Source organism: Phocoena sinus, chromosome 8, assembly GCF_008692025.1.
Source record: "Phocoena sinus isolate mPhoSin1 chromosome 8, mPhoSin1.pri, whole genome shotgun sequence".
Classification (NCBI taxonomy): domain Eukaryota; kingdom Metazoa; phylum Chordata; class Mammalia; order Artiodactyla; family Phocoenidae; genus Phocoena; species Phocoena sinus.
In genome coordinates, this window is record NC_045770.1 from 78,377,439 (window position 1) to 79,529,185 (window position 1,151,747).

Sequence of the window (1,151,747 nt, forward strand, 5' to 3'; positions counted from 1 at the left end):
CCAGAGGTGTCTTAGGCTGCCTTTATTTATTTTCATTCTTTTTTCTTTATTCTGTTTCACAGCAGTGCATTCCACCATTCTGTCTTCCAGGTTACTTATCTGTTCTTCTGCCTCAGTTATTGTGCTATTGATTCCTTCTAGTGTATATTTCATAACAGTTATTGTACTGTTCATCTCTGTTTGTTTGTTCTTTATTTCTTCTAGATCTTTGTTAAACATTTCTTGTTTTTTTTTTTTTTTTTTTTGCAGTACGTGGGCCTCTCACTGTTGTGGCCTCTCCTGTTGCGGAGCACAGGCTCTGGTCTGGACGTGCAGGCTCAGTGGCCATGGCTCATGGGCCTAGACGCTCCACAGCATGTGGGATCTTTCCAGACCAGGGCATGAACCCATGTCCCCTGCATTGGCAGGCAGAATCTCAACCACTGCGCCACCAGGGAAGCCCTCTTGTATCTTCTTGATCTTTGCCTCCATTCTCTTTCTGAGGTCCTGGATCATCTTCATTATCATTATTCTGAATTCTTTTTCTGTAAGACTGCCTATCTCCATTTCATTTAGTTGTTTTTCTGGGGTTTTATCTTGTTCCTTCATCTGGTATAGAGTCCTCTGCCTTTTCATTTTGTCTACCTTTCTGTGAATGTGTTTTTTGTTCCACAGGCTGCATAATTGTAGTTCTTCTTGCTTCTGCTGCCTGCCCTCTGGTGGTTGAGGCTACCTAAGAGGCTTGTGCAAGTTTCCTGATGGGAGGGACTGGTGGTGGGTAGAGCTGGCTGTTGCTCTGGTGGCCAGAGCTCAGTAAAACTTTAATCTGCTTGTCTGCTGATGGGTGGTGCTGGGTTCCCTCCCTGTTGGTTGTTTGACCTGAGGAGACCCAACACTGGAGCCTACCTGGGCTCTTTGGTGGGGCTAATGGTGGACTCTGGGAGGGCTCATGCCAAGAAGTACTTCCCAGAACTTCTGCTGCCAGTGTCCTTGTCCCTTGGTGAGCCACAGCTGCCCCCCGCCTCTGCAGGAGACCTTCCAACACTAGCAGGTAGGTCTGGTTCAGTCTTCTATGGGGTCACTGTTCCTTCCCCTGGATCTTGATGTGCACACTACTTTGTGTGTGCTCTCCAAGAGTGGAGTCTCTGTTTCTCCCAGTCCTGCCAAAGTCCTGCAATCAAATCCTGCTAGCCTTCACAGTCTGATTCTCTAGGAATTCCTCCTCCCATTCCCAGGTTGGGAAGCCTGACGTGTGGCTCAGAACCTTCACTCCAGTGGGATAACTTCTCTGGTATAAGTGTTCTCCAGTTTGTGAGTCACCCACCCAGCAGTTATGGGATTTGATTTTATTGTGATAGCGCCCCTCCTACTGTCTCATTGTGGCTTCTCCTTTGTCTTTACATGTGGGTTATCTTTTATGGTGAGTTCCAGTATCTTCCTGTTGATGATTGCTGTGCAGTTAGTTGTGATTCCGGTGTTCTCAAAAGATGGAGTGAGAGCATGTCCTTCTACTCCGTCATCTTGAACCAATCCCCCACTGCTGTTGATTTTTAAGGGTTCTTTATATATTCTGGAACCCAAGTCTTTTGTTACATATGTAGGTTGCAAATTTCTTATCTTAGTCTGTAGCCTTTCCTTTCATCCTCTCAATTGGTGGGTCTTACACAGAATAAGTTTATTTAATTTTGATGAAATAACATTTTTCAAAATTTTACTTTATCATGTTCTTAATGTCATGTCTATGAAGTCATCACTCAAACCAATTCCTGAAGATTTTTTTTTTAATTTTGTTTTACATTTAAAGTTTAAAAAGTTTTACATTTAAATCCAAGGTCCATTTTTATTCTCCCCCTCACCCTGTTCCAGTATCAGTGGTTGAAAGTGGTAGCTTTACCTGAAAAGCTACCTGTCCTCCAATGAATTTTTAGAAAGCATATGGATTTTACAGGGATGGAAAACAAGTGTAGGAATAGAAACATTTAAAGAGAATGGTTTTGTTTGAAATGCTCGAGAGCTTTGTAGTATGATAGCTAAAACCTCAGAGAAGGTGAATTTTTAAGATTTTATTGTGGAACGTCCTCTGGGGACAGAACCAGGCCAGGCTAGAAACATCTATCAATAAAATTAATGAAACAAAGAGTCTTGTAATTTCTGAGCTACAGAACTGGAAATATAAAGAAGAACTGGTGGATTATTATGTTAAATATATATATTTTTTAAAGTCAAGAATTTTCCTAGAAGTGCTTCATCATCCTCAAACATTCTAAAATTACTATGGCTAAATTTGTATCTAAGAATAGCATATCAATGACTTACAGGCATTTCAGATACCCTTGGAAGATAGATTATGTCACTCTTGGTATCTTTGCCTCATTTTCACTAGCCACTTTATGTCCTTTATGATGGAGGGAAGATAAAGCCTTAATAAATATCTACCTGCCAATAACTCAGAAATTACAGCTTGGTTTAGTTGACAGAGCAAAAAGTTTGATTAAAAACGGAATTTAGATTCAGCTTCATTAATTAGTAGCTGTATATTCTTCAAGATTTCTCAAATCTCCTGCCACAAGTTATAAATAAATAAATAAGCAAGCAAGCCCATTAGCTATGGTTATTAACTTGAGGTTACTCCTTTGTACAATGGAGACAGGCAAATCTTAGTTTGCAGGATTGCTGTGGTAAAAGATTAGGACTTTGGGGACCACATAATAGGTGGTCAATATATTAGTTGCATTTTTCAACTGCCCACCCACTTCAGCATCCCATTTCCATTTTATTATCTCCTTTGGGTCTTTGGAGATTCCAAGGACACTTATTACTCACTTAATACTATGAAAAGAAGTCCCATTTTTTCTTTGTTTCAATGTACTGAATCTTTTAAATTTCTTGTTATCTGGGATAACTGTACAGATGTAAATGTCTAGCACAGTAAAGTAAGGTAGGTAGGAAATAAAAAAAGAAGGGTCATTTAACTGTTTTGTTTTGCTTTGTTTTGAAGTGTGTCCCTGGTAGTTACTGACCACTCAAGGCCAAAGTAATAATATAACTTTTTTTTTTCCCCTCATCTTATTTTCCTCAACTTCTGTGAAAGGAGACAAGCTATAAGATCTGGCTCAATGTACAATTGTTAGATTTGCTCATGGGAAGACTACATAAAAGAGAATTATCATGATAGAAGGCAAAAAAAAAAAAAAAACCTTACTCAATATTTCAAAATCTTCAGTAGTTGATATTGATTTTTTTGTATTTTTATAATAGAAGAAAAAATAGTTATTAAGTTATTATCTTTTCATGATGCTGCAAATCACAGATTGCAGAGCTTTTCTCCACTAAGCTACCTAGTGCTGGTATTTAGCCTGAATGTAACCACAGAGGAGCAGCTGAATCCTGAATAGTTGGGTTCTGGAATAAGTGATAGCTTTTTTTTCTTAACTGAAGTTACTGGTATTTGTTTAGTTTGTAGATTTTAGAATATGGGAACTATACTTCTGAATCATCAGAATGTCAAAGTCAATTTCTTTAAATATCCATTTTTAAATACTAGCAAAACTTCTCTATAAAAATGTTAATATTAATAAATCTACATCACTTATTTCTATAATTTCACTACAGATAATAACATTAAAAATTAAAGCTATGAAAATAACATCAATATTTGGGTTAGAATCAATGAGGTTGTTATATATGTGTATATGTGTATATATGTATATTTTTCTGAAAGCACTTTCTCTATTGACTTTGGTGCATGATTGAATTAATATTAAAAATGCATCTCTGGAAATGATCATGAGTGTAGCTTTAGGTATTTTGGAGAATACTGAATTGTATTTCCTAGTACCTCAAATTTACCTTTTGTGAACAATTTAAATTTAAACTTACCTCAGTAATAAACACTGCCCAGCCCAGTGGGGCCAAATAAACAAGATCAGAGGGTAGAGAGAAAACAGAGCTCTTGATCAGCGGGTAGAGAGAAAATAGAGCTCTTTTCTCATGATTTCTAGGCTATTCTTGCTTTGTGAATAGCTTTAAGCAGTTCATCACATCTCACTTAAAGAAAGGACAGATGGGTTGGTTTTTCACCTTTCAGATCTCTCAGTTTCCACTTAACTTAGTGAATTGTCCTGTTGGAGATCCAATATATCTCTTATACCATAAGTCTACAGGTGCTTGATGCTATTGGTAGTATCAAAATAGGTTGGCAAAATTCATTTTATAATGAGCTGGAATGTAAGTAACTCTTACTGCTACAAATCAAATTCGGTCTTGTGTAATAAAATTAATTACTGGTCTGTAGATATTAGCAAGTTTTGCCTGTTTTTGTATCTACTTTTAAATTTATTTCAACATTTCATATTTGACTACAGATGTGTGGAGTGGTACTGTGAATTCTCCTTTGAACCTATTATAGCATCATAGTGTGTTCCCTCTTTAATTAATGAATTAAATGAAATCTTTAGCATGTGTATACTTTATATCTATATTAGAATCATGATTATGATTTTCAATAATAATAATGACACAAATTATCTGGAGGAAGAATCACTCAAAAATGCGTGGAAAATTTCAAATTAGTCAAAATTCTAGAATAATTATTATTACTATTGTTATCACTAGTATCAAATAATACTGAATATAAAAGATAGCAAAACAATTCAACAGCGTTAATTAATAAAACAAACCCTTCAGTTATTCCATTCACACACTGCTCAAGTCATAATTTTAAATATATTAATGAAATTAATGAAAAATATTACATTAAGAAAAGCTGTTCAGTTGTTTTCTTGTCTTTAATGCTCAGTATTTCCATTTCCAGGCAACTAGTCTACTATAAACAACTGTACAGCAACTAATTGGACAACCTGGAAGAAATGGATAAATTCCTAGAAACATAAATACCAAGACTGAATCATGATGAAATTGAAAATCTGAACAAACCAATTACTAGCAAAAAGACTGATCAGTAATCAAAAATCTCTCAACAAACAAAAGTCTAGTACCAGATGGCTTCACTGATGAATCCTACCAAACATTTAAAAAAGAATTAATACCAGCTGTTCTCAAACTTTTCCAAAAAATACAAGAGGAAGGAACACTTCCAAACTCATTTTATGAAGCAGCATTACCCTGATGCCAAAATCAGACAAGCACACTACTTAAAAAGACAATTACAGGCAATATTCATGATGAACACAGATGCAAATATCCTCAACAAAACATCAGCAAATCCAATTCAACAGTACATTAAAAGGATCATATACTATGACCAAGTGGGGTTTATCTCTGAGATGCTATGACGGTTCAAGGTTCACAAATCAATCAATATGATATATACCACATTAACAAAATAGAGGATATAAATTATATGATATCTCAATAGATTCAGAAAAAGCTTTTGACAAAATTCAACAACAATTTATGATAAAAACTCTCAACAATCTGAGTGTAGTGAGAATGAACCTCAACAGGATAAATGTCATATATGACAAGCCCACAGCTAAAATCATATTCAATGGTGGCAATCTTAAAGCTTTTCCTCTAATATCAGAAATGAAGCAAGGATCCCCATTCTCACTACTTTTATTCAACATAATATTGGAGGTTCTAGTTTGAGAAATTAGGCAAGAAAAAGAAATAAAAGACATACAAACTGGAAAGGAAGAAGTAACTCTGTCACTGTTTGCAGGTGATATGATGCTATATATAGAAAACTCTAAACACTCCACCAAAAAAATGTTAGAATACAAAAATTTAATACAAAAATTTTTAGTAAATTTTCAGGATGTAAAATCAATATACAAAAATTGGCTGTTTCTATACACTGAAAACAAATGATCAGAAAGGGAAATTTAAAAATTCCACTTATAATTGCATCAAAAACAATAAAATAGGAATAAATTTAAACAAGGAGGTGAAAGATCTGTACATGAAAACCTGTAAGACATTGATGAAAGAAATTGAAGAAGGCATACATAAATGAAAAAATATTCCATACTCATGGATTGGAAGAATAATAATGTTAAAATGTCCATACTACCCAAAGCAATCTACAGATTCATTACAAAATTAAAACATATGAAAATTAAAATGACATATTCCAGGGCTGCCCTGGTGGCGCAGTGGTTAAGAATCTACCTGCCAGTGCAGGGGACACGGGTTTGAGCCCTGGTCTAGGAAGATCCCACATGCTGCAGAGCAACTAAGCCCATGCACCACAACTACTGAGCCTGTGTTCTAGAGCCTGTGAGCCACAACTACTAAGCCCATGCGCCACAACTACTGAAGCCCATGTGCCTGGAGCCTGTGCTCTGCAACAAGAGAAGCCACTGTAATGACATACCCATGCACCACAATGAAGAGCAGCCCCTGCTTACCACAACTAGAGAAAGCCCATGCAGCAATGATGCCCCAACACAGCCAAAAATAAATAAGTAAAATAAAATTTAAAAATTAACATATTCCACAGAAACAGTAAAAGCAATCCTAAAAGTTGTATGGAACCACAAAAGACCCCAAATGCCAAAGAAATCTTGAGAAAGAACAAAGCTGAAGGAATCACACTTCTGATTTCAAACTATACTACAAAGCTATAGTAATCAAAACAGTATGATATTGGCATAAAAACAAACACATAGGTCAATGAAACAAAATAGAGAGCCCAGTAATAAACCCATGCATATATGGTCAACTAACTAACAACAAAAAAGCCAAGACTATACTTGGGGAAAGGATATTACCGTCAGTAAATGGTGTTGGGAAAACTGGACAGCCACATGCAAAAGAATGAAAGTGGATCCCTATCTTATGCCATACAACAAAAACCAACTCAAAATGGATTAAAGACTTGAACATAAGACCTAAAACCATAAAACTCTTAAAAGAAAACAAAGGCAATAAGCTGCTTTACATCACACTCGATGATGATTTTTTGGATTTGACACCAAAGCAAAGGCAAAAAAAAGCAAAAATAAATAAGTGAGACTACATTAAACTAAAAAGCTTCTTCACAGTAAAGAAAACCATCAACAAAATGAAAAGTCAACCTAAGGAATGCGAAAAATATTTGCAAATCATCAAATCATATATATGATAAGAGGTTAATGTCCAAAATATATAAAGAATGCATGCAACTCAATAGCAAAAAAAAAAAGAATCTGATTGAAAAATGAGGAACTGAATAGCCATTTTTCCAAGAAGACATGCAAATGGCTAATAGGTACATGGAAAGAAAGGTCCACAACACTACTAATTATCAGGATATGCAAATAGAAACCACAATGGAACATCACCTCACATCTGTTAGAATGGCTGTCAACAAAGAAAAAAAAAAAGAAATAACATGTATTGGCAAGGATGTGGAGAAGAGGGGACCTCTGTGCACTTTTGGTCAGAATGTAAATTGGTGCAGCCACAATGGAAAACAGTATGGAAGTTACTCAAAAAATTAAAAATAGAGCTATCATATGACCCAGCAATCCTACTTCTGGGTATATATTCAAAGGAAATTTTTAAAGGATATTAAAGAGATATTGACACTCCCATGTTCACTGTAGCCATTATTCATGATAGGTAAGATATGGAAACAACCTAAGTGTCCACAAATGAATGAATGGTTAAAGAGGATGGAATGATAAATATATATATATATATATATATATATATATATATATATGCAGCTGACCCTTGAAAAACATGGGTTTCAACTTTGAGGGTCCACTTATACATGGATTTTTTTCAATAGTAAATAATACAGTACTACATGATCATAGGTTGGTTGAGTACATGGATGTGGAACCTCAGATCCAGAAGAACCAAGGATACAGGGGGCCAGCTGTAAATTATATGAAGATGTTTGTGCGGATCATTGGTGCTCCTAATCCCCATGTTGTTCAAAATGTACATACAACGGAATATTAGTCAACCATGAGAAAGAAGAAAATCCTGCCATTTGTGACAACATGGCTGGACCTTGAGGGCATTATGCTAAGTGAGGTAGGTTAGACAGAGTAAGACAAATAATTCATAGTAACACTTACATGTAGAATCTTTAAAAGAAAGTCACACTCATAGAAATAGAGGGTAGAAAAGTGGTTTCCAGGGCTTAAGTGGTAGGGGAAATAGAGAGAGGTTGGTGAAACAGTACAAATTTTCAGGGTACAAACCATAAGATGAATATGGTCTGAGGATATAATGTACAAAACGGTATTATATTTGATAACACTGCATCGTATGATTGAAATATGCTAACAAAGTAGAACTTAAATGCTATCATCAAAATAATAAGAACAAGGAGAAGGAGAAGAAGTGGTAAGATGATAGATGTGTTAACTAACTAGATGGGAGGAGTCTCCTCACAACGCATATGTACATCAAATCACCACGATGTACACTTTAAATGCCTTACAATTTTATTTGTCAATTATACCTCAATAAAACTGAAAAAAAAAGAAACTGAGGTGACGAGGTTGTCAGCTTTTTTAGAGTTGACAGTCTTTGACGGGCAGAGACAGGATTGTACCCTCCAGAATCAGCATTCTTATTCAACCTACTACACTGCCTCTTTCTTTAACTGTCTTAATTCTCATAACATCATTTGCATGTGTGTGTTACTGTCCCCATTATATAGAAGCATAAACAAGTTCAGACATCTAAGTTACATAGCTAGTAAGTAGCACACTACAGTATTTCAATGGCTTCTCTTACGCTCTGCTCTTGCAAATTCTTTCTTACTCTCATGTCTGATATTTCTCAAATTCATGTAGAGATTCCCGTGACTCCTCCCCTCCTCTAAGTGACAGCATGTTCCATGTTTCTATGCCTGACCTTTCAATTTTATTTTTATACAGTTACCTCTGTTGCTATTATTTTGTCACTCAATCTAACAAATTTTAAAGTTGAAATTTTAGTCAACATATCTTGTTCAGTTTCTATTCCTAATGCTCCAAGTGCAGTATGGATAATTCCCACCCAGAATCATGCCATCAGCCTAAACATGACTAAACACTACACCTCTGCCTTAGATATTACTCTTTCTAATCTCCTTTTTCCTTTTAAAGACTTTCAACTTTTTTCCCAGTTACTGAGACCTGAAACCTCTCAGACATTTTTAACCCCTCCCATATCTAGTTACCTGTTGCACCTTTCTTTTCCTCCTCTCTTGTCCACTGCTCTATCCAGATACCAGTGTAGTACCTGGCATGTAGAATTCTGTAAATACTTTCTGTTAAGACTCGAGGGAAAAGTAGTGTTATTTAAGAAAGAACAGAAACACTAAAGTAGGTTGCTAAGATGTCTAGCGTAAAGCAATAAAAGGACTGTGATTATTTACCTTCAGTGACGAAATTCCACACATAATACTCCTTTATTTCTCACCAAATCTCAGTTAGTTGAGTTAGGTACAATTATTACCTTTATTTTGCAAATGAAGAATCCAAAGCTCAGAGAATTGTCTACCTAAATAACATTGCTGAGAAATGCTGGTGCTGGGATCCAAGCTTATCTGTACCTAAACCTCATTTCTCTTTTAGTGGAACTACATTCTTTCTACAATAATATAAAATTGTCCAGGGAACAATCCCAGACAAAAGAATGCCTAGGATATTGGAATGACATAAGGTTTTAGCTGCCTGAAGAACTCTGCTTACTCTAGTGGGACCACAAATGCCCCAGCAGATTTTTGACTAGCCACTTAGTCATTTTATGATATTTAGAAGGATGTGTAAATATCTAACTGTTACCAACCAGGGTTCTTGGCCTCCTTAATCAATAGAAATTGATCAGAGGTCAAACAAGAAATTCAGGCAAGGCTTTATTGGGGTGCCTGCTGCAGGAGGGGGGAGCAAGAACAAACAACAGGTTCCCTTGCTGGCTCACTCCCTGAGTGGGGGGCAAAGCTTGTTCCTTACATGGGGTCAGGGTAGGGGTGTGTCCAGGGGTTGGGCCAGAGGGGTGGCTTAGGTGTTTTGCCCACCGCTTAGGTGGTGTTGTGTGCAGGGGGCATGCTCAGTACCCTGCTTTTGCTCCCCACCCCCTGCTTTTACACCAGGCTCTTCAAAAGTGGCAGTTGGGTTTTTTGGTCTCTTTGTATCTTTTGTCCAGAATTTGTCCCAACTGCATATGCACGCAGTTATTTTTAGTCCCATACAGTTTCTTTGTATTTTGCTGCTAGAGGAGAGATGTGTCCAGGTGCAAGCATTGCAGCACTGCAGCAAAGGGTCACAGGTCCCAGCCTGTCTCATAAGTATCAGACCAACACCTCATTTAGGATAACACACAACATGGCTGTACTCATGCTTACAGAGAACTGCACAGTGGACTGTACATAGCATAGGCTTTGGTGTAGGGAAGGTCTGGATTTGAATTCTGGCTCTGTCACTTAACCTGGGCAAGTTCCTTACTTTGTTTAACTTGCTTTTTGTCTGAACAATGGAATATTAAGGCCTACCTAAAATTGCTGTTGTGAGGACAAAATAATTAAAGGAATTAGAGGTTTTCTATGCAATGAATGCTTAGTACTAAATATGTCCTTATTAAGCAAAAATAATATCTTGATTAAAAGAAATTTAAATAATACTTTCTTACCTTTGTGTCATTTTTGACCCAAGACCCTTAAATTTGACATAGGGAGTATGAAATTTAGATTGAGGGACTTTTGTTAAATGTTGGTTTTGCTCAGTGATTATGTATGAGTCCCTTATAAAGAGTTTTCAATGCTAAAATCTATCCAGTGTCAAGTAGATATTTGGAAAGCATAAGGAGAATCATTTAAAGGAGCATAACATTAAAATGCATCATTGAGGAGAGGATTCTAAGTATTGCCAGCCTCCAATACTAAACTTAACCTTCATGTTTATGAAGATAATTAAATGTATGTTTATAAAGATAATTAAAAATCTCTCCATATGCTAAATACTTACTCCCACGCTATAAGTAATTATAAATTTGAAGGTTTCAGTCATAAAAGGTAATGTCATTTGTTTGAATTTAGCCATTTTCTAAAATAAAAGGCTACCTGGTGCATATATATAGCTTGTTTCTCCAGACCTGTTTTCTATCCTTTCTACACTCATTTATCTTTTATCTATCCAAGGTTGCCCCAGTTATAAAGAGAGTGCAGCAATATATTTTACTTTTAAAACATTTATGTCCTCTAACTCAAAGAAATTGACTGAAGTGGAGCAAACATGATTGTTACTGTAGTGCACAATTTAATCTGATAAGTAAACATTATGGGCACTCATAAATCACTGGCCTGAAAGGAAACGTTCCAGGCTTATGAAGGTCGAGGGTCTGGCATGTTAAAGTCTATTTACCAGACAGCTAATTCCACAGAGTAAATACAGTTCAGGTGTTGGAAATCCCTTCATGAATTTACAGCCTGCAGTGGAACTTTCTTAACACTGTATGTTAATACTGAATATGAACTCATAGGAGGCTTATATTTTCACCTATTTTTATATTTGGCCCAAACAACTATATGGTCAATGCTAATCTGATCAATGCCTAACAAGACAGAATAGGCAAATATGTAGTTTTTGTCAGAGGTCTTCTCCATGCAGCTCAGGACAAATCAAGGAATGGTACGGACTCACTTCAGAGATTTGCTATCAAAGATCACAATGGTCATGGTTAAGCTCATTCTCTCTAAATTCTGCTTTGTAATCCATAATTTTATCTATTTGATGTTCTACTCTATAAAACCATGCCAAGTAGTAATATAATGATGAATAAAGCTTGGCTTCTCCCTGATGGAACTGACAGATATTCAGTGCAATGTTTCATGTGTTTTCTGCCTTTATTCCCTTGAAACACTGAGCCAGGTATGGTGAAGCCTCCTGGATAAAAGTCAGGACCAAACTGTCAGGAGATGTGAGGCTACTTTGGACCTTCCAGCTTGGGCTATTATCCAACAAAATACAACTCCATTTGTGGACCCAAGTGAAACCAGCAAAGGCGAGAGAGCCCAGTTTCTGGGTTGCAAACTGACCACATCTTGTACCCTCAAGTGGCAGAAGGAATAGGGAGCTCTGTAGGTCTCTTTTTTTTTTTTTTTTTGCAGTACGCGGGCCTCTCACCGCTGTGGCCTCCCCCGCCGCGGAGCACAGGCTCCGGACAGGCAGGCCCAATGGCCATGGTCCACGGGCCCAGCCGCTCCGCGGCATGTGGGATCCTCCCGGACCGGGTCACGAACCCGCGTCCCCTGCATCGGCAGGCGGACCCCCAACCACTGCGCCACCAGGGAAGCCCTGCAGGTCTCTTTTATAAGGGGACTAATCACCTCCCAAAGGCCTCACCTCCTAATAACATCACCTTGAGGTGGGGGGAGGTTAGGATTTCAACATATAAATTTTGGGAGGACACAAATATTCTGATAAAATATTGCTTTGTATTTATCATAATTTACTTTATGTGGTATCTTCTAAGTCAGGGATCAGCAAACATTATCTCTGAATGGTCTAACAGTAAATATTTCAGGTTTTGAAGGTCCTATGGCCTCTGTCATACCTATTCAACTCTGCCACTACACTGCACAGTGTAGGTAAACAAATGGCATGGCTGTGTTCCAATAAAACTTTATTTAGGAAAATAGGCAGATGGACAGATGTGGTTTGCTGGCCATACTTTGCTGACCTCTGTTCTAATTTAACAGCCTAGGAGAATGTATGTAATTCTCATTTTATAGTATGAATTCAATTATTGGCCATTAGCCTTTTTGTTGTCTTCAGAAAATTCTATATTGAAGGAACCATACAGACATTGTTATAGAGAATATCAAGACCAACTATTGCAGTCAACATACTAGTGCAAAGTGTGGAAAAGCCAGATAAACAGTTCTTATTACAGAATATTATACAGAACTTAGCAAATGTAAATAGTTTTGAATATCATATTTTCCCTGAAATAATACTACTGCTATTTTAAATACAATAACAGAAATTTAAAGACAATAGTAAAGAATAATACAATCTCTTAGACTTTCTACTCTCCTACAATTATCAGAGCAACATAAAGTAATGTGAACCTAAGAAAAACAACAACCTATTCCAACAGAATGTTTGTATCTGATGAAATAACTACATAAACAGTATAATTTAGCACCATGCATTGATTAATAAAGATGTACATGAGATGATCATTTGAATGAAATTGTATTTCTTTCACTCTTGGAACACCATTTGACACAATTTTTATGCAGATTCTCTAAATTTTTTCATTGTTCACTTGAGTTATATATATCAAAGAATAAACCAAAGTAAATAACATTGGAGACAGATAAGAGCATTCTCACTGGAAAAGAAAATAAATATAACTTCAAACAGACCAGCTTGTAGGAGATTAAGCTTTTAAATGCTTCTTCTTACATGCTACCCAGGTTCTAACTAAATTAAACAACTGGCTCTTCCAAAAAGCTTCTACTAACTTCAAAATTGACATTGCACAGACAGCAATGGTAATTTAAAAAGACTGAGACTAACTAATTTGAGTTGAAAAAACTGTTTCTATAATTGTCATTTCCTGGAATTTCCAACAGCCCCTATCTTGATGTTTGAGGATTGAAATAAACAAAAGTACTTGTAATTCTAATAGTTACTAATTGATGAAGACTACCTCCTTTTGCTGCTGACACATGAATAGATAAATCAGTAGAACATGAGAGAAAGTTCAGAAGTATATTTAAGTACAGAGGGAAATCCAGGATATAAAAATATCTCAAATCACTGAGGAAAAATAACTTATTAACAACTTATTGTGGGCAACCTGATAGAAATTTGGTAAAAAGAAAAAAAAAAAAGAACAACACTTTGCACAATACACAAGGGTAAACTCCAAATGGATTAGAGGTCAAAAAACAAAAACAAAACCCAAAAAACTAAAACTAAAATAAAAGAAGCCATATGTGTAATAGAAAAAAGAAACATATATTAATTATATTCTGAAGATGAGAAAACCAAACTTTTCCAACTATGGTTTAAAAATTCAAATTCAATAAAAAGTACATAATAAATTCAACTACATTAAAATACAGTTATAACGTGTAAAGACACTGTAGATAAAGTAAAAAGATACATGAAAACAGGAAATATTTCCAAATGATATCAGTGATGACAAGATAATCCCCCTAATATAAAATGAGCTAATACTACGAAAGGAAAAGATATCAGAAACACGATGTTAAAAATGAGTAAATACTATAACTATGGCTCATCAAATAGATACGCAAAATGGCCCTAAAACTTACAAAAAGATGTTCAACTTCTTCCACAATAATAGTAACGCAAATGGAAAATACATTATGTCATTTCTCACATAATATTGGCAGAAAAACAAAAGCTTGCAAACCTATAGCACATGTGAGTAAAACGCCTGGAAAACAGGTACTTTCACGTGTTGCTGGTAGGATTACAAGCATTCTGGAGAGGAATTTGGTAATATGTGACAAAACTTCCTATCAATTTACAATGTACTCAGCAACCCTACTTCTAAGAATTTACTCTGAAGTCTCATTGCCAGAAGTATGAAAAAAAAAAAAATGTAGGGCTTCCCTGGTGGCACAGTGGTTGAGAATCTGCCTGCTAATGCAGGGGACACGGGTTCAAGCCCTGGTCTGGGAAGATCCCACATGCCGTGGAGCAACTAGGCCCATGAGTCACAACTACTGAGCCTGTGCTTCTGGAGCCTGTGCTCTGCAACAAGAGAGGCCGCGATAGTGAGAGGCCCGTGGATAGCGATGAAGAGTGGCCCCTGCTTGCCACAACTAGAGAAAGCCCTCGCACAGAAACGAAGACCCAACACAGCCAAAAATAAATTAATTAATTAAAAAAAAAAAGTAACAAATGTTCAAGTACAACTGGTGTCTTTAAAAAAATATATGTATAGATTTTCTCACTGTGGCATTGTTTTTAATAACAAAATATTGGGAACAAGATCTTGCCAAACATAGAAGGTTATCTGAATAAATAATGATACATCCACAAATCCATACAATCATTACCATTCCTATGCAGTTGCCATAAAGAATGAAGACAATCTCTATAACTGATTTGGGGTGATTTCTAATGTATACTATTAGGTGGAAAAAGCAAATTGCAAAATATGGTAACTTTTGTGTAAGAAAAAAAAGGAAACAAGAATCAGTGTGGGACTGCAGAAGTACAAAGGATCATGAGAGATTACTACAAGCAACTAGATGCCAATAAAATGGACAACCTGGAAGAAATGGACAAATTCTTAGAACAGCACAACCTTCTGAGATTGAACCAGGAAGAAATAGAAAATATAAAAAGACCAATCACAAGCACTGAAATTGAGACTGCGATTAAAAATCTTCCATCAAACAAAAGCACAGGACCAGATAGTTTCACAGAATTCTATCAAAAATTTAGAGAAGAGCTAACACCCATCCTTCTCAAACTCTTCCGAAATATAGCAGAGGGAGAAACACTCCCAAACTCATTCTACGAGGGCACCATCACCCTGATACCAAAACCAGACAAAGATGTCACAAAGACAGAAAACAACAGACCAATATCACTGATGAACATAGGTGCAAAAATCCCCAGCAAAATACTAGCAAACGGAATCCAACAACACATTAACAGGGTCATACACCATGATCAAGTGGGATTTATACCAGGGATGCAAGGATTCTTCAATATACACAAATCAGTCAATGTGATACACCATATTAACAAATTGAAGAATAAAAATCATATGATCATCTCAATAGATGCAGAAAAAGTTTTCGACAAAATTCAACACCCATTTATGATAAAAAACTCTCCAGAAAATGGGCACAGAGGGAACCTACCTCAACATATTAAAGGCCATATACGACAAACCCATGGCACACATCATTAACACCGGTGAAAAACTGAAAGCATATCCTCTAAGATCAGGAACAAGACAAGGATGTCCCCTCTCACGACTATTATTCAACATAGTTTTGGAAGTCCTAGCCATGGCAATCAGAGATGAAAAAAAATAAAAGGAATACAAATTGGAAAAGAAGAAGTAAAACTGTCACTGTTTGCAGATGACATGATACAATACATAGAGAATCCTAAAGATGCTAACAGAAAACTACTAGAGTTAATGAATGAATTTGGTAAAGTAGCAGGATACAAAATTAATGCACAGAAATCTCTTTCATTCCTATACACTAATGACGAAAACTCTAAAAGAGAAATTAAGGAAACACTCCCATTTACCACTGCAACAAAAAGAATAAAATACCTAGGAATAAACCTACCTATGGAGACAAAAGACCTGTATGCAGAAAACTATAAGATACTGGTGAAAGAAATTAAAAATGATATCAACAGATGGAGAGATATACCATGTTCTTGGATTGGAAGAATCAATATTGTGAAAATGACTATATTACCCAAAACAATCTACAGATTCAATGCAATCCCTATCAAATTACCAATGGCGTTTTTTACAGAAGTAGAACAAAAAATCTTAGAATGTGTATGGAGACACAAAAGATCCCGAATAGCCAAAGCAGTCTTGAGGGAAAAAAATGAAGCTGGAGGAATCAGACTCCCTGACTTCAGAGTATACTACAAAGATACAGTAATCAAGACATTATGGTACTGGCACAAAAACAGAAATATAGATCAATGGAACAGGATAGAAAGCCCAGAGATAAACCCATACACCTATGGTCAACTAATCTATGCCAAGGGAGGCAAGGGTATACAATGGAGAAAAGACAGTCTCTTCAATAAGTGGTGCTGGGAAAACTGGACAGCTACATGTAAAGGAATGAAATTAGAACACTCCCTAATACCATATACAAAAAAAACTGAAAAGGATTAGGGACCTAAATGTAAGACTAGGCACTATAAAACTCATAGAGGACAACATAGGAAGAACACTCTTTGACATAAATCCCAGCAAGATATTTTTTGAGCCCCCTCCTAGAGTAATGGAAATAAAAACAAAAATAAACAAATGGGACTTAATGAAACTTAACAGCTTTTGCACAGCAAAGGAAACCATAAACAGGACGAAAAGACAACCCTCAGAATGGGAGAAAATATTTGCAAATGAATCATCAGACAAAGGATTAATCTCCAAAATATATAAACAGCTCATGCAGCTCAATATTAAAAAAACAAACAACCCAATCCAAAAATGGGCAGAAGACCTAAATAGACATTTCTCCAAAGATGACATACAGATGGCCAAGAAGCATATGAAAAGCTGCTCAACGTCACTAATTATTAGAGAAATTCAAATCAAAACTACAATGAGGTATCACCTCACACAGGTTAGAATGGGCATCCTCAGAAAATCTACAAACAACAGTTGCTTGAGAGGGTGTGGAGAAAAGGGAACCCTCTTGCACTGTTGGTGGGAATGTAAATTGGTACAGCCACTATTGAGAACAGTATGGAGGTTCCTTTAAAAACTAAAAATAGAACTACCATATGACCCAGCAATCCCACTACTGGGCATATGCCCAGAGAAAAATATAATTCAAAAAGACACATGCACCCCAGTGTTCATTGCAGCACTATTTACAATAGCTAGGTCATGGAAGCAACCTAAATGCCCATCGACAGAAGAATGGATAAAGAAGAAGTGGTACATATATACAATGGAATACTACACAGCCATAAAAAGGAACAAAACTGGGTCATTTGTAGAGACGTGGATACATCTAGAGACTGTCATACAGAGTGAAATAAGTCAGAAAGAGAAAAACAAATACCGTATATTAACTCATATATGTGGAACCTAGGAAATGGTACAGATGAACTGGTTTGCAGGGCAGAAATTGAGACACAGATGTAGAGAACAAATGTATGGACACCAAGGAGGGAAAGTGGCAGAGGGGTGGTGGTGGTGGTGTGATGAATTGGGAGATTGGTATTGACATATGTACACTAATATATATAAAATAGGTAACTAATAAGAACCTGCTGTATAAAAAAATAAATAAAATTCTAAAATTAAAAAAAATAGAATCAGTGTGGGAGCCAAGAATACACGATGGAGAAAAGACAGTTTCTACAACAAATGGGGCTTGGAAAATTGGATGTTCATGTGCAGAAGAATAAAACTTGACCCGTAATTTACACCACTCACAAAAATTAACTCAAAATGGATTAAAGACTTAAATGTACGACCTAAAACCATGAAATTCCAAGAAGAAAATGGGTTCCTTGACATAGCTCTTGGCAATCGTTTTTTTGGAAATCTTGCATAAAGCACAAATAACAAATAAAAAAAAAAAAACTAACAGGTGAGCCTACATCAAACTATAAAATCTTTTGCACAGCAAAAGAAACCATCAACAAAATGAAAAGACAACCTACAGAATGGGGAAAAAAATTTGCAAACCATTGTAAGGGAGGAGAAAATTCCCCCCTCTACCCCTCTTGAGTTCTTATGGCTGGACTAATAATAAAATTGACACAAGACAGATTATCAGGAGAAAAAGAAACAAATTTTATTCATGTGCATGGAGGTCTCAAAGAAATAGGACCTAAAAAATGGTCAAAGTAGGCAGCTTTTATACTCTTTTTTAGACAAAGAAACAATAAATTTGTGAGAAATTGACAGGACAAATAAACTTAGGTTTTGGGTGCTCAGTTTGTAAAGAATCTCAGCAGAATTTGGACTTGGGGTAGTAAATTAAAGAAGTAACAAGATTTGTATATATAGGCTCAGGACCTGAATTGCCCTGTCTCTGGCAATAAGGGTGTCCTTCTACCTCCAGATGCAGGGAGTGCACCTTTCACATGAGAGATTTATTTCCTTTCAGGGAGACAGAAAGGAGGGTTAGTCCCTCTTGCATTGGCCATTTCTTAAGTAACTTTAATCAAAATAATATGCCATTGTGTTATATTTTGGGGCAGCCCTCCCTGAGCCCCAATACCATATATCTGATAAAGGATTAATATTCAAAATATATAAAGAACTCATACAACTTGATAGCAAAACCCTCAACTAATCAAATTTAAAAAATGAACATTTTTCCAAAGAAGATACATTAATGACCAAGAGGTACATGAGAAGATGCTCAACATCACTATTCATTAGGGAAATGCAAATTAAAACCACAATGAGATATCACTACACACCTATTAGAATGGACATCATCAAAAAAGGTAAGAGATAACAAATCCTGGTATGTATGTGGAGAAAAGGGAACCCTTGTGCACTGTTTGGTGGGATTGTAAATTGGCACAGCCATTATGGAAAACGGCATGGTGGTTCCTCAAAACATTGAAAACAGAACTACCATATGATCTAGCATTTCCACTTCTGGAAATATATCCAAAAGAAATGAAAACATTAACTCAAAAAGATATCAGCTCCCCCATATTCATAGCAACATTATTTCAATAGCCAAGGCATGGAAACAACCTAAGTGTCCACTGATGGAAGAATGAATAAAGAAGTTTTGGGGCTTCCCTGGTGGCACAGTGGTTAAGAATCTGCCTGCTAATGCAGGGGACGTGGGTTCTAGCCCTGGTCCGGGAAGATCCCACATGCCGCGGAGCAACTAAGCCCATGTGCCACAACTACTGAGCCTGCACTCTAGAGCCCATGAGCCACAACTACTGAGCCCACCTGCCACAACTACTGAAGCCCACGTGCCTACAGCCCCATGCTCCGCAACGAGAAGCCACCGCAACGAGAAGCCCGCACACTGCAACAAAGAGTAGCCCCTGCTTGCCACAACTAGAGAAAGCCCAAGTGCAGCAACGAAGACCCAACACAGCCAAAAAATAAATAAAGTAATTAAAAAAAAGAAGTTTTGGTGTATATACACACACACATATATATATATATATATATATATATATATACACACACACACACACATATACACATGCAATGGAATATTATTCAGCTACAAAACAGAAGTAATCCTGCCATTTGCAACAATATGGATGAACTTGAGGGCATTATACTAAGTGAAATAAGGTTAGAGAAAGATAGATACTATATGATCTCACTTAAATGTAGAATCTAAAAACAAGACACTAATCTCATAGAAAAAGAGATCAGATTTATAGTTACTAGAGGTGGAGGGAAGGGAAGGAAGAAGGTGGTTGAAAGGTACAAACTTCCAGTTATAAGATAAATAAGTACTAGGGATGTAGTGTACAACATGATGACTATATTAACACTGCTGTATCACATATAGGAAAGTTGTTAGGAGAGTAGATCCCAAGAGTTCTCATTACAAGGATAATATTCTTTTTCTTTTCTTTTAATTGTAACTATATGAGATGATGGATATTAACCAAACTTACTGTGGTAAACAGTTCACAGTATATGTGAATCAAACCATCATGCTATACGTCTTAAACTTACACAGTGATGAATGCCAATACATCAATAAATGTATGCCAATACATTTATTTCTCAATAAAACTGGGAAAAGAAAAGAATGTGCATGTCTATGTAAAAACTATATATAAACACACATATATATGAACATTTACATATATGTATATACACACATATAGACATGTATCTGTGTGTATATATGTAAAATGTGTGTGCATATATGTATATTTTTATATATGCATGTATATGCACAAACACACGTTTTGCAAAAAGGAACATGGGAACATAAACCAAAATGAGTCAAATTGATCACCACATGGAATAGGTAGAATCACAGTGGAAAAGACAGAGAAGGGAATGTGATTTTTCTTAATGTTGTATAGTTTGACTTTGACACCCCCCTAAAAATAATCAGTAAGGATGGAAAAGCTTTATAATTGATTATGAACAAAAACAAATAAGTCTAAATATATTTTAAACTGATAACCCAAGCATACAGAAGAAAGAAGAAAAACAAATCAGATAACTTTTGAACATAGTACTGACTATATATGATCAGTGGGATATATTTTACAGAGAAAAAAAGAAAAAGAAATCTTGAATTTTAAAAGCAGGGTTTTTGGTAGTAGTATTGGCTGAGTGATTCTCAAACTACTTAATGTATATTGTAGCATTAAGCAAATGGTACAGATGTATTATTAAAAGTTTTGGAGAACCAAGTTCCCTATAAGAGAAAGGGGAAATGCAAGTATGGAATGGGAAAAGGAGACGAAAGACTTTGTGTTTTAGGATCAGAATTATAATTGTCACTATGAACTCATAATTAAAAAACAAACAAACAACAACAAAAAAACGTTCCCTAGCTCTGTCCACAGAATGGGCCAAATAACAATGCCAACCTAACTATAAAACATACGCAATCTGAGTTTCTAAATTCCTTTCACTACTGAAATAGCCAGGGCTTCATGGATAAATTGTTGCTGCCAGAGGAAAGACAAGATATAAAATGAGACAGTTATTTGTGGCTGAGTGTATGGAAATGCTCAAAAAATGCTCATATCAAAGGATACACAGGGCCCAATTTGAAGGGTCTCTCACTGGTCACATCTGAGACATTTTAAGAATCAAAATAAATAACAACAGTAGTGAATTATAACACATTATGTAAAAAACGAAAGGAATCTATGAGTCCATGATGATACGAACAAAGCAAACAGAAACAAAGGGTGGGAATACTCAGAAGGAGAATCTAAGTTTTACAAAGAATGCCAACCATTAACTGTAGAAGAAATGGTTTTATTAGCATATCTCCATTTTAAAACCTATAATGGTAGTTTCAAGCAAATGTTATCAAATAGATAATAAATCACTGGGATCACTCTTCAGGTTACTTATTAATGACAAGAGAGAATTACCTTTATATGACAACATCTTAACCCAGAGATCAAAGTTAGTATCACCAATAAAAGTACAACCTGACTGAGAACAGCACAATATCACCTTATAGAATTCTTATTAAAACTAATTCAAAGGAAGAATAAGATAAATAAAAACTTACACACATTAAAGATAACTTGTCTGAAATCTTAAAATATAATAGTGTCACAAAAGACAAAAAAAAGAAAGATTCTTCCATATTAGAGGAAATTTAAAAAAAGAGGCAACTAAATACAATATGTAATTCATGATTGGAAACGATGCAAACAAAACAAAAGACATTATGAAGACAACTGGGGAAATTTGAATATGGGCTACATATTAGGTAGTAGAACTGTATCAATGTTCAATTTCTTAGTGTGATAACTGTGTAACGGTTATTTAGGAGAAAGACCTTCTGTAGGAGATACTGGCTAGAGTATTTAGGAGTAAACTGGGATATCTGCAAAATACTTTCAAAAGGTTCAGCCAAAGGAAAAATAAAAGGTAAACTGCTCACAACTGAAACATCTAGGTGAAGGGTATATAGGTGTTTACTATTCTTTCAACTTTTCTGCAACTTCAACTTAAAAAAAAAACAAAACAGAAATATGAAAGAATATTCCTTCTACTTTAACTACTACCCTTGTAATTGTCTTTAGACACTTTGGTTCTTTAGGTATTTCCGCCTAGATGTTGCATGTTGCAGATGAAAAAATACCCCTCCACCCTACTAGGTTCCTCTGGGTAGTCTAAGAATTAAATGGACAGATTAAGAGGAGGAAATCAAACAAAAGTTTAATAACTTGTATACATTGGAGAGACCCAGAAAAACTGAGTAACCCACCAAAATGGCTTAAACCCTCACCTTAAATACCATTTTCAGCTAAAAACAAAAGAGGATGTTGGGGGTAGTGGCTTGAGATGTCAAAGGGGAGGAATACCATTCACAGGAAGATGGAAAAGCACATGTTTGTTAAACAAATTTTTACTGGGCCATGCAGAGACAATGGGTACACAGAGAAGGATTTTTAACAACTAGACTTTGCTAGGTACCTCCTGGTCAACCACATCTAGTCCAAACTATAGCCATCTATGGTGATCGTTCCCTTCCTGTAAGAGGTCCTCTATCTAATTTCTTTAGGTAGCTAAGGGAGAAGGTCAACATTTCTTCCTGAGTCTTTTGGATCTTAATTGTTTTCAGCTCAAAATAATCTGTGTGCCAAAGAGCCATTTTGGGGTTGCGACATTTGTTTTCCTACACATACATATGAATCTACAGTATGATATGTTTATTGTACAGATTCCTAGGTTCCCACAATTTGAGATTCTGATATAGTAAGTGCAGGATACAGAGCTTCAGAAAAATACTTCTGGGATATTTTGAAGCTAGTGGTCTAAGATCCACACTGCAGACAGTTCCCCCAAACTGGTTGATAGATAACCTGAGGAGGTGTTTTGCTGTTGTTTTTAAGTGCCTGGAATACTAAGCTGCCATCAACCTTACTAAGTAAGACTCTGCAGAATGATACCCATGATTTGTTTCAAAAACTCCAAGAGAGCAAAATAACCTAGCAAACAATTCTCAATCCCCAAAGAGATTTTGATTCCAGAATCAATAATATGACATTTTATGCTCATTAAACTTCTTTGCAGCTTCCTGTCAAACAAAGTGTGGTATGGTTTTGTCGAGAAAAGTTATAAGTCCCAAGAAGTCACCCTATATTGTATTTTTTTTTCCTATATTGTATTTTAAAGAACAAAAGATAAATTCTATCTACAAATTTCAAGTGAGCCGTTATTTTAACCACTAACTCCAGCTTCACCTGCACGGCTACCATACAAATTTTTTATTCGTTGTAGTACTACAGCAATTCCCTTGTTCTTTATAAATCAAACAAATAAGCATGAAAGAATCTGCACTTGCAAGGTATACGTGATTTGAGTAGATATTGTGTGAAGGAAAAACAGTGGCTTTTTTTTCTCTTTATAAACAAAACATTGAGAGGGGAAACAAAAGAATTACCTGTAGCATCTGGAGAGAGAAGCATTCCACTTTTCCAAGTGAGAGTTTTTGTAATAGCGAAGAACAAATCTGACTCCATATTGGATCTGTTTCTTTTACTTTAACCTTTGTATTCTATTGCTTTTGCTACAAGGTAAGAATGTTGCTTATAGCCTGAAATATACAGGAAAACCCATTCTCAAGGCTCTGACCTTAAAGGTATAATACTTTTCCATTCACATAGAGATAAAAAATTGCAGAACAGAGAATAGCATTTGTCTTTTTGGAGGTTTACAGTAACATCATGACCTGACTCACATGGACTGCAGCAAGAACAAAGGATTCTGACACCAAGAAGTCTGCAACAACCAACCACACCCCCTCCCCTTTTAATGTAAAAGAAGCCCGAATTCTAACTCAGGTAAGATGGTTCTTTGGGACACTAGTCCATCATCTTCTAGGTCTGCTGACTTTCCAAATGAAGTCACTATTCCTTGCCCCAACAAATTGTCTTGATTAATTGGCCTGTCATGCGGCGAGCAGTATGAGCTTGGACATGGTAACATTTTCACAGCTATTTCACAGGTAAGAGGATGGCTAGGTGACAGTTCATCATAGCCCATCTACAATACCACCACTTGGGGGCTTGTTAAAAATGGAGGTGTTTCACAACTACAACAAGTGGAAGGGCTGGTAGGAGAAATAGCAAGTACTTCAGGGAGTATAGGGTGATAAACACAGGACTGGGGATGCAGTCACAGGAATGGGAATTTAGACTGAGCACACATTATACAGGATGTTAAATGCCAGCTGAATGAATTCAAATGTTATTTAGGTGGCAATGCTGAGATGTGAAAAGCTTGAAATTCAATCATCCTAGTGGTATGAATATTATCTCACTGTTTTGATGCACATTTCTCTAATGAGCAATGATGTTGAGCATCTTTTCATGTGCTTATTAGCTATTTGTATATCTTGTTGGGGAAATATCTATTTAGATTCTTTGTCCAATTTTAACTGGATTATCTTTGTAGCATTAAGTTTTAAGAGTTCTTTATACATCCTGGATTCAAGTGCTTTATGAGATATCTGATCTACAAATATAGCAGTTTCTTTAAAAGTAAGAAATGTGTCTGAGAACAAATGGATAAATTACCTAGAGAAGTAAACTGTGGTTAATTAAAACTTGGTTAAGTTTGTTTTTTGGGGGGAGAATTAGAGAAAAAAATTCTAGAGCAATGCTTAAGATTCCAGAATAATCACCAGCATAAGAATTTAGGTATAAGTGTGTAGGGGGGGTATTTTCTTTCTAAATTCTACACTACATGAACTGTCTCACTGTTGAAACCAGACCTCTTGTCAACTCATATTTCAGAAGTATGCTTTATTAAAGAGACTAGAAAATTTAACACAGGATATCAGAGGTAAGTGATTCTTTCTACACATATTATTGCAATTTGAAAATCTTAAATATCAATTCCCAAGGCCATTTCCTCCCTCATGAAACATTCTGTTTTTTCAGTTCTAAAGAAATATATTGGTCTTTTGAGGTAGTTTGTTTCTGGCTTCCCTCCTTCGATGATGCCATTGAGACTGACCTCTACTTTTACGAGAGGATTTGATGGAGACATTTGAAGCCAGAGGAATTTTACACAGGCATTTAGAAGCAATGAAGAATGCCTCTTTCACAAAGTAGTACCAGTTTAATGTAAGCTTTGGAGAATGCCTAGGCTATGAGAATTATTATGTTATTATCATACTTCAAGTATGCTGAAATTTGACTCAAATTATTTACTCAGGTGGCCAAAACATTTTTGTTCAGAACTTTAGAATAAAAATGAGAAAGTATATTTACAGAATGTATTTTAGCAAAGTCTCTGTCTTGAAAATGGGTCTCTGAGGAACCATTTCAATGAAAAATATATTTCCACAGACACATTACAGGACTAAGGAATATCAGAAGAAAATGCATGGCAGAGGCTATAGACAATTTGCAACAAATACAGATTTCAGAAGTCACATATTCAGCAGCTTTGAGATGGCCCATCTTTACACATGTTTTCTGCAATACACCAACCTAAATGGGTTTCTGAAAACAGGTATCCTATCAACAGAAGTACTGGCTTGGTTGAAAATGCAATTACCTATATTTTTGGCCACAGCCTCACCATATCTGCTATATTTTTGTGCTCTTTTAATCAAATGCAAAGGTACAGCCCCAGTGTTGAAATTATAGTCACTCTATAGAATTTTTTTAAAAACAACAATAATTACTGATTATTTTATATTATGTATTATTCTAAGAATTTTTTTCCTTATAAAAGCATTCTCATGACTATTATTATTATCTTCATTTTATAGAAGGGGATACTGAGACATGAAAAGGTAAATTTAATTGGCCTAAGATCACAGAAAGATTAAATAAATTTGACAAGATCAGATCTAAAATTTGAACACCAGAGCCCACTATTTTAATTACTAGAATAAACTAGACTTTCTAAAATGCATTATTTCCTGAACCAGGAGTAAAATTTGTTTAACTGTTTGCATTTACTCTAGGACTATGTTAACTACAGTGAAAATATTAAACTAAAGAGAAATGCAACCTGACTGAATATTTTAACCATGGGCAAGTAGGGAAAGTCATCATTCATTCGACAAATATTCATTTAGTATCTACTCTGTTCCTGTGTTGGGACAGCAGTTATAGCCCTGAATGAGAAAGACAAAAGATAGGCTCTTAGGGGGGTCAAACTGTGCAAAAGGAGGGCAATAAATAAGAAAAAAGCAGTAATTATTTAACTTCAGTGCTATAAAGAAAATAAAATAGTTAACATGAGGGAGAATGCCAGAATGCAGTGGATGATTTAAACAGTGTGTTGGAAGGGTGTCTGAAAAAGTGGCATTAGATTTGAAACACTGTGGGTAAAATGTAGCCAGACTAGGGCTAACCTAAGGAAAGCACTCCAGGCAGAGAGAACTAAAAGTACAGAGCAACAAAGGGCAGAAAATGCTTGGTGACAGCCCAGACATTGGAGAACTCAGCCCTGAACTCAGATCACAGAACCATTTTCATGAGTTGTGTATTCATGGTGACACAGGTCAGCCCTGCTTCTTGCCCCCAAACCATGAAGCAGCATAAATGAGAGGTTACCACCTTATGGTCTCATATGCGCTGCACTTTAAAAATTACAATATATTTTTCTATCTATGAAAGCAACTCATTATCAAGTAAAAAGTTAAACTATCTATATGCATTTCTGAATGTAAAAATAAGATAACATTAAAAATTAATATTGGTACCTGTTATCATCCTTACTCTACTTTTTCCCATCTATCTCCTTGTAATACACCAGGTAATTTACTTATTATTATATTTATTTTTTATGGATTGACTGTTATTGTAGAATGAACACTTCACAAGTACAGAGAGAGTGGCCTGCTTTGTTCACTAATATAGAACCTTGAACAATGTTTAGCTCCTAATATATAGAAAGCAGGGAATAGTTAAGCAAATAAATGAATGAATATGTAACTGTGTTCAATGACTGAAAATTTAAAATAAAAATGGTTGTGTTTGGCCATCAGTGGTGTGATTTTTTCCAGAGTAGTCTAGGGTTGGACCAGCTCATCTCAAGTTATTTTCAGCCTTACTCATCTATGATTTGACTCAAGATCTAACTTTGAACAGTGTAAAAATGCCATACTAAGTAAATATTTTGTTAATAATTTTTGCATTGAAAGAGATGATTTTACGTTCCCAGAATCTATAAAAATTGTACAGTCAGATAGGTGAGTTTTATATTTTTATTACCATGTTTCCTCTTTGGGACTGGAACATGCTTAGGGTAATTCAGCCTTCAAAAAGCAAGTTTAATTTGACTAAATGTAGAATAAACTCTGAAAGTCTCTTTGTGTTTGTACTTATATCCACATGCACATAACTTTTTCTACAATACACAATGGGTGCTTCTATAAAGGGAGATAAATGTTTTCAGAGAATCTCTAAACTGTTTAAATGTGGAACCCTTGGTTTATTTGGTTAATATACAGTTTAAGTAACAGTATGTGTAAACTTTCCAGCTCTTGACTTCAAAACCACTTACCAGAAAGGGAATATTTAGTTTAGAATCACAAAATTTTCTACTGACATGTGACATTCAAAATATATTCATTTAAAAATAAGTAAAAAGAAAAGACTAAAGTAAAAGGTAGTTATTAAGCCCCCAAATTACAAAATACAGGTTAGAAATAGAAAACGATGCCTCAAATTCATCTGATTACTTTTGGCATATATATTTTTTCCTTCTCTTACTTTCTTTCTATTGATTAAAAATAAATGACTTTTGCAGAGAATTTTATACAACACTGAAAGATATAAAGAAGAAAAAATTCCAGCTCAGATAAGATGCAGATATAAAGCTCATTATTTTCATGAACATCTTCAGTGGCGTATGCAATTTGATGGAGTCAGGATCGTGGGCCGAGCACATATGACCTTGCACTAGTGTCTAAGATTTGGAACTATATCTTGAGAACAATATGGATGTACTGTATGAGTTAGAGGGCAGTTAGACTTTAGGAGAGAAATGACACTGCCTTAAACGCAATGGACCTATTTTATACATCCATATTTTTCCACACTCTACACTCTACACACTAAGGTATGGAACATCAATGTTCAATAGAGTTTATCAAGAACTACACATATCAGTGAATAAACATAAATTTAATAATGCTATCATATCTTGATCTTTCCAGAATCTAATCTGGTCTTCCTGGTCCCATCCTTACCTTATGTGGTCTATTCTCCTTGGGGCTGTATGAGTGTTCCCCTTACAACATAAATCGTGTCATAGGACTACCTTGTTCAAATCCCACCCTCCACCTCCAATGACTTCCCATGATAAATACATTTACCACTGACTCTATATCCCCTAATAAGAGTGCCTGGTTCAGAATAAGAATTTTATAAGTATTTAAAGAAAGAGGTTTTTTTGGTTTGTTTGTTTGTTTTAAGTGTGAATGAATGAATCTATGTGAACATCCCAGATTGGGAGTCATGCATTATTCTATTTGGGGCTTTTAAAAATTATTGTGGTGAAAAACATATAACATAAAAATTAATATCTTAACCATTTTTAAGTGTCCAGTACAGCAGTATTAACTAGAAGGTCTTTATTCCTCCATCATTTTTGAAGTACAGTTTTGCCTGATACACTGTTCTTAGTTGGCAGTTTTCGTCTTTCAGTACTTTGAATATGTCATCCCACTCATTTCTAGCCTGTAATGTTTCTGTTGAGAAATCCACTGATGGGTGCTCCTTTTTACATGACAAGTCACTTTTCTCTCTCTGATTTTAAAATTCTTTGTCTTAGACTTTTGATAGTTGGATTATAAGGTATCTTAGTGTGGACACCTTTGAGTTCACCTTCATGAGTGTCTTTTGACCTTCTTATATTTGGATGCCCATTTCCTTCATCAGGGAATCTGGGGTTATTATTTCTTCATATAAGCTCTATTCCTCTTGCTCTCTTGATATTCCTTATGAGACACCCACAATGTATACACTGGTCTGACTTATGGCTTTTCCCACTTTTCTTCATTTTTTCTTTCTGTTTCTCTGATTTGATAATTTCAAATGACCTGTCTTCAGAGTCACTGATTCTTTCTTCTAGTTGATCAATTTTGCTGTTGAAACCTCCTTGTGTTTTTTTTCAATTCAGTTACTATATTCTTCAGGTCCAGAATTTGTGTTTTGTTCTTTTTTTTTATAGTTTCTATCTCTCTGTTGATATTCTAATTTTGTTCATTTTTCATTTCCTGACTTCATTTAGTTGTCTATCTGTGTTCTCTTGTAACTCACTGAGTTTCTATAAGATAATTATCATAAATTAATTTTCATGTTCTTCACAGATCTCTGTTTTGTTAGGATATTTTTGTAAAGGTTAATTTTGTTCCCTTGATTGGATTGTTTCTCCCCTTCTTCCTATGATCTGTTAGTTTTTTGCTGGAATTTGTGTGTTTGTAAAAACAGTCACCTCTGGTGTTTTTTTTTTTTTTTAAACAAAAAAAAAAGATTTTTATTGTGGTAAAATATATATACCATTTGCTATTTTAACTTTTTTTTGTTAACATCTTTATTGGAGTATAATTGCTTTACAATGGTGTTAGTTTCTGCTTTATAACAAAGTGAATCAGTTATACACATACATATGTTCCCATATCTCTTCCCTCTTGCGTCTCCCTCCCTCCCACCCTCCCTATCCCATCCCTCTACGTGGTCACAAAGCACCAAGCTGATCTCCCTATGCTATGCGGCTGCTCCCACTAGCTATTTTACGTTTGGTAGTGTATATGTCCATGCCACTCTCTCACTTTGTCACAGCTTACCCTTCCCCCACCGCATATGCTCAAGTCCATTCTCTAGTAGGTCTGTGTCTTTATTCCTGTCTTACCCCTAGGTTCTTCATGACATTTTTTTCCCCTTAAATTCCATATATATGTGTTAGCATACGGTATTTGTCTTTCTCTTTCTGACTTACTTCACTCTGTATGACAGACTCTAGGTCCATCCACCTCATTACAAATAGCTCAATTTCGTTTCTTTTTATGGCTGAGTAATATTCCATTGTATATATGTGCCACATCTTCCTTATCCATTCATCCAATGATGGACACTTAGGTTGTTTCCATCTTCTGGCTATTGTAAATAGAGCTGCAATGAACATTTTGGTACATGACTCTTTTTGAATTATGGTTTTCTCAGGGTATATACCCAGTAGTGGGACTGCTGGGTCACATGGTAGTTCTATTTGTAGTTTTTTAAGGAACCTTCATACTGTTCTCCACAGTGGCTGTACCAATTCACATTCCCACCAGCAGTGCAAGAGTGTTCCCTTTTCTCCACACCCTCTCCAGCATTTATTTTTTCTAGATTTTTTGATGATGGCCATTCTGACTGATGTGAGATGATATCTCATTGTAGTTTTGATTTTCATTTCTCTAATGATTAATGATGTTGAGCATTCTTTCATGTGTTTGTTGGCAGTCTGTATATCTTCTTTGGAGAAATGTCAATTTAGGTCTTCTGCCCATTTTTGGGTTGCGTTGTTTGGTTTTTTGTTATTGAGCTGCATGAGCTGCTTGTAAATTTTGGAGATTAATCCTTTGTCAATTGCTTCATTTGCAAATATTTTCTCCCATTCTGAGGGTTGTCTTTTGGTCTTGTTTATGGTTTCCCTTGCTGTGCAAAAGCTTTGAAGTTTCATTAGGTCCCATTTGTTTATTTTTATTTCTATTTCTCTAGGAGGTGGGTCAAAAAGGATCTTGCTGTGATTTATGTCATAGAGTGTTCTGCCTATATTTTCCTCTAAGAGTTTGAGAGTTTCTGGCCTTACGTTTAGGTCTTTAATCCATTTTGAGCTTATTTTTGTGTATGGTGTTAGGGAGTGATCTAATCTCAAACTTTTACATGTACCTGTCCAGTTTTCCGAGCACCACTTATTGAAGAGGCTTTCCTTTCTCCACTGTACACTCCTGCCTCCTTTATCAAAGATAAGGTGACCATATGTGTGTGGGTTTATCTCTGGGCTTTCTATCCTGTTCCATTGATCTATTTTTCTGTTTTTGTGTCAGTACCATACTGTCTTGATTACTGTAGCTTTGTAGTATAGTCTGAAGTCAGGGAGCCTGATTCCTCCAGCTCTGTTCTTCGTTCTCAAGATTGCTTTGGCTATTCGGGGTCTTTTGTGTTTCCATACAAATTGTGAAAATTTTTGTTCTAGTTCTGTGAAAAATGCCAGTGGTAGTTTGATAGGGATTGCATTGAATCTGTAGATTGCTTTGGGTAGTAGAGTCATTTTCACAATGTGGATTCTTCCAATCCAAGAACATGGTATATCTCTCCATCTATTTGTATCATCCTTAATTTCTTTCGTCTTTATGGACTAACTTCATACAGGGGAAGATCTTCAACAGTTAGGCTGACTAGAGATTCTGGGGGACCTCTAAGACTTTTTTTTTTTTTTTGCGGTGGTACGTGGGCCTCTCACTGTTGTGGCTTTTCCCGTTGTGGAGCACAGGCTCTGGACGTGCAGGCTCAGCGGCCATGGCTCACAGGCCTTGCCGCTCTGCGGCATGTGGGATCCTCCCGGACCAGGGCACAAACCTGTGTCCCCTGCATCGGCAGGCGGCCTCTTCCCTGCGCCACCAGGGAAGCCCCCTAAGACTTTTTATAGGTATGCATTTAATCTGGGTTTGTGTGTGTAATTGCCCAATTTGAGAGTTTTACTGGTTCCTTTCTCAGCAGCTCCTAACCTCTTGCTCTCTGATGTTTGTCTATGGTTTCATAAGTTCTCTCAGGCTGAAACAAGCTATCAAGCTCTGCTTTGTTCTCAGTGGTCCCCAGACAGCCAAATTATGCCAGTTTCCATCAGCACTCTGACGCCAGTGAGACAGAAAGCAGTCCCTCCAGCAGAATTCTGAAGAGCTGGAATGTTGGACATACATTCACCTCTTCTCTTTCCTTCCTAAAGGAAATATTTGCATTTGTTGGCTAACTAATTATTTTTCTGTTTTAAAATCTATCTTCTCTACTATCCCATAGCCTACTATACTCATGATGGCTACCACCCTCCCCCAACACTTCCGTGGTGGCACAGTGGTTGAGAGTCCGCCTGCCGACGCAGGGGACACGGGTTCGTGCCCCGGTCCGGGAAGATCCCACATGCAGTGGAGCGGCTGTGCCCGTGAGCCATGGCCGCTGAGCCTGTGCGTCCGGAGCCTGTGCTCCACAACAGGAGAGGCCACAACAGTGAGAGGCCCACGTACCCACCACCAAAAAATAAAAAAAGAGTCCTTCCTTGACCAAACTCTAGTCAGACTCTCCTGAGTCCTCTTCTCAATTAGTCCTCAAACTTGGCCTATAAAAACTTAAGACTTCCAGCACAAATGATTTTGTCCATCTGCTACAATAATAGACTTCAACAAACACTTACATAGTTTTCAACAGCTCAAGACTACATCCCTAGGGTGATGACTGCAGCCCCCTTCATTTCCTGCCTGGGAAAGCTCAAGGCTGCCAAAAAAAAATCACTGTCCATTTCAGCCAATGTCTGAAGATAGGGCCTCTGTCTCCTAGTTTCTGCAGGAGGGTAGGAGCCTAACTTTGATAAAGGTCAGTCAGGAAACCCAGATGGCCTAGTCACATGAGCCAATCTCCCCTCCAGCTTTTAGTAAATTTCCTCTTCTCTGATTCTTCTTAATCCCCCACTCATCCTCATCCTCCCTCTATCTATTCCCTCATGCTGTAATATATATACATATTTTATGTGTTTCAACAGCCAACAGAAAATGATTGACAGTCATAATAGAGAATTATATTAATTTTGTTAATTATTAAAACAAAACAAACAAAAAAACCAATGCCAGACACCTCTGCACAAATTTGAGTTCAGTTCACACTGGACTCTTTTTCTTACTGCAATAGTCATTACTGATTAAAATTTGCCTGTACCACTTTAACTCACAACTGGTTTTATCTTTGACAGTAAACAGAATGGTATTAGTATTTTGATTTATTCATTTCCTGATGCACATCTGCAGTTAAAACTAAAGGACCGATTTTAACTCAGAGGTATAAGTTGCTACCAGTGGAAGTAGGAGCATCAAAAACAGGCAAGTAGGAGAAACACATCATTAGGCATATCCCACAGGCACCACTGACAGCTGACTTTGCCCAGTGGTGTTTGGTAGTTCATGAAGAGAGCAGTATTCCTCTGCCAAAACTGTCTTCAATCTAACATAATGCCTTGTAGTTTAAAGCTGCTGAAAAAAAAATTCCAGCTCAAGTTTTGTAACTGCAATGCACATGGGTGAATTTGCAAATTATAAATGTCATTAAGTGACATGACTTGTCATCAGGGGACTTTAGAGTTTATTCACTCCATAGGTCACCACCTGTGCTTCCACCCTAAGCAAAAATTTGATTGTTAACCATGTGAGCACCTGACTGCAACATTTAAAGCAAGTGTTAAACATTGTGTCTTAGACTTCTCTGGCTGCCATGAGAAAATACCATAGAGTGGGTGGGTTAAACAGCAGAAGTTCATTTTCTGACAGTTCTGGAGGCTGGGAAGTCCAAGATCAAGGTACCAGCTTATTCAATTTCCGATAAGAACTCTTTCTTGGGTTATAAGCAGCCATCTTCTTGCTGTGTCCTCATATGGTGAAAAGACAGAGCACTCTCTAGTATCTCTTATTATAAAGACACTAATTCTATTGTATCAGGGCCCCACTCTTATGACCTCATTCAATCTTAATTACCACCATGGAGGCCCTATCTTCAAGCACAGTTGTATGGAGAAGACACCATTCAGTCCATAGCTTATGGGTTTATAATTAGAAGACCTGGATTCAAGTTCACACCTTACAGTGTGACTTAGCAGCTTCAGATCCATAGGTAAATCGCTAGACTTTTCTGAATCACAGTTTGCCTATCTATAAGGTACACATCATCATTGTATTTAGCTCACAGGACTACTAAAAAAGTAAAATATGAAAAGGACATAAGAGTACTGTGTACACTCTGAACAACTGAAAAAGATTAGGCCCAAAAGAAGGGCTATATATTCACATGATCAGCAAAATCATACATCTTTGCTCTCATGTAAGAGTGACACTGTGGTTAAACCCCGCCCCCTGTCTCTGTAATCAGACTACCTGGATTCAATCTATAGCAATACCACTTACTTTTTGTGACAGTGGACAAACCACCTATCTCTCCTGTGCTTCAGTTTCCTTATCTGTAAAGACAGTTAATAATAACTTACCACAGAGGTTATCATATATATCAGGGGCAATAACCTGTGCAACACTGAGGAGAAGTCCTGAGACACAGAAAGCATGCAGTAAATGTTAGATAATGATGATTATGAAATGATGAAGATGGTGATGATAATAAGGATAATGACATCCTTTTCTCATAGTTTCCTGTGGACTTTTCTAATCTATATGAGTAAAAAATTCTGTTTTAGTTAGAGAACAGTATGATTAAAGTGTAATAGGTGTGCCAAAAGAAAAACTTTCAAGATTCTGCCAAATTTTATCTTGGATCACACTTAATTAACCCATTAAGATAATAAAATTGAAAGGACTAATTTCAATTAGAAACTTATAATTGTGAATGGATTTAAAGTTATATAAAACATGTAGACTCAAAAAAAAAAAAAGAAAGAAAAAGAACAAAAGGTTTGCAAACAACAAAGTCTCAGATATACAGTCAGGTCTAAATACCTGTGATCTCAGGAGGTTAGGACGCATCGTGCTTGACTCACAGCAATGGTGATTTATATGCTGGGTAACCAAGTCTTTACTGTGTTGAATTCAGGCAAACAATTAGATTTTATGATCTTGCACCTTTTAAAATTCTTATTATACTATTTCTGTTTTCTAGTGCTGAAATTACTAGATGTGATGTAAATTCTACTCTAGTAAACAGTAAGTTAAGGAATTAATTACATGTAAAAAGCATTCAGTATTTTATAGATAAATGGCAAACTGGTTTCAACTAGTTGATCAAACACAATTGGGACTGACTGCCTGTATTGCTGCGCTGAAAAGAAGTCTAAGGTCTCAGAGAAACACAATACCATGGAGATGTCTGCCAGAGCGACATGGAATTACTACTGGAACCAGGTACATGTGTAGCAGAATTTGATCTGAGACTCAATTTCATAGTAAAGTAGTAGCAGGGCTGTGGGGAGGAGGTCTGTAGTCCTTACCAAACTTTAATTGTTGAAGGCTATTTTATTTACTAAAGGTCTAATAGTTGCACATGGTCAAAATGACTTACATCAATTCTTTACAAAGGAGAACTCTCATTTATCTTATTAGGGCTATTTCAGCATTTTTTTGAGACTAGAGTAAGTGTCTTTTTAACTTTCAAAACCTCAACACATACATGTCTAGAATAATACCTAGCATAATTTATAAAACATGTTGTTGGAAAAATAAAAGAATGATCCACAAGAAATAATTATAATTTAAAAGATTATTGGAGGTCACTAGAAAGCTGAATAGATAATTTCAAGAAATTTAAGCTGTTGTTTGTGTTACTTTAATAATACCAATTATAAGAGTGCGTTAAAAACAATATTGATGGGGCTTCCCTGGTAGCGCAGTGGTTGAGAGTCTGCCTGCTGATGCAGGGGACACGGGTTCGTGCCCCGGTCCGGGAAGATCCCACATGTGGCGGAGCGGCTGGGCCCGTGAGCCATGGCCGCTGAGCCTGCGCGTCCGGAGCCTGTGCTCCGCAATGGCAGAGGCCACAACAGTGAGAGGCCCGCGTACTGCAAAAAAAAAAACAAAAAAAGAACCCAATATTGATGAAGCCACATCTTGAGACCATCCCCAGGATATAGTTGGCTTCATTCTGTTCCTTGGACATAGGCTGCATCTCATACCCTGCATTTTTTACACATTATTATCAATAGCAAAAGAGAGACCAGAAGCACTTTGACCATTTACTTTGCCTAAATTCATTACCATAACTCTAACATGTGTTTTATTGTTCAACACTCTTTCCAATTTATAAGCTATGTGTTAAGCATTGACAAATATTCAGAGCCAGCAATAAAAAACAAGACTCATTAAGCCCATTCTATACATGAGAAAAATAAAATCCAGAGAGAACAAGTGATTTATCTACACAAAAATTGAGTGGTAGTTTGAAATCATGCCCATCTTTGCCTTCCTCCTGTTCTATTGCTACTTCTACAATAGCACACATTTTCATAGTTGTGCTCTGAATATATTAACCTGACCCTATAAGGGACTTAAAATCTAATTAGAAGAAAGAATTGTTACTGCATACAATGGTTTTAGTAGCCTAGAATACCCTGAAAACCCACTGTATTTTTTAAGCATTGGCAATTTATTGAAGCACAGCATTGAATAACATAAATCACTCCGCTTGTGACCAAGGCCAACAATAGTTCCCCAAATAATAGTGTTTTCTACTCAGCTTTTCTTCATTCATCAATAGCCATGGCAAAATGGAAAGATTAGAATTCAACCACCAATAATGGACTTGAAGCAAAGATATATGGAATTCTGGTTTTTAATCAGAAAATAAAACTTTTAGATTAAAAACAAGATCAGATTGTCAAATTCAGGGTTGACCTATCATCTGAACAACGATCAATATGTTATGTATTGAAATAAGAAAAAAAGAGTTAAAGAGTTTCAATGTAAGCCCTTGAGATAATGTAAAAAACTTCTTAAAAAGTGAGAAATAAAACGTAGGTGGGTGTTGAAACAACAGCTAACTTTTAGTCTCAGTATATGGCATCAGATATGTGGCTTTTGGTGGAAATGCACTTCAAATAAAATTCATAAGCCTTTACAGCTATTTCTGCATTCATGATTATGGGAATTCCCTAAGGTTTCAGATGTATGTCTTATGAATACCAAGCATTTATTCTTCAAGAAAAATATATATAAGAAGGCAAAGGTAAGAATATTAAAGACAACTGGAAATCAGAAATGTAGTTCATGAAAGAATTTTATAGGTTATTCAATCTCTTGTGAATTATTTAAGGAAACTGTATATTCAATGCATTGTGGAGTATTTAAGAAAGGCTACAGCAGAGTGGGTTTTCATTTCTTGCATTCATGACATACATCTTATTAAATTTCTGTTGTTTAATAGGACTTATACTTGGCCCTGATGTAAAAACATGAACCAAAGACCAAGCTTGTCCACAATCTGCCTGGAATGCACATCACATGTGTCATCATTTATTTAACATCTATCTTCCTTGTTGTTTATTATTGAGTATAAAAGTCAAGAATTCTCTCTCTTTCTCCATTTATCTACCACACAGTGCACTGCACAAATAGTTACTCAGTAACTATTAATAGCAGGAATGAAAGTCGTCTCTCTCCACCTCTCCTGAAAGCAGAGGCCATGTTTCTTTCCTTCACCTTTAAATTAATTGTGTATATAATGCCTCACATTGAGCACCTCACAAGGTGCTCAACAAATTCTACGGATTTGTAAAATAATATATTGTAAATATTTCAAAACTTGTACTTCATCCTGCAAATTTTCATTCTTCCCCTCATTTTTCTGTGATGAAATGTTTGCTTTCATATCAGATTTTAAACACACCATTTATTACGTAATTTCATGAGTAACATAAGTGACTACCCTGCTGCATGGTGTGTGTGGGTCAGAGCCAGTATATAAGAATAACCAGCCAGGTAATTGAGAGACTACTAAAAGGTGCGGGCATCTTGGAAATGGTTCCTAAGAAAGACCTGCTGGGTGACAAAGAACCTTGCTGACAAGTGCACAAAAACTGCAGCTGGCCCTCAAAAGCTGCTAAGAGGACTCCTAAATGCCATTCTGTTAGCAGCCATCCAAAAACAGTCCACTGAAATTGGGAAGAGAAGAGCCTTTCGCTTGCTATAGCCTTGCACTTCCTCTGGTGTTCTTTTTGGGCAAAGCTTAAAATATCAAGCCAACGTGCAAAGGAGGAGTATTTTCAAGGTCTAAATCTATTAATACAAAATGAGGCAAAGGGCTGCAAATGTGTACCTAAGAGGCAATATGTTCACATTGGCACAGGAATTATTTTGACAGACTTAGAAGTCTCACCTCCAGTGCAGGTGAGGAAATCTGTGAGCAAAGCAACCGTCTTTACCCTTACAACTAGCCTTGCTTGACAATGCTACTAATGATACTTTCATATGGAGACAATTGTGCTTTTAAACAATTATCCTTGATATTTATGCTCTAGAATCTCAATCTTTATATCTAGATAAAATATTCTGGTCCTTTGTTTTCAATAAATAATGAAGAATTCATTTGGATTCTCCACAATGCCAACAAACACAATTTGTTTTCCATTAAAAAATGGGAGATTAGGAGTTCTTTGCTCTTTCAGCAGTCTTAGGTGATTCTGACAATAGTTCAAGAATCATTTAGGAGATGCATAAGAAGCACAATACTGGGAATTCCCTGGTGGTCCAGTGGTTAGGATTCCGCGCTTCCACTGCAGGGGGTGTGGGTTCGATTCCTGGTCAGGGAACTAAGATCCTGGAAGTGGCACATCTTAAAAACAACAACAAATACTGAAAAGTCTATTCGTTAACTTGCAGCTCTCAATTATAATTACACCAGAAAAAATTCTAATGCTGTCACCTTTCCTGTGAGAAAACTCAAGAAACTTTAGAAGGATTTTCTTATCACTTAATGTAATGTGTTTTCCAAATATTTTGGAAGTAATCAGAAGTAACATAATAGAGAAAAGTAGAGATTGTGAGGAAGGGGACATTGAGGGATATGGCTAAAAATGGTGAAAAATGTTTTTGCAAGATATCTTTAAAAGAAATTTTAAAAGTTGAGATAATGTACACTTAAGCACTTAAGCAGTGGATTTTCACTCCTATCATGAACAGGCATTAGACCTATCCTATGAGGGTGTGTCTGAGTAACTGCATTAATTTATTCATTAATCATATATTTGTTTCCCTCTGATTCTATTACATTTTGCTAAATACTGGGAATACAGTGATGAAGAGAGAATCTGTATCTAATATCACTACATCTGGCCAAAGGAGACAGGCATTAAATAATTCCACAGATGTTGATGAAATGCAACTGTGACTGAAAAACTCAGACCAAAGCATCCCCAGCACACTATGATATATGCTAATATAAAGTCACTGTGAATTGAGCTAATATCAAATAGCATTTGTGTGTGGGGGGGGAGAGAGGTACAGATTTGGAATGCTTATTCTGTGTCCACCTGAGTTCTCCTGATATTTCTATAAACATAAAGCATAAAGTTACTTTTCATTTCTTTATGGAATATCATATCCTTCTGCATTTCCTGAACTACATAATGAAGAAAATAAGAGTTGTCTAGAAAGATTATTTGACACTTGACAACAGATGATGTGTGGAGCCTACTCATCTCTCATTGTGCCCAACATAGTCCTGGTAACTTTGTAGACACACTGGCCATTCTAGCAATGAGGAATTCTTCCTTAGTCTTATGTTGATTCAATTCATGTCACAATCATTCTTCATTAATCACTTCCTGAGTAACAATGTGCACCCTGGAACTCCAATACAGATTAATGAAATAATGGTTCTCTAGATCTCAAAGATATCTTCTGAACTGCTAGCCCAGGGAAGAGAAAACATTATCAAGCCCAGTTCTCTGATTAATTTGTTGTGCTCTCTGGAACATTGTTGAGAAGGATTCTGAAGTCATATTTACACTTAGAAGCAAAGAGAATTGGAAGAGGTTATGCCATCCATGGACACAGAAGAGGATATTTGAAATGCGTGTACCAGTTATTTTGCATAAAATCACTTCAGTTTTATGCTAGGTTAAGAATGTCTCTAAATGAAATATCATCTACTTCAAAGTACATCGTTTTTCTTTAAATGTGAATTTCCTAAAATGTACTGTTGGAGTCAATGTTCAGCCCCTGATGTCTTACGTTAACAGAAAAGAACAATGATCTGAATCAACTCAAATCATAATAAATTGAATGAACATATAAGTGAGCTAGAATCACAGACCACTCTTTACTTTGCCCCATTTAACCTGTGTTCATCACATATATTATTTTCAAATCTTGACAAGACGGTAGAAAAAAATAAAAACTAAGCTTGCATCTCCCCATAGTGGGTACACATAGCTGGCAACGGAAATACTTAGTTTATGCGGGAAAGAGCTTGACATTCAGAAGGCTCTTGTATTTTGCCTGTACTAAAAAAAAAATCTTTATTGTATACAACATTTCTTCATAACTAATGATCCCAATGTTATCTAAAATGAGTAAGTGAACTGTTCCCTCCCAGCCTTTTAGGCATGCTGTTCTTTTTACCAGGAAACCCTTCCGCCCCTTTTGTTTCCTGACTCAATTTCTCCAGAAAGACTCCTATTACCCTTGGACTTATTAACATATTCTCTTTCTGCAATCCCATGGCTTGCTGTGCCTATGTCTTTCTACACAGTAATTGCTGACATATCTTCTGCCTTATCCAGCAAACTATAAGCTCCTCTGGGTAGTTAACCACATTTTACTGTAATTTGCATCTCATGTTCTCATTCCCAACTATAGGGACAATTTTTTTTTTCCATATACAATCTATAATGTTCTCAATACTGTTTTCAATTCTTCTGATAAATGCATATATTAAGTGCGTAGAAGCCAAAATGTCCACACATTGAGTTCTGTTCCACTGAGGGACAAGAGGAGCTGCAACCCGGAAAGGAAGCCCCTGATTCCCTTTGCTTCTGCTTCTTTACTGCATCTTCTGAGACATGATCTATGTTTGCTGTTGGGGTCATTTGTCACTTCTCTGAGCCTCTTCTCTTTATGGGCTGAGTAGCTAGGCAGCACTGAGGAATTTGAGCCAATGCCGGTGATGCTGTTTTTGTTGAAAACGATGTGATACTTTACTTTCACCTGAAACTCAGGGCTTCATCTGATTCTCTTCCCTGATAGCAAAGGCTTGGTGACAGTAAATATCGATCCTAGGGTATGGCATTGGAACCAAACTATTAACATGAAAGTATCCTATATTGTTCAATGGAGCATTTATTTCCTCGGTGATGATTTTGTAGGTGCTGTCTTGAGTCAGGGGGCATAGATGCTAGTCCAATTTGGACTCGAATAAGTCATTACATCTCATTTATCTGTAAAGTGATTAAGATTGGGAGTGACTGTCTTCAATGTCTTTTACAGGTGTTGAATTTTTATGATTCTCTTCCATCTATGGGAGATTTCATTCTAACTCACATAAAAGTGCATGATACACAGCTGTTACTTTATGAATACATATTGATTGCAAAGCATGTTCACATGCTTAATCTCATACTTTTAACAATCATTTGAAGTCAGCAGGGAAAATACTGCCTTTTCTATTTTACAGTTGAGAAAACTTGCACATGGATTCAAGGTTAACAAGCAAATCCTGGCTACAAATCCTGTGCTCTTCCTTCCTTAGAACAAATTAATTTGGCCCACTATAACTATTTATTTCAAACATAAAGTTTTACAAAAATGATAGAACTTGGGTATATTAAAAAATATGGGATTTTGAGTCCTCTCCAACACAAAAGCTTATAGAACACTTTTTCTAATTAAAAATTCCTTACTAGGGCTTCCCTGGTGGCGCAGTGGTTTGAGAGTCCGCCTGCCGATGCAGGGGACACGGGTTCGTGCCCCGGGTCCGGGAAGATCCCACGTGCCGTGGAGTGGCTAGATCTGTGAGCCATGGCCATTGAGCCTGCGCGTCTGGAGCCTGTGCTCCGCAACGAGAGGCCTCGATAGTGAGAGGCCCGCACACCGCAATGAAGAGTGGCCCTCGCTTGCCGCAACTAGAGAAAGCCCTCGCACAGAAACGAAGACCCAACACAGCCAAAAATAAATAAATAAACTCCTACCCCCAACATCTTCTTTAAAAAAAAAAAAAAAAAAAGTCGTTATATTTTCACATCCATTTTCTTACAGACAATTTAACCATTACAATCAGAGATAACCTGAAAGATTTCTATCGGATTGCCTGGTAGAAAAAAAAAAACCCTCTATATTTTCAAATTATGGTAAGGTTAATTTGAAACCTGCTTTTCTTGTTTTGTTTCAACCCTAGAGTTGCCTTAGTGTGTACAGTCTAACGGACATAATTTATTTCTGGATGATTAAAGATAATGAAGTGTCATTAAGTTACTGGTAACTGTCTTAGACATAGCCTGTCGAGTATGATTAGTTTTAATTACAAAAGATAGGATGAAGACATTTATCACAGAAACTCTATGTAAATTTTATTAAAAATAAATTCTTTTTATTTATTTATTTATTTTTATGAATCTGTTATATATATACATATGTTCCCATATCTCTTCCCTCTTGTGTCTCCCTCCCTCCCACCCTCCCTATCCCACCCCTCCAGGCGGTCACAAAGGTTCTCATTAGGGTAAATTTATGTATGATACATAGAGATATTTCAATAAAAAATTAATTTTTAGCGATAAACATCACTGCAGTTTCCTACTATTGTACAACAAATCAGCCCCAAACGTAATGACTTAAGACAATAAGAATAATTTTATTATTATCTACCATCATTCTGGAGGTTGACTAGGTTCAGAAAAGGAATTCTCATTCAATATCTCTCGTGCAGTGGCAGCTGGATGAGGGCTGGATTTAATTCTGCTTGTAGTTAGCCAGATCATCTATACATGGTCTCTACACATAGCCTGTGTGGCTGAGATCAGAGTCTACATTCCGAAAGAGAAAATGTAAACTGCCAGAATCCTAAACCTTGGGCCTAGAAACTTGCAGCGCCACATATCAACCTCACCATATTCTATTGTTGAAGCAAGCCTAAGTTCAAGAGGAGACACAGAACCCACCTCCCAGTGAAACAAATGTCAGTGACTATGGTGATTATATTTTGAAACTGCCAGAGTTGGTCCTCTGGCCACAAATCATTTATATACCAACCACATTCAAAAATCTCTCACCCACTTCAAAGATTCCCTATGCCAAAGCAACATCTCTTTATGGAATTCGTCTCAAGCTCGAGTCCTACATACTGTTACCTACATCTGGTCCAGATCCAGATGTACTCTCTGAGGGTGGTACTGAGAATAGACGTTTCTGAGTGCATTTCCTCTCGATATGAAGAAATCTTGACTAAAGAGACAAGATTTTGTCCCTACACAACCAACAGACGATGTAAGAAAAAGCATAGAATATCTTTCATTCAAAAAAGGGGAAAATAGGATGTACACAGTCACTGGTCCATAGATATTCTGAATCTCTGGGCACAAGTTGCCATTAGGGTCCAACCTTACTCTGTGGCTTTTGGCTCTACCTTCTTGGCTATTGGTTCTGTCCTCTGGTTTACCCTTCTTTTTCCATCAGAAATTACCAGTTTTTACTGTTAATGTAGTTTCCTAACAGCTTTTCCTATCCAGCTTTCTAATTGTATTAGATCAAGGGCCCAAAGGCCTCTTCATTTTTTGTGGAGTCTGTACTTTAGTACATGTTGGTGGTACTTCTACCAGCACCTAACAACTTTTAAAATTTTGTAAAATTTCTTTGAATTTAATTTGGGTTTAGTGGATTAGACAAAAGTCACAACACAAATCTTGTTAAGATAAATCCTTGTCTACCTTGGCTTCCCTCTGATACTGTGGGAAGTATCTGTGGGACAAAATCTTATGATTCTTTAGAAGCTTTATTTTTTAACAGAGTGGATCTGTTTGGCATGCAAAATCCTTAGAGTATCCTTATCTGTCTAAATGGGTCTATGAATTTTTGCCTAAGATTTCTGTGATATCTTAAAAAAAAGTCATAATAGTCTCATCTTGGATTTAACCTATGGTCTGAAGCCCTTCTGCTCTCAGAAGATACTGGGAATAAGAAACTTTGATTTTTGTACCCAGCATGTCTTTATTTCATTTTAAGAGCTCATTCTTTAGCACATCTTTCTCTTCTCACATTTTAACATACAAAGCAGGAGGAAGCCAGATGGTACTTTCAATTATGCCACATCTCTTTAGCTAGATCACCAAGTCCATTGGGAATATTTCCTATTTGCCACATTACTCCATAGGACACTGTTGCCAAATTTCTGCTGTTAAATAACAAGGATCCCATTTCCTCCAGCTTTATACCATTTGTCTCTCTTTAAGCTCAAGGTCATTTGGGCTTTCAGTATCACTTTCTTTGATGCCCCTTTAAGCTTCCACATTCTCCTTGAGGCTCTTCTGACTTCCACCTGGTCCCAAAGCTACTACCATATATTTTTCATTGTTATTAATGCAGCACAAAATTCTGGGTGCTAAAATCTGTTTGAGTATTTGTTGCATCACAAATCCCTGAAATACTGAATCCACTGGGTTCTAGACAAAGTCCTCCTTAGCCCTATTGTTTGGTAAAAACCCGATGTCTGCTCTGTAATCAGGGGATTGATGATTCTGGCCACTGCAGTTAGCATCATCTCTGCCTCTTGTTTCACAGACATGAGGAGCCCACAAGACCATGCCTCTATTTCCTGATGGACCCATACTCCCTTCAGCACAAAGACCTCAAGCTTACTAAATCTAAGATTGTGGGGAACAAGAATAAAAAAAAAATCCTTGTCCAAGTCTTGCATTTCTGATTTGAGATATGCTGATACCTAGCCTTCATTATGAACCTAGAGGCTCATAGGAATAGGTCCTTGCTAGCAAAGAAGTGTCCTGGGGAATTGGGATTCAAAATTCTCAGCCTTAGGACTTCCCTGGTGGCCCAGTGGCTAAGACTCCACATTCCCAATGCAGGGGGCCCGGGTTCGATCTCTGGTGAGGGAACTAGATCCCACATGCCACAACTAAAAAGATCCCGCATGCCATAAGTAAGATCCTGCGTGCTGCAACAAAGATCCTGCATGCTGCAACTAAGATCCGGCCCAGCCAAATAAATAAGTATTAAAAAAAAAAAAAAATTCTCAGCCTTGTGTGTCTTAACCAAATGTCCTCATTCTATTTCTCAGGATCCCACACTATCTTGCCGGTGTCATTACTTTAGTGCAGGGGTCAGCAAACTTTTTCTGTAAAAGGCCAGATAGTACATATTTTAGGCTTTTCTGGCCTATGTTCTCTGTTGCAACTGCTCAACTCCGCCGTTAGAGAACACCAATTGACAGTACATGAATGAGTGGGCATGGTTGGGTTCCAATCAAACAAAAACTTTTTTTACAAAAGCTGCTGGTGGGCCAGATTTGGTCAGTAGTTTGCCTGCTTCTGCTTGAGTGTAACAGATGTGTCAGGATGAGCATTTAATTGGTGTTGCAATCGAAAAACTTACATTAATACCTTGGGATTGAGTTTCAGACATATCTACTACTGTAGATAAAGCACTTTAAAAAATTGTGATAGAGGCCTTCCAATTTTTCTCTAGTGGTCTTATTTAGGCAGTTTTTCTTTGTTCTTCTCTTTGTTTACACCCTCTAGTTTTGTCAGAAACTGCAGCACGTTTCAATTGTTTTTAATCATCATTAACCATAATAGTAACAACATAGTAACAACATGCTACAGACAATTCATTTCTCAAAACCTTGCCCTCCACCTGCATTCCGTTCAGGGCTGGCTATATAATTGGTAGGGACCGATGCAAAATAAAAATGCAGGCCCCTGATCAAAAAACTGTAAAAAAGTTTTTCTTTCTTCCATAGTCTCCCTCTCAACTGTCATGGAATTCTTTTTTTTTTTTTTGCGTTATGCGGGCCTCTCACTGTTGCGGCCTCTCCCGTTGCGGAGCACAGGCTGCAGACGCGCAGGCTCAGCGGCCATGGCTCACGGGCCTAGCCGCTCTGCGGCATGTGGGATCCTCCCAGACCGGGGCACGAACCCATGACCCCTGCATCGGCAGGCAGACTCCCAACCACTGCGCCATCAGGGAAGCCCCTGTCATGGAATTTTTAACTTGCTATTAAGTATCACATTTGCTCAGGCATGGGGAAAGTTGTGGTACATGTGCAGACCCCCCTAGGTGCCCAGGGTCCTGTTCCAGGACAGGGTGGTGCACAAACCTCCATCTCCCCTGTGCCAGCACCTGGGTTCCCTTTTGGGGCAGAGGAGGGCAGCAGTCACTGCGCAGAGGTGGAGGAGCAGGTGGCCGACAGCAGTCACATGAAGGCAGAGAGAGGCAGGGGGAGGTGGGACTGTGTGTGAGCTGAAGCTCCGAGTCCCTGGCACAGGCTCCATGATCCCATGGGACTTCACTTACAAATTCTAAGATAAAATTTATTAAGAATTTCAAAACAGTGACTACATAGCATTAAACCCTAAGCATGGGGCCTTTATGACTGCACTGGTTGTATGCCCATGGAGTTGATACTAACTATATTTCATCTTTCAATACCACAACCAATGATAATTTGTGTAACTATGCTTTCACTGAAAACCATGGATTACCATTTTCTTTTTTTTTTTCTTCACAAGTAAGATATCCATGTACTCATTAAATAAATGGGTAACCCACTCCCAGATTCCCATTTGGAAGACTTGATTCCTGGGATTATTCCTGGTCTAATTACTGTATCGGTGAGGGTGCCATCCACTCAAAAGTGGCGATTAAATAAATTCAAGGAAAAGACCATTTACAGATTTGTTGGGAAGGGTTAAAGAAAAATAACAATGGACCTTGTTAAGCACCCTGGAGTTAACTGGAGTGGAAAACAGTACTGCTTTTAAGTCTGAAGGGACGAAGACAGGGAGCTGTTTTCATGGAGAAAAATCTAGTTGTGGAATACCCAGACAGAAGCTGCATCATTCAGCAGAGGAACTCATCCACCGCCAACCACACACCAGGAAGGAGGAAGCTGGTGGATAATTATCTCTACTTCTCTTTCTTTCCTTCTCTGATCTCCTCCTGCAGCCTCCCATTTGCCAACCAAAGTATTCCAAATGGCAGGGCTCATAAGGATGACACTTCTGAGGCACAGAACAGTATCGAGTGGGTTGTAAAACAGAAATAATAGAGCAAACAGAAGATACAGTGCAAGTCAAATTTCACTTATGTGCCTACTGCTGTACACCTAGAAGTACTCTATACAACCACCACCAAAAATAAAATAATAATATAATAAATATATTATATATATTATATATATAATAAATAATAATAGTGTAATTCTATGGATTTAATGTGCTGAAATTTCAGATTTATAGAGTCAAGTCAACCAATCCTCAAAGATTTTCACATTTTGAAAATTAAAGTTTAAGAATCCCTAACTGGAAACTAACTATTCAACGTTCAAATTCAAACGTATCATCACTGGGTTGATCTAAAGGGTGAACAAGTCTTGGAATCATTTGTCAGGGAAAGTTTTTTGTTCTTTCTTCCATACAGTAATAATAATAATAATGATGATGCTAATAATAGGCAAATTAGGCACTAAATTGAATTAATTCAGGAGGAGTTTTATGGCAGCAATTTGAAATGGATTGTCAGAGACAGTCTACAGACTCTCATATTATGCCAGGCTATTTTCATAACTATTTGGATTATAACAGAATAAAGATAAAATATAAGAGGTTTGGAGGATAAAAATACCTTAGCAAAAATATTTTATGTAATACAGATGTGATTACTTAGTAGGACAATTTATCATGCTCAAAGATGGTCTCAAGAACGACTGCATATTTTAACAACATGAATGTATATCAATTCATTACTATTTACTCAATAATCAGAGTGTACAACACTGTTCTGGTCTGCTTGAAGTGCAGGGAAAGTGTTACATACTTCTGCTTAAAAGCTGATTTACTGTCTTGCAAATTATTTAGAAAAACAATCACCTCTTTATCAGTCAGAATTCCTATTTGAGAGTAACAGAAGCCACTTCAATTAGTTCAAGTGGAAAGTAATTTATTTAAAAAGTATCACATAAATCGCAGGAAGCAGGGAAGGGCAAAATATAAGATGTAGAGACTATTCATCTAAAGAAAACACCAAAACCATACAGCTGAAACTGGCCCATGAGCATCAAACGCTTTATGTTTTAGCTACCAACACACCAGAAAATCTGGATTTTTTTTTTTTTTTTCCCCCCGTTGCGGAGCTCTGGACACGCAGGCTCAAGCGGCCATGGCTCACGGGCCCAGCCGCCCCACGGCATGTGGGATCTTCCCGGACCGGGGCACGAACCCGTGTCCCCTGCGTCGGCAGGTGGACTCTCAACCACTGCGCCACCAGGGAAGCCCTGGATTTCTTAATACATCTACTTCTTCACATTTCTTTCTTCTGAATCAAGGTCACACACTGGCGCCTCTGATTGGGGAACCTAGGTTTTTGTTTTTGTTTTTCTAGGTGCAAGAAAGAATGAGAAATTCATGTTCTGGCTCCTTTTAAAAGGGTGGGAATAGTACACAAATAAAATTATGGCAAATACTCCAAACATTGGAAAGTCTTTAAAAAGGACTTCTGCGTGATGAAATAACTTGGGGCAGACTGACTTCCCACTATGGAAAAACAAAAAACAGGATATTATGTGTGAAATAACTACTTTAAACATTAAATAATACACTTCTCAGTAACCCATGGGTCAAGGAGGATACCACAAGGAAAATTACAAAAAATTATGAACTAAATAAAAATGAAAAAAACAACGAACCAAAATTTATGTCTACCATTAACACAGTTCTTACAGGGAAATTTATGTTTTAAATGTTTATATTAAATATAAACAAAAGTCTAAAATCAATGAACAAGGCTTCCACCTCTGAAAAAGCTAGGAAAACAAGAAAAAAGTAAGGCTAAAGTAAATAGAAAAAAAAAAATAAGAGAAAGATCATTAAAATAGGAAATGGATAAATACAGAGAAAAATCATTAAAACCGAAAGCAGTTTTTCTAAAAAAGATCAACAGAATTTAAGAAAAAAAAGTAACAACACTCTAGTTGGATTGATCAAAAATAAATAAATAAATAAGGGAGAAGACAAAATCACCAATAACAGGAATTAAAGAAGAGCCATCACCACAAATGCTACATACCTTAAAAAACATCAAATGCAGATATATTATGATAAATTCAAGCAAATAAATTTGACATCTTGTATGAATTACAAAATTTCCTTGAAAGGAACACATTTAAAATGATGCTAGAAGATTTATTAAATCTTAATAGCCCTGTATCCATTAAGGCCTTTGAATCTGTAATTTAAAACCTTTCCACAAAGAACATTCTGGGCCCAGAAGGCAACATTGGTCAAATCCATCAGATATTTAAGGAAGAAAAAATATCAATCCTTCACTAAATATTGTAGATAAACAACAAAGAAGGAACATACCCAAACTCATTTTATGGAGCAAGCATTATGATACCAAAACCAGATCAAGATATTTCAAGAAGAAAAAACTAAAGACTGATATCTATCACTAATTACATAAAAGTAGGCTTAACAAAAGATTTAGCAAATAAAATACAGCATTATAAAAAAGGATAATACATTGGGACCACGTGAGTTTCAGCAGAACTAAAATAGTGGCTTACCAATTAAAAAATGCATCGATGTAATTCACCACATTAACAGAGTAAGGGAGAAAAAACATATGATCATCTTAATAAACCACATGGTCATCTTAATACATGTTGAAAGCATTTAATAAAATGCAATATCCATTCAAAATAAAAATTCTCATAAAACTAGAACCAGAGAGAAATTCCTCAACCTGTTCAGGGTATGCATCAAAATCGCATACAACTTCATGCTTAATGGTCAATGCTTCTACTCTATGATCAGAAATAGAACAAGATGTCCCACGCACCAGCTCTATTCAACACTGTATGGGAAGCAACAGCCAACGGGGAAAAAAATAAATGCCAGGGGTTTGGAGGGAAAGAGGGATGAATAGGTGGAACACAGGGGATTTTTAGGAGAGCAGAACTGTTCTGTTCTGTAACGGCTGAGGCATACCATGACATATTCATCAAAACTGTAGGATGTAAAATGCACATCAAACGTACCACACTGATGCAAGAGGTTAATAATAGGGAAATTAAGGGGCACATGGGAACTCTCTGCTCAATTTTTTAGTATACCCAAAACTAGTTTAAAATATCGTCTACTCGTACATACTTAAATAAATAAGCAAATAAATAAAATGTGTGTAAGTATATAAATATATATATATAAATGTAAAAATGGTGAATCTAGTAAAGAGTAGAGGGTGTTACTTCATGTTATTCCACTTTTCAAAATGAGAAGTTGTGAGAAATATAAGGAATATATGAAGAGGTCTTCAAAATAATATTTAAGAATACGTAAAATAAAATCTAAATATGTTAAAAATGTGTGTATCATCTTGGAAAAATATAATCCTGTCATATCCCTGCTTAAAACCATAACCAGCTTCCCTCTTTTCCTAGGATAAAGACACAACCGCTTAACACAGTGTATGAGGCACCTGCCTCTTCTTCCTCGCTTCTGTCCACTGACTGGCTTCCCACCACCACAATCACCTCTACTCTTTGGGCTCCAATCATACCTAACTATACCCTAACACACCGGAGGAAACGACTCCTGCAAAGTTCTCTCTCCTCTCGGCCTTTGCACGTGCTGCTGCTTCACGCTGGCTAAGAGGGACTGAGAAAGGGATTTTCTTTTTTTTTTTTTTTCCCGATACGCGGGCCTCTCACTGTTGTGGCCTCTCCAGTTGCGGAGCATAGGCTCCGGACGCGCAGGCTCAGCGGCCATGGCTCACGGGCCTAGCCGCTCCACTGCATGTGGGATCTTCCCGGACCGGGGCATGAACCCATGTTCCCTGCATCGGCAGGCCGACTCTCAACCACTGCGCCACCAGGGAAGCCCGAGAAAGGGATTTTCATGCTCTCTCTTCTCGACTGTCCCCCTTTCTCTCCTTTTGGAAACTTTCTCTGTCCCCTAAATCCAGGAACATGCTTCCTTAGCACCCAGTGCTTAGTCCCATATTGCATTTAGCACACGATATTGTAATTGTCTGTACGCTTGTCCATGTTCTCCAATGTTCTGTAAACCTAAGGACAGGACCTGTCTTTATTCCTCAGCCCCCGGTACTGGGTCTGGCACACAATAATTACATATCCAATAAATGGGCTCTTTATGAAATAAAAAAGTTGGACTAAATGACCTAGAAGATCTATTGGCATGTATTGAATAATCCCAAGCCCAGGAAATACCTTTTTCTCTGAATTCCTCTGGTTCTGAGCGTCTGAATACCTCGTGAGTCAGAGACTGTGGCTCCCGCGACCCCTCCACAAGTTACGTGCTGCTCAGTCTAAGGTCACGGAACGTGGACTCCATTTCCCAGCATGCCTCGGGACGTGGGGGCTGTGTCGCCCATGGGAGGCCCCGGCCCTGCGTGCGAGCTGAGGCAGTAGCCAAGGCGGAGAGGCCACTGACGCTGAGGGTGCCGTGGGTCGGCGGCCTGGTCTCCATGGCCGGTCGCGTTGCTCTATCTGGGGCCGCAAGGGCTCAGAGACCATTTATTCATCTGTTCGAGGCAGCCATTCGCGTGAAGTTGGAGCACATCCTGAGCCGCGAGATGCCGATCCCATCAGGCAGCAGATGCATTTCCGTGGGGCCATGGTGAGTTTTAGCCTTTAGGGGCTGAACTGGTACAAGCCACACTGTCCAGAACATGGACTGCCCACGGGCTGGCTATCCAGGTGCGGAACCTGCCCGGTGGAGGGATTTATTAACGGTGAGGACGCTGGCCTCATTCTACTGGCACATGTTCATCAGACACAGCAATTCGTTAAAGCCAAAGCTAACCCAAGGGAAGGGCAGAATCACTCACTAGTGCTCTTGCCGTGAACTATTAAGGAAGGCCTGTCCAGTTACTCAGTGTTTAATGGTGACTAAGAAATCACCCTGGCCTGATGAGTTGGACACAATCCTGTATGTTAAAATAGAAATTATCATATGCGTTGCAAATAAGTAAGTAAATAAGTAGAGTTTATACAGATTAGAAATAGTTCCATTCCAGATGACATTACTCTGTGTGTAGAAAATTTCTCTCTCTCTGTATATATAAACAGTTAGATCTGATAAGAGAATATATCAGTCTCACAAGATTCAAGGTAATATACAGAACTTAATTGTATTCCTATATTTAAGCAAGGTACAGTTGAAATTAAATACCATTAACAATAACATATAAATATATTACTTTTTGAAAAATATCCAGGAAGATATGTGCAATATATGTACACTAAAACCTATAAACCATGCTGGGAGAAATTAAGTTTTTATTCTAAATTGATCAATAGATTGAAACAATGCAGTTAAAATTTCAGTAGTCTGTATTTTCTGCAAATGGACAAGCTGAAACTATAATATATATGGAAATTCAAGGAACATAGTATGATCAAAAGAATTTTGAAAATGCAAAAGTAGAAAGACATTAAGGTACCTGATTTCAAGATTTCCTATAACTCTAGAGTAATAAAAAGAGTGTGGTGTTTGTGTAAGAAACAAAATATTTGCATAATATATAATTGGAGCAGAATAGTCCAGAAATATACTCACAGGTATGTGAACAAATGACTTTCAAAGTAGGTTCAGGGTAATCAGTGGGGAAAGAATAGTGTTTTCAACAAATGGGACAATTAATAATTTCAAATAAAAATGAAGTTTATATCACACTATATAAAGTTAAACTTGAAATGTATCATAGAGTAAAACTACAAAATTTCTAGATGAAAATATAGGAGATAAAATTTGTAAACTTGAGTTATACAAAGATTTCTTAGAAAGGAAACAAAAAGTATGAATGATAAAAACGTTTGTTAAAATTGAACTTAGTCAAAATTTAAAACTTCTGTTTTCAGGAGACACTGTTTAAAAAATGAGAAGTCTACCCACAGTCTAGAATACAAATTACACATGAAATACTAATATTCAGAATGTTGTATGTACATATATACACATGCACACACATAATATATAATATCTGTATATATGTATGTAAATATATACATATACATGTGTGCAAGTATTATGGAGCTGTAAGATTATATACATATATGTATAATTTTACAATTTAGTAATACAAAGTGAACCAATGCAATTTAACAAAATGGTAAATGTTTTAGACAGACACTTCAACAAAGAAGATTGGCAGTTGAAAAGTAAGAACATGAAAGGCTGTCAACCTCATTATTCATTAGGGAAATGTAAACTAAAACCAAAATGATATGTCAATACATCCACTCAAAGGGCTAAAATTTAGATATGCTAGCCAGGATGCAGAATAACTCAAACTCATTAAACTATATAGCCGAAACAGGTTATTTTATGAATATAAATAGTATCTTGATAAATCTGACTTAAACTTCCAAAGAAAGCAGCATAACATAACTCAAAGGTGGGATGAGAATATAGGAAGACAGAGGAGGGCAAAGCCAGTCAGGAAGGACTTCTCAGCGGTGATGTTTAAGCTGGGTGTTGAGGATGGCTAGGAGCTACCTAGCCACGTACAGAAGCAGGCAGGGAAAGAGGGTGCATATGAAGTTTGAAGAGAGTTTCAGGAGATTCAACAGTATATGAAAGCCAATGAGGTATGAGAAAGGGGAATGAAAGTGGCTTGATATAACAAGAGTTTGGGGGAGTGAATGAAGATTCAGCAGGAAATAATGCTGCCTAATATTATGTGTTAATAATTATGTATGCATATATATAAAGAAAGATTAGTAGAAGCTAATTCATAAAGATCCTTGAATTATAAACTGAGATTTTAAACTATTTTATATGTGATGTTGTATAACCAAATGATTTTAAACAGGAGACTGATTTAATTAGATTTTATTTGTACATAAATTCTGGTTGCAGTATGGAACTCAAAATGAAACATGGGGAAACTAGGTGAGAAATGTAGTTACAAGAGAAAGATGAAAAGGGCCTAAAACAAGACATTGGCAATTACATGGGGGATGACGTACGGAAGGTGATGTGATTCTGCCACTTAGACAAGGAGAGTCAGAAGATGAGTGTGATCTCCAGGTTGGATACCTTGATGATGGTGGTGTTTCCTGGATTGAGGAATGTAATGTTATGGTCAGATTTGTGTTAGAAGAAGTTAGAGAATCAAAGGTATGGTAATAAATATGCTGAATCTGAGGTAACAGTGGTATAATTAAGTATAGTCTGGTATAATTTCTTTATTCCTTCCCCTCTAAATTGCATTTATTTTGTCCTTTATGCCTCTTTAAAACCAAATATTTTCTTGTAGAGCTTTTAAAAATTGAATAACTTTTCCCCCATCCTTACTCTTGATCTTCTGTAAAATTACTTACTTTAATGTGTATAGTGATGATGTGTATAAATATACACACAACCATCAGTTCTCTTACAAACACGTGTAATTTGCAGGTCCTCTCTTCTTTCTTTAGACTGTGTATTTTCTAAGGGAGGTAGCTTTAGCTTGCTCCCTAATATAGTGACACTTGAAAAATCTCTCTGAAAAATAGTACAAATTCTAGAGAATTAGGAGGCCTGATGAGCTTCTCAGTATTTAGTCTGGATAATCATGTTTTGTTGTTGATACTGCTGTGCTCTTGTTGTTTATCCATTACCAAGCTTCTCTTATTTTGCTTATGATTGATTTGTTTCGGAGCTGATTAAACTTCTATCAGATATCAGGCAAAGGGAGAGGGAAAAGATAATATTTAACTGAACCCATTTTGGTATTGATTTTGAGCTAAAGGTACACATTGCATTGTTAGAACTCATTTCTTAGGCTTCTTGAAATAGGGGGAAAATCCTTTCCGTGTGGTGAGAATATTTTTACAGAAGAATCACTTCCCTCTTTTTAGTAAACACTTCAAACTATATAGCAGGATCATGATGGATATCAACGGATGCAAATTAACTAGCAGTTACGGAAGATGAATAAATTGTATGAATCAGCACCTGGCATATATGTGGTGTTTTATCTAAGTTTTATAAAAACACAAGGTAAAGACATTTTCACATTTTTAGCATATGTTCTAGTTGAGTATGCCAATTGTAAAGCAAATAAAACATTAGGAACTCGCAATATTTTTTAAATTCTTTTAAAAAATGTGTTCCGCTTAGTCAAAACTATTTGAGATTAATCTGAGTCATAATCTATAAGAATTCCAGGGAAGACAAGATATTGCCTGAGATGATGGTATAGTCTGCTCTCCAAAGTGTACAAGTGCATGAAATACTGGAAGTTGTTGATTTCTTTTCTCTTGTGAAAGAAAAATAATCATTCAGAGCAGAACACACACACACAGACATACAGTGAGACACCACATCTAATAGAATGGCTAAAATAAAAGACTGAAAACAACGAAATGTTCATAAGAATGCGGAACAATACAAATTTGCTGGTGGGAGGGTAAAATATTGCAACTAGTTCAGTAAACTTTCAAAATTATTTAGTAGTTTCTTACAAAGTTAAGCATGAAACAACTCCATGGTCCAACAATCCTATTCCTAGACATTCCCAAAGAAAAATGAAAGTTATGCCCACAAAAGCAGTTGTACAAAAAATTCATAAAAGTATTATATATAATAACAAATAAAGTAAAACTGAGAACAACCCAAATGTCAAACCGTAGGAAAATGGATAAACACGATTGTGATATATTCATACAATGAAATACTACCCAGCAATTAAAAAAAAAAAAAAGGAATACACTAGAGATACATGCAATAGCAGAGACTCAACTGAATGATTTATGTCAGTTGGTCATTGCCTTTCAGCTTCTGTAGCAAAGCAACTAAGTTCTGGTGAATGAAATAGGAATCAAATAGCTAAGAGGTACTTAGCGTTCATTTTTTGGAGGGGAGAGAAAATACTTCTGTGGCTCTTTTTATTATTAGGTGTGGTGCTGATGTTGTGGCTAGAGCTGCAGTGTTCATCTTGGACAGGTAGGGAAGCTTGCGGATGAAAACAACCAGTGGTTGAGGTTCCTGTTGATTTTAGGAACTTCCTTTAAAAGACCTCCTTTTTTTACACAAGAGAAAAAACTCTTGAATATTTAAAGGAGGGCTTTTTTTACTAGAAACCAAGCACAATGTTTACCTGATGCAAAGATTCTACTACATGTTTACCTAGAGCTCACTCTGCCCTCAGAACTGTACTAAGCTATGTCTTGAAATGATTTTGATGGTGACCCACAGTAAGAATTTACTTTATATCACAATCCAGTATTCACATACAGATTTTTTCTTATCTATAATGGAAAAATATTTTAAGAAACAATATTTTATCCTTGCTATGTGCAATATATATTCAATATATCTATCCAATATATGTGATATTTGAAAATAGTGTTGGGTTAATCATGCCAAGAAGAACAAAAAGGGAATATAGAGGGAAAAATAATGTTAATCCTCATTTAAGCAAAGCAATGTCTGCTGCAGATAGAAGGAATGAATGAGAGAAGCTAACAATTTAGTAATTACTCTATGCCTGGCAGAGTGTTAGGTGGTTTGCATAGGTTGAGATCATTTGATTTTTATAAAAATGCTGTGAGTTAAAATTATCTACATTTAGTAGACAGTTGTAATTATTTGAGGTGAAAGAATTGTACCCTAACTCATGTAGTTAATGGGTCCTAGAGCCAGGATTCAAACTCAGGCTTGTCTGCCAACTGTGTTACTTTCAACTATTCACTTCTTTTTTTTTAAATTAATTTTTATTGGAGTATAGTTGCTTTACAATGCTGTGTTAGTTTCTACTGTACAGCAAAGTGAATCAGCTATACATATACATATATCCCCTCTTTTTTGGATTTCCTTCCCATTTAAGGTCACCACAGAGCACTGAGCAGAGTTCCCTGAACTATACAGTAGGTTCTCATTAGTTATCTATTTTATACATAGTATCAATAGTATATATATGTCAATCCCAATCTTCCAGTTCATCCCACCTCCCCCTTTTCCCCCCTTGGTGTCCATATGTTTGTTTTCTACATCTGTGTCTTTATTTCTGTTTTGCAAATAATATCATCTATACCACTTTTCTAGATTCCACATATATGCGTTCATATACAATATTTGTTTTCTTCTTTCTGACTTACTTCACTGTGTATGACACTCTCTAGGTCCATCCACGTCTACAAATGACATAATTTTGTTCCTTTTTATGACTGAGTAATATTCCATTATGTATATGTACCACATCTTCTTTATCCATTGCTCTGTTCATGGACATTTACGTTGTTCCCATATCCTGGCTATTGTAAATAGTGCTGCAATAAACATTGGGTGCATGTGTCTTTTTGAATTATGATTTTCTCTGGGTATATGCCCAGTAGTGGGATTGCTGGATCATATGGTAGTTCTCTTTTTAGTTTTTTGAGGAACCTCCATACTGTTCTCCATAGTGGCTGTATCAATTTACATTCCCACCAACAGTGCAAGAGGGCTCCCTTTTCTCCACACCCTCTCCAGCATTTATTGTTTGTAGATTTTTTGGTGATGGCCATTCTGAACAGTGTGAGGTGATACCTCATTGTAGTTTTGATTTGCATTTCTCTAATAATTAGTGATGTTGAGCATCTTTTCATGTGCCTCTTGGCCATCTGTATGTCGTCTTTGGAGAAGTGTCTAGTCTTCCACTCATTTTTTGAGTGGGTTGTTTGTCTTTTTGATATTGAGCTGCATGAGCTGTTTGTGTATTTTGGAGATTAATCCTTTGTCAGTTTCTTCATTTGCAAATATTTTCTCCCATTCTAAATGTTGTCTTTTCGTGTTGTTTATGGTTTCCTTTCCTGTGCAAAAGCTTTTAAGTTTAATTTTTGTTCGTTTGTTTTGTCTGTTTTTTCTGTGAACAGTGCTATTAGCTTGTTTCATTTTCACTCAAATGATGCCTTTGGAAATTTGAGAACTAAAGAAAAAAGTAAATAAAATAAAGGAAAATTATTTTGTTCACTTTTGCTCAAATGTACCTCCCAAATATGGTCTTTGATGGGCCAATTCAAAAGCAGTCCAATTTCAGTGGATTCACTTTACATCTTAGAAATAGCCATGTTCTGTCTTGCATGTTCCTGAGCATTGCTATGGGATTTCATTGCTCTGAACTTGAATTTATTTCTCTCTCTTGTTTTTTACAAGATTCTTTTAGAAGTTGTGAGTATTAAGTACCAAATCCAATTGTTGCTGAATTGGGCATTGGAGTCATAAAGACATTAATACAAATCCTACAAATACAAATCTCTAAATAAAAGTGTTACCTTGTGCCAATTATTTAACTTCAGTTTCCTCACCTGTAAGGTGGTGATATAAACATCAACCTCACAATGTTGGTTTTGGAATTATATATCTAAAGCAGTAAATGTAGAATGAACATTAGTAGTGTTAAGTGTTCAAGCTTCAGGTCACACAGACCTAGTTCAATATCCTGGCACCTTCATTACTACCTGAGTAAACTGGCAATGTTACTTAACCTAGCTGTAAGTCTTTCTTTTCTTTCTGTAAACATTAAAAATACTCCTTTTGTGATAGCTGTGATATTATAAAAGATAATTTATTTGAAGTGCTTATCACAAAGCATATTTAGGCACTCAAATGTTAGCACTTGTCATCATTCCTTAATGGATTAACAATGAGTTCATATATGAAATAGATGCTTCCAGATTTTAGCAGACAGGCTTTTAGAACCCTGTTAGGAAAACCAATTAGTGCAATAAATCTTGCGTCTTGGAGAATTATCAAACTCCACCTAACAGTATAAATATCTGCTTACATAATCCTGCAGTGCTAGTTCTGGGGGACTTCTGACTGACCTCATTGAAGAAAAGATAGATGTAAAATGATTAAAACATGTACAAACTTTTGAAATATATTTCTTTGTTTTGATATTTGAATAATTAATTAGAAAATATGCTCAATGTAAAAGTGAAAACAGATGTTTTTCCCACCATTTGGCTTAATGTATTTTAGGTCATATACTAATTCTTAATTACATTGGGAGCAAAGATGAAAAATTCCATCTGGGACATAAAGTATTCTTTTCTTTATTTAGAGATTTCTCCTTGTGAACTCTTTAGTATATTATAAGTCACTTTAGTGAAATCTTCATGAACATTAGATGATTTTTTTTAACTGTCACTACTTCAGAATAATCCACTTATTGCTCAAGATTAATCTGTATTTCTGTATGACACACACAGACACATGAGCAATAAATCAACATTAGGATTTTGCAGTTGTTTGATACACAGCAAACCTAGTTAATACAGTCTGTTGCTTTCCCTTTCTTCAATTTAATAGATACCCTGTCTGATTAATTCTGTTAACCTTAAAGCCCCTGAATAATTCCATTTCTGAGGCACATTTTATCTAAGTTTCCTATTGGACTAGTGCTTTCTGCTGGTACCTTATATTCAATCTATAACCAGTGATGTTACAATAGGCAAGATTGGAATTAATTTTAGAATGTGGAAAAACTTTATCAAAAAGGGCTTACGCAGGAATAAAGACGCAGATGTAGAGAATGGACTTGAGGACACAGGGAGGGGGAAGGGTAAGCTGGGACAAAGTGACAGAGTGGCATGGACATATATACACTACCAAATGTAAAATGGATAGCTAGTGGGAAGCAGTCGCGTAGCACAGGGAGATCAGCTCGGTGCTTTGTGACCACCTAGAGGGGTGGGACAGGGAAGGTGGGAGGGAGACGCAAGAGGGAGGGGATATGGGGATATATGTATAGCTGATTCACTTTGTTATAAAGCAGAAACTAACACAACATTTTAAAGCAATTAATTATACTCCAATAAAGATGTTAAAAAAAAAAGGGCTCACAAGGCTAATTTAAAATTAGTAGGAGTCCTCTTGTCATTTAATTTGCTGCTAGCCTAGGAAGTACAATAGTCTCAGCAACTTTGCAAAGCAACTACTGGCTTGATTGAAATTTAAGACACAGGTGATTGATCAGTTTATATCCTGCAGGGCAAATTTACTGTTGGTGAGGTGGTCTCCATAAATCCAAAGATAATCAGCCAGCATTTCCATACAGCTGTATATCTATACCTTAGCTCAAATTTCCCATTATTATTGGTTTGAAATACACTCATCCTCGTTTTTCACCATTTGATCTAATTAATCTTAAAGCATCAGCTAATTAAAAGGCTCAGAGCTATCATTTTGAAATAACTAATAGACCTATAATTTGGATACATTCCTATACAATCATATTGCATACAATCGTATGCCACTTGATTTTATACAATATTGGCAATAATTGCTAGTGATTGCAAAATTACTTTTCTGTTTTCAGATTAAAACAATACCCAAAATACCACTACTTTGATATCTGCCAGATTAATTGATAAATATAAATTGATCATGAACACATTTTCTATCAATATATCTTATTTTAGAGTCCAAAAGTTGAAAGATCTGGCTGGAGTCACATGAAACTTAAAGCACAAAAATACTCTTTGCATCAGGATTTTAAGGCTTCATTTCAGAGATATCAACTAGAAAGTTATTTGCAAAAAGGCATCGTTTACTAATTATTTTTTCTCATCTTAAGGGCAGATTTAAATTTTAAGACTTGCACATGCATCTTCATTTGATATTTTTATATTACATAATTTTGTATAAGAATAATTCTTAGTCAAGCAGAACCTTTTCCTGGTGCTAAAAATTTAAATTCTTAAACAAATGTTCTATACCAGGGAAGTTACTAAATTCTTTAAATTGGTACCCACCTATGAGTATATTTTGACCTTTTTTCATTCCACATTGTATATATTATTTCTACTGTTACATCTAAAACAGTTTATGAAATCTGAGTAAATAATGCCAAGTTGGAGTTTCTTTCTGTCTTGTTCCACTCCCTCCATTCCCATTATCACCTTTCCTCAACTTTTCATCTAAAATGAAAATTTATTGCACCCAGGTAAAGGACCAGTAGTATGCTTCATTCAGGAGCTGCAAACATGAAGATGAAACAGCCTGTTCCCAGATCCTTCAAAGATCAGGAGCAAAGGGTACACAAATGTTAGTAACACCAAAGTAGTGTGACAAGTTTTATGATAGAAGTATAATCATGGGTGAATATGACAGAGAGATAATCATCTCTGCCTAATGAATAAAGGAAGGCATCCCAGATGCTGTAATATTTTCAAAAGGGCCTATTCAAGCCAGATTTTTATATCAAAGGAAGAAGGTAGGACTATTCAGATATAAGTATGTTCTGGAATAGAAAATGCAACAAGTGTTTAGACTTAGTATTTAAGGCTAGGGGACCATAGTGTACTACTTTATAAAACTGTGGATCCTGAATGGATATGAGAATAACTTTATTTTGGCTAAGGGGTTTGAATAATTTCCTCCTCTGAATTTTACCCTAGAAAGTGCTGGGGTGAATGGGGTGAAGGAATGACATTGGGCTAGTGAAGGTCAAAGGAGAGTATCAGATTTATCTGTAATGAGCTGTTATTTCCAGTGGAAATTATTTTAATAAGTTATTACTATTACTATAATTTTTCAAAATTATAAATCTGGAAAAAATCTCTGAAAACAGTTGTGTCAAAATATTCAAGGTGGTTAATTCTGGAGGGTAAGAATGTAGGCATCTAAAAATTTTCTTCCTTGAACTATTTTTGAGATTTAAAAACTCATCTAAAGTTAAAAATTTGACCACTCCCAAAGAGAATCTATTTAACTGGAAGTTTGAATGACAGATTAATTAAATTTAGAATAAGGGCCGTGGGGAGTAGAGTAGGCAAAGTGGATAAAAGGGGTCAAAAAGTACAAATTTGCAGTTATAAAATAAATAAGTCATAAGGATATAATGTGCAACACAATGACCATAGTTAACAATACTGTACTGTATATTAAAAAGTTGCTGAGAGTAGATCTTAAAAGTTCTCATCACAAGAAAAAAATCGTAACTAGGGTGATGATATTAACTAGATTCATTGTGGTGGTCATTTTGCTATATTTCCAAATATTGATTCATTACCTTAATATTGTATGTCATACTTCAATTAAAAATGGGGGCAGAGATATCAGATAAGAGATGAAAGCAGTAATTAAAATTTTTGTAGTGTCTAAATGAAGGCAATAGTATAAAACAACTATGCAATAGATGACACTTATAAATTAATTCCTAGATTTTTTTAAGAGCCAATCTATATGTTTAAAAGGTAGGTAATGTGTAGAAGGCTTAAAGCCAAGAGCTAAGAGGAATCAAGTCACATTTTTAGAGCATAAGAAGAGGCATTAATTGTCTGTGAGGGTAAAGAAAGCAGAAAGATTTAGAAACTCATACTCTAGACATAACAGTATATTCAAGAAATGCAGGTGCGTGTGAAGGCTTGAGAAAGATAATTTGTATCGCCCTTGACTTTGATGAGTTCTCTAAATCTTTATGGAATGTACATCATGCCATGTTTCATTCTGTTAAGTTATGGAACCTAGCTATGACTCTAACTCTCACCTTCTAACTCTCACTTTTTGTCCAGAATCCTTTTTATATTAATGGATTTGTAAACCTATTATATATATTTTACTTTCTCAAAGAGTGCTGAACATAGGAAGTAAAATTGCCATTCCTCATGTGTAGCACATGTATTGCCATACCTAATACCAAGGTCATAATTAAAATCTCTAGTCAATCACACCTCCCTTTCCCACTGAGACTATATCCAGCCCACATCCTTTCCAGTGAGCCTGCCTTGACAAATTTTTGTATCTAAGTTAATACCTAATACAGGGTCAATAAATATTGACCCTGTATTAGGTATTAATACAGGTATTTATTTAGGTATTTATTTCTTGAATGAAGAAATAAACGATTAAATAGTAGTCCATTGTGTATACAACACATTGCCTTTATCCATTTATCCATCAATGGACACTTATGTAGCTTTCATGTCTTGTCTATTGTGAAAAATGCTGCAGTGAACATGGAGGTGCAGATATCTCTTCAAGATAGTGATTTCATTTCATTTGGGTATACATCCAGAAGTGGAATTACTGAATCATATGGTCGTTCTATTTTTTTAAATATTTGAGGAACCTCCATAGTGTTTCCCATAGTGGCTTTACTAATTCACATTCTCCCAACAGTGCACTAATATACAGTGCACAGTGTTCCTTTTTTTCCATATCCTTGTCAGCATGTGTTATTTCTTGTTTATTTGTTTTGTTGTTTTGGTAATAGCCATTCTAATGAGTGTGAAGTGATATCTCATTGTGTTTTTTATTTGCATTTCCCTGATGATTAGTGATGTTGAGCACCTTTTCATGTACTTGTTGGCCAAGACATACAGGTTGTTTGCCCATTCTTTAATTGGATTCTTTTGCTGTCAAATTGTGTGAATTCTTTGTACATTTTTGATATTAAACACTTTCAGTTACATGATTTACAAATATTTTCTCCCATTCCATAGGTTGCCTTTTCATTTTGTTGATTGTTTCTTTTGTTGTGCAGAGCCTTTTAGTTTAACTCATCCTTTACTCTCCACAATCACAGGCATATTTCAATAAGCATCAGGACTACAGTCTCACAATCCTGACCCAGGAAATATAATTTAGAATTAACTTCCTTCCAAATTAAGACATTCCTCTGATGAGCTGCCCAGTGGAATAAAGTTAAATTCTCTGACAGTCCTTAGCCCCACCCAGCTGATCTTTTGTACAGAGATATGTGAATGAGACCTTCTAATACCAAGTTACTAAAAGCATCTCTCTGCTGCCTTGGCTATGTCTTCACTTAGCTCATTTTACTTTCTATTGCAGCCTCTCTGAGATGGGTTTAGCGCTGCTATCATTTAAAGGCAGCAAGATATCTTCAAGAAAAACAACTGTAAAATCCATCCATCCTATTGACGTCAATTGCTTAGGAAAGGAGTGAATACAGAAAACTTAGAGAGTCATTTCTGCATGTTTTATCTCTTTTAGATTTCCAAGTGAAAATAATTATTCGAAAGCCTGGGGTTGTTACTGATTATAAAACAGTGATTTTCCCCCTCCTATGATTTTTAAAACTTCAGTAGTTTGAACTCTTTGAATCAAAGTTTAAACTTTGATTTAGATAGCTCTTTAAGAATTTTGCAATGTCAGCTGTGAAGTTTGAACTGGATTATCTTTCTCCTGAATGCTTCAGACATGAGCATGATTCCAGCCCAGATTTTACTTTAACCTGCTTGACTGAACTTTCTGGTGATTCTAGTCAATTGGAACTTCAGCACTCGAATACTGTCCCTGTTGGTAAGCTAAACTTTAGATTGATATTTTTGAGTATCTTAACTTACATCTGTACTTTTTAAATGTCAGATGTATAAAAAATAAATCTTGATGTCATTTACTTTGCAGTGGTATAGCTGATGCCAATTTGTTTCTTGAGTTATTTTTTCCTGAACGATATAAATAAATTTTTATAAAAAAGAACAGAGGGTTTGCCAATAGAATAAAGTGTCAGAAAACAAATTCAGTGAACTAAAAAAAAAAAAAAACAGTTAATAGTGAAGTAGATTTTGTTTGTCTGAACACTCAAGCCTATCAAGGCTTAGTTTTATTTGGGATGACTGATGGAATCAGGGATTTTATCCATAAACTGCAAAAAAAAAAAAAAAAAGTCCTGCCATCTTTCATTCCTTTCTTTTATTTCTGTTTCCTTTTACATAATTACATAAAGGATAATATATGTTTTACTTTCTCATTAAGAACAAGATAATATTCCTTTTGGTTGTTATTTTATAACTTGGACTCTGTGTTAGCTGACAGTGTTGATAGAATTCAAGGCGAAGAATTTCTTTTTTGATACCTTTGGGTTTTACTTATTCAGAATCTCAGTTTTCCTTCTTGCTCTGCAATTTTGAGGAAATAATGCTATACACTAATAGTATGCATTCATCAAAAATTTCTGAGGGTTTGGTTTTTAATGAGATGTCAATAGTAAATTGTGCTTTGTAGAAAAATTTTGTATAATAAATAAATAATACTTAAATGTTATTCTAAAGGAAATTTCCATTATGATTTAGATGATCATCTTTACTCATAAAAAGGCAGTGTAATGTGAATGTAAAAGTTAAGCAGAACCTTCATAGCTTTTGATGTTACTGGACATTAATCTTTGTCCAATGAAAAATATTTGTAGAAATAATAAATTCCATTTGGCAACCAGAGGATTATTCCAAGAGAATTTGGCACATTTATTTATTTTGAGGTGTTTAAAAAGAATTTTTATGTGACTCCCAACCAATCACTAATTTTTTTGTTCATAGATTCTTTTGTCTTGTATGACTTGTTTTACAGTATAGGCAGTTCTACAATCAGGAGATATAACAATCTTTTGTACATTTTCTTTCAACTGTAAGAAAAGAGATTTCCATGCTATTGTTTTTTTTTCTTAAATTGAGAGTCTTCCTGGGTATTGAACCTACAATTTCATAAAGTGAAAAAGTCAGTTCTTTACAAGTAAACATAGGAAACTTGGACAGGAAGATAAAATTTATAAACGATTTGCCAGTTCAGTCATGTTCTTTGCAACATATTTTATCTTCTAGTCATCTCTGTCACAGCACATCTATTCCAATTGATTGAAATGCTGTCTTTGTGTAGTTGACCTGCACATCTATAGCTTAGGTATAAACCCAGAGCCTGGAAGACACTTCCTCACTGATATCCTGGCAGTGCCTCAGATTCAACACAACTAAGCAAAACTTCCTAAAAGCACCTCCTCCTTCTTACATCCTTTTTTCTGTCAATAACCCCTTAGCATATATTACAGTATAAAGTTTGTGTTTATTTGTATGCATATTAGTTTAATATTTGTCTTCTCCGCCTCTTTGACCAGCACTGTAGCCCCAGTACTCAGTAGGGTGCCTGGCAATAGAAGGTTATTTTTGCCTTGACTCCCTGACTGCCTGCCTAAGGGACTGAAAGACTGGCCCTCTTCATTCCCCCTAGTGCATGCACCTGTGTGAACTTCTGATCTCACCTCCAGGTTCTCCATAACAAGCCTCTTGCCCATTGACAGCCACATAGTCCTTTGTAAGTACAAGTCTGACCTATTTCCACTTTTGTTTACAATTTCTGTAATTCTCTGTGACCTGGTTGCTCTAGGATCTAAATCTGTTTTTTTCCAAAACTTTTCCAGCCTCATATAACCTACACGTATCCTACAAGAATGACTTACACTTTCAGTCAGTGTGCATATTATTCTTTCAAAATAATTTCCAATAATTCTTTCTCCCTGCCTCTATTAAGATCTCACTGAGATAAAATACTGTTTTATTCCCAAATACCTATGGTTAACTCCCTGTATAAAGGAGTTTTTCCTGTTGCTAAACTTCTACAAAATGTTTGTTCTATGTGTTAAATGCTCACATTCAATTTTTTTTTTTTTGTAAATACATATGCTCATGGCTCCTCTCCTGTTAAATTATGTTTCTTAAGGGTAATTGCCATTTCACAATTGTTTGTGTCTGTGCATGATACATATGCAATAAATATGATTCTGTGAATTACCAATTAGTACAGTAAAGTTTATCTTTTAATGACTTTTCTGTCATAAATGGTATTTACTTAAATCAAATTATACATGTATTTTAACAGCCAAAATATTATGTAGAAATTATTACACAGTTAGTTACCTGATGATAACAGGTACCTGGAATTTGTTTTTCATTTGAAACTTTTATGGAGCATTGAGCGTTCTAGAATCTGTTTTGTATGCTAGATCTTTTTGCCCTATTTATAATAAAATCAAGTTGTATCCTTTCATTCAAAATATATTAATTGAATATTCACGATTTAGAGTTAGTGCTTGGATGTCTATATGAAAATGAAAATAAGCTGATAGTAGAGGTAGGGAAAGAGCTGTGTCCTTTTAATCTCAGTGGTGTGGCAGTATGTTTTTAACATTCATACGCATATACTCCTAGCATGGGAAAATAAAGTATAAGAGATGAATGTTAGTCCATAGAAAGTTGTACAGGCCTGCCTAAAAAGAAATATGTTCCATTGTCAGCAAAAACGGTATTTATACCATTCACCTATTTAATACCTTGACGGTAACTCATACCTACAGAATTTCAATAGTTCTTACAAGACATCTATGAGGTAGATTTCATTAATCTTAAACTCTATTCCCTAGAAGAAAAATTCAAATTTCGGAGAAGTAATTTAATTGGACCAAAGTCACATACATATAGTGAGAGAGAGTGTGTGTGTGTGTGTGAGTGTATGTGTGTGAGTGCGTGTGCGTGAGTGCATGTGTGTGTTGGGGAGGTGGCACAGACAGAGGGAAGCTGAAGAGCTCTTAATCTGTTTTCTGTCTGTAAGCTTAGTGTTCTTTTTTCCTCCTTAACACAACTTGGAAATTAAGTTTAAAAAAGTCACGTGGGAGAAAAATGCTTTGTTGTGTTCCAGAAATGGATTTAATCAGTAATGGGTAATGAGGATATAAATTTCCTGTCCAGACTCTGGAATGTGCTTTAAATGACTTGTAAGCCTGTGAGCATTTCATCATCATGGCCATCATGGTCATCATCCCCTTTGTGGTATTAATGGCAAGCACACATATATAATTTCCTGTGTATCAGGCAGTGCTCTAATTGTTTTATATCTATAATGTTTATATTTATGTATAAACATATGTTTATATCTGACATACTTTGGTAAATATATATATACACATATTTACATATTTAATTTCACACTTTCAGCCCTATGGAGAGTTAGGTAACATTATTATTTCCATGTCACACTACTAGCCAATCAACAAATATTTCCTCAACCTTAAGAAATCTGTAGTGGAGCAATGGATCATTCCCTGCTGTGAGATCAGTGGTACACATTTGACACATGGGCCATCGTGAACAATAAGAAACTAATTATGTGTACATAAATACAAACAGTGGTTACCACTGATTCATAGATATTTATAAAATCTACACATCTTTAATTTTCTGTGACAATCTGTTATACATCTATAGTTCATAAAACTTATTTAAACCTAATTATGCCTTTGATTTTCATGACTTTTTGTTGACTGGCTCTACTTGAAGTCTAGAGGCCCGCAATTTAGGAAGCAGATCACTTGTTCATGTTATAGTTACTATAATAGAGCAGAGAGAAGACATGACTATTCCTGACTGAAGCAAACCTGAATGCAGTTTTAAAAGATTTCTTCTTCCCTTGTCTAGTGTCTGCCAATATGGATGTCTAATTCTCAATTAGACTGACTTACTGCTCTGTCTTTACATCTGTTTTTTCTGTATCCTTGATACTTCTGAATGCCTGTTTTTTGTTTGTTTTTGCCAGCTCCTCCTATTTAGGAGACCTCCTAAATAGGTCTCCTACCTATTTCTATTTTTCATGAATTGTTTTTCTAGTTCCAAATTAACCTATTGCTACATGATGCGGATGTGACATTCCTTTAGAATTTAAGTACCTCAATACAATTAGATAATAACCTCTTTACATAAAATCTTACATTATTAAAAAAAAAAGTTGTGTCAGTTATCCCATTATATGAAAAAAATCCAGTACCAGTAAACATCCAATTGGAACAATGGGCTGCATACTGAAACAGTATAGATATAATTCACATAAGTACTGATATAAATATTTCACAGTGGTGGTAAGTATGCAGTGCTAATTCCGAAGAATTCAAGATCATTCGGTCCTTCTTCTGTTATTCCTTCCAAGACAGGTATGTCCCACTGGTAGTCATATAACTTCCAGTGTGATAAAGTAACATTTCAATCAATGTGATCCATAATTCACTTAGCCAATAGCATAATCTTTAAAAAAAGTTTTCAGTGGTTGAAAAGCTTTTGGCCATAATAGATAGTATAACATTTTTCTAGAGTTTCAGACAGTACAGTCTATCATATTCAAGAATGTATGTGATTAAGTTTCTTAATTTCATTTAATCTAGAATTGCACATTTATTAGACCTTAGAACGCTTTTACATAGAACATTTCCTAACATCCTGCAAGGTTTGCTTTGGAGATTTAGTGTTAAAGAATAAATTATATAACTAATGAAGTAATGGGAGAACTCTAATAAAAAATCAGAATAGGGTCCCACTCAGTCACCAACAAACTATGTCACCTTAGGCAAGGTTTTAACATCTCTCCTGGATGATTTTCCTAATCTACACAATGTCTAGAATAGATTAGTTGACCTTGAAGGCCACTGACAATTATAAAAAATCTTAATGAAAACAATTAGAATTAGAACATTTCCAAAGGGCATCATTAAGCTTGGTAAAGCCAATAATATAAAGATGGGCAAAGACAAAATATCTGTTTACATGTAAGTTATAACAATAATAATGAGTGTCAACATATACAAAGAACTTCATAATTTACAGAGCTCTTTTACATTTGATTTTTCGACCACTATGTATATCAAATCGTTTTATTACTCCCAGTTTTACAAATAAAGAAACTGCATATCTAACAGTGATATTTTACAGTGAAATTTTAGTAAGTGGCAAACCAAGAACTTAGATCCAGACTTTCTCCAACTGTTATTGCCACTATACTACTACAAGTATGAGTACCACTATTGCTGCTATGATTCTAATGAAAAATAGCAAAAACAACAATATTTACTATGTTAATTGCATACCAAGCACTTCTAATCTCATTTTACTCTCCCAATACTGTTGTGAAGCATGGAGAAATTAAATAGTATTATAATCACTCATCATATTTCAAATATAGATTTATAGATCACTAACTTACAGACTAATTTGCTATTTTCAATTCATAATGGTTGAGCTGATATCTTTGTAAGGAAAAAAAAACATTTACAAGTAACTTGATAAGCTAGGAAAGACTACTTGGCCTATTGAAAAGTAACTGTTAACATGCTGATTTTAAATAATGACTATATTCATTTCAATTGTGTTCTATATATTTGGTGAGGCACTTGCAGAATCTTTTAATCATTTTTTTTGTTTAAATTAGGAAGCTTATTCAATTCAAATGATTTCTAGTAAATTAATCCTAACTTTTGACCAGCTATCATTAAATACTAGAAGTTGACATGATTGCTATATTTTTAAAAATTGCCTTTGAGTTATTCCCATAAGAGACTTGCTTCCTTCTCTAAATTCTTATTTTTAAGATATCCAAACATCTTAGCAAGGTACTATGGATTTACAATAACATTTTGAGGTAAATAAGCATCCTCTCTGTTTTCTTTTGTTTATAGCTGAAAATTAACTTGAAATGATTTATTCAGAGTCATACAGCTACTTATTACCAAAAATGAAGATGAGAAGCTGGGTCTCATGGTTCCTTGTCTATTGCATTTCACACTATTAAAGTAAATATCTTCCCTCAAAGGTTTCTTAGTATCATGTCTCCCTGATACCAGATGAAAATAAATCTACTCCTCTGAAGTATAACTGAGTCATAAGACAATAAACTATTGTACTTTCCTTAGAATAACAGATTTTTAAGGTCTCATACGATCCCAAACAAATGCTATATTTTCCAAAAAGTGTTACAACATCCAGTAGTAGTCAGAGGAGTAAACATAAACCCATTATAAATATTACATAATATCCCCATCAAACTACATGATCACACACACATGCACACATACACACATTCAGTCACTGCACTTTTTAGAGAATTTGACTATTGTTATCTTTCTGGATATGTTCTAGAACCCAGAAATGACTGACCACTCTGCTGAAATTCTCATTGTGCTAAGGTCAGCATAAAAACAAGCTTTTCATCGTCATGGGTGGTTTGGGGTTTTATGAGCTGGGCTTTGCAATGATTATTTCTTTGTCTCAAAAAATGAAGAGCATGACTACTAAGGATATGCAAGGAAATCCAAAGAATAGACTCTGTGTTCCCTGACCTTGGGGTAGAGGATGAACATCCAACTAATTGCAGCCCAGAAGACTATATCTCTGATCAAAAATTAGAGGACAGGCTACTACGTAAAAAGATTTTTGTTCAGTTAGAAGTATATAATTAGAGATCCTAACTTCTTGAGATGCTTAGAACTATGACCAGTTGCCACGTGACTAGTTAGAGTTATGTTGTTACCATCATCAACTGTTCGTGTTTATTAGATGTCTACTCTGTGCCCAACTCTCTGCCAGTCTCTGAGAAATGTAAAGTATTTGGAAGGTCCAGTGCCTGCTCTAAATTGTACTCTCTAAATCTAGTTATGAAAAAAATCCATATGTGTGATTGAAATGGGTGACTGTCTCATCCTGCCAGTGTCATTCAGGGCAGAAACATATCAACTGGGAGGATAGTGCTTTTAGAGAGGTAGTTCTTAAAGCCAGAGTGTAGCCCACAGAGCACTTGAATTAGAATCACCAGAATACTTGGAATACATGAAGATTCTAGGATCCCATCCTAGACCCTTTACCTGTAAACTCTGAAAATAATCCAGAAATCTAGATTTCAGAAATTTCTCACATTATGACCGTATACACCAAAGGTTGAGAACTGATGTTGTTGTCAGTGGTCACGATAGGTTCACTGGCAAGGGCTCCTTACAGTGATCACTATGTTGTGGCATTTTTTTCCCGATTATTTCTGATCACAGAAATTTGCAGTCAACTATAACTCTTTTGTCAGCAACTTGTTTAATGGCTGTTGATCCATTTATATACTTGCCAGAGTGTCTTCCTATTTTTCTTACATCTACATATCACCCTCAGATAAATTCAGATTCAGTCCCTTCTAAAAAGCCCTTCTTCTCATCCCTTATATAAAACATTTTATTTTCTCTATATTGGATGCCCATAATACGTATTTATGTGGCACTGATATCAGTGTAAAATGTTTATTTTTTGCATTTAATCTTGCATTTAAATGTTTTAGCTGTTAGATATTGGGTGTAGCTTTCAATGTAATTTTATCAAATAGAGAATAAACTCCCACAAGATAAGAGATACGTTGTACTTCTTTTCCCTCAAGAGGGACCAACAGAGAGCTCTATGAACAGAAGGAGCTGCATTACTTGTTCCTAATATGACTTTACAAAGATGGACCAGTTGATAGAAATCTTCACTTTGTGGATTTTTTAATATAACTCTGATCTCTTAATGGCCCTGCCGAGGGGCCTTCAGCTCATTCTGTCTCAAGAAGAGCAATCTAGGTTCATATAATATGCATACTTTGGCTGCCCTGGTAAAAGGGAAAGTTAATGCTAATGCGATGTTGTAAAATGAAATAACCCCAACAACCATCATTTCACTAAATGCCTGCTGAAAATATTCTACTAAGAATTGAGTACATCTATTATAAATCAAAATAATGAATTAAAAAGTGGTCTTTCTGATAACATACAAGGCTTATGTGGCCATTGCATTACTGCATACTAATTGGTAGAATTCCTAAAATATATAGAGATAAAGATAGATGCAGATATATAGATACCTCTCCTCAAATGTTTTCTGGTGTCATGTCTTCCTGATACCACATGAAAAAAATTTACTTTCTTTTCTTTTGGAATAAATCTCAGTACCTTGGCTTACCCAACACTTCATTAAAAAAAAAAAATTAAGGCTTGTGGTGAAATGTTTATGATAATATTCTCAGGTTGACATGATGATATATAGCCATAATCTTTATTCATAAAGCTCTTTCTGGGAAACAATTGACAGAAACCTCTCTCTAAAGTAATGGTTGTGTTCTCGTCTGAAGTATGGATTCAGGCATGCTACCAATAATTTATGACCAATTACAGAAAATGTACTTCACTGAAGCTTGCAAGTATTATCTCTTTACAATAGATTCAAGAATCTCTTGTAGTTAATCAATCTCACTTTAATTCCAATTTTTTTTAAGTGGGAGATAAAGTAGTGGGGTACAGGTATACACTGTGAATTAATCAAATCCTGCATATATGAGTGCATTTCCATGTGTAAGGTAGAAACAAAATTGAAAATCACTCTCTTTAGTGATACAAGCAGGAGGATAGAGGTCAATGAGTAAACTATTCTGGAAAGAAATTTGACATTATTTTTCAAATGGATTTCAAATCATGTATAGCTTTGATTCAGAAATTCAACTTCTAGGGATTTGTTTCAAATAAAATCAGAGATATACACAGAAATAATGGAACAAAAATGCTCAATGCAGTGTTGCTTTTAATAGAGATAATAAGAAATAAGAGTCCAACAGTGTGGAATTCATTAAATAATTAAACTATAACATATCTCCCAAGAAGGAATGTTTTACAGACTTGTAACACGGTGAGTAAAGAAAATGCTATTGGCAGTGGAAAATAGGGTATAACACTAAATAAGGCGATAAAATTATATGTAGATATTTTATACAACTTTTGTGTAGATGTTTATAATTATATGAGATCTGTGCAAAAAAATACAAGAACAACATATACCAAAATAGTAAAATCTGTTAGTCCTGAGGTATAGGATCCCAGTAAAATTTACCTTTTGTTTTTTGCTACATTTTCCAAATTTCCTTTATTGACCATGTATTACTTTTAATCATGAATATATATATATAAGGAGTTTTACCTTTTTTATAACTTAGGAAAAATTAGAAGCAACTTACATGAAAATAGACATAGAAGAAGATAAATTGTGCCAGAGTCCTTGAAAAAATATAGGTTTCTTGACATTTGAGAATTTTCAGGTTTCCACTTGACTCTCACAGCATTTCCATGACCCTCTTTATTGCAGTCTCATCTTCAGACTGGGGCCATAGCATAGAAGCCCACATGAAAGTATTAGATACTCAGAAAACAATTGTTCAGGATGGTGAGAATAGTAATCTTCAGCACTATTTTTGCAGCCATTGATCTCCTCAGCCCTGCAAACTAACCCTATTTCCAACAAAACTCTTCCATATATAGAAATAGGTAGTACACACACATAAATGGTCATTTATTATATCCAAGTAAAATTACAGCCGTCATTTTTATGAGCTTCATTATGTTTAATTTCTCAGAAGAAGAAATCATTTTACAACCATTCAGGAAATAAGATAATGCAGGGAAGACAAAGGCACCCAACAAACAGGTGCTCCATCTATTTTTTAAAAGCTGGAGTTAGCAGAAAGGAAAGAAAAGATACATAGTGATAACTGTAAGCATCAAAAGTCAGTGGGCATCAAAAAGCTAACTATAGGAGAGAAGAGAAAGGGACATGTATTAAAAACGATAACAACAGCAAAAGTATGGAAAGCAAGAGGAGGATAATTGTATAATGGAGAGAATTTTTTATGAATCAAGGTCTGTCTGTTTAAACACAAAGATATTTGTTAGGAAGATATATTATAGATCATAGAATCATTGCATCAGCTTTATAAATAGGCCCTAGGCTAAGTTTTCAGAAAAAAAGATCATAGAACATACTGATGTCCATGCATGAAAAGAGAGACATAGCTGCTGCCAACTCCAAAGGCATGCTGCTGTTGCTGAGGTGACAAACTTTCACCTCTGCTCCAACCCCAGAACTACATAGGAAATCACTGAGTAAACAGGAAAAGGAAACAGTGCTACTGCTCCACCCCAACCCTATGCCCTGATTGGTTTCTGATTAAATCACTGCTGAACCCCTAGCACTAGGGTGGAATGAACCCCACAAAGGACCCATTGCCTGAGAGTAGTCAGCGGGCATATTCATCAAGAGAAGGCCACTCTGGACTTGTTTCCTCATTTGAAAAACAAGGGACTTGGACCTCTTTCAAAGATTCTTTGATTTTTTTCATAGGCATTTGATCAAAAAATAATAAAGATCTTTGTTGGGAAGGTCTACAAAGTCCTGCAAGTCACCATAAATTCAGAATGCTTATTGCTTAATATAAATTTGCACACTGGAGAAACTCCTCATTGGCTTCTGATCTCCCAGCTTCCATGGTTATGTTCTCACCCATCGCTCTGCCTTTTTAAAACTCATTGTGCTGTGTGACTCGGGGGTACTTTTCATCTATATCAAGAGCATTGGAGAAACTATTGCTTATCCCTTGAGTCAGCTGTGGTGGAGCCTGTTACTAATAGTGGCATTCTGCATATTTTTAGATGACCAATGAACTACCCCCTTGTTTCCCATGTTTGTATCTTACATATTCTCACATTTCAGCTTTTGTTTTGCTTGTCCTTTGCTTTTCCTTGGTCTATAATTTGAGTTCTCAAAAACTAAATATACTTGTTTATGGTCTCTGAAAATTCTATGCAGAAGGTTCTTGCTCCGGTTTATGAGTAGAAACTATAAACTACAGTGATAATCTTAGATTTAATATTCTCATTTTCTGCTTCTCATAAGTAAATCCAAAAGTTGATGGAATTTATTTTTGTAATTTTCTGAGCTATACATTTAAAGTGAATGGTGACTCGTTGGTATAGAAGTAGGAGCTGTCTACCTAGAAATGGAACTTATCAGATAATCCCGTACCCTGTGTAAATTTGAATTCTGATTCTTCATATAAAGCAATAGAGAGATAGTTGCTTAGACCCTAGAATCTAGCTAAAGTTCAGAGGTTGCTCTGATACTTCTTAGTTATATGACTTCAGAAAATTCAATGAATCTCTATGTGTTTCTATTCCCTCATATGTAATAAGTGTGTAACCTCACAGAGTTGTTTAAGAATATTAAGTGAAATAATACCAGAGAAGCATTTAGCACAATGCCTGTAACTAGTAAGTATCCAGAATATGACGACTGACCATGTTCTGGGGATTGTAATCCACATGAGGCAAAATGCAGAATCTGTGTAGTAAAAACTGAGCTTCTCAATTCAGGTACAGTTGTCCACAGGGATATATGAATGTGCAGAGAATTAACATCACAAATTTCGGGAGCATTTATTTTACTTGATAAGTAATCTTATTGAATTTTAATATTAAAAAAGGAGCATTTATTAGGAAGTGAATAAATACCTAGATTAATTTTTATAATAAAATGTTAGATTTCAAAGAAAATTCCTATTAGCCTAAAGATGTTTGTGGGCATTCACTTTTCTCTAACAAGAGAAATATTTCTAGAGGAAAGTTTATGAGGCACTGGAAAGAAAACAAACCAAAACAAAAAGGTATTGGCTGCATTAGAACCCTGGTTTCTGCTGGTTACTTGGATGTTGATGCCACGTGATGACAGTGGATACTCAGTGCTTTTGATGAGGTTGTAATTTGTCTTGGGTTCAGTGAGGCCATGTAGGTTTTAGCATTGACATCATTGCATTGACATGAAACAGTGTTCTCTCCTCAGAATATCATGGGCTTTCAGAAGCAGTTGGGAATTTTTTTTTTTTTACTTAAAAAAAAATTTTATTGGAGTATAGTTGATTTACAACGTTGTGTTAGTTTCAGGTGTACAGCAAAGTGAATCAGTTATACATATATCCACTCTTTTTTTTTTACATCTTTATTGGAGCATAATTGCTTTACAAAGGTGTGTTAGTTTCTGCTTTATAACAAAGTGAATCAGTTACACATACACATATGTTCCCATATCTCCTCCCTCTCGCGTCTCCCTCCCTCCCACCCTCCCTATCCCTCCCCTCTAGGCGGTCACAAAGCACCGAGCCACTCCCTGTGGGAGTTTTACTTTATTTAAAATGAGAGTGGGAAAGGGAAACTTGAACTTTTTTCTGTGCTAGGTATTAAACTTGTCGATTTTGTTCCCACTCTAGCTAAAAGTAGCCAAAAGAAAGTCTTCCCTGTGTTCATCTTTAAGAGGTAATCTAGCCTTTGCAACAACATGGATGGACCTGCAGAGTATTATGCTTAGTGAAATAAGTCATACAGAGAAAGACAAATACTGTATGTCCTCATCACTTATGGTGGAATCTAAAACATAAAACAAACTAGTGAATATAACAAAAAAGGAACAGACTCACAGATATAAAGAACAAACTGGTGTTTACCAGTGCGGAGAGGGGAGGGAGAGGGACAAGATAGGGGTAGGGGATTAAGAGGTACAAACTACTGTGTGTAAAATAGATAAGCTATAAGCATATTTGTACAGCACAGCGAGTATTAGCCAGTGTTTTATAATAACTATAAATGGAGTATAATCTTTAAAAATCGTGAATCACTATGTTGTACACCTGAAACATATTACATTGTTCATCAACTATACCTCAATAAATTAAAAAATCTAGCTAGGTGATCTAACTTGTAGAAATGAGATGTCTTCTCTCAACATTGAATAATGCACTAAACAAAGAGGCAGAGATATTAGTGACGTTTATGCATTACCTGGATTAATTTCACTAAATTGTACTTGTAGTTGGGAAGAGCTAGATTTATAAGCTTCTCTTATGTGAGAATATGCGTGTGGGGCCAAGAGAGTACGTGTAGCTTGTCTAAGATCACACAAATAGTTAGGTACAGAGGCCAGCCTATAATTTTCTATATCCTACACCCTTCAAGTGTCTTTCCCAGGGGTCATAATGAGTAAGAGACACGACGTGGGCTTTGTCATAGGAATGTCTGACTGTGACTCAGACACATAGTATCTATAGATTCCAGAACTTGTGCAAGTTACTTAATTTTCTTCCTGTTCTCAGTGAGACACCCACTTTGTGGAGTTGCCTATGGGATTGAGAAAATGTGTGAAAAAATACCTTGTGCAGGGAAGGGACTTACAATATATGTTTAATAGATATGAGATGTCTCCCCATTTCCCATTTCTAGTGTTTTGCCTAATTATTTACTCCCTGTGGCTTCTCAAACCAAAAATTGCTGGGCCATTCATGAGTTGCTATGATAACCAGGGACAATGAATCTGAAAACCAAAAAGAATTCTACAAATACATATATCACTGTGAGTTTCCTAATTAATTCTTGCAACTACATGCCTTTTAAACCAAACTCCCTTGAGAGTGATTAATGACTAATTCCAAAAGACAAAGATCTGGGAGTACTGGTGTAAACATCTTTGGTAATATAAGAATCTTGATCTCATCATTGTTGGTTTATTTTCCATTAGCATTGAAGAAATGATCTTTCCCCTGTATCTATCCTGCAGGTGTTTTCTTTAGAATTCTTTCGGCTTCCTCTGTAGATAAGCACAATTCAGTGTTTTGTTTTTCTTCCTTTCCACTGAATATTTGGCTCCAGCCAGTCAAATTTCAGAATGCAGGCTCCATTTCCAAGGCCACAGTGGAGACAAGTCTCAAAGCAAAAGTATGTAAAGAAGTGGTCAATTCTGTAGCAGAGCCCAGAGTGTGGATTTTGGAAGTTGCCTAACTTCTACATCCAAAATGCTACTACATATTTCATAATTTCAGATGAAATACCATAGAATAATCACAGAGAGCTTGGTCATTTTTTCTCTGGTTTTGCCTTGGAAGTCAAATGAAACTATTCTCAACAATTTACCTCATGTCCTTATTATAAGGATTCTTTAAAAATAAGTTTATAGAAAGTAGCATTCTATTAGCTCTATAAAATACATATGCAAACACTTTTAAATTTTAGTTGAAAGTGACCACTTATTTCATCACAGAGAAATGATGAGGAGAATAGGTGGCACTAGTGGAAGTTCCAGTGTATTAATTGTTTATTTAGGAGTCAACAATATAATGTGTGACCTACTAAAATGTAAGACACTGTATAATACAGGGATAGGGATTAATTAAAAGGTGATTAAAATATGGTGTCTTCTTTTAGTTGAGTATTAGAGAAGACATTCATTACATTAATACTTGCTGAGTAGCCATATATACAATGTACCATATATACAATATACAATGTACCGTGTATACAATGTACTTTGATACACATGCATTAGTGTGTGTGTGTGTGTGTGTGTGTGTACTGTCTGGGCTCATATCAACCCTATTCTTCTTGACAGTCCAGACATCACTGACATCGCTTGCTTTATTCTTATCCATGAGTGTCCAGAATTTGTTAGAGCCACGCTTTCAGTCTTAGGATCTTGTTCTTGTCTCACCCTGAACATGTTCAGTATTAGGATCTTGATAGATGGTTATAAAGAAGGAGAAGGCAACCAAGAACAAAAGGAGAGCCTGCACGGGGGTTTTGCAGTATAGACACTATGTGGATGTGTCCATGTCAGTTTAATTTTAGTCTTTAGTTTCCTGAAAGTTAAGCTAGCGCAGAGTCTCTTCCAGGGCTTACAGTCTATGCTTCTATGTCGTAATATCTCTTTATTTGTGTTAGTCTTCCCCTAGTGTTTCTTTCTAATATATACCCTCTTAGTCTGGACTTGGCCACTGTTTTAGTCCTCATCCACACTAGATACTCATCCTCCACAAACATCCCATTCTGTTCTGTATTCTCTACCCCCTTCCCATGTCACTCACTCAGTCACACCTTTTGGAACATCTGTGCCTTGTGCATGACTCCAGCCTCCGTATTGTTGAAGACCTTTGCAGAATATGGGGGCATCAAAATGATTGGGAATGAGCACCCTCTTCCACCTCCCGGGTCCAGTGAGGAAAGAGGTGGGAGCAGTGTCCTTCCCTCTCCCAATATAAGTGGTCAGGTGTTAGAGAACAGGAAGGGATTTAGGATTGTTTTGGAAAGCCAAATTAGAACTTTAATATTGTACCTCAGTCACGTGATGAATTAATTAAATTTTGCTAAGCTATCCTGGAAAACTAACTCACAGTATTATACCATTTTTCTAAGGGGAGAGTTTTCTGTCTTCTGTGCATGTAATTTAGGATTTAACTCTCACCAGCATACACAGATGCTTGTACATTGGGATTGATCACTGGGGAAAAATGAGGTAACTGTTGATTATAGTGTATGCCAAAGGAAAAAATCAATGATCAAGAATATGTGTTCTGGACTTTCAGAAGAATATATCAATATGACCCAAAGAGAGTAAAAAAGGAAAGACATTTTAAAGTAGGACAGACTTTTAAAAAGGAAGGAGGAGGGTATTCCTGGGGGATGGAATGACGCAGACTGACCATAGAAGGTGGTGTCATAAAGCATTCATTTGTGTGTCTGTGTTTACTAGTTTATTTTTTTGCCATCCCTGCATACATACCTCTTTCTTGCAGTATGAATGCTCTGAAAATTTCTCTTGGGGAATTAATCCCTTTTCTACTCTTTGGTGGTATGGTTTATGACCCTAATTTAAGCTATGCCTGAAGTCAGCCTTTCTTCCAAGTATTTCAGTTATTGGGCCAATGAATTCCTATTGGTTATCACTCATTTGATTTGACTCTTCTATCACTTGCAACAGGAAGAGTTCTCAAAGGTAGATATGGTGATAAATTTCCAGTTTTTGGTAGGATAATGACAAGAAATGACCTGTTTAGCTAGAGTAGAAGATCCCTGTTGTAGGGTAGTGGAAGGTAAATTAAGTACGGATAGAATAGTCAGCCTCAAATGCTAAATTAATAGTATTAGCCAGTACAGATGATAGACCCCTTGCTATTTATGGGCGACCCAATTTAGTTTTCCTCTTTTTTTTCTAGTCAAGACCTCCTAACATTAGACTGGGCCCGTAGCCAAACATCCATTCTTAACTCATGGAAGTCCAACAAACTCTGGCCTTAACCTCTGCTCTCTAGGTTCCTGACTGTATATCCTTTTGCAGCTAAAACAGATGAAAACTGAGCCTCATATAGAAGCTTAATATGTCCCCAAGGCAACATTGAAATTTTCTCTTCCTCCCACTAAAGGGAAAATTTAATTTGTAGGAAGAGGAGGAAGTGGCTAATCTTAGGCTGTTTACAGAAACTCCTCCAGGGGTCTCAGATTCCCCTAGCCTGATTCAGTTCTATTTCAAGGTGGAATCCGTGTGGGTACTTCATGTTTTTTGTTTCATTCAGGCATGGGACCTAGGCATAAATTTATACTTGCATAACCACCGAGAGACGTCATATTTAACCATCTGGTTAGGAACTGGGACAAAGATTCTTTTACACTCTGAGAAGCTGTGGCTGTAGAAGTTGTTGATATTAACGACTTGCTATGTTTCTGTATTTTCGGGGTGCCTTGGGGGCAAATGTTAATGAATTTTACTTCCTTATGTGAAGAAACTGATTTTTTTCTCCAGTGGATGGTTTTAGGACTAAAAACATAAGGCCTGTCTTGGTGGTTGTGTGTAACAACTGCAGCAGTGCACATTTTCCCCTCTTAATGGAAACTCTTAGCCACATTTCTTCTAAGAAACCTTCCTTGCCACGTTCTAATCATGATGTTCATAGATAAAAATCATATTCTCTGGGAGTGTGTCTGACTGACTCATGACCATAGAGTACCTTATTGATTTAGAAGGGAGACTATGCTTATTCAATTAGGGTGGACTTTAGACTTTAGTTAGGAATTCTGGGCTTACATTTTGGGTTTGGGGAAAGATATGAGGCTAGAACTGAGACCTGAAACAGTCATGAGGTGAGAGCCTGGAGTTGTCAGAGACTATCTGTGGAGCAAACAGAGAAAGCGGAGCCGATAGGTGGATATTACTGTAATCTTTGAGTATTAATCAGGCTCTAATTGAAGCTGGTCTGAATCCAGAGTTCAGTTAAATTAAGTCTTTTATTTCTTAAAACTAGCTTATATCAGAATTTATGTAGCTATTTATAGTTTGGTACTATAGGAAATATTTTCCCTCTTTTGCCTTTTCCCTCAGAAAACCTTTCCTTTTCTTCAAAATTTCTCTCAAGTATCTCTTTCTTTGTGAAGCTGTTTTTGACACAACTTGATCGTTGGTTAATCTATCATAATCTTTATCATATAACGTAATGATATGTTTACTTATCTGTATCTTTCATATTGCAAATTATTATAATTTTATAGTATCTATTTAGCACCTATTCTGTGCCACATTGTGTTCAGTTTGGGAGACTGATCAAGACAAACAGGGTTTGTGCTCTGAGTGAACTATTGAGCTGACAGGTTATTGACTATTAAAGGTATGATGTGTTTCTTTTTTTTTTTTTTTTTTTGGCCACACCATGCAGCATGTGGGACCTTAGTTCCCCAATCAGGGATTGAACCTGTGCCCCCTGCAGTGGAAACTCAAAGTCTTAACCACTGGACCGCCAGGGAAGTCCCAGTATGACGTGTTTTAGCCAAAGAACGAACTAGGGAAGCAATGGAAGATGGCTAATAAACAAGTTGTTACATATGTGATATATTTTGGGAGACATAAAAAGGGGGGATTGCACAGTGCTAAGTAAGTATGATGATTCCTAGAGGGCAGGACTGGCCTCTTGATCATGGTGTTTTGTTTTAAATTAGTGGGAGCTATTTCAATTCTTGTACACAACAGAAACAAAAAAATTGGTGAATTAGTGCAAGATTCAAAACATGCTCATCTCTGAATTGTTCTTGACTAACACTGCTCCACAAAGATCTTAAATCTTCATTGAATATACATCTTTGCACTAATTTGTTTCTTAACTTTTTGGGAATTGAGGCTTGCTATTCATAAGCCATATAGCTCAGATCTTCAAAGATTTCCCAAATCAAAACTGCAGAAATATTTTACCAAATTAGGTAAAATTCTCCCTGAATCACAGTATCACCAAAAACCACATATAAACACCATGTGCCCGCAGCCTCTGCTTGCCATCTTTTCAGTTTTCACAACATTTTTTCATCTATGTTGTAAAAATGTTACATTGACTAGAGAATTCATTAGAACAGTTAAAAAATACTTTTCTTATTTTTATACACACCATATTGTAGATTTTGTTCAAGTGATAGATCAACACTGAATTTGACAATTTACCCTAGAGTAACTAAAACTATTATGCCCAGGCTAAGAACCGAGGGTTTATTATATCTATCGGCTTTATTTTTTCTTCTAATCCAGTGTCTTCAGTCAGACTTTCATTCTGCCTTGTGCCAGGGCCAACTTTTCTTAACAAATATTTGCCTATATGACTTTCAAGAGTTATTATTTACTTAATGAATGGAGAAAATATGAGAAAAGAAAAGTAACATGAGCTGATGCTTGGCTTTGATCATAAGCTAAGTGAATCATATGCTATTCAATTTTGTTAAGTCAGTAAATCACAAGTGAATCATATTGTGGATTTTCAGTGTGGTCAAAGTATATAGAAACCATGAATATCAAGTTCATGAATGTTATGTTTGTGGAGTAGTAACACGTTTAATTCAATGAGACTGTAAGTTACATGAAGGGATAATGATTTGTATTTTCAAACTATGTAAATAAAACATTGAATATATCTGGGTCTATTTCTCATCTATCATATCAGTACATGAGGTAATATTTTTATAAATGTTATTCAGAGCCTTTGAGGTCTTAACATACAGGTGATCAAATGAAAGATTGACCATTAGTAAAACCCTATTAGAGATGTACTAATGATTTTAGGCAGAACACTCTCATTTATGCTTATAGTCTGTTGCTACCTTTGCATTCATCTATAAAAAGGTTGTTTAGAGTTTGGGATGCAGCTGATGTTGGAACAGAATTAAGCAAACTGGTTCCCTGGAGATTAGGTTCAAGCTACTAGCTTCCTTGATATTAATATTTAACCTACTCATATAACTGGTTGGATTTAAAAGAGTCAGCAACAAAAATTTCTTAGAAGTATCTTATCCAGAATTTCTAACTGACCTCAAATAATCTTCTAAATTATATTTCCATAATTCCATTCATTAATCTGTTATTTAAAAAAAAAACACTTTTTAGAATCTTACATGGTGGCTCTTCATCAATGAAACAGTTTAGTGGGAAGACAGACACTTAAACATTCTATTAAAGTGCAACATGATTAGTTCTATAGTAAATTCATGAATAGTGTGTTGTGGAAACACAGCACTAGGAATGTTAAGTCCTGACAGAGAGAGTTAGGAAGGAATATGCAGAGAAAGCACACGACAAAGGAGACATTTGAACAGACTCCTTATGAATAGAATTTTTTTATAAAGTTAAAGTATGAGGATGGTAAAGTAGTCCATGTAAAGGAAACATTGTGGTCAACCACAGAAAAACATGAGAAAGAAGCTGCAGTTCAGAAATCAAAATCAGTCTTTAGTAAAGCCACCCTGAAACCACCAGAGATATTCAGTCATTCCTCTGAACTCCTAGAACATTATTCATATATTTGGTAGAATAGTTTTTTATGAGTCTCTTAGGCTACTTCCTTCAACATACTCTGTTCTTCAAGGCAGGGACCATTTCTGATTTACTTGGCAAAGCATATGTTTCTTTGGCAGCAGTTTAACAGATAGTTGTTAAATGGATAGTAATGTAGCTGGACTGTGGGTTCTGTGAGACAGAGATCGAAAGATAAGAAGGTTAAGTTGGGCCAGTTTGTGATGGGGTTTGAATGTCAAAACAAGCAGTTTAGCTTGTATTCTTTCAGTGAAGACAAGCCACCAAGGGCGTTCAAGGAGGTTAGTGATGCAGTCCAAGTTATGCTATTGATAGTTCCAAAAGAAAAGCTATTTTCTTTGGTCTACAAATGAAGGCCAGTTATCTCAGTGAAAAATGTTTTAGTATAACCACACACAACTCTTAGGTTTATTAATAATTAAAGTAGCTTCTGAATAGTTAGAGGTGGGTAGGGAAAATGTCTCTTCCTTGTTACCAGTGTATAATGAAATCAACATATGCTGCTACATACAAACACTCATTAACAGACTAGTGTAAAAGAGTCATTCCAGTTCTGTAAGTTCGAAGTCCTACGTCAGTCCTTTTTGGTGCTCCAGTAGTGCCTTGAGTGAAAGATTTATCTGATGCAACACAACAATGTTCTAAGAGTAGGATTCACCTAATTGGAGTCAGGCACTTAAGTACCTTTTGAATTAACAGCTGTGAAACAAGACTGTTTAGAATTTAAATCTAGGGAACCATTCTTAAGAAATCTGGGGTATGGTTTCCCAGATTTGTATACCCTATTATGTAAAGGCAAAAATGCCTCTGTACTGTTTCTACATAAACTATGTTTTAAGCATCACTCTTTTCACCAATAAAAAATCATATATAACATTCACTGTTTTAATTGATAAACCATTGATGTTGACTGCAGATAATAATAGTGAAGAACTGGTAGTAACTGATTCTGGAGTGTGGATCAACTCCACAACACCCAGCCTCCTAGCATGTAGAGTAGAAGAACAAAAAGACACCTGCACACACATGCACACACACACACACTCAGATGCATGCACAAACTTATCACATCACATCCTCTTTGCAAAGGCATATTAAATTTTACAGTATAGAATATCCTTTCAGAATGTATGTGCATTTTTTCTGCTTACTGTGCTAATATTTCTATACATTAGTCAAGTCTGCCTTCTCTGCTCTAGAACACTAACACAGGACAATTCTGCTGCTTTTGCCAATCACATTCAGGTTTACAAGAATCAAGTTTTCAGAAATTAAAAAGTCCAGAAAATAATATGATTTACAAACTTCAACCTTCCATGCAGTTCAAAGTTATACTCACCTTACCTTCTGCTGTAGATTCAGTGTTTGTTTCCCCTAAAATTCATATTGAAATCCTAACCCCCAATGTGATGATATTAGAAGCTGGAGCTTTTAGGAGGGATTAGGTCCTGAGGATGGAGCCCCCATGAATGAAATAAGTGCCCCCTTATAAAAGAGACCCCAGAGAGCTCTCTGTTTCTTTCCTCCATGTGGAAACATAGTGAATAGATGGCCATTTAGGAAGTTGGTCCTCACCAGACACAAATCTGCTGGCACCATGATCTTAGACTTCTCAGCCTCCAGAACTGTGAGAAATGTGTTGTTTATAAACCATTCAGTTTATGGTATTTTTGTTAAAGCAGCTCACATGTACTAAGACACCTGCTCTGGACTGAGAGCAGCAGAACAACAGCAGTGGGGAAGAGGGGGTAGGGGCAGTGGCCTTATATTCACTGCTTATTCACCTCGCTTTTCCACTCTTCCAGTTTTTATGACACAGGGGCTCTTCCAGAGCTGGTAGATGGTGGGAGGTGTTAGTACTGACTAGTACTGTTGTTATCTTTGATTGCCCAAATGCAACCTCCTCTCCTCTCTCTCTCTCTCTGTCTTTCCATGTGGAACACTTTCTGTGGATTTTCTGGAGATTCTCTCTGATCCCAACATCCATACCTCCTCTGCTGTTTCTACTCCACCCTCCCTGGGAAACTGGTTGCAGCCCCCTGCTCATACTTTATAATGTTTCTTCAGTTCCCATACACAGAATGTACACCTCACACAGGCCTTTTGTTAGAAAAGTTTCCTCATCTTGGCAGGCATTCTTATCAGGCAGGTCCCTTTCAGTGTGTCTTGAGCTCTGTTTCTTCCAAGCATTTGCCTAGACCGCAGGATAACACAGTGATATTACACCCAACACATTCCAGAAGGGCAAGTAGCTAAGTAGCTACACTCCAGTTTTCTCTCTTTGCTTTGTCATCAGGGACATCCCCAGCACCTTTGTCCTTCAGAATTTTCCAGGAAAAAAGTAATACATCAGTTTCTGTGCCATGGAAACCCTGGAGAGCACAGGTCAGTTTTTCCTGAATAGACATTTATCGCTTATCACTCTAGTCTCTTGAAGCTCTGAGAACCTTTCATTATCAGAGCTTGTGTGTGGGTGAAAAGCAGGTCTTTCCCTGCAGTCACACTCACTCTCTGGACTAGTTTTTTTTGAATCTGCCACACTTGGTTTGAGATAGAGGTGAAGCACACTGGGGAGGCACACAGAGTATACAGCAGGCTAATACTTTTCCTCTGTACACGAGTCTTCACTCTTTCTTCCCTGTTAGTCTTCTGTATTATCTTATATTTAGACTGGAGATGAATGATGTGCTAAGGGAAGCAGACATGTGCTTTATAATCTATCAATGTGCCTATAGCATCTTTCTTTGCAACGTGGGGGTAAATTTTACCTATTGTTTTCAGCTTTGTTGCCTCTTTCTAAACTGAAAAAAAAAAAAAAACAGGAAAAATCTCGTTTTGCATCCTATTAGACATTCTACAGCTCATTTAATACTCATATTGGATCTAAGAGGCAGTTATTATCTTCATTTTACAGATGTGGAAATGGATGTGGAGCTCATTATCTCTCGAAGTGGCAAAACTCAGCTGTACATCTGGTGCATCTAGCTCTAAAGCCCAAACATTGACGCTACCCAGTTCTGAAATGTTTGAGCAAGGAGGCTGCTGACAGAATAGACACTGTTGTGAGACTAAAAGGTCATTATCTGAACCATTAATGGATATTTTCTCAAGGAAAGGCTCTATGTTCTAGAAGATTCCTCAGAAAATCTGAGTTTAGGTGACTTGACTACCAAGTTGTTTTGAATATATCAGTCTTTAAGCATAGGACCCAGTCCTATGCTGTAGACATTAAATTGTGTATTCATATTTCCAAGTAAAATGGCAGTTGAATCAAAGCTACCAATTCATGCCTAAAAGCCATTGTCTAACACCCAAGCTAAAGCTTAAGTTTCATATGTGTCCTCTTCTAGTTATTTTTATTCCTTCACATGTTAAAGGAAAATCCAAAAACCTTTTAAGAAGAAATGGAGGTATACACATATATGAGAAGGGCAAAGATAGCAAGAAATACTGATAGCCAATAACAATATACTGTTGTAGTTTCCCAATTACAATTCAACTTTTATGGTTTAGTTTTCTATTGAATATGTCATAGAAACAAACTATTTCTGATTGAGAAGACATTATCAAGCATAATTTGATTATACATTTGAAAATTTGGTTTAATTAATAATTTGGAACTTTAGGTTTATATGGATATAATACTCTTTTAATTGTGCTTCCAATTTATATTACTTTAATCTTGCGTATGTGTGAAAAATCCAGCTTGCAGTCAAAACGTCACCTCTCCCTGATTTCTTCACATGATACATGATTCAACCCATCCATCTCCAAATGCATATATTACATTGTTAGAAGTACTATACATAGTTAGAATTCTTCTTAAAAAAGTCAGAAATCTGGTATTTGTTAATAAACTTGATCTGCATTTCTAAGTAAACTTATTACCTTTATCTCCATTCACTACTTCTCTAAAAATATCAACACTGTTTCCTTCCTGGGTAGTATCTCCCCAAGGAAAAGACAAGGTGGTATGTAGAGGACATCGACATAATTATTATTTGACAAATGAAAATAATTTTATGTTCTTGATACAAAGCTGTTTCAGAGACTGAAGAGAAAAATGTGTACAAGGACAAATTAATCAGAATATTCTCAATCAAAACTAGCTCAAGTTTAGTGAGTTATTTATCCTCATTTAGGGGTTAGTTGTACAGAGATTTTGACACACTGGGACATAATATGCATTAAAACATTAAGTTAGGGTTGAGCAGATGAATGAAATACAGGAAAGAAACATTTTAGTGTGACTCTGTACTTTTGCTTTGCTAATTTAATAACTAATTTAACTGTTTCAGTTAATTATAGTTGATTTGTAAAATAAAGTCAAATTAATAGGGAATGTAGTACCTAGAGAAATCATTGTATAAGGATTAAGGGTTTAAAGAAAATAAAGCTTATGTTTTAAGGTATAAATGCCTTGTAATAAATCCAATTCTTAGATGTAGAGTTAATATTCCAAGGGTTTTTTTTCTATAACGTTTAGAAGTTTGAAAGTAAAACCTCAGCAATACCTCTTTTGTACCTACTGCCTAATTGCTTCATTAAGAGTTGATGTGGGTTTAAATTTACATGCCTCTCTCTGCCAGCCACCTTTTATGAACAAGTACCTTCAACTTCTCCACTCTTCCAAAGTGTCTTCATCTTTAATGATAATAATAATAATGACATTAATAAAAATAAATTCATTAAGTACTTGGTGCCAGGCATTGTTTTACATGCTTCGTATAATTTAATTTATTTAATCCTCATAATGGGTCATTGAAGAAGTTACTATAATTATGGAGAAGAAACAGCTGAGGCACAGAGATGTTAAAGAGTTTTCCCATGATCACCTACTTTGTAAGTGGTAGAGCCAGGGGGTTACAAAAACAGTTAATTCTCTCTTAATACCAATACTAAGTTACAACAAGGTCACTAAAAGGTAGAACTAGTAAAAGTGGCCTCTGACCATTTTGCTTTTATTAATATAATCCATTATAGGCCAACACTGAAATCTCTATGAGCTAATGATGTCAAAATCCATGCAAATGGTATGCATGATTAAAAGATATAATGCCAAGTTTTTTATGCTTTATTTGCTAAACATTGAGCATGGAGGCTCCCCACAGAGAGCCACAGCTCTGCAGATCATTTGACTGCAGGGAATTGAATGATTTATAAAATACGAAAATAAATGTCAAAACTAAAAATATTCCCATATATTATGAAAATGTTGTTAGCCCTCACTGAAGGAAAAAAGTCCTAAGGTACCCAAAGCATCTTTTTTAAATACTATTTTGATTAATATTTTTAGTTTTCCACAAATATTTATTGTTTTGAATACATAAGTATATTTTAAAAAATCAAAGCAGTTAGCATGTCCTTGTCTTGGATCTGAATGAAGCAGCAGCCTTCGGTAGAGCCATCGTGAGACACAACAGCCAGAATAAAAAGGCATTGAGGTGATTTTACTTTTGTCATATATGTTCAGTTTTCTGATCCATTAAATTTGTTTCATTTTATAGCATCTAAAGGATATGTGAGACCTTTAATTTGTATTCTAACCCTTTGCTTCAAAGGATCTCCTCTAATTTCCTTGTTTCTTCCGACTATTGAGGAACAACTTGGGCTGTTGTTGCCCTTGTGGAGGAGAGGAAGTGGGTGCAGGTGGTGGGGGTGGGTGTACTTGGTGTGACTCTGGCTTGGTATTCATCCTCATCCTTGGAAGTTTCCTCAGAGATCAGAGTCTTATAAGAGAGTAGGTTAGGAGGAAATCCATGTTATAGCAGAAAAGATGCTGAAATTGGAATTGAAAGAACTAGGTTCCAGGACTGGCTCTATTACTTGGTAACTTTGTAACTGCAAACAAGATAAGTAACTGTTGGAGCCAGTATAGCCTTAATTGTATAATGGGAATAGCTTTGATCCCACAAGGCTGATATTATCACTAAGTGAGCTAACTGATATGAAAGTGCTGGGTAAACCGTAAAAAACTGTTTATATACAAATGCATAATAAGTAGTAAACTAATGTGGTGTAGTAGTAGTTGTGATAATAATATTAATAGTAATGATAGTAATTTAGTGACATTCAACACCAGACGTACCTTAGTTTGTATAAAGACCTTTGGTATTGCTTTATCACAACTGGAGAGAAAATTCAATTTCAGTGGCAGTAATGGATTCTTTCCACGTTTTACAGAGCAATTATTATATTTTTGACAAGGTCAAGAGTTGACTTTAAAGTTCAAGTAAAACTGTCCATGATATAAAGAAATGAAGTTTGCAGTGAGTCTTGGGATGAGTGAAATGGGCTAAAAATATTTTTTATGTGTCTGTGGTAAAAAGCATTTATGAACTGGACTAGCCAGGGGCACCTAAAACCCAACTCATCTTTCTCACTAGTGATTTTAAGACATTTCCACATTTATCAAGAAAAAGCATCAATCCCATGGGATTAAAATATTATTTAAATGAAACTGTTGCTCTCATACCTCCCAACCATTGAACCTTCTATGGTAGTAACACACTATTCTAACAGGATCTTAACTCACTGACAACATTACCATGAATAACTTTCTCTGTTAGGGCAGAGAAAGCAGAAATATGGCCCCACTCACCTTGAAACCAGAAATTATCTGGAAACGAAGACTAAAAGGAACAGGTGTGTCGACTATTGAAATGAAGAAAAATCAATTCTGCCTTCCCTAAAGAGACTGCACTGAATTTTGGAAAATTAGATTATTTCCTCTTACTTACAACTTGGGCCCTCTTTTCTAAGGCCTAATGTATGAAAAATCATACAAAATTTAAGATTATAATATAATCTTTTTAAGATTGTATATCATAGTTAATGAATTGCCCTGAGTAATAGCAGTGATTTTTTAGGGGAAGTAGATTTATTTTCTACTCATTATTTTGCAGTGGAGAATTGATGACCCTGTTTGTCCAGCAACTCCCCACTTACTCCTTAAATTGATATGGGTTGATGCAGTCCTAGTATTATTTTAGTGAAAATAATACTAATTTATCCTATGTGAATGTGATGACAGCTAATGAATAGATACATTTAACAAATGAATTAATAAACTATTGCCTCAACCACTAAATAATACCTTCCTCCTAACTACAAAGAGTGAATTGATTGATGTTGGTTTTGTATATTCCTCATTTCTGTTAAATATAAATCTTTTTCTCCCTGTGGTCAAACATGCTGGTAACATGCACTTCTAATCTCCCATCACTCCTCCTTGGCAATGTCTCTCTTGAAAAAAAAAAAAGAATCTCTGCTAAATAAAAAGTACTTAGAAGTTTGTAAGTCTTGGATGAGACTTTTTTTTTTTTTTTTTAACTGAACTAAAGGCTGCTTCCTTGAGCATAAAACTCAGGAATGAAGAATATAAATTTACACATCTAGCGTATTCTGGGAGTAGCAGTAGCTAAGAACTTGAGTATTAGGTTATATTCTGGCTCAAAATTACTGGTGGGAATGGAAACAGCAGTTACATAAATGTTACCACTTCATTTATTTTTATGTGTTTTATGCATCTTTCATATGTGTGTGCTTGTCCAAACACATGTGTGTGCATACTCACACATACATACTACTCCTGTGATATCATATACACTAGAAAAAAAGTTCCATCTTAATTCAAATTGAAGCTTTCAAATATATGTAGCTACATAAATTTCCCCAAGCCAATGTTTGATGTGATTCTTTCCAGATTCACATCCACCTCCATCCAACCATTTTCCAAAACTTCTGAGAATATCAGAAATACATAGCAAGCACCTTTATATTAGTCAGCATTAATTTAATGGTTGGTATATGAAATATACAATGCTACCTTCTTCTCTTACATTATCAGGTTTTTTTTTTTTTGCGGTACGTGGGCCTCTCACTGTTGTGGCCTCTCCCGTTGTGGAGCACAGGCTCCGGACGCGCGAACCCATGTCCCCTGCATCGGCAGGCGGACTCTCAACCACTGCGCCACCAGGGAAGCCCCCATTATCAGGTTTTTAAGCTTATAAATATTTACCCAAATTTTCAATGACTACAATTAGATATTTCTCAGGAGCGTTCTTTGCACAAATATGGTCACATGAGCAACTTTTACATTTTTATTCAACCTCTGATGAAAGCAACAGTTTCTTTTTTCCTCAGTAATGTGTCCCTTTATTCAAAGTATCTTCTGAGCATCTGTATATAAAGTACCATAAAAAACATCCATTCATAATCCAGAGGAAAAGTTCACTTTTGTTTCTGTGGTTTGAAGAAATTTGGGGAAGAAACTGAAAACAGTTGGATTTTAGAGAAAAGTTAAAGTTTATAAAAGTGGAAAAAGTGGAGGAAGGGCAAGTAAGGCAGTGGGAAAAAGTAGGACAAATGTCTGTCCTAATCAAGACTGTTTCCATGCAATAAGAAGTTTTCCTATAAAACAAGAAAAAAATTCTTGCAGTAACTCAAATGATAGATTACTGATTTTGATAAGGTAACTTTCTAGTATCATCCTGATGAATTTCTTTTAGGTCTGTTCAGTTAGAACACATCATTCACTTGATGGTAATTGTCCTTTCTCACATGAGGGTGTGGCAAAGTGGGAGAACATTGTTTAGGGTTTTGCAGGAACTATAAGGAAAGAAACTCTAATTCCGAGTTTACAAACACTAAGGATAATATCAGTCTGGAAATATCAGTTTGCCACTATGTGGAAAATAGTCTTAAGAATAGTCTTCTGGGAAAAACAAATATCATATATTAACGCATATATGTGGAAGCTAAAAAAATGGTACAGATGAACTGGTTTGCAGGGCAGAAATAGACACAGGTGTAGAGAACAAACGTATGGACACCAAGGGGGGAAAGTGGCAGGGGTGGGGGGGATGAATTGAGAGATTGGGATTGACATGTATACACTAATATGTGTAAAATGGACAACTAATAAGAACCTGCTGTATAAAAAATAAAATTAAATTTTTAAAAATGCATGTAAAATTTAATAAAAATTGTTCTGTACATCTTAAAAAAAAAAAGAATACTCTTCCAGGACTTCCCTGGCAGTCCAGTGGTTAAGACTCCACACTCCCAATGCAGGGGGCACGGGTTCCATCCCTGGTCTGGGAACTAAGATCCCTCATGCCACACAGCATGGCCAAAAAAAAAAATAGAATACTCTTCCCTTATAATGATAAAGCTAACCTCAAGGTAAACTTGGGAAAAGTTCACATTTTCTGCTTTTTTTATAAAATAACGATAAATATTTTAAATGATATACTTTGATGTGCAAATTAATAAAGGTGATTTTAAAATGTTCGTATATCTGAAATGTTTTAAAAGGTCTGTTTCAAAGAAGTAATCTTTATTCATTTAAATCTGCATCTATCTCTCTCTTCAAAGTACATTACATTGAAATTTGATTTCATTTGAAATTTGATTTGATTTCTATTTGGACTACTGCAAGTTTAATTAGATTTCTGAATCCAGAATGTAATTTGGTTTCTCTATACATGGCTTTTAAAAGCAAAATAGGGCTTCCCTGGTGGCGCAGTGGTTGAGAGTCCACCTGCCGATGCAGGGGACATGGGTTCGTGCCCCAGTCCGGGAAGATCCCACATGCCGCGGAGCGGCTGGGCCCGTGAGCCATGGCTGCTGAGCCTGCGTGTCCGGAGCCTGTGCTCCGCAATGGGAGAGGCCACAACAGTGAGAGGCCTGCGTACCGCAAAAAAAAAAAAAAAAAAAAAAAAAAAGCAAAATAATTTTAGGTATTCTGAACATTAGAATAAAAATGAAAAGTAATTTTAATTTTACAAATCATTTGGTAATAGGGGAGAGTTTTGAAAGGTAATTTTCATGTACATGACCTTTCATGTAATACCAGCATACTGTTTTCCAAACAAATGTTTGTCCCTTGAAATAAAAATTTCAATACAATATATTATGCCACTCTCCTAAATTGGAAAAAAAAAAAAAAGTTACAAATATCATCTTTGTCTAAACCATATAAATATGCTTGTGTATTTATGTAAATAAGTAACAACATTGATTTTATTTTCTGTTGTGGAGATTAAGGGTGGGCAGTGGTGGTGCTTGTAAGGTAGGCTGGCACCTTCTAGTTTTCCATGAGTTTACAACTGTCATGCTTCATTATCTTCTTTCCAATGGAGAACTATAGATTTAAGTGTTAGGCATGGATTCTGGCAAAAATATTCCACATCATAACAGTAGTCACAAAATAGATTCCATCACTGTTAACTAGGAGTATTTGGATATGTGCAGCTACATCCAGAGCCACAATCTCAGGAATAGTTTGATTCCTCTTCATATTCCATCCTTTACTCAATTTCTTTTCCTTCTCCTCTTCAACATAATATTTTAAAATAAACTTTTCAGAAAAGATTTAGATTTATAGAAAAGTCCAGGGAATAGTACAAAGAATTCCCATATACACCACACCTGGTTTTCCCTGTTACTAACATCTTGCATCATTTTGGTGCATTTGTACAATTAATAAACCAATATTGATATATTATTAACTAAGTTCCATACTTCATTGAGATTCCCTTAGTTTTTACCTATAGTCCTTTTGTTGTTTCAGAGTCTCATCCAGTATACCACAATACTTGTATTTGTCAAGTTTCCTTAAGGCTCCTCTTCGCTGTGACAATTTTACAAACTTTCCTTGTTTTTGATGATCTTAACAGTTTTGAGAACTGGTCATCTCATTTGTAGAAAGTCCCTCAATATGTATTTGTCTTTTACTTATCTCATGTTTAGACTGGGATTATGGGTTTGGGGCAGGAAGACCACGGAGGTAATTTCAATTTTCATCACATCGTGTCAAGGTTATACTATCAACATTACTTATCACTGTTGAAATTAACCTTCATCACATGGATGAAGTAGTGTTTGTCTGGTTCTCCATTAGAATGTTTTCTTTTTTTTTTTTTTCTCTTCACCCTACTGTAGTCTTTAGAAGGAACTCACTGAGTACAGCCTGCACTTATGGAGTAGGGAGTTATGTTCAACCTCCTTGAAGGAATAGTATTTAGATAAATTATTTGGAGTTCTTCTGCATGGGAGATTTATTCATTTTCCCTCATTTGTTTAGATATTCATTTATTTTTATCAGTATGGACACATGCATACTTATTTTGTATTTTGGGTTTTAATACAATACTGCTTTAGTTTTTTTTTGCTAAAATTGTTCCAACTTTGGCCATTTGGAGCTGTTTCAGTTGTCTCCTGTGTCACTTTGATGTACCACTACCATTGTGAGATTTTTTTTCCCTTATGAAACATTCAATACTTTTGGACAATACAAGATATTCCAAGCATCTTGTATATTCCAATATACAAGATATATTTCCTTCCCCAGTCCTTCAGTGAGTCATTTTGCTGAAGACTCTTGTTCCTTTTATTGAAGAATAGTATTAGAAACCAACATCTGAGCATTAGGTATGCTCATTAGTATTCTTATATCATTGCTGTTAGGCTGTCTCAGCTGAAAGAACAATGAAATATATGTGTACATAATAACCTGTATGTATGCATCTTCTATAAATATTTCACTGTGTAACTCTATCTATCTATGTTAAGCTAAACATGACTTCATACTTATATATCTGACTCTGATCCATTACCACATGAGTCATCATAGCTTCCTCCCTTGTTTATCTATAACACTTAGCTCTCAACAATGAGAAACTTGGCTCCCACCATCTACCATCCATTTATTGATTTATTTTTCAATTCCACTATACATGTATAGCGTTACCAGAATTGTTAACCTATACCTCCATCAGAAAGAACTTTGTCATCTAGAGTACTGTACCTACGTTTAGTCTCTTGCTTTTAGTCTTATAGATTTCATTCATTTTCAAACTTTAGGACAGCAATGTTTTCCTCCACTCCCTTCAGTTAGGATGTTTCATATGTTGCAATACATGTAGATACCTTGGTCACATTCTGCCTTCTTTCCTGAAATACCCTGACTTCTTAGAAGAATTTTTTAAAAATTTGCATCTATTACGGTTTGCTCTTTGCGTCACAAAGTTCTGAGGGTTTAAACAAATGTGTAGTGTCATGTATCCCACATCACAGTATCACAGGTAAAACTTAAACTGTCTTAAATATCACTGTGTTCCACCCATTTACTTTCCCTTACCCCAACACTTGGCAACCACCAATCTTTTTTTTTCCTATCTTGATAGATTTTTTCCATTTGAAGAATATTAAGTAATTTGAAATCATACCACATGCAGCTTTTTCAGATTGGCTTCTTTCATTTCAACAGTGTGCATTTAAGGCCCATCTGTGTCGTTTTGTGGCCTGATTAGCTTATATCATTTTATGGCTGAATAACGTTCTATTGTATGTATGTGCCACAGTCTTTTTAGCCATTCACTTATTGAAGGATATCTTGAATGCTTCCAGTTTGGGTGATTATGAATAAAGTTACTATAACTCTTATGTGCAAGTTTTGTGTGGACATATTTTCAGTCAATTTAGTTAAGTACCTAAGAGCATGATTGCTGGAGTGTATGGTAAAATTATGTTTAACTTTGAAATAAATAGCCAAACGGTCTTCCAGATTGGCTGTACCATTCTGCATTCCCATCAGCAATGAATGAGAGTTCCTATTTTTCTGCATCCTGGTCAGCAATTTGTGTTCCCCCCCCACCTTTTTAAACTTTTAAAAGGTGTGTAGTGATATTTAATTTTTGTTTTAATTTACAACTCTCTGATGACAAGATCTTGAGCATCTTTCATATGTTTATTTGCCACCCAAACATCTTCTTTGATGAGGTGTCTAGTCACAACTTTTGCGCAGTTTTTAATTGTGTTGTTAGTTTTCTTGCTGTAGAGTTTTTAAGAGTTATTTCTATACAAGTCCTTTATCAGATATTTATTTTAAAAATATTTTCTCCAAATCTGTGGATTATCTTTTCCTTCAATTAAATGTCTTTCTCAAAGCAAGAATTTAAATTTTAGCAAAGTGCAAGTTATCTTTTTCTTCTACAGATGGCACTTTTGGTGTTGTAGGATTCTCCTATATTACCTACTGGAAAGTTTATAGTTTTATATTTTACATTTAGTTTTATAATCTAGTTTGAGTTAATTTTTGTGAAAGATACAATGTCTGTGTCTAGGTTACAGACAGGTAATGAAAACTTTGGTGCAGTGCCTGGATATAGGAGAGGGGATTTAAAATACCTTTCTCTGTCTCTGTCCCTGTCTCTGTCTCTGTTTCTCTCTTGGCCTGAATTTCAAGGAGTCTGAATGTCTATATGCCTTGCCAACAGACTGAGGTAATGATGGCCTCTTCCATGTCATGTACTTTCAGATGGGAGTTAGGTGGATCACAAAGTAAAGATTGGGGAGTCATAGTGAGAGATCATAGACTCTGGATTCAGACATCCTGATCAGAATCCTAAGTCTGTCTTTTACCAGCTAATTGACCTTGGATGTGTTTTGCGTAACCTCTTGTGTCTTGGTTTCTCCATCTGTATGAGGATGATATTAATCCATATTCATGGAGATGATGTGAGGTCAAATTAATATTTGCCCTGGAACAAAACCTGGGACATAGTACATGATGTAAAAATATTTGATTTAAAAAAATTTTTATTTTATATTGGAGTATGGTTGATTAACAATGTTGTGTTAGTTTCAGGTGTACAGCAAAGTGATTCAGTTATGCATATACATGTATCTATTCTTTCTCAAATTATTTTTGCATTTAGGTTATTACAGAATATTGAGCAGGGTTCCCTGTGCTGTACAGTAGGTCCTTGTTTGTTATCTGTTTTAAATATAGTAGTGTGTACGTGTGAAAAGTATTTGAGATATAAATGTAAATTTGAACTCAGATTATCTCTAGATATTTGTGGGGTTGTTTTTAACATTTTAACTTTAAAAAAAAATCCTTAGTCATTAAGGATATTTGGTATGTGCGTGTGTATCTATGTATGTGTGTGTACTTCTCTGAATGACTGGAGTTGGGGGTGGGGGCTGGTGTCTGTGTTCATGCATGGACCAAAATGTTAAGTGGAGGATGTCATTTGCGTTGTGACCAGTGTAATAACTAAGGACATTGAACTGCAGGCAGGAGAATTCAGGAACACCCGCGGCTATATGCTTCAGCTGTCCTATGCTATAAGGAACTTCCTCTTTAACAACTTTACCGTTTCTGAAATTTAATTATTTATTTATTTTCTGTAGGTGAGGTAACATTGTTTATAGTGCACATTAGCAGAAATTAACCATTTTTTTCTTGAGAGACAGTGGTCCTGGTTTCACTTTATGCCAGACACATCGGACCATGGCTGCCTGTGGCAGTCAGTTCAACCCTGGAAAGAATAATGACCAGAGGGAAGACTTGTAGCTGTATCTAGTGGTGTTAGCAATAGGATGGCCTTTTCCTGGAGCCATCTAGAATCCTGGACTGACTGTTTTTTCTCTGCTTTCTGTTGTAAGTGTAGTCTCTTGAATTTTTCTCTTCCGTATTTTCTCATGCTAGTTTCCACTTTTGCTTGAGCAGCAACATTTTAATTTAATTTGTTACACTCATCCTCTCAGCTCTCTTCTCTGTTTCCTCACTTCCTCTCTAGATACTGTCTCCTTTCAGTCGCAGTCCCTGACCCTTTATGCCCTGATTGGCTGCTTCGTATCCGTGTTCATCTTGTTGCAAATTTGCATGTGCCAAACAGCTGTACTGATATGAACTCCCCCAAAGGACAATATTAACAATCAGAATATTTATACAAGGTAAATAAATGTGCAAAGCCTTATATTTTTCTTGAGAGAAACAGCAGTAAGTAGAGCTCCAGACTGTTAAAGAAGATAGTTGTTGTTGTTGGTTTTTCCAAAAGGAAAAAAATGATATGTAAATCCATAGCCCCAGAACGTGACACACACGTATTTTTTCTGTGAAAATAAAACTGAAATGAAGCAGGGGAGAGCTGGTGTCTTGAAAATTGATGGTTTCAGTCATCATTTGAGAGCTGGATTCTAAGTTGTCATGTTAAATCTCAACTCTTGTGTGTTTGCCATCTCATATCTGGGTTTCCCAATCTTGGTACTACTGACATTTTTTGCCATAAAATTCTTTGTTTCCAGTGGCTGTCTTGCTCCTTGTAAGATATTTAGCAGCATCCCTTGTCTGAACAACTAGATGCTAGCAGAACCCACACCCCCAACCAGTCGTTACAAACAAAAATGTCTCTAGACATAGTCAGAAGTCCCATGGGGGGAAGAACTGCCTCCAGTTGAGAACTGCAACACAAAACATTTAAAAAATTCTTTTCCGGGAGATGTTTAAACCCATGGGAAAGAGATATGGTGAGATGGAGAACATGAAAGTAAATATGAGTTAGAAACTTAGGCAGAACTTCAAAGAGTTATATTAAAGTTTCTGTGTTATCTGAGCCTGCTTAATCATCTTGTACTTGGTGTTTGTTTTATTTGAGTAGAAATCTTTAATAATCAGCAGTGTAAAAAGAAATTGTATCTTGTTTTTATTATGGTAAAATAAACAAAGCTCTTTTCCTTGGGATCTTAGTTTTTTCATGAACCCTGTCTCCGAGACATGATAATGTTAAATATTATACCAATTTGTATGGCTGAGGAAAGTAAAAGACACAAAAGATAGCACATCACCTAAGACACCTAACCAGTTACCCAGAGTCCATGAGGAAACCAGGAATACGAAAATCCATATTCTCTTACTTATAAAAGCCACGCACTGCTGTTTCGGGGGTTGTGTTTTTACTGTAGATTTTAAAAAGGCTTGTTCTCTTTATAGCGAAATTTTAAAATATCCATTTAATAAACTCTCACTACTGAGGTCATATTAAGCCAAGTTTCTCAACTTAGAAAGCCTTCTTAATTCTGTATAACATTTTGCATGTCATAGGTACTGAACTAGAATAATTCAGCTTTATTCAAGAACAAGTAAGTGGCAGAAAAAGATAGAGACCATGAAAGTCTCACAGAAAATTCAAATGAGAAATTACTTCTGGCTGGAGAATAAGGAATGATCCAGGATTTGTGAAGCCTGAAGCTTATATAATTAGTAGGGCCTCTTTCAAGAAATAATAATGCAAAATTTTGTATACAATAGTTGGTAGGAAGGAGAGCATTTATTTAGAGTTGAGAAAAGTAAATTACTACAATTACACTTATTTTCAGTGATGACAAGTTGCACAAAAGCACAAACTGCAAAAAAAAAAAAAAAAGACATGTTATTTTTAGTAATTAACTGCCTGACACCCTCTACCATGTTTTTTCTCCGTAATTTTCAGATTCATACTGTTTGATAGCCTCTTCATAGGACATTGATTTTATAACTTTTTCTATAGCAAGAATTGTTTTAAGTGATTTATTTTCTCTCTCATGCTTGGTTGAAGTAGCTTATTTTCGTTAAAAAAAAGTTATTTTCAGCTACATGATAATTTTTGATAATGCTGTGTACATTTTTAGGATTAATTCCAAATTTGGAAATAGCTGTCTCCAGTTTCTCATTTGTGATCTATAACAGTTAGTATAATTTGTCAGACGTCTCGGTTTTGGTACATCCCAAATGTTGTTTCCCCCCAGTCACAAATTTCTGGAGTGAAGCAACATAGGACACATCCCATTTCGCAATCACAATTACTGTCCTTGTACTTTTGTGCCATATCAGTGGGTGAGTTCACACAGCAGGTGGTAGGAATATTCCTAAAAGCCATCTGTACGCGGGGACTGCCAGAAATAACTTAATTCTACATAGGTATAGGTGATAAGCCCGCAATCATATCTCACTAAACCCAAAATAAATGCATTCTCACTCAGCTTCCCCTATCAAGCAAGTCACAAAAGTGGGGCCAATCCAGATAAGAGGTGAGGTGTGACAGAGGGAACTCAGAGTAGACAGAGACAACAGTCCTATTGTGTTATGACTTTTGTAAATTTGCAGAAACATATGCTTGATCATGGGGATATATATAAATGTGAAGCACCTTGAACTGTGGGCTTCATTAATTCCATTATCTGTTTCTGCATGGGAATTATCTTCAATAGAAAAAAAGCACTGTTGGCCTTCCCTGGTGGCGCAGTGGTTGAGAGTCCGCCTGCCGATGCAGGGGACACAGGTTCGTGCCCCGGTCCGGGAAGATCCCACATGCCGCGCAGAGCAGCTGGGCCCGTGAACCATGGCCACTGAGCCTGTGCATCTGGAGCCTGTGCTCCGCAACGGGAGAGGCCACAACAGTGAGAAGCCCACAAAAAGAAAAAAAAGAAAAAAAGCACTGTTTTATTCTGACATGAAATCTATGTCATTGCTTGCACTACTTCTTTGCATTTTGATTTTTTTAATGGTATATACTATGTGGCACAAGCATGAACATGTCATGATTGTGTAAGAGATAGGCTAGGCCTTGTGTCTATTCTTGAATTTTTTTTCTTGTAAAGCAGTAGATTATAAGGATTAGAAATACTGGCTGTGGGTTTGGCAGGCTTTAAATCCTGGCGCCCACTTACTGCCTTGTGACCTTGGAAATGTTATGTCACTTCCTTATGCTCCGGTCCCTCATCCTCCACTTGGAGAAGATAATGCTCCTGGGTTACTTGCTCTTTCCCACTAGCCTAAGTTTTTTAAGGATACAGTCTGCAGCTTGAGCACAAATGGCCCTCTGGTACCTCACAGATTGCATGCAGTGGGCACTTTGAAATGTTTGTTGAATGGGAGTGAATGAATGCATAACTACTACTTGCTAAAGCCTATAGTCTAATAATGAAGTGATCAGAGAAGTAAATAATCAATGAGAATTGGATTTGATTAAGAACTCAAGAGGGACATATCTAAAACAGGCAGAAGCACAGTAGAGGGACAGTTGAACAATCAGGAAAAACTTTCAAAAGGGGTGAAATATTAGTGGGGGCTTTTGAAGCATGAGTAGGGATGAACCTACAGAGAAGAGAGGGGTTCCCGATGGAAGACACACTATATGATAAATAAGGAGAGACACAGAAGAAAGAACACAGTGTTCTACATCTGGAGCATGGGATGCATTTGGGGCAATAGCAAGCAATGAGGTGGAGAGGTGGGCAGAAACCAGATCTCCAAGGACCTTGAATTTATAATACCAAGTTACTTATAAATTAATAGACGCCATCGGCTGGTTTTAAGCAGAGGAGCAACAAATCCAACTTCTTATCTCCTGTAACTACTTCTCACCTCTTGGCTCAAGTACCCGAGGAGCAGTTTTTGTTTGGATCATCCTAGTATATACAACCTCCACAGCCTCTTGTTAACCCCTTTTTATGCATATTCAGTCTGTTAATAAAATGATGCAAAATTGTGACCCTGCTACACTTTCCTTTTTAGATATTAAACATTTTTTGACCAGAGTAAGATTTTGTTATATCACATAGGCAAAGCTGGCAGATTACATTTAAAGCAAGATAAATAGCATGACATTTCTTATTTTAGTTAAATGAATTTTGCAATACCTAACTTAAAATATATTATCCTTAAATCTTGAGTTATAAAAATTCACAGTAAACTCTAAAAAAAAATCATGGAAATTTACGTTACTGAAAATTTTACTATTGCCTCATGAGTTCGCTACATTTCATTTTATGACTTCAATGAATTTCATTGACACCTGCCTCCATTTAGAAACATTCCTTTGAGCAACTGCTTTATAATGGGAAAGTCATGACTGGATCATCTGTGTCCTCCTGCCACCTGCTGGTTGTAGTTGAGAACACATATTTACATCTTTACTGGTCTTCAGGAAATGATTGTGTTGATAAATATTGTGAAATTAAATCCATTTGTAGAAAACAGAGATGACGTTATCAGTCATTCAACTCTAGTCAATACTGAGAAGTTTCTTCCCCTTGTTTCTTATTAGAAGCTCTCAACTTTCATTTAGTCATCCTGAGTTCTATGATGAAGAAAGATTCTTTATTTGCATGATTTCACTTGTGTTTCCCATGTGCTTTGGGCAAACACCTCTCTTCAGTCATGACTTTCTCTTGCTCTGATACCTTATACTCCTCCTCAGAATAGCAATCCAAACAGCCAATTGTGTATGACCAATGAGTTGAGGATATTTCGCTATTGTTGTATACAACAATGAACTTTTAAAACAGAATTTTTATTTCTTAACCCACTGCTTACACAAGTGAAGTTATGGTCACTTTGTGGTAAGTCAGCCCTAAGAAAAAGGAAAACTGGCAAAGGAGTTTAAAAATGTAAGCTTGACTATAAAATCTCACTATTTACCTCACTTCAACACAAAGAGCTTCCCTGAGGCACAGATAAGTTGTCATTTCAATAACTCAGGCATAATGTATCCTAACCTTTGGAATTCTCAGGTGTTTGTTTAGACCTGACCATGAGCTTGAGACATTGTGGATTGTATCTTAGCTTAGCAGAGAAGGCATGATTATTTTTAAGCTAATGCCTTTGTACAATTCTAAACTAATTTAGTTCATTATGGTGAGAGGAGGTCAAATATAATAATAATCAGTCCTTATGGTTTCTGTGACCCATATACTTTTCAAATGCCTGTTCCATTCACACCAGCTAGTGCATTCCCTTCTACCAGTATGCATCCCACTTTTCCTCTCAGTCAGTTTTAAAATTGGACTGCCACATGGTACCAGGGTGCTGTCTGTGCTCCTTCTAATACAAGGATAAAGTACTCCCTGCCTTGGCGCAACAAGTAGTCTAGTACTAAAACCTGACATTATTTTCTCTTTTCTCATTTCATTTATGGCATCGATTGGCACAAGTCAGGTCTTGTGGTTGGCAATCCCTGAGACTGGCATAGGGGCAGGATATTTATTAATATTTATTAAAGAATGTCCTTGGGATCAATACCCATGGAAGGAAGGGGAAGGAAACTGGATTGAGCAGAGGGAAAAGTTGAACTGCTATGATGAAGTCTTGATGACAAAGTTAGCACCACAGAGAGCTCTGAAATATAATGGTCTGTCACTGTCAGAGTTCTCCCATGTTGAGCCAAAATAGCTGGGCCTTTATACTATACCTTCATCAGTTATTGGGTGTGGCCCGCTCAGGGAAGGGCATGCTCTTAGATAAAGTATTAGTTCTCTGTAACTAAGATAATCCTAGAAAGGCTAAAATTAGAAGGCAGATATGATGGTGGGATATTTGCCAAAGCAATACGTATATTTTCAAATTTGATTGACTCTACCTGTTCAGAAATTGAATTAATAACTGTAAGATTTTGACCAAGTAAGAAAAAATAATCAAGAATGTCATCTTGTGGCCAAAACTGCCACTTCTAGGCCAAAGTCACCTGGGCCCCCAAAATATTTGTACTGTGCTACAACCCACAGCTATTTTTTTCAGGTGCTTACATCTTACATAAAGAGGACTCTTTTTCTGCATAGATACAAGCTTTACCATATTGGCTTCATATAGGAATTTCTCTGAGGTTCCTAACCTGTCAATCCAGCTGGCATTAACTTCCTTCAGCCTAGAATTCTCTGCATTGGTCAGATTCAAGAAAAGATAGTATCCTTAGGTGTTTGCAAAACATAAGGTACAACACAGTTATCCAGTATAATGATAATTATTATCAGGAGCATATAAAGCTCTGAGGCATAAGCATGATGTGATGCCTAGATCTGCCAGTTACTTATTCTGTGGCCTTGAACCGAGCCATTTGACTTCAAACCATTTATTTCAGAACACCCTATTTTGTTAACTCAGCATATTATTGTCTACTCACTCCTTTGTGAATATAAAATAGGAAAATGATGTAAGGGATCTTTGCTAGTGATAAAACGTGACATAAATGCTGTTAGTATCTTCTTAGTTCTGAGCAGGTAGCCCCCTCTCATATTTCGGTGTGCACATCCTAGCTTGCTTTTATGTTTTTAGAATGTACTGGGTGGTTTTTTTGTTTTGTTTTGTTTAATGCTAATCTATCCTCTCCTTCTTCTTTTTTTTTTTTTTTTTTTTTTTTGGCTTTTACTTCTATCCTAAAAATCTCTATCACCTACCTCTTAATGATGGATGACCCTGCTCTCTTTTCAGACCTGACATAGAGCCTTCATTCTTCACTGGTCTACACTAGGTGCTAATCTAGGGCCCACTGCTTCTTCATGGACAACATTTCCTGGGTCCACGGCATATGTATTTATTATTATTTAAGTTCAAGATCCTCAACATCTACAAGAGGTTAGAAAATAGGTTAATTTTTAAAAATTACCTATACACAAAACTACTCAGTATTCAAGTTATGTCACTGATGCGTCTGCAATATTAATATACAAATAAAGCCAGAAATGGAACATGAATAAAAGAATGATTATTAGGGATTTTCTGTTCTTTTTTGCCAATTTACTTTGCTATTGTAAAATTATTTCTACTTTCTGATTCTTTAATCTTAGCCTCGTTCTGTTTTGAGATCAGAGCCTTTTTGCTTTCTTCTGGGATTGGTGCCATGCAAAGAAAGGTAGACCGCCCAGAGATGAAAATAGACTGACACAGACATGCTAGTTGGCTAAAGACTTCAGCCTCTTGAAAGTGTGATTCTTTCTAGACACATATATTTTAAATTAGTGAAATTATGGAAGTGGATAGTTGAATAAAACAGGTTGATTTGTTTGTAACCCATCGTCTTTGAGCAGAGAGCAGAGGTGAGGAAATGGACACAGATAGGAAAGTTTTAATAGTGAGAAATGACAGTGTTATAAGCAGGGACAGTATGGAGAACTGGGGGGGAGGAGGGTCTTCAATGGAGAGCACTTGCCCATGAGGACAAGTCAGTACACCTACAAAAGAGTCCATAAAATATTTTGACTAAAAAAAGGAATGAGAAAGAAGTAGAGGGATTTAAAGACAATTTCTATCCCATATCTAGACTGAGATTCTTTTGATGTCCTAATTCATCAGTTTAATTTTGAAATAAGACGATTCTTTAGTGTCATTTTCGTTGATTATTTTAAATTGAAATACAGTTGAAGTACAATATTATGTTAGTTTCAGATGTACAATGTAGTGATTTGACAAATACATTATGAAATGGTCATCACTCTAAGTCTAATAACCCTCTGTCCCCATACAAAATTATTACATTAACATTGACCATATTTCTTGTGCTGTACTTTATATCCCCTGACTTATTTGTTTTAAACTGGAAGTTTGTACCTCTTAATATCCTTCACCTATTTCACCCAATCCCCCACCCACCTCCCCTCTGGCAACCACCTATTTGCTCTCTAAATCCATGAGTCTGTTTTTGTTTTGTTTGTCCATTTGTTTTGTTTTTTGTTTTAGATTCCACATATAAATGAGAAAATCATGGTATTGGTCTTTCTCTGTCTGACTTATTTCACTTAGCATGATAGCCTCTAGATCTATCTATATTGCCCCAAATGGCATAATTTCATTTTTTAATGGCTGAGTAATATTCCAGGGTGTGTGTGTATGTGTGTGTGTGTGTGTGTGTGTGTGTGTGTGTGTGTACATCTTTATTAATTCATCTGTTGATGGAAACTTAGGTTGCCTCCATATCTTTTCAAATTGGTGTTTTTGTTTTCTTTGGGCAAATACCCAAAAGTGAATTTTCTGGGTCATATGGTGGTTCTCTTTTTAATTTTTTGAGGAACCTCCATACTGTTTTCCATAGTGCCTGTACCAATTTACATCCCCACCCACAGTGCACGTTCTTATTAAAGATTTGTCTTTTCACAAGAGTTTTCCTGGTTCTTCTTCATGGTTTCCTTTTTGTATTCCTCTGAATAGATGATTCTCGTAGACAAGATCATCTTGGGTTAAACCTGAGGTCTATCCTCAGGAGACCTGGCCTTTGATCAGAGCTTTGGGTTTGGGTCAAGGCCCTTTGCTAAGAGTGTTCAAGCTCTGTGTGAATTATACTTAAATGAAGAAAATGCAGAGGAGTCACCATTGACCCATGATAGCAATGCATATGTTTTGATGGAGATTCAATAGGAGAATCTACAGCCTGGGATCTCTGGGGGTATGACTTGTCCAAATTTATCTCTGCCATACTGAACAATAGTAGTGAACCAGTCATCTTCAATTTAATGGTATTAATGCTCATACACAGAAGGAGAATAGTGTACATTCATCAACAGAAGGAAAAGTGAGTGTTATGAATCAGAATTAAGTCTCTGGGGCTTCTTCTCGTGAGTCATGTTTCCTTTCTCATCAACAGTGTATTATACTTCAAGCAGTGTTTTAAAAGTGTTTGTTTGTGTGTTTGTTTGTTTGTTTTGCCTCAAAAGAATTTGTAACATAAAACAATTTCTTAAAGAAATGTTTGTATTTCTCATACTTGTGAGATTTGATGGTATGAAATACTGGCTCCAGTGTGTTCAGAATTTCCAGTTATCAAATAAGTATTAGGTTAATTTATTCTGTGATCCTTATTGAGTCAGAAATGATATATACTATTCCAAAAGATTTCTGAATTTAGGGAAAACTTATATTTTGGGTCAAAATTCAGTTATTCATAAATTTGAATTATCAAGGATTTTCTCTCTTGTACTGAGTCCTCTTCCCTCATAGTTCTATGTATAGTAAACTAGAATAATGAAGGTTTTGAAGTCTGGCAAAACTGGTTGTGAATCTTACAGTTTTCACTCACATGATATTAATAGTCTGCTTGTCATCTCTAAAATCCAGGTTTTTATTCTACAAAATTGGTTCTAATTATATTTCCTATCTGTCATTGCTAGGATTAAATAGTATATAACCTATGAAACTTTACATAGATCATCAGAAATAGGGTAACTTTAAATTACATTTTTCCTTTCCTAAAGCATTTTGGGTGATTGAGGTTTGATTAAATTTTGGTTTTTAAAACAAGTTTGCTGTTTTTCTTTTTATCAATAAGTATCGGGACTTCCCTGGTGGCACAGTGGTTAAGAATCCACCTGCCAATGCAGGCGACATGGGTTTGAGCCCTGGCCCTGGAAGATCCCACATGCCACAGAGCAGCTAAGCCCGTGCGCCACAAGTACTGAGCCCACACGCCTAGAGCCCATGCTCTGCAACAAACGCGCGCTGCAAGGAAGAGTAGCTCCCGCTCGCCACAACTAACGAGAGCCCACGCATAGCAACAAAGACCCAACGCAGCCAAAAATAATTAATTAAAAAAATTCATATAGCTGTGAAAAAATAAGTATCATACTTTTTTTTCTTTTTTTTTTTTTTCGGTACGCGGGCCTCTCACTGTTGTGGCCTCTCCCGTTGCGGAGCACAGGCTCCGGACGCGCAGGCTCAGCAGCCATGGCTCACGAGCCCAGCCGCTCCACGTCATGTGGGATCCTCCCAGACCAGGGACATGCATCGGCAGGCAGACTCTCAACCACTGCGCCACCAGGGAAGCCCAGTATCATACTTTTAATTGTACTTATATCTTTCATTTGTCAAAACATGTTTCCTGTTGCAACACATTTTAAGTAATTTAGTTCAACATTTTGCAAATAAAACAGACAAAAATCATAATAAATCTTAAGAAGTTACTAATTTTAAAAATGATTCTAAAAATATCTGAATATTTTTTCTTCTTTCTAAAAAACCATGAGTCGTAGGATAACAAAAATTTAAGTTTGTTTCTGCTTTTATAAAGAAAGCTGTATTTATGTCTTATTTTGTAGGTAAAACCAAAGGAAAGAGGGTTGGGAGTCCCTATGTTACTGCAAATATCCTTTTATTTGTTGTCTAGAAATTCATTATAGTCAGGTTCCATAACATATTTAATTATTTATCTATTTCTGGACAGTTATTTAAAATCATTAACCCAAATTTAGAAAATCTAAATTCAAGTTTCTTCTACCTAGAGATAACTTCTTTTAGCATTTCATGGAATTGTCCATTTTTGTCCAGCATTTAAAAAATATTTATATTAATCATAATTTGGATTAAAAGACATTTATGGCTTTGTGTTCAGATTTTTTTAATTTGAAAATTTTACCTAATAAAAGTTGATTATATTCATAAATGATTGAGACATTATTAAACTATTTACATGGTAATGTATTCTTTACACAGAAAAATAATACCCTACCACATGTTGTTAAAATAAAGATCCTTCATGTTCATGTGGTGACAAGCTGGTGACCTCCCATTTATGCTAATTAGAGCTCTGTTTCATAGCATTGGAACAAGAAGCAGGACTAATTTGCATCCCCATTTATATTCAACCTCCTGAAAATGAGTCATGACTTGTGGCTCAAAGTTTTCTACTGTTTGCTAAATGCCAAACAGTCCCTTGCCTTCACAGCTGATCTGCTTCTGTTGCTCCAGATCAGCCCAGGGTGGCCCCTTCTCACAACTGTGAACTCAACTCAAATGTCATCCCACCAAAGAGATTTTTCTTCCCATGCTATTAAAGCAGCCATTCCACTGGGTCACTTTCTTCCATATTACCCATTTTATTTCCCTCATAGCACTAAGGTTGATTTGTTTGTTTCCTGGTTTATTATCATTTTTTTACCATAGCTCCTTGAGTGTCCAGTTCCTATTTGTCTTTGTCTCTGCTGTAACTCTGACCTCAGCTGAGTATCTGGCACATGACAAATGCTCAAGAAATACTTAAGTGAAGGGTGAAGAATGATAACGATCCTAAACTTTCCATGATTAAAATATTCCAGGAAATTAATTTTTCTCCTTAATTAAGCATTTTCACTCTAGTTTTTAGTACAAGATTAGGTGGAAATTAAATTAAATCGACACTTTTTGGGAGAAAAAAAGCATTTACAATAGAGTAGAATAGTATGGTATAGTATAGTAAGTTTAGTATAATGGTTAAAGTCATGGGCTGTGGGTCCATGTGGTCAGTATTGAAATTCTGGCTCAGGTACTTTCTTGTGCAAGTAACCCCTCTGTGCCCTTTCATGTGTAAAATCAAGATCATAATAGTTACTCATACAGTTACTGTGAAGACTAAATGAGCTTATTTCTCTGCATGTTTGTGATAGTGCTTAGTACATAGTAAACATATGACAGTGTTGGCTATTATTATTATTATCATCATAACCATCATCATTCAGTGACTGTAATTCTCTTTCTCGTGATGGCCCCTGTGCACATAATAAAAAGAGCACGGGGTAATCCCCTCATATCCAGTAAGGTTCTACATAAAAATTTAGGTAGGAGCACTGTTCACATCTTTAATCATACCAGAGCTTCCCTTGATAGTATAGCTGTCTTCAGAGGCCCATTTTGTTCAGTGCTGTGAGAGAAAAACAAAACATTGGGCTGTTTCAAAGATGCTGAGTATGTGAGTGCTGAAAACTGTATTTGCTGGAAATTATGTAAAGCACCAGCATTGCACTTTTTCCCCATGATCCTAAGTCTTGTGGGAATTTTTTCGTTGAAATTGGTCTCCAGGGACATGAAAATCAGAATCAAGCTTTGCTAAAGTGCGTTTCTTTAAATATACTTTCTTTTCTGTACTTCCAGTTTCATAAGAAAAATATTTTGACTGCTTGGGTAAATAGTATGAGTCAAATTTAATTTGAACTTAATATGTGATAGCAACTTAATAATTCCCTTCACCCAGGCACTAACCCAATTTAAAACTACTGCCACATTGTGAAGAAAGATATCATATTATACCTGAATATCCTGTGTAAAATTCCTCAGGCTTCAAACATGACCATTAAGTCAAGTCTTAAATGCGAAGACCAGATTCAACATCATAATGAAAATTGGAAGGCCCAGAAAAAAATACTACAAAAAGTCAGTACGTTCTCCCAGAACTGAGATAGCCCAGTACCTCATGTGGGCAAAAGCAATCTTGGTAGTTACTACCTAAAATTGTTAAATTTCACAATATGTATAAGTAAAATTGCTTGCATAAGACAGCTTGTGTTAACATTTCTACTTCATTCTAATAATGGACATTTCTGAAATATGAGAGTTGACCATTTGGATTTAGACAGAAAAGTAATCCAGGTGGCACAGGTCCTAAAAAGTCTCCTTACCCTGAAATATATTCCCTGATTTAGTCTGGGGTCTTAAGGTTCACCATAGAATTCCCGCTTTGTTACTCTAATACTCCTAACACAACTAGTTAACATATGTTGAGTACCAAACTTGTACAAACGAATCTTCTAGGTCTTTTCCGCATTTATGCTCAGATACATTTCTGCCTTTAAAGAAATAACTCTTTAGTAAGGAAGATGTAGGCTGATAACAATACAAACAATAAGTGCCACGATAGTAGCAATTAATAGCTAGTGTTTGCAGAACATTTACTACATTACAGGAACTAATATAACAGTTTATAAAGCTTACTTAATAATTCATTTTCATCATGTCAGGTAGTGCTGTTAATCTCCATTTTACAGATAAGACAACTGAGGCACATGGGGTTTGAATCATTCAACTATGACGATTCAGAAAGCAACTGGTGGAGCTAGGATTCTAACCCAGGCGATATCTGATGCCAAAGCCCTAATTTTTAATTACTCTGCTAAAATCAAAGCATGGATATAGTTATAAGAGGACAAAGATAAATAATAAACTTTAAGGAGAGATGTAGAATAGAGAGGTTTCAAGGAAAATGAGAGAAGATATGACATTTGAAATGAGTTTTAAGGAATGCATAGTTTTGCAGGCAGATGATCAAAGAAAGGATGCTTCAGGCAAAGAGAATAGCCTGAACAAAGCAAAGAAAGAGGGACTGATAATAACTGAAGCTGTTGTAAACATTTCTTTCCCTCCTGAATAGTGTTCAACTAATTAAACTAGCATTCAAGACCCAGTGTGATCTTCTTTCAACCTAAATGTCTAGTCCTGTCTTTTACTATTATCTTCTACTATCTACTTTCCACATTGTGACGTTCCCTCTTTATTCTACCATCTCCATGCTTTCCTCCCTCTATCTCTTCATTCATATTATTTCATCCATATGAAATCTACTCTGTGGATCTCCACCTGTGTATCTTTTTTTTTTTTTTTTTTTTTTGCGGTATGTGGGCCTCTCACTTTTGTGGCCTCTCCCGTTGCGGAGCACAGGCTCCAGACGCGCAGGCTCAGCGGCCATGGCTCACGGGACCAGCCGCTCCGCAGCATGTGGGATTTTCCCGGACCGGGGCACGAACCCATGTCCCCTGCATCGACAGGCGGACTCTCAACCACTGCACCACCAGGGAAGCCCTCCACCTGTGTATCTTTTACTTAGTCTTCATGGCCTAGTTTAGAAACACCTTCCCCTTCATGAAACATTACCCTCCAAGGCAGAATTTTCCATTTCTCCTCTATCCTATTTCATAGCACTTACTTTCTCTAGATTTCTTCATGGTACTCATTACTTCTCCCATACAGTTTATCTATGTATATATTTATGCATCGTTCCATTTATCCATAAATCATTATCTGAGCATATCTATCTATCTATCTATCTAGAAATCTACCAGAAAACTTTTTTGAATGGAAAGTTGCATAATAGCAGTTAAGATCTTGGGCTTTGTAGTCTAACACAACTGGAAGGGAATATTAGTTCTGAGTTTACTAGCTTACAGAATAGCTAGCAGGTTAGTTACACACTCTGAAGTTAAATATCCTCACCCTAGTTGTGTCATAAAAATACGTCCCTCAGAGCACTGTTGTGAAGATTAAATTGAATAGTAAATGTAGATTGCTTAGCTCAATGTGAGCACTAATGAAATGATAGCCATGACTATTACTGTTGTTAAGATAAACGGAAAGTTCCCAGGAGCAGACAACTAAGAATCACCAATGAAGAATAGGGCAGCATTTTAGTATTTATCTTTCTCATATATAGTCATCACACTAGGAGCTTATTAAAATATAGACTCCATGGCTTTGCAATCAGATCCTCTGATTTTCTAAGTCTAGTTTGGGGCAAGAATCTCCATTTTTAAGAAGTAACCCAAGTGACACTACTGCATAGTCTGGAGATGGTATTTTGAAGTCTCAGAAGAAATGTCAAAGCAGAGACATGGCCAATGAAAATTCTCAGCTCGAAAAGTAATACAGTAAGTCCCCTATAAACGAATGAGTTCCGTTCTGATAGCGTGTTCGTAAGTCCAGTTTGTTCGTAAATCCAACAAAGTTAGCCTAGGTACCCAACTAACACAATCGACTATCTAGTACTGTACTGTAATAGGTTTATAGTACTTTTCACACAAATAATACATAAACAACACAAAAAACAAAGAAAACATTTTTATAGTACAGTACCTTGAAAAGTACAGTAGTCCAGTACAACAGCTGGCATCCAGGGGCTGGCATCGAGTGAACAGGCAAGAAGAGAGTTACTGACTGGAGGAGGGAGAAGAAGTGGGAGATGGTAGAGCTGAGGGATCCTCAGCAATAGGAGACGGAGGGCAAGCTGCAATTTCACTCACACCTGACGTTGATGGCACAGGTTCTGGTTCCTCGCTGGATTCAATTCTATCTACCCTCTTGAAAAAACGATCCAGTGATGTCTGGGTAGTAGCTCTTTTTTTCTCAGGATAGATGACACGGTAGCACTGGATTGCATTCTGAACGGCTGCTGCAACCTTCGTGTACTGTTCATTTGTCATTTCCTGCATCGTCAATCTCTTCGGTTCTTCAGTTACTTCTTCCTCTTTTCTGTCTTCATCCTTCCTCTAGGCCGCTGCTTTTTTCTCATCACCACTGCTTTTATGCTTGCTTCCGGACATCTTGGGCTTGAAATAAAGATACTGTAGTACTGTACTCTATACAGTACTGTACAGTAAAGTACACAAAAGCACAACCACTTGTAGAAGATGCATGCACGTGACAATGTACACCAGACACGTGAACTAACTTATCTGATTGGACATGCGAACACATGTTGGCATCTTTGGAAGCTCGCACCTTGAAGGTTCATTGTAGGGGACTTGCTGTATGCTTATTCAACCAGACGGATGAGAGGGATGTAATGAATTTCTTATCAATTTAGTTCCCACTTATCTCACACTTGTTTTTTAAGGAAAAATAGCATTTTTCTTTACGTATGGTCTTTCCAGATTATACTTTGCAAGAATAGAGGCTTTGATGCTTACATTTAAGAACTCTCATGTATTTCTTTGATTTTCAAAGAACAAAGGAAAGCTATAATAAAGAAAAAAAGCAAAAAAAAAAAGGAAGATGAGTTTATAGAGTAGTAGTGATTAAAAGACAAAAGCTAACTCATTGCTTACTAAAAGATTCACTTTTGTTTGGTTAACTAATGCTGTCTTTTGTTCCTGACAATAGAATTGAAAGCCCCCCATGGTGATTTTAACTATTCTCAGAAACAGAACACTTTTTGATTGCTGAATAGCCACTAGAATTTTTTATGGGCTAAAGACTAACAACACCTATCAGTGAATCTCAAATCAAGACCTTACAGGAAAATGAATTTGTTTTGATTCTGGTATCTAAGTGTAGTTTTAATATACATTTCCATTTTTAATGAGTGAAAACTGAACATTTCTTCACGTTTTAGGGGCAACTGTGTATTTTCGAGACTGTCCATGTCTTTTGCCTATTTTTCTCTTGAATTTTTAGTATTTATTTCCTTGATTCTTAAGAGTTCTTTACATACTAAGATATCATCCTATTTTCTGTAATAAGATATTGAAAATCTTTTCTCCCAGTTTTTAAGTTTTTTTAAAATTTTATTGATGATTTTATTTTTTATGTAACCAAATTTATTATAAACTTCTAATGTATCAGGATTTTCGACTCAGTTTGAAAATTAAAAAAACAAACAAACAACTTACCTCACACTGAGTTTAAAATGTCAGTTATATTTCCTTTTAGTATTGTGTTGTTTCTTTTTTTTTTTTTTTTTTTTTTACTTTTAGAGCTCTGAGTCACTTGAAGTTTATTTTTATGTATAACATAAGGTCTGGATACAGTGCTATCTTTTTTTCTAATGAGGATGCAGTTGTCCGCCTACATGTTTTAATATTTCATCTTTCCCTGAGTGATTTGAATGCCATTTTAATCAGATACTAAGTTTCTGTAGGTGGCCCTATTTCTAAATGTTTTATTTCGCTGAGCTATCTGTGTACCCATGTGCCAGTACCAAAAGGGAAATATACTTCAACAGCTACTCAGTGATTATTAGAATTGTAAGCACTTTTATTTTTTGTTAGTCTTTTGTTAGTTGTTGAAACCAAGAGATAGGCCATTGGGAGTTGAAAGAAATGGTACTTGCAGAAACTATTGTTTCAGCTCAACTTAATTAGTGCTGGAGCCTTTTTCAATTACCATCTCTGTCTGTGTTATCCGACTATTTGTTTTAAAGAGAGGGGATTATTGCAAAAAGATCCAGATGTTTTATTTAGTTGGGAACTCCAGTCACTTTTAAGAGGAAGGATTTAAAATTTATATCTTCCAAGTGATCTCTTTCAAGTTAGCCTTCTTTCCTAAATGAGATGGTTATTATATGTGACTATGATATTGGCTTTGGTTTTTGTTTACTTGAATGAATGACAGTAAATATAGAGAAACTGAAGAAAAGCTATGGCAAATGCTATTTATTACAACAAAAAACAAAGACATTCTTTCAAGGAATCTTTTCAATTATATCCTCTTGAAATCAATTAATGGAGCTTAACTGGATTATACATGCAGATCCTGTTCACCCAGACACAATCATTCTGTTGAAATGACTTCTTGAAGTTCTGATGTTTTTATATTTTGTGTGACATTCTTTAGTCTGTGGAATGCACCATTTTTTAAATTGTCTTTAGATTTCTGTATTTCTTTTATATCAGAACTGTAACTTAAGCAAAGATAAAATATTGACCATGACTTAAATTTGCATAGCTCTTTAAAATATTCTCGAATGGAAACTGATTACCTAGCTTTGCCACTGGGGCATGTGGATATTGATTGCTACATTTGAACAGGACCCACTTAATCCAGACATCCTTCAGTCACCCTGTATACCTGCAGGGCTTTGTTTATATAGGACTTTGTAAAGACAACAAAGGGTTACTTATAAAAAAATGAATTTATTCTATGGAGTGACAGTTGAACACATTCCACTATATAGTTAACACAGGAGATAATATATGTAACATGTTAACAAAGATATAGTGATATTCTGATATTAATTATCAATTGCTACACAAAGGAACAGATGAGAGGCCCTAGCCAGCTTTGGTTAAGGAATGAATTTTATGGTGATCTGGTTTCTATTACTTCTTCTTTTTGTTGTTGTTGTTGGACCTTGTTTATATTTTGATTCAAATAAACTGGTTACAAAACACAATTTTTGTGACTATCAGGGAAAATTGAACATGGATAGGGTTCTTCTTGAATTGTGCAATAATACTCTGCCCCTCTGGTGCAGAGTGCAATACTCTGCACTTGGTGACTGTGCTAAACTAGTTCATGCTTGAAAAAAAAATGGACTGATCAGAAAGGAAATATAAATATTTTGAGCATTGCTGTGCCCTTAAATACATATATTTTATCTTATCTCATTTAACATACTGACCATAAGATGTTTCCGTTTATGAATCTGTGCGAATTTTATATTAAGTAATATAAATTAAATTGATTTAATATATATTAAGTACATATGTATTAAATTGATTCTTATAAACATAATTTTCCTATTAAATAGACTAATCTCTGCTGCAGGACAAACCCAGAAATCTTAGTAGCTTAGCATAGATGTTATCCTTTTTCTCCCCGTGCAAAGTCCTCTGCGTTTCCCTTCCAAGCAATGTCTCAACGACCTAGATTTATAGACCTGAGGGCTTTGTTCCCTGGACACATGATCGCTACTCTCACTGCAACAGAAGGAAGAAAGAACATGGAGAACAAACTTCTGTTGTTTCCTGTGACTAGAAGTGACCCACCTACATCACTATTACTTGTGCTTATGGGCCACCGGCCAGAACCTTTCACTTGTCCCCAACCCAACTGTAATCTAACTATGAGGGAGTTTGGGAAATGTAGGCTAGCATATGGACTGTTTGTTTGGTGAGCAATAACTCTCTCTGCCACTTGCTTTGCAAAAATCTTGCTCATAAACTAGGAAAAGTTCCTTTTCTATTTACATGTGCTTGAAATTTTCTTTCTCCTGCAGCTCTGAGCAATTTATGTTTTCTGGCTGGCTGCCTCTTTTTTTTACTCATCTGTGTTGGTGAATATATAAAAATAAAGGAAGAGTAGACTATTCTCTCTGGAGGACCAGGTAACCGTTTGATTGCATTTGGAGCCGAAGAGGCCCATGATGGGCATAGTTCTAGATGCCACAGTACTCCCTGAGTAACATGTTTAATCACCCCCCAGGTCAAACCACTTCTTGTATTCCTGTTTAATCTTTTCATTTCCAATATACAGACTACAGTGAAATAAACTTCCAAAGGTCACTATTTTAATGATTTTTCTGCTGCCTGAAGCTTACATAAGCTATCACTGAGCTGATTTTATGCAAAAATTTCCATTGGAATCATCACTGCCATCCTTCAATGTTGAAGCAGTCTACCACCTGAAAGATAGGGTTGAGACAACGAATTGATAAGCAAGAGAACTAAATTATCTTTTGAGTTCTGTCACTAGCTAGTTGTTTTCCTCTTTGAGCATTTTGCTTAACTTGTCTAGGCATAAGATTCTTAATCTGTTAAATGAAGGTACTATTATTTGACTCTCTTGCTAAATTTTACACACACACATACAACCTGTTTTTTAAATGAAATTTGTCTGTTTGCCAAAATAAAAATGAGAAAATGAAAAAAATTTATTTCTAACTGAAAAGGGGGTACAGGGAAGGAACAGGAGGCTTATCCTTCTACTCTGGGTCAAAATCTGAGGCACAGCTATCTGATTCTAGGTGTGTTGTTTGCATAAAACTAAATTCAACTTTAGCCTTGACTCCAAAAGAAACTCAGAAAATCACGTGGTTTAATTCAAATATTTTAAATGATATACTCATTTTTTTAATTTTCAAATTTTTAAAATGATATAGTTACTGCTTCAGTCTTATTTTGGAATATAAAATACAGAAAAAATATCATCAGAAAAGTTATTCTGAAGATAGTGATATCTTAGCAAAGCCATGGATTACTGGAATCCCTTTAGGAAATCTCTTTTATTCTCCAGATAGTTTTCCTCTGGTTTCTGAACTAAAATTTCAAAGTCTCTTATACAGTGAGGCCAGTGAGGACCCTGAAGACAGACATGCAAATTATTCTTTGATTTTCTAATGTTTAAACTGAGTCGTTTTTAAACTCTTCCGTGGATTACTACTTTCATCACCTTCTTAAGAAAAGTGAGTCACTTTAGTGAATGGCAATGACCACTTGGTGTTCCTAATTATTTAACCTTTATCCTCTCTCTCTTTAATTTTATTCAAGGCTTTTCACACACCAACTCATACAATAATTTGAACACCTCCCACACATAAACCCCTACTTAGACATATTAGACAGATACATATATTCATTTACACACACTTCATGCCTGTTTTCCTTTCTTCACCACTCACCCAGTGAACTGCATTTCATTAAAGATAAAACTTCTTTTTATCTTTTCATGCTATTTCTATGATCGGAACAAAATTCACATTTAAGGTAGAATATTTGTGTACTAGTGCCCTGGGTAAACCATTTTAAGTAATCCACCTGAAAGATTCTTCTATGTCACTGATCCTAAAAGAAACACTTGAACAGTGCAAAAATCAGAGACCTTCCCGTATTAGATTTTAGTTAATTGAAAGTTAAAGTCCACACAGGACAATAATACTGGGGTCTCAGCTGCCCTTTCTAGAATGAAGATGCAGGAAGCAAATGGCTTCTTTAACACTTCACAATAATGATGACCATGTCCACAGAAAGCAAACCCTTTTTCTCACTGCACTGTCTTTGGTGGAAGCCACTGTTGTAGCCCATAGCATCTCTCTGCACACACTGACCATGGTCAGACTGCTGCACCAATGCTTTACAGCTCTAGAAGAGTATTCTAAAATATATAAAAATAAGAGGACACATTGGATATATTTTTCACAATTTGCAGTGAGAGAATGCTTTATTTTGAAATAACCTTAAGAAATCAGTGAGTCAAATGCTTTGTCTTTTTAGCTGAAGAAATTGGAATTAAGAGATAATGACACACTTATCCAAGGCCCAACAGCTAATCAATGGTAAAGATGAAATGTGAGGCCAGATAATCTGATTGCTAATCCACTATGCCACTCTACTTTCTGTTTGCCAGCTTTGAGTCTGTGCCACACTGATTTATCTGGGTTTCATAGGCAAGGCCTCTGACACAAACAGCTCATTTACTTGGTCTGCCTTCTCTACTGGATGTTGAGTAGATTATTTAGGGGCCAGGATGGTAGTTTGGAATAATTAGAAGGCATGCTCAACAGTAGCACTCAATGCTAACCTCTGGATGCTACAATCTCATTCTAGAAGGAATTGCTAGCACCTGGATTGTGTTTTATGTTGTGGATTTCATGCCAAAATTTCGGTCTTTGTGCACCAGTGCCGAATGGAATCTCGGAGACAGAGTGTTGGATGAAGTGAAAAGAGTAGTTTTATTGCTTTGCTAGGCAAAGGGGGACACAATGGGCTACTGCCTTGAAAAACTGTGTCTCAACCCGGGAGGATTTGATGAGTTATATAGCAACAGTTCAAGTAATGAGGTTGTTGATAGGATTTGCATGTGTGCAGGGCCTGCACTCCTCTAATCTGGTCTCATGTAATCTGGATGAGTTTCTCTGATTGCTTTACTCTGGCCTCAGGTAGTCTTCTCTGGTATGAAGAATGCTGACATCTTCCATTTGTTGGGTTTTAATTCTACAAAGAGCTTAAAGACATTGTTATGTGTATTTCTTGAGGCAACCAGGACCCTGCCCCAAGGCTGTGCTATTGTATCTCAGCTGCCCCTCCCTTGTTTTTGTATCCCTTCCCTTCCTGGATTAGCAACTGTTAGAATCAGCCCTTTGGAACTCTGGGAAGGTCATGGAGGCTGGAGTCTGTTCCCTAAAAGAAACCTGGGACTCAGAAAGGCTTCTGTGACCCAGGAGTCCCACAGGATCCCACTTGGTTTCAGATTCCATTATATGGAAACAGATTTAACATGCCAGGCTTTCAACATCCATCAGGCTGGTATGTTTCTTTTCAAGGCTGATGACTTATGAGTGTTTGTAGCTTTTCCTGGAAAGGTTTTATTAGGTTACATGGTGCACTAAAGTACAGGTTGTAGCTGTCCCAATTCAGTCAATTTCTTTGGGTCAGAGAGCCTAAATATTTTAAGATGTAGTATATTGCTGCACTTTCTGTCTAACTAGAATGACCTTGAATGGAGAAAAGATAAATGAACAGCAAAAGGAAAAAGCAAGGCTGGAGAAGAAAACTATCTGCACCAGAAAACCAATCTTTATTGTATATTCTTGCCTCCTTTATCAAAAATAAGGTAACCGTACATTGGTGGGTTTATCTCTGGGCTCTCTATCCTGTTCCATTGATCTGTGTTTCTGTTTTTGTGCCAGTATCATACTGTCTTGATTACTGTAGTTTTGTAGTATAGTCTGAAGTCCAGGAGCCTGATTCCTCCAGCTCCGTTTTTCGTTCTCAAGATTGCTTTGGCTACTTGGGGTCTTTTGTGTTTCCATGCAAATTGTGAAATGTTTTGTTCTATTTCTGTGAAAAATGCCAATAGTAATTTAAAAAAAAATCTTTATTGGAGTATAATTGCTTTAAAATGGTGTGTTAGTTTCTACTTTATAATAAAGTGAATCAGCTATACATATACATATATCCCCTTATCTCCTCCCTCTTGCATCTCCCTCCCTCCCTCCCTATCCCACCCCCCTAAGTGGTCACAAAGCACCGAGCTGATCTCCCTGGGCTTTGCGGCTGCTTCCCAGTAGCTATCTATTATACATTTGGTAGTGTATATATGTCCATGCTACTCTCTCACTTCATCCCAGCTTACCCTTCCCACTCCCCGTGTGCTCAAGTCCATTCGCTATGTCTGTGTCTTTATTCCTCTCCTGCCCCTAGGTTCTTCAGAACTATATATATATATATATATATATATATATATGTGTGTGTGTGTGGTGGGATATGGTATTTATTTTTCTCTTTCTGACTTACTTCACTCTTTATGACAGACTCTAGGTCCATCCACCTCACTACAAATAACTCAATTTCATTTCTTTTTATGGCTGAGTAATATTGCATTGTATATATGTGCCACATCTTCTTTATCCATTTATCTGTCAGTGGACACTTAGGTTGCTTCCATGTCCTGGCTATTGTAAATAGTGCTGCAATAAACATTGTGGTACATCACTCTTTTTGAATTATGGTTTTCTCAGGGTATATGCCCAGGAGTGGGATTGCTGGGTCATATGGTAGTTCTATTTTTAATTTTTTAAGCAACCTCCATACTGTTCTCCATAGTGGCTGTATCTATTTACATTCCCACCAACAGTGCAAGAGTGTTCCCTTTTCTCCACACCCTCCCCAGCATTTATTGTTTGTAGATTTTTTGATGATGGCCATTGTGACTGGTGTGAGGTGATACCTAATTGCAGTTTTTTGGTTTTTTTTTTTTGCGGTACGCAGGTCTCTCACTGTTGTGGCCTCTCGCGTTGCGGAGCACAGGCTCCGGACGCACAGGCTCAGTGGCCATGGCTTACGGGCCCAGCCGCTCCACGGCATGTGGGATCTTCCCGGACCGGGACATGAACCCGTGTTCCCTGCGTCGGCAGGCAGACTCTCAACCACTGCGCCACCAGGGAAGCCCCTCATTGCAGTTTTGATTTGCATTTCTCTGAATATTAGTGATTCTGAGCATCCTTTCATGTGTTCGTTGGCAATCTGTATATCTTCTTTGGAGAAATGTCTATTTAGGTCTTCTGCCCATTTTTGGATTGGGTTGTTTGTTTTTTTGTTATTGAGCTGCATGAGCTGCTTGTAAATTTTAGAGATTAATCCTTTGTCAGTTGCTTCATTGCAAGCATTTTCTCCCGTTCTGAGGGTTGTATTTTCATCTTGTTTATGTTTTCCTTTGCTCTGCAAAAGCTTTTAAGTTTCATTAGGTCCCAGTTTATTTTTGTTTTTATTTCCATTCTCTAGGAGGTGGGTCAAAAATGATCTTGCTGTGATTTATGTCATAGAGTGTTCTGCCTATGTTTTCCTCTAAGAGTTTGATAGTGTTTGACCTTACATTTAGGTCTTTAACCCATTTTGAGTTTATTTTTGTGTATGGTGTTAGGGAGTGTTCTAATTTCATTCTTTGACATGTAGCTGTCCAGTTTTCCCAGCACCACTTATTGTAGAGGCTGTCTTTCTCCATTGTATATTCTTGCCTCCTTTATCAAAAATAAGGTGACCATATGTGAATGGGTTTATCTCTGGGCTTTCTATCCTGTTCCATTGATCTATCTTTCTGTTTTTGTGTCAGTACCATACAGTCTTGATTACTGTAGCTTTGTAGTATAGTCTGAAGTTCAAGAGCCTTATTCCTCCAGCTCTGTTTTTCTTTCTCAAGATTGCTTTAGCTATTCAGGGTCTTTTGTGTTTCCATACAAATTGTGAATTTTTTTGTTCTAGTTCTGTGAAAAATGCCATTGGTAGTTTCATAGGAATTGCATTGAATCTGTAGATTGCTTTCAGTAGTATAGTCATTTTCACAATGTTGATTCTTCCAATCCAAGAACATGATATATTTCTCCATCTGTTTGTATCATCTTTAATTTCTTTCATCAGTGTCTTACAGTTTTCTGCATATGTGTCTTTTGTCTCCTTAGGTAGGTTTATTCCTAGGTATTTTATTCTTTTTGTTGCAGTAGTATATGGGAGTGTTTCCTTAATTTCTCTTTCAGATTTTTCATCATTAGTGTATAGGAATGCAAGGCATTTCTGTGCATTAATTTTTTTTATCCTGCTCCTTTACCAAATTCATTGATTAGCTCTAGTAGTTTCCAGTAGCATCTTTAGGATTCTCTATGTATAGTATCATGTCATCTGCAAACAGTGACAGCTTTACTTCTTCTTTTCTGATTTGTATTCCTTTTATTTCTTTTTCTTCTCTGATTACTGTGGCTAAAACTTCCTAAACAATGTTGAATAATATTGGTGATTTTGGACACACAGTGTACATTGACAGATAAATGGATAAAGAAGATGTGGCACATATATACAATGGAATATTACTCAGCCATAAAAAGAAACAAAACTGAGTTATTTGTAGTGAGCTGGATGGGCCTAGGGTCTGTCATACAGAGTGAAATAAATCAGAAAGAGAAAAACAAATACTGTATGCCAACACATATATATGGAATCTAAAAACAAATTAAAAAAGGTTATGAAGAACCTAGGGGCAGGACAGGACTAAAGACGCAGATGTAGAGAATGGACTTTAGCACACAGAGTGGGAAGGGTAAGCTTGGACGAAGTGAGAGAGTGGCATGGACATATATACACTACCAAATGTACAATAGATAGCTAGTAGGAAGCAGCCGCATAGCCCAGGGAGATCAGCTCGGTGCTTTGTGACCACCTAGAGGGATAGGATAGGGAGGGAGACGCAAGAGGGGGGAGATATGGGGATATATGTATATGTATAGCTGATACACTTTGTTATAAAGCAGAAACTAACACACCATTGTAAAGCAATTATACTCCAATAAAGATGTTAAAGAAAAAAGAAAACAAATCTTTAAAATATCCAAATTATAACACATGAAATGACAAGCTCTCTAAATTCTTCATAATTATTATCAACATAGCTATTATTGGGCTTCCCTGGTGGCACAGTGGTTAAGAATCCGCCTGCCAACGCACGGGATACGGGTTGGAGCCCTGCTCCGGGAAGATCCCACATGCTGCGGAGCAACTAAGCCCGTGCGCCACAACTCCTGAGCCTGCGCCCTAGAGCCCATGAGCCACAGCTACTGAGCCCATGTGCCACAACTACTGAAGCTCACGTGCCTAGAGCCCATGCTCCGCATCAAGAGAAGCCACCACAGTGAGAAGCCTGCGGACCACAACAAAGAGTAGCCCTGCTCGCTGAAACTATAGAAAGCCCGTGCTCAGCAACGAAGACTCAACACAGCCAAAAATAAAATAAATAAATAAATTTATTTTTAAAAAAAGAAAAACATGGCTATTATTGTAGGAGGTTATTACTTAGCACATTTGGAGAAAAAATGCATTTTGTAAGCATTCAGTTATTTCTGAATCTTGGAATTAGTCTTATTGGTGGCTGGCAATTCTCAGAATTCTGTTTACCATTATGCATTTTGTTAATGCTATTTCAAATGTCTCTCTATTCTTTAAGTAACAACTGGAGATAAGATATGCTTTAATATAAAATGACTGTTTATAAGGAATATATATCATAAGATTTAATAAAAAATCATCAATATAAGTAGCATAATTTCTGTATCCAGTTGAATAGTGTGGGGTTAAAAATGATGTGAAGCTCATTTAATATTTCAAAGGAAGATGTTATTATGTTTCAGGCATTCCCGCACAGCACTCTCAAAGTGTTTTAACTCTTTTAGTCCTCAGCACAACCATTTGAGGTTGGCCTCAATATTCCAACTTAATAGATGAAGAAACAATTTCATTTAGATTAAAGAAGTTGCCCAAATTAAGTGATAGATCCAGAATTCAAATTCAGACCTACAGGAAAGCCCACACTGTGCTCAATCCTTCAAGCCATTTCTCTGTAATTATATGTTCAACCATGTTGTTTATTACCCTCCATGAAGAAATGATCTGACAGCTTGGTTAGAGTTTGGCATCTCTTTCTATGCATCTTAAAGAGATTAATTAGGAAGCTGCTGAGGTGTCTGTGGGACTCGGGATGGTTAGAGTAAACATCTTTTAATCTTATCCTCAGGCAACAAAGGCATTTTGTTTGTCTAATTTTGTTTTGTATCCCTCTGTCTGGCATTATTCCCTGGTTAGCACTATTATAGAGACAGTGTGGTGTTGTAGGGGAGCGGAGGATGGACTACGGGTTTAGATAGACCTCAATCCCAGCACCACCATTTCTAGCAGTGATATTTAATAAGCTACTCCAACTCAAAGGTACTCTTTGGTTCCTCATGAGGATTAAGTATGTGCTGTCTATGGAATTTACATGTTAATCATGGCTCATTAGTTGCATTATATTAGACTCTTAGTAATCAACTTTATGTTTTCAAAACATTTTCAGACAGTACCATCTTTAATTTATTTTGAATCTTATTAGCAGGAATGGAACTGGAGATACACAGCTGAGAGGTTGAAGATACCAGTGAGAAAAGATAAGAAGGGATTTGGGTCTTATATACATCAAACATTAGCAGACTATATAGAAAATACTGATGTTTAACACTTCTATCCTTCAGTACATAAACTGTTTATATGACATCTTTCTTTTTGAGATTTTTAAAAAATTGAGGTGCATTTTAAAATACCATCGTAATGTTATAGATGTGATGATGAATTGTTATAAATGGTTGATTCTCTCTAATTTCATGGATCAGATCAGCTGTGCTTGACTGATGGAATAGCAGTTCCCAATGGGAGTCCTAGGAAGTGGGCAAGAAGAGGGGTCTCCTAACTACCACAAGCTGAGATGCCTTCTTCACTTAGCTTTGTCAAGAACCAGTTGTAGGGACTTCCCTGGTAGCGCAGTGGTTAAGAATCCGCCTGCCAATGCAGGGGACATGGGTTTGAGCCCTGGTCCAAGAAGATCCCACATGCCGCGGAGCAACTAAGCCTCTGTGCCACAACTACTGAGCCCATGCTCCGTAACGCGAGAAGCCACTGCAGTGAATAGCCCGTGCACCGCAATGAAGAGTAGCCCCTGGGGCTTCCCTGGTGGCGCAGTGGTTGAGAGTCCGCCTGCCGATGCAGGGGACACGGGTTCGTGCCCCGGTCCGGGAAGATCCCACATGCTGCGGAGCGACTGGGCCCGTGAGCCATGGCCACTGAGCCTGCGCGTCCGGAGCCTGTGCTCTGCAGCGGGAGAGCCTGTGCTCTGCAGCGGGAGAGGCCACAACAGTGAGAGGCCCGCGTACCCCAAAAAAAAAAAAAAAAAAAAAAAAAAAAGAGTAGCCCCTGTCCGCCACAACTAGAGAAAGCCTGCACACAGCAACAAAGTCCCAACACAGCCAAAAATAAATAAATAAAAATAAATTAATTTTTTTAAAAAATGAGCATAGTACCTTTAAAAAAATAAGAGCCAGTTGCAATCCTTAGGAGTCTCAAATACAGTTCCATATGTGGTTGTGAACCTCAAAATATTGCCAGGTAACCAGGTGAGCTGAAATTATTCTAGTAGCAAAGACTATCACTTTGATGGATGGATGAGTCAGAAGTAGTGCTGAAGAAGTGCTTTAAGATCCAAGCTCAAGTGGTTTAAGGTGGGTTTTTTAAAGTAGGGTACAGATTGGGAATGGGAAAATTTCATGGTATGAGTTGAGGATTGGTGGACACAGAAAAGCAAGGGTCATGAGGTAAGCTGTGATGAATGAAATGGTATTGATAAGAGAGCTGTTTGACCAGGGGAGCAGATTAGTGACTCAGATAAATTGGTAAGTCGGAGCTTCTAGAGCCAACAGGGAAGTTATTTATTAGTTTACAGTTTTATCTTTCCCAGGCAGAGTTTTCCTGGAACACATAATTAAGTCATGATGACATAGGTGCTCTACAGTTGTATCTAAGGTATAATGGCAAAAATGTTCTCAATTCTCAGCAAAGTCACACCAGATTCCAGAGAGGAAGCCAGCATTCTCAGACTCTTGTTCAAACTCCAGAGATTTGACTAGAGAAGGACAGTCACAGACTGTATATAGACCTCAGTAATCTGACACTAGGCCTCTAGAATGATCTCCATGTGAGAGGATGGCAAAATATAAAGAGGAGAATTAGGTGATTGATGAGGGAAGAGGTGAATGAGAGGCTGGAGACTATCAGGAAGAAGGAGATGTAGGAAGAATCATTTAAGCCTGGAGACAAGTGTTTGGGTACCATTCCCTGCACTCTGTAAGTTAATAGGGTGGGGAAAAAAAAACAAAAAACAAGACTAACCTCTTTGAATCCAAGCTGCTAGATGATTTTTAGCAAATGCCTTAGCTCTTCAAAATCATACCATATAAAACTATGTCATGTATTGAAACTTAGTCTCAAAGAGGTTACGATGGACTTTGTACTAAAGCTGGAGGTTCCTACTCTCAGCTGTTGAATGGATCAGTAAAACACCACTGTATACAAGAGATCCATCTTAAGTTCCTTGGCTATTACCTTTCTTTTAGAATTCTTCTAAAATTATAAAGATTATAAATTATAAAAATGTTATAAAGATTACTTCTTTGCTTTCAGTTATGATCTTATTTGTCTGCCAGACATATAAAATGGTGGATAAAAACTTGAAACTTCTGGTTATTTATAGACGCAAACTTTGGTTTCAAGTTTGATCAGGTTACCTTACTCTCACAAACCTTCTTACTTATTATTTAAGCAATATACTTATTATTCCTGTGAGTTTCTTATTCTATAAAATGATGCTTATAAGAACAACTTACTTATTTGTTGAATGAATCACAGGAGATAATGTATGTGAAAGTAACTAACACCACAATCCCTGTCACAAAGTAAACAGTCAGGTATTTTATTTCTTCTCCCTTTTCTCAGCTACCAGATTTTTCACAGGCTACGGCCAAAATAGGTGCATGTCATCTTTGATCCTGTGCTAGCTAAGTAAGTCGTCTCAGCTGGAGAGATTTTTCCCTGTAAGGGACATTTGACAATGTCTACAGTTATTTTTGTTGTTACAACAGGAGAGATGGATGCTCCTAGCATCTAGTAAGTAGAAGCCAGAGATGCTGCTAAACATCCTGCATTGCATAGGACAGCTTCCTGCAACAAACAATTATCCAGCTCAAAAGGTCAACAGGGCAGATCAAAATTGATTAGATGATTATTTTATTTAAAAGAGGTTTGGAATTGAGGGAATCATCAAAATCAAGACCATTATTAATATCAGTAATGTTTATTGGCAACTTGTGCTAAATATGTATGTGTATATATAGTATATGTACATATATATGTATGTATATATATATATATCAATGTATTACTGTCATTATATCGTTTTGTTTTACATCATTCAGTAGAGTTGGTTATTTTATTTTTGTTTTGTTTTGTTTTGCGGTATGCGGGCCTCTCACTGTTGTGGCCTCTCCCGTTGTGGAGCACAGGCTCTGGACACGCAGGCTCCGTGGCCATGGCTCACCGGCCCAGCCGCTCCGCGGCATGTGGGATCTTCCCGGACCGGGGCATGAACCCATGTCCCCTGCATTGGCAGGCGGACTCTCAACCACTGCGCCACCAGGGAAGCCCGAGTTGGTTATTTTATACCCATTTTTATAGGAAGCTTGGTGATGTAATATAACCTGACCCAAGTACATGCAACTAATAGTTGATGGAGAAAAAACCCATGTGTCTCTGACTTCAAAACCTATGCTTTAAACCACTAAGCAGTGTTGTCTCCCATTGGTTAAATCCTGGCCCTACCACTTAATGGTTTGGATCTTTAACCAAGAATTTTATCTTGTTGAGTTACAGTTTCTATTCTGGGAAAAAAAAAAAAAGAAAAAAGCAAGTTTACATTTCCATCTATGTTATGGAACCAATGTGAGCATCAAAGTTATGAAGTCAATGAACACACTTTAAAATTTTAAAGTACTGTAAAATGCAAGCTGCTGTGCCTCCTAATAGACAGATCCATCTCATCCCAGAGTATATGTGGGGAATTTCAGCTTTCTGTTTCTGAGACATGTTGATAGCTCCATGCAGAAAGAGAGATAAATGAAAATAAAAATTCTGTCCCATTGTGACCTAACTCCTGTTTGGATAAGTGACATTTCTGACAAATCATTAAGAGTAGAGGGACAAAAAAAATTGTCTAAAAGCCCCATGTTTCCTTTAAAAGTCCAACCTGTTGTATTTAGTGATGGGATTAGATATGATTGAACCAAAATAGTTGATACTAGAGAAGAAATTGAGCAGCCTGTTCACACAGCTTTACCCACACAACTTTCACGTTTTCTGTGAAAAATAAATCCAAGAACAATCAACAAATACCAGGACTCTAAGCTTAGAGACCGACATAACACGTGTATTTTCAATAGAAGAACACCTATTTCTGTGAAGATTTAAAACTAGGTTAATATCACAATATATTCAAATAAAGTTTCCTTATTAATGTTACATTTTATAGAGTAAAAATTGATGTATTCTGGTTCTTACAAAAGTAAATATATAATATATTAACTAACTTTTTATGAAGTTTTTGTTCTTGATTAATGTCTCTCCATGGTGTAATATTTTTTGATTCCCTTGCCTAGATCAGGACAATTAACTTTCACAAAGATGTTTCCTTTAATGTTCTTATTGATCAAAAATGTAATATAATGGTATTCACTACATATTTATTAAGCAGTTACATCAGTCAATCATTCAACACATATTTATGAAATATCTACTCTGTGCTCATCATTGTGCAGCTGTGTGCAAGGAACCTTGGAAATAAAAGAAGTCCACTTTCTGAAAATGAAATTGAAATTACTGATTTAATAACTTTTTCTTCCAGGAAGCTCAGAGCCAAGCATGAAGCTGCATTATAGCCGCTCTGTAAGTCTTTAAGTTCCTCATATTTGAGTTATTTACTGAGTCATAACAGTTTCTTTTCTCTTTAAGCCATCTTTTCACAGTATTATTTCTCTGTTAGATTCTTTTGTTTCACTCATACTCCTTGAGGACATTTCTGACCTGTTAGGAGTCCATTCCTATTAATTCTGAGTCTTAACAATCACATTAAGATACAAGATTAAATGCTAGATTCATAGTCAACATATACACCTCAGCCTATAACCAATGCATATTTATGAGATCAGTGCCCAAAGAAAAATCAAAAACTTAAAAATTCCCCTTGTAAGATGGCTCAACTTCTGTATAGAATGAGAAATGGTGTCAATAAATTAAATATAAATATGTAGAGACATTCTCTGAGTGAATAGCCACTATGGACATTGTAGCTCTGTTGACAACATCCATGCCTTTGCTTCTGCACAGTGACACCTTAATGGAGTTTGGGTTGCACTCACTTCATAGTGAACCTTGAATGACCAAAAACTGGACTTTGTCCATTCTTGCCACAATAAAAGATTCAGGTAGCCCAGGCCTAAGGTCAATACATGGTATTCCTCTGTCCACAGGACTTGGTTCTGGGATAATACCAAGATAAATACCCCCAATACCAAGGAAGTATGCATCAGACACCACCCCAAATTAAATCCACATAACCATTGTGGGTTATTTTTGTTTCATGGCTTCAGAGCACTTTAATGCACAAATTTTCCTTGGTGATTTTTACTTCTGTTAAGTTTACAGGCCCTTGCGAGAGCCTCCCCTTGGTGAGTGTATTTATGATGCTAGGAGGGCTCTTTGAAGTGACTCAGGAGGAAATTACTAAGGCACAGAAACCCGCCAAGGAGTTGTGCCTTTCCAGAAAATTAGCTTTGAATAGAATAATATGTCAACACAGCAGCTAATTCTACACATGACATAATTTATCAACAACCCCTCTAAGATTCTCTGTGCCAGAAGAGAACCTTCCATAGAGAACAAACATGAACAAAACAGGAGAATTTACTTTTTGGCTATCCTAAGCGGCCTGAAATACCTTTTAAAGAATGCATCAAACTAGAACTATCTATTTAGCTTTTAACAGGTCACTTTGGAATGGCTTTTCACTGTGTTTCTTGCTTTTCCTGGGAAGTGAGACATTTTTATATGACTTCATTACTGATCTACATACCTGTCTGTTTATCAGTTATCTACAGAATTGCATTGATTCTTCCCCTTTTCTGTCTTTTCCTCTATCAAGACATGCCTAGTTTCTGCACCTTATAGTTCTAAAATCAGCCACACTCTGACAGAGTTTCTGACCATGATAAGAAGCATATTTGGAGAGACTCCAAAATATTTTGACTCAGTTTCAAAATCTTTACCTTATTGCTTTGACCAACACCCATTTTCCTTGCCTGTCCTTTTTCTCTCATTTGTGTATATTTCCTCCTTCTTAAATGTTTTTTAGCTCCCACCTTGTACTACCCACCAGTGGCAGCAGCCTCCTCTGATTACTTGACTTATGGCTGACCATGCTGACCCCAAGCAACTCACTTTATTCCACAACAGACAGCTGCCAGGGCACCATCAAGACAAAATGTCCCAATTTTGATAGGCCTTAATGTTTACGTCATCAGAAACTCAAAGAAACCTTGACATTTTGAAGGAAGAAGGGTGTATTTATTTCTAGAAAATTAAGAGTAATGCTTTAGCTTCGTAAAAGGAGTTGAGAGCATTTTAATTAAATAAATTTTGCATGTAATTGTATCCTGACACTTTTAGATTAGGATTCAACGGGTGTTTATAGATTTCAGAATAACATATGCAGGATGTTCTTTCTTGCAAAGCTGGCCAGAGGCACAGGCTGTAAAAAGAATGGTCAGTAGGACGAGATCTTTGAGATTGTGTAACTTTGAATCATGTGTTCAAGTCTAAGCGTCAGCATCATTGTACATGATGGCAGATGCTACAGATCTACAGTGTTCTAGATGAGGAGGAGAGCTGTTCATGGCTTACACTTGCCTGAAACAAAAGAATACAGGAAATTTAGCCCCCAAGTCCCGTGATGACATGGCTCACACTGACCTTTATAACATCATCCAAAACTACAGGAATATTTTTCTTTATTAATTCCAAACTTCTTACAATTGTGTGAAAATGTGATATTTTCTCACACTTCTGTTTTATATGCATGTACTCTTCTCTCTGGTTGAAGTGATTTCCCACTCTCTCAACACCCTCCTTCTGCCAGCTAAATTTCATTAAGAGAAAATCAAGTGGCACATTTGACTTCTATTCTGTCTAGTTCCTGTTCCTCTGAGGCCCAGTAATCCACTCTGATTATCTTTATCAGCTTTCAGGAACATGTATTAAAATTGATGTTGTATATTCAACTTTTCCTATTAGCCTGTGAGAACTGTGGTACCACAGGGGTTGATATTTTATTATATTTCCTTTCCTTAAGTGACACAATATTTGAGATATAATTGGCACTTACTGAATGTTTACTGGGTAAATGAGTGACTGAATGAATGAGGTTTGTGAGCTCTTTGACTTTATTTCCATCTGCAGTGTGGTTTTCTTCTCTTGTTGCCCATCTTTTTTTTTTTTTTTTTATGTCGGTTCATTGGTTTGTTTATTTATTTTATTTTTGGCTGTGTTGGGTCTTCATTTCTGTGTGAGGGCTTTCTCCAGTTGTGGCAAGTGGGGGCCGCTCTTCATCGCGGTGCGCGGGCCTCTCACTATCGTGGCCTCTCTTGTCGCGGAGCACAGGCTCCAGATGCGCAGGCTCAGTCGTTGTGGCTCACGGGCCCAGTTGCTCTGCGGCATGTGGGATCTTCCCAGACCAGGGCTCGAACCCACGTCCACTGCATTAGCAGGCAGACTCTCAACCACTGCGCCACCAGGGAAGCCCTGCCCATCTTCTTTATTCCAACACCAAACTTTCTGTCAGCCTGCCTAACCCTCTGCTTCCTCTATCGTTACCTCTTTGTCTTCTGCCCCCACATTTACTTTACTTCCAGTACACAAAATGTAAATCTGTATCATGTAAAAATTATTTGAGATCTAACTTTTAAAAATGCTGTTCAAATTTGTAGTTATGTTCAAATCCATCCTCCATCCTGCCCTGACTCACATTAAACAATCTCTCTCCTTCAGGCTTCTGAGGGCACTGGCTTGAACACTAGAGAGCAGAAGGAAGAAACCAGGGGATTTACCCCCCTCTTTCTCTGCATGAGCTACACTCTTTCCTCAGTCCCACTTTGCTACTGACAAATGGATTATACTTTCAGATTTGACCCAGATATCCCATGCCTTGATTTCCAGTAACACTGCCTCTTCCTGTTGTCACTCCATTCCAAGAGAACATGTTCTTTCCTAATGTTATTCATTTCCGGGTTGCTTCATAATTCCTTGTTTAGCTCCTCTGCTTTTCCACAGCCTGAATATTTAATTCACTGACTTAAATTTTCTTTATTTTTTAATACTTAGGATAGTTTTTTGTTTTCATGCTTGGATCTTCACTAATAAAATAAATTTAGAGATAAGGGCAGAGAGTAGCCACATTTTTCTTGGTATAATTTTCAATTAACAATGAAAATTACATGTTTTTTGAATAACTACAGGGACTCTGTATAATTAGTCCACATTATATTGCTTTCAACGATTACTGGAAGCTGTGGAAATTGAAATAATAGCAAATGCAAATGAAAGTAAGAAATGAACACGTTTATCATTTGATACTATAATGATTAATACAGCTTCTTGGTCAAAGACCTAAATGCAGCCAGAACAAGTATTATTTAATGATTCTAGAATCTCAGGGTTATTTTGCTAAAAGTAAACCATTACATTTAGTTCCATATAAAATTATTCACCTTTATTAAAAAGATCAAAATTAAATACTCTTGGTTCTGTTCTGTGAAATGTCGGAAAATATATTTTCTTCAACTACACAGGGCAGGGGTGTGGGTCATGTAGGCTGAAGTGATAAAAATAGATTTCCTGGAAGATAATGCAAGTTACTCAAAGAGAAAAATATAGTCCAGTAGATTTTGTAATATTTCCAAGTAATAAAGCTAGAACATTTAGTTCTCACTTCATCAGGAACCCAGTTTATTCAGTAATTTAAATGAATTAAATGATTATGAAGCTTTATCAGGTATTCTTGTGTGAAAAAGCTAGCAATAATCTCTCCAGCCATGTGCCTAGGTAAACATTTGGCACCATATAGTCTTTGAAAGAAGTCCAGGGAAACAAACAAAGGTTACAACAAAGACAACAATACCAGGATCTAGGAGAAATTAATGTGCCATCTGCTCTAGTTGTGTTTTTATAATACAAAATAAGGGAAGGACCTTTATTTTGATACTTTTTTGTGTGATAATCCTTACGTTTTTACCAGTAGAGGAAGGACACTTGTGATATTGTTCATTGTATTAGTCTGCTAGGGCTACCATAACAAAGTACCACAGACTGGGTAGCTGAAACAACAGAAATTTATTTACTCACAGTTCTGGAGCCTACAAGTCTGAAATTAATGTGTTGGCAGGGTTGGTTTCTTTTGAGCATTTCTCTCCTTGGGTTGTAGATGGTTGTCTTTTCCCTCTGTTTTCGAATGGTCTTCCCTCTTTATGTGTCTGTGTCCTAATTTTCTCTTCTTGTAAGGAAAATAGTTATATTGGATTGTAGCTCACCCTAAGTATCTCATTTTAACATAATTACCTCTTTAAAGGTCCTATCTCCAAATACACTCACATTCCGAGGTACTGGGGGATAAAGACTTCAACATATGAATTTTGGAGGACATAATTCAGTCTATAACACATATAGTAATTGAATTTGTCTTTTGAATTTCTCTTAGTATTGGTACTAAGGAAGAAATAAAGGGGGAAAATAGGAGACAATCAAGTAAAAAGATAAAAAGAAAAGGAGAATTTCTTCTCACTGTGCTACACCCACACTCGTACCAGTGTGACATTCTTTTCTACGTTTGTACACATTTTCTGTCAATAATAATTATTTCCCCATTTTCTACATAGCTAATTCCTAGACATTCTTGAAGAATTAATACCATCCCCTGTAGGAAACATTTGCTCTCTCCCACTTTTATTGATTTGAATTCAGTGGTTTTCCTTGTGTTGCTTTAGCACCTGGATGTTTATCCGCACTGGTAGGAGTATCATCTTGTACAACGATCATGTACATTCCCTCCATTAAAATGAGAGCTCCTTGAGGACTAGGACTAGCTGTTTCATCCCCATATCATCAATGCCTGGCTTGGTTGTACATAAACATAATTTCTTGATCCAATAGCTGCTGTTCAGCATCCTCTCTGTGGCAGACAGAGAGGAGACAATGATGAGAAAAATCAGACAGTCTCTGTTTTACTAAAACAGTTTAGTCAAAGCATCTCAGAAGCAATGCATCCTGGACACACCCCCATCATTAACGAAAAGGTATTCTTTATACCTTCTTCTCTAGATAAGTAGATTTTTATGAGGAACATTATATTCTTTGGGCAGAGATTTCCTTCCATTCTTAGTAATCCTGTCTAGGACAGATATTAGTGGCCCAAGACCTGAATTTTGTAGTGAGTCAAATACTGTGAAATGTAGGGCTGTTTCTCAAAGCTCAGGTGGGAAGCAGAAATTCACATATGACAACCTTTGTACTGAATAAGATGCATGAAAAATTACAAATATAAAAACCTAGAGGTAAAATGGTTACAATTCAAAGGATGGTACTGATGAATGTAATACATGTCAAGTAAACCTGAAATTCCAACTGAGTAGCCTACTTCACAAGCTTTACAGTGTAGGGGGAAATCCTGTCAGTGTCAGCCCATTTTTACTAGAATCCTTCTGGGGAATAAGGAAGGTATTTTAAAGACATTCTCTGTCTCTCATCTCTGGGATGAGGTTCATGATCAAATACAGTTTTATAACTAGATGTTTACACTGTGATTCATCAAATCCCTCTATGAATTATCTAGGAGGAATTTTTTAGTCTACCTCTGCAAAGTTGCTCAACTTTCAAAATGAAGTACTTGCAACCTCTTCATACCTGTCCCCCAATTACTCTGAAATCTCTCTCCTCTCTTATTCTTCACTTCCCCTTTCCCTGTGGTTCAGATGTTAAAGGTTTATTAATTAGAATTTATTCATTAATTGACTTTAACACTACTATGGGGCACTTATTATATGCCAGACAGTTCATATAATCCCTGCCTTTATGGAACTTAAATCCAAGCAGTTAATAATTAATTCAAATAACAAATGTAAATATTTCTAAGTATGGAGTATTCAGTGGTTAGTATTTTTTAAAAACTTTCATGTATAAAGTGCAAGTTGAGTGTGTATAAGAACCACCTTCCCGGACTTCCCTGGTGGTACAGTGGTTAAGAATCCACCTGCCAGTGCAGGGGACCACAGTCCGATCCCTGGTCCGGGGATCCCACATGCCGGGGAGCAACTAAGCCCGTGTGCCACAAATACTGAGCCTGTGCTCTACAGCCCACGAGCCACAACTACTGAAGCCCGCACGCCTAGAGCCCGCACTCCGCAACAAGAGAAGCCACCGCAATGAGAAACCTGCACGCTGAAATGAAGAGTAGCCCCCTCTCGTCACAACTAGAGAAAAGCCCGCATGCAGCAACGAAGACCCAATGCAGCCCCCCCAAAATAAATAAATAAATAATTTAAAAAATATATAAAGAACTACCTTCCCACATATACACCAAAATCTGCAATGGTTCAAACTAAATTTACCTAGGATTTTCCAACACGCTTCAATGTCACCAAAAGTTTTCCTTTGAAGAGCACGTATCAGAATAGATGAGTTTCTAAAATTCTAACTGCTTGATGTTACCTAAAATATTGTGCCAGAAATCCATCACTAATGATTTATATTACATGGCAAGTGTTTCATTCCATAGAAAATTTATATTCAGAGATCCTTATATTTTTGCATGAACATTAAGGAAACATCTTAAAATATTATTTTTCTGCTTTATCAGTTTCCTTTATTTTATCCTTGGTTCAGCAGATAGCTTAAATGTCTTTAAAAAATCACCATCAGCTAAGAGAGTATAAAGTCACAATCATTTCCATAACGTTTCCCTCTTCTTTTGAAAGTGAAGGTCAGGAATTTCTTTTCAAATTCGGTAGCAGATTAGTCACGTTTATTGTGCAGGTAGTTACCGGCTAAATTTGCCAGTTTCCTTGCCCTTCTTTATGGTTCTCCAGTTAATCTTATTGCACCTCTTTACTCATGTTTCCTTCTGCTGGGTCTACTGGGCAAAAAGTCTGAGATAAAAAACTTCTGCTTACTCTCTCTCTACAGAATTATGTAACTCCTTTTGTCTCACTTTGTTCTTTCCCTTTGATTTCTTGGCATATAAACCTTGGATAATATACTAAAATGAAAATTGAGTAAAGAAACTATTTTAGAGCTCTAAAAGAAATATGTGAATAACTAAGAGTAAAATTAAACACAGTACTAGTAGCACAAAGACAAATCATTGTGGAGAAGAGAACAGACCTAGATTCTATGGTAAATATATGGTCTGGAAAGGAATATGAGAAAATGAACATTTACAGAATATTTACCATGTGTCAGACTGTCATAAGCACCACCAAAAATATAAATAGAGAGTTGGTTGTTTCAAATGCTTGGTCCATGATCAGAGAGCAATGGTGCAGTCACAGAGCTGGGACTGAAGGCAGGTAGATCTGATCTCAAAGAAAGTCCACATTCTTTTCAAATTCCATTCTAATGGGATTGATAGTATCAATGTCCAGTCCGTGGCAGTCTCAAAATCTGCAATGTGGAGGTAACATTACCTACCCATGTGATTGTTGTGAACATTGTATGAAATAATGTACCCAGTCCCGCAAGGATGGTGCCAAGCGTATAACTCAATCACCACATATTTGTTCCCTCCAGAGACCTCTGTGTAACAGGTTCTTCACAAGCAGAGAGAATGCACATGAGGATACCAAAGCCCCCTTTCACCTATGAAATTGTATCTACTGGAGTGTTGAGCCAAAGATATCAGTTTTTACATATTTATGTAATACTGGCTTATTGGCTTTTAAAAATTCTAAATTAAGAGGAGATTGCTAGAACTAATGATCTGAGGGTAATGTTTGCTGTCACTGTTGGCTGCCAAGGAAGTTACAAATCTCCTAGTTCCAGATGAGGACAACCACAAACACTGAGCCACATTCAGCTGAGGATGTTCCTTTCCTAAATGATTTCACCCACAACATGATTCTCTCCATAGTCCCACTCACCATGGTAGAGGCTTAATGGACCTGGAAGGGAGGAAAAAATAAGTCACTGTGAGAATATGATGCAGACACAACTGCAACAACGAGGACCTGGTCAGAGCACGTCAAAGGAAAAACTATTCCACATGCATAGATATGGTATTTCCCACAACTCACAGGCTCAGAATCTTGTGGGGAGGTTCCCTTAACTCTTTTTTTTTTTTTTTTTTTTTCCCTTAACTCTTAAACACTCAATTATTAAGTAGTTTAGACACTGGCCAAAAACCTATTTGTGGTCTTTCAAGCCCAACCATAGGCAACTACAAAGACTTTACCTGGCAAACCTCACAGAGGGAAACTGCCCTCTTTGCACGGGGATTTGGTGCACAGCCAGTGCACTGCAGTCTTTGAAGAGAGTGCCAGTCAAGGACCTTGCTCTCCCTCGCCCACCAAGCTGGCCGTCCTCTTACCTATAGTCTGTATTCCTAGAACTGGCACCTCCATTGGAGGCCTGTTTATCAGGGGCCTTTGGCAGAAGACTTTCTTAGGCACCTTTGCCAAGGTCTCCTTATTGGAGGTAAGAGAAGGGGACCATTAACACATTTTCTCCGCTCTGCCTCAGGACTCAGTGTTTGTCTACTCACCCTTTCCCCACTCCCCTCTCCCCTCCCTCTTAGGGCTCTCTCAGCAGTGAGGTAATCCCCACACCTGTGCTGATCCAGCTGGCCCTAGATCAGCACTCTCTCATGAGGAAAAATGGAACAGGGGAGAGCCAGTGCTTTCTCCACTTCAGCTTAAACTAGTTTTGCTTATACTACTGCAGGGAGTGATTGAAGGCTTGAAAGTTACTTTTCCTTTTGGTTTGTAATCTTAATTGGCTACTTCAGCACCTGGTAGCTGAGGTCTCTCCAGCTCATCTCCAGCTCCTGATCTTCATTTTCTTTTTTTTTTTTAATTAATTTATTTATTTTTGGCTGCACTGGGTCTTCCTTGCTGCACACGGGCTTTCTCTAGTTGTGGCGAGCAGGGGCTACTCTTCGATGCGGTTCGTGGGCTTCTCATTGCAGTGGCTTCTCTTGTTGCAGAGCACGGGCTCTAGGCATGGGCCTCAGTAGTTGTGGCACACAGGCTCAGTAGTTGTGGTGCACAGGCTTAGTTGCTCTGTGGCATGTGGGATCATCCAGCACCAGAGCTTGAACTCATGTCCCCTGCATTGGCAGCTGAATTCTTAACCACTGCGCCACCAGAGAAGTCCACCTGATCTTCATTTTCAGTTCCATACTTTGTGGAAGAGTTGTCCAGAGCAGTCACAGAATCTGGAGTCAGATGGCTGGATTCAAATTCACACTATGCTACTTTTTAGTGTTTGACAGTTGTTACGGGCTGAATTGTGTCTCCCCAAATTCATATGTTGAAGTTCTAACCCCCAGTACTTCAGAATATGACCAAACTCGGATAAAGTCTTTAAATAGGTATTTAAAATAAGGTCATTAGGGTGGGCCCTAATCTAATATGACTATTGTCCTTATAAGAAGCAACTAGGACAAACACCCAGAGAAGACCAAGTGAAGATACAGGGAGAAGACAGCCATCTATAAGCCAAACGGAGAGGCCTCAGAAGAAACCAACCCTGTCTACATCTGATTTTGGACTTGTAGCATCCAAAACTGTGAGAAAATAAATTTCTGTTGTTTAAGCCATCCAGTCTATGGCACTTTGTTATGGCAGTCAAAGAAAAGTGATACAAGAGTGATCATGTTACTTTTTTTGGCCATAATTTTCTCCTGTGTAGACTGGGAATAAACTGATTATTGTTACAGCAGCATTTTAAAAATGATAAGACCATTTAATAGAGAATATTATAAATACCCAAGAAATATCAGCTCTTATTTTCCTTTGTTTTTAGCTTTGAAATGATTAGCCTTCTTGTTCTAGGACCTCTGACCTAATAATGGTCTACATATACTGGAAGCTTAATCTTTGATCAGATCACTTACCTATGCCAAATGACTGAACAACTCCTAACTTTCCTGAGGCCGTAATTTAAACTTCTTGATCTGGATCTAAAATCAATCTGCTAAAATGGCCCTATTTTATTTTTTCTAACTGTATCGTCTACTATTAGCCAGAAAAAATTTTCCGATTCAGTTACAATATATACACTCTTCTCTCAGAAGCCATGGATTTTAGTATTTTGCCTTTGTACATACTTTCATTCTATGCTTGAAATCTTCCTCTTTTTTTCTGTTCTTCAGCCTTCTCATTCTTTAGTGATTAAGTTGAGGAAGCATTTTCTTAACATTCCCACTCTTAGCAATCTCAAAGCAGGTGAGGAATAGTGGTTAGGAAATGAGGGTATTTATAGATAGATAATGAACTCATTTATTCATAAAACAATTACTGGGAATTCTCTATTTGCTAAGAATTGGGATATGTTTGGATATAAAAAGTAAGAAAAATACAGACCTGTCCTCCAAGGTTTCATAATCTAGTGGGAGAAGGAACTACATTACATGCTGCTAAATACTCTGTTTGATGTTTGAAAAGGATGCTTTATACACATAGGAGGATATATGCAAATAAAAGAAGGACAGAGCCAACTTTCAGGAGTAGAGAGCATTTGAGCTGAATCATGAAAAATCTGGAAGCATAAGCTAGGAGAAAAAAGACAAACTTTTTTCTGAAAAAGAGACATGTTCAATACACCTGGAGTGTGTAAAGAAGAGAGCAGTAGGAGATGGGAGGGAGGAAAATCTCAAGACAGGTGAGAGACACATTTGGATAAGCAGAATTCGCATAAGCCAACCTGAAACCAACATGTGTTTTGTTTTCCTTACTTCCTGTCTAGTCTGAAGCAGATATATTTTATGGGTGGTATATCTGTACCTGCTGGCAAATGGTTGGCATTTATAGATGGAGTCTTGACATAGGGCATATTACTTATTTTTATGTCTAAAAATCTTCTACTGCAGGAAAATCAAAACCAAAAGAATATTTATAAAAATTTAAGAACTTCAATTATACAAGAGAAGAAAAAATGATTTAGTGAATATTATCCAGGACAAATAGCTTTAGTATTCTCTTTCCTTTTTTCCCCCTAAGCTCCTTCTGCTGATTTTTTTGTCACTCTTTATTACATTGTCATCCTTTCTTTGATCTTTGTACAATTAATAATTTAGAAGTATAATGACACCACTTAAAGAAAGAAATTTAGCAGAACTTTATATAAACTTAAAAGCATTATAAACTTAAAGCATTATAAACTTAAAAGATTACTTTCAAATACCATTTAGAGACTTTGCTGTACAATTTTATGTTGTTTTCCTTCTAAAAGTATTTAAGGTAAATATTCTTTTATCCCCAGACAGTCATTTATAATTCTGAAAATTTCTGAGCAATACTTAAATGTGAGTGTGCTTTCAAAGCTCTGGAAATATAAGAAAGGGCAAATGGGAATATTAAATACTAAGCATTTATCTGTTCTGAGTATTTATAACTTTATCTTATTTAAGCCTCATAAAACTGAAAAATAGGGATTATTAAGTACATTTTATGGATGAAGACAGTAACCAGTAGAGATATTAAGTAATTGACCTTTGCTTCATACTTTTATATTACAAAATTTCAGTGTTACCCCAGGCATTTCTGTTGACAAATTCCTGCTATTTCCATTAAACTAAGGCTAATTAAAAAGTGGTGTGGGAGAAGCAAAGGATGATAAACTTTATAATGTCATATGTTTTTCTGTGTGTTTTTTTGTTTTGCTTTTTTGTTGTTTTTGAATTGCTGCTGGACTAAGTTCAGAAGGATTTAAAATTATGCATTATGGAAAGAAAAGTCATACACCACATAGGATCTACTAATTCATGACGAGGAGCTTCGTAATAACAAGTGATAGTGCTATTTTCAAGATTCTCCATGTCACAAATGGTAAAACAGAGGCATAAGAGGTTAAGTAGTAAATGTGGGTGACTGATAACTATTAAATTTATTGGTGGGAATCAAATCCAGTTGATATAATATCAAACTCCCTTCTTTGGAAACTCCATGGTTTTCCAGCTACAATATTACGCAAAGAATCTCATCTAAATGATTTTAACAAAGAATCTGTGGCTCATGTTCCATCAGTAGAAGCTTTAATATATTTTTCTGGTTGGGCTCTGATTTTTCTGAACAAATTCTAAAAATAGAGAACCCATGATATAAAAGGCTTCACAGTGAGCCCCACAGACTAGCATATCTGAAAGTAGGCACATGAATTGCTAAGAGAAGATCTGTTGTGCACAAAGAATTCATATTTGATAAGAAAATGTTCTCAAAAATATACATAACTTGAAACTGACACTGTCCTAGAGAAACATCACAGTCAGGCCCTCCCCACAATATCCTTTAGTAAAATATGTATCTTGAGAATGTTTATCTCTTTCTTTGATTCTTGATGACATATTATCTGGGTATAAATATTTTAGTGACAAAATTTCTCTATACTTCTATACTCATATTTTTTGAAGAAGCCACCTAAGGTCAGTTTGTTTCAAAGTTTGTTAGGTGTCATTATCTATCTATCTATCTGGCTGAGCCACACTGACTCCATTTTGTCAGCTCCATCTCAGGCTGGCTGTCCTACCCCCTCCCCTTTCTGAGTGACTGAGCTTTAGCCTACTCACAAGGACTGTGCCCAAGCCAGATAAGCTTTCTATCAACTTTTACCTTTGCCTTCATCTGATATGAAAACTGGAAGAGTGCCTTTTGCTGATGCAGATGGTTAATGGTCATGAGACCCCTAGGGGAAGGAAAAACCCCCAGTTCCCAGAAATGTGGACTTGCTTCTTCCTAGTGGTCAGATTCTATTTTTAGCTTTGGTGCCCTTAAATCCCCCTATACCCCTTTCAGCTGTGTGGAGTGCAGGTGTGAAGGCCTCTGGATCATTGTTAGCCCAATCCCACCAGTATGTAAGTTACCCACAATAAATTTCATAAGTGCACTTTGTGGAGTTGCCTACTTCATTTTTCAGTCTTAAAGTTCCTTCTAGTTCAGAGGATGTTATTCAATATCTCTGCCTCCCAACACTGTCAGGTTATTTTGGCCACTCATAAGAGTCTTTCTTTATCCTTAAAATGCAGCCCTTTAATTGGTATATATCTCATGATTGATCATTTCATATGTTTCCTTGGGACACCACTGCCCTTTCAGACTACATATTTTAGGTTTTTGTTCTCTCCATCTCCCCACCTCAAAATTTTTTCTTTTCTCAAAAGTCTTTGAATACTTTTTTCTATATTTTTTCTAGTTTATTTCAAGAATACCACTCTAGGAAGTTGAAATACTTTTATCTTTTAGTTGAATAAGTTTCTCTGTAATCATTTTTCTTTTGTTTGTTTCCATTTTATTTGCTCATTGCCTGTGTCTTTCCTACTAAAAGGAGTTTTTCCTATTAAAAGGAGTTCTGTGTCTTTCCTATTAAAAGGAGTTCTCTCCTTTTAATGTCTCTTTGCTGTTTAATTATATTTTCCTGGATTTTTGGGTCACCACTGGAATTATAGCACATAGTACAATGCCTGCCACATAGTGTAGTTTCAACAAGTATTTGTTGAATATATTAAGAATAAAGGAAAAAGCAAGAATTTTCTTGCTTCTTTGTCCTCTTCTATTAATGTTAGTGGTGAGTGAAAGGAAGCTCATTTTCATTGATTTTATGTGTTTCATTTGTCAACCAAGCAGAATAGGCAAGACTATTATTTACTTAGTAAAATATTTATTGATAGTGTAGTCTGCACAGGTTTCTGTAGGCCATAATATATGGTAGTTAAAATTGCAGGCTAAAACACAGATAGATCTGGTTTCAGGTCACAGTTCTGCTGGGTAATAACTGGGAGAGCGTGGTAACAAGGTCATGTTGTTCCTCCATAACTCCAGTGCCTTATCATGGTATGTTTCACAAAGTAGGTCCTCAACAGATATTTCTGGAATGTCTGTTGGGTGAATAAATTTACAAAATTATGGAGGTAGTTTTTTTTTTTCAGTTTCTTAGAAATATTATAATTAATAAATTTATACATCATAAAATACCATAATATATATCAAAATTTCAAACAAGACTATGGATTTAAAAAATATTTAAAGCCAAGTATAACTGTCCATTGATTTAAAAAAATATTACCCACTGTTTGATTGTGTTTGTTCAGTGACATAGGAAAAGAATGGCATTATTTCTTTCAAGCGGCTGAATATCAGGTATGTGTTAGAGCTTGAAATGGGCGTGGAGAAAATGAAGCTACCTCAGAGTTGAGCCAAACTCAGCTAATGATATCCAAGTAGCCAAAAAGCTTACAAAGAATTAATTCTTTATGTAACATAGGTTTACAAGGTAAAAAAAAATATGATTAAAATAGTGTCAGAGGACAGCAGATTATCCTTCCTGAACTGCTTTTTCTTTTTCTTTAAATAAATGATCAAAATTAAAAAGGACTTCAAATTCCAGCTTCCTGACACAGTAAAATATATATATATATATATATATATATATATATATATATATACACATATATATATAAATGAAAAGTTGGTGGAGTTTTTAATTAATTAATTAATTTACTTTTGGCTGCATTGGGTCTTTTTTGCTGTCTTCTCTAGTTGCAGTGACTGGGGGGCTACTTATTGCTGCGCGCAGGCTTCTCATTGTGGTGGCTTCTCTTGTGGAGCATGGGCTCTAGGCGCACAGGCTTCAGTAGTTGTGCCAGGTGGGCTCAGTAGTTGTGGCTCGCGGGCTCTAGAGCGCAGGCTCAGTAGTCGTGGCACACGGGCTTAGCTGTTCCACGGCATGTGGGATCTTCCTGGACCAGGGATCCAACCTGTGTTCCCTGCATTGACCGGTGGGTTCTTAACCACTGCACCACCAGGGAAGTCCCAGTAATAGGAATTTTAAGTCAGCTTCTGTCAGGATTTTGGTGAAAGGAGAGGCTATTTAACCAGGCAAGAATGACATATTATTTTATAAAAGAAAAAAAAAATGTGAGGAAAATGCAGGCATAGAAGAGAATTCTATGATTTTCATATCTAAAAAAAAAAAAATCTATGTGTATAATCTGTATTTATTAAACATAGTCCAGGAGAAATGTGTGCACATGGGTTTATGTTGAAGTATGTTCAGCCAAGCATTGTTTGTATTATTGAAAAATTAGACATAATTTTAGACATAAATGTCCACAAATAAATTATGATGCATTCATATGATGAAATAATATATAATAATGCAAGTGTTAGATTTGGCAGATACTATTACTATAAAAAATACCTATTTTAATTTACATATTGTTAAAAATATTTGCTCACCCTCCTTATACATCCCAGACTTACTGCTATCAGGCTTGACCAAAGGACTTAAATAAGGAAATGAAATGTGAGCAGAAGAGATGCCTGCCACTTTTCTACAAAAACATCCATTCTCCATGGTTTTTCTTCCCTGTGCTATGATACATGCAATGTCCCTGTTAGTGTCTGTTCCATCATTCTCGTCTCATAGTGGAGAGTGACGGAGTCATGGAACAGAGCAGCTACCCACTCCTGTTGGCTGCACGATAAGATTAAACCTTTGTTGTTGGGAGTCACCAGGGTTTTAGAGTCATTTGTTATTGCCAACAGCATTACTTTGAGGTGACACTGAGAGAGTAAATCCATCATCCTGACATAGCTTATATTGTTAACATTCTACCTCTTCAAATTCTGAATGTAAATCGATTAATTCATAAATCTATAGTGGCTATATACAAATGATATATAATGCCATCTGCTTGTGACTTTGTCATACATCCTTTCACTTTAAGTCAGGGAATCATTTTGCTGTTTGCAAATGTGTAAGTTCAGATACAGTGTACAGAGGCACTCCAGTGATACATTGTTCTTCATTTAAAAAAATGGACGATTTATCTAATCTACTTACCCTCCTAATTGTCTACCCTTTTTCAACTACTGATTTACCTATATGGATAGATACAAAAGAACACACAATAAACCATGAGCCATGGTTGGAAGTGAGGGGGCAGAAGGAAGAGGAAACATAATTTTTACTTTATACAAATATGTATTAATTTATTCTTTATAAAAATTGTAGCACAGATTGTGGTGATGGTCTCACAAGTGAATGCTTATCTCCAAACTCATCAAATCGTATATATTATTATAGCTTTTTTGTATGTCTAAAAAATTAATAAAACAAAATAGCTGAGGGAAGAAAATGGCAAATATGTATGTATATATATGTATGTATTATATATATAATACATAATTTAAAACTGAAGATAGGCTAACTGAAAATGCTGTAATTTATCTTTTCCCCTGTGAATATTGTCATGGATTTCAGAAGTATTTTTTTAAGTCATTTGATTTTTTTTAAGGGTTAATTTTTTTGTGTGTTTGTTACTTTATTCACATATTTGTAAGGGTGACCAACTGTGTTTGTGTGTGTGTGTGTATATATATATATAAATATATACATATATATATATATATATATATATATGAAAATCTGGATTTTATCTCTTGGCTGACATATTTAAATGCATGCTACTGAAATGAAATACAATTTACCAAAAAATGTTTTCTTTATTTAATGAGAACGGCCAAATCTACTAAAAAGAAAAGAAAATAAGCCACATTTCATTTTTATGCTATAGTATTTCATGACTACACTCTAATGAGTGAAATATGCTTCTTTAGAGAAGTCTAAAAAGTCTGCAGTAATTTTTCCAGGATTTTTATTCACTTTATTTTTGGTAGAGATGAGATGCCTGACCTTCTTTTAACTTTAAATGTTGAGGCCCATTGTTTATAAAATGCTACAGACACATCTCTAAACCAAAGAAATCCATTAAAATGGATTTCCTTCAAGAAGATAGCATTAGAAGTCTTCTTTACTTCTTATTTTGAAACAGTCAGGAGTTAATGTTTTTCTCTAAAGTCAGCATATTGGTCAAAGATTAGCTTTTTCCCCGTGTAACTCTGGAGATCTCAGGAGACTGGGTGAATGTTCTAGGACAGCAGATTTGAATTTTATAATGGGGGGGCTTTCCGACATCCAGTTCAATAACTGAGGAGTAGGAAATGAAGAGGAAATTAATACGTGAAGTCTAATAAACCTTGAAATACTTCCCTCTTCCTCTCCGTCTTAGCTAAAGAGCTTTAGAGGTAAATAGATCTTGCTTTTAATTCTGGTTTGGTTGCTTTCTAGTTGCAGGACCTTGGATGAATCAGTTAACTTTTCTGAAGCTGTGTTTTCTCTGATTTATAAAAGGGAATAACAATATATTCTTCACTGGCTTGGGGAAGATTAAAATACAATAATGTACATACAGTGCTTAGCAGAGTATGTGTCTAAATACACGTGTCCCACACAAGGGAGGCTTTGCCTGCTTTATAAAAATGTGTATTTTTATGTGAGCAAACAGATGACCCTTAGATGCACTTAGGAGCCTGACTCATCAAAAGTGCCTAACACAGGTATCATGCAGGTACCTTGAGTTATGCCACACTTCTCTATCCCCAAAAACTGCAAATAAAAAGGGTCGCCTAAGGCTCTTGTCAACAATGCAGATGCCTAGACCCCACCTCAGAAATTCTGATAGGGACGATCTGGGATGGAACCTAGTCATCAAAATTTTACCCACTATTCCCTTGTCTGAGGAAGGTAGCCTGAGGCAGGTAGTCCCCCTTCAAGGAACTCTGGCTTCATTTTTCTAGGTGAATTTGATATTATTATAACTTTTAGCTCTTTTCAAAACAACACCAAGACTTTAATCTGAGACGAGGCTGTCTGCATACAGGCTATTCTAGGATCGTCGTGCTTATATTCAAGTAGGGGTCAGTTTCCCAAGGAATAAACTCCTGTGAAAAGGATACACCCCTCAGGGGTCTAATTTAGCCATTGTTTTTAGATTAAAAAGCACCTCCCACACTGCTCTATTTCTGTTAGGATTAACCCCCCGTTACAACACGTTTTCAGTAGCTTATTTAAGGTGTTTGAAAAATGCCCCCACCTCATTCGTGTAAAGGTAGAATTGGTTAACCTGACAGCCATCCCCTTCCTCCCTCTACAGGTCATCTCTGAGTCAAAATGATACTCTTCGCTTCTCTGATTTTTATTACCTTTGGGCTTTGATGGGTATAATTGGTCAGCTTGGCTTCAAAGTGACTCAGATGATGTTTCATCTCTGTCACTTGATGGACTGACCTCTCCTTGTACAGTAATGGGCTCTTGCTAACCTCTGCTGAGGTCACCTACATGTTGCCAAACCATGCTCTGAATTAAAGCAGCTGGTTGCTAACGGGTCACATCACGAAGTAAGCTTGTCCTCTAGTGGCCGCTGTTCAAATTGCGCCTTCAGGGCTTTGGTTCTGCCTTCACTCGCAGGGGTCGGGGCTGGAGCAGTTTTAGTCAGAAATAAATTAGTACACACAAAAAATAGATGTCTCTCAGTTTCACCAAATAATAATGTTATTAGTGTGAGAATTTTTCTCAAAGCAGTATTTTGGATGAGCCGACACGAATAGTATTTCAATAAAAATAAGCAGTTATTAAGAAATGCTTTGAAAATGTGCATGTGTTTAGTAAAAGACTATTTCCCATCATATAAGTGGAGGAGGAAGTGAGTTGCAAGATAGAATTGTTCATACTATACCTAGACTTTTTATATTAAGGAATCAGTTTGATTCCCAGGATATCTGAATTCTTGTCTCATCATCTCCCCACTCTTGTTAAAAACCCTTCATTGAATTCTTGTTGTCAATACATTAAAATATAAACTCCTTAGAAAAACAGGCTTTCACAATTTGGGTCAAAACAATTTTTAAAAAGTTTTTGCTACTCATTCATTTTTCATTCTAAGATTCTGGCCAGATCAAATTACATGTATCTAGACAAGTTACATCCATTCATATTTCTTTGCTTTTCCACATGCTTTTCTACTTGAAATGTCCTTCTTCCCTTCTTCCTTTCTTTCCTCCTTCAGAGACTTGTCCAAACACAGAATTTCTTCTTCTTGACTTAAGTATTGTCTTCTTGTAAAACTTTCTTGACTCTTCCTTTTCCTAATTCTGCCTTAAAAATTCTACTACATCATCACTTAATATAGTAGACTGAGTTTTTGAGGATTTTCTTAAAGCCTGGTAGTGTGCCTGTGATCCAAAACATACTCAGGTCACACATTTCTATGAATAAAAGATTGATTTAATGTATAAATAAGCTTCATTGTGTTTCCAGGTGTAAACTGGTAGACATACTCTGAACTTAATTCTACCTGTGGTTTTCCTTTTAAGACACTGATGGTGGCATCTGTCATTATTGCAGCCCAGCATCCATTCCCCATTATTTTAACAATGACTTCCAGTCCCATTGTTGTAGTAATGACTCCCAGATTCTATTTCTGTACTTCCATGCACTACCATGTGCTTCCAGTGATGTTGACTCCATTCATTCTGCTTCTGTTAATGAGCATGTGGTTTAGATCTGACTAATGAGAGCACCACATTCCTCTGGCCTTGGTGATTGACTCAAGGATGGACAACATTAAGACATTGCTAATCCTCCTGGAAAAGAGACTCATAGTTTTCCACTAACTATGAATCATGAAAGATGAGAGGAATGGAACTTCTACCATTATCTTGCTACCACACGAAGCCAGCGTTTTGGTAACAGAGCAGAAAGGCACAGAGATTGGAATGTTGGTGATGTTGTTGAGAATATAAATTGTCATGACTCAATAGAGCATATTTTCGAATGTGATCTAGTTAATATTGGTTTTTCTACCTTCCTGGAGTCCAAAGAGTCATAATTGATTATATGTATTTTACTAGTTATCCTTACTCAGACCTTACTATTTATCCTTACTTATTTGAGCTCAAACAGAAAGCAAGCAAGCATCCATCAATGGATAGGTCTTAATAGTTGTCATAAAAAAAAATGCCATGGTTGGTTTGGACCTCAGGTGTACTAATTCTGAGATATTCAGTTTTGCACCTGTGTCTCAGAATTCCCCAGGTGCATGAAACTCCAATTACCCATGGTAGTAACTTTCTGGTTAATATACCCTTTATTATCTGTCTTCCCTGAATCACTTCCCCACTTTTCTCTTAGTGTTCTCTGTACCTCCCAAGCAAACTATCTGCATTTGAAATTTTGTCTCAGAGTCTTCTTCTGGGGGAACCAGACTAAGACTCAGACTCTGTGTGTGTTGTGTGCACGTGAGTATGTGTTTGTGTGCTTTTATGAGATGTGTGTACTATATCCTGGGATTTGTATAATAGGACCCTTTTATAATGTTGGGAGGTTTGGGTTTTTTTGTACTTTTTTCTTTAGTAGATTATCTGATCCCTGTGTGTGTGTTTATCTCTTTTTGTTGGCTGTCGAGTAACTCAGGGACAGATTTGTTGCCAACTTCTAATAACATTAGATTACCCCATAGCCTGCCTTCTACATATTAATTTCACTTTTGATTTCATCTTTTCCCAATAATATCTTCCTTTTGTTCTGTTTCTTCTCTACTTTTAAAATCTTACCATGTGTATTTGTTCCTTTCTGAAAAAGACAAGATTTTTTTAAATTAAGAAGTTTAATTTACTATTCCTAACATTATGTAGGTCACTTTGTGCCATTAAAATAGAAGTTGATTAAGATGACTAAATAAAATTGGAAATACAAGAATATATCTCCAATCTATCCAGTTGAAAGCAATACTTATCATGTATCACTTCAACCAAGCATTAAGGGAAAATTCAGATTTCAAGAAGACCCAGTAGTCTTTAATTTGAGGGGACTTTTGAAAAAAAAAAATACAAAATTACAAACATAGAATTAGAAAGTGAATGAGAAAACAAAAAAAAATTATAAATTTTTTAAAGGTCACATACACCGAAAACATCACAAAACTCAGAAAAATAACATAAGGTATGTCTTAAGTAACTACCTGTCACAACTCTCTAATTACTTTTTGACATTTTGACTACTTGCCCTTTGAATATTTTAATGCATTTTTATAACATTTTCTACAGAAAACAAAATTGAAAGACAACTCATTGCTTCCTCCAAAATAGCTATCAAACACTTTAAATCATTAACGTTGTTTTTAAAATTTTTGTTTCACAACTTACTGCCATGCAAATTTTTATCAATTATGGGAAATCCCCTTTTAATTCCCCTTCATATATGAACTATGTGATGTCATTATATTTCACATTTTCTTGTGCAGGAACTACTCTTGAACCCTCTTTGAATTGATGTCATATACTAGTCTGTTAGCATATCCATTTCTTAAGAAACTTTTAAAAAATGACAATGTGACCGTGTTTTTAGGGTCCCTCGCTTGGTCTTGGAAGGTCCAGGGAAAATGTGGGCTCCTGGTGCTTAAGGTTTATTAGCTTCACTATGTATAAATATGCCCTGCAAGCAAGGGCAGAAGTACCATGTCTTTAGTTAATTACTTAAAGCATTAAACATTTACAGTTGACCCCTCTGTATCCACGGGTTCTGCATCTGTGGAATCAACGAACCATGAATCAAATATATCCCACAACCCCCCCCCCAAAAAAAAACTCCACAAAGTTCCAAAACGGGAAAATTAAATTTGCTGGCAACTATTTAAATAACATTCACATTGTATTTACAACTATTTACATAGCATTTACATTATATTAGGTATTTCAGTAATCTAGAGATGATTTAAAGTATATAGGAGGATGTGTATAGGTTATATGCAAATACTATGCCATTTTATATAAGGAAGTTGAGCATCCTTGGATTTTGGATTCCGGGGAGGGTCCTGGAACCAATTCCCATGAAAACCAAGGGACGACTGTAGTTCAACATAAAAAGCAGCTCGTAATTGCTACTAGAAATGAGAACTAGTTGAGCCCACGTCTTCCTGGAAGGAGAAAAGGATTGACATTTAGTGAGGGCCTACTCAGGCCAACCTGTATCACGTAACTGTATAAAAATGAATCCATTTACAAAACTATTCAATAAATACTTAAAAGCACCAATTCTCCAGGATACTGGAAATCTAGTTGTCAAAGAAGACAGATCCGCACCTTAAATTCTAATAGGGGAAATAGATAATAAAGATTAAATAAACAAATAACTACAAATTGTATGAGTACTCTGAAGGAAACAAATAGAGTGCTATGAGAAAGAAAACTGAGAGATGGGAAACCAAGTTTAGATCTACAAATCTCTAAAGTACTGTTTAAGCTGAGACTTTCAAGATGAGATACACCAGACACAAGAAAAATGAGAAAAGTTGTCCAAGGGTGGGAACAGTTTGTGCAGAGACACTGAGACGTAAAATACCATGACCTATTTGGGGCAACTTAGAGGAGATCACTGTGCTGACTCGAGTGGGTGGCACAGGTGGCCCCCAGATCACTGCAGCCTTGGAGGCCAGGGCAAGGAAGGCTCTGAGTGCAGCAAGGAGCAATTTAAGGGTTAGATTTAAGGCTGACAACATACTTGTCATTCAGTCCACTGTGTGCAGCATGGAGCATATAAATACAATACAGGGAAGCAGGGAGGGCAGGTAGGAGACCCTCCAACAGCATGGGTAAGAGGTGATGGCTGCTTGCACTAAACAAAGATTGCAGATAGGTGGAGTGTCAGAAAACAGATGCTAATTGCTGTTGAGTAGAATGTGAAGCAAAATGGGAGAAAGAGGATTCAAATTTGATTCCCTGGTGCTGAACACTTTTACTGATGTGGAGAAAGATTGGGGAGGAAACAGATTTCATTTACAAGCCTGTGGGGTAAGTGTTTTTGTGATTATGGATAATGAGAGAGCTTTAACTTTCCCCCCATTGTTCAATGCAAAAGTGGAAGAATATAAATCAATTTTTCCTGGATTTATTACCTTCAGAAATGCACATTTTGAATACTGATCTTTCTTTCTCCCGCTTTTTTGAATGTTTGGCCTAGCTGGTCTGTAAGTATTGGTATGGTATTCACGCCTCTGAATGTAGAATGGCTGTTCTGTTAGTGCCGCCTTACCTTCAGAATGTCCACTAGAGGGAGCTACTACAATGTTTTTTATTCATAGTTTTTGATAACTATGGTAAAGTTAGTATCTTCTGGTCACCCAGACAAGATTACGTTGTTATTTTTTATAAAATTGTATGCATATTTTACATACAAGATCCTGGAGTGTTGATCAGAAATCTTTTGGAAGGAGAAAATGTAGGAAATGAAGGGGAAAAAAAGAAACTCATTTAAATAATTGGCAACAAAGCATCTAAGTTAAGCTGTGATTGAGGAAGAATCTGAAAATATTTTAGTAAGTAAGGCATACAGGGTTATATAAAATTTAATAGAAACCAGTGTTATTACCTTAAGATGTGTAAAATTATTCACTGTGCTGTCTTTATTTTTTATTTTAAGTGAATAATAAATATTTAAGAACAATTTAAAAAGTTAGCTTTTACATGGTCCCCAAATCTGTTTTTCCTCTAAGGTCATATGTTACTGAATATAAAATTTTTCTACCATAGGAAGGTTTTAGAGCACACGAGTCACATAGTATAAATATCTCCAGTTAAATAAATAACACAAAATAAGCATAAACATAACAAAAACAACAATAATAGCAACCATTTGGGTGCCGCTTGATCTGCTAATAATGTTATGTATAGATTCTTATTTAATCATTTCCATTAGATTGGAAATGTTGCTTTCAGATATAGTACAAGACAGGCCAACCTTGGGGTGTCCCTTCCTTTTGTTGTGTGCTGAACCATGAAATGCTGCTTGAGGACAGTAGCAGCAGGGTAGCAGCAGTCCATGCAAGGGCATGAGCGATAAAGACATCACTCAAAATGGAGTTTCTTAGGTGCCAGTAGATAGATGAGTGCCCTTCCAGTGAAGCACACTGGAGGAGGGATTGCCCTCCTCCCAAGGATCTAACACGTAATGTGTTGTGAGTTCTGAAAGTGCCTTGGATTTTATTTGTTACCTCCTGGTATCAGATAAAGTGGTAAATACCACCTTTTTAACTGGCACTGTTCTATCCTAACCGATGGCCATTAGCTCAGCCTGCTGGGGAATTGGCCTTTAGCTGTCTGTCTGAAAATAAGCAGGTCAGCTCTGCACAAACCCAACTCACGATGAGAGAAATAGTCCAGGAGGTTTGAAAACAGCATGTGACAATAAAATCTGAGGAAGAAAACTTTCTCAACCACGAAAGATATGCATTTGATATATCTTAACATTTTTTATCCAGAGCACATGAAAGAAATCATCATAATTTAATGATACAAAGACCTGGGATGTGTTAATATTTAGCTCAGTGGTTCTGAATTCTGGCTACACACTGAAATCATTTGGGAAAATATTAATTCTGAATTCTGGCTACACACTGAAATCGTTTGGGAAAATATTAATCTCAGATTCTCAGGCCACACTTCATACCAATTAAATCAGAATTGCTGGGATTAAAATCCAGGCATTAGTCATTTTTTAAGTTTTCCAGGTGACTCCAATGTGCAGCCAGTTCTGGAAATCATTGGTGTAGTGTAGTGTTTCCCAGATCTTTATATTATAGGAGTCAACTTGGGATCTTGTTAAAATACTGATTTTGATTCAGTAAGTTTTGTGTGAAACCTGAAATTCCCAGAAGATGGCGATGTTGCTGTTCACGTACCACTGCTTAGCCTGGGTACCAGGCAATGTGGGTGGGCTTTCCTCTCCACTATAAACATAGAGCTCCTAAAATGCCAGGAGTCTTTCAACTTATTTGGTGATATTTATTGTTGCTTGATGGTGTGGAGGCTTTGGGATATTTGACACAAACCTCAGCCCATGGTCTGAGAGTCTTTAGCTTTGCTCCAAAACTCACTAAGATTCTCTGCTTAGATTATTTTTTTCTTTCAGGAAACCTGGGCAACAGATATTCAGATTTTCAGCAGGAAGGAGTCTATAAGCAACAAAGTGTATATAAATTAGTGGAAGCACAATGAGTTTGTGGGCAATACATTACCGACCTGATTATCGTATCACTAGTATAGTAGGTAAAATTAGGTCTGTGGATTTTGAGATGCTTTTCCACTGAGTCAGAAATAGAAATACAGAGAAGTTAAGAAACTTACCTAAAGTCACACAGTAAATAATTGGTGAAATCAGGATTTAAACCCAGGCAGTAGGTGTTTCTAAGCCTTTGCTTCTAACCACCATTTTATACAGCTTTGCAATAAATCTGATACTTAGGAACCAATTAATAGATGAGAAAATTAGAGCCCTGAAAAGTAAGTGACTTATTCTATTATCAAAAAGTGGTCAATGGCCAGGGATGGGTTGAAACTCAGATTTATTTTCTTTCAGTTGTAAAGTCCAAGTTGTTCTCCATGTGGCTTCTGAAACCAAGGGAGAATCTTGTCAAATACCAGAAAATACTGACTTCTGAAGAGTCATGAAGACCTCCTTTGGATTCAATTTCCCTTCCATTTTCTTCTTCATGTATGTTATGGGCTGTCCACACTGCAGTGTGGACACATCATAAAATTAATCAAATAATTATGGAAGGCAGAGAGTGCCCTCCTTCCTGCCGAGAATCTGAATATCGCCGAGGAGGAGACTAAGTACCCAAGAGGAAAGGGGGTGGACTCAGAAGATGCCTTAGTGAGACGGGCTGGCAACACTCTCCCCACAACAGGACAAAGGATTTTGAGGGGTAACCATCAACCTGCCATATTCCTAGCTTGCTTTTAAGATCCAGAAGTGGAGGTTTACTTCAAAGATATCTATTGTTGCTCATGTTTGAGGGAGTGGTTGTTCAGAAAATGTCAAGTGGACCCCATGTCAGTGGACAGTAAAAGTGGGATTTTCTGTTATTTTTTTTTAAATTGTTCTAAGAAAGTACATACAGGAGAAAACATAAATCTTGTCTCTTAAATTGTCACTATTCTATGAGTGGGTAGAAAAGGGATTCCCAGCCTTATTATTATTATTAGTAGTAGTAGTATTTCCAAATAGGCTCAGTAAAGCTTGTCATTCTAGCTTCAGTAATAATGAACCCAAACAAGGGTGGATGAACGTGTAGACTTTCCCTGGCCTCTGCCCTCCTTCCAATTTGAGACCAACACTTTGGCCATTGTGTGCCTGGAGCAATAAAGAAAGAAAACATCTGAAGCAGACTGTTTCCCTCTTTAGGTCTGTACCATGTCCCAGAAAGCAGCAAGTTAGTAGGAGAGAGGAATATTGCTTTGCCAGCTATATACACTAAATTAGTCATCGTGTGTTTCTAAATTGAGGAAATTAAATGGTGCCCTGGATATAATATGCAATATCTATATGCCTGCCAATGGCCTCCTGGGAAGCTGCAGTAGGACTATTAAGCCCAATACCCAGCCATCAACTTTATTACAGCACCGAGTTTGGTTTTCTGGTAGATTTCAGTCTAGTCAAAGTTTAATAATAAAAATTCCTAGGTAATAGATTCTATTACCTATTCTCTCCCCTATTTCTTATTACATTTATTCAACAACTACTAAGTCTCTACTATCTGCCAGTGTTTCAAGCCTTATGAATATAGTGGTGAACCACTGCTTAGGTCTCTTTTTATAGACACTACATTTTAATAGGGGAGAAATAAACAATAAATAAGTAACCAAATAAATAAGATGATTTTATATGCTGATAAACACCACAAAAAGTAAAACAGCTTAAAGGGACAGAGAATATTAACTGGCAAGAACCAATTTCATCTAGGTTAGTCAGGGAAGGCGTCTCTTTAAGAGAGGACTGAATCTTGAGAGGGAGTGACTCCATGAGGAACTGGAGAAGACTGTGTTAATAAAGGTGACAATAGAAACAATGACCTTGTGGCAGGTATGAGCTTACTGCATTCCAGGGACATTAAAAAGGTCATATGGGGAGAGCATAGTAACCAGGAGGGAAAGTGGTGGGAGGTGAGATCAGAGGGGTGAGTGTGTGTCATTAATGTCAGTCTTTGTAATCCAGCGTAAGCAATTTTATTCTAATTGCAATGAGAAGTCAGTGGAGAATTTAAGCAGTATTATCCGATTTAACTTTTAAAATAATTTTGTAGCTTCTATGCAGGGAATAAGTGGTAAGGTAAAAACAGAAAGAATAATTAAAAGTCTTTTGTATTAGTCTGGTGAACTATGATGCTGTTTGGGACTAGAAGAACGAAGAAGGTGTTGGGAGATGGGCAGAACCAGGATGTATTTTGGAGGTAGATCTAAGAGGATTCATTACTGGATTATATGGGGACTGTTCCAGTTACCTCTTACTATATTAAACTACCCCCGGAGTAAAGCCAGCAGGGTTTTTGGGTCAGGAATTCAGGAAGGTCTTAGCTGGGCAGTATATGTCTGATCAGTGTGGTTCCCTGCTGGGATGGCTGGTGCTGGAAGTTTCACTTCCAAAATTACTTTTCCACTTCTCTCTTTCTTTCCACAAAATGTTTCATCCATTGGAGCCTCTCTTCATGGCTTGGGCTTCTTACAGCATGGTGGTCCCATGGAAATCACACTTTTCACATAGCAGATGGTTTCCAAGAGTGAATATTGCAAGATAAAAGAAGTGCCTGTCTCTTTCCATCTACTGCCTGGGCCAGTAGGTTATTAAATCTGTACTTTCTCTATCAGTTAGTCACAGAACTTTCCCAGACACAAGAGAAAGAGATGTAGACCTACACTTCTTGACAGGGAGAGGGTCAAAGAATTTGTGAACATTTTTAAAGTGGCACAGGCATGAACAGTAGAGAAAAATTCACCAAATATAGATTATTGGTGAGCAATTTAAGACATGGTTGTGCCATTAACAGAGATTAGAAGGTAATTTAAATATGAGTTGTTCTCATAGAAGAGATCATCTCATTACTTCAAAGAATAAATTCTATACAGAGTTACGTTTCTGTTGTAGCATAGACTAAGGGTCCCAGGTCAAACAAAGTGTATCTATAATCAGATAGTACCAATGACTCTTCTCATGTTGTGATAACCCTTTTATATTCATCTGCTTTTTATAGGCCTTTATTCCTATAATTCCCATTTATCTTGTACCGTTGATTGTCTTCTTTTACTGGGTAAGACTATTCAGCATACAGATATTCTAAAACGCTGCAATAGATTCCATCATTTTTCTTGAACACATGTCCTGCCCCAGCTATACGCTAGTTTTGTTTTTCTTTATAACTAAGAGCTCAAAGATCTTTATAGACACTCCTTCTACTCCTAACATTTCATCTCCTGCCATTGTCTCTTGATTCGATTCAATCAAGGTCCACCCATCATTGCACCAAAACTGATTTATTTTCAGATTTTACAGATAAGCTCTATATTACTAACTCCAAGGCTTAATTTTCAGTTCGTATCTTATCCAGCCTAGCACAATATCTGACATAAGTTGGCATTCATCTTTCCTTCTTGAAACACCTTCTTCACTGGGCTCCCAGGACATCGCATTCTATTATGCTCTTTCCTCACTGGCTAATTGTCCTTCCTTAGTGTCCTTTGATTGATTTCTCCTCATCTTTCTAATTTCTAAATGCTAGAGAACCAAGACCACTGGACTTTGCTAAGAACTGTGATTTGTGACAATGCCATTGCTCTGACAGGTAATGGAATGTGAGCTTGTGTCTTCTTGTGTTTTAAAATTTTTCTGTTTTAATTTTGAATACAGTACATATTAGTAGATATTGCCCACCTTAAAAAAGACATTTTAAGTCTTCAGTACTTTTTTAAGAATGTAAAGGATTCCTGAAAATAAAAGCTGAAAACTGCTGCTGCACGTCTTCTCCTTCAGTATCATGCCTTTCAATATCATTTCTTTGATTCCGACCTCTCATTTAAATCCCAAATTCACATATCCATTGTCTACTCAGCATCTTCATTTCGATTTTTAAAATATTTATTGAGATATAATCCATAGCCATATAATACACCAATTTAAAGTATACAATTCAATGGGGTTTAGTATTCACAGAGTTGTTACCACCATCAAAACAATCAATTTTAGAAGATTTTCTGCCCCTAAAAGTACCTCATACCTGTAACTTCTGATCCCTCCACCCCAGTCTCTCCTTGACCCCAGCCCTAGAAAACCTCTAATCTACTTTCAGCCTCCATAGATTTTTCTACTCTAGATATTTCATGTAAAGGGAATTCTATAATGTGTAGTCTTTGGTGACTGGCTTTTTCATTCATATAACATAAAAATTTCAAGGTTTATCCATGTTGTTTTATGTATCAGTAATTCAGTCATTTTTGTTGACAAATAATGTTCCATTGTTTAGATATACCACATTTTACCTAACCTTTGTTATTTCTTTTCTTCTTGTCCTAGTTTGCTGCATATCCTTACAAAATTTCCGGAGATTTTAAGTGAATGATGATATATATATATATATATATATATATATATATATATAGTCATTTAAGTGTGTTTTGCTGGGGAGAGGCAAGGGTCCATGGAATGTCTCACACTAGCACTTGGATTTTCATATGTATCTAGGCATCTGAAACATAACACATATCAAACTAAACTCGTATTTTCCCCCAGTATCTTGCTTTTCTTTTCCCCTTCTCTATAGATGTTAATCCATTTACCCAGGTGATTAGAGTAAAACTCTTTTAGTCATTCTCGACACCTGTTTACTCTCATATCCCATATTTGTTCCATCAGAAAACACTGTCAGTATGCAAAAGTGAAATGAGTTCAGGGAACTACAAACAGGCAGTTGTTAATGAGATATCTAGGAGCCAGACCATCAATATGTTACATTACAATGGCATTTGGAAAATGAGAGTACAAGGGGCACTTGAGCCAAGACCCATTGTCTCTCTACCCCTCTCTCTCAAAACAAAACAAAACAAAACAACTCCGCATTACGGAAGCTCTGTTCTGAGCAGATGCAGCCAGGAACACAGGGCTGCCTCTCCAAATGGCTCCCAGTCTAGAACTGCTATATCTCCCCAGGAGGGTGAGGTGCCAGCACTCTTCCTCCTAAGCTTTGTGTTGAAAAAACTCTATTTGAGGCAAGAGAAGCTGAGAGATTTAGAATTCCATCCAGCCCCCACTTGAAGGTCAGAGGCTCTATATCAGGTGTGGCAGGCCAAGAAAACTGTGTCCCAATCCTGGAAACGACAGGGACGTGAAATGGTCACATATAAATGTAAAATACAACATCATAATCACTGCCTACATGCAGCAGGGATTGAAAGGATTTTATCCTCAGTGTAAGGGTGACTATTAGGTGACATTTTAATAATCCAAAAAATATATAAAGTTCTAAGCTAACAATAGAAGCTAAGCTATATGTGAAAAGAATGAGTGAGTTAAATTAATATATCTACAAGTAATGTCAATGGAGGATGAGAGGTCGGTGATATGTTTCTTTTGATGGGTGTGAAAAAAATGTCAACTTTTATGATGAATATTCTAAATAAATGCTTTCTTAAACCATCTAAATTGGTTTGCAAGTTCTCTGATATCAGGACTAAGTCTCTGCACTCAGGACAGTGCCTGGATGCAGAGTGGATAAATAACAGATATTTGAAGAAGTGATTATCAGTTAACCTACCAAAGATACGTGTTATGTCTACTTTAACCCGAGGTTAAATTTTAGTGGTTTATTTGTGTAGACCTTGGTCCTTACAAAAAAAAGGTCATATATTTTTGAGAGACAGAGTAATGAACTGCCAATGCAAGTGGTTGAAAACGAACATTTGTTAAAATCCTAGTTCCTCCACTCTACCCATGTGTGTTTTTAGACATGTTACATAACTTCCTTGAGCCTTAGCTTCTTTAGTTAGAAAGAGAGAAAACAAATCCTCTTTCACACATTTGCTGTAAGGATCAGAAGTAGCATGACAAATACTCAGCATATAGCAACCACCAATGAATGGTAGTTGATTCATTTCATAAATATCTATTGTGTGCCTTTCAAGTTCCAGATAGTTCTTGAAAATACAGGAATGAATGGAATATGGGTCTTGCTGTCCATGAATGTACAGTCTAAAGGCAAGACCCCTACAGAGAGAGAGAGAGAGAGACACTAAGATAAGGTCAAACAGGATGCTGTTTATCACTATTGTTATTATAGAGTTTGGCCCCTTTTTGGACCAGGCTTCTTTCTTCACCATGAGCTCACTTAAACAAACTAGTCCATTTAATCCTGAAACCATGTGCAGAGGACCATGATATAATGGGCTAGTGTGACTTGCTGTAATAGAAACATGATTAGAACAAAACTGTAGTATCAGATGTCCCACTGGCATTATTTTTATATTTGAAGGTCCCTCAACTAATAGTCCTATCAGATCTCTCTTCTCCTTCCCTGCATAAGGAATATTGTTTTGATTGAAGTGAAATGGATGAGAGTTCTTATATTTATCAGAATTCTGTTCTACTATAGAGCTTGTTTTGAAAATAAGGATTTGTTTCAACGCAACTGATATATTAGAGGACAAATGTGAAGTCTGCATTTACTTGTGCATGAGTCCATCTACAGAAAACACTAGGTGAACACAGAAAACTGCACCCAACTGAACCCAGCCAAATAGGAATACACAAAACACACACAATGCACACCCTCAAACAATTACCAGCTCCCTCACCCATCCTCATCTGCATCACAGAATTCCCTTAGATTCAGATAACACCCCTTCATGATCTACAACACTTCCATAAGCAAACTTTAGGTCTCTGTCAGTATAAAATGGCATGTTTGGGGGTGGAGTCAAGATGGCGGACTAGGAGGATGCGGAATTCGCGTCTCCGCACAACTAGGGCACCTAGGAGGCACCGGTGGGGGACCATGGACACCTAAGGGGACGGGAGAAACCCCCAGCGACCGGGTAGGATGTGGGGCTTGGGGGGAGTGAAGGGGGAGGAGAAGTGGAGGTGGGATGGGACTGGCGCCCCTGAGGGGTGGCTGGGGGAGGGGAAGGGATCCCACACACGGAGGGGGAAATTGGGGAACCATGGGAGGACAGAGGATCAAAAGGGAGTGTGGCCAGGTTTCCCCTGCCCGCTTGGACCCCCAGGAACCTGTTGAGATCCTGGGCTTGATCCTCTACCCACCTAGGCCAGCTCCAGCCGTGCGGGTCCTGAGGGAGTGGGAGGGAGGGAAGGGGGAGCAAATGTAAAGGCCGCGCTTCTGGGACCGGCACCCCTGAGGGGCGGCTGGCGGAGGGGAGGAGTTCCTACACCCGGCGGAACCCACCCACGGTTAGGGGTCCAGTGGCGATGGGGGAGACCCTGGGGGAGTGGGGGGAGGGGAAAAGGAATGGAAGGGAACCCGGCCTGTGCTTTCCCCTTCCGCTTAGGCACCGGGAAGCCTCTTGGGCTCCCAGGCCTAATCCTCTGCCTTTGGAACCTCCCTCCTGCCACACAGATCCCAAGCCCCACCCCTACACCCCCACCCAGGGCCCCACCTCTACCCTCGGACACCCCCTCCAACGAGCTGGGCCTAAACCGCACCCACACACCCTCACTCAGGGCCCTACCTCCAAACTCCGTAACTCCACACTCCCCAGGCCCTCCTTGCCGTCTGCTGCCTCTCCCCTTCCCTGCAGATCCTAAGCAGAGGCCCCGTCCCACGCTCAAACGTCACCCCGCACCCACCTAGGTCCCACCCCACCCAAAACCCCACCCTGTAAGTTCCATCACCTGCCTAAACTCTGCCTCCATAGCCAAGGCTTTTATTTATTTATTTTCTTTTTTCCTCTTTTAGACTGGGGTTCTGTTTTACCTTGTTGATTCATTGTTGTTGATTTTTTTATATTTTTCCTAATAAGTCTTATTTTTCTAATTTTATTTTATTCTTTACACTTTGTTAGTGATCTCTCCTTTTCGCTTGTTCTCCCCCTCCTTTTCTTTCTTTTTTTTTTTTGTTTCTAAGTGATTTCAAAAGTATTTTGAGTCTTTTACATAAAGAAAATACAAGAAAAGGAAACACAGCAGATCCATAAAATATACGGAGGATAAAACTGTCCATAATTTAAAAAATTTTACAGTCCATAAAAGTCATCATAAAATTCTCAAAAACATGAACCTCAATTTTAATATATGGCCTACTAGAAACGAAATTACTGTTACTAAAACTACTGATAAACTGCAAACGTATTTTAAACAAACATCTTATTATCCATTTTAATGGCAAACATACTAAGTTTTAACTTGATGTCCTCTACGGATTGCAGATAATTCGAATAAATACTTTCAAATTTGAAAAGTAGCTTTTGGTAGGAATTTGAACAATCCTGCAGATTGGCCATGATTGCAGCCCAGCCTTGGTGTTGAAGATGTTCATCATGGACCAGACCTTCACAGAAAGAGCAAAGTTTCTTGGCAACTTCATACATTTCCACTGCATGTTGTGTCCTTGAAGCAACAGTGTGAAAAACTGCAGGCATCATAAGGGACTCTTCAACTTTTATTTCCATGTCATTTTCTGTTGAAAAGGTAGTTTTAGGAATAGCAGGTAGACGTTCAGATAAGATCATTTCCTTGTTAAAAAGAAAAATTGGATTTGTGCCCGTCCCGGCGCCGTAGGTGCACACTCTCCGGTCTGCAGCCATGCACTCTCCCCCGTTGACCACCAACACCTGGTGCTGAATAGCGGTCTGTACTCGCCGTGGATGGCATGATTCAGGTCAGCCACAGTTTGCACTGTAAGTTCAGTGTCAAGTGTCAGGGTGGTTCCAGTGTTCACCAGAAATACATACAACTTCATGATGATTTCTCTGGATTCTGTGAGCTTATACCTCACTCTGATACGATTACGGCAGGCACTGTGAAAAGGATTACCACTTTTCTTAAAAAGCAGATTAAAAGTGGCTTATGTTTGCTTTGCTTGATATTGGCAACTGAATGGCGTTACTGGTTAAACTCGGTGAACGGGCAGCGCCTCCTCCTCCGCCGGCGGCAGCAGCAGGGCCCGGGGCTCCCGGCACCATCTTCCGCCGTCGCCTTGTCCTTGGCGGCTGCGAGGACCGTCCATTGGCGTCGGCAACCGACACAACCGCCGCGGCCGGGGCCGCCGCCTCTGGGCGGCGGGGACGGGCAGGCCCCTCGGCTCCGGGTCACGGGCCGCGGCCGGTCAGAGCCGAGGGGCCGGGCGACGGGGAGCCGAGGCAGCGCCGGGCTCTGCAGGGCTGCGGACACCCCCTCCTTTTCTTTTTCTGTTGTGGTTTTATTTTACCCTGTTGCAGTTGTTTCAATTATAGTTTTATATTTCCTAATATATTTTTTATTTTTTATCTTTCTAATTTTATTTTGTTTTTTATTGTTTGATATTGTACTCCTTTTTTTTTTTTAACCGTGCCACAAAGCTTGCGGGATCTTGGTTCCCAGGCCAGAGGTTGGGCCCGAGCTTCGGTGGTGGGAGCTCCGAGTCCAAACTGCTGGACTAACAGAGAAACTCAGACCCCAGGGAATATCAGTTGGAGTGAGGCCTCAGCACCAAGACCCAGCTCTATCCAACTGCCTGCAAACTCCACTGCCAGACGTCTCAGGCCAAACAACCAGTAAGGCAGGAGTACAGCACCACCCATCCAAAAAAAAAAAAAAAATGAAACGACAAAAGAATTTGTTACAGATGAAGGAGCAAGGTAAAAACCTACAAGACCAAATAAATGAAGATGAAATAGGCAACCTACCTGAAAAAGAATTCAGAGTAGTGATAGTAAAGATGATACAAAATCTCGGAAACAGAATGGAGAAAATACAAGAAACATTTAACAAGGATCTAGAAGAACCAAAGAGCAAACAAACAGTGACTTACTATTACCAAATCATGTCATTCATCTTTTGGAGATTCAAAGAAAGTCCTCTTACAAGCAGTTCACAATCTAATGTAGGGAATGGAAGATAATAAATTACATTAGAGTAAAAGAGAAATATGAAAGAGTAGTTAGAGGGATATTGAGGAAGAGCGTGTGGCTTTATCTTTGATGGGAATTTTGTATTAAAGGCTTTACCATAGAAGTTAACATAAGCTCCACATTGAAGCTTAAGAAGCACTAGTTGGCAAGAACTGTACTGATCAAATGAACAGTTATGCAAAGATTTTGAGTTATAAAGAACACTGGGGAAATGTAAACAGGTAGGTAAACCTAGAGCATGGAACTTTTGTGGGGAAATAGCAAGGGATGTAAGACAAAATTTGCATTCGTATCTAAGGAACGTTGGTCTGTTCTATAGGCAATAAGATATAATTTCAACACTGTTAAAGGGATGAATGCCATGACTGAATTTTACATTGTAATGAGAGTGTATTGACAGACTGTAGAAGAACAGTTGGTGGATCGCTCATGTTAATGACCCTTCTAGGATGCTGGCTAGGAAGGAAGGAAAGAGCTTTCAAAAAAATAAGCGGAATAAGTAAACTTCTCACTCCATTCAGCAGTCAATGACTGCATTATTTCTTTGTCTGGTTTTCTACCATCCTCTCCTATCGACTATCAAGCAACTATTTTTGTAGTTAACTAATTCATACCCAATTTTGGACAGAAGGGATAAAGTACATTTTAATAATTCAAGTTTAAGATAGTTTAATGTGGCAGTAATCCAAGTGTGAGGTAATGGGGGACCTGAATTAAGTTAATAATGAAAGAAAGGAAAGGGGATAACAGATGCTGCACATATTGGAGATGCCACGGACGAGATTTGGCTGTTCATTGGATATGAAAGACAAAGGAGAAGGAGTCACTGATTTATGGAAGACTGTTTTGACTGGGCTCCGAGATAACATGAGGGATAGGGAAGTCAGAAGGAGGAGCTGCTTTAAGTGTCTAGTCTGTGACTTTGATTCTGTACGTAATGTATCAATGTGTCAGCAGACTAGGAGATTACAAGTCAAGTTTTGAATGAGTAGCCCTGATGTTCCATGAGTCTCTGATGAGTAGTTATCAAAGACATAATTAAATGTAATTATTATAATTCATTTGAGAAGCAATTCCAGGGAATGAGAGTAGGGAAGTAGAAAAGTAAGACAGGGAGTGGAAGAAGTTAATAGAGTAATAAAGTCATCAATGTAGGTATCTGTAGCTTAGTCCTGCTTGGAATCCCAGGTGATTTGGAAATGGTATAGCACACATGCCTCAGATTTATCCCACCCCAAAGGTGAAGGACCTGGGGTATTTATCTACTAAGACCCCTTAATCATTGTTTGAGGGATGTTCCCAGGGATGCTAATTCCCTAGAACTCCTAGCCTGCCTTTCACATGAACAGAATAGACACAGATGATGAGAAAAACCCTTTAGGCAGAGACACACAGATGCTAACAGCAAAATTCAGGAAGGCATGTACTAAAATTGCAAAGGCAGGGCACTGCTACAGCAATCTTTAGAGGTTACGTGTTCTGAGAATGCCAAATTCAAATATTATAACATTATTTGCAAACACGATTAATACTTAAGTGAAATTATTTGTCTTTCAAGACATGATAAAGGCACATTTTCATGCTAACACACTGACATCAGCTCTGTTGCTGGCATGCAGGCGTGATAATAGTCACTGGAAATAGAATAAGAAAAACAACATGCTACGAGACATATAGAAACCAGAGCAACAATTATATATGGTTAGAGAAAAAGTCAGTGTTTTCATCATGTACCTTATAACTTAGAGTGTGCATTCTGATGTGTTTATGTGTATGAATGGTATATGTTTATGATGTTCAAGTTACTGCTAAAGCAGTTGTACCTGATGGTTTCCACCTGTATCAGAAATTTCCTTTTTTTCTTCACTGGTAAACCCTCCTAAAGACATATTTTTCTCAGATATTCAGCTGGACTATGTACTACTTATTAAAACTCTGTTATGATTCTTTTCCATATCCTTATTAAATGACTGTATTTCACCTTCTGTCCAAATGTATGTATAACCATTATTACAAATCAGCTGGTTTCTTTACTGATGATAAAGGATTCTGTCAAAATAAGTTTATCATCTAAATGATTTATCTAGGGCTTTTCACTTGTGCCATGAAGCAAAGCATTGAAAGAAATACAAATTGAAATAAGATAAAGAAATTTGTGCTTGTCCTGCTTGAATAACAAACTCTAGTAATATAATACAAAATTTCAAAAGAAATAGCCTCAAAACTGGAAAACTGGATAAGATAGTTAAGAAAAAAAACGGTGTGATAAAATATTAGCCATCACAGTACTATTTACAGAGATATTCTCTCCATGCATTAATATCGGCGGGTGTATTTGAGTGATAAGTGTTTAGATATCTAGAACAAAAAATCTATTTTTCTCAAGAACAATACATTTTATTTTTTCTATTAAAGTGATCATTAAATGTATAGTTAAATTGTAATATCATCTTCAGAAATTGAAAGTTTTTTTTTTTTTTTTTTTTTTTTTTTTGCGGTACGCGGGCCTCTCACTGTTGTGGCCTCTCCCGTTGCGGAGCACAGGCTCCGGACGCGCAGGCTCAGCGGCCATGGCTCACAGGCTCAACCGCTCCACGGCATGTGGGATCTTCCCAGACCGGGGCACGAACCCGTGTCCCCTGCATCGGCAGGCAGACTCCCAACCACTGCGCCACCAGGGAAGCCCGAAAGTTTTTTTACATACACATCTACACAAATCAAAAATTTTCAGATAGAATGTCTGAAAGTTCAAGAAGTATGATCGTTGATACTCTGAAGATCAAAAACATTTTACTAACATAGAACATGAGTCAGAGTAATGGATCCTTGACCTTGACCTTGAGAATGAGAAATGAGTTCTAAAAATCACTTACATAGAGTAACATCTCAATCACCACTCAACAACTCTAATGATTTTACCTTTCTCTGGGCAGAAAAGAAATATGTCTTACATATTGAACCATGCTAATTCCAGTTTGAGAATAAGTTGATGACATGTAAGGTCATTTTGCTTTCCAAATACTCAAAGTAGGCTTAGGTCCTGTGGTTTGACATTTTGCACCAAAAGATTGGGAAACACCTCTTGTCTATGCAGTGTGCACCTATTCCTATGCCCAGAGATGGCCAGAAGCAGGAAGATAGAGTAAGAAATTAGTAAGAAGTCTGTTTTCCCTGAATTCCTAATTCTGTGCCTCTTCCACTCCATTTTGTATTATTGTATAATTTTTCCCAATATAAACATAATATGTGCTGATTGTATAAAATTTTTTAAATACAAAAATATATCATGAAAAAGCAATCAAAATTAACCCATAAGCCAGACATCCCCACAATCACTGTTAATATTTTAGGATATACCGTCACATTGTATTTTTCCTGCACAATTATGTGATTAGAAATATATCTTAGTGCACCTAACTATTGCTTTTATTGGATTACTTCCACAGGATAAAGTCTCAGAAAAACGATTATCCGTTGAAAGGGTATGAATAAGGAGTGACATTTTAGTGGTAGATTTTGGCTGTTGGCAAATACGTGGCTGCCTCCTTCACCAAAGCAAATGATCCAGTCCTATTTATATGAATAATACTCTAAAGCTCCATTTCATGAACCCATCCTACTGCCCATTTTATTTTACTCTTTTTATGAGTAATTTAATAATTTTTTATCATGAATTTTATACTCAATTATTTCAATTTTCTTATTTGTCTGATTGTTGCATGGGAGTTATGACTCAGGAGCTTAGTTTGGCTGAAAGAACAAATTTCAATTAACACAGATTAGAATTTATTGACCTTGGTTTTTCATGACAGACAAATCAGTCAGTTAATGACTAAAATGTGCTTTTGACGTATAGAGAAATCTTCCTAGAGTATAGACATAAATACGCCAGCAGTGACTTACGATTATCTTCAAAGCTGAGTCCAATCCTTTTTATCTTGGCCTTCATGGTCCTACTCAATGTGGTCCTTATTTCCATTTCTAAATTTGTCCTTAGGATTTTTCATCATGTTATAATATATGACATTTTTGAGAGAATATGGGCTTTATAATTAGCTTTGATTTCAACTTCTCACCAGAATACATGTTTTCTCTGTCATCTTGTCAATTATTTATTTTTGTCAAAACTCTAATAATACCCACTTCACTGAGTTCTTGTAATGATTAAATAAAATGTACAGCAAGGTGACTAGCACTAAAGAACACACTCAAGAATGTTATGCTCCTTCTCTTTTCTTTGGTAAGACTTATACTCCAGCCAAACTGAAATTATATTGCTTCCGTGCTCTTCTACCTACTTCCTCCGCCACAGAATTTGCTCCTGTAGTTCTCTCTGCTTTGGGGGATACTGTACCTATTTTCACAGTTGAGAACTTCCTGTCTTAGAGATCCAAAGCAAAACGTCTTCATGAGGTATTTGCTCACCTTGCCCCTATATATATGTATGTATATATATATATAATTTTTACATATATGTATAATTTTTCTGAAATTCCATCACAGTGCTTTATCTGTACTTCTGTTGTGGTCATTATTACTTTTTTCCTTCTATTATAATTATGCATATACATAGAAAGACAAGCTATCAATTATTTAAAAGCATGATTTTAGAGTATGAGGGGTATGGCCTTTATTCCATTCTGTTAACTTCTTGTGTGTGTGTGAAGTGAGTTTTCAACCTCACTGTGCCTCAGTTACCTCTTCTTTAAGATAGTACCCATTTGTGAGGTTTGTGTGAGTATAGAGCTTGACACAATGGATCTAAATAGTGATGATGATGGTTCTGAGCTTTGTGAGGGCAAGTCCAATTTTATGAGACTTGGGAACCTCTGCAGAAGTGAATAACATGTATGTATTGAACACAGTAATAGGAACCACGGGGCATGATGTTGTGTCCTGCTGCCATACACTCCACTGTGTTCTCTCTGATACTTGTAACATCATGGGCTATCTCACTGTTTATCTCTTAGTGCCTTTCACATGTCTTCCTTTGCCAAGATGTTGGGAGTTGTTACAAATGCCCTGTAGCTGTTTGAAAAAATAATTATCATAGTGTTATCATACCATGCATGTATGTTTACTTGAAAACTTAATACCCATTGCCTTAAAATGTAACATGCTACATCACTCTCTTTTAATTTGCATAAGTAAATGCATCTATTGACATTTTTGTTCTTGATAATCCCTAGTTCTTACTTGCCTTAAAACTAGCAGATACAAACCTATAGCCAAGGATAGATAGATGTTAAAATGTTATGTAAGTGACATCCCTGGCAAGTATTAAGAAGAGGAAAATGTGCACGTTCCACTTCCATTGTGAAGTGTAAGAAAGAGAAGAGAGACAAATACAGAACAAGGTGGTGTGACACCAGGATTCAGACTTTCGTTTTCTCTGACAGGAACCTAAGTTGGAGGGTAGTATAAATATCTGTAGTGGTATGGAGAGTGTGAGAATATTTGTGCTATTGGTGTACATACACAAGCATCAACTGAGGATTCTAGGGGCCTCTAGGAAAATCCATGCTTTAATTTTGTGCCTACATATATGATACAGAGATGAAAAGGGGGTAGGCATATAGATGGACCAGGAAGTGGTCCAAGAATTCTGTGATCTGTGAATGGTATGCAATGGATTTAGAACTTTCTGCATGCCCTGCTGAAGTGACATGGAGCTTTTGGAAGGTGCATTGAACAGCAAATGCCTAAGAGGTCATAGTATGCCTAATTTTAAAATTCCCTTCTATTCACTAATTACTAGGGAAATAATACTTACCTTAAGTAAAATATTTAGTAACCAAAGCATCTGTATATATTGTTCTTGCTTTAGTTCTGTTCAGTGTTTCTCAAACTTAAGTGTGCTTAAGAATTATTATATAGGTTTATAAAATAAAAACTACGAACAGAAATATAAAGGTGCTTTCAAGGTCAGGTTGGCCCATAGGGGTTTGTTTATATTATAGTGACTACAGGAAGTATGTCCATTTAGCATTCTGCTGATGAACAATTTAAAGCAGTAGCTTGAAACCGCAATTCCCTTGTGGTTTGATGATTTTCTTTAGTGTTACATTTGGGTTCCTTTCTCTTTGCTTTTTTGTGTATTGTAGGTTTTTGGTTTGTGATTACCATTTTATATGTATATGCGTGTGGGTGTATATGTATATATATATATAAATATAAAAGATATATCTATCTATATAGAGAGATATATACAGATATATCTTTTAAACTGATAGTCATTTAAGTTCAAACACATTCTAAATGCTGTACATTTTTACTCCTCCCCCATGTTTTTTTTTTTTTTTTTTTTCTCGGTACGCAGGCCTCCCACTGCCGTGGCCTCTCCCGCTGCGGAGCACAGGCTCCGGACGCACAGGCTCAGCAGCCATGGGTCACGGGCCCAGCCGCTCCGCGGCACGTGGGATCCTCCCGGACCGGGGCACGAACCCATGTCCCCTGCATCGGCAGGCGGACTCCCAACCACTGCGCCACCAGAGAAGCCCCCCCCCCCATGTTTTTTGTTTTTGACATATGTAACATATTTTTGTGTACCCCTTAACTACTGTCTAGAGCCAGAGCCCAACATGGGCCAGGGTTTCTCCTGGGATGTGCTGAGGGCCTTTATCTTGGTGAGAGTGTTGGAGCCAGAGGGGCTAGAGCTGGAGCCTAGCTCTAGCTAGGTGTATTGTAGCTTCTCTTGGGGCATGCTGAGGGTTGCTGCCTTGGCAGAGGGCTTAGAGCTGGAGCTGGGTTTGGGCTGGTGAGTATGTTGGGGCAGCCTTGGCAAGCCAGCTTGAGTTTCAGGCGCTTTTCTGTCTGCTGCTTCTGTGCCAGCATTCAGAGCAAGTAAGTTCATACTCACCTTTAAGAGGGGAGTCTTGGTTTCTTATAGCCCTCTGACTCTCCTGGTCATAGGCTCCACTGGTTTTCAAAACCAGTTAAGTGGCTCATTTTACAGGTGCCAGTCCCCAGGGCTGGGTGCTCAAACTGGGGCTCAAATCCCTCACTCTTTAGGGAGGATCTCCTAGTTTTTGATATGCCCTTCCTCTTTTGGGTTGCCCACTGGGGGTGTGGGTTCTGATTGCTTTCTCCCCCACCTCCTCATCTCAGTGTGGTTTTCTCTTTGTATCCTTAATTGTAGAAGAACTGTTCTGCTAGTCTTCAGGACATTCTCAGGAAGAGTTGTTCTATAGGTAGCTGTAGTTTTGGTGTGTGTGTGGGAGGAGGTGAGTTCAGGGTCTTCCTACTCTGCCATCTTGATCCCACCTCCTTGAAAATGCCTTTTAATATATCTCTGGGTTTTGTTCTTACAGATGCTATTGTTTGGAAATAATCCAGTCTGAGAAAACAGAGCATAATGGACCCTTTGAACCAAATTCCTCTCTCTTTTTACCCTCACCCATGCTTTCATCTTCTGTGTTCCTCATGGGATTGTTTCTCCTCCTGTTCTCACACTACAGAGCTGACACTATATGCATCTGTTTTTCTCAGCTTGGAAATTCTCTTGTGATAAGCACAGTCCAGTGCTAACTGGAAAGAGGGGTGGTAGAAAAAACAAACACAGTGCTGCCACTGCTCTTCATCGCCTAAATATGTTTGTTTGTTTTTTAATAAGGAAAAGAAAATGAATTTGTTTAATATTCTCTGTAATAGAGTGGTGGTGGGTAGCAAGATTATTTTTTTCTCTTGTAGCGGTAACTGATCCTATGTGCTCTGATTTATATATAAGAATGTTCTTGATACCTAAGGAAAACAAACTGTCATTACATGAATGGGTTTATTAAAACCTTACTGCCTTGGGCAAGTTAGCACTTTCTTTTTAAGTCCCTGAATGTAAACATCTCTAAAATAAGAAATGAGAAAATGTCTGCATGAGATGCCAAGGCTGCTCCTGACCCTAGGTTAATTGACCCTCCCTTTAATGCTTTGAGGGGGTGACTAATAAGCAACATGTTTAAGTCATTGAAATTCAAAACATTTCTCTTTTACCATCTAAAAAGGAGAAAAAAATTAATATGCTGTTAGGGTAGAGTCCTTCCAGTCACTTACACAAGTTGGATTCCTCCTTAAACCTGAGATTAGTTTTACTGTGAGATTTGAAGGTTTTACTGAGGTTGGGGATTAGGAGACGAGAAGGGGTCAGTCATTCTTACTGTTGTTGTGTTAAGTGACAGAAAATCATCCCATAGGTAAGAAGCTGTAGATGCTTCTATTATATTTCACTGCAGTGAGTAATTATCATTGGTGACTGATAACAAGGGCACTGATTTGGCAAGCACTCCTATTTCCAAAACCAATAGAGCCTTAATAATTAAAAAAGATTTGTATAATTTACATGTGAACAAAGGAACCAAGATTTTACTGTGAAAAATATTTTAAGCTTCCAAGTCACATAAATGTGGGTTTGCTCTGAGTCCTTGAGACCAGGAACTGGAAGCTGGAACACTTAAAGATCATCTAGAATTCCTAATTATTATTCATGACTCTTTTCTAGGACTACTCCAATTAATGATCACTTAAAATATATTTGGGCATCTCTAGAGATGTAGGGAGCCACAAGAAAGATAGCTCATTCCATATTGGGTAACTGAAAATTATGTTGGTCCAAATATTTAGAAGGAGTTGGGTATCCCCTTTTCTACCTTGCTGATATCTATGAGCATTATTTAAGTTTGCTTTATAAGGGATGTGTTTTAGTAGTGAGTATGGCTGTTAATATCAGAAGTAACCAGTGAGTGTCACTGTTCTAACACAGACAGATATTTATGGGTTTGTTGTCATGTAATGATCAACATCCTTGCAGAAGCCATTAAAAAGTTGTAATTATGCAGAACACAAGTAGTTGGCTGGATGAATCAAGGGTTCTCTTTTTCCACCCACATCAGCTACTGTAGAAATTTTGGACATTTACTGGTACCTTTTTCTTCTTCACGAGTCTACTTCAGTTTTGCAAGAAGATAATTTATTTGCTTTCCCTTCAAAATAAAAAACTAGTCATTTTCCCTAAAATGCTGTTTGTACAACTCAGTTGTTTATGGTCTGTAAACAACTTTCTCATGACTACTGGTAAATCTTATTTCTGACATTTATCCAATGGATTATTGATATAAATGGAACAATAAAATTCTGAGCATACATTTATACCAGGTTGCCCGCTAGTCATTCCCTGTATTTTATTTCAACTCCACAGTGATGCAGTGAGGGAGTCATTGTTCATGCCATTGTATAGATTAGAGAAAAGAGCCCGAGAGGTGTTAAATAACTTGACTCAGGGTGACATAGTCAATAAGTAACAAATCTGACATTAGAAGCCAAGACTGACTCCATAACCCCATTCTTTCCACTATACCCTTTTGCCCTCAGACTCTACATACAAAAATGTGAAGCTTAGAAACTAGTATCGCAATCCTTGAATATGTTGGGATTTTGATGGACTCAATAGATTACACCTCTCTCTTCCCTGCCTGAATTTTAAACCAGTTGATGAATAGAGCACTGGAGACTGACAGATGGCTATCAAAAGGTCAGCTGTATAACTGGTGAAAGCTAGGAGAATGGGACTTTGATGTGAGCAAATGAGCTTGCCCAATTTCCTCTTCTTCTGAACTTGAGACCTTCCCACCAGGTAACTGACACAACAGGCAACCTCCATAGTGTCAGACCCCATATTATGTGGCAGAAGAGAGGGGAACAGACCAAAATAGAGGATAAAAAATTGCTGAACCAAGCATTCCTAGCTCCTTTTTCCCCAAACTTGCAAATCATATAAGCCAGATAAACTAGATATTTTCCCCTGGGGAAGAGAGGCCAGGGGTGTATGCTATTGAAGTCCTCCACTTAGAACTTTTGTATATGCAAGTTTATAATTCATATATTATTAACAAATACATAAAACAATGAAAAGGAGTACTTAGCCCCCCCTTTCCATGAATCCAGGATTTTTTTCTTTAGACAGTTGACATTTATTATTGACAATAATAATAAATATTGTATTGTATTATTATTGTATGATATACTGTATATATATTGCATTGTATTACCAAGAGTGAGGTAATAGGTTTATAAAACATTTATAGAATTTGATATGCAAAATATGAAATTAGGAAGGGAAGTGAATTAAGACACTAGTAATAGAAGGGGAAACCAAAATTATTAGGGCTGAAAAAAGATGAAATGACAGCAACATTTTTAAAAGAGTGTAAGGTACTGAAAGTAGAGAGACATTACAAATGGCATGGTCAAATTATACATGCCCTGTAGTTCCACTGCAAGGATAATCAGGTGATATATTAGTCAGGAATAAACTCTGTAAGCATTTGTGCAGTGATGTGCTTTGAACTCTTAAAGATGCATTCACAAAGGAATGTGGAAAAACTGTCCCCTGAAACAGATGTGTTTTTATATCTGTAATGCCAAGCAAGATTATTTTCAGGCCTTGTTGTCATATATTAATTATAAAAATTTGAGATTTTACTCTGAGTGAAGTGGAAGTTCATTGAATGCAGGGTTTTAAGCAAAGGGGTCATATTAGCTGGATTTCATTTTAAACTCATCTGCCTCGTGTCTACTCACTCTCAATCCCAAACCTACCCCCATGCTCAGCAACTGTGATAGTAGAGAGACCAATTAGGAGACTTGCAGCAGTGGAGATGGTGAGAAGTCATAGTTAGATTCTGGATATATTTTGAAAGTGGACTGAATGTGGGTTATGAGAAAAAGGATTCAAGATTTTGGTCTCCAAGATTTTCCCCATCAACTGATATGGGAAAACTAAGAGTGAATTTGGTCTGGGAGCAGATGTCAGGAGGTTCATTTGGGAATGTTGTGTTTGGACATGATTCTTGCAGATCAAGTGGAAATGTAAAGAACACAGATATGTGGTATAAATGCCTGGAGTTAGAGAGAGATATCTGGACTGGAGATGTGCTTTTAGGAGATAGCAGCATTTAGATAATGTTTAAAACCATGAGACATTATGAGATCACCAAGGGTAGGGAATAAAGATAAAAAAGAGAAGGATCCAAAGACTGAGCTGTGTGCCTTTCCAAAGTTGATAGGTCAAGAGATGAGAATAATGCACAAAGGAGACTGAGAAGAAGCATCTAGTGAGGTTGGGGAAGAGCCATGGAAGAGTTGTGTCCTGGAGGCCAAGTGGGGAAAGTATATCAAGGAGGAAGGCACAAGGAATTGTGTCAAATGTCCCTAATATACCAAATAAGATGAAGACGAAGAATTGACCATTGACCTTGGCAGTGAAGAGCCATTGGTGACTTTGGCAGTCTTCCTGGAGCTATGGTACAACAACAATGACAAAAACCTACTGTGGAAGGTTTAAGAAGAGGAGTTATAAATAATGACTACTGACCCTACTTTTGTGGAATTTTGGAGCAAAAGGGAACAAATAAATTGGGAAGAAACCACCAGGAAAACTGGCGTCAAAAGAGGTTGCTTTTTTTTTTTCTTTATAATTTTTAGGAATTAAAACAGCATACTTGTATGGTGATGGGGAGTTATCAACTAAAGATAGGGTGGGGTGGGGAGAGAGGCTGGATTTGACTCTGTAAGGAGAGAGCATGGGAAAATTATTGGTCTGAAGTAGGTGAGAACAATGGAAACTACTGCGTAAGTAGAGGAGATGGACGGACTTAGTTGGGAGTGCAGTTAGTTTATCTTGAGTATCAGGCAGGAAGTCAGAATACATGGGTACAGATGCCAGTGGGTGGGTGGGAGCTGTGGAAGTTTTCTTCAGATTGCTTCAGTCTTCTCAGTGAAACAGGAAGCAAAATCATCAGCTGAGAGTGAGGATTGGGGAGGAGGTGTTGGAAGACAGAATTTGCAGTGAGGGAATAAAATATGAAATATTCTTCTAGGAGAGTGGCAAAATAAGATGACCAGGGAAATATATTTTGGCTGCTCGTAGCATTAAGGACCCATTCGAGGTTATTGTTATAAATTTTAGGGGGATCAGCCTACATGTTGACACATTTTTTCCTCTAGTTGTGGTTTAACTGCCCAGGTATATTCATTGAGTTGGTGTGATACGCACATGCGCACAGACAAACACGCACATGACTCATATTTTAAAGAAATTGTTTTGTGTCTCCCCTGTTCTATTCAAAAGAATATTTTTAATAATATTCATGGTCATGTTACAGCTCTATCTGAGATGGTATTTTTAAAAATAATAATACAAAGGCTTGATACCATGTCTCTAAAACAGTTGCTAATATTTTTCTTCCTTTTGTCTTTTTCCCTCTAGACATTGAACCTGATTTTAAAACCAAACAAAAATACAAACAAAAAGCACTACACCCCAACTAACATAACCAAGTATGTAAGAATTGAAAATTATTTTAGAGAGCAATTCCATTCCCCTCATTACAGATGGGGAAACTGAAGCCCATGGGAGAGGGATTGGCCCATAATACACAAGATTCCATATAATTCTACCCATAGAATTTCCCAATCAAACTACCTTATTTGTTTTCTTCAGAGCCATATCACAGATCAGATTCTGCCTTATGTTATGATATGGCCAAGGGGTATTACTGGTTTGGATTTTGGCAGTCATGTTGGAACAAACTTCTAGACGCTTTCATTATAGATCTTCTTCTGCAGAACAGGTGTGTAGAAAAAGGTCTGTGTTAATTCCTGGCAGATGCTCAACCTTTCTTCTCCTACATATGCAACAGCTCAGCTGAAGCAAAAGTAACCTATCCCTGCATAATATCCCTCACATTATTTTTAGGAAAATGGCGTTACTGTTGCCTGGTTACCTCTTTATTTTCTTAATTGCCTCTTTATAATGTGAGTTTCATAAGCTATAGCAACCTCATGGAAAATCCAGAATTGCAGATGATTACCATTGTCATTAACTTTCTCATTTCCACTTGGAATTAAAAGTCTAGATACCTGGATTCTTGTCCTGTTTCTACCATAGATTTGTAACCTTGGTTAAGTAACTGAACTTTCTGGGCCGCTTATTTTTTAACCTGTTAAATGAATAAAATGGACTTGATCAGTGGTTACAGTATTTTTAAAGTAGCAGCATCCAGGTTGTGTGAGAAATGAAAATGAAGTTTTTGTTTGTTTGTTTGTTTTCTTAATTTAAATCAGAGCTAGGATGGCCCAGTTGACCACTCTTTCAGCACCTTCCAACCTTCCCAGGTTTCCTTGAGACAGCTTCACAGAACCCAGGTTCTCCAAGGATCACAATTTAAAACTGCTAGAGGGTCTAATATCACTTCTGGTTCTATCATTTTATAAATATATGATGTTATGCTATGTGTGTGTGTGTGTGTGTGTGTTTGTGTGTGTGTGTGTGATGAAAATGTTCAGGCAAAAGATGCACCTATAGTTTGCAAAGACCCTTAAATACCTTAGACCATAGACCATAAACTTTTATTTTTCCCCTCATTGATGTAGCTTCAAAGGAAAAGAAGTAGGCTCAAAGTGAGATTGATGGAGACCTTTGCCTTCTCATCCCATTTTTAAGTTCCATAATATAGATAAGCTTACATCTGTTAGAAGAAGGTTCATGGTTAAGAGTGGTAGAGAGTGAGTAATGCCACAGATTGCAAAGTGGGGAGAAACTGGTGATTCAGCCCTGCTTAAGCTCCAGGTACTGGGCAGAAGCTATGAAGGCATCTGCCAAGATCCAGCCAGTCTGCCAGTTATCATGTGGTATCTGTCTCACATGATTCTTTACATGTAAACTGAATTTTACCCTAATCTTTGGAGAAGTGAGGAGAAAGGTTCCTTTGTACAGAAGTGGTTAAGGCTTAAGAGTTCATTTTCAAAAACCAACAAAAGTCAGAATACCTCTGATTATTCTAATGAATAATCTAAGGGCCTTAAACAAATACTACTTTCAAAATTCTTTTTATGTTTATATCACTGTAGAAGCAGTACAGATAACAAATTACAATCGCTGGAATGTATATAGTTCAGAGAAGAAAATAAAAGTCTGAAATATTACTACTTGAAGATTCGCAATTTTAATATTCTGTAACATTTTACTTTCAGCTTTTGTGTAGACATATATTAATGAAACGATAATGATACCATGCAAAAAAAGTGTTACCACCAGCAATATATAAAAGTACTTTGTGATAAGATTCTCACAAATATTAAATATTATCATTTTTAGCTTTTATAATATAGTACCCTATTCTTGTTTTTATTTCTTTGATTTCTGGTGATAATTAATATTTTTAGTATTTACGTAATTTTTAATATTTTAAATGTGCTTTTAGAATAGAGCAAGCTTTCTCCTTAGGCTTTTATAGTGACTTAAATTGACCACTTTTAAAATAGTATGCTTAAGTACATGCAGCAGTGGCCAATGTGGGTTAACCTGTATATAATACTTTAGTGTTGAGGATTCATATGTTATATAACTAGTCACCAATGAGGAGCAATAATGCAGCATTACCCTTTTAATCCATTAAATTCATGTTAACTTATTGTGTTATTTGAAATTAATTTTCTCAAATTACAAATACATTATATATAATATGTAACATATTTATATTTATTTATTTAATAACATGTAAATCCCCCCATGACCTCCCAAAGCCACTTACCACAGGTGACCACTGTAACAACTTAACATATTATCCTTCCTTAGTCTTTCCAACTTATATAATACAGATACATTCATAAAATAGGGGGATTATAACTAAGGAGGTCATAACATAATAGTTTTTGAAACTTGCTTTGTTCCTTAAGAATATATAATAATATCTTTTCACATCAGTACATGTAGATCCACCTCATTCATTTTAATGGCTTCTTTATAGGATTGTAAAATTTTGAAAAGTTTTTTTAGGACTTGTTTTCAATTGTTCAGTGTTAGACATAATATGGTAATAAATATCACTGTGTGTCTGTATTTTGGCTTTGTACGTGTATTTCAGTAAGAGAGATTCCCAGAAGTGTAATTGCTGTGGTAAAGTTAATCTGTGTTTTAGTTTTTAAATTACTGCCAAACTGACCTTAAAATGGGATTTGCCACTTTAAAGTCATATCAACAGTGTATGTCAGCACCCATTTCTTTATACACTGTCAAACCTGGCTTTTATCAGTTCAGTGTCTTTAGATATATTGGCAATCTGATGGCCTTTTTTTTTTTTTTTACATCTTTATTGGAGTATAATTGCTTTACAATGTTGTGTTAGTTTCTGCTGTATAACAAAGTAAATCAGCTATATGTATATGTATATCCCCAGTCTGATGGCATTTTGTTTTAATTTGTGTTCTTTAATTGTTCCTAAGGTTTCACACTCTTTTTCAAGTACAATCTCCTTATATATGTTAAAGAATGACTGATATACAATTGTGTCTTGATTTCCTCTTTCATTCAATTGTTAATGTTGGATTTTTGAGAACTTTTATAATTAACTTCTAATTTTGTTGGATTGCAGTCAGAGAATATGTTCAGAGATACACTTATTTGGTCTCCTGAAAGTGAAATCCTATAGCTGTCTCTTTCTTACAGCCTGGTGATGTGCCCTGGTTGTGCTGCTAGTTTGGGGAATTGCAGAGACCAGGAGTTGCTGTGGGAGGACTTGGTATACTATTCCAACCAAACAAACGACATAAACAAAATACCCACTTTTGCATGGTTGTTTCATGATTGTTTAAAAGGTTTACCTCTATTTTCTATATCTAGTGTTCATATTTCTATATAGTAATTAGACACACACACACACACACGCACATGTGCACACACACACGTACACACACTACCACCTTTGAGCTAAACAACCAGGTAGTCTCTCCCCATCTCCTAAAAGCTTTCCTGCCTTAGAAGCAGAACTTTTGCCTTCCTATGTTTCATAAAGCTTTGTATTAATTTTCCACATGATACATATCTTCATTAATCTTTAAACCTCCCACAAATATACTTTTTAAGAAAATCTATTCACTTCAACCTAATGCTTAAATTTAATGCTTTACTTATAGCAAGTTATGTATTCCATACCTATATCCATATCCATGTTACAACTATGTGAAAAGTTAAGTTGCAGGGGGTTTGGTAAGAGACATATTGCCATCCCAGTTAAACAATTAGAAACTACCTAATTCTTGTTAAAGAGAGAAGGAACTTCAGATCATCCACCTCAATCCCATTTTACAGAGACAGAAAGTAAGGAAAAGTGAACTTCCCAAGATTATCTGCTTAGTTGGTCATGACTTACTTTCATTCTGAACTGATTCATTAGTTTTTGTTTGTTTGTTTGTTTGTTTTTGTTTTTGGCTGCACCACACAGCTTGTGGGATTTTAGTTCCCCGACCAGGGATTGAACCCGGGCCCTCGGTGGTGAGAGTGTGAAGTCCTCACCACTGGACTTCCAGGGGATTCCCCATTAGTTCTTTGAAAATTGAAAAAAAATTCACACAAACCTTTGTAATCATGAAAAACAATCATAGGTTAAGTTGTGTTTCACCGTTGATGGTATATGATTTATTGTGGTTTAAAGAGCATCATTCAATGAATCAGTGAGTGGTTGCAAGCTTTTTAATTTAAACAAATTCTGACACTGGTTGTCTTTTCTTCTTCCATCTCTTTCAAGATTATATGTAGCTCCTTCAGTGATACTGGTGTCCAGATTTGTCAACTTATTTAAGCAATTTAAATAGACTAGTGTAGGCTTTCCCACTGAGTCAAACAACAGACATCATTTGTGCCTTAGTCATAAATCCTGATAAAAGGGGTTTCAGAGCAAAACCAAATTTGATATCTAATATTTAACAAGTAGTCTGGGGAGACTTTTACTTAGAAATCAAAATTTAATGAGATATTTCAATTCACTATTGCATTTCTGAAGATGAACTAGTCTGATGTAATTCTCTTCTTTCAAAGTTCTTTACTGAACTTTCTGTAATTGTTTTTCATGCAAGATTTGAAACATTTGGCCAGATATACATACTGACACAGAAACTAGCATTTTGAAATTGATATGTATATACATGGTGGACAACCTCCCAAATTAACATTTAAGATATAGAATTCTCCCAAGATAGAGCTGAAAATACCATAGTGTTTTTGTTTTTTGTTTGTTTTTGTTTTCAAATACTCCACTTGTGGCCCTTTATTTCCTCATTGATTCCCTTTCTATCTTCTGCCAACCAGATGTGAGTATTGGCTAGGAATCTGTCTTGGCCTCCTGTACTTTTTTCTTCCTATATTTCTCTTCCAAGAGCTTTCTCCTTATATAGGTTCTGTTCTCACCTTTATGTGTATACCATTTCAATCTATGTCTCCTGCTCCTACCCCTCTCTCAGGTCATGAACACATGTACTGAATTGTCTCACATTCAACCCAAAGATAGTGTGTCTGAAGTTGAACCTGTCATACTGAACCTGCCTAACCTTCTTCCATGCATCCTAATGTCGACATTGGAAAACTTGGGTCTCCTGAGCCTGAAATACTAGCATGAACTATGATATCCTTCTATTTCCATCTCTTCCCTTTACCTACTCTCCAGCCAATTGTGATTTTCTGGTGCTTCTTTTGTAATGTTACTTATGTGCCTTACTTCCTACTGCTACAACTTGATTGGAGCTTCAGCCTACCTTTAAGCATTCACAGATGATCTATGAGGATCTATACCATGACTTTTCCATAATCTTCTACACACAATTGCCAGATTAATCTTCCTAAAACTTACTTTTAATAATTAGGGCCTCTTCCTCAGTGTCCTTCAGATGTAGTTAATGATTTAGTGAAAAAGACAAGATGTTTCAGTTTTGTTTACCATCACATGATTGAATTGGACCACATGTTTTTCAGATTCCATATAATTATGGCATTTTCTGCATTTGTTGGGCTAGAGTTGTGTAAACGTGCTTCTCCAACCCCATCTTCTTCTCTTTGTCTCTCAGGACCCCTTTGTCTATTCTGCTTCCACACTTCTCTCATTATTTCTCACACTTGAAGTAACTTTAAAATATCCTTGGTCTATCCAAATCCTTTATACTTTTGAAGGTCAACTTAAATCTTATTACCTGAAGATATTCAGTTCAAAATTATTATTACCATTCTGAAAAAAAATCTGTCCTTTGCTCAAAATCATTTTAGATGTTTTATCATATTGATAACACAATTGGAAAATCTAAATACTCTTTTCCAAAGACATATAAGTGCTAGGTAAGAAAGAATAATGAAGAAACCTGGGTTTAAGTCTCAGCTCTTTAACTTCCAATCTACATGTCTCCTAACAAGCCCCTTACCCAACACACACTGTCTCATTTTGCTCATTTGTGAAATAAGTAGGATTGGATTAGATAGTCCCCAAGTCTCTTTCAGTTTATAATTCATAAACCAATATTTAAAGACATTTCATATAATATAGTATAAACTATACTATTATACATCAAACTCTACTATTATGAAATAGACTCTATTTTATTACATGTTTATCTGGTGATCATTAAATTTCTCAAGCCCAGGCCCTTATAAAAATATTCAAGCTTCAGAATCAAAATGATAAATTACAGGATAGTTGTTTTATTTTTATTACTGTATAAAACCAGTTTAATTCAATTGAGCTATTAAAATGTGGCATTACTTACTCAATAGTTTCTGATACTAATTCCAGTGTGGGTTATGGGAGAAGTTTTCCACACCAGCAAGAAATTCTTGGGACACCACCTGGATATCCCACAATTCAACTCAATTCTGACACTGTCTTTCCAGAAATATCATCAGATTCCACAGGTTACGAACTCCATCCTACAAGACTTCTCCCCCCATCCCCATAATTCGCATGCTTGTCACAAGCTCAAGTTGTTACCTGTGCTCTGACTGGCTACAAATTGGAGGTTTCAAGGACCCCCCCCTCCTTGGTCTTCAGATGCTAGTCACCAGCCCAGGCTGTTACCTGTACTTCTGACCAACTGGCTATATATTAGAGGTTCCCATGAGTCCCTCCTTCCTTGGGTTTGATCAGTATTTTAGAGAGGCTCACAGAACTCTGAAAAACATTTTACTTACTAGATTACTGGTTTATTGTAAAAGGTTGTAACTCAGTAATAGCCAGATGGAAGAGATGCATAGGGCAAGGTATGTGGGAAGGAGCGCAGAGCTTCCATGCCCTCTCCAGGTGTGCCAGTCTCACCAAATCTCCATGTGTTCACCGACACAGAAACTCTCAGAACCCTGTCCTTTTAGATGTTTATGGAGGCTTCATTACACAGCTGTGATTGATTAAATCATTGGCCATTGGTGATTGAATTCAATCTCCAGCCACTTTTCCTTCCCCAGATGTCAGGATATCAGGGGGTGGGACTGCAGTTCCAACCTTCTAATCACATGGTTGACTGTCTTAGAAACTAAGCCCCCATTCACAGGTGCTATCCATAGTAACCTAATTAATGAAGCAAAAAATACCTTTAGGCCTCCCACACTTAGGAAATCCCAAGGATTTTAGGAACTCTAGGCCAGAAGTGGGGATGAATACCAAATATGTATTTCTTATTATAAATCACAACATCACACATATAATATACTAATTGAATAAGCTAGGGAACTTTTTTTTTTTTTTTTTTTTTTTTTTTTTTTTTTTTTTTTTTTTTTTTTTTTTTTTTTTTTTATGCGTTACGCGGGCCTCTCACTGTTGTGGCCTCTCCCGTTGCGGAGGACAGGCTCCGGACGCGCAGGCTCAGCGGCCATGGCTCACGGGCCCAGCCGCTCCGCGGCATGTGGGATCCTCCCAGACCGGGGCACGAACCCGTGTCCCCTGCATCGGCAGGCGGACTCTCAACCACTGCGCCACCAGGGAAGCCCTAAGCTAGGGAACTTTTATTGGGAAAAAAAAAGCTTGCTAAGTACAAGTCACTGACAAACATCGATGGATTGGGAATGGGGATGAAGATACAGAAATGAATTCAAAGGTTTGGTATCTACATTCAAGGAACCAATTGTCTAATGGGGGAGGCATACAGATAAATTACTGTAATTATAAGCATAAGAAGCTGTTAATTGTTACCACTTATTGAATACTGTGAACTAGGACCTATGCCAGAGACTAACATACAAATGCTAATTAACATGCACAAACTATATTTTACAAGATTCCAAGATTATTATTCCTATTTTGCAAAAGAAAAAAATGAGATCAGAAATCTTAATCTCTCCAAAGTCATATAACTAGAGTGATGAGAATGTACTATCCATTACATCTTATTAGGTATCTTTTGAGGCTTGGAAATATTTCTGTAGAAAGGCTTATTCAAAAGGAATAATTATTTCTAAATGGAGGTGTCACTTAGAAAATTGCCTTTGAAAGTAGCCTTAGAGTTGAGTCTTATAAGAAGAGTAGATTTTCCATTGACTTGGTGGGTAGACAAGTCATTTTAGGCACAAAGAACAGATTGAATAAAATCCCAGAGGAAAGAAGTAGAAGTCATATTCAGGGAATTCTGGTGATTAAGCATATATAATAAGAAGAGCAGGGAGTGAGCAAAGAAAAAGATGCAGCTTTTGAGGTTGGATGAGCAGGATATTAGAAGAGTGTGTTACTTACCCAGGGCAAGTTAATTGTAAAAAATAGCCATTCTAAGTTCTTTCAAAGATGACAGCTCAATCAGCTTACATAACAGGGAATAGAATCTACCCACCTGCTTAGTTTCTAATGCAATTTGCTGAAAGCTGTGTCTTCCTACACACTTCATCATAACTAATTTGACCTATACCAGATAGTAGTTTTACAGCACCTGCAGTCAACATGAAAAGCTCTTTTTTTCATGATAATTTTCTACTCTCTTTCTGGTCTGTTGAGTTTCTAAGCAATTTTTTTCTTGTTCTTTGCTCCCTCTTGCAAAAGTTTTGCTCTTCTCATCGTGGGCTTGAAAATAGTGTGTGGGTTGCCAAAAGGCAAATACAATGAAGGTGAGTTTTGAGGTTGGTTTCAGGTGCTCCCACCAACCTTTTTCTTCAGTATAATGGAGGAGCAACTCCAGAGTCTTTGTGGGGTGTGAAAATTTAACACAAATTTCCAGGATCACATTCATATTATTAGTTATTATGTATTTTATTTAGTTTTATCCAGTAAAGCCAATCTACTGACACCAGGTTTTGGTGAAGGAAAGTGCAGCATTTATTGCAGGTGCCAAGCAAGGCCTATGGGCAGCTAATGTTCAAAAGACCCGAACTCCCTGATGGGTTTCAAGGAAGGGTTTTTAAAAGCATGGTGAGTGAGAGAGTCTCAGGGTACATGATCAGCACATGCACAATTCTCTAATTGGTTGATGGTGAGGTAACAGGGTGGTGTCATGGGGGTTAGCATCATCAATCCTCAGGCTCCAGCCAGTCTGGGGCCTATGAGCTCATGGTCATCTTGCAGTTAACTTCTTCCATCTGGTGGGAGTTTTAGTATCTGTGAAACAGCTCAGGAATGTGCATCAGATGCTATATCTGTGTCCTTCAAGGAGGAACTAAAGATTCTGTGACTCTGCTATATGGCTGATCCATTGTTTAAATTGATGCCAGTTCTCCTGGCCCAATTGCTATTTCTTTGTTACTACATGTTCATATTTTTCTAATCATTAATTTTTTTTTTTTTGCGGTATGCGGGCCTCTCACTGTTGTGGCCTCTCCCGTTGCAGAGCACAGGCTCCGGACGCACAGGCTCAGCGGCCATGGCTCACGGGCCTAGCCGCTCTGCGGCATGTGGGATCTTCCCGGACCGGGGCATGAACCCGTGTCCCCTGCATCAGCAGGCGGACTCTCAACCACTGCGCCACCAGGGAAGCCCTAATCATTCATTTTTGAGCCAGCCTTTTGTGACTCATGGGAGGCCTAGGAGACTAAAGTTTTTCTACAAACAAGAGGTGGGCAAAGGACATGGAGGGGTCTGTTCTGGGAAGACCCCGTAGGATCCTGCTCAGTTACATATCCTTCTAGTGAAATAGCATTTACTTATAAGTGTCTAATACAAGAGCTTACATATAAAAACCTTTGTACCACTTGTTTTTAAGAAACGAACTTACATTATAAAATAACTTGGTAATCTAAGTAAGTATTAGTAAATTAATCAGCAAAAAACCACTGTGTAAACAATGCGATATATACTTAGTTATATCTTTTAATGTGAGACATTTAATGTAGATTTCATATGGTGAGAGTTTAATTTATATATATGAATACACACACGTATCTACATATATAAGACAGCAAACTGCCCTAAAAACCTTTAACTGTTAAAAGTTAACAATATAGCAACACATAATAAATGAAATCAGATAAATGCAAAATATACTTAACGATCAGCTCCTTTTTGAAGTCCAATCATAAAGAGAAAGAGCAGGCTATTGGTTAACCAGTTGATTGGTTATTGGTTAATTCAGTTAACCAATTAAATTACCAGGGTTAGCTGGAGAATAGATCACTCAGAAGGTAGATAGTTCAAACAAGAAAACATAAAACAGAGAGACAAACATTGGCAATACTTTTTAGAGAACTTTGCTTAGAAGAATTTACTCTGGCCTAAGAGATCCCCTTACCCCCAAAACAAATTGAGATGTGTACATTGAGGTGTCATAGCTTAGTGCTATTAACCTTTCAAGTTATATAACTCACTTGCCTTGATTCTAGGCTTGACAGAAATCTTTGGGCTAGAATTTATTTTCCAGTGTGTGTGGTGTGAATGTGTGTGTTTTGGGAAATGCATGTGCTGGATATATGATATGACTGCCAGTCCTCAAAGCAGTACTGTTTCCTATGACATAAGAGTAATTTTATTAGTATCATATTGGTATTATTTTATTCCAGGTTTACTGATAGATCATTGACGTATGTGTATTTTTAAGGTGTACAATGTGATGATTTAACACACGTGTATATTGTAAAATGATTATCAAAATGAGGTTAATTGATACCTCTATTCCCTCACAAAATTATTGTGTGTGTGTATTTGTTGATAAATTTTAAGATCTGTTTTCTTAACAACTTTCAAGTATATAATACAGTGTTGATGATTATAGTCACCATGCTATACATTAGATCCCCAGAACTTATTCATCTTATTGTTAGAAGTTTGTAGACTTTGACCAACATCTCTCCATTTCCTCCTCCCCTATACCCTAGTAATCACCATTCTACTCCATGTTTCTAGGAATTTGGCTTTTTTATATTCCACATATAAGTGAGAACATACAGTATTTGTCTTTCTCTGTCTGACTCATTTCACTTAGAATAATACCCTCAAGATCCATTCATGGTGTCACAAAAGGCAGGATTTCCTTCTATTTATGGTTGAATATATATACACAATGGAATATATCACATATCCCATCTTCTGTATCCAATCATCCATTGGTGGACACTTAGGTTATTTCCATGTCTTGGCTATCATGAACAATGCTGCAGTGAACATAAGGGTGCAGATATCTCTTTGATATCTTATTTTTATTTCTGTTGAATATATACCTAGAAGTGGAATTGCTGGATCATATGGTAGTTCTATTTTTAATTTTTTGAGGACCCTCCATACTGTTTCCATAGTGGCTTTGCCAATTTACATTCCCACCAACAGTGCACACAGTTTCCTATTCTCCACAGCCTCATCAATACTTGTTATTTCTTGTCTTTTTGATAATAGCCATTCTGACAGGTGTGAAGTGATATCTCATTGTGGTTTGTATTTGCATTACCCTGATGATTAGTGATGTCAAGCATCTTTTTATGTACTTCTTGGCCATTTGTATGACTTCTTTGGAAAAATGTATTCAAGTCTTTTATCCATTTTTTTTTTGCTATTGAGTTATGTGAGTTCCTTATATATTTCAAACATTAACTTCTTATCATATAGGTGACTTGCAACTATTTTCTCCCATTTGTAAGCTGCCTTTTTATCTTGCTAATTGTTTTTCTGTGCAGATGCTGTTTAGTTTGATGTAGTCCCACTTGTATATTTTTACTTTTATTGCTTTCATTTTTTGCAATTCTCATCATATTCAAAAAACTGTTTTCAAGACCAGTATTAAGGAGCTTTTTCCTTCTGTTTCCTTCTAGTAGTTTTACGCTTACAGATTTTACATATAAGTCTTTAACACATTTTGAGTTAATCTTTTGAAAAGCATAAAATAAGAGTTCAGTTTCACTCTTCTGCATGTGGTTAGCCAGTTTGCCCAGCATTATATTTGTGTTATTAATATATCCTACGAACTTTGTTACCCTGACTCCACCTTCAAAAAGTTTCTGCTTCTTTCTGTCAAAGTCATATTTCTGAGACCATAACTGAAAATCAGTCTCTCACCATTGTAAGTAAAGCCACCTGAGGATGTCCCTTGGCAACAGTAGACTAGCTTTTCTGTGGTATAAAGTTTGCTGTTGTCTCCTTTCTTTGCTATTTAACATCACTCAGTATTTTGCCTCTATTTCTTTTTATTAAGTAGTATACAGAAGAAATTATCAGAAATTTCTACGTACCTACAGAAAGGGAATTAGCAAGAAGAAATAGTGAATCAATGAAAACTCACATGAATAAAAACAGGCTCTTATGTAACATTAATGGCAATAAGAATGTTAGCAGGAACTGGTATTTATTGAGTTAGTCTATGTACCAAGTATTATGTAGCCCTTTGTGTAGGATCATTGATTCCTCCCAGAAACTCTATGAGACCAAGACTACTATCGATTACAGATTAGGTAAATGAAGATTGGACATGTGAAGTAACATGTTTGTGGTCTAGCTACTTCTGCCCTCATAGGGGCCTGAACCAAGACATGAAATCAGGTCTGTCTTTTGAAGAGCTCTTGAACATTCAGATAGTGGTGTGATACTAAAAATCAGTAACATACAAAATTTCCACCAACTGTGGAAATCAGAATTAGATGTATTGTTGGGAAGGCGAGTTGTTAGTTTGTCTTCAGACATATCCAAGAGAAATAATTCTTACATGATAAATCATCAAAATCCTGTGTGTAGATGAATAAATTATGGGAGAGGATAAGGATAACTTACTAGGTAACTCTAAGTTGATTTTATTTTTAATTCCACAGTTCCACAGATGTTTTTATTTTTACCAAAAGTGAATAATTGCACTTTTCACATTTAGATTCACCTGTGGTATTTATCTCAGAGAGGCAGCAGCAGTGAGTGGTGGCTTGAAGCGAGATCTTAGTTCCCTGCCCAGGAATTGAACCTAGGTAGCCTGGATGAAAACCGGGAATCCTAGCTACTAGACCAGCAAAGGCTAGAGGCTAGAAGCAAATTTTCCCTGGCTCTTGCCTCTGTTTGAAAGCAAGAATGTTTCAAGGAGGCAAAAACTGTAAAAACAGGTGCAAAGTTTATTATTAGAGGCACAGCACAAGTGGGAGAGCACACAGAGAAACAGTTTATTTAAGACAGAAGCAAGGCAGAGATGCACACCTGGCAAGAAAGGGTGTGGGCGTCCTCCCCAATGAGGAGGAGTGCAGTAAAGAGGAAGTTAAATCATTCATATAGGGCAGTTCTTCCAGGTCTTTGTTTACCTTTGGCCAATTATCTGGTTTCTTTTTCCACACCTGACCTGCCGTAGGACCCTGCCCAAACTGCATGTGCAACTTTTTGCCAAGATGGATTTCAGCCCAGAGGCCTATGGGACGACCTTAGCATCACATATTATGGGGTGGTGCCCCCTCCTTTTGACCCCCAAGGAGCCTTTCTGCACATGTGCAGTGTTTCCCTTGTCCCAAGGATGGGAAATATATGACTTCTTGATCTTTTACTCAAACAAGGTTTATCCCCTTTCTGTTCCTGCCATGACTGTTATCTTAAGGTGTCCACAGGAAACAAAGTCCAGCTATTTACACTGTTGTTATTTCCATCTCGAAGTGCAAACAGGAGACTGGCTGTAAATATCTAGTCTAGAGCCCACCTGCCTCCTCCTCAGGAAATGTAAACAGGAGGCTAGTTGTAAATGCCTAGCCTGGAGCCCATCTATCTCCTGCCTTAGTATTAAACGGCATGTCCTTTCTATCCTACTCTACGAAAGTTTCAGGTAGGGTTTTTATATCAAAAAATTTCCATTTATAATGAAGAAATTGACATCTCCAGGGGCTAACCTGTCTCCTTGTTAGCAAGGCTTAGGCTTCCAAGGCTTTCCTGCTCCAGGACCACGTGGCCCTAAATCAGACCTGTCAGAGAAAGAGGACCTCTTGCCTCCTCTCTGATGCCCAATGGAAACAATCCTCTGTGCATTATACCTATTTTTGTATATTTCTTAGTGTCAAGTCAGAGTATTTACTAGTTTGTTTATTCTTGGGGGTGAGGGGCGAGTTTTGCTGTATTTGGCTCTTTATGTGTTGTTTTGAATTACTTTAATGAGGTATGATTTACATATAAAAAACTCTACTTAATGTTAACAATGTGATGAATTTGGAGGTAAGTATACACCTATGAAACCATCTCTCCAATGCTATAAACATATCCATCACCTCCAAAATTACTCTCCTGCCCTATTCAGTCATTCATCCATTCATTCTTCCATGGTAAGTAGAATGTTGGTTATTAGGAGTTGGGGGAAGGGGAACATGCAAAAGTGTTGGTCAAAGGTTACAAAACTTCAGTTATGCAAGGTGATTAAGTTCTGAAGATCGACGGTATAACTAATGTTATAGCTGTGTTATATACCTAAAATTTGCTAACAAGGTAGATAGATTTTATGTTGCATTTGTTTCAATGCCTTGTTCCTACTCCACTGCACTTATTTTTCTTCACAGCACTTATCTGATATACTATATTTTTTGTTGTTTTTATATTGTTACTTTTCTTCTTCCATTAGATTGTACCCTACATGAGAGAAGGAAGTTTTGCTTTGTTTAGTTTTTTGTTTTGATCACTATCCTGAGTGCCTAGAACAGTGCCTGATAAATGGTACGTTCTCAAAAACATTGCTGATGAAATGAACTACACAGTAATGTGTCTTTAATATGTAGAACTGACAGAAGTTTATGCAGTACTATATTAATTTCCCTGGGGTGAACTGTAGCATCAATTTGAGCTCCTCAGATAGCAGTCTCTGCTCTGTGTGTCCTTCTGAAGATAGTCATTAGCCAAGTCCGTGACTAGTTTATACACATCCGTGGTGTGAGGCAGAGCACTAATTGCTTCCCACACTAAGGCTATATTGGTCTTCCAGTCTTAATTAAAGCCATATTAGTAACCTGTGGGGAAATTCCTATGATTCTTCTGGGATGTTGGTCCAGATTTCCCCCTTAATATATTCAAAGTTTCTCTCTTAACACGGTTATTATTCTCCTGGACATGGTAGATGCTTAAATATCAAAGGAATATACTTTTCTTCCATTTTCTTAGGAAAATCTGTTTTAAAATAATTCCAAATCCTTTAGGGAGAATGTAATTTAATTTTCACTGTTACAAACCAGAAGTTGTTGTTCCTACTTACCATTTATTCCTAAACGACAGCCTAGAAAAGCCCAGTCTTTGCACCTAGCCATTCTATCCTGTGAGTAAGAAGAGAAATCTAGAAGATCTGTACAAAAGTATGTGCAATGGAGTGATCTTCTTTTATTAAGACATGTGCTCACTCATTTATCACAGCATTGTAGTGGTTCTTTTAGCAACAGACATTGAGCTAGGTGAGAAAGCACATGAAGAGAGACTGAAAAGAACATTAGATTCAAAATTAGAAGAACCAAGATTGAGTCAGAATGGGGCATATAATAGCAGTGTGACTTTGGCAACTCAAATTTCTTTGAGTTTCATATTTTTTAGTAAGAAAATGAAGGTGTTAATACGTACTTTACAAACTTGGATTTTCCGAGCACTGAAAGAATTACTGATTACCTTAAAACAAAAAGTTTTTATATGAAATTAAATATTATCATAAAAAGTTTCATAATATAATAAGAAGGGGGTATATAAGAAAGACAGAGAGAGAAAGGGAGAATGACTGCCAGGGTTCTTTTTTCAACATAAAAAATTCAGCATGAGAAAAATATATAAATGTTTGAAGTAAAAAGCAACTACATGGCATTGAAGTCAACTACATGGGCTTTATAGAGTCAGATTATCTGTGTTCAAATCTAGGTTATGCATTGCTCTCACTGCATGATTTTGAGTATTTACTTAATCCCTTTGTTCTTCAATTTCCTCATTTATAAATTTGAGATAATAGTATTGGTCTCATATGGCTAGAGTGAGGATTGGGATAAGCGTTTAGCATACCAAGCTCCCATGTTATTATTTTACGTATTAATGTTATTAATATTGTAAGTGGGGCAGCACGCAAAATTCCTGTTGCCAAAAGTGGATTTTCAGGTATGCCATGCAGAGATGTGAGGTGGTCCCTTAGTATGATAAAGGAGAATGGAAAGTTGGCCATTTTTCTCTTCCCTCTTTTTCTCTTTCTTTATCTTCTGTATATTGATGTTTCCACTTTCCAAAGCTTTGGTTGTCCAGGGCCCTTGCTGGAAACCCATCTGGTGCTCAGAGACCTTGGCTCTTCCCTTTTGGGGACTACAGTGTGCAAGGAACAGGGAGTACAGAGAGTAAATAAGTGACAGACTGACCCAAGTCATATTAATTATGACTTACTGGATTTTTTCTCCATTTTCAACAAGAGATGGTCAGTGAATAAAATGAGTGAAGAAGCAAAAATACAGACTCTATCTGGGTATTCTCATGACCTCCCAAACCAAAAAGCATGATCTATAAATATAGACCACCATCATCATCATCATCATCAAGCCATATAACATTTTATAATTATTATAGTTTAAAATCACATTTACTGATTACTAGGTTTGATCCCAACAGTTTTATAGTTAAATAAATATTGTTGTTTTTATTTTACATGTAATCTTTGTGTCCTTTTTATAAATTCTAGACAGGTCTGTAAGTATGTTATTAAAAAAACAGCTGTAGATGATCACACTGACCTATGGTATTCAGATGAATGGTGAGCAATGTGATCTATCAGTCCACAATCATTTAGTAATTATATATAATTTCCTACCTCCCTATATGTTATTTCCTATCTCAGTCTGTAAAGATCCACTTCAGTTGGGTAGAGTCCACTCTTTTTTTCTAGTCTCTATCCTTTTTCCCTTTTAAAATCTCCTTAGTTTTTCTAAGCCTCTGTTCTCCTTGTTTCCAGCACCGCTCTGAAAATCTTCGCTGCAAGCTGCTTGAAGGGGGTTGACATGAAGCTCAAAAAAACATCTAAAATATTTCAGGGTCTTGGCAGGACCTGTGGGTGAATTAGGCAGGCAGTTTATAATATTACAAAGGGAATGATGAATGAAACTAAACCTCAACTTCAGGAGAAGTGTGATGACTTGGAGAGAGAATGAGAGAGGAGGCACTGACAGTTCAGTTCCACTTGACCCTTGACAAGTGATAATGAAGTTTCGGTTTTAACACGTCTGCAATTTTTCAAGAGAAGTTGCAAATAAGGGTATTTATCTAAATATCTCAATTTAGAATATTGGCAATACTTTAAAATCCTTAAAAAAAATACTGTGTAAGTCTAATAAAATGACCCCAAGACCAGATTTGTTCTTTGTCTATCAACCTGAAACCTCTGCTTTATACCCTTCAGAAATTTGTGAGGGGACAATGTAAAGAAAATGTAGCCCTGTTAATATCGACTGCCCTTCATCAAGCAGCTGATGAGTTATGCCAGTCTGTCACTTTATTCTGTTTGACTAAAGACCTCTCCTCTTTACTAGGGGCGGGGTTGAGAACAAAAAGGGTGAGTAGAGAATAAAATTATCTCCTGCTGCTCATGAATTAGGTATCTATGGCTCAAATATTTGCTCTAGATGTTTGCCAGGGACAGTCCCTGTTTATACCTGCTGTCCCACCCAGTGTAATAATTTATAGTTCCCCTTTCATACTCAGAAGTATGCAATTGGGTAAATAAATTATGTGGTGACATCAGTGCTGTTTAACACACGTGTCATAGCTATTGACAGACCAAAATTACTTGAATGAAGAGAGACAAGTAAATATTTGCTGGTTACTATATGAGATCAAACTGTTACAGTGTCTAGACTCAAAGCCAGGTTAGCTGACTCTAAAATCAGAAGTCTTTCCATAATCCAGGCTGTTTTAAAGTTTTACATTAAGCTTTAGAGACCTATTTTACAGATACTGGAACTAAGGCTAAGAGAAAATGTGCTCAGGCACATCTCTTAGGAAGTAACAGAGCACAGATTTTAACTAAGATCTTTTGAGGTCAAGGCTGCATACTTTCCTAACTGTATCCCTATTTAGAAACCCAAGACCAGTCATTATACTATACATGACAGTCACTACACTAAAGGTACAATTTGGTGATGCATCTGTTAAGGGAAATAGACTCATGGAATAGGACTAATAATTGGGGAGACAAGACTAACTGGCATAAAAGAATCAGAGAACAACTCATGATTCTATATAATTAAGTGCTGAATTATTTAGTAAGGATAAAGAAGTTCAGAAGAGACTCTGTGTGGGCTGGTATATTCAGGGAAGAGGTGGCACATCAACTACGCCTTGGAGAACTTGGGTGATGAACAGCAGGTGGAGAACATTCCCACAAGAGAAAACAAAGAGTATTTTTGGTTGTTTTTGTGAGGCAGATCAAGGAAATATATTCTGACCCAAAACTGAGAATTTGTGCTGGTGAATCAAGAGAAATCTGGTGGATAAATTAAGTTGGGCCAGATTATAAGATTTTTTTAATGTTTAATTTTGTTTTAGCCATACATACACATAACTTTACATAAATGCATAAATGTGTATTCGAATGTATAGTTATACACACGCTTTAGAATGTATAGTCATTTTTCTTTTCTCCCTTTTTTGGCTTCCTTCTCTCCCTTTCTTCTTCTATCCAGCTGTGTTTATCCACCCACACCCATGTTAACAAACTAGTATGTAGCTTTGTATATATTTTAACCCTATTCAAATAATCAGATAGACTTCACGGTAGGATAAATCATAATTTACCATATTGCTGCGTCTGAGTTTTGTTTCCAGTGTTTTTTTTTACCAATATCAATGATGCAATAAAGACCCTGACATACAGGTCATTATTTATGGCTGCTATGTTTGTATGGGATAGACTTCGAGGAGGTGGATTATTGGTTAAAATAGGCTCTCATATATCACAGTTCCAAAGCAATGTATGAAAGAATGCTTTCCCCAGCATCCCCTATAAAAATGGGTATCATGGCTCCTTTCCGTTGTTGCTAATGTGAAGGGCTTAAAAAATATACCTAGTTATTTTAACTTATATTTCCCTGACTGCCGGATAAAATATTTTTCCCACTTTATTTATGATGTTTTTAGATTATGATCTGAGAATGTGGTCTGTAAATACTCTACATTTTTATTTTTTTCTGTTGTGTCTTTTTTTTCCTCCCTCCCTCTCTCTTTCTCTCTCTTTTAAGTTTATCAATCAGGGTTTAATCAGGGAAGCAGAATGAGAAATATTTTAAGTATTACAGAATAGGGATTTATTTTAGAAATTGGAATTTACCTAACTATAAGAGATTTTGATAAAAATGGTCCAAAAAGGGATGTTGGAGTATCGGATAAAAGCTACTAATCAGCCCTTCTGTATCGCTCGTATGGCAGACAATCAGGGAATTTGGAATGGGACCATGATGGAGCACTGGTGGAGCAGCCCATGGAAAAGCGATTGCCTCTGCACCTGCTGGTGGCATGGCTTCTCTACAGGAAAAAAACGCTGGCTACAGTGCCAGGAAGAACAGGGGTTACCTAGAACCTATGTGCACCTCAGTGTCATTCTCTCATTGCTTGTAAACACAATGACCTTCAGAGTGCAGTGGCTGCTGCTTCGCTTCAGCTTTCCTAGCCATGCACAGATTTCTCTCTTGATTAGCTTTAAGCTGGGACCACACAGGGAAGGCAATTCTGGAAAACATAGTTGTAGCTTAGTGAGGTTGACAAAAAAGGTGATGTGACAGTTTGTTCCGAAATACAAAGGTAATGCATGTTCTTACAAAATTCTGTTAAATTAAATGTTCATTGATTGTAGTAAGTCATCTAGATCGCTCTTTGTTTACTTCGGTCTACTATATTGTTTAAATTTTTACAGCAGTATCCAGTCTCTTCCATTACAATTGCAAATTTATTAATTTCTTGATTTTCTAATAGTTTTTATTTTATATTAAAATCTATACAATCTAAATGGGAAAATAACTTAAAAAAGAGGAGATACATGAATATGTATAACTGGACCATTTTGCTGTACACCTGAAACTACCACAATATTGTTAATCAACTATATTCCAATATAAAATAAAAAGTTAAACAGATGAATATTAAAAAACAAAAAGTATATATATTAAAGAAACCAAAAAAAGCTGTACGGATTGGTACAAAAAATATATGACTTATGTTTTATTTATAAATTATACCTTTATCTTTACATAATATGCCTCTGACACTTTAGTCATTGTAATGTGAAATTCCGTCTTAACTGATATTAATATGCTAGATTTGCTTACTTTTTTATTAGCGTTTACCTGGAATCACTTTGACCATCTCTTTATTACTTTGCCTTATATATTTATATTTCTTAGAAAATGCATATCTTGCCTTTAATCCAATACACCTTTCTTTTTCTTTTTTTTTTTTTAACATCTTTATTGGAGTATAATTGCTTTAAAATGTTGTGTTAGTTTCTGCTGTATAAAAAGTGAATCAGCTATATGTATACATATATCATCATATCTCCTCCTTCTTGTGTCTCCCTCCTACCCTCCCTATCCCACCTCTCTGAGTGGTCAAAAAGCACCGAGCTGATCTTCCTGTGCTATGCAGCTGCTTCCCACTAGCTATCTATTCTACATTTGGTAATGTACATATGTCAGTGCTACTTGCTCACTTCGTCCCAGCTTACCCCTCCTCTTTTCCTCAAGTCCATTCTCTACGTCTGCGTCTTTATTCCTGTCCTGCTCCTAGGTTCATCAGAACCTTTTTTTTTAGATTCCATATATGTGTGTTAGCATACGATATTTGTTTATCTCTTTCTGACTTACTTCACTCTGTATGACAGATGCTAGGTCCATTCACCTCACTACAAATAACTCAATTTTGTTTCTTTATATCGCTGAGTAATATTCCATTGTATATATGTACCACATCTTCTTTATCCATTCATCTGTCGATGGACACTTAGGTTGCTTCCATGTCCTGGATATTGTAAATAGTGCTGCAATGAACATAGTGGTACATGTCTCTTTTTGAATTATGGTTTTCTCAGGGTATATGCCCAGGAGTGGGATTGCTGGGTCATATGGTAGTTCAATTTTTGGTTTTTTGGGTAACCTCCATACTGTTCTCCATAGTGGCTGTATCCATTTACATTCCCACCAACAGTGCAAGAGGATGCCCTTTTCTCCACACCCACTCCAGCATTTATTGTTTATAGATTTTTTGATGATGGCCATTCTGACTGGGGTGAGGTGATATTGTAGTTTTGATTTGCATTTCTCTAATGATTAGTTGATGTTGAGCACCCTTTCATGTGTTTGTTGGCAATCTGTATATCTTCTTTGGAGAAATGTCTGTTTAGTTCTTCTGCCCATTTTTGGATTGGGTTGTTTGTTTTTTTTTGATATTGAGCTGCATGAGCTGGTTGTATATTTTGGAGATTAATCCTTTGTCAGTTGCTTTATTAGCAAATATTTTCTCCCATTCTGAGGGTTGTCTTTTCATCTTGTTTGTGGTTTACTTTGCTGTGAAAAAGCTTTTAAGTTTCATTAGGTCCCACTTTTTAATTTTTGTTTTTATTTCCATTTCTCTAGGAGGTGGGTCAAAAAGGTTCTTGCTGTGATTTGTGTCATAGAGTGTTCGGCCAGTGTTTTCCTCTAAGACATTTATAGTGTCTGGCCTTACATTTAAGTCTTTAATCCATTTTGAGTTTGTATTTGTGTATGGTGTTAGGAATTGTCCTAATTTCATTCTTTTACATGTACCTGTCCAGTTTTCCCAGCACCACTTATTGAAGAGCCTGTCTTTTCTCCATTGTATATTCTTGCCTCCTTTGTCAAATATAAGGTGACCATATTTGTGTGGGTTTATCTCTGGGCTTTCTATCCTGTTCCATTGATCTATATTTCTGTTTTTGTGCCATTACCATACTGTCTTGATAACTGTAGCTTTGTAGTATAGTAAGAAGTCAGGGAGCCTGATTCCTCCAGCTCTGTTTTTCTTTCTCAAGATTTCTTTGGCTGTTTGGGGTCTTTTGTGTTTCCATACAAATTATGAAAGTTTTTGTTCTAGTTCTGTGAAAAATGCCACTGGTAGTTTGATAGGGATTGCACTGAATCTGTAGATTGCTTTGGGTAATGTAGTCATTTTCACAACATTGATTCTTCCAATCAAAGAACATGGTATATCTCTCTGTTACTTTGTATTGTCTTTAATTTCTTTCATCAATGTCTTATAGTTTTCTGCATACAGATCTTTTGTCTCCTTAGGTTGGCTTATTCCTAAGTATTTTTGTTGTTGTTGTTGCAGTGGTAAATGGGAGTGTTTCCTTAATTTCTCTTTGAGATTTTTCATCATTAGTGTATAGGAATGCCAGAGATTTCTGTGCATTAATTTTGTATCCTGCTACTTTACCAGATTCATTAATTAGCCCTATTAGTTTTCTGGTAGCATCTTTAGGATTCTCTATGTATAGTATCATGTCATCTGCAGACAGTGACAGTTTTACTTCTTCTTTTCTGATTTTGATTCCTTTTATTTCCTTTTCTTCTCTGATTGCTGTAGCTAAAACATCAGAAGCTATGTTGACTAATAGTGGTGAGAGTGGGCAACCTTGTCTTTTTCCTGATCTTAGAAGAAGTGCTTTCAGTTTTTCACCATTGAGAACAATGTTGGCTGTGTGTTTGTCATATGTGGCCTTTATTATGTTGAGGTAGGTTCCATCTATGCCTACTTTTTGGAGAGTTTTTATCATAAATGGGTGTTGAATTCTGTCAAAATCTTTTTCTGCATCTGTTGAGATAATCATATGGTTTTTTTCCTTCAGTTTATTAGCATGGTGTATCACATTGATTGATTTGTGTATATTGAAGAATCCTTGCATTCCTGGGGTAAACCCCATTTGATCATGATGTATGATCCTTTTAATGTGTTGTTGGATTCTGTTTGCTAGTGTTTTGTTGAGGATTTTTGCATCTATGTTCATCAGTGATATTGACCTGTAGTTTTCATTTTTTGAGACATCTTTGTCTGGTTTTGGTATCAGGGTGATGGTGGCCTCATAGAATGAGTTTGGGAGTGTACCTCCTTCTGCTATATTTTGGAAGAGTTTGAAAAGGATAAGTGTTAGCTCTTCTCTAAATGTTTGATAGAATTCGCCTGTGAAGCCATCTGGTCCTGGGCTTTTGTTTGTTTGAAGCTGTAATCACAGTTTCAATATCAGTGCTTGTGATTGGTCTGTTTATATTTTCTATTTCTTCCTGGTTCAGTCTCAGAAGGTTGTGCTTTTCTAAGAATTTGTCCATTTCTTTGTGGTTGTCCATTTTATTGGCATATAGTTTCTTGTAGTGATCTCTCAGGATCCTTTGTATTTCTGCAGTTTCAGTTGTTACTTCTTCTTTTTTCATTTCTAATTGTGTTGATTTGAGTCTTCTCCCTTGTTTTCTGGATAAGTCTGGCTAATTATCAATTTTGTTTATCTTCTCAAAGAACCAGCTTTTAGTTTTAGTGATCTTTGCTATGATTTCCTTCATTTATTTTTCCTTTTTTTCTCTTCTGATCTTTATGATTTCTTTCCTTCTGCTAATTTTGGTTTCTTTTGGTTCTTCTTCCTCTAATTGCTTTAGGTGTAAGGTTAGGTTGTTTATTTGAGATTTTTCTTGTTTCTTGAGGTAGGATTGTATTGCTATAAACTCCCCTCTTAGAACTGCTTTTGCTACATCCCATAGGTTTTGGGTCATCGTGTTTTCATTGTCATTTGTTTTTAGGTAATTCTGATTTCCTCTTTGATTTCTTCAGTGATCTCTTGGTTATTTAGTAGCATATTGTTTAGCCTCCATGTGTTTGTGTTTCTTACATTTTTTTTCCGTAATTGATATCTAGTCTCATAACATTGTGCTCGCAAAAGATACTTGATGTGATTTCAATTTTCTTAAATTTACCAAGGCTTGATTTGTGAACCAAGATAGATCTATCCTGGAGAATGATCCATGAGCACTTGAGAAGAAAGTGTATTCTGTTGTTTTTGGATGGAATGTCCTATAAATATCAATTAATTCCATCTTGTTTAATGTATCATTTAAAGCTTGTGTTTCCTTATTTATTTTCATTTTGGATGATCTGTCCACTGGTTAAAGTGGGGTGTTAACGTCCCCTACTATGATTGCGTTACTGTTGATTTCCCCTTTTATGGCTGTTAGCATTTGCCTTATGTATTGAGGTGTTCCTATGTTGGGTGCATAAATATTTACAACTGTTATATTTTCTTCTTGGTTTGATCCCTTGATCATTATGTAGTGTCCTTCTTTGTCTCTTGTAATAATATTTATTTTAAAGTCTATTTTGTCTGATACGAGTATTGCCACTACAGCTTTCTTTTGATTTCCACTTGCATGGAATATCTTTTTCCATCCCCTCACTTTCAGTCTGTATGTGTCCCTGGGTCTGAAGTGGGTCTGTTGTAGACAGCATATATATGGGTCTCGTCTTTATATCCATTCAGCCAGTCTATAGTCTATGTCTTTTGGTTGGAGCATTTAATGCATTTACATTTAAGGTAGTTATCCATATGTATGTTCCTATTACCATTTTCTTAATTGTTTTCCATTTGTTTTTGTAGGCCTTTTCCTTCTCTTGTGTTTCCTGCCTAGAGAAGTTCCTTTAGCATTTGTTGTAAAGCTAGTTTGGTGGTGCTGAATTATTTTAACTTTTGCTGGTTTGTAAAGGTTTTAATTTCTCCAATGAATCTGAATGAGATTTTTTCTGGGTAGAGTAATCTTGGTTGTAGGTTTTTCCCTTTCATCACTTTAAATATGTCCTGCCACTCTCTTCGGGCTTGCAGAGTTTCTTTTGAAAGATCAGCTGTTAACCTTATGGGGATTCCCTTGTATGTTATTTGTTGCTTTTCCCTTGCTGCTTTTAATATTTTTTATTTGTATTTAATTTTTGATAGTTTGATTAATATGTGTCTTGGTATGTTTCTCCTTGGATTTATACTGTATGGAACTCTCTGTGCTTCCTGGACTTGATTGACTATTTCCTTTCCCATGTTAGGGAAGTTTTCAACTATAATCTCTTCAAATATTTTCTCAGACCCTTTCTTTTTCTCTTCTTCTTCTGGGACCCCTATAATTCAAATGTTGGTGTGTTTAATATTGTCCCAGAGGTCTCTGAGACTGTCCTCGATTCTTTTCATTCTTTTTTCTTTATTGTGCTCTGTGGTAGTTATTTCCATTATTTTATCTTCCAGGTCACTTATCTGTTCTTCTGCCTCAGTTATTCTGCTACTGATTCCTTCTAGAAAATTTTTAAGTTCACTTATTGTGTTGTTCATCATTGTTTGTTTGCTCTTTAGTTCTTCTAGGTCCTCGTTAAATGTTTCTTGTATTTTCTCCATTCTATTTCCATGATTTTGGATCATCTTTACTATCATTACTCTGAATTCCTTTTCAGGTAGACTGCCTATTTCCTCTTCATTTGTTTGGTCTGGTGGGGTTTTACCTTGCTCCTTCCTTTGCTGCATATTTCTTTGTCTTCTCATTTTGCTTAACTCACTGTGTTTGGGGTCTCCTTTTCACAGGCTGCAGGTTTCTAGTTCCTGTGGTTTTTGGTGTCTGCCCCCAGTAGGTGAGGTTGGCTCAGTGGCCTGTGTAGGCTTCCTGGTGGACGGGATTGGTCCCATGTTCTGGTGGGTGGGGCTGTGTCTGTTGGTGTGTTTTGGGATGTCTGTGAACTTAGTATGATTTTAGGCAGCCTCTCTGCTAATGGGTGGGTTTGTGTTCCTGTCTTGCTAGTTGTTTGGCATGGGGCATCCAGCACTGGAGCTTGCTGGCTTTTGGGTGGAGCTGGGTCTTAGCATTGAGACGAGGATCTCTGGCAGAGCTCTCACCAATTGATATTACTTGGGGCCGGGAGGTCTCTCGTTGTCCAATGTCCTGCACTTGGCTCTCCCACCTTGGAGGCTCAGGCCTGACATGAGGCTGGAGCACCAAGACCCTGTCAGCCACATGGCCAGGTACGTGGGGATTTTCTTGCCTTTTGGGAAGTCTGAGATCTTCTGCCAGCGTTCAGTAGGTGTTCTGTTGGAGTTGTCCCACATGTCGATGCATTTTTGATGTATTTGTGGGGAAGAAGGTGATCTCTACGTGTTACTCTTCCGCCGTCTTGAAGGTCCCCCTGCAATAGGAGACTCCACCAAAGACGCCAACCTCTGCAAGAACTAGTGGTGCAGAGGCACTTTTTTCAGAGGGTTTGCAGCTTGCTTTTTTATTTTTCTTTTCCTTTTTGCTTTGTCTAGTTTCACTTGTACACAGGGCGCTTTCTGCGGAGACCTCTCACCTGGCACTTCAGATCAGAATGCCTAGTGAGAAACGGCTGCACTGACACCTCAGCTTGGTGGAAGTGAGGAAGTGCTGCCCCTGACACTGCGGAAGTGCTGCCCCTGACACTGCAACTCAAGATGGCCAATACATCTGTTTTTTATTGGGAAAAATGAGTTTGTTTATATTTCGAATATTGGCTGATATACTTGATTTTAATCATTTCATTTTGCTTTGAATCTATTATTTATGTCCATTGTTGAGTGCATATTTTCCTTTTCCCTATTTTTCCTGGATTGATCAAGCTACAATATATTTCATTTGTTTTCTTCTTGAACAATTTACTGTTCTTTACCCATTCATTAAATACTACTATCATCTCCTGTTCTCATAATCAGATGCTTTAACCCAAATTATTTTGCCTATTAAGGTACATGCTTCTCTTTGCCTCTTGTTTTATCCCCTCCTCAATAAAAGAAGGTCTTAAGATTGTTTTCACTTTTCACTTTTCCTTTCTCATGCTCCCTTCCCTCATTAGACTTCTGTAACATTTTTACTTCCCCCACTCCCAACTACCTGGACTTGTTGAAAGAAGTGATAACTAACTAGAATTTATTTTATAGTGTTTCCTTTCTTTTAAATATATCTTAATTGCTCTTATATTAAATATCCCAGGAAATTGTATTATTATTCACTTGAATACAATTAGATAAATATATATAAACATGATACTACTATATTTTATTCTTCTTTTATCTTGAGGTATCTCTTCTGATTCATCTTTTTTTTTTTTTGTAGTAGCATCTTTCCTTAAGTGTTTAACCAAAGAAATTATGTAAGTTATGTATCCCTCAAATTACTGCAAATCCTTAAATGTCTTCCTATACTTAAGAATAAATTATATCCTGCCTAGATATGTGATTTTGGTATGAAGTCATTTCACCATCAGTCTGAAGAAATGATTCTAGCTTCCAGCATTGCTGATTAGAAAGTCTGATGGCAGTCTATTTTCTGTTTTCCTTGCTCAATATTTTAGCAGTTCTTAGTGATAAAACTAATTTGGGAATTGGAATATATAGTTACTAGCATTAACAAGAAAACTTTCCCTAAAGGAACCATGTGCAAATTTTTGTTTTTATTGGGTAAAATGTAGCACTATAATTTTTTCCAAATGTTCAACCATTGTTTTACGATAAAACACCACAAACTTGGAAGACTTAAAACTTCAAACATCTAAGGTTTATACAACCATTTGCTATCTATGCTTAAAGTAATTACAAAGATGTACTGTTTCTTCCCCTATAAAGCTTGCAAAGACTAATTATATATCCCTACTGAATTTGGCACATAGATTCCAGTATATATTTGTTAAATGTACTGAAAAGAAAATATGTAGTTTTCTCCTATTACTTGTAGAAATTACAGGAAGGGAGGAAGAAGACCTTTATTTGATATAAAATATGATTTACTGAATATTTTCAAGGTGATATAATGTAATCTACTATTCAGTGATGCTAAAATATTTTCTTTAGATTTATTTAACGAATACAAAGGCTCTAATTGACACATTGATTATTGATTCATAAATGGTTTCAAGTAACCAATATTCATTTTTAAAGTAAATTCAGTGGTGTCTCATTAGTTAAAAAATTAACTCAATAATTTTTTCATCCTATAACTTTTGTTTTGGCAAACTCTGTGTCTCTTCATTACATTACAATGTTCAATTTCAGATCTCACTCAAGTTCAAGTTGCACGAAGCTTCTATTTGTAGATTTACAACAGTGAAGATTTTCTGTACTATTTCCACTATTTTCCTTCAGAGGGGAAAGAAGGCCAACCATATGGATTATATTTCTGAAGTTATAGCACATGAAATTCTCTTCCAGCAGACAAGAATCCTGGAATATGAGGGACAGAACAGACCTTAGGGAGTACCTAATCCATCAATCTTATTATAGATGAGCCACCTTGGGCCAAGAATGCAAAGCGATTTTCACACTGTTAGCATGCCAATTTATACACCAGGGTAAGTGTGTAGGCTCTAGACTCCCAAAGCAATGCCCTCCTTCCACATTTTTCTGCTAGGTTAAAAAGGGGGCCTCCATGGCTAATTGGCGATTTTTTTCCAACTCCAAATCTGTACTATTATTGGATTCAAATGGCATAATGATTTTTTATATCCAGCTAATTTTAAAATACTTGTTATCATTTTGTATTTCATTTTTATATTTATTTTTCTAACATAAGTAATACATATTTGATGGTTAAAGTGACTGCATAACTTACTGTCCAAGACAGGACACTTTTTTTAAAGTTTGAGGCTATTAATAATTACATTATGACAAAAGGCAACCCAGAACATAAGGTCACTCTAGGAATAAATGGAGAATAAGGTTAAAATTTCAGTAAGTAAAATGAAAAAACCTTCGATTCATTCATATGTCCTCCATGTAGACTTAGCTGTATTTTGAGTTTCACCATTATAGATGTATCTATGCATGCATATGTTTTTGCAAAAGCTTATCTCACACTGAAATATTATTTTGTAGTCTGCTTTTATTAATAAAAAATGTATCAGGAACACTTTTCCAGTAAATAAATATTCGTGCGCACTATAGTTTTAAAGGATTTCTTAGATTACATTGTTAATATCTTTGGAGAAATGACAAGGTGGCAGACATATTCCTTGCTCAGCAGGACTGGTAATGTTCAAATAGAGACCACAGTTTGTTCACATCAGTCACCCCAGCTTCCCAGGAGTCAAGCATATATTATCTTTGAAAAGTAAATTGGTAATTACAAATTCTACCTCCATTTCCACATTCCTACTGGCAAACACCCAACAACCAACAAGGACAGGCCTACACAAGTCAGGCAGAGGCATCAAGCTATTAGAAGAGATTGTAGCCCCACCCCGAATCAGTACCACCACACGCAGAATACCAGCTGACTGTCAGCTGTGTTCAAAAGCATGGAAATTCACCAAAATAGAGTAGTTGATATGACCAGAGTATCAGCTTAAGAACTTACAAAGATTAGCAGACATAGATAATAAATCAATAATTATTACATTCTTAAGTTTTCAACACAGCACAACAAAAGCAGTCTTTATGAAATTATCTGCCTGGAGTAAATAAAATTACAAAGGAAGGCAAATCCATAGTCTCGCATTCAAGTCTTGAAAGGTAAGGACTTAAATATCTTGTTATTAGACTCTTCTGACAAATATACAACAGTTGAGTATCAGAGAAAACCCTTTATTTGGCAAATGTGTATTTGATCAGCTTTTATGTGCCAGACTATCTTTTAGGCAATGTGAGAAATAAAAAAAAAGTGAGTCAATACAGTCTTCCCTGAAGTATTTCTTCTGAACTAGAAGAAAAGTATGTGCCTACTTTCAAAAGCTAATATATATAATGCATGGTAGACACATGGCAAAAATGCCATGAAATGATGTTAATCATATTCTATAGGAACTAGAAGAGGTTAAATTCACATCTAACTGGCTTTATAGTAGGTGGATATGGATAAAGAAAGTCTTCATCCTGAAAATGGCATTGTTCTGGGGCCTTGAAGAATGGGTAGGGGTTGAAAAACCTTATGAGTCAGATAGGAGTTTTAGGATGAACATTCCAGTAAAAGCAGAGAGGCCTATGAGGAAGAAATCCATTGTAGCATCAAAAGAGTTTATAAAGGAAAGCCTTAGAAACAAGTCTGGAAAGTGGTGAGAGCAGATCATGGAAATCCTTGAGTGGTAGAGCAGTGAACATGGACATGTTTCTATAGGCAGCTTGAAGAGGTAATTGTAAGCTTTTCAGCAGGGACATACAATATAAACTGTGGTTTAATCCATCATCACCTCCTTTGTCCCACATATCTGCCTTCTCTTGATGTTGTCTTTTTAAGCAAATCATTTTGTGTTCTTGTCTCTTGAAATTACTTGCGATAAGACCTTATCAGGCTGGATTCAGAGAAGGTGGAGATTGCTGATTTTCCTCCATTGCTTTCTTTTAGTTACATGTATCCATCAAGAATGTTACTCCTGAATGCTTCTCTGAACATATAGTCTGGATTTGAGCAGGACTAATCTGATAAATTCTGTTGTTATATAGCCACATGTGGCCAGGCTTTTGGGAAAACAATTGTACCCCACGCTTCCATTTATCACAGTATATGGTTTTTTTGAAGAGCTTTTTTGTGCCTTTAATAGAGTATGGAGAGCAAGTAGAACCAAAAAAGTACTTAATATAGTTATATATATATATATATATATATATATATATATATATATATATGTGTGTGTGTGTGTGTAAAATATATTAACTATTCTAAAATAATTTCCCTAGGCTTAAGAAAGCCTAAGAAAGAAGACAACTGCTCAGTGCACTAAACAAGCATTTTTTTTTCTTGAAGGCACTTTACATTTTAAAATTCATTGCTTTCTTTACTTACTCATTAATAAGCATTTATTAAGCATGTGTGACAGGAAATACTCTGATCTCTGAAGAAGCAGATGCTGTACACTCAGTCTGCTCTCAAGGAGACCATAATCTTCCACTAATTGTGGCTTCCAGGGATATCTCGCCTTCTCTGTTGGTTACTCTTTGCAGATAAACCCATACTGATGTGACTTGGCTGTTTCATTTTGCTCATTAATACCTTAAATAACTGGGTTCTAGAAAGGGAATAACCTCAAAGAGAATTTCTATCTCTATTTCTGTTTGCATTTAGGCAATGAGAAGCAGAATTGGAAATTTCAGTTTCAGTTAAGTGAGTTATTCAAGACCCAAAGAGGTAACAACGAAACTCGCTGTTTTCCTGTGATAGAGCACAGTATGAGGAAACTCACAGTTGGCTGAGATGAGCAGTCAAATTTCAGAATTCAAAAGAATAAAAACCCCTCTCAATTATGTAAAGAGCAGAGTCCCTTACCTCTCTGGGAGGCAACGGTTAGCAGGGGCCTGATAAATTAATTACTTAAAGAGGACAGGAGTCAGGTGCAGCTGTGCGAGGGCAAATGCAGCAGAAAGCTCAACAAGGAAAAAAAGTCAGGTTCCAAGATTGAAAAAGAAAGAAAACTTGGAGTTGTAGAAAGATAGATATGGAGGGATTTTAAAGATATGTGTATTTAATCAATATTATATGATTTGTAGCAAGCATGAACATGACAAACATACATGGAGGTATTAAAAAAATCTACCCTAATCCCAGCTTGATCCCAGACTTAATTATTTTGGTATGTTTCTTTCCAGTCTTTTTTTTTTTTTTACTGTTTTGCAAAATATAGTCAAGCTCATACTACATGTATTAATCATGCTCCCCCTCACTGAAAAAGACATAAGATAATTATTTCTCATCATTAAAATTTGAAGATAGTAACTTGCTCAGGAGCAGCCATCTAGCAAGTAAAGAAGTCAAGATTTAACCCCAAGCAGGCCAAGTCTGGCTCTGAACCTCTGTGCTCTACATTCTGCTTACACGCCTGCGGCGAACATGTATCAGCCATTCCGGTATTCTTATTTTCATGATAGTTCCCAGAAGCGTATTATCTCCCTTCCTTCCTCTTTTTCTTGCTTTCTTACTTTTGCTCTTTCATTCGTTCATTCATGTGCCCACATTAAGCACTGTGATTGGCTCTGGAGAATACAAATTTAAATAAGACACATTCCCCATTCACAGAGAGCCGCCCTGTCTAGAGGGAAGGCAGACAAATAAACAATTTCAAGATAGGCATGTATTTTCTCTCAGAAAATTTTGGAATCATTTTATTCAGCATATTTTCCACTTTGCATTAAACTGCAAGAAATTTTTTAAAAATTTGAAGAATGAAGCTTGAAACCAATAATAGTCATAAAAACCAAGCCAGCAATTGGTTTAGCTATCCCTAATGAGGCTATTTAATATTCATTCCTAAACTTTCTGCACTAGAGATGTCAGTATAAAATATTTCCTTTTATCGAATCACAGATTTATTTTTCAGGAAAGTCTTTGTTCAAACGCCTCTTTCTGCACTCCCCACTTCCAAACACACAAATTCTCTTTCTTTACACACCACATACACACACAGACACACACACACACACACACACAGCCTTTCCTGCTCTTTGCAGTGCTTTTCCTGTAAACCAGATGGTGCTAGAAATTTCCTGGGCCCCTCGCAAAGCTGTTCCTCTAGCAACCTTCCTTAAAAGACTGATTTTAAAACAAGCAAAGATGTTCTTTGAGTCCCTTGCTACTCAATCTGTCAGTCCAGCCTAAAATGTTTCTAATTAAAAGTTATCAGCTTTATGAGAAGATAATTTAATCATAGCTGCCCTGCAGAGGTTTGGATGCAGGGGTATTAGAAAGAATGCCAAACTCCTTTTTTGGGAAAAAAATAATGAGGTTAAATTCTTTCTAATGAGGTTCAAATTCTTAGTCAGTCTTAGCTCCAGCCGCACACATTCTTGCCTCCTGCTGGGCTGTGGTTGGAGAAAATCAGACATCAGCAGAAAAAAGAGGCTTTAGGAAATTGAAGATGTTACCTATAGCTGGAGTATAGGTAGAGAGAACCAGAGGCTTTTAATCCTTTCAGCTGTTTTTCCTGATCATGAGTTGAATTAATGCTCACATTTCAAAAATATTTATGATTCAGATCCCAGTGATTTAAAAGGATTTGAAAAGGAAGATCGATCCACAGGCATCATAATTATAATAATAGTATCTAATATTTTGGGGGTGTTAGTTTCCTGCCATAAACTAGTCCTTAAATACATTGTCTAGTCTTTACCTGCGAGTTGGGTTGTATCAGAATGACCTGTGAGTTGAGTTGCATTGGAATGTTAACGAAACGAGCAAATATAACAAAAACATCCTCAGGCAAGTGATTTATTGCTCTGGGTTTCAGTGCCCTCTTTTATAAAACATCTCTAAAAGGATCCTTTGTGGAGATCATCTCTGAGGTTTGTTCCAAATCTTCAGTTGGAGATAAGCTCACATTGAGTTCATTCTTCTAACCAAGTATTTCTTCAGTGTCTGCATCCTGAGCTTTCCTATTTTGACCACTGTGACCTTCTAAAAGTGACTTCACGTCTTTAGGTGTCAGATGCCTTCCTTTGTCTCTCAAGTAAGGTGTTGGTTTACATGATCTTGAGAATTCTTTGTTGTGCTGTGCTTCCGTTTCCTTTATAATATTAGTATGATAATAGTCTACCCACTTTGTAGGGCTTTTATGAGGATTAAATTAAGTAGCATGGTTAGTGTTTTTTCAGCACCTGTTACTTAGTAGGTGATAAATGGTCCAGGGTCACTATCATATATGATTCAGTCCCAAGAGCTGAAATACAAGAGGAGAACTCAAGTGTAATGTGCAAGACATTTAATATTGTTTATCTAATAAAAACCATTCTACTGTATAAGTGGAGGTGATCCATATTTTCCAAATTCAAGTTTAAGAGGAAAAACAAAAACGTCTCTGCATCTGCAACTGCATTCCTCTCAGAGCAGAAACCAACTTTGCCCTTCTGTTAGGTGCTAGTGTTACAGACCAACTTTTAGGAAATCAATGTCTGTGCCTGGATATAGTAACCAGCCTCAAAACGAAAAAGAGGGAATTATTAGCGGTTCTAGAGATTTGCTCAGATTTATTTACCGTCTCTAGGAAATGTTCTCCCCTCCCACGCCCAGGATACCCCGCATAACGCCCACCCACACTGCGGCACTGGACACTCTGGGGATGCGGGGCTATTCCGCGAGTAGCCGCTAAGGGGAGCCGGACGCTGGACCGCCCTAGCCGTTGCCATGACAACAGAGGGCGCGCAGTCTAGGGAGCGAAGTGCTGGCTAAAGCAGGTGTCGGATTGCAGGGCGCTCGCGGATATTCCGGAATTGCATTGAGCCCGGGAGGCTCTCTCAGGGTACGGCTACAGGTCACCTTTATCTCGGACAGCTTCCTAAGCCGGCGGGGACGCACTGAGTGAAAATGGTCCATCATTCAGGCTCGATTCAGTCCTTTAAACAGCAAAAAGGTCAGTCGGAATCTTGGTCCCCCTCCCTGTGGGCGTCACGTACCGTCTGCATGCCCTTGCAGTTGTGTAGGAGCATCCTTTCCAGACTAATGCGACGCAGAGGTGGAGAACTCTGTGAAGTTTAAAAAATGTTCTTCTTTTATTTTTTTAATGCCTCTTCACTCTGCATCCGAGATGAGTCTGATCTCTGAGCCTCCGCACGGTCCCTAGGAGAAGCGGAATTCGTCATTTCGGGGACTTGATTTAATGTATATCTCTCTAAGACTGTGTCAATGCATTGCAGTAAACCAGCTTAGTAGGGGTTTTCCTACCAGCACCCTGAGGTTTGAAGACAGAGATATTGGACCGGGTTTGTCCCAGTCTGTGCTTCAGATGGCTAATAAGCTCCACATAAGTGTATCTCCTATTTGAGACGATTTCACACAATCCTAGGATAAATTAATTTTGCGACTGTTCCAGAATTTGGCCTGTTGAAGGAGCTCTGAAAGTTTCTTAGAAAAATCCTATTTTTTCCTTGTCCTATGCTTGATTCTGGGTTTCAGTTTTTTTGTTAATATTGGTAGGTTCCTCTTGTAGGGACGTTGTATTATCCCTCTTTGCTTCTCCTTCAAGTTTCTCCCTGGATGCAGTGATGAGTCTACATGTTCATAGTCAAATCAAGAATTTTTCCAAGTTATTCTCACCCTTTGGCCTTTGTTCCTTATTTTATTTAACAGGTTTTTAATAGACCACATATATTTTTGTACATATTTCCAGTTTTCTGGAGTTTGTCCAAAATTATTAAACAACATAATTGCCATTTAATTGAATTAATGACAGTAATTATGCCATAGTTGACCATATGGTACCTAAGATATGTGAATTCTGGAATGGTAAGTTTGCTCATGCAAAGTGAAGTAAATAGGGAATTTCCTGGTGGCTTAGTTGTTACAATTCCGACCTTTCACCGCCATGGCACATGTTCAGTCTCTGGTTGGGGACCTGAGATCCTGCAAGTCGTGAGGCACGGCCAAAAAAAGCAGTGAAGTAAATATTTAGTTACATATTCCTACTCCCCCCAACCCAGATTTTATCCATATTATTTTGGTCAACAGTTTCGGTGTAGCTCTTTGCCTTTCTTTAAGCAAAAATTGGTGAACCCGCCAGGGATGATTTAATAGGGATTCCTGCATTAGGCAGAATATCGGACTGAGTGAGCTTTGGACAGCATAATTTTATACTCTGTTCAAATCCAAATTCTCTAGGTTACTTTACAAATATGTTCAATTGGGAGTGAGGTGAAAGACTGTCTGGGTAGACAAAACATTCAGGTAGTATGCAGTTCCACTTCAAGTCTGAATGTTCCAAATAAAATTCAGTTGTTCAAGAAGTTGTATTCTCTTTAATCATTATTTTAAGCACATACAAACTTTCAGAATGAAGGCAATTATAGGAACTTTGCACCAGCTTCATATGACTAATATCCTCCTCTGAGACATGGCTATGCGTAATGTATTTCTGGGACCTGGAATCTTCACATGCCCCCATATAACTTATTATGTATGGACACATACTGTGTTTTTAAAAGCAAATAATTGCCAGCTTTAGGACCAACTGTGATTGCTCAAAGTGACTGATAAAAAATTATACAAGTCTTGGAGCTTCATATTGTTTCCTTTATGATGCATTATGAGCCATTTATTTTCAAGTCTTCCTTTACTTTTTGGCAGAAAAGGCAACTTTAGCAGAAGGATAAATGTGGAGAGCAGGAGGGAAAGGAAAGGAAGCATCATTAAAGTGATCCTGGTTAATTGCTTCTTAACCCTGAGTGGGCATTCCAGAAAGACATGCCAAACTCAGGATTAGCTGTTTTAATTTTTACAAAGAGGGAGGAGTAAAATACTATTCTAGATGCTTTCTGACCCAGGAGGTATGAGACAGAAAACTTTTAAGGGTGCTCTTCATCATAACGTTAACCTGAAAACTGCACATTAAAGAGGAGAAAATTCTGTACTGGAACTCTGGAGTTCTAAATGCTAAGCTCGTCTTTGTAACTAGCTTAAAAACCTTGAGTGAAGTTTTTAACTTCTTTGGAATTTACTTCATATATAAATACGAAAAGAGTGAACACCTGACCCCTATGGTCTTCCTCTGTTATATGGAAGGGGCAGGTGCAATGAAAACAGAGATGATTTTTGTTTTCCCCTGGGCCAGATAAAAGGAAAGCCCTGCTTTTAGTTTGCTCTTAGGAAATAATTTAGGTAAGTAAACCAAGTTATGAGGATTACTTTTTATCTTAAGCAAGTGATATGTCTTTTGTGATTTTGATTTCAACTTTATAATACCTAGAAATAGCCTGAGATATTCAGAAAATGCTGTTATTATAAAACTTTAAAAGTGTTCACTGACACTTGAAAAACACACTCTATAATTAAACTCTCAGCAGGCTTGGAGATGTTCCAATATACTTGAGAAATATGTAGTAATCAATCACTGATCGAAATTCCCTCACTGATATTACTCAGTGTTTTTCAATAAATCAATATAGATGTCAGAGTAGTTATCTTGAAATGAAATACTGTACGTAAGACCAAATTTCTCAAGTTAATCTAGTATCTTCATTTTCAGCCTTGGATTTTAATCCTACATATCCTACTTACAAGTTATGTTCTTTAATATCTCTGAGCCTCCATCACCACCTCTGTGAAGTGAAGATAATATATATGTTGCAAAGTTGTAAAGTACTTAGCAGTTTGTCTGGCACACAGTTGGGGCTCAAAAATATAGTAAATAATAATAGTTGTTATTCTTCCCAGGCTCATCCATCTTTTCTGACTTCTTAGGAGTAAAAATAACTCTCAGTGGTTTCTTAATAATTGGTTGCCCTGTATTTTCCTTTGTCTCACTCAGTTTTATTACTTTAGGGTTTCTTAGGGAAAACTGGATTCCAGACCATCTAAGGATTCCTTACAATAGTCTTGAGTTACAGTCCCAAACTACTCAATTTATACACCCGTCCCTCAGGAAAACTTCCCCCAAATTCCCGTAAAGTAAATTTAGAAATTCAATTATTTTCATAATTTTAAAATTCCATTGCAAATAACTTGCATCTATTCACTATCTACTCAACCCATATTTAGCAGGCTCTTGCTATAGAGAACTTTGTACAGTAGGAAGCCTGAGAGGTTTGCTAAACATAACCTTTATTTATAGGCAACTCTGCATTTTTCTAGGAAGATGTTGACATTTTGTTTCTTGGCCATGCCAGTTAAGTTTTATTTTCTGAAGAAAAGACCCACATATATTTTTGATTTTTTAATTAAATCCTAGATTTTTCCATTAAGTGGCATAATAAGTTAGGAAGTAAAAAGTGAGAATCCTCAGCTAGAGTGGGGGGAGGGTTGGGATGGGATTATTTCATACTTTATTTCTGAAGTCCCAAAGGTAAACTGGAGTGTAATATGCTTACAGACAACTGGGAGTGTGTGCTTGCCTTTGCCTTGGCACGTGTTGGAGGAACACATTCGCTGGCAAATCATCAGTGATTTCTGGTAAAAGTTCAACTGTGCTCCTCAGCCAGGCTTGCTCTGTTTCACTTGATTTAAAATGGACTCATGTGTCATACAAGAGTGGGTGAGAAAAGGGCAGTGTTAGTTCTGGCTTCTGGTGGCTGTTATTTACCAATACAGCTAGTAAGACTTTCAGAGAAGCCATAGGTCACATCAAACACAGCCTGTCCCAAAAGGCTTGGGTTTAATGGGATCAGCTGAAGCTGTTAAGTGATTCATCATTATCCTAAAGGACATTTGGTTAAACATGAAAAGAGTGTTTTTAATATTTCCACATAATCAAATACTTCCTACTCAAATAAATTATGTAATAATAATCATCTTTACACTTACATGGGGATTTACAGACTGCAAGCACTTTCATTCTCTTTTTCTCAAAATAAATTACTCACTTGTGCAGGGGGCCCACCTGTAGTGCCTCCCAGCCACCAGCCTGCTTTGTGCTACTTCATAAGAACTAGGACGGTGTTGGGGAGAATACCTGGTTTCAGAATCTCTGATATCCACTGTTTAAGCCTTCTTTTCCCTTCACTGATAATTTTAGGACCTAGAATCTTCCTGTACCCTTACCCTGGTGAAGCCAGGAAAAAATCTGAAGCCATTTATACATTGACAGAAATGCATTCACGCATTCGTATTAACTATCCCTGGTATTTTGACACTCTATTCTTTTATTTATGACTGAAGAAGAGAAGGCATTGTGTCTTGTTAAAATACTTCCCAGCTATATAGGGAAAACAGTTGGGGAAGATGTTTTAGGGTCAGAAATTATGCTGACTGGTACTTAGGTACTGACTGGTACTCAGGCTCACACTGAGTATCAACCTGTATCATCAGAAAGAATTGACCATATAATCTAATTGAGAGCCTCTCTGGTCTTCTGATCTATTAATTTTCACCCTTCCCTTTCTTTCCCTTTCCACAGCAGACTTCTTAGATATTTATGACTCTTGTTATAGATAATCTCCTAGTAAGGGTGAGCCAAACTAGGAAAAGAATATAGAACACTACCAAATGTAAAATAGGTAACTAGTGGGAAGCAGCCGCATAGCCCAGGGAGATCAGCTCGGTGCTTTGTGACCACCTAGAGGGGTGGGATAGGGAGGGTGGGAGGGAGACGCAAGAGGGAGGGAATATGGGGATATATGTACACATATAGCTGATTCACTTTGTTATATAGCAGAAACTAACACAACATTGTAAAGCAATTATACTCCAATAAAGATGTTAAAAAAAATACAGAGATATTTCAATCCAAAAAGCAGATGTGTGTCTAGCATCATTTCTTAAAAAATGCTGTACACCCCAAATGGCTCAGAGGAATTATTACCATGTTACTTCAAAATAAGAACATGGATGTTTAAAATGATAACTTTGAATTAGCAACAATAGTATATATTATGTGATAAATATATATCTTATATTAGGAATGAAGACAAGTGATAAAGTTTAAAAGAAATTGCATCCAAAATAATTATAATGTAAATATGTGTGTTTATTAAAGCTGTCTAGAAGTTCAGTTATCCAAAGCCTCACATTTCTTGAGGATTCTAGAGAGCTGAATTTTTCATCTGAATCTAGAATTTAACATTGTACTGTGCACATGAATGTTCCTGGACAAAAATATTGGGGGTTGATGATCACAGTTGTCCCTTGCACAACATGGGTCTGGCTTATGTGGGTCCACTTATATGTGGTTTTTCTTCAATAGTAAATACTACAAACACTACACGATCTGCAGTTGATTGAAACCGCGGATGCAGAACCGCGGATACAGAAGAACCAGGTATTTAGAGGCCAACTATAAATTATATGTGGAGTTTTGACTGCATGGAGAGTCAGCACCCCTAACCCTCATGTTGTTCAAGGGTCAACTGTATGTAAATTAACTTATCAAGAAAAAGCCCCCAAATCTTTAAGAAAGCACAGAAAAGCTCAACCTTCTTCTATTTATTATTTTAGTATTTTATAATTGCTCAGATGTTTAGAAAATATTAATACTTGCAGATTAATATAAAGTAGTTGTGCCTTGATGGAAAGAGCATTGAGTCAAAGTTTCCTGTGACTGAATCCTGTCTTTACCTCTGTAACTCTGGGTATTTACATTTTCTGGGCCATAGGTTCCTTATCCACTGTTTCGGGGTAATAATCCTCATCTCTCAGGATTGTAGCAAAGGGTAACAACAACAAAAACAGCTGAGGCAGCTAATGTTATGCGAATACTATTACTGCCCACTGTTACAATAACTTAAAAGTACACTGCATTATTTCATACTTACTAAAGCTTTAGCAGTTAGACATATAATTTGTTTTTTATTTTCAAGGTGAGGGAACTATGGTTTAGATGTTACGTGCATTGCAAAGTTAACTCTTAATGAGTTCAAAGCAGAGTTCTAAGATCTCTGAGTTTGATTGTGGTTAGGTTGCTATCCCTTCTGTGGCCTTAGTAAAATGAAAACTTTAGACAGAATAATCTCCATGGCCCCTTCTGACTCTGCAGTTCATCAGAAGTTACAGAAGTGTGAAATCATATTCTAAACCTGACAGATCATTAGTACGACCAATCCAGCTGTCCCTTAATTTATTGCCTTTCCTCCAAAATTGCACAGAAAAGCAGCAATTATTTTAAATTCTGGTTTGTTTCAACTCAGCAGGCATGTAAGAAGCCTGCACGAGCTGCAGGATCCAGGTTCACCAAAAAATGAGGCCCCAAATCACATCCTTACGCTAACTGAGATACAGTTGGCTATGGAGGAGAGGACTTTCTTGTGGGTAAATTGGACGGATGTGAAAGTACATTGCTGAAAGTAGTTTTCAATTGCACTGTATTATTCATGGTACACTTCTTATTATTACGTTTCTAGAAAGTTAATAGGCTGACCAAAAGGCATTGCCCCAGAATAACTCCTAAGAGTGTATATACTTTATGTTTGGCTTTGGAGCGCTAGTAGCAGCAATTTGGGGGTGGAGGTGTGGCTACGTTGCAAATATATGCAAAAGTTCTGGCTTAAACACAGTTTTCATCACTCACTGGTATCTTGAGCAATTTATTCTATCTACCTTAGCTCATTTCCCAAATATCCAAGATCTAAATAATGACCTGGAGTTCTTGTTAAAATGTAAATTCTTCAGTGCCTCCAGACTTATAGAATCTCATCTGCAGGGAAGGAAACTAGGAATCTGTGTTCTTTACAAACACGCATCCTATGGAATTCTTACAAGGACCATTTGAGAAACAATTTTGTAAAAACTTAATGTAACTGTGTAAGCACTGAGTGAGATAATGGATTTAAGTGAGTGGACTAAAGTAAGTTGTAAATAGATGATCTCTATTATTAGTAGAGGCAAACTATATAGATTCTAGATACACTTAGCTGCATACATGCATTTAGTACTATGAAAATATAACTTTAATGTGTTTCTAATATTAATTATAATTCCCCAATTCCTCTTCTTTAAGGTTTGATGAGGTTCCTAAATGAGAGTTACTGTCTGGTCTCCTTTACTGGATACTTCAGTAAAGGAGTTTTTATACTTGTAAGGAAGAACTCAGACTTTGTCTCCAGTTGTCTTATCATGACCTTTGTAAATACCTCAAATGCTGTCAATTTATTTTTTCTCCAGGTATTTTAATTCCTATTTTTTACTGTATAACTTTTTGCAAAAGAAGACACTTTGGTGAATATTCTGTTTTGGTGAATATTCTGTCTTGATGACGTGTCTCAACATGGCTTTTTTAAAAATAAAATATATAGTAAAAGTTTATAGTTCTCTTTGATTTATGTATAGGATAGATATGTGTTAGGTTTGTGTTTTTTAAAGAATTTACTGTCATAATTTAAAGTCATTGTGAGAAAGGCAATGTGTGCAATAAAAAGCCGCGATATGGAATCGCACAGACTGTGATAGCGGGTGATCGTGGGCAAACTAATTTCAGTGGATTTCAGTTTCCTCACTTCTGAAATCAGAATAATAATGTACTATTATTAAATGATTAAACACTGTTTAAAGTGTTTTGCTTGTAGCAACCCCCTTAATATTCATAAAGAGACATTTCTATTAACGTAATTTCATAGATGAGGAAACAAGGGCAGAGAAATTAAGCAAGTGTTCAAAGTCACAAAACTAGTAGAGGTGGAGCTAAATACCTATCTGGCAGGTAGAAATGTTATGAAGATTAGCACTTGTGTTCCTCCTATAGGAATGGCTATATAGTAGCCTCAATACTTTGTAAATAATGTTTTTATAAAACCTCATTAACTCTCTACTCTGACTCCAAATCAATGAGATTAAATATTGTTCATTACTCAGCACAGAGTTTTCGATCTTTACCTATTTCCTCTACCCGCTTGGTTGCACCAGCATTTCCCAGTTCATTTTTTCAAATGATTCTCCCAAAGTTTAGCTCATTGCAAAGATTCAACTTCTTTTTTTTCTTTTAAGTAAAGTGAGTTTAATTTACTGACATTAGCTCAATTTAGACATATTCGAAAGACATAAAAATAGTTTTTGTCTGTGAACTGGTGGATCCGCAGACACAGTGTTATATTTACTTGCAGTCAGTGGTACACTTATAGTCTATTTGCCCAAAATTACTTTGCATACAGACTGAACATAAGACAAGGTGGCCTCAGACTTACAATAAGAGAGAGATGAATGGTCACGAACTTGAGTGCAAGAGTCAAGAAGCTTGTGTTCAGATGATACTTCTGTATGATTTGCTATGTGTGATTGCATGATCTTTGCCATAATTTTACTTCTTTAAACTTCCCTCTTTCTCTTATATAAATTGGGGCTGATATGGTTGTTTTGAGGATGGCTTTTTGTAGTGCATTCTAAAAAGTTAATCCATTTACCAAATTGGCTCTCCCTGTTTTTGTTACTTTTTCTAATCTTAAAGATTCTAAGATATCCCAGTACTAGTTATGCTTGTAGTATAGATGTTCCTATAAAACGCAGATCAGGAAAAGTCGAATTTAACACACTTTCCTTACAGTTCAGTACTTATGCCGTGATTCAAAAGAAATCAGGCCAGGGCAGGAGTAAAGATGCAGACATAGAGAATGGACTTGAGGACACAGTGGGGGAAGGGGAAGCTGGGATGAAGTGAGAGAGTGGCATTGACATATATACACTACCAAATGTAAAATAGATAGCTAGTGGGAAGCAGCCACATAGCACAGGGAGATCAGCTTTATGCTCTGTGACCACCTAGAGGGGTGGGACAGGGAGGGTGGGAGGGAGGTGCAAGAGGGAGGGGATATGGGGATATATGTATACATATAGCTGATTCACTTTGTTGTACAGCAGAAACTAACACAACATTGTAAAGCAATTATACTCCAATAAAGATGTAAAAAACCCCCAAAAAACAGCCTATCTATGAATTTCAACATATAAAGGTTTAAATTTAGAAAATAAAATTATCTAAAAATAATCCATATATTGTTAATCTCTGAATTTGCATTTATTTTTTATGTAACATGTGTAATTTATGATTATTTATGATTTTTATTATGCTTATAAAAATTAGAGAGCAATATTATTCATGGATTGAAAGTATGGAAAATGGTAATGAAAACAAATTTTATTCACATAGGTTTCAAATTACATGTTCCTCTTCTTCATATTTTGTGTGTGTTATAATATGAAACAAAAAGATTTACGAAGTCCGTCACTGAAAATAGACAAAAAAATTGGGGGTGTACATTAAATTCAAAGTTCCTTACTAAGGAAAATAGTCTTCCGCGTAATGCCTCCTTTGGGCCACTAATATTTTGAATGGTGATTCTCTATTTCTCACACGTTGCTCCCTGATGAGTGAGTTGGGGGTGTGCACAACAGTGTACAGCTTGCAATTAGTCATAACTCTTACCAGATGTGAAGAAATCACCTACTCAGAGGCACTTATGACCATTTAGACAACATTAGTCTAGAATTTTAATCATGGATAACAGTTACTTTAGTATACAGTTCATATAAATTCATGTTTTGCAAAACATTTTATATGCTCTAAAAACACTATGTAATGATAGAACTGAACAATGAATGTATATACAAGGATATTCTGTCTAAATATGTTGTTTAAGACATGATTATTACAATTTTCATCATCTAATCCAAGATCTGCATAGTGCTTGAGTACCATATTGTTTTTAAGAATGGCATGTTTTGATAGTAAGAAGTAAAAAAGGGATCGGGAAATTCTGAACGTTTCTCTGCTTCAGACCCAGGCTTGGGAAAACCTTGCATAGCCAACTGGAAATGCACTTTTTTTTCTATATTCTGACAGTGCTGCTTAAGATTGTCTTCTCTATCAATGATCCATTTTTTTCATGGGTAGATTTTTTTCTTTATTTCTTCAAAAAGCATTTTAAGTGTCTACCAACAAATTATTAGCAACCCTAAATTATTTCTTCAATTTGCCCAGCTCTGTTTTCATTTTAGCATGTTGTAACAATTTTTGAGAATCCTTTTTTTGTTGTTATTTAGGGGAAATTGCAGATGCTATCTGTATTTTGTTTATTGTAGCTTGCCTTGTTCAAAGTTTTACTCTTTTGCAACCTTTGAGACATATTATTTCCTCTTTTATTGAAAAAAAATGAATAAGCATTTTCATTAGTCCTATATATTAATTTCTAATTTTCATCCTAATGAAGGAGAGGTCTATACAAGCCAGGTATTTGACCAAAGCAATTGAGAGGATTCTCCTAGTCATTGCTCTCTGTTATCCTCCTCCAATCAAATCTTAAAGTGGATGGCTGTGTGCTCTCAGTTCATTTGCTAGCTCAGTGAACTAAAATCTTGAGATGATTTGGGTAAGAAGTGGGTCTTTGGGCAGTTTCCTTTGTGCCATTTTGTTTTAAAGTGTTTAATCAGCTATGCTTCTGGCTACATTTACTAATGAAAATTTATTTTTGGCCTGGTTTCTACTTCAGGCAAATTGTGTGTTTTTGTCTAATTCTTTCCTGTTTCTGTTTCTCCCTGTATCAAAGTAAACCCAGGAGAACCAATGAAAAACTCCACTTTGAATTGTTTTTCTGTTTGGTATGGACCGACTTTCCCTGGGCTATCGCTTCTCACCTGTTAACACATAGTGATGAAGGGATGCTAAACAGTCTATTTGATCTGTCCACTTATCCTTGCTTTTCCAATCAACAGATATTAGTGAAATCAAATCAGAATCCCTTAAACTTTCTTCCAGTAATTTAGCACCAAATCTGACTAGATATCTTTATTTAATCTGGCTTTGTCTATTCCATAACTCTTTACTAGTTTCTAGCATTGAGGTAGGAATGAAAATTCATTCATTTACTTTATTTCTCCCTTTCCCTCCTTTCCCCTCCTTGGTCATTTAATTTGGAATTTCAGACAGAGGGAATTAAATGCTTGATCTTAACAGGTGACTTCCCCAGAATTCTCTTAGAAATTTAATGGAAGAACTTTACCAAAATATGAATTACATTTGTCAAAATGGATGTGCCTTGCCCTTTTTTCATCTTATCTTAGTGCTCCTTGGATATTATGTTTCTTTACCATTTCTTTTGCCTTCTGTCTTTGTTATATTAAACTTAGTTTGTTGGTTTTCAGCTTCCTCAATGATTTGGAAGGTATATATTCTGTTTTAAATTCTAATTGTCTGGTGGCTTCTGCCTGCTATTCAATAAGTATTAGATCATTCACACCCTCCCCCCTTTCATTATCTTGATTACGTTTGCCCATCCAAGAAGTTTTTCTATAAATTTGGAAACTATCCCAGTTTTGAAATTTCTTCATAACTGAACTCAGCCACCCTCCCCAGTTTTATGAGCATAATCACCATGAATTCTAATCTCTGTTTACTTGCTGCTACTGCCACCCACTAATAAACTATAACCTGTTAAGAACATGTTCTTATTAATTTTTATCACCAGAATTGGAATCCTTGCCTAACACACAGTAGATATTCACTTTTTATTTTATTTTTGGAAAATTGGCATGATGAAATTTAGACCTCAATTAAAATATTTTATTTAGTTATTTTTCCTTTTAACTGTAAAGCATGTTTTGCTGAAAATAAGTGATTCATCATGCAAACAGAGACTTATGCAGAACTGCACTGATTAGGAGGCATTGCTAAGACAACAGTTGCTGATTTCTTATTAAACATTTTTTAAAGAAATAAATTAATGTATGTGAATGGTTAAAAAAGTAAAGGAATAGTGAGAAAAGACTTAAAAAGACAGCAGTGACTGTTTCACCCATTTGTCCTCCCCAGGCCCTATTCCCAGAAGCAACCTCTTTAGCTCTTAGTAGTCTTTGTTCTGGCATTTCCCTCTATATTTCTAATTTATTATACTTATGATGCAGTTTATTATTTGTTAAATTTAGATATCATCTACTGATTTCCTATTGAATTAGCTGAAATTTAACTTTTCACACTATCAGTACACCACCGCCACAATCCCTCTTCCTTTATTTTCCCAATAAAGTGCATCAATTTTGATTAAATTAGTAGTTAATGAATATATTATTTTCATAGTAAAGTTGTTTAGTGCTTAGTCAAGTGGTAGTCAAATATTATACTAAGATTAATTTCCTTTCTTATAAGTAAGAGTTCTTATTTTTTTCTTAAATAACTCCTTGCTTTTCATTTGCTTTATTTTTATCATTAACCCTTCCATCATTTTTTTACTGTTCAAAAATAATATATCAAAGGCTTAGCAATTATTTTTCCTTATACTCAAACACAGGTGATTATAACTTTTTTTTTCTGTTGAAGATGTTACTCCATCTTACCCGTCTCCTTCTACTCCAATAAGGAATTTTTAGCTTTCAGGATTGATGCAGAGCTGTCATACTGGGACATCTCTTTTCAACTTTCTTATATTAGATCTCTTCTTGATCCCATGTCTTTCACTTTTTTGATTTGCTGCCTTATTTTACTAAGACATTCTCTAGTAGCTTCCTAAGAAAGGGTGTTTGAGGAGTTAATTGTTTGAGGCTTTGCATATCATAAAATGTCTTTTTTTTTTTTTCCTACCTACAGAGTTGATTAACTATTTGGCTGGATGAAGAATTCTAAGGTAGAAATTATTTCCTCCCAGAACTTTTACAGAATCATAATGCTGCTCACTTTAACAGACAAATTTGCTATCAAATAGCCTAATGTCATTCTGGATCCAAATCTGTTTTGTGATTTTTAAAATTTGTCTGTTTCTTTCTTTCCTTCTTTCTTTCTTTCTTTCTTTTCTTTCTTTTCTCTCTTTTTCTCTTTCTTTCTTTCTCTTTCTCTCTCTCTCTCTCTCCCTCCCTCTCTCTCTCTCTTTCTTTCTTTCTTTCTTTCTTTTTCTTTCTTCTTTCCTTTTTCTCCCAACCTCTTGTTCCTCCACAGTACTAGCTCTTCTAATGTTTTAGGATCTTCTCTTTAACTCAGTATTCTGAAATTTCATAATGCTGAGCCTTGGCATGGTTCTACCTATTCTTTATGCTGATCACTTAGTAAGCTCCTTTTTTCAGTATATAAAATGATACCTGTTATTTCTGGGAGGCTTTCCTATATTATCTCTATAACAGTTCTCTAATTTTAAATTTTATTTGCTTTTTTTCTTAAGCTACTATAAGATAAATTTTAGAACTTGTGGCTTCTCAAGTTTTATCTTTTCCTACTTTTCATCCGTGTGTATTTTTTCTTTTTGTTCCATTCTTCCATATCCACTCTATATATTATACATACATATATACATACATATGTATATATATTATGTGTATGCATATATGTGTGTGTATATATGCATATGGGTACCTGCTACATACATATATTTTTAATTTTAAAAGCTTAGCGGTATAATTGGCATGTTATAAACTGCACATAATTAAAGTGTACAACTTGACAAGTTTTGACTATGTACGCACCCATGAAACCAAACCTACAGTCAATATAATAAAATATTGTTTATCCCTGAAGGTTTCCACATAGCACTCCTTTCCTCACCTACCTGTCCCTCATGTCCCCAGACAACTAACATGATCTCTTACACTATAGATTACTTTGCATTTTCTAGAATTTTGTGTAAATGACATAATTTTATGTAAACGGTATATACTATTTTTGTATTTTTTTGTTTACTCAGTATAATTATTTTTATATTCACTTGTATTATGTATATCAATAGTTCATTTCTGAGCTTCCCTGGTGGCGCAGTGGTTGAGAGTCCACCTGCTGATGCAGGGGACACGGGTTCGTGCCCCGATCCGGGAAGATCCCACATGCTGTGGGGCGGCTGGGCCCGTGAGCCGTGGCCGCTGAGCCTGCACGTCCGGAGCCTGTGCTCCGCGACGGGAGAGGCCACAACAGTGAGAGGCCTGCATACCGCAAAAAAAAAAAAAAAAAAAAGTTCATTTCTTTTATTGTTGATTAGCATTCCATTATATAATGTATTTATTTCCTTTTGCTGCTATAACAAATTACCACAAATTTATTCTCTTACATTTTTGAAGGTCACAGTCCAAAATGAATTTCACCAAGGTAAAGTCAAATTGTTTGCAGGACTAGTGTGTTTTGGAGACTCTAAGAGGAAAATCCCTTTCCTTGCCTCTTGAGCTTCTAGGGACTGCCTGTTTTCCCACTTGTGGCCCCTTCCTCCATTTTCAAGGTGTGCAGTACAGTTCTGGCTGCTGTCACCATATGGTCTCCCCTTCTGTAGTCAAATTTCTCTTCTCCTGCAGTTTATAAGGACATTTGGGGTTATATTTATGGCCCACCCAGGTAATCCAGGAGAATTTCCTTACCTGAAGATCCTTAACTTAATCACAACTGCAGAGTCCTTTCTGCCATATAAAGTTACATTCACAGGTTAATGAGAAGAGGACTTGGATTAATCAGCCTGTCACGTATGGATATACCAAAAATTGTTTATCCACTCACCTGCTGATGGTCATTTGAGTTGTTTCCAGTTTGGCGGTTATTACAAATAAAGGGACTATGAACATTGAGTATACGTTTTTGTATGGATATATGTTTTCACTTCTCTGAAATATCGAGGAGTCAAATGACTGCATCATCCTATAGATGTATTTTTAACTTTTTAAGAAACTGTCAAACTGTTTTCCAACATGGTTCTGTCATTTTATATTTCCACTAGCAGTATATGAGAGTTCCAATTCCTTCATAAATTCACCAACACTTTCCACTTTTAGCCATTCTAATAGGTGCTTAGTAGCGGTATCCCTTGGTGGTTTTAATTTGTGTTTCCCTAATGATTCATTATGTCAAACATGTTTTCATGTACTTATTTGCCCTCTACATACCTTCCTTAGTAAAGTATCACTTCAAGTCTTTTCCCCATTTTAAAAATTGGGTTATTTGGGTTTTTAGTTTGGAATATTCATATACATTCATATATATTGCATATACAAGTACTTTATTAGATATAAAATTTGCAAATATTTTCTCCCAGTCTGTGGCTTGTCTTTTCATCCTCTTAACGGAATCTTTGGTTGAGGAAATGTTTTTCATTTTAATGAAGTAATATTTTTCAGTTGTTATCTTTTATGGGTCATGCTTTTGTATCATATCTAAAATATATTTGCCTAACTGAATGTCACAAATGTTTCCTTTTATGTTTCTTTCTAGAAGTTTTTATAGTTTTAGGTAGTAATTACATTTATTTCTATGATCCATTTTACATAAATTTTTTTTTGTTTTTTGGGTTTGTTTTGCGGTTACACGGGCCTCTCACTGTTGTGGCCTCTTCCGTTGCGGAGCACAGGCTCCTGATGCGCAGGCTCAGTGGCCATGGCTCACGGGCCCAGCCGCTCCGCGGCATGCGGGATCTTCCCAGACCAGGGCACGAACCCATGTCCCCTGCATCAGCAGGCGGACTCTCAACCACTGCGCCACCAGGGAAGCCCTACATAAATGTTTTATATGGTGTGATATATGGATCAAAGTTTGTTTTTCATCTGAATAACCAATTGTTTCAACACCATTTGTTGAAAATAATATCTGTTTTTTCTCTGAATTGCTTTGGCAATTTGTCAAAAATCAGTTGTCCATATGTGCGTGGATCTATTACTGAGCTATTTCCATTCCATTGCTCTATTTGTCAACCTTTACACCAATTTCACAGTCTTGATTACTGTAGTTTTATAATAAATATTGAAATTCAGTTAACATTACTCCTCATTTGTTCTTTTTTTCAATGTTCTTTTATCTATACTATGTTATTTGCATTTTCATATGAAACTTAGAATAAGTTCATTTCTACTTTATAAGCCTGTTGGAATTTTGATTAACTCTATAGACCAATTGGAGGAGAAATGGCATCATAACAATATTAATTCTTTGACTTACAAAATGGTATATCTGTTTAATTCTTGTAATTTTTCATTCATTATTGTGTTTGGGGTTTGTTGGACTTCTTATATATATGCATTTACAGTTTCTACAAATTCAGAAAAAAAATTTGGCCAGTAGTTTTTCAAGCATCCACCGTCCCCTTTTGTAGTCTCCAGTTACATATAAATTAGGCTAAATGAAGTTGTCCCAAAACTCAATTATGCTCTCTTCGTTTAAATTTTTCTTCTTCTTCTGTGTTTAATTTGGAATTGTTTCCATTACTACATGTTCAAATTCACTAATGTTTTATTTCTTCCATAATTATTATTAATCCTATTCAGTGTATGTTTTTTCTTACACAATTTTGGCTCCATCTCTAGAAGTTCAATTTGGGTCCTTTTTATGATTTCATGTCTCTGCTTAACTTCATGAACATGTGGAATAAAATTATAATAACTATTTTAATGTCTTTATTTACTAATTCTGTCATATGTGTCAGTTCTGGGTTAATTTTGATTAATTAAATTATCTTGTCATTATGTTTCAAATTTTCCTGGTTTTTTGAATGCCTAATAACTTTTTAAAATTAGAAACCAGACACTGTCAATTTTACCTTGTTGAATGTGGGACATTTTTATATTACTACAAATATCATTGAGCTTTTTTCTAGAAGGCAGTTAAATTACTTGGAACTACTTTCTTTTATGTCTTGCTTTTAAATTTTGTGAGATGGGACCAGGGCAGTACTCAATCTAGTTATTTCTCACTATGGAGCAAAACTTTTGAATCTTGAGGGGTTTTAGTCTAGCTAGTGGGAACACGCACTATTCCCTGGAATGTATGAGTCCTGTGTACTGTAACCTGTAATTCATTGGAGTGGTACCAGTTGCATATCCAGACAAGGTCCTGCATTGACATCGGTTTTGGTGATGATTTTTTGAATATGACACCAAAAGCAAAGGCAACAAAAGTTATGGGTTTACATCAAACTAAAGAGCTTCTATACAGCAAAGGAAACCATCAACAAAATAAAAAGGCAACCTACCAAATGGAAGAAAATGTTTGCAAATCATTTATCTGATACGGGTTTAATATTCAAAATATATAAAAAATTCATGTAACTCAATAGCAAAAAAATCCAATTAAAAAAATGGGCAGAGGATCTAAATAGACATTTTTCCAAGAAAACATACAGATGGCTAACAGGTCCATGAAAAGGTATACAACATCGCTAGTCATCAGGGAAATGTAAATCAAAACCACAATGAGTTATCACATAATACTTGTCAGAATGGCTGTTATCAAAAAGACAAGAAATAACAAGTTTTCGCAAGTATATGGAGAAAAAGGAAGCCTGTGCACTGTTGGTGGAAATGTAAATTAGTGCAACCACTGTAGAAAATAGTATGGAGGGCCCTCAAGACTTTAAAAATAGAACTACCACATGATCCAGCTATTTCACTTCTGGGTACTTATCTGAAGAAAATGAAAACACTAACTGGAAAATACATATACACCCCTGTGTCCATTGCAGCATTATTTACAACAACCAAGATATAGAAACAAGCTAAAGGACCATCAATGGATAAATAGAATATTTTTCAGCCATAAAAAAGGAAATGTTTTCATTTGTGACAACATGGATGGACCTCGAAGGCACTATGCTAATTGAAATGTCAGACAAAGAAAGACAAATACCAAATTATCTCACTTATATGTGGAATCTTAAAAAAACAAACAAAAAAAGACCAAAGCTCATAGATAGAACAGATTGGTGGTTGCCAGAGGCAGGGGCTGGGGAGAGTGAGCAAAATGGGTGAAGGGTATCAAGAGGTAGAAACTTCCAAAAAAAAAAAAGAGGTAGAAACTTCCTCTACTTATTTATCTTAATAAATAAGTCATGAGGATGGAATGTACAGCATAGTAACTACAGTTAACAATACTGTATTTTATATTTGAAAGTTGCTAAGAGAGCAAATCTTAAAAGTTCTCATCACAAGAAAAATTTTCTATGTATGGTGACAGATGTGTATTAGTTTATTGTGGTGACCATTTAGCAATATACACAAATACTGAATCTATGTTGTACATTTAAAACTGATGTATGTCAATTACTCCTCAGTAAAAAAACAAAAAACAAAAAAGAAAGTCCTTCATTAGGTATGTAAATGCAACTTCACCCCTAAATTTTAGCCTATTAAACTTCAAACTCAACATGTGACTACATGTTATACTTGTTTGCCAGAAGTCAGGATAGGCCAGTTTAAACTTAATTTGAGGACTGTTTAAACCACATCAGAGGTCAGTGCTTATAGACTAGATAATGAAAAGCTGTTGTTTGAAATGAGAAGTATCCAGGTTCTTATGAGTATTTTGTTAAGAGTTCCATTGCCTTGGGAAAAAGGCCCATGGGTACTTTTGCAGGTGTTTTTTATTTGCAGCAGTTTGGGGAATATTAGATTTATTTTTCATTTCACATACCTGATGATGTTTTATTGTTTCAGACTTTGCCCTACATCACAGCAGAACAAAAAGAAACTGCACTTTGAAGAGATCTATTCTTTATTAAAATATCTGTCATAAAATATAATTGCAGTTAACACAGAAATGTGACTTAACTGCCTTTTGTAATGTAACTGATAATGTAATTGTAATGACTTATTTGAACCATTGTTTATGCTTCTCCCTTATGAGTGCCAGGCAAAAAAGAGTAGAGAGCATTTGCAATAAACATATTTATTTTGAAGGAAAAGCAAAGGGATGGTAATTAGGCTTCTGGTATCAGCTGCCAACTTTGGTGCTTGCTGCTCCAAAGATTTATAAGCTAATATTTCTGAAATTACTTCTCTAACTACCATGCATGTCCCAGTTAGTACATGTATAGTACTTACAAAACCACCAGTAAACATTCATGTTTATTCCTCTGGCCCTCTGATTTCTTTTTTTTGTGTGTGTGGTACGCGGGCCTCTCACTGCTGTGGCCTCTCCCGTTGCGGAGCACAAGCTCTGGACGCGCAGGCTCAGTGGCCATGGCTCACGGGCCCAGCCGCTCCGCGGCATGTGGGATCTTCCCGGACCGGGGCACGAACCCGTGTCCCCTGCATCGGCAGGCGGACTCTCAACCATTGCACCACCAGGGAAGCCCATCCTCTGATTTCTTTTTGCAATAACTCCCTATTTAGGATTTTCATCTCTTCTCCATAGGTGGTTGCCTTCTGACTCTGCTTCTGGGTGGTGAACCCTGTTCCAGATTTTCATAAAATGCCTCTCTTTTTTTCCTCCTTCCACACATCTCCATTAGAATTTAGCTGAACAATTGTCAATTCTTTGGACTTACTCAGTGACTGATTCACAGATTCAGGAGAGTTAATGGAACTATACATTACTCTCTCTGATTACCATTTCCTCCTTCAAATAGGAGTTTTTAATATGAGAATGACACTTTAATGGGCAGCTTCTCTGAGCCCACGACAGAAATTTTTCATTGACTGTGGCCATGGATCTTGAGTCAAATCACAGACTCTTATTATTCTCATGACAGTGCACCAAGAAGCCACAATCAATCATTAAAAATCATTTTGCCATTTTTGGGCTTCCCTGGTGGTAGTGGTTAAGAATCCGCTTGCCAATGCAGGGGACATGGGTTCAAGCCCTGGTCCAGGAAGATACTACAAGCCACAGAGCAACTAAGCCCATGTGTCACAACTGCTGAGCCCATGCACTACAACTACTGAAGCCCGTGTGCCTAGAGCCTGTGCTCTGCAACAAGAGCAGCCACCGCAATGAGAAGCCTGTGCACTGCAATGAAGAGTAGCCTCCGCTCACCGCAATTAGAGAAAGCCTGCATGCAGCAACGAAGACCCAGCACAGCCAAAAAAATAAACTAAATAAAATAAATAAATTTTTAAAAAGACCAGTAGGATATTAGAAATGAAAATCATTTTGCCATTTTTGCTTTGAAAAAAGATAATGATTATAAACATTTTGTGTTCCTACTATATGTTAAATAGTCTCTGTGGAGTTTTGTGTATATTATCTCTAATTCTCAACTGTACAAGGTAGATTATGATTTTCCATCACTCAGTTATAGAAATTAAAGCTCTGAAGGTTGAAGTACCAAGTTCAGATTATTCTTTATGAAGTCTAAAACAGCTCTACCTGACCCTGAAAGCCCTCTTATTCCAATAAGCAAGCCAGTTTATCTTAAAGGAATGACCGATGGCAAGCAAAGCCTGTGGATATTTGAGCAGATGGCTTTGTGGCAATTATGAAATCATGCTGACTAGGGCTGACCCTAACAGAAGGGTTTCACCACTGATTTTAAATGCATGAGCAAACTGTGCTTTTGCTGTATGCCTCAGATTATCAGTCCCTCTCCTAAATTAATTTGATCTTTAGAGGAAGGAATTACCTTCCTTTGAATTCCAGAATAATATTACACTGTTTTTTTTTTTCAAATATTCATTAAGGAAATATTAACAGATTATTTCATATTTTGCTAGTTATATTTCTGAATTAACTTGTATAGTTTTGTTTGTCAGTCTCTTCTATAAAAGAAGGTGTCATATGAATCCTCTTTATAATTCTCAGCATCAGTGGTGCTTCACACATAGGATATGTTTAAGAAATATTTTTAAATGACTCATTAAATGCATGATGTAGAATCTTTCCTCAAGGCTCTTACAGCTCAACTCGTGGACTAAAATATGCTTGTATCAGTCAAGAACGAATGATAACTGGAATTTGTTCAGTAGTCAGTAATGCAACTTATTAAGTGCATCTGTCAAGAGAATGGGAAACCTTGATGGGTTGGCATAATTAGGAATGTCGTCATTAAATTTAAATTTAAATTTGTGAATATCTTAGAGTTCTCCCATCGTCTAGATGAGGAAACTGTGACCTATAGAGATTAAATAACTTCCCATAAAACATCCTGTTAGTTAATAGCAGAACACAGACTCATCAGGTAGTCTATGTACAAATCTTAATTGATACCCATTTTAGGATTTGTATTAGAATTCTATTTGGTGCTGCCATAACAAAAAGCACAGACTGGATGACTTAACAAAAATTGGTTTTTTTTCTGGAGGCTGTAAATCCAAGATCGTGTCACCAGTTTGGTTTCTCTTTAGGCCTCTCTCTTTGGCTTGCAGGTGTCCCTCATCTTGCTGTGTTGTCACATGGCCTCTTTCTCTGTGTGCATGCATCCTTAGGTTCTCTTTCTCTTCTGATAAGTACATTAGTTATATTGGATTAGATCCTGCTGCATGTGATCTGATTTAACCTTAATTGCCCCTTTAAAGGCCCTATTTCCAAAGACAGTCACATTGGGGGTTAGGACTTCCTAAACGAATCTTAGGAGACACAGTGCAGTCCATATGAGGGTTCAAGTCTGTGCTTTCTGTGCACATGTCCTTGTGTTGCTTTCATATTCTTGAGGCAAACATATTGTTTACTCATGAATTTATTTTCTTCCAATCTCCTGTCACCTTCTTACTGATAACTATATTTTCTATATTTTCTTCATGTTCTCTAATATAAGTTACAGAAAGAAAGAGATGAAGCCAATTGGCCTAACCCATCTCTCAAAGGAAGAAGATACCATAGGTCTGAGAAGAAAGGAGATTATCTTTTCAAATTTCAAGGGCCTACTTTTGGTACATTTAGCCATGACCAGGACAGTCCCTTCTAAAGGACTGGCTTTATAGTGGGCGTTGGGGTATATTAGTTTGTTATGTTACTTAGAAGAGGTGGCCTTGTAGAAAATGTAATTAATCTCTGCAGTTCATTGTATTTTAATTACATCCTTTTGTATAGTTTCAACTAAGAGTAGATGTTGCTATCTCATGTGGGTCCACATAGCTCCAGGTCCTGGAGCCAATAATCCTATAAGCTGAAGAGAAGAGATTTTAATTTCATTTCTTCTTCCATACAGAATGAGTCTATTGGCAAACTTAATCCTATCTCTGCATGTCTGGCCTCTGTTTGCTTTGAGGATCATCCAGAAGCACAAAGGTTGGACCTACTCTTTGGGTTTGATAACCTTACCGGTTCAACAGCACACCGTTTGCTAATACTTTCAGCAGTTTCTTCAGTAATTCTAAAACATCATTGCCTTTGGTCTAAAAAGGCCCATCTCTCTTAATCTCTCTTTTTCATGCCTTCAAGGCCATCATTTAGACACGGCACAGTCTTTATATTGATGCTCTTTCCAGTTAAGATCCTGAATTCTGTAAGTATTAAATTCCACCCGAGTGGACAACAAATCTTGGTGACAAAGAATTGGTGTCCAGAAGTGCTGAGAGCACTCTCTGTCTCCTCACTGTGAGTACGAATATTAATGACAGATAGCTCTGTAGGTTTTATAAAGTAAGCCAGGAGAATCTATGTCCTGTGACTTTTCTGTAATAATTAAAGGTTAGCTCTAACATCAGTTCTGAATGATCTCTGTATCAAAGTTTATATCAAGAACCTCAATAAAAATGAATCTAATTTAAAATAAAATTATGCATTTTGTGGAAGTGCAACTGGCAAAATTCAATTTTCTTTATTCTTACCTAATTTTGAAATAGTGGAGCATGGCTTTTCATATAACTTAGGGTTCAAAAAAGCACAAAGTTCTACAATCATGGTATAGGTAACTTAAAACCCTATCAATTTACAGGGTCCACATTCACAGAAGCAAATATTGTAAAATAAGGCCTAATTTATTTTTCTATTCTAAATCAGATAAGTAATGACATGAATCTGTGTGTGTGTGTGTGTGTGTGTGTGTGTGTGTGTTGGAAGTGTGGAGGTGAGGAGTGAGAATAGAGGTGGCAAAAGAAGCAGAAGCTGAATTCTGAAATACTTATCAGATTTCAGAAGGGAATCTAGGAAATCATTCAAATCTGTCCTTTCTGGAAACATTTGAATGTCAAAGAAACTATAACATTTATCTTCGGTATTTTTTAATTTTCAGTTTCTTCCTTCACTTCTTCCACCTCCCTCTCCTCCTTTAATTTTTTTTTCCAGTCTGAGAGCTCTAAGGCTAACAGGTAAACATAAAGCTGATTTTTAAATACTTTATGATTTTTAAAATAGGAAGCAACAACACACTGCCTATGACCAAATTTTTTCTTTTTTTCACTTTTGTTATAATACCTTTGGCAACCTTTAGGATACTCCTCCAATTTTAGCTCTTATTTTCAACATGGTCTGATTTTGTTTAACAATACCAAATGATGTACTCAACAGAATCTCTCTCTAACTTTATCCCCATGTTTTCTACTCCATCCCTGTGTAAAGAAAACATCTTTTTCCATTTTCTCTTCAAACAGTATAGACTACTTCCTGGTTTACTGTTATTTTCTAAATTGAAATTCTCCCTGCTTGGTGTATCATTGAACCATCATATGGGACTTATCCTTGGATACTCAAACAAATTTCAGTTTTTGAACATCATCGGTTCTACTTCTTGTATCCTGCTGATTGCCCAAAGAGGAGATGAAACTGAGCAGGTGAATGCCTTCTCATCTTTTCTCTCCCTCTGTACTCAGACTACTCTTTGATGTGAGGATTCAATCTGTTCTTGGGTGAAAATTAAATTGACCTATTTAGAACAGCATATGCACTAAGAATGATTAACCCCTTAAAAATGGATTGCTAGCCTTTTTGTCCTCTCATGATGAAGAATCAGACCTGGATAAATGAGGTTAAATAAGTGTTCTTTTTATAAAAGAGGTTACTGCACATTTATAAAACATTGTCAGTGGATGCATTTTCCTTTTAATTCAAGTGTAAATCTTTAACAGTACATTTTATACTATTTCAATTACTTTTTAAACAAATACTGATTGGTTTCATACAATGCACCAGACATTGTTCTAAATCCAACAGTAAACAAAACAGATAAAAATTTTGATTCTTAGCGAGTTAATATTCTGATGGTAGAGAGAGACAATATAAGAGAAAATATATTTGCATAATATATCAGACAAATGGTGACTGGTACCAAAGACATAAAATTAAAGCATGAAAAGCGACTGTAAAGTGGCACAGTAATAGTTGAAATTTTAGATAGGTTGGCTAATTCACTTTGAGCATTTATATTCATATCGTAAACATTATGTTTTTGTATGTGTTGTTTTATGGAAATAAGAGCAGTACATGTTTATTATAGAATATTTGGGAAAATGTAAAAATATATAAAAGATAACATAAAAATTATAAAATACTACCTAGATTTTACAACTTTTATCATACTGGTTTATTTCCTCCCAGTTGTTTTTCTAAGTTCTAAGTCTAAAGATATATACATATAAACATATGCATACATTTATACCTGTATACATGTATACAGACACAGACACATAGGTGTAAGGATTTGTTGAAAAGTCATTACTACTCACTATTGATGGTTATATAGTATTGGGTTGGTCAAAAATTTGTTGGATTTTAAGAAAAAATAAAAGACACTTTTTATTTACACCAAGAATTTTATTGAACAATGTATTTAGTAACCAAACAAACTTTTTGGCCAAACCAATATACTGGTTTTTTAATTTAATTTTAATTTTAGGACCAAATTTAATTTTAGGACCAAATTGTTCTGGTACAAATCTAAGTTCTGTTACTAACTAATATTGTGACCTTGAACAAGTTATCGATGTTTGTTGATTAATCAGATCTGTAAAATGGAATAATTATAACACCTGGCTCACAGTGTCATAAGGATTAAAGTATTATACAAACAGACACACATTCATGCCCACACGCACGAAGTCTATAGAACAGTACATAGCTTACAGAGCTATATTAAAATTAGTTATTAATAGAAATTAATATAAACTTGTTGATGAAAAGTGTTGGTGAAAGTGTTTATGCAGATAAGAAGATGAAAGAACACGCATTCTACTTTAACAAATCTTAGTAATTAAGGAACAAGCCCCAAATAATTTTCCAGGAAAGATGACTGTATCCAACTGACCAGAAGTCTTTGATTTCCTGACTTCTTTCCTTTCCAGGACTTATTGTTACTTTAATTTTCTCTGCAGGTTTAAATCATGCTGGTAAGTAATACTTCCACACCTACCCCACAGAGTAAAATATACAAATGGTGTCAATCTTACTAGGTTCTGAGATCTTATTTGCTTCCTGGTTCGCAGCTATGTCATAGGTGCTTGTGTTTGCCAGATCTTATAAACCTGTGTGATTTAAAGCAGCATTAAATGAGGATATACTGTAGAATGTCTAAAGATCCATATTCCTTTTAGCCTCTTCTCTGTTTCTGGAATCAATCTTTTTTGTGGGAGAGAGGGACTTTTTCATCAAATAATAGTTATTCTTTCTTATTTCTGTTGCAGAGTGGCAACGAAACAGTTAAGGCATCTTATTTGATGCCTCAAATCTTATTTGAGGTGATAAACATCACATGATTTGCTATGGCAGTGGCAAAGGGAAATGCTTCTCAGTCCTGCATAGGAGGCCTTAGTAGTAAAACGACCCATAACTAGGATGTATGGTAAATTACCGTAGACCCATTTTCCTTTAATGCTTTTGTCTGTTTCTGGAGTCAGTCTTTGTAATTAATATCTTAAAGATCAAGAAACTTGGTCATAGGAAAAACAAGTAAAATTCAAGTAGAACCAGAGAAAAGGTGAGTAATAATCATTTTTACATTTTAATTATATACTTTATTCAGGAAGGCTTTTGAAATTAAATATTACATTAAAATTTTAGTATGGATAAAAATTTTAGATTCCTATTCCCTAAAAGTATAAAGATATTCCTATTCCCTTTTCTACTCAGGGATACAGTTTATACATATGCCTAGAAATTCATTCATCTCCAAATAAAAAGTTCTTAATAAATACATGGCATTTGGTGGAGAAATTAATGTTAAAATTATTAATGAAGTAAGTGGATTATTGGTGGCTGCAGCAAGTCATGTGATTGGTCACTGATCCTGATGTGTATCAGTTATTTTAGTAGTGATTTGTGGATTGAAGAGCTAGCAGTGAAGTTCATCCTTTATTCAACTATATATAGCTAATATATCATAGTATGAACTTTTTAAGTGTGTTGTTAAGGGACTTGTTATTGAATTATATTGTAGATATTGAAATTTGTCCATTTTAGAGCCATGCAAAGCAAGGACTATGTGTATCATCATTGATGGAATGGACTAGACAAAAAGCCTTGTTTGTCTTGGCTGTTGCTCAGTGATGAGGGAAACAAAAAGCCTACTTTAAAAACTCATAGATCCACTCTAGATTTACATAAATCACAATAAACACAATGTATACAGCAAACCACAGTGATCAAGAATTGGCAAAATTAAAAGATGCCCAAGGGCTTCAGATATTGAAATTATCAAATGTAGAATATTATTATTTAGGTATAAATAAAAGAAATGGATGAAAAATATCAGTACAGAGACCATAAATAGAGAGAACAGGTTTGAAAAGGAACCGCACAAACCTCTTGATTTATAAACATATAAGTGCTGTCATACAAAGCTAACTGTTAAACTACAAAATTGACATGTATGAAGACAACTAATAAATTGGAATATATGAAGATAATTACCAAATATAATGGAAAGGAATGAGTTAGAAACTATAACGAATAGGCTAAGATATGGAGACTAGAATGAAAAATTTTAACATACGTCTAATTGGAAATCTGGAAAAAGAGAATAGGGAGAGCTAGGGAAGCTTTCAGAATTATTGAAAGTCACCAGTCCTTAATAACAGGAAGTTCAATGAATACCAAACATATAAATTAAAATAAATATACATCTGGATACATTGTAGTAAAACTGCAGAATATGAAAAAAGAGAGACTCTGGAAAGCATCCAGAAAAAGAAATGATTACCTACCAATGAACAGGAGAGAGCTGACTTCTCAAGAACAATGGAAACCATCAGACGGTGGTAGTGTCTTCAAACTAAAGAAAGAATTGTCAATGCTGAATTTTACACTCTGTGATAAAACCATCTTTCAAAATGAGCTGTGAAATAAAGATATTTGCAGAGAATCAAAATCAGAAGAAAAATACCCAGACTGAAGACCTGAGATACAAGACAAAATGTAGAATAAAAAAAAAAAAGAAACGTGGATAAATGTAAACAAACAATAATAATCTGTAATATCTTGGGTTCTAAAATAAATTGAAATAAAAACTAATGGACAGCAATACCATTTGAAGAAGCCAGACATATCAATTCACAAGCAACCCTGGACCAAGACAAGCCTCCCCTCTCATGCAGTATTAGGATATAAGGTGCTTGGCAACTTTGGTATTATTCTAACTCTTTGAGGCACCTGCTGAAACTCTGAGACAAAAAGGAAGTCCCATGTGATATAGTTTACATGAAAACCAAACCAAACCAAGAAATGATAAGGAATGCAGGGAACGAAAAGAGCAGTGTGGAAGAGTGACATTCTCTGAATGTTGTTGAAGAAAGTATCTTAGCAGATAACAGAATGATAGACAGCTCTCCCTTGAAAGGTGTGGAAAAAGAGCTACTAAAAATATCCTAAGGAAGGAAAAATGTGAAAAGAAATAGAAGATGGCCTTGGTTGAAGTGAAAAAAAGACAAAAGATACAGACAAACCACATGAAAATTATAAAACTGCTTTTAAAGTTTGGATTCCCCCCACGCCCCCCCCACCCAAGTTTCAAGCCATTAGACGGTTTTAAACAGAAGAGAGGCACGATCTAATTTCCATTTATAAATCCCCTAGCCTGATCCTTGGGAAAGAACTAGGTGATGACTTGGTTTCAGGAGAAAGGGAAAAGGAGGAATCAAGGAAACCTGGGAAATGTGCCTTGAACAGTTGGACGTATTGGTGGGCTCTCTTTACATTAAAAGATTTTTAGTTAATTCTGTTTAAACTCTACCCCATGTAGCTCATTAAGAGGTTCTTAATATTCACAATTTCTGAGCTGTTCTGCCTTCTAGGAGCTGATAGACATGATTTCTTGTTGGTTTCTCCATGCACCTTCAGCTTTTCACTAATTTCCGAAGTCAGTCATCAATCGCCTACCTGCTTTTCCAGATTCCACAGTTATAGGACATCTACTGTAACTGTTACTGGAAGCAAAACACTCAGAAATGCCTGGCCCAAAGTATGTGCTATGTAAATGTTAGTTATTATTTTGCTATATTTTACTACTTATTTTTGTGGGTTATCTTTTGGAATATTTTACTGTTGTTTCCTTGCCAGTTGTGATAGGGATAGAAATAAAACATGAGTCAATGTCCATATGTAATCTGAAGTCTGAATTTTGTATTCTTTGTTTTTTCTAATTCAGGCTGAATCCTGGTACATGATTCAGGATCATTCTCTTTTTTCAGTGTAATTCTTCTTCTAAAGGCAACCTGAGGTTGTGTAAACTGAAGCTTAACATGTTAGCAACCAGAATTTAATAATCTAAACTAATTCACAGTAGGGTGACCCATTCTTTAAATTATTGTCAGCTCCTGAAGCTTACAACCCACTCCCCTAACTTGAGGTTATTATCAGGAGCTTTTTAGCCCATGATTATGGAAGGTCCATAAGACACCACACCAGAGTAACAGATCCTTGCTGTTCCCTCTTCCTAGGATGTTCTCTCAGAGCTCACATGGTTGGTTTGACTTCCTCTTATCATTCAGGCCTATCCATACCTTCAATAGGCTTTTACCTGCTCTGAACACCCTTTCTAAATAGCACTCGTGTACCCTACTTTCCATCCCATCATCATGTTTTGTTTTCCGTAACCGTCTAGAATTATTCGTGCAGTACTGACTTTCTATTAACTGTCTCATCCCCCTTGAAAGTTCTAAGGAACCATGTCTGTCGTTCATTAGTACATAGAACAGTACCTGACACATAGTAGGGTCATAATAAATGTTTTCTGATGAAAGAAGTATTTCATTGGCTGCTATATGAAGCTGGTAAAGCCTCATTCATAAAGTATCTCCACCTCCACGCTCCATTTTTGTGAGTCTGATATAGAATATTGACAACAATGTACAAAGAATAACTTGTCCAAAGCTCTCCTCATCAGGGATTATGGGCAGGGCTATTTCCCACAGAGGGTGATTGTCAGCTATGCTTGAGAAGTTAATAGTAACTCTCCAGTAGAATGGAGAATGGGTATTTTATTTTTAGAAAGAAGCATAGGATGGATCTATGCATAAACACTTTTTTTTAAAGCTTCTTGGAAAAATACCCTTGATAGCAGGAAAAAACTTAATTGTGTTCTTTGTTTCTCAAACTGGGTTTTGAGGATACCGCATTTTTATTGATAAATAGATTCACTCTATATTATCATAATCTTTAAATTTTAGCCAATTTGGGTAATAATTTAGCCTATATACATGTGTATACATACATACATATCAACCTGTACAGTATATATTGTGCAGTGAGCTTTCTGGGCTTAGCAGTTTTATTAGAAATTCATCAGTAAGTTGCTCAAAGAAGGATAAAAATCATAAACTATGTCAGTGTATATTTCCCAAGTTAGAGGTTCCAAGACAGTAATTCGGACACTACTGACATTATAATAATAATAGCAATCGTGTCCATATAATGAATATACGGCCTTATAGTTTTCAAAGCAATGGTCTCTTCATAACTGGTAGCCAAACTGACACCCTCACAATCCAGTCTGCTGGGATTCCCGGAGATGAGAATGTAATTAGCAAGAACGATCTCTAACACCCTGTACTTGGCTCCTCTACTCGTCTTCCTTCCTCCTTCCTCCACCACCCACTCTGATAATCTCTCAGCTACAAAGAAGTATGAACTCCTACCTTATAAAATTTAATAAAAATGGGTGTTACTTCTTAAAGAAGCAACAGTTGTAGAAACAGGCTGGTTGTCCCCAAACGCTCCTCTACCGTGGAGTTAGTCATCCTGTCTCAGAAATTACATAAATATTCTCTCAAAGCCCACCCTGTCTCTGGTAACAAGCTTATAACATTTATGAACCTCGCCTCGTAAACCCGTTTCTGCCTCCTTGATGACTCTCCAAGGTAATGCAGTAATTGCGCTGCTTATATAATTAGAAGTATGTGTTACTCAAGCTGGGAGATTGTCTTCTTTAGCTGTGAAAACACTGGCGTTATTTGAAAAGAAGTCAAAGAATTGCAGCGTCTGAGCCTAACTATTTTTGTCAAAATAGCTTGCCTGCAGTGGTGAATCCGTATAGGGAAATTGGATTTATCCAAATCTGTGATATCCTGGACTTTGAGTAAACATATCCCTGACCTGAGGTATTTGTAAATGTCACTATTACTGTGATATTCAGTACTAAGTAGAAAAGAGGTATTCACTTACAATTAGATTGTGGCATTTTTAGAAGAAGTTCAGTCTGTATCCACATTTTCCAAAGTGTGGTCCCAGAAATTCTATTAAATATCCAAAGAAAAAGGAGTTAGTAATCAAATGAGGTAGGAATTTGTTTCTTAATATATTTACTATCCCCTAATCACCTCCAAGATGGATATTAATAGTGAAAATTAGCATGCTAAAGACATATATAAGTTAGTTTTACCAAGCTCTGGCCAAATATGTTTTAAACAGACTTGTTTTCAACCAATATATACTAACAGACTATAAAAGAATTCCATAAGACATGCTCTGAGAACTTCTAACCAAAGAGTGGGTCATTAAAACTACATATTCTGTCATGTTTAATTGTGAATTTAGTTGTGAGAATCTTGACTTATTCTCACTTTTGATGATACAATGCCTTATGGACATCTCACAATCACATGTTAGAATGTTCCTGATAATTAAACTCAAGTTAGAGTAGTAGATTGGCTGTTTTAGGAAATGACAGCAATTTATATAAAGAGTTACCCCATCCTAAATGAGTTTAGACTATAAAATTGTGACATATAACATGTCAAACAATGTTTTCATAATTATTTCAGGTTGCCTCTAGAGAATAACTACATTGAAAACAGAAACATCCTAAAACAAGTGCCAGGATTCAGCCTGAACTAGAAGAGAAAAAATACAATACTCAGACTCTTTATTAAATATGTATATTGACTAATATTTGCTTATGTCTAATCCCATCAAAACTGGCAAGGATATGGAAGAAATAATAAGATATAACAGAACAACAACAATAGCTAACCCTTATATAGCATATATTTTGTGCCAGGCATTGTTCTCAGTGCTTTACATACAATAATAATTGACAATAGATGCCCTCACAGTTTTGGAATCTGGAAAAAGCAGATAAGCAAGTAGTAGCTAACTTTAGACATGATAGGTGAAAAGCTGAGAATACATGGAGAAGCCAACAAAAACCGTGCCTATCAGACCTCAGAACAGCTCAGAAATTGTAAATATCAAGAACCTCTGAATGGGCTACCTGGAGTAGAGCTTAAACAGAATGAACTGAAAATCTTTTAAAAAGTAAAGAGAACACTTCAATGCATCCAGATGCTCAAGGCACAACTCCAATTTTCCTTCTTCTTTTCCCTTTCTCCTTAAACCAATTTATCACTTAGTCATTCAACTCTACTCCCAACACATGCCAGATCTTTCTTTTTTTCCTTTCTGTCCTGCATTCTTTGTAATATATTTAAATCCAATACCCCAGATCTCACTATAGATGTATCTAATCTACTGTATAACTTCATTGAGTTTTATGTTTTAATAAATATATTTTTCATTAATTTTTTTCATGTCTCAAACCCAAATTTTATGAATATTCCTTGTTTGTTCATCTTTTCAATTCTGTATTTTATTTTTAAACATTTTATCCTCAGTTGCTTTATTATATGTGTTATGTGTGTTATTATTTAAGTATATAAAACTCTGAAGAATCTAAACCTATGTTTTTTTTCTCCTGATTTTCATTTTCTTCTTTCTTTGAGTGATCTTTATGTGTCATATTTGCCAGATCTTAATCATCTTGATCGGTGGGAGTACGAGTGATCTCAGAGAGGCAACAGTGAGTGGTGGCATGAAGTGTGAGATCTTAATTCCCTGCCCAGGAATTGAACCTGGGTAACCTGGATGAAAAGCAGGAATCTTAGCCACCACACCTCCTGGCTCTTGCCCCAGTGAAAAATGCATTTCTCACGGAGGCAAAAACTGTAAAAACAGGTACAAAGTTTATTGTTAGAGACATAGCACAACAAGTGGGAGAGCACACAGAGAAACAGTTTGTTTAGTTAAGATAGGAGCAAGACGGAGATGCACACCTGGAGAGAAAGGGTGTGGGCATCCTCCCCAATGAGGAGGAGTGCAGTAAAGAGGCGGTTAAATCATTTATATAGGGCAGTTCTTCCAGGTCTTTGTTTACCTTTGGCCAATTATCTGATTTATTTTTCCGCACCTGACCTGCCCTAGGACCCTGCCCAACATGCGTGCGCAACTTTTTGCCAAGATGGATTTCAGCCCAGAGGCCTATGGGACGGCCTTGGTATCACATATTATGGGGTGGTGCCCCCTCCTTTTGACCCCCAAGGAGCCTTTCTGTGTATGTGCAGTGTTTCCCTTGTCCCAAGGATGGGAAATATATGACCTCTTGATCTTTTACTCAGACAAGGTTTATCCCCTTTCTGTTCCTGCCTTGACTGTTACCATAAGGTGTCCACAGGAAACAAAGCTATTTACCCTGTTCCTGTTGTTACTTACATTTCGGAGAGCAAACAGGTGGCTGATTTTAAATGTCTAACCTGGAGCCCATTTACCTCCTGTCTCAGGAAGTGTAAACAGGAGACTAGTTGTAAGTGTCCAGCCTGAAGCCTACTTCTTCCTGCCCCATGGAATGTAAATGGGAGGCCAGTTGTAAATGCCTAGCTTGGGGCCCATCTATCTCCTGCCTCACTACAGCTTAAACCAGGGATGCTTTTCCCCAGAGAAAATTTGTGTTTTCCTTTGCTGGGAGCCAGGGGACAATGTGCCTGGGACCACTTTTTCCTGATTTAAATGCCCAATCTTAACATGAAAATCGCAGTTTTAGCGCCACACTTTGGAGTGGCCAAAGGTCTAGTCTCCTGGGTAACACAGGCTTTTTTAAAAGCTTACCACTCACTACCTCTGTTCTGGTTTCAGATCATTTCTTTGTTTAGTTTTTGTTTAATTTGTGTATGCTATTTTTTTGAGAGTTTCATTACTTCCAACAGTCTAAGAAATACATCAAAATGTTTTAACCAGAATCAGGTAGTTCTTTAGCAAAAGAATTCTTTAAAATGTCAAGTCTTTTATTATGCAAAAAGAGGAATATTTTATATATAACATTTTATTATTTTTCCTGAAGTGACTATAAGTATCTTATGGATAACACCAGTGTTGCATATGCTTATTGTCTTGGCTTTAGCACAGAATTTCACACAAAATAGTTGATTGCAAAGTCAACAATAAATGAATTAATAAAGGTCTATTTGAAATCTCTTAACAATAGCCTTTAACATATGTAATAGCTAAAATTTACTAAGCATTTAAATATGACAAGCTATGTTCTAAGTATATTGCATGTATCTCATTTAAGCCTCCATAATACACGCATGACTAGCTACTAATTGTTTTCTCATTTTACAGATTAGAAAACAGACTGAGAGCTAAATGAATTGTTTAAAATCAAACCTTATAAGTCATCCCATTATGACCAATTTTTAATACTGGTTATTGAGCCACTTGAAGTCACTGCTAATGACCCATATTGAGAGAATGCCAGCAACTACACAAGGGGGAGGGGGCTTTAAGCAAATATCAATCAATCAATCAATCAATCAACAAAGTTTACCCAAATAGAGTAATGTTGGGTATTCTGTATGATGTTAACACTTGCAAGAAATATTGGGGAGGGCTTCCCTGGTGGCGCAGTGGTTGGGGGTCTGCCTGCTGATGCAGGGGACACGGGTTCGTGCCCCGGTCCGCGAGGATCCCACATGCCGCGGAGCGGCTGGGTCCGTGAGCCATGGCCGCTGAGCCTGCGCGTCCGGAGCCTGTGCTCCACAACGGGAGACGCCACAGCAGTGAGAGGCCCGCGTACCGCAAAAAACAAAAAGAAAAAAAAAAAGAAATATTGAGGAACATTTTATACTTGAGAAAATCTAAATGTCAAGGCAAACCTAGAGGTGTTCATGTGTGCAGAATAAAAATTCAGTGCTTAGAGGTGAAGCCTGCAGAATTTCTTCCTAAGCCATGCATCCTTAAGACAACTTTGATATGTTAATTTATAAATTCACATATTTTAATTTCTTTTCTACTCCATAGCAACAAAATCAAGCCAGTGTCACAGAGATATCAGCGACTACTCCAAATGTGATTTTTTCCCTCTTTATTAGTGAAAAAGTGTAGAAACAAAATGGTACAGTGAGGAATAAGAACATGTGCTGAGACTGCCTGGGTTCAAATCCCAGCTCTACCATTTACCCTGTGGTGTTAGGCTAACTCAGCACCTCAGTTTCCTCCTGAATGTAATGTGAACATTAAAAGTTTTTATCTCAGGGCTTCCCTGGTGGCGCAGTGGTTGAGAGTCCGCCTGCTGATGCAGGGGACACAGGTTCGTGCCCCGGTCCGGGAAGGTCCCACATGCCGTGGAGCGGCTGGGCCCGTGAGCCATGGCCGCTGAGCCTGCGTGTCCTGAGCCTGTGCTCCGCAACGGGAGAGGCCACAACAGTGAGAGGCCCGCGTACCGCCCCCCCACCGCCAAAAAAAAAAAAAGTTTCTATCTCAAAAGGATTTTGTGAAGTTGTCGAGTGAATACAGCTGAGTGCCTGACTGACTGAACGAATGAATAAATGATTCCAGGGTCTGACACAGAATTAGCACAATGTATGTATGTATTATTGTATTTCTTCAACCTTAGCCAAGCTGACCCTCTCATGTGCAAAACGGGCACTCTTTGCAAATTGATAGGTATAGATACAATTCTTTAGAAGCTTAGGAACTTTGATTAACCTTTGAAAAGAATTTTAATTCCTATGAAAAGTCTTGCTTTATAATCATGAATATGTATTAAGTACCACATGTTTGCTAATTTTGTCTAAAAGTTGAATATCTCAAATTACATTTTATAGTTCTTTATCTTTTCATTATGCATACTGAAAAGGTATTATTTTTCATCTTAAATAAAAGACTGAGGAATATTGAAATTCTAATTCTGTATGTACTCTGCAAAATTTTAAAATTTAAAAGAGGTTTATGGTAAACTTGATGTATTTTTGAAATATTATAATGAAAAGGCACTGTGAACCTCTGCTGCCTAACTCAAGAAGGATGTACTTGAGCTGTCTTAGGACGTTCAGTACAGTGTGTGTGTAATGGTCCGAATTGAGAGGTAACACTTGAGAGCCGATATAAAAGTTAAATAAGAGGGGCTTCCCTGGTGGCGCAGTGGTTGAGAGTCCGCCTGCCGACGCAGGGGACACGGGTTCGTGCCCCGGTCCAGGGAGATCCCACGTGCCGCGGAGCGGCTGGGCCCGTGAGCCATGGCCGCTGAGCCTGCGCGTCCGGAGCCTGTGCTCCGCGACGGGAGAGGCCACAACAGTGAGAGGCCCACGTACCGCAAAAAAAAAAAAAAAAAAAAAAAAGTTAAATAAGAAAGCAGTCAGTAATCAATAGGCCGCTCACTGTCCTGCCTTCACGTGGTTTTGCCTTTTATTAAGTTTCTCCAAACAGAAGCCATAGGATGTAATTTTGTGGTTGGATGAGAATAGTGTGCCAAACTCTTAGAATATCACTAAGAGGGTCTTTCTTTCCTCTTAGTGAAGTTTTACAGAAATATGCACTCAAATTAGACCTCAAGTGTTTCTGTTGTGTAGTATGGATGTTAATATCTCGGTAATTCAAAAGCGAATGTTTTCATATTTATAAGCAAGGTGAATTATAGGTGAGAGAGAAAGAAGTGAGAGACACATTTAGGAGGTTATTACAGTAAGGTGATGAAAGTGCTGATAAAGAGATCCCAAGTCCTACTGCAGAATTACCTTTATCTTGAATTTTGTAGGAATTAGCATTATATTGAGAGAGAGAGCGAAACTGAATTAATTGAAGAAAATTATGTGATTTGTAGTCACTATTTAAATTTTAAAATGATTTAATTATTTTGGTCTGGGCTCAAGACTGAGCTCTATTACTCATTAGCTGAATAACCTTGGATAATGACTCTCCCTCATTCTTAAAACAGGAATAATGATACTCAGCTGAATGGATTATTTTGCAATTGTATACTTCTGAGAATGCACTTGGCTTGAAAAACTGAATGAGAATTTTAAAAGTCATAAATCAGAGAACTTTTGAGATTATCTGGTTCTGGCATTATTATAATTGTGGAGAAACAGGCTCAGAGAAGTTATACTGCTTGCTTGGATCATAACAGAGACTAGAACCCAGGCCTTCTGACTAACAATTGCTTTTTTTTTTTAATCACGTAATACCTATAAAACCCATTCTTTAGACATTTCATTATATATTATGTATACTTACAACATTACACTGCTTCCTAAAAGCTCTCTTTCTTCAAAATTAGTTATCTTTCCAGCAGATTTAGAATTGTAAATAAGTTTAGGTTTAGGAAGTCAGAAAACACACAAAAGTTTATGGAGTTAGAATGCTATTATGATAACTTTGACCAAATAACAAAATTGGTCAAAACTCTAAATCTCTCCTTAAAAACAGTACTGGGAATTTCCTGGCAGTCCAGTGGTTAGGACTCCATGCTTTCACAGCCGAAGGTCTGGGTTCAATCCCTGTTCAGGGAACTAAGATCCCACAAGCTGACTGATGCGTAAAAAAAAAAAGTATTGATTAATGTCTTCAGTAATAGGAGCTGGGTTGAAAAAAAAATTAATAGATTTCTGTAGATTTTCACAATTTTCTACAGTGTCAGTCTCATAGATAGTAACCAATACATAAACAGACATACAGTAAATAGTGTTTCACCAGAGGCCCTTTTCGCAGTCTTCCAAGGCTCCTGGGAACAACATCATATCATGGGGAAACTGTGTAATTTGGGAGCAAATCTGTAGACTTGGTTAAACTCAATGTTTGAATTTTGTATTCAGCTAGGCTGTATGTGCATATGTGAGTGATCCTCATTACAAACTTGTATGGAAGAAATATTGTTGCACTTTCTTCGCAGATGAAAAAAGTAAGACTTGAGGATCTGTTTACTCATCCACAGTCCCAAAATGGCAGCACCAGGTGCATCTTTGTGCCCCTTTTATAATGATACCTTCCTCAAATCCTGGGAGAATTCTTCCTCCAGTCTCACGTTCCCTTAGCCCTCAGATGTGTCTGTCACTGCACTTGCCATACTCCATTGCATTTATTTGGAAACATTCATTTCCTGCTTCTACCCATGAAGTCCTCAAGTACGAGAACCAAGGCCTATTCCATGGGTGTCCTCCGACACTGACATGGTATCTTCAGCTGTGAGCAGATGTCAGTACATGTTTGTGAAAGCAGTGTGGAGTCAATTTCTGTAATAATATTAATAACATAATAATATACTATTTCCATGTATTGTGTTTTTACTGTGTACCATGCACTTGACTAAGCACTTAAAATGGATTATCTATTCTGTTTCTCACAATGACCCACGTTATAGGCACTATTTCAGTATATTTGTTTAGTTGGTTGGCTTCCCTCCCTCCCCTGGGGCTAGGAGACTCCTGGTGCAGAACCTCCAATTTCTCATTCTTCTCAGTTCGTAGGACATTTAGGTGCAGCTATTATCATTGTGTTACAGAAGAAGAAATGTGTATTAGCCTCAAGATCATCACAAGTACTGAGGAAGTTTCCAATGAGAAAAAAATTCAGTTTGTTCAATGCAATCAATTAACCCAGAAAAACATATTGAAGACCAAAGACAGAGTGATATAGGCATATGTCAGACAGACGTGAGTCCCAGTCCTGAACATTTGTCACTTTAGAAAAGACAATGTACTTACTTTGAACTGCACTTTCCTCAGTGGTAAAAATGATGTTATAATTTATTTTTCTGAGAGATATGATGAATAAGATTTATCATCACAGCATAGCCTTTAGAAATTTGCACCTGGTATCACAACATGTCATTTTTTTTAGCCTGCTTCCCTTTTGTACAAAAAAAAGTTACCTGGAATTTAAAAAATTATCAAAACACAGAAATAGCAAAGGATCACAAGATCACTTTAAGAATGTATTTGTTTCATAAAAATGGAGCTGAAGTTCTCTTATACGAAAAGAAAACATCCTGGAAAGAATGCCACTATGTTTTGTATAACTTTTGAGAAGAGATAAAAATACAGCTGTAAGATGTTAAGATGTTTTCTTTGTCCAGTCCCATGTGGGTTATGACAATTACAGATCATCTCTTACATCCTCTATTCCATGGTTTATATCAACTCTAAAATGATGAAGAAAACTTGTTCTCTTCAATTTTCTCAATCGTTATAAGGATGGATAAAAAAAAACCTTGAAAATAAAAGGTGCTATACAACGGCATTGTCTTACATGAGAAATGTGTGATTAAAATCTGCAGAGCTCAGTAAATATTTAGGAAAAGAGCACTCAGAATGTCCTGGTGCAATTCCAAGCGACAGCTCTGATTTACGATCCATTAAGGGAGAGTGTACCCAGAATCACACTCCGTCCAGGGTTCTGGACACACTAATTTTGAGGAAGCCAAAGAACATAATTGATTTTTTTTTTTTTTTTTTTTTTTGCGGTACGCGGGCCTCTCACTGTTGTGGCCTCTCCCATTGTGGAGCACAGGCTCCGGACGCGCAGGCTCAGCGGCCATGGCTCACGGGCCCAGCTGCTCCGCGGCATGTGGGATCCTCCCGGACCGGGGCTCAAACCCGTGTCCCCTGCATCGGCAGGCGGACTCTCAACCACTGCACCACCAGGGAAGCCCCATAATTGATTTTTTTTTTTTTTTTTTTTGCGATACGCGGGCCTCTCACTATTGTGGCCTCTCCCATTGCGGAGCACAGGCTCCGGACGCGCAGGCCCAGCGGCCATGGCTCACGGGCCCAGCCGCTCCGCGGCATGTGGGATCCTCCCGGACCGGGGCACGAACCCGTGTCCCCTGCATCGGCAGGCGGACTCTCAACCACTGCGCCACCAGGGAAGCCCCCCATAATTGATTTTTAAAGCAATCTGGAGAGAGGTTTTACAGGAAATAAATAAGTTTTGGCCAGCATATGATTGAGCGGAATGGGCTCTATGAATTTTCAAAAGATCCCTATAAGTATAGTGTTACCTTAGGAGAGGAATGGAGAGAAAAGCTGGAAAGAAGTACAAAGTATATTTCATGTGTGTGGGAAATGTTTTATAACTTAAAAAACATGACACAAAGCAGATTTTAAAAAATGTTAATATTTGCCAAATATGAAATTTTAGTACATAGATGTTCACTGTATTATACTCTATGTCTTTTGTATATCTGAGATGTTTTATAATTTTAAATTGATTTTCAAACAGGATCATGTGGGGTACTGCAGCATGGATGATTATTATTAGGACTAACTAAGTGAAAGGAACTGTATAAGGCATGAATAAACATAAGCCATACTTTCACTGTCTGGTAGAGGTAGGGCTTCCTCATAGAGCCAGACAGGATGTACCCGGCAAAACTCGAGTGACGCTATCCAGATAGATTATCACGGGAAGAACTTGTGTCCCCTGGTGTTGTTTCATTCATCAGTCCTTGGAAGGAAAGGTGAGAGGAACACAAGCTACCAAAGTGCCACTTATAAATTGGAGTAGACTAAGTGGGCAGGAACAGTTTTGTGAATGTGGTGACTGTTGAACTCAGTCTAGAAAGATGATTAGAATTTGGGTAGGTGATGGGGTAAGGAAGAGAGACAGCACATTCCAGGAAGATGGAATATTAAAGATGAAGTGATAGAGTTGAGAATATAGGGTATTTGTACATTCCTTCAACTCAGAATTTGTCCAGTACAGACACTTTATCTGGAAAACCTTAAAATCTGGGAAGAGAAATTTATACCCAGACTCAGGTTTTGCTCTCCTCCAGAGCCCAATTTTACCTTCTGTGCACCACTCTCTTTTTGTGAGTTTCAAGGAGCCCTTTTGCACTAAAGTCTTAAGAACTATAGGTATTACTTCTTTGGATATATTTTCAGAAGTGGAATTGCTGGATCGTATGTTAATTCTATTTATTAAGGATTCTCCTTAAAATTTTTTTAAAGGATTCTCCATACTGTTTTCCTTAGTGGCTGTACCAATTTACAATCCTGGCAATAGTACACAAGGGATCCCTTTTCTTCATGTCCGTGCCAACACTTTGTTATTTCTTGTCTTATTGATAATAGAACTTCTGACAGGTGTGAGATAATATCTCATTGTGGTTTTGATTTGCATTTCCCTAGTGACTAGTGATGTAGAGCATCTTTTCATGTCCCTGTTGGCCTTGTGTATGTCTTCTTTGGAGAAATGTCTATTTAGGTCTTTTTGCCCATTTTTTAATTGTAACCCAAACATTTGAGGAAACTTTGATATGCGAGGTCATCAGGAGAAGTGGTTTCTGTTATTACTGGTCATGAGCTTACAGTGGATTGCTGGGCCATTTTCACAATCAAATCTTAATACTGAGGAAGCACTCAAATGATCATGTATGCCAACACAATCATAGCATGTGAGAGAAAGAGATCATCCTGAATAACTGCCAAGTTTTATTTTACTTTTTGTTTATTGAAAATATAAAACAATGTTGAAAACCATTTTGTAGTAAAAATCACTGTAACAAATTATAACACTTTTGTTTTGCTTATCACATCCTGATCCTTGACCATAGACATACCTATTTGACAGTTGTAAACATAAACAGAGTGCATCTGTCATTTGGCCTGTTGGTTTTTATTTCATAATTTAATTTTTTTTTTTTTTTTTTGCGGTACGCGGGCCTCTCACTGTTGTGGCCTCTCCCGTTGTGGAGCACAGGCTCCGGACACACAGGCTCAGCGGCCATGGCTCACGGGCCTAGCCACTCCGTGGCATGTGGGATCTTGCCGGACTAGGACACGAACCCGTGTCCCCTGCATCGGCAGGCGGACTCTCAACCACTGTGCCACCAGAGAAGCCCCTCATAATTTAATTTTTTTTAAATTTTATTCATATGTTTGCTTTCTGTCAGGGAATATGCTAGGTGCTGAAGATACAGTGGTGAACAAAGCATTCACCACAAATTACACACACATATATATACTAAACAATGAAAGAAAATGAGGTTTCCATTAGTAAGAAGGAAATGGAGAAATTTTTTCAATAAATAACTAATAGTGTATCTCATAGCCTATCTCTTTGCTCCATACATGAATATTCTTTTTACTATGTGCACACATCAATAACACTTAGACACCTCACAGCCCAAAAAGAGAGAAAGTACCAAATTGCCTTCATGAATTGCTTTCATCTGGAAGTCAAGTGTTTCTGTTTACTGTTGCTATTCTTTTTAAAAAGTTTTTTATATGTTTCTATGTGTAAAAATTATCATTCACTTTTAGATACCCATTATATGATGGCACAAAAGGAATAGGATATTGGCAGAAAACGTCCATTTCCAAAAGGGAGACTGGGATATCAAAAACAGTAGTCATTGTGACTTGACATACAGCATATCCCTGCGAACAGGAAGAGTTTTTGGTCATGGAAGTGGAGTGAGTTCTGGGATCAGCTAATCATGGAATAGCCCCTGAGTCTGTTCTCTAAAATAATTTCCTCCATTTATTGTCCTTCATTGTCCTAGTTTTACCTTCTGAGAAAATCTCCCTTGTCATTCTCCTTCATGGCCTTATCTGAGATGGGAGAAGGCCTTTCTAGAGAAAGCACATGGTTAATAATACACTTCCTGATATCTAAATTCAAGGATACAAGGATGACTTTAGTAGTTGAACAATTAGAGGATTTTGTGAAACAGAAGTGGGTTTCTTTAATGTTAAAGTTTCATTCTAATTTAATATGCTGCTGGTCACTTGTTTCTTGTCAATCCCATGCAGTAAGAGCAACAGCCCGATATTGTGTGATCTTGTATAACATGAGACTCCCAGCTCTTAGTCACATTTTTCTATATTTTGACAACTTCCTTGCTAAATTTTCTGCTTCCCTGGCTTTTCTGTTACCAACTTTAGTGTGAAGTGGAAAGTAGTTTTCCAGCCTTATGAGAGTCCAAAAAATTCACTTTTTATTGTATGCCACAAAACATGTCCTTAGAAAAGCTATATTTTACTCCCTCCCTGCTTTTTTCTTATGCAGCAGCTTTATATAAATTTTATCTTTTCTTGAAAATTTTTACTAAAAAAAAGTGGGAATCAGTTCTTCTATGAAAGCATTCTGATTTCTTTTTTTATTATTTCCCCTAAGATGAGTAACTGAGTAAAAGTTGAAAAATATGTAACTATTTTACAAGCTCATAACAGGGACTGTCATCCCCCAGGCCTGAAATCATGGGATCCTTGGTGCCTTTGCTGCACGGTGGAGTTTGGCACACTTTCTTCTGTAAAAGACCAGATAGTAAATACTTCGGGGTTTGCAGGCCACATGGTCTCTGTTAGAACCACTAAATTCTGACATAACAGCATGAAAGAGCTGTAGTCAATATGTAAACAACTAGACAGGCTGTGTAGCAATGAAATTCACTTACAAAAATAAGCGGCAAGTCAGGGTTTGACCTGCAGAGAATAGTTTACTGACCGGACTCTAACTTCTTCACTCATTCAGTTCCACATTTTAAAGTCTGTTACTTCCCAACTCCTGCTGTTTTAAAATAAATTCTGATTTGGCAATAGCATAAAACCTAATTCAAAACAGTTTAAACAATGAGGAACATTTATTTTCTCACAAAAGCAGCAATTCCAAATTAGGGCTCCTTCAGTATTGTTTAATGTACCAATTTATCAGTACTTGCTCAAGGCTGTCAACAAGGACCCAGGTTATATACATGTGTCTGAACTACCATCTTTAGAGTCTTGTTCTCTAGTTATGCACAAACACAATATCATATGTAAAAAAAGGAAGAGTCTTCTCCTTGTATCTCCTTTTCATAGTGAGAAAACTTTCCCATGTGCCCCATTAACATATTTCCCTTCACTTTCCATCCACACAAACTAGGTCACATGCTCAGTTGTAAGCAGATTACAGTTAAAAGAAATAGTATTTCCACCATTGGCTTGGACTTCTCAGAATTTATAACTGACTGAAGATAGAGTCACCTTTTTAAAATAGTGCATGCCTGAACAAAATCTGGGTCCTGATTGCCGTGATGTGGGAAATGGAGTTTTGGGTGGAAAACCAATAAATGTAAAAAGCACACTTAAGGCTGCTTGTGAACTATTTCCTTTGGGTAATATCTCAAAAGAGTAATTAATTCATCAAATATTAGGCATATTCTTACCATTCATGGTTACATTTTTTCCCCAAAAGGTTAAAAGAATGCACTTGGAGAGTAAGACTAGATTAGTTATACAGCAATCCTGCCAATATTTCTACTCAATTATCTTTTTTTAGAAAATTCCAAATGTATAAAAAGTGGAGGGAATCATATAATGAATACCTATGTACACACACTGAGCTTCAACATTATCAACTCCTGGCCAAACATGTTTTATCTATACTCCTATTCACTTCTGTCATCCACTGGATTAGTATTCATCAAACACCATGTTTTATAAAATATTTCAGTGCATACCTCTAAAATTGAATATTTAAATCTAAAACCAAAATATAATTTTCATACTTTAAAAAATCATCATCCTTAATATCATGTACTAAAATCCAGTCCTTGTTTATGTTTCACAAATCGTTTCTTAAATTGAGTTTTGAAGTTGTTTAAATAAGAACCTAAAAAGATCCATACATTGCAATAGGTTGATATTTCTCAGCTCTCTTTTAGTGTATAGGGTCCTCTCACTCTCATTTTGTCTCTTGCAATTTGTTTGATGGACAGCTTAAATTTTTACCTTGTAGATTTACCCACATTCTAGACTTTGCTAGTTATATTCCCTTTATGTTGTTTAATATATCCCTTGGTCCCCTGTGTTTCCTGTAACTTGAAAGATAGATTTTTAAGTGTGATCAGATTCAGATTCAATTTTTGTTAAAGAATATCTCATAATTGGTGTTATATATTTCCATCAGGAGGCACATAATGAATGGTTTTCTCTTTTTGCAATAATAGCAGTCACTGGTGGTCATTGTCTGGATTTATTATTTAACTAGGACATCATTTTATCCTAAAGATGTAGAAATTGAGGTTCAATTAGCTTCAGTTATTTTTACATAGTCACAGAGGAAGTGTGACAAAATTCATTAGCAAATCCTTTTGGCTCTAACTTCAAAATATATCTTGAATAGGACTTTTTACACATCCTCTCGCACTACCATATTAGTTCAATGTCTGTTTTCTGTTGCCTGAACTACTTCTGTAGCATCTTAATTATCCAGTTTCAATCCTTACTTACTCCAGCCTATTTTCCTCATAGTAGCCGAGCCAAGCCTTCAAAACAACCGACCAAGTCACTGCTTTTAACCTTCCAATGACTTCCCATCTCATGTATTATAAAAGGCAAATTCCTTATTGAGGTTTACAGGCTCCTACATTATATGGCTCCTGGCTTTTTCGTTTACCTTATTTAATGCTGCTTTTCTCCTGCTCACTGTTCTGTAGCCACAGAGGCCTCTTTGCTCTTCTTTGAACATTTCAAACTCTTTCTAATTCAGGGCCTGCACTCGTTTTGCATTTGCACCGGGATGCTCTCAGCCCATATGTTTGCATGCTTTATTCTCCACTTCACAGATTTTTGCTCATTCTTCTCCTTCACAGAATGAGCTTTTGTGATCTCCCCATCTAAAATTGAACTGCCCATCATTCTTTGTTCTCATACCCTGCTTTTTGTTTCTTTTCTGAGCACTTATAAATAGCCTGACATTACATGTTTTTATGGACAGTCTTTCCCTCTTGTATGTGAGTCACACAAAAGGAGGACTTTGTGTTATTCATCCTCTTAATATGATAGAACTAAAATAGTGCCTGTCACAAAGTAGGTGCTTAGTAATGTAAATGTTTGAATAACAGGATGACTGAATGAGTCAAAACAAGAAACTACACTGAATAACTCCTAGTCTTCATCAGAACTTGTCCAGGTGACGCTATGTGATGAATTTGAGCTTCTGTTTTGTTGGACTCTAGAGCACCAATTCTGGGCTTACACACCTTATGAGGCCTGTTTAATGTTGTTTTGCCTAATCACTTTGGAAAACTGCTTCTCAAGGCAAATTTACTCCCTGTCTGGTTTGTAGAATAATTGCTGCCCTTACTAACTAAACTTTTCTCTAGATTTGATTCTACATAAAGAAGAAAAGTAATTAATGAACAATGTGTTGCAAAGTTTAGAACTAACACATGCAGAGTTCCTAGAATATTGCTGATGCCTGATAAAATCTGGCAGTGCTAGAGGCAGTAGTAGCAGGAGCAGTAGAAGAAATCATTATCCTTACTCAACTTAAACTTCATTTTGGTTTCTTTTTCTTTAATGCACTTCCAGTTTAGCAAGCCGTTGGAGGGAGGATCATTTATTTAAACTAACATCTATAGTAATGTAACCATTGTCAGTGTTGTGATGAAAAATTGCATGGGGAAATATAACAGTGATTTTCTTTCAGAAAATACCTCCAAAAGATAGGATACTTAAAAGAAAACCATAAAATTCCATGTCTTGTGCAGTGGAATTAAGTTTTAAAATCACATTACTAATTCTTGGTAAATTTGTTAATAGCTGCTAATTTGAATAACAAGTGATTCCATGTGTTTGTGTGTGTGTATCTAAAGTCATTAGATAGCAGTGCCTACTAAAGTGTTTACCTCACAGCAATCATTCAAAAAATGATACTTTTTTCTCCCCCTCACAGACACTGTATAGCTTTTCGTTCTTTCCATGAAAAAAAAAAATCTACAAAGTGAAAAAAAAGAATAATTTAATTAGATAAAATGCCATTTGCTTTATATGGTATTATCTACTAACACTTTGCTGATGCTTGAAATAATCCATTTCTGGAATTCTCTTATCTCACTTGGATGATGTCATAATATTGCCTAAATATTTTCTAGGCTTGTCACAGATTCTAATCTTGAAGTTATTTTCTTCCAGGTTCTATTAAAGAAAATAGAAAGGAGGTATGTCTTTTTATTGACAAAGAAATTACAAATGTATATATATTCATTTCTTTAGTTCTTTATTTTTTAGGTGTTCTGACTTCTGGTAAAACCTAGTAACCAAACATTATTGAAAACCATTGAGAAGACACTGTGTCTCAGGATATCAATGGCCAAGTCTGCACACATTCTTTATAGGCCAACCTATAAGATGATGAAGCTAGTACGTGGCTATCCTCTGTAAATGTCATGCATTTGAGCTAATGGTCAAGACCAACTGATCAAGAGCAAATAATCGTGACACAAAAGATTTGAGACAAGTCCCCTATCATCGTTAAAAGCTACTTGTGCAACTTTGAGCAAATCATTTATCTTCTCTGTCAGTTTCTCTATTGATTAAATGTGAAGGTTACATTGTACAAGCAGTTTTCAAACTTAGGGAGCATGAGTATATATATTAAAAATTCAGATTCTTAGACTCCTTCTTGAGGGATGTAGTAGTCCTGGAAAAGGACTGAGGAGTCTGTATTGTAATATACTCTGCAGGTGACCATGGACCTCACATTGAAGCTGCAGAGCTGTCTACAGGGTCTCCTCTGACTCTACAATTTCTAACAGGTTGTTTTTTCCTTTTTCTCATATTTTTGGCATTCTAAGCCTTGATGACATATTTTCTAAGTGGGATCAAACAGAAAATCCCTCTAAGTCACCATGTTTCATCACTCAGAGCCTTTGCTGATGGACCATTGAATGCAATTTTTTTTTTTTTGCGGTACGCGGGCCTCTCACTGTTGTGGACTCTCCCGTTGCGGAGCACAGGCTCCGGACGCGCAGGCTCAGTGGTCGTGGCTCACGGGCCTAGCCGCTCTGCGGCATGTGGGATCTTCCCGGACCGGGGCACGAACCAGTGTCCCCTGCATCGGCAGGCGGACTCTCAACCACTGCACCACCAGGGAAGCCCTGAATGCAATTTTTAATATCACAGAGAATTCCTGTGAGAATTCCACAGGAATCCCGTTTTATCTTTTGATAGAATTTTCTCAGTAATCACAAGATTCTTGGAAAACTTCGGTTTAGTTAGCCCTTCACCTACATTACACAGAAAAAGAAATGTTTGGGGTCCATATGGACCTACTGGCAAAATAAGACTGAACATATAAACTATTGTTAACTTTTAAGTGGGTCAGTTTTGCAGTAGATGAAAAATTAAACCAGCCCGGTTTAAAAGGTCTAAGAATCTATTGCAGTGTGTGTGTGTGTGTGCGCGTGTGCGTGTGCGTGTGTGTGTTGGAGGGGCAATGGGAGGTGTGTCTGACCTTATCTATAACATCAATTTCCTCAGTTGTTCCAATCATACAAAATATACTCTTTCCCCTCAAGCTGTCATCTACTGTGAAGTTGATTATGTATGTTTTCCAGAAATCAAGACTTGGTTTAAGTTTCTTATGTTCTAGGAAATAGATTAACTCATTTTAAAAATCAGCCTGAATAAATTCCACAGAATTATATATAATATATATATATATGAGTTAGGAAAAACTATGTTATAGAGTTCAAAGTCCAACATTGTGCAATGATCAGCAAAAACAAAACAAACATTTCTACAATTGAGTGTTCCAGTTAGTACTATACATATACCTCTGTGCCTGGGTTAATTTGCTTTACTGTTTTGTACAGTAAAGCACATGCATTCTTCAAGACATAACGCAAATGGCACGTTTTTTCTTCTACCACTGTTACTATCCCCACTTGGAACTAATGTCTGCTATCTCTCAGCTCTATGCTGTTGAAACATACTCTAGTGCTGACAGGATATTCTTTTATATTTAGTATTAAATGAGTATTTTCAATCAAACCTCATGGCCTGTGAATTCTAACTTTCTAAACTGTCTACTTTTTTCTAGTTCCACGGCCACAACCATGGCTCTAAGGCCACCTTCTGTTCTCCTGTTGATAACTGAAGCAGCCTGTTCACTTGTTATCATGACTTACTCTTATCCTATTCACATCCATTCTCCACACTGAGAAGATGAATTAGACTGTGTCACTCCACAGCTTAAAAGCTTGCAGTGACTCCCTGTTCCCCTTAAGATAAAGTCTAAACTCCCCAGCAGGCCATGCAAGGCCATTCAAGAGCTAATCTCTGCTTTCCTCTGTAGCCCCATTTCTGTCCCCTGTCCCACCCTCCATCACTTTCTACTCTGTTTTCCAGTAATAAAAAACTTTTTCCTCACCTCCAGATATTTCTACACAATGTTACTTCTCTCTGGGAAAAATATAACACAGTGAAATCGAGCACAGGTTAAGAGTTGATCCTGAACTGAATCCCAAATCATCACCTTTATAGGAATTGAAGGAAGATGGTGTGTTTCGGCAACATCCCAAAAAGCAGTTGTAGAAACAAAATCTTTAGTTTAGAGAAGACAGAATTTGAAGGGGAAATGATAGCTGTCTGCAAATATTTGAAAAGCTGTCATATGAAAGAAAGACTGCATTTTTTTTTTTTTTTTTTTTTTTGATTTTCTGAAGGGCAGAACAAACCAATGTCGGGAACCATAGGCAGGCAGATTTTTGCTCTACAAAAAGTTCTGTACAGCTGGAACTGTCTGAATGTGGAACAGGCTGCCCTGGGGGAGCCATCGACAGTTTTAGAGCAGGGAATGACATAATGTAAGCAGAGCTGCAGAGTCTAACGTTAGAGCAGTATCAGTAGATATTTCCATTGTTTGGAGGATGGGCACCCTATGAACTCACCATGCTACTGGCTGTCAGAAGCCGCTTTGTCTTTCTGTCCTGGGACCTGAGATTCCTGAACCTCTGACAGAGGGTTTTTCTGGTTCTAGGAGAAATTGCTAGGCTTGAATTATAATAATTTTCTAGAGTAGGAGAAAGGGAAAAGTATCTTAACTTTGATGGAAACAGAGGCATCCATTTGTAAAATTTGTCACATGGAAAACCAACTTGGATGTATCTGAGGATTGAAATATGTCATTCTGTCATTCAGGAATTTGCCTGCTCTGCAAACTATGCAGGGTATGGTGTCCCATGGTTTGCAAGATAAAACGATATATTCGTTTGCAGATCTTGACTGCAAGTAGTCTATAGTCTAAGAGAGAGGACTGATGCGAATAATAGCTATCGTGTGGATAAAGAGATGTTAATTGTAACAAAAATGTTAAGTCTAATTAGATTAGCTGAAGAGTTGCAAATTTTGCCAATGTGAGAAAAGTGTTTTATTATCATTTCCACTGTCTCCAATAATTACCATAAGTTAAGCTAACATTTCTTTTGGAGATATGCCAATTATAGTGCGAATATTAGACTGCATAGAAGTAGACCTTATAAAAAGGAACTTATCTATCCCAGATTTTTCAAAATAAATTGATCCAACTAATACCATTTTACATTTCACCAAGTACTAACTTCTAATGATTCAAGTCAAAACACTCAGAAGGATGTTCACAAACTTTAGCCAGTATGATCTCCAAGTGACATGCTGGCACGTTTGTATGCACTTACTGAATACTTCTGTACGCATCTTACTTCCTTTTTATCATATCTGTTCATTTGCTCACTTCAAGAAACCCACACCTATTTTTGCCTTTCCTATGTTCTTCGTAATTTGTAGTTTTACATATTCTATATTGTAGGTACAGTTAGCAGTATAACTGTTTTGCCCATCTTTGCAATTGAAGAGTTCGTTTTCACTTGTCCTTTCCCCTCCATGAAGTCTAAGATTAGATGTTATAACCCCACATTTTCTACTCTCCTTGTAACTTTCCACGATAGGACCAGTGAAGTAGGTACTTCCCAATGTGCGTGGTTGATCATGAAAATTGGGGGAGTATTAATTGAAAATTAATGACATAAAATCAGTCACTGTGTCTGTTAATTAATATGCTCTCCAACAACAAATATTTCCAAGTGATATACTGATCATTCCTTAAATTAAGTAAATTATAATTTAAAAATTCAAAATATTTATATGGAGATAAGAGAGCTATTGTGAAAATTCCACAGGATTTGGATAAATATAAATCTGTGTTTGAATGTTAGCTCAACTGTTTATATGACCTAAAGCAATTTAACTAGGCCCTCTGCGCCTATATTTTCAGCCACCTGTTAGATGAGGATAGTGATACATTTTATGTGATCAGAAATATGGTATGTAAATGGTTTAGCATAGTGCCTGGCATATAAAAATCCCTTAATGAATATAATCATCATTATAATAATATTGACTAAGCAAAAATAGAAAAGTCAAATAAAGGATTTATTTGATAAATAATAACTCATCAAAATCATAATTTTTAAATCATAAAACATAAAAAATTACATGAGTAATAATCTCTGTGTGTATACATGTTAATAGGTAATATACTTTAAAAAATCTAATAGCTGTAGCATATAGTGAAACAACATTGCTATTGATATTATACTCTGATAGCTGTTTCAGGATTTTTAGTCTGTGATGGTATACTGGTATATTTTAAGGAGCATGGCTGGCCCTTGGTATACTGAAATCTACATAGTGCTTCAAGTTGCTCCGTGAATGTAAAGCACTGACCAAGCTACTATGGCAGAAATGAGGAAGTATCTGTTGTCCCTGACCTCAAAGGACTGAGTTCAATGGTAGAAATATAGCTTACTCGCAAAAATTACAATGCAAATAAAATTACCATTATTAGTTAAGGAGGCTAGGTGCTATTAAAACTCAAAAGAAAGAGACATTACTTTTTTTTTGTTTTTTATGCGGCTCGCGGGCCTCCCACTGTTGTGGCCTCTCCCGTTGCGGAGCACAGGCTCCGGTCGCGCAGGCTCCGGTCGCGCAGGCTCCAGTCGCGCAGGCTCAGCGGCATGTGGGATCTTCCCGGACTGGGGCACGAACCCATGTCCCCTGCATCGGCAGGCGGACTCTCAACCACTGCGCCACCAGGGAAGCCCAAGACATTACTTTTAAGGAAAGAATAAAGGGAGATTGTGTGAGTGTATGGATGCTTTTGAATGTACAGCTAGATATATTAAACTCCCCATTAACCTCTAAAGTCATAAGTGGAGTCAGAAAAATATCTGTGTATTTCAGGAAATGAATGTTATATGCTGTCACCAGTGTTCCAGAAATCAGGGTTCTTTTAAAAGAGATTCACAAGACACAGACTATTTCATATGTGTGCCTTACAGTTGGGAATGGCTTGAACACACTTAAAATTGTACCTCATCCTGCAATTCCATGGCAGCCATGAACTATATTTCCTCAGCAGTGCTGAGTTCTGCCTTGACAGTAGGTTGCCCATGGTGCTCTTAAAATCAGGCAAAGGAAGTGAAGGGAATTATGCCTGGTTCAATCACACATATTTGCAAGTTGTCATCCTGTCATCCCGGAATGCCGTTCCCATTGGTACTTCACTGAAGAAATTACTTTATATATTGTTTAACTGAAGATAATAATTATACTGCCTTTATGGTATACTCTTTTAATCCCTAAATAAGAATATATGAAGGCTGCTATGGCATGCATTTGGGGGAAACTGTTATCTGAAAGTGACTTACATGCATTTCCTTGGAATTGTCTAATTTTTTGATCTTAGTATAATTACTCTTTCTATGTTTGTAGAGAAATATTATTATTTTAACCTATGTATAGAACTATCATAAATTTCAGTCTATTTTAATATGTTGGCGAACCAGTTTAACTTGAAAATGAATTTAATATGAAACTAACCCCTTACCTTAGGAGTTACTTCAGAACTTAACCTCAAAGCACTAATGTCATAAACTATATTTATGTACTCCTTTCATCAATTTAGTCTTTGAGTTCCCTTGTTATTTCTTTCAAAAACAGAACAAAGGGATTGGGTTAGTGAAGAGAATTTACACACAATGGCTCCTGCCCAAGTCTATAAACATATGCTACCTGAGTTTATAGCCTCCTTGCATTTATTGGCAGCTTTGCAGTTGCAGACTTAAAGAAACTGAAGGGAGGTTAAATAAAGTAGGGCTGAGAAGAACTAGAACAAAACTTGAAATAAAGGCCTTGAGACTTCTCTTAGAAACAGAGTCACAGAATTTAACTCTGAAAACCATAGTATATTGCAGTCTTGGAATTGAAATTGTCCAGAATCTGGAAGTTAATCCAAATCTAGCATTGGAGTAATCCCCTGCTTTGGGATTTAAAAAAAAATAATATGCAGTATTCTTCCTTAGAATTGTTCATGACCATTATGATCAGGCCAATTTATTTGTTTCGATTTTGGGGAAATTGCTTATAGTTTAGAGGAGTGATTTCTTTTATCCTGAAACCATACTCTCAACCCCAAAACACACACTGTGGCTGTGAAGTAGCCATGGGTACCAAGGCAGAGAGCCAGACTGACCAAATGTTACTTGGTGTAGGTATGAGTATATGTGTGTATGTGTGTGCATGTGTGTGTGTATGTCTGTTTGGAGATGCAAGTAAGCTACTTTAAGGCCTTTATATGCCCAGGTCTATCTCGAATCTCTTTAGGAGCTACTGAATATTCTTAGCACTGCCCTGAGACCACTATACCAACTGACATATTGAAAAATACTGTATGCTAGACCTGCTGGGGTATTCCCTTTTGAAATGAGAGTCCCATCTAAACCTTTTCATTCACATAACAGTATGTCCTTAAAAAGACCTATTACGCCTAAAGATAACTATATTCAGAGGTTCAGTGCCATACCTAGAACTGTGTTTGTGACCTATACCAATTCCAGTCTCACCTGTTTGACCACTGCTGCCTCTGACTTCAAAACGTCTGTAATCCAGTCAGTAAGGTAAAAATAAATAAAGTAACCTTCACTGACAATGCATATCTGAATAAAAAATTATGGCTATATTTTCCATTGGAAGAGACAAAGCAGCCAGTGGGCTCTTGTCTTTTTAATCTGTTCACATTTCTTTGCTGTTCATTTTTTTTTTCCTATTGAAAAAAGCACCTCTTCTTCATCCATCAGTCCATTTTCCTTTTTAAAGAGTAGAAAAGAAAATTCCAGAACATTTCTTTGTTCTTTTGTGTGCCATTTTGGAAGAAAACCTATCAAGGACAAGTGATTCCTTGAAAACCAGGGAAATAAAGCAAGGGACATGTTCCCTTTTTCTCTATCTTTGAACTGGGCATGAAATTTCTGCATATCGTGAGTGATTTGAAAACATTCTTTTTTATAATGTCATTCTATCAATTTAAAATACATTCTTCATTCTATAGTGACAAGATTAGAACATTTATACTCAGACAGCTTTTAAAAGAAAATTGGGAGGCAATGAAGCTCCCTTGAAGTTTTTGACATTAGACTTTTACTGAATTAAATGAATTATTCTTAAATATCTTACTGCTTTCAGGTTTGATATAATAACTAAAGTGCTGAGCATTGATTTTGTATAGGTTGGCAATTGTTTTCTTAATAACTTTCGTTTTACATAACAAGTGGTCTTGCTGTAGATACTCCAGTCATATTCTTCCTAAGATCATCCAAACTCTACTCTCCTCTACCCTAAATAAAAGATATATGTATATTTATTTTAAAGCACTTTTTTTATTGTCCCTTAGACATTATTTGAATGTCGGTATCACTATTCAGTAAGTAAATTCCAATAATGCTGTGGAACTAGACAAAGAATGTGAGCATAGAATCCCTAAGGATTTGTAAGCATTTCTTGAATTAAGATAAAGATTTAACTGAGACCCAGGAAATTTATTTTCAAATCTTAAAATAGATTCATGAGAAAGATATGCAGAGAAGACACAAGACAGTGTGTTTTGTTTGTTTTATTTTTTTCTAACTAGGGCCTTGGCCTCAAAATTCTAGGTGAAATTATTAGCTCTGCTGAACTGGACTATGCTTTAAGATATAAAATAACAGCAGATCTAGTGGCCTTTTAGGTTTCTTTCTTCTAGGCCTATATCTAATTTTGAACCTTAAAGTCACATTCTTTCAGAACCTTAATAAACACCAGGAAATCTGAAAGAAAATGAAAATATATCCCTAAGGACTTGTCTAAACTGGTTAAACTATCCTCCAAAAGGTTAGCGGCATAAGCCCTATACTGTTTTTGCTTCACCCTCACAAATCCCAACACATGGAAGACAAATATAGTGCAAAGGCAAGACCAAGAGAGAGGCTGTACATGCCAGAGTTTGTGATCTCTTTTATCAGTGTATCCACTGGCTTCACTCTTAAGAACCCTGGAACAAACATGTCCATTTTCTAGAACATTACCAGGGCCTCTTTATCTTGGAAGTGAAGTATAGAGAGGGAGAGTCTTTGTTGTTGCCCTAGAGGCCATTAATAATATTTCTTCTTGATATTTGTGAAAGGCAGGGTGCTATGGTAAAAGGAACATAGCTCAGGCATCTCATGGACTTGAGTTCAGTTCATAGGTCTGGCAATTACTGGGCTGAATGTCCTTAAGTTAACTCTAATTTTCTCAATCTTAAACATGCATAATCAAAACTTTCTTTTAGGATTACTGTGAGAATTAAATATATTAAATATCACCTAGGAATGCAAGGTTGGTTCAGCACTCAAAAACCAATCATTATAATTTACCACAAACTAACAGACTTGAGAAGAAAACTACATGATATATCAATCAATGCCGAAAAAGACATTCAACATCTATCATGATAAAAATGTCAGCAACCTAGGGTTAGAAAGAAACTTCCTCCATGTGATAAATGCATTTACAACAGATTTACATCTAACATCATACTTAATCGTGAGAGCTTGCTTTCCCCCAAGATTAGGAACTAGGCAAGATTTTCCACTTTCACCACTGCTATTCTATGGTTGGAAGTTCTAGAAAATAAAATGAGGATAGAAAAAGAAATAAAGGTATACAGTTGGAAAGTAATAAAGTACCCTTTCTGGCAGACAACATGATAGTCTATGTGGAAAATTCCAAGGAATCTACAAAATGTTTATCATTCCTAGAACTAATAAATAATTTTGAAAGTTCACAGAATACAATAGCAATAAACAAAAATTAATTGCATTTCTGTACATTAGCAATGCATGATTGAAAAATGAACAGTGGAAAACTGAAGTTTAAAAAGATATTATCTTTTGTAAAAGCTCCAACAAAATGAAATAGTTAGCTATAAATCTAATAAACTATGTACAGGATTTGTATGAAGAAAACTACAGAAATATAGTTCCATCAATCAAAGAAAGACCTAAATAAATAACCATATGAGATTCATGGACTAGAAAACTTGGCATAATTAAGATGTTAATTCTTCCCCAAGTGATATATATTAGATTTAATTCGATCTCAGTCATAATGTCAACACAATTATTTGTATATATAGATAAGCTGATTCTAAAATGTATAAGGTCAGGTAAAAGAACTCAAATAGCCAAAGCAATTTAAATAAGAAAAACAAATTTAGAGGACTAGCACTACCTGTTTTTTGTTTTGTTTTGTTTTTTGTTTTTTTGCGGTACGCGGGCCTCTCACTGTTGTGGCCTCTCCCGTTGCGGAGCACAGGCTCTGGACGCGCAGGCTCAGTGGCCATGGCTCACGGGCCCAGCCGCTTCGCAGCATGTGGGATCTTCCCGGACCGGGGCACAAACCCGTGTCCCCTGCATCGGCAGGCGGACTCTCAACCACTGCGTCACCAGGGAAGCCCAAGTGCTACATATTTTTAAGAACGTTATAAAGCTAGAGAGGTCAAGACAGTATGGTATAGGTGAAAGGACAGACACATAACCAATAGTGTAGAATAGAAAATTTAGAAAGAGACCTACATAAGTATGGACAACTGATTTTTTACAAAGGTGCAGGGGCAACTGAATGGAGAAAGGAGAGTCTTTTCAACAAATAGTTGAACAACTAGCTGGAACAACTACATAGGCATATGCCATATATGACTGCTATTCTATACCTCATACTACATAGAACAATTAACTTAAAATATATTATATCCCTAAATGTCAAAATAAAACTGTAAAAACCTAATCTAAAATATTCTTAACATTGGGTTAGGCAATGATTTCTTAGATACAACACCAAAAGCATGATACATAAAATTTTACTTCATTGCAAATAAAAACTTTGCTTTGCAAAGGACACTGCTAAGAAAATGAAAAGGCAAACCACAGACTGGGAAAAATATTTACAGAGATGAACGATTTGTGTACAGAATGTATAAAAGACTCTCAAATCTTAATAATAAGAGAGCAAACCACTTAGTTAAAAAAAATAGTCAAAATATTTGAACAGAGACTTCACCAAAGAAAATATATGAATGGTAAAAAGCGCATGTAGGGATGCTCAATATCGTTAGTACTTAAGGAAATGCAAATTAAAGTCTCAATGCAAACAGCCTCTCATGATTAAGTATTAGAAAAATCTAACAATAACAGCAACAACAATTCGGTTGATGAGTGTATGGTACACCAGGAACTCTCTCATACATTGGTGCTGGTACAGCCACTTTTGAAAAAAGTTGGCAGTTTCTCTAAAAGTTAAATGTGCACTTACCATATGACCCAGCAAGCCTACTTCCATGTATTTATGAGAACTTAAAACCTCTATATGAATGTTTATAGTAGCATTATTCATAATCACAAAAACTGGGCACAACACATATGTATCAATACTTACATGAGTGACTGGATAATCAAATTGTGTTACATCCGGGACTTTCCTGGGGGTCCAGTGGTTAAGACTCCGCGCTTCCAATGCAGGGGGCACGGGTTCGATCCCTGGTCAGGGAACTAAGATCCCACATGATGCGTGGCGTGGCCAAAAAAAAAAAAAAAAAAAAATTGTGTTACATCCATACAGTGGAGTTATGACTTAGTAATACAAAAGAATAAATTATTGATACACAAATATGGATGGTTCTCAAATGCATTTTGCCAAATGAAAGAACCTAATCTTAAAATTTATACAGCGTATGATTCCGTTTATGTGGAACTCTGGAAAAGGCAAAAAATAGGTAAAAAGAACAAATCACTGATTGTCAGGAATTAAGGGTAAAGGGAGAGTCTGAACACAAATGGGAGAACTTGGGAATTCTTTGGGATGTTGCAAGTTTTCGGACTTTGCCTTTGGAGTGGTTATAAGAATTTCTGTTTGTGTCAAAATTCAAATAACTCTACACCAAAAAAGTCAATTTTATTCCATGTAAATTAAAAAATAGATAAATAAAAGGGGAAAACACCCCCAAGCACATGTGCTATCTCTCAAAACACATGTGGTTTTTATAATGAGAATAAAAAGTGCTTGACAAAAATAATCTTAGGTTTTATTGAACTCAAAAATTTGCAAAATTGAATAATCTTCCTGATGAGTGTAAACCATGATTTTAAAAGTATAATTTCAAAAATCAAGGCTAACAAAAAAAAAAATCAAGGCTAAAATACTATTAAACTAAATTAAAACTCAAATTCTGACTTTCTATAAAATAAATATCCCTGAGAAGAGTAGTTGATAAATAATAGGTGGTAAATTAATTATTAATAATTAGTGTTACAAACATAATAAACAGCAATATAAATAATAGCAATAATATATCCAATCCTTATTATTTATCACTTGTCTTTAAAAATGGACTTTATTTTTAAACACCATGGCAATAGTTAAAATTTCTCATCCTGAACTGGTTGAAAAAGTATCCAGAATAAATACTATTTTTCTGGGGTTTTTTTCTAGCATTAGTAAACTAATTTTTTCCCATTCTTAAGCTTTTGAAATAAGCTTTCAGTGAGAGAATATGCCAGCCTTGTTCAAAAGCAGATGTAGAAATTGCCAGCCTTTGGCATGGTATAAAGAAACCCATAAGTAAGAACAAGAGCAACAGGTGGCAAGAAGTGGGACGTTATATGGTTACAGATGTTCACAGCAGGAAAGAAATATAGAACAATTTGTGCCCCAGTGCAGTACTGGTTAGACTGATCACGCTTGTGTTTGGGTTCATATTCTATACATCAACAAAATTTCTTCTAGTTAAGTTATTGGTTTTTCCAATAACAATGTGTGGTTGGAAGAGATTGGACCAGATTTTTAGTTTTTCAGAATGTTGTCATAGACCTGAGAGATGCAGTGGGGGGTCTCCAGAACCTCCCTACTTCAGGACAGGGTGTAATCCAGGTTCATTGCAGGGTCCACGTACTTTGGCCAAATGACTTTTTTGAGCTCTTTAGAGTGGAACAACCTGTGCTGTTCTCAGCAGTAGTATAAATATTATAACTTTGCAGCTTGTCAGAAGTACTATGAGACTTTAAGTGTTTTATCTTTATCCAAACCCAAGGTTAGTTTTCATTTGCTATTACCTTCCATGAGGCAGGCAAGGATAATCAGGGATTCCATTTTACCCTATTATACACACACACACAAATACGTTGAGTGTGATGCAAGGAGCACCAATATGGTTTTCATAATAATAACTCCAAGGTATTTAAAGGTTTCATTTTCATCCCTTTCTCACAATGTTGAGAACCCAAACACTTTGATTAGGCATTTGAAGTCTATCAGTGGTCATGGTAGTGCTAGAAAGAAAAGCAACAAATATTTTTGTTAAACCTGATGGCCATGTACTGCATTTCCACTTGAATATGAACTTGATGATGAATGAATGTTACTGAAATCTCCTTGTTTTTAGCTAACTTCAGGCAAGAGATAGCTCAGGAGCCTATATCCCGAAAGCACCTTGTGTTTTGGGTCACAAGTGATCTTATAGGAATGTGTGAAGGGGCATAGATTTCAGGCACACACAATGGGATGAACTGTCAATTGTCAGAATTCCTCCAATGATCACTACTTGGTTCCACCAAGATCATTACCAGTCTTTCCTTCAAGAAGTCCACTGCTCCCATCTGCATGAAACACAGCTGTGGTACACTAATTGAATGATAAAATTCAAGGTTTCAAAAGTTATCTGGAGGTTATTTTAAAAGGATATCTGCAACTGTTCAAGGTTATTTGTGATACGTGCCCTAACCAGGCTATCTCCTGTTCGTGCTTCCATGATTTCCAAACACAAAAAGAACTAGCAAAAGGAAAAGAATATTTATGAGCCTTGTTAGACATTGTAATTAGGCAGATCAGGAGGAAGTTTTGGTCCCATTTGGGTTTCTCCGTTAGAACCATTGTCAGTTTGCATGAAATTCCCTAATTTCTTATTATGTTGGTAGAAAGTTTGCTTCTGCTATTAGATTTTAATCTTTGAGAGTGTATAGGGAATCCACTAACTCTCAGTTTCTCTCTTGGGCGTTGATTCATAAATCCTTATTCAAATGGCTGTTGTCTTTTGAACATAGAGGTCTCGTTCCTTCAAAGACTTAGGCAGGAATTCCCTCAAATATATTGCATTTTTTTTCACCCAGATGCAGTCCTTGACCCAAACTACCAAAACCTAAACCAGATTAGTTTCTTTATAGTGCTCTGTATCTCTGTGCTACATGAAATATGAAGTTTTTGGAAAATGAGCTGCTCATTATTTTATTGGTATAAAAGTTCCAGAAGCTTCCCTTTTTTTAAAATTCTACATACTACATATTCATGGCTCTGACTTTAAATCTTATTACATCTTATATATACATGGCATCATTGATTCAGTTATAATAATAGCAAATACATATAGGATAAACTATGTACCAGGCATTATTCTAGCACTTTATGTTTATCTAATCATTTAATTTTCACACTCATAATTCTGTGAGTTTATTATTATTATTCTCATTTTAAAGATGAGACAGAGAGATTAAAGAGTTTATCCAAGATCAAAAATTCATATTGTGTCAGATTTTGTGCATGAGTGAAACCATCACTCTTATCCATCTACCCGTACATTTCTCTCTCTCTCTAAACCAAAAATGTGCAAGATGCCAAGATCTCAAAACTGAATGAGACTTGGTTTCCTCCTTGAGGGGGCTCATGGTGTCACAGAAAAGTGCGTATCAATACTAGAATAGAGATGCATTGAGAGTGTTACAGAAGCACGGGGAACATGATAGCTAATACTGCATAAACGCATTAAGAAAGATCTTCCAATGTTGGTAGCATCTGAGCTCCACTCTGAAGGGTAGAAGTTTGCAGGACAAACAAAAATAACATGAGGAAAATGTAGCTGAGTGAATGACCAGGTTATTGAAGGAATAAGGAGACACTGACTGTGGATGAACTATATATCATGAGCTTATGAACTTGACTATGTTGGGAAATTATGGGGAAAAAAACTGTTACAAATTTATCTTTTACTACCTTGTTGTTGTTTTTCCCTGCTCATTCTAAAGAGAGCCCTTTGCATCATAGCACCTTTCATAAGTAGCAGACATCTCTATGACTCTTCGGTTCAATTCCTGCCAAAATCTATTTGAGTTTTAAAAAGGAAGCAAGAACATTAATGGCATGTGGGGGAGGGGGGATTTGCAATACCACTAATAAGTGTATGGATCATTGTTTCTGTTTTTGTTGTTTTTTTATTGGAATAAAATTGCTTTATAATGATGTGTTGGTTTCTGCTGTACAATGAAATGAATCAGCTCTATGTACACCTATATCCCCTCCCTCTTGGGCCTCCCTCCCCCCCCATCCCACCCATCTAGGTCGTCACAGAGCACCGAGCTGAGCTCCCTGTGCTATACAGCAGGTTCCTGCTGGCTCTCTATTTGTAATGATAAATATTCATATCTTATTTGTGGCATTACCAAATGAATATTTAACTTAAAGAGAAATCTCATTTGTACTTCAAAAAAACACTAAGGTGATAGGTTGTCTGAGCCTTCAGATTTCAGAACACTGTACCACAAAGAGTAAATGCCTCTCGAGGGCCCCTTGAGATTTTAATCTCTATGGGTACAGGGTCTTTTATCTATTTGTTCACTGCCATATCCCCATTGTCTAGAAAGAATATCTTGCATCTATTACGATAAACATCTATTACAATAAACACTTGTCAAATGAATATATTAATTAGTAAATTAATTAATAGAGCTTTATCTTTATCTCAATCTTTTATTTGGTAAGTATTTATTTGCATACTGTACATGCAGACCCAGTGCCAGGTGCTGAAGTTGTAGCTGTAAACAAGACGAGTGTGACCCTTGCCCTCATGGAACTTCCCTTATAGCTAGAAAGACTGTATGTTAAATAATATCCTAATAAACAAATACATGCAAACATGGTAAGCAAAGTATATGTTTCTAACAGGACATATAACAAGGGAATGAACCTACTGGGGTGGGCTGTGTGACTTGGAAATTAGAGAACAGTGCACAAAGATAAAGATAAAAACAAGGGCACTCATTTCACCTTCAAAACTTTAAAAATGTATTTTCATCAATTTAGAAACCCCTTCATAATTTTGTGCCCTAAAGTATTCTGTCTTGCATTAGACTTACAAGAGAGCTTTTCTTATTCACTGTAATATATTATAATTGAAGAGATAACTTTTGATGTTGCTAGTTACTAATTTAAAAGTTCACTGTATATTGTTCACCTTTGTCTCCTGCATCGTCTTGCACAGAGCAAGCAAACTCAAAAGTACATTAACGTCAATAGTTGTCATTCCCATGTTTGCTTGTAAGCGTCTACAACTACTTACAGTTTACTAAAAACAAACAAACAAAAAAACCTTTAAATTTTATTCTTTAGTGGTAAAAGTGCATACATTGTTTTCTGCCCCCAAAGGTGATGCTCAAAGCTCCTCTGAAGTTATACGTCTGTACATGTGTAGTGGATAATCTCTGTAGATCCCTCCAGACTCATCCCACACCTTTTTCTACCCTGCCTCGTGCCCCAGCAAACTGATATCTATGACTTACAGCAACCATGGGTTCTCATGACCTCTAGCTACTGTTTAGATTTGACCAGTAGGAGGCATCAGCAGCAGATTAGAAGTTGACAAAAGAGAGGTTGGGGTATTTTATTTCCCTGGCTCCCCTCATGTCAGTCTGTGGTTGGCAGTGGCCGCATTCCTGTGTCTAAGCACACAGGATCTGCCAGATTTCCTCTCCCCCACCTATAATTGTCTCCAGGTTCATATATCTACTTCCTCTCCTTGCTCTGCAGGCCCAAGGGTGGTAAAGTTTTCTGGGCATTGTTAGTTAGTTGTAGGGAGCCTTACCATTATCCTTTTTCTCTTAATCCTGCCCACACCCTTTAAATAATCCCTTTATTAAGCTTTCTTCAGTTACTCTGAGTTAGCCATCTCTGCCCTACTAGGACTCTATAAGTAGACAAACTTTTTCTTGTTCAAAGTGAGAGGAAAACTAAAAAGTGAGTGAAGAGCAAACTTGTAAAAGAAGTTTCTAAGTAAACAGAGAAGTTGCTTGTTATATTACAAAGAGCAGAAGCCTTGAAATCAGATGGACCTGGTTTGTTTCAGGCTCCATCACTTCCTGTGTGCGAGACTTGAGAAAAGTTACTTACATCCTTTGTGTCTCAGGATTTTCACATGTAAAGTGGGGATGACACATCCTAATAGGACTATTATGAGAATTACTGGTAACACACAGGATGCATCTAGCACTTTGTAGGCACTCAATAAATACAGCTTTTATCAGGTAGAAATAGTTTATGCCAAGAAGGACACACTCAAGCCACATGTTCTTTTGAAGGAGAGAAAACTATAATGATTTTGACAAGGCAGAAAAATAAGAAAAGTCTGTGCCCATTTATGCTTTTCCTCCCCAAAGCTTATTATTTAGATAAATGTGCTTTGATTGTATCCACTAATATAGAAAAATGTGTTTGGATTTTATGAAATGAAATGGCATCCTAAGACACCACCTCCCCTCAGCCAAGCAGTTCTAAAATACTTCTGTTAAAGGTATAAAATCTTACTAAACCACATAATTCATCTTGAGAATAAAACAAGAGACAAATATATTTATTTTTAAGTTTATTTTTTAAATTTCCCTCTTGTGGGCATAATATAAAATTCATTAGGTTATAATATCATGTTCTTTTGCTACATATATCCCAAAATTCTTCTAACAATGTAGTTGGCAGAAATTTCAAAGTTTGATCTATAAAAAAAAAACATATTTTTTTTTCACATGAGTCCTTAGGATGAGTTAGTGTTCTTGAAATTTTACTAGAAGAGTGGATCTTTTGAAAAATGTATTTTTCACTGAGAATAACCAATTTTTCTTTTCTCTTCAATTTTCTCTTTGAAGTTTTCAAAGAACCTATTTTTCCAATTAAAACTCCATATCAGCTCAAAGCCCATTGAGTTAAGTAGTATCTTAATAATAACCTTACATCCTTTGATGTCAGGTGTCTTATGTGAATGTATTTCTAGAAGATACCTTATTTGCAATTACATCTTATTTGCAATTGGACCTTTGTGTATACCCAAGTGAAACTGTCATTTCATGAGATCCTTTCAAATATGTGAGCATTTATGAAGTGCTCTTAGAACAGTTGGAAGTAGTACTAATTGTTGCTTTAGAAAAATCTGTTCTAAATATAGGAAATGACACATTTCCACACTTCTACAGGTTTATCCTTAAACTTAAGAGTTTCATATGCTTACCCAAACTGATGTGTTACTGTGGTCTCTTTTCTAGTTATTAGCTTTAAATAGGTAGCTATCAAATATTATTCAAGGGTACCAGGTAAAGTCATACCAGAAAAGAAATGGAACTTTAGAATATAGAAGAAAAAAGGCCTGGATGTGCTGTGGGGGTAGTTAGTGTTAATCATGCCAAACAAAGAACAGATATTGCTGGTTATGCCAAGCAGAATATGATGGCATTCGATGTGGAACTTTGAAAAGAACGGTACTCTTTCGAACATTAGGATCTCATACTTTCAGCTTAGATTATATTGGTTTCTAGCAAAGCTGATCTGTATGATAGCTTTGGAAACACTTGGTAGTTCAGGAAATGAGAAAGCATTGCTTTAAAGATAAATGGGAAGGAAAATGCAGAGCTGTAGGAAGGATATGTGCATCATCAACATTGTTTTCTCAATTTTCTTTACATGTAGCATTTAACAAATACTTTCAGCAGTTACGTGTTTATGGAGAGTTTTATACAGACTTTCTTACTTTATATGCATAATCCTTTGAAAAAAATGTATTAAACCCAAGAAGTATAAATAAATAAAAATATAGGAGAAGGAATATTTCAAAAAGAATCAGCTCAGGTTACCTTCACAGTCAAGACTTCCCTGGTACCACCACTTGGATTCCTCTTTGGTGGTTCTATGATGCCTTATCCATATTTTGTATATTAGTTTTTAATAAAAAGAACTGCTTTTATTTATATATATACACTTTTCCTGATACTGACCACCATTTTCACCCAACACTGAGTTAAGTTCTGGTCCAGAGAAAGAACTCAATAATTGTTTGGAATTGTTAAATGAATGATAGAACACTGAATGAATAAAAATTAAGTTTAAAAATAATCATTAATATTTATTTCATATAACTCAGTTACACACGTTGTTAACTAAATGATGGAAAATGAAAAATAACAATTAGGATTACAAATAATAGCTGATAACTTATTTTGTGCAACTCAGTTACACACATTGTTAACTCATAGCAGATTTTATATTATTCATATCTATTATTTTATAGATCAGCAAAAGAACAACAGCTTCATAGATGATGGGTAGACATTCCCAGTTAATATGTACCAAATAGCACATATTCATTTTTCATCAACATATATTTCACAGTTGTCTAAGATTGTGGGTATAGAATTACAGGTTCTGAGGTTTGCTTTCGGTCTGTGGTTTCTACATTCAGAGCTCTCTGCTTAAAATTTGTGTGATATTTCTACCAAGTGAAACCATGGTAACGACCCATCCAGGATTGGGGTTCATGAAGAGCCATGGAGCATTCTGAAAAGATCATGGGTTTTGGAATCCAATGGCCATAACATTCACATTCAGTTCTGCCAGTTGCTTGATTTATGACCTAGAGTAAGTAAATTTCATTGCCTCTCCCAATTTCATTTCCCATTTGAAGTGAGTATATTTAAAATACTTTATGATTTTTGGCAAATGCAATTATTCAAAAAAAGGACATAAGGCAGATAAATTTGTGGAAAATAATGGGCAAATAAGCATATGCAGAATTCCCTAAAGAACAGTAGGTAATTTTTATCCCCTACCTGGACTGCAGCTATAGCTCCTTTACACTTTCTCTCACTTACTGTACTGAAAAGAGTTTTGTTGTTGTTGTTGCCAGTTTGTAAATACATTGCAATCTTCATACCTCAGGGCTTTCACACATGTTATTATCTTTGCCTAAAAGCACCCCCACAAACATACATATATATCAACGTCAACACAAACATACATAAACACCTTTCTGTATGTTAGGTTCCTTTTTATTTTTTGACCTAACATGTCACTTCTTCAGACAAAATGTCCCGGACCACTTCATAAAGAAAGTCCCCTTTATTATTCTCCATAATATAACCGTGCCTGTATTTTCATAGCATTTCAGACAATTTATGTGTATATACATATTTATTTGTTTGGTCAATGTCTGACACTCTACTAGAATGGAAGTCCCATGAGGGCAGGAATTATATGTCCACCTTGTTCACCACTGTATACCCAGTGTCAGCAGGATGCCTGCAGAGAGCAAAAGCCCAAATAACATCTCCTCAATGACTAGGTGAATACAGGGGTGAATCAAATGGTGGAAAATACTGACAACATTGATATGCATAAAGCTAGTCTCACCCTATATTGGGTTATAAAATAATAATATCAACCAATCTGATTGTCATCTTTAGCTCAAAGAACAGTTTTTGAACATACGTGCTGGGGTCAGTGAATTAAGGTGACTAGTAGTATTATAGAGTCCCCATCAAGGCCATTTCTCGGGCCCAAGGCATTTCTCTCTGAGTCTAATATCTTTACAAGCAACTATCACCATCTTCCATCTGTGTACCGCCACCTCCAAAATAATATTTATTCTTTTACTTATATGTTCTTCTAGAGTAAAAGGCAATTCTCAACCAGAGCTCAGTAACAAAAAACTGATCTTTTAATATTCTACATCTGTGTTTCCTAAATAAAAGAAGATATAAGAACATATGACAAAATATTCACAGGCATTAAAAACTACTAGGACAGATTTTTCCTGTACCATTTTTTTTTTTTACATCTTTATTGGAGTATAATTGCTTTACAATCGTGTGTTAGTTTCTGCTTTATAACAAAGTGAATCAGTTATACATATACATATGTTCCCATATCTCTTCCCTCTTGTGTCTCCCTCCCTCCCACCCTCCCTAACCCACCCCTCCAGGTGGTCACAAAGCACCGAGCTGGTCTCCCTGTGCTATGTGGCTGCTTCCAACTAGCAATCTACCTTACGTTTGGTAGTGTATATATGTCCATGCCTCTCTCTCGCTTTGTCACAGCTTACACTTCCCCCTCCCCATATCCTCAAGTACATTCTCTAATAGGTCTGTGTCTTTATTCCTGTCTTACCCCTAGGCTCTTCATGAAATTGTTTTTTCTTAAATTCCATATATATGTGTTAGCATACGGTATTTGTCTTTCTCTTTATGACTTACATCACTCTCTACGAAAGACTCTAGGTGTATCCACCTCATTACAAATAGCTCAATTTTGTTTCTTTTTATGGCTGAGTAATATTCCATTGTATATATGTGCCACATCTTCTTTATCCATTCATCCGATGATGGACACTTACATTGTTTCCATCTCCTGGCTATTGTAAATAGAGCTGCAATGAACATTTTGGTATGTGACTCTTTTTGAATTATGGTTTTCTCAGGGTATATGCCCAGTAGTGGGATTGCTGGGTCATATGGTAGTTCTACTTGTAGTTTTTTAAGGAATCTCCATACTGTTCTCCGTAATGGCTGTACCAATTCACATTCCCACCAGCAGTGCAAGAGTGTTCCCTTTTCTCCACACCCTCTCCAGCATTTATTGTTTCTAGATTTTTTGATGATGGCCATTCTGACTGGTATGAGATGATAACTCATTGTACTTTTCATTTGCATTTCTCTAATGATTAATGATGTTGAGAATTCTTTCATGTGTTTTTTGGCAGTCTGTATATCTTCGTTGGAGAAATGTCTATTTAGGTCTTCTGCCCATTTTTGGATTGGGTTTTTTTTTGTTATTGAGCTGCATGAGCTGCTTATAAATTTTGGAGATTAATCCTTTGTCAGTTGCTTCATTTGCAAATATTTCCTCCCATTCTGAGGCCTGTCTTTTTGTCTTGTTTATGGTTTCCTTTGCTGTGCAAAAGCTTTGAAGTTTACTTAGGTCCCATTTGTTTACTTTTGTTTTTATTTCCATTTCTCTCGGAGGTTGGTCAAAAAGGATCTTGCTGTGATTTCTGTCATAGAGTGTTCTGCCTATCTTTTCCTCTAAGAGTTTGATAGTTTCTGGCCTTACATTTAGTTCTTTAATCCATTTTGAGGTTATTTTTGTGGGTGGTGTTAGGGAGTGATCTAATCTCATACATTTACATGTACCTGTCCAGTTTTCCCAGCACCACTTATTGAAGAAGCTGTCCTTTCTTCACTGTACATTCCTGCCTCCTTTATCAAAGATAAGGTGTCCATATGTGCGTGGGTTTATCTCTGGGCTTTCTATCCTGTTCCATTGATCTATCTTTCTGTTTTTGTGCCAGTACCATACTGTCTTGATTACTGTAGTTTTGTAGTATAGTCTGAAGTCAGGGAGCCTGATTCCTGCAGCTCCGTTTTTCGTTCTCAAGAATGCTTTGCCTATTCGGGGTCTTTTGTGTTTCCATACAAATTGTGAAAATTTTTGTTCTAGTTCTGTGAAAAATGCCAGTGGTAGTTTGATAGAGATTGCATTGAATCTGTAGATTGCTTTGGGTAGTATAGTCATTTTCACAATACTGATTCTTCCGATCCAAGAACACGGTATATCTCTCCATCTGTTTGTATCATCTTTAATTTCTTTCATCAGTGTCTTATAATTTTCTGCATACAGGTCTTTTGTCTCCTTAGGTAGGTTTATTCCTTGATATTTTATTCTTTTTGTTGCAATGGTAAATGGGAGTATTTTCTTGATATCACTTTCATATTTTTCATCATTAGTGTATAGGAATGCCAGAGATTTCTGTGCATTAATTTTGTATCCTGCTACTTTACCAAATTCATTGATTAGCTGTAGTCGTTTTCTGGTAGCATCTTTACGATTCTCTATGTATAGTATCATGTCATCTGCAAAGAGTGAAAGCTCTACTTCTTTTCCGATTTGGATTCCTTTTATTTCCTTTTCTTCTCTGATTGCTGTGGCTAAAACTTCCAAAACTATGTTGAATAAGAGTGGTGAGAGTGGACAGCCTTGTCTTGTTCCTGATCTTAGTGGAAATGCTTTCAGTTTTTCACCATTGAGGACAATGTTGGCTGTGGGTTTGTCATATATGGCCTTTATTATGTTGAAGAAAGTTCCCTCTATGCCTCCTTTCTGGAGGGTTTTTATCATAAATGGGTGTTAAATTTTGTCGAAAGCTTTCTCTGCATCTATTGAGATGATCATATGTTTTTTCTCCTTCAATTTGTTAATATGCTTTGTCACATTGATTTGCATATATTGAAGAATCCTTGCATTCCTGGAATAAACCCCACTTGATCATGGTGTACGATCCTTTTAATGTGCTGTTGGATTCTGTTTGCTAGTATTTTGTTGAGGATTTTTTCATCTATGTTCATCAGTGATATTGGCCTGTAGTTTCCTTTCTTTGTGACATCCTTGTCTGGTTTTGGTATCAGGGTGATAGTGGCCTCATAGAATGAGTTTGGGAGTGTTCCTCCCTCTGCTATATTTTGGAAGAGTTTGAGAAGGATAGGTGTTAGCTCTTCTCTAAATGTTTGATAGAATTCGCCTGTGAAGCCATGTGGTCCTGGGCTTTTGTTTGTTGGACGATTTTTAATCACAGTTTCAATTTCAGTGCTTGTGATTGGTCTGTTCATATTTTCTATTTCTTCCTGATTCAGTATTGGCAGGTTGTGCCTTTCTAAGATTTTGTCCATTTCTTCCAGGTTCTCCAATTTATTGGCATAGAGTTGCTTGTAGTAATCTCTCATGATCTTTTGTATTTCTGCAGTGTCAGTTGTTACTTCTCCTTTTTCATTTCTAATTCTATTTATTTGAGACTTCTCCCTTTTTTTCTTGATGAGCCTGGCTAATGGTTTATCAATTTTGTTTATCTTCTCAAAGAACCAGCTTTTAGTTTTATTGATTTTTGCTATCGTTTCCTTCATTTCTTTTTCATTTATTTCCGATCTGATTTTTATGATTTCTTTCCTTCTGATAACTTAGGGGGTTTTTTGTTCTTCTTTCTCTAATTGCTTTAGGTACAAGGTTAGGTTGTTTATTCGAGATGTTTCCTGTTTCTTAAGGTAGGATTGTATTGCTATAAACTTCCCTCTTAGAACTGCTTTTGCTGCATCCCATAGGTTTTTGGGCATCGTGTCTCCATTGTCATTTGTTTCTAGGTATTTTTTTTATTTCCTCTTTGATTTCTTCAGTGATTACTTCGTTATTAAGTAGTGTATTGTTTAGCCTCCATGTTTTTGTATTTTTTACAGATCTTTTCCTGTAATTGATATCTAGTCTCATAGCGTTGTGTTTGGAAAAGATATTTGATACAATTTCAATTTTCTTAAATTTACCAAGGCTTGATTTGTGACCCAAGATATGATCTATCCTGGAGGATGTTCCATGAGCACTTGAGAAAAATGTGTATTCTGCTGTTTTTGGATGGAATGTCCTTAAATATCAATTAAGTCCATCTTGTTTAATGTATCATTTAAAGCTTGTGTTTCCTTATTTATTTTCATTTTGGATGATCTGTCCATTGGTGAAAGTGGGGTGTTAAAGTCCCCTACTATGAATGTGTTACTGTCGATGTCCCCTTTTATGGCTGTTAGTATTTTCCTTATGTATTGAGGTGCTCCTATGTTGGGTGCATAAATATTTACAATTGTTTTATCTTCTTCTTGGATAGATCCCTTGATCATTATGTAGTGTCCTTCTTTGTCTCTTCTAATAGTGTTTATTTTAAAGTCTATTTTGTCTGATATGAGAATTGCTACTCCAGCTTTCTTTTGGTTTCCATTTGCATGGAATATCTTTTTCCATCCCCTTACTTTCAGTCTGTATGTGTCTCTAGGTCTGAAGTGGGTCTCTTGTAGACAGCATATATATGGGTCTTATTTTTGTATCCATTCAGCCAATCTGTGTCTTTTGGTGGGAGCGTTTAATGTATTTACATTTAAGGTAATGAAGGATATGTTTGTTCCTATTCCCATTTTCTTAATTGTTTTGGGTTCATTATTGTAGGTCTTTTCCTTCTCTTGTGTCTCTTGCCTAGAGAAGTTCCTTTAGCATTTATTGTAAAGCTGGTTTGGTGGTGCTGAACTCTCTCAGCTTTTGCTTGTCTGTAAAGATTTTAATTTCTCCTTCAAATCTGAATGAGATCCTTGCTGGGTAGAGTAATCTTGGTTGTAGATTTTTCTCCTTCATCACTTTAAATATGTCCTGCCAGTCCCTTCTGGCTTGCAGAGTTTCTGCTGAAAGATCAGCTGTTAACCTTATGGGGTCCCTTGTGTGTTATTTGTTGTTTTTCCCTTGCTGCTTTTAATATGTTTTCTTTGTATTTAATTTTTGACAGTTTGATCAATATGTGTCTTGGTGTATTTCTCCTTGGATTTATCCTGTATGGGACTCTCTGTGCTTCCTGGACTTGATTAACTATTTCCTTTCCCATATTAGGGAAGTTTTCAACTATAATCTCTTCAAATATTTTCTCAGTCCCTTTCTTTTTCTCTTCTTCTTCTGGAACCCCTATAATTCGAATGTTGGTGTGTTTAATGTTGTCCCAGAGGTCTCTGAGACTGTCCTCAGTTCTTTTCATTCTTTTTTCTTTATTCTGCTCTGCAGTAGTTATTTCCAGTATTTTACCTTCCAGGTCACTTATCTGTTCTTCTGCCTCAGTTGTTCTGCTATTGATCCCATCTAGAGTATTTTTACTTTCACTTATTGTGTTGTTCATCGTTGCTTGTTTCATCTTTAGTTCTTCTAGGTCCTTGTTAAATGTTTCTTGCATTTTCTCTATTCTATTTCCAAGATTTTGGATCATCTTTACTATCATTATTCTGAATTCTTTTTCAGGTAGACTGCCTATTTCCTCTTCATTTGTTAGGTCTGGTGGGTTTTTATCTTGCTCCATCTGCTGTGTGTTTTTCTGTCTTCTCATTTTGCTTATCTTACTGTGTTTGGGGTCTCCTTTTTGCAGGCTGCAGGTTCGTAGTTCCCGTTGTTTTTGGTGTCTGTCCCCAGTTTAAATTTGGTTCAGTGGGTTGTGTAGACTTCCTGGTGGAGGGGACTAGTGCCTGTGTTCTGGTGGATGAGGCTGGATCTTGTCTTTCTGGTGGGCAGGTCCACGTCTGGTGGTGTGTATTGGGGTGTCTGTGGACTTATTATGATTTTAGGCAGCCTCTCTGCTGATGGGTGGGCTTGTGTTCCTGTCTTGCTAGTTGTTTGGCGTAGGGTGTCCAGCCCTGTAGCTTGCTGGTTGTCGAGTGAAGCTGGGTGCTGGTGTTGAGATAGAGATCTCTGGGAGATTTTCGCTATTTGATATTATGTGGAGCTGGGAGGTCTCCTGTGGACCAGTGTCCTGAAGTTGGCTCTCCCATCTCAGAGGCACAGCAGTGACTCCTAGTTGTAGCACCAAGAGCCTTTCATCCACACGGCTCAGAATGAAAGGGAGAAAAAGTAGAAAGAAAGAATTAGTAGAAGTAGAAAGAAAGAAAGAAAGAAGGAAAGAAAGAAGGGAAGAAAGAAAGAAGGAAAGAAAGAAAGAAAGAAATGAAAAGATATAGTAAAATACAGTAAAATAAGATAAAATATAATAAAATTATTAAAATAAAAAATAATTATTAAGAAAAAAAATTTTTTTTAAAAGAAAGAAAATGGACGGATAGAACCCTAGGACAAATGGTGAAAGCAAAGCTATACAGACAAAATCTCACACAGAAGCATACACATACACACTCACAAAAAGAGGAAAAGGGGAAAAAATCATAAATCCTGCTCTCAAAATCCATCTCCTCAATTTGGGATGATTCGTTGTGTATTCATGTAGTCCACAGATGCAGGATACATGAAGTTGATTGTGGAGATTTAATCCGCTGCTTCTGAGGCTGCTGGGAGAGATTTCCCTTTCTCTTCTTTGTTTTCACACCTCCCAGGGCTCAGCTTTGGATTTGGCCCCACCTCTGCATGTAGGTGGCTGGAGGGCGTCTGTTCTTGCTCAGACAGGACGGGGTTAAAGGAGCAGCTGATTCGGGGGCTCTGGCTCACTCAGGCCGGGGGGAGGGACGGGCACGGAGTGTGGGGCGGGCCTGCAGCGGCAGAGGCTGGCATGACATTGCACCAGCCTGAGGCGTGCTGTGCGTTCTCCTGGGGAAGTTGTCCCTGGATCCCGGGACCCTGGCAGTGGCGGGCTGCACAGGCTTCCAGGAAGGGAGGTTTAGTTAGTGACCTGTGCTCGCACACAGGCTTCTTGGTGGTGGCAGCAGCAGCCTTAGCGTCTCATGCCCGTCTCTGGGGTCCGCGCTTTTAGCCGCGGCTCGCGCCCGTCTCCGGAGCTCCTTTAAGCAGCGCTCTTAATCCCCTCTCCTCGTGCACCAGGAAACAAAGAGGGAAGGAGAAGTCTCTTGCCTCTTCAGCAGGTCCAGACTTTTCCCCGGACTCCCTCCTGGCTAGCCGTGGTGCACTAACCCCCTGCAGGCTGTGTTCACACCGCCAACCCCAGTCCTCTCCCTGCGCTCCAACTGAAGCCCGAGCCTCAACTCCCAGCCCCGCCCGCCCCGGCGGGTGAACAGACAAGTTTCTCAGGCTGGTGAGTGCTGGTCGGCACTGATTCTCTGTGCAGGAATCTCTCTGCTTTGCCCCCTGCACCCCTGTTGCTGCGCTCTCCTCTGCGGCTCCGAAGCTTTCCCCCTCTGCCACCCACAGTCTCCGCCCGCCAAGGGGCTTCCTAGTGTGTGGAAACCTTTCCTCTTTCACAGCTCCCTCTCACTGGTGCAGGCCCCATCCCTATTCTTTTGCCTCTGTTTATTCTTTTTTCTTTTGCCCTACCCAGGTACGTGGGGAGTTTCTTACCTTTTGGGAGGTCTGAGGTCTTCTGCCAGCGTTCAGTAGGTGTTCTGTAGGAGTTGTTCCGCGTGTAGATGTATTTCTGGTGTATCTGTGGGGAGGAAGGTGATCTCTGCATCTTACTCTTCCACCATCTTCCCCTCGTCCCCCTGTGCTATTCTTTGAATGTAGTATAGAAAACACTAGTCGGTCCTTAAATAAGGGGAATTGTATGGTGTATGAGTAGGCTTTTAGTATGAGTTCTGTGGGCCTTGGGGAATTCCTCTTCAAAAGGGTATTTTCCTTTCTTATCATTACAGAGTCCCAGAAGGCTAAGAGACTGGATCAATTCATAATTCTTTCTTCGATCCCTTTCTAGTTCACATTTTATTTTCACACTGAGAATTAACGTGAAAATAAATACATTTTTTTTATAAAACGGGAAGATAAAATCCCTACTGCTAGGTTTGTCTGCATTTCATCTATTCAACTATGTCTTATTTCTATAGAACCTCTCAAAAATTGTCTTGGTTTTTTTTCAAGATTCTCATTTGTCTCAAAGGGCAATGAATATTGGTACCTCTGCTTGTCTTTATTTTAATTCATGCATTTGAAAATATCCTTAGAAATCTGGAGTTAATTCATGAGCCGATTATAAAGTAGCCACAAAGTATTGACTGAAACAATATGAGTAGAGTTTAGTTAAATTTGTTTGTCTTGTAATCAATATAATTACTGAAAATATAATTTTCAGTAATTTCCTTTCCTGTCTGTACCCCTTGCCCGCACCTATTAAAGACCCAGAGTCTACTCTGTCTCAAAAATGGAATTAAGATGAGTAATTGCAAGGCAAAATTTTCATTACTTGAGTGCTGTATGTACTGGTGGGTTTGCTTTGTCTTTTTCACCTTTCAATCACTACAATTGAAATTTACTTTAATATAGATGGGCAGGTGAATAGGGAGGGTGGTAAAAGCAGATGTGTTTCTAGGTATATTCCGTCTGAGTTTTAGCCTCTACCAGAAAGAATTTTGGTGTCTGTTCTTTACATTTCAGTGTCTGTGATCTTCGAGGTAAATGGATGGTGTGCAGGAGTTTCAAACTTAATTTATGGATGCAACATGATGTGATGGTTTTAGCACTAGAAACTGTTTGGAATATAAATCCCAAACAGTTTTCTTGTTGGTGTGATATAAGGAATGTTACATATCCTCTCTAAGTCTCAGTTTCCACATAGCTAATAGGTATAACGTCTGCTTGGTAAGATTGTTAGAAAACTAAATGAAATAAACACAACATATATTACATTTAATATGTAGTCACTAAAATACTATATACATATATATGTATATATGAATGTATATACAGTTGACCCTTGAACAACAAAAGTTTGAACTGTGAGGGTCCCCTTACACATGGATTGTTTTCAATAAAAATTTCTACAGTACTACACAGTCTGAGGTTGGGTGAATCTGCAGATGCAGAACTACTGATAGGAACAGTGGAGTCAGAGGGCTGGTTTTAAATTGTATGTGGATTTTTAACTGCATGAAGGGTTGATACCCCAAGCTCCCGCATATGTTTATATACACACACATACTATAAAATATAAGAAAAAGCCTAACAACACACTAAAAAAACTATAAAATAGCTTAGTCACTTAAGAATTATAATTGGCTAGAAATATATGAAAACATGTTCAATCTGTAACATGAAGATTAAAACCATGTTTTTTGTTTGTTGCCTTTTTATTTTATTCAGAATCAAAACAAATGATACTATCTAGAGTTCCCCAAGGAATTTCATAAAGAAATGGATTCCATCTTGTACTATTTGGGGAAGTGTGAAAAGATAAAGCTTTTAGGGAAGGCAGTTTGGCATTATTTATCCAAATGATAAATATTCATGCCCTTCAAAGCAGCAGTTGTACATCTAAGTGTTTCCTCTTAGAGAAATACTCAATATGTGCAAAAAAGGCATATACCAGAATACCCATAGCAGTATTCCAGGGCTGAGGAATGCCCTGGGATTAACGTAAGGGGGATGAGGACGGATGGGGACAGGGGCATACAGGGACATGGAGTCATTCATTGCTGGGAGCATACAGTTACTGGGACTTCCAATTATGGAGGCAGAGTCCTGTTGAGGGGCATTCTTTCTTCTGGCAGATCGGTCTTCTCTGCATGAGGAGAGGGACTGTTACACGGAGCACAGGAATGCTGTCCCCCTGCTGGTCAGTTTTTGTACTAAACCATGTATGCTGTTCCTTTCCAGCCTCTTGATCACGATTAGTACATTATGTGGTGTGTTTAAAGGAGGATAGCTTATAGAAAGAAGTGTTCTGGTTAATAATAGTAATTTGAATTTCTATGCATTAGGTTTTATTTATTTTACTGCTTAAAAACCTAAATGGTTAAATTTATCCAAAGACAATCCAAATTATTATTCTCATAACTCTCCAAATGAATTTAAACCTCAGTTTCTTTTTTACAGAACTTTTAAAAAACAGTGAAAGCTCAAACTGGAAGAGGAGCTGTTTATTTCTCATAACTATTTGACAAAAATCTCAAAACACTTCCTCTGACAATATGGAAACAAACGAATTCCACTAGTGCTAATCCCTAGGTGATGCTTTTCAAGAGTACTTTTCTGAAACAGCCATCACAAGAATTAAAATTATTTGTTGATTTCTGCTGATTATTTCTTGTTGCTAAAACTTGCCATTTTGAATTTGCAGGTATGAATATAAGCAAGAGTGAGATAGCAAAAGAAACTTCATTAAAACCATCTCGGAGATCCCTGCCTTGCCTGGCCCAGAGCTATGCTTACTCAAAGAACTTGAGCCAATCTACCTCACTCTTCCAGTCAACTGAGAGTGAATCTCAGGCTCCCACTTCTGTAACCTCAATCTCTGCTGACAAAGCAGAGCAAGGTGAGCTCTACTTTCTTGTTTAACTTTTAAAGAATAGTGTTTTCCACTAGTGTTTATAGAGTCTTCAGGAAGGAGATTGACATAGAAAAGAGAACAGTAGCCTATGCCAGTCAGACAAAAGGCCATTCGTTGGTGAGATGTGTGTTCATTTCTTTCTATCCTTGAAGGTAGCCAACCCCATGCAAATATGGACCTAACACTTTCTGTTGGCAAGAGAAGACAGATCAGCCACCTAAGTCACCGGCTCGTTAGCATTCCTGGTGAGAATTTATTACCAGTAATTAAATATGCCAGCAATAATAAACACAGTTCCATAAAAAGAAAGACCCAAAACTATAAATAATACTGACAGTAAATCAGTGAAGATTTGGTTGCACAAAGATGTAGTTAGACAAGTGTTGGCAAATAAAACTACACACATCTGACTGTCTGAGACTCATTATACCTTCAGACAATCCCTTTTCACAAGAGTCAGGAGTCAGAATACAACCAGGCCCCTGTCATTCAGTGGATGGGTGTGTTTTTATTTTCCCTTCCATCTCTAAGAGCTTTTATGTTAAGAAAACTGATTCCCTTATGATTCCTTAGGGTTGCTTCTTCCTCTGGATAATTTGAAAATGCCAATAGTATTGGGAAATAGTATTGGGAAATCACTATTTCAATAGTATTGGGAAATCACTATTTTAAATAGTCAACTTCCATCTATGTCCAATAAGGAAAGTGGCTAATTGTTTAAGAAAATCAAAGTGTTAAAATGTAATATAGATATAGCTCTTATTTCCACTCATTAACTTAAAAACATTTCTCCATGTTTGGCTATTATTTGGACAACAGTCACCACGGTAATTGTTATAACTGTCATTATGTTTTTACTCCCCAAAACTAGAAAGTCTTTTTTGTTCTTGTTTCCAGTTAACACTGAGGAAGGCAGAAAAGACTCTGTGCTCAGATGTTCTTTTGCTGACCTCAGCGACTTTTGCTTGGGTGAGTTGCTTTCTATTATTTCCTTCCTCCTTTCCCCCTCTCCAAAGGTAAACTGACTTCTACTTCAAACGTAGAACATTATATTTTTAAGAAAAAAAAATTCATGTTTAGTCTTTAACATTTGATGGGTGAGAATAATATTCTAAGGTTAAAATATTATTAAGGTATTTCATGTACAGTTTGAAAGTCAAATACAGAAGATTTTTAATGAATAACAATCCTATAACTGAAAAATATTCTATTGTTAGTCTTTTGGAAATTTCTTTCAATTCTCGATGAATAAGTACATTTATACTACTGTGTCTAGATTTATCAAATTTCAGCATTATTTGTTGATCTCTTGTGCTAGATGAAGGTTTATTAGTTCATTCATATAACCTTTCCTTATTTTTTTCATAGTTACACTGCCATTTTAAATCTCTCTACTGATTAAATTTGTAACTATAGTATATTTGCATCTTTATATCATGTTTTTTCCTTTTTAATTATTATTTTTAACATCTTTATTGGAGTATAATTGCTTTACAATGGTGTGTTAGTTTCTGCTTTATAACAAAGCTATACATATACATATATCACCATATCTCCTCCCTCTTGCACCTCCCTCCCACCCTCCCTATCCCACCTCTCTAGGTGGTCACAAAGTACCCAGCTTATCTCCCTGTACTATGCGGCTGCTTCCCACTAGCTATCTATTTTACATTAGGTAGTGTATATATGTCAGTGCTAATCTCTGATTTCATCCCAGCTTGACCTTCCACCTCCCCGTGTCCTCAAGTCCATTCTCTACGTCTGCATCTTTATTCCTGTCCTGCCCCTAGGCTCATCAGAACCATTTTTTATTTTTTTAGATTCCATATATATGTGTTACCATACAGTACTTGTTTTTTCTCTTTCTGACTTACTTCACTCTGTATGACAGACTCTAGGTCTATCCACCTCACTACAAATAACTCAATTTTGTTTCTTTTTATGGCTGAGTAATATTCCATTGTATATATGTACCATATCTTCTTTATCCATTCATCTGTCGATGGACACTTAGGTTGCTTCCATGTCCTGGCTATTGTAAATAGTGCTGCAATAAACAGTCAGGTACATTTCACTTTTTGAATTATGGTTTTCTCAGGGTATATGCCCAGTAGTGGGATTGCTGGGTCATATGGTAGTTCAATTTTTGGTTTTTTGGGTAACCTCCATACTGTTCTCCATAGTGGCTGTATCAATTTACATTCCCACCAACAGTGCAGGAGGGTTCCCTTTTCTCTACACCCTCTCCAGCATTTATTGTTTGTAGATTTTTTGAAGATGGCCATTCTCACCAGTGTGAGGTGATACCTCACTGTGGTTTTGATCTGCATTTCTCTAATAATTAGTGATGTTGAGCATCCTTTCAAGTGTTTGTTGGCAATCTGTATATCTTCTTTGGAGAAATGTCTATTTAGGTCTTCTGCCCATTTTTAGATTGGGTTGTTTGTTTTTCTGATATTGAGCTACATGAGCTGCTTATATATTTTGGAGGTTAATCCTTTGTCATTTGCTACATTTGCAAATATTTTCTCCCATTCTAGGATTGTTTTTCATCTTGTTTATGGTTTCCCTTGATGTTCAAAAGCTTTGAAGTTTCATTAGGTCCCATTTGTTTATTTTTGTTTTTATTTCCATTATTCTAGGAGGTAAGTCAAAAAGGATCTTCCTGTGATTTGTATCATAGAGTGTTCTGCTTATGTTTTCCTCTAAGAGTTTTATAGTGTCTGGCCTTAACATTTAGGTCTTTATCCATTTTGAGTTTAGTTTTATGTATGGTGTTAGGAAGTGTTCTAATTTCATTCTTTTACATGTAGCTGTCCCGTTTTCCCAGTACCACTTATTGAAGAGGCTGTCTCTCTATTGTATATTCTTACCTCCATTGTCAAAGAAAAGGTGACCATATGTGTGTGGGTTTATCTCTAGGCTTTCTATCCTATTCCATTGATCTATCTTTCTGTTTTTGTGCCAGTACCATACTGTCTTGATTACTGTAGCTTTGTAGTATAGTCTGAAGTCAGGGAGCCTAATTCCTCCAGCTCCGTCTTTCTTTCTAAAGATTTCTTTCGCTATTCTGGGTCTTTTCTGTATCCATACAAATTGTGAAATTTTTTGTTCTGGTTCTGTGAAAAATGCCATTAGTAGTTTGATAGGGATTGCATTGAATCTGTAGATTGCTTTGAGTAGTATAGTCAATTTCACAATGTTGATTCTTCCAATCCAAGAACATGGTATATCTCTCCATTTGTTTGTATCATCTTTAATTTCTTTCATCAGTGTCTTATAATTTTCTGCATACAGGTCTTTTGTCTCCTTAGGTAGGTTTATTCCTAGGTATTTTATTCTTTTTGTTGCAGTGGTAAATGGGAGTGTTTCCTTAATTTCTATTTCAGATTTTTCATCATTAGTGTATAGGAATGCCAGAGATTTCTGTGCATTAATTTTGTATCCTGCTACTTTACCAAATTCATCGATTAGCTCTAGTAGTTTTCTGTTGGCTTCTTTAGGATTCTCTATGTATAGTATCATGTCATCAGCAAACAGTGACAGTTTTACTTCTTCTTTTCTGATTTGGATTCCTTTTATTTCCCTTTCTTCTCTGATTGCTGTGGCTAAAACTTCCAAAACTATGTTGAACAATTGGGGTGGCAGTTGGAAACCATGTCTTGTTACTGATCTTAGTGGAAATGCTTTCAGGTTTTCACCATTGAGAATGATGTTAGCTGTGGGTTTGTCATATATGCCCTTTAAGTTCCCTCTATGTCTACTTTCTGGAGGGTGTTTATCATAAATGGGTGCTGAAATTTGTTGAAAGTTGTTCTGCATCTATTGAGATGATCATATGTTTTTTCTCCTTTAATTTGTTAATATGGTTTATCACACTGATTGATTTGTGTATATTAAAGAATCCTTGCATTCCTGGGATAAACCCCACTTGAATATGGTGTATGATGCTTTTAATGTGCTGTTGGATTCTGTTTGCTAGTATTTTGTTGAGGATTTTTGCATATGCGTAATCAGTGATATTGGCCTGTAGTTTTCTTTTTCTGTGACATCTTTGTCTGGTTTTGGTATCAGAGCAATGGTGGCCTCGTAGAATGAGTTTGGGAATGTTCCTCCCTCTGCTATATTTTGGAAGAGCTTGGGAAGGATAGGTGTTAGCTCTTCTCTAAATGTTTGAAAGAATTCACTTGTGAAGCCATCTGGTCCTTGGCTTTTGTGGGTTGGAAGATTTTTAATCACAGTTTCAATTTCAGTGCTTGTGATAGGTCTGTTCATATTTCTGTTTCTTCCTGATTCAGTCTTGGAAGGTTATACTTTTCTAGGAATTTGTCCATTTCTTCCAGATGGTCCAATTTTAGCATATAGTTGCTTATAGTAGTCTCTCATGACCCTTTGTGTTTCTGCAGTGTTTGTTGTCACTTCTTTTTCATTTCTAATTCTGTTGATTTGAGTCTTCTTCCTTTTTTTCTTAATGAGTGGGGGGCTAATGGTTTATCTGTTTTGTTTATCTTCCCAAAGAACCAGCCTTTAGTTTTATTGATCTTTACTATGGTTTCCTTCATTTCTTTTTCATTTATTTCTGATCTGATGTTTAGGTTTTCTTTCCTTCTGCTAACTTTGGGGCTTTTTATTCTTCTTTCTCTAATTGCTTTAAAATTAGGTTGTTTATTTGAGATTTTTCTTGTTTCCTGACATAAGATTGTACTGCTGTAATTTTCCCACTTAGAACTGCTTTTCTGGCATTCTGGGACCAGCGCTGGTGCACTGGGGCAGCTGCAGGAGCAGCTGCAGGCTCTGGAGGTCTTTAGCAGACTGTCTGCCGATGCCTGGGGTTGTCTTCCCAAACAGTTGTTTGGCCTGAGGTGTTCTAGCACTGGCTCTTGCAGGCTACGGGGTGGGGCGAAGCCTTCAGCTGTTAAATGGCGTGCCGGTAGAGGCTTCCAGCAGCACCAGCGTCCGTGCGGGAGAACGAGCTGTCAGGTCCACAGGGCGAGCTGCAGCCATCCCTTCTTCTGCGGGAGACTCTGCAGGACCAGCAGAATGTATGATGGAGAATGTCCTGAAAGTTGACTGAAAGGCGCACTTGTCTCCAGAATAACCTGGACGGGGGAAGATGGCGGAAGAGTAAGACGTGGAGATCGCCTTCCTCCTCACGGATACACCAGAAATACATCTACACGTGGAACAACTCCTACAGAACACCTACTGAAGGCTGGCAGAAGACCTCAGAGCTCCCAAAAGGCAAGAAACTCCCCACGTACCTGGGTAGGGCAAAAGAAAAAAGAAAAAACAGAGACAAAAGAATAAGGACGGCACCTGCACCAGTGGGAGGGAGCTGTGAAGGAGGAAAAGTTTCCACACACTAGGAAGCCCCTCCGCGGGCGGAGACTGCGGGAGGCGGAGGGGGGAGCTTCGGGACCGCGGAGTGGTGCACAGCGACGGGTGTGGAGGGCAAAGCGGGGAGATTCCTGCACAGACGATCGGTCCCGACCGGCACTCACCAACCCGAGAGGCTTGTCTGCTCACCCGCCGGGGCCGGCGGGGCTGCGAGCTGAGGCTCGGGTTTCGGTTTTGGACGGAGCGCAGGAAGAGGACTGGGGTTGGCGGCTTGAACATAGCCTGAAGGGGTTGGTGCGCCACGACTAGCCGGGAGGGAGTTCGGGGAAAAGCCTGCACCGGCCGAAGAGGCAAGAGACTTTTTCTTCCCTCTTTGTTTCCTGGTGCGCGAGGAGAGGCGTTTAAGAGCGCTGCTTAAAGGAACCCCAGAGACGGGCGCGAGCCGCGGCTGAGGGCGCGAGCCCCCGAGACAGGCGCGAGCCGCGGCGGGAAGCGCGAGCCCCAGAGACGGGCACGAGCCGCGGCTGAAACCGCGGACCCCAGAGACGGGCGGGAGACGCTGGGGCTGCTGCTGCCGCCACCAGGGGGGGCTGTGTGCGAGCACAGGTCACTCTCCGCGCCCCTCTTCCGCGGAGCCTGTGCAGGCCGCCACTGCCAGGTTCCCGGGATCCAGGGACAACTTCCCCGGGAGTACGCACGGCGGGTCTCAGGCTGGTGCAGCGTCACGCCGGCCTCTGCCGCAGCGTCACGCCGCCTCTGCCGCCGCAGGCCCGCCCCGCACGCAGTGCCCCTCCTTCCCCCATCCCCCACCCCCCGGCCGGAGTGAGCTGGAGCTCCCGAATCAGCGGCTCCTTTAACCCCGTCCTGTCTGAGCAAAAAACAGACGCCCTCCAGCGATCTGCGCGCAGGGGCAGGGCCGGGTACAAAGCTGAGCTCCTGTGAGCTGTGAGAGCAGGGAGGAGAGGGGGAGGTCTCTCCCGGCAGCCGCGGAGGCGGCGGATTGAAGCTCCACAATCAACTTGATGTGCCCTGCATTGTGGAATACCTGAATAGACAGGGAGTGATCCCAAATTAAAGAGGGGGAATTTAGGAGCGAGATCTGTGATTTTTTTCCCTTTTCCTCTTTTTGTGAATGTGTGCGTGTATGCTTCTGTGTGAGATCTTGTCTGTATACTCTTGCTTCCACCATTTGTCCTAGGGCTCTATCCGTCCATGGTTTTTTTAAAAAAAAAAATTTTTTTTTTCTTAATAATTAATTTTAATTGTAATAACTTTATTGAACTTTACCTTCGTTCTTTCTTTCTTTCTTGCCTTCCCTCCTTCCCTCCTTTAGACAGCGAATCACCCCAGGTTGAGGGGGTGGTCTCTGGGAGCAGGATTTATGATTTTTCCCCCTTTGCCTCTCTTTGTGAACGTGTATGTGTATGCTTCTGTGTAAGATTTTCTCTGTATAGCTTTCCTTCCAACATTTGTCCTAGGGCTCTATCCGTCCATGGTTTTTTTAAAAAAAAATTTTTTTTTTCTTAATAATTAATTTTAATTGTAATAACTTTATTGTACTTTACCTTCGTTCTTTCTTTCTTTCTTTCCTTCCTTCCTTCCCTCCTTTAGACAACGAATCACCCCAAATTGAGGAGGTGGTCTCTGGGAGCAGGATTTATGATTTCTCCCCCTTTGCCTCTCTTTGTGAACGTGTATGTGTATGCTTCTGTGTAAGATTTTCTCTGTATAGCTTTGTTTCCAACATATGTCCTAGGGTTCTATCCGTTCTTTTTTTTTTTTTTTTCTTTCTAAATATTTTTTAGTACAATAACTATATTATACTTTATTTTATTTTTACTGTATCTTCTTTCTTTCTGTCTTTTTTCCTTCTTTCCCTCCTTCCTTCCTCCCTTCCTCCCTCCCTCCCTCCCTCCTTTCTTTCCTTCTTTGCTTCTTTCTTCCTTCCTTCCTTTCCTCCTTTCCTTCTTTCTTTCCTCATACTTCTACTAATTCTCTCTACATTTTCTCCTTCTTTCCCTCCTTCCTTCCTTCCTTCCCCCCTCCCTCCCTTTCTTTCCTTCTTTGCTTCTTTCTTCCTTCCTTCCTTTCCTCCTTTCCTTCTTTCTATCCTCATACTTCTAATTCTCTCTACATTTTCTCCTTCTTTCCCTCCTTCCTTCCTTCCTTCCTCCCTCCCTCCTTTCTTTCCTTCTTTGCTTCTTTCTTCCTTCCTTCCTTTCCTCCTTTCCTTCTCTCTTTCCTCAAACTTCTACTAATTCTCTCTACATTTTCTCCTTCTTTCCCTCCTTCCTTCCTTCCTTCCCCCCTCCCTCCCTTTCTTTCCTTCTTTGCTTCTTTCTTCCTTCCTTCCTTTCCTCCTTTCCTTCTTTCTATCCTCATACTTCTAATTCTCTCTACATTTTCTCCTTCTTTCCCTCCTTCCTTCCTTCCTTCCTCCCTCCCTCCTTTCTTTCCTTCTTTGCTTCTTTCTTCCTTCCTTCCTTTCCTCCTTTCCTTCTCTCTTTCCTCAAACTTCTACTAATTCTCTCTACATTTTCTCCTTTCCCTCCTTCTTTCCTTCCTTCCTCCCTCCCTCCCTCCCTCCCTCCTTTCTTTCCTTCTTTGCTTCTTTCTTCCTTCCTTCCTTTCCTCCTTTCCCTCTTTCTTTCCTCATACTTCTACTAATTCTCTCTACATTTTCTCCTTCTTTCCCTCCTTCCTTCCTTCCTTCCTCCCTCCCTCCCTCCTTTCTTTCCTTTTTTGCTTCTTTCTTCCTTCTTTCCTTTCCTCCTTTCCTTCTTTCTTTCCTCATACTTCTAATAATTCTCTCTACTTTTCCTCCCTTTTATTCTGAGCCGTGTGGATGAAAGGCTCTTGGTGCTCCAGCCCAGGAGGCAGGGCTCTGCCTCTGAGGTAGGAGAGCCAACTTCAGGACACTGGTCAACAAGAGACCTCCCAGCTCCACATAATATTAAACGGTGGAAATCTCCCAGAGACCTCCATCTTAACACCAGCACCCAGCTTCACTCAACGACCAGCAAGCCACAGTGCTGGACAACCTATGCCAAACAACTAGCAAAACAGGAACACAACCCCACCCATTAGCAGAGAGGCTGCCTAAAATCATAACAAGGCCACAGACACCCCAAAACACACCACCAGACGTGAACCTGCCCACTAGAGAGACAAGACCCAGCCTCATCCAGCACAACACAGGCACTAGTCCCCTCCACCAGGAAGCCTACACAACCCTCTGAAACAACCTTAGCCACTGGAGACAGACATCAAAAACAACGGGAACTACGAACATGCAGCCTGCAAAAAGGAGACCCCAAACACAGTAAGATAAGCAAAATGAGAAGACAGAAAAACACACAGCAGATGAAGGAGCAAGATAAAAACCCACCAGACCTAACATATGAAGAGGAAATAGGCAATCTACCTGAAAAAGAATTCAGAATAATGATAGTAAGGATGATCCGAAATCTTGGAAGTAGAATGGACAAAATGCAAGAAACAGTTAACAAGGACCTACAAGAACTAAAGATGAAACAAGCAACGATGAACAACGCAATAAATGAAATTAAAAGTACTCTAGATAGGATCAATAGCAGAATAACTGAGGCAGAAGAACGGATAAGTGACCTGGAAGATAAAGTAGTGGAAATAACTACTGCAGAGCAGAATAAAGAAAAAAGAATGAAAAGAACTGAGGACAGTCTCAGAGACCTCTGGGACAACATTAAACGCACCAACATTCGAATTATAGGGGTTCCAGAAGAAGAAGAAAAAAAGAAAGGGACTGAGAAAATATTTGAAGAGATTATAGTTGAAAACTTCCCTAATATGGGAAAGGAAATAGTTAATCAAGTCCAGGAAGCACAGAGAGTCCCATATAGGATAAATACAAGGAGAAATACGCCAAGACACATATTAATCAAACTATCAAAAATTAAATACAAAGAAAGCATATTAAAAGCAGCAAGGGAAAAACAACAAATAACACACAAGGGAATCCCCATAAGGTTAACAGCTGATCTCTCAGCAGAAACCCTACAAGCCAGAAGGGAGTGGCAGGACATACTGAAAGTGATGAAGGAGAAAAACCTGCAACCAAGACTACTCTACCCAGCAAGGATCTCATTCAGACTTGATGGAGAAATTAAAACCTTTACAGACAAGCAAAAGCTGAGAGAGTTCAGCACCACCAAACCAGCTTTACAACAAATGCTAAAGGAACTTCTCTAGATAAGAAATGCAAAAGAAGGAAACGACCTATAATAACGAACACAAAACAATATAGAAAATGGGAATAGGAACATACATATCGATAATTACCTTAAATGTAAATGGACTAAATGCTCCCACCAAAAGACACAGATTGGCTGAATGGATACAAAAACAAGACCCTTATATATGCTGTCTACAAGAGACCCACCTCAGACCTAGAGACACATACAGACTGAAAGTAAGGGGATGGAAAAAGATATTCCATGCAAATGGAAACCAAAAGAAAGGTGGAGTAGCAATTCTCATATCAGACAAAATAGACTTTAAAATAAGGACTATTAAAAGGGATAAAGAAGGACACTACATAATGATCAAGGGATCGATCCAAGAAAAAGATATAACAATTGTAAATATTTATGCACCCAACATAGGAGCACCTCAATACGTAAGGAAAATACTAACAGCCATAAAAGGGGAAATTGACAGTAACACATTCATAGTAGGGGACTTTAACACCCCACTTTCACCCATGGACAGATCATCCAAAATGAAAATAAATAAGGAAACACAAGCTTTAAATGATACATTAAACAAGATGGACTTAATTGATATTTATAGGACACTCCATCCAAAAACAACAGAATACACATTTTTCTCAAGTGCTCATGGAACATTCTCCAGGGTAGATCATATCTTGGGTCACAAATCAAGCCTTGGTAAATTTAAGAAAATTGAAATTGTATCAAGTATCTTCTCTGACCACAACACCATGAGACTAGATATCAATTACAGGAAAAGATCTGTAAAATATACAAACACATGGAGGCTAAACAATACACTACTTAATAATGAAGTGATCACTGAAGAAATCAAAGAGGAAATAAAAAAATACCTAGAAACAAATGACAATGGAGACACAACGACCCAAAACCTATGGGATGCAGCAAAAGCAGTTCTAAGGGGGAAGTTTATAGCAATACAAGCCCACCTTAAGAAGCAGGAAACATCTCGAATAAACAACCTAACCTTGCACCTCAAGCAATTAGAGAAAGAAGAACAAAAAAGCCCCAAAGCTAGCAGAAGGAAAGAAATCATAAAAATCAGATCAGAAATAAATGAAAAAGAAATGAAGGAAACGATAGCAAAGATCAATAAGACTAAAAGCTGGTTCTTTGAGAAGATAAACAAAATAGATAAACCACTAGCCAGACTCATCAAGAAAAAAAGGGAGAAGACTCAAATCAATAGAATTAGAAATGAGAAAGGAGAAATAACAACTGACACTGCAGAAATAAAAAAAATCATGAGAGATTACTACAAGCAACTCTATGCCAATAAAATGGACAATCTGGAAGAAATGGACAAATTCTTAGAAATGCACAACCTGCCAAGACTGAATCAGGAAGAAATAGAAAATATGAACAGACCAATCACAAGCACTGAAATTGAAACTGTGATTAAAAATCTTCCAACAAACAAAAGCCCAGGACCAGATGGCTTCACAGGTGAATTCTATCAAACGTTTAGAGAAGAGCTAACACCTATCCTTCTCGAACTCTTCCAAAATATAGCAGAGGGAGGAACACTCCCAAATTCCTTCTACGAGGCCACCATCACCTTGATACCAAAACCAGACAAGGATGTCACAAAGAAAGAAAACTACAGGCCAATATCACTGATGAACATAGATGCAAAAATCCTCAACAAAATACTAGCAAACAGAATCCAACAGCACATTAAAAGGATCATACACCATGATCAAGTGGGGTTTATTCCAGGAATGCAAGGATTCTTCAATATACGAAAATCTATCAATGTGATAAACCATATTAACAAATTGAAGGAGAAAAACCATATGATCATTTCAGTAGATGCAGAGAAAGCTTTCGACAAAATTCAACACCCATTTATGATAAAAACCCTCCAGAAAGTAGGCATAGAGGGAACTTTCCTCAACATAATAAAGGCCATATATGACAAGCCCACAGCAAACATCATCCTCAATGGTGAAAAACTGAAAGCATTTCCACTAAGATCAGGAACAAGACAAGGTTGCCCACTCTCACCACTCTTTTTTTTTTTTTTTTTTTTTAAATTTTATTTATTTATTATTATTACTTTGGCTGCCGTTGGGTCTTTGTTGCTGCGCGCGGGCTTTCTCTAGTTGCAGCAAGCAGGGGCTACTCTTTGTTGCGGTGCTCAGGCTTCTCATTGTGGTAGCTTTATCTTGTTGTGGAGCATGGGCTCTAGACGCGTGGGCTTCATTAGTTGCAGCACGCAGGCTCAGTAGTCGTGGCTCACGGGCTCTAGAGCACAGGCTTAGTAGTTGTGGCGCACAGGGCTTAGTTGCTCCGTGGCATGTGGGATCTTCCCAGACCGCGGCTGGAACCCGTGTCCCCTGCATTGGCAGGCGGATTCTTAACCACTGTGCCACCAGGGAAGCCCCTCACCACTCTTATTCAACATAGTTTTGGAAGTTTTAGCCACAGCAATCAGAGAAGAAAAGGAAATAAAAGGAATCCAAATCGGAAAAGAAGAAGTAAAGCTGTCACTGTTTGCAGATGACATGATACTATACATAGAGAATCCTAAAGATGCTACCAGAAAACTACTAGAGCTAATCAATGAATTTGGTAAAGTAGCAGGATACAAAATTAATGCACAGAAATCTCTGGCATTCCTATATACTAATGATGAAAAATCTGAAAGTGAAATCAAGAAAACACTCCCATTTACCACTGCAACAAAAAGAATAAAATATCTAGGAATAAACCTACCTAAGGAGACGAAAGACCTGTATGCAGAAAATTATAAGACACTGATGAAAGAAATTAAAGATGATACAAATAGATGGAGAGATATACCATGTTCTTGGATTGGAAGAATCAACATTGTGAAAATGACTCTACTACCCAAAGCAATCTACAGATTCAATGCAATCCCTATCAAACTACCACTGGCATTTTTCACAGAACGAGAACAAAAAATTTCGCAATTTGTATGGAAACACAAAAGACCCCGAATAGCCAAAGCAATCTTAATAACGAAAAAAGGAGCTGGAGGAATCAGGCTCCCTGACTTCAGACTATACTACAAAGCAACAGTAATCAAGACAGTTTGGTACTGGCACAAAAACAGAAAGATAGATCAGTGGAACAGGATAGAAAGCCCAGAGATAAACCCACGCACATATGGACACCTTATCTTTGATAAAGGAGGCAGGAATGTACAGTGGAGAAAGGACAGCCTCTTCAATAAATGGTGCTGGGAAAACTGGACAGGTACATGTAAAAGTATGAGATTAGATCACTCCCTAACACCATACACAAAAATAAGCTCAAAATGGATTAAAGACCTAAATGTAAGGCCAGAAACTATCAAACTCTTAGAGGAAAACATAGGAAGAACACTCTATGACATAAATCACAGCAAGATTCTTTCTGACCCACCTCCTAGAGTAATGGAAATAAAAACAAAAATAAACAAATGGGACCTAATGAAACTTCAAAGCTTTTGCACAGCAAAGGAAACCATAATCAAGACCAAAAGACAACCCTCAGAATGGGAGAAAACATTTGCAAATGAAGCAACTGACAAAGGATTAATCTCCAAAATTTACAAGCAGCTCATGCAGCTCAATAACAAAAAAACAAACAACCCCATCCAAAAATGCACAGAAGACCTAAATAGACATTTCTCCAAAGAAGATATACAGAATGCCAACAAACACATGAAAGAATGCTCAACATCATTAATCATTAGAGAAATGCAAATCAAAACTACAATGAGATATCATCTCACACCAGTCAGAATGACCATCATCAAAAAATCTAGAAACAATAAATGCTGGAGAGGGTGTGGAGAAAAGGGGACACTCTTGCACTGCTGGTGGGAATGTGAATTGGTTCAGCCACTATGGAGAACAGTATGGAGGTTCCTTAAAAAACTACAAATAGAATTACCATATGACCCAGCAATCCCACTACTGGGCATATACCCTGAGAAAACCAAAATTCAAAAAGAGTCATGTACCAAAATGTTCATTGCAGCTCTATTTACAATAGCCCGGAGATAGAAAGAACCTAAGCGCCCATCATCGGACGAATGGATAAAGAAGATGTGGCACATATACACAATGGAATATTACTCAGCCTTAGAAAGAAATGAAATTGAGTTATTTGTAATGAGATGGATAGACCTAGAGTCTGTCATACAGAGTGAAGTAAGTCAGAAAGAAAAAGACAAATACCGTATGCTAACACATATATATGGAATTTAAGGAAAAAAATGTCATGAAGAACCTAGGGATAAGACAGGAATAGAGGCGCAGAACTACTGGAGAATGGACTTGAGGATATGGGGAGGGGGAACGGTGAGTTTTGACAGGGCGAGAGAGAGTCATGGACATATACACACTAACAAACGTAGTAAGGTAGATAGCTAGGGGGAAGCAGCCGCAAGGCACAGGGATATTAGCTCGGGGCTTTGGGACAGCCTGGAGGGGTGGGATGGGGAGAGTGGGAGGGAGGGAGACGCAAGAGGGAAGACACATGGGAGCATATGTATATGTATAGCTGATTCACTTTGTTATAAATCAGAAACTAACACACTATTGTAAAGCAATTATACCCCAATAAAGATGTTAAAAAAAAAAAAAAAAAAAAAAAGAACTGCTTTTCCTACATTCTATAGGTTATGGGCCATCGTGTTTTCATTGTCATTTGTTTCTAGGTATATTTTGATTTCCTCATTGATTTCTTCAGTGATCTCTTGGTAGTTTAGTAGCGTATTTGTTTAGCCTCCATGTGTTTGTATTTTTTACTGTTTTTTTTCCTGTAATTGATATCTAGTCTCATAGCATTGTGGTCAGAAAAGATACTTGATACAATTTCAATTTTCCTAAATTTACCAAGGCTTGATTTGTGACCCAAGATATGATCTATCGTGGAGAATGTTCCATGAGCACTTGAGAAGAATGTGTATTCTGTTGATTTTGGATGGAATGTCCTAGAAATATCAATTAAGTCTATCTGGCCAGATGTGTCTTTTAAAGCTTGTGTTTCCTTACTTATTTTCATTTTGGATGATCTGTCCATTGGTGAAAGTGGGGTGTTAAAGTCTCCTACTATTATTGTGTTACTGTTGACTTCCCCATTTATGGCTGTTAGCATTTGCCTTATATATTGAGGTGCTCCTATGTTGGGTGCATAAATATTTACAATTGTTATATCTTCTTCTTGGATCGATCCCTTGATCATTATGTAGTGTCTTTCTTTGTCTCTTGTAATAGCATTTATTTTAAAGTCTGTTTGTGTGATATGAGTATTGCTTCTTCAGCTTTCTTTTGATTTCCATTTGCTTGGAATATCTTTTTCCATCCACTCACTTTCAGTCTGTATGTGTCCCTAGGTCTGAAATGGGTCTCTTATACACAGCATATATATGGGTCTTGTTTTTGTATCCATTCAGCCAGTTTGTGTCTTTTGGTTGGAGCATTTAATCCATTTACATTTAAAGTAATTATCAATATGTATGCTCCTATTGCCATTTCCTTAATTGTTTTGGATTTTTTATTGTAGGTCTTTTCCTTTTCTTGTTTTTCCTGCCTAGAGAAGTTCCTTTAGCATTTGTTGTAAAGCTGGTTTGGTGTGCTGAATTCTCTTAACTTTTGCTTGTCTGTGTGGGTTTTAATTTCTCTGTCAAATCTGAATGAGGTCCTTGCTGAATAGAGTAATCTTGGTTGTAGGTTTTTCCCTTTCATCACTTTAAATATGTCCTGTCACTCCCTTATTGCTTGCAGAGTTTCTGCTGAAAGATCAGCTGTTAACCTTCTTGGGTTTCCCTTGTATATTATTTGTTGCTTTTCTCTGGCTTTTAATACTTTTTCTTTGAATTTAATTTCTGATAGTTTGATTAATATGTGTCTTGGTATGCTTCTCCTTGGATTTATCCTGTATGGAACTCTCTGAGCTTCCTGGACTTGATTGACTATTTCCTTTCCCATGTTAGGGAAGTTTTCAACTATAATCTCTTAAAATATTTTCTCAGTCCCTTTCTTTTTCTCTTCTTCTTCTGGGACCCCTATAATTCGAATGTTGGTTCTTTAATGTTGTTGTCCCAGAAGTCTCTGAGACTGTCCTCAATTCTTTTCATTATTTTTCCTTTGTTCTGCTCTGTGGTAGTTATTTCCACTATTTTATCTTCCAGGTCACTTATCCATTCTTCTGCAGAATAACTGATTCTGCTATTGATTCCTTCTAGAGAAGTTTTCACTTCATTTATTGTGTTGTTCATCATTGTTTGTTTGCTCTTTAGTTCTTCTAGGTCCTTGCTAAACATTTCTTGTATTTTCTCCATTCTATTTCCAAGATTTTGGCTCATCTTTGCTATCATTACTCTGAATTCTTTCTCAGGTAGACTGCCTATTTCCTCTTCATTTGTTTCATTTGGTGAGTTTTTACTTTGCTCCTTCCTCTGCTGCATATTTCTTTTTCTTCTCATTTTGTTTAACTACTGTGTTTGGTGTCTTCTTTTTCCAGGCTGCAGGTTCGTAGTTACTGTTGTTTTTGGTGTCTGCCCCAGTGGGTGAGGTTGGTTTAGTGGCTTGAGTAGGTTTCCTGGTGGAGGGGACTGGTTCCTGTGTTCTAGGGGTGGGGTTGTATCTTGTCTTTCTTGTGGGCAGGGCTGCATCCAGTGGTGTGTTTTGGAGTGTCTGTGAACTTAGTATGACTTTAGGCAGCCTCTCTGCTAATGGATGGGGTCGTGTTCCTGTCTTGCTGGTTGTTTGGCAGGGGGCATCTAGCACTGGAGTTTGCTGGCCATTTGGTGGAGGTGGGTCTTAGTGTTTAGATGAAGATCTCTGGGTGCACTCTCGTTGATTGATATTGCATGGGGCCGGGAGGTTTCTCGTGGTCCAATGTCCTGGACTTGACCCTCCCATCTCAGAAGCTCAGGCATAATACCCGGCTGGCACACCAAGACCCTGCCAGCCACACAGCTCAGAAGAAAAGGAAGAAAAAAAGAAAAAAGAAGAGATAGAACCCTAGGACAAATGGTAAAAGCAAACCTAAACAGACAAAATCACACAAAGAAGCATACACATGCATGCTCAGAAAAAGAAAAAAATGAAAAATAAAAATAGATAAATAAATTAAATAAAAGATAATTCAAAAAATAAAAATAAAAAAATTTGAAGTAAAAGAGGAGAGAAACCAAACCCATAAACAAATCCACCAATGATAATAAGCACTAAAAACTAAACTAAGAGAAACATAAAACCAGAAACAAATTAGATGCAGAAAGCAAATTCCAAGTCTAAGTTTGCTCCCAAAGTCTGCTGCGTCAGTTTTGAGAACATTCATTGTCTGTTCAGGTATTCTTCAAATGCAGGGTTTATCAAGTTGACTCTGGGGATTTAATCTGTTGCTCCTGAGGCTGCACAGAGAAATTTCCCTTTCTCTTCTTTATTCATACAGGTACTGGGGTTCAGCTTTGTTTTAGCCCCGCCTCTGCATGTAGGCCGCCCTGAGCCTCTTCCGTACCCAGACAGGAGGAGGTTAAAGCAGCAGCTGATTAGGGCTCTCTTGCTCTCTCAGGCCAGGGAGAGGGAAGGGTATGGTTCATAATTAGAATGCAGGGCAAGCCTGTGGCCACTGGCATGACATTGCAACAGCCTGAGGCGAGCCATGTGTTCTCCCGGGGAAGTTGTCCCTAGATCACAGGACCCTGGCAGTGGCGGGCTGCACAGGCTCCTGGGCGGGTGTGGGTAGTGACTTGTGCTTGCACACAGGATCCTTGGTGGCAGCTGCAGCAGCATTAGTGGTTCATGCCTGTTTCTGGGGTCTGAGCTGATAGTCTTGGCTCACACCCATCTCTGAAGCTCGTTTAGGCGGTGCTCTGCCTTCTGTGGGCACACTGGGAAGGAATCCCCTCTCCTCATGCACCCCGACACAATGGTCTCTTGCTTCTTAGGCACGTCCAGACTTTTTCCTGGACTCCCTCTCAGCTAGCTGTGACACACTAGCCCCCTTCAGGCTGTCTTCACACATCCAACCCCAGTCCTCTTCCTGGGATCTGACCTCCGAAGCCTGAGCCTTAGCTTCCGACCCCCACCCACCATGGCAGGTGAGCAGACAAGACTCTCAGGCTGGTGAGTGCTGGTCGGCACCAATCCTTAGTGCAGAAATCTCTCCACTTTACCCTCTGCATCCCTGCTGCTGCACTCTCCTTCATGGCTCTGAAGCTTCCCTCCCACCCACCCCCCATCTCCACCAGTGAAGGGGCTCCCTAGTGTGTAGAAACTTTAACTCCTTCACAGCTCCCTCCCAGAGGTGCAGGTCCAGTCCCTATTCTTTTTTTTTTTTTTTTTTTTTTGTAGTACGCGGACCTCTCACTGTTGTGTCCTCTCCCGTTGCGGAGCACGGACTCTGGACGTGCAGGGCCAGCGGCCATGGCTCACGGGCCTAGCCGCTCCGCGGCATGTGAGATCTTCCCAGACTGGGGCATGAACCCCTGTCCCCTGCATCGGCAGGCAGACTCTCAACCACTGCGCCACCAGGGAAGCCCGACTTATTTATTTTATATCTGGAAGTTTGTACCTCTTGATCCCCTTCACCCATTTTGCACCCAACCAACTTGCCTCCTCTCTGGCAACCACCAATATGTTCTCTGTATCTATGAATCTGGTTTTCTTTTGCTTAATTTGTTTGTTTTGCGTTTTAGAGTCCACATATAAGTGGAATTATATAAGTGAATTATGTAATACTTGTCTTTGTCTTATTTCACTTAGCATAATATCTATGTTTTCCATCCATGTTGTCACAATTGGCAAGATTTCATTCTTTTGCTTATGGATGAGTAATATTCCATTACATATATATACCACTTCTTTATCCATTCATCCACTGATGGACACTTAGCTTGCTTCTGTATCTGGGTTATGGTAAATAATGCTATAGTGAACATAAGGGTGCATATCAGTTTGAATTAGTGTTTTTGTTATCTTTGGACAGATACCCAAAAGCAAATTGCTGGATAAGATGAGAGTTCTATCTTTAATTTTTTGAAGAGTCTGCACACTGTTTTCCACAGTGATTGCACCAATGTACATTTCCAGCAACAGTGTACAAGGGTTCCCTTTTTTCTGCATTCTTGCCAAAACTTGATGTTTCTTGTCTTTTTGATAATAGCCATTCTGACAGGTGTGAGGAGATACCTCATTGTGGTTTTGATTTGCATTTCCCTGATGAATAGTGACACTGAACATCTTTTCATGTGCCTATTTGCCATCTGTATGTTTTCTTTGGAAAAAATGTTTATTCATATCCTGTGCTCATTTTTTAATCAAGTTGTTTGTTTTTTTGATGTTGAGTTGTATGAGGTTTTAGTATTTTTTGGATATTAACCCCTTATTAGATATATGATTTACAAATATTTTCTCTTGGTCAGTAGGCGTCTGTTTCTTTTATTGATGATTTCCTTCACCGTGCAGAAGCTTTTAAGTTTAATGTAGCCCCATTTGTTTATTTTTGCTTTTTGCTGTTGAAGTCAGATCCAAAAAACTACATTGCTAAGACTGATGTCAAAGAGCTTACTACCTATGTTTTCTTCTAAGAGTTTTATGATTTCAGGTCTTAAACATTCAAATCTTTGATCCATTATGAGGGGTTTTGTTCTGTTCTGTTTTGTTTTGTTTTTCATATATGGTATACAATGGTGCTACAATTTCATTCTTTTTTGTATAGCTGTCCAGTTTTCCCAACATCATTTATTGAAAAGACTGTCCTTTCCCCATTTGTATATGCTGTCCTCCTTTGTCATAAAATAATTAACCATATGTGCTTGGGTTAATTTCTGGGCTGTCTATTCTGTTCCATTGATTTATGTGTCTTTTTTGTACCAGTGCTATACTGTTTTGATTACCTAGCTTTATCATATAGTTTGAAATCAGGTAGCAGGGTATCTCAGCTTTGTTCTTTCTCAAGATTGCTTTGGCTATTTGGGGTCTATTTGGAGTCTCTTGTGGTTCCATACAAATTTGAGAATCATTTGTTCTAATTGTATGAAAAATACTATTGGAATTTTGATAGGAATTGCATTGAATCTGTAGATTGCTTTAGGTAGTATGAACATTTTAAAAAATATTAATTCTTCCAATCCATGAGCATGGAATACCTTTCCATTTATTTGTGTCTTATTCAGTTGTTTTCATTAATGTATTGTAGTTTTCAGAGTACAGGTCTTTCATCTTTTTGATTTATTTTATTAAATCAGGTATTTTATTCTTTGGGGTGCAATTGTAAGTGGGATTGTTTTCTTAATTTCTCTTTCCGATAGTTTATTATTAGTGTACAGAAACACAACAGATTTTTGTATAGTGATTTTGTATCATGAAATTTTACTGAAGTTATTAGTTTTAATAGTTTTTTGGTAGAGTTTTTAGAGTTTTCTATATATAATATCATATCATCTGCAAATAATGACAGTTTTACCTCTTCCTTTCTAATTTGGATGCATTTTATTTATTTTTCTTGCCTAATTGCTCTGGCTAGAACTCCCAATACAATTTTAAGTAAAAGTGGTGAGAGTGGGCATCCTTGTCTTGTTTCTGATTTTAAAGGAAAAGTTTTCAACTTTTGACCATTGAGATATTACCTGTGGGTTTGTAATGTATGTCCTTTATTATGTTGAGGCTCATTCTCTCTATAACCACTTTTTTGAGAGTTTTTTTAATCATAAATGAATATTGAATTTTGTCATATGCTTTTTCTGAATTTATTGAGATGATTATATGATTTGTATCCTTCATTTTGTTAATGTGGTTTGATTTGTGAATGTTGAACCATCCTTGCATCTTTGGAATAAGTCCCAGTTGATCATGGTGTATTATCCTTTTAATGTATTGTTGAATTTTGTTTTCTAGTATTTTGTTGAGGATTTTTGCATCTATTTTAATTAGGGATATTGGTCTGTAGTTTTCTCTCTTTGTGGTGTCCTCTGGTTTTGGTATCAGGATAATGCTGTCCTTGTAAAATAAGTTTGGAAGCGTTCCTTCCTTCCTCTTTGTGGAGGAGTTTGAGGAGCATAAATATTAAATCTTTGAATGTTTGGTAGAATTCACCGGTGAAGCCATCTGGATCTATACTTTTTTGTTGTTGTTGTTCTTGGGAGATTTTTGATTGCTGATTCAATCTTCTTAGTAGAAATTGGCCTATTCAGATTTTTATTTCTTTATGGTTCAGTCTTGGAAAACTGTATGCTTCTAGGAATTAATCCATTTCCTCCATGTTGTCCAATTTGTTGGCATAAAATGTTCATATTAGTTGCTTATGAGCCTTTGTATTTCTGTGATATCAGTTGTAACTTCTCTTTCATTTCTGTTTTTATTATTTGAGCCCTCTCTTTTTATTTTGGTGAGTCTAGCTAAAGGTTTGCCAATTTTATCTTTTCAAGGAGCCAGCTCTTATTTTCATTGATCTTTTCTATTGTCTTTTTAGTCTCTATTTTATTTATTTCCACTCTGATTTTCTTATTTCTTTCCCTCTGCTAACTTTGGGTTGTGTTTGTTTTTCTTTTTCTAGTTTGTTTGGTGTAAAGTTAGATTGTTTATTTGAGTTTCTTGGGTTTTTGTATGTTTCTTCAGGTAGGCTTGCATTGCTATGAACTTCCCTCTCAGAAATTCTTTTACTAAATTCCATAGATTTTGAATGTTCATATTCATATTTATGTTCATTTATGTCATATTTATGTTTTCATTTTGTCTCTAGGTATTTTTTAAATTTATCCTTTGATTTTTTTTGATGACCCTGTGGTTTTTCAGTAGCATATTGTTTAATCTCCACATATTACTGGTTTTCTAGTTCTCTTCATGTAATTGATTTCTAGTTTCATGCTGTTGTGGTCAGAAAAGATACTTGATATGATTTCAATAATCTTAAATTTTTTGAGAATTGTTTTGTGACCTAACATGTGATATATCCTGAGAATGTTCTGTGTGTGCTTTAGAAGAATGTGTATTCTGTTGCTTTTGGATGGAATGTTTTGCATATATCAATTAGGCCACCTAGTATAATATGTCATTTAAGGCCAGTGTTTCCTTATTGATTTTCTAACCAAATGATCTATCCATTGATGCAAGTGGAGTGTTAAAATTCAATACTATTATTGTACTTTATTATTTCTCCATTTAGGTCTCTTAATATTTGTTTTATATATTTTGGTGCTACTATGTTCAGTGCTTATATATTTATAGATGTTATATCCTCTTGTTGGATTGTCCCCTTTATCATTATGTAATGCTCTTCTCTGTCTTTTATTACAGTTTTTGTTTTAAAGTCTATTTTGTCTGACATGAGTACAGCTACATAAGCTTTCTTTTTGTTTCCATTTGCATGGAATATTTTTCTTTTCAGCTCTTAACTTTCATTTTGTGTATGTCCTTCATTCTGAAGGACATAGGCAGCATGTCTCTCATAGGCAGCATATAGATGAATCTGGTTTTTTATCCATTCAGCCATTCTATGCCTATAGATTGGAGCATTTAGTCTATTTACATTTAAAGTAATTATTGATTGTATGTACTTTTTTGCCATTTTTGTCAATTGTTTTCTGGCTGTTTTTGTAGTTCCTCTATGTTTCCTTATTCTACTCTTTCTCTCTTCCCTTGTGGTTTGATGATTTTCTTTAGTGTTATGTTTAGATTCCTTTCACCTTTTCTTTTGTGTATCTACTATAAGTAGATACAGAGCAGTCTAAGTTGCTAGCAACTTAAATTTGAACATGTTCCAAAGTTCTACATTTTTACCCCCCTAACCTTGATTTTTATGTCACATTTTACATCTTTTCATTTTATGGATTTTTAACTAATTTTTATACTTTTAGTTAATTTTACTACTTTTGTCTTTAACTTTCTTGCTAGATTTATAAGTGATGAATTCACTACCTTTTCTATATATTTACCTTTGACAGTGAGATTTTTACTTTTATGTTTCCTCCAAGGGAAGAAATCTCATTTAGCACCTAGTTTCAGGCTGATTGAAAACCATGCCCTCAGGCAGCATCTTTTAATGTATGCAAATACATACAGTTTCTATGGGGCTGCAATTCTAAACCCTACTGGTCTTTAGACCAGGAGATCTGAGTGTGGCCTTAGGGGACAGTTACAAATATCAGGGCTCCAGGTAAGTGTATAAGCTATTATCAAGTTGTAGTGATGCAAAGGGGTTGCACAAGGTTGCTGTCTCCCTGCTTATCTCCCTGCTTCCCTGGAAGTACCTCCACAGCCTCTAGGTGTGTGGGAAAACTTAAGCCTGTCACTCAGGCTGAAGCCCCAGCTAAATAAATGGGCTTTTTCACAGGAAGATAGGGGTGTGTTTCAGTCTGCTCTCTGTGCAGTGCCCTGAGGGTGGTTGCCTGCCAGGAATTGTCTCTGATTGTTACAGTCCAGTGGAGACCAGGAACCAGCCTTTTTAGCCACCAAGGTCACCTGATCAATAAATACCACCAGAGCGCCTGCTGGCTTTTCTGAGGCAACTAGAGTGTAGGAAGCCGGGCACTCTTGCAGGCTTTAGGAAGAGAGAAAATGCCTTGACTGTGCCTGCATGCAGGCTTCAGTGATACAGTGGGAGAGTGCCTTGTAGAGCTTTGGAATATGTTCAAATTTAAGTTGCTATCAACTTAAAATAGACTGTTATGAGCATAGGATGTTATATGTGAGCCTCTTGGTAACCACAAAGCAAAAACTTACAGTAGATACAGAAAAGAAAAGGAGAAAGGAATCTAAACATAACACTAAAGACAATCATCAAACCACAAGGGAAGTATGCTGTGACTGCTCTTGTTCCCTGGTCCCAGACAGCAAGCAAGTGTCACAACTGCCTGAGCTTTTTGGTTCCAGCAAGACAGTGAGACAGTGTAGTGACTGCTTGCCCCACCTGTCTTAGCAAGGCAGCAGGAGGCTTTGACTTGCCTGCCTGTGCTAGCAGGGCAGGTAGAGAGTACAAAAATGGTGTCCACCAACACCTCTGGGGAGAGATTTCAACTATCTCCTGCCCTTCCAGCAGATGCTTTAAGATTAGCAAGTGGATCTCCTTCACATACAGTCTAGGCACTTTTTAAACTGCTGCTGTTGTGAGGGATCCTGGGGTGAATGAGACCACATGCAAGCCCTTTAAAAGGTGAATCTCAGTTCCCTGTGGCCCTTTGGGCCCCTTGAATGTATTCCTGTTTGTTTCCTAGCTAGGTATTTTGGGGGCTTGTCTTTCTGGTGCAGATACAAAGGGCTGGGGTGCCTCATGCAGGGCACAAATCCCTTGTTCCTCTGAGAAAAGTGCTGAGCTGGGGAGATCCCTCCCTGTTGTTTGTCACTGCACTGGGAGTGAAATTTTGGCAAGAATGTCAAATATGTTCTCTCCTACCTGTCTTGATGTCTTTTATCTTGGGTCTTGGAGGAGCAGTTCATCTAGTTTTCAGGTCTTTCTCAGAAGAAAATGACACATACGTAACTGTAGATTTGGTGTGTACCCAGGAAGAGGTGAGTCCTGGTTCTTCTTATGCTGCCATCTTGGACTTAATTTTATTTTAATCTTCAGCCTCAACTACTTTGGCAGTCCTAAAACACGTTATCATTAGTAATGAATGGGAAGGTTACACAGTGGCAAATAAGTGGAGACCAACTAATAAGATCACCCACACATATTTAAAATTGTTCAAGAGTTACATCATCTACTTCCAGAGCCTTAAGCAGTTATAATACAATGTAACAGCATAATGAAATGAAATAGCATTATAATAAAGAAGAATGGTTGAGCTGGAATAATTTGGCTATTAAAATTATACTCCCAGAGATGACTCTAAAGTTTATGTTGCAATCTTAGTAGCCTGCTGTATTGATCACCTCCAGTTTTGAGCTGGTGCTGGTTTGCAAACAAAATTTAGAAGACTATGGATTCCCACTTGACTCAACAAAAGTTTTTATTATAAATAATGTTATTGGTGATTGTAAAAGAGATATTTAGATTAAATTTTAAATTGTTCATTGGCATACTCAAGGTAAGTACCTTGTTTCCTACCCACTTAGGCTTAAAAGGGAAGATAAGGCTCTTTTGGTTGCTCCAAATTACATAATTTGTTTTGTGGATTCTAAACATTAGAATTATGAATTTAAAGAAAGACCAAAGGAAGGGAATATATATTTCTTCAGTACCTTATGTGTACAAGTCACATAGATTATTCCATTTAATCCTTGGAACGAGAAGATTTATTATCCCAAATTTTCATATTAAGAAACTGACCCACTGTCACTCAGCTAATAATTGGCATAACCAGAATTTTAACTTGGGTTTCATGGAACCAATATTATTTCTCTTTCCATTACACTAGGCTCCTTGTTTCAAGATACTAAATGATTTTCTTAAGCTTTGAGAATCTTGGTTTCTTGGTTGTTTTTTTGTTTGTTTGTTTAATATAATGGCTTTATTGAGATACAATTCACCTTAACCATACAATTCACACACTCAAAGTAGTGGGTGAAAATTCAGTGGTTTTTAGCATATTCTCAAAGGTATGCACCCATCACTACAGTCAATTTACATCATTCCTGTCACCTCAAAAAGAAACCCCCCACCTATTAGCAGTCAACTGTTATTGCAAGCCCAATGCCCCAAGCTGTAGGTAATAGCAATTTACTTTCTGTCTCTATAGATTATTCTGAAAAGTTCATAAAAAAATGGAATCATACAATATTTGAACCTCTGTGACTGGGTTTTTTCACCTGGCATAATGTTTCCAGGGTTCATCCATGTTTTTGCATTAATCAGTACTTCAGTCCTTTCTATTGCTGAATAATATTCCATGGTATGGATAAACTGTATTTTATTTATTTGTTCATCAGATGATGGACATTTTGATTTTAGTTTCCACTTTTTGGCTATTATGAATAATGCTTCTACAAGCATTTGTGTACAATTTTTTTGTGAAATTATGTTTTCATTTCTCTTGAGTGTTATACCTATATCATATGGTAACTCTATGTTAAAAGTTTTGAAGAACTGCCAGAATGTTTTCCACAGCAGCTGCACCATTTTTCATTCCCACCAACAGTGTATGAAGGTTCAGTTTCTCAGCGTTCTCACCAACACTTGTTATGGTCTTTCTTTTTGATTATACCCATCCTAGTGAGTTTGAAGTGGTCTCATTGTGGGTTTGATTTGCATTTCCCTGAGAGCTAGTAATGTTGAGCATCTTTTCGTGTGTTTGGTTATTTTTGTTTATTTGTTTTGTTTTTTTGCCACTTGTATATGTTTTTCAGAGAAACGTCTATCCAAATCTTTTGCCCATTTTTAAACTGGGTTGTTTGTTATTGTGTCGTAAGAGTTATATCTACATATACAAGTCCCTTATCAGATATATGATTTGCAAACTTTGTCTCATATTCTGTAGGTTATCTCTCTTTCTTGATGATATTCTTTAAAGTACACATTTTTAATTTTGATGAAATACAATTTTTTTTTAAAGGGTGTATGTCTTCCTACTGGAGAGCAACAATAGTTCTATTTGTCATAATCAAAATTATCTGTTTTCTGCTGTACCAGAAAGTTGTTAGATGTTTTTGTTTTTTGAAAGTCTGTTTTTCTTAATTATCAAACTTCCTGGATTTTAAAGACACTATCAGTTATGAAAAGCATCATCAAATTAATAAACATTTTTAGGAAAAATGGGTTGCTCCTATGTTAAATAAATACATGGAATGTTGACCCCATCCTGATTTCAGAAATGCTAAAATGTAGGGGAAAAACATCTTAGGATAATGAAATATGATACATATTTGGTATTGTAATTTAGTGTTATTGTTGAAATTATTCAGTTTGTTTGAAATTTAATTTATTGTTACCACATAGGGCAAATTTCATACAAATAAGGTCTGTGTCCTTGATCAGAACCAAAACACACTGGTAGGTTTTGTTTATATTTCAGATAATCCTTCTAATGGAAGAAGGATTAGCTCTATTAATCAAAATGCAGTGTGGTCCTCTTCACTGTCACTCTCAGATCTTAATACCAACTGCAATTTTTTTTAAGTTCTACTATTTATAATACACATAAAATTCTGGCAAGAATAACAGAAAAAGGTCTAGGAGGGGAAAACTACTATTCCTCTGCCAAAATAAGAGAATGTTTCACGTTCTTTTCATACTGTAGTTTTCACTCTTTGTCCTTAAGTTTACATAGTTTTACAAAGTTGCATTCAGAAGGGGAAGCATATTTGAAATAAAATATATCAAAATAGAAGAAAAGTAGCTTTTTTACTTAATAGTATACATTAAGCATTTCTATATGTTGTCAGTCTATAAAATTAGCAATTTAACAGATGGAAAATAGTCCCACATATGAGTGTACCATCTATTCATCAATTTATTCAACAGACACTAAGTGCTTACAAAATGCTAAACAATGAGCTAAATAATGGGTATGTAGCAGTGAACAAAACAGTCACCTCACCAATGGCACTTACAGTGAGAAGAGACAGATAACTGTCTATCAGCGCTCTCTCTCTATTTTTTTCTTTGTCTCTCATATAGGTACAAGCACAAATATATGCATGTAGAACATGTATATGTTCATTTGTATATATATATATACATACATACATATGCATGTGTATATATACATGTGTATATATAGCATAAACATATACATATGTTATATAGCTATGTTATAACAATGTCAGTTGCTGATATATATGTACATATGTAGCACATATGTTTTGCATATGTGTGTATTATTTTATATCAGGTGCTGATAAAAGTAATAAAGACTTATGAGAAGACAGAGAACTATAGAAGTTTCTATCTTAGAAACAGTGGTCAAGGAGAGATTCTCTGATGTGACATGAGCAGAACTCTGACTGGAAAAGGGATTGAGCATTCTTGACAGAGAGAGGAGCAAGTGCAAAGGCCCTGTGGTGAGAGTATACTTAACATCAAGGAACCCAGTGCAGCTGGATCGGAGGAAGTGAGGGTAGGGTTGTAGGACAGGGATGAGATGTGGTAGTAAGGAGACAGATGATGCATACACGGTGTGTCATATTATGGACTATGACTTTTACTTAGAGCCTCAAAATTATTGGAAGGTTTTGAGTAAAGGTTAACGTGATTTAACTTAGGTTTTAAAAGGGCTACTCTGGCTGCCATGTAATAGGGGCAAAAGATAGGAACAGATCAGTTAGGAAGACTCTTATAGACTTCTACTCGAGATAGTGATGGCTTGGATTAAGAAACTGTTATCAAGTATTGACAAATGATCCATTTCTAGATATAATTTGAAGATAGTTCAGGTAAGATTTACTGAGCATTTAAATCCATTTAGTTATTCAACAAATATATATTGAATGGCAACTAAGTGCCCTTAGTTGTTCTAGATGTTAGGGATGAAGCAGTAAACAAAAAGACAACAAAAGTGAACAAAGTGAAAACCCAGCACCCAAATACCTTGCTGAATGAAACAGATAATAAATGAAGATAAGTAAGTGAAAACATACAGCATGTTAGGTAGTGATATATGCTAAAGAGTAAAGCAAAGCAGAAGAATGATGCTTTGTGCTAAGTCAACAGAATTTACTTAAGGATCAGACATGGGGATAAGAGAAAATGAGGAGTCAGGATTTTGGCCTATGTAACTGGAAGAATTGAGTTGCTGTTTATTAAGATGGCAGTGGTCTCTGTAGTAGTCTCTGTAGTATCCATAGGCTTGGTGAACATGCTTGTGAACATAGGTTTTCTTTCTTTTAGATTATAATTTTAGGATTACTCTCCAGTCATTCTGTTAAAACATATTGACACATTTTGTTCCAAAGGTTTTACTAACTTACATTGGTATAGAAAATAAATGATGATACCAGTTTCCCTATCATCTTTCCAGCAATGGGTATTTTAATTAAAAACAAAAGATGCAAAAGAATATTTATGTACTAGCATAAAAGAGTACCATTTTTATTTAAATTATTGGTCACAGAGAATATTAAACCACATAAAAATAAATGTTTTTACTAAATTTCTCACTTTTTATTACTTGTCTGTTGATAGTCTTTATCATTATCTATTGGGATATTAATATTTATGTATACATCATTGTCAACTTCAGGAAGCTATATCTATAATCTAGAAATTTCACCCATTTTTCATTCAACAAGTATACTGCAATTTTTACTAACCCACTTTTTTTTTCATTTGTAAATATTTTGTTGCCTCAAAGTTTCCAAAACCATCATCTGTCCAATAGTACAAGAAGCAATGTTACATAGTAGCTGGGAATGTAAGGTTTAGAGCCAGATTTCCTGGACTCTAATTCTGCCATACACTAAATGTGATATCCTAGGTAACTGCCTAAATTTCCTCATGCTAATGGAGGCTGGTAACAATACCTTTAAAGGATTTAGTAAAATATTATGTGAAAAATGGCACCCTTCCCATTGCTCAAGCCAAAAACGTTAGGATTATTGTTGAAGTCTCTCTTTCATACACCATGACCAATAGAATTGTTAGTTTTCCCTTAAAAATATATTCTCAATCTGATCATTTCTCAGTCTTGCTACCACCCTGATGCAAACCACATCCTCTCTCCCTGATTGTTGCAATAGCTCCTGACTAGTCTCTTTGCCTTTGCCGTTGGCCCCTTCAACCTATCTTCATCTCAGCAATCAGAGTAATTTTGTTAAAATCTAAGAGAGATGATGTCATCCTCTGCTCAGATTCATCCAGCGGCACTCTGTTTAACTCAGGATGAAAACCAAAATCTTTCTAATGGCCCCAATCCTGATGTGCTCCCACTTCCTCCATTACCACTCTACAGGTTATTCTGCCACCCTCACCCTTGCTCACTCCTCACTGCCACACTGATCTCCTTGTCTGTGAACAGACAAGGAAAGCATGCTCCCACCTCAGGGCCTTTGCATTTGTTGTACCCTTTGCCTGATGATATTACCAATTGGCATTTTTGCTCCAATTTTACCTCAGGGAAGCCATTCTTAAAGAATTTTATTTAAAATTGCAAATTTCTGCCCTTCCCATACTCTTTATCTCCCTGCCCTTTATATTTCTTTATTGACAATATGACCTTCTAATATGTAAGTGGTATATTTGTTCTTTCTTTAATTTCATCACTGTCGACTTCATGAAGGTAAAGATTTTTGTTCATTGTGGTTCCTACTGTATCCTCAACCTGGAATAGTCCCTGGTACACTGCACGGCAGAACTCAATATATTAATTTAATGAATGAAGGATACCTGATACATTAAGTAATTATTAGCTATCCATGTTAAACATCATTAGCTGTAAGTAATACTGTGTATAAAGTTAGTGTGAGAAAAAAATCAAGTATTTTAAAAAAGAACACAAACAACTTTAAGAACTTTCTATATTCAGGAATAATACATACTAAGTCACTAAGGATAGAGATTCCTAGTTTCTAAGCTGAGGAACATTGTATGAACATTGTGAAAGACAGTGGTACCATTTACATTATGAGGACAGGAGTTTGCAATCTTCATAGTAGTAAAAAAAAAAAAAAAGAAAGCTATTGTTATATAACAGAAGAATCCTTTTGTGTAATGTCAAGGAAAATGACAATAAGAAAGATAAACATATCTACATTCCTAACAATAAAAGAGAATTTAAAATTATATCATTTAGGATCAAGATTTTCCAAAATAAGTACATTTTTTCCTTCTTCTTTTTATTAACTCATCTACTAATGATCAAGCTGTACTGGACTCTGTAGTAAATTAAAAAAACAAGTAATTAAGAGAACATGGCCCTAGGAAAATTTTTTCTAAATTCAGAAAAATAAAAGGAGCCATTAAAAGAAAAAATGCGAGGAAGGAAAAGACGAAGAGAGAGGACAAGGGAGGAAGAGAGGGAAAAGAAAAGAAAAGGGGGGAAAAAATGATGCAGTTTGGAAGAGAAAAATGAGCAGTTCTAGTTGGGGCCTTGGGGCAAGAAGGAACAGAAGAAGATTTTAAAAGTTTTTGTGAAATTTGTGGCATTTGGCACGTCTTTTAAAACTGAGCTTTCCTCCAGCAAGATGATGATGTAGGTATGTTCTTATTCTAGGAATGTCTGTGTCATAAGAATTAAAGACAAAGAAAAGAAAGAAAGTCAAACTAAATGACATTTTAAAACCTCTGCATAAAAATTAAATTGTGAGTGGAATAAGATTTAAATGAGTGAAAAACTTCTATAAATTTTATTTACTGTGTTCCATGGGAAATGAAATGCATTAATTAACATAAATGGAATTTTATCTTTTATAAACATTAAATTAGTAATCAAATAACTTTTATTAGAGTTTGAGGACTCTTTGAAAATTTCTTCAAAAATCTCTGGTTTACAGATGAAGAAATAGATTCTCAGGGAAAGGAAATTACTTGGTTAGGACATGGCAGATTTAGGATGAGAAATGATGGTCTTGTGACCCACAGGCCAGTGCACTCTCCTCAATAGCATATGTCGTTTACCTATTGCTGTTTACACTTTTTACTTTCTCCATCTAGACCATTCTTCCTCCACTTTACCTGTGTGACTTACTGCCTCACCTCATCGGGTCTTTGCTCAAATGTTACCACAATCCTCTGTACTAAAATAACATCTGTTCTCTCCACCTTGTACACCGGCATCTTTCCTCCTTACTGTATTTTTCTCCAATGCACTGACCACAAAGCATACCTAATATTTTATGTATTTTTTGTTGTTGCTTATTGTTTTTTCTTCTCTTACTTGAATCTTCCATGAAGGCAGGGTTCTGTTTCTTGCTATATGTCCTAAAAGAATATCGGCATATCATAGGTGTTTAATAAATAATTGTTAAATAAATGAAATGTAATTTACCTAAATCTAGGGAAACATTATAGTATTGATATATTCACAAATATCAGCTTCAGAGTCAATCTGGATGTTTTTGATGCACCCCCTACTGGTTTAGTGATTTTGCCATGCTACTTAATTTCCATATGCCTTAGTTTATTTATTATTAAGGGTAGGTAAAAATCATACACACTTCATAGAGTTGTTATAAGGATTAAAGGAAATTATATGTGTAAAGTTTTGGGCTCTTAATATGTGCTCAGCAAATGTTAACCATCAATCAGTGATAGCTATTATTAATAGCTGTAGGTATAACTGAAATGCCTAGAGCATTTTAACATAATTGGTAATTAATTACATCCTAAGATGTACTGTGATCTGTTCATTCTTAGTTCATACCACTGCTAATAACCTGATACTGCTAGCTGTGCATCACATTCCATATGTTATAGCAGATTTTAAGCATTACTAATAAAAGAAACTAATGCATGTAGTGTAAACAAAATTATTTTATTTTGTTACAATGCTAAGTCACACAACTGAACTCTTGAAAACACTATATATAGTTGTCTGTATCAAAATTCGTTGTTGATAAGTATCAACACATTGAATAAAATAATTCCAAAACATTTTAATTTATTTGAAAAGACTAAATATTTAAGAATCTTTTTGAATTTGAAGAGATACTTGTATCACCTGGAACACAAATCCCAACCACCATGGATATTTCCTATTTTATACTCTTTTACATTGATTATAGCTTGCTCATTATTCATATAAGTTCTTACATGTGATTTATGTTTGTGGTTTACCCTTTCTGATTATTCCAGTGGTAATTGCCATATTTCAATATTCTTCCTCCTTTTTTGATGTTGTGGTTTCATTTCAATCTCCTAATATTTTTTAAATCTTTCTTGTAAAGTTTGTTAGCTTTTCTTCTATGATTTCTCAGACTTCTTACTCTCTTCAAATTCACATTTATAAAACTGCAAATTTTAAAAAAATAAATGACCAAAATCAATAATTTTTTTAATTAAGCAAATAAATGCTTAAAATTTGCTTTAAAAACAAATTTCTATTGAATTTGAATTCTATTCTATTGAATTCTTGCAAATATCTCCATCTTCAAGTTCAAAAGAAATGATGTGTCCAATGGTGTTTGCATGACTCTAATTTTGTTTTCAAAAAGTTTAAGTACATTAAATAACAGAGATGCATTTAATTTTTTTGCAAGTTACTGGAGTGTTGACATTAATCCAATAACAGGCAAGATTCCACGTTACTACCATTTTTTGCTTATTTATTAGATGCATGGGTCATATGAAAATTATACCTGGTTACCTTGGGAAAACATGAAAAAACAGAGCTTAGTATATTTAAAGAGAGAGAAAAGGAAGAAGGATAAAAATGGATGTAATTTTCTCTTTCTCTTTTCTAGCCCTAGGAAAAGATAAGGATTACACGGATGAATCAGAACATGCTAATTATGACCGATCTCGCCTCATTAAAGACTTTGTCCCCCAAAATAATTCTGAACCCAAGCCCAGATTGCCTAAGGTAATGCAAACTAAACAATCAGTAAGTCATTTGAAGACTCTAACTTCTAAATCCATTCAGTTCTTTTCAATTTTAATCGATATTGTGCTGGAGAGAATAAGAGGCCACACAGGTTAATATATATCTTAATGACTTAAAATTGAAAAGTTATGTGTAGACATCGTATTCATTTATACTATCAAACAGAATTATACATTCTGAAACATGAAATTATTCAGTAATATTTTCTTTAGAGGCTTATTCCTTCATGTTTCTTGTTTTTTGAAAGGCACCATGTTTTAATGAGAACATGGATTTTAGTAACAAGTGGACCAAGATTTGAATGACAGTTCCAGTACTTATAGTTGTGGTAACTTGGCAGGTTAATTAAGCTCATTTAGCCTTGTTTTCATCATCTTTAGAATTAGAATCATGTGGTCTACTTGACAAAATTTTTTGTTTTTCTTTCAGTTTTATTGAGATATAATTGACACAGCACTTTATAAGTTTAAGGTGTACAGTATAATTTTTTTACTTACATACATCATGAAATGATTACCAGAATAAGTTCAGTGAACATCCATTGTCTCATATAGATGCAAAATCAAACAAAGAGAAATATATATATATTTTTTTCTTGTAATAAGAACTCTTAGAATTTACTCTCTTAACAGCTTTCATATACGGGCATACAGCAGCGTTCATCACAGTTATCATGTTTTATCCTTACATCCCTAGTACTTAATTATCTTATAACTGGAAGTTTTTACCTTGTAACTGCCTTCATCCAATTCCCCCTCACCCACTCCCCACCTCTATTAACTATAAATCTGATCTCTTTTTCTATGAGATTCTTTGTTTGTTTTTAAAGTATGACTGACCTACAACATGATGTTGGTTTCTGTTACACAACAGTGATTTGGTATTTTTATACGTTTCAAAATGATCACCATGATAAGTCTAGTTATGATATGTCACCTTATAAAGATATTACATACTTATTGACTATATTCCCCACACTGTATATTTCATACCCGTGACTCATTTATTTTGCAACTGGAAGTTTGTACCTCTTAATCTCCCTCACTTATTTCTTTCCTCCGCTCATCCCCTTCCTGTCTGGCAACCACCTGTTTGTTCTATCTATAGCTCTGTTTCTGTTTTATATTTGTTCATTTGTTTTGTTTTTTAGATTCCACATATAAGTGAAATCATACAGTATTTTTCTTTCTCTGTCTGACTTATTTCACTAAGCATAATACCCTCTAGGTCCATTCATGTTGTCACAAATGGCAAGATTTCATTCTTCTTATGGTTAAGTAGTATTCCATATAATATATATACCACATCTTCATTATCCATTCATCTATTGATGGGCACGTAGGTTGCTTCCACATCTTTGCAATTGTAAACAAGGGTGCAATGAACATAGGGGTGCATATATCTTTTCTAATTAGTGTTTTTGTTTTCTTCAGGCAAATACCCAGGAGTGGTATTGCTGTATCATATGGCAGTTCGATTTTAAATTTTTTGAGGAGTCTCCATACTGTTTTTCCATAGTAGCTGCACCAGTTTACATTTCCAATAAAAGTGCACAAGTGTCCCCTTTTCCCCACATTCTTGCCAACATTTGTTATTTGTTGTCTTTTTGCTAACAGCCATTCTGACATGTGTGAGGTGATATCTCATTGTCATTTTGATCTGCATTTCCCTGATAATTACTGATGCTGAGTATCTTTTCATGTACCTGTTGGCCATCTGTATGTCTTCTTTGGAAAAATGTCTATTCAAATCCTCTGCCCATTTTTTAATAGGATTTTTTTTGTTTTTTTGATATGAGTTCTTTGTGTATTTTGGATATTAACCACTTATTGGAAATATTGTTTGCAAATGTCTTCTCTCATTTAGTAGGTGGCCTTTTTATTTTGTTGATAGTTTATTTTACTGTGCAAAAGCTTTTTAATATAATGTAGTCCCATTTGTTTATTTTGTTTCCCTTGCCTAAGGAGACATATTCAGAAAATATTGTTGAGACTGATGTCAAAGAGCATACTGCCTATATTTTGCCCTAGAAGTTTCATGGCTTCAGGTCTTACATTTAAGTCTTTAATTCATTTTAATTTATTTTTGTGCATGGTGTGAGAAAGCAGTCCAGTTTGATTTTTTTGCATGTAGTTGTCCAGTTTTCCCAACATCATTTATTGGAGAGACTGTCTTTTCCCATTGTATATTCTTGTATCCTTTGTCACAGAATCATTGCCCATACAAGTGTGGGTTAATTACTGGGCTGTCTATTCTGTTCCATTGATCTGTGTGTCTGTTTTTGTGCCAGTACCATACTGTTTTGATTATTTTAGCTTTGTAGTATAGTTTGAAATCACATAGCATGATAACTCCAGCTTTTCTTTCTCAAGATTGTTTTTGGCTATTTGGGGTCTTTTATGTTTCCATACAGATTTTAGAATTATTTATTCTAGTTCTGTGAAAAATGCCATTGGTATTTTGATAGGGATTGCATTGAATCCATAGAATGCCTTGATTAGTATGGTCTTTTTTTTTTTTTGTGGTACGCGGGCCTCTCACTGTTGTGGCCTCTCCCTTTGCGGAACACAGGCTCTGGACGTGCAGGCTCAGAGGCCATGGCTCACGGGCCCAGCCGCTCCGCGGCACGTGGGATCCTCCCAGACAGGGGTACAAACCCGTGTCCCCTGCATCAACAGGTGGACTCTCAACCACTGCGCCACCAGGGAAGCCCTATGGTCATTTTAACAATATTAATTCTTTCAATCCATGAGCATTGTATAACTTTCCATCTGTTTGTGTGGCCTTCAATTACTTTCATCAGTGTCAGTTTTACAAGTATAAGCCTTTTACACTGTTAGGTAGATTTATTCCTAGGTGTTTTACTCTTTTTGATGCAGTTGTAAATGTGATTTTTTAAAAATTTCTCTTTCTGGTAGTTTGTTGTTAGTGTATAGAAAGGCAACATATTTCCATATATTAATTTTGTATCCTGCAACTTTTCAGAATTCATTGATGAGTTCTAGTAGTTTTTTTGGGTGGTATCTTCAGGATTTTCTATGTACAGTATCATATCACCTGCAAATATTGGTAGTTTTACTTCTTCCTTTCCAATTTGGATTCCATTTGTTTATTTTTATTGTCTGATTGCTGCAGCTAGGACTTCCAATACTACGTTGAATAAAAGTGGTGAGAATGAGCAGCCTTGTCTTGTCCCTGATCTTAGAATCAATGCTTTCGGCTTTTCATTGTTGAGTATGATGTTAACTGTAGGTTTGTCATATATATTGAAGTATGTTCCCTCTATACCCATTTCGGTGGGAGGTTTTATTTTTTATTCTTATTCTTTTAGTAGATTTATTTATTTATTTATTTTTGGCTGCATTGGGTCTTCATTGCTCTGTGCGGGCATTCTGTAGTTGCGGCAAGTGGGGGCTACTCTTCGTTGTGGTGTGCAGGCCTCTCATTGCGGTGGCTTCTCTTGTTGCGGAGCACAGGCTCTAGGCGCGTGGGCTTCAGTAGTTGTGACGTGCAGGCTCAGTAGTTGTGGCTCCTGGACTCTAGAACACAGGCTCAGTACTTGTGGTGCATGGGCTTAGTTGCTCTGCGGCATGTGGAATCTTCCTAGACCAGGGCTCGAACCCATGTTCCCTACGTTGGCAGGCGGCTTCTTAACCACTGTACCACCAGGAAGTCCCTGGTAGGAGTTTTTATCGTAAATGGATGTTGAATTTTGTTGAAAGCTTTTGCTGAATCTATGGAGCTGATCATATGATTTTTATTTTTCAGTTTGTTAATGTGGTGTATCACATTGATTGGTTTACAGATATTGAACTATATGGAAGGTTTTTATAACAACTTGGAGGTTGAGAACACCTCATTGAAACTATAGTTCATCAGCAAATGAGTCACTGGGTTGGGGTTTCGTTTTAAAAATCCCTGGCTCCAGCAATCCCACCATTCCTAAAATTCTCTTGCGGATTCTTCAAAGCATCTGAATATGGTCATCCAGCACCGAATACCATCCCCTGTTGATACTTTTCAATAGAAATTCTGACTCAGTCCAAGCTCACTTTTTAAAAATTGCTTCTTATTGATTAAAGTGGGAATGACTTTGTAAAAGAAATTTGGATATTAAATGCAATTTAACCCAAGAAATGACTTAGCTTTTGGTTATCACTGCATGGACAATAGCCAATAATCACGTCCCTGAAAATATCTTTTTCTGTGATGTTTGATTTAGTTTGACCTGGATTAATTTTTCAAATCCCTTCATTAGTCACCATCAATGTGTTAGTGAAGAAATATGGCACAATTTAAACATTACTGTTATAATGATTCTGAACTGTAGTAAGTAGATACAGATATAAATGTTTGTGTGAGATTTATTCATTCCTCTTTGGTTTGGTTTTGTTAAAGGGGGTTTACAATTTTATGCTGGTAATACTTAGGTTATCTTCACAAATCAGGAGTTTCTCTCTCTCTGTTTACTTCATCTGCCTCCCTATGTCTCTCTGATTGGCATAGGAGAGTCTCTCCTATCTGTACAGCATTGTTTCAAGAGACCTGAGCCTGAGACAAATTATAAGAAAAGTTGAGAAAAAGCAGATGTTGTTCCTTAAGGTACTTATTGCACCAGTGAATGGGAAGACAAACACAATATGTTTCACATAATTAGAAAATGAACTAAGATTAAGTAAAATTTGTGTTATCAGCTTCTCTAAAATTTAGCACGTACCACCAATGATACCCGCCACTTCATTTCTGCTCAACTGTAGCCATTTCCCAAATCTTGCTTTGACTAGACTTGAACTTTAGAATAGTAAAGTTAAGAAGAAATAGTTAAACCTGCATGCATGTTTTGTTTTTGACAGAAAAATAAGAGAATAATGTGCGATGATGGTAACATGCCACAGCTGTTCAATCCAAGAAATCCTAGCCTAATGTCCTGTTAGTCTTACTGCACTTCTATTCAAATTCGAAAATGTAATGCCTCACCTAGATGTTTTTGGATTCACTCTTTTAGCGTCTATGTAAATATGTCCACTTTTATCCATTTCATAGGTTAGGGTGCATCACAAATCCAATTTGCACAAATATTTCTATTCCAAAAAAAAAAAAAAGATATTTAAAATCCATTTAACTAGGCTACTTGCTTGCAAAGCTTATCTATAAATGAAGGGCAAAATAATCTTCTTAGATATAGTCTTTGTGTACATTTATCAGAGAGAACCTCAAAAAAGCAATGACCTATATATCTATTGTTTGACCTAGTATCTGGATAACCGTCAATTTATAACTTTGCTGACCTTCCTCTTACTCCATCCCATCATTAAATGATACGCATATATGTGTATACACATTTATATGTGTGTGTATTTTAAGGTTTGTCTTATGAAATTGACAATATTCATTCACTTGTGACCTAAAAAATGGCAACTTTCATATGGTTTAAATTAGCATGTATTAATCTGTATGTATCTAATTGTATAGCTGATGATCTGTGCCTCACATTATTTGCTTGGGATAATTGTACTGGTTGCAACCTGTCCCATGCATATTATACAGTGTAACTGATATTTTATTTCTTCACAATAGTTATTTGGTTACATTTTAGAGATGACCTTTTAGAGATGACAAAGCAATTTTATGAAGAGTCAACAGGAAGGGAGCAAAGACTCACAGAAGAAAATGACTCCTAATGTAAACTACATTGTAAGTAATGCAAGTATTGCATTACAGAAAACAAATACAGCTTTCTAATAAGATTTGTCATCAGCTGTAAACTAGGTTCTAGGAGATAACTCCATATCTATCAAAGTAGTATCTTATATTTAAATTATGAAGAAACTCTGTTGAATTTATCAACAGTATAAACAAACAAATATAGAAATGCATCTGACTAGAGTACTGGGCATTGTGTAGATAGACTTTACATCCGCTTGAGAATTTGGTTTATCAGCCATTGTGCAAAATTTCCTTAATGATCTGGAATCAGTGTGGTGAATTTTATTTTGATCATATATCCACTGCTTATGATACTTTTATAAGCCAAATATTTATAAGACACTACAGTTTGCTCTAAAATTGAACTCAGAACAATGAATTGTCTTTAGAATATTTTGCTTCAAATCATTAACTTTTAACACATATCACTTATACTAAAATTGTTTAATATTTTAGAGATTAAACTCATCTGTGATGCTGATATCTAATATGATGAAGTGATATTGATAACTTAATAGGACATTTTTCATTTACTTGGAACCCACTGTGAGTAAAGTTTGACACTATAGGACAGAGAACAGAGAAAGATGGCAAACACGGACAGGTCTTGATTTCCATGTAATACAGTTCAGGAGGTGGGCATACGTATACATGGAAAAAGCTAAGAGGCTCTAGAAATTAGAGATGATACTAAATATGGGGTAAGTCTAGATTTATTTAGCCTCAAGCTTTATAGTAAAAGCCATATTTAAGTATCTCATGGGCATTGCAGTAGATAGAAAAATTGGCCACAGCCCTTCTCTCTTCTCTATATCTACTTTGTTTTCAATGAGACTTCGCAGGTCCTCCCATCCAAGAGTTTGACTCTGTTAGACTGGCCTTGGGCCTTGCTCTGACCGATAGATGGCTGCAGAAGTGACAATGTGCCAGTGCTGAACCTTGAACTCGAAAGACCTTGCATTCCCATTATTCCTCTTGAGCCTCTTCCTCTACCATTTGAATAAGTCAGAGCTATCCTGCAGGAAGATAAGGCCATGTGGACCAGAGCCTAGTGAGTCCAGTTGCCCCAACTGAGACAGAGATGTGAGAAAATCCAGTGGCAAAGACCAGGAAACTCAGACCCATAAGAAGGTCTAGCTGAGACCAGAAGAACTGCACAGCTGGACCCAACCTATTCACAGAATCATGAGCTAAATAAAAATTATTTGGGGATGGTTTATTTCTCAGCAATAGATAATGGAGACAGCCATAAATGTTAGAGAATATCATATTTGCTGATACCAGTGATTGTTAATATATAGTGAATTCTTCATCACAAGAATGGGAAGAATTGCAAAATTGTCCCTGAGTTTTCCACAGATACTCATATTATCCATTTAACTCTATAGATCCCGAGTATATTTTAAATGTCATAACCTAAATTGCATAAAATCTAGGCATCTAAAACTTTCTGAAATTATCTTTTTTAAACTCTATTTACAAAAGTAGTTTTTTATACCTTTAAATAAGTGCAGAATTCCAAGATTACCTTCAGTTGAACCATATGTGTATCATTAGCAGTGTCCCAAACACCCATTAAAATTGGTAAAGAACTAACTTTTTTAAAGGCAAGTTTATTTCCTTTCTAGCATTTTGACAAAAAGGTTCTGTAACACATGTGTGGACAAGAAAACTGAGGAAGCAAATGTATAGTGTAATGTGAGAAAAGGAACAATTCTATGAATTCATAGACTGGAGCTCCTGAGCTGACTGCAAGCAAGTCAGAGAGAAGGATTGTTTTTTAAGATAGTTTGGATATATATTGCCTTTCTCTGTCTCATTAGTATAGATAGCACTGTGAATAACACTTGAAGATAAGGTCCTATAACCAACTGGATGGTACTGAGAAACAAAATCCCTCTCTCCATCAAGGAGTCATGTCCTACATACCAGCTGAGGCCTCTAGATGTGGACAGGGAATGTCTATAATTAATCTAGGTTAAAAGGAGCAAAGCTGTGAAGCAAAATCCATGGCTTGTGTACTAGACATTAATGAAGAGTTTGCTGCTGCTACTGTCCCTCAGGATGCCAAAAATAACTACAGATGTTGCTAATAATGTCTGGGAATATAAATCTATACTCCAAATTACAGTGACTTCTCAACATTGGGTATCAAGTCAGACAGGAAAGAGGTCATAGACCAGGAAAATCTTGATATGGATATTTTAGCAGCTCATTAAATTTAAATCACAAGGCTATTCAATTTGACTGTGTCAACTGGAATTGGTAGATGGTGTTCATCTTTAACTAAACTGGTAACAGGAATAATTTTCTCTTAAGAATGGATACACAGATCATGTGATGGCAAAGGTGCAGGGAGATGGCCTCTGTAGTCTTCTACAATACACCTTTCACATGGGCATTGGCAACTGTTTAACTTGGCTCAGTGGCTCTTTGCCTCCAAATCACATACATATACTGATATTCTGAACTTGCATACTTTTTCCCAGCAAATGTAAGATAACGTTAACTTAAACTACAAGATAAATGACTAAACTTGGCCCTAAATGGCTGCTTCAATTGACAAAATTATACATGAAATTAAATACTATTTATCTGCATTTATTGAGATAGTTTCTAAAGAAAATGTTAATATCTCCCTAACTTAGGACCTGAAATAATACTTTCATATTTATATTTGATAATTTCACTGTGGGAAATGGTACCCTAAATATTTAATTTTTATATAAACATGGGACATCCAGCAAATCATCTTGGCTTCTTAATCATTTTAGCTAGTGTTTTAAATTTATCTTCTTGCCTAGTAGTAAGAAGACTCCTTTTTAAGCAGCCAAAAGGATACCTGGTCTTGTCTACAAAATCTTTGATACTGAGGAAGGCATATCTTCCCTGTAGCCATAGGAGGCAACTCCCTCCCTGGTACCATTTAACTGCCTACCTTGACCATCAGAAGCCCTCCCTAGAAAATGTTCTACACCAGCTAATTGCTAGTGTGTGTTTTCCCAAAGATTTAGCATAAGATTTTCCAGAATCACTCCACATTATCTATGGATTGCTTAAACCCAAATGTGTGTGCATGTGTGTATTATATTAAAAGTAGCATTTCAAATTGTAAAGAAATACTGATCTTAAAAATAATGTGCAGGGCTTCCCTGGTGGCGCAGTGGTTGGGAGTCTGCCTGCCGATGCAGGGGACACGGGTTCGTGCCCCGGTCCGGGAAGATCCCACATGCCGCGGAGCGGCTGGGCCCGTGAGCTATGGCCGCTGAGCCTGCGCGTCCGGAGCCTGTGCTCTGCAAAGGGAGAGGCCACAACAGTGAGAGGCCCGCGTACACCCCCAAAAAAATAATAATAATAATGTGTAAATGTTCTTACAATAACTGATCAATAATTTGGTAGGGGTTAAAATGTTTTCAGATGCCTACCTCACATCTTACACCAAAATGAACTGAAGATAGTTAATCAATTCAAAATTAATATGTAAAAATAAAATTAGCATTTTTTTCTAATCACAAGCTAGAAGAATGTCATTTCTAAATGACTTGTCTACACCAACAATAAAATTAATCATGGAAATCTTGATAGAGCTATTTAGATACTAACCAGTATCAAAATTACAATAAAATTAAGAAGTAAGAGATAAACTTAAGATGTGATGATGAGCTGACCTACTAGAATATACCAAAGGAGAGCTTCCCTGGTGGCGCAGTGGTTAGAATCTGCCTGCCAAGGCAGAGGACACGGGTTCAAACCATGGTCTGGGAAGATACCGCATGCCGCGGTACAACTAAGCCTGTGCGCCTCTACTACTGAGCCAGCACTCTAGAGCCCATGAGCCACAACTACTGAAGCACTCACGCCTAGAGCCCATGCTCTGCAACAAGAGAAGCCACTGCAATGAGAAGCCTGCGCACCACAATGAAGAGTAGCCCCCACTCGCCACAACTTGAGAAAGCCTGTGTGCAGCACCAAAGACCCAACACAGCCAAAAATTAATTAATTAATTACTTTTAAAAAAGAATATACCAAAGGGTGGTTAATGTTCTTATTCTACAAAGACATCATAATAATATAATTAATGAATGCAAGAGTAAAAAACATCATTAAAAAACAATATAATTTTAACATGTAAAATGATTAGCAGTACTAGTAATTGCAGAAATACAAATGTAAGCAACTTTTTTTAAACCAAATTATAATTTTTTTTAAAATATAAAACTCAGAATTGACACTATAAACTGTTGCTTTTATTTCTTGCTGGTAGGTATGTATATTGATCCAAATTTTCTGGAAAGTAATTTAACAATAAGGATTAAAAGCCTTAAAATAATCTTTCCTTTTGACCCACTTCTAGAAATCTATTCAGGAAATGTAACTAGATGTTAGCCCAAATAATTGTGTGTAAAGATATTTCTCACACTGTGAGTGACGGACTTGTGGGGGAGGGAAGATAAAGCACTTAAAGGATCAAGATGAAATTAAAAGCATTAATGCCTTTAAACAAGGTGATACTATGTTGAAAAATAATTCCCCAAATTATTTAAGGATGATGGGAAATGATTGCAGTGTATGATTATATAATAGGAAGGTGGTTTTAAAAAAAAACAATATGTGCACTTTGATACCAACTGTATAAAAATAATCTAGCTCTTTTTCATAGAAAAAATTATTAGAATTGTATACAAAAAATTACACCAATCGGTCAAATTCACATGACATCAAGTTTACTTCATGTATTCTTAACTTTAAGCCATAAGTAAATATTACAATATTATCATTCCCATTTTAAAATCTCACACAGCAGGTACATGGCTGATCCAGGATTTGAAATAAGATGGTTCTATTTTCCAAAACTGCTTTTCCACTTTGCTATACTAGTGAAACAAGAACAATTCAGGATTTCACCTTTTCAGTCTGTTAACCTTCATTAAATAGCATTTTAGGTTTTCCCCTAGTAAGTATTCATCACTTACACACCGGAAGCTTTATATATACATATGCATTATCTAATTTAATTCTCATAATAACTCAATGAAAGTAAGTAGTGGTAGTCTCATTTTACTAATGAAGAAAATAAGGTTTAAAGAGGTAAGTTTCTTGCCCAGTCTCTGAGCTAGGCAGGAGCAGAGCTGGATTGTAGCATGTCTCTTTGACTCCTATGCTTTTCTGACTCCCGCTCAATAGTTAAATGTAAGAAATACACTCACATATATTAATCATATCTTTCAAAACCCCTAAAATGTTGCTCTGAAGTAGGCAGTTCTGTATTTTATTATTGTGTGGCTAACCCACAGCATCCAGGAGTGGACTGAGCTGTTGTAATTTACTCTTGTATCAAAAAAGTAAAAATTTACAGGGAGTTGGTTACAAATAATATTTCTAGCAAAAGTAGCCACAAGGGAGAATGTGTATACTCCTTGATATTCCACAATAATCAGTGGACTAAATATTTTCAACTGCATCTGCTACACAGTGTAGGAACTACCCTTGTAAATCAGTAGAAAAAAGAACTCTACTCCCCTCCTCCACAAAAGCCCCTACAACTATGTCTAGAGCAGGAGGCTAGGAAATCAAGACATGGAGACGTTAATTATGAGAGTAGATTTAGGTGAGGGATGGATTTGTTGGGATCCATTTCTTTGTTCCCTCGAAGACTATATAGGAAAAAATGTACCTATATAGGAAGGCTTATTTCATAACCAATACCAGAAAACAAACAAGATGCCATAAGTTGTTTTCTGTCTCCTGGAACTAATGTCTTGGTAATTAGACACAGAAGAGGCTTCCTGAATCACCAGCTTGCTGGTTTTCCCTGTGAGTATTTAGCGCATCTTGGGAGACCTCCTAAGCTTCCCTGGAGGACTTTAGCTCTAAAATGAGACCTGCAATAACTTGTCTGCAGAAATTTTACTTATGTTTATGGGATGTGAAAGTAAATTCAGTAAGTTAATGTGTGGGCACACCAGTTAAATGGTGTAGATAATTGTTCTACTTGATATTTATACATTCAGTCAGTGATAGGCTCACATCAAATCAGTTCTCTACCTGCTGAGAAATGAAGGCAGCCAATGGAATCAGGTCAAAACTAATGTCATTTGAACATAGTAGAAGTCAAATCTACTTCATTAATCTCCTACCTCAACGCTCTCCAGTTTGTGTATGTAGCAGAAGGAACACTGGATTGGGAGTCGGAACATTAATAATAATGATAATATTAAATAATTACAACCGCTAACATCTATTAAGGACCCTTCAGGGATTTTATTGATGACCTGTATTCATTTATAATCACATCTCTAAAAAGTAGGGTATATTTTTATCCCCTTTTCATAGGTGAGGAAATGGAGCCTCGGAATGGCTAAGTATCCCTGTTCTCATACAGCTAGGTAAGGCGGGAAGTATATAGAGGCCACCACACTGTTAAGCACTGCGCTATGCCAAGTACATTGGAGGTGCACAAAAGGGCCTGTAGAGGCCATGAGACAAGCACATCAGGTAGTAAGAGAACATGTTTGCATCCCTCAGGAATTCTCATGTTCACTAGGGACCATGAGTATCGTGCTTTCCTCAATGTTTTATGTTTAACAAGAAAGTATAAAATTGAGGTTCCTGTGCTCAAATCCTAATCAATTGTGAGATACTCATCCCTTCCCTGCTGCTTATAGCCCTTCACTTCCTCATGTCCTTTGCCTCCATTCACATTGGCCTACAGACTTCTTAATGCCACCAAATGAGTCCATCAAAATATGACTATTTTGAGCAACTATCACTATTTTCAAAGGGAAATATCAACAAAAATAAAGCACTGTTGTGTTTATTAAATAACTTCTGAAGCTTGTGGATTTTTAAAAAGCTGTTTTGTGGCTGTTGACTTCTCTGCAAGATGAAAATCAAGATTCCAGATGAGGCTCCCAGTCATGGAGACCTGTATGATTTTATTAATCCCTTGATGCCACAGGTAGTTTAGACACAGGGATTACAGTAATCTACCATTTGTTGTTTAAAGGTTCCAAACTCTTGTGCGAAGTTAAAATGTTCTGTTATGTGGGCCTAACTGGAAAATCAGTTTTTAGCATGCTGATTAATTCAAGGCCATATCTATTAAGTGGCTGACTCTTAGTTCAATGTCTTGTCAGTCCCAATTACAAACTATCTTGTGGAGGTTTTCCTGACAAAAATAAACGTAACCCTCTGTTGCATTGCATCATGTGAATGTTAACCACAAAGGGGCAAAATGTTTCAATTTTATTTATGAGTTTGTTTCTTTTTAGATAGCAGTTACTTCTATTGCTTTCATTATATGCAGCCCAGAACCAATATGACGCAACATCGAGTTTAACAGTTGTAGGAGTTTTCAGAAATTACAGATGTTACTATTGAACCTTTCTCTAGTGAAAAAGAAAATGAGGCAATTTACATGAAAAGCTGAAAAAACATATAGGCAATCCTAGTAAACCCATTCTATAAAAAAACATTACCTGGTTCACCAATAAAAAACTTTTTGTTTGTCAGACCACTATTATTCAGACTGAAACATACCTCCCACCTTTTATGTTAAACTGCCCAACTAATTCCAATAACCTAAGAATATGCGATAGATTATTTAAAATGACAGTAAAATCATCAAAATGTCACTGACATTATATGACTAAATGCCACTTAGGTGAATCATACATAGACACTATTAAACAAGGGCACATGAAGGCAGCCCCCTACCCGACCCCATAAACACCCCACTTAAAATAAAGTAATAAAAAACAATACAGAAGTTCTTATAAAGAGATGAGTTATCTTTTTTTTTCTTTTAATCATTATTCAGACTCAGGCATTTAAAGAGTTGTCTAAAAACCCTCCAGTCAAATGCTTTGTGCAGCGTTCAGTATGTAACACTAGCTAATGGGAAAAGCAGGTGGTGGAAGAGAGAACTTTCTGTTGTCATGCTGAAGAGTGTGTCAAAGAAGATTGTCATTTGAAACTCTGTTGTCAGCAATGAAGGATTCCAAATGCAGCTGAACCCAGAGCTCTGACTGCGGTATGTTTAAATAAATATATCAATCTAGGAATTCTCTTTTACTTTTCTGTTTTCTTAAAAATATGTAAGAAGCCAACTAAGAATAATAGATATTGATTTCAGAATTGGAGATGAGTGTATCTGTTTTTTCAAAATACTAGAAATGTATTTTTAAAAATAAGAAATATATGATCTAAATTGTTATATTTTAAGCAGCAGTGTTTATCTCACATAACAGATGCTGCCTCTCTGGAGTTTTGACTATTTTTAAGTCATTTGATTTTTGGTTTCAATGAAATAGGTATTTACCAGTTCTACTCTAAAATTTGTTCTTGATTCAGAAATACATGAAATATGATCACTTGTAAAAGTATGTCTTTTTAAGATGTTCTTAAGAAATTATTATACAAGATGCTTTAGTAAATAATTTCAGTCAAAATAGAATATCTGAGAAAATATCTGAATTTAAAGAAACATATAACATTAAATGTTAAAATAAATAAGTGACACAACTATGAAATTTATTGTGATTTAAACTAGGGAACAAAATGTTTTTCAACCTGCCGTCTTTATTTTCTTATGCTTTTAAAGGTGATAAAATTAATTAATTTGTCCCATTCTGAAGGCTTTATTTTCATTTGTTTTAAAAATGTCAACTGCTTCCCTTTGGAGAACAGAGGTTCAACTTCTAAATCTGCATTCGAGGTTAGATCACCTAAAATAGATAATCACTGATATGGAAATAAGTGTTCTTTTCTTTGAGAAAAATAAGTACTTAAAAGATTCATCATATAGTATATAAAATATAAAAATCAGTGAGCAGGAAAGTATACTCAAATGTATCCTCGGTAAATTACTTTCACTAAGATTATATTTAAAGCTAACATATTAAAAAAGTATTTATTTCATTGAGAACCCAATAGAAAACCACAGTCTACTCCATCATAGACTATTCTACTTAGAAAGGCTTGGCTTTTGGTTTTCATTAGAAAAAGCAGGAAAACTTTGATTTTAAGCTAATAAAAATGGGTAGAGAGAGAATAATACAATAGTCTAAAAAAACAGCACTTAGTTTAATGCCTGTTACATTATAGAATTACAATCAATATTTTGTTTCTCTCTTCCCTTTGGTTCCTTTTTAACTTCTGAAAAGAATAGTTATACCTGCTTCATAATTTGTATTCTTTCTATGGGTATATGCCTTATTCTATGGTATTGAGAGTCACAATTATCCAGTTATGCAGGTCAGGTGTTTTGCATCCAATCTGAAGTCTCAACTTCAATGATTAATTTTCGATCTTCTTTGCAATTCCATTGATACTGTTTTGCTCAACGAACCGGCTGCATTCCATAGGACACTCCAAATGTGAAAAACTGATTCCCCTTAAATAAAATAACTGAAGTCACTAGTGGAAAAATTCACCTCGAAGACCAAGTGTTTGATACATCATTCAGAACAATTCATTGTTTGAACCATCTTGAGAGAAGTAGGAAATGTACTTTTCCATAATTATACCTGATTTTAACGGAATTAATACTCAGCCATCAATAGGAAAGTAGCTTTACATTTGAGGACTCTTTTCAGGTAAGAGTATATGCTGTGTAATTTTACTTGATATTCATAAGAATATGTGTATTTTATTATCTTAAAAGCAAAACTATAAGCAAAACTTCACTAATTGTCAGGTTACAATATTTTTTAAAATTATCTTTGGGCATTTTTTTCTCAATAAATGAGAGATGACATTTGGTGATATTTAAGGTTCAAATTTCACATCCCAAGAAATTTTAGCTGTGGGAAGTTTTAAACAAAATATGTATGTTTCTTTTTCTAAACAGATACCTTACAACAGTGGTTGTCAGACTGGGAACATCAAAATCACCTGTAGGGCTTATTAAAAAACAGATGACAGAGCTCTAACCCCAGAGTTTCTGATAACAATAATTCCAGTTGAGACCGGAGAATTTGTGTTTCTAGCAAGTTCTCAGGTGATGTTGATGCTGCTGGTACTAGTACCGCATTTGAGAACCACTGCCTTAAATCTTCCCTTAATATCTCCAGTGTACTCTGCATTTTGAGAGCCTATCATATGCCAGACCCTGTACTAAGTCTGGATATTCCTTGATGAATAAAACAGGCAGAATTCCTACCCTTGCAAAGCTTGTAGTCATCTAGTGGAAGAGTCAGAAAATAAACAGTAAACCAACAAGTAAATAACTATTTACAAGTTGTCATTGAGTGGGTCATTAGGTAGTGGAAGAGGGGTTACTTGGGGTGATCAGGGAGGCAACCTCTCAGAAGGTTGTTTTTTTTGGTTTTTTTTTTTGCGGTACGCGGGCCTCTCACTGTTGCAGCCTCTCCCGTTGCCGAGCACAGGCTCCGGACGCGCAGGCTCAGCGGCCATGGCTCACGGGCCTAGCCGCTCCGCTGCATGTGGGATCTTCCCGGACCGGGGCACGAACCCGTGTCCCCTGCATCGGCAGGCGGACTCTCAACCACTGCACCACCAGGGAAGCCCTCAGAAGGTTTTAAAGGCAAGAACTGAAAGGTGAGAAGTCAGCCGAGGGGGGGAGTGGGAGAAAGAGGCATTCCAGGCAGAGAGGTGCCTCATGAGGTGAGGGCCCTGAGGTGGGAAAGAAACTGACACGTAGCCTGTGTGGCAGGAACACAGAGACTGAACACCAGCATGGCCGAAATGAGAGGAGACAGAGAGGTGAGCAAGCACACCATTACAGGGGGCCTGTGCTGGGGAGTCTGGATTTTATTCTAAGTTTAAAGGGTTTTCAACAGATTTCTGTTTTCAAAAGATCACTCTGTACATGAGAGTGGGGGAACAGTGATGGAAGTAAGGTGGCGTTATAGCATCCCAGCTGACAGATGACGGTGGTTTAGCCAGGAGTGCTTGCAGTTAAGGTGGATACATCAGTTTCCAACATCAAAACGTGTATAGATGTATGATTACAGAGATGACAGTTATTAAAAATTCACAGTGAGGTTGATTAAAATGACATGTGAAGAAGGGAAAAAAGAAAGCAGGTTTGAAAGCAAAATTATACTTGTTTGTGTGTGTGAGAGAGTCACCAAGTATACTAGGACTGTAGGTGATTTTTTTATTCCCTTTATTTTTTATGCAATAAGAAAAAATGCACATTATTATAGCATTTCCAAATTCGCATATATCATTGAAAAGAAAAAACTGTGGCTTTGAGAAGACGACCACAAGTTGAATGACTAATTGAGTCATTCGTGTGCGTGTGCGTGTGCGTGCGTGTGTGTGTGTGTGTGTGTGTGTCGGTGCCTACACATGCATATATACAAAGTATATGGATATAGCACTATCTGAAGTATAGTGGATATAAAATGAATATAGTTCCAGTCATCAAAGAGTTTGTAGTTAGTTGGGGAGGATAAGAATAGGGACATAAGAGCAACTCTGACTCAAATGTTAGAGTACATAAGAATCATCCTTTATGTTCTTTGACAGTCCTTTCAGGTACCAATTTCTCCTAACACAACCAACACCCTAATAGGTCTTGAATACACTCTCCCATTTCCATGACCTGTGCCTTTGCACGCAGAGTTTTCTCCCCTTTCTTCTATTCATTTTTCAGGAATCAAGTCACATACCACTTTTTAAAGTCTATTTTTAGAGCAATTTTAGATTTACAACAAAATTAAGAGGGAGGAACAGAGATTTCCCATATCCCCCAGCCCCCACACATGCATAGTCTCCCCCATTATCAGCATCACTCACCAGAATGGTACATTTTTTACTAAGGATCAACCTACATGGGCACATCATAATCACCCAAAGTCCACGGTTTACCTTAGGGTTCACTCTTGATATTGTACATTCTATGGGCTGAAATAAATGTACAATGACATTTATACAGCATTATAGTAATATACAGAGCATTTTCACTGTCTAAAAATCCTCTGTGCTCTGCCTATTCATCTCTCCCTTACTCTTGCCCCCTTGCCAGCAACCACAGATCTTATTATTAGTGTTTTTGTGGTTTCCAAAGCGTTGTCTTCTCCAGAATGTCATATAGTTGGGATCATACAGTATATAGGCTTTCCAGATTGGTTTCTTTTACTGAGCAATATCCATTTAAGATCCCTCTATATCTTTTTCATAGCTTTATAACTCATTTACTTTTAATGATGAATAATATTCCATTGTCTGGATGTACCACAGTTTTTTTTATCTATTCACCTGCTGAAGGACATCTTGGTTGCTTCCAATTTGGGGCAATTATTAATAAAGCTACTATGAACATCCACATGCAGGTTTTTGTGTGGACATAGGTTTTCAATTTCTTTGGGTAAATACCAAGGAGCACAATTTCTGGATCATATGATAAGATTATGTTTAGTCTTGTAAGAAACTCCCAAACTGTCTTCCAAAGTAGCTGTACCATTTTGCATTTTCACCAGCAATGAGTGAGAATTCCTGTTGCTCCACAATCCTCACCAGCATACTGTTGTCAGTGTTCCAGATTTTGGCCATGCTAACAGATGTGTAATGGTACGTCATTGTTGTTTTAATTTGCATTTCCCTGATGGCATATGATGTGGAGCATTTTCTCATATACTTATTTGCCATCTGTAGATCTTCTCTGAAAAGGTATTTGTTAAGTGATCACATGCCATTTTTAATTGGATTTTTTATATTGAGTTTCACGAGTTCTTTATTTTGGATAACAGGTCTTTATCAGATTTGTCTTTTGAAAATATTTCCTCCCAGTCTATACCTTGCCTTCTAGTTCTCTTGATATTGTCTATTTCCAGAGCAGAATTTTAATGAAGTCTAGCTATGCATTATTTTTTTCAGGGATCATGTCTTTGGTTTTGTATCTAAAATGGTATCACCATATCCGAGGTCATATAGGTTTTCTTCCGTGTTATCTTCTAAGGGTTTTATAGTTTCATATTTTACATTTAGGTCTATGATCCATTTGGAATTATTTTCGTGAAGAGTGTAAAGTCTGTCTCCATTAGTTGTTTTGTTTTGCATTTGTTGTTTTGCATGTCTAGTTGTTCCAGTACCATTTGTTGAAGAGAAGACTTTTCCTTTCTTCTCCAGACAGTCACTTTATCTTTGTTCTCATAGCTCTTGCACTCACCCCCGTACAGCCCAAATCACACCAAATTGTAATTACTTGTCCTCTCTGTCTACTCGACTCAATTACTCTCTCAAAGGATAGGGATCATGGATTATTTTTCTTTGTAATTACATCAGCCCCTTGCACGGAGCCTGCCTCATAACAGGAACTCACAATAAACTTGTTAAATGAGTGAACATGAAAGAGAATATTAGGAAAACATTACAGCTTTAGGTGGAATAGAGTTATTAGTGTGACCTTACGAGTTTAGATAAAGTTTTTGAAGAAGGAGGAAATCAAGCTTGTCTTTGAAATTGGATAAAATTTTTGAGTAATTTTAATTCTAGGAATTCATATGAATAAAACAATTAGAGAGGTTAATAGGGATGTATGAATAAGGATATTCATTGAATCATGATGAATCATAGCAAAGAATAGTTTAGCAAATTAAACCAAAATATTCTTCAGTAGAAGGTAAATAAATGATAGAATGATAAAACTGAATACTGTTCAGCTATTTAACAGTGCAGTAGGACATGACCACCTGCACCACTAAAAAGTGGGTCTATGGCATAACAATAAATAAAACATCAAAATATAAAATTGTGGTATTCCCCATGCCTGGTCTGGGATCCCCTGACCCAGCAAGTCTAATCCACATGAGCTGCTGAGACTACAAAGCTTCAGACGCTCCTCCCTAAAAAGCTGGAAAAAGTTTAGGGAACCCCAGTATCATGTATCCTTCATCTCATTGTATTCTTTGCATTAAAACAAGATGAAAATACCTCATCACTCTCACCTGGAATAGGCTTTGTTTTCTGCCTAATTCAAATGAAATTAGATAAAACTTTGCCCATTGATATCAAGGTATAATGGACTTTTCCTGTTGTTTTACCCAAACATCACTTCCTTTGACATTCAGGTGGTACTGACCCTCTTTACCTACCCTAAGAATGCCAATCAGAATCCCCCACCCTTTTGTCTATAACAACAGACACAGTGACGGACAAGATCCCAAAGCTGAATTCCACTCTGGGGTGTTCTCCAAGAACTATAGGGAAAGATGATCTCTCCCCAACTGTGGGAAGAAAGTTATTTGTAAGGAATGAGACAAATAGAAAAACAAACAAAAACAGAATTAAAAGCCAAGAGATAGAGAAGAGATGTAATAGTAGAGAAAGTAAGAATCCTGACAACTGCATTTGACTCTCTAGAACCAGCTGTTCTTGAAGCTAACTAGCTCTACTGGACATAGAGTTAAACAGCTGAACACATTTTATAACAATATGTATAAAATTCCATGCCTGTGTATCTGTATTATGTATTGCATATTATATATCATATAAGTATATATGCATGCACACATATAGTTGCATCTATATCTGGGGGGAGAGAGAGGAGAGAATGAGAGAAAGAGAACTCAACTTGTAATAGCAGGCACCTCTGAGCAATACTTTCACTTCGTCTTCATTTTGTATCAAGCATGAATATTATTGGGGAAAAAAGAGCAGAGTTGGAAAAAAGGAAGCAAAGGAAGGGATGGGGCAATTAGAGGAGCAGCATGAACAAAAGTAGAGTCTAGACAAGATTATGTATGTGCAGTGGCCAAGACAAGAGACACACTTAGCTATAGCACAGAGTATAGGAAAAGGACTGTAGAAAGACTACAGGTATGGAGCAATATGAATTTATATAACAAGTCTTATTCAGGAGCCTTCACTGCCGTATACCCATAGACTCAAACCTTTGTGACGTTAAACTCAAACCTTTGTGACGTCCTGCAGATTTGCAAAACACTTTCACACAGTGGATTAGTCGGCCAACTGAGCAACTCCTGGGGGCACTAAAACATCATTCAAACAAATTGGAGCTATGTTGCCACTTAACGGGGCAACACATGTAACTCCTTACATAAATAACAGAATGAATCTTTCAATTTATGTAATAAACCCCTCAGTTCGGTTCTGAAGGACAGATATGGCATTGGAGGATCTTTTGTTTATGATGTCAGGATGTTAGTCTTTTATATACTTGACAGAAGTAGTCAAAATAAAAAAATAATAATAACAGTAATTATAAAAGTAATTAATGGGAATTCCCTGGTGGTCCAGTGGTTAGGACTCCACGCTTCCATTGCAAGGGACCCGGGTGCAATCCCTGGTCGGGGATCCTGCAAGCTGCGTGGCACAGCCAAAAAAAAAGAAAATATATATATATGTAATTAACAAATAGTATGTGCTAAAGAGTACATGGGACTTTACATAATAAGCATGTGAAATAGGTATGATTCTTATCACTTTATAAATATAAATCTTTTAATATAAGATAATAGTTAAGAACTTAGCTCCTGGATTTAGGACACATGAATTTGGGTTTGGTGCTGCCTCTTACATGCTGTTGGAAAAGTTGTTTAAATTCTCTTTGCCTCAGATTTCCTCTCTATAAAATAAGGGGGGAGAGTAATAACAGTCAATAATGCCTACTGCATAGGGTATTTGTAAGGAATCAACAAATGGGTATTCATATAAAATACAATTGTGTTGGCACATAGTACTTTATCAATAAGACAGAGTATTCGTATAATTATTGATGGGAAAATTGAAGATTTGAGAGATTAAATAACTGCTCCAAGGATGCACAGTCATGTTAAGTGGCAAAGCTGGCTTTATCCCTTTGGTGGCCTGATTCTGGGCTGAGAAAGGGAGGGAGGTTGGGATTAAGGAAAGAAAAAATCCAAGAGGAGGAGGCAGGTGCTTAGAGGTTGTAGGACTGTAGGAGAAATAAAAGAGAATCTAAGAAAAAAATGATCTGGAAGAAGAGACTTGTCTAGTGCACAGTGTGATGTACAACCTCTCATTTCATTCTACACTATAGGTGGCAAATTCTACTTTGTTTACTAATTGCCTCCACAAATGGGATTTTGTGGCGGAGGGAGAGAAGTAGAGAAGAGGATGAGAGGAAGTTCATAAATGCTATGTGTTATATGTTTATAACTTAAGCAAATAGACCTCGAATGTTGCATCTGGCAAGCTAGTCTCTCCCTACACCACTAAACAAGTGGTGACAAGTCTTTGAAAGGGCTTGGTGATGTCTAGGTTGGAAAATATGAATCTTCTGTTGCTCTGAAAAACTTTCAAAAGGCAAACAAAACCTAAACAATATATAAAAAGATCAGCAGCCCCCATTACGTATTTAAACGTGTTCAGTTCTCTCTCCCTAATGAGTACTGCTCAAATCACGGGAGCTTCATGGGGATTATGCTTGTGACTTGGGATCGATTTTGAGAATACTTACGAATCTGGTCTTTTACCTTTTATTTTCCCACTTAACAAGTAAGTTTTTTGTATGTATCTAAAAAAACCTCCCTACTTAGAAATTATCTGACTTCAGATATTTTCATATATAAGTAAAGTTCACGTATATATATAATTGAGTTCCATTTGTCTTTATTCCATTGTATTGTCTAAAACATTTAACTTTGCCTTTTAAAAAATAAACGTGTATGTCAATAAAGCAAATATTGTTTAGGAAACATATTTAGTTAAAAAATCACAAGGGGTTAGAAGAGAATGCTTTTAGAATTCCTAAATAGAGGTCTCTGGACTGACATTATCTATAACTATTTTTCTTTGTGGTATCACTGCTTTGGAAAGCAATATTTTCAAAAACTATAGAGACTTGCCAAAGTGCTCAAAATGCTTATGTGTTTATAGATGCAAATTTTCCTTAGTCTTTCTTAGGTAAGCGATTCTTCCTTTGGTAACAAGGAGATATGCAAGATACTGCCTTCAAAGGATTTCTCATCCTGACCTGAGATCTTAGAGTTTAGCAGATGCTACTGGCATTTTTGACACTGAAGTAAAATGTTTTCCATTAATGAATTTTAAAAAAGGGATCTGTAAAAAGAAAGGGATCCTGGAGCAGGCACAAAGATTAAAGAAACTACTACTCTTGTGGAACCTGGGACCTTGGAATCTGTCATCTTTGTTTGATAGGGTCTTAAATTGGTACTGGGTCAAACAGGCAGACAAGAGGGGAGGCTTTTAGTGGAAAAAATAGCATTATCTAACCATTTGTTGAATACTGTTATTAAGAATCATCTCTAATGCTGTGTGCTTCTTGTTCATCATTACTTAATGCAGTTGCCACTGCCCTGCAGATGCCGACCTGATTCGCAGGGACTCTTTCATGACCCACAACTGTTTGGCTTTCAGAGTCTCCAGAAATTCAGTCACCACAATTCTTTAGCCCAAACACCATTGCATTCTTTATTCCTTCACCATGGTTGTTCCTAATAGCAAGAGGTTAAAAAACATCAAAACTATAGCTGTTCAAAACCCTACACGAAAATCAGGTTATTTATCCTATTTAAACTTATTTGCTGTGAGCAACTCCATCCCCCCAGTCAGGAGATGTTCTGCCTTGAAGTAAGAGAAACTTTATAAAAATCATGACTTATTCTGCCTTCCTCCATATATATAATTCATTTCTCAGCATCTCCTTTTTTTCATAAGGGAATTATGGAAATGGTGGAACAGAGTTACTACACAATTGGGGATTTTTGTGTCGCTGGGTTATGATTTTAAAGGTCATATATAAGTTCTGAGAATGAGTCATCACATGGATTTGCTAAGTCTCCTATCTGATCTGTATCTGTCTAGATACACCCACCATATAGCAGGCACTAGATGAAGCACCACACAGACGTTGTAAACAACAAAGATGTGGTCTCTGTCTTACTGCAACTGACAGTATAAGCAGTGGTGGTAAAGGGCTCAAACATTTTTTTTGCTGATTTCCATGGTGGAAAAACAACAAACCCGCCCCCTGCCCCGCCTATTCAAGCTGTCAAAGTGAGGTCAGCTAGTTCATAAAATTTCCCAAAATTTAAAAATGGGCTCTTGTTGGCTGGTACAAGCTGGCTCTGAATGAGGGAAAGATCTCAGTGTAGAGAAGGGTATGCAGAAAATGGAGGCTGTGTATCAGAGTGTATCTCTTCATTACCAAGATACCGTAAGAAGTCTCAGAAGAACAGAAGTAACAGTGTTTCCCTGTTTATTTTTCACCAGTTTATTTTTACTTTTGATTATGAAAAGATAACCGTAAGAAATCCTGATGTTTGACACAATTCATCTATAACTTCTCCACACCCAGAGGGAAAACAGATGAATTTTAACCGACTCTTTCCACAGCCCCCACCTCCACTGCCACTTTTATCTTCTTCCAAACAGTGTTAGATTTAGAGATAAGTAAAATGGATAAGCAAAAATGTATTGAATGTGGACCACAGACCATGGACCATGCACCATGGCATACAAAAAACTTAGTTATCTAGAATTAAAATGGTGTTTGATAAAACAGGTTCTCTCAAGGCATTGGAATGAGATTAAACACTAGTGTTTTATTAATGAGTTAGGGAGCTGAGATGTGTGTATCTTTTGCTCTACCTCAGCGCTGCTGTTGCACTTCTAGAGTATTCATAGATGCTTTTGCCTAAATGGTTATGACACTATCTGATCTTTTTTTTCTTATATGTTGTCTGATTAGTAAAACCTATCTTTCCAGTTAGGCTACCTTTGGTCAACACCAACTACCGCGGTAGCTTCCTGTATTTAAATCCTGGGGTAGCAGTTGTCTATTTAAACATATGATTTTAAATGCTTATTATTTTTCAGACAGTCATTTGTCATTTAATACCTACCGCTTATTTCATTAAAATACTCTTCTCTTATGTGCATGTATTCATCATCTTATCCTCCATTCAAATTATCAGTATTTAATAATTACAGCAATAAGTCCACTGTATCAACTTCCCACTAATCACTTTTAGATAAATCCACTCATTTATCCCCATGGCTGGACTGTAAGGCCATGTCCATTTTGTTCAGTGTTTTTCACCCATGCCTAAAATAGTGACCAAGACAGAAGGAGAACACTAAATCAATACTTTCAGTGAATACTTAATTCTGTATTGTAGGGGATATTTGTTTTTCTACTTTATAAATTAGGAAACCAATGAACACAGAGATTAATGTGCCCAAGTCCACGTAGCTAGCTGAGAGGCAGGGCCAGAATTCAAATTCAGATCTGTCTACTTCCAAAGGATAAGCCTTGAATTCTAGGCTGCACTAGCTCCCATAGGGTGGAAAGAAAAAACTCAGGTAAAGAAAAAGGCCCACTTGTCAGCACATAATGGATGCTTAATAAGCATTTTCTTATGCAAACTGGAGTATACAGGACTTCACTTGAGTACGCGTTTTATTCTGATTGCTGTTCACCGCTCTATCCCCAATGACTGGAACAAGTGTCTGGAACTGAGTAAGCAGTAAAAAAATATTTGTTGAATAATAGATGCCTCTTTGTTTCTTCAGCATGTAGCTCGAAGTAGTTGCTAAGAACATTAGGGGTGTGTATGTGTGTGTGTGTGTGTGTGTGTGTGTGTGTGTGTGTGTGTTAGGTTAATGAAAGTTGCACCTCTGAGTATTAATAATCTGGCTTTCATAAGATGTGATTCGTTTCCATCTGTTTTGTGACATATTTCTTATTGTCCGTAGAGAAGCATGCTAGAAAGGACTGCTGTGGGCAGTTCTAGGCAATATTGGCTAAAAGATAAGCAGTGCCTTAATGACCTCCCAAATTCTTCACAGAATTACAACTTTGTGTGTAACTTCTAAAAAGGGGTGTGTTATTAAAGATTTGCGTCAGTAAATCAGCAATTGAGAGCCATTTTTCTGCCTTCCAAGCTAACCATTCCTGCCTTGTGTTTTAATTTTTACTTTTTTTAAGTGATAAATTATCTGTTACTTTTTGTTAGGTTTAGAATACTGCCCCCTTTAAATAGTGATGCAGCTTTAACCTGCTAAAAATGACAGGAGCTTGTCCAGCTCTGGACCTGAGATCAGTAACATCAGTCTTCAAAATTCATGCATCTTCTGTCCTGACTTCCTCTCCTTCTTCTCCTTGCTCGAAGCCCTCAGGGACTGTAACTCACTGACTGAATGTCAGATGCCCAGGGTACTGCCACCTGGACTCCTCAAGGCATTTCCCACCATCAAAACTTCAACCACCTTGTCTCCAGTCTTGCTCTTTGCCAAGGAAAATAATAAACCCAGATTAGGTTTAAGCTAAGGTTTAGTGGCTTGCTATAGCTGCATGCTTTCCTAATCATAGTTTTCAAAATAATTTTTAAGCTGCATAGAAACAACTTCAAAAAAGTTAATAGATACGACATCATTTTAATATGTGTTAGAAAAGAAAAACATAACTAGCACACCAAACTTGTTATTTTTAGGTTAACATTATTTTGGCAAAGCCTATTTTTTTAGATAGAGTGCAATCTAAGGAAAAACTATTTAATAGGTTGTCTGTAGCTGTGGCAAAAAATATAGATATATGAGTAAAGTTTGAGAAACAGTGCCATATTGTATCTTGTCTAATCACTTCCCAGATGACAGTTGTCATTTATCTAGCACCTAAGAAGTCTGGCACTCACGCTAGTTGTTTAATACACATCAGCCACCATCTTCACAATTTTTCAGGGAAATGAGCAGGCCTTATTATTACCATTTTATAAATAAAGATGTTGAAATTTAATTAAGTATTTGTGTACAGTAACACAAGATAAGAAGTTGAAGTGAGTCCTCATCTCTGGTACCCCAACTACAAGTCATGTTGTCTTCACAAAATTAAAGAAATACAAAATGTCTCCACTTACTCGCTTTCAAACATGAGGCATTGTTTTGTGTTGGTTTTTCATAGTGTCCAAAAAGGAAAGATTAAGAGGGGAAAAGAAATGTTGTGTACCTTCACTAACACACACTTCTTTTATAAACTCAAATGGCCACACTTTTAGTTTAACTGTGAGCTTCCAAAGTGCTTGGAGGATTTGCTGTAAGAGATGCAGCTTCTTTCTGCCAAGGCTTGCCAAGGGGAGTTTAGTTTACAGAGGCAGGTGTTCCTAGAACTGGAAGGATTCTGAGACTGCCTGATGCAGACGTTCTCAGCCTGGTGTCCAGGGAGCTCTATGGAGGCTTCCACATGAGTTCCAGGGGACCCATGAACTCTCTGAAAATATATGTATAATTATATGAATATGTAAGTAGGTGCCTTCCTTTTTTTGCCAGATATTGTCTATTACCAAAGAAGAGTTAAAAACCACTAGTCTTGTCTTGACCTATCCTTCTGCAGTTTAGGGAACTAAACGACCAACGCTGGAGAAATCTATACAAATACAAACAGCCAGGGCCATAATCTTAAATGACACCCATGGGTGCCTCAGAGAGTTCATCTTTCTATCTGTTTATAAATATCTAAATCTTAATAGCAAGAGTAACTCTGGTACTGGAAAGAACTAAACTCGTGGTAAAATAGGCATTCATATTCTATGTTATATTTTCAATGCTAACTTTCTAGAGTTTCCAACATGACCCAATTCATTTTTACTCTAAGTAGATTATTTGTAGCCAATGTGAAAAGATCATGTGCTTTATTATATTAGCAAAAATATTTGCATGATAATTCTTCGTCCTCTTACTGTGTCTCAAGAGATTCTTGTCTGATTGAGCTTTTAGGGAGAAGGCAAGAGGAACATAGGAGCGCTGGATCATGAAAAATAATTTTCTTCAAATGTAAGGAACACAACCTAGGGCTCTTCTTTTCTGCAAGAGAGTCAACACATTTCTCATCAGAACAAATCCATCTTGCTGTAAAGGTTATGGGAGGCTTTATTCTCTGCCTTCTTAGAGTATATGATTGATGACAAATAAACACCTAGTAGTTTAGAATAGTTTGCTTTGGAGCATTATGTGAACTGTCCTAATTTCCACATATGGTCAAGGACAATGATGATGATACTAAGCAGTTATTCAGTGCCAGAAACTTTGATACCCTGATCTGAAGGTCTGCTATTTCAAGTTAAATATTCAAGTGAAACAGTAGCCTTTGACCAGGGTAATGTTCTGGGCTATTCCCCTCTTTCAGAGATAATGTTTTCCCGATTCAATATTTTGACTTGACAATTTTACTTCTGCATTTGCAAAACCGCAAATGAATTCATTCTGGCCTTGCATAATTTGACCTCTTTGTGTTGACCTTCTCATTCTTTTTAGCATCTCCCTGCCCTTCATCTGCTATGAATTCAGAGCCAACAGAAGGGAGTATCTTAATATTTTAAGTACACTTACTACTGAGGCGTCCTAAAAATACCTCGGCAGATTGGGCTGTCTGTCCCATTCACCATTGTATCCCTGGCACCCAGCACACAGAACTGTGCTAATATGGAAGCCCACACTTGTAAGATCTGCAAATGTCCTTGAGGGCAAAAGCAACTTAAGTGCTCAGGTATGCAATTTACCTCTCCATTCTAATTTCTGCAGTCCTGAACTTAACATAACAATTCCTCACTATCTTTTCCTATCAAAGACGCTTTGATCTTCCATATGAGGATTAGCTTGTTAAGTTATATACAGACACACAAAACTCTGTTGAGATCTTCATTTGAATGATATCAGCTTTATAGATGAATGTGAGATAATGGGTATTTTTACAATACCCAGTCTGCCTGTGATGAACAGATGCTTTTTACATGTAATGTAGGCAAATTTATCCATCTTTTTCTTTTTATGTCCTGTTTTAGAAATATTCGCCTACTCTGAATTCCTATGTTAGCTTCTGAAAACTATATTCTTATGTAGTTCACAGTGAATAATCCATCTGTAACTGATTTTTAGTGCTTTACTGAGATAAAATTCACATACCATACAATTCATGGCCCATTTAAAGTGTACAGTTTACTGTTTTTAGTATATTCATAGGGGTTGTGTAGTCATCACCATAATATTATTTTAAAATATTTTGTCTCCCCCCAAAAAAACCTGTACCTGTTAGCAGTTACTCTCCATTCTCCCACTCCTCCAATCCTAGGAAATGATTAATTGATACTCTGTATATATTTGCCTACTATTGAATTTCATATTAACAGAATCATATAATATATGATCTTTTGTACTAGCTTCACTTTGTATAATATTTTCAAGGTTGATCTATGTTGTAGCATGTGTCAATATTTAATTCCTTTTTAATGCTGGATAATATTTCATTATATGGGTAATACCACATTTTATTTATGTATTCATCCAGTAGACACTGCGTTGTTTCTTCTTTTTTACTATTTTGAATAATGCTGCTGAATGTTTCTGTACAAGTTTTTGTATGGATGTGTGGTTTCATTTCCCTGGGTATATACCTAGGAATGAAATTGATGATTTGGTAACTCTATGTTTAACATTAGGAGTAATTGTCAAACTGTTTTCCAAAGCTTCTCCACTATTTTACATCCCCACCAGCAATGTAAAAGGGTTCCAGTTTCTCCATATCCTTGCCAATACTGGTATAATTTTTGTCTTTCTGATTATAGCCATCATAATGGGTAAAAAATGGTATCTCACTATGGTTTTTATTTGCATTTCTCTGTAACTTTCATTATGCTGAAAACGCTTGAATGTTTATATGGCCATTTTTGTATCTTCTTGAACAAATCCCTGTTCAAAACTTTTACCCATTTTTAAGTGAGTTATTTGTGTTTTTAATTGTTGAGTTATTTATATTCTGTGAATGCAAGTACCCTACAGACATATGGTTTTTCAAATATTTTTTTCATTCTGTGGTTTGCCTTTCACTTTCTTGATGTAATTATTTTGCAGCACAAAGTGTTTAATTTTGATATAGTTCTATTTATATTTTGTTTATTTAATTGTCACTTGTGCTCTTGGTGTTGTATCTAAGAAATCATAACCTATAAACACAAGGTCCCAAACATTTACTCAAATGTTTTTAGTCTAATAATTTTATAGTTTTCTCATTACATTTAGGTCTGTGTTCCATTTTGAGTTAATTTTTGTGTATGGTTTAAGATAGGGGTCCACCTTCTTTTGCACATGGATATACAGTTGCCCTAGCACCATTTTTTTGAAAAGACCATTCGTATTCCCCATTGAATTGCCTTGGAACTGTTGTTGAAAGTCAATTGACCATAAATTTATGGGTTATTTCTGGACTAGAATTGATATTTGACTAGAATATCAACTGAATTGACTAGAATATCAGTTCTAAAAAGTCTATCAAGTCTAAAGTAGGAGTCAAATTAATCTTTTTCATATGGATATCCAATTCATCTGAATCAGCATCACTTATTAAATAGACCATATTTTCACTTTCAATATTTTCTAGCTTTCATAGAATTTTATTGTTTTAGTTTATTAGTTATTTAGATGTTTTATTTTTTAATGTATAAATTTTTGCCCACTATTGTTATTTTTGTTATTAATTTCTAGATCTTACCCAGAGTAGCCACACTCTAGCTTTCCAACATGTGTTACGGTTTTCTACCTTTTTTTTCTATCTGGAAGCTAGAGTTTTACATGTTTTCCTGCTAATTCCTCTATGAATTTCAAAAGATGTATGTTTTATTTTATCTATCTTTTCTAGGTTTTTTATTGTATGAGGGTTTTGAAATTATGTTGTTTGCCATGTTGCTGGAATCACAGCCCTGCTTTTCTATTTTTATGCCCTATTTCTGAAAATTGGTGCTAGATTTTCCTAGGTGACTTTTATATCTCTGCATTTTCCCCTTCAGACTTTATCTCAGTGGTCAAAAAAGAGTGCTACATTCCAAAGTGTGTGTTTTGTATTCCAGCTGATTTGTGGAATTTGATAACACTGGTAAGATACTGCTTTTTATTTTGGCATAAGAGCAGGCTTTGTCTCCTGTTTTCTCCTTCATGATGTTAAAGGTGCTTACTGAGGCCGAAGTAAAACAGAGCTCAATTGTCATATACAATTTTCCCTGAAAAGACCTTTGCTTCACTTCAGTGAGTGAATTCAGCTGCCAGATATTTATGTGAGCATAATTCTGAAGGGGAATAAAAACCCTAGACAAAGTTAGTTGAAAAACCTGAATGATCTTTAAAAAACAGCCTCTCGGAGAAATATTTGGAAAAAAGAAGAGCATCGTGAATGTCAGAGCTATAGGAACCCTTACTTGTTTTGCACTCACTCTTTGATTCTTGGTAGAGGAACTGAGCAACCGGGAGGAAAACACAACTGTCTGAAGACATTCTATGCAGACATAGAACCATGAGTAAAATCTAAATTCTTTCATTTCCTTATTTTTATATTTCCTCCTGACATTTCCTAAACTGATATATTATTGCCCAGTTGTTCCACTGAGGAGTTTGGTGAATGAGACCATAAGCTTTCCTTCCCTCATGTAGTATTTCATAAGATTACTTTTAAAACTCAACCTTTTAATCTTTTAAACCAGATCTTTAACTTTTATCTAATTCATAAACTTTACTGTGACAGACAGCCTCTTGGATGGCCTGAATCATCTTTGCCTCTTGGTGTTTACTTTCTTGTATAATCCTCTCCCCTATATACTTGCTTCTAAATACTAGTATAAGGCAAAAGAGATATGTTCCTCCTGTGATTACGTCATATTACGTAAGACTCTGTCTTGCTCTCCAGCTCACTCTGGAGACTTTTCTTTTGTGTTTGATGAAGTAAGCTGCCATCTTGGGAATGCCCACATGTCAAGCAACAGTAAGAAGCTACTAGAAGCTGAGAATGACCTCCAGCTAACAGCCAGAAAGAAGTCAGATACTCATTCCTTAGCCACAAGGAAATGAATTCTACTAAGAACCTGAGTTATCTTAGAAGTGGATTCTCCCTAGTCAAGTCTAAAGATGAGAGTACAGCTTTGCTAACACCTTGATTGCAGCTTTGTGTGGCCCTGACCCAAAGACCCACTGAGCCATGCCTGAACTCCTGACCCACAGAAATGTAAGATAATATATCTACATTGTTTTTAGCTCCTAAGTTTGTTTTTAATGCAACAATAGATAACTCATACACTTACCATAAAATCTGCTATTCTGATACATTAAAATGCAACCTCATCAATGAATTTTTGGTATACCGTTAATGGACCAAATTGAAACTGAAATATACCAGCAGGTGCTTGTCAGCAGGCCAGGGAAATATAATCAACAATATCCTTTCCTGACTGACCAAAAAAGATTTGAAGTTCTGTGTAAATTAATTTTGTATAATTCATAAGCATTCATTGAATTAATTCAATAAAAATTTAGTCAGCAAGATGCTCTATCAGCACAATTCCAAGTATTTGGCTTGACAAAAATATAGGGGCCTAATCTCATGAATCTCTTTGGTGTAAGAAGCGATATTTTCAAAAATCACTTTTCTTTTGTACTTATTTACTTCCCTGGCTAAAGGGCCCCCTCTTCAGAACTTTCTCCCTCTCCTCTATATTTCTACTTAATAATATTGAGTAGAATAATGGTAATAATATTGAGTAGAGTAAATAATAACATCACATAATTATAATAGTAGTAGTAATAATAAGTTTACAATATTTTACATAATTTTTATTCCTGTCATTTATGCATTATCTCATTTAACATATTTATTGTATCCTATGTGTAAGGATGGGGTGTTAAAATGAACAAGAGATCATCCTACTTATGCACATTGCCTTATTACTTAATCATCCCTTCACAATAATTATGTGAACTATTGAACTATTCCTTTTATAGAAAAATAAATTTGACTGCTCTCTGTAACTTGAATCTTATTGCCCCAACTGAAAATCCTACATCTTTATTTCTGTCCATTAAAGTGGTCTTTGCTGACGTTCCTCCAAAACACCAAACTTATTTTTACATAGTACTTGGCACTATCTGGATTATATCATGTATTTATTTCTTTACTGTATCTTCCTTACAGGAGGATATACCTCATTTTGCCTTGTTCATTGCTATATCCTCAGAGCCTACAAGCATCCTTAGCACATAGTAGATAAATAAATAAATATACATGTATATAAACATTATAAAGTAAATATTTCTTGAACAAATACATTGTCTTATTAGAGAAAAAGGATCATGCAGCAAAATGAAAAGAAACAAAGTCCTTCAGTTTTTACTTTTTTACTTGAAGATGTCTCTTTTTTCCCCAAGATGTAAATTTAATATTGCTAGGAAAATGGCAATAAGAGACATAGAGTAGCTTGTAAGGTATATGACATTTAACTCGGTGTTTTAAAAAAACTTGCAAAAAGACTTTCTTTTTAAAAGCAGTTTTAGGTTCACAGAAAAATGGAGCAGTCAGAGATTTCCCGTATACTCTCTGCCCCCCACTCACATACAGCCTCACCTATTATCAACATCCCCACCAGAGTGTACATTTGTTACAATTGATGAACCCACATTAACACATCGTAATCACCCAAAGTCTGTAGTTTACATTAGTGTTCACTCTTGCTGTTGTACAATCTCTGAGTTAACACAAATTTATGATGATATGTATCCATCATTATAGTATCATTCAGAGTAGTTTCACTGCCCTAAAAATCCTCCTAACCTGTGGCAACCCCTGATCTTTTTACTGTCCTCATAGTTTTGCCTTTTCCAGAATGTCATATAGTTGGAATCATACAATATGTTGCCTTTCCAACTGGCTTCTTTCACTTGGCAACTCAGTCACTTCTAAAGCTGAAAAAATTGGTATGATTTAAAAACAAACCATGAAACTCTGAACCCTGTGAAGTTATCAAGAAATAAGAAAAACAGGAAGCTTTAGTCCTATCTTTTCCCCAAGTGACTCACTTCCTCTAAAAGTCCTCTCCCTGGGAGAGTGAGATTCAAAAATTAGATCTAGGTCCAGATTAGAGTAAGGTCCAGAATTTTTAGGGTGCTTTGTTATCGAAGCTACCATTTGGAGCAAACAGCTTTGTCTCACCAATTCCATATGCTATGGGCAGGCAAGGCTGCTGAATCCATGTGCACCTCCCTCTAGGTCAGGGTAGAAGGCGGGAGCTTGTTTCCTTCCCTATTTTCCCAAGAAGCATGAGCATTGGGAAGGAGGAGGCACTGACTGCTTCTCCCAAACCTCTTTCCTTAATCTGGTGGTTACACTGAGCCACACAGCTTGTGCGTCCACTAAGTCTCAAGTGAAAGGGAGATGAAGAGACTCCCCATGGGAATCCCAAATGAGACAAGTGGCTCTTAGACTGCCACTAGAGAAGAAGCTTATGACTGATTTCTGAATCCTGCTTTCAGCTCACCTTGTTGCCCTAGCTCTGCCTCTGAAAGAACAATCAGTCAGCAACATCTCTCTCTTCCATGCCCCGAGCTCCATGTATACTGTTATCTGCCAGGCCTCAGAGGGAGCCTTCTGTGGTTGGGTGACAAGGCACCCTTTGGGTTCTCTGAGTGATGCACTGTCTTGTGAATATTAAAACATTTGTTTTCAAAGTACGTGTGGCACAGCTTGCTAAATACTAAGCTGATCATATTATGGAGGCCCAGCGGCCAAGATATCACAAGCTATCTCTGGGGGTTAATGAAATCAATACCTTATTAGTTATAAATTGATTGAATTCCATGGTTAATAATGATTTTTTAATCAGTAGCATGCCATAATTATGAGATATACACATGCAATACAGAATAAGAGTCAGGGTGAAGAAAGTAAAATGAAAATAGGAATAGCATCTCGCTGAGCAGGGAGGGATTATAAAATGCAGCTCTGTTTACAACAGCCAGGGCACAGAAGCAACCTAAGTGTCCATCGTCGGATGAATGGATAAAGTAGATGTGGCACCTATATACAATGGAATATTCCTCAGCCATAAAAAGAAACGAAATCAAGTTATTTGTAGTGAGGTGGATGGACCTAGAGTCTGTCATACAGAGTGAAGTAAGTCAGAAAGAGAAAGACAAATACCGTATGCTAACACATATATGTGGAATCTAAGAAAAAAAAAAGGTCACGAAGAACCTAGGGGCAAGATGGGAATAAAGACACAGACCTACTAGAGAATGGACTTGAGGATATGGGGAGGGGGAAGGGTAAGCTGTGACAAAACAAGAGAGAGGCATGGACATATATACACTACCAAATATAAAAGAGATAGCTAGTGGGAAGCAGCCACATAGCACAAGGAGATCAGCTCGGTGCTCTGTGACCACCTAGAGGGGTGGGATAGGGAGGATGGGAGGGAGGGAGACACAAGAGGGAAGAGATATGAGAACATATGTATAACTGATTCACTTTGTAATAAAGCAGAAACGAACACACCACTGTAAAGCAATTATACTCCAATAAAGATGTTAAAAAAAAATGCAGTGCTTAAGAGTCAGTGCTTCATCTCAGTCTGCCTGGATTCTAATCCACACTACAGCTGACTGACTCACTGACCTTGGGCACTGTTGCCTGATACGTGTAACTGGGCTAATGATAAAACTGCCGTATTGGGTTCTTATAAGGATTAAATTAGTTGGTATATATAAGTGCTTGGCTAAATTCTTGGCTTATAGAAAAGCTTTGATAAATGTTATCTATCGTTATGACTATTGAGTCAATCTATCATTAGATATAGATATCTCAACTCCTAATAGTACAAGGTTAGAAAGCTAATTCAGCAAATGAATTATTCTTTTAGTTCTTTAATTAAAATTATTAAAAATTCTCTATTTCCGTAAGTGACAACATCAGTGGTGGTAATTATAACAGTGATATAAAATGTATGATCCTTTCCAGTGCCCTTGGTTTCCTATCTCAGCAATAGTTGAGAATATAGAGAATGAAAAGACCTTTCCATCCATTTTAAAGTCTGCCTCAATTTTAACATCTGTGATATGGGAAAAACAGTAGTTATCTCTCAGTTTCTGTGAGCATGAAATGTGTTAATATGTGCAGAGTATGTAGAGGAGTACTTGTTTTCTGCTTAGCTTATATTAGTAGTATTATTTCTTTAAATGTTAATTAGTTGTTATTTTCTTAAATGTCTGCCAGACTGTAAATAATAGGAGTTGGAATGCAGTCAGTTAGAGACTCTGCCATCTGATTAGAGTTACCAAAATAGAGATTTGTATATTTCTGATGGCTGTGTGGACTAGAGGTGGGGTTGAGCTTCTGTTAAGGAGGCGGTAAGACAAGCCTGGCCAGGTTTTTACCAGCAGTGAAACCACACTGTGTAACACTGAGGTCAGATTTTTTGAGATTCCTCAGACTCATAATTAGAGAAGATTTGCATAGAAGCGTTTGAATAGTAATAACATTTCTGGCACATTTTAAGTTAAGGTTGGTGCATTAAAAAAAAAATATATATATATATATATATGTATGTATTAATATATTTTTTATCCCCCAGGAAACTCAGAAAATTAAAACATTTTTCTTCTATAAGTACCACTTTAAAATTAAAACTTTCTCTGATAGAAGAGCCAGAATTTTAATTAATCCAGTAGCACTTACTAAATTTACACCTATGTGTGGAATTTCTTTTGAACCATAGTGTAAGATGTGCTTTCTGTTAATTTGTTTTTTTTAATAGGGATGTTTTTTGTTGTTGTAAATATGTGATTTTTCTTGACAAAACTGCTTCTCATTTGTCTGAAATGGAAAAAAATATTAAAAGCCTTTTTGTTTTTCTCTGTAACAGGTAAGGCCAATTACAAGAGCTATTATGAGGAATGGTTTTACTCTGAAATAAATTACAGTTACATATAAAGGCTGCTTGGCTGTTTCTCTAATTAAGGAGTGTAAAGCTAGAACTTCTGAGTAAAACATGGCATGAGAATCACAGTGTCTGGACTGCGCTCTCCCAAGTTTTCCATTAGAGACTGCCAAAAAAGGATACAGAAACACAAAAGCAAACACCACCACTGGAAACTAATGAAAAAGATTTTCATTATTTGAAGATTTGTAGGATAGGATTAAGAAACGCAAGCCTGGAACAGACACTTGGCCTTATTAACTGAAACCAGCCTAATGGCACCGAAATTACAGAGGAGACTTGGGCTAACCTGGCCCACGGTCTATCCTTAATTTGGGGCTGCAGTGGCCAGACACTCTAGGAAACTAAGCATCTGCTACCCTTCTCAACAGGCGCAGTCTTTTGAGTGGGCCTGAGTCATGCCCTGCTTCCTCTGCCCTTCCGCATCTGTGCCTCTCTCTCTAAATCCAAACAAAAGCAGAAATACCCGGTAAATGAGCATGGCAATAATTTGTTGCATTCCAAACACCGAAATTTGGATAAACGTAGTGTTGTGGGTAGGAGTAGATACTAGTAGCACCTGAGACTCTTGCATACTGAGAAAAATAAGTACTAGTAGACACTAGTAGCACCTGAGACTCTTGCATACTGAGAAAAATAAGTCCAATTTTTAAGAATAGACCAGAATGTCTAAAAAAAATAGTAATAATTATTATTTCTAAAAGACTGGGAAGAAGTTATAAAGCAGGGTAATTTAAATACTACTGGTAGAGATTTAAATTGGTTTAGAAAGTAGTTTGGCATTGTCTACTAAAGTTGAAAACAAGCATTCCCTGTGAATCAGCAGTTTTTCTCAGGTACATACTTGATAGAAACGTATGGACAGTTGTATTACAAGATATACACATGAATACCTATTTTAGCTTTATTTGTTATAATTAAGACTAGAAACAGCCCAAATATCCATCATTAGTAGAAAGCATAAATAAGTTTTGTTGTATTCATAGGGTAATATATTATAACAGTGAAAAAATAAACTACATATATATGGAAATCAGGGATGGATTTCACACCCATAGTATTACATGAAAGAAGCCAGACACAATAGATTACTCATTATATATTTGCATTTACATAAAGTTTGAAAAGGACAGAACTCAAATATAATGTTGAAGGATATATCGTTTGGTGATAAAACTGAAGAAAAGTGGGAAAATAGTACCATAAATGACAGGATTATGATTACCTTGGGAGAGAGGGGTGCAGAGGGCATTATGATTGAGAGAAAGGATAAAAGGGGGGCATCTGGTGTTTCATGACTTAGGTAGTAGTTATAAAGGTGTTTGTCTTATAATAATTGTTATGCTTCTGTTTGTTGCACTTTTTATTTTGTAATAAATCATGTTTCATAAGTATATATAAAGCAGATCTGCTTTCCTTTGCTCTAATTCCATATTCACACTAACATCCTTTGGCTTATTTTTCTGTGTTTCTATCTGTCTTTGTCCTGAGGAAGATAACATTCCAAAATGTGAAAGGTGTCATTTGGATCATTAGAAAACAAGAAAAATTCCAACAGGAATTAATGCACTGCATACATTTTTTACCTTGTTTTCTTGTGATAATAGCTAACTTTTTCTTAAGTCTTGTAAAGTGAGTCAGATTATATTGAGAATGCTCCGTACGCATTATCTCATTTAGTCATAACAACAATCTTACAATGTTGATAATATTATCTTCACTTCAAAGCTACAGGAATTGAGGCTGAGCAATGAAGTTAAATTACATGTCTAAGAACACAGTTAATTAAAACCCAGCTCTGTCTGATCCAGAGCTCAATACCTTAACTGCGTTTTACTACCTCAAAGATATGGTTAACAGAAAATCAGCAATCACTTGCAGATTAGTGACAAGATCTAATTTTGCAGTGGCCTGAGGAAGGACTGTGGTAAATTCACCTAGCTAATATGACCCTTGATGGCTTCTGATACCCATTAATCAGGTTTCCTCTGGCTATACCCTGACATTCTTCAACTCTGTAACTCAGAGTTACTGCACATGTAAGATAGCAATGTAGCTAAACATTTGCAGGCCTATCACTCCATATGTATGCTAAAATCTCTGAAAATATTCAGTGTCTACTTATTTTTATCCCTGGAGTTTAGCACAGCACCTCGCACACATTAGGTGTTCATTAGGTGTTCTTGTTAGATTGAGAAGAATAAATGCTAGAAAAAATATGGATCTCACAAACAAGCAGTTACTGCCATAATTTTATTTGAAGAATACCCTAAAAGGCATTCTCATGCAAATAGGCAGACTTCTATTGCGGTTTTGCAAATGGTCTAAAATCTTTGCAAACCTGAACCTTAACTTGGGTATTCTCAAGATATTCTTTAGGAAGACAAGCTTTTCTGAAAGTCTCTGCGCTTCATGGTTTACAATGCCTTAAATAATTAAGTGGTTTTCGAAGCTGTTGAAAGATTAGGTACCTGATGGATGATCTGCATCCCAGTTTCTCTGAGAAAAGCTAGTTTTATTCTGTCTTCTGGGAACAATAAACATGAAAAACCTGGTATAAAATGGAATGCATTCCACATTGTAACTGGAAAACATTTCACTGTTCCAGATGAGTCTTGATTTCATGTTTGAACAAACGTTATTATATCAAAAAAAGAGGTGGTTCTTTTGTTGTCTAGATAATAAATTTCCCATCAATTCTGCTTTTAGGCAACAGATTTGAACGTGGGTTAATCAACATCTTGGTTAATGCTTGCCAAATATGTATTAAAATAAAATGTAATATTCTTAACCTTAAAATTATGTAGAACCTATATTATGTTCTTTTTACGTAATTCAGAAGAGATTTCCAAATCTTTCCATGCTTCTTTATTACCATTTTGAAAACTACTTTTCTTTTTTCCTGATAAACTGGTAAAACTCATTATTCATAATTTAGAATGATAAAATAATTAGATAGTAAATTAGAATGCTAGTTAATAGAATTTGTGAACATGTTTACATAGGCAGAGACAAAACCTGTGAATAATACCAAAGGTCACTTATCATAAAAAGATGTAGGTTTTTTGGTTTTTGGTTTTTAAATAGTTAGGCAGTTGCTTCTCTGGGAGAATTTAACATTTATTTTGCTTAATCTTAGAGTAACAGATAACAATACCTATCAGGGTTCTACTTTCAGTCCATGCTACTCTTAAAATAGGGAAAACACATAAAATATTTTAAAACTATCTTATCTTCTCATAGTTTTCCTACCAACCAGTCATGTGATTTCTAGGTCTTCTCATTGAAGGATTTTACCTTCACCTGGGATTAAATATTTTATTATTAATTTAAGATTCAGGTGATACTTAATACTGGACTGGTATTAAGAGGGTGGTACACTTTAAGAAAAAGAAAATGCCGAGGAAAAATTTTATATAATCTTATTTTAGCTCAATCTTTGTTTACATTAACATGGAGATGCCTGGAGGCAGTGTGTCATAGTATAACACAAAGGGAAAGCCATGGCTATTGCAGTTCTGCTACAATTTTGTGATCATTCATCTTATTTGATTATAATTTGATTTGTATTAATGTTGGAGGGGAGAGGATGAGAAATGACCACATGATATTTTAATGGCCTTAAATTTTTGAGGTTATTCCTACCTGGATACACATAACTATGGATTATTCCCTTCTTTCCTTTCACTTCTTTCCTTCCCTCCGTCTTCCCATAAATATCTATTAATGCTTACTATGTGTCTGGCCCTGGGTTAGATGTTTGAAATACTCTGTGAACAAAACAGTAAAAATTTATCACCTTTGTAAAATTTATATTCCAATAGAATAAGGTAGACAGTAAACAAAGGATAATTAATAAGTAAATTATTTAGTGTTATATAACATGTTGGAATTTAACAGTTGCTAAGGCAAATAGATTAGGAAAAGTAGGATCAAGAATGGAATATCGTGGAAAGCAGCTGTAGGGTCTTGAAGAGAGGAGTTATATAATGTCGTTTATAATGCGGAGGATCACTCAAGTGTCTTAACTGTCATGTTGAGAATAGACTTTAGAGGAGCAAAGATAGAAGCTAGGAGATGAGTCAGACTATTATAATAATGTAGTCAATATGTGATATATCTTAGAAAAGAGTAGTTATGAAGGTGTTAGAAAGTGGTCAGATTCTATATATATTTTGAAGAATTTTCTGATGCTCTGAATATTAGATGGGTGAAAAGAGAGGAAATAAAGATGACTCGAGATTTTTGATCTGAGCAATTTAAAGGATAGATTTGCAACCAATCAGAATAAAGAGGGTTTGGGGAAACATCTGCTTGGATAAAATAAGGAATTCCATTTTGGACAGTCAACTCTGAGATGTCCATTAGACATCCAAGTGAAGAAATCAGGAAGGCAGTTGGATACACAAGCCTATGGATATTAATTATGTAGTCAGCATATAGATTCTTATTTAAAACCATGAGACTGAATGAAATCACAAGGAAGGGAATGCAGATAAAGAAGGCAAGAGAATCAATGACTGGTCCTTTAACAAATCAGAGGAAGAAAGAAATAAAAGCTGAGAATAAGGAACCATTTAAGTAGGAAAAAATCCAAATAAATGAGATGTTTTGGGAGTGCAAAAGAAAAAAATGTATTTCAAGGTGGAGTGAGTGATTCAACTACTGAAAGGTAAAGAAGAGGATAGAAAATTGATTAATGGGATACATCAATGTGTATGTCATTGGTGACGCTGGCCAAAGAAACCTCTGGAGTGGTGGAGGCAAAAGCACTCTAAAGCCTGAAGTTAATTGTGTCTTCTCTGGCCATAAATCCTCAGTGTCTCCATCCTATAGGACCTGTAAATGGCCTTTTGGCCAGTTAGCCTTCTATTACTGCTCAAGCCCCAGACCTAGTAATGTACACGTATATATACTTCCTTGTCTTTTGCAATATAGTTGTCAAGACCACCATCAAATAGGTGAGAGTTCTAGTTTCACTATTGCCGTTTCCATGACATCTGGGATGTCACTTAACCTCTTTGGCTTCTGGTACTCATATCAATATCTACCTTAAAGAATTATGAGAATAAAGCACTTGGCACACTGCCTGGCACCATAGTAAGTGATCAGTTAGTGATAGCTATTATTATCATCATTATTATGCAACTGCAAGGCCTTGATGACTCTGCTGGAGTTGTTAGTCACTTTATAGTAACCAATAAAATAATCCTGGGAATCTCAAAATATTCTCATTCATTGAAGAACATGCTATGCAAACCTTCTTGTCCTTGAACGTGGGAGTCTCTAATACCCCCGAATTCACACACATGAACCTATTCTTTCTAAAAAGACAGCTCCTGAGCAGCCTAACCTGTCCCTATAGGATGACAGTCACTCAGATATCTTTTTTTTGCTTCACCTGGATGACTCCTTGGCCACCAGGTTACTCTGGTCCTCACTTTTTCACCTCGAGCTGCATGTATGTCCCAAGTAGGCTCCTCCAAAGAAGTTGGAGATGCCTTTGTCTGAAATGATCAGATAGCTCTCCAAATGTTAAGACATTTTTGAATCTCAAGAATGCCTGTATGGGGAAAAATGGAATAGAGAGTTGGTACAGATATTTAAATAGTCTGATGGAAAATGTGGAGAAAGAAGGATAATGTATATAATAGTTAAGAACATGGACTGGGAGTCAAACTTGAATTCAAGTGATGCGGAACCATTTCTTGGCAAAGTGCCAGCCCCCGAAAAAGACCATCATGAAAATCAGTTGATCATAAAAACTAATTTTATTGAAGTTACAGCAAATAAGGATACCACCTGGGTAGTCTTAGTAGTGTTTTAAAAAGACGAAGTTAGGGAAGAGTTTTCAGAGGGCTCTAGGACCTGGACTGGGGGATTTTAAGGTAAATCTTGCAAGGGAGGAAGTTGGTTGAAAATTGGTCGGAGTATGGGAAAAACAGCTGGGGTAGGTGGACAGAGCAAGGGGAGGACCTTAAAGAAGTCTTAATAAGCATGCAATTAGTCTTAATAAGTAGGCTGTTTTAGTTGGATCACAGTCTTATATTCTGGGAGCAAGTATTTCTTGGAACAAGCAGCCCAGGAATTGTTTGGTTTGGTATTGTTGAACATAGGTTTAGGAAAATAATGTCTTATCTGAGTATTATTTCATGTAGGAAATTATGTTAATTTCAGTTCTCAATGCTTATGTTGTTTAAACCTTGTTGTCTTTATCTTCAAAATGAAAGTTTGAATATTAAAATATGTAAAACATTTATGTCTGGGCCTGATTTTGAGCAAATATTCAATGTATGTTGGCAATTCTTTTTACAGGGTCTTATTGAATAAAACATACACATTTTGATGCTAACATCAGAGAATCCATGTTCTGGTGTCAGACTGCCTAATTTCAAATCCTAAAACGTCACTTGCTAGCTTGTCTCCTACTGTAGATTGCAAACTTTTAAAATGATCTTTTCTTATCTCACAATTGGAATGTAAAAAACACATTTTTATATTGGATTGCCAATATTCAAACGGAAGTGACTGAAAGCAAAATGTGTGTGCTTATCAAACCCACGCTATTAACAACCCTTGCTTTATTTGCAGAATGACATGAATTACATAGCATCCAGTGGACTTCTATTCAAAGATGGCAAAAAGCGGATTGATTACATCCTGGTTTATAGAAAGTCAAATATACAGTATGACAAAAGAAACACATTTGAAAAGAACCTCAGAGCAGAAGGCTTGATGTTAGAAAAGGAGGTATGTGCTTTAATAGTATTAGCTATGTGGTATAATATTCTGGAAGAGATATGATCGTTTATGTTTTAGTATAAAAGTGTATAACACGTGGCTTTTTAAAATGTATAGCAGTTATCTCCCAAATGTAAAAGAAATGCATATGTACAGTACTATTTTAAAATATATTCCTTTTTTACTCTACATGTCTCCATAAATTTAAATATTTTTCAAAGGGCATAACTATTTTTACAATTTTAAAAATTAAAGAAGGAATGATTCTATATAAAGTACAAAACTCTATGAAAAGAAAGACAAAACGTTGAAAGAAAAGTTTGCCAAACTGTTAATGTCTAGGTTTTAATATTTTTTGTTTTTAAATTTTTATTTTGTATTGGAGTACAGTTGATTAACAATGTTATTGATAGTTTCAGGTGTACAGCAAAGTGATTCAGTTAAACATATACATGTATCTATTCTTTTGTGCATGTATCCTTTGAACCATGTTTTTCTCTGGATATATGCCCAGGAGTGGGATTGCTGGATCATATGGTAACTCTACTTTTATTGTTTTAAGGAACCTCCATACTGTTCTCCATACTGGCTCTACCAATTTGCATTCCCACCAACAGTGTTGGAGGGTTCCCGTTTCACCACACCCTATCCAACATTTATATTATTTGTAGATTTTTTATGATGGCCATGCTGACCGGTGTGAAGTGATATCTCGTAGTTTTGATTTGTGTTCCTCTAATACTTAACAATGATGAGCATCTTTTCATATGCCTCTTGACCATCTGCATATCTTCTCTGTAGAAATGTCTATTTAGGTCTTCTGCCGATTTTTTGCTTGGGTTGTTCTTTTTTTGGATATTGAGCTGCACAAGCTGTTTGTAAATTTTGGAAACTAATCCCTTGTCAGTAACATTGTTTGCAAATATTTTCTCCCATTCTGTGGGTTGTCTTTTCGTTTTATTTATGGGTTCCTTTGCTCTGCAAAAGCTTTTGAGTTTACTTAGGTCCCATTTGTTTATTTTTGTTTTTATTTCCATACTCTAAGAAACAGAACAAAAAAAGATATTGCTGCAATTTATGTCAAAGGGTGTTCTGCCTGTGTTCTTCTAAGAGTTTTATAGTGTCCAGCCTTACATTTAGTTTTTTAATCCATTTTGAGTTTATTTTTGTGTGTGGTGTTAAAGAATTTTCTAATTTCATATTTTACATGTAGCTGTCCAGTTTCCCCAGCACTATTTATTGGAGATACTGTCTTTCCTCCATTGCAGTCTTGCCCCCTTTGTCATAGATTAATTGACCATAGGTGCATGGGTTTATTTCTGGGCTTTCTATTGTGTTCTGTTGATCTATATTTCTGTTTTTGTGCCAGTATCATACTGTTTTGATGATTCTAGCTTTGTAGTATAGCCTTACGTCAAGGAACCTGATTCCTCCAGCTCCATTTTTCTTTCTCAAGATTGCTTTGTCTATTTGGGGTCTTTTGTATCTCCACACAAATTTTAAGATTTTGTTCTAGTTCTGTGAAAAATGCCATTGGTAATTTGATAGGGATTGCATTGAATCTGTAGATTGCCTTGGGTAGTATATTCATTTTGACAATATTGATTCTTCCAATCCAAGAGTATGGTATATCTTTCCATCTGTTTCATCTTCAGTTTGAACTATTTCTTCTTAATCCTGTTTCTTATATGCTTTTAAAGAAGACTTTATTTTTTAGAGCAGTTTAAGGATCATAGTAAAATTGAGAGGAAGGTACAGAGATTTCCCATATACCACGTTAACCCACACATGACCCTCTTATCATTATGTAAAGCCCTTCTTTATCCCTCATAACTTTCCTTTCTTCAAATTTTTTTTAGTGTTCTTTAAGGAAAGCTATTTTTTTCAAGTGAAACAATAAAAGTAACAATGCTCACTAGGCAAAAAATGAAAAATAGAAAGGAAATAACACATAACCCTCACTCTTATTATCCAAAAATAACCACTCGTGCTATTTTAAACATTCTAGGGTTTTTTTAAAAAAAATATTTATCATATTACAGAAAGAAAAAAATGTAAAAAATCAGAAGTATAACAATGTACAAAATAAAAAGTCAAAGTGCACATCTACCATCTCTCAAATCATACCCTTTTCTCCTTTGGTAGCCTTGCTAATAATATCTTGAATTATACTGTTGTGCCCCTCTATATATTTTCTATGTATATACAAACACATATAAATTTTTTACATAAAATTAGTCATGATATACTTACTATTCTGCTATTCAATTCTGTCGTTTAACAATGTATTATGGATATCTTAAATTGCAGTGTATTTAGATCCAACTCATATTTTTTACTCAGGTGCATAGTATTACAATTTGGTGATTTAGCCAACTGTTCCCTTACTGAGAGAAAAAAATTAAATTAAGGATTTGAGGGACCCCTAAATTACTACTGATTGGATTTAACCACTTTACCAATAAGTGGATTGACAAGATCAAAAGCTCTGATGATTTATTTGCTTAAATATCTGGATAATTTGCTAATAAGCTTTATCAATGGAATAAAGTGGTCACCCATATTTTTACTTGATATTGGAAACCACCCCCACTTTTTTGTTCCCACAGGACATGTCTTTTGATTAGTTATCTGAGGAACATCCATAGGAAGTACTGAACTATAACTCAAGGTGACCCTAGCAAAACTAATCCATTCATATTTATTAAAATTATTTTACTATGTATAAAATAACAACCATACACTGCCTTACCTCTTTATGAGGTAAGGATTTATTCACACACTGCCTAGTGTTACAGAATTGGGCAAGTGGAATTCTGATCTCAGTGTCTACTGACTCTTTTAGTTATGTTTCCTCTGGGAACATCCCAGAATATCCATATCACTAGTGATTAATTCAATTAAGAAGTATTTATTGAAAAAATCTTACAAACTCAAGTCTTGTGATAGGTTTTTATTAATTTAATTTCCTTGTGATTTCTCAAAATCTCCATACAAAAAGAATCAATCAAGTGACTGATTGTCATATGTTTCCAGAGCAGTTTATACCTGCTTGCTATTATAATGCTGGTAGTTATTTTGCTCATGTATTTACAATTATTTCTTAATTCAGCAAGTAATTTTGACAGATTCCATGAAGATGTTGGAGATCAGGTGAGTTAAGCAGACCACACTCCTGCCTTCACTGAACATACAGTCTGTGGAGGAGTCAGTCATGAAAATTGTTTACTTGTAAAAGAGATATAACTTGGTTCACAGTCTCCACCTAATTTTCTTGGTGGAAAGTCCAGATTCTCTTGTGTGTGTTCCTCTCCCTCCCTCCTCCAAGTTTTCCCAAGAATAATACTGGATGTTATTCATCCAAAAGGGGTTTTGTTTTGCTTTTAAGGGAAATCCATTCATTTTTGAGCTCCCACTCTTCAGTTACTGCCAAAAGATTCCCATTTTTCTTAAAAAAAAGCATCATGTCCCATTTTTTTTTCTATTTTTTCTAGAAAAAAAGTACACATGTGTACCTTTGTTCCTGGACAAATGGCTTTTCATTCTAGGTTCCATAATTATAGCTCTTTTAAGTTCACATTCACATGATTAGGATTTGGTCCCCACAGTTCAATAAAGTGCCAGGACAGCTGGCCAGAAAGAGTATTCAACCTCAGCTGCACATTTCATTGGAAACTGTAGCCATCGTGTTCATACAAGTTTCCAGGCTCTACTTCCCCTTTCCTTCTATTTACCTCCTCATAGAGATAAATGACTTATTTTTCTGACAATGGGAAGGGTTAAGGCTACCCCAATTCTGCAGAATAGATGATATTAGTTTTGTGGCAGAGTTGAGGAATTTGTATATCTTCCCTCCAGAAAGGCCCTAAAAGCCATATGAAATTTGATTCAAAAATCTCTGAGGAACTCTGCCAACCCAAGCAAAGGAGAGTGCTGCAAATTTTTTTTAAAAAGTCTTGTTATTACTCTTTCCACTTGACTAGTACTTGCATATCTAAGAGGATACTTAGGTGGCTTTGCAAAATAAAGCTATTCTAATCCAAGGTGATTTTCAATCTCCATTTATTAATATAAAGTCTAAAATCCTTCCTTACAATACCCTTTATAAATTCAAATCATGTTAAGTGACCTAAAAGAGAAGCAAATGGTGCTAGAATGGCTTATGAGGAGGTCAGTAAACTAATCTTGAGGATGAGGGAAGACAAGAAGGAAAGGGAGAAGTAAAATCAAAGAAATAAACTTTGAACTGAGATTTGGAAAATGAAATAGTTAAAGTAGGTGGATAAAAGGGATAGATGTTTTCATCTATGAAACCAGTATTGAAATCTGGTTTTCAATACTGGCTGCACATTAGAATCCCCTGGGGATCTTTGAAAACCTTGATGCCAGACTCCACCATAGCGTGGAGCAACTGAATATCAGTATGGTGGTGGGAGGAAGAACACTGGTATTTTTAATACCAGAAATAAAAAGTACTAAATGAGTTTGGAAAGGATGGCTAGGGTTAAGTAATTCCATTTTGTAGTTGAAGACTTTTGATGATTTTCTTAGAAAAAATGGGAAGCTGCTGAATAATTTAAGCAGGCAGTATCATGACCATATTTGTTTTCAAAAATGAAACCTTAGATTGCTGAAAAGAGTATAGATTTAAAAGCAAGGCTGGATATGCACAGAGATCATGGGTGGCATTAGAAATGGAGAGAAATGAATAGATCTGATAGATATTTAAGTTAAATATAGATATTTGGTGGTGGTTTGGATATGGTAGAAAGAGAAAAGATTTCAAGGCTAACTTGGGCTTGTGACTTGAGCAATTTCTTTAATCATTCAAGGAACATTAATGAAGTACCGATGATATGCTTCATTCTGGGGACAGATAGAAACCAAGATAAAAATGGGCCACATTCTCATGGGAGGAAAGAAACCATAAATATACAAGAAAATGAAATAGTAAGGAATATTACCAGTAATTAAACCAGAATAGTATTATATAGAGAGTGTGACTAAGTAGCTATGTTAGCGTGTGTGATGTGAAAGAAAGTAATCTGAATGAAAAGGAGTCCATCATGTGGAAGATAAGGGAACAGAAAACTATTTGCAGAAGGAATAGCCAGTATAAAATTGCTGGCCATCAAAAAGAGAGCTAATTTGGGGAGAAAGTGGAATGGGATTTTGGGACTGAAGATCCTAAGCTTGTAATTGAGGTACCATTGAGAAGTAGAAGTAAAAATGTTTGAAATTTGTGTCTAGAGCCCGAATGAGGAGTCTAAGCTGAAGGTAAATGCTTTAGCCTTTATAATATAGATGGTAATAGAAGCTGTGTATTAGTACGAAATCACTGGAGAGAATGGAAAAAAAAAAAAGAGCCTAGGAGTGAGCCTGTAAAAAGTAGGAAAGGAAAATAGTTAAAGGAGTTGGATGTAGGTGGAAGAAGAAGAGATGAGGAGTCGCAGGGAAGATTGGTTTTCAGGGTAAAATATGCTAAGAAGTCAAGTAAGACAAGAAAGAGGCCCAATTAGTTGGAGAATGTGGAGATCTTTGGTGAAATCAGTGAGAATCATTTCTCTGAGGAGATGGACTTGGAAGCTAGACTGTCATGAATTGAAGAGTGACTAGATAATGGAAAAATAGAAGCTGCAGCAAATATCATCAACCGACTTGCTCATCTGTGAATGGGAGGATGAAGAGCAAGAGCCAGAGAGGGAAATGAGGTCTCATGAGGTTTCACTTCTTTCTTCCTGTTTTCATTTTTTCTTATATGAGATGTTTAAATGATGATGGGGAAGATCCAGGAAAGAAGGCTGAATGGAGAGAGGCAGGAAGAGAAGGGAAGAGAAGGAAAGGGAAGAAATGGAAGAGAAAGATTGAGGAAACAGAAGGCAGATGAGATAAAAAATTAAAAGGCTTTTGGGGAAGGATGAAGGGGGAGGTCCAGTAGAGAGTTAGAATATCAAGTGTAATATCAAGGAAAATTAAGATTTCTAAATTGTATTTTAAAGTTAACTTTCTACAGTTGTTTTAGTTACCAAAGATATTTTTACTTATGTTCCTAATTCTAAGAGTAATGACATTGATTTTTTAAATGGTTGAGTTAATTAGGACTAAATTAATTATCACAATGTTAATGTGTAAAATCAACCTGCTATGACAAACACAGTTTAAGTGAACAAAACATGTTTATATAATAAGCATGCTGGGACTTCCCTGGGGGCACAGTGGTTAAGAATCCGCCTGCCAATTCAGGGGACACTGGTTCGAGCCCTGGTCTGGAAAGATCCTGCATGCCGTGGAGCAACTAAGCCCATGTGCCACAACTACTGAGCCTGTGCTCTACAGCCCATGAGCCACAACTACTGAGCCCACGTGCCACAACTACTGAAGTCTGCATGACTAGAGCCCATGCTCTGCAATGAGAGGCCACCACAGTGAGAAGCCTGCGCACTGCAACAAAGAGTAGCTCCTGCTCACCACAACTAGAGAAAGCCTGTGCACAGCCATAAAGGCACAATGCAGCCATAAATAAATAAATAAATAAATAAAACAAGCATGCTAACATTATATCATGAAAAAGTATTGTCTTAAAATTTTCACAAGATTGTTTGACACTGTTTATATTGATTTTCTATTGCTGCTTAACAAATCACCACACATTCATCAGCTTAAAATAAAACCCATTTGTCAGCACACAGTTCTGCAGATCAGAAGTTTGGACATGGCATGGCTGAGCTCTCGGCTCTGTTTCTCACAAGACTTAAATCATTGTGTTGGATGGGCTTGCATTCATACCTGGAACTCAGGATACTCTTTCAAGCTTATGTGGTTGTGGTAGGATTCAGTTCCTTGTGGTTGTAGGATTGCGTTGCCCATCTCCTTGCTAGCTATCAGCCAGGTACCTCTCTCAGCTCCTAGTGGCCATTCTCATTTCTCGCCACATGCCCCCCACCGCTTTTCACAGGGAGACTCTCCCTTGTGTCCCTCTGCTCCTTTGAATCTCTCTTGCCAGGAAAAGCCCCGTCCTTTTTAGGGACTTATCTGCAGTGGAAGACAATATCTCTTTTTAAAAAGCAAATGTGCCTTATAATAGAACTTAATCATGGGAGTGAATATGCCATAATATTCACAGATCCTGGAGATTGTACAAGACAAGGACAGTAGGGCATGAGGATCTTAGAGGACTTCTTAGAATTCTGACACTATTAAAAAAAAATCAATATCATGTATCGCCTTTTAAGCAAGCAGACATAGAAAGATACTTAACTCCATGATTACAAGAAAGAACCTAGATATATTTTTAGTTTAAACCTTATGTTAATTGATGACTAACTGGTATCTAAATACTTGTAGCTATCTGAACTAGCAAATCCAGCGTTTTGCATTATCATAAACATTTATTTCTTCTTAAAGTTTCTACTATTATAGGCTGTGGGCTTTGTTTGCAACTTAATTTTAATAACTATTAAATTGAAAATATTTAGGGCTTGTGGCAGGTGGAAAGGGAAAATGAAATTGTGAAAATGTCAGCAAGTATTGGATTTGTTAGCTGAAAAAAAATGGGAGTATTCCCTAGGGAACAAGTTCCCATTTTTAAAATTTATATTCCCCAGAGTTAAGCACTGAGCCTGACACAGAGTGCATCTCAAATCTTCATTAAATTGTATGTTGATGTGGACAGTTTCTAGATAATCACATCATCAGCAGATAATGATCCATATTTGAAGACTGTATAAATGAATAGGTAGATGATCTGTAACTGTCAGGATAGGTGCTTTGTTATCCAAGTGTATTTTCAGATTATATCAGCATTTTGTCTTTATCTTAGACTTAATACCGTGAGCTACCCTATTCTTTTTTTTTTCTTTTTTCAGCTCTCTTCCACCAACTTGTAGAGCGACTGTGTAAAAACACATTTTAAAATTTCCTTTTCTCTCAAGAATGAATTTTCTACCTCTTGGGAATTTTGGATGGATTAATTAAATAATAATGTGAAGTGTGAAGGCGGCGGGTGCTTTGTTCCCTTGGAAAAGGCTGCCTGCATCAGAGCTAAACAGAATAGTGCCAGATTGGGAGCTTCTGATTCCAAGGGAGAAAGTAATTTTTCTCCCTGCCAACACCAGCCCTTCGCCAACCTCCTGCTCAGTAGCTGCAAGAAAATAAAACTACTTTTGTTTTTTGATTTTTAAGTAGAGGTACAACAAAAGAGAAATTAAGTTGAGGAAATTATAAGAGAAGACAATTTATGTTGCTTGGAAAAGATATATATATTTTTTTAAAGTTAAGACATACAAAATTAGAAATGTTCTAGCTGTATGTGCACTCAGCTTGACGTTTCATTCATCAATGGTAGAATTAATGAAGTAACATCCTTCTAAAGTATCTCCTTTATTTGAGTGTAATAGATTTTTTCACATCTTAAGGGTTGACAGGAATGAATTAATAATCAGTGATAAGCCAGCTATTCATGATGCTAATTTGAATCCTGACATAGGACCTCTTCCAGAATAATTCTGGTTTATTTGCTTTCTTGTCTTCATCATCTCTTGCTTAGGTACACGTTACATAGAATGTGTACTCAAAGTAAGTTAACTCATTCATTCATTCATCCACTCAACAAATGCTTAGTGACTACTATGTGCCTGGCATAGAACTAGGTGCTCAGTAGACATAAATGAACAAAGTGAAAATCCCTTCTCTCATGGCATTTACATAAATAGACTCATTCATTAGAAGATAATAAGTGCTACAGGAAAAAATAGAGCAAGGTTAAGAATGATGGGGTGAGGGCAGGAAAGTCATAGTAAGTGACCAAATGATGGAAGTAGAGTGAATGAGAGGGAGATTAGTAGGAGAGTGGGTTCACAAGATATTGAAGGTGAAATTATAAAAGGCTGTGTAGGTCATTGGAAAAACTTTGGTTTTCACTCTGATTGAAATGGGGTTCTGAGAAGTTATATGATTTGAGTCACGTTTTAAAGAATAACTCTGGCCATTGTGCTACGAATAGACTATCGGGGGCAAGAATGTGAGCAAAAGTTATATACATTATTTCCTCAAGCATAGCTAAAGTGTGTAAACTTAGTCTGAATTCAAAGGCCTTTAGATATTTAACACCTAATATGACTTCTGTCATTGTTAATTTTTTTATCATTCTTTATCTTTAATTTAAAACAAACATATTTGAAGTAGGAAAGTCCTTTGGAAATTGCACAGGAAGCACCTTTTGCTATTTTCCCCTTGTGATTTGAAAAATACCTAGTACCTCAATAAACTATAAAGAAAAAATAACACATGGTCTAAAATTTTGGAAATTCGGTTGACTTTATTTACCTTCTCGGATATTTTAGCAAGTACGTGCATATTAAAATGTCTCACAGGTCCTCTAGTGGGAAACCCTAAATGGTCTTGATCTTGGAATGATCCCCCCTTTTTTCATAATACCTCAGGGAACAAACGCTTCCAAATGCTAGTCTGTGAAAGTGCCTGTCCAGTGTTAATGGTGATCAGCCTGCTGTCTACAGCTGAGTATCATTCCAATGATTGTCCCGTGGCTCTCTAATAATACTGTTTTAAAATGTGGGTACTACAAATTTGAAATATGTTCTGGCAAATTCATGAAATTAGCCATATCTAAAACATAGCTTTTTGAATATATGAATATAAAATTGTACAGTTTAATTTTTAAATATATAATTTTAAATTAGACTGATACATTTATTCCATACTTTTGAGCTTTTAAGATTGTTAGGTTTCTTGAGATGTTCCATCTAGTTGAAATTTAAAGGAAAAATGTTAGCCAAGTGGAGTCCAGCTGTAACCTGACATGTAGTGCCTAAATGGAAGCGAAGAGCAGTTCTTCCTTGACGTAATTCAGCTTTTCTAATCATTTGAGGAATAAGCTCTGTGGAATTCAATGCTACAGTGGCCACAAACTTCTTTCTTGCTCTGTGGGCCTCGGATATTGTAGGAATTTCAGAAAATAACTGTCTAGGCTTTTTTTTTTTAAGTATAATATGAACATTAGTGATATATAATGACAAAATGGTCAATTATTTAGTTACTTATTTTAGACTACTGGACCAAATCTAGGAATCTTGATGATTATCTGGTTCAGAAAGGCATCTGATTCTCTGTTAGTGGTATGAGAAAAATATTCAGAACAATGGAATCCAATTCTGGGAATTCTTAAGAATTAGACCAGAGTACTCAATTTTGTTAAAAGCTCCTTAGATAATTCTGATGCACACTTGATTTTGCTTAAAAACCTCTTGTCTAGATCGGAGACACAAAGTCTTATGATCTCTTGCAGGAAACAGTATACTAACCTGTTAAGGTTCCAGTAAGCGTGCAAACTTGACAGCTCTGTAAGGCTATGGACTTGTAGGATTTATACTCTGTTTATCCCCAGGATTTTCACAGGACCTCGCTTTAATTACAGGAGTAATTACTCAATAAAATGTGCTAGAAGAATAAGTGAATGAATAACTGGTAGCAGCTGTCAGTGTTGTTTTTACCACTACCACCACTGCCCCCCACCCCGCCACCCCAGAGCAGGAATGAGAGGATCATGAGAAGGTGTCAAACAAGAATAACTTCAGATTCCTAATTGCTCATCATTGTTCTGATTAGGGATTCTGGATCTTGATAATGATCAAAGGAAGAAAATGCAGTAACTCACGTGGATGATTATTTCTTGCATTCAATGGCATTATTATACATTTTGATTAAGGTATTTCTGTATTAAGAAATTTTATTCATATAAATTCCTTTTAAGTGGGTGATAATGATTCATGTGTAGGCAAGGGGAAAATGTCCTTCCCTCTCAGATCAAATTGTGGCATGATATTATCAGCTCTAAGTGGTGTCTGTTCTGCTGTCCTTTGCAGCCAGCTGTTGCAAACCCTGATATCATGTTTATTAAAATTCATATTCCATGGGACACGCTGTGCAAGTATGCAGAGAGGCTGAATATCAGGATGCCCTTCAGGTACTTTCAAATTTTATTTCATTCTATCTCAATGTATATTAAGATGAGCCTGTGTTTTGAAAAACTTGAGAGCAATAAATGTAATTCTTTCTACAGAAGAAATGCTTTTTCTTCCAAAGTTTAGCTTACCTTGGACATTTGTCTTTCCTTCTAATTTGCTTGCTTAATGTGGTAAGTGTTCTGGTTCCCAGCTATATCATTTCTCGCTGGACTTGACTAGAGGGAGGGGAAAAATAGTTGTTTTCAAGTTTTAACTTATAATTCCCAAGATCAATTTCACTTCTTATTTAATATAGGTAGATGGAACTCTTATTTTTGTGAAACTCAGGAAATGTAAGTGTGTAGCAGCCTTATGTATACAAATACAGTGTTCTTTCTCTGTATAGCAGTTAGCAAGAATCATTCCTCAGGTGGAACTCAACCAGATGGTTTCTTAGCTCTGTCCTCAATGCCAAAGGATAAATGGTAATAAAAGGCCTTCTCAGTTCAAAGATTTTTCAGTCCTTCCTATAGGCAAGCAAAAATTGAATAGATGTGTTTCCCCATATTGTGTGTTTTGTGTTATATGCAGAATCTATCACTTTCCTTCATGATCTCTCACAATAAAATTCAAGTGTTTCTACTATGGGCAAAGTTTTAACTCACATTGAAGATATGAACATTTACACTTTTTTGGAGCTCAGTATGCTTTATCAACTGCTAAGAAGGTTTAAAAAGGTTTAGGGTAACAAGATAGCAAGTAAAAGAACCTCTATATAATGAATATGAATGAACAGTAAGAGTGCAATTCAAAAATATGGAGAAATTTCTCAGACCTGGTGGCATGGAAGAGGCCAACTCTGTAAGAGTGCTGACAGCCTCAGGTCTCATGACAAGCCTCTACAGTATTCAAGATGAAATATGGGATGTTGATCACTGTCTTTTTAGTCATCTGAAACACCTCAGGCTTTGGAAGATGTAACCACAGTCATTGCCCACAAAGCAGAAATTGATTAAGTGTTGGCAACTACAGAGGAATCTTACTGTGACAATATTAGAATTAGATACCTAAATTGACTCCCATTCATGCTTGGGTAAAAGTTTCAAAATTCTCTGTACAGATGATATTTATAAGATAGGTAGATAATACCTTGAAGAGCTTGGCAAAAATAATAATAATAAAATAAAAAACAAAAGAAAATGAGTAAAGTCTTTTGAATTCTCTGGCACCTTATATAAATTATTAATAAGATACCTACAAAAACCTGAAGTTTGTACATTTTTATGAAACTTGGTCCCTGAAAGAAGCAAGTAAGGACCTATGAGATATTATTTGTATTATGATTAGATATTTTGGAGTCTACAGAGGACTGTTTTTAATTCAGGTCATTCTACTGAACCAAACTTGAGAGTACAACTAGGTAAGTATACACTGTGCAACTCTTCATGTCTTGAGTTTTGAGGAATTTTTTCCTGCTGACACTACGTCTCCTTCTAAAAAGTCTTGTGAAATACATGCCTGTGACTTATTACAAGCTGATAACGGGAGAATACTTGCCTTTGCTCTATCTGCTTTCTTCTTGCTTGGTCTGTATATATGCATGCTACACAAAATCATGCAGAATTAAAACAATGAGCTTCATTTTAACTTACGAAATTATCAAAGACTTTCACAAGTAGTACTCTTCAAACCTCACACAGATATGGTGAATAATCACCTCTGTTTATTTATGGTGAGAATCAAATTTCATAAAATATTCTGAAACTGAATTTAAAATTATTTTCTGTGAGACTTAAAACTTTTCATAACCACTTTTTATCTTAAGAAGATAATTGAAAAATATGTAAAAACATTTCCTGAAGTACTATTTATAATTATGAAAAATGGAAATATCTCCTATGCTCAATGGTAGAGGATTTAAATAATTTATATATACCCTTGCAGTGCAATATAATTCATTTATAAAACAAATGGGTACAAGGATTTATTAATGATTGTAGTGAAATAATAAATAAATTTCAATAAAATGTGAAGGATATGCATGTATTCCTACAATGAGATTTCAACAATGTAAAATGAATAGAAATAAAATTAGAAGAAAATATAATATGCCAAACATGATTGCTTCTGATGGGTGGGATTGTGGGTCCCTATTATTTTATTTGTTTACATTCTTACAAAATTATTTTAAATGAGTTCTATTTTGACTGCAGGATATAAACAAAGATGCAAAAGAAGTGTGACACCCAAGACAATAACCTACTTTCTGATATCAGGGTGAAATTGCTAAAAAATCCCAAATTAAGCCTGATTTCACATACCTTTATCCTGCCCCTATTCCTGTGATTTCACCATTGTTTCTGAGCAGAGGTATAGTTGAATTTTTGCACAAACTAATTTCCTTGTAGATCTAAAAGGAGGAAACCCTTAGAGACCATCACAAAGTGTGCCATTTCAGTGGATTTCAGTATTCAGTTGCTCTTCAGGTTAACTGAACATTGTGTTAAAATATTCCATCAAAAAAAGGAGCATATCTTCCACTTATCTCCTCTGGACTTTATACAAAGCACTTGTTTGCCAGGGGTCCGAAAGATTGAATCCTTTTTTGCTATCCAAGGGGGAATCTGTCATCATTTGATTCTTAGTCCCTGGCAAAGACACATTATTAATTTGAAATTATACTTTCATTCAATGAAAAAGTAAATGTTGGGTAACATGTTTGCTTTACACCAAATATTTGACATTCATAATTTCAAAGATGGTTTTCCTTTCTTTGTCAATATACTTTCAAAGTATGTCCATTCTGCTGTAGTTTATAGGGAAAAAGTCTTACAAAGACGATGGCAACGGAATCTACAGCATCACACATTTCATACAGCTCATTCCACCATCTCAGTTGGATTTTATTAATTTTAAAAATTGAAAGTCTGTTAGAGCACACTGACCTTTTTCTCTCATTTCCCTTACTCTTGACTTTTTCAGATAAATTTTGAGGAACTCTGACTTTAATCAATATACTCATAACTTTGTTTTTTTTAAAAAATCTGTATCAAATTTAATTATTTGTGTCTTTAACTTAGCAGTTCATTAAAAACAATTCCCTTACCAGACTGTGTCTCCAGTTTGTATAAATTAGATCCTAGGTCTCCAATCTGTGTGCCATAGTGTCCTATTTCAACAGAAGTTTTGAATAAGATGTTTTCTTCAGTTGATGGTTTTGCTTTTTATAAATGATATTCATTTTTATTTTCTGGTAAGATTGCATTTGAAAGAAGAGTTCTGATACATCCAAAGAAAGATATATGAAAACCATGAAATGTATACACTTACTGTCTCTTTTTATTGATGATGTGGCTCAAATTTCTTTTTTATGATACGTTTTTCAAGATAATGTTCACAATTTCCACATTACTGAAATTTTGGAAAATGCCATTGTGATTCTTTTGATTTAATAATATAAATATTAGAAAATATACAGCTTTTCCTCAAAGTTTGTCAAAGGAACACTGGTTCCAGAGGATGTAAAAGAAAAATATCCTGTGACCAAATATGTTCCTGAATTTCTAAGTTAAACAATAAGTTTATTTACTGTAGGAATTTTTAGAGAAGTGGTTCTCAGTCTTCAGAATACATCAGAATCACCTGGGAAACAGTAAAAATGAAGGTCCCTAGAACCTACATCCAGAGATTCTGGCATATTAGGTCAGGGATAAGATTGGGTATTTTTAACAAGCATCCCAAGTGATTCTGTTACAGTTGATAGAGAAATATTGTCTTGAAGATTTTTAATATTTTAATAATTCTTATAATTTTTATAAATTCCAACAGTTACACAGAGAAGTCTTTCCTTAATTTCCATCTGATGATGGGTTTTTAAAAATCTTAATATGATGATGTTCTTGGGAAAACAGTTTGAGAAATGCTGGAACTCAGAGTTCTTTTAGAACATATTTACAGATCAGTTTAAATAATAGATGTAGCATTAACTAACTCCTTAGTAACCAACTTCTGATTTATTTATAAGGTACACCTAAAATTTGGGATAGCAGTCAGCTCATAAAAAGAGAATGTTATTCAAGCATAGAATAAGTGGCAAAGTGTTTTCATGATTACCAATTCATTTTCCAAATGTCAACTGTTATCATATTTAGGAACATATATATTGTGTTAAAAGTAAAATATACAAGAATAACAAAGAACTTAAATAGGAAAAATACATATCTTTTTTCAAGACAAGATTTTTTAAAGATTTATGCATAAAAACATATCCGTGCTTGACTATTCCATGTATTTATTCAGTGTTGAAACCTATATATTGCATTTCAGAAAGAAAAGTTGCAAATGTATTCAGAAAAAAATTATTAGAGTTATAACCCTTCCTTCAAAAGTTTTCTGGTAACTTACTGTATGAACTTGAAAGTTCAGCATTTTATCTAAATTTTATGCTTGATATTCTGCATGGGTAGAATTTTATATACATAAATTTTCTAGCTATTTCTTTTTTTGATAATTTTCCCAAAGTAGATATGGCTTGCGTATTGGACTTGATGTTTCCACACTAACCAAGAAATTTTAGAGAGTTAAAATAGTCCACATTTTCTAGTTTTTATTCTATCAGGAAAGACTTAGCCTGTGTCTTGTACATTCCAGAAATATCAATTCCCACATTCATTACTTTTCTTTTGATTCAAAGGTGATTCTTATTCATTCTTACCCTTCTCTCACATTAAATTGGTCAAACATATTTTAAGGTGATTCAGTCACCCTGTAGCTTCTCAGGTTGAGTCCAAAGGTGGGGTCAACCTTCCATCTTTCCTCAAGCTCCTCCTCCCACAAATATTTTAATCATAGCAAATTTGGGGGAAAATTTTTTAAAACATTAAGAACAATCTTTTATCACAATTGGGATTAAACTTAGATCACTTTTTTATGCAAAGGATATCTCACTCAAAAATAAAATAATGTAACAACATACAGGGAGCCCAATATATAGAATAGATAACAGTGCAGTAGCTTTGCTTGACAAGGAGCAGGGACCCAGGGTCGCACCCATGTGACCGTCTGTCCTTCTCATTTGGCCACACAGACATCTCCACAAGTGGTCATTGGCTGTGCGAAACAGTGGTTGGAAACAGTGATGAAGATAAGCATTTACTTATAATTTTGAGCGGTTGTTGTAATAGATGGGTAAGTAGGTAGGTAGATAAATGCTGTCTTGATGCAAGGTGTAGAATAGAAGAATCTTTCAAATGAAAATTTAAGGGAAAATAAAGAAAGCTCTGTCCATGAACAATGCAGTTAATAAATTATGGAGTGAGGATAGTGGGTAGGAAATAATTTGGTCCTGCAGGCTCATTTATGCAGAAGAACTAAGGAAAACTGCAAGTTATTATTGACTGCATAAATTAAAGGTACACTTGTATATGTTGGGGAAATATAATTAAAAACAAAATCTCCTCCAACCAAGGAAACTTCTCCACAAACATAGAAGAGAAAGATAACCCTTTTATCACTGAATCAACATTAAAACAGAATGTAACATGCATCACAGGCAATTCACTGAGATTGCAAATACAGAAAGAAATCTCACCCTTTTCTATAGCCAAGCAGATACCCCCATTACAGGCATGTCCTCAAGATAAGCAATAACCTAACCGGTCCTCAAGTAAGAGGACTTGACAGCACTAATTGTCACACATAGTTCATCCTAGATTTGACGGGTAACTGGGGTGTTAGTTAATTGGGAAAAATGAGTCTCTTAATTTCATTTGTTCTTACAGTATAAGCAGTTTAAAAAATATGTGTATTCATCTTGTATGACTTTCTTCCTTCACTCGTTCTTATTTCCCCCAAAGCATTTCAAAAATAAAAAAGAAAATGTTTAAGAGAAATATTTCAAAATAGCAGCAATAGAAAGAATAATGTTTTATCCAAATGCCACCTTGTTCTTTTATATTATTCCTTACCATATCCATAACTGATCATTATAACCATAATCTTTATCTCCTCTTAATCACATTCCTAGATTTTTTTGATGCTGAAAATTCTTTTAAACCAATTTCTACATTTGTAGTTTTTTAAAGCGATACCTTATTTAGTAAATGTTTATTAAATTCAAAGTGCCCTCAGGCACTGAAGGAAATAAATGCAACTGTGAATTAAACAAAAGCCCATTCATTTATTCATCAGCCATCGGAATGCTTACTATTTACCAAAGAATGTGCCAAGTATACACAAAGTCAGATGAACTGAAGCTACCGTCTTCAAGAAACCCAATCTCCTATAGAAGATAGTCATTGAACAGTTATATAATACGGGGTAAATAGTGCAAGAGAGTACTTTGTAGAGGAGGTTCAGAGAGAAGATGGGTTTATAGTACAATAGGGATTTTTTTAACATCTTTATTGGAGTATAATTGCTTTACAATGGTGTGTTAGTTTCTGCTTTATAACAAAGTGAATCAGCTATACATATACATATATCCCCATATCTCTTCCCGCTTGCATCTCCATCCCTCCCACCCTCCCTATCCCACCCCTCTAGGTGGTCACAAAGCACCAAGTTGATTGAATGATGTATGCACACAAACCTGTGTATGTCTGATAAAATGAGGGGAGGTGGTGATATTTAAAGTGTGAGTTTAGGCTAGACAGAGCAAACCTTGAAACTCCATATCTGAAATTAGTGTTAGAGTATGTCAGAGACAACTTAAAAATTCTTTTCTAGGATTATGACTGGTGATTGCAATGAAATATGGTAGCTCAGAAGGCTTTTCAAGTTTTCTAAGCAGTTAATAACACAGGACTAAATATCAATTGTCCTGACTCTCCGCCCTGCTTTCTAGATACCACACCATGGAGGAGTTTTCTGATTCTCTGGAATGGGTTTTGGTGGGTGGGGATAAAGAGGCATTTTAGAAGGCCCTGAATGAGATTCTTGAGCTCCAAGACGTGGATTTATTGAGAATTTTTTAGAAGGTGAATTAACCTCTGTCACTAGAATATTTAGTTTCTCTAAAATCGGAATGCTACACACTTACTTAAAACACTCAATATCTTCCTATAACTTTTCACCCAAAAACCTTAGCATCAGTGGTAAGACCCCTCATCATCTGTGCCTTGTTCACCATCCCCTCACCTCTTTTATTATTATCCTCAACTTGCAATTTATACCCCAGCAATTACCAAATTAGTCAAAGTTCCTTGAATCTTACCATGTTAATCTTGCTCCCATAACCATTTCATACGCTGCTACCTCTGTCTAAAATGCCATGTCCTAAGTACTCTATTCAGACAACTACTGCCGTTCATGCTTCATGATTCAACACAGATAACACATCCTCTGGGAAAGCTTCCCTGTCTCCTTTCTCCTCCATCTATGAAAACTAATTGAGATCCTTTCACAGGTACTTCCATAGCCCTCTGTTTTACTGCATTATCACACTTTGTTATAACTACAACTTGTCTCCTCAACTGAAAAGTAGCTTTTTGAGGGTAAAGACCCTCTTTTTTTTCTCTAAATTTTTAGTGGTTATAACTTAACGTTCTTTGCCAAGTCATAAATATTCATTACATATGTGTTTAGATTAATAGCTGACTTCATATAGCAAGTGATCTGGTTAATATGCATTATGTAGCAGAAGACAAACTTTCAAAAAAGAATTAAAAATCAAATATTCAAAAGTGATCTGTTGATTTATGAAAGTGTCTTTGTTATTAGTAACTTAGATTCTGAAATTGAAACAATGCAAATTCAGAGTTCTTCCTATTATACTGGTTCATTTCGTGTCTTTCTTTAGCATGTGGAAGTTAGAATATTGAAATGCTCAGTATAATTGAATGTTGTCACTTGCTGGTTTCACTATTTTCATGTGACTTTCCTCAGCTGATTTCTTTCTTTTTTTTTTTTTTTTCAGGAAAAAATCCTATTACACTGACCAGAGGAGCAAATCAATGGGCAGGTTGGTGGGTGATATGAAATTTGTTTATGACCAATTTGTCATTTGGGAAAAAAATAAAAAATGCATTTGATTACCCATATCAGCAGCTGTAAATTTTAGAAAGAAAAACTTTACTGATTTGTTCAAGATATTTTCAAAATGACTTATGCCAAATTTGACAATGTTTAAAATCAGATGATCCCTTTTTTTCTATTTACCATTGCCATTCCCACAATCCTTCCTTGATATAATGTTATGGAGCAAGGATTTTAATTGCAAGTTCGTGTTTCAGGAGATTTTAATTTTAAAAATAGTTATAAAACCAGGATTGATGGGTAAATGATGACCCACTAGAGCAATAGAACAATAGACACAGCAGAGGCCTCTTGGATCATTTAATCCAAACCTCTTATTGATGAGATGGTAAAGAAAGACAGAGTGATGAAGTGGTTTACCAAGGCCATACAGCATCTTTTGTGTTACGGACCTACTCTTATTCCACCAGTTGAACCTGCCTCTCTTTCAATTGTGGTATTGAAAGGAAACTTCTTTTCAAGAGCTTTATCTCAAAACAACATCTCTTTGCCTATTGTGGTAACAGTAGCTATGGCAAAGGAATTAATTAAAATACAACCCTGAGACACAAGAAACTCTCCCATCTGAATTGCCTTGACCCCATTTCACTGGAGAAAATGAACTTCCATTTAATGAACTCTACAAACAAAAGGCTTGTAATAATTCGCTGTTTTTCTGCTCCTTGCAAAAAAAATCAATTAACAAAAATAGAATGTGAATGTCATAGAGGAGGCCCTATTGAATAATGTTGCAGGATATTGCAAATCAGAATGACACAAAAACTAGCAAAATCATACAGTGTAAATCTCTGACCATTTTAAGAGAGAATTGAATAAATCTAGTTCTTTTACCAAAGAAAATGTCTGAATATAATTTAGAACTCTAAAATAGGAAAAGTTTGAATTCTAGAAGAGAGTATTGTACTCTGTTAAACATTAAATTTAGATTGGTAGGAATGAGTGACAAGAAAAGGAAATCATGAGGGGGAAACTTGAAATCTGAATGAATGCTAAAGGCATTAGTACTCAAAAGGCTCTTAAAAAATTAATGATGTTCCTTAGCCAGTCGGATTCCTCTGTTTGTCAGGTTGACATGCTCAGATTTACAGTGAGCTTTCATCATTTCTCTAGTGCTCATTCGTTCCTGGTCTATATAAGCAAATTTCCAAAGTTATTTTTGCATAATAAGGTTAAATTCATTGGGGGTGTTATAATATATAAATTTACAACCGCAGGTTTTCCATATTTTTCTCTGCATGTGCCTGTTTAATATTGGATGTGTTGATAAAACATGTTTAGGTTTGCCTCTGGGTGCTGTATAGAATTAGTGAGATTTGCCACTGTATAATTAGTGTGTTTTCTGCTAAATAGGCATCTTCCTTTCAGAGACTCACAGAAGGACAAAATCCTGTATATTAAATTGTCAACCAATGTCTATGTAATACTGTCATAATTTAGTTTTAGAGTAGACTTGTATTTAGAATTCCTTATAAATATGTATATTCTAAATCCTAAAGAGACATTTTTAATAGTGGAAAAATGTTTTTCTTTACTATTTTGGTCAAACAAAAGTAAACGAGAAAACTGAATGCTATATTATATGTCATAATTTGTTTTATTATCTTTTGTGTTTATTATTTTTTGTTTAATTTTATGAAATGAAAATAAGGTTGTCAGTTATTCCAAACAATTGTTAATGTACCTTAAGCATTACTATAGTCTACTGCTTTACAGTTTACATATTACAAATAGTTCTCTTTGTTCTTTGAGTTAGTGGATGCGTATGGGGAGGGTAACAAATAAATAGGAAAGGCATTTATAAAATTATATGACATATTAAACTGAAAAAATGACTGTCTTGGTATTTGCCTGAGTTTATACTTTCAATTAAGGAAATGGCTGATTTTGATTTTTTTTAAACTTGACCTTTGGAAAAGAAAATTTAAATGTTGTGTGTGTGTATGTACGGGCATCACTGTTATAAAATCATAAAACCCAATGTTTAGACAATTGGAAAGAGGTAAGCAAAAGTCTAATGTGTGTACTTAGATGTCACTTGTGCTTTCCATTTCCTGATGTGGGAAAGTTGTTTTGTGCATGGGTAATTTGACCAGTAAACATTAGGGGTAAATATGTACAGGCAATTATCCAGGTTTCAAAGATCATCGTTCCTCCAGGCAGGTCAAAAGGAAATGCCTATAGTTTTATTATTGCTGCTATCTATCATTAGCTTACAAAGTACTTTCATATTCAATTATCAAAGCATCTTCAAAATGACCATTCAGGGGGGCAGAACAAAGAGTAACTGGTTTGCAGATCAGGGAAAATAAATGACTCCATTATCACCACTCCTTACCATACCACATCTCATCCCCTAGCTTTCACAGCTGGTGTGATAGAGTTTGTGCTCTGACCACGTTCTTTTGACCCTTTAATCCAGATTTCTTTTCAATTTCCATTGAATTCTCTGCATTCCACTGATTTTAGCAAAGGAATTTAAAGCTCTGCTAGAAGTCATCCTCACATTATGTCATGAAATCTTGAGTTTGCAAGACTGCTAACGTGATAAAAGTTTGGTAGAGTGTAGGTAATACGTTAGATCATGTTGGTGGCATGGTGGTGGTAGTGGTGGTTGTAGAAGTAGTAGTGATACTCCTTTTCCTTATTATTATCATAAATATTTATTGAGTGTTTACTTTGTGCTGGGCACTGTGGGATCAGTCATTACCTATTTAATTATCAGAATATCCCTTTATTTAAGTGATGAGAAAACTGAATGAGAATCAAAGAAATTAAATAATAAGCTAGATCTTCACATCCTGTGATTCAGATCCAGCCCTGACCACATTTCACTATTAGACATCATGTATTCCTTCATAGATAGTATGTGAAAAAACTAAACTGATAATATGGTTTATTTTTCTGTAAAAGGTCAATGATGGTCTCAAAGTCATTTTATTTCATTTCTTTAGTTTTTTTCGATTGGCATTTATTTCTAGTATGTTTGCAATTTTGTCAGAGATAGTAAGCCCTTGGGTGCTATAGCTATCAGCATTTTCTAAGTGTCATCAGATGCCTCCTTTTATTTGATCCTCCTAGCCACCTAATGAAGTAGGACAGATGGAATTACTTTCTCTCTTTACAGATGAGGAACCTAAAGCTCAAAGACTGAAAATGTTTGGCTCAATTCCAATGACTGGCAAATTCATCCTCTAATTTTTTATCCCATTGTTTTCTCCACTAGGCTAACTTTGAAAAATTGGAGTAATTGCTATATAATCCATTCAGTGTTTTTACATGTCTGTGCACTAGTGGCTGGAATACAGCGATATTTTGTGATTTCAGAGGCTTTCTTTGTAATAAGAAGAACCAAAATGGACACTTCAGATAACGCTCATTTATTATTTTAGGCTAGAAAGAAATGCTCTGGTCCCTCCAAAACCAAAAAAGACTTGGCATCTAAATGATAACATTACTTGGCAAAGAAAATGTCCAAACTCTTCACATGCTAAAAATCAAAACTTGATGCTTATTTCAAATTATATAGACATGGTAATTTTACCATAATAGACTTGAATGAAATCATTTTTAAGATACACTCTGCCTGCACATGGCTGTACTAAATTTTTTGAAGTTTAAGCATAGTTGGCCAAATATTAAGATGCATTGTACTTCTCTAGGAAAATATTATATCCTGCCACTTTGACTCACTATTGCAGAAGAAGTCCAAAAACTGCCAAAGATAGAACCTCATAAATAGTGTGTAAATATAGCACATTTTTAAAGTAAACACAGCTGTTATTATAGCAACTCAGAATCTCATTTTCAGAATCCATCTCTGGAGTCGGTATCTCTTTTGCTTTCATTTTTGTCTTTTGAAAAATAAATATGATTCCAATCAGTATATATACCACATAGAACTGAGCTGTGACTGTAATCTAAAGCTGAGGCCAAAGTATCCTGATGTGAGATTTCCTGAAACAGTGTTTTAATGTTCTCTAACCTGGAGTCTATGCTAAATCCACCCCTCAAAGCGCAGTCAGTGGATAGCAGGATGCGCACCCCTGTGAACTAGTTAGAAATGCAGAATCTCAGACCCCACCCTAAGTCTACTGAATTAGTATCTGCATTTTAACAAGATCTTCAGGTGATTTACATGCCCGTTAAAGTCTTAAAAGTACCGCAAAGACTCCTTGACTCAACTCTCCTTATTGTTAATCATCAAGTTTAATGTAAAACACCAACTCACAACTCTCCAGCAATGTCAATATTATTACTTTTATTTTATGCGTGAGGAAACCAAGGCAAGAAATTAAATAACTTATACAAGTTTCCGTAGTTACTATAATGCAGAGCTGCCTTTGAACCCAGTTTTTCTTGACCCGAAACCCTTGCTGTTACCATAGGACCTGTGGCTCTCAGAACTGAATGCGTTGAGTGCATTGTAGCCATTTCTTTCTTTTCAGTCTCCACTTTTCTGGAGCCACATTGCTATAGAGTTTTTAAAGTGATCTATAGCCACACATATATAGATATAGATATATACATACACACACTCAACTTTAATAAACAGTCTTGCTGGTTTTATTCTTTATGCTTTTTCCTACCCCATCTTTATGTATGATGATTTTCTAATATTTTCCACAGATTTTTCTTATGAGGATCACCTAGTTGCCCTGAAAGAGTTTAAATAAATGCAAGATTTGGTTTGCTTTGGAATTATTTCCTTTGTGTGGGTACAGGAATAATGCATGTATGTGTGTGTGAATGTGGGTGTGTGTATGTCTTTTGGAAATCTTTCAGAATGGTAGTGGAAGGTAGGCATGGCTCTGGAGTGCAACCTAATTCAGTTCTAAAATGTGACTTTGTTCCAGGGTGCAAAAATATTTTAGAAGAATCAAAAAATGGATGTCCCAAAACCCCATGGTTCTTGACAAGTCAGCTTTCCCAGACCTGGAGGAGTCAGACTGCTATACTGGCCCCTTCAGCCGTGCACGAATTCACCAGTGAGTTCCCATCTCTTTTCTCTCATCACCTCTTTTTTAAAGTTATTTTTTAGTTACTTAATTTTTTTGGCCATGCCTTGTGGGATCTTAGTTCCCCGACCAGGGATTGAACCCAGGTCCTTGGCAGTGAAAGCGTGGAGTCTTAACCACTGGACCATGCAGGGAACACCCCTCCCACCTCCCACCACCTCTTGAAGTCACCCTTTTGCTCTTTACATCATTGGCTCTCATGTTTACTCCATACAACTCTTTCCACAATGGAACAGTAGGATATGAAGGGGAAGGGAGAAACATTGCTTGTCGCTGAAGTACTGAAAACAAGCTAGCTCGGAAAGTGCAGTATTAGGGAATGACATCAATTGTTAATGTGTTCTATTTGGAACCACATTGCTTAAGGTAGTACAAAATTTATGGAAGCCAGCGGACAATCTGTTCTTGTTCCATGCTCAATAAGAAATATGAGGACATTTAGGCTTCCTTATAAACTGAAGGATATTAAAATGAATATTTGATAATGCCCTGTATTATTTATAAGTGTATATTTTCTCAGCCAAATGATTTTTTTTAAGAAGATGGTTTCTCTTCTGATTTATTATACTTTACATGCATTCATTTTAATGGAGAAAATACATGGATGACTACCCAGGGACTTGTAACTGTTGCTAGATTCTGTGGTCTGCATTGAACATTAAAACCAATCCGCTTATTTTCCCAGCTTCATAATAAACAATAAGGACACCTTCTTCAGCAATGCTACTCGAAGCAGGATAGTCTATCACATGCTGCAGCACACCAAATATGAAAATGGAATATCAAAAGTGGGTAAGAACACTAATTAAAAACACACTATGGAATTTACTTTTACTGATTACACTCAGAAGTATTTTTTAACAACTGAAGCTTTGCTTTCCTGCATTAGATACGAGGATATAATGCAGTGAACAAACTTTAAACATTGTATTTTCAGCCTTTCAATGAAAGAAAACAAAATAAAACAAACAAAAAACTTTTTCAAGGGCACTTGACAATGTGTATCAAAATGTGAAATGTGCAAGAACTTTGGAACAGAAATTTTATTTCTAGAAATTTAGCCCAAAGAAATAATCAGACTTTTGAATAACAATATATGTAGAAATTTGTTCATTGTGGCTTTGTAGACAAAGAGTAGAATAGAATAATACTGGAGATACTTTAGCTGTCCATTAGGCTATATGCACATAATGCATCCATTAAAAATGATGTGATTTTATTCACTCTTATCTCAAATGTATTCAGCATCTATTATACACTAAATATTATGGAAAGTATATGACACAGACCCTTTACTCATGGAGACTGAAAATTAGTATCAGTTCTGTAATTATTGACTTCAAAATATATCTGTAAAGCATTATTAAGTGGAAAAAAAAACATTACAAAACTAAATTTAATGTGTAATCCCATTTTCTAAACACTCACAAAAAAAGAATCTAGAATTTATATGAAACATTTTAGACATTATCTCTGAGAGGTGAGATTACAGCTAATTTTAAATTTCTAAATGTCTCTGTTTGAATGTTTAGCAGTATGCTACAACATGTCTGATGCAAAAGAAAACAGAAAGTTTCACCTGGGAAATTAAGTAAAATTGACAAGTTTACACAGAGCAGAGCAGAAAACAACAGGTAACAAATGAGCTGGCCGTTTGTTAGTGTGAAAAATACAACATGGCTGAAGAAATAAAATGTTAGTCATGTTCTAAAATTCCTTCAAATAAAAGAGTTGATAGCCACTGGAAACTTGTACCAATATGTACGGATTTGCATTCAAATAGATTACCATATTAGTAAAATGAACTATGTTTCAAGTCATCCAAAGAGGAATGTTCAGACTTTGGTTCTCTTCTGATTAATAATTCATTTATTACTGAGCAGTCAAAATAATTAATTCAAAAACTAATTCCTTATAAAAAATTTGACACTTAATCAGAAGTTTTCCAAACAAGAAATAAAGATAGAGAAATCCAGAATGTAAACTACAAATGTGTCTAACTGCTAGCACTATGTGCTTATGTAGACTTTAAAAAATAAAATTGACATTTAAATGATTGTAAAGATATCATGCCCTTTGTCAAACATGCAATAAACACAGAAGGGTATAAAAATAAAATTTAAAAATCCCTACATTCAATTTTCACTGTACCAAATTAGTACTGAATATATATACATATACATCTCATAATTAGAAGCATGCAATGTTTACAATTTTCTATCCTTTTTGAAATTACCATTATGAGTACTTTCTCAAGCCCTTTAGTATGTCTGAAAACATTATTTTAAATAGCTGTACAATATTCTATTGTAAGCATTCATCAAATCACAGTCATTTACCAAGCACTTATATAATTGATTGAACCATAATAATGAAACAATTACCCAATTTTGGATGTACAATTATTTCTAATTCTTTACTAATATAAATAATATTGCAATGAAAATTGCTCTTCATAAGAGTTTTCCAAATATCTAGTCTTCCCAGAACTATGTGAGACAGTCCATTTCACTACACTCTCATTGGGATGGAGAGATTTTAAGAAGGGTCACATATCGCTATTTATTCTCTTTGGATCAGTATTAGAGAATTAAAGATTTCTCAATACCAATCTCCTTTGAGACATTTTGAGGAGTGGGGAATTCCTCTGCTTCCTTGACTAAATTTTGTTTTGAGTCAAAAAAAAAGTTGTTCCAGGCTCATGTGCCCCTAAGTGGGTATTAAAATCCCCACATTTCATGATATGGCAAAGTGCCATATGTTGGCACCTTGCAAACCTTTTATTAATCTTGTAAGGACACAATTAGACTCTTAGAATCAGTCTCTTTCACAGCCTCACTGTCCTCATAGGTGATAAAGCTATGGAAGTCATTTGGATTATTTTGTTTTTAAATTAATATATTTTCCCAAGTATTATGTAGGTTGCTTCAGAGGGAAGTCTTCAATTAGACTAACTCAAGCACTGTTCTTTTCTTCTTTTTCCAGGTATCTGTAAACTTATAAACAATGGCTCATATATAGCAGCTTTTCCCCCACATGAGGTAATTTTCAAGTACAATTTCCATTTTAAAAAAATGTTTCTCCTGCTCAATGCTTGATCTCATTTTCTTTTTTTCACTTAAGTCTAGTTGCCATATTCCTTATTTGAGGGTTCATCCAGTGAGTGGCCTTGGACCTTTCTGAGACCCCGTGATAATGTGTGGCTGCACACTGGCTCCTGTGCTCCAGAACCCTTCTGCAATTTGCTCTGTACCAGGAATCCCACCCTCAGAGGAAACTCATGGACGTTGCTCAGCCACTCTGACCAGACATAGATAGCCCTCTGCTCCAACACAGCTCCATGCTTGACTCAGCTTGGGATTTACACAACTTCCAAACAGGGCAGGTTCTGGTCTGTGCCTATTACTTGGGATACATGAAAACCTAAGACAAACCCAAACCAAAAATCTACACCCCATTATTTACTTGATTTTCTGCCAGATTATTACCTCTCTTCCAGTTTTCAGTAGGTCATGTTGTGGTAACTCCGCCTGCTGAGTCATGAATGACATGTGAATCAGTTTTAAACTCCCCCCCAATACACACACACACTATATTCTTTTTTTTTTTAACATCATAATTGCTTTACAATGGTGTGTTAGTTTCTGCTTTATAACAAAGTGAATCAGTTATACATATACATATGTTCCCATATCTCTTCCCTCTTGCGTCTCCCTCCCTCCCACCCTCCCTATCCCATCACCCTAGGTGGTCACAAAGCACCAAGCTGATCTCCCTGTGCTATGTAGCTGCTTCCCACTAGCTATCTATTTTACGTTTGGTAGTATATATATGTCCATGCCACTCCCTCACTTTGTCACAGCTTACCCTTCCCCCTCCGCATATCCTCAAGTACATTCTCTAGTAGGTCTGTGTCTTTATTCCCGTCTTACCCCTAGGTTCTTCACGACAATTTTTTTTTCTTAGATTCCATATATATGTGTTAGCATGCGGTATTTGTCTTTCTCTTTCTGACTTACTTCACTCTGTATGACAGACTCTAGGTCCATCCACCTCACTACAAATAACTCAGTTTCGTTTCTTTTTATGGCTGAGTAATATTCCATTGTATATATGTGCCACATCTTCTTTATCCATTCATCCAATGATGGACACTTAGGTTGTTTCCATCTCCTGGCTATTGTAAATAGAGCTGCAATGAACATTTTGGTATGTGACTCTTTTTGAATTATGGTTTTCTCAGGGTATATGCCCAGTAGTGGGATTGCTGGGTCATATGGTAGTTCTATTTGTAGTTTTTTAAGGAACCTCCATACTGTTCTCCATAGTGGCTGAACCAATTCACATTCCCACCAGCAGTGCAAGAGTGTTTCCTTTTCTCCACACCCTCTCCAGCATTTATTGTTTCTAGACTTTTTTTTTTTTTAAGACATCTTTATTGGGGTATAATTGCTTTACAGTGGTGTGTTAGTTTCTGCTTTATAACAAAGTGAATCAGCTATACATATACACATGTTCCCATATGTCTTCCCTCTAGCGTCTCCCTCCCTCCCACTCTCCCCATCCCACCCCTCCAGGCTGTCCCAAAGCCCCGAGCTAATATCCCTGTGCCTTGCGGCTGCTTCCCCCTAGCTATCTACCTTACTACGTTTGTTAGTGTGTATATGTCCATGACTCTCTCTCGCCCTGTCAAAGCTCACCCTTCCCCCTCCCCATATCCTCAAGTCCGTTCTACAGTAGGTCTGCGTCTTTATTCCTGTCTTACCCCTAGGTTCTTCATGACATTTTTTTTCCCTTAAATCCCATATATATGTGTTAGCATACGGTACTTGTCTTTTTCTTTCTGACTTACTTCACTCTGTATGACAGACTCTAGGTCTATCCATCTCATTACAAATAGCTCAATTTCATTTCTTTTTAAGGCTGAGTAATATTCCATTGTATATATGTGCCACATCTTCTTGATCCATTCATCCGATGATGGGCGCTTAGGTTGTTTCCATCTCCGGGCTATTGTAAATAGAGCTGCAATGAACATTTTGGTACATGACTCTTTTTGAATTTTGGTTTTCTCAGGGTATATGCCCAGTAGTGGGATTGCTGGGTCATATGGTAATTCTATTTGTAGTTTTTTAAGGAACCTCCATACTGTTCTCCATAGTGGCTGAACCAATTCACATTCCCACCAGCAGTGCAAGAGTGTTCCCTTTTCTCCACACCCTCTCCAGCATTTATTGTTTCTAGATTTTTTGATGATGGCCATTCTGACTGGTGTGAGATGATATCTCATTGTAGTTTTGATTTGCATTTCTCTAATGATTAATGATGTTGAGCATTCTTTCATGTGTTTGTTGCATTCTGTATATCTTCTTTGGAGAAATGTCTATTTAGGTCTTCTGCCCATTTTTGGATTGGGTTGTTTGTTTTTTTGTTATTGAGCTGCTTGTAGATTTTGGAGATTAATCCTTTGTCAGTTGCTTCATTTGCAAATATTTTCTCCCATTCTGAGGGTTGTCTTTTCCTCTTGTTTATGGTTTCCTTTGCTGTGCAAAAGCTTTGAAGTTTACTTAGATCCCATTTGTTTATTTTTGTTTTTATTTCCATTTCTCTAGGAGGTGGGTCAAAAGGATCTTGCTGTGATTTATGTCATAGTGTTCTGCCCATGTTTTCCTCTAAGAGTTTAACAGTTTCTGGCCTTACAGTTAGGTCTTTAATCCATTTTGAGCTTATTTTTGTGTATGGTGTTAGGGAGTGTTCTAATCTCATACTTTTACATGTACCTGTCCAGTTTTCCCAGCACCACTTATTGAAGAGGCTGTCCTTTCTCCACTGTACATTCCTGTCTCCTTTATCAAAGATAAGGTTACCATATGTATGTGGGTTTATCTCTGGGCTTTCTATCCTGTTCCATTAATCTATCTTTCTGTTTTTGTGCCAGTAACATACTGTCTTGATTACTGTAGTTTTGTAGTATAGTCTGAAGTCAGGGAGCCTGATTCCTGCAGCTTCGTTTTTCGTTCTCAAGAATGCTTTGCCTATTCGGGGTCTTTTGTGTTTCCATACAAATTGTGAAATTTTTTGTTCTAGTTCTGTGAAAAATGCCAGTGGTAGTTTGATAGGGATTGCATTGAATCTGTAGATTGCTTTGGGGAGTACAGGCATTTTAACAATGTTGATTCTTCCAATCCAAGAACATGGTATATCTCTCCATCTATTTGTATCATCTTTAATTTCTTTCATCAGTGTCTTATAATTTTCTGCCTACAGGTCTTTTGTCTCCTTAGGTAGGTTAATTCCTAGATATTTTATTCTTTTTGTTGCAGTGGTAAATGGGAGTGTTTTCTTGATTTCACTTTCAGATTTTTCATCATTAGTGTATAGGAATGCCAGAGATTTCTGTGCATTAATTTTGTATCCTGCTACTTTACCAAATTCATTGATCAGCTCTAGTAGTTTTCTGGTAGCATCTTTAGGATTCTCTAGTGTAATATCATGTCATCTGCAACCAGTGACAGCTTTACTTCTTCTTTTCCGATTTGGATTCCTTTTTTTTCCTTTTCTTCTCTGATTGCTGTGGCTAAAACTTCCAAAACTATGTTGAATAAGAGTGGTGAGAGTGGGCAACCTTGTCTTCTTTCTGATCTTAATGGGAATGGTTTCAGTTTTTCACCATTGATGACGATGTTGGCTGTGGGTTTGTCATATATGGCCTTTATTATGTTGAGGAAAGTTCCCTCTATGCCTACTTTCTGCAGGGCTTTTATCATAAATGGGTGTTGAATTTTGTCGAAAGCTTTTTCTGCATCTATTGAGATCATCATATGGGTTTTCTCTTTCAATTTGTTAATATGGTGTATCACGTTGATTGATTTGTGTATATTGAAGAATCTTTCCATTCCTGAAATAAACCTCACTTGATCATGGTGTATGATCCTTTTAATGTGTTGTTGGATTCTGTTTGCTAGTATTTTGTTGATGATTTTTGCATCTATGTTCATCAGTGATATTGGCCTGTAGTTTTCTTTCTTTGTGACATCCTTGTCTGGTTTTGGTATCAGGGTGATGGTGGCCTCGTAGAATGAGTTTGGGAGTGTTCCTCCCTCTGCTATATTTTGGAAGAGTTTGAGAAGCATAGGTATTAGCTCTTCTCTAAATGTTTGATAGAATTCGCCTGTGAAGCCGACTGGTCCTGGGCTTATGTTTGTTGGAAGATTTTTAATCACAGTTTCAATTTCAGTGCTTGTGATTGGTCTGTTCATATTTTCTATTTCTTCCTGATTCAGTCATGGCAGGTTGTGCATATCTAAAAATTTGTCCATTTCTTCCAGGTTCTCCATTTCATTTGCATAGAGTTGATTGTAGTAATCTCTCATGATCTTTGTATTTCTGCAGTGTCAGTTGTTACTTCTCCATTTTCATTTCTAATTCTATTGATTTGAGTCTTCTCTCTTTTTTTCTTGGTGAGCCTGGCTAATGGTTTATCAATTTTGTTTATCCTCTCAAAGAACCAGCTTTTAGTTTTATTGATCTTTGCTATCGTTTCCTTCATTTCTTTTTCATTTATTTCTGATCTGATCTTTATGATTTCTTTCTTTCTGCTAACTTTGGGGGATTTTTGTTCTTCTTTCTCTAATTGCTCTAGGTGCAAGGTTAGGTTGTTTATTCGAGATGTTTCCTGTTTCTTAAGGTAGGATTGTATTGCTATAAACTTCCCTCTTAGAACTGCTTTTGCTGCATCCCATAGGTATTGGGTCGTCGTGTCTCCATTGTCATTTGTTTCTAGGTATTTTTTAATTTCCTCTTTGATTTCTTCAGTGATCACTTCGTTATTAAGTAGTGTATTGTTTAGCCTCCATGTGTTTGTATTTTTTACAGATCTTTTCCTGTAATTGATATCTAGTCTCATAGTGTTGTGGTCAGAAAAGATACTTGATACAATTTCAATTTTCTCAAATTTACCAAGGCTTGATTTGTGACCCAAGATATGATCTATCCTGGAGGATGTTCCATGAGCACTTGAGAAGAACGTGTATTCTGTTGTTTTTGGATGGAATGTCCTATAAATATCAATTAAGTCCATCTTGTTTAATGTATCATTTAAAGCTTGTGTTTCCTTATTTATTTTCATTTTGGATGATCTGTCCACTAGTGAAAGTGGGGTGTTAAAGTCCCCTACTATGAATGTGTTACTGTTGATTTCCCCTTTTATGGCTGTTAGTATTTTCCTTATGTATTGAGGTGCTCCTATGTTGGGTGCATAAATATTTACAATTGTTATATCTTCTTCTTGGATCGATCCCTTGATCATTATGTAGTGTCCTTCTTTGTCCCTTCTAATAGTCTTTATTTTAAGGTCTATTTTGTCTGATATGAGAATTGCTACTCCAGCTTTCTTTTGGTTTCCATTTGCATGGAATATCTTTTTCCATCCCCTTACTTTCAGTCTGTATGTGTCTCTAGGTCTGAAGTGGGTCTCTTTTAGGCAGCATATATATGGGTCTTGTTTTTGTATCCATTCAGCCAGTCTGTGTCTTTTGGTGGGAGCATTTAATCCATTTACATTTAAGGTAATTATCGATATGTATGTTCCTATTACCATTTTCTTAATTGTTTTGGGTTTGTTATTGTAGGTCTTTTCCTTCTCTTGTGTCTCTGGCCTAGAGAAGTTCTTTTGGCATTTGTTGTAAAGCTGGTTTGGTGGTGCTGAACTCTCTCAATTTTTGCTTGTCTGTAAAGGTTTTAATTTCTCCATCAAGTCTGAATGAGATCCTTGCTGGGTAGAGTAATCTTGGTTGTAGGTTTTTCTCTTTCATCACTTTAAATATGTCCTGCCAGTCCCTTCTGGCTTGCAGAGTTTCTGCTGAAAGATCAGCTGTTAACCTTATGGGGTCCCTTGTGTGTTATTTGTTGTTTTTCCCTTGCTGCTTTTAATATGTTTTCTTTGTATTTAATTTTTGACTGTTTGATCAATATGTGTCTTGGTGTATTTCTCCTTGGATTTATCCTGTATGGGACTCTCTGTGCTTCCTGGACTTGATTAACTATTTCCTTTCCCATATTAGGCAAGTTTTCAACTATAATCTCTTCAAATGTTTTCTCAGTCCCTTTCTTTTTCTCTTCTTCTTCTGGAACCCCTATAATTCGAATGTTGGTGTGTTTAATGTTGTCCCAGAGGTCTCTGAGACTGTCCTCAGTTCTTTTCATTCTTTTTTCTTTATTCTGCTCTGCAGTAGTTATTTCCAGTATTTTACCTTCCAGGTCACTTATCTGTTCTTCTGCCTCAGTTGTTCTGCTATTGATCCCATCTAGAGTATTTTTACTTTCATTTATTGTGTTGTTCATCGTTGCTTGTTTCATCTTTAGTTCTTCTAGGTCCTTGTTAAATGTTTCTTGCATTTTCTCTATTCTATTTCCAAGATTTTGGATCATCTTTACTGTCATTATTCTGAATTCTTTTTCAGGTAGACTGCCTATTTCCTCTTCATTTGTTAGGTCTGGAGGGTTTTAATCTTGCTCCATCTGCTGTGTGTTTTTCTGTCTTCTCATTTTGCTTATCTTACTGTGTTTGGGGTCTCCTTTTTGCAGGCTGCAGGTTCGTAGTTCCCGTTGTTTTTGGTGTCTGTCCCCAGTTTAAAGTTGGTTCAGTGGGTTGTGTAGACTTCCTGGTGGAGGGGACTAGTGCCTGTGTTCTGGTGGATGAGGCTGGATCTTGTCTTTCTGGTGGGCAGGTCCACGTCTGGTGGTGTGTATTGGGGTGTCTGTGGACTTATTATGATTTTAGGCAGCCTCTCTGCTGATGGGTGGGCTTGTGTTCCTGTCTTGCTAGTTGTTTGGCATAGGGTGTCCAGCACTGTAGCTTGCTGATCGTTGAGTGAAGGTGGGTGCTGGTGTTGAGATGGAGATCTCTGGGAGAGTTTCGCTGTTTGATACTATGTGGAGCCGGGAGGTCTCTTTTGGACCAGTGTTCTGAAGTTGGCTCTCCCACCTCAGAGGCACAGCACTGACTCCTGGCTGTAGCACCAAGAGCCTTTCATCCACATGGCTCAGAATAAAAGGGAGAAAAAGAAGAAAGAAAGAGCGAGAGAGAGAGAGAGAGAGAGAGGAAGGAAGGAAGGAAGGAAGAAGATAAAATAAAATAAAGTAAGATAAAATAAAGTTATTAAAATCAAAAATAATTATTAAGAAAAAAAATTTTTAAAATAAAGAAAGAAAACGGACGGATAGAACCCTAGGACAAATGGTGAAAGCAAAGCTATACAGACAAAATCTCACACAGAAGCATACACATACACACTCACAAAAAGAGGAAAAGGGGAAAAAATCATAAATCTTGCTGTCAAAGTCCACCTCCTCAATTTGGGATGGTTCGTTGTCTATTCATGTATTCTACAGATACAGGGTAAATCAAGTTGATTGTGGAGCTTTAATCCGCTGCTTCTGAGGCTGCTGGGAGAGATATCCCTTTCTCTTCTTTGTTAGCACAGCTCCCACGGCTCAGCTTTGGATTTGGCCCCGCCTCTGCGTGTAGGTTGCCAGAGGGCGTCTGTTCTTTGCTCAAACAGGACGGGGTTAAAGGATCAGCTGACTCCTATATTCTTTTTAAGGCAGTTATACATTTTAAAATAAGAACAGGGTCTTTAGAGGTTTAATGTGTGTGTTTTCAAAGCCCATCAGTCTTTCTTTTTTTAAAGGCTAAGAACTCATAGGACATAACCCTTATACCTGAGGAATTCAGTCTAGTATAACTGATAAAGATAAAATGTATTGAGCACTTCCTGTCTGGTACTGAGCTAAACGTTTCATATGGACTATCTCATTTAACCTTTGCAACAACCCTTTTAGATAGGCAATAATATTAACTCTGTTTTATAGATAGATAATTAAGGCAGAGAAAGGTTAAGTATTAAAGACACAGTTTTGAGCCCAGGAAGCCAGACTCCAATGCTTCTATTCGTTATGGCATACCTACTTATATTAGGAATAGAAATAATGATAACAGATAATGTGTTAGAGTGTTTCATGCAACAGGTCCCGTGCATGGGTTTTCCCACTCATCTGACAATAACTTTGGAGGGGAGATATTATTATTTTTCCATTGCAGAGATGCAGAAGCAAGGTGCAGAGAAATTAAACACCATGTCAAATATGACCTAGTCAGTAAGTGGTAAACTGTTCAGTGGCAAACGTGAGTCCCTGGGAGAGCTTCTGTAGCACAGGAAGGTTTGTTTTGTTCTCTAAGTAATTTTGTTTACCTAACTAGGCTGTGTTCTGACAGTTTATTTGATAGTTTCTTGTATGAAATTTGGAAACTATTGGGAATAGGTTGTAAATAATAGTCATTTTCCCGTTTATTCTTATAACTTATTAGAAGTACTAGTATATGGTATACATACACAAAACGACTGGAAAACAATATTGATGAAATACAAGTAACGAAAACAAAGCAGCAAGTCAATAAAATGGACTCAGGAATTTTCTATCAATTTTAAAGACTACTACTTGAAGAAAGAAAAACAAGACTTATTTAGAGGAAAATGGAGTCAGTGGCACTGACTATAATTTGAATAAGGACAGACACAGTTTAGACCTCCTTCTTCCTTAATGCAGGAGTATTATTAGTATCGGTCTCACACTTTGCACCCACAGCTGAGATTTATTTTTTACTTACAAAAGAGACAGTAGCTAGAGGGAAGAAAGAGACATGTCCAGTGAAATTTGGCATGACAAAGAAGAAAGAAAGGGAAGAAGGAGAATATATATATGAGAAAGAGTTTGCCTAAAATGTTGATGGAATTGATAATCCCATCAATTATGAATAGTGGAGACAGTAGAAAAGTGTGTCAGTTGGAGGAAGGGGCCGATCATGGAGGTGGTGGGGATCACTGAGTGTACATAGTCCTCTGAAAAGGGATGAGAATGCATGGGTGGGCAAGAGTCAGAGCATTATGGTTGATTGAGGTTACTGAGTCAAGTCAGAACAATGAGGTACTACGGATCTAAAGCTTAGTGCCTAAAACCCAGGAGATGCCTATGTCTGACTGGGAAGGCTGGGAAGGAAAGTCATGTATTTTAGGATTATCAGAAATACATGAAAGAAACCTGAGATTTTGGTTCACCTTCCCTTACCTTCCCAATCTCAGGGCAGGCTACCTTAACAAGTCAGTCCAGTTTCACAAGCAAACAAACTTTTCTCAAGTGGATGTCTTAGAATCTTGATCTTTACTTTCATCTCCTTAGCTTCCAATCGTTAGGTTTTAAACACTTTGGGCTCCCTTAGGGAAGACTGCTCTTCCACCCTTACCTAATTAACTTATCTATTTTCTTAGAAAGCCAGAGGCAAAGTCCATATGTGTCTCTCATTTCAGCCTTGAGGCACCTACAGACCATGATTCAAGGTGCCATCTTTCTTCATAGGAACTCACAGCCCTGGTTGTCTGGAACCATAGTTTTGCACTGTTCAATGGCCACAATACAGCAAACACCTAAAATTAACTGACATTATTTTTTTTTTTTTTAATTTTTTTTTGCGGTACGCGGGCCTCTCACTGTTGTGGTCTCTCCCGTTGAGGAGCACAGGCTCCGGATGCGCAGGCTCAGCGGCCATGGCTCACGGGCCCAGCCGCTCCGCGGCATGTGGGATCCTCCCGGACCAGGGCACGAACCTGTGTTCCCTGCATCGGCAGGCGGACTCTCAGCCACTGCGCCGCCAGGGAAGCCCGACTGACATTATTTTTATACTTCTTATGTGGCTGGCACTTTATAGCTATTCTCCAAACGGGCCCTCACAAGATCCCTCTGTATTGGTATCATTAATACTTATCTTATCCTCATCATTTAGGTGAGGTAACTGAGGCATAATTCCACTTGTTTTAAATTTTCATCAAACATTTCATAAAAGTAGAATCACATATTAGAGTGAGCAGAGGGACTTTGTAAAATCCTGTGTCCTAAGTTTTGATTCAGAAAATAAAGTCACTATATCTATTATCATTTTTTTAAATTATAAAAGCAGAGCAGTTCAGCCTTCAGGGAACATGTTCCTCTAATAGGCATATATATTCTATGTTTCTGAAATTGCAACCCATATGACAGATTTTTGAGGGGGGTATAAAGAATTGGAAAACATGCTTCCATTTTTGGAATATCTAACCGGAAGTAAATTTTACAGATTTCAAAACATGAATAACACTGGAGACAGGCCTCTTATACTTAAAAATTTTTTTATTGAAATATAGTTGGTTTACAGTATTATGTCAGTTTCATGCGGACAGCATAGTGATTCTTTGCGGGGGGGTGTCTATATTTGCTGAATGAACATTGACTCTTTCCCTTAGCTTCTATAAATGAAATAAATATTTTCTGGTACTGGATCAATTCTTAAAACAGAATAATGCTCAATTTCTGAACTAAAGATTACAACAATTTCTCTAAATGATGATGAAGATATTGTGTTTATTACAAGACCTTGGGTTCCAAACAATGAAACCTAAAGCTTACTTTAAGTGAAAGGGATCTCATTGGTTTAAAAAAGGGATTTAAGAAAGAATTTTTAAGGAACTATCAGAGTATTTTCAATGAAATATAGATATATAAATGCATTTACTACATCACTTCAGTGATGGACTTATGTTTATAATTTCTGAAGCTTTCAGTAAGTTATTAAATTATTCCCTAAGGAAAAAAAGCAAAAACAATTCCTATTAGTTCAAATTTCACTAAAAGAATAAATATCAATTCATCTTATTTTATTTGTTTCAGGGCGCCTACAAGAGTAACCAGCCCATCAAAACCCATGGACCTCAGAATAACAGACATCTATTATATGAGCGCTGGGCACGCTGGGGAATGTGGTACAAGCATCAGCCCCTGGATTTAATCAGGTACTGGATTGATAACGGAAGACATATTATGCTATTTTGTTATCCTTTTCTTATTATTTTATTTACCCACCAAATCATCTGTATTAGTTAGGGTGTGATTAAGAAAAAAGAAGCCACTGTACGTCTTTTCAATGAAAGGAACTTAATTTAGGGAATCAGTAGCACAGGGGATGGGAAAGCTGAGAAATAAACAGAAATGTGAGGCAACCAGCGATTAACAACAGCAGAAAATTGCTAACAACCCTTAAAGCTGGAGGGAAAATGAGATGAAGTATATTTCAGAGCTTACTACCTGAGCCGTTGGGCAAGAGCTATGCCATCCACGAGTAGGACTACCTGCAGGAAAGTGAAGTGTTGAGAGTCGAGCCACAGAGAATTATGGAGCCATAACAAATTATGGCTGCTCTGGAGACAGCCCTGAGTACAGCCAGGAGAGGAGAAAAGATATGGGCTCTTCCCTTCCTTCCACCTTTGAGACTTCCAGTACCTCCTAGTGTAACTTACCAGCAGCAACTTACAAGTGAATCTATATAATCTACTTTCCCGTGATAACAAATCCAAAGAGGAAAAGGCAGAAAATGGATCTAAGAGCAAAGAGAAAAATGGCCAACATAGCATCTATGCATGTATTTATCCTTCAACAAATACTTAGTGTCTATTCTATTCCAGGAGGTATATCCTAGTAAATAAGTGCTCTCAACTTGAATTAGTCTTGAAATAGTGTTATATTCATGATTTATTTTATTTTGATGGAGAATAATTTGTTCTTATTTTTAAAAATCAGGAAATATATATTAAAAAGGACTTAAGTCCCCAGATAACTAGAAATATTTATAAAGTAAAATAAAAAAAGAGCATTCATATTATAAGGTTATATATGTTGATATTTTGAGCTGTTTATGAAATATAAATATCAAGAATAACTCATAACTATATCAATCATTTTCCCAACAGGAAACTGATAGAACTGATAGAATAGAAGGGGTATTTGAAGAGAATTTAATATGCAGAAGTATAAATAGAATCAAGGGAGCCAACAGATGATAATGAAGCTTCCAGGGACTGGCAAAAGCTGGAAGCTGTTATCAGACCTAGACTTGAAGGGACAAAGGGAGAGAGCAGTTGGCAGAACTTGTTAAAACCTATAATCACAGAAGAAGAAAGTCAGAGTAATAAAAAATACCCCACATCTCTTATCCCTCCTTGTGATCTCCTGCTGGTACCTTCAGTTGGCCAATGAGCCTATCAGGAAGCAAGAAGAAGGAAGAAACATAGGTGATACTATGCAGAGAGGTGAGCCTCCTGGGCACATAGCAGGAAGGAAAAAGGTAGAATGTGGAATGGATGTACAAAGCATACTATCCAACACCAAACCATTTTTATCTCAAACATTAAGTACTTGGGTATATCCAAAATCAAGATGCTTTGATTCTAATTCAATCACGACAAATTATCAGAGTCTTATTTATGCAGGTTAAAGAATAATTGTTTTAGAGATACATGAATACAGTGAGATGTGCTAATTCACAAAACCATATTTAATAGGAATTAAAGTGAAGTTGGGATTTTCAAGCAAGCATTTCAGTGTCAACAGTTCTCCTATCTATAGGAGACATTGCTATTGCTGCCTCAGGTAATTTCACCAAGCAACCTTTATTTTCAATAAATAGGGTGATTCAGCTACTATTACCAATTCTCTAGGTGTTGATTCAGAGGGGAAATTTTGCTTATGAAAATCATGTATTTTGTGTTCAAGTGGCTAAGGGAAGAGATGTGATGAGGGACCCACCCAAGATGAAGGCCGTTAAAGAGTATAGATGGCATTTCAACAGGTGCCTGCTCTCTAGGAACTTTCCTGTTAACAAAGTTGAGATGGCGATGAAGCGTTCAGATTAAACTATACAATCTTGTACATAGCATTTTGTACAAGACCCAGTTTTCTACAATGAGCAGGAAGATTGCCTTAAAATCTGTGACTTTTTAATTATTTGGAGTTACATTGTTCTTAAAACTATACAATTTTGAGGATGTGAGCCTCTTATTGTGTGGCTTCCTGTCCATAGTGAGAGAAAGAGGGTGTCCTGGAATCAGAGTTTTTTTAATATACTTGTGTCACAGATGATGGACACCCACAGGCAAGGCCTGTATTCTCTCCTGCTGAAAAAGGCAGTTCAGTAATAGTGGATGAAAAGTGAGGGACTATCAATTCATTTTATTTTTTATAAACAACCATTCTTGAACATGTGTTTGTGTTTTGTTCTCATTTTAAGAATAGACTTAAAATTTAGTAGCCAATGCCTATCTTCATTTCAATCTATTTTTCCATGGGAAATACTGGAATCTGGAAAGAATACATTTAAAAAATGGTCAACTACGAAACCTGCTCAACAAAATAGCTGTGTGGTTTTTTTTCAATGTTTCCCAATAGGCACCAGAAGGATTTAAATTTAAAAACTAAGTGAAATGATTCTCTCTAAAAGAGGTCAACTTAACATTTGTTTTTATAATAGAAGTTTTTTATGATAGAAGTTACTTCAGCAGTAGAATCCTATCATCAAATGAAATGTCACATAGGACACCAGTATATAAAACATGAAAGTGACGGTGGGTGAAGTGTGATGGGGTGACACCAATAGCAACCCCCTGTTCCTCCTTGCCCTGTCATCGTTTTAAAGAAATTTAAGGAACACCTAGAGATCCTAAAAGATTGTGACTTCCCACGTTCTAGGTTAAGGACATTTTCATTAGCCTTCTTTGCCTGGAACTAGCTTCTTCTCATGAAACAGATCTGAAATCTGCTGTAACTTAGGTAATTATACTCCTGTCACATAACATTATTGCCCCTCTTAACCTTCAACAATGTATGATTTAAAATCTTGGTATAATGCTTTCCATATAAGGGGGTCTGTCTGTGCAGTCCTTTATAGTCATCGTTATAAAAATGTTAGTAATATGTGCCCAAACCCTACTCCACCCCACAGAACACTTGTTTAAAGGAACAAGTGGCTATATTAGAATAACTGTTAATATTATAAGCTTCGTCTCAGAGTAGAACACTGTCAGTATATAAGAAATGAATAGACTATTGATCTGTCTCCTAGGAGAAATAAATGAAAAAACAAAAAAATTAGGTAAATGATGCTCAGTGGAGGACAGCTCCATGTCTACGCTTGGTAGAATACGTACAAATTTTAGTTGGCACAATACAGAGAATGGAGTAGAAAGAATGATTTTCAGAGAGAGAAGTCTTGTTAAGGAAAAACAAATAACAAGAGAATTTTCTTCCCAGCAAGAATTTTTGCACAGAGAGGTATTCCCAAATGAACTGTAAAACACCAATCTTTAAAACTAGTGCTGGGACAAACACCAGTACAGAATTCAAGAAATTATTATTTTTTACCAGAGCTGTATAAACTGTGACAGTTAACTATTGGCAGTAGATTCGGTGAAGAAAGAACAACTGAGTGGTCATCAGAACTGCCTTATTCATCTGCTACTTCCATATAAATTATGTTAATAAGCTGAAGGGAAATAAAATGCATTCATTCCCTTCACTTCTTTCAATAAAACACTTCCTGTGGTGGGTGCTAATGAAACAGGACACAGGTCCACTTTCAAGCAGCTTGCATTCTGATGGGGAGGGAGAGGAATAAGGGAGTGACAGGTAATTGTCATAAAGTTTTACAAGTTTAAGACACTGAAACACGTGTGAAGGGAATGTGATAGCAAGAGCAGGGACGTCTAACCCAGGTTTGAAGTGAAATCAGGGCAGGCTTCCCAGGAGAAGTGATATAAAGTACAGGATAAGTACAAGCCAGACAGGAGAAGAGGGTGAAATGTAATATTCCAAAGTAAGGGAACAGCATAAACCAAGGAATCGTGTGCTCCAGGAACAGCAGAGTTGAACTTTGTTGAGGAAGATGTGTGACACGGTTGTGCAGATTGTGTCTGGCATAAGGGAGTCAGGCCAAGGGTGCAGACAGAGACAGAAATCAAGTCTGCTTTCAGCAGCTACCTAGAGGGAGATGTTTTTCTAATTTACGCCAAAGCAATATGGTTTAGCACAGCTTTGTGTAAGGAAAACAAAAAGGGATTCTACTAGGAGGATGAAGAAAAGCAAGACCTGGCTTATAAAAAGAAAGAAATAAACATACTCCGATAATAAATAAAATAAAATGACTCCTATAATGACAATGTTTAATGATAAACAATATCACCATTATTGGATTCATTAATGAGCGAGACTATTAAGACACCCCGGATGGGGCTTCCCTGGTGGCGCAGTGGTTGAGAGTCCGCCTGCTGATGCAGGGGACACGGGTTCATGCCCCGGTCCGGGAAGATCCCACATGCCGCGGAGCAGCTGGGCCCGTAAGCCATGGCCGCTGAGCCTGAGCGTCCTGAGCCTGTGCTCCGCAACGGGAGAGGCCACAACAGTGAGAGGCCTGCGTACCACAAAAAAAAAAAAAAAAAAAAAAAGACACCCCGGATGAAGCGCAGGAGGAACTGAGCCAGTATAGTCAATTGTCCATCTGAAATTGACTAGGTGTGACATCGCTATTTGTAGTGTCACTTACGTTGCCTTAAGCTAAGGATTTGCTTTCTCATGCAGGCTATACTTTGGTGAGAAGATTGGGCTATACTTTGCTTGGCTGGGGTGGTATACTGGAATGCTGATTCCTGCAGCTATTGTTGGCTTGTGTGTTTTCTTCTATGGAATATTAACAATGAATGCAAGTCAAGTAAGGTAAGCTATCAACAGACTTATTAAAAAAATTTGGCCTTTCTTCTGATTGGATGAAAGCTTTATAGTAATGCTGACTATAAAAGCGAGTTATGGTACTAAATTTATTTGCTTGTTTTTGTTTTTGCAGGGGAGAAGCACTATAAAAAGGTTATTTCTATATTTTTATATGCAAAGTCTCTTGGATAAATTCTAAGACTGTTTCTCTTTATGCCAAATGTCTCTTTCAGGTATATCCCACATAATCAATAATTCAGCAATGCAATAGACAGTTCTATATAATTTAAATTTGCATAGTATTTTGTAGTCTTGAATGCTTTCTCAATACATTAATTCAAATAAATATAATAGCTACAGTTCTTTAAACACTTAAGATATACAAAGACTGTCCAGATGCATTGTTTCATTTTATGCAACTTTCATTACCACCTTTGGAGATGAGTATTCCTTTTAGCAGATGAGGGAACCTTACATAGTTAAAGATGTCTAAACAAAATATTCATACCATATAAATCCTACCCTAAGTAGTCTCCTCTCATGAGAACATAAAATCACTTTCTACTTTCTTCTTACTCTCTATGAGAATAGATTTATGAAAGATTTTAGCATCAACTTAAGATATCAAAATGGTAGTAAAATAAGATTTGAGAAACATCAAACATTTATCAGAATGGTGATTTTTCTGTTAAAGTTTAAATGACTCAAGATTTGGATATAGGAACAAAACATTATTATTCAGCAGAGGTAAAAGTCACATTAAAGAATTAAATGAGTTAAAGAATTAATTAAAGAATCCTCTTAACAGCATGTTCTATTTACTACACCACAAGGATTTCATCAAGTTCAACCTTGTATGATGCAATTCAAACTATGAAAAAGTACTTTTCCCCTCCTTAAAAAAAGCTCAGTACTTTTTTTCCCTTCTGGTCCATCTTTTAACCATGGCCTTGCTACTGGGTAGTAATCATGACAGTTAATGGGACCATAAAATGCATTTCCTTGAATATTCTTTATCTATGTGCACATGTATTTGTATAACAATTTTGCCTAAAAGCAAAATATTTTCATTGTCCCAGGGTTGAATCCTATTCCATAACCAAATTCCTTGATTTGGTATCTCAGAATCCCCTTGTTCTTCCTGAAGGCCAAATGGTAATTAGCATGAAAACAAAGAAACACCTACTGTTCAAAAGCATTTCACCTAGTGACAAGTTTATTTCAGAGTTTTGCAAACTCACTACCACTCTGGAAGGCAGCATCTTCCTGGACAAACATGTGCCCACTGGAAATATTCAACCCCCTTTAGGCATTTCTTTATATGATGTTGAATCAGTAACCTCTGAAGCTGAGAAGTGAGATTGTAATTTGGAGTTATAGTGTCTTGAAAATAAAAATACTATATATATATATTTTTTTTTACTACTTCTCTATTCTCTATGAGTTTGGCTTTTTTTTTCTTTCTTTCTTTTTTAAGAGTTCACATATAAAGTGATACCATGCAGTATTTTTCTTTTCTATCTGGCTTATCTCACTTAGTGTAATACCCTCAAAGCCCATGTTGTCACAAGGTGCAAGATTTCCTTCTTTCTCATGGCTGGATACTCTTCTATTTTGTGTGTGTGCGTGTGTGTGTGTGTGTGTGTGTGTGTGTGTGTGTGTATCTCAAATCTTCTTCATCCATTCCTCTGCTGATGGACACAAGTTGTTTACTTATCTTGACTATTGTGAGTAATGGTGCAAAAACATGGGAGTGCATATACCTCTTCAAGATGCTGTTTTCATTTCCTTTGGATATATACCCAGAAGTGGAATTGATTGATTATATGGTAGTTCTATTTTTAATTTTTTAAGGAACTTCCATATTGTTTTCCATAGTAGCTGTACCAACTTACATTTCCATCAACTGTGCACAAGGGTTCACTTTTCTCCACATCCTCACCAACATTTGGGGTTTTTTGTTTTTTGTTGTTGTTGTTTTTGGCAGTGGAAGCGTGGAGTCCTAACCACTGAACTGCCAGGGAATTTACTATTTCTTGTCTTTTGGATAATAGCCACCCTAACAGGTATGAGGTAATATATCATTGTGGTTTTGATTTATATTTCCCTGGTGATTAGTGATGTTGATCACTTTTTTATGTACCTGTTGATTTATGTATCTTCTTTGAAAGAATGTCTATTCAGTTTCTCTGCCTATTTTTTAATCAGATTTTTTTGGTTGCTATTGAGTTGTATGAGTTCTTTATATATTTTAGATGTTAACACTGTATCAGATATATGATTTGCAAATATTTTCTCCCATTTGGTAGATTCCCATTTTTAAAATATTTATTTATTTATTTATTTATTATTTGGCTGTGTCAGGTCTTAGTTGCGGCACACGGGACCTTTTAGTTGTGGCATGTGAACTCTTAGTTGTGGCATGTGGAATCTAGTTCCCTGACCAGGGATTGAACCTGGGCCCCCTGCATTGGGAGCTCAGAGTCTTAGCCGCTGGACCACCAGGGAAGTCCCCTGGTAGATTGCCTTTTAATTTTGTTGATAGCTTCCTTCACTGTGCAGAAGCTTTGTAGTTTGATATAGTCACTCTTAATTATTTTTGCTTTTGTTGCCTTTACTTTTGGTGTCAAATCCTAAAAATCATTGCCAAGATTGATTTCGTAGTTTTACAGTTTCAGGTTTTAAATTTACATCTTTAATCTATTTTGGGTTAATTTTTGTGTATGGTGGAAGATACATAGGTTCATTCTTTTACATGTGGATATCCAGTTTTCCCACCACCATTTATTGAAGAGACTATCCTTTCCCCATTGAGTATGCTTGGCTTTTTGTCGAAAATTGACCATATATACATGGGCTTATTTATGGTTTCTCTATTCTGTTCCATTGATCTATGTACCTGTTTTTATGCCAATATGTACTCTTTTGATTACTATAGCTTTATAATATTGTTTGAAATCATGGGGTGTGATGCCTCCAGCTTTGTTCTTTCTCAAGATTGCTTTGGCTATTTGGGATTTTTGTGGTTTCATAAAAATGTTAAGATAGGTTTTTCTATTTCTGTGAAAATACTATTGAAATTCTGATAGAGATTGCACTTAATCTGTAGATCTTTTGGGGTAGTACGGACATTTCAAAGTGTGAAATTTTCTAATCCATGAGCACAGAATATCTTTCCATTTATTTTTGTCTTCTTCAATTTCTTTTGCAAACATCTTATAGTTTTCAATGTATAGACCTTTCACCACCTTGGCTAAATTTAATCCTAAATATTTTATTCTTTTTGATGTCATTGTAAATGGTATTGTTTTCTTAATTTCTCTTTTTGATAGCTTTTTGTTAGTATATAGAAACACAACTGATACTTGTATACTGACTTTTTTATCCTGCAACTTTACTGAATTCATGTGTTAGTTATAGAGTTTTTTGATAGTCTTTAGGGTTTTAGAAAAAAATGGTCTTTTAAAATGAATTGACAAAAGCAGAAAATGATTTTTAGGCAGTTAGCTACTGTTCAAATTGGTTCCATGGAGAACATATTCACAAAGTTTTCCCATGTGGTGTAGACTTCCTCCTCCAGGCTTACAAAGCTGAAAATGAACAAAAGGCAATGAAAGGAATAGATTTTCTGTTCCTATTGATTTACGTGCCAATGAAGTAAATTAGGCTTCTTTTGTATGAGATAAGTATTCTTTAACCTTTAGCACAAGGAGTGTTTTAAAAGGCTCTAGCAAACTCTTTTCTTCTATGCTTTGTGGTATTATATTACTGCTACTTCTGTCACACTGTAATTAAGATCCTGTCAGACTTTCTATTCTAAACTAAGATAAGCATCACTGAATATCTTGACTTTCAAAATTTCATGGGACTGAATTTTTCCATTCAAGGTGTCAGACATGGTTAAGTCTTAGGTGTTATCATGGCGAGTGAGTGGAGGACATAGGGCTTTTATTTTGAGTTGCTTTGTTTTAGTTCTGTTTTAAGCTCTTTTTTTGTTTATTGCAAGGTAACAAAATGTTGAAAAGCTGAAGATTGGGTTGTATTATGTTTCTACCAGCTATGTTCACGTGAATTAATGTCATATTTCTTACCTGCTCTGCAGTTAATTGTAGAATTACATGAAAATCATGTTATAGATTATTTATTGTATGTATCTGTGAATGTATATATGTATGTATATATTTACATGCACATTGGTCTTATACAATCAAAGGTGGTCAGTTTTGTGCCATGTAGAGCATATATCATAGCAATATAAAAATGAACAAGCAGGTAGATATGGTGCCTGCTTCTCAGGCTTTGGGTTTCAGGTCTGGGACAAAGGGCAGAAACAACTCTCCGGCCCATTCTTGCCTCTTTGGCATGAGAACTCTGTATTTGGTCCTCAGTACTGACCAGCTTTTCAAAAGCTGTTACATCCTAAAGGGCCTCTCAAATCCTCTCCTGACAACATCCTTAGCAATAAGGTCTTCTTCCATTTATCAAGTGCCTATGATGTGCCAGGCACATTATCAATATTCATTACATAATATCCCAGTTGCATATTATCTCCAACTGGAGATGAAGAAATTGATCCTCAGAGAGGTAGGTGACTTAGGAGGAAATATCTAGTAAGTTTAAACCTATATCTGATTTTTTTAAATTGTGATAAGAACACTTAACATGAGATCTACCCCCTTCACAAATTTTTAAGTGCACTACAGTATTGTTAACTACAGGCACGATGTCGTTTGTACAGCACGTCTCTAGAACTTACTCATCTTACATAATTGACACTTTATACCCATTGAACAGCAACTCTCCATTTCCCTCTCCCTTACCCCCTAGGAACCACCATTCTACTCTGCTTCTATGAGTGTGTTTTTTCAAGATACCTAATATAAGTGGAATTATGCAGTATTTGTTCTGTGCTGGCTTATTTCACTTAACATAATGTCCTCCAGGTTCATCCATATTGTTGCATATGGCAGAATTTCCTTCTATTCTTAAGGCTGCATAATATTCTATTGTATGTCAATTCCACCATTTTTTTATCCATCCATCTGTGGATGGACATTTGGGTTATTTCCATATTTTGGCTATTGTGAATAATGTGGCAGTGAACAAGGGAGTGTAGATATCTCTTTGAGATTCCGATTTCTGTTCCTTTAGATATATACCCAGAGGTGGGATTGCTGGATTAAATGGTAGTTATGTTTTTAAGTTTTTGAGGAACCTCTGTGTTGTTTTTCATAGTGGCGGTACCAATTTATAGTCCCACCAACGATATTCAAGTGTTCTAAATATTCCACATCCTTGCCAACACTTGCTACTTTTATTTTGTTTGTTTTGTTTGATAATAACAATCACAACAGGTATGAGGTAATACCTTGTGATTTGATTTGCTTTTCCCTGATGATTATATCTGATTGTAAAATCCATGCTTTACTCATGCTTCCATACTGCCTTCCTTTAAACCTACTTTCATATTACCACATTTCCCCAAAATGGACATCACCAAGTGTCTTATTCTGTGCTTTGTCAGGTTAACAGGATTACAGGAAGCATCAAGACCCTAGAGCAGGTCCAGGCATCCATCCCCAAATGGACAAATTGCTCCCTCCTCCCATATCTTAAATGGGTTGTAATTATCATTCCTTCCAATCAGCCCTTGATGTGTATATCTAACAACAGATATAAGACAAAAGAAAGCCACACTTCAAGCAGTGGTTTGTATTATGAGTTTCTGCAAAAGAAATTAAGAAACACTCAAGTTGGGCACTCTCCCTCCATCTAGTGGTTGAGTAAAGTCAAAGAACTTTGTGATTTCATCTCAAATTCCATATTTTAGGCTAAAAAATACATTAACAAAATTGTTTAATATTTTTTTATGTTACCTATCAAGTTGAACTTTGGACAACTTATAGAAAATGAGTTTGATGATTCCGGAAATAAAAATAAGGCTAGTCTAATGGCTGGGATTCTAGACTGAGTGCTTTGAAACATCTGTGCTTTTTTGTGATCATTTGGAAGGTGGGAAAGATAATATAGTATTAACCAAACTTAATACCATTTTAGTATGAGATTTCAATGCAGGGCACATTATGTCATTCTCAAAACACAGCTAATTATGATAGCAAGCCTATTTTAATAAAAATTTCCTTCAGGAGGAATGTTAATTCTTATTTATACAAATTAGTAATATGACTAAGAGGAGGTATAATTGTCTCTTTGTTTTGAGTTTTTAAAATGTACGTTTTACCTGCTTCCTCCTACTTCACATAGACATTATGATTACTAGCAAGATGATGTGTGTGAAAGTGGGAGAATTATAGTATATATAAGACCTGTTACACCATCATCATTATTAATAAATTAGTTTTTGATAGGAAAGTTCCTCTTAATATGACATAAACTTATCTCTCCTTTAGATGAGTTATAGGTGATGGAGAACTGGACCTAGAATCAGGAAAACCTAAACTCAGTTCCCTAAATTACCTCTTGTTAGCTGTGTGACCTTGAGCAAATCACTTAAATTAAACATCAGTTTCCTCTCAGTTTGGAGATAGTTACCATTGCAGAAGACTGAATTGAGGACTAAACATAATGGACATGGACCCACCTTTGCTTTTTGTAAAGTATTGTATTACTGTATAGCATTATTACTTACTAGTCATTTCCAGTTTGGCTTGAGATTATACACATCAGGCATTTGAAATACACATGCATTATTTTTTGCTTTGAGTGTATACATTTTGAAAACAGCAAATCTTGCTATCAACACTGCCAATTAAACTTTTAATAACAGTTGCATTTCCAGGCATATTTTTAAAAGCCTTTATGTTACTTTCAATATTTCCAAAGCATATTTACTTGGACAATTTAGTTATGGTATCCCTAGTGGGAAAGGGTCAGGTATGACAGATAAAGGCACAAAACATCTTAGAAACAGGTTGCTGTGAACTCTCAGGCTGTGAGGCTTTTGAGAAATTGTTATCGATGCCCTATTCATGTCACAATGTCATCTATAATGTATGCTGAGATTTTTAAAAGATAGCATAGAACTTAAGAGACAAATATTATGAAGTTACATTCTAATAGAGAAGTTACATTCTAATAGAGAATCTCTAATAGAGAAGTTACATTCTAATAGAGAATATTGTATATTTCAGTAAATAAAATCTATGCCATGTTATCGTGACAGTGTGTGTCACGATAAACTTCCTCAGATTTCCAATGAACATAACGCACTGATTGACTGCAGTGGGGGTTATGAAATTATGTGAATTATGGATGCTGTTCATTTTGGTGATTGTAAAGCAACGAGATCCAGGGGAAAGATCGTTAGACCTGAGAAATCAGCAGTCAGATGTGACTCCAGCTCAGCCATGTCCAAGCCTGTGAGCTTGGTTAAAACACCCTCGGTTGTTCCTCACAAGATTATCTTGCATGCCATGAAATCAGGTATAAAAGTGTCCTTGTGACAAAGCCCCACAGGTGCCTCCCAAGTATAAAATATGGCCTATTATCATTACAATATCTTGGCAGAGATTTCTAAAACAAAGAAGCAAACAAACAACTCTGTATCACAAAAATCCTAAAAATTTGAGTTGGAGCCACTGTCTTAAGTTCTTCCTCACCTGTCCACCCCCCACCCCGCCCCGGCCCCAACTATTTCCATTTCTTCTTTTCCTCCCTGCCTTGCTGCTTCCCACAGGGTTGGCCATAGGGGCTGAGTACCTCCTAAACACGGAGGTTCATGCTTTCTTTTTCTTCTTTGATTTCTCAAGCCAAGAAATTTGCAAGGCCACTGAAGTCTTCATGTGCCCTCTCTGTGACAAGAACTGCTCACTGCAGAGACTCAATGAAAGCTGCATTTATGCCAAGGTGAGTGTGGACCCTCACGTTCCTCTCCCTGCCCTCCACTTTTTCTAGGAGGCAGGTAGTAAAAAGTCCTCCAGCAGACCGCTTTTTACCAAAGTTAAATGTTCCCAAGTGTTTCAATATCATTGATATCAATATCATTGACAACTGAGTAAAACATCACTCTGTGGCAATTACAGAAAGAGTAGATTTTATTAGAATATCTTTGTCTTCCTTTGTTTTTATAAGTGTTTATTGCCATCATAGACCTAAAACGTCCACTTGGAATGACATCTAGATTCTTTTTTGGGGGAAGATGATTATTTCCACAGGTAGTGATAAAATTTTTATCTTCCATGAAGACTCCTGAAGTTAAATTACTTCTACTTTTACAGAGAAAATGAAATAACATACCAAAAGCTCTCAAATTGCTGCCTATTAGAATCACCTGAAGGGGGTTTTAAACTCCTGAAGCCCAAGTCACATCCCAGAGCAGTTAAATTAGAATCTTTGGGTTTAGAACCTAGGCATCAGCATAACTTAAAACCTCCCAGGTGATTTCAAGGTACACACAAGTTTGAGAAATGTGTACTTGAATTTTACAGTTACTATTATTCATTTGTAAAATGGTTTTATTAAAGTATAATGAACAGATAATAAAATGTACATATTTGAAGTATATAAGTGAATACATTTTGATTATATATATGCTCCTGTGAAAACATCACCACGATCAAGGTAATGAACATATTCATCACCTCCAAAAGTTTCCTCACGACCTCTTGTCATCTCTGCCTCCCATCCCTCCCAAATTCCACCCCTGTGCTCAGGCAACAAACAGTTTCCTATCATTATAGATAAGTTTGTATTTTCCAGACTGTTATGTAAATGGAATCATACAGTGTGTGATTTTTTTCTGATTTATTTCACCCAACATAATTATTCTGAGATTCATCCATGTCATAACATTTATCAATCATCTTTCTTTATAGCTCAGTAGTATTGCGTTATATGGCTATATCAAAATTTGTTTATCCATCATTTATTAATGATCTTTTGGGTTGTTTTAAGTTGTTACCATTTTAAATAAAGATGCTACAAATGTCTACAAATCTTCATTTAGGCAAGTAGTGTTATTTCTCTTGGGCAAATACCTAGAACAAAATGGCTGGATTATGAGATAGAAAGATGTTTAACCTTCTAAGAAACTTCCAAACTGTTTTCCAAAGTGTCTATACCATTTTACATTTCCACCAGCAATGTATGAGAATTCCAGTTTTCTATATAGTCACTGATTCTCAGGATGGTCTGTCTTTTTAATTCTAACTATTCTAATAGATGTTTAGAGAGATCTCATTGCGGTTTAGTTACTTGAAAAAATATTTGATTCTTTTGGGTCTTGCTTTTAGGATTTGTGAGATGGGCTCACAGCAGTGCTCTTTCTAGCACTCATTTTTCCCCACAATGAAAACAAGATCTTTCTGTGTACTCTACCCAGTGCACTGTGAATAATGAGGATTTCCAGTCTGGCTGGTGGAAACAGGCACTATTCCTGACTCTGTGAGCTTCTGAAACTGTTTCCTCTAATCCTCTCAGGGGGTTCTTTCCTCAGGTAGCCTCCTCACATTAATGCTCACTGTCTGGGTTGTCGCTCTCTGCACCCTGGTGACTACACTTTCAGTGTAGTAACCTGAGGCAATCATAATGCTCACCTCAGTTGTTTCCTGCCTCTTAGGGATCACTGCCTTTCATTGCCTCACATCCAATCTTGAAATCTGTTGCTTTATATATTTGTGCATTCTTTGGTTGTTTTCAGAATGGGGGTAAAATCAATCTCTGTTACTCCATCTTGTTCAGAAGTAGAGGCCTCTATACAATTAACTTTTGACAAGGGTGGATATAAAATAAAAAGCCACTCAGGATCCTACTAGGAGACCAAAACTTAGTAAAATTAGCTTCTGAATTATTTATTTTGAACGCATGGCATGGGAAAAATCTGTTTTGTTTATAATTTAATTTCTAAAATGTGCTCAGTGTTGAATTCTTTTAAATGCTCCACAAAGATGTCTTGTTTGGGGAAGCATTTTCTCAACACTTTTTGCAGAAACCAAGTGTATAGAGTCATTAGATGTAAATACATGTGTTTTTCCCTTTGTCCATGCATTTTAAAGACATATAACAGCCCTAGGGACAGCAACAAATCCGTATATACATATGTTACTTCTACTTGGACAGTTCTAATAAAACACACTGGCATTATCTGAACAGTAAAGCTAAGAATCATATGTGGCAGAGTGATAAAGTGAAGAAACTGTCCAAGGAAACATTAAATCTAGGGGGCCTTTGTCATTGTACAGTATCTACATCCTTCCTTTACTCTGTATAAATTGTATATATAGGGACAGGTATGACTCAGAAAGAATTCACTTGGTAACTATTATAAGGTAGGTGGAAAAGTTAGCTTGCAGAGGAGAATATTGCCTTATGGAACAAAACAAGACATAAAACCCACTACGGTGAAATCTTTAATGTGTCTTGTATTTGTTCCTCTGGCTAAGGTAAAATGTAGCTACTTGGTTTACACCTTAAAAATCAGAATTACTCTTCCTTCATTGAATGAAAATAAACATTCTCTTTTAAAATCAGTTTACATACTTAAACACCTAGAGATTACTGTATGGGCAGTATCAGAAATAAGGGAAGAGATTTTTAGCAAAGAAACAAGGCCACCAATCTAGAATCATCTAGCCTACACCATCACCCAGTGACATCATCTAGGAACTGGTCAATTCCTTATAGAATCAATCACCACTTGTGACAAGTAACAGGAAATTAAACCTGTCATATTTTACTGAAATATGTGTGTGCATGTAATAATTTCCTTAATAATTTCAAGGGTGTGTTTCAGAGAAAATGTGGTCCTGTCATATAATAAAAATTATATTTAAGTACATTAACATTTTCTTTGGTGACTGTTTTCATTTTTAATACTTAAAAGTATGGGAATTAAGAAATATTTTCAATTAACTAATTCAGTGATATTTGCATACTCTTTTCAAAGCACCTGACACCACACTGTCAATTTCCATTATGCTAGGATTTCTCAGTTAAGGTGAAATCATCAGGTACAAGGGTCCTGCATTGTTTTTACATATGATTTTAAAAATGACTCAACCGGGCTTCCCTGGTGGCGCAGTGGTTGAGAGTCCGCCTGCCGATGCAGGGGACACGGGTTCGTGCCCCGGTCTGGGAAGATCCCACATGCCGCGGAGCGGCTGGGCCCGTGAGCCATGGCCGCTGAGCCTGCGCGTCCGGAGCCTGTCCTCCGCAACGGGAGAGGCCACAACAGTGAGAGGCCCGCGTAACGCATTAAAAAAAAAAAAAAAAAAAAAAAAAAAAAATGACTCAACCTTTGAAGTTAGCCTTATTTATAACAGTTATTAGTGTCTGGGGTTTTTTCACTTGTTCAACAAACATTTATCCAATACCTAGAGTGAACCTCAGACTGTATACTGATATTAAGGCTCCAACAGAATTAGGACAGACCATCTTTCTTCTTTAAGAAGTTTCATGGATGAGTCTGCATAAGATTACACATCAGAATCACCTAGAACTTTTGTTAAAAAGCAGATTCCTGGGCCCCACGTCCTGAGATTCAGAATCAGTTGGCCAAGGGCGAGGCTTAGAAATCTGCATGTTAAGAGGCTCCTCAGGTGATTCTGATTTCTAGGACCACATTTAAAAAGCTGTTGCCCTAAATAAGTAATGAGTTGGGGGAGGGGTAAAAAAATGAGGTTGCCATGTTTGGTGTACCTTTGCCCCGGTCCAATGGACGTGGATAGTTACACAGATTTTGCTCTGTCGAAGAATTAGGAGCTAAGGAACTGAGAGTGGGCTGAACTTCAGCCTAAATTCCAAACCCTGCCTCTCCCCACCCCCGCCCCCTGCCCGCCCCCGCTCCCCCCCCCCCCCCCCCCCCCCCCCCCCCCCGTAATCTCCTGGCCCGCAGCGTGGAATCTGCCCAAGAGGCACCTTGTTCACCTTAGCCCAGTGGCAGTTTCCAGAGGCTTAAGTTATTCTGAACCCATGAAACAATTTTAGAAAGAGATCTATCAACTACAGTAGAGGAGACATAGAGTTCAAGCTTCCAACCTAATAAGAAATTTATCTCCTTAAACAATATCCACATTTATTGATTTCCAGCCACACTCAGCTCTGCAAGAGAAATCACATGTCAAAGATAGTGGAGAGGGCTTCCCTGGTGGCGCAGTGGTTGGGAGTCCGCCTGCCGATGCAGGGGACACGGGTTCGTGCCCCGGTCCGGGAAGATCCCACATGCCGCGGAGCAGCTGGGCCCATGAGCCGTGGCTGCTGAACCTGCGCGTGCGGAGCCTGTGCTCCGCAACGGGAGAGGCCACAACTGTGAGAGTCCCGCGTACCGCAAAAAAAAAAAAAAAAAAAAAAAAGATAGTGGAGAATTTGTGCTAAAACACAGCTTTGTTTGAGGCGTAGTTTGCTTCTGTCTTCTTATATTCTGTCTTCTTAACAATGTTGAATATAAAGCTTGTCCAAAGGTTCCCTATGCATAAAAGCAAGCTATTTTTCCAATAAAATGCAAATATACATTTGTAGATCAGACAAGCTTTTTTTTTTTTGCTTTTAGAAAAGTCTGTTACGTTGCTTTGGGATTTTTCTGATCACTCACGATCTAAGCTTGAGCCATCCACACTGTGCTTGACTCTTCCTTCCCCCTCTCCTCCATTTCCATTCAGCAACTCATATCGGCACCCTAAAAAACCCATATCATCGGAAGCTGTAACCACAGGCTTCTAAGTGCTTTTCTTATCTCCACAGTCTCCCCTGTCATAATACACCCCACATGTAATAGTTTAGTGGGTAAAACAATGATTTTATACTTTTACACTCCTCCTCAGGGCAAGTTCTGAAGACTTCCCTAACTCCCATTCTAGCTTTATCTCCCGCTACATGTATGTAATCTCACATTACATCAATATGGTATGTATACCTCACCGTGTCTCGTGGATGTGTTTCTGAAAAGATGATATTTAAATTTACTTAGTTAAAAATGCCTGAAAGATTTGTAAACAAAACTAATAAGAAAAAAAATGAAAAGCTTTTTTAAGGAAAATATTGCATGAACAATGACAAATTATGTCTGTGCAACACAATTGTTGTTAAGTATTGCTTTTTATGTGTCACTTTTCTAAAAACCTGGCTGTTTCTGGAGCAGGGGTAGCCATTATTTCTTGGTGACCTTTACGTCCTCATGTGTGAAGTCTCTGTTCTAACACTCTTAAGAGGCTCTTTCCTGCACTAGGCTTGTTTATAAAGGAAAGCAGACAGCTGTTCAGTTCCTTGGCAGCCGCAGGTATTTCTGTGGGATGCCTTTGGACACAAAAAAGCTGGATTCCCCCGCTGGCTGGAATTTTATCAACTCTGTGAGAGAATTTCTTTGCGGTCCTTTTCTCTGTTGTACATAATATATACTGATGATTGGTGTGAAAACCAAGTCCTATAACATTTTTTAAAAGCCCAAGCCTTAACAGTCTTAGAAGTTTAGAAGCATCTAGGACATTGTGCACCTATCCACCAACTTTCAAAAGCAGCACATCTTTTGTATAATAAAGTTTGCAGTAATGCTACATAATAGGAAAATACATCCCACCTTTATCTGTTTTATATTATTTTACAGTGTGTTCCAGATGTTACAATTAAAATACACATTAATGTTGTTTTATTTATTTATTTATTTATTTATTTATTTATTTATGGCTGTGTTGGCTCTTCGTTTCTGTGCGAGGGCTCTCTCTAGTTGCGGCGAGCGGGGGCCACTCTTCATCACGGTGCGCGGGCCTCTCACTGTTGCGGCCTCTCTTGTTGCGGAGCACAGGCTCCAGACACGCAGGCTCAGTAATTGTGGCTCACGGGGCAGGCTGCTCCGCAGCATGTGGGATCTTCCCAGACCAGGGCTCGAACCCGTGTCCCCTGCATTGGCAGGCAGATTCTCAACCACTGCACCACCAGGGAAGCCCCATTAATGTTGTTTTAATGCACCCATTGAGCAGCCTCTAGACTGGAGACTGAGCAAAGAGGACAACGTTCTACTCCCACTTTCCTTAGAATAATGTTCTTTAGCCCCCAGTTGGCCTCTCACTCCTGTGAGGATAATGCCCCTATTTTCTCTTTAGTTTCTATGGTATTTAAATGGCTGCCAAACATACATTGGCTTGGCTATATTGGTTTAACCTCCCTCACTAATTTATAAATATAGTTAGGGCATTACACAAATAAAAAGAGGCAAAGGTAAATTGAGTTTATACTTTATTAAAATCAAACGATTCTTACAACCCTGAAATGTATATTCAATAATGTTGTATAACTGTACATTGTTCTTTATAAAACTTCAGGTCACGTCTGATTAAAAAACACTTGGACTATATCCTAAATGTCCAGTGATTTATGAAATTTCTTAATGACCCATGGCACATTCTGAAAGACATCAGAGAATAGGGATGGCACTGTGATCCCTTTCCCTTGGAAGTGCTGGATCACTAATGGAATTCTGCATTTTGCAACTCTCCCCAATCCTGGAAGTTTTGCTAACAGGAAGTGCAGCTAGGTGTGCCCTCACTGGAAAGCTAACTTCTTAAAGCTCTCTGTGTAGCTTCTACTTGTGGCCCACAAGTACTTCCTCAGGGTACGAGAACCACTTCTAAGCAGAAATGAAGGCAGAGTCAAAGGGGAAAAGAGAAGAGAAGGGGGGAAATGCTGACTCCTCACCTCTCCCCATGAGAAAATCACATGAAACAGTTGCAGGACCCATGAAAGGATTGCCTATCTTATATTTGAAAACTATAAAATAATGTGATTCCACTGGGAAAAAAAATCAGTAGCACCTAAATGCAAACAGTAATCACTGGATTATTATAACAAAAAGTGTGACTAATACTTTTGTTTGTTTTCCACTAAGGTAACATATCTGTTTGATAATGGAGGGACAGTCTTCTTTGCTATTTTTATGGCAATATGGGGTAAGTATGTTCTTCCATTGCTTACTTCCTGGCCCTCGTTTTCTGAGGCTGTTGCTCTGTTTATTCATACCCACCATACATGCACACACGCAAACACACATACCATGTATCAATTCAACAGTAAAATCTCTTGTGTCATATGCCCTCTTCACACATTCACTGCTTCTTTGGGAATTTAACTCTTGGTTTAATCTTCTAATCCCTAAAGCCTCAACCTTCCTATACTGTGGAGTATATTTTTCCTGCCCAAAACAGGCAGTAATTGAAAACAAACTGAAATATACTAGAATCCAAATTAAGCGTCTTGTATTTTCACTTGTGAAAGTGACACTCAGAAAATGTTTTGTTTGCTTAAGGCTTCCATTATATATTTTTTAACCTTACATTTTATGCACTTAGAGATGCAGAATCTATTCCCTATATGATTGAGCAATAATGTCTAATACAAAATAAATCCTGTTCCTATCCAGCATATTAAAACTGTAAAAGTTATGTATAGGTATATGCATTGGCTGACTTTTTTCACTAAGTTTCTCACTGAGTTTTTAAAGAACCCAATTAATTGTGGCCTAAATTAAACCACAGATTGGAATTCCCCATGCTTTGAAGAGAAGTGATCACTTTCCTGGTTAGGGTCAGCTTTCCTACCATAGTCTGTTGAATGCAAAGTCACTGTCAACTTGGCAACTCAAGGGGCTGACTATGTACCTGCTGATACAGAAAAGTAAAATGTACTAGAATTCAAGCCTCTTACTCCTGTTACTTGGATTTCCCAGGAACAGAATCTGTGCCATACTCTCTTTCTAGCTTTAAGTCAAAATTTAAAAAAAATAAAATCACCCTTCCAATTTTCCTTCAGCAAAATGCCAGTCTTGATATATGGTATTATGACTACACGGGGAGCAGTGAAGAGTCAATTCCCCCCCCCCCCCCCCGCCAAAAAAAAGTAAAAATGTAATTTGGGGTCCCTATTTTCATTGAAGGATTTTTTAATTAAATTATTGGGTGGGGCAGTCATGGTGAAATCTTTCAGTTTTACCTGATTCCACAAACATTTCCTGCTAAGAAAAAAATAGACCAAAATATAAATTAAGGTTACTCAATAGATGATTCAGCACAGTGAGAAATGGAAGAAAGGAAACCTTTTGGATGATTTACCCTCTATGTTTCTGCTACTCGTCTCATGCTTTTACAGTTCTCTTTGGCACAGGCCACATGAGAGTGATCTTGCTTCAGCTTTTGGATGAAGGATTTGAAAGGCCAGGATATAGTGAACATTTGCCATCTGAAGCCTTTTTCCCCTTAGTTTTATACTGAGGTACGAAGTGGAGGTATGTCATCCATAGGAATGCCATCCCGTGCATTTTCTCGGCCTGCTGGTGTAGATGAATCATTCGCAGTTGGGTTATAATAACTAGAATTTCCAAAACTCACATCGTAAGGTTCCGGTGCATTATCTAATCGCAGAACTAAAAAAGCAACAAAAAAATTGCTTTATAGTGACAGTCTGGAAGATGCATGCTCGGGCATCTGCTAGACTGTAGGAATTGTTCTGGATGAGTTAGTTACACGTTTTTATATGGGATTTTCAGAGATTAGTTTTGAATTTTAAATAAGTACATATTTTGCAAGCCACATTTTTCTTCTAAAACTATGAACAGTTTAACTTCCAAAATTTCACTGCTGGTGGTCCAAAAATAAAGGAACTAAGGGAGAGATCACAACAGAAATATAGCAATACTTTATATAAAGAAGTATTGACATGTCTCATTGACTTTTTTTTTTTTTTTTTTTTTTGCGGTACGCGGACCTCTCACTGTTGTGGCCTCTCCCATTGCGGAGCACAGGCTCCGTACGCGCAGGCTCAGTGGCCATGGCTCACGGGCCCAGCCGCTCCACGGCATGTGGGACCTTCCCGGACCGGGGCACGAACCCGTGTCCCCTGCATCGGCAGGTGGACTCTCAACCACTACGCCACCAGGGAAGCCCTCTCATTGACTTTTGAATCTTGTGAATTCAGAGCCTTGTCAACATGTTCAGAATTTTTACTTCTGGTATAAAAATAATTTTTAAAAAGTGAAGAGCTTTAATTTTAAAATGTGTCATTATTTTACCAAGGGTCTTAATATCATTATGGGTGAGCCATTGAAGAGGGAGATGAAAGAAAACAATTTGTAAAATCTTATGTTTCCTTCTGAGAGATCTAGGTTATTATCCTGATTAATAGTATTGGAGATTGTTTTTATTTTCAACAAACAACTGACTATTATTTCTTTTATATTCTTGAATTTAAAGAAAACTTGGGGCACTAGGTATTTGAATACTAAAGCAGGGACTACTTACTAATTAAACTAGTAATCTCATTATTCAGCTAGGTATTCTCATATCCTACCTATTCCTTAAGCCTTCTGTTTACAAATTGGACCCCCAGGAACCTTAGGAATTTGGGAAAGGTGTCTCAAAGCTGAAAGAGTAAAACAGGTGGTGTAATTGAATTATTCCATTATGCCTCGATCACAATATCTTAGATTATATCAAGTTGTTAGACTGAGCTTTTGCATGTGATAACATTTAAAGAAAATATTCTGAAGTTAAAAAGAAAAAGTTTGGAAAACCCTGTTGATTGAAATCCTATCCTTCAATTTTGAAAAGTGATAGTTTTTATTTTCTATGGATTGCTAGAAGTCCATAAACAGAATTCAGTTAACTTACAATTAATGGATTTGATTTTGAAAATTAATATATCAGTAATGTTCCAAACTTATCAAAAATCAACAAGACTTTATCAATGAGACCCAACAGGGGCATTTAACTATTTTTTATGGTGGCAAGAGTCCCTTGTGTAAACCAGAAAACAGATTTTTTTTTTTGTCCTGAAATATTAAAGAAAAAAAGGGTTGAATCAAGCATTTGATTTTATTTCTGTCCTAATTACTACTGCATTATTAAGATCAAACACAGTGCTTTATTCTTAGCAGACACATTTCTCATCCATAGATGTGGTGGTTTTTTTGCATCACATGATTGGGAAATTTCTGAATTAAGGTTTATCTGACTTTATGTACCCAAATATGCAACCCTTTAGCAATTCTGTTTTAAAGACTCATTAAGATAATTAATAGAGGGCTATTGTATACGTGCAAACTTTGCAAGAGCTCCAGATTAGAATAAATCATTGTTCAAATTACTGCTACTAAGAGATCCACCAATGGTGAATAATGGCTCCCCAGTTACTTGCTAACAAAACTGGCCATTTTGTTCTTAATATCATGCCATTATCTTTCAATTATAATGATATGTTTTAGGTTCTGGGATTATTACTTAAAACCAATTGTGATGCGATGAGCAACAGTTCCAAATGGTTTTAAAATTTCACACACAGTTCCATAGTTATTCTGGTTATGTTCTTTGAGAAAGAGAGAATAGATCAGAATAAATCTTTAGTTCGTTTCTGTCATATGAATCTCTAAATGCCTTCTAGATAATGCAGTGAACGTTAGCAACTTCACTTAGTTAAAACCACTGTGTACAGGTGAAGTTCTGAAAGTTGTTTTTACCTGGTTCATTTCTGTCGTCATAAAGTCGCCGATGGGAAAATGAGTCTGTTTTCCTTTTTCCACACAGCAAGTAGCCAACAAGACTAAGCAGTGAAGCTCCCAGAATAGCACCTAAAATGGCCCCAAATACCACTCCTGTATTTCTGTTCTCTAGAGGACAAAGAAAAAATAATTTACAGATAAGAAATAGAAAACAGTTATTCAAAGAACAGAAATATATACATGCGGACTTTGTGTAAGCAAAGAATGTTTAACACTTTTTTTTAAATTAGATAATGGATAGGTATTTACAGAGGAATATATATACATTGTGTGTGTGTGTGTGTGTGTGTGTGTTTTATAAAGTACTGAGTTTGGGGGATATATTGGAAAATATGCTTCCTGATAAAACTGTACTTCAAAATTTGAATTATCTTGAAATACTTCTAAGCTTTAGTTTTATAACTATCTCATTACATATTAACACTAATAGTACTGAAATGCCATGTGTTTTCTCTATTAAGATCTAATTTCTATTGAAGTTGAATTCTATATTATGTTTTTAATCAACTCTGAATCTCTGATGAACTTTAATGATGAGATAAGCTTTGAGTTTGTTTCTATAACAATTGAAAAGTAAAAAGCTAATGGGAGTAAGTAGGTAATAGGAATTGAATCCACAAACCCAAAGTGAAAAGGCATTATGAAGAAAAAGAAATATATCCTGATAGAGGGTATTTCCAAATACAACAAATAGACCAAACAAAGCAGGATGTTTGCAGTGCCTTGCACACTGCGAATAGATGTGTAGGTCTGAGTTAAAGGAGTCCAAAATTTCATTCTATCATCCCCTTTATCAAGCACCTTATTTGAAGACTAAGTCATCAATAAATCACTGAATGCTTCCTGGATTTATACTTAGTGCATTTTATTTTCAAGTTTAAAAAAAAATTGTTGAGAAGCTTATTAATTAGGTAGGCAAGAGGTCTTATAGGGTCTCTAATTCTATATCAGATTCCATTTATACACAAAAAACATGTTGGAAGGTCAACAGCAGCACATTTTTTACCAAGATAAAAGTGAAGCAAAGTTAACTAAGTGTTTTTTGATTAATGAGCAATGGTAGGATTAAGTACTCAGTATTCTCAATATGTATATTAAGTTTAGAAAGACAAAACAGAATAGTTTAAAAAAAATCTTTCTGATGGAATATCAGAGTATGTATGAATGGAAAGATGTCTTAAAATTATGAAGATATATGTACATACAATATACTGGTTGCAATACCATAATAATCCTAGATTTCAGAATTTAAAACTTCACCTGTACACTAACAACTTTCAAATAGGAATTTGTTTATATGATTTGGTGTTTATATCACTAATATAATCTGTAGATAAGTTGTATTGGAAATCAGTGAGTTCATGGGGGGAAAAGAAGAGTTATTTTTTTTTAATTCCGAAAACAAAAACATGGTTAGACCTGAGAAAATAAAATAGAATGAATTTTCATTAAACATTAGAGATCTTTTCCACTTTATGTTTTAAAGCTTGACTAATCTCTAAATGAAACAGAAATGTCCCCATAACACAATTTTCTTGTGCTACTCAAAGCTGAATTCCATTTTTATGGTGTTCAGTAGGTACTGAACTAAAAATTGAGGGTATTCTTCTGTTGAGTTTAAAATTTTTAAATACATATATTTTAAAAATATATATATTTAAAAATACATATATTTTTAAACTTCAGTTGTATCATATTCCTAAAAACCTGTGAAATTTCAGGTAGTCTTTCTGAAATGCAGTAAAAATTGTTACCCAGTATCTCAAAACTGTACCACTACCTCAGTTTCTGTTTCTTTTCAATCTAACCTACTTCTCATTTTGTCCCAGTCTCATCACATTCTCACATTCCCATACAGTAATGACTAGTCTTTGCTGACTTAAGCCCTAAAATCCCTTCACTATTCACTATGAATATCATGGTTTCTCCCCGCAAAATAAGAACCACCTGTGCTATTGCAGTCTCCTTTTTTTCTAGTGTGGTGCATTTCTTAGGTGTAATGACTTATTTGGAGATTCAGTTTCACACAAAAGGAAAATTAAATCCATTTATATTTACCTTCTTGGGGGTCTGATGTATCTGGAAAGATTTTTGAATTATTGGTTAATTTCAAGGTGGGATATAAAGTTGTTTCTTGATAGGCAGTAAAGCCCGCCAAGCTATCTCCAGTCATGGTAGGCCATCCATCTGTTTCCATTATCATGGGGGTCACAGATATGGTGTTTGATCGTGAAGGGAGGTTGCTAACTGTAATGGAACTGTTGTCAGGAGCTTTCATGGTGTCATTGACCGAAGACCGAGTGAAGTTTTCGGAAGATACAATAGCTGTAGTATCGGGAGGTGCTGAGGCTGGCAGAGGATTTTCATCTGCTACGGATGAGTTCCGAGGCAATTTAGAAACAAAGCTGTGGCTCAAAGGAGGACTTGGGGAAAGTGTGGGCATGAGTTTGAGACTGGAAGAGTTGTCTGTTGACAAATTATGGTAGAAATCTGTTCCATGGGTTTTATTTGATGGATCCCCAAAAGAGAAATTAGTTGCCTTGGGATGGGAGGTTTCTCTATTTTTTTTATCTGAGGTTGAATTTGCTTCACTTTCCAAAGGAATAGATTGATTTTCCCTTGTTTTTAAGTCTTCTGCAATGTTTTGTGTTGTGTTTATTTCTCGACCTTCTTCTCCATGACTTCCAAATAGTAGTAAACTAAACAAAATTGAAATCAACAGAATTTTGACTGAAGTCAACATTGTAATCTTCTTTGGTATTGGTGTTAATAATGAGAATCTGAAAGAAAATAATGACCATTTGAATTATTGAATGAAGTACTGAGGTTTTTTTAAATGGATCTACATTTTTAAAGTGATAAAAAAAATCCAGAGACATAATGCTGACATGATAGTACCATACTCTATTCCAAAAGTTTGTTTCCTTTGGATTTTATTAAAACTAGAGTTACTGAGTTCTATTTTCTATATAGTATTTCTTTCTTTCTTCCTCTAGGGAATGCCATGCAAAATCTTTGTCAAGCCAGACACTACTATTTCATTATTTCAAAGACCATTTAGCTTGGGACAACTTGAAATACATACACACACACACACACACACACACGCACATGTATTGTACAATATATGGACTACTAAGTAATTTTTAAAAAATAATGTAATATAGGGCTGCTTTCTTCAACCTATTTAAGAAAACATGTTCTTTATAAAGATGTAATTTGGAGTATTTATTATGAAAATGATGTTATTGATTATACAGTAAACATACCACTTTAAAGTGAGTCAGTCAGGAGCTTCACTTGAAAACATTTTATTAGTTCCTAATTTGAGTTACTTGAATTTGAGGTTAACATCCCTTTTTTCACAGCATGTTTACTCCATGTTACCCTTTTTCCTATTAATCCCAAATAACAGAAAGTCAGAAATACTTTTAGAACTGGGGATTCTTTCATTGCATTCCCTTGTATAAATGAAGAAACTGGTTGTGAGTGTGTGTGGGAAAAAAAGTACCTAACTAGACTGTGGCAGAGTTGAAGTTTGAGACCGTGGTTCTGACCTCCAATCTGGGCACGTCATTCTGCCTCTTAAGTGTGGAAGCGCCACAATTGGTCTTGAAATTATATTTATATTGTAATTCTGGTTTCTATCACGAATAACATGTGAAAAATCATCATGCCATTAATCAGTTGCTTTATCAATATCATAATCATGCTGACTTCACAGTGTTCTGCAGACTAAATGAAATGATTTATGTAGAAGTTCTCTAAACAATATCGGGCCTAAAGTAAGCAGTTAGTGACTGTTAACTTCCATTTCTTCTTATTGAAACATAATAATATCTCTAAAAATGTCTTACAGTTTATAACATCATCTCATGTGAGCCTCACAACGACCCATTGAGACAAAAAGAGTAGCTCACGTTATCCCCATTTTGCAGATGAAGAAACCGAGGTTCAGGGGGACCAGTAATGGAAGCTAAAAGAAGCAGCACTGAAAGCCAAGTCTACTGACTCCAACCTAATTAGGTGCTAAAATTTAAAGTGTTTTTAATTGAAAAAGGTAAAAAAAAAAATGTTAGACTATTCCTCTTCAAACAATAAAGTCTGAGGACTGATTTTATGTTCTTTGAATTGGACCTTAGAGCTTATTTTTCACTAAAAGCCTCCAGGATGACTGAGATAAGAAAAGGAAGGAGGTGCAACTGCTATTATTTATGTCTAACATTAATTGACATTTCTTAAAAGCTCCCCCAGAAATTTTTACAAATATTTTCAACCTTGATGATTTTTCACTAGGGTCTGAGGAGCCTCTAAATTACTCCCTCTGATTATCGTGTGGTTTTAAGTACCCCTCTCCTTGCTTAATGATTACTTACACAGTGGTACAACTTAGACTTACCTATAATACATCCTGATATAATATTTTTTCTCCAAAGACTTTTAGCAAGCAGTCTATACCTGTGGATTTCTAAGGTTTAAAAGATACAGTCATTTCCATGCCCTGTGCTTATCACTTAAGAAAGTTCTACTTAAAAAGCAAGCAGGCGGACATACAAGAACATTCATAAGGGCATCATTTATGTGTCTCCAACCTAAACATCCACCAGTAACAGGTTGAATAATAAACTGTTTAATATTTGCACATGAAAAATAAATGAGATTCACAGATGAGTTGCATACAGTAACATGAGTGATTATCACAAATATCACGCAGAGCTTAAAATGCCCGTTGTACTGTATGATTGCATGTTTATAAAGTTCAAAAACTAGAATGTTAAAAGTCAGGGAAGTGGTTACTTGTGGGAAGGAAGGAGACAGTATTGATTGGGCGGGCATGAAAGGGACTTCTGTGTGCTCCTAATAATCTGTTTCTTCACTTGGTAGCGATTATATAGGTATTTGTATTTGTGATAATTCTGTTTATTTATATTTCATTCACTTTTCTGTGATAATCAAGAAAATTCATTTAGATCCTAAAAATTGTTAACATAATTGGAAAACATATTACTAGTATGCATCTATTACATCAGATGCTTTGCATGTTTTCTCATTTAATTCTTAACAAAAACAATCAAACAATAAGGAAGGGATTATTAATCCTATTTTACAGATAATTAAATGGGACATAAAAAATGTAAATAATGTATTCAGGGACACATAGCTAGTGGCTGAAAGATAGGGTTAGGATTCAGACCTTGGCATCGAAAGCTAGTAATCACTCATCTATGTAACAAAAGTTACAAAGGAATATAGAATTTGGTAATCAGCTGGTTTTTAGAACTCTTCCCACAAATGTTTTCTTAGCACAGAATACTAAAGAATAATGAAATCCTCCAAATTTTATTTTAACCAGAGCAGGTGATAATCCCACATTTTTAAACACTAGAAAAATAGTGCCTTCTCCCTTAAGTGCCTCTTAAACATACTAAGTACACTTTTATCCTAATTTAAGAAAATCCCAACAATTGTCTCCATGGTTTCTAGATAAACACTTTTACCATGTAATTTACAGATTAAGATTAACAACACAGGAATGATCATCCCCAGGACCTGAAGTTCACCAATATTTCGCTAAACTGTTGCTTCACCTAGCACATTTAAAATACAATTCAATTTAGCTTAAAAATACGTACATGGACCTTTTCAGAAACAGCTCTTTCCTGTGAACTCTGTCAGTTTCATAGCAAACGTTATAATCTTTTTCATTGTCTACTGCCAGTGATCTGAGTTGTTTATGCATTGCACTTGGCCACCTGTCTTATTGGTAGGCAGTTTGATTGCTTTCCCTAAACCTAGGCTTTCTGGTTATTTTCTCTTCCTAAAGAAGTGGTTACCAGAGGGGAGCAAAAAACAACCCTTAGCTTTTCATCTAATTTTCTCATAATGTCACATGAGGAACGTGGCATAGAGCTTTTGGTCCTTTCCAGTAATGAGAATCCACATACCAAGAGTCAACAAAGTGAGTTTTGTTGTTCCTGTTTCACTTTGCTTGTAACATGGAACCACCAAAGGGATCTTGCTACCCTTTACCCAGCTTTTGATTGTAACTTGAAAACCTAAGGTTTCAACACCCGCAATGAGCCAAGCATTCTGTTACTGCCTATAATTCATGTCCAGGGAAAAGAGAGAAAGGGAAGAGTGGGGTAAGACAGTATGTTGTGAAGGCTCTTTGCCATTTATTCCAAAATTAATACAGTTGTGGGAAAGGCTTTCGTGAATATTGATTCGTTCCTGCTGTCCTAGCTTGGCAGCTGGGGACAACTTTGCTTCTGCTCTCTGGCTTCTAAGAGAGCCAGGTTACACCTCTTACTCAGGTCCATTCATCTTAAAGGGACAGAAGCAGCCAGGAATTGAAGCCATCAGCTATTCAGAACCCCAGCCCTGGATCTTTGCTGGGGCAAGAACTAGGCAATTTTGGTTAAGTTTGACCCCATTCTGAATTGAACCAAGCACATTATAAGCAGGGAAGGTTAATGGAAGTGGTACAGAAGCTCCAGAGGACAATAAAAGTACTCTGTATTCTTTATCTTTACCCTTTTCTTGCAGCCTCTTTCCATCTCTAGAGTTGAGATATGTAAACTGTGTGGTATATTTGTGTGTAAAGCTATGCTGGATGATGGATGGCATGCTTCTGTGTTCCCAAGATTCATCAGCCAGCCAGGTGCACAGAGGAGACAGAGAGAATGTGGGGATGAAAGAAAGTGAAATTGGAGAGAGAGACAGAGAAAACCAGGAGGACCAGGCAGCATCATTTCTTCTGTTCTTTGCCCCTAGGTGGAAATTCCTAAGAGGACTTTTCAGGATGTAACCTAGGAACAGAGATAAACTCATTACAAACTTGAAAAACTTCTAAGATGAGAATTATTATAAAGGGAACAGAAAGAGAGAGGAGGATTTCCGTCCAATTTGTGATACCTGAAACAAAGATTCTAAATCTTTCTGTATATATTGAAACGTTTTTATTGTTTCTAATGTTCAGAAACTTTAAAAATATACTTTCGGAGAGTGTGAGTTTCACTGTTTTTTTTAAAAAAAAAATTCGTCTATACAAAGAAAATGAAAACTATTTTCTCCCCTGTCTTTGGTGTTGGCACTAAAAAGTGGTTTCACATTACTACTTTTGTATAGAGGGCTTCAGGAGGTGGTGAGAGGGGAAAAAAAAAAACAAACAAAAAAACCCCAGAAACCTGTGGCAATTAAGGAAAGAAAATCCACACTTACTGTGCATAAAATTGTTCCTCCTTAAGTTCGTAAAGTTATTATTCTGCCCAGCCCTCCTGTTGTAACCAAGTCATACCCATTTTATACCAAGCTTTAAAAATATGGAGGTGCCCTGGTTTCTGTCAGGTAATCAACCCATGCAAGGGAAGAGAAATGCTAGTCATTCTAAACTAAATCAAAATCAGAAATTTTAAATAAAAACATTACTTTAGCTGCACTGAGGGGATAATATAAAAACATGTTTCTGTAGTGAAGTAACTAAAGAGTATATTCTGTACTACTTCTCTCTCAGTTGCCTGTGATCATTCTTCTTATAGATTTCTGGCTAAAAATTACGACAGATGAGTTTTGTTTGTCTTTGTCATAGGAAACTCAGTCTGACGTGTAGCCAATATCCCAGGCAGAACTTGAGTGTTACACTGAGTGGACTTTCCAATCTTGGACAGCATTTTGCTGTCCCTAGATGAAAGAACCACAGTAAATGAAGACATAAGGAATCATGCTTCTCAAAATGCCTCTTTTATAAGAGGGTTTTGAAAGGGTGTGAAGATTTAACTAGACAGAAGGTAGGATTATACCTGAGGACCCACATCATTTCACTTTGAGTTTAAAAGAAAGAAACAAATAAAAGGAAAAACATGACTTTCTTTCAGGAAATAATAAATTTCAAAAGTTTGTGATCATTTTAATTAAAAGACTGAGAAATGCATAAGCCCAGGAAAATAGATAGAATGTCATAGTCCCTGCTAACTTGGGCATTCTCAGTCATAAACTTCAATACTGAAATAATTAGGTGGAAAAGTGTTAAGCTTAGAAAGATTGTGTCTCCAAAAGAAATATTCTGGACCCAAATTTCCAAACATGGGGTTTCCAGCCTTCTCTCGTGTTTCACTATCTGTAGAAGCAGCCTCTATGGATTGATTAGAAAGTGTTAAACAGTAAATCAGAATCCCTTTAATAAGAGAAGCCTTACACAGAACAAACAAAATAAATTTAAGAAACTTAATCCACATCTCTGATCCATGGGATGTCTTTTGCAGCCACTGGCTTAGCCTTTTAGATTTCCGTTGAGTGCTATACATGTACACATACCATGCTAAGTAAAATAATACATAGACATCACGTTGCCAATTTTTAATTAAGAAAATCTTTGGGAAAGATATATAGAAGGTTAATAACTCATTGCATTAGCAGACTGTTTTTCAAAAGCTACTGTATTCTAATACTTTAGCAAGAACCTTTGAACCAAATGCATACTTTAAATCTAAATATTCATTTATATTCACGTAGCCACTTCCACTTTAAACATTTTGAAACTTACTAAGATCTGACTTAAGAAAACTCTCTCTTACAGTCACTTACGTTTTAAGCAAGGTTTTTATTTAACTCTTCAGCTGGTTTCATCATCTAGCAAATTTGGCAATAATTCTTAAAGTTAACTCAGCACAAATGCTCATTTGGAAGGTAATTACTTAATGAAACAACTACCTGTCTTTACAAGGGTCTCTGTAGGTACTTGCCAGGCTGTTCTGCCAAAAGTTCAACTTGCTTTGATTCTATTTAGTAAGTAAGTAAGAGAGAGAGCGAGAGAGCAAGGGATGAGGGACTAGGGATCCTATGTAATCCAGCACACACTTACCTTCAGGTCTAGGAGGTGTTTACAGACAAGAACTGGAGTATCACAGCTGTTCTGGTTGGAATGAGTCTGTCTTGCATTAGAGAAAGCAGATGGGTTAGGTGTACTGATGTCCCACTGAGCAGGAGGGTGCCAGAGAAACAAAATTAGGTGGGGCTGGTCGTATCTTGCTTGTGTAATAGAGCACCCAAGAACCTGACTGACCTGCTTCTCAGCTGTCAGCATGAAGCTATCACCTCATTCAGGCCTTTAAAAAAAAAAAAAAGAGAAAAAAAAGCCCAACCCTCCAGCTTTCATAGGTTGGGTGCTTTGACTTTCGGGACAGGCTAGTTCTCTTAAGTGTTGGCAAACAAAGGACATACATTTCTTGCCTTAAATGAAAAAAAGAAAAAAAAAAGGCAAAGACTTTGGTAATGGTCCTTGCTCTATCAGGAATTTCTGACACATGCTGGGTTCCCCCTTCGCAGGTGAGGAAACCGAAATGAGTCAGCCCTGCACCTGTTGCTCATGTGCCAGCCACATACTGTCCTCCTAACACATAAACAAATCTTTCTTTCCCGTGGTGGGGATGCCCTGTTTGTGTACTTAATACCTGAATGGAGAAAGTGGTGTCTGCAGTGCACTGAAACTGGATTTATAGAAAGTCACACTGAACACCAAGTGGATTAATGTGCTTCGGATCCTTGAGAAAGCTATGAAATTTTAAGTTAGAAATCATCACCAGGACTTTCGGAAGTTTGGGGAGTAACTGGAGTCTGGCTGAGAATGGCCACGTGATCCTGAGTAATCCTGGGAGCCTGCTCAATTAAGTAGTTTCCATCCTGTGTTCTCTTTGCTTTTCCTCTCAATTTAGAAGCCGGAGAGTTTCAGAAGAGCCTGAGTAATGCTTGATTAAACACTAGAGTTGAATAACAACCTGGCATACTTCCTTCACTTCCTTTCACCGCTTATGAAAGGGAGAAGAGTGAAACTGCACTTTCTGGGAGATTCTGCACATCAATATTTGGGGACTGGCGCCAAGGTCTGTTCAGCTCAGTACGCCTGAGGTTCATGCTTAGTTTCTGTTGTGCAAGGAGATAGGTTTCCAACTGCTGAGAGAGAAAATGAAACTTTAGCTAAGGTTCAGGAGCCTCAAATTGAATGCAAAGAATCTGCCCAGTTAATTGGCCCCAAGAAAGAACATGGTAATTCTATAGTTTCAAACTTTCTGAAGCCCAAAGGCCCTTCAGAGTTTGATTAGAAATTAAGCCAAACCCTAGCAAATATTCACTCAAAAGATATTTAAGCTGTATCTGCACTAGTATGAAGAAAAGCAAGTTCAGTCTAATCAAATAACTGTTTACTGAACAATGGCTTAATAAAAATCAATTGGTTCTTTTCAGATTAGCTAGTTACTAGGGAAAAATCCAACTGAATAAATATTTTATGTCTGTACTTAGAGAAATGAACATGACTTAGCAGGATTGGGTGTACCATACCCTGAGGGATTTTCCTAGATATGCGTGTGAATATCATTACCACTTTCTACTTAAGCATAGTAATTATGGCCTATACCAGGCAAGGAAGTTACAAAGCACTTTTGCTACAACTCTGCTTTCACTGCCACAAGAGTCAAAGTTCATCTCCATTGACCCTCTTTTCTGAAGACCCTAGGTGTGGCCTCAGAATCCTTTTCATTACTGCCCTCCTGACAGCCTTAACCAATTGATTAGAGCTGACCCTAGAGATACACCTTATTTACCTTTCCTGTCATGAGCACATCTGGAAGTAAAGTTGTAAAATGCAAACTATGCATAAACTTAATGCCTCACTTATTACTTAGCTCATTTAGTTGTGATCCGACACCTTTATGGAAGCACCTGAGTTGGAGTTAAAAAGTAATTTCTTGCCAAACAAACAAGTCTTGCCGAGATACATTTCCAGGTATATACCATGATACCATGTTCTGGGTAAGACCAATCCCATTTTGGACCTTGTTTCTCCAGAGGAACTCAACAATAACTGATCACCTGACAACTTCATCAGCCGAGCCAGCTGAGATGACACATTATGCAATGGTTACATAATTTTTGTTGTACTTACCTTCTATGGAGGCTTTCATCTGGAACTCTCCAATTGCTTTACACCCATTCATTAAACCTCACAATACATAGTGGAAGAAGAACTACTGCCTCTTTGCCTGAAATGGTGGAACTGCTCACCAGTGGCGTTTCCAGAGCATGAAGTCACATTATTGTCTCTGATGGATCTGAAAATGGAACCAGAATGTAGCTTGGCACCATGCCTCAGAGAAAACTGAAATATTGTTCTGGATCCAAAATGGTATCTTATTTTACAAATCCTGTAACACCATTTTGGATCCAGAACAATGTTTCGGTTTTACCTGAGGCATGGTCCCAAGCTACATTCCGGTTTTGTTTTCAGATCCATCAGTGACAATAATGTGACTTCATTAATCGAAGCCTCGAGGAGGTAGAGAGTTGAGGGTATATGCAAGTGAGTCAGTATAATGATTGATCAATAGGATACGTAGAGAAGAAAGTGAGGGCACAAGGGTAGGAAAGGACAGTGAAAATGTGCTGGAGAGAATGGATTGAAAATCTGGGTCAAAAGTTAATGGATTGAAAACATCTGGGCCAAGGGATTACTGGAATTGGAGTTTATAGGGAGTGAGCTACAAGGATGGAGGTGATAATTGGAGATTATGGAGGGTTTGGAGTCATTGATCAAATTCATGCCGTGGGAGGACCAGGCATAAGGTAGAGTAGGTGAAAACAGCTCTGAAGATAAACATCAAAGAACTGAGAAGCCAAGATACTAGAAATATTATCTGTGTATGTTGTAATTTCAAAAATTTATTTTGGGAGTCATGTTGATAAGAGTTACCCTTAGCCAAGAGTTTAAAAACCTTTAGAGAATTTGAGGAAGTGTTCCAAAGGAGTGGTAAATGACTTCCACAAAGAGAGACAGTAGGAAGTACGGATTGATAATATGAGACTCAAATCTGTGACTCTTTAAGAAGGGAGAGAAAAAGCCATGAAGCAGCAATGAAGACAAGAAATTCACTACCTCATCTTCGACACAAATAGCCATCACCTGAGATTGCCACATAGAAAGTGAGATTTCAGGAGTGTCCCAGGTTTCAGTTAAGCAAGGAGGTGAGGGAACATTAAAGCCTTTGCTATTAATGACTTTGAATAAGAGGGCCTAGTTGAAAGCATCTCAAATAGTTGGGAAGGAGTGGGAGAGGATCACAAAGACAACTTCCATTTCCCTAGAACTAGAGGATTAAAATCTGAGTAAAGAATGATCTGGAAATTCTGGTCTTCTTGAAGTAACTGATATGTACGCAGTTAAGGGGCAGAATGAATTAGCCCTGAGGGACCCACTTGTGAGTGATGACAGAGGGAAAGGTGTGTGTGTAGGATATGGGGATGGGGGCATCTTGCCAAGATGGAGAGTTCTGGGCTCCCTCTAGACTCCTGCTGATAGACGAGTTCTGAAGGGGAAGCCTCTTATTGCTGGCACCTAAAACAATTTTCCAACCCTGCAGTAGCTGACTGCTGGGAAATGATATTGCTCTCTTTAACAAGTACATGACATTCCATTGTGTGGAAGTACCACACAACTGATTCATTCCTGCATGATGGCGTATTCTGTTATACAAGTTTGCATCTTTTAGAGCCCTGATTTCATTACAGAGTCTAACCTCATTAGATGGCTATTGCCCAGTTTATCAACTATGTAATCTAGTTTGATATGAACTTAATTAAATGAAGTTACAACTATGTTTAAATATAATAAAATGGCAAAACTGGAAGATTGATAATATTATAACTTATTTTGCCACCTTTAGGAAAAGATCCAAGTGATTTATTAACCCTTTCTAAAAAAAAAAAATCAAGGTGGGTAATTAGATAATCCTGTTATTTCTAATTTTTTTTTCTGGTTCGAAAAGTTAGAATAACTAAGTAATAATCTTGTAGCAACAGAGTTTATTTGCTGAGTGCTCTCAGCACTGAGCCATGACTTGGAGAGGGTCAGAGTGAGGAGAGAAGGAGATGCCTAGGCTAGGTCTGTACACTCTGAAGAAGAATCTAGATTGGTTCCTTGGCTCAAAAGCAGGGGCAGAAGACAAATCAAACACATTCATGACCTGAAGGGGATTTTGGCATCAAGTTCATGGGCAGAAAATAACAATAAGTGGTTTTCTCATCCATTTAGAGGACTATAAACAACATAAACATTTTGTAGAGGACAATGAAAACACATTAAGTTTAACTAAGCTGACAGTTCTAGAAGCTCTTAGCTACAGAAAAGGGAAGACATTTTTGTGTTTTATCAGGAGAGAATCCTTATTTGATTTTTAATGGCATTTGCAATCAAAACATTTATTGTAATATACATTAAAATTCCAATATCCTTCTTTTACAGAAAAAGACTTTCAAGGAGTATGAATGCATTTTATACAAGGTTGAAGAACCTTTTAACGACTGGCTGATCAAAAGGGGGTGAAATGCCTTTTCCATATAACATTTTTTTTTTTTAATATCTTTATTGGGGTATAATTGCTTTACAATAGTGTGTTAGTTTCTGCTTTATAACAAAGTGAATCAGCTATACATATACATATGCTCCCATGTGTCTTCCCTCTTGCGTCTCCCTCCCTCCCACTCTCCCCATCCCACCCCTCCAGGCTGTCCCAAAGCCCCGAGCTAATATCCCTGTGCCTTGCGGCTGCTTCCCCCTAGCTATCTACCTTACTACGTTTGTTAGTGTGTATATGTCCATGACTCTCTCTCGCCCTGTCAAAGCTCACCCTTCCCCCTCCCCATATCCTCAAGTCCGTTCTACAGTAGGTCTGCGTCTTTATTCCTGTCTTACCCCTAGGTTCTTCATGACATTTTTCCCCTTAAATTCCATATATATGTGTTAGCATACGGTATTTGTCTTTTTCTTTCTGACTTACTTCACTCTGTATGACAGACTCTAGGTCTATCCATCTCATTACAAATAACTCAATTTCATTTCTTTTTAAGGCTGAGTAATATTCCATTGTATATATGTGCCACATCTTCTTGATCCATTCGTCCGATGATGGGCGCTTAGGTTCTTTCCATCTCCGGGCTATTGTAAATAGAGCTGCAATGAACATTTTGGTACATGACTCTTTTTGAATTTTGGTTTTCTCAGGGTATATGCCCAGTAGTGGGATTGCTGGGTCATATGGTAGTTCTATTTGTAGTTTTTTAAGGAACCTCCATACTGTTCTCCACAGTGGCTGAACCAATTCACATTCCCACCAGCAGTGCAAGAGTGTCCCCTTTTCTCCACACCCTCTCCAGCATTTATTGTTTCTAGATTTTTTGATGATGGCCATTCTGACTGGTGTGAGATGATATCTCATTGTAGTTTTGATTTGCATTTCTCTAATGATTAATGATGTTGAGCATTCTTTCATGTGTTTGTTGGCATTCTGTATATCTTCTTTGGAGAAATGTCTGTTTAGGTCTTCTGCCCATTTTTGGATGGGGTTGTTTGTTTTTTTGTTATTGAGCTGCATGAGCTGCTTGTAAATTTTGGAGATTAACCCTTTGTCAGTTGCTTCATTTGCAAATGTTTTCTCCCATTCTGAGGGTTGTCTTTTGGTCTTGATTATGGTTTCCTTTGCTGTGCAAAAGCTTTGAAGTTTCATTAGGTCCCATTTGTTTATTTTTGTTTTTATTTCCATTACTCTAGGAGGTGGGTCAGAAAGGATCTTGCTGTGATTTATGTCATAGAGTGTTCTGCCTATGTTTTCCTCTAAGAGTTTGATAGTTTCTGGCCTTACATTTAGGTCTTTAATCCATTTTGAGCTTATTTTTGTGTATGGTGTTAGGGAGTGATCTAATCTCATACTTTTACATGTACCTGTCCAGTTTTCCCAGCACCATTTATTGAAGAGGCTGTCCTTTCTCCACTGTACATTCCTGCCTCCTTTATCAAAGATAAGGTGTCCATATGTGCGTGGGTTTATCTCTGGGCTTTCTATCCTGTTCCACTGATCTATCTTTCTGTTTTTGTGCCAGTACCATACTGTCTTGATTACTGTTGCTTTGTAGTATAGTCTGAAGTCAGGGAGCCTGATTCCTCCAGCTCCTTTTTTCGTTCTCAAGATTGCTTTGGCTATTCGGGGTCTTTTGTGTTTCCATACAAATTGTGAAATTTTTTGTTCTAGTTCTGTGAAAAATGCCAGTGGTAGTTTGATAGGGCTTGCATTGAATCTGTAGATTGCTTTGGGTAGTAGAGTCATTTTCACAATGTTGATTCTTCCCATCCAAGAACATGGTATATCTCTCCATCTATTTGTATCATCTTTAATTTCTTTCATCAGTGTCTTATAATTTTCTGCATACAGGTCTTTCGTATCCTTAGGTAGGTTTATTCCTAGATATTTTATTCTTTTTGTTGCAATGGTAAATGGGAGTGTTTTCTTGATTTCACTTTCAGATTTTCCATCATTAGTATATAGGAATGCCAGAGATTTCTGTGCATTAATTTTGTATCCTGCTACTTTACCAAATTCATTGATTAGCTCTAAGAGTTTTCTGGTAGCATCTTTAGGATTCTCTATGTATAGTATCATGTCATCTGCAAACAGTGACAGCTTTACTTCTTCTTTTCCGATTTGGATTCCTTTTATTTCCTTTTCTTCTCTGATTGCTGTGGCTAAAACTTCCAAAACTATGTTGAATAAGAGTGGTGAGAGTGGGCAACCTTGTCTTGTTCCTGATCTTAGTGGAAATGCTTTCAGTTTTTCACCATTGAGGATGATGTTTGCTGTGGGCTTGTCATATATGGCCTTTATTATGTTTAGGAAAGTTCCCTCTATGCCTACTTTCTGGAGGGTTTTTATCATAAATGGGTGTTGAATTTTGTCGAAAGCTTTCTCTGCATCTATTGAGATGACCATATGGTTTTTCTCCTTCAATTTGTTAATATGGTTTATCACATTGATAGATTTGCGTATATTGAAGAATCCTTGCATTCCTGGAATAAACCCCACTTGATCATGGTGTATGACCCTTTTAATGTGCTGTTGGATTCTGTTTGCTAGTATTTTGTTGAGGATTTTTGCATCTATGTTCATCAGTGATATTGGCCTGTAGTTTTCTTTCTTTGTGACATCCTTGTCTGGTTTTGGTATCAAGGTGATGGTGGCCTCGTAGAAGGAATTTGGGAGTGTTCCTCCCTCTGCTATATTTTGGAAGAGTTCGAGAAGGATAGGTGTTAGGTCTTCTCTAAACGTTTGATAGAATTCACCTGTGAAGCCATCTGGTCCTGGGCTTTTGTTTGTTGGAAGATTTTTAATCACAGTTTCAATTTCAGTGCTTGTGATTGGTCTGTTCATATTTTCTATTTCTTCCTGATTCAGTCTTGGCAGGTTGTGCATTTCTAAGAATTTGTCCATTTCTTCCAGATTGTCCATTTTATTGGCATAGAGTTGCTTGTAGTAATCTCTCATGATTTTTTTTATTTCTGCAGTGTCAGTTGTTATTTCTCCTTTCTCATTTCTAATTCTATTGATTTGAGTCTTCTCCCTTTTTTTCTTGATGAGTCTGGCTAGTGGTTTATCTATTTAGTTTATCTTCTCAAAGAACCAGCTTTTAGTTTTATTGATCTTTGCTATCGTTTCCTTCATTTCTTTTTCATTTATTTCTGATCTGATTTTTATGATTTCTTTCCTTCTGCTAGCTTTGGGGCTTTTTTGTTCTTCTTTCTCTAATTGCTTGAGGTGCAAGGTTAGGTTGTTTATTCGAGATGTTTCCTGCTTCTTAAGGTGGGCTTGTATTGCTATAAACTTCCCCCTTAGAACTGCTTTTGCTGCATCCCATAGGTTTTGGGTCGTTGTGTCTCCATTGTCATTTGTTTCTAGGTATTTTTTTATTTCCTCTTTGATTTCTTCAGTGATCACTTCATTATTAAGTAGTGTATTGTTTAGCCTCCATGTGTTTGTATATTTTACAGATCTTTTCCTGTAATTGATATCTAGTCTCATGGCGTTGTGGTCAGAAAAGATACTTGATACAATTTCAATTTTCTTAAATTTACCAAGGCTTGATTTGTGACCCAAGATATGATCTATCCTGGAGAATGTTCCATGAGCACTTGAGAAAAATGTGTATTCTGTTGTTTTTGGATGGAGTGTCCTATAAATATCAATTAAGTCCATCTTGTTTAATGTATCATTTAAAGCTTGTGTTTCCTTATTTATTTTCATTTTGGATGATCTGTCCATGGGTGAAAGTGGGGTGTTAAAGTCCCCTACTATAAATGTGTTACTGTCAATTTCCCCTTTTATGGCTGTTAGTATTTGTCTTACGTATTGAGGTGCTCCTATGTTGGGTGCATAAATATTTACAATTGTTATATCTTCTTCTTGGATCGATCCCTTGATCATTATGTAGTGTCCTTCTTTGTCCCTTTTAATAGTCCTTATTTTAAAGTCTATTTTGTCTGATATGAGAATTGCTATTCCACCTTTCTTTTGGTTTCCATTTGCATGGAATATCTTTTTCCATCCCCTTACTTTCAGTCTGTATGTGTCTCTAGGTCTGAGGTGGGTCTCTTGTAGACAGCATATATAAGGGTCTTGTTTTTGTATCCATTCAGCCAATCTGTGTCTTTTGGTGGGAGCATTTACTCCATTTACATTTAAGGTAATTATCGATATGTATGTTCCTATTCCCATTTTCTATATTGTTTTGGGTTCGTTATTATAGGTCGTTTCCTTCTTTTGCATTTCTTATCTAGAGAAGTTCCTTTAGCATTTGTTGTAAAGCTGGTTTGGTGGTGCTGAACTCTCTCAGCTTTTGCTTGTCTGTAAAGGTTTTAATTTCTCCATCAAATCTGAATGAGATCCTTGCTGGGTAGAGTAGTCTTGGTTGCAGGTTTTTCTCCTTCATCACTTTCAGTATGCCCTGCCACTCCCTTCTGGCTTGTAGGGTTTCTGCTGAGAGATCAGCTGTTAACCTTATGGGGATTCCCTTGTGTGTTATTTGTTGTTTTTCCCTTGCTGCTTTTAATATGCTTTCTTTGTATTTAATTTTTGATAGTTTGATTAATATGTGTCTTGGCGTATTTCTCCTTGTATTTATCCTGTATGGGACTCTCTGTGCTTCCTGGACTTGATTAACTATTTCCTTTCCCATATTAGGGAAGTTTTCAACTATAATCTCTTCAAATATTTTCTCAGTCCCTTTCTTTTTTTCTTCTTCTTCTGGAACCCCTATAATTCGAATGTTGGTGCGTTTAATGTTGTCCCAGAGGTCTCTGAGACTGTCCTCAGTTCTTTTCATTCTTTTTTCTTTATTCTGCTCTGCAGTAGTTATTTCCACTACTTTATCTTCCAGGTCACTTATCCGTTCTTCTGCCTCAGTTATTCTGCTATTGATCCTATCTAGAGTACTTTTAATTTCATTTATTGCGTTGTTCATCGTTGCTTGTTTCATCTTTAGTTCTTGTAGGTCCTTGTTAACTGTTTCTTGCATTTTGTCCATTCTACTTCCAAGATTTCGGATCATCCTTACTATCATTATTCTGAATTCTTTTTCAGGTAGATTGCCTATTTCCTCTTCATATGTTAGGTCTGGTGGGTTTTTATCTTGCTCCTTCATCTGCTGTGTGTTTTTCTGTCTTCTCATTTTGCTTATCTTACTGTGTTTGGGGTCTCCTTTTTGCAGGCTTTACGTTCGTAGTTCCCGTTGTTTTTGATATCTGTCTCCAGTGGCTAAGGTTGTTTCAGCGGGTTGTGTAGGCTTCCTGGTGGAGGGGACTAGTGCCTGTGTTGTGCTGGATGAGGCTGGATCTTGTCTCTCTAGTGGGCAGGTTCACGTCTGGTGGTGTGTTTTGGGGTGTCTGTGGCCTTGTTATGATTTTAGGCAGCCTCTCTGCTAATGGGTGGGGTTGTGTTCCTGTTTTGCTAGTTGTTTGGCATAGGTTGTCCAGCACTGTGGCTTGCTGGTCGTTGAGTGAAGCTGGGTGCTGGTGTTAAGATGGAGGTCTCTGGGAGATTTCCACCGTTTAATATTATGTGGAGCTGGGAGGTCTCTTGTTGACCAGTGTCCTGAAGTTGGCTCTCCTACCTCAGAGGCAGAGCCCTGCCTCCTGGGCTGGAGCACCAAGAGCCTTTCATCCACACGGCTCAGAATAAAAGGGAGAAAAAGTAGAGAGAATTATTAGAAGTATGAGGAAAGAAAGAAGGAAAGGAGGAAAGGAAGGAAGGAAGAAAGAAGCAAAGAAGGAAAGAAAGGAGGGAAGGAGGGAGGGAGGAAGGAAGGAAGGAAGGAGGGAAAGAAGGAGAAAATGTAGAGAGAATTAGTAGAAGTATGAGGAAAGAAAGAGGGAAAGGAGGAAAGGAAGGAAGGAAGAAAGAAGCAAAGAAGGAAAGAAAGGGAGGGAGGGAGGGGGGAAGGAAGGAAGGAAGGAGGGAAAGAAGGAGAAAATGTAGAGAGAATTAGTAGAAGTATGAGGAAAGAAAGAAGGAAAGGAGGAAAGGAAGGAAAGAAGAAAGAAGCAAAGAAGGAAAGAAAGGAGGGAGGGAGGGAGGAAGGGAGGAAGGAAGGAGGGAAAGAAGGAAAAAAGACAGAAAGAAAGAAGATACAGTAAAAATAAAATAAAGTATAATATACTTATTGTACTAAAAAATATTTAGAAAGAAAAAAAAAATAAAGAACGGATAGAACCCTAGGACAAATGTTGGAAGCAAAGCTATACAGAGAAAATCTTACACAGAAGCATACACATACGCGTTCACAAAGAGAGACAAAGGGGGAAAAATCATAAATCCTGCTCCCAGAGACCACCTTCTCAAACTGGGGTGATTCGCTGTCTAAAGGAGGGAAGGAAGGAAGGAAAGAAAGAAAGAAAGAACGAAGGTAAAGTACAATAAAGTTATTACAATTAAAATTAATTATTAAGAAAAAAAAATTTTTTTTAAAAAAAAACCATGGACGGATAGAGCCCTAGGACAAATGTTGGAAGCAAAGCTATACAGAGAAAATCTTACACAGAAGCATACACATACACGTTCACAAAGAGAGGCAAAGGGGGAAAAATCATAAATCCTGCTCCCAGAGACCACCTCCTCAACCTGGGGTGATTCACTGTCTAAGGGAGGAAAGGAAGGAAGGAAAGAAAGAAAGAAAGAACGAAGGTAAAGTACAATAAAGTTATTACAATTAAAATTAATTATTAAGAAAAAAAAAATTTTTTTTTAAAAAAACCATGGACGGATAGAGCCCTAGGACAAATGTTGGAAGCAAAGCTATACAGAGAAAATCTTACACAGAAGCATACACATACACGTTCGCAAAGAGAGGCAAAGGGGCAAAAATCATAAATCCTACTCCCAGAGACCACCCCCTCAACCTGGGGTGATTCGCTGTCTAAAGGAGGGAAGGAAGGAAGGAAAGAAAGAAAGAAAGAACGAAGGTAAAGTACAATAAAGTTATTACAATTAAAATTAATTATTAAAAAAAAAATTTTTTTTAAAAAAAAAAATCATGGACGGATAGAGCCCTAGGACAAATGGTGGAAGCAAGAGTATACAAACAAGATCTCACACAGAAGCATACACGCACACATTCACAAAAAGAGGAAAAGGGAAAAAAATCACAGATCTCGCTCCTAAATTCCCCTCTTCAATTTGGGATCTCTCCCTGTCTATTCAGGTATTCCACAATGCAGGGCACATCAAGTTGATTGTGGAGCTTCAATCCGCCGCCTCCGCGGCTGCCGGGGGAGACCTCCCCCTCTCCTCCCTGCTCTCACAGCTCACAGGACCTCAGCTTTGTACTCGGCCCTGCCCCTGCCCGCAGGTCGCTGGAGGGCGTCTGTTTTTTGCTCAGACAGGTCGGGGTTAAAGGAGCCGCTGATTCGGGAGCTCCGGCTCACTCAGGCCGGGGGTTGGGGGCTGGGGGAAGGAGGGGCACTGCGTGCGGGGCGGGCCTGCGGCGGCAGAGGCGGCGTGACACTGCGGCAGAGGCCGGCGTGACGCTGCACCAGCCTGAGACCCGCCGTGCGTACTCCCGGGGAAGCTGTCCCCGGATCCCGGGAACCCGGCAGTGGCGGCCTGCACAGGCTCCGCGGAAGAGGGGCGCGGAGAGTGACCTGTGCTCGCACACAGCCCCCCTGGTGGCGGCAGCAGCAGCCCCAGCGTCTCCCGCCCATCTCTGGGGTCCGCGGTTTCAGCCGCGGCTCGCGCCCGTCTCTGGGGCTCGCGCTTCCCGCCGCGGCTCGCGCCCGTCTCAGGGGCTCGCGCCCTCAGCCGCGGCTCGCGCCCGTCTCTGGGGTTCGCGCTTTTAGCTGCGGCTCGCGCCCGTCTCTGGAGTTCCTTTAAGCAGAGCTCTTAAACCCCTCTCCTCGCGCACCAGGAAACAAAGAGGGAAGAAAAAGTCTCTTGCCTCTTCGGCCGGTGCAGGCTTTTCCCCGAACTCCCTCCCGGCTAGTCGTGGCGCCCCAACCCCTTCAGGCTATGCTCAAGCCGCCAACCCCAGTCCTCTCCCTGCGCTCCGTCCAAAACCGAAACCCGAGCCTCAGCTCGCAGCCCCGCCCGCCCCGGCGGGTGAGCAGACAAGCCTCTCAGGTTGGTGAGTGCCGGTCGGGACCGATCGTCTGTGCAGGAATCTCCCCGCTTTGCCCTCCACACCCGTCGCTGTGCACCACTCCACGGTCCCGAAGCTCCCCCCTCCGCCTCCCGCAGTCTCCGCCCGCGGAGGGGCTTCCTAGTGTGTGGAAACTTTTCCTCCTTCACAGCTCCCTCCCACTGGTGCAGGTGCCGTCCGTATTCTTTTGTCTCTTGTTTTTTCTTTTGCCCTACCCAGGTACGTGGAGAGTTTCTTGCCTTTTGGGAGCTCTGAGGTCTTCTGCCAGCGTTCAGTAGGTGTTCTGTAGGAGTTGTTCCACGTGTAGATGTATTTCTGGTGTATCCGTGAGGAGGAAGGCGATCTCCACGTCTTACTCTTCCGCCATCTTCCCCCGTCTCCTGCATAATACATTTTTAATTGATGTAGTATTAAAGTATAAAAATCACGTGGCCAAGCATTTTTTCTTTTCTTTATAAACAATATAATTATATTAACTTAAGAAAGTTAGTTTTTATCATTGCTCAATAACAATTAAGTTCAAACATTGAAAAAGAGAATCCTTATAAAAAAATACCTACGGTTGTTGTAAATCCCCTCTTTGAATGAATACTTTAAAGTTTAAAGTTTAAACCAGTACAGTATAATCATTTCTTGCACATGGAGCTGTTGTGAGGATTTCATGAGTAAATATGTGAAAAACATTTAGTAGGATGTCTGGCACATATGTGTCTGATGCATGATAGGTATTCATTGGAAGGAAATACACAATTTTGGAATCTCTCTTTAAGAAAAGGATACAAAATTATGAATATAAAAAGAGATATGAAAGTAAATGGAACAATCAAAAATTTACAAACTTTAGAAAGCTTAAAATACTACATAAAATCAAAATCCAGAAAAATAACAGTATTTTAATAACTAGATGCCTGACACGTCTCTGTAGTGCTTTTTGTCTTACACTTTTATCCATATTTTTTATTATCTCTGCATATGATGTTTAAAAAAATATTTCATAGAAAGAATAGAGAACTAATTCAGTCTTTCCTCTTCCTCTAGCGCAGTTAATTGAAAAAATTTTTTTTATTATTGGCAGTTTTGAAAATCTTACTTCTGCTTCATAATTTATTATTGATAAAGCCATGTGCATTTTTCATATTGTTGGAACTTTGGGGAAACCTCTAGTGTGTTTCATATATGACATGAAGTTTGTGAAATAATTTCCATAAAGTAGTTTCTGGCTCCATATATTTCAGACCTTATTTCTCTTTCGTTATAAGAGCTGGATACCATAGAACATGTGCATCTCATCATATATCCCCTGGCCTGGCACCTGAAAGAGTCAGCAACTGGAGGAGTTTCCTCAGAATCCATTGCTACATTAGGATAATTAGTAATAACTGAACAACACTTGGAAGTGCCTGCAAATCACATAAACATATCTCACTAAGCCCAAACTAAATGTATCCCTGACTCAACATTCCATTAGTCAACTGTCAAAAACACTCCGCCACTCCAGCACCCAATATTTGGAAAAGTCAGAGATTCTGGCTATGTCTAGAGGAAGCTTTTAGACACATCAAAAGTGTAAATATAAGCAATTTAATTATCCTGGGACTGAGTATTTGCTTGAATTGTGGACCAAGAAGCACCATGCTTACCTCTGCATGTCCGTCTTCACAAATTCAGATATAGTGGTCTAATAAAGGAAAAAAATAGTCTTTTCAGACAATTAAGTTATAAGCATGTGTCAATATTTTATTAGAGTTTTACTGCAAACGAAAGTTCTCTAAAAGACCAATGCAAAGATTTCGGTCTTGGTAGACACATATAAGAAAAGGGAATGGTTAGTAATAATTTTTAGACTCCAAACAAAACAAAAATGGGTTAGATCAAACGACTGTAGACTTTTTTTTTTAACATCTTTATTGGAGTATAATTGCTTTACAATGTTGTGTTAGTTTCTGCTGTATAACAAAGTGAATCAGCTATACGTATACATATATCCCCATTTCCCCTCCCTCTTAAGTCTCCCTCCCACTCTCCCTATCCCACCCCTCTAGGTGGTCACAAAGCACCAAGCTGATCTCCCTGTGCGATGCAGCTACTTCCCACTAGGTATCTATTTTACATTTGATAGTGTGTATATGTCAGTGTTCCTCTCTCACTTCATCCAGCTTACCCTTCCCCCTCCCCATGTCCTCGAGTCCATTCTCTATATCTGTGTCTTTGTTTTTGTCCTTCCCCTAAATTTGTCAGAACCATTTTTTTTTTAGATTCCACACATATGTGTTAGCATACGGTATTTGTTTTTCTCTTTCTGACATACTTCACTCTGCATGACAGAATCGAGGTCCATCCACCTCACTACAAATAACTCAGTTTCATTTCTTTTTATGGCTGAGTAATATTCCATTGTATATATGTGCCACATCTTCTTTATCCATTCATCTGTCGATGGACACTTAGGTTGCTTCCATGTCCTGGCTATTGTAAATAGAGCTGCAATGAACATAGTGCTATATGACTCTTTTGAATTATGGTTTTCTCAGGGTATGTGCCCAGTAGTGGGATTGCTGGGTCGTATGGTAGTTCTATTTTTAGTTTTTTAAGGAACCTCCATACTGTTCTCCATAGTGGTTGTATCAATTCACATTCCTACCAACAGTGCAAGAGGGTTCCCTTTTCTTCAGTAAACAGCATTTACAGCATTTACTGTTTATAGAGTTTTTGATAATGGCCATTCTGGCCGGTGTGAGGTGATACCTCATTGCAGTTTTGATTTGCATTTCTTTAATGATTAGTGATGTTGAGCATCCTTTCATGTGTTTGTTGGCAGTCTGTATATCTTCTTTGGAGAAATATCTATTTAGGTCTTCTGCCCATTTTTGGACTGGGTTGTTTATTTGATATTAGGCTGCATGAGCTGCTTGTAAATTTTGGAGATTAATCCTTTGTCAATTGCTTGTTTGCAAATATTTTCTCCCATTCTGAGGGTTTTCTTTTCATCTTCTTTATGGTTTCCTTTACTGTGCAAAAGCTTTTAAGTTTCATTAGGTCTCATATGTTTATTTTTGTTTTTATTTCCATTTTTCTAGGAGGTGGGTCAAAAAGGATCTTGCTGTGATTTATGTCACAGAGTGTTCTGCCCATGTTTCCTCTAAGAGTTTGATAGTGTCTGACCGTACATTTAGGTCTTTAATCCATTTTGAGATTATATTTGTGTATGGTGTTAGGGAGTGTTCTAATTTCATTCTTTTACATGTAGCTGTCCAGTTTTCCCAGTACCACTTATTGAAGAGGCTGTCTTTTCTCCGTTGTATATTCTTGCCTCCTTATCAAAGATAAGGTAACCATATGTGCATGGGTTTATCTCTGGGCTTTCCATCCTGTTCCATTGATCTATATTTCTGTTTTTGTGCCAGAACCATACTGTCTTGATTACTGTAGCTTTGTAGTATAGTCTGAAGTCAGGGAGCCTAATTCCTCCAGTGCAGTTTTTTTTTCTCAAAATTGCTTTGGCTATTCAAATTTTTTGTGTTGCCATACAAATTGTGAAGTTTTTTGTTCTAGTTCTGTGAAAAATGCCATTGGTAGTTTGATAGGGATTGCATTGAATCTGTAGATTGCTTTGGGGAGTATAGTCATTTTCACAGAAGTGATTCTTCCAATCCAAGAACATGGTGTATCTCTCCATCTGTTTGTATCACCTTTAATTTCTTTCATCGGTGTCTTACAGTTTTCAGCATACAGGCCTTTTGTCTCCTTAGGTAGGTTTATTCCTAGGGATTTTATTCTTTTTGTTGAAATGGTAAATGGGAGAGGAGTGTTTCCTTAATTTCTCCTTCAGATTTTTCATCATTAATGTATAGGAATGCCAGAGATTTCTGTACACTAATTTTGTATCGTTCTACCTTACCAGATTCGTTGATTAGCTCTAGTAGTTTTCTGGTAGCATCTTTAGGATTCTTTATGTATAGTATCATGTCATCTGCAAACAGTGACAGGTTTACTTCTTCTTTTCTGATTTGCATTCCTTTTATTTCTTTTTCTTCTATGATTGCTGCCATTAAAACTTCCAAAACTATGTTGAATAACAGTGGTGAGAGTGGGCAGCCTTGTCTTGTTCCTGATCTTAGAGGAAATGGTTTCACTTTTTCAACATTGAGAACGATGTTGGCTGTGGGTTTGTCATATATGGCCTTTATTATGCTGAGGTAGGTTCCCTCTATGCCTACTTTCTGGAGGGTTTTTATCATAAATGGCGTTGAATTTTGTCAGAAGCTTTTTCTGCATCTAATGAGATGATCATATGGTTTTTCTCCTTCAGTTTGTTAACATGGTGTGTCACATTGATTGCTTTGCGTATATTGAAGAATCCTTGCATTTCTGGGATAAACCCCACTTGATCATAGTGTATGATCCTTTTAATGCACTGTTGGATTCTGTTTGCTAACATTTGTTGAGGATTTTTGCATCTATGTTCATCAGTGATATTGGCCTATAGTTTTCATCTTTTTTTTTTTTTTTAAACATCTTTATTGGGGTATAATTGCTTTACAATGGTGTGTTAGTTTCTGATTTACAACAAAGTGAATCAGCTATACATATACATATGTTCCCATATGTCTTCCCTCTTGCGTCTCCCTCCCTCCCACTCTCCCCATCCCACCCTTCCAGGCTGTCACAAAGCACCGAGCTAATATCCCTGTGCCTTGCGGCTGCTTCCCCCCAGCTATCTACCTTACTACGTTTGTTAGTGTGTATATGTCCATGACTCTCTCTCGCCCTGTCAAAACTCACCCTTCCCCCTCCCCATATCCTTAAGTCCGTTCTCCAGTAGGTCTGCGTCTTTATTCCTATCTTACCCCTAGGTTCTTCATGACATTTTTTTCCCTTAAATTCCATATATATGTGTTAGCATACGGTATTTGTCTTTTTCTTTCTGACTTACTTCACTCTGTATGACAGATTCTAGGTCTATCCATCTCATTACAAATAGCTCAATTTCATTTCTTTTTAAGGCTGAGTAATATTCCATTGTGTATATGTGCCACATTTTCTTTATCCATTCATCCGATGATGGGCGCTTAGGTTGTTTCCATGTCCTGGCTATTGTAAATAGAGCTGCAATGAACATTTTGGTACATGACTCTCTTTGAATGTTGGTTTTCTCAGGGTATATGCCAAGTAGTGGGATTGCTGGGTCATATGGTAATTCTATTTGTAGTTTTTTAAGGAACCTCCATACTGTTCTCCACAGTGGCTGAACCAATTCACATTCCCACCAGCAGTGCAAGAGTGTCCCCTTTTCTCCACACCCTCTCCAGCATTTATTGTTTCTTGATTTTTTGATGATGGCCATTCTGACTGGTGTGAGATGATATCTCATTGTAGTTTTGATTTGCATTTCTCTAATGATTAATGATGTTGAGCATTCTTTCATGTGTTTGTTGGCATTCTGTATATCTTCTTTGGAGAAATGTCTATTTAGGTCTTCTGCCCATTTTTGGATGGGGTTGTTTGTATTTTTGTTATTGAGCTGCATGAGCTGCTTGTAGATTTTGGAGATTAATCCTTTGTCAGTTGCTTCATTTGCAAATGTTTTCTCCCATTCTGAGGGTTGTCTTTTGGTCTTGGTTATGGTTTCCTTTGCTGTGCAAAAGCTTTGAAGTTTCATTAGGTCCCATTTGTTTATTTTTGTTTTTATTTCCATTACTCTAGGAGGTGGGTCAGAAAGGATCTTGCTGTGATTTATGTCATAGAGTGTTCTTCCTATGTTTTCTTCTAAGAGTTTGATAGTTTCTGGCCTTACATTTAGGTCTTTAATCCATTTTGAGCTTATTTTTGTGTATGGTGTTAGGGAGTGATCTAATCTCATAGTTTTACATGTACCTATCCAGTTTTCCCAGCACCATTTATTGAAGAGGCTGTCCTTTCTCCACTGTACATTCCTGCCTCCTTTATCAAAGATAAGGTGTCCATATGTGCGTGGGTTTATCTCTGGGCTTTCTATCCTGTTCCACTGATCTATCTTTCTGTTTTTGTGCCAGTACCATACTGTCTTGATTACTGTTGCTTTGTAATATAGTCTGAAGTCAGGGAGCCTTATTCCTCCAGCTCCTTTTTTCGTTCTAAAGATTGCTTTGGCTATTCGGGGTCTTTTGTGTTTCCATACAAATTGCGAAATTTTTTGTTCTAGTTCTGTGAAAAATGCCAGTGGTAGTTTGATAGGGATTGCATTGAATCTGTAGATTGCTTTGGGTAGTAGAGTCATTTTCACAATGTTGATTCTTCCCATCCAAGAACATGGTATATCTCTCCATCTATTTGTATCATCTTTAATTTCTTTCATCAGTGTCTTATAATTTTCTGCATACAGGTCTTTCGTATCCTTAGGTAGGTTTATTCCTAGATATTTTATTCTTTTTGTTGCAATGGTAAATGGGAGTGTTTTCTTGATTTCACTTTCAGATTTTTCATCATTAGTATATAGGAATGCCAGAGATTTCTGTGCATTAATTTTGTATCCTGCTACTTTACCAAATTCATTGATTAGCTCTAGTAGTTTTCTGGTAGCATCTTTAGGATTCTCTATGTATAGTATCATGTCATCTGCAAACAGTGACAGCTTTACTTCTTCTTTTCCAATTTGGATTCCTTTTATTTCCTTTTCTTCTCTGATTGCTGTGGCTAAAACTTCCAAAACTATGTTGAATAAGAGTGGTGAGAGTGGGCAACCTTGTCTTGTTCCTGATTTTAGTGGAAATGCTTTCAGTTTTTCACCATTGAGGATGATGTTTGCTGTGGGCTTGTCATATATGGCTTTTATTATGTTTAGGAAAGTTCCCTCTATGCCTACTTTCTGGAGGGTTTTTATCATAAATGGGTGTTGAATTTTGTCGAAAGCTTTCTCTGCATCTATTGAGATGATCATATGGTTTTTCTCCTTCAATTTGTTAATATAGTTTATCACATTGATAGATTTGCGTATATTGAAGAATCCTTGCATTCCTGGAATAAACCCCACTTGATCATGGTGTATGACCCTTTTAATGTGCTGTTGGATTCTGTTTGCTAGTATTTTGTTGAGGATTTTTGCATCTATGTTCATCAGTGATATTGGCCTGTAGTTTTCTTTCTTTGTGACATCCTTGTCTGGTTTTGGTATCAAGGTGATGGTGGCTTCGTAGAAGGAATTTGGGAGTGTTCCTCCCTCTGCTATATTTTGGAAGAGTTTGAGAAGGATAGGTGTTAGCTCTTCTCTAAACGTTTGATAGAATTCACCTGTGAAGCCATCTGGTCCTGGGCTTTTGTTTGTTGGAAGGTTTTTAATCACAGTTTCAATTTCAGTGCTTGTGATTGGTCTGTTAATATTTTCTATTTCTTCCTGATTCAGTCTTGGCAGGTTGTGCATTTCTAAGAATTTGTCCATTTCTTCCAGATTGTCCATTTTATTGGCATAGAGTTGCTTGTAGTAATCTCTCATGATTTTTTTTATTTCTGCAGTGTCAGTTGTTACTTCTCCTTTTTCATTTCTAATTCTATTGATTTGAGTCTTCTCCCTTTTTTTCTTGATGAGTCTGGCTAGTGGTTTATCTATTTTGTTTATCTTCTCAAAGAACCAGCTTTTAGTTTTATTGATCTTTGCTATTGTTTCCTTCATTTCTTTATCATTTATTTCTGATCTGATTTTTATGATTTCTTTCCTTCTGCTAGCTTTGGGGTTTTTTTGTTCTTCTTTCTCTAATTGCTTGAGGTGCAAGGTTAGGTTGTTTATTCGAGATGTTTCCTGCTTCTTAAGGTGGGCTTGTATTGCTATAAACTTCCCCCTTAGAACTGCTTTTGCTGCATCCCATAGGTTTTGGGTCGTTGTGTCTCCATTGTCATTTGTTTCTAGGTATTTTTTTATTTCCTCTTTGATTTCTTCAGTGATCACTTCATTATTAAGTAGTGTATTGTTTAGCCTCCATGTGTTTGTATTTTTTACGATCTTTTCCTGTAATTGATATCTAGTCTCATGGCGTTGTGGTCAGAAAAGATACTTGATACAATTTCAGTTTTCTTAAATTTACCAAGGCTTGATTTGTGACCCAAGATATGATCTATCCTGGAGAATGTTCCATGAGCACTTGAGTAAAATGTGTATTCTGTTGTTTTTGGATGGAGTGTCCTATAAATATCAATTAAGTCCATCTTGTTTAATGTATCATTTAAAGCTTGTGTTTCCTTATTTATTTTCATTTTGGATGATCTGTCCATGGGTGAAAGTGGGGTGTTAAAGTCCCCTACTATGAATGTGTTACTGTTGATCTCCCCTTTTATGGTTGTTAGTATTTGCCTTATGTATTGAGGTGCTCCTATGTTGGGTGCATAAATATTTACAATTGTTATATCTTCTTCTTGGATCGATCCCTTGATCATTATGTAGTGTCCTTCTTTGTCCCTTTTAATAGTCCTTATTTTAAAGTCTATTTTGTCTGATATGAGAATTGCTACTCCAGCTTTCTTTTGGTTTCCATTTGCATGGAATATCTTTTTCCATCCCCTTACTTTCAGTCTGTATGTGTCTCTAGTTCTGAAGTGGGTCTCTTGTAGACAGCATATATAAGGGTCTTGTTTTTGTATCCATTCAGCCAATCTGTGTCTTTTGGTGGGAGCATTTAGTCCATTTACATTTAAGGTAATTATTGATACGTATGTTCCTATTTCCATTTTATATATTGTTTTGGGTTCGCTACTATAGGTCATTTCCTTCTCTTGTGTTTCGTGTCTAGAGAAGTTCCTTTAGCATTTGTTGTAAAGCTGGTTTGGTGGTGCTGAACTCTCTCAGCTTTTGCTTGTCTGTAAAGGTTTTAATTTCTCCATCAAATGTGAATGAGATCCTTGCTGGGTAGAGTAGTCTTGGTTTCAGGCTATTCTCCTTCATCACTTTCAGTATGTCCTGCCACTCCCTTCTGGCTTGTAGGGTTTCTGCTGAGAGGTCCGCTGTTAACCTTATGGGGATTCCCTTGTGTGTTATTTGTTGTTTTTCCCTTGCTGCTTTTAATATGCTTTCTTTGTATTTAATTTTTGACAGTTTGATTAATATGTGTCTTGGCGTGTTTCTCCTTGTATTTATCCTGTATGGGACCCTCTGTGCTTCCTGGACTTGATTAACTATTTCCTTTCCCATATTAGGGAAGTTTTCAACTATAATCTCTTCAAATATTTTCTCAGTCCCTTTCTTTCTTTCTTCTTCTTCTGGAACCCCTATAATTCGAATGTTGGTGCGTTTCATGTTGTCCCAGAGGTCTCTGAGACTGTCCTCAGTTCTTTTCATTCTTTTTTCTTTATTCTGCTCTGCAGTAGTTATTTCCACTACTTTATCTTCCAGGTCACTTATCCGTTCTTCTGCCTCAGTTATTCTGCTATTGATCCTATCTAGAGTGATTTTAATTTCATTTATTGCATTGTTCATCGTTGCTTGTTTCATCTTTAGTTCTTGTAGGTCCTTGTTAACTGTTTCTTGCATTTTGTCCATTCTACTTCCAAGATTTCGGATCATCCTTACTATCATTATTCTGAATTCTTTTTCAGGTAGATTGCCTATTTCCTCTTCATTTGTTAGGTCTGGTGGGTTTTTATCTTGCTCCTTCATCTGCTGTGTGTTTTTCTGTCTTCTCATTTTGCTTATCTTACTGTGTTTGGGGTCTCCTTTTTGCAGGCTGCAGGTTCGTAGTTCCCGTTGTTTTTGATGTCTGTCTCCAGTGGCTAAGGTTGTTTCAGTGGGTTGTGTAGGCTTCCTGGTGGAGGGGACTAGTGCCTGTGTTGTGCTGGATGAGGCTGGATCTTGTCTCTCTAGTGGGCAGGTTCACGTCTGGTGGTGTGTTTTGGGGTGTCTGTGGCCTTATTATGATTTTAGGCAGCCTCTCTGCTAATGGGTGGGGTTGTGTTCCTGTTTTGCTAGTTGTTTGGCATAGGTTGTCCAGCACTGTGGCTTGCTGGTCGTTGAGTGAAGCTGGGTGCTGGTGTTAAGATGGAGGTCTCTGGGAGATTTCCGCTGTTTAATATTATGTGGAGCTGGGAGGTCTCTTGTTGACCAGTGACCTGAAGTTGGCTCTCCTACCTCAGAGGCAGAGCCCTGACTCCTGGCTGGAGCACCAAGAGCCTTTCATCCACACGGCTTTTGGGAGGTCTGAGGTCTTCTGCCAGCCTTCAGTAGGAGTTCTGTAGGAGTTGTTCCACGTGTGGATGTATTTCTGGTGTATCCGTGGGGAGGAAGGCGATCTCCGCGTCTTACTCTTCCGCCATCTTCAAGGTCCCCCCCGGAAATTTCTTTCTTGACTTTAAAAGATAAAGCTTGGCAGCTCCAGATATTTACGTGTATGAGAAGCAGAATGCAGGAGGGTAACTTGAAAGTGTGCGGTTTAACAGAAACTGGTCGCTCTTCACGAAGCAGGCAGCCCTCATTCACGCATTCACTCAACACACAGATACTGGGCACCTGCTACACGGGGCCTTTGTTTGAAGCTCTGTCTTTTTAAACTGGAACATCCCTGTTCAGCATGCTCCTTGCTCTGTGCAGTTGTGAGCACTTGAGGCTGCTGCCAAACGACGTAGCTGGTCACCAAAGAAGCTGCCGAACGCTGCTTTTTTCCGCGTGGTGCTTAGTCTAGCTCCACTGGCCCACAGGGTGCCGCTCGCAGAGGCCTCCAATCCGGCGTTTCAGACCAGCGCTCCCCATGAGAAACGCCTGCCCCGACACCTCAGCTCGGCCAGTTTTCATCTTTTGTAACATCTTTGTCTGGTTTTGTTATCATGGTGATGGTGGCCTTATAGAATGAGTTTGGGAGTGTTCCTTCCTCTGCTATACTTTGGAAGAGTTTGAGAAGGATAGGTGTTAGCTCTTCTCTGAATGTTTAATAGAATTCTTCTGTGAAGCCATCTGGTCCTGAGCTTTTGTTTGCTGGAAGATTTTTCAACACAGTTTCAATTGCAGTGCTTGTGATTGGTCTGTTTATGTTTTCTGTATCTTCTTGTTTCAGTCTCAGAAGGTTGTGCTTTTCTAAGAATTTGTCCATCTCTTCCAGGTTGTCCATTTTATTGGCATATAGTTACTTGTAGTAATCTCTCAAGATCCTTCATATTTCTGCAGTGTCAGTTGTTACTGCTCCTTTTTCATTTCTAACTCTGTTGATTTGCATCTTCTCCCTTTTTTTCTTGATGAGTCCAGCTCATGGTTTATCAATTTGTTTATCTTCTCAAAGAACCAGCTGTAAGTTGTATTGATTTTTGCTATGGCTTCCTTCATTTCTTTTTCATTTATTTCTGATCTGATCTTTATGATTTCTTTCCTTCTGTGAACTTTGGGGGCTTTTTGTTCTTCTTTCTCTAATTGCTTTAGGTGTGAGGTTAGGTTATTTATTTGAGATTTTTCTTGTTTCTTGAGGTAGGATTGTATTGCTATAAACTTCCCTCTTAGAACTGCTTTTGCTGCACCCCATCGGTTTTGGGTCATTGTGTTTACTTTGTCATATTTTTCTAGGTATTTTTTGATTTCCTCTTTGATTTCTTCAGTGATCTCTTGCTTATTTAGTGGTGTATTGTTTAGCCTCCATGTGTTTGTATTTTTTACAGATCTTTTCCTGTAATTGATATCTAGTCTTATAGCGTTGTGGTCGGGAAAGGTACTTGACATGATTTCAATTTTCTTAAAGTTACCAAGGCTTGATTTGTGATCCAGGATATGATGTATCCTGAAGAATGTTCCATTAGACTTGAGAAGAATGTGTATTCTTTCATTTTTGGGTGAAATGTCTTATAAATACCCATTAAGTCCATCTTGTCTAATATGTCATTTAAAGCTTGTGTTTCCTTATTTATTTTCATTTTGGATGATCTGTCCATTGGTGAAAATGGGGTGTTAAAGTCCCCTACTATGATTGTGTTACTGTTGATTTCCCTTTTCATGGTTATTAGCATTTGCCTTATATATTGAGGTGCTCCTATGTTGGGTGCATAAATATTTACAATTGTTATATCTTCTTGGATTGATCCCTTGATCAATCCCTATGTAGTGTCCTAATTTGTCTCTTGTGATAGTCTTTATTTTAAAGTCTATTTTGTCTGGTATGAAAATTGCTACTTCAGCTTTCTTTTGATTTACATTTGCATGGAATATCTTTTCCCATGTCTTCACTTTCAGTCTGTATGTGTCCCTATGTCTGAAGTGTGTCTCTTGTAGACAGCATATATGTGGGTCTTGTTTTTGTATCTCTTCAGCCAGTCTATGTCTTATGGTTGGAACATTTAATCCGTTTACATTTAGGGTAATTATTGATTTGTATGTTCCTATTACCATTTTCTTAATTGTTTTCCATTTGTTTTTGTAAGTCTTTCCCTTCTCTTGTGTATCCTGCCTAGAGAAGTTTCTTTAGCATTTGTTGTAAAACTGTTTGGTGGTGCTGAATTCTCTTAACTTTTGCTTGTCTGTAAAGGTTTTAGTTTCTCCATCAAATCTGAATGACATACTTGCTGAGTAGAGTAGGTTGTAGGTTTTTCCCTTTCATCACTTTAAATATGTCCTGCCACTCCCTTCTGGCTTGCAGAGTTTCTGCTGAAAGATCAGCTGTTAACCTTATGGGGATTCCCTTGTATGTTATTTGTTGCTTTTCCCTTGCTGCGTTTAATATTTTTTCTTTGTATTTAATTTTTGATAGTTTGATTAATATGTGTCTTGACATGCTTCTCCTTGGGCTTATCGTGTATGGGACTCTCTGCGCTTCCTGGACTTGATTGACTATTTCCTTTCCCATGTTAGGGCAGTTTTCAACTATAATCTCTTCAAATATTTTCTCAGACCCTTTCTTTTTCTCTTCTTCTTCTGGGACCCCTATAATTCGAATGTTGATGTGTTTAATGTTGTCCCAGAGGTCTCTGACACTGTCCTCAATTCTTTTCATTCTTTTTTCTTTATTCTGCTCTGTGGTAGTTATTTCCACTATTTTATCTTCTAGTTCACTTATCCATTCTTCTGCCTCAATTATTCTGCTATTGATTCCTTCTAGAGTATTTTAATTTCATTTTTTGTGTTGTTCATCATTGTTTGTTTGCTCTTTAGTTCTTCTAGGTCCTTGTTAAATGTTTCTTGTGTTTCCTCTATTCTATTTCCAAGATTTTGGATCATCTTTACTCTCATTCCTCTGAATTCTTTTTCAGGTAGACTGCCTATTTCCTCTTCGTTTGTTTGATCTGGTGGGTTTTTACCTTGCTTCTTCACCTGCTGCATATTTCTCTGTCTTCTCATTTTATTTAACTTACTGTGCTTGGGGTCTCCTTTTTGCAGGCTGCAGTTTCATAGTTCCCATTGTTTTTTGTATATGCTCCCAGTGGGTGAGGTTGGTTCAGTGGCTTGTTTAGGCTTCCTGGTAGAGGGGACTGGTGCCTCTGTTCTGGTGAGTGTGGCTGGATCTTGTCTTTCTGGTGGGCAGGGCCTCATCTGGTTGTTTGTTTTGGGGTGTCTGTGAACTTAGTATGATTTTAGGCAGCCTATCTGCTAATGGGTGGGGTTGTGTTCCTGTCTTATTAGTAGTTTGGCATGGGGCATCCAGCACTGGAGCTTGCTGGCCATTGCATGGAGCTGGGTCTTCACGTTGATGTGGAGATATCTGGGAGAGCTCTCGCTGATTGATAGTATGTTGGGCCAGGAAGTCTCTGGTGGTCCAATGTCCTGAACTCAGCTCTCCCACCTCAGAGGCTCCATCCTGACACCAGGCTGGAGCACTTAGACCCCATCAGCCATGCGGCTCAGAAGAAAAGGGAGAAAAAAAGAAGGAAAAAAGAATAATAATAAATTTTAAAACTTATTAAAATAAAAACAAAAATAATAATAAAAGAAAAAAGAAGAGAGCAACAAAGCCAATAAACAAATCCACCAATGATAACAAGACCTAAAAACTAAACTAAGATAAACATAAAAATCAGAAACAAATCAGTTGCAGACAGCAAACTCCACATCTACAGTTGCTCCCAAAGTCCACCGCCTCAATTTTGGGATGATTCGTTGTCTCTTCACAAATGCAGGGTACATCAATTTGATTGTGGGGATTTAATTGGCTGCTTCTGAGGCTGCACGGAGAAATTTCCCTTTCTCTTCTTTGTTTGCACAGCTCCTGAGGTTCAGCTTTTGTTTCAACCCCTCTTTGCATGTGGGTTGCCCTCAGGCTTCTGTTCCCACACAGACAGAATAGGGTTAAAGCAGCAGCTGATTAGGGGGCTCTTGCTCATTCAGGCTGGGGGCAGGGAGGGGTACGGTAGTTATAATTGGAATGCCAGGTGTGCCTGAGGTCGCAGAGACCTATGTGACATTGCAACAGCCTGAAGTGCACTGTGTGTTCTCCCAGGGAACTTGTCCCTGGTCACGGGACCCTGGCAGTCGCGGGCTGCACAGGCTCCTGGGGTGTGTGTGTGTGTGTGTGTGGATAGTTCCCTTGCTTGCACACAGGATTCTTGGTGGCTGTAGCAGCAGCGTTAGCATTTCATGCCTGTCTCTGGGGCCCAGTCTGATAGCCGCAGCTCGTGCCTGTCTCCGGAGCTCATTTAGGCAGTGCTCTGCCCTCTGTGGGCACACTGGAGAGGAATCCCCTCTCCTCGCGCACCCCAAAACAATGGTCTCTTGCCTCTTAGGCAGTTCCAGACTTTTCCCTGGACTCCTTCCTGGCTAGCTGTGGTGCACTAGCCCCCATCAGGCTGTGTTCATGCAGCCAACCCCAGTCCTCTCCCTGGGATCTGACCTCCGAAGCCCAAGCCTCAGCTCCCAGCCCCCACCACCCCCCGAGCAGGTGAGCAGACAAGCATCTCAGGTTGGTGAGTGCTGGTTGGCACCAATCCTCTGTGTGGGAATCTCTCCACTTTGCCCTCTGCACCCCTGTTCCTGCACTCTCCTCCATGGCTCCAAAGCTTCCCCCCTGCCATCCACCGTCTCTGCCAGTGAAGGGGCTTCCTAGTGTGTGGAAATTTTTCCTCCTTCACAGCTCCCTCCCAGAGGTGCAGGTCCCATCCCTATTCATTTGTCTCTGTTTTTTCTTTTTTGTTTTGCCCTACCCAGGTACATGGGGATTTTTTTGCCTTTTGGGAATCGTGAGGTCTTCTGGTAGTGTTCAGTAGGTGTCTCTAGGAGTTGTTCCACATGTAGAGGTATTTTTGATGTATTTGTGGGGAGGAAGGTGATCTCCATATCTTACTCCTCTGCAATCTTGAAAGTCCCCCCAAAAGACTGTAGACTTCTGATTGATGGACCGCTTGGTGTTTGAGCAGCTAACCTCCCAGAAGTTCTCAGTCTCATTTAGGTCTATTACAAATTTGTTTAAACCTTTTGTCTATAAAGCTAATTTCTTCCCAGAAGGATGTTGCAAATTATGTAGCTCAAAAAGTTCTTTCCCAAACCATGTTTAAAAATAATTTTTCCTTTGGCATAGAGAAAGGTCAGTGTTTGGATCTGGGTGTGAATTTCAGCCAAGGGACTTCCTCAGGTAACTTAACCTCTAAGAGTTTCGATTTGCTTCTCTACTGAAGGAGACTAATAATCTTTATTTCACCTGGGTTGTTGTGGAAATAATAGGAGTCAATTAAAGACATCTAGCACAAAGTCTGGGATCTTGAAAGTGCTCAGTAAATGCTAGTTCTCTTCTTCCTCTGTGGGCCTATGATGCAACTCATTTTCATTTTTTTGTATGCTCTCTCTAAGAATAGCCAAGCATTGTGCTCTCAAAAAATAATTTCGAATTGAATTATTTACTCTAGAAGCAGCTTTGCCATCTTAAATACAAAAGAAGAAAAAGGACAATATAAGCTATTTGCTGTGTCACCAGCAAAAGATGGAAGGTGTTATGACAATTATGACTGAATTTTTATAAAAGTGAAACAATCAAAATATAAATAATTGACAATAGCCCATATTTCGTGCAGAAAAATATACAGTATCTTTATACAATGTAAGCCAAGAACTTTGTCTACAAAGTTCCCTATGTATAACAACAAACAGAATGTTGAAAAAAATGGGTTATTATAATTTATTATACTCTTAAAATGAATTAAGCTTAGACCACTTACAAATTATACCTCAGTTAATTTGTACAACACTGCCATAAAGACAATTTTTCTATTCTTGTTTTTAAGTTGTGAAAACAAAGGCTTATCATTGTTTAGTCATTTGTCGAAGGTCACACAATTAGAAAAGAATATAGGCAACTCTCAAACACAGAACATTTTTACCCCATGCCATGCTCTTTCTCCAGCACCACATTGCCATTCCTAGATGGTCTTTTGAGGATCATTATAACTTGATCAAGAAGATAAATTGTATTTATTATAAAAGTAAGTTAGTAATTTCTTATATTGTTGTCATCATTCATCTATGGTGCTAAGTACAGTTCTAAGTATCCAGTTCTAGGGGGATGCTTATAAAGTGAGCAAATATTTAAGAGGTTTTAAGGCTCTGCACTGGCCAATCAGAATGGATATAGACTTTAGTTCTGGAGCAGTTTCCTGGAGGCCAGCGCTGTTCCAGGGGTTAACTCTACATATACTTCATCCTGGTGAAGGTTTCCTAGGGAAGAAGGGCCAGCCTGTGAGGAGTATGACACCCTTAGAGGGTTCAGTTATGAATCAGTTTTTTCTTTTTTCTGTCATAAATGAACAGCCTATATGGCTATATCTCTGAGTATCAGAGATATATCAGTCCTAAGTATACTTCTTAAGAAAAATACTTTGGATGGGATTACCTAAATTGCAACAGTGACTATTTATGAATGGTGGAATTGTAGGTGACTTCTGTTCTTTACAGTTTAATTCACTCATTCAGCATACATTTATTGAAAGCCTAGTAAATGGCAGGCCCTCCTAGACTCCTGTATTTCCGAAGTGAATAATACAGGAGTTGTTCCAGTTATTTTTGTTGGTGTTACATTTATAATCAGAAAATGTTCAGCAGAGTTAAGTAAAGAAAGTATATCAAATAGTTGAACGGCAAGATGAGGAAAAGTCCTGAGAAAAATCAATCCAGAACTTTAAAAAGATTACATTGTATTTATAAAAAATATATGGCAAAATGCTGACAGCTTATTTTTGCAGACACCTAATTTTTTAGCAAATCAATTGAGAGTATCCATGTTAATGTGAACAAATGCTACTGAATGCGTATTTAATGTACAAATGCCAATACCATACTGACAGGGAGAGTTAGCTTAGAGAGACACATTACATCAAATTTAAGAGTCTGCTCTGGTCAAGACTGTAGTGAGAGTTCTCCTATTTTAATATAGCACAGTGCTATTTATGTGTAGCTTCTTCTTTCTAAATGAAATTGCTTAGGGGGAAAAATATGAAGTCTGATTTCAGAAATTGGTGAAGATTTTCAGTGATTATAGTTCAAATGCTGACTTTCCCATGTTCTTAGAACTCAGATGCTTGTTATCTTATTTCTTACTTAGTGTTTTTAGAGAGAGAGAAGGAGAGGGAAATTGGAAGTAAAGTTAGAGAGAGATTCCATGTCCTTAGACAAAGAGGAAATTTAACAATACAAGTAGGTCTTGACTAGCCGGTTCTACAACTAACCAGTTGAGGCTGTGTCAAGTACAGTTCAGCCCAAATATTCAAAATCTGCTGTTTCACACATATGTATAGGCTCTTTATATTGATTAGTCCACTAATCAATAGTCTACTAGATACTCATGCAAAAAACTCTACTAATTGTATTGCTGTAAGGCGTTAACCAGAAAATCAGTAACTTACCCTAGGCAGGGAAATTTAAAATGTCCCACATTCATGGTCCTTCTATTAATTGTAGATCCTGTTTAGTGAGGTTTCTATTTCTAACTCATGTACGGTGATGTTGCAATACCACGTGGGGAAAGCACATTACGCTTGCAGATGTTGCTGAAAACAAATCTAGGGAATGGGGGATTCTTTAGTAGTTCTTGGGTGTTGTACAAATTGGCTATGGCAGAGAGGTTGCTCTGATATACTCTCATTTCAGATGGGTTTCCTTTTGAGAAAGCTCTAAATTTTTATCTCTTCTGATGAAAACAATACTTGGAATTCTTTTTTGGGCTCCATATTCAGACATACTTAACTTCATTTGTGTTCGGAATTGACCACTTGCCTGTGTTGCCCCTCTCATTAGCCACTCCCCCACCTGGAAGTACAGTGAAGTAGTTTTTAAAACTTTTTAAACAATAATTATTTTTCCAAATAAAATTGAACATGATTGCTCAATATATATATTAAAAAGGGGGATTCTCTCTTTCTTCCAATGTCTTTAGTGAAATTCCACAGAGCATAATTTGAAAACCTCTAGAATAATACAAAAAACACTCCCCCAGGGGTTAGTCACAATCACTGAATTCGATTCAGTAATTCAGTTCAATTTAACAAACTTTTATTGAGCATTTTCAGTGTGCCAAGCACTAAAAACACTAAGGAAAAAAGGGCCTCAAGAAACTTACCTTCAAGTGTGGGGAAAAGCAGGTACAGAAAAAAGTGTAATAAAGTGTTGTGGATGCTTTGGCAGATTTCTGGACAAGGTCAGTGATGTATGTCAGTGACTCTGGGCCTTGCTTTCTGTGAATTTAAAATAACTTGGAGCAAACTACATACAGAATCTTACCTCTCTTACATGCTTGACCCTGTGATTCTGTTACTCTGTGCCATTGACTTTAGATCACAGAGGAAAGCCACTGGAAATGGACATGAGAAATGGAAGTACAAGGGATGGATGCAGCATGTGCATCTTTGAAATTTTTGTAACGATGAGAAAAGTATGTCATTATAGTCAGAGAGGTAGGAGTGAAAAAATAAATACAGTGCGTAGTTGCTAAGGAACAGAATTATGGGGTATCATCTTCAGATTTTCCAAAATACTCTCTACCTCCATTGATGCACATGAAGCCCTGCTTTCCCCTGACAACACAGTTCCTTTTTCCACTGAAGGCCTCTTATCTCCAGCTTCATCTCCAACCCAGTTTCACAAGATCAAGATCATGCTATTGTAACAAAAATATCTGCTTATTTATTCCAATAAAAAGAATCACTCTTGGACTTCCCTGGTGGCGCAGTGGTTAATAATCCGCCTGACAATGCAGGGGACACGGTTTTGAGCCCTGGTCTGGGAAGATCCCACATGCCATGGAGAAGCTAAGCCCATGTGCCACAACTACTGAGCCTTAGCTCTAGAGCCCACGAGCCACAACTACTGAGCCCTTGTGCCACAACTACTGAAGCCCGCGCTCTAGGGCCTGTGCTTCACAACAAGAGAAGCCACCGAAATGAGAAGCACGCGTACTGCAACGAAGAATAACCCCCGCTCGCCACAACTAGAGAAAGCCTGCATGCAGCAACGAAGACCCCATGCAGCAAAAATAAATAAATTAAATAAATAAATTTATTTTAAAAAATCACTCTCCATCAGGAGTGCATGCTGATAGCAGTTGCACAGATAGGGAGAAGAGGGTAAGGGAGAAAACATTCCAGCTGTATAAATTTAATACAAATGTAGTTAATTTTAATTATTTAATAATAGGATGTGAATGCATCAATACAAGAAGAAAGACAATGATGACAGAGTGGGATATGGTCAGGTAAAGAATTGTGATAATAATATTATTATTATTATTTATAGCCACAGTCTTCCTGGAGTTTTGGAAAAGGAGAAGAAGTACACTGACCTATACTTGGGACCTTATTGAATGGGAAGAAGAGGAGGTAAGATGTTAAGAAACCAGGAGATAAGGAAACTGGAATAACATATGGTACAGAAAATCATTCACTGTCCTTAATGTCCAAGCAGGAAGCAGCTAAACACCATTCAATTTTTTTTTTTTTTTGTGGTACGCGGGCCTCTCACCGTTGTGGCCTCTCCCGTTGCGGAGCACAGGCTCCGGACGCGCAGGCTCAACGGCCATGGCCCACGGGCCCAGCCGCTCCGCGGCATGTGGGATCCTCCCGGACCGGGGCACGAACCCGTGTCCCCTGCATCGGCAGGCGGACTCTCAACCACTGCGCCACCAGGGAAGCCCCACCATTCAATTTTTACTTGACTTTTTTTTACTAACAAGATTCTTATTTTATGAAGACAGTAAAGATCAATGATGAAATGTGTAATTTTTTCAAAGCACTTCTATGATGTTTCCTTAAATTGCATTAGTGGAAAACTGTGCTAATTAAAATATAGTGTAGGGTTAAATAAACCCTAAAATAACTTTCATCTAATTTTTTACAATTTGCTTCTTTGCCAAGACTTGATATAAAAATAGGTCAAATTCCAGAAATTTATTAAATATTGGATTTTTTAAAAATTTGTGGCAGATATTTAGTTAACTTTAGTTTTTCTCATAGGAAACACTTCGTCCCCAGTTTGAAGCAAAGTATTACAAGATGGAGAGAGTGAATCCCATCAGCGGAAAACCTGAGCCTCATCAGCCTTCCTCAGACAAAGTCACTCGGCTTCTTGTTTCTATCTCAGGAATATTCTTCATGGTAAAGTATAATCATAAATCTCAGAATGTGGGATTCCAGGTTTAGAAAGACGTTCTAGGATACCAACTCATTTTTTGACCCCGAGGCTGTAAGAAACTATCCTGTTCAGTACCTTGGTAGTACATACATACTATTAAACAAAATAAAAATCACAGCAGGTCACAGAATAATTACAAAAGGAGTTTGTGCATATCCCTAAATAAAACACTCTTTGGGAGAAACAAAGATCATCTAAGATAAAATGGAAATTACATGATCATCCTAAAATTAGATATTTTGTTTTAAAACCAAGCATTCATGTGAAAGTGGAGATTTGAACAGCATATCCCACTGAAACAACTGAATCTTATACCATTTATTTGGACTCTAATGAAAGTTAGTTCCATAAAGGAAATTTTAAATTTACATATGCTTTCTTGGAAAAGTACATTTCTTTAGCTTTTGGGGTCAGTGTATTGGATCCATGGTGTTGCTTTTGTTTTGTTAACAATGCACAGTGTGGATGTCTCCTCTGGTCTCCCATATTGTAGATTTCTCTGGTGATCACTGCAGTGTTTGCAGTCGTGGTGTATCGCCTGATTGTCATGGAACAGTTTGCATCATTCAAGTGGAATTTCATCAAACAACACTGGCAGTTTGCAACTTCTGCTGCTGCAGTCTGTATCAATTTTGTGATCATTATGGCACTGAATCTTGTAAGTGTTTACAAATTTTTCAATAGGTGTACAAGCGGTGGGTAAAGGAGAGGACTGTGTTTCCTTTATACTTGGATTGGACTTACAGGCAGCCAAAATAAGACCTAGTATCATTTCTGGCAAAGACAATTTGGCTCAACAGAAAATATTTCATTTATGTGGTTTACATGATGGAATTTAAAAAAATTAAAATCGACAGTCGTATCGCCTTCCTTGCTCTTTGAGTTTATAGTTTAGTTTAGCGACAACTTCCACTCGAGTATCTAGTGTGTGCTAGAAATGCTGCTATGCTCTTTTCATTCAGATAAGGGATTGTTTGGATTAGAAAGCCATTCCAACAAACTCAACCTCAGAGGAGAATTTATTGGAAAGATATAGGAAATTCTGTTTGAAAGTGTAGCCTTGTTATCTCCAAGACCTCATGTGAAATGGAAAACAGTCAGACGGCTACTCCATTTTTATTCCTCTGGGACTAAGTTTTTTTTTCCTTCCTTCCCTCCCTCCCTCTTCCTGTTTTTCTCTCCCTCTATCTTCTTTCCCTCTCTCTTTCTCTTTTCCTTTCTTTCTACCTCTTTTCCCAATGATTCTATTTGCATATCTGCTCCATTCTATCAGGAAGAGACTATCTGCCTCCCCATGGCCTCCCTTTCAGAGTCTGGTATACTGTTGCATTGCTATGCTTTTGTTATTTTCATTGGCTCTAAGTTCATGACCATGTTGGTCAATTTCTGTAGTTTATTTAACTTAGATCATCCAGTGTTTCAATGTGCTAGTTTCTCAGAGAGAGCATCTGATTGGTTCAACTTCACATATACCAGGTGACTTATGAACCAAATGTCTATGGCTGCGAGGACAATATTATGCTTAGGTCTACCTCTTCAGCAAGATCTGTGGATGGGGCCCCATTTTCTGAAGACAGGAGGCACTTACTGGCACATTTAGAATAATATCTTTCCTTTAACTCTTTCAATACCATCACAAGGTCAATATTTTCTCCATTTAGTAAATGAGGAAACTGAAATTCAGAGAGCTTAAATAACTCGTCCCGGATTATACATATAGTAAGTGTTAGTGCTTATATATTTACACGGTGAGATAATTCATATAGAGGGCTGACCAATACACAAACAATGATATTGATAACATAAACAGGTAATACGCATTTGGTTCCAAACGTGGATTGATACTGACGCTACATGGTTAGTCGGGAGGGAACTGGAACCCTTTACTATTTAACTTTAAAATTATCAGAGATGTTCTTAAGAGAAAATAAATAGTCACTGAGAAATGGGTAAATATTAATGCAAGGACAATAGTTAATATTTTCTACTGGAGACTCCTTTCTTCAGGGTTGGGTTAATTTGCAGAAGAAGAACGTTGCTTACTGTATCTCCAAATAAGCCATACAGTATTTTAATTTATGCTTTTGACTCATAAAGTGAACAATAAACATTGAAAAAAGCCAGTGCTAGGATTGAGAGGCTTGTGTGGTAGCCTATATAAGGAAGTATATGTTGTGCATTGCACAAAGTCACCACATTGAAGGAGGAACCATTCACAGCAAGGACATTGTAGAGTTTTATATTTATGGTTTTTATATTAACTATTCTGGCAGATAGGGAAAGAAACTGTTTCTAACAAAACCAGTGTATTGTGGCGGTTTTCCAGTGGACAGAGGTTATTGTGGTTGATCTCATTATCTAAGGAAAAGGAAGCTAAGTGGTTAATGTATTCATTTCTAGGTAATACTAGCAATCAGCTAGTCTGATTTTAAACTGATCCAATTTCTTATCCTTAGTAAGTTGGTTGAATTTTAAATTTTAATATTATTTAAGTACATGGCATACAGTTACGGAAGAAGGATATACAATTTCACTTGATTTCCATTGGAACACACCTGCATTTTGAAGAGTGACAATAAAATGTTAATAGTGGTTATATCTCAGGATAATATTTGATTTAATATATATTTTTTCTGTTCATTCAAATATTTATCTCTATATGTAGGTTTTGATTTATAATCAGAAAAAAATAGCGTTTACTTTTAAAACATTCTACCATGATATAAAATTTGGAACAAATTACAATTGGAATGTACTTTATTTTTACTTTATATATGAGTTACCCATAAAACCGCAGCCACCTAGGTAGCAACTTTGGGTCATTTTTTAAATTTCGTCTTTCACCAAGTAAGGAACAGGCTTATCAATTATCAATGGCTAACATCCCAGGACACACACTCACACTCTCTCTCTCTCTCTCTCTCTCTCCCCCCATCTGTTCCTTCTGTTCTCATTTATGCTCTCTCCCTCTCCCCTGTCCCTCTGAACACTGCCCAGGCTTTCATCAGTTTGAATCGTCAGTTCCTCAACTTAGTGTCCTGATAAAAATCCATTACTTTCTATCAGGCTGGCTGAAGTTTTCACTGATGTACCAGACTCCAGTTTTATATTATTCCAGGTGCTTCTCAATTCCCAGTCCCTTGAACTCTGATTCTACTTCCCCTCCAATTTCTATCCTCGGTGATCACCCCTTCCCTAGAATCACAATTGACCCTCCGACATACATTCCTCTCTCTTACAGGTTCAGATACAACTTCTTCTCACTAAGTTTATATTTTTGATGAGGCTTAGTGTATTCTTTCTTCCAAAGTACTTGCATTTACAGACAACAAAGACCTCTGTAGACAGGTAAGGATAGTACTATTTTTATCATAGAAACCATCCTTTGAGATCCTTAAAATCCCACTAGCTCTACTTCATTAAATACAAAAGCCCATGTAAGTGCCTAGTGCTATGAAATAAGCATCCATAGTTCCCAGGAGAAAACAGAGCTGACTTTCCTCTTTCTAAATGTTTATTTCTACTTGTTGAGCATTTTGGCTTTCAGATTCAGGGATTGTTAGAAGTGAAATAGACCATACAACTTCTCCTTTGCCCTTGCAACTAACTCAGGAGAAGATTTTAAAATGGATTTAGCATAAAAGTAGTGAATTACACAGCCAACTCACCAAATGTGAAAGTAATGTTATATTTCTCAGATTCAATCAGTGTAAAAAAAATAATGTCCTTTTGAATTTATGCATTTCCTTCCCACCCAGGATGTTAAGGCACTTCACAGATTATTAAACAGCCCTTCTGACTCACCTGAACACACAGGATCAATTTAAGAGCTTAATCAGATAGGGATAGATTAACATCATTAATATCAAAATATCAGACTCTTTAAAAAAATATACCACCAAAAAGATTCACCTAGAACACCAAATGCTATCTTCTGTTATCTGCAGAACAACTCTAAATATACAGCTCATCCAAATGTACTTTTCAAATGTACTCATACAAGTGTTTCTTAATAGCTTGACTTTGTGATCCCTGTGCTACCGTATTCCCCAAACGAGGGATTTGGACTCAGTTAAAATATTCTAGTAATCTAATACGCTTTTCAGCTATAAGCCATATACATGAAACTATGAAATGAGTGCATGGAAAAATAGCTTAAATCAGCCAAATAATTTTTTAAAACTGAACTTTTCATGTTTAGTGTATACAGCCAGAAACCTTGCCATTCTTCATGCATTACTTTCGTCTCCTTCATCCTATCAGTGACTGTTGTGAACTGTGCTTCTCTCTTATCCGTTCCCTGCTCCCCATCCTCACTTCTGCTTCCTTAGTTCAGCTGCTTGTCATTTCTAGCTCAGGCTATTGTCACAGCCTTCTAACTGGTTAGTCTTCCTGTCTCTGTTCTCCACTCTTCCTATCTCCCTTTCACACCACTGCTGCAAGGGTCTTTCAAAATTACAAATCTGATCATCTTATTTTGTACTCAGATCTGTATAACAGGTTCCCATTGCCTCTGACATCAATGGCATGGGAGGGTCTCCGTTATTTAAAGCCAGTTTGCCCTTCTCCCCTTGTTGGAGTTTGTGTCTTGCCCCTCCCTGTCACACCCTGCAGTCCAGCCTATAGAACCACTTGTGCTTGGTCCCTGGCATTCTGCTATTTCACACCCATCTCTTGGTTCACAGTGCTTCCTCTATTGACCTTTTTTCTCTTTTTCTCTCCTTGAAGAATATCTCTTCGTCTTTGAAAATTTCAGTTAAGGATCACTTCTTTCATAAAATTTGTTCTCGATCCCATATGTGGAATTAAAGAATCTCTTTGTGTCTGTTCTTCTCACAAGTGCTTGGGCAGGTCTATTCTCCCTCCTTATCAGAGTCTCCTGATAGCATTAAACAATCTCTTTTGTGAATGCTCTTCTGCTACAGTGCTTGGGATATGCCTGTTCTCCAGCGATCAGGTTATAAATTCCTCATGAGCAGGGGCTGTAGCTTCCTCATGTTTATATCTCCAGGTCTTTGCCTAATGCCTAAAAGACATTTAGAATATATTCTTTCAATACATTTTAAATATTTTATTCTCCAGATATCCTAGCATTTCGAATATTGTATGTGCTCAAAGTCAGTTTTGTTACTGGAATTATATTTTCAGTGTCTTTCAAGTTTTCTGCCCGTGTTAATTTCATTCAAACTGACAATCAAAGGATATATATTCTCTAAGCTTTTAAAACAGGTGGATTGTGGCATTCCTACAAATATTTAATTTGGGAGAGAAATATGGATCAAGATAATAAAAATTTGATGACAGGCCCATTTTACAGATCATAAAAGTAACTTAAAGGATTGTTTCCTACTCTTATACTCATCAAATCACCTGAAACACTTTTGAAAAACTACAGATTCCTGAGTCTCATTCAGAATCTTCTTTGTAGGACTATGAAGTCTGTATTTAAAACAAAAAATTTCCCATAATGTTCTCCAAGTGATTCTGATCCAGTTAGTCCACAAAATAGCATTACGAAATCAGTGATTTAAGGAGCTAAGGTGATTTTGATACACAGCCAAGATCAGAAATCACATCTTCCAAAGATAAATTGCAAATAATTTAACAATAACTAAAACTTCAAGTTATTATCTTTAACATCTTTTACCAGGCATATAGCTAAAAAACTACAAAGCCAGAATTTGAAACCAGGAGTTGCTCTTTACAAATCCCATCCTTTTTATTCTTTATTTTGCTGCCCCTCAAAATATAATGCTACCAGAGGTTAGCATTATAAGTAGCATGGTTAACCAACATTAGGAAATACTTCCAAAAAGATTTTGATAAAAATTTAAAATGTGCAGTTACTTAAGAAGTGTATATTCTTGTTGCTTGACAATCAAACCTCAATTAATCTAAGAATTATTTTAAGAATGAAAGTTCTCTGGTCTCATGATTAACATGTAATTTTTAAGAGAAAATAGACACATCACAGCAGAAGTACTCTTGTACTTCTGGGATTAAGCCAATTAAACCATTTCAGCATCGTCAATAAAAGGATAAACCCCTTTTGGTATTCCTCCTCTCATTTTAAAGGCCATGTACCAGGCATAGAGCACACTATAACCAAAAGGAAGGAAAAAAAAAAAAAAGAAAGCCCTGAATACACTTGGCTATTGTGTATTCACGCTGGTTCTGGACTCTTCCACATTATTGATCCACTTCCATCTCTAAAGTCCAGAGAATACATTCCTATGTTTCCTTCATGGGCCTGATCCCCCAAAGACCTCAAAATGTACCTGACTTTCCTCAACACCCGATTTCCACTGGTAATTACAATGCAAATAGGTTATTATGGAATAGGGTGGTTCAAAGTGTTAGACCACACATCTTAACCTCGAAAGGAAGCAATGCAAAATGACCCATTTAATAAGAAGTTTAGCTTCTTTTTTCTAAAATGTATTTGTTTAGTTTTTTCATATGTATGTCCACGATTTCTAGAAATTCAAAAAGGAAGATTCCTGGAAAAGTGCAGACTCTTTTTGACTCTGCAAAATTCTGTTTGGAGCTCCTTTTTACAAGGAAGGTTAGATTGTGAGCCTCTGACTCAGAGACAAAGAGCATTAAAACACGTGTACAACTCCTTAATTTGCCCCTTCACAACAACCCTCTGCCTTTGCCATTTTTTCCCACAACTGATTTCTGCATTGCACCCCAAAACAAAGCATTAAGAGGGAGATGACTTCTCAGCTCAGGATGAATTCTAAAGTCCTCACCATAGCCTACCAGGCCCTGAAAAGGTGTTTCCCTCTGAGATCTCTCTGACTCATCTCTTACTACCTTTACTGCCTCCACCCCTGTCCCTCTACCTTCCTTGTCCTTCATGAAGCACAACAAGCCCATGGAAGGCTCAGGCATTTGCACTTACAATTTCTGTTTCCCCCGACACTGAGCTGCATCCCTGCTGGGTTCCCTCACTCCATGCAGCTCTCTGCTCAAATGCCACTTTCTTGGAGAGGCTTCCCTGATCACCCTCTAAATAGCATGCTGTGCCACCACTACTCTCTACCCCTCAGGCTACTTCATCTTTCCTCTTAGTACTTTGCATCTCCTGGCCAATTACATATTTCTTTGCCATCTGTCTCTGAGCACTGGAGTTTAAATTCCATGAAAGCAGAGACTGTTTGGTTCACTGTTATTTGGTTCCCTGAATAGTACCTGACTCATTAGAAATTCCTAATAAATATTTTTAACCCAATATATATGACCACAGAATATCAGCTTACTGAATGCACTAGTGAATAATTTTTAAAAGCATAGGTTCCTCAATATGGTATTTTATATACTTTTTAAATTTTATTTTATTTATAAATGTTTTACACACACACATATATTGCATATATATGTATATATAAAATGATGTATATTTATGTAGTATATACATATACTACATGTATATAATGTAGCAACCAGAACAATTGACCCTGAATCCCCTTATTCTCTCCTCCCCCAAGTACATATCCATTCTAACACATACACACACACACACACACACACACACAACTTGCTGTGTCAATGTGATTGCTGTAATACACCATCCAGTTGGTTATATTTGAATGGTGGTTTCTTCCTACACTTTGTGGGTCAGTTAACATGTCACTCTGCATGGACTGATTTTGTAACTCATCATCATGAAGATGCCAATGGGCATTTGGGCCTTGGGTGATGCAGGCTCTTCACTACCTCAGGCAGCTTTCCAAGAGCAATATATCCAGGGGTGGCACAACATCTTTTGTGATTCATAACATTCCTCTGAAGGTTATTAGGTTATTGTAATCCCTTGGGGCATCAGCTGCAGATATCACCATCGCAGGCTTACAGACAGGTCTGTGTGCTAAGTATTAAGACAAAATCTGAAGTGGTTATGTGAGAAGGCACAGCATAGGTGGTACAAGAGAGCCATGATACCAAATCCCAACTTTGCTACTTGCTTAGAAGTATTATCTCGGGTTAGGTGCTTAACATTCTAAACCGTAGTTTCCTGTTCTGTAAAATGGGAATCATAATACCTATTTGATAATATTGTTGTAAGGACACATATAAATAATAGTATCTATAAAACACTGTTTGGCACCAAATACTCTAAATGGCAGTTATTTAAATAAAATTTTCTCTCAGTCCCCATGAGGGCACTTAATTCAGTGCCTGAGGCATAGGAGGTACTCAAGTACTATTTGCTGATTGATAAGACTGTCTTCCAATACTCTCTGGAGACCCTTCTCTAATCATCTTAGTTGATAAATGGGGCATGGAAAAGAACAAAGTCAGGATAACTTTGGTGCTCATGAATTCAAGCTAATCGGGTCTTAAAATTTGGAAATGATTACTTGAGTGTACAGTTAAAAAAAAAAAAAACAAACTGCACCAGGGATAGAATGAGACTATTGTACTCAATATAATCTTTTTGTCTCAAGATAACACTTTAAATCTTAGGAAGAGTTGGATTGAATCATGGTCAAGATGAATAATCATAATAGTTCTACTGAAAGAACAGTCAGGGAAGGTGAACAACTTTTCAAGTGTCCAGACACCTTTTTGATTTTGCATGCCAATAGGCAGGGTTATTGGAATTTATAATCTAAAGAATAATTTGTTGAATTGTGGGGTTATGTAGTCATATTTACATACACACACACATCGCCCTTCTGTCCAAAGTAAATATACATTTCCAACTATATTTACTTGGAATATTGTGAAATATGTTTTCTTTCCTTGAGTCTGTATGGGTGGTACACAGAGTACGGTGGGGCAAGGAGAAGGTGGCAGAATATAAAAAATGTTATAAAAATCTATTGTGCATGTGACTTACAGATTCAACAGGTCTGACTAGTGAATCTTGTTTTAAATAACCACCAAACCAGCTTTGTTCTTTAGGAATGCAACTTTGCCCACTGTCTTTGTCAGAGTTTGGAAAATTCTTTATCAATAGTAAAGAAGACATACTTCCACTTAACCTTCCAGTGTAGTGAAAAGCACATATAATTTGATTATTAAATCCCAGGTCAGCCATTAACTAGTTGAATGTCTTTGGGGTTTTTTTAAGTCTCATTTCTTTGATTTATAAAGTGGAAATAAAGATAGCTAGCAGAAAAGATGTTATTGCAGAAATCAAGTGTGTCTGTATATATACACATATTTACAACACATTTTTATTACATGCATTTTGTGTGTATGTGTATATATAAAGCGCTGTAGAGTAAGATTTAAAACTTGCTTCTGCTTAATTAAAAATGTAGCCACTATGTAGAATATACTTTAGATGTTTCTTGAATAGTGTAAATAACAGGCTTTTCTAAAAGAAAATAATAACATTAACTATTTGTTTTCTTTTATTACAGGCTTATGAAAAAATTGCTTACCTTCTCACTAATTTAGGTAAGTCGATTTTTCTTCACTCTTTAGTAACATGGACATATTATTCTGCACTTGCTTTACACACTTTAGCATTTTTTTATATGTTTTTTTATATCAACTTTAGTTATATAATTGTCAAAAAAAGTGAAAGAAGGGGTGTAGGAAGTTGGACTACATCACATAACTATAGAGAGGCAATGTGTATAGTTACAAAATCTTACTAGAAATTAGCAAGCCTAGTTCTCCCTACTTGGAATTGCTTTTTTCCACTACCTTTTCAGTTCTTCATGATTTTCACCCTCAATATTTATTTTTATCAAAGTGTCATATTACATGTACACAATTTAAAAGGCAAAAGATTATTAAGAGATTTATAATAAACACCAGTCCTTTGCCACATTACCCATTTTTATTTTCCATATCCCTGAGGGACGGCTTTTTAGCATTTTATCAATTAATTTCTTCTGTTACTTTCTACCCTGTTTCTAAACTGCATGCCATTCTTGGGTTTTCCAGCTTTGGGAAGTGATTGCCTTCCCATCATAAAGACAAGAACTTAAGTCTTTATTCCCTGCAGTGTTCTGTCCCCGCACACTTTCCCATCCATCGCCGGCTAAAAACAGACTTAATTCCCCTCCTTCCAAACTAGTTGTACCAGCAGTTTTAGCCAAATGAATAATTAGTGTTCAAATCATTGTGTCTAGAGAACTATGTTCACATCTAAGGCATGGTGTGTACTGTGATCCTTCCTTTCTTACACAACCTTTATATTTTCATGAAGCTAATAACCACTTTTTTTTGCTTAATTGTCTACACATACTTTCCTTAATTTATCCCAAACTTCCTGCCATAACTGTAAATTCTCTCTAAATACATTCAAAAACATCAAGTATTGTATTCATTTTATTTTCTTCTTAGGGTTATCCTCCCTGAACCACTGTCTGCTCCAATCTCAATAGGTTACCCTCTGGGCTTGTGCTCAGCTGCATCTACACTTCCCTTCACCAGCACTGTGGGAATTCCTTTCACCTTTTTTTTCTCGGCTGGACATTACTTTTTGGATCCTATGTTTCTTCTGTCTTAACTTAATTCCTTATTTTGCTACCTGGAAAGTAAATTTCTCAAAACCTTACATGTCAGAATATGTTTTTTTTTCTATCCTTGAACTTAATTTTTGGTCCCCCAGTTCGGGGTACAAAATTTTTATTGCAGATTTGTTTGAGCAGTGATCTTTTATTGAGAACTCACCAGAGCCAAGGCACTGGGCTAAGCTAAACACTTCTCCTTCATTATTTTGTTTTACTGTCATCACAACTCTATGACAGTATGATCCCTAGTTTATGGATAAGAAAACCAAGATAATTAAGTTAAATAAGTAGAATTTAAACTCAGAAGTGACAGACTCCATTGACTATGGTGGAGGAACTGTATGACTCTATTATGATATATCACTTTCGTTATGAAGGAACAGTGTGTAGAGGGAAGAACTAGTTCCTAGTTCATCCTCTGGATGACATGATTACTTGGAAATTACATGACTATGAGCAAGTTTTCCCCTCTCTCCATTCCATTCTTCCTCCTTCTCCTCTTTCCTCTGTTCCTCCTCCTTTTTTTTTTTTTTTTTTGAGTCAGTTTATTCACTGGTAAAATGAGAATGATAATACTTCCTGTTTCACCATTGTAGGTTGGCCGCCTGACACATGACAAGTGCTCCATAAATGGGAATGATCTTTTTCATCGTTTCCATTGTTCTTTAAACCCACTGAGCTACAATTTCTTCAGTTGGGTAACAAAGCACTTGAACTAGATTGTCTCAGAGGTTTCTTCCAGCTCTGATTCCTTACATTTATTAACTTTTAAAGAACTTTATACCTAAGATAGAAGCAAATCTAAGCAAGTGATTTGGGGACCACAATTGATAGTAGGAAACAGAACAGTTATCTGTGCTAAGTTCCAGGTGTATTCACTTCATATTTGATTTTTCCATCTGTAACTCATACCATAATGCCTGTGGATTCATAACTGTTGATTAATAATGAATGAATTGTATTGATTTAAATTAATAAAATATTGATATTTTATTTAAAGTAATATAATATCATTGCATGTGTATACCTATAAATATATACATATAATATATATGACATTATATTCTGTATAACTTTTGGCTTGCAAATTTATGCTTCAAATTAGAAATTAGGTTTAACTTTCTGGAGGAGGCCAAACACTGTTTTATTTAAAATATTTTTTAAACTTTGTTTCTTGATTTCTTTTTTTTTTTTTTTGCGGTACGCGGGCCTCTCACTGTTGTGGCCTCTCCCGTTGCAGAGCACAGGCTCCGGATGCGCAGGCTCAGCGGCCATGGCTCACGGGCCTAGCCGCTCTGCGGCATGTGGGATCTTCCCGGACCGGGGCACGAACCCGTGTCCCCTGCATCGGCAGGCGGACTCTCAACCACTGTGCCACCAGGGAAGCCCCTTGATTTCTTTTTTTGTCCAAATATTTTATTTTCAAAAACCACACACACAAAAAAAATCAAAGCTTCAATTCTATCACATTAAGGTTTTTTTAGAGAGGAAATATATAACATTTGATTCCAAGAGATAATTTTTTCAGCCTAATTTTATAGTTGTTGAGAATTAGATCAGAATGGTTGTCAGTTGTTCCAAGTAATAAAGTAACTATAATAATGAACTGTGATTTATCTGTAATATTAATTATCTATAAAAATAAACCTAGATTCCAAGAAACAAATTAGGACAACTGGTAAAAATAGTTTTTATTTTGTCAGAGGTCAATTCAGCAATAGGAGCATCTATATCAAGAAAATAGTAACAATAAAATCATATGTCACCATATTAACTTTAGGCAAAAAAGAGTTTAATATCTATTTGAGAGAGACAGAGAAACACTTCATCCTGATAAACAATCTACCAGGTCATTATAATCGTCATGATTTCTATACACCTTTTCATAAACCTTCAAAACATAGAAAGCAAAAAATGATAGAAATACAAAAATAAATTGATAAATCCACACTCAAAATATAAGCCAGGATGTAGAGTATTTGAATATCATAACTAGCAAGCTTCTTTTAAAATATATATAAACTGTATGCTCAACAGAAATATTATTTTCAGACACTTGATACATTGACAAAACTTATCCATGTAATTTGGCCACAATGAAATTGCAACTTTTTTGCCCCCAAACAGAAATCACACAGGACACATTTGTGGATCACGATGCAATAAAATTAGAAATGGAGAACCAAAAGCAATCTTACTCACAGGATTTTTAAAAAAAATCCACATTCTCATTTCTAGATAAGTTTCATGCTTAATTTACAAACTATTTATAAGGAAACAACAATGAAAACACAACCTATCAAAACCCATGGGGAAATGTCAGCCTATCCTGACTGCTCTCACTGGTGCCCACCAACCAGTCACTCTTTTCGATGCCCCACAGACCCCCTCCTATTTCCGGCACCTACCTGCTTTGGACTTGGAGTTCCCCAAGACCTGTTGCGTTTTTATTCTGTGCTTTGCTCATGCATGTATTTTAGTCTCTCTTTTCCTTAAGTCAGAGCCCATCTAGTTTCTACCTTTCTTGAATTTTTCAATTATATTAAAATATATATATATTAGTTGTGCATATATATTTTCTATCACTTACTTGGGTACTGAGTGGGAGCAGAGGCTTCAGTACATGCTGCCATCTTCATCCAATCTCTCTCATCACTGTATTTTGTTGTGTTTTGTTTTGTTTTGTTTGAAAAGTTAGAACCCTAAGGTGTGAGTTGACAGAGTTCTTAAAATTATCTTATCTAAATTCCTCATTTCACAGATTATAAAACTGATTACAGAGAAATGTGAAGAGACCTGCCTGAGATTACCAGCAAATTAGGTGTAAGGTTGAGATAAAAACTGGGCTCTTGTGACTGATGTGGCCCTCTTTTCTCTTTACTATTCCACTTCAGTCTGCATACAAAATATTCCTTTTTCAAAGAACCCTGTGGACAATTTAGGTCCCTATATTAAGTGTAGCCAGTTTGGGTGAAAGACTGATCTAATATTTATGGTTACCTCTAAATGAAAGGAGCAGAGAGAATCCTGAAAATCTTTATATCTTAGTAACAAGCATCATACTTCTGTAGCTGTGGGAAATGTCTAAAGATTATCTCATTGGATCCTTTCAGCAACTCTATGGAACAGATATTATCATTCCTATTTTTACAGATGCAGACACTAGAACTCAGAGACATTGAGTGGTGCATAGAACTAGTAAATGACTGAACCAGATTTTGAACATGGGACTTCTGATTCTGTATCCATATTTCTTGCCATTTACCTCATCTATGTAAACACACCCTATGTTCCTTTTAGAATATCCTCGAACAGAATCTGAATGGGAAAACAGCTTTGCTTTGAAGATGTTCCTCTTCCAGTTCGTCAATTTAAACAGTTCTATCTTCTATATTGCTTTCTTTCTGGGGAGGTAAGTCAACTCCATAGGCATTATCTTTGCAGAATGACAGAGATTGTCAACAGTTCCACTGCAGGTTTGTTGACAGGGGTGGCAAATTCTTGTCCTCTGCTTTGGAAAACTGTCCCAATCAATCTTCACCTGCTTTTTCAAGTCAAAAGACTCCTCTGCACAGTGCTTCTAGCTGCCACTCCCAGTTAAAGTTGGCATAAAAAAGTAAAATCATATAACCGTATTACTTTTCTGTATACCTGAAGCTAACACAACATTGTAAATCAACTATACTTCCATTTTTAAAAAATAAATAAAACATATGCCATCCTTGGGTTGAATTATGACTCTCCAGTCATAAGTAATGGTTTTGTTAAATAAGAAAATAATTTTTATGTAACCCCAGCTTACAGTTCCTTAGTGGGGAAACATACCTCTCATGGTAATGTTTTTATTTTCCTTAAATTTGCTGCAAAATATGAAAAAGAAGCATATTAAGCTACTGGTTCTGGTCTGCCATATGCTTAACACGCTGACAAGTGCCATGGAAACATGCTGAAGCTAGAAACATTTTAAACTCAATCATTCAGCACATTGTATTAATATTCGTTAACTAGGTCAAGAAGACATTAAAACTCCACAGGTAAAAGTAGAAAATTTCATTCGGTTGGTTTGTCTGTACTTTCTCAACTCATTGATATTGACTTCACACGTCATTTTCCCTTTTTAAGTTGGGTCCTTTGATGTGTAAGCATGGCCTAAGTCAACTGTTTGGGTACAAGTTGCTCCAGAGAACACTTAAGTCTCTACCCACACATGCACTTGTTGTAATGCATTAGTAAATGTTCTTCAGTCAACCCACATAAACGCTAATGAATTAAAATGGCTTTTTACAGATTTGTAGGCCATCCAGGAAAGTACAATAAACTTTTCAACCGGTGGAGACTGGAGGAAGTAAGTAATCTTGTAAGGGTGGGTGTGGGGATAGGCATGGATATGGACCAGTGACTATGGGAGGAAGAGGGGGTGGGAAGGGAGAGAAAGGGGAGGTAGAACAGGGAATTTCAGGCATGCTGAAGACACATTTTCAATAAAGGAGACTTCCTATGGTTTCAGAAATGGAACTAAGTCTTTCCAAAAAAGAGGGTGATCCTGACCTCAGCTCTTTTTTTTTTTTTTTGTAAAGCAATAATTTGCTCATTTAATTATTTATTTTTATTTATTTGATTGTGCCGAGTCTTAGTTGTGGCTCGTGGCTCCTTCGTTGCAGCATGTGGGCTCCTTAGTTGTGGCATGAGAACTCTTAGTTGCGGCATGCATGTGGGATCTAGTGCCCTGAGCAGGAATCAAACCCACGTCCCCTGCATTGGGAGCCCAAACTCTTACCACTGCACCACCAGGGAAGTCCCTCAGCTCTTTTTAATATTCCATCAAAGCTATTTTTTCCATTCATAAAGCCCAGAAATTTAGCTCCAGAACTGTTTTTCTTTGGGGGAATTATTATTGTCTATTGTACTGGTTTCCAAACTTTTAAACATGCTATGTTTCCTTTTAAGCAGGGAAAATTTAGTCCAAAAGAAATCTTACTTCAAATACTAATTTATAAATATATAGGTATATCTTCAAAGTCTCATATTTCTTTATTGATTTATTATATGTATGTCATGGAAACAAAATGTCTAGGAATAATATCTCTCTATCACAGTGTAAGAATATTTTATATTTTCACTGAGACTGACAAATTGTCCTCCCAAATGCTATGCTCTACCTATAGAGTATGAATCTACTTTTCAGACTTCTGCCAAGAGAAACATTTTAAGTTTTACCAATAATCCAAAAGATATCTTCTTTTGATTTCAGTTCCTTTAATTACAAGTGAGATGGAGAATATTTTTCATATTTCTGTTGACATTTTATACTTCTGTGTGTGTATTATTCCTATTTATTTTCATTAAGCTGTTTTTCTGTTTTAATAATTTATAAACAAATAAAATTAGGCTCTGATCTTTCATATTTGCTGCAGATATGTTTCCCATTTTCTTGTATATAGTTTAGTTTAGTTTTGATATTTTTTTACAAAACTATATAGCATTTTCTAATCAAAATATTACTGTTGTTAATGGTTTGGGGAATTTGTATCATGACAAAAAAAATGTATTCTCCATTCAGGAAATTTTAAAAATTCACATTTAAAAAAAAAAAATTATTTATTTATTTATTTATTTTTGGCTGTGTTGTGTCTTCATTGCTGCGTGCGGGCTTTTTCTAGTTGTGGCGAGCGGTGGCTACTCTTCGTCGCAGTACACAGGCTTCTTATTACGGTGGCTTCTCTTGTTGTGGAGTCTGGGCTTTAGGTGTACGGGCTTCAGTAGTTGTGGCACTTGGGCTCAGTAGTTGTGGCTCACAGGTTCTAGAGCACAGGGTCAGTAGTTGTGGCACATGGGCTTAGTTGCTCCACGCATGTGGGATCGTCCTGGCCCAGGGCTCAAACCCATGTTCCCTGCATTGGCAGGTGGATTCTTAACCACTGTGCCACCAGGGAAGCCGAAAATTAACATGTATTTTTAGCTGATGTTATTTTTTTTAATACTGATATCTTTGGCCCACTGGAAGTTTATTTTGGTGTAAAGAGTAATCAAGATCCCCCCATGCCTAATTGGCAGCCACACATTTAATAAATAAATGTAATAAATACATGTTTTCATTCGGCAAAATGAGACTGTAAGATTTTTTATATTCTACATCTTGAAATTTCTGGACTCTTTTCAGTCTCATTGTTAGACTGTTTATTCCTTGTGTAGTTCAAAATTGTTTTAATTATTCTAATGTAAAATCCAATTTAATTTGTGGCAGCATTAGTAGGAGGTCATAATTTAGAGAGAGGCTAAGAAAAGATTACCTGAGAAATAGGAGATATTTCTAGTCTCTATCTAAAAAGTCCCCAAAACTCAGGGCCTCTCTCATTAAGGTTGTCTCCCCAAAGTCTTCTAAAAGTTATTGGAATACATGGAGAAAGCCTAAAAATCCCAAAGAACGTATGCTTTATATCACAGAAAACTGGGCTCAAATGTTAATGCTGATTATTCATTCTTTGTCCTTAATTTAATCTCTCTGAATATCTGTCTTCTCATCTGTAAACTGGCAATAGTAACACTTAGGTTGCAAAGCTGTTAATAAATAAGAGATAATTTGCATAAGACAGCACAGTCCCTGGACTGTGGTAGGAACTCTATAAATTGTAACTGATATTTATCTATGCTCTGTCTCTACAGCCACCTGGGTATTATTCTATTGGACAGAGATCAACTAAGGCCTTTCATAGTCCCAGGCCTCCTGAAAATCCCCAAATCAGACTTGCTTCTTTCGTAGCCCAGAAGTATGACTATATCTGCTAAAAGGTTTTCAGCTACCCAAATGCGGGGGGAAAAGCAAGGCTTACTTTTTCCAGGAATGTTCAGTGGCGTTAGCAAGGGTAGTGTGGGGAACAGTATAGTCACGCGTAGGTAGATCTGCCTATTGATGCCATTTTAGTGGCTGCTAGCACCAATAATTTTATTTAATTGGGTACTCTTAATTGGGAAATTATTGGAATTCATGATTCTTCTTTGAAAGTACCAGGGGAATAATTATAATACTAATGTCAGGAAGAATACTTCATAACCATCCTAGATATTCTCCACAATACATATGCCATAGATAGTAGCCATATTTTCCAACAAAGGCTTATTTATTTTGACAAAAACTCAGTGAAATAAAAATATGGGTTTGTGATAGGCTCTAGAAATCCTGGAAGTGTAGATAAGAAAAGTATACATGATGGAAGATAAGAATTGATCCTCTGAATTCAATCATACAGCAAGCATTTATTGACACATATTCTATCCTAGGTCTCTGCTGGGTAATATGTGGTGTACAGATGAAGAAGTCTCTTTCCTTCCTTTGATGATTTAATAGTCTTGAAGAAAAGAACATAACCACGATCTGTAACAAATATTTTGTCTTTGGAATCTGACAGTCTACATTCTAATTTTGCCGTACCTGAACACATGATCTTAATATCTCTACGTCTCGATTTTTTTTATGTGCAAATTGTGATAAGAATAGCCACCTCAGTAATATTGGCCATAGGTGGATTAAATTGGATCATGCATGTAAAATCCCTGGCATAAATAATAGTAGCCATTATAAAGAAAGGAAAAAAGTACCACAATTTTATTTAGAACATTTACGAACTGGCTATACTGGAATTCCCTCATACTACACCATATAATATCTCATATATGTAAATCTGTGTAAAATGTTAATAATAGCTAATATTTAATGAGTGTTTACTATATGCCAGCACATTCCAGCAATTGGTTCTAAGTGTTCTACATATATTAATGCATTTAATCCTCACAAGTCTGTTATTACACTCATGTTACTGGTGAGAAAACAGAATCTTAGAGAAGATATATAATTTGCCTAAAATTATTGAAACATACCTATAAATTGATGAAGTAATCAATTTGATATCAGTTTGATTCCGGCAGTCTAGAGTTCATGTTCTGGTCACTGTGCTTTCCAGCCACCATTGGGATAGCATATTGCCACAGTGGAGAATCTAATAAAAATTGGTTTTGGTACAAGATCGCTGAATGATTGCTGGCTCCTACACGTAAATTGGATTTAGAGTAAACATACTAAAGTGGATCAAGTGAAGGGAATAGGGTATTGCAGTCTGATACTTCTGTCTGCCACTTAGCTTCATTATCTACAAAACAGAGACATTAACACCCATGTCACCAGACTCTCATGAGGAGCAAATGAGAAAAATATGTGAAGGCACCCAGCGTTGGGTTGTCCATGGTCGTATAATTTTGAATGGTGCAATGGGAATGAAAGCCTGGGTCTCCTGCACATTCATCCATGCCCTTTACTCATTCTAAGTATAGACTTTATCCTAAATGAGTTTTAGAGTAATGAAGGACTGGAGTTAGCTCAAAGGAATCATTATGTGAAGAGGCAGATCCGCTGAAACTGTTAGATCTCTTTCTCTACCCTGTAAATCAAACTACAAAGTCATCAAGGCTTAAATTCAACAAAATTATAAATGGTCTGTCATCCAGTCTTCCCACTTTGGCCTACCACGGTGGAGAGTGATCCAATCACACGGTTCTATGATAGTCTTCTTTTTAACTTCCCGCGTAATAACAGGTTTTGCTAAAGCAACCCTTCAAGGCAATGAACACATTTGGTAAATAGAATTCATCCTTAGCATTATGTAAAAGAGCAGTGGATGAGGGTACAGGAGACCTAAGCTTTCATTCCCACATTACCAGTTAGCATTGCATGATCTTGGACAAGTTAATTTGCCTCTGTGAGTCTCTCTACAAAAATGAAGAGTTTCAGCTTGCAGCTGTGATCTGTGATCTGACTCTGTAGCTTAGTAATTATTCTGCCTCAGACATTCTACCAAACCCACTTATGGTATATATGTAGCAGAGTTCAGGGGGTCCTAAATTCAGAAGGAGTGTGCTTGGATAGGAGACTTGAAACTTCTCCACACAATAAAAATTATCACTGGCAAACCCTCTCTCTGGCTCAGATTAGGGAGTTTTAAGTTACTGGGCTGGAAACAGAAAAGCAGGCTCTTTGTGTCCTAAGTATTTGTTCCCTTTGAAGTCCCACTGGTACTGATTTGATAGAAATAGAAACTGTAGATCAAAGCTATAGAGACCGGGCTTCCCTGGTGGCGCAGTGGTTGAGAGTCCGCCTGCCGATGCAGGGGACACGGGTTCGTGCCCCGGTCCGGGAAGATCCCACATGCCGCGGAGCGGCTGGGCCTGTGAGCCATGGCTGCTGAGCCTGCGCGTCCGGAGCCTGTGCTTCACAATGGGAGAGGCCACAACAGTGAGAGGCCCACGTACCGCAAAAAAAAAAAAAAAAAAAAAAAAAAAAAAAAAAAAAAGCTATAGAGACCATCATCCTTACAAGCAGGACATGAACCCATTTCCAAAGAAAAAGACCCACGCTTTCCTACCGAAATATCTTATATAGTGCAAAGTTTTCAAGCAAAACACATTTATTGCAATTTTCATTGGATTCACACTTTTGTTCGTGTGGGTTTCTAATGCTGTTACTGATCATCTGGAAAAGCAGAGGAGCACAGAGAAGGCAACATTGGGATCATACTGACAACCTATTTTGTGGCATACTTTTATCACTTAAAATACATTATAATATATGTAGATACTCCCTCTCCAGGAGATACGGGAAAATGAGTAACTTTGCAGAAGAAACACTTGGCAAATATTATATTAACCAAGTGATGAAAGTTAATATCACTGGTGATGTCATGGGGATACCATGTGGCCCTGATGGGATGTGATGGAAATGGCACTTTACCTCTGTGCCCTGCCTCCATTCTTAAAGCACATAACCCCAGTCTAAATATGTGAAAACATCAGACAAACCCAGACTGGGGGATTTTCCACAGGGTGCTTGTCCAGCAGTACTCAGAATTGTTAAGGATATGAAAATCTGAGAAACTGTCTAGACCAGAGGTGACTGGGGGGAACATGACAAATAAGTGCTATGGGGTCTCCCACATTGCGTCCTGGAGCTGGTGAAATCTAAGTCAAGTCTGGAATTTGGTTAATAGCAATGTACTAGTATTGACTTCTTAACTTATACCTGACAATATACCTCGGTAATGTAAGGGGCAATGGAGGGAATTGGGGGAGGGGTGCATGGGCACTCTCTGTACTATCTTTGTAAATTTTCTGCAAATTTAAAATCAGTCTGAGACAAAAAGCTGATTTTAAAAAATATAAACATTTTGTCATAGACTTAAATATTTTGCTATCACCTGATTGTTAATAGGTATGTAGTATTCCAGAGCATTCATTAAATGTGATCATGCCTAGCACAGAGCTTGGCAGTACTAAGTGCTCATTAAAAGTTAGATCTTTTGGTTATTGCTGTTATAATTTTGATCAATATTCCAATGTATATTACTGAAAACTTCCCTATGAGGTATCCTCATATGCGCTATTTCTTCCCTGTTTTTATTCTCCTTACGCATTGATATAAGGTGCCCTGGCTTTAGAATTTGCTGTACAATTTGAATGTGGGGGTGTTTAAGGCAACCTAGAAGAGCAAGATCATTAATGCTCTTGTTATTCTGTTTCAGTGTCATCCTAGTGGCTGTTTGATAGACCTTTGCCTCCAGATGGGAGTTATCATGTTTTTGAAGCAAATATGGAACAATTTCATGGAACTGGGATACCCGTGAGTACTTAATTTTTTTTTAACATCTTTATTGGAGTATAATTGCTTTACAATGGTGTGTTAGTTTCTGCTTTATAACAAAGTGAATCAGCTATACATATACATATGTCCCCATATCTCTTCCCTCTTACATCTCCCTCCCTCCCACCCTCCCTATCCCACCCCTCCAGGTGGTCACAAAGCACCGAGCTGATCTCCCTGTGCTATGTGGCTGCTTCCCACTAGCTATCTATTTTACATTTGGTAGTGTATATATGTCCATGCCACTCTCTCACTTCGTCCCAGCTTACCCTTCCGCCTCCCTGTGTCCTCAAGTCCATTCTCTATTGGGTCTACGTCTTTATTCCCGTCTTGTCCCTAGGTTCTTCATGACCATTTTTTTGTTTTGTATTTTAGATTCCATATATATGTGTTAGCATACGGTATTTGTTTTTCTCTTTCTGACTTACTTCACTCTGTATGACAGACTCTAGGCCCATCCACCTCACTACAAATAACTCAATTTCGTTTCTTTTTATGACTGAGTAATATTCCATTGTATATATGTGCCACATCTTCTTTATCCATTCATCTGTCGATGGATACTTAGGTTGCTTCCATGTCCTGGTTATTGTAAATAGAGCTGCAATGAACATGGTGGTACATGACTCTTTTTGAATTATGGTTTTCTTAGGATATATGCCCAGTAGTGGGATTGCTGGGTCGTATGGTAGTTCTATTTTTAGTTTTTTAAGGAACCTCCATACTGTTCTCCATAATGGCTGTATCAATTTACATTCCCACCAACAGTGCAAGAGGGTTCCCTTTTCTCCATACCCCCTCTAGCATTTATTGTTTGTAGATTTTTTGGTGATGGCCATTCTGACGGGTGTTAGGTGATACCTCATTGTGGTTTTGATCTGCATTTCTCTAATAATTAGTGATGTTGAGCATTCTTGCATGTGTCTGTTGGCAATCTGTATATCTTCTTTGGAGAAATGTCTGTTTAGGTCTTCTGCGCATTTTTGGATTGGGTTGTTTGTTTTTTTGATATTGAGCTGCATGAGCTGCTTGTAAATTTTGGAGATTAATCCTTTGTCAGTTGCTTCATTTGCAAATATTTTCTCCCATTCAGAGGGTTGTCTTTTCATCTGGTTTATGATTTCCTTTGCTGTGCAAAAGCTTTGAAGTTTCACTAGGTCCCATTTGTTTATTTTTGTTTTTATTTCCATTTCTCTAGGAGGTGGGTCAAAAAGGATCTTGCTGTGATTTATGCCATAGAGTGTTCTACCTATGTTTTCCTCCAAGAGCTTGATAGTGTCTGGCCTTACATTTAGGTCTTTAATCCATTTTGAGTTTATTTTTGTGTATGGTGTTAGGGAGTGTTCTAATTTCATTCTTTTACATGTAGCTGTCCAGTTTTTCCAGCACCACTTATTGAAGAGGCTGTCTTTTCTCCAGTGTATATTTTTGCCTCCTTTATCAAAGATAAGGTGACCATATATGTGTGGGTTTATCTCTGGGCTTTCTATCCTGTTCCATTGATCTATATTTCTGTTTTTGTGCCAGTTCCATACTGTCTTGATTACTGTAGCTTTGTAGTATAGTCTCAAGTCAGGGAGCCTGATTCCTCCAGCTCCATTTTTCTTTCTCAAGATTGCTTTGGCTATTTGGGGTCTTTTGTGTTTCCATACAGATTGTGAAATTTTTTGTTCTAAGAGTATTTAATTTTTAAACTAGCCTTCTATAGAGTTACTAAGAAGACTAGTTCTTTTTTTTTAAATTTTATTTTATTTTATTTTTTATACAGCAGGTTCTTATTAGTTATCCATTTTATACATATTAGTGTATATATGTCAATCCCAATCTCCCAATTCATTACACTACCACCGCCTCCCTGCCACTTTCCCCCCTTGGTGTCCATACATTTAAGAAGAACTAGTTCTTAAGAATTGGGGCTTGGTAATCAGAGAGATGACAGTTCAGTTCCTACTCCGCTCCTTACAAAATGTGTGACCATTTGTAAGCCAATCGACCTTTCTGTGCCTCAGTTTTAACATCTCTAAGAGAGGCTCAACAGCTGTATCTACCTCAAGAACCACTGTAAGGATTAGACGAAATAATGGATATAGAGTAACTTGTACTCTGTTCAACATCTTAAGACACTTGTTGGTATTCTTAAAATATTATTGGCAGTGCAGGTTCTTGAGAACAAAATTAACTTTCTGGTTTCTTTTGGCTACCAAAAGACCAAGGTTGTTGTTGTTTTTGTCTAATGCAGAGAACCTCCATTTCTGTCTCCCCCCTTTAAGAATGAAATAAAATTAAAATCCTGGATGGGGAGGTTTGGGGCTCTTTGTTACAACAGCAACAGCGATAAATATTTAGAACAGGATTGATTGTGATAACATCAAAACAACAGCATTCTGTTTTTTCCCTATAGATAAATTCTAACTGTGAAATACTGACATAGAAGGACCCTGAATGCCCACTTTTACATCTGTTAAAATATATTATCCTTTAGAATACAGTGAAATAGAGTGTATTTAAAACATTGTGGTATGGAAGTATTGAGGCCTAATTTATTTAAAAACATTATAATTTTGAGGAGTTTCCTTACTATGGGGAAAGAACTGGTTAGTTGATTAATGATATAAATAACTTAGGCTCAGTCATCAAATTATACCATGTTTCTTTCTCCCCCTTGGCCCTTAAGTAGCATTAGGATATTCCTGAGCAGAGACCTGGGGGTTGGAGAGGTGATATTAACCCAGTGCATCGGACTGGGAAATTGTGGAGACCTGGTACAAATTCCTTTTCTGCCTCTTGCTAAAGATGCTTATAATTTACTTAACCTCTCTGAGACATTTTTTTTAATTTATAAAATAAGGGATTTATAAAGATTAAATGAGATGACCCAATGGTATTTAAACCTTCATCAATAAATGACAGAAGCTTTTTTTTTTTTTTTTTTTTTTTGTGGTACGCGGGCCTCTCACTGTTGTGGCCTCTCCCGTTGCTGAGCACAGGCTCCGGATGCGCAGGCTCAGTGGCCATGGCTCACGGGCCCAGCCGCTCCGCGGCATGTGGGATCTTCCCGGAGCGGGGCACGAACCCGTGTCCCCTGCATCGGCAGGCGGACTCTCAACCACTGCGCCACCAGGGAAGCCCCGACAGAAGCTTTTTGTGAAGAGATGTTTACACAAATCCTCAATAGTCAAAACAGATTAAAATGAATCTCTTCTAAATGAAGGGAGAATAGGCATGGAGGTTTGGGAAGCCCAGTCCGTTTTTCGTATTCCTTTCTATCTTTGGCTTACCTCTTTGAAACATAAAGTTTGAGGAACATAATTTGAAAATATTTGAGTAAATTAGGTATCAAGTGCCTAGCACAGGATCTGACATGGTGTCGGTACCTCATAAGCACAGTCAAGATGGTGTAGTAGTCATTGTAATATTAAGAATGATTCTTGTTTTTATTATTGTCTATGTACTTCTGAACATAACATGCACTTTGGACATCACATTTTCGCCATGTCCGTGCCCAAGAGGTGAGCCTGGATTTTGTATATCAAATCCCAAGGGTACCATGGCAAATGACATCCTGGTGGGGTTTTCCCAACAGCTGGACAAAGGCCTTGCTGAAGAAACTCTAGCAGGAGTGAACCAGTCCCTAAAGCAATGACTTTTAAACTTTTAAAGCACAATTCTCTTTCCTCAAGTAAAATCTTAAGCAGACTGAAATAAATAGGATATAAGCAAGCAGGCCTTCCATTCCCAACTCCCTTTTTCATCTTCACGAGGCTCCAGAGGCAACCTCCATGGAGCACACATTGAAGCGCTTACCTGACGTTTTGATCTAACTATGGTGGTTCTTCCAACCCCCACTGAAGCTCTACGTCCATGATTAATTAAAACTGAGAGTTGGGTACTGTTCATTGGGTCCTGTGAGATTCACCTTATCCTAGAGATAATTTTTATCTAACTCTTAAGATAATTCATTACCCAGAAGTCTACAATATTTGCATACCAGGATATTTCTGAGTCATATAATTTCAAGACGGCCCCTGGGTTAGGGAAAGAGTGTTGCTACTTCCTTTCCAAGTCTGATAAATGGACTGAGACACAGATTCATTACCTGTGAATTATTGTTCACTATAGGAGCAGAGTGTAATCTCTTGAATCCTTCATAGTTATAAACTCAGAGAAGTGAAGTGACTTGCTAAAAGCCACACAGCTAATGCATTGTAGGGTGAGGAATAGAAACTACATCTCTTGAAACTCTAGGTAGGGCTCAGTTATCTCATGTGAAACATGATTTTACTCATGTTCAGAGAGCACAGCCCAGAAGATTTGGAAGGAAGGGCTCAGATCCAATCACAACAGGCAGCATAAGAGTTTAGGTATTTATATAGGTGGGGTAGGGGAAGGAATCACAGAAGTGAGTATTTGTCTAATCAGTATTAGGAAGCACCTATAGTATACGGGAGGATCAACTCTTTGATAACTATGTAGATGTTTGTAGGGTCTAGGAAGTCGGAGGCCTCTTCTTCCTTGCAAAATTTAAAGTTGAGACCATGAAAAGACCCCCCCAATTCTCAGGCATGCTTAGTGTAGTCCCAAGGTAGTTGGAGTTTCTCTTTTCTTAATACACTATAAATTGTTTACCAGGTGCTTAAATACGAGCTTAAAAGGCCTTTGCCTTTATGCAGGTTGATCCAGAACTGGTGGTCACGACATAAAATCAAGCGGGGAATACAAGATGCTTCCATACCTCAGTGGGAAAATGATTGGAATCTACAGCCCATGAATATTCACGGACTGATGGATGAGTACTTAGAAATGGGTATGGAAAGAACCTTCTGCAAAGCTATTTGACCCTCTTGATACATTTTTTCTACTTCACTCAGGCTCTGATTCAAGAGAGAAAACCGCCTCTCTCCTTTCCAATCCCAAGCATTCTAACTGTGCTGGGGTTTTTTTGTTTTTTTTTTTTTTGCGGTACGCGGGCCTCTCACTGCTGTGGCCTCTCCCGTTGCGGAGCACAGGCTCCGGACGCGCAGGCTCAGCGGCCATGGCTCATGGGCCCAGCCGCTCCGCGGCATGCGGGATCATCCCGGACCAGGGCACGAACCCGTGTCCCCTGCATCGGCAGGAGGACTCTCAACCACTGTGCCACCAGGGAAGCCCCCAAGCATTCTAAAACACATTTGTACCTTTACCTCAGCAGAGCTAGAGAAGATATTAAAGCAGTACCCTTGGAAGGCTTATGCATTTTGTCCTGTCAACCATAACATTTGACCAAAATGAAAGCACATACCTTTTGAGCAAATATTTTAAAGGAACAAAATAAAGCAAAACCCACTCCTATGTTGAGAAATGTATCAGCCCAACCAAATAAAGCAATAATTCTTTCTCACAGTAAACATTTGCACAGACCCAGTCTGAGTCTTGAGTCTTCAAGAAGCTTACTTATTTATATTACAAAAATAAGGATTCTCATTCCAACTGTTAAGATCACTGCACGTTGTTTTGACATTTGCTTTTGTTCTCTGGCCCTCAGTTTTCTCATCTATAAAAAGAGAGGACAAGATTAGGTCTCTTGCTTCCCTTCTAGGACTAAGCATGTTTCTTCAAGTCCTTCTCTGACGTTTTTCTTCCTTCACGCTGCATGGCATAGAGGTGAAAGTCTCATAGACTTTCAATCTATTGAGATCTGAGTTTGAATGCAGTTTTTAACATTTTTCATCTATCTGCCCTTTAGCCAGTTTACTTAACATGTATGAGCTACATTTTTCTCAACTGTAAAGTGGGATAAGTGTGTTTACTTTGTAGGGATGTTGGAAGGATTAAAGGCAATCTATGTAAAGATGCCTAATATGGAACAAAGAAAGCACTCAATAAATGACACTGTTTATATTACCGATTTTCTAACCCTCTTCCTTTACAGTTTTGCAGTTTGGTTTTACCACCATCTTTGTTGCGGCTTTTCCGCTGGCCCCTCTTTTGGCTTTGTTAAACAATATCATTGAAATCAGGCTGGATGCGTACAAATTTGTCACCCAGTGGCGGAGGCCTTTGCCAGCCAGAGCAACCAACATAGGTAAGAGTGGTGGCTTGATCTTACTTAGCACAATGTGGGTTTCTATTGCTGGAGCTCCCTTCCAGCCATAACAAAACTGTTTTCGTTAACCAAAGAATGAAATGAGAGTAAGTTTAGTTATAACTCTTAGTTGAGGGTAAGTTCATACTGAACACGCTATTTCATAAACTTATTTGTAACTGAAAAGGATCTCATAAATCCCTTTCCAGAGCTTATTTTTTCATTCCATTATTTTTTAAAGTTAACTTTAATCCTATTTGAAACATCAGTTTTGACCATAATCAATAGTCTATTGATACTATACACAATTTCAAAAGCTTTTTTGTGTATCTATATGATGCCAAATTGGCCTCTTAAGAAGTAGAAAATGTCAACTAGTGATTTCCAGGTCTTGACACTAAACTAGTTTTACTTTTTCGTAGTTTTACATTAAAAAGGTAGCTGACAAAGATAAAGTCAAAACCCATAGTGAATACAGATATTTCAGAGTTCACACAATGAAGTAGAACTTTATTTTTATAGGTTTGAGTACCTCATCAAGTTCTATACATAGGCTTTGAAGAATCTTAAGCAGCTGTGTCTATATCTCATTGGTACAGACACGAACCAGTTCCTAACGATATTTTAATTTTCAAATCTCTCTACATGATGTCTACCTCCCCTCTATGGAAAAGTATTCAATAGCTGTAATATCTGTAGTGAGATACATACCATCCTAAGAAAGTAAATAATGGACAGAGCCGTGGTTCCAACATAACTAAAACACTTTTTCCAAATTAAGGTTGATTAAAGGGTTTTAACTTCTTTTCTTTTTACTCACTATCTTTAATCTTTCTCCTACTAGGTATCTGGTATGGAATTCTTGAAGGAATTGGTATATTGGCTGTGATTACCAATGCGTTTGTAATTGCTATTACATCTGATTACATCCCACGTTTTGTCTATGAATACAAATATGGCCCCTGTGCAAGTCAGTTTGAATATAGTGAAAGGTAAGGTTGAAATGTACACATTTTTTATTTGTAATTAAAATGGAAACTTACTGGCAAGCTTTGTTCTGTGACCATTAAGGGTAATGTTTCTGATCATTGTGTTTATGTGTTTATTAGATGGAATCAAGTGGGATAAAAAGGGCAGCAGTGTTTTTTACAGCAATTAATTTTAGAGTCTATGATTTTCTGTGTAAATGCATCACCGGTATTAAAATGTTAAAAACATTTTAATGTATTTAGAAGTTAAATTTAGAACTAGAAGAGACCTTTGAAAGAATCCAATGCAATAGTTTGTCTATATAGATGGGAAATCGAGGCCTATGCTAGTTAAATTACTGAAGGGAATTAAGCTAGTTTGTGGGGTATCCAGAATATGAAGAAACTCTCAGCTACGTGACTAGAGATTTTTCTAAAGGGATTTACTGCTAGAGATTTTAAGCATGCAGAAAATGATACCCTAAACCTGTCTCCTTTTTCTTTTTTGTTAAAATTTAAATCAACACTTGAGAACAGGGTTTCTCAACCTCTGCACTATTGACGTTATAGACCAGATAATTCTATTTTTGAGGAGGAGGGGTGTCCTGTGCCAAAGGATGTTTAGCAGCAACCTTGGCCTCTACCCAGTGGATACCAAGAGCAACCTCCCTGCTCCCTGACTTGTGACAACCAGAAATGTCTCCAGACATTGCCAAATGGTCCCTGGGGGACAAAATCACCCAGTTTAGAACACTGCCTTAGGGGATATGAGTTTTTCAGATCTTTCCTTCTTGAAAGCTTGAAGAATGCAAGGGAGCCCTGGACTTGAAGACAGAGAGAAACTGGAGTTTTTAGCTGGAGGTTAGCCTTAGGTGTGGAAGTAGTGATAGGAGATAAAGTAGTGATAGGAGAAGCTGTGTCTCCTCCTTCCTTCAGGAGCAGCCCTGGGCATACATCTTATCTAGATGCGGGACGTGTGCCCGAGCAAGCAGAGCCCCGCAGAGCCCCGGTTTAGGATGAGTTCAGCCCTTAGTCCTGCAGATGAACTCATTTGTCTCAGAACACTGCAGTGCCTTTCTGAACACAAACGTACGTCTCAATTTTTCAGAGAGAGGTAATAAAGGCAGGAGATTTTCTTTTATATATTGGAGTCTTGTCAAGAGATTTTAACTTGAAGTCAAACTCCCAAGATTTAAGTGCTAACTTTGCCTTCTACTAAAAGGCACATCATCAATCTGGACCTATGTTTAAGAAATGGTGCCTGAGGTGACATTTTATGAACTGTAAAACACTATAAACAGATATAAATTGGTTTTTAGTATTCATAGTGAAAAACCCAAAAGTCTCTTTTTTCTTTATTGAAAATGGTCTAGAAGCAGATTTTAATGGTTTAAAATATGTAGGCTCGCTTGGCAGCCCTCTTCCTTACGGGCATTATTTGTTAGTGTCTTTACTGCCACCTAGTGGCAGGTGAAAGTGAGATTGGATGGGTGTAAGCTCTGTTCACATTCCAGGTACTGACTTTTCACGTAGGTAGCACCTGACTCCTTCTCCATTAGCAGTGACTAGGGATGTAGAATCATTTCAAGAAGAGATGTGGAGGACTTGTGAGTTTGAAACCGCACATTCATAGGGGCTTCCTGGTATTAATTTTCTCCAGGTACGTTTAGCAGCTGAACTGGAGTAAATTAATTCAGATTGGAAATTTTCAGAGCAAGGGGGCAAAAAGACAAGGTGGCAATGGAGAGGATGATACTGGCAAGCTGAAATGATAAGTTATGAGGTCTAGGATGGCCAGGGAGGGGAGTGAAGTTGAAGTCAGTGTGGCCCTGTAATTAAAATTTAGGGTTTAGAATAAGATAAATGGGCACTTGAATTCAGTCTCTAACAACTCTATGTTCTGGGCAGTGGTTCTCAACCCATGGCCTGCATATCTCCTTCAGGGTCCATGAGGTCAATATTATTTTCATAATAATACTAAGATACTATTTGCTTTTTTCACCAAATTGACATATGCACAGATGGTACAAAAGCAGTGGGCTAAAATTTTCTGGTGGCTTTGCATCACTCAAGGCAGTGGCACCAAAAAATACTAGTAATGATTCTATTTCTCACCACTCTACATTCACCATTTTTACAATGCCAGTAAGAAATTTCAGAATGTCTTTGATGAAGCAGTAATAATTATTCATTTTAACCAAACCTCCACCCTTGAATAAATGTCTTCTCAATATTCTATTCGACAAAATGCAGAGTGCGCATAAAGTGCTTCTGCTACATCCTAAAGTGTGATGAGCGTGTCAAAGGAAAGTGCAAACTTTTGGAGTTGCAAACTAAAGAAACTTTTTTTTAACATGAAATAAAATTGTCAGACAAGCTATGAGTATTCAGGCTTGGGTATTAGCAAACACTCTTTTACAGAATGCACAAAACTAGCTTGTCATTTTAAGGAAAATAATTGACAATATTTGTTGAGCTTTAAAGCTTCCCCATACTTATAGGGTTTTTCTTTCCGATAAAAGTCAGTGACGATATTAACAATTGTGCTTTTTCATGGTCTGTAGTAAAAATATATCAACATTTGGAAGATCTGCATAATTCAGGGAACACATGTTCTCCAAATGGCCCCAATTTGATGTTACAAAATCTTACATGGATAAATGACGAATTCAAAGTACAAGATAGACCTATGGATTTTAATGCAAAATCCATATGGAATGATGCATATGAAAGTTCAGTTACACGAAGATTCCACCTTACAACTAAACTTTAAGAAATGACCACAGGTAGAGCTTTGGTATAATATCAAAGAAAAATATTGACATTTATCTGAAATGATATTAAAATAGTCTTCCTTCTTCCACCTACTTGTCTGCATGAGGCCAGATTTTCTACTTACCCTTCAACCAAAACAACATATTGCAATAGATCTAATGTAGGTTTGAGTATCCAGCTGTCTTCTATTAAGGCAGGCATTAAGGTGTTTGCAAACATGTAAATCAGTGTCATTCTTCTTGCTATGTTTTTTCTTTTGGAGTATGTAACTATTTTTCAAATGTGTTATTCATATTATTTGAATGGATGTGATAGTTATTTTAAATGAATGAACATAAATTTCTATTTCAATTTCTAATGTGGTAAATATCAATAGATATTCCCCTATGCAAAAAGTTCCTTGAGATCTTCAACAGCTTTTTTAAATGTAAAGGGTATCTGAGACCAGAAATTTTGACAATTATAGGCCTAGAGAAAGTCATTTAGTCTCTGTAAATCTTAGTTCTTCTATCTATGTGGTGAAGATAATAATAATATACATGTTCTAAGGCTATTGTAAAACTTAACCCTGATCACAGTTTAATACCTAACCACCAGAGTAGGGAATTTTGCCTTTTTTGTTTACTGTTGAATACCAAGCATCCAGAATTGTTCTAACAAATCATCGGTCCTCCATAAATATGTATTGAATAAGTTAATAAATTACAAATAAACATGTTTATCAATTGGCTGTTTGATGTTAATTATCCAAATCGTGTTACATGTTTATATATATTTATTCAGTTTCAATGCATAGGAAGTAATTACCACAATGCCTAGTGCATAGTAAACACTTAATAAAACATAAGCCAAATGATAAGGCAAAATAGAAACTATTGGAGGGAAATGGCAGGCAAGAGTCTGTCTCATTAAGGCATAATCACAGATGTAATGTGGGAGTCAGAGAATAGAATCAGAGAGCTGAGTTGCTAGGAGTTTATAATTATAATGAAAGGCATAGTGGCACTTATTAAATCTTGTCATTGGTAATGAAGGAATTGGACTAGAAATTCATGAATCTCTGAATCACACATGCTTTCTTTTCTCTTCTCCCAGTTGTTTAACAGGATATGTCAACAATAGCCTATCCTTCTTTGACCTGAGTGAGCTTGGCATGGGAAAATCTGGTTATTGCAGGTATTTACTTATAAATTATAGTTATCTTTTCTTTTTGCTTTCACCATTCTGTCTCCTCATGCTAATGGGTCCATTTAAACTGTCATTTTGGAGTTTTGGCAAATTAAGAACATTTGGGGCCTCCACATTTTGGTCTTTGTTCTTCAAATTCTTTGTTTTTGTGGATTTTAGGTACAGAGACTACAGAGGTCCTCCTTGGAGTTCCAAGCCCTATGAATTTACCCTACAATACTGGCATATCCTCGCTGCTAGATTGGCCTTCATTATTGTGTTTGAGGTTAGTCACAGGCTGATAAAATTACTCTAGGTAAACGCTTTTCTGACTGATATATTAGTTGCCTTTTTTTTTTTTTAAGATTTATTATTTATTTATTTATTTTTGGCTGTGTCAGGTCTTAGCTGCGGCATGAGGGATCTTCGTTGAGGCATGTGGGCTCTTCGTTGCAGTGCACGGGCTTCTCTCTAGTTGTAGTGTGCAGGTTTTCTCTCTCTAGTTGTGACTCGCAGGTTCCAGGGCACATGGGCTCTGTAATTTGTGGCACGCAGGCTCTCTAGTTGAGCCGCGTGAGCTCAGCATTTGCGGCGTGCGGCCTTATTTGCCCCGTGGTATGTGGGATCTTAGTTCCCCGACCAGGGATCGAACCAGTGTCACCTGCACTGCAAGGCAGATTCTTTACCACTGGACCACCAGGGAAGTCCCTAGTTGCCTTTTTGAAGTCAGTTTCTCACTGACTTCCAAAACAGGACTTGAGTATGTCCCTCATAGTGGTTTCCAGATACAAGGAAACCACTATGACATGCAAAAAAGCAAGAACTGAATAATGTAAGTTAAAGAGTATTTATATCAGAAATCTAGGATAATCTCTAGGTCCACGAATGGATATAGAGATTATCATACTAAGTGAAGTAAGCCAGACAGAGAAAGACAAATATCATATGATGTCACTTACTTATGGAATCTAAAAAAATGCTACAAATAAACATTTACAAAACAAACAGACTCACTAACATAGAAGACAAACTTATGGTTACCAAAGGGGAAAGGGGAGGGATAAATTAGGAATTCGGGATTAACATATTCACACTACTATATACAAAATAGATAACCAAAAAGACCTAGTGTATAGCACAGGGAACTATATTTTATAATAACTTATAAGGGAAAAGAATCTGAAAAAAATAGATATATATGTATGTATAACTGAATCACTTTGCTTTACACCTGAAACTAATACAACATTGTAGATCAACTCTACCACACCTCAGTTTTGAGTCTCCTAATAACCAAATTTAAAAAGTAAGGTTGGTTTTCATCATCTAACAAAAGAACCCATATTTATTCATCGGGGTGGAGAGACTTCTTTTCTGAACAATCAACTCTAATTATAGTCGATCATGTGTATTTGTACAGCAACAGTGCATAGTTCTATAAATTATGCCTGAGAACACTTTTATAAAACGTGCACAGATTTTGATGATCAGAGTCATGCAATGATTTTAGATTGTAGTCTGTGAAGAAATTTTGGAGAAGCTACAGTATTATTGCCTTGCTTAAAAAATAACCAGCTTGATACAGTGAAGAACTTAGCACTGGAATATATTGAGTATCTACTCACTAAGGTCTATGGAAAAACTTTAAAAACTTTAAAAACTTTAAATCTGTTTCCTATGGCCAAAATTATGGAGAGAAAAAGATAGCCATACATAAGACTTTTTGCATATGAAATAAGGTTTAATCCAGGACTAAATTCTATTATTTAGTGACTCTATGGGCCTATAAAAATGTCTCCTGATGAAGTTTGACTTTCTATTTTATTATAGGTAGCAAAAGAGTTTAAAGCATATTTCCAATCCAATGATTCCAAAAAGTCTTTTTTATTGTGTGTGTTAAAATGTACACTTTTTTCTTCTTCATCTTCTTTTGGAGCTCAGGTAGAAAGACTTAATCAAATGCCTCAATTAACAGCGACCTACCATCATGGATGCATAAGCCCAATGATTCCTTCTTTTTTTTTTTTCCTCTGCATTCCCCATTACCCACCCACTCCAAAAGCACCCACTGTCTTTTCTTCTGTGGAAGATTTTCCACATCTTTATTTGAATATATGTTTGTTTATAAGTATATTGAATATATATGTGTGTGTGTGTATATATATATATATATATATATATATAGTATTATTTTAAGTATTGTTTTCCAAAATTACCTCAATGGTATTATATAATAATTCATTTTTATCTCTTACCCATTATACTTTTTCAGATCTAGAGAGACATCTATCCATGAGATTTATAATTTCTTTTGTCTATTTATGATATTTCATCAAAATTAAATACCATATTCCCCTAAGGATAGGTGCTTAGACCTACAATAATGCTCTCTACTTCAATAAATCTTTTATTAAGAATCTTGGGCATGTTACCTTGTAAACATATTTAAGGGTTTTTAAGGAGTATCTTACTCAGGTGTGGAATTGTTAGCTTATACATGTACTCAGTTTCATGTAATACCAACAGATTGCTCTTCAAAATTCTCTTGGATTTTCACCAGATTTTCATAGTATCTGAATTTCTAACATTTTGCAGTTGTATAAGAGTAAGGTAATATTTTGCTTTAATTTTTTTTGTTTTAGTCTGTTTACTAATGACACTGACCATCACTTTTAGTACTAGAAAGCCATTTGGGCTTCATTTTTTTGTAAATTTATAACCTTGAACCATTTTTGGTTGAGTTACCAAATTTTATGATTTCCTTATATATTCTACATATTAATCTTCACCAGTTATATACACAGCAGATATCTTTTCATTGTCCATAACCTATTAACTTTATCTGTAAGCAGATAATGTTCAATTTTGATGTAGTCAAGCGCATCATTGTTTTCCTTTTATGGTTTGTGCTTATTTTGTATAGCTTATTTAGGACATTTTCCTTATCTCCAGTTCAAAAAGATATTCTACTACACTTTTTACTATTAACTTTACAGTCTTACCTATCACATGTCTTTAATAACAGGAGTTTTTATAGAGTCTGAGGGAAAAGGTTATTCTCTATATAATGAAATAATTTTTGTACTGCTATTTACTAAATCATCTATTATCTATCCACTGATTTGTAAATCCATCTCTGTAATATTCCAAGTTCCTATGTAGTCATGTGTGTATCTCTGGCCTCAGTATTCTGACTTATCACTCCATTTGTCTGTTCCTGGATCACTATTGCACTATTTAAATGCAATATTTAAATATGTCATATCTGATAAAGCAAGTGACCACCCACCCTGCCACACTTGCTCTTATTTTAAAAAATTATCTTAGCTATTTGGAGTTATTAATCATTCATATAAATTTTAGAAGCCATTTTTCAGGTTCCCTGGAACATTGAGCAAGGACTTTGGTTAGAATTACATTTGTAGAAATCAAATTTTGACTTATTTACAAAATCTGTGCTGTTTCATTAATGAATGTAGAATTTATTCAAATCATTCTTATGTCCTTTAATAGATTTTTAAATATTCTCTTACTTATTTGTACCTTTTTATTTCTAGAAACTTTATAGATATTTTTATTGCTGCTATGAGTACTGTCTTAAACTTCATTATATGATTCGCTTGATTTTTGCCGGAATACAAATAATCTTTCTAAGATGAGCATACCTCCTTGTTTAAGTATCTTACTGGTTCTAGTATTCTGTCTATTAAATTGGTTGGGATTGTCTTTCCAAATGATAATACCAGCTGCAAATAACAAAAGTTTTGTATGTTTACTTCCAAGGTTTATGTTTCATTGCTTTTGTTTGCCTTACTGTGTTGCTGGAAACTTCAATATGGTGTTGAATAGCAGCGGTGTGAACAAACATGTCTTTTTTCCAACTTCAGTGGAAATAATTCTGTTTTTATTTTAAAGTATGATATCTACTGTAGGTTTTTTGTTTAAGATGATTGGTTATGATCGTTTCTTGATAAATGGGTATCAAACGCTAGCTTTAAAAAAAATAGATCTCCTTTTTAATATTAAGCCTTCCTTGCATATCAAACTTTCTGTGAATCAGTTTATAGGTTTCTCTATTACTATCATATAGGACTTGGAGCATATTCTTTCTTACTAATTTAATTTGTAACAAATGTTTTTAATTTTTATATCTATACTCTTGAGTCATATTGCTGGCTGTTTCTGTGAATATCAAATATTTGGTCAGGAAAGAAGCTCTTGATCTACTTCTCTATGGGAAAATATGACCTGCTTTTCTATGATCTATCAATACTGTGCAGTCCTGGGACACATATAGCAAGCCCAGTTAAAAGTGCCTTCTTCCTTTCCACGTAGAGACTACTGTCGCAAAGTCCTTTAGGTGAATGGGTTCTTTTCTACAGATCATCCTAAGTCTGTCAATCAGATTTTTCTTCTTTCATGAGAAATTAAAAGACTTATTGTTCATGCGAAAAGAAATAGGATGCATTTATAATAGTCGGAGATAATATTTAAGTAGTGCTTATACTGTGCGAAGCGCTCCTTTCAAATATATTTACTTGTTTAATTTTTATACCAACCTTTAAGAGACACTATTATTAGAATCACTTTAGAGCTGAGACATAGAGAACATAGGTGATTTGCATAAGGTTACACAACTAATGAGTGTCAGAGTAGGGTTCAAACATAGGCAGTCTCAGTCAGCATCTGTACTTTTAACCACTGGTGTATTACCTTCTGATTTTTGTCCCTGCTTTTATTAAATACAATACTTTTATCAGTTTATTTTTTAAATCTATTTTTATCATAGAATAAATAATTAAGAGATAAGATATTTTAGAGCAGTTATAATAACATATGCTTTCAATAGAGTAGACATTCTGAAACATGTATGTGCTGGGGGTTGAGTCCAAATCCAGCATCACAGGCAGGACTGTATTCTGTGTGTTTTGTACACCATGTATTATAATCTATCGAACAAGGATTGTCCCTGTACGTGATCTCTCTGTGTATAACAAAGCATATCATAACAGTATTGCATAATATATGAGGTTTTTATAGGTGTGAATTTCAGATTCATTCAATGTTTATAAGGTGACATCAACATGTCTTTGTTGGAATACTTATGTGATGGAAGGCAATAATTGTATTCCCAATATAATTTTGAAAATATTAATATTCTAGATGGAACATACTGAGTTCCGATGCTTGATTGTAAGGCAAATGCAACATTGTTCATGACTTCTGTTTAATAATTAGCATTTCAGAATCATTGAAAATGTACTTTCTTCTCTTAAATTTTCAGCACCTTGTTTTTGGAATCAAGTCATTCATCGCCTACCTGATTCCAGATGTACCAAAGAATCTATATGACCGAATACGACGGGAGAAGTACTTAGTCCAAGAAATGATGTATGAGGCTGAACTAGAACATTTGCAACAACAACGGAGAAAAAGTGGTCACCCTGTTCACCATGAATGGCCTTAGTTGATACCTGTTGCCCAGCAGGGGCAATACCATTAGTGGGCATGATGGCAACTTCAAATTCTAGGTGGGATCTAGGAGGAAGGCATACCTGGCAAAACATATGTATAATATGTTACTTGGAAATGCATCACAGCCATCTCTGGGATTTGAGATATCCAGGCTTCTAGGGAAGAAAACAAATGACCCATGACCTTAAAAAAAATGGTTAAATTGACATTGCAGGAAGCCAGGATCTAATTCTCAGAACCAGCCTCAGGGAGTTGTGTGTTTGGAAACCTCCACCTTCCATCAGCCGCAGTGTAATAGGAAGGGTGATGATTAGGTTTCTAGAGACAGATTTCCATGTAAATGTACACAAGCCAGGCATGACTTAAAGTATCATGTGGTCCTCACCCACATACTAATCTTTGGATGTCTTTGGAACCTTAGGCTGAGTTGAGATACTTACAAGAAATGGCAAATCAGTTATTACCTTTGCTGCCTGAACTCCATGTCCCTTCAGCTTACTGTTTCATAGAAATTTCCCTTATTTCTTGCTGAGATTTTGGATCTGTGCCACAGGGAATTTATGCTGCTTTACACTGACTATGCAGTTGAAGAGTTGCACATCTTTAGTAGTCAAACCAAAAATCTAAGACTCCAAAAAGAATACCATTCATTGAAATAATATTCTATTGCATTGGCTACATTCTAATCTGTTTTATCACTGGCAGATTCAGTTTTACTGCATTTTTTTTTTTTTTTTTTTTGCTAAATGCCAATAGAGCCACAGAGTTCTAAAATATGGATGCGTGTTCTCATATCATTTGGAACATGATGAATCCATATTTTACTGTGGAAAGCTGTTTTATAGTATATTTAATTTCCACCTCCCTGATTTATTACAACACTCTCACAGAATAACTTGAAATGCTGTAAATATGTTGGTTTTCCTTGTACCTTTGCACCTGAACAATATGGAATGCAAGTTACAATTCATGCAGCTCTGAGACCAGTTACACAGTACGCCATTGTGGCTTATTTATTCAGGAAAACAGAAGCCAGATGCTTTGCAACACTTAAGCTTTTCCAACAATGTGCACTCTTGCTCCTGAGCTGATGAAAACAATGCATGAATATAAATTTATATTATTTGTAAAAAACATACATTTTTTTGAGTTTTATTTTCTTTTCATCACTGAAGGGAGTTTTCTGTTATTATTTCTTTGGTAGATTGGTTTGGTTTATTTTTGAAAACTCACTAGAAACAAAGTCAAATTAATTGTGCAAGACATCATTTTTGCTTTGTTGTGGAGTTGCTGTTTCTCTGAACTCTGTATCTGTGAGTGTGAATGTTCACAGGCTGATGTTGTAGGAATGATGACGCATTCAACTAAAGAACGTCTGGTGGAGGCATAAACTATGGGAGCAGGATGGGAACGAAGAGAAGAGTTGAATTAAGAAAATATATGGTAGAAATCAAGACACTTTTTCTTGCAAAACAAAGCTAATCTCAGTTTTCTTCCCCTGGGAATGGGATGAGGAATACATAATCATACAAATATGTGATTATTTTTTGTGCAGTTTAACAAAGTACAGTTATTTCCAAATTTTATAAAGATCAGATTAAACCCAATGGGAATAAAGCTACTTTGTAATATATATGCAAGGGTTTCTCTAGCAAGAAAAGTATAAAGTTTCTCTTAACTAGAAAACTATTTTTATAATTTTAACACTGAAATTTTTTTTGACCTTTCCTTCTTTCACTCCAGGGAAAAGCTGATAGATTATAGTTGTTGGTTGGTTGATTGGTTTTTGTCAGAACTATTCGCTTCCCTGCTTGCTCTCTGACTGAACAAGGGGAAGAACCTCAGACTCTAGATTTCCCTCCCACTCCCTTGCCACAAGGGATTCTTCCATTCAGATTCCAGAGAGGTTTTGTTTCTGCCATCTGCTTATTCATAGCAACTAATTCTACTAACTCCACGAAGGGGCTTTGAGCGCCTCCATTTTTGTAGCATCTGCCTTTCCTTTTTTGTTGTTGTTAGTTAAATGTATACACATGCCTGAGGATAAATACTCTCTATGCCTGTTGAAGACATGAATGAACCTGACATTTATGTCCCTTTCTACATTAGGGACACAGACAAAGACATTTGTCTTATAGCAAAGAATAATGATAGCTCTGTCCTTGAGAATTCTTCTCTGAGTTATTTTTATATAACCATATCGATTACTAGAGAGAAAAACATGAAAAGAGAAAGGTGTTTTTAATAAAAAATTACAATACATTGATTTAGAAAATGCTTTCTCTGATATATTTTGAAACCGATGGAAAAATAGAGAAACAATGAAAAAATTATCTGAAATTTTCCTTTTGTGAAACAATGCAGTAGAATCTAGCTATGCCTTCCTCATTGTTGACATCAAAATATTGACAGCCCCTCATGGGTATATCAGTTTTAGAAGACTCTGCTTTAATTGAGAGAAATGTTTTATATCATGGTTTTCAAATGAATACAAATTATTTCTCAAAGATTTATACGACACACACTATTCTCAGGAAATCTGTATTACATGAATGCTGCTTATATATTTTCTTATTCTAAATTGTTGTCTTTTCAAACAAATAAATAATATATATATGTGCATGCAGTCAGCCTTGACAAGTTGCACAAAGCTGAAGCATTTTCATAGTACAGTATGTGGGAAATCGCTCTAGGTCATAGCTGAACTAGTTTGCAGTTGTCTGAGTCTGTGCACGCACTTTGAGATAAAATGCTCCTGAGTGACTGCATGATGAGATACAACTTCTGAATGCTGCACATTCTTCCAGAATGACTCTTATCTGTTGTATAATGCAATGAAAAGGAATCTTTTTCACTCAATAAATTTTCATGTGATATGGTATTTTTTCCTGTAATCTGCATGTTAAATTTAATCCTGCTTGTTTTTTAAGTATTAAGTTGGGATTTGTTGAGCATGTATGGAGAGAGGGGATCGCTCACTCTTTAGCTCTCCAAGGCAGTAGTTTCCTATTCTCGTGGGCCCTTCCCCACTCTTGAAAGGGTTTGACTCTGTGTCTTCCGATAAGCTCATTGTCATCGTCAAGGCATTTGCACATAAAGTGCAGGTGGAGTATCACATTGATCCTAATAATGCTTTGTGTTCGCAAAGTTGGGGGAGGAAGCTTGATCAGTTCTTCTGTCACACAGCATTTTCTTTTTTCACACTTGTGCTGGCTCTATCAATCACCATCAAAATCTCCCTGGAACAGGAATTTTAGCAGATATAATTCATGCCAAGGAAAGAGGACATATTGGGCCAACTATCGATATGAGGCTACCAAATTGCCCATTTTTTTATCAACTTGATGGTCAAAGTTGAAAATCCAGGTTGTGTAGAGTTGCTTAACTGATAAGGCTGAATTGATTAGTCTGTCAACTGGGGACAGGGAGATGTAGACCCAGGGTGTGTTTGTGTGTATGCGTGTGTGTGTGTATGTGTGTGTGTGCGTATGCATCCATACACATGACTAGGAATTCTTTTTATTATGTAAGAACCGGTGAGCGCTTATTCTCTGTGAGATACGCCCAACTCAGTCCTGTTAGAGTCATCAGATATTTTCACTCCATTTTCCCCCAAGTCACAGTATTATACCAAACTCTGGGAATAGTTGTACATTTTATCCAGGGAATCAGTTAACATCTTATGTCCTTCCTGTTATCCTCAGTAGGTGAAAAGAAAACATTTTAGGAATGACCTAGAAAACTCAACTTCTAATGGAAAGGTGAGCATTCCCCTACAGACATTTCTGTTCAAAATGAAATGTGCCAACAAAACATAGTCCAAAGGGAAAATTGATTGGGCTTTAGCGTGAATCATTGATCAGCTTAGGTTCTTGCTAGCTAGGATTTACATACTTGTGGTGGTGTTAAGTTACCTTCAAGAGTACTTGCTATCTGGGTTCATCTCAGAAACCACACCCACGACCACATTTGATGGTTTTCTTTCTGGAGAATGCAAATATTAGAGCCACTGCATCCTAGCCACATTTCACATTAAGGCATCTTTTTCAAGAAAGTAAAATAAAGCAGACAGATTGGGAGAGGAGACTCATTGTTTGAGACCAGATCCAATTTCCTGGACCATCAAAATCTACCATCAGGGAGAAGAAGCCTATACATCCTACCTTACAACTTTATGACTACCAATGTGTGCTCCAGCACATTTTCCCTAGAAAAAAACTACTGTTCCATGTACAACTATCCCAAAGTGGGAGCCTTGTACACTAGACAGTCAGCTAGGTCGATTCTGCTTTCCCTCTTTTCCTAAGAAGGAAGGGGATGAGATTTTCAGGCATATGCTGGCATTGACTTCTTCAGAATATTTATTTCTATCTCAGTTCTTACTCTTTCTGTGGGAAAAGCAGTATCTTTGCTCTGTTTTTCAGAAAGCAAACATTTCCTATATTTATTAGTTGAAAAATAAAACGGAATGAGATCCATTTAGATATTCCCCACAAGAATAATTGTCATGTGGATGGCTAGCCCCGCTGTGGTATTTAAGCTGCCTCAAAACCTTTATAATTATTTTGTCAATGCCACTCAATGCCACCAGGTAAACACTTTAGACCAAATTTAGTATCTTTTCTAACAAGCAGTGTGAGCAGATTTTCCCACTGATTTTGACCCGCTGTAAATTTTTGATGCTGTTCTCTAAGTGAGAAGAGGGGGATTGAGTGGCCAGAAAATTCTGATGGCAAAGGTAATTGTGGAAGCAATGTTTTGGGGTTGGTGTGTTGGGGTACACAGAGACTTTCCTACCAAAGCAAAAATGTCTATTTTGTGGATTCTTATTCGGTATCTGCAGTCAGCACACCCTGCCTTCTTTCTGACTGAGAAACAATTGCAATTTAGTTAATCTTCTAACGTGAAGAAGAAATGAAAGGTTTTTGTCTTGTTTTCCTTTTTCTTTTTCTTGTCTATTTTAAGACTTATGAAGCTAAATCTAGTAAGCTTAGATTTCAGTGACAACTCTAGCCAAAGAATAAACGTCTCAATTTTCAGTGTTGAAGATGAAAATGCACTTAAAATAAGTGCGAAATTTTATCTTCCTAGGACAGGTGGTTATTGGCCTCTATATTGTAATTTTCAAGTAGGAAAGAACTATTAGAGTCCTTGAAGACTAGAGTAATTGAAGAGGGAATTTGGGGAAGGCCAGAAGAGACAGACTGGATTTCTCCAAGTGTTTTCATTTTCAATATGAGAAATTATGTTGCAACCATATATTTAGCCAGATGATTATATAAACATTGAGTTTTTTCCTTTTACTCTCAATATTTCCTCTGAAAATCTTAAAAATATGAATCTTAACAATGCCGATTGTTAATCATTAAAAACATTCTTTCCAAACTCTCATAAGAAATTTTAAAGCCAATTTAAGGAAGCTCTTTGCTCTGTTGAAATCAACTGAATCAATTTTTTAGATGGTGTCTTCGTCAACATTATTGAAAGAACTGAACAATAAAGATTCATAAACCTTTATAATGTAGATTCTGAATCAGTCAATAACATGGTCTGATTGCTCAGTTCTCTACAAATTCTGCCTGACTGTATTATACTGTTACAAATAAGCAATTTCGGGATTGATCATTAATTTTCTTACATGGCAGTTACATTAGGGGGCATGAAATCAATACACTACATGAAATTATTCTTGGTTTTTCAAATGTGTCAAAGCAGACTCTATAGTTAAGAACTGTGTGTTATGAACACCTGTGTACACACTTGCTATAACATTTTTAAAAAACAGATGAATTGTTGTTTCTGGAAATTCCTGAGGACAAATAGGTCAAGTCCATAAATGATATCACCATTGTATATTGCTTTTCTTGATATATAGTAACCTATTGTATTGTCATAAAATCTTCTTAATGTTTATGTGTGTGTGTGTGTGTGTGTGTGTGTGTGTGTGTGTGTGTGTGAAGCCCTGGGTAGCCCAAATGTTATAGACATTATCGAAAACACTGAAAAAGATGTCATGTTATATAACAATATGTCAACCTTATTTTGACATATGTTTACTTGGTCACTTGGTAGACCTGCCTTACTATATTGTTTAAATAAAAGACTTTAGGGAAAATAACTATTTTGCACCCCACTCCTAACCCTGTAGAGAATATTCACATTAATCACTTGAATGCACTTCAATCTGCACTTATTTTTAAAAGAAATAATTAAAATAATTATATATCTATACTTATTCTATAGGCATTTTTCTAAAATTAACTAGTTATATAAATATAGTATTAAATTTAGTGGTATTCCAGGGCTCTATGAGAAAGCTGCATACAATTTTGGAAATACAAAAATATCATCTTAAATTTCCTGTTGATGTTCAGAAATATCATTATCAACTAATATTTTCCATTATAGAGCAGGATTATTTTTCTAATTTGTCATGAGAGTATAGTGAGAGAGCCACTGATATACTGACATCCCAAGTGAGGGCCATTTTGTGATTAAGTAGCCAAACATTTACAACCTTACATCTGTCTTGTGAAGATAGCTTGATATTTCAAATACCAAAAGTGCAGTAAAAGAAAGTTGGGCTTATGAGTGTTTGTTATTCACATAGGTGTTTACAAATCTAGATTGGTTTGGTCAGGAGATTGGAATGGAGGAGGAAATAATGGCATTAACTCTTTCCAAGAATTACAGTTAAAATAACCCATTAGGTGATTTACAATCAATTACTAGTTACGCTTGCTTAATTTAAATTTTTGTATCATTTTAATATACATCATTGGTAATATCAGTTAAATTTTATTTGTTTGAAAATAGATTATATCAATACTTCAAGGTTATTAATGCTGAATAAAAGAGGTTAACTCTACAGAAAACCTATTTACCTTACAATATTGAGATTGAGCCATGAGATTTCTAAATATACAAATGTACAGAAGGAGAGCTAAACTGTCTAGTATTTTAAAAGAATTTATTTCTAAAAGAACAATTAAAGGGAGACTCCTCTGTGTTTTCTATTTTCTGATCTGATCTTTGCAATAGTGTTTAATTAAGATTGTAATACCATAAAAATATTTCAATAATACTCTCTTTGAAATACTGTTCACAAAGCCCCCTGGTCTGTGGTTTATTTGTTTTTATCTTTAGAAAGAAATGGTATAACCATATAAAATCACAAAACAATGAAATTTATATTAAAGAAAATTTATTTGAATTACACAAAGGGAAAAGTCCTCCCCCTTCCATTGTTGTTCAGAGAATCACAGTTGCCATTACCTGTGCATTGAGTGGCAAACTTGGGTTGAGATGCTGTTTACTTATCAAGGTTTACATTTATAAATGTAGTACTTAAATCATAGATATGAATATTGAACTTTTCAGTAATAAAACCTGTCTATCTTTATAACAGTAGTTTTTTTTCCTTTTTCGAGAATTTAAGATCTTCAGAAAAGTTACTCTCTGGAAAATCATATTTTATTTATACTCAGCATTAAAAGAGCTACTGTTTGAAAATATGTGACATGATTTTTAATTTATATAATACATTATGTTTATCTTGTTATCTCTAATTTCAAACTAATTCAGTAATGCATATACTAAACCAGTATCTTGAAAATCTTAAAGGGAAACAGCGAACCAATTTAACTTAAAATGAATACTGGAATGGATACCATTTTCTTCATATACTGCAGACTAACAAGAGTTGAGTGTTCCATGCGGGTCAGTCACCGTGCTAACTACTTTAGAGGATTACCTCTGTAAATCCTCACAACAATCCCATTAAGTAGGGACAATTTTTGCTCCTTTTAATTTGTGAATAAAGTAAAGTTCAAAAAGCCTTGCCCAAGATTACCAAGATAAGTTTTGTTAGAGCTTACATTTGAACCTGAAGCCGTTTGACTCCAATCCTTCACCTCAGTCAATAAGCTGTACTCCTTGCTCCAAATGGTGACAAAGAGAATGTCAGTCATCAAAACGAATTCATTCCGAATGAGTGAAAGAGGCATTGAGGTCATTCGGTTCCATTTTTACCCATATCTGTGAGTATGTTTAAAAGATAGAGACTGGCATCAAGTTTGGCACATTTTAGGCCACCCTAGGAACTCATCATTCATTGCCCCTCTTATTGAAAATATCCCTGTTCACTCTGTGATAAAACCAACCACAAATTTAACCCATTTTTATAGCTTTGAACTTAGCCCTGGACAGACTTTGTACTGCACCTGCGGCCTTGACACAACTCTGAGCTGACATCCCTAGGGAGGAGTGAGGGAGGAGAGGTGTGCTATGACTGACTGGGCAAATCTGTTGACTCTGCCCTTGTAGTTCCCGTCTGCTTCACTACACAGCAAATGTAGTTTCTACGTACTCTGGAAGATGGTTCCCCTGTGGATCCCCATCTGCTCTCTAGCTAAAATGGTAGATTTTGCATCTGTTCAATCAGGAAGAATCAAGCAGGATACCTATATTGACCTCTAAAAGCTCTGAAATGTGACCTCAGAATGCCATAGGTTCCATCACATGATATTTTTATAATAATACAGTACTCTTTTCCATGTGCAAGTCATTTTATGCTTTGATAACGCTCCGGGTGAAAAAATTAGTGACTGAAAAAGAAAAAGTATCCAAAAAACTTTCTGGGAAAGTACTGAGCTAGTGAAATATCTGTAGGATAATTTGTGAGTAAAATGAAAAACTATATGGTACATTTTGGTTTTGTGGAATTCCAAGTGAAAGTTGTATTCCAAATTTCATATATATATGGCTACTATATATATATATATATAAATTTCATATATATTGCTACTATATATATAGTGCATATATACATATAGTGTGTATATATATACATATACATATATATATATATATATATATATATATATATATATAGCTACTGTTAATCTAATTCTTATCCTCAGGGTTTTGTTTTTTTTTTCCTTCTCTATCATATTGACCAAGACAGTGAGGTTTGGCCCAGATTTCAACACTCATCTAATGTATTTCTGAAGTTCTAATTGATAAAAATGTCCTAACTCCTAAATCATTTGGAAAGTAATTACACTTCTCAATTTGCAAATACTTAGATCAATACCTTCATTAACTTGCTGGACCTCAAAAACGTTTTTAGAAATTCTTTTCCTTCTCATTTTCAGGTATTTTCCTCAGTGTACTCCCTTTTCACTTCTTTCCTCCTTTTTCAGAGTGTATTTTTCTTGTTTCTCTTGTAAACCACAGCCCAATTTTCTCTTCCTCTCCTATTATTTCCTCTCCTCTTTGAGACTGGAGAAGAGAAGGCAAGCAATGGACTGTGGCTTATAAACTCCAGCTATTTTTAAAATTCTTCTATTGATTATTTTTCCCCTCTTTTTACCTTCTCTCCCTATTAATAAACACCAGTTTCATAAAAAATTTTCCCCTATCTCATGCTTCTTTTAAAGTTTTCTCCTTCTGGGTAACATTTAAACCACCCAGCCTTTGGGACTCCTTATCCCTGCCTATTTGGACCGTTTCTTCTTACTTTGCTGACACATATTCTTTCTAGGCCTCTTGATCTTACCTGGCCACCAAAATAAATATCTGTCACCTGCCCTAATATACCTGACACTGAGACATTGGTTTGTTTCCTACTATCTTTCCTCTGATCTAGCCCATATGGCACTGGTTCTTTTTTACCCTTTAAGGATTTTATTTCTTTGCTTCTTTCAAAAAGCTTTCACTGCCTCTCCATTTATTAATTCAGATCTTGATCTGTGGTCCCCTCTCACTCCAGAACTTTAGCAATTATTTTCTAGAGTTCAACTACTAAGATCTTTACTTCTGTCACCTTAGCCTGATGGAATGCTTGAGATTTCAGGTGTGAGCTGAACAAACAGAGTAGAAATCCTGTGGACAAAGCCTTTGGCACCAAAGAAGACCCTAGGGCTACTGAAATCCCCTGTGGGCTGGTAAGCTATCTGCAAGGTTCTTTTACACAATATTGTCCTAACAGCTTCCTATAGGATGTGCCTTTCCTCTTTACCCAGCCCTAGAGAAAGACTCCAGACTTCTTACTGAGCACAGACTGAATTTTTCATTGTAAGGTGATAGAAGGGAAGAAGAAATAGTACACTGAAAACACAAAGGGAGCAGAGTATTTAGTTATAATTACTCCTACTTACCAAACATACCAGCCTCTCCTTTGCTGAGGAAAATTAATTTCAAGACTTTGTCAGGACAGCTGTAATCGAAAGAATGACTGGAAGAGGACTTAAAGGTGTGTGGGTGGGTTGGGGGGAGGGATCAAAAGCAGTTAAGTGCTCTGGGCTTCCCTGGTGGTGCAGTGATTGAGAGTCCGCCTGCCGATGCAGGAGACACGGGTTCATACCCCGGTCCGGGAAGATCCCACGTGCCGCGGAGTGGTTGGGCCCGTGAGCCATGGCCGCTGAGCCTGCGCGTCCGGAGCCTGTGCTCCGCAACGGGAGAGTCCACAACAGTGAGAGGCCCGCGTACCGCAAAAAAACAAAACAAAACAAAAAAAGCAGTTAAGTGTTCTAACTGCACCTGCAGGATGCAGGGATGTGACATGAGTTCACTTATATGTGAAGGGGGGTGCTGGGGTGGATGCCATTCCCTTGTCTTATCAGCAGTGGCAGAGAAGCATTTAATATGTATCTCCCCTCCTGCAAACTCCAACATATTTGATGGTTTAAAAAAACTACAGAAAAACCCAACAAACAAAATCCCTGAAGTTTTATTATAACACAAAGCAAGGAGACTGATTCTTGCACTATGATGAAGTCAAGCCCTAGTTTATTCAAAAAGGAAGTTGCCGGGCATTTAACGCTTGGCTGTTTTTTCTCACCTGAAAGTGGGGTCTTCCAAAGAATAACCTGTAGAATATTCTTGGGAACAGTCATGTTATTTGTGGTCTTGAATAAGTGTAAATACATATTAGACATCCCTGTCTTCTAGCAGGGGCAAGTATGGAAGTCTACTAACCAATGGGCAAGAAGTATGTGGGCTGTGTGTGTGTGTCATGTGTGTGTGTGTGTGCACGTGTGTGTGCGTGTGTGTGTTGCCTTAGAAATGGGTAATCTTCTCTAAAGCCATGTTGTCATAGTTTTTGTCCTTGGGATCATAGCCTGGAACATGGACCAGGCTTTCTCGCCTGAGGCCGTTTCGTAAGACAGATTCAGCCCCTTGTTTCGAGGTACTGCCATTCTCAAGGTTTTCCTGAGGAAAATGGAAAGACACATATCAGTGGGATAGTCTTAATGTATTCCAAATCAAACTGAGGGAATCTTGCTTAGGCTCTCCCTTTGGAAAAAAATGATAGATAAATATGAAAATAACTAAATGATAGATAAACATGAAATAAATAAATGATAGATAAATACGAAATGATAGATATGAAAATAAGTACAAATAACTGACCCAAGGCACTTCCTAACTGATAATTTTGATGCCTCAATCCATGTAGGTATTACTTCTAATGATCATAAAAACAGAAAGAACAATTTACTGAACATTCACAATACATCAATGTGTGGTGTGAAGAGGTTTATATATCTAGCGCAACAGTCCTGTGAGGTAGTAGTATTACCTCCTGAGGAGAGACAAACCTGTGTCTCAGAAGGGGGGCCCCCCCTCCTTCCTGTGAACAGCAAGGCCTCTGGTTACAACAGGGGTCCCTGTATGCAAGCTTCCCAGGAGGCTGCTCAGTGTTAGCCTTTGGCAAAGGAGCCCAGTAATGACATACTAAGTGCCCCCTCCCACTCTCGACTCAGCCTTGAGAACAGAAGCTGCCTGCCTTAACAGGATTTCTCATTTATTCCAGGAAACTCAGGCCTGGGAAGGTAAGTCTATAAAGCAGTAAATAACATGATTCTTTCCTTCTAGAACTTCCTCAAAATCCATTTATCCAAACAATACACTGCTTTGCTGGCTGTCTTCTCAGCAAATAGATTGCCTTCCCATTCTGAGCCCTTGTCAAGGTGATGCTCTCCTCATGGCAAAACTATGAAACTCAGCTTTACTTCACATACATGTTATTATGGTGTTTTGAGGAAGGAAAACAAATGACATCTTAGGAGTTGTGATAAGGGCAAAGAGTCTCTCTCCTAAAGTACTGAAAGAGTAAAATATCTGGGTCTGAAAGAACAATAATAAGCCCTCACTAAAAAAGAAAAAAAAATGCCTGCCTGTAATCAGGCTGAGAGGACAGACACAGATAAGACCCGTTGCAACTCCAACAGGAAACAGTGCTTCTTCCAAGGTCTTGGAATTACCGGTTGCCATAGTAACTCATTGAGTGATTGCTGCTCTTTGAGCAGTGCTGCCCCAGGTGGCTTTATCTTCATTCCCACTTCTCTTACTTAGACCCTTCTCAGAATCTTTCAGTGGGAGCCCGAACCTTTACCCTCTTGTTGAGGGTGGCACTCCCTGGTTCCCCTGGGGTAGCCCTGTCCCCTTGCTGTATGTATCAAGTCAATAAGTCCAATTTGGTCTGACCACAGGCTGTTCCTGGTGGTCTTGGGCTGATATGACCTTAATCGTACTCAGACAGTGTCTCTAGACCTTAATAGCACTGGAACAATGTCCCTAGCCCTGTGTGGCCTAAACACAATTCTCAGCGGGACAAGGGGAGAGCTGGGAGGTTATGTATATCCTGTCACTTCTCTACCTAAGAAGTTCCACCAATAAATCTTACTTTATATTTACACCTCATGGCACACTGGAGATGTTCATGTGTAGATCACGGTGCATGGTTTCCCCCCAGTTCACAGATAAAAGCTGAAGTTCCAAGAGGTTAAATAACTCACCCAAGGAAAGTTAGACATGGAACCAGGATTAAACCCAGGGCTGACTCTAAAGCCCATGCTTTTCACCATTATACTAGATGTGCACCCTCTTTTCTTCCTTTTCTATTATTAATTTTTAAAAATTTTCCTAGAATTTGCCCTCACAGGGATTAAAGGGAATTTGGGGACTTGATCAGTTGCAACGACAATTCAGCCCAAAGGCACATTTACCTATCAACATAATTTACGTGCTTAAAAACTAGTTAGCTGAGGTAACTGAAGTGGAAACCCAGATTCTTTCAGGTTCTCATATCCACTGCCTTCCCTCCTTGCACCCAGCCTTGTAGATGGTTTAAATGGGCAGAAAGGGAATCCTTTTGAGCCAATTCACATTATTCAGAAGCTCAAACATCAGCTCACCTGCTCTGTTCCACTGTCGTGCTGAACACCACACCAGCACAGTGTTTTGTATTTCTTGGACCAAAAGCAAAATAAATTGCAAACCGGTCTAATTAGCAGCGGTTGAATATCCTTGCCCTTTTGGTGACCTATTAACAAAAGGAAAAATGGGTAAGTTGTTGCACGCTTCCAGGAGTTTCTTTGATGATTTAAGCATTGTCCACTTGAGAAGCAGGTCACTTCTTAGGAGAAGGGTGAAAAGAGGCCTGATTGGTTAAAATACAGAAATTGGTAACTGCTCAAAAAAGTGAGTTTGCCTTTAAACATCCACAAACTGTCAGGTCAGGCAAACTCACGGCCTTAAACAAATAGAAACAACATATTTATTTTTAAATATTTATTGTGGAAAACCCTCCTAGTACCCTTTGTAGGCCAGCAGAGGAGACTACAGGAATTATATAATTTCTTCCTTTAGGAAAGCTCTCAGTTTTCCACCAAATCAGATCTATTAGAGGTCATCAGAATCAGTATTAGTGAAATCAGGAAGATTATTTTTTTTTTTTTTTTTTTTTTTTTTTTTTTTTTTTTTTTTTTTTTTTATGCGTTACGCGGGCCTCTCACTGTTGTGGCCTCTCCCGCTGCGGAGGACAGGCTCCGGACGCGCAGGCTCAGCGGCCATGGCTCACGGGCCCAGCCGCTCCGCGGCATGTGGGATCCTCCCAGACCGGGGCACGAACCCGTGTCCCCTGCACCGGCAGGCGGACCCCCAACCACTGCGCCACCAGGGAAGCCCCAGGAAGATTATTTTTACTGTTTTTTCTTCCTTTCATGCCAGCATCCTGAACAAGGAATACCTTCATGTTCCCTCCAGCTACTCTGGACTTCCCTGACATCTCCTTCCTTATCATTAAAACATACCTGTTCAATGTCCTATTCCTTCAACCCTGTTGTGGAACCAGAGTCTCCGGCCAGCAGAGCGTAAAATATTTACTGTCTAGCCTTTAACACAAAAAGTTTACTAACCTCTGTGTTGGATCTTTGATCTTGTCAGAGAAATGTTATAGATTACATTCTAAATTGTCAGGAATCATATATATGTGTACGGTAAACTTATGGCCAGAGGGTCTTTGTTGCAATTACTCAACTCTACCTTTGTAGAGTGAAATCAGCCAGAGACAATAGTATATTAATGGGCATGACTGTGTTTCTATAAAACTTTATTTATAAAAAGAAGTAATGGACCAAATGTGTTCTTAGTTTACTGACGCCCGACCTAAGAGATAAACTTAATGAATTGATAACTAAAGGTTTTATATCTGAGACCTGTAGCTACATGATACATGAAGAAACAAATTGGGAAGGTTCAAACGAGTACAAACTGCTGTGCAGTGGAAACCAGACTAGAATAAACCCACACAGTGCCCTCAGAGTGGGAGGTTCTGGCCACCTAATAAACTGATGAAGATATTTGTTCTTGACTTAGGAAATGGTATTTTCATTTCACAAGGTTAACGAGATAAAGGAAAACAACTCTTAACTGCCCAGTAGAATTTTACCAGTAATAACAAAAACTTTAAAGTATATCTTGGGCCAAGATCACCTTTTAATAGCTGATGCAGAGAATCATTAATGATATAAACCATCTGGAGGTACTAATCAAAATAGACATAATTCTATTTTATGAGTAACATAAATAGCATATATTCGAAGTGCTAGATCATCTAGAAGAAGCAGAATTGAAATGATCACCTATTAAGACCAAGCAAACGCAAGAGGGAAGACATATGGGAACATATGTGTATGTGTAGCTGATTCACTTTGTTGTAGGGCAGAGACTGACACACCATTGTGAAGCAATTGTACCCCAATAAAGATGTTTAAAAAAAAAAAAAAAAAAAAAAAAAAAAAAAAAAGACCAAGCAAGACAAATAGCAAGAACAAGACAATATACGACACACAATGAGCAGGCCCACAAAAGGCCCCTGGCTTCCCCACTGACCCTGTCCTGCAAACAGTTAACATTTTAAGACCTTTTAAAAGATTCACTGGGCGTTATAGAAGGTTTATGAAAGCCCCTTTGTGACCAGACCTGAAGGTGTTCAGATAGCACTAGGGCCTCATTTGGAAGATAGGTACCAGGAGGCAAGGATCAAAACTATTTTCAAAACTACCCTCTGATAAAGTGCTTCCTTTTGGTATTAAGGACACTTCCTAAGATTTTGGATATTTGTAGAAAAATAAAACACAAGGGTTGGTACAAGGACAGTTGTTTGTGCTCAAGATGGCAAAGAAGTTTCCATCTAAATACAACATAATGGCTGCTGCATCAACACAAGAACATGTCAATTCCAACAAGCATCTGAAAAATACCTAGAATTTATGATGCCCACAATACCTGCTTTGGAACCAGGCAGCTAAAACTCTAGCTGTCTTCTAAAGGTGACTGACCACTCAACTGATAAGTCTAGGTGTATCCTACTAGGATCAAGGAAGCTTCCATGGTTGTTAGGGCACTGAGGAAAAAATCTAAGCACCATAAATAGACCACCTTTCATTTGAGCCCATTTTCCATAAAGAAAAATATTGGGGGAGTTCATGAACGGCTGGGGTTACAAATTTTATGTTCTATTCCTTATCATAGCCAAGATTGGCTTACATTTAAATGAAGAGCTGGTGATCTCTTGCCCAGAGCAATAAGGCATTGGAGCTTGCACATAGTGTTTCTAAGTCACCAGGAATATTGCCATTCAGATTTTGTGTTGAGTAGGAATCTTGACTTCCCGTATAGCCTGTGGACTATATAATGGTAGTGGAAAACTAGAGTATCTTAATATTTGATTCAGCCAAAGAGGCAGAGTAGATTACAGTGGGCCTATTCCATGCCATCCTCCCCCACCAATCCTTCATGAGCTTTGGCATAAAAAGGACACTGAACCATCAGACGGACTATGGCTCAAGGTACAGGGGGGAAGTCAACACTGGTACCAGAAATGGCGTAGAGTGAAGCTACTCACTGCAGAACTCTGGGCCTAGAGGACTGGCCTCCGAAGGACACCATATGCAAAAGCAACAGTAAGACTCTCCTCTGCTTATCTAGTAGGTTAGTAAAGGCTAACCCATGAGATAGTAAGGCAGTTATGAGGAAAAAACTGAGATGAAGGGGAAAAGAACTGCTCTTAATATTTAATCTTCTTACTGATATATTGCAAAGGTTTCTTCCTACTCAGGCCCCTGAGGGCCATGTGTTTAAAGATCTTTTTTTAATAATATATGGGGAATATTTAAGAATACACTATACATATTAGTAATCACGTGTACAATAATCAGGGGGATGCTTTTACATGTCAGTTTGGAGAAAGTAGATAATATCTCTTGGGGAAAACAGACTTTTTGTGGTGGACCCAAATTCAGACCCATAAGACAGCTGCCTAGTCCAGAAGTGGGTGAGACCAGCCCACGTCTTTCTTGGTCCCCAGAAGAGGAAGGCATGTAACCGACCTGTCGCGAAGCTGATGATTACTCCAGCAGCCATGCATCCCAGGCAGCCTACTGCACTGTAGTATAGGTAGGAGAGCGCATACCAGGTCTCAGCGATGGCAGGTCTGCAGAGAACAATGGCACATCATCAGTTCCATGTGTGTGAAGTCAGGATTCACAGTGACTTACAGGACAGCCGAGGGTTCATTTTGGGGACTGGCATCTCTCAAAACTCCCAAAGCTTAACTTTTTGTCACTTGATTATTTTTTTTAAAAAACCGACTGTAGACTAGTTGTACTTTATATTCCACTCAACCCAATCCACCTGTGAATTACAAGTCTTGAATTTCAAGTCTTGCTACTGAACCACAATTGCAATGAGGACCGTGCCTTCCATTTCTTCTGCATTATTTATTCTTCAGACATTTACAAGGCCCAGATTTAGTGCCAGAAATTGTGACAGACACTGGAGATTAAAGATGAGTAAGCCATGAAGTCTACATGTAGGAGCTGACAATCATAAAATAGGCTAGAACGCCGTGGTGGAAGAGAAACAAAGGATTTGGAGAATATTCAGAAAGAGTGTCAAACCCAGGCTGATATGTGAGATGATGCCTCAACTTATTTTTTTAAAATGGTTCGTTTTAATCAATCAAAGAAGGCAGTTAGGGCTAGGATTTAGCATTCCAAGAAAAGAGGATAGAATAAGCACGGGCAGTAAGGAAGAAACAACATAGTGGACCTGAGAACTCAGACCTCCAATTAACCCTCTTGCCAATTTCACTCTTGGGCATCAGGATGCAGAGGGATGGATATTTACAGAAAGCTGGAGCCCCCAGACACTCTTCAATGATGGGTACCACCCAGAGCGATTCTCATAGGGGAGCAAGATGGTCTCCTCAGACTTAGCACAGGAGAATGCACTTTTCTCTAACCTGGTGACCCTCTCTCTGGGACCTGATGCTATCCTGAAGGTCAGCATACCTGCTGGACAGCAGTGGAGGCACTGATTCTGTCACATTTGATGGGACACACTGGTCAGTTGATAAAGGCAAAGGCCATGTCTTGGAGGTTGGTGCAGGGTAAATTAAGGCCCCAATGGCCACCCAAAATGACAAGATGATCCCAGTCAGAAGGCCTCCTAGGGCACCCTTGATGAAGAAAAAAAAAAATAATAATAATGAGAGATTTGACAAAGCCATTGAAAGAATAATGAGATGATGAGTCTTGTGTCTCAGGGATTCTGGTTTTCTACCCCAGATCTTGGCCACATGTGCTAGAAACAGCCCACTTACACTGCCTGCCTTCAACCCCCCACAATGTAGCTTTACACAGGAATAAATGGTTCCTTAAATGAAGACATTGGAGGGTTTTCCTGTGGGCATTATATGTAAAATTTCTAGCAGGAATTTTTTTTCTGCTTTTTGGCTTCTTCCTCATCACTTAAACATCTGCTGAACCTCAGTTTCCAGTAGAAGAGTTTCAGAAATGCAGGAAAACCTCAGATAATGGAATTGCTGGGGTCATTTTTCACTGACAGCCATTATAGGCTACTACTATATAGAAACTTTTACCCTCATAGCTCTTCCCAAGTAATTCTGCTCAAGTCCTCTGACTCCCAAGTTTGGAGTTTTTAGTTTGAGTCTAACTACTAGCAAGTATATTTACTAGTCCTGTCATTTAAGGGTCATACTTCTTGATAAAAAGTTAAAAGTCAATGAGTCATTTCTCCTGTAAAGGAAGCAGAACAATCGAGCAGGGATCACGACCACTGGATGTTGCTGGTCTTTGCCAGATAGCTGAGCCTTCTCTGTGACAGAAAACAACTTGTTAGTTTCTCTATTTATTCAGAAAAAAAGACTCCTCAATTACAGCACCAGAATGTTCTGTTCGTTTTAGTTTGGGGGAAACTAAAGCAATGTGTATGATTCAAATACCTGGGCCCTTGGTCTAGACCAGTGGTCTGCAAACTTCTTAACAGCCAGTTAAGGAGTATTTTAGGTTTTGTGGGTCATTCAGTGTCTGTCACAAGTACCCAATTCTGCCATCACAGCACAGAAACAGCCATAGACAGTATATATACACAGGAGAGTGGCTGTGTTCCAGTAACACTATGTGTGGTCACTGAAAGGTGAATTTCACATAATATATATGTGTCATGAAGTATTATTTTTCTTTTGATTTTTGACAACTATTTAAAAATGTCAACCATTTTTAGTTTGCAGGTCACCCAAAAATTGGAGATCAGCTAGATTTAGCTTGAGGGATATAGTATGCTGGCCCCTGGCCTATCAGTAAAGGGTAAATGGACTTCAGTAGGAGAGTCAGCCCTCACTAATTTATAGTAGCTGCCTGGAGAGCCGTGCTGAGAAGGATTCTGAGGTTGCATCCACATTCTGTGGAAAGAGAGCCATGATTGATTAGTACGATCAGCCATGGCTAACGACAAAGGGAGAGGTGACCCCAATTGGTATTATTTACTTTCCTCTATCTAGAACAAGGTGGTTTCCTGGATTAAATAGCAGGACCATAACTCGCTAACATAGATAAATTAATGTTTAGAATGAACTAAGTTGTTATGTTGCTAGTTATTAGGTTTTTTTTGTAGCTAGGAAATTACCTTTCCTCATATTATCTCCGCAAGAATTAAACTATCCCTGTCAACCTCAATCTCAGAAAAGTTGATTAAAACAAAGTGTCTCCTAATAAGACTGCAAGGAAGCACCACAAATTCCCAAATGTTTCACATCTATCCACTCTCTTTACCTATCTACACAAGATTTATCTAGAATAGAGGTCAATAAGGGTCAGGTAGCCACAGAGACCTAATTAGGTATACCATGTGGCTCAGGCTTTATCAAGACTTCTCTAGTATATTTAAAAATATGAAAAACTGGGGTTCCCTGGTGGCGCAGTGGTTGAGAGTCCGCCTGCCGATGCAGGGGACACGGGTTCGTGCCCCGGTCCAGGAAGATCTCACATGCCGCGGAGCGGCTGGGCCCGTGAGCCATGGCCGCTGAGCCTGCGCTTCCGGAGCCTGTGCTCCACAACGTGAGACGCCACAACAGTGAGAGGCCCGCATACCGCATTTAAAAAAGAAAAAAAAAGAACTAAGTAAATAAATAAAAATATGCATACAGTCAGGTTTCCTAGAGTCTAAAGACTTTCTAAAAAGATTTGCATGTTAATGGATGAATGGCAATAAATGGCAACTTTGCTAGATTGAAAAAATTATATTTTAAATATTTAAAAATATTACTATAGTACTATTTTTCCAAATAAGTGTTCCTTTTGATTTATGTTTACTACACAGTCATCCAACCAATGTTTACTTAAAGGCAAACCACTAGCTTGTCAGCCAAGAACACCAAGAAGATTCAGCTGTCAGAATATACCAGGCTGGTCTCCCCTCCCTTTCTTAAATTAGTTAATTAATTAAATTACTTATAATTTTGGGTAACTAAATATAGAAAAGAAAATTTACATTTTTAAAGTTTTCAAAATCATGTTTTAACTAAACTATGTCTGATCTCAATATCTATTTTAAATTTCATTTTGTGGGCTCTTAATTTAGAGAAGACAATTTAAACCCTACAGAATCAGGTTTGATGCCATGACATATGGTATTTCATGACCACTACTTTCTTGGCTTTCTGCTCCTAATACAGCTTCACTGAAGTCAGAGATTGGAAGGCTGGGGTTCTATTTAGTTCTGCTGTAGAAAGAAGCCCCCATTCTTTTCTGGCAAAGACAAATAGCCTTTCCAAGGAGGACTGAGAGGAGGGAGAAAATGTCTGGGGCCCAGTCTCAGTTGGGAAGTGTGAAGAGGGGTGTGAGAGACTTACCTTCCAGTTCACAAAAGGGAACAGGATTCCCAGAGAGAACAAGCCCAGCATCGGTCCCCCACACATGCCGTGGATGCTGAGGGCAGCCTGTGGATCAAAGCAGATCAGTTCAACACTACACTCCCCTGAATCTGTGGCCCACCTAGGACCACCCCCTTTCTTGGACCGGAGATGAAATACAGTCTTAGTCCTGACTGTGCCGCTCATTAATCATGTGCTTCCTGGAAATCATTTCTCCATTCTGGGCTCATTAATAAGCACTGTGTATGTAAAACACCAAAAACACCTACAAACATACATGTGTGAGGGTGTGCATGTGTGTGTAAACACACACAGGCAATTTGGATTTGGTAGAATAAGTTTTCCCTCAAGCTGGAACTTATTGATTTGTTTATATTTTCTATCTTATCAAAAGCTTTTTAAATAATGTACCTAATAAATACATCTATAACTTATGTTGAATATCTCAGGTAGTTGATCCAGCTGTTCTAATTTAGTTTGAATAATTCTATAATTTTAATAATAATAATTGTCTGTTACCCCACTCCTGCTATCCCAGCAGAATACCTCAAGGATGTTGAAGCATTAAGTTGGGACATGATGGGGAGGACATAGGACATTCCATATCCTATAACCCATTTTTATTGCTCTGTCTCCTTTGGATATAGAGAGAGTTTGGCAAATGCATTTCCATATCTCTTAACCTCTAAGTTATTGAAGCCGGCGAACTGGTTAGGGGCTTTAATTAAGCTAGTTTTCTATCAACCTATAGCCTTGGGCCATGGCCTTGCAGAAGTCTTGAACATACACAGGCACTGACATGCCTGCAAGGGAGCATGTACACACATATGTGCACGCGTGCGCGCACACACGCGCACACACACACACACACACACACACACACACACACACACAAAGCTACTCTGCAATGCAGCCCTGTCTAGTTCTATCAATACAACTGCAGGGCTCTTAGATAAAGTGGCTGTGATAAGGATGCTCTAAAGACTTTATACATATTTCCTATTTGTCAGGCACCCCTATGTGTCTTATGTGTCAGATAATAAAGATTAAATACCCTGGCACTCTAAATAAATGACCTCATTTCATCCCCACAATGACCCTGCTTAGTTGGTAGCACTAACTGGATTTTATAGATGAGAAATTTGGACTGAGAGAAAACATATTAAAAGTATACTTTCAGTTAGAAAGTGGCAGAGATGAGATTTAAGAGTTTTAAGCCAGGGTTGTCTGGCTCTGAAACCCACATTTTCTCTCCTAAGAGCAGTCCCACCTAAAAAATAAAAAATAAATAAAGTCAAGAGCACAGACCACCATCATGGTCTCCTTTTTCTGTTTAAGGGGAAAAAGTTCTTGAAAGAGTCCAGCACTAAGAGAATATTGAGATTCAAATTTTGGCCCTGACACATGTAACACATAATTTGGTGAACCTTCAGTTATTAACTCAGATTCACTTTACTTCAGAGAGTCTTCTTTCTCTATAAAAAATAGAAATAGGACCAAGGGGCCTTCAAGTCCACTCCAGCTGCAATATAAATTCATTTATCCAGAAAAATGAGCTACAATGTACTGTTATGATTGTTTTTCCAGAATAATTTTTAGAGAAGTCAATGATACAGATTGATCTTTGACAAGATGGAGGCAAATAAGATTAAAGTAGATACTTTTCCCTAACGTCAATACTTAATATTCTTGACATATTCTCTGCTGATTGATAGTATTAATTCATAGTTGCTGTGGTTGCTGAATTTGGAAGTTAATTTACTAGCTATTATATGGGAGAATCAATAAGTTAGGAAAAATGTTTATTTCCTCCTGTGGGACAGAAAATGAACAATCTCTTACAAAGTCCTTAGCCAATATGCCCCAGGGGGAAAAACGTCTTCACATGCTAGAAAGAGAAATAAATCAAAGAATTTCTGGATTTGAAAAATATGTATTTCTTTAATGTACAAAACTAACCTCAATTTCTTATCTTTCTTTTTTTGTTGTCATTAAGTGTGTTTAATTGGAGGAAGACAGAGCTCATCTGACAACCTCCACCTCAGTGGCCAAATCTCACTTAAGCCCCTCCTGCAAGGAAAGGACAATGGCTCAGAAAGTGTGTTCTAGGACTGAGGTTGCCTTGCTGTGTCTTAGCTTTCTCAGATGTCAAGTGGGGATCAAAGTACCTGCTTCCTGGGTTGTTTTTGTGTGCGTGTATGAGAGTATTCAAAGTGGAATCCAAAAGAAGTCTCTGAATAGTGCCTGGGCACTCTGGAGCACACGATAATTGCCCCCCAAATATTATCTACTATTATAATCTTGCTATTATCCTCTTACCTACCCTGTTAGTGAGCTCTCTGATTCCTGAGGTGGGCCATTTGATGGTTGGACTGTTTTGAGAGCTAGAAAGTACTTTTTTTATACTTAAAAAGAAGGAAGGAAGAAGGAAGGAAGGAAGGAAAGAAAAAAAAGGAAGGAGAGAGGGAGGGAAGGAAGGACGGAAGGAAGGAAGACCACTCCCCCCAAATAAAAGAAAAAAAAAAAAGAAAGCACTTTCTTAAATTGAGAAAAGAATACTCCTGGAGATCATGACAAGCCTTGGTAGAACTAGCTGAAGGTCAGTAGGATAGCAGCATAATGGACAGAATGGCCTTTCTCAGAGGGAGCTCCGCAAATCACTAGTTAACAGATTTTTGCTGCTGTTACCTGCCCCTCCTCCTATCTCTTCTCCCCGCATTTGGTTCTGTGGTCACATATTTAAAGGGAAACAGCTTTCTTGCTAGGTCTTCCCAGAGCCTTCGATATGCTACTGTGTGCTGTGGATTTCTGAAAGGGGAACACATTGTGCAGCATTTCCCAAAAGACTTTGACTGGAAATTTTCACTCTTGGGGCATTTCCCAGGGTGAGGGTCTCTGGAAAACACTTTGAAAATCCTAAACTAAAACACTGAAAAGGCCTTTGTTTAAGGAGATGACATCTGCCCGCCCCCAGCACCACCAACAAACACACGCCATGAGTGTGTGTCGGTTTTGTGAACATGAAACTAAATCTGGCTCTATGCTGTATACCTATGGGATATTTGGTTTCAGTCTTCCATATTCCCTGAATACATTATTCCATTACATTAGATCTAGCAAAGCTGTTTGGAAAATTAAATAGGGGGATTATAGTTTTTCTGCACCTGTCAAGTCAGATGTGTTCAGAGAAATGAGGGGGCCATTTTAGACACAAATATCTCTCCTAGGAAACAACACATCAGTGTTTTCATTGTCCCCTAAACTGTGTGAACACATTTTAACCAACGAAGAAAGCGAGCCTAGCATACTTATTTGAATAAGGACAAGTCAACGAGAGCATCACTCACAACTCCCTCTTCGTTATAAGTTTTATGTGTTACACCAGCCTTGCAGGAGTCTTTACCTATTCCAGAGCCTTCATACCACAATGGCAAACAAGATTAATATGCAAATAATTCTGGAAGGAAACAATTTAGTGATTCAAATCCTCACTAAATTGAACATGGTAATACTTTCTTAAGAGTAAATAATAATTAGATAAAGGGGAGAAAAGAAAGGGACACAAAGCATTAGAGGCAACTTGGAAATGGGAAAAAACAGAGCTAAAAAAATGCTGCAGAGGTCACTAAAGACAAACCTCATCAACCCACCAGTTCTGCTGTGTGGATGGTTAGATATCAAAGTGCTTCAAAAATTGTAAAGAAATCACCAAATATCTGTCATTTTAAAAAGTTCATACTTAGCAGAAAGGACATCAAGTTTCCAGCCCCACAACTTCTCTTATATAGAAAATGAATTATCATGTCACTCAACTCCCCTAGACTTAGTTCCTTGAACTTGAAAAAGGAAATAATGGAACCTATGTAAGTAGTCATTGGAAAGATCAAGCAAGATACACTACTCTGGGAACTAAAACACATTCTATAAAAGTCAGTAATGACTGTTCACTCACTCTTGTTCATGTCTTCATTTAAGCAGCATTTATTGAAAACCTAATCCATGCCAAGAAAGTATACAAGATGTTCAAATTATACAATGACACAATGGGATGGAGAGAGTTGAAATAGAATCTGAAGATTGGTTCATCTAATGGTCCTTTGTGGGTTGGGCAATTTGGGAAGGGAAGAGGGGTGGCTCCAGACACTTGCTGGTAAACCTGGTTTAGCCACTAACCAGACGTGAGAAGTTGAGCAGGATACTTTCACTCTTTTCTGTAACCATCTACAAAATGAATGTTGAAACAGATTATCCTTGAGGCTCTTTCTAGTGCTGATATTTTATGGAACTGGGAGTTGGACGTATGGGAGACAGGTCAGCCTGGATAACAGGTAGGGGCGGGCCCATTTCCCAGCTCCACCACTCTTTCATTATGTGAATTTGGGGCAATTCTTCACCTCTCTATTTCTTAGTTTCTTTCATCTGTAAAATTAGTACATTAATCATACTACCTCATAGAGAAGTGATGAGGATTAGATGAGATAATACATTTGGGATGGTAGCTTGAACATAAGCATTCCATAAATGTCAATTGTAATTATTGTTTTTCCTGATAAGATTATCATTCCTACTTTTATTTCAGGATCATACATTCTCAGATCTGGATTTCAAAAGGTTTTCTAATTTTATTACAGTGTACCTTGTCACTGAGTCTCATTACTAGTTTTTAAAAGTTTCCCCTCTTGAAAGAAATTTTGGTTGAAATTTTACATGCATGTGTAACTTGGACCTGGTATCGGAGAGTATGAGCATTTGGGATTTGGAGAAATAGGCAAAGTATTAGAAAAGAAGGTGCATAAAAAGTTGCTACAAAATCAAATGTGTCTTTTTCCTCTTTCGTTACCTGTACAACGCTCCCCAGGAGGGATGCAGCCACAGCCATGGAGGTACATATTATGCCAAACAAGAGACCTGGAGAAAAGAAACTTCATGACTATCATCCAAGCTGGCTTTGAGGGATCCACTGAACTCCTGCCCAGGGCCGTCTCTCATGTAAGCCCTATCAGAAGGGGTCTCAGGAAGGACTGTCCACCCTGCTTAGCCATCACAAGCTCCAAGAGGGCCATTTAAGAGACTTTCTCCCAAAGACATGCTTTCCTAGGTCAGGCAGAATGAGCTGGAATCCAGCCTTGAGGAGTCTTCTCTACAAGATTTAAGAACTCTGTCCTGGTGACTTCTCTGGTGGTCCAGTGGTTGAGACTTCACCTTCCAATGCAGGGGGTGTGCAGGTTTGATCCCTTGTCAGGGAGGTAAGATCCCACATGCTTTGCGGCCAAAAAACCAAAATATAAAACAGAAGCAGTGTTGTAACAAATTCAAGAAAGACTTTAAAAATGGTCCACATCCAAAAACATCTTAAAAAAAAAAAAAAGAAGAAGAAGAAAACTGTCCTGTGGAAGCAACATGAAAATGCAGAAAGGTCACTGGTATACTAGGCTAATCCAGATTAAATTCATGAGAATTAAATCCGTTTCGACCACTCACCAATAATCAGCTGAAGATGTTACTAACCTCTCTGGGATATGGATAGTTTTTCATCATTAAAATGGCTAAATAGCTATACAGTTTACCTCACAGATTTTGCAAATCTGGAAAATTTTTCTGGTCTTTTCATGCTTTATTCATACCTTCATTATGGCCCTCAGTTTACTGCATAATGATTTCTTTGTTTACATGGCTATGTTGGAGCACCATAAGGGCCATCAGGGTACCGCGCTCTGCAGCATCTTGCACAGGGTGCCTCCAGCATCATAGGATCTCGCTGGATGAATCAACATATCCATCTTAGTAATCTTTTAAAGGTGATGTCTTCTTTCAAACCATCTTTTTTAAAATAATTGTTTTTATACATCTTTGTTTAAAAACTATCTTAAAAGTCATTCAATTCCCATTACAATCCATAGACTAAATGAGAGAGACAAGGTGCTGGAGATGGATTTAGACAGACACACAGTGACAGAAATAGAGAAAATGATTTTTCTCATTCTGTTTGAAATTCTCTCTCAGCTAAATATTTGGCTGAGTTCCCAATGTCACCATTAATGCAATTTTATTGAGTACTGACCATATGTCAAGCACTTTACTAAATGCCAGTGCTATAAATGCCACTGCCCCAGAGATCTCACATTTTAGGAAGGGACTACACATAAATAAATTAATTTATCCAACAGTGCCTGTTGCATAGCAAGTACTATGTGCTTGCCATTATTATTATCATCATCATCATCAGTTCAGATTTAGTACATGATATCTCTAAAATTTATTATCAGGAATTCACTTTTAAGATGAAATCAGGATAGCGAATTTTAATGCTATATTTTCCAACTTCTCAATAAAACACAGAAAAATAAGGAAACTCACACAACACTAAAATCCAAGTTTGATCAATAAACACCTTTCAGAATTATAAAATCGTTCCCATTATATTTAAAGATGATAGATTAGAAACAATGTTTGCCCTCATTCTGTTTCACTTCATGAATAAGCAGAACTCCACCTGCCTGAAGAAAATTACAGAAGTGTCTTTTCTCTGCTACTGATTACCCTCTTGCTGGGCCAACAGTTATCTGTTTCAAATGGGATTCTAGGCAACCACCCCTCAATCCAAGGGTTCTACTTTTTTGTGCTGACTAGAGAATTGATTCAGTCCCCCTCTCCCCCATATCTTTACACTTCCACCAGATTGCAATCAATAGCAACCTGCAAGGCAGCGAGTTTAGGGGAAATGGTGGGGTTCCATGGAGACCTGGAGTGTACGGATCCACAGACAAAGCAGTAAATGTGGCGGGGCGGGGGGGGAGTAGAGAAAGCACCACAGTTGCAGCAAATACTATGGATTTTCCAAGTGCTACATCAGCTCGGAGGATCAGACAATAAACCATGGGCATAAGAGAAATTGCTACCCAGCATATTCATGAATATCTGCTAGAAATTGGGAATTGCACCAGGAGTGATGCCAATCCACCTGCTATTAGCTGTAACTCATTATGCAAGATAGTGAAAAAATTAAGGCAATTCAACTACCCAGTTAACAAACATTCGGTCAGCACCAATTTCTCCTTGTTCAAGCATAAGGAAAAAGAAAAAAAGAAATATGGGATCCATGCCAAAATGTTACTAAACAAGGAAATGAATAATTAACCTGAAAACTCAAATATAGAATATGTTTTCTGGAAATACTTAAGAACCAGAAAAAAAAGTATTTAGAAATTGGCAATTTCAATATGATGCAAAACACATAGATCCAATGACGCAACAAGTGCAGTTCAAGAGGAAGCAAATGATATGAAAACACAACAAGGTAGGGTGCAACACCCATAAGTTTAGATGAAGATGAATCCAGGTGTGATAAGGAAGAACTATAAGGAAATTAAAAATTATAATAGTTGACCAAGCACTTCCTCACCTAGGTATTTACCAAAGAGAAATGAAAACATGTTCACAAAAAAGATCTGTGCAAGAATATTCATAGCAGCTTTATTCATAAAAAACTCAAACTGAAACAACCTAGGTCCATCAAAGAAGTAGAAGTTAAAAAAAAAAGGTAAATCCATACAACGTCATACTACTCAGCCATAAAAAGGGATAAACTACTGATAGAAAAAAAACCCATGGATGTATCTCAACAATATTATGCTGAGTGAAAGGAGTCCTTACAAAAAAGAGTGGTACTGTGTGATTCAATTTATATGAAATTCTAGAAGAGGTAAAACTGATCTATGATGAAAAATACCAGAATAGTAGCTGCCCTTAGAGGGAATTAGGAGTAGGAATTACCAGCATAACCAAGAGAACTTTCCAGGGTCATAGTAATGATTTCTATCTTTAGTGATTGAGTTACACAGGTGTACACAGTTTTCAAAACTCAGCAAATGTATACTTAACATTTGTCCAATTCATTGTGGGTAGATTTTACATTTAAAAAACTTTAACCAATTATTGAATTCTAGTTAATAATATGCTAAAATAATTAGGGGAAAGTGTACTGATGTTTGCAATTTATTTTTAAGTGTATCAAATATATGATGCATTAATGGATGGTTAGAGAGCTAGATAGATATGTGAAAAAGCAAGTTTAATAAAACATTAATGGAGAATCTTGGTGGTATATATACAGGAGATCATGGTAAATGTCTTTAAACTTTTCTGTATGATTGAATTTTTATAGTAAAATGTGAGGAACAAAACACAACAGCAGAATTCAAATCATTATTATTAAGAAAATTACTTTGTGGAGAACTTAAAGTAACATTGAGAAAAAAACCTGAGCCCTTCAAGCATGCAGAGGAAAAGGACAAAGCTATGAAAATAAGAGAAATAATGCAGAATGTGGAGAACACAAACCCCAAGTTAGGGGAGCATTTAAGAATAAGGGTACGATAAAACTATCAATATTTGTAGGCAATAACCACACTTATTAGAAAATCAATTAAAATTTTAAGAATCAACAAGAGTTGTGCCAATGGCCAGATATGTGCTTTACAAAACAAACAAACAAAAACAAAAAGCTATAGCATTTCCACGTTGATAGTAAACAGTTTAGAAGATATTATGGGGAAAACATTCCATTCATAATATCGATGAAAGAAGTAAAAGGAGGAGGAGAGGAAAAGGGAGGAGGGGGAGAAGCAGAAGAATGAAGACATGAGGATAATTAATATCTAAGAGAGAAAATATGGTGTTAAATGCAAAATGCTATTGCTAGATGGAAAGCTTATAAAGATGTTAATTATTTCCAAATACGTTTTTCAGTTTAGTGCAGTTCCGTTGAGATGGGTGTGTGTGTGTGCAACTAGAAAACATGCAGTGAATTATTTTAAACTTAATCTGAAAGAATAAACAAACATGAACAGACCAAAAAGAGAAAAACAACAGTCGCAACATTTAAAATTTCTACCTAAAAGTGACAAGAGCTGCACTACCAGATATTTTAAATAAAACACTGCAAAGCTATAGTATAAAACAAGATGGTATTAGTTCTGCAATTGATAAATAATTTAATTTAATGAAAATAAGTATAATATTAAACATATCCTTATAGATAAAATAATTTTATATTGCATATTATTACTACTAAAACTATTAAAAACCAATGAAGAATATTTGGTAATAAAGGACTCTTTAGAAGAGAATTTGGCTTTATTAGACAAGCTGACTGGTGATAGTGAGCAGAGCATCTTCCTCTGTGGAGAGACTAAACAGGATCAATACATGGCATAATCAAGAGGTATTGATGTGATGAATCGAGGGTGTAGGATGAACACAGAAGAATGTCGAATGTAAGGTTGGTAAAAGCTAAGATAACTGGTCATTCTTTCCTAGTGCCCTCCTGGTATCTCCAGAAGTGTAAGAATTGACATGTGAGATTCCTCATGTATCTTCACATGCACTTGTGCCTGTCAGAGTGCCCTGAATAGCGTGTGCAGGATTTGACACGTACCACACGTTCATTTCATGATATGGAATAGAAGATCCACCGGCTGTACCTACATAAGCCTTTACTGATCCAGGTGCTCAGCTTGTCGGAGAGATGGGGAAAACAGCTCTTGACAAAATCCTCAAACGTCACTGTCGCTAAGGCATTGATGCTGGCAGCCACGGTGCTACAGGGAGAGAAAAATGAGAACATAGTCCAAGGTAAATAAAGCTGACCGGCCTGCCCTGGTGTCCAGGGCAAATAGACAAGGCAGGGCTCTAGAAAAAAACAGAGACAGACATATGTCCTTATTCTGGCACTTCAGGGGAACTACATGACCTGTCTACTCACTCTTCAAAGCTGTTTCTGTGCTTAATGCTCTTTGATGTCTTCCTCTAACTCCAGTGAAGAAGCTAGGCTTCCATGCTAGAACTCTCACTGATTCCCCTAACAAGACATTAAATGAGTTAGCATGCAGTAGCAGAGAGATTTTGTGTGTGTGTGTGTGTGTGTGTGTGCGCGTGCGTGTGTGTCTGTGTGAAGGTTAAACTTGAGGCAGAAAGTACTGACTATCCTAATCCAGGAATCAGTACAATATGCCATTCATTCATTCATTCACTCATTCATTCATACCATTTATGCCTCTGTTCATTCTGAGTACTAGGCATACAATGGTGAACCAGAAAGACATAGAGCTTACACTCTACTTGGTGACATAGACATTTAACAACCAATTATACAATTGTTATGAAGAAAAATAACAAAGAGCTATGAATTCATGTCTTTCAGAGGCCTAAACCTATATGAAGTTAGGATATTCTTCCCTGAGGAAGTGATGGTTAAGATAGGTACTGAAGGGCTTCCCTGGTGGCGCAGTGGTTGGGAGTCCGCCTGCCGATGCGGGGGATGCGGGTTCGTGCCCCGGTCCGGGAGGATCCCACATGCCACGGAGCGGCTGGGCCCGTGAGCCATGGCCGCTGAGCCTGTGCATCTGGAGCCTGTGCTCTGCAACAGGAGAGGCCACAACAGTGAGAGGCCCGCGTACCGCAAAAAAAAAAAAAAAAGATGGGTACTGAAAGGACCCATGCAAATTCAGAAAAAGATGTTTTAGAACAAAGGGAAAATTACAAGTAAATGCCTACAGGTGGAAAACTTGTTTCATTCAACAACAGGAAGCCCCAGTGTGACTAGCATGCAATTAATAAGGGAGAAAGGGGCAAAGAAAAGACTAGGAAGCAGGCAAAGACCAAAAGCACATAAAAGCTCTGATATTCTCTCTCTGACTTTCCAGAGTTCAGTCTTATAGCCCTAAAACTCGCTTAGTGGACAGAAAACACAAGAAGTTGGAGTTTTCTTTGCAGAATAGCATGAAAGCTTATTAAATTCCTCATCTAGACTGGGAATATTTTAGCTAGTAGAATAGATGTTCCCTATAAGACTCCTCTTCTATCTGTAGATACATGCAAGTCAAATAAGGAAAGGAGATGATCAAATAAAATAAACTTCCATGCTCCTAACATATATGGCTCAAAATCCATCATTTGAAAGTTTCGAACATTAGGGTTAACCCTTGAATCCATTGGGAGAGAGGGAACAAAAAGCTGATTTTGGCCCAGAGGGAGCAGATTTGTTGAACCTTTGTTGGGCTGCTTTTGAGGTCAGACGTATTATCTATATGTCAATTTATCAGATTCTAAAACTGTTACAAGATGGTGAAAATCGTTTTTTCTTTTTTTTCCTATCTCTCAACCACCATCTCTTTACTCTACCCCCCACTCTTGTCTTTCCCTTTCCCTAACCCAACACCCTCCTTAATGTTATAGTAATAGTAATCTCTCTATAATATGTACTGTCCAGTGTCTCTTTCTTGGAATTTTAGAACTTGAGATCAAAAGAATCAACCATTCTCTTATGGAGGAATTAATCTGTTGACAGCTATATTTCTCCATTCTGGAGTCAGCTTTAAGAAAAATAAATAAAGCTCTGTAGGGAGGGACAAAATGAAAGCTAGCGTGTCACCCTACTTGTGTTTGATCCTCTGGTGTTCATCATTTCTGTCCTTAGTTTCCTTGAGATACTAATACCAACACCACAGGACAATATGATTTTATATTACTGATGCAAAATCCTACAAAGAGTATTAGTAAAAATAATTCAACAGAACACTAAATTAAAATTATACCATAAGCAATTTAAAGTCATTATATGAATTAAGAGATGTCGTTATTTTTGAAATGTCAACATATTAATATGCCAAAAGCTAAAAAAGCAAAAAATACTCATTTCAAAAATGCCAATAGTTTACCAAAATTCAATATTTCTCCCTGATAAAAATATTTCTTAAAGTAGAATAAATATATGCATTTTTGTTCTTTTTTATGATTTTATTAGTTTTATATAAATATTTTAAAATGTAAATAAATAATATAGTTTAAACCCAAACCTGAAATCATATTTAATGGTAAAATCCAAGAACAATTCCCTTTAAAGTGCATAACAGGCACTTCCCTGGTGGTGCAGTGGTTAAGAATCCTGGCTGCCAATGCAGGGGACATGGGTTCGAGCCCTGGTCTGGGAAGATCCCACATGCCTCGGAGCAACGAAGCCTGTGCGCCACAACTACTTAGCCTGTGCTCTAGAGCCTGCGAGCCACAACTACTGAGCCCACCTGCCACAATTACTGAAGCCCGTGAGCCTAGACCCCATGCCCCACAACAAGAGAAGCCACTGCAGTGAGAAGGCCACGCACTGCAAGGAAGAGTAGCCCCTGCTCGCCGCAACTAGAGAAAGCCCACACGTAGCAACAAAGACCCAACACAGCCAAAAATAAATAAATATATTTAAAAATAAAATAAAAAGATAAAGTGCGTAACAAAACAAGGATTTCTGTAATCCCTCAATTTTTTATCATTGTTCTCAAAGCATAATTACATAACAGTGAACATAGAAGTGTCACTATTAGAAAAGAAGAGAACTCAAAAGTATTTGCCGGTATTATGATTTGAGTACACCCAAGTTCTATAGAATTAACTGAAAATAATTAGGAAAAATCTGATATCAAGGGAAATTCTGTAAAAGAAATATAATGAATAAATACTAACCTAACATATTTTAAATCAAACTTTAAAGCTTAGTCACTAAAATTATTAGTATTGTCATAACTGTACACAAATAGATCAAAGGAATATAAAAGAAAATCCAGGAAAAGTTCCAAATATATAAAAGAATGTAAGATGTGATAAAGGTAGCATTTCAAGTCAGTGGTGAAAATGTGGCTTTTTACTAAAAAATAATGGGACAACTCTCTACTAACGTAGAAGGAAAATAAGTCAGGAACTCCACTTCAGTTCTTATACCCCATGTATAGTCTAGATGATTTAATAATTTTAACATTTAATAAGGCCATAGACTAGAATGATATCTGGATGATTATTTATAAACATGGAATGGAGAAGCCTTCATAAGAATGATATGAACCCAGAAACCATAATGTAAAAGGATTGATTAATATGAAATAGAAATGCAACATACTCAAAAATACCATGTCTGCTAGAATGAAAACTCTATATCAGGGCAATACTTATGCTAGTCTTGTTCCCTGAAGTATCCCCACTGTCACCAGCTGTGCCTGGCATAATATAAACCTTCTAAAATATTTGTTAGAATAAATGTGTGAAAAATTTTGTACTTAGAATAATGTCTACATTTTGGATATGGATGTTCTTACATTTTGGATATGGATGTGCCTGAGTGTGTTATTGAAGATGGAGAGAATGGATTGCAAAGGATAGATCTGTAAGAATGTACTGCAGCTGAATGAGAAATGCCAGCAGAGAGAGCTGCCTTGTGTGCATGTGATGCGAAACCAGGGGGGCACTTGGCACCAGACAAGGTTGAGAAAATAAACAGAGAGATCTAGTGCAAAGGTGGACCTAGATTTACATATCACCTCTGTAGTTTACTGTCTCACCATGGGTAAGTTATCTACCTTGCTAAATCTTAGTTTCCTTATTTGTAAGCTGATGATAACGAGTAGTTTCGGCCTCATATAATGTGTGACAACTAATGAGCAAATGCATATAAGGCATTCAGCAGGGCAGCTGACACACAGTGAGTACTCAGTAATACTGATAATGACTACCACCATTACCTTTGTCATCCTGGTTGCCTTGCTATCACCATCCTCACCATCATCATCATCAGAACGTTATTGCCAAGTGTAGTCAATACACTAACCTTAGAGTTCCACTGAAGGCACAAGCCACAAAAAGTCCTGGGAGTCCTGGCATTGTGGCAAATAACTCCATGACGAAGTATGGCATCAGCTGAAGAGGGGGCAAAACAAGATGGGATTAGTGGTCTCATCAGCAGTGTCTGAAATGTGGGACCGTATTGTAGCTTTTTAGCAAAAGGAGGTGGGAAAACAAAAGAAAAAACAAAGTAACAATAAAGGAATTTGCCTGGACTATTGTTGTTAAATGCCTACAAATGAGTTTATGATCAATCCAGTTCCATGGACCTGAGATGCAGCTGTAGGGGAGGGGAAGGGATAGGAAAGGGACAGTCATATAAGGAAAATGTTGGATGAACTTTAGAATATTCAGGAACTTTTAACATTTTTTACGTTTGCAATGTGTGCTATTTTCTTGCCTGTTTACCCTTAATGTTAGAAACTAAATCCTAAAAACAAACGCTTAAAACAGGTCTTCAGGGAGTCTAGGTATTATGGTTCTACTCTGGAGCCAGATTTGTGGGAGAGGAGCAGCCACTGGACACAGTGGGACAGTTGTATATGTAGGGGGAGAGGATAGAGATGATAGTTCCTCCTGAGAATATTCTCCGTGAAATGGAGTTTTTAAGGATGGACCAAGAGATTGTCCTACTGAGTAAAATAAATCAGACAGAGAAAGACAAATATAATATGATGCCACTTATATATGGAATCTTAAAATAATGGTACAAATGAACCTATTTACAAAACAGAAGTAGAGTCACAGATGTAGAAAACAAACTTATGATCACCAGGGGGAAAGGAGGAGGAGGGATAAATTGGGAGATTTGGACTGACATATACACACTATTATGTATAAAATAGATAACTAATAGGAACCTACTGTATAGCACAGGGAACTCAATACTCTGTAATGACCTATATTGGAATAGAATCTAAAAAAGAGTGGATATATGTATATGTATAACTGATTCACTTTGCTGTACAGCAGAAACTAACACAACATTGTAAATCAACTATACTCCAATAAAAATTAATTTAAAAAATCATGCTTACTGTAATATATTGGGGTGATATTGTTTAAGCCATAATGAGAAGACATGAGCAGAAGCATTATAGAAATAAGGGTCATTTTGTTCAATCTGAGATTAAAGCATCATTAACCAACGTTGTGATGGATAGAAAAAAAGAATTGAATGGTGGCATTGAAAACCAAAGCTATAGGTTCAAGTCCTCTTCCACTCTCCCCAGCCCTGCCCTGGCCCCAGTCCTTGCCTTCAAGGACAAGATAAGATACCTTCTTTTTACATGTTCACTCCCCAGTATTAGAACCTGATCTGTGATAATATCATCCAAGAGGAGAGGAAAGAAATCAAGTCTTTGGGGTTTGGGAAATACCTAGAGGTCCAGGTCAAAAAAGAGAAAGGCTCAGCATCGATGGCCAGAAACACACTCATTTCAGCTGTTCCCCACTGGTCCCAAGGGAGCACATACCTGGTCTGGTGCTGAGATGATACCAGAAGTCCAGGGATCACAGTCTTTGAAGTGGGAGTACATGATTAAGCCAGAGAAGACAGCACATGCCAGAATGACCCAGAGGCCCAACAAGTTGAAATACAAGGCTCTAGAAAATAACACATGGATCTACTGGTAGACTCTATGTCATATTACAGTGTGGTCAGGGCATTACCAAAGACTCAAGGTAAAATCTGGGGGGCCTTTTTGCTATAAAATAAAATTCTATAGCCTTCAAGAATGTATATATTTTGAAATCAAGTCACTAAGTTATATACCTGAAACTAATACAAGTCGATTATATTTCAATTTTTTAAAATCATTACTTTTTATACTTTTGCATTTCTTTTGTTTGGGCATGTTACAGTTTTAGACTGATTATGAAATTTGAACAAGGTGGATTTTTGATGGGTTTGCTTTTGAAATAGCTTTTCTGCAAAGTTGCAATGTGTAGTGTGAGGTCTATTTCCTTGGATGAAATTTCATGTATCAATCACTCATGTTATATAACTTCAAGTAATTTCCCCCCACTCAATTCATGAAGCTGTCAAAAAGCCAACTTTCATTTTAACATCTTTTATTCCAGAGGAATGATGAGATAAATGTAGAAGTAGACACGTTTTGGAAATATTCGCTTTGGAGGTTAAATCAGATGAAGTTTAAAGTTCAGTTTTTTAAAAGGCAATAGAAGGTATGAAAAACCTAAAGTCATTCTCCCCACATTCTTTGGAGCAATTCTTTTTATTCTACAACAATTCTTTTTATTCTATAACATTCTGTTTAACTTCAGTTTGAGTGCATTTGTAGTATCCTATGGTTATTTTGTATTCATACTGTTCTTTGAAAGTCAAAATATTACACATCTTCTAAATCTCAGGGAAGACTTGAAAGTCAGCTGGCCTCACACTGGATCAGTGAGAGAACAAACAATCTTGCTCTGGAGAGAATTTCAGGGGCAGGGGGCCCAAAGAGCAACAGGAGGCATTTCCTGAGAATGTTTCATTTCATTCAAACAATGTCCAGCCATTGTTTGAAGGGATTCAGATGCACTCACATTCAAATGTAAGGACACATATTCATTTCAAAGCCCCCTAAAAGTCCTGCTGTACAGGTGTACCTGACTTTCAGAAAACCCTTAAATCAAAGTATTCTTATATGAAGCAAATATATTAAATAATCAACCCATCTGGAAATTTTTATTTTACATTATTTACATTAGGAAAGGGTATTATTTCTGAAATTCCTTCCTTGGGATTATTCCAACCATATTTATCTTTGAGTTTTAGCTGTTTGTTTGCTTTTGTTTGAAAAAGGTTGATTTAGACATAGCCTTTGGGGAATACATTTGATACATGAAATGGTCAATATCTGCAAACTGAATTTGCTGTACTCTTACTTCTGCCATTTAGACAAATTCTATTCAAACTTATCTCAGGCCATATCCTGGATAGGCCTCTTTACCTGAAAGGTCACTCCCTGCTCTCTCATTAAATTCTACTCCTTATATGGCTTTACATCTTTATAGCATTTATCCTTATCTGAAATTGTATAATACATTTATTTGTTTATTATCTGTTTACCCCACTTGAACACACACAGGACTATGTCCCCAGAGCACACAATCGTGCTTGCACATAGCAGACATAAGTTATTTTATTTTGTTAAAAATAATTAAATGAATAAATGAAAGATAGAAATTCTTTACAATATGGTTGTACTCTTTACATCATTTCTTTTTTGAAAAAGCATCGGACCTGGAGTCAGAAGACTTTATCCTTAACAACTGTGTGACTTCAGACAAGTCACTAAGACTCTGAGCCAGTTAAATCCTTCGTAAAAAGAGTGTTAACATACCTGCCTTACTTCTTATTATAGGACTAATATGAAGATTGAATGAGTTATACTCCATAAAAATATATAGAGGTTATACAGCCACATGTAGGTTATATAGCTATTATTCAAAACAATTTTAAAAACTCACCAGTCAACTATGGGAAATGAGAAATCAGTGGCAAAATTGTATAATAGAATGTTAAAGCCCTTGTATTTGAACTTATTTTTTTCTTTGGAGATAGACTTTAATTCTCTACGTGGCTAATTCTCCTGTTTGCAACTTAAGCCACTTCATCGATTCATTCGGAAAATATTTATGAAGCATCACTATGTACCAGGTTCTTCCAGGTACTGAGGACATAGCAGTGAGCAACCCAGAGCCCACCTTCATGAAGATGATATTCTGGGATTAGAGGCAAGTAATAATCACCAAAATGAAGTAAATAAACAAGGAGATTTTAGATGCAATAAAAGATATAAAGAAAATAAACAAAGGCAAAGAGAATAGAACATAAGTGACTGGGTGTGGATGTGCTCATCTTAGCTGGGACATGAGACGGTGATGGGAAGGGATGTGGTAACCTGCACCAGCTTCTCCTGCCGTCACAGCATCATCTTCTAACTGCAGTCCTGAAATGTAAACTGAAGTCTAGAAACAAAAGCGTCCAAAGCAGCTTCCAGGGAGCACGTCTAAAATGATTTGGTAAGTGATACTATTCCTAAGTTTGAAGAAGATCTGGTCTAAGATGAAGCTGTCTTTAGTGAGTAATCACCATTCTGGCCATGCAATTAAATGTATCTATAATGGGTCACTTCTGGTTTTAACCTATGGCCACATTCAGTATGAACTTTATGGATGTATTTTCACCTACCTATGATGCAGAGATTTTTCTAAACCCTGATGGAATGTCCTAATTACATCAGGCTCTCAGATAATTGAGCAGAAGTGATGCACGTAATCAACATTCTATAGAGTCTCCTAAATAAGAGTCTGTTGGCAGCTGGCTCTGAGTGGACCCCAGTTGCCCTGGAAGTGTCCTTGAGGCTCCAGTTGCGTGACAAATGAGAGGTCCCACTAGATCCCCACTATAGCAGTCTCCCCTCCAGCTGTGTGCACTTCAACCATGCTGACCATTTGGACTGATTTCTCGCTCCTGAATTGTATCAGCTAAATCAACTAAGATTCTTACAGGGAAGTCTTTTCCAAAGACAGTTTTTATTTTTTCATCTTTCCTTATTCTAACAAAATTCCCATCATAGCTCTGGTCCTTCCATGGGAGTGGGGATGGGTGGAACCAGGAATGGCAGTCCTAAATGCTTAGGAAATTATATATATTTTTTCTTTCATGAGTATCTCTCCTTTTCTGACAGTTTTCATACCCATCAAATACTAATGTAACAAATTCCAAGAAACTATTATGAATGGGTGGCTTAGTTTAAAGCAATCCACTAAACAAGATCTAAAGATACACAAGCACAAGTACACATGCCGGAATATACATATATACACCCCTACACATGCAAACACACACATAAATTCTTATGTATATATGTGTCCATTTATGTGCTTACACATTCAAGCATGACCTTCTTGAAGCATTACTTTGTTCAATAAGTAATCAATATTTAATAAGCACAAAGTACTATTCTTGGCCTCTTGAAAAAATAATGAAAAAAATACATTTCTTAACTTTTAGGTACTATTATAATAATAGGGAGAAATTAGGTATGCTCACAAGAATAAACAGTATAACACAATCACATAAGATTTAAAAAAACCCTTGATTTAACAGAGAATTATTATTTATTTCACCTAATGATTCTTCCCTTATCAGATATCGTCAACTCTAATTTATTTTAACGCAGAATTTTAAATGAATTCTAATTTTAAGTGAATTTTAAGATAAAATGATATTTGATCCTAAATACATTTTTAGTAATTCAACTATTTGTGAAAGTGGTGATCACATGTGTAGAGAGTTTAATATTATTTATTGTAATAGGATATGAATATGTTACTAGTGAATTGATAGAACAGTAGATAATGTTTTCACTTCTTCCTTCTGAGGGTATGTTAACTATGTAAGTAATATATTCCCTTTTGAAATTCAAGTTACGAAATGTTGAACCATATCCATATCCATTATTCTGTCTAAATAAGAAACTATGCATTGGAAGTATTTTATGATCAGTTGTGGAAATATTCATAATGGCTGTTTCTCACTCCAAGAAAAGTTAACGGCATTCTGACAAGTCTGCAGAGGCTGGAACCTTGGGTAGCAGCAATGAGGATGAAATGCCCATTTTCAATGAAATTCTAGCTTATTTCTGCCAGTTTTACAAAAAAAAATAAAAGTGCATAACTTCCTTTGGTCTCCATTCTAGAAGGTGGGATGAATTGCTTGGTTTTAAAAAGCCTTAAGTTGCAACTCTGTGGAGTCCTTCAGAGTAAGCAGACCTGGTAAAACTGGTGACTGGTTATCCGGGCAGGAGTTGGTGCAGCTGAAGCTCTGTTACGACTTGCTTCATTACCTTGGGTTTTCTTCTTTTAACGTCTCCTTGGAAACTTTTACCGTACATCCATCAAAATAAAAATAGTAATTGAAGAGACCACATGCTGGATGGAAATAGTGATGAGGGCCATCTCATCACAGAAACTGTAAGTAAGAAATATGTGCTCCTTCTTTCTGCATTGCTTCCCACAGCACCTAATTTAACCCAGTAATTTCTCAGCAAATGAAAGCAGCAAATGATGGTGAGCAAAGGCAGACAGAAAGATCTAAGTTCAAATCCCAGCACTACCACTTCCTTGTGGAGAACGGAATAGTAATGCCTCCCTCAAAAAATTGTTGAAAGGGTTAAATGAATCTTTGTTTCTTTCTCTCTTTTACGCACACACACAAACACATTTGAAGCATATAAAGCGCAGAGAAAAAACATTGAAATGTTCATTAATAACTCACAGCTTGGCATGTTTTTCTGTTTTGCAAGAGATGCATCGCTGGATGGTCGACTGATTAACTCCATAGATTCCAAGCCATGTAAAAGTTCCTCCCACTGAGATTGTCCAAAAAGTGTGCCTCCTGAGAGGATCTACATCAAAGCTATGAGGCAGAGAGAAGTGAGTGAACAAATACATTCCTCTGATGCCCAAATATTATTTTAGGTGATGAGGTCGTATGGCTAAATCTTTATAAAAGAAAAAGTAGCATTGGACATACTCAAATATATTTAGTCGAGATCCATTTGCTGATTGCTCTAATACATTGTGTAATCCACCAGCATCGGCTGATCCTTGAATGAGAACTGTTAAGAAGCCCACAGTCATGACAACCATCTGAAATGCGTCGGTCCACACCACTGCTTTTAGTCCTCCCTGAAATGAAGAGAATGGATGTGAGTTCTTAAAAATGAAGCCTCAACTCTTCCATTTCTGCACAGCCTCTCTGCTAATGCATCTTTCTTTCTCCCTTTTCTCCCTTTCTTCCCCCTTCTCTCCCTCCTCCCTCCCTCTTTCTCAATCTCTCTCTCTTTCTCTCTCCCTCCCTCCCTCCCTCCCTCCCACCCTCCATCCCTCTCTCTTTCTCTCTCTCCCTCTTTCTTTCTCTATTTCCTTCTTTCTTTCTTTCCTTCTTTCTTCCTTCTTTCTTTCCTTCTTTCTTTCTTTCTTTTCTTTCTTTCTTTCTTTCTTTCTTTCTTTCTTTCTTTCTTTCTTTCTTTCTTTCTTTCTTTCTTCCTTCCTTCCTTCCTCCCTCCCTTCCTTTCTTTCTTTCTTTCATCACTGAGCACCTTTTATGTGCCAGGTTTATTGAGGATGATCACCTGGGACTTGCTTGTACAATTTGAGATTTTATTTTTTGTAAATTTAGTGCAGTGAATAAATTTGGGGAAACTGAGATGGTAGGCTACTGAAAAAGAAGAAAAGAACTAGGAAGGAATGATAGATTCCAGACACTCATGGAGAAAGGTGTTTTAAGAGCTAGAGGATGGTCAAATAATGAGGTGAGCAAACCAGAGTGTCAGGAGGGTGAATCTAACAGTAGATCTCTGGAGACAGTGATTCAGCAATAGGTTAGAGCAGTGGTTATCAAACCTGGATCCTTCTTAGAGTCACTTGGGGAATTTGGAAACAAACAAACAAAAAAACCAGTGACTGAGCCCCATCTGCAGGAATTCTGAATAAATTGAGGTCTGGGCTGGGACCCAGTTCTAAGTGTTTTTACAGCTCCCCAGGTGATTCCAATGTACAATTCTAGTTGGGACTATGTGGGCAAGAAGAAAGGAGGAAAGAAAGAGGCTGCTGGAGAATCCCTTAGGAACATGGCAAAGGTGCCATGAGCAAATTAGGAAAGATTAAATGAAGTGATATATTTTTAAAGTACTTTGAAAATGAATAAGCACTATGTGAATGAAAGGATGTGGTATTTTTAACGTTGAGACATAGAATTACCCCCGGTTACTCCCCCAGAGTGTCAAGAACTTCTGTGAAAAGATGACAGGCATCATCTTTATCTTGAGAAGAAAGAAGACACTGGATTTGTCTCATCATTTCTTGTGTAAAGTTAAAATGCAATTTAAAAATAGACATAAAAGTCCCTTCCACATGTATTGTATTTCTATATTCTGTTCTATTTCCAATTTGAGAAATATTCAATCTCTTACTTCCACCTTCCAAGAGTGGTATTTTGATTTTCTTTAAAGACATTAAGACTTCTAAACCCAAATCACAATATCATATTTTAGTGATATGAAGACCAAATATCAAAGACCTCAGTTTTCAGAGGCTACTTGGCATGGTTTATATGCATAAACTTGAACTTGAGCTAGACCTGGGGCAAGAGAACAAACCACTTCATCACCACTTTAACAAATGTGCTTCAAAAGGCAGATTAAGGTAACTATAAGCTACCATGAAAACTTCTCTGATTCTATGACTCCTTCATACAGCAAGAGACACACACGCCCACACACCACTCATCTACAATCCTGACTGTGCCTTGAGTGTCACTTAGGTATTTTAATCAGTCTGTTGTTTTGGTTCTACTGTTTACCTCCCTAGATTGTAAACTCTTGGATGGCAGGAATCACTTCTTTCTTTTTTTCTTTTTTTTTTAAATCTCTTCCACTGGTTATCTTAGCTAGGCTACACATCCACAGGATTAACAGAGTAAAGAAACTGCTCTATGAGCAAAAGTGTTAGATAAATGAGCCATCAGTTTGGTGAGACATTGAAGCTTGTGTTCCGGCAAGAGGTAGGAGGTGGAACAAAGGTGTGGTGAGAAGAGGTTAGATGGGTTGATTGACTCACAGACCGAAAGATTTCCAACACTACGTTAAGAAGTTTACACTTTATCCTGTGAACAATGGGAAGCAAGGAGAGAATTAGGTCAGTCAAGTGGCCTGAAGAGATGGATGTTTTAAGAAGATTAAGTTAACAGAGGCATGCAGGGTGGAGGGAAACACTGAAATCAATTAAGAGGTAGTACATTTAGTTTATTTTTGTATATTGTGATTATTAAAGTATCCAGACTTGTTTCTGACATCTTTTTGGTTTCTATTTGTTCTACTTTTTCTGTATTTTTTTCTTCTCTTGCTTAAATCGATTGCAGTTTTATTTTGCTTTGTTTTAATTCCCTTTTTCTACTCTGATTGTTTTATTTAAATGAGTCCGCTTGAAATTTTGCCACGAATTTTTCATTTAGAGTCTAAATTTTTAAAATGTCTTAATCCCCAGCAATTCAAGGATTAAAAAAATCTTTAAGGGGTTTCCCTGGTGGCGCAGTGGTTGAGAGTCCGCCTGCCGACGCAGGGGACACGGGTTCGCACCCCGGTCCGGGAAAATCCCACATGCCGCAGAGCGGCTGGGCCCGTGAGCCATGGCCGCTGAGCCTGCACGTCCAGAGCCTGTGCTCCACAACGGGAGAGGCCACAGCAGTGAGAGGCCCGCGTACCGCAAAAAAAAAAAAAAAAAAATCTTTAAGTCTAATTACTCTCTTCCTGATTTACATGCTATTGATGTCCAAATGAAGGTTATTCTTTTTCTTAATCGCAAAATTACATATAATAGTAATCATTATTATTATATTATAAACTATATTATTAGATACTATATAAATTATACCATACTATAAAATTATTGTTGTTTTCATTAAGCAACGGAAATTGTTTGACTAGACTTACTAAATGTTTACTATTTTATTTTCTTATCATTACTTCTTCCATCAAAAATTTGATAATTTTCCTTCTTCCCACAGTATTTCCTCTAGGTTTTTCTCAGGGGACGATATGTTAGAGGTAATTTCTCTCAGTTCTTGACAGTCAGTTTCTGAAAGATAGTTTTGCTAAATACACAATTATAACTGACAATTGTTTTCCTTCAGTGTTTTGAAGATATTATTCCATTGTTTCTGGTTTCCATTACTGTTGCTAAGCAATGCATCTATTTATCCTCCTATGGGAAGTTACTTCAGAGTCACTAATCTGTTACATACGGCCAGACATGTAAGGAATAGGAGACTATTTTTAATTTAGGTAGGAGGAGTATGTCTGGAATAGAATTATGGTAGTGAGAATGGAATGGAAAAAAAATAAGATAAAACTGTAGTGCAAAGAAATGGTGGGATTTGCAAGTATGAAAATAGAGATAAGAGCATTTTTAAATTGTATGTTATCATGATATATGTTAAAAGAGTAAGTGATATGCACACAAGGCCAAAGTACATGGATGGTGCTATGTGATAATATATCAATTACTTTATTTTTCTTTGTAAAGGAGGAAGGAGAATCCAGCTATCTGGGGACCATTGCCACATTCTTACCTGGTTACTTAAAGCCTCCATATATGATACCAATGACTCAGAAGAATAAAGATTTCTATTGCAGGGCATGGCAAATAATAGGTGCTCAATGAACGTTTGTTGAACTAAACCGATTGTAACAATTATATAAATATAATTGCCAATACCACCCAGGTTCCTTGGTTAAAACTGACCATGTGTAAGACCAAATGTTAAATGTAATCCAAACTTATCCATCTATAAGAGACAAAAACAAGTTGTGGAATCTCAGTTTTACAAAATACCAGCCATCCTTGATCGTTCATGCATTTTGTATTCCTCAACCAGTAGACAGTGAAGTATAAATGCTACCTATGTTTTATAATCACTGTTAATGAGCACATATTTTTTTTCTCAGTAGTTGTATATGGTCACCTACCCTCCGAACACAGAGATATTTCTGTCATTAAATCTTCCCTTAGCCATGGCTTTCTCAAATGAGCCCAGAGCCCAAAATTCTATTAATGGTTGGTACCGAAAAGAATTTTAAACAAAACAATGGCACCTTCCTCTGGAAGCTGTGATAGATAAGCCAGCATATTTTTATTTAATTGTGGAATAGCAATTTCTGCTATACTTAGATGCCCTGTTGTTGGAAATTAGCCCTTATCCCATATTAGGAGATAGTGCTAAATACTTTTTCACAGCCAGATACATACCAGGGTACAGTAGAATGTGCAAACAATTCCTGTTGCAAACACAGAGCCCCAGAGATCAAACCCAGTCACTATGAAAGGAGAAAAAATATTGAAAGAAGTTTCTCTAAGGAAAGTAAAAGAACAAACTTTATGAGGAAAAAGTCACAATATTTTTGTCTGTGTTCTTTGTGCGCAAATGGAAATCAAATTAGAGTTGTCTCATTAAATTTTCTCACCTCTGATAAAGATTATTTTATTACATTATTATACCTCAACCCAGCCCATAATTTTCATGTAATGCTAAAAGCCAAATTATTCCTCTTAAGATTCTAGAGCTTCCAATCTCTGCCCCAATTGTTTGTCTGTTTGTTTTTCTTAACAAAGTTAGTCTGAGTATTTTGAAACCACCTAAACGTTGACCATGAATAAATATTTCTCATTATAATCACATAGCACAATTAAATTGAATACTGAGGACTTCTAATATTACAGGTATTATTATTAAATTTCTTTCACTTTTGTTTCTTCTTTCCTTTTTATCCGTAGGATTCTTCTTTCAGAGGGGTCAGGTATAAATCTTAAAATAATTACTACAAGCACATTTTACTCATGTATTCAGAGTACCAACTTCATGAGATTGCTGAGAAAAGACCGTATATTATAGATGACCTTATTTAGTGGTTGTGTATGTACCATACAAAATTGTCAAACTTACTGTTACCAAAGGAGAAAGGGAAGGAGTAGGGATAAGTTAGTAGTATGAGATTACTGAAACACACTACTATACATACCTCACACTGGTCAGAATGGCCATCATGAAAAAATCTACAAAAGTAAATGCTGAAGAGGGTGTGGAGAAAGGGGAACCCTCTTGCACTGTTGGTGGGAATGTAAATTAATACAACCACTATGGAGAACAGTATGGAGGTTCCTTAAAAAACTAAAAATAGAATTACCATATGACCCAGCAATCCCACTACTGGGCATATATCCTAAGAAAACCATAATTCAAACAGACACATGCACCCCAGTGTTCATTGCAGCACTATTTACAATAGCCAGGTCATGGAAGCAACCTAAATGCCTATAGACAGATGAATGGTTAAAGAAGATGTGGTACACATACACAATGGAATATTACTCAGCCATAAAAAGGAATGAAATTGGGTTATTTTAGAGACATGGATGGACCTAGAGACTGTCATACAGAGTGAAGTAAGTCAGAAAGAGAAAAACAAATATTGTCGGTTAACGCATATATTTGGAATGTAGAAGAAAAGTACAGATGAACCGGTTTGCAAGGCAGAAATAGAGACACAGATGTAGAGAACAAACGTATGGATACCAAGGGGGGAGAGTGGGGGTGGGGGTGGCAGTGGTGGGATGAATTGGGAGATTGGGATTGACATGTATATACTAATATGTATAAAATAGATTACTAATAAGAACATGCTGTATAAAAAAAAAAAAAAAAGACACAGGTATCCCAGTGTTCATTGCACTATATACAATAATCAGGACATGAAAACAACCTGAATATCCAACGACAGACAAATGGTTAAAGAAGATGTGGTACATATACACACTGGAATATTACTCAGCCATAAAAAAGAATGAAATTGGGTCATTTGTAGAGTGTGGATGGACCTAGAGACTGTCATACACAGTTAAGTAAGTCAGAAAGTGAAAAACAAATATTGTATATTAACACATATATGTGGAATCTAGAAAAATGGTACAGATGAACCTATTTGCAAGGCAGGAATAGAGATGCAGATGTAGAGAACAGACATGTGAACATGGGGGGTGGGGAAGGGGAGGGTGGAATGAATTGGGAGATTAGGATTGACATATGTACACTACCATGCGTAGAATAGGCAGCTAGTGGGAACCTGCTGTATAGCACAGGGAGATCAGCTCAGTGCTCTGTGATGACCTAGATGGGTGGGATTGGGGGGGAGGGTGGGAGGGAGGTCCAACAGGGAGGGGATATATGTATACTTATAGCTGATTCACTTCATTGTATAGCAGAAACTAACACAATATTGTAAAGCAGCTATACTCCAATAGAAAAAAAAAGATAAACAACAAAGATTTACTGTATAGCACAAGGAACTATATTCAATATCTTGTAATAACTTATAATGGAAAATAACTTGCAAAAAAATATATACAACTGAATAACTTTGATGTACAATCTAACAAAACATACTGTAAATCAACCATACTTCAAAGAAAAATTGCCATAACTTCAGTGATTAGAAAACAAGCAATAATCACATTGGGTGTTTGGAACCATGTGGATAAAATCAAGTAACTAGTTATTTACATTGTTTTCAATGTTCAGTTTATAGAGCTTTATGTTGTGACAACTACAGTAATTCAAGCACCCTAACCACAGGAATGTCTCCTCAACAAGATGTTGTGTGTATATTTCTCAAGGTGACAAGGCATGTATAAAAATGTTGGACAGTGCAAGAGAGTGTCGCTAGCTCACCTTGATTGAGGGCCAGAGCAGGAGCATACACCACCACTCCTGTGTAGAGAATCTGGTGGAGAGACAAGAATCAGATGAACAGTGAGAAAAGTGACACAGAAAGTAAGTCTGCCTAAAAAATTCCTTATGACCTTAGAGCTACATTTCCTTAAACTTCTTCATCAAACAGTTCAACCCCAGGCACTCTTGTTTTGAAATCCTTGGCTACTGTAACTAATTTGCAGAAGGGATAATAAGCATGCGATGGAGGAAGAGTGTTGGACTTTTAAGATGGCTGCATATTTTGAGATTTTATGGCTAGATCTGGTATATTTCTGAAGGATATGAAAATAGGGTTCAAGTTAAGCTTTTGATTCACCCTTCCACTACCCCATCATACACATATCACCGTGACACAAACACATTTTAGCAATTTGAAATATAAATTTTAGAGTGGAGATGGAAATAATCCGTGATTAGAGCACCACGTAGGGAAAACTATCAACATGGGTGATCTTCATAGGGAGTATATCTTCAAGCTCCCAGACCTGCAGCTACTACATCGATGGAAGTGGACGGAGTCCCATTTAATTTTAAATGAAATTTCACCATTTAGAGATCCATGCGGGGTTTTAAAAGGCAAATATCTACGGACAGGTCAAGGAGCAGTGTTTCCCTCCTTTTCTTGTTCTTAAATCCTTCAGTCAGTGAGTGGGAGTTTTGATTAGAAAAGAGAAGGGAGTTAACTTCTAGCAGAAAGTTCTTGGTGAGTCACGGGAAATGCATTGAGGGTGTCCCACAGGCAAGTGTGGAGCAGAAGGAGGGCACCCTAGAACCCAGGAGAGGAGTCCAAAAGGGGAATGTGGGAATATTGGTTTGAGAGTATAGTCTTAAACAGATTTTCAGCAAAACGGGTATTTCTGGTTCAACATAGTTTACTAGTAAAAAAACAAAACAAAACAGAATTAGTTACCAGATCATTTCATATCAAAAGCAACTTGAACAGGTTAAATAAGAGTTCAAAGTAAATTTAAGAAAAAGCTTTTATTCCCTTGGTGGTTTATTTTATATATATATATATATATATATATATATATATTTGTTTGTCATTATTTGTACAGATATATGGGGTCTATGAAATGTGGAAATACCTTGATAGAATCATTTGTCTTGAAAGTGCTATCCTTAGAAGAAAGTAGTTTCTTCTTAGTGTTGAATCTTTCCTTTAATTGTGTTAATTGCCCCCTGAAATAAACAAACCCATACTTGTCACTCCCCAATCCACCTCTGCAGCAATCCTTACCCCTTACCGTCTGCAAAATATAGATGGCTGTGGCTGCATAGCGAACTGGTTTGTTGAATCGTAGTTGTAAGTACTAGAAAGAACAGAGAGAAAGACATGCAAAGAATCAGCAAGTTTTATGTAAAGGCTGCTAAGAAGGTTTTCTGTTTTCTTGGTATTTCTCTGAGTTTAGTGCTTAGTTTATAACATGATTTTACGCTTTCTGTACTTGGGAGAAAAGGAAACAAATTTGGATTATTTAAAGTCAAAGATATAGTAAAACTCAATTTTTGCTCAAGCTTCCCTTGATGGTCAAAGATAAATGTTTTTTATTTTTAAATTGTTATTGCTTCAATAAAAACCAGATTTTCTGGCTCATTATCCAGGGCTCTTCCTAGTGGATATGCTAAAGCCATTATTTCCTTTTATATCCCCACTGTTCCCAAATTCAGCTCAGGCCTTCCTTTCCTCTTTCCCAGATCAATGCAGTAGCCCCCTAACTGACCTCTCTAATTCCAAGCCTTGCCCACTCATTCCACCAACCACACACCTGCTGCATTGATTCTCCTAAAGCAGAGCTCTGGTCATGTCATGCTTTTCCTCAAACTTTCCAGTGATTCTCTATCATTGACAAAACAAAATGCACATCCCAGGCTTGACATTCTAAACCCTCTACTGTCTGAGCCACACTCTTCCTGTCTTAGCTCACATCACTAACCCTCACATGATTTGCTCTCCACATAAAATCATTATGTATAATTCAACCAGCATGTTTTGTACTCTGCAGATTTGTCCTTTGTGTAGACAGATTTTCATTGTGAGAGAGCCTCCCTCTCTCCAAATTCACCAATTCTTAGAGAATGGACCTGAGGATATGGGGAGGGAAAGGTAAGCTGTGACAAAGTCAGAGAGTGACATGGACATATATACACTACCAAACGTAAGGTAGATAGCTAGTGGGAAGAAGCCGCATAGCACAGGGAGATCAGCTCGGTGCTTTGTGACCACCTGGAGGGGTGGGATAGGGAGAGTGGGAGGGAGGAAGATGCAAGAGGGAAGAGATATGGGAACATATGTATATATACAGCTGATTCACCTTGTTATAAAGCAGAAACTAACACACCACTGTAAAGCAATTATACTCCAATAAAAATGTTAAAAAAACAAACAAAAGGATAGCCCAATTGCCATTCCTGTTCCTCCTCATACTTTCTCCTCTGAGCATTTAGGGCAACTATATTAAACTTCTTTCATATGTAATAACACTTGATCACCTTCTGCCTTGTATTTTAGTGTTGGATTCGCATACCTTACTGTATTTGTTTCGTATGGCTACTGTAACAAAATATCACAAATTTGGTGGCTTAATGCAACAGAACTGTGTTCTCTTACAGTTCTGGAAGCCAGGAGTTCAAAATCAATTTCACTGGGCCAAAATCAAAGTGTTGGCAGGGCTCTGCTCCCTCTGGAGGTCTTAGGGAAGAATTTGCTTCTTTGGGGTTTTTGGTGGCTGCAGGCAGTCCTTTAGCTTTTAGCTTTATCACTCTAATCTCTGCCTCTTTGGTCACACTGCCTTTTCTTCTGTCTGTCAAATCTCCTTCTGCCTCCCTCATATAAATGTGTTTGTACTTAAGGCCTACCTGGTTTAACCAGGATAATCTCTCCATCTCAAGATCCTTAATTTATTCAACTTTACAAAGATCTCTTTTTCTAAACCATATAAGGTATCAGTCACATGTTCCTGGGATTAGAACATTTATTATGATTTTTAGAGGGAGGGGGATGCATTTTTCAGCTTACCACACTTACTTTCCCTGGTACATGTAAACAGGGTCTTATTTTATTTTATCTTCGTCTTTCATGTATTCATTCATTTAACAAATATTTATTACTTGCCCTCTATATGGCATTCTGCTATACAATGATAGCAAATATTATATAGTTCATGTCACAAAGGATTTTACAGATTAGAGGAGACCATTAACAAATTTATACTAAAGTAAAGTTACAGTGATGGTATGTACTAAAAGAAAAGTTACAGGGAGCTGTGAACACACTAAACAGATGGATCTGATTTACTGTTGGAGGTCAAGAAAGGTATTCCTGAACAAATATTCTAGAAGGCACTAGTATTTGTCTTCCAGTGCATGATAAACATGTACTGAATGAACAAAATAAACGTTAAAAGTAGCAAATGACTTGAGGACTTAATATCCTGGTGGTAGTTCTTGGTAATAATTTCTAATTGGTAGTAGTTCTTACCTAATTTAAGAAAAATCATTCTGATTAACCCAGGAGTTTACTGATGTGTCCTTTTCCTAGAAGTGATACATAAGTAAGTGTTGATTGATGGCTTAAGGTGGAACCTTCTTTGAAACCCTAGAAAAGACTCCTCTTGACAGAATTGTGACTCAGTTTCACACTAATCCACATCTCCCAATTTACTGCTCAACCCTTCCCCCAAGGAAAGAACCACCTTATTTTCAGACCATCTTTCTTCAGACAACACATTCAGTACACTGTGAGTCAGGTAATAATCCGGTGGATGTGTGACTGAGGGCACCAGCTATGAGGAAAATATTTTTAAAGAAGTAAGGAGTAAGGGGATGGAAAAAGATATTCCATGCAAATGGAAACCAAAAGAAAGCTGGAGTAGCAATTCTCATATCAGACAAAACAGACTTTAAAATAAGGACTATTAAAAGAGACAAAGAAGGACACTACATAATGATCAAGGGATCGATCCAAGAAGAAGATAAAACAATTGTAAATATTTATGCACCCAACACAGGAGCACCTCAATACATACAGCAAATACTAACAGCCATAAAAGGGGAGATCGACAGTAACACATTCATAGTAGGGGACTTTAACACCCCACTTTCACCCATGGACAGATCATCCAAAATGAAAATAGGGCTTCCCTGGTGGCACAGTGGTTGAGAGTCCACCTGCCGATGCAGGGGACGCGGGTTCGTGCCCTGGTCCAGGAAGATCCCACATGTCCCACATGCCGCGGAGCGGCTGGGCCCATGAGCCGTGGCCGCTGAGCCTGCCCGGAGCCTGTGCGCCGCAACGGGAAAGACCACAACATTGAGAGGCCTGCGAAGCCAAAAAAAAAAAAAAAAAAAAAAAAAAAACAAAATGAAAATAAATAAGGAAACACAAGCTTTAAATGATACATTAAACAAGATGGACTTAATTGATATTTATAGGACACTCCATCCAAAAACAACAGAATACACATTTTTCTCAAGTGCTCATGGAACATTCTCCAGGATACATCATATCTTGGGTCACAAATCAAGCCTTGGTAAATTTAAGAAAATTGAAATTGTATCAAGTATCTTTTCTGACCACAAAGCCATGAGACTAGATATCAATTACAGGAAAAGATCTGTAAAAAATACAAACACATGGAGGCTAAACAATACACTACTTAATAATGAAGTGATCACTGAAGAAATCAAAGAGGAAATAAAAAATACTTAGAAACAAATGACAATGGAGACACAATGACCCAAAACCTATGGGATGCAGCAAAAGCAGTTCTAAGGGGGAAGTTTATAGCAAAACAAGCCCATCTTAAGAAGCAGGAAACACCTCGAATAAACAACCTAACTTTGCACCTCAAGCAATAGGAGAAAGAAGAACAAAAAAACCCCAAAGCTAGCAGAAGGAAAGAAATCATAAAAATCAGATCAGAAATAAATGAAAAAGAAATGAAGGAAACGATAGCAAAGATCAATAAAACTAAAAGCTGGTTCTTTGAGAAGATAAACAAAATAGATAAACCACTAGCCAGACTCATCAAGATAAAAAGGGAGAAGACTCAAATCAATAGAATTAGAAATGAAAAAGGAGAAGTAACAACTGACACTGCAGGAATAAAAAAAATCATGAGAGATTACTACAAGCAACTCTATGCCAATAAAATGGACAATCTGGAAGAAATGGACAAATTCTTAGAAATGCACAACCTGCCAAGACTGAATCAGGAAGAAATAGAAAATATGAACAGACCAATCACAAGCACTGAAATTGAAACTGTGATTTAAAATCTCCCAACAAATAAAAGCCCAGGACCAGATGGCTTCACAGGTGAATTCTATCAAACGTTTAGAGAAGAGCTAACACCTATCCTTCTCGAACTCTTCCAAAATACAGCAGAGGGAGGAACACTCCCAAACTCATTCTACGAGGCCACCATCACCTTGATACCAAAACCAGACAAGGATGTCACAAAGAAAGAAAACTACAGGCCAATATCACTGATGAACATAGATGCAAAAATCCTCAACAAAATACTAGCAAAAAGAATCCAACAGCACATTAAAAGGATTATACACCATGATCAAGTGGGGTTTATTCCAGGAATGCAAGGATTCTTCAATATACGCAAATCTATCAATGTGATAAACCATATTAACAAACTGAAGGAGAAAAACCATATGACCATCTCAATAGATGCAGAGAGCTTTCGACAAAATTCAACACCCATTTATGATAAAAACCCTGCAGAAAGTAGGCATAGAGGGAACTTTCCTCAACATAATAAAGGCCATATATGACAAGCCCACAGCAAACATCATCCTCAATGGTGAAAAACTGAAAGCATTTCCACTAAGATCAGGAACAAGACAAGGTTGCCCACTCTCACCACTCTTATTCAACATAGTTTTGGAAGTTTTAGCCACAGCAATCAGAGAAGAAAAGGAAATAAAAGGAATCCAGATCGGAAAAGAAGAAGTAAAGCTGTCACTGTTTGCAGATGACATGATACTATACATAAAGAATCCTAAAGATGCTACCAGAAAACTACTAGTGCTAATCAATGAATTTGGTAAAGTAGCAGGATACAAAATTAATGCACAGAAATCTCTGGCATTCCTATATACTAATGATGAAAAATCTGAAAGTGAAATCAAGACAACACTCCCATTTACCATTGCAACAAAAAGAATAAAATATCTAGGAATAAACCTACCTAAGGAGACAAAAGACCTGTATGCAGAAAATTATAAGACACTGATGAAAGAAATTAAAGATGATACAAATAGATGGAGAGATATACCATGTTCTTGGATGGGAAGAATCAACATTGTGAAAATGACTCTACTACCCAAAGCAATCTACAGATTCAATGCAATCCCTATCAAACTACCACTGGCATTTTTCACAGAACTAGAATAAAAAATTTCGCAATTTGTATGGAAACACAAAAGACCCCGAATAGCCAAAGCAATCTTGAGAACGAAAAAAGGAGCTGGAGGAATCAGGCTCCCTGACTTCACACTATACTACAAAGCTACAGTAATCAAGACAGTATGGTACTGGCACAAAAACAGAAAGATAGATCAGTGGAACAGGATAGAAAGCCCAGAGATAAACCCACGCACATATGAACACCTTATCTTTGATAAAGGAGGCAGGAATGTACAGTGGAGAAAGGACAGCCTCTTCAATAAATGGTGCTGGGAAAACTGGATAGGTACATGTAAAAGTATGAGATTAGATCACTCCCTAGCACCATACACAAAAATAAGCTCAAAATGGATTAAAGACCTAAATGTAAGGCCAGAAACTATCAAACTCTTAGAGGAAAACATAGGCAGAACACTCTATGACATAAATCACAGCAAGATCCTTTCTGACCCACCTCCTAGAGTAATGGAAATAAAAACAAAAATAAACAAATGGGACCTAATGAAACTTCAAAGCTTTTGCACAGCAAAGGAAACCATAAACAAGAGGAAAAGACAACCCTCAGAATGGGAGAAAATATTTGCAAATGAAGCAACTGACAAAGGATTAATCTCCAAAATTTACAAGCAGCTCATGCAGCTCAATAACAAAAAAACGAACAACCCAATCCAAAAATGGGCAGAAGACCTAAATAGACATTTCTCCAAAGAAGATATACAGAATGCCAACAAACACATGAAAGAATGCTCAACATCATTAATCATTAGAGAAATGCAAATCAAAACTACAATGAGATATCATCTCACACCAGTCAGAATGGCCATCATCAAAAAAATCTAGAAACAATAAATGCTGGAGAGGGTGTGGAGAAAAGGGAGCACTCTTGCACTGCTGGTGGGACTGTGAATTGGTTCAGCCACTATGGAGAACAGTATGGAGGTTCCTTAAAAAACTACAAATAGAATTACCATATGACCCAGCAATCCCACTACTGGGCATATACCCTGAGAAAACCAAAATTCAAAAAGAGTCATGTACCAAAATGTTCATTGTAGCTCTATTTACAATAGCCCGGAGATGGAAACAACCTAAGCGCCCATCATCGGATGAATGGATCAAGAAGATGTGGCACATATATACAATGGAATATTACTCAGCCTTAAAAAGAAATGAAATTGAGCTATTTGTAATGAGATGGATAGACCTAGAGTCTGTCATACAGAATGAAGTAAGTCAGAAAGAGAAAGACAAATACCGTATGCTAACACATATATATGGAATTTAAGGAAAAAAAAATGTCATGAAGAACCTAGGGGTAAGACAGGAATAAAGACGCAGACCTACTGTAGAACGGACTTGAGGATATGGGGAGGGGGAAGGGTGAGCTTTGACAGGGCGAGAGAGAGTCATGGACATATACACACTAACAAACGTAGTATGGTAGATAGCTAGGGGGAAGCAGCCGCAAGGAACAGGGATATTAGCTCGGTGCTTTGTGATAGCCTGGAGGGGTGGGATAGGGAGAGTGGGAGGGAGGGAGACGCGAGAGGGAAGACATATGGGAACATATGTATATGTATAACTGACTCACTTTGTTATAAAGCAGAAACTAACACACCATTGTAAAGCAATTATACCCCAATAAAAATGTTTAAAAAAAAAAAAGGAGTAAGGAAGTCACTGAGCAAGAAGCTGAAAGTCTCAGCTATCATAGGATAAAAAACAGTGCAAAACTTTTAAGCTGAAGACAACATGGGTTCAAATCACATGTCCTTGGAAAGATTAGTTTATTGCACTGAACGATGGCCACCTCTTTCTAAAATTGGCATTTGTAGGATCTAATGGTATAGTGTACGATAACGTCAAGTGCAAGGACAGGAATATAGTGGGATCTTAGTGACTGTAGTAGTCATTGTGGGTGTGACCCCTGGAGCTTATTGGCACTCTCTGTCCCAGTACATGTTGATAGCATCTAACTGCACCATGATTTTCTGCTTGAGGGCTTTATCTCACCCCTTGCACAGGGCAGACTAGAAGTACTTGGGGGTGTTATCATTGTCTTTCAGCCAATGACAAAAGGAAGTTGGACCAAAAATTCCCAGTTATTTTCATTTCAAGGAGGCCAACCCTGATATGTAATCTGTACTGTCCCCCAGAAATCCCCAGCGAGATAGAACCTCCGTTGCTCACAATAACAGCCTGCTCAAAAACATACCTTTATTGGTTTCCTTTTTTTCCATGTCTTACTTGCCACTTGCCTACCAATACTTAATAAAATCATTTCCCCCCAAAATGACTTGCATTAAACTCCTTGTCTCAGAATTTGCTTCTGGGGGAACACAACTTAAGACGGTGGTATTTCTACCAAATATGATTCAAGTGGAGACTGCAAAATTGCTTGTAATGAGCTATGTCTTCTGGTTGACAGGGATTCTTTTCCCATCACATGAAGAACCCAGGATAGCCTACTAGAGGATGAAACCAAGTGTAGTATGCTACAAGCTGTCCCATCTGAGTTCCCCTAGACCAACGAGCCACTAACCAACCCACTAGCTGATGGCAATTACAGAGATGGCCCCAAATAAGAGCAGAAGAACCTTACTGTCTTACTAGACTCTCCTGAGCTCAAGTCAGATTATTGATCCACAAAATTGTGAGCAGGTAAAATTGTTGGCTTAAGAAATTTATTTTGGGATGGTATGTTACACAGCAATAGATAACTGATATAAAATGTGGTATCAGAAGTGGAGAAACGTAACAAAACCCAAACTATGTGATATTGGCTTTGGGACTGTTTGGGATATGAAGTCCAGGAAAGCAAAAGAGAAATTGTTCCTGAAAAATGGAAAGGTAGGGAGAAAACTGCTATAGGAATCAGCAAAAGTCAATGGTTTTAACATCTCAGTTTAGTTCCTCTAAATTCAGTCAATTCAGTCAAACTAGAGAGACAGTATTAAGAAAAATATATATGAAAATAAAAAAGAACTAGATCAGAAGTAAGACACCTTGAATTCTAGTTTGAGCTTTGCCACTATCTCACTCTGTAATCTAAGCCTCTAGTTTCTCATCCATGAAATAAGAGACTGTTCGAACTGCATAATTCTCCATCTGAAAGATTGTATTCACTCACTCACGTATCCAATGGTCATCCTGGATCGGTGTATAGCTTTAAATACAGTCAAAAGTAAAAACGGAAGTTCAGCAGAAAAGTTGCATGCTTTGTGCTTGCTTTTAAAAATAGCACAGGTGGGCTTCCCTGGTGGCGCAGTGGTTGAGAGTCCGCCTGCCGATGCAGGGGACACGGGTTCGTGCCCCGGTCCGGGAAGATCCCACATGCCGCGGAGCGGCTAGGCCTGTGAGCCATGGCCGCTGAGCCTGCGCGTCCGGAGCCTGTGCTCCGCAACGGGAAAGGCCACGACAGTGACAGCCCCGCGTACAGCAAAAAAAAAAAAAAAAAAGTAAAAATAGCACAGGTAACATTTACCATCATGTTCGACTATTTTCAAAACCCCATACCTGATATAGCCACACTATTTTCCATCTCAGGAAATAAGTCCACTTTTCATGTTGGTTCAAGTATCATGGAGCCATCCTTGACTCCTCTTTCTGTCTCACTCCCCACATGCAATTCATAAAATAATCCTGGCACCTCCTCCCCACCCTTTCAAAATTTCACTTGCATCATCCCCTCTGTCTCCACGCTAATACCATCATTCTTGCCTAGATTACAGCAATAGCTTCCTAACTAGACCCCCTGCTTCAGCAGTAAAAACCTTATAATTACCCTCAGCATACAGCTAGAGTAATACTCTTAAAATACAAATCACATTACAGCACTCTTCTGCCCAAACAGTGCAATGACCCATCCCACTGAGAGTAAACACCAATCCTTATAATGACCTAAAAAGGCCTCATAACATTGGTTTAGACCCTATCACACCCTAAATATGCATTTACAACAAATATTTTGTCACTTTATTTACTGTACTGAAATAATAATAATGATATCTTATACCTACACACCTAATTTCTCAAATTTTAAATATAATTACTAAAATGCCACAGATGTAATTTAAAGGAGAACTAAAAGGAAAGCAATTTACAGGAAAAAAAAAGTGTATAATCTATGCTTAGAAAACACTATGGAAGAAGTAGTAGCCTGGGCATTATAATGAAAAAGTCTGGATTAGAGAGAAGTAGGTAGTTCAGAAACTATTTAGTTTAAGAAGTCCAAGAAGAATGAGAAAGCAGGTAGACATCAGCTCACAGGTAGTGTTAAGGGTAAATAACAGCATGCTGGATCTATTAATGTTTGATAAGAGAAAGAAGAAAATAACTCTAAGTGGAGTGGAGACAACATGATGAGACCAATTATAAACTGTCCAAGTGGAGATAATGAAAATGTATGATAGTGCAAATGAGCTGAGCCTAATTTATAACTTGAGGGTGAGAACAGTTCCTTATGCTTTGACATGGGAGAGGATAGTGACAAAGTAGCACAGGTGACATAGATTAGTCTTGAAATCCCCCTGCATATCAAAACATTTAAATAAGTTGGCTATTGCCAATCCCAAAACACAATGGCTTAAAAACCAAGGACTTAATATTTCTCACAATTATTAGGATTGGCTGGGTGATTCCTCTACTTGATTCTCCAGGGCTGCCATGGGGCTGCAATCAATGGGAAGGTCAGCTGGGGGAGAAAATCCAAGATGGCATCACTCACATGTCTGGTGATTGGTGTTGGCTGCTGGCCAGTGTGCTTCTGTTCTTCTCTACTTGTTCACTCATCCTCCAGAAGCTAGAACAACTAGACCCACTTCCTGACATAGCTTATATCAGGACAATATTCCAAGAAGGCAAAGGCAGAAGCTATAAGCCTCATGAGACTTAAGCTCCCAATTCACACATCACTTCTGCCACATGCTATTGGTCAAAGCAAGTCACAAGCAAGTCACCATCCCAGATTCAAGAGGTCAGGAAATAGACTCTACCCTTTCAGTTTTAACTACTTCAAAAGATCCTGGTAAGAATATCTATGGCTAGGTAGCAGAAGATGGATGATGAACAAATAAACATAAATTCAAGTTTCTATACAGAGATTGGTAGAAATTTGGGGACGGTAACAACAACAAGAACAATAATGATAAATAATATAAAACTCTTCCATGGCATTTACAACTTGCCAGGCTCTGTTAAAAGTATTTGCATATAATAACTCATTTACTCCTCACAGACATTCTTTAAGATAGGTAGTTTTATTATTCTTATTTTACATATGTGAAAATCAGGTACAGAGAGGGTAAGTCATTTTCCCAAAGTCATACAGCTAGTTAAGCAGCAGAGCTAGTATTCAAAGCCAAGTAGCCTGAGTTTAAAGTTCATACTTTTAACCCCTATGCCACACTGCTAATTCTTATAAAGAAAGAGGCAGTCCCAAAATATGTACTTTACACAATCTGAATTTCTTCTTATTAGGGTACTACAATTTAGAAAATATGTAAAGGGCAAAGGTAAATGGTAAATTAAATTCAGTGAAATGCTTATATGTCGTCCTCTATCTGTACTGTCTCAAATCTCTTCAGTTATATACTTGCAATTGGTTTAATGTAGTAACTGAACTGTTTTACTAAAACTGTACAATCCACTGTACAACCTTGACTAAGTCATTTATCTGTATCTCCGTTTTCTTAGCTGAAAAGTGACAATACACAATGTTCTTTGTGCTTTGCAGAATACTGATGTTAATAATAATACAAGTAATAACATCAGCTTTCCTTCATTGAGAATCTCCTACAAGTTAGACAGTATATTAGATGTTTACCTACATGTTCTCATTTAACCATTGAAGTAGCCTGGTGGGCTTGACTTTGTTATTTCTGTTCTACAGATGGAAGGTGTATGTGTCTGTAGATGTCTTTGGATACAAGTGTATCTGTATCCAAAGCTTAAGCTTTCCCCAATAACACTGCAATATTTTTTCCCATGATGTATAATTGCCCTGAAAATAAGAGTGTTTTTCAACTATCATGTGTTATCATCAAGACAATGTGTATCACTAGAGAAAAAAACAAGAATAACAAAACATGTTCAAGTGGAGAGGAAACAGCAACTACCTCCCAAAGTGAAGACGAAGGAAGTAGTTGTCTTACCTCATATGTGCTGGTGATGCCAGATCTGTAGAACACAGGGAGAAAGAGCTCTGATGTGAAGATAATCACAAATGCATACGCAACGAAGAAGATGATGAAGGATGCCCCAAAGCGGTAGACCTCAGCCGGGGTCCCCAGGACAGTGACAGCGGACATGAAGCTGGCTGTCAGAGACAATGCCACGGGGCCAAAGGTCATTTGCCGTCCCCCAACCAGAAACTCCCTTGAAGTTGCCTTTTTTCTCTCCCTAATGGCAAAGAACACCCCAATTCCAGAGGAAATGACAAAGAGGGCTGCAAAGACGACATAATCCCAAACTTCAAAGTTCTTCACCTCCATGCTGGGAAGTATGGCACCAGAGAGTCGCTCTCAACCTGGTCTCAGGGAGAATTTCTTTCCAAAAGCAAAGCTCAGTAGAGTAGATGCTTTTCCAGGAGAGGAGACTGTGGTTGTGTGAAGAGAATGATGACCAGAGGCACTGTGTAGCACTTCGGAAACCAAGTTGTACTCAGGGAAGATCTCAAAAGTTGACGACAAAGAGGGATCTGGTAGTGGTACCAACAGATGAGAACTTGAAATCTGACCCTGGCCTGGAGCTGTCTTTTCCTCTGCTAAAGCATATGCCACAGAGAAGGAATTCGGATGTGTTCCAAAATTAATAACCACTGGGGGTGGAATGAACTTGCCAGATAACATGCTCTTTAATCTCCTAGATTTTTTTAAACTTAAGGTTAAACATTACTGGGAACCATAGAAGTGATACAAGTTCACCACCTCAGCATTTTTAATGAGTGAAACAGAATCTGTAAAATGCCAACACAACTATCACCTGTACCTTCCTTCCGAGTAAGGGAGGGTGAAGGTGTGTCCCTGCAACTCCATGAGACAGTGGGTGTGGGGGAAAAGGAGTAAAGAACGAGGGATCAGGAGACCTTTGCTCAAGTTGGTGCAAACCTAAGTGAGCTGTGATATTGCTGATGAAATATTTAACCCCTCGGAGCTTCATCTGGAACATGGAATAATAACACCTCAGAGGGTTATGATGAGTCTTTAAGTGTCTCTGACTTTCTGACCCTCTTTTTTCTGATCAATAATTAGCTATTATGTGTGCTTATAGTGAAACACCCTGGAACATAATAGAGTTGACTCTCTTTTGACTCTAGGCTTCAGAAAATAAATTTACCAATAATTAATAAATCTTTTGTAGTCCTCAGTTTTATCTTTTCTGTCTCTCCTTCATTTTGACCCATTCACAACTCTTGTACAAAGAGGTTAAGTTTTAGTTAAGACCAGGACAAATGAGAGAAAGAAGGTAAGAATCCAGTTATAGATTCTTTTTCTTATGTGCCTTAAAATTATTTCTATTTTTCCTCTTTTTTATTTTTTTAATGTTACATTGGAGTATAGTCGATTAACAATGTGTTGTGTTAGTTTCAGGTGTACAGCAAAGTGATTCAGTTATACACATACATATACATATACATGTAGATATTCTTTTTCAAATTCCTTTCCCATTAAGGTTATTACAGAATACTGAGCAGAATTCCCTGTGCTATAAAGTAGGTCCTTGTTGGTTATCTATGTAAAATATAGCAGTGTGTACATGTCAATCCCACACTCCCTATCTATCCCTCCCCCCAGCCTTCCCCACTGGTAACCATAAGTTCATTCTCTAAGTCTGTGAGTCTGTTTCTGTTTTGTACAGCAAAGGAAACCATAAACAAGACCAAAAGACAACCCTCAGAATGGGAGAAAATATTTGTAAATGATGCAACTGACAAGGGATTAGTCTCCAAAATTTACAAACAGCTCATGGAGCTCAATATCAAAAAAAACAAACAACCCAATCAAAAAAATGGACAGAAGACCTAAATAGACATTTCTCCAAAGAAGACATACAGATGGCCCAGAGGCACATGAAAAGATGCTCAACATCACTAATTATTAGAGAAATGCAAATCAAAACTACAATGAGATATCACCTCACACTGGTCAGAATGGCCATCATCAAAAAAATCTACAAATGATAAATGCTAGAGAGGGTGTGGAGACAAGGGAACCCTCCTACACTGTTTGTGGGAATGTAAGTTGGTACAGCCACTATGGAGAGCAGTATGGAAGTTCCTTAAGAAACTAAAAATAGAACTACCATATGATCTAGCAATCCTACTCCTGGGCATATATCTGCAGAAAAACGTGGTTTGAAAGGATACACACACCCCAATGTTCATTGCAGCATTGTTTACAATAACCAAGACATGGAGGCAACATAAATGTCCATTGACAGGTGAATGGATAAAGAAGATGCAGTACATATATGCGATGGAATATTACTCAGCCATTAAAAAGAATGAAATCATGCCATTTGCAGCTATATGGATGGACCTGGAGATTATCATACTAAGTAAAGTCAGTCAGACAGAGAAAGACAAATATCATATGATATCACTTACATGTGGAATTTTAAAAAAATGATAGAAATGAACTTATTTACAAAACAGTTACAGATTCTTGATTCTGCTCCTATTAGACTCTGTTTATTGTTCTGAAGTACCCCCAGCAAACCTCTGGAGGACAATTTCTCTACATCATTCATGCTTCTCCTGCCTTCTCAAAGGTCTTCCCCAACACCATCCCTACAAAACCAGTATGTTCCACAAGATCTAGTTCATGTCTACCTTGCTCTGTGGAGCCTTCCCTGACTCACATCTCCTGCTGCTCTCGCCCCCAACTCCTGTAGGAAACAGGCTCCCTTGGTACTCACTTTTTACTCTGAGAATATCCTCACCTATTTTAAAGAATCTCTATGTGTATATCTGTATGAGCAAGTCAGCAGTTGTAGATGACCAACTCATTGAAGGCAGAGGCACAAGGCCTGGTCCAGAGTGCCCAGTACATAGTTATTATGTAGCTATACATAGTTAGCTATTGTAGAAAGTAAGGAACTCATCCAAAAAACAAAAGAAGAAAACAAAAATTATCCATAACGTCCAAGGCCAGAAATGTTTCCTATCAAACAGAGGAAACTTTAATTTTGTTTTTGACATCTGAGTAACTGAATGAATCTTTGATTATTTGTTTAGTCTGGGTACTGTCTGCACTCCCTACTTTGATCCATGGATTTGAATTTGACCACACAAAGCTTTGATGGCTGAAATATGCTTTTAGTTGCAAAGAAATGTGCAAAAACTCTGCCAGGAGTTGTCTCTGTCCTGTTGTTTAAATTCCTCCTCTAAGTTTACACAGTTGATATAATCAGGGTTAATGGGAAAAATAGGTCTTTAATATTTTGTCTTAACCTTGGCTTTTACTAATTTGTACCGTGGGGTATTCTAATTATATAACAGATTTTTATTTGTTAACAGTCTCAGCAGAAAATCAGAGCTCCAGCTTTCAGAAGCTTAACTATTTTATGCTTTAATATTAACATCAATTAAGTGTTAATGTTCAATCCACAAGGCATGTGGACAACTTGTACAAGTCTGGTGAATATTAATTCAAAACACTATTATTACATCAATGAAGTCCAGAGGCTAAATACTGGAGGCTTGTAGGTGAACTGTTGATGAGTACTGCTGATTCAATTAACCTTCATCAAGAAACAATATTATCTACATGGCTTCCACTAGTCTTGGACTTCAAAACAGTGGGAAGCCGAGTGGCTAATGGTTCGGGATGTGAACCTCACGCCTCTCACAGTAAAGTATTTCTTGCTTCCAACATTTTGCTGATTATAAGGCACAGCATTACTATATTAATTTAATTCTCAGTTATTTTCTATTTCTTTACACTTTCTCCCTTTGGTAGTATCCGGTGTCTTCATACTCTCTGTCTATCCCATTGAAACTCACTCTATATAAGGTTCATGCTGATTATAAAGCATAACACCCATTTATTCATAACTTTTCAGGGAAAACAAAAAGCCAACACATTCAATGGCTATGTAAGTTAGAAAGTACATCCCTATGTCAGAAATACTAACATGGGAGGAGAACAAAGGAAAATGTGCTTCTTTGGAGAAATCTCAGTATCTCCTGCACCCTCTTGCAGGGGCCTCCAAGGCCACCACCTCTACTTTATTCCTTTAGTGTAAAGCTGGGACCCTTGTTAGAATGTAGACACCATCACCTGCCACACACACACTCACACACACACACACACACACACACACACACACACACACACTACCTTAACAAGGCCCAGCTACTCAATTACCCTCTTGCCTAATAGGTTAGGTTTGTAGTTGTGATCATTAGTAGGCTCTGTAGTGTAAAATAGTTCTGCACCTGGTATAGAGTATTTACAATGGAAAAGAGGAAAACAGTTGGACTTTGAATGCTACCGAGGTAAGGGTGGGGGGAAGGGTAAAGAACTGGAAGGATAGGGCAACCAGGGAAAAGAACCACAGTTGCAATATTCCCAATCGCAGGCTATGCACACCATGTTTACGTTGGCCTAAGACAGAAAGGAGGAAAATAGGATAGGACTTGTCCATTTTGAGATTGCATTATCACTATATTACCTTTTCATGGCTGTTATTTTGTTTTGTTTTGAATTTGGACAGGGAAGTGGCATGATCAGAACTGTGCCTCAGATAGATGAATTCATTCTAATAATTTTACATGATGAATGAATTATTTAATCCAGTGGACATTATTAAGGGTGACTCAGAGAACTCCCCACATGGTAAGTAAGCTGCTTAGATCAGGTTATGAAAGCAGTCCTCCCCATAGAGTTCTTCTCTCAATGATCATGCCTATCAAACCAACCCCTAGGAGACAAACTAGTGTGCCAAGCTACAGTTGAACAGAAATTATTGTGCTTTTTTTTCAAACGCAAAGGGACTGCACCCATTTTTCTCTTCCAAGGGAAATTGAATAATTCCTATCCTGAGGAAGATAATTCTATATAATTCTTACAGAGACTGATGAAGAAGGGACCACATCCAAGAATTTTACCATGAAAGAGAAAAACTACAAATCCAGAGTTTTTACTCCTCCTTTGAGCAGAAGACATGGCCTGGAGCTCTGTTGTAGAAGTCTCTTGATTAGCTAGTATTTTTATGAATATAGAAAGGTTAGGTTTGAGGAGAAAGTGAAGAAGCAAAAACTCTGCCTACAAATTAATTAATTTTTTTTCTTCTTTTATCCTTGGGAATGACGTTAGAGACATGGCATAGGAGTAAAGACAAGGAAATGGTACACAAATATGGATGGAGGCAGGGACATTTCTCAAAACTAGTGAGACTGTCTCAGTATAAGGGAGAGCCAAAGGGATTTTAACAATGGAAATAATTAATATTAAACGTTAAATTTATTCTAGCTTTGTTGAGATATAATAACACATAACATGTGTAAGTTTAAGGTGTACAACATGATGATTTGATGCACTTATATACTGCAAAATTGTTACAACAGTAGGATTCCATAACATCACTCCACATAATTACCCCTTTTTGGTGAAGGGAAGGGTGAGAACATTTAAGATCTACTGTCTTAGCAACTGCCCAATATATAATACAATATTATTAACTATAGTCACCATACTGTCCATTAGACCCCCAAATAAATGTTAAGTTTTAGCCATGTTGTGCTGGAGTGTAGTTTCTGTCTTTTCTCCTAACCTTTAGGGAAAACCTCCTATATCACTGGTATTGTATTGATGTTTTATCATTTAATTAAAGGGAAAAAAAATCTGTGTTCATCTTTGATCTCACAATGGAGCAGGATGACAGAATATTAGTGAAGGAAGAGAGACACGAAGGGGATTGAGAACCCGGAAGAAACAAAAATTGGAGAAAGAGCTTCTGAGAGCTTTATGATCTTTGAGGTTAAGTAGGGAAGACCACTTGGTATTCTATCAGAGTCAGGATATGGAGATTTATTTCTTGTCTTTCTTTTCCTCCCACCCTTCTCCCTTCCCCTCCCTCCCTCCCTCCCTACCTCTTCCTTCCTTCCTTCCTTCCTTCCTTCCTTCCTCCCTTTCCTTCTTTCTTTTTTTCTTCCAAATATTAAAGAGAGGAGTTATCTGAAAAGGCTGGAACATTTAGGGCACCAAAGTGTTGACATTTGAATTTCATTCACATATTCTCACTAGAAAAATATTTGTTTCCCAAGCCCTGGTGAGATATAGTGGAAAACATCCTTTATCTGCAACAAGGACCAAATTTCTTTCTCCACCCTCTCACTAAACAATCATGATTTTTGGACACATTACTCGTTCTGAGCTACCACATTTGAAAATGGTATATCATGTTAATAATTAGATAATTAGGTAAATTTAAGTACCTAAATTACCTTTTCAAGACTGCTCAAATGTCACCTTCCTTGACCAAATGTCACCTTCCTTGACCAAACAATCTATTTAAATTGCAAACAACCACATTCTAAATCTCTACTCTCTTCATTCTCCATAAAATGTATCTCCTACTAATATATCATATAATATTTTAAATGTTAACATCTCCCCACTAGAGTATAAGCTCCATAAAGGGCTCTATTTTGTTCTCTGAGGTACTCTTAGTACCTAGACGTTTCTGTCCATAGTAGACATTCAACAAATTAAATTATATGAGTTCTAGGGGTTTCTTTCAACTTTATAATCTATGTTTAAATCTTGTTTTACTGAGAAAAAAGGAAAACTAAAAGAAAATTTTCCAAGATTTTTTTTAAAAAGCTGAAATATCCCATCTAAATAAAAACTGAAATTTATATTTCATTCTATTAGATTCTCGAATTCATTATAGCTAAATCTGACAGTAGTTAAAACTTTATTCATTCATTCTACATACACTTAACAAATTTGAACAATGGTGATTTGCAAGTTTAAGAGGCAAATTTCAGAGTCCAGCAGAGAACATCATTTAATATTAAAACAGACTAATGGCACCACACGTCTACCATAAACAAGTAGAACACTTAAAGTGAATGTGTAGTTGGGAGGGTAATTGAGTGTGAGGCTCAAGGTTCTTTGTTAAACATCCTTAGTTACCAAGCAACCCCTCCATTTTAGAATGGCAAAGGGGAAAACCACCAGCACGATCTACTATGAACTTGATTTTGTTAAATAAGCGTAAAAGGAAGGAATTTCTTGTTTGTTTCAGGCTTCTAACCATTAAAATAGAACTTTTGAATAAGTTTCAAAACGGAACAGAACTTACTATGTGTCTGACACTTTCATATATCATATCGTTTTGGTCCCTATACAGCTATAAAAATCTGTTAAAATGAGTGTCAATAGTCCCATCTTGCAAATGGAAGAAAATACACATAGAAATGCTTTGTCCAAATCAAGATCAAGTTCACACAGTCACTAAGCGGTGGTTTTAGCCTCAAATTCTATGCTCTTTGTACTGAGTGTGTCTAACAAAGACAATTTCTACTTACTCACTTTTCCAGGTTTGATGGGGAGACTTTTTTTTTTTTTTTTTTTTTTTTTGCGGTACGCGGGCCTCCCACTGCTGTGGCCTCTCCCGTTGCGGAGCACAGGCTTCGGACACGCAGGCTCAGTGGCCATGGCTCACGGGCCCAGCCGCTCCGTGGCATGTGGGATCCTCACGGACTGGGGCACGAACCCGCGTCCCCTGCATCGGCAGGCGGACTCCCAACCACTGCGCCACCAGGGAAGCCCCGGAGACTTTTAAAAAGTAATAGAGAAAAATCTGGGATTATCTATCCTGTCAACCTGAACATGGATAATCAACACATCTCCAGCAAAACAGAGAAGTGATAATCAAGGCTCCTTGCATTGATCCTGTGATATTGTCACATCCTCAAGTATCTTATAAATAAACAAATAACATTTCAATTAAATTCAAGCAAAATTTAATGTTGAGTGATTTTTGTTATTCAGATTCTTTGGAAATATACTCAAACATACAGTATAGTTAGCAAGCTCAGAGGTAATTTTATCAGTTACCATGGAAACTCTTTAGTCCCTCATTTCCTATCAATTCCAATGGTCCTCATGCTATCCCTGCTGTCACTAGGCACCACCATGAATGAATGACTTTTGTATATTTCTTAAACTGAAATTAACTGGTTATGTTTGATCACTAAGAATATACAAATAAATATGTCCCAGCCTCAAAGGCAACGTCAAAAGAAAATTTCGCAAAATGTGTAGTACAATGGTAATTACAACGTATAGTTTTCCAGTAGGGACTTGTTTGAAGCCATGATTTGGGTGATTATGTTCTCAAGTGTTTAGTGACAAATAAAAGACGCTGTTTTCCTCTTTAATAAGAAATCAAGATGGTAATAATGGAGGTCCATCCACACTGGTCACAGGTCATTCCCTCTTCTTCAAGTATTGAGTTTCTCAGTGATATTTGTGTGTGCCTTTTGGAATTCCATTTCTAGGAAATAATTCTTAGAAACTTTATTCTAATTCTATATCTTCTAATTTATTCTAAGACTTGCTTTCCTTACTCGCTAAGTTCCCAGGTCCTGGATGGTATTTTATTTTGGTTCATGATACGTGGAAAATTCGTCATAAAAAGAACTCCCCTTAGAATTCAGTTTTTCAGTTTTCTAAAATTTAAATTTTTAGAAATTGTTTAAATTAATTATAAAATATTCTTCTTACATTAAAAGCAGAAAGAACTGAATGCAAATCTCATCTCAGTAATCTACCAACCTTATGACCTTGGGAAAGTTGTTTTATGTCTTCAGGATGAAACTCAGGATAATGCCAAAGCACACACAGGGGAATAAGCTGGTGTAATTTGCCAGCATGGCTTTCTGCAGGAGGTCAGTGGGCATACCTGTACAAGTTCCATGTAAAGATTTTTAGCTGGTCCTCCCTTGCTGGGGACCTTGAAGTTATTTTATTTATATCTCTTTTTTTTTCTTGAAGCTTACTCTCGGTGGCCCTGCTTATAGTTTGGGGGTGAATTCAACAGTCAAGTGATTGACACATACTTAAGTGTATCAAGTGAAAGTGTATAAGTGATAGCTCTTATTCTTAATAATGAAGACTGGAGAATTTGAGTCACAGCTAGGCTCAAATTTTTCTTCAGGTATTTATTAATTTTATCACCTTAACAAGTTATTTCATTTCTTTGAAACTCAACTCCTCATCTTTAACATAGAAATAAGACCTTTTTCATTGTATTGTTTTCTGTATTAAAGATGTATGTCAACTACCTTATGCAGAGTTGGGCATATTATAGGAACTTCAGTAATGATATCTATCCATTACCTCTATGATTGACAGCTGCCACATTTCAGCATTTGCACCAGGAACTTCCGATACTATCCTGGGAAGAACAAAGCCTAGACAAATAACATAGGAGCTACCATACTATCGCTCGTAAATATTTATCCCCCAACCAGGGGGACAGAAGTCATATTTCTGATTTGCCGTTCCCTTGGCTTTTGCTCTATTCTTTGTCTTCAATGTCTAGATTATGGAAATTTTCTCAATTTCATTGCACTGATGATATTCATCATTTTGTACCTTTTGTAACACTTTCTTCTTTCTTTTCAAATGAGCACTTTGTCAATCCTAATCCCCCAATCCGTCTCATCCTCCCCTTCCCCACCCCCGTGTCCACATGTCTGTTCTCTATGTCTGCGTCTCTATTCCTGATCTGCAAATAGGTTCATCTGTACCATTTTTCTAGATTCCACATATATGTGTTAATATATGATATTTGTCATTCTCTTTCTGACTTACTTCACTCTGTATGACAGACTCTAGGTCCATCCACATCTCTACAAATGACCCAATTTCATTCCTTTTTATGGCTGAGTAGTATTCCATTGTATATATGTGCCACATCTTCTTTATCCATTCATCTGTTGTTGGACATTCAGGTTGTTTCCATATCCTGGCTATTGTTTCCTGGTTATTGTAAATAGTGCTACAATGAACACTGGGATACATGTGTCTTTTTGAATTATGGTTTTCTCAGGGTATATGCTCAGTAGTGGGATTGCTGGGTCATATGGTAGTTCTATTTTTAGTTTTTTAAGGAACCTCTGTACTGTTCTCTATAGTGGCTGTATCAATTAGGATTGACATATATACACTACCATGTGTAAAATAGATAGCTAGTGCGAACCTGCTGTATAGCACAGGGGGTTCAGCTCGGTGCTCTGTGATGACCTAGATGGGTGGGATTGCGGGGACAGGTGGGAGGGAGGTCCAAGAGGGAGGGGATATATGTATACATATAGCTGATTCACTTAGTTGTACAACAGAAACTAACACAACATTGTAAAGCAACTATATGCCAATAAAAAAAATTAATTTTAAAAAATGAGCTCTTTGTACCTTGGGATGAGAATCTCCTTATGAACATGCTAAAAATTTTAGCTCAGATGAAATCTGTCAGGCAAGCCAGCAGCTGACTTTTTTTGCGATGCTGTAGGTATTTGCAGCCATTATGATTTTAAGTAATTTCTTGTCATTTCTATAAATTAGAAAAGCAAGTGTATGGCCCATTTTTCAAATGTTTTAAGCTTTCCCAAGTCAACGTTATTTCATTTCCCCTATGAAGCAAAAACGTTATGGGATATCATAACAACTAGAACTTAGGGAAGAATGTATAAGAAAGCACATTTGCAAATGATCTTGGTGTGCACTATATTTTTAAATTGTAGAGGATTAGAGAGAAAGGTTTATGGAAAAACGTTTACAGTATCAGTGCCTTCATGGGACAAACGTGAGTTGAAGAAGCTAATTTCTGCTTGTTTTAAAATATATCTATGCATGGGAATGCATATACGGATGAGATTTTAATATGTGTTTACCTGCTACATTTCAAGTTCAAAATCCCACTTCTTGTCCCTGCCAAGTAAAATTATTAGGCTTTGCTTGAGGTCTTTGAGGTCTGTCTAGAATTGCTGAGGTTTTTCTAATGGGAAAGCATGGGTTAGTAGCAAAAAGCATCAACTGGGAAAGATATACTGTGACATTTTAAATCATAAGCACTTTTGATAGCAATTTTAGAAAAATATATTGCAAGCCAAATAAATGCACAATTTTTATTTTTAAGAATTCATCACCAGCATAAATTAAAAGGCTGTGTACAGTATCCCTGAGGAAGGAGCGTTAGGGTGGAGTGGGGAGGGCACAATTAATCCTAAGATGCTGAGGATATCACCAAGCGAGCCATTCACCATTTTCAGTGTTTTTAAAAATATCAGATCAAAGCAATTTGGGATTTGAAGTGAAAGGAACTGAGTTTGAACCAAGCTCTATTGCTAACCTGCAGTGTGATCTTGAGTAAAACAAACAAGCAAACAAATTTAAAAAGACACCTTTGTTAAAATGAAGATGATACTACTTACCTCAAAGGGCTGTTGTGCGGTTTCCGTACTATTATGCATTATAAACTGTAAAAGCATTACACAAGGATGCTGGCATATGCAGTCAGGGGGAGACAGGGAGAATAACAGAATCTTGTGCTTAGATATCAAATGGAATTGAATTGCATTCTGCTATATTATTTACTAACTATACAACTTAGTCTGATTACTTAACCTCTCTTGAGTTTCCTCTTTGGTAAAACAAGAATACCTTGCAAGGTATTTATGAACAACAGAAGAGATCACCTAAATCAGTGCCTACCACACAGTAGTTTTTCTATACACATTAGGTGCTTTCTTTTTTTTTTTTTTTTTTTACCATGAGGGTATGAACACAGGAATCAATGTAGTAAAATAAGCACATGTTGAGCGCAAGCTATGTAAAAGGGTTAAAGCTTAGTGCTGAGGAAGCGTGCAAGGGCAAAAGAAGGCTGGCTCATGGTCCCAGGAAAGCTATTATCTAGTAGGAATGTGAAGATGAAAAGATAAGATCTATAAACACATGATGTAATTTATGATTCATCATCTTAATCGGGAACACTGGCAGTGAAAAGGGTGCTATGATACTGGGGCAGAGATTGCTGTTGTAAGCAAACGAAAACCTATGGTCACCTTCTCTACAGGGCATATGTCAGGCATTGGGAAGGGAGAATAAATTCAGCTGACTCTCCAATTGCCTCAGATCAACTTTTAGGCCAGTGATATTTTGTTTCTGATCACAGGAGGATGCAGAATGTTCTGGTTTCCAGCCAATGTCTGCACCGGGTAAATGCTTGAGATCCAGAAGGGGCACATCCTCCAACGTCTTGTGAAAATACACGCTCCAAAACAGGATTCTCACTGCAGTGGAGGAAAACCTACACACTGCAGCTGATTTGCTTTGATGCCCTGATTTCTGCCACTAAGCCTGACTTCTTAATATGTCTATTTTTAGTCACCAAGGAATGAAAATGCACCTAATGCCCTTGGGATTAAAGTTAACCTCACCGTCAAAGGAGGAAAAGCAGAGAGCAAGAAGAACTCACAGTACTGCTATTAAAAACATTTGTGCTGGGCTTCCCTGGTGGCGCAGTGGTTAAGAGTCCACCTGGCGATGCAGGGGCCACGGGTTCGTGCCTCGGTCCGGGAAGATCCCACATGCCGCGGAGCGGCTGGGCCCGTGAGCCATGGCCGCTGAGCCTGTGCATTCGGAGTCTCTGCTCCTCAACGGGAGAGGCCACAACAGTGAGAGGCCCGCGTACCGCAAAAACAAACAAACGAAAAAAACATTTGTGCTTGATTTTGTCTTTGTGTTAAATCGAGAAGCTTCTATATACTTTAGGTATAAGAATCAACTGAAGAAACAAACAAAAGAATCAACTGACACTGTTCCTACACAAAAGGAACAATTCTATTTTTAGGGATGGTGGCTCTGTCTGTCCATTTATTGTATGCCTTACATTCTGTTTCCCTAAAGTGGCCTTATACTTGATTAAAGGATTCTGGTTTTGAGTAACAACCTGAACTTGCAAATCTGAATTAAATACAAAAAGCGGCGGGGGCGGGGGGAAGCTTTTAAAAACCAGTGAGTGACCTTGTCAGGCAGAAGTAAATATTTTTAAGAAGACAGGGTATCATGGTGGACAGCTCATGACTTTGATCGAATCTGGATTCTTTCCCAAGTTCTGCTCTGCACTACAGCTTTGAAGAAAGTTCTGAAAACTGAGACCTATTGTCCTCAGCTGTGATATGAGTATAACACTATGAAAGACAGTCATTTGGATTAAATAAGATAATGCTTGTAAAGTAGACGATTAATACAGTACTAGGCCTACAGGTGGGGTAACTCAATAAATGGTCTTACTGCTTAGGATATAAAGTTTATAAATATGCATCTTATAAGAAAATCTTACTTCACTAAAAATTTTAAAACTTTTACTTAGCAATTTGCACACTACCAAGACAATTTTCCCTTCAGTTAAAGATTTATTTTTGGACTTTGGCTTTTGTTAATAATTGTTTTATCTAGTAAAAAGATGTTACTGCCTAGCTATATCAAAGGTCACCGATCACAAGCATAAGACATAAATTTAACTGTGACTTCATAAATTGTAAAGTTTCATTGCAGGCAATAGTCACTGAGTGTGAAGGAAAAGTATCAATATTACTTGTGAGAATAAAAAAGACATTCTCAACAATTTTTAGAATCTCAATCATCTTGGATAAAACATTTCCATAAATTGATTTCACATCCCATCTTTCCAGGGAATCAAAGGCTCACTGAGCAGGCATACCATGCAATCTTGTTCCCAAGTCCAGCCCATGGGAAAGAGCTTACAGGAGGGAAAAGAGAAAAAAAGAAATGTACCTTTACTATGTGCTGATCAAAGTGCTACACACTGCATGACAAAGCCAAATATCATCTGAGGTCCCCTTGCTTCTTGAGATGGAATCTTAATTTTCTCAGAGCCCCACTAATTAAACTACGTATGAATACCAGGAGACATCTGTACAATTTTGTTAATTCTCAGGAACCTATCTTTTCTATGGTCATCTGTACCTCCAGTGAGAACATAAGACTAGATAAAGGAGAGCTTGGGGAACCTGGGGAAACCTCTTTCAGGTAACACCCTGGCCAGGACTCCAGGGAATGTGCAGATTTACTGCTAGGATGGTTCCTAGAAGATCAAAAAAAGTAATGGCCCGTGATGAAAGAAGTTGAAGTCTGCATCGCCAAGGCAGATGGTGGAGAAAGGATAAAATGGCCTAGGACCCCTATCTAATCATAATAAAAATATCAGTCAAATGTAAATTGAGAAACATTCTATAAAACAAGCACGCCTCAAATCTGTCAAGGTTATCAGAAACAAGGAAAGTCTGAGAAACTGTCACTGCCTAGAGGAGGCTAAATAAAGAGATGACAGAATGTCATGGAATATTCTGGATGAGATCCTACAGCAGGAAAAGAACATTAGGTAAAAATCAAGAAAATCCAAATAAAGTACGGACTTCAGTTAATAAAAATGTATTAATAATAGTTTATGAGTTGTGACAGTTGTAGCCTCGTAGTGTGAGAAATTAATAATGGGGAAACTGGCTGGGGGATATATGGGAACTCTGTGCCTTTGTACCTTTTCTGTATACCTAAAACTGTTCTAAAATTAAAAGTGTATTCAGAAAAAAATAGACTCGGGTAAGTGAGCAAGCTGGACAGGTATATTATAGGCAGCCGGAAGACAGCAGAGGCGTAGGCTTCACCAGAGGTGCCCTGAAGCAAAGAAGCTAGAAGCTGAGACTGTCAGAAGCTGCCAGAAGCTGAGATGTCACAATTGTTATAACAAATGGCAAGGCCAGAGTGGCAGTCAAGGAGGCTTAAATCAGTGAGAATTATGGACATGTAAATAGAGGATAGTGCCTCTAAGGGTAATGATACCTGGAGATCTGAGGAATCAGCATGTTTCCTAAAGTCTGGATTACTGTGAGTCCCCTGGGTTCATTAACTCACCTGGTAGTCACTTCCTCAGTCCATGAATGTGTACTTGTGACTGACATCCTTGGCTATTGGAGTATCCACCACACTAAGTCCCTTGGCCTTTGGGGTAATTACCAGCACAGTAAGGAAAACAAGTGGAAACCTCTGAAACTTCATCCCAAGCCTGGCCAAAATAGTAAATTTAAAGCAATATCACATCCCAGAGGAGATGACAGAGAGATTAAAACATTACAAGATTTAAGGAAGGCAGGAGTGAGAGTCATTCTCCCAGTTCTATTTCATTTGTTAGACTGAGCTCCTATAAAAACCAAATGGATCCTAGAGAATGGCGTAGACGATCACAAGCTCAACCAAGGAGCAGCTACAACCAGGGTTACCATGGCAAACAAGATATTTCTGTGACAGTAGATTGATATAGTATGACTTTGGGTACATGGTATGTGACCATTAATTTGGTGAATATATTCCTTTTGATCCCATCACAATTGAGGATCAGAAACAGTTGACACTCACAGTAAAGAGATGGCAATATATTTACAGTTTTAACCCAGAGTTATGTTAACTCTCCTTTTCTTTGTCATAATATAGTAAAGAGATTTGGGCTTTTCTGACATCCTGCAAAATATGACACTGATCTAGTATATCACTGACATCACATTGATCAGCTAGAATAAGGAGGAGGTGACTTACACGCAAAAGCCTTTGAGACATAAGTGCTACAGAGGCATGTAGATCAACCTTAAGAATATTTGGAGACCTGCCACTATAGTGAAACATTTTGGGGAGCCAGAGGTCAGAGATGTGTCAGGACATTTCTTTAAAGTAAAAGACAAATTATGAATCTTGCATCCTCTTCCACAAAGAAATCTAATTCCTGGAAATCTCTTTTGTTCTGGAGGTAACCCATTTCACAACTAGGAATACTGCTCTGACCCATATATTGCATGCCATGAAAGAATGTCAGCATTGACTGGGAACCAGAGAAATAAAAATCTAAGCTGCAGTGTAAGTGGGCCTGCCACTTGGGTCACATGATCTGGCAGAATCTATGATTTTGGAGATGTCATTGGTGGAAAAAGATGTACTAAAGAATTTGTGTCAGACCCCTGTGAGAGAATCAACATGTAGAGTCCTGGGTCCTGAACCCTGGTAGAGACAGAAATGTTGCATATTTTTGGAACTTCTCATCATGAACTGGATGGATGGACCAAGTCATAAAGCCAGGCAGTAGTTCCAACTGAAATCCATCAGAAGACAGATTGATGGATTCAGGATTGAGTATAGGCAGAACCAAGTTTGGTTTAAGGATCGGTCAACTTGGTATGTAATGGAAAAAAAAATGGACAGTGGCTGCAATACAGCCTCCCTTAGGGTGGCCTCTGAAGTAGCACTGTTACTCAAGTAGATCTATAAGCCACTTGGTGGCAAGATGATTATTTTGGGCCCCTTCCAACTGGGAAAGTGATTCATTCTCAGAGAGTGGGCATTTAATCCAAATGTGGGTTTTTCTTTTCTGTCCACAGAGCATCAGACAGCACCACCCAAAATGGGAATACTGCTTTCTCTTCTTGATTCGCACTCATAAACTTGCACTAGGGCTTTTAATGTGGAGCAGACATTACTAAAGCTTTGGGAAGATGAGGGTGGGAGGATTGTTTACATAACCACATGCAAACAACTTGAAACTGAATACCATCCATCCCTTTTCTTAAAAGGGTTTGGTTTTGTTTTGTTTTCTGCCATTTTACACTTTGGTTATTCATCTTCTCTCTTCTTTTCTTTCTTCCTCTCTCTTTCTCCTGAGGAGCAAAATCCATCAACCAACTAATCAAATAAAAATTCTCCCATTTTCTTCTTCAGAGTAATTCGGTTCTGTACAGTTCCAACCGACTAACTCAGTTCGGAGCCTCCCTTTGACCAATAAAAAAGGTAAAGAAAGCTTTGAATTACTACTGTAAGAACCCAATCCTTGTTTTCTGTGGAGCAGGGTGTTTGATCTTCCAGATAGAGATATAATAAAGTCCATGTTGATGATGCTATAAACAAAATCTTTGAACTCTGTATCTTAGGAAATATAAACTAATATAAAATTTAGTTATATGCTACTCTGATTCCAGATTTAGGTGCAGGCAGTATCTATTTTTCCTAAAAGATAACGTTGTAAAATCTGAGCATAAACTTATTTTAGGGAGGACAAAATAAAATATGTTTTAAATCACTCAGAAGAAAACCCATGGTTGGGTTTTGGAAGACCTGGTTCAAGTTCCACTAATTAGCCTGTGCTTTAGTTTCATCTACAGAATGAAAGTGCATATAATAATCATGCTTACCCTTCCTGCCTCAAGACATTGATATGACACCTAAATGATAAAATTAATTTGATAATGCAAAACAGTGTAGAATTATTTGAGTTTGCTAAATTAGATTTGAATAAGACTTCCATCATCAGAGACATTATTATATACCTGCACACATACATATGAACATCTTATAAGTATATACAGACTCTATATTCAAAATTGTTGGTAGTGATGGTGTTTTGGAGCTAGTAGTTCTAGACAACAGATTGGCAAACTATGTCCCTCAGGCCAAATTCAACCCTTGTTTGATTTGCTTGTCATTATAAATAAAATGTTACTGGAACACAGCCCCGCCCTCTCATTTACTTTTTTTTTTTACCCTTTTTAAATTGCATTTTATTTTTTATGTTTTTAATTTAATTTTACTTATTTTTGTACAGCAGGTTCTTATTAGTTATCTATTGTATACATATTAGTGCATACATGTCAATCCCAATCTCCCAGTTCATCCTACCACCACCACCCCACCCCGCTTTCCATCCTTGGTGTCCATACGTTTGTTCTCTACATCTGTGTCTCAATTTCTGTCTTGCAAACCAGTTCATCTGTACCATTTTTCTAGATTCCACATATATGCTGGGAGGTAAACTTTCCTCTGAAGATAAGGAGACCATGGAAAAAGTCTTAGAAGAAAAGATTGAGTGGCTGGAAAGTCACCAAAATGCTGACATCAAAGATTTCAAAGCTAAAAAGAAGGAGCTAGAAGAAAATTTTCAGCCAATTATCAGCAAACTCTATGGAAGTGAAGGCCCTCCCCAAACCAGTGATGAGGAACCAGCAGACAAAGATGAGTTGTAAACACTGCACTGCTAGGGCTGTAATATTGTAAATAACTGGACTCCGGAACTTTTGTTAGGAGAAAATTGAGAGAACTTAAGTCTCGAATGTAATTGGAATCTTCACCTTGGAGTGGAGTTGAAAATGCTATAGCCCAAGTGGCTGTTTACTGCTTTTCATTAGCAGTTGCTCACACGTCTTGGGGTGGGGGGGAAAGCAGGAATTGGCTATCATCAAAAGTGGGTAAAAAAGCTGGGTTAGGATGTGTGTTCACCTTGAAAAAGTTCTATTTAACAATTGGGTCATGATATTTGTTTTTCTCTTTCTGACTTACTTCATTCTGTATGACAGTCTCTAGGTCCATCCATGTCTCTACAAATAACCCAATTTCATTCCTGTTTATGGCTGAGTATTATTCCATTGTATATATGTACCACATCTTCCTTACCCATTCATTTCTCTACGGGCATTTAGGTTGCTTCCATGACCTGGCTATTATAAATAGTGTTACAGTGAACATTAGGGTGTATGTGTCTTTTTGAATTATGGTTTTCTCTGGGTATAATCCCAGTAGTGGGATTGCTGGGTCATATGGTAATTCTATTTTTAGATTTTTAAGGAACCTCCATACTGTTCTCCATAGTGGCTGTATCAATTTACATTCCCACCAACAGTGCAAGAGGGTTCCCATTTCTCCACACCCTCTCAAGCATCTGTTGCTTGTAGATTTTCTGAGGATGCCCATTCTAACCTGTGTGAGGTGATACCTCATTGTAGTTTTGATCTGCATTTCTCTAATAATTAGTGATGTTGAGCAGCCTTTCATATGCCTGTTGGCCCTCTGCATGTCTTCTTTGGAGAAATGTCTATTTAGGTCTTCCACCCACATTTTGATTGGGTTGTTTGGTTTCTTAATATTGAGCTGCATAACTTGTTTATATATTTTGGAGATTTAATCCTTTTTCCATTGATTCATTTGCATATATTTTCTCCCATTCTGAGACTTGCCTTTTCATCTTGTTTATAGTTTCCTTTGCTGTGCAAAAGCTTTGAAGTTTCATTAGGTCCCGTTTGTTTATTTTTGCTTTTATTTCCATTTCTCTAAGAGGTGGGTCAAAAAAGATCTTGCTATGATTTATGTCAAAGAGTGTTCTTCCTATGTTTTCCTCTAAGAGTTTTATAGAGTCCAGTCTTACATTTAGGTCTTTAATCCATTTTGAGTTTACTTTAGTGTATGGTGTTAGGGAGTGTTCTAATTTCATTCTTTTCCATGTAGTTGTCCAGTTTTCCCAGCACCACTTATTGAAGAGACTGTCTTTTCTCCATTATATATCTTTGCCTCCTTTGTCATAGATTAGTTGACCAGAGGTGAATGGGTTTATCTCTGGGCTTTCTATCTTGTTCCATTGATTTATATTTCTGTTTTTATGCCAGTACCATATTGTCTTGATTACTGTAACTTTGTAGTATAGTCTGAAGTCAGGGACTCTGATTCCTCCAGCTCCATTTATTTCCCTCAAGTTTGCTTTGGCTATTCGGGGTCTTTTGTGTCTCCACACAAATTTTAAGATTTTTGTGTTCTAATTCTGTAAAAAGTGCCATTGGTAATTTGATAGGGATTGCACTGAATCTGTAGATTGCTTTGGGTAGGACAGTCATTTTCACGGTATTGATTCTTCCAATCCAAGAACATGGTATATCTCTCCATCTGTTTGTGTCATCTTTGATTTTCTTCTTCAGTGTCTTATAGTTTTCTGAGTACAGGTTTTTGCCTCCTTAAGTAGGTTTATTCTTAGGTGTTTTATTCTTTTGGTTGCAGGGTTAAAGGGATTGTTTCCTTAATTTCTCTTTCTGAACTTTCATTGTTAGTTTATAGGAATGCAAGAGATTTCTGTGCATTAATTTTGTATCCTGCAACTTTACCAGTTTCATTGATTAGCTCTAGTAGTTTTCTGGTGGCATATTGGGATTATCTGTGTATAGTATCTTGTCATCTGCAAACAGTGACAGTTTAACTACTTCTCTGATTTGTATTCTTTTATTTCTTTTTCTTCTCTGAATGGCATGGCTAAGACTTCCGAAACTGTATTAAATAATAGTGGTGAGGGTGGACATCCTTGTCTTTTTCCTGATCTTAGAGGAAATGCTTTCGGTTTTTCACCATTGAGAATGTTGTTTGCTATGGGTTTGTCATATATCGCCTTTATTATGTTGAGATAGGTTCCCTCTTTGCCCACTTTCTGGAGAGTTTGTGTCGTAAATGGGGGTTGAATTTTGTCAAAAGCTTTTTCTGCATCCACTGAGATGATCATATGGTTTTTATTCCTTAATTTGTTAATGTGTTAATTTGTTATTCCTTAATTCGTTAATCACATTGATTGATTTGTGTACATTGATTTGTGTATATTGAAGAATCCTTGCATCCCTGGGATAAATCCCACTTGATCATGGTGTATGATCCTTTTAATGTGTTGTTGGATTCTGTTTGATAGTATTTTGTTGAGGATTTTTGCATCTATATTAATCAGTGATATTGGTCTGTAATGTTCTTTTTTTGTAGTATCTTTGTCTGGTTTTGGTATAAGGGTGATAGTCGCCTTGTAGAATGTATTTGGGAGTATTCCTTCCTCTGCAATTTTTTGGAAGAGTTTGAGAAGGATGGGTGTTAGCTCTTCTCTGAATGTTTGATAAAATTCACCTGTGTAGCCTCTGACCCTGGACTTCTTTTGTTGGAAGATTTATAATCACAGTTTCAATTTCATTACTTGTGATTTGTCTGTTTCTATTTTCTATTTCTTCCTGGTTCAGTCTTGGAATGTTATCCCTTTCTAAGAATTTGTCCGTTTCTTCCAGGTTTTCCATTTTATTGGCATAGAGTTCCTTGTAGTAGTCTCTTATGATACTTTGTATTTCTGTGGTGTCTGTTGTAATCTCTACTTTTTCATCTCTAATTTTATTGATTTGAGGCCTCTCCCTCTTTTTTTTGATGAGTCTGGTTAAAGATTTATCAATTTTGTTTATCCTCTCAAAGAACCAGCTTTTAGTTTTATTGATCTTTGCTATTGTTTTCTTTGTTTCTATTTCATTTATTTCTGCTCTGATTTTATGATTTCTTTCCTTCTACTAACTTTGGGTTTTCTTTGTTCTTCTTTCTCTAGTTCCTTTAGGGGTAGTGTTTGATTGCGTATTTGAGATTTTTCTTGTTTCTTGAGGTAGGATTGTATTGCTATAAAATTCCCTCTTAGAACTGCTTTAGCTACATTCCAGAGGTTTTGTATCATTGTATTTTCATTGTCATTCATCTCTAGGTATTTTGTGATTTCCTCTTTGATTTATCAGTGATATCTTGGTTATTTAATAATGTATTGTTTAGCTTCCATGTGTTTGTGTTTTTTACACTTTTTCCCCAGTAATTTGTTTCTAATATCATAGCATTGTGGTTGGAAAAGAGGGTTGATATGATTTTAGTTTTCTTAAATTTACCAAGGCTTGATTTGTGATCCAAGATGTGATCTACCCTGGAGAATGTTCCATGTACACTTGAGAAGAAAGTGTAATCTGCTGTTTTCAGATCAAATGTCCTATAAATATCAACTAAATCTGTCTTGTCTATTGTGTCATTTAAAGCCTGTGTTTCCTTATCAATTTTCTGTCGAGATGATCTGTCCATTGGTGTAAGTGAGGTGTTAAAGTCCACCACTATTATTGTGTTACTGTTGATTTCCTGTTTTGTAGCTGTTAGCATTTGACTTTTGTATTGACGTGTTCCTATGTTGGGGTGCATAGATATTTAGAATTGTTATATCTTTTTCTTGGATTGATCCCTTGATCATTATGTTGTGTCCTTCCTCGTCTGTTGTAACATTCTTTATTTTAAAGTCTATTTTATCTGATATGAGTATTGCTACTCCAGCTTTCTTTTGACTTCCATTTGCATGGAATATTTTTTTCATCCCCTCACTTTCAGTCTGTATGTGTCTCTAGGTCTGAAGTGGGTCTCTTGTAAATAGCCTATATATGGGTCTTATTTTTGTATCCATTCAGCAAACCGGTGTCTTTTGGTTGGAGCATTTAATCCATTCACATTCAAGGTAATTATCGATATATATGTTCCTATTACTATTTTCTTAATTGTTTTGGTTTTGTTTTTGTAGGTCATTTTCTTCACTTTTGTTTTCTTCTTAGAGAAGTTCCTTTAGCATTTATTGTAGAGCTGGTTTGATGGTGCTGAATTCTCTTAGCTTTTGTATGTCTGTAAAGCTTTTGATTTCTCCATCAAATCTGAATGAGATCCTTGCTGGGTAGGGTAATCTTGGTTGTAGGTTCTTCCCTTTCATCACTTTAAATATATCATGCCACTCCCTTCTGACTTGTAGAGGTTCTGCTGAGAAATCACCTTTTAACCTTATGGAGTTCCCTTGTATGTTATTTGTCGTTTTACACTTGTTGCTTTTAATAATTTTTCTTTGTCTTTAATTTTTTTCAGTTTGATTAGTATGTGTCTCAGTGTGTTTCTCCTTGGGTTTATCCTGCCTGGGACTCTCTGTGCTTCACGGACTTGGGTGGCTATTTCCTTTCCCAAGTTAGGGAACTTTTCGACTACTATCTCTTCAAATATTTTCTCGGGTCTTTTCTCTCTCTCTTCTCCTCCTGGGACCCCTATAATGTGAATGTTGGTACGTGTAATGTTGCAGATGTCTCTTAGGCTGTCTTCATTTCTTTTCATTCTTTTTTCTTTATTCTGTTCCACAGCAGTGAATTCCACCATTCTGTCTTCCAGGTCACTTATCCATTCTTCAGTCTCAGTTTTTCTGCTGTTGTTTCCTTCTAGTGTATTTTTCATTTCAGTTATTGTATTGTTCATCTCTGTTTGTTTGTTCCTTAATTCTTCTAGGTGTTTGTTTTTTAATTCCTCTATGTCTTTGTTAAACATTTCTTGCATCTTCTCGATCTTTGTCTCCATTCTTTTCCCGAGGACCTGTGTCATCTTCACTTCACAATTTTTCTGAATTCTTTTTCTGGATGGTTGCCTATCTCCACTTCATTTAATTGTTTTTCTGGGGTTTTATCTTGTTCCTTCATATGGTACATAGTCCTCTGCCTTTTCATTTTGTCTATCTTTCTGTGAATGTGATTTTCGTTCCACAGGCTGCAAAATTGTAGTTCTTCTTGCTTCTGCTGTCTGCCCTCTGGTGGATGAGGCTATCTAAGAGGCTTGCATAAGCTTCCTGATGGGAGGGACTGGTGGTGGGTAGAGCTGGGTGTTTCTCTGGTGAGCAGAACTCAGTAAAACTTCAATCCACTTGTCTGCTGATGGGTGGGGCTGAGATGCCTCCCTGTTGGTTGTTTGGCCTGAGGCGAACCAGCACTGGAGGCTACAGGCTCTTTGGTGGGGTTAATTGTGGCCTCCAGGAGGGCTCATGCCAAGAAGTATTTCCCTGAATTTCTTCTGCCATTGTGTCCTTGTCCCTGTGGTGAGCCACATCCAATCCCTGCCTATGCAAGACACCCTCCAACACTAGCAGGTAGGTCTGGTTCAGTCTCCTGTGAGGTCATTGCTCCTTTCCCCTTGGTCCTGATGCACACACTACTTTGTGTGTGCCCTCCAAGCGTGGAGTCTCTGTTTTCCCCGGTCCTGTCAAAGTCCTGTAATCAAATCCCACTAGCCTTCAAAGTCTGATTCTCTGGGAATTCCTCCTCCTATGACCGGACCCCCAGGTTGGGAAGCCTGACGTGGGGCTCAGAACCTTCACTAGAGTGGGTGGGCGTCTGTAGTATAAGTGTTCTCCAGTTTGTGATTCACCCACCCAGCGTTTATGGGGATTTGATTTTATTGTGATTGCGCCCCCTGTACCATCTCATTATGGCTTCTCCGTTGTCTTTGGATGTGGGGTACCTTTTTTAGTTTGTTCCAGTGTCTTCCTGTCAATGATTGTTCAGCAGTTATTTGTGATTCCAGTTCTCTCACAAGAGGGAGTAGGTGCACGTCCTTCTACTCCGCCATCTTGAACCAGTCCTCACCACTCATTTACTATTGTCTGTGGTTGCTTTCCTACTACAATGACAGAGTTCATTAGTGCAACAGAGACTTTATGGGTCACAAACCTAAAATATTTACTGTTTGTTCATATACAGAAAAAGTTTGCCAACCCCTGCTCTAGGTACTAGAAAAATATATTTACATGCTGTGGTCTAATCTGCATTGTGAAGTGGAGACTCATGCCATTTTCCAGATCATTCAAGCCCAAAACAAGTTCTTTTCATTATGTCATTATTTTGGATGGAAGAGTTTTAAGCTCTGAGTGAGCCAGACAATTGGTCATTTCTCCAACTTACTTCTGCTGCTCATAATTCATTGGACTAGGTAATTTTCAAATATTTTTACAAGTCTCTCTCTTTCCAGATCTCTCTCAGAAATTACAGAAAGTACAAGGAATCATTCTTCCCCATTCTGCTTCCTACTTAACAGCAAATATATGCTGTAAAATCATGACAAGATAAAAATGTATGCCTATCCCACCATCACACATTTATTTATAAGATGACTTCCTTCTTTGGCAGTGAATGTGCCTGTTAACAAAGGTATAAGAACATGCTTGTGTTTTTGCTAGAGCTCAAAAATGAATGATGGCATTAGTCAGCAAAGAAGTATAGTGAACCATCCCCTGTTTGTGCTTTACAAAAAGTAGTTAGTGTTAGTTGTTTCTTTATCCAGTTAGTTTTAACTTGATGTAAAGCTTTTGGGGCCATTATAGAAGAAAGGAAGTTTACATTTTACAAGTAATTTGAAGTTATGTAATTCATTGATTTCAGACTTCATTAAAAAATAACTTTTGGGCTTCCCTGGTGGCGCAGTGGTTGAGAGTCCGCCTGCCGATGCAGGGGACGCGGGTTCGTGCCCCAGTCCGGGAAGATCCCACATGCCGCGGAGCGGCTGGGCCCGTGAGCTATGGCTGCTGAGCCTGCGCGTCCGGAGCCTGTGCTCCGCAACGGAAGAGGCCACAACAGTGAGAGGCCCACGTACCACCAAAAAAAAAAAAAAAAAAAAAATAACTTTTGATCAGAAACAAAAGATATGACAGACACACTCACATTGATATTTGGAATTAAAATGTAAACATCAGACAAATATATCAAATCTCAACTCTGGCAGCTTCCAGCTCTCAGCTTTTCCCTGACAGCAACGGTTATATGTTAAAGAGAAGATTACACAAAAAGTCTGCAGACTGGTGATGAAGTGGAGCCTGCTCTCGGCATATCAACTTCTATGAAACAGAACTATCCATAAAAAGGGCTAATTATAACTCAAAGATTTGTTCTGAGACTCAAATAAGACTGGATCCATGAACAGATTTTAAAAATTGGATTTGGTCAAGTGTGATACAGAATTACTAGAACCAGACTGTCATGTGCTCTGATATATGAAATGGTTAGACCACATGAGTACAAACTCTGACTTTACTACTTACTAGTTCTGTAACTTTGTGCAGTTACTTAGTCTCTTTGGGATTTTGTCTCCTTATTCATAAAATACAAATTCTATTAGTAACTACAGATGTTTATTCATTTTAAATGAGAAAAGATATACAAAGTGCATAGCCCAATGTCCGATGAATGATAAGGATTTAATAAATACTAGGACTTAATGAATACAATTATTATTATATTATTGTATCATATAAGCCATAATTATATTATTGTATTATACAAGACCTCCATCTTGGATGCCTATTATGCTTAAGCAGTAGCTCATGCCTCCTAAGAGTTTAGCTAGAGCCTTTGCAAATTGGCATCTTGTAGCAAATTAAATATTATTGTGCCAAGAAAGTTGTAAATTGTCTTTTAAACTCTTTCTTAAAATTTTACAACCCAGCATTAAAAAATTTCCATCACACTTCTAATATATATTTTGTCTACTTAAATGTTATTTACATGTACTAATATGTTATGCACATTTTAAAGCATATTTAAATATAAACATTTAAGAGAAGATATGATATATATTAGAATCTTTCAGAAGTAGATTGGAAAGAAAGCCATGGGTACACCTGATTGTGAGCTGGATGGTGAGGGTTTGAAACTATGTTTACTGAATTAGCATGTGCTTTGTGAGTAACAATGATAATTAACAAATATTGAATGTTAAGTATTTCCAGGCATAGTGCTAAGCAAATTACATATTCTCTCATGCAATCCATACAACCCCCTCTAAGGTAGATAATAATTTTGTAGCTCATTTTATGTTTGAGGAATATGAAAATAAGGAGGTTAAGTAACTTGTCCAAAGTTTCTAGATAGAAACTCTATATCTAGATAGTTTCTAGATAGAAACTCTATAGTAAGCTATAGAGTGATACTTTGCAACCATATATCCCGCCCATGACCAGTGCTCTTCCCCTTGGCAAAAATCATAAGAATGATAATTACTATCTCCATTGTTATAAAATGCTATATTACTGAGTACATCTTGTGTGCCAGAACTTTACTAAGTGTTGCTTGTAGGTAACAGGATAAAAGTTTTGTTCAGGTAACTCCTTTGATAAGTAAGCCACATTGGAAGAAGTGAAAATCTAAGGATATATGTCAACAGAAGTCAAAGAAGAAAGAGAGAAATTAATTACTTTGGACAATGGTGAATTAAGTTGCAAAAGACTAAAAAGATAAAAGGAAAAGAGAGAAATAAGCTAGATGATTTGAGGCTAGGTTACACTGAAATGTGAAATGATGAGAGAAAAAGTCCCTTAAGATTTGCACTTTAAACAACAACAATATCTAATTTTTAATTAGAAATTTTGTTCTCCCAAATCTTTAGTGATTTTTACTACACACTTAAGTGTCCTGTATTTATTTAATCTCCCTCTCAATCCCCTCTTATCCTTCCTTCTCTCCCTTTCTCTTTCCTGATATTCAAGGAGGGAACTGTGTTTCTGAGAAAACCATTACAGAACTGACAAGAGCATGAGAGAGAAGGTGAGAGTGTTCATATACTTAAACAAAGTAAGAAAAAGCAAAAAGCTCAGCATGAGAGTTGACCATGAGAATATAAAACTCGGTCCCATCTGAGAAGAGATTTGAAATTCCAGGGAGTGTACAATGGAGCTCCAATTAAGTCTTATTAGATCTGGAGGGTTGCATAATGTTAGATCACTAATTTTTTATAACAGTCTTGTAAGGTGGTTTCTAGTATTCTGATCACGCTGTACACCATACATGTGCTGGGCGCAAAAATGAGTGTGGATCCATCAGGAGATCACATGTTCTTAATGAGATTGTATCTAAAGATAATCAAAGAGTAACTCATCTGCCCTCTCATGAGATGAAGTCTAGTAATAAAAAATGCCCTGCAAAGTAAAACACCCTGAGATAGTCTATTAAAGTTACAAATCCTCCCATCATCGCCTTACACAAGAGTAATTAAAGCTAATGTTTACTGCCCATTTATTGAGCAACAGAGGCAGGTCTAAGAATTATATGCCTATCATGTCTTTTAAGTCTCTTGACAATCTTTTGCAAAAGTACTATTATTACTATTAGCCTACAGATGAGGAAACTGAGGCACAGCTATCCAAGGACATACAATTATTAAAAAAATGGTTATGAATTCAAACCGAGGCAGCTTGATTTCCATTCTTATGTGCTTAACCACTATTCAAACTGCCTCCTTTTTGTAGCAGGTGAAGATAACAACTATAAAGACGATGTACACAAGACTTTATAAAGGCCATTTACTGAACAACTATGATGTGCCATGCTAGTTAATATGTATACATTGTCTTATTCAACATTATTAGCACTTTTCAAGGTAGTATCAATTTCTTCATTTTATTGTCAGGAAACTGAGCCTCAAAAGAAGGTAGTAATTTGGTCAGTGTCACACAGCTGGCATCAGAGGTCAAACTCAGGTCTGTTAGACCCCCTCCCTTCCACCCAAACCTCTATTCTTTCCTTAAAGTAATGCTGAACCTTTGTTGCAGTCAATAATCCTATCCAATGGCTAACAATTTGAATTTATTCCACCTCTTTAAGGTTGAGTGCCTTCTAAGGCCTAGGGAATGGGGTAGGAGATAATGCTCAGTTCAAAGGCATCAAGCATACCTCTTCTGTGGTGTAGAAAGTCAGGGTACCCTCCACAACCAACACCATATCTAGAGGCCTGGAACAATACTCTCCATATTTTCTCCCTCAAAGGAAAAAGAATTATAGATTATTTCAAGAGCATGAGAAAATTATTGTAAAATATTAAGTAATCATATTAGATGACCACATTATGATAATATTGGAGTAATATCCTTATTTCCACTCATCTACAAAAGTTTTAGAAAGGTTTAATAATAACATAATCAATTCCTAAAATCTAAATCACGTTGGCTTTTCTCAGGGAATTTAGAACAATCATTCTCAAGGACACACAATGAAACTCACTCTTTCTTTTGTATCTGAGATATTACTCTTCCCTGGTTTTCCTCTTACTTCTTCAAACACTTTTTTCATTCTCTTGCAATAATATTGCTTCTTTAGCCTGTCATTTATTAATGTCTTTCCAAAGATGCACATGAAGCCAGGTGTAAGCAAATCAGCACAACCTGTTCTTCTAGCCAGATTAACTGGAAGGGAGGGAGACCATGATTTAAACTGGTCAATCAGAGCAAATCTGTGGAAGGCAGAGCAAGAATCAGGAATTGAATGGAAGCTTGTTCTTGTAAGACATTGTAAGCCAAATATCAACCGAACTTACCCAACTTTTGGACATTTCAATTATTAAACATCAATAGATTAGAGTTTGAGTTTAGCTTCCTGTTCCTTGCAGTTAACAGTTTCTCAGTCGACTCTGTATACTTTCCCTCTAAGGAAAGAAATCCACTCTCTTTGTGTATAATTATTTAGCTTCTCTGAGGTTCCCTGTGTTCAACAAGAAGATATTGACAGAATTATAAAATAATGGATTAAAGCTTTTAGCACCACGACTGGCACGTAATCAGTACTCAGTTAATGGTAGCTATTGCTGTTGTTGTTACTGATGTTGTTATAATTACTTACATTCCTTCACCTTTTATTTTCATCTCTGAATCTTGAGCTCCAGACCACAATGTACAACTGTTTACTGCACATTTCCTCTCAGATGACCCCTCAGCACTTCAAATCAACCCATCCAAAATTAACTTCAATATTGTGTCTGCAAAACTGTTCTTCCTCTTCTGTCAGATTGATGATTATATCCATAACACTATCGTAGCTGCCATCGAAACTCCTAATTCTTTAATCTCCAATATCCAACCATTACCAGCTTCTATTCATCTACCTCTGAAAAGCCTCTGGAATTTCACTCTTACCCCTGTCATTCTCATTACCAGGACTTTGGTGCAAGTCCTTATTTTTCACATGGACTGTGGCAATGATCAGTTTATCTTCTGTCTCCATTCTCCAAATTCTTTAGTTCTTATTCTATAGAGTTGCCAGAGGTCCTTCTAAAACAACATTAGACCAGTCATTCATTTACTTAAAAATAATAAAAACCATCCATAACCTTCCTGCCGAAAGACAAATTCCAAATCCTTAGCAAAACATACCTTCCTGGGCTTCCCTGGTGGCGCAGTGGTTGGGAGTCTGCCTGCCGATGCAGGGGACACGGGTTCGTGCCCCGGTCTGGGAAGATCCCACATGCCGCGGAGCGGTCGGGCCCGTGAGCCATGGCCATTGAGCCTGCGCATCCGGAGCCTGTGCTCCACAACGGGAGAGGCCACAACAGTGAGAGGCCCGCGTACCGCAAAAAAAAAAAAAAACATACCTTCCTTTTCAAAATCTAACTCCGACCTAAGTCTCGGTCCTCAATTTTGTGCCGTGTCCCCATTTACCCTTTACTCGAGGATTTTCATGCATCCTTATATTTGTTCAGGCTGGTCCTCAGATGGAAAAATGGCTACTCATCTTTAAGACTGGTCCAAATGTCATTTCCTCCAGGAAGCCTTTCCCAGCTACCCAGAACAGAATTAATAACTGATTAGCCTCTGTCCCTTTAGAACATCATACACATTGCTACTGTCATATTTATCACATTATTTCTTATTTCTTTATTTACCTGGCTGAAGCCTCTGTTAAACTCTGCATTCTTGAGGATAAGAACTATGTTTTTATAGGCCAGAATCCAAAAAACAAAACAAAACAAAACAAAAAACCCTTTAAATGAGTAAAGTTGTTGTCAGGTATTGATTACTCCCATGTGCCTGTCTTTGAATAAGGTGTGTTAAAGAGTGTATCTCCTTGTTTCTTCCATCAACTCTAAGAAATTGGTATCACTATTCCCATTTTATAACTTTATGAGAAAGTTGTTTGACTTTTCCAAGGACATGCAATTAGTGAGTGCCAGAGCCAGAACACAAATCCAGATCTGTATAACTCTAAAGCTATGACTTTTCACAATGACTTACTGTTTTCTTGGGCATAAGCTTTTTTTTTCAATTCTCCTATAATATGTTTCAATGTTACCCAATATATGTGTTCATTTCTCCATTTAATTTCAAACCCTAGTCAAGGTCTTTTTCCTGCCCCCCTTTTGCTTAAAAGGATATTATTGTATAACCTTCATAAAATTCTCCCTTGCTAAAATAAAGCCTTCTTTCTTTCTATTTTATAAGCTATAATTCTACTTTCCCTGACTGGAGAGACAGAGTCCTTTGGGACTGGTGGCTGGGATGTAACAAAAATTAAAATATCCCAAGACTTCGTAGTGGCTTTGCCTATAAAAGCAGGAATCCATCAAGGCCTTGCTGTGAATACCTGGTTATCATTATGACAGAATTATGGAGCAGGAATATGATACTTTAATGAACCATTTTTCATTTGGGGAACTCACATTGGCGAGAGTTTGCACATAAATGCTTCTAAGAGCACAGTACCTAATTAAGCAGTCATTGTACTTTACTACAAATAACATTGTGTTATTATTTCTAAATGTTATTTCAACTGGTACTTGATCTCCTTCACATTTGAGTTACATGAGTTTTCTAATATTTCCTTGGGTATGCAACACTATCTGCCTGCCAAATTTAGATAATTTCTTGGAACAGATTCAGTTAAACTTCGTGGTGTAGGCCCATTGCAATCAAGGTCAAACACTGGCTCATGATAAGTTTTCAAATCATAGGAAAAAATCTAAAAGAAAATCCCACTTTCCTTCTCTCTCACATCTCCTCTCCTACCTACTTCTTTGTCCACTTGTAAATTCTTGATTTTATCAAGTCCATCATAAAGCATAAGATTAAAGCGATCAATTCTATATTTGTATCTCAAGGGAATATTTTCTGGGATTTTTTTTTTTTGGTGAGGAGGAGGAGGAGGAGCATTGAATTATCCATCAAAAGTAGTCAGTATGGGGCTTCCCTGGTAGCCCAGCGGTTGGGAGTCCACCTGCCGATGCAGGGGACACGGGTTCGTGCCCCGGTCCAGGAAGATCCCACATGCCACAGGGCGGCTGGGCCCGTGAGCCATGGCCACTGAGCCTGCGTGTCTGCAGCCTGTGTTCCGCAACGAGAGAGGCCACAACAGTGAGAGGCCTGCGTACCGCAAAAAAAAAAAAAAAAAAGTAATCAATATGGCCACAGTTAGGTGTGAGCTATTCTTTAATTACTATTAGTTCTAGTATTTTTCTCTGTGTGTGTATGTGTGTGTAGAGTGTGTGTGTGTGTTTGTGTGTGTGTTTTGGGTGGGAGCTGGGTGAGGGACAGAAAGAAACAGAGAGAAAGAGAGAGCCAAGATAGAGAGTATTATTGCAGGAAAAGTAACTTTCACCTGAAATAAATGTAGTGAGTGGTTATCTTGCTAAATTTAGAACCAAGATTACTTAAAATTCCATTTAGTAATCCATATGGTTTTATCTGATGACACTGGTTTATTTAATTGCCAAGTTTTTACCTTTTGACATCAGCTGCTCAAACCCATGTTAAATGTGTAGTTCATTATAGTTTGAATGATTAGCCTTATTTATGGCTCCATTTCGTACCTAGTCTTTCATAATTTGTTTGCCTACTTTTAACCTGGGCTAATTTATCATATTTTATTGTGCTCTACAAGTCATTTATAAGCCTTCTGAAATTCTTCTTAGAACAAGGTGGGATATCATAAGTAGTCAATATGAAGGTCTCAAAATTGTGAATTAACTGAATAATTATCTCATACACCCATGTAACTTTCCTTTCTTTTCTTTCTTTCTTTTTTTTTTTTTTTCCTGTGGAAACACCAAGTTATTGTACGTGCTCCCTGTCTGCCAGGAACCAGGAGTAGATTGGATGTGGAGCTTAGCTGTTAGTCTCAGATGTCTCTCTAACCTACTTTGATTCTTCCTCTGAAATCTCTTAAACTCACTCTGCCTTCTGCAGTCCAAGTGCCTTTATTCTGTTTCCGGTTCTCTTCACATTTATAAGCCTTTGTATCATGCATTCTAGTTTACAAAGCATTTTACAGTGCCTATTAAGCAAGGTCTTTACCTCATGTCTTCTTCATCCATTCTAATTCATCCTGCAAATCTATACAACGTAGTTTTCTTAAAATGATAATTTTATATTGCTCAAGAACCACTTTTTGTCACTGTATGATGAAACTTCTTTGCTCTCATTAGCTAGTCCCATCCTACTTTTATAAATCACTCCTCTCTTTGCTCTCCAACATAAACCTTCTTCTTCAGTCCTTGTTCTATTGTTTCCACAGAAGTGCCATCATCATTCCTGCTTCTGTTCATTCAGTTTTCATTACCTAGAATACCATCCCTGCTCCTGTCCTCCCATTCAAATCCAATCCAATTTTCAGACTCAGTTAAGCCATGGTTTTTTCACAGAGGTCCCAAATCTCAGAGGTTGTTCCCAATCAAATGTGCTAGATGTTTCTTTTTTTTTTTTTTTTTCATTTTTTTTCCAACTGAATTACGTGTTCCTTGATGGCAGGTATACTATTGTGTCATTCTCTTGGGGCATGTCACTAAGCAAAGCATTGAGAGTTAGTATAAAATTAGTAGAGACTTACTGAGCCTTGAGCTCTTCACATACATAATCAAGTACTCAACCAGGGCTATATATTTTAGAAACAGTGAAAGAAAAGGCCTTAGAAACTCCAGGAACTCTTTAATGGCCTGATTCGTCTAAGCAAGTATTTCATGATGATAATACTGAGTTAAATGTGTAACATAATCAGAGTCTCCAACATGATCCAGATGAAAATATCTACGGCCTTTGTTTGGTTACTATAAACTGAGACTGAATACGGTCATGGGGAAATATCTCCATTTGAAGAATGGTCAAAAAGAATGAATTGGGGTTTTCTTTTCATGTACAAGAGACTCGTGGTCCTTCCCAGGAGTTTGAAAAGTCAGTCTGAGTTTTCCAAGATCCATATGTCCTTAAGGCCTCATTTCCAGGGAAGTCAACTATATAGAATGTATGCTACCATTTTCCCTTGCCCACACTTAGCATAGGTATACTTCCTCACCCATGGCACTTACTTTCCCTGATGCCATATGCACGCCAAAAATCTTTCTCGTCACTCCAGACAGCCATTAGCAATTAGTCTAACTTAGCACAACAGCTGAAATTTATTTATCACTCCCACCCTTAGGATAAAGTTCAACTCTAATCCAACATTTGAAAATTTTGGATTCTGTTCCTACTTACCTTCAAAATCTTCTACGTGAATCTGCCCTTATACCAACCTTTGTTCTAGTCAAGCTGGTTTACCCAACTGATCTAACTAATATACTAACTATAACTGTGATATTTGGCAAGTTACTTTAACCCTCCGCAATTCAATTTACTGACTGAAGTAAAATATATGTGACAATAGGACCTGTCTATGAGCATTATCATGAAGATTAATTAAATTAAATTATGTAAAGCACATGCACATGTTTGCTCATTTAATTCTCGTAACAAACCTATGAGCTAAATATTATTATTCCCATCTGACAGAAGGAAAAAACCAAGTTACAGAGAAGATAACAATTCATGCATGATCAGAAAGATCTTACTTGCTGGAACCAGGATTTAAGATGAGGCAGTCTGATTTCAGAGCCTACATTCTTTATAAGAAGAAATACAAGCCTCAGGATCTACCATATGCCAGGCTATGTGCTGGATACAAGGATACAAAAAATAAGTTAGATTTGGCCTGGCTCTGGAGGAGGCTCAGTGGAAAGAGTTGTGATATGATATAAATAAAAGAGACCTATCAGAGGGTGTTTAATAAGAAGCATCTATCGAGGCCAATGGGATCAAAGATGCAGAAGAGATGAAATCTGCCTGAGGGAATCAGAATAGGCTCCCAGAAGTGGTAACATTCAAAAGGAAGCTTGAAGGAGAACATAATGCTGAGTGGATAAAAGTGGAGAATGCATGGCAAGAAGTTCCAGGGAGAGGAATAAACAAATGCAAAAGCAGGAGGTGACAGAGAAAACGGCTTTGGTGCGGGATGCGTCAGTAATATTGAAGCTTAGAATTTGAAAAGGGGAAGTAGATGAGGCTGTATGAGTCAAGCAGGCAACTGATCATGCCATGAAAAGAAGATTGGATTTTCAAGTATATATTATTGTACATTTCCTCATTGTCAAAGGGAAGTAGGCAATCAGATTTGAATTTTTAGTTATTCTTGCAAATATTTATTGAATGCCCACCACATGGAAAGCATTTTTAGATTAATTTGGCGATAGTATGGCAATAACTTGGCATGAGAAGAGCATGGAGCCAGAGAGACCAGTTAAGAAGCTTCTGTATTATTACATTAAAAATACTGAATCACTCATTCATTCATCCATCTATTCACCACACATTTTTTTTGGAATCCCCACTGAGCTGCGTTCTGAATATCTGTTGGATAGTCAGTAGTGAATAATTTCCCTTTTAGAGGGAAATCATTACAGTTCCTGCTCTGCCACTTGCCAACTGTGTGTGAACTTGGGCAATTATTTAAACTCTCTGTGTATCATCACTTCCTCTTCTGTTAAGTGGGTATAATAAGGGGTATCTTCCTCATAAGGTTGTGTTAAATGAGTTGATATGTGTAAGTGTTCAGGATAATACCTAGTATGCGGTGAATGCATTGTGTGGCTATCCTATAAAACTTTCCTCTTTCCTGACTTACTACAAACTATCTCTCAGCCCCTGTCTTGTGCAGGGCCATGGACCACACAGGCAGCCCCTAAATAGAGATTGGGATTTATGAGGCTTTCCCTCTTCTTTATTCCAGCCTACGGAATCAGTGATAGGCACCTACATCTCCTTTGACCCAGGTTAATAATAGATCATGCTCACCTTTTCCTCTTTGAAGACCCCTCTTCCTATCACATAGGCCTAAGGTGCAATCAGAACAAACACAGAACAACTGACAGGTCAGCTAGGGTCTCTGTAGGTGATGACTTGCATCAAACAGAAAATTCATATCCTGTGGCTCTTGGTCCCACACCTGGCTCATGGCTTTGGTTAAGGGTTTGTTTTGTAGGCCATGAGGAGGCACTGGAGGTTTCTAAATTGACGACTGGTATGATCCTTAATATAAAATGCCAATAAATGTAGAAAGACTGATAAAGTTTTCAACAAATCTCCATTTTGCAATCATATTTACTAATAATTGATTCAGGCAAGAATCAGCAGTGGTTGCTAAAATATTGGGTGAATGTTTGATGGGATACGGATTAACGTCTATAGTCTCAAAGTATCTCTCACAGATTATTATCACTTATGAAAGGGAAAATGGCAACCACATAGTTAAAAGCCCTGGCAAACACTGCTAGTCAGGTGATCAAAATTAACATCACCCCTCACAGAATAATCTGATAGCATGAGCCTCCCTATGGAATACACTGAGATGACACAGCATCACTGCTGTGATATTGCTACCAAAAATAATCACCCGAGTCTAATCATGAGGAAAAAAATTCTGAAAGACCCATATTAAGGAAAATTTTGTAAAATAATCATCTTGTACTCTTCAATAATGTCAGCAACGTGTGATCTTGAGTTGAAATTTTTAAGGACATTTTTTAAATAACTGGTGAAGTGTGAATATTAGATAACAGTATTATCATTAATTTCTCATACGTTTTGCTAATTGCACTGTGGTTACAAGTGAATGCACTTGTTCTTAAGAGCTACATTCTGAAGTATAAAGGGTTATAATGTCTGCCACTTACTTTCAAGTGTAAGTAATATCATATATAGTTACTATAATACGCATATATGTATAGGTATAAATATAGATAGATGGAGAGAAAAGTCATGATGATGAAGGGAATATTGAAGTTCATTGTACTCTTTAAATTTTTTTCTTTTTAAAAATATTTATTTATTTATTTGCTTTTACCGCATCTTAGCTGCGGCAGGTGGGCTCCTTAGTTGTGGCATGGGAACTCTTAGTTGGGGCAGGCCTATGGGACCTAGTTCCCTGACCAGGGATCAAACCCAGGCCCCCTGCATTGGGAACATGGAGTCTCATCCACAGTGCCACCAGGGAAATCCCTCCTTGTACTTTTCTTGTGAGGCTTCTCTAACTTCTTGAGGTAGACAGAATAGTGATGCCTACATACATCCTCATTCTAATCCCCAGAATCTGTGAATATGTTAGTTTACAGAGCAAAGGGCAATTAAATATTGCTGATGAAATTAAGGTTGCTAATTAGCTGAACTTGAGATGGGGAGATTATCCTAGATTATCCCGGGGGGGCCCAATGTAATCCTTAGGGTCCTTATAAATGGAAGAGTGAGGGAGAAAAAAGAGAAACAGAGAAACGGCAGCGTGAGAAGGACTCTGCCTGACTCTGCTGGCTTTGAAGATGGATGAAAGGCCCACTAGCCAAGGAAGTCAGATGGCCTCTAGAAGCTGCAAAAGGCAAGGAAAGAGATTCTTCCTTAGAGCCTCCAGGAGTCTAGCACTGCTTGCTGTCATGTTGATTTTACCCGAGACCCACTTCAGACTTCTGCTCTCCAGAACTGTAAGATAATAAATTTGTATTGTCTAAGCAACTGAGTCTGTGGAAGATATTACAGCAGCAATAGAAAACAAATACATTTTTTTTCGCCAAAAAAAATGATTAAAAAGAGAAGGTTATCATCAGAGTGATTTTTAAGAACACTATCTCTGGAGACAGAGCTCAGTTGGGGAGGTCAAATAACGTTTACAGGGTTTGCAATCTTTTGGAAGCTTGATTTGTAACACAAATGAAGAACCAGAATAGTGCACCTGGGAATCAACACACGACAGAAGAATAATGGAACCCAGAGGAAGTGCGGCCGGAAGAGAGAAGGAAGTTTTCATCCTGAGAGTTCTTAGGCATTTACCAAGAGAGGAAGGAAAGGAGATAACTTTAAATAGGTATTTATATATTTGTAAAGTGTCATTTGGGGCATGTGAACTGTTACGAAGGGGACTGAATTCTAATCCTGCCTCTGCCAACCTGTTCCATCAAACTGGGAAACAATATAAATCCTCTGAGCCTCAGACCCCTCAACTGTACAAGAGAAAAACTGATACCTACCTTGAAGATTGTTATGAGAATTAAATGAAAAAAAATACAAATATCTACAGGAGGGGTTAGTATAAAATGGGTGATCAATATAGAGAAGAGGCAATATATTTTATTATTATTATTTTTGTAATTGTTATTATTTTGTTGCTGTTTATACTACTGTTGTTGGAACTCAGTGACGTTTCACTCTTGTTTTTTTCATCTTTCACCCCCTCTCCCTCCATCAATTATTTTCTAACTTTTTTCTCTTTGTCCAACCTTTATATTCAGCCATTTCTTTAACCTTTAACCTTCAACCTTCTTTTGTTCTCAAACTAAATTCATGCCTTGGATGGACTTTTCACTTTGATGACTTAAAATATCGCCTCACTATTGATGACATCTTAATCCACATATCCAATTGAATTCTTGCCTCTGAGTCACACTATCAAAGTCACAGAAAGGCAGAAATGTAAATATCACTCTCAAGAGGTTTGTCAGGGGAAAGAAGAAAGAAGACTAGGAATGGTGGCTTAAGAGAAATAGATGAGCAAAGCTAGTCTTATTATTTGGTTTTGTTTCATTGTATATTTTTAGGGATGAGGAAGTTTTAGTTAATTTATACACTAATGGGAAATTGCTGAAGGAAATAATAAGAATAAAAGAAAGATGATCGAAAAAGCAAGACATCAGAGGAGACTTAGAAACATGCAATCAAGGGAGATTTGGAGGGAAAACTTAGTATGATGTATGAGTGTGATGAGAACACAGATTCCCCAGAACTGAATTAGAATTCAATTAGGATGGGTTAGCTACAAAGATGCATTGAAAGATAAACTCACTTCTTTAAAATTTTTTGGTCCCAGGAGCTGCAACTCTCAGGCATTGGTTGACAGGTGGTATGTATAGTGCTTCTATGTCTGAGCCCACACTGGAATAGATCTGAAGTGTTTTGTAGTAATTTCAATGTTACTTATTTCACCAAGGAGCATCTGCATATCAGACAAAACGACACAGGCAATTTGAAGCCCACCATGCCATTTCCTCAAACATTAGCAAAAGCAAATGAATAGGTAAATTGAGTGTGTGTGTTTGAACAGAGCCTCCGTATAAAATTTTTTGCACACTGAAATTCTAAGATATCTTTATAATATTTTCTCTGTTAAGCTACTACAGAGAGCCTTCTGTGTGGCTGTCCTTCCCTTAGTTGTCTGGGAAAAGTCCTCAGAATGCCGCAAACACACACAGTAAGGTGCACTGTGAATTTCTGAAGGCCTCCAATGAGTGAAGACAGTAGGTCATTCAGAATAATGTTAATGGCAAAACTGCCGGAAATGGGCCACACGCCCTAACTCAAATGACCCTTTCTTTTTAAAAAGTCATAAAAAATTACTGTGTAAGACCCCAGTCCTACTCCAACACATGAATAGGATTTGTATTTATAGTCTATAGACTACAGTCTAATATGAACAAGTCTAATATAAACCAGCTGTTTTTTATAACAGGAAAGCTATGCAGACAGCGGACGCGTGCTCTCAACGGCCACAAGATGGCAGCCTCTACATGGTTAACTCTTCTGTGGTTTCCCTGCTTCTGCTGGGGTTTGATTTTAGGGGCAAGAACCTCAGGGTAGAAGCGAGGATTGAGAGCAGGGAGTCAATGAAGGGCCACAAATAAATAAAAGGCAACTTACTTTCCTTCTAAAATTTCTTTTTTATCATATATTTAAAGTTGTATTTTATCTCGTGTTGTCATCAGGAAGATAATAAAAGAACAAGTGTATTTACAGGGATCCGCCCCAAAGTTCCATCTGGTCTGACTCTGCTTGGCTGGGGGGCCTGAGGCCTTATGGTGCCAATTTGAGCCTGAAAGACAGAGTTAAAGCTCTTCCTGGCTGTGGCAACCACATTTTCAAGGTTCTGCTTGTCCCTGCAGGGAAGAACTCTTTCTTGTACTTTGTTTCTTTAGTCTTCTAAGTGGTTGAAAATGCACTTTATCTTTTATTTACTTTAAATTCGAAATTTAATTTAATTTTCTCCTTTTACAAAGCACTTTTAACTGTACAATTTATCTTATAATTTATCTTATTTGAGAACAGGTAAAATAGTTACATTCAATAAAGACAGTAAATGTGTTTGACGCTCCTTTGTAACACCATTTTATTTGACATGCTATGTACACTAAACAAGGACAAAATTTAAAATACGAAAACAGGAAAAAGAATAACATAAAGCAATATATCTTAGTACCACCCAAAGAGAAACTCTGTTAACTGTTTTATAAGATCCCACACCTCTATAAATAGGATATTTTCCAAAAACGGGATTTTGCTATATAGAGATGCTGTTTAGTAGGTTTTTAAAAACATTTAGCGATGCATTATATACATTTTTCTATGTCAAAAACATATTGCTACACCATAAATTTTAATGGTTGTATCGTTTTCCATTGTGTTGATATGTGATTGCATGTTTAAGGCTTGACAGCCAAGAAGTTTTTTAAAATACTATAATTCTAAAAGATGAACTGTTAAGAAAGGAAGAAAGGATAGAAAAGAAGAATGTGAGCAAAGGAAGAAAAGATGCAGAATAGGAAATGAGAAAGCACAGAGAAAAGAGACAACCCAGAAAAAGAAAGACAAAAATATAGAGAAGGAATGGATATGTGAAAGAGAGAAAGGGGTAAAGGAAGAGGGGAAAAAAAGGCAGACCTGATCCATGGTAAACCATCAATCAGAAGTTGGCTTTTCTTTAGGGTTAGAGATTTCAAATTATCAATCTTTATCATAGCCTTTTGAAATATTAAGTTGCTGGTAGACAAGTGCTCTATACTTGTTCTTTACCTCAAAGGACAATAAATTTTCACTGAAGAACATGGTAAAGGAATGATAGGAACAAATATTGATGCTGACATTATTCCCTGGTTGCAGCTACAGAAGAGAGGAACATAAACCTATGGTTTAGAATTAAGCAGAGGACCAAATCTCCAGGGGGAGAAAAAGGCACAAAAACATATTTCTATTCCTAGTTCATTTCAACAGTAAGATTGTGAAGAGAACACTCATCCCTGACATAATGTCATATATGTAGACAAAAATACATATGCGCACATGTTTTAGAAGATGCAGACAAGGTGAAGTGGAAGGATACATGCTGAATTGGGACTGGCTGTAAAACCGGAGGTCTGAGGGGGCAATGAAAGAATAATTTGACTTTTTACTTGATATTTTTATAGTTTTAGAATTTTTATAGTAAGCCATGTATCATTTTTATAAACAAAAATAAATGAATATAAAGAGAAAATGTCAGCTTACTGAGCATGTGTTATTCATGGATGGAAGGGAAGGGAGATGATTGATTTTAGGATGAAAATGCCTAAAACGGGGCTTCCAGGAACAGCCCCTCTGGTCTCACTTCACTGAGCGCTTTCTCCAGCGGCCCGAAAGAACTTATTCTCAGCTGGTGTCATGTGACTCATGCCATACTGTGCCTTTTAAGCCTCCCTTGAAGAAAATTCTTTGTGAGGCTTGGATCTGGACCTCTTTATCTTCAAATAGTTGCAGATGGCGGTATTAGGTTTCATGAAGAAATACTGTGGATTAGCAGACCTGAGTCATTAACATATGAGTCCCTTCAGAGGGAATAGAGGATCTAAAAATGAAGACCTTTTCTGGGAGTAAAGCAATAGGATGAGAAAGTAAAACTAAGGGAAATATTAAGTTCTTCGTGTTCCAGAAATAAAGGTGAAAGAATTGGAATTGATTCACTCTAATGATTCCCCCAAAGCTTACATGGTGGGTACCTCAGAATCTACAAAGATTGTAACAGGGGTCTGCAAACCATCTTCCATGTTTCTTAAAATTTAATGATAATCATATATTTCACCACAATAAAGCTGCATAACTTAGCTAAATATGAAGCTTTCCCTTGTCTGAAACCATCTCAGCTCACTTCGATATATCATGCTACATTCCGACTTAGAATTTTTTTTTTTTTTTTTTTTTTTTTTTTTTTTTTGCGGTACGCGGGCCTCTTACTCTTGTGGCCTCTCCCGCCGCGGAGCACAGGCTCCAGACACACAGGCTCAGCGGCCATGGCTCACGGGCCCAGCCCCTCCGCGGCATGCGGGATCCTCCCGGACCGGGGCACGAACCCGTGTCCCCTGCATCGGCAGGCGGACTCTCAACCACTGTGCCACCAGGGAAGCCCGAAAATTTTGTTTTTAGTAAGAATGGGAGAATAATTAACAATTACTTAAGAAATGGAACCTTTACCCTATTTTTGACACTGAGTCTCATTTATCTTATAAACTCTACCCTTTGTTTAGGCTTTCAGCTAGTTTCCCTTCCCATGTCTCACCTAGTAATTGACCACATGTTGGTGTCTCCTCAGGACACTTCTCTATCTGACACCTCTGAGCAGCTCTGGTAAGACCTCCCCAGAACTCCAGGCTCCCCTTCCTTGGTTCCTGCAGAAGTGCAGTGGAATCTACTTTTTCTTGTTTGGGAACCTGCTTTTTCCTATCTTCAGGCAGAATCCTTGCTTAGGACCCTAGGCAAGTATCTGGTGTAGGGGTGATTCTTCAGTGCCAGCCACCAGAGACCCAAGCTTCTGATATAGAAAATTAAAATAAAATTTAAAACCCAGATCATTGGTCATGCCTCTTGGAAACTTGGTAAGGCTAAGAGGACTGATGAAAACCTTTAATGAAGACTGTTGTGGGCTTATGTCAAGCACAAACATTTTTGAATGAAGTTTCACCTTCTGCCTGTAAAGTAACAGAAAAGATCCCTTCTTCCTACATAGTCATTTTCTCTCTCTAGGAGAATTTTCAGAGGATAACGTAGCAATTGACCACTGTGGGAGAACTAAATTATTTTAGGGACACTGTTAAGGTCTTGCAGAGATACAAGAGGAAACAACTTAATTCACTAGGAGTTTACAAGTGTGAAAAGCAGGTCTGTAGAACACAACAGAAGGTTGACTGAAATGTGTGCAAAATTCTGTGGAAGTACAGATGTAGAAGAGCTGAAAGGTCTTTATGTTTCCTAGAGGAACACTTGAGCTGGTCCCCAGAGGTGAATACAAATTTTCTTTTTAAGTATAGAAAGAAAGAGTTCCAGCTGTAAGGTATAGCAGGAGCAAAAACTTGTAGGTATGAACAATGTGTGATAAAATGGAGGATGATAAGTACAGTAGTATTGCTGGGGTTCAAAGTAGAGGGGAGTGTGGTGGGAAGAAAATCTGAAAAGAATTTCAGAGCCAGAACATACAGTGTCTTGAATCCCAGGCTAAGAGGATTTCATTTTGTTCTATATTCAATAAAAAGCCATTGAAGGATTTTAAGCAAGAAGTATTTTCAAAACTATGCCTTAGAAACATTTATCTGGCAGCAACAGTAAGATAGTAAGATTGGAAGCCAGGAAACTAATGATTAAAATAATACCAATGGCAGATGTTGAAGACCTAAAATAGTACATTATGAAAAGAAAAATACTGCATTTTGGTCACAAAAACAAACAAAAACATCTGTTGTTTGAGAAGGTGGGCAATGAGCTCTTGCCTGTGGTTGTCAACTCCATCCCTGTCACTGCCCACAGGGAAGATCTAAAGTAGATATTTCTACTTGAAAAGGAGCTTTACAAAGACAAACATAAAACATTTCTTGGTGGGCTTAAGGGCATCAATAGTGCCCTGAAAAGAGAAGAAGCCCTGGCAAAGCAAGGCCTGATAGTCACATTTCCAAATGCTGTTTTATCCTTTAAATTATACCTACAATGCAGTCAAAGAAGGAGAACTGTAAAATTCACTGCTTCTGTAGAGAAAAATGTCTTCCATTGCCTCTGCATGGGAGGGTGAGTTTCACAAGTTTATCCTGGGAAATTTGTTTTGGATAAACAATTTAAGATGTGATCATGACAAATTTAGGCCACAGAAATTAGAAACTTCAAACTAAAGAATGTGAAGACTTGAGGGACAATTATAAACTACGTATCCTGGAGTTTCCTGTCTTTTCATGGTGTATTTATTTTTTTCAATTAATAGAGAGCTTCACTCTTTGGTCATGACCAAGGTGACCCTGTTTTATGACCAATGCCTGGTCCACCAATCATGTCCCAGAAAATTCTTAAAGGTATCTAAAGCCATTTTTTATCACCTTTAAATAACCAATATAGTCTCAGTGCATTGATAAATTTCAAACAAAACCAAACTCAATAGTAATTACTTTTATAGCCCTATGGTTTCCATTAAACGTTCAGAGATATTAAAAACAATTTAATGATTCTTGTCACTACCTTATATTCCTAAATCCTTAAGGATTCCAGGAACCTTAGGTTAGGAACAGTAGTTCTAACCTTATTTCAGATGAAAATGAGATACGGAGAAGGGAAATGATTTCCAGGGAAATATGAGTCCTCAACATCCTATAATTTAATCTTAAGGAACTTTTCAGACCAAGGAAAAGAGACTAATCTTATGATCTATTTCAGTGGTTCCTTGCATCCCTAGATTATAAGGCTGGTTTACATGCTGTCTTGCTTCTGACTTATAGGTAGACGGCAAATGGCTGCCCCTTGAGCCCTGCTCTTGTCTGTAGGTTTTTCCCCCCAAAGTGTTTAATTATACCAAAAAAGCAGCTGTCTTTGATTCCACAACTTGCTTAGCTGATTTCTCCAGTTTGCTTTAATACTGCCATCTGGACACATTACTGCTATCTTTGGATCACTTTTAAATAATCATGACAAGGAAAATTTAAAAAATAAAAAAAATCAGAAGACAAGAAATAAAACCCAAGACCCAGAAATAGAAAAAAATGGAAAGAAGCAAGACAAGGTTGACTATCCTGGAGGGAAAACATAGTTGCATGGTAATTTCATCTTACTTCTGGGAAAAGAGACCTGGCTGTGTAACATGCCCCTTCTCTCCTGTTTCTCTGCCTTTCTTTCCTTCTTTACCCCTGCCCTCTTAACCTTCATTCTGTGCGCATAGGAGCATTTCAAGTACCAGGTTCTTATTAGAGGATTCCTGTCAGTGAAAAAGAAGGACACAGTCAGATTGTCTGATTCTTCACCTATGAAATCCAGAGATGCTATAAATTAATTATCAGAAAAATATTTTCAACAACTGAGCATTTCGTTAATGTGCAGAATGTATGTGGCCTGAGTAAATAGATGTAGGGTGTATTATTTATATCAGCAGTATTTTCAAATACACAAATTATGTGTGCTTCTACAAGGGAGGCTCAAAGACTCCTGTCTGATGCCATACTGTATGAGCAAATATGTCTTATAACTTCCGTCAAATATTTATCCAGTGTATTTCTCAGTGCCTTTCATAAAAATAATACATATCAGGCTGCTCTGACATTCAGAAGAAGATTTCTTTTTTTTTATTTTGTGCATCTTTATTGGAGAATAATTGCTTTACAATGGCGTGTTAGTTTCTGCTTTATAACAAAGTGAATCAGCTATACATATACATATATCCCCATATCACCTCCCTCTTGCATCTCCCTCCCACCCTCCTTATCCCACCCCTGTAGGCGGGCACAAAGCACCGAGCTGATCTCCCTGTGCTGTGCGTCTGCTTTCCATTAGCTATCTATTTTACATTTGGTAGTGTATATATATACATGTCACTCTCCCACTTCGTCCCATCTTACCCTTCCCATTCCTTGTGTCCTCAAGTCCATTCTCTATGTCTGCGTCTTTATTCCTGTCCTGCCCCTAGGTTCATCAGAACCTTTTTTTTTTACATATATATTCCATATATATGTGTTAGCATACAGTATTTTTTTAACATCTTTATTAGAGCATAATTGCTTTACAATGGTGTGTCAGTTTCTGCTTTATAACAAAGTGAATCAGTTATACATATATATATATATATATCCCCATATCTCTTCCCCTTTGCATCTTCCTCCCTCCCACCCTCCCTATCCCACCCCTCCAGGTGGTCACAAAGCACTGAGCTGATCTCACTGTAGCATACAGTGTTTGCCTTTCTCTTTCTGACTTACTTCACCCTGTATGACAGACTCTAGGTCCATCCACCTCACTACAAATAACTCAATTTCATTACTTTTTATGGCTGAGAAATATTCCATTGTATATATGTGCCACATCTTCTTTATCCATTCATCTGTCGATGGACACTTAGGTAGCTTCCATGTCTTGCCTATTGTAAATAGAGCTGCAATGAATACTGTGGTACATGACTCTTTTTGAATTATGGTTTTCTCAGGGTATATGCCCAGTAGTGGGATTGCTGGGTCATATGGTAGTTCTATTTTTCATTTTTTAAGGAACCTCCATGCTGTTCTCCATAGTGGCTGTATCAGTTTACATTCCCACCAATAGTGTAAGAGGGTTCCATTTTCTCCACACCGCCTCCAGCATTAATTGTTTCTAGATTTTTTGATGATGGCCATTTTGACTGGTGTGAGATGATATCTCATTGTAGTTTTGATTTGCATTTCTCTAGTGATTAATGCTGTTGAGCATTCTTTCATGTGTTTGTTGGCAGTCTGTATATCTACTTTGGAGAAATGTCTATTTAGGTCTTCTGGCCATTTTTGGATTGGGTTGTTTGTTTTTTTGTTATTGAGTTGCATAAGCTGCTTGTAAATTTTGGAGATTAATCCTTTGTCAATTGCTTCATTTGCAAATATTTTCTCCCATTCTGAGGGTTGTCTTTTCCTCTTGTTTATGGTTTCCTTTACAGTGCAAAAGCTTTTAAGTTTCATTAGGTCCCATTTGTTTATTTTTGTTTTTATTTCCACTACTCTAGGAGGTGGGTCAAAAAGGATCTTGCTGTGATTTATGTCATAGAGTGTTCTGCCTATGTTTTCTTCTAAGAGTTTGATAATGTCTGGCCTTACATTTAGGTCTTTAATCCATTTTTTTCCTTCTTTTTTTTGCAGTATGCAGGCCTCTCACTGCTGTGGCCTCTCCCGTTGTGGAGCACAGGCTCTGGACGGGCAGGCCCAGTGGCCATGGCTCACGGGCCCAGCCGCTCCGCAGCATGTGGGATCCTCCCGGACCGGGGCATGAACCCGTGTTCCCTGCATCGGCAGGCGGACTCTCCACCTCTGCACCACCAGGGAAACCCATTAATCCATTTTGAGTTTATTTTTGCGTATGGTGTTAGGGAGTGTTCTAATTTCATACTTTTACATGTACCTGTCCAGGTTTCCCAGCACCACATATTGAAGAGGCAGTCTTTTCTCCACTGTATATTCTTGCCTCCTTTATCAAAGATAAGGTGTCCATATGTGAGTAGGTTTACCTCTGAGCTTTCTATCCTGTACCATTGATCGATATTTCTGTTTTGGTGCCAGTACCATACTGTCTTGATTACTGTAGCTTTCTGGTATAATGTGAAGTCAGGGAGCCTGATTCCTCCAGCTCCGTTTTTCGTTCTCATGATTGCTTTGGCTCTTCAGGGTCTTTCGTGTTTCCATACAAATTGTGAAATATTTTGTTCTAGTTCTGTGAAAAATGTCAGTGGTATTTTGATAAGGATTGCACTGAATCTGTAGATTGCTTTGGGTAGTAGAGTCATTTTCACAATGTTGATTCTTCCAATCCAAGAACATGGTATATCTCTCCATCTATTTGTATCATCTTTAATTTCTTTCATCAGTGTCATAATTTTCTGCATACAGGTCTTTTGTATCCTTAGGTCGGTTTATTCCTAGATATTTTATTCTTTTTGTTGCAGTGGTAAATGGGAGTGTTTTCTTGATTTCACTTTCAGATTTTTCATCATTAGTATATAGGAATGCCAGAGATTTCTGTGCATTAATTTTGTATCCTGCTACTTTACCAAATTCATTGATTAGCTCTAGTAGTTTTCTGGTAGCATCTTTAGGATTCTCTATGTATAGTATCATGTCATCTGCAAACAGTGACAGCTTTACTTCTTCTTTTCCGATTTGGATTCCTTTTATTTCCTTTTCTTCTCTGATTGCTGTGGCTAAAACTTCCAAAACTATGTTGAATAAGAGTGGTGAGAGTGGGCAACCTTGTCTTGTTCCTGATCTTACTGGAAATGCTTTCAGTTTTTCACCATTGAGGATGATGTTGGCTGTGGGTTTGTCATATATTGCCTTTATTATGTTGAGGAAAGTTCCCTCTATGCCTACTTTCTGGAGGGTTTTTATCATAAATGGGTGTTGAATTTTGTTGAAAGCTTTCTCTGCATCTATTGAGATGATCATATGGTTTTTCTCCTTCAATTTGTTAATATGGTGTATCATGTTGATTGATTTGTGTATATTGAAGAATCCTTGTATTCCTGGAATATACCCCACTTGATCATGATGTATGATCCTTTTAATTTGCTGTTGGATTCTGTTTGCTAGTATTTTGTTGAGGATTTTTTCATCTATGTTCATCAGTGATATTGGCCTGTAGTTTTCTTTCTTTGTGACATCCTTGTCTGCTTCTGGTATCAGGGTGATGGTGGCCTCATAGAATGAGTTTGCAAGTGTTCCTCCCTCTGCTATATTTTGGAAGAGTTTGAGAAGGATAGGTGTTAGCTCTTCTCTAAATGTTTGATAGAATTTGCCTGTGAAGCCATCTGGTCCTGGGCTTTTGTTTGTCAGAGATTTTGAATAACAGTTTCAATTTCAGCGCTTGTGATTGGTCTGTTCATATTTTCTATTTCCTCCTGGTTCATTCTCGGCAGGTTGTTCATTTCTAAGAATTTGTCCATTTCTTCCAGGTTGTCTATCTTATTGGCATAGAGTTGCTTGTAGTAATCGCTCACGATCCTTTGTATTTCTGCTGTGTCAGTTGTTACTTCTCCTTTTTCCTTTCTAATTCTATTGATTTCAGTCTTCTCCCTTTTTTTCTTGATGAGTCTGGCTAATGGTTTATTAACTTTGTTTATCTTCTCAAACAACCAGCCTTTAGTTTTACTGATATTTGTTATTGCTTCCTTCATTTCTTTTTCATTTATTTCTGATCTCATCTTTGTTTTCTTTCCTTCTGCTAACTTTGTGGTATTTTTTATTCTTCTTTCACTAATTGTTTTAGGTGTAAGTTTAGGTTGTTTATTTGAGATTTTTCTTGTGTCTAGAGATAGGATTGTATTGCTGTTAACTTCCCACTTAGGACTGCTTTTGCTGCATTCCATAGGTTTTGAGTCATGGTGTTTTCATTGTCATTTCTTTCTAGGTATTTTTTGATTTCCCCTTTGAATTCTTCACTGATCTCTTGGCTATTTAGTAGCATAGTATATTGTTTAGCCTTCATATGTTTGTATTTTTTACGGATTTTTTCTTGTAAATGGTATCTAGTCTCATAGCATTTTGGTCAGAAAAGATACTTGATATGATTTCCTATTTCTTAAAGTTACTAAGACTTGATTTGTGATGCAAGATGTGGTCTATCCTGAAGAATGTTACATGAGCACTTGAGATGAAAGTGTATTCTGTTGTTTTTAGATGGAATGTCCTATAAATATCAATTAAGTTCATCTTTTATAATGTCATTTAAAGCTTGTGTTTCCTTATTTATTTTCATTTTGGATGATCTGTCCATTGGTGAATGTGGGGTGTTAAAGTTCCCTGCTATGATTGGGTTGCTGTCGATTTCCCCTTTTATGGCTGTTAGCATCTGCCTTATGCATTGAGGTGCTCCTATGTTGGGTGCATAAATATTTACAATTGTTGTATCTTCTTCATGGATTGTTCCCTTGATCATTATGTAGTGTGCTTCTTTGTCTCTTGTAATAGTCTTTATTTTAAAGTCTATTTTGTCTGATATGAGAACTGCTCCTCCAGCTTTGTTTTGATTTCCATTTGCATGGAATATCTTTTTCCATCCCCTCACTTTCAGTCTGTATGTGTCCCTAGGTCTGAAGTGGGTCTCTTGTAGACAGCATATATATGGGTCTTGTTTTTGTATCCATTCAGCCAGTCTATATCTTCTAGTTGGAGCATTTAATCCATTTACATTTAAGGTAATTATTGATATGTATGTTTCTATTACCATTTTCTTAATTGTTTTGTTATTGTAGGCCTTTTCTTTCTCTTGTGTTTCCTGCCTAGAGAAGTTTCTTTAGTATTTGTTGTAAAGCTGGTTTGGTGGTGCTGAATTCTCTTAGCTTTTGCTTGTCTGTAAAGATTTTAACTTCTCCATTGAATCTGAATGAGATCTTTTCTGTGTAGAGTAATTTGGTTGTACGTTTTTCCCTTTCATCACTTAAAATATGTCCTGCCACTTCTTTCTGGCTTGCAGAATTTCTGCTGAAAGATCAGCTGTTAACCTTATGGGGATTCCCTTGAATGTTATTTGTTGTTTTTTCCTTGTTGTTTCTAATACTTTTTCTTTTTATTTAATTTTTGGTAACTTGATTAATGTGTGTCTTGATGTGTTTCTCATTGGATTTATCCTGTATGGGACTCTCTGACCTCCTGGACTTGATTGACTATTTCTTTTCCCATATTTTGGAAGCTTTCAACTATAATCTCTTCAAATATTTTCTCAGTCCCTTTCTTTTTCTCTTCTTCTTCTGGGACCCCTCTAATTTGAATGTTCGTGTGTTTAATGTTGTCCCAGAAGTCTCTGAGACTGTCCTCAGTTCTTTTCATTCTTTTTTCTTTATTCTGCTCTGCAGTAGCTATTTCCACTATTTTATCTTCCAGGTCACTTATGTGTTCTTCTGCCTCTGTGTTCTGCTATTGATTCCTTCCAGAGAATTTTTAATTTCATTTATTGTGTTGTTCACCATTGTTTGTTTGCTCTTTAGTTCTTCTAGGTCCTTGTTAAATGCTTCTTGTATTTTCTCCATTCTATTTCCAAGATTTTGGATTATCTTTACTATTATTACTCTGAATTCTTTTTCAGGTAGACTGCCTATTTCCTCTTCATTTGTTTGGTCTGGTGAGTTTTTACCTTGCTCCCTCATCTGCTGTGTGTTTCTCTGTCTTCTCATTTTGTTTAGCTTACTGTGTTTGGGGTCTCCTTTTCACAGGTTGCAGGTGTAGTTCCCGTTGTTCTTGGTGTCTGCCCCCAGTGGCTAAGGTTGGTTCAATGGATTGTGTAGGCTTCCTGGTGGAGGGGACTGGTACCTGTGTTCTGGTGGATGAGGCTGTGTCTTGTCTCTCTGGTGGACAGGACAGTGTCTGGTGGTGTGTTTTGGGGTGTCTGTGAGCTTATTATGATTTTAGGCAGCCTCTCTGCTAATGGGTTGGGTTGTATTCCTGTCTTGCTAGTTTTTTGGCATAGGGTGTCCTGCACTGTAGCTTGCTGGTCATTGCGTGGAGCTGGGTCCTAGCATTGAGATGGAGATCTGTGGGAGAGCTTTCACCATTTGATATTACATGGAGCCAGGAGTTCTCTGGTGGACCACTGTCCTGAACTTGGCTCTCCCACCTCAGAGGCGCCAGCTTGACACATGGCCAGAACACCAAGACCCTGTCAGCCACACAGCTCAGAAGAAATGGGAGAAAAAAGAAAGAAAGAAAGAATAAAATAAAGCAAAGTTATTAAAATAAAAAAATTATTAAAAATAAAAATATTATAAAGTAATAAAAAAGGAAAAAATAATGAAGAAAGAAAGAAGAGAGTGAGCAAACCAGAAAACAAATCCAGCAATGATAACAAGCACTAAAATGTATACTAAAAATCACACAAAAAAAATAACAGACAGACAGGACCATAGGACAAATGGTAAAAACAAAGCTATACAGACAAAATCACACAAAGAAACATATATATACACACTCACAAAAAGAGAAAAAGAAAAAAAAATATAATATATATAAAGGAAGAGAGCAACCAAATCAATAAACAAATCTATCAATGCTAATAAACTAAATACTAAACTATGATAAACATAAAACCAGAAACAAATTAGATTCAGAAAGCAAACCTCTAGTCTACAGTTGCTCCCAAAATCCACTGCCTCAATTTTTGGATGATTCATTGTCTACTCAGATATTCCAGAAATGCAGGGTACATCAATTTGATTATGGAGATTAATCCTCTGTTCCTGAGGCTGCTGGGAGAAATTTCCCTTTCTCTTCTTTGTTTGCACACCTCCTTGGGTTCAGGTTTGGATTTGGCCTCCATCTCTTTGACCCCATAAGTCACCTGTGGGTATCTGTTCTTTGCTCAGACAGGATGGGGTTAAAGGAGCAGCTGATTAGGGGCCTCTGGCTCACTCAGACTGGGGGGAAGGGAGGGGTACAGAATGCAGGGTGAGCTTGCGTCAGCAGAGTCTGGCATGACGTTGCAGCAGCCTGAGGCACGCCATGTGTTCTCCCAGGGAAGTTGTCCCTGGATCATGGGACCCTGGCAGTGATGGGCTGCACAGGCTCTGGGGAGGGGAGGTATGGACAGTGACCTGTGCTTGCACACAGGCTTGTTGGTGGCGGCAGCAGAAGCCTTAGCATTTCATGCCTATCTCTGGGGTCCATGCTGATAGCCATGGCTCACGCCCGTCTCTGGAGCTCGTTTAGGCAGTTCTCTGAATCCCCTCTCCTCATGCACCCCAAAACAATGGTTTCTTGCCTCTTAGACGGTTCCAGACTCTTTCCTGGACTCCCTCCCAGCTAGTTGTGGCACACTAGCCCCCTTCAGGCTGTGTTCACGCAGCCAACCCCAGTCCTCTCCCTGCGATCCAACCTCCGAGCCTGAGCTTCAGCTCCCAGCCCCACCCGCCCTGGCAGGTGAGCAGAGAAGCCTCTCGGGCTGGTGAGTGTTGGTCGGCACCGACCCTTTGTGCGGGAATCTCTCCGCTTTGCCCTCCACACCCCTGTTGCTGTGCTCTCCTCCGTGGCTCCAAAGCTTCCCCCCTTCCACACCCCCATCTCCGCCAGTGAAGGGGCTTCCTAGTGTGGAAACTTTTCCTCCTTCACAGCTCCCTCCCAGAGTTGCAGGTCCTGTTGTATTCTTTTGTCTCTTTTTTTTCATTTTTCTTTTGCCCTACCCAGGCACATGGGGATTTTCTTGTCTTTTGGGAAATCTGAGGTCTTCTGCCAGCATTCAGTAGGTGTTCTGTAGGAGTTGTTCCACATGTAGATGTATTTCTGGTGTATCTGTGGGCAGGAAGGTGATCTCCACCTCTTACTCCTCCACCATCTTGAAGGTCTCCCTCTGAGATTTCTTATAATAAGCAAAAATTGGTCTCCCTGTGGGTTACCCCTTTTGTCCTAATCTTACATCTTTTACTCATATAGAATAAGTTATATGCCTTTCTTCTCCGATGGATCTTTTTGAAATTTCAAGAGATGCTTTCACAGCTCCTCTGAATTTTCTCTTCTCCAGGAAAAATTTTCCCTTGTTCCTGAAATTGTTTCTCCTAGGACTTACCTCTAGATGTAGCCTACGTATGCATCTTTCTATTTTTCATGTCACCCAGAATTAGACATGATTCCTTTTTGAAAATAATACAACTAATAAATAGTTATTGAAGAAAATTTAGAAAACACAGGCAAAAATTATTTTTCAAATGACCTATGAAGTGTTTCTAGGAATAAAGGGCTGCTTTTGATATTTTGGCATATAACCTTCCAAAATTAGTCACATGTGAACATGCACTGTTAAATTTTAGCATCATAGTCGGGTGAGATCGAACTTAAAAAGTGATGTTTTTTAGGTCTTTTTCTGAAAATGGACACAGAAAAAAATGACATTGGAGTAGACCTTTTTTCCAGGAAGTGTCATTCAACAAATTCCTTATAGTTATGTAAATTTAAGTTAGTTATAGCTTGATTCTCTAAAGCAGAGCTCAGCAAATATTTGCTGTAAAATGCTGGGGAAGAAAATAGAATGATTGTTTAAGGATTTGGGGGCCACGTATGGCCTCTATTGCTGCTGCTTCTCCTTCAACTCCTCCTCTTCTTTCTTGTTCATTTACAAATTTTTTAAAAAAATGTTAAGACCATTCTTAAATTACAAGCCATACCAAAATAGGATCCTGAACAGATTTTGCCAGCATGCTGTAGTTTGCCCATCCCTCCTTGAGAGGAAGTATTTAACACAGCTTCTCAATTACTGACAAATGCTGCTTGTTATATAGAGCTGATTCCAGGGGAGAATTTGGATAAATGTGGAGCCTCCTGGGAAGAAAGGAATAGCTCAAATGCCAGCCTTTTGTAATTAAATTATATTGAAGACTGTCCGATGGGTTGAGATGCTCCCAGCTGCAATGTGACAGCTAGAAAGTATACCAAGGGCTCCAAATTTGAACTGGCTATGAGAGAAATAGACATCTGGATTGTTGTCCTGGACCCTTACATGGTTAAAGAAGAGAACTGACCTTCACATGGTTCATGACTAACTAAGCTAGTTGAGTATAAAGATTATGCTTTGGAATTAATGACTAAGGGTATGAATATATTCTTGGAAAATTATACTCCTCAAAGGAACTCAGGTAGCAAGCTCTCTGTTTTACTCATAGATTATGCTTTAGTAACAATCACTCAAAATCTCTGTGGCTTAACAAGATAAAGCATTATGTATCACTTTCAATTTGATGGATAGCTCCCCCAGATAGCTCTTTTGTACAGCTCTCCTACTGTACAAGTTCTCCTACGTGATCAGCCAGGGATCCAGACTCCTTCCATCTTATGATGTCACCATCTTTAATGCATAACCACGTCTGCCATAGGAGGGGAAGAAATAGCTTGGGCAAGCATTCAGGGTATTATGTTCAGGACTGAAATTGCCATCCATTACTTCCTTTCACGTGCATTGGTCAGAATTTATTCAAATTCTAATTTATTCTAATTTCAAAAGAGGCTAGGAAAGATAGCTGTCCTATGTGCCATGAAAAAGAACAATATTTTAAAATATCTATCCAGTCGTGGTCACGCTCCCTTTACCAATATGTTGGGTATGGGACAGGAGCTGGGTAGCATATGTGTCCTCTGCAAATATCTGGATCAGCAAGAGTGTAACTAGAGTAGCCACAAGTATGTACAATAACTTCAAATACCAGTTTTCATTAGTGACTTAAATAGGAATGATGACATACAGAGATTAGCCTAGAAACTATTTTAGTTCTTGAGTTCTCTCTTTGTTTGGTGTTTGAAACCCAGATGTAATCAGTCTTTTTGAACTGAGCAACCTCTGGGGGTTTTCAGAAACTAGAAAGTAGAGAGCAAGAGAAACAAAACATCCTGCCAAGTTAGACAGATGAGGGCTTGAGCAATTTACTCAAATACTATATTTTGTGACTTTGTATACGACCCAAGCTGGTGAAGTAGGCCCTACTCCTTACAAATATGTGAGGGTGTGTGTGTGTGTGTGTTTACAAATATACTGGAATAATTTATTTTCATCTCAACAACATGTTAAGGTTGATTTTCTCAGCATGATCTGAATGCACATATTGGTATATGTCTATTACTTTCTCATTTTTCACACCTTGACTCTCAGTGTAGCCTAAGAGTAAACGAGAATTTAGCGGCTACATTATGCTATTTGACCCTAATGGTGTCTAAAATCCCGAATCCTCTCACATGTGCGCGATATCTCTGCTCTTTTGTGCTTGCACAATTTGCTGTGGTGGTTCACACTTGCTGTTTTACAGCCTCCAGCATTTTTCCTTCCCTCTTATTAGTAATAACAATAACTTAAATTTGAAATGAATCAGGGTAAAGGGAGAGATTATAATTAAAACGCTATTCTCTTCCTTAGTGTAGACATGGGCATACAGTTAAGCATTTAGACTCTGTTTGCCCAGAATACTTAGTTTTATGCAAAAGAAAGTCAGATTGAGAATAAAAATGGTCATCATTTTCATCCCAGAAGTGGTCCTTCCTGAGGGCTAAAGTTGTTCTTATTACCTAGATAACTAGATTGGACTTATTCCTATCTTTTTTGCAGTAGTTTCCCAGGTCACTCATGATTTGAAAGTTGATATCTTTCAAATATTCTTTCTTATTAAGAATAGCCAGGATTGCACTCTGTGGTGTGTGGTCTAAGGATATGTAAATGATATACACTTCAACCCCAGTAGAGGACTGATATTCTTTTTTCATTAAAACTATTTTTTAAAAAATTTGTGGCCTATCAATCCACACAAAGTAGCCTTTTTTTGTACCTGGTTTCTGTCTAATAATTTATTCCCTAACCCATTCTGTTTCATTTCATTCTGTTGGATCCGTAGACATGACAAATGTGTCCTTAATATTGCCATCAAATTTTGATAAATATATTGCTATCTATAAGGAACATCTTTTTCCTCTCTCATAATTTTTAAGACGTTTTTGTGACCTCATATGAGCAAACATTTCATGTGAAATTTTTTAAAAATTAAATTTTATACACATACTCATCTCCTTGTGTCTTTTTTTCACCGTCTTAAGTGAATCTCTAAAAATTTAGAATGTCTACTTGGTCCAATCTGGAAAAGAACTTGTACAATTAACCCAAAGCGTCAGTACTGAAATTTGAGTGAGTTACTCTTTGTTACCTACTTCTGTGTAACAAATTACCTAAAAACATAGTGACTTAAAGCAATGATAAATATTTATTATTTATCACATAATCTGTGGGTCAGGAATTTGGGAGTAGCTTGGCTGAGCACTCTGGCTCAAGGTCTCTCATGAAGTCATAACCACCTATTGCCTGAGGCTACAGTTACCTGATAGCTTAACTAAGGCAGGAAGACCCATTTCCAAGGTGCCTCACTCATGTGGTTTGCAAGCTAGTGTTGGTTGGAGGGCCTCAACTTCTCTCCACACTGGCTTCTCCACGAGGCTACTCAAGTGACCTCATGACATAGCCACCAGCTTCTCCCAGAGCAATTGATCCAAGGGAGCAAAGAGGAAGCTTCAGTGCTTTGTATGACCTTATTTTGTAAGTCACACACTGTCACCTTCATTATACTTTTTTTTGTCATACAGACCAGCTCTGATTCACTGTGGGAGAAAACTACACAAGGGAATAAATGCCAGGAAGCAAAGATCATGGGGGGCATTTTGGAGGCTGACTATGCAGTTAGTGAACGAATCTGGTTAGTGTTCAACAGTGCAGTTCCTTTAACCACCTAGCCAGTGAATGGGCCATGTAGGCTACACACTGAAAGAGAGTGTTGTTCTATGTGGGAGGAAAGTACATGCGATGCACTCAAGGATTTTTTCAGACTACGTGTAACATGCCTCCTCATTATAATCATTGCTCTATTGAAACATCATTAATTAAAAGATATAAGTGGCTGTATCTCTCACGTCAGTGTAGAAAAACATACTTCTCTAAAAGCAGTCCTCAGCTCTCTCACTTTTCACAGACTCAGACCTGAGCTACGTACCCTGACTCACTCCATACAACCGACCACAAGCTGTTTCCAACACACAACCTTAATATGGCATTTTGGTATTATTTCTTTGACTATGACCTTGGCCCCATCCCTAACTAGATGTCAGTTTATCCCTCTAGCTTCATCTACCCACATATCCTCAAGGACCCATATGTGAGTCCTTTAGAGACAGGAGCTCCTGGCCAAAAAGGAAAGAACTAGTATTATTGTTGACCCTATGAGATATGGAGGCCAAGCAGTACTGCTTCTGTACCCCAGCACAATCATGTTGTTCTTAGTGAGGAAAATGTATACCTTTCCCTTCTTCTGGGCAGAGCACATGCAAGTGTGGGCAGGGTGGGGAGGATAAGGGGGCATGGTGTTCTGTAGTACCATGATAGATAGCAATTTCAGGAGTTCTGGGAAACCATGTAGACAGCAGGGATTTTTATGGAAATAGGAAGAAGTAGAGAATGCTGTGAGGTTCCTTCAAGGACCTTCACGGACAGGGGTGTGGATAAGGGGATTCATTGCAAGACAGGAAGAAATAGAAGAAATTACTTGTTAACTAAAAATGGCATACTTGCTCATAAGCATACGTGAGAAATTCCTCACAGACTCCTGGGAATAATTGGGAGACAATTTGAGAGAATCTGGAAGTTCTGTGTGAGCAGGTCAAAGCAAGAGTCATTAAATTAAATTTTACAGTTATTAAACCTCATTTTTCCCACAAGCCCACATGGTCTGGAAGATCTTAGAAGTAGTTGTGCTGTGTGTCAGTTTTGTTGAGGAGATGATCTGTTAGCAGGTAGCTGGCTCTAGTTCCTGAGTGGAAGTCTGGCCAGAGAAGCAATCATAGCATTATGTCCTCTTAGAATATCACTTTACTGATTGAAAATTACTGTCACATTTATTACCTCAGCTGATCTGCACAGAAATCTGTGAACAAAGGGCTATTCACCCACTTATTACAGAGTTGTCAAAAATAAAAATCCTAAATGTTAAAAGCTTTGTTCAAGGATGTGTATTTTATAAGTAATAGGCTTGCAGTTGCAACTTAGAATTTGTGACAAGAAATCCTAGGCTCTTTCTGTTATAACAGTGGTTTTCAAGCTGTGCTCACTAGAGCCCTAAAATTCCACAAATCTGTCTAAAGAGAAATTTGGGGGAACAAGAGAAAGAGCACACAACCAGAGAAGTATTTATTTTAAACAAAATCTTTATGGCTAATAAAAAAAAATTAAAGCCCCTGCACTGAAACACACTATCTGGTGATGCAATCTGTCAACTTGCCTGCCTGATCCCCAGGACTTTCCTGTATCAGAGTTACTCCTTAGATAAGAAAGAGTCTTGTTAAAATACAAGACTTACATTATATGTCATCAATCTATAAGTGTAACATGGCAACATTTCTCTGCTACCACCCTTAGTAAACACCTGTTATTTTTGTCTGCTGCAATCCTCTCCTTTCTTTTGGTAATACCACACTAAATTTCCTTGAGGAAACTATCCCTCTTCTATTTTCAATCTATATAGTTAAAACAGGACTGAGTCACCTTCTGTTTCTAGAGTTATGTGTTTGATCCAGATCTGTCAATTACTAACTGGTAATTATTTGAGAACTTAACCCTCTAAGTGATGAAGGAATGGGTACATGACTGAAAGCATGGAGCCTACAGACACCTTGGAATAGACACCATTCTCAGGATCCATGATCTCAGGGAGCTTCCAGGAAGAGGAAGGGGGCTATCCTGGAACAGTTGGGGGGAAGATGAAGGCATAAGTGGTTCTGAAAGAGAAGTCAAGGAACAGTGAGTCATGGAGAGGCAACAGCAGGCAGCCGGTCTCCTCTAACCTGCCCTGTGCCTTGTTGGGTGGATCTGGAAGCTACAATGAGATTCCCCCCACCCCTAAGTTTTAGGTATAAATGAATAGAGATTCCTTATAAATGTTAAACATTGGAATAGATCAAATCAGAGACATATTCACAGTCAACCTTAAAAAGAAAGAATGGTGGGCTTCCCTGGTGACGCAGTGGTTGAGAATCTGCCTGCCAATGCAGGGGACACAGGTTCGAGCCCTGGTCCGGGAAGATCCCACATGCCGCGGAGCAACTAAGCCCGTGCATCACAACTACTGAGCCTGCACTCTAGAGCCCGCGAGCCATCACTACTGAAGCCTGCACCCCTAGAACCCGCGCTTTGCAACAAGAGAAGCCACCGCAATGAGAAATCCACGCACCGCAACGAAGAGTAGCCCCCGCTTGCCGCAACTAGAGAAAGCCCATGCACAGCAACGAAGACCCAAAGCAGCCAAAAAAAAAAGAAAAGAATGATGTCCAAGCCAACAGAATATGACTGCAACTTTAGCTTAATGTATTCACGTTTCACTTAGAAAGGAGAGGGTTATTCAGCCAAATGTAGGAAAAAGGAGTCCTGAAGCCAATGAGGCTGGGCCCATATAAGCAGTGTGTCTAGGCAAGAAGGTCACCTCCCACTGGCAAGGTCTATGATGGCAATGGACCTCCATCAGTGAATAGCTGGATGGATGCCATTAATCTCTAAATCAGAAAATGAACTCTCCTCCGGAGTCTGTGACCGCCAACTCTGATATGATATGGGTCCATGTGGGAGAAAGAGCACTGCCCAAGTGATACGAATGACTAGTCCTTTCAACATTCATGTTGCTTGTTGTAAATCAAGTAACTGAAATCATCAATGTCAGTCCTAGTCTCTGGGCTTAGCAGATGTGAGTCTGCCACTCAAGAAGGCTCTCCTCTCAGAGTCAGAGCCTGGGGGCCTGTGCATGTGTCCTAGCCCCTGTGAACACAGGGCGTTCACTAAGGTAACTAGGCTGCTCCAACCCTAACCTGCCTCTCCTTCTCTCAGGACTTACTAGCCTTCCTCAGTCTGTTAAAGTTTCCACATAGATGCTTCTTTCAAATAATGTGCATGTTATATTAGAGCCAAGAGGGAAAATTTGTGGGAAATATACAGGGGCTTGATGGGAATGGAGTGTAATTGTTCACAGGCCCTGAAATGTACTCTAGTCCCTTTGAAGGGTGAAAGAATCATCCTTCCACATCATATCAAACATATTAAAATGCACCTACAGACCACTTAAATATAACTTTACCTAATTTTTGAAACTTTTAATAATATTGTTTTTGAAATTATTAATATAAAAGTAATACATTTACATGATTTTATTTATGATTTCTGTGTAACTACACTGTACATTACTGAGAAAAACTCTATTAAAAATTGCTTAACAAGTAAAAAAAAAGAATGGGTACATGACCACCTACACTGGGTCAGTGAGAGTCCTACCCAGGACTCTGCTAGATCCACCAGTTTTTAAGCTGGTGTGTTGTAAGCTTAAAGGTGTTGGTGGTTAATTCTGTCACTATATTCTGAGAGCCAACCTGAGAAATGAGGCAATACTAAAGAGAGCACACTTCAGAAGTGGAAAAAGACAGATGATTGGTGACGAAGTGTGAATATCTGGATGCAGTTGTGCCTGGAACTATACTTTAAGGAATGTGAACTAATATTCATCTATTTGACTGACTGTTTTCTCCTTACATACTTTTAGTTGGGTTTTGATCACTTGTAACCAATTAGAGTCCTAATTCACCTGCTGGTCATATAAATTAATTCCAAGTTGTCATTGATTATTATGCTTGGAAACTTACTCAAATTTTGATTTGCATTGTCCATTACAGATGTTGTTCTAGATCAACACCTATGAGACATTACTACAGATCCCATGGATATTACAAATTATAGAAAACTGTATAACCACAAATGATAACCTGGATAAAATGAACCAATTTTATCAAAGACACAATTTGCTAGAACTCACATAAGAAAAAATAGATACTCTGAGTAGGACTATATCTATTAAAGAAATTGAATCAATAATTAAATAAGCTTCAAAACAAAAAGCACCAGGCCCAGATGGGTCACTGGAAAATTCTGCCAAACATTTAAGGAAGAAATTATACCAAATGTCTATAGTTTCATTCAGAGAATAAAAGCACAGGGAATATTTCCTAACTCATTCCATGAGACTAACATTACCTTAAGAACAGACAAAGACATTTCAAGAAAAGAAAACTACAGAGCACTATCTCTCATGAACATAGATTAAAAATTTTTTCAACAAAATATTAGATCAGTGGTTGCCAAGAGAAGGGATGAATAGGCAGAGCACAGAAGAATTTTAGGACAGTGAAAATGCTCTGTATGGTAGAGTAATAATGAATACCTGTCATCATACATTTATCCAAACCTATAGAATGTATAACACCAAAAGTGAACCATAATGTAAACTATGGACTTTGAGTGATTATAGTATGTCAATGTAGGTTCATTAATTGTAACAAATGCACCACTCCAGTGGGGAATGTTGATAATGGGAGGATGTGTATATGTGTGGCTGGGGATTGTATGGGAAATCTCTGTACCTTCCCCTCAATTTTATTGTGATCCTAAAACTGATCTTAAAAAAAAGTCTTAATAAAAAATGTTTTTAAGCCTGTCACTGTAAGATAAACAACTGACAATATTTGTTGCCATTCATGAAATTTAAGCTTTTAAGCAAAAAACTAGGGTTTTGAAAACCTTGTATATGTCACTGTGAGATTAATAGCTTCCTAACACTTAAAGATTTTTCTCATGAGATTAATGATGATATTGACAAATTAAACTATTTGATATCCTATCATGAACTATGTCAGCATTTGAGAGATATGCATAAACCAGTTAACCAAATTTATTTAGATGATCACTACATGATATTAGAAAATCATTCAGAGGTTAAAAAAAAAACAAAACTCTTTCAAAGCACAAGACCAATGTAATAGATGATTAGAAGTCCATTGATACAGTTCCAGGTTTCATTTTGCAACCAACCTTAAGGAGCTACCATTCTTGTCAACTTTGGGTAAAATATCAAAGAAGATTGTATGCAATATTTTTTCATGTTCTTCAACCAAAATTGTATATCACAACAAACTGAATGCAGAAGCCTATGTGACAATGTAGCTTTCTTTTAGTAAGACAGATATTAAAGAGGTTTACAAAAATATAAAACAATGCCACTCATTGCACTAATTGACTTTGTATGTTTTGGCAGTATTTTTTTAATTAAAAAAATGTTCTTTATGTTCACAGGCAATGAATTTTGCTACTCTTATTTTTCAATGACTTAACATATTGTTAAAATTTATGCAGTTTTAGTTTTTAATACAGTAAATATAGATAAGTATAACTCACATAAATAAAAGTTCTTGGGATCCTCAATAGTTTTTAAGAGTGTAAAGGGATTCCAAGACCAAAAATGTTTGAGAACCATGACACTATCTATTCTATTTCTCAAATATAAAACAGATGTGTTTACAGTTCTGTTCTCAGGTAACTTGCCTCTCAGAGTGCAGGGAAAAACTAAAAAATAGATAAACAAAATACTTATATTTGGAGAAAATGTTTTGGACTAAATAAACCCAGGTTTGTGAGGGAGACAGGAAGGGTGTAACTTTCACTAGACTGGCCAGGGAAGGCTTCCTTTTTTTTTTTTGGAAAAGTGACAATGAAGCTGAGATGTGAAGAATAAGTTGTTAGTAATGCAGCAAGCTGAGCTAAGAGAACAGTGATTCAGGCATGGGGAATAGCAATGCAAAGACCCCGAGGTAGTTAAAAGTTTGGACTAGATTCCAGAACTGTATCGTTCCAAAGCCTATGCTTCTCTTTCCTTCTCATAAACCACAACTGATTTTCCTTAGGCCAGCTATGCTCTGGCCCTTGGAACCTTCCATCTGGAAAATGGAGCGGAGATTGTTTTGATTCTTCCTAAGCGATGGCTTCATATTCAGTTAGTTGGCAGGTTAATCAGAAGCTTGCAAACAGCCTTCCATGGCTCTAAGGAGCAGCGCTCTCAAGAGCTAAGCTTGTCAGCCGTGCCAGGAAACTGCTGTTGCAAGAAGAAGTAGGAAAAGGGGGGAATTTAATTTTACAGGGAGAAGACTTAAATGGGACCTATAAATTATGTAGCTATTTTTCTATACCTTGGTCCCAGTCTGGAATTCTTCAAAATAAATGATTTGAGCCAAGTTCACTGTGGTTGCAAACATTACATGGTGTGCTGTTGTCTCTAAAGCGTATGTCTTGCTGACTAGGCATTTTGAAAAACTGCTGTAACCTTTTGAAGACAGTGGTGGTTCCCAGGGAAAGTGTTCTCTCATTTCCCCCCCACCCCCCAAGATGCTCGTGCAGGGACCAGAGGCAAAAAGCTAAATGACATCTTGTAGTAAGTGAGGGAAACTATAAGCATTATTTCACTAAATGATGGGATTTCCTTATATTTCCAAAAGTCAGAAAGTAATATATTCCCTCTCCTTCTGGAGTAAGCCTTCATAAAGCAGGAATTGGGCAAATATGAAAGGAATACATGAGTCAGTATCACATTGCAGACATCCATGTTTAAACACTAGATACAGATGCAGGGGGAGAGCACGAAAGAGAAGGCACAGGCTGGTCAACGTGACACAAAAACAGCTGGGTGACTAGGACAATTCAGGCAAATCATGTCTCTGATACAGCCCGACAGTCAAAAGAGCCTGTGTCCATGGCTGCTTTTTGTGTAGGGAGAAGCACTGGTACTTTCTCCTATGATAGATGAGACAATTGATCTTAGGCTTCCCCTCTATTCTTCTCTGATATCTTTTCCTTCATAAAAAGGTATTTATTCTCAGAGTTTCAATTGTTACCCCCATACCAGTGACTCAGTTATTTGTCTCCAACCTCAACCCTCTGAAAGTTGCCATCTTTGATGTTTGTCTGCTGGATATTTCAACACATCGCCACATATCCAAAGTGACACCACAGATCCAAAGTCAATGCCAGCAGCCTGTCCTCAATGTGGATGTCATCTTCTGTCTTCCTATTTTTGCACATGGCTGCTTTTATTTTCCAGTTTTGGGGAGTCAAATCTGGAGGCTGTTGATGGATTGTATACATTTTGCTCACATCCAACCTGCCAATACCACACTGTAAATAACTGGTGGGGCTGACATTTAAGCCTTGAGCCAGGAGAGTCTGGAGCTTGTGAACTTAAATCCAGACATCCTAGTATGGTCCTGAGGAAGTCACCTTGAAGGCAGCTGGGCTTGATTCTCTGTTCCAGGACACAAAGAGAGCAACTCCAAGATGAGATTCCTTAGAGTGAAAATCACCTTAAAGGAAACACCCTAAAAGGGAGATTCATGTCTTTCAATTGGCTAAACTCCCTGAAATGGACTTGGAATTTTAATTTTTTCCTGAGGAGTTAGCTATGTCAGTTATTCCTTTAAAATGCCTTTCATTCTCCTTGCCATCCCTACCACCAGCAGAGTCTAAATTTATATTATCTCACATATGTTTTGTTCATATAGTCCTAGCTGTTCTCTCTGTTTATAATCTTTACCCATTCCAAGCCATCCTGTAAACATGACTGTTCATGGCTATCTATTGCTCAGAAATCTATAAAGTCTCCCTCTTTTTTTTTTTTCTGTAGTACGCAGGCCTCTCACTGCTGTGGTGTCTCCCGTTGCAGAGCACAGGCTCCGGACGCACAGCCTCAGTGGCCATGGCTCACGGGCCCAGCCGCTCCGCGGCATGTGAAATCTTCCCGGACCGGGCCATGAACCCGTGTCCCCTGCATCAGCAGATGGACTCTCAACCACTGTGCCACCAGGGAAACCCTAAATTCTCCCTCTTTTACTGCCTCAACTCCTCCTGCATGAATTGAGTAACTGTTAGTTGAGGCAACTCTGGTTTTAATTACTTCCCAAATTTAATTATTTGCTTCAATGCAAGCAGCCTGGGAATCTTATAGTATGGACATAATTGTTCCTTCTGCTCTTTAATCAAGCTTTTTTCTCCTGTAAAGAATATCTTCCTCACATATACTCTCACATCTTTGTATCTTCTCTCACTTCTTTCTGTTTTTATGAAGTGCCAAGGATCATTATGAAAAAAAAAAATCAGTCTTTGGAGGGGAGAGATAAAACACCTAATGTATTGTAAAGATGAATACCCAGTTACAGAGTAGAGGGATTCGTTTTAGTAGTGATTGAGCTACTCATATAATCTACAGAGTCAATGTTTTTCTCCAGAAACTTATGCCAGAGTGTTGGGCAGAAGTAGTGGTTAAAAATAAAAGCGATTCTGCTAAAATTTCTATTGAGATCTTGAATGTGATGCTTCAGAGTCTCTAACAAAGGACAAGGGAGAATAAAGAATAAACTTCAGAAAAAGTGATGGAAATATGGTGAAGGCACACAGTGGGGAGCATGAAGCCAACAGACTCACATCAGGAAAGGAGGAGAAGCTGAGAAAACAACAGACGTGACAAGCAGGGATATCGTGGCTCAGAATGCATGCGTTTGTGAAGTGAAAATGGCTGGTACCCTGCCGTGGCATGGAAAATGCTCCCTTCCGTGACACTTGCCTGAGGAGATGGCAAACATTCTAATGTTAGCTAAAATGAATGAATTCACAAGCAGTGGAGTTACTCTCTGGGGACCCTATAAAGTAGTTGGGAAGGAGTTAACTTCAAAGAGCACTACAGTTCCCAGGATTCTCATAATTGTGCTAGTGAGAATAGAGTTAGAGAAATTCAGCATTGCTACTGGGGTTGTGAAATGATTTAACCCATAAACTAATGAGGTGTAGGAAACAGGAGGGAAATGTGAGGTTTATGTAGGGTGACTACCTGTTTCAGTTGCCAGGAGTAGCCCTAGTGTGTATGTACCACCCATAACTCATAAAAGTGTCCAAGTATGGAGGAAACATTATAGTTTTTCACCCGGTTTTTCCTTCCATAACATAATATTCACCTTTTAAAAATTATTATCTATTTTATACATATTAATGCATATATATGTCAATCCCAATTCATCCCACCACCACCACAACCACCCCCCACCCCCCCACCCCCGCCGCTTTCCCCTCTTGGTGTTCATACTTTTGTTCTCTACATCTGTGTCTTTATTTTGGCCCTGCAAACCAGTTCATCTGTACTATTTTTCCAGGTTCCACATATATGCGTTAATATACAGTATTTGTTTTTCTCTTTCTGACTTACTTCACTCTGTATGACAGTCTCTAGATTCATCCACGTCTCTACAAATGACCCAATTTCGTTCTTTTTATGGCTGAGTAATATTCCATAGTATACATGTACCACAAGTTCTTTATCCATTCATCTGTCGATGGGCATTAAGGTTGCTTCCATGACCTGGCTATTGTAAATAGTGCTACAGTGAACAATGGGGTGTATGTATCTTTTTTTTTTTTTTTTTTTTTTTTGCGGTACGCAGGCCTCTCACTGTTGTGGCCTCTCTCGCTGCAGAGCACAGGCTCCGGACGCACAGGCTCTGGACGTGCAGGCTCAGCGGCCATGGCTCACAGGCCCAACCACTCCACGGCACTTGGGATCCTCCCGGACCGGGGCACGAACCTGTGTCCCCTGCATCGGTAGGTGGACTCTCAACCACTGCACCACCAGGGAAGCCCACATGTGTCTTTTTGAATTATGGTTTTCTTTGGGTATATGCCCAGTAGTGAGATTGCTGGGTCATATGGTAATTCTATTTTTAGTTTTTTAAGGAACCTCCATACTGTTCTCCATAGTGGCTGTATCAATTTTACATTCCCACCAACAGTTCAAGAGGGTTCCCTTTTCTCCACACCCTCTCCAGCATTTGTTGTTTGTAGATTTTCTGATGATGTCCATTCTAACTGGTGTGAGGTGATACCTCATTGTAGGTTTGATTGCATTTCTCTAATAATTAGGGATGTTGAGCAGCTTTTCATGTGCTTCTTGGCCATCTGTATGTCTTCTTTGGGGAAATGTCTATTTAGGTCTTCTGCCCATTTTTTGATTGGGTTGTTCGTTTTTTTAATATTGAGCTGCTTGAGCTATTTGTATATTTTAGAGGTTAATCCTTTGTCCGTTGATTCGTTTGCAAATAATTTCTCCCATTCTGAGGGTTGTCTTTTTCTCTTGTTTGTAGTTTCCTGTGCTTTGCAAAAGCTTTTAAGTTTCATTAGATCCCCTTTGTTTATTTTTGGTTTTATACCCATTACTCTAGGAGGTGGATCAAAAAAGATCTTGCTGTGATTTATGGCAAAGTGTGTTCTTCCTATGTTTTCCTCTAAGAGTTTTATACTGCCCAGTCTTACATTTAGGTCTCTAATCCATTTTGAGTTTATTTTTGTGTATGGTGTTAGGGAATGTTTTAATTTCATTCTTTTACATGTAGCTGTCCAGTTTTCTCAGCACCACTTATTGAAGAGACTGTCTTTTCTCCACTGTATATCCTTGCCTACTTTGTCATAGATTAACTGATCATAGGTGCATGGGTTTATCTCTGGACTTTATATTCTGTTCCACTGATCTATATTTCTGTTTTTGTGGCAGTACCATACTGTCTTGATTACTGTAGCTTTGTAGTATTGTCTGAAGTCAGGGACTCTGATTCCTCCAGGTCTGTTTTCTTCCCGCAAGATTGCTTTAGATATTCGGGATCTTTCATGTCTCCATACAAATTGTAAGATTTTTTGTTCTAGTTCTGTAAAAAATGCCATTGGTAATTTGATAGGGATTGCATTGAATCTGTAGATTGCTTTGGGTAGTATAGTCATTTTCACAATATTGATTATTCCAAATCAATAACATGGTATATCTCTCCATCACTTTGTGTCATCATTGATTTCTTTCATCAGTGTCTTATAGTTTTCTGAGTACAGATTTTTACCTCCTTAGGTAGGTTTATTCCTAGGTATTTTATTCTTTTTGTTGCAATGGTGAATGGTATTGTTTCCTTAATTTCTCTTTTGGATCTTTTGTTGTTAGTGTATAGGACGGCAAGAGATTTCTGTGCATTAATTTTGTATCCTGCAACTTTACCAAATTCATTGATGAGGTCTAGTAGTTTTCTGGTGACATCTTTGGGATTCTCTATGTATAGTATCATGTCATCTGCAAAGAGTGACACTTTTACTTCTTCTTTTCCAACTTGTATTCCTTTTATTTCTTTTTCTTCTCTGATTTCTGTGGCTAGGACTTCCAAAACTATGTTGAATAATAGTGGTGAGAGTAGATCTCCTTGTTTTGTTCCTGTTCTTAGAGGAAATGCTATCAGTTTTTCAACAGTGAGAATGATGTTTGCTGTGGGTTTGTCATATATGGTCTTTATTATGTTGAGGTAGGTTCCCTCTATGCCCACCTTCTGGAGAGTTTTCATCATGAATCGGTGTTGAATTTTGTCAAAAGCTTTTTCTCATCTATTGAGATGACCATATGATTTTTTTCTTTACATCTTTATTGGGGTATAATTGCTTTACAATGGTGTGTTAGTTTCTGCTTTATAACAAAGTGAATCAGTTATACATATACATATGTTCCCATATGTCTTCCCTCTTGCGTCTCCCTCCCTCCCACCCTCCCTATCCCATGCCTCCATGCTGTCACAAAGCACCGAGCCAATATCCCTGTGCCATGCAGCTGCCTCCCACTAGCTATCTACCGTACTACATTTGTTAGTGTGTATATGTCCATGACTCTCTCTTGCCCTGTCACAGCTCACCCTTCCCCCTCCCCATATCCTCAAGTCCGTTCTCCAGTAGGTCTGCGTCTTTACTCCTGTCTTACCCCTAGGTTCTTCATGACATTTTTTTCCCTTAAATTCCATATATATGTGTTAACATACGTTATTTGTCTCTCTCTTTCTGATTTACTTCACTCTGTATGACAGACTCTAGGTCTATCCACCTCATTACAAATAGCTCAATTTCGTTTCTTTTTATGGCTGAGTAATATTCCATTGTATATATGTGCCACATCTTCTTTATCCATTCATCCAATAATGGGCACTTAGGTTGTTTCCATCTCTGGGCTATTGTAAATAGAGCTGCAATGAACATTTTGGTACATGAGTCTTTTTGAATTTTGGTTTTCTCAGGGTATATGCCCAGTAGTGGGATTGCTGGGTCATATGGTAGTTCTATTTGTAGTTTTTTAAGGAACCTCCATACTGTTCTCCATAGTGGCTGAACCAATTCACATTACCACCAGCAGTGCAAGAGTGTTCCCTTTTCTCCACACCCTCTCCAGCATTTATTGTTTCTAGATTTTTTGATGATGGCCACTCTGACTGGTGTGAGATGATATCTCATTGTAGTTTTGATTTGCATTTCTCTAATGATTAATGATGTTGAGCATTCTTTCATGTGTTTGTTGGCAGTCTGTATATCTTCCTTGGAGAAATGTCTATTTAGGTCTTCTGTCCATTTTTGGACTGGGTTGTTTGTTTTTTGTTATTGAGCTGCATGAGCTGCTTGTAAATTTTGGAGATTAATCCCTTGTCAGTTGCTTCATTTGCAAATATTTTCTCCCATTCTGAGGGTTGTCTTTTGGTCTTGTTTATGGTTTCCTTTGCTGTGCAAAAGCTTTGAAGTTTAATTAGGTCCCATTTGTTTATTTTTGTTTTTATTTCCATTACTCTAGGAGGTGGGTCAGAAATGATCTTGCTGTGATATATGTCACAGAGTGTTCTGCCTATGTTTTCCTCTAAGAGTTTGATAGTTTCTGGCCTTACATTTAGGTCTTTAATCCATTTTGAGCTTATTTTTGTGTATGCTGTTAGGGAGTGATCTAATCTTATACTTTTATATGTACCTGTCCAGTTTTCCCAGCACCACTTATTGAAGAGGCTGTCCTTTCTCCACTGTACATTCTTGCCACCTTTATCAAAGATAAAGTGTCCATATGTGCATGGGTTTATCTCTGGACTTTCTATCCTGTTCCATTGATCTATCTTTCTGTTTTTGTGCCAGTATCATACTGTCTTGATTACTGTAGTTTTGTAGTATAGTCTGAAATCAGGGAACCTGATTCCTCCAGCTCCTTTTTTCGTTCTCAAGATTGCTTTGGCTTTTCGTGGTCTTTTGTGTTTCCCTACAAATTGCGAAACTTTTTATTCTAGTTCTGTGAAAAATGCCAGTGGTAGTTTGATAGGGATTGCATTGAATCTATCGATAGCTTTGGGTAGTAGAGTCATTTTCACAATGTTGATTCTTCCAATCCAAGAACATGGTATATCTCTCCATCTATTTGTATCATCTTTAATTTCTTTCATCAGTGTCTTATAATTTTCTGCATACAGGTCTTTTGTATCCTTAGGTAGGTTTATTCCTAGATATTTTATGCTTTTTTTTGCAATGGTAAATGGGAGTGTTTTCTTGATTTCACTTTCAGGTTTTTCATCATTAGTATATAGGAATGCCAGAGATTTCTGTGCATTAATTTTGTATCCTGCTACTTTACCAAATTCATTGATTAGCTCTAGTACTTTTCTGGTAGCATCTTCAGATTCTCTATGTATAGTATCATGTCATCTGCAAACAGTGACAGCTTTACTTCTTCTTTTCCAATTTGGATTCCTTTTATTTCCTTTTCTTCTCTGATTGCTGTGGCTAAAACTTCCAAAACTATGTTGAATAAGAGTGGTGAGAGTGGGCAACCTTGTCTTGTTCCTGATCTTAGTGGAAATGCTTTCAGTTTTTCACCATTGAGGATGATGTTTGCTGTGGGCTTGTCATATATGGCCTTTATTATGTTGAGGAAAGTTCTCTCTATGCCTACTTTCTGCAGGGCTTTTATCATAAATTGGTGTTGAATTTTGTTTCTCTGCATCTATTGAGATGATCATATGGTTTTTCTCCTTCAATTTGTTAATATGGTGTATCACATTGATAGATTTGCGTATATTGAAGAATCCTTGCATTCCTGGAATAAAGCTCACTTGATCATGGTGTATGATCCTTTTAATGTGCTGTTGGATTCTGTTTGCTAGTATTTTGTTAAGGATTTTTGCATCTATGTTCATCAGTGATATTGGCCTGTAGTTTTCTTTCTTTGTGACATCTTTGTCTAGTTTTGGTATCAAGGTGATGGTGGCCTCATAGAAGGAGTTTGGGAGTGTTCCTCCCTCTGCTATATTTTGAAAGAGTGTGAGAAGGATAGGTGTTAGCTCTTCTCTAAATGTTTGATAGAATTCACCTGTGAAGCCATCTGGTCCTGGGCTTTTGTTTGTCAGAAGATTTTGAATCACAGTTTCAATTTCAGTGCTTGTGATTGGTCTGTTCATATTTTCTGTTTCTTCCTGATTCAGTCTTGGCAGGTTGTGCATTTCTAAGAATTTGTCCGTTTCTTCCAGATTGTCCATTTTATTGGCATATGTTTGCTTGTAGTAATCTCTCATGATCTTTTTTATTTCTGCTGTGTCAGTTGTTACTTCTCCTTTTTCATTTCTAATTCTATTGATTTGAGTCTTCTCCCTTTTTTTCTTGATGAGTCTGGCTAGTGTTTTATCTATTTTGCTTATCTTCTCAAAGAACCAGCTTTTACTTTTATTGATCTTTGCTATTGTTTCCTTCATTTCTTTTTCATTTATTTCTGATCTGATTTTTATGATTTCTTTCCTTCTGCTAGCTTTGGGGTTTTTTTGTTCTTCTTTCTCTAATTGCTTGAGGTGCAAGGTTAGGTTGTTTTTTCGAGATGTTTCCTGCTTCTTAAGGTGGGCTTGTATTGCTGTAATCTTCCCCCTTAGAACTGCTTTTGCTGCATCCCATAGGTTTTGGGTCGTTGTGTCTCCATTGTCATTTGTTTCTAGGTATTTTTTTATTTCCCCTTTGATTTCTTCAGTGATCACTTCATTATTAAGTAGTGTATTGTTTAGCTTCCATATGTTTGTATTTTTTACAGATGTTTTCCTGTAATTGATATCTAGTCTCATGACATTGTGGTCAGAAAAGGTACTTGATACAATTTCAATTTTCTTAAGTTTACCAAGCCTTGATTTGTGACCCAAGATATGATCTATCCTGGGTAATGTTCCATGAGCACTTGAGAAAAATGTGTATTCTGTTGTTTTTGAATGGAGTGTCCTGTAAATATCGACCATATGATTTTTATCCTTCAATTTGTCTATATGGTGTATCATGTTGATTGATTTGCGTATATTGAAGAATCCATGCATCCCTGGGATAAATCCCACTTGATCATGGTGTATGATCCTTTTAATGTGTTGTTGGATTCTGTTTGCTAGTAGTTTGTTGAGGATGTTTGCATCTATATTCATCAGTGATATTGGTCTGTAGTTTTACTTTTTTGTAGTACATTTGTCTGGTTTTGTTAGCAGGGTGATGGTGGCATCACAGCATGAGTTTGAGAAGGATGGGTGGTAGCTCTTCTCTAAATGTTTGATAGAATTCACCTCTGAAGCCATCTGGTCCCGGACTTTTGGTTTGTTGGAAGGTTTTTAATCACAGTTTCAATTTCATTACTTATGATTGGTCTGTTCATATTTTCTCTTTCTTCTTGGTTCTGTCTTGGAAGTTTATACCTTTCTAAGAATTTGTCTGTTTCTTCCAGGTTGTCCATTTTATTGGCATAGATTTGCTTGTAGTAGTCTCTTATAATGCTTTGTGTTTCTGTGGTGTCCATTGTAACTTATCCTTTTTCATTTCCAATTTTATTGATTTGAGTCCTCTCCCTCTTTTTCTTGATGAGTCTGGTTAATGGTTTATCAATTTTGTTTATCTTCTCAAAGAATCAGGTTTTAGTTTTATTGATCTTTATTACTGTTTTCTTTGTTTCTATTTCTTTTTTTTTTTTTTTTTTTTGCGGTACGTGGGCCTCTCCCTGTTGTGGCCTCTCCCGTTGCGGAGCACAGGCTCCGGACGTGCAGGCTCAGTGGCCATGGCTCAGGGGCCCAGATGCTCCACGACGTGTGGGATCTTACCGGACTGGGGCACGAACCCATGTCCCATGCATCGGCAAGCGGACTCTCAACCACTGCGCCACCAGGGAAGCCCTGCTCTGTTCTTTATGATTTGTTTCCTTCTATTAACTTTGGGTTTTGTTTGTTCTTCTTTCTCTAGTTCCTTTAGGTGTAAAGTTAGATTGTTTATTTGAGATTTTTCTTGTTTCTTGAGGTAGGCTTTTATTGTTATAAACGTCCCTCTTAGAACTGCTTTTGCTGCATCCCACAGGCTTTGGATCATCGTGTTTTCATTGTGATTTGTCTCTAGGTATTTTTTGATTTCCTCTTTGATTCCTTCAGTGATGTCTTGGTTATTTAGTAATGTACTGTTTAGTCTCCATGTGTTTGTGCTTTTTACACCTTTCCCCTGTAATAGATTTCTAATCTCATAGCACTGTGGTCAGAAATGATGTTTGATATGGTTTCAATTTTCTTAAATTTACTAAGGCTTGATTTGTGACCCAAGATGTGATCTATCCTGAAGCATGTTCCATGTGCACTTGAGAAGAAAGTGTAATCTGCCTTTTTTGGATGGAATGTCTTATAAATATCAATTAAATCTATCTGGTGTATTGTGTCATTTAAAGTTTGTGTTTCCTGATTAATTTTCTGTCTGAATGATCTGTCCATTGGTGTAAGTGAGGTGTTAAAGTCCCCCACTGTGTCACTGTTGATTTCCTCTTTAATAGCTGTTAGCAGTTGCCTTATGTATTGAGGTGCTCCTATTTTGGGTACATATATATTTATAATTGTTATATAGTCTACTTGGATTGATCCCTTGATCATTATGTAGTATCCTTCCTTGTCTCTTGTAATATTCTTTATTTTAAAGTCTATTTTATCTGATACAAGTATTGCTACTCCAGCTTTCTTTTGATTTCCATTTGCATGGAATACCTTTCTCCATCCCCTCACTTTCAGTCTGTGTTTGTCCCTTGGTCTGGAATGGGTCTCTTGTAGACAGTGTATATGTGGGTCTTGTTTTTGTATCCATTCAGCAAGCCTGTATCTTTTTGTTGGAGCATGTAATCCATTCACGTTTAAGGTAATTATTGATATGTATGTTCCTATTACTATTTACTTAATTGTTATGGGTTTGTTTTTGTAGTTCCTTTTCTTCTCTTGTGTTTCTCACTTAGAGAAGTTCCTTTAGCATTTGTCATAGAACTGGTTTCATTGTGCTGAATTCTCTTAGCTTTTGCTTGTCTGTAAAGCTTTTGATCTCTCCGTCGAATCTGAATGAGATCCTTGCTGGGTAGGGTAATCTTGGTTGTAGGTTCTTCCCTTTCATCACTTTAAATATACCATGCCACTCCCTTCTGGTTTGTAGAGTTTCTGCTGAGAAATCAGCTGTTAACCTTATGGGAGTTCCTTTGTATGTTATTTGTCATTTTTCACTTGTTGCTTTCAATAATTTTTCTTTGTCTTTAAGTTTTGTCAATTTGATTACTATGTGTCTTGGCGTATTTCTCCTTGGGTTTTTCCTGCCTGGTACTCTCTGTGCTTCCTAGACTTGGGTAGCTATTTCCTTTCCCATGTTAGGGAAGTTTTCGGCTATAATCTCTTCAAATATTTTCTTAGGTACTTTCTCTCTTTTCCTTCTGTGACCCCTATAATGTGAATGTTGTTGCATTTAATGCTGTCCCAGAGGTCTCTTAGGCTGTCTTCATTTCTTTTCATTCTTTTTTCTTTATTCTGTTCTATGGCAGTGAATTCCACCATTGTGTCTTCCAGGTCACTTAAACATTCTTCTGCCTCAGTTATTCTGCTGTTGATTCTTTCTAGTGTATTTTTCATTTCAGTTATTGTATTGTTCATCTCTGTTTGTTTGTTCTTTAATTCCTCCAGGTGTTTGTTCCTTAATTCTTCTAGATCTTTGTTAAACATTTCTTGCATCTTCTCGATCTTTGCCTCCATTCTTTTTCTGAGGTCCTGGATCATCTTTGCTATCATTATTCTGAATTCTTCTGGATGTTTGCCTATCTCCACTTCATTTAATTGTTTATCTGGGGTTTTATCTTGTTCCTTCATCTGGTACAAAGTCCTCTGCCTTTTCATTTTGTCTATCTTTCTGTGAATGTGGTTTTTGTTCCACGGGCTGCAGAATTGTAGTTCTTCTTGCTTCTGCTGTCTGCCCTCTAGTCAGTATTCACCTTTTGAGATGAAAGATGTCAACTCTGGTCAGGCTGAAGACCTCAAACTTACAGGGCTTGGAAGTGAACTTAAACTTGCAGGGTTCATCTGCCCAGAGCTGAACACTGGGAAGAAATTGATGGAGATTGGTGCTAAATTCTTGGGCTGATATAATTTTTCTCCTCAACTTCTCAATGGACGCAAATTTCATCAGAATCTTACCTGTTTTTTTCTTACTTTCAAAGTAGCTTTCTTCCATTCTTAACTTTTGTTTGATTTTGTTTTTCACCTTCAAAGGAGTTGAGGTGACATGGTCAGGAGAGTGTAAACAATCATGATTTCTCCTAGGTTTCTTATATTGCAAAAGCTGAAATTTGCTAAGCTCTTCCATATTTGTTATGTCATTAGAATACCATGATTATTTGCAGCTAAGAATATTTATCCACTATTTTACATTTGAATAAATTAAGTTTAGGAATATCATGAGATTTCTCAAAGTGTTAGAAAGAAGCAGCATGGGTAATCTAAAGCAAATCCTTGAGATCTTAGTCCAGATTTCTTTCCATAATATAAGGTTGTCTTGAAAGTCTCCCCATAGTTTCCATCATTTCCAGAACGTGGTGAGGGATCATCCATAAATTTAGCACGTGTTTCATCTTGTAATACACAACTCATCACTTAATTCTCTGGAAGAGCAGACCTTGTAAGCCTCAGTGAAGAGCACACAATTTAGTTTTCTACTCTATATTTCAACTGTCTTTTAAATTATTTAATACATTCATGTCTATTTTCAGACTAATATGAATTGCTTTGCCTCTGTTTCACACACATTCAAAAGATGCAGGATATATATATATATATATATATATATATATATATATAAAGCTAGTACATTAGGGGTATGTTTCTTTACTTGTTCAATCGAGTAACCTTATACAAACATCATATAGTTTATATCAGCCAGAATTTTTGAGCAACACAGGTAAATAAGCATCTTGAAGCATCTTTATTTGGGAAGAAATAGTATATAGCATGTGATGATGGACTTTGTCATTATTTTACCAGATATCTATTGGTTTATCTCAATTACATCCTCAACTCTTATTAACATTAATAGATGTTCTACACATTTTAGGGAAAAAAAAACGCATATCCATTAGCATAGGAGAAATGTAAGCCTCTAAGAGAATGAACTCCTAAGAAATTCTGGTGGCAAAGCTCAAAGCGGAGCACAGTCTCACAATTAAATAATTCTGGGCAAAATGTCCCAGTAGGTTTCTCAGACAATTTCATTTCTTGGACAGCAGGTATGGAGAATTGAATAACTCACACTCCTCACTTCATTGCATGCCATTCTCAATTATCCCAGTAAGGTCCCTTATTTTATTTCATTGTATTCATTTTTTAATTATACTCTCCCTCATCCCCACCCCAGTGTCATTTCCTTACTACCCCCTTCCTTTAGGGTGAACCCATTCTACAGTGTTTAATGTACTTTTGGGTATGTATATATCCCTGAAAGTATAACATTATTTTAAGTGTATTTATGTTTTAATTTATATAAAACTACTAGCCTCTAGCTCTTGTTTCAATGATCCCTTTTTTTTTTTTTAACTCAGAGCTTTTCCCCCTTAATCTGTCTATGTTGTTAATTCTAGTTAATTCTTTCTCATTGCTGCATCATACTCCATTTTTGCAATTGTATCCATTGCATTTTATTTAACCATATGTTCAGTAATGGACATCCAGGCCACCTCAATTCCCTAGTTCCCTAAACAATGCTCTGATAAACTCCTTCTCACCTGTATTATGGACCTTTGGGAGAGTTTCTCTAGTATATACATATGGGAGTAGGAATATTTGTTTATAAGATATTTGTTTATATTTGCTTATTTCACTAAGCCATGCCAAATTACTATCCAGAAAGGCTACAACTGGTTAAACATTCACTAGCAGTGCATGTGCATTCCTCAAAAGCTCAGGAACACCTGGCATAATCCAATTTTACATTTTTGTTAAGCTGATGGGTGTAAAGTTATTGTTTTAATTCATATTTCTCAGATTACTATAAATATCAGTATCTCATCATAAATTTATGTTGAGTTTGATATCCCTTTTTTGATTTGTTTATTCATATACTTTACTTTCTTTTGTGATTTTTATCTTTTTTCTAGTGATTCTCTATTATACTCAAATATTATTCTCTTACCAGTATACCAGTCATCTGGTAACCTTGTAGGATCCTCCATTAAAGAGAAGTCTAAATTTTGATTTCGTCAAATCAACCCATTTTCTTCCTTAGTTTGTGCTTTTTTGAATGTTGTTTAAGAAATGCTTTCCCACTTGGATTTTGAAAGATAGAGTCTAATGCAAAATAAGCACATAGACCAAACTAGTATCAATCCAAAAGTCTAGAGTGATAAAAAAACAAATAGGAGGCAATGGAACTGCAAATAGAGACAGCAAGATGGAGAACATAGCTTGAGAGGACAGAAAAGAGGAGAACTGAAATGGAGAAACTGAAAACTCTATGGCATTTTCCAACTTGCTCATCAATTAGGAGGGAACTCTAGGGATGCCAGGTCTGGTCACCTGTATCTTCTAAACAGAAGCTGCTTTAAGCCTCAGGTATACATGAATTGTGCTTCCTGGATTGTGCAGTGCAAAATGTGCACAACCAGAAGTGTCAACTCAGGGTTAATTCTAGAATCAGAGACCCAAGGATGCCCCCAGGATAAGTGCAGAGATCCATCCCTGCTATTGGCTGAAGGGAGACCTAAGGTAAGGGTACTCTTCCTTTTTTGCATAGACTAGACCTGAAATCTATTCTAAAAAGTAAAATTTATTAATAACTAATGAATGCCATTCAGTTTTCTAAGTAATTTACATGGACTCATCTAAAATCACAAAAAACTTATGAAATTGACACAAGGACAACCCTACAAGAAACTGAGATACAGACTAAGTAAATACATAGAGAAATAAGTGAAAAATCTATTATTTTAGTTATAGTACTATGACACATGACCTGCTAGGGAAATATGAATTCAACTTATACCTGAGTGGGAGAAGTGTAGCAAAATTTGAACTGTTGGATAAAGATATCCTTTTGGAAATATACAAAATAAATGAGTGAAAATATTAAAAAACTGTCTTATTTATGGAAACCCTATACAGTTGTCCAGAGTATTGAACTTAAATTTGTCTCTAAAAGGACTTACAGACCATTTCAATGCCATTTCTAGTGGTATGACTGTCATAAGTCATTTTCATTCCTCAGAAACCTATGGTGGCAATCAGAAGTCAGGAAATTTTATAAACTAAAAATTAAATTAATTAAAATTCTTGAACAAAACAGGAAAGAATAAACAAACATGAAACCACATTTGCCCAGGGCAGATACTTTTCTGACCCATTTGTTCATCTCTCAATTTTCTCTCTTTCCTTTGGAAAAAAGGGACTCAGAGAATACCATTTCATCATGCATAGCAGGGTGGTGGGCTAAGTCAATATGTTTCACAAACATGTTGGCTGTTCATCTTGATATGGGAGAAGTTGTGATTAAGTTCCACATTTCAAAATAACATGTTATTAATATCATACAGAAATGAAAAATAAATTGTACTTTTATCTGATTTGAGCAAATGTAGTTAGCTTGATAGGCTGGATTGAACAGGAGTCTCCTTTTGTGTTAAAAATAATCTAGCTGTGTATAAGGCAATGTAGAAAGTTCTGAGTCTTTAAGCATGTTGATATTTGATCATTGTATATGCTTGATAGGATTTCAAGTGCATTAGGCACTCCCTTATCAGAGTCTTCCCAACCAGAGAGCAAAAATACTGAAGGGGCAAAAGTTTTACAGAGAAGACTAATGTTGTTTTGGTATTGATTAGAGAGACTAATGCGATGTGATGAGAAGGCTCTGGATGAAAAGTGAGAAGTTCTGAGTTCAAGTTCTAGCTCTGTCATTATCGGTCATGTATGTCTTTTCTCCACTATAAAGCTGTTGAATTTTATTATCCTGAGATTGAGGTAGTATAACATAGGACTCAGGCTATGGAATCAGATTTGACTCTGGATTTGAAATTTTCACTTGCCAAGAAACAGTATAACTCCCCTTAAAATTCATCGTTGAATAAATGCAATAAAGTACCCAGGATTGGAAGCCAAACCAATAACCAGGATGGAAGGCATATACCTCCAGGGCTGACTTTCAGTTGGCATGCTGCTGCATGGTTGCATCATAGTTAAAATATAGATAGATATACTTCCTTTGGGCTGGAAGAGACTCTGCCCTAAGCCAGCCCACAGACCTCCCCACAATCCAGCAACTAAGAGACACAAACTTGGCATAGCAAGGAACTTCCAGGATCTTCTTGATCTGGGGCTAGCCACTGTATTCATCCTGATGGTTTTCTGTCCATGTCAAACCAATTACAAAATATTTTTATTAGTCCCTCTGCTTCTACCCAGTGAATAAGGTATCCTCTGGCTCTTTCACTAACCAACTGAAAGGGCTCAGCCACAAGAAACCAAGGAAAGAGTGATGAGTTTGCCTTCTCTAGGTCACTCCCATGTTATCCTTCCCACCCTACCCCCAGCTTCTCATAAGGGAGAAAAACAGGTATAAAGAACCTGAACCTGGGTTTACCACAACAAGGAATTGAAAAATGTATGGTTGAATATGTCGTAGGATGTTTCTGTGTTAAGCTGCATGGTGAAGAGAATATGAAAAGGGCTCGGTGTTAAGAAGATCTGAATCTAAACTCTTTTTCTAACTTCTTTGCCAGTTGTCTAGCTCAAGCAACTTATTTAAACTGCCTATGCTTCTGTTCCTTCATCCACAAAATTTTTAATAATAATCAAAATAGCTAACATATATTCGATAGTTACCAGGTACTGAATGCTTTATATAAATTACCTTATTTAATCTTCATAACAAACCTGTGATGTAGGAACTCTTCCATTCCATTTTCCAATCAGGGAGGCAAAGTTCAGAGAGTGTAAGTAGCTTATCCTTGTTCTGGATCACATAACCTGAGTGAGAGAGCACAAATTTGGACCCAGTTAATCTGATTCTGGCACTCATGCCCTTCAATACTGCCCCAAAAGAATGTAAAATGTTCTCTAGGATAGCTACTATTATTATAATGATAACCAGATCTCTAAGAACAATAATCTTATTTTCTAACAAGTACTAATATCAATATGTTTATACTGAAAACCCTTTGAAAATTACCCTAAAAAATACAGGCTCTATGTTTATCAAATCTCTAGGGTATCTTCCATCTGGTTCATCCCAAAACACCCCAACAACAAGCATACTGTCTCCAGAAGTTTTTAAGCACACCTAGTTCTAGTGCTCAAAGAACTGATTATAGTGCCTGTGGTCAATGTCTAACCCTTCCAGACGATGAAATTCTGTACATTCGAGGCCAACAGAGAAGATTATGATCCAGCGGGAATAAAAACAAAAAAATAAGCTTCAGAGATTGCAGTAGATAATGAAAAGCAGCTGCCACATGAGAGTCTGTTTTGACTAACTGTGGAGCTTACATATTGCACTGAGTTTTTTAGGTCCCAATATTCAGCTTTTCAGGCATGTCTGATCTATCTCCTGGGTTATTTAGTGAAGACTCAAGACAGTCTCTTTCTCCGAGTGCAAATATTATTGATTTATGTCCTCTCTAATTAGAAGAGAATTTACTTAGACCCTAAGGAAAACATGAAAATACAAAAAAGGGACCCTTCTCTTTTAGACCTTCTGTGCTCCCAGAAGACAAGAGAGGTAGATTCTACAGAGCAAGCACAGATAGTGCTTTGTTGAGGTCTTAGAGTCGTTATTTTGCACATAAAGTCCACATCTGTGTCATGATCGACTGTCATGATTCACTGGCTATGTAAATCATATTAACCTCTTGTTGCCAGGTCAAAGTTAGATCCAAAATTTGAGTCATTTATTCTTTTCATAAGCATTTCTCACCAGGCTCAGGTCCTATTTTCAAGCAATGTACAGTTTGACAGGCAAGATGAGGTAAGAACACAGATGCCTAGAACACAAACTCTGAAGAGAAGGCTGTGGAATAGACAGATGATCAGGCACAAAGGACTCTACCGGACACGTGCAGGAATTGGTTTTAACCTGAAGGTGAAGGGGAGTCACTAAACTCTCCTTTCTGTGTTAGATCACTCTTTTAGCAGAGAAGGGCATGAATTGGAAAGTGGGGAGAACAGGAAGAGATTTCAAAGAAAGATTCAAACAGGGAATAAGGGAAACTTTGATTGAAACTAGAAGTATATAGATAGGAATAATTTCTGGAAAAGGATTTTTAGAAGATGAAAGATAATTATGGAGCAGTGGGAATATGTACCAAAGGGGAAGAATCAATAGAAAAAAAATGTTGATCATCCAAGGAAGAGAAAGCAAGTGGTAGATCAAGACAGTTTAATAGATAGGAGGTTCTAGATTCCAGATCATGGGCAAAAAGACACTGGAAAAAAGTAGGGAGAACTTGTGTTGAAACTAGAGGGACAAAAGCAAGAAAACTTATATATGTACCCTTTAAAACCTTTCTCTCTTGGCTGTTTAATTTCTTTGCTTTTATCAACACATGACTACTTATGCCCCCTCCCATTCCTCCAAAAACCCTTCCCCAAACACCTTCAGCATCTCTGTGAGAGCCACAACATGGTTCCCCATGAGAAACCTGACATCTTTACAGCTGTGCAAAGAGCATTTCCAAGAAAAGAACTTTTTCTCTATAATTTTGAAAATTAATTAATTAATTTATTTTTGGCTGTGTTGGGTCTTCGTTGCTGTGCAAGGGTTTTCTCTAGTTGCAGTGAGTAGGGGCTACTCTTCTTTGCATTGTGTGGGCTTCTCAATGAGGTAGCTTCTCTTGTTGTGGAGCGAGGGCCCTAGGTGTGCGGGTTTCAGTAGTTGTGGCACACAGGCTCAGTAGTTGTGGCTCACAGGCTTAGCTGCTCCGCAGCATGTGGGATCTTCCCGGACCAGGGATTGAACCTGTGTCCCCTGCATTGGCAGGTGGATTCTTAACCACTGCGCCACCAGGGAAAGTCCTTATATATTTTTTTTAAATAAAGGTATTAGGAATCCTGTATCCCATGAATTGATTCACAAATTGTAGAAACTTTTCATATCATAATTATAGAATGTCAAAATATATTCATTCCCTATATAATTTCATATAGAAAGTATTTAACAAAAATTAGCATTTTTAAAACAGGAAAGAGGTGTTCTTATTTTTCCCAAAGCTCATAAATAATAGACTTTTCACATAGTATAGCTTTTAAAGCACTTTTGAGAGAGACACAATTTTTAGAGACGATATTATAAGATTAAGTGAAGATATGGAATTATTACATTCATATATCCAGTCATTAAAAAGGTGTCTCTCTCCCTATTTAAAACATTCAAGCCAGTTTTCCTTGGCTTGAAGAAACTCATTGTAAATTCAAGTCAAATGACCAAGAAAATTACTCTGGTAAAGTAAATTCTCTTTCATCCAGCAGGTTATCTACTGGAATTATGTGAACCACCATTTGCCCACGTGAATAAGTAAAATGCGAATCGATATTTGGGGCCTGAATTAGTTTTCTAATGCTGTGTAACAAAATCACCACAAATTCAGTTAATGTGAAAGAACACATATTAATCATCTTGCGGTTCCATGAGTCAGGAGTCCGAGCATGGCTTAGCTGGGTTCATTGTTCAGGTTCTCGCAGGGATGCAATCAAGCTGTTGGCCAGGCCATGGCCTCGTCAGGGACATGAATGGGAAAAGATCCATTTTCAAGCTCCTTCAAGTTGTTGGCAGAATCCACCTCTTTGGAGTTGTAGGGCTGAGGTTCACAATTTTTTTTGTTGTTGTTGTTGGCTGTTTGCCGGAGGCTGCTCTTAACTCTTAGAATTGTAATTTCTCACCACCTGGCTCTCTCTACACACAGTTGACAACATGGCAGTTTATTTCTTTACACTAAGAAGGGAGAAAAGTCAAAAAGCCTCTCTCATGTGTGATAGTAAGATGGATATATATGTACACACACACACCCCATAGTAATAATCATAGATCACAAGAGTGATAGCATCCCATCATATTGTAAAATATTTGCTATATTGCATTTGTTAGATGCAAGACAAAGGTCCCAGACATACAGGGTATGAACACAGAGGCCACCCTGAGCTCTGTCTACAACAGTCCCCAAGACACAGAGAGTACTTCGGCATGTAAAAGAAAAATGTTTTTATTTCAACATAATTTAAAAATCAAGCACATATTTTGACATTATATATTCAAGCACCAGTACTGTTCCAGCATACATGCATGGAATCTGTCTCATTTCTTATAGTTATCTTTTATAAATATAAATTCATGATCATCTGTTGAAGGAAAGGAGTGAAGAAAGAAGGGCACAAAGAGAAAGAAAAAGGAAGACAGTATAACATAACTTCTATATTATGAAACAGGAGCAAAAAGTGATCAAGAGACATTTTCTTTTGCTTACTACTGAATTAACTGGGGCCATCTGAGGAAGAACAAACATAAACAGCAATAGTAAAGCTAGCACAGAAAATGGGTATTAGAAATAACATCACAAAGGAAAAAAATCTCATATATTTACTAATTACACAAAATTCTGGATAAATAGCTGGGACTTCTCAGGAAGTCTGAAGCTCCTCTGAGGAGCTCAAAAAAAAAAAATACTCTTGCTGAAGCTTGAAAAATATATTACATATATCCAGAAAAAAAGTTAACCAATGAATTCATGTGCAAGTACATAATATATTTTTAATTAAACAAAAAGTCATGTGTATGACACAATGAATAGTTGTGTGTGCGTGTGTGTGTATATGTGTGTGTGTGTAGTTGATTTCTCCTAATATACTGTGGGGCAGAGTAAAATCAAGCATGGTTGCAAATGGTATATCAAATAGTCTCCAGAAAGGCCATGAAAGAAAGTCTAAGGTATAAAGCACTAGGCTTGTAGGCAGAAGCTCTGTAGTAGCTGGACATTGTTTTCATTTATTTCTACCTTGGTATTTTATGTTTTAAATGCAGCTGTCATCTCTTGAATTATTCTTCGCTACTTCTGATATGTGCAGGTATATAAGAATTTATAGAATGCCTTGAATAAAATAGGACTGTAGAAGCAAGAAGATACTGGGTGGTACAAAAAGGTATTTTACATTTAAATTCTATTTTTGCTTAAAAGAAATATATCTTCTTCATTCCAGAATATGCTGGCAAAGACAACAATATCATGCCATGGTTAACTCAGAATCAGACAAACTGAGGTTTGATTTCCATCTCCACCAATTATTTACCTAGATATCTTTCACTGGTAAGTTTAAAGAGTAGCTGTGTTTCTTCAAGTAAATATTTAATAAATATGGCTATTTTTATTGTGGTGGTGATTCTCAGTATTATTAGCAGTAGTAGCAAAATCAACCACATTAGCCAAAGGAATATATCTAATAAGGCACAGAAATTTGTCTTTCAACAAAGAAGTAGAGATGAGACATGATGGAAACATATAAAGGGAAGTTAATATTTGATGAATCTTTTTAAAATGTGAAGATGTTTTCTCAATATCAGCTAGATCTCTATCATTATATGTTTATTGGGTATTCACACTGTACATGAATTAAAAAATAAAAATCATGTCATTTCTAGGATGCTATTCCATATTCAACTTAGCAGTATATATTTTTTTTATTAGGAAGAGCCATCTTAACAAAATCTACCCCAAATGACCTGTGTTAATGTTACATGTCAACTCTTAGCCGCTTCTAAGACATCTATATTGTGACTGAGCTGTAGAAGGGGCCTCTGTATCCTGTTTTGAAAATGAACTAAGCAGGTTTCCTCTTTCCTTTTAGGTTAATTAGAGAATTTGAAAGAAGAAAAAAACCCAAAACCCTGACACCTGTGATAAATAATCTAGTCCCATAAACAACACATCTGGAAAATGTATCTGGCATTCCATGGGAAATAGATCTGGCATTCTAAACGGTAAATCACGGGTGTTTTGAACGTTTAGGTCCTAGAACGAAGTAAATTATTTTAAAAAAATGAAGGTTTTAAAAATAGTCTTTTTCCCGTGGTAATTCTTCCATGGACTAATAATTCATCGTGTTTTGTTTTCTTAGACTCTGGAAAATTAAGAGAAGGAAAAATAGGAAAACATAATTTGGAGTCTAGAATTATTCCTGTTCAAGTCTCAACAGCTGTGTTTCTGATTACACAGGGGGCCTTAGGATGACCATTTCCAAGTGTTTAGCTAATGTCATTGGAAACTACAAAAGTGCATTTTTAAAATAATTTGATTATTGGGCAATATCTTTCTTTTTCATAACAATAACATGTTCCAATTATAGATAAAATACAGTACAAATTTATTCTAGACAACATGGTCTTATATACAGATAAAGAGAAGACTATAAAAATCAACTAAATACCACTCGAGGTACAATCTTTATGTACATTTTCACACCGTTATATGAACTCCCTACTTCTCCCCAATGTATATTTACATTTCTTACTAATACGAGATCATATTTTAAAACAGCTTTTACAATGCACTGTGTTCATCTACATGTCAATAAATGCAGAACTTAAAAGGCTTTTAATGGCTGATAACTAACCAATACGTGGGCACTCTAGAATTTATTCTAAAGTTGCTTATGGATAGCAGCATTATAGATAAAGGCGTCTTTGTACAGTCATATTTTCACACAAATCAGATTATTTCCTTAGTATAAAGTTCTAGAAGTAGAGTTGATGCCACAAGGTAAATGGGCATTTTTGTAAGTTTTTGTTATATTACCTGTTAAATTACTCTCCAAAAAGGTGTATCCATTTACAAGCCCATTTACAATTTACGTAAAACCTATTTGGCCATACCCATGCCAACAATGGATTTTACTCTTAGAACAAACAGACAAGATACTCAATCTGGTAGTTTTAAGTTGATATTTCAGTATGGGTTAATTTGATATTCCGATTACTTGTTTGGTTAAGTATCTTTATTAGAGATTAATATTTCTTATTTTGAAAACTGTCTAGCTATGTCATTTATTGATTTTGTTTGTTTGAGTTTGTCTTTTTCTTATTTATTTTAAAGAGTTTATTGGAAACCAAAGTTATTAATCTTCATTTTATTGTATTTTCTGCAAATATGTTTTCCAACTTTGCATCTAAAACTTTAATATGGTTTTTCATCTTTGCTTGCAGTATTTCTGCTATGTGGAAACAATACATTTCATCAACTGGAATTTTTTTAAAGTCTTTATTGAATTTGTTACAATATTGCAAAAATGTTTTGGTTTTCTGGTCACCAGGCATATGTGATATTAGCTCCCCGACCAGGAATCGAACCCACACCCCCTGCACTGGAAGGCAAAATCTTAACCACTGGACCATCAGGGAAGTTCCACATCAACTAGAATTTAAAAATATTGTTTCTGCCTTTATTATAAACAGAAAAATTTTGTTCCCAAACCCCTAATACTATATTTACATATATTTTATTTTTTAACATCAATAACATTACAATCTTGAATTCATCTGAGATATATTTTATCTAATGTGTGATGTGTGATCCTAACCCAATGTTTTTTTCCAAAGTGATTATCCAGTGGTCTGAACTCCACTTATTGAAAAAAAAATCCTTTCTTTCTTTGGATATTTTATCTTCTCTTATTGATCTGGTTATTTTGGCATCATTCGGGCTTAATTGTTTAGAGTAAAATATGTTTTATCAGTTGGTAGGGCAAGTCCCCAGGTAATTTTTTCCTACTTTTTCTGTTTGCCTTATTTCTTTTCATTTATTATACTATATATTCCTAGTATTTTCAAGGGATACCCTTTAATACTTAATGCAAAGTAGCTTTTTCATCAAAGTTGAGGATGAAAGGTAAAGCAAATAAGAATGACTCAACAGAGGATGGTGAAATACAGAATCTAGAAGTAGTGTAAAGAGTAGAGTGATTCATTCCGATAATGAAAAGATCAGAGGGCTTTACAGAAAAGGATGACATCTGGGTGGACTTTGAGGGACAGATAGGAGTGGGGAGGCAGAGAAAATTGTCGAGGAAGAGCAGTCCAGGAAGAGGAAAGCTTTTCTTGACCTTCCTAAGAAGAAAAACATGACCTCTTTTGTGCATTCCACTCATATCCCCATTACAATCAGAGTTAACACTTATAGAGATTGTATGATGTGCCAGAACTTTCTTAAATAATTTATAAGAACAAAATAGTTTAATTCTTCCAACCACCTGTCAGATAGGTACTATTATTAGCTCTACTTTGCAGATGAGGAAAGTGAAGCCCAGAGATTCTACGTAACTTTGCCAAGCTGGTAAGTGGAGAACAGGACGTTCACTTAGCTGTTTGGCTTCAAATTCTACACTGAACAGTATTATTAAGCCATACCACCTTTTAGTACTTATCAAATTTAAGATTTTTAAAGAAAACTCATATATTTACTATGAAAAATAAGCATGCTAGTTATGTATCACCTATTTCCTTCTGTAATTTGTATTTACCAAGAGTTATATATTTTTTTTGCAAAAAAAAATGTAATTAGGTTTATGTCAATTATTTACTGTCTGTGCAAACTTTAGCAGTCACACAAGTCTTGGCTACTGATTGGCCCTATGAATTGCATGAAACAATGGCATAGTGCCTTGAGTGACTGTCATTTATATTCAGTCTCTGGACCTAAGAAATTTTGTCTCTCAGGTGGGACAGAGCACCTAGGATAAACCTTTACTTATTCTGATATGTACTCGAGCCCAGCTTCCTCAGAGAGCATTTGAACACTTATTTTAAAAGGCCAACTATTAAAGCAGCCACAGAGATGAAATAGGAGTGGAGTTCACAGTCACTGAAAAGTCAGTTTTGCCGCCAAATTGTGATTTGATTTGACGTGTTTTACACGTTTTGCATAATACAATTTCATTAAGAGACTGGGCGAAGCCATTTTCTTTTACAATTTCCTTAGCAATCAATCTAAATTTGGAAAAATAATATTCTTTAAATGAAACTATCCCAATAATCTTTAGCTATAGTGTTCATAAATATATTTTCATATTTTAAATTTTTTGATAATAAGTAACTTGTGTAACTAATGTTTTATGTTTCTAAACATGAATTTAAATATAAAAATAATTAGAAAATAATAAGAGCTAACAATGTACACAACTTACTATGTACTGGGGGTTTTTTTTGGAGGCAATTTTACATATATACTTACTTATTTAATATTCATTATATGAGGTAGGCAAGATTGTTATCTGCAGTTTATCAATGAGTAGTTGGGGCATAGAAAGATTATGTAAATTTCCCAAGTTGCACAACTAATGACCTACAGAGCTGCAGTTCCAACCCAAATTGTCTCATACCAGTATTCATGGTTTTAATGACTGCAACAATGTCTTACTACAGAGTGAAGGTTAACATAAAACAGAAAATTCAATGCAACTGCTTGGTAAAAAAGACAAAAGCAAACAAAAAAATTAATATTTGTTTTATCCTAGTTGCCTGAATAATTTAATAGCTAAGTATAAAAAAATGGTGCCCAACCAAAATCTATTGTGATGCTCTAAATATATAGGCAACTTTAGCCAAGCATCATTAAATGTATAGGAAAATAAAGTTAGAAATCAAAACATACATTGAAATATAAAGCACTAGGTGGCTGAAAATGTTAAAAAAAAAGGTAGTAGTAGATTATGTGTTTTTCACTTAATGCTTAATTAATGAATATATTTGTGTTTGCGCATGCATTCAGAATCTAGATATTACAGGTATCTTTCTCCATTGTTTCAAGAGTAAATGTGGCCTCAACAACTGACAAATTTGGATCTAAAGCCGTGTTCTCTGACCTGACTTCTGATTTCATATTGCAAACAAATAGACATCTCCATGCATACGGCTCAGAGAACCTCATATTGATTTCCAACATTAAACTTGTTATTAGCCTCCCTAAACTTGCTCCTCTTAACTGTTTCCTTTTCTCAGTTAATGCCTCCATCATCCTCCGTGCTGCATAAACTAGAAATCTATGGTCATTCAAGACTCATCTCCATTTCTCATATTCCCTGTGCATTGGCTGTAGCTAACTCCTCAGCCTACTAAGGGAAAAGTTCATGATGTTACTTTACTATCTATGGAGCTTGGAATCTCCTTGGTTGCAGAGTAGGTGCTCTGGGCTTAATTGTTTCCTCAATGAGTGGGAGGTGTTCCACAGCACCCACTTTCCCTTGTCTTCCTGCCAGATATGGTTGGAATAGACACTTCTCAGTATTTTAACTAACCTCCCAACCCATGATACTCATGGTACAAAAACCTCATTAATTCATCCAATACATATTTATTCAGTTCATACTATGAAGCATTGCTTTAGAAGCTGTGGAAATCTGTCATTGTTCCCTTAAATAAGAAGGAGAAAAGAGTATTGTGACAATGGAGAAGGTATAGAACAATAGCTCAAGAAGTCTTGGTGAATTCCTTGCTCTACTATTTTATTAGTTATGTGACTGCAAGCACATCACTTATCTTAACTATATTCCATGAGTAGTTGAAAGAAAGAATGGCATAGCAGCTGTGAAAGTGCTTAAGTTATTATTACCAAAGAACAAAGAGGCAATGGCCCAACAGTTGGTAAACACCCCCTCATTTCTCCTCACTCTACAAACACATCATTACACCATGATTTTCTATAGAAAGTTGCATCTTGGAGGCCATATATAATAATAAGTATAATATTACCAACACTCCAGAAAAACTTTATTATATCCCAAGGCACTACATTTAGAATAGTGTTTTTTTTTAATCTTACAACATCCTGGTGAGGTATGTAGCACTCTCCTCAATACATCTATAAATACTCAAAATGAATGTCATATTCTGGAAAATTCTAGTATAAGAAAAAAACTTCTACTCCCCTATTCAGGTCCTAGGCACAAAAGAGGAAAAGTATCATGTATTGAATTTGAACTCTTGGACATGAGACTAAGTGGTTCAGTTGCAGAGCCAGAAGCATGCCATTCATTGCTCGTGTCCCTTTCTTTCTGTGGGATGGCTGGCTTCTCCAATGTCTACTTTAGTTTTCTCAACTACCAGATAATTTTAGGATAAATGATCCCAAGCTTCTTGGGGAATACAGCCAGTAAGTTTCCAGAATGCAATGAAAAAAATGCCTGCTCGTGCTTTAAGAGAAAGGCCATATTTAATTCTAAGGTTAGCAACAATCATAAATATTTGAGTCCATACAAGTTTCCAAAAATGTTCTGTGAATGTGGAACCAATTTTAAAGCAAGAAATAGGACTAGTTTATAAAACTATTAACCCAACATCTGTGATCTATAATAGAAAGAGAGCAAGACTTGGGTAAGACAGATGATAACATATGTAGGAATGGAAACATAGTGGAAGATAAACAATGGTAATTTGGAAGGAGTGTTTTGTCTTCTGAGTGGTTTTGACTTGTTTGAGTATTTATTTATAAAGACTACGGAGTCTGTTTTTTTATATTGTCTTCCAGACAGACACTAATAAAAAATCCATGACAGATTCCTCCTTGCTGGGACCACTAATGGACTAGAAAATAAGTATTTGGGTTATTTCATAATTTCTATGATCCCAATTAATTCAATAGCTTCTGACTCAATAGCTTTACGTACAAAGAATGGAGGACATAGAGATGATACATTTGTATCTCATAATAAAAACTGATCCTCTTGGGGCCAAGGTGCCTTTCAAGATGGAAGACAGATAGATAAAGACACACACACACACACACACACACACACACACACACACACACAAAAGATCCAGTTTGTTTATGATGAATGAGTATGAGCTTTATAAATCTTCCTGCAGAAGAGAGAGGCAGAGTCAGGAGATATAATCCTAAATTTGCTTCTAACTATGCAAAAATTTTGACAGAATTTGCCTTAATGTCATGATGGTACAAAAAAACATATTTCCTTTTCACTTGGAGACCTATTTAATGTGTTCTGAGGCTCCAACCATGGTTGCTGGATATATTTTTACTTGTGTAATAGATTGAGGGCATATTGGAGATAAAAGGAAAATTAGAAAACACAGACTCTTACCTGTTCTTTATGCAGACGAGGAAACCACAGCATTCAAAGGAAAAGATGCTCTAGGTTATATGGTGTGTTGGTTTCAGAATAAGGACTAGATATCAGGGGTTTTGACTTCCAGATTAATATGCAATAACTTCTACAAACATGTACATTTATTCATTCAAATATTAAATAATATCAATATGTATACCACCAAAGACTATGCTAAATTACAGTTCAGAAGAAAGCAAAGAAGATTTGACTCCTGTTCTCATGAATTTTATAGTCTACTAAGAAATTCAGAAAAAAAGATAATCATACAAATAAATAAGTTAAAACTGTGATAAGCACTGCAAAAGGAAAAGAAAAGAATAGGATGCTTGAAAGTGTATAAAAGAAGGACTTAATTTAGATCAAGGGGACATACACAGTCAGGAGTAAATGAACTTACTTTCTGAGTAAATGAACTTAAATTGTGATTTAAAGAATGAGGAGGGACTTACCTGGTGGCACAGTGGTTAAGAATCCACCTGCCAATAAGCAGCCCATGCAGCTCAATAACAAAAAAACAAACAACCCAGTCCAAAAATGGGCAGAAGACCTAAATAGACATTTCTCCAAAGAAGATATACAGATAAGAAGATAATGCTCAACGTCATTAATCATTAGAGAAATGCAAATCAAAACTACAATGAGATGTCATCTCACACCAGTCAGAATGGCCATCAACAAAAAATCTAGAAACAATAAATGCTGGAGAGGGTGTGGAGAAAAGGGAACACTCTTGCACTGTTGGTGGGGATGTGAATTGTTACAGCCACTATGGAGAACAGTATGGAGGTTCCTTAAAAAACTACAAATAGAACTACCATATGACCCAGCAATCCCACCACTGGGCATATGCCCTGAGAAAACCATAATTCAGAAAGAGTCATGTACCAAAATGTTCATTGCAGCTCTATTTCCAATAGCCAGGAGATGGAAACAACCTAAGTGTCCATCATCGGATGAATGGGTGAAGAAGATGTGACACATATATACAGTGGAATATTACTCAGCCATAAAAAGAAACGAAATTGAGTTATTTGTAGTGAGGTGGATGGACCTAGAGTCTGTCATACTGAGTGAAGTAAGTCAGAAAGAGAAAGACAAATACCATATGCTAACACATATATATGGAATCTAAGAAAAAAAAATGTCATGAAGAACCTAGGGGTAAGACATGAATAAAGATACAGACCTACTAGAGAATGGACTTGAGGATATGGAGAGGGGGAAGTGTAAGCTGTGACAAAGTGAAAGAGTGGCATGGACATATATAAACTACCAAACGTAAAATAGGTAGCTAGTGGGAAGCAGCCGCATAGCACAGAGAGATCAGCTCGGTGCTTTGTGACCACCTAGAGGGGTGGGATAGGGAGGATGGGAGGGAGGGAGATGTAAGAGGGAAGAGATATGGGAACATATGTATATGTATAGCTGATTCACTTTGTTATAAAGCAGAAACTAACACACCATTGTAAAGCAATTATACTCCAATAAAGATGTAAAAAATAAATAAATAAATAAATAAAATTAAGGGTTTAAAAAAAAAAGAAAAAGTCCTAAAACCTGTCAGTTGACACTGGATTTGCAGCAAAAGGAGTTAAGTCCTGACTAATGCCTTCTACATTTAGCGTGTATCTTAACTCTATTTGAATAAATACTAACCATTAAATTCCTAAAATAAAAAAAGAATCCACCTGCCAATGCAGGGGACACGGGTTCGATCCCTGGTCTGGGAAGATCCCACATGCCATGGAGCAACTAAGCCCATGTGCCACAACTACTGAAGCCTGTGCGCCTAGAACCTGTGCTCCGCAACAAGAGAAGCCACTGCAATGAGAAGCCTGTGCACTGCAACAAAGAGTATCCCTCATTCTCTGCAACTAGAGAAAGCCCACGTGTAGCAACTAAGTCTCAACACAGCCGAAAATAAATAAATAATTTTTTTAAACAAAGAAAAACAACAACAACAAAATCCCGTAAAAAAATAAATTAAAAAAAAAATAAAGAATGAGGAGATGTGAGTCACATGAATATCACAGGAAGAGGAACCAGCATGTAGAAAGGCTCTGAGGTTGACACACTGGAGCAACTGAGAGAGGCCAGTGCTGTGTAAGAGTGCAGAGAAGGAGGGAAGGAAAAGAGAGCCATAAGATGAAGTTGGAATGAGGGCTGATAAGAGAAGGACCCTATAATTTATGCCGATAATTTATCTTCCAAAAGCCAGAAGGACGCCACTGAAGTTGTCTAAGCAGAGAATGGTGACATGGCTTCATTTCCATTTTTAAAAGATCATTATCTAACATTGTTGATATTAGACTCAAGGGAGCAAGTTGAAAAGAACTGACATCACTGATTTAGAATATGTTAATGGTGAGAATGGTGGGCAGTGAACAGAGTTGAGACCTCTTTGGTTGATACATACTCAAGAGGACCTGCTTATTGATTTGATGTAGAAAGTGAAGGAGGTGAGGGTGCGCAGATATCATTCCTGGTTTGGGACTCAGGTATTGGATTACATAATGGTGTCATTATTGATTTGGGGGAGACTGGATAGAAATAAGTTTCTCTGAAGAGGTGGAAGATGGGCAGAAAATAAGAGTTCAGAGATCAATGTTTGACCCATTAAACTTGCACTGGCATGTGGCAATATAAGAATGGCAGTTGTATCTGAATTCAGAAGAATGTTGTGGAAATAAAATATTTATGAATTGTTGGCATATAGGTAAAATTTTAATTCGATGTGAATGGATGAAGTCATTTAAGTAGAGTGTGAGGTGAAAGAGAAGACAGGCCACAGCTGAACTCTGAGAAATTCCAACATTTAGTAGCCAGACATAGGATGATGAACTGGCAAAGATATAGAAGAGACAATATCAAATTAGAAAGGAAAAAATATATATTATATTGTTATGGAAATCAAGAGAATACAGCCATTTTAGCCTCATGCTTCCAATAATTTTGTACATATTGAAAGCATAGAAATTCACATGTTTTCGAGACACTTACTTATTATGAACAAAATGTGTGACTTTGGGAAGTCATTAAAACTTTCTTATCCATAAATGGGAGTAATAATCTCCTCTCACACTTTAGATTATGATGGGCATTAGTTAAGATAACATATGCAAGACACACTTGGTAAACTATTAATCATTCTGTATATGTAAGATTTTTCCATAAATAAGGCCAGAAGTTTTTATTTGTTACTGATTGCTACTGATTTCTACTGAATTTAGTTATTATTAAGGTACCTAATGCTACTAAGATATCTAATCATATGAGTCTAAATTACATCATCAGGATTTATTTATTATATTACTATATGAGTTCACATGGTGGATTTAAGTGACCAGTAAATATAGTATTCCATCAGAGGAACATCTCCATGTTGGGTACCCCAAGGTGAAAACAGGAAAGAAGAAGCTGGGTAAATGAAAAAAATTCTCTGTTAAAGGGAGAACTGATCCACTATGACAATGAACACTTGTTAGAGGCCTCAAATTAAATTAAAAATTTATATGTTCCTCTCCACACTTGCTCCTCTCTTCAGTGGATAACTAAGTCACATTGAAAACAGTCTTTACACTGCTACAACATTAGCTGGTCCTTCCGCTCAAGACTGGGGTCTTCTTTAATTCTTGGACTGTTTTCTTCATCTTCCCCTTTAACCATGATGGAAAATTTCTCAGGACTCTAGTCACTTTGAACAACAGTTTGAGTTTGTTCCGCAAGTATGCAATCTTATCTCCTGGGGCGGGGCAAGAGAAGGCACACACCATGTATTATAGTAAAAGAGAGGTCCAGAATCCCTGGTGGTTGTTGGGATCTGGGGTGGAAGGATGGGAAAGTATATAGTTACAGATTCCGGGTCAGATTTGATTTGAAGTAGGAGGCTCATTCGTTGACAGGCACAGTTTAGGAAAACTCTCTATTCAGGGATATCCATTTTAGGCTTATAGACCAATAAAGATTAATTTTATTAGGTCTTGAAAGCTGTTAAATTTTGTGAGTTCCCTATAGAAAGGGTTTGAAACTTTTGGAGCTTTGAAGTCATTATTAAAGGTAATCACATTATTGGGTGGGGCAGGGCAGGAAAGTAAGTAGAACCATGCAATATGGTGTGAAGCAGGGTGAGAGACATTGAAAGAAGTAATGAGAAACATCCAAGAAATGCAGAAGGCAGCATGATCAGGAGCCTGGATTCCAGAGTTGTAGCTCCAGCTCTGCCCAAATTAGCTATACAAATATTTCAAGGCCTTCTGGGTACAATGTAGATGGTATTCTTCTTCTACAGAGTACATGTGAAGCCACCTCTATATCTCCCACCTGTCCTCTCTCTGACCTGTAGCCATTGGCCACATGTCCTAAATTTTAGGGGGATGCAGATCAACTTGAAGTTCCCAGGAGAGGCAGAGATGAAGATAATGTGATTCAAACCCAATCCTGTCCTACGTTAATTGATGTAATCCTAAGATTATGTTGAATAAACATAGATTAAACTGATATTGAGAATATAGTTGCTTCAAATGTAGAATTAGTAGTTGACTGGCTATGCTTAGGGCTTTAATTTTTTATGCCAGGAGCTTTTAATGGTGTAATCTGAAAGGTAACTCTTTTTATAAGTCATTCCTCCAGGATGAAAGGAAAAAAATGTGTGAAAAGAAGAAATAATTTAGTGAAAAAAATATAAGGCTGTGAATTCTCACCTTGTGGAAGTGGGAATTGTCAGATGACATAAAAAGGCAGCCAAGAGGAAATAAATTCCCATTTGAATACTGCTGCCTTTGTTGCCATTTAAATTCTCAAGAAAATAATCATAAGTGGTTTCCTAGCCCTTATGGAAAATAAACACATATATTTAGTGGTTTTGAATCCTCTGGAGCTTTTGATGACCTGGCCAATTGCTTCATTTACTCTAAAAATGGCCAAATGAAAGGTCTCAGCCAAGACAGGAACTTGAAATAGCGGCTGTCATATTAAAATAGTTGAAAATCTGCTAGTTTATATCATCACATCGTAGCATCTTCTGGTGGTAGTTGAGGTTATCTGAAGGGAAGAATCATGAGAACTGAGAAAATAGTTGCGCACCCTGGTTTAAACAGCAACAGCTTGAAGATTAGTTGGTAGACGACATATTCTAAAACAGAGGTTCTCAAAGTGTGATTCCTAAACCAACATCATCAGCATCCCCTGGGAACTTGTATAAATGCTAATTCTCAGGCCTCGACCGAAAACTTTGGAATCAGCACCTCTGGATGTGGGGTCCAGCAACCTGTGTTTTAACAAGCACAGGTGAATGAGATGCCAATAAATTTGAAAACAAACTAGAGGAATACATTTTCCTCTTAGCTGGAAAGAAGTTCTTCATCTTTGTTGCCAGGAAATAGCATTCTGTTGCTGTTCATCTTCAGTCTTCTGTTCTTGGCTGTTGAGTTTTTGGATTTTCTTCTAAGATCATCAAGTTACATGTGGCACAGGCAGGCCTTGTACTCAGGGCATCTGAGTTCAGGCCCGGTATTGTCCTATTCCATGCCCATCACTCACTCCCATGGGTTTACATCAGTCCCCAATGTACTTTGGAAAGACACTTCCTGAATTCTCACTCATCACATGGAAAAACTAGGTGCAGAGTGGTTTAGTGGCTTACTTCCAAACTATAAAGAGGACAGTGATGCCAGAAACATTATGACAGCACAAGGGACCTGAGAAATAGATGTATGTATGAAATTCCACTGGAGGGATTTTGAGAATCCACACAATCTCCACTTTGCATTTGCTTTTTATTCTACCTGAAACACTTTTCCTGCTCTTCTCCACCTGGATAAAGTCTATTTATCCTTTAGGTACCAGTTTTGATAGCACTTTCTTTGGGAGGTTTAGCCCAAGTATACTAGACTAGATTAAACACTCCCTCAAAACCCTACTTGTTTCCCTGCATCCTTTACTATTATTGTTTATTTAATTGTCTGATAGGAGGCCTGGAGCCCAGTCTATCATCCTCAACAATGTATCACCAGAACTACTAAGCATAGCACCTGGCATATTACTGTTTAATTAATATTTTATGATGTAATCCATAAGTATAATTCATATAATCATACATGTGCATATATAAATGTACATATATATGTATAAAATATCTTCTCTTGTTCTGAGAAAAGATTACACATAAAGTAATTCCTTTGGAAATATTAAAGAGCTCAAAACATCTTTTAGTTATCAATTCCAGTATACTGCATGCAGGCCTATGTGCTGGGAAATCCAGCCTTCCGTTGGACACCAGTATCTTATGTTAAGACTTAGTTAATTTCCCTTTTCTGACATCAGCAAAGATAAAGAATATCTGAGTACTAGTGTCTGTATGCCCTCATATTGTCACATCTATTTGTTGGCCTTCTCCTCACATAGTTCATCCAATCTCTATTCTGTTCTGGATCTTTCCAAATCTTCTGTTTCCTGCAACATTTAGGAACTACTTGCTGTAGAACTCAAGAGCAGTCACTTAACATTTGATCTTCAATTTCCTCATCAGTAAAGTAAGTATAGTAATAATGTTTTTACATATTTGCCAACACTAAATTAGACCTTATATATGAAAGTAATTCGCAAGGTGACTGGCACATAGCAATTGTTCAAGAATTGTTCATTGTAGTTTCTTTCTTTTACTTATTCTTTATAGTTGTATGTCCAGAGATATTAGGTAGAGGCTACATGGAGTCACTTAGTGCCTTACTGAATCTTCAAGGTAATGCCCATAAATCATTTTCTATTTCATGGTTGTGTTTAAGTGAAATTTGCTGATCCAATGTCCTTAGCTTGTCCTAAATTTATCTTTTCTGAGTTTCAAAGGATGTTCCTTAGTCCTGTATCCTAGAATTTTGAGATTAAATTTTTTACCTTTATCACTGAGAATAGAATTTGGGGATGAAGAAGAATCCAGAAGTTATGAGGAGTCAATCCAGGCAAGCCAATTACACGTTCGATCCCTACTCTGAGGCCAAAGTCTTGGTTGATAGAAAGGCCCAAAACAGGAAATATCAAGATTCATATTCCATGATAGAAATTATCAGGAACCAAAAGGATAAGACATTCCAGTAGAAAAGTTTTAATCCAAACAAAGAAGCTGTCAGAAAACAAGAGCAACTAATGTTCCTAGTGACAAGAAACAGAAAAATAATATAAAGGAAGAGTGAATGTCTTCCTGCAGCTTGATTGAGTCATGGAAGTCATACACAATTGGAAATATGAATTATAACTTCGTACTTTCTGGACACCAATTCAGTGTTAAACAAGGTCACTAATCTAGTAAGCAACCTCAGTGGCTGGTCAAGTGACTTAGCTGAAATTAATCAGAAATTACTACCTAGTTCTTAATTCATAGTCATGATTCATATTAAAACCCACTAACACAATGGGAACATTTGATAGCAGGCTCAACAAAATCAAAGTGACTGACTAGCGAATGAAAATGGGGCATGAACTAGAATCCAACATCCTTCTCTTTCCTGATTATTCCTTTCAATTTGGTTGAACTCCAGCTACTGAGAAGGCTTATCAACAGAATTTAGCAGCCAGAGTGACAAATTCTTGCATTCATGCTTTATTCTATCCTTTGATATTACAGGTCACAGAAGGTCCAATGCAAACTGGGTAATACTAGGACTCAGAAGTAGACACTCCTACTGCACTAGAACAAGTTCTAGAACTGCAGTGTTCTATATGGTAGCTGCTAGCCACATGCAGCTGTTTAATGTAAATGTAAATGAATTGAAATTAAGTAAAATAAAAATTAATTCCACAGGTGCAGAGGCTAGGCTTCAAGTGCTTAATAGTCACATTTAGCTAGTGACGAATATTTGGACAGAAGACATAGAACATTTCCATCATGGACAAAAATTCTTTAGACAGCATTATTCTGGAAAGAGGTAGAAATGTGTAATAATACAAGGAAGAATTCCATCCAGGCACTTTGAGAGTGGTGTATAAGTTTACTAACACTGCCATAGCAAAGTACCACAAACTGAGTGGCTTAAACAATAGAAATTTATTAGTTAACAGTTCTGGAGGCAAGATGTCAGCAGGACCATGCTCCCTCTAAAGATGCTGGGAAGGATCTCTTCCAAGCCTCTTTCCTCACTTCTGGTAGTTGTTTGGCTTGTGCCAGCATAATTCCAATCTTCATATATCATTTACTCTGTGTGCATGTGTCCATGTCCAAGTTTCCCCTTTTTTATTAAAAGAATAATTATGTTGGATGAGGGACCCAGAGTACTCCAGTGTGGCCTTATCTTAACCAATTGCACCTGCAACAACCCTATTTCCAAATTAGGTCACTCTCTGAGGTAATGGGGGCTAGGAGTTCAACATATACATTTGGAAGGGAATACAGTTTAACCCATAATACATAGTATCCAGCATATATGATGACATTAATGAAGTGTTAGCAACAAGACCCAACATGGCCTAACAGCCCCAGAATGAAGGATAGCTAGTGAAGAGTCACAGCAGAAACTTTAGGATAAAGTAATATGAAAAGGTCCTGGTAACAAATTAGTGACCACTATAATAGCTCAATTGAAAAATGAGTATTTGAATGAAATGATTGTATGAATAAATTACTCCATCAGTATCTATCACTAGGTACTCTACCCTACTTTAATTTGGATTTATTCCCTACCACTCTATTAAAATTATAATTTTAAAACTAACCAATAACTCTCAAATTGCCAAATCAAAAATCTTCTTCTCAATCCTCATCTAGATTACTGGTACTGTAAGTGAAAACATCAGTGTAAACTTAGAATAGAATTCCTGGTTCAGCCCACTGAAGCCAAACCGCTCTGCATCACCTCCATGATGCAGAAAAACAACAAAGAAATATTCCAACTTTCTTATGGTAAAGCATGGCAAACAATCATACTAAGTCACAATTCAACCAATCAAACCAAGAAAAATGGGGAGTCAAAGGCTTTGAGGAGAGAAAAATAAGTCAGCTTTCTGCTCTCAAAAAAAAAAAAAATCCAACCTAAGGAAAAATAACAAAACAAAATTCAAAAATGTATGTGGCTCAGATTAGAGTTCTAGTATTACAAACTTTTGTAAAATATCTAAGAAAATAGCTAAGATCTGAGAAAAATCAAGGAATGCTTAAGAGAGGAAATGGATGTAGAACTGAGCTTTAAAGGAAAGGTTGAAATCAAATATGTGGAGATTATGGGAGAAAAAGTTCTAAGTCAGAAAGGCGTGGAGGTTGAGATGAAAATGATGTATTCTAGACACATATAAGTGTATTCATCTGACTGTGATGAGAGTTCCCTTTTGGTAAAGAGGAAGATGAACGTTGACTAGACAAGATAACCCAAGATTAGAAATACCAGTACTGGTATTTGAATTTATTGGATTAAGTTTGAACTTAATCCAATAGGCAGAGGTGGTTTAAATTTTAAGAAGATTAAATTGAAAGGACATATTCCAGGTGGAGACAGCCAGAAATTTGGAAATCAGTTAAGGGATTAATGATTAAACTTCTAGACCAATCTAGAGTAGTGACTGTGAGAATAAGAAGGGAAGATAGACACTTAAAATAACCTTATTTTGAAATAAGAAATAGGATATTTTTGAAGTGAGGGGAAAAAATCTTCAAATACATTATATAAAATATAAAATTTGAGAATTTTTCTGATTTAAAATTTCTATGATATTCTACACCTGTGGCATAAAAGATTAAATCATTCCACAGTTACAGGCTTAGAAAACATCTTGGAAGGTCTATATTTTTATCTGAGTTTTCTTTCTCTTTGTTTAAAAGAAGAACTACAGTAAAATGGTTTGCTTCTCATATGGAAGAATATTGTTCTGCTTATTAAATAAAAAATCCATCTTGAAATTTAGAAGCCAGGTATGTAATTTGAAATTGGTAAAAATTCTTTCATTTTTTTTGGCTGTATTTATTAATAAGTGACTCTTATTCTGTGCTACTTGAAACCCTACATGTTTGTCCAAGGTTACACAGTAAGCTAATGAAAGAAATGGGATTAGAACATGAGTCTCCTGGATCTCAGTCTGATGTTCTTTCCACTATGTGCTCACATCAGAAAGTGTGCCAATTTATCCCTTGGCTGAAATGAACTGGGAAAAAAAAAGTGAAGTTCATTTGAAGGCCCCTTAGGAAAATTTCTCTCTCATCTAATGGCCAAGCTTTCAAATGAAATGATGAGACAAATAAATGCATCGACATTAACCTAATGGGAACTCTCTTGGGACCTAAAACAATGGTTTCAGTTGCACAATTAATTTGTGTCTTGACCTAGGACATAAATTTAGTATGAAGGTATTTGAAAATGTAAGAATTCAAAGATTGTTATCTACTGGAGAAATGCTAGAATTAATGTAAAAAGTGTATCTGCCTTTTTTGGTCAATGGTTGGGGTTGAGATGTTAAGAGTGGGGTTCCACTGTAGTAAGTCATGACTCAATATACCAGAATCTATCAATAGTCCTTGTATCTCATCTAACATATCAATTTTTCTATCAAAATTTGAAAGAAAGATATACTAATGTTGAGAGACAATTCTCCATGCTTCTGCTCATGTTTGCCTTTCTCTGAGACTATTTTTTCAAGGATATTGGTAGAGTGAACAGCCTTAGATAAAGATAATGTCTCCCTCTAGAGTAGAGGGCAAGTTTGTTTACCGTTAAGTGTAATAAAGATAACGTCTCCCTCTGAAGCAGATGTCAAGTGGATTTGCTTGAGGTCCATCGAATGGGGTTTTCTAAGGATGCACCCAGGTGACTCCATCTCACTTCCATTGAAATTGGATGACAAGGGGAACCAGTGCAAAAATAAACTTGGGCTATGTGCTATACTATGAAAAATGCACTTTTTGACCTAAAAATATCACGTCTTCTGCCAGCATCCATGAAACTGTAGTAAGCTAACTTGTTAGCTTACAAGTAGTGTGAAATCATAGACTCTTCTAAGAGTTACAGTTCTTGAAGCATTTTATATTTAGACCTCAAAATAACCATGTGATAAACTATTTCTTGGTATTCATTTATAAATAGATTTTTATTCCAAAAGATATTTAAAAATAAAGAAATTAGGGATTAAATAATGTCTCTGGGTTGAGTTGCTAGACCTCAAAATAAACATCTATATTGGGAAGCCAGACTTGAAGTTTCTATTCTGGTTTCTGTATGACTAGCTCTGAGTAGCTGGCTACGTATGGTTCTAAGCTAGTATGGTCATGTTATTACTCTAATTGCATTTACTCCATGGGCCAAAAAATCAGTGTGAGAGTTCTACCAGCTACATGTATAGTAGAACAAATGTATATTCAGAGCTACAAATATATATTCAGAAACCAGAGAAGTGAATACTGGTGAGACAGGCCAATACTAGAACTCCATTTATTACCTGACTTCCACACACCTCTACTCTAACAGAAGAGGCACAATGGCACTTTGCTTCCCTGGGTATTCATTTCAGCTTGGACCTTATATCCAAGAGATCTTGAAAATCTGAACTTTTCCTTTTCCTTATTATAAATGGTCATAAGTTTGGGGAAGGACTGGGGAAATCACCACTTAAGGAGATGGGACCTCTATTTTAACTGATGGGTCCTGAGGATTAGAACTGACCCAAGATTCGAAATTGGGCAATGGATCATGGTTTATTATTAAGGAGCTGACTCTTTTTGGCTACCCATCTTTTTTTTTTGTAGAACATCATGTTCTATGAAGCATATACATAGATCCTTATGAATCAGGACCTTCTGGAGGCCATTATGACCATGCTGCCCATTATGAGAATTATGCCTTGACTCTGATGGTTAAGTGTTGGCACCTGGTCTCTGCTGTTCCAGAATTCTATCAATCCCCTTGCAACTAGGGATCTCAGCATCTTCTACCATCAAAACAAGGTTCTGGGGGACTTAATATACTTGACTTTAAGCATAACTATAAAGCATGTAGTACCATCATAAGAATAGACATATAGATCATAAAAATCCCAGAAATATACTACTCATATAATCAAAAGATTTTTGAAAAAGTGACCAAGATATCCACTGGGGAAAGGAAGAATTTTTCAACAAATAATCTATAATCTCATACGGAAAAATATTGAACATGTATTTCTACCTCAGACCATAAATTAACTTGATTATATATGAATTACATACCCAAGCTTAAAAATTGAAATTATAAAGCTTCTAGTAAAATATCTTTGCATCTTAGGGGCAGACAATGAATTCAAGTCACAGAATGTTGTAAGTATAAAGAAAAAAATGATAATTTAAGTGTAATTATTTAGTGTCATTTAAAGACAATAAATTAGATCCATGTATTTCTATCCTCTCCCTCTGGAGGCCCTACTAAAATCAGTGTATGAGAACTTTTAAAGTTTTAAAATTCTAAATAATGAAGGTAACAGAAAACATCATCAGCAGATAAGCAATTCAATAAAACTCTGACAAAAGCAGTGGTACTGTTGGAGCAGGCCAAAGGTTAGAGTGTTAGCAAAAGAGAATACAGAGAAAAAAAGAATAGACAACACAGAGTGCAGAAAGCCATGGAATCCAGCAAAGCAAAACTAGATATAGCTGCAGAGAACAGGAATGAGATGTGAAGCTGAAAATAGGGGGAGGAAATTTACCACGAAGTGTGATAGACATCAATAGCATTCACTCATATTTCTGTTTGTTCCTTCCTAGCCCCTGTTAGGATTGTACTGCCTGCCTCTTAAAAGTCAGAGGGGCCATTAAGATTTGCTTGTTAATTAAATGTTAGCTGAAATGATATGTGTCGCCTCTTTTAACATCTGTGACACTTTAACCTCTATGACATTTTACTCTCCTGCTTTTGTCCTAGCTATATAGCTGCACAAACTTACTGTGTTCAACAGGCATCTCTCTGCTTATCGCTTAAATCACATGTTCTTTGTAGTTCTGTCCTAGGCCTCTTATTTTATTAGTACGAAGTCTCCAAGGCTGATCCCATCCATTCTACGGCTTTATTAACATCTGCGCTTCTGACTCGCAAATGTGCATATCCGGCCAAGATATCTCTGCTGACCTCCAGACTCACACACTTAACTATTTACTGGATATTTTTACTTAGATATCCCATAGAAAAATAATGCTCACCATTTAAAAAGCTTAACTAAATTTTCAAAACTTGCTTCTTCTCCTGACTATTCTATTTCTATGAATGATGCCACCATTAATGACATTGCTATACTAGAAAAAAATCATAAACTGGAAGTTATTTTTGAGTGTCTCTTTTATAAAGAATTTTCCCATATCAACAAACACATGAAAACAAAGACAAAATTAATCTCAAAATATTGTTCATCTAAATTTTTGACCATTTTGGTCCATTTTCAAATCAACTTTACTGAGGTATAATTTGAATACAATAAAATACACACATTTTAATTGGACATTTGGTTGAATTATAACAAATGTATACACTCATATAACCAACACATCATTCACAAAGTAGTAAGTCTCCATTATTAAAAAGTTTTTTCTTTCTCCTAGTTAATCACCTCCCACCTCCAACCCTAGGCAACTATTGATCTGATTTCTAACCCCATAGATTAGTTTTGGTTGTTCTGGAACCTCATTTAAATAATTATACAATGTGCCTGTCTTATTATAGAGTTGAGGGAGTTTTCTATATATTTTTTCTCAAATTTTAAAAACATTTATGTGTTGAAGTTTATCTTGGTCCATAGCAACAGTATTAACCACATTGAAAAAAACATGGATGTGGTTTCATTAAATAACACTTTGTTTCTATGCAGTTTTTCCTTAACAATATTTTCTTAAATCTAACATCATTCTGTTAAATGAGCATTTAATGACAAAGATACTAATATAGCTGGTAATCTTTTTTTTTTGTTTTATTAACATTTATTGGAGTATAGTTGCTTTACAATGTTGTGTTAGTTTCTGCTGTATAATAAAGTGAATCAGCTATATGTATACATATATCTCCATATCCCCTCCCTCTTGCATCTCTGTCCCACCCTCCCTATCCCACCCCAATAGGTGGTCACAAAGCACTGAGCTGATCTCCTTTTGCTATGCAGCTGCTTCCCAAGCTATCTATTTTACATTTGATAGTGCATATATGTCAATGCTAGTCTCTCACTTCATCCCAGCATACACTTCCCACTCCCTGGGTCCTCAAGTCCATTTTCTACATCTGCGTCTTTATTCCTGTCCTGCCTAGCTAGGTTCATCACAGCCATTATTTTATTTTATTTTATTTTTAGATTCCACGTACATGTGTTAGCATACGGTATTTGTTTTCTCTTTCGGACCTACTTCACTCTGTATGACAGACTCTAGGTCCATCCACCTCACTACAAATAACTCAATTTCGTTTCTTTTTATGGCTAATATTCTATTGTATATATGGGACACGTCTTCTTTATCCATTCATCTGTCGATGGACACTTAGGTAGCTTCCATGTCTTGCCTATTGTAAATAGAGCTGCAATGAATATTGTGGTACATGACTCTTTTTGAATTATGGTTTTCTCAGGGTATATGCCCAGTAGTGGGATTGCTGGGTCATATGGTAGTTCTATTTTTAGTTTTTAAGGAACCTCCACACTGTTCTCCATAGTGGCTATATCAATTTACACTCCCACCAGCAGGGCAAGAGGATTCCCTTTTCTCCACACGCTCTCCAGCATTTATTGTTTCTAGATTTTTTGATGATGGCCATTCTGACTGGTGTGAGGTGATACTTCATTGTAGTTTTGATTTGCATATCTCTAATGATTAGTGATGTTGAGCATCCTTTCATGTGTTTGTTGGCAATCCATATATCTTCTGTGGAGAAATGCCTATCTAGGTCTTCTGCCCATTTTTGGATTGGGTTGTTTGTTTTTTTGATATTGAGCTGAATGAGCTGCTTATATATTTTGGAGATTAATCCTTTGTCAGCTGCTTCATTTGCAAATATTTTCTCTCATTCTAGGGTTGTCTTTTTATCTTCTTTATGGTTTCTTTTGGTGTCCGAAAGCTTTTAAGTTTCATTAGGCCCCATTTGTTTATTTTTCTTTTTATTTCCATTTCGCTAGGAGGTGGGTCAAAAAGGATATTGCTGTGGTTTATGTCATAGAGTGTTCTGCCTAGCTTTAACTCAAAGAGTTTGATAGTGTCTGGCCTTACATTTAGGTCTTTAATCCATTTTGAGTTTATTTTTGTGTATGATGTTAGGGAGTGTTCCAATTTCATTCTTTTTCATGTGGTGGTCCAGTTTTCCCAGCACCACTTATTGAAGACGCTTTCTTTTCTCTGTTTTATACTCTTCCTTCCTTTATAACAGATAAGGTGACCATATGTGCATGGGCTTTCTATGTTGTTCCATTGGTCTATATTTCTGTTTTTGTGCCAGTACCATACAGTCTTGATTACTGTAACTTTGGAGTATAGTCTGAAGTCGAGGAGCCTGATTCCTCCAGCTCCATTTTTCTTTCTCAAGATTGTTTTGGCTATTTGTGTTTCCATACAAATTGTGAAATATTTTGTTCTAGTTCTGTGAAAAATGCCATTGGTAGCTTGATAATGATTGCATTGAATCTGTAGATTACTTTGCGTAGTATAGTCATTTTCATAATGTTGATTCTTCCAATCCTTGCACATGGTATATCTCTCCATCTGTTTGTGTTGTCTTTAATTACTTTCATCAGTGTTGTATAGTCTTCTGCATACAGCTCTTTTTTCTCCTTAGGTAGGTTTATTCCTAGGTATTTTATTCTTTATGGTGCAATGTTAAATGGGAGTATTTCCCTAATTTCTCTATCAGATTTTTTGTCATTAGTGTATAGGATGCAAGAGATTTCTGTGCATTAATTTTGTATCCTGCTACCTTTCAAAATTCATTAATTAGCTCTAGTAGTTTTCTGGTAGCACCTTTAGGATCCTCAATATATAGTATCATGTCATCTGCAAACAGTGACAGTTTTTTTTCTTTTCTGATTTGGATTCCTTTTGTTTCTTTTTTGTCTCAGATTGCCATGGCTAGGACTTCCAAAACCATGTTGAATTATAGTGGTGAGAGTGGGAAACCCTGTGTTTTTCCTGATCTTAGAGGAAATGGTTTCAGTTTTTCAACATTGAGAACAATGTTGGCTGTGGGTTTGTCATATATGGCCTTTATTATGTTGAGGTACATTCCTTCTATGACTACTTTCTGAAGATTTTTTATCACAAATGGGTGTAGAATTTTGCCGAAAGCTTTTTCTGCATCTATTGAGATGATCATATGGTGTTTACCCTTCAATTTTTTGATATGGTGTATCACATTGATTGATTTGCATATATTGAAGAATCCTTGCATTCCTGGTATAGACCCCACTAGATCATGGTATATGATCCTTTTAATGGGCTGTTGGATTCTGTTTGCTAGTATTTTGCTGAGGATTTTTGCATCTATGTTCATCAGTGATATTGGCCTGTAGTATTCTTTTTTTGTGATGTCTTTGTCTGTTTTTGGTATCAGGGTGATGTTAGCCTCGTAGAATGAGTTTGGAAGTGTTCCTCCCTCTGCTAGATTTTGGAAGAGTTTGAGAAGGATAAGTGTTAGATCTTATCTAAACGTTTGATAGCATCCACCTGTGAAGCTATCTGGTCCTGGGCTTTTGTTTGTTGGAAGAATTTTCATCACAGTCTCAATTTCAGTGTTTGTGATTGGTCTGTTTATATTTTCTATTTCTCCCTGGTTCAGTCTTGGAATGTTATACCTTTCTAAGAATTTGTCCGTTTCTTCCAGGTTGTCTATTTTATTAGCATATAGTTGCTTGTAGTAATCTCTCATGATCCTTTGTATTTCTGCAGTGTCACTTGTTACTTTTATTTTTTCATTTCTAATTCTGTTGATTTGAGTCTTCTCCCTCTTTTTCTTGATGATCTGGCAAATGATTTATCAATTTTGTTTATCTTCTCAAACAACCACATTTTAGTTTTATTGATCTTTGCTATGGTTTTCTTCATTTCTTTTTCAGTTATTTCTGATTTGATCTCTATGATTTCTTTCCTTCTGCTAACTTTGGTTTTTTTTGTTCTCCTTTCTCTAATTGCTTTAGGTGTTAAGTTTAGGTTGTTTATTTGAGATTTTTCTTGTTTCTACAGATAGGATTGTATTGCTGTAAACTTCCCTTTTAGAACTGCTTTTGCTGCATCCCATAGATTTGGGGCCATTATGTTTTCATTCTCATTTGTTTCTAGGTATTTTTTGATTTCCTCTTTTACTTCTTCAGTGATCTGTTGGTTATTTAGTAGCATATTGTTTAGCCTACATGTGTTTCTATTTTTTACAGTATTTTTCCTGTAATTGATATCTAGTCTCATAGCATTGTGGTCAGGAATGATACCTGATACGATTTCAATTTTCTTAAATTTACCAAGGCTTGATTTGTGACCCGAGGTATGATCTATCCTGGAGAATGTTCCATGAGCACTTGAGAAGAAAGTGTATTCTGTTGTTTTTGGATGGAATGTCCTATAAATATCAATTAAGTCCATATTGTCTAATGTGTCATTTAAAGCTTGTGTTTCCTTATTTATTTTCATTTTGGATGATCTGTCCATTGGTGAAAGTGGGGTGTTAATGTTCCCTACTATGATTGTGTTACTGTCGATTTCCCCTTTTATGGCTGTTAGCACTTGCCTTATGCATTGAGGTACTCCTATGTTGGGTGCATAAATATTTACACTTGTTGTATCTTCTTCATGGATTGTTCCCTTGATCAACTGTATGTAGTGTGCTTCTTTGTCTCTTGTAATAGTCTTTATTTTAAAGTCTATTTTGTCTGATATGAGAACTGCTCCTCCAGCTTTCTTTTGATTTCCATTTGCATGGAATAACTTTTTCCATCCCCTCACTTTCAGTCTGTATGTGTCCCTACGTCTGAAGTGGGTCTCTTGTAGACAGCATATATACAGGTCCTGTTTTTGTATCTGTTCAGCCAGTCTTTTTCTTTTGGTTGGAACATTTAATCCATTTACGTTTAAGGTAGTTACCGATATGTATGTTTCTATTACCATTTTCTTAATTGTTTTGGGTTTGTTATTGTAGGTCTTTTCCTTCTCTTGTGTTTCCTGCTTAGAGAAGTTCATTTAACATTTTTTGTAAAACTGGTTTGGTGGTGCTGAAATCTCTTAGCTTTTTCTTGTGTGTAAATGTTTTAATTTCTCCATCGAATCTGAACAGGATCCTTGCTCGGTAGAGTAATCTTGGTTGTAGGTTTTTTCCCTTTCATCACTTTAAATATGCCCTGCCACTCCCTTCTGGTTTGCAGAGTTTCTGCTGAAAGATCAGCTGTTATCCTTATGGGGATTCCCTTGTATGTTATTTGTTACTTTTCCCTTGCTACTTTTAATACTTTTTCTTTGTATTTAATTTTTGATAGTTTGATTAATATGTATCTTGCTCCTTGCATTTATCCTATATGGGACTGTCTGCAGTTCCTGGACTTGTTTGACTATTTCCTTTCCCATGTTAAGGACGTTTTCAACTACAATCTCTTCAAATATTTTCTCAGACCCTTTCTTTTTCTCTTTTTCTTCTGTGACCCCTATAAATCAAATATTAGTGCGTTTAATGTTGTCCCCGAGGTCTCTGAGACTGTCCTCAATTCTTTTCATTATTTTTTCTTTATTCTGCTCTGTGGTAGTTATTTCCACTATTTTATCTTCCAGGTCACTTATTCATTCTGCTATTGATCCCATCTAGAGTATTTTTAATTTCATTTATTGTGTTGTTCATCATTGTTTGTTTGCTCTTTAGTTCTTCTAGGTCCTTGTTAAACATTTCTTGTATTTTCTCCATTCTATTTCCAAGATTTTGGATCATCTTTATTATCAATACTCTGAATTCTTTTTCAGGTAGGCTGCCTATTTCCTCTTCATTTGTTTGGTCTGGTGGGTTTTTACCTCACTCCTTTGTCTGCTGCATATTTCTTTGTCTTCTCATTTTGTTTAGCTTACTGTGTTTGGGGTCTCCTTTTTGCAGTCTGCAGGTTCGTGGTTCCTGTTGTTTTTGGTGTCTGCCCCAAGTAGGTGAGGTTGGTTCCGTGGGTTGTGTAGGCTTCCTGGTGGAAGGGACTGGTGCGTCTGTTTTGGTGAGTGGGGCTGGATCTTGTCTCTCTTGTGGGCAGGGCTGCATCCAGCAGTGTGTTTTGGGGTGTCTGTGAACTTAGTATGATTTTAGGCAGCCTCTCTGCTAATGCGTGGGGTTGTGTTCCTGTCTTGCTTCTTGTTTAGTATGGGCTATCCAGCACTGGAGCTTGCTGGTCGTTGGGTAAAATGGGTCTTAGCTTTGAGATGGAAATCTCTGGGAGAGCTCTCGCCAATTGATATTACATGGGGCTGGGAGGTCTCTGGTGGTTCAGTGTCCTGAACTCGGCTCTCCCACCTAAGAGGCTCAGACCTGACACTAGGCTAGAGCACCAAGACCCTGTCAGCCATGCAGCTCAGAAGAAAAGGGAGGAAAAAAGAAAGAAAATAAATAAAAATATTAACATAAATAAATATTAATAATTTTTAAAAAGAGAGAGTAACCAAACCAATAAACAAATCCACCAATGATAACATACAGAAAAAACTAAACTAAGATAAGCATAAATATCAGAAACAAATCCATCACAGACAGCAAACCCCAGTTCTACAGTTGCTCCTAAAATGTCCACCACCTCAATTTTGGGACGATTCATTGTTTATTCAGGTATTCCATAGATGCAGCATACATCAAGTTGATTGTGGGTATTTAGTCTACTGCTCCTGAGACTGCACTGAGAAATTTCTGTTTCTCTCTTTTGTTTGCACAGATCCTGCTGTTCAGCTTTGGTTTTGGCCCTGCCTCTGCATGTATGTCGCCTTCAGGCATCTTTTCCCTGCCCAGACAGGAGGGGTTTTAAGCAGTGGCTGATTAGGGGGCTCTGGCTCACTCAGGCCAGAGGAGGGATGGGTATGGTCATCATAACTGGAATGTGGTGTGAGCCTGCAGCAGCAGAGGTCAGCATAATATTGCAACAGTCTGAGGTGCACTGTGTGTTCTCCCCGGGAAGTTGTATCTGGATCATGGGACCCTGGCAGTGGCAGGCTGCACAGGCTCCTGGGGGGGGGGGGGGCGGGGGTGGATAGTGACCTGTGTTTGCACACAGGATCCTTGGTGGCAGAGGCAGCAGCCTTAGCATTTCATGCCTGTCTCTGGTGTCTGAGCTGATAGCCGCATTTTGTGCCCCTCTCTGGAGCTCGTTTAGGTGCTGTTCTGAATCCCTTCTCCTCGCACACCCTGCAACAATGGTCTCTTGCCTCTTTGGCAGGTCCAGGTTTTTTCCCGTTCTTCTTCTGCGCTAGCTGTGGCGCACTAGCTCCCTTCAGGCTGTGTTCCTGCAACCAACCCCAGTCCTCTCCCTGGGATTTGACCTCCGAAGCCTAAGCCTCAGCTCCCAGTCCCTACCCGCCCTGGCGGGTGAGCAGACAAGTCTCTAAGGCTGGTGAGTGCTGGTTGGCCCTGATCCTCTGTGTGGAAATCTCTCCGCTTTGTCCTCCACATCTCTGTTGCTGTGCTCTCCTCTGTGTCTCTGGAGCTTCCCTCCCACCCACCCCCCATCTCTGCCAGTGAAGGGGCTTCCTAGTGTGTGGAAACTTTTCCTCCTTCACAGCTCCCTCCCAGAGGTGCAGGTCCCATCCCTATTCTTTTTTTTCTTTTTTTCTTTTGCCTACCCAGGTACGCAGGGATCTTCTTGCCTTTTGGGAAGTCTGAGGTCTTCTGCCACTGCTCGATAGGTGTTCTGTAGGAGTTGTTCCACATGTAGGTGTATTTTTGATATATTTGTGGGGAGGAAGGTGATCTCCATGTCTTATTCTTCCACAATCTTGAAGGTCTCCTCTCTATATTTTTAATACAAATCCTTTTTCTGATATATGTGTTGTAAAAATTTCTCCTTAACTGTATTTTGCATTTTCATTATTTTATTATTTTAATTAATTTTTATTGGATGTATTTGATTTACAATGTTGTGTTAGTTTCTGCTGCACAGAAAATTATTGTTATACATATACATATATTCATTCTTTTTCAATTTTTTTCCCCATATAGGTTATTACAGAATACTGAGTAGAGTTCCCTGTGTATACAGTAGGTCCTTGTTAGTTGTCTATTTATATATAGTAGTGTGTGTATGTTAATCCCAAGTTCCTAATTTATCCCTCTCTCCCACTTTCCCCTTTGGTAACCATAAGTTTGTTTTTGAAATCAGTGAGTCTGTTTCTGTTTTGTAAATAAGTTCATTTACATCATTTCTAAAAAATTAGATTCCACACATTAGTGACATCGTAAGATATTTTTCTTTCACTTAGTATGATAAGGTCTAGGTCCATCCATGTTGCTGCAAATGGCGTTATTTTGTTCTTTTTATGGCTGAGTAATATTCCATTGTATATATGTACCACATCTTCTTTATCCATTCGTCTGTTGATGGACATTTAGGTTGTTTCCATGTCTTGGCTATTGTAAATAGTGCTGCAATGAACATTGACGTGCATGTATCTTTTCAAATTATGGTTTTCTCCAGATATATGCCCAGAAGTGGGATTGCTGGATCATATGGTAGTTCTATTTTTAGTTTTTTAAGGATATATTTCAAGTTTATATATAAATAGCTGATACTCGAACAACTGAACAACACATGTTTGAACTGCATGGGTCCACTTATAGGCAGATTTCTTTTACTAAATGCATACTACTGCCCTATTCAATCTACAGTTGGCTGGATCCGTGGATGCAGAAACTCAGATACAGAGGGCTGGCTGTTAAAAAGTTAGACATAGATGTTTTTACTCCATGGAGTGTCAGCACCCCTAAGCCTTGTGTTGTTCAAAGGTCAACTGTATATATATCTTTTATGGTTAGTGTATCTGTGTCCTATTTTTAAAACTTTTTGCTTATCCTCAGGTCACAAAGATTCTCTCCTAGAAGTTTTAGAGTTTTAATTATTATATTTAGATCTACAAGTATTTTTACTTATTTAATTATTTTTGTACAATGTGAAGTAGGGATCAAGGTACATTTTGTCCATGTGGATAAAGTTATTGCTGTTTCACTAAAAAAAAAAACCCTGCTTCTCTGCAATGAATTATCCTGTTGCCTTTGTCAAATGGCCATAAGTGTGTGGGTCTATTTCTATACTCTCTTTTCTGTTTCATTGATCTATATGTATGCCTTTATGCCAATACCTTGGTGACTTGATGACTGTTGCTTTTACAGTAAGGCTTGAAATCAAGTAATGCATATCACCTAAATTATTTGTTTTTCTTATTTTTTTCAAAGTTGTTTTGGTTATTCTAGGTCCTATGCATTTCCATATCGATTTTTAAATCAGTTTGTCAATATTTACAAATAAAATAAGCCATCTGGGACTTTGGTTGCTAAATCTATATATCAATTTGGGGAGAAAGAGCATCTTGGGAAATGTGCTAAAAATTTCAGAGCCTCTGATTCTTTACCTGAAAATTTGAAAAAGATAAATGGTTTACATGTGTGTTGTATAGTTTAGGTAAAAGATTTTATGCCAAATTCTTAACTTTGCCTGGCACATAACAAATGATTTTTATTATAACTATTATTATTATTATCCAAATAGTTTTATATGTGTCAGCTCATGTGATTCTGGTAACCATGTAAGATAAAAGGGGAAGCACTTAGTACCATCAGGTATTTACTGAGAACTCTTTATTAGATGTTAACTTTATGGATAAAGAAAGGAATATTCAGGTAAGCAAGTATCTTGCTCAAAACCACACAACTAGGAAGTGGTGGACTCAGGTCTCGAATCAAGTGAGTCTTCTAATTCTGACACCATTTTTACTACAATAGGTATTCAGAGAAAGAAGGGAGGAGTCAAGGAGATAGAGGACTCAGAACAAGGATTCGTTCTAGGCAGAAGCAGGATAGGGGCTGACAAAAGAAGAAACTCTGGCTCCTTAGTTCTTTTCTGTCTCTACCCCTGAGCTCACCACACTTTCATTTTCCCTGTCCTCACTGTCCCCTCAGTCATCCAGAGAATTTTTTCGTCAGCTTTTCTACAATGGACCTAAAGTCTTAAGCGCTGGTGGTGGCCTGGCTTCCCTGACACTGGGTCAGCCAAAAAAGCTGGGATCTCAGTCAGCATTCCCTCTGCAACTCTGTCCCAAGCACTTCCCCTGCTGCAGCCACATGTGGGTTGGTCCCCAGGCCATTTCCTGACAGCTGGCATGCAGTTGACGGAGACCAGGGATGTATGTTTTGGTGCAAATAACCCTCCTGCTTGGCTATACTTGCTTAGTTTGATAGTTTCCACTTTCCAGGATGATCTCATGTTGGAAGCTTCTGGGTAATCAATAAAGTTTCTCTCTCTCAGCCCTTTATTGGCATCCTGTCCATTTTGGGTGCTGCTTTTTAGCTTAGTTTAGTCATTGATAGAATAGCATAACTGAATTAGCTGAGAAAGGCTATGAATTGAGAATGTTCATGCCTGGCACACCTATCATCTTGTAGAAACAACTGAGTTAATGTTTGAAGGGATATGTAAACATTTACTTTATGGTTTGGTGCCAGTTTTCAGTGGAATATTAATTTTTATGGACATACTAATAAACTTGGGCTACTTTAGGGTAAAAAAAGAAGGGGTGTAATGGAAACACTGACATATCCCTGAATGATTCTATTTTACTCAAGTCAAAGCTATAAACACTTCACTGGCTAAAAGGCCTGGAATGAACTGGGTAAACTGTGGAAGACGTTTTCTAATGAAAGATTTCAGTAGAATGGGTTTTGTTTCATAAACCAGTTACTGGTACTAAATGTCATGATGAAATAATGCCTTTCCCTGAATCTGACACACACCAACACACATATAATTCAACAGTTCCCAGATGCTAAGATTCATGCAAAAGCAATGACAATTGTAAATCACAGCCCCTGCTTTCAAACACCTTCAGTCAAGGAACTTCTTCTTTTTAAAAATTTTTATTTTATAAAGGAGTGTAGTTGATTGAAAATGTTGTGCTAATTTCAGGTGGACAGCTAAGTGATTCAGTTATACATGGACATGTATCTATTCTTTTTCAAATTCTTTTCTCATTTAGGTTATTACAGAATATTCAGCAGAGTTCCCTGTGCTATCAAGAAGCCCTGTCAAGGAGCTGCTTCTGATATCCTGAGAGGTTCCCAAGAGCTTCAATGTTGAAATAATGTTCATAACTACACAGAGGGCTGGCCTTTCTACAAAAAGCCTCAGTGAAGAAAATGTATACCTGAACTTGAGGTAAACTAGAGCTTGCTCCTGAGATACCAGGAAAGTCCCAGGAACATTCTTTGAGTGTTTAGCAAATAGAACATCACAAGAAACATATGGCTTATATAGAGTGGTTCTGTGACACTTAAGCCAGGTATTTTGGTTTAGTTCAGTATCTAGGATTCAAAGAAAAGGAATAAAGGTTTGATTAAAACAAGTATCCATTTTTAAGTTAAGCCTAGATTTGAAAAGATTCTAAGAACACTTTCCTTAGGGATATCCTTTTAAAAGCATATTCTGGAGAGGAAAAAAATGTAATATATTTCCATTATTTAGGAAGCCTACATTTACTTAGTTCACTTTGCAGCTATTCACATCACAGACCCATTTAACAGTTATTTAAATTCTTTGAGTTTTAAAAAATTTTTCATGGACCACTGTCAAGCCATCTTTTTCTTACCCCAAGCTATGCTTAGAAAATGCAGAGAAGGCCACATTTCCAGAATCCTGGAAAGTTAAGATTTTTGAAGCTACTTTAAAAAAAATCAGATATCCAGGCATATCTGATACAAACTATCATCATATGTGGACCAAACATCTGGGAACATCTGTTGGAAACCAACCCTTCATTACTGTGTGAGGATGTTTTACATGATGGTTGAACATGCATTTAGTTATGAGCACATATCATTTCAGTGTGGTACTATCTGTCATCTTTTAAATCAGAATGAAAATGCAGTTATAAGCACCAGAAGGAGATTAAGAAATGTAATTCCTTGGAGCTACAGCTTCTCTAAAAATAAAAGATGTAACACTGTATCCTGTGGGAGAGCATCATGAGAACAAAATAATATAACAAATGTTTTGCTTAGCACAGTACATGGCACATCATTAGCACCCCAAAAATGCAGCCATTTAGTTAAAACAAATGGGCTGGACTATACTTTACTGTCATGAAGATAGGTGTACGGGGTCTCCCCCACTGAGATTCCATCCCCCAGATGTCTTGTTGAGACCCAGATGGGATCCCAGATCCTGTGTATGGAGACATTGAAATCTCTGCATCCTCTGTCCAGCCCACATCTATTACACACATATGGGGACTTAATCTTTAACTTCTTTCTCCAATTTTGATCTCACAACAGAGCTTCAAACTCACTTTTCCCCCTGGACTTATACCCTTTCTTCCAGACCAAAGGAACTGTCTATACTCTGACCCAAACTGCCTACATGCCATATTTCTGGTCCCTTTGGCAACATGTGAAAACTATTATGAAGTACAGCCTGAAATGAAATTGCATAACTGCCAACTTAACCGGCAGATTGTTGCCTCAATAGTCCCCAAATTGGAGTATTTTCCACTTTTTATGAAGGTTTGGTCAGGTAGAGATCTCTCTGGGGGCAGTCTGTATGAGAGTGCAGGATGGCAGAGCCATAGAGCAAATGTAGCTCTGGTAAACATCTCAATCGTGTGAGGAGACATAGACGTTAAAAGCACAGGAAGGCCTGAATTTGAACCTCAACTCCATTTTTTACTAATTACGTGATGCTAGTTTAAGTGATTTGACCTGTAAGCGGGACTTTCTCAGCTATAAAATGGATAATTGTGGTCCCTATGAAATAGGGTGTTTGTAAGGATTAAAGGAGACATGAATATTGCTTAGTAAATGCCAGCTTGAAACTGCTCAGGGGCTATTCTTCAGGTACTAACAAAACTCCAAAGGTATGTTTTTGGTGATTGGTCGGGTGGTTACTAGGGTCATTCGGTATGGTATGGGGAACTCCCCACAAAAAGGCAGAGTTTCACGATGCTGTGACTGAGGCCCTGAGAATCCCACATGATTCTAAGCTGGGGCAGGAACATTGCTTTCTTTCTCTGAGATGTGTGGAGTAAAGACAGCTTTGGGGGGCAGAGACTGAGAATAGTGAAGCAGGAAAAAGACAGTCTGGCTGTCAGACCAGGGAGCTATTTCGCCTACTTAAGTCAAAGACCTGCTGACTACAGAAGAGAAGATCTGTCATGGCTCCAGTGAAATGAAGTTCTGTTTTGTAGATGTGGAAAAGGAAAAGGAGTTTTGAAAAAGACCCACCTCAAGTCTACCAGAGAACTGCGGGTGTTGAAAGCTATAAAATCTGACAGCGATTGAAATTAAAGCTCACTTAATCACGTTGAGGGAGTGAGTCCATGAACTTCATAATGGAGGGTTGTTTCATAATTTTCACAAGCTTCCTCTGGCTGCATGTCAGGCTGTATGTGCATAAGAGAAGGTTTCTGGGTCAACCTTTCATTACTGCTAAGGGAGCCAGTGTTGGTTGGAGTAGAAGCAGAAGATTGACTGGCATTTTATTACATAAGATTAGTGTCAAATCCAACTCCAATTATGCAGTCCTATATCAGGCTCTGTCCACTTCACAACCATTTTCACATGTTGCTACAAATAAAAACCTGAGTTTTTCAATGTGCTGAATATGGATCTTTACTGCAATACCCACCAAGATCTCAAAGGTTGCCCATGTGAGCTGTGAGGTTTGGAAGCAAGACAAGTAGATACTTTATGTTTGATATAATTTATGTGTACATTCATTTCAATTCAGTCCTAATTGACTTCATGAAATTTACAATCTAGAAGTTGGTTCCAACTTTTCTTACCCCCAGCTAGGCTATTTCTATTCACATCCTGCTCTTAAGAATAAATATGATTCTTTCTGTCTGTGTGCTTAGAATAAACCCCAAACTACTCTCTCTTCAGCCAACTTGACAATTGAGATAGTTGCTTATTTTCCTCAGTTCTAAGCCTGTAATCTTTTGAATATGACATAAGTTCTCTTTTTCCTTATATCTATTTTATTATTTTAATTGTTAGGAGGCATTGAGGTGCAAGTAACAAAAATTAAAATCATCAGCCATTTAAACCATAGAGACATTTATAGACTCAGATGGAATGAATATTAGGAGATGAATGGATTCAGATTCATTTCAGCAACTCAGTCGAAGTCTTCAGCCTTGTCACCTCTTGGACCCCAGATGGCTGCTTCTGCTTCTGGCAACTTTTCCTCTTACAACTGCATAGAAAAGTGTAGAGGGAAGTTATTTCTTCTTCTGCATCTCTTTTAATAAATAGAGGAAAAATAAAGGAGAAAACTTTTCCTAAAAGTTATTGAGTAGACTTTCCCTGAGGTCTATTTTCCAGGATTAGGCAACTGACCATTGTAGAGGTCTGAATAGTAGTCTCCAAAAGATATTTCCATGCCCTAATCCCTGGAACCTATGAATCGTACCTTATGTAGAAAAAAGATCTTTGCAGAAGTAACCAAGTTAAGTATCTTGAGTTTAAGAGATCATCCTGGTTTATCCAGGTGAGTTCTAAATACAATGGCAAGTGGAGGAGGAGACAAAGTGATGATGGAAGTGACTTAAATAGGAGTGACGTGGTGATGTCCACAGCTACAGAAGTTGGAAGAGGCAAAGAACAGATTCTCCCCTAGAGCCACCAGATAGAGTGCAGCCTTACTGACAAACCTGATTTCGGACTTCTGGACTCCAGAACTGTGGGAGAATAAATTTCTTTTTATTTTTCTTTGTTTTAGTAGACTTTATTTTTTAAAGAAGTTTTAGTTTCACAGCAAAATAAGCAGAAAGTACAGAGTTCCCATATATCCCCTGCCCCACACATTCATGCCTTCCTTATTATCAATATCCTGCACCAGATACATTATTCGTTACAGTCAATGAACCTACATTGACACATAGTTATCACCCAAAGTCCATAATTTACATTAGGGTTCACTCTTGGTGTTGTACATTCTATGGGTTTTGACAAATATTTAATAGCATGTATCTGCCATTATAGTAACATACAGAGTAGTTTCTCTGCCCTAAAGATCCTCTGTACTCCCCGTTGCATTCCTCCTTCCCCTGTGACCCCAGGAAACTACCAATCATTTTATTGTCTCCATACTTATACCTTTTCCAAAATGTCATATAATTAGAATCATATAGTATTGTATTCATCAGCGTTCTCCAGAGAAACAGAATCAATAGTGTGTGTGTGTGTGTGTGCGCGTGTGCGTGTGTGTGTGTGTGTGTGTGTGTGTGTGTGTGTGAGAGAGAGAGAGAGAGAGAGAGAGAGAGATTTATTTATGATAAGGAATTGGCTCACATGATTATAGAGGGTGGAAAATCCCAAGAGCTACAAGGTCAGCTGGTAAGCTGGAGACTCAGGAGATATAATGGTTCAGTTCCAGTCCAAAGGCTGGCGGGCTCAAAACCCAGCGAGAGCTAATGTTTTCAGTTTGAGTCTGAAGGCAGGGAAAAGGCCAAAGGCCCAGTTCAAAGGCCATCAGGCAGGAAGAATTATTTCTTAGTCAAGGAAGGGTCTGAGTTGTCCACATACAATGGAATATTACTCAGGCATAAAATGGAATGAAATAATGTCATTTACAGCAACATGGATGCACCTAGAGATTATCATATTAAGTGAAGTAAATCAGACAGAGAAAGACAAATATATGACATTGCTTATATGTGGAATCTTTAAAAAAAGTACAAATGAACTTATTTACAAAACAGAAATAAAGCCACAGATGTAGAAAACAAACTTATGGTTACGGGGGGGGGGGGGGAAGTGGGGGGTGGGGAAAAATGGGAGATTGGGATTGACATATACCCACTACTATATATAAAATAGATAACAAATAAGGACCTACTGTATAGCACAGGGAGCTCTACTCAATACTCTGTAATGACCTATATGGGAAAAGAATCTGAAAAAGAGTGGATATATGTATATATATAACTAATTCACTTTGCTGTATAGCAGAAACTAACACAATACTGTAAATCAACCATACTCCAATAAGTTTTTTTTTTTTTAATGGAGGGTCAGCCTTTGTGTTCTATTCAGACCTTCAACTGATTGGATAAGGCCCACCCACACTCTGAAGGGCAATCTCCTTTACTCAGTCTACCCATTTATATGTTAATTTCATCCAAAACTATCCTCACAGAAACACCAGATTACTGTTTGACCAACTATCTGGATTCTCTTTAGCTCAGTCAAGTTGGCACATGTAATTAACCATCACATATATTAATATGTAGCCTTTTCAGATTGGCTTCTTTCACTTAGTAATATGCATGTCCATTTCCTCTATGTCTTTTCATGGCTTGATAGCCCATTATTTTTAGTGTTGAACTACATCCCATTGTCTGAATATACCACAGTTTATTTATCCATTCACCTATTGAAGGACATCTTGGTTGCTTCCACGTTTGGGGAATTATGTATAAAGCAGCTATAAACATCTGTCTAAAGGTTTTGGGGTGGGCATATATTTTCAGTTCATTTAGGTAAATATCAAGGAATGGGATTACTGGATACAGTAGTAAAAGTATGCTTAATTTTGTAAGAAAATTTTCTATTGTGTTAAGCCAACCAAATTTGTGCTAATTTGTTGCAGCAGCCCTAGGAAACTAATACAACTATCCATATTTGCAATGAAAGAAAGATAGATATTTGTATCTACCATTTTAATCTTAACAAAGGAAATGAGATCAGCCTGTAATGAAGAAAAATTTTGGAAATCATCCTTGACTAGAGAACCAATTCTTTAAGTAAGGTGGATTTGCAGGGTTTTTAACTACATTAATTTTCCCTGATATTAGTGTAAATTTTACCGTAGCTTCAGAGGTCAGTCCTTTAATTAAACTGATAATAACCAACACATGTTCAGCTTTATAGTATAGAAAGTATTCTTTTTCTGCATTAACACATTAGCTCCTAATGACAGTCCTGAGAAGCAAATGTAACTAGTGTGCTTATTTGGTGGAGAGGAGTATTTGCAGTATCTAGAAGCATAGACTATGAACACGAGCTCTGATGTCTACCTGTGCCATGCTATGTGATCTCTTTGAGCCTCAGTTTATCATCTATAATGTAGATCTAATACTAATACCAACCTCATCATTGTGAGTATTAAATTGGATTATAGTTATATGTGGGTTAGGACAGAGTAAGCTTTCAATAAATGTTCATGACAATTATCATTATTGCTATATTTATTATGGTAATAATAATTTATCATTATTATAGTTATTGTATATATGAGAAAACTAAAGCTGAGAAAGATTAAATTACTTCCATGGATTAAACAGTTATAAGGGCAGGTATTCTGGCTCCAAATCCTTTTATTATGCTCTCCACTATATAAAGAGGGTAGAACATGTATTTAAATGTTTGCAAAAATTGGAATCTTTGTCTCAAGGGGAAACTTGGTATCAAGGGGAAACTCATTGCGTGCTATACATGAAAAGAATATAAATCAGTACTCAAGACTGAGTAAGGCTCTGATGTGAGCTTTCATGTACACTTATAAATATTCCATGAAAACAATATCATTTTGATATAGTCTGTGTGAAAAATAAGGAATTGGCCTGGGACAAGTCATAGCATGTGTTGTTTTATTTCCCTTCCCCAAAGACATTTAATACTTTGGGCAGAAGACTAGGAAAAGATTGTGCAACTAAATTATAGTGGAGGAAAACACATGAACATGTTTAAATACATATGTCTAGCCATATGTGCAGAATTATAGATGTATTTTATTTTGATTTTCAGGACTGCAAGTACTATCATTTTACAAATACCACGGAGATCCACCATGGTGACATTTAGGAGGAGGAAACTAGCAAATGCTGAGGCATTGTGCTCTGTGCTTTTCATATACGTGTTCGTTTAACTTGCATAATAATTCTGCAAGATATTTATTATTATTAATTTTATAAATAGGGATATTGAGACTCATAGAACTTCTGTGAATTTTCTGTAAGCTATTCAACTCTTATTAGCAGAGTAAAGGCAGACTCAGTCCTGTCTTGATTCAAATCTTTTATTATGTTGACAGTACCATTTTCCTTGGAAAGAAATGTGGGTGTTTTGTCTAACAAATTTATCCTGTAGAAAACCTTAGTTAAACTGGAATGAGAATGAAGAGAGACTTAATTGCTCCACAAAGCCATACTTTCATTCCTGAACTGAAGTCAACCCTGCAGTTGCACTTAGCAGTCAAGGTTTCAGGTAATGCGCCAATAGTGAATCTGGGCTTTGTTTCTGGATGGCAGCCACAGGGAGTCTTGCTGGAATTTTTCTAGTATTTTATGCCAACTTTAACAAACTTTGGAGGTTCAGAAGAGTATTCCATGAACCTGAGAGCAGAAATGGAAAGCCCATAATGCTAAAATATTTTTTTTAAAAGGAAATTTACAGAGGACAAAATAAAAATATGAAAAATTAAATTTTCTACTATTTTGTATAATAGATGTTGTCCCCTAAAAAGGGAAAGACATATAGAGCTGGGAGGACCTACACAGATTTTTCATTATAAACAAATGATCTAAGTTATCATTTTAACAACTTGTTTTATGAAGGTTAAAGATAATTATCACATAATCATTTGCACAAAAATGAAAATGAAAGATGTTGCCATGCCCAAAGAAGTAAGAAGTAGGCTAGAAAAATTATTTCATCCATTTGTGTGGATAAGTTCAATGATATAGTTTTCAAACCTCCAATTATCAGATATAGAAGAAAATTACTAGAGTTTTGTTGATTAGTTAGTTCTTTAATATAGTAATTTGATTTGTATGTATTAGAGAGTTTGATTATAACTTTCCAGAGACCTAAGTAAATCTGAATTAAAATAATTTGACAAAAAGTGAATTTAATTAGAAAACACACACACACACACACACACACACACACACGCAGAAAGTTAATGGAGCTAAAACAGCTGATACCCAATTGACATTCTGTGATTCCAAAGAATAATTATAATGAATGAAGTCCTGGTGGGACACATACAAAGATCTGCCCATAAATTGATTAATGCTGAAGTTGGAGTAAAGAGAATGGAAAGGATTTGAGAAGATAGAGGAAGAGTAAGACGCAGAGATCACCTTCCTCCCCACAGATACATCAGAAATACATCTACTCATGGAACAACTCCTACAGAACACCTGCTGAACACTGGCAGAAGACCTCAGACCTCCCAAAAGGCAAGAAACTCCCCACGTACCTGGATAGGGCAAAAGAAAAAAGGAAAATCAGAGACAAAAAAATAGGGATGGGAGCTTCACCAGTGGGAGGGAGCTGTGAAGGAGGAAAGGTTTCCACACACTAGAAGCTCCTTTGCGGGCGGAGACTGCGGGTGGTGGGGTTGGGAGCTTCGGCGCCATGGAGAAGAGCGCAGCAACAGGGGTGCGGAGGGCAAAGCGGAGAGATTCCTGAACAGAGGATCGGTGCCGACCAACACTCACCAGCCCGAGAGGCTTGTCTGCTCACCCGCCGGGGCAGGCGGGTGCTGGGAGCTCAGGCTCGGGCTTCGGAGGTCAAGATCCCAGGGAGAGGAATGGAGTTGGCTGCGTGAACACAGCCTGAAGGGGGCTAGTGCACCACGGCTAGCCGTGAGGGAGTCTGGGAAAAAGTCTGGAGCTGCCAAAGAGGCAAGAGACTTTTTCTTCTCTCTTGGTTTCCTGGTGCGCGTGAAGAGGGGATTAAGAGTGCTGCTTAAAGGAGCTCCAGAGACTGTCGCAAGCCGTGGCTAAAAGTGCGGACCCCAGAGACGGGCATGAGATGCTAAGGCTGCTGCTGCTGCCACCAAGAAGTCTGTGTGCGAGCACAGGTCACTATCCACACCCCCCTTCCGGGGAGCCTGTGCAGCCCACCACTGCCAAGGTCCCATGATCCAGGGACAACTTCCCCGGGACGACGCACGGCGCGCCTCAGGCTGGTGCAACGTCACACTGGCCTCTGCCACCACAGGCTCGTCCTGCATCTGTACCCCTCCCTTCCCCCGGCCTGAGTGAGCAGAGCCCCCGAATCAGCAGCTCCTTTAACGCCGTCCTGTCTGAGCAAAGAACAGACGCCCTCAGGCGACCTACACACAGAGGTGGGTCCAAATCCAAAGCTGAACCCTGGGAGCTGTGCGAACAAAGAAGAGAAAGGGAAATTTCTCCCAGCAGCCTCAGGAGCAGTGGATTAAATCTCCACAATCAACTTGCTTACCCTGCATCTGTGGAATACCTGAATAGACAACGAATCATCCCAAATTGACGACGGGGACTTTGAGAGCAAAGATATATTATTTTTTCCCCTTTTCCTCTTTTTGTGAGTGTGTATGTGTATGCTTCTGTGTGAGATTTTGTCTGTATAGCTTTGCTTTCACCATTTGTCCTAGGGTTCTGTCCATTCAGTTTTTATTTCTTTTTTTTTTTTACTTAAAAAATATTTTTTCTTAATAATTATTTTTTCTTTTAATAACTTTATTTTATCTTACTTTATTTTATCCTATTTCTTTCTTTCATTCTTTCTTTCTTTCTGTTTTTTCTCCCTTTTATTCTAAGCTGTGTTGAGGACAGTCTCTTGGTGCTCCAGCCAGGCATCAGGGCTGTGCCACTGAAGTGAGATAGCCAACTTCAGGACACTGGTCCACAAGAGACCTCCCAGCTCCACATTATATCAAATGGCGAAAATCTCCCAGAGATCTCCATCTCAACATCAGCACCCAGCTTCACTCAACGCCCAGCAAGCTACAGTGCTGGAAAACCTATGCCAAACAACTAGCAACACAGGAACACAGCTCCATCCATTAGCAGAGAGGCTGCCTAAAATCATAATAAGGCCACAGACACCCCAAAACACACCACCAAATGTGGACCTGCCCACCAGAAAAACAAGATCCAGTCTCATCCACCAGAACACAGGCACTAGTCCCCTCCACCAGGAAACCTACACAACCCACTGAACCAAGCTTAGCCACTGGGGACAGACACCAAAAACAATGGGAACTACGAACCTGCAGCCTGCGAGAAGTAGACCCCAAACGCAGTAAGATAAGCGAAATGAAAAGACAGAAAAACACACAGCAGATGATGGAGCAAGGTAAAAACCCATCAGACCGAACAAATGAAGAGGAAATAGGCAGTCTACCTGAAAAATAATTCAGAATAATGCTATTAGAGATGATCCAAAATCTTGGAAATAGAATAAAGAAAATGCAAGAAACATTTAACAAGGACCTAGAAGAACTAAAGAGAAAACAAGCAATGATAAACAACATAATAAATGAAATTAAAAATACTCTAGAAGGGATCAATAGCAGAAAAACTGAGGCAGAAAAATGGATAAGTGACCTGGAAGATAAAATAGTGGAAATAACTACTGCAGAGCAGAATAAAGAAAAAAGAATGAAAAGAACTGAGGACAGTCTCAGAGACTTCCGCGACATTAAATGCACCAACATTCGAATTATAGGGCTTCCAGAAGAAGAAGAGAAAAAGAAAGGGACTGAGAAAATATTTGAAGAGATTATAGTTGAAAACTTCCCTAATATGGGAAAGGAAATACTTACTCAAGTCCAGGAAGAATAGAGAGTCCAATACAGGATAAATCCAAGGAGAAACATACCAAGACACATATTAATCAAACTATCAAAAATTAAATACAAAGAAAACATATTAAAAGCAACAAGGGAAAACAACAAATAACACACAAGGGAATCCCCATAAGGTTAACAGCTGATCTTTCAGCAGAAACTCTGCAAGCCAGAAGGGAGTGGCAGGACATATATAAAGTGATGAAGCAGAAAAACCTACAACCAAGATTACTCTACCCAGCAAGGATCTCATTCAGATTTGATGGAGAAATTAAAACCTTTACAGACAAACAGAAGCTGAGAGAGTTCAGCACCACTAAACCAGCTTTACAACAAATGCTAAAGGAACTTTTCTAGGCAGGAAACACAAGAGAAGGAAAAGACCTACAATAACAAACCCAAAACAATTAAGAAAATGGGAATAGGAACATACATACAGATAATTACCTTGAATGTAACTGGACTAAATGCTCCCACCAAAAGACACAGACTGGCTGAATGGATACAAAAACAAGACCTGTATATATGCTGTCTTCAAGAGACCCACTTCAGACATAGGGACACATACAGACTGAAAGTGAGGGGATGGAAAAAGATATCCCATGCAAATGGAAATCAGAAGAAAGCTGGAGTAGCAATTCTCATAACAGACAAAATAGACATTAAAATAAAGACTATTACAAGAGACAAAGAAGGACAGTACATCATGATCAAGAGATCGATCCAAAAAGAAGATATAACAATTGTAAATATTTATGCACCCAACATAGGAGTACCTCAATGCATAAGGTAAATACTAACAGCCATAAAAGGGGAAATTGACAGTAACACAATCATAGTAGGGAACTTTAACACCCCACTTTCACCAATGGACAGATCATCCAAAGTGAAAATAAATAAGGAAACACAAGCTTTAAATGATACATTAAACAAGATGGAGGTAATTGATATTTATAGGACATTCCATCCAAAATCAACAGAATACACAGTTTTCTCAAGTGCTCATGGAATATTCTCCAGGATATATCATATCTTAGGTCACAAATCTAGCCTTGGTAAATTTAAGACAATTGAAATCATATCAAGTACCTTTTCTGACCACAATGCTATAAGACTAGATATGAATTACAGAAAAAGATCTGTAAAAAATACAAACACATGGAGGCTAAACAATACACTACTTAATAACGAAGTGATCACTGAAGAAATGAAAGAGGAAATCAAAAACTACCTAGAAACAAATGACAATGGAGACACAATGACCCAAAACCTATGGGATGCAGCAAAAGCAGTTCCAAGAGGGAAGTTTATAGCAATACAATCCTACCTTAAAAAACAGGAAACATCTCAAGTAAACAACCTAACCTTACACCTAAAGAAATTAGAGAAAGAAGAACAAAAAAAACCCCAAAGTTAGCAGAAGGAAAGAAATCATAAAGATCATATCAGAAATAAATGAAAAAGAAATGAAGGAAACGATAGCAAAGATGAATAAAACTAAAGGCTGGTTCTTTGAGAAGATAAACAAAATTGATAAACCATTAGCCAGACTCATCAAGAAAAAAAGGGAGAAGACTGAAATCAATAGAATTAGAAAGGAAAAAGGAGAAGTAACAACTGACACTGCAGAAAAACAAAGGATCATGAGAGATTACTACAAGCAACTCTATGCCAATAAAATGGACAACCTGGAAGAAATGGACAAATACTTAGAAATGCACAACCTGCCGAGAATGAACCAGGAAGAAATAGAAAATATGAACAGACCGATCACAAGCACTGAAATTGAAACTGTGTTTGATAGAAACGCATTCTATCAAACATTTAGAGAAGAGCTAACACCTATCCTTCTCAAACTCTTCCAAAATATAGCAGAGGGAGGAACACTCACAAACTCATTCTATGAGGCCACCATCACCCTGATACCAAAACCAGACAAACATGTCACAAAGAAAGAAAACTACAGGCCAATATCACTGATGAACATAGATGAAAAAATCCTCAACAAAATACTAGCAAACAAAATCCAACAGCACATTAAAAGGATCATACACCATGATCAAATGGGGTTTATCCCAGGAATGCAAGGATTCTTCAATATATTCAAATCAATCAATGTGATACACCATATTAACAAATTGAAGGAGAAAAACCATATGATCATCTCAATAGATGCAGAGAAAGCTTTTGACAAAATTGAACACCCATTTATGATAAAAACCCTCCAGAAAGTAGGCATAGAGGGAACTTTCCTCAACATAATAAAGGCCATATATGACAAATGCACAGCCAACATCGTCCTCAATGGTGAAAAACTGAAAGCATTTCCACTAAGATCAGGAGCAAGACAAGGTTTCCCACTCTCACCACTATTATTCAACATAGTTTTGGAAGTTTTAGCCACAGCAATCAGAGAAGAAAAGGAAATAAAAGGAATCCAAATCGGAAAAGAAGAAGTAAAGCTTTCACTCTTTGCAGATGACATGATACTATACATAGAGAATCCTAAAGATGCTACCAGAAAACTACTAGAGCTAATCAATGAATTTGGTAAAATAGCAGGATACAAAATTAATGCACAGAAATCTCTGGCATTCTTATACACTAATGATGAAAAATCTGAAAGAGAAATTAAGGAAACAATCCCATTTACCATTGCAACAAAAAGAATAAAATACCTAGGAATAAACCTACCTAAGGAGACAAAAGACCTGTATGCAGAAAATTATAAGACACTGATGAAAGAAATTAAAGATGATACAAATAGATGGAGAGATATACCATGTTCTTGGATTGGAAGAATCAGCATTGTGAAAATGACTCTACTACCCAAAGCAATTGATAGATTCAATGCAATCCCTATCAAACTACCACTGGCATTTTTCACAGAACTAGAATCAAAAATTTCGCAATTTGTATGGAAACACAAAAGACCGTGAAAAGCCAAAGCAATCTTGAGAACGAAAAAAGGAGCTGGAGGAATCAGGCTCCCTGACTTCAGACTATACTACAAAGCTACAGTAATCAAGACATTATTGTAGTGCACCAAAACAGATATATAGATCAGTGGAACAGGATAGAAAGCCTAGATAAACCCACACACATATGGTTACCTTTGCCTCATTATAAAGGAGGCAAAAATATACAGTGTCGAAAGACAGCATCTTCAATAAGGGGTGCTGGGAAAACTGGACAGGTACATGTAAAAGTATGAAATTTGAACACTCCCTAACAACATACACAAAAATAAACTCAAAATGGATTAAAGACCTAAATGTAAAGCCAGACACTATCAAACTCTTAGAGGAAAACATAGGCAGAACACTCTATGACATAAATCACAGCAAGATCCTTTTTGACCCACCTCCTAGAGAAATGGAAATAAAAACAAAAATAAACAAATGGGACCTAATGAAACTTAAAAGCTTTTGCACAGCAAAGGAAACCATAAACAAGACCAAAAGACAACCCTCAGAATGGGAGAAAATATTTGCAAATGAAACAACTGACAAAGGATTAATCTCCAAAATTTACAAGCAGCTCATGCAGCTCAATAATGAAAAAACAAACAACTCAATCCAAAAATGGGCAGAAGACCTAAATAGACATTTCTCCAAAGAAGCTATACAGATTGCCAACAAACACATGAAAAAATGCTCAACATCATTAATCATTAGAGAAATACAAATCAAAACTACAATGAGATATCATCTCACACCAGTCAGACAGAATGGCCATCATCAAAAAATCTAGAAACAATAAATGCTGGAGAGGGTGTGGAGAAAAGGAACACTCTTGCACTGTTGGTGGGAATGTAAATTGATACAGCCACTATGGAGAACAGTATGGAAGTTCCTTAAAAAACTAAAAATAGAACTACCATAAGACCCAGCAATCCCACTACTGGGCATATACCCTGAGAAAACCAGAATTCAACAAGAGTCATGTACCAAAATGTTCATTGCAGCACTATTTACAATAGCCAGGACATGGAAGCAACCTAAGTGTCCATCATCGGATGAATGGATAAAGAAGATGTGGCGCATATATACAATGGAATATTACTCAGCCATAAAAAGAAACGAAATTGAGCTATTTGTAATGAGGTGGATGGACCTAGAGTCTGTCATACAGAGTGAAGTAAGTCAGAAAGAGAAAGACAAATACCATATGCTAACACATATGTATGGAACCCAAGAAAAAAAAATGTCATGAAGAACCTAGGGGTAAGACAGGAATAAAGACACAGACCTACTAGAGAATGGACTTGAAGATATGGGGAGGGGCAAGGGTAAGCTGTGACAAAGTGAGAGAGTGGCATGGACATATATACACTATCAAACGTAAAATAGATAGCTAGTGGGAAGCAGCCGCATAGCACAGAGAGATCAGCTAAGTGCTTTGTGACCACATAGAGGGGTGGGATAGGGAGGGTGGGAGGGAGGGAGACGCAAGAAAGAAGAGATATGGGAAAATATGTATATGTATAACTGATTCACTTTGTTATAAAGCAGAAACTAACACACCATTGTAAAGCAATTATACTCCAATAAACATGTTAAAAAAAAGAGAGAGAATGGAAAACAGAGACATTTGAAAACATTTTTTAAATGCCTCAAGTATTTTAGATTTCAGGTGTACAGATTCTCAACTCTTGTGTCTAGATTTCAAACTTTAAGGTGCATACGAATCACTTACAGGTCTTATTAAGATATAGTTTCTGATTCAGTAGGCTTGAGGCGAGGCCAGGATTCTCCTTACTAACAAGTTCCTGGGTAATAGCAGTGCTGCTGATCTTGGTCATAGAGTGACCAACCTTCCCTGTTTGCCTGGAATTGAGGGATTTCCTGGGACATGAATTTCTCAGCTAAATCTGGAAGAGCCCTGGGCAAACCGGGTTGTTTATTCATGCTATTGGACATTTTAAACAAAATGGAGTAGGTTATACCTGAGCTTCAACAAAAGAATTTCTGGTCAAGCTTAGATATTCATAAATGAGAGCACACCCATAGGTTATATAGTATTGCATTAAAATTCTTCTTTCTTTGAAGAAATGTCCTATATCAATATGAACACCCTGACTGGGTCTGGTCCAGCTTATGATTCCACCTCTGACCTAGATCTAATTTTATTTCTTAACAGGCTTAAAAAAGAGATTCTCGTGTTACAAATAAATTAATATTTCTAGAAACTAATAGCTTTTTGTTCTTCATTATTTACCTAGGTTGCAAAATTTAATGTCCTAAAATAGAGGATAAATATTCTATTAATATTTGTATCTTCCCAAATCAGAAAGGATGTTGATATGCACATGGGGACCCTCAAGAAAGCATTGTTCTGGGAGGAGTTTGGGATTAACATATACACACTACTATATGTAAAATAATCAACAAGGCTGTACTGTATAGCACTGAGAACTCTACTCAATACTCTGTAATAAACGATATGGGAAAAGAATCTAAAAATATGGATATATGCATATGTATAACTGAATCACTTTGCTGTACACCTGAAACTAACACAACACTGTAAATCAACTATGCTCCAATGTAAAATAAAAATTAAATTAAAAAATAATAACATTTGTTCAATATCAATAGCTTTTTGAAAGCTGTATTCTTTAAACTTGGGCTGAGATATATAGAAAGCTTTCCTAATTTATCAGAAGATCAGTTCTCCCTCAGTGTTCTGAATATATGTCATAAAGCAAAATAAAATAAATGGCAGCTTGCCTTCATGATGCTGAAAAAAGAAAAAAGAAAGCATTGTTCAATTTCTGCTTCCTCTTAAGACAAAGCTCTATCTACCTAAGAAAGAGAATCACTTCCAAATTCAAAATGTGAAGTATTCAAATAAACTATATCCACATGACTTTTCTTGAGCTCACTACAGAGTTGAGGTTGTAAAATACTGTCAAATAATCTGAATGTCAAAGACCACCAAGCTCCTCCAACAAGAGATGATACATGCAAATTGTAGCAGAACACAGGGTAAATGGGGTGCTTGCCATATAAGTGACCAAGAAAAAATCAGCTAAAATGTTACCACATTTTTGAAGGACAAATGTGACCTGCGTCAATCTAAAATAGCTGGGGCCCCAGACACAGGGGGAATTGACATTTACTCTCAGGCTCTTTTCCATAAACTCCTACTAATGAGAAAGATTAACGGCAGCACAGGCAAAAGATTGAAGCCCCTTTGGTAATGCAGACCTACGACAAGTAATCAGCTACTGCTAAGTAGGAGAGCAGCTACTCTGCTAGTAGGAGAGTTAAGAAACCCCATCTTTTCCCCCAGAACTTTTTCTCATATGAAGTCTCTGAAGGAGAAAGAGAACTCTGTCACCTGCAAGACACAGGCAAAGACCATTGCAGCTGGTAGAAGGATAGAATGAACTGTAATGTAAACTATGGGCTTTGGGTGATTATGATGTGTCAGTGTAGGTTCATCCATCTTAACAAACGTACCACCTTAGTGGGGGATGTTGATAATGGGGGAGGTTATGCAAAGGTAGGGACAGGATGCATATGCAATCCTCCCCTTCAATTATGCTGTGCATCTTAAACTGCTCTAAAAAATAGTCTTAATCTTAAAAAGATTTATAAATACATATAAAAAGATCAAAAACTACCATGCTGTGGTAAGATGGAGCCCAGTCAGGTTTGGTCTCAGGTACTGACAGAGTAGGAAATGCTTGGATCCAGTGTGATGGATCCCGGAGGTTCAGGAACGTTCTGCTTTGCATTTCCATTTTCTGCTTAATGAATGATGTCTGAAATGTCATCCAGAAGTCTCTTACTTATCTATTGCTGCATCATAAGTTACTCAGAAATTTGGCAGCTTAAAAGAGCATACATTTACCATCCGCTGGTTTCTGGGGCTCAGGAACCCAGGCTTAGCTTAACTGGGGCACTGGCTCAAGGTCTCTCACAAGGCTACACTCAGGTATCAGTTGAGGTGGCAGTCACCTCTCAAGACTCAATAGGGGCGTATTCACTTCTGCACTCACTCGTGGCTCTTTGTCACGCCTTGGGTTTTCAGTGGTGCTCGGTCTTGGCAGACATTAGTTCCTTGCCATGTGGGCATTTCCATAGAGTCATTTACAGCATGGAAGCTGGCTTCCCTCATGGAAAGTGAGGCAGAGAGAAAGAGAGGCCAAGCAAACTGGAAACCAGGGTCCTTTTGTAATCTAATCACAGAAGTGACCTCCCATAACTTTTGCCATATTCTGTTCATCAGAGGCAAGCCACTAGGTCCAGCCTACACTCAAGGACAGGGATTATGCAAGCAAAGGAATACTGGTAGGCAAGAATTATTGGAAACCATCTTAGAATCTGCTTACCACAAAAAGAGAGGGAGCTTGTAAAATAAGAGAAATAAATCTTAAAATAAGGTCCCTGGGAAGAGTAACCATGGTGCTTAATTGTTCTCCAAGGTGCACATTGTTACCTAATCTATAAAACTTTTCTTGAACTTCCCTGCCTCTCATGACAAAAGGAAAAGCAAGTCATTCTCTCTTTATTTCCCATAGTACTCACTACCCTCTCTATCCTTCCCGGTACCTATTACGTTGAATTGCAATTATTTGCTGGCATGCCTGTCTCCTCCCCAGGTATGTGAGAGGTTCCTGAGGACAAGAGCTATTACTTATTTTGCTTGCCTTTGTTCCGTGAGTATTTGCTGAACTAACTGAAGCTGTAACTTCCTGATCACTGAATAGTTCTTGGAGGACAGACCAAGGATATTGAGTGCCTGAAGTTAGGGTTAGAGGGTTTGAAGAAACACAGCATAGCAGTGGCAGATGGCCAGATTCAATCAAGTGCTGGAAGTCTTCAATTTCCACCCCCCACCCAGATCCAGTCTCTGTACTTCTCCATCCTCACTGTGTGCTCCAGCAGCCTAAACCTAAGGGACTATAGCCTATGTTCCTTAACCTCTAGCTCCCTGTTCTGCTCTGCCAATAGGAGGCACTGGCGGGAGCCCAGAGACAGGGAGACAGTGAGGTAGGAGAGTCATCTCCTTGGCTGGTTCCCTGCCAGTGTTCCACAGGTTGCTTGTGTCCCTCTACCAAGGCCACAGCTCCTGCCAGGGCTTTCCCTCCATACAGCTACCCTCCCTCTGGCTTAACTCTTTTCTGTCCTGGTCTCTCCAGGTCAATGGGTAGCCCCAGCTCTTATTGTCCAGCTGAATGCACTAGACCTTGTTGGGCTTATTGTCCAAGTGAATGCACTAGACCTTGTTGGGCTTCCTAAAGCCTGCCTACACTTTTCAAATTAGTGCATTTATTAATGTCTCCTCAAATTACCTACTTTGAGTTAGCCATCTATTTCCTGATGGAACACTGAATGTAGAGAGCCAGACTCTTCTGGAATTAGTCATAGCAAACAACATTAAAAATAAAACTGTCGTTGCTAGTTTATATGTACGCTAAAATAGTGAATGAAACAGACTTGGTCCTTGGCCTCCTGGATCTTATGAACAAACAATTATCTCTTCAGTCATATCCAGATGTTGGTGGTTAGCTGGTTGGTTTTTTTTTTTTATTTTTATGCAGTACACGGGCCTCTCACTGTTGTGACCTCTCCCGTTGCGGAGCACAGGCTCCGGACACGTAGGCTCAGCGGCCATGGCTCACGGGCCGAGCCGCTCTGCGGCATGTGGGATCTTCCCGGACCGAGGCACGAACCCGTGTCCCCTGCATCGGCAGGCGGACTCTCAACCACTGCGCCACCAGGGAAGCCCCTGGTTGGTTTTTTAAAGAACGGTTTTTCTTAAATGCTATTAGTAAGATTGAATGTGAAAAAGAAAACCTTTTTAACTGCAGGCAAATTATCTCAAGCTAAGTGAAAAGCAGGAGAAAGTTTGTTGTTACCTATGACTTGTGACAGCAAATGCCACAAGTGACAACAGTCAATTCACTACACCATAGGTAGGAAAGTAAGAAAACAGACTAAATGCCAGCGTAGAAAATTGTGTGTAGGTATAGATGGGTCAGACGAGTGTAATAAAATATAAGAACAATAACTAAAAGTTACTGCACACTAAGTTCCAGGAAATACTCTAAGGCTTTTACATGTTTTGTTATAATTAATCCTCACAAAATACTCTGGGGTAGGCACACATTGCCCCAGCTTTAAAGATGGGGAAATTGAGGCACAGAGAAATTAAGAAGGCTGTCCAAGCAGTCAAGGAATGATGATCTGAGTATAAGCCCAAGATCCATCCTCTTAACCATGACTCTAAATTAAGAATAAAGGATAATACTGAATAACCTAATTTGAAGCATCAGGTAATAACTTGTTCAAAAACACTTGCTCGTATAGTCCAGAAATAATTTAGGGTAAAAGTTATTTTAAAGGCTTGTAAACATCAACTATAAACCAAAGGTGCTTATTCACTGGAGCCAAGAGGTAGAGAGAACAACCTAGTTTTTATTTCTCCCTCACTCCAATTCCATCCTTAGTTTTGTAAGAGTTCATGCCAGCTCTTGATGTAAGAGCCCAAACTGTGTTTGAGAATCATTTCTCTTTTTTTGACTCTATTTACCAGCCAGTAAAACACATGGAAAAAGAACTTGCCCCCATGAACCTTCCTCAATTCTTCTCCTTACTTCTAGGTCTGACAATCATCTATCAGCAATACTGGGTCCACCCTGCCAGACCAAAACCTCAAGAAACCATTCCCTCTGGACACTTCCAAATGGACCCAGTAATTGTTCCATACCTTTTCCACAGGTGGAATGTGCTGGGCTTCTTGTTGTCTCATCCTTTAGGATTTGCATATTTTGTTTTCATTCACTTCACGCCTGGCCAGAAGCAAAACCATCCTGCTTACCTCTTCATTTGTGTAGATCTCACATTTTTTTTCACCTTATGGTAGTGAGGGGGGAGCTCTGTTAATGTGTAACAAGTCCAGGTTGCCTATTATGCACCATGGCTATTGCCCAATTCTAGTTTATAAAGAGTTTAGGACGGTATTTTTTTCTTCACGGTACCAAGGGATTAATAACAAGAAAATTGGCAAGAAATTGCAGCCTGCAAGCTGCAACCAATATGATTTGATGCAATCCAGATGTGAAAATCTCCCTGTACCATCCTATGCCCACCACAGTATAGGTGCGTGAACTTGGTAAACGCAGAGACAGTAATTACATTTATTTGGAGACCTATGGCCTCTGCCTTTCCCTCTCCTTTTCCCACTTTGAGGGAAAGAGTGATTTAGAATGTATTTTTACACTTACTAAAAAGGATGTGGAAATAAAACTTTAAATACTGGAAAAGCTCTTAAGAAGAAAATATATTTTATTCTTCCAGAACCATGAGTTTTTCAGGACAGAACTGTCTTAGACCTCTTCAGTTGCTGCAACCCCAGGAAGCAATGGAAACCTCACAAATTGGACAACGTCCCTTACCCACCCATCGCAGTGGTCACTTCGATTAAGGGATGGAATGTTCTAAGACATGGCTCATCTGTCAGACGGTTTGGATTGAACTGGCTGAAGAAATTTTTTTCCTAATTGTCCTGCTCCTGTTACTATGGTTGCATGACAAATCACCCTAAAACTTAGTGTTTTAAAACAATAATAATTATTTATTACTTCTCACAATTTTGTGCGTCAGGGATCCAGAAGCAGCCCATATGTGCCTCCTGACTTGGGGGACCCTAATGAGTGTGTAATCCCAGGACTGGGATCAGACTGAGGGCTTCTTCACTCACATGTTTTGTTACCTGACCTGGGAGGATTGGAGGCTAGCACAGCTGGGGCTCCTTGGGCACCTTTCTAGGTGGCCTCTTCACATGCTCTCTCGAGTATGGGGGCTTGAGGGTAGCTGGACTTTTTACATGTTGACAATGTTCTGAAGGTGCATGTCCAAAGAGAGACAGAACCAGGCGGGAAGGACATAATGTCACTTCTGGTATGTACTATTGGCTGAGGCACTTACAATGGTTCATTCAGTTTCAAAGGGTCAGGGGAGGGCATACACCCTGCTCCTTCTTGGAGGTCTATCAGTGTCACATTGTAAAACAGGTATATGGGATGGTCATCTATGAAAATATAATCTTCCATATGCTCCAGGAGCTCTATCCCTGAAAATATATCAACAATATCCTACTCATGATGGCTGCTTTTTAATATCCAACATCAGAGCCAATTGGTTGACTAAGGATTGTTGAATCAGTTGGAAGTAGAGGTTTAGATATTCAGTTTGGGAAATGCAGGAACAATCTAATCTTATACAGAGTCCAGTTCAACTCCCAATAAGGGATCCATGAGCTTGCACGGTCATGTATGTATAATGGTTATGAAAAAATGGGAAATAAATGCCATATATGAATTATCTAGTTATGATAACCATTAACTGAGCAAACATTTACTAAATTTCTCATGTATCAACACTGAACTTGTTGTGGGGAAGATAAATAAGGCTGTGTTTAATTCTCTAGAAGTGGAAAAACAGGGACTCGAATTTAAAAACCTCATGCTTTTTCCACCAATCAGCTTTATTTGTATGAATTTTACAAAATAATGTGTTGCTGAAACAAATTATTGGAAAGACTATAAGTCTTACATGAGTTTGGAATGGGGATTGGTCAGAAAAGACTGGGCACTCAGAGATAGCCAGCATTTTTTTTTTTCTGTAGACCTGTGAGATGGAGCTTGAAGCAGAAACTAGAATAAAGTGTAGATATGCAGAAAAGAGGAGAGGCAAGGAGAATAGCAGAACCAAAGGAATGCAGATGAGTCTGTACACAGTGCATTCCCAGAACAAAGAGTAGACACCAAGTAATCTTTTGAGTGTGATATCAGCATTCGGTGTTTTCTTTTCCAATCAATATTCACATATTTTTCATCAAAAATGGCATTCCTATTTTAATTTATTTGGTAGTAAAATGTACCTAAATCATTATGAGGGAAAATAGACAATGCCGTTCCATTAGAAAACAAAATTAAAGGCTATAATGATGTTTTTGAACAAACAAGCATTGAAAAGTTCTTAGCTCTTTGTTTCCTTTATTTCTTAGTTTTCACAGTGATATCTGCTGCTATAAATCTATATTTGTTTAAAACACATACAATCTATTGCAGTAATAGAAGAATAAGAGAGAAATCATAGAGAGTTTTTTTTCTATTTTATCTACATGTGAACATCAGGACCTTACTTCTATAAGATAAGAAAAATCTGTGCAAACTAGTTTGGATGAAAGTATATATTCATAATAACAATATCGATTACCACTTATTGAGAGTCTATGTTATGTCAAGTTATTTGCATAAAAATAACTCTCTTTTAAACTATAACCCTAAAAAGTAGCTATCCTAATTTCCTTTTATAGGTCAAACTAAAGTACTAAAAAATTAAACAGGCTACCAAACTACCAATTAGGCAGTGACAAGGCAATATTTAAACCTGAGTCAATTGGCTCACTCTAAGACTGTGCTTCAATATGGAAGAGTTGATGCTCTAGTCATTGTTCCAGTGGGGAGATACAACTACCTGCTAGCTAACATCAGTCCTTAACCCCTGACCCAGGCTTTTTCATTTACTAGTTGTTTAGACTTAGGTAAGTTAGTTAACCTCTCTGTTACAAAGTTTATCTTATTCAGATGAAATGAGATAATTCATATGAAATAATTGTGTAAGAGGCTGTCTTATAGCAAGTGATCAGTAAAGATGCTACTACTGTTAGCTACTCTTACTGTACTACTGTTTTACTATCACTTTATATTTACAAGATAATTGACTTGTATTCGAGGTACAGCCTGGTCTGGGAGAAAATCAGAACCTTCCCAGGAAAATTGTTTGCATCATTAAAAAATTGATCTATTTGATGGACTATAGCTGTGGTGATGATCTAGCCAATGAACTATAGCGTTGTGACCAGCATTCAGCCTCAGCTCTTAAAAGGGCAGATGCTATAGAAAATAACCGTCCATAGAATTTGTAGTCCCTATTTTCAGTCTTATTTAATGGGCTGATTACCCTTAGAACCAACAATGATTCCTCATATTGCATCTCTCTTTCTTACTTTTCAAGCCAACTTGAAAGAGTGATTGTTCGCAGAAGATGACTTTTTGGTAAAGAACAAGAAAGATAAAGTATGACTGGGAAAGGGAAAATCCCTAAAATATTTTTCTAAAGTACAGAGAATTATAATTCCAACCAAGAGGAAAATATTTTAGACATCTTTTCTTGTCCTTAAACTTAGAGTTGTCAGATAACATACTGGATGCCCAGTTAAATTTGAATTTTAGATAAGCGGCAAATATTTTTAGTATAAACATGCCCCAAATATTTTATGAGACTTACTTATACTTTTTTGTTGTTGTTGTTTTTTAGCGGTACGCGGGCCTCTCACTGTTGTGGCCTCTCTCGTAGCGGAGCACAGGCTCGAGATGCGCAGGCTCAGTGGCCATGGCTCACGGGCCCAGCCGCTCCACGGCATGTGGGATCTTCCCGGACAGGGGCACGAGCCCGTGTCCCCTGCATCGGCAGGCGGACTCTCAACCACCGTGCCACCAGGGAAGCCCCCTTACTTATACTTTTAAAACAGAGATTTTTAAAATCTGAAATTCAAATTTCATTGGGTGTCCTATACTTTTATTTGCAAAATCTGCTTTAAGCAACCCTGCTTAAAATGGTCACAGTTAGCTCAGGCATTTTCACACTTTCTAATTTCACATTGGAGTTGAAGTCAGTATGGAAAGCCACGTTTTGGAATATGGAGTCCCAGGCTGAGGGTGATGCCAAGGAAACATCCATAATGAAGCGTGCATACTGAGTCCAACCTCCCACTCCTATCTCTTGCACTCTCTAGCAGGTATCCTGTATTGCTGTTGAAACGTGAAATGTTGTTTCTCTAATCCTAAACTTTCCTTCCTTCATCACTCATCTTTACTCTGGAACATCCCTGTCATATTTTACCCATCAAATTCTTAAATACCCTTTAAGACCTATTAGAAATGGCTAATTGCCCACCTATCTCATGGCATAAAGTTGTGGGACCAAGAATGGTTTTTATAGTGGAATGTCAGCAGAAGTGAGGTATTTTATTTCTGGGGCAAGGTGATCAAGAAGAAAGTGTGCTTTCTCCTGCCTTTTTCCCCTTCTGCTATTTGAAGCAGATGGACATAAAGATATTGGAAGCCATGTGTTGTAGATGGGAGAGCCACATGATGGAAGCATCCTGGGTTTCTGTATTATGGTTTTGAGGAGAGATACCTGATGATCAGACAGATGTGTTTGAAATTTTACAGAACCAAGATATGAACTTGTATTGTTTTTTCTTATTTTGTTATTGTTTAGTGTTTTTCTAACATAGCCCATAATGAATCATACCCTATCCTATGAAGCTTTTATCCATGAATTAAATTAAAAATATCATCAGACACTAAATATAAATGACACAGATTTTGCACTTGAGTTCACTGTCTAGTATGAAAAATAGGCATGCAATAATAGTAAGGTATAAGATTTGTTGTGATCTATATGTCAAGTACTATGCTAGCCACTTTATCCCTATTATTTCATTTAATCCTCATAATAAACCTGTTAGAAAGATACTATTATTATTATTATTATTCCATTCTACTAATAAGGAAACTACATAAGAATAGAGAAATCTCTTAATATCTTTCAGCCAAACATTCAAAGATGTAAAGAAATTTGCTGAAAGTCAGGCAATTAGGTGCAGAAGTCAGGTTTCAATCCCAGACAATCTGACTGTGGAGCCTAAATGCTGAATCAATACTGAAATTCAGCATGATACATGTTATTGAATAATAAAGTAAGAAGACAAAGAAGGACCAGCAAGTTTTATTAAGACAGGGATATCCAGAAAGTTTTCTCAGAAGACGTGATTCTTGAACTGACTCTGAAAGAAGAGTTACTGAATTGTAAAGGCCTTGTATGCCATGCTAAGGAGATTGTGTCTACCCAAAAAAAGATGCTGAGGGCCCATTGAAGAGTTAAGAGGAGGGGTAAGGGGTCAGCCTCACATTCTTCCCAGGTTTCCCCAATAATTTTTTTTTTTTTTTTTCAGAAAATACCCAGCCCTGTTCTATGATGCCAAATACTTGGTTTTTAGAGCACTGAAGGAAGTGAATTCCTTTATGTAGGCTTTTCTGGAAAGAATCTACTTGTTCTGAACACTTTGTGTTTTTTGTCATTGTTGCTTCCTTTTCACTGATGGCACTCAGAAAACATTCCAAAGTGTCACCATGTCAATATTCAAATCAGACCTATGATGAGAACAGCATTCTATATTAGTAATAGAAAAACAATGCTGTAAACTCTGCTTCAGAGACTTCATGTTGCTCTTGGCTATGACTGGGGAAAAGGCTTCAAGCAGGAATATGAAATACAAAAGTACAAGTGCTGCTTCAAATAGAACAGTGATTGAGTAACATGGTTAAACCCGAAACAAACATTAAGACTGGTTCCCATAAGAGGGTCTGACGCATAGTAGGCACTCAATAAATATACACGAAATGAAATAAGACCAAGAGAGAGATTTTCCTCTCACTTGTACTGCTACCAATGGATATGGATTGCTCAGCACATTATTCTTTTCCTTTTTTTTAAACAAATTTATTTATTTATTTTTGGCTGCTTTGGGTCTTCCGTTGCTGTGTGTGGGCTTTCTCTAGTTGCGACGAGTGGAGGCTATACTTCGTTGTGGTGTGAGGGCTTCTCATTGCGGTGGCTTCTCTTGTTGCAGAGCACAGGCCCTAGGCGCACAGGCTTCAGAAGTTGTGGCACACAGGCTTCAGTAGTTGTGGCTTGCGGGCTCTAGAGTGCAGACCCAGTAGTTGTGGCTTGCGGGCTTTGTTGCTCCATGGCATGTGGGATCTTCCCGGACCAGGGCTCAAACCCGTTTCCCTTGCATTGGCAGGCATATTCTTAACCACTGCACCACAAAGGAAGTCCAGCACATTCTACTTAACTGAGTGTTTTAGGTTGAAGGGAATCAGGCAGGTGGGCAGGAATCAATAACCTGTTTATCCAAAGTTAGCTTTCCAACTCTCTCATCCACTAAACACAAAACTGGAAATAAAATCTAAAGGGTCTCCTTTCGGCTGAAGGACAACAATTCTGCTTTGTAGGAGAGGCTGCATCACTCACATTCGGCTCATATTTGGCATCGCTTGTTCATTGCATGGACCACTTGATTTTGCTGTGCTTGGCACATTGTAGGCATTCAATAAATTGTTTACTGAAATAACAGAGGAGAGAGGACTATGCAGTGCTCAGCTGAGACTAGAAATTTAATAAGCTTGACTGTCTAGTTTCTCTATAGCAGACAAGAGGCATGAGTAAGACAATTAGGGACAAGAGGAATGAATGAGATGGTCTGTTGTAGATGACATTGGTGTCAGACAAATAAGCAGTATTCAAATGCTGGCTTTGCCTCTTACTTGTGGTGTGACATTAAGCAAGTTGCTTGGCCTTTCTGAACCCTTTTTCCTAAGTAAAATGTAAACGATTTTACCTATATCATGTCATTTGAGGATTAAATTAGCCAAAAAGAAAATAAAAAGTAAAGTAGATACTTGATAAAAGCCAGTTGGCTAGGGGTACTTAGTTTGAGGGCACTGACCTCCTAAGAACAGGGGTGATCATCTCCAAGGGCTCACTAATTAGACCACATGGGTTACTCATGGCCAGCACCTATTCTAATTGGTTAGTTCCACTATGTACCACTGTTAAATATTTTGCCTCCCACCTCTGCCTAAACAAATCATATCACACCATGCAATAAATGCAATAAATCAATAAATCAATACATTTAATTATGATCTCAGGTCATCAAGGAAAGTGTAGTGTTACAGTCAAAAGTGTAATAAGAAGGAAATAGGTATTGCTTCTAAAGAAAGATCTTGATCCTCTCTGAATCATTTTTTTTTCCTGAAGATCAAGTGGTTAGTCATGATTTGTTCAGACCGTTCACTTGCTAGAAGAGTGAAACCCCTGATGAGGCTAGGTCAACACAATATTCTTATAGTAGCTATGCCTCATTAACTCTTGGAGAAATTTGCTCACAGCAGTGCACAGGTTCAGATAAAACAAAGCCTTATAAATAGGAGTGTTTTGTTGAGATGAACAAAGTCTTGAAGTGCCAGGGCAAAGGCTCCTCAAAGCAGGACTGCGGTGTGGCCTTCAGACAGTGTCTTTGCCTACAGAGCAAGGCCAGCCAGGGCTTATGTAACAGAGGGCCTTTTTAATTCCAGCAGGAAACCCTACGTCCAGACGACACCCTGCTTCCAGACACTGCCAGGTAACAGCCTGACTGCCTCCTTTCTTCTTCCTTCCCCATGAAAGACAGACCCAGAGCAGGTTTTTCCCTCACAGCCTGAATTCATTAGATTTATTTTTTTTCCTCCCAACCATGCTGTGGAGGTTGAATTGCCCTCATTCATAAGTCGACTCCAGACCAAGAGAAAGTGACAGAAAGATCCAGCTATCGCACCTCATAAAATGTGTCCACTGAAAATCACGAGCGAAAATTGGGAGAAAGATCCTAAATAACAGGGTATTCAGGAACCCATACTGGAATACCAACACTTTTTACAGGTTTGGGGGCATAAAGGTGATTTGGGCTTAGCATTAAAAAACAACAACAACAATAAACCCTCCTGATCACCCTTGATCATCATTTCATTCCTGGTTCCAGATGGTTCTCAAGGGTTTCTTTCACTCCAGACAAACCCCTTGCTCTTTAAGGAAAAAAAGTGTATTGAGCTTAAGTGTGGATCGGAAGCAAGGGTTTGGGAATCAGCCTGGTTTCAGTCAGAGCCTCCGCTCCCTTCTTCTCTGAGCTATCTCTTCCCAGTACTGCTCACTGGTACTTACTGTTCATAATTATCTGCTGTCATGATGCTATTGCTTTTGGCAATAAACACTTAGCACATTGCTACCGGTTTTTGCCAAGACAGCATGCCCCTCTCTGATTTACGGTCTAAAAGATGCAAGACCAGCTTTCATACCATACTTCATTCAATAAAAGAGATTATATAAAAAGCCAGCTCTCTCCCCATGTCCATCTCCCCGCTTTTTCCCCAGATGCAGGACAAGCTGCAGAATGTACAACTGGAAATGAGAAGGGCAGAAGCTAAATGAGACATGAGCTTGAAATCTGATTTGAAGTCTGTTTTTCCTGCCAGAATATATTTCCCTTTGTTCTTCAAAAAAAAAACCAGAGGCAAAATCATAAAAAAGAAATTTCCCATTAACATCTGATCATTCATCCCCCATTTGTATCTTTTTTAGCACCTCTATTAATCCCTTCTATACCCCCCAAACATCCATCTTATCCAAGTCAACATGGCAGAGAACACAATAGGCTTTAGAATCAGATGTATGTGGGTTCGAATTCACTAAACCTCTTTGATTCTCAATCTGTGTATTTTTAAATAAGTTAATAGTTGGCATAAGAAGATTTTTTGTGTGGCTAGTGTGAGGGAGGGTTAAAGATAAACCTATGCTGAAGTCTCTGGGTGCAGGATTGGCACTTACTAAAATTCTAGCTTCCTTCTTTCCTTACCTTCTACACTTTTACTGCCCATCAGGTTTTCCCTGTAAGCTTGTGTATCCCCTTAGTAGCCATCTTCCTTCATACTGACGTATGCAAAAATACTATGGGTACAAAACCTTCCTATTTCTAATTTACCTCTTTCCTCTCCCAGCTTCTCAGAACATTGAGAACAAATGAGCGGTTACTGGTGGAGAGAGGGGCGGAGGGAGGGGCAAGGTAGGTGAAAGGGATTAAGAGGTACAAACTACTAAGTATAAAATAAATAAGTTATAAGGATGTAATATACAGCACAAGGAATATAGGCAATGTTTTATAATAACTTTATATGGAGTATAATATATAAAAATATCAAATCATTTTGTTGTATGCCTGAAACTAATATTATATTTTTAAGTCAACTATACCTCAATAAAAAAAGAACATTGCTCTGCCTTTTGTTGTTCTGATAACTTAACCATAGTTAGAGAAAAATGGATGTACTCGGTCAATGTGTTGCTACATTCAGGTGACATCCTCATTTTAATAAAAATGGAGATAATACCTTAACCCAAAGTCCTGAGGCCCTCAAGTAATTTAACCTGGCAAACATTGATTGGATGCTTACTAATGTAATAGATGAAATAGAAATCTAATGAAATAGATGTAGGGAATGACAAAGAGAAAAGAATTGACCCTTGCCCTTGCAGAATTTAGAGTCTGGTATAGAAGACAGACACACAGAAATAAGTATTAAAAGATTGGATTCCAGTATGTTAGAATAGAAGTTGAACCAAAAGTCATGGGAGTATGTGGAAGAAGGAGATGAATTCCAGCTGGAGAAGTAAAAGAGCTTTCCTTGCAGGAGGAATGTTTGAGCTAAATTCTTAAGGATGAGTTTTGAGAATGGCGTGAGTAGCTTGAGTAAAGACCCAGAAGCTGAAGAATGAATAGTGCTTTTGGAGAATAGCAAGTAGAACATGGTGGCTGTGTGCATAAAGAAAGCCACTTACCATATCATTGAACAAAGGATGTTGTGGCCATCAAGCCACCAGCCACTGCAGCCACCCCCAGCTATGCATCCTGTGGGGATTCAGGATGGAGAAAAACAGGATATTGTCCCTAGATAGTTAAGGTGCATATCCAAGGAATGATTTCAGTAAGTCTAGATTCTTGTATCTTTCCATACACAGAAAAGGGCTAACTTCATTAACTTGAGATGTCTGGTTTTCTTTAATTAACAGTAATGTTTTGATGTTCCAACTACCTCAGGTTTTTTTTTTGTTTGTTTGTTTATTGTGCAAAAAACTACATATTCTGGCCCCTCCCTTACCTCATAGTAACAGTCCCTCAAAGCTATCTAAGAGGCTGTGTCCCAGGCTTAAGTCCTCAGGATGTCCACTGAATAAAACATAATTCTCAACTTTTAGGCTGTGCATTTTTTTTCAGTCGACAGCTGTAATACAAGTTACAGGTTGGGAGTGCATATTGTAGTAGAAAATAAAATTATAAATGAAGTTGGTAATACCGTTGAGAGCTCTGCTTCACAGCTTGAGCAATCTGAACTTTTCACTTGCAGTCTAAATCTACTGTAGATTCTAAAGCAGGAAGGATCATGATTGTTTATATATGTTAGAGAGACAGGGCACTCTGGTAACAGATTTGTATAGCATCAGAAAGAAGCTGGTAGCAGGCTGACCAGTTGGAAAATGGTTATTAGAATTTAGGTCCACGGTAACATAGCAATAGCAGTCAGAGGGTGACAGAAGGAAGGAACAGATGGCAGGGACATTTCAGACCAAAGACAACAGAGCTTGGCTTCTTCACAGAGTGTAGAAAGTTCCAGAGAAGGAAAAATTGAAGATTAATCTAAGCTATTTATCCTGGAAGACTGAAAGCATGGGTATGCCACCAGTGAAAAGGGTAAGTGGTAAGTTTGGTTTGGGGTTTGCAATAGAACAAATAGAACGCAGGCAGATTTTTTCTGATCTTGGACAGCTTTAAACTCACTGGGCCACAATTTCCTCATCTATAAAATAAACATCATAATCCATGTTGTTATTATCTCACTGGGTTACTGTGAAGATCAGGCAAGGTCATGTGTGTAGCTGTATTTTCTAAACTAACAAATACTTTTCCAAGTGAGGGATCAATGAAACCATTCAAAGTCCCTGTGCTGCCCAGTAGAGACAACTCGGTATAGGTTGGCATGGGGCTTCCCACACATGAAACAACACCCTGACTTGTAATAAGATGAGTTTTTAAAAAAAGAAATCTCAAGAAAATGGTCTCTAAATATTACATTTTTATATCTGACCCAGCAGTCTCTGGTTTTTTACTGCCAAAGTGTTCTGAATTGAATCAGCTCCATTTAGGGTTTTGACCAAAAAGGTTTTCAAAATAAAAAAGGAGAAAAAAAGCCATTGTTATGGAAGACTGAAAGCCTTCTCCTGTTCCTGAAGTTGGCTCACATGTGTGACTTCAGCCTTCCTGGAGCAGCTTAGGATATGAATGAGGCCAGGAACCAAAAGGGGTCTGGAATATGAAAATGGATTAAATCCAGCAGCATGAAAGCTACAAAACCTTCTTTACTATCAAGCTATCCAGGGGATTTGATATGCCTTTACTTCTAAGTGTCACCTGTATGTGTCTTGGTGAAGTTGGCCATGATCTGTCATGCTCTGCCATGATTAGTCTCTGCATAGATGCTAGAAATTCTGAGATTGGTAAGAGGATCAGAGGGATAGCCTTCTGAGAGGATGTGATTTCAGTGTCTGATTCTCTGCTGAAAATATAAGAAGCTGGGTAAGAAAAGGGGCATGTGAGGAGACGCTACCCACAGACATATGGTTGGAGGCTTTTTATTTGTTTTTAATTACAACATTATATATCTATATCTATATAGATATATATGATTTTTTTGTCCATTATGGATGTATGTATGAATGTATATATGTATTCATTCAATTTATTGGTTTATTTATACCTGGTCTTTGATCTGGAAGGAATTAAAGCAGCCTTTCTTTTTCTTTCTTTTCTTTTACTTTTTTCTTTTCTTTTCTTTTTAACATCTTTATTGGAAAATAATTGCTTTACAATGGTGTGTATAACAAAGTGAATCAACTAAACATATACATATACCTCCATATCTCCTCCCTCTTGTGTCCCCCTCCTACCCTCCCTATTCCACCCCTCTAGATGGGCACAAAACACCAAGCTGATTTCCCTGTGCTATGCAGCTGCTTCCCACTAGCTATCTATTTTACATTTGGTAGTGTATATATGTCCATGCCACTTTCTTACTTCGTCCCAGCTTATTCTTCCCCCTCTCCATATCCTCAAGTCCATTTTCTACGTCTGCATCTTTATTCCTGTCCTGCCCCTACGTTCATCAGAACCATTTTGGGTTTTTTTTAGATTCCATATATATGTGTCAGCACATGGTATTTGTTTTTCTCTTTTTGACTTACTTCATTCTGTATGACGGTCTCTAGGTCCATCCACCTCACCACAAATAATTCAATTTCATCTCTATTTATGGCTAATATTCCATTGTATATATGTGCCATATCTTCTTTATCCATTCATCTGTCAATGGACACTTAGGTTGCTTCCATGTCCTGGCTAATGCAAATAGAGCTGCAGTGAACATTGTGGCATGTGATTCTTTTTGAATTATGGTTTTCTCAGTGTATATGCCCAGTAATGGGATTGCTGGATCGTTTGGTAGTTCTATTTTTAGTTTTTTAAGGAACCTCCATACTGTTCTCCATAGTGGCTGAATCAATTTACATTCCCACCAATAGTGCAGGAGGGTGTCCTTTTCTCCACACCCTCTCCAGCATTCATTGTTTGTAGATATTTTGATGATGGCCATTCTGACTGGTGTGAAGTGATAACTCATTGTAGTTTTGATTTGCATTTCTCTAATGATTAGTGATGTTGATCATCCTTTCATGTGTTTGTTGGCAATCTGTATATCTTCTTTGGAGAAATATCTATTTAGGTCTTCTGCCCAATTTTGGATTGCATTGTTTGTTTTTTTGATATTGACCTGCATGAGCTGCTTGTAAATTTTGGAGATTAATCCTTTGTCAGTTGCTTCATTTGCAAATATTTTCTCCCATTAGGAGGGTTGTCTTTTCATCTTGTTTATGGTTTCCTTTGCTGTGCAAAAGCTTTTAAGTTTCATTAGGTCCCATTTGTTTTTTTTTTTTCATTTCTCTAGGAGGTGGGTCAAAAAAGATCTTGTTGTGATTATGTCATAGAGTGTTCTGCCTATGTTTTCCTCTAAGAGTTTGATGGTGTCTGGCCTTACATTTAGGTCTTTAATCCATTTTGAGTTTATTTTTGTGTATGGTGTTGGGGAGTGTTCTAATTTCATTCTTTTACATGTAGATGTCCAGTTTTCCCAGCACCACTTATTGAAGAGGCTGTCTTTTCTCCATTGTATATTCTTGCCTCCTTTATCAAAGATAAGGTGACCTTGTGTTTGTGGGTCTATCTCTGGGCTTTCAATCCTGTTCCATTGATCTATATTTCTGTTTTAGTGCCAGTACCATACTGTCTTGATTACTGTAGTTTTTTAGTATAGTCTGAAGTCCAGGAGCCTGATTCTTCCAGTCCGTTTTTCATTCTCAAGATTGTTTTGGCTATTCGGGTGGGGGCCGACATTTGATCATGGGGCGCAGCCTCTGCTTAGGACCTGTGTGGAAGGGGAGAGGCAGCACATCGAAAGGAGGGCCTCTGGAATGTGGAGTTCCAGAGATTGGAGGTAGGGTCCTGAGTGAGGGTGTGTGGGTGGGGTTTAGGCCTATTTTATTGGAGGGGGGTCACAGAGCAGGTCTCCGAATGTAGAGGTAGTGCTCTGGGTGGGGTATAGTGGTGGGGCTTGGGCTCTGCACAACAGGATGGAGGCTCCAAGGGCAGAAGGTTAGGCCCAGGAGCCCAGCAGTCTCCCCGGTGCCTAAGTGGACAGGGAAAGCACTGGTCCTGTTCCCTTCCGTTCCTTCCCGCCCCTCCCCCACCATCTCCCCCAGGATCTCCCCCGTTGCCATTGGACCCCCTAACTGTGGGTGTGTCCCGCTGAGTGTAGGGACTCCTTCCCTCCCTTAGCCACCCCTCAGGGGTGCCTGTCCTGGTGGTCTGGACTTTACTTTTGCTCCCCCTTCCCTCCCTCCCACTACCTCAGGGCCCGTGCAGCTGGAGGGGCCTAGGTGGGCAGAGGGTCAGGCTTGGGATCTCAACAGGTACTGGGGGTCCAAGTGGGCAGGGGAAACCTGGCCACACTCTCTTTTGATTCTCTGCCCTCCCAATGGTTCCCTGATTTCCCCCTTCGGGCGTGGGATCCTTTCCCCTCCCTCAGCCGCCCTCAGGGGCGCCAGTCCCTTCCCGCCTCCACTTCTCCTCCTCCATCACTCCCTCCATGCCCCACATTCTACCCAGTCACTGGGGGTTCTTCCCATCCCCTTAGGTGTCCGTGGTCTCCCACCGGTGCCTGGCAGGTGACATATTCGTGAGGAGATGCGAATTCCGCGTACTCCTAGTATGCCATCTTGACTCTGCCCCCCCACCATGCATTCTTGAAGAATTGCCACCTAATTCTGGCTTTAGATTTCTTGATATCCAAAGTAAACATGAAAGCATGCTCAATGACCACAGGTATTCAAGAGGCACACATCTATTTCTGGTGGTAAGACTCGACTCAAGTTTTTGCTATGGATCCTCATAAAGGAACCACCTTAAAATACAGTGGACAACATCTTCATTGTAGATATCATGGAAAGTTTCATCTGATTGTATTTATGATAATTTTCCTCAATGAATGAGGGTCAATGTCCTAACACTGAGATACCACAAATCAGTGTATATGAAGATCATTTTTGAGCTAATTAACAAAATTGAAATTCATACTATAGATAAAAAAGCAGTATATCAAAGTTAAATTTACTGAAGTTGATAACTATTCTGTGGCTATGTAAGGGATTATTTTTATCCTTATGAAACATACACTAAAGTATGTAAGAGTAAATGGACATGACATATACAACCTAGGCTCATATGGGGGAAAAGAGAGAGAAAATGATAAAGGAAATGGGACAAAATGTTAACATAGGTGAATTTAGGTAAAGGGCATTTGGATATTCAAGGTACTATTTTTATTCTTGAAACATTTCTACAAGTTTGAAATTATTTCCAAATAAAACATGTTTTTTTTAAAAAAAGGAATAAATTTTCATTGAAATTCAAATGCAACACTCATTTGAAAAGAAGTATGAAACCCAAGTTAGTTGGCACAAGAATTTTGTGAGATAGGAGTACATGAAATGACAATGACTTGATTAAAGCTTCATCAATAGAAGAAAGATCTGTTCTGAGAAGATTGTTTCCCTAAGACACGTACCTGTGGGGATAGCCATCTTGATCATGATCAGTGGGGAAAACATTTGGCCAAACTTATGTAGAGCTACAACTTAATTCATTTAAATAAAAGTCTAAGGGGTAACATCATTCACATAGTCAAAAGACCAGCACTGTTGATCATTTAGCCTTTCCTGGTGGTGATAAAGGTATTGATGTCAAACATACATGTGAAGAATTTGAAATGTTTAAAGTGTAAGAAAAAATATAGAGAAATAAATGCAAAGGTGCATTCTAGGAAGTTACAGAAATAATAAATACTATTTTGGTTTATATATAAAAATTACTATTTTCGCTCCTTGATCTATTTGCTTAATTTATTTAAGACTATACTATATATAATGAAATATAAAATAGCTGAAAAAATTCACAACCATTGTAATGACCTTACTTAGCTTTTAAAGGAAAATTTAAATTATTTTATTACAAAACAGATGCATTTGTAACGCGGACATTTTAGAATACAAAACCAAAATTAAAACCACTTTAATCTTACTATTCAAATGTTTTGTACGTATGTTATTTACAAAAATGGAATTATTTTATAATAGTTTTGAAATTGCCCTTTATAAATTTAATATAAATTGCTTTCTATAAAATTTTATCCTTTAAACAGTTGCATGTTATTCTTAGCTTTAACAGTCCATTACTATTCATTTTCTCCAGTGTAAATTATTAGTTGAGTTGGTTGTATGTATAAAAAGAAACTTAGGATATAACCAACTGGTAAATTTTAGAAACTTCATATATAATGTAATTTAGGGGAAAAAATCCTTGCTGAATTACTCAAATCAACCATTATGGAAAGCCAATAAACTATAATAGACCAATTTAACCTTGACACTTGTATTTAAGCAAAACAGCTTTTGGGTGATGGGATTTTACCTTACTGAGAGTTTTTTTCCCCAATAAAAGTTAAATAATAGCAATGCTGAAGTAATTAAAGGCAAGTCATATTTTCTTGGGAAAACTTTTCCAGTGAACAGAAACTCCAGTGTTCAGTTTGCTTTCCTGTCTGGTTTATAGGTGAATTTAGAAATTAGTCGTAGATGATGGATAGGAAATGAAAACATAAATGGAGAGAATTAAATCCTAAAAGTTTAATGAGTTCCCTGATTCGAGAATGCCTGGTTAATACTATAATGTGAATATGTTTGGCAAAGCAAGAAAGATTGAAAATAATCTAAGATTTCTATCAATTGTTCATAAATACTTTATCCATGGAGGGTTAAGAAAAGAAAACAGTAAGACCCCTTTTCAGTTTGAGGATAATTGCTACCTTCTCATACAAGCTGGCTAGACTTCAAAGTCAACCAGGCATTTACTATTACAGTCATTTAAGGTAAAATAGGCTGTTTGCTTTACAAGGAAGCCAGTTGGAAGAAAGCATGTAGTGGGAGGTTTCTTCAACACAATTTCATGCAATTTGAAAATAAAATGTATTCAAGAGAGTTCAAAGAGAAATATTAACTTGGGCTGAAAATAAAAAATAGGGACAGAATGATGTGACTTTATTTTGGAGACAATTTATCTAATTAAGGTAAGTGTAACTTTCTTGCTTTGAAGGTCGCTGAGATGAGCTTAGTGTTTGCAAAATTCCTAGTTCACTTTTCTTAATCTGATCTGCTCAGAGGCTTTCCCTCAAAAGTACCAGGCACCCTTGCTGACTCTTCTCGTAGACTGGAAAAGAGTTAGTAGCATGGAAAATTTTGAAAGAACTGGATTATCTTGCCATTTCCACTTCTTTTCAATAACATTTCTTATTAAATTCCATTTCCCCAAACATCACTAGGCCTGTCACCAGCCTGTCAATGCCTCATATCCTGGGTCTCTATTTACCATCAAAATATATCGGAGACTTCAGGGTCCCAAACACATCCTAGGGGACAAAGAGAGGAGATAGCTTAATCAGAGAACTCATACCTGCTAAAATTCTAATTAACTAATGAATCCTTTCAGAAAATGATATGCTTTGATCAGCTGATGTCCTTAAGGAACTTTTAGTCCCTAAGACTATAAGGAGAAATACTGTTTGTCCCAGAGTCCTTTCTGTGAACTAAATAGCTAATCATTTATTTCAACCATGGGAAAAAAACAGATTCAAATAAGGCCTTTATTTTTGGAGCCCTATTAATGAATACTGGTACCCTAAACAGGGAGATTATAGACTATGTCTTTAATTTCATGGTTGAAGAACCCAAGTTCCAGAGAGACTTGTCATATTGCCCAGGGTCAATGAGAGAGCGTGTGCCAGACGGTTTAAAATGCAGGTCTTTGGCTCCCCTAAAATAAAAGACCTCCAGTAATATCCTGCTGCTAAATTAAGGATTTCTTACAAGATTATAAAATATAGAGAATAGCCATAGAGAATTAGGAGATTTTAACAAAAAACATGTTACAGATGTTTGGAAACTAGCCTTCAAAATATTTTTCAATAGTCCTTAGATGGAAAACATTCTGAACGGTCTGGAAAATACATATCTATTTTACATATGATTATCTTCCCTGAGACAAATTTGTTAATTGGATTTACTGTATTATTCAGTTTAACTGGGTTTTATGTAGACTTTAAAACAGTTAATTTAGAATGTTTGCCTGATCAATTGCTTATTCAGAATAGTATACAGTTGCCTAATTGCTTTCTTGTTTTATCCAGAGATACTGGCATGAAAAATGCATGCAAATATATGAATAATTTAAACAAATATATTTGTATATTTAGATCAATATTCAATATTTTAGGTGAAAGATTGCTACTGTCTGATATTATAAAGTGAATCAATTATCCACTTCATGTGTAGATATAAAGGAAAGTTTTTCTTTTTGCTAATACAGATATTTTGAGGAGACATAGTACAATACATTCTTTTTTCTCCTAATTATTACGTATTTTACAAATAACATTTAATAGTACAAAAGGAAATAATGAAGGAAGGAAAGAAGGAAGAAAGGAAGGAAGGAAGGAAGGAAGGAAGGAAGGAAGGAAAACTACCTATAATTCATACCTTGAACTATAACTGTCTTCAACTTTCTTATTGTACTCTTTTTATGAATAGTTTCATAGTTATGAACATGAATAAATACCTTTTTGATTACATATCAAACATTAAACATTTTGTCATAGATACAGGTATTGTAATAATTTCTGTGATTACATGTTTAGTGACTTTATAGTTCATCAAATTGAAGAACATAGGTCACCTAAATCACTCTACAGTTCAAAATTTTATTGTTTTTCAAGTTTTTTTAATGTATATAATGCCACAGTAGATATATTGGAGCAAGTATCATGTCCTCTTATATAGGGTATACATTTCTAGAAGACTGAAAAACTGTTGTCCCATAAGATGCAGTTTTGTGACTCCTAATACATAGGTCAAATTGCTTTTAAAAGAGGTTGTGCCAATTGATAATAAGGTAAACTACTCTTAGAACTCTTTAAAATGACATCGATTATAATTTAAACACTTTCTATTACAGGGATAGCATTATATATAGGACTACATGACCCACTGATTATTTTCTATAAATAAACCTATGAAATTAGACATAAAGAAGGTCTTATCTTTTTAATCTTGAATTCTCAAAGTTCTCTTCACATTGGATATGAGTATGGTGAAGAAAGCAGGGCAAAAAAGGAAGGACACCTTTACTATACATCCAGATTAGGTGTTATATTTTTCACAAAATATAGAATTAAAACTAAAGCTTGTTGGGACTTCCCTGGTGGTGAAGTGGTTAAGAAACTGCCTGCCAGGGGCTTCCCTGGTGGCACAGTGGTTGAGAGTCCGCCTGCCGATGCAGGGAACGCGGGTTCGTGCCCCAGTCCGGGAAGATCCCACATGCCACCGAGCGGCTGCGCCCATGAGCCATGGCCACTGGGCCTGCGCGTCTGGGGACTGTGCTCCGCAACGGGAGAGGCCACAACAGTGAGGGGCCCGCGTACCGCAAAAAAAAAAAAAAAAAAAAAACAGAAAGAAACTGCCTGCCAAAGCAGGGGACATGGGTTCAATCCCTGGTCCGGGAAGATCCCACATGCCACGGAGCAACTGAGCTCGCATGCCACAACTACTGAGACTGTTCTCTAGAGCCAGCGAGCCACAACTACTGAGCCCACATGCCACAACTACTGAAGCTCGTGTGGCCTAGAGCCCATGCTCCACAACAAGAGAGACCACCACAATGAAAAACCCACGCACTGCAATAAAGAATAGCCCCTGCTCGCCACAACTAGAGAAAGACCGTGCACAGCAATGAAGACCCGATGTAGACAAAAATAAATAAATTAATTAAAACAAAGCTAAACTAAAGCCTATGGATTTAATATTGGTCTAAGTTGGTCTGAGGTGACTGTGATTGTCACACAAGAGCAGTTTCAGCAAAATTAGAAACTTAATTGTAGCTCTATCTAAATACAGCAAACTGGAAGATTAAAGCAAATTAGGTACAGAAAAGTTAATTTCCAGTAATCCAAATATATTAGGTAAGGTCGTATTTTCAGTACATAATATCCAAATAGCTTTCTTTATCCTTGGATATACTGCAACACTAAATGTCTATGAAATCATTCTATTTCTAAACTGTATTGTAAAAAATTGTTTTAGTCTCCATTCCACTAACCATAGGCATTATATAATTAGAGATTCATGAATTGTGATTATGGGATCATGTATCTACAGCGTAGCTTAACCATGGAAAACTTGAAAGTATTATATTGTTATTTATGAACTTTTACATTTAATTAAATAATGGTGGGGTTTGAAGAAAGAAACTATGAGAAAATCTAACAAGTTTTATTGAATTTGTCATTTTCAGTTGCAATAAAGAACAAAGTTTATAAAAGTGGCATTTCAGCTGCACTAACAGGTATTTTCAGTTTAGCACTAGACCAAAATTTAACTTCAGACTCCTCATATTTTGAAAGAAATCTACTAAATAAGAAACTGAGTTAAAGATTTTCTGATTATGTTAGCAAATTCAATAAATCTAGAAAAAGTAAAATAGCCACCTCATTTCACTTCCCACATTTCAACAGTAGAAAGTATAATTTTCTTTAGTCATGAGAAATAACAAAGAATTTTTTAAAAATCTTGTACATAAATGCAAGAAAAAAGGATTCTAAAAAGTCACTGAAGTTATTCTTAACCTAAAAAGTACAACAAAATGCAAATCTACACTACCTTTGATATAATTTGGTTAGCAAAATACATCTAATAGCTGAGTTAAAGAACTATCCTCTACTTAGAAATGTTTTTTTTTTATGTATTGATGATACAAAGGAAAAGTAGAAAACTCTTTGGGGAAATAGCTGGCTACTTCCCATTATATACTAATTTGCATCTTCTGAATTCTTTTCCAAAACTGAATCTATTTTCCCAAAATAAATTCTTTTTTTTTTTTTTTTTGCGGTATGCGGGCCTCTCACTGTTGTGGCCTCTCCCATTTTGGAGCACAGGCTCCGGACACACAGCTTCAGTGGCCATGGCTCACGGGCCCAGCCGCTCCGCGGCATGTGGGATCTTCCCGGACCGGGGCAAGAACCTGTGTCCCCTGCACTGGCAGGTGGACTCTCAACAACTGCGCCACCAGGGAAGCCCCCCCAAAATAAATTCTTCATTAGTTGCTTTCTAGTTTACACTGCACCTTCTTCTTTCCCTAATTCAATTTATCAAAAAGCATCTTTATATTTGACTATCTCCCTATGTTTTATTTTTATTTTTAATAAAAATATAATTTTTTTTTCAGAATTATGTCTTATTTGGCAGACATTCTGAGGACTTCAAGCCTGGGACATAGCATCTCAGATAACTCTGAGAGACTGCTCCAAAGAGGCAAGGTGGCGGGCGCAGGGGATCCAGGAAATATAGGGGTTTTTGCAACAAAGACCAGGTAGTCTGAACATCAAAAAGTTACTGTTAATTAAAGAAAACCAGATATCTCAAGTTAAGGAATTTAGTGCTTTTCTATGTGTGGGAAGATGCAAGAGACTGGGTTCACTGAAATCATTCCTTTGAAATGCACCTCAGCTCTCTGGGGCCATATCTGAATCCCCTCAGGGTGCACAGTTGGGAGTGACTTCAGTGGCTGAAGGCTTGGCAGTGAGCAGCTTGTTTGTCTCTATCCTGAGTTCTTTCAGGGTTCACTGTTTGGGTGGCTGTAATGTGATGGCCTGGTGGCTGCAACATCCTTTGTTTTACTGATATGACAGGCAAATTAAAATATAATTATTATAAGAATAGGTAACAAGGATTGAAGACTTACTATGACCAAAGCATTATGCTTTACACTCTCTATGTATTTTCTCATTTAAATTTCACAACAGTCCTATGACAGACACTATTATCTTCGTGTTACTGATTAGGAAAGTGACACTGGGACTTCCCCGATGGTCCAGTGGTTAAGACTCTGCCTTCCGATGCAGGAGGCATGGGTTCAATCCCTGGTTAGGGAACTAAGATCCCACATGCCGTGGGGTGCAGCCAAAAACTTAAAAAAAAAAAAAAAGTGACACTGAGAGAAGTCAAGTGTCTTGTTCAGTATCATAGAAATAGTAACTAGTGAATCTGCAATTTGAACTCAGATCTGTAACACTTCATAGTCGTCTGAATGTGAATTATTGCATGAGACTGCCATCTGACTATTATCTCTGAGGTGTTACTGTCTTCAGTAAACCAGTGGAATAGCAGTTTACAGAATACAAACCTGTGTCAAAGGGTAGAATCTTTAATGTGTCAAATAGCAAAGATTTAGGGAATTCTTTTCACACTATGAAAGCACATATTAATCTCTGGGTTGGTCAATTTAATGAAAAATATTTCAGGAGACATTGCTTGTAAACAGAATTTAAGAAAGTGATTCAGATACATTTAAGAGGGCCAGGAATCCCTGCCTAGAGTCAGGAGAAAGCTCACAAAGATAATCTTCAAAACATGTGGCTCAGACTTTGGGTCCATTTCTTAGAACTATACTATAAAGAGACTGGGTATTCAGGCCAGAGAGCAGAGCAGATGTGTAATAGGTTCTTCTTGGCTCCTAATCCAGGGAAAATGAGCCACAGTGTTCTCCAGCTGGAGCTTCTGGGTGGTCTTCAAAGGTAGAAGAACCCTCATAGAGAGTTTCCAGATCCAATCTGAAGGTCCCACATGTGCAAGGGAAGTGTTTGGAGTATCCATAGTAAGCACTGCTCTCCTGTATTCTTTTTCTGTTGTTCCCAGGGACTTCAAAGGGGCTGGTTTCTCATTAAAATGGTACATATAAAGTAACTGTTAGAAATAATGGGAATATTGCTACCATCAATTGGTGAAAGGGTTTCTCTTCACAACTCATGTTCTGAAATGCATATTGAGTGCCTACTATATACCAGTCACTGTTATAGATTTGTTTTTTTATTGAACACTTCTTTCAACCTCCGAGGTAAATAATAATATCCCCATAATACAGGAGAGAAAACTAGGGTTTAAGCACCATGTAACTTGCCCCCAAATCATACAGCTTGAAAGTGAGAAAGCAAAGATTCTTATCTAACACATCTTAAACCTGAATGCAGCATTCCAACTTCTTCTCACAGACTAGCATTGCCTTTTGTAGCACAGAAGAAGGACAAGGCCGTATTGCCAACTCTCATCACATTCATTTTAGTCACTGAGCATCCCTGACCCTTCCCATTAACCTTCTTTGTGTCCTTTCCTTTTTTGCACTTTTTGGGGGACAGTACCCCATCTTTATACTGGTTTTCCTTGTTGGCTGTGACAGCATTCTATGAAAGCCACAAAGACAATTAAAAACCCAAGTCAAAACACCAGTAATGTCTTTGGGAATCATTCAACCCATGATAACAAAAATAACCACTTTCCCTGTGACATACTAAAAGAGAAATTTCTGTTCTGAAACTGTTCGTCCAATACATGTTTCCACATACATATCAAAGGACTGATGCATAATTATTTTGGTCTTATTTGATGATTCTAAAAAGAATTTTTTAAACTATTACATATCTTTTGATAGAAAAAAATCCTATAATTGAACATGTATTGGGAATTAAATGAAACACATTAACTTTGTTTTATGAAGACAGTCCAAAAATTACATCATGCTGCTTGTTTCTTCATGAGTACAATCTCATGTGAAACTATTTGGCAACTATGAGCCATCTGCTTCCGAAGGCTTTCTATCAAGTCGCTAGAGTAATAGTGCAGAAAACAGAGCCATTTGTATTCAGACTTTGATAAATTTAGAATCATTATTATCCTTGATTGACAATTTATAGCTATTGTTTTCAATTTCTAATGAAAAGCAATGTTTGTAAGATTTTCATGGTCATCACAGGAAATGATCCAACAGTATCACACAATTAAATAGTTTCCAATATGATTCTATAAATTGTCTTTCATTATTTTCTTCTAGTTGACTTACAAGGGTATGCAATTGTATACCAATGAGACTTTTCAAAATTACTTTCACATTTGTCTTCCTACTTCCTTTTTTATATGGTAGTTAGATGATGGTAGTATTGGTCTTATTACTACCATTTAAAAGTTGGGAAAATAGAAGCACAGAAAAGTTTAAGCAACTTGCCTAATTTCATATAGTTACTTGGTGGCAGATAAATGATGAGTTCCCAGGTGTTTTTGATTCTCAGCCCTTAAATCATTTCGCAGAATCAGTTCTGTGGAATACTAGTGTCCTAATAAATGTGAGTAAGTATTCTAATAAAAATAAGTGTCTCAAGGTCACATCAGTTTGAGAAACACTGCATGATATAATTTTAAGGTTGCCTTTAAATTTTCACAGCAGTCATGAGATATTAAAAGGTCAGTGAAGTCCTATAATTAAAAAAAATGTTTAACCAGAGTATCTTCAATTTATTCACCCATGAACACCTTGAAAACCCACTAATATTCTGCAGTACATAGTTTAGAAAGTGTTACACCAACTATACATGTACGTTTTACTTTGGACATCACTATATCTAATTATTTTATTTTTCACAAAGTCTAGAAAATGCTAGAGCAAAGAGTAAGAGTTTAAAGTTAGTTGACTGATAAAATCTATGCTATAGGTATTTACAAGTAGCAGCTTAAAAGAATGGATGTCAGTTTTTCTTTTTAATTATTTATTTTATTTATTTTTATTTTTGGCTGCATTGTGTCTTTGTTGCTTCACAAGGGCTTTCCCTAGTTGCAGCTAGTGGGGGCTACTGTTCGTTGTGTTGCGCGGGCTTCTCATTGCAGTGGCTTCTCTTGTTGCAGAGCACAGGCCCTAGAGTGTGCAGGCTTCAGTAGTTGTGGCTTGCAGGCTCAGTAGTTGTGGCACATGGGCTTAGTTGCTCCACAGCATGTGAGATCTTCCCAGACCAGGGCTCAAACCCGTGTCCCCTGCATTGGCAGGTGGATTCTTAACCACTGTGCCACCAAGGAAGGCCCTGGATGTCAGTTTATTGAAACCATAAACCAGTTTATTGAAATCCCCCCAAAGAGAGAGAGACAGAGGCAGAGAGAGAATTTACTGAAAATTCAGCAATAGATAGGAATACACATTGAGAAAGAATACAGTGACGTGATGAAATCAAATAAATTAATAAACATGTATTGTGTATATATTAAGTACCTACTATCATCTAGATACTGCAAATGCTTCCTCATTTAATCTGCCCTTATCTTTATGAAATAAATAGTGTTGTCATTCAACAAACAAATGCTTTTTTGTTTCTCATTGGTCAGTGTCTAGCCATCCTTGTTGTTAAATATTTCAACTATCACCCTACGTAGAGAGAAATAGCAATGGAAAAAATTGGACTTGAAATTCTAAGGTCCCAAAATTCTGTGAGTCAACGACCACGCCTTTATGAAGCTATCACTAGGCAGACATATACAAATAACAATTCTATATTCTAAATTCTAGTCTTAGGAGCCCAATCATGTAGTTAAAAAGCAAAACCATTCATCCCTAGTGCCACTGTGCTACAGAAATTACTCCTCATTGGAGCCTAAGGCATCTCAAGGAGGTGGCAGCACTTGGCATGACTGCAGGGTTAACATGAACCCAGATAATTTAAGCTTTTATAATTAAAGATCAATGTCAGGCTAAATATTATCCTCAGCTCATTTGGAGCTCAAAACGAAGTGATGGTTTGGCTCTGTGATTTGAAAAAAAAAAAAAAAATCTCAAAAATTCAACAATGCTTTGAGATGCCAGGGTCATCTTGTTTCAGTTATCCACTCAATAAATATAACTAGATGTTCTGGGACCAAAGAATGAAAAACATTTGTTGCTATTCCCCAAAATACAGAGCCATACTCACAGGTATACTATGTCAGTTAGAACCCTTTCAACTAAATCAAAGCCCCATGGTCCCATAGGCCGTTCATCCTCGACCATTCACAGAGGTATCCCCTGCAGATTTCCCAGCTGTTGTAAAGTCGTTCTTGATCTCTGCCAAGATCGCATGGGGACTGAATTACAATGAGTCATGATTTCCCCAGAACTGGTCTAACTCCTTCTTCTACAACCAGGCCCACGTATTTCAATAACAGATTTTCTGCCAGGGAAAATCCAGGTAAACTTTGCAGAGACAGTCCTTGAAGTTTGATTTGGCACAAACTGACTCAGATTCTTCTGTTGTTTACTGTATGATTTTGAAATGACTTTCCATTGAGGGGAAAAATAGTCATTTGTCCCTTAAATACGCACATGCAATAATTATTGCTAATACTCTTGAGACCTTCACTAGCAAGATTTATGACTTGAATCAGGACATTCCATTTCTTTTCAGGCAGGAGGAAACTTCAGTGTCTTGTTTGAGCTTACTTCTACTGACTTTCTCTAACTTGGGTCAAAATATTTGCTAGGGCAAGATTTTGTTTCTTTTCACCACTGAGGTCTGCCTCCACAAGTGGTAACACATCATGTTATCCGGTTGTTTTAATTGGTTACCTAAATGCTGGTTCTTCCTGCAGCCATCAGTTTGAGTCATTTCCTTCATGAAGCCGTTCCCAGTTCAGACCAGGCTTCAGTGGTCTTTTCTGCCTTTGCAACAAGTGAAGAGTTTTAAGGATGAGGCCACAAAGTGGTGCTGAATAATATGCCTTCTTGTTTTTCTTACATTGTATTCTTTATATTCTTTCTTTCCCTCCAAGTCTAAAATGGTGACCATTTTAGATAATCTATAGTATGTGCTCTGGAATCAGAATTTCTGCAGTCAAATCCTAACTTTCACCTGCTAGTTATTTTTTAACCTTGGGCAAGTTTCTGGATTTTCTGTGCCTTAAATGCCTTATCTATAAAATAGTGGTAATAGCAGAGTCAACCAAATAGGGTTATTATAATTATTAAATGAGATAATATCACAAGCGCTTAGCACAGTGCCTGGGACAGTAAGTGTTCACTTAGAGATATTGATACCACTGCCAGCTTCTAGAAAATGGGAAGCATATCTGTGCATCACCTATCAACCACAGAAGCCTAGGAGTAATAGAGTTAAAATTCAAGATCAAGCCTACCTTAAATCAAAGTCCAAACTATCTATATAGATAGAGATAATACATGTTCAAAAGACAAAAAAAATCATATAATAATTAATTTTTACATTCTACCTAGTAAATTTATGGCTGATTTATAATTAGTGCTAGTGTCCCAAAATTTTACATTATTTTGAGTTATTTTTTCAAAAGTTACCCCTAGTTTTCAACCTGATAGCCTTGGGTCTGTATTTAATTTTAACACAAACATACTTCTTTGTTTTTTTTGCTTTTTCAAGTCTGCCTACTACAAATCTTCCTAAGATATTACTAAGATAGACTACTTGCCTTTGAACTTTCATACTTCTCCCAGGACCTCCTCTGTTTCTTTTCCCATGGGAGACAACTGAGTGATTACCAAGCATCCCAGATAATACGATGAGAGCCAAGAAGACATGAAAACCACCCTATGATCCCTATTTTACTAATATGGAAAATGATACCTTACAAAGCTAATCAGTTTGTCCGAGGGCCCATAGCCAATGCATGTAAGAACTCAATTAGGATCCCACAACTATCACCCAAAAGGTAAGTTCTGAACTGTTCAGTTATTATCTCCCAAAGCATTAAAACTCAAGAAGAGAGAATCTGAGCACTACCTGTAGATATTTCATTTAGAACCTTGAGGTTTAGTGTGCCTGTGGGAGCATATGTGCCTCTGTGTGTATCCAAGCATCACTATGGGAGCACAGCCCTGCTCACCCCTGCTTTTCTTGTCAGAGGATCTGTCCTTCCATATTTTATCCCTCCCCACTGTTACATGTGAAAGAATCCCACAGCGCCTCTGGTCTCTCTCCCCAACCGAGGACCAGATTATTTATTTAGATGAGAAAAGAAATCAAAATAAATTACAAAGCTGGTGTATATCATAAACATCAAAAACTCCAGAACTATAAGATTTTTGTTACCTGCCTGATGTATCTTTATATTTTGTCTTGTAGTTCTTGGCCTGCATACGCTTTGAATGCCTCTTCATATGACAATAATAAAATAATAATAATATGACAAATAATTGATAATTTTGTATATAATTTTCTGGAGAGAGAATAGAAAGATAAGCCAAACTTTCTTCTCTCATTGTGGATCAAAACTTGTCTGTGTGTTTTTTTATTATTATTGATATTTTAGAGAAGTTTCTTTCAGTTTCTAAACAGTTATTGCTAATTTCATGTAAATGTTTAAGATGACGGTCAAATTTGGAAAAAAACATTTTTTCACACGTGCACTCTCAAATTTTGTGGAAGTTCAAATTTTCTTAGTCAGTAAATGGCATTAAAACTTTTTAATTAATGATAATCTTTAACCAGTTTGTTCTAGATGTTTCCACTGTACCATTGTAGTATAAGCTTTATGTTGCTTTTGTCCATGTTAGTATTTCATTTCAAAATAATGGGTATCCACTTCTTTTTCTAATGAATTCATATGATTCATTCCACTTTGTTAATTTAATTATTTATCAAAATTATAGCCTATTCATTACTTATATTCAAAATGTATCTCTTCTTAATAAATTACTGCTTTAAATGTAATGAGAAAAAATTGTCACAATATACTTTTCAGTATCAGGATAATTTCTATTGATTGCATACAGTACACTATGAAAAATAATTTCACTGTATGAGGCATTCATAATTTTATATGCTACATTATTGAAAACATTCCCAATAGGAGAGAAATTCACTTGAATTAGATGTTATTAAGAGCTGACTAGGCAGCATTAAATATCATAGTTGACAATTTAAAAAATTTCCTCAGACTAGATTCTGGTTCCATTCATTTCTAAGCTTGTTTCTCCTCTGCTACCTCCATTCTTCCATCGCCCAAGTGTTAGGAAAGTTCGTATCATCACATGGCACCTGCACCATTTAGCCTCACCACTGCGTGAGATGGCATCCTGGAAGTTAGGATTATTCCTTCAAGTCACTGCTACACTGAGATGGCAAGCAATAACTTAAGTATACACAGAGGGGACTGCAAGCCACTAAATGTATCCCTGACTGAATTTCCCTTTAGTTAGATCCCCAAAATACCCAGAGTCACACTGGCACCACCAGACAAGAAAGAGAGTAGACATGAGAATGGAAAGAGACAGCAGCCTTAAGTGATGATGTTTAAAAATGTCTTACTATGTCAGCTTTACCAAGTGAGAGTCCCCAAAGCTGAACGTCATTAGATTCACAGCCAATCCACCTCTGCTCTTCCTTATACTCTCTATCCTACCTCCCATCTGGATGCTTCATTCCACATGAAACTCGCACAGCTATGCGTCTCTCTGTGCCCGCTTTCCAAAACAACCTACACCTGTTTCCTCACCTGAATTTCCTGAACCTTTTCCCTCATATGTTTCTGTTTTGTGCCCTAGGGTCTTGCTCCTCAAAGTGTGGTGAATGGACCAACAGCAACTGGAAATTTTTAAAAGTTCAAAATCTCAGGTCCCACGCCAAATCTACTGAATCTGAATCTTTCTTTAAACAAGATCTCCAGCAGCATTTCATTCACTTATGGGTTTGAGAAGCATATCCTAGAGAAACCATCCCCCACCCAATCCCATGGAGAAGGAGAAAATACTCTTTTTACTCTAAATGAAGCTTTTACCCATTGCAAACTCAATGCCCTATCAAACCCAGGTTTTCCCTTAACCCAGGTTTTCCTGAAAACATGCTTATCACCACCCTTTCATAAAGAATGTCTCTACTTCTCAGTCTCTAAAAAGGAAGGACTGGCCTTCTTTCCAATTTGTGTCTTCTTCTAGACATCAAATCGGTTATACCCATTCAGTGGCCAAGTGGGCACTCAGCTCAGTCTTGGAAGATTATCAATACTATTAATTGTTTTCATAGACACATTTGAACATTTATGGGTCCAGCACTGATAAGACATTTCTTAACCTGAGTCTCACTATTGTCCACATTTTGATGATCTGCAAAATGGTTGACCTCATGTTCCCACTCAACCGAAGCCACATAAATATTATTTAATCGTTTTGATCAGATATTCTGGTCTCCCCAATTAGATTTATGTGTTTTGAAGGCAGGGACAATGTGGTTGATGCGTTTGAGTTCTCATAGGGCCGATCATAGGACTTGACACATTGTAATTTTCAATTAAGGCTTCTGGTTTAATCAGGTAATAATTAAATATTTATTTGATGACTGAGGAACATTCAGGGTTGCAGAATTAACACTTTGAATTATAATTCTTACTGAATTTGATAGAGAACCCAATGTTTTATTATCATTTTTGTCATCAAATGTGAATTTCCATCATACATTTTTACTGAAAAGAATGGAGTTTCCTGTCATCGTAGTGGCAGTTTCATATTGTATTTTAATGCAGAATATTTAGTGTAGTGAAAAAGGCAAGGGGTCGGAAATGCTGTTTTCCTAAATAGTCATCTACTAGCTGTGTGACTTGAATCCAGTTAGTGACCCTCATTCATTCTGTTTCCTTATATGAAAGAGAATAATAATAATGTCAACCTCATGGGGTTTTTATGACATTTAATGAGATAAAGTACATTTGAAAAACTTTAAAAACTAATACAAATCTTGACATTTTCCCCTCCATCCATTATTCTAAATTATGAATATTGATATTGAAATCATTTTTTCTAATACATATGGTAGCATTTAGTATTAATTTCAAAAGTAAATAACAACCAAAAAGTCTTAAGTTTGGAATTAGACCATGACTATATAGCTACTTGTACCTTCTAGCCTCCAAATGAACCATGAAAATTTCAAAATTAACAAGGGAGTAGTGCAATGACTCAGATGAATAAGAAAGATTAAAATTCCTTTAAAAATATGTAGGCAATGAGCCTTTCTCTGTTTCTTTTTTTGAAAAAAAAGTGTGCTGCTTGAGGTTGGGAATGATGATGAGGCAATGCTTATTTTCAATTAGCCCTAGGCTTCTGGACTTTCCCAAGAAAGTTTATCAAAAATTGTACGTAAGAGTTTTAGAAGTTGGACAGTGGAAACAAGCAAAGAAAGAAAAGAAAAAGCAGTGTACTGAATATTTATGTCCCACCAACATTCATATGTTGCAATCCTAACACTCAATGTGATGGTATTGGGAGGTGGAGCCTTTGAAAGACGATTAGGTCATCAAGGTGAGGGATGGAGCCCCAATGAATGGGGCTAGTGTCCTTATCAAAGAGAGCCCTGAGAGTACCCTCACCTTTTCTTCCATGTGAGGACAAAGCAAAAATACAGCTGTCTATAAACCAAGAAGCAGGCCCTTACCAGACACTGAATCTTCTGACACCTTGATCTTGGACTTTTCAGCTTCTGAACTGAGACATAAATTTTTATTATTTATAAACTACTCAGACTATGGTATTCTGTTATAGCAGCCAGAACAGAGGAAGGAGGGAAAGAAGGAAGGAAAGAAGGAAGGAAGGGAGGGAGGGAGGAAGGAAGGGAGGGAGGAAGGGAGGGAAGAATGAAAGGAAGAAGAAAGGAAATAGCCAGTGAGGACCAAGTATGAGTGATTAGGTTCAATATATGTAACTTTCAAGTATTATAATGATATATAGTCAAACAATTTGCTGATTTGGTCACATGCAATAAGACACGTTTTAATCTTTATTCAAAAAGCCTTCCCTGAAAAGACTTGTATTTTCCAAAGATGTCCACAATATCTCCTGTCATACATGCTCATCTGACACATGACCTTGCTGCTCTGTAAAGAGTCAGAATCTGTTTGGCCAACCTCCCTGAATCTGACCCAACCCTGTGACTCTTTGAGCAATAGAATAAGACAGAACTGGTTCTGTGCACAAGTTTTTGTAAAAGCTCTTTCTGTAAAAGCTCTTAACACATCTGGCAGCTCTGCTTTCTGTCTCTAGGAAGACAGCAGCAATGTAAGAAGTGCACCAGCCTCAGATCACCATCTGGGAAAAATCAGAAGACAGAGGTTTCAGATGAATGAGTAAAGAAGCCGTCTTGGAAGTAAATACTCCATCCCCAGACACCACAGCTGGGGATCAGGTACAGACTTCCCAGATAAGTGATTATAAAATACCTCATCCACAGAATTGTGAGCAAAAAAAAACTTTGTTTTAAGTCACTGAGATTTAGGGTAGTTTTTCAGATAGCAAAAAATAACTGAAACAGACTCATATCCTAGGGTATACAACAAATTTCTACAAATTAATAAGAAAAAGACAGATAAATCCAAATTTAAAACATGAAGACAGGGTTTCCCTGGTGGCGCAGTGGTTAAGAATCCATCTGCCAATGCAGGGGACACGGGTTTGAGTCCAGGTCCGGAAGATCCCACGTGCTGCGGAGCAATTGAGTCTGTGTGCCACAGCTACTGAAGCCCATGCACCTAGAGCCCATGCTCCGCAACAAGAGAAGCCACCTTAAGGAGAGTCCAGCACACCTCAACGAAGAGTAGCCCCCGATCACTGCAACTAAAAAGAAAAGCCCATGCGCAGCAACGAAGATGCAACACAGCCATAAATAAATAAATAAATCTATTAAATTAAAAAAAAAATAAATAATGAAGACAGCTTATACAGGCACTTTATAAAAGAGGATATCCAAATAGCCAATAAACATATAAAAAGATGCTCAGGAAAAGCAAGTTAAAATCATGAAGAGATAGCACTACATACCTTCCAGAATGGCTAAAATTTAAAAGGTTGACAATACCAGATTTGGGGAAAGATGTGGACCAACTAGAACACACACACACACACACACACACACACACACACACACTGAAGGCAGGAATATAAATTGGTACAACCACTTGAGAACATTTGTCAGTAGCTTCTAAAACTAAACCTCTCTATGCTCTATGGAGGTCCTACAATTTTTCTCCTGAATATACCTAAAAAAATGTAGTTTTATATCCACCAAAAGACATCAACAAGAATATTCACAGCAGCTTTAGTCATAATCACCAGAAACTGAAACCATCCCAAACACATCAACAGTAAAATGAATAAAGGATCATGGTGTAATATTCATATAATGAAATACTACACAGCAATAAAATCACACATACATATTCACATTTGTATTGTATCATATTATATCATTTTATATTTGTGTTATCATATATGTACATATATACGCACAGGTGAATCTCAGAGACAAATGTTGAAAGAAAGAAATCAGACTGAAAGAATATTTATACTGTATTATTTCACTCATATGAATTACAGAAACAAGGAAAACTCTTCTGCACTGATAGACACCAGAATAGTGCCATTGATGGGTACACCCAAGATGAGAAATGAAGGAGTCCATTAAGTCCCTCCTTTCAGTTAATGGGGTTTGAACTGGGCTATCCCACCCTTAGTTCCAGGGATTGGCACCATCAAATAAACTAACTCGATGATCTTTATTGAACACCTATGAGATGTCCAGGCAAGTTCCCTACTCTCACAGAACTTACATTCTAAAGTGGCATGTAACCCATCGCTGTTAATGTTGAGCTGAGATGCCATTCTAGGTCTTTTTTCTAGAACTGTTAGAAAAGGTATGCTCTCTTTCCACTGGAGTTTGTGTGATATTAGGGTGCGAGTCTGGAACTGCTGTCATTCCACATTCAAGGAACAGACTAGCTGAAAATTAAGTCAGCACAGAGGAAAGCAGATCAAAAAGGGGGAAAAATATCCATCGAAGCCTCAAATCATGCCCTATTTCCAGCCATACTAGAAGTTGGCATAGCCCTGGACCTTTTGGTTATGTGAAGCAATCAAGTCCCAGTTTGAGGGAATTATTTTTCCAACTTGCAAACAAGAGTTTTGGCTAATTCCATGCCCAAGGATAGAAACACCTTGAAAGGAAGCACCTTAGAAATTAATTGACAAAGCCACACTAGACTCAAAAGTTTAATCCAACTTCAAGCACCCATTATACCATATAGCTAGGAATGAGAAAAACAAGCCACAGACACTGGGTTTTTAATCGTGCTAATCAGCTCAAATCAGATCCCCTTGGCTTCTTTTGTGCCCTTGTTTGGAGGCCATAGCACTGCCTCTCAATCCCTGACTCTGCTTCGTTTTTAATATTTGTATCCATTCCTTTTCCTCTTTAAATTATTGCATGGCCTTGATTTATCCACAGGAACATCAATTCTTTCTGAGAATGTGCATTTTTACTCTTTTCATTCCCTAGAACATCCCTAGGACACCTGGAGAAGAAAATCAAAACACATTCCTGAAGCACAACCTAGCACTCCTTCTGGCCCTATCCTAGCTTTGCAGCATAAGGTGTGTTTCAACATTTATATTATTTCTTCTTATATCTTCTGCTTTTCCTTATAGTAAGAGAGAGGACATGGAAAAAATCTTCTTCCTTTTGTTCTAGAAGGCTGGAAGGCCAAAGAAGCCTCCCTTCTCTTTAGCTATCTGTTGCTGAGGGAACCCTAGAGGAAAAAAGGAAGTATTGGAAAGAAGATTCTTCCAAAGGATTTTGATGTCAAACCGCTTGGGATCCTACAACTAGACACAGTGGTAGTTAAGGGATACAGTTTCAAATATCTTCATATTCCACAAAATCACTGGTTCAATCAAATTTGGCAATTTTGTTAAATGTACTTGTATAAGAAATTTTCTGATTTTATTAACACATTGTGGTAGGTATTAGGGCTGTTCACAATTTGGGGCAAGGGCTGGAGAGCACTTTCCTCCTATGGGCCTTGGATGTGGGCAGATGACTTCCTTTTGCCAGTGAAATATGAGTTGAAGTGATACCTACTAAGGCTGAAGCTCTAAGGGGTTAGCAGATCTTGTCCACACCATGTTTTCCCTCTGCCACAGAGCCTGGGAAAATTATAGGTATTAGCTGTTTTGTCAGCCTACTACCAGAGAAGCATGACAACAATGTAGAAGCAGCGTTCCTAGATAGATAGCCCACAGTGATCAGGGAGCAGAATGCAGAAATAAATTCTTGTGGTTTTACACCACTTGGATTTTGTGGTTGCTGTATAAGTCAGGGTTCTCCAAAGAAACAGAGCCAGTAGGATGTATATGGAAAAAATCTATTTTAAGGAATTGACTCATTCAGTTGTGGAGTCTTGCAAGTCCAAAATCTGAAGTGCAGGCTTGTAGGTTGGAGATTCAGGTAAGAGTTGATATTAGAGTCTTGGGTCAAAATCTATATGGCAGGCCAGCAGGGTGGAAACTCAGGCAGTATTTCTATATGAGTGGTGAGGTAGAATTCCATATTCTCCAGGAAACCTCAGTTTTTGCTTCTCCAGGAAGCTTCAATTGATTGGATGAGATCTGCCACATTATGGAGGATAATCTGCTTTACTTATATTCAACTGATTGCAAATATTAATTGCAACTACAAAATATCTTCATAGCAACATCTGGAGTAGTATTTGACCAAACAGCTGGGCACCATAACGTAGCCAAGTTGACAGGTAAAATTAACCATTATGGTTGTTTTTTATTATAGCATAATCCAGCTCAAACTGACTGATAAATACAATTCTTGTAGAACTTTTAGAAGTTACAAAACATATTTTAAAATAACAATTACTCCTATTTGCCATAAATATCTGCTATAAACATTTCAGTGTACTTTCAGTAATTTCCTATACAAAAAATTTTTTCCCTCTACATTTAAAAAAATTAGTTGAAAGCAAATTATAGTGTATTAATGAATCCTTTGGCACCTGAATGGCTTATATGAATAGAAAGCAATCCAGTATTATATGACCTTTGTTAACATCCAATGTATTAATTAATAAAAATAAACATTTTACTAAATATATACATACCACTTGCCAACCAATAATATTCATTTAACACATTAGGCTTTTCCAATATTTATCCCTTGACTACAAATCCAATCAACTCTCCTAGTCACAAAATATACAAATTAAATATATTAGATTATTCTAAATATTTTAATCATCTTTTCCCTCAGACAAAATCCTCACATTATTATAATCATAAAGCCAACAATACACTTATATTAAAACCATTTAAAAGTGCTAAACATAGTGAATGTCTATTTATTTTTCTACTATCTTTTTTTCTTATTCTGATTTCTTATTCTTCCAAGAACTACGATTTTATTTCGCCGATCTAAAGAGAGGGTTTCATTTGGGGCAGAAGATGATGAGTGAAGATTTAGAAGTGGAGAACAAGTCTTGGGTGTGTCTACCAAAAAGATTCTACCTGCACATATTATCCGACTAAGTTGGTCCTGCCTTTTGATTTTGTGCATTATACAGTCTGTTAGGATTATCACCTCTAACCAACCCTACAGCTTTTAATCTGTGTGTGTGGGCAGGGGAGATGCACACATTTTATTATAATTATTACTTCATAGTATAGCCTAGTAAAGTTCTACCTTACAAATATTTGTTTTCAGTATCTTGATATTTTTATACATTAGATGAAAGCCTTTCTTGCAACTGCTGCTTCTGAATGGGTCCTGTTCAGCTAAATCCAAAGGTGTTTCTCAATTATTTCACTGGAATTGCAATTTTTCTTTCTTATCAACTACTAAGACATACAATGTTATGTCATAAGTGTTGTTTCTATGGCTATTAACTTTTTTGAAACATAATTGTCATGACTGCATAAAATTATATGGTAAGAGCACAACATAGTTTTGACAAAATTTATGTATATCACAAAGCAGGTGATGTTTTTGGTGTTTTTTTGCTAACAATTTTCAACACAACTTTTTATGTGAAATAAAATATCAACTAAAAATATCCCAACAGAATGAATTAATATCTACCACCAAAGGCTTTTTATTTTTATTTTTTTGTCTGTAGAGTATTGTACATGTTTATTTTATTTATTTATTTATTTTACTAAATTGATTGGCAGTTTGAAGTTGTTTAGGATTGACCAGTGAGTCTTCATTTTAATTCTATGTGTGTAGTAGGTATAGAAGTTAATAAGTGCTTTTAAAAATTATCACTAAAATGAAAACAATAAAAAGTAAGAGAAAAATTCCAGATTTGAACAATTACAAAGATTTATACATAACTGAAAACTGACTTCAAGATATGGAATAAATGTAAAGTCCTCTATAAAGCTATACATTTTAGAAAGTCATAACAAAAACATCAATAGGAAATATTTAGAACTTGATAAGATCTGAAATTGATCTAGAAGAAAAAAGTAAGCAAAATAGACAGTACAGTACATTTTTCAATAGAACGTAACAGTATTAAAATATGGTATTAAGTATACAAATTAAAACAGTCTGGGAATGGTAAAGGAAAAGAAAAATAGACCAATCACAAAGGCACATTAAAATTTTATATAAGAGATGGATTTTTTAATACATAGCATTGGGACAAATGTCTGGATACCTGGAGACAACTGACCAGATTATATTGCTGCCTCATGGTTTATAACAAAACAAATTCCAGGAAGAATAAAATTAAATGTATTTTTAATGAAGCAATAAAAGTGCTATAAGATGTTATTAAATATCTGTATCTTGTGGCAGGGCATGACTTTCCAAGTGTTTTATATCTGGCACTAAATGTGGAAACCACAAAGAGGGATATTAATGTTTTAACATAAACATTTATAAAAACTTAAGAATATCTATAAATAACATTTAAAAGTTAAAGGCATAATCTTCAAAAGTGTAAAGGTTGTGAAAGACAAGGCATGACACGGGGACTGCCACAGACAGGAAGGGACCACAGAGATATGCTAACAAAGTGCAATGTGGAATCCCGGAATGAAAAATGACACTAACTGAAAGTGGATAAAATCCAAAAAAATTGTGTACTTTAATGGAATTGTACCAAAGTTAAGTTCTTGGTTTTGATTACTGTTCTGTGGTTATTAAAATAACAAAGGGGAAGCTTATACAGGGTATATGGGAGTTCTCTGTATTATTTTTTGCAACTACTCTATAAATCTCAACTTACCATAACAGAAAAAGTGGGGAGAAAAACATTAAAATCAAATGACAAAGTATGAAAATTATTTTTAAATGAGTCATGAGAGACTAGTATCTTTAACGTATAAAGATCTCCTTTACAACCTAAGTGTCCATCATCAGATAAATAGATAAAGAGATATAATATAGAAAAGTAAAAGAAACTGATCCACTATGGAGTCAGATTTTTCCTTCCCAATTACACATTGAGTTTCTGCAATGGACCAGGCATTGTAATAGGTACTAGATAAACAAGGATAATCCCTGTTCAAAAGAATCTTCCCTTCTGGTTTGTGAGCAAATGTGGTGTGGCTGACAAGGTCTTGGTGCTCCGGCCAGGTGTTAGGCCTGAGCCTCTGAGGTGGGAGGGCCGAGTTCAGGACATCAGATCACCAGAGACTTCCCAGCCCCATGTAATATCAATCGGCAAGAGTTCTCCCAGAGATCTCCATCTCAATGCAAAGACCCAGCTCCACTCAATGACCAGCAAGCTTCAGTGCTGGATACCCCATGCCGAACAACTAGAAAGACAGGAACACAATTCCACCCATTACCAGAGAGGCTGCCTAAAATCACAATAAGGTCACAGACACCCCAAAACACAACACCAAACATGGTCCTGTCCACCAGAAAGATGAGATCCAGGCTCATCCACCAGAATACAGGCACCAGTCCCCTCCACAGGAAGTCTACACAACCCACTGAACCAAGCTTACCCACTGGGGGCAGACAACAAAAACAACAGGAACTACAAAACTGAAGCTTATGAAAAGGATACCTCAAACACATTAAGTTAAGCAAAAAGAGAAGACAAAGAAACACACAGCAGATGAAGGAGCAAGGTAAAAACCCACCAGACCAAACAAATGAAGAGGAAATAAGCAGTCTACCTGAAAAATAATTAAGAATAATGATAGTAAAGATGACCCAAAATCTTGGAAACAGAATGGAGAAAACAGAAGAAATGTTTAACAAAGAACTACAAGAACTAAAGAGCAAACAAACAATGATGAACAACACAATAAATGAAATTGAAAATTCTCTAGAAGGAATCAATAGCAGAATAACTGAGGCAGAAGAATGGATAAGTGACCTGGAAGATAAAATAGTGAAAATAAGTACCACAGAGCAGAATAAACAAAAAAGAATGAAAAGAATTGAGGACACTCAGAGAATTCTGAGACAACATTAAACACAACATTCAAATTATAGGGGTCCCAGAAGAAGAGGAGAAAAAGAAAGGGACTGAGAAAACATTTGAAGAGATTATAGTTGAAAACTTCCCAAATATGGGAAAGGAAATAGTCAAGTCCAGGAAGCGCAGAGAGTCCCATACAGGATAAATCCAAGGAGAAACACACAAAGACACATACTAATCAAATTATCAAAAATTAGATACAAAGAAAAAATATTAAAAACACCAAGGGAAAAACAAAATAAATAACAAAAATAAATAACATACAAGGGAATCCCCATAAGGTTAATAGCTGAGCTTTCAGCAGAAACTCTGCAAGCCAGAAGGGAGTGACAGGATATATTTAAAGTGATGAAAGGGAAAAACCTACAACCAAGCTTACTCTACACAGCAAGGATCTCATTCAGAGACGATGGAATTAAATGAAATGAAATTAAAAGTTTTACAGACAAGCAAAGCAAAGAGAATTTAGCACCACAAAACCAGCTTTACAACAAATGCTAAAGGAACTTCTCTAGGCAGGAAACACAAGAAAAGGAAAAGGCTTACAATAACAAACCCAAAACAATTAAGAAAATGGGAATAGAAACATACAAATCCATAATTACCTTAAATGTAAATGGATTGAATGCTCCAGCCAAAAGACTTAGACTGGCTGAATAGATACAAAAACAAGACCCATATACATGCTGTCTACAAGAGACCCACTTCAACCTAGGGACACATACAGACTGAAAGTGAGGGGATGGAAAAAGATATTCCATGCAAATGGAAAACAAAAGAAAGATGGAGTAGAACTTCTCATTTCAGACAAAATAGACTTTAAAATAAAGACTATTACAAGAGACAAAGAAGGACACTACATAAAGATCAAGGAATCAATCTAAGAAGAAGATATAACAATTGTAAATATTTATGCACCTAACATAGGAGCACCTCTATACATAAGGCAACTACTAAGAGACATAAAAGGGGAAATCGACAGTAACACATTCATAGTAGGGGACTTTAACACCCCAGTTTCACCAATGGACAGATCATCCAAAATGAAAATAAATAAGGAAACACAAGCTTTAAATGACACATTAAACAAGATGGACTTAATTGATATTTATAGGACATTCCATCCAAAAACAACAGAATACACTTTCTTCTCAAGTGCTTATGGAACATTCTTCAGGATAGATCATATCTTGGGTCACAAATCAAGCCTTGGTAAATTTTAGAAAATTGAAATTGTGTCAAGTATCTTTTCTGACCACAAGGCTATGAGACTAGATATCAATTACAGGAAAAAATCTGTAAAAAATACAAACACATGCAGGTTAAACAGTACACTATTAAATAACGAAGAGATCACTGAGGATATCAAAGAGGAAATCAAAAAATACCAGAAATGAATGACAATGAAAACAGAGGACCCAAACCTATGGGTTGTAGCAAAAGCAGCTATAAGAGGAAGGTTTACAGCAATACAATCTTACCTCAAGAAACAAGAAACATCACAAATAAACAACCTAATCTTACACGTCAAGCAATTAGAGAAAGAAGAAGAAAAAAACCCTAAAGTTAGCAGAAGAAAAGAAATCATAAAGATCAGATCAGAAATAAATGAAAATGAAATGAAGGAAATAATAACAAAAATCAATAAAACTAAACACTTGTTCTTTGAGAAGATAAACAAAATTAATAAGCCATTAGCCACACTCATCAAGTAAAAAAGGAAGAAGACTCAAATCAACAGAATTAGAAATGAAAAAGGAGAAGTAACAACTGACACTGCAGAAATACAAAGGATCATGAGAGATTACTACAAGCAACTACATGCCAATAAAATGGACAACCTGGAAGAAATGGACAAATTCTTAGAAAAGCACAACCTTCCGAGACTGAACCAGGAAGAAATATAAATGGACCAATCACAAGCACTGAAATTGAGACTGTGATTCAAAATCTTCCAACAAACAAAAGCCCAGGACCAGATGGCTTCACAGGCAATTTCTATCAAACAGTTAGATAACAGCTAACACCTATCCTTCTCAAACTCTTCCAAAATATAGGAGAGGGAGGAACCCTCCCAAACTCATTCTATGAGGCCACCATCACCCTGATACCAAAAGCAGACAAATATGTCACAAAGAAAGAAAACTACAGGCTAATATCACTGATGAACATAGATGCAAAGATCCTCAACAAAATACTAGCAAACAGAATCCAACAGCACATTAAAAGTATAATACAGGGCTTCCCTGGTGGTGCAGTGGTTGAGAGTCCGCCTGCCAATGCAGGGGACACGGGTTCATGCCCCGGTCCGGGAAGATCCCACATGCCACAGAGCAGCTGGGCCCATTAGCCATGGAGGCTGAGCCTGCGCATCCGGAGCTTGTGCTCTGCAACGGGAGAGGCCACAACAGTGAGAGGCCCGCGTACCGCAAAAAAAAAAAAAAAAGTATAATACATCATGATCTAGTGCGGTTTACCCCAGGAATGCAAGGATTCTTCAATATTCGCAAATCAATCGATGTGATAAAACATATTAACAAACTGAAGAAGAAAAACAATATGATCATCTCAACAGATGCAGAAAAGGCTTTCAACAAAATTCTACACCCATTTATGATAAAAACACTCCAGAAAGTAGGCAAAGTGGGAACTTACCTCAACAAAATAAAGGCCACATATGACAAACCCACAGCCAACATCATTCTCAGTGGTGAAAGACTGAAACCATTTCCTCTAAGATTAGGAACAAGACAAGTTTGTCCACTCTCACCACTATTATTCAAAATAGTTTTGGAAGTTTTAGCCACAGCAATCAGAGAAGTAAAAGACATAAAAGAATCCCAATTGGAAAAAAAGAAGTAAAGCCTTCAATGTTTGCAGGTGACATGATACTATACATAGACGTTCCTAAAGATGCTACAAGAAAACTACTAGAGCTAATCAATGAATTTGGTAAAGTAGCCTGATGCAAAATTAATGCACAGAAATCTCTTGCATACCTATACACTAATGATGAAAAATCTGAAAGAGATATTAAGGAAACACTCCTATTTACCATTGCAACAAAAAGAATAAAATACCTAGGAATAAACCTACCTAAGGAGACAAAAGACGTGCAGGCAGAAAACTATAAGACACTGATGAAAGAAATTAAATATGATACAAACAGACGGAGAGATATACCATGTTCTTGGATTGGGAATCAACATTCAGAAAATGACTATAATACCCAAAGCAATCTACAGGTTCAGTACAATCCCTATCAAACGACCAATGGCATTTTTCACAGAATTAGAACAAAAAATTTCACAATCTGTATGGAAACACAAAAGACCCGGAATAGCCAAAGCAATCTTGAGAAGGAAAAACATAGATAGAGAAATCAGGCTCCCAGACTTAAGTAATACTACAAAGTTACAGTAATCAAGACAGTATGGTACTGGCACAAAAACAGAAATATAGGTCAATGGAACAGGATACAAAACTGGAGAAAAACCTACACACATATGGTCACATTATTTTTGATAAAGTATGCAAGAATATACAATGAAGAAAAGATAGCCTCTTCAATAAGTGGTGCTGGGAAAACTGGACAGCTACATGTAAAAGAATGAAATTAGAACACTCCCTAGCACCATACACAAAAATAAACTCAAAATACATTAAAGACCTAAGTGTAAGGCCAGACACTATGAAACTCTTAGAGGAAAATGTAGGCAGAACGCTCTATGACATAAATCACAGCAATATCCTTTTTGACCCACTTCCTAGAGAAATGGAAATAAAAATAAAGAAATGGGGCCTAATGAAACTTAAAAGATTTTGCACAGCAAAGGAAAACATAAACAAGATGAAAGGACAACGCTGAGAATGGGAGTAAATATTTGCAAACGAAGCAACTGACAAAGGATTAATCTCTAAAATATATAAACAGTTAATGCAGCTCAATATCAAAAAAAGGAACTTCCCAATCCAAAAATGGGCAGAAGACCTAAGTAGACTTTTCTCCAAAGAAGATATACAGATTGCCAGAAACGCATGAAAGGATGCTCAAAATCACTGATCATTACAGAAATGCAAATCAAAACTACAATGTGTTATCACCTCACACTGGCCAGAATGGCCATCATTAAATAATCTACAAACAATAAATGCTGGAGAGCATGTGGAGAAAAGGGAACCCTCTTTCACTGTTGGTGGGAATTTAAATTGATATAGCCACTATGGAGAAGAGTATGGAGCTTCCTTCAAAAACTAAAAATAGAACTACCATGTGACCCAGCAATCCCACTACTGGTTAAATACCCTGAGAAAACCATAATTCAAAAAGTGTCATGCACCACAATGTTCATTGCAGAACTATTTACAATAGCCAGGACATGGAAGCAACCTACATATCCATCAACACAGATGAATGGGTAAAGAAGATGTGGCACATATATACAATGGAATATTACTCAGCCATAAAAAGAAATGAAATGAGTTATTTGTAGTGAGATTGGTGGACCTAGAGTCTGTCATACTGAGTGAAGTAAGTCAGAAAGAGAAAAACAAATGCCATATGCTAACACATATATATAGAATTTAAAAAAAGTTTCTGAAGAACTTAGGGGCAGGACAGGAATAAAGACACAGACATAGAGAACAGACTTGAGGACACAGTAGGGGGAAGGGTAAGCTGAAACAAAGTGAGAGAGTGGCATGTATATATATACATTACCAAATGTAAAATAGATAGCTAGTGGGAAGCAACTGCATAGCACAGGGAGATCAGCTTGGTGCTTTGTGACCACCTAGAGGGGTGGGATAGGGAGGGTGGGACGGAGACTCAAGAGGGATGGGATATGGGGATATATGTATACAAAAACTGATTCACTTTGTTACACAGCAGAAACTAACACAACAATGTAAAGCAATTATACTCCAATAAAGATGTTAAAGAAAAGAGATGTAGTATATACACACAAAGGAATACTACTCAGCCATTAAAAAGGATGAAATTTTGCCATTTGCAGCAACATGGATGGACTTGGAGGGCCTTATGCTAAATGAAATAAGTCAAACAAAGAAAGACAAATACTGTACGATGTCACTTATACGTGGAATCTAAAAAATACAACAAACTAGGGAATATAACCCAAAAGAAGCAGACTAATAGATATAGAGAACAAACTAGTGGTTATCAGGGGGAATGTGGGGAGGGACAATTTAGGGGTAGGGGAGTGGAAGGTACAATCTGTTGGGTGTAAGATGTAAGATAGACTCAAAAATGTATTGTAGGGGCTTCCCTGGTGGCGCAGTGGTTGAGAGCTCATGTGCCAATGCAGGGGACACGGGTTCGTGCCCCAGTCTGGGAAGATCCCACATGCCATGGAGCGGCTGGGCCCATGAGCCATGGCCGCTGAGCCTGCGTGTCCGGAGCCTGTGCTCCACAACGGGAGAGGGCACAACAGTGACAGGCCCACATACCGCAAAAAAAAAAAAAAAAATGTATTGTACAACACGGGGAATATAGGCAATATTTAATAATAACTGTAGTTTAACCTTTAAAAATTGTGAATTACAATATTGTACACCTGTAACTTACATAATATTACTGTACATCAACTATACTTCCAAAAAACTGTTTCATATCCATATTCAAAAAGAATACCATAATAGATAAATGATTCAATGTAACCACAGATAAATCACAGGAGAAGAAATATAAATGAATAATAAATCTATTAAAATACTTCATCTCAAATAAATGTCATTATTAAATGCCATTTTCATCCATAATATGGCAGATGTTTTAAAATATAAATATCCAGCCTTAGTAGGATGTGGATAAAGATGAAATCTTGTATTCTGCTAGTGGAAGAAGAAATTAATATCTTTCTAAGTTTATTTTGGAATTATATATCCAAGCCTTCATCATCTCAGTGATTTTTCCCAAGGCAATAACTGTTGATGGACAGAAAGTTCTAGAGCCACAACAGCGTAGGATTGTTAAAAGAGCAAAAATCAGATATAGCTTCTAATATAAGATTGATAAAATAAATAATGATTGATTCATAAATGGAAAACTAGACAATCATTAAAAATGATAATGCAGCATAAAAGTTAAGGATATAAAATATTAATAATATTTTGATATGTAAAAATTCTGATGTTAAGAATATCTTTACCTTCATTTCTGTTTTTCTGGAAAAAAATTCAACCTTTTATTTTTTAATTTAAAATTAATATTTAGAATATTGCAGCCAGAAGACAAAAGAACACAGAATTCCTATGACAAATCAAACTGGAAAATAGAGAAAAAAGAGCAAAATTTATGTCAACTGAGTTGAATAAGAGCAGTAGTGAGTGGATTAGAGTGATTCAGAACTGGTCCATGCCTGGAGAGTATCTGCCAGGTATGGTTGATACTTGATAACTGCTATGTATTGATATTATGAGGAAACACAGCTGAAAGAAGTCAGGCTGTATAAGGAAGCAAGTAACTGGGGGTGTTTGGCACAGGGCATGTCACAACATGACCAATAACTTATAGACTTTTAAAAAATTATCATCATCGCCTTCATCATTGTCATAACTATTACAATCAAATTGAGGCCCAAAGAGGTTAACTGACTTGCTCAAGACTACCCAACTAGGAAAGAATCCCTGTGCTAATTTGAAGTCGAATCTATTCAAGTCCAAGGCCTCTGATGCCCATTTAGAAAATTTGGGGCGATGGAATACCAGCATCAGAATGCAAAATATGAAGTGTTGCAACACCACCCAGTTTGGGAATCTGGAATTCCTGTTCCAACACATTTTTTTATAGCAATTTCACAGATGTTATTTAGTGCTAAGCATGGAGACCACAGGAAAGGGTGGCCAGTGGAAATAGATTCCACTGAATAATCACATTTTTCATTTAGCCTTTTTTATTTAAAATGCTGTCAAGGGACTTACCTGGTGGTGCAGTGGTTAGGAATCCACCTGCCAATGCAGGGGACACGGGTTCGAGCCCTGGTCTGGGAAGATCCCACATGCCACGAAACAACTAAACCTGTGCACCGCAACTACTGAGCTTGTGCTCTAGAGCCCACAAGCCACAACTACTGAAGTCTGCACACCTAAAGCCCACGCTCTGCAACCACAATGAGAAGCCCGCGCACCACAACGAAGAGTAGCCCCCGTTCACTGCAGCTAGAGAAAGCCCTCGCACAGCAATGAAGACCCAACATAGCCAAAATTAAATAAATAAATAAATAAATAAATAAAATAAAATGCTGTCAACCTGTAATGTTACTAATCTGACCAAGAAGGAGGATCTCACACATATCATCTGTTTACTCAAGTAATAAATATTTCTTGAGTGTATACTATGTACTAGATTCTACTATTACCATGATAAGTTAGACCCATGATCACTACTTCTAGGTAAATCAATCTATTTCTAGTTTTGTTTCTTTTCGCTTGTTTTATTCATCTTTGTGCTCTTGTTTATCTTATTTTTACTGGTTAGGTCAAATGGCTACTCATCTCTTCCTGTAATTTGGGATTTTCAGTGAACTCTCACTTTGATTTATAGTTAACTTCTTTTTCTCAACACAACAACCAGACATATATTTAATTTTTTTAAATGATGGAGGCTATTCCCTTGATCAAGATATTCTCTTTCATCCATGAGTTGTCTCTTTCTCCAGCACAGCTAGACCATTTAAGGTGTTTCCTTCCCCACATTCGCCCACTCCCTGAAATCTATAAGAGGCACTTACTTATCTCACTTCATTTGCCTCCTCAAACTGTTGAACTTGCTGTTCTTTTAGTACTTTTAGCTTGAGACAAAATTAGGATTTCCTCTGCCATCTATCTCTTCTAGTTCAATAAGTTTTACTCTGTGCTTAAATTCCACATTCCCAGTCACTCTGATTATCCACGTAGATTTTGACTAAAATGATTGCAAAACGTATCACCCTTGTTCTATTTTCAACTCATATTCCACTGTCTCGAAGTCTCAATTCTGATTTATTTGCTTTTTGTTTGGGGTTCCTATATAAATATTCCTTCAAGTGGGATAGATGAATGGTAAGTATTCTCTGATATCTTGAATATATTGACATATTTTTTTCTTATCCATACAATTAAATGTTGTACTTGGGTTGCTGTCCTCTTTTCTAACTAACTATTCTGTACCTGCTACTCCACCAGTTTCTAGCTTCCAGTGTTTCATAAGAGAATCAGATGCTGATTTGATTTTTTCTCTCTTCTCTCATCACCACTACCTAAAATTCAGTGGGTATTTTTCCATTTTCATAAGAAATTGTTGATTTATTTGTTGTTTTTCTCCAATTATTTTGTTTCCTCCTTTGGAAAACTGATTATTTTAGCATGCTGGATATCCTGGCTCCATTCTCCAAAACTCCTTTCCTTAATAATGTCCATCTCATGCTATGTTTTTATAGAAAGTAGAAAGTTCCTATGAAATCTTTCATAGGCAGACATGGCATGAAATGAAGAGTATCCCCCCACTTTCCGAAAGTTCACTTTATGGCACTTTGTTTCTTTGAAAGACCTACATTAGTATAATAACAGCTATTTTCATAAAAGTGAATATTCTCTTTGAATTTCTTTTGGTTAGAGAAAACAGGTACTAACGTGGATCTTTTGTAAAAGCAAAGTGGTGGTAACATGAACTTTCAGAAAAAGGGGGGGTACCTGTATTTATTCCAAGCCCTAACTAAGGTCTCAGCTATGACCCCCCTTTTCTTCTACTTGACTAGATGCTTTTTAGTTCCCAAGTCATGTTTATAAATATAAAAAGATTAAGGATTTTTTTGTATTTGACTCCTTATATGTGATCTTTTACATAAAAAAAAAAAAAGTTGTCTAACTTCTCTTGCAGTATCATTCCTCTGGGAGCCACCTGTTCTGTGTCTTCTGTTTGTTCTTTCTCTCTCTGTTTGCTGACTTTATTTGCCTGATCAGTGAATCTCAGGTAGAACTGTTCAGGTGCCCTAAGTGGCATCAGCCCTTTCATTGGCAAGAAGCACAGAAGTCTCTACACATGTGACCTGGGCCACACAAATGCCATCAGAAGGAGCCCTCTCTGCTTTACCATCTCCCAAGGTACAAGGCTGCCAAGAGCTGACAGATTGCAGCTGGCACCTGCCCAGCTTCAGGTGAAGGGGAGATCAAAGCCACCTGTTGGATTTTGCCAAAGCTCTTGATGCTCAAAACATGGTCCTTGGAGAAGCAGCGAATTGAAAAGTAAAAACTTGAGAGCAGGAGCTGGTTAGTGAAGCTCAATGATCCTTAACATGTTTGACAATTACTCCTACCAATCAGATTGGATTGATTCGAGTTTTGTATTATGCCCCAGCACATATACATACACTGGTCACAGTTGAACCCAATCTGCCTAAAATGGTGACTAAGGAAATAGCATACAATTAGTGTAACATATAGTATACTCAGTGAGCCCCAGGATTATCAAATCATCATGTTCCACAGATAATTTGAGATTCACAATTGTAGTAATGCTTTCCAATGTCTGTAGGATTATGGGATTTATAATATCTTATAGATTTTTTGGAATGAACAGATTCTTAGGAAGCCAACTTAATAAAACTTTGTCATTATTCCTGAAATAATGAACCCAACTCAAATTTTCATCAATGATTGCCTTCAAATATAAACAAGTATAATTTTAATAGGCTTAAAGAATCTTATGGAATTGAAATTGAGCTGAAAGGCACACAAAGGGTCAAAGTTCTAAAAATCAATGGAACTTCCCAAAACACATTCACAAAGTTCCTCCTTCCTTCAATCTTATAGTCAGACATTATAAAGCTCTCCATGGTTCTGTTTTTTCTTCTCCATGGAAAGGGCCATTTAATGATGCACTTTAATTCCTTTTGTTTTAAGATATTTTAAAAAGTCAAATCAGGATCCTTTTTGCTATGTAGATGTTAAATAATCTAATATCTTTCATCCAATGAAGGACAGAATGAAGGAAACTTATTTGAATACATTTAAATGTAAGTTATGTATTTAGTAAGAGGATGTTAGGTATGCTAGAACTGGAGCCTTTTGTAGTTTTCATGGACAGGTGCAAAATGTCGCAGGATGACAAGAGCCCACACAAGGATGATATAGTACCAGATAAAGCCAAAAAGAAGACACATTTTTAGTCTTCACTCTTCCCATCTCTCCTGATAACGCCCCAATCATTATTTTTCGTAGGATTTGGATTGTTTTGGTGATTGGAGAGGGACAAGTTAGAAGAAATTTGGATATAAATAGCAACTAAATAAAAAGAAAATTTTAATTAAAAAAAAACCTTCAAACTAAATGTGCTACATTTCTCTGCCTTCCACCATAAAACTGGTATGTGAACATTTCCTAAGATTTCTCAAGCCACCCTAGGCCATCATTTCTTTTATACCATGTGGCATAAGAAAGACATTTAGCAGGGCTTCTCTTGGCAGTAAAAACATGATGCCTCTGAATTATCCATATGGCCCCTTAAACCATGGGACAACTAGTACCAGCCCATTCCATGGTCTTTGCAGTGCTCGAAATCAAGTGCACCATAGAGCACTCACTACACCTCCAGAATTACACCTATATTATATTTTAGTCCCTGATTCTCTGGATATGTCTTACTGTTCAAGTACAGAAATCACAGTTTCCATGGGTGGAAAATAAGATAAAATAGAAAGGTAGGAGGGCAAGTTTGGTGACATACCCTCTCCCCGTGTCTCTAAACCTAAAACTTCTCTCTTTTGTTATATGAAAATAGATGCCTCAGGCAAAACTGAACTGTGCTTTTACACAACCTACTTCTTTCTTTTGCTCCTCCATTCCTGATCTTCAGGCTCTAGAAACATTTCCATGACCCCCAATTTATTTCCTGTTTCTTCTTTTCTCAGTCACTATACTTGGTATACTGTACTCATGCAAAGTGAGGCCTCAGCCTATATATTCTAAAGTATCGAAGCTGGGAAGACCTATAGAGTTTATCTGAGTCCAGATTCCTCTTCCTTCTATGAGGAATTTGTAGTCTGGAGTGGAAAATTCATTAGATCAAGGTCACAAAACCATACTTTAGCCAGCACTGCACCCTGGGTCTTCTAACTTTCACCCAGTTTCTTCTTCTATTACCTTCTTGCCTTGTTATAATGGAAAAAATATGAGTTAGCATATGATCTGTTATATAAAATAATTTTTCATTATAATCTTATAATTTTTTAAAATTAGGACTTAGGGATCTGACTCCCAGCTCCCTGCTTCCTCTCTCCAAAAGGCTAGTATAGAAGTAATGAGACAGAAAAGTACCCTTCTGATCTTCAATATTTATTGACATTTAGAAACATTTGACTGGGAAGAAAGATGTCATTTTCTCAGGAACACAATCCATATAGTCGTTTGAACCCAACAAAGATGTTTGAAGGCTTAATTTAAATATCAAGTCATGCGCACTGAAGATATAAACAGAAAGCGAACAACATAAAAAGGGACAGTTCTCTTTGAGGATTCAACTTCTGTTAATGGAAAAGGCTATCTCACAAATAGGAGCTTTTTGTTACTGAGGGAAGCCAATGTTAGAATGAAGTCCTTGGGGATGAGAAAGAATGAGTGGAACAGTTCTTTGGCAAGGCTGCCTGAGGGATTTGGCTTCTCGACAGTGAAAATAGGCCTCAAGTAAATAAATTATGCAGGTTGGGACAGCCTGAATCTCAGCCTTCCTTGATGGAGTCATGTGGGAAAGAACATCTAGATATCAGAAATCAGGTCATTGCTTTTATAACTCCCTATTTAAAAACTGATAACAGTAATACCTGCAGTGGACTCTAATGTAAAGCTGTGGGACATCAGTCAGGTTGACTTCAGCAGTTGTAGAACACAGATGTTTTGACCAGTTGAAAATGACTAATGATTTCAAATAGCATCACCATTTGGAAAAATACTACTTCTTGTTGATTAGAAAGCACAGTTACTCATACTTTTAAAAAATGCTTTGTAATAGGGGAAATTCAACAGCCAATAAACTTGCTATGCATAAGTTCTACAGTGATAAGCCTTCTCAGGACCTCCAAGGCGGGGCAGGGGGAACCCTCCTTTTAAAAGTTTCTGGTGGCTCAATTTATAGTTAAGGAACATTAAAGGAACACATTAAGCAAAACCATGAGCTAGTATTAGTTATGTGGCTAGCTGTAATCAAGAAAGATAGTAAATATTTTAGGTTTCAAAACTCTGAAACATTGGACCAAAAAAATGTCAACTGTAGTAAGAATCGATGTAAAGTCATGCAGTTTGGTTCTAAATGTTCATTGTTCAACTATAGTTTGAGGGAGTCTTTAGATCCCAAAGGAGTTCTTTGTAGGACAGTCAGTTTAGTACAAGAAAAATATAATCTAATAATATAATGAAATACCTAAATTAGGCAATGGAGTCTTTATTTCTTGGATAGAAATAAAATTTCTACAAGAGAAGAAGTGATATTTCCATTTTTATTCCTGAACTTGTCTAAACTATACCTCACACATTGCACTGATTTTTTAACAGGTGCAAACATTTTATATACATTCTCAATTAATTCCCATGAAATCTATTAGGTAGTATTATCTCTAGTCCCATTTTACAGATGAAGAAACAGACACTAGAACGTTGAACAACTTGCCTGAGATTACACAGATAGTAGATACCAGAGCTGGGATCCAACCCAAGTAAGACCACTTCTAGAACCTGTAATTGGAAGACAATAATTTTAGTCTCAAATCTGAAAGAGCAGTTGTATAAGGAACAGTAGAAAGGACTGAAACATTGTATTCTGGATAACGTAAGGTGAAGAACTATATAACTTTCTTCAACCACCTGAAGCGATACCATAGGAAAGAAGAAATTGCTTCGGAATATAGAACTAGACTCAGTGGGTAAAAGTGACAGAAGTTCAGATTCTGAATGAAGGTGATTCTTATGGCAATTTGGCTTATCAACAAAGAATGATGGACTATCATAAAAAATAGTGATATTAGCAAATGGTTTCAACTAGAAATTACTGTTAGGCTCTCAGAGAATCACAGCAGAGGAAATTCTGGTATAGGACATTTTAATATTAGAGTTGATGAAAAAATTGGGGGAGAGAGAGTGTTCCCTTAAAAGTATAATTTATGATAGATGATTCCTAAGCTTTCTGGTTGAGAGCAAACTTTCAGTCGGCTACCCAAATATTTCTTCTCTATACTGCTAGTTTTCAAAAATACAGATATGTTAACATTGGGATGGGTATCTGTACTAAGAAAAACAATCCGGAGGAAAATAAGAAACACTACAGTTGTTAAATAAATACCTTTCCTCTAACCATAGACCAATCCTGTTGTGGGGTCCTGAGGAGCAAAGGCTGGTAGAGTCTTTTACCCAAAACTTACACGGATGCAGAAAATAGCAGAGTTAGGATGAATACAGATATCAGTCCTAATTAGGAACCTGCACTGGAGAGTGAATTTTGAATGGGTTTTCAAAATCATGGGATCAGAAGCAGACAAAACTGGGGGCAGCAGTGGAGAGAAGAGCCAGCCAAGGAGTGAGCAAGAAAGAGTAGATTCAGAGTAGAGAGAGAGTAGAACGAAGCACTACTGGTTTTCTAAGTGAGGCTTTTTCTGTGTGCAGCTACGTGAGCAATTACAGCATTTCTGGACAATGAGTCAGGTAGTAGTGTTGTCTTTGGCTTTTTTGTCCAAACGAAGGGAGTAAACCTAGAACAAGAGATCTACAGGGGCTTGTAAAATGATGAACCAATTAATTTGTTATTTATTTTGCAACCAATTTGAGGCATTACAAGAGATATAAAAGCAACTCAGCCTCCTTTGCCTGCTCCCTTCCTTTTTTTCCTGCAAAATATGTATAAATTATTCCAAAATATATGGAATTAAAAATTAATAAACAGAAACCTCAATTAAATAGAGTCGGGAGACCAGAAGGAAGAGCTCTCATGCCCTGAGACAATAGCGGAGCCCAAAAAGAAGGGGAAAGACTCCCATCCTGGCAACAACTCAGCCAATGAAAAGCCAGACTGTTTATTTCCAACTTCTTTTCCCCCTCTATAAAAGAGTTCTCCTTCCCTTGCCCTGTGGGACGTGTGTGTGGCTCACTGTGATTGCAGACCTCGAATTACAATTCTCTGCTGATCCTGCATAAACCCATCTTTGCCGGAGAAATATATGACAGTCTGTTTGTTTCAGGTCAACATAAGAAAGTCCCAATTTTTTATTTTTAAATTAAATCCAGATTGATACTCATCAACAAGATTAGCAAAAAAAAAAATGTTATTGTTAAGAATCATCCTCCCCCATGCCCAGTGTGGTATAAGAATATTCAGCATTGAGTCCCAGAAAAAGAAGAAAAAAGCTAATTCTAAGTCCACTGGGATCACACCTATTAATAATTCTTTATAAATCCCAGTACCCATGTGAAAGTGGGGAGCTCTGCAACAGTCCCATTACTCCAGGAGGAGAAACATGAGAAGCTGCTCAAAGCTCCTAAAGCTTAGTGCCCAAGTGCCATAGGGCAGTGCCCTCCAATCCCTTTTGCAGGGGAAGTCTACAGTAGAAATTAAACACAGACAGCAATATTTTTTCAATCAGTATGTTTCCTGCCTACCTTTCCTCTTCTTTTCCTTCTGTCCTATCTAATTTCAAAAAGAATTTATAATCCCCAGGGACTTCCCTGCTGTCGCAGTGGTTAAGAATCCACCTGCCAATGCAGAGGACACGGGTTCGAGCCCTGGTCCAGGAAGATCCCACATGCCATGGTGGAACTAAGCCTGCGTACCACAACTACTGAAGCCCGCGTGCCTAGAGCCCATGCTCTGCAACAAGAGAAGCCACCGCAATGAGAAGCCCGCACACCGCAACGAAGAGTAGCCCCCGCTCGCCGCAACTAGAGAAAGTCCGCGTGCAGCAACGAAAGCCCAACACAGCCAAAAATAAATAAATTAAAATTAAAAAAAGAATTTATAATCCCTTAAGGAAAAGACACAGATGTAGCAAGACCAAACTTCTTTAAACCAGAGGAAATTGCAAAAGACTTGTTATGAAGGATTGGGTATGAATGAGGTATTTGAATACAAATAAAGGGACAGAGGGAGTGATGGCAAGGCACATATCAAAATGGGAACAACATGGCCTCTGTCTCAAGGAACTTACATTTTACCAGAGGAAATACCAATAATAATAATCTGTTGAGTTTTTACAGTAGGTAAGCTTATGAATTGTTCTAGTATCCAAGTCCTTCGCTAGCACCTACAAGTACCCTTATGCAAATTACAAAAAAGTGCCCCTTCCAGGTGTATACATTACAAAAGTGTCTCTCTTCCTCCCAACCTGTCTCAGAGTTCCTCATCTGAACAACAAAACAATAAAAATGATTTCAGTGACTCTTTTCTCAGTTCTCCCGAGAATGGTACATGCATGGTACCATTCTAGATGCATAGCAGGTACGTTAGTTTATTGCATACAACGAATGTCTTAGAGCATAGAACTTGATTTTTTCATGGAACTCCAAATGAGAAAGATTGCTGGACTCGGATTTAGACTGGATTTAGCACCTACTCTCTTCCTCATCAACACAGTTGAATACAGTCGCCCTAAGAGTTGCTTTGGTTTAATAGTATTCTGACTTGAATTCAGGTTATTAACTAGAAGTTAAATCATGACCCTCTCATTGCCTCTTATGTAATAAGAGCCAAAAGTAAGTATAAAGTGCTACATATACCACCGAAGTTAAAGAATGTTTTTAGTTCAAAAGCCAAAAAATACTTCATAAAGAAGATGGTATTTAATATCTTAGCCCTGACTCTATGATATGTTTAATATATTGAGATGCGGAAGGACAGTCCTGGTAAAAGGCATTGAGGTTTGGATGTATCTAAATTGGGCAAAGGTGGAAATTTAGTGAAGGAGAGTACAGTGTGACCATATGGTGTGGGAGCTCAAATGCAGCTGAGACATTTGGGAGGCAATAAAGACATCATCAGAAATGAGCGCTGGGAAAAAAATTGGCACTAGAGTGTATAATAGATTCAATGACTTAAATGCTTATAATATCTTTAAGGTCATGTACCTGTAGCATACTAGTTAAGGTTATGGTAAGCAGTAATAAATCTGCTGAGATCCTAGTAAAAATTAATGTAGACTCAAAGGAAGAGAGATGAGTGGGAAAGCACTGGTTAGGAGCAACATCTGTAATCAGACAGACCGGATTGACATCTCTGCTTCACTCCTTATTACTAATGTGAATTGACAAATTGTGCTTTCAGCCTCAGTTTCCTAATGTATTTAAAATTTTTAAAATACCTGACTGATGGTTGTTTTAAGGTTTAAAATGCATCATGCATGTAATGCCCATATTGCAAGTTCTCAGTAAATGTTGATGAAGATGAACAATGAGGACAGGTGACAGGAGGGGCAGGCACAGGGCTGGGTTAGCAATCTGCTCTCCCATATGATTGAATCTTGGAGACGGAGAAAAAGGCTGAAGGAACAGTCAGAGATAAATTACAACTCTCAAGCATTTATAACTGGGAGAATGATGGTACCGTTAATAAAATCAGGGCTATCAGCCAGTGGTAAGTTCAAGTTTGAAAGAACAGAAAACAACATGCTACAAGGTGATCTCACCTCTCCAACACAAACACTTAGTGCCAGACAGCCCATCCAGCAGAAGTCAGAGCTCCAGTAAAAAGTTAGCACTCTAGTCTTCTGTGACCCTGTGGTCTCAGGACTCCGGCTCTTAACTATTCAAATTGTGGTCTCAGGACCAGCAGCATTTAAGCCACCTAGGAGCTTGTTAGAAATGCAGTAGTTTTGGCATCTCTGCAGACTAACTGAAGCCTAATCTGCATTTTAACAAGAGTCCATGCTCATTAGTATGCAAGATATGTTTCCAGAGGCACTGCTCCTGCCTACACTGGAGATAGGAAGAGGGAATGCCAGTTAATTAGATGGCGGAATCTCAATTGTTTACTCTTTAGACTAATCTGATTAAAGGAATTTTATTGTGCTTGTTGACTACATGAATAAAGAATCATAAAACAAAGTCTCACTTTGCCTCAGTTTGTTCTATGTTCCCTTGATGGATCCTTTATAGGTCTGGAGAAGAGACTACAAATAGATGTTATGCTGTTGGAACTAAAACCATTATGGAACTAAAACAGTCACATATTTAAATTCCACAAAATAATAAAAATTATCACTAAGTGATGGCAGTTTCCCTCATTTAGAGAAGATGGCTTGACTCTTAGCATTATGTTCAGGTTTTGAAATAAAAACTCTGATTCAATTACTCAAACCATATGTGATATTTTATTTAGAAATTTTGCCATTGTAAACCATGCAGTTTTCTTTTGTATGCTTCACATATAATATATACCAGAGCTTTATATAAAGCAAATTTTTTTGACAGTGGTAATTTAGAAGATAGTTTTATTAAAATGCCACACCAAAACATCTGGAATTGCTCAAAGTCACAGTGGAAGTATTTATTTTTATTGTCACAGCAGATCATCTCTGTTATATATTTTGCAATGCATTCAATTCTGATTCATAAAAATTACTTCAGAGACAGTTTCTTATTTTTCCTCATGCATAAGGAGAATAGAAAAATTTTAAATGTAGATGCTAGAGCTAGATTTGGGAGTACATATTAGATTAATCAATAGTTATCACTTCATATTTTTTGTTTTAAAGAGTCAAAAATCATTATCCATGTTTATCTTCTACATAATTGAATACCTAATTAATTCAAGAGATATTTATCAAATACCTACTATGTGTAAGTGTCCTAGAGCCTGAGCATTGGGCACTAAAGATGCAATGGCAAGCAGGAAAACACATGTTAATTTCCCTGGGGGAGTTTACAGAAATTGCACAGATAATGCACAAGGGCAACTATGAGAAATGTACATGATGCAGTGAGACTATACGTTCTGGGCATTTGATTTTTTCTGGAGGTGCCATTGTGAAGAGGCAATGATGCTGGTAAGAGACAGAATGCAGCAGTCACTTTAGGTGTCAAGGGTCAAGGAGGAAGAAGGAGACAAAGAAAGTGCATTCCAGGTGCAAGGAACACTATAAGCCCTGTGGCATGACGCATTAAAGGAAATGAATGAAGGTTTCACTGTGAGAGGAGTGCAGGGAATGGAGAGCAGCATGGGATGCATGAGGTTGGAGAAGTGGGCAGAAGTGAGACCAAGCAGGACATTGTAAACCATGTTAAGGATTTTACTACTTCATCCTGAGGATTATAACAAGCTTGATTTAAGCAAAAAGATGTCATTTATCGTATTTGCATAGATGGATTAGAAAGCATTAGGAGTAAATGAGGGGAGACACTTTAGAAGGCTAATGCAATAGTACCAGTGAATATACTCCAGAGCTTAACTATGAGAAAAATTCGATTTATGGCATGTTCATCTGTAGCCTTTTCCAGGGAGCTTCTTCTTAACCTCATCTCTTACCACTCTCTCAAACCCACACCCATACATCTTACACTTCTGACTCTTCTGTGAATTTTACATCTGTCTTTCCTCTAAGCCTTTATACACAGTGTTTCTTCTACTCAGAATGTCTCTCTCCTCTCTCTGCCTCTCTCTTTCTTCAAAACTCAGTTCAAAGCTTACTTCTTTAAAAACACCCTGCCAGTCCTCTTCAGGAAGAGTTCATTGTTTCCACTTCTTTGTCGGTGTTCACACCTTCTAAAACAGAATATATAACATTTATCACACTGTGCAGTGATTATTTTTGTTTTTCTGCACCAAAAGATCAGTGGATTTCAAGCTGGTGTTTCGAGCCATACAAAATCATTCCATAAACTCTTGTGGAAGCCCCAAAAATAAAACAGAAGCAAGGGGTGTGGGGTTTTTTTTCAGCTTAGGCAGGGATAGGGGTCCTGTTTCCCCTCTAGTCTTTGCTTGGAGAAGAATTCAAAATGACTCCAAGTTGGCTCCATCTGTAGAATCAATCATCAATAAAATATACATCCTGGGACTTCCCTGGTGGTCCAGTGGTTAAGACTCTGTGCTCCCAGAGCACGGGGCACGAGTTTGATCCCTGGTCGGGGAACTAAGATCCTGCATGATGCATGGCATGGCCAAAAAAATAAAATAAGATAAGATAAAATAAAAAATACATATCTTGGATTTACTATGGGTGTAAGTAAAGTTACTATGCAATACAGCTATTCTAAGATACTAGAAAGCTATAATCTATTACCTTTAGAGTGTTCAGGGCACCAGGCTACCAGTAGTCTCCGTACCCCACAAACTCCAGGATACAAGTCAAACTCCTTGCATGGTTCTTTTGAAGCCATTCTCACTTGGCTTGAAATGAAAGATAAACAGCCCACCACATTCAGCTTCATGTGGGAGGTATGGGATTAGGTTGGGCAAAGTAGAACATTACTCAAGTCCAACAACTTTCTCCATAGAAATTAGTTCTAAAAAGGGCCTCTCCCACCTTCCAACATTTGAAGTATTATTGAGAAATTTGTTGAACTGAGAATCACAAAACTGATTCTCAGCTATGACCTTTGCTGATCTGCGTAGGTGATCAACACCTCACTCAGGAATGTGAGGACACTTAGAACTTCTTGTACTGTTCTCAGACTTTGGGGTATCAGTCAATACTAAAACAAAAGAATCTCATGACAGCATTCTGTTAAATATGCATAGCTTATCCCCTGGTATAGATTAAAAAGGAAATAAATGCTGTTCTTCATTATCAGCAGGGTATACTTAAGTATCTCATTTTATACACTGCAATTATATCATAGTGTCTTCCAGCCCCTTTTAAAAAATTTGAGTGCTCACTATATTCCAGTTGAGGAACCTTACATTGTATTGTGGGAAAATGACAGTATATAAATAAACATATGATATGTGTGTTACACGTGATAAGCATTTCAAAGAGAAAAAATAAAGCACATGTAGGAATTGAAAGTGATACGGGGAAAAGGTTGCTTTCCGTACTAAGTGGTCAGGGAAAGTCACTATGAAAATATGGTACTTGAGTAAGAACTTGAATAAACCGACAGAGGAAATCATGGAGATAATTTAAGGAGGAGCCTTCCTGGCAGGATAATATGCCTGAGGTGGGAACACACCTGATGATTTCAAGGAGACTAACATGTTTTTCACTGAGTAACCTAGAAAATAATTAGTAATAAAAGATGAGTCAGAGAGGTGGTAGGAGACCAAATTAAAGAGAGCCTGGTAAAGCCCAGTTAAAACTTTGAATCTTATTCTGAGGAAGTGGAAATTCTTGGAATGTTGTGAGCAGAAACAGTGACACGATCTGACTGAAGTTTTTAAAGGATTTTCCTGGCTGCTGCTTTGACAATTAACCGAAGAAGATAAACTCTGTAGCAGGAAGACCAGTTAGGTGATAATCCAGGTGAGAGGTGATGGACTTGGGTAGTGGCTGTGGAAGTGGTGAGAAATGGTTAAATTCTGGATATATTTTGAAAACGGAACTGTTAGGATTTGTTGATGGATATTGCAGTAGGCTGAATAATGGCCACACCAAAATTTCAGGTCCTAATTTCTGGAACCTGGAAATGTTACCTTATTTGGAAAAAGGGTCTTTGCAGGTATAATTAAGTTAAAGACTTTGATCTAAGGTAATAATCCTGGATTATCCAGGTGGGCCTAAGTGCAATTATAAGTGTGATGAGAGATAGAGGGACCTGCAATAGGTACAAAAATGAAGAGGAGGAAATGTGACCATGGAGGCAGAGACCAGAGGGATGCAGCCACAAGTCAAGGAGTGCCAGGAGCCACCAGATGTTGGAAGAGGCAAGGAACAGATTCGATCTAGCCTAGAGCCTCTGAAATCTTGATTTGGGCTCACTGAAACAGATTTTGGAATTCTGGTCTCCAGAACTGTGAAAGAATAAATTTCTGTTGTCTTCAGGTACTAAGTTTGAGGTAATCTGTTAACAGCAGCCTCATGAAACTAACACAGACTTGATGTGGTATATAAAAGATGAGAGAGATCAGGGTTTCCCTGGTGGCACAGTGGTTGAGAGTCCGCCTGCCAATGCAGGGACACAGGTTCGTGCCCCGGTCGGGGAAGATCCCACATGCAGTGGAGCAGCTGGGCCCGTGAGCCATGGCCGCTGAGCCTGCGCGTCCGGAGCCTGTGCTCCGCAGCGGGAGAGGCCACAGCGGTGAGAGGCCCGCGTACTGCAAAAAAAAAAAAAAAAAAAAAAAAGATAAGAGAGATTTAGTATAACTTTAAGCAATTTTGACCTGATGAAGTGAAGGGATGGTGTTTCTGAGATGGGGACAACTGAGAAAGGAACAGGTTTGGAGGAGACAAAAATCAAAAATTAGGCTAAACATGTTAAGTTTGAGATCACTATCAGACGTCTAAATGTGTATGTTTAGACGGAGAGTGAATAGGTGAGTCTTGAGTTTAAAGGACACGTTGGGGCTGGAGGTAAATGTTTGATTTATTAGCATATAAGTGGTAATTAATGTCATGGAACAGAATGAGCTCACCTGGGGAGTGCATGAGGTAAGGAAGACATTCAAACATTGAGCTCTGAGACACTCCAATGTTTACACAACCAGGAGATTAGAAGGATTCTAGATTCATAGATTTCAAGCAAGAAAGGTGTCTCAGGAAGGAACAAGTGAGTAACCACGTCAAATGCTGTGGAAAGTGTAGAAGGCAAAAAAGGTTAGAGAGCTAATAGAGATACCTGAGGAGTTATGCTCTGAAAGCAAGCAAAGGAAGGGGGAGGTAGCTAAAGAAGAATGGGGAGTATTTTTTAAGCTTAGCATTACCACAGCAATACGGGTACAGGCTTCAAAAGGACCAGAGCACAGCGAGCAGATGCACTGAATCAGAGAGGATCATGAATACAGCATCAGGAAGCTCTTCTGGAATCAGAAGACTGGCTCTTAAAAACTCAAGAGATGAGTTGAACCTTGATGCTGTAGAAAAGTTGTTTTTAATTTTATGGAAATGACATGATAGAATATTTAAGAATAAAATATATAAATATATGATGATTTGTATTTTGTGAAGGTCTCCCATATACGTGATCTTCACTTCTTACATCTCTGTGGGGTTAAGTGTTATTAACCACATTTTAAAGAAGAATGAACTGTGGTTCCAAGAGTTAAAGTGACTTGACTAAGATCCAGGTTACTAAGTAGTAAGCTGAAAATACTAAAAGAAGTCTTGAAATCATTGCAGCACGTAGGACACTAGGAGAGAGAATCACAAACGGGAAGAAGAAAGAATGGGAAACTAGCAATCCAAATGCAAGACAGTAAAGACCTTAACAAGGGGAGTGCCCGACACAGCGAAAAGACAGCAATACACAGTGTGTGTTTGTGTGTGTCTGTGTGAGCACAAGTCTACACGCAGATGCACTTTTATAGCCTCAGGTTATGAAATCTCATTGGAACCATGGCTTTTTCATCATCAAAATTATACAAAACCTTCCATACTACATTTCATTTCAAAATCCCTTCACATTCATTACTTCATTTTAGAGTTACTTCAACCCTGTGGAAGATCATTGACTTTTTACAGAAGAGAAACCTGATTTTCTCAAGCCGTATAGAACTTGAACAGAATTACGAGGCTGGAACATTGGAAGAGCTGTTGCCTAAAATTCAAGCTTATGGCTCCAGAGTCAAAGTAATTTTTTAAAGAAAAAAATAAATGGAAGAAGGAAAAGAATAAGAAAGAACAGTGAGGCCCACGAAGTTTTCTTGATAACTTAGGTGGGATATACTTGCTAAGTCTGTCAAATTCTATTATGGCAGAACTCCTTGTGTAGCTATTATGGTTGGGAGAATTAATCACTCCTAAATCTTTAACTCTAGCCCCAATAGACCTCTAGAGCCATAGATGCACTGGATGACTCCATCAGGGTACACTGTAGCATCTCAAATGCAACATGCCCTAAATTCCCATCACAAACCTGTTTCTCCTTCTGGAGTTCCCGTCGTGATAAAAGATACTAATCCACCTGGAGCCTGAGACAGAAATCTAAGCATTATCCCCAATTCTTCCAACTTGGCTCCCCATATCCAATCAATTATGAAGACCTGTCAGATCCATCCCTGCATTTCTCTCCTCTTTATTGTCACTCTCATGATGTTCATACCATCACTGCTTCTTGCCCCCCTGCTGCTCTTGCTTCCGATATGTTCTCCTTGTCTCTGGTCTTTTTATTCTCCGATATAATCTCTACCCTGATATCTCTGTGATTCTAAATTGCAAATAGTATCACATAATGCCCTGACTTTAACCTTTCAGTATCTTCCTGTAAGCTAGTGGTGGAGTTCAAACCATTGTATAATATACATAGCCTTTCACTATTTGACCTCTGTCTATCACATCAGCTTCACCTCCTTTTGATCCCATTGTACGCTAAACTTTTTGCTGTCCTTCAAATGTACCATATTCTCAGCACCTGCTCTCCTCTCTCTTCTATCCTAATGAGGCTTTTAGACTTATTTCTTGAACCCCCTTCTTGGCCTTTATTAACCCCTCTTACCTCCCCTATCAAAGTATTCATCCTTTACTCCATGTTCTCATAGTACATTGAATATAACAACTTTTTAAAATACGCTATTGGTTTTGTAGTTGTTCTTTTGCCCTCACTGCATCATTTAGCTCCCTGAATACAGAAATTCTTTTATACATCTTTGTATCTCCAGAACCTTCCATAGCGCCTGGTATACAGCATGTCCTAAATAATTAACTATACAGCATGTCCTAAATAACTAACTGATTAAAAATGTGGAAAAAATGATGATACGTTAATGTGATGGAATACTTGAGGGACTGAAACTCAGAAGAGTTAGATCAACCTAATTTATAACATAAATCTGGATACATTTTTTTCATGTCTAGGCTTTGGTTTTCTCATCTTTAAAGTCATGCCTCTTAACTAGATACTCTCAAAGGTCTATTCAGCTCTAAAATGTTCCAAACATATCTGTTTGAAATCAAATTGTATAATGCAGTTCTACTTTTTCAGCAAAACCCCAAAGCATACAAAATCATCTAGCCACCTGAGAAAGTCAATCGTCTTCCAAACAGCGAACAATTTATTTCCTAGTCACTGGCAGGAACGTTTCCAATCTTTTATAAATAGAATCTTCCAGTAATATAAGCAAAATTGATTGCACCTAGAGATTGAGCCTTTGGAAAATATGATCGCATTTCTCATCTCCTTTGGAAGATGAGTATGATTTTGAGGGTTTCATCTGAAGTCAGCTTGTACATGAAAATCCCACTTTGGATGTAAATAGCACTCATGCTTGGAGTCTTTCTGCTTCATATCTAAAGTCATTTGCTAAGTTCAAAAGTATTTAGCAAAATAAGTATTTTTTGACAGAAATCTTTGCTTCCCTAATAGCATTTGGAAGTAAAAAAAAAGCCTTCTTGCTTATGGAATATTCATTATTGGCAATTTGGGGTGCATTTGCAAGCCACAAAAATCTTTTGCTGATTATAGACTCTCTCCAAGTTGTCATAGGGTGTCCTGGAAGCAGCTGAATTTGGTCAAATTGGAGCCAAGGTACAGTGGCCTTATGCTGGAAACTCACATGGCAGCTGAGTATCGTGTTCTGCGGCAACATGGCTGCGTAGGGAATGTCATGTGAGACATTTGTAACACACGAAGATATTTTTTTAAGCTACTGTTTAGTCATAGTCAATATATTAAAAAGCTGACGTTAAGAGACTGTGAGTATGGTAACCCTATGAATTCTATAGCTATAATTACTTGTGTTCATGGGACAGAATCAACTGAGTCTCAGGATAAAGTCATGGATGACCAATGATGAATGACAGAAATTCAGCTTGCAATGGATGTAATTCCAATCTCTTCCTGCTAAGCGTCAGCCTTGGTTGACAGAATGTCTGTAACTGGTATATAGAAGGCATTCATTCTATACTTAATACAAAAGCAAAATTTGTTCTATTCCCTGTTATTTCTAAATGGTGGCCTTAAAAAAATAAGTTTAAGTCAAAAACATCCTAATGACTTCAATTTATTTGTGCAAAACTTGTCTTTTATTAAAAAGAGTAGAATAGATTGAGGGACAAACTCCCATCTCTCTCTCACACACACACACACGCACACACACACAGTCACTCAGGACTTGACCAGTGTGCTTTTCTAGGATGAACAGTTTGTTCATCGGCACAAAACAGTAATTTGGCAGAAAGTTCACCGGCACAAAATAGTAATTTGGCAGAAAGTTTAAAAAGTGGTTGGATGAGTAGTTCACACTATAAAGACCCTGTGTGATTAAAAGTAACAAATGACTATTTGGAGAGTTTCTTGCAGTGGTTAAGAAGGAATGTGTGAATTTTGATAGAGCAATGTTCCATTTTCCTCAGGCCATATTTCTAGCAAATTCAATCCTCCAAATACGCCTTTAAATTAAGCAAAAAATGCTCCCTTTACCTCATGAAATAGCCATCAGAAAACTCAAGCACCATAGCCATACACCTTGAAAGGCTTATAGAATAAGCCTAACAGTACAAAAGTCTGAGACAGAGAGAAGGAGAGAGAGATTCAATGAGAGAGAGAGAAAAAAAGGGAGCGACATTTGAAAATGACTGTTTATTATTTAACGTAGAAGAAGAAGACAGAAAACTGCAGTGCAACACAAGCTTTAATCACCATCAAATACAGGAGTGTAGGCCCAGAGGACTGATCCTTGTGGATTAGAAAAATTGTTACAAGTTCAGTATTCCCTGTGTAAGATGGCAAAGGGTAGAGAATACATATTTGGATACCAAGACTTAACATTTTTCAGTCCTGGGCTTGAAATGAACAATTTTAACTCTGAGAAAAATCATTTATACAGAAAAGAAGCTTTTGTAAATGTGCCTAACCTAAAAAGCACTGCTGTTCCTTTCTAAGGAAACACTGCACTAACACGCAGGAGCTGTAAAGTGGTACATATTTCATCTCTAAGACACTATTCAGCACATCTGGCCAATGGCAGTTTCTGGCTACTCCTCTGCATTCTTCCAGTAAATACCTATCTTTTCTCCTCTTTTGTTTCCATAATGACTTTGCCAGTGCCTGGTGATGGTGATGTCTGTTAGCCTGGTGGCAGCCGCTTGAGCAGCACAATTTGTTGAGATTTCCTGCTGGCACGAATGATGACAATGAAAAGAGAAAAGTAAACAAGATACAATTGTTTGGGTTTATGTTGGAGAAACAGAGAAAAATCAATAATGTGTTTAGAGAAAAAGATTCTTCCAGGAAGCAACAAGAAAAGCTTACTTTCACACTTCCAGGAGGAGAAAACCTGCCATATTTTTAATCCACTTCAATGATAACCATGATATCATTGGAAGATGCTTCCAGTTGGAACACCTGGGCTCAGCTCTGTGCAAGAAGCACAAAAGCTTAAGTACTTCTCCCCGCTTGAACACAACACGACCTTGTCCAATATTAAAACAACCAGAGGGGAAATAAGAACATTCCTCGAAATCTCGTGTACTCTACACTAAAGGCTCCAAACTTGTCAGTGAAGAAAAACCGTTGGATGGCCAAGCTTTACGAAATTGCTCACTAAGTAGGGTCGCTCTTTCCAAGAAAAACGGAAGTGTCCTTGTGTGTATATTGAAGGGTCCTGGAAGCCACAACCTATTCTGATCTGATAGGGAAATGGGAGAAATTGACTAACCACTTTGGCCTGTTCCCTTCTCCCTGGCAAATCCTCGCATTTCTTTTCTCACCTTCCTTCCTCTTCTTTTTCTTCTTGCCTCCTACCTCGACCTTCTTCTCCCTTTCTTTCTCTACTATCACCCTTTTCCATCACCTGCAGCTCTTTCTTCTATCTCTCTCCTCCTCTTAATATTGATTGCTCTATTAATATTGATTGCTCTTCTTCTCCTTTTGTGGTTTTGTCAATCACCCACTAGTGTTAGGCACTGTTCTTTGCAACGCAAAAATAAGTAAGTTAAAATTTTAAACTCTAGAGACTTACACTCAAGGAGGTCACAATCTCCTGCTGAAGATGAGAAAACATGAAATGTATTTTCACTGATTCAGTAGAACAGCTTATTGTATTCAAGACTGTTATTGTGAATATAGCTCAAATAAAACATTATCAGATAAAGCCTTTCCAACAATATTTAAAATCAGAAGTAGCACATGATCAGGAATTTACTCCTGGCTTGCACTATTGTCAATAAAACAATTTGCCTAAAATTATGGAGTGTCTTACAGACATATTGACAGACAGAATAGCATTGCATATGAATGACTCTGGGTCATTTCCCCAGGATGTCTTTGGTAACAACCAACCTGACTTTGGGTGCTAAGTTGGATGCCCTTCATCAATATGCCCATCTCTCTCCTATGGCACATACCATTGGTGGCAAACTCAACGTGTGCAAGAAACAGTAACTTTATTTTCTAAAAATTAAATTAGTTCTAAATTCAACCCTTCCCCGTTATCAATATCCATTGTCAATATGCTGCACTCATATCCCACAGGGCTGTGTACTTCTTTATCTATCATTTTGGGAAACTCTTCCCCTCCCAAGGTATGTAGGATCTTGGATATTTATAGGGTAAATATCCCAAAAGTGGGAGATGAAGTATTTTAATCTCCAATCTACCATGGTCACAACATACAAAGACACTGACATAGCTTGTGATATTTTCTTTAAATATGGCATCTCTGCTACCATGTAGTACCTGCCAACCATCTACTCAGAGGCTTGCCTCTTGAGTCCCACCAATGTCTCTGACCTTCCCAGTGGAGCAATATCTCTTCTTTGATATGATGTCCATCATATATGATTGCACTTTTCCCTCTGCCTCCAAAACACCTTGCATAACTTCTTCAATGCCTTTCGCCTTCTACAAAACTAGAAAAGCTATAACCTTAAAACTGTCTTTTCTACCCTCTGAGGATACCTGAAGCAAGGCATTACGAAGATTGATTACCTACTTGAAGTGAGAGAAGTAAGGTGGATAAGGAGAAAATTGAAAAATATGGAGAAAACAAGCACACATAGATTATTCCATAATTATTCCACACAGAGACTACAAGCATAGAAATTATGAGGCTTAAATAAGTTTGGCTTGTTCGAAAGAGAGCAAGAAGGTCAGTGTGGCTAGAGCAAGAGGGTAAGAATAGAAGCAGGGAGAACAAGTTAGGAGGCTATTGCTGTAGCCCCACAGAGAAAGCTGGTGGCTTAGGCTATGCTGAGAGTGAGGTGGGGTGGTGTGTTCATATTCTAAAAGTATTGTGGTCATATAGTCCCCACAGTCCTTTATCATTTGTCAGTCTTCTTTAGTAGATAAGGAAGGAGAAAGGATCAAAGTCTAGTTCTTTGATTCCTGGACTGTACTTCCCAGGAGGGAAGATGGAAAAGGGACCACTGAGAAAGGACTAAGAGTTTTATTTAATTTTCTAAACTTTATTGTCACAGGAAGCTTTGTTGATCATTTATTCTCCAGCTGGGCCTCAATCTGCAATCCCAGCATATGATGACATGTGAAAAAAAAAAAAGTTACAAAACCTGGCTGGTCATCAGATCACTTGGATACTTTGTTAAAAATATCATTTCCTAGGCCTTACTCTAGACCTGTAGAATCAAAATTCTTTAAATGTGGGACCCAGGAATCTGATTTTTAAAATCTTCCCAGATCATTCTAATGATGGATGGATTTAGGAACCACTGGAGCAGAATATATGTAAGATATCCTTGTGGTCTCCCAAAGATAATTGGAAGAGACCTGGCAGGTAAGAAGACAAGAGAATTCAAGGGTCAATAAAAGGGTTGATATATTTGCATTCAGAGACTCGTGAAACCTCAGGATAAGGCATGGCATATTATAAATAAAAACTTTTTAGATCTGGGAATTTGACAAACCCAGATTTAGTTTCAGCTCATCTATCTATTGGCATGTGTATCTCTGGGCAAGGCAGGTAAATTCTCGTTCTCTCAATGTCTGTATGTGTAACAGGAGGTGGAAGGTCACTATATAGGGTTTGAGTTCAATGTCCCTAGGATGCTTACCACCATGTCTGGGATCCTAGGAGGACCTCAATTAACATTTGAAAAAGGAGATGTAGAGAAGAAAGTAAGGATTAGAAACAACTAAAAGGTCTCTCTTCTTGATGCAAATTTCTATAAGATGGATATTTGGAAAGCAGTGGCCCATTTGGAACAATTTAAATGTTTTCTGTTTTTTTCAGAACTTTCACTTAAACTGAAATTGGTTTAAGGGCAGCAGATAATTTTCTAGTAGCATGAAATTTTCTAATAATAGGAGTAGTTCTTGATATGGGTCATTGGCCCTGCCTTGAGCAAAGTTGTTATTAAGGATTTGGATGAAAATGTACAGGGAAGTCTATCAAATCTGCAAATGGCAGGAGCAGGAAAGGAGAGCTACCGCATGAGTTACTAAGCCAGGTTTCCAAAAGATATTGTCTAGTTACCCCAGTGGGCCAAAATGGATAAGATACAGTGTGAGTGGTATAGAGTATAAAGCCCAGCACTGAGATCCAGAATATCACTTATTCAAATAAAGGGTGGGAGACACAATAACAGTTCCTGTGAAAATCCCCTAGGAGTTTTAATTCACTAGAAAGAGCAGAATTTGGTCACATCTATTTTTGCACTCATAGGATATCATTCTTATGTCTATAATAGCACTTAGAACATTTTGTTTTATGGTTTATTTGGAAGCTGTCTCTCATTTTAGTCTATTAAAAACAGAGGTTACATCTTGTTCATCTTTAAGGGTCCAACATCAATATCAGACCTGGCATAGAGTGTATGCTCACTAAATATTTATTATATGAGTGAAGATATGTATGAATGCAAGAATAATGATATACATCAGTGGGATAAGGCCCTCAAAATCAGAATATGAAAGAAGCGGGTGCCTAAGGAGGGGTAGGGTGAAAAAATATCTATTTATTAACCAATATTGATGAGGCTAACTTCCAAAGATCAACAATTTTGCAAGAATGATGTGATAATGTAGCATTTCCTAAAGTGTGATCTTCACTTACAAGGTACTTTGAAGAAAATAAATACTGGGGGGAGGGGATGGATCCTGTGTTCAAAAATGGTCAGTAAGTTCTGAATACTCTGCTAACTTAGGATTCACAAGGTGTTTTATTATGCTAAAGGCTTTGAGAAGCTCTTCTGCAAATAAATCTATTTAGCCTCATGTATCCTAGTGTTTAACCCTGTCTTTGTGAATTAATTTGACCGCAGAATCACTTTTGTGTGTGAGACAGAGATACCGTATTAACCTCCAGAAAAGGCACTTGGGGAAGGCTGTTAGAGCAGAAGGAGTTCTGGACCGGGAGTCAGGAGATCTGGGTTCTAGTCCTGACTCCTCATTACTGCCCTCATAGCCTAGGGCATAAACCCTTAGTGTCTGTATCTCTACAATGAGTTGTTAGTTCTGGATTGCCTTTATCATCTTTATCACTGTCATGTCTTATTACACATGGAATTAGGACTGGAGTCCAGTGTAGAGGAGACTACACTTCCTAGTATTTCAGGGAGAGGGAGGAGCTTGTGTCTAGTTCTGACTAATATAAGTGAGAATAGGATGTGCCTATTCCAGGCTGAGTCAGTGAAAAACTCTGTATGTCTCTCTAATCTCCCTTCGCTCTGTCCCGGCAGTCACGGAGAAAGTCTCACATTGAGATGGGGGAGCTCCAGACCGAAGCAGTGTGGACTGCTGAATCCCTGCACTGGCAGCTGTCCTGGGCAGTTGACTGGACTTCCAACAGATTTTGCATTAGTCAGAAATAACTTGAGGTGTTAAACCACTGAGATTTCGGGGTTGTTTGTTACCACAGCGTAAGCCTAGCCTCTCCTGACTGATAAAGTAAGGCAACTATTTTAAATTTTAAAAATCTGAACCAATGTTTTATATGCCTTTAAGTTCTTGCAATTAAAAGATCATCATAAATGAAATATATTCATTCTTTTAACTTCGAATAATGTTATTTAAGTTACTGTTTTAAATGCCAAATTTCAGGAAGAAAATCATAATACCATGCCTTGGGTCTGTCACTCCTGCCTTCCAAGGAGTTCAGATTGCTTTTACACATGTTATTCTGGACTCCTGCAGTCCAGGGAGGTAGAGAAAGATATTATTATGCTTATTTCTCTTAGAGCAAGGTGCAATGTTCAAAGAGGGTAGGTAATATTCTCAGAGTCCCCAGAGGGAACAGACTTTAAAATCATGTTTCCAGTTCACCCATTCCAGGGTTCTACATATTCATTCCTTGATTTTGCACTTTGTTGCTTTGTGACATTTCCTCTTCAAACTCCCACAGCAATCTCTCTGTCCCTCTCTGGTAATGTGTTTTGTTTGTTCAGAATATCTATTTTAACAATCTTTATGGAGCCCCTGCAACGTGAAGAATAATATTTCTGGCAATCAGACAGAGGAGTAAGGAACTGAGGAACAGAATGCATGGAAGAGAGCAGGGCCCCATGCAGAACTCTATTTTAGATTGTGAGAGGGATTGCTTTTATATACAGTACATAAAGCCTGGTCAATGGTAGAAATGATTCCCAGGTCTGCAGTTAATATAGCAGAGGCTTTATCTTCCTAACTGTGCCTTACCCAGTGGATGGAACATAATAGTTAATTAATTAAGGAAGAGAGAGAGGTAGGCTTGAAGAGGAGACTGAAAGAAGAAAGGAAGGAGGAAAGGGAGGAAGGAAAGGAAGGAGGGAGGAAACTGTGCATCTTATTTTTATCAATAATTATCCATCCTAAAACCATAAATATATTTTTTCTATACCCATTTACCCAGTAGAAAATTAGACCGTAAATATTCTAGAGGTGTTAGATTGAAGTATCAATATAATGCTGGTGATGAGAGCACAATGTTACTATCTGTTCTTTCTTTGTCTAATGCCTGTGTAGGTATCCTGGGCATCTGTCCAAAATTTCTTTTGGCTAAATAGTATGAGCTATATACACTGCATATATGAATGGCAAAGGCAAATCTATGTTCTGTGTCTAACTGTAATGAATACAGATCCCTGCAAGAGGCGGTAAAGAAAATATTTTTTCATAGATTCCCATGGACTGCTTAGATGTTATAGAATTAATATAAGTTTCATTTGTAGAAACAGTCTTCTTGTTATGTTTCTGGCTTTAGATAAATTCTTTTCAGAGAGAGGAATGAATGATTATTTTTGAAGAAGCGGTGAGGTTTATTGGGATGCTAACAGTGGAAATATTTTACCAGCCTGTCATTTCTGCTCTTCCCCTCTCTATAAGGCCTGTTCCATAAATGGTATTCTGTTTTCAATAATCTAAGTAACCAAAGAAAAATGGCATAGACTGAATACCTCTTATGCAAGGCTAAAGTGGAAATGATTGAGTTTTAGTGAGCCTGGTCATCTGGCAGAATTGCAAGGACCTGGACAAGAAGGTCAGGAGAGGAGAGGGTCGGTGGGTGATGCGTGAAAGGCAACAAATACTGATCACATCCAACTTATGCACAGCTTTAACTTGAAAACTTCAGATAATCAACTTATATGAGGACTCCTCTCTGCCTTTAAGAAGCTATCAATCTAATTAAGTAGACTGTGTTAACAGGTAATCAAAGAACAATAGCCAGACTGATCACACAGCATGGTTTTCCACCTATTCTAAGAGGTCTCTGATCCTTTCTTTTATTTTATATCCAATGCTACAGTTTAGTTCAAATCAAGACCATCTCTTATCAGAACTATTAAAAACTATTCCTCATTCTCCCCTTTTCTTCTAATATTTTTTGAAGATGTATGTGCTAAGTGTTCTTAGCACATAAGAACTACACATATTATATGTGTTATATATATATGACTCTTAGATTGCTAAGGACTACACATGACTTAAGTCATCTGATCTCCATGCTGTCCACAAAATGCCCCTAGCTTTATAGTGTGTACACAGTCTGGGCTCAGTGTTTATTTACAGATTCTACTCTACCACCATACCTGAAATGACCAACTGGAGCGAACTCAAAGAGGTAAGAGAAGATACTGTATCCATGAAATCAAAAGGAAGTGCCAGGTAGAAGAGAGAGGGAGAACCCATATGCCTAAGAAAGTGTTTCCAATATAGAAGCCATGACCTTTTCTTTTCATAATGTGACATCCCATAGTCTGTTTGTTAGAAGTGAGTAAATAATTCCCACCCCCACTCAAGGGGAGAAGATTATGCAAGAGCATGAATACCAGGAGATAGGATCTCTAGAGGCCATCTTAGAGGCTTCTGACTACAGAAAGGATGACAGCTGTTCAGCAGTTCTATAGAACAGCCCATCAAAATTAGAGAAAGATGTCTCCAAGGGAAAATATCAAAATGGAACTAAGAGATTATTTGATACATGTTACAATATATCAATACATGTGAAAAATAGTGCTGAGAAGCATATTGGAATTGTGTTGCATTAAGAAGGAATTATTGAAAAAATGTATAGACAATTTCAGTAAAGGAAAAGAAATAAACATAAAAGCAGGCAATTAACTTGAGAAAGAAAACAAAACTTTCAAGAAAAGAAATAGAATCATAGTATACTACTTGGCTCAGCAGCAAATAATGTTTACATGGACAAAGTAATGTAAATGAGTACTTAACAAAATTGTGACATAACTATGCTCAAAGGGAGGGTAGGAATAGGGAAGTTAAAGGATATGGAGGGTAACACAACTAAATACTCATCTACCATAGTAAGTCAACAGATAATTTTTAAAGTTGATAGCAGATTAATAAATACTTTTTAAAATTCATAAATCAAGAAGTCAGCATTAATGTATCATTTAGAAATAAGAAGGAAAATGTCAGAAAATAATCAAATATTTTAAAGTTGTTAGAGGATGGAACTAGGGTATAATGGGAAAAATCAAGAGGCTGCTGTTTTTCATTATAAGACTTGAAAGTATTTTGGCTTTTTTAAAAACTGTGAGCATATGTTTGTTTGATGAAAGTAAAAATGAATTTGAAAACAAGTACATTAAGTACAAAGATACTTAAGCACTGTATTAGGTGAGAAGGATACAAAGATGAATAAAGGCCATGTCCGATTTCAAATTCTTTTTTTTTTTTTTTTTTTTTTTTGATTTATTTATTTTTGGCTGTGTTGGGTGTTCGCTGCTGCGCGTGGGCTTCCTTTAGTTGCGGCGAGCGGGGGTTACTCTTCGTTGTGGTGCACGGGGTTCTCACTGCAGTGGCTTCTCTTGTTGCAGAGCACAGGCTCTAGGTGCGCAGGCTTCAGCAGTTGTGGCATGTGGGCTCAGTAGCTGTGGCTCACGGGCTCTAGAGCGCAGACTCAGCAGTTGTGGCTTGCGGGCTTAGTTGCTCCGCGGCATGTGGGATCTTCCCGGACCAGGGCTCAAACCCGTGTCCCCTGCACTGGCAGGCGGATTCTCAACCACTGTGCCACCAGGGAAGCCCTCAAATTCTTATGCTCTAATAGAACCTAGAACATAGTCAAGAAGGTTGTCTTTTTTTTCTCATTGCTTTTACAATAAATGTGTCTGGTTAGGGTTTATCTCTTCTTACTGAAATGGAAGGGGGTTCTGATTAATTGAAGTTTCTGATTAGCTGGGTTTTAATTACTCAGAAGACAAAAATCTCTCTCCACTTTAACTCTCTTCACGTTTCTCTGGAATTTTCCCAACACATCGGACCCACTTTCCGCAGGAAACAGAAAGAACTGACCCTGCCCTTTACTCAAAATGAGGACCCCTGAGAATGCAGTGGATATCTATTCCACATGAGCCTGGAGGACCCAGCACTCAACATGGCTCTGCCACTGGCCTGCTGCTGCTCAGCACACTGGCCTCACTGACCAGGAGTAGCCAACTGTGCTTCCAGGCTCAAGCCACTGATCACATCTGAAGTGCTATGCTTGAAACCCAGAGAAATAGGAATGTACTTATTGGAGAATGTGCTTTTACCATAAAACTTCTGAGAAAGTATTAACTGTAAATAGTTAACATTTTTTCTCTGGACAGCTGGTCAGATATAAAAGTCAGCTGGTGATAGTTTTGTAAGTAAATATGATGTCTGTGGCAGAACAATTCTAAGAGCAGGAACAGCTTTATAAATATCAACAGCTGGACAGTTGAAGGAGATAACCTCTGCCTTTTTTTTTTTTTCTTTTGCTTGGAGCAGCATGCAGTCCGGAGCTGAAAACTGTCTTCTAGAATGACAGAAGAGTAGGATTTTGAAGCTCATGTATCAATAAAAAATTTACTTGTCCAGGGATTCAATAGTTTAACAGAGCCTGGCTTTTGGTAACCAATGCAGAGATGAAAACGCTGAAATTTATACTGCTTTCAGATTGTAGAATCCTTTGCAATCCACCAAGTGTCATGGAAATAAAGACTGTTCATTAGATATAGGGCACATGAAAAAAATACTGATGTCCAGGATCCAATTATACGAATCAAATTCAAATCATTTGGGATAGGGCTTTGGCGTTAGCATTTTTTAAACATCATTATTGGAGTATAATTGCTTTACAATGGTTTATAACAAAGTGAATCAGCTATACATATACATATATCCCCATATCTCCCCACTTCTTGTGTCTCCCTCCCACCCTCCCTATCCCACCCCTCTACATGGTTACAAAGCACCGAGCTGATCTCCCTATGCTATGTAGCTGCTTCCCACTAGCTATCTATTTTACATTTGGTAGTGTATATATGTCCATGCCACTCTCTCACTTTGCCCCAGCTTATGCTTCCCCCTCCCTGTGTCCTCAAGTCCATTCTCTACGTCTGTGTCTTTATTCCTATCCTGCCCCTAGGTTTTCCAGAACGTTTTTTTTTTTTTTAAGATTCCATATATATGTGTTAGCATACAGTATTTGTTTTTCTCTTTCTGACTTACTTCACTTTGTATGACAGACTCTAGGTCCATCCACCTCATTACAAATAGCTCAATTTCGTTTCTTTTTATGGCAGAGTAATATTCTACTGTACGTATATACCACATCTTCTTTATCCATTCATTTGTCGATGGACACTTAGGTTGCTTCCATGCCCTGGCTATTGTAAATAGAGCTGCAATGAACATTGTGGTACATAACTCTTTTTGAATTATGGTTTTCTCAGGGTATATGCCCAGTAGTGGGATTGCTGGGTAGTATGGTAGTTCTAGTTTTAGTTTATTAAGGAACTTCCATACTGTTCTCCTTGGTGGCTGTATCAATTTACATTCCCACCAACAGTGCAGCAGGGTTCCCTTTTCTCCACACCCTCTCTAGCATATATTATTTGTAGATTTTTTGATGATGGCCATTCTGACTGGTGTGAGGTGATATCTCTTTGTAGTTTTGATTTTCATTTCTCTAACAATTAGTGATGTTGGGCATCCTTTCATGTGCTTGTTGAAAATCTGTATATCTTCTTTGGAGAAATGTCTATTTAGGTTTTCTGCCCATTTTTGGATTGAGTTGTTTGTTTTTTTGATATTGACCTGCATGAGCTGCTTGTAAATTTTGGAGATTAAGCCTTTGTCAGTTGCTTCATTTGCAAATATTTTCTCCCATTCTGAGGGTTGTCTTTTCGTCTTGTTTATATTTTCTTTTGCTGTGCAAAAGCTTTTTAGTTTCATTACGTCCCATTTTTTTTGTTTTGTTTTTATTTCCATTTCTCTAGGAGGTGGGTCAAAAAGGATCTTGCTGTGATTTATGTCATAGAATGTTCTGCCTATGTTTTCCTCTAAGAGTTTGATAGTGTCTGGCCTTACATTTAGGTCTTTAATCCATTTTGAGTTTATTTTTGTGTATGGTGTTAGAGAGTGTTCTAATTTCATTCTTTTACATGTAGCTGTCCAGTTTTCCCAGCATCACTTATTGAAGGGACTGTCTTTTCTCCATTGTATATCTTTGCCTCCTTTATCATAGATTAGTTGACCATAGGTGCATGGGTTTATCTCTGGGCTTTCTATCCTGTTCCATTGATCTGTATTTCTGTTTTGGTGCCAGTACCATACTGTCTTGATTACTGTAGCTTTGTAGTATAGTCTGAAGTCCAGGAGCCTGATTCCTCCAGCTCCATTTTTCTTTCTCAAGACTGCTTTGGCTGTTCAGGACCTTTTGTGTTTCCATACATATTGTGAAATTTTTTGTTCTAATTCTGTGGAAAATGCCATTGGTAGTTTGATAGAGATTGCATTGAATCTGTAGATTGCTTTGGGTAGTATAGTCATTTTCACAATGTTGATTTTTCCAATCCAAGAACATGGTATATCTCTCCATCTGTTTGTATCATCTTTAATTTCTTTCATCAGTGTCTTATTGTTTTCTGCATACAGGTCTTTTGTCTCCCCTGGTTGTTCTAATGTGTTTAGCACTGTCTGAGGGAATGTTAAGAATGGGAAACATGGTAGGGTGAAAAAAGCTGAGAATGGGACACACGCGTCCTTGATTTACTGGCTGTGAGACCCTGGATAGGAATCTCAGTCTCTTTAAGTCTTGGTTTCTTCATTTGCAAAATGAGGATAAGAATCTTCTTATCCCTTATAGGGAAATTTAAGGCTCAGAAGAGGTCCTCTGAAAACACTTTGCAACTATGATACTCAGAGAAAATATCTGTTATGAGGTTTTTCTGACCCTAGTTCTAACACACGGAAGTGTCTTGTAAGAGAAAAAAGCAAAACTCACAGCCACCCTGACAGTTGGAATCTCTGGATGGTCAGCCTTTCCAAGCAAAGCTGTTCAAGGCATAATATTATGGTCATCAAAACCCAAATGGTTGCCTCTTGATAAGACCAACCAAGAGAATAAATTTATAAGAATGGAACATGGGTAAGGAGCAAGAAGTAAGAAAGAAGATTCAGAAAGAAGGAATCCACAAGACCTCCATAACCCTCCTGAAATCCTAGCCCTGGAAACTTGCATATTTTATTTCAGTTTAGATTGGTCCTGCTCTTTGAGCACTGATTCATGCTGATGTAGGTAAACTGCAAGGCACAGAGTAGACACTTAAATATCAATTTGAATATTGTCTAAAATCTCAATATGAAGAAATACTCTCATTATAAGGTTGTATCTATTAGTAGGTACAGTTTGAACCCTACGGATATAAAGAAGCTGAGGAAAGATGGATGTGTTAGCCATGAAGGACACAAAACCAAAAGTCTGGCCACACAAGCTGGATCATGAAGCCGTTATTAACCACCATACCAGGAACAGTCCAGGACACAGGACTATATATGCCTAAAGCCCTCTTTACCCAATGGACCTAAACCCTCAGCCTCTAAAGATAATCTGTTGGGGTTCCTGGCAATCACTACCTTGTAATTGGTGTTAAAGTGTTGTAATCACTGTAGGAGCCAATAGAGATCAAGGAATTCTGGGAGAGGCGTTCGGGAGGAGAGGGGGTCTGAACTAAAACTGAAAGGGGACAGGATTGAACCAATTGAAGAAAAAGAGTATGTTAATGAAGCAAACAGCATGACTAAAGGGAAAGCTGCAAGCCAAGATAAATGAGACATTAATTGTAATCTATTTTCAGGTAAGAGGGGCCAGCTGCCAGGCTATGTGGGTGTGAGAGCAGTCCTTGGAGAGGTCAGTGTAACAGTGACATTTTTCTCTACCATATCCCTGAGTGTAGATGACTTCCAGTAAAGTTGGTTGGAGAGTCATGGTTTTTAGGGAAGAAAACAAACATCCTTCTACTGTAAAGGCATAAACTTGTTCTTCATTCATTTGACATCTACTCATTCCACAAGTGTTGGGTTTGGGGGAATTTGAGGTTTTTCATTTGTTGTTGTTTTCATTTTTGTTTTTAGCATCTTCTGTGAGTGAGACATTGTGTATTGAGGACTCAGAGCTGGACAATTCATGATTCCTGCCCCCAAGGAGCTTACAAGAATCCTGTTCAACAGCAGGGAAGTAAGCAGACAAGCTATGTGACCTTGGACAAATGACTCACCTGCGGATTTCAAAATGTTAAAGTTAGGTAATATTTAGAACCACGCCACAAGGTAGTTGAGAGTATTTAATAGGATAATGCATGTAAAGCACTCAGCACAGTGCCAGGCACAAAATAAGCATGTTATAAATATTAACTATTGGTATTCCTAACCACATCACTGGGCTTGATCAAGGCAAGCAAAGGGGAGGGAATAGGTTATTCTCTGGTGCTGAGACCACTGTTAGACCTCAGCCAGCAGGCTCTCCCAACAAAATGAACATGCATTTGGCTGGATTCCACAACTCGAATCTTACAACTTCAGTTTCTAAGCTTCTCCTAGACAGCTGTACTCACAGAGTTGATGAAATGCAACTGGTCATGCTTACCAGTTTAAGCCAACTAGTCCCCTGCCATATGCCAGACATATGTGCTTCCAGGGTAAACAACTGCACATGATAAGAAGAAGGAAAGAAAATGGCAGTTGCTGCCTTTCCAGTGCAAAGGATGAGGGTGACCTACAATGCAGACATTGTGATTTACAAGAAGTAAACAGAGCCCTTGGACTACTCACTCCGGAGTGTTTCCACTTGGACAGAGCAGCTGTAAGCCAGATGGTCACTTGTGGGCAGATCCAGGCTGGGAACCTTAGCATGGCTTGTGATGATGAGGAAGAAGAACAAATGCAAAACAAAGCTTGTTTTCCTTTGGAAAATATTGCCTCAGCCTGCTGAGAGAAGGTACCTCATCAGTAACCCCAGTGAAAGTGCAGATGATTAGCAAGGATGATGAAGATGACACCCCCCTTCTTACCCTCAAAGTAAAGGAAGCCTCTGGTCTCCCTGCAACACTCTTATTTCTGGCACTGAGCCAGGTGATGGGTAGGGTTTGGTCTTAAATGATTCAGAGACAAGTTTCAGGATACGGTTTCTTTGGTGCTTGGGGATTTGGCTACCTTAATGAAAAAGTTCTTTTGAGAGATTTAGGCTTTTTTAAGGCTGAAGTTTTTGGCCTCACCTTGATGACGCAGGCTCCTTTATTTGAGAGCTCCTTAAGGCCAAGGACAACATCTTAGTAGTTTTTGTAGAGCTGACGCTTACTATGCGCACAATAAATGGTGAGTGTGTGTCAGGGAGCTGGGTGGTCAGGGCATGAGAGAGAGAAACAAAGAAACACATGAAGAAGAGAAAAAGGGGAAGAAGGTAAGAGGGATATGAGGAAGTGGAGGAAGAAGTATGCAGAGGGATGAAGAAGGCGGCATAGACTGTGGACCATGGAAGCCAAGTAGGGACACAGACCTTTCAAGAGATGCAGATATCAGGAAGGTTCAGTCTCTTCAGCAGACGATTAAAGAACAGACTAGACAACTGTACCTCCCAGAAGACACAGTGCTGAGGACCTTGTATAGACCCCAGTGGCAGGGACTAGGGAAAACTGGAGAACAAGAAGGAAATTCTGAATGGGCCTGAGCTTTCCATCTGAATTGACTGAAATCATCTGGAAGCAAGTAGATCAAGCAATCTGCAGTAAGCAGAATAGAGGGCAAGGAGAGAAAGACCAATTATAGAAAAAATAAGATAGTTTTTGCATACTTGAAGTTTTAACATCAGCTACACATAAAATGTTTCCAACCTAATTCACTTGGACGAGTATTTATGGAGAGACAGTTATGACAGCTGAAAAGCCATATTTTCCCCACATGCAAAGTTTTCTTGCTTTGAGCTGAAATTAAACCAACCAGGGGCTCTCTTGGCGCTGACTCAGACATTCATTTTTCTAAAGGTAGGGTTTCAAAGAAACAATCGCTCAAATGCCTTCCATTCAGGGGATAATGATTTCAGTGTATCATGATAATACCATGTATCTACTGAGCATTCTTCAACTACAGGTGTGAAATTGTCATTATCATCCCGTTAGTAAAGAAAGGGGAAAATTGAAAGCAGAGAGTTTAACAAATGACTTGCCAAAGACCGTCACTCAATAGTAAAACTAAGACCCTAACCCTGGTCTTCTAACATCAAGGGCACTGCCTTTCTGCTCTGTTGCATCCACTCACAGATACAGTTTATGGGATTCATTTTACTTGTTCAGAAACTAGATTTTTAACAGTTCACTCAAGTATGACTGGGTTCTGGAAGATGGATTTGCTAACCCCACTCATAAGAGACTAAATTCTACCAGGTAGGGGAGAAGAAATCATTGGTTCTAGAGTAAGAGACAATTATCTGCCCAGGAAATTCTGGAGTTATCTGTAAAACACAGAGAGAATCTGTGTGTGTGTGTGTGTGTGTGTGTGTGTGTGTGTGTGTGCGCGCGTGTGCATGTGTTTCTCTTTATTTCTCCACTTACTGCATGAAGTCTCCTAACTTGACAGAGCACCTTGCTGTTTCTTGAGAGCTGTGTCCAAGAGGGGCCCGAGGTTCTGCTGTAGACTATGTACTCATGACTCTACCTTGGGTTCTAGGCATAAGGATCATTTTTCCCGCCCGACCCTGCTTTGTGCTGACAGGGCCATTTCATTCAATGGGATAGCCATCCCAGTCCATTGTGAGAGGTCTACTTTGCCATAGGTCAGGACAGAAAGCCATTGCTTATCAGCGCTTAAGGCACAAGACAAATGCATAATCAGAGATTGGAGAACCCGTAAGAAGAGGTCTTTCTTTCATGGGTCACATCATCTTCATCAGCTTACTCATCCCCAAACATTGGAGGGAACCCAAATGGCACAGTGACTATATTTTCTAAACCAAAGTTTGGTACAGGAATTTTGACAACAACTTTTGCTCTTCTTGGTGAATTAATTTTTTTGAAGTCTAGAAGGTTATAAACGTTGAATGACATTAAGCATTCTCTTTTATGTGTGTATATAAGCACATATGTATTTTTTCCATGCCACTTCCATAAAAATAGTTTAAAGTACCTGTTTATTTTTTAAAATTGCATGTATTACAAATAATGCAATTATATGGAATTGGGGTCATCACCTTTCTATACTGTTTGCTGTCCCTTGTATAATAATTAACATTATAATGTTCTCTTATTTCCCAAAGCATATACATTCTATCAACTGCTTCTATTTTTTAAAAAAATAATCTGTTGCCAAAAACAAACCAAAAAAATTATGGATATGGGATTTAGGCTCACATATTTTTAGTAGACCTATATTGGAACTATATGATGTGTAGTATGTAACATATGAGGCTGTGGACATGATAACATCCTTCCTGCTCATCAGAGAGCCTTCAGCTGTCTGCCCTTTCATATACTGTCTCAGCCACAGAAAGGAATTTGTCCAAAGTCATTCCCTTCCTGGGAGAGCTCAGATACAACCATTAGTCAAGGTAGGGGATAAAGACCCAGCCATTTCAGTGGGGATAACTCTGATGGCAAGTTTAACTCTAAATCTCCCCATGGGGTAACCAAGACTGTCGCTGAGCCTGCATTGCCATTCAACTTTCCCTCTTTCTTATCCTGCTTCTTTTCCTTTCCTTCAACAGATCTTGATACCAAGAGTACCTCATAATAAACATCTTGGTCCCTAAACTCCATCCCAGGGAATCTAACCTGTGGCTTAAAACAAGAATATAAAGTTCTTGAGAACAGGAATATTTGCCTTGTTCACAGATGCCGATATATCCCCAGTACCTAGAACAGTAACTGGTAAATAATAGATTCTTTATAAATTCTTGATGATTATATAAGGCTTCACCTGCATGACTGTTCTTTCAACATTTTCTGAGAGCCAAATAAAGAAGGAGAAAAATATATACAAAAGGAACAGTGCCTTCTCTCAAGTAGCTCCCCATATATTTGTGGAAAGAAAGAAAGCAAAGATTACAGCACAGTGATAAGTACAATGATAGTGAACGCAAGGAGCTGTCAGAGCACAGAGAAAAACAAAACATACCAATAAACACAGCCTTAGAGGGAAGGCTTCTCAGGGAAAGTGACATCTGTGGGGTGATTTAGTAAGAGCATAGTGTACCATTACGAGCACAGACAGAAGTTCTGAAGTTCTGAATACTGGGTTCACATCCCAGTATTATATACCAGAGGCATAGGTGGACAAGTTATTTAACTTCCATCTCAGTGATAACTATTCAAATTGGGGAAATAAGAGTATCGTGAAGACTAAATGAGTCAACATCTCTGTAGAACACATCTGTCCAATATTAATCTCTCACTAAGTGTTAATTCAATAGATACAATGGATAAATAGGATTATCCCAGTAAAGAAACACTCTCCAGACAGTAAATAAGAGACCAGAGTGAGTCTGGAGCCCTCAGCACTCATTATTTTTAGGACAATGGGAACATGTGTGTGAATGGAGGAGGGACTGGGGGAGAGGCAGTTGGGTAGGAGGAAGGCCCTTGATGAAAGCCATCTCTTGGGAGCAGATGCAGGCCTCCCGGCTTAGATCATAAATTCCTTTAAAGGGAGAGTCTGTTTAAAGGTCCTAGGGCTTCGTGTCTAAAAGTTCTATTGAAAATATTAACAAATTGAGTCTGAAATAGTTAGTAAATATCACAGTCATCTGACTATAGGAGTTTCTGTAAATGGGTAAATTGAATCTATGGGCTGAAGAGAACATGAAAAATTCCCTTCCCATAGAATTTTCTTTTCTAAAAACAGTCATTCAGTGTAAGGCTACTACTGTCTCTGAGATTAAAAACATGATATCTGGAATATTTCATTTTACACATTTATATATGACTGTGGAATCAGTAGATTAGTGTCAAAATGTTCTGGGAATATTTACTTAACCCAAGATATTTTAAGAGAATGAAAGCGTTGGGTTCAGAAATAAGGAGAAGTCACAGACTACAGTTAAGGGAACATGGTCAATGTTTTTCTTGGTCATGTCTTGATTGCATATCGATCCCACTTCCACCTTGCAAAAAGTAGAGTATCTGCTCAGGCTGCCTGAAAATATCCCTGGCTGGGTGGCTAAAACAGCAGAAATTTATTTCTTACAGTCCTAGAGGCTGGAAAGTTCAAGATCAAGGTGCTAGCAAGGCACGTTTCATTCTGAGGTCTCTTCTCTTGGCTTGTAGGAAGCCATTACCTTGTTTTGTTCACACATGACCTTTTCCCAGTGCCTGTGCTGGAGGAGGGAGAGAGAGAAAAAGAGCACAAGTTCTCTGGTGCCTCTTATAATAAGGACACTAATTCTATCAGATCAGGGTTCTACCCTTATGACTTCATTTAACCTTAATTACCTCCTTAGAGGCCACAGCTCCAAATATAACCACACTGGGGGTTAGAGTTTCAGCATATAAATTTTGGAGGAGACACACATACTCAGTTTATAACATTCTGCCCCTGGGCCCCCCCAAATCCATGTCCTTCTCACATGTAGAATACATTCATTCCATCCCAACAGCCCCAAAACTCTTAACTTCTTCCAGCATCAAGTCTAAAGTCCAAAGTTTCATCTAAATATCATGTAAATCAGTTATGAGTAAGACTAAAGGTACAATACATCCTAAGATAAAATTCCTCTACAGCTACGAGCCTATGAATTCAGACAAGTATGTGTTTCCAAATACAATGGTGAAAAAGTCACAGGATAGACATTTCCATTCCAAAAGGGAGAAATAGGAAAGAATGGGGTGATGGATCCCAAACAAATTGAAAACCTAGCAAGGTAAATTCTATTAGATCTTAAGCCTTGAGAATAATCCTCTTTGGCTTGATGCTCTGCCTCTGGACCCACTAGGGCAGTGGCCCCACCTTCCAGATCTACTTAGGGCAATGTTCCCAGCTTCTGGACCCACTGGGGCAAGACCCACACCCCCATGTCTCTGCCATGTGGAGGTCCCACAGCCAAGGATTTGGGCAGGGGCTATCTAGCCTGTTGAAACAAGGGTGGCGCCCCCCACTTTGAAATCAAGGAGACAGCTCTGATGATCTCTGAATCAACTTCAGAGTCATCGTTCCTTATTCTTGAAGAACAATGCACATTTGCAACTGAATAACTCTATTATCCTATCCTACACAATCTAAGTCCAACTGCCTTTCTTCATTTCATCTCACCTTTATCCCACTCAGTTCAAACTGGTGGTATTTCTGCTTCTATAATCCCATAATCTCTTCATCAAATGATAGTCCAGTTACACTCTTGGTATTCTCTTTAGAACGTGCTTTTTCATATTTTGCAGTATGAATAGACTGAAAATTTTCCAATTCCTTAAGTTCTGGTTCCTTTCTGCTTAAAAATCCTTTCTTCCGTTCATCTCTCCTCTCACATTATATCAATAGTATAAGCAGTCAAGAGGGCCCAAGCCATACCTTCAACATTTGGCTTAGAAATCTCCTCTGTTATATATCCAATTTCATCACTTAAAAGTTCTATCTTCCACAAAAAACTAGAACACAATTCAGCCAAGTTCTTTGCCACTTTATAACAAGGATTGCCTTTCTTCCAGTTTCCAATAACTTGTTCCTCTTTTCTATCTGAGACCTTACCTTTTTCCATCTGAGGCCTTTTATGTTCATATTTCTACCAACATTCTGTTCAGGATCAATTATACATTCTTTAAGAAGATAGAAGCTTTCTCTCCAGCTAACATCTTTTATTTTTTTTCTGAGCCCTCATCAGAATCACCTTTAACATCCTTATTTCTAATTTCATGGCAAGGCTTTTTCCAGCATACGTCTCAAATCTCCCCCAGTCTCTACCCATTACCCAGTTCCAAAGCCATTTCCACATATTTAGGTATTTGTTACAGGAGAACCCTATTCTTAGTACCCAAATCTGTCTTAGTCCCCTTGGGCTGCCATAACAAAATAACACAGACTGGGTGGCTTAAACAACAGAAATTTATTTCTCACAGTTCTGAAGGCTGGGAAGTCCAAGATCAAGGTGCCAGTGGATTCAGTTCCTAGTGAAGACCCTCTTCCTGGCTTGCAAATGGGCCACTTTCTTGCTACATCCACACATGCAATGTCCTCAGTGTGCTTGGAAAGACAGAGAGAGGGGGGCAGGGAGGGAGGAACACATCTGCTGTCTGATATCTCTTTTTATAAAGACACTGATTCTCTCAGATCAGGACCCCACCCTTATGACCTCATTTAACCTTAATTATGTTTTTAGGGGGCCTCATCTCCAAATACCATCACACTGAGGATTAGGGCTTCAAGATATGAATTTTGTGGGGACACAAAACTTGCAGTCAATAACATATATACAACACCCATAATGATTCCCTGTAGAGTGCTCTGAAATACTAGAAATTTCTAGTTAATATGGAACGAGTATGATCATAATTAAATAAAACATTTTCTGTGGTCTGCTTTAACTTCATTTAGCAAAAAATTAAGTTTTAATAAATATGAATGACCCAATCAATGTCTCCAGTACACTGATGAAGGATATGGTAGAAATACTGACAGTATAAACAACTTCTCTCAGACCTATGAATGTGTTCTATCATTTTGCCTCAATATAAAGCAGACAGCAAATCATTACCTTTAAAAACAAAGCAGTTGGGCAGAATGGATATGTTCATTTTTCCAGATAAACAGAATGCACTATTTGTGAAGCAGATTCAGAGGTTTGCACGATTGATGGATTATCTTGAGAATTAGACTTAAACATTTCAATAGAAAGTCCAGCATCCTTTCCTTTTGCTGAGTCCCCAGGACAGGCCAAGGCTGTCTTTATTCTGCCTTGTCAAGTCTTCTAGGTTTCACTTAATGAGGACCACTTTCACCAGAGTGAGATGGAATCCCTGTCATGATGTGTGAGATCACACTGGAGCAGAACCAAGAAAGACTTGAGCCAGCCGGCTCTCCTGCAGCAATGTACAACTCATGTTCCGCTCCCTTGGCCAGCGTGCCTTTGTGAATTGAGCCTTTCCATGTCTGGCTAACTCAAGGCCAGAACCCTTTGCTCCTTATGGAAATAGAAAAACGAGGTTTCCAGGTTTGCTTTCAAACAGGGACTGGGATGCAAAAGGATCCCATGCATTAGAGTCTTTTCAGCAGGAAAACATTTGGAGAAATGTCAGGCTGGAGACTGTTTCCAGTTCAAACTGCATTTCAAAGCTTGTAGTTAAAGCCTGGATTCAGAAAGTATTGCTTCAAAATGCACAGACCTGGCTGAAATCATTCGAACTGAGTTGCTTTCTTCTCTGCCCTTCTAACATTTCTACATGCCTCTTGTCCCACTCTCATTTTTATTTTCTTCTCTCTTCTCTCTCCTGTTTGTCTCTGCTTTCTTCCTGCCTCTTTACCCACTTTCTCTTTTCTTCCTTCCGTTACTTTCTCCTTCTAGATGCTTCATTCCTTTCTTCTTTCCCTGTCATCAGTTGCTTCCCTCAAATTATTTTCCTTTTCTTTATTTACTTCTTCCCTTCTTTCCTTTCCTCATATTTGATAAAGTTTAATTGTTTATAAAATGAAGTTAAAGCCAGCCGCAGACAATGTTTTATTTGATTGTGATGATACTAGATCCATATTAACCAGAAAAATTATAGAATTTCAGGACAATCAAAAGAGAATTATGAGAGTATCTATTCTTTACATTTTGCAAGGAGGAAAAAGATAGCTATGCCACTGAGACATGAGTAAGAAAGAAAGAAGTTGTATATGTCCCACTAAGTGTAGCTAGTAGGTTTCCTTTAGTCTTCCTTTATTTTTTCCCACCTTAATTCTCACATTTTTTCACTATAATCATTCTTCAAGGTGAGTACATAGTATATTACTAATACATAGAATATTGTTATAGATGTATAACTGATTTATTTGTTGTATACAGCAGAAACGAACACATTTTAAATCAACTATACTCCAATAAAAATTTTAAAGACTAATATTAATAAAATATACACAATAAAAAATAATAAATTTAAAAACAAAATAATAAAAATAATTTTTAAAAACAAAACTAAAACTCTGATGAATCGATTATTTAGGTCAAAGGTGGCATAGTTAGTGACCCTACTCACCCGCCCTCATGTGGCAGATTAACAAGCTCTCTCCCCACCTACCCCAAGTCATAGTCACACAAATTATACCAACAATTAAGATAACCAATGGCCTATAATTTGAACAAAAATAACAGGGGAGTAATTCTAAAATAACTCCATCATGTAACACAGGTTTGGATTCTCGAGTCACTTAGCAGATGTTTACTGCTTGCTTATATGTGTGCTAGCATTTGGATACTACCATGGATGAAAACCAACTCACTTTTTATTTAGTAAATTACAGACTTAAAGTAGGATTTGTTTTTCTTATTTGAAAAACCTTAGGTCATATTGCCTAAAAATAGGGTACTTGCAGTCATGCAGGCCTGGACTCCAATCCTGACGTCACCTCCTAACAGTTGTGTGACTTCAGACAATTATTTAACATCTCTAAGCCTCAAGTTATTAATTCATAAACTAGAAATAATTACTACCTTCAGAATGGCTGTATTTATGAAAGTAATATGCTGACCATGATACCTGAACTGTAGACATTATTATTAAGTTAAAATACAGAACTGTAATGTGGAGATGATTGCACAACTCTGTCTATTTACTAAAAATCCTGGGATTGCACTTTTAAAATGGGTGAAGTTTCTGGTAAGTAAATTATACCTCAATGAAGCCATATATGTATACATAATTCAGGCTTGAAAAGAAATGTAGGTTTAATGATATGAAGTTCAGAGAAAAAAGGTATCTTCTTGAAAAAGGAGAAGGACAGGGCAGGTAAAAGCAGGTGAGGGAGTTGTCAAGAGATTCTTAAGAAGGGTCAGAGTTATATGAAGTCACCAGGTAAAGGGAGGCATTTTCATCAAAGCAGGAATCAAAGTTTGGGGTAGTGAGTCTTGAATATCATCTAGAGATTTCAGATGTAATCAATAAGACAGTGAAAAAATTAAATACTTTTGAGCCAAAAGTAAAATAAAAAAACAACAAAAACGAACAAACAAAAAAAAACTGAGGCTGTGCTTTGTTGACGGAGACAAGAAGACCAGTTAGAAATCTACTGCCAAGAGAGGAGCTTCAAGATGGCAGAAGAGTAAGATGTGGAGATCACCTTCCTCCCCACAGATACACCAGAAATACATCTACAAGTGGAACAACCCCTACAGAACACCCACTGAACGCTGGCAGAAGACCTCAGACCTCCCAAAAGGCAAGAAACTCCCCACATACCTGGGTAGGGCAAAAGAATAAACAGAGACAAAAGGATAGGGACGGGACCTGCACCAGGGGGAGGGAGCCATGAAGGAGGAAAGGTTTCCACACACTAGGAAGCCCCTTCGCTGGTGGAGACTGCGGGTGGTGGAGAGGGAAAGCTTCCGAGCCACGGAGGAGAGCACAGAAACAGGGATGTGGAAGGCAAAGCGGAGAGATTCCCACACAGAGGATCGGTGCCGACCAGCACTCACCAGCCCAAGAGTCTTGTCTGCTCACCCACCGGGGAGGGCAGGGCTGGGAGCTGAGGCGTGGGCTTCAGTCGGAGCGCAGGGAGAGGACTGGGGTTGGCAGCGTCAACACAGCCTGAAGGGGTTAGTGCACCACGGCTAGCCGGGAGGAAGTCCGGGAAAAAGTCTGGAGCTGCCGAAGAGGCAAGAGACTTTTTCTTCCCTCTTTGTTTTGGGGTGCACGAGGAGGGGGGATTAAGAGTGCTGCTTAAAGGAGCTCCAGAGATGGACGCGAGCTGCAGCTAAAAGCGCGGACCCCAGAGATGAGCATGAGACACTAAGGCTGCTGCTGCCACCACCAGGAAGCCTGTGCGAGCATGGGTCACTATCCACACCTCCCCTCCCGGGAGCCTGTGCAGCCCGCCACAGCCATGGTCCTGTGATTCAGGGACAACTTCCCTGGGAAAACACATGGCGCCTCAGGATGGTGCAATGTCCCGTTGGCTTCTGCTGCCGCAGGCTTGCCCCACATCCATACCCCTCCCTCCTCCCAGTCTGAGTGAGCCAGAGCCCCCAAATCAGCTGCTCCTTTAACCCAGTCCTGTCTGGGCAGGAACAGGTGACCTACATGTAGAGGTGGGGCTAAATCTAAAGCTGAACCCCAGGAGCTGTGCAAACAAAGAAGAGAAAGGAAGCAGCCTCAGGAGCAGCAGATTAAATCTCCACAATCAACTTGATGTACCCTGCATCTGTGGAATACTTGAATAGACAATGAATCATCCCAAATTGAGGAGGTGGACTTTGGGAACAACGATATATATAATTTCCCTTTTTCTCTTTATGTTAGTGTGTATGTGTATGCTTCTGTGTATGATTTTGTCTGTATAGCTTTGCTTTTACCATTTGTCCTAGGGTTCTGTCTGTCTGTTTTATTTGTTTGTTTGTTTGTTTAGTATAGTGTTTTAGCTCTTGTTATCATTGGTGGATTTGATTTTTGGTTTGGCTGCTTTCATCTTTCTTTCTTTCTTTTTTTATTACTTAAAATTTTTTTTTTTACTTTTGATAATTATATTTTATTTTAATAACTTTATTTTCTTTCTTTCTTTCTTTCTTTCTTTCTTTCTTTCTTTCTTTCTTTCTTTCTTTCCTTCCTTCCTTCTTTCACACTTTTATTCTGAGTTGTGTGGCTGACAGGGTCATTGTGCTCTGGCTGGGTGTCAGGGCTGTGCCTCTGAGGTGGGAGAGCCAACTTCCAGACACTGGTCCGCAAGAGACCTCCCAGTTCCATGTAATATCAAATGGCAAAAATCTCCCAGAGATCTCCATCACAACGCCAAGACCCAGCTCCACTCAATGACCAGCAAGCTACAGTGCTGGACACCCTATGCCAAACAACTAGCAAGACAGAAACACAACCCCACCCATTAGCAGAGAGGCTGCCTAAAATAATAATAAGGTCACAGACACTCCAAAAAACAACACCAGATGTGGACCTGCCACCAGAAAGACAATATCCAACCTCAACCACCAGAACACAGGCACTAGTCCCCTCCAGCAGGAAGCCTACACAACACACTGAACCAACCTTAGCCACTGGGGGCAGACACAAAAACAATGGGAACGATAGCCTTGCAGCCTGTGGGAAGGAGACCCCAAACACAGTAAGTTAAGTAAAATGAGAAGACAGATGAAGGAGCAAGGTAAAAACCCACCAGACCTAACAAATGAAGAGGAAACAGGCAGTCTACATGAAAAAGAATTCAGAATAATGATAGTAAATATGATCCAAAATCTTGGAAATAGAATGTAGAACATACAAGAAACGTTTAAAAAGGACCTAGAAGAACTAAAGACCAAGCAAACAATGATGAACAACACAATAAATGAAATTGAAAATTCTCTAGAAAGAATCAATAGCAAAATAACAGAGGAAGAAGAACGGATGAGTGATCTGGAAGATGAAATAGTGGAAATAACTACTGCAGAACAGAATAGAGAAAAAAGAATGAAAAGAATTGAGGACAGTCTCAGAGACCTCTGGGACAACATTAAACACACCAACATTCAAATTATAGGGGTCTCAGAAGAAGAAAAGAAAAAGAAAGGGACTGAGAAAATATTTGAAGAGATTATAGTTGAAAACTTTCCTAATATGGGAAAGGAAATAGTTAATCAAGTCCAGGAAGCACAGAGAGTCCCATACAGGATAAATCAAGGAGAAACATGCCAAGTCATACATTAATCAAACTGTCAAAAATTAAATACAAAGAAAAAATATAAAAGGAGCAAAGGAAAAAGAACAAATAACATACAAGAGAATCCCCATAAGGTTAACAGCTGATCTTTCAGCAGAAACTCTGCAAGCCAGAAAGGAGTAGCAGGACATATTTAAAGTGATGAAAGGGAAAAACTACAACCAAGATTACTCTACCCAGCAAAGATCTCATTCAGATTTGACAGAGAAATTAACACCTTTAAAGACAAGCAAAAGGTAAGGAATTCAGCAGCACCAAACCAGCTTTATAAAAAATGTTAAAGGAACTTCTCTAGGCAGGAAACACAAGACAGGGAAAAGACCTACCATAACAAACCCAAAACAATTTAAAAAATGGTAATAGGAACATACATGTAGATAATTACCTTAAATGTAAATGGATTAAATGCTCCCACCAAAAGACAAAGACTGGCTGAATGAATACAAAAACAAGACCCATACATATGCTGTCTACAAGAGACCCACTTCAGACATATGGACACATACAGACAGAAAGTGAGGGGACGGAAAAAGATATTCCATGCAAATGGAAATTAAAAGAAAGCTTGGATAGCAATTCTCATTTCAGACAAAATAGACTTTAAAACAAAGACTATTACAAGAGACAAAGAAAGACACTACATAATGATCAAGTGATCAATCCAAGAAGAATATATAACAATTGTAAATATTTATGCACCCAACATAAGAGAATCTCAATACATAAAGCAAACACTAACAGCCATAAAAGGGGAAATTGACAGTAACACAATCATAGTAGGGGATTTTAGTACCCCACTCTCTCCAATGGACAGATCATCCAAAATGAAAATAAATAAGGAAACACAAGCTTTAAATGATAAATTAAATAAGATGGACTTAATTGATATTTATATGACATCCCATCCAAAAACAACACAATACATTTTCTTCTCAAGTGCTCATGGAATATTCTCCTGGATAGATCATATCTTGGGTCACAAATCAAGCCTTGGTAGATTGAGGAAAATTGAAATCATATCAAGTATCTTTTCCAACCACAGTGCTATGAGACTAGATATCAATTACAGGAAAAAAATTGTAAAAAATACAAACATATGGAGGCTAAATGATACACTACTTAATAACCAAGAGATCACTGAGGAAATCAAAGAGGAAATAAAAAATTACCTAGAAAAAAGTGACAATGAAAACACGATGACCCAAAACCTATGGGATGCAGCAAAAGCAGTTCTAAGAGGGAAGTTTATAGCAATACAATTCTACCCTAAGAAACAAGCAACATCTCAACTAAACAACCTAAACTTATACCTAAAGCAAATAGAGAAAGAAGAACAAAACAACCCCAAAGTTAGTGAAGGAAAGAAATCATAAAGATCAGATTAGAAATAAATGAAAAAGAAATGAAGGAAAAAATAGCAAATATCAGTAAAACTAAAATCTGATTCTTTGAGAAGATAAATAAAATTGATAAACCATTAGCCAGACTCATCAAGAAAAAAAAGGGAGAAGACTCCAATCAATAGAATTAGAAATGAAAAAGAAGAAACAACTGACACTACAGAAATAAAAAGGATCATGAGAGGTTACAACAAGCAACTATATGCCAATAAAATGGACAAACTGGAAGAAATGGACAAATTCTTAGAAAAGCACAACCTTCTGAGACTGAACCAGGAAGAAATAGAAAATATAAAGGGACCAATCACAAGCACTAAAATTGAAACTGTGATTAAAAATCTTCCAACAATCAAAGCCCAGGGCCAGATGGCCTCACAGGTGAATTCCATCAAACATGTAGAGAAGAGCTAACGCCTATCCTTCTCAAACTCTTCCAAAATATAGCAGAGGGAGGAACACTCCCAAACACATTCTACGGGGCCACCATCACCCTGATACCAAAACCAGACAAATACGTCACAAAGAAAGAAAACTACAGGCCACTATCACTGATGAACATAGATGCAAAAATTCTCAACAAAATACTAGCAAACAGAATCCAACAGCACATTAAAAGGATCATACACCATGATCAAGTGGGGTTTATCCCAGGAATGCAAGGATTCTTCAATATGTGCAAATCAATCAATGTGATACACCATATTAACACACTGAGGAATAAAAACAATATGATCATCTCAATAGATACAGAAAAAGCTTTCGACAAAATTCAACACCCATTTATGATAAAAGCCTTCCAGAAAGTAGGCAAAGATGGCACTTACCTCAACATAATAAAGGCCATATATGACAAACTCACAGCCAAATCATCCTCAATGGTGAAATAGTGAAACCATTTCCCCTAAGATCAGGAACAAGACAAGGTTGCCCACTCTCACCACTATTATTCAACACTGTTTTGGAAGTTTTAGTGACAGCAATCAGAGAAGAAAAGGAAATAAAATGAATCCAAATCAGAAAAGAAGAAGTAAAGCTGTCACTGTTTGCAGATGACATGATATTATACATAGAGAATCCTATGGATGCTACCAGAAAACTACTAGAGCTAATCAATGAATTTGGTAAAGTAGCAGGATGCAAAATTAATGCACAGAAATCTCTTGCATTCCTATACACTAATGAAGAAAAATCTGAAAGAGAAATTAAGGAAACACTACCATTTCCATTGCAACAAAAAGAATAAAATACCTAGGAATAAACCTACCTAAGGACACAAAAGACCTGTATGCAGAAAACAATAAGACACTGATGAAAGAAATTAAAGATGATACAAATAGATGGAGAGATATACCATGTTTTTGGATTGGAAGAATCAACATTGTTAAAATGATTAGAATCAACATTGTGCAAATGATTATACTACCCAAAGCAATATACAGATTCAATGCAACCCTTATCAAACTACCACTGACATTTTTCACAGAACTAGAACAAAAATTTCACAATTTGTATGGAAACAAAAAAGATCCCAAATAGCCAAAGCAATCTTGAGAAAGAAAAACAGAGCTGGAGGAATCAGGTTCCCTGACTTCAGACTATACTTCAAAGCTACAGTAATCAAGACAGTATGGTACTAGCACAAAAACAGAAATGTAGAATGGAACAGAATAGAAACCCCATAGGTAAACCTACACACCTATGGTTACCTTATTTTTGATAAAGGAGGAAAGAATATACAATGGAGAAAAGACAGCCTCTTCAATAAGTGGTGCTGGGAAAATTGGACAGCTACATGTAAAAGAATGTAATTAAAACACTCCCTAACACCATACACAAAAATAAACTCAAAATGGATTAAAGACCTAAATGTAAGGCCAGACACTATCAAACTCTTAGAGGAAAACATAGGCAGAACACTCTATGACATAAATCACAACAAGTTCCTTTTTGACCCACCTCCTGGAGAAATGGAAATAAAAACAAAAATAAACAAAGGGGACCTAATGAAACTTAAAAGTTTTACACAGCAAAGGAAACCATAAACAAGACAGAAAGACAACCCTCAGAATGGGAGAAAATATTTGCAAATGAAGCAACTGACAAAGGATTAATCTCCAAATTTACAAGCAGCTCATGCAGCTCAATATCAAACAAACCAACAATGCAATCCAAAAATGGGCAGAAGACATGAATAGACATTTTCCCTAAGAAGATATACAGATTGCCAACAAACACATGAAAGAATGGTCAACATCATTAATCATTAGAGAAATGCAAATCAAAACTACAATGAGATATCATCTCACACCGGTCAGACAGAATGGCCATCATCAAAAAATCTAGAAACAATAAATGCTGGAGAGGGTGTGGAGAAAAGGGAACCGTTTTGCACTGTTGGTGGGAATGTAAATTGATACAGCCACTATGGAGAATAGTATGGAGGTTCCTTAAAAAAACTAAAAATAGAACTACCATACAACCCAGCAATCCCACTACTGGGCATATACCCTGAAAACCATAATTCAAAAAGAGTCATGTACCACAATATTCATTGCAGCTCTGTTTACAACAGACAGGACATGGAAGCAACCTAAGTGTCCATCATCGGATGAATGGATAAAGAAGATGTGGCACATATATACAATGGAATATTACTTAGCCATAAAAAGAAACGAAATTGAGTTATTTGTAGTGAGGTGGATGGACCTAGAGTCTGTCATACAGGGTGAAGTAAGTCAGAAAGAGAAAAACAAATACTGTATGCTAACACATGCATATGGAATCTAAAAAAAAAAAAAGAAAAAAGAACGAGAGGCAGGACGGCAATAAAGAAGCAGACCTAGTAGAGAATGGACTTGAGGACACGGGGAGAGGTAGGGTAAGCTGGGACAAAGGGAGAGAGTGGCATGGACATATATACACTACCAAATGTAAAATAGATAGCTAGTGGGAAGCAGCCACATAGCACAGGGAGATCAGCTCGGTGCTTTTTGACCACCTAGAGTAGTGGGATAGGGAGGGTAGGAAGATGGGAGACACAAGAGGGAAGCGATATGGGGATATATGTATATGTATAGCTGATTCACTTTGTTATAAAGTAGAAACTAACACACCATTGTAAAGCAATTAACTCCAATAAAGACATTAAATAAATTAAATTAAATTAAAAAAAAAAGAAATCTACTGCCAAAACACCTTAGAGGTAATACGGACCTGACTAGGAAAGGAAGCAGCATGGAGGAAGCAGATGTAAGAGATCCTAGGGAGGGAGGTACCGGGAATGGGTGAACTTGTTGCCTGACTGCCGAGAGGAATACAGAAGAAGAAATCAAAATGACTTAGATTTTGAGCTTGGATGTTAAATTTGAGGTAGGTTGAATTTGAATTACTAATGACACATACGGATGGATATTCAGTAGAGATGTTTAGCAGATTGTGAAAATATGGGTCTGAAACTCTGGAACCAGAGACAGTAATTCATGTGAAAAATAGTGCTACTTGGGTTTCGAGTTGCAAATTAGACCTTAAGTTTACTTTGAGTTTCTAACCCTTTAACCTCCTTGCCTGAAGCTGTTGTTCGATCTCCATATGATTAAAATTACCCATGTGAGAATGAGACTTTTTCTAAGGAGAATGAGACTTTTTTCTAAAAATCCACGGACTTTTTCTAAGCTTTCATCAAATTCTCAGAGAAGCCTGTGACCCCAAAAAGTTAAGAACCACTGGTCTAAGCAATGTCAGTTGAATGAAAGAAACCAGGGGGTTGTTTGAGCTGCTCATTCTCTTCTATCTAAAGGTCTGGCTCAGGTGAATGTGTAGACATACCCTTTGGTCCCATTGTTGGTTCACAGCACCAGTCTCCACTTACATTTTTACATGTCAGCTTCACAGTCATGCTCCAGGCTCCAGATAATTTGTGGTTGCTCTGGTTACTATGCAAAGGGAAATACATTATTTTAAAAATGCTCTGCTAGTTCATATTTAATTATGAAGAAATATCCTCAAAAGCATTTCTGAGCTGGAACATCTCTGTTAATTACACTGATACATCTAAGACCAGCTTTCTGGGGAGGAGAAGAGGCATGGAAAATCCAGATTGTCACATGAAGTGAGCAGATGGAAGGTTAAAAAAAAATTATATCCAAACAGTCATTATTAGCATGGGTTTTTAAGGCAAACTAGTGAAGAAAATTTAAGACTACATTGTTTTACCAACAAGTGAGCCTAAATTTTAAAAATTGCAAAATAACTCAGATGCTTTTTGTTGACACAGCTCATTTTCCTTTATTGCTCAGTTTTGCTTCTTCCTTGAGAAGATATTAAATCTAGAATGTTGTAGTGTGTAAAAGTGTTTTAATTAGGCTGTGTGGTACAAGGCATGATTCACTGAGGGAAACACAGATGTTGGGGCAGAGAAGCACACCCAAGTTTATTGATTCTTTAACAACATCTCTGTTCTGTGTTTAGAAATCATACAATTTGGCCAGCTGTAAGAACTCAGCCTTCCAAGTGGTTGGGTAAAAGGAGAGGACATCTCCTTCCTTCATAGGTGCATATCTCTACAACCTAGAGAACCAGCTGACTCCATTAAGAAAGGATTCAGAGAATTGAGGAATCTCTAGGTTGCTTCTCTATCTGTTCATGAAAGATGAGGCAACCAGCAGAAAGGAGACCAGGGGAAACAGATCTCAGGAGAGAAGGGTCCCAGACCAAGAGAACTAAGAGCTGGGCTAATCCTAGGCACTCAGAGGCAGAATAACTGGGTTAAAGAGAAGGCAAAGTGTGGATCAATGTTATAGGACAAATCATCAAGTCTTAGGGATGAGAAAGGGATGGCTTTAAGAGGATTACAATAAAATTCATTGTTGGAAAGAGAGAAGTCAAATGGAAGCAGGTAGAAGGAATTGGTTAAGAAAAGTAGATGAGAGCAAAGATGGAAATTGGCAGGAGTTTGCCTATGGCTGTGTTTGGGGCTCACAAGTGGCTGAGTGGCATAGGTAGAATGGAAACTCTGGAAAGTCCATACACTTAACTATTCTACTCTCTGTAGTATGCCAGAAGGCTGTTTCTTTAGTCCAAGCTGATTGTACTCTGGAAAGCTTATCATGTACCGAGGCAGTAGATATCACCTGGCAATTCCAGCTTCTAGAAAGATATCCCTTTTATTAAACAGAAATCTCCCAAGAGGAGATTATAACAAGACCAGCCTTAGGCCCACTGGCAAATCAGGGAGGTTCAGGCTCTTTCCATGACCTCAAGAGCCCACTGTCATTGTCTCTGTTAGAAATAAGTGAAGATGGTTTTCAAACTTGGAATATATCTGATGCTCTGGTTACTAAAATACTTCAGAGGCTTCACAAGGGTGTTACCATAGATCTGCTGGATTTGAGGACATATGTCTTATAGTTTAGAGTTTATAGAATTATTTAGGTTTGTTTGCTAAGTGACATGCTTCCTCTCTCAGATTCATTTTCTGGCTGAAGATTTCCAAGTAGGAGATAGGCACCAAGTATTTGTCCCCATTCAGGAATACTTCATTCTGTATCTCACCCAAGAAGGAATGTTGAGTCCTGTGCGATAAATACACACCCTTGATCCTGGTAAACATACCACCGTTTGGGAATTTCATGATTTTTAGACATATACCCCTAAGAGATGAGTGCGAGCTATTCTATGGAGCATATTGAGGGAGGTTCCGATTTCCACACTTGCCTATATTTTCTACCCACCAATCTCAGTTTTGCCCCATGAAAATGCATACAATAAGCTAACTCTTGCTGCTACATAGAAGCCCTTCAAATATTTTTAGAAAACTCTCATTCCACCTCTAATCCATTTCTTTCTTGAGTGAATGTTTTCAGGGCATCGAACCAGTCTTTACATCATATGCTTTCCAGCCAGTGATCAACCTTTTCCCTCTCCTCTGAATGTGCTCTATCTTATCCCTATTTCTTTGAAGACAGTAGTGACTAGAACTAAATATAACACATTATCTCACCAGTCCAGGTGACTGCCTCACCCTGTAGTCTTGAGATCATGATTCTGTTTACACGGCTTAAGACCACAATACCCCATACTATAATAAAACCCCCTTGCTTGCCTTGGTACTCTCATTTTAGAGACTATCTTGCCATGGCTGTGGATTATAGTTTACTGCTAAGTAGTTACTAAATGCTGACTCTGAAATGGTCCCTGCAATAGAAACAAAGAGAAATAAGATGCTGGCCTGCCTGAGGGGCTTAGAGGCTAGCTGGAGACACATGTTTTCAAATGTGTCTCATTACACCCCAGAGTCAGCTGTTTCCAAAGTCAGGGGCTCTGAGACAGCCCACAGAAGGGAGATGCTACATAATGCTAGAGTGAGTCAGTGATCATTTCAGAGAGAACTTGGCACTTGGCAGTTGAATTGCTGTCTAGAGAGAAATCTAAGAATTTGTTCATTTCACAAATATTTATTTTTACACTTATTATGTGTGAGGAACAAAAAGGGAAATTAATTTAATTAAGACTCAGAGAATGTTTTGATGTAACCTACTTTCCAAAAACATCAAGAATTCTGAAAGTGCTCAAATTCTTTCTTGAACAAGCCTCTGGAAAGCAGATGAGAATGACAAAATCAGTTAACACTTTCTTTGCAGAAGTCCACTGAGAAGACAAAAAATACGTGAGAATAGTACATCCACATCTGTCCCTGTTATGATGGTATTTCTCTCTGCTCAGATGCTTTCATTGTGGAAACCATTGTTGGCTTATGAGATCAAGTCAATGGCTTTAGGCTTGAAATAAAAGCCTGCTGATAACTCACAGGATGGTGATTAGGTATGGATTCATCCTCAAAAAGCCACCCATCCCAGGGATCTGGGTGTGGTTTTCTCCTCGTTGTAATGTTCAGAGGTTAGAAACCTAAATCCAAACACACCAAAAGCCCACCATAGATCTATGGTCTATAGATCTTGCATATAGGTTCGATGAGAATGAGTTTAGTAGTTGACTAGCAATGTCTGCCTTGAGCATAATAGTAATAAGTAGTATAAGGAGTGCCACGTAGCTGCAATCAAGGCCAATGTCCTCATTAGGCTAATGGAAAACTGGGACCAGAGGGACAATCTTCATCCAAGGTCACACAGCTGATGTAAGATAAGATCAATAATTTCTTTTTTCTCACTATAGCTTCTTATTTCATTTCAGTCTTTGTTTTGAAATAATAAAGCATATTAAATATACATAGACCTCAAGTCAGGAGATGTTGAATTGGGCCGTGGCTTTGTTAACTAAGAAAATGAGAAAACTCATTAGAGTTTCTTATAGTGTTAAATCCTCAGCACTGGAATATATCATACAGATAGTCCAATCAAGTGCCCTTATTTTATAGATGAGAAAACAGAGATCCAGAGAGGTTACAATGAGTTAATGGAAGACCTAGGATTAGAACATGTCTCCAAAGTTCCATTCCCTGCTACTCTTTCACAGTTTCTTTCCTTATTTATAAAATCCACTTATTAAACAAGTATTTGTTGAGTAACTGCTATGTGACAGGTATTAGGCTATAGTCAGTGGTAGTACAAAGACAAGCCAATGGCCTAATGGAGGAACCAATTATGCAAACAATTTTCTTACAGATTGATGAATGCCAGAAAAGGTTTTTCTAAACTGCTACATAAAGAGGCACTTGGCTCTTCCTGAGTCATGGCAACGTGCACAGATGAGGTGAGTGTTTTGGTGAGTCTTAAAATATGAATAGGAGCTTTGCAAAAATACAGAGTAGACCAGGGCATTCTGGAAAAACGTTACCACATGGGAAAAGACACAGAGATATGAAGGGGTGTGAGATGTTTTAGCAAGCACAAGTCGTTTGGAAACTAAGCAGAGGTGGGCAAGGACTTAAACAAGAATCTTATGCATCACACTATTGGGTTTGGACTTGGCCTAGTAGGCAGTAGAGAGTTATTGGCTACTTTAAAAAAGAGAAGTGGCAAGATCAACCCCGTGCTTTGGAAATATCATGATAATATTGTGATGGTAAAATCAGAAGTTAAGGAGACTAGCCAGGATAAAATTACAAGGGACTATATGGAGAAAAATGGTAGTCTGGGTTAAGCTGGTAACACTATAGGGTAGTATAAGGACTAACTCAGGAATCTTTGCATAGGTAGAGTCGATGGGCTGGATTTTATTGGATACAGGGATTAGGGAGAGAAACAACCAAGAAATAAAAATAATGCATTTTGTTTACCCTGTGGGATAGTAAAAATGAACTAAGATTATGGATAAGAAAGTACCTAAAAACTGCAAAGCTCTTTATATATGTAAGGTATTTTTATTATCACAAGATCTTATTGCCAAATACTATTTCAGTTTACACCTTAGTGCAAGGAAACGGGTCCAATGCATTGTGGACAAAACAACAAAGAGAAGAATGAAACATATAATTCTGAACTCATTCATTTACTCCTCCAACCATCATTAACACCATTATGGATCAGGCATTGCGCAAGCGGGAGGGACACAGAGAGGAAGGAATCAACCACACTTCCTGTAAAAGGATCAAGAGGTTATTGTTTGAATCTTCTTAAAGAAACTCATCTACCTCAGTAAAAAGGCACCCTCTCAGACCTACTCCAAATTATATAACAACCCTTAAACAGAACTTCACTAGGTGAGTAGCAGAAAATGTTGAAATGTGTGAATCTGATTTAGCTGCTCCACGAACAAGCTGCCGAATTGAGCTTTTTGGTAATTAGCGAAACATCTGTAACAGGATTAGTGTCTCAGAAATAGCTGCTGCTTTCTTGGCCAGAGAAGGGGGTGTGAACGTTGAAAGGGAAGTGGGTAGAGAATTTGGACATGGACTTGACGTTAGCCCAGCTGTTTCCCATTTGAAGAGAGGATAAATGATAGACACTGAGTCAGTGGGAAACCATCAAGACAAAAGCGAAAAAGGACTTGATATCAAATCACCCTGGCCCTAAGTTGACTCAAGTGCATACCATTGACATGTGGCTAGCAAACCTTCCCTTCTCTCCACAGTCTATGGAGCTAGACTTGGTTGCCAAAAAAATGTCCCAGTAAAAATATTTGTATGAAGACAATACAAAGGCAGTGTTAAGAGTACTGCTGACCTTTTAATGGTTTGACCTCATCTCAACACAGCAACAAGGACTTGGAAAACCTCCCTCTCTCTGTGACTGATGCAAGAGTCTTGGCTTCACTAGGTGGTTTGAGCTCTTCCCCCTGGCTCTGAGCCTTCACAGACTGGGAGAAGTACATGGGAAGCACCAGTGGATTATAGGAATCCTTCTATGGGAGAAGTAGTTCCCACTGAGAAAGCCTAGGGCAAGTTACTACAAGATTTGGGCTCTACCTTTCCAACTTGGAGGAGAAACTGGCTGAGTTCAATCATTCATTCAATCAACCTATTGGCAAATATTATTGAGCACATACAATGTGCAAGATGACGTGCTAAATGCAGAGGATAGCATGTTGAAGGGGAGAGACAGGGTACCTGCTTTGTAGACCTCACGACCTAGGGAGGGTAAAAGACATGAAAATAATGAGCCTTGGACTTCCTGTTCTTTTATCAGATGTTCTGACTCTCTAGCGGTGGTCCTACCTGTGCTATTTTCTGAATTCCCTTCTGCCAGTAACTACACAGACTCTGATCCATTAGCTCCGATTCTGTGCCCTTTTATTCCTATTGATCAAAATTCTATTTCTCCATCCTGAGTACTCAATGAGACACCCATGGAAGAAAAGATTAGACAAAGTTGACTTCATTCCAGTAATAGCCAGGGCCAGGCCAGAGCTAGACTCAGAGGGGGCCTTTAAGTGTAGGGCTGAGCAAAGCATTTGGCCAAATTATGAAGTAAGCAAGGCTTGACTTTGATGGTCTGCACCTCCTCGACAGTCACTATTCCTTCCTGTTCTAGACTCCCTTGCACTTTCTTCCTCTGCTTGAACTAACCTTCTTCCTTATCTCTACCCTTCAAAATCATATTTGTTCTTCAAATCTCAACTTAATTGCCACCCTCTCAGTAGGGCTTTCCTGCTTCCCACTTGCCTGGTATGCACCTCCTTTAAACTCCTTTAGTTCTTTGTGCTTCTCTTGGGACATCAGAGAATGTCTTATTTTATTTTGCTGCTATTTTATTTTGGTTCTGACTGAAATGGAACTGTCTTATTCACTACTGTATTTTATGTAGCTAGAAGTACAGACCTTTGTGCATAGTAGGTGCTTAATTAGAGCACTTTAATATAGGCCCTCAGGTTAGAGGGGGCCTGTTTTTGAACCTTGACACTGCTTTTTATGAAAAGACAATTCATTTATCTCTAAGTCTCAGTTTACTCATCTTATCCCAAAAAATGGAATAATAAGAATAATAATAATATGGCTAAAAATAATGAGTGTTATATCATATGGAAACCCCTAGCCAAAACTCTGGCTCATTGGAGGCATTCAATAAGAGTGCCTTAGATCGAATCACCCTATGAGGTTTGAAAGCAGGGAATGAGAATTCAGGGAGTAACTCTCTGGTGGGAATGAAAAGAGAGAGAAGAATCTAGGCTGAAGTTGTTGACTCATAAATCGGAGAAGTAAGCTTCCTTTTGCAAGTAGGAGAGTGGAGAGCTGATAATCAGCTATAATCAAATTAATCTGAACAAGAGGTGGGGTAGTGATAATAACTTTGCCTATCTTTGCCAGGGTTCCCAAGAATACAGAGACTGAGACAAAAGTTTATATGCTAACTCCCCAAAAAGTATTGAGATCACAATCCCAGAAAACGGGTGTGAAAGCAAGAGAGGAGTCGGGCAGGGAAGGAAGGAGAATAATTTTAATAGCATGTTTGTATCAAACACATCGAAGGCTCAGTCTCCTGGGGCATCTCTAGAGAGCTGCCTGGAACCACTTCTCCCCAAAACTGTCTGTCAGAGATTGAAAAGGAAATGGATCCTGCCTCCTATTCATCAAAGTGTGCTCCGTGGGACATCGACTCCGCCACACCTCAGGATCGTCCATCTGGCTTGTGGAAGCTAGAACCCCAAACAGCAGTAGTGACACTGGCAGTACAAACCATGGCATGGGGGCCAGCCTGTCGGTGGCTGTGAGCCTCATCTCTGCATCCTGTACCAGCAGCCTCACTGGCCTGGCCAAGTAGACCAAAGCACACACTTGGGCACAAAGTGAGCCCTGAGGTCTGCTGAGCCCCAGGGGGACAGGGAGGCTCCGGAGCAGAGGTAAGAGGTGAGGCAAGGCACTGCCAGGGCATGACTACCAGTGACACGAGGGACCAAGAAAAGTCATCACAACAGGCCTGGCTGACCATCAGAGGGAGAGCCTAGAAGACACAGCCCTCACGACCAAGGGCTGCCTTGTAGCTTAGTGAAGACCAAAACCTCCTCCTCTGTGGCTTGCAGGAAAGCAGCTGATGCCAGACAATTTTCCTTGAGTCATCAGTCACATAGACCAGAAACGCATGGTGCCTGGGGAGGCAATTAACCTGGGTTTGGCACATCACAACTTACTGAGCACCTACTGTAGGACGAGCTCTTTTCAAACACACACATTAATTTATTTTTTTTGCGGTACACGAGCCTCTCACTGTTGTGGCCTCTCCTGTTGCAGAGCACAGGCTCTGGATGCGCAGGCTCAGCGGCCATGGCTCACGGGCCCAGCCGCTCTGTGGCATGTGGGATCTTCCCAGACCGGGGCACGAACCCGTGTCCCCTGCATCGGCAGGCAGACTCTTAACCACTGTGCCACCAGGGAAGCCCCCCAAACACACACATTTTTAATCCTCAGGAAATTTCCTTGAGGGTGAAACTATCTCCATTTTACATAGGCGTAAACTGAGACCCAGAGTGGTTAAGTAACTCCTCCATGTGTCCTCCTGTATTTAGGGACCCGTCATAAGGAAAAGGGACTAGACCCATTCCAGGTGGCCCTAGGGAGCTGAACTGAGGCCAAGAGGTAGAAATTACTGGACAGCAGTACTTAGAACAGGGAATTTCTGAGAGTCTGAGCTTGTTTTCCAACAATACAGCGAGCTACCGCACAAAAGACTGAGGCGTTCATGAATGATGAATAATGCAGGAATGAACACGTTGTTGCTGCCTCTAGGAGAAGGAGGCAGGGTTCTCTGGTCTGGTAGCGGCTGGATCAGATGAAGGTTGAAGTCTTCGAGGGTTCCTTTGAATGAAGAGTCAATCCCAACACCCAGATATTTTTACTGTTGTCTCATTAATGTCAGTGCAGTAGAAGAAAAGATATAACAATAATAACATCTACTGGTATTCGGCTCTTAATAGGTACCAAACATTTTGCAAATAGCTTTATACATATCATTTAATGTTCACTGCAACTCTGAGATAATTATCATCATTATCCCCAATTTACAGATGAGAAAACTGAGACTGGCTGAGGTAAAGCTCAGAAACTTGCCTCAGATCTGCTTGCCCACGTCCCTGCTTGCTCTACTCTGCTGCCTTGATTATTCTGCATTTGTCTGCTGTCAGCAACTCAAAACCTTTGGAGCCTGAGCTCCTGGGAAAGAAGAGTCATGTGTAACTAGACCAGAATAGTCACTGTGGTGGACAAAGCTGCCTTTTCAACAGTTTGAACATTTTTTTTCTGTGCAAATTCCCTGAAAACCCCTTCCTCATGAATCCCTTATTTTTCCATTGTATTTAAACACCTCCCAGACTGTTTGCTGCCACTGCAAAGGTTTTGAAAAGCTTTTTGCAGATTTCTTCCAATGAAAAATCAACAAGATCATCATAAAATAGACCCCCCTTTTTTTTTCCTCTCAGGATGAAAATTACTTTGAAAAGTGAAGGAGGCAATTGAAACAAGGGAAAATAGCCTCAGGAGCAAGATTTTAGCAAAACAAAGGGCACACCACCAGTCATAACTTTAGATGATTCGGGGATAGTCAAGTCTTCAGGAAATAAAGAGAAAAATGGAGAGGAATGTCAGCATTCAGATGGCTCTGGCACCAAGAAGCTAGTGACAAGATAACCCCAAACTGCATCCATGGAAAATCACAGCTGCAGGAAACCACAGAGGAGCACTCAAAGCTTTCGCCATATTGCTTCCAATCTCTGCCTGAAAGGGTGCACATTTATCAGATGTCTGTAATGCCTCACAGCAAAAAAAATCTTTAAATACTTAAATCATATTTTAATTTCGAAAGGACACATCTTGCTACAATTTACTTCTTTGATTTTTCCACCATAGCTGAACTGTTTTGTCTTACATTAGAATCTAACACTTTCCTTGGTTTGGAATGAACAGTGTGGGCTCTGGAATCAGCCTGCTGGAGTTGTAATGTTGGCTCAATCACTTACTAAGAGATGTGAACCTTGGATAAGTTACTTAACTGCCCTATCTCAGTTTTCTCTTCTGTAAAATGGGAGCAATTATAGTTCATCCTTCATACAGTTTTTACTTGAGTTAGATGAAATCATGCAAGATAAGTGCCTGAAACAGTTCCTGGCACATAGTAAACCCTCTAAAAGAATTACCAATTACTATTTTTTTTTTTTCTGTTTCCATCCATAGGAAAGAAAGAGAAAGTTATTTTCCTCATAAAGTAAAAATCTGAGAATAGATGACTTATCAAACTGGTAAGGGCCAGATTTTGAAACAGACTTTCAGAAAAAGTTAATTACACGCTTGGCCCCTCTGTGCCCATCATCCCTTCCATCCAGCCCATTTAAGACATTCAGTATCTTTATGCTGCCTCAGATTCTAGTCCAAGAAATACGTGCACTGGGTGGGACACTCTCTTAGATGATTCCTCTAGAGTTCTTCCGATTTTTACCCCTTACTCTGTCTTCTACAATGGAGCACTTGCCTTGGTCTACAACTTTTTTCCTCTCTTTCTCCAGAAGGTTTTCATTCTCAAGATAATACTTAGCTTATAGGATTGTTAGAGGATTAAATGAGATGGTACATGTAAAATCCTTAGAACATTTCCTGAGACATAGTAAGACTAAGTGTTAGATATTAATGTATAAATATTAATATTCCTCCTTTCCTCTTGGCAAAAAAAAAAAAACCTCTCCTATCTGTGTGACCTCATGGTACTTCTGCTCTCTCTTGTGACATCAGTAGTTCACCCTGCTATCTTAGTTCAGGCTGCTTTAATCTAATACCATAGACTTGCTGGCTTAAACCACAAATATTTATTTCTCACTGTTCTGTAAGTGGGGATGTCTAAGATCAAGCACTGGAAGTTTCAGTATCTGATGAGGGCACTCTTCCTGGTTCATAGATGACCATCATCTCGCTGCATCCTCACATGGCTGAAACAGGGCTAGAGAGCTCTGTGGGGTCTCTAATATGGGCACTAATCCCACTCATGATGGCTCCACGCTCATGACTTAATTACCTCCCGAAAACCCCACCTCTTATACTATCATTTTGGTACTAGGATTTCAACATATGTACTTTGCAGGGAGGGCACAAAACTTCAGTCCATAACACCTGCCCACATGGTATATTTCATCTTAAACATCTCCACTTCCTGGGCCATGAGAAAATGAATGAACTAATGATGAACACCTGGATTCTGACCACCATCATCTCTTCCTGAAAATGCCTGTGACTCTTTCCCCAGTTTGTTAGGTGTCTTGTCATTGTACATCCCCAATCATAGCTCTTCTTATACTGAATTGCGTTTGCAAGTCACATGTCTGTCTCTCCTTGACAGCCAAACACTAATCTTATTTATTTATGTTTTTTCCAGAACCTCATACAGAGCCTAGCACTTGTTAGATAATATACTCATTTATTTATTTTTTAGATATAGGAACCCTTGGGACATAGTTCAGATCAAAACACAAATACAACTAAGTCCTGAGTCTGTATGGGGCCAAGCTACACCTCTTACATGTGGCAAATTTGGATGCATTATACATGTGTGCAAAATTTAAGCAAATGGATCTATTTTATTTCAAAACTCTGAATTCAAGAGATATGTGACACTCTACTGGGAAATTACTTTGTGTTGAACTGGGTGGTTACCACCTTTCTAGCTAACTTCACTGGGACTATTTTACAGAAAATCCAAAAAAGCAATAATGGAAGAAGGCTGTGGTTTCCTGTGGTATTTGCCTATTCCACCCTTGACTAGGCCTTTTATATCATAGTCCAGTGGGGTCCTCAAGTCTGGTTGTCTCATATATTAAGCAATATACTAATTTTATATATGACATTGTCTATACTTTTGTCTCTGGCATCAAATCTTTTGCTTTTCTATTTTTAATAGAAACCAGACATCATGTCATTAATGTGTCATCAAATCTGGCAGTGCCAGATTTCCTGTTCTCTCTGGGAACTACTCAATGGCTAGTGAGAATACATGGAAGAGGTCACCCTCTGGATTCAGTTTAAATATATGCAGACCCAAAAAGCACCAGATCCAGGGGCCCAAGATGTAAAATCAACTTTGCACAGAGAGGACAGGGTAGCTTCTAAACTGAACTGCTTGCAAGCCTCAGATTTCCAGCATTGATTCTCTCTCTGGACAGATGGGAATTTGTCAACTATATGGCATTGTCTGTTCTATGTGCTAGAATCACAAAGATGAAATATGTTATCTATTTATACACACTAACAGATATGGTACATTTAAGGAACAAATAGAAGAGTGATTCAATCTTCCTAAATACATTAAAATTACATAATACTAGAGGTAACATAAATTATGCCATATCAGTTGTGTAGGTAAACAGTAGAAAACTGTAGGTGTATTATAGTCACAGGAAAAATAACCCTTTGAAATTTCCTGGTACAAATCATGTGTATGATTTTTTATGTGTGATATCATAAAATATTAATATCATTGACCATATTTGTTAAACAAGTGGCACCAAAGCGAGCCACACAGTTTTATGTAGAATATCTGTGTATTTGCACTGAAAAAAAATACCTAACATTTACGAACTGCATAATTCAACATGCTAGCCTTGCTTGCTCACTCTATCAAATGCATTTGGGAAGAGGCTTGTTTCTTTGTTAAGGTGTAACACAATTGCCTATAGAATGTCCATTGTGACCTAGCCTTGAGAGGCCACAAACTCCACCTTTTCCAAAGGGTTGGGAAGAGGCAGGTGATGGAGAGAAGGCCAGAAGCCTGCAGAGTCTCCAGTATAAAGTCCAAAAACTCCTCTGTGTTCATTCACTCTTATGAACGCTTACTCTGGGGCAAAGAGCACCGGGAGAGAGTACAATCTCGCACGTAAGAAAGGCTAAAAGCAATGAGGGCTGTATCTAATAATGTTTGATTGTTGTATTTAATAGAGAAATTAAAAGTGTGAGAAACTCTTTGGCTAATTTTGATGACCTGAAGCTTTATTCTCATTATACAATAGATAAACGAGATTATTCTGTATGTGGCACAGAAAAAAAACGTCACCCAGATTTGGGGCAGGTTGCTAAAAAGGGTGGGATGAAGACTGTCAAGTGAAAAGAAACAACATTTAAAAAGACAGAGTGGAGTAATAATAATGTGCACTTATTCTGTGATTGTGCTAAGTACCATACTTAATTAGTTACATACATTCTCTCAAGACACCCAAAGCAATCCTTGAATTAGAAATTCTCTTTTTTTTTTAAACATCTTTATTGGAGTATAATTGCTTTACAATGGTGTCTTAGTTTCTGCTTTATAACAAAGTGAATCAGTTATACATATACATATATCCCCATATCTCTTCCCTCTTGCATCTCCCTCCCACCCTCCCTATCCCACCCCTCTAGGTGGTCACAAAGCACTGAGCTGATCTCCCTGTGCTATGTGGTTGCTTCCCACTAGCTATCTATTTTACATTTGGTAGTGTATATATGTCCATGCCACTCTCTCACTTTGTCCCAGCTTATGAATGTGACCAAAGTCTCACACTCACAGAAAACAGAGCCAACATTCAGGATTAGCTTTCTCTAATTGCAGAACAAAAGTTCCTAAATGTGAATCTATACCAACTCTTAATGGAACAATATAGAATGCTCCAGTCTGTTAGTTCTGAAGAACAAGTGCATCTGAATAGTGAAAGTAGACATACATTATTATTTACATTCATTATATATAGTGTGTGTATACATATATTTTTTATGTCATATGTATTATATATTAAATATATATTAAATATATATTACTTATATCACATTTTCTTTATTCATAAATTGAAGTAAATTTAGGTTATTTGCATAGATATCTATCTTTTATCACAATTATTTTTTTTTAACTCAGGTGCACTGGATTGGATTAAACATAGCCTTGTTTACAATACCCTCTCATCATCAGGTCATATGTGGCCCACTTATTTATGTTTGTTTGTCTGTCTGTCTATATAGTTATTTAGGTATTTTAGAGAATCTACTATCCAAAACCTCAATCCATTATGTACCCTACATCAACCATTTATTCCCACCTCAAGTCATTTTCTACCTCCTCTAAATAAGGTAATCACCATCCTAAATCCTGTGTTTATTATTCCATTGTTTTTCTTTACAATAAATTTGTAAGACATAAAATAAGCACAAAATAACAAGATCCCACAGTTGAAGTAAATTGAAGCATTTTCTTCATTGAAGGTGACTCTAGCAACAATAAAATCTAAACTGAGCTCAACCTCTGACCAAGTTGACTCAATCCTCCACATTAACAGCCTGACAGAAGAGGTGTGGAAACTATCAAACAGAAATATTAGACAACCATGACCAATTTTTTTAAGATATAGTGGAGGTGTACAAAATGCACCGACAGATGGGGAATTTTAGAAGAAATTATAAAAGAGAGTCAAATTAAAATGATAGAAATAAGAATCACAATAATAGATATCAAAAATTATTTTGACAGGTTTATCAAAAGACAGGACACAGTTGAGAAAGGAATCAGTGGATACGAAATTTATTATAAATTACTGAAGTTGAAACATAAAAAGGAGGGAGAGGAAGAAGCAGAAGAGGAAGAAGAATGAAGAGGGTAGAGAAGAAGGAAGAAAGAGAAGGGAAAAGAACAGATGAAAAGAGAAATAAACAGAACAGAGTATCCAAACTGTAGGATTATATCCACCTAATATGAGTGTAATTGGAATCCCAGAAGAAATGAAAGTCAAAGAAATATATGAAGAGATATGGCTGATAATTTCCAAAAAATAATGAAAGTCAGCAATCCACAGACCCAAGAAACTCAGAGAACTGTAAGCAAGATAATTACACACACATGCACATACCCATGCATACATCAGAGCTAAAGAGATAAAAAAGAGAAAGAGAAAATGCTGAGGGTGGTTAGAAAAAAATATTACTTATAGGTCAAAAAAATTTATAGCAGATATGCATCCAGAGGAAAATGAATAACATCTTTCAAGGACTTAAACAAAATTAGCCAAGCCAGAATTTTACATCAAACAAAAATGTCTTTCAGACAAACAAAAGCTTAGAGCATTTACTGCCAGTACAACTGCACTGCAAGAAATGTTAAAGAAAGTTCTTCAAACAGAAGAATTAAGACACCAGAGGAACATTTGGATTTACAAAGAAATGAAGAGTGCCAGAAATTTCAAAAAGAGAGTAAATATTAAAACACCATTTTCTTAATTTTAATTGCTTTAAAAGATAATTGATGGCCAAGTGAAAATTAGTAGCAATAGATTTGGGGGTAGATAAAATATGTAGAAGTAAAATGTATGCCAACAATAACACAAAGGATAAGAAGAAAGAATTAGATGGTATGTGTTAAAGTTCTTATTCTAAATATGTAGTGGTATAATATTATTTAAAGGTAGATCATTATAAGTTAAAGATATATACTGGGAACCCTAGGGCAAACACTTAAAGAGAGACATAATGAAAATATATGGAAATAAAATTAAATCATAAAATACTCAATTTTATGAAAAGGGGTAAAAAAGGAACAGAAATAAAAAGCAAATGAGATAGAGAACAAGTTGGAAGATAACAGATTTATGTTCAATCAAATCATGAATTTCATAAAATGTAAATGTTCTAATCACTTCAGTTAAGAGGCAGAGCTTGTAAGACTGAAAAGAAAAAATAACTGTTTTATTTTCAAGAAATCAACTTTAAATATAAAAATATAACCAGATTAAAAGTAAAAGACAAAATACAGTCAATATTTCTAGGTTGAAAAAAGAGAGAAGTTAAGGATTGAAATAAAGTTTTGCCTTGAGAAATTTGGGTAGTGATACTATACGTAAAGGTGGAGAGGTTAGAAAAATAATAGGTTTGGAAAGTACAAACAATAATTTAGTTATAGACACTGTATTAGCCAAGATCAAAAGTTATTAACCTATGGGCTTTGGGCCAATCCAGCTGGCTTCCTATTTCTGTATAGCCTGTGAGCTAAAAATAGTTTCTACATTTATAAATGGCTGAAAATAATAAAAGAGAATATTTTGTGAAATGCAAACATTATATAAAATTTAAGTTTCAGTGTCCATAAATAAAGCTTATTGGAGCACAGCTGCACTCATTCATTTACACATTGTTTGTGGTTGCTTTTGCACTACAGTAACAAGGTTGAGCAATTGTGACAGAAACCATATGTGGCACTGATTTCTTCACACTGTTCTTGGTGCACTATAAATCACAGTTCATAGTTACTATTCAACAGTATGTCAAGTGTTACACACATTGTCATACAATTCTATTTTATGTAACTTCTCTTGCTAGTGCATCCCATCGTGTCAGTAAAAGAGAAAAAGTGGACTTTGAATGGCATGTTTTTAAGGCACAGTGAAGTGTAGATGATTTTGTTATTGAATTAGATAGCACAGCATTGTGTTCATCATGCAATGACACTATAGCTATAGAATACAATATGTGATGACATTACCAGATTAAGCCTTTATCACAATATTCCCAATTCACAGGAAAGCAACAGTCTGAAAAATGACTAGAAAGTTTAAAACTGAATATCTCATCACAGCAGAATTTCTTCACACAAACATAAATAAAAGTAAGGTTACAACCAAAGTAAATTTCTAAGTGGCTCATTTGTTACCCAGCCAAACAGTAGTTGGTGTGTTAAATAAATCATGCGTGATTGCAGCAGCCAAAGAAATGTGTTCAGACAAAACTTGCTTAAGACTATTAGCCTTTCAGATAAAATAGTTGCTCAAAGAGTTGAGAACGTTAGGGGCAATATCAATAGTCAATTTAAAACAAAACAAATAATTGTGAGTGTTTCCATGGGTCTTAATGATTCAACAGATGTTACCAATACTGCTCAGCTGTTGTTTATTCAAGGAGTTAATGCTGAGTTTGAAGTGACTGAAGAATCAGCCTGAGTGATCTGTGTGGAATAACTACAGGCAGGAATAGTTTCAAAGTTGAGAAAACACAATTCAATATAACATGAAGTGGAATCTTCTAAGATGTGTTACAACTAATAACGGTAAAAATGTGGATGGAGCAGAAAATCACAGCTGAGCAAATTTACAAAGCTTGTGAGAAGTATAGTTTTTATAGCCTATGGTTATTTGCTGTATTATTCATCAGCAGATATTTGCAGAAAATTTTTAGTTATCATGTGATATTATTCCAGTAGTGTCAATGGTGAACTTTGCTTGCTCTCATGGACTTAATCATTACCAATTCTGGGAATTTATGAATCGAAGCTGTGAATTGCAGCTGAATGTTATGACTTAGTCCACCACACAGCAGTTTAGTGACTTAGCACTAGTAACATTTTATTGCTATTTTTTGGAGCTCACAACCAAGATTGGATTTTTTCTGAACAAAATGAACCCCAAACACTATTATCAGACACTGAACAACTTTGAAAATTACTTTTTGCTGTGGACTTGACAATGTTTATTTATGAGTTCAACCTAAAATTATGAGGCAAAACAATGTTTATTCAAGATACTTGTAGTAGTTATTTCAATGGCAATAATGTTTAAATTATAGTAATGTCAATCTGCTTTACATACTTCCTGTGCTGTCAAAACAAAAACTGAGATCTCCATTCTGACACAAATTTGCAATAGCTATATTTTCTATGTTCAAAGTAGAGTTCCAAGAGCCTTTATCGTATTTCAATGCAAGTACAAAAGAGATGTTCAAACTTCAAAATCCATTTAACTGTGTTATCCAAGAGAGTCCACCTAAGCTTCAATTTAAAGTGATTAACTTGCAATGTTTTCACATGCTCAAAAGCAACTATCAGGAGAAGAATCTAATGGAATCCTATCAATACCTTCCAAGTAATGAATATGCTCAACTAAAATCATAGACACATGGATTGATATCAGTATTTGGTAGTATCTATCTTTGTGAAAAGACATTTTCAAAGATGAGATGTACTTTTATACATGATATTACAACTCAACATTAATGGAAGAAAATTTGCAATTGATTTTGTTAATAGCAAAGACTACCTTTGAAATTCAATTAGGCAAAATATTATCTCCCTCAAAATAGAATTCCATTTATCTCATTAGTGGATCCATATTACAAAAAAGAGTATATTAGTTCTAATATAATAATAATATTATTACATTTTTTATTTCCTCAATAAAAATTTAGGGAAATTTGTCTCCTCTATTGTTATAAGTACCTACAATATCTTTAATTTGGCCTCTTGACCAACAAAGTCTAAAGTATCAATATTTACTATCTGACTCTTTACAGAAAACGTTTGCCAATCCCTAGTCAAGATAAACTATGTTGTAGTAGCAATGAACCCTGAAATATCAAGGACTTAACACAATAGGGGTTTACTTGCTCTTCATGGCTCAGTCTAACATGGGTCCCACAAGTCTCCTTGTGCTCTCTTCCAGTGGTGACTCAGGAATCCAGGCTTCTTCCATCTTGCAACGCTATCATTTTGGAGTTCTTTATTTTCAAACCTGTGTATGAGAGAGAGAGAGAGACTATGAAGAATTCACAACTGTTTTATCTACTGTGGAATGGAAGTGACAAATCCCTTCTGCTCAAATTTGAGAGTCATCAGAATACGGATGATATTTAATGACATATGAAGAAATGAGATCTTCTACAAAGAAAATAGAGAGGGAAAAATCACTAGAGGAACATACCTTAGGTACCTCAATTTATGGAGGTCCAGTCCACAAGAGGAAAATGAATATGAGAAGGTCATTGAGTGTGACAGGTCGAAGAGGAAAAGAACAAGGAGACTTTGATGTCACAAAAGCCAAGCAAAGCCTCGAAAAGAGTGTCATATATGATCTATAGCATCAGTTACCAACCATGACTAAGGCAAGTCACAACTTCCCTGAAATGAACTGCCCACACCTCTATATTAATATATTATATTTATCTGAAATGATCCATAATGAAGATGAAACGACATAGTGTATATGAATATACTGGGATCCCTACATAAATTATGACAGTAATTGTTTTCATTGTAGTCACATGCAGAGACTCCTCTACTTTGTGCCAAATCTTTCTGAAGAGTTAGAATTCTCCCATAACCTACCCCAACCATTGCCTCCAAATTAACACAGCAGGTTTCACCAAACTGGTTTGGGTGCAGATAACAACGATTTAATTGAAATTCAGTGATTCCTAATCTGAAGCATTTCAGAGGCAAGAACGACTCAGGGATATGAATCTCTCTTTCATTAAAATCAGACTAGTGTGTGAAATCCTTACGATCTTTTCTGGAACAAAGATCCAACTCAAGCTGGCAGCTCCTAAGCCGCCACAGGGCCATAGGCAGACACAGTAAGCTATAGTCTGAAATTCTGGTAAATGGTGCCCCAAACTTCGGGGAAATCATAAAAGCAGCTGAATGAAAGCTGTGTCCTAAAGCTCTCTGCTTGTTAGGTGTGATCGACACGGAAGGTAAAAATAAACAAATATAAATGGGTCTCTACTTAACTCTAGAGCTTTCACTTTATAGATTTTTATTAAAACACATTTGCAAAAGTACAAAGGTTAGTTTGTGTTTTATTTTTCCCTCTTTTTTTCACAATGATATATTGGAATTGTTCAACTGAAACCATATGTTGGCTCAATAATTCTCAATTGCAAAATGTGCACCATTTTAAGACCCAATAAAAAAGAGGGGGAGGGGACTAATGTGTCAGCATAAATACTCTTGAGGAGATAGAAATACTGTGTTTCCAATCTATTGGAAAAGAGGAAAAGCCACCTCTTTGGTTACTTAACTACAGAGCAGAAATGTAATGCAACTGAGTAATGACACACTGATGCATCAGGGAAAAAATATCATATAATTTCGAAAAAAACCACAAAAAACCCTGGGTTCAAATCCAGCTCTTCCATCTATTGGCTCAGTGTCCTTTTAAAACATTTGTCATTTCAGGGAGACAGTTTTATTTCTTGTGATATGAAGATAATAATTCCTACCTTGGATAGTTGTTATATGGATTAAATAGATTTAATGAGACAAAGCACACATATGGATGATACACGGTTGGAACTTGACACAATGAAATGGATGACAACTTAGTCCATTCTAGATTCTGCTACTCTGTTTTGTTCTCTTTTTTTCTGAAAATTAATTATGGAAAACTGAGAAGTTGAATAGGATAGCAAATTCGATAATATGCCAAAACCTGAAGCATGAATAAGAATGAAAATAAATCTGTTCGGTCATAAGCACCTGTCATGACCCCTCCACCGAGTTTAAGCTTCTCCAAAGCCAGTGTGTATCCCAATTACCAAGGACCTTGATAAAATGCACATTCTACTTCAGTGAGTCTAGGGAGGGTTCTGAAATTCTGTATCTGTAACAATTACTAGGTGATGACAATGCTTGACCATTAGTGAGCAACATTTTGGCACAAGGGATAATTTAAGAAAAATAAAACTGTTTATGGGCCACTTTTTTTCTTCAAAATTCCAGTAGCTTTACTGAATTTAATAGAGAAAAATTCTTGTTATTAGAATTTAGGGTAATAATAATAGCCAAAATTATTGAGAGCTTACCATGTGCTAATTGCAATGCTAAATGCTTTATAAATATTTTCTTATTTCATCCTCTCAAGAGTCCTTATGTACCTACTACTGTATTAGTATCTTCACAATAAGGAACCAGAGGTCCAAATATGTCTTTCCTTTTCACTCAGCCCTTCTCCTTTGCCTAATTCACTCTCTTTTGAGCATGGGAATCTATGTTCATTGCCTTTAATATAACGGACAGACAGAAAAATTATATTCAAGGTAAGATTGATTACAAAACAGTCTATACTTGTTGACTGTTAAGTAGTAGCTTTTAAGCAGCATTTGATATATTTTAATATAACGATAATGGACAACACCATTGGACACCCAGGGTATCAGAAATACCTGGATTTTTCCATGCATCCTTCATAAAAATAAGTTCCCATTACAAGTCTTTTCTCAAAAAGTTATTTTTTCCTATTACATAATTTTGGCATATTATGGACATTCCATACTCATAACAGATTAAAATAGCTCTCATACATTCTATAAATGTATAGTGAACACACCTATTCTAAACTACATAAGAAAATTTACTTTGAGAGCAAGCAGATAATTTAGAACAAAGATAATGTCAAAGTGGTTTTGGAGAGCCACACAAATTTAGGCTGCTTTCACTCATTCCAGCCCCCAAAGGAAAGTTAGAATAATGGTAAAGAGTGTTGGTACTTGTATCAGACAGATTTGTGTGAAAATCTCAGCTCCTCAATTTACTAGTTATATGACCCTGGGCAAGTTGTTTACCTTTATGAGCCTCAATTTCCTCACCTGAAAGGTAGAGATGAAAAATAATAATCCTGACTTCCTATGCCCATTGTAAGGATTAAGTAAAGTATGTAAAGCCCTTAGCCAATGATATATGCTATCAATGTTGCACTTTTTTGGTTCTAAGATGCACTTTTTTTGTAGCATTTTAACATCTCTGAAATTAGGAAGTGTTTTCTAATAGATGTGTAGTGTAAGTGTCTGACAATTGCTTTTCTTGATTGTAATGTAAGTGCCTGACATTAAGCTTTTAATTGCAAGGCATCCATTTCAAAGACATCCATCTATAATAAACACATTGCCAGCTACACAACTGGATAAAGTGCCAGGCGGCTCCACCCATGAAGTTTCCCTTTTAGAAAGCCCTAGTTGACCTAGATAACTGACTGACTGACGCTGCTTTCCCTTCTTGTGCTTTAATTCCCACTCTTATGTTTTAAATTCAACAATAAAGAGTGAAACCTCAAAACCCTAAGCACACCACCCTTGATCCCAATAAAGGCAGAGCCACAGTTCCTCTCTCTCGCTCTCTCTGTCACTCTCTCTCTGCCCCCCTCACCTACCTTTCTGTGTGGTCCTGGGTGTACCATGTACCCTCTAGGACTTGTGAGTAATAAACCTTGTTTTGTTCAAAGTTCCCTGATGGATGTTGTTAAGGTGTGTCTTGCAATCATAATAAGAATCACAAGGATCAGGCCAACCATACACTGGGTCTGGTTGGTGAAATGTCTGTGGAGCCTCACCACAAGTAGTCTGTTATGGTAGGTGTGTATTCCCAGGCATTTTTAGCTGATAGCATTAGGGAACCATTGATCAAAACCTCCCGCTTTGGCCAGACACGATAACAGCGGCTTGTATGAGTTGCCTCACAACAGGAGGTCCCATAAGGAACACAGTGCTGGCGCCTTGAGAGAATTCATGAGGGGTTGAAAGGAGGGAGGAGATGCCAGCTCATAGTATGGGCCAACCTCCCAGAAGCTCTTGCACTAGAATCTTGGCAGAGAGATGCATGTGCCACCAGGAGGGACCTGAGTCTGACCAAATATGACACAAGCAAGACGACTGGCCAGAGACAACCCGGAAATCTAACCCCATGACCTTAAAACCTGAGACTGTGAGCCATGTGGCAGAGCAGTTCTCCTGGGTTCCCTTACCCTGCTGCTCTCTGCCAGGGCCCCCCTTCCCAATAAAGTCTTTTGCTCTGTCACCGCATGTGTCTCCTTGGACAATTCATTACCGAGGGTTAGACAAGAGCAAACTCTCAGGCCCTGAAAGAGGCCCTATTCCTGTAACGATAGTATCATTATGGATAGGCAGAGACCATTCCCAAACAAGATAGTTTATAATCACTGTTGGCCAGGTAGAATTCATGAGGTAAGTGTCATTCTCTGTGCTTGCATGATTTCAATAACAGATGAGTACATCTTTGTCACTTTTGCACAATTGTTGCAGTTGTGCACAATTATGCACAATTGTATGTGCATAGCTGTTTCCATATGTGCTAAGTGTAATTGGCATTTTAAATGTCTTTTAAAAGATTATGCTATGATTCCATGTTGAAACAAAAGTTATTATGTATCTTCAAGATCACAGGAAAAGAGTATTGAGACGTTTGGGACATTGAGATATTTGAGTATTGATATATTAGGTACACAAATATCATTGTTGAGAAATCACCAAAATTCCATATTTTCTTGCAAAGCAACAATCAAGTGTTTACCTAAGAAGGTAAAATATCCACAAGTAAATGAAGCTGTTAACATTTTCTTGCCTGCATATCTACAAAAAGATTGTCTATCACACAACAACCAACAGAACTAAAGACAGGAGAAATTGATATCTGAAAGAGATAAAGGAATCTTAAAGAAATGAGAGGCTGATAAGACCAATTCTTATTTTACACAGGACAAGTGATAAGGTATTAAACAAGAATTCATGAAAAATTTCCTTCTAACTTTGAATTTAAATTCCAGAGATATATGATCAATGAAGACAAAAAGAAGAAAGGGAAAAAAAGGAAGAGGGAGGGAGGAAGGACAAATTAATTTCTCTTACATTTTCCTTTTAATGTATGCCCAAAAGTGATAAATGATTAAGGTCTAAAAGGGCTCTTTCAATAAAAAATTTTTTTAAAATTCTAAAATTGGGCTTCCCTGGTGGCGCAGTGGTTGAGAGTCCGCCTGCCGATGCAGGGGACACGGGTTCGTGCCCCGGTCCGGGAAGATCCCACATGCCGTGGAGTGGCTGGGCCTGTGAGCCATGGCCGCTGAGCCTGCGCGTCCGGAGCCTGTGCTCCGCAATGGCAGAGGCCACAACAGTGAGAGGCCCACATACTGCAAAAAAAAAAAAAAAAAAACAATTCTACAATAGCATTATGCTATAGTGTAATAGCATTTTTTTCTTTTGGTACACAAAACAATAAGGCATCTCAAAGTTGATAACATCTTGGAATGGATGAAATATGGAAAGGATTAGCTACTACAGTATAGCTATATCTCCATAATGTTAGCAAGATTTCTCTCAAAAATATTTATTGATAGAAAAATAGCCACTTTACACTTTCAATGTTGCACTATACCTATCAGGGTCCAATTTACAATATGTAAAACAATGACCAAGCAATTAGACAAAATTAAAAATTCAGAGACTTCCCTGGCGCTCCAGTGGTTAGGACTCTGTGCTTCCAGTACAGGGGGTACGGGTTCGATCCCTGGTCGGGGAGCTAAGGAACTAAGCTCCCATATGCCACGCAGCCACAACAACAACAAAGAGCCTCATGACAACATAAATAAAAACTGTATTAAAAATTCAGCCATTTACTTATTTTTTTCATCTCAAGTACTGTCTGGTAATCTGTGACTTTTCTCCTGGGGAGCTTTTGGTAATACTTCTGCTAGCCTCAAATGCATGCTGTTAACACTTAGGTTAACAGTTTTGACTGATTTGTCTGTTTAGTCCAAAAAGTGATTCAATAGATATTTCCCCAGTGAACTTCCTGCCAGGACTGTGATCACCCAACATGAATAATAGTCTCTAGACCATGGAAAGCACTAGAGAGGGCTCTGAAGGTCATAACCAGGGACAGCCCTTGAGAAAGATTGCCCATCATATAAATTTGTCTTGAGTGTTACCCTCCTTCCCCTTCAGTTACTCATTGTAGGTGTGCACCCATGCACAACACACACACACACACATACACACATACACAGTAGCATTCAGACTCTCAGCTGGCTAATAACAGAGTAACAGAAAGTTAAACATAAGCAATATGACAGGAGAAAATATTGGCAAAACTAATGGGTTGATAACTTGAGTGCATGAGGTATTTGTCCCCTAGACTCTATTTGTGAAGGGTTGCAATGGGAGAGATGCTAATAAACATAAAGAATTTAATTCGTGAATTTAAGCTCCTAGTAGTTTGAATCCTGACATAAACAAAAGATTTGCAGGCATAATTAGCTAGCCAGAATTTCCTACTGCAGAGAGAACATATAGAACTTCTAAGGGCTGGAGGAGATAGACAGAAATTTTTCAAAGAAAGTGAAAGAGTTAGGCAGAATGTGGTATGCCTACACCTTTTCCACTCCAAGAATAGAGCCCTGGGATGAGAATAGGGGAAAACAATAGAACTTCTAATGAAAACATAAACCCCAAAGTAGAAAATTCCTGAATATTTTTTCTTGGGTGTAGCCCAGAAAAATGATAAGCATCTTATAGAAATATCCCACACTTGCAAAGAGCTGTAGTAGATATGGTGCTAGGTATGGTAGTTGCATCTGGAGGTACTGGAAGACAGAAAGACCCTCAGAATTTTTCATGCTACTGTAGCATACAAAGAGAGAGTAAGGATGCTTAGGCAAATGGTCAACCTTATGCTGACGACAGCTTCTAGTGTCCTTACCATGTCTGGCATCTCACTCTAGCAACATCCTACTGCCGGATTTACCATGTGGTATATTTGTAAGTCCGATGACTTATACCATCTTAGCAAGAGTGATCCTATGTCCACGCTGCCTCTTCCATGGCTTTATTTTGAAACATATTTGTGCTGGATAAGAATTCTTTGTTGACAGGTTTGGAGTTTTTTTTTTTTTTTTTTGGTTTGGTTTTTTTGTTTTGTTTTGTTTTGTTTTCAGTACTTTAAAGATGTTGCTCTACTGTCTTCTAGGTTGCATTATTTACAAGGGAAATTTGTTGCTATCCACATCTTTGTTCCTCTGTTCAAAATTTGTCCTTTTTTCTCTAGCTGATTTTTACATTTTGTCTTTATCACTAGTTTTAAGCAGTTTGGTTCGTGATTCTTTTATTGGCTTACTTGAGCTTTTTGGATCTGTAGGTTTATAGTTTTCAGCAAATTTGGAAAAATATTGGCCATTATATCTTCAAATACTCTTTCATTTATTCCCCCTCTTCTCCTGCAGGAACTGCAATTACATACGCATAAGTCTGATCCAAGGCATCCCACAGCTCACTGATGCTGTCTTCATACTTTTTTGATCTTTTGTATTTCTGTTTTATATTTATATATTTTTATAAATATATAAATACACTTATATTTTGGATTTTTTATGTCTTCAAGCTTGCTAATCTTTTTTCCTGCATGTGTTATCTACCTTAATCCACTCTGTTTTTTTACACGTCATATGTTTTAATTTTCATATCTATAAGTGATTTGGTTCTTTTTTATACTTTCTACATCTCTCCTTAATACCATCAGCCTTTCCTCTAGCTTTTTGAATAAATGGAAAGCAGTTATATACCTGTTTTCATGTCCTTGTCTACTAATTCAATTATTGGTGCCATTTCTGGGTCAGTTGTGATTGATTTTCCTCCTCATTATGGGTTCTGTTTCCCTAGATGAGGAGTGCCTGGTAAGTTTGTATACCCAGTAATTTTTTTTTTTTTTTTTTGCGGTACGTGGGGCTCCCACTGTTGCGGCCTCTCCCGTTGCGGAGCACAGGCTCCGGACGCGCAGGCTCAGCGGCCATGGGTCACGGGCCCAGCCACTCCGCGGCATGTGGGAAACTCCCGGACCGGGGCACGAACCTGTGTCCCCTGCATCAGCAGGCGGACTCTCAACCACTGTGCCACCAGGGAAGCCCCCCAGTAATTTTTAATTAACGCTAGACATGAGTGGTTTTACCTTGTTGGGTGTTGGCTGTCTTTATGTTCTTATGAATATTCTTGAGTTTTGTTCTGGTATTGGGTGTGTTACCTGGAAACAGTTTTGATCTTTAGAGGTTTGGTTTGTGAGCTTTCTTAGCCTACAGAGCAGCATTTAGGATATGACTAACATTTCCCCACTACTGAGGCAAAATTCTCTTGAGTAATCTACCCAACACTCAGTGAATTATGAAATGTTCTACTCTGCCTGGATGGAACCGGACCTCTTTCCAGCCCTGTGTGAGCTGTAGAGATTATGCCCTCTAATTCTTTTGGATGGTTCTTTCTCCACTTCTGGTAGTTTTCTCACATGCCTGTGCTTATTAACACTCCACTGAAGACTCCAAGGAGATCCTCTACGTATTTCTGGTGCTCCTACTGCATACAGTTCTATCTTCACCATGACTCTACTCTGTGAACTCTAGCCAACCTAGCCTCCCTGGACTTCAAGACCCACCTTGGTTTCCCTCCCTACTCATGTTTGGTTTCCTCTCTCTCAGGGGTCACTCTCCTCCATTGCCCAATGCCCCATGTCTTGAAAACTGTTATTTCATGTATTATGTCTGGTGTTTTAGTTATTTTCAAGTTGGAGGATACATTCAAACTCTTTTACACCAACTTGGCCAGAAGTACAGATCAATGTGATATTTTTTTAGTGTGTTAAATTTCCCTATAATATTTGAGTTTACATAGTCTGATCATATTATGGTTTTGGTTATTTGAGATGGCATTTTTCAATCAACAGTCTTTCTTCCTCAAATTAAAATATCTATAAATCTCTATGTGTTTAGGATTCTAAGTCCAGATTCCCAGTATATTGAAATATCTAGAGTAAGAGCAAAACACAGAAGTATTTTGCCTACATATTACCAAACATCCAAAATCTAAATGTATCCAATAGCCTAATGTTTGGTTTCATATAGGCTTAACATTTGAGTGCTTACTTTTTCTCTTTCCTGTCAGCTGTTGGACCTCCACATCCACAGATACAAACCACAGTGAATTCGCCGTTCCAAAGCTAATCCCTTCTCTTCAAGCAGCTTTGGAATGCAGTCATACCTGAGCCAAGGAGGGCCCGAGAGGTTAAAAATAAGAAATATTTTCCTCTAATTGAAAATTTTAAAAATCATCCTACAAGTGGAAAGCAAATTTTTAATGACAAATCACTTTTAGTTATTTTTAAACTTGTTTCTGTAGTTCCTAACAGGAATATTTTTCTTCTCTGGGGATCATTTTGTCCTTTTCCTTGGCTCCTGCTTTTGAGATAAAGCCATTATCAATAAACCACTTGGGAGGAGAAAAAAGGAAGATGGCTTTTCCTAGGCAGAAAGCCTCTTTCTCATCTTACCCAAACATACATGCACTCCAGTGACATACCCCATAGTGAAGTGGCTCAGTATCCTTAATGCTAATAAAAATCTCTAAGAAAGCAATGAGAACATTTTATTTATTTATTTATTTATTGGCTGAGTTGGGTCTTTGTTGCTGCGCTCGGGCTTCCTCCAGCTGCAGTGAGAGGGGCCACTCTTCATTGTGGTGCCCGGGCCTCTCATTGCGGTGGCCTCTCCTGAGCACGGGCTCTAGAGTGCGGAGCACGGGCTCTAGAGTGCGGAGCACTGGCTCTAGAGTGCAGGCTCAGTAGTTGTGGTGCACGGGCTCAGCTGCTCCGCAGCATGTGGGATCCTCCCAGACCAAGGCTCGAACCCATGTCCCTTGCATTAGTAGGCAGATTCCCAACCACTGCCCCACCAGGGAAGCCCTGAGAACGTTTTCATTTTGTGTTCTCTCTGTATTAAACATCATCAGCCCTATTATATCACTGTGCTGTCACAACAGGGTTATTATAAGTCACAAGTCTTTCCACTATTCATAAATTATACTTTGCTGTCAGTTTGTACCAGACACTAGTCTACTTAGGGGAAAGGAAAAAGGATGCTCTATCTTTTTATACTGTTAAGAGTCTTTCTAAACATCATCAGTTACTTGGATACTTGACAGATCTCCCTGGCAGTACACACTTTATTTTTAAACTTTCTTAAAATCCAAACTTTCTTTTTTTATTTCACAACATTGAAAAACGAAAAGCTTCAAAGGGTACTTTCCATAATTAGTGTTAAAACCAAGACAAATTTTGCTGTTAAATTTCATTAAAACATGTTCTCTTTATTTTTCATATTTGAAAATGAGAAATTATAACTTTTCCCCCATTTTCTTTACAACACCACATTTTCTAGACAGCTACACATCTTCAAAATTGGCTTAAACATTCCTGAAAGAAACCTTCATTTATATCAAAAGAAATGAAAGAGAAAAAATATATGGTATATAACGTTACGGATTTTAACATTTTCTCATGTACATTACAGGATACAAATTAGGCTATGAAGCTACCTAACAGAAATCCCTTCCATTTAGGTAATGGTGTAAGGAAAAATCTGGAAAGCAGCAGTCTTAATAAATATGCAAAAGACCAGAAAGTGAGAAAGAAAAGAAAATCCAGTTCTTGGATTATTTATCTTGACTCTAATTACTACTGGATTTTAAGATTTGTGGTTAGAAGCTCTTCATCTAGCCTAGCGTAGAGAGGCTTTATCATAAAATAATACTCTACAACACATAGGAATTGCATCATCCCTCACCTTGCCCTCCAGCCCAACAAAAATTCCAATCCATGAAAATTTAGGAATTTAACCTCAAAGTCTACAGTAATGGAACATGCTGTGTTTTATTTTGACAGTGGAATGAATCTATCAGAGGCTCCCGAATCCACAGGGCTTGGGTATCTGGCTCCAGAGCCAAGTGGTTTAGGAGTCAAATGCATGGGAGAGTCTGCAGGCTGCAGACCCAGGATGAGGATGTCAGGGAAGCCTTCTGCCTAAAGAATGAGAAGTCAGAAGCTCCAGGAGGCAAGTGCTTTCAGAATGCAGCTCAAGTTTTTCTACCTCTATATTCTATTTTCCTTTCTTTGTTTCTCTTTTTCTTCCCCAAATTCATACTATCTCCTATTGTAGAAAATGTGAAGAAAGCACACCAAATTAAAGAAGAACATAGCATTGCCTACAATCCCTCCATAGAAATAAACATGCCACCTTTCGTCACATCACCATCTTGACTTTGTGTTGTTTCTTTTGTTGTTGTTTTCTTTATTAAACATTTTGATAAAATGGGAAATAATCATGATACCATACTCTATATAAATATATAAATAGAGTATGGTATCATGATTGTTTCCCATTTTATTAAAAAATCTTTAAATTTACTTTTCAGAAAAGGCAAAATAGTTCCAACATATGATGTACCATGTATTTAACTTTTTCTCTCTTTGGATGTCTTGCTTGTTTCTAGGTGTCTATTGTTGGACACAATGCAGTGATGAACATCTTTGCTCATAAATCTCTCTGTGCATTTCTATTTATGTTGCTGATATATATTCTAAGAACAAAATTACTAGGTCCAAGGATATGAAAACTTTTGAATCTCCTGATACAAATAACCATATTTATTTACAGAAAAGTCAAACCCGTTAATATCCCACTTTCAGTATGTGGGTATACTTGTTTTTCTGTGACATTAAAGCATTAAGAACTATAATTATTTTATGCTAAGGTATTAAGACAAACACTATTTCATTGTTATTTTAATTTTTGGCTTTTCATTACTTGCAAGGTTGCATACTTTATATGTTAAACAGGTCTATAATTTTCTCTACTGAAAACTGCCTATTCATGTCACTTGCTCATTTATCTTCTTGTGTGACAGTGTTTTTCTTACTGAGTTCTATGAACACAATACACACGAAGAATATTAAGCATTTCTTATCAAAATGTGTTGTAAATATTGTCCCAATTTATTTAATTACAACTATAATAAATTTTAATTCAATTTATTTAAACTAAAAACAACAACAGCAGTTCGTTCATTTCTTCCACCCACCATCCTCTGCCTCTGGCAACCACCAATCTATTCTATGAGCTTAGTTGTTTAAATTAAAAAAAATTTTTTTAGATTCCACATATAAGAGAGAGCATATTTTTCTCTGACTTATTCCACTTAGTATAATGCCCTCGAGGTCCATCCATGTTGCTGTAAGTGGCAAAATTTCATTCTTTTTGTGGCTGAATAATATTCCATTGTATGTGCATATCACAATTTCTTTATTCATTTATCCATTGATGGGCTCTTAGTCTCCATATCTTGGCTGTTGTAAATACTGCTGCAATGAATATGTGGGTGCATATATCTTTTCAAATTAGTATTTTTGCTTTCTTTGGGTAAATACCCAGAAGTGGAATTGCTGGATCATATGGGAGTCCTATTTTTAATTTTTTGAGGAATCTCCATACTGTTTTCCACAGTGACTACACCAATTTACATTCCTACCAACAGCCCACAAGTTTTCTCCTTTCTCCACATCTTTGCCCAACACTTGCTATTTCTAGTCTTCTTGATGATAGCCATTCCAACAGGTGTGAGATGATATCTCATTATGGTTTTGATTCACATTTTTCTGATGATTAAGGATGTAGAGTATCTTTTCATGTACCTGTTGACCATTTTATATGTCTTCTTTAGAACAATGTCTATTTAGATCTGTCCATTTTTTAATCAGGTTGTTTACTTTTTTGCTATTGAGTTGTTATGTGTTCTTTATATGTTTTGGATATTAGCCCCTTATCAACTATATAATAATTTTTACGTACAGTTTTTTATGTAACCAAATATATCATACTTTCCTTTTATAGCTCCTTACATTGTTTTATTTGCTGATCATTACAGAGCTGCAATAGCATGCTAAAGATAAGATAAGCTGTGACTCAGACTCACTCCCAACAAATCAAAAGTTTTTTGTTGTAAACAAAATTTTTCAGAAAAAGTTCATCAGTAAATGAGAATGTTTGCCCAGTCTAAATCATCTTTAGCTACATGTTATGTAAATTCTGTTGAAGAGTCTTAACCACACTAATGAATCATGTCTCAAATCTATACCATTGAGTCCTCTTACAGCCATAGCTCAAAACATATGGTCATTATTAAATTGGTAGGCTCACTTATCTCATGATCATTTGTTTAATACTTCTATCAACAAATATTTGCTGGGCACCTACTCTGAACATGGTCAGATTGAAGAGCACCCCAGTTTCAAACAAGCACATGCCCTAAATTAAGATTCAATACCTAACAGGCATATTTAAGTGACTTGTTATATGACAAACATCTAGATGAGCTGGCTCTTCTCCCTCCATCTGTTTGACATTTGGGGTCATTAGCGATAAGGGCTCAATGAGGAGTAGGTGAAAAAAATGAGAAGCAAAGTGTGGGTCATTAGGTGTCATAAACAAAGCTGCAAAACAGGAAGTGGAGTAAATCATGTCCAGCCTGGAGCTAGAGTCTGGAAATAAGCTTTGTGAAGTCTATTCAGACTTCTTCTCCTAAAGGCAATCATGACAAGCCCGTTTTTGACTCACCTTCAAAATAGCCTCTATCATCCTCTTCCAACTGCATTTCTTTAGAATGAAAAATTAGATTTGAATTTGGATTCAAAGCATAATCAAGGACTTGTTCACTGCAGGACATTTTAAAAGTCCTCAAGATCTTGAAAAAGAAAAGGCAGCCAAGAACAAAGAAACGCAAGTGTGGAAGATATTCCTCTTTTCTAACAAAGAAAAGAAAGAAAAATGTGAATACTAACCCTGCCACAACCCTCCATTTCCTGCCCAGGCTGATTTCTGAGGGGCACCTCTTTGGCCATTTCATGGGCTCCTTTGTAAGTTTTATTGAGAGAAACAGCAGAACGCCTTAAATAAGGGGACTGACTCAGCCCCTTTGTTCCTCGGTAACCTCAGTCAGTGGCTCTTGGCTTAAAAATTCCATGACACTTGTCCTGTTCCCAATCAGATGTGAGATTCAACTCCCTAAAATCATCACAGTCTTTGTGGGACCCTCTTGTGATCCTCACTGTACACTTCAATTTGCGGACTCTTTGTATCCATGTTTCCCACAACCTCCACAGATTGTAGACCTGCATCTACTCCTCCTATTTCCCCATGTGAGCTGCTGAACAAAGTGCCTGCAGAGTTGAAGTGAGACCAATAAATTTACTCTCTCATACGCTGTCTCTACCTTTTCTCATCTCCCCCGATTCTACCGGACCTGAGAATTAAAATAAGGAAAAATAAAAACATTGCTTAAAGAGGGGAAATAAACAAGGCCAGATTCTTCTCCAACCCGGTTCAATCACAACCCAGGCATGTGCTTTCAACAGCAGAAAAGAGAAAATCTTTACCAGGCAAATAACAAACTACCCTGCAGGGTGGTCTGACGCTTCTGAAGCTTATAGACCAGAACACTAGGATCACATGTACAGACTGCTGCATAGTTTACTTAGAGTGGGTCAAAAGTCACCCTTCTGAGTGATACTCCCTTCTGAATGTTCTGAATATTGGAATGCATAGGGCTCTTCCCTTCTCTCCTGCCAGGATCATCTAGATTAAGTGTGAGACATCACTGGCTGACTGTTGGCTGGATAAAACATGTGCTCAAATAAGATGGATTATCTGACCATCATTAAATAATAGAATTCCTTAAATTCTACAGTTTAGCTATCATAACAACTAACAAATATTTGGTCCTTGCTATATGCTTGGCTCTGTGCTAATCACAGAGAAAATGAAGGTAAATAAAACACATCCTTACACTTGAGAACTCACAGTTAAGTAGGGGAGATAGACCAGTTTAACAGAAACCCAATGCAATGCAATACACACTACAAAAAAACAAAGAAAAAGTACCTCTGAAATACTACAAAAACATTTTGTCAAACACTAAATAGGAAGTGATCAACTTAACCTAGGGTTTGCTGATGAAAACTCATTAAGCACCTCCTATGATTCAGGCACTGTACCAGGCACTGGGGAGAGAGTGAACATAGCTCCTATCTTCATATGCTGTAAGTTGAGCTGGACTGACAAACCTAGAACAAATAAATACATAAAGTACAATTATAAATAGTGGAAAATGCCATGAGGAAAAGAACAGGGTGGTATGATAGGGAATGCTCAAGAGAACTAAGTAAAATCTGGAAATCAAGGAGAGACTTTTAGAGGAAATGGCATTACAGTTAAGACATGAGAGAGTAGGCATGAACCAGGACAGGAGTTGGGTAAGAGGGTTCTAGGCAGGGAAAACAGAATGAGTAAAGACTTTGAGATGAGAACAAATTTGAACAAGAATCCCATATGGCTTAAGCATAGTGAACAAAGTGGGGCGTTGCAGAAGGTGGAAATTGAGAAGCTGGGACCAGACTGAGCAAGACCTGGTAGGCTAACTAAGGAAGCTGAATTTCAGTCAAAGTGCAGTGGGATGCCATTGAGGCATCTACAGTGGTGGATAAAATCCCTCCCAAATGACTCTGAATCCTTATAATGTGCTTAGCTTACATGGCATGGTGCTGCACAGACAGACACTATTTGATCCCTGGCTCAATCAAGCCTCTTAGTAGCACTCTCCTTCTCTCCTCTGGACCCCCTAGCTCTTATTTTCAGTGATGCGTCTCCTCTCTGAGAATTTAACTGCCCCCCTCCATCCCCTCCCTTCCCCACCACCATATGCATTATTTCTTGTACCTGTGTCCTCAGAATCCCCTTCAGCTAAGGGTGGTCCTCTACCTGATACCATGCTTTCCCCCTGTACCTTCCTGGAAACCCTCCTCATACTCTTGACCTCCCTTCCTTCAGACTCTCCTACTCCACCTCTCTGACTCTCCCTAGCTCTTTCCTCTATGATTAGCATAGACTGTGTTGATGGGTGAAATGGGTGGATAGGATCACAGATTCCTTGAATCTGGTAGTGACAATAAAAGAAGTGCTTATAGTCTTTTCTTTGAGAGTATTTTCTAACCTAGCTGCAAATAAGAAATATTTGCATTATTGTAGAATCTATTTCACAACCTACATCCTCATTTCCTGTTTGGCAGTTCTACAATATTTCTAACAGCCTTTTTTTCTGGAAAGTGTGGTAGAGATACCTAGTGTTCTTCCACATTTGGTTTTCCTCTCCTTCTGGGCACATGAAAGAATTAGACTCCCCTTCCCTTTGCACCAAGGCAGGGTCATGTCACTGGCCAATAGGCAGTGTGCAAAGTGGCACGTGTCACTTCTGAGCCAATGCATTTAAGTGCAGCACAGCACGTGTCTCTCTGGAGCCCTCTTCCTCTGCCATGTTAACCAGGGAGGTCTCATGTTGTAAATGGTCAGGTAGAGTTGCCACATAGAGGAGAGTTACTGAGTCACCTTGAGCTGCAGAAGACTTGAATTTGGTGCTAACATTTAGTGATGTTTGTTACCACAGCATATCATGCCTATTCTGACTAATAGAGAAAGATGGGAGAACTAATCACTCTCTTCACACATTATACTTATTTCCTTGTAACCATTCTAATTATGATTTCATAGGTGAGTTTGTTGCCTATTTTTTAATAAATTTATTTATTTTATTTTATTATTTATTTTTGGCCGCATTGGGTCTTTGTTGCTGCGCACAGGCTTTCTCTAGTTGCGGCAAGTGGGGGCTACTCTTCATCGTGGTGCGCAGGCTTCTCATTGCGGTGGCTTCTCTTTTTGCGGAGCCTGGGCTCTAGGCATGTGGGCTTCAGTAGTTGTGGCATGTGGGCTCTAGAGTGCAGGCTCAGTAGTTGTGGTGCACGGGCTTAGTTTCTCCACAGCATGTGGGATCTTCCCAGACCAGGGCTCAAACCCGTGTCCCCTGCACTGACAGGCGGATTCTTAGCCACTGCCCCACCAGGGAAGCCCTATTGCCTAATTTTGATGGGAACTTTGTGTGACTGTTCTTGTTAAGTAACTCTCCTCTGCCCCTAACCAATGCTCTTAAAGTAAATAATAATGACCATTTCACTGAGTTAATGTGACAAATAGTTGACTAGAAAATCAAAATGCATTCCACTCTCTTCCTTATTTTCTTCCTTCTGTCTTTTCTTCCTTCTTTCCTTGCTACCTTCCTCATTCCCTACTTTTCTGTTTTCTTTCTTTCTCATCCATTTCTATTCCTCTCTCCTTCCCACCCTCTGTAAATAATGGCTGCTCAATAAAAGCTACTGACATGTTAATTGATCACATAATCCCCAAAGTGCTAAATATTGTGTCCTCATCTTCCCCCCTTTATTTTTCCCCTCTTCTCCCACCCCAGGACCCCTATTCTGGCCCAGGCTAATTCCCTTTGTTCATTTAACTTCTTTGACATGGCCCAGGGGTGAATTCAGCCTGACAGTTTTGGGGGGATTTTGGGAGCCTCCACTTCCCAGAGGCTCCTTTCGGGTTAGAAACCAAATATAGTCTAAAAGACTATACGGTGGAACCTAATCTCCCTAACCTTTCTTATACTTAATGCATACAGGGCCCTTTTCTATAAAAGTTCTACCATTACCATAATCAGAAACAGTCAGAGGATCACAAAAAACCTGTCAGGGGTAAGTCACAGAGCTTAAGAAATCTTACAGGTCTTTAGGCTCAGGGTGCCAACCTGAATTCCTCCTTCCTTCTCTGCAGCGGTAACTGGACCAAAGGAGCAAGATTTTAAAGTGCACTGAAAAGGATAAGGGATAAGCAAGTTTTAAGCTAGCCAAACCTGCTGGTACTGCATAGCAAGGATTGCATATAAAAAGCTGGTACTGGACAACGGTGTTCATCTACATGACATCTATATGACTCTGGCCCCTGCCCCCGAGGTCCTCCTTTATTCTTGAATTCACCTAGTTCCTGTCCCTTAACTTTGTCTCTAATCTTCAGCCCTAAACTCAACTGCTGTCCCTTTCAGCAGATAGTGCTTCTTGATTTCACTCTTCAAAGTCCTCTATGTGACTTGTCTGTGTTTAGATGTTTCCTCTGGCTCCATTTGTTTTAGACCAATCCTCAGAAGCCCACCTTAACTCTGATCCTGGTAGAACAGCCCAAGATGGAATTGGGCATATACGAAGAATGTATGAACAAATGTTTATAAAAAGTGAACGAAATGAAGCGTTTAATGCAAAAGGCTACAGTGGGCTGGAGCTGGCTGGCACTGGCTCATGAGAGCCAGTTGTTACGTTTTCAGGAATTTTGCAAGTCAGTTGTTAAACATCGATCACCATTATTAAAAATTAAGTTATCTAAACTTACAATTAAATAAATTATACAAATTAAAGGGAATGCATAAGTAAAACTCATCAGTTCTTAATTATTTTACTACATTTTACTATATTCTATGCTTTAGTGGTCATCTGTGTCTAATGTATCTGTATGATAGGAATGCTATATAATGATGTGTCGTTGCCCATGTCATTCTAACTCTGCACTCAATGGCATCAGCCATGGTGAGAGTATTTACCCCACGGAAATCAGCAAATGCTAGAAAGGGGGTTCTTTCCTCCCCTCAAGCCTACTGTTGAATGCTTACCAGCACAGCACTGCAATAGGGTGCCAATGTCTTTCAAAAGTGGGTACTGAAGACAAAAGCATGGGGAAGGGGGAATATTTGCAGTTACTTCCCCAGAATCTATTCTCACGCTGTCCCCTTGTTAAGCAGGTTCCTGTTTCCCAACTATATAGTTTGCATGGTAACTTGCATTTGGCTGCAGAACTGGGTTCTTATTGTCTTAAGCCCAGTGGCTATCCCAAACTTCTGACTATGATCAGCCTGGTTCAAGGACGGGTTCATCTTCTAAATCAGTCCAACTGTGGCCACTGAGCTGATCTGAAGGACCTGTATTTGAGCTACCAGGAAATCTAACCTGCCATTCCTGCTAGACATGAACAAAGAAGTCTGTAACCCCAGAAGACACTGGTAGCCACCTTGGAACCACAAATGAAAGAGACTGCCCAAGAATGAATATAAACTGAAGAAGTAGAATCAAAAAATGGTAAGAGAAAAACTAGATTCTGGACAGGTTTGGGTTGAAAACAATCTAATCTTAGACTTTCTGTAAGTCAAGGAATTTCCTTTGCCTTTAGTCTGATTAAATTGGACCTTCAGTTACTTGCACCAGAATGATTCCTTCCAGCTTCGTGACATGCGGTTTGTCTTTTAAAGGAGGTAACTGCAGGGAAAAGCAAATACTGTGTGTATATACACGTCTGACTCTTCAACAAAAGAGCAAGCTCTTTGCAGGCTGTAACTTTTTATTGCACACCTTTGTATCTGTAGCTAACTTAACACTGTGCCCTGCACATAGTAGGGGGCAAGTAGTAGTAAGTGCTTAAAATAGGCTTGTTTAGTTGAATTGGTTAGCAAGTCAGAGAAGGGATTGTGCAAGAAGTAGAGTGAATCAGAGTAAATTCCGCTTGCTTTTCTTGGCTGACTGGCCAATTTGAATCCATCTGTTGTCATTTGTCAAGGTGCCAGGGGAAAAGGGATGAAGCAATATGGTTCTTGAGTCCAAGAGTCCTGTCTCTCAAATGGAGAAAGTTGGAGTTTTCTGCTGAAACACAGTGAAAATGTCATAGTCTTTAGTTAGCATAAACACTAAGAAAACTCATGTGACCTACGTTTTCACGATGCCAAGTCTCTGGATAAAAATTAAAATGCGTGGTCAACACGCTCCTCAAAATCTATGCATGTGGCACCACATCAACAAATATCCAATTACTTAACTGGACTTCTCACTGTCTAGCCAGGGTTGTTTATGTCATTGAAAGTGATGGCAGCAAGTATGGCACTGTGGCTCTAAATGACACCAGCGCCTTATGATTATGGGAGGGAGATAAGCATAAACACAGGCAAATCACATGAGTGTTTCAGGTACATTTCAGGGCAGAAAGAGGAAATAACCATAGAAATAGGGACGCTGCCTCTGTTTTCCCACTCCTTCCCTGTCTTCTCCTCCACTCCCCTATTCGACATACAGCATCTCTTATTTATTTATATTAATTTTCTTTCCATGTCCCAGAATGTGAGCTCCAGGAAGGCAAGGATTTCTCTCTATTTTTGTTCACTGCTCTTTCTGTGAACAAAATAGACTCTGGCGAATGGTAAATGCTCAATAAATATTTGATGAACAAATGAGATGGCCTGAAGGATGGCAATATGCTAAGCAGTTCATAAATCAAAAACTAAGATGACCTGGTGAAAAATTACTTTTTTTCTAAATTAAATTAAAAGACGCAGTGACTTAATGAGTACTGGCTGGCTGAACTGCAATCTTTGTGATAACAAATAATTTGTTTAACTTTCTATCCCTTGGGTTCTCCACCCAGAAAACTGGAGATAACAGTGCCAGTCCCATATTCTTCAAAAACTTTTAAGTGTCCCAAAAGAGGCAATCGCTGTAAAGGTGTTAGGTTAAAGATGTAATGGAGGAGCTTAGCAAGGATGGGCTTTCATGAAATTAAACAACTATCTCAGTTGCCCATTGACTTATTAAACTGGCAAAATTCCATTTATCAGCTTTTGTTCCTAGACATACTAGCAACCATACGTTAATCAGTTTTCTATATTCCTATTTATACCAAAGTATTAAAGTTATTGTAACTTCAATTAACCATTTCCAAACAAAACTGCAATTTCATACACTTCAAATTTTCCTTTAAAGCCATAAACTTTTTAATGCTAAAAATAGACATACCCACAGAATGCAATCTAACTGACATTTATTTGATTGTTTTGGAAACAATTTTAAATAGTGAAATGGCATTTCTCCAGGGTAATCACCCTTCCTCCCGATTCGTTAATAGCAAAACAGTCTGTCTGTTATGGGAATTCTATTTATCCTCTTCCCATTTTCTCCTTCAAGCTAAATTCTATTTTCCGGGGTCTCCTTACCAATCCTCAAAAAGAGACCCTGTACCTTTAATAGCACAGACCTGGCGAGAGGTTTCTTTCCAAACTTGTTCCCTGGCTTCCAAGTGACGAAACCAGCTGTAATTTGAGAGCAAAGAGATCCTCAGGATATCATTAGCCAAAGGAAAAGCTCCGCATTCCCACCCAGTCCAGGAGTTGAAATAGTATCAGAGGGCAAGAACCTTTCTCTCCAGCTACAGGCTCCATTTCCCAAGGAGCGAGGGGTAACTCAGAGAGCCAGAGTAGGGCAACGGAGCCAGCCAGCGTCCAGCCAGAGAGCTGCAGCAGGGGTTCCCTACCCGTGCCGGGATCCCGCCGGGAAGGAGCCGGCTGAGTTCCAGCCACCCGAGCGAGCGCAGGGGCTCAGAGCGAGGGTGCATCCTTGGCTGCGGGCTGCGGCGGCTGCTACCCAGGCTCTGGTGCCGCAGCCACATGAAGCCAGTTGGGGAGGGGGTGCCAGGGTGCAGCGAGGCTACTGGGACTGAGGCTGACGCCGTCTCAGGGAGGCGCTGACTCCCTAGGGGACCCCCTTCCTCGCGCCTGGGCGAAAAGTCTTCTCCAGGGGTCCCCCGTCATCCTGAATATCCAGGATGGTGTTCATGAAGTTCCTCTGGATGGGTTTTCTGTGCCACCTGTGTCAGGGCTATTTCGATGGCCCTCTCTATCCAGAGATGTCCAATGGGTCTCTGCACCACTACTTTGTGCCCGACGGGGATTACGAGGAGAACGATGACCCCGAGAAGTGCCAGCTGCTCTTCAGGGTGAGTGACCAACGGCGCTGCTCTCAAGGGGAGGGGAGCCCAGCCAGCAGTCTGCTCAGCCTCACCCTGCGGGAGGAATTCACCGTGCTGGGCCGCCAGGTGGAGGACGCGGGACGCGTGCTGGAGGGCATCAGTAAGAGCATCTCCTACGACCTAGACGGGGAGCAGAGCTACGGCAAGTATCTGCGGCGGGAGTCCCACCAGATCGGGGATGCCTACTCCAACTCGGACAAGTCTCTCACTGAGCTGGAAAGCAAGTTCAAGCAGGGCCAGGAACAGGACAGCCGGCAAGAGAGCAGGCTCAACGAGGACTTCTTGGGGATGCTGGTCCACACCAGGTCCCTGCTGAAGGAAACGCTCGACATCTCCGTGGGGCTCAGGGACAAATACGAGCTGCTGGCCCTCACCATCAGGAGCCACGGGACCCGGCTAGGTCGGCTGAAAAACGATTATCTTAAAGTGTAGGTGGAAGGGCAAACTTCCAGGGAGAGAGAATCACATCAGACCCGTGGTGGAAGGTGGGGGACAGAGACGGGGCTTTTTCCCATATACTTATTACTTTTTATAACCAGATTTGCACTTGGAGAGTGATCTGATGTGATCTTAACAAGAAAGAAGTGAGAATTGAGTGGTTTTAGTTTTGTACACTATTTATGTGATTGCTATTGATTTGTCACCTGGAAAGAAGAATTTAAAACCATGTCTCCTGCCTTTCCTAGAAGGGCTTTATATCTCTGCAGAGACACCTGTTTCAGCCACCTCTGAAAGGACACAGTTTATGCAGTAGGGACTGTTTAAGCTTCCTCATCCTGAAGATTATGTGAAAATATCCAGGGAGCATGTCCACAGCTCCTTTCTGCCTTCAGCCTTCTCTCCTGGGCTCCGAAAGCTGTCAAAGTCGCCTGTTTTTCAGATGAGGTCAGAGGTGCTGCTCAGCATGCCTGGCAGAGGATGGAAGTTGCCGGTTTCTTCTCCTTTTCCTTCTTATTTATTAACCATGGTCTTTAGTTGTTTTCTTTTTGGTTTTGGATTTGGGTTTTTTGGGTTGTTTTTTTCTTAAGTATTGGCTAGAAACTATATGCAAATCACCTTTTGCAGGGAGATGTCTGCTGTGCCTCTGTGGGTGTGTGTAAGTTAAAGGGGTCACATTCAAGAAGTCTAAGGTTTGTGGTGATTATGCACTCCTGTGATATGCTGATTTGCTGTGTCTCTTATTGTGTGTCTGTGTCATCAGCACTGCAGTCCACTACAAAGAAGTAGGTAGATTGCCTTGACACACCCCCAAATGCCTGTGATTTAGGTTACCAGTGTATTCTTTCTCATTTAAGGGTTTTGCTTCTGTTTGCTTATTGAAAACTTGTACTTCAAGTAGAGGGAATTTTAATTCTCATAACTCCTTAACTAAGTTTTATTATTCAGCCAATAAATATGTTCTCATATAATACCTGCTTATTTTCTAATTTATATTCATAACTTTCATACTGTAAAGAGGAGCCAGTGCAAAAGGGAAGAGAAGGCTGGGATTGAAGCCAGTTTACTTAGAGTATATGATAAAGAAGACAGAGGGACCGCTACGTATTTGGCAATCCTCCCTTCCCTGGCCACCCTTACCATCCTCAAAAGGAAAAAGTAAAATCTAGGCTGTGCCAAAACTTGATCTCTGCTGGTCTACCTAAAAACTCCAATTTTCTCTGGTTTTCCCCTAGAATTAATTGGAAAAGTTTACGGCAAGGCTCAGAGCTTATATGCCCTCAGAATGCAGAGGGAAGGCTCCATTCTAAGCTGTAAGAATCACAGTGATGTTTAATAACTTTGAAGACAAGTCTATGTTATTTCATTAATGATTTTTAAAATGGAAATGCACTTCATTTCATACCTTTTCCCAGCCAATCCTCACCCTTCCCTTAAATATGCTTTCCTTTCATACATATGTACACACACACACACACACACACACACACACACACACACACTGGGAAATAAGTGTTCATAATTTATTATTCAACAGGGAGCTACTTTTTCTCTCCCATGCACGAGGAATCCAGTTTTCTATTCCTCCGAAGTGTCCAATATCCTCCTATGACAATAGGGGAAACTGAGGCCCAGAAAATGACTGATCCTCAGTTAGTTCTAACAGCACCAAGTCTCCTAGATTTAAGTATGGGACTTTCCCACACTGCTCTTTTCAAAGATGCTGAGAGATGAGAGGGAGTGGCTTGAGGCCTGAGGCTTTGCATAACTCTTTCATTGTTTAAAATAAAAAGGAACAAAATATGGAATAATACTTCAAATAATCATTTGTCATTTCTTTTAGCCGCCTCTAGTGTATGGGGAGAAGACTGGTGTGTGGGAAAAAGGTAAAGATCTTTTAAGAGGGTTTCTATCTTTATTCCATGAAAGATGAGGAAAAAAGTAACAGCAGAGGCAAAGGAGATGATATTTGGTACCTAAATGATTGTAGTTTGTAGTCACAACCTTTCCTATCTCAAAACTTTCATATCACTCACTTAACAGTGACCACATCTAATCCACAGACGTATTCAATGTCATCTCCTTAATCTTCCCAGTTGTAATAAGAGGATATTAGACTCATGATACGATGGAAAACTGATTTCCTCTTGATGCTAATTTCAATCAGTTGGGAATGGCTACATATAGTAGTACATCAAAAAGGATTTAAGGGCTTCCCTGGTGGCGCAGTGGTTGAGAGTCCGCCTGCCGATGCAGGGGACACGAGTTCGTGCCCCGGTCTGGGAGGACCCCACATGCCGCGGAGCGGCTGGACCCGTGAGCCATGGCCGCTGAGCCTGCGCGTGCGGAGCCTGTGCTCCGCAATGGGAGAGGCCACGACAGTGAGAGGCCCGCGTACCGCAAAAAAAAAAAAAAAAAAAGGATTTAAATGACACAGATGTAAAGATTGCTGTACCCAATTAGAGATATCTTCCATGCGTGCAGGAAGGCGAGTGGTGACACATCTGCTACAAATTTGGAAACCCAAAAATAGATAATGTCTGAGGTTCTTTCCAGTGCTGACGTTCTATGATTCCTACAAAACCAGAATGAAATTATCTGACATTGAATCATCCATTCAAGGCTAAATGTAATGCCAGTAATCTCACAGAGTCTTATGTAAATGGCCCCAGAGGGCAAACTGGAATTCCCAGGTGGGGAGAGCAAGCCATCCTGGACTATCAACCCAGAGGCTAGTATCACAAGGAGTTTCCAAATCCTCTTATGACGGGGAGCCAGCCCCAGGCAGGTCTTTCCTCTCTGCTTCCTTATTATTCTTACTAAGACTTTATTACTCACACAGTGACAAATTCTTTTTTTTAAGTAGTGGTTCTTTATTTTTTAGACCATGAAATATTTTAAGAATCTGAAGAAAACTATATACTTTCTTCCCTGAGAAATCTACTTACAAGAACATTCAATGTAGGATAGTCTTTCTTTAATAAATACTTGTCGATCACTCACTCAATATGTGTCAGGCACTAGGTTAGGTTGTGGGTAATTCTGAGATATTACAAAGTGTTGGGACACCAACTAACTGAAAGTTCTAAAAAGCCTCTTAGGGCTTTTTTTAATTTGGAGTAGGAGACATTTATTATTATTATTATTATTGTCATTGTTATTATCGTTATCAACAACAACAAAATATCCAACTTTTTTGAGAACTCAGCTCAGCATTATTGGTTAGAGCCCGTGCTAAGAACTTTGCCAGGGTATTTCCCTTAATTCTAACAACAAACTGTGTGAGGAAAGGATTATATAAAAGGAATTAACATATGCCAAGGGCTTAGAATAGTACCGGACACAGAGTGAACCCTCAATAAATGTTAGTTGTTGCTTTACTGTATTTATTATTATCATCATTTTTATAACTGAGGCCCAGAAAGCCTAGGTAATCTTCCCAAGGTTAAAACAGTGATGTCTTATTTGCTTCACTATTCTCTCACTTTTTAAGCTGATGATTATCTAGTGGGATATATGATCAAATAAAAGAAGAATGTGGAGGGTCAGGGTCCAGTGGAGCTGCCAGCTGTCCACTCCAAACATTGCCCCTTCTAGGCCAGGCAGCCTACAGCCTACAGCAGTTCAGATGCCTGAGAGGTGTCAGTCAGAAGCTGAGGGGCTCCACTGGTAACAGAATTCCTCACTGATACTTTCTCCACGTGATGCATCACGCAGTATCCTCACACTCTCAACCTGACCATGTGAAAACTGCCCTATACCTACTTTGAAGAATTCCATAGATATCTGTCCATCTATAGTCTGCCGATAAAAGACACCAGGCCACATTAGCCTCTGCAAAAGCCAAAGCCACACTCGGAGAAGCTGGCAGGTGTGGGTGTGTTATGCGTGGCAGCACGGAGAGGCTGTTCCACAGTTTATATACATTCATTGTCTTTTAAACTCTCACTTACAATTCTGCTAAGGAAACAGACACAAAACTTTCTTAGACAAGCCTTGAAACTTCAATTATAAACCGTTTAACAAGTAATAAAAGCATCCATGAAAACTACTAAAGATATGAAATCTCCCTAAAGGGTATGGTCAAATTTCCTTGGGACATTTTTCAGAGTATGATTATTAAAATCTTCTTAATAAAGAATAATACTAGGGTGTGAAATATGAATGGTAAATGTGGTTTATAAATGTTTTAATATAAAAGGAAAGACAACTGGAGACATAAAGATCTTGGTTAGGAATAGAATACAGAAATACATAACAATCATTCACCAGTATAGAGAATGAGATTCTGCAAATCATGTTAGTAATTTTGGAATCAGGGTGGTCCTTAGGAATACTATTTCCAGAGTCAGAATCCCCAAGGATATGTTATTTATCAGACTTTTCTTTTCTTTTTTTTTTTTTTTTTGCGGTACGCGGGCCTCTCACTGTTGTGGCCTCTCCCGTTGCAGAGCACAGGCTCCGGACGCGCAGGCTCAGCGGCCATAGCTCACAGACCCAGCCGCTCTGCGGCGTGTGGGATCTTCCTGGACCGGGGCATGAACCCGTGTCCCCTGCATCGGCAGGCGGACTCTCAACCACTGCGCCACCAGGGAAGCCCTATCAGACATTTTTTAAGTGCCATCATATGAGGTAACTTGGATAGAAACAGTACAGTCGGCTCTCTGTATCTGCGGGTTCCGCATCCCTGGATTCAACCAACCTCGGATAGAAAATATTAGAAAGAAAAAATATTCCAGAAAGTTCCAAGAAGCAAAACAAAAAGCAAAAATAGTGCACTGGCAACTATTTACATAGCATTTATGTTATATTAGGTATTAGTAATATAGAGATGATTTAAAGTATATGGGAGGATGTGAGTATATTATATGCAAATACTAAGCCACTTTTTATAAGGGACTTGAGCATCCCTGAATTTGGATATCTACGGGGGTCCTGGAACCAATCAACTTCAGATACAGAGGGACAACTGTGTTCAGGCATGTGGGGAAACTGACACCTATAAACGGATTTGAGCTTGGCACACTGTGGATTTGTATGTACAAGGTCCAGCAAGAGTCTAAACTAGAATTGTCTGGACAATGTAAAACAGTGTAAATAAAATAAGGATTTTGTATAACCACATATTCAAGGGATAAAGGAGTTTCATTGTTGCTGTTATTATTGTTGTTGTTTTGCTTTTTAAATAACTTTTTTTCTAGTTATATAAGCCATACCTGCTGAATTCTAATAACGTGGCAAACAGCAGAACATAAAGAAAGCAAAATCATTCATATTCTCAAACTCTCCCTGCCATACACTCACTATTTGCATTTCAGTGTGCATTCTTGTAGTGCTTTACACACATATCTATGTATTGTATTTTTTTTTAGAAAAAATGATATTTTAATAATGCATTGTTTTATAGCCAATGTGAAGTTTAAGTGTTAAATATGCTCAATTGCATAAATCTTTTAAAAATGCTTAAATCTATCCACCATGCTTCAGGAGGTGGAAGTTCTGGATTCAGATCCTGGCCCAACACGTGTTAGCTATGCAACTCTGAAGAAGTCCCTTCAATGTTCTGAAATTCAGTCACTTTGCTTGCAAAATGAAGATAATAATAGCTAATATTTACTGAACAGGCACAGCTCAAAGTGTTTTCCATACATTACCTTATAAAATCCTCACAGGGTCATATTTCAGGTAGATGTTATAGTTTCTGAACTTTTTGTATAATGACACTGAGACACAAAGAGGTTAAGGTCTCGCAGCTAAACACGAGTGGAGTCAAGATTCAAAAGCAGGCAATCTGACTTCTCTATTGCCCTCATAACCACTAATGATGCTTTTCCTTTCTGGAAGCAGGAGATTGGACACATGATTTCTTAACTCTCTGCCTATTCCAGGATCTATGACATGTGGCCTGTGAAATGAACATTTTCTTTATATGATTACCTTAACCGAAAAAGTTAAACCCAATTTCTCTCAAAGAACTTTTTTCTCTGCTTGATTTTACGTTGGGCCAAGTATCCCCTTATAACTGTGTCACTCTGTGATTCTTTGCCTAAGAACAACTGGTTTCTCGCTAAATATGACATTTTTCCAATCACTTTCACATGTATTATCACTTTCTATCATAACATTTACTCTGTTACTTTTACTCTGGAACATTTACTCTGTTACTCTGGTAGAAGAGTAAATCAGAGAAAGAAAGAGCTTGGGGTCAGAGAGGAGAACTGAGACTAGGTAGTATAGGAACTAGATGGTTATCATAAGAAATTTGGATATTATTCTAATTTCAATGCACTTGAAGTCTAAGGAGAGCATCTATTTAGATATTAATTAATATAATATATGTAATATTGGATAATATTTGGGTATTATTCAAATTTCAATGATCTAATTTCCTTTTGGATATTATTCAAATTTCAATGCACTTGGAGATCTAAGGTGAGGAGTAGTATGATCTGATTTACACTAAAAAGACCAGGTTGGGAGGAGATTATATGTGGGGCAGCAAGAGTGAAAGCAGGAAAGCCACTTGGATAGGTGGCTACAAGGTCATGCTGATGAGAGATGACGAAGGCTTGGGCTAAGGTGCTAATGGGGGAGACAGCAGGAACTGGCCTTGATCCTCTACCAATATGTCTCATTATTGCTTTTGCCACAGAAGAGTGTGTGTCATTATTCCCAACCTTCTTCTGCATTGATCCAATTTCCCAACTCTTGGTTCCACTTCTCTTCCTCCCCTTTTGGATGTGACTCTAGCATTGGCTCCCTCAGATTCTTGACCACCTTCCCCTACCAAAAAGTGGCTGGATATGTATGAATGACTACCTCAGGCAATATATGGACCCCAGCTGACCCCTCCCACTCAAAGCTCCAACTCTGGCCCACCAGCCCAAGCCCTGTCTACCCTAATTTTTAGGCTGGAATGGACAGACCTTTAAAGGTGGAGATTTGCATTCAAACCACAGGCATGACTCACATGACTGCCTATTACACAAAGATAACTGTGATCTCACTAAAGTTTAGACATCTCCCCTTTACTAATGATCTCAGGCATCACCACTGCATCTCTATTTATTCTGCATTTTTCTTCACAGGAGTTTTAAGATGGATAAGCTATATCTAAATACATAACTTTTCTTCTGAGGCTTTCAAATGACTTCAGAATTTGTCATTGCCTCGTACTCGATAAGGGCACAGAGCATCCTATTTTGACTCTCACAGTGTTTACTCGTATGGCTTGTACATTTCACCATGTCTCATTTTTGCCTTTCCACGAAAAACAGAAGACATTTTGTGTGTCAATAGCTTGCTGTTTACAGAGCAGAACCTGACAACTATGATTAATGAGGGAGAGCCTCCATGCTTTGGGATTGGCAGTAATGGCTTGCATTTTCCAGTTGTGAAAAGTTTCCTCCTGCAGGAGTTAAGGAAATGTGTTTCCTGAATGTCTTTTCTTGCTTTGATCTTTGCCCGACTCTAAATGCAGGCACTCCGCTCAACTTTCAAAATGTATGCTTTGCTGGCAGTCCCACTGAGTCAACCACTAACATTTTCCACATGATTCGACTACAGATTAAATTATAAAGAGCAGAAAATCTAGTGGGTTCGCTCGCTCTGAGGTACATTTTTGCCTACCCTTCAAGTGTCTGTTTTCTCCTGCCCTGGTTTTCCCTCCCCCTTGCCTTAGCAAAGCTCTTTCTCTCCTGTTTCCTCCTTTGCTCTCCATCTCTCCCTCTCCTTTTGCTCTTAGGAGCATGGGAAGTAGAGGCAGAATTCGGATTCACATCATGACTGCAATTTATTAGCTGCAGAAACTAAGCAAATCGTTTAACCTCTCAGAGCCTCCGTTTCCTCCTCTGTACAGTGGGAATCATGACACATAGTTTGCAGGGTTCTTGTGAGGATTTGATATGCCATTGTATGAAGAGGACTTACTATAATAGTGAGCCCAAGTGCGTGCCATTATAACCATGCTGTCTGGCCATGGGTAGCTCATTGAAGACCCTCCTTTAAGAAGGGACACCTTATGTGTTCTTAGGGTAAAATGAAAAAGACGTATTTCAAATAAGCCTTAGACATTGTATGTATGTGTCATGAACCTGTATTAACCTCCCCATTCTAGGCAGGCATCTCAGAAGCCAAAGACGTGTTTGTTCCCATTCATGTAAGAGATGCTCCTTTGCATGTATGTGTGTATACCTCAAACATTCCTCCCTATCTAGGCCAAGAGAATGAATGCTATTGCAGGAAATAACACTTAGCAAACTTGCTTACCTTTCCTTTCCAAATGTTAACAGTGCCTTTGCTTCTTGCCTTGAGCACAGGGATGATGCACATGAAAGAAACTCGGGAACTGCAGTACTTGGGCAGCTACAGTGAGAGAACTCGCAAATCTTGGCAACAGGGCTACCAAGTGAGAGAGAATAAGAATATTAATTCCTAATATTTACTGAGCACTAACTACATATTTGGTCCTGGGTACCCTGGACAAGTCCAGTTTCAGGCCTGTCAGACTAAAACCAGAGCCCATTTGTGGTGATCTCAATATGGAAAGCATTAGGGTGAGAGCATGATTTTCTTTATGTAAACCCACACTCTTGCTGTGGGATTTGCTGGCCTTAACTGCCTGGTAGTCCTCTATCGCAGCAGTCCCCAACTTCTTTGGCACCAGGGCCCGGTTTCGTGGAAGACAATTTTTCCACTGGTGGGGCGGGGGAAGGAGGGATGGTTCAAGCCGTAATGCGAGCGAAGGGGATCGGCAGGGGATGCTTCGCTCGCTCTCCCACCCACCGCTCACCTCCTGCAGTGTGGCCCAGTTCTTAAGAGGGCTTAGGGACCCCTACTTTATAGCCTCCAGGATATGAGCTTGCTAGGGCTGGTAGATTGTACTGATCTAAACCCTGTTTCAGCTCGGACATATGGGGTCTTCACTAAGAGGACCCAGGGACATTTGCATGCAGCTTGCAGACTTCCTGAAGTGAGAATTTCTGAAGTTAGTAATTCTCTAGCTTGCCTGCTTCTCCCCCATGCACTCTCTACCTGCGCTGCAATGGAAGAGGCCCTGGGTCAGTTGAACAACGACTCAGGATAGGGCATGGTGATCCCTGCAAATACACTCAGAGAAGACTTGGATCTACATCCTCTTCAGTATAAAAGCAGACAGTGTGGCCCAGTGAACACTAATCTGTGCATATATTTAGCAGTAAATCTAAGGAATAAATAGGCAACATTTCTTTTCTAATTCTAGAAGCATTCTGTTCACTTGGGAAACTTCAGAAATAGAACAATTTTTAACTGTTTGGCTCAAACAAAAACTCATTCAGGCTCAGAAATTGGCAAAGGCCACACTAATGATAAATACTTATCCCATAATCACATTTTCCATAGCCCCTCTAATTTCCAAGAGTTTTGTCATAAAAAGAATTGCAATGAAAAATCTGGACTGCCAGTTCGCAATAATGATGTAATATTACCAGGATGTCAGGGTTTACAGGGCTCTCCCATTTATTCTGTAAAACTTTGACCATTACCAAAGCCACCACTTTGCCTTTCATTCATTGTTAAACAACTATTTTTCAGAGGGGCTATTCATTCATTTTTCTGTTCATTCAACAAATATTTATTGAATACCTACTATGTGCAATTACTTTACTAGATTCAGAGCATAATACTTGTAATAATAATGATAATAATAAAAATAAAACAATAGACAATGTTTTTACACTCCTTACTATGTGCCCAGCACACTATTTTGAGCATATCACATTTATTTAACACAGGTAAACCTTGCAATAACCCTTCAGAAGGTTTGCTTGTAAATTGCTCAACAACCTTTCTAGAATGTCACCAATGCCAATGCCAACCCCTCTTCTTGCCTCTTCCCTGATCCCCAGCCTTGCCAGAGTCCCCTCTCTGGCTACCAGCCTCTCCTGATATGACCCCTCCTACCTTCTAATGGAATGCTAATTCTGGGAGGATAGAGCAGTCTTTAAATCAGGAGTTCAGGAATATTTGGAGAAAGTTCTTCCTCAGTGATCCAGGGAGTTAAATAAAACAAACTTTAGATTATCTGAGAAAGAAATGTTAGAGAAAGAAAGTTAGCAGGAGAAGACCTTGACCCCAAGCTCAAGTTTTCGGGATTGAGCCAGCCAACCTGATCATGAAACCCAAGATTTCAACATTATGTTAACCTCTGTCAGGCTAAAATAGAAATAGAACGGTACTTGTAATTACATCCCTAGATACAGTTTTGGCCCTGAGAGCTACACAGTCTGAGAACATCAGAGCTAGAAATAACCTTCACAAATGGAGAATCTGAGGTCCAAACAAGTGAAGAAATTTATTCCAGGTCATATAAACTCATGGTATTAAGGCCAGGATGTCACAGAATCACAACCCGAGGGGCCAAGTTCATCCCATTTACCTGGTCAGTCGTCAGCTGCCTGAATTTCTTATATTATAATATGGCAGCCCTGCCAAGTGATAATACAGCCCACATGCTTGCACTCCTTAAATTGTGGTGCAATCCTTTGTCTCTGGAGGAGTGCATTCAATTGTCAGAGAGTTCCAACTCTTAGAATGTTCTTCTGTAGTTTGAACTTAAATCTCTCCTCATGGAGCTTCCACCATTCAGGGACCCACAGCCTCATTTATCCCTTTTCCATATCAATTTAATCAACGACCTGGCAGCTCCTTTGGCCAGGCTCCATAGCCTCCAACCTTTCCTTCTGTAGCATAATAACCAAGGTCTCCATGCTCTACTTTATTACCAGCAAGCAATGATTTACAGTGGTTAAAAGCATGGGCTTTGCAAACCGACAAACCTCTGGGTGGAATCTCAGTTTTACATTTACAACACAAACATCCAAGGGCAGTTTATTTATTCTGACCATAACCTGGGTTCTTTTACGTGAACTGGTGATGATGATACCCACAACATAGGATTGCTGGGGTGAATAAATGAAATAACATGAATAAAATTCCAAGCACTACACCTAGCACTTCGTAAGAATTCAACAAATAGATCTGAATGGATGAATGAACAAACCCTAGGTTGGGTCTTTGTATAAATTCAGCATTGTTAAGGGAGCTGTATAGAAAGAATTACAAATCTGGGGAAGACCCTGTTGGGGAGAAGGCCAAAGGAGGAATGAAGGGGAGAGGCCCGAATGATTACCCCAAAGCTGCCACGGCTTACGACTGGTGAGCTTTCCGTGCAGGACATCCTCAGCCCTTCTGTCACAAGTTCACCAACCATGTGATAAGCCGTGTAGTTCATGCTCATGGCTGTGCTCAGTAAGGGGACAAGAGGAGCCTTAAATTCAAATCTTTTTCAACAGATTCTGGACTTTCTCATAAACGTCTGACCACATGCTAATTTGAAAGTCCAAACACTAAGTTATTTTGGGAATGGGAGAAAAGGTACTTTCTATCTTATCCCTCCCCACTCCCTTACCAGCTACAAAGACAGCTGAACAGACTTTCCTAACTCTTTCCCAAAACTTTCATGTTTGGGCTGAGCTCAGCCCTGGAAGATCTCACTCTCAAGAGAAAGACCTGAGAAAGTCATTAAAGGCAAATGAAAGCCCTGGAATAGAAATACACAAGGAAGATGGGAATTCAGTTGGCTTTTTCTCCCAGGTGATCCATCTCTCAGTAACAGGAAGATGAAACCAAAGCAAACTGTCTCAAGGATAATATCTTTTTTGTGTGTGCGGTATGCGGGCCTCTCACTGTTGTGGCCTCTCCCGCTGCAGATCACAGGCTCCGGACGCACAGGCTCAGCGGCCATGGCTCACGGGCCCAGCCGCTCCGCGGCATGTGGGATCTTCCCAGACCGGGGCACGAACCTGTGTCCCCTGCATCGGCAGGCAGACTCTCAACCACTGCGCCACCAGGGAAGCCCAAGGATAATATCTTTTAAAGCATATAAACTTCAACATAGTGTTAAGAAGGGGCTCTTGGGCACAGACTGCCTTGCATTGAATCACAGCTCTTCCTTTGTCATCTGGGTTATCTGTGGCGAATGACTACACCCCCTGGGCCTGTTTTCTTCTCTATAAATGGATATTATGGTCCTTATCTCCTAGTATTTTGAAGAGAACCAAATGAGAGACTCCAGCTTGGTATATGGTCTGGCATGTATGTTACACTATTTCATTAAGTGTAAAAGGACAAAGAGCAAGCAGTCTTCGTCCCATGAATACGATGGGATCAAAATGATTAACACCTAGAGTCCACACTCTTTTTTTTTTTTAATATCTTTATTGGAGTATAATTGCCTTACAATGTTGTGTTCATTTCTGCTGTGTAATAAAGGTAGAGTCCACACTCTTTTTCCTGTCCCTTACCTGTTTGGTCCCTCCTCTCCTCCTATCTCCTTCCTGGCTCTTGGCAAAAGGAAAAAAACCACACTGACACATGATCCACCCCATTTCCCAACAAAAACGTTTTGAAGGAGGAAGAACCACATGCATTAGGGGGATAGAGTGTGACATGAAAGGAAAGGGATAGAGGCCAGGGATGCTGATCTGCATCCTACAGTGCACGGGACAACCCTCACGACAAAGAATTATCTGGCCTGCAGTGTCAGCAGTGCCAAGGTCGAGAAACCCTGGTCTATAATATGTAAGACATAAGGGAGCAGGGAGACAATAGGGATGTGATAGTTAGATTGAGGATCTTGAATATCAGGTTAAAATTCTTCCCAGACGTAATGGGTGTATTATAGAATTCAAGGCACAAAGAAAGTACAAATTTCGGAAGATTTGTATTACAAAGGTTTGTCTAACATATTAGCACTCGGAGATACTAGAGACTTTCAGGCATCCTGATGCAAATTCACATATTTTATATAGTATCATGGTTATAATGCCCCAACATCTGGCTGAAAAGTGAAAGCATCTATCAAGAGGCTAATTTTATCTCCTTGGCTTCAAAAGACAACTGGATTTCTGGCCCTTCCATTGATTAGGGCTTCCTCTACACTCTGGCAAGACAATTAAAAGGGATGAGGGATGTTGATTTTTCTAAATAATAGTTTGGCATGATGTAGACAAAACATCTGGTTGATTGGCACTTTCATTTTGCATTTGGTGGTTTTGATATGGAGGAAACATAATCATTGTTGGATGTTGGCTAGTCATCATTGCAAACCTAGCTGATGGCAGGGTACTCAACTGGTCCTAAAATAAAGAATTGTAGGTATGAATCTTCAACCTGAAAGACCATTGCTTATAAGAAAGAGGAGCTCTAGAGTTGAAAAGGAAGAACTCAAGCATAACCTTCATTTATGTCACCCTGTGATTGCTCATATCCAAATACACTCTCAATGTACTCCTGGGAAGTTTGTGTAATCCACCAAAGCATTAGATCAAGCCATGTTCCCTGGACAAGGAATATATCTGCCTGGATAACAGGGCTCCTTTTCCTTCATGCACAAGTTACTGTCTGCTCACAAACTCAAGTGAATGCATCCACCCAGAAGGGGAACACTGTATTTTTGTTTGCTTTTTAGTTTCTTTTTTATTCATCTACCAAGAGGTGACACCTTGTTCTAATTCATCTAAAGGAACAATATAAACCAGTGAAGAACGTGGTCCCTTTTTCCTGCTTTTCCAGTTCTTACATATCTTTCCAAGCCCAGCTCATACTACCTCCCTAAAGCCTTCTCTAGGGTTCCTGTCGATGGTGATATAATGCATAACAACTGTGATTAATAAAGACTACCTGGATCACTGTGTCAGGTAGGATATTAAAGTCTTATCAATATAAGGAGAAAGAATTCTATGATCTATTAACAGCACCTTTTAAAATTACAAGATGGGGAGGAGGTAATATGTAAATCAAGTATTTTCTTTCCTCATCCTTTCCTGACATTTACTGACATTATCATTCATTTTGGTACCCATTATAGACATTAATATAACAATAGTGAGCAACAGTAGATATTATCCCTGCATTCTCAGAGCTTAAAGTCTAGTGGAAAGAATCACTAATCAAATAATCATTTACCTTCTGATGAATTAGAGACAGTCCCAATTCTTTGCTGCTTCCTTCATCAGGAGGTGGCATTTTACGTTCCTCCCCTTGAATCTGGATGGCCATGTGACTTGCTTTGACTAATATAATGTGGTGTAAGTGACACTGTGCCAGTTTTGGGCCCAAACTTTAAAAGGCCAAGAGCAGCTTCCACTCTTTCCCCCTGGAATCTAGCCACAAAGGTGTGAAGAACATTGGGCTAGACTACTGCATGAAGGAGCTCACATGGAGAGAGACCAGGGAAGGTGAGAGGCCATGATGGACATGACAGGGCCAACTGAGCCCCCAACTGAATGCAGCCACATGAATGACCTCATCACAGAATATGGAATAGAAAAACCACCCAGCTGAACACAACCAAAAGAATTGCACAAAATTTAAATTGTCATCATTTTAAGCCAAGAAACATGGAGGTCATTTGTTATGCAGCAATAGCTAGCTAAAATACATCATATCTGAGATAGACCTCCACCACATTCTTTTTCTATCACATTACCCTGTTTTTTTTATAGCTTTTATCACTGCCTAAAATTATTCCATTTAGGTTTCTGTTGTCTGTCTCCCCCAGCAAGAGAAAACTGTGAGAGCAGGGACCTTGTCTATACTGTTTCCTGTGATAACTTCTGTGCCTAAAACAATGCTTGACACAGAGCAGAATGTTCAGTAAGCGTTGTAGATTAAATGAATAGAGGGACAGTTGTAACCATGATAGATGAGATAACTGAGAAGTAGATGTTGCTAAAACAGTTTATAATAAGGGAATTAGACCTGGACAGGGAAGTCAAGGATGAGGAGATTTGGTCTGATAAAAACTTCACATGATTTGTTCAGGAGGAGAGTGGGAGAGGAGCTATTTTCTTTCTAGTTACTGTTCAATTAATCATTCTCTTATAAGTGACATTATCACTTTAAACTTCCCATGGTGGTAGAGCATAGAAATTTTTTCAAAATATTTTTAGAACAACCTTCTGAGGATCCAGATATTAAGTAGGTAAGTAATCTCCTGAATTATATAAAAAATTTAATTTTACAAAAACTGCTCAAGAAAAGATGTGGAATCTGCTCTAGTCCTCTGCTAGAAATCTGAATGAAAGGGGAAATTCTTCTTCCTCAATTTGAGAAAGTACCTCTTTCTAAATGTGAGGAAATTTTGAGGTATATTTTGTGTTTCCTAAGTGTAGAGTCCATTTGAGAAACTTTACAGGAAGAAAGAAAGAGTTCTTAAAGAAGAGAGTCAGTGAGAGAGAAACATGGAAAGATTTTTTTTCTCCTTCTTCCTGGAAAATGTTTCCTTGCTGGGAAATGGGAAATCAGAAGAACTCTGGAGTTGCATGAACCAAAAACCAGAATGCTGGAGACACATAGTTTCAGGGCTGTGAGTGAGTTGGTGAGTAAGCAGCTGAGACCTTTCCTTCAAAGCCAAAAGATGAAGATAAGAAAAGATCAGAAAGAGAAAAGGATAAAAATGAGAACAGTTAGGAAATGATGGAGCTGATAGCAATTTTGCTATGTGTGTAAAATATATATGGAGTGTGTGGTAGAATTAAACCTATTTTCTTCCTTATAATTGTATGTATTTTATAAATGTTAGTTTTATACACACACATACATACATGCATGCATATCTATAAATATATACATGTATCTTGAGTTTCTATCTGTTTTTAAATTTTTTTAATTACTGTTTTGATCTTTGTTTAAAGCTTGGTTTGGGTTGTTTTAATGGAAAAAGATAAACAGCATGAAAGGAAGAGAAATTCATGGTTATAAGACCCTGAGATTAGTTTGAAAAGAAAAATACTATCAATTCAGTACACAGAAAGACAACGAGATCCAGATCAACAGGTAAACAGAGACTCTGGCTTTATTTGGACCATTGTCTGAATCTTTGATCCACCACTTACAATCTCTAGAAACTGAGAGCACTACTTAACATTTTATCTCTAAAGGACAGGTTCTTTCAATGTTTTGAGGTACTTATGCATGAAATAATATGATGTCTGAGACTGGGTTTAAAATAATCTAATAGGAAAGGTCATGAGGTGGGAGGGGATGTGGGTAGAAGTGAAATAAAATTGGCCATGAGTTAGCAGTCTTTGAAACTGGATATAGATGACTTTTTTGTTCTATTCTCCTTACTTGAGTATATGTTTGAAATGTCTATAATATAAAATTTTAATGCCAGGAAAAAAATAAGTAAATAAAGGGCAAGTTCTTTCTATTCAGCTCAAGAAATATTCTATGCTTGAAGAACCTTCTATGCTAGGTTCTGACACTACAGCAGGGAGCAAGAGAGCTAGCTGTTGCCCTCATGGAGTTTAGATTTTAACCAGAGAAAGAGACATCTGGAAAGTAAATTATAAATGATCTGGGAATCTCCTCAAAAATCTTTAAGAAAACTTCCCTTATAATGTAGTTGAGAGGATTTTGTAAAATAATACTTACAAGGTTTCCAGGATCGTGCTTGTCACATCATAGACATTCAATTATTTGGAGTTCCAAGCCCCTGGGCCTTGAAGCAAACAGAACGTAGACAACCAATATCTTTCAGATTTGAAAGGTTGATGGGAGCAAAGATCATAGTTGCCTATTGTTCACCATAGTTCTAATGCTTAGATTGGATTAATGAATGACTGAATTGATACCTCTTAAAGCTTAAATACAAAATACATTATGTAAGTGTGTAGCTTTGCAGCACTGCCTGTTCTTTGAAAGCCAGACAGTGTCTCACTTACCTTTTCCAAGTCCATGGTGAGTAGCACAATGCCGAAGAAATGATAGAAAGCGTAGACCAATGAGAAAACACTGGACTGGTAGGAGAAATAGTTCTCTCTCTGCCAGCTCTCACCTGTGAATCACTTCATCTCTAAATACTAGCATTCTTACTTTCAAGTAGGTTTTGAAATCTTTGCTTCCCTCACAAAATAATCAAATGAGATAATATAAGGGAAAGTGCTCTGAAAACTAAAAGACACTACACAAATATAGAGGAGTGTTATTATTAAGACACTTTCATGCTCTAATCCCCTGCAGTCTGGTTTCATCTAACCATCTCTTTATTGAGATTCATTTCTCAAAAATTACCGATAAAGTTGGCTTTAGCAGTCCTTCAGAGTTAATTATATTTGGGATGACAACTTGTACTGATTTGGATATCTAAACCAGGGTATGTGTTAAAAAAGAAATAGAACAGTTGGACACTCTCTTTCTGTTGTACATTCTCTCCCTGTAGAAAAGCCATGTGAAGCCAGTTTATCAGGAGGTACCTTGATCAGCCAAGAACTGGCTGCCTTGCAGTCAACTCTGGTGACTGGAATGTTTAATGACACCAGCATGTCTGCTTCCAGGATAAGGATGCATCTGCCTGTGAGAAATGGATGTTTATACCATCTAATCAGAGCACTCTCCCCTCTGGCTTGTGTCTCTCTGCTTCTCTTTGCTGGTCAAAATCCCTTCTGAAATGACACATTCTTTCCTTAGATAAGGTAACTCTTTCAATCAAGTTTCAGTCCTGTCTTACTGGCCTGAAAGGCACTCTTTCTTCATTGTGTAGCTTTGACCATCTCTGATGGATCAAACCTTAAGTGTTCATGTTATAGTTTAATTCTCATGTGGCCATCTTATTTCATTTTGTGTGTGTTTTTAGAGGGCACTTCATTGTTGCCCCATTTATCACCAACAATAATGACCTTGTAATACACCTTCAAACTAAATGGCCCCTTTTTGGTCCTCTTTCTCCGTCTTCCTTCTCCTTCCTCTCTAAGCAATGTGACAAAGTCCACCTTGCCTGCACTAGGAATTTCCCAGCATCATCCCTTTTCTCAACAGTACCCAGCTTCTTTGGGAGGAATTAGCTTCCCCCCATTGTTTTTGAAGTTGATAGAAGGGTAATTCCTGGCTTGCAAATGCACATCTCCAATTATGGACCAGACTCTGGTTCAGCCATGATAGGTCTGTGACCAAATCTCAACTAATCAGATGATTTGGGAACTTTGAGGGGCAATTATTCTTATCACGGGGAGGATGAAGTGGCAATGACTACAACATCACCAACATGCAAGACTCTTGGTCTTGCTGGAGATATTTGTTAAATGGTCCAATCTTCCTGCATTTATTTTGGCCTCTGGATTGATAAATATATTATAAACATATTTTATATAATGTATACAGTACATAATATATAACATATTATTACATAATACACTTATATATTATATTATATTATATTATACAGTGATTCCTATTGCTCCTGAGCCTAGTCTACTTACTACCATTTTATTGCATTTAAGGACATTTTCAATAAAAATCTTGAGTTTCAATAAAAATCTTTAGGTCTTGGCTAGGTAATCCCTTTGCATGAGAAGTCAGGTTTCTCTTACATAACACCATGGCCAGCTGTGGGATTAATCAAAACCACAAGCTCAAGCACGTTGACTATTTCAATATTGTACTCAGTTTTTCATATTGAACTATCTCATTAGCTACAAGACAAACCAATGAAATTCTTAATACATAGAAGAAAACAATAAAAGACTAACTTTCTACATGCCCCCTATTCTTTAGTCCTTCAGTAATAGTATTTAAATTGTTTCAAGGGGCTTCCCTGGTGGCTCGGTGGTTGAGAGTCCGCCTGCCGATGCAGGGGACACAGGTTCGTGCCCCGGTCCGGGAAGATCCCACATGCCGCGGAGCGGCTGGACCCGTGAGCCATGGCCACTGAGCCTGCGCATCCGGAGCCTGTGCTCCGCAATGGGAGAGGCCACAACAGTGAGAGGCCCGTGTACCGCAAAAAAAAAAATGTTTCAAGGATAATAACATTTATGCATCACTACCCGTGTTTTCTCAAAAATTTTAATCTAAATTCTAAAAGTCATAAACAAGGATCTGTATAGTCAGAGCCATTTTTATAAACTTTTGATGTTTATTTTGTTGTATATCTCACAAAAATGAATATCTGGAGATAAGGACAAATGTACAATGGTAAGTGTACATTTAAGTCATCCGTGGTCATATGAATTTTGCTTATATGGCTATTTGCTTATATGAGTGCTGTAAATGGCCAGATATAATAATTCTGTGTTCTATGACCCCTGAACACTTCCACTAAATCCTTTTGCTTAAAGTAGACAGAGGATTTGTACTGCTTGCTATCAAGGAGCTTTTAGTCTCCCCGTGTAAAATGAATACAGCAAAATGGTTTCTCTTCACCTCCCCCAGCACACTGCCTTGTATATACTAGGTTCTCAATAAAGTCCGCATAATTGAACTATTGTGTGTTATTCAGCAACTATAGTTGAACTGAATTGAATTGCCATGAATCAAATCAAATTGAAATGAATGGACAGGCTTTTTCTTAGACCCACAGTAACTATAAAACTAGATTATTTGACCACCATTCAGAAAATTGTGCTCACAGGAATCTTGACAGATAAGATTTCAGGAACCCCTTATTTAAACACTTCTCAGACCAATTACGTGTCGCACTACATTACTAGGATTTCTGGCAAGGATTTCCAAGTAAAATGTTTTTCCAAAGCAACTACCTGTGTTTGTAGGTGGTGTGTCATCGTGAAGTGGCCATAACAGACTGCAGTGTAGTTTGGGGCTCTGGTTTAACCACAGACTCTGACTCAATGGCAACACTGGTTTGCAGAATCAGATGGAGTAATGTATGCTGAATAGGAATTGCAGATAACAGCACATGGATTGGGTTTTTTCCTCCTGAAGCTCAGAAAAAAAAAATGTTCTCTCTCTCTGTTACTGGGTTTCTATTGTTTTCTCTCTCTGTTACTGGGTTTCTATTGTTTTCTCTCTGTTACTGGGTTTCTATAGTACATCCCTTATCCAGCGTTAGATCAATGCTATTTGGCAGTTGTGCAAAAGATTGTTAAAGAAAAATGAGAGATCAAAGTTATGCTCATGGGAAACACTTCTTCTTAAGCAACCTATTCAATAAGACACTTTTTAAAATAATAAGAATAGACTTTGATTTTTTTTAAAAAGTGGTCCATATTTATGTGGCTCAAAAGTTTACCAAAACAAGACTATATGCTAACTTTGTCAACCAGTATTTTTACTTTTTCCTGAAAATGAACCTCTCTCCCTGGAGAGAACCATCATTGGAAACCACCAGATCTTGCTGACCACAGAGATCTGGATTTCATCAATGAGGCCACGGAACTCACTAAACACCACCACACACTTGTACTGGGTGCATATATGCCATGCAGAACATACCATCTCAACAGTTTTTCACTTTTGAACCAGTGTGTCTTTCCCCAGCTTTTCAGAACACTCAAACCTATACTTTCTTCAAAGTGATCCTTGAATACCCTGGATGAAACCTCTACCGAAGGAGACCAGACACTCAAGGCACACATGCTTCATTTTTCATCACTGATTGTGATCAGGGAGGGAGGATTTGGAGGCAATAATATGGCCCAGTTGGAAGAACTTAAGAGAAATGGTTTAGAGCAAATCAAATCAAATAATTTTGCCACTAAGAAAAATATAAAAAAACAGTTTAATCAGCTTCACTAAAAAATAAAAAATTAGCCTTGGTGAGGACAGAACCTTTTCTCACTCAGTTATGATGGGGAGAATTTGTCTAAGGGAAGAAATAATGAGGCCCATTCTATATCATGCATGATGTTAACCCAGGTAGAATGTCAAACTCAAATCCCTGAAGTACAAATGATGTAATAGAAAGACCATTGCAAATTGGTTATCCATACAGCGAAAAATAAAATTGGATTTCTGCCTGCCCCATAAAAATCAATTCCAGATGGATTAGAGAACTAAATGTCAAAAGTAAAGATTTTAGTGGGAAATATAAGTGAATTTCTTTCTGACCTCAATGTAGATAGGATTTCTTAAAATACAAAATGTGCTGATGTAAGTGAAAAAAATGGATGAATTTAACTATATTAAAATTAAGGCCACTTGCTAATCAGAAGACACATTAAAGAAAGTGAAAATACATGTTATGAACTGGAAGAAGATATTTTCAACATGTATAACCAATAAAAAATTGATAACAACATATAAAAAACTTTTGGAAATCATAAGGAAAGGACAAGTAACACACTAACAAATAGTCAAAGGCATGAGCACACACCTCGAGGTTAAGGAAATGCGTGTTGCCAATATACACACAGAGAAAGAGCTAGTATCATCAGATATCTGGAAATTACAACATAAGATGCCATTTTAGACCTTTTTGATTGGCAAAATAATAATAGTGGTAATAATTTTTGACAAGTGCCAAGTGTTGAAAAGAATTTAGATAATAAGTTTGAGAGGTACATATTAACCCTCTGAGACCAATCCACTGCAGGCTGATCTCCCAGAAAAAGAGATGACTTCCTGCAAAACTTCATAGAAACCAGCATTGGTCAAATACTTAAGGTGACGTCAATCCCAGTTAATCTCAAGGCCTAGACCCCAGCACACTGATGATGCCCCATGATGGACTGGTGCTTCTGTGAACATGAGTACTCTTGCCAGGTGACAAATTCTTCCATTCACACATCATCATACAGCTGCAACTGATAGATTGGGACCCTGACCTCCTGATCACTGCAAGGGAAAGGCTAATGGTACCCTCTACTGAGAAGACTCAGCTAGCAAGATAGGGCTGGACTAAAAGTTTTGCTATATTACTTTGCTATTTGATTCTGGAATCTGATCACCTTGGCAGAGGAGCTGGAGCACCCTTAACCATAGAGATTAAAAGCCCCACAACCCAAGAACCAGGGTCTTCTATAGTCCAACATCTGGTTATGCCAAAGAACTGTAATCTATCCCGTAATGGGTGAGCAAAGGGTAGCTTCAAGCAGTATTCTAGTTCTTATATTGAATGGTGAGTCCTCAACTGTTTATTGTATTATTGAAAATAAATGAATAATTATAAACAAACAACAAAACAAATGTAACCATTCATGAGCCAGTGATGAGAGTGCTTCATAGCTAAAGACTATAATTAATCCAATCCTGTGCTCCTGGGTCTAAAATAGAAGGAAAAAATGGTTTTAAAGCTTTAACTTAGATGGTTTACCTACTTTCTCTAAAATCTTAATAAGAATTTGTAATGTAGCTATTTTTGTATACATAATTGATACAAAGTGAGAGGATCAGAGAGGATAAGTGAAGAGCCCAACACCAAATATCTAATAAAAGGTAAGTATCAGATTTGGACTTAAGTTTACCTGATTATGTATTAGTTTGATTAAGCTACAGTGATACTAGCCCCCAAACTTGCAGTGGCTTAACACAATAGAAGCCTCCCCTTCACATAAGTGTCCCAGGAGCATCATTTGAGTCAGTGGGGCAGCTTTCCTTTATGTGGTCATCAATGGACTAAACCTCTCTGTCTTGTGGCTCTATAACCCTTTAAATCTTCATCATCGTGTACAGGAAAGAACATGAAAGAACAGATTGGGGAAGTCGTATAGGCCAGCTTTAGAAGGATAATCATTATTCCTATTCAAACTGTGTTAGCAAAAATGAAGTCACATGAGCACACTTAACTGTGAGGGGGCTGGAAAATGTGGGAAGAGTGAATTTGGGTGGACAGATGGCAACTTCCACCACAGGCTCCAGATCTCATGCTCTTTCCAATCTTTCCAATGTAACAGGTTGCTTCCCTCGAAGACAATGGCAGGCCATGAGCCACAAGTTCCGTGATGCTAGGGCACATGTGCTCCCTGAACAAATGTATTCATTTTACTAGAGTATAAAAGAAACATATCCCAAGCGAAGCTGTGTGAGGTGCTTCCTCTTTATGCTTAAATCCATGGATGCATATTAAACAACTGCATTATACATAGAGTTGGCCATCCTTCAGTTGGTAACTATAGGAGAGAAACTGCATTGACTAATGTAGTGGGTATGTGTGCATTGGCATGAATGCAAGGAAGTAATGAAAAATGTAAACAATCATAATGTTGAAAATCAGTATATGTTGGTTGTCATCCAAGACCATTTTGGGGGGCTTTACTTCATAAAATATAACATATTTTAAATTTGTTTTTAATTTTGGCTAGTCCATTAGAGACTGATATATTAAAGAATTACCAATATTATTAATAGGTTCTTCAGAATTAGGACTTGTAAAAAAGAGAGAGTTTTTCAAACAAAATTAAAAATTTCTATAGAGTGTGCCTAAGTTATTAGAGGGCAGTAGCAGATATTCTCTAAGTAAGCATGTATATGTCATACTAACTCAATCAGTTATCTGCTTTCATGCTTTTCTAAATAAGAGTAGCCATTTATTAAGCACATACTGTGTGCTAATAGCTTTATATACATTAGATCATTTAACTACAATAATGCTATCAGGTCGTTGTTAGGATTCCCAGTTTTCAGATGAAGACACTGAACTTGGTTTAACTGCTTAAGGTCACACAGCTAGGAAGGAGTAGATCAGAATTAGAATGTAGATCTCTCTGATTCCAACACCCTTCTTCTACCCCATCATGATCAGTAGCCAGAAGACCAGCTCAGAGTCAATAATGTTATTCACAAGGTGTCAAAAAGAATGATGATTTCCTTATTTTGATTAGAGTGTTTCTACTGGGAAGGCTACAGCTGGTACTATATATGGTAAGTTTAAGTGATATCTTTGCATCTTGCCTCTCAGGATGGTTCCAATTAGCCACCCAATTCTGACCCACTCAGACATAGGGTGCCAGACAGCTGAACTGAGGATAGAAGAGATTAAGATGTTCTCTTGGTTTAGTCATTTTGGAAGCAATGCTTATCCCTAGGATCCCACCAACTAAGAATTTTAAGATGGAGTATTTTTATCCAAGACAGGATATTTCCAGGGCACTGAAATTATATCCTGCAGGTATAATAATTTCCCTAGTAGCATGGCTGCTCTTGACAGGAAATCCCAGTTTCACATATACTAAGTAATATGAAATTGAATGAACTTTTCCCATTTCCTTAGAATTGACTCTTGGGAGCCTCTGCTGATGACAAAGAAGTGACAAGTACCCCACATTTTAAAAAGAGCAAAAAACAAAGGTGAGCCAAATTCTCTCCAAGGCTTATTTAGAAGCAGTAGATCTGGCTCTTCCAAACCCAACCATATCTCAGCTACCTGAGTCATCTTCCTCTCTTCCCTGCCACAACAACCAGCCTAAATAAAAAGACAGAGAGCTAGCGGTGTGTGGGAGTAGAGAGTCATTGACTCCCCAACTCCAGCTTCTTTTGGAGAAAGAAAAGGTGCCTCCTAACTTTACCCACCCCAAAGCTAATGAGGAGGGCACATAGAAGACAATCTGAGAGCCTGAGGATGTCCACAGCAACATGAAATTGCTATCTCATGCCCTGGTTGGACCTTTGCTATGGCAATAATCATGCTAATCTACCTATTTGAGCAAGGCAAAGGGACTGGGGAGAGATGGCAGCATGGAGAGAGGGACTTCAACGGTGAGATTTGGCAAAGGTGTGTGAAATTTTCAAGGTTAAGTGGGCATGTCAAAAGGTGGTTGAACAGGAAATATCTTGCTGGTAACACACGCAAGAGGGCTGGGCACCCAGTGAGATATCAAGAGCATCAAGAAGCTGTGGGATAAACTGCCAGGAGCACACGCTGCATGGGTTCAAAACAGTTAAGCTAGAAAGAATCTCATAATAAAAAACTAGGCAGTAAGGGAAGCTCAAAGGGGCCTCTTGAACCCCACAATAGAGTCGGCATGTTTGCCTTACAGGGGCATCAGCAGCCAGTCCATCTTAGCCAGCGACTCAGAGATTGCCCAGAGACATGGAGAATTGCTGAGACCTGCTCAGTTAGCGATGCTTGTACTATTACGTCTCTTTCCATACTAGAGAGAACAAGAAAAGGAAGATAAAGAAGAGAGAGATCTAACAGGTGCCCCAGCCCTAAATCAAGCTGAAGTTGGATGTAGAAGAGTAGAATGTAAGCAGTAAATTGAATATGACATTGAAGCTTTAAATTCAACTAGACTGGATTGGACTTCTTTGTACCTAAAATTTATTGGAAACCTGTGGGATCTGTTTAAAATTGTTTAGATTATTCGATTTCATTAGATTGTTTGCAAATGGTCACTCCCTCCCCCTTGACCTCCTCCATAGACTGGAAGATAATGGCATGAATCCTGCATTCATGTTGGGCTCAGCTATGGCACCTGCTTTGGCATACGGATTGTTGGCAAGAGCTCAAATAGCACTATATGGATTGGCTGGCCCTTTTGCACTTCTGCTTTTTTCCATGAGAAGAACATGTCTCAGGTGGTCACTGGTCCAAAGAGGATGGGAGACCTATGGAGAGGACATGAACTCAACTCATGAACTCCAGCCAAGCCCAGTCTAGAACTGCTGTAGCCCAACCAACTGGCACAATGTGAGAAATAAAAGGATGGATATGGGCTTTCCTGGTGGCGCAGTGGTTGAGAGTCCGCCTGCCGATGCAGGGGACACGGGTTTGTGCCCCAGTCCGGGAAGATCCCACATGCCGCGGAGGGGCTGGGCCCATGAGCCATGGCCACTGAGCCTGCACGTCCGGAGCCTGTGCTCCGCAACGGGAAAGGCCACAACAGTGAGAGGCCACAACAGTGAGAGAACCACCCACTGCAAAAAAAAAAAAAAAAAAAAAAAGGATGGATATGAGTTAATGTAGCCATTCCACCATATTTATAGGCATTAGGTAGTTTACCTTCTCAAATTTTTTAAATTCAGAGAGTGCTGCAATAAATATCTCTTTGAATATATCATTGTACATATGAAAATTATTTCTATATGCTAGAAAACTAAAGAGGAATTTCTGAGCCAAAGACATTGCACACTAAAACTTTGTTACATACTGCTTAAATTCCCTGGAAAGCTGTTAGAGCTCTTCATATCATCACTATTTACATTCCCACTCACTGGACCTAGGAGGGCCTGTTTCTCCATGCCTTCCTAAAGACAGGCCTTAACAATCTTTTCCAATTTTACCAAGCCGAGAGGAAAAAACAAAATCTCATTTTTTCAATATCAATGGTTGAAGATAGTAAGGCATTACTCCATGTGCTCATAGGGAAAGTTTTCCACAATCCAAGTGAAAAAGCAAGTTGTAGAACTATGTATATAGTATAATCTCATTTCTTATATACATGTATGAACTTATACATGTCTCTTGTATAAATGTATGTATGTATGTAACTGTGTATGTAGGCATACCTTTATGTAAATCTATATAAACATTAAAAATCTGGAAAGGTATTCTCCAAACTGTTACCATGATTCTCTCTGGCAAATTAATTTGGGGACAAGAGGGTAAGGAGAGAACTTCAGTCATGTACTTTATACAGTTTCATGTTGTTTAAATTTTATGACCATGTAAGATTTTATAAGAAAAGAAAGTGAAACAGATAAAAATATTTCCTTAAATATAAAACAAAGATCTTCATATCCAAAATTATACAGCCATAATCTCCATTAATGATTTCTTTTATTTCCAAACTCACTAAGAAATCAATAAATTAGTATACTCATATGACATGTCACAATTCTTTTGTGCCTGGTATTTATCATTAATGTTATTTAACTTAGTAATATATCAAATATGGTAAGTTATAATAAAAATATTTGGAATGTTAGTGTACTATAAAACAAATGAATTCCAGATTTCCATTTGTATTTCAGTCTCAGAGCTCTGTGTTTATTAATTTTTTTAAAGCCATTAATGGGCCAGCCCAATCCTTTTAAGTAATTTATTAGAAGAGTAAAGCCTTTCCATTGAGATGTTTTTATAGCTCTAGTCTATCTGTCTAAAAACATCTCAAAGTTAAAACTCACTCCTAAGTTTGCAAATCAAGGACACATGTCTGGATGAAGCATTTTTTAGTGGCTCTTTATACTCAAGATGACATTCTCTGAAGTAGGAAAAAAATAGAGTATTTTGAGAAATTGAAATTTGGCTAGACAAATAATGAACCCACAAATCATTGTTTCCCAAATGTTTTATATAAATGGTGTGTTAACTCTCGTTTCCCACTGTTCAAATCATGTAGTGAGTGAGGAGTTACCCTCTTTCTGCCAAAAATGCCATCAGAGCCTTGTGAGCTAATTGGAAAAATGATCATGAAAGAAAAACAAAGAATGTTATAGAACCCTACAAAGCTAAGAAAAAATTTAAAGTATTGTAAATACATCTGGATAAGAAAGGAATGTGAGATTTAGGATCTAGTGTTAAGGGAACAAAAGACACTTAATATACTTTCTCAAGTGCAAGTCTGCCCACAAATTGCACACACTGGACCAGGTTCTTTAAGACATTTCAGTGTAGTATATATTTTCTTCCAGTCACATTCTAAATTCATCTTCCACAATATATTATCAAACCCTAAATCCATTTACCCACACATATGTTTAAGTATTTTGTTGTATCCAAACAGGCTGGAGAGCACTTCATTTGTTAAACAACAAATCAGAAAACAGAACTATCTGTTACTTTGTTGAGTTTGATTGCTGGCTTGCAGAAAAAGGTTTATGCAGGAGATACACTCACAAGAAAACAACAAGGAAAGTTCCCTTGGATCCCCCTGGGTCTCCTAGAATTTAGCCACAGAATAAGAAACATGTTCCATCTTTGAGATCACTTGAACCTTTGCCTTAGAAATCCCCTAATTTCAAGGTGAACCTATAGGATTCAGACCCATGTTACAGTGTTGATTTGGGAACCATTTGATAATCTTAGGAAGGCATGTTTATCAGTTTATGTCCTCAAATCCATGGGTGTCATTTATTTAGTCCCATTTCCAGCTATTTGTGTTAACCTCAACCACCATCAGCGTGTTACACATCTTTCTAAATGTAAAAGTCTTAATTACAAACAGCTGTTTTTGTAACAATGCATGCTTGACCTAACTGTGCTCAATGTTATAGACAATCTTGTGTCTTGTGTTCAACAGGTGCTTGAAGGAATGCAATGGTTTGCATAGCTAAATCCAAATCTGTAGTACATGTCACTAGGTCTTGGCAGGGTGGGTACAAAGTAAGAATCTCTGGGAGTAAGATTGGTCCCTTGAAAGAAATATTTTTTTAAACCTCTGTCTTCCAAGACTCCTCAATTTTTCCCTCTTGTTTCTTTTACTCTCATCCAAGAGCAGACGCTGCTCCCTGCCTCCCATCTTCTGCCCTAAATGATTCCTGCTCATCTGTCTAGCCTCATCTCCTCCAGTTCTTCCCCTTATGACCATGTGCATCTGCAGTGGCCCGTCTTTTCCTCAAGGGCACCAGACTGACCCTTCTCTCAAACCATTTTCCATTGCTCTTCTCCCTGCCTGGAATGTTCTTATACTCTCCTGTCCTCGGTTCTCTCTGCCTGCAATGTTTTTCATCCTCTCCCAAAGGCTGGCTCTCTCATCATTCGCTTCTCAGCTTGAGCATTTTCTGCATTTAAAAAAAAAGCTTTCCCTGACCACCACAACTAGTATATTTTCACTCAAATTTCTCTCCACCTCATTTCCCTGTTTAGTATTTTTTACAGCACTTACCACTAACTGGTGAAATTATCTCATTATGAAATTATCTCATTAATTTATTTCCTCCTTATTGTCTATGTTCCTCAGTGGAATAATAGCTCCCTGAGGAGCAGCTCGAAGTGTTTATGGTGGGCTCTTAAACATGCTTGCTGAAGAAATGAGTAAATGAATATTGCAATTACTTTTAGTCTCTTCATTGCTACATAGTGATGGGGAGCTCTGGTTTTGAAGTCAGAACTGTATTTGAATTCCAGCCTTGATAATTACCAGCTGAATAAACTTGCAAGTTAACAACCTTCTCTGAGCTCCAGTTTACTCACCTGTAAAGTAAGAATAATAGTGTCTACCTCATTGGGTTTTGTGAAGGTTGAACAAAATAGAGCATAAAACACTGATTAAAGTGTCTGCTCCACAAGAAATGCTCAGTAAACATTAGTGACAAAGTAGTGCTTCTCTCAAAGGATATTTGCATTTGAAAAGATCTCAGGAAGAGACTAAATCTTAATGAGAAGATGCTTGCCTTTCAATCAATGGGACGCCTATTACTAGTGTAGTTTCTTTTGGCAGAAAAGAGATCATGTTAAGAAAGGAAGTTAGCTAGCACCCTGCACATCATAGTTTGAAGACAGTGTTTCCAATGGAGGAGGAAGAGCTATTTTTCAGAGGGTGAGACGGGAGGTCAGATATTGGTGAGGAGAAGGTCTTATCCAGCAGCGTTTCCTGGGTGAGTTTATCTTAATCAAGTATTGGCCTTGCAGACCCAGAAAATGTCAGTTTCTCGGAGTTGATAACACTAAGTGAGACTGCCTTGCAATGTCCACACTGAAGCATATAAACTAGAGACCAACTTGTTGAATTAGAACAAGAACTCTTAACTTTGAGATGGAAAATATTCCTATTAGCCTAAGCTGTCCATTTTCCCCCTCTATGAAAAAAAAATCTGTGAAAGCCAAATTTTGATATAAAAATATGTTAGTGGGCAAGGAGAACTATTTGTGGGTCTCAAACATTACTGGATATATGCTGTCAGACACTAATGCATCCATCTGCACTGCCAAATCCTTTGGTGGTGCTGGAGGGGTGCTATCAGCTTTCTTCTTCTAACTCCTGGTTTTTAATGTTTCCTCACCTTCAATTGTCACTTTCCTTAGATAATCTTAATATCACTTATCTTGCAACTGCTTGGGTCTTACTAATTCAGACAGCTGAGAGTTGGAAGAAATGATTCAGCCACTCAGTTCTATGCTAATTTCCTAGAATTAATTTTCTATAATTGTATTCTCAAAACATCTTATTATTAGGGTCTTATTATGCCTTAGTATATATTATGTTTACAATCTATGTCTGTGAGTTCACACATTTGAAAATTGTCAGTGACTGTAGGAGTAATAAGGATTTGCAGACATTGGGACAGTTCAAAAATATTCCATTTTCGTCCTCCCAATAACACGGTTGGATTGCAGTTCTTTACCTCCTTGAAGGGATGTGTGATGATTGACTTGCTTAACTAATAAAATGAGTGAAAGTGGTATGTGACACTTACAGATGGGAGTCTTTAAATTCCAGGCATAATTAGCCATGCTTACTGTCCCTCTGCTACAGCATCTGGTGATATGCCAGGTAGTAGAGACTTCATCAGTCTTGATCCCCAAGTTCATGGAGAAGATCCCACTGCCCACACATGATGGGCATGTCATGTGTGTGAGAAATACCTCACAGTTGCTTTAAGCCATTCAGCTTTTGCAGTTATTTATTTATGCACCATCATATGCACCAAGCCATCTTCACTAACATAGAAATGAAAATCTCTAGAGTGGACACCTAGATGATATCACTCTTGATGTTATCTGATTTTTCTTTCCTGCAGAAGTAGTCCAGATTCACCATCTATAAATTAAGATTTTAGATCAGAAGATGTCTAAGGTTCTTCCCAACTTCAATTGTACTTCTACATTTACTGATGATTTTCCTAAGTGCTACCTTTAGGTTCATGTGCATATGGATCCCTTTGTCTTTCCATTCAGCAGCCTGTTCAGATGAGTTTTCAACACTTTTGTGGTCTGATCCTAGGATATTCTTATTTGGAGATCTTTTGGAGAAAGAACTGTGTTGTTTTTTTGATAGTGTAAAGGAAGATTCCCAGACATATTTTTGCTATTTACTAGAGATTTCTTTCCCAGGGTTTTGAGATAATAGAAACAGAGCTCACTCAACTTTTTTCATAGAAATTGGGAGGTAAAACAAAAAGCTATTGGTGACACTATGAAAAGAAAACATGGCTAAAAAAAAAAAAAAAAGGAAAGGAAGAAAAATTACACCTAAAAAAAAAGAAAGAAAACATGGCTATCGGCTAAAAAATATTGAGGAGGGAAAAAATGGTTCATTGAGCGCATGGGAGAAATACTGAAATACCTTGGGAGGAAGAAAACACCCTCATGAAAAGTAAAATATCTGCTATTAGGAATGATTGAGAAAAAGCAACGCTTAAACTAAGTGTATCAATAACCAGTCAATGGACTATGTTTCACAGGTAACAACTCTCTCAGCAGAATTGATTACTCATCATTAAGATTTATTCAGTTAGCCAAGCAAATGAGAGGGAGAATGCCTCTGCTGAATCTTCCTTATTTCTCACATGTTCATCTTGAATTCCTCACTGAGGATAGTATATGGAATGACTAAATCTCAACTACTAATTCAAAGCCCTTTTTCTCTTCACTATCCCAGGATACAAAATACAGCTGAGAACAAAGTTAGAGCATAAAACACAGCCATTCCTCCCCTAAGCTCGAATAACAGACTTGTAGCCAAATGGAATTTTACCAAACTTTCTAAAATGAGTAACATTGTGTGAGCACTGTTCCCTTGGGAACTGTATGAAAATGAGATGTCTATCACAAATGATTCTCCAAGAAAAACCCTCAAAGAAATGGGCATTTGTCTTGACCTATAGACAACTGCAGAAAATTACAAAAACCTAAGAACAGTTTAAACTAAAAACTTGAATTTTTCCCAAATATGATAATAAAAAACATATGAAAATTTATTGAAAGTCTATTATTCATTCTTTCAACAACATTTATTGATTGTATATAAGGTGCCAAGAACTGTGCTAGATGTTTTCACATGAACCGTATCATCTGGTCAAGAGCTCTATAAAGTACAGATGAATTTATAGCTGAATGGCTTACCTAAAGTCATGCATCTATAAAGCCTCTTATCCAAGAGATATTTATTAAGGTTTACTATATTCCAGCACTTTTCTATGCACTAGGGTGCATCATTAACATTTGGCTGTCGGGGGGTGGGTTCCAAGAATGGGAGTACAAATTGAGGCTCCTATACTACAAAGCTAAATATTTAAAATATAAATGTTACCTATGCACGATGAGGCCAAACAAACTGAAACATCAGAGTTTGGAGCAGAGAAAGATTTATTGCAGGGCCATGCAAGAAGAATGGGTGGTTCCTGCATACGGCCAGCTGTACGCATCTCCTCCCAAATTCACATTCGGTCATGTTGCATTGGCAGTTTGAATTTGGCCGTGGTGGGAGAATTTACACCTTGGCAAATGGAAAACACTACAAATTGGTTCATTGTTGTTGTTGCTGCTGTTGTTTTCAGAGAGCCTCTTGTTAAACATTTACTAGCATACCACTGCTTGTGACAACCTAACTGTTGAATAAAATATGTTCTATCCCCCAACCTTGAAAAATGTACCTTCAAAATAATCTAGGAGGCCAAGTTTGAATTTATAATTCCCAGATTCCTGTTGTCCTGCACCAGATTTTGACAGGGAAGGGAGAGCCAGCCCGTAGACTCTAGCCCTCAGCCTGCAACCTGAGGCCACAGCTCTGTCCACTTCTCATCAATCTCAAGTTTCACCCTTCACTGGGAGGAAGATCATGTGGACACTCCAGAAAACACATGTAAGCTCATCTATCTGTACACCACACACACATGCAGACTGAATGACTGAAAGTTCAGAGCTTGGCTATTGATCTTAGTTCACAAAATGATTACCAATATTTACTTTTCATCACAGTATTTGTTATGATGTCTGAGAAGGACTCAGGACAGCTTCCCACTCAATATAAATGTTCCTTCTACCTACCTGAATGAGTCCTTTTGCAGATTCTGGGCTGGGCTTGCTCCTTGCTCATGGGTCCCATCACCCTAGATAATGAAAGTATTTTTGTTATTTACCTGAAAATTAGAAACTTGTGGGCACAGAGAGCTGGTTTTTCCGTGCTTACCAGCATACCACTGGGTTATACATATGTATGGTAAATACTTCAGTGTAGACTAAAAAAATATACTAACAGCTATTACTTTTGGGAAAAGTAATTCAAAAGAAAGAGAAGGAAGGCTTTTCATTGATTGTATTTCCATATTTTTCTTAATAATAATATGAGGTCAGTGGGATTATGGGCCATTTTGGTTTTCTTCTTTATAGAGAAGTATGTATAAATGATAGTCTTTTTAATATCATTAATTTTTGTGTGTGCGTTTTCAACCTTTATGAAATGACTAAAATTTAAACAGAAAGAATGCTACTATCTATTGACTGTATAGGAAGTAACATGTGCAAATCCTGTTAGTTTTTCCTCCTTCAAAAGTGGAAATGATGTAAGCAGCAGAATCTTTCCACAGGCACTAGATTTCACTGAAACTAAAGAGTCCTGCCAGTTAACAATGTTTTCTTAAGCCCAAGTCACCCTCTTTAGCGTCACCAGATGCTACATGTGATACCGGTATGTTGCCACTGGAGTCTCCAGGCTCCAATGGCTTTCCTCCTCTAGAAACACCACCCACCTTCAAATCTGCGAGTGACATCTTGCTCAGTCTCATCAAATTCTGCCACTTGGACAACACCAAAGAAGCCTTTCAAGTAATCAAGACCATCTTTCATTTGTGCATGTTCACTGAAATGAGGGCAGCATTCATTCTATTTCTGTTTAAAATAAAAACAGTTACAATGTGTTTCTAATGTCTAACTCATTGGCTGTACTTAAGTTCAATTAGCTGTACTTAACATGGAATTAACTTTTAAAATAAATTTTTCTTCAGCCTAAACCTAAAAGAAACACATGGGCAAAATATCAACATTTCTGGCTCTGGTACGGATGTCACCTCTTGCGCGTTTTGTGACCTTCTGTAGTCCATGAACCTCTACAGTCTCATTTTCTCTATCTGAAACCCAGAATTTTAACATTGTTTGCCACTGCCAGGATAGTACACTGAGAGACCATATATGAAAGCAAGCTGAAAACTGTAAAGGGTTAATACAGATAGAAGAGAGGCCTCAGGGAAACGCTTTTTTTTTTTTTTTTCAATCTTAAAGAGGCTTCTCACAGTCAAGAGTAGGATTTGTCTGTTTGCTTTCAATGTGGGAATTAATTCTTTATGTGCAGGTGTTTAAACTTTAACCTTAACAGGTTTGTTTATTGTTGTCGTTTTGTTTTCTTTCACTCTTCTGTTAGAAACCGTGTTCGTGCAACCCAGTTTTTCAATGATGTTCTGAAAGCTGGAACAGAATTTACCTAATTTATTCCAGTAATTGTTACTAAAGCACAAAGTGTGAAATAAAAGTCAGTGGAGTGTATGGACACCAAGGGGGGAAAGCAACAGGGGGCGGCGGTGGTGGTGTGATGAACTGGGAGATTAGGATTGACATGTATAAACTGATGTGTATACAATGGGTCACTAATAAGAACCTGCTGTATAAAAAAATAAATTAAATTAAGTTAAATTTTAAAAAGTCAGTGGAGTGCATTTCTACAATATTATGTCATCTGAATGTTTAAAATATAATTAACTGATTGCTTCTGGCATACCTATCACCTCAGTTACTGTGGGTTTAAAGTGCTGGCAACACTGATGGAGGACCCCCATGTCCACACACCTTCTCCTCCCATATGTGGGAAACAAAACCTGCCTGATTTTCACTGGATTCCCGCCTGTCAGTCTTTTGACCTGGAGACTTGGGGGAGGGAAGAAGGAAGATGGAGGAGGAGACCACTGATGAAAGGACACAGTTTAAATTTTACTGTGAAAGAGCCAACAGGGCATCATTAATGGAGGGGACGCTGCAGTTCTGGAAGGGGGGAGTTGTCCTGGGCAGGAGACCTTAGAAGAGGCCACAGAGAGTGGATCTGCATTCTCTCTCTCTCTCTCTCTCTCTCTCTCTCTGTCTCTCTCTCTCTCTCTCTGTCTCCCTCTCCCTCCCTCCCTCCCTCTCCCTCCCTCCCCCCCCCCCTCTCTCTCTCTCTCCCTCTCTCCCTCTCTCCCTCTCTCCCTCTCTCCTTCTCTCTCTCATTAGCTCTTTTGCGGCTGCCTGTCTGAGTCTCACAGCTGTGGAGTCCTTCAGGCAAGAATCAACAAGTTGTAGGCTGAGGCTGTTTGGGTGTCTTCCTGGGAAGGGTGGTGTTTGGTGAGAGGAGAGCAGAGGGCTCATAGGTCACTTTCCTGGACTTCAGTTGCCACCTGCAGACTTTCTTTTAACGGAATCTGGACCCCCGTTAAGAACTAGGACCTGAGACTTGCCCACCAGCCCTCCCCCTGCACGGGGTACGCACCTACTGAAGGCCCGGCAGCCAGGCTCTGGGTCCCTGGCAGGCTGCCCACCCTGGTCTTTCCCTTTTGTTGCCCTAAGGGCTGTGTGTTGGGAGTCAAGTCACTTGGCAACCAGGTGCCTTCAGAAAAGCTCTATGCTCTCTGGCCGCTACTGTTCACTCCAGCCAAAGCGTCAGAGAAAGGAGGGCATCGGGCTCAGGGGGGACCATCCCAGCCTTCCTACTAGCCTCTGAGAACTAGGCAAGCTCCCTCCAAAGAGACTCATATGGAATATTCTATGGGCACGGAGGTACCACCTCATCTCTGCTCAGGTGGGAGCTGGTAGCTCCTCCCTGTTAAATGTGCATCTCAATGTCTTTTCTCCAAGTGCGTTTTTCAACAATAAAGCTGTTGCCGTGAACAGGTGGGACAGGAGTAAAGGAGTTCCTTCACTTGCTGCTGCTGGCTCAGGGGCAGGAGATAAGACAGGTGAGAACTGTTCTCCTTTTACCAGGAAAGATTCTAACTACGGCAATGCACTGCAGTGAGTCCTGGGGTTTTGTGGTTTTAGGCACTAGTAGAAGTTAAAGTATTTTCTCTTTCTAACTCCTTCTCCTCTAGGCCATAAAAGCTCTTCACTTTTTTTTTTTTTTTTTAATCTCCAACCTCCCGTCAGGAGTTGCTACACCTTCAGATTGGGACATCCTTCCTCATTAGCAAACCTCAGCTGTGTCTGGGGGCAGGGCAGCAGTGGCGCTGCCAGGAACAGGAAGAAAGGCTTCCAAGTCAGAGCACTACATCAGATGTAGGGAAACTGGGGGCAGATACATCTGGAAGGTGACGGGCATCAGGAGGCTACCTGCCCAAAGGACACTGAAGATCAAAGCTGATGTTTTCTTTCCTTGGTAAATTTTGCATGACTTGGCACACAACGCACATCTGAGAACAGGTATAATTGAGCTCAACTTTCCCTTATTTTGAAGGGCTTGTGGATTCGGGTCTACGGATTGGGGGTGGGGTGGGGGGAGTATCCAATTGGAAATCCAGTCACATACATCTCACAGCCATGTGGGCTGAGATGGGGATGGTCCATCAGGCATTAGGAATAGGCTTGATTTTGGAATGCAGTGGATCTGATTGCTTCTTGGCAGCTTCCTTTTCGCAATTATGTTTGGCTTAGTCTAGTAGTCAAATTACTTTGCAGTCCCTAAGCTGATCCAGGAAGCACACAGAGGGCACAGAGAGGATACTGTCTAAAAAGTAGACTGGGTGAAGGGAGAGGGGGGTTCTGGCTGGAAACTGGAAATGTTCACTAACTAATCCACCATCCAGCCCAAAGAAAGTGACTGTATATTACACCTTGGCCCTTTGTTAAGCCCCCAAACTGAATGTAACATGCTTTTTTAGAATATTGGTCAATTAAGGCTATTGTGACCTCTTTCAATTATTTTGCTTCCTGAATATAGCTCAAGAAGACATATGACAGGTATTTTGAATTGATCTTATTTGAAAACATAGAATTTCTCATAATGAATATATGTTCTGTTGCAAAGATTTAGAAACCTTAAAATCTAGACCCAGTACTCTGCTTTACCTTGGTAAACAAATGAATTGATAATTTGAGTTTCAATCTGAATGTAGTAATGCCACCAGACTGAAGCTAAAATTTTCCTTTTTATAATTTAGGAAGGAAGTGTTTGCATAAAATGTGATACCTTAAAAAAAATGTGGTACTTTAAATAAGGGAACAGTCAGAAGGGTAAACCTACTCAAGAGAATGGTCCAGTTTTACTAATGGCTTCATAGAATTCATTATTCCCATGAGAGTATATTCATGAATTATTAAGTAACTCAGCCACTTATTAAATCAAGGTAGAGAAAAAAAAAGCAATAACTTCTAAAAGTTAAAAGGACTTAGGTAGCAAATGTAATGAGTAGAGTATGTATGTATTCAAACCATATTAAAGTTCACACACTACAAATGCAGTTTGGTCAACTTCTACCTTACCAAGTGGAAACTGAGTTTTATGATTTAAAGGTTGTGTATAAAGGAATAATAATATTTTAAGCCTTTATGGTGTAATGTCTGAAAACTTCTTCCTGTCCTCTCCTTTCAATGATGAAATGTCGGATGGTGAGGTCAACCAACAACCAATAATCATGAGAGTTAGCTACTATTTTAATAGTACCTTTTTGGTAAATTGAAGTTATTGCCTGGAAAATAATTCAGCCACAGATTCTCCATGAGGTAGTCCTGTGTAGTGGTCACAATTTCTATTTCCTCTGCCTTCAAATCAGTTTCTTTACCTCTTGAAGCTTAAGATCATCTGTAAAAGGGAAGTGATGGAACAGATCTCACAGTGTTTTCTGGAGGATTAAATAAGGTTTATGCAATCGAAAGCATCATTAGAGCAGCTAGAACATAAAAAGTGCTAAATACATGGTTTTGTGATACACCTCGCACACCTACCCATATGATTTGCATGTTTCTTGCATTTTGATCATTTTTTTGATCCTAATACCTAAAAGCAGGAGGTCAAACACAGAGAATCCTGTTCTATGACAGCAAGTCTGATGACTTACCAGAGGAAGAGAAAATAGATATTAACAGATCCTGACATTTGATAACATGAGTCCACTCTATCTGGTCTTCCATCATAAAAATCAGTCCAAAAATGACGGCCTTTTATTTTGGAGGGTGAGTAATCTAGCAGATGAATCAGCCTTCTCAGGTGCATGTTATTAATCTCTAGCAATTTTAATTTTATATATAGTAACTATGTAGTTTCTACATCAACTTCCTGAGAATCCTAACTAAAACCTCTGATTCAAATTAGTTGTAATTCGCATTTGAGGAATTTTTGCACTCTCTTGTATAGAACCAGAAGTTGTTCACTTTCTATGTGTGTACTGGACTGGCAGATCCAGGTTTGGGGCAACCTCTCCCTCTAGCCAGCAGTATGTGCTTGGACAAATCATACCCAACATCTCTGAGCTTCCACTTTCCTTGCATAAAAATAGAGGCCACTTAACCCAGTGATATTGAAGATTGTTTCTTTCCAGCTCTGAGATTTCTAGTTCTAAGTTTCTTTTATTTCCAAGATCAATACATAAGATAACTTTCAGAGCTACTTTCTTGATTTTCCAAACCAGCTGACAAAATTTGAGTTTATAAAATTTTAAAGATGACAAAAATCACACCCATGGCTTAAGTAAGATAATCTCTAAAACAATTTAGTTGTGCAAAACAGGAGTGCCAAACACACTTCCATAACTCTGAAGGGGAAAAATATGGTAAGTGAGTTAGGAAGGAAAACAACAAAAACAACAACACATACACATCAAGTGATGGGATGAAATTAAAAGAAATCTGTCCCATCAGATAGTAATCCCCCCTGACCCTAATCCAAGATCTATTTTCCAGGACAGGTAAAACTACTTCCTCCCACAAAAGTCAAGCTGATATTTCATAAACTAAATTATACTTGTGAATAATAAGAAGCAGAATAGTTAAGTATAAAATAATTAAACATTTTCATTTTATAGGACCTCTTTAATTCAGCAAAAAGGTCACACTGAGATAGATATAAAGAGAGAGAGATACAGATATAGATATATATACATACATATCTAGGAGCATCAAACTTTTTCTTTTTTTCTCTTTTCTTCAGAGAAACACAATAGTTTATCAAATAACTAAGTGGTCATTATGCTTCAACAGGGCTCAGGTTTTTTTAACATCTTTATTGGAGTATAATTGCTTTACAATGTTGTGTTAGTTTCTGCTGTATAACAAAGTGAATCAGCTATATTTATACCTATATCCCCATATCCCCTCCCTCTTGCATCTCCCTCTCACCCTCCCTACCCCACCCATCTAGGTGGTCACAAAGCTCTGAGCTGATCTCGATAACAGGGCTCAATTTTAACAAGTCAAATTGAAAAACAGATTTCAACAAATCACACACACGTACAAGCCTATTCATTTTAATGAAGAATCTGTTTTCAAGTTCTGATGATCCTTGATGGTTTCTTCCTGTTTAAATTTTCAGCCCATTTGCCCCAATACAGCTTTAAATAAATCAAGAAAAATTGAAGAGGGAAACTGTTTTCCCATTGCTCCCTGCTTTTGTTTGGATGACCATTCACATTTGTCATGAAGTTGAGAAAGGAATTGTGAAGTGTAGAAGTAACCCACCAAGTTCCTTCATAGATACCCAAACAATTTAACTTCAGCAACACCCAGGCCTTTCCAGTTCTTCCACCCTCTCCCAGGTGCCTCAGGCAGCCTCCATCAACCACCCTCCTGATGTGGCCACTGCTCTCGAAATACCCTCCTCAGAACATCCATTTCAGGAGGGCTGGGGGGAAGAGCCTCAGGTTCCCCTAATACCTGGAAATGCACTTTCCCTCTCCAGTTCAAATTTGCTAAGCAGAAGAAGAAAACTAAAGAAAAAAGAGAGAGAAAGCCTAAAAAGGAAGGTTGGATTGTAAGTAGTGTCTGTTAGTGCAGGTACATCTATCGGTGTGATCAGTTCAACAGTTAGTGTGACTTGGCACAGTGCCAAGTTAAGTACAGAACAGTATTTATTGTGGTAGGAGATGCACCCTTCAAACAATGTATCCATTAAGAATTCAATGTGTTATGACCCAGCAATCCCACTACTGGGCATATACCCTGAGAAAACCATAATTCAAAAAGAGTCAGGTACCACAATGTTCATTGCAGCACTATTTACAATGGCCAGGACATGGAAGCAACCTAAGTGTCCATCGACAGATGAATGGATAAAGAAGATGTGGCACATGTATACAATGGAATATTACTCAGCCATAAAAAGAAACCAAATTGAGTTATTTGTAGTGAGGTGGATGGACCTAGAGTCTGTCATACAGAGTGAAGTAAGTCAGAAAGAGAAAAAGAAATACCGTATGCTAACACATATATATGGAATTTAAAAAAAATAAAAATGGTTCTGAAGAACCTAGGGGCAGGACAGGAATTAAAAAACAGACGTAGAGAATGGACTTGAGGACAAGGGGAGGGGGAAGGGTAAGCTAGGATGAAGTGAGAGAGTGGCATGGACATATATACACTAACAAATATAAAATAGATAGCTAGTGGGAAGCAGCCGCATAGCACAGGGAGATCAGCTCGGTGCTTTGTGACCACCTAGAGGGGTGGGATAGGGAGGGTGGGAGGGAGATGCAAGAGGGAGGGGGTATGGGGATATATGTATATGTATAGCTGATTCGCTTTGTTATAAAGCAGAAACTAACACACCATTGTAGAGCAATTATACCCCAATAAAAATGTTTAAAAAAATTCAATGTGTGAAATTTATAAAAATCCTTTCTACCAAGACATTTTCAAGCTCATTAATAAACACTCTATTGACAATGAGTTAAGCTTAGAATATACACTGATACACATGGAAGTTTAATGATAAAAATAAGAAGGATGTTTTTCCTTAATTGTCTTACTCCTTGGGAGAACTTAAGATGGTATCATCTGTATTCTGGTATTCCCCAACCTCTTTCTCCTGCTGTTTACTTGGGTAATTGCCATAGATTTTTCACTGGGCAGGGATGTTTCCAGTTAATTTGGGATAATATAACCAGACCCTTAAATAACATACAACACATAAGAACAAAAAGAGTAAACATAGTAAACTTTTCTCTAGCTCAGAGGTTGGCAAATATTTTCTGTAAAAGGGCAAATATTATATTTTTTGGCTCTGCAGGTTGTATACATTCCCTGTCACATGTTCTTGTTTTATTTTTTCGAATGTTATAAGAATGTAAAAACTATTCTTACCTCGTGGGCTGTACAAAAACTTCTGGCCCACAGGCAGTATTTTGCCTGTCCTTGATCAAGTTATGTAAGTCATGCTTTTACTTCAGTAGATACAATCTTACTTAAATACAGAAGAGTTCTATTTTTCCTCCTCATATGTAAAGCTAGAGTTATCATTCAAATATATATTAAATATCTTCTATGTGTCTGCTGCACTAGAGGATACAAAGATCACCATGAAGTTTCAGACCTCAAAAAAAAAGTGAGATAATTATGAAAGTAAACAAAAAATAAGGAAGACTGGGCACAAATGGCATTGATAGTTGTCTGAAAGGCTCCAAAACGCCTCCTTAAAGATGTCTATATAAAAAAAAAAAAGATGTCTATATGAGTAAGTCTTAAAGGGTGTGATCAATGTTGCTGAATGCATATTAACTCTATCTTATTCTCCTTCCTCACTAATAAAACACTGATTTCTGCAGAGCAAGCATGTGACTAGTAAACAGCTATGTTTCCCAGCTTCCCTTGTAGCTAACGTTAGATTGTGACATAATTCTGGTCAGTGAAATATACTTGGAAGTTGCTAGATGGGGAAATGTTTAAAAATGAGGTAGACTTAGCTGCCACATGATGTTTTCCCTTTTCCCTTCTTCCTCTCTGGAATGTAGATGTGGTATTGGTGATGCAGCAGTCATTTTGCAAACATGAGGCAAGAAGTAGAAGGAGAAAATCTACCAGTAGCCTGGGCTTCCCATGGTTCTGTGAAATCACGTTACCATTACTGGACAGTCATGTTAGGACTTCTTTTCACGCAAGAAAAATAAACTCCTTGCTCATTTAAGCCTCTGTTTGTCAGATCATCTGGATACAGATAGGTTGGCTCATGAAAAGAAAAGTTTGTGAAAGGTCATCCCAAGCAATAGGGGCAGAATGAGCTGAGGAACTGAGATTTGAAAGTATGGAGGTTGAACGATAGAAAATATTTAATTTGGCTGGAGCTCGTGTACTTGGGCATCAGTTAAAATAGCACAGGTATGATTATTACACTTTCAATTTGTGGAGTATTTTTCTCCCTTAAAAATTTTCCAGAGCTTTTATGCAAACATAAAAGTGCCTGTGTCATTGGTTCTGAATGTATTATCTAAAATTACTGTGAGAAAAACAAGGAATTCTTTTCAACTGGATCCTGACTCAGCACGTTTATCTTGTTTACTTTCAGTCACTGTGTTTCTGTTTACAGCTCATGAAATACTCTCATCAGAGCAAAGGTCCTAGCATTGATAAGTGAAACCACAAACTCAAGCAAATAGCAGAAGCCAGAGTCCATTTAAATTGAAGTCAAGTTCAGAGCCGATCTTCCTGAGAGTCCTTTTAACACTGATTTGTCATAGCAGGTAGCTGACAAGATTTACCCTCAAGGACCAGAAACATGCACTGTGCCATCCAAAAGGCAGAAGCGCTGGATGGGGCTCATTTGATGCGAATCCTCTGGCAGGATGGTGTAGAGTCTGTCTACCCCGCTGTGTGGCTGAGGGACAACTGTCAGTGTCCCGACTGCTACCTGGATTCTGCAAAAGCACGGAAACTTCTCATCGAAGCTCTTGATGTGAACATCGGTATCAAAGGCTTGACGTTTGACAGGAAAAAGGTAACTATCTCTAAATTATCTCTGCCTTCTCTCTCAACTTAAGTAAAGGAACTAGTCTCCAATGATTTACATAATGAATTATATTTTATTAGATCATATTTTATACATAAAGCCGTGATTGCATAGTCCTTGGTGCGAGGTCCACATGCTTACTAAATGGAAGCTTCTGCTATTATTATTACTGTTTTTATTACTGCTGCTATTATTCTAATAAAATGTACAGTGTTGCTCATTATTCCTTCAGTGAGTGGCAGCCTTGAAGACACAATCAAACTATGTCTCTAATAAAAGGAATGCCCCTGGGCTTCAGTTTACTCATCTAGAAATGAGGGATACTAACAAAATTTGTTCCTAGGGATGATGTGAAGATTCAATGAGCTAATATGAGTAAAAATCTTAGCATGTGGCTGGCATATGGTGAGCGCTCAAAATCTTGTATTGATGAATATTTTTAGTCAAATTCGTGAGTAAATGTGTAAGGCTTTGTATGGGATTCCTGAAAGCATAGCTCTCAAAACCACAAACTAGATGTGGCCTCACCCTGTGTTTCTCTCTTCCAAATTTGCTAAGATATTTATCAGAAGAGCAAGTGTGACCAGCAAGGTCATCCTCTCCCACTCTTGTCTCCATCTCGAATTAAGGACTTTACCCCCAGGGTTCAGTGCTTGCTAGCTGTGGGACCTCAGACGTGTTATTTCTCTTACTTTGCTCACCTGAAAAATGTGAGTATTAGTTATTGCTTCTCCCTCAAGTTGTATGAGGACTAAGTGGGTTATATTTATAGCGCTCATTGTACAGTATACACTCAAAATGGTGTTATTCTTACTATTATTATCTGCCTCATCATCATCACTACTATTTCTGACACTCTTGGCAGGAATATTAATTGATCTCTAACCATCACAGAAAGTTTAGGGACCACAGGTTTTCAGAATATAGAACAAGAACTCAGATCTAGCCAGGTTTTATTTCTTTGTGATATTTAAAGGGCCTCAGATCTCAGCTGTATCCCCTTGGCTTTCAGTTTCCTTGTTTTCCAAAAGCTTATTCTATGCCTGTGAGTATATAAGTTAAAAAACAGAAAGAAAAAAGAGCAAGGGCTCATTCGATTCCCTGATAACCTTAAATAACATTCAGAAACAGCAAGAGTGGAGAACCAAAGTACGTAGAAGCATAATAAACGTTTACGTGATATTTGCTTTCTGTATTATAAGGTTCATATCACATGGCCAAACGACCACTACAGTGAATATGAAGCTGATTGGCTGAAGAAAAGATGCTTTTCACAGCAGGCCAGAGAAAAGCTCCAGAGAGAATTGTTTTTGCCAGGTAACCTTGCTATGGTCTTCAATGTCCTTTAAAACTTGTCTGGTAAGAAATTTGCTCAGAAGCAAATTAAAACCCTTGTGCTTTGGTTAAAATATTATTGTAATTTACGTGGAATGTTTAATGATTTACCAACACAGATCATGTAGGTAGAGATGGAAAGAAACATAGAGCAGCTCTAGACATTCTAAAGAGACAGAAAGAAAAGAAATGCAGCAAATATTTATCCTTGTCATCTAACACAAAAGCTGGCACATCGTAGATACTCCATAAGTGTTCCCTGCAAAGCAGCAGGATGAACCAGAGGCAGACTTGCCCTTAAGAATTTTATCTAAGGCCAGAACCACACAGAATCAACAAGGCAGAAATTCCTAACCTGGCATCAGATAAAACTATGTGATCTATGAACCTCATGAAATGATATACACAACATTGACAACATTGAGTGTGCATGTGAGCGTGTGTGTGTGTGTGTATGTGTGTCAGGCTTGTGCACAGCAAATTGCTTGGGGAGAGTTTATATGAATCCCAAGGGAATCTGTGAACACAGAAACATTCAGAAAATCTCCAGTAAACAGATTCGGTCGAAAAGGAAGACTTCATTCTTTGTTGTTTTTTTTAAAATTTGCTTTCAGTCTTTTTTCTTTTTTTTATTGAAGTATAGTTGATTTACAATGTTGTGTTAATTTCTGCTGTACAGCAAAGTGATTCAGTTATACATATATATATATACATTCTTTTTTATATTCTTTTCCATTATGGTTTATCACAGGATATTGAATATAGTTCGCTGTGCTATACAGAAGGGCCTTGTTGCTTATCCATCCTATATATAATAGTTTGCATCTGCTAACCCCAAACTCACTCCATCCTTCCTCCACTTCCCCTTTGGCAACTATGAGTCTGTTCTCTATGAAGAAGACTTAATTTTTGATCTGAGAGACAAAGTAAATACTTAATATAGATAAAAAGTTATTTTTTAAATACGATTTTTGGAGATACACAGTAATACAGCTCAAACAGAGGTGCTGGGGAGAAGTGGGAAGTATTAATACTTTACTCTCTGTGTATTTTGAAGATTTGTGTCATAAGATGATGTGGGTCAAAGGCCCACAAATTCATGTTTTCAAATTCTGAAAACATGCTGATTCATATGTATTTACTAGAACCTTGACTTCTACAAACACACTAACAAGCCAACTTTCCCTGAACATTCTTTTCCGCTGTTTACCGGATATATTGGACCACTGTCCCTTTGGGCAACTGACCAGCCTTGTTGGATTTTATACACATCTCTTCTGGGATTTCTGGGTCATACACCAAGATAGAGATTTTACCTTACTCCTTTCGAATTTCAGATTCTCAAACATGTGTGGTAACTGCATGGTTTTCAATGTTAGACTTACAACAGTTTACTGGGTGTGGAGATGTTACTAAATAGCCAACTTGAACCCCACAGCTTCACCTTGTCCCATGGTTATCAATTGGGTATGACATGGTCCCCTTCCTGTTCAAGCATAGTCCAGTCTTATCAAGAGCTAGCTTCCTCCATTCTCTTAATCTCAACACTCTGACACCTGACAATGTTTTGCTCTAGTGCTTTCTGTCTAAACCACCAGGAATCCATTTTCCTTTTTATCTAGTCCAGCCAGCTGGTGGAATCCAGATGGATATCAAGGGAAAGATGTTTTTCCTGCCTTCCCCCCAGTGAGTGCTTTGCTAGATTCTTCAAAGAGTCTTCAATTACAAAACTGAGTGGCAACTGTCTGGGTCAAATAGCAATATCACAAGTATATTATTATTTTTTATTTATTTTAGATTTCTTCTGGTACTCAAAATATTTTTCCTTAACTCTGCCCTAATTTTGTAATCCTGTTGGATTTTACTCTAATTTCCTTTGAGTTCTTCTTTTGATTATTTTCAGGGAATAAAAGCCAACTTTTTATTATTAAAGCTTATGCTTTTAAGCATTGTAAAAGTATATGGCCACCCCCTCCATTAATATTTCTTGACGGGTTCAGTTTTATAGCTTACATTTCTCAGTACTATCAGGCAGTAGCAGGATGGAAATGATACTACATTCAGTTAAACAGTGGAAAAAACTAGTCACACTGACAGGCTGCAATCATGAATAATATAAGGAGGACTGGCTGCTATTTAGACAACGGAAACTATTTTAATGGTTTAAAACAAGATCAGATTTTGAAAATATATTCTCAAGCTGTGCAATTGGTAGGTGAAAGAAGAAATTAACGGACCATTTTTGAAATATTGCTTCTATGGCTTTTTGCCTGTAGAATTTGACACCTTATTTCCCTGCCATTGCATATTTTCAAACATTCATACTCAGAACAAGTAAACAAACTCAGTTACATTTGTCAAAGAATTTTGTTTTTAGTCCTCAGTGGCAATGTTTCCTCTACTGCTCTTTCCTTAGAGTGAGGAAACGCTTTTCAAATCTGGCGTCAAGATGCAGATCACTTTTCCTTGATCTTTGCTTTTGGCACTAGATGTTGAACTCAAAAATGAAAAAAACATCAGCCAGAAAAAACTCTTGTCATGGGACAGCCACAGCTGGAAAGAAGGCATGGGTCACGACCATTCCGTCATAAATTTCTATTCAACTGCACGTATATCGCGCACCTATCTCGTGTGGGAAGCTGTAAGGAAATACCAGGTTTTAAAAAGACATGGATTCTGCCCTAGAGGATTTATCCAGTCTAGGAGGGGACACTAGGCATGGAAACAAATAAGTATAGTACATCATTTTAAGTACATGAAAGTGTGCATAGAAGGTTAATTAGAATGTAGAAGGACTCTGAAGAAACAAGGAAATGGAACTCAGATAAGAGCTAATACTTGCGCTGGGTTTTGAAGGATCCGTCAGACAAAGATGGAAGGAAAGGAAATTCTCAACAGAGAAAAGGGCATGTAGAAAATCAGAGAAGCATAAAAGGGCAGGGTAGGTGCGGGAAACTGCAATTAGTTTAAAATATAGGTGAAGTTAAAATTGTTAGGCAACAAGGAAGGAAGTGGCTTAAGTACCCTACTAAGAAGCTCAGCCCTAAACCCTTAGGCAAGGAAGTTTGCCCAGCACAGAGGTCAAGTATGTTTCCTTCCATTAGGCTGATTCTCTTCCTAAAATTCCAGAGAAATGAGCTTAAGGTCTTTATAAGTTTAAGAAGATTGCTTTACTTATTTTCTTTAGGATGCATTTTATATTTTCAGAGTTGTATCTTTCTGATTTTTACCAAATGCATATAATTTCGTAAATGCCTACAAGGCTGTGAATGTCTTCTTAGCTTCCTTTTTCTCTTGATGCATTCTCTCCCCCTCCAGTGTACCCCTTTGGTTCTTGGTTTGTACTTATCTTACTAAAGACAGTGAAGTGATCAGTTCTGTGTTGTAGAAAGGTCTTGAGCATGGTCATCTGTGCTGGATGGATTGGCGTGGGTAGTGCCCGGGAGCAAGGTAACCATAGCATGGCCTAGAAATTGTCCTGTAAGAGCCATTAAGAACTTAAACTAGGGAAGTAGCAGAGAGGATGGGGGTAGAATTTGTATTCAAGAGAAACATATCATTGACCTGGAGGACAGGAGGTTGCTGGCCCTCTAATCTCTACCAATTTAAAACCAGACTGTTGAAGCCTTGCATGTGAGTGTTTCCAGATAGGTAGATGAAATGGAAGACTTTAATAAAACATTGGAAATATGAAGATTTTTTAATGTAATTGTTTTTTAGCCTCCATGTGAAATTGACATAATTATATACTCATTTTTTGTGACTAACTTCATGATGCAAACTTCCCAAAATAAAATTGATAAGACTAAAATGGGGAAAAAAATCAATACATAGCATGATCTTATACATATATGAACCTAAATATCTGTTCTTATTAACCCTCAGAGGCAGAATGAATGCTTGTTTTCCTATCTATCTCCTTGAACTGGTACTGAAATGTTTGTATATTATTCTCTGACATCAGTAGTATTTGTCATTGCAAATTAAAATTTAAAATGTGGTAATTTGAAGAAAATCTTTTGTTCTATGGAAGCAGTCTGCTCAGTTTTCTCAGCAGTGCAGGGAGTGAGTACATTGCACGGTCAGAAAAGGATATTTCCCCTTGTTTCAATATGCCCCACTTTAGCAGAGCAAGTCTTCACCTGTGTACTTTATCAGACTACAACCCTTTGGTACATAGCTATGACTCCCTCCTTTGTTTCAAAACGAATATGCCACAAGAGGAGTGAAAAATCTCAAGGAGATATAAGGTCCCTCTAAGATCTCTGTGCCTTGCACATGGTGAAAAAAACAAACCAAAAAACAGCTCCCCCTTTCTTACAGAGGGCATGTGTTTCCTTGAAGATGAAGCTTTCTATTATAGTGCAAAGAACAGAATTGGTTTGGTACCCAGGCTACTTTTACAGAAATTTTCCAAAAGAGAAAAAATCACTATCTTTTTAAAAAATTAACAAGTAATGTACACAATAAACATGCCTAACTCCCATGTAATATTTCACCCATGTCCCTAAGCTTTGCCCCATCCTTCTCCCTTTCTTAAACCCCTAGAGATGGGAATCTGCAGTGCATGTCGGGGATGGGTGAGGGCATTTGTTTCACATATTACTTGGTAATTATAAAAAGGACTGGGAGTTTGTTTGTTTCAAGCTGCCTTAGAGTGTTCCAACTGTATCAGAACGGCCAGGTCAGAATGGCTTCAGAAGAGCTCTGTTAAATCAGCTGCATTAGAGCAATCAATTCACCATGTCATGTACCAAAATACTTTCCCTTCCCAAGAAAGACCTTATAAAAATTCCTCCCCTGAGGTTATCCAGGCTCACATTGTCTGATGCACAGGTGGGAGAATGGTTCAAAGTCTTTGTAAGTTTAAGAAGCCAGTCTCTATTCTACTTTGCCTACCATATGTGAAATGAACCTATTGACCTTCAGAGAAATGTCTTTGGGGTTTTGATGAAATGAATACAGGTATCTTAAATGCTTGTGAGTTTACAAATGCATATTTTGCTTCACTTTTTCTCTGTGCCATAGTGATGTCTTCCCATGTGTCTTGTTCTTTTCTGAATTACATATCATTTATCCCACTCAGTTTCTGCATTGTACTTGGTAAACGTGGGCGTAATATGTAAAGGGTCTAATATCCCTCCATGGGCTGTGAGTCAGTGAGTCCAAGATGGGAGATTCACAGACTGGGAAGTACCCTGCAGTGCTGTGTACCCAGCAGAGGCCCCGAATCTGCGGGTTGTTCCCACAGCCATCTGCCTAGTTTTTGATTCCACTTGTAGACTCTAGGTCAGATCCTTTTTCTTTTGCCTTTTCTCATCTCCATCCATACCTCCAATTAGAAAATACATGACCACATACTCAGAGATAAGTATTGGGTTGACCAAAAAGTTTGTTCGGGTTTTCATAAGATGTTATGGAAAACCCGAACGAAATTTTTGTCCAACCCAATATTAAAGATGTCTATTTTACAACTAGATACGTTACAGAAATACTGGGGGAAAAAACGCCTGTGTACTACGTCTATTACCTTTTTAAATTTTTAGGTAATAAACATTATATTCTTTTTAAAAAATCATTTTTTATTACTTAACAACTTCATAAAACAAAGAATCGTGTCATCATCCAATGTTAGTGCGAAATAGTATTTTGAAAAGCTGGTGTCTTCAAAAGCTGATATCTTTAAAAGACTTGAAAAAGTTTGAGGATGTTTTTGAGAATCTAAAGCAAATCTATTTTAAGGAAGAATTATTACGTTGTATTCCCTTTTCACATTTTTTCAGTATACTTACCACATCAAAAATTAAGAAAAATATACTAACTTTTTTATTCTTGGAAAAGTAATTTTCTAGAGTTACACTAAAGTAAATTTATTTCTTTTCCTTCCTTTTTCTTTTCAAACAGGGTAGAGTGGGCTTTGTTCAGTGAGTGAAGAACTTCCATTTCTCACAGACAAGACTTACTTCTTCTTGCAGCCCAGGAATAAGTTTTATAACATTGGCAATTGGACTGCAAATGTAGAATTTATAAATTTAGAAAATTCCAAAGTGTGGCAATTTCAAGAAGTAAAGTTGGATTGCTTTATATGCTAGCTTCACTTTTACCAAACCTACACATAAGTTATAAACAATTATTCTCACTTCTGGTTCTACTTTGTTCTTCAAGATGACAGAACACAGCAGAACAACTATAGTTTTGGGATAGTAGATATCTTCATCTTACTTAAATTTCTTCCTTAAGATTCCAGTCCCAAACTTTCAAATATGCCCATGGAAAAAAATGATTTTTAATTTCTTTTTAAAGTTTTCTATCCCTGTAGGAAAAAATTGATTTTAAAAAAGAATTTTGATGTTGCTATTTACCCAATCTGTGTATTTGCCTAATATCTAGCTGAGCAAATTAGGTAAATAATCTTTAATCACTGCTCCATTGAATGAATTCTCTAACTTTGTTCTTTTCCTCAAAATTCTGTATAATTCTCAATCTGTAACTTTGCTCTTAATCAAAGGAGCAGTGTAGCACTGAAATTAAAAGTGCTCTTGAACTTAGGTCTTTCTAGGTCTGTGAACTTGAGCAATGTACTTAACCTGTCTATGCCCCTAAATCTTTAACTGCATGATGGTACCTACTTATCGCCTTGAGTAGCACCATGTTGAGAGAAAAACAACGTCTCACTTTACATATTAACTCACTTCATCTTCACAAGTTGCCCTTGAAAGCAGTTGTAAATAACTACAGAGAACAGCCTTGAGAGGCTTCTTGAACAGTATATGTTTACTGTTCAATGAAACATATGAAACGAAAAAATGTAGAATCCTATTAGTAAAATTCTTTCTCCTTTTTTCCATTAGCTGTCAAGCTTCCATGCACATCGCCTGTTTGCCCAGAGAAGACTGACATTCAAAATGTTTTAGGGGGAAAAGGTCGTATAGGTTGTCCTTCTTGCCAACAACTTAGTGGAAGCCTTTTATTATCTCCCACTTGAATCCTCTGTGTTCACTCCCAGCTTGCACAACTCTGCAGGGTAAGCTTCCCGATGCCCACCATCTTCTTTCTTCCCCCCTGGCTCTGGTGTTTCACTGCAGCACAATAAAGTCCAAAGTCTTCCCTGGGACTTTCTAATCATCCCACAATGTAGTGCTCCCTCAGCAAGCATGTGGATTCTTACTTTTGTCCAAACTCCTAGTTTCTCAGATCACTTATTCTATTCTTTCTGTCTGGCCAAACTTCACCTTTCCATCCTGCAAGGTGTAACTCACATCCCAAAGAAGCCCTTTACCAACCTACCCTATATTTATATTTATATTTATATTTATCCCCAAGTCAAACTGCAAAATAGAGACCAGAAAGAAAGCAAGCCCAGGAAATGGACATAATTTCACTGGTAACACTAAAATGCAAAGCTATAATGTAACAATGGAAGCATATATATTTTTCTAAAAGAATTTTGTTAGAATTTGTTAGGAGAAGAAGTGAAAGAATGTGGTCTGCTAGGAAAGAGCTTCCCCCCGTGAAACAACACAGCGTTTTGAAAGGAGAACAGCTTTGGAGTCAGCAGAGGGGCTTTGACTTTCTGCTCTGTGAACTTGACCTAGTGTCATAAATGATCTGACTCTCACTTTTTCCATATGTAAAAGAGGCAATGCCTCTCAGCTCCAGGATGTGAAGAATAAATGGAAAAATGTAAGTGCTTTGCCTGCCACACTGTGGATGCTCAAACCTTGTTAGGTCCTTTCCCTCCCCTTCTCCTTCTACTTAGAGAGCCATGAACATAGCAGAGGCATAGTAAAGAGCATTCAGGTAAGGGCAGGAGAGAGAAACAACAGTGGCATGATCACCTCTTATGTGTGAGTTCCCCTTACTTGACGAATAATCATGTTATAATCCGATTAAACACTTGAGAGTGACTCAGAGGTGAATTATTGCCACGAAAAGGATTTTAGTTATTCAGACATTGGTTTGAAGTCTGGGCCAAATTTTTGCCTACCTGACAGATAGTTTCCTTTAAATAATACTAAGGAAGGCAATGAAAAGACTGGTCAGCTATGACCCTAATTCCAATCAGTGTTGTAAAAATGTTTACTGAAGCTGGGATGATCAGCAAACTTGGGGAAAAGTGGTGAGTTATCTACTAGTTAGTCAAGGATCACTACAGATGAAAATACCAGCACTCAGTAGATATATTTCATGTACAAACCTAGATACTTGGATGAAAAAATTCCAGACCCATCTAGATACAGTCTCATCACCATATAGAAAACAGATAATACGAATAAGGAAGATAGAGGAAAGGTATCTAAAGAGAACAATGTGCTCATGCAAGGAGGAAGCAGAGTCTCTCAACTCTAACTTCACTGAGACGTGATGGAAGTTTCTAGCCCAGAATAAACTGGTCAAGCATTGGTCAATTTTGGACAACCAAAAAGGAGATTTATAAAGTGCTTTACTTGGAGCGATAAGAAAAAATGAAGAAAACCAGAGAAAAGGTGAATCCTCTGATGGGAGCAGATGGTCTTAGGTAATCCTGTTTCACACACAGTCTTTCCCATCTCAGTTGATGGCAACTCCATCTCTCAGGCAGCAGGACCACCCTACACTCCTCATTATCCCTTATACTACACACCCAATGTGTCGAGAAAATCCACTAGCCCTATTACCAAAACAATCCAGAATCCATCCATCCACATCTCGCTACCTCCACCACCAACCCTCCATCTGAACTACCGAGAGCATACGCCCTCTTCCTCCCCTTCCTCTTCCCCTACTCCTTTGCCAGTCTTCCTTCTTCATATTTTTAAAGCATTGCTATCTGCCAGGCACAGAGCTCAATGCTTGATATGTATTACTCTATTTAATCCTAGCAACAACTTTACAAAGGCAACATCACTGTAACCACTTTACACATGAGGAAAATAAGGCTGATAAAAGTAATTAACTAGTCCAAAATCAAAGAGGCAAAGAAGCAACAGAGCCAAGATTTGACTGAAGAACATCTGCTTTATTGAATGCCTTTCTGTCATCCACCTCTTCTCTGTGCTTACAGCAATTGGTGCCGGCTACTCTTTTTGTGTCGCTGCAATTATTGCACTGAAGGGTTAATGTCGGTGTATTTGACTGTCATCCCCACTAGACAATTGGAATCCAACGAAATAGCTAATATTAATAACAGGTACCATTTATTGAACATCTTCCATGCATTGTATTTATTCAGCAAGTACTTAATGAGTGTCAGCTATGTACCAGCCGCTGTTCTAGGTACTGGGGATGCACTGATGAACAAAACAGAGGTAGACTTTAACTGTAAGGAGTTTACATTTTGGTAGAGAAAGAGATCGCGAAATTTACAAGTTTATCTACATTACATCAAGTGGCCATAAGGACTTGGACACAGGCAGGTTGGTCGATGTGGCGATGGGGTGTATGGAAGTCTCTTCTGAGTCCTTCTAATTTTTTACTGAAATAGGAAGCAAAGTTATCAGCTGAGCATGAATAGGAGGAGAAGTGTGGGAAGTTTGAGGACAGGGAACGTGAGAAACAGTCAGCTAGGGGAGCACGAGATAGAGTTAACTATAGATTAATGGATGTGCAGTAAAATCACTCATCATGGTATGTTTTCCTCCGGCCATGTTCAGCTGCTCTGGGTCAAGTGCAGATTTAATTAAGTATACAATGTCAAGTTCTTTCTAGGTATCATCTCATTTAAATTTCCCAACAACCCTGCAGGTTGTTTAACTCTGTATTTTCCAGATGAAGAAATTGAACTGAGAGAATGCATCACTTTCTGGAGGTCACGTAGACGGAAGTATCAGAATTCAGATTTGAATCCACATCTGTCACCTTCAAACCTTGAGTGATGAATTTTGACACAAAGTCCCTATCAAATCGGACCTGCATTCTCAACTCTATATGTGCTTAATATGTTCTCAGTGAACTAGCTTCGGAAACTTGGCTGAGGAGGAATTCGTACACATTCTGATTGACTGAAAAGTTAGTATGCGTCAACAGACTTGAGACTGCCAAAACAAAGTTAATTAGATTTAGGCGGCCTGAATAAAAATGTAGTAGCGAGCCCACCGTGCCGGCACGCCTGTAGTATTATGTCTGATCTGAGACGCCCAGGCTGCTGTGGGACATCAGCAAACTTGAACGCCTCATCCAGAGGATAGCAGAGAGGGTAGTGCAGGGCTTGGGAGCCATAAAACATGAAAAATATGGGAGAGAAAGAGACTATTTAGCCTTGGCAAGAAAAACTTAGCTCAGGGCCTGTCTTTATACACATCTCCAAGACTGCCATATTCTGCGTGATTCTGGAGCACAGAATTAGTGCCTAAAGGAAGGTGACAGACGTAGATGTTTCTCTGCATAAGGAAGAAGATTGTGTTGATTGGAGCCGTCTGGAACCAGGATAGGCTGTGCCATAGAGAGATGTGTGCTCTGGAATTAAAAGCCCTCAAGAGGGTGTTCTATAACCTTTTGAGAGATGTCAGAGGGGATAGTCACAACGAGGACAGAGGGTAAAACTGAATTTTCTGTTAGTCCTGCCAATTCCAATGAAGTCTGAGATAATAATCTCCCTTATCAACATCCCCTGGTGCTTGTTATCCTTTGACAGAATTTTTTCAGAATATCCAGTCTAGCTCTTCGTGTGGGTATCCCAGCTCTGACATATATTAGCTGTGTGACGTTGCCTAACTTAGGTATGACCCTGATGCCTGTCTAATCTATAAAGGGGGAATGATATAGAACCTCTATTATGGGCTTGTTGTCAGGATTACAGGCATCACTCCATGTAAAGTGCTTAGAAGGGTGCCTGGAATTATAAATGCCCAATAAGTGTTCACTCTCATTTTTTCAAGTGTTTTTCACACACTCCCCTTTAGTGCTGCTTCATTATTTCATGAGTTCTTGTTTTTTCCAACTAAATCGTCACTCTTGTCATATATATATTATATATATGGGGCTGAGCATATATATATTACCGGGTACTTAATAGTTCAAAACAAAAATGTGTTTCTCTTCTTTCAAGCAACGTAAACTTGTTTAGAAGCATCTTTTGTACATTCTCAGGGAGACTTTTCAAGTTTGGTGGGATTATCACCTAGAGGAGAGGTTTTATGGATTTCCATCTTTTAAAATACTAAAGTGTGCTCAAACACTCCTTTTTCAGGGGTTGCTTCTTGTTTCCAGTCATCATTAAGAAATAAGCAAAGATTTGTTTAGGATACAGAACATAGCAGTTTTCTGAAAATCTACTGAGTGCAAGCCCTGGGCTATATACCAGGGGGAGGAAGAGTAAGGGGGCAACAGTGGTGAGGAAACAAAGATAAACAACAGGATCTCTATAGTTTGCAAGGACCGTACAGTCCAGTGGCAGAGAGAGAAATATAAGGACCTGCCTGACCCACACTTGCTTATTTTTTCCCTTCATCTGCGACACCCACCTCTTTGTCTCATGGGTCCTAGCTTCAGTGACTTTGAGTTCCTCCAACAAGCTAAGAGATCACCCCTCTTCCTACTGTCTTTCCTTTTTAGACACTTTCCCTGCCCTTTGCGAGATTGGCTTCTCTCACCTCTCAGGATGTGGCTTAAAAAGCTTCTTTTCAGTTCCACCTTTCTTATCTGCCATGTCTAAGCAAATAAGTTCTCCGTCCCACTCCCAATGATTATTTGTCAATATACCCCATTCGTTACGCCCACAGCACTTACTACAACGTTTATTTTTATGTATTTATTTGTTTGCTTGGTTGTTTATTCACTTTTTCCATCCCAAAGGCAACAATCACATCTTTTTTTTTTTTTGGCGGCACGCGGGCCTCTCCCTGTTGTGGCCTCTCCAGCTGCGGAGCACAGGCTCCGGACGCGCAGGCTCAATGGCCATGGCTCACGGGCCCAGCCGCTCCGCGGCATGTGGGATCTTCCCGGACCGGGGCACGAACCCGTGTCCCCTGCATCGGCAGGCGGACTCTCAACCACTGCGCCACCAGGGAAGCCCCACATCTATTTTTATTCACCAATGCAACCTCTTTCGCATAGCCAGACCTTCGGCAAATACGTGTGGAGTAAGTGAAAGATCCTTTCAGCGTAAGGTGGTGAGCACAGGGGCTGAGGTATGTATTGGTGCTGGGGATCACAGAAGATAGCCATCTAACCCAGTCTTGGAGATCCTGAAGGTGGGCATTGCAGAGGCTGTCACTGCCCCGTCAGACCTCCTCAGCACTCTTCCCATACTTGCCAACAGCTTGCTATTGCGAGATTGCCAAGCTCCTGGAGGGTTCTCTCTGCCTGAGGGAGCAGGCTTGGCCAACACACAGGGAAGGCCAGAAAGACCAAGGAGTGAACGCCCAGAAGCAGCTCTCAACCAATAAGGGGTAGGTGTGGGTGGCCTCTGCATCTCAGCTTCCTTGCCCCTGGGTGGGACAACTCTGTATCTGAGTACAGTCTACAGTGTTGCCGTGAGGTCCAGCAGTGCTGAGCCCCAGCTGCAAAAGAAGTAACCCATTCATTAAAACACCTTCCAGAGGCCCCCTTCCCTTTCTCACTTCCCCACCTCCTATTGGTGCCTCCAGGGAGACCTCCTTAGTAAATTGCTTGCATTCAAATCCTCATCTCAAGGTCAGCTTCTGGAAGATCTCAATCTAAAAAAGGACAAGTGACCAGAATCTTGAAAGGCGTGTCGAGTTCACTAGACAAGAGGTAAAAGAATTTCCAAAGAGGGCAGGATTTCCTTAGTGCAGAGAAGAGAATCAAAGTCCCAAAATCTGGGGGTCAGATTTTGATTATGGCTGGGCCCCTGCAAGATATTTATAGGAAAAGACAGTAAGCAATCAGCTGATCATCAGCACATGAGATGAGCTGTTTCAGAGCCAAGAGCACAGTTCCGTGCAGGTAGACAGAAGGTCCTAAACTCTTGAAATAACACATTGCAACCCTGCACGCTGTACTCATGAATCTTTAACTGAAGAGCTTCTTTGTGTCTTTTCCTTTTTTGAAATACAACTCAGGATCCAGGAATGTGAGACTTAATCCTGAAAAGGAATGGTGTCTTGAAAGCCAGCATGTAGCCTGTTCATAAATTTTATGATGTGTGAAGCACATGTTCAAGGAAGCATTTATTAGTAAGTCCATAAGTTAAATTAGAAAGGGTGGTTCATGCCTTAAATATTCCGTCATTTTCCACACTGTTTATGTTTCCAGACCCAAGTGTGAAATTTAAATTTTCTTTTAATGTATTCACCTAACAAACGATTTACTCTAGGCCAGCATGTTTTCTTATGGTCCCCAGTGGTGGTGTTTTGCAGTTGGGGGGAGACAGGGAAAATGCTTCTAAATAACTTTTTCAATGTCAAAGTTTCTGTACAGAAATCATAGAATGATCTTACTGGTGGATTTATTAAGAAGATGTAGTTTATTTCTCCCAGAAGATTGGAGTATTTTATATCGGGGATGTTGTGATGAGTTCGGAAACTGGCTAGTCATAGTGCTGTCTCTGAAAGTCACAATTGGCATAACTGAGTCTGTGAATGGCTCGTATTAGGAAACAGATCCTGTGATGGGTTGTGGCCCTTGGTCACTGACTTTTTCAAAGCTCCTGCCAAGGCACACCAAAATAGGAGCTACAGTTGGAAAACTGTAAACTCTGTAGAACTTAAAAGGTATTGTGACCAACCCCTGATTGTAAGATCCTATGAATTTGAAATTATGTACAGTACAGACTATGCTATGTATGATATGAACAGCCTCATACCGAGTTTTATACTGAGTCTTTGTGTGAATATGGTTAATTTTACACATGTAAAGAGTAACAAATTTCTTCAAAGAATCTAACTCATTTTGTAATTTTAAAACAAAGAATATCGTGTGTGTATGTGCGTGTGTGTTTGAGAGCATGTGTTTGTGTGTGTGTTATTCTATAATGGGAAAATGACTCATGTAGAAACAAAAATTCATTAAAATATGCTATAATTATATAGAGATGTATATAGTGTGTGCCCTTAGCAGAGCCTTCTTGAATCCACAAAATGCTCAAAACACAAAAGTTTTGAAAATATTTACATCTTGTGAAAGTGTTTTTTCCATCTCTATTTATTACATTTCCCTGCTACACAGTCACCAAAACTCTCTGGAAAGTGATAAAGGCCTTAAGTAAAACCAGACTGGCATGGATCACTGACATATACTGGCGTAAATTTTAAAAACGAAGCTAGCTGATTTTTAAGCCTTGGTTCATTTCACAAAAGCAATGAATAGCAATGCCGTCAAAGAGTTGTGCCTAGTCATAAAGCCTTTTCTGCATTTAAAATCCTGACTGGGAGCCAAGATTTATCTTTAAACACTCATGCTTGAACATGTCCAGACAGAGTGTTCCTAAATGTAACTTGCCCTGCTTTTTTTTTCATCTAGAAAGTAGATTTCCTTTGTAAGGGATAGAATAAGCTGTGGACATTCAGACATAGGACTTAAGAATACATGTAACAACAGTATTTCAAGGCATTAAATGTTTATTTTCTGTGTAGTTGTTGAAATGACAGACTTTGGAATTAGTCACCTGAATTTGCCTAAGTAGCTAGGCAAATCATTAGCTGAAAGACTTGGATCTCTGTTCCCTTCTCTGTAACATGGGAATACTGAAAGCATCTATCGCATATATTTATTACGGACATTAAAAGAAATAAGGCATGGAGAGCACCTAGCACTGTGCCTGACACCTAGAAAGTATTCAGCAAATATTAACTATTATTATTAGTCTACTATGTGCCAGGCACTGTACCAAGCTCCTTGCATAATCTCATTGCATGGTCAACATATGACCTGCAAGTAAATATAAGTACGGTTATTTTATAAATTAAGTTCTGGAGGATCAGCGAAAAGATAAGGAAACAAGCTGGTAAGAAGCAAGACAATGACTCAAACCCAGGCCTCTTTAGCTCCATGTTCTTTATTCTACTCATGTCCTGTTTCATACAGTATCAGTGATATGTGGCTACTTAAGTTTAAATTTAAATCAGTTTGAATTAAATGAAGGAAAAAATTTAGTTCCTTCGTTCCACTAGCCACATGCCAAGTCTCGATAGCCTCGTGTTATTAGTAGCTATGATACTGGATGGTACAGATAGAGAATATTTCCTTCATCTGTTCTATTTGACAATATCGCAGTCTAGACCATACTATCTCTCCAGGCTGGTTTGCTCTCAATAGGACAACACATTTTCTCTTTTAAATATTATAACAAAGGCTCATCAATTAATTACTTAACCCTTTGTAGTAAAGACAACGCATTGCTATAGATGGCCATGTAGACCGTAGCTAATCCATCTAACAGTCTACACAGGAATGAGAAATTTGCCCTTGGCCAGATCATCACAGTGCCCAAGAACTAGGAGGATCCTCAGCTGTAGTCTAGGTGATCTTTTTATTCAATAATGAGAACCCATGGTGATGGGAAATCCTAAAGCCAATGTGAAAATGCAAGATGAGTCTCCACCTCTCATCTACCTCCAACACTCAATGGACCTATAACTTTCATTTGGGGCTCAACAAGCTTAAAGCTGTTCTCGATATTTTTTTAAGTTTCTGGGTGTAGTCTACTTAGGTGTAAGCTTTGGAAAGAGGAGATAGTGATTTATTATGTCATTGACACTGATATTTTGCCCAGGAAGTTTTTCTCTCAACTGGAAGCCAAATGACTTTTCTAGCTTGGTAGCCAATAAGTAATATTTATGATATTTATCACCTTCTTTTCACAGACCTTTTTGATTAGTATCAGATATTACAATCTGGAGACTGTAAATGCGAAGGGCAAATGGGAGTGGCAAAGCAAACAACCATATAATCCAATATTCAAAACAAAGTCAAATAGATGGCCTCTTTGAACAAAAGCTCTTTCATATAAAGCCAACTCTTGTTAGAGAGCGGAGTGGTGCAGGAGAACCGCGCTGGGCCCATAAAACCAACTTTGATTTCAGAAGAAATAGTTGAGGCATGAGGGACAGACCTGAGGAACTTCATGCATATGAAAGAGCAGCTGGCATCGTAGAAGGGGCATTAGGTAAGGGATCAGAAGATCTGATATCTCCATGGTATCCTGAACGTACTTCAACTATAGCATCTACCATATTATGTTTTAATTGTCAGTTTCCGTGTCCAAGTCTCCCATAGACTATGAGTTCCTGAAAACCTACTGCCTACCACAGTGTCTCACGACATGGTAAAATATGTATTTTACACCATCCACCCTCCAAAAACAATTGAGATTATATCCCAAACCCTTCACACCCCATTGTTATCGCTTTAGCCAACTTGCTCTGGCCCATGTGCTGAGCTGCTTCTCTTTGCCAAGCTGACTTGGTTTAATAGTGAATTCTAAGGTTTTTCTCTAAAAGCACTTGATAAGAAACACTGAAAAAAAAAGGAACAGGAACGGCTATAGTTCTTTCAGTTACGGTTAGTCCCACAAAGAGAAGAGTTAAAACAAAAATTAGGAACCAGTGGCTGAATATAAACTTGACTTCCTGAGAAGATACAGTAAGTCACCTGGAATGTATTCAATACTGAAGAATATTAACATTGTCCAAAATAATGAATGCGGCCACTAGGGAGGACTCATTTAGAGTTTGCAATTTAGGCCCTGAAAATTCTGCCTCATTATGCATTATGCAATATTATGCAAACTTTGGCAATATATGTGTTTATAATCTGATTAGTTCTCCCCCCCTCTCCCCGCCCCGACACACACCTGCTCATCTCTGTGAATGTCCTCATGTAACTCGCTGATGGGAGATCAGGAAGTGGCTTCCTGCACCTGTAAGTATCTTTGCTACTACTAAACCAACATCTGACTCCTGAGAAATCCTTGGTTCTGCAGAAACAGCCATGCTGACATCAAAGAAGAAATGATTCCCAATCTACAACTACTACAAGGGAACACTGACCCAATCTTTTGTCTTAAACTGGAGGCTCTGGGGTTGTTTTCTGTAACATGACATATATTTCCCAGTTAGAAAAGGGAGGCATTGCACAGGATGATTTTGAGGTCATAAGACCTCATTCTGTCACTTGTTAAGAAAGCTTGCCTTCCTAAGGTAAATTCTTTCCCCCAAAATGAAGAAAGCAAGTGGATTAGCTAGAGTGGTCTTTGCTGAATGCAATTGTTAATATCTGAGTTATTTTCCTTGGCAAAATTATGTTTCCTCTGTGTTCTACTTCCTTTGAGAGAGCCTGGTTTGTAAGCAAATTATTTTCTACATTTGTCTTCCTTTCTGTTTTTTCAAGTAAACATTTTTATGAGCCATAAATCATGAGGCATCAGAAAACAAAGAAAGGCATTTGACTTTATCTCATGTGGCATTGTCACCAAAGTGTTTGTGCATGCCATGAGCACAACTTTCATCTTTTCCTCCCCATGGACAGCTTTTGCTGGCTCCTGTGAACAAGCTGACCCTAGAGAAAGCTTCTTATCAGGTAAAACAAGAGGAAGAAGGAGCAGTTCCTACCATGGCAAACACTTCTCACCCCGACCCCCAGGGAGAGGCACACGCTATTCTAGCACTTGATTCTGATTTTATCTCTATTTGGAATTGAGCAATAAAACTTGGCTGTTAAAATACACAATATTTCAAGGCTATTTCTAAGCAATGTCCAGGCAGAGAAGCCCTAAGGACCTATGTATCAAGAGCCATCACAAGCTAAACAACATTCTCTTGACAAATGTGCTATGGTGAATACCCGTCATGGGTCTTCCACAGTTGTAGGCAGACAGCATAGAGTAGACTGGCTTGGGTCCAGGGAAGAAGAGCTGGTAACTTGGGCATTTCTAATATGACTGAAATTTAATCAATTCCGTGATAGAACAAAGGTCAGCTTCCATGAAGTAGTCCCTTCTCTGAGGTTCTCATTGTGTGTTAAAAACAGTGCAATCCCATCTGGTTTCTTCTTTTTCTTAATTCACAGAATGTCAGTACTGGGGCTCAGAGTTCCAGCTACCTACTCTGGATTTTGAAGATGTTTTAAAAGATGACGAGCATGCATACAGGTGGCTCTCCAGGCTCAAGAAAGTCGGCATAGTGCGACTCACAGGAGCATCTGACAAACGAGGAGAAGTTTTAAAACTTGGGAAAAGGATTGGTTTCCTTTATCTCACATTTTATGGGTGAGTCGCCCAATCGTTGGTGTTCTGCCATCATATATAGGGTTTGATATACTTTCCAGACAGGGACTCTTTTGATTGATGATATAGAGATTTCCACAATGTCTTGACAGGAAGTCAGATGCGAATCTAAAAGTGGGATTTCTCTGAGAATGACTGGAATGACGTCAGACGCCAAAGACAGGATAGTTAAAGGTCGAGGATTAGTTTGCTAGGGCCGCACAACAGAATACCGTAGACTGGGTGGCTTAAACAATAAAAGTTTATTTCCTCACAGTTCTGAAGGCCAGAAGTCCAAGATCAAGGTGCTGGCAGGGTTGGTTCTTGGTGAGCGCTCCCTTCCTGACTTGCAGTTGGCCACTTCCTCACTGTATCTTCACATGGCCTTTCCTCAGGGTACCTGCACTCCTGGTATCTCTTCTTTTTCTTATAAGGACACGAGTCCTATTGGATTAGGGCCCCACCCTTAAGATTTCATGTAATCGGGAATTCCCTGGCAGTCTAGTGGTTAGGACTCCACGCTCTCACTAGAGAGGGCCTGGGTTCAATCCCTGGTCAAAAAAAAAAAAAGATTTCATTTAACCCTAATCACCTCCTTAAAGGCCCTTTCTCCGAATGTAGTCACATTGAAGGTTAGTGTTTCATCTTATGAATTTGGGGAGACACAATTCAGTCCATACCAAGTGGGATAGAAGACTGTTTCTCTAAGGCTTTTTAAAAATATTCAGCTTTACAAATGTGAACGTTTATTAAAGTTTTACCTCCCAAGAGTTGGCACAAAATTAGGTTGGGCCCTGGGGAAATGAAACCAGCCACCAGATGTTTTAAATAAAGCTAACATGCAGAAAATTAAGTCTATGCACTTTAACAAGTAACAGGAAATACAATTGATTTTAACTTTGGAACAAGAGGTTGTTTGCATAAGAATTGCCTGGGAGGTAACATTAATTATGGATAAAGAAAACACTAGCAACAGGAAACACTACCTGGAAGTGGGGGTGTGACTGTATTTCTAATCTTTAGGGTGAGCCTGTCATTTGCGATGGAGACACTTATTCTTGGGCTCAAAATGCAAAGTTTGCAAACTGGTAGCACACAGGCAGTATTCAGATGTGTTTTGTTTGGCTCACATGATGTTGAAAACAAATGGAATCAACACTTAAAAACTGGGAGATTTTACATTAAATATGGAGCTGACTTTTCTTGAAAAATCAAATGTAGCAACAACTGAGCTTAAACCCCTGCTTGCCAGCAACCTGCTGGAGGTAAGAAAAGGCTGAGCCCTGAAGAGAGCATATTCTCACTCTCCAATTTCACGAATTCTGCCTCCAACTCCCACCTCAGACCTGCAAGAGCCCTGCTAGCCTTTGACTTTGCCCTTAGGTTTGCTAATCTAGAGCAAGACCTCGTCTGTAGGTAAACAGAAGGTCAAAAATATTCAGTCACTTGCCTTCAATGATTTGAGCATGTTTATTCATGGTAGAAGACTCTATCATGTTTAGGCTTGGATGACCCAGTCCCCACCCCCATCCCAAGAACAAACTTTTACCATTAGCGAGTTTGTGTCATACAAAATTTTTATCTCCCCTACATCTGTAAGAATTTAAGCTGCCTTAACAGATTACAGCAGCAACAACAGACAAAGGAAAGAGGAAGAGTCTTGAAATTATTAAGAGCCCCAACTGTATTATTTTCTCTCTATTTTTCACAACTTTCTGGAATAGATATTATCCCTGAGTTCACTAATGAGGAAGCTGAAGCCCAGAGAATTAAAGTATAAACCCGAGTTTCCACAGATAGTAAACAAGGAACCAGAGTTGGAATCTGTGACTGTCCCATCCCTGGGCTTTCTAATATACCTCACTATCAATCATAGTACGAAGGAAGCACATTGAAAAGATGCCTTAGGGCACTGGAGGTAAACAGAACACTTCAAATATCTTCTAAGTTCTTTTTACTTCATTTTTATTTGCTGACAACAGACTTTTTGCACTGATGCCAACACATTTCACAGTTTCATTACAGTGGCCAAATTTGGGGCTCTTTGTTATGGCTCCCTAATTTCCACCCCCATCTATCACATTAAGGGTCAGATTCTTAGTCCTGATTTATAACTTGTGTTTTATTTTGTTTTGTTGTTACAAATCCTAAAAAAGTCTTAATAATTTGGCCACTGATCTAATATTGTGAAATTTGTTGGAATGAATACTAAAGGTTTGTTGTCAAAACAAATCAGACTTCCTACTACTCTTCCATTCCCTTTGTCCCAGATCTTTGCATCTGACCACAGAGTATACCTACACAATTTCACCTTCAGCAGTTGATCACATTTCTTCCCTAAATCTCTCAAACTATACCACACTCCAGAAAATGCCTTTCTTTCCACCTTACTGCTTCTTCCACCAATGATTGCCAAGATCTCTTTTTTTAATTTTGAATTTTGTGTGTGTGGGGGGCAATTTCTAATTCCCTACCTCAAGAACTTAACGAAGAGAACAGTTTTGTTGTTGTTGCTGTAGCTTTGATTTTGTTTGTTTGCTTACTTGTTTGGGGGGATTTTGTCAACAGAATGAGAAAAGTGAATATTTTCCCCGAAGTTACTTGCCTTTTCTATACTGAAGTTAGGGTAACATGAGATTTTTAAAAAAGGGAGCTATTTAGGACAATGTTTCTCAACCTGGGCTGCACAGTGGAATAACCAATTTTAAAAATACTGACATCTGGGTCCCATCTCCAGAAATTTTTTTTTGAACAGGACTTGGATTTGGCCTGGGTATCAGGAATTTTAGAAACACTTCAGGAGATACTCATTTGCAGCAAAGGTCATAAGACTCTGCTTGAGAGGAACGGTAGTTCAAGAGAAGGCAGGTCACAGGTGGTGTGGAGCTTGGTTTCTTTACATCCTCTGAACTCTCACAATTATGTAGACTAAATGGCACTTGTCATGTTCTTCTTTGTACTGTGGTAATGCCTGGATGTGACTTTAGAACAGAATCAGTAGCTGCCTTAGACAGGGTCTCTCCCTTTCATATCTTTGTTTCTCCACTGGCCTTACTCTTATTTATTTATTTATTTATTTATTTATGGCTGTGTTGGGTCTTCATTTCTGTGCGAGGGCTTTCTCTAGTTGCGGCAAGTGGGGGCCACTCTTCATCGCGGTGCGTGGGCCTCTCACTGTCACGGCCTCTCTTGTTGTGGAACACAGGCTCCAGACGCACAGGCTGAGTAGTTGTGGCTCACGGGCCCATTTGCTCCGCGCATGTGGGATCTTCCCAGACCAGGGCTCGAACCCGTGTCCCCTGCATTGGCAGGCAGATTCTCAACCACTGCGCCACCAGGGAAGCCCTGTCCTTACTCTTGTTTGAAAAATAACTGATTGGTGATTGAGTGAACAGAAAGAATAAATGAAGGCAATAAATAATGAAGGCAATAATAATAATGCCAGAAATAGGAGAGAGACAGAGAAAGGAAAGTGGGGAATGTTAAAGGTAAACTTTGCTTTCCGGGTAGATTTTTCAAGGAGCCTGGTTTCTGCTCTTGCTTAGCTGCCAAAAACAATAATAACTTGATGCTACTTCACATGTGCTTGCCTTGGGAAACTAACCTAGTACATTTCCATTCAAATAGGGTTACTAGTTTAGAGAATTTAAACTGTGTGCATCTAAAGTGAGAATTATAATGTCTATTTTGGGGTTTTGGCTGCCATCTACATTGTTAGATTGTTGGTTGGATAAACAAAAACAGCAGATTCCAGAACTTTCTGTATTTTTAGCATATGGTAGGCAAGGAATAAATGTATAATGAATAAATTCACACCGAGTTTTTAAAAGACTATAAAGCAGCTGATGAATGCAATAATTATTAGAGCATTTCATGTTATAAAATTATGTTCACCTATCAAAATGGCAATAGCTTTGAGGATATATGTTTACATCATTTTCCACAGCTGTATTTTCTCAGATACTTGTCATTTTTTGACAGTGCATCATCTAGGCAATATTTTTTCAGGCAGCCATTTGAAATGTTCAGTAACCTTACTGCCTTAATGATGAAATCTTTCCTGGGAGAAAAGAATAAGAGTTGGTAAAGAAACCCCCATTGTCAATTTTGTCAAATACATATACATGTGGAGCAGGATGTAAAAAGATGACCTTTTCAGGAGGATTTAAACCTTTGACTTGGAACAATGTAGTTTTTACAGAATGAGGCCAAAAGCCTCATCCCCTGTCCCTGACCACACCCCACCCCCACAAAAGGAATGAAAATAGCTTTCTGGATCATTTCTTTCTTTTTTGAACAAAATATCTGAATTTTATGACATAATTTAACCCAATGGGAAATAGTCATTGTAAACTACACTCCACTGCCATCTTCAGTGACTGAATGCAAGTTAGAATAATGCATTCGACAATGCATCCCACAGAGTAAATCTTCAAGAAAGTACAGTCACTGTCGATGAAAGAGAATGTCCTGGTCGGTGGTATTGTCGTCTTACTCATCCATACAACAACCATTCCTTGAATACTTTACCACATGCAAGGCACCATGCCAGGCATTTTGTTCTGAACTAGATCTGGGTTTCTACTTTATGGAAAACTATCTTTGGTGATTGCTGTATATGGGTGAATATAAAGAGTTGAGTTGACTTCATCTAGATAATATGGAACAATAAATATTCCATAAAACCAAGGAACAAACTGTAAAGTACCCCTGGACTTTTGGCATTACGAATGAGGGAACAAGATAGTCAATACATGCCAACAGTAATTAAAAGGTAGCACATAGCTGAAGGGTGATACTCTCCCAGCCTGGTGAAAGCAAGGTGAAGATGGGGTGATATTCAGCTATCAATATGGCAGCTAGAGAGAATGAAGCCAGACTCCTCAAACTTACACAGGCTACCACTGTATAAGTAGGTGTGACATTACTACATACATATTTAATTATGACTATATAATTCCATACAGCTCCTCCCCATCTCAAGCTAGCCCAACTTAGATGCAAACCATTTTTTTTTTTTTTTTTTTTTTTTTTTTTGCGGTACGCGGGCCTCTCACCGTTGTGGCCTCTCCTGTTGCGGAGCACAGGTTCCGGATGCGCAGGCTCAGCGGCCATGGCTCACGGGCCCAGCTGCTCCACGGCATGTGGGATCTTCCCGGACCGGGGCACGAACCCGTGTCCCCTGCATCGGCAGGCGGACTCTCAACCACTGCGCCACCAGGGAAGCCCTGGATGCAGACCATTTTATCCACCAAAGAGAGTTGGTGGGGAACAACTACAGCCATAGCTCCTTTCTCACGTTGCTCAGATTGCTTTCCTCCCTTCCAACTTAACACCTTCTTTCTTGCATGCATCTCCCTCGCTTTTCCATCTCCTTTATCCTGTCTACAAACAACCTGTTCCAAGTCCTCCTCTGATTTTGGCTGCTTTTTGGCCTTTCGTGCCCTAGTTGCATGACCTATTAATCTTTGTCCTCCTGTGTTCCAACCACCATCCCTGCTACATCCTCCCTTGATCTGGTAGCCTCTGCAGTTTTAAGGGAGAGAACCCCTCTCCCAGCCTCAGCTCTGTGAGATCACTACCAGCGCCACATCTCCATGCCCAGGCATTACAAGAAAACAAAATAAGTACTTTACTACTCATCCTAGGAGCCAGTTTTGCATTCTGGCTTAGCTAGAAAGAGGGGTGGAAATTCCCTTCTCTCCATATATTCCTAATATCTAGTTAGGCAATTTCTGTTTCTTGTGGAGGATTCCACTTTTAGGGATAATGCATGCAGTGTGAAAGAAAATAAACTACTGTATTGTAAGATATCACTACTGTTAGTTTGCTGGGTTGTACTAATATTTGCTAGTCATCATATTTTGAGACTGTAATTAAGACAACAATGAGAAGTTCACATGCTCTTCCCTAAAAAGGCAAAAGCATAACCTGAGAATTTCTTCTCTAATTAGTTGGACAACTAAATTAACTGGTGTGGTCAGGGTATTACTATTTATATATACTTGTGTGTGTGTGTGTGTGTGTGAGACACAGATATGGGGTGGGAGAGGAGGGTTCGACATCGTATTTTTTAGTGTTTACCATTAATATTGTGTATTAACTAGTTACCTTTCTTGTGACTACTAGCCAGGATAACCTTTGAAAATAAGGCATGTGTATCTCATTGCCATTGCCACCATCATATTGAGCTCTTTGCAGGCAGAAACAGTGGCCTGCTCAATGCTAGCTTGGTGTCTCACACACACTTATCTCTCAGGAAACGTTAATGAAAGGGAATGTATGCTACGATATTGAGAAATTCCATTTGATCAAGACGTCAAAAATTCTTTCTTAGCATTGTCGACATTTATCAGTCCTTAGAAAATTAACCTCATGAACAACTCATCAGAAAGTCAAGAGGAAGAAAAATACAAATTTCAACCTTAGCTAGCAAAACTCCTCTTTTCCAGATCAGAGCCCAGAAGTTCAGTTCTTTCTTCTTCTTTCTTCTTTCTAAGAATATTTTATTTTCTAGCACAAGCAAGATGCAGTAACACATGTAACAAGGATTAGACTAAGAAGAATAATCAGGTGAAAATTAAAAACTATATTTTTCTGAAACACTAACATCAGGAATAAAGATGATGAGAGACAATGAGGAATAGGTGTAAAAGCAAAGAAATTTATGAATCTTGGTGGTAGTCAAATTTTATCTTGTGGAGACAGCATGAAAGATATGTAAATGCTAAAGAAAACTTATAAGGCCACAAACTGTAGTGGAAAATAAATAAATACTTTGAAACACTTCCTTCCATAAAGTTTAGGGAAGAATTGAGGACCCAATGCCCCAGAGCATCTGTATTGCCTTACTACCCAGAGAGCTGCCCATGGGGCCAGTAGGGAAGCAGAGCTTAATCATGGCTTCACCACCAGCTATTTGCAGGTGAGAAGTTGGTCTAAACTTTTCTTTTAGTTTCCCAGAGTTCTATGATTCTCCTCTACTGAGGCCTTGTTTCTCTTTCTAAAGGAGTGTTTTAATACCTATCATGTCCTTTGAGGCCTTTGGATGAAAATTTGCTGGAAAAAATCTAAAAATGCTACTATTACTGCTGAGTTTTGCATCTGCATGAGTACCTTGCATGCAGGCTTCATGAGATGAATAAAATAATGTCAAACAGCAAATGTTTCTATTGGGCTGTTTGTCAAATGCACCAGCCAAGCCAGTTAAAAATTAACATTATTGAAATAGCCTCTGGGGAGAACAAACATATCTCCTTTCCAGCATTCACTGGATTTCTGCTAGCATTTCTGTAAGCCAGCCCAGCAGCACTTCACACATTAGCTTGTATTAGAGATTGAGGACGTATGAGTGAAAAATATGATTATTCTTTGGCATCTGGCCCCTTAGAAATTGCTCCTACCATTAGTACTTCCTCCAAATCTGACTTTGAAACAGCTACTTGCTTGATATACATGTTACTAGAAAACATTTGTGAAGTGTGGGGACTGAAGAGGGGAAGAAAAAACAAGTTTACCCATTTTGCTGAAGTTTCTAGCTAAGCAATTGCTTGAGAAAACCACACAGCCATTCTTGAATAAAAATGGCTATAAAATAAAAACTAACCTAGAAGCAATTCAGACTTGGGAAGAAAACAAAGAAAACTTGTCTGAGTTCTGAATTGAGTTGTAATTTCATCCTACTTTGTGAAAAATCTACATTGAAATTTCTTAATGAGCTGTTTTAGATTTAGTACTGATCACAGTATTTGAGGATTGGGTTGGGGGAGCTTTAAAATGTGTATTCTTCTGAGTATTAGGGTTTCCCAAGCAGAGTAACAAGCTGTGTTCTTTCGGCCATTGTGAATCCCAGTTTATGTTATCAGCCAAGAGCCAGTCTCTGGAGTTCCCTTTGTTATCTTAGGTTTCACGGTAAAGTAGCTGCCAACAAAACCACTTGAGTATGAGGTCATCTCATGAATGAAAGGAAAAATAATTTCTGTATCTCATGCTCCTCTAGAAATCACTTGAGGAAATTTATAGGCTACCCTACTAAGGCAGTTGCTTTTCCACAAGCCCTCTGATCCCCATTACCTCTTTGGTTATACTCTGTGCAGCCAAGACAGGCAGCTGCTGTTATTGAGATGGGAGAAAATAATTTTCTATTAAGCACTTTTTATGTGCTAAGTATTGAGCTCCATGCTTTACCATCATGATCTTGAATCTTGACAATTTTGATAAGAATCATTATTCCCATTTTAAAAGTAAAGAAACTGAGGCAGAAGAATCAGCTGCAAACTGTGGTTTACTTGACTCAACAGTCTGTAATCTTTCCTTTGCAACACACCGCTACGGTGGTTTGTTGATATTAACATTTTCCCATAATCCCTAATGCCATAATAATTGTTGACTATCAAATGTGTCTTCAACTCATACTGCTAGCCCAGATGCAAGGGTATAATTTGACAGGATTATGTGGAAAGTTCTCAAACTAAACCATAATGACAGTACCAGGCTATTCATTCCCTTCCCCTCTATTAAATTCAAATTATAGCCAACTGTTTATGCAAAGGGAAAATGACAGTTGACAAACAGATAACTTGTCACAAGAGAAGATAAAGTTTGTATTTATTTTTCTTTTTTAAAATTTTTAAAATTTTATTTTATTTATTTTTTTATATAGCACATTCTTATTAATTTTAGTCATCAATTTTATATACATCAGTGTATACATGTCAATCCCAATCACCCAATATATCACACCACCACCACCACCACCCCGCCACTTTCTCCCCTCAGTGTCCATATGTTTGTTCTCTAGATCTGTGTCTCAATTTCTGCCCTGCAAACCGGTTCATCTGTACCATTTTTCTAGGTTCCACATATAGGCGTTAAAATATTTGTTTTTCTCTTTCTGACTTGCTTCACGCTGTATGACAGTCTCTAGATCCACCCACGTCTCAACAAATGACCCAATTTCGTTCCTTTTTATGGCTGACTAATATTCCATTGTATATATGTACCACATCTTCTTTATCCATTCGTCTGTCAGTGGGCATTTAGGTTGCTTCCATGACCTGGCCATTGTAAACAGTGCTGCAATGAACATTGGGGTGCACGTGTCTTTTTGAATTATGGTTTTCTCTGGGTATATGCCCAGTAGTGGGATTGCTGGGTCATATGGTAGTTCTATTTTTAGTTTTTTAAGGAAACTCCATACTGTTCTCCATAGTGGCTGTATCAATTTACATTCCCACCAACAGTGCAAGAGGGTTTCCTCTTCTCCACACCCTCTCCAGCATTTGTTATTTGTAGATTTTCTGATGATGCCCATTCTAACTAGTGTGAGGTGATACCTCATTATAGTTTTGATTCCACAGGCTGCAGGATTGTAGTTTTTCTTGCTTCTAAAGTTTATATTTTAATGTTTCACATTAATAATCTAAACTAGCATCCAATTCTTGTTCTGATGAAATAAATTAAGCACAGTTTTCCTTTCACTCCCCAAAAAACTATTAAATATGCTAAATGTGGAAATCTTATAGTTTTTTTTTTTTTTGCAATGTACTACATTCTAAGTTTTTCCTCATGAAGGCCTTTGGAATTTTGGAGCAAATTGCTGTAACATTTTTCTTTATGTTTTTAGAGGCAGCTGCCATCTTTCTATCATTACCTGTCTTCATTTTTATTGTTGGGAGTATTATTAACCTTTAAAAATAAATTTTCAAAAAATACTTCTCATGGTAGAATATAGATACAGAAAAATCACATAAAACAAATGTATAGCTTAATGAATTACTAAGGCAAACACCCTTAAATACCATCCAGGTCAAGAAATGGAACATTGCCAGCCACTCTACAGCCCATCCACAAGTCCTAACCAATCACAAACCTCTCTTTTCTCCCCACATGTAATAGCGCCCCTGAACTTTAAGGTATTCACTATCATATTCACTTACATGGTTTTCTAGTTTAAAGTATTAGCACCCAAGTGTGACTTCCTTAGCACTACAGTTTGGTTTCCCATCTTTTTAGTTTTCTGATATCTTTGTTCCTTACCTACAATCAGTTCTATTTGTAAACATAAATTTATTAATCAGCACCAGTGCTATGTCAATGTATTTCTATTCACTTCGCTTGCCTGAAGCCCATTCTCTCATAAATTCCTCAGGAAGAACTCATGGGAACAATACTCTGAAGACCTTTATACTTGAAAATCAGCTTGGCTAAATATCAAATTCTTGGCTCACAGCATCTCTAAGATGTCAGTATGGTTTTATTGGTAATCTAATTTTCTTTTCCTTATAAATAATTTGATATTTTTACCTAGATTCTCAAAAAATTTTATTTTCTTTAAAGACCAGTAGTTTTATAGACTATTTCTTCATGTTGGTTGCTCTGGGGTAACTTTTTCAGGGAGTATATGGGTTGATCTTTCAGTGTGCAGTTTTGAATCTCATTTTTTTAATTTCAAGAATATTTTTGAGTTGTAGATTTTAGTATTTTTTGTGTTCTTTACTTTGAGTTTCTTCTCTTGAGGATACCTATTATGTATATATTAAATCATCTTTGCCTATCCTCTTAATTTGTTACTTTCTCTCAAATGTTCTTACTTTTTTAAAAAATTTTTTGAATTGAAGTATAGCTGATTTAGAATGTTGTGTTAATTTCTGCTATACAGCAAAGTGACTCGGTAATACACATGTATACATTTTTATATTCTTTTCCATTATGGTTTATCCCAGGATATTGAATATAGTTCCCTGTCCTATACAGTAGGACCTCATTGTTAATCCATTCTATATGTAATAGTTTGCATCTCCTTACCCCAAACTTCCAATCCATCCTTCCTCCAACCCCCTCCCCCTTGGCAGCCACAAGTCTGTTCTCGTGATCATGATATCTTCCCTGCCAGGTAATTATACAAGTCTGTTCTCTATGTCTGTGACTCTGTTTCTGTTTCATATATAAGTTCATTTCTGCCATATTTCAGAATCCACATATAAGTGATATCATACGGTATTTGTCTTTCTCTTTCTGACTTACTTTACTTAGTATGATAATCTCTAGTTGCATCCACGTTGCTGCAAATGGCATTATTTTGTTCTTTTTTATGGCTGAGTAGTATTCCATTGTATGTGTGTACCACATCTTCTTTATCCATTCATCTGTCAGTGGACATTAACGTTGTTTCCATGTCTTGGCTATTGTGAACAGTGCCAACATGAACATAGGGGGGCATGTATCTTTTTGAACTATAGTTTGGTCCAGATATATGCCCAGGAGTGGGATTGCTGGATCATATGGTAATTCTATTTTTAGTTTTCTAAGAAACCTCCATACTGTTTTCCATAGTGGCTGCACCAGTGTACATTCCCACCAACAGTGTAGGAGGGCTCCCTTTTCTCCACACCCTCTCCAGCATTTGTTGTTTGCAGATTTTCTGATGATGCCCATTCTGACTGGCATGAGGTGATACCTCATTGTAGTTTTGATTTGCATTTCTCTAATAATTAAGGGTGTTCAGCAGCTTTTCATGTGCCTCTTGGCCATCTGTACATCTTCTTTGGAGAAATGTCTATTTAGGTCTCTGCCCACTTTCTGATTGGGTTGTTTGCTTTTTTGTTGTTGAATTGTGTGAGTCATTTGTATAATTTGGAAATTAAGCCCTTGTGGGTCACATGATTTGAAAATATTATTTCCCATTCCGTAGGTTGCCTTTTTGTTTCGTTTATGGTTTCCTTTGCTATGCAAAAGCTTGTAAGTTTGATTAGGTCCCATTTCTTTATTTTTGTTTTTATTTCTATTGCCTTGGAAGACTGACCTAAGAAAACATTGATATGATTTATGTCAGGGAATGTTTTGCCTGTGATCTCTTCTAGGAGTTTTATGGTGTCATATCTTATGCCATTTTGAGTTTATTTTTGTGTATGGTGTGAGGATGTATTGTAACTTCATTGATTTACATACTCCTGTTCAACTTCCCCAGCACCATTTGCCGAAGAGACTGTCTTTCTCCCATTTTATATTCTTCCCTCCTTTGTTGAAGGTTAATTGACCATAGGAGTGTGGGTTTATTTCGGGGCTCTCTGTTCTGTAAAATTTATCCATATGTATGTTTCTGTGACAATACCACATTGTTTTGATTACTGTAGCTTTGTAGTATTGTCTGAGTGTAGGAGGGTTTTGCCTCCTGCTTTGTTATTTTTCCTTAGGATTGCTTTGGCAATTCTGGGTATTTTATAGTTCCATATAAATTTGAGGATAATTTATTCTAGTTCTGTGAAAAATATAATGGGTAATTTGATACAGATCTCTCTTTTTTTTAACATCTCTATTGGAGTATAATTACTTTAAAATGGTGTGTTAGTTTCTACTGTATAACAAAGTGAATCAGCTATATATATATACATATACTCCCATATCCCCTCCCACTTGCATCTGCGTCCCACCCTCCCTATCCCACCCTCTAGGTGGTCACAAAGCACCAAGCTAATCTCCCACTGTTATGCTGCTGCTCCCCACTAACTATCTATTTTACATTTTCCAGTGTATATATGTCCATGTCACTCTCACTTCATCCTAGTTCATTCCTGGGATATACCCCACTTGATTATGCTGTATGATCCTTTTAATGGGCTGTTGGATTCTCTTTGCTAGTATTTTGTGGAGGATTTTAGCATCTATATTAATCAGTGATATTGGTCTGTAGTTTTCTTTTCTTGTGACATCTTTGTCTGGTTTTGGTATCGGGGTGATTGTGGCCTCGTAGAATGAGTTTGGGAGTGTTCCTCCCTCTGCTATATTTTGGAAGAGTTTGAGAAGGATAGGTGTTAGCTCTTCTCTAAATGTTTGATAGAATTTGCCTGTGCAGCCTCTGGTCCTGGGCTTTTGTTTGTTGGAAGATTTTTAATCACAGTTTCAATTTCAGTGCTTGTGATTCGTCTGTTTATATTTTCTATTTCTTCTGGGTTCAGTCTCAGAAGGTTGTGTTTTTCTGAGAATTTGTCCATTTCTTCCAGGCTGTCCATTTTATTGGCATATCATTGCTTGTAGTAATCTCTCATGATTCTTTGTATTTCTGCAGTGTCAGTTGTTGTTTCACCTTTTTCATATCTAATTCTATTGATTTGAGTCTTCTCCCTTTTTTGTCAATAAGTCTGGCTAATGGTTTATCAATTTCATTTATCTTCTTAAAGAACTAGCTTTTAGTTTTATTGATCTTTAGTATGGTTTTCTTCATTTCTTTTTCATTTATTTCGATCTGATCTTTATGATTTCTTTCCTTCTGCTACTTTGGATTTTTTCTGTTCTTCTTTCTCTAATTGCTTTAGGTGTAAGTTTAGGTTGTTTATTTGAGGTGTTTCTTCTTTCTTTAGGTAAGATTTTATTCCTATAAACTTCCCTCTTAGACTGCTTTTGCAGCATCCCGTGGGTTTTGTGTCATCATGTTTTCATTGTCATTTGTTTCTAGGTATTTTTTGATTTCCTTTTTGATTTCTTCAGTGATCTCTTGGTTAGTTAGTAACGTATTTTTTAGCTTCTGTGTGTGTGTTTTTTCCTCTAATTGATAGCTAATCTTATAGTGTTGTGGTCAGAAAAGACACTTGATACGATTTCAATTTTCTTAAGTTTACCAAGGCTTGATTTGTGACCCAAGATATGATCTATCCTGGAGAATGTTCCATGAGCACTTGAGAAGAAAGTTTATTCTGTTGTTTTGGGATGGAATGTCTTATAAATATCAATTAAGTGCATCTTGTTTAATGTGTCATTTAAAGCTTGTGTTTTCTTATTTATTTTCATTTTGAATGATCTGTCCATTGGTGAACGTGGGGTGTTAAAGTCCCCTACTCTTATTGTGTTACTGTAGATTTCCCCTTTTATGGCTGTTAACATTTGCCTTATGTAGTGAGGTGCTCCTATGTTGGGTGCATAAATATTTACAATTGTTATATCTTCTTCTTGAATTGATCCCTTGATCATTATGTAGTGTCCTTCTTTGTCTCTTGTAATACTCTTTCTTTTCAGGTAGATTGCCTATTTCCTCTTCATTTGTTTGGTCTGGTGGGTTTTTACCTTGCTCCTTCATCTGCTATTTGTTTCTCTGTCTTCTCATTTTGCTTAACTTACTGTGTTTGGGGTCTACTTTTGGCAGGTTGCAGGTTTGTAGTTCCCATTGTTTTTGGTGTCTGCCCTCAGTGGGTAAGGTTGGTTCAGTGGGTTGTGTAGGCTTCCTAGTGGAGGGGACTAGTTAGTGCCTGTGTTCTGGTGAATGAGGCTGGATCTTGTCTTTCTGGTGGGCAGGACTGTGCCCAGTGGTGTGTTTTGTGGTGTCTGTGAACTTAGTATGATTTTAGGCAGCCTCTCTGCTAATGGGTCAGGTTGTGTTCCTGTCTTGCTAATTGTTTGGCATGGGGTGTCCAGCACTGTAGCTTGCTGATGGTTGATTGGAGCTGGGTCTTAGCGTTGAGACAGAGATCTCTGGGAGAGCTCTTGCCGATTGATATTACATGGGGCTGGGAGGTATCTGGTGGTCCAATGTCCTGGAGTCTGCTCTTCCACCTCAGAGGTTCAGACCTGACACCTGGCTGGAGCACCAAGACCCTCTCAGCCACAGGGCTCAGAACAAAAGTGAGGGAAAAAAAGAAAGAAAAAATAATAAAATAAATAAAGTTATTAAAATTTAAAATTATATAATTAAAAATGAAAAAGTAAGTTTAAAAAGAGAGCAACCAAACCAATAAACAAATCCACCAATGATAACAAGTGCTAGAAACTATACTAAAAGAAACAGACAGACATAACCTTAGGACAAATGGTAAAAGCAAACCTACACAGACAAAATCACACAAAGAAGCATACAGATACACATTCACAAAAAGAGAAAAAGGAAAAATATATACATATATATATATATATATAAAAGGAAGAGAGCAACCAAATCAATAAATAAATCTACCCATGATAATAAGCTCTAAATACTAAACTAAGATAAACATAAAACCAGAAACAAATTAGATGCAGAAAGCAAACCCCAAGTCTACAGTTGCTCCCAAAGTCCACCACCTCAATTTTGGGATGATTTATTGTCTGTTCAGGTATTCCACAGATGCAGGATACCTCAAGTTGACTGTAGAGATTTAATCCCCTGCTTCTGAGGCTGCTGGGAGAGATTTCCCTCTCTCTTCTTTGTTCACACAGCTCTGGAAGTTCAGCTTTGGATTTGGCCCTGCCTCTGCATGTAGGTCACCCTCTGGCATCTCTTCTTCGCCCAGACAGGAGGAGGTTAAAGGAACACCTGATTTGGGGGCTCTGGCTTACTCAGGCCAGTGGGGAAGGAAGGGTACAGAATGTGGGGCAAGCCTGCAGCAGCAGAGGCCAACATGATATTGCAACAGCGTGAGGCGCGCTGTGTGTTCTCCTGGGGAAGTTGTCCCTGAATCATGGGACCCTGGCAGTGGTGGGCTGCACAGGCTCCCAGGTGGGGAGGCGTGCATAGTGACCTGTGCTTGCACACAGGATTCTTGGTGGCTGCAGTAGCAACCTTCGCGTTTCATGCCTGTCTCTGGTGTCCGCGCTGATAGCAGCATCTCGCACCCATCCCTGGAGCTCGTTTAGGCAGTGCTCTGCCTTCTGTGGGCACTCGGGGAAGGAATGCCCTCACATCACACACCCCAAAACAATGGTCTCTTGACCCTTAGGCGGTTCCAGACGTTTTCTCGGACGCCCTCCCAGCTAGCTGTGGCGCACGAGCCCCCTTCAGGCTGTGTTCACGCAGCCAACCCCAGTCCTCTCCCTGGGATCTGACCTCCAAAGCCCGAACCTCAGCTCCCAGCCCCTGCCCACCCCGGCGGGTGAGCAGACAAGCCTTTCGGGCTGGTGAGTGCTGGTCAGCACCGATCCTCTGTGCAGGAATCTCTCCGCTTTGCCCTCTACACCCCCGTTGCTGTGCTCTCCTCCATGGCTCTGAAGCTTCCCTCCCACCCACCCCGTCTCTGCCAGTGAAGGGGCTTCCTAGTATGTAGAAACTTTTCTTCCTTCATAGCTCCCTCCCAGATGTGCAGGTCCCGTCCCTATTCTTTTGTGTCTGTTTTTTCTTTTGCCCCACCCAGGTACGTGGGGAGTTTCTTGCCTTTGGGGAAGTCTGAGGTCTTCTGCCAGTGTTCAGTAGGTGTTCTGTAGGAGCTGTTCCACATGTAAATGTATTTTTGATGTATTTTTGGAGGGTAAGGTGATCACATCTTACTCCTCAGGCCACCTTGAAGGTCCCCTATCTCTTTCTTTTTTTTTTTTTTTGACATTTAAATTTTCCTCCCTTTCATCCTGTAGTCATCCAAAGGCATTATTTGTTATGCTTATTTGATCTTGTATTTCTTCTAATTTAGTCTTCATTTTCTAATTATTTTTAATTTTTTTTCTTTTCTGAGTATGTCATCCCATTTTTGAGTTTCTGCTTCTTATGTAAGTTATTCTTTCATATATTGTACCAAAGTCTTCTGGATTCATTAGAAGTAGCTATAAGTAGAAAATAGAAGTTAGAAACAGAAAAAAATATATTTTTCATCTTTTAGGGGCATATCCTTCTATCAATGATGTATTTTCTGTAGGTGTGCTATTTCACTATTTTTTCTTTCTCTTTTATAAATTAACTATGAGACTAAACCTTAATCATTTTTATGTTGCTTATCTTTATATAAAATGTGTTTTCTTAACTATTAAAGGGAGATGTGATTCAGAAACCTTTTATAAGTTATGGTTTTAAGCTATATTTCAAAATTATGGGCAATAACGTTCTAAGACCTCCCAGTCCTTCTCCTTTACTTTCATCTCCTTTACTTTTTCCTTTGTCCCTATAATGCTCAACATAGGATCTTTTTCTCAGAAGGAAGCTTTATCATGGAAGGGAATTTGGTAAGATTTTAGAGTTCATGGTGCTCAGACTATTCCAACTCCTTATTATAGACCTCTTGTATTCAGCTATAGTGGAATGTCAAAATCCCCTCCCAGCTTTAATTACCATTCTCAAGTTGCCCTACTGCACTTTCCAGTGAATATCTGTCAGTAATTTGGGAATTTTTCAGGTCCATCAGATATCTAGTTGCTTCCCTCTGCTTCTTCCTACACAGTTGCTTTGGAAGGCCCATCTCTATACTCACTCATTTTGGGGGTTCATGGAAATATCTTGTCACCTAATTTTGATTAGATATTGTCACTGAGTTTTGGGGTTTGTACTCTAGATGTCTTGCAGAGAGAATTCAGAGAGATTAAAAACTTTGTCACCACCAACATTCCAGAATCCTCCTTGTTTACTTCATATCTTTATGTTTTATGGAGCTGTTCAGTTCCCTGCTGTAATGAGATTTTTTTTGTGTGTAAGACTTTACAGGACTATAGGGAAGCAGAAATTTGAAGAGAAGCCAAGAATAGCCTTTGAGCAAATCTTCCTTGCTCATCTCTCACATCCTCTGATCATATTCTTTCCCTCCACTAGGCCTTCTCACAAGCTATTTTTTTCTGCCTGCAATGCCCTTTAGGCTTCTAAGTAAATCCTACTCAATCTTCAGGTCCCCACCTGACTGTCACTTCTTTACTGTCATAACACCTTATACGTTAGCTTTGGAAGATAAATCACACTAATATGTCTTCTGCATAGACTGTAAGCTCCATGAAGTGCAAGTACCGTGACTATTCTATTCACTTCTGCATCCTCAGTTCCTGGCCCGTTGTATGTGCCTAATAAATGATAATGGAAAAATAAATATCTGGATGTCTGATGAGTGACGGCATCTAGCAAGTCACATGTGGAAGCATCACAACTCTAGTTAGAAATAATAAGCAATATGTATTCCTTTAGATGGTTAACTATAAATTTTTTTGGTTTATTTTAGCTAGGAGAGCGTTTTCCATGTTAAAACTTAAAAAATAAAAATAAGATATGAACATTATGTTTTTGATACAATGGGATAAGTAATGATGTTCAAAAAAGGCATTCTTTCTTATATCCGACAATAAGAGTTTGCAGCAGGTCAACATTGGAGGTTGTAGCTGCTGGGGACAATAAATCCAGGTTGCAGGTTTAGAACATCTTTTCATATAAATAGTACTTCAAAAAAGAAAAAGATTACAAATAAATTCAGCATGATTTTCCAAGTGTGTGCCACTAACTAAAAGAGTATAAAATCTATCACCCAGGTTATAAAGAAAAAATCTAGTGAAAACAAAATTTCAGCATTCCATAAATACTGAAGGATTCAAATTTGTCACAAAACACTATTAATATCATGAAATGCCATGGTATCTATGACTGGCCGTCTAGATTAGGGTGAATCTAGTAAATTAGCATTCAAACCAATTCCATGAAACACAGTGCTACCTTAACATCATGATTTTAATGTACAGAAGATTTTGACAAAATTCTTGAATAGATGAGGAAAAATAGGGAAAGTTCTAATTAAATGTTGAGAATGACATGAATAGCTCAGTGAAAATACTTAGGCTTGTTTAATAACATCTTTGGCAAAAGCAGTATTATTTGTACAGTGACAATTACCTGCCCCAAGTACAATTACAAGCAAGTCTACACCATCAGATTTAGATGCTATACTGAGCCTGCTTCTTCCACTTTAGAACAATCTGCTCCTGCACCTCTATTGCATGACAGCTCCTGATAATCTGCTTGAGTTGTTTCCTTTCTTAGAACAACCTAAGAATATGTCACTAATAAAAGGTGCATGTAAGTACACCCTAATCTCACTAAGGCTCCACAAGCAGACTTTTTAAAAATTCTTTCTACACAGGCCAATGGATCATGCTTGCATTTATTTCTGCTATGTTTCATTGGAGATTTGGATTTGAGAAGGATAAGTGAAAGCTTAGAGTCATAGAAGCCTTCCTGGCATGACTCATTTCTATAAGGAGGTAGAAAGGTAAATCAAATGACATTTCTAAGATTTTTCCAGACTTATGCTATAACTATTAAGAGAAGGTTTTATGATTGGAACTGGCAAACTCCTTTCCTGGGATTTATCATTACGTGTGAGCATAGACTTTTAGGCTATACATCCCATACTGTGCCTAAGACACTTTAAGGCTATAAAATGTTTACCATCCCCTGCCAGTTAGCTCAGAGGGCTGGAGAACTGCTTTGAAGAAGCCAAGTCACAAGCCCCATCCCTGTAGAAACCAGGTAGTGTCAAAGAAAAGATCTGTTCCCTGCCTAAAGCTTGCACCTTGAATCTCAGCCAGCTCTTGGCCACAGCAAAACTCAGTTCATTTACCCTTGATCGTAGGAGGAACCAGGAAAGAGAATGTAGATGGATCAAAGCAAAACCATCATCACTCTTGACAGAAAATCTAAATAAAGTCATTTCCTCCTGACAGTGTCAACAGCATCATCTTCTTAGAAGACATTATATATTTTATAATTTGATGAAATTACTCTTTTTGTATCCTAAATCCCTTCCTATATGTAGATTATTCTTGGAATGCTGATGTTGACAATAGTCTGAATCTGTATTATATATGGACCATGGAGTGACATGAACTTCATAGCGAACATGTATTTCTTGGCTATAGTCACAACAATATAATGGATTGCCTGACTCATACTTGAGTTGCAGCAGGCTATACATACCCTTTTCTCCTTTCACTAGGTCTCTTTCCAGTTCATGCCCACATATGGATGGCTCTTTAATTTTAATGAAAGTTATACCAGGCTTTCCACCTTAAATTTAAATGAGAAAAAAAAAATACAGAGCAAAATAGCTAGTTTCATTCTCAGTCCCAGAGAATGGGGAAGAAGCCCAACCTTTTCATTTCAGATTCCTCTGCCTCAAATACATCTCTCAGATATTCACATTTCTCCTTCCCTTATTTAATTCAGGTTTCTATGAAAAATTTCAGCTCTTTCTAGAGTACTTCCCAAAGCATCATTTCCACCATGATGTTCTCCTGGCCCCAAACCTTATCTCCTTGCCTTGCTTTATTTTCTTTATAACACTTATCTCAATCTGATATTAGATTTGGTGATTACTTGTTTGTCCTTTTTGTTCCCTACTATATGAACTAATGCTAAAACAATACCTGGAATAGAATAAGTTTTTTCAATATATATTTATTGAAAATGACTTAATATGAACATAAATTAACAAATAGACATTATAACAGCAATAAAATGGCATGCATGTATAGTGACATATTTTCAAATCAGCTTTGGTTTATTTTGAGACACAGCTTCCTTCCAATTACCGATTGTTTCAATCTTCCAAGGAAAAGCCTTACAAAATCTGAATAACGGTTGCTTCTCTTGCCACAGAATTGCAAGTAATCTCTAGTTATTTTTTTAATTAACTTTTTATAACGTTTAAGTCAAGCTATTCTTTGGTAATAGAGGTAAAATTGACATAACATAAAACTAACCAATTTAACATGTGCATTTCTCTGTCATTCAGTACATTGGCAATGTTGTGAAACCATTACCTCTATTTAATTTTAATCTATTTTCATCAATGATGTTACTTTTTAAAAAACTTATTATTCATCTTGGAGTGGTAGAAAACTAACCCATTACATAGCAAAATGGTAAATAAAGGAAAGAATCAAGCGTTTATCTCATCATCCCTATTTAAGCTATTATATGGGGTAAACAAACAGTAGATGAGGGAAAACGAATCTTTTTAAAAGTATTCCAACTGATAAATAAAAAGGAAATTATTAATTGGTATTTCACTATTTGGAATCCCCAGTGAATTAGTGGGTCTAGCTATTGAGCATGAGCAACAAATATCACAAAAAGAAAGACATCTAGATATTCTGTGCCTTGTAATAAAGAACACAATCACATCTACAGTTTCGTCAAATAGAGAAGAGAGAGGCTACTCAAGCCTCTGCGTTTAGCTGCCAATTTTCGAGAAACACAGAGGACAGGGACCATGTTGAACTACACCATGAGTATAAAATCTGCAAAGTCCAGGCTGTGAGGAACTCTATAGGGCAAATTCACTACCTTCTTCAAATAATAAATTGTAAGAAGTATAGGCTGGAAGAGAAACATATAGATTAAGAGACTTAAAGGACATAACAATTGTTTTTAATGGGCAAGATTAAACATAGTGTCTTAGGATACATGTTCAGGGAATAAAAATGTAAAGAAATGCAAAGAAATGATAAATATAGAAGTCACAGTCATGGTTATTCTAGAGAAGAGAGAAAGGATGGTGACTGGGACAGGGCATATGTTTGAACTTAAAGTTCTGTTTCTTGATCTGAGTGAAGTTACAAGAGTGTAATTAAAACTTCATTAAGTTCTCCCTAAGATCAGGAATAAGACAGAATGCTGTTTTTTACCACTTATATTCAACATTGTACTAGAAGTTTCGACAAGAGCAATTAGGCAAAAAATAGAAATAAAGGCATCCAAATGATAAAGGAAGAAGTAAATCTATCTCTCTTTCCAGATGGCATGATCCTGTATGTAAAAAACCCAAAAGAATGCACAAAAAAGTTACTGAAGCTAATAAATGAATGCAATAAAGTTTGAGGATACAAGATCCATGCAGAAAAGTCAGTTGTTTTATGTATATCAGCAACGAACAGTCTGAAAAGGAAATTAAGAAAACAATTCCATTTACAATAACATCTAGAAGAATAAAATACCTATGAATAAATTTAACCAAGGAGGTGAAAGACTTGTAAAATGAAAACTACAAAATGTTGCTGAATGAAATTAAAGATCTAATAAATGGAAGGACATCCTATATTCATGAATTATAAGACATAATATAGTTAAAGATATCAATACTAACCAAAGTGGGCTACAGAGTCAATGCAGTCCTTGCCAAAATTCCAACGGCCTTTTGACATAAATGGAAAACTCAATCCTCAAATTGATAGGAAATTGCAAGGGGTTCTGAGTAGCCAAAGCAATATTGAAAAGAATAAAGTTGGAGGACTTACCCTTCCTGATTTTAAAACTTACTACAAATCAACAGTAATCAAAATATTGTGGTACTGGGATAAGGATAGACATATAGACTAATGGAATATAAGTGAAAGTGCAGAAATAAACCCGTACATCTATAGCTGATTGATTTTTAACAAGGGTGCTGAAACCATTCAATGGGGAAAGAATACTCTCTTCAACAAATGGTATTAGGACAACTGTATACCCACATGCAAAAGAATGAACTGGGACCTCTTACACCACTTATAAAAAAATAATTCCAAGTGGATCAATTATAGAGCTAAAATCATTAAATTCTTAAGAGAAAACATAGGGGTAAATATTCATGACCTTGAATTAGGCAGTGGATTCATACATATAACACCAAAAACAGCAACAAATATAAGTTAATAGGACTTCATCAAAATTAAAAACTTTGAACATCAAAGGACATTCCAAGAAAATGAAAAGACAACCTACAGAAGAGGCAAAAATATTTGCAAATCATGTATCTAAGGATCTAGTATCTCAGATATATAAAGAACTCTTACAACTTAACAAAAAAAAAGAGAGACAATTTTAAAATGGGAAAAATACTTGAATACATTTCTTTAAAGTAGATATACAAATGCCCAACAAGCACAAATGCTCAACATCTTTAGTCATTAGGATATCACAAATCAAACCCACAAGCTACCACTTCACACCGACTAAGATGGCTATAAATAATTTTAAAAGAACAAACAACAGACAACAAGTGTAGTGAGGATGTGGAGAAATTGGAACCCTCACACATTGCTGGTGAGAATGTAAAATGGCTCAGCTGTTGTGGCAAACAATTTGGTGTTTCCTCAAAAAGTTAAAGATATAATTATGACATAATCCCATAATTCCACTCCTAAGTATTACCCCCCAAAAAAATTTGAGAACAGTTATTCAAATAAATGCATGTTCTTGAACATGTTCACATGTTCAAACCAGCAATATTCACAATAACCAAAGAGTGGCAACAGCACAAATGTCCATCAAATGATGAATGGATAGAAACATTGTGGTATATCCATACAATAGGACATTATTCAACTATAAAAGAGAATGAAGTACTGATACATGCTACAACATGGATGAATCTCAAAAATATTATGTTAAGTCAAAGAAGCCAGACACAAGAAGTCACATATTGTATGATTCTATTTACATTAAATAGCCAAAAGAGGTAAATCCATAGAGATAGAAAGCAGATTGTTGTTTGCCAGAGACTGGAAAGAGGACAGAATGGGAAGAAACTGCTTAATGGGTAAGAGGTTTTAGTTTGGAGTGATGGAAGTGTTTGGAAACTAGATAGAAAGAGGTGTTGGTTACCAACATTGTAAATGTTCTAAATGCTTCTGAAGTGTTCACTTTAAAGTGGTTCATTTTATGTTCTATAAATTCTGCCTCAATGAATCATTTTTTCAACTGCACTAAGCTACTAAAAAACATAACCTACACCCATATACACCTCTTTATAAATTCTGCACTCTTTTTTGGAGAGGAGAAGAGAAATGAGGAGATGCTGATTCTGAAACGGTTACTTTGGACAAAGAAAGGTCAGACTCTTTTCCTGACTCATAGTCATTATGGTAATTATTTCATAAAGTGAAGTTTCCATTTGCCCCATGTCTCAAGTTCATTCTAACATATTTCCTCTGACTTAGTGACAGCCTGTTTAAACACGTTTCTTGTATTTTACAGACACACTTGGCAAGTGCAAGACAAAATCGACGCAAACAATGTGGCTTACACAACTGGGAAGCTAAGCTTTCACACTGATTATCCAGCCCTCCATCATCCACCTGGGGTAAGGTGAGACTCAACATATTTTCCACAAGGCAGGCCAAGGACTAATATCCTCCTACATTTTGAGCCTAGAAGATTATATGTTTCACTAGCTAATTTGTCTTATGTAGATCTTTCTCCAAACACAATCCAAACTCAGAAAATCTCTGTACTTAAATCCTGAATAGCCTCATATTCCCAAGGAATAGAAGATTTTCATGTTTTTGTTTTGTTTTGTTTTGTTTTAACATTTCTTCATTTCTCCCTGGAAATAACTATTGGCATTTGTTGCTTTGCCAAGACATTTTACCACAGTGGTACATCTTGAGGTCTTTTTGAATATTTACCATTCCCAAGAGAGTTAAAAGAGAAAATAAAACCAGGGAGCACAATGTAGAGTTTTTCCCACAAAGTCACATGGCCACCATTCATATCAGTTAGCTATTGCTGCAAAAAAAAACCCCAAAAAACAAAAAAAAAAACCCCACTCCATAACTTCACAGCTTAAAAGAACAGCCATTTACTTAGCTCATGTCTTTACAATTTGGGCTATGTTCAGCTGGGTAGTTCTGCAGTTGCTGAGTCTGCTAGGGACTGGTTGACCTAGGTGGTAGCTGAGATGACTTGCCCCTGCTCCATTTGAGCTGTCATCCTCTCCCCTCAATCAGCAGAATGTCATCTCTGCCATGTTTTATTGGTCAAAGCAGGTCATAAGTTTAGCCCAGATTCAAGGGGTGAGGAAATAGAGGCCACCTTTTATGGGAGAAGCTGCAAAGATGTACTACAAAGGAGTATGAATACAAGAAGCAGAATAACCCTGTCTGGTTGTGGAAATCATCTACTCTCCCAGCTATCAGATACTTCATTGAGCAGGAAGATGTTCACCATGGAACCACAAATCCTCCAGATTTTCTGGAAGCCTCCTCTTCCACTACATTGTTACAAAATTACCATTTTACTAAACCAGCTACATTTTTACAAAAGCATCATTTTGTTAAACCAAGAAATAAATGGTCAGGAAACTACCTTTGAAAAGATATTTTGTTCCTATTTTTAGAGCTAAATGAAATAGCCACACAGAAATTTATATCTTCAACAGTAAATGGAAATTTGGGGCAGTTCTCTAGCTAATGAAGGTGAAATGAGGGAAAATCAAAATTCCTGTGTTTTTCATCATATTGACTGGACACATTTTCCCTGTGTCTTTGTTACCCATTGTCCTCATCAGTATTAACTAAGCTAGTCTAGTATTTGACTTCACATATTTTATTTTGTTGATTGTAAAACACCACATGATTTCTCTGAACTAAATGACGACAGTGAAATGACCCACAATAGTCACCTTTTTGGGTAGGGATTGAGGGGAAGGCACACAATGTGATTTGTTTTAAATGTGGTCCAGAAATTTTCTAAAACCCTGAGGGTTAAAAGCCAAACTAATCAGCTCAGTTCATCTGCCAAAGACAGGTTGGAGAAGTTAAATGGAATAAAGTTTTAAAAATTAGACTAGAAAACTAGATTCTATTTGAATTTTTAAATTATCTGCTTTTTATGAGTTTATGTTTGTTTCTGGGTTAAAATTGAAAGCCTATGGAAAAGTGATTAAATGACTTCATAAATGTCCCTGAAGTATAAGGCTTGACATTTTCACAGCATTTTATATTTTTTTCTGCATTTTATATTCTTTCAAAGCATTTTTACTTATATTGCTTTATTTGATGCCTCTTAGAATTCCTTAAAGGTAGACAGGAGACATCATGTCTTTTTATGGTAAATGATGAAATGATACCCAGCATGGTTAAATACTTTCACAGGGTGACATCTGATTAATAGGGAACTTGAACTTGAAACCAGGCCTCCATCAAGTTTTTTCACCACACCATAGGGATCTTGAGTTGGACTTTCTAATTACCATAACTTCTATAAAATGTTGTTTATTTATAGACATTGTCATATATTACAAACTCTTGAAATACAGGAATTGAATCATACTTCCATAAATTTCAAGACTTAACCCAGCACCTTGCATGTAATAGAGACTTAATAAATATGCCAAAAAGAGGTTTAAAAATGCCACAAAATTGTACCAATCTCTACCAGCAAGTGCAATATCCAAATCTAAGTGATCTGATAGGAGATTTTTAAATAAAAAATGATTCCTGAAATGTCTAGATTCTGGTAAAATAATGAATAAAATGTAGCCACCTGCTTGTGCTATTGTTTAAATTTCCATTTTGAATTATTCAGGGATTAAACCAAAGTTTGAGCTCTTTTATAACAAATAAAATAAATCAATGCTCTTTTCAGTACAGATGAAATGATCTGGATAATGAGTTACCTGTTAAGAGTTCAGTTTGATCAATTTCAATCACGTGGGGGAGGATAAGGAGACATCTTTAATGAAACACAGATGTTGCTTCCTTCACTGTCTTTGGGCCAAAAGTCACATGCTGCCATAAAGTAACATTTAAAAAGAAAATATTTTTGGTTCTGAATGACTTACATGACATCAAATTTGGTTTTATACACATCAGGCGTGTATTTACCTTTTGAATTCATGATGAAAGTATTGTCTGGCTCCATCTTTTTTTTCTTTCATAAGATGGCATTAAAATGTAAATGTACAAAAGAAGATTATTAGTTGGCCTTGCCACATGTAAAAGACATCAGCTGACCTTTTTTTTTAAGATTGGTATTTGCAATATTCTGTGACTTCATTATGGCAGAGTATAAAAGGATTTAAAGAACACTCAGATTCTCCCAAAGACAAAGTTATGCTATTGCTTTGCCTTCTTGGAGTTTGGAAGGCTTGAGTTTGATATTTCCATTTCATCTTCTTTTTAATCATGCTGTTTCACCCCTCATTACCCTGGCGATGAGATAATTCTCTACAATGACTTGGTCAGCTTATGCACATATTTTTTCAAGCTTAAAAAAAATGGCATAAGTTTAAGGACTGAACCATTATTCATTTAGATCAGTTATCTCCTAATAGCAGAAAATAAGGTATTATCAACCTGTAATGGAACGTTAAGTTTACAAAACACATAAACACACACACCACATAATACCAAATTAGTAAGAGTACTATAAAGGGACTTCTCCTATTACAGGAAAGGAACTCGCTGTATGAGGACTTTGAAGCAAATAGGCTGAGGTTTGAACATTAGCTTTGCCATGTATTAGCAGAGTTCTTACCAGCTGGCCAGTGTTTACACCTGACTCTCAGTTTCTTCATCTATATAATGGAGATGAAATTATCGAATTCTAAGGACTGTTGTGAGTAATTAATAAATATGCATTATAACATCATAATTTAAGATCAAGTATGTATAAAATTTTAAATATTGAGAAATTTTGTGTGGACTTGGGAGGAGGCAGAATTTGTGTTCTAGATCTGCACTATCCAATGTAGTAGTCACTAGTCATCTGTGATTGTTTACATTGTAATTTAAGCTAATTAAGTCACACTAACCACATTTCAAGTGCACAGTAGTTGTATAGGACTAGGGACTACTATATTGGGCAGCACAGAAGAACATTTCCATCAACACAGAAAGTTCTAATGGGCAGCACTGCCCTAGCCATCTACAGAGATAACCAAGCCAAATAGATATTTTCCCCCCTTATACTGATATCCCCCTAGTCCGAGTATTTGATCATATTTGCCTCTTCCTTTCTACAAGAACTGTCAGACACTGCCTTTTATTTTTATTTTATTCAGTAAAGAGGAAGTTTTAGTTTATAGTATTAGTTTCTTTAAGCTGAATAGTGTTAATTTCTTTAAGCAGAAAAATTACTGTCTAAATTTAGGTATTAAAAATTTAGGTATTCAGGGCTTCCCTGGTGGCGCAGTGGTTGAGAGTCCGCCTGCCGATGCAGGGGACAAAGGTTCGTGCCACGGTCTGTGAAGATCCCACATGCCGCGGAGCGGCTGGGCCCGTGAGCCATGGCCACTAAGTCTGCATGTCCGGAGCCTGTGCTCTGCAAGGGGAGAGGCCACAACAGTGAGAGGCCCACGTACCGCAAAAAAAAAAAAAAAAATTTAGGTATTCAAAATCACCCACCCATGCTGACTTACCAAAAAGAATCATATAACCGAGGAAAACAAATCAGCTCCATTCAGAAGAATATTGTTAAAATATTACTACATTTAGTTTTTCAAAATGAAATAATGTTAAACATTTTCCCCTAACTCTTAGTAAAAGTAACTAACATTCCTTTTGGTTTCTCATTCCCAGTGTACCTTGGGCTTATTCATCCTCATAGCCACATCCTTCCTCATTCCCTTATCATTATGCTTGAACTACTGCATTAGATTCTCAAGTAGTTACTCTCTCACTAGTTTCCCCCCTTAAAAAATGTATCTCTTGTCAACACCACTAGACTAATAATTTCCAACTCAGTCTTGACTACATTACTTCCATATTCAAAAGACTTTAACAATTCCCCTCTGTGCACAAGAAAGTCCAATATCTTTCATCTGACATTCCAGACTCTCCTGATGAAATCCTAGATTACCTTTCCAGCTGGATCTACTATTCCCAGTTGTGACCCTCTACCATAGCCAAACTTTTTGAGACCCAGTGAAGTATGCATTTTTGCATACCCATCAACACTACCACCTGATTAGCTCTTGCCATTCCGTTCTATGTATCCAAAATTTTATCCATCCTCCTTTGCCCATGTTAAATCCTACCTCTGTAAAGTCAACACAGAGTGCTTACTCAAAAGATCACTGCTCTTATGATCTGTGCCTTTTGTTTACTAATGAACATTATATGCCTGTGCCCTTGTCTTCAACTGTAACAATGTTTGAACTATAAATTATTGATTACAAGCAACTTTTTCTCCCTAACCTCTTTCTCTGTTGTCACCAAAGAGACAGATATAAAAGGTTTGCTGATTTTAATTCAATTACCTTTATGAATCTTTCCTTAAAAATGTCAAAAATGTTAAGTGCATACCATTTTAAAACATAGTTCTCTGTTTCTTTTCATAGGTTCAGCTTCTGCACTGCATAAAGCAAACAGTCACTGGGGGTGATTCAGAAATTGTAGATGGATTTAACGTATGCCAAAAGCTCAAGGAAAAAAATCCTTGGGCATTCCAGATTCTGTCCTCCACCTTTGTGGACTTTACAGACATTGGAGTGGATTACTGCGATTTCTCCGTACAATCCAAACACAAAATTATAGAGTAAGTACTGTTTCTAAATTTGTCAGAGCAGTAAAACTGTTGACAGCAAATGCTTCATTAACCTAAAGCTTAAACAACAGAAAAATTCAGTTAACTCATGAACTTTAGTTTTTATTAACTGTTTACTCCAGTTCTTGAATGAAAGAGGAAAAAATAACACTATCACCATTAAAAAAATTCTTTATCAAATTCCCTGTTCTTAATCAATATAAGAAGAGTAACTAAGACTTCATGTATACTTCATTTTAAAAATATAAGTTCTACAGAGTTATAATCAGTGTGATTGTATGTTAATCAGGACCCTTTCAGAAGTGAAAAAAATATAACTCAAATTAGGTAGGTCCAGGAGTTTTAAAATGTCATCTGATATTGATCTCTTTTTTTCCTTCACCTCTTAGCCAACATATCCTCTGTGTTGGCTTCATTTTCAAAGATAATCAATAGAAGCTCCAAGTTTTCATTGTTATTAGAGCTGGTAATCACAGCACACAGAAAACACTTACTTCCCAATAGCTAACACAAAGATGTAGATTCGCTGCTCAACATGTGTTCAAGTCTATACTGGAAGCAATCACCACAGCTAGGAAGTCAGAGAATTTTGACTGGCTGTCCCTGGATCACATGTTCACCTCTGGAGTAAGGTCAGGCTCACCCAAACTACAAGGGCTGAGAATGAAACAGTGACATCTCCCCAGACTGATGCCAAAAACTCATATATTCCCTACACAGAATGTTTTGTGTGCTTTTTTCATTTAACATTATTTCACAATAATTTTTTAAGTATCTACAAGGACCACACATGTATTCTCTTATATGAGAATTATCCTACATTGTGTTTATAGGACATGTTTTATTTAATCCAACCTCAGTTAATGAATGCTGGGGTGTTTTCCAATTTTATAAATGAGTTTGTATTCTTCTTTTAGGAGAAATAACCAAATAATATGAAAATAAACTCATTTAATAAATAATCAAATCCTCAGTATACTAACTCAGCTTTCTTATATACACATATGATCTTCATTTATTCATTCAACAAATATTTACTGAAGCCAGTCACTCTTCTAGGTGCTTGGGATACATCAGTGGACAAAACAAAGATTCCTGCCTTCATGTAGCTTACTTTCTAATAAGGGAGGGGAGAATCAGGAATTTTAAAATATATGATTAAATTGCAATGACTATTAAAACATTTTAAATGCTTAAGAAAACAGGAAAAGTAAGGCAGGATAGGGGAATCTGTAGAGCCAAAGACTTAGGGAGGATAAAATTTGTATCATTAAATAGTGTGTCAAGGATAAGCTTTACTGAGTAGGCGATATTTCAGCAAAAATTTAAAGGAGTGAGGGAGTTTTTCCAGAAGATGAGCAGCTAGAGAAAAGTTCCTAGGATAACCCTAAGAAGATGCTGGGTGTGTTCAAGGGACAGCAATGAGGCCAATGGGGGGATAGTATTACAAAAGGAGGCCAGGTGGGGGTAAGTTTATATAGAGTCTTACTAGTCATTGTAATAACATTAGCTTTAATTCTTAGTGAAAAAAGGGCTTGCTGGAAGATTTTGACCAAAAGAGAGGCATCTATATTTATATAAAGTCATTTACATTTTAAGTGGATCACCATGGTTGCTGTGCTGAATATAGTGTACAAGAGCAAGGGCAGCAGCAGGAAGACCAGCTTGGAAGCTCCTACACTATCAGAGGTCAGAAATGAGGGTAACTTGAACATGAGTGGTCCAGGTGGCGATAGCAGCAGTATGGAGAAGGGTCTGCTTGGGGATATATTTTGCATATCGAAACAGCATATTTTCATGACAGATTGAATGATGGTGTGAGAGAAAGACACATGTCAAAAATAAATCCTAGCTCATAATAACATACCCTGAGAGGTAGGTCATTGAGGTGGGAAAAAGATAAAATCGCTCCTGAGATTCCCAGTTTTAACAGGACAGCTTTCACTGTTTAAAAGTTAACTTAGAGGGCAAACAGCAGAAGCAAGAAGAACTACTGTCCTGCAGCCTGTGAAACAAAAACCACATTCACAGGATAGACCAAATGAAAAGGCAGACGATTATGTACCAGATGAAGGAACAAGGTAAAACCCCAGAAAAACAACTAAGGTAAGTGGAGATAGGCGAACTTCCAGAAGAAGAATTCAGAATAATGATAGTGAAGATGATCCAGGACCTCGGAAAAAGAATGAAGGCAAAGATCGAGAAGGTGCAAGAAATGTTTAACAAAGACCTACAAGAATTAAAGAGCAAAGACCTAGAAAAATTAAAGAACAAACAAACAGAGATGAACAATAAAATAACTGCAATGAAAAATACACTAGAAGGAATCAATAGCAGAATAACTGAGGCAGAACAACAGATAAGTGACCTGGAAGACAGAATTATGGAATCCACTGTTGCAAAACAGAAAAAAAAAAAAAAGAATGAAAAGAAATGAAGACACCATAAGGGACCTCTGGGACAACATTAAACACACCAACATTCACATTATAGGGGTTTCAGAAGGAGAACAGAGAGAGAAAGGACCTGAGAAAATATTTGAAGAGATTGTAGTCAATGACTTCCCTAACATGGGAAAGGAAATAGCCACCCAACTCCAGGAAGCGCAGAGTCCCAGGCAGGAAAACCCAAGGAGAAACACGCTGAGATACATAGTAAACAAATTGACAAAAATTAAAGACAAAGAAAAATTATTAAATGCAAAAAGGGAAAAATAACATACAAGGGAACTCCCATAAGGTTAACAGCTAATTTTTCAGCAGAAACTCTACAAGCCAGAAGGGAGTGGCACGATATATTTAAAGTGATGAAAGGAAAGAACGTACAACAAACATTACTCTATCCATCAAGGAACTCATTCAGATTCGATGGAGAAATCAAAAGCTTTACAGACAAGCAAAAGCTAAGAGAATTCAGCACCACCAAACCAGCTCTACAACAAATGCTAAAGGAACTTTTCTAACTGGGAAACACAAGATAAGAAAAGGACCTACAAAAACAAAAACAAAACAATTAAGAAAATGGTAATAGGAACAGAGATATCAATAATTACCTTAAATGTGAATGCATTAAAAGCTCCAACCAAAAGACACAGACTGGCTGACTGGATATGAAAACAAGACCCATATATATGCTGTCTACAAGAGACCCACTTCAGATCTAGAGACACATACACACTGAAAGTGAGGGGGTGGAAAAAGATATTCAATGCAAATGGAAATCAAAAGAAAGCTGGAATAGCAATACTCATATCAGTTAAAATAGACTTTAAAATAAAGAATGTTACATGAGACAAGGAAGGACATTACATAATGTCAACAGATCAATCCAAGAAGAAGATATAACAATTCTAAGTATATATGCACCCAACATAGGAGCACCTCACTACATAAGGCAAATGTTAACAGCTATAAAAGAGGAAATCAACAGTAACACAATAATATTGGGGGACTTTTAACACCTCACTTACACCAATGGCCAGATGATCCAGACAGAAAATTAATAAGGAAACACAAGCTTTAAATGACACAATAGAACAGATATATTTAATTGATATTTATGGGACATTCCATCCAAAAACAGCAGATTACACTTTCTTCGCAATTGCACATGGCACATTCTCCAGTATGGGTCACTTCTTGGGTCACAAATCAAACCTTGGTAAATTTAAGAAAATTGACATCATATCAAGCATATTTTCTGACAATGACACTATGAGATTAGAAATCAATTACAGGGAAAAAACGTTAAAAACACAAACACATGGAGGCTAAACAACACGTTACTAAATAACAAAGAGATCAGTGAAAAAATCAAAGAGAAAATCAAAAAATACCTAGAGACAAATGACAATGAAAATATGAAGATTCAAAACCTCTGGGATGCATCAAAAGCAGTTCTAACAGGGAAGTTTATAGCAATACAATCCTACCTCAAGAAACAAGAAAAACTTCAAATAAACAATCTAGCCATACACCTAAAGGAACTAGAGAAAGAAGAACAAACAAAACCCAAAGTTAGTAGAAGGAAAGAAATCATAAAGATCAGAGCAGAAATCAATGAAATAGAAACAAAGAAAACAATGGAAAAGATCAATAAAACTAAAAGCTGGTTCTTTGAGAAGATAAACAAAATTGATAAAACATTAGCCAGACTCATCAAGAAAAAGAGGGTGTGGACTGGGCTTCCCTGGTGGTGCAGTGGTTGAGAGTCCGCCTGTCGATGCAGGGGACACAGGTACGTGCCCCGGTGTGGGAAGATCCCACATGCCATGGAGCGGCTGGGCCCCTGAGCCATGGCCGCTGAGCCTGCATGTCCGGAGCCTGTGCTCCACAACGGGAGAGGCCACAGCAGTGAGAGGCCCGCGTACCACAAAAAAAAAAAAAAAGAGGGAGAGGACTCAAATCAATAAAATTAGGAATGAAAAAGGAGAAGTTACAACGGACACCACAGAAATACAAAGCATCCTAAGAGACTACTACAATCAACTCTATGCCAATAAAATGGACAACCTGGAAGAACTGGACAAATTCTTAGAAAGGTATAAGCTTACAAGACTGAAACAGGAAGAAAGAGAAAATAGGAGCACACCAATCACAAGTAATGAAATTGAAACTGTGATTAAAAATCTTCCAACAAACAAAAGCCCCAGACCAGACAGCTTCACAGGAGAATTCTATCACACATTTAGAAAAGAGCTAACACCAATCCTTCTCAAACTCTTCCAAAAAATTGCCAAGGAAGGAACACTCCGAAACTCATTCTATGAGGCCACCATCACCCTGATACCAAAACCAGACAAAGATACTACAAAAAAAGAAAATTACAGACCAATATCACTCATAAATATACATGCAAAAATCCTCAACAAAATACTAGCAAACAGAATCCAACAACACATTAAAAGAATCATACACCATGACCAAGTGGAATTTATCCCATGGATGCAAGGATTCTTCAGTATACGCAAATCAATCAATGTGATACACCATATTAACAACTTGAAGAATAAAAACCATATGATCATCTCAATAGATGCAATAAAAGCTTTTGACAAAATTCAACACCCATTTATGATAAAAACTCTCCAGAAAGTGGGCAAACCGTGGGAACCTGCCTCAACAGAATAAAGGCCATATTTGACAAACCCACAGCAAACATCGTTCTCAATTGTGAAAAACTGAAAGCATTTCTCTAGATCAGGAACAAGACAAGGATGTTCACTCTTGTCACTATTATTCAACAGAGTTTTGGAAGTTCTAGCCATGGCAATCAGAGAAAAAAAAAGAAATAAAAGGATACAAATTGGAAAAGAAGAAGTAAAACTGTCATTGTTGCAGGTGACATGATACTACACATAGATAATCCTAAAGGTGCCACCAGAAAACCACTACAGCTAATCAATGAATTTGGTAAATTTGCAGGATACAAAATTAATGCACAGAAATCTCTTGCAATCCTATACACTAACAATGAAAGATCAGAGGGAGAAATTAAGGAAACAATCCCATTCACCATTGCAAAAAAAGAATAAAATACCTAGGAATAAACTTACCTATTAAGGTAAAAGACCTGTACTCAGAAAACTATAAGACACTGATGAAAGAAATCAAAGATGATACAAACCAATGGAGAGATATACCACGTTCTTGGATTGGAAAAAACAATATTGTGAAAATGATTATACTACCCAAAGCAATCTACAGATCCAATGCAATCCCTATCAAATTACCAATGGCATTTTTTTACAGAATTCATACAAAAAATCTTAAAATTTGTATGGAGACACAAATGACCGGAATAGCCAAAGCAGTTTTTAGGGAAATAAACGGAGCTGGAGGAATCAGACTCCCTGACTTCAGACTTTACTACAAAGCTGCAGTAATCAAGACAGTATGGTACTGGCACAAAAACAGAAACATGGATCCATGGAACAGGATAGTGACCCAAGAGATAAACCCACGCACCTATGCTCAACTAAACTATGACAAAGGAGGCAAGGAAATATAATGGAGAAAAGAGAGTCTCTTCAATAAGTGGTGCTGGGAAAACTGGACAGCTACATGAAAAAGAATGAAATTGGAACACTCCCTAACACCATAAACAAAAATAAGCTCAAAATGGATTAAAGACCAAAATGTAAGACCGAACACTATAAAACTCTTAGAGGAAAACATAGGAAGAACACTCTTTGACATAAATCACAGCAAGTTCTTTTCTGACCCACCCACTGGAGTAATGGAAATAAAAACAAAAATAAACAAATGGGAACAAATGAAACTTAAAAGCTTTTGCACAGAGTGAAGTAAGTCAGAAAGAGAAAAACAAATATCATATATTAAAGCATATATGTGGAATCTAAATAAATGGTACAGCTGAGCCAGTTTGAAATGCAGAAATGAGACACAGATGTAGAGAACAAACGTATGGACAAAAAGAGGGAAAAGCAGGGGGGTGGGTGGTGGTGGTGGGATGAATTGGGGTTTGGGATTGACATACATACACTAATATGTATAAGATGGATAACTAATAAGAACCTGCTTTATAAAAAATAAAATATAATAAAATTCAAGAAAAAAGAGAAAATGAATGGTAAGATTGTAGATTTAAACATGACCTTATCAATAATGACATTAAATATAAATGGGCTAAATACAACAATTAAAAAAAAAGTTACCTTAAAACCCTATGACAAATTACCATTTTGTTGTGACACAATATGGGTGCAGACTCTTCAGGGCTAGAGAACAGAGGCAAAAAAACAAAAACGAAAAGAAAAAAACACTTAGCTATTGAGTGATTTTTTTTTTTAACAGCTTTACTGGAGTATAATTGCATTACAATGGTGTATTAGTTTCTGTTTTATTACAAAGTGAATCAGCTATACATATACATATATCCCCGTATCTCCTCCCACTTGTGTCTCCCTCCCTCCCTCCCTATCCCACCCCTCTATATGGTCACAAAGCACCGAGCTTATCTACCTGTAACTATGCAGCTGCTTTCCACTAGCTATCTATTTTACATTTGGTAGTATATATAAGTCCGTGCCACTCTCTCATTTCATACCAGCTTACCCTTCCCCCTTCTCCTGTCCTCAAGTCCATTGTCTATGTCTGCATCTTTATTCCTGTCCTGATCCTAGGTTTCTCAGAAACTTTTTTTTTTTTTAGATTCCATATATATGTGTTAGCATACGGTATTTGTTTTTCTCTTTCTGACTTACTTCACTCTGTATGACAGACTCTAGGTCTATCCACCTCATTACAAATAGCTCAATTTCGTTTCTTTTTATGGCCAAGTAATATTCCATTGTATATATGTGCCACATCTTCTTTATCCATTCATCTGTCAGTGGACACTTAGGTTGCTTCCATGTCCTGGCTATTGTAAATAGAGCTGCAATGAACATTGTGGTACATGACTCTTTTTGAAATATGGTTTTCTCAGGGTATATGCCCAGTAGTGAGATTGCTGGGTCGTATGGTAGTTCTAGTTTTAGTTTTCTAAGGAAACTCCATACTGTTCTCCATAGTGGCTGTATCAATTTACATTCCCACCAACAGCGCAAGAGGGTTCCCTTTTCTCCACACCTGCTCCAGCGTTTATTGTTTGCAGATTTTTTGATGATGGCCATTCTGACTGGTGTGAGGTGATACCTCATTGTAGTTTTGATTTGCATTTCTCTAATGATTTGTGATGTTGAGCATCCTCTCATATGTTTGTGGGCAATCCGTATATCTTCTTTGGAGAAAAGTCTATTTAGGTCTTCCACCCATTTGTGGATTGGGTTGTTTGTTTTTTTGATATTGAGCTGCCTGAGCTTCTTGTATATATTGGAGATTAATCTTTTGTCAGTTGCTTCATTTGCAAATATTTTCTCCCATTCTGACGGCTGTCTTTTCATCTTGTTTATGGTTTCCTTTGCTGTGCAAAAGCTTTGAAGTTTCATTAGGTCCCATTTGTTTAATTTTGTTTTCATTCCCATTTCTCTAGGAGCTGGTTCCAAAAGGATCTTGCTGTGATTTATGTCATAGACTGTTCTGCCTATGTTTTCCTCTAACAGTTTTACAGTGTCTAGCCTTAAATTCAGGTCTTTCATCCATTTTGAGTGTATTTTTCTGTACGCTGTAGGAAATGTTCTAATTTCATTCTTTTACATGTGGCTGTCCAGTTTTCCCAGCACCATTTATTAAAGAGGCTGTCTTTTCTCCATTGTATATTCTTGCCTGCTTTATCAAAAATAAGGTGACTGTATGTGCATGGGTTTATCTCTGGGCTTTCTATCCTGTTCCATTGATCTATATTTCTGTTTTTGTGCCAGTACCATACTGTCATGATGACTGTAGCTTTGTACTATAGTCTGAAGTCAGGGAGCCTGATTCCTCCAGCTCTGCTTTTCTTTTTCAATATTGCTTTGTCTATTCAGGGTCTTTTGTGTTTCCATACAAATTGTGAAATTATTTATTCTAGCTCTGTGAAAAATGCCGTTGGTAGTTTGATAGGGATTGTATTGAATCTGTAGATTGCTTTGGGTAGTATAGTCATTTTCACAACTTTGATTCTTCCAATCCAAGAATATGGTATATCTCTCCATCTGTTTGTACCATCTTTAATTTCTTTCATCAGTGTCTTATAGTTTTCTGCATACAGGTCTTTTGTCTCCTTAGATAGGTTTATTCCAGTTATTTTATTCTTTTGGTTGCAATGGTAAATGGGAATGTTTCCTTAATTTCTCTTTCAGATTTTTCATCATTAGTATATAGGAATGCAAGAGATTTCTGTGCATTAATTTTGTATCCTGCTATTTTACCAAATTCATTGATTACCTCTACTAGTTTTCTGGTACCATCTTTAGGATTTTCTATGTATGGTATCATGTCATCTGCAAACAAACAGTGACAACTTTACTTCTTCTTTTCCAGTTTAGATTCCTTTTATTTCTTTTTCTTCTCTGATTGCTGTCACTAAAACTTCCAAACCTATGTTGAATAATAATGGTGAGAGTGGGAAACCTTGTCTTGTTCCTGATCTTAGTGGAAATGGTTTCAGTTTTTCACCATTGAGAATGATGTTGGCTGTGAGTTTGTCATATATGGCCTTTATTATGTTGAGGTAAGTTCCTCTATGCCTACTTGCTGGAGGGGTTTTATCATAAATAGGTATTGAATTTTGTTGAAAGATTTTTCTCCCCCTATTGAGATGATCATATGGTTTTTCTCCGTCAGTTTGTTAATATGGTTTATCACATTGATTGATTTACATATATTGAAGAATCCTTGCATTCCTGGGATAAACCCCACTTGATCATGGTGTATGATCCTTTTAATGTGCTGTTGGATTCTGTTTGCTAGTATTTTGTTGAGGATTTTTGCATCTATGTTCATCAGGGATATTGGCCTGTAGTTTTCTTTCTTTTTGACATCTTTGTCTGGTGTTGGTATCAGGGTGATGGTGGCCTCATAGAATGAGTGTGGGAGTGTTCCTCCCTCTGCTATATTTTGGAAGAGTTTGAGAAGAATAGTTGTTAGCTCGTCTCTAAATGTTTGATAGAATTCGCCTGTGAAGCCATCTGGTCCTTGGCTTTGTGTGTTGCAAGATTTTTAATCACAGTCTCAATTTCACTGCTTGTGATTGGTCTGTTTATATTTTCTATTTCTTCCTGGTTCAGTCCCTGAAAGTTGTGCTTTTCTAAGAATTTGTCCATTTCTTCCAGGCTGTCCATTTTACTGGCATACAATTGCTTGTACTAATCTCTCATGATCCTTTGTTTTTCTGCAGTGTCAGTTATTACTACTCCTTTTTCATTTCTAATTCTATTGATTTGAGTCTTCTCCCTTTTTTTCTTGGTGAGTCTGCCTAATGGTTTATCAATTTTGTTTATCGTCTCAAAGAACCAGCTTTTAGTTTTTATTGAACTTTGCTACTGTTTTCTTCATTTCTTTTTCATTTATTTCTGATCTGATTTTTATAATTTCTTTCCTTCTGCTAACTTTGGGGGTTTTTTTGTTCTTCTTTCTCTAATTGCTTTAGATGTAAGATTAGGTTGTTAATTTGAGATGTTTCTTGTTTCTTGTGGTAGGATTGTATTGCTATAAACTTCCCTCTTAGAACTGCTTTTGCTGCATCCCATGGGTTCTGGGTCGTCATGTTTTCATTGTCATTTGTTTCTAGGTATTTTTTGATTTCCTCTTTGACTTCTTCAGTGATCTCTTGGTTATTTAGTAGTGTACTGTTTAGTCTCCATGTATTTGTATATTTTACAGATTTTTTTCCCTGTAATTGATATCTAGTCTCATAACGTTGTGGTCGGAAATGATACTTGATATGATTTCAATTTTCTTAAATTTACCAAGGCTTGATTTGTGACCCAAGTTATGATGTATCCTGGAGAATGGTCCTTGAGCACTTGAAAAGAAAGTGTATGCTGTTATTTTGGGATGGAATGTCTTATAAATGTCAATTAAGTGCATCTTGTTTAATGTATCATTTAAAGCTGGTTTCCTTATTTATTTTCATTTTAGATGATCTGTTCATTTGTAAATGTGGGGTGTTAAAGTCCCCTACTATGATTCTGTTACTGTCAATTTCCCCTTTTGTGGCTATTAGCATTTGCCTTATATATTGAGGTGCTCCTATATTGGGTGCATAAATATTTACAATTGTTATATCTTCTTCTTGGATTGATCCCTTGATCATTATGTAGTGTCCTTCTTTGTCTCTTGCAATAGTCTTTATTTTAAAGTCTATTTTGTCTGATATGAGAATTGCTACTCCAGCTTTCTTTTGATTTCCATTTGCATGGAATATCTTTTCTCATCCCCTCACTTTCAGTCTGTATGTGTTCCTAGGTCTGAAGTGGGTCTCCTGTAGACAGCATATATAGAGGCCTTGTTTTTGTATCCATTCAGCCAGTCTATGTCTTTTGGTTGCAGCATTTAATCCATTTACATTTAAGGTAATTATCAATATGTATGTTCCTAGTACCATTTTCTTAATTGTTTTGGGTTTGTTATTGTAGGTCTTTTCCTTCTCTTGTGTTTCCTTCCTAGAGAAGTTCCTTTAGCATTTGTTGTAAAGCTGGTTTGGTGGTGCTGAATTCGCTTAGCTTTTGCTTGTCTGTAAATGTATTAATTTCTCTGTCAAATCTGAATGAGATCCTTGCCAAGTGGAGTAACCTTGGTTGTATGTTTTCCCTTTCATCACTTTAAATATGTCCTGCCACTCCCTTCAGGCTTGCAGAGTTTCTGCTGAAGGATCAGCTGTTAACCTGATGGGGATTCCCTTGTAGTTTATTTGTTGTTTTACCCTTGCTGCTTTTAGTATTTTTTCTTTGTATTTAATTTTTGACAGTTTGATTAGTATGTGTCTTGGTGTGTTTCTACTTGGATTTATCCTTTATTTGACTCTCTGTGATTTCCAGACTTAACTATTTCCTTTCCCATATTAGGGTAGTTTTCAACTATAATCTCTTCAAATATTTTCTCAATCCTTTTCCTTTTCTCTTCTTCTTCTGGGACCCCTATAATTCGAATGTTAGTGAGTTTAATGTTGTCCCAGAGGTCTCTGAGACTGTTCTCAATTGTTTTTATTCTTTTGTCTTTATTCTGCTCTGCAGTAGTTATTTCCCCTATTTTATCTTCCAGGTCAGTTATCCATTTTTCTGCCTCAGTTATTCTGCTACTCTTTCCTTCTAGAGAATTTTTAATTTCATTTATTGTGTTGTTCATCATTGTTTGCTCTTTAGTTCTTCTAGGTCCTTGTTAAACGTTTCTTGTATTTTTCCATTCTATTTCCAAGATTTTGGATCATGTTTATTATCAATACTCTGAATTCTTTTTCAGGTAGACTGCCTATTTCCTCTTCATTTATTTGGTCTGGTGGCTTTTTACCTTGCTCCTTCATCTGTTGTCTGTTTCTTTGTCTTCTCATTTTGCTTAACTTACTGTGTTTGTGGTCTCCTTTTTGCAGGCTGCAGGTTCATAGCTCCTATTGTTTGTGGTGTCTGCCCCCAGTGGCTAAGGTTGGTTCAGTGGGTTCTGTAGGCTTCCTGGTGGAAGGGACTAGTGCCTGTGTTCTGGTGGTTGAGGCTGGATTTGTCTTTCTGGTGGGCAAGTCCACACCCAGTGGTGTGTTTTGGGGTGTCTGTGACCTTATTATGATTTTAGGCAGCCTCACTGATAATGGATGAGGTTGTGTTCCTGTCTTTCTATTTTTTTGGCATAGGATGTTCAGCACTGTAGCTTGCTGTTTATTGAGTGGAGCTGGGTCTTAGTGTTGAGATGGAGATCTCTGGGAGAGCTTTTGCCGTTTGATATTACGTGGAGCCAGGAGGTCTCTAGTGGACCAATGTCCTGACCTCAGCTCTCCCACCTTCTCAGCTCAGAAGAAAAGGAAGAAAAAAAGAAAGAAACATAGGAATAAAATAAATAAAATAAAATAACTAAGAAATAATTATTAAAAATAAAATAATTAAAAAGTAATAAAAAAGAAAAAAAAAGAAAGAGAGCAACCAAATGAAAAAACAAATATACCAATGATAACAAGTGCTAAAAACTATACTAAAAAAAAAAAAATGGACAGACAGAGGCCTAGGACAAATGGTCAAATCAAAGCTATAAGACAAAATCACACACAGACGCATACACATACACACTCACAAGAAGAGAAAAAGGAAAAAAATATATATATATTGTTGCTCCCAAAGTCCACTGCCTCAATTTGGGATGATTCGTTGTGTATTCAGGTATTCCACAGATGCAGGGTACATCAAGTTGATTGTGGATATTTAATCCGCTGCTCCTTAGGCTGATGGGAGAGATTTCCCTTTCTCTTCTTTGTTTGCACAGCTCCCGGGGTTCAGCTTTGGATTTGGACCCACCTCTGCCTGTAGGTCGCCTGAGGGCGTCTGTTCTTTGCTTGGATAGGACGGGGTTAAAGGAGTTGCTGATTCAGGGGCTCTGGCTCACTCAGGCCGGAGGGAGGGAGGGGCACGGAGTGCTGGGCGAGTCTGCGGCGGCACAGGCCAGAGTGACGTTGCACCATCCTGAGGCGTGCCGTGCGTTCTCCCGGGGAAGCTGTCCCTGGATCACGGGACCCTGGCAGTGGTGGGCTGCACAGGCTCCCGGAATGGGCAGTGTGGATAGTGACCTGTGCTTGCACACAGGCTTCTTGGTGGTGGCAGCAGCAGCCTTAGCGTCTCATGCCCGTCTCTGGGGTCCATGCTTTCAGCCGCGGCTTGCGCGCGTCTCTGAAGCTCCTTTAAGCAGCGCTCTGAATCCCCTCTCCTCGCGCACCGGGAAACAAAGAGGAAAGAAAAAGTCTTCTTCCCAGACTTTTCCCCAGACTCCCCGGACTCCCTCCCGGCTAGCCATGGTGCACTAACCCCCTGCAGGCTGTGTTCACGCCGCCAACCCCAGTCCTATCCCTGCGCTCCGACCGAAGCCCGAGCCTCAGCTCCCAACGCCGCCCGCCGCGGCGGGTGAGCAGACAAGCCTCTCCGGCTGGTGAGTGCCGGTCGGCCCTGATCCTCTGTGCGGGAATCTCTTGGCTTTGCCCTCCACACCGCTGTTGCTATGCTCTCCTCCGCGGCTCCAAAGCTTCCCCCTCAGCCACCTGCAGTCTCCGCCCGCGAAGGGGCTTCCTAGTGTGTGGAAACCTTTCCTCCTTCACGGCTCCCTCCCACTGGTGCACGTCCCTATTCTTTTGTCTCTGTTCTTCCTTTTTTCTTTTGCCCTACCCAGGTACGTGGGGAGTTTCTTGCCTTTTGGGAGGTCTGAGGTCTTCTGCCAGTGTTCAGCAGGTGTTCTGTAGGAGTTGTTCCATGAGTAGATGTATTTCTGATGTATCTGTGTGGAGGAAGGTGATCTCTGCGTCTTACTCTTCCACCATCTTGAAGGTCTCCTTGAGTGAGATTAACAATATCTATCATCATAATTTGCTTTTGTTATTTTTTGCAATAACATTCTAGAATTTGGCCGTTATCAAGGTCTCAGGGATATCCATAGAGAATATCAAGTGGTTAACATTAATTCACTTAAAATGTATTTTTAACAACAGGAGATGAAACAGAGTTTTCAGTTAATCAGGGGCCTTGGTCCCCTGAGTGTTTGGGTTAATTTTCCTGGTGGTTAAATCTTTTAAATCTTTTGAGATGCTTATATCCTATCTAATACAAAAAGATCTTGGAGGCTGCTGAGAAAGTTAAATATCATGCAATACAATAAAAAACAAAGTAACTAGGACAAAAATAATAGTGAGATTAAGCTATAGTGTTGCATCCTACTGGTTACAAATTCAGTCACATGAACACAATTCTTCTTGTTATCTGTGAGTTGTTGGTCAAGTGACTTATTCTTGCTAAGCCACGAAAAGGAGTAATTCTCAGTAAAAAAAAAAAAAAAAGTGATATTAATACTTAACCACATAACAATTGTAGTGGGAATTATAGAGATAATATACAGACAGCCCTGTCAAAGTGTCTGGATCAGAAAGGGCAGAATAAATTTTAGCTAGCCATAATTTTCATAATCCAACACATTTACTGGTGATAGATTTTAATTTCCGCTCTGAGTTTCTAAAGACCAAAGCAAGGAGGGAACATAATCCATTTTCAAGATTTGAGATGCTTTTAAAATCTGAAATAAATTTTTCTTGCATAAAATGTGATGTGGTGGGCAAGACCATAGTGATATTCTCACAACAAATTCACATCACATCTCTCAATGAGAAATAATATTTTAACTAACGAGGCGTATCCACAGCATCCACCTGGATTGTAGGAGATGATTCTACAGTCTTTCCCTTGGGTTCTTTTATTGGCATCACTGATGATGTTTTGCTTTTACTAATTTGCAGTCACCATGTTGCTTGTTTCTGTTTAAATGCTTGTCCTTTATGCATAGCTAATACATAGCTGGTTATTCCTCATCTTTGGGGGCTTTTTACCCTTCCTCAGCATATAATCCTGCATCAAGACCTTCCTTTCATTCTGTTTTTGCACACAGAATATCCTGCTTACTAAGATTCAATTTTGCATTTTAGGTTGATCTTCAAGATGCCAGCCACTCATCTCCTCTAACGTTCTTCAATCCTCAGGATAACATCTTCTCTAGACCTCATAACTAAATTTTTCTATTTCTCCTCAGGTCATTACTGAGAATGCTAAATAACAAATTTGTTTCTTATTTTCTCATATAGAAAGTAGATACCAGGTGAAAAGAGACAGAGGCTGTGTTACACACACGTACACACACAGAGAAATTGCTTCTTTTTGCCCACATGTGTGAACTCTGGGAAATGAAAACTTAATACAATGTACCATGGGACACACAATTCTGATTTCATGAGATTAATGAATCACGAAGTTCCTTTCAAAGATATGTGAGGATACATACATGGACTCCAAAAGAGAGAGCTCATAACTAGCATAACCATTCCCATGCAAGAATTACAGTGTTAGTGGAAAAAAAAAAAAAACACCACCAGAGTGGCTGGGATGGAAGACCCCAAGAAGTTTCAAAGATGTGACATACTTGTCAGTATCATGGAGGATGACACAAAGGGTGTCATTGGTATATGTATGGAAAATAATGCAGGGGGAGAGGAGGGAATGTGGGTCAGGAGCAGTCAGGCTAGAATTTTAAAGATAAGATGAAAAGGCAAAATGCCCTCAGAAACTGTGAAAGGGGTCTGAAACCAGCAGTATGAACACTAATGGGGCAATTGAAAGGCCAAGCACTGTCCTTTGTACCCCTCAAACCCAGAGGTCCACAGTCTCCTCTGCTGACTGACCTCTTCCTTGATTCTTTGTTCATAAAGCCACAACCTGCAGGCCACAGAGCATCCTTTATCTATGTGGAGAAGATGGGGCAACAGGGAAGGGCCCTTCACTGCCTATTCAGTCATATTTGTATTTTATCAATATATATAAATTCAAGTTCTAAGAGCCTTTTTTGAAAACCTGTTCCTTTCTTACATTCTTTCCCTATATGTTTCAATAGGTAGTTTTCAGTCACTATTCAATAAGCAAAGAGTTGCTGCTAGTCACTATTTCTTAGAGTTTATCATTACACTTGCCATTGGTTCAGAGGATTGACTATTAATCTGAGGCACAAAGCACAGGAACCCAGATAGCCATACTTTGTATACCACAGGCCATTGCATCCTTCCTCCCATAACCTAGCTTGTTGATAATGGTTCACTCTGTGTGAGCAGCCAGCTAAGTGTAATCTAGACCCCAAATCAGTGTCACCAACCCCTGGAACATGTGACATTCTGTTCGGTTTGACCCATCAGTCAGCTGTTGGTTCACATTACCACCTCCTAAGCTGGCCCAGGAGTAATTCTTGGCACTTTGTCACCATCCTTGCCCACTTTCAGTTTTTATCCATCACTCCTGTACCTAAAGAAAAGGTAAAGTTGGTTGATGTTTTAGAACTGGAGAAAAGTTCACCTTCCGAATAAGCTTAAAAAAAAAATTTGTCTCTTCCTTTTGTCTCTGTGTCTAAATGGTCGTGCCTTGCTAATTATAACCAGCAAACTTAAATTTAGAAATAATATTATCATTTGTTACATTGAAAACAGTATTATGTTACATTGTCATGATCATGATTTATATTCTAAGAAAGAATATAGCGATCACAATATTAGGATCTCCCAAGGTACTAAAAAGACCTTGGTACTCTCTAAATGTACTGAAAAAATATATACAAAGTTACATATGCAACAAATATTTAATAACTGCCTGTTATACCCAGGATCTATGTTAATTGCTGGGAATACAACGTTAAATGATATTCAGTATCAGTCTTCTAGAAGCCTATATACTAAGATACATAGTATAGATGGAAAGATCCAAAGAATGTGCCTCAGGTTAGACTCTTCTTTCTCTGTGCCTCAGTTTCCCCATCTATAAACTAGGGATTGAAATAGAACAGAGTATTTCCAATTTTTAAAAAACAATTTTTCTTCCCAATATTGTTCCAGTAAAATCATATTTAAAACTTCCATAGATGAAACATATAAAGTGATTGACCTATGAACTGTAACAGAAAAATAGTTTAATATGTAAAAGCTGCTGTTTTAAAGAATAAAGAATGAATTTATTTTCCTAAACAAATTTTAACTGGAATTTCTCAGAAACATTTATTTTAAATTAATTTGAATCAATTCTGACACTTATGTAGTAAGATTTCAAAAAATTCTTGCTAAATGAATATGTGAAAAAAACAAATGAGTACATTGTACCACAGATAACCTTAATATCTTCTGTACATGTGTTTGGATTCTTTAATATTGTATTTCAGAAATATCTTCCAAGATGAAATGACCCTTACAAATGTAAATAGATACTTCATGACTTCTATATTTTAACTTTTGCTCTTTGAAAAATAGATTAGATGATAAAGGCCAAGTGGTTCGCATCAACTTCAATAATGCAACTAGAGACACAATATTTGACGTACCTGTTGAAAGAGTTCAGCCTTTTTATGCTGCTCTGAAGGAGTTTGTTGACCTCATGAATTGTAAAGAATTCAAGTTTACTTTCAAGATGAATCCAGGTCAGTGAACACATTTTCTCAGACAACTGAAAGAATGGATTTTCTTCAACCTTAACCATTTAGCACAATATCTAGAGCAGTGTTTCTCAAACATGGCATGTGGAACACTAACAACAGAGTCTTGGTGAGCAGCCAGCTTGCTTAAATAGCAGACTCCTGGCCCCTACCCTTCCTCTAAATTGACTCTCCAGACTTTAAAATACTCATTTTACTAAGTCCCTAGGTAATCCTTAAGCACACCAAAATTTAATAACCTCTAACCTAAAGAATAAATATTGAAAGACAAGCTACAGACCAAATAAAATCTCATGTCTGATATGAAGACTGATGACTTATATTTTCTATTTTGATAGCCAATCAACACAAACTGAAACCTGTACTTAATTTTTCTATCTTGGTAAATAAATAAAATTATCTCCATGAGCCTCACTCTAAAGTACATGAGTAGGGTTTACTCATTACGCTTATCTGATCTGGCAAACATGGTGCTACCTGAAATAAAGTAGTACTTGAAGTATTCCAGCCACTTGGATAAAGGAGCAGAAAGCACTATGGTTTGTCTGGACCATCTCTACTCAATAAAGTGACATCAAACTTGAGGCTTTTGATATCTAAAATAAAAAGCATAATTTCTCCCTCCTGCTGATTGGGTCAAGTGGAATACACTTTTCATGTGTGATTATTTTTTGAATTGATCTTTGGTATAATAAGGTAATACTAGAAATCTCCATAAATCCGCTGCTATGAAATCAACACCAAGTTGAGTTTAAGAGCAGCAACATGTAATATGGAAATACCGTGAGAGAAAAATCCCCAAAATAGGAGTTGGAATTCAAGCTTCAGCATTCAATGGCAGTGTATCTCCTGGCAAGTGCCTCAACTGCTCAGAGCTTCAGTTTTCTCATGTATGAAAATATGAGATAATACTCTCCTTTCAAGATTTTTATGAGGCATAGAAATTATGTACATAAAATACTAGGAACATGAAAGACAAACCAAGAATGTCACTACCCTTATAATTGTTTGAAGCTGTTAAAGTAGAAATAAATACTTCTTAAGTCAGGAGGAGAAAAACAAATACCATATGATACCACTTATATGTGGAATCTAAATTATGACACAAATGAAACAGACTCACAGACATAGAGAACAGACTTGTGGTTGTAAATGGGGAGAAGGTTGGGGAAAGGGATGGATTGGACATTTGGGGTTAGCAGATGAAACCTATTATATATAGAATGGATGAACAATAAGGTCCTACTATATATCACAGGGAATTATATTCAATATCCTGTAATAAACCATAATGGAAAAGAATATAAAAAAGAGTGTATATATAACTGAATCACTTTGCTGTACAGCAGAAATTAACACAATATTATAAATCAACTATACTTCAATTAAAAAAAAACACTTCTGAGTAAGAGATAAGTAACCATCAGGAAGAACAATTCAAAGGTTTTATACAGAGATAATACTTTAAGTAAGAATTATAAAAGTGTCTACAAGGGCCCCCCAAGCTATGTAGTTCAAATGTCAAAAGTTCTAAAGCAGTCTCCATTCAGTGGGCCTGATTTGTATGAAAAAGCAAGTGCGCAGTTTCATGTAAAGAAATAAAAATATTGCGTCTTGATGTGAACCAAGTAGCAATGCTGTTTTGCAGTTTACATTTTCTAGCTCAGCAAATCATTTACACATAGAATTATATTCATATTGAACAAAATCTTTTGTCTAGGTGATGTGATTACCTTTGATAACTGGCGCTTACTTCATGGCCGACGGAGCTATGAAGCAGGAACTGAGATATCCCGCCATCTAGAAGGAGCTTATGCCGACTGGGATGTGGTCATGTCAAGGCTTCGTATCTTAAGGCAGAGTGTCCGGAATAGAAACTGAATCTCCTGTCGATAAGATTCCAGTGAGTGTATTTTATAAGATATGGCAAGGTTATTTGTCTTCACAGGCCATGAGCCATGTCTGTAACACATTAATTTCTTTAACACAAGAGTTCTCTTTTGTAGTCATATACACTGCCAACTTTTTAGATGTTGTAGCCATGCTCTCTCTTTTTCAAATAAAGCATCTCTTCTGTCCAATTGCATGTATGATGTAATTTCTTTTGCCCATCTGTGAAAGTCTCCAGAATGCCTTCAAATAGTTTTGTATCAAAGTCTTTCTTCAAGTAAGGCTTCTTTTAAATAAAGCTTTTGTTTCAAATAAAGGTTGCGTTTCAAATAAAACGTCTCAAAACATGTTTCTGCTCTGTTGCCTGGAGGGTCTCATTTTTCGTGACTGCATATGACTGTCTTTAGCATGCGTGGGAAGAGGCTTCATATTTTCAAAGATCTCTTTTGTTTACTCTTATTACAGAATTACATGACCCCAATTTCCAGACCTCACCAACCTGGTGATCTCAGCATTTCTTTTAATACCTAAATTATGATACCAAACCCAAGAATATGCCAAATGAAAAGAAAATCTAGTTCCATCCCCCACCAAGTTGCTCTTGCCCCAAATAAATACTCCCAAGGACTGCCAGCATAGCTTACCCCTGTCCGTGGATCAGTTCTCCTCACTCCTTGCCTTCAACTAATAAATAGAAAAGGTAGAACCAAGATGCATGCAACACTCATAAGTGGACATGATGTTTGTTAACCTCTGGACAGCTTGACTTGCTGGTCTTGGCTTCTTATATGGCCACTGCCTTGCTTCCAGTGATGGAACACAGGTGTCACCACCAGCCATGAAAGTTCCACTCTGGTTGTGCCCAGTCCCTTCCCTACCTCTGCCGAAAAGGGGAGTCTCAGCACTTCCATTTGCTGAAATCCTGGTAGTACATAGATTTTTAGTCCGTACACTTTGGGACCTAACCAAGCCTCCTATTTCAAAAGTCTTAATCACTGCCACCGCTGTAGAGCTCTACCTGTCACCTTAAGACCGAGTGAAAACACTACTTCCATCCATGCTTTAACTTTTGTTTCACACTCATAGTGTGTCCATGGCACTGGGAGTCTGGATCAAAAGTGTCTTAGGCCTATGTCAGCACACCCCTCTATTTTCTGAACTCTGGTAGTAAGTCCACATCGCCTGCCCAGGCTCCTCTTTCTCTTGGAACACTGCCCCTTTCTGGGGCCTTCTTTGTCCTTTCCCATTATCTGGTCTTGCCTGGGGCTACTGTAGTACACCACACGTTTGATTCCTCTATACTTCAAATGAAATGGGTTGGGTTCTCAGTCTCACCTCTCCTAAGAGACTCCTAGAATGAAAACAGGTAAGTTCAATGGGGGCATGGCTTGATTTGAAGAGGCTGCATTCAATACCTGAAAACAAATAAGTTTCTGGACTAACCCTAGCTCCATCCATTTACAGCATCTAAACCACAAGCACTTGCAACACTAAAGTGACTTGTTAGACTTTTATTCATTTGACAGATATTTAATCACATACCTGGTATATATCAGGCACAGTGATAGACTAAGGACATAGAAGGACTTGGGATGTGCTTGCTTATAGTCTGGTAGAGGAACAGATAAGGATGTAGATGACGATGTGTTATGTTAACAGAACGGTTCATAGGAAGGCAACCAATACTGGGGAGGTTAATGAAAGGTTCAGTGTAAATTGAAGGAGTGTTAACAGTGGTTTTCCTGGCAAAGATGGGAAAATGACTTTCCAAGTCAAAGGGCAGAGGAAGCACAGAGAATTTAAAGTGATCACAGTGCAGGCACTGAGAGAGTAGAGCATAGCAGAGCTGTAAATCCTGGGATTGGATGCCTAGGTTCAAATTGTAATAATGATAATCAGTTAACTATGTGTCTTTGGACAAATAACTTCTTCCCTTAAGCCTCAGATTTCTGTCTATAAATGAGACTAATAATAGTTCTTATCTCATTATATTTTTATGTGGATTAAGTAAAAGTTCATGTAGAGCAGTGTTTTCCCAAACTTCTCAGATGATAAGAGTCGTGTGTGTGTGTATGTGTGTATGTGTGTTTAATACAACTTCCCAGACTCGGTCCCTGAAGACTAGGACTCAGTAGATCTGGGCTAAGAACTAGGAACTGTATTTTGAGCAAAGATCCCAGGTGATAGGCATCAGCAGAGAAGTTTGAAAAATATTAATGTAAAGTACTTAGCATGGCTCCTAGCTGAGGGTAAGCACTCAATAGATGTTAACTATAATTAGTTATAATAACAGAGGTTGTAGAGGGAAAGGGTAGATAAGGATGGAAAGAGATATATGATGCCGGAGACGGAGATAAGGGACCAAGTCATGAAATGTCAAAATGTATGTTGCACTAAAGAGCTGACATGTTATCTTGAAAGCAATGAGGAGCCATTTAAAGGTTTTTAAACAATAAAGTGCCTTGGTCAGATATTCATTTTTTTTTAAAGATCTGCCTGGCTACATTGTGGAGGAAATTGTAAATGAGCAAGGCTAGAAGCTGTACATCCACTTATGAGGTTATAAATCTACTTACTGTAGGAAGCCAGATGAGAGGTTAAGAAAGATTGAATCAGAATGCTGGGAGAGGGAATAGAGAGATACTTAGAAGGCTGAATCTAGAGAACTTGGTGCCTCTCAGCATGTAGAGAATGAATGAGATGTCCAGGATGCCTGCTGTATTTCTAGTTAAGAAAAATGGATTAACAGTGATTCCATGCTTAGGAAGAGAAGCCACAAGAGCAGAAGAAAGCTTGTGGGCAAGACAACGAATCCAATTTTGAACAGACTGAACTTGAATTGTCCTTGGACTAGTCCATTTGGCAGTTGGCTCTATATATACATACAGCTCAGGACAGAGACCTGGATTGGAGATCTGCATGTGGAAAGTATATAAATGATGGAAGAAATCATTACTTGTTTTCCTGGAGACATTTAGTGATCATGACCAAGATTACAAGCCTCATGATATGATGATAAACTAATGATATTGGCTTAGTTTGTGGAATCAGTTACACCCTGAACATATCAGCGGTGGCTTACATTCAAAATCAGCTAGACCTCTTACATTTCGTATTTAGTCACTAGATTACAACATTCCAAACCAGCGCCCCGTGGACTGGCTGCTTCCTTCTCTGCTAAAAAATTATTTCTGCCCTGGAAAGAAGGGACAAAAGGATTGGATGCCATTGCAACAATTTCTGAAGTATTATATAGGACATGACATATTATGGGCTACGGCAGCTGGTGCTGACTGAAGATGATTAGGTTTCCTGGATATAATAGTCTAAAGATTTGACTTTCCTCCAAACTCATAATAGATCTGATGCAACTTGGATTAGAATTTACCCATATTTGGCAGCGCGGACTCTTACTGTCTGTTCTATTTCTCCGATTTGAATTGCAGAATATTAGCCTCTTGGCTGGTTAATCAGAATAACTTCACAGGTCACCAGAATGACATGTCACAAGGTATCTTTGTTGTTCTCTATTTCTCCCCCTAATGGACCATTAAAAGGTAAATAAATGAGTTTCATTAGAGGGAATTTATGCAAAAGAAGGAAATCCATGGAAAAGCTGAGTGACACTGAGGGTAATTTCTCTGTTCAGAATTTAAACTAAGAAACAGGAGACACTTTATGAACAAAAATACCCTTTTATGTTAAATATCATTTTGAGGATAGATTTGAACCAAAAGTTCTTGCAATGAAAATGTGATCTGTTCAGACTAAATGGCTTAGAATATACCTCTGTGTCTCTGCACATACTTTTCCAACTGTCTGGACTATTCTTCCCTACCACCTTTTATGCCAGGAAAACTCGTCTTCCTCCTTTCACTTCTCTTGTGAATCCTTCCCTGATTCTCCAAGTCAGGCTTAAGCACCCTTTCCTCTGGCTCCCAGTGAGCTTTAAATAAATGTTTGTATATTCATCTATTTATTCTATTAATATTCATGAGCACCTACTATGTGCCAGACACTATTCAAGGCATTGGTAACACAGTGGTGAGCAAGACAGACATAAGGGCCCTCGTAGAGCTAATGGTCTAGTGGTAATATCAGGCATTGATCAAGTAATCACAGAAATAATTAATTACAAATTGTGGTAAATGCTATAGATGAAAAGTCTAAGAAGTTACAAAAGCATAAAATAAGAGAATAGGACTAATTTGAAGGGAGTGGGGCTCAGCCTTCCTTGAGGAATTGACTTTTGAGTTGTTTGATGAAGAATGATATATATAATGGTACTTTTGACATCAACAGAAACTCTTAATCTAACAATAAAGAAATTTTTTATCTCACAAAACTTGAAGTCCAGGAATGAGGCAGTCTCCCCACATCACATTTCGTCAGTCCCACTCCTCTGTATCTCTCTTGCTTCTGCCTTACTTCATATGTGTGCATCATCCTCAAGTTGGTAAAATGGCTACAGAAGTTCCAGGCATCACATCAAGACACGGCTGTGTGAAAAGGAATAAAAAGTCTGATATTTTTCTTGGAAGCAGAGAAACATTCCTAGAAAGCTCTCTTTCTTGGAAGCAGAGAAACTTTTCCTAGAACCCCTCCTACAGGCTTCCTCTCATGCCTTCTCAACCACAATTGTGTCAAATACACTCTCCTAAGCTAGTGACTGAAAAAGAAAATGAGATTTCCATGTTTAACTTAGATGAATCAAGATCTGCCCTTGGACAGGGGAGGTAGTCTCTATCACTGGTGCAGGTGGTTGTGTGGAGAAGAGCAAATAACTAAAACATCAGGATGAAGATTAAGGTTAGATGATGTGCAGGCAACCACCAGTGTCTGCTCTAGATAGGAGAGACTTGTCTAGGTGAAGGAGAAAAGCAGGCAAGGAGAGCATAGCAGGCAGACCAAAAAGAGTAAGTGCTCTGCTATGGAAGGCAATATGGTACCTCTGAAGAAATAGATGAACGCCATGAGTCTAGAAGCTGAGTAGCCAACCAACAGTGTCCAATAGATTATACACTCTTTAGATAGAGATATTTTCATTAGTATATCCCCAGTGCCTAAGTATGTGGAATAAATGATTGAAGCTAGGGCATACTAGTACTCTCCATTTTACATCCTAGGTCACAACCCCAGAACCTCAGTCATCTAGAAAAACCTCAGTTTTTGTGTCAGGTGGGACCTCATTTCTTTTCCCTCTTCCACTTGTATAACACATTTTATCTATGCACATACCCAATTTTAGCCTCAGAAGTTTTTCATTCTCTACCAGGATCAGTCCATTCACCAATTTAAAACAACCCAGCAGGGAACTTTCAGTTTTCAGACCAGCATGCAAGGAGCTTCAAAGCCCTTGCTCTCTTTACAACAAGTAAAAAGTAAAATAAACTGAAAAATCAACAACACTTCCTAGATCCATCAAACAAGTGAGGTCACAGGGTAAACTGCTGTGACAAACTCTACAGACAAAAAAGCAAGTACAGAAAATCACAACTTATCAGAGCAGAAACTTCCACAGGACCAGTACCAGGGTAGGAAACCCTAATTTATAATTGACAAATTGCTGGAGACTCAGAGTAGACATATCTAAGAGGGAAAATCTCTAGGGAACCCCAGTCATAGGGAGGGAGGCCTTCACAGTTTTGTGAGTTTTATCTTCAGGATCTCTACAAGTTCTCATAGTGAATATCAGAGAAAAATCCCCTGCTCTTCCAGCAGGGGGAGGGAAAAGGAACCATTTTTAAATGTGCCAGATCATTCTGTTCTTAACAACGCCTTCCCTCAGGGGAAACTATGTTACCAGAGCCTAATCTGTTGGTGCTATATCAGAGCCTAACCTACCTGAGGGAAGGGAAACACAGAGCTCCAGACCCCTCCAGCCATCCTGTCTCACCTAAGAAAGTGAAACTGAGATGTACTGGTGAAGTTCACAGTCCAGGGGCATAAGTTCACCAAAAGACAGAGACCTAATCATAAGACTAAGGAACCCTTTCCTCACTCACCATCTTACCACTACATTATTAAAGGCCTAGTTACTAGTTTCTTTTACCTAGTGTATCATGACCACTTTTCAACAGAAAGTTACAAGGCATACTAAAAGACAAAAACACAGTTTTAAGGGACTGATTAAGTATCAGAACCAGAGTCAGATATGGCAGTTGGAATTATCAGACCAGGAATTTTTTAAAGTTATGATTAATATGCTAAGGCCTTTAATGAAAAAAGGAGAAAACTTGCAAGAACAGATGAATAATATAAGCACAGAGATGGAAATTCTAAGAAACAAAAAAAAATAAATACTAGAGATAAAAAACACTATAATGGAAATGAATAATATGTTTGATGGGCTCATTAGTAGAGGGGCCACAGCTGAGGAAAGAATCTCTGAGCTTGAGGATATGAAAATAAAAATTTCCAAGAGTATTAATCAAAGAATAAAAGGAATGAATAAAAAGAGAACAGAATATCCCAAAACTGTGATACAACTACAAAAGATATAACATATATGTAATGGAAATAGGAGAAGAAAGAGAGAAAGGAATAGAAACAATATTTAAAGCAATAATGACTAAGAATTTTCCCCAAATTAATGTCGGACATCAAACCACAAATCCAGGAAGCTCAAAGAACACCAAGCAGGATAAATATCAAAAAACTACACACAGTCATATCATATTCAAACTTCAGAAAATCAAAGAAAAAGAAAAAGTCTTGAAAGAAGCCAGAGGAAGGAAACAACTTATGTATAGAACAGTAAGGATAAGAATTACATGTAACTACTCCTCAGAACCCATGAAAGCAAGAGATTAGGGTGAATTATTTAAGGGGTTGAAAAGAAAAAAAACACTAAAATTCTACAGAATGCAAAATTTCTTTCAAAAATTAAGGAGAAATAAAGACTTTCTCAGACAAACAAAATTTGAGGGGATTTGCTGCAAGTAGTCTGCCTTGCAAGGAATGTTAAGAAGTTCTCCAGAGAGAAGGAGAATGATATGTCAGACACTCAGCTCTACAGAAATAAAGGAAAAGCATTGGAGAATGGATAAGTGAAGGTCAAATAAAATATTCCAGCACCTGAAGCAACAGGTAGGTCCTCAAGCATTTGGTTAAAGTAATCCCTCAGCCTCTGTCTCTGATGAGAGTCCACTTTTTACTAGATTCTTTTAGTCAGGACCTGAAACAATTTGATCCAATCATCTTCTCACAAAACATTTTTCTTGAATCTAATATAAGTAGATAGCACTGAGTGCTTTCCATATTGATAATGTTGATACAGGCCTATAGTATTAGCCTGTTGATATCAGACTCTAGTCATTATATTGTAAAACCAAAGAATCTTACTATCTCTTTCATGGACTTCTAGGTCCAGTGATTTGACTTTGAGAATTATATGAATACCCTGAAAGTATATGTAAAAGTCTGGGTGTATTTATGTGTGTAGTATGTGCGCACATTTTTCTGAGTCAAAGGATCATAATTTTATCAGATTTTCATAGATCACTTAGATCTCTTGTAAAAATTAAGAAACTATTCTTATAAATTCTCATTATGTCCTTATAAGAAAAAAATATATAATCTCTTAGGCTATTAGTCTTTTACAACTTTTGAAAACACTTTCAATCTATTATCTTATCCCTTCAACAGCTCTCTGAAAAAGGCAGAAACTGTTCTACCTTTTTCCCAGTAGATAATACAGCCTTCTCATCTTATTTAGTAGAACACTACATCCAAATGAGATGAGTTTGTGTTCATCTTTACTTTTTCAATACTATGAGTTAACAGAAAAAAAATCAGTCCCATAGAGAGTTGTTAGTCTTTACCATAGGTAGTTTTGACTATCCTTTTTATTTTTACTAAAGAAACCAATTATTATGTTATTGTTTTGTTATTACAAAACCAAAATGAATTCCTTTGATGAAGGATATAAAAGACCTATACTCGGAAAACTATAAGACTCTGATGAAAGAAACTGAACACAACACAAACAGATGGAATGATATACCATGTTCTTGGACTGAAAGAATTAATATTGTTAAAATGACCATATTACCCAAAGCAATCTACAGAGTCAGTGCAATCCCTATCACAATACCAATGGCATTTTTCACAGAACTGGAACAAATAATTTTAAAATCTGTATGGAAACACAAAAGACTCTGAGTAGCCAAAACAATCTTGAGAAAGAAGAATGAAGCTGGAGGAATCATGCTCCCTGACTTCAGACTGTACTACAAATCTGTAGTAATCAAAACATTATGGTACTGGCACAAAAACAGACACATAGATCAATGGAACAGTACAGAGCCCAGAAATAAACCCACACACTTATGCTCAATTAGTCTATGACAAAGGAGGCAAGAATATACAATGGAGAAAAGATAGTCTCTTCAAACTGGACAGCTACATGTAAAAGAATAAATTTTCTCATACCATATACAAAAATAAAATCAAAATGGATAAAATACTTAAATGTAAAACCTGAAACCATAAAACTCCTAGAAAAAAACATAGGCAGAACTCTTTGACATATATTATAGCAATTTTTTGGGATCTGTCTCCTAAGGCAAAGGAAACAAAAGCAAGAATAAACACCTAACTAAACTTCAAAGCTTTTGCACAGCAAAGAAAACTATCGACAAAACGAAAAGGCAAGTTATTGAATGGGAGAAAGCATTTGCAAATGATCTAACAAATAAGGTGTTAATATCCAAAATATATAAACAGCTCATACAACTCAATATCAAAAAAATAAACAACCCAATCAAAAAATAGGCATTTTTCCAAAGAAGACATACAAATGGCTAATAGGCACATGAAAAGATACTCAACATTGCTAATTATTAGAGAAATGCAAATCAAAACAACAATAAGATGTCACCTCACACCTCTCAGAATGGCTATCATCAAAAAGACCACAAATAACAAATGTTGGGGAAGATGTGGAGAAAAGGTAACCCTATACCCTATAGGTGGGTTGTAAATTGGTGCATCCACTGTGGAAAACGTTATGAAGGTTCCTCAAAAAACTAAAAGTAGAACTACCATATGACCCAGCAATTCCACTCCTGGATATATATCTGAAGAAAATGAAAACACTAATTTGAAAAGATAAATGCACCCCAAAGTTCATAGCAACATTATTTGTAATAGCCAAGATATGGAAGCATCCTAAGTGTCCATCAACAGATGAATGGATAAAAAAGATGTGGTCTATATATATAGAGAGAGACCACATCTAATGCACAGCATTGTGATTATAGATAACAATACTGTATTATTAATATTTACTTGAAAGTTGTTAAAAGATTAGATCATAGATGTTCTCATTACAAAAAGAAATGTTAATTATGTAATGTGATGGAAGCATTAGATAACACTATGGTGTAATCATATTGCAATATATAAGTGTATCAAATCAATATGTTGTACACCTCAAACTTACACAATATGTCCATTATATCTCAATAAAGCTGAAAAAATGATGCACAATAAGTATACTGTGCACAGATTTCAAATTTCATTTATGCTAAAACTGTAATTTTTTTTCTAATTCTGTTCTAGTTTTAATCATTTGAAAAAAGAAACAGATGCAGTTAAAAGATGTTATTAAGAAAAATATTTCTTGCTTAAATACTGTATACTTAATATAAGCATTTAATTAAATATTAGAGTAACATTAAATGCCATTTATTTTGAGGGAAAAAAGTCATTTTTTTCATAGCTTTTGTTATGATACTTTTTCCTGATAATCACCCAAGGTTGATTTTTCAGAAACTGTTTCTCAAGTTTAAACTTTTTTTTCCTCCCAGAAATAATGAAATAATTTGCATGACACTCCAATAAGTCCTTAGATTTATAAAACAGAAAATGGTCTTAAATACCATTTAATTAGCTGTTTCCCCAAGTATGGTAATAATAATATTAAAAGTAGATTTGATTATTTTAGCACTTCAGGGATAGACTTTTTAAATTTTTAGTTGTTATATATTTTATACTTATGACGTCCTAATTATTGTGATGATTGGTTTTCCATTTATGGTAATGATATGAAGTTCCTTTTTCAAATTAAACTTAAGTAACAATTAAAAGAAAAATATTTCTTTTCTTTTTTTTTAAGTTGCTGGGATTGGGATTTTGTTTTTTTGTGTTTTCTTTTTATAAATTTTATTTATGTTATTTTTGGCTGCATTGCATCTTCGTTCCTGCATGCAGGCTTTTCTCTGGTTGCAGCAAGCAGGGGCTACTCTTCATTGTGGTACACAGGCTTCTCATTGCAGTAGCTTCTCTTGTTGCAGAGCACAGGCTCTAGGCGCGTGGGCTTCAGTAGTTGTGGCACGCAGGCTCAGTAGTTGTGGCTCACGGGCTTAGTTGCTCTGCGGCATGTGGGATCTTCCCAGACCAGGGCTCGAACCCATGGCCCCTGCATTTGCAGGTGGATTTTTAACCACTGTGCCACCAGGAAAGCCCAAGAAAAATATTTCTAATAGCACAGGTGATACTATTTTCAAGGTGATACTCCACTGACTGAAGTTGGGAAAATGTGGATCATCTTATGAACAAACAAACAGAAAGAGAGAGGAGAAATTACTTTCCATGGTTATACATAGTGAGTGACAGAGCCAGAATTCAAACACATATTTTGGTTTCCCGTTCAGGTTTCTTTCTTTTTCACATTGTGAGGATTTCAGTTTCACGTGGAATTAGGCTGGCTCCTTGCTTCTTCCAGATTTCTGACCAGTGGCTTCACTTTACTTTCCCTGTGAAGTAATCCCAGAATTGATTCAGAGACAAAAGTGAAAGGGCACAAAGGTCATTTGAGGGTCTAATAAACATGAGAATCTAAATCAGTGCAAAATTCTCAAATTATGGAGTACATAAAAATCACTGGGAAGCTTGTGTAAAATGCTGACTCCAGATACACCCCCATTTGGATTCAGTAGACCTAGGTCTTGGAGTCTTGATATTTAACAAGCATACCAGGACTGTAGGTGGTCCATGGATCACACTTTAAGAAACACTGTTCTGAACACATGGCCCAAAGGAAGCATTGCAACCCTGACTGAAAAGGCCTCTGGGACTTTTAATAGCCCCACATTGTCTGCACTTGTTTCACTGTCCTCTCTCAAAGATTTCCCTTATTTTCCTTTGGTATAACAGTAGCAAAAGAACTGTCACAGAGAGGGTCTCCTTACCCTATTCTATGTTAGTAGAGGTCAGCAACTACAACTGTCTGTCAGCCCCAAGAAGTCGTATTTCTTCCTCAGCCTCTTGTCTACCACACATTTTCTTTATAAACTGAACATTTCCTTGGAAGCATTTACCATAGCTGCAATACAAAGGTTTTCTGAATAACTAATTATTTGGGTTTATTTTTCTCCCTGGACATTGTTACACTCATAATACAGAGTACACATGGCACTCAGGAGACACTCAATGAAGGGTTGCCGAATAAACAAGCAGAGTAACACTTTGGGATACAAACTTTTGAAAATGATCCAAAATTCACACTTTGTAGGTGGAAGAGAGGAAAAATTTCCCTTCCTTTTATTTTTGGAGAAAGTGACATTTCCAAATGTCATACTGTGATATGACCTGGAAGATACTGGTTATAAATGTTCTCAAATTGTTGAAATCAATATAATGAAAAAACATTTACCATGCATGCAAAAATGGTGTTTTGGCTTGTTTATGTATGATGTAAGCAGTGGCACTGAGCTAAGCTTTACATTCCCTGGAGACCATATGGAAAATATCACTGTCTGTGACGCTTGATGAGCCCAAATATTGCTATGGTTTCTCTCCAGGAAATAGCAGTGTGCTGACCCAGCTGCTTAGTGTTCATTATGTATTTAAAAATACAAATCACAAGGTTTCCCTTTTAATACATTTATGCAAAATTAAAGATCTTACCACCTGAGATTTTCTAGGTTAAGTCATATTCAGAGAAACCTAAATCATCGTAAGGAGCTAGGTAGTGAGGAAGCAGGGTAAAGATGCAATTCATATAGATATGTTTTCATTTTAAGACATAAATCAAGCGTTTCCTTTTTAATACGCTTGGGCAAAATTGCAGTCCTAGTTGTTTTGAGTTAACACATACATAGAGAGACTTAATTCTTGGACCAGTGGTGAGTCAGGGTTAGATGGAAACAGGATGCAATGAATATAAATATGCACATGAAAAGAAACCGTATTTAGTGGTTTCTGTTTTTCCCCCATACAATTTGCTTTCAAATTTTAGGCAGTGTCTTTGAAATGTGGGATTCAACCAGCATTAAAATGAAACCCTTGTGAAAGCTATCATTTAATGATTTCTGGAAAGTCCTGAACTCTTTCTTAGATACCACTGAAACTATTGGTGGTGATAAATAATGTACCTTCTTTCCCAGGAACCAAAGGAACACCTGATACCAAGTTTACAGAAGCCCACATCTGAAGCCATCACCAAGGTGTTCCCCACTGGGATTATCTGCTGAAGAACCAGGATCAAACTGGAAAGCCTCTTAAATAAGACAATCTAAGATACCATTTGCTTTCCCTTAGCAGCAACCACTAATAATGTAGCTTTTAAAATTAACTTTAAAAAACAATGTGGTATTTAAAAAGAAAAACAGAAAAAGGTATGATTTGCTTATCAATAAGTCAACCAAACTAGATGACCCTTACATCAAAAGCTAATTTTTGGCAAATTTTATTTTAAATATTTTGGCATACAAAAAATGATTCAGTAAGTATATCCAATTAAAATAGGGAGACATAGCCAGCATTAGTGATGCTGGATATGAGTCCCATCCTTGGTGATAGGACTGTCCTGAGAGTAACTGCAGCTAATTTACTACTGATTCAAGAGCTTAATAACAAAGCCACTTTATTTATTATGGTATTGCTACTGAAATAGCCAAACAGAAATAAAAGGATGAGTACCTTATTAAGTGATGATAAAACAACTGACTGTCTTTCTGGAAAAATAAAATACAGACATCCTTATCCTAATCTTACATCATCCACAAAAATAAATTATAGATGGATTAATGACTTTAATTTTTTAAAAAGAATAAAATCTTGAAAATAAACCTAGGAAACTGCATGTACAATCTGCATTGAAAACCCAGAAGTCATAAAATAGAAATTATAGCCATTTGACTATGTAGAAAAGTTTTTACAAGTTTTTTGTCTGAATAGAAAACCAGCAGGTGTTGTTGCTGGCTTCTTGCCAAATGTCAAACTTGATAGAACCATAGACATAAGAAGGAAATATGGATTCCCAGAATCATCAAGAAAACGTGAGAAACCCTGGAGAGCATGATGACTGTCTTGACCCTATTGTATAAGAAACAGATCAATGCAGCCTGGGGCCAAAGATGGTCTGAAAAGAAGTGAGAAGATAAATTGGAGAAAATCTTTAAAGTTCTCTTTTGTTCTCAGGCTGTTACTTTGAAAAAATCATGGCCTGTCCCTTCAACACCCAAATCTACAGCAGTAGCACAACCACAGGGGTCAGCTAGGTAAAATCTTGATTTTATGGCAGCTCAGTAGCCGTAATGAGATGAAGAATCATTGAAAATGGGTACAGTTGCCAGATTCTATCCTTCTACTCTAAAAACCCCAGGATTGGCAATATTACCACCTACAGTGTTGACATCCTCACCATGCTATTTTTTCCTAAGAGTTAAAATAGAAGTTACCTGGTAGAATGGCACTAAACAAGAACGATCTTATGGTGCTATGTTGTAAGCCTCTTTCTTCCTCTCTCCTCAAACTCACTGAAGTGGACACAGACTAGGGCCCCACTCGTGGCCCTTCATTAATATTCATTTCCAGTGTAATTGTTACCCCTAGGTCAATGTGATCTCACAAGATAAAATAATAAGTCACATGAAGATATGGCCATTATAAAAGAAAGGCAGCACTAAAGAAACAGCCAGAACAAATGGCTAATAATTTAAAATAAACATGAAAATATATATTTAGGGAGATAAGGAAAGATAGTAGTAATATGAGTAATAATAATATTCATAAAAAGATATTAAGAAAAATAACAGATATGAATAAACACAGTACTTAAAATTGAGAGCATAATATATGAGACAAACAGCAGGATGAATTCAGTTAAAAATAAACTAGGGAATTCATCATTAGGACAATTCAATTAAATAGAAATAAAAAGACAATATAGTAAAAATTTTAAATGAAATAGAATGACAAAAATCAGTCCCAATTTAACTGCAATTAGAATAAACAAAAATGGATTAAGCTCACAAATTAAAAGAAAGGGACTATCAAATAGGAATTTTTTTTAATTTAAATTTTTGAATTTTATTTTATTATTTTATAAAGCAGGTTCTTGTTAGTTACCTATTTTATACATATTAGTGTATACATGTCAATCCCAATCTCCCAATTCATACCACCACCACCACCACCCCACCACCCCACTTTCCCCTCTTGGTTTCTATACATTTGTTCTCTACATCTGTGTTTCATTTCTGCCTTGCAAACTGGTACATCTGTACCATTTTTCTAGGTTACACATATATGCGTTAATACACAATATTTGATTTTATCTTTCTGACTTATTTCACTCTGTATGACAGTCTCTAGGTCCACCAACATCTCTACAAATGACCTAATTTTGTTCTTTTATGGCTGAGTAATATTCCATTGTGTATATGTACCACAACTTCTTTATCCATTCATTTGTCGATGGACATTTAGATTGTTTTCATGAGCTGGCTATTGTAAATAGTGCTGCAATGAACATTTGGGTGCATGTATCTCTTTGAATTATGGTTTTCTCAGGGTATATGCCCAGTAGTGGGATTTCTGGGTCATATGGTAATTCTATTTTTAGTTTTTTAAAGAACCTCCATTCTGCTCTCCATAGTGGCTGTGCAAATTTACATTCCCACCAACAGTGCAACAGGGTTCCCTTTTCTCCACACCCTCTACAGCATTTGTTGTTTGTAGATTTTCTGATGATGCCCATTCTAACTGGTGTGAGGTACTACCTCACTGTACTTTTGATTTGCATTTCTCTAATAATTAGTGATGTTGAGCAGCTTTTCAAGTGCCTCTTGGCCATCTGTATGTCTTCTTTGAAGAAATGTTTATTTAGGTCTTCTGCCCATTTTTTGATTGGGTTGTTTTTTTAATATTGAGCTGTATGCACTGTTTACATATTTAGGAGATTAATCCTTTGTCCATTGATGCGTTTGCAAATATTTTTCCCATTCTGAGCATTGTCTTTTCATCGTGTTTACAGTTTCCTTTGCTGTTCAAAATCTTTTCAGTTTCATTAGGTCCCATTTGTTTGGTTTTTTTAATTTCCATTACTCTAGTGGGTGGGTCAAAAAAGATCTTGCTGTGATTTATGTAAAAGTGTGTTCTCCTTATGTTTCTCTCTAAGAGTTTTATAGTGTCCAGTCTTACATTTAGGTCTCTAATACATTTTGAGTTTATTTCTGTGTATGGTGTTAGGGAGTGTTCCAATGTCATTCTTTTACATGTATCTGTCCATTTTTCCTAGCACCACCTATTGAAGAGACTTTCTTTTCTCCATTGTATATCCTTGCCTCCTTTGTCATAGATTAGTAGACCATAGGTGAGTAGGTTTATCTCTGAGCTTTCTATCTTGTTCCATTGATCAATATTTCCCTTTTTGTGCCAGTACCATATTGTCTTAATTACTGTAGCTTTGTAGTGTAGTCTGAAGTCAAGGGGTCTGATTCCTCCAGCTCCGTTTATTTCCCTAAAGACTGCTTTGGCCTTTTGGGGTCTTTTGTGTCTCTATACAAATTTTAAGATTTTTTGTTCTAGTTCAGTAAAAAATGCCGTTGGTAATTTGATAGGGATTGCATTGAGTCTGTAGATTGCTTTGGGTAGTATAGTCATTTCACAATATTGATTTTTCCAATCCAAGAACATGGTATATCTCTCCATCAGTTTGTGTCATCTTTGATTTCGTTCATCAGTGTCTTACAGTTTTCTGAGTACAGGTCTTTTATTACCTTCATAGGTAGGTTTATTACTAGGTAATTTATTGTTTCCTTAATTTCTCTTTCTGATCTTTCATTGTTAGTGTATAGGAATGCAAGAGATTTCTGTGCATTAAGTTTGTATCCTGCAACTTTACCAGTTTCATTGATTAGCTCTAATAGTTTTCTGCTGGCATCTTTAGGATTACCTATGTATAGTATCATGTCACCTGCAAACAGTGACACTTTTACTTCTTCTTTTCCAATTTGTATTACTTTTATTTCTTTTTCTTCTCTGATTGCTAGGGCTTGGACTTCCAAAACTATGTTGAATAAAGTGACAAGAGTGGACATCCTTGTCTTGTTCCTGATCTTAGAGGAAATGCTTTCAGTTTTTCACCATTGAGAAAGATGTTTGCTGTGGGTTTGTCATATATGGCCTTTATTATGTTGAGGCAGGTTCTCTCTATGGACACTTTCTGGAGAGTTTTTAACATAAATGGGTGTTGGATTTTGTCAAAAGCTTTTTCTGCATCTATTGAGATGATCATATGGTTTTTATTCTTCAAGTTGTTAATATGGTGTATCACATTGATTGATTTGTGTATATTGAAGAATCCTTTCATCCCTGGGATAAATCCCACTTGGTCATGGTATATGATCCTTTTAATGTGTTGTTGGACTTTGTTTGCTAGTATTTTGTTGAGGATTTTTGCATGTATATTCATCAGTCATATTGATCTGTAGTTTTCTTTTTTTGTAGTATCTTTGCCTGGCTTTGGTATCAGGGTGATGGTGGCCTCATAGAATGAATTTGGGAGTGTTCCTTCCTCTGCAATTTTTTGGAAGAGCTTGAGAAGCATGGGCGTTAGCTCTTCTCTAAATGTTTGATAGAATTCACTTGTGAAGCCATCTGGTCCAGGGTTTTTTTTGTTGGATTTTTTATTTTTTAACATCTTTATTGGAGTATAATTGCTTTACAGTGGTGTGTTAGTTTCTGCTTTATAACAAAGTGAATCAGCTATACATATACATATATCTCCATATCTCCTCCCTCTTGCATCTCCTTCCCACCCTCCCAATCCCACCACTCTAGGTGGTCACAAAGCACCAAGCTGATCTCCCTATGCTATGCAGCTGCTTCCCACTAGTTATCTATTTTACATCTAGTAGTATATATAAGTCCATATATACGTCCATATATAAATCCATAAGTGAGCCACTCTCTCACTTCATCCCATACTAAAGTACATACATTTAGTAGTATATGTAAGCCCATAAGTGAGCCACTCTCTCACTTCATCCCATCTTACCCTTCTCCATGTTGGAAGATTTTTTTTTTTTTTTGCGGTACGCAGGCCTCTCACTGTTGTGGCCTCTCCCATTGCCGAGCACAGGCTCCGGACATGCAAGCTCAGTGGCCATGGCTCATGGGCCCAGCCGCTCCGTGGCATGTGGGACCTTCCTGGACCGGGGCATGAACACGTGTCCCCTGCATCGGCAGGCAGACTCTCAACCACTGCGCCACCAGGAAAGCCCCATGTTGGAAGATTTGTAATCACATTTTCAATTTCATTACTTGTGATGATCTGATCCTATTTTCTATTTCTTTCTGGTTCAGTCTTGGAAGGTCATGCCTTTCTAAGAATTTGTCCATTCTTCTAGGTTGTCCATTTTATTGGCATAGAGTTGCTTGTAGTAGTCTCTTAATGATGCTTTGTATTTCTGTGGTGTCCGTTATAACTTCTCCTTTTTCATTTCTAATTTTATTGATTTGAGTCCTCTCCCTCTTTTTCTTGATGAGTCTGGCTAAAGGTTTCTCAATTTTGTTTATCTTCTCAAGGAACCAGCTTTTAGTTTTATTGATCTTTGCTGTTGTTTTCTTTGTTTCTATTTCATTTATCTCTGCTCTGATCTTAATGATTTCTTTACTTCTACTAACGTTGGGTTTCGTTTGTTCTTCTTTCTCTAGTTCCTTTAGGTGTAGTGTTAGATTGTTTATTTGAGATTTTTCTTGTTCCTTGAGGTAAGATTGTATTGCTATAAACTTCATACAGATTTCCTTTTTACTATTCTTGCAACTTTTCAGTAAATTTGAAAGGAGAAAGGAAAGAAGGAAGGAATCTTTGAAATGAAAATAATAATATCTACCTTGTAGATTTAAGTAATATGTGTAAAGTGCTTTGTGCTGTGACTAGAATCTAGAAGATGATCAATAAATGACAGCTATTTTACAGCCTGAAGCTCTCATAATATACCTATGCAGTGGTTCTAATGGACTTTTGAAAAAGGTTTCTGACAAGTTTTACTTCTCTTTAACTTAAAAGGATATTATAACATACAGGGATATTTGAGTTATAGGAATCTTCCAGAGCTTATTAAGTCCATAAAAATGTGTACTCACTCACCATTTTCCCAAATGTTTTAGTGAAAAGATTTCTACTGGCAGTCCTTTACATTTATATAATGCATATTCCCAAATACCATCTCACTGGATACTCATAATGACCCTGTGTGTAGTTAAAATTATTACTCCCATTTTACAGATAAGAATCTAACCAAAAAAAAACCTTATGATTACATATTATATGTAAATGATTTACATATAATAAATGGTGGGTGCAATCTCATGTTTCATGACTCTAAATCTAGCATGTTTTCTTCTACTTAGAATTAATGTTACCATATTGTTCAGCATGACAGAATATTATATAACTCAAACAAATTAGTTCCTCTGAGGTGAGTAAAATCTTGCTGAAACAAGACTGGCAGTACCATTTAGAGAAGACAATTTAAAAGGAAACTAGACTATATAGGAATAAATATATCTAGCAACAAACATGAAAGATTTAGATAAAAAGCAATGTTAACTTCACTAAAGTGATTTAAAGACCTGAACACTGTAGAGATAACATGGTCCTGGATATAAAAGTTCAATATTATAAAAATGTCAGTTCTGTTCCAGTTAATAAATTCATAATAAAATGCAATTATAACCATAATTCCAACTGGATCATCTATAAATTGTGACAAGTTAATTCTAAAATTTATGTAAAGATAAAATGTGTAAGTATAGCCAAGAACATTAAAAATAGTATAAGGGGAGGAAAGGGGATTCTTCCCTACCAGATGTCAAAGCAAACTGTGTTGTAGTGACAAAAACAATGGTATTGACACAAGAAAAGAAGTCTCTTTCATGGTATAAGATAGATTCCAGAAACATATCTATAATTTTATTTGTGATAAAGGTGACATTTCATATCAATGGGGAAAATATGCTCTTTTCAATAAGTAGCATCAAAAACTATTGGCCATCCACTTTGAAAGCATTAAATTTAGACACCCCCCACCTCACTCTATATACAAAACTAAACGCCAGATACATTATGGGGTTAAGATAAATGCACAAAATATAAACATATAATAAGAACTATAGGAGAATATTTTATAACCATGGAGGAGGAAAGACCTTCCTTGACAAGACACAAAACCTGGAAAATAAAGGAAAAGATTGGACCTCCCCAAAATGTAAAACTTCTATACAAGAAACATCATCATACACAAAGACAAAAATCAGATGATGGACTGAAAGCAAATATTTGCACAATATTTAACAAATGACATTATAGGGAAAATATTAAAAATCACAAATCATTTCTTAAAAATTACTAATAAGGAAATGGTAAAAAGATATGAACAAGCAGCTCACAGAAGAAGAAATGTGATTGGCCAATAAATATATAAACGATACTCTATCTCACTAGTAACTGAGAAATTATAAATTAAACAACAGTGAGATATTTGTATCTATCAGATTGGCAGAATATTTTTAAAAGACTAATATCAAATAATGAGTCAGAAGTGAGGAAAAGGATACTCTTACCCAAAGGAGTCAGAAAGACAAGGCTGGTGAGATGTGGGAGGACAAGCAGAAGTTCTAGATGAGGAAAGATGAATAAAAATAACCACGCCTCCTTTCCTGAAGCAAGGCTAAGATGAAATAGGGATGAAGCCTCAACTTTAAATCAAAGCCAGATTTTTATATTATTACTTGGAATTTAACATGGTAATTAGTGCACTGAGATGGTATTTTGTGACTTGAATTGACTAGAGAAGGCACAAGACCTAAATGTGCTCTCATCCAGGGCAGGGGAAGAACTAGCTCCCCAGATAAGGACCAGTGGGAATACAAATAAAATTGCTCTATGATTATCTATGAGTTATGCTTAGTAACCATTGTATACATATATATAAACAATATATGTATTATATGTGTATGAATATATACATATACTAAAAAGATACAACTAAATTGTTGCCAGAGGTTTCCTCTGGAGAAGGAAGTGGGAAGGTGGGAATTCTCATAAATGGTACATCTCTTTCAACAGTGGTTCTTAAGCAATTGTTACTAAATAGCAGCAGTTTAATTCTGTGGCATAATGAATTGAAAGAAAGAAGGAAGAATGATTCTGAGGCTAACAAAACCATATCTTATTCAAATAACAAAGAAGGAAAGATTCCATCCTAACTCATGCCCTCATCATTTCTCACCTGAACTGCTGGAATCAGTCAGAACTTGACTCAGTTCTTTACCCTGGTTTCTTATTGGATGTGTGATATTGGGCAAGTTACTTAGCTTTTCTGAGCCTAAATTTCCTCACTTGTAAACTGAGGTTAATATTGTTATATTTACCTCTATATATTATTGTGCAGATTAGATGTTATGCAAGAAACATATGACATTATGTTTGAAAATTAGCCCAGTGTCTCAATCCTTATGCTTAATATAAATGTTTAACACTGAATACTTATGATAGTACAAATACTTAATACTTATATTAATATACCATACTTAATGCTCAGTATACGGTAGCTATTGTTACTATAAGAAATTCCTAACTGACCACCCTACCTCTAATCTCACCACCATCTAGTCCCACTATGACAAAATTTCCTTTCCAAAATAACAGTTATGTCAACTCCCTATTTTAAAATTTTCTGATTTTTCATTACATTCAAGATGAAGTCTAAAATCCTGAATAAACATCCAAGCCACATTTTCTATTCCTTCCCCTACCACCTATGACCCCTATACTCTACGTATAACAATTTCCAATCTCCCAGATATGTCATATGCTTTGGAACCTCTGTGCTTTTGAGTCTGTCCTTCCTTCTCATCCTCTAAGCCTCAGCTTGGACATATCTTCTCCAAGAAGTGCTCCCATTTCTGTCCATACTGTGGGAGATAGTCCTTCTTCATGGCTCCTCTGTATAACCCTTTGTTAAAATCTATTTCATTTTACCTCATATATGTAATCCCCCTTATTGGTGGAGCCATACAAAGTGAGAGAAACGAGCATATACTGAGTACATCTAATGTGAAAAACACTGCTTAGCATTCCACATTATGTTTTTAAATTATCCTTAACAGGTAAGGAAACAGATGCTAAATAGCTTGCCCATGGTCGTCGGGTGACTCAGGTGGAGAGTTGCTAGAGAAACCCAGTCTTTCTACTCTAAAGTCCAGATTTCAACTCCTTGGCCTTGTACCTCTTGGTGTTCCCAGAACTTGCTACATGATTTAGTAAATACTTTCGTAAGTACTAGGGATATAATGTACAACATGATAAATATAATTAACATTACTGTGTGTTGTATATGAAAGTTGTTAAGAGAGTAAATCCTAAGAGTTCTCATCACAAGGAAATTTTTTTTCTTTTACTTTATGTCTATATGAGATGATGGATGTTTATTAACCTTATTGTGGTAATCATTTCATGATGAATATAAGTCAAATCATTATGCTGTACACCTTAAACTTATACAGTGCTGTTTGTCAACTATATCTCAATAAAATTGTAAGAAAAAAAGTCAACCCCAAAATGACCTAGATTCAGGGATTATCAAACAATCATTTTCAAAAAGCGATTATGACTATGCTCAAGAGATAAAAGAAAATATGCCTTAATAAATCAAAAATGAGGAAATCTCAAGATATGGACCCTACCTGTGTCCCTCAATAGATGAATGGTTAAAGAAGATGTGGTATATACATGCAATGGAATACTTCTCAACCATAAAAAAGAAGAAATTTTGCCATTTGCAGCAACATGGATGGACTTGGAGGTCATTACACTGAGTGAAATAAGTCAGACAGAGAAAGACAAATACTGTATCATGTCACTTATATGTGGAATCTAAAAACTACAACAAACTACTGAATATAAGAAAAAACAAAGAGTCACAGATATAGAGAACAAACTAATGGTTACCAGGGGAAAGAGGGAAGGGGGGAGGGGAAATATAGGGGTAGGGGAGTAAGAGGTACAAACTACTAAGTATAAAATAAGCTACAAGGATATATTATACAACATGGGGAATAGAGCCAATATTTTATAATAACTAGAAATGAAGTATAACCTATAAAATTTTTGAATCACTATATTGTATAATATATAATAGTGTACAGCAACTATACTTCTTTACTTCAGTAAAAAAACACTTTACTCTTGCAAAAAAAAGAAAAAGAGGAAATCTCATCAGAGAAATAGAAAAATTTTAAGTGAACTAGACTGAAATTTTAGAACCAAAATATACAACATCTGAAATAAAATTAGCTGAATGTGCTTATGATCATAATGGTAATAACAAAGAAAATACTCAGTAAACTTAAAGATAAATTAATAGAAATTATCCCAGCTGAAGAAGAGAGGAAAAAAAGATTGGCAAAAAATGCACAGAGCTTTAGGAACTTGTAGGAAAAACTCAAAATGTCCTAGCATGTGGATAATTTTAATCCAAATGAAGAAAAGAGAGAATGGAGAAGAAAAACCTATTTGAAGAAAGAATACTGAAAAATTCCCAAACATAGTTGAGGATATATGTACTGAAACCACAGTTTCAAGAACCTCAGCAAACACTAAATAGGATAAGTATGAATAAAATCACATCTAGGCATATAATAGTCAAACACCTGAAGCCAAAGATATAGAGAAAAAATCGAAAGCAACCAGAGAAAAATATATTTCATAAGAGGAAACAAGGAGGCAAATAACCATGAACTTCTTATCAAAAATTATGGGGACCAGTAACTAGTAGAACAACATCTTTAAATTGCTGAAATAAAACTGTCAATCTAGAATTCTATAGCTAATGAACACATTTTTCAAGAATGAAAGTGAAAAAAGGCCACTTTTTAATAACATTAACTAAGAGAATTGATTGCTCACAAATCTACAGTGAAAGAGGTACTACAATAACTAAACAGATGTGATAGCATAGGAAAACACAGTTCTTTAAGAATGAGCAAAAAGCATCCAAAATAGTAAAAACTGAGTAAAATAAAATACAAGTTTTCTTTCTTAATGTCCTCCAAATACATATAAATACTTAAGGCAAATATTCTTGTGATACTTAATTTTTTGTGTCAACTTGACTGGGCTATGAAATGTCAGGTAACTGGTAAGACAGTATCCCTGAGTGAGTCTGTGAAAGTGTTTCTGGAATTTTTAGAACAGTGGAAGTTTTCTGTATGATACTATAGGGGTGGATACATGTCATTATATGTTTGTCAAAACCCATAGAATGTAAAACACCAAGAGTGAACCCTAATGTAAACTATGGGCTTTGGGTGACAATGACAAGTCCATGTTAGTTCATCAATTACTACAAGTGCACCCTGCGGTGCAGGAGGCTGTGGGTGAGGAGGAATGATCTGTCCTTTCCACTCCATTGTGCTGTGAACTTAGAACTCTTAAAAATTGTTTACTAATTTAAAAAATAATAAATAAACATAAACTCTAAAAGCACATTTACATGTTCAATACATCTGTCCTCCTCTAGCTATGGGTCTAATGGAAATACAAAAACAGCAGGCTCTAGTATTGTTAAATTCCCAAGATTTTGCTTTTTAATATTTTATTTAAAGAGGTCCTAACTTTGATCCAACCACTTAAATGAAGAAGAATCTGGACTGAATCAGAAACTAAATTTTATTTGGAAAAGTTTTGAACAGTTTCCATCATTTGACTCTTTATAAATGCATCCCTTAACCACTCCCTGATTTTCTATTTGGGAAATTCTAGGTAGAGCAGGTGTTTAGGCTACTGTATGGTCATCAGTGCCTACTGATATAGGAAGAAAGAAGACGGGGAGGAAGAGAAGGCTGGGGTGGGGAAGGGAGGGAAGGAGAGAAAGAAGGAAAATGTAGTTTTAAGTACTCTCTTTTTATAACTTTGCCCTCGGCTTCTACAACAGTTTATAATTTGATAGCCTAAAAATAACCGTTTTACTATTGTCAGGTCCTTACCAGGCTTTTTCATAATATTTGGGTTTAGAAAAAATATAGGTCAAATTTCAATTTTGCCAGGTACCTTATCTGTGTTGTACTGTCAAGAAATCTCTATCTAGAATCACAGCAAATGAAACCAGCATATGTTGTATTTAATAGGGTTTATAAGAGCTTATTTTGAAGGAAAAAATTAAAGAAAACATAACTCTTAATAGAATCATAATGAAAAGTTTTTTTTTAAGTGATCTTAAATGCCACCTAAGAACTATCCGGACCTAATACAAAGGAGAAAGAGATTAGACTAGAGGGCTCCAAATTTAATAAAACAACACCTACATACAGAAGTGCTGGCAGGCTAGCAAAAAGGGACTTAGTCAACAGTTATGTCCCCATCACAGTAGACACAATTACAAGCCCCCTAAGTTGGGCTTGCACAAAATGGTACCCTTGATGCAGAGATCTTTTCCATTCCTGCATAAGGGTTTTTCCCTTTCCTTGAGTACCTAAGTTATTCACTAAGCCATTAAAGGAAAGACCCCCAGAGGTTGCCAGATGGTCTAATACCCCAGCCAAGTTAATTCTACATCTTCCCTGCATACTTCATACCTGCTTCTTTACCCTGTCTCCTAACTCAGTGAAGAACTCCATCATCCATCCCATTGCCCAAGCCCTAGGAGCGATCAATCCATGGCTCTCCCTCTCCCTCAATCTCAGCATACAATTACTCACCTAAACCCCTTTGATTCTACATTTAAAATGGAGTTTAACTCTGCACACTCTCCTACATTCCCCTTGTCACTTCCCAAGTAGAGGTTCCATCATCTCTTTCCTAGTCTAATACTCTCCTCCCCAACCTCCCTTGAATCTTGTAAGGATGCCTCCCATCTATTCTGCCCTTAACAGCTAGGTCAACTTACAACACACAAATCCAGCTCATCCTTAGCTATTATGTAGCCGTATTGCCATAACAGTTCTTTAAGACTGAGTGGTCATTGCATTTTACCAGTTGTTAAATACTGAATATCAGCCTGATTGATAAGCCTATCACTCTCTTCCTTAAAACCATTCTCTTATCTAAGATTTATGGCCTTCAGGATATAGTACAAACTGCTTAGCAATACAAATAAGGCAAGATAATTTCCTAAAATATCAATTTTTTGTTTGTTATTGCCACTTCCACCTAATGCTTGTTCCAAATAGGTAACCAAGCTTTGTAATTTCTTGCTTTGGGAATTCCCAAGGAAGAAAATTAGAAGCTGAAGTGTTTTGTAAATGTCTAAACCTTTTAAAGAAATTAGATTATGTTAGGCTGCCTGGAAGGTTAGGGGAAGAGAGAAGTGATAAAGTCACAGGAAACAATTGGAGGACACTAGGGAGAAGGAGAGAAGTCTATGAACAGTAGGGATCCAAGCCCTACACCTCAACAGTAAAGCAAGAAAGTGGAAAGACCTTGAGAAGGAAAGCAGAACGGCTTAATCTGGGAATCCGGATCCTAGACACTAGAGTTCCCACCTCAACAAAGATTCTCCTGGGTGACGGGAAAGCAGTATACGCGCAGGAACCATGAAGGCTGAAGCAATGGGTTCTCCATGACAACCACTGTGGACAGATGACCGACACCCTAAGAGGCCTCACTAATAGCATGACCCTGCAAACATGGGATGCTTCAAGAATATGTAAAGTGTTGCCTCTCTTATGCCCTCCTAAGGCATCCTACAGTATATTTCCTTTCACTGTTTTTACTCTCAATGCAGTTACTCTTTGTCAGCCCAGTGGATGGCAACCTTTCTTTGTAAGGCGCCGAATAGTAAATATTTTAGCCCCAAATCACAATCTATGCAGTCTGTTGCAGCCACTCAACTCTACTAACGTTGCATGAAACAGCCAAAGACAATATAAATAAATAATGGGTGTAACCCTGTTCCAACAGAACTTTACTTACGAGCCAAAGTGGTGAGCCAGGTTTGGCCCAGGGCCAGATTTTTCCACGCCCCCCCCCCACACCTCGCCCCCGCCCAGTTCAGCATATTAAATTATTAGTTCACTGAAGTCAAAGATGGTATCTTTTTCTAATTCAGCAAAAATTTATTGAGAATTTACCATCAATATCCCTGAAAAGCTGAGCATCGGGGTTTCGTAGTGACTAAGATAAAATCTGTGCTCTAATGCAGCCTAGATTCTAGCACATGGGGAGAGAGTAAATAAGCAAAAATCAATAAAATCTGAGAGCAATCAGTCTTCTTGACCAGTGAGGTTCAGCTTCCTGGCCTAGCATTCAGTACCCATAAGGACTGAGAATACTTTTATGCAATGAACACGTTTGGTACTAGGAAGTTTACACTTGACCCTCAGTGCCCCTATCCCTAAGCAACCAGGGGCCTAAGCTGCTGAGAATTCTAACAGGAAGTGGATCCCCAAGCTGGCCCTAAAGCAGCTGGCTCAATCACTCATCATTTAATGAAGCCACAAGGCAGTACCAGCCTTCAGCCCCCACCAAGAGGGTCGTGAGGACCGGGGGCTGGAGGACAGCCATCCTCAGTGTGAGTGATTCTCCAGAACACTGTGCCACCTGCTGAAATAAGGGATAAATGCTTTTATGGTAAGCTGGATAAAGACCCCCAAATTTATCCATGTCTTAATCCCCTGAACCTGTGAACTTTGCAGATGTGATTAAATGAAGGATTTTGAGATGGGGAGATTATCCTGGATGATCCAAGTGGGCCCAATCTAATCATAAGGGCCTTTCTAAGAGGAGTTCCAGAGGGTCAAAGTAAGGAGCAGAGGTAAGAGAGAGAAAAGGGGAGGGGGTGAAAGGTCAGGAGGGAGATTTGAAGATGCTATGTTGTTGGCCTTGAAGATGGAGTAAGGGGCCAGGAGCCAAGGAGAACAGATAGTCCCTAGAAGCTAGAAAAGGCAAAGAAGTTACTCTCCCCTAGAACCTCCAGAGGAAACTCACCCTCCCTACACCTTGATCTTAGCCCCGTAAGACTCATTTCAGACTTCTGACCTTCAGACCTGTGAAATAATAAATCTGTGTTGTTTTAAGCCTGTGGCAATGTGTTATAGCAGTAATAGGAAATGAATACGGTCCCTCACACCAGAGCTAGCACAACTCTGAAGACGCCTGCAGGTCCTTTGGGTCTTACCGTAGATGACCGGACCCACCATGCCAGCTCTGTGCTTGTGGCCCCTGCTCCAGAAGCAGCTATGCAGAGATGCCCAGGCACCACCAGAAAGGCTGGGCGAAGCGGGGGCCAGCCCAGGATCGTGCTGTGTTCTGCATCCTTCTTCCCCTTTGGGAGCATTCTCCATCTGCTCCAGCAAACCCAGCCCAGCCAAGGCTTCTGCAGGACTATCCTTCCCACTCCTCACCTCCCCATCAGCCTTGACTCACACCAGGCCAGCAGGGCTTCCTTTGTCCTTGATGAGAAAATCCTGTTCTTGGACCCATCTCAGCTGTGCAGCTCAGCTCGCTACAACCAATCCACCAGGCACATCAAACAAGCTTCTGTCAATTCCTAAATTTCAGGTACAAGGAAAAGGATCATTTAGGAAGGTGCTGAGAGTACGATCTTTAGTTGGACAGGTCTTGTAACCACATGGTGTGGCCAAAAACTGTTCCCTACGCCTCCACCTATTCAGCCCCATCACTGGAATTACACCTCTTTCTTCAATATAGGCCTTAGTTCACAACTCTATAGACAGGTGATTGGACTAGATGTGTTTTCTTAGATCACACCATGATCTGTGACCTACACAGTCAATTAGGTTTTAAGAGAAGGGTTTCCTTAGTAGACTGAAGCTGCATTCCAGCATCCACCTCACAGCCCTGAGGGTCCTCTGCTCTAGAGTTCTTTCCAAGGAGTCCTTCAAGGCCTCTCGAGTTAACAGGTCTGGCTTAGCCAGTAAGGCCAAGGTTGTTTTCACGTGACAGGGCTAGACAAAGAACTTTTATGGTGCCAAGTCCATATCTAATCTTAATTGATTTCTTTTTTATAAACCTAAACCTGTCCTTGCTTTTATCTCTGCTTAGCTTGCTTTAGTCTTTGAATCATTTATTCCTTTCATTTTAACTCTTTACTGTATTTCCATTGTCCTTGGTCTACTTTGTGTTTTGTTTTTTGTTTTTGTTTTTTTTTTTTGCGGTACGCGGACCTCTCACTGTTGTGGCCTCTCCCGTTGCGGAGCACAGGCTCCAGACGCACAGGCTCAGCGGCCATGGCTCATGGGCCTAGCAGCTCCGCGGCCTGTGGGATCCTCCGAGACCGGGGCACGAACCCGTGTCCCCTGCATCGGCAGGTGGACTCTCAACCACTGTGCCACCAGGGAAGCCCTGTGTTTTTATTATTATTTACACTGCTTCCTTATCTTCATTCTTTCTAAGACCTTATCATGATTCAATGTTATTTTATTCTTTTCTCCTGTTTTCATCATAATTTTAATGTATTCTTTTTGGTTTTCTAGTCAACTTATTTTGTGTTTTATCCTTTCTGGTTTTCTAAGTTACATAATTAGAAAGCATAAGGCTAACATCTGCAGGAATAACCCATAGTCCAAGAAGAAAAGTGGAATATATTTTCTCCTCCAGGGACCTACCAATTTGTTCTGTGGGTAATTTCTGAGATGTTAGTAAGAATTACTAGCTGTCTGCTCTCAGTGTGGAAAACTAAAACAAAGTGCAATAGAGTCTCTCTCTGAGAACCAGGAGCTTGAATCCCCTTCCTGTGGAGATTAACTGTCCACAAGTGGTTAGAATTAAGGGGACAATGAGATGAGAGGCTATGACCTTCCCCTGCGGGTGCTGTCGGGAGCTCAGAGTCAACAAAGTGCACTTCGCCTGACTGCCACAAAGGCCTTCTTGGGAAAAGTGAGTCCGATTATTTTTTAATACTTATTGATTGATCAACAAATTGGTTTTATTGCATGACTGGATCTATAAGATAGATTAATTTTAAAACTATATTTAAATTCATTTAAAAAAGTTAACATGACATTTGTCTGTGTGCGTGCAACAATTGTTCAATCTTTAAACTGATAATGTGAAACTTAAAAAAATGAACAGAATAGTCTAAGAATATGCACCTGGGTCTAATCCTGTGGACACAACATGCTACTGAACACTTTGTTTTGCATAATCTTAGTTTGAATTTTTTCATGAAATTGTCTGAAAACTTCAAAGTAGCATTTTATGGTTATTAAATTGATAACAGCTTTAACTGACTCTTCTCAGGAGGTCGTTATATATTTAATTCGAAAATACTTTTTTTCTACAGGTGCTAAGGTTCTTAGAAAACTCAGGGCAAAATCTACTAAACAGAGAACGTCAACATTTTATTTTTTATTAAATGTATAAAAGTTCAGCCCACATGTGACAAAAGGCACTTTAGTTTTGCCTCTATCTAAATCATCTTCATTTGATAAATATTTTATTATAAGGCAACCGTTATCAAAAAGCTTGTCTCTGATTCTTTTGAATGTGTCACCAAATTTAGATTCTACAAACTTATAGGCCTTCTTGTTTTTACTCCATTCTGGAACAGAATACAAACATACCCCATTAAAATTTAGAATCTCCTTCAAAAATATTCTTCCCAAAGTCAAGATATTACCAAGCACCGTTCAGTTTCTCCTATGATTTTGTCTTTTATTTGGAGCATTTAGTCCATGGCAAACTCTGTTTCTAATTTTTATCTCCCCAGCACCAGCACCGTAAGATTGCCAACAGCTGTTGCTTCTCCCCTCACCCCTTAGATGCATGTTTCTCTTGCCTTCTCTGCCTCTCTATCTGGCCACTTAGAAATCAGTGAAGACCTCCAGGGGAAAGGCAATTTAGAATGCTTCACCACCTCCATGGGCTTCCCTTCTCTCTGGGATCTTGGCTCCTTGAGTCCTGACTGCTTTAGTAACAATCTGATCCCTTAAAACAGATCTTTATTTTTATTTATTTATTTTTTATTTTTTGGTGGTACGCGGGCCTCTCACTGCTGTGGCCTCTGCCGTTGCAGAGCACAGGCTCCGGACGCGCAGGCTCAGCGGCCATGGCTCACGGGCCCAGTCACTCCGCTGCATGTGGGATCTTCCTGGACCGGGTCATGAACCTGTGTCCCCTGCATCGGCAGGCGGACTCTCAACCACTGTGCCACCAGGGAAGCCCCCTTAAAACAGATTTTTAAAACATCTTCCACCCTTTCTAGTATTTTTCTGTAGGGAGTTGGTCTGTTGTAAGCAAACCCAACAGAGCCTAAAAGAAATGGACTTAGATCTGGGATAAAGGCATGCATTTCTGATCAGCAGAGATTGAAGACAAGGGAAGTGCTTAAGCACAGGTGATGAGACAGGAAAGCACACAGTACTGGAGGACTATATCCTATTACAGCTTAGGTATATGGGTCTGAGCACTGAGACTTCTAGAGGCCCCATGACAGCATGAGGCCTGTTCAAGTAACACTGAGGCTTTTTTAACAGAAGAGCAGGACTCTTGAAAAGAGAAGAGTCTTTTCAAGGTCAGCTGCCACTATGCTAAGAGCAGTCCCTCAACTAGTCCTCACAACAACTCCAGTTATCAACCCCCTACAACAGATGAGGAACTTGAGATCCAAAATGATATAACTACTTGCCTAGATCACACAGCTGATAAGCAGTAGAATGGGAATAAAAACTTGGATCTCCAGACTCCAGGTCCAAGACTATTTCCATGACCCCATAGCTGCTCACCTTTAGGAAGGCAACAAGAATTTCAGGTTCTAAAAACAAGAGGATCCTATTGTCTCCTCTTTATTCTACAAGTATTACTGAACACTGACCCTGTGTCAGGAGATGGGGAAGAGAAAAAGAAGGTGACCTAGTAGAGAACTCAAGGAAACACTAATATTTAGGGTCATGCCAGGAGCCATAAGTGTTTATAGAATATCAAATCCTCAGTGAGACTAGGTCCAGAGGCAGAGTCAGTGGACAGATGGAGGGGCCAGAAAACGAGCCCTGTCACAGATGCCATGTCCTCCGAGAGCTTGCAACTATGTAGCATAGCAGACACATATTTCCTTGTCACAGGTGATGCAAATCTTTTTTGGGGCGGAGGGTGAGGGGAGGAGAGAAAATATCTAAAGAAGCAAATAAATTAACCCTATGAGCTTAAGGGGTAGAAGACCTCTGTACAGATATAAGACCCACAAAGCCAAAAATGTTTACTATCAGATCTTTACAGAAAATGTTTGCCAGCTTCTGGTGTATGGTGAGTTCAGCCAATGGGAGGCATTACTGGGAGACTGAAGAGCCAATGAAGGAAAGAGCCAGGGTATTTCTCCATCCTGCTCTGCCTCGGGTATCATCTCAGATGGGGTAATGCCTCTTCCCCATGGCTCAGGCTCCTGTTGTCAGCCTTCTCTGGCTCCAGGTTCTGAATGGTGATCCTAGCCCTTGGGCTCGGGTACCACCTTCTCTCTTTGTCCCTTCCAGCCTGGGGATAGTAATGACTTCTTGTTATTGTTGATCTCTGGGTTGCCTTACTGGCCTCTTAGGCATCATAGCTCTTTCATCACTGTGTAACCAATTACCTGCATTGTTTCCTATGTTTTAAATATGAACTCAGAGTAGCTTAAGTTATCCTGGTAGATCCTGGTGGTATTGCCCTGGTCTAGTTGGCTGGGATGGTAGGATACTGCTGCCCTCTTCCCAGTCTCGGACAGGGAATGGGGTGAGCATGCAACTGACAACCACGTCCCCTGCTGCTGACCTGCAGGAAGTAACGAGATAAAGAGAGACAAAACAGTGGCAGGGACCCTACCTGAGCACCGAGGACATTGGAAAGAAACATCTTAGCCCGCAGTTGTCTTTCAGCCACCTTGACCTTGGTCAGCCCAGCAAGGAGGGAATTCAGAGGCCATTTGGTCTAATATTTCCCCAGGCTAACATTAATGTAGCCTAATTCTCCATCAGGCTAAGCAAGAAAACAAATCACTCTTTGTCAAGTGCAAAGTTGTCACCTTCTGACACACAAAAGGGAAACAGGCAGACCCTGTGAATTGTCAGTTCACTCATAAATCTCAAGTGTGAAGCTTTTTATTGGAAAAAGTGTCAAATATTTCTGAATTTATAGCTCATTAAATCGATCTATAGTATGTTTAAATTCATGGAGTTTTATTTGCAGAATAAATGTGCACTTGCTTCTAGTAATCCTCGTAATAAAAATAAAGTCTGTCCCGAGTTCCTTAGCTATGGGGTAATTGGCGTCAGTCATGAAAACTCAACTCAACCCCCAGAAAGAGAGGTTAGCTACCTTCAGATTTATCTGAGTTCATTTACTGCCTTACTTGCACTCAAAATTCTCATATCGAGAGAATTACCTCCGTTTGCAAGGTTTCCTTTCAAGGAACGAAGAACGCTACACAGGCGGCACTTAAAGCTCATAAAATGGAGAATAAAAGACAAAACTGACCATTCTGACATTCAAAGGAATAAAGCATGGAAAAGGTAAACATTCTTATGGTTGTCTAAGTGTAATGAACCATGTAGCACCAAATGACCCATATTTGGAGCAATTTCTGAGTAAGAAAATGGAGACTTGCTGAAGCAGATTGAGAGGAAGTGTGTTCCACGATGAAACAAGATCACAGGGCCCTTTGGGTAGATTAGGGTTTCACCCGGTGCCCCCAACTCACGTTTCCATCTAGAGGAGGAAGCTTGCAGATTGCAGTGCCTGGGCCTTCGAGTGTGTTCTTTAGGTAGGACCTCCATCTAGTGGTTTGTCCTGGAAATTGTCCCACAGCCTTGATCTCACACACACACAAACAATTTCCTTGCACAAACTTGTTGAAAATAGAAAAATAGATTTCTCTCTTGTTGCCTGGCAGGGTTCCCCTTGAACCCACTGGACCCTGTCCCTCCATCCCCAAGAACTGAAGATTTCTTAACCTCTCGATTTTGTCATACCCTGTCCATTCATGGCGATGTCATCCAGTTTACCTCTTTGCACATAGAAGAAAAGTGATTTCTAAAGACCTAGAGGAGCAAAGCTGTGCGAGTGTATATTGTGTTTGTAGTGTGTGTGTGTGTGTGTGTGTGTGTGTATGTGTTGGGTTGGAGTGTGCCGAGGACGAGCTCAGTTGTGGAACAGAGTGGGCTATGGCAATTGCTAAAGGCGGGGATGTAGGATACAGATCCGTAAGGAAGACAGGAGAAGGAATGAATGAGAATGAATGAATGGGCAATGAGATACAAGTAGATACGCAAACACTCAGGGTAGGGACAACATGGTGCCTCGCAGGACTGAGAAGCAGAGTGTGGCCGAAATGCGACCATATTGGCCGCATGTGATTCATAGCCCTGAGCAAGTGACCTCAGGTTTCCAGAGCCACCCCCCTCCTACCTGCATGTGACTGTGATCACGTCCTTCTCTGACTGAGCTTCTGACATTCTATCAGTGTATTTCAAAGATTCTTTGGCCACATACCACTTTGCAGTTCCAAGTGTTATGGACCCTCTTCTTCTATGTGTATGTGTGTGTGTGTGTGTGTGTGTATAAAATTTGGTACACAATTTTGATGGTTTCAGGATTCCCCCTCAAACCATCCCAGATCTCTAGGTTCACTCTTCTGTAAATAACATGCCTGTGACAATTCTTAGCACTGGTGCCGTTTTCCCTGTTCTTTAGTATTTCCTTACTTCCACCCTTCAGTGTTTTTCGGTGTCTTCTTCGTGTGCTCTCACATATCATGCAACACCACTGACTCTGTTTTCCCCATCATTGTTTCTACTTGTGTTTCCCATTATTCATTTGTGTCTTTCCCCTCCATTTATGTGCTTCCTTTATTTGACATGCCTCCTTTTAGCCACACGGAAAGCAGAAGTGTTTTTAAAGGAAATCTTTATGCTCACTAAGGGAGAATCAGAAAACACGACATGGGAAAGAAGATGAATGATAGGTATGGAAGGAGTTCTAAGAAGCCATGAAGGTGTGAAAATAGAGGGAGAGAAATACAGAAAGGCATCAGATAAAAACCCATCGATTTTAGGGCAGCAGCTTTCAGCTTTTGTGAGTTTATGGCACATTTACAAATGCTAGAGTTTTTGGCAGCATAGCTGAGGTGAATGTGTGGCAGAATTTTTTTTTGCAAAGATGACCAAAACCATGTCATTCCACAGACTCTTCTTAAAATGTGACTTCACCCAGTGAAAGGTGGGTCTACATTCCCTGCCCTTGAATCTGTGTCATCTGTGACTCAGAACCAATAGGATGCAATGATAGTAAATCCAAAGCTGGCTCAGAAAAGGTGAGGTTCCCTCTGCCTTGTCCACTGAAATACCTGCACTGGGGCTGTTAATCAGTGTGCAAGCAGCCCAACTGTTCTGAAGCTGCCATGCTGTTAGGAAGCCAAACTAGTTCATGTGAAGAGACCACATGGAGAAGCCCCGGGACTTCTCAAGAAGGAGGGATACAAGGACGAGAGATACCTGAGTGGTACTCAGCTGCTTCAGGCCCCTGTTCCAGCGGCAGCTGCCAAGTGACTGAAACCTAAGGAAAGGCTCCAGAACCATCCAACAGAGCCTTTCCCCCAAATCATTAACCCACAGAAACCAAGAGAGATAATAAAATAATCGTTGTTTTTAAACCACTAAATTTTGGAGTAATTTACTGTACAGCAGCAGGTGGTTGGAACAGAATGAAAGATGTAGACCAATACTGAACAAGTGAGGAATCATTAGAAGGTAGTCACTGCTACACAACCATCATGCCTCACACTGGCTACAAAAACATGTTCAATTTCTTCCACAGACTCCCCTCAGCAGTGTTCGCTTTGGAAGATACTCAAGCTCCAGTAAATACTCTTTCTTGGACCCCGGCTTGATATTATTATCTTATACCCTGCCATACAGGGCCTCTCAGACCAACTCAACTTAGTGTTTCATTTAACAGACATTAACGTGAGAACAGAAGTATTTGCATCAAAATCTAGTGGCTCCTCCAGCCCTCACACCTTGGTTTCGAATACCTTTCTTCAGTAAAAGAACAAGGGCTACTCGGTGGAATGGCCGATTCCAGAGGTGGGGCAGGGGAAATACAAAGTGGGTCTGGAGAATCTTGCAGTGACAGAAAGTAAATAAGCGCTCAAAAATATAACCTAAAAGGGGTGGGGGTGGGGGGAGGCATGTCAAAATTTAGGAGTTTGGGATTAACAGATACACACTACTATATATAAAATAGATAAACAAGGACCTCCTGTATAGCACAGGGAACTCTACTCAATATCTTGTGATAACCTATAAGGGAAAAGAATCTGAAAAAGAATATATATATGTGTGTGTGTGTGTGTGTGTGTGTGTGTATAACTGAATCACTTTGCTGTACACTTGAAACATTGTAAATTAACTATGCTTCAATTAAAAAAAATTTTTTTTTAATTAAAAAAAAAACAGAAGTCAAACTGAAAGAGCTTGCAATGGCCAAAGCTGGAACAATTTCATCAAAATAACATAGTATTAGATTATTACCCGAAGTACAAAATACGTATTCATGCATACCCCTCTTATAGATAACAGTTACATAACTATATTATAACTACATTGTTATTAATAACAATAATTGCTTACATATATTACTTACTATGTGGCAGATCCTGTCCTTAAACACTTTTAAATATTAATTGTGTTAATCCTTACAGCATCCTGTCAGGTAGATATTATTATCATCATTTTTACAGATGAGGAACCCAAGGTTCGTCACATCAATGAACAAATAGAAAAGGATACAATTAGTACCGCACATTGTAGGTACTGGCAGCCATAAGAAACCATCCCTGGGTCCTGGCACCTTAGGCCATCCAGCCACCCAAGAGCTGGGGGCATTAGTGTACCCTTTCAAGTCATACCAAGTGGCTCTGATATAATTTTTTCAATATCGGCCTAGGACTTAAACCTAGATGTCTCTGTCTAACAACAAAATGCAATCTCTTGAGTTCTCTGCCATACAACCAAAATAGTAAATGCCAACACCGCGATAATAATTATATTGAGATTATATGACGATGATACAATTTTACTAAGCTGCAATGGAGAGTCTCAGAAGTTCTATGAAGTCTCTAGGGCCCTGAGGAAAATGTTGTTAATAACCTGTTAAGTAAAGAGACAGTAAATACCTGCCCAAGCAAGGGACCCGGAACAACCCACTCAATGTAGAAACACAGCGAAACCTCTCAAGCAGAACCCCGTTAACCTGAACGCTCTGTTCCCAGAATTTTAGCTGAGTTCCACCTCTTGGAGGAGAAACACACAGGGAACTATCTGACTTTTTTTCTCTTGAACTGAAACAACAATCACAACAACCTCCAGAGGTCTTCCGGGGCCAGAACAAAGTCAAGGTCCGGCCTCCAGCCCCTCCCACCGCATGCATATTACTGTAGTAGAACAAAGAATAATGGCTCTGTGGGGCAGAGAGCAGGACTTGGAGAGGGGTGGGAGGCTGGCTACAAAGTACCTGCTTTGTGCTAAGAACTGTGCCAGATATCATCCAGCGTCCTTTATTGTTTCTCATAACAACCTTTTGAGAAGAGTTTTATTAACACCATTTTACATGTGAACCCAAGGTTCAGAGAGGTAAAATAATTTGCCTTCAGGATTAAAAGTGGGATGTGTTCATCAAAGGCAAAACCCCCTTGGAAAATTGTCCTTCCTCTTTCAGTGATTCCTTCTTAAAGCTCTTCCCTTCTTACTTGTAGAAGTTTGAGTTTAGGTTTTTTTTGAAGAAATAATTCTCTTATCACACCACCTACCCCCCATGAACATCCATGATTTGAAAATTCCAAACTCTAACAGTTCCTGCTCACACTATGTGGAAGGAAGAGTCAGAAGCACATTTCACAGTGAGCACGAAACGTGGCAAAACTAGACAGAAAAACACCCAGTGATGGCACAATTCTGTTAAGAGCAATGGGGCTGCTTCCTTTACCAGGCAGCAAAACTTATTTTAGAAGCATACCTATCTATCAATAAAACAAATTAGATTCTATAAAAAAAATAATAATAATTTGCCTAAGGTGACACAGCTAAAAAGAGATGAAGATAGTATTTGAATCCAACCAAGAGTGATTCCAAAGCCTTTGTTTCTCTTTGTAAAACCACAACCAAGGAAGGGTAGTTAAAGGTATAGGCAGACCCCCAAGCTTGAGGAAAGGCTAATTCCTAAAGACAAAGCCCCAGAAAGGACCTCGTGGCTCTGTGACCAAATGCAGCCCCAAACTCCATGTTTGAAAGTAAGGGTCAATCCACAACTGGGTAGTAGATGATAACATCCTCTTAAATTATGGTGGGTAACTCAGCAGGAGATAGTCAATTGGGAGATTATCAGGGAATCATAGACGGCTAGATTACAGAGGCAGGTTTCCTGTCTCTGGAGAAGTAGTGAATGAGTTTCATTTGCATATCCTCGAGTTCTCCCCTGACTATAACCTAACACTTTTATTGAGTGCTTACTGTGGGCAGGATACTTTCCTGCTTTTTCTCATTCAATTCTCCTTACCTCCGATTCATAATGAGAAACTAAGAACGAAATTGCTTACCTAACTAACCTAATGTCAGAAAGTCAGGGAAGAGCCAGGTACTGTGTTTCCAGAATCCAAGTTCTTAATCACTAAGAGGAAAAAAACAAGGTTCAAATACTGAGGTTTAATCCATATTATTTAGTCTATTAAGAATATTAAGTTTTATTGCCATTACAATACTGAATTTTATTTTACTCTAGTAATAAATTTTATTAGCATTGAGTTTTATTACCATAGTTTTGAATTTTAGTACAATACTCGCCTTGTTATTAATACTATATTATATGTATTATTTTAGTACTATTATTTTAGTTTTATGACAATAATTATCATTTTTACAGTTCTAAACTTTATTATTGCTACCATGTTTCATGTTTTAGTAATAGTTTTTTAAAATTTTATTGAAATATAGTTGATTTACAATGTGTTAATTTCTGCTATACAGCAAAGTGATTGAGTTATACATATATATATTCTTTTTCATATTCTTTTCCATTATGGTTTATCGCAGGATATTGAATATAGTTCCCTGTGCTATACAGTAGGACCTTGTTGTTTATCCATCCTCTATATAGTAGTTTGCATCTGCTAATCCCAGACTCCCAATCCTTCCCTCCCCCACCCTCCTCTTCCTTGGCAACCACAAGTCTGTTCTCTATATCTGTGAATTTATTAATAGTTTTATGGCCTGAGTAGAAATGGAAAATAATGACAATCACGGTATGAAACCAATCTCATGTTTGCATATGCCAAACGAAGAATGAGTAAATCTAGCGTGCTGCAAGTTGGCTTACCCAATACGTGTTCAAAAACCTTTCCCATATGCCTTCCTGTACGATAACTGCAGAAAGTGGACGAAACTACATTTCCCAGAATTCTTTGCAGCTAGGGTACTCATATGACATAGTCTATGAAGAAATACACCCACTCAGTCCTTGGAAAGCAGAAGCGACACAAGGTAGAGTAACATTGTGTAGTCATCACACTCCATGAGACCATATCTGGGGTACTTGGTCCTTCTGGGTAGCTATAATTAAGGTTCTGGCATCTCAGATGATAAGAGCCAGACATCACTGGCAATGGAATTTCTTCTAGATAACTTTATTTTGCAGCTGGGAGTTTCTCCTTGCTATGTTCTTCCAGCTGTGTAACATTAAAACAAGTTTCCTGGCCCTCATGTAAATGTAATAAACTTATTAATGTCCTATAACAAATCCCATTCCCAGAGTGGATTCTGCTATTTATTACTAAGATTCTTGACTAATGCACATGCTTCCACTGACTGACAGACTTTTGAAGTGGGAAAGAATATTTATAGGTTACTAAATTTGAACTATCTCTTAATGTGAGAGAACTTTTTAGAGTAATCTTGACATTCAGCCTCCTTTTTATTCCTTCTAGGAAAAGGGGATTGACTTTTGCTGCTTGAAATCCTTCGCAGTACACAATGCTTTCATCTGGCATTCCCTAAAATGTCTTCCATAAGAAAATTTTTGAATATACACATTTAGGATCCCGTGGTTGGTTACATTTGGAGAATAACTGCTAAGTTAAATAGTTACATAGATTTCTTTACTGCAGAATTTCTCAGAGCCTTTCACATACTAATATTCATAGATAATCTTCAAGAAGTAGTAAACTGTTCAATTATTTTCCAAACATTTAACCAAACATTTTTCTTTTGTGATGAATCTCCAAGAATTGATGTCACACAAGATGCCTTTTATGATACTTGCCTTAAATTAGTGGGTTACCAGAAGAATAGGAATTTCAGCTTCAAAATAGACCAGTGAGGAGGTTATGTGTAAACCAAATGCCATTTGGCCCCCTCAGAGGACATTACAGAAAAGCCACCAACTACCCAATCTTGAGTTCAGTACTTTTTTTCCAAGATCTGCAACTCAAGAAGAACCCTGCTGGAGTGATCTGAGCTGCTGCCTCTGTTCTGGTGTTTCAGGTATCTACTGATACATTACAGATCCCTCTGACACTGTTACAAAAATAGTATAGAGGGTTCCTACACACCCATCACCCAGGTTCCCCTAACCTTAATACATGACCACAGCTAAGCTAATGTGGTACAATGCTACTGACTAAACTACAGACACTATTAAACTTGGTCAGTTGACCTACTAACGATCTTTTTCTATCCCAGAATCCTATCCAGGATCCCATGTTATATTTAATTATTATTTCTCCTTAGTCTCTTCCAACCTGTAACAGTGCATCAGCCTTGTCTTTCATGCCCTTCACACAGTTTTGACAAGTACTAGTCAGTTATTTTGTAGAACGTCCCTCAATTTGGTTTTATCTGATGTTTCCTCATAATTGAATGAGGTTACCGTCAAACTACATACATGATATCTGGCTTCTAAAAGGGAAGAGAGAAGCTGCCTGTCCTCTTAAAACCTGCCAAGCAACACTTCGCTGCATTCAAAACAAGGGATAGAGCCATCCCAGATTCAAGGAGAGGAGCTGGATGCAAGGAGCTGATTGACCTACAGCAATGGAAGTAATAGATGGTGGCCATCTTTGAAGACCATCTATCACAACAGGGTTTTGAAAAATACTTTAAAAATCTGCTTAACAAGACAACCATGAAACCTGGGAATCTGCCATTGTCACACTGAACGTCTTTAATTATCTGAAACCTTTTTAAAATAGGGCTAGTCGTACCTGCTCTGCCTACTTCACAGGGTGTGGCAGCCATGGAGCACTGCTGCTAAGATCTTTCTTAAAGAAGAAAAACTTCCAGGAGGAGTACAATTAGCCAGCAACTTCCAGCGGCTGCACCTTGAGCGTCTTGATAGTATTCATGCCAGGGCCACACCCTCCCCAGGCTGCTTCTAGCTAGTGACTGAGTATGGCAGTGAACTAGAGCCAGACCATTTCTGCTTGTCACAGGATCCCTCCGTGGAGGTCCCCGTCAGCCCATAGAGACCTACTCAGAGTTACACCGCAGTCTGAGGCTCTTCCTACCCAAGCCCTTTCACAGACATTTCCCTCAATAAATCTCTTGCACTTTTCATTTCATCTTAGCCTCTGCTTCCAGGAGGCCCTGACTTGACACACAGGGTGTTGGGAGGATCAGATGAGATCATGGAGGCAAACATCCTTTGAAAACCATATCATGAGGAACAAGTATCAGGTATTATCTTTAAAAAAATAGTGGGAACAAATTGTTTTATACAACTCATATTGTTAGCCCATTCACTAATTAATATTGAGGCTCTTTTTGGTTGTTGGTGTTCACTTAAAGAATAATTATATTCTTGTGATGGTCTCAGTTTACAAAAGGGTTGTATTATACCTAACAGGCCCCAGTGTGAGAAGGTAGCTAAATCTGTATTGAATTGAAAGAGACTTTCATCCAAAAGAGAATTTAGTTCTTAAAGGGATGTTTCAGTTATCTGGGATACTCCTTCAAGGTGAAAAGCTAGGTGTCTTTCTTTGTTGATCCTCTCCCTGGGACACCACATTTTCCTGGTAATTGGGGGAGAGATGGCCACCCCAGACTAGCAATCTTGGTGGCTGAAGCCCCCACTAAGAGCTCTGAGATCATGATCATTCCTCCTCTTTTTATTAGAATAACCTACAAAGCAGGAATCCTCTGGAGCCTGCCTCTTCCCTCGATCTACCAAATTTCATCTTGTTCCCATCCAATCCTATCCACACTTGGCGGAAGGATTGTCATTCTCCTGTTTGATATCCTTGTTAGCGTGACACTCTTAGGATACAGTTGAAATGCCTTAAGACATTTGGTCTGACCACAGGCTACCACTTGCCCATCTCACTCTGCTCCCTGTAACACACACACACACACACACACACACACACACACACATACACACATACACCCTCTCTGCTTTAGCCATATTTTATCACCCTTGGAGATGCACATTTTTTTTTCACATCATAACACCCGCCCCCTGAGATTAGGATGCATTTAAAAATCATTCTAGAACAGACAACAGTTGTTAACTAATTGGTTTGGTCTTGCATGCACAAACATGAAAGGCAGCAGCTTCAAAACTGTCAGAATAGGTGTTAGCTTGGAAGAAAATCCCAGAAACAACAGTGGGCCACCTCTTCACCTCTCTGCACCAAATGTTGTGGGAGGTGGTGAATCAGAGGCGTTTAGCAACAATTCCCAAGTGGGAGTCAAAAGACAGCTAATTTCATGTACTCACAAACCCAGCTGAAGAGCCCAGCCCCAATGGCAGTTCAGCTCAGCCATGAATTCTATCACCGAGGCTCTTGACCATATTGTGTGGAAAAGCTCAACATCGATGCCTCTGAATCAAAAATGCCTTTCAGAAGAATCTAACTCTAAAAGTAAGTTTCAAGAATACTGAAAGCAAATTACTTCACATATATTTTTATTTGCCTGTATTTGATAGAGCACTGTATGATAAAATGTATGTCCAGTAAAAAATTTAATACACTCTTTCAAAAAGTATTAAAACCCTAAATGATAAAACTTTATGCCATAGTTCAACTGACAATGTTTTTTCTCTCTTAAGGGTATATAAAATAAGGGCACATCTTAAAAATGAATAGTGTCTCAAAGTAGATGAAATACGGTAGAGCCACCTGATTCTCTTGCTTTCTCCAGTCGCTGGGCTTTCACATGTGTTCCTCTCTTCTTTCCTAGAACACTTTTCTCTCTCTTTGCCGGTTACTCCTACCCATCCTCTGGGTTTCAGCTTAATTATCGCTTCCAAGAAGTCTTCCTTAACTTCCCTATCTCCACCCACAAAATATGTGAGTACCCCTGCTGTGTGCCTCCACAGCACCCCATACTCTGCTCTCATAACTCATAATCATCCTCTAACTGCTTGTATGATTTTCTGTGCCCCCCACAGACTGTAAACTCCTTGAAAACAGGGAACTCCTCTGTCTTGTTCACAGGGTACCCCGCACAGCTGGCACTCAAGAAAAATTCATTCAGCAAAGAATAAATTATCAAATGAATAAGTGTCTCTGTTGCATAGCATATAAACTCAATCAATGTTTAATGGGGAGCAATGAGGAAACTGAGGCACAGCGAGTAAGAGGCAAGTTAATGATAGAGACAAAACTAAAACGTCTTAAACTTCCACATAATAGCAGGGATCCCCGACATTTATTAGGTATTTACTATGTGCCTGGCAGAGTTCTGACCTCTGTGTATGTATAATTTCACTTAATTCTCATAATCACTCAGGGTTAGGTGATGTTATTCATATATCCCATTTTATGCAAAGGGAAATCAGGGTGCAAAGAGGTAAAATTTCGTAAGATAATAGAGCTAATAATTAGTGCAGCTGAGACACAAACCAAGGAAGACTCCCAAAGTTCTACTCTCAATCACAACATTAGAGAGCCTGGTAAACTGGGTCAGAATATTTAGTTATAGTAAATACTGTTAGTTACTAGCAGGTGACTTCTTAAGAACATGTTTTCAAGCTCAGCCAAGACAAATCTTTTTATCTCAGTGGATATTGATACCAACCAAAACAGAATTAAGTCTAGCATGGTTGGAAAGTCACTTTAATACAAGTTAGGAGCCCTCAGTTCTTTCTACACAGCCCACTCATCAAGTGGCTATATAAGCCTGAGTGAATCACTTAACTTCTCTGAAACTCAGTTTCTTCTCTACTTAAAAAAAAACAGTGGGGTAATGCAAACGAACTCACAATCTTCTGATGGGGTCTGTCACTTTATCTCAAAGCAATTAACAGTTGTATCAAGTGGGAGAGATCAACAGTGATTATTATCCTTTGCCAACTATTGAATTCGAGGATGTAACTTAAACTCCAGTGTTTGCTCTACAGAATTCAAATAATGTTTGGCAAGGTGAAGGGCTCTTGATCCTGCACCTGAAAGCACAGGTTTTCATATTTCAGCCATGGACTTTTTTTTCCCTTTCTGCTATTAACAGTGTTTGCCTTAGTGGAGAGAGGGAAGTCCAGACTTGTGTTGACAGAGTTTGACTGTTGGGGCAAAGTACATACCTGGAGGGGGAACAGTGTTTAACAAGAAACAAGGCATCAGTCTCCACCTGACTCATTCCGAGCTGGGCCTCCCTCCGCTGTTGCTTTGTTCCAACACTAGATCAGAGGCTCGTGTGGAAACTTGTTGAAGTCAAACACTATCAGAAACTCCAGCCCAGCTATGCTGAGGAGGAAAACAAGATTCTCGCCAGATGGGTGTTGGAGCCAAAGCTACTGGGAAGAGCTGGAGACACTTACCAGGGCTCCAGAGAGTAACCGGCCCTCCCTCCTCAGTGTCACAGGGCTGCTGAAACTATTCATATTCATCCAGTCCTTTGGGGAATGCTTTTCAAATAGTCCCTTTTCTGTCTTGGCTTGGTAAGAAGTGAACAGTCATAATAAGTCATCCCCCAGCTTTGCCTCCAAAGCCAGATTCTTATTCCAAGGCATCCATTATTTTCAGGCTTCGTGCTAGAGCTAGATAAATTTGGATGAATTTCTCAAGCTCTCAAAGGTTAAGTTTCCTCACCTGTAAAATGAAAATAATGATGCCCACACTTGAGAATTAAATGAGATTAAAAAGTACCCCAATGTACAGTGTGCTTAATAGAGGGAGCACTTTTATGATTCCTTTCATGAAGTGTACCCAAAGGTCAATCATTTTTTTAATCCTCTAAAACCAACCAAACTTGGGAAAGAAGCCCTCCTACTAAAAGATTTTCTAGAAGATTGTTTTTTGGTGACTTACAACTATTCTTCTTCACATAAGTAGGACCAAAACAAAAAAAGAAAAGTTAATAGATAAATGTATAGAGAGATAGATAAATTGCATTTCCAATTAAGTATGTATTCATTCAACAAACATTTAAAAGCATCAGACTTTGTGTAGATAATAACTGCTTCCTTTTTAAAGTGCTTTTAGCTTACAATGTTTTTATTACAAACATTTATTCATTTGAAACCCCAACATACTCTGTGAGAATAGACAAGGATTTTTTGATTAAGTATAGTTGATGTACAGTATTATATAAGTTAAAGTGTACAATATAGTGATTCACAATTTTTAAAGGTTATACTCCATTTATAGTTGTTATAAAATATTGGCTATATTTTCTGTGTTGTACAACATATCTTTGTAACTTTTTGCGGTACGCGGGCCTCTCACTGCTGTGGCCTCTCCCGTTGCGGAGCACAGGTTCCGACGCGCAGGCTCAGCGGCCGTGGCTAACGGGCCCAGCCGCTCCGCAGCATGTGGGATCTTCCCGGACCAGGGCACGAACCCGTGTCCCCTTGCATCGGCAGGCGGACTCTCAACCACTGCGCCACGAGGGAAGCCCCTTTTGTAGCTTATTTTATACACAGTAGTTTGTACCTCTTACTTCCCTATTCCTATATATTGCCCCTCCCCTCTTCCCTCTCCCCACTGGTAACCATTAGTTTGCTCTCTATATCTGTGACTCTTTCTTTTTTGTTATATTCACTAGTTTGTTGTACTTTTTAGGTTCCACATATAAGTGATATCGTACACTGTTTATCTTTCTCTGTCTGACTTACATGGAAAGATACACCATGTTCTTGCATTGTTGTTAAAATGACCGTACTATCCAACGCAAGCTACAGATTCAGTGCAATTCCTATCAAAATACCAATGGCATTTTTCATAGGCAAGGATATTTATTCACCTATTAGAGGTAGGAGTGAAAGTCATAAGATCATAGTCTTTGATATCAGACAGACCTCCATTTGAGACCTGGATCTGATATCAGCTCTGTATCTCATTGATCAAGTTACCTTTCTGCATCTCATTTTCCTCATCTGTGAAATGGAAATAATATACCTATTTCATAGAGTTATTGTGAGGATTAAATGAAGTAGTACGTGGAGGGTACTTATTACGTACACTGTCTAACACACAGCTTAACACACTATCAGTGAGTGTTCATCGTGGTCATTATTATAGTGTTTATTATTGTTCAAGGTCACAGAGTTGAAATAGCAGAATCAGGACTAAAACACTTGTTTGCTAAATTCCAATCCAATATTTTCTCCCATACCAATAGTTTCCAAACATTTCAGAGCGTCGAAATACCTCTTTAAGAGAACAATATTTTACATAGCTCACGTGTATATAACACAGCAGAGGTGCCCTTGTTAGAGTTGGAGGAGGGAAGCTAAAGTGCCTTCCGCCCATCGCTACTTCCCACCACCACAGACAAATGTCTCTCCACACCCCGCCACTGCATTAACTACCAAGTTGGCTGCCTGCAGTCACCATTGCCTGAGAGTCACCAGGGACTTCGTCTCAATGAATTAAGAGGACAGGTGGGCAGCAACGCTTCCATTTGCCTTGTCAGTGCCACTTGTTTCTTCTCCTACTTGCCTTGCTCTGCTCCTAATTTCCTCTTGGTCCTTTGACCATCCACCTTTTTCTGACTCATGAGCTCCATCAACTTGACCACTTCCTGAGTGTTACTAGGACCTGAGGTCTCCCATTTTGTTCTGCCAACCAGAATCTGTGCTCTCCTTGCTCATGGACTCTCACTCACTTCACACCCACCACCCACGGCTGCCTGTAGGAGAGGGAATGCTTCCTCCCCTCTCCTTACATCATGCAAGATTTTGCCATTGCTTTCTAGCTCCCTCCCTAACTTTTCAAGAGAGGAAGAGTTATTAATCTGCTTGATCAAAATTCTAGATCATTTTTCATGTCACATTTTCTTTGGAGTCATAATCCTGTGTGTTAAAAGTACAATCCTATCTATCCCTTTACCTTCTCCACGTGACTAGAAGTAGACAGTCAGGCAGGCCCACCATATCTCCATATGCATGCCTGAGCATGCTGGCCTTTGCCTCTGCATATAATTCAGCTAGTCAGAAGGATTCAGATTTAAGTTTTTAAGACTTTAAGCCCAACCTCGTCTTCAAGCTAAAGTCAGCATTTTGTCCAGAACTCGACAGTGAGGGTTATTGGGTACTCCCAGGGCTAATTAAAGTCCTAGTTAGCTGCTATTTCTGACTTTATTTCAACAGGGAAATCAACTGGGAGAAGTGGCTGATGGGGTATAATTAGCCTTCCCAGCCCCCTGGACATTTAAAACCATTAATAATCCCACTTCAATTCCTAGCACCTCTGTGACCTACTTTAACAATGTCCCCTTTCCTCTGCTCCCAGCGATTCACAGGTCCCTCACCCTACAGCCACCCCCTGGTTAAACAGAACATTGCAGACACTCCAGCCTGTGCTCCTCTGGACCCTGAGCCCAGCATGTCTTTCCCACCACAAATCCCTACCTGAAGTCTTCCATGAGCCCTATCGGAATGAGGTCTCCCTCTTCTGGTTCACATAGCACGTACTTTTTCATTCAGCTATAGTATTTACTTCATTTGGTCTCATGTTTTAAAAAGTTATTTTCTACAGGTCAGTCTTTGCCTCAAGAATGGAAGCAACACAAAAGCAGGGAGCCTGGTTAATCACTTCTGATACCCTTCAGCTTCTACCATTGGGCTTTGCAAAGCACAGATGCACAAAAATATATTGTGATTTGAGAGCCAAATAATGTCCCAATAAACCTGATCAGAAGAATTATACATAGTATAATATATAATTAATATCATAATATATAGAACTCATCTGTAGTTTGCAAAGAACAATTATAAATAGGTAAATACTGATAGATACTTATATTTTATATTTTTATATTTATACTTACAGAAGAATAAATAAATAAAAATTATATATATATACATACACATATATATATACATACATACATATATATGTGTATATATATATATATATATATCAGGTTGAATTGTTAAAGAACACAGTATTAGAAATTCCAGGGTCACTGGACACTTTTGGGCCTCCTGAAGCATGAATGGAAAGCACTTTGTCAGAAGCAGGAAGGAACTCATCAAAGCAACCATCATCTTTGGCCCGCCTATGAGTCCACTTGTTTTCCCAGGGTTTTTTTCTCATTTTAATTTACAAACAAGCTGCCTCACATGTTTCCTTTTTTTGCTACTGGAACCTGCTGTCAGCTTTAAGCGTTGGTCTAAACACTGATGCAGGAAGTGCTAGTCATCAAGGCTGGGCCTTGTTTCCTGGGGCACGCAGAGGGATTCCAACACGCTGGGCCAACAGTCAGGCTTCATGATGAGCTCCTGCTTCCCTCAGAAGGTCAGGTGGCGCTTCTGGGAGGTACTGGGAAGAGCACAGGGTGTGGAGACTGAAGATTCCATTCAAGTTTCAACCCCGTCACTGGCTTATTTTCTTTTCTTTTTTTCTAAAGATTTAATTTTATTTTATTTTTGGCTGCACTGGGTCTTCGTTGCTACACACAGGCTTTCTCTTGTTGTGGCGAGTGGGTGCTACTCTTGGTTGCAGTGCTTGGGCTTCTCCTCGTGGTGGCTTCTCTTGTTGCAGAACACGGGCTCTAGGTGCGTGGACCTCAGTAGTTGTGGCTCGCGGGCTCTAGAGTGCAGGCTCAGTAGTTGTGGCTCATGGGCTTAGTTGCCCCGTGGCATGTGGGATCTTCTGGGACCAGGAATCGAACCCATGTCCCCTGCATTGGCAGGCGGATTCCTATCCACTGTGCCACCAGGGAAGTCCCCCTGTCACTGGCTTCTTATATGGCCTCGTGCAAGTTGCTTAACCTCTCTGAATCTCTGTTTCTTCATCTATAAACTAAGACCAATGAGATTTAAATGAGTTCTTATGGAAAGGCAAGTATAGAAATATTTTGTAGACTCTGGTTCTCTGGAAAATAAGATACTATCATTCTCTTATGTCAAACAGCTTTGTCTGCTAAAGGGATGAATGTATCTCTCCTAGAAAGGAAATAGCAAAGGCCCAGTTTGGGGTGAAGGATAAATAATTACTACTAAAAGACAGTGGGAATGAAAGGTCAGATACTAAGTCTCCTCCAAGGACTCACAAAAAATACAAGTGCTTAGTGACTGGAAAATATGCTCGTTTGCAAATAGGCTGCTGCTTTCTCCCCATTCTTCCTTAAAACTCTCCCATCTGTTGATGGGTTGGCTCTGAAGATAGAAACGCCAGACAAAAAGGGGGCCTGCCTCTGGGTACCTCTGGAGAGACTAGCGCATTGCTGTTGGCTCCCCTGCCAGAGATCTGCTTTCAAGTTCATTTGAGAGGCCCTGGACAATGAGACTATGTTACCACCCAACATTTCTTCACTTGCCACATGCAGGCAGGTCTGTGCGCCAGCAGTCGACAGCTGTGTTTACAACTTCCCATCACCCTTGTTAATTAACGGATTCTGGGCCTGTTGCTCACCCTGAATAGACTTCTGCAGCATAGGATGGTGGCAGGTCATCCCTGCAGGAGACAGCATCTGGGCACTGGTCTTAATTGGAGGCAGTGCAGGACATGCGTGGGGATGGGTAAAAAATGACTGAGACAATAGAACGCAAGCCTTATGCACAAAGGTCAACCATCCTAATAAAATTCACAGAGGCTCTCAGCTTCAGTTTCCACAACTTTGAAAACTGGCTCCCAATTTACAAAAGTACAGCACATTTCAGATCACATGTCATACAAAGTGTCCCTGAAGTTGTGAACTAAAAATTATAACCACTTCCACTGAAATGATCGATTATTCCCTGGATTGTAAGATGTGCCAATAAATCTTATCAGAGGGTGTAAAGAAGCAGCTACCAGGTCCCATGGCAATTCCAAGGGAGAAAGGGAGTCTGTCTCATTTTCTCAAAAGCCCTGCCTCAACAGAGACTCCAACCTTGGAAAGCTCTAAAATGGAAGCAAGCAGGGGGACTCCCCTGGTGGCGCAGTGGTTAAGAATCCACCTGCCAATGCAGAGAACATGGGTTCGATCCCTTGTCCAGGAAGATCCCACATGCTGTGGAGCAACTAAGCCTGTGTGCCACAACTTCTGAGCTGGCTCTAGAGCTCACGTGCTGCAACTACTGAAGCCCGTGTGCCTAGAGCCCATGCTCTGCAACAAGAGAAGCCACCGCAGTGAGAAGCCCGCACACCACCACGAAGAGTAGCCCCTGCTCGCCGCAACTAGAGAAAGCCCACGTGCAGCAAAGAAGACCCAACGCAGCCAAAAATAAATAAAATATTAAATTACTTCTAAAAAATTAGAAAATAAAAAAATGGAAGCAAGAGAAATTGAACTAGAAAATGGCCTCGGTTTTTAGAGTTTTACTCTAGAGACAAAAATGTCTATTTGTGTGATTGTAATGGCAAATGAATTATATCCTCAAACCAGGTTGTTCTGTGTGACTAGAGTCAAGCATAAATAACATGACAGAACAGACTTGCTATCAAAATACTCATGTTTTAGAAGATCGCCATGAATAGAAAAAACTTAGTTTTCATAGATAAAGAAATTATCCCTGTCTTTTAGAATGCAATAGATCTAAGAGTCTTTGTGATTATCTAATAGAAAAAAAAAAAAAAAAAACCCTGCAATACCAGGTGCCTAGTAAGCATAATTGAACTCAGGTTTTCCATCATAATTCTGGCTCTATCACCAGCCAGCTGTGTGACCCTTAACTGCTCCCCTCCCCGTATGTCATCGCTTTCCTCGTCTGCAAAGTGACAGTAGCAACACCTGGCTTGGTTCCTGCATTTCCCAGGGCCGTTGGTTCGTAACAGAGGATGGATAGGAAACTGATTGGCAAACGTGCAGGAGGGATATGATGATGACGATTATATTCCGGGGTAGAGTGTTTTAATGTTTTGCTGCTGCTGCTGTTGTTATTGTTGTTGTTGTCGTCGTTTTGCTCCTTACAAAGAGCTTTTACAAGCTCTTTGTTTCAAAATATATTTTTTAAAGTTTGTTCCATTTTGGAATGTTTGGTGGCACGAGGCAGGGATATACTTATGAGTTGTCTCTGAAACATAATTTACAAAGACAGTTAAGGAATACCACCCTTTAAAAATATTGCTTGAAAAGAAGAAAAAAAGGAAATATTAGCCTAATAAAGGAAATATGAATAAACATTTTATAAAGTAGAACAAATACTAAGTGACAGTTTAACTCAAGACATCAGATGGAGTGTGGCTGGGAACTAAACTCAGTACACGGTGTCACACTTGAAAGAACGTACAGACAAATACATTGATATGTTCCTGGAATAAGTTAGACTCTCAACATTCATGTGAGAAATCGCTGTTTTTCTCTGGAGTCACAGAATTTTACTATACCGTATTTTCTTTACAGCTGGGAAACAAAAAAAGAAAAATGTTCTCAAAACCCAGTTATGGATGGCGTTATGCTGCTTGAAAGAAGCAAAACTCAGAAAGCTACATACAGTATTGTTCCACTTATGTGACATTCTTAAAAGTACAAAACTATAGTGACAGGGAATAGATCAGCGGTCACCAGGGGTTCAGGTTGGGGGTGGGTGAGCCCAGAGAGGGATAGCATGAGAGTTTTTGGGGGTGACTGAACTGTATTGCATCCTGACTCAGATTGTGGTTTACAAATCTACACCTATATTAAAACTCATAGAACTGTACACCAAAAATAAATCAATTTTATTGTATGATTGTTTAAAAATAAAAGGGGGAAAAGAGAAAAAATAATCACGTCACTGGATCATATGTAGGAGAACACAGGCCTTGTCCTCTGAAATGTCACAGCTGTATTTGTAAACAAGCTTTACCACAGCACTTTCCAACATTAATGGGCACAGAATTCACTTCGGTCTTTAGTTACAATGAAGATGCTCATTCGGTGGGTCTGGAATGGGGCCTGAGTTTTTGCATTTCTATAAAGTTCCCAAGTGATGCTTCTGCACCTATAGATAACACTGTAGAATGTGTAGGCTTTGTAGAATTTAGTACATGTAGAACAATTGCAGCAAATATATATAGGTGCTGTCATGCTAAACGTCCGCATCGCTTACCCATAGCAGAGATCACTAATTGGTCAAACACATTTTCTTCCTAAGCCCAGATTAGGACCACCAGATAGAGTGCAATCAAGGGCAAGTGATGCTCAATAGGGAAGATTACGTGAGATGAAACCTACTGGTCACCTTGACCTACAGTGCTGAGGCAAGTCCCATCCATCGACATTGCAAAGAATCCACTTAGAAAACCCACTTCCTTTCTCAGGCCTTAATGTCCTGGCGCCAAAACTCTGTGTCCTAGACAAATTAGCCACAGTTAATTACAGATGTATCCCCCCAGCAGAGATAAACAAGCCTATCTTTCCAATTAGGCTGTAGATGGCTTCGGGGTTAAGGATGTATCATATACTTCTTTTATTTTAGTAACTCCCTTAATGTCACTCTGAGCCTCAGTGCTTAGAACAGCACTCTGCCCAGAGTAAGACTCAGTCATTGATAATTGTTATCACTGTTCCCCAAGGATGCCCAGGGCTGTGCCATGCCCATGGCAAATGTTCAAAAATAACTGCTATAGAGAAGGCAAGAATGAAGAGTGAAGTAAGCACTGAACTTGGAGCCAGAAGTAGCCCCCTCTACCTGTCTGAACTTTCATTTATCAGGGGTAATGAAAAATGGAATAAGTTATTTTTGTGATTACCTTCAGTTGTGACATTCTGTATACATGTCTGTATGTATCGATAACATTACATAACACTCCTGGGCTTCATTCCACCATTAAAAAAAATCTGTATAGTATCCTAAGTATCCACATGAGAGCAAAAGAAAATTATACTACTTCCAAAATCTAGTTTAGGCAATAATTGAGTTCATTTTCACCTGAGTTACTGATTTTCTGCCACTGGAGGGCGTGTGGTGCTTGGTTGTAAACTATCCCTCTGGGCTTTCGCTGATTTACTCACAGTTTCAATTTCAGTCCATCGAATTGGAATCAGAGCATCAAAGAAACCACCTCCCGCATTTGACAGTTAACGGATGAGGTGTAGCCCCAAGAGACTATGTGAGTAGGTAAAGTCAACAGAGAGAAAAGTCTGCTTAATCTGCCTGGTGCCATTTCGACTACCTTTATTTCCCCTTAATAGTAGCCCCATACAGACCTCCAGGCCACATCCTCTCTTAACCCAGTTATGAGCGAACGTCTTCTGCTCCTCTCTCCTGCACGTGGCTTCTCGAAGTTGCCTTGTCTTTTTCACAAATCTCCAGCAGAAACTAGATCCTGGTCCTCTTGAATATGGCCTAGTGGGTGGAATGGGTTTATTCATAGACAGCCAAAGTCCACTTACTGGGCTATAGAAGATTTGCTCCATTCTTTATCTGGGATATGAATGGTGCAAAAGGTGGAAGAAATGATGCTTTCCAGGCAGCCAGTTTTTACTGAAACTCTAGTGTCCACTAAGTGCAAGGAATGGGTCCTACCCTTTAAAGAGCTCCCAAACTAATTAGGGTGATTAAATAGAGAATGGGAGGGAAAGGACACAAAATGACAAGTCTTGAAGGAACTTTAGGAATCAAGTGTTAGGAATATAGACTTCTCTCTTGCTACGTGTGATCAATTGAAGTTCTATGTTGGAAATGATTGGGAGGTGTCTTTCCAATTTGGAGAGAATGAGTGCTGTGATCAATTACTCATGCCTGCCATGGGCACAGAATGAAGCTAAGATATGCATGGATTTACCAACCCTGATTTCCAATCCAGACCCCACGTTTATTTTTTTTTCAGTTGTGGAAGCTAAGGCCCAAGAAAAGGAAAGGAACCTGGTCAAGGTCTTTCAGTTAAGTGTCAAAGGATAAGTGTTCAAAGCATTATAACCCTAGGCAGATCAATCCAGGATTAGAGGAGGGTGTTTTTACTGTTCTGAAAGCCCTGGATGGTTCTCCCCACCTCACTTAGTCATTCCTGGCACACTTTGGACTGATTTGTTTCTTCTTCTGAAAAAACCCATAATTTCTTCTTTCTTTTTCATTTTTTCTTACGCAGTTGTTGCTACTTATAAAAGAATGCATGTCACACACATAAATAATAAAGCATAAAGTGTAATACATTTTATGTATTCTACCCCTTAATTCTACCCCCTGTGATCTACCCCTTAATTTAAGAAATAGAAGCTATTCTTGTGCTCCTCCCTCATCCAATCTCTTTACCTCCCGCCAAGAGGTATCCACTATCTTAAGTTTAGCTTTTTTTCTTCATTCCCTTAGTTTCTCTTTCAAGATTTGCTACATAAGTATATATCCTTAGACATTGCACTTCTTGTTTGTTTCATTTGCTTTTAAATGTTGTGCAATGGAATCATGGAGTTTGCATTCTTCTGCAGCTTGATTTTTCACTCAAAATAATATTTCAAAAATTTCCAAGGTTGTAGTTCATTCATCATTATTACTGTATAGTATTCTATTGTGTGAATATATCACAATGTATTTACCCATTCTATTGTTGATAAATATTTGAATGCTTTCCAGGGTGTTTTTTTCTTTTAATTGTTAAGGATAATTCTACTGTGAACAATTTTGTTATGTGTTTCCTGGCACACACAGGCAACATTTCTCTAGAGCAGTAGTTCTCAATCAGGGCAATTTCGCCTCTCACGGGACTTTTGGCAACGTCTGGATACATGTGTTGTTGTCACAACTCGGGGGATGGGGTGGAGAAAGCAGGGGGCAGAAAACTGCTACTGGCTAATGGGTAGGGGCTAGAATGCTGATAAACAACCTAAAATGCATAGGCTCCAGGAAGAGAAGGAGGAAACGATTTATACATGGCAGAACTCCAGGCATTGGAGGCACTGGGGGATGTTTACGTAGGGTCTACCCAGAACCACTCCAGAAAGAACAGGAGGCGGCTGCCAACTTGTGAGGAGGGAGGCCCAGCTCTCCACACATCTTGTGGCTGAGGCTGTGGCTCCAGCTGCCCAATTCTCAGCCCCAGTCAGTAGCCGAAGGCAGAGAAGGCAGTGAGGGAGGTGCTCAGTGGTGTGCTGGAGCCAGTAGCACAGGCTCCTAAGAGCCAACTGCGCTCACCTTGCCCCGACTGCATGTTCAGTGACGTCACCTCTGCAGCTTAAAATGAGCCATTGGCCCTCACGCCCCTAGTCAGCCTATCTGCAGCCTATTTCCCCAAATATATCATCTCCCATTCTCCTCCCCATCGTGAAGCTCCAGCCACATAGACTCTTTTCCTTCCTCAAACTTGCTAACGTCTTAGCCATTGCAGTTTTGTGAGCCTGGCACCTTCCGTATATGGCTGTCTCCTTCTTACCTCAGTACAAAAATCATCTCAGAGAGGTCTTCCTTGATCACTCAGTAAAATTCCACCCATTCCGCCCCCCACCCCAAGGCATTCTCTATCACAGCACTCTGTTTTGTTTTCTTCCCACTCCTATCCTTAACTGAAATCATATGATTTTGTTGTTCACTTGTTTATTTTCTGTGCTTTCCCCTAGGATGTAAGCACCACCGGGTCAGGGACCCTGTCTGCTTGGCTTTAATCTGTGCCTTCAACATCCTGCGTAAAGCCTGGCACGTGGTAGACGATCAACGAATATTCGTCACACAAATGAATGAATTTAACGTTGTTGAATGTTTGGTCGTAGATGGTGGCACCAGGATCCAACCAAACCTGTCTTGGATGTTCATAAAAGCTACATTCTCTTACTGTCCTCATCTTCCAGTGGGAGGGCTCTGCTTGGTACTTATACTCCTATCCTCTAAGGGAGATGTCACTTCACCCTGAATTGACTTCAGAAGTGCAAAGAAACTCAAATGCTCTACAGTACAAATAAAACCACCCATGTCCTTAACTCTTTTCCTTCCAATGTGCATTATTTTTCTGATTTGCAGGATACTGGAAAAAGGTCTGGGACCTGATCAGAGAAAGAGGTCCTCCATAATACAGCTCCTCTACAGGGAAAGTTCCAACATTTGATCTCTTCCCAACAACTTCCCAGCCTCCCACTCCAGTGCTGTGAGTTTCTATCTGTGTGATCTGTGTCCTATTCTCTCTCTCTGTCTCCAGCTGTGCATGTATGTCTCTCTGATTCTCTGCAGCGATTGCCAAAAGTCTCTTAATCTCCTTTGGATATAATCTCCTGTTCTATTTTAGTCTTGCAGTTTTTTCTCAATCTCAAAAGAAGCCTAAATTGGGCAAAGCCGGTTTGGTCAGTTTATTTTCAAATTTACCTGAAGGGAAATCTTGGTATCAATCACATAAAAAGAGGACACCTTTCTCCCCTTTCTTTTAAAGAGAACCCCAGAGCCTGTTCTAGACCCCAAAAGCAAGATCTGGCCTTTAAAGCTTAATATAAACTTTGGTTTTCTCAAGATCTGCCTGTTGGATCTGCTCTCAAAGGAATATGTTAAATGAAGATGAAAATAAATGCCTAATAACTCTGCTGTGACCATAAAGATGATATACCCTGCCCTGTCTACACAGCTTTTGGTTTTGCTCCCTGAATTCTCTCCCTTCCTTAATTATGATATATATTGCTAAGAACTTGGTGTTCTGTGTGAGTTGTCCATTAGGAGATTTTAACTAGATAAGGAGTCCTGACTTTGCCCCAAGCCCTACCCCCATGATACTAATAATCTAGCTAAGTTGAAAAGTGATTTAACACAGCTTTTATGCTCTACAAGCTAACAGTAAACTTCTATTATTTGCCCAACATATGTCCTGAGGTCTTTGCAAATCTCTAATTTTGAGACCACCCATGGCATATAATTTTCCCTGGTAAATGTATATTTAACCTTGCAGTGCAATCCTCGTCTCACTTGATCCCAGCTAATATAACTGACTGTTCCTTCCTTTTTGAAATATTCTTCCTCTGGTTTCCATTCTCTCAGTTTCCTTTATTGGCTCCACCGTCTCTGCTAAATATTGAAGTCCTCAAAGCACAGGGCTGAGCCCTTTTTCTTCTCACTTGACATGTTTACCACAAGGGTTCTTACTCATTTCCCGAAACTTTAAAGACCATCCATATGCCAGTGATTCCCGTATTTATCTCTCTATTCCAGATAGCTCCTTGACCTTAGTCAATGCTTGCAACTGTTTATTGCATGCTTGTGCCTGATATCTGCTTAACATTTCTATAATTGAACTCTTGATTATCTCTGTTAAGCCTTTTATTCTGGCAGTCTTCTCCATCTCAACAAATGTCACCTTTATCTACCCATTTGCCCAAGCCAGGAAAACTTGAGTCATCCTAAATTCTTCCTTCTCCCCCACCCTCATCTCACATTCAATCCATCACCAAATCCTATAATTCCTATTTCCAAAATGCATCTCAAATCCATCCCCTCTTTCCTATCATAATTGCCACTCCCCAAGTCTAAGATGCCATGACCTGGCTGTCCCCTTCCAAAGCATAAGTACACAAACATCAACGACACAAAGCAGCCGGGATGATCCTTTAAAATTGTACCTCAGATCACGTCACGCGCCGGCACCAATCTCTTTAATGGCTTCTCTCTTCACTGTAATAAAACCCCAGATCCTTCCCAGGGCCCACAAAGCACGCTATGATCTTATCATCCACCTCTCCAGCCTCATCTGCCACTCTCCTGGCACCCACCCTGCCCAGCCACCATGTATCAAATCAATACACAGAAACCTTAATGAGCTGGAATGCTCGGGGTGACAGAGGGATAAGCAAAACAGATTTTGTGTTTCCACTCTTTGGGGTTGAAAGTCTTTCCAGAAAGTAGGAACCCTCCGTGCTGTTCTGGAAGTCAAAGTCAGCAAAAAATGACAGTAGTGTTCTTTGTAAACTGAAAATTTGACAAGGCTTTGGCACCATTTTTCACCAGTAACGACTATACCAGTTACTGTTCAGGGTAGTGGGTAAAGATGAAAAAGTCATCGGAATGAATCTTTACAGTTTTCACAAAATCCACCGGGATTGACTTTTGCTATTTTTTTAGGAGAACTAAACTACTTATGTAGCTGTCTGTTCACTGTCCTCTTGCTCTTAACAGTGGAATATGGAGAGAGCTTCTTAATCGTCAACACACATGGCTCATCAATCCCACTTAGTCAAGACAGCTCTCATCTGTGTATGTATGTGTATTTGCGTATGCAGCTCTGTGTCATGGGAAAGTTATTTAAGTTTTGTGACCCTCAGTTTTCTCAGTTGTGAGAAAGGATGATAAAAATCAAGGTTGTCACAAGTCTATATGAAGCATTTAGGACACTAAGCCCTTAAATTGGTAGTTATTTACAGCAAGTGGGGAGGGAAGATGCATAAATAAATCTTCCTCTATATTTTACCTCACTTTCTCCCAAACCAAGATTATCTCACTTTGCTGTTACCAACTGTTAAAAATTTAGGCTCATAAGTACTATATAATTTGCTTTTCCCAACGACATCTTTGTACTCTCCAAAACAGACATTCTAGGGCTGGGCAGTGGTTAGGGAGACCCTATTCATGCCACAGTGGCCATGTTTTGAGCCCTTGCAAAATTCCTCTTTCTGGACATAAACACTTTTAAAACAGAGTGCTGTTATCTCAAGGTCTGGCCCCTGGGTTTTAGATAAGCTGGGACTTTCCATCAGTCTCCTTTCCTGCTCATGGTAAACATCATCTCTCTCAGAATGTGCCCCGTCTCCCTTGTAGGGCTCCAGACAAGTCAGATATTCAAACAAAAGGTTCCCGACACTGCCGTGAAGAAGGATGATGCTGGGAGGGGTTTTCCATGTTACACCAGATTTGAAGGCCAAAGGGTCAGCTTGGGCAACTCGGGTCCTCCATCAATAACTCCAGCCAGGACAGGAGCATCAATTCCCTTCATCTTAACCAAGACCTATGATCACTCTGTTGGAAGCTGAGTCAATGGCCCCAGATCATTTAACATTCTTCCCCTTACTAGGTTAGCCTCAAATAGAACATCACGGGCCCATCTAAAGCCAGCAAGATTTAAAGAACGTTGGGGAGTTTCCAGCTGTACATAGAAAACATCTTTACTCTATAGGAGATAAAAATGCAGGGGAGAGGTAGCTTTCTTTGGGAAAATTTATTGAACCTTTTTAAGGAGTGATGGTACAGAGATTCAGATGTCTAAAGCAGAAGCCCAGAGAAGACAATCACATGGTTATTCCTTTAAGTTCCCATAATTAACTTATACTGCAAATTTGTATAAACGAATGAGTTATGAAACAACAGAATGCAAAGAATGACTCTTCCATTTCTACAAGTGAGAGATTTATACTAGCAAATTATAGGTCATTGTCCAAAAGCTAACCATATCAGAAATCCTTGAATATGATGATTATGTCACTCTTGTTTTTATTAGTATTCACTTATAAACAAAAGAGTCAATAAAACTCCTGGTCAACGTGTAAGACATTAGAAGACCAATTAGCAAAAATTATCTACACCAAAAGAGTCAAGGGTAAACCTGGTTTCAGTTATTAAAAGGGGAAAACGCACACATGTGAAGCAAAACAAGTATGGTCTGTAGCTTTAGAAGAATTGGAAACAGAGATATTTAAGGAAAACCAGTTGTCAACTGCGTGGCAACATTGGTGTAACACATACTGTTTGGGGGTTCATTCTGTACTAGTGACAATGTGAAAGAGATGTGATATGTCACCAGGAGATTTCTGTCATCAGAGTCTGTGTGTGTCTCGATGTGTTATGCTATATTAATCTAAAAGAGAACAGTAATTATTTTTAAAGGGCTGTGTCTGTAAGAAATTATTTTTTAACCTTCCAGATCACTTCCATGCCTGTTATCTTATGCCATTTCCTCTCCCGGGTCCAGGAGGAGACCTGCCTGTCTGTGAACTGAGAGATAAAGAGGGAGGCTCTGGGTTTTGGATGGACATCCACTCTGGTCACACATCATGCTGGAGGCCAGAGTTTTATGGCTCTTGAGTTGCCTTCTACGTGATCCTCAAGAAGGGATCCAGACTCCAGAATTTAAGGTAAGTATGAAAATGTTCTAATAGTCATTTTTTTTCTAACATCTTACGCAGAGAGGTGAAAAAAATTTCTCAAAGGAGTCTGCTTCAGAAACAAGGACTTGAAAAATTATGCTGAAGCTTTCAATTTCTCTTCTTTCTTGGTTCACTTCCTACCCATCTCTCCTTCCTCTGATTTGCCCTTTCTTCATTAATACATCTCTAACTTGTTAGATTTTCAAATAGAACATCTTTTCCAGAACTGGACTGTAGTGTTCATTTATCTTTAACCGGAATACAATGCATGACATGGAATCCCCTGAAACATAAGGTCAGACTATTATTACTGATTCAACATTTTTTAAACTGATGAATTTGAAATGCAAATTGAAAACTGTCTTTTTTTTAAAAAAAAACTAAATTAGTAATTTTTTTTTCCAGAATCAGTCTCCATACTTTTTGTCCCAGAGCAAAAAACAAACAAACAAAAAAGGCATATGCAGTTCATTTTGCATTATGAGGTCATCAGCGCTTCTGGTTGCTCCTCTGTTTTATTCTTAAGTTCCCCTAGGCTTCCACATAAATGCCAACACAACAAGGAAAACCCTCCCCACCCCCTACTTTAAATTTTAAGGAGTAAATACTGATGTAGACACAACCAACCATGTACTTTCTCAACAGTCTCTTCTTACTTCCCATAGAAAGCAGGAGCAGAAGGATGATAAAGGGAAGAAGGATGAAGATGAGATGGAACCAGAGTGGTTTTCAAAACATCAGATCTACTCCTAATATGCCCCTTCTCAAAAGCCTTCGTGTTGACTCCCAGCCAACAGACCAGCCCACCCTGTAGAGAAAAATTCAAGCACCCTAACCTAGCCTTTCTCTGTCTCCCCTCCCATCATCCTCTTCGTTCCAGCCACACCATCTGCCATCTGTCAGTGCCTCTCCAGACACATTCTGTCCTTTCCAATTCCCCTACTCTTCATAGGTTTCTTACAGACCATGACTGGTCTTCATAGTATTTGTCCTCTCAGGCCAGCTTGCAGAATGCTCAGTCTTACTTATTGTCTATGGGTGTTTGCTAAGTTGAGATTACCGGACAGTATTTGAAGTCTCCAACTTTGTTAGCATTTTTACACTGCTTATCAGTAGGTTAAGAAGTCATGTGCATGGATAAAGTGCAAATTAGTGTAACCTTCCAGAAGAGGAATTTTTTTAATTTTTATTTTATATTGGAGTATAGTTGATATACAGTGTTGTATTAGTTTCAGGTGTACAGCAAAGTGATTCAGTTATACATATACATATATCTATTCCTTTTCAGGTTCTTTTCCCATATAGGTTATTACAGAATATTGAGTAGAGTCCTTGTTGATTATTTTATATAGTAGTGTGTATATGTTAATCCCGACCTCCTCATTTATCCCTCCCCACTAACTTTCCCTTTTAGTAACCATAGGTTTGTTTTCTGTGAGTCTGTTTCTGTTTTGTAAACAAGTTCATTTCGGCCTCTCACTTTCTGAGATGGCCCACACTCTTTCTACAAAGTGTGTATCTCTCTCAATAAATTTACTTCATACCTAAAAAAAGAAAAGTTCATTTGTATCTTTTTTTTAGATTCCATATGTAAGTGATATCATATGATATTTGTCTTTCTCTGTCTGACTTACTTCACAGAAGAGGCATTTGACCATGTATTTTCAGAAGTGGAGTTGTCACTCCTGGTTCAGCAACTACACTTCTGAAAATTTATTCTAATGAATAATCCTGTATAGAGACAAGGAAGTTTATCACAGCAATGTTTATAATATCAAAATGTTATTTAAAAAAATCAAAATTCCCAACAGTGAGAGATTCATGAACTAAAGGATGGCTCAGTCATACAATGGAATGGCATGGCATCTAGCCTGTAGCCCAGCATCAGAGCGCGTGTGTACTCAATCCATGTGGGACAATGAAAGGTAAGTGAAATAAACAAAAGTATTTGCAGCCTTGCAAAAAAAGATGGCAGTGTTATGTTAATAAATAAAAAATGTAGTCTGCATATTATAATCGCATTTTTTAACAAAAGTAATGCATTTTATTTATAGAAAATGTCTAAAAGCACTCGTGATTATTTTTAAGTAGTTGGGCAACTAAAATCTTTAGTAAGATACTGTGAAGTCAGGTAAACACTGTACCCTAATAGGAACATGTCAGACTGCCATAGGCAAGCCTTCACAGGAACAAAGCAACCCAGACAAAGGCCATTAGCTTGCAAGCCACTGAAAAGTCTTAACCACATCAGTGGGATAACCCAGATATGTGCTAAGGGACTCCCCACCATGGAAAGTTGAAACACTTCATTACATAAGCAATAGTAGTCTTTACATCAGCTAATACTTTTTTTAAAAGAAACAAAATTTTTATTTCAGAACTCCTCTTTCTGTACCCATCTCACCACCCACATGCTCAGCTGAATCATTTCATCAAGGTGAGAATGAAACACTTTTCCAGCATTTTACCCCCAATCCCATTTTAACAGTTAGCTTGAAACCCATCCATCAACCAGAAAAATCGCAACCAGAACATCTTAAAAACACACAGAGAAATATAAACAGAAATAAACAGAATTACACTTTCTTGGACATTTCAACCCCCAGTGGGTTTTCAAATTCCATGTGAGGCCATGATTGGGTAGCTTTATTGATTCACTACTAACCAGTCATCCGATGGCTTAAAACAGAGCTCTCAGTCTGCGAAAATGAAGATGTTATCACCAAGAAAGTCAAGGGCCTGGGAGACAGATGGTTGCTTTTACAGGGACTGACGTATATGGAAGGAGGCTCAGCCGGGCTTCTGAATATAAACAGGAATTAGTCAGGTAGAAGCAGAATAAATAAGCACAGTGACTGAGAGACCTTTCCCAAAGAACAGGCCCCGAGGAGTGGAACAGACACCCAAACCCTCCCTGGGGCTTCTGCCAGACTCAGAGTCAGGAGAAGGAGGGCAGGCTTTGGAGTTGACAAACCTGATTTAGAATACAGATTCAGCCAGCTCATAAGAGTATGTGTGGGGCAAGTTATAAAACTCTCTGAGCCTCAGTTTTCCTGCCAGGAAAATGGATGCAATAACACCTACCTCACAGGGTCATTGGGAATAATTAGAGCTAATATGGAAACTCACAAGGCCTAGCACGTTGAGAATACTATACAAACGGTGATATTGTTATTTGAGGAGAAGAGAAGCCAGGCAGAATACAGGAAACATTCTTAAGGAAGAGATAATTTCCAAATATTCTCTTTTCACTTCAGATCAGCCAAACATCCAACAACCGGAGTAGAAGGCACCAGCTGAATTCACTCTCTCCATCCAGCTAGAGGTCAGTGTTACACCAGTCTCCCAGAGGAAGAAAGCACGGATCCTACAGCCTATTTTTAGCGAATCCGTCTGCCTTTCCAGCCTCATGCTCTTTAGTGTTTTTTCCTACAGTTTTCAGGACGGCTTCACTATCATGGGGACATGTCTCCCTGTCATTAGAAAATTGCATCAACTCCCCACTTATGGCTGGAATCGGAGGGATTTTGAGGCATAGATTCAACAAATAAAGGGGAGGAAGGGATTCAAGAGAACAAGAATTACCAGCTGAGACTGGAATTCTTCACAGAGTGTGCATTTGAGTTAGTGGAGTTTAATCATAAACCCATTATTTGGAAATGCAAAATTCATTGATGTTAGGGGGCCTGACATTTTTCAGCTGGCCTACTCCCTGCCAAAGGAGCTATGAGCTCTCACTCGCTTGAATGAGGCAAGAAGGGAGACCACGGTCGTTTCCAGGGGCCTTTCTGCGTCATTTCCCATCACCTTGCATGCCAGCACAATCTCTTTCTCTCTCTCTCTGTCTCTCTGTCTCTATCTCAGTCTCTCTCTGTCTTTTTGTGTGTCTCTCTGTCTCTATCTTACGTCTCTCTCTCTGTCACACACACACACACACACACACACACACACACACAGAGTTCCCCATGAGAATGATAAAAGCAATGGCTAAAGCAAAGTGACAAACAGCGTTTCTGGAGCAAAAGGCTCATTGGCCTGGAAGGATCGCAGACATCATGTCCCCTATCTGTCTGATAAGATTTCATCTAAAATCCTTTCCAGCTGAGTGGAGATCAGGCCAGTCTAAATGATCACCACAAAATCGATCCTTCCTTTTTTATTGATTCATTCATTCATTTGTCCCCAAAATGGACACATATATTTTTGAATTTTATTTTATTTATTTTTTTATACAGCAGGTTCTTATTAGTTATCCATTTTATACATATTAGTGTATATATGTCAATCCCAATCTCCCAATTCATCACACCACCATCCACAACCCCCTGCCGCTTTCCCCCCTTGGTGTCCATACATTGGTTCTCTACATCTGTGTCTCAGTTTCTGCCCTGGAAACTGGTTCATGTGTACCATTTTTCTAGGTTCCACATATATGAATTAATATACGATATTTGTTTTTCTCTTTCTGACTTACTTCACTCTGTATGACAGTCTCTAGATCCATCCACGTCTCTACAAACGACCCGATTTCATTTCTTTTTATGAGTGAGTAATATTCCATTGCATATACGTACCACATCTTCTTTATCCATTCATCTGTTGATGGGCATTTAGGTTGCTTCCATTTCCTGGCTATTGTAAATAGTGCTGCAATGAACATTAGGGTGCATGTGTCTTTTTGAATTATGGTTTACTCTGGATATATGCCCAGTACTGGGATTGCTGGATCATATGGTAATTCTATTTTTATTTTTTTGTGTTTTTTTTTTTTTGCGGTACACGGGCCTCTCACTGCTGTGGCCTCTCCCGTTGCGGAGCACAGGCTCCGGATGCGCAGGCTCAGCGGCCATGGCTCACGGGCCCAGCCGCTCCGTGGCATGTGGGATCTTCCTGGACTGGGGCACGAACCCGTGTCCGCTGCATCGGCAGACGGCCTCTCAACCACTGCACCACCAGGGAAGCCCTATTTTTAGTTTTTTAAGGAACCTCCATACTGTTCTCCATAGTGGCTGTATCAATTTACATTCTCACCAACAGCACAAGAGGGTTCCTTTTCTCCACACCCTCTCCAGCATTTGTTGTTTATAGATTTTCTGATAATGCCCATTCTAACTGGTGTGATGTGATACCTCATTGTAGTTTTGATTTGCATTTCTCTAATAATTAGTGATGTTCAGCAGCTTTTCATGTGCATCTTGGCCATCTGTATGTCTTTTTTGGAGAAATGTCTATTTAGGTCTTCTGCCCATTTTTGGATTGGGTTGTTTGTTTTTTTAATATTGAGCTGCATGAGCTGTTTATATATTCTGGAGATCAATCCTTTGTCCATTGATTCATTTGCAAATGTTTTCTCCCATTCTGAGGGTTGTCTTTTCATCTTGTTTGTAGTTTCCTTTGCTTTGCAAAACTTCTAAGTTTCATTAGGGGCCATTTGTTTATTTTTGTTTTTATTTCCATTACTCTAGGAGGTGGATCAAAAAAAATCTTGCTGTGATTTATGTCAAAGAGTGTTCTTCCTATGTTTTCCTCTAAGAGTTTTATAGTGTCCGGTCTTACATTTAGGTCTCTAATCCATGTTGAGTTTATTTTTGTGTATGGTGTTAGGGAGTGTTCTAACTTCATTCTTTTACATGTAGCTGTCCAATTTTCCCAGCACCACTTATTGAAGAGACTGTCTTTTCTCCATTGTATATCCTTGCCCCCTTTGTCATAGATTAGTTGACCATAGGTGTGTGGGTTTGTCTCTGGGCTTTCTGTCCTGTTCCATTGATCTATATTTCTGCTTTTGTGCCAGTACCATATTGTCTTGATTACTGTAGCTTTGTAGTATAGTCTGAAGTCAAGGAGCCTGATTCCTCCAGCTCTGTTTTTTTCCCTCAAGACTACTTTGACTATTCAGGGTCTTCTGTGTCTCCATACAAATTTTAAGATTTTTGGTTCTAATTCTGTAAAAAAAAAAAAAATGTCACTGGTAATTTGACAGGGATTGCATTGAATCTGTAGATTGCTTTGGGTAGTATAGTCATTTTCACAATATTGATTCTTCCAATCCAAGAACATAGTATGTCTCTCCATCTGTTTGTGAAAACAGACATTATTAAATGCTAATAATAACAATAATAAAAGCCTACATTTGTTAAGCCCCTGTTATGCAACAAGCATAATGGTGGAGAAAAGAGGCAAGGTGCCCAGAACTAAAGGCCTTCCACAGATATCAATTAAATAGCTGCAAACAGAAATATATCATTACAACCTCCAAGAAGTACTGTGAAGGAGAGGTTCAGAAAGCTGTAAGTGTTTAACTAGAAACCTGACTTCATCTGGGGAAGACCTTGGTTTGTCCAGGGAACTAAATGAAGGTTGTGTCCTCAGAGCAAGTGGAGCAAAAGTCTAGAGAGGTGGGCTTGGACTGGACCATACTGGTCTCATTAAGCTTAAAAAGGCTTTTTGGTTTTTACCCGGAGCAGTGGGAAGACACTGAAGGATGTCCATGGAATTAATCTTAAAAGAAGGCAAACAGGAGGCTTCCCTGGTGGCACAGTGGTTGGGAGTCCGCCTGCCGATGCAGGGGACACGGATTCGTGTCTCGGTCTGGGAAGATCCCACATGCCACGGAGCGGCTAGGCCCGTGAGCCATGGCCGTCGAACCTGCGCTTCCAGAGCCTGTGCTCTGCAACGGGAAAGGCCACGACAGTGGGAGGCCCACGTACCACAAAAAAAGAAAAAAAGAAGGCAAACAGCATGGAATTAATTTATATCCACTTCATCAGAGCTTGGGCCTCTAGAGTCCAGGGCTGTAGACTCAGATCCCCTTAAAGCTAAACAGTGTCACAGAGAGATAACATTCTATATGCCTCCCCCACCCCAGCCACCCTTTCTCAGAGGCTGTCTATGGCCTATAACAATTTGAATCCAATACATTTATTGAGTTCCCCCCACTTCTACCCCATGCCTGACCCTGTGTGGGCAGCTGGGGAGAGGCAAGTAGTCAAAATAAGACAGATAAATAACCCAAATGCAAGGCAAAGTATCACAGGGGCTATAAAAGAGGAGCTGAAAAAGCAGCCAAGAAGGAGAGCAGAGTTCAACTGAAAGATACAGGATCTAGACACTAAGTTGAAGTTGTGACTGTGCCACTTACTAGCCACATGACCTTAGACAGGTCACCTCTGTGAATCTTGGTTACTCAGATGCCCTGAGAGTGAGTTCTATGTACTGAAAAGACTACTAAGTCTATCTTGTATTTTTAAGTTAATGGTCAGTTTATTAAAGTTACACATTTAAAAATATTTTTTCTCCTTGGGTTGTTTTTCTTTTAATTTGTTTATTTTATTTATTTATTTTTGGCTGCATTGGGTCTTCGCTGCTACACACGGGCTTTCTCCAGTTGCGTTGAGCAGGGCTGCTCTTTGTTGAGGTGCACGGGCTTCTCATTGCAGTGGCTTCTCTTGCTGCGGAGCACGGGCTCTCAGCACGTGGGCTTCAGTAGTTGCAGCACACAGGCTCAGTAGTTGTGGCGCACGTGCCCAGTTGCTCTGTGGCATGTGGGATCTTCCTGGACCAGGGCTCGAACCTGCGTCCCCTGCACTGGCAGGCAGATTCCCAACCACTGTGCCACCAGGGAAGCCCTCTCCTTGGGTTTTATGTTCTACTTACAACTCTTGTTTTTCTATTTATAAGTGGAGCAAATTTTAAGCATCACTTTTCTTAGTCACTTTTAACGAGCCTTTCACCAATGATTGGTTACATTTGCAAACTTAGGTAATGGAATTCCTTCAAACAGTTGAAACTGCATTTATAAATTCAATTTTTCATTTTAAGAATATCAGTTGTCTGACCAACAAATATTCCCAAATAGTCAATCTAATAAATTATGCTTATAAATGTGATTGACATGAATTTCCACTTAAAGATGTCTCAGTAATTTGTCAATTATACTTTTTAAATTAGAATTACAAGAATATCATTTTAATATGCCAAATTTTCTTAAACATTATAAGTATATAGGAATACCAAATGTGGCCTCTTTCTTAATACAAAAATATTTATACTCTAGTTTTGATTATTTTAAACATGTATATGTGTAATCTAAAACTTCCAGGGAATGAAAGACGTTTGCCCAGTAAGAAAGGCAATTGTACCCCTGTTAACTGAAATTGCCTTGCACAGAGCTATTTGGCTGGACAGAAGATTGAGCTCCCTGGGTGGTGCTTTTCACAAAAACTAAGAAAACTATTAAAACTATTAAATCATCCCAAGAAGTATGGGAGTTGCCACCTCAGCATTCTTGGGATTGCTTGTGATCAGAGATTTTGGTAACCTTGGTATGACATCCTGAACTCTATTTTTAGAGGTTATGTCAATGAATCTATAACTTCAAAAGGGGCATGGTCACATCTTGGGACTCAAGTTATACACAACCCTGATCCTGCCTCACAAATGTCTACTCACAAATGTCTGAAACTCCAACTCAGCCGGATCTCTTGATTAGATTACAAACTTTCTTTGGCTCCTAAGATCTCTGCAGGTCTCTTCCATCTAATGTTATAGATGTCTTAATGTCATAGAATCTAAAGCTATGTGAATGTCTTTTTTTGTCTAACTCTTAAAACGAATCCTGCATTCTTGGGCTACTGAATTTTAGATATCTCAGATGATTTTGCCTGACTAGTAATCATAATGTATGAAGCCAAACACTAACAACCTCCAGTGTTTGGGCCTCTGTATCCCTATACTTAGTATCACAGAGTTGCTGAGCATTAAATGAGAAAATGCACAGGCAATTACTTTGTGTACAAAGTGTGGTACAAATACTAGTGCCCACCAGAGTGGGGAGAGAGGGAGAGAGAGAGAGATTGAAAGAATGAATTAAGGGCACCATGAGAGCATGGAGAAAGGAGTGATTGCTTCCATCTGGGCATTCAAACAGAGCTTCAAAGAAAATGGAGCATTTAGATGGACCTTGACAAATGGGTAGGATTTTAACTTACTGGCAGTAATGATGGGGAAGCCAGCAAAAGTCCATTTGGAAGTCTTTACAGAAGGCATTCAGCATAAAGCTGGCATTGAGATTCAGGAAAAGGTCAGGGCTTCTATGGGCATGCAATAGTCTTCCACCCTTCACCCTTCTGATCCTCCTAGACTTCTCATTTCCTACATTTTAATACAGTTTTAATTCCACATCTTTATTACCTAGGACTACTCTTACCACATAGCAAGTGCTCCAAGAGAATACTGAGGATGCCCAATGCTTTCCAGACGGCTGGTAATATTGTCCAAATTATTAGCTCTATCCAACAATGAGGATTTTCCATGACCACAGATATAAGGACTTCTTCTGAGTGGTAAACTAGTAAAATTCAACGCAAGTGGAACTAGCCATAAGTGAGAGAGAATCACCCAAGAAACTGCAGCAAATATATAATGATGTTTTGGGGTACCTTCAAACTCTGATCCAGATGATTCAGGTGTCCAAGACATTTCCATTTCTTGAGGCTCATAGCAAATTAAAAATTGTTAAAATAGTTTTTAAGGGCTTCCCTGGTGGCGCAGTGGTTGAGAGTCCGCCTGCCGATGCAGGAGACACGGGTTCGTGCCCCGGTCCGGGAAGATCCCACATGCCACGGAGTGGCTGGGCCCGTGAGCCATGGCCGCTGAGCCTGCGCGTCAGGAGCCTGTGCTCTGCAACGGGACAGGCCACGGCAATGAGAGGCTCGCGTACCGCAAAAAAAAAAAAAAAAAAAAAAACAGTTTTTAAAATTACGTTATGTCTATATTAAGAATGTTACACTTTTAACACTCAAAAATACAATGCACTATAATTATGCTAATTGCAGGATTTATGTCGTGTGTTAATTCATACTCTATTTCAGGCATTGTGGTTCAGTAACGGGACATAAGTTTAAAGATGTATACTAAACGTCTTCCTCTTGCAATCCTATCTGTGCATTTCTAGGTAATGGAAAAACAAACAAACAAACAAAAAACAAGTTTGAAGGCTTTCAGACTCTGTAAGGCCAAATGACCTCTCTGTCTCCCAAGGATGTCCCCCAACTCTGACAGGCTCTAAGCAAGGCTTTTACAGCCCAGGAATTTAATAAGTGGCAATATCATTCATTCATTTATGTTGCAAATGTTGTCCACAAGTCGAGTAAAGATTAAAATTATTCATATTTACAATGAAGGCAATCAATAGCTGCTTTGAGTACCTTGGTGAGTCTGGAACCAACCAGCAGGCTTCCCCTTAGGGTGATCAGGCAGGAAGCTACCATCACACTGGGGGATGCCCCAAATTCCTCAGCAGGGCAGTCATTTCTCTAGGGCTCTCCAATGTCTTCAGAGCACCACACTTCAATTTGCTTGCCTTGGGCACAGAGCTTAGCTGCCAGGAGTCCTTAGGCAAGCGTGGCCAGCCACCTATTCTGAACACAGGTAAACTTCCTGTTAAATGCCTTGTTTTCAACACCACCTCTTACCCCTGCTCCTGATACTTTTTTTCCTTCCTCATCTTTGCCCAGGCGCTAGAAGAAAGATGAGCCCCCTCCTCAGCTGAGATGTCTGGACTACAGTTTCCTCACTCTCCTGTGGTCAGTCGGCCTTCCACCTTCTAGAAGTGTGTTCCATCTCACCAGGAATACACATTCCCAGATATCTCATGACAAGTGCCTTCTCACCTTTCAGGTCTTAGCTCAAATATCATCTCCTTAGGAAGGAAGCCCTCCCCCGCCCCCCCCCCCACCCCAACTAAAGTAGCCCTCCAGGGACTTCTCTGGTGGTCCAGTGCTTAAGACTTCGCCTTCCAAGGCAGGGGGTGTGGGTTCAACCCCTGGTCAGGGAGCTAAGATCCCACATGCCACATGGCCAAAAAACCAAAACATGAAACAGAAGCAATATTGTAAAAACTTCGATAAGGACTTTAAAAATGCTTCACATCGGGCTTCCCTGGTGGCGCAGTGGTTAAGAAGCCACCTGCCACACACGGGTTCGAGCCCCGGTCCAGGAAGATCCCACGTGCCGCGGAGCAACTAAGCCCGTGCGCCACAACTACTGAAGCCCTCTCGCCTAGAGCCCGTGCTCCGCAAAAAGAGAAGCCACTGCAGTGAGAAGCTTGCACACCACAACGAAGAGAAGCCGCCACTTGCCACAACTAGAGAAAGCCCGCACGCAGCAACAAAGACCCAACACAGCCAAAAATAAATTAATTAAATAAATAAATCAAAAAAATAAAAGTAATACAGAAAAGTAATAAAAATTCATCACTAAAAAGATGGTTCACATCAAAAAAATCTTTATAAATAAATAAAATAACCCTCCATCCCCGACCTCCTCTCCCTCATCATCCTGCCTTCTGGTCTTCATAGGGCATTTATCACTCTAATTATCTTGCTCACTTATTTGTTATTGCTATTTTCCCCTCACCATAATTCAAGTTCCAAGAGAGTTCACATCCTGTCAACTTTTGCATTGTGTCATCAGATTTTAGGCCCCTGGCAAATAATAGGCATTCAATAAATATTAAATAACTAAAATCACTCATTTCTTCAACAAATAGCCATTCAACAAATATTCATTAAAAGTGTATCAGGGGGGGGCTTCCCTGGTGGCGCAGTGGTTGAGAGTCCGCCTGCCGATGCAGGGGACACGGGTTCGTGCCCCGGTCTGGGAGGATCCCACATGCCGCGGAGCGGCTGGGCCCGTGAGCCATGGCCGCTGAGCCTGCGCGTCCGGAGCCTGTCCTCCGCAACGGGAGAGGCCACAACAGTGAGAGGCCCGCGTAACGCATAAAAAAAAAAAAAAAAAAAAAGTGTATCAGGGGGCTTCCCTGGTGGCGCAGTGGTTGAGAGTCCACCTGCCGATGCAGGGGACACGGGTTCGTGCCCCGGTCCAGGAGGATCCCACATGCCGCGGAGAGTGAGCCATGGCCACTGAGCCTGCGCGTCCGGAGCCTGTGCTCCGCAATGGGAGAGGCCACAACAGTGAGAGGCCCGCGTACCGCAAAAAAAAAAAAAAAAAGTGTATCAGGCTTCAGCCATAAAAAAGAATGAAATAATGCCATTTGCAACAACATGGAGGGACCTAGAGATTGTCATACTAAGACAGAGAAGACAAACATCATATGATATTACTTATATGTGAAATCTAAAAAAATGGTACAAATGAACTTACTTACAAAACAGAAATAGAGTCACAGATGTAGAAAACAAACTTATGGTTACCAGGGGGAAAGGGACGGGGGGATATCTTGGGAGATTGGGATTGACACATACACACCACTATATATAAAATAGATAACTAGTAAGAACCTACTGTATAGCACAGGGAACTCTACTCAGGACTCTGTAATAGCCTATATGGGAAAAGAATCTAAAAAAGACTGGATATATATACACGTATAACTGATTCATTTTGATGTACAGCAGAAATTAACAACATTGTACATCAACCATACTCCAATAAACATTAATTTGAAAAAATAAAAATAAATAAAGTAAGCATGACCTTAAATTAAAAAAAAAAAAATGTACCAGGGGCCAGGAATTGTGCCTATAAAGGAGAATTTCGTCCATTCATGAAAAATATCGTCCTGCCATCCTACCACTTCCTGCCTCCACCTCGTGGCCCGAAGAAAAGAAGCCCAAAGAGAGGGTGACCCTGCCACCATAGCCATCTGCAATCGGAGGCCACCCTGGCAGCTGGCCAGACAGTGAAGGCTGAGTGTTTCCTGGGCCCAGTCTAGTAAATACTCAGCTGCAGGAAAAGCCACGGTCCAGTGAGCAATTAGAGAAAGAGGCCCAGGTGTCCCTGGAGGCACTGGTTCCTATTGACAAGAACACACGGAGGCTGCCTAGGACACAGCCCTCCTCCTTGGCCTTGACTTTATCACAGCAAACACTCCTGACCACGAGCTTTCACCCAGACACTTGCAGCTGGCTGGAAAACGAGCGTGATGGTAAACATGTGTTGCCACGCCTGTGACCAGACAAATCAGATCACCTGCCTCAGACCCACACAGGGGCTTGACTGCGAAATCAAGTTCTCTGAAGGTACAACTGGTTTGTTTTTGTAGTTTGTCAGGGATCTAAGGTTACTCAGGATGCCTCGGGGTCATGGGCAACAGAATATCTTTTATTTATTTGATGGTCCCCTGGTCATCAGCCTAGTTCTTGTCAAGGGACCCAAACATTCTCATTCAAAGGCTGTATTTACAAACGAAGCGGGATGGCCATAAAACTGATGACCTTGCTGCTTCTGGAATCTCATAAAAAGTTTCCAAGCTGCTCCTCCCCAGAGCAAATAAGGGCGTTGCAGTTGCTGGTCCCCTGGCAGGGCTCCAGCTGCAGCTATTACATTCCTCCCTCATCAGCTTTCCTCTGAGGCTCCGAAGGCAGACACGCCTGGCCTGCATGTCAGGGTGCTTAACTCTGAAGGTGCTGCTGTGCTTGGAGCGCTCAAACCCAGAAGTGGGGGCAACAGAGAAGACAAAGGGGAGAAGGGAGGAAAGAGGCAACGTTGTCTGATGCTGTTATGTGCCAGGCACTGGGCAAAGACTTTTTCATGAATTCTCTTATCCAAGCTTTATCACTTTTTCATAGGCTAGCCCTCCCTGGACGCTTTAACCCATGTGGCCACATATTGAAAATGTCTGTGGCGGATACTGCTCATTTTGTTGGGGTCCCATGGATACGGCTCATTAAAATGTATCTATTTTCCGATGGCCTGTGCGGTAGACACAACCAGGTGATACTGATGAGGTCAATGAGAGGCAATGCACATGCGTGTGGGTGGGGTTTCTGGGAATCTGTTGTTTTACTGATAGACTCGTACTTAGTGGGCACGTGTGTGTTGTCCTTTTTCATGCCTCCTGAGGATGTGAAGCTTAGAGGAGCAGCACCCATCTTATGATCAGAAGGATAAACGATGAGGCTTCCCTGGTGGTGCAGTGGTTGAGAGTCCGCCTGCCGATGCAGGGGACACAGGTTCGTGCCCCGGTCCGGGAGGATCCCACATGCCGCGGAGCGGCTGGGCCCGTGAGCCATGGCCGCTGAGCCTGCGCGTCCGGAGCCTGTGCTCCGCAACGGGAGAGGCCGCAACAGTGAGAGGCCCGAGTACCGCAAAAAAAAAAAAAAAAAAAAAAAGGATAAACGATGGTAAAACAGAAAGAAGGAGAGTCTGGGTGTGAACGGCGAAATGGAGATGCTTCCTCGACCCCCATCTCCCTGTGTAAGACTTCTTGTTACCATGAGAAAATAGTCCCCTTCCTTGTGGCAGTGACAGACTTGCGAGTGGTCCTGGGGTTCCCATCTACTCCACTTGAACACAGGTGGGACCTATGACTTGCTTCTAACCACTAGAATAGGACAAAGGTGATGGGATGTCCCTCTGTGATTACATTAGGTTATATAAAGACTTCACCCTGTTAGTGGACTTGCTATAGATACTCTCCTTGATAACTTAATGAAGTCAACAGCCATGTTGGAGAAGCCCACATGGCCAGGAACTATGGGTGGCTTCTAGGAGCTACAGAAAACCTCTATAAACTATGGGAGACTTCTAGGAACTGTGAGTGAACTTTAGGAGCTAAGTATGTCCTCCAGACAGCAAGAAGTCAGGACCCTCAGTCCTACAGCTGTAAGAAAATATATTCTGTCAACAACCTGAGTGAGCTTGGAAGTAGATTCTTCCCCAGTCAAGCCCCTGAGAATGCAGCCCAGCTGACACCTTCACTGCAGCCTGGTGAGACCCTGAACAGAGGATTCAGCCAAGCCATGCCAGACTCTTGATCCACAGAAACCGTGAGTTAATAAATGCGTGTTGTTTAGACCACTAAGTTTGTGACACATCGTTATGCAGCAGTAAGTCACTAATACACTCCTTTACACTTCTCCTATCAGCTTTCTGTTATGTGCAACCAAACTGAAACAGTTGGAAGATACACAGATGAGCACCTAGGGAGACCTCCCAAAAGTACTGAGGGACAGGAGTTGACTCTTAGAGAAAGTAGAAGAGCAGGGGTTGTTGGCAGATGAGGAAAAGCCAGGGTCTTAGATTTTTCTCCAAAGAGAAGAGCTGAGTATTCTCATTCAAAAGGCTTTCAGTTGCTATTTAGCTGCTTCCCCAAATATCATAGGTAATTAAGGACCAGAAAAAAGAATGTTTGTTAAATAACCCTTTGGGGTAAGTCTTTGACTGAACTAAAGGCAGGAAAGCAAACTATATATTCCTTTTTTTACCGTTTTGAGTTTTGTTGGAGATGCTTCTGTAATCTGAAAATAGAAACACCAGCTGACATCCCTTGAGCACTGACTATGTACAAATTGCTGTGTCAAAGCCCTTCAAAAGGGTACAAAGCCCTTCACCTGGATTATCTCTTTAATGCTCAGAACCATCCTACAAACTAGGGATGATTATTATTCCCACATGACAGAAATAAAAACTGAGATTCAGAGAGGTTAAGAGGCAGGTCAGTAGGCAGTCTGCCTTCATACGCAATGTATTTAAACACTATGCTATTCATCGGGCTGTAAAAGATGGAAAATAGAGGAAAACAGTAATAAGAAGGAGGAATCCCTTTTCCATACTTTGGACAGCTGGGAACAAGCACAAAGAAAATTTTTGATATATTTCCTAAAAACACAGGGATTAGATTATATATACAAATATGTATCCTGCTTCTTTGTTTTTTTCAGTTAACATGCTCTAAGCAGTTCCTTAGGTTATGCAAAGCTTCTTGTGAGCACTGGCTCCCTTATATTCCATTATCTGGATGTGCTGTAATTTTCTAAGTCCTTCTCCTAATACAGCCAATTTGAGATGCTTTCCATTTAGGACTGTTGTATATACAGAAATTAGCATCTTTGTGCATAAAATTTTCCCACATTTTAGTTTAGGGGGTAGAATCCTCCAAGTGATATGACCGAATCAGAGAAGATGAGTCCACTTAAGGTCACTGCCACTGGACGCCCAGCGGTTCTAGCTCAAGATGCCACTGTGAGGCTTTGGAGACAAGAGAAGGGAGATGTATCTTTTGAGAAGGAATGATCCCTCCCTTGAACATTCCTGTGGGTTCATTTCTTCAAACCGAGGGGCTGTGTACCTTTAGAAGACCAGATTTTTATTGTCATCTGGAATGTAGTGATTCTTCCAGAAGCTATAAAATTCGAGCCCGCTATTTGGTAAACTTCCCTGGTGTTTGTGTTTCATAAGCTGTCTCACGGCCATAGCCTCAGCCCTTTTTATATGTTCCTAAGTAGACACCAGGACCTGCACACAGCCTTCTGGTGTGAGCAGACCCCTGCTATCTCCCAGCCTTCCCATTCTCCTTGGTACCCACCATATTTCCCATTTTCCCCAGATGCTCAAAAGAAGAAATATCTCTAACCCCAGAGACACAAAAATATACTTTGTTTTTGAGGTCAAATAACTGAAACATTTTAAAATTTTCAGTGTGGTGGCTAAATGACCCAGGAAAACCAGTTTTTCATCCCATCTGCTGCAGGTACATTTTGAATTGGGGTGATGGAGCCAGATATTGGAATGGAAAAGGACCTTTAGGCACCTAATAACGAAACTAGCTAACGTTTGCTGAACATTGACTGTGTGCCAGCACTGAGCTAAGTGCTTTGCATAGATTGTTTCCTTTAACTTCAGCACAACCCTGTTGGGAAGACAGACTTAGTGTTCACATTTTGCATTTGGGAAAATGGAGGGACAGAGAGGTAATAACTTTCCGAGGTCATAGAGCTATTCAGCCCAGTCGTTCAAGCCAGAAGAGATCTTAGAGACGATTGAGATCTTTTGTTTCATTTTTTATTGGAGTATAGTTGATTTACAATGTTGTGTTAGTTTCTGGTGTACAGCAAAGTGATTCAGATAGATATATATCTCCATTATGGCTTATCACAGGATATTGAATATCATTCCCTGTGCTATATAGTAGGACCTTGTTGTTTATCTATTTTATTTATAGTAGTTTGTATCTGCTACTCCGAAACTCCTAATTTATCCCTCCCCCACTCCTTTCCCCTTTGGTAACCGTAAGTTTGTTTTCTGTGTCTGTGAGTCTGTTTTTGTTTTATAAATAAGTTCATTTGTATCATTTTTTAGATTCCTCATATGGTATTTGTATTTCTCTGTCTGGCTTACTTCACTTAGTATGATAATCTCTAGGTCCATCCATGTTGCTGCAAATGGCATATTTCAATCTTTTTTATGGCTGAGTAATATTCCATTATGTATATATATGTACCACATCTTCTTTATCTATTCATCTGTCGATAAACATTTAGGTTGCTTCCATATCTTGGCTATCGTAAATAGTGCTGCTATGAACATAGGGTGCATGTATCTTTTTGAGTTCTAGTTTTGTCTGGGTATATGCCCAGAGGTGGGATTGCTGGATCACATGGTAGCTCTATTTTTAGTTTTTTAAGGAACTTCCATACTGTTCTCCATAGTGGCTATACCGATTTACATTCCCACCAACATTGTAGGAAGGTTCCCTTTTCTCCACACCTTCTCCAGCATTTAGTATTTGTAGACTTTTTAATGATGGACACTCTCAATGGTATGAGGTGATACCTCATTATAGTTTTGATTGGCATTTCTCTAATAGTTAGCACTGTTGAGCATCTTTTCATGTGTCTATTGGCTATCTGTATGTCTTCTTTGGAGAAATGAGAGACCATTGGTATCCTTAACTCTGCTCTAGGGCACCAGGGGACACTGTGTGGGCAAGGGCTGCTCAAGAAGGGAAAGCCAGAGAGAAAGGCTCCTACCCGCCCCTCCACTTTTCTGCCCCTGACTTGTGGTCAACAGAATAATGGCACCCCCAACAATGTCAATGTTCTAAGCCCCAGAACCTGGGAATATGTTGATTTATATTGGCAAAAGGGAGTATACAGGTATGATTAAGTTAAGGACCTTGAGATGGGGAGATTACCCAGGATTATTCACATGAGCCCAGTCTAATCACATAGGACCTTGAAAGTGAAGAATCTTTCCCAGCTGTGGTCAGAGGGAGCTGTAGTTATGGAAGGATGGTCAGAGGGAGGCCACGTTGCTAGCTTTGAAGATGGAGGAAGGACCATGAGCCTAGACCTATCACCTCTCAAAGCTGGAAAAGACAAGGAGATGGATGGTCCCCTGGAGCTTCCAGAAAGGAACGTAGCCCTGCCAACACCTTGATTTTCGCCCAGTGAGACCCCTCTGACTGCTAACCCACAGAACTGTAAGATACTCAGTTCACGTTGTTTTAAGCCACTAACTTTGTGGTGATTTGTTATGACAGCAACAAAAACTTCGTGTGCATCTGTTTCAGCCAGAGCCCCTCCACTATTAGGTTTTCGAAATCAGACTTCAGTGTGATATTTCTTTTGGGGAAATAAAACAAAGGGGACATTTCCTGCTTTAAAAAAAACAAATTCCTGCCCACCACCACCACCTCTCTCTCGCTCGCTCTCTCTTGCTCTCTCTCTCTCGCTCTCTCTCTCTCACTCTGAGAAGAAAAATGTTGGTGCCCAGAGAGAAGACATGCTTTGTCCGGGGTCACACAATGACAGGGCAACTGGCCCAGGGTTTATTCCACTACAGCTCTAGTGCTCAGCGATCTCCTCCTGACCAGGGCTGCAACTGTGGGTTCTGCTAACTGATCTGACACAAAATGTTTGATAAAATAACTTTTGTGACCCAGCCATTCAGCCAGGATGGATCGGGCACTGTACTTGGCATTGGCAATGAAGGGGTGAAAGTAACCCAGTCCCACCACTGGGAAACCCAGAGTAATGCTAATGAGATACACAGAGTGTGAAAGAGCACAGAGCAAAGCTGGGCGGGGAAAGGCTTTCCAGAGGAAGTGACACCTAAGCTGAGGCCAGAAGGGTGAGTGGAGGTTGGTGAGGCACAGAACGGAAAGAAGAGTGTTCTAGAAGAGTGTTCTGTGCAGAAGGATTGCAGTGCAAAGGTGTCGAGAGAAGAGGGGGCGGCTTCTGTGAGTTGAGCCTGTATGAATGCAGGATTCAAGGAGAAGGGGGTGGGGTGCCATGAGATTGGAGAAGTTAAGTACATACCCTGGAGTGAGCACAAAGGGCCTTGTGAGCTAAGTTACAAGTTCACCTGCATTACCTTCCATGAATGCCCACTATCTGATGACAATAGAAAGCCATGGAAAGTCTCCCAGAACTGATACAGAAAGATACCAAGCATAGCACAAGGACAGAGTAAGGACACAATAAATTCCTGTTGATGGGTGTGATCAACTTGGGTGCAAAGTGCAACAGGAGCAGGGAGGAGGGACTGGGGCTCTGCCTGGAGGGGATGGGAAGGTTCACAGAGGATGAGTATAGTAAAGGGCACCTTAGGTGACTTGTTGTTTTTCTCTGCAATCTTCTATGAGCACCCGCTAACAGTCTTTGGGATCCGTCACATTCCTGTAGACCGTCCTGCCTTGAAAATTCTACTTATTCACACCTCTATCCCTGTTCTTTTAAATTTTATACTAATGATGTGCCTTCATAGTATAATGTTTAAGTAGCTTTCTAACGGTATGTGGTAGATACTATTCCCTGCCTCCAATAAATTTCTTCCTTGCCAACAGAGCATCAGTTTTATTCAAGAGAGCAAAGTGTCCAGACCTGAGGGGTTGAATCATAATAATAGGTCTAAGTCATTCATGGCTGTTCCATTAACATTTTCACTTTGCCGGTCTCCCTTGCAGCTAAGGATGGACGTGTGACCCAGCTCTGATTAATAATGTTCTGATCAGTTAGATATAAGTGTAAGTCAGCTGGGAGGCCTTCTGAGATAACTTTGTTCCTTCATTGATAAAATGGCATAGTCATTCCAGGAGAAGGATCCTTTGCCTCTCCACAGCCCTACCCCCTACCACCTTTCTATCTTTGAATATTGTTGTGATGTCTGGGGATATGGTAGCCATCTCGCAGCCATGGGGCAACCAGAAGAATCAGTGACCTATGTATGTATGGAGGATGGAAAGGCTCCCGGCATCTTGATGACACAATTGTGCTGCAGTTCTAACTTTAGACTACTTACCTCCGGTCTTCCTGTTACATGACATAGTCAAACATCTTAGGCTTAGGCCACTATCAGCCAGATTTTTTGTTACTGGTAGCCAAATATATCCTAAACCATATAGTTGTTTCCCCAAAAAAGGACCACTTTTCTTCTCACTGGTAGTCTATGGCCAACTAGCCACACGAGGAAACAAGATAACCACCCGCCAGTCCTGGAAGGAGCAGACTTTCTTCCTCCAATCCTCCCTTCCCAATGATGACTCTTCTTTGGCTGGGAGGAGATGTCTGCTTTTCTCATTTCATGCCTTTAAAGATCACCCGTTGCTTCATTGTCATTTGCATTTGGCCAGGTCTTTGTTCAAGGTGGTCCCTCTGAAGGGTCTGGCTGGTTAGGAAAGTTGAACTTGTCAAAAATCAGAGTCAGATTTTTTTTTTTTTTTTTTGGCAACTGCAAAGGTAAGCTGTCACCAGCCCCGTCAACAGTCACAGCAGAAAGAGAGCTATTTATTCATCTACGACCTTCATGAGTCACAGTCTAAACATTCTATGAGCCCTCCTCCGGCAAGTCATACCCTGCCCCAGTCTCTGGAGAGAGTGCTTCCCACCCAGCACCACTTCAGAACAACAGACTCTTGGATTTTGGCTGTCTAATCTTGGAGCTGCACAAGTGGTCATGTTATTAATGACTCTGAGTCATCGTATAGGGCATTCCATCTGGAGTGTATGTGTGTGTAAAGCATAGGAGGAGGATGGAGGTCTACTCTGTCCCGGGCAAAATGTGAGGTTTCTCGTGGCTGTGCCTCTACCTTACTGTATCACCTTTGAAATACCATCCTATCCTTGTATGACCAAGGTTCAAGTCTCTCCACCTCTTGGAGACCCCCTGTTTTAAACATCCTCTTGTTTGTCAGTGTCAATCAGGATTCAGAAAATTTAACCATACCCAGGTGGGTCTTCCCAGCCCTAAGGGTGAGGGAGATGGAAGAGAGAAACTTTGACCATTTTTAAAAATTTTACATGAGTCTGGGGCTTCCCTGGTGGTGCGGTGGTTGAGAGTCTGCCTGCCGATGCAGGGGACACGGGTTAGTGCCCCGGTCCGGGAAGATCCCACATGCCGCAGAGCAGCTGGGCCCGTGAGCCATGGCTGCTGAGCCTGCGCGTCTGGAGCCTGTGCTCCGCGACAGGAGAGGCCACAACAGTGAGAGGCCTGCGTACCACACAAAAAAAAAAATTTTACATGAGTCTTTAATTAGAATTTTTCATCTTTGTTTCAAACTTCTGCTCAATCTCAACTTATACAGTTAGTATGACTATCCCCTTTGGAGTAAGAAAATGTTCAAGCCTTAATGACACAATTCATGGAAATTTCACTCCTTACCAACTCCTCACAAGTGTGGGCATAGTTTAGTTGTCACTTCTTTCAGGAAGTCTTCCCTGATTTCATTAAGTGGTACTCCATTTATGAGTCCCTATAACACCTTCTACTCCCTGATGAGAGTGCTTATCATACTGGCAACTGCCTATTCTCATATCGGTCACCCCCATGGAACTGCAAGGTCTGTGAAAGCAGGGTCTATCTCATATCACTACCATCTAGAACATTCCCTGACACATATTAGGCACCTCAAGTAATACATATTGAGTGAATGAGGTAGAGGGAAGGAACCATCTTCAACAATCAGGCAGATACCAAAACTAGCCTTCAGGGCCTACACTTAGAAGAGAAGATGGGGGACAAGACTGACCACATGGCTGTTTCTGATGTTCTATCCACCTGTGTCTATGACAGTATCAACATCTTGAGGACATGGACCAAGTGTTACACTTTTCTGCCCAATAATAAGGGAGTCTAATCTTCCCTCCCACCTCTAAGTGGCCATTAGAACATTGCCTGAGGTGTTCTGTTTGCATAACCCAGAAGACCTTGAGTAAAATGTTGCAAGGACACTGGGATAGACAGGCTTCCTCCAGAGCCCTGGGATGAATGCTGCAGAACATAGGTAAACAGGCATCAATGGGGATGACTTCCCAGTGGACAAGGACTTCATTCATTAGAAGAAGAACATGTCTCAAGGTTTTGTCCTGAAATGCCATTAATTGTCAGCTGACTGGTCATGCTCATAAGGGACCCTATATGGTGCTACTCAAGGGTCCTCTAACCCAGCGGTCCCAAGCCTTTTTGGCACCAGGGACCGGTTTCATGGAAGACAATTTTTCCATGGACTGGGGGGAGGGGGAAGATGGTTTGTGGATGATTCAAGCGCATTACATTTATCGTGCACTTTATTTCTATTATTATTACATTGTAATATATAATGAAATAATTCTACAACTCACCATAATGCAGGATCAGTGGGAGCCCTGAGCTTGTTTTCACTTGCCACTCACTGATAGGATTTTGTTTTGTTTTGTTTCGTTTTGCGGTACGCGGGCCTCTCACTGTTGTGGCCGCTCCCGTTGCAGAGCACAGGCTCCAGACGCACAGGCTCAGCGGCCATGGCTCACGGGCCCAGCCGCTCCGCGGCATGTGGGATCCTCCCGGGCCGGGGCACGAACCCGTGTCCCCTGCATCGGCAGGCGGACTCTCAACCACTGTGCCTCAGGGAAGCCCACTGATAGGGTTTTGATATGAGTCTGCGAGCAATCGATTTATTATGGTCTCTGTGCAGTCAAACCTCTCTGCTAACGATAATCTGTATTTGCACCCGCTCCCCAGTGCTGGCATCACCGCCTCAGCTCCACCCCAGATCATCAGGCATTAGACTCTCATAAGGATCGCACAACCTAGATCCTTTGCCTGCGAAGTTCACAGTAGGGTTTGAGCTCCTATGAGAATCTAATGCCACCACTGATCTGACAGGAAGTGGAGCTCAGGCAGTAACGGGAGCGATGGGGAGTGGCTGTAAATACAGATGAAGCTTTGCTCGCTCACCTGCAGCTCACCTCCCGCTGTGCGGCCCAGTTCCTAACAGGCCATGGACCAGTACTGATCCATGGCCCTGGGGTTGGTGACCCCTGCTCTATCCTAAGCATAGGAAATTTGCACCCCCTTAAAATCCTAACACGAGTAGGGGAAGCTGTCCTCAGATCAGGTAGCCAAGTTGGTAGAGGGAGAAAAGGCACACCAGCTCTTTGTTAAGAACCTCCAAGTGGGAGAAATGGCAACAGCCAGCAAATTTTCTGGTTACTAATTAAACCACAAGGGACTTCTAGGACCTGGCCAGGGGAAAAGAAGGGGATATGGATAGAGGAAGCACAGGAGCCCAGAAAACATACCAAGAGAGGAAGCCAAGGAGTCAGAAATCACTGGTCCAGCCCTCCTGTTTTCTAAATATTTGACCAACACTTAGTCATCTTATATTCCTGAACTCCAGAAGTTCTTTGTCTATAAGATGTAGAAAATAGGTCTTAATGTTGCAGGCTTGCTGTGGATATTAAAGGAGATTGCATGGTCACAGGCCCTGGCCCACAGTAAATGTTCAATACATGCAAATATTATTATCACCACTTAGGTAGGGACAGAACCAAAGTCAGTTTTCCTTCCTGTTCCAATGTGATCCCCCCACCTGAATGTTTGCCTCCCTACCCCCAGCTGCTGTGGCCAGGGAATTTCAGGTTTTATCTGACTATCTTCCAATGCTGAACACACCACCTGAGCCCCATCCCCGCCCTCTGTCTTTAAACTAGCACCTGGCACTCACAGGCCATGTACCTCTTTTCCACAAATTCGGGTTACATATATACACTTGGCCTTATCTAGAACCTTCCCCGGTTAGACCTTGACCTTCTCCAGATCCAACCCAGCTTTTAAATTTTTATGTATAATCCCTAGTCCTCCTAACCTCACTGGACCCTGCATCTGGACCCTGCATCTGGACCCTCTGGCAAATGACTCCAAGCCGCCATCGTGTATGGGTTTATCTGCCAGTGATCCTGGCTTCCTGCTTCCTTAATATGAAGCTTTACCCTGGTCCTCAAGTCTCACACCCAAGGGCACAGCCAATCAGCCACTTGGCTTCCTAATTGAACAACAAAATTCCTGGGTTCAGACACCTAGCCCGGAAATGGTGCTCAGTAAAAGTATATGGAATCCAATGGTTTCATGTCCATTTCCACTTCATCACTGGAATGGGGCTCAGACCCTACCCCTAATAAGGCTAAAACCTCACAGGACATGGTCACCTGTCTTATACCAAAGGACAAGGAAATTGCTCTTTCATAGACAAATGCAGCTTCTCTGAAGAACCCAGAGAGTAAACATATCCCAAACCAGTTTCAAGGTGTGACCAACACTAAATAAATTCATCTTCTTGGGGCTATGAGTAAAAGGTGAGGGAAGAAACTCATTGAACACCCACTATGTGCCAGCCATTTTCTCATGTAATCCGTACAACGCCCTATAACCTTGACAGTCCAATTTGTAAATTGAAATGTAGTTGATTTACAATGTTTCAGGTATACAGCAAAGTGATTCAGTTATATATATATATATATATATGTATGTATTCTTTTTCAAATTCTTTTCCATTATAGGTTATTACAAGATACTGCGTGTAGTTCCCTGTGCTGTACAGTAGGTCCTTGTTATTTACCTATTTTATATATAGTAGTGTGTATCTATTCCAAATTCCCAGTTTATCCCTCCCCCGACTTCTCCCCTTTGGTAACCATAAGTTTCTTTTCTATGTCTGTGAGTCTGTTTCTGTTTTAGAAGTTCATTTGTATCATTTTTTTCATATTCCACGTATAAGTGGTATCACATGACATTTGTCTTTATCTGACTTACTTCACTTAGTATGATAATCTCTAGGTCCGTTTGACAGTCCCATTTTTCAGGTGAGCTTTGAAACTCAGATTAGTAATTCACCCTAACAGTCACATATCAAGTGGCCAAGCCTGAACTCAAGTCCATATCTGTCTCACAACCCAGAGTCTCAGCACTCTTATTCCCCAATACTAGCCATAAAAATGGAAAGCTCACCTTCCAGAGGGGGCAGTTACCATAGAGAAATAATATCTCTCCTCAGCCGCCACTCCCTGCTTCTCCTTCCCACTGAGGACTCTGTTGAGATCCTGGCCAGCCAGGAAGCATCTGGTCTTCTTCTTCTTAAAGCCCTTCCCAAGCCACGCACCCCCTACCTAGAAAGACAGTATATAGTATAGCACAGTCCTTAAAACTGATTCCAGAGCCAGGCGGCCTGGGTTCAAATCCTGGCTCCACCACTATTCAGCTGTGTGACCTTGGGTAAGGTAGGATGTTTAGCTTTTCTGTATCTCAGTGTCCTCATCTGTAAAATGGGGGCAATAATAGTAAAATCTGTCTTGTAGGCCACTGTAAAGATCAACGGAGTTTATACAAATGCTGACACATAGTAAGGACTCAATAAGTTCTAGAGACTCTTATTACAAGTTAATTTTACACTTTGATGAGGGTTTTTTTTTTTTTTTTTTCATCGAGCAAATGAAGGAATGGAGGCAGAGAACTGTTATGAAGTTGCCCATGGCCACACAGCTCATCAGAGGCAAGGCTAGGATGAGAAAGAAAGGTCTCCCGATTCCTCATTCAGGGCTCTCTCCCCTCCTGCTCACTGAACCAAGAGGCAGAAGAAGCAATTAGGCTGTTGATGCAAGGTGTCATCTCCTCTCCCACAGTTTACCCTGTCTCATGAACCACAGTGAAGTCACCACAAACATCCATTTATTTATAAACTTACAACATTAACCTCTTCACTTAAAAGCCTCTTGGAAGCTTGCTGGTTAAAAGCATTTCAGATTCTGTCAGAGAAACAAGCTCACACTGACGTCTTGTCTCCATATGCCTCTGAAAACCTGTCCAGAGCCCCCCCAATCCCTCACCAAGGGATGTTTCCCTGCACTCCATTCTTCTAAGGTTTCCACCGTTGGGTGTGGGTATTCTCTGAAAGCCCTCTCTTCTGACAAATTCCCGTGCTTTGAGTCATGGCAAAAATGGAGGGAAATGAAGGCTGCCAAGGGTTTCGACATTTACATAAGCTCTTAATCAGCCCTCCAGTTCATTACAGCAGGATGGATGGATTACACCAATGGTCCCCAACCTTTATGGCACCAGGGACCGGTTTCGTGGAAGACAGTTTTTACACGGGGCGGGGGGAATGGTTCAGGCTGTAATGCGAGCGATGGGGAGCCATGGGGAGCCATGGGGAGCGGCAGATGAGGCATTGCTCGCTCGCCCGCCGCTCACCTCCTGCTGTGCAGCCGGTTCCTAACAGGCCGCGGACCAGTAACGGTCTGCAGCCCAGGGGTTGGGGGACCCCTGGATTACACTGCTGTCCAAGCAAAGGAACGGGGTCTCGGGTCTGCTGTTTTGACTTAGAGAACACAGAGGGGTAGCTTCTCCCTGTCTAAGAGTTTAATCTTGTGCTGCATTTTTGTTTATTCATTCATTTGGTAAATATTTATTGGCTTCTTAACCTGGGGACTATACTTAGTGCCAGAGGTATAATAATAAGGAAAATAGATATGACCTCTGGCTTCATGGAGCTTATAGTCTAAATGGGATGACCGACACTAATCAAAATAAAGGGTACCAGAGAGTGTGTAGCAGCGGGACATGAACTTGACCACGTCTGCGGTCAGGGAATACTTCCCCTGGTAAATGATGTTTCACCTGTGATCCGAAGGTTTGGAAATGGAACCTTCCAGGCAGTGTAAATGTAAACAGGATAGATGAAGTAGAGAGCAAGCAGGAAGTTGAAGACAGGGGACGAAGCCCGTGAAAAAGCACATCTTTATGGGAGAGCAACAGGGGGCCACTAAGAGGTTGTAGCCACAGTATACACCCCTCTCAGAACTCGCCACATAAACCAGGTATTTCAACTGCTGTTTCACTTGTCTGCCTTCCACACTGGGCAGCGCCCAAGCCACCCAGGCATCGCCACATCCACAACATCTGGCACTGAGCAGGGCTATGTCATTTGTATGAAATGAGCAGATAAGTATGTAAATGAGCAAATACTGAGTAATCCAGTATTACTGGATGGTTCCCCATTGTGTTTTGCATGTAGCAGGCTTCATTCAATGTTGCTGAATGAATGACTAAGTGTATCGTCTGATTCCAGAATTTATTTCTTCCTTTTGGCTTTTTTTTTTGGCTGCATTGGGTCTTCATTGCTGCGCACGGGCTTTTTCTAGTTGCAGCGAGCGAGGGCTACTCTTCATTGCAGTGCACGGGCTTCTCATTGTGGTGGCTTCTCTTGTTGCGGAGCACGGGTTCTAGGCACCGGCTTCAGTAGTTGCAGCACGTGGGCTCAGTAGCTGTGGCATGCAGGCTTAGTTGCTCTGCAGCATGTGGGATCTTCCCAGGCCAGGGATCGAACCCGTGTCCCCTGCATTGGCAGGCGGATTCTTAACCACTGCACCACCAGGGGAGTCCCTTGGCTGCTATTTTTTTTTTTTTTTCCTTTTCCCCCTCCTTGTTTACAAGATGACAGAAGTACAAAGATCAAGGATGAGGCAGTTGGTTTACAGGGGGGTATAGAAAAGTGAGAATCTAGGATTTTCCCTCCAGCTTCAGTGTGAAAGGAAAACAAACAGAAACAAAACAAAAGAAAACCTGAGGTCTGTCCTAGACTGTCCAGGCCTCTGAGTAGTCTGAGCCCTGTTCTTCTGGTCTGCCTGTCCCTCCCAGAGCTCAGAGCCTGAAACAGGCCAGGGGCTCCTGAGAGCACGGAAGCTGGCGTGAGCTGTAATTGTTCCCGAGCCCCAGGACGGCGGCTGTTCTGGGCACTTCAGGAAGTACTTGCTCCAAAAGGCCCTTCCAGCTATTGTTGCAAGGGCCAAGCCCGCTGGGCTGGCACTGGGACAGGCTGCCCCCTCCAGGCCAAGGGTCTCTCCAGGTCCCTGGGGGACAGAAGGTGAAAGATGGGGTCAGCCAGCGAGGGATACTCAAACCAGGAAGGATTCTTGGGCTTAAGCTTCTCCTTTCTTCAGGCCATCAGTGTCAGGAGCTGGCTGCCTCTAGGTGAATTTCTGTCCATGCTGGCCATGCACGTGTTGATTAAAGGTAGGCCAGATGCTGTCGGTGATGTCACAGCTGGGCCAGTGAGATCTATCCAGTGCCATGAAAGGAAGGTGGGCTTTGGAGTCGAGGCTCCAGGCTTGTATGCTGGCTCTGCCCCTCCCTGTGCCCTTGGACCCTTCTCCTCTCCTCTTTCTCTTCTATAAACAAAGAACCTCTCAACCAGCTCGAGAGGTTAAGAGAATGAGCTGAGCTAAGATTGATGAACCTGTCAGGTACACAATGGCAGTGGGAAAATGCTAGTTTCCTTCCTCCTCCCAAGCAGCTGGACAAGGGCAGGTGGGTGGGGTCATGGGTGGGCAGTGTGCCTCCCTATCACAGGCTGCCAGCCCGGGCACTGAGCCCACTCCAGCCTGAATTCTCCTGACAGCTGCCCTGCTTCTCTGCTTGGCCTTGCCCATGAGTCCTGTTTGAACCAAGAAAAGCTTCTGCTCTGCTCCAGCCACAAAAAATAACAAGAATGATGCAATATGTGTCCCTCACAGCCACCAGCCACGGAGAAGGTCTAGGCTTCCAGATCTCAGCCCCAAATCCATGCCAGGATCGTAAATCAATGCCCTCGTGTTCCCATGAATCCCGGGTAACTCTTGTGCCACTGCTCCACCTGGCAGCAGCTTGGCCACCCCCTTGTCTCGTGATCAAGGCCACCAACCCAACCGCCAAGGTATGACATTGGCCCGGGGCAGGGAAAGTTTCCAAGTACATAGTCCCTGCAACCTGACCTTTACTAATAATAATAACATCAAAGTTTATTGAGTACTATGTGCCTAGCACTGTTCTGAGATCTTTATATTAACTCATTAATCTTCATCAACACGTTCTGAAGTGGGTACTGTTTATACCCCCATGTTACCAAAGGAGAAACTGAGTCTCGGGGAAGTGACATCAGCATCACGGCAACTTAAGCCATTCTTCCTCTCCCTCCCCCTTTTTAAACAACTAATTATACATCCATCCATAAACAAAAGTGCTTTGTGGATTTGTGAGGCTCAGAACCACACACCAAGGGACTCAGGAGTACTCTAGCCCACCTGTGCATCCAAAAGTAGTCAGACAGACCTTGGGAAGGGCTGTGGAACCTGAATCTCAGAGAGTTTAGTTGCTGGCCCAAAACCACAGAATGAATGATTTGCAGGCAAAATTTGAACCCATGTCTGCAGCTGTCAAGTCTAGTGTTTTCTCCTGTCATGACACTGACTCCCAAGCCAAATGGAACTGGCAACCAGGACCCTTTCAGAGTGACACTGCAAAATAGATTTCCCCTAGCAAACCCAGCTTTGAAAACCCCAATCTACATTTGATGAGCAAAGCAGAGTGTTCTTCAAAGGGAGAGAAGGCAGGAAGTGTGACGTGGTCAGCCCTCTCTGCCACGAGCTAGGAGTGTGGCCCTGGACCAGCCAGTGGCCCTCTCTGGGCTTCAGAATCCTCACCTGTAAGAGGAGATAAAATTAACCTGGCTTCAGACGAGATCCCTCCCAACGCTGACATTCCAAGATTCCATGAAACACCTGCCATTTATCAAGCATTTCCTCAGGGCCGGGTACTGGGCTGAGTATTTTTACATAATCACAAACTAATCGCAGCTCTTTGCCAGGCTCTGCTATAAGTACTTTCCCCAGTATTGTCTCATGTAATCCTCAGAACAACCCTAAGAGACAGATATTACTGTCCCCTTCCCCTTTCAGGAAAGTGAGACTCAGAACCGTGATACAAATTCACCCAAAGTCACCCTGCCAGTGAGTGATGGGATCTGAACTCACTTGTCTGACTTCAAGACCCATGCTTCTCATCACCCGACTACTTACAGCGCCTCCCCCACCCTCAAGCAGGGATGGATGCCAGGAAAAGGCACTGTTGTTTTTCACTTATCCAGATGCCTGTCCATCTGCAGTGGCCTTTTTTCCATTCCAATCATCCATCACAGTGGGACTTACACGGGTCAGGGGAGCCCATGCCCGCTGCCCAGAGGGGCCTTCCTGCCAGCTTCTCAGACACATCTGCAGAAAGCCCTGTCCTTGAAGATAAACTAAGCCGGCAGGGGGAGGGGTCCCCATTATTTATTTAGTCCCAGCCCGAAGGCTAAACTGGTGGCCTGGCAGCTCTGAGTGTTTTCTCTGAGCTGAAAAGCCAACTCCAAGCACTGGGGTGAACAGGTTGGGAAACTTGAGAACCACACAGACATCAGGAAAAATTCCAAGGACGGTTGCCTGTGGTGAAAGGACTATATGGCCCAGAGTTCCTTCTCCCCAGGAGAACTTGAAAGTGGCGCCTCTTTCCTCTCCTCCCTCTCCCTGCAAAACTAAGTAAACCAAGAATCTGTAGGAAACAGCTGAGGGAGCTGGTGGCCGTTTGTATCAGGGTCGTGGGTCATTCAGAAGTTGCTGACCTGCACTCCAGGGCAGAGCTCGCTGGCCAGGCACAAATCCCACTAATACCCTGGACTGTGCTGCCCCAGCTGACTGCAGAGAGGAGCAGAGACGCGATTCCTCCCAGGCAGAGCAAAGGTATCCCGCGAGACTGTCGGGGAGCTGCGGATGGAACCATCCAGAAGCTGGCAGAGTTTGAACCAAGAAGCTTCCAGTAGGAATGCCTTTCTGGGAGGTCACTCACTACCCCCATGTTTACCTCACCGCACCAACTGTTTCCCTCTCCCAAAACAATTTCTAATTCATTTAGAGCCTTCTTCACTCTGACAACTGAAATGTCAAACAAACAAACGAGCAGTAATTTCTGGGACAAGACCACTTCCGCAACCAGTGTGGACATGGGCAGAATTCCATTTCTTACCCACGGGAGGACTAGCCTTGATTCCATAATGTGTGTTTTGGGCTGCACTGGCCACCGAGTATTAACTCATTGGACTGCAACACACCTAGACCTCACCTGGTACATGTGGCCTCCAGTCACACTCGTGTCTTTCATTCCTGGGCCCCAGAGAGACAGTGGGCTTTGGAGTCACAGGATCTGATTTCAAGTCCCAGCTCAGCCATTTTATTTCTTAGAGATCCTGAACAAGTCACTTACTCTTCCTGAGCCTTAGTTTTCCCATCTACAAAATGGGGCTAGTATGATCTACCTTGAAAAGGTGTTACAAGGCTCAAAATAAATAATGTCAGTAGAAAGCATCTGACACATAGTAGGAAGTCTATAAATTTAATTCTTTCCCCCTTCTCATAACAGGCAAAGGAGATATTAATGAAAGAAGGAAGGAAGGAGGGAGAAATGGAGGGAGGGAGGGAGGGAAAATGAAGAAAAGAAAAGAAGAAAACAACCTTGCAACCCAAACCCCACTCCCCTCAAGATTTACTGTGATTCCACCTTCATTTCCTAATCTCATTGCTTAAGCCCTAAATCCCTACACTCTTGTTCCTGTGCTAAAAGAAATGTCTGAAGTCCTCTCCTCCCCCATGTCTATCAGCGTAGCTCTTAAGTGTATGCAAGGAGAAGGCAGACAGGGGTGCGCAGTACTGACCCAGGATGTCAAGTCCTGTAAATGCTTTCAGCCCACATGCCCTTGCTTTTGCTCCAGATCTGATGTCTCCGTGACTCGGGGCTCTGCAGTGATGTCCCCCACCCACCGACGTCAGAGCAACTTTTACCAATGTCCCTCTTTGGATGACCATTTCACATTCTTTCAAAGAAATTCTTTTTCATCTATTTCCTCCCAAAGCTACCTCCCACCCCCAAAAAGGCATTAATACCACAAAGAATGAGCTCTTTTAGCAAAAGTGAGGAAGACTTCAGGCTCTGAAGTAAAGCAGCGTGAGTTTGAATCTTGACTTTGTCACTTGTGTGTGAGACTTACGTGTTAGGCCAGGTTACCTAACCACACCAAGCAGAATCTTGTCATCCACATGATGAGGACCCGACATTGTACCTCTCACTGGGCTACGGTGAGGACTCAATAAGATCATTCATTTAAAATATTTAGCAGAGTATTTGGAACATAGTAAATGCACAGTATACAATTGTATTTTTATGACCTGGCCATTAAAAATTTATAGACCATATGCATTCCTAAAATTCCAATTTTTGCAACTCCTATCCCCTGCCCAAAAAAAAAAAGGACAAGGATAATAAAATTTAGAAAGGACAATTTTCTAAGAATTTTTTAAAAGAAAAACATGCAAATTGGTCAGGCTCAGCTCTAGACACAATACATAAATTCCCATTCAACCCTCATGTTGCCCTTTGGAGTAAACACTTCCCCCACTGGAGGGGTAAGTAGAGGAATGGTTGGGAACAGACTATCTGAATCTGAACTTTGACTTGGCCACTTAGCTGTGTGACCTGGGACCAGTGGCTTAACCTCTCTGGGCCAATTTCTTTGTCCAGTAAAATGAAAATAATAATACCCATAAGGTGTTCATGAGGATTGAAAGCAGTAAGAAGAGTGTTATGCACGTAGTAAACACTCAATACATCATGGCTGCTATCACCTTTTACAGAGACTGAAACAGAGATTCAAGGAGGTTAATTAGCATATCCATGCTCACACGCTGGTAAGTGGCAGGAGCAGAATGTAAATCCAAGTCAACCTTGCTCCAGAGCAAATGGAATGTTTATCCCACCACTCTTTATCACATACCTGGTAAGAAAATATTTGGGACTTTTTCTAAGGAGAAAAGACAAGGTCAACAAAAGTGGAGCCTGAGCTTTAGGGAGAGTGATGGTATTTCTGGCAGAAGTGAGAAAGACAAAAAAGGGGAACTGGTTTGGGGAGAAAGATGGTCAATTACATTATGGCATTAGAAGCTAACTTGCACATAAAACAACACTGTTTTAGACTATATCGCCACCTGGGAGTACAGCAGGCATTCAAACTAGTTTGCAAACCCCCTTGTGGGAGCGGTCCAGACACACTGCATCAATTCTGATGAGGAGTCATGGGGACTGGGTGTTTTTTCCCCCCGTGCACAGATCCTCCCTGGGGTCCAGCCCTCAGGGAAGCATCGTTCCAAAACACTAAAGCCAATACGCTGTGCCTTTCTGCCAGACCTGATGGCTTCAGAGCACAGAACGTGAAATCCTGGTACGTGGGGACAACACAACAGTTAGGAAAGGCAGCAAGCAGGCCGGGGCCGGCGGGGTGGGCATTGAAAGCCTTCCAGTGACTCTCCTCAGCTGTGGGATTAGCAGTGCTTAATTTCTATTTTTGTGTGTTTGCTTGAGCATTGAGCATCTATCACTTTGGTGATTAGAAAAGAAGTGGTTGAGACGAAACAGAACACGGCATGTGGTCATCCTGGGTTAGAGGATTACTGGTGATGTGTTGCTGCTTCTCTCCTTTGTGTGTTTTCTGTTTTACAGCATTTTCTGCTTTGAACACGTAATGCTTGGGGATTTAAAAACAAAAAAGAACAAATGTTATGAAAAGTCAAGCAAGAATGATTTCACTTGAGTGTGCGCTAACCACCTGGGCCTCCCTGGCTCCTGCCACACCTGCTGAAGACAGGATTGGGTCATGTCCTCCCTCAATGAAGAGGAGAACCTGCCAAGTTGGAGTGTCTGCTCTCCCAGGGGTATCGGGCACAGGTAACTCATTCCACCCGCACCACCAATCTGAAAGGTGAGCGCGTTTTTTTTTAATCATTGTCTCTGTTCAACTGACTAGCCTGATTGTTTTTTACCAAATGGAAAAAAAAAATGTTTCCACCTGATCAAAATTCATGTTGTGTCAATTAGCTCCATTCTTCAAACCCAGAAGGAAATGTTCATGTTCCCTAGAGAAACCTTTAAGGGCTGTTGATTCAAATGCAAAGACATATGAGCCCCACGGGGATATAATTTCTGCCAGGAAGAATAGAGTGGGCAAAAGTCAAAGCTCTCATGTTTTGGGTTTCTTCTCTGGAAAGAAAGAAAAAGAGGAGAGAGGTAGGTGAGAAAGAAAGAAGGAAGGGAGGGAAGGACAGAGGGACAGAGGGAAGGAGAAGAATGGGGAGGGAAAGAAGTGAGTTAAGAAAATCGGGGTGAGTAGTGTTAACACTTAGAATGCAGTGGTGATATCTAGAACAAAAAGGGCCTAAAAAATGGCTCTTTCTACCTCATTTTTCGGATGAGAACACTAGACCCAGAAAGTTAAGTAATTCACCTGTTTCAAGCAGTTATACGATGATAGAAACAAGATTAGAAGCCAAATTTCCCAGTTCCGGACCTGGCCCACTTTCAGCTTCACACCCTGCCCTCAGGTGCAGGGAGGTGTGTGTGACCTACCCAGCTTATTACAAAGGCCTCGACATTTAAGGATTAAACATTTGGATGATGCCTTGGGAGTATTCCTTAAAAGACAGTTCTCTCAAAAGAGGTGGATCAAAGAAGGCTGGTGGAAAGAGGGGTCTGTATCAGTTAGGGTGCTTTCAGCTGCCAGCAGCACAGCATCTGACTCAAACCAGCTTAAGTCATAAAGGGGATTTTGTGGAAAGTGCAACGGTCTGGCCACCTTCAGAGGATGTCTGTTCCCAGCGGCTAAATTAAGTCACCAAAGATCCAGTTTCTCTCCATCTCCTTTGCTCTGCCTTTGGCAGCGTCCTCCTCCTGCTACAGCTCCCTTCCCCTGTGGCCCTAACTCAGATACTCTCAGGATGGATCCCTTCCCTCCCCTGGACTTCAATTGCCCATTAGTCCAATGATGGGGCTGGTCACTGAATGAGCTCTCAGAGCCCTTCCACCTCCAACAGTGTTTCTCAAAAGGTGGTCCACAGATCATCTGCATTAAAAAAGTCACTTAGAATATTTGTTAAAACGTGCAGTTCCTACGCCCTAGCCCAACCCCACTAAATCTTAATCTCCAAGAAACACAGGAATCTCTGGTTTCAACAAGCTCACCCAGAACATCCTTGTACCCATCGAAGTTCATTAAACTTTTATTCCCAAGGCAAGGGAGCCTAGAACAGAGAGCAAACTGTGGCTGGTGAGTCAAATCCTGCCTGAGAGTTCAGAATGGTTGTTACATTTTTAAAGCATTGTCTAAAAAAAAATACTCATACAAAGAAGAATATGAAACAGAGACCTTCCATGGCTCACAAAGGCGAAACTATTTACTACCTGGCTCGTTTTGGAAAAAAGTTTGCCAACCCCTGGCCTAGAATAATGAGGTCATTGGATGGTAGAAAGAAAGGCAGGGGGTGAAATTGAGCAGTTTATAGGGCTGATGAGGCCAAGAATTCCTGGGAGCAGGAGTTTTCAATGTTCCATCAGCTCCATGGAGAATTGAGCAACGAAAAAAATAAAATGTGCTCAAGCTCTGGAGCTTGGTTTAAAAAACATCTTTTCCAGGAAACCTCCTGGAGTCTCTGGTCATGTCAGTGTCGATGTCAGGGCCAGCAGGGGCTCAGTAAGGGCTCAGAAAGGATGCGGTCAGCATGCAATCTCTTTGCTCTGAAAGCTCTCCACCACACCATTGTGAACGTTTGGGGACTAGCTTATTGTGACCCCTTCCTGTGCCTTCCTCCAGCCACTGAGCAAACACCGATCAGCTAAGGACATGAGGCTGAGACTGCCATCCTGGGTCGGAGAGGTAATTCCTCAGGGACTTGACCAGAAGTGATCCGAGTTCTTCTCAGACACTGGGCAAGACTGCTAGTGGGCAAACCCATGGCTGCAGGAGTCAGATGGACCTAAGGTCAAGTTCTGCCTCTGAACTTACTTGCTGTAATGACTTTAGTTTTGCACTAAGATAGCCACTAGCCCCATGTAGCTATTTATAATGAAATTCATTAAAATTAAATAAAGTTTTAAATTCAGTTCCTCTGTCATACTCATCACACTGATGGTCACTAGTCAACTCAGTAACTACCTGTGACTAATGGCTATCGTATCAGACCATGCCAATGCAGAGCACTGCTACCACCATAGAAGGTTCTACTGGACAGCGGTGCTGTAGACAGTCTTCTGACAGTCGGTTCAAATCCATCCTCTGGCTTTCTTTCCACCACCCAATTATTCTAAGCTCTATTGCCTTGGGAACATATGGTTATCAACCCAAGCCTCAATTTACTCATTTGCAAAATGAGCATAGTATCCATAGTATATCTACCTGTTGTGAGGATTACAGGTGCTAGAACTAGTAGACTGATTAGCACAATACGCGGCACATAGAAAGTGTTCAATAAATGGCTCTTACTATTACCGTGTGCAAAAATCTTGCCCTCGGTTATTGCTAATACTCTCCCACCTGAGACCACTGGCCCTCTAGGCCAGTGGTCTCAAATTCTAGCATGCACAAAACCCACCTGGCGGGCTGGTTAAACCCCAGATTGCTGGGAGAGACCTACCTCCAGAGTTCCTGATTTAGTAGGTCTGAGAGCCTGTAATTTGCATTTCTAACAAGTTCCTAAATCTTGTTGATGCCACAGTTCTGGGAAACACACTTTGAGAACTGCTTCTGTAGACAGCTCTTCATAAACCATTGCTGCCTCTTTTTTTCAGGGCGGGGGGCGGGGTTGGAGATGGTGGTTAGGGAGTTGTTATTTCTTTGTGAATATTGTCCTTTCCTGAACATACCACACTAAGCTATCCACCTGCCTTTGAACAGGCTAGTTGCTCTACCCCCAAGAGCTCTTTTATCTGCCAGTTTTCCAGCCCCAATTCAGACTCTGATAAACCTGGCCAGCAGCTTCCCTCTGACTCTCCACCCCTGAGTCATTCATTTCCCTGTGCTACGTTTTACATTTTGCTGGTTTGTTTGCTCTACGTAACAGTTATATGTTTCCCTGTGTGTATTTTCTAAGGTGTAGAAGGTGTTCCACTGGTGCTACCTGAGGCCAATTTTTGTGGTACATCAATCATTTTAGATGGTACACAGAAACAAAAAACACTGAACCAAATTCAATGAACTTGAATTGTTTTCAGTTCTTTCCAAACTCTGATTACATCAAGGAAAAAGCCTGGAGCTGATCTATTTCACCTCCTTGCTGTTAACTCTCCAGCTCAGAGGCTGAGTCAGGTAATTCCATCATCATCCTCATCACCATCAAAACAATGGCAGCTGAAACTCATAGTGCTTTCTGTGTGCCTGGCAGTGTTCTAAGGGCTTTACATATATTTACATTAATTAATTCAGTTAATCCTCACAACCCTATGAAGTAGATAGAATCATGATTCCCAATTTACAGATGAAGAAACAGGCACAGAGAGGTTATGTGACTCACTCATGGTCACACAGCTGGAAAGTGGGCAAACCAGGATTCCAACCTAGGCAGTGTATCCAGAGTGTGTGCTCTTAACCACACTACTAACGTAGAGTTTAACAATACTGTTTTGTTTTTACCCTTGTCTTCTATTTTGTCAAGTATAGTCTTTTTCTATTTAGCTGGTGATAAAACGTCTGTTTCTGAACCTGAATTAATATATGATTAAAAAAAAAGTCGGGCAAGTGAAGCAGAAATATTTGGTGCATAATAGAACTGGTTCTTAGAGCAGCTGTGAGGTAGCATGCACCTGACTGATTTTGGAGTAACCAGTCCAATCAGACCATGAACTTCTCAGAAGCAGGATCCTATCCGAGTCAGTTAGGGTCCAGCCAAGGAACAGATGGCACGCTGAAAGCCTTATAAAAAGAGCGTAAGGAAGGTGGTATTTAAAGAGACGTGAGCAGGCAGGACTAGGGAATGGCAGGAGGTAGTGACATGCCAGGGACCAGCCACAGAGGGAGAGCGCTACCACCCTGGAAGGAACAAGGGGCAAAGATGGTATTACTAGATTATAATGAGAAGTCACCCCACAGAAGATGTAGCCAAAGGAGAACCAGCTATGAGTGAGGAGGGCCAACCTGTTTCTCCTCTAGTCTTCCAAACTCTGTCCTGCCAGCTCCTGCCGTAGATGAATCCAACTGGAGGCCAGAGGGCAAAAGAGCCTGGTGATGCCATCAATCAAGGTCAACCATACAGGCACAGAGCAGGGCAGTGGAAAGCAGGAATGAGAGTTCACCAGCTCACAGTGGGTAACCAGTGCCACGGCAAGCGCAGCGTGGTACACAGAGGGCATACGTCTAGAAAATGTACAAGACACATTTGCTGCTTTGAATTGAACTGAGCCAAGTGTAGAAATTGATTCTGAGTAAAGCGTGCTGTGTGCTAAAGGCAACTGGACCCTGGACCTCTAGGGTTTCACTTCCAGCGTATCTGGCCATCAGGTTTTACTGGTCTCTTGGGGCTTGAGTCACACACGTGCAGGAGGAGCAGAGTTGCTGGTGCGTGTAAGGGGTTTCAAGCTGTAATTGTATCCTTCACCTCCTCAGATTGTCTAGACAAGACTGTGAGAGCTGAGAAAAAGAAAAATGACTGCTGCTTTCTGTGGCCCTCGAACAAGTGGGAATTCCTGGCAGAGGCGCCCTTCCCAGAGTACAGAAGAGCAAATCCCCAGAAGCAGCAGAAGCCTCTGCCTGAGGGATGAAGATAAAAAGGGAAAAGACTCATTTAAGAGATCAATAGGAAGGGGAGTCCAGTCCTGCTCTGACAGTAGGAATAGGGAGGGATCCTGCCCATGCTTTCCCGGAAGCACTTATATGACTTATTATCAGCGATGTTAGTAAGATCTCATATTTATCACACATGCCTTATGTGTGAGACACTGTGCTGAGCATCTTACATATTTTGCCGCATTTAATCTCCACAACCACCCTATGAAGTGAGTAATATTAACCCTATGATTTTTTTAACATCTTTACTGGAGCATAATTGCTTTACAATGGTGCGTTAGTTTCTGCTGTATAACAAAGTGAATCAGCTATACACATACATATATCCCAGTATCTACTCCCTCTTGCGTCGCCCTCCCACCCTCCCTATCCCACCCCTCTAGGTGGTCGAAAAGCACGGAGCTGATCTCCCTGTGCTATGTGGCTGCTTCCCACTAGCTATCTATTTTACGTTTGGTAGTGTATATATGTCCATGCCACTCTCTCACTTTGTTCCAGCTTACCCTTCCCCCTTCCCGTGTCCTCAAGTCCATTCTCTATGTCTTTATTCCTGTCCTGACCCTAGGTTCTTCAGAACCAACCAATTTTTTTTAAGATTCCATATATATGTGTTAGCATACGGTACTTGTTTTTCTCTTTCTGATTTACTTCACTCTGTAGGACAGACTCTAGGTCCATCCACCTCACTACAAATAACTCGATTTCGTTTCTTTTTATGGCTGAGTAATATTCCATTGTATATATGTGCCACATCTTCTTTATCCATTCATCTGTCGATGGACACTTAGGTTGCTTCCATGTCCTGGCTATTGTGAGTAGTGCAGCAATGAACATTGTGGTATATGTCTCTTTTTGAATTATGGTTTTCTCAAGGTATATGCCCACTAGTGGGATTGCTGGGTCATATGGTAGTTCTATTTTTAGTTTTTTAAGGAACCTCCATATTGTTCTCCATAATGGATGTATCAATTTGCATTCCCACCAACAGTGCAAGACAGTTCCCTTTTCTCCACACATTCTCCAGCATTTATTGTTTGTAGGTTTTTTGATGGTGACCATTCTGACTGGTGTAAGGTGATACCTCATTGTGGTTTTGATTTGCATTTCTCTAATGGTTAGTGATGCTGGGCATCTTTTCATGTGTTTGTTGGCAATCTGTATATCTTCTTTGGAGAAGTGTCGATTTAGGTCTTCCGCCCATTTTTGGATTGGGTTGTTTGTTTTTTCCATATTGAGCTGCATGAGCTGCTTGTATATTTTGGAGATTAATCCTTTGTCAGTTGTTTCGTTGGCAAATGTTTTCTCCCATTCTGAGGGTTGTCTTTTCGTTGTGTTTATGGTTTCCTTTGCTGTGCAAAAGTTTTAAGTTTTGTTAGGTCCCATTTGTTTATTTTTGTTTTTATTTCCATTACTCTAGGAGGTGGGTCAAAAAGGATCTTGCTGTGATTTATGTCATAGAGTGTTCTGCCTATGTATTCCACTAAGAGTTTTATAGTGTCTGGCCTTACATTTAGGTCTTTAATCCATTTTGAGTTTATTTTTGTGTATGGTGTTAGGAAGTGTTCTAATTTCCTTCTTTTACAGGTAGCTGTCCAGTTTTCCCAGCACCACTTACTGAAGAGGCTGTCTTTTCTCCATTGTATATTCTTGCCTCCTTTATCAAAGATAAGGTGACTGTATGTGCGTGGGTTAATCTCTGGGCTTTCTATCCTGTTCCATTGATCTATATTTCTGTTTTTGTGCCAGTACCATACTGTCTTGATTACTATAGCTTTGTAATATAGTCTGAAGTCAGGGAGTCTGATTCCTCCAGCTCCGTTTTTCTTTCTCAAGATTGCTTTGGCTATTCGGGGTCTTTTGTGTTTCCATGCAAATTGTGAAATTTTTTGTTCTATTTCCGTGAAAAATGCCATTGGTAGTTTGATAGAGATTGAGTTTAATCTGTAGATTGCTTCGGGTAGTATAGCCATTTTCACAATGTTTAATCTTCCAATCCAAGAACATGGTATATCTCTCCATCTGTTGGTATCATCTTTAGTTTCTTTCATCAGTGTCTTATAGTTTTGTGCACACAGGTCTTTTGTCTCCTTAGGTAGGTTTATTCCTAGGCATTTTATTCTTTTTGTTACAGTAGTAAATGGGAGTGTTTCCTTAATTTCTCTTTCAGATTTTTAGTTGTTAAAGTATAGGAATGCAAGAGATTTCTGTACATTAATTTTGTATCTTACTACTTTACCAAATTCACTGATTAGATCTAGTAATTTTCTGGTAGCATCTTTAGGATTCTCTATGTATAATATCATGTCATCTGCAAACAGTGACAGCTTTACTTCTCCTTTTCCAATTTGGATACCTTTTATTTCTTTTTCTTCTCTGATTTCCATGGCTAAAACTTCCAAAACTGTGTTGAATAATAGTGGTGAGAGTGGACAACCTTGTCTTGTTCCTGATGTTAGAGGAAATGCTTTCAGTTTTTCACCACTGAGAATGATGTTGGCTGTGGGTTTGTAATATATGGGCTTTATTATGTTGAGGTAGGTTCCCTCAATGCCTACTTTCTGGACAGTTTTTATCATAAATGGGTGTTGAATTCTGTCAAAAGTTTTTCTGCATCAATTGAGATGATCATATGGTTTTTATCCTTCAGTTTGTTTCATTGATTGATTTGCATATACTGAAGAATTCTGGCATTCCTGGGATAAACCCCACTTGATCATGGTGTATGATCCTTTTAATGTGCTGTTGGATTCTGTTTGCTAATATTTTGTTGAGGATATTTGCATCTATGTTCATCAGTGATATTGGCCTGTAGTTTTCTTTCTTTGTGACATCCTTGTCTGGTTTTGGTATCAGAGTGATGGTGGCCTCATAGAATGAGTTTGCAAGTGTTCCTCCTTCTGCTATATTTTGGAAGAGTTTGAGAAGGATAGGTGTTAGCTCTTCTCTAAATGTTTGATAGAATTCACCTGTGAAGCCATCCAGTCCTGCATTTTGTTTGCTGGAGGACTTTTAATCACAGTCTCAATTTCAATCCTTGTGATTGGTCTGTTCCTGTTTTCTGCTTCTTCCTGGTTCAGTCTCAGGAGGTTGTGCTTTTCTAAGAATTTGTCCATTTCTCTGAGGTTGTCCATTTTATTGGCACATATTTGCTTGGAGTAATCTCTCATGATCCTCTGTATTTCTGCAATGTCAGTTGTTACTTCTCCTTTTTCACTTCTAATTCTGTTGATTTGAGTCTTCTCCTTTTTTTTTTTTTTTGATGAGTCTGGCTAATGGTTTATCAATTTTGTTTATCTTCTCAAAGAACAATCTTTTAGTTTTATTGATCTTTGCTATTATTTTCTTCATTTCTTTTTCATTTATTTCTGATCTGATCTTTATGATCTCTTTCCTTCTGCTAACTTTGGGGTTTTTTTGTTCTTCTTTCTCTAATTGCCTTAGGTGTAAGGTTAGGTTGTTTATTTGAGATGTTTCTTGTTTCTTGAGGTAGGATTGTATTGCTATAAACTTCCCCTTAGAACTGCTTTTGCTGTATCCCATAGGTTTTGGGTCATCACATTTTCATTGTCATTTGTTTCTAGGTATTTTTTTGATTTCTTCAGTGATCTCTTGGTTATTAAGTAGGGTATTATTTGGCCTCCATATGTTTATATTTTTTACAGTTTTTTTTTTCCTGTAATTGATATGTAGTCTCATAGCATTGTGGTCAGAAAAGATACATGATACGATTTCAGTTTTCTTAAATTTACTGAGGCTTGGTCTGTGACCCAAGATATGATCTATCTTGGAGAATGTTCCATAAGCACTTGAAAAGATAGTGTATTCTGTTGTTTTTCTATGGAATGTTCTATAAATAGCAACTAAGTCCATCTTGTCTAATGTGTCATTTAAAACTTGTGTTTCCTTATTTTTTTCATTTTGGATGATCTGTCCATTGGTGAAAGTGGGCAGTTAAAGTCCCCTACTATTATTGTGTTACTGTTGATTTCCCCTTTTATGGATGTTAACAATTGCCTTATGTATTGAGGTGCTCCTATGTGGGATGCATAAATATTTATAGTTGTTATATCTTCTTCTTGGATTGATCCCTTGATCATTAGGTAGTGTCCTTCTCTGTCTCTTGTAATAGTCCTTATTTTAAAGTCTATTTTTCCTGATATGAGAATTGCTACTCCAGCTTTCATTTGATTTCCATTTGCATGCAATATCTTTTTCCATCCCCTCACTTTCAGTCTGTATGTGTCCCTAGGTCTGAAGTTGGTCTCTTGTAGACAGCATATGTATGGGTCTTGTTTTTGTATCCATTCAGCCAGTCTGTGTCTTTTGGTTGGAGCATTTTATCCATTTACATTTAAGGTAATTATCGATATGTATGTTCCTATTACCATTTCCTTAATTGTTTTGGGTTTGTTTTTGTAGGGTTTTTCCTTCTCTGTGTTTCTTGCCTAGAGAAGTTCCTTTAGCATTTGTTGTAAAGCTGGGTGGTGGTGCTGAATTCCTTAGCTTTTGCTTGCCTGTAAAAGTTTTAATTTCTCTGTCAAATCTGAATGAGATCCTTGCTGGGTAGAGTAATCTTTGTTGTAGGTTTTTCCCTTTCATCACTTTAAATATGTCCTTCCACTCCCTCTGGCTTGCAGAGTTTCTGCTGAAAGATCAGCTGTTAACCTTATGGGGATTCCCTGTATGTTATTTGTTGTTTTTCCCTTGCTGCTTTTAATATTTTTCTTTCTACTTAATTTTTGATAGTTTGATTATTATGTGTCTTGGTGTGTTTCTCCTTGGATTTATCCTCTGTGTGATTCTCTGTGCTTCCTGGCCTTGATTGACTATTTCATTTCCCATGTTAGGGAAGTTTTCAACTACAATCTCTTCAAATATTTTCTCAGACCCTTTCTTTTTTTCTTATTCTGCGACACCTATTATTCAAATGTTGGTGCATTTAATGTTGTCCCAGAGGTCTCTGACATTGTCCTCAATTATTTTCATTCTTTTTTCTTTATTCTGCTCTGTGGTAGTTATATCCACTCTTTTATCTTCCAGGTCACTTATCCTTAGCCTCAGTTATTCTGGTATTGATTCCTTCTAGAGAATTTTTAATTTCATTTATTTTGTTGTTCATCATTGTTTGTTTGCTCTTTGTTCTTCTAGGTCCTTGTTAAACGTTTCTTGTATTTTCTCCATTCTATTTCCAAGATTTTGGATCATCTTTACTATCATTACTCTGAATTCTTTTTCAGGTAGATTGCCTATTTCCTCTTCATTTGTTTGGTCTGTTGGATTTTTACTTTGCTCCTTCAACTGATGCATATTTCTCTGTCTTCTCATTTTGTTTAACTTACTGTGTTTGGGGTCTCCTTTTCACAGCCTGCATGTTTATAGTTCCCATTGTTTTCAGTGTCTGCCCCCAGTGGGTGAGTTTGGTTCAGTGGCTTCTGTAGGCTTCCTGGTAGAGGGGACTGTTGCCTGTGTTCTGATGGATAAGGCTGGATCTTGTCTTTCTGGTGGGCAGGGCCACATCCAGTGATATGTTTTGGGGTGTTGTGAACTTAGTATGTTTTTAGTTAGCCTCTCTCCTAATGGGTGGGGTTGTGTTCCTGTCTTACTAGTTGTTTTGCATGGGGCATCCAGCACTGGAGCTTGCTGGCCATGGGTGGAGCTGGGTCTTAGCATTGAGATGGAGATCTCTGGGAGAGTTCTCACACATTGATATTACATGGGGCTGGAAGGACTCTGGTGGTCGAATGTCCTGGACTTGGCTCTCCCACCTCAGAGGCTCAGGCCTGACCCCCAGCTCGAGCACCAAGACCCTATCAGCCACATGGTTCAGAAGAAAAGGAAGAATAAGAAATAAAATAAAAAATAATTTTTTAATAATTAAAAAAATAAAATTAAAAAATAATAAAATAAAAACAAAAGGGAGCAACCAAACCAATAACCAAATCCACCAATGATAACAAGCACTAAAAACTAAACTAAGATAAACATAAAAATCAGAAATAAATCAGTCTCCGACAGCCAACCCCATGTCTACAGTTGCTCCTAAAGTCCACTACCTCAATTTTGGGAACGTTTGTTGTCTATTCAGGTATTCCACAGATGCAGGGTTCATCAAGTTGATTGTGGAGATTTAATCCACTGCTCCTGAGGCTGCATGGAGCCTTTCTCTTCTTTGTTCACACAGCTCCTGGGGTTCAGCTTTGATTTGGGCCCCACCTCTTCATGTAGGTCACTCTCAGGCATCTGTTCCCCACCCCCAGACAGGAGGGAGTTAAAGCAGCAGCTGATTAGTGCTTTCTTGCTCTCTCAGGCTGGGGAGAGGGAGGGGTAAGGTAGTCCTAATTGGAATGCGGGGTGAGCCTGCTGTGGCAGAGACCAGCATGACATTGAAACAGCCTGAGGCATGCCCTGTGTCCTCGCAGGGAAGTTGTCCCTTGGTCATGGGACACTGGCAGTGGCGGGCTGCACAGGCTCCTGGAGTGGGGGTGGGGGGTGGTGACCTGTGCTTGCTCACAGGCTTCTTGGTGGCAATGGCAGCAGCATTAGCGTTTCATGCCCATCTCTGGGGTCCGAGCTGATAGCCACGGCTCACGCCCGTCTCTGGAGCTTGCTTAGGCGGTGCTCTGCCTTCTGTAGGCACACAGGGAAGGAATCCCCTCTCCTCGTGCACCCCAAAACAATGGTCTCTTGCCTCTTAGGCAGGTCCAGACATTTTCACGGACTCCCTCCCGGCTAGCTGTGGTGCACTAGCCCCCTACAGGCTGTGTTCACGCCGCCAACCCCGGTCCTCTCCCTGGGATCTGACCTCCGAAGCCCGAGCCTCAGCTTCCAGCCCCCACCAGGGGGCAGTTTCCAGCCCCCACCCAGGCAGGTGAGCAGACAAGCCTCTCGGGCTGGTGAGTGCTGGTCAGCACCGATCCTCTGTGCGGGAATCTCTTGGCTTTGCCCTCTGAACCCCTGTTGCTGCGCTCTCCTCTGTGGCTCTGAAGCTTCCCTCCCACCCACCTCCCATCTCCGCCAGTGAAGGGACTTCCTAGTGTGTAGAAACTTTTCCTCCTTCACAGCTTCCTCCCAGAGGTGCAGGTCCCATCTCTATTCTTTTGTCTCTGTTTTTTCTTTTTTCTTTTGCCCTACCCAGGTACGTGGGGAGTTTCTTGCCTTTTGGGAGGTCTGAGGTCTTCTGCCAGCGTTCAGTATGTGTTCTGTAGGAGCTGTTCCACATGTAGATGTATTTTTGATGTATTTGTGGGGAGGAAGGTGATCTCCACATCTTACTCCTCCGTCATCTTGAAGGTCCCCTCCAACCCTAACTTTTCATTTTTTGTTTGTTTGTTTGTTTTTTGCAGTACGCGGGCCTCTCACTGTTGTGGCCTCTCCCATTGCGGAGCACAGGCTCCGGACGCGCAGGCTCAGCAGCCATGGCTCACGGGCCCAGCCGCTCCGCAGCATGTGGGATCTTCCCGGACCGGGACACGAACCCGTGTCCCCTGCATCGGCAGGCAGACTCTCAACCACTGCGCCACCAGGGAAGCCTCAACCCTAACTTTTAAAAGGGAAAAATGATGCTTACAAAGCCAAAGATAACACGGTTTTAGCTACAATTGACTGAACATTTATTACGTGCCTGGCACCATCTTAGATGCTTATATTGGGCTACGTCTCAAAATGAGGCTGTGTATCCCCTGATAGGGGATCTGCAAGGTCAAAGCAATATTCATAATAACACTAAAATATTTGTTTTCCTCTGCCAGTGTATTGACGTTTGCACTTATGGTGCAAAAGAAAAAGTGGAAAAACCTGCTGGTGCCATAGCGCAAATCAGGACAGTGCACCAAACAGCACCCGTGATCCCTGCATTCTTCCAGTGGAAAAAAGAATGCCATTTCACTTCATCATGTCTTTGATGAAGCAGAATAATCATTACCTTTGTTAAAGCTCAAGGCTTGAGCACATATCTTTTTAGATTCTGCATGAGGACATGGGACGATGACATCGTTCACTTCTACACATGTCCAAGTTCCTTGTTTGTCTCAAGGAAAGACACTGGCACAAACAACTGAGTGGCAATCTGGTATAAACTCTTTCTTCATGGATTACCGTTCGTACTTGGAAGAACAACTGAAAAGCTATAAGCATTCAGACATGGATAACTGGCAGACATGGTCTCAAAAATTAATTAAGTGAACCTGTTACGTAAAGGCAAACAACTGACAGTGTTTGTTGCCAATGGTAACAGTCAAGCTTTTGAGTGAAAACTAGAACTTTGGAAAACACATGTCATTTTTAACTTGCCAGCTTCCCAATCCTTACAGACTTTTCTGATGAGATCTGTGGTGACATTAATGAATGTGGTATTTTGATGTTATCTAAAAAATTTGTCAATATCTGACAAATAATTCACATTCAATAATTTCCTGATCTGCATAATTCAGGGAACCAATATTTCTTAAATGTCCAAAGCATCATGTTACAAAATCATGCACAGGTAAAACATTGATTCAAAGTGTAAAATAGCCCATGGATTTTAAGGTAACATAGTATGAAAATTTCACTAATATGTTTTCAGATTTCAGATTACAACTTTTAAAGAACCTGACAGTAAAGTCTTGCAGTAGCAAACAGCCATTTTTGATACTGTGTACATTTCCCTTTTCCAACTACATATCAACATGAGGCTAAATTTTTTTTCTTATATTGCAGGCAAAACCATATATGGCAACACAGTGAATACAGAATTATGGGAATATGAGAATCTGGCTATTAAGTCCCATATTAAAAAGATTTGCAGGGGCTTCCCTGGTGGCGCAGTGGTTGAGGGTCCGCCTGCAGATGCAGGGGACACGGGTTCGTGCCCCGGTCTGGGAAGATCCCACATGCCGCGGAGCGGCTGGGCCCGTGAGCCATGGCCGCTGAGCCTGCGCGTCCGGAGCCTGTGCTCCGCAACGGGAGACGCCAGGGCAGTGAGAGGCCCGTGTACTGCCAAAAAAAAAAAAAAAAAAAAAAGATTTGCAAAAATGCCGCTCTTCGCAGTAACTTGTTTTGGAAAATGTGGTTATTTATCATAAAAATGTTAATTATATAACACTGTAATTAGTTCATGATTGTTCCATTTAAATAAATTAGTAGATAAATGATTTTTAAATTTCTCAGTTGTAATTTCTAGTATGGTAAATATTAGTAGATATAACCCACATTTTAAAATATAAAAGCTGTCTGGGACCCTCAATCATTTTTAAGAGTGCAAAAGTGTTCTGAAGCCAAAATGTTTGAGAACCACTATTATATCAGAGCCTTCCCCATTGCAATGAGATCCTGGAGGTAAGAGCATTTCAGAGACCTAGAAAAATGTATGAGACCCAGATAGAAGGCTCCAAATCTACAAAATGAAAACAGTAAATGTAAAAATTAATAAATGTTTAATTAAATGTCTACAAAATGTGCCAACATGCCAGCTTCATTCACTGTTAAATTTAGTATTCATAATGATTTCATTCCATCAAATACAACTTACAAGTTCAATTTTCTCACTTCACAAATCCCCCTAAGCATGCCCAGTAATTATCAGGAACTCACTTACTCATAAATGAGTAATGTAGTGCCAAGTAATTTCTAAAACACAAGTATAAAAATCTTGACAAAAATTCTTTAAAAAGTATGCTTTATGTGGGGTATGGATGCAGCTGTTGTGTTTGATATATTGTGTGATGTGGCCTCCGAAAGTCAGCAAATGTAGGGCTCACAAAAGTCCTGCTTTAAACCCAGTGTCCTGTTGCCTTTAAACTATACCTCTCCTGGAAACACTTCAGTAAAAGAAGATGTCTTCACCAGGAGAAATATTTTCCCTGACTTTGGTAGGACTGGGAAAGAGAATCACATAATGAAAATACAATAAACCATCAGCAGAGGAACAAAATCAGAGGGGAAGGAGAGACAAGCTCTGTGGTGTGGGTCTCTGAGCAAAAGCACAGCTGGCCCTGCCTCTGCCTCCCGGGCAGGAGGGGATAGCACGCTCTCAGTCCAGGTCCTCATTATTAGGTGTGAGTAAGAGCCCGGGGCATCTCACCAGGAAAAGTGAACATTTGAAAGGAAAGACTGGGGGCACTTTCTAAAGATCAGCCAGCTTGAGACAAAAGTCACCCTGCCTTCCTCCCCACTTCTGGGAGGCCCTTGTCCTTGCTGGTACCTCAGAATTACACTCCCTTGGCAGTGATCAGTGCCCGGTACTGCAGACACCTCTCTCAGCTTCATCCCCTTAAACAACATCTTCCTCATCTTTCTCCCGTGCCCTCCGCCCCATGGACCAGAGCAAAGCTGTGTGGGTGCCTCGTCCAATGTTGTGGTATCATGATTCTGAGATCATACGGTTGCCTTCCAACAGGGGTCTCCAGTGATGGGATTTTCTGCAGTGTTACAGTAACTTTATTTTCTTCCTCATCTGATTTCTCTGTAGTTTCTTCTATAAGTGCATTTTCTTTACATTTTTTTTAATTTTAAAGAATATGGGTAAAGTAACTGGTTCATAATAGGTCTTCAATAAAGAGTAATTACTATTATTTGGTAATTAATCAGCCCTAACATTTCCTGCATTGCGATCTGGTGCTCTCGACTGTCAAGAGATGACAGATTCACGTCCACTGTCTGCAGCTGCCTAGTTTAGTACAAAAATTAAGTTAAAATTTAAAACTGGAAAAGCAGTGTATGGTTAGGCCATTCAAGATGGCTGTTCTCTTGGTCTCTGTACATCCCCTGCTCGACCAGTCCCAGCATCACTCACATGACTATCTAATCCTCTTAATTATAGGGCTTCATTGGTCCCTGGTAACTGATCAGCCCACCTGACATCAATTCCCCCTATAAATGGTAGCCTCCGTCTCCCCTGAGTAGTGAAGATTCCTGCTCGGTCCTGCTCGCCCATCTGCTGCGCACAGTGGGGTGTCACTCCAGGACGTTTTCCTTCAGACTGGTAAGATTCCCTGTCGAGGAAGCCACTGATGCCTTTGTCGCTGCCTCCAGGCTCTTTCTTTGTTCTCAAGGCTGGGCAACTACAAGGTTTGCAGGCCTGCAGGATGCAGCCCAACAAACAGGATTATCAAACATGTCACCAACTTGAAATGTTTTGTTTAACAGATGTTCATATACATGCAAAGCCACCACACAACAAAAATGCAATTGACAATATAGTTTCAATATTTATAAAAAACAAATAATGCGTTGATCATACCTCATGTAGGCAATGTGGCCTGGTAAGGAAACCAAACTGTAAACCTCTATGATGTACAAAGTCTTCTTCCAGTCATGTCAGTGAAGCTCTGTGATTCAATGGTATCATTTGGAGATAAGAACAAGTCGAAAATTGGCTTTCACTGCCAGACTGTCTTCCTTAAGCTCCTGCTCCCTTCACCAACACCAATAGGTTCTGTTTGCTATTAGCCTTTATTCCTTGCATTAATGTCAGCATTTTTCCATGTAAATGTCTGGGCTTCCCCACCAGAGTCATTTACTGTGCTGTGACATCTTATGCTTATAAAAAACACGCAGCATACTAAGCGAATTACTGATACTTGTTGAATATCAAGTTTAAGTCCTAGCTAACAAAAACGCACTTCTCAGGCTTCCCTAGTGGTGCAGTGGTTAAGAATCCGTCTACCAAAGCAGGTGACACGGGTTAGAGCCCTGGTCCGGGAAGATCCCTCATGCCGCAGAGTAACCAAGCCCGTGTGTTCTAGAGCCCGTGCTCCACAACAAGAGAAGCCACCACAATGAGAATACTGCGTACCGCAACAAAGAGTAGCCCCTGCTCACCACAACTAGAGAAAGCCTGCACCCAGCAACGAAGGCCCAACACAGCCTAAAATAAATAAATTTATTTTTAAAAATGCTCTTCTCTCTACTATAAATTCATATTTTTTCTTTAGCCTCCCAGTTCATGCAAATCCTAGAGATCTCCATCTATTCTCCAAGCCTACTGTGTGATACTAAAGGAGGAAACTTCAACTCAGTCTTAACTCAGTCTTTTTTCTTTGCTTTCTGTCCAAACCCTTTTGAGCAAGGACCGCATCCCTCCCTCAGGGCCTCCCCTCCGTGCAAGGCTGGTATGGAGCTCTTGGAAGCTGCTCCTTTCATCCCTCACAAGGCAGACACTCCTTGAATTGTCATTTCATTTGATTGAGTTGTGACTAAGGCATTAGATATACTTTCTCTGAACATTCAACCTCTCTCTGATCACTGAAAAGCAAGAAGTTCGGATGATGGTCTCTGGCAAGAATTCTCTCCCATCTGGTTCTAGTTCGGGGCTGGCCTTTGACGGCCCTCTGTCTCAGACCATGACTCTAAGCGGGCGTGGAAACTGCTTAGCTCTCTGGCAAGTTGAGTGGGTCCAAGGAGAGCTGTTTATTTTTCCAAACAAGAGTAAGGAGGGTTTGTGTGTGTGTGTGTGTGTGTGTGTCAGCATCATGTAGACTTTAGCTTAACACCAGTTTCTCCAGAAAAGGTGTCTTATTTGACAAAAAGGAAGATCTGTTACCAGAAACAAAGGCCTTTTAAATTATGGCTCTGCTCTAAGGGACCATAGTGTTAAAGATAGAAGCAACTGGTGTCTTCCTATATCCTTTGACAATATTATAAAAAGATCCATCCCATCCTCACCATTTCCTCATCCCACTCCCTTTAGTTGAAGCCATTACTTTTTTTTTTTGCGTTACACGGGCCTCTCACTGTTGTGGCGTCTCCCGTTCCCCAGCCTGTGCTCTGGACACGCTGGCTCGGCAGCCATGGCTCACGGGCCCAGCCGCTCCGTGGCATGTGGGATCTTCCCGGACCGGGGCACGAACCCGCGTCCCCTGCATCAGCAGATGGACTCTCAACCACTGAGCCACCAGGGAAGCCCAAGCCATTACTTCTTATTTAGAAAACATCAATAACTTCCTATTTGATCTCCCCGCCTCCTTTCTTGCCCCTTGCTATCTTCCTTCCACTTCCTGCCAGAACAACTTTTTTGAGACTCAAGTCTGAGCACAACTGCCCCCTTGCTCAAATGCCTGCAATAGCTCCCCGTTGCTTGTAGGAGAAAATACACATTCCTTAGCAAGCGCACAAGGCTTTCTTTAACAGGGAAATAAAACATAAACTGGTGGAATCTTTTTTTTTTAAATAAGGATTTCTTTTTTTTTCTTTTTTTAAGAAGTTGTGCCACACAGGCGTAAGCATAATATGAATTTGGCCTAACACTACTCAGGGGAGACGGAGGCTACCACTTATAGGGGGAATTGATGTCAGGTGGGCTCATCAGTTACCAGGGACCAATGAAGCCCTATAATTAAGAGGATTAGATAGTCACGTGAGTGATGCTGGGACTGGTCGAGCAGGGGATGTACAGAGACCAAGAGAACAGCCATCTTGAATGGCCTAACCGTACACTGCTTTCCCATTTTTAAATTTTTAATTTGGCCAATTTGGCCTAGAACTCTCACTCTAGGTTTTCAGTCATGCCACTCCAAGTACCCAGAAGGACCTCAGTGCTGCTTGTCACTCCTGCTTCTTTACCTGGCTCATTATTTAAGCTCACAGAGCTCAGTTCCAGTGTTGTCTCCGCCAAGAATCTTTTCCTGGAATGAGTCTGAGTTAGATGTCCTTCCACTGGGCTCTCAAAGTCATCTCTGGCCCTTCCAGTAGCAGTGACCACACTGTCCCTTGCCTGACACTGTTGCTGGCTAGACTCCATCAGACCAAGACTTCCTTGCTGAAAATGAAGATCTTATTCCTCTTGTCTATCCAGGACTTCCTCATCCCTTTTCTTGAAAATAACAGTGGCTACCTCTCCCTCCTTTAACTGCTGTCTTGTTGCTCCCTAAATTGAACTGGAGACCCTGACTGTTTCTATTAGGTGACTATCCTCAGGTGTGAATTAATATAGCCACATATTATACTCCAGATTGGCTTAAATACAGAACATGCACTTTATTTTAAGGAAAGAATATCTCAAGGGCAAAGTCTTAAGGCTGAAGAGATCCTTAGATATGATCCAGTGTCCTCACTTAAAGTTCTTCCCACCCTGACTCCCACTCATTCCAATAAAACTCATTTCCTTAGGGGCTGATCCAAAGGATGTTAGGCGGAAAAAAAGTTGTATGACTAAACAACAGCAAAGTGTGAATGTTTGCTATCTCATATAGAGGATAATCTATAATGTTAGAGAGAAGGTTTCTTAACTTAGAAATATCTTTTGTAAGTAAAATCCCAGGAAATATGGAGACATTTTTAGACAGCTGTAAGGTTTTGTTTTATTGTTTTTTGTGGTGGTGGTAGTGTAAATAATGAAAAAAATGTACCTGGGCATATATGTGACTAGATTTTTGTGATGTTTAGAATTTTCTCCTATGAAAGGCATGGTTACCTTGGCCTTCAGAATGTTCCAGGAACTAATTGTTACAGTAATTTATCATATAGAAATACCGATGAAAATGGAAAATTCCTCTGAGTTTTTGCAGCCTTAAACCCAACATTTGGGGTTTAAACATCACCCTCAGCTAAAACGATTGCTCCTTCGATTCCATGAGTACTTCTCACCATCTGTAAACCACAAAACTGTTACCCAAAGTGCTGAGATTCACATCTCTGTGGGTGAGAAGAGGAAGAGCAGTATATGCTCTCACAATGTCTCAGGCTCGGGACACGTGCCAGGACAGTCAGATAGGATCTCCAGGGCTGAGCAGGATGGTGTGATGTTCCCCTGTGGGAGGCCTCCCTGGGAAACAGAGTGGTGACCTCACTGGGAAGACGAAAACAGTTCAATAAAAAATACTTATCTTGGAAATGATCTGCCTGAATTCGAGACCAGTGAAGGGATTGTATTTCCAACACCCTTTCAAAGAGAAAAGCCATTTTCTGTTCATCCTGTACAGGGAAGAAATCCCACAGCGCTTCTAGACTGAGAGATGATGATTCAGGCAAAAAGGATCTCAACTCCAGCTCTACATAAGGACACAGTAAGGGAATCACCCTTAAAAGAACCAATTATAAAGTTTTCCTTCTAAAACCAGAGCAGAGATGTGCTCCTAGGAAGTGCAGCTCTGGGGAAGGTGCAGCCACACAGGTAACCTCCATGTTTGCCCTCTGATATTTTTTTTCTTCCCTCTAAGATTTCTCTCCTAATTTGGATGCCACCTTTAGAGACTCAGTATGTCCCATCTGTACATCCTAAATGCAGACAAAGGAACAAGGGCTGGACGTTTCAAAAGGACCTATAGCTAAAATGTAGAGACAATAGGGAGATTAAACAGGAAAATGTCAAAACAATCTAGAAGCAACACTAGGCAAAGAACAGGCTTCTGATTCTTCCGTGGTTGACCTTTTATTCTGTTCTGTTCTGAGCCCTGTTCCTTGCCTAAAGAGCTTTCTTGTCAATTCTTAGTCTCCCACCCCTTAGATAGGACTCTCAGGAGATTGGGAACACCAGCTATAGTAATAGGCAGTTTGGTGGGGATTTAATATTTTATCACCGTTAACACAACCTTATCACGTCTTCAGGTGATATCTATAGAAAGTTAACCTAGCCAGACACATTGTAGTGGGCAACATCAGGGAGTTATCTCTGCTCTGTCTGGCTTACAGCAGATTTGGACCCATGGCCTTGGTCTAATTAATAAAGGGCTCTGGCTAGAAGGACCCAAGAGAGAGTGGAGTTTGACAGAAAAGCCTAAGAACACTTAGGTTCTGAGGTCTTCTTTAGCTCCATAAGTTTCTGCTTCTGAAGCTACAGACATTTCTGCCAACAATTTAAACAACAGTTTCTCTTTTATTATCCTAATGAAAAATCAGACCCAAAGTCTGTATTTCAGAACCATCTATAAACATAAAAATCTTCGGAGTTCCCTAGCTGCCTCTTTGCTTTGAGAGCCAGAAACCTTGTAGTAGAATTTGCCATCCTTCCTTGGGAGTTATATACATTTTTCAGGTATAAATTTCTAAGTATAGCTTTACACCTGGATTCACTCTATCCTTACTTTTCTCTCTTAAATTTATCCCATTCCTAATTTTTGTACCATTTCCATTTCGATGGTTTTGTTAGACACCTCAGATTCATTTTTTCACCAACTCAGTATCTGAAAAGCTATCTAAAACTTGAAAAAACAGTTCCTGGATGTTCTCCCAGTGCAGTGCTCTTCTTAACAATCTATTGCCTGAGGTATTTTACAGCTCTGTTGGGGCAGAAGTTAGCTTGTATATTTTTGTATGGTTGAGATGAAAATAATTTCTTTTCCATGGAACAGATAATCTCAGAATTTAGGACTTATGGACCTACTGGATATATAGATAACCAGTTTTATATATAGTTTAGCACACTTAATCTAATATGGGATACTTAGATTCTTTGGAGTAGTTTAAACATCTTACATTTTCCTTTAGTAATTAATGAGTTAAATGCAATCTCTGATACATCTTCTTTTTTTAAGTGAAGTATAGTTGATTTACAATGTTGTATTAGTTTCAGCAAAGTGATTCAGTTATACATATATATATATATATATATATATATATATTTCAGATTCTTTTCTTTTTCCATTATAGGTTATTAAAAGATATAGAATATAGTTCCCTGTGCCATATAGTATGTCCTTGTTTATCTATTTTATATATAGTAGTGTGTGTCTGTTAATCCCAAACTGCTAACTTTTCTCTCCTGCCCCCTTGCACCTTTGGTAATCATAAGTTTGTCTTCTATGTTTGTGAGTCTGCTTCTGTTTTGTAAATAAGTTTATTTGTATCATTTTTTTAGCTTCCACATATAAGTGATATCATATGATATTTGTCTTTCTGACTTACTTCACTTAGTATGATAATCTCTAGGTTCACCCGTGTTGCTGCAAATGGCAATATTTCATTCTGTTTTATGGCTGAGTGATATTCCATTGTATATATGGACCACATCTTCTTTATCCATTCATCTGTTGATGGACATTTAGGTTGTTTCCATATCTTGGCTATTGTAAATAGTGCTGCAGTGAACATTGGGGTGCATGTATCTTTTCAAATTAGAGTTTTTGTCTTTTCCGGATATATGCTAGGGAGTAGAATTGCTGAATCATATGGTAACTCAATTTTTAGTTTTTTAGGGAACCTCCATACTATTCTCCATAGTGGCTGCACCAATTTACATCCCACCAACAGTGTAGGAGGGCTGGTCTAGGAGAGTGTCCAGAGGTAGCTGTGGGTTCAGGAGGTCTTTAGGCAGCCTGTCTGCTGATGGGTGGGGCTGGGTCTCCACCAAGTTAGTTTTTGGCCTGAGGCATCCCAGCACTGGTGCCTACAGTTTGTTAGGTGGGACCAGGTCTTGGCACTAATGAGCCAATATGGCAGCCACCAACAGCAGTGTTCACATAGCTGAATGTTCCCAATGTCTACCACCAGTGTCTATGTCTCTAGAGTGTACTGGAGCTGCCCCCCCGCCCCCGTCTCCAGGAGACCCTCCAAGACCAGCAGGTATTTCTGGCCCAGGCTCCTATCAAATTATTCCCTTTGTCCTGAGTCTCAGTGTGTGAGATTTTTGTGTGCGCCCTTTAGGAGTGAAGTCTCTATTTCCCCCAGTCCTGTGGGGTTCCTACGATTAAGCCTCCCGGCCTTCAAATCTAAATGCTCTGGGGGCTCGTTCTCCCGGTGCTGGACCCCCAGGCCAGGTAGCCTGACATGGGGCTCAGAACTCTCATTCTTGTAGGAAAACCTCTGCAATATAATTATTTTCCAGTTTGGGGGTCACCCATCTTGGGAGTATGGGATTTAATTATATAATGAGTCCGCCCTTCTTACCCATCTCATTGTGGTTCCCTCTTTATGTCTTTATTTGTAGAAGATCTTTTCTGGTAGGTTCCAGCCTTTTTCATCAATGGTGGTTCTGAAGATAGTTGTGATTTTGGTGTGCTTGTGAGAGGAGGTGAGCTCAGGGTCTCTCTACTCTTCCATCTTGGCCCAGACTTTCTGATACACCCTATATTTGTGTGAAAGTAATTTTTTAAATTCCTTAACATTTTACCATAATGGCAAGTAGAAAAAATAAATGGGAAACACTTTGTATTAAAGTTCATAGAGTTTTGCAGCATAAAAAGTAAACTTTTTAATATGTGCAAATTAGAAATAAATTAGAAGGAATTATCAGGGAAATCTCAGGTGGAATGCAGAATGTGACCAAAAAATCCAACTGAACTGCAAATGCATGAAAGAAAATCAGTGAAGGGGATGGGGGAAAGGTGCTGACCTAAATAACCTTGAAAATGAGTGGAGAGTATAAGACTAAGGGGAAAAGAAACTGCACATAGTACTTTACCCTAGCTGATAAAGTTGTTTCCCACTGGGATATAGGTTAACAAATCTCTAACCACTGTACATATATACTGGAATTTACAATCAAATAAATAAATAACAAATGGTAGAATCCAGGTTTCTTACTGTTGGAGAGTTTATAAGCAAAGAGACAAGGTTGGATTAGAATTGGAGACATAAATATGAATTCATATTTGGCTTCATAATAGATATAGTTATACGTGGAAATATTAAGAGTAAAATGCTTACTATACACATAGATTTCCTTGCTCAGGCAGACAAGAAGGCCTCAAAGCAACAGCACCTCAGTAACAATGAGCTTACCTAGCACCCAGATCTTGGTTTCTAGTACCATTTTCCAATAAAAGGAACCAGGGCTTCTTGGAGAAATGACTGATTTTAGAACTGGGACAAGAACTATATAAGATGAGCCTGAAGCATCTAGTAATGCTGGAAAGTAAAGAGTACTCCAAAAACTAAATAAAAGAAAATGATGGAACTATATAGGAGCCAAGTGATAGAGCTTCCAATGACCAAAGTTGGAAGAATTCGAGCAAAATAAGTAACATAATACTGGATCATAACCAAAGGTATAAAATAAATATCAATGAGTCCATACTGTTTAAATAAACAAAAAACTGAAGAGATAAGCTGAATCCTACATGGAGTAGAATTCCAAATAATGTGTGTATCACTCGGCCCTCAAGGAAGTGCAGCATAACTCCCCATTCTTTAAATGTGGTCTGTGCACAGTGACTTTCTTATAAAAAGTATGGAAAGGTGGGGTGGGAGAGGGAGGAGAGGAGTAACTTTACAGTGAAGAAACCTGACCAATACCACCTCAGCCAAGGCATCAAGGTCAACACCAACAGTGATCAATTATGCTGACAGTATGTACCTTTTATAGATGAGATAAGAATGGCACTTTACCTCTATAGTTTTCCTTTGGGGGGTGGGGGACAGTCTAATTATGAAAAAAATGTCAGACAAATCCCAGCTAAGGGACATTCTACAAACTACCTAACCAGTACTCTTCAAAACTATCAAGATCGGTAAGAACAAGGAAAGTCAAAGAAACTGTCACAGACCAGAGGAGCCTAAGGAGACATAACAACTAAATGTAATGTAGTTTCCTGGATGGGATCCTGGAACAGAAAAAGGACAATAGGTAAAAATTAAGGAAATCTGAATAAACTACAGAGTTAATAACACTGTATTAATATTGGTTCATTAATTGTGACAAACCATAATAATGTAACATGTTACTAATAAGAAAAACTCTGTCCTATCTTTGCAATTTTTGTAACTCTAAAATAAGATACAGTAAAATTTTAAAGTTTACTTAAATAGGTGCATCGGACAAACCAAAATAGAAATATGGTCTGCAAAAAACTGTTAATGTCATTGAAAAAACAAAGGAAAACCCAAACTGTCATAGATCAGAGGAGACTAAAGAAACATGATAATTTAAAACAATGTGAAACCCTGGATTGGATCATGCAGCAAAAGAGCACAATTGTGGAAAAACCAGTAAAAAAAAAAATTTTTTTTTCAAGTCCGTAGCTTAGTTAATAGCATGGTACAAATGCTAATTTCTTAGTTTTGACAAATGTACCATGGTTAAGTAAGATGTTAGGGAAAGTTGGATGAAGGTATATGGAAACTGCACTATCTTTACAAGTTTTCTGTAAATCTGCCATTACTTGGGAATTAAAAGCTTAACTTCTTAAAAAAAATAAAAAATAGGTGAACCGTGAAGAATAACAGATATGTGCAGACCAGAAGCAAGGCATACTGCTTTCCTTTGGCCAATAGAGATATAAAGTTGCCATCACTGGAGCTAAAATGTTTTGAAGAAGGAAATGAACACTAAGAGCTTAAGGAAAGCTACCCAAATCACAGTGATTTCCCTCCCACGGATGGGGAAGTATAATCATCTGGATAATAAATCGTATTAACGTTTGTCTGAGTACTGTTCAGACCAAAGCTCAGGGTATTCTACTTTTCTTGGAACTCTCAGTGAGAAAACATACCTCTCCTAACAATCTCAACAGAAGACTTCTATTCCAGGCATTGGGTGTTAATAGTAGAGACGCAATAGTTAATGAAATCTTTCCTACAGGATTCAATCATCTGCCTATTTCATACACAGGAGGCCTAGGAGCTATTCCCTCATGTACGTAAGAAGAACAGGTCTTATCTCACTGACCCTTTAGAAGACCAGCCCCTACAGGATAGCCACAAATGGCTGAGATCCTGCAGGGATGAGGAAAAGCTTCTGATCCTTGCTTGGCTGAGCTACTTGTCCAAGTTTTTCCCAAGGTAGCTAGAAAGAGGTTTCCTGGAATTGTTTATGAGGTTACCAGAAGGTCAGCCAGAGTTCTCGGTCCCAACAGTCCTCTGTTCCTCCACCCTTACTAGAGTAACGATACCATATGTTGCCCCAACAGAGCTATGGACACATACAGAGCGCCTGGGATGTGCCAACTACAGTGCTAGGTGCTGGGGAGGAGAGAGCAGATTCAGAAAAAACGTAACAGTGATGATAAAAATTTGTGATAGCACAAGCCTTGATCTGTTATGATAGGTGCTACAAGCACTGGCTCATTTAATCCTTACAATAATAACACATAAGATAAATTATATTATGTCCATTTTATAAGTGAGGAAACTACTTCTCCCTCCAGGAAACTGAAGAGCAGCATAGCTGTTCTAAGGTAAACTAGGAAGCATCAAAGCCCAGTTCTGTTCCTTATTAGCTGTGTGACCTTGGATAACTAACGTCGCCTTTTTTGTCAAGTGGATAACAAGCAGAGGCTAAAATCAGCCCAAATTTCTTGAGTACCTTGGTCTGTTAATAACATCTACCACATGTTGGGATGTGACTCACACGTGTGCCCAGAATTTGCCAAACTATGCCAAGTACCTTACAGGCATGAACTCATTTTATCCTCACAATACAACAGAAGATAAGGACTTATTATTTTACTGCAGAGAAAGTGGATGTTAAGAGGTTCAAATAACTTCTCAAAGGTCACCCAGCAAGTGGTCCAGCTGCAATTTGAGTCCTGCTCTATCTGCCCCAGCACCCTGAGTCTTAACCACTCTGCTGTCACCCACTCAACATTCCAGAAACTCTAGACAGCTCAGTTTCTTCTAGATAACATATTTTTCATTTTAACTGCGGGCCTAACCCAAAAGATTCTCCGTAAGTGGTATAAATTTCTGGCTGAGGGAGTCTCAGTTGGATGAGATGGGTCCTTTCCTCACTGACAGCTGGTACCTTGGAAATCAGAGAACCTTCCCTGGGAAACTAGGGGGTATTTCGAAGGAGACGAGGTGTGGAGGTAAATGAGGGAGAGAAAAAGGAATGTAGGAGAAGCCCTGAAGGCCTAGGGTAGATTCAGAAGCAAACCTATAATTTATCCAATTAACCTTGCCTTTGGCCAATCCCCTACCAAGAAGACAATGCCTCTGGGCCTCAGAGCAATTTAGGGTTAGGACAACTATGCTGACCTCGATTACTAATAGTAGCTGCTGCGACAGATGTGTTAAGAGGTCTCATGAAATTCTGCCCAGCTGGGGGGAAAAAAAATGCCATGGTCCATTAGTAATTTCTGTCACAAGTGTGAGAGTGGGAAGAGCCTCACATGTGCCCAGACTTTGCCATTCCTGCTTTAGGGATGTCACCACCTAGAATTACTCTGTAGGAGGACTTAACTGGGCTCCAGGTCCAGGTAGGGAGCAAAATGCCCCAATGGCACCCTGCTCCTGTCTACCTCACAAACTAGGGCAAAACAGCACTGACAGCAAGAAAAGACCTAATTTGAATTCCTTTGGTTTTAATTATTTTGAAAAGAGAGGCAGGCTACCAAAGCCAAGACCCTTTATGAAGAGATTCAGGCCAGCTGGATTGGGTGGAGGGGGAGTTCCAACCAATTAGCCTTCCTTTTTGACATGGTCACCCTTCACCCAACCCCCAGGAAGCCTTAACAACACTCATGTGTCAACAGGACCCCAGGAGAGGGGAAAAAGCGGTGAGCCAAACCTCAAGAGTGAAAAAAAAAAAAAAAGCAAAATCTGGAATTTCAACTCAAAACTGGACCTCTGAATGGCTTAACTGCTGTCATTATTTTTTACAGAGCCCTACTTGGGCTCTCCTGAGCACCAGGAACTTGTCCTCAGAGTTTGAGGGGCTACATCTTCCCTCTGGCCTTGTTACTGCCTTGCCAACCAGGCTGGACCCACCATCTCAAAGTCTACAGGCTTCCGCATCCAAACTCTCCAGGTGGATCAAACTTCCCATGGCTAGACTCTTAAAGGGGAAGCTGTCCTACCGTTTCCTTCAATAAGCAGTTTTCATAGGGTGATAAATGCCCTTTAAGGAGCCCAGAAACCCAAAGCAGTCCCCTGGGTTCCAGAAACCTCAGCCCAGCCCAGAAGTAGCAGGAGGCAGAGAGCCAGACCCAGTCAAATTAGTCTCCAGGGGATCCGCTTGATTCAGGCTGTCAGGAGAGGGGTGGGATGCCAGGGTTCCTGCTAGCCTTGATCCAAGCCTCTGCCAGGTGCTGGCAGGAATGAGCCCAGTCTCCCCAGGGTGGTGGCTCTAGAGAGGGTAGGACAGGAAATTTTACCATCTGTCTTCGAGGCAAGGTAGAATTTGTTATATGGAAAAAGCACTTTTGCTCTATTGAGTACCTTGATGGTTTGGATTCACAAAGGTGAACGTGAAGGTGAATTTGAAGCTGGAGAAAACAGAATGGCTCTACCTAACAGAATAAGAAAAATGTGCAGTTTGGGGAGCAATCCAGGACAGAAGGTGAAAGGGGCCAGGAGAGAAGGTGGCCTGAAGCTAGGGAGAAGCACCCAGTGCAAGGTCCCGGGGCCTGGGGGAGCGGTGTCAGGGCACAGGGATACCTGATGTTCAGTTTGAAGTTCTTTGCTTTTTGACAACATAAACTGTTCTTCTATGTCTCAACCATGTCTCAGAGTTTCAGTAAAATCTAGTAAATACATACATGGCTTTGTGTGAGTGAGGCTTCCATGCAAATCCAGGAAAGGCTTGAGTTTCACTGCTGGGTAGGTGAGGAAAAGAGATAGCTTTTGTGCTAGCAAACTCAGACTGCAGGAGTTAGGGACCAGGGTGACAATGAATTCAGTTCCTAAGAATTAACTAAATCTTCCAGTGCTTTCTCCACTTCTAAAGGCAAAGTGAATTGAATTAACGGTCTCCTTTTACCTTTTGCAATTTTCTTCTCTATATTTAAGACATAGCATGACATCACATGCTATGGTAAAGTATACATAAGAAGTGGTAAAGAATATAAAACTTAGGACTTAAATAGATATGGGTCTGAATTCCAGCTCCACTTTACTATGTGATTCTAAGCCTCGGTTTCCTAACCTATTAAATGGGAATAAATAATACATTGCTTCTAATGATCATTCCTTCATTCCTTGTAAAGGATCAATGAGATAAACTATGTGCGATGTTTGCTGTGGTAACTGATATACAGTAGCACTCAGTGAACGGTAGTTGCTCTTGTTCCCCTGTTGGTGGCGGTGGTGTTGGTGATGATGGAGCCAACAACCACACTGGCGATGACTCTTCCTGGTTATACAGCTCCTATAGTTTAGGGGAGGGGGAAAAGGACTGGTTAAACAGTTTTTAAGACAAAAGGAAATAGATCTTGCAAATCTGTTCTACTGATCTTCCTTGGACCATGAAGCGAACATGAAATAAACTTTACTGTACTTGTCACTGAGATGTGAAGATTGTTTCTTATCAAAATGCCCCTGGCATGTGGTAATGCAGGCACCACCCCATACCAGCCAAGTTTAGTGGGGATATTGAAAGGAAGGAGGTTGGTGAATTAGGTATGAATTTATACAAAGAGACAAGTGAATAATGACCTCTGTCCAAAGCCTTGTCAAGTCAAATGTACTATGCTTGGCTTTTCTCTCATGCTATCTAATCTTTCCCCGTTAGGATTCAAGTGGATAATTTTTCTCCGTGGGAGATTTTATATATATGTGTGTGTGTGTGTGTGTGTGTGTGTGTGTGTGTGTGTGTATGGGTGTGTGTATACCTTTTCCCAATTCACATTTAATTAATTTCTAATTTTCTACCCTCAATACCCTTTTAGGACAGAATCTTTTTTTTTAACCTTTATTGAGATATAACTGATGTTTAACATTGTGTAAATTTGTGGTGTACAAAATCATTCTGACATGCACATATTGCAAAATTATTACCACAGTAGGGTTAACAACACCTCACATAATTACTCTTTCTTATTTGAGGTGAGAACGTTTAAGATCTACTTTCTTAGCAACTTTCAAATATGTAATATAGCACTGTTCACTACAGACACCATGATGTACTTTAGATCCCCAGAAATTATTCATCTTCTAAATTCAAGTTTGTTAGAACTTTGACCAATGTCTCCCCATTTTCCCAACCCTTCAGCCCCTGGCAACCACCATTCCACTGTTTCTATGAGTTTGGCTTTTTTAGATTTCATATATAAGTGATATCACACAGTATGTCTTTCTCTGTCAGATTTATTTCACCACAAAATGCCCTCAAGGCATTAGCATTAGCATAATGCCCTCAAGGTCCATCCATATTGTTCAAATGGCAAGATTTCCTTCTTTCTCAAATGTGTACACACACATACATACAATGGAATATTATTATATAACCTCATTTTTATCTATTCATCCATTAATGGACACTTAGATTGTTCCCATATCTTGGCTACTGTAAATAATGCTACAATGAGCATGGGAGTATAGATATATGTTCAAGATCCTGGTTTCATTTTCTTGAATATATACCCAGAAGTGGGATTGCTAGATCATATGGTACTTCTATTTTAATTTTTTGAGAAATCTCCATCTCGTTTCCATAGTGGTTGTACCAATTTACATTCCCACCAACAGTGTACAAGGGTTCCCTTGTCTCTTCATCCTCTCTAGCACTTATTATCTCTATTTAAAATAGAGCCATTCTAGCAGATGGGAGGTGATATCTCATTGTGGTTTTGATTCGCATTTCCCTGATTATTAGTGATGTTGAGCATCCCTTTATGTACTGTTGGCAATTTGGATGTCTTCTTTGTAAAAGATGTCTATTTAGTTCCTCTTTCCATTTCTTAGTCAGATTGTTTGTGTTTTTTGCTATTGAGTTGTATGAGTTTCTCATATATTTTGAATATTAACCTCTTATCAGATCGATGGTTTGCAAATATTTTTTCCCATTCAATTGATTGCATTTTCATTTTGTTTATCATTTCTCTTGCTGTGTAGAAGTTTTTTTATTTTGATATAGTCTCATTTATTTTTGCTTTTGTTGCTTGTGCTTTTGGTGTCATATCTAAAACATTGTTGCCAAGACCAATGTCAAGGAGCTTTCTCCCTATGCTTCCTTCTAGGAGTTTTATAGTTTCAGGTCTTACATTTAGGTCTTTAGTCCATTTCAAGTTAATTTTTTTAAGTGGTGTAAAATAGCTATCTACTTTCATTCCTCTACTTTCCCAACACCATTTATTAAAGAGACTATCCCTTCCCCATTGAGTATTCTTTGCTCCCTTGTCAAATATTAGTTCACTGTATCTTCAGGGGTTTATTACTAGGCTCTCAATTCTGTTCCATTGATCTATGTGTCTGTTTTTATGTCAGTTCCATACTGTTTTGATTACTATAGCTTTGCAATATAGTTTGAAATCAGTAAGTGTGATGCCTCCAGCTTTGTTCTTCTTTCCCAAGATTGCTTTGGCCATTCGAGGTCTGTTGTGGTCCCATATGAATTTTAAGGTTGTTTTTTCTGATTCTATGATGAATACCATACAGGGATTGTACTGAATCTATAGTTGATTTGGGGTAGTATGGACATTTTAACAATATTAATTCTTCTGGGTGGGACGAGATAGAAGTGGGCCTCTTTGGCAGAATCTTGCACAATTGGGGAGCTGGGTGCTCACTCAAATTCTTTCCCCCCCACCTACCCCAGGACAAATCACAGCTGAGAAGGGCTCTCTTGGCACTGAGCTGTGCTGCCTTGGTGGAGGGTTGACAAGTAAAGTCAAACTGGCCCTCTTACCCTCTCCAAAGCATCCAGACTCGTTTGTTTGCTTTCTTGCTTGCTTTCTTGCTCGTTTTTGCTCCATTGGTGTGCTGGAACTTTTCTGCTGGACTCCTGAGCATCCACAAAGACTCTCTCATCCATGAGGGATTGTCTAAGACAGCCCTGATTCTCCAGGGCTCCCAGACAATGTCCAGGAGGGACTGGAGCTGGTTCACAGGCCACTATAGGGTCTACAATTGAGACTGAGGTCCGTATGACTATTACCTAATGCACAGGTGGGTGACACTTTGCCTGAGTCCCTTGGCACATGGTGCTGGATCCCACAGCCCCCATAAAGGCACTTTTGTTTGTGGATGGATGCCAAATTGTTGTTGTTGAGGGGGGAATATGAATGAAGGACATCTTGCTTGGCTATCTTGCTGATGTCTAGAACCATCATTCTTGGTACCTCTGGCCAATCTCCTTTCTGACACAGCCACCCTGTACTTCCTCTTTCTGGTCCAGTGGCTGCAGAGGATACTGTTGACTAGAACTTGGCACACACATTTTACCAGGTTATCTTTGTCTGGGCCCATCATTTTGTTTTCGGTCTGCAAGATAATACCTCCCCCAAGCTGTAGAAGCCAAAAGGAATTTATTTCCTTCAAAAGAAGTTTCAGGAGATGCTATATCACTGGCTTAGACAAATCCAGTTTGATTACATTCATTGTCTCCTTGTCTCCCCTCACACAACAGTCAGGTTTTTCAATGAAGGTTTAATGTGAAACTGAGCCCTTCCAGTTTCACTTTTCCATTGGTACAAAAGCGCTACCTTGGAAAATGAGAGTGAGAAGTGTTCATTAGTCACAGGACTTCAGATCTTTTCAGTGGGCAATAAGGAAGATGGAAATAGTCCTTTACCAGAATCAAGGCTCAAAGACATAAAAGCGTACTTAAAAGGAAAGGTCCATAAACCAAAGGAAAAAGAAACAATTGGATTAAAGAAATAAAACTATAAGTGACAAGCTCTTTTGGGGGGAGTGGGAAAGCCATATTTTAAGACATGATTGACATGACATTGATAAATGTTCTTTCTACTATCCAAAGTCACTTCTAGGAGATTGGTTTCTTTAAAAACAAATCTGCTGAATAGTCCATCATCACCAGGGTATTTCAGTATGTTTTTTCCAAGCTATTAATCTTACCATTTATCCTCTCTTCCTTAACTAAGCAGGAAACCTCATTTTATGCAATGAGGTGAAAAATAGCTTCTGAATCTGACCTGGTTTTTGAGACACAGCTATGTTCTCTAAACTCCACTAGGTCTTAGTTTCTCTACATGTAAAATAAGGAAAATAATACCTACATTATAGAGTTATTTTAAGGATTAAATGAGAAACGTTATTTACTTATTGTTACCGTAATAAAGAATATAATTACTATATTATTACATGCAAAGTACTTTGTTAGGGACTTAGACAAATTAACATATACAATCAATCCCATGTGATACACACTAATACCAACCCCACTTTGCAAATGTGAAAACAGAGGCACAAAATAGTTAAGTAACTTGCACAGGGTCGCTCTCTGTAATCAAAGAGGTACAGATGTTCAAAGGGGAAATAGAATGTTTACAAAAGTTGTGGGCAGAATTAAGGGAACAAGTATAAGTGATGGATCCAGGGACTACCCAACAAAAGGTCATTATCACCTCTAGGCCTGAAGGGATACGAGAAGAGAAGAGTAGCTGAAACCAGGTGAGAGATGTACACAGAGGAGAGATGGCCACAGAGACAGAAACCCAGCCACTGCCGAAACCACAGCATGGCAGGAAAGGAGAGAGGGGATGAACATCCTGATCTTTTCTCCCATTTTCTAATCCTCTGTCAGCACCTACCATCTCATTGATCAAACCCAACTGCAAGTTAGAGGTCAGGGGAGCCCAGGTGACATAGAACATAGAGATCAGCTTTGCGGGGCATGGAGCTGGCTGAGGATGGACCGGGAAGGGCAAGTGGAGAAAAATTAAAACATGGTTTTAGAGCTAGGATTCAAATCCCTGTTTGTACCTGCTCACTCTTGATTCTTGAGCGTAAACCAGTTGTTAGCTTTTCTCCTCCATGTCTGTGAAGCCCGAGTGTGTCATCTCCAAGTCCACCTTGAAACCAAACATTCACTGAAAATCGTGACTCATAATTTTAATAAAGATATGTCATCAGGAGGGCTCACAGCACAAGGAGCACAAATGGTTCACTTGAAAGTGTTCCCATTAGACAGGTTTTATCCGCAAGTCACTCCTACTGGTTCTAGCCACGGGGTGCCTCCTTGCCCCTCACCCTGTACATTCGGCAGTTCTTGGATCCTTTATCATGTCCCTTTTATCTTACTTGCAAACACAAGAGCTCTCCTTATTTTTAAACCTGGAAATATCCTGACACTATCCTCCCCCAGTTCCTAGAGGTTTCCTTCCACAGCTAGGTGGGTTGAAGAAACTTTTCTGCAAAAGATGTCCCTCTTCACAAAGAATTCTCACATCATCTACTAAGAAAACATGTGTTTTTTATCAATGCATATGTGTGCATAGAGCTTGACATAGTGCTTGCACAGAAGAGGTCTCATTACATGAGAATGAGTAGCAGCAGACGCAGTAGTAATAGTACTGTCACGTTGCCCAAGTAAGGTGACACAGAAAGTGTACAGTGACTGTAGACAATGATGAAAATGCAGAAGAGCCAAGTTCTAGGCAAGGGAGACCATGTTTCCCTGAGAGTATCCTGAAACCCTTCCCAGAGGGCACACAGCAACCTCTGAAGCCATAATGTGTTTCAACTCCACCCCTTCAATACGGGGACTGCTCTTCTCCAGAATCACTCTCCTAGGCACCTTCATCCAAAAGGGGATTTTTTTTAACAAGTTACAGATGTTTTTCTTTTCCTGAGAAATGCCCTAATGCATATTATTTTTCCAAATGTTGAGTTTCATGCCATGAAATTTGTATTCCTGGCCTTGGGTTAGTATGATATAAGAAACTTGAACAACCATGACCAATGGAGGGATAATCTTTTGTTTTTTAACTTTTAACAGACATTTTTGAAATTGTCTGTAAGTCTTCTACCCTTTCATACATTCGTCTAAACCAAAGTGCACTTTCCTGTCCAAATATATGGCGAGTTTGAGTGTATTCCCATGACATTGCCTACATTCGCCTCTACAATCTATCAAATATTTTAAACACAGAAGACATATAAGGTGAAAGAGACTTGTTTGCAGGTTATTAAATCTTCGTCCATTTCCTTGCTTTAAATAGTAAACTTTGACACCTACAAAATGGGTAGCTGTGTGAGTGGGAATGAGAGCATGCCTAGAATGTGGAGATAACATCACAGACGCAAGGTGGTCTGTTTCACTGCGAAAATACAGATACTTCTATTCCAATGCAAGTTTTCACTAAGTAATTTGGATAAAACCCATGGCTCTGTCCATACCTCACGACCTCATCACTGCCATCCTGAGGCCCCATCACCTCTCGCTGCGCTAGCTTCTGTATCAAATGCCTCTTGAATACAGCCTGCCCTCACTGTACCAACTGTTCCCCAGACTCCTGCTCTGTTCCTGCTGCTTGGAATGTGGGATGCTCGTGGGAACCACTCAGTCATCCTGCCTTATGCCCAAACCTGCCACTGCAAGGGAGTTAACCCCCGCAGGAACGACCCTGGACCAATGGAGGCAGGAGCTAAAGAGTTCAGAAGTGTATCCACACCTGGCCTTAGAGGTCCCCAGTGGGATATAGGCCCAGGTGTCTACAGAGTTTATCAGCATCTTCCACACCACTGGATTGACTTTGCCTTCTTTCTTGTCTAATACTCCCTAGTCCTCCACTTCTGTTCCTTGGATCACTTCCCAAAACAAACTAGCTACACACAAGCCTTTGCTTCGGGCTCAGCTTTGTGGAGGAACCCAGGCTGTAACAGCCTCCTAACTATCCCCAGCTATCTCTTTGAACCTTCTGTCATCTGTTCTCAAGCAGCCAGAGATGTCTTCTAAAATATCAATCATACCAGGTCATTCCCTTGCTCAAATACTTCTAACGGCTTCCATCACACTCAGAAGAAAACCCAAAGTCCATTCAATGATTCCCAAGATTCAGCCTGATCCCGTCTCTGGTCCCTCTCTGCTTTATTTTATTTTTCTCCCTACCACTTACACCATGTGACATTATATTGTGTATTTTCTGTTTATGGACCATCTCCTCTATTGGAATGCAAGCTCCATGACAACAGGGACTTGTCTAGCTTGCTTACCACTATATCCCCGGTGCCTGGCCCAGTGCCTGACTACGTAGGCATCAAAAAATATTTGTCAAATAAATAATGGGACACATGATTTCCATTATGCACATGGTTGTAATGCTAGACCTAACATTATAACAAAGAGGAAAAAAAACTTGCTGTCAGCTGCTTTGTTTGAGTGACTTTGAGATATGTTTATCCAACAATGGGTGAAAAATGTGATAAAAATGGCTAAGAAGCTTTGTGCCAATGATGGTCTTGATGAGGATTGAAAAACAAAGGCCATTCCTCTTGATCAAAAGCTAGATGTAATGAAGGCTGGATTTACCTAGGGATATCTAGCTTTATAACTATAGACTTAAAGCTATAAAAACACCAGTATTATTGAAATGCCTGTGGGCAAAATTACCCTATTGTTGTGAGTCTGAATGCTCCAGCCCCAAATCCCACACTTTCTCTTTGAAAAAATGATTTTTAAGATTATTTTTTGTACTAAAAAGGCTTCTTAGGAATGCAACTGTAACACTATAGCACAGATCATACCCCTGCCTTAGTGAATGAGAGAGAGAAGAGCTGAGTCTAATCTCCAAGAAAGTTTTCTTGACACATAAAAGGAAGTCTTAGAGTAAACTATGACATAGCCCTCAGAAATCACTACCATAATCTGAAAGGAAGATAGAGGCCTGAGGAGAATGTCCCCTGTTAAGGCCATACTTACTAAAATTAAGCATGAGTGATGACTCCAGAGAGACATCTCCAGACAGCCATCGTGCGTTTGGTTGGCAGGCACTATGCTACCCAGCCCTCAGGTATAGCCCCCGGTCTAACACTAACTAGCTCTGTGAGCTCGAAAAAGTCACTTTCGTCTCAAATGCTCTCAAGGCCTAAGACTATCTCAGTCACTGTATATTCAGCGTCCACCATGGTGCCTGGCACAAGGGAAATGCCCAAAAGAGTGGTGCTGAATGAGTGTGTTTGCAGAAGTACATAAGGCATAACATGTACTCTTAAAGGCCTAGTGTAACTTTAACAAGAATCAATGTGAATTATTAACGTTTCTCTTTCTTCTTGAGGTACGCATTTGTATTTTTGCCAGCACTTTATTGCCTGTGTTAAATTAGCTATTTGTTTCCACGGACAACATGATTCTCATGATGTAATTAGATTATTCTTTCTCAAATTAGAAAAGAATCGTGTCCAGCCAACAGAGATCGTTGTGTGAGTAGATAAAAACTGTTATATACAAATTGGACATTATGACGGGATTTTGGCTTGAAATTCCCGTTGAAACCAAGGATATTCTGAAGGCTCTTCAGGGAAGGAACATCGGCTGCTAGATCAGGAGACCTAGACAAGTGATTTTGGACAAGTTACTTCTTCTCTCTGAGCCTCAGGATTTGCATTTGTAAAATGAAGGAATCTGAGGAAATGACTAATCTCTTCCCAGGCTGGACATGGGCTGACTACTGTGAACACCAAGGTATTTTTTGGACATATATGAGGGATGCTTCCATTTGGTCTGCCCATGGGTTCCGGAGGAAGGGAGGGAAGAGACTGAGTAGCCACTATCTGTTGTTACAAAGAAAGCTACCCCAAATTTGATGGCTTAAAATAATGATTTTATTCCACAAGTCTGTGGGTTGACTGGGCTCAGCTGGGAGGTTTATCTGCTCCTTAGAGGGTAGAGTGTAGCAGTCATTCAAGTGCTGCCTTCAGCTGTGAGCTCAGCTGAGGCAGGGATGTCTAATTTGGCTCTCATACTTCAGCATCTTTCCATTGGCCTCTCATCACTCAGTGTGGTCGATCCGGAGCTTGTTTGCAGCCTGGAGCCTGGATGCTAAGAGGAAGTGTTTCTAGAGGACATGTTCCCATGTGCAAGTGTTTATCAAGCCTCTGCTTGCATCACATTTATTAATGTCCCATCGGCCAAAGCAAGTCACTTGGCCAAGCCCAGAATCAAGGTGGGGGGATGGGGACAACAGAAGAGCAAGAATATCAGGACGAGTACCCCATTGTAAGACCAATAAGTACAAAATGGATACAGGACTTTGTAGATTAAGATGTTTCTAGAGAGCTTGATCATTTTCCCTCAAAGAACCTGTTTCCTTTGTTGTCCAGATTTCATCACACCACTGGAGGTCACTGCTTCCAGCTGGGGCAGATCAACCTCTTGCAATCATTAAGCATTTCCTTCTGAGAGATATACCCATGACATAAATGACAATTTCAGCATTATAGGAGTTATCTGTTGTTCACCATACATGAAACAGTTTGCCACCATTAATCACATTCCCTGCGATAATCCAGTGAATAATGAGAGAGGCTGTATGGTTTGAAGGGCTAGACAAAGAATGAAAGGAAGAGATTTTAATTTTGTCTTTGGAAGGGCCCAGCAACAAACATTGATTGATACCCTTCAGTGTACTCAGACATGTACTGGGCAACTAGATTGTGACAATAGAGGAGAAATACAATAAAAACTTCAATATACCAAAATATAACTAGAAGGCATCTTATCTTATTGGTATTACATACCAAAAACAATAATAACAATTATTACAAGGATTACTGCTACTATTGTTACTATTTTACTTTATAAAAATCACTGTTTTCTGTGATTTTTACATGCATTTGTTCATTTAATCCTCACAGCAAGAACGGTACTCACATTCCCATTTTACAGATCAGAAAACTTGGGCTTAGAGAGGTTAAATAGCTTTCCAATGTCGCTCAAGAAATTAGAGGCAAAGAAAGGGTTCAAATGTGTGTACTAATTTATCCAGCCACCATTTACTGAACGCTTTCTATATGCCAAACTGAATCTCTATTCTATATTATCACCCATTCCATGTTCAACAGTAGCTTCTCAATCATATGCCCAGAGGAGTTCAAAAGAGAATGAATGAATAGATGTTGGGGGGAAAAAAACCTACAGTGAAATGAGTTTCTGCCCTTAGTCAAGAGTTGAGTCTCTGGGACGCAGCACCACAGTGCAGCACCCCACCTGTGGTGCATGAAAGGTTGCATGTGACTTACACTCTTCCTTGGAAGCTCATTGCATCTACCTCCCTGATCTGGGGCTGCTGCCCTCCTAACCCTCCTGGACAGGAGTAGGTCCTGCGTGACTTTGAGATGCTGTTGCTCTACTGACATCATCTTTCATCGTCATTTTCATCATCGACTTGGACATGTTAAGTGCTGTCGATGACTAAAGGTCAAGTCTTGGGGATAAAGAATAAGAGAAATGATGCAGACTTGGATCCTATACTCTTGCTTCAACTGTCAAATTTAGGCAGTAAGAACATTTTCCAGAATGCTGAAACTGCAAGTACTTTAAAAATATGGAAAATTTCGTGATATTTTTTAGTCTTTATTATGAAGGCATGAAAGAAGAATGTTATCTTGGTACATTCTGGGGGTGGTGGTGGGGAATTTCAATTTGTTTTGAGTGTACATTTACAGTAAAATGCACCAGCCTTATGGCCTCAAGAATTTGGATTAAATGAGATTTTCCTGGGTAAGGCACAGATTTGGCCCTTGGAGTCATGTCTAGATGAAAAGCCGGTCTTCTTTACAAGAAACAACTCAAAGAAAATGTAAGGCTGGAAAAAGGCAATCAAAAGAGACAATAAAGTATAGTAGGAATCCAGAGAAAACTTAGACTAGCTGGGTGGCCTGCCCCGAATAAACATCATTGGGAGTTGGAGGGCTGCCTCGGAGTGGGAAGTGAAGACTGAGATGCGTAATTGAATGAACAAATAGGGGAAGAGTATTAAGTTGCATCTTCCCCACATGGGGTCTTGAGGAGAAGGGATGTACTTCCAAGAAGATGGAGTAAGTGGCTGCCTTTCCAGTTTCATCTGAAGAAGGCTAACAGCCTTTCTTCCTAAGAAAATGCTCTGGCCGCCCTATTACAGTGAGTAGAGCGACCACCAGTATCAGGAATTTAAAGACCACTATTGATTTGGAATAAGAAAGAGTTACCACAGGGAAAAGAGAGACTAAGTCATTACCATCCATAAACTCCTTACACCAAATGATTTCTGATGTGTGTGTGTGTGTGTGTGTGTGTGTGTGTGTGTGTACTTTTTAATAGAGGGACGCTTTCTGGGTGATTGAGCAACGAGTGATGTTTTCCTTCTTTATATTTTTCTGAACCTTATAGATTTTTATAATGATCAATAATCTTTTGGCGTTGAGGAAATATGCATAATGAGACAGAGGTAGATGCTATGAGGAAAGGGCACTCAGGACAGGTAAGCTTTGGTACAGGTCAGGAGAAGGAAGAGGAGGTCTGCAAATGAAATCAGTGGCTCTGGTAGGGACAGTGTGACGTCATTACCGGAGGCCAGAGAAAAGGTCAAAGGAAAAGGGGAATTAAAAAAAAAAAACTTTACCTGTTTCACATCTTTTTCCTAAAAATAAGCTGCGTAGAAAAACAGTGTCAGAACCATTTAAAAGAAAGAAACCACAGACTTAGAAAACTAGACGCAAACATATTTTTAAGCCCTCTGAGTGATAAGATAGAAGGGGTTTGATTCTCCCAGTTGTATGTACAGAACATCTCCTAATCCCTATTTCTGTGAGAAAGCCGGGTTCTTTAATATAAAGCACTGAATTTTATGACAGGAATGTAAGTAAAGCCTTTGTATGAATGTATGTTTTTCATTATAAATGAGAAGGCCACATATTTCAAGATAGAGAAGAAAATTTGCTCATAACATAATTTTGCATTGTGCTCTTGCCATTTACCATATATCACATAGCAGAATCATTATTCTATGTTGAGACATAGTCTGCAAAACCACTATTTAAATGACCACCTACTATTGTGTATCATAATTTATAACTTTCCTTTCAAATATATTCAGTGTGTGAAGTAGGCGATGCGTCCAATTGGAAATGTTACCTAGACAGATTTTGTTTCTTAGCTGAAGCATTTAACTCTTGGCTTTCTATTTGATGGAAAGGTCTCTAATTTTTTCCATGGGCTCATTAAGTTATTAATGCCTGAAGAAAGGACTCTCCCTAAGGACAGTCAACATACTTTCTTAGCTAGCATATTTATCAAGTGTGTGAATGGCCCAGGAGGTGGGAAGCGTGACCACTATGGCAGATGACAGGTTCTGAATCCAAAAAGAATTTGATAGGCTGAAAGAACAATAAGATGCATCAAAGAAGATAGCACATTATAGGGTAAGGGTTGAAAGAACTAGGGATTTTTTTTTTTATGGTAGTGTGTATCTGTTAATCCCTTATCCTCAATTTATCCCTCCCCACCTTCCCCTTTGGTAACCATAAGTTTGTTTTCTATGTCTGTGAGTCTATTTCTGTTTTGTAAATAAGTTCATTTGTACTCTTTTTTAGATTCCACATATAAGTGATATCATATAATTGTCTTTGTCTGACTTACTTCACTTAGTGTGATAATCTCTAGGTCCATCCATGTTGCTGCAAATGGCATTATTTCATTCTTTTTTATGGCTGAGTAATATGGCATTGTATATATGTACGACATCTTCTTTATCCATTCATCTTTTGATGAACACTTAGGTTACTTCCATGTCTTGGCTCTTGTGAATAGTGGTGCTGTGAACATTGGGGCGCCTATATCTTTTTGAATTAGATCTTTTGTCTTTTTCCAGATATATGCCCAGGAGTAAGATTGCTGGATCGTATGGTAACTTCAGATCTTGGGATTTTCTGAAGAGAGAAAAGAAACCTTAGAATGGACAAGGTAATGGTCTTCAAATATGGGGGCAGGAAGGGGCTTCATTATGAAAAGGGAATTCTAAAGAGAACTGTAATCAAAGATAACCATGAATATAAGGTTCTAATACGAAATTACTTCGTTTTTTATAAATTTATTTATTTATTTTTGGCTGTGTTGGGTCTTCGTTTCTGTGCGAGGTCTTTCTCTAGTTGTGGCAAGCGGGGGCCACTCATTTTCCTCTCCCGTTGCGGAGCACAGGCTCCAGACACACAGGCTCAGCGGCCATGGCTCAGGGACCCAGCCGCTCCACGGCATGTGGGATCTTCTCGGACAGGGGCATGAACCCGTGTCCCCTGCATCAGCAGACGGACTCTCAACCACTGCGCCACCAGGGAAGCCCGGGAGCCACTCTTCATCGCGGTGCGTGGGCCTCTCACTATCGTGGCCTCTCTTGTTGCAGAGCACAGGCTCCAGACGCTCAGGCTCAGTAGTTGTGGCTCACGGGCCCCATTGCTCCGCGGCATGTGGGATCTTCCCAGACCAGGGCTCGAACCCGTATCCCCTGCATTGGCAGGCAGACTCTCAACCACTGCGCCACCAGGGAAGCCCTACTTCATTTTTTAAAAAGAAAGAAGTTACTTCATAGCACATGGAGCTCTTAAACAAAAAGTAATCCACTGTCATTTGTTCATTTATTCCACAAATATTTATTGAGCACACCTGCTACATGCTAGCGCTGTGCTGGGTACTGAGGATACAGCTGTGAACAGGACAGTCATGGTCCCTACCCTCAGAGACAGGCTGAAGCAAAACAAACAATGAAACTAACAAAAAAATACAAGTTTGTATGTCATAAACAATAAAAGGACAAAGGTGAGTAAGAGGGATGCGCTATAAGCAAACAGTCAGGACAAACCTTTCCATGTAGGTGCCGTTTCGTGGAGGCCTAAGGAGTGAGGCGCCAGTTTCATAGTCATGGAAAGAGTGTTCCAGGCAACAGCTCTGGGGCAAGGAAACGAGTTTGTGTGTCTGAAAACACGAAAGAAGGCATTGGGGCTGGAACACAGTGTGTGAGGGGAATAACAATGAGAGAGAAGTTTGGAGACATAGGTAGAAAGCAGAGCTTTGTGGGGAGAATAAGAAGAGTAGATTTTAATCAGAAGGCAATGAGAAAATGTTAAGAGGCTTAAACAGGGACCAACCTGACTGATTTTTGTTTTTAAAAGAGCCCTCTGGCCACGGTGTGGAGAATAGATAGGAGAGAGGCTGCAGCAGAAGCTGGGAGACCAGTAGAGGCCACTGCAGTGGTCCAGGTGAGAGAAGATGGTGGCTCAGGCTGGAAGGGTGGAAATGGAGAGAGAGAGGGGAGTGAGCAAAGCCAGGACAGCATCCTAGGAGCGGACACGCTCCAGGTCCCCAGAAGAGCTCAGGCCCTAGTGGGCCTAAGAAGGAATTCATATCTCTTAAATCCCCCTTTAATTCTGCCACTCTATAAAAGACAGAGAAGACGATTCTCTAGTAGGAGGGGGAAGGGTAAGCTGTGATAAAGTGAGAGAGGGGCATGGACATATATACACTACCAAACGTAAAGTGGATAGCTAGTGGGAAGCAGCCGCATAGCACAGGGAGATCAGCTCAGTGCTTTGTGACCGCCTGGAGGGGAGGGATAGGGAGGGTGGGAGGGAGGGAGACGCAAGAGGGAAGAGACATGGGAACATATGTATATGTATAACTGATTCACTTTGTTATAAATCAGAAACTAACACACCATTGTAAAGCAATTATACTCTAAAAAAAAAAAGAAAAGAAAAGATAAAGTCTAGTGCAGGAAAAAAAAAAAAAAAAAACAGAGAAGAAATTCAAGAAGAGACGTAGGCATGTGAATAAAGCCCCTTGTGGGTTCAAGACATTGTTCCCATTGATTTACATGCCCAGGCCCCATTTTTCTGAAACTTTTAGCCATGAAAGACAGTAGGCTGGACCAAATTCCTCCAAAGAGTTAATTACTGGCCTGACCCCAGGAGGGTCAGAATAAAACAGGAGCATGTGGAAGGCATCAAGCTTACAACGTCAACATGAGCAGCTCTAATGGAAGCACTCCATTGCCAGGCACCGTCCCCATCATTCTACAAATTAGGCGGAGCCTCTGGAATCCCAGCTGTGCAGCTGCTGCACAGATGTGTGCTGGGCACTGGGATGAGAGCAGAGAAGGGAGGTTGGAGCATAAAGATTTATCCAAATCAAACCAGGGCTCTTGGTAATTAAGGAAATGACCACCAGTGCTGTCCTGACCGTGTAACCTGGAAGATCTTTTCGAAATGCGATCCTGCCCTCATTCTCATCCCCAAACTTAAACTCTGTTCAACACTGCTTTTGAGATGAAGACCAAAATCCCTAGCATGGTCTTTAAGTAAGAGGAGCATATGTCCTGGTTTGCCCAGAATAGTTGGAATTTATGCCTATTCGGGTCATTATCAATAGCCCTTCATCTTACGTTCACAGGTGTTTTGGTCTAGACAAGAAATCCTGGGGTCCCCATACCTGTAAGGTCCCATGTGGTCTCTCCATTGCTGGTGTCTCCATCCTCATTTCCTGCCATGCTCTGAGCAGCCACCACACTGTGCTTCTTTCGGTTCTTCCAATGCTCCATCATCTCTCCTGCTGTAGGAGGTTTACATAAGCTGTCCTCTACCTGGAAAGCGCCTACACTCCCCTCCCCTTCACCAAATCCCTGCCCCTCCTCCTTCAGATCCTTCCTGTCCAGGCACGTTCTCCTTTAGACTATCTTTAGCTCCATGTATGTTCCTCTCCTCCACAGCACTTATCACAGTGGGTCTTATTTTATTTACATTTATTTGGGTGATTCTTTAGTTAATGTTCAACTATCTCTCCTATTGCGATCAGGTCAGTGACCATGTCTTTTTGTGCTATTGAAAGTCAAATGCCAAGCAGATTTTGACTGACTGACTGAATCAATGAATAAATAATAAATGAGTTAATGAACAAATTACTGATTACTTTCTGGCTACTCTTGCCCAGACAAAACCAAACAAGACAAATAACAAAAAATTGTATGTTAATACACTAGGGTAATGGTAAGAGGTGACATGATTAAGATCTCTGTAATATATTTATTGGTCTGTGAGTGTGTATGTGTGTGTGTGTGTGTGTGTGTGTGTGTGTTTTCCAAATAAGTATTGACTTCCACACTGGTCATCTCTTAAAGCTGGACCCTTGTCCCAGAGACATAGCTTAAAATTCAGTGAATTTCTAAAACTCCCCTTTGGAACTTGCCTGAAAAGTCTTAGTAATACTCTATTAAATATCCTCAATAATGGCAAGACTCCAACCTATGGAGGGAAGTTTTGATTTCTGGAAAAGCCAACTGACATCTTGTACCGAGTCTGATGAATGAGCGTGAAGACCAAGCCAGACAGGGGTGTTTAGGTCAAAAATGAGGTAAAACTTAATGGGAACCAAATCTCTCATGTGTCTCCAAAACTGGCTCTAAAGGTAATTCCAAATACTCTCTGAGCCCTTGCACTTGCAGCAAATGTTGAGAAAGGAGACAAGCCTCCAATGGGACTGTTTTGAAAGATAAGTTTAGTTTGGTTATTCAAAAACATTTGTGGAAAATCAACCTCCACAAACAAATTCGTCAGAATGACAATCCCACCTCCCAACAAGGTGGTGCTTTTGAGTTTGTAAAGGGCTTCCCTCTAATTGATCAAGAGACGTCCCTTTCAACAAGTGCCCACTCTAAGAGATTCTGCTATTTTCATTTTGAAGAGCAAGGCAAATGGGGTTGAGGAGGTGGGGAAATGAAATCCAAGCTCTCCTGGGGTCATGAGTCATGAAGGCTTTAATGAAATCTAACACCTCCCAACACTAAGCATGACTGGAAAAATAAATACCAACTCCCCGAGACAGCATCACAGTGTGTTCCAGCCAGGAGTAGACATCCCTCAGAGCCCACCTGTTTGTGCTTCCTCATCTCAGATCTGCCGGGGCCTGTCCCAGGATTGAGAAACAAAACTCAGTTCTGAAGTTCCCTTAGCACCACCACAATGTTCGCCTAGTGGCTTCTGGGTGGGACAGGAAGGGAAAAAGTATTTTCTGAGCCCCACCTTAACTAGGCAGGGGCCAAGTGCAAGGAGGAGCTTCAGAGCCTAGAGCGCTGGATCATGTGATCTGCTTTATGGCCCTTCAAATGCATCAGGAAGAATCAAAAATGAATACGCTGGGAAGATTGTGTCTTGAGGGCTCTCCATCTTACCGCTCATGACCATCTGGTGTCAAATCTAGTTTCGGTTTCAGAATTTCAGTGCCATAAATTGGTCTAAACATGTTGTGCCTCCTTGCTAGCACTTATAAATTAGCTTTTGATTCCCAATCTAGAGTGTAAAGCATTTCAGCTCTTTGGAGCACTCTCTCATCTATTGTAAGTGTGAATCGGGAGACACAAAGACCAAAGAAGCCATCTAAGATTCACAGAAATGCGTTCTTCGCTGTGGTGGCAACAGAAGTTCAAGGGAGTCAAAAATATGGTCTCGTCCTAGGTGGAGGCAGCCAAGCCAGAAAGACAACCAAACCTGGAGAAGTCAGAAGTTAGACCAAGATGGTAAAGCAAAATCTTAGAAGTAGCATTAATCTGGGAATTGCCCAAAACACTCCAGCTAACCAAAACGCCCTCAAATATCTGCTATCAGTGCCATTGACTGAAGGGAAATCTTTTTTCTGGCCTTGGGCCTTGGCAACCAATAGAATCAGGGGTGTTTCTCTCTCCCATTTGTTAGATTCATTTTTACCCTGTCCCTTAGAGAGGTCTGCTTCCTTCTGGAATCTGTTATAACTGGTGTGACCACAATTTATTGGAGGCACATTTGAACATAAAAGTGGCCACTATTAATAATTTTTTTCTGGGAAGTGGGTGTCAACCTGGGACTGTCCCAAGAAATCAAGGACTTGCCACCCTCCTTGTAACAGATGCCTCCTCAGTGGATGACCTCCAAGTTGTTCCATGTTTCCCAGGGAAGGAAAACAAGTAGAATGATACCCCTTTCTGAGCCAAATGAAACCAACTACCATGTGCTCAAGCTGGTGTCTAACATATAACAGGTCGTGAAATCACAAACCACACCACCCACTATGCCTTGACAAACAAGAAAAGACTTGATATTTATCAAGACAGCCAGACGTTTGCCTCCATACGTAAACATCCTTTGTCCAGAGGCCCAGGGAAAGCCACCACCTCCCCTATGTAGACATCCAAACCCCCATTTCTCCACACCTGCCCCACCCCTAAACCCATCTATTTTCCAAGGGAGTGGAACACCTTCCGTGACCATGATGATGGGAAGCATCTGTGGATAATTGGGTTTAAGGATTTGATGACCGATTTTCTGATGTTCGTTTAGTTTAAGAAGGTGGTCAGTGCTATAGCAGTGTTTCTCATACTTGAATGTTCATAAGACTCACAGTGTTTTGTGAAAATGCACATTCTGTTGCAGGAAGTCTGAGGCAGGACCTGAGATACTGCCTTCTAACAGGCTCCCAGGTGATGCTGAGGAAGCTGTCCAATGGCCCACACTGAGTAGAAAAGGTCTGCAGCATTTATTGTAAAGGCTTAACTATATCTTAGATGTCTTTAGTGCTGACGTGAGGGAAAGCAGGTCAATGAAATCTGTACCCACAAGGCAACACGATGGAAGGAAAGGGGGAGAACAGAGGAGAAATAGAGGGAGAAAGAAGGAAGGAAGAGAGGGAAGAGGGAAACAGAAGAGAGAAAAAAGAAGAGAATAAAAATATACAAAATTAAGTTAGGCTAGAGAAGAAGAAATAACTGAGGGTTAAGTGGGTTGCTTTGGCATAAGTGGGAAGAAGCAGCTCGATCCTCATAGCCTATAGCACCAGCAGGCCACAGCTATAAAAATCTCAGAATCTTTTATTTTCACAATTGTTGGCCAATTACTTACACACCTATAGGATAGTGTCCTCTAGTCCAGTGACTTCCAAACTTTCTGATCACGGGTCCCCTGAGAAATACACTTTACGCTGTGACTCACCACACACACACACACACACACACACACACACACTCATTCTACAAATACCTTACAGAATAATACTTACCATTAATATTAGCAAAAGGATATTTCCTATTCAATTCAATGTCATACTCTAACCTATTCATTTTTCAATTGATCAAACTGCAGTCTGATAGAGGGAGACACTTGCCTAAGGTCATAGGGTTGATTGTGAGCAAGGTGGAGACTGGGACCCAGCTCCAACCTCACTTTCCATCTGTTTCACAGCCACTGCGTCTTGACTGGGTGCACTTGATGACACAAACTCCAGAAATGGATTTCAAAGCAAGTTAACAAGCTGAGATTTAGGCTATGTGTTAGGATAAGATCTTTTTATATTAACAGTTTCTCTTTTTATTTTATGCTTCATTATCCCCAGGCCTCACTACCTAAGTAATAGTAATCTCCATAATCATTGTCTTCTAGAAGGGATGAGATAGTACAGAAAAGTAGAAACCATCTTTAGGTCTCTTCTTGGCTTTAGTATCTAAAAACTTAAGCCAGTAAGAGAAGATTTAGAGTTTAGCCAGAAAGGATAACTGTATTTGAAGAGAGATCTCCCAACCACCAGCCACAAGTCATGAAAAAGATATCCCAGGTGAGGGTGAGGTAGAGGGATGAGATACAAGAAAGGGTTAATGATATAGGAAGTGTCCAGTGGAAGGGTCTCTCTCATCTTTCCTGTGTAGGGTCTCAAGGAGGCATCCAAACTCTAGACACTTTGGAAGGAGACAGGAATATCCCACAACAGAATTACAACAAGGTGTGTGAAGGCAGGAGGACCCCTTCTAGACTTGCCTGTGGCCCAGAGAGGTGTGCAAAAGGTGGAAAATAGCACTGACCCAAAAGGGCAATGCAGATAGGAAAAAGAATGTCTCAACGATAGTCAAGGTGCATGGAAAACCAGGCAAATGGCACCAGATGATGTAGGTCCCAGTGCCTTGGTACTTTGTAAGCTCACTCAGTTTAAGTACAATGTTGAAGAAAGTGGCAGGTCCCCACATTGGCTGAGATTTTGTTTCTACTCCCTATGCTAAGTGATGGCCCAGAAAAAGTTTGATTAGTGAGCAGAAACTAAGAAAGTCTTATTTCTTAAATGCATGAGTTGATGAACCAAGTCTTTTCTTTTTTTCTATTTCTATGATGGCATGTGGATACAGTTTTTTCAAGAAAGAAACACAATAAACAACAACAGTTACTTCTGAGAAGAGACTTTCACTGAATAAATTTTTATATCATTTGCATTTTCTAAATATGCATAAATCTTAGCTTTGTAGTTTATAAGTTCTTCTGGAGTTAACATAAGCAATAGAAATTATGTATTAAAATTGGAATTTAAAACAAGGATAATATTTATGGAGTATATATAGTCTCAAGAATGCATGAAAAATTCCTAGAAGAATGCACGAGAAACTGTTAACACCTGTTGAGCCAACAGGTTGGTGGTAGGAAAGAGACACTATTAGTGTACGATTTGAATGTGTTTTACATGTTATATATTTATTTTTTTTATTTCTTTAACATCTTTATTAGAGTATAATTGCTTTACAATGGTGTGTTAGTTTCTGCTCTATAACAAAGTGAATCAGCTATACATATACATATATCCCTATTATTTATTACTTTTCCAAAGTAAAAACAATGTGCTCCGACATTGGCTTCTTCTTTTGCTGATCTCCCGTCATACCACATCTGCACTACACAGATGAGTACTTGTGGTCCTTTATCACTTCAGAGAGCACAAGCTTCTCCAGTTGGATGGTAATGATGTTGAGGATGAATGTCATCTAAGCCCTCTTGGAAGTTCCCACAGCACTAAGCACAAGGATGAGTATATAGTAAGCATTTAATAGCTACACATTGATGGACTTTTTGTCATGGCATTTATATATGTATTTGTGAAACGATTTGCTTAATGATTTGCCCCCCTCACTGAACAAATTGGGGAATTAATGACCATTTTTCTTACCATTGGATCCCTGGCACTTACCTTGGGACCTGGTATATGGTAGGTGCTCAATAAATATTTCCTGAGTTTTCCACGTTTCCTTCCTGAAGTGCAAGCATGGCAGTAATGTCTTGACTACTCTCAGCAACTAAGCTTGTTCCCGCAGTAGCAAGCTCCCGCAGCCTCTCCAGATGCATGTCATGTTCACAGAGAAGGTACTCCCTGCAGCCCATCCGAGAGAGGAGGATTCCAAACCGATACTGAGGCCAGCCCAGGCCCTTTACACACCCACACCTCCTCAGACCAGGGGAGGTGACGCCAAGACTATTCCAGGTGGAATATGCACTTCATAGACACAAACTAATATCTCTGATCTACAAGGAAGCACAAGGGAAGAGTGGTACAGACCACACAGTGGTACTGCTGTCCAACCCTACATACTATATGAGCAATGAAATCCCCTATACTTTCCACCAAGACAACAATTTCCTGTACCTGTGTGAATTCCAAGAGCCTGATAGCATTCTGGTCCTTCAAAGCCTCCCCGGCAAGCAGTTACCAGCACACAAGGCCATGCTTTTTGTGCCTCAGGGAGATCCCAATCAAGAACTTTGGGATGGCCCCCAATCTGGTACTGATGGAGCAACAGCTCTAACTGGAGGGGACGAAGCCAATACGCTGGAAGAATTTCAACATGTTGGACCGAAACTGAAAGCTGAGACACGTACACTGTGGTATGACTGGATGAGGCCGGCTCACACAGCTCCACTGTGACTACATGAAGCAGTTGGCAGAGGTCAAAGCCAGGAGCAAGAACAAGGTTCGGGCTGTGCAGCAGCTGGTACAGCGTCTCAGGCTGATCAAACCTCCTGCAAGAGCATGGACTTGAGGATACGGCGAGGGGGAGGGGTAAGCTGGGATGAAGTGAGAGAGCGGCATGGACATATATACAGTACCAAATGTAAAACAGATAGCTAGTGGGAAGCAGCCACATAGCACAGGGAGATCAGCTCGGTGCTTTGTGACCACCTAGAGGGGTGGGATAGGGAGGGTGGGAGGGAGACGCAAGAGGGAGGAGATATGGGGACATATGTTTATGTATAGCTGATTCACTTTGTTATACAGCGGAAACTAACACACCATTGTAAAGCAATTATACTCCAATAAAGATGTTAAATATATATATATATATATATGAATGCCCCCCCAAAACAATCTCCTGCAGAAATTGAACAAATGCAGACTACTGGGAAGCTGACATCACAGGCTTTCATAGAGACCATGTTTGCCAGTAAAGCCCCCGTAGAGGAAGGCTTCTTTATGCTAAGTTTGAATTTGAATGCCGGGCCCGTGGCGCAGACGTCTTAGCTTACCCACCTGTGGTTGCTGGAGGTAATGGGTCAAACACTCTGCACTATGTGAAGAACAATCAACGCATCGAGGATGGGGAAATGGTGCTGCTGGATGGAGGTTGTGAGCCTTCTTGCTACGTGAGGGACATCACTCGTACCTGGCCTGTCAATGGCAGGTTCACGGCACCTCAGGCAGAACTCTATGAAGCTGTTGCAGAAGTCCAGAGAGATTGTCTGACTCTCTGCTCCCCTGGAACAAGCTTGGATAACGTCTACAGCATGATGCTAACACGGATAGGACAGAAGCTTAAAGAGCTGGGGATCATGAAGAACATTAAGGAAAATAATGCCTTCAAGGCTGTTCGAAAATACTGCCCGCATCATGTTGGCCATTACCTCGGGATGGAGGTCCACAGCACCCCAGACATGCCCTGCTCCCTCCCTCTGCAGCCTGGTATGGTAATCACAGTGGAGCCAGGTATTTATATTCCGGAGGATGACAAAGATGACCCTGAGAAGTTCCGTGGTCTTGGTGTACGGATTGAGGATGATGTAGTGGTAACTGAGGACTCACCTCTCATCCTTTCTGCAGATTGTCCCAAAGAGATGAATGACATCGAACAGATATGCAGTAGGGCCTTGACCTTCATTGCGACCCACATGCATCTCAGGCTCAGGAGGACGTTGGCCTCTGTGCACGTGTGCTTTCTGGGGGTCTCTGTGTGGACATTTATATACGTGTTCCACTGGGGAGTGCAGCAGCTATATGAGTGTGTGTCATTGTATATGTTGTCTTTTTTGTTTTATGTAGCTAGAAATCTGGGAAAATGAATTTTTGGATGGTATATTACTGTAACTTTAGTAACATTAATTCTGTAGAATTAATGAATCAGACAAGTTTAGTTTTAAGATGTAAAGAAAGATCTTGGTTACATATGTCCATGCATTCCTGTTAACACATGGATAAATTCTCTCCTTCTCTCCAGGTCCTCTTCCCCTTCTGCACTTTTCCTGAGATCCACCTAATATCATAAGATTTTGGGGTAATGCTTATATATTTTGAGCCAATCACCAAGGTCTTTGCCTACACTGAAAACCACCCATCAGTGATTGTGGGTGGCCAGTACGTACCTTCCGTAACACCTGCCTACCTATCCAGGAGCCCACGTATCTACCGGAGCCACGTGAGCCTTCAGGGCACTGGTGTCCTACAGTCATACCATTCAGCCACAGTCCAGATTCCAGCAACACTAGCTATTGGACAAAACATTTTTGAGCCTTTCTTAGTATTTGGTTGCCTGGGACCTGGAAGGTGTTTAGATTCTTGATAAGGAAGGAAATGAAAGAAAGAAAAGTATATCTGTGTCTGCTATAGATCCAGACCTCCATCCATCTGTTCTCAATCTAAAGATGATTCCTTTCCCAGACATCCATGCTTTCTTTATAGATTCTTAATGCACTGACCCTGAGAGCACACCCTTGAAGCTGCTTCCCTGGCCAAGGGCAGATCCTCTACTTACCCTATTAAAGTCAGAGGAATGGCACCCAGTATTCAGACAGACACCCCGGTTATCATTCTGTGATTTCCTCTAGTGCCGATAAAAACAAAATATTCAACCCACCCAGTACCTGTAAACACCCTGTGATCCTTTCCTTCCTTGGACGTTAGCCCTGGAAGGACAATGGTAAAGACTCATGTTTCCCTCAACACAGCACTGGATGCAATTACATAAAACTCACTTTGCAAAGTGAACAGGGCTAGACTACTGCAAATAGGTTATTTGGGAGCTTCTGTCATAAGGGGAAGCTTTAAGAACTAGTGTGTTCACCTCCTTTAAACCTGAATGTGAGCCTAAGATGTATAAAACATGCTGATTGTTAGAACATAAATTCGAAAAATTTTTTTTTTTTTTTTGCGGTACGCGGGCCTCTCACTGTTGTGCCCTCTCCCATTGCGGAGCACAGGCTCCGGATGCGCAGGCCCAGCGGCCATGGCTTACGGGCCCAGCCACTCCGCGACATGCGGGATCCTCCCAGACCGGGGCACAAACCCATGTCCCCTGCATCAGCAGGCGGACTCTCAACCACTGCGCCACCAGGGAAGCCCTAAATTCGAAAATTTTTAAGAAAATATTTGCTTTAGGGAAGAACGGGCTAGGAGATTAACACTTCTTGCAGTGCTAGAGGTTTGCCCGTCTTGTCGGAGAAACCTAAGGTACAGAGCCCAAAGCAGACAGGCAGTGACTTCATCAGGAGACAAAGATAATGTTAGCAAGCAAAGTGATACAAATTGTGTCCTGACAGTGCTCACCCGCAAATGCTTGGCTTTGCTCAGCAGCTGTGGGAATGCATGGCTGCACAGCTGGAGTCTTCACCCCTGCGCCTGCTCTCCTCACCCACCTCCAACTTTTCAGTCCTGTGCTTGTTACTTCTAAGAGGGGACTGAAAAGAAACCCACAACTCTGGCTTCTCATTCCCTCCACCTCTGTGGCCTCAACAACCTTTTTCTGAAATTGGGTTTCCTTTGTTCACTTACAATCCTGGAATAAGGAATTTCCTTTTCTTCCTATAAGTCATTTTCTGTAGTCCTCAACTTTCTAGCTAAAAGCTTAGGTGGCTCTTATGAATAGCAGCCTACTTGGACATGAAACAGACTTCTGGCTGGATTCCTGGCGAGTTCTACAGGTGTTGCAAGTCACACGTAGAATGACTGTTGCGGAATTTTTCTGGTGATTTATAGTCCCTGACCCAGGCATATTGTCCTTTGAGTCCCCGATTAACCACAGCAGCTAACATTTGCATCAGACGATTAGGACCTTCAAGAAATGACACAGTGGGCTTCCCTGGTGGCGCAGTGGTTGAGAGTCCGCCTGCCGATGCAGGGGACACAGGTTCGTGCCCCAGTCCGGGAAGATCCCACATGCCGCAGAGCAGCTGGGCCCATGAGCCATGGCCGCTGAGCCTGCGCGTCCGGAGCCTGTGCTCCGCAACGGGAGAGGCCGCAACACTGAGAGGCCCGCGTACCGAAAAAAAAAAAAAAAAAAACGACACAGTGAGCGTCTCAGAGCAGTGGTTTAGGGACTGTCTGATCTATTCAGGATTGGTTGAGCAGATAATTGGGCACAGTGCTGGAATCTTGTTCATTCTTAGCCTTACCACAGACATGCTGCACATTTCCCTCCATGTTTCAGTATAATAAATACTTCATATATACACCAAGCTCTTCTAATGAAAACCTTAATTTTTAAAAAAATGCTTCAAATGTTACATTGGAATTTTTCTCCCTGAATTGAAGAGATACAGCTGAAATATTAACAATAATATTAACAATAATCTAAAGGAAAGAAGTATATCTAGATGGCCTCTGCCACATACTTTTATGCTTTTACTTCAGGAATTGTTATTTTTCTCTATAATTAAACTGGGACTGGGTTTTTTATTTGAAACACAGCAGTAGAAGTAGAATAATAACTCTTCTCTTCCCATAGTCATACCCAAGTTAGGAAGGTACTTCTCATGGTGACTTAAAGTCCTCTTTGTGTGTCTTCTTTCAAAATATTGTTATCATTTTTATTAATTTTTGTAAGGTCAGAAAAGGGAAACTCCTACTATAGACATTATATCTTAATTGGGTTTAAGATCCATAAAATAAGTTAAATCCCCAGATAAAGACATTGCAACTCATTAAAATAGAAAAATTGGGCTTTGTTATGTTTTTCAAAACATACATAACCAACATCCTCCTTAGCTTTCTTAATAATAGAAAGATTGCAAATATGATGCATGAGTGCCTCTCCCTGTCCTGTGTCCATGTCACGTAAGTACAGCATAGTGGCTGTCCCACCAGTTCCAGCTGTGACCTCAGAGTCCTTTGTAACACGGGTTTCCAGTAACTGCTGTCCATAAAACAAGAGTTGGGATTTGAGTGAGACTCTGTCTACCAACCCTCAACTGGCGTATGATCAATGATAAGGTAACTTCTTTGTGTGTGTATGTTAGAAACTAAGTGAGGGCCCAGGATGGTGGCCCAAGAGGTTTCCAAGCAACCTCTTGCTTGGAAGAGGTTTTTACAGTGTGTTTTTTGTTTAGTTTTGTTTTTTTTTTTTAATTTTAGTTTCCTGAAGTGGGATCTGTATCCCAAAACTTAAGCTGATAGGGTTAAGTTTTAAGCCTGGACAAATACACTTCTAGCTGAATTGTTTACTAATCCTAATATGAGAAGGTGACTATATCATTAAACCCTAATTGTAGGGCAGAATTCCACTGTCCCAAAGCACATGTGTCTTCCTGGCTCCTCTCACCTCTGCCTATGTGTCACTGGGGAACTTGGGGCTAGCATCAGTATTATGCAGATCAGGGGTCCCCACTGAAACCAAGGCCTGTTGGGGTGTGCTTCAGGAGAAGCTGAGAGAACTGCAGTCTTTGTGAGCATTTCTTAATGCTTTGTATGACTTTTGTGCAATTATGTAAGTTCAATTTGGACAAAATGCTGTTACTTTTTAAGGCCCTATTGACTGAAAGTAGATATGTCATTCCCCAACAAGGGAAGGCCATTTGTTACTGTCATTTTAAAAATGAACTATAAAACAATGTAAAAAAATAAATAAAATAAATATTTCCTGAAGAATAAAATAATAAATGAAGGAATAAATAGACCATAACACACCAGAGATTCATACCACTTCCCTGAAGGTCTCCAAGTGCATTTAACTCTTTCCATTTGGACTGTGTAGACAAGTAATTACCCAGTGAATTTAGTTTCTTGTAAGCATTGAAAGCATAACCTCATCTGCCCCTTGAGTCACGGGCCAGGAATTCTGTCACAGGGATGAATGTCCAGGATTTCCCTGAAGACTTAGCCCTGGTGGAAACAGTAAGCTGTTTTTCCCAACAGCAACATTTATTTCATTTATTTTTATTTGAAATTTTACAGAAGGAAGCCAGAGTTACCGGTAGAGGATCATGTTAGATTTTTTCTGTCCAAGATCTTGAGTTGAATAAATCCTCTCCAAAAAGGTCGCCAGATTGGTATGTTTTAGGATAGTTGGGGGAAAATTGTTCTGGCAATTCTGTAAGAAACAAAGAACAAACTATGCTAAAGGGGACTACAATAAATAAAGGGAGTGGTTATGTCTATGTGGTAGTATTCAAGTGATTTTTATTATCTATTAATTATAAAATTAATATATAATATTAGGATAATCATGAAAAACATTTATTTCCTCCTGCCCCTCCTCCTAGTCTTCCCAGTTCGGTGGGCAGGACCATGGGCCACACACGCTCTTTATTTTTTTTTTTTAATTTTTTTTAACATTTTTATTGGAGTATAATTGCTTTACAATGGTGTGTTAGTTTCTGCTGTATAACAAAGTGAATCAGTTATTCATATACATATGTCCCCATATCTCTTCCCTCTTGCCTAGCCCTCCCTCCTACCCTCCCTATCCCACCCCTCTAGCTGGTCTCAAAGCACCGAGTTGATCTCCCTGTGCTATGCGGCTGCTTCCCACTAGCTATTTTACATTTGGTAGTGTATATATGTCCATGCCACTCTCTCACTTCATCCCAGCTTACCCTTCCCCCTCCCCGTGTCCTCAAGTCCATTCTCTAGTAGGTCTGTGTCTTTATTCCCATCTTGCCCCTAGGTCCTTCGTGATCATTTTTTTTTTTTTTTTAGATTCCATATATATGTGTTAGCATACGGTATTTGTTTTTCTCTTTCAGACTTACTTCACTTTGTATGACAGACTCCAGGTCCATCCACCTCACTACAAATAACTCAATTTCGTTTCTTTTCATGGCTGAGTAATATTCCATCATATATATGTGCCACGTCTTCTTTAACCATTCACCTGTCAATGGACACTTAGATTGCTTCCATGTCCTGGCTACTGTAAATAGAGCTGCAATGAACATTTTGGTACATGACTCTTTTTTAATTATGGTTTTCTCAGGGTATATGCCCAGTAGTGGGATTGCTGGGTCATATGGTAGTTCTATTTTTCATTTTTTAAGGAACCTCCATGCTGTTCTCCACAGTGACTGTATCAATTTACATTTCCACTAACAGTGTATGAGGGTTCCCTTTTCTCCACACCCTTTCCAGCATTTATTGTTTCTAGATTTTTTGATGATGGCCATTCTGACTGGTGTGAGGTGATATTGCATTGTAGTTTTGATTTGCATTTCTCTAATGATTAATGATGTTGAGCATTCTTTTATGTGTTTGTTGGCAATCTGTATATCTTCTTTGGAGAAATGTCTATTTAGATCTTCTGCCCATTTTTGGATTGGGTTATTTGTTTTTTTGATATTGAGCTGCATGGGCTGCTTGTAAATTTTGGAGATTAATCCTTTGTCAGTCGCTTCATTTGCAAATATTTTCTCCCATTCTGAGGGTTGTCTTTTCTTCTTGTTTATGGTTTCCTTTGCTGTGCAAAAGTTTTTAAGTTTTGTTAGGTCCCATTTGTTTATTTTTGGTTTTATTTCCGTTTCTCTAGGAGGTGGGTCAAAAAGGATCTTGCTGTGATTTATGTCATAGAGTGTTCTGCCTATGTTTTCCTCTAAGAGTTTGATAGTGTCTGGCCTTACATTTAGGTCTTTAATCCATTTTGAGTTTATTTTTGTGTATGGTGTTAGGGAGTGTTCTAATTTCATTCTTTTATATGTAGCTGTCCAGTTTTCCCAGCACCACTTATTGAAGAGGCTGTCCTTTCTCCACTGTACATTCCTGCCTCCTTTATCAAAGATAAGGTGACTGTATGTGCGTGGGTTTATCTCTGGGCTTTCTATCCTGTTCCATTGATCTGTATTTCTGTTTTTGTGCCAGTACCATACTGTCTTGATTACTGTAGCTTTGTAGTACAGTCTGAAGTCCAGGAGCCTGATTCCTCCAGCTCCACTTTTCTTTCTCAAGACCGCTTCGGCTATTCGGGGTCTTTTGTGTTTCCATACAAATTGTGAAATTTTTTGCAAGGATTCTTCAGTAAACGCAAATCAATCAATGTGATATACCATATTAACAAACTGAAGGAGAAAAACCATATGATCATCTCAATAGATGGAGAGAAAGCTTTTGACAAAATTCAACACCCATTTATGATTAAAAACCCTCCAGAAAGTAGGCATACAGGGAACTTACCTCAACATAATAAAGGCCATATATGACAGACCTACAGCAAACATCATCCTCAGTGGTGAAAAACTGAAACCATTTCCACTAAGATCAGGAACAAGACAAGGTTACCCACTCTCACCACTCTTATTCAACATAGTTTTGGAAGTTTTAGCCACAGCAATCAGAGAAGAAAAAGAAATAAACAGAATCCAAATCAGAAAAGAAGTAAAGCTGTCACTGTTTGCAGATGACATGATACTATACATAGAGAATCCTAAAGATGCTACCAGAGACTACTAGAGCTAATCAATGAATTTGGTAATGTAGCAGGATACAAAATTAATGCACAGAAATCTCTTGCATTCCTATACGCTAATGATGAAAAATCTGAAAGTGAAATTAAGAAAACACTCCTATTTACCATTGCAACAAAAAGAATAAAATACCTAGGAACAAACCTACCTAAGGAGACAAAAGACCTATATGCAGAAAATTATAAAACACTGATGAAAGAAATTAAAGATGATACAAACAGATGGAGAGATATGCCATGTTCTTGGATTGGAGGAATCAACATTGTGAAAATGACTCTACTACCCAAAGCAATCTACAGATTAAATGCAATCCCCATCGAACTACCACTGGCATTTTCACAGAACTAGCACACACTCTCTTAAAACCAAAACTTTGGATGATCTTAGCTTCTTCACTTTGTCTCATCTTCCACAGCCAATGGAGCACTGCTTACTGATCTTATTGTTGGTATTTGCCTTAATCAGCTTGGGCTGCTATAACAAAGTACCGTAGGCTAGATGTTAAAGAAGACATTTATTTCTCAAAATTCTGGAGGCTGGGAAGGCCAAGATCAAGGTATCAGCAAATTCGGTTCCTGGTGAGAACCTACCTTCTGGCTTGTGCAGCCACCTTCTTGCTGTGTCTTCACATGGCAGAGAGAGAGAAGGAGCTCTACTCTCTCTTCCTCTTCTTTTTTTTATTAATTGAAACATAGTTGATTTACAATGTTGTGTTAATTTCTGCTGTACAGCAAAGTGATTCAGATTATATATATATATATATATATATATAAAATTTTTTTTAGTATTTTTTTCCATTATGGCTTATCACAGGATATTGAATATAGTTCCCTGTGCTGTACAGTAGGACCTTGTTTCTCTTCTCCTTCTTATGAGAACACCAGTTCCTTCATGGAGACCACACTTTCATGACCTCATCTCATCCTAATTATAGCTCAAAGGCCCCACCTCCTAATACCATCACATTGGAGGTTAGGGCTTCAACATATGAATTTGGGCAGGGGGGGACATTCAGTCCCTAATACTACTTAACAAATCATTCCAAAACTTAGTGCCTCAAAGCAGTTATTATGAATTCTCTTGGTTATCTGGGTTAACATGGATCTGTTGAGTAGTCCACATTGGGGGTCTCTCATGCAGTTGTAGTCATGTGTCAACTGGATGTCCAAGATGTCTGGACGTTCACATGTTGACAGCTAATGACAGCTACCAGCTGGGAGCTCAGCTGGGGCTGTCAACCAAAGTGACTATGAGTAGATTTTCCATGTGACTGGAGCTTCTCAACGCATGGCAGCTGGATTCCAAGACAGACTGACCCAAGAGTAAACATTCCAAAATGCCCAGGTGACAGTTATATGACCTCTGTATTACCTGTACCTTGGTAATTAGATACAGAATCTTGATGAAATTCAGCTCCTGTCTTTTGGTAAGAATATTTCTTGGGTGGTGCTGTGTACTTCCAGTGGAAAGGATATAATTCCTGGTTGTTTGTCTTTTTATAATAACAGTCATTGATGATCAAATATCTAGATAAAGTAATTCATCAGGAGTTCAAATCTGCACTTTTCAAAGATCATTCTGGCTATAGCATAAGTTATCTTAAAAAAAGGAATAAATGTCACAGTTATGTACAGCTTCATGAGAATGGCAATCAAAATCAAGTTATAATTATATGAAGATTTATTAGGTACTTCATGCTGGTTTGATCATTTTAATAGTCTAAAAGTAAGTTCAAAGGGGAGTGGAAAAAAAGGAATAAAGTGTTTTGGCATACTCTTTCACTGATACTGATCAGTTATTTAAAAAAAGATCCTTATTTTTTTAAAAAAAATTTTTCTAATTAAAACATCAGCCCTTAAAGGTTAACAAACAATGTATTCACCCCCACAGCCAGGATGGATAACTGTAGCCTGAAACATTGGGTTTCCTCAAATGCTTACTTTTTCTTTCCTTTCTCCTCTTTTTTTCTTCTCTCTTTTCTTTCTCTACTTCCCACCTCCCTCCTCCACCAACCTTGATTTCTCACTTTTTTTCTCAGGCAAGGAAATATCTTGAGCTTTTTTCTTTTTTTAAAAAAAGAGACAGCCAATCACAAATATAACAAAATTATAAACACTGTGGTAAAAGCTGCTTTCATCCAGGAGTTTCCCGAACTGAGGAGTACGTACTGCACTGTAGTAGCCACGGTCAGATGTTTTCCTGGAAGGTCCAAAGGCATTTCAGCAAGAAATCAAACCCTATCTGCATCCCTTGAGAGGAAGCAGAGCAGAGGAGAGGATAGAACACAGGCTTTGGAGCCTGATAAACCTTGACTGCATGGATTTCCAGCTCCACCACAAAGCGCGTCATCGCTGTTACAGTTCCAAGAGGAGATATGCTTCTCAAGCTTTAATGAGCCTTCCAAACACCTGTGAATTTTGTTAGAATGCAGAATCCAAGGCAGTAGTCTTGGAGTCAGGCCTGAGATTCTGCACGTCTGACAAGCTCCCAAGTGACACCTATGCTCCTAGACTGTGCACCACAGGAGCCAGTGTTTCTGCCCTAAAAGAAAGTCAATCCTGCGTGTTTGCTCTGTGGAACAGGATTCTCCCCACTGGGTCCCAATCACATCAAGTGACATTGTCACGGCCTTTGTGACCCACACTAGTGGGAAATGTCTCTCACATAACTTTGTAATAAGCGGTAACACTTACCCCTTGACCACAGGGTATGGATGGCAACTTACTGCAAGTAATGCTGTGTGTTAAGAAGACTGGGCACTGCCCTTCACAAAGAGAAGACAGCAGGAGGGTTTGGAAGCCCACCAAGAAGCAATACTCTTGTCTCTGTCCAAGAGAAGCCAAGATTTTACCACAGGGCTGAAGTCTGGGTGGCCCTTTGGGTTTCCAGTCTGCACACAAAAAAAACGACATTATGATAATTAGTCTCCACAACATGCTTTCAAGGGAGGCATTATTAGACCCATGTTATAGGTGGAGAAACTACAGACATGGGGAAGTTGTTTTTCCCACCCAAGGCCACCCAAAGTGGCAGGGATGAAAATGAGGTCAAGAACCAAAAACCATGGGCAAACTGTCCTCAGCATAAACCATGAGACATTTTCTGCAAGGAATGTTTAGGCCCTCGTTAAAAGGTCTATATTAAAAGTGAAAGGCCCTCGTTAAAAGGTCTATATTAAAAGTAAAAGGGGTAGAAAAGCACAAAAGAGCTGTAGATAAAATATTTTGTTATTTGTTATAATCTGTTATGATTTTGAACGTATTCATCACCACAAATGTTTCTCACAGTCACCATTTCTCGAACGTCTTTTATTATTATGTCTGTGTGACTTTGGACATGTTATTTAATCTCTCTGTGCCTCCATTTCCACCCCTGTGAAAAAGAGGGATCTCGCCAAGAATGCAATGAGAGCATGCGTGTAAGGAACTTTAGTAGAGTCTGGCTTGTGGTAGGTATCATGTAAGTATTAGTTATTCCTACACAGATAGTGAGACACATCTCCTCAACAATAACACAAGTTTGCCTGTGGTGGGAGCCATGGGATTCACTGTTCTCTGTTCTCCATGATGCTGGAGTGGTAGTGAACTTGGAGTAGGCTTTAAAAAGTAATTTTCTGTCTGAATCCCAAAGAACAAGGTTTCTCTATGTGACTCAATTCCCTTCCCAAGTTTCATATTGTGCAGACATACCCCTCTAACTTTCCCAGAATAAATATTTGTCATTATATACATGAGATGCCCAGTTTCTAAGAATGTTTTTGTTATCATGATTTCCTCATATTTTATAACCTTCAAAGTGATTTCACAAACGTCATCTCACTGAAAACTTATAGCAATTCTATGAAGAAGGCAAAATCTTAACGTGTCCATTTTATGGATGAGGAAACTGAGACACTCTGAAGTAAAGTAATTCCCTCCAGGTCATATTGATTAATTGTAATAATACTAACATTTCTGAAAACTCAATATTAGGTTAAACACATGAAAATGCTGATATTCTACCTCTTTAAAGCTACAAAATAGTAATTTCATATTGTCCTATGTAAATGCTAAGTGTATCTGTCATTAATCCTCATATCAACTCTATAAGGTAAGAACAAATCCCCATTTTATCAACAAGGGGAGTGAAGATTTAGGGATAAAAACATTCGCCCAGGAATTCCCTGGCAGTGCAGTGGTTAAGACTCCGCGCTGTCAACTCACAGGGCACGGGTTCAATCCCTGGTCTGGGAACTAAGATCCCACATACCCTGCGGTGCAGCCAAAGGATAAATTAAAAAAAAAAAAAGACATTTGCCCAAGGTCAAACAGTGGAGCCAGGATTCAAACCCAGGCCAGTATGACTCAAAGCCCAAACTATTAACAACTCCACCATATGGCCTAGGAAATGACAGAGCTTGATGGCTCTACTGATGCAACATTTTTAGTATTAAAAACATAACATGTTTATACTCACTCTCCATAACAACCACATAAGGGAGAAAAGATCACCTCCATATTGAAAATGAGAAAGCTGAGATCCAGAAGGTTTTATGGCTTGGTCAAAGTCACACAGCCCTTAAATGTTGGAGTTGGGACACAAACCAGGGCTGTGCAACTTCAAAATTTGAGATCTTCGCCACCTGAGGCCCTTTTAAAATTGCCAGAGTCCAGATGCCTCTGCAGACCAATTGAATCACAACCTCTTGAGGTGGAACACAGGTATGGATAGTTTTTGAAACTCCCCAGGTGACCCTCCCTGTGCAGACAAGCTTGGGAACCACTGTACTACGCTCCAACCCTTCCCACCCCACCTACTTCCTCTTCTACTCTATGGCACCTACAGGCGGATAAAATCTGACCCTGAGGGTTCCGCTGTTAGTTTAACCCCACGGCGGTGATCTTAACTGTGTTTTATACAGCGCAATTGCCTATTTCCCAGACACACGTTCTGCAGAGAGCTCCCAGCAGCGACTAAACCAAGCCACAGCAATGGGCCAATCTGAGTATCTTCCCACTGACAACGGTCAGCTGTCACTGAGGCTAAAATGGACAATGGTTCATCAAGGGAGGCCCTCCACTCTGTTGAGTGTTTAGCTTTGGCCTCAATAGGTACCCTGAATGGAGACAGCTGAGCATCACTGGAGTCTGGCTGGGGAGCAAGGATGAGGCTCTGGCCAGCCCTGCAGAGTGGGGCAGCCCTCCACCTTCTCCATCACTCGCATTCACCATATGCAGGGTCAGGGCCACGCTACTGGATGTAAGTGGCGGAGGCATGTATTGCCTCCCACTGGGTCCAGTCACCACCAGTTCAGAATACTTCATCTGTCCGGACTTCGCTTATTGCCAAAAATATGCTTCTTTGATTCCTGCAAGCCAAACCCATGGAAAAATAACAGAAACCAAATGCCAGGGAAATGGTGCCAAGGCAAACACATGTGAGCCCTGAAATAACAGGAGATACTGTGGTCACGTCTGACCTTCTGAACTGTGCTATGGGTTGAAGCAAAAACAGCTCTTGCTGCTGCTTACAGGGTGCGTGGTAATACTAGTTTATTTGTAGTGCGAAAGAACTTGGATTTAGAGAGATTGCCTTTTGAAACTTGGACTCAGCCAAGGGGCCAGAAATAATATCATTTTGAGGAATGACTTTTTTTTTTAAAAGAAGACCACTTCACCTCTGTAATCAACATAAGCCCAGAATCTCCTGATTTTTATCTGTCAAATGATTAATATCTAAGACTCCTAGAGCTTCTACAAATGTTTCTCTTCTGATGATAGCAATATTTTGGTGCAGGCTAACGTAGAAGCAGGAATGCAAGTTCACTTGTTGATTTCAGCAGCCTGCAAGAGAGAAATGTGGAAGCGCCCAGATGGAAAAGTAAAATGATGACTCAGGGTCAAAAGTGAATACACAGAAGGCTCCTGAATTCCACACTAACCAGTTCGGGCCCCAGTAGTAAGGCCTGCTAGGGGGCTGCCAATACTTACATTCCCAGTAGCTGTATTCTGGGCACACAAAACAAGTTACTGGGAGGAATTTGCTGGACATTAACATTACCAAGAAAAGACCACAAGTTACAGAGTTCACGCAAATAAAGACTGGTTCCCATGGAAGAGATTAAAACAATCGGCAAGGGCTTCCCTGGTGGCGCAGTGGTTGCGAGTCCGCCTGCCGATGCAGGGGACACGGGCTCATGCCGCGGAGCGGCTGGTCCCTTGAGCCATGGCCGCTGAGCCTGCGCGTCTGGAGCCTGTGTTCCGCAGCGGGAGGGGCCGCGACAGTGAGAGGCCCGCGTACCGCAAAAAACAAACAAAAAATAATAACAATCGCCAAGCTTGCCTAAGAATGAAATACACATTCTCATATAGTTTTTCGGGTAATATTCTCTTCCTTTAGTTACATCATTTGCTGCATATCCAGAAGATGTGTGTCTTAAAGAGAAAGAAAAATACATGGTAAAACTAGCTCTAATTATTGTGAGGGGAAATACCCTATAAAACAAGTAATACTACAAATAATTTGCAGTGCTTACTATGTGTTCAGGTACACGGTAAAACTTAACTACTTTTCTTACTGATATATTTAATCCTCACAAACAGTGATCGCCAGAAGTTCTATTTTTATTTTAATGGAGTTATATTTATCAATCTTATCATCTATTCCTTCTCTTGTTTTAGGGATCAAAAAGTCAAAACATTGTTTAAGAATTAAAAAATCCCCCAAATCATAAAAATATTTATCCTGTATTTTCTTCTACAAAGTTCCAATATTCAAATGTCATATTTAGGTTTATAATTTATTGGGATTTTAAATTTTTATTTATTTTTGGCTGCATTGGGTCTTCGTTGCTGCGGCAGGTTTTCTCTAGTTGCGGTGAGTGGAGGCTACTCTTGGTTGCAGTGTGTGGGCTCCTCATCGTGGTGGCTTCTCTTGTTGCAGAGCACGGCCTCTAGGTGCACAGGCTTCAGTAGTTGTGGCACACTGACTCAGTAGTTGTGGCGCACGGGCTTAGTTGCTCCATGGCATGTGGGATCTTCCCGGACCAGGGCTTGAACCCATGTCCCCTGCATTGGCAGGTGGATACTTAACCACCATGCCACCACGGAAGTCCCCTATCAGGAATTTATTTTGGATGAAGATGTGCGGTAGGAATCAAACATATTTTCTTCCAAATGGATAACCAATTTTCCTAGTATCACTTATTCCCAGTACCACCATCCTTTCCACATCAGTAATGTCACATTCCTCATATGTCAAGTTTACATATCTTGTGTGGGTTAGCTTCTGGGCTTCCTTCTGTCTATTCCTGTCATGACACCACACAATCTTAATTACTACAGCTTTATAGTAAGTTTATATCTGGCAGAAGAATTCCAACACCCTCCCCACCCATTTGTCTATTCTTTTTTGATACTGAACTTTGCCCTTTTCTTTCAATTTTAGGAACACTTGATTAAGTTTCAGGAAAAACTCTGTTGAGGTTTTTGCTGTAATTTGCAAGTTAATCTGGGAGAATTGGTATCTTCTTGATACTGTCCTTCCATCAATGAACATGGTATGTTTCTCCATTCTGTTGCCTTTTTTTTTTCTATTGACAGAAAGAGTCTTTGTCTTATCCCTGATTTTAAAGAAAAAGATTTTAACATGTCATCCTTAAAAATATTTTATGTAGGTTTTTAGTAGATGCCCTCATTAATGGAGCAAGTTGCCTTCTATTCCTATTTTACTAATAGTTGGCTGACCATTTTTAATCATGAATAGGTATTGAATTTTATCAAACTCTGTTGAGACAATCACATGTTTTTCTCCTTTCATCTTTTTAATGTCAACTCATCTTTGCATTCCTATGATAAATCCAACTTTATTTTAATATGTCCATTAATATTCTAGTATTTTGCTTACTTAGGCACATGTATTTATAAATATGGCTGGTTTATAATCTTCCTTTCTTATACTCTCTTTATCTGAGTTGGAAAATGTTCCCTTCCCTTCTATTCTTTGATAAAATTGTCATCAGCATGCAGTTATCTGTTCCTTGAGTGATTAACCAAACTCATCTGGTCCTATGGAGGGTTAGGGGGTTAACTTTTAACAGCTGATTCCGTTTCTCTAGTGGTGAATTTCATACTCTTGTTTCCGTTTCTTCTTGAGAGTGTTGATGTCATATTTTTTTAAGATGGGGATCATTTCTGTCTTTTCAAATTTATGGGCCTAATATCTTCTTTTTATCTTTATGATGTCTGTATTTATAACTCCTTTTTCATTTCTAATATTGTTTGTGAATGCTGTCTTTCTTTTTTTAAAGTTTTGATAAATTAGTTTTATTTCAAAGCATCAGTTGGAGTGGACACTGTGCTCCACCCAGATTCGTTAGGGTCCTGTCACTTCTTTTCCAGATTCAGAGTGGTTTTACTTCCGATGGCTAGCTTAAAACTCTTTTTCAGAGGACTGTCCTCAGGCTACTGGAGCCACTTTGCCCACCTATGCAGAACGACAAAAATGTCTGGGAATTCACATCCACTTCAATTAACCCTTAGCCAATAACTGACAGCTGTGGGGATATGGAACCCCTCCTTCTACAACCAAGAGGAACAGCTCTGAAGTATAATACATACTTCAGAAGCCCACTGTGGGATCAGGCTGAAGCTCTTTTCTGTGGGACCTGGCTGCTTAGCTTCTTTTTGCCAACTGGCCTTCACTACCCCCTCATATGCTTCTCTAGTTGCATTTCCGTAGTAGATCGAGGACACACTCATCTTCATCTCCAAGTTTGCTTTGGAGGCACACAATAAGACAGCAGTTTTATTTTTTTCAATTCTCTATATTGTGTTTTGTTTTCTGTGACTTTCATTAATGCATTTCATCTTTATTATTTTCTTTTTTCTGTAAATTTTGGTATAACTTACTTTCTTGAATGGATGGTTAACTCCTTCATTGTTAGTCTCCTTTTTCTAATATTATCACTTAAGGCTATAAATTTTACGGTAAGTACTGCTTTAGCTACCTCCCACAAGTTTTCATATGTTGCATTTTCATTATTTTTTAGGTGTAAATGTTTCCTCCTTTTCATGCTTATTTCCTCTTTGTGATAATCATTAGTGCTGGTCACTGACACATCCAGTTCTCCTCTTTTGGTCAGGTCCCGGTCCCAAAGTCAGCCATGGCAATAGATATGCCTTGGCCAACCTAAGATGAGTGGAAGTGATGTGTGTAAGTTGAGGGCAGAAAACTTTAAAAGCCACGTACTTCTTCCCTCCACCACTGCAACTAGTTGCCAAGTTGCAGAAGCTGCATCAGCTTGGGTCTCAGAGGGAGGAAAACCGGGAATGGAGCTCCCAACTGGCTTACACTAGAAGTGCACCATATATGGGAAATAAACCTCCATTGCTTTAAGATCTTGAGACATTCTAGGTCTGTGCACTATTGCAGCATAATTTACACTAACCTGACTGTTGCATCTACCATAGTCTGTAGAAATGCTTTTCCTTCTCTATTTCTAATCTTCAACTGTATAGAGTAGTTCCAGGTATTGTTTTCAAGTTTATATTTTATTGGAGAATGGTCAGGGAATATATCCTATATATTACTAAGTCTTTAGTATTTGATGAGATTTCCTTTGTGGGCTAGCAAGCAGTTATTGAGTCATATATGTGTAGACTAGATTAAGCTAATTAATTGGGTTATTCAAACCTTCAATCTCTTTACTAATTTTTGACTCTTTCATCTATCAATCACTAAAAGATGTTTTTAAAAACCTACTACATACAGATTTTCAAATGTTTCTTTATAAGTCAATTGATTTGTGCATTAGATATATTTGAGGCCGTATTATTAAGTACCTACAAGGGGTGAACTGTTTTTGTTTGATTATGAAATGAACTTCTTTATCTCTCATAATGCATTTTGTCTTAAAATCTACTTGTCAGAATGGCTGCTTCTGCCAAGGGCTCTGAAGTTATCCCTGCCTGGGATATCATTGGGTTGAGGGTACTTTTTATAATGATTTCTAAGCTGGGCAGGTGTGGCAGGCTATTCTAGGATCACACACATTGATAAATTGAAGTTCTAACCCCATGTGAGATAGGCCTCTCTTCCTTGTCATCCTGCTGTACTGAGGGTAGATTTTTTTCTAGTCTCCCGTTAGTGATGGTATAACTCTCCAACAGTTCCATCTTTAGGAAGGGGGATAAGTTCTACCTCTTCAGCTCAGGCAGGTCCACCACAGCCCAATCTCCCATCCCTATATGTAGCCGTAGCATCAGCCCATAATCTTTCTCCTTTGGTTTTCATAGCCACCCCCCACCATTTTTTTTTTTTTTTTTTTTTGCCCCTGGGGACTTTATTTACTGCAACTAGCACTTTTAAAAGGAGTTTTCCATTAGGAGGATTTTAGGTTATCTAGTACCAGCAGCACTAGATGTTGTCTTAATTATATTTTATAACTGTGCGTCACTAACACTTTTGCCTCTCGAAGGTCAGTGGGCTGAAAGCAAGATTTGTGACAGGATGGAGAAAGAGCATAATGTTCCTGTTCTTTGGAGGATTTTTTATTTTACCAACAAGAGGATGAGAATCACTCTCACACCCTAATTTTTTTCTCTTTGTTTTATGTTTCCCTGTCCCTGTATTTTTCCCTGGAGGCAATATCAGGAATAGGAGATTCAGGGAGCTTAGAAGGGTAATCAGTGAAAGAACACCGCTGATGATTATAACAGAATTAACAATGAATTGACATTTATTAACATTTAAATAAGCCAGACCTCAGCAAATGCTTTACACATGTTCTCTCATTGAAACCTGGAAACCCTACGAGCAACAGGACCTTAGGATGCTAAGCAAGTTGCTCAGGTCCCCACACCTAGGAAGTGGTTGAGATCCCAACCTTAGTCATCCGAAGCTAGAGCCTGCAAAGGCCTGTACTCTCTCTCCAACGTTCCAATTTGAATGTTGAAATTGCTATTCTTTACTTAACACCCCTTCATCTTCTTCCCCCAACACAACATCTACTTAGCCTTTTCATCCCTTCTCATGTTAGAATGGCAAAGGAATATTATTCAAATATAGATTTCTGGAGGATAACTCCTGACTGTGCAGTAAGACCCAGCTCAGGTGATGCCTCCCCCAGGAGGTGTCCGTGGTCGCCTGCAGGGTAGTTCAGTGACCCTCCCAGGGTTCCTGTAAGCACGCTGAACCACAGTTATTTCATTCTATGAGTCTCTCCTACTGGTCTCTGAGCTTCCTGATTGTCAAGACAGTCTCCTGTTCCTTTCTGTATCCCAAGCACGTAGCACAGGTCCTGGCATGTAGGAGACACTTGGTAAACATTTGATGAGTGAATGAATGAATGAATGAATGACTGGAAAGTGTTTTTCATGGAGATCAGGACCTCAGCTAAATATATTTCCAAGGATGTAGATGTTTCTCTATTATTCTTAAAAAATTTATTCTCCTCATGTCCTGAAAACATGCAACAATTTCTCTAGAGACGCATATTTTTCTGATTTATATGTTAAGTCTGTTTCGAAATCGCTAAGGTGTCACAGAACAAGTATGGATGCACCTAGGGTCTATGACCTTTCTCAGCGCAGTGTTGTGCTGGGCCTGGGGAGGTCTGCTGCCCCCTGGCTTCAGTCTAACTACGAGCCTTCTGTCCAGTTCTGAGGAAGGTTCTGTTTTGCCCTGTGCCCAAGCATTGCTCTCCCCTGTTGTGACAGCATGACAACCAGATGGTGCTTCCTCTGTGGGTGGCCACTCTCGGAAACCCTGGGAGTTTTCGCAGACTGATGCACTTATCCTGAAAGCAGCATTTTGGCAACTTTCTATTCTCTTTGTTCCAAAATGCGACTTTCACGTGGATGCGCTTCTTTAACAAATGTAACAAACGCAGGCACAGGTATCAATTCAACTGCCCATGGCTGACCCTGTAGGCAACTTCATTTCCCACTCATTAAAGGTGATGCACCATCTTGCTTTCTCCGAAATAGCATTAGATGTCTCAGTCACCCGACTCTTATTAAACCATGCCAAGCTTCATGTGCCAAAGCTTGACTGGAACTGTTCCTCGTCTGAAAAAAGAAAAACCACATATACTCAGGAACACAGTTCTTTTTAATTGGCCCCAGATGGGATGTGTTAGTATCCCTCCTTTCGTTCCATAATAAATCCTTGTAATTAAATATCAAATACTTATTACTCTTGGCACGCAGGAGCCAGAAGAAGCTTTTCTCAGCATAGGAAAGTGAGGAGTGAGAGCCGAGAAGATAAGAGATGAGCAAAGCGGTAGTTTTTTCGCACTTAGGTGAAGTAGAAAGGCTACAGTCGAGGTGAGCACAGCAGGGCTTGTCTGAGGAAACTCACTGATCTTAGGCTTCTTCTCTGTTGGTTGATCAGAAAAAAAGAAGCTGCATGGTTAAGAGCATGGGCCTCAGTCAGACAGACCTCGGTTTGAACCCTATCTCTGCCATGCAGTAGCTGTGTGATGCTAGGCAAATCGCCTAACCCCTCTGAACTTCAGTTTGCTCATCAATAGAATGAAAATAATTCTTCCTACATCACAAGGTTGTTATGAACATTAAATGAGAAATCTGTTAAACCGTAGGCACAGTGCCTGGAACATAGTAAGTAACTATAATTAGTCATCCCATGCAATAAGAGCTATTGTTATTATTGTTTATGGAAAACAGAGCTACTCCCACATAGTGAGGCGATGGATGATGTGAAGTTGTGCTAGGGAGTCCACAGACCAAAACAGTTTCTCATCCATGATCTTATCATGATTCCTGTCCCTCTCCACTAAAAAGCCACCACCTAAGGGCCTTTTGGAGACATGTCTTTGACTGCATTAAGAAATTATGATACCAAGGCAGGCAGAGAAAGCAAGAGCTATCTTACACATTATCAAGGATTTGTTAAGGGGACCAAAACCCGTTAAACGGCCAGGGTCGCACCGGAGAAAACCAGCTGCTGAGAGACCCAGACAGAGGACCGGTAAGGTTCCATGAGGGAAAAGGGCCAGAAAAAAGTAATCAATGGCCCAAGGCCTAGAATAATACTGCATAGGGGAAACTTGGGGATCAGGTCACCCATGGAGCATAAAATTAAAAGGGTAGAATGGTGCTGAAAGGGGGGAATGGGAGAGAAGACTGGAGTCCATCTTTGCCAGTTTAAAAACCTTGCTTTAGGTGAGAACTATAGAAAAGATAAATATTTTGGAAATCAGAGCCATTTCTAAGATTCCTGTTGAATGATCTGATTGTGTAAAAATTCATGAGTAATCATGAAGCCTCATCCTGCGTTTCATTTCAGGCTTAAGTCAGGCTGCATTTGAGAAAGAAATGCAGGAAATCTTAAGCCCCTGTAATGAAGTGGGCTGAAGTCCTTATAAGCAGTGACTGCCCTGCTTTACCACAGCCCATCCAATCTCTGGCGGTGCAGCTCCGGACCTCGCCCCAAGTTTACTCCTCAAGTAAGGAGTTGGAGGCTACTCTTATGCAGGAAGAACTACTGAAGGCACAGAGAGCCCCCAAGTCCCAGGCCTTAACAAGTCAGTTGCCCAACAATATGTATTGTGTTCATATTCTGTTCAAGACAAAGAAATTATCCACAATGAGTAAAACTGGGCTAGTGGGCAAAAGCCACTGTGAGATGACTTGACCCAATATCAGGAAAGGCATCCTAACGGTCAGCAATGTTCTAAGGGTAGACTATAAAGTAGTAAGATCCCCATCATCAAATGTGTTTCAAGCAGAGGCTGGCTTGTAGAAATTCAGGGACTCAACGAATTTAAAGTTCCCTTCCAATTTCCCAGCCCTATAAAATAGAGGGTATGGCCTCCAATTATAAGAAACTTACCGTTTAACCAAGAAGACAGAAACTGTGGAAATTATAACAGATCCAAAGCAATACGCAATAAGCCAAACTGAAGGTCTAAAAACTCAGGACAGCAATTCCTAAAAGCAGCTCTCCTGAGAATATTCAAGACAAACCTGAAATTCCTTCACACCTGAAGAAGAGTCATCCCTTTGCATAAGCAATAATTAGACTGGGCTCCTGGTAGTGAGGATAAAGATGAAGTACACATATGATTTAGAGCCAGAGAAATTAGTTCACAAACTCTTAGGCAGTGCCCACCAGATTCCTACGTGAATGAAGTACAGAGCATAATGCTTGCCAATAAAAAAACAATAACCTCAAATAAACAGTTGCTTTGCCATCTCATGGGAAAAATCAGATCGCTTGGATTCTGTTTTCTGTGTTTGTGCACGCTACGGGTCTATTCTCAATATTTTGCTTTGCAAGAAATTAGAATTCAAAGTCATGGCTTTCCAAACAATTGTTAATTCAGGAGATGGAATCTGTGACCTCACGATTTCCCTTGGGCTTTGAAATCATTACTTATTCATTCTTTATTTCTGACAGTGTCTGAGAAGTAGAAAAAGCATCCTTCATCAGCGTGAAACAGGAGCTAGAGATAAAAATTAACTAGGGCCTTGTTACTCAGCGTGGTCCACAGACCAGCAGCCTTGGTATCGTCAGCTTCTCCTCGCCTCACCCCAGCCTCCAGATCTGCTGAATCAGAATCTGTGTTGTAACACGGTCCAGGTGATTTGTATTGCCCTGAAAATCTGAGAAGCCCTCAACTAGGGAACAGTGATTCTGTTGCCAACCTTCTGCCCTTCACCATCTGAAAGCTTGGAGAAGAAAAAACAGCCTCTGGAAAACAAAAAGGGGAGAAAATGACTCCGATTGTAATCATTAATGGAATCACTGATCAAGCCGTTTGCATTGTTTCAGCAAATTTCCTATCACTAACGGGATACAGTCATGCTTAAAGCGGAATGGCAGAGACACTGGCTTGTTCTGACCCAAATCAGCTAATTAGTCTCGGTTAGTGATTAGACTTCAGTGGAAAGGAGAGAAAAGCCTTCCACAAGTGCCTTGACAAGGAAATGCAGCTGTTTCTCATAAACTACAATGAATGAGCCTATAATAAGGCTTCACCCTTTATAACCTGCAGTCTCTTGCCTGTCTGTCGTCAGAGAGGCAACCCCTTCCCGCGAGGTTACTTCTGAGGTGCCAAGAGTTGCAAGGAGAGCACAGATGTGCCAGCGGAGGGGAGCTTTCTGAGCTTCCAGGTAAGAGAAATATACAAAACCAAAAAAGGATTTCCTAGACTCCTTCCTCAATTCTAAAAGGCCACTGATTGCAGAAATGCCTTAGGCCTAACAGGAGCTTTTCAGGAGGGATTATCAAGACTTGCCTGTATAAGTCACAGACATGCCTCCATTTTTAAAATGTGAAATTGAGGAAGGCAGCATTACGGGGACACGTCTTAGAGTCCAGAGAACTTGGCAGACCAGTGCTTGACAGCTTCATTGCCCGGGTTTGCTGATGGATATTAGCACTTCAGTCTCTACATGGGTCCCTGAAAATGTATATGAAAATACACTGTTCACTGTTCTCTACAGGCATCTATTTTGCTGTGGAACTGAAATACAACCCAAAGAACTGCAAGGAAGAGAAATATCAAGACTCCTTTCTCCAAAGAAATTTGGATTGAAAATCAGGTAAGTCTCAGTTTTGTGCTCCTGCAAAACTTTGCCTTTCCTGACCTGGGGCCTGAGTCTGGTCACCTAATGATCCATTCTTGATGAAGACAGACCATCCAACCATGGGTGTGTATGTGTGGTGCTGGGGGGATGGTCAGAAGCAGAGAGAGAAACTGCAGTCCTAAAAGGGGACAAAAATTGTCCCGCAAATACATAGTGAGTCCATGACATTCTGATTCCTTAACATGCAAAGTCAGTGTCTTTCACTCTATTGTACGTACCTCCTCCTTCAAATTATCCTAGGTTTTCTGGTGTAACCGTCAAGCCTCGTTAAATGAGTAAGAGTCCTCTCTCTCTAGCCCTAGCCTGAGAAATGCACACCAATTAAAAACAGCAGGGGGGCAGGGGGGGCTTCCCTGGTGGCACAGTGGTTGAGAGTCCGCCTGCCGATTCAGGGGACAAGGGTTCGTGCCCTGGTCTGAGAAGATCCCACATGCCGCGGAGCGGCTGGGCCCGTGAGCCATGGCCGCTGAGCCTGCACGTCCGGAGCCTGTGCTCCGCAATGGGAGAGACCACAACAGTGAGAGGCCCGCGTACTGAAAAAAAAAAAAAAAAAAAAAAAAACCAAAAGACAGCAGGGAGTGCCACCAGAAAATCCAAAGTCAGAGGTCTTAATGCGCGCCAAAGTAGTTAGACAATGCATTTCCCTATCCTGCTCACCATTGCCACATGTCACGGAATGAGCAATGAATCATCTTTCACTAAGGGAAGAGCACTTTCTTCCTATGGCCCTCTCGAAAGTTGTTTTCTGCCTTTTTTTTTTCACTTTTAAATTGATTGTGGAAAACTCTTATGTTTATGTAGAAACTAAATTTACCAGAGAAAAAGTCAGAAGGAAGAATCCTAAATGTTAAGAGTAGAAAAATCTGTGTCACCAGAAAATGAGGTCATGTTTGCTTTTATAGGCATTTATCTGAATTTTAAAAAAGAAAAGAAAGAAGGAAAAATCTAAGTGGCTATTTATAAAAGGCAAAAGCTTTCTGAAGAATTCCTCATAGAGGCCTCAAGGCTTTCCAGGAGCTACATCACTGGCTCTTCTTTCCCCTGAATCCTAAAGCTCCCTCTAGTGACCAACAATATAACACTGCCTACAGGTGCAGAGAGTAAACATTTTCTAAAGCCTCTCACTCTTAGATATAGTACCTGGAGGTTTCTACAGCATTATTCACATACGTCTGATCATTTGCCACAAAAACTGTAGGAAGTAAGAAGTAAACGTGTTCTTTTCCCCACTTAACAGATAAGCAAACTGAGGCTCAAATGGGGCCGAGAGTTGTGCGAGGTCACATGGCTGGTAATAAGGGGACCTGGCCTCCAATTCCATTTCCCTGGGGTTCTGCTGCACTCCTCACATTCTGGAACAATTGTGTGAACTTAAAATCCATGAATATTCTCATAGAAAGCACTCATGGAAGTATTTTCAAAGGATTTATAGAAGTATTCTTGACTTTCCGGGGTCCCTTTGAGAATCTTATGAGAGCTATGGGCCCAAACCTACATTTTTCCATACAACATCAGGAGATCTTTGGACCACCTGGAAGGGTATCCCCTGACCCTCTAGGACGCCAAGGATCCCATTAAAAAGCCATCGACATCTCTTGGATATAATCTTGAGATATCAAGAACTCAAGGCATACGAACTTTTAAGTTCTTGTCTCTTTCCCTTCATTATGATGTTTTCCATGCTCATCCACTTATCTCTTCAGCATTGTTCAGAGTATTTAAAAGTATTGAAAAAAATTAGTATATATTTGCTAACATTTAAGGAAAAGCCTGTGGATGTTGCCATCAACGCATTCTAGCATTCCCACAGGTGTGCCTGGGATTAGTGGCAAACTGAGATGTTTCTAGGAAAGTAGCAATTTGAAAGCACTTTTTCAAATGTAAGAGCATACCACAGTCTCACTGGCTGGCTCTGTGGAGAGCCTAAAGAAGCAACACAGTAAATATACAAAGAGTTTCTTCTGTGAACACAAACCAGTAGTGCCTGCAAATTTTTAGCTCTTTTCATCCTGGCATTTCCAATGGCTTTGCTAGCTCACCTAAGTCTCTTCCAGTTAAGCTCCATAAGGGTGGGGACCATTCTCTTCTCTGAGAATCAGTCATATTCTCAGCATACAACATGGTCCCCAGTTCTAGTATACCCTCAACAAATAGTTAATGAATGAATATGTGAGTGGTCCTCATTGAGTCACAGCCCCTCTGGGAAACTGCTCATTTCCCTCCCTAATGAATCAGTTTCCTGATTTCCAGGCCTCTGGTTTTCTGGGACATTCACTAGAACACTCCACACAGGCAACCTCAGATTCCAGATACTTGGCTGCTCTTATGAAAAGTTCTGTTCTCTATTCTGGGACCCACACCCACAGGCTAGATTGGGCTACGAGCAAGCCTAAGCAATCATAACAGCTTCCTGCCTTTGCCCTCCTAGAAAGGGTATCACAGTTTTGAAGGGATGTATTAAAATTTGAGTGAAAATGCAGTGCTCTAGTGGCTAGAAGAAAATTCAGCCATCAAGGCTAGTAAGAGTTCATCTGAATTAGGAAGGCCTTTTGGATCATCTCATACATACCCCACTCCTCTGAGCTTTTATCATGTAACTTCCCTCAGCTTCTGGTCCACCCTGCCCACCTGGTGAAATGTCACCTCAGAAGTGTCTTCTCCAATGAACTTATGGTTACTGGGGTTGTGGGGGGAAGGGTGGAGGGAAGGGATAGTTAGGGAGTTTGGGATTGACATGTACACACTGCTATATTTAAAAAAGATAACAAACGACCTACTGTATAGCACAAGGAACTCTGCTCTGTGTCATGCGGCAGCTTGGATGGGAGGGGAATCTGGTGGAGAATGGATACATGTATATGTACGGCTGAGTCGCTTTGCTATGCACCTGAAACTATCACAGCATTGTTAATCGGCTATACTCCAATATAAAATAAAAAGTTTAAAAAATGTAATAAAAAAAAGGTGTCTTCCCCACCTCTCCTGGTTAGCAACTCTCACCTGTTTCCATAGCAAAGTTCCTACCTTTACGACAGTGCTGTGATCATAATTATATATATATCCCCTCCTCTCTCATATGCATTAAGCCCAACAAGAAGGGCAGGAGTTGCTGAATTCAAGTAATGGACTAGGGGTGGGAATTCCCTGGCAGTCCAGTGATTAGGACTCTGCGTTTCCACTGTTGGGAGCCCGGGTTTCATCCCTGGTCAGGGAACTAAGATCCCGCAAGCCATGCGATGCAGCAAAAAAAAAAAAAAAAAAAAAAAAAAATGGAGTAGGGGAATGAGGAGGCAAGAGAGAGTCAGAGAAATGGCAACAGAAGGACTCAGCTGGCGTTGCTGGCTTTGAAGATGGAAGGGGCCACGGGCCAAGAAATGTAGGTGACCTCTAGAAGCTGAAAATGCGAAGAAATAGATCCTCCCCTAGAGTTTTCAGAAAAGGTTTGCCCTGCCAGCACCTTGATTTTAGCTCAGTGAGATCCACGTCAGACTTCTGATGACCTCCAGAACTGTAAAATAATAAGTCTGTGTTTTAAACTGAAAAAAAAACCCCAAAAGAATGGGCTGTTTTACTCTCCAGTTTGTTTCTTATCTTGATTCTGGCAAATCTTATTTTTTCAGCAGTTACTGGTAACAACCCCATGCAAGCATAGGGGCTTCTCAGTGAAGAATTATGATCTGAGCCACAGCTAAAAGCTGGGATTTCAGGTGGCTGGGGTCTTAGTACCACTCACCAGTCTTTTTACCCACAGTGCTCCTCTTTTCCCGGGTGCCCTATTAGCTATCTTATTTAAATCAAAGTTTCCCAAATTTTTGAGCACCACCTTCAGGGTTTTTGCCATATCAAAGTTAACACCTAAGCTAATATTTACTGAATCCCTTCCTTCCAATTAACTGAATTTTTAAGCAGCACTTTTGCTTTATAAGTAATATCCATAAAATATTAGGTTTGTTTTTTATTAATATGCATTAAAACAAAAGCAAAACTATTAAAATTTTTAAAAACCTTTGCATTAAAATAAATTCATAACTACTACAATCTTAAAAATGACTTTGACTACGTACCCACAGGCGTACCCAAAATCGCCTTCGAGTATCATCAGTGGCGTAGCTGCTCCACTTTGTGAAATACTTTGCGAAGCCTTCACTACCCTCCCCAGGCCTTCTATCCAGACCTACCCCTTCACTCCCAGGAGGCTCCCCCACCTCCTACATTCTTAAAAAGAGTCCATCAGATCTGAATTCCATCAAGCATCTCCCCATACCTTCCCACTCCATACACACCCCTGAAATCACACCTGCATGCGCTCTCATCCATCCTTCTTCCTGCTTTGCTCCCAGATGAGGAGCTGCCCTTCTTTCTATTTAAGAAATGTCTGCTCACTTGTGTGCTGAAGCCCATCCCGATGCATTGCCTCAAGGATCTTATCCCAACAATTAACTCCTCTTTTGCTTATGTCTAAATTATTTTAATTTGGAAATATATCATGCATACAAAAGCACATAAGTATATCAGTTCAGATTAAATAGTAATAAAAATACAAGCGTGTGTGTGCCCATCACTCAGGTTAATAGAGCACTACTATTAGTACCTTCAAACATGCTCTGTATCTCTATCATATCTCCTACTCAGGAATAAGCTCTGGCCTTTCTTTATGGTTTTAATGCCTATGCATGCAGACTTAAACAACATATTTAGTTTTGCTTAGTTTTAAGTCTTATGTAATACAATCATACTGACATATTCTGTGACTCACTTCTTGTATTCAATATTATGTTTTGAGATTTACCCATTTTTGTGTGCATAGCGCTAGTTCTTTAATTTTACTTCTGTTGTGTATTTCATTTCATGACTAACCTGCAAGCTTCCTTCATTTTGTTTTATTTCTGTAGAATATTCCATTACATGACTAATCCACAATTTATTTATCATGTTACTGTTGTTGGATATCTGAGCTGTTTTCAGCTTTTTCTTATTATAAGCGATACTATTTAGACATTCTTGCAATTGTGTCCTATTGCATATTAAGGATTTACTTTTAGGGCAGTGGCTTTCAAACCATTTAATACAACTCATACATCTTACATGTAAAATAGCTAGTGGGAAGCAGCCATGTAGCACAGGGAGATCAGCTCGGGGCTTTGTGACCACCTAGAGGGGTGGGATAGGGAGGATGGGAGGGAGACGCAAGAGGGAGGAGATATGGGGATATACGTATATGTATAACTGATTCACTTTGTTATAAAGCAGAAACTAACACACCGTTGTAAAGAAATTATACTCCAGCAAAGATGTTAAAAAAAAAAAAATACCTTTTACAACACAACCCAAAATGATTAACAGAATGCAAAACCTTACTATTAGCTATCCAAAAAAAATTAAACAATCCATAATCTTACTATCAGCAATGCATTCTGATTATTTCTATTCTGTTCTGTTTAAGTCTATCATATTCTGCAGTTTGTTTGTTTTAAAAAAGACTGGTTCACATCAAATCCTCTGGGATTGAGAGATAGTTTTTCGAGGCAGAAGCCTGGTGTGTCCCCCTTTGCCTGGCAAAGCAATAAAGCTATGCTCTTCTACTTCACCCCCCCCCAAAAAAATACTCATTCACCCACCAATGTGGTCTGACCTCAATCAAGAAAAATTAAACTGCCTTATGACACATGCCTTGGAGTAACATTGCTGGGTTGCAAAGCACATACATGTTTTAACTTTCCTACATAATGATAAACACTCTCTCTCAATTTATAGACCAATAGGACGTGTAAGTTACAGTGCTCCCTGGCCTTGCTAACTTGGTGACAAATGAACTTTTAAAATGCTTTCTAATTTGTTGACATTCCGTGGTAGCTCACTGTGGTTTTAATTTGCATTTCCAAGGTTACTAATGAGCATATTCCCTATACTAATGGACAATTTGTGTTTCCTCTTCCATGAAATGCCTGTTTATATATTTGGCCGTTTTTCTATTAGGATACCTACACCTTCTATATTTATAAAAGTCCCTTTTATTTTTGAGGTGCTGATCATTTGTTGGAAATGAGTTACAAATATCATCTCCCACTCCATAGCTTGTCTTTTGACTTTCTTTAATGTGTTTTTTGATGAACCGAAGTTATGTAATATAGTTGAATTGAGCAATCTTTTCCTCTATGATTTGCATTTTATTGTTTAATGTCTTAAGATCTCCTGTATCAGGAAATTGTATTAAACTACATAGTCTTCTAAAAGTTCTATGCTTATGCTTTCACAATCTGTCTTTCATCCACTAAAAGCCGACTTTCAGTATGGTACCAGGTAGGGAACACACTGTATTTTTTTAATCTACATGATCATGCCAGCAGCATGTACTGAATGGTTGATCTTTTCTTCAGTGGTCTGCAATGACTCCATCATGAATCAAGCTTGAATGCGTGATTGGTTTGTTTCTACACTCTCTATTCGGATCCACGGATCTATTTATACAATGTCTTGATCATCATAGCTTTAGTCCTAAATCTGAGTAAAGCAAGCCTCTCCACGTCTTGTTCTTCCTAAGTTTCTGGTCTGTTTTGGGACTTGTTTCTCTTCCACATCATTTTAGAGTCACCTTTTCAAGTTTCTCATAAAACCTGTTTGGATTTTGATTGGAATTACATTGAATCTATCAATAAATCTGGAGATAACCTGGCATCTTTACTACACTGAGTTTTTCTATTCAAGATTATAGTATATCTCTCCCTTCATTTAAGCTGCCTTTAATGGTGTTCAGTAATGTTTTATCATTTCCTCCACGAAAGGGTTTACATTCCTTAGAAATTTATACTTTATGTCGACGTTATAAAAAGGCAACTAACTGATCACTGCTAGTAAGTGGAAATGCATCTGACTTTCCTACATTGATACTGTATTCAACCACTTTGCCTAACTCTCTCATTAAGTAAAATGATTTATCTGTAGAAACTTTTAGAATTATTTAAAATCAATGATGATCTTTTTTCTTTCTAGTCTTTATCATTTTTATTTCTTATTTTACTCTACTGGCCTAAATATGCAGTGGATTCAGGTGCTAGCCAACCTCTCTGTTTTCTTCCTAATCTTAAAGGAAATACTTCTAACATTTCATCATAAGATGTATTCGCTTTATGTTTTTGTAGTTGCCTTCATCAAATGAAGTTTATTTCTGTAGTAAGAGTTATTATTTCAGCTGTCATTTCTCATAATTCTTACTTGTAGTTCATTTTTTCCTTGTGTGTGTGTTTTTAATGTAAGACACTATTGAAGTATAGTTGAGATCCTATAAACTGCACATATTTAAGATGTACAATTTGATAAATTTTGACATATGTACAGTTGACCCTTGAACAACACAGGGGCTTGGGTGCTGACCTTCCACTCCTCAGATTTTCTCTTGGATATTTATAAATCCTCCCTCAAAACTTCCCTGCCAATCCTGACACCCCTGTCTCCAAGCAACCACTGCTTTTTGTCAGTAATGATTAGCTTGCATTTCCTAGAAGTTTACATAAACAAAATGGTACAGTGTGTATCCTTTTTGGTCTGGCTCCTTTAACTCAGTATAATTATGTCGTGATTCATCCATGGTGTATGTCTAGAGTACGTTCTTTTTTTTATTACTGAGTAATGTTCCATCGTATGATATACCACATTTATTTATTATACAGTGACGGACATTGAGTCGTTTCCAGGTCTTGGCTACTAAATAACCTTTAGCCTTCTTCTGGGGTGCAATTAAGTTACTTGAGAACTATTTGATTCTGTTGGTCTTGCTCTTAAGCTTTGCTATGTGAGACTACAGAAGCATTCATTCTTGGACTAATTGTGTCTCACTATTGAGGCAAAACTCTTCTGAGTACTCTCCCGGATAACTAGGCTTATGAGGCTTGAACTCTGTCTAGTGGAAGCAGGAAATATTACCGTCACTGCATGAGCCTTGGGGATTGTATCCTCTAATCACTGTAGATAGCTTTTTCCCCAGTATCAGATAGTTTCCTCACAGGTATGCACTGATCAGTACTTAGCTGTAGAAACTTTTAGAATTATTTAATTCTAACTTTAGGAGGACTCTCTGCACATCTCCAGAGTCCTCTTTCTGTGCAGCTCTCCCCTCTAGTACGCTGTCCTGCATTGTCCATAACGATGGCTCCAGCATCCATCTTGGAACAAGAGGTGACTTTGACGTTGGAAGCTACGCAGTAAGAGAACAGAGCAGAAAGATAGGTGCATAGGTCCCTACTGACCCATGGAGCCCTATCAGCCTAAACCATCCATCTCTCGACTCCTTTTATGAGAGAGAAGTAAATCTCTGTGTTCAATCCTCCATTATTCTGGAGGACAGGGGGAGTGTTACAAACAGCATATCTAGGCCTAAGTAATACATCTGCCAACTCTGAAACCTCAGTTATCCGAAATTCTTTTCTTGCCTTTCACATCAAACAAATTCTGCTGATTTTGACCCAAATCTTCCCTCACCTTTCATTTTAGACTACCCAAGTCTAACTTCAAGGCCTCAATGATTTTTGCTTAGACAAACACAGTGACTATTGAAGTAAGTTTTCTAAAACATAAGCCCATCTTGTCTCTGAACCATTTTAAAACCTACACAAGTTCATTATCTTCGGAATAAACTCTAAACCCCTTAGCATTTCTTCTTGGCCCTTCACAGTCAGACACCTACCTTCTTTTCCTTCTCTTCCACTTCAAATGTTACTGCTGACATATATGATGGATTCTTATATATTAAACATACCGAGTGGTTCCATGCCTTTATGCCTTTGTTCACATTATACATATGGGATGCCTTTCCCCTTTTCCTCATCTATTTCTTTTTGTCTTTTATTTCCCAATTGGTATATAAGCTCATTCAGCCCCTCTTGTTTGATGTCCTGCATCCCTCTTCCACATTTCCTCCTGCCATCTCTGTATCCTGCACATATCTCTGTCACTGTATTTATTATGCAATAATTTTTTGTTTATGTTTTTACCTTCCCTCCGATGCAATGAGTTCTGAAGATGGGGAAAATACCCCACTGACCTCTGTATGCCCAGCAAACAGTATAGTGAAATTCCTAGCTCGTAACATTGGTCAAAAACTATGTACTGAAGTAATGAAAGTGTTTTATGAAAATTAGCAGAAATTGATAAGCAAATAATAATTATGGTAACTCTCAAGAAAAGATGTTTTCTCTAAAAACTAAAGAGGTGGGTCATGGTGTTTTAATGAATTTGATACAAACAAAAATCTCCAGTAAGATGAGTATAATAAAAGCATCTACCTAGAAGTGTTGAACGAATTCTGTCAGCTGTGTTCATAAAGGACTTAGCATCGTGCTTGGAACACAGTAAGCTCCCACTAGCTTGAGCTATCATGATTGGGATTATTATTAACGTGTAATTCTGTCATAGAGCACCAAAAAATATTATGAATGTTAGAGAAATCTTCATAGGGTAGGAAGATATCTAAGACACCTTTATGACTCTGTTGGGAAATCAGTGTCACAAATGTCAAAAATAGGGGCTTTCCTTCCTGCAGAGAGTATACTACATAACTTCTTGAAGTAGTAGCTATTGCTTGGGAATAGAAAGTAGCCATCTATTTGCATGAGATCGTTTGGTTGTTGAAATCGAAGCCCTAAAACTAGTTATGTGATCGCTTTTGTTTTTCAATCTGCATGAGGAGCCAGAATTCTGAATCGACTTTAAGAACTCAAACCATACCTCCAAGAAGTTGAGCTTGGGTGTTTGATTGCGCTTTATATAAATGTACGTATAAACAAAGCAATGCTTTAGCAGGATATGGGAGGAGTGTGAGAGGGAATTTAAACAACGGACACATTGTCTAGGTTTTCTCTGGTATGAGAGATTAAAGAAATGATCATAGCTTCACACATACTGCATGTTTGTGCAGTAATTATGCTTTACAATTGGTTCTGGTTTCTCCATTAATGCCAAAGGTTCTTTTTTTGAACGTGATAACCTTTCTGGCTCCAGCATACCAGTTCCTAACATTCCTTGGCCTTTTTATGCTTAATGATGGAGTTTTAAAAGCTATATTTTGTATAACTCTGTGTGTGTGTGTGTGTGTTAGAGCCACAGATAGGGCTGAGGAGACAGAAGAGGAAAAGAGAAAATGGGGCTTGGAGGGCTGACTATATTTTAAAAGTCAACTCATACGGCAATCATTCATAGTCAAAAAAAAAAAGATAGATTAAAAAACGTGCGAAAGAGGGACTTCCCTGGCGGTCCAGTGGTTAAGACTCTGTGCTCCCAGTGCAGGGGGCTCGGGTTCAATCCTCCCTGATCGGGGAAGAAAGATCCCACATGCTGCACGGTACGGCCAAAAAAAAAAACGTGCAAAAGAAAAACAGTCACAGAAGATAATTTTAAGATTCGTACTTACTAAATTTATTTAGGTGACAACAAAACCTGATCACACACAAACATGTGGATACATGTCTAGGTCTGATTGTCTGTTCTCCATACTTTGCCTAGGTACGTCCATTTGATTGGCCCCGATAAGGAAAAAGTAGCAACGATTGTTTTGATGTACCGTATGGAACAGAGTTAAAATAGAATTTGCTCTAAATTAGTTTTTACTCCTATTTTATTTCACTTTGCTGCTTAGGTTTAGGTTACCCTAAATAGGCCCCATGAACCTGGCATTTTTTAACTCTTGTCCTTCTCCAACATTTATTAGTAAAGGCATCATGATAAATGGCAAACATTACTGATATTCTGATTTATTGCCAACATTTCCCTTTCTCTAGGTACCAACATCCTAATAATATCAATGCCTATTTTATATCAGGTGTTATGCTAGGTATTTTGAAACCCAGCTCACCTATTAACTAGTAAGTTAGCTTCCCTACACTAATGTTTTCTTGAGCATAAAATTGGAGATAGTGAAAGTACCTACATAATGGAGTTGTAAAAATTAACATAAAGTGCTTAGAAAAATGCCTGGTACATGGTAAACACTCAATACATGTTCATCACTATTATTATTTACTATTATTTAAATTAATCCTCAAAACCACCTTTTGAAGCAGAAATTATAATCCCATTTTACAGATAAGGACATTGTGACTCAGAAGCTAACAAGTGTGCTCAAAGTTTCTCAGCTAATAAGCCTCAGAGCTGGAATGTGAACCCATTTCTGCATGCTTTTGAAACCCATGCTCCACATTTTGCTACCTTGCCTCCTCAGTCTAACTTTTTATTCTTCCCTTGGGCATATGGTCTTAACCCCTCTGTGCCTCCGTTTCCTCATCTGTAAAATAGGGGATATAATGGTACCTACTTCCCACGGTTGTTAAAGTAAACCCTCGATAAACATTGTTATACCAGTGTTTGTCCTAGTGATGACATTCCTTTCTAAAACCTAGGGCTACCTTGAGACTTTCTACACAAGTTAAGGAAAAACACATAACTGGTTACATAGTAAAGCGGTGGCCAATTTTAACCTCATCTTTCACTCAGTGACATGATCATTACTAAAGGTCCCTTTAATCTGCTTAACATTTTATTCCTAAATTTCTCTTTGAACCTCTCTTGGAAGAACCCTAACATCTTTATGTAAGAATAACAGACTCAAACCACCTGAAATAACAAAAGGAGGGATTTTTTTTAAAGGGGATCTGTTTGTTCTGGAATACCATGAAAGAAGTCCACTAATTCAGCAGATTACTAGTTTCAAAGCACTTCATCTTGACCAACTTGGAAGCCCAAACACTCCTCATGGTCCGCATACAAATGTGAATTTAACGACTGGCCTGACAAGCGCATTATGAAAGTTGTATGAAAGAGAAAAGAGTGAAGTGGGTGACCAAGGAAAGAGTGAGGGTTTCGTTCTGAAAGGAGTCTAGTTTATGATTGCTAACTTGTTATTTCAACAGCCATAGTTAACACTTTCTGCTGTCTAGTCTGGCTTAAGTTGTTACTTTGGTTGGATTTTTTTTTTTTTTCCCCTGAAACATGACGTGGTCTTCCTTTTTCTTAAATGGCTAAAAGTATTTCAAATGACATTCTAAAACCCAGGGGACCGAACAGGGCATTTTTCAAAAAATAGGCTAGTCAGAACTAAAACTTGTAAAAACAAAAACTAAACTCCTATGAGAAATTAAGTATCAAATTTTTCATCAAAGAATTGCTTATCATATGTGGCATCATCAGCTCTTGATTATACATGTTAGTGGTGGGGACCAGTGACCCAGATAATCCAAAAATCCAAAAATCATTTATCTGGTTTTGGAATGTGGTGGTGGTTTTTTTTGGTTTGGTTTTGTTTTTTCTTTTGGTATTTACATTTGATCTTGGGTATATCTGGAGTTCTTGGGATTAGAAATAGAAACAAAATAAGGAGGTCACACTGTTTGACTCAGAGAACCAGGAAAAGCCATCCAGATTCTTGACCTTGAACTTGTTCCCAGCTCTGCTTTCAGTTCTACCAGGAGTTAAGACTTCTTTGCCAGACTACCGACTTTCTCTTTTTCAGCCTGCAATATTTGTGGCTTATATCTTTCATTAAGTGAAAGAGAAAATAGTGTTTGGAAGTAGAAAAGCCTACTTTCCAGTGCCAAGAGGAGGACCACATGATGCATGAAATAAGAGAAAAACAGGTACTGGATGATCTTAAATGGGTTACTGCACTCTGTACCCTCATTTTCCTTCCTGCACGAGCTGATTCTAATGACGGTTAAAAGCAATGCTGGGACAAAGCCCTCAGCCTTGTCCTTGGTACATATTTAGTTCTGTATAAATGACAGCTCCGTTTTATTAGCTTCAGGTTGAGGAAGCTTTACTGCTGCCAAATCACATGGTGAATTATCAATCTGTAAGAGAAGAATTAAATACAATCCTACAGGAAGAATATATTGTAAACATCTTTGCAGAATAAATGAAAATTGCTCCACTACCCAAGTGAAACATTTAAAAGTGATACATTTAAAAAGTGCAAATGTCAAAAGGTCAAGAGGGAAGAAAACATTGTAATGCGGATAGAAAACACAGCCAGAAAACTCCTGATTTTTCTAACAAAAAGCCCTCTCTCAGTTGCTTGCAATTATTCCCTTTTATTACCCAAAATATAACAAACTTGTTTCATTTTAATTACTTGCTACCGGCAAGGCAAGCAATGTACTGTGTCACTTTTGTTTGGTGATCGTTTCATTATACTGCTGGATTACTTATTAATGGTTTGTTTATTTAACTCCCAGGACACAAATGTCTGCATTATCTGAATACAATACCTCTGCCCAACCCATCCTAGAACTTCTTCACAATAGCAATAAATGATGCAGGGTTTTTAAAATATCCGTAAACACTAACTATAAATTGGAGGGTGTCATGCAGTAATTGTTCAACTGCATATTCTGCTTTTGGAAGAGAAAGTTGCATTTCATTATCTAATTATGTCCTAGGAGTAATGTAAGTGTTAATCATAGTGGTGTTTTTGCATGATTTTATTCTGTTTCACCTCAGTAATTCTCAGGTTAGTCGGAATTTGTTACACTTCAAGGATTTTCATTCCATACTATTAAAACTATACAACATCTGTAATACTCATTTGTAGACTCATGCCAAAAAAATTAACTCCCCAAATATTAAAATTGAAATGATCATTCATTAATGATGTGATTTCACTGTGTATTGTCCCTGTGTTCAACTTAGGTTGAACTTCCAAATCAGCTTGAATTATTCCAAATGAAGGTATTAGCTTCTTCTCAAACAATCCCAGTAGTTCTCAAAATTTAGAGTACATAACACTCCAGGAGGGTTTTTTAAAATGCGGATTCCTGGGCTCATCCATCAGACTGTATTAGTATATAAATTCAGGGGTGGGGATCAAGGGTCTCTGTTTTTAACCAACACCATAGTCAATTCTCGTTCAGACGATTTGCAACACACATTTTTAGAATCACCAACTTATACTAATACATTGATTAAATGTGAAAAGGAATTTAGTTGCCATAACTATACCACAAAACTTTTTTGACTTGCTTGTCTATTAATCCTAAGGATAAGTATTATACTGAAAAATGAACTTAAACACGTTTAAACTTGTTCAACTTAATAATAGAAGTTAGCTATACTTAAAGGGGCATTTTTTTTTTGTGTGTGTGAGTCACTACTTCAAATATTTACTGCACGCTTATTACATATGCTCTGCACTGAAGCATATAAAAAATAAAAAAAACTAGATTCCATTCAGCAGGGCTTTAAAATCTAGTTAGGGAGGCAAGATACAACCATAAAGAAGTTAAGTTACTTAAAGTGAATGATTAAACGGCAAATAAGGGGAAATCAGAGGGGCACTGATAGGGATTGAAGTGAAAAAAAGGCCTTCCCATGAGTGCAGGGGCAGAGAGAGGGAGGTAACACAGACCTTGAGGTTAAAGAAAAGTCAGAGGGGGACTTCCCTAGCAGTCCAGTGGTTGAGATTCCCCCTTCCAATGCAGGGGGTGCAGGTTCGATCCCTGGTCGGGGAGCTAAGAACCCCCATGCCTCGCAACCAAAAAAATCAAAACATAAAACAGAAGCAATATTGTAACAAATTCAGTAAAGACTTTAAAAATGGTCCACATCAAAAAAAAAATCTTAAAAAAAAAGTCAGAGGAGTGACTATACATTGAGTAATTATACTCTTGCACTGCCAGAAACACATGACATCTCAGCAGTATGTATTTTGCTTCAGAGTTCAGAGATGCCAACCATAATTAAACCCAGATGCGTATATCAAGTCACTGCTTACTGTAAAAGGGGCAAAGCTCTAGCCCCAATTTTAAATTTTCTCCAACTGTCCAATTTTTTAATGTCAAAAATTGAAGAAAATGAAAACAACCCTCATCCATAATCAATATTTATCAGAGAATGAACAAAATTGAGGAAGAAAAGGCCAGGAAGTCTAGTGTAGAGGCACTTTTTTTTTTTTTTTTTTTTTTTTTTTGCGTTACGCGGGCCTCTCAATGTTGTGGCCCCTTCCGTTGCGGAGCACAGGCTCCGGACGCGCAGGCTCAGCGGCCATGGCTTATGGGCCCAGCCGCTCTGCGGCATGTGGGATCCTCCCGGACCGGGGCACGAACCCGTGTCCCCTGCATCGGCAGGCGGACTCTCAACCACCGCGCCACCAGGGAAGCCCGAGGCACCTTTTTAAGAAAAATGAAGAGAGGTTTTTATTCAAGTATCATGCTGGAACAGACGGCAAAAATGGAGGGGAGACATATGCCCACCCCCAGGGCATAGACCAGAAAAGATAAATACAAAAGTCATTGGGGGCAGCGTGAGAAAGCAAATGCGTGAAGCAGGCCAGGGTGGGAGGTAACAGGCAGTGTTAAGACCTGTGACTGAAACAACACTAATGTCCATAGAAAATATCAAAAATATAATATTCATTCAAAAAAACCCTGTACACAAAGGTTCATGGCAGCACTATTCATAATAGCCAAAAGGTTAGAAATAGGCAAATGTCCACAACAACCTATGAATGGATAAACAAAATGTGGTATGCCCATACAATGGAATATTATTCAGCCAGAAGAAGGAAAGAAGCACTGATGCATGCTACAACATTGAGGAACCTTGAAAAATTATGCAACATGAAAGAAGCCAGACATAAAAGGCCATATATCATATGATTCCATTTATAGGAAATATCCAGAATAGGTAAATCCAAGGAGACAGAAGGCAGATTGGCAGATGCTGGGGGCTGAGGGAAGGGGAGAATGGAGAGTGACTGCTTAACTGGAACAGTTTTACTTTGGGGTGATGATGTTTTCTGGAAACAGAGGTGGTGGTTGCACACCATTATGAATTTGGCACATTGCGAATGTATTAAATGCCACTGACTTGTTCACTTTGAAATGGTTAATTCTGTCATGTGAATTTCATCTCAATTTTTAAAGGTTTGTATACAACCATGACAACCAGCTAGGTACTGTGGCCTACCTCACAATAGGCATCTACCTTCCAGTCCTTGCCAAGAGCTGCCATGCCTCCACAAGGTCTGCTTGGTGCTGTCACACCTTACTGTTTGAAAGAGAATGGAAACTCAGATTTTTATATAAAAACTCACTATTTTAGATATTGGCAGCTAATTCAAAAAATTTAAACTGTGCCGGCCAATGAAAACATACCCCAGGGCTAAATGCAGTCCGTGGACCATCAATTTGTAAATTCTGGCATTGCCCACCCCAATTTAAGTCAGGATATTTTTAGTAGTGTATAAACTCACTGTATTGTTTCATGATTTAAATTATTGGAGATGGATTAATTTAAAAAACAATTTGGTTTCCTGAATACACATATAAATATACATGGACTTTTTTGAAAGAAGACACTATGACATAAAAAAGGCTGTTTTTTTCCCCCATGACACCATGAAATGACAGTTCCCTTTCATGTATTTAATCTGAAATTATGCATTTTTTTCCTCTGTGGATGATATTCTGTTGGAATTATTCCAAACACAAGTTCTTCTCTGCTCAGCAAAAGCATTATGTTGAATGAAATGCAACCATCCATGTGCACTCTTAAACTTACTTCCTTAGCCTTGATCATTATTCAATTTGATCTTAGTTCTGTTTAAGACCTACAAATAAAGTGGAGTAAAGCCCTTATATTAAATAAATTCCAGATACTTATAACTATGTTTAAATCCTCTCCTACCAAATGACAAGTTATCATGTTACAATAGAAGAATAGCAAATCATGCAGTATTTATAAGAATAAACCAAAAAACTCAGAAGCTCTGAATTTATAAGTATGAATTTGGGGGCAGCATATATTTTAACTTTTTATGTTAAAACAATTTCAGGTTGACAAAAGAGTTGAAAACATAGCATTGAGCATTTCCGTATACCCTTCACCCATCTTTTCCTTAGATATAATCATGGTATATTTATCCAACCATTTTAAACATTTATATAGCCATGGTACATTTACCAAAACTAAAATATTAACATTGGTACAATACCATGAACTCAACTATAGATTTTATTCAGATTTCTGTTCCAGGATCCAATCCATGATAGTGCATTGCATTTAGTTTTTTCCTTAGTCTCCTCAGTCTGTGATGGTTTCTCTGTCTTTCCTTGTCTTTTATAACTTTGACTGTTTTGAGAAGTGGTCAGGTTTTTGTACCATATCCCTCCATGAAGGTTTGTCTGATGTTTTATCATGAATAGACTGCAGTTATGGGTTGGGGGGAGAATCCCACAGAGGTGAAGTGCCCTCCCAGTTGCATCATACCAGGGAGTCCATGTTGTCAAACCGTGTTATTATTGGTGATATTAACCTTGATCACTTGGTTAAGGTGCTATCTGTCAGATGTCTTTATATTCTTTTCCTCAAAAGTAAGACACTAAGTCCAGCCCACGCTCAGTGGGAGAGGAATTAAGCTCCACTTCCTGGAGGGAAGAGTATCAAAACATTTATAACTATGTGAAACCACTACAGTAATGAATAACGGTTTGGGAGGAGATAGTGTGAAACTATGCAAATATCCTGTTCCTCCTTAAAGTTTCATCTGCTGACATTAGAACTCAGCAGTAGATCTTGCCTGCAGCAATTACTACTGTGGTGTTCTAAGGGGGATATTCTGTTTCCCTCATTCCTTCTACATTTATCAACTGGCATTCTTTTATCTTTTACTAGCACTTTTTTTTTAACTGAAGTGTATTTGACACATAAATATTATATGTTATAGGTGTGGAATATAGTGATCACAATTTTTAAAGGTTATACTCCATTTACAGTTATTATAAAAGATTTGCTATATTCCCTGTGTTGTCCCCATGTTTTATCCTTGTAGCTTATTTTATACCTAACAGTTTGTACCTCTTAATCCTCTACCCTTATATTGCTCTCCCAGTTTCCCTCTCCCCACTAGGAACCACTAGTTTGTTCTCTATATCTGTGAGTCTGCTTCTTTTTTGTTATATTCACTAATTTGTTGTATTTTTTAGATTCCACATATAAGTGATATCATACAGTATTTGTCTTTGTCTGACTTATTTCACTTAGCATAATGCTTTCCAAATCTATCCATGGACACTTAGGTTGCTTCCATATCTTGGCAATTATAAATAATGCTGCTGTGAACATTGGGGTGCATATATATTTTCAAATTCGTGTTTTTGTTTTTTTCTGATATATACACAGGAGTGGAACTTCTGGGTCATATGGTAGTCCTATTTTTAGTTTTTTGAGAAACCTCCATACTGTTTTCCACAGCGGCTGCACTAATTTACATTCCCACAAACAGTGTACGAGGGTTCCCTTTTCTCCATATCCTCACCAACGTTTGTTAGTTGTGTTCTTTTGAGGATGGCTATTCAGACAGGTGTGAGGTGATATCTCATTGTGGTTTTGATTTGCATTTCCCTGATGATGAGTGATGTTGAGCATTTTTTCATCTACATAAATGTTTATTCAGTTCTGCTCATTTTTAAATCAGGTTGTTTGTTTTTTGATGTTGAGTTGTATGAGCTGTTTACATATGTTGGATATTAACCCCTTATTGGTCATATCTTTGCAGATATTTTCTCCCATTTGGTAGGTTGTCTTTTCATTTTGTTGATGGTTTTCTTTGCCGTGCAAAAGCTTTGAAGTTTAGTTAGGTCCCATTTGTTTATTTTTGCTTTTGTTTCATTTGTTTTAGGAGATGGGCCCCAAAAAATATTGCTACAGCTTATGTCAAAGTGTGTTCTTCCTATGTTTTCCTCTAAGAGTTTTATGGTTTCCAGTCTTACACTTAGGTCTTTAATCCATTTGAGTTTATTTTTGTAAATAGTGTTAAAGAACGTTCTAATTTCATTCTTCTACATGTAGCTGTCCAGTTTTCCCAGCACCACTTATTGAAGAGACTGTGTTTTCTCCATTGTATATTCTTGCCTCCTTTGTCATAGATTAATTTACCATAAGTGTGTGGATATATTTCTGAGCTCTCTATTCTGTTCCATTGATCTATGTGTCTGTTTTTGTGCCAGTACCACACCGTTTTGGTTACTGTAGCTTTGTAGTATAGTCTGAAGCCAGGGAACTTATTCCTCCAGCTCTGTTCTTCTTTCTCAAGATGGGTTTGACTATTTGGGGCCTTTGTGTTTCCATACAAATTTTTAAATTGTTTGTTCTAGTTCTGTGGAAAATGCCATTGTTATTTTGATAGGGATTGCATTGAATCTGTAGATTGCCATGGGTAGTATGGTTATTTTAACAATATTAATTCTTCTAATCCAAGAACATGGCATAGCTTTCCATATGTCTGTGTCACCTTCAATTTCTTCCATCAGCATCTTATACTTTTCTGGGCACAGGACTTTTACCTCCTTAGGTAGGCTTGTTCCTAGGTATTTTATTCTTTTTGATGTGATGGTAAATGGGATTATTTCCTCAGCAAACTTTACTGAATTCATTGATGAGCTCTAGTAGTTTTCTGGTGGCCTCTTTAAGATTTTCTACGTATAGTATCACGCCACCTACAAAGAGTGACAATTTTGTTTCTTCCTTTCCAGTTTGGATTCCTCATTTCTTTCTCTTGTCTGATTGCTGTGACTAGGACTTCCAAAACTATGTTGAATTAAAGTGGCGAGAGTGGGCATCTTTGTCTTGTTCCTGATCTTAGAGGGAATGCTTTCAGCTTTTCACCATTGAGAATGATGTTTGCTGTGGGTTTGTTGTATATGGCCTTTATTATGTTGAGGTGTGTTCCCTCCATGCCCACTTTCTGGAGTTTTTGTCATAAATGGATGTTGAATTTTGTCAAAAGCTTTTTCTGCATCTATTGAGATGATCATATGGTTTTTATTCTTCAATTTGTTAATGTGGTGTGTCACATTGATTGATTTGCAGACATTGAAAAATCCTTGGATCCCTGGGATAAATCCCACTTGATCATGGTGTGTGATCCTCCTAATGTATTGTTGGATTTGATTTGCTAATATTTTGTTAAGGATTTCAGCATTTGTGTTAATCAGATATATTGGCCTGTAATTTTCTCTTTTTTTTTTTTTTTGATATCTTTGACTGGTTTTGCTATCAGTGTGATACAGGCCTCACAGAATATTCTCAGAAGTGTTTCTTTCTCTGCAGTTTTTGGAATAGTTTGAGAAGGATAGATTTTAACTCTTCTCTAATTGTTTTGTAGAATTCACCTGTGAAGCCATCTGGTCCTAGACTTTTGTTTGTTGGGAGTCTTTAAAGTACTGATTCAATTTCATTACTGGTAATTTGTCTGTTCATATTTCCTATTTCTTCCTGGTACAGTCTTAGAATATTGTACCTTTCTAAGAATTTGTCCATTTCTTCTGGGTTATCCAGATTATTGGCTTATAATTGTTCATAGTAGTCTCTTGCAATCCTTTGTATTTCTGAGGTGGTTGTAACTTCTCCTTTTTCATTTCTGATTTTATTGATTTGGGCTCTCTCCCATTTTTTCGTGATGATTATGGCTAAAGGTTTATCAATTTTCTTTATCTTTTCAAAGAACTGGCTTTTAGTTTCTTTGATCTCTTCTGGGTTTTTTTTTAACCTCTTTCATTTATTTCTGCTCTGATCTTTATGGTTTCTTTCCTTTACTAACTTTGGGTTTTGTTTGTTCTTTCTCTAGTTCCTTCAGGTGTAAGTTTAGGTTGTTTATTTGAGATTTTCTTGTTTCCTGAGCTAAGCTTTTATTGCCATAATCTTCCCTCTTAGAACTGCTTTTGCTGCATCCCATAGGTTTTGGATCATTGTGTTTTTGTTTTCATTTGTCCTTAGGTATTTTTTTTACTTCCTCTTTGATTTCTTCAGTGATCCATTTGTTGTTTAGTAACATATTGTTTAGCCTTCATGTGCTGGTGTCTTCTTAAAGTTATTTTCTTGTAGTTTATATCTCGTCTCATAGCATTGTGGTTGGAAATGATGCTTGATATGGTTTCAGTTTTCTTAAGTTTACAGAGGCTTGTTTTATGGCCTAGCATGTGACCTCTCCTGGAGAATGTTCCATGTGTACTGGAAAAGAATGTGTAATCTGCTGCTCTTGGATAGAATGCTCTATTATATATCAATTAAGTCTATCTGACCTAACGTGTCATTTAAGGCCAGTGTTTCCTTATTGATTTTCTGTCTGGATGATCAGTCCATTGGTGTAAGTGGGGTGTTAAAGTGCCCTACTATTATTGTGTTACTTTCAATTTCTCCTTTATGTCTGTTAATACTTATTTGTAACTGAAATTCTTTTATAAGGAAGATTTGTCCCTCCCCACCCTGCACATTTATTTATTTACTTAGTAATTTAATCTGTTATGTATATGAATCCATGGATATTTATTTTATTCTTTAGATCATAATCCAATGTAATTTTTATTTATTTTGTCATTCACATTGTTCCAGTCTTGGCTATCAGCAGCTCTTTTAGGTTGGCCCCTGTGTCCTTTTGATATGCTCTCATCTCCTCCTCACTCCCTTACTTTCTGATACTATATGGTGTTCCAGGCTTATCTTGTATTTTTCCTGCCCCAACCCTTGAATCAAACAGCCATTTCTCCAAGGAATTCTGGCTCCTTTTATTGTTAAATGGCATTTAGAAACCAAGATCTTGGGTGTGTTCATCACTACTAGGTGCCAGTGCTTCTCAGTCCTCTCAAGGAACAGCGCTGGAAATTACATGTATCATACTAACCATTGTAAACACACCTATCTACATTTATATCTGTACCTACCTGTTTGTATAGTAAACCATAATTCCCACCTTCATTCCACTTATTTGTCACTTCTTTCTCTGATGGTGAAAAATGTGGCACCTGGCTCCCATTATCTACAATATATTTACTTATTGGTCCAACCCTGGCAAATACGTAAAGTGTCAGAATTGCTAAACTGTACCCCTTGAGAGAAAAAAATTTTACTAGTGTTTTTGTACAGTTCTTTTTGTCTTTATCCTTACAGGATCTAGGCAAAACACTGTTTTCCATAATTATTTAGGTAAACTCCTTTCTTTCCCCTCCCCTTCAGAGAGACTCTGCCCTGTATTTGTAATATAGTTAGATTCATTTGTCACAGTCTGCATTCCATCCTGGATTCCCCTGGCATCCTGAGTTTTTTGTTTTGGGGTTTTTTTTTTGTTTGTTTGTTTTTTGGTTTTTTGCATGCAGTAAAAGTTATTCTTGTGGTGTATGAGTTTTGAGTTCAAAACTATGAGTTTTGAAAAATTCACAGAATTATATAACCCAACACCATAGTACCATACAGACCAGGCCCATCATCCTAAAAATCCTGTTGTGCTGTGGGGACAGCATTTTGAATTCTTTATTTAGACTCATACATGTTTAAAAATCAAATATGCAATTGACTAAAATAGTCATTTCTAGACTAATATTATTTCACACTATTTTTTTTACTTGTTTTTCAAATTTCATGTTATACTTTAAGAAATCTCCATTATTTATCAAACTCTAAAATTCTCTCTTGAAGAGATATCAAGTCTCAATTACTAATGACATGTATGGATCAACCAAAGCACATTCTGTAGCCCAAGCCCATTTCCCAATATGCCTGGTCCATTCTCCATACAGTCATAGCAAAAACATTTCCACAGTAAGCCAAAGAAAATCAGAAAAATAAGTACAAAAATAACTTTATAAATTACAAATACAGTATTTCTTTTTTAATTCTCCAATGCTTTGAATTTGAAGTTTCCATGTTGCTGCTCTTCTTTTGGGCTGAGATTGGCAAAAGTTGACTATAACTTTGCTCCCTTTTCCCATAAAAATTTAACAACCATTTATCTATTTCTGAAAGTCAGAATATTTTCATTGCTTTCCTAAATTCTTTAATTTGAAAAAGGAATAAATGAGGGTGAGTCATGTAACAGAAGTAGAAGTCAGAAGCCAGACAGGTGGAAATGAGGTTAAGTCATGGTTCCTAGTTAAAATTCTGAAGGAGGCCTCTTCAGAAGCCAAGGCACAGAGAAACAGAGTGGCCAGCAGGCCTAAATTAGTGACTTGGTTAGTCAACAGACAGGGATCCAGAAAACATTCAATTTTTTAGACTGGGCAAATTGAAAGCACCAAGGAATACCTCTACTCAGCCTATTGCTCCTTTTTTTTTTTTTTTTTTTTTAATTTTTTGGCCTTACCACGCAGCATGTGGGATCTTAGTTCCCCAACCAGGGATCAAACCCGTGCCCCCTGCAGTGGAAGCTGAGAGTCTTAATCACTGGACCATCAGGGAAGTCCCAGCCTATTTCTCCTTAGAAGGGTAAAATAAAGTAGAAGATTTCTACTAGAAATCTTAAACCAGCTAAGATTTGAACAGGGGGGAAGAGCTCTTAATCCTCAAGTATATCACCTGTCCTTGTCACCCAAGCCAGCTTTGGTAACTGACAGTGGAACTATGCATGCTAATCTGGGGGTTCATGTAGAGGCTTGAATGGGGATGGGTGTGGGAGGTGGTAGAGTGAACTAGGAGAAATTGTATGTAAAATTGTATGTGCCTGTGTGCCTATGCACATTTTTCTGAGGGCAGAATCAATAGATTTCAACAGATTATCAAAAGTTTCTGAGTTGTATAAAAAGATCAAGAACTACATGGATTTAGGTTCTGGCTGGAGGGGTCAGCGTCTCCATAAATGTGTCCAATCTGATTCCTCCTGGGTTGCTGCTTCCCAGGAGCAGGTGTCCCACCTGGGAGGAACATCACAGGACCACTGCTGTTTGAGCCTCCCTGGAGTACTGGCCCCACGGTCACTCCCTGCTTCTTAAAACACTTCTGGCTCTGATTTTTATAACACTCCTTCTACAAACGTTCTGTCTCCTGAATTGGCACATCTTAATCACCTCATGTTTCCTGAAGGCTTATGTTGTCTAGTGATGTGTTGTCTGTCCTTTGTTTTCTTTCTACACTCTTTCCCTTGGAGGCTTTATCCTTTTCTGTCAAATTCTCCAGCATGTGCTATAATTTTGCATTTCCAAAACATGCTGGGATGTTTCCATTTAGATACATCACACCTTTCTCAAATTCACTAAATGTAAAAATACAAAAAAATCTTTTGTGATTGAATAAAATTACCTTTAAAAGTCTCTCCCAATACAGATATTTTATGATCCTAGCTTCTGGTAATCATAATGCCCTACTCCAAATGACTTGGGTTCAAAATCTGAGCGAATGACATCAAAGTATTATAAGAATTTGAAATCTAGAAAACGTAGAGAACAGTGAATCGAGACCCCTTAAAACACCTAATGACAGCACAGCATTGCGAGATTAATGAGACAAGTACACAGGGTCCTTGATGATGAAAGAAGGGTCCCAACCCGGCCAGAATAGGGGGTCAGAGGAGGCTTTGCTGATGTAGAGTTGAGACTTAATGGCTGCTTTCAAAACTTCAAGTTAGTTTAAGGGACAGGACAGCATTGCAGGAGAAACTAAAAGGTGAGGCATTCTAGAAAAAGGGGACAGAAATACGCAAAGGCATAAAAGATGGGAATAATATGGTTTACACTGGGAACTTTCAAAAGTTGGGAGTATAAGGAGTAAAAGTAAGAAGGTGAAAGATGAGATTAGGGATATAGGGCCAGATGAAAAGGCGGTCCCGTATTCTGTATTAAGGGTTAAGCCCCTTGGTTGGAGAGCACACATCAGAATGGGGGAAGTGGGCGGAGAGAAAAAGCAGTGGTGGGGAGAAAGTATTTTTCAAATTGCCCAGGCTGAGTCCTTTTCCAGTATCCTGACACTCTTCTCGCAGGAGGAACACGTCCAAATAGGTTGACGATCACCACGTATAATGCTCACTGAAGGATATGTGTCATGCTGGTGAACACTGTGGAGGTGGTGGGGGGAAGAGGTGAGAAGCAATGCTGGAGGTGTGGGGACCATGGGAGGGCTGGAAGCAGAGTGGTGACATGATCAGATTTGCATTTCTGGGAGGTCAACGGTCACTGTGGACAGGATAAACAGGAAGGGATAAGATTAGAAGCACCATGACTAGGTAGGGAGCTGGTGGGTGCAGTCATCCAAGTGAGAAGTGACTGGGGCCATGGGAATAGGGATGGAAAGAAGTCAGATTTGAAAAATATTTAAGACAGTGGTTTCCAAACTTGTCTGCACATTGGAATCACTGGGGGAGCTTCAAAAAGAGCTTGTGATTCCATTGATCTGGGATGTGGCCTGGCCTTTGGAATTTTTAAAAGATCCCCAGATGATTCTAATGTGCAGACACGTGGAGAGAATCACTGATTTAGGGAATAAAATCAGCAGCAATCAGTGACTGATTAGATGGAGTTGAGAATGTGGGAGAGGCATGGCTAAGCCCAGGTTTCTAGCCCTGGACACTTGGCAGAGCTGATAGAACAGGACAGAGGCCTGATCCCTACCCTAGCCTTTTAGAATATTGTCAAGTGTGTCTCAATGCAGCAATCTCTGTTCCTTTTCGAATATGCTGTGACACTGATACTTGAGGAAAACCACCGCTGAGGCCACTCTTCCCACATGCTGGCTGCTACTGACTGAGCACAGCGGGGGCTCTACAGCAGATCAGTTACTGCAGATGTGGACTCCTCTGGTGGGCAGCTTGGAGTGAGGGACTCACTAGCCTCGCTGAAATTTTCTTAGAACTGCACGGCAACCTAAGTTTCTTCCTCCCCAACCTCCTTCCTTCCCTTTCTCCTCCACAGGGGTCAGACCTACATCATGGGCTGATGGGCCTCCTGGCCTCCTCTGGCTCCCTCCCTGTTTTCCCTCATAGGCTATTACTCAAATAATCTCTTGCATGACTAATTATGTCTTGGTGTCTGTTTCTCAGAGAATACAAACTAACATAAGGTTTTAACTTTCTTAAATTTTAATCTTTCTCTTTGATTCTTATGAATTATGAGAAACAACTCTCCATCATTTCAGCCGAAGACAACTTAAATGTTTCCAAGGTGCACACTGACAAAGCTTCAAATTTAATTAGGCAAACCAACCTAGCCAGAGAAAAGCCAAAATATGCCAGGATTTTCCCTCATCAAATTCACATGGACATTTCTGCAAAGTCTTAACAAAGAAACCAATTACATTAAAGGCTCTACATCTTGAAAAGACTGACATCGCATAAAGCATTAATGTATCAAAAGTGCCTCTGTAACTTTCAAAGACCAAATGTTTCATAAAACAATTACAAAAAAATGGCACCACAATGCAGAAAACATCACAGTGGCAACCATGAGGAATTCCCCTTAATTATACAACTTGTTGGGAAATTTGTAGCCTCATACAATCTACTGCCAGGAAGTATAATGTTACTTGCATCAATAAATAAATATACAAAATAATAAATGAAGCATCTTCCATGGGTCAAACATTGTATGAGGTACTTTACATGGTATACTAATTTTGCAACCATCTTATGGAGAAAAGATTATTAAGTCCATTTTTTAGAAGAATATAAACTGAGGCTTAGAGAAGTGGTGACGTGTCTAGTTCCCACAGCCTAGGTCACAGAGTACATATTCAAACTCAGGTGAATTTCTACTGCTCCCCCTGAGGCAGGCTGCCTTCTGGCAAAACTGGGCATAGTCCATCAGAAGGCTTCCTGAAGTCAGATGTTTTTATGTCACGCTCTAAGAGGAAGGGGACATTGCCCTCACTATCCTTACTAGGGAATAAGCAGTGACCTAAGTCCACATCCTAAAAATACAAAAATGAACCACACAGAATATTAGAAGCTTAGAGCAGAAAGGAGCCTTCAAGATATCTAGTCTAACATTGCACAGCTAAAGAATTTGGTGAGAATTTCTTCTAGTTTATTGAGAGACAGACACCTTTTAGATTTACCTATGTGGGTACTTTGCATCTCAGCCTACACCCAGAGAGGAAAGCCCTTGGCCGAGGGAGCAGGAGTTAAAAAGAGGTAGGCGCTGGGTGGTTGTTTTGGTAAATTTATTCAAACTAAGAAAACATTCCGCTCCCACGCTACCCTGTGCAGTGGCCACCAAAGAGAAACAAAGATCGCTCCCATTTCCCTCTGGCCCTCAGATGGTTCCCAGGACCCTGAAGTTGGTGGCAAGGGACCAGCTCCTCCTTTTTGCCAGGTTCCTATGCTAGTTCTATCAGCTTAGAGAATAGGAGTGAGAAAGGCAAGGGAAGTGGCTCTGTGGTTCTGGGAAAGAAAAGGACTGTGTTCCTTCCCAACTTTATTGTCCTGTAAGGTACAGCCTTCTCCCTACTGACAGATAATTGGATATTTTCCCTTCTCCAGTGTTCCTAACCCCTTCCATTTTTAAGAGGAAATTCAAGATACCACTTCCCTTTCTGAAAAATTTTCTCTCTCAGGCAGGCTGCCATTATCAACAGTAGTATGTAAATATTCACTATAAAGCTACTTTGTACGTTTTATTTTTTTCTCAAGCCAACATATGAATTTAATTTACAATATTAATGGACACAGTAAATACTTGAATATTATTTGCTGTGTTTTCTTTTTTGGATAAAGAAAAATTTTTAGTTTAAATCATAAAGTATAATTTGGGAGCATAAACTACTCAAAGTTTTGTTATCCACCTGGGCCATGGGTAGCATAAGAAGAAAGTCTGAAAGTCCAGCCTTTGAATTGCTAATGAGATTGCCAGCAATTTATTCTTTAAATAAATAGCCCCATCTGTATTCAGATGCTGAGGCCACAGATGGTCTATTTTTATCATCAAACTTCAAGGTGTACTTTCCCATGGAAGTCTAAAGATTTTCTTTAGAAATGACTACGATTTTAGAAATTTCCCTTGTAACTTTGTAGCAGTGTGTCCTTGTATATCAGCAGTCTGAAAGTCACGTTGATGTTCAAGAGCTGTCATATTACCTATCCTTGGTCTTGGAAAGAAAGGTTGCACATGGAATCAGCACTGTTCTAAGCCCTTTCTTTACTCTTCAGCCACCAAAATGATTACATGCTAAGCTTTGTTTATTCGGGTAATTTATTTGAGGCTGCAGGTCAAAACTGAGTCTCAGCTTAATCACTTCCTCCTGGAAGCTTTTTCTGACCCCAACAAAGGTTAGCTTCCTCCTAAGGTGGCCTCATAACTTGTGCTTTGGTGTAAGGACTGGTTTAATGGTCATCTCCGCTAGAATGTAAGCTCTAACAGGTTCAAGATTAGGTCAGTGTTGTTGACCACTGCACCCCCAGAATATAGCATAGTGCTAGAAATGCAGTAAGTATCAGTGGAATAAGCAAATAGAAGGCTTCCCTCATTCTATACAAAACTTTATACAACATTTGATATTATAGAACCATCAACTCCCCCTTCAAACTTCCCTGTCTCACAGCGAGAGCACCTCTTGCACCCTCTTCCCACCTTCCACATTGCTTTTCCAGTAGCTTCTCTCCCTCTTTATATCCTTATCCCTACATTTTTAAATTGAAGTATAGTTGATGCATAATGTTATTTAAATTACAGGTGTACAGTACAGTGATTCATAATTTTTAAAGGTTATATTCCATTTACAGTTATTATAAAATATATTCCCCATGCTGTACAATTTATCCTTGTAGCTTATTTTATACCTAATAGTTTGTACCTCTTGCTCCCCTCCCACTAAGTTGTCCTTGCCCCCTTCCCTCTTCCTACTGGTAACCACTAATTTGTTCTCCATATCTGAGTCTGCTTCTTTTTTGTTATAGTCACTAGTTTGTTGTATATTTTAGATTCCACATATAAGTGATATCATACAGTACGTGTCTTTCTTTGTCTGACTTATTTCACTTAGCATAATGCCCCCTAATTCCGTCCATGTTGCTACAAATGGCAAAATTCCATTCCTTTTTTTGTGGTTAAGTACTATTCCATTGTACATATATAGCACGACTTTACCCATTCATTGCTTGATGGACACTTAGGTTGCTTCCATATCTTGGCAATTGGAAATAATGCTGTTATGAACATTGAGGTGCATGTATCTCTTCGAATTAGTGGAGTTTTTAAAAAAATATATACCCAGGAGTAGAATTTCTGGCTCATATAGTTCTATTTTTAGTTTTTTGAGAAACCTCCATAGTGTCTTCCACAGTGGCTGCACCAATTTACATTCCCACAAACAGTGTACTAGGGTTCCCTTTTCTCCACATCCTTGCCAATGTTTGTTATTTGTGTTCTTTTTGATAACAGCCATTCTGATTGATGAGAGGTGCTATTTCATTGTGGTTTTGATCCCTGATGTTTCCCTGATGATGAATGATGTTGAGCATCTTTTCTTGTGCATGTTAGCTGTCCACATTTCCTCTTGGGAAAAATGTCTATTCCATTCTTCTGTCCATTTTTTTTTTACATTGAATGCATATTTCCTTTTTTAATTTAATTTTTATTTTATATTGGAGTATAGTTGATTTACAATACTGTGTTAGTTTCAGGTGTACAGCAAAGAGATTCAGTTATACATATACATATATTCATTCTTTTTCAGATTCTTTTCCCATATAGGTTATTACAGAATACTGAATAGAGTTCCCTGTGCTATACAGTAGGTCCTTGTTGATTATCTATATTATATACAGTAGTGTGTATATATTAATCCCAAGCTCCTGACTTATCCTTCCCCCTCCCCCAGATTTCACCTTTGGTAACCACAAGTTTGTTTCCATTATCTGTAAGTCTGTTTCTGTTTTGTAAATAAGTTCATTTGTATTATTTTTTTTAAATTTTATTCCACATAGGAATGATATCATATGATATATGTCTTTCTCTGTCTGACTTACTTCACTTAGTATGACAATCTCTAGGTCCATCCATGTTGCTGCACATGGCATTATTTTGCTCTTTTTTATGGCTCAGTAATATTCCATTATATATAGGAACCACATCTTCTTCCTCTGTTGATGGACATTTACGTGGCTTCCATGTTTTTAGTATTGTAAATAGTGCTGCAATGAACATTGTGGTGCATATATCTTTTCGAATTATGTTTTTCTCCAGGTATATGCCTAGGAGTAGGATTGCTGGGTCATGTGGTATTTCTATTTTTAGTTTTCTAAGGAAGCTCCATAATGTTCTCCATAGTGGTTTTACCAATTTACATTCCCACCAACAGTGTAGGAGGGTTCCCTTTTCTCCACACCCTCTCCAGCATTTGTAGTTTATAGACTTTTTCATGAAGACCATTTGCATTTCTCTGATAATTTGTGACATTGAACATCTTTTCATGTGCTTTTTGCACAACTGTATGTCTTCTTTGAAGAAATGTATATTTAGTTCTTCTGCCCATTTTTTGTCTTTTAATTTTTGAATTTTATTTTATTTTTTTATACAGGTTCTTATTAGTCATCAGTTTTATACACATCAGTGTATACATGTCAATCCCAATTGCCCAATTCATCACACCACCACCACCACCCCTGCTTTCCCCCTTTGGTTGGTGTCCATATGTTTGTTCTCTACATCTGTGTCTCAATTTCTGCCCTGCAAACCGGTTCATCTCTACCATTTTTCTAGGTTCCACATATGTTCATTAATATATGATATTTGTTTTTCTCTTCCTGACTTACTTCACTCTGAATGACAGTCTCTAGATACATCCATGTCTCAACAAATGACCCAATTTCATTCCTTTTTATGGCTGAGTAATATTCCATTGCATGTATGTACCACATCTTCTTTTTCCATTCATCTGTCGATGGGCATTTAGGTTGCTTCCATGACCTGGCTATTGTAAACAGTGCTGCAATGAACAATGGGGTGCATGTGTCTTTTTGAATTATGGTTTTCTCTGGGTATATGCCCAGTAGTGGGATTGCTAGATCATATGGTAATCCTATTTTTAGTTTTTAAAGGAACCTCCATACCATTCTCCATAGTGGCTGTATCAATTTACATTCCCACCAACAGTGCAAGAGGGTTCCCTTTTCTCCATACCCTCTCCAGTATTTGCTGTCTGTAGATTTTCTGATGATGACCATTCTAACTGGTGTGAGGTGATACCTCATTGCAGTTTTGATTTGCATTTCTCTAATAATTAGTGATGTTGAGCACCTTTTCATGTGCTTCCTGGCCATCTGTATATGTTCTTTGGAGAAATGTCTATTTATGTTTTGCACCCATTTTTTGATTGCATTGTTTGTTTTTTTAATATTGAGCTGCATGAGTTGTTTATATATTTTGGAGATTAATCCTTTGTCCATTGATTCATTTGCAAATATTTTCTCCCATTCTGATGGTTGTCTTTTCTTCTTGTTTATGGTTTCCTTTGCTGTACAAAACCTTTTAAGTTTCATTAGGGGCCATTTGTTTATTTTTGTTTTTATTTCCATTACTCTAGGAGGTGGATCAAAGATCTTGCTGTGATTTATGTCAAAGAGTGTTCTTCCTATGTTTTCCTCTAAGAGTTTTATAGTGTCTGCTCTTATGATTAGGTCTCTAATCCATTTTGAGTTTTATTTTTGTGTATGCTGCTGGGGAGTGTTCTAATTTCATTCTTTTACGTGTAGCTGTCCAGTTTTCCCAGCACCACTTATTGAAGAGACTGTCTTTTCTCCATTGTATATCCTTGCCTCCTTTGTCATAGATTAGTTGACCATAGGTGCGTGGGTTTACCTCTGGGCTTTCTATTTTGTTCCATTGATCTGTGTTTCTGAGTTTGTGCCAGTACCATATTGTCTTGATTACTGTAGCTTTGTAGTATAGTCTGAAGTCAGGGAGTCTGATTCCTCCAGCTCCATTTTTTTCCCTCAAGACTGCTTTGACTATTCAGGATCTTTTGTGTCTCCATACAAATTTTAGGATTTTTTGTTCGAGTTCCATAAAAAATGCCATTGGTAATTTGATAGGGAATGCATTGAATCTGTAGATTGCTTTGGGTAGTATAGTCATTTTCACAATATTGATTCTTCCAATGCAAGAACATGGTATATCTCTCCATCTGTTGGTATCATCTTTAATTTCTTTCATCAGTGTCCTATAGTTTTCTGCATACAGGTCTTCGATCTCCCTAGGTAGGCTTATTCCTACATGTTTTATTCTTTTTGTTGCAATGGTAAGTGGGAGTGTTTCCTTAATTTCTCTTTCAGATTTTTCATCATTAGTGTATAGGAATGCAAGAGATTTCTATGCATTAATTTTGTGTCCTACAACTTTACCAAATTCATTGATTAGCTCTAGTATTTTTCTGGTAGCATCTTTAGCATTCTCTACGTATAGTATCATGGCATCTGCAAACAGTGACAGTTTTACTTCTTCTTTTCCAATTTGTATTCCTTTTATTTCTTTTTCCTCTCTGATTGCTGTGGCTAGGACTTCCAAAACTATGTTGAATAATAGTGGAGAGAGTGGGCATCCTTGTCTTGCTCCTTATCTTAGAGGAAATGCTTTCAGTTTTTCACCATTGAGAATGATGTTTGCTGTGGGTTTGTCATATATGGCCTTTATTATGTTGAGGTAGGTTCCCTCTATGCCCACTTTCTGGAGAGTTTTTATCATAAATAGGTGTTGAATTTTGTCAAAAGCTTTTTCTGCATCTATTGAGATGATCATATGGTTTTTATTCTTCAATTTGTTAATATGGTGTATCACATTGATTGATTTGCATATATTGAAGAATCCTTGCATCCCTGAGTTAAATCCCACTTGATCATGGTGTATGATCCTTTTAATATGTTGTTGGATTCTGTTTGCTAGTATGTTGTTGAGGATTTTTGCATCTATATTCATCAGTGATACTGGTCTATAACTCTTTTTTTGTAGTATCTTTGTCTGGTTTTGGTATCAGGGTGATGGTGGCCTCATAGAACAAGTCTGGGAGTGTTCCATCCTCTGCAATTTTTTGGAAGAGTTTGAGAAGGATGGGTGTTAGCTCTTTCTTAATGTTTCATAGAATTCACCTGTGAAGCCATCTGGTCCTGGACTTTTGTTTGTTGGAGGATTTTTAATCACAGCTTCAATTTCATTACTTGTGATTGGTCTGTTCATATTTTCTAGTTCTTCCTGGTTCAGTCTTGGAAGGTTATACGTTTCTAAGAATTTGTCCATTTCTGCCAGGTTGTCCATTTTATTGGCATAGAGTTGCTTGTAGAAGTCTCTTAGGATGCTTTGTATTTCTGCAATGTCTCTTGTAACTTCTCCTTTTTCATTTCTAATTTTATTGATTTGAGTCCTCTCCCTCTTTTTCTTGACAAGTCTGGCTAATGGTTTATCAATTTTGTTTATCTTCTCAAGGAACCAGCTTTTAGTTTTATTGATCTTTGTTATTGTATTCTTTGTTTCTATTTCATTTATTTCTGTTCTGATCTTTATGATTTCCATCCTTCTGCTCACCTTGGGTTTTGTTTCTTCTTTCTCTTGTTCCTTTAGGTGTAAGGTTAGATTGTTTGAGATTTTTCCTGTTTCTTGAGGTAGGCTTGTAGAGTTATAAACTTCCTTCTTAGAACTGCTTTTGCTGCATCCCATAGGTTTTGGATCATTGTGTTTTCATTGTGATTTGTCTCTAGGTATTTTTTTAATTTCCTCTTTGATTTCTTCAGTGATCTCTTGGTTATTTAGTAACGTATTGTTTAGCCTCCATTTGTTTGTGTTTTTTACGTTTTTTTCCCCTGTGATTCATTTCTAATCTCATAGTCTTGTGGTCAGAAAAGATGCTTGATATGATTTCAATTTTCTTAAATTTACTGAGGCTTGATTTGTGACCCAAGATGTGATCTATCCTGGAGAATGTTCCATGCGTACTTGAGAAGAAAGTGTAATCTGCTGCTTTTGGATGGAATGTCCTATAAATATCAACTAAATCTATCTGGTCTATTGTGTCATGTAAAGCTTCTTTTTCCTTATTTATTGTCATTTTTGATGATCTGTCCATTGGTGTAAGTGAGGTGTTAAAGTCCCCCACTATTATTGTGTTACTGTCAATTCCCTCTTTTATAGCTGGTAGCAGTTGCCTTATGTATTGAGCTGCTCCTATGTTGGGTGCATATATATTTATAACTGTTATATCTTCTTCTTGGATTGATCCCTTGATCATTACGTAGTGTCCTTCCTTGTCTCTTGTAACATACTTTATTTTAAAATCTATTTTATCTGATATGAGTATTGCTACTCCAGCTTTCTTTTGATTTCCATTTGCATGGAATATTTTTTTCCACCCCCTCACTTTCAGTCTGTATGCGTCCCTAGGTCTGAAGTGGGTCTCTTTTAGACAGCATATATATGGGTCTTGTTTTTGTATCCATTCAGCAAGCCTGTGTCTTTTGGTTGGAGTGTTTAATCCATTCACGTTTAAGGTAATTATCGATAGGTATGTTCCATGACCATTTTCTTAATTGTTTTGGGTTTGTTTTTGTAGGTTCTTTTCTTCTCTTGTGTTTCCTACTTAGAGAAGTTCCTTTAGCGTTTGTTGTAGAGCTGGTTTTGTGGTGCTGAATTCTCTTAGCTTTTGCTTGTCTGTAAAGCTTTTGATTTCTCCATCCAATCTGATTGAGATCCTTGCCAGGTAGAGTAATCTTGGTTGTAGGTTCTTCCCTTTCATCACTTTAAGTATATCATGCCACTCCCTTCTGGCTTGGAGAGTTTCTGTTGAGAAATCAGCTGTTAGCCTCATGGGAGTTCCCTTGTATGTTATTTGTCATTTTTCCCTTGTTGCTTTCAATAATTTTTCTTTGTCTATAAATCTTGTCAATTTGATTACTGTGTCTTGATGTGTTTCTCCTTGGGTTTATCCTGCTTGGGACTCTCTGTGCTTTCTGCACTTGGGTGGCTATTTCCTTTCCCATGTTAGGGAAGTATTCAACTATAATCTCTTGAAATATTTTCTCATGTCCTTTTTCTACCTCTTCTCCTTCTGGGACCCCTATAATGTGAATGTTGTTGCGTTTAATGTCACAGAGGTCTCTTAGGCTGTCTTCATTTCTTTCCATTGTTTTTTCTTTATTCTGTTCTGCAGCAGTGAGCTCCACCATTCCGTCTTCCAGGTCACTTATCCATTCTTCTGCCTCAGTTATTCTGCTATTGATTCCTTCTAGTGTATTTTTCATTTCAGTTATTGTATTGTTCATCTCTGTTTGTTTGTTCTTTAATTCTTTTAGGTCTTTGTTAAACATTTCTTGCATCTTCTCAATCTTTGCCTCCATTATTTTTCCGAGGTCCTGGATCATCTTCACTATAATTATTCTGAATTCTTTTTCTGGAAGGTTGCCTGTCTCCACTTCATTGAGTTGTTTTTCTAAGGTTTTATCTTGTTCCTTTATCTAGTACATAGCCCTCTGCCTTTTCATCTTGTCTTTCTGTGAATGTGGTTTTTGTTCCACAAGCTGCAGGATTGTAGTTCTTCTTGCTTCTGCTGTCTGCCCTCTGGTGGATGAGGCTATCTAAATGGCTTGTGCAAGTTTCCTGAGGGGAGGGACTGGTGGTGGGTAGAGCTGATTGTTGCTCTGATGGGCAGGGCTCAGTTAAACATTAATCCACTTAACTCTTGATGGGTTGGGCTGGGTTCCCTCCCTGTTGGTTGTTTGGCCTGAGGCAACCCAACACTGGAGCTTACCTGGGCTCTTTGGTGGGGCTAATGGCAGACTCTGGGAGGGCTCACGCCAAGGAGTACTTCCCAGAACTTCTGCTGCCAGTGTCCTTGTCCCCATGGTGAGACACAGCCACCCCCCACCTCTGCAGGAGACCCTCCAACACTAGGAGGTAGGTCTGGTTCAGCCTCCCCTGGGGTCACTGCTCCTTCCCCTGGGTCCTGATGCACACACTACTTTGTGTGTGTCCTCCCAGAGAAGTCTCTCTTTCCCCCTGTCCTGTCAAAGTCCTGCAATCAAATCCCACTAGCCTTCAAAGTCTGATTCTCTAGGAATTCTTCCTCCCGTTGCCTGACCCCCAGGTTGTGAAGCCTGATGTGGTGCTCAGAACCTTCACTCCAGTGGGTGGACTTCTGTGGCATAAGTGTTTTCCATTCTGTGAGTCACCCACCTAGCAGTTATGGGATTTGATTTTACTGTGATTGTATCCCTCCTACTATCTCATTGTGGTTTCTCCTTTGTCTTTGGATGTGGGGTATATTTTTTGGTGAGTTCCAGTGTCTTCCTGTCAATGATGTCCAGCAGCTAGTTGTGATTCTGGTGTTCTCACAAGGGAGAGTGAGAGCACGTCCTTCTACTCTGCCATCTTGGTTCAGGGCCCCCACCCTGCCCATTTTTTGATTGGGGTTTTGTTTTTCGGGTTTTTTTCAAACAGAGCTGCATGACCTGTTTGTATATTTTGGAGATTTATCCCTTGTTGGTCATTTCATTTGCAAATATGTTCTCCCATTCTGTGGGTTGTCTTTTAGTTTTTTTGCGGTTTCCTTTGTGTGCAAAAGCTTTTATGTTTAATTGGGTCCCATTTGTTTATTTTTGTTTTTATTTTCATTACTGTAGAAGGCATATCCTAAAATATACCACTGCCGATTTATGTCAAAGGGTGGTCTTCCTATGTTTTCCTCTGAGATTTATAGTATCTGGTATTACATTTAGGTCTTTAATCCATTTTGAGTTTATTTTTGTGTATGGTGTTAGGAAGTGTTCTAATTTCATTCTTTTACATGAGCTCTCCAATTTTCCCAGCACCATTTATTGAAGAGATGGCCTTTACTCCATTGTATATCCTTGCCTCCTTTGTCATAGATTAGTTGACCATAGGTGCCTGGGTTTATCTCTGGGCTTTCTATCTTGTTCCATTGATCTATATGTCTGTTTTTGTGCCAGTACCATATTGTCTTGATTACTGTAGCTTTGCAGTATAGTCTGAAGTCAAGGAGCCTGATTCCTCCAGCTCCGTTTTTTTCCCTTAAGACTGCTTTGGCTAGTCAGGATCTTTTGTGTCTCCATACAAATTTTAAGATTTTTTGTTTAAGGTCCGTAAAAAATGCCATTGGTAATTTGATAGGGATTGCATTGAATCTGTAGATTGCATTGGGTAGTATAGCCATCTTCTCATGATTGATTCTTCCAATCCAAGAACATGGTATATCTCTCCATCTGTTTGTGTTATCTTTGAATTCTTTCATCAGTGTCTTATAGTTTTCAGAGTACAGGTCTTTTGCCTCCTTAAGTAGGTTTATTCCTAGATATTTTATTCTTTCTCTTGCAGTGGTGAATGGGACTGTTTCCTTAATTTCTCTTTCTGATATTCGTTGTTAGTGTATTGGAATGCAAGAGATTTCTGTGCATTAATTTTGTATCCTGCAATTTTACCAACTTCATTGATGAGCTCTAGTAGTTTTCTGGTGGCATGTTTAGGATTCTCTATGTATAGTATCATGTCATCTGCAAACAGTCAGTTTTACTTCTTCTATTCCAATTTGTATTCCTTTTATTTCTTCTCTGATTGCCATGCAAGGAATTCGAAAACTATGTTAAATAATAGTGGCAAGAGTGGACATCCTTGTCTTGCTCCTGATCTTAGAGGAAATGCTTTCAGTTTTTCACCATTGAGAATGATGTTTGCTGTGGGTTTGTCATATATGGCCTTTATTATGTTGAGGCAGGTTCCCTGTATCCCCATTTTCTGGAGAGTTTTTATAATAAATTGGTGTTAAATTTTGTCAAAAGCCTTTTCTGCATCTATTGAGATGATCTTATGGTTTTTATTCTTCTGTTTGTTAATATGGTGTATCACATTGATTGTTTTGCGTATATTGAAGATTCCCTGCATCCCTGGGATAAATCCCACTTGATCATGATGTATGATCCTTTTAATGTGTTGTTGGATTCTGTTTGCTAGTTTGTTGTTGAAGATTTTTGCATCTATATTCACCAGTGATATTGCTGTGTAACTTTTTTTTGTAGTATCTTTGTCTGGTTTTGGTATCAGGGTGATGGTGGCCTCATAGAATGAGTTTGGGAGTGTTCTTTCCTCTGAAATTTTTAGGAAGAGTTTGAGAAGGATGGGTGTTAGCTCTTCTCTCAATGTTTGATAGAATTCGCCTGTGAAGCCATCTGGCCCTGGGCTTTTGCTTGTTGGAAGATTTTTCATCACAGTTTCAATTTCCTTACTTGTGATTGGTCTGTGCCTATTTTCTATTCTTCCCAGTCAGTCTTGGAACGTTATACGTTTCTAAGAATTTATCCATTTCTTCCAGGTTGTCCATTTTATTAGCATAGAGTTGCTTGTAGTAGTCTCTTATGATGTTTTGTATTTCTGAGGTGTCCACTGTAACTTCTCCTTTTTCATTTCTAATTTTATTGATTTGAGTCCTCTCCCTCTTGATGAGTCCGGCTAAGGGTTTCTCAATTTTGTTTATCTTCTCAAAGAACCAGCCTTTAGTTTTATTGATCTTTGCTATTGTTTCCTTTTTTCTATGTCATTTATTTCTGCTCTGATCTTTATGATTTCTTTCCTTCTACTAACTTTGGTTTTTTGTTCGTTCTTCTTCTCTAGTTACTTTCAGTGTAAGGTTAAATTGTCTGAGTTTTTTGTTTCTTGACGTAGGATTGTGTTGCTATAAACTTCCCTCTTAGAACTGCTTTTGCTGCATCCCATAGGTTTTGGATCATTGTGTTTTCATTGTCATTTGTCTCTAGGTATGTCTTGATTTCCTCAGTGATCTCTTGGTTATTTAGTAACGTATTGTTTAGCCTCCATGTGTTTGTGTTTCTTACGTTTTTATCCCTGTAACTGATTTCTAATCTCATAGCATTGTGGTCGGAAAAGATGCTTGATATGATTTCAATTTTCTTAAATTTACTGAAGCTTTGTGACCCAAGATGTGATCTGTCCTGGAGAATGTTCCATGTGCACTTGTGAAGAAAGTGTAATTTGCTGTTTTCAGATGGAATGTCCTATAAATATCAATTAAATTTACCTGGTCTGTTGTGTCATTTAAAGCTTGTGTTTCCTTATTAATTTTCTGTCTGGATGATCTGTCCATTGGTGTAAGTGAGGTGTTAAAGTCCCCCACTATTATTGTGTTACTGTCAAT

General features: G+C 38.0%; 5 protein-coding genes and 1 pseudogene across 7 annotated transcripts; 4 read left to right on the forward strand and 2 right to left on the reverse strand.

The window, feature by feature from the left end:
• Positions 1–64,322: 64,322 nt before the first annotated feature.
• ANO3 (anoctamin 3) lies at positions 64,323–504,696 on the forward strand. The gene is given in 29 exon segments (XM_032640382.1): positions 64,323–64,477; positions 185,823–185,877; positions 185,879–185,897; positions 287,320–287,514; positions 288,427–288,498; positions 320,372–320,490; positions 363,522–363,680; positions 374,552–374,652; positions 382,548–382,592; positions 387,520–387,651; positions 388,367–388,473; positions 390,667–390,722; positions 401,440–401,561; positions 406,174–406,308; positions 414,072–414,168; positions 421,136–421,196; positions 465,933–466,015; positions 466,649–466,789; positions 467,320–467,484; positions 476,204–476,240; positions 480,608–480,719; positions 481,595–481,652; positions 487,873–487,970; positions 492,662–492,795; positions 493,900–494,052; positions 494,897–495,044; positions 498,891–498,971; positions 499,143–499,248; positions 504,247–504,696. Coding segments are annotated over 29 exon segments (3,129 nt in total). The 3' UTR covers positions 504,430–504,696.
• On the reverse strand, positions 422,155–433,877 carry MUC15 (mucin 15, cell surface associated). 2 transcript variants are annotated; one of them, XM_032640383.1, is made up of 5 exons: positions 433,857–433,877; positions 433,656–433,721; positions 426,854–427,575; positions 424,754–424,903; positions 422,155–422,665 (listed from the first exon to the last, which is right to left on the reverse strand). In XM_032640383.1, the coding sequence occupies exons 3-5, from the start codon at positions 427,536–427,538 to the stop codon at positions 422,505–422,507; spliced, it is 996 nt and encodes a 331-aa protein (XP_032496274.1). In that variant the 5' UTR covers positions 427,539–427,575; positions 433,656–433,721; positions 433,857–433,877; the 3' UTR covers positions 422,155–422,504. The 2 variants fall into 2 exon arrangements, with proteins under 2 accessions (XP_032496274.1, XP_032496275.1); XM_032640384.1 differs by lacking the exons at positions 424,754–424,903; positions 433,656–433,721; positions 433,857–433,877 and having other exon boundaries at positions 422,505–422,665; positions 426,854–427,553.
• A 10,457-nt stretch (positions 504,697–515,153) lies between the features above and the next one.
• On the reverse strand, positions 515,154–565,172 carry SLC5A12 (solute carrier family 5 member 12). Its single transcript, XM_032641832.1, has 16 exons — positions 564,542–565,172; positions 553,213–553,278; positions 551,924–551,975; positions 549,448–549,515; positions 545,174–545,328; positions 544,916–545,056; positions 540,099–540,228; positions 538,610–538,698; positions 534,448–534,560; positions 529,802–529,869; positions 524,941–525,027; positions 522,080–522,246; positions 521,117–521,220; positions 517,640–517,767; positions 515,484–515,651; positions 515,154–515,451 (listed from the first exon to the last, which is right to left on the reverse strand). Exons 1-15 carry the CDS (start codon positions 564,878–564,880, stop codon positions 515,499–515,501), a joined length of 1,860 nt encoding a protein of 619 aa, XP_032497723.1. The 5' UTR covers positions 564,881–565,172; the 3' UTR covers positions 515,154–515,451; positions 515,484–515,498.
• A 269,282-nt stretch (positions 565,173–834,454) lies between these two features.
• Positions 834,455–836,515, forward strand: FIBIN (fin bud initiation factor homolog). The gene has a single exon (XM_032642051.1). The coding sequence runs from the start codon at positions 834,903–834,905 to the stop codon at positions 835,536–835,538; it is 636 nt and encodes a 211-aa protein (XP_032497942.1). The 5' UTR covers positions 834,455–834,902; the 3' UTR covers positions 835,539–836,515.
• Positions 836,516–870,841: 34,326 nt separating this feature from the next.
• Positions 870,842–946,293, forward strand: BBOX1 (gamma-butyrobetaine hydroxylase 1). 2 transcript variants are annotated; one of them, XM_032642083.1, is made up of 9 exons: positions 870,842–871,118; positions 871,306–871,578; positions 877,818–878,074; positions 879,289–879,403; positions 897,368–897,566; positions 921,220–921,325; positions 926,306–926,502; positions 943,906–944,072; positions 945,808–946,293. In XM_032642083.1, the coding sequence occupies exons 3-9, from the start codon at positions 877,856–877,858 to the stop codon at positions 945,966–945,968; spliced, it is 1,164 nt and encodes a 387-aa protein (XP_032497974.1). In that variant the 5' UTR covers positions 870,842–871,118; positions 871,306–871,578; positions 877,818–877,855; the 3' UTR covers positions 945,969–946,293. The 2 variants fall into 2 exon arrangements, with proteins under 2 accessions (XP_032497974.1, XP_032497975.1); XM_032642084.1 differs by having other exon boundaries at positions 877,821–878,074.
• A 142,330-nt stretch (positions 946,294–1,088,623) lies between these two features.
• On the forward strand, positions 1,088,624–1,090,883 carry LOC116758362 (annotated as a pseudogene).
• Positions 1,090,884–1,151,747: the final 60,864 nt, after the last annotated feature.

Bases quoted from the DNA above. Each gene is read 5' to 3' on its own strand.
- SLC5A12 (XM_032641832.1), bottom strand. From the start codon at position 564,880: ATGGAGGTGAAGAACTTTGAAGTTTGGGATTATGTCGTCTTTGCAGCC. The intron at 553,279-564,541 runs GTAAGACAACTA...TGTTCTTTCTAG, and splicing joins GCATCACCAGCACATATGAG to TACTTACAACTACGATTCAA. The intron at 545,057-545,173 runs GTATGTCCAATG...TCTGCCTCATAG, and splicing joins TCTCGACTAAATATATTTGA to CTTTGATGTAGATCCTCTCA.
- BBOX1 (XM_032642083.1), top strand. From the start codon at position 877,856: ATGCACTGTGCCATCCAAAAGGCAGAAGCGCTGGATGGGGCTCATTTG. The intron at 878,075-879,288 runs GTAACTATCTCT...CTGTATTATAAG, and splicing joins TGACGTTTGACAGGAAAAAG to GTTCATATCACATGGCCAAA. The intron at 926,503-943,905 runs GTAAGTACTGTT...TTTGAAAAATAG, and splicing joins TCCAAACACAAAATTATAGA to ATTAGATGATAAAGGCCAAG.
- MUC15 (XM_032640383.1), bottom strand. From the start codon at position 427,538: ATGTTGACTTCAGTCAAAATTCTGTTGATTTCAATTTTGTTTAGTTTA. The intron at 424,904-426,853 runs GTAAATATAAAT...TTTGTCCTCTAG, and splicing joins TACATCAGACCCCCAAGAAG to AGAACAGAAATACAGGAGTG. The intron at 422,666-424,753 runs GTAAAAACAACT...TTGCTTTTTTAG, and splicing joins TGACGACAGAAATGAACCAG to TTCTGCGATTAGATAATGCA.
- FIBIN (XM_032642051.1), top strand. From the start codon at position 834,903: ATGGTGTTCATGAAGTTCCTCTGGATGGGTTTTCTGTGCCACCTGTGT.